General features: G+C 42.6%; 1 protein-coding gene across 1 annotated transcript; it reads right to left on the reverse strand.

Annotated features, from left to right (window-relative positions):
* Positions 1 to 416,821: 416,821 nt before the first annotated feature.
* On the reverse strand, positions 416,822 to 932,746 carry CCDC85A (coiled-coil domain containing 85A). Its single transcript, XM_073628119.1, has 3 exons — positions 931,984 to 932,746; positions 832,244 to 833,171; positions 416,822 to 422,610 (listed from the first exon to the last, which is right to left on the reverse strand). The coding sequence occupies exons 1-3, from the start codon at positions 932,188 to 932,190 to the stop codon at positions 422,561 to 422,563; spliced, it is 1,185 nt and encodes a 394-aa protein (XP_073484220.1). The 5' UTR covers positions 932,191 to 932,746; the 3' UTR covers positions 416,822 to 422,560.
* Positions 932,747 to 1,153,433: the final 220,687 nt, after the last annotated feature.

The raw sequence follows: 1,153,433 nt of genomic DNA on the forward strand, positions 1-1,153,433 counted from the left end.
ACATTTGTTCATGCCTATTTGTATTAAAAGAAGTTTGATGTCTAGATGGGTTTGTACTAGAAGGAAATGCTAACTTGATTCAGTGTAAGGAGAGGACACTCAGCAGCTGTTTACACATCTGGATACAGGAGCACTAGTGTGGGACACCAGAACACCCTTTTTAGGGTGTCCCACACAGGTTCTCCAGTGGATACTAGGGGTGTCTCCATGGGGGAAAATGTACAAAAAAGGTAAGTATTCCAGCTTTATGAAGGGAAAAAAATAATGTCTTCAGCTTGGAACGCTGCCAAAAAAGACAATTGTACGACACTTCCAAGAAATGTTTTATATTACTATTTCTCGCATTAAATATCTGTGTGCTAAGTATACCTTTTTTTTATTCACATAGGGGAGAAAAGACTCGGAACATCTAAGGACACCAGGGACGCGCCACCTCCTAAAGAAAAGGAAATCACCACACCACAACCAGAAGATGTGGAGGAAGGAGAGATTTATGAAGTGAGACCACAGCTTCAAGTAATAGATGGATGTCTGCATATTTATAATACATGGAGTGTTTTTTTATTTTAGGTGATATGGATGTTGAGGAAGAAGAATCTCATTTCACAAGTGCAAGTGCACACGTCCTCATCAGGGAGATCATGGTGTGTAATCGTGATTTACAGAGGATCAAGGAAGACATCAATGATGTGGAAAAAAGACTCAAAAACATCATTGATGTTTTAGGCATTATTTTAACACACTAACATTCTTCTAGTTTGTTTGTATTTTTATTATTTTCACACATTTTAAATATTTTTTAGAAAGAAAATTTTGAAGATGCACAGTGTTTCAAGATGTGCTATCTGGGGAGCAAGGATCAGAGAATAGAGGCGTGACCGGATGTACAGGTGTGCGCGGTGTGGTGGTATGGAGTGAACGAGCGAATGTGAGGACGCTGTGTAATTTCCCCCACCCCCCGCTCCACTTCCTTGGATAGTCAGGCACTCTCCTCGGCGGTGTGCTTGTTGGATAGACGCTGTCGGAAGGCGTGGGGAAAGACTCGGGCACCCGATTGCCTCCTGGTTCCTCCCCTAGTCCTCCTCACTCTCAGACGGCTGTGTGAGCCGAGGAAACTCTAGGAGTGACGTCACTCCCTACATGCCGATGGGTATTACTCGGTTAGCGGACCGAGAGAGGTGAGAGGTTGCTGGCTGCGCTCAGTGCCCCCCGGGAGTACACTGTCAGCTGGAGCCCTGAAGGCTCCTTAAGTGGGTACAGTAAGTGGACTGCTACATACAAAACCACTCTTCATTGCAAGTAATACAGGCTGCCGCTGGCTTAGATTAACCCCCGGTAATGTGATTTTTTTTTACCTGTAAAGTCTAAGTTTGTTATCCATGTCATTATCTTTTGTCTCACTGATCTTGACTGCTTGATAAGATTCTCTGCGGGGAGAAAGATTTAACACATACTAGATATACTGCTCTGCTTGAGCCCTGTGTGGCTCTGGTCCAGGGACTGTGGGAACAACACTTGGGTTTTTTTTTTTGTAAGACCTTTCTCCCTGGGTGCAGGTACCCCCCAAATACTGACTATTTTGCACACTTGCTAATTGGAGGGCAATCCAGACTGCAGCACCTTGATTACTATATGCTATAGAGTGTGGTGTTTACAACCTGACCTATAACCCGACGGTGGAGCTTGTTGGGGGGATAGCACGTAATACTGACCCCGTTGGGGTGCATACGAACAGTGAGAGCTGGTTTATGCCTGGTCATCTTAAACAGCTGTGGCTCTCGCCCCTACATAGTGGGCGGATAGGGGTATAGCCCCTTTATTTTTTCTTCATACTGGTACAGCGTCGGAAATCAACTTATTGCTAAAATAGTGCATGATGCAGAATCTACGCTCTGCTAAAGACAAAAACCTGCAGCTCTCAGCAGCAGCGTCAGCAGCAGCGAAGCTAGAGCAATATGCTCATATCCCCGCTGTGACTCCCCCAAAGAAGGGGTCACAGTTGAAAACACACCGGGGGGGGCACTTGATAGGAAGAGCCAGGGCCAGCCTCAGTTACTGGTGCTACTCCGGCGGCTCAGCCAACTAAAACGCACAGTAATAAAGGATCGGGGTCAAGTGATCAAAATATAAACACACACATTGAGGTCATTACTGACTCAAACTTGCCCTTAGAGAAATAGCCAACCCTTACGGATGTATTCATGGCAGTAGGGGTGTGTAACTTATCACTAAAAGAACTCTGTGAACAGATGAAGGGAGTAAAAGCGGACCTGTTACTGGTCAGGCAAGATTTACAGAAAACTTCTGAGAGAACAACAGCACTGGAAGAAAGAGTAGGCCTGCTGGAAGATGACATGTCCCCACTGATAAAAGAAATGAAATGGATGAAGGAACAGATAACAAGATAACAGATAACAAGCCTCAAAATTGGACGAAATGGAGAATAGGAGCCGAAAGGACAATATGAGGCTGGTGGGGTTACCTGAAAAAAGTGAGGGCGCTAACCCGATGGAATTCCTAGAAAAGTGGTTGGTGGACCTGTTTGGGAGAGCATTTTTAACCTCTTTTGCAATTGTAAGAGCCCATAGGGTCCCCTTCAGGGCTACTCCGGTTGGGGGTTACCCTAGACCTCTACTTATGAGGTTTCTCAATTACAGGGACAAAGTGGCGCTGCTTCGAAAAATAAGAGAGGCAGGAAATGTCTCCTTCAAGGGTGCTAGAGTATCTTTTTATGCTGACTTTTCACCAGACTTGCAGAAGCACAGGGCAGAGTTTACTCAGTCAAAACGCACCTTACAAAAATGTAATCTTCCGTATGCCCCCCTCTACCCGGCGAGGCTATGGGTAACAGCTTTGGGGGAACCCTGTTCTTTGACTCCCCTGCTGGTGTGGAGAAGTGGCTTGAGGAGAATAGAGAGAAATTTTAAAGCTCCTTGTTGAGTGATAAGGGAGGTATGATAGGCGTGGGATATATCAGTTCATTGGGATATATATATGTTTTGCTTTTTTTTTTGTGTTGTGTTTTTTTTTTTTTTCTTGGTATCCCCTATCACTGATCCTTGCTATGTGGGGGTCGGGGGTGGGGGGGGGGGCAGGTGCACACAGGCGTCTGTATGAGGGGTGGTGAATGGGAAAGGAAATCAGGAGTCAACGTATGGTATTAATTTTGGTTGGTTGGGTAATGGTCACGGTTAACCCCCCAGGGGGTTCACCTAGGCAGGTAGTGGGGGGTTAGGAGGGGGGGGTGGGAGGGGCAGCATTTTTGGTAAAATGTTCATAGGAACTATACACACCATTGGAAAACACCCTGGTTGGACCCAGGTTTACACGTATAGATATAATGACAGGAAACTGGCTCTTAAATTTGCACTTGAAAAGCACTTTTGTTTATTTTCCACTTACGTATTAAGGTAGTGTTGATGTGGGTTTGTTTACACTTTTTTAGAATTACCAATGTTTAAACGGATAGAAGAGACACGGTTTCCACTGGTTAAAACCACACTTTTGGGTTGTAAGGCGCAAAAAACATTACGCTGTAATGTACTCAGTTTTATGCAGTGGTACCCATCTGGGCTTTTTATATTTCTCAATAATTAGATGCAGGTTAGAACAGTGAAAATAGGATCTTGGAACGTTAGGGGTCTAGGGACATCGCTCAAAAAGCTGGCAGTGCTCTCTGTGATGGAGAGTTATGGGGCAGACCTGGTCTTCCTGCAGGAAACTCACCTAACCAAAGATACAGCCCGGCATCTACAGTCGCAAAAATTCCAATGCCAATTTCATTCGGTCCGCTCCTCCTATAGTAGAGGTGTAAGTATCTTGGTGAAAATTGGGGTGAAATTTTCCTGCAGGCAGTCCAGGATAGACAAAATGGGCCGATACATTTTTCTACTCTGTTCTATTGACAGTGTTATGTACGTAGTGGCAAATATATATATTCCGCCGCCTTTTAATTTAGATGTTATGCTTAAATTTAATGAATTCCTGTTAGACAAAAAGGAGTTGCCGATTATAGCAGTAGGGGATTTTAACGAGATCTTAGACAGAAAGTTGGATCGATTCCCGGTACGAACCCTCTCAGAGTATATTGAGAAGAGCCGTTTAAGTCAATTTTTGGATGAAGTAGGGTTAGTGGATCTGTGGAGGGTGCGTAATCCGGGTGTGTTACAATATTCTTGTCGATCAGTGTCACATTCAGCACTCTCGAGGATAGACCTGGTCCTGGGAAATGATAGAGCACTCCAGTTATCAGAAAAAAATTTTACGGGCCAAGAGGTATCTCAGACCACTCCCCCGTGGTAGTTACATTGAATGTAGGAGGAAATAGATCTCGGAAGGAGTGGAGAATAAGTCCACACTGGTTTGAAGTAATCAGAAAGGCAGATGGGGCGCTCCCTACCTTGAGGGAGTTTGTAGGATTCAATCAGGGAACAGTGTCACCCACTGTGCTATGGGACGCCCTTAAGGCTTTTCTTAGGGGGGTCCTAATACAGCAGATGGCCAAATTCAATAAAGAGGCTAGGAGTGAGGAAGAAAATTCTCTAAGGGAAGCACTTGAGGCTGAAAATAACTTTATTAGAAATCCAACACCGGAGAAGGAAATACATGGCAAGAAAAACAACAAGTGTATAAGCTAGTTATCATGCAGAAGGCAGAGACTAGGCAGTTTCTCCAGCGACAGGTATCCCTGGTGGAGGGCGAGAGGGTGGGAAGAGTGTTGGCGCAGTTGGTGAACTCCAATACTGCTCCATCCACGGTCCTCTCTATTAGATCACAGAGTGGTGATATACTTTCAAGTACCCCAAAAATAGTACAAACCTATAGGGACTACTATAAAAGCCTGTATACCTCTCAGAAAAAAGGAAAGGAAACCATGATGGAGGACTTCCTGGGGAAGTTGTCGATCCCGGCCATATCACAAGAGGAAAGGGACTTACTAGAAACCCCAATAACAATTGCAAAATTACAACAAGCAATAGGGAGTATGGCGAGCCTTAAGTCGCCTGGTCCCGACGGACTACCAGTCGAGGCCTATAAACACTATGGTGAGGTATTAATCCCCGAACTGCTGAAAGCACTGGGAGGGGCATTTGAGGGGGGCCAGTTGCCTGCATCAATGCTAGAGGCAACAATTATAGTGTTACAGAAAGAGGGGAAAGACCCCCTAGATGTGGCTGCTTATAGGCCAATTTCCCTTTTATGCACCGATGCTAAAATCCTGGCCAAGGTCTTGGCTGCCATATTGAACAGAGTCATTCATAAATTAATCCATGAGGACCAGGTGGGTTTTTTGGCCAACAGATCCACAAGTTTGAACATCAGAAGGGCCTTCTTGAACATACAGTCCCCTACGGAGAATGTGGGTCCAAGAGCCTTAATGACCCTAGATGTTTCTAGGGCCTTTGATAGTGTGGAATGGGGTTATATGTGGTGTGTGCTGGGGAAATTTGGATTTGGTCCTTCCTTTATTGGTTGGATTAAAATGCTCTACAACAGCCCTAAGGCAAGAGTAAAAATTAATAATGAGTTTTCGGATTGGTTTGAGCTGGAGTGGGGGACAAGACAGGGGTGTCCACTCTCCCCATTGCTTTTTGCACTGGCGATGGAACCCCTGGCTATCTCCATAAGAGAGAGTCATGAGATAACTGGTTTCCAGAGAAGGTTGAGCGAAGAAAGGATTGCGCTTTACGCGGATGACATCTTGCTATTCTTGGGGGATACTAGAAACTCAGTGCCGGGAGCAATGAGAATAGTGGAGGAATTTGGCAGCTTTTCTGGGCTGGAAATAAACTGGGAGAAGTCCGAGTTTCTATCGCTGGACCCTATAGGTGTGCCAGCAGCACACGGACTGCCCCAGGTGGCAAATGTGGAAGCATTGAAGTACTTGGGAATCGTCTTGACGAAGGACCCTAACCAATATATTAGTAAAAACCTTGTACCACTTTTGACAAAATTTAAATAAAAGATAGGTATATGGAGATGCCTCCCCTTGTCAGTTGCAGGAAGATGTAGTTTAATAAAAATGATTTGGATGCCTCAACTGCTGTACGTCTTGCATAATTCCCCAGTGTGGATTTGCAAGAGCTGGTTTAAAAGAATTGAGGCTCTTTTCAGGGAACTGATATGGAAAGGGAGACAAGCCAGGATACGGTTACGTGTACTTCAGCTCCCCACTCGGGAGGGGGGCTTTGCCCTCCCACACCCAGAGCGTTATTTTCTTGCAACTCAAGTGCAGCAATTAATGGGGTGCGGGATTCCGGAGGGTGGCACCCCGAATGGTAGGCTATTATTGACAAGCACCCTGCATAATACGTTAATTGAGGCCTTGGAGGCAGATATGTTTTACCATGAATCTCCAACAATTAAATTGTTAGCTAGGCTTTGGAAAACAGTTAAGACCCTGATGAGGTATGATGGGTTTACAGATTATACCCCTATCTGGAATAATCGCAACCTACAGGAAATTCTTAAAATTGGAAGAGCTAGAGGGTGGGAGATTCTTGGTATTAAAAGGTTAAGACAACTTTGAACAGGCAACACTCTAAAAAAATTCCCAGAGTTGGTTAGGGAATTTAAGATACCACAGAGTTCTCTCTTTTTGTATGGCCAGATAGAACACGCCCTCAAAGCTCAATTTAAGGATCAGCCTTTGAGATGGGAAGAAATGCCACTATTTCAAAATATACTTCAGGTAGTTCCCACTAGGGGGTTAATTTCTAAGATCTACGGTCAACTAAGCAAATCAGATAACAGAGGGGGGTTACTACAGAGTGTAAGAGCTAACTGGGAAGAGGATATAGGAGTACTGACCCATGAACAATGGAAGAGGATTCTGGAGTTGGGGCCTTTGGTTTCGGTTTCCCCCTTACAGAAGATCTCGCATTTGATGCTGCTAAACAGAGCCTATTACACACCTAAACGGCTCTTTAAGTTTGGTAGAAGGCCCAACGATAGCTGTCCCAGATGCCGGGAGTCTGGGGATCTCATCCACATGATGTGGAGGTGCCCCAAGCTGTTTCGATACTGGGAGGGGGTGACTAACAGTCTGGGAGATATTTTTGGCAGCTTAGTGAAAAGGGAGGCTGTGGTATGTATCTTGGGCTATAGATGGGTAGAGGGGGAGAGGGGGAGTACCGCACTGGCCATCTTGAGAGGCCTGTTTCAAGCTAGGAAAATGATAGCTTTAAGATGGCAATCAAAGGACCCCCTGACTGTGAAAGACTGGATAGATACACTAAGCGAAACCCTGTGTAGGGAAAGATTGGAATATATTAAGAGAGGCAATCTCCAGGAATTTGATAGAATGTGGAGGCCGTGGGGGGAAAAGGTGGGCTGCCTCAATGGAGAGTTCGGAGAGCAGCAGATCAGGCCATAGTCTCAGTATGACAAGTCCGGTAGGAATATGGAACTTCTGATTGTATCAGGTGACTTAGGGTGGTTGGTTTTGATAAGCTACAGTACTTTAGGTAATAGTAGAAAGTATGTAAATCCTGTTCTTGGGTAGGTAATTATATTAGGTGGTGTTTGGGAAAGGAGGGGGGGCGGATGGGGGGAGAGGGAGGGAAGGGGGTAACTATGTCCCTATACTGGTATGTACAACACTGACTTTATCATTAGGTGGTGGGCACAGGGAGCCCACTAGTCTAGCTTTTTCTTTTTGGTTTTCTTTTTTCTTTTCCTTTTTTTTTTTTTTTTTTTTTGTGTAGGGTGGCGTGCCGTATCCCTATTGCATTATTAGCCCAGATACTCCAGGTAGCAAGAATTAAGGTCTATGTGTCTCAGTGTTCTCAGTTCGATAAAAATGGGTATTTGAGAATAAGTAATTAGGGTTTTTAGTAAGTTCATTTAATAAAGTTTCATACAGTGATTTTTCAACTGGAAAAGAGGAAAAGCATATACCACAATGATGTGAATTTGCAAAGGTGACAGTTAATGAACGTTAAGCTGATTCTGCCCTATAGTGGTGTTCGCTGATGTGGAAAAGAAAGTAAAAAAAAAAAAGATATCTGCCTATCTGCCATCACGGGATATCAAGGTACGTGTTTTGGGGGTGCAACCCCTTCCTCACAACTAAAGTAGATGAGAGGAAGGGGTTGCACCCCCGAAACATGTCCATTGATCACCCATGATGGGAGCTAGCATATGTTGACAGTAGGCATGGGATCAGGAGAGAAATCCCCATTTTGACTCTCAATTTGTGTGCATCTTCAAAATTTGGCTTTCACAGGGGTGACATCACCCCATCTGATGAAGGCAATATCAACACAGTTTGGACATACTAATGTCTGATATTACCTTCACTTTGTCAAAGTTGAACTTTGTAAGTTCCTGAGTTGTGTATTGTTTTATGGTGTTAAACATGCCGGTTTTAACACAAAAAGGCTATTTGTATTGTCAAAAACAAAAATGTTATTACTAAAATATGTTGGTTTGTTCAAAAACCCTTTTCTAACACACATATGAATGTGCACAGAGTAAAAAGTTTTCTACTCAACAATGTGTGGCTTCTTCTTTCAATGCCCAATATCATTTTTTGGACTAAGTTGGTGTTTACACTGAAATGGGGGTTATTTACTAAAGGCAAATCCACTTTGCACTACAAGTGTACTTTCAGTGCAGTTTCAAGTGCAGTTTCATGTCCACTTTTGCAGTGCTTGGAATGCAAACTGGATTTTCCTTTAGTAAATAACTCCCACAGTGCTTTATAATTTGCCACAATCATGCCATTTTCGTGACTCAACAAAATTCATTCATGGTGCTGAAAATTATGTATATTTTTAACAGTAATGCATTACATACATTAACAACAAAAACAAGGTGTGTTTGTAGCAGACCCACAACATAATAATAGTTTGCTGAAGAAGAGATTGTCACCTCATGTATCAAATAAATTACATTTGCACTATTGAAGAAAATGGCCACAAAGAAAAGCCCATTAGAGAACCCAGGAGACAGCTAAAACTCACAAGCAGTAAATCAAAGGAAATCTTATTTCAGTTTTAATCAAAAATGTATTTAAAAAATGTTTCTTAAACATTTTCTGGCATATCAATGGCCCCCCTACCTGCAAAGTACTCCATATATTTGATATGGACCTCACGGGCGCTTTGGGGGGGGGCAAGCCAGAACGGCCAGCTTCAAGCGCCATCAGGGTTTGTTTGTTAAGTCTGGCCTCAGGCCCAACTGAGGCAACATAGTTCATTGAATTTCTCCTTAAATAGTTGTGGAGAATGCAGAATGCAAGGATTATAATTTTAAGTTTATATTCCGCCATGCTGATTGCCGTAAGGAATAGGCAGAACCGGCTGGCCATTATCCCGAAAGCATTCTCTACCACTCTTCTGGCTCTGGCCAGCCGGTAGTTAAAAATCCTCTAGTCCAGGGTGGGTCCTCATTGGGAACGGCCACATCAGGTGATCACCCAGCCCAAACGCTTCATCAGTGACAAAGACAAACGGGAGTCCTTCCACATTCTCTTCAGCAAGTAGCAATCCCAAGCCACCATTCTGGAGCAGTGTGTAGAACTCTGTCTGGGCTATAACTCCACCATCCGACATCCGGCCATTCTTCCCCATGTCCACATAGAGAAACTAATAGTATGACCCCGCGTTCGGGGGTGGCACTATGTGGACATGTTTCCCATCAATTGCCCCTCCGCAGTTGGGAAACTCCTACTGCTGGGCAAATTGGGAAGCCACAGTCTGCCATTCATGTGGCGTTGAAGGAAACTGTGGAGTCAAACAAGAAAAAAAGAACTTAGTAAGTTTGCACATAAACATTGCAAGCTGATTAGACACAAACATTCTTGGCCAACATCAGTATAACATTTATTTTAAGGAGTATATAAAGACAAAAATATAAGATCCACTTATCAGATTCCTCACCCTCTCTGATGGCCCATTGTAAAAAATTGAGGGGGGGGGTATGTTTTGGACAGGTAACCCTCTTCACTTCATTGAGAGCTTAATGCATAAATAATGTGTTTTACTTTGGCCAGCCCCTCCTTTTTTACATTCTGCAATTACCTATCAAAATAATAGGAGAACAAAACTTTAAACAGTACCATTTGAAAGTATTCTGGCAGGCCCTTTCACTACATGCTTTGGTGAATTCATACAGAAATCTGACCACAAAAGAGGTAGGTATGGTGTGTATGGGTTGGGCAAAGTTAGCAGACAGAGGATTGGTATCAGCTGACTTAGCGGTTGGGGGGGAGGGAAGGCTCCAAATAATTTTGGGCCCCAAAACAATAGCCCCTGGCACTCTGCATGAATTTAAGGACACAAATAACATTTGTATACATTTTAGGGGTGTTTAGGGTAAAGCACTACTATGGAGCTGACAAATACAGTGTTAAGTGACTAGGCTAGGTGTGTATAGGCCCAGGATAGCATGCTGGGGAGGTTAGTGAAGGCAAATATGCATGAAGGACAAAAAAGGAAGTTTAAAAACTTCAAGCATGCATGAGAACAAAGGGGACATTCACAGCATATTACAATCATGGTAATTAGGGAATGATGAAATAAATACAATACATTAGCAAACATTAAATACATAAAATGTGATGTTAAAGGAGAAAACTTACCCTAATATAGTCCTTCTGCAGGACCTGAATGATGGCAGAACAGGTCTCTGGAATAATGATCCCCAGAGCCTGGGGGGAGATGCCTGTTGAGAACTTGATGTCCTGCAGACTTCTCCCTGTCGCCAAGAACAGCAATGTGGTGACTAGCCTTTGCTCGGGATTGATGGCTTGCTGCATGCAGGTGTCCTGCTTGGTAATATAAGGGGACAGCAAAGCCAACAGATGGTGAAAAATGGGGTCCATCATCCGGAGATAATTCCTGAAATCATCAGGATTATTCTTACGGATCTCCCACAACAAAGGCATATGAGAGAATTGGTCACACTGGAGTAACCAATTCTTGGTCCATGAACTCCTCCCCACCCTGTTCATGGACTGGGCTTGGGTCAAAGTAAGAACCCCAACAACAAGCCCCTGCACAGCACAAACTGTACAACAAGTACGTACCCGCAACATGGCTTCAAAATGCTCGGCTGGTCAGAACGAACTAACAGAATGCACTGAATATCAGAAAGGCCTGAGAAGAGCGAGCTAAAAAATTAGAAACGAGCAGACAAGAACGCACTGTAAATCAAATAGGTACTATAATAATACGCACTGAAACACAAACGTGAACTGACTACACGCACTGAAAGCCAGATACGAACCCACAAGCACAAACTGAAGAGCAGTAACGATCGGAAAAGCACGAGGCTGAAAAGCGCGAATCGTCTCTCACCAAACTTCTACTAACACGAAATTAGCAGAAGGAGCCCAAAGGGTGAAGCACTTGCTATTAAACTTCTCTTTTCTAGTGCTGTTGTACGTGTTGTATGCCACCGCTTTCTTGACGTTCGGAATTTCCGAAAAGATTTGTGTGGCTGTGTGTATGCAAGACAAGATTGAGCCAACATCCGTCGGAAAAAAAACATGGATTTTGTTGTTGGAATGTGTAAGCGTGTGTACGCGGCATGATGGTGTAGTGTTTGGATATTTGATTATTTGGGGGTATAACTTCATTGTAAAGCATTCAGTCACCAGTGAGTAGCTTTTTATTTATATAAAATATATACGTATTTTTTGCTGCTGTTATTTTTGGCTATTATCATCATTATTTTGCCTAGGCTGACATATATCTATTCACATCACAGTCCTATGCACATTAATTTGTTAACTTCAGCAATAACTGGAAGCATTTGGCAGTATACAAACATGGTTAAGGGATTGTAAATTTGCTGGACTTGTGTCAGCTTAATGTTCACTGAACAGAAAAAATGCCAGAAGGCGATGAACTACTACACAGTATACTTTTTCTGGTAATACTGCTAACAGGACTGCATACGTCAAATAGCTCCAGTTATTTCTCTTTTCTGCGCTGTTAATACCTTAAAAAAAAATTAAAAGAAAATCTTCTGTTGTTTCAAGGTCATTAGTATTCTGCACACATCACAGTCAAGCTAACAATAACATTTATAGTACATTTTGGAGATTCAAGAACATTATTGTAGTGAACTTTTGTCTTTACGTGTCCATGTTAGGGGTGGAATAATTTCCAACATAGCCATGGCATTGTTACAATTTTCCCTAAAGCAAATCTGTACAATGGAGACTTTTAAGCAAAAAGTTTAAATACATCCTGGAAAACATACTATTATGAAATGAATCATGAGTCTCTTTGACAGCTTTCAGAACATTCTTTTTTCTTGTTTGTGTATATTTTGACACTTTTGATAGTGAGTCAATGGGAAATGTAAAAGAAGGTAGCAGACGTGTTAATGAAATAGAAATTGGATTTTAAAAGCATCTTGTAACCTAAAAAATAATTAAGTGGAGGTACAGCGTGTCCCTGAGCAGAGAAAAGGTTTGACACTTAGGAAGGTTGTCTTATGTATGTGTATACCTTTCTGCCACGGTGTAACCTAGACTGAACTTGTCTTTATCAGTAATTTATATGGCATTAACAGCATATTATACATACAAACTAATTGCTTGGCACAACTCCCATTTGCCAATGTTCACATATAACTTTTCACTAACTGACTTATGTCCCGTACACACGGTCGGATTTTCCGCTGGAAAATGTTCGATCGGAGCGTGTTGTCGGACATTCCGACCATGTGTGGGCTCCATCGGACATTTTCTATCGGATTTTCCGACACACAAAGTTTGAGAGCAGGCTATAAAATTTTCTGACAACAAAATCCGATCGCGTCAATTCCGACCGTGTGTGGCCAGTTCCGACACACAAAGTGCCACGCATGCTCAGAAGAAATTCCGAGACAGAACAGCTCGGTCTGGTAAAATGAGCGTTCGGAATGGATACAGCACTTTCGTCACGCTGCAATGTTTTAAATAGTTTAATACAGCGCACTCTGTTCATCTTTATAATGTAAGAAGAATGAAGTAGTTTTGCTGCTCATATTCACACAGACATCTCACAAACTTCTTTCTTTATTCTTTATCGGGATTCCCTCAATATATTTTGATTTGTCACATCTGCCCAATTTTTTTTTGGTTGTTTTTAATTTTTTAAAATTTTGTTTCAAGGCTGTTTATTTTTTTTTTTAGGGTTTGTATTTTTTTCAAGGCAGTTTTTTTTTTTTCTTTTTTTTGGTTTTTACTCCAGAATATTTTTGTGTGTGTTTTGTGTGTCAAGTTACCACAACACCATTATTATCTTGTATTATTTAATCTCAAGGAGATTGCTTGGTGTTGGTGTCCCTTGTTAATTTAACATTGTATTTTGAAATGTACCTGCCTCCTCACAAACAAACTGTTTTTTTGAAGGAAAACACACATAGGCGAGTATAATTGAAAAAAAAATTCCTTTATTAAGGGCTAACATCCAGACAAAGAGGGAGACAACGCTGGAGAAACAGCAGAAATTGGTGAAGCCATTGGCCCCCAGGGCAGACATCAATTCTTTTACAGCAAAATTGGTGGCCTGAGGAGTCCATATCTAAGGGAGTGCAGTCTGGTCCAGAAGTCCCAGAGATCATGAAAGCAGCAGATGACATCTGTGTCCCCAGGCTGTGGTCATACAAGAGACTGCATCTTTTGTCAGACCAGACTGAACCCAGGGCCATCACTCTCTGGTCTTCCTTCCACGCTTCCTTCAACGCTGTGGCTGTGGTGGTGGAGTTGTGGCAGCAGGAGGAGGAGGAGGAGGGGGATGGGCCAACTCACTCAGGTGGGTATTGGGTGTGATTTCGCCACTCACCCCCTTACTTAGGACTTTATACAGAAGGTCCTCACACAGCTTGCATTGACCCTCCTGCATGGCCTGCAGTTTGGTGGCAGCCATGCAGGCAAAGGCCTCTTCAGGAGTGGGGGTGGCTCTGAGGGACGCAGAAGCCTCCTGAATGAGCCTGAGCACTGAATCCTGAACATGACTCCCCTTCCTGGGTCTTTTGTATGGAAGGTGGAGGGGAGGAACCTGCGATTCGGTCAGGCTACGACTGGGCCTAGGCTTCTCCTGGCTTCCACTTAGCCCTGCCTCCTCCTGGCTGCCACTAACCCCCGCCTGCTCATGGCTGCCACATTCCACAGCCTCCTCCTGTGTGGCACATTCCACAGCCTCGTCCTGGCTGAGGTCTTCCTGTGTATTAAAAAGGGACATAGTTTTAGTTTTTTATTCATCAATCACACACAATTTTCAGCTCATGATTGTTGCAAATTGAATGTTAACAAATATAGCAAGAAAATTATTGACTTGCGCTTAAAAACAGAAAACTAACACGTGTATACTGAAAAGAGTTCCCAACCTAGACATTATATAAACATATAATATAATGTGACAAAACCAAATACCAGGTTGAAAAATTAATCCAACCTCCCCTTAGGTAAATGTGAAGATATCCAATGATATATCAAATTATTAGTGCATAAACCTAAACATAAACGTGAAGGACTGCAATGTATAATGTGGACAAAAAACTTGATTTAGAAAAAGTAAATAAAAAAGGAAGTCCATGTACAAAAACACCCCAAAAGTGCTGTAATTTGCAAAAAATATCCAAATGTATGAAATCCCAGATGTGTGGGTCCACCACCATAGATGAAGTGCCTGGCCGCTTACCGGAACCCCATGACCCACCGTTACAGAGGGTCTAAATGGGCATTGTAGTCCTGCTGCTTTGGACAACCCGGGAATCAGAATGGAAACCAGAATGGAGCCTCAGAAGCTGTGGTGCGGGTTGATCCACAGGGAAAGACAAAACTCAGCCCTCAACGGAGTATTAACATCATGTGGGGGAAACAAAAGAAGGCTCCCATAGTGTAAAATCCAATGATATTTATTTAAGAAGTATAGTAAACACTCACATATAAAAAAAGCAATTCGTCCTCTGATGAAAGACAGTCTGTGACACCGGCCGGATGTTCACAGGCCGCCCGTCCTGCTGGAGTAACAACGACAGAGGGAGGTGACGGGATGACACCGCTCAGCCCTACGCTGCGTTTCGCAAAAAAATTGCGTCTTCCAGGGGCACAGGCGGTGCATCGCATCACCTCCCTTAAATAATAACAGAAATAAAGTGAGAGCCTCGCTCTGGGTTCCGTCCGAACCGGATGTCCGCATTCGCCTGGAGCGCAGATGGTTAGACACAGGAGCGCATGCGCGCCCTGTGTCACAACTCCCGTCACGTGATGCAGCTTCGGATCATAAGCGGAGGAAACCCAGGGCGGGATAAAACCAAAAATGCCAATGCGCTTGCGCGCCCTGAGTCCTGACTCGCGTCACATGATGCTATGTCAGGCAAACGACTAGGGAACCTTACTGCGCATGGGCATCGGAGACCGGACACAAAAGGGGATGGATGAAAAACGCCAGTCATCCATATAAAATCATTAGGTTCACGCACCAAGCCCCACCAAAACAAAAAAATGCGCAACCCAGAAAGGCCCATGGTCCACCGCACCGACATGTGTCCACACCAAGGGGGATAATCCACATTCTAATTGCACCATGTTATAACAAAACTGAGTGGTGGCACACATAAAGAAAGGGGTCATGGGGTTCCGGTAAGTGGCCAGGCACTTCATCTATGGTGGTGGACCCACACATCTGGGATTTCATACATTTGGATATTTTTTGCAAATTACAGCACTTTTGGGGTGTTTTTGTACATGGACTTCCTTTTTTATATACTTTTTCTAAATCAAGTTATTTTGTCCACATTATACATTGCAGTCCTTCACGTTTATGTTTAGGTTTATGCACTAATAATTTGATTTATCATTGGATATGTTCACATTTACCTAAGGGGAGGTTGGATTAATTTTTCAACCTGGTATTTGGTTTTGTCACATTATATTATATGTTTATATAATGTCTACTTTGGTTCACAATTAGGTTGGGAACTCTTTTCAGAATACACGTGTTAGTTTTCTGTTTTTAAGCGCAAGTCAATAATTTTCTTATTCAACTTTTGTGTGTTTGTGTCACATATAGAACTCTGCAGCATAGATGGTCAATATTATACAGTTTTTTTGATGCGCAGTTATTGATGCGCAGTGGTGGGATGATGTGGACGTGTTTCCCATCAATTGCCCCTCCGCAGTTAGGAAAGTCCCACCGCTGGGCAAAGTGGGAGGCCACAGTCTGCCATTCCTGTGGCGTGGAAGGAAACTGTGGAGTAAAACCAAAAAAAATTAGTCTTTTTGCACATAAACATGGAAAGCAGATTAGACACAAACATTCTTGGCCAACATCAAGATACCATTTATTTATGGGAATTTTTAAAGACCAAAGTATAAGGTACACCTATCAGATCCCCCCCCCCTCTCATGGGCCATTTCTAACATTATAGGGGGGGACTCTTGGATAGGTAACCCTCTCCACGTCATTGAGAGATGAATGCTTATATAATGTGTATTACTTTGAACAGACCCTCCTTAGTTACACTATTGACAGCCCACTGGACAGGTAAGGAGTGTCATAATACAAAGATATAAATACACACTGTACACATTTTAGCACATTTGGACATTCTGCTATTACCTATCAAGATAATAATAGGATACCCAAACTTTAAACAGTACCATTTGAAAGTATACAGGCAGGCCCTTGCACTACATGCTTTGGGGAATTTATCCATAAATCTGAGCACAGAAGAGATGGGTATAGTGTGTATGGGTTTGGCAAAGTCAGCAGATAGATGATTGAGGATAGATAGAGAATTGGTATGAGCTGACTTAGCAGTTGGGGGGAGGGAGGGTTCAAAATTATTTGGGGACCCCCAAAAAAAGCCTCTGGCACTCTGCCTGAATTTGAAGCACCAATCACATTTCAAAACATTTTAGGGGTGTTTGGGGTAAAGCACTACTATGGAGCTGATAAAATACATTGTTAAGTGACTACATGAGGTGAATATAGGGCCAGGAGACCATGCTGGGGAGGTAAGTGAAGGCAAATATGTATGAAGGACAACAAAAATAATGACCTAAAAATCCAGCATGCATGAGAACAAAGGGGACCTTCACAGCATATTACAATCATGGTAATTAGGGAATGAGGAAAGAAATACAATATATTATCAAGCATTAAATACAATAAAATGTAATATTAAAGGATAAAAATCTTACCTTAATATACTCCTTCTGCAGGACCTGGATGATGGCAGAACAGGTCTCTGGGATAATGATCCCCAGAGCCTGGGGGGAGATGCCTGCCGAGAACTTCAAGTCCTGCGGGCTTCTCCCCATCGCCAAGTACGGCAGGGTGGTGACTAGCCTCTGCTCTGGGGTGATGGCTTGCCTCATGCAGGTATGCTGCCTGCTGATATAGGGGGTCAGCAAAGCCAACAAATGGTGAAATACGGGCTCCGTCATTCGGAGAAAGTTCCTGAAATCATCAGGATTATTCTCACGGATCTCACGGAGCAAAGGCATATGACAGAACTGGTCACGCTGAAGCAACCAATTCTTGGTCCATGAACTCCTCCCCACCCTGTTCATGGACTGGACTTGTGTCAAGGTCAGGACCCCAACACCAAGCCCCCGCACAGCATGAACTCTACGAGGAGTACGTATACGCAACATGGCTAGAAAACGGTCGGCTGCTCAGAACGAAGTAACAGAACGCACTGAAGAACAGCAAGGCCTGTGAAGAGCGACCTGAAAAACAGTAATGTACGAACAAGAACACAATGACAAAGTCAAGCATAGCTTGCTTGCATGCACTGAAGAGCAGATACAAACCCACAAGCACAAACTGAACAGCAGAAAACGATCTGAAAACCACGAGTCTGAAAAAGCACGAATCGTCTCTCACCAAACTTTTACTAACACGAGATTAGCAAAAGGAGCCCAAAGGGTGCCGCTCTTGGTTCAGAACTGGCCTTTTCTAGTCTCGTGGTGTACGTCACCGCGTTCTTAGCGAGCGGAAATTCCGACAACTTTGTGCGACCGTGTGTACACAAAACAAGTTTGAGCCAACATCCATCAGAAAAAATCCATGGATTTTGTTGTCGGAATGTCCGATCAATGTCCGATCGTGTGTATGGGGCAATACTGCAGTAGCACCACGGCATCTCATCCTGTGACACTGTCAGTACAGATGGATCTCTTACAATTGAAATCTTCGAGGTCCAGTACTGCTTATTACCATATTTGAATTATGGATGGCTTCATCCAACTTACTTTCTGTTAGCCTTGTATAATACAATCCCACTTGGGATGCCTTCCGCAGCCTAGGCTCATAGTTCGCCTGGACTAAGCAGTCCCCACTACTACCACTGAGAAAAAAGAGGATGGACTTCCGGCGTCAACAGACTGGCTGGAAGACTGCAGGATTTGAGATAACTGTGTGTTATTGGGGTTTTTAAAAAATGTAGGAGAAGGAGTTTAAGTTAAAAAAAAAAACTCCAGCCATGTGTTTAACCACTTCAATACAAGGCATTTATACACCCTTCCTGCCCAGACCAATTTTGAGCTTTCAGCGCTCTCATACTTTGAATGACAATTACTCAGTCATGCTTCATTGTATCCAAACAAAATTTTTATCATTTTGTTCTTACAAACAGAGCTTTCTTTTGGTGTTATTTAATTACTGCTGGGTTTTTTATTTTTTGCAATATAAGCAAAAAAAGAGAGAAAATTTTGTAAAAAAAACTTTTTTTAGTTTCTATTTTAAAATTTTTGCAAATAAATCATTTTTCTTCATACATTTGGGCCAAAATGTATATTGCTACATAACTTTAGTAAAAATAAGCCAAATTAGTGTATATTATTTGGTCTCTCTCTGTAAAAGAGAGTCTACAAGCTATGGTGCAAATCATTGAAAATTGATCACATCTGATCACACCTAATGTACTGACGGCCTATCTCATTTCTTGAGACCCTAACAAGCCAGGCAAGTACAAATACCCCCCAAATTACCCCTTTTTGGAAAGTAGACATTCAAAGGTATTTAGTAAGAGGCATGGTGAATTTTTTGAAGTTGTAATTTTTTCCCACAATCCTTGGGAAAATTAAGATTTTTTTTTATTTTACACAGAATTGTCATAATAACAAGTTAGTTCTCTCACACAGCAAATGCATACTTACAATGACACCCCAAAATACATTCTGCTGCTCCTCCTGAGTAAAGCGATACCACATGTGTGAGACTTTTACACAGCCTAGCCACATACAAAGGCCCAACATGCAAGTAGCACCTTCAGGCGTTCTACAAACATAAATTACACATCTCAGTTCTCAACCACCTATTACACTTTTGAAGACCCTGGAGCACTAGGACAATTGAAACGCCCACAAAATGACCCCATTTTGGAAAGCTAACATCCCAATGTATAATCTATGAGGTATGAGTCTTTTGAACAGTTCATTTTTTTCCAGAAGTTTTTGGAAAATGTGGAAAAAAAATTAAAACGCATTTTTTTACACAAAGTTGTCCATTTATAAGATATTTCTAACACACTGAATGTATATAGCAAAAATGACACCCCAAAATACATTCTGCTGCTCCTCCTGAGTATAGCAATACCACATGTGTGAGACTTTTACACAGCCTGTCCACATACAAAGGCCCAACATGCAAGTAGCACCTTCAAGCGTTCTACAAGCATAAATTACACATCTCATTTCTCAACCACCTATTACCCTTTTGAAGACCCTAGAGCAGCAGGACAATGGAAACACCCACAAAATGACCCCATTTTGGAAAGCTAACACCCCAACATATAATCTATGAGGCATAAGGAGTCTTTTGAATGGTACATTTTTTTCCAGAAGTTTTTGGAAAATGTGGAAAAAAATAAAAACGCATTTTTTTTACACAAACTTGTCCATTTATAAGATATCTCTAACAGATAGCATGTACATAGCAAAAATTACACCCTAAAATACATTCTGCTACTCCTCCTGAGTATGGCAATACCACATGTGTGAGACTTTTACATAGCCTGGCCACATACAGAGGTCCAACTTTCAAGTAGCACCTCCAGGAGTTCTAGGAGCATAAATTACACACACAAATTCCTGCCAACCTATCACATTGTTAAAGGCCCTTCATATTTCTAACCCATAGCATGTACTGTACATACCAATTACAAACCAAAATACATTCTTCTGAGCAAAGAGTAAACAAAAGATTACCTGCGATTTTAGTAGTGCAGTGGTCCACAGAGGAGAGCATCGGTCCAGGTAGCAGGCAGGGATGTGGTCAGCAGCAGCTAAAGGATCGTTCATGCAGCAGGCAGAAATACTGTCCATAGTACAGGCAGCAGACAGAGATATGGTTAGTGCAGCCAAAGTATTGGTCCAGGCAACAGGCACATGGCCCATGAAAAGTCCTGGGTCAGTGCAGGTAGAGTTATTGTCAGCACAGCCAAAGTATTGGTCCAGGCAGCAGGCAGGACCATCAAGTTTAGGGCCTCGGTCAGGAAAGAATGGGGACAGGGGAGGAGGCTTCTCCCACCCAAATCGCTTTGAAGCCTCCGGACAACCAGACCCTGTTCTGGGAATTACAAAACAAAGAGAAAACTGTTTTTCTCAACTCAGAACACTATTCTGGAGCCCCTCACATATGTGAAACCCCTGTGTAGCAGGGTGAAAGATCAGTCCAAGGGGCAGGCAAAAACATGGTCAACAGGCTGAGGTCAGTGCAGGTAAAAGGCAGAAATAGACGGTAGGCAGAGGCATAGTCGTTAGTCCAGGGTCAGTTCACGTGAAAGGAAGAATCATGGTGGATAAACAATGCAGACGGCAGGCAGAGACATAGTCAATAAACAGGCCAGGGTCAGTTGAGTTGAGGAACTAGGTTGGTTGGTTGAGGCAGCAGGGAAATAATCAGCACAGAAATTGAAACCGGGGAAATGTCAGTCTATTAGAAATTTGGGCTAATAGTTTACGACAGTATGATAGCGCCTGAAGCATTCTCCGATGCATAGGCCAGGTTGGGAGGGACATTGGGGACAATGGAAACTGGTGTCTTTCCTAACTCCTCTTTTGCTGCACACCCGACTTTTTTTTGGTGTCTTCTTCCGGTTGCTGATGATGGAATATTGTCAGCAAAATGGCGCTCATGCAGTCTGGTGACACAATCGGAGCAAATGCTTTGTTGGAGGGATCCTTGCTGATAGATCCGGGCAGTGACAATATTTTTTCGATAAATTTGATAAAGGGGTTGGGTATTTCCATTGATTTTTGATAAGTGAAGTATGCATTATAAATGGCCAAACGGAAGAAGTATATTGCGACTTTTTTGTACCAGAAGAGGGACTTTCGTGTTGAAAGAAAGGGCTGCAGCATTTGATCGTTTAAATCCACCCCCCCATGAACTTATTGTATTTGTTGATACAGCAAGGCTTTTGAACGGTACTGCATCTTTTTCGAAGTTCCACAAGGTGTCATCGTGGATGGTGGACATGATGTGAACACCTTTCTTATCTCTTCACTTCACGGCCAACACTTCCCCGTTCCTCAGGCTTGCCGATTCCCCGTTTGTAGCCTTGTGGTGACTAGATGCTGTGGGAAGCCTTTCCTGTTTTTTCTAGCAGTACCACAGGCCAAAGTTTTCTTCAGGTATAGGTGGCGAAAAAGGGGCAAACTGGTGTAGTAGTTGTTCATGTAAATGTGATACCCTTTTTGGAGGAGTGAGAATGCAAACTCCCATACAATTCTCCTGCTTATTCCCATGTACGTTGGACACTCAGGGGGCTGGAGCTGGGATTTTTTTGCCTTTGTACACAAGAAAGGCATTCACATATCCGGAGGAGCTTTCACAGAGCTTGTTGAGCTTCAATCCGTACCTCGCCCTCCTACTGGGGATATACTGCTTGATTCCCAGCCAGCCTGTGAAATGGACCAGGGATTCATCCACAGAGATGTTCTGGTCAGGGGTGTAAAGTTCGGCAAACCTCTTATTAAAAAAAATCAATTAGGGGGCAAATTTTATACAATTTATCAAAATCCGGATGATTTCGGGGGGGCACTGCGAGTTATCACTGAAATGCAGTAACCGCATGATCATGTCATAGCGGGACCTGGACACCACAACTGAAAAAATTGGCATATGGTGAATGGGGTTGGTAGACCAATATGCATGCAGTTCATTTTTTTTGTAAGCCCCATGTTGAACGTAAGGCCTAAAAACAATCTAAGCTCCTCCACTGTCTCCATTCAAAAGGGAGGGAGAGCATGAGTTGGGGTTGTTCTCTATATATTGACGGGCAAAAAAGATTTGTTTGGTCCATGATGCTTTAAAGTAACCTAAAAAAATCGATTTTAGAGAAACCTTTGGTGTTGGCCTGCACACCTGTCTGTGCTGTGAAAGGGGGGAATTGTGGCTGACCCTGTGCTAGAAGGCAGCCACAATGGGTTGGCCAAGGCATCCAGAAGATGGGTTTGGGCCCTACTTTTTTGGCATGGAATTCCAGCGCTTGTACTGGGCCTCTCCTCCTGGTTTCTAGCAGCGCTTGTACTGGGCCTCACCTCCTGGGGTCTAGCGCCATTGGCATTTGCTGATTGGAAATTGGGGTGTCTGGCGCTGCTGGTAGCTGCCCTTGAGTTCAGACCATCTTCTTTTTGGATGGACTACTTCCTCCTCTGATTCAGATGTACTGCCTTCGGGGGGCTCGTATTGCGAACCAGAATCGGAACTGGAATCAGAACTGTACTGAGGCGATGAGAGCTCCTTGCTGCTCTCATCGGTCAGGCTTAGCATTTGGTATGCCTCTTCGGGGGTGTATACTTTCCTGGACATGGTGGCTGTATGACAGGGCTGCACAACAAGGACTTATTGGCTGTATGCCAGCTAGAAATTGGCTGCACGTCAGGCACTGCTGGGCTCACGGGACAGGCACTCAGACGGGGTGACAGATACTCAGTTGGGGTGACAGATACTCAGACGGGGTGACAAATACTCAGACAAGGTGACAAGTACTCCTGCTGGAGGTGACAGGTACTCCTGATGGAGGTGACAGGTGCTCCTGATGGGGGTAACAGGTACTCCTGATGGGGGAGACAGGTACTCAGGTTCTCCTGATGGAAGTGACAGGTACTCCTTATGGGGGTGACGGGTACACAGGTACTCCTGATGGAGGTGACAGGTACTCCTGATGGGGGTGACAGGTACTCAGGTACTCCTGATGGAGGTGACAGTTACTCCTGATGGGGGGTGACAGGTACTCAGGTACTCCTGATGGAGGTGACAGGTACTCCTGATGGGGGTGACAGGTACTCAGGTACTCCTGATGGAGGTGACAGGTACTCCTGATGGGGGTGACAGGTATTCAGGTACTCCTGATGGGGGTGACAGGTACTCCTGATGGGGGTGACAGGTACTCAGGTACTCCTGATGGAGGTGACAGGTACTCCTAATGAGGTGACAGGTACTCCTGATGGAGGTGACAGGTACTCAGGCACTCCTGACGGGGGTGACAGGTACTGAGGTACTCCTGATGGCGTAACAGGTACTCCTGATGGGGGTGACAGGTACTCCTGATGGGGGTGACAGGTACTCAGGTACTCCTGATGGGGGTGACAGGTACTTCTAATGGGGATGACAGGTACTCTTTATTTGAGGGGTGGGCAATCTGGGCACAGTAGTAATAATTGGTAACACTGTAAGACTGTAACTCACTGTTCCAATTTCTCCTTCTCACACTGGATTGGTGTGTGAGGAGGAGAACCCAGCAACAGCCGTTACACTCGAGTTTGTTTACACTTGTGACCGGCTGTGATTGGACACAGCCGGTCACGTGGTAAATAGCAAGTTTCATTGTTTCATTCTTTATCCTGATCGGGGCTGGGCTTTGTCCAAGAGATGAGCCTCGTCCCCAATCGCTGCCCCGGGGGCGCACACAAGCTGAAACTCTTCAAAGTGACTGGCTGCGATTGGACACAGCTGGTCACATGGTAAAGCGCCAATTTCATTGACGCTTTACCCTGATCGGGGATGGGCTGTGTCCGAGGGACATGCCTCGTCCCCAGGGGGTGACAGGTACTCCTGATGGGGGTGACAGGTACTCAGGTACTCCTGATGGAGGTGACAGGTACTCCTGATGAGGGTGACGGGTACTCAGGTACACCTGATGGAGGTGACAGGTACTCCTTATGGGGGTGACGGGTACTCAGTTACTCCTGATGGAGGTGACAGGTACTCCTGATGGGGGTGACAGGTACTCAGGTACTCCTGATGGAGGTGACAGGTACTCCTGATGGGGGTGACAGGTACTCAGGTACTCCTGATGGAGGTGACAGGTACTCCTAATGGGGGTGACAGGTACTCCTGATGGAGGTGACAGGTACTCAGGCACTCCTGATGGGGTGACAGGTACTGAGGTACTCCTGATGGGGTGACAGGTACTCCTGATGGGGGTGACAGGTACTCCTAATGGGGGTGACAGGTACTCAGGTACTCCTGATGGGGGTGACAGGTACAAGCCGCGTGCATGCCGAACCTCTTCAAAGTGATTGGCTGCAATTGGACACAGCTGGTCACGTGGTAAAGCGCCAATTTCATTGACGCTTTACCCTGATCGGGGATGGGCTGTGTCCGAGGGACACACCTCGTCCCCAGTCGCCGGAGGAGAACTGGAGGACGTCAAATGACACCCACCCGGAGGGAGAAAGGGTTCCTGCCGATGTCATATTACTATGGCCCAGTATGGAACTGGTTAATAAAGATGGGCGAACAGTTCGGCCCGAGCATAAGTTTGGCCGTAACTTTGGTTGTTTGGACGTTCGGCGAACAATGAACATTATGCGGTGTTCGCGGCAAATTAGAAAGCCGCGGAACACCGTAAAAGTCTATGGGACACTAACATGAAAAACAAAAAGTGCTCACTTTAAAGGCTTATATGCAAATTATTGTCATAAAAAGTGTTTGGGGACCCGGGCCCTGTCCCAGGGGACATGTATCAATGAAAAAAAAGTTATAAAAGCAGACGTTTTTTCGGGAGCAGTGCTCAAGGGATGTGGGGATGAGGCCCTTGTCCCCATCAATTCATTACAGTCCCAACAAGACCCAACAATTCATTACAGTCGCGATCAGACCCAACAATTCATTACAGTCGCGATCAGTTTTGAATGACTTTTTTTCCTTTCGAAATTTAATTTTGCTGTGGTACTGTTCTAAACACGGGAAAACCGCGCCACTTTACAGGCATACTATCCCCCATGCACGATATTTAAAGGAATATTTCATTTTTTATTGTTTCACTTTAAGCATTATTAAAATCACTGCTCCCAAAAAAACGGCCGTTTTTAAAACTTTTTTTTGCATTGATACATGTCCCCTGGGGCAGGACCCAGGTCCACAAACACTTTTGATGACAATAACTTGCATATAAGGCTTTATAATGAACACTTTTGATTTTTCATGTTTGTGTCCCATAGACTTTAACGGTGTTCATGTGTTCATCTGAATTTTTTGCCTGTTTGCAAGTTCTGGTGCGAACCGAACCGGGGGGGTGTTCAGCTCATCCTTAGTGTTTAATATTAAAGAATACTTTCTGAGGCCTCATCTACAATGTGGTTTGTCAATCAATAATAAGTGGGAACCTTCTGTCCTTTAACTATACCTTTCCTGTTCCTTTCCTGTTCTTTACTTTTCTGTTCTCTCCCTTATATTTCTGGGTCACTGTGTAACAGAACACCTACCAATGATCTGCACTAACTTACACAGGGCACATGAATTCTAGTGCTGTTTGGTTTCTGTAAAATATAATCACCACAGTTTATTTATGATATCTATAATGTGTTTTTATCTATAGCTCTGAATGATGTTGAGGTTGAGATTATATATAAATAATCATATATACATTATGCTGCTGCTAATAGGGCATGATATATTAAGGAAACCAATCAGCTTCAAGTGTTATTTGGCAAAGCTTAATTGAACAAGCTGAAGTTAGAAGCTGATTGGCTACCATGCACAGCTGCACCAGATTTTGCACTCAGTTTACAGTTTTAGTAAATCAACCCCAGTGTGTGGTTGGCAAAACCATGTCTCAGTAACCAAAGGAATGGTTATGGTTAAATAGAGCCCTGAAGCAGAAAAAGTCTCTGAAACTTTGAAGCAAATGCCTTGCACTCAACCATTGTTTGTGACCCTTGTCTTTACCAACAGAATTTTGTAGTACAGACCGATGCCTCTAATGTGGTGAAGAAGCAGTGCTATCCCTAATTAAAGATGGTAAAGAGCATCCTGTGATGTACTGGAGTTAGAAACCTAATGCAGCGCAAGCATGCTTGGCTATAAATGGGCACTGGAAGCCTTTAGGTGTTACCTTTTGGGAGAAACAATTCAACTTGGTTACTGATCATTAAGGATGAGTTTCAGGTTCAGGTCAAATGTGAGCTCGGCTCAAACCCACCTGTTTGCAGTTTTGCAAACTGCCAGTCTAATTGGGCAAATTTGGCAAGTTCACCAGGTTCATACCAGACATTTATCAAGGCATACGGCCTGGCTAGTCAGAAGAAGGGGGGTCTTTCAATAATGGGAAGGTACCTTGCAAGGCGGAGACAGCAATTCCTCCTGTTGCAAGGCAACTTTTTTCCCATGTTGAGGACACAAGGGCCTTTTCCTCACATCCTACCCCTCAAAAGGGATGTTGGGATATGTTGAGGGAACTTATTGGAATCTAGAAGCCCTCTTTTAAATAAGGGGTCCCTCAGATATTCAACCACTTCTCAGGGGAATGCTTACAGAAAACATGAGTAACCCCTAGATTACGTATTCCCCAGAAAATAAAACAAAAAACAAAAAAACAAAGACACCCACACTGTCAAAAAGTCATTTAATAAAAACCACAAAAAAAAAAAAAAAAAAAAAGCAAATATGATGTAAATTCGCTGTCAAACTATATTATCCAGCAATGAGTATCCAGCATGAATCACTGTGACTGACTGTCTGATGATGTCACCCAACCACCACCACCACAACCTATTGCCTATCAATCCTGTCCTGTCAGACAACAGCTGCAAAATTACAGAACTCCAGCCAGCTGCTGATCCCAGGGAATCTGTTATTTAGCAGTGACAGCACTACTGGTATAGCATTAACTCCCCAGATAGCTTGTTTGCAAACAGCAGCTGGCTAGGGATAATTGGTGACGTTATTAACCATATTTGGTCATTGACATCACCCAGGATTCCTGGCCAGTTTGTTTACACACACCTTCCTGAAGATTTGTCATTTTGCAGTGGTAACCCGTTTTCTTAATGCCACTTTTAAAGGGGTAACCTCATACTGTTCTGCAACTTTACACGCAGCCTTAAAGTGTTACCACACCCAGGACCCTGCATTCACTATATCTGGTCTTCCACAGTACACAGGATATGGAAATGCAATTACTTTAGTAAATATAAACAGCTAAATACCTTTTCTCATCAGCAGTATATAGCAGTTTTGTGACTTCTATCAAGCACTGGTTAAAGCTTGTAGCAGGAGTTTTCATTCTCCTCTGACTGTCCTATGAAGCTGCATGACCCCTGACCCTCTGTCTGTACAGTGCTAATTAGTCCTATGCTAATTACATGCACCCTCCCAAAAAAAAAAAAAAACCCTCGATACACACCAAACTGAGCACATACATTACAGAGTGTCTCCATGGTTCGGTACTATCAGCAGGTGGATTGGGGACGGTGGAAGAAGGGGAGGGTCAGAGAAGACAGGATCAAACAGCCTATTTACATAATGTGAAGGATTACCCCCTAGGTTCCACAGTGAGTATAACAAGCATGCTTTACTGCATATACAGACTGATTTTACTGTTGTGGGTTTAGTAGCACTTTAAGGCACCCCCCAAACATGTTTTATAAAGGATTTGTGTATTTTTCATGTTTTTACTTAAAAGACTCTCACCAAGCTGAATATTTTTAAAAAAATGTTTGTATTGGCACCCCATGACAGTGCCAGTTACTAAGTTAAATAAAGCTTGCAAATTAGCCTTTAAAAAAAACACAAAAATAGCAAATTTTGGTTCCCCTAGACTGTTATGGGGCGTACACACGGTCGGACTTTTCAGCTACAAAAGTCCGACAGCCTGTCCGACAGACTTTCGACGGACTTTCGACTGACTTGCGGCGGACTTTCTAACGAACAGACTTGCCTACACACGATCACACAAAAGTCCATCGAATTCTTACGTGATGACGTACACCGGACTAAAATAAGGAAGTTGATAGCCAGTAGCCAATAGCTGCCCTAGCGTGGGTTTTTGTCCGTCAGACTAGCATACAGACGAGCGGATTTTTCGACCGGACTCGAGTCCGTCGGAAAGATTTGAAGCATGTTTCAAATCTAAAGTCCGTCGGATTTGAGGCTGAAAAAGTCAGTTGAAAGTCCGGAGAAGCCCACACACGATCGGATTACCAGCCAGCTTTAGTCCGTCAGCGTCCGTTGGACTTTTGTAGACGAAAAGTCCGACCGTGTGTACGCGGCATAAGGTTCAGTGCTATGGTCAAGGTTTGCAGACCTATCATTGGATTTAACAAACCTCCTCAAGATGAGAATGTGTCCAGTTCGCTCATCCTCACTAATCATACACCAATACATTTGGTGTTTTAAAAGAAGAAAAAAAAAAACAAAACAAGTAGTTCTAGGTACTTCAGGCTTTCAATTTCACATCAAACACTTAAGATCAAAAATTTAAGAGTAATAAAGTTGCCCTTTCATGGATCCATTGCCTCTCATTACCAATTGTTTAATCACAGTCGCTGAGAAGAGGTGGGGAGATGTGTGTGAAAGGAGAGATCATTGAGGGGAGGTACTGTCTATTCTTCTATGTTTCATGTCATATGTGAGAGATTAGGTTTCGTTTCTACTAGCTTTGAATTGCTGTTACAGCTGGGGAGATATAAGGGAGGCTTGTTGTTGGGCTCTCCCTCAGTTCTAGGTCATCGCAAACTGTGTGCAGAAGTAGAAGTAGAATGGTGAAAACTTCTGATGTTGGCCAGGTGTTTATTTTGATACCTTTTTTATTAAAGCTTGTTGTATGTCATTTTGAAAACGACCCACTGTCTGAAATCTGCTTGTTCATGCGCCCTTAAGTGATTGTAAATGGTCACCTTGTAAAATAACCCATTTACTTTAAAATAGAAATGAAAGGCAAAATATTTGTGTATATATTATAAAATTATAAATCCTTTTTTCCCTCTTTTATAAGTTATCATATTCCTTCTGTTCTCAGCTGCATAAGCACTGGGGGGTGGGGGGGGGGGGAGAATCAGCAGCACACTGAGCTTCCTAGTGAATGGCTGTGAAGCGGGGGCATGTCTGATCATACTGAGCATACTGAGTTCCCAGCAAAGGTAGAGAACTTACCACACTGTGCTCTCCTGCTTAGTGTGGTCAGTTTTTAATAGGAAAGCAGAGGGACTGGCTAGCAGAAGGACTGGCTGGAACACCAAGGATTTCACACATAAGAAGCAATACAAAGAGAACAGGATACTGTCCCATACAAATACATGGTACAGCAGGCTCATATCGGGAATATGAAGTGTTGGGGTAACAAACGCTTTAAAGTGTTATTAAACAAACCCACGAAAGTAAAATCAGTCTGTATATGCAGTAAAGCATGCTTGTTTTACTCACTGTGGAACCTAAGGGGTTAATCCTCTGCATTTTGTATAAAGTCTGTGTGAGCCTGTCTTTTCTGATCTTCCCCTTCTTCCACTCACTCCAAGCCATCTTCTGATAACAGGGCATTAGTGGACAAGCTGCACATGCACAGTTTGGTGTCTATTGCTAGAGAGTTTTTTTTTTTCTTGGGAGAGTGATCAGCACAGGGCCAAACAGCATTGTCCAAACAGTGTGTCAGGGGTCCTGCAGCCTTACAGGACAATCAGTGGAGAATGAAAACTCCTCATATAATCTTTAACCACACACTGATACAAGTTACAAGACTGCTCTAATTGCTGATGAAAAAAGGTATTTAGCCGTTTATATTTACTAAAACGATTGGATTTCCATGTTCTGTGTACTGTGGGAGACCAGATACAGGATAGTAAATTCAGGGTCCTGGGTTTAATCTGGGTTTATTTAAGGAGCAACTCCACTTTTTGTTTAAAAAAAAACCCTTTGGGTGATCAATATACATTGCAAGAATTTTAACAAGCTTTGTTGCAGATTTCTACCTGTTCCTGCTGAAGGAATAGCTATTCGTTTGACCATGTCCTTTGAATAATAATTCTGAATGGGGGTGACCGATTCATTATAATCAGCCAATGCACTTTCTAGGTTCTGATGAGGAAAGTGGCAGCATCCCTTTAGAAGTATTCAACTATCTTACCAAAAATGATGTTTCTGTTGCAGAGAATACCTAAAATCACACAAGTAGAAAGTTACATTTTTGAAGGTATTGGTGTACAGAATGCCTCCAGGTTGCCAGATTGCATTGAATTTTACAGAAAAGTATAGCGCTGCATATTGAAACGCAAAGGTAAATCTTAATAACATTAATCTACAATATGGCTTGTGTAGTAATGGCATAGGCCAGTGGTCATCAACCCTGTCCTCAGGGCCCACTAACAGGCCAGGTTTGCAAGATAACTGAAATACATCACAGGTGATATCATTTGCTGCTCAGTGATTGCAGTATTCTAGTCTGTATTTCCCCAAGGTAATACATAAAACCTGGCCTGTTAGTGGGCCCTGAGGACAGGGTTGATGACCACTGGCATAGGCTATATAATTTTTTTTAATTTGCTCCATTTTTTTCACAGAAGTGATGTTACCCTTTTAAGATATATGTCATTGTCTTTAAAGTTGCAAAACACACTGATGTGTTTTGAAGAAATATATCATATTAATCACCTCAAAGTTGCAATAGATTGTAAGATTCTTTGTTTAACCACCGATCAGTCTTCAGGTCCAGGCCAATGATTTCTGGCCTGGACCTGTTGATCGGTTCTGGCAAATGAAATGCCTCCCCTGCCTGTGTAATGTAATTTCCCCTTCTGGAATTCTTTGCGGTTCCAGAGAGAGGAGAGAGGACGCCTAACAGTGAGTTGCACCAACACTACACTAACACAGTACACATAGTAGGGATGAGCCGAACACCCCCCTGTTCGGTTCGCACCAGAACATGCGAACAGGAAAAAAGTTCGTTCGAACACGCGAACACCGTTAAAGTCTATGGGACACGAACATGAATAATCAAAAGTGCTAATTTTAAAGGCTAATATGCAAGTTATTGTCATAAAAAGTGTTTGGGGACCTGGGTCCTGCCCCAGGGGACATGGATCAATGCAAAAAAAAGTTTTAAAAACGGCCGTTTTTTCAGGAGCAGTGATTTTAATAATGCTTAAAGTCAAACAATAAAAGTGTAATATCCCTTTAAATTTCGTACCTGGGGGGTGTCTATAGTATGCCTGTAAAGGGGCGCATGTTTCCTGTGTTTAGAACAGTCTGACAGCAAAATGACATTTTGAAGGAAAAAACTCATTTAAAACTACCCGCGGCTATTGCATTGCCGACAATACACATAGAAGTTCATTGATAAAAACGGCATGGGAATTCCCCAAAGGGGAACCCCGAACCAAAATTTAAAAAAAAAATGACGTGGGAGTCCCCCTAAATTTCATACCAGGCCCTTCAGGTCTGGTATGGATATTAAGGGGAACCCCGGCCAAAATTTAAAAAAAAAAATGATGTGGGGTTCCCCCTAAATTCCATACCAGACCCTTCAGGTCTGGTATGGATTTTAAGGGGAACCCCGCGCCAAAAAAAAAAAAAAAAAAAACGGCGTGGGGTCCCCCCAAAAATCCATACCAGACCCTTATCCGAGCACGCAACCTGGCAGGCCGCAGGAAAAGAGGGGGGGACGAGAGTGCGGCCCCCCCCCTCCTGAACCGTACCAGGCCACATGCCCTCAACATTGGGAGGGTGCTTTGGGGTAGCCCCCCAAAACACCTTGTCCCCATGTTGATGAGGACAAGGGCCTCATCCCCACAACCCTGGCCGGTGGTTGTGGGGGTCTGCGGGTGGGGGGCTTATCGGAATCTGGAAGCCCCCTTTAACAAGGGGACCCCCAGATCCCGGCCCCCCCCTGTGTGAAATGGTAAGGGGGTACAAAAGTACCCCTACCATTTCACAAAAAAACTGTCAAAAATGTTAAAAATGACAAGAGACAGTTTTTGACAATTCCTTTATTTAAATACTTCTTCTTTCTTCTATCTTCCTTCATCTTCTGGTTCTTTTGGCTCTTCTGGTTCTTCCTCCGGCGTTCTCGTCCAGCATCTCCTCCGCGGCGTCTTCTATCTTCTTCTCCTCGGGCCGCTCCGCACCCATGGCATGGGGGGAGGCTCCCGCTCTTCTTCTTCATCTTCTTCTCTTCTTCTCTTCTTCATTTTCTTCTCCGGGCCGCTCCGCATCCATGCTGGCATGAAGGGAGGCTCCCGCTGTGTGACGGCGCTCCTCGTCTGACAGTTCTTAAATAACGGGGGGCGGGGCCACCCGGTGACCCCGCCCCCTCTGACGCACGGGACATGACGGGACTTCCCTGTGGCATTCCCCGTGACGTCACAGGGAAGTCCCGTCAAGTCACCGTGCGTCAGAGGGGGGCGGGGTCACCGGGTGGCCCCGCCCCCCGTTATTTAAGAACTGTCAGACGAGGAGCGCCGTCACACAGCGGGAGCCTCCCGCCATGCTAGCATGTGTGAGGAGCGGCCCGGAGAAGAAAATGAAGAAGAGAAGAAAAGAAGAAGAGAAGAAGATGAAGAAGAAGAGAAGAGCGGGAGCCTCCCCCCATGCTATGGGTGCGGAGTGGCCCGAGGAGAAGAAGATAGAAGACGCCATGGAGGAGATGCTGGACGAGAACTCCGGAGGAAGAACCAGAAGAGCCAGAAGAACCAGAAGAACCAGAAGATGAAGGAAGATAGAAGAAAGAAGAAGTATTTAAATAAAGGAATTGTCAAAAACTGTCTCTTGTCATTTTTAACATTTTTGACAGTTTTTTAGTGAAATGGTAGGGGTACTTTTGTACCCCCTTACCATTTCACACAGGGGGGGGCCGGGATCTGGGGGTCCCCTTGTTAAAGGGGGCTTCCAGATTCCGATAAGCCCCCCGCCCGCAGACCCCCACAACCACCGGCCAGGGTTGTGGGGATGAGGCCCTTGTCCTCATCAACATGGGGACAAGGTGTTTTGGGGGGCTACCCCAAAGCACCCTCCCAATGTTGAGGGCATGTGGCCTGGTACGGTTCAGGAGGGGGGGGGCCGCACTCTCGTCCCCCCCTCTTTTCCTGCGGCCTGCCAGGTTGCGTGCTCGGATAAGGGTCTGGTATGGATTTTTGGGGGGACCCCACGCCGTTTTTTTTTTTTTTTTGGCGCGGGGTTCCCCTTAAAATCCATACCAGACCTGAAGGGTCTGGTATGGAATTTAGGGGGAACCCCACGTCATTTTTTTTTTTAAATTTTGCCCGGGGTTCCCCTTAATATCCATACCAGACCTGAAGGGCCTGGTATGGAATTTAGGGGGACTCCCACGTCATTTTTTTTTTTTTTAATTTTGGTTCCGGGTTCCCCTTTGGGGAATTCCCATGCCGTTTTTATCAATGAACTTCTATGTGTATTGTCGGCAATGCAATAGCCGCGGGTAGTTTTAAATGAGTTTTTTCCTTCAAAATGTCATTTTGCTGTCAAACTGTTCTAAACACAGGAAACATGCGCCCCTTTACAGGCATACTATAGACACCCCCCAGGTACGAAATTTAAAGGGATATTACACTTTTATTGTTTGACTTTAAGCATTATTAAAATCACTGCTCCTGAAAAAACGGCCATTTTTAAAACTTTTTTTTGCATTGATCCATGTCCCCTGGGGCAGGACCTGGGTCCCCAAACACTTTTTATGACAATAACTTGCATATTAGCCTTTAAAATTAGCACTTTTGATTTCTCCCATAGACTTTTAAAGGGTGTTCCGCGGCATTCTAATTTGCCGCGAACACCCCAAATTGTTCGCTGTTCGGCGAACTTGCGAACAGCCAATGTTCGAGTCGAACATGAGTTCGACTCGAACTCGAAGCTCATCCCTAACACATAGGCACACTTTTCACCCCCCCAGTTAACCTCTTCACTCCCTGTCACTGTGTCACCAAGTGCAGTTTTCTGATTTTTCACTGATGACTGTACTGGTGTCATTTGTGACTCTAATCAGTGTTAGAAAAGTTAGTAGTAGGCACAGGTAGCTTTAGGGTACTCCCCTATACCCTAGACATGTGCACACTGAAATATTTCGTTTCGGAATTTCGTTTTCGTCTGAAAAATAAATTTATTTAGTTACTCCCGAAATTTGTTTTTATTTATTTCGTTTTTCGTTAAAAATTGCATTCGTCCGAAAATCCAAATGAAGGTCGAATCTGTCATTGAAGGCTTATGGTGTCTGTCGAATGTTCAAAGAAGATTCGACGGAGCAGCTAAACTGTACAATGCCGTATAGTTTACCTGCTCCGTCGAATCTTCTTAGAACTTTCAACAGACACCATAAGCCAAAGTACGTGTGTACTTAGTTCTAGCTATTTTACTGCTCCACCTCTTTGGTTACAATCAGCCAATAACATTCATCATCATCATTATTTTTATTTATCTTTCCTCCCCCACGTCGAATCTTTCCTCCCCTACGTCGAATCTTTCCTCCCCTACGTCGAATCTTTTCTCTCTACGTCGAATCTTTTCTCTCTATGTAGAATAATCTTGGACTAATAGAGCTAAGGTTAGGCACATTCGACCACAGGTTTGATGGACACAGATTGTTATTGTCATCATCATGTTGAATCTCCTATCTATATCGAACTGTTGTAGCAACGAAAACGAAAATAAAGAATTTGTTTATGTCGGATCTTTCGTTTTTCGGACTCTGCACTTTCGTTATCGTTTGTTAAAACGATAACGAAAATACCTGAAATTCGGACGAAAATGCATTCGGACGAAAACGAATGCACATGTCTACTATACCCCCTAATAAAGGTTTAACCCCTTGATTGCCCCCCCAGGTAACCCTTTCACCCCTTGTCACCAGTGTCACTAATAGATCTTTTTTATGATCACCGTATTAGTGTCACAGGTGACGCTAGTTAGCCAGTTAGTTAGTTAGTTTCACCGTTAGGTTTTTATAGCGTCAGGGTACCCCCATATACTACCTAATAAAGTATTTAATCCCCTGATTGCCCCCTAGTTAATCCTTTCACCTCCTCTCACCAGTGATCACGGTGTTAGTGTTACGGGTGACGCTGGTTAGTTTGTTTTTTATAGGGTCAGGGCACCCGCCATATTTTACCCAATAAAGGTTTAACCCCCTGATCGCCCAGCGGGTGATATGGGGGTTTTAGTGTCAGTTAGCATCAGCGTCAGTCCCAGGCAGCGTCAGATTAGTACCAGTAGTGCTAACACCCATGCACGCACCACACACCTCCCTTAGTAGTATAGTGTCTTAACCGATTAATATATTTGATGTGATCAGATCTATACTAGCATCCCCAGTAGTTTAGGGTTCCCAAAAACGCAGTGTCAGCGGGATCAGCCCAGATACCTGCTAGCACCTGCATTTTACCCCTCCGCCCAGCCCAGCCCACCCAATCGCAGTATCAATCGATCACTGTCACTTAAGAAACACAAAACACATAACTGCAGCATTCACAGAGTCAGGCCTGATCCCTGCAAACGCTAACAGTTTTTTGGCAGCGATTGAAGCAGGCTCTGACTAGTGTACCTGTAAATTTAGAGGCCAGAATGTCCAATTGGAGGTACACTAGTGAAGAGGCCTACACGTTTCTGAGCATGACAGATGAGAGTGAAGAGGAAGTCACCCATCTGTCAGATTCAGGCTCAGAATAGAAACAAGTAGACAGCAGCGGCAACCTGACAGATAGCTCTGATGATGGAGTAGTGGTCCCTGCTAAGGTCAGGTGTACGCGACCCCATTCTTACTTCTGTTGTTCAGGTGCAAGAACCGCAGGGCTCTTGTATGGAGCAGAGAGCCAGTACTAGTGCCGCTCATCCTTCTGGTGAACTGGCAAGCACCAGCGGCCTAGTACATCCTGGTTGAAGTCAAACCAGCACTGCAGTAACATGTAGTGACGTGGCGAGTCCCATAAGTGCAGTTCAAGTGTGTGCGGTGGCAAGCATAAGTAGTGCCCCGCAGGCACCAAGAAGACAAAGACAGGCCTGCCGAGCCCATAGCGCCCTTCCTGATGCATTTGTCAATCCTAATTGGGAGCCCACCACTTCTGCAGCACCTGTACTTCCCCCATTCACTGGCCAAACCGGAATTCAGGTGGAAAAAGTTGATTTTACGTCATTTGCTTTTTATTTGCTGTTTTTCACGGAAGATCTCTATAGATCTATTCATCATATGCCCATGTTCTCTGCTTCCATGGCCAGGGCTAGATATAAGCAGATTTTGCTGTTTATGCACTTCAATGACAATGAACCATGTTGTCCTCGGGGTGACCCTGAATACGATTGGCTCCATAAAATTTAGCCCCTCATAAACCATTTCAACCAACAGTTTTCAGCCTTGTTTACGCCCGATCAAGTTGTTTGCGTTGATGAGTCCCTGATTACGTTTTCTGGCCGATTGTCTTTCAAACAGTATCTTCCCAGCAAGTATGCCAGATATGGGGTCAAGATGTATAAGCTCTGTGACAGGGCAACAGGCTATACATATAGTTTTATGGTTTACGAGGGAAAAGATAGTCACGTGGAGCCTGAGAACTGCCCAGACTACATAGGGATCGCTGGAAAGATTGTTTGGGACTTGGTGTCACCCTTATTCGGAAAGGGGTACCACTTGTGTGTGGACAATTATTACACAAGCGTGCCACTTTTTAGTCACACGTTTGATCATGGAATTAGCACATGTGGCACCGTGCAATCTAATTGCCAGGGCTTACCCCAACTGCTTGTAGAGTCTCGACTTATACTGGGGGAGAGAGCCTGCTTGAGAAGTTATAATTTGCTTCACGCAGATACAACTGTCCAAATTCAAACAGCAACTGGTGCTGTGGAGAAACTCCTCTGTGTCCACGAATACAACCTTAATATCGAAGGGGGTGATCTCAACGACCAGTTGATGGCGCCATACTTAATTGCCTGTAAGGCCAGACGCTGGTACATAAAAGTGTCTGTATACCTATTTCAATTGGCTCTGCTGAATGCTTATGTGCTATACAAAGCACCAGGATGCACTGGATCCTTCCTTAAATTCCAGGGAGAGATCGTCACAGCCCTTCTGTTTCCAGCCGGCTGCATGAAAGTTATTTTCCATATGTCCTCCCTGGTATCCTTCCCAATGATCACCCCAAAGAAAATGTTGTGTCTGTAGGAAATGCGGATATAGGCATGACACCCGCTATTATTGTCCCTCCTGTCCTGGCCAACCTGGTCTTTGCATTGGTGAAAGTTTTGAACACTACAACACATTAGTGGAGTATTAGCATAGGGTACAGCATGGCACAGTCTAGGGCACACTTTCAAAGGGTCTCCAAAGATGCAATCCCATTTTGAGAGACCCGAACCTGGAACTGTTAAAGTTACATATATATTTATGTAATTAAAAAAGCCAAAAATAGTTGTCTATATATTGTTCTTCCCTTTTCTCTCTATTGTTCTCTCTCTATTGTTCTGCTCTTTTTTAAAGTATTTTATGCTTAACTGCAATGTTTTATTGTTACAATATTTTATCATGTTTGCCTTTCGGGTATGTAATTCTTTTATACTTTACTGTTTACTGTGTTTTATCGCTTCAGGTACGCCATTCAGCTGCAGCACTGATTTGTTTATATTAACAGTAACAGCGTTTGCTCTCACTATACGTACATCAGTGACTCCAGTGCTGTAGGAGGTGATTTCACCACCACAGTTAAAAAAAAACACAGTGCATGTATGCCCATTATTAGAAGTGGGTGGATGCAGGGCGGTATTCTAATGGTGGGCATACCCACCGATCAATCCCTTTTTTCGTTCAGCCCACAGGCTGCATGAAAAAAAAGAAAATTACAACAAGGACCAGCGACATACTGGTATTGAGTAGTTATGAGTGGTTATACCGAAATGATGCCTGCAGGTTTAGCTATCATCTTGGTATCATTCTTTTCAGCCAGCAGTCGGCTTTCATGTAAAATTGCAGCACCCACCATTTTAATCTGTAGGGCCATTGCTTTAAAAATATATAGAATGTTTGGGGGTTCAAAGTAATTTCCAAACAAAAAAATATATATTTTTCCATGTAAACAAATAGTGTCAGAAAGGGCTTTGTCTTCAAGTGGTTGTACAAGTTCTGCTGAAAATTTGCGTCCTTTTTTTCCCACAAATAGAGCTTTCTTTTGGTGGTATTTGATCACCTCTGCGGTTTTTATTTTTTGCACTATAAATGAAAAAAGAAAGAAAATTAAAAAAAAACAAACAATATTTTCTACTTTTTGTTATAAAATGGAGAGCCTGGGATTCATTACAGGGCCAGCTATCAAGGTGAAGACATCTCCCTTAAGTGTCTTCCCTATTTTTTGCAATGGAGCCTGGCCAAGGTATTTAGGGGCTTGCAAATGGGTACTTTTGTTTAATGTTATGTATATGTATTGTGTAGATATGTGTCTCTATGTGTGTATATATATATAAATTTATATGTGTGTATGTGTATATATATATATATATATATATATATATAAATATATATATATATATATATATATATATATATATATGTATATATATGGTTAAAAAGGAAAGCAGAAAGAAATCTATCCTTTTTTTGTTTTTCTCTTGCCCAGCTGCCCCTAGTGTGTGATACCGCAACAAAAAGATCCTCACCATACCGCTAGGTAGGGGCTGCAACAATCAGGTAAGTTTTAAAGGAAAATAAAAAAGAGCACTACGGGCAAATTAGAACATATTTTTTGTTTCTACAGCCCGAACCGGGGATCATCCCGCAGATCATCTCACCGTAGCTCCCCAGATAGGAGATCCAAAGGTCATAGGAGCTCAGGACTCTCTCACTCATCCTCAGCTCATGCCTCCTCATGCCTCCTGCAGTGGCCAGAGGTCACCCCGACATACCCCTAGCATACACGAATCCCACAGACCGGTGTATCCAAAAGAGAAGACCTGTTGGGTATGTGAAAGACAAGCGCTGCCGGAAAAATTGGTATGCGAGAAGTGTCTACTAGAGGCTACAGGGGATAAAGAGAAAGATAAGCAGTAGTCTCTGGAATCAATTAAGAGCTTGATCAAGGATTCAATCAGGGAGTTGGCCCTCTCCCAAGACCAAATTAACCCACCCTCGCCTGAAGCAGCAGTAAGCGCGTCCACTCCTCATTCGGACGCAGAGGTGGATTCTGAAGACGAGACGGAAGGGGTGGATAGCAATATTTCAGCTTTTGACTTCGCTCTAGTTGAGCCTTTCATAACCGCGGTCAAGGATGCAATCCAGTGGGAGGAAAATCCAGAGCCACTTTCTAAAACAAAAATATTTCCCACATCTGAAAAAGAAGGTATCAACTTTTCCCTTGATGGAAGAAATCAAGGAGGTGGTAACAGATGAATGGCAGAAGGTAGACAGAAGACCTATGGCGTATAATCGTTTTCTTAAGTTATATCCACTGGCAGAAGCAGATGCGCAACTTTTTGATGCTGTACCAACTGTGGACGCCTCAGTTATGAGGTTGGCTAGAAACTCGACCTTGCCACTAGAAGACGCAGTCTCCTTTAAAGATGTCCTTGACCGAAGGATTGACTCAGACCTGAAAAAAAACATATCAGGCGGCTGGGGGAGCATGCAAGCCTGTGGTAGCTCTGACTTCGATCTCAAGGGCCACCAGAGTATGGTCAGACAACGTGGAAACGGCCCTCAGACAAGGGGTAGGTTCAGAAGAAATCATTAAGGCACTGGATGAATTAAAGCTGGCCTCAGATTTCATAGCAGAAGCAGCTATTGACGTCCTAAAATGCTCTTCCAGGGCCATGCTGTATTCCATAATGGCCAGAAGAGCGTTGTGGCTAAAACCATGGTCGGCCGACCCAACGTCTAAGCAATCATGGTGTCGTATTCCATACGATGGGAAAGCCCTGTTTGGCGAAAAAATGGATACGGCAATTACCAGAGTCACAGGGGGGAAAAGTGGGCTAATTCCCCAGGACAGAAGCAGGAGGAAGAGATTTGCAAACCGCCCAGCGGGCCAGTTAAGAGGGAAGGACTCCAGATCCTACCGTCCGGGAAGGGAGTATAGAAGGGGCTGGAAAGGCCACGGTCTGTCAAGGTCATTTCTGGGGATTCAAAAGGCAGCCTCTCCTCTATTCCTTTCAAGCCACCAAGATTCCAACCTCCAGAGAGAAGGAGGCCCTTCTTCAATATGTCAAAATGCTTGTTCTCCAGCAGGCAGTAGTACCAGTTCCAGACTTGGAGAAGCACTTAGGCTTTTATTCCCCAGTCTTCTTGGTCCCCAAAAAATTGGGGGGGCTGGAGGCTGGTGCTAGACCTGAAGAGCCTGAACAGGTATATCCGGGTGGAACATTTCAAGATGGAGTCCTTAAACACGGTCATTCTATCTGTTCAGCCAGGAGATTGGATGGCGTCCATAGACCTTCAGGATGCATATCTGCACATACCTATCAGCCCTCAGTTTCAACCTTTTCTTCGGTTCAGAATAGGCGACTTACATCTTCAATTCCAATGCCTTCCCTTCGGGATTTCAACAGCGCCCAGAACTTTCACCAAAGTGCTAGTAGCGATCTTGGCTCCTCTTCGAGAGAAGGGGATTTGAGTACTACACTATTTGGACGATATTCTAGTTCTTTCTCAGCACAGGCAGACCTTGGTGATACATGTACAGTTGGTCCTAGACACACTGATAAAGTTTGGTTGGCTAATCAACTACGCCAAAAGTCAACTTACGCCCACACAGGAGATAATTTACATAGGGGCATTCTTCAACACTCCAGGAAGAGCAGTTTCACTCCCGGCAGAAAAAATCCCTTCATTGATAGGGAAAGTGAAAAGGGCACTAGCGAGCCATTTTATGGCAGCATCAGACTGTCTAAGCCTGCTAGGTTCCCTCTCTTCATGCATACCTATGGTGAAATGGGCCAGATGGCATCTATGGACTTTCCAGGTGGGCTTCTTATCACAGTGGAAGAAAGATCGCCTAGAGCAGAGGATATTGATTACACCTACAATGAAATTCAGCCTTTGGTGGTGGACAAGACTATCCAACCTTCTGCTTCACTGTCCCCTTGGCCCCATCCCATGGACTGTTCTGACGACAGATGCAAGTCAGTTAGGATGGTGGGCACATTATCAAGACCAGTTGGTACAGGGCAGATGGCAATTCAATGTGACAGAGATAGTATCAAGCACGTTGGAGCTAAGGGCGGCTTGGTTAACAATCCTGTCTCTGGCCACCTTCCTCAGGGGAAAATCCATCCTTCTACAGATGGACAACAAAGCGGCAGTAGCTTATGTTCAGAATCAAGGAGGAACGCACAGCAGGTCCCTTCTGAACGAAGTGACACCTATTCTGACATGGGCCGAGAGGAATTTAGTCAACCTACGAGCGTCATATATCCCAGGGCCAGAGAACCAGTTAGCCGATCAGCTTTCAAGATCTTTCAGCCACAACAACGAGTGGTCTCTGAATCCGAGGATCTTCTCCTGGATATGCCAACAATGGGGCACTCCCCAAATAGACCTATTTGCCTCCCTGCTCAATGCGAAGACACCGCTTTTCTTTTCAAGGTTCCCATCTCTGAAATCAGCAGTAGTGGATGCCCTAACCCAGCCATGGAACTTTCAGATGGCATACGCATACCCACCAACTCCACTGATACTGTGGTTTCTCCAACGTCTAACCACAGAAGCGTTCACAGTTTTAGCAGTGATTCCATACTGGCCCAAGAGACCGTGGTTCACGTTGCTAATCAAGATGACCTTGTGCAAACCGCTTCACCTTCCACGCATAGACAACCTTCTGTCTCAAGGCAAGTTCTGTCACCCGCACCCGGAGATCCTAGACTTGAGGGTTTGGAAGTTGAGCGGAAAAGGTTGGGCGAGTTAGGATGTTCGCATAATGTCATTCAAACACTACTACAGGCCAGAAAAGCATCTACGAATTCCACATACTATAGAGTTTGGAGAAAGTTTATGGAATTGGCAGAAACGAACCATTTCGATCCTCTAAACCCCGCAATCAAGAACATACTCCTCTTTTTACAGAGTGGATTGGACTTAGGTTTGGGCCTGAATACGCTTAAGGTCCAGGTTTCAGCCCTTTCAGCTCTAACAGACACCCGATGGGCGCTAGATCCTCTGGTGGAACGTTTCTTGAAAGCAGTTCTAAGATTGAGACCGCCTAGAAAGACGCTATACCCCAAATGGGATTTGACTACCGTGCTTAATATCCTTTCAAAACCTCCGTTTGCTCCCACAGAAGAAAGCACCTTGGAGGATATTTCTCTGAAGGCAGTCTTTCTAGTCGCCATCACTTCGGGTCGCAGGGTATCAGAGATCCAAGCATTAGGGTCACAAGAACCCTACATTACCTTCTTCCCGGACAGGGTGGTGTTGCAACCTATTCATCAGTTCATCCCTAAAGTACCTTCAGTCTTCCATCTGAACCAAGAGTGGGTTCTTCCAGCATTCGGGGAGGATCCAGCCTCCTCAAAACTGCATGAGTTGGATATAACCAGATCCCTAAGTCACTACCTAAATTTGACGCAGCAGTTCAGGAAAGATCAACGGCTATTTGTCATCCCCAAGGGTGCCAGAAAGGGAATGGCAGCATCTAAGACGAACTTGGCAAGCTGGATTGTAAGGTTAATCCAAAGAGCATATCGGACTAGTGGTCTCCCAGTTCCGGATGCGGTCAATGCGCACTCAACGCGGGGAATAGCCTCCTCCTGGGCAGCTTTGGTGCGGGTCTCCCCTGAGACAATTTGTCGAGCGGCCAGCTGGTCGTCCTTCAGCACGTTCATGTCCCACTATAGTGTGGACCCAGCAGTCCTTACTTCCCGAGAGTTTGGGGAAAGGACTTTGCAGTCATCTGTACTGTAGCTTTTTTGTTTAATTAAATTGCTTTATTGCAGTACCCTCCCTGTAAGCGAGTTATTTACCATGGGTATGCTGACGTGGGAGGCACCAGGAAAATGGAAAATTGAATACTTACCTTTCCGTAATTTTCCTTTCCTGGTGCCTGCCCATGGCAGCATACACCCTCCCTTCAATGATCGTTAGCGTTATGAGATCTAGTTACAAGAATACTGACTAAGGGGAGGAACTCTTTTTTATAGAGTTAAAATGGTCCTGTGGGTTGGTGGAGGGCGGAGCAACCAACCATGGGTATGCTGCCATGGGCAGGCACCAGGAAAGGAAAATTACGGAAAGGTAAGTATTACATTTCCTGTTTTTTCTTGATAAGACTGCAGGTCTTTACTATATCAAGAAGCAGTTTACTAAAGTAAGCCCAAGACTGTGACAAACAGTGGAGAATTGAGCTACAGATTAGATACCATTTTTGTTCATTGTACATTCTTGAATGATCCATAATTTGGAGGTGACCGTGTAGCATGTCATTTCTCTTTTGGCTTTCATTCAAGAGAGAATTGAGTTGGTTTTTTTTAAAATAATATTCACACCTGGATAAACTTCAGTGCTGACTTTACTATTTCAGATGTAAGCATATTGCTGAAATACACAATTGATCAAAACACATAAAATAAAGGACAAAGACAGTGGATGTATAAGCATATACATAAGAGTTATGTGTATGTATTTATTTATTTATTTATTTATTTATTTATTTATGTACACTAAAGGAGAATTGGGGGGCGGGACTTTGAGTGAAGCACACGGATGCAATAGAGAAGTAAATTGGAAAATGGTTTATTGTTTGAGTTAATTCATAGAACAAAGGTTGGGGGTATACAATTCATTACATAATGTATATCGATACTTGAAGGTCAGTCATCACACATAAATACATAATCTAACCAGAGTTTAAAACAGTATTTTACAATACTCATAAAAATAGCTAGCGCATTAAAGCGTCAATAGAAATGCTAGTTAAGGTAAGGTAAGTAGGAAAAATTATATAAAAACATACATCTTGACTCTATTAGGAAATATAAGGCAGTATTATACAGTTGCACAGGTCACATAAGTACGTGATTAATTGCAGTGTAAGTAATACTAAAAACGGAAATAGCTGCGTGAGTCATACCGGCCAAAGATGCCACATCACGGAGCTGAGGGGGCATGTCCGGGCAGCACAAAACCAGCAGGGGCGACATCCCAAATTAGTCAAGAAGTGGAGAAGTGGAGATGGTGTGTACGGCCCCCTATCCTCATATAAAGTCCCACCATATCCATTTTTCCGTTTAACATATAGGGATGGACATTTTCAGCATTTGTTATGGCTGCTCCTCAGCCGTCCATACTATTCCTTTATCTATTTCCAATTCTCCCTGTGCAATGGGTGGCGTTTTTGCACACACCATTGGAACAATCAACCCTACAGCTCCATTTTTTCATTTTATTTCCTTTTTGATTTTATTTTTAATTTTCGCCATTTTTCAAAACTTGCATTGTGTGTGTGCACTGGGGTTACCGGACGCTGTTTGTCTCCTCCCGTGCCTCCCCTGTCACATCCCGGAGCTGTGACGTGCACTGTGGGTTTCCCCTCCGCCCCCTCCTGACGTGGAGTGGGCGGGGTTTCCCCCACTGCTCGTCAGCGTCATGCCCTCTGTGTCGGCTGTTTGGCGTCCTCGAGGCACCTATAAATCATATACCATCTCCAGCATTAGGGAGACTTGGTTGACGCCCTTGGCTGGTCACGCTTGGCCGAGCTGGCGGCCAGACTCTTGGCATGTCCCCTGCCCCTGGTCTTGGACGGCTCTCCTTGCGTGGGCTTCCCCCCAAATTGGGATCCGCACCTTTGTCTCCGGTGCATATCTCCCTCACCACACCACTTTTCTCTTGGCTCCCTTGACAAACTTACTTTGCAGCAGGTAACTATATTTTCATCATTTTTACCCTCACATTCCTTCCTTTTTTCCCCATCCCCTCCCTTTTCCCCCCTTTCTTCCTACTTCGTACTTTTCCTCGTTTCCTTCCAACACTCCACTTTTCCTTTTCACTCTGCTTTTCACTCCTTCTCACTCTTTATCACTTCACTTTCTATTCATTCCCTCTCACATCCTCGTTGCACTTCATTCACAGGCTTTTTCCTCCAGCAGGTTCCCCCTCCTGGGGCCATTCCTCTCTTCCCTCCACTACACACCATCTCCACTTCTCCACTTATTGACCAATTTGGGATGTCGCCCCTGCTGGTTTTGTGCTGCCCAGACATGCCCCCTCAGCTCCGTGATGTGGCATCTTTGGCCGGTATGACTCACGCGGCTGCGCTCTCCCCCTTGTGCGGACACACTCATGTAAGTTTGTGGGACAAATGTATGGATGTGTGGGGGTTTTCACATTTTCTGCATTTGCCCACTCATTTTTCAGATTACCAATATGTCCTTATCTCTATTTCTAGATGATTATTACGGTCTTGCTCCTGAAGAGTGACTTTAAGGTCCCGAAACGCATAGAGCTAACAACTACCGTTATAACAACATATTCATGAATTCACTATTGCCGTTCCTCTCTACCAAGCTTATTTTCTCCTTTATTCTTAAGTGATGCTTTAATGCATCATATTTCCGTTTTTAGTATTACTTACACTGCAATTAATCACGTACTTATGTGACCTGTGCAACTGTATAATACTGCCTTATATTTCCTAATAGAGTCAAGATGTATGTTTTTATATCATTTTTCCTATTTACCTTACCTTAACTAGCATTTCTATTGACGCTTCTATTGACGCTTTAATGCGCTAGCTATTTTTATGAGTATTTTCTACAATGCAATTAATCATTGTTATTACGTGACCGGTGTATTTGTAAAATACTGTTTTAAACTCTGGTTGGATTATGTATTTATGTGTGATGACTGACCTTCAAGTATCGATATACATTATGTAATGAATTGTATACCCCCAACCTTTGTTCTATGAATTAACTCAAACAATAAACCATTTTCCAATTTACTTCTCTATTGCATCCGTGTGCTTCACTCAAAGTCCCGCCCCCCAATTCTCCTTTAAACTTAACGGGATGGAGGATGGGATCTGTACGGCCCCCTATCCTCATACAAAGTCCCACCATATCCATTTATGTACACTGTTGGAGAAACACATTCTGATCAAAATAATTATTTTCAGTTATTTCAGAATTGTCTATGTGTTTCCTGAAAATTATTTCCCTACCCAATAATGGGTAGGGAAACATACACTTTTAACATGCATGGCCTGTCTCTAAAATGTTCCACAAACTTTCAATTTGTGCTTATTCGTCTTCTAGTCTTTCCAAGTCCCATGGCACTGCAATTAAACAAAATGTTCTAGCAAAAAGGGAAAATATCCAAATCTTAATTTTTTGCAACCTCTACACAAGTGCCCCCCCCCCCCCCGTGCCTGGGCCAGTACATTGAGCTAAATACAGTACTACAAATGAACACCTAGCAAAGCACTTACTATACTTTATGCTGTTGTTTATCTACAATTGAATTCTCAGCACCTAGGGGTTCCCCTCTCACTGAAAGTACAAGAGCATTCTCTGTACCATCTAGGGCACACGTCACAAAATGGTGGACCAAAGTCCGCACTGAATGACAGTCTTATCTAGACTACTGCAGTCACTATACTCAGTAGCTTTGCGCATCTCTTCCCCCAAGCACCCTGTTGTCTTCCCCTCCCCTCTCCGCTGTTTTCATTCCCACAGCAGGACAGAGGGTGGGAGGCTCTGTAATGTAAAGGGGAACTATGATGTGAAGAGAGAGAACTATGGTGCGAGGGAGGTAGTTATGTAAAGGGGAACTGAGATGTAAAAGGTGGCTGTGATGTGAAGGACCTATATGAATTTTAATTCAATACCCTCAATCTAGAGGTTTTCTGACAGCATATTATTATTATCATACAGGATTTATATAGCACCAACAGTTACACAGCACTTTACAATAAAAAGGGGGACAGTACAATTACAATACAGTTCAATACAGAAGGAATAGGAGGGCCCTGCTCATGGAGCTTACAATCTAAATAACCACAATACTTTACTCTCCCTTGGTGAGTGTTTCACCATGAATAGAATATAGTGTGGGGCTACATGGGTACTAGATGTACTACTATATCTTGTACCTGTGTGTGCAACTCCTTTGGGTTCAAACAGGTTGTTCATTTTGACACCTCTTAGCAGAACAATTTCTAACATTGCTAACATTATGGTGGGAACTAGCCTTACTTATTATAAACCTCTATAGTAATGCAGCGCAACTCAGTAATAGACCTAAAATGCAAGTGCTGTGTTATCTCATAATAATTTTTATAACTCATACTGTATATATCTGCTTAAACAATCAATCAGTGAAGAATGTCCATAAAATGAAAAAAAAAAAAAACAGAAAAAAGAACATTCATAAAATATTCTCTTCCACCTCTGTGAATTACCAGACTGTAATGCAAAGACTGTACATAAAGTGCCCATGCAATCCTCCACCTGTGTACACTGGCCGCTCACCTCACGTTATTGCTCCTGGTTTACCAGTGAGTCATAACAAGTTGTAACCATTAGGGGTATAATCAAATTGTTGTGGCAAGTAAACCTTCTGTGCCCCCTACCCGACTCTCTCCTTCGTAGATGTATTCGCGAGATAGCGGTCCTACGCAACAGAAGATACAGAATCTAGTGCTCTCTGTCTAAAAGCAATGAATTCCTTCTAAAATGTGTTAACCACTTGTCTACTGGGCACTTAAACCCCCTTCTTGCCCAGGCCAATTTTTAGCTTTCAGCGCTGTCGCACTTTGAAACAAATAGCCGATTACCGGCTCTGTTTCCATCCTGTGATCAGCTGTCATTGGCTGGCAGCTGATCATGTGGTAAGAGGTCGGGATCATAGACTCGCTGATAACAGAGCGCACTGCGCATGCCCCACAGGGGGTGCGCAGGCAGCTCATGCACAGGAGGTCATACTTGGACGCCCTCCCGGAATTTTAGGCCTGCGCTGTAGCCATATCTCGGCTATAGTGTGGGCGCGAAGAGGTTAAATTATACTCACATAAAAGGCACTTAAGCTGTGCCAGCTAATGTTCGCTCAAACACATACACTGGCTTGCCGCTGTGTTGCTAGGAATGGCCGCGGGATGACATCAGATGTCAGGCTCCTATCGCCATACATGTTGTGTCCTGGATTTGGACTTCATCCATGGGGTAGGAGTCTCATTCCATCCCGCTGTTTAAATATGCAAGGCAGGCCGTGACTAAGCAATCAGCTGCGCTAATGATTGCTGGAAGGAGTCTCCAACCGGAAATGCTCACTAGTGACAAACGGAGTAAATGAATTCCCGAATGTATGGGGACACCTAATCTGATGTTACAAAACACCAAAAAATATATAAAATAACACTAATTTAGCTAATCCATATGTTAAAAAGCTACAAAAAATATCCTCCTCATCTCGTGGCCATCCTTCACATCATAGTACACAATACAGCTTTCAAAAATAGGACTGGAAGTACATTTCTATGTGGTACTCCTACCATAACTGGCAATTCAGGACACAAAATTAAAAACAAGAAAATAATCAATAATTACAATATGTTTCTTCACCTTCGTTGCCCCACCTCCACCACACTCATTACTTCAACACCAGAGTTGATTGAGTCTTAATTATCTTTCCAAAAGCAACATTCTCCTGGCACACTTGAAGAATATGTTCACTGTTTATAACATGTTACATCCATATTCAGGGTGCAACATGTAACCAGGGCTACTGTTAGAAACCATGCAGCCCGATACAGACAACCTGACATGCAGCCTCAAAAAGCCAATGCTTCAGTTATGAATGAACACAGTGAATGATCGGTATTGATCACTCATTGCGTTCATTCAGGAGAGGAAGCAGCTGGTAAATATAACATACCTACTGGATCCTTCCCCACTCTCAAAGTTAAAGGATCCTGTTGTGTGCTTGCAGCTGCCAGCGGGAAGGAGAGGAGGGAAGCCGGCAGCACTGCTAGGGTAGGGGGGGCACACCGGGAGCCTGGGCAGCAGGAGGAAACGTATTGTGCACAGGAGGGTGATCGTGGGGGGGAGTGGCAGTTACTGGAACTGATCCTTTGTATTGCTCCCTCTGCAGCAGCTAAAAGCCAATGGGAGGAAGAGGAAAAAAAGCCAACTTTCAGCTGCTGCAGAGAGAGTCATACAAAGGATCAGTTCCAGTAATTGCCCCCCCCCCACTGATCATCCCCCCTGCCCCATCTGATTCACCCTGCTGCCTGGGGCCCCCTGTTAGCCTGGGCCCCGTACAGGAGGGCTGGTGGTACCCCCTTATCTAAGGGCCTGCATGTAACATGTTGTAGCTGCAAAAAGATGAGCATTAATTATTTTTTTGAAAAGGTGAACTGATCATTTAAAAGGAATCGTAAGTCATATGCCAAACCCCAAAATGTCTATTTTTTCTTACCATGAATACAAAAGTTTACTGTTATGTGTTGTACTGCAACAAAATCTAAATTTTCTCAAGTTACTATGGTGCACAAAACTTTTGGATCATTTTATGATTGGTACACTCAACATTTCCATTACTGTTATGTTGATGTCTTCAGTCATTGTATCTCTTCTGGATTGTTTATATAAAGTTTCAAATTTTTCTGGGAAAAAAAGGTAAAAATAAGAATGCGGAAAAAGGCAATTTGCAACAGATAAAAAAAAAAAAGGGGTAGCATAATACATCAAAATACTTTAAAATATTTATAAAAGAAAACAAAAAACAATGATGAGGCAGTCATATTTCTTGCAGTGAAACATCTTTTAACATTGTTTACAGAATACAAGGCTGTGTTGAGTGATAATTAGAAAGCTTGCCACCCTGGAGACAAAGGCATACTGTACAATGAAAATCAGAGAGATACCGTACATTCTGCCATCCAGTTATTTGTTCATTAGCAATACTGTGTTATTTACCAGAGCAATTCCATTAGGAAGTATTTCTTTGTACATTGACCATATAACATAACCTTGGTGCAATTTCAGAAAAATAACCTTTATTGTATATCGTTTTTTTTTTTAAATCTAATAATTTTTGACAGTCTGTTGCAGGCTGACAGTGTTAAGCCACTACTTCGTAATTAGCATCAGTATTGTCAGCCCACTGTATACAGACCTTTCTGTAAGAGGATTACATGCCCTCCTTTAGAGCGGCACGATTCTGGCTAAAATGAGAATCACTATTTTTTTGCTTAGCATAAAGATCACAATTCTCTCACAATTATTGCCTCGTAACATCATCTTTCACATTACACGAAAAAAAATGAAAGACCGCTGATTTTAACTTGGTAAGAAACAAGTGTCAGAAAAAGGTTTAGACAAATGACGGCGGGGCGGTGTGGCTCTCATTCTGGAACGATGTCCCAGAACGGCTGCTCTTGCACGCCCACTAGGACACGGCTCAACCCCGATCTCTGTAAAGAGCTGCATCCGCAGCTTTTTAACCATGTGACCGGCTGTGTCCAATCACAGCCGGTCACCTTTGAACATGGAGATGCCGTTAATCGGTGCTCCTCGCCTCACACTGACAGAGTATGTGGCGAGAAGAGCCGATCAGCGGCATCTCCTCACAGGAGACATCTACACATGTAATCAGGGCACTGATCATCAGTACCCTGATTACAATAGTGACTCCAGTGCCACAAATCAGTGCCAGCGATGAGTGCCCACCAGTGACAACAATCAGTGCCCACCACTGTCAGCAATCAGTGCCCAGCACTGCCCACAAGTGCCACCAATCAGTGCCCATTAATGATACCAGTTTGTGCTGGCTATCAGTCCCGCCTATCAGTGCTGCCCATCAATGCCCATGACTGCTGTACATCAATGCCCATCAGTGTCGCTCCTTAAGGTGCCACCCATCAATGCCCATCAGTGCCCATCAGTACCGCCTATCCGTGCCTCCTATAAGTGCCCACCAATGCCACCTATCAGTGCCAATCAGTGCCACCTATTAGCGCCCATCAGTGTCACATATCAGTGCCACCTATCAGTGCCCATAAGTGAGGCATATTATTGCCTCCTCATCAGTGCCACCTAATCAGTGCCATAAGTGCCACCTCATCAATGCCCTCCAGTTCAGCCTATCAGTGCCCATAAGTGCTGCCTCATCAGCGCACATCTGTGAAAGAGAAAAATTACTTAATTCCAAAATTTACTGATAGAAACTAAGTAAAAAAAATTTTTTTCAAATGTTTTGGTCTTTTATTTTAGTAAAAAATAAAAAACCCAGCAGTGATTAAATACCACCAAAAGAAAGCTCTATTTGTGTGAAGAAAATGATAAAAATTTCATCTGGGTACAGTGTAAAATGACTACACAATTGTCATTCAAAGTGCAACAGCGCTGAAAGCTGAAAAATGGCCTGGGCAGGAATGGGGTGCAAGTGCCCTGTAGGCAAGTGGTTAAACTTCCCTCATGTCAGACCAAGTTCATTCCTTTAATGTTAGAACGAAAAGTTACAATGTTTATAGTTCTCACAGACAATGTTGTGAAAAACTTGGCAGACTGTCCAGTTTTTTTCTTTTAACAGCTGAGTGAGCAGAGAACTCTCTACACTTGTTAAATGAATGAATCTGGAAATTCTACATAGAGATCGTTGATTTTTTAACGATTTCACGATTTTAATGACTTACACATGTTCTGTGAGTTAACCGACACACCATTTTTTAGAAATGGAAAAGTGAAATACTCACAATCATTGCTGAGCATAGATCATATAGTAAATCTCCAACAGAACAACCAGAATGAATAGCACAAAATAAATGTTATATCTTACCCATGAACCTCCACAAAGCCCAAACAGAAAAACTTTGTGAGAAATACAGATTTAATTGGGATGAGACAACTATAACATATCTAGGTATAAAACTTACATATCCTTCTTCCAAACTATATGATGTCAATTTTCCAAAACTACTAGAACAAACTAAAGCCCCATACACACGATAGGACTTTTTACAAACTTTCCCTTGGATTTTTGTACAAAGGGCGTTGGCCAGAAGTTTGTCTTGCATACAGAGGACAGGACTTTTCCAGCCAACTTTCACCAAATCACGTGGTATTTCAGCTCTTTACCACCACACTTTGGTCAACTTCTGTATTGTTGTCTGATATTGTGTCAATCGCGCCACTTTTATTGGCGAGATTGACACATTGCGAGCCGGGTTCACACTGGTGTGGGGATCCGAGTTGGATCCCCGCCAATGCCAGGCACTGTATTTGGTATGAATCTTGAGGGGGAACTCCACGTCAAATTTTAAATAAAAAACCGGCATGGGTTCCCCTTCAGGGGCATACCAGGCCCTTAGATCTGGTATAGATTGTAAAGGGAACCCCCTATGCAGAAAAAACAGCGTGGGGGTCCCCCCCAAATCCATACCGGACCCTTATACGAGCACGCAGCCCGGCTGGTCAGGAAAGGGGGTGGGGACGAGCGAGCGCCCCCTCCTGAGCCGTACCAGGCTGCATGCCCTCAACATGGGGGGGTGGGTGCTTTGGGGGAGGATGACATGACCATGCCCCCTTAGGACCTCACAGTCCCAGCATGCCCTGGGACTGTGATGTCATAGGGGGCGGGGTCACCGCTTATATAAGTCATAGCACAGTGCACACACAGCATTACAGCTGGAGAGAGCGTCGTGTCAACATCTCTGGAAGAGAAGAGGGAAGAAGATGATCCAGATGTCTGGGCTCCTCCACTAGCAAAAGAGCGGCAAAAGAGCAGAAGATAGCGGAGGAGCCCGGCAGAAGGAAGAAGAACCAGGGAGCGCGGAGACGACACCAGAGAGAAGGAGAAGAGGCCTGAGAGACCCCCGAAGTCAGAAGAAGACCCCTGGAGCTGCCTAATAAATTACTTTTAAAACCCATATAGTGTGTTTTTTTATTGGCACCTTTTTTTTACCCTAGGTGAATGGGTAGGGGTACCATGTACCCCATACTCATTCACATAGGGTGGGGGGCATTATTAAAGGGGGCTCCCGGATTCTGATAAGCCCCCTGCCCGCAGACCCCGACAACCAACGGCCAGGGTTGTCGGGAAGAGGCCCTTGTCCTCATCAACATGGGGACAAGGTGCTTTGGGGTGGGGGGCTGCAGGTCTCCCCCTCCCCCAAAGCACCCACCCCCATGTTGATGAGGACAAGGGTCTGGTATGGATTTGGGGGGACCCCCATGCCGTTTTTTCGGCATAGGGGGTTCCCCTTAAAATCCATAACAGACCTAAGGGCCTGGTATGCCCCCAGAGGGGAATTTCCTCTCGTGCTCGCCGCAATAGGAAAATGTGTTTTTCCTATTGCAGGAAACGCGAGATTTACAGTACCCTGTCACCAAGAACCAGCGCGATGGGTTCGCGCTGGAAACATTCTCGCGGCCGCGTACTGTAGTTTGTACAAAAGTCTGATGCTTTTGTGTACACACGATCGGACTTTGCTCCATCAGACTTTTGTTGTCAGAAAGTTTGTCCGTTCGCACAGCCAACAAAAGTCTGATGGAAACAGAAAAAGTTTGTCCGATGGAGCGTACACACGGTCGGATGTTGTTCCAAAACAGCTAAATTGCATGTTTGTTGCCAAAAAGTCAGATCGTGTGTACAGGCCTAAATAATGATCTGCACCAAATCCGAAAACTCAACTTTCATGGGTCGGGAAAATAGCAGCATTTAAGATGCAAATATTACCCAAAATACTATATTATTTCCGCACTCTTCCAATTCCGTTACCCTCCAAATTCTTTTTAACAAATGAATACTAAATTTAAAAATTACATATGGAATGGAAAAAAAACAAGAGTAGCATTCTCAATACTAACTGCCAACAAAGACCTAGGAGGAATGGGGCTGCCACACATTAGAAACTATCATTATGCTTCTTTATTAGACCAAATGAAATATTGGTTTACCTCTTCTAATGATAAACTATGGTTAAATATCAAAAAATAAATTACTATAGGTCATGACCTATTCACCCTCTCTATGGCGAAGCATGTAATAACCAAAAAAATAATTGTTCCAATCAGCTTTAATAGCTTGGAAACATATTCTATCTAAAACTAAAAAGAGAAACTTGTTCGCTAAAATAGCATTGCCCACAAGAATAATAGACTTCTGTAAAATACGTCAATCAACAAAAGAATGGACCAAACAAGGCTTCCAAACTTATAATTGCCTACCAGCTCACTTCAAGAACATAGTGGAAGGGAAATTCAGCAAATGCGCATATCTAAATAATATAATCCTTTCTGACAAAATTGATATCCCAACAGAAAATATGGCAATATTTCACACAATGCAAATTTCTAAAAGCAAGAGGAATTAGGCTTTAACCTTCTCTCCACTTTTTCCCCAGAAGAAAAAATTCCCAACATGTTAAAATGGGAAAAGGACCTTTCACAAACCTTTACATGGGAACAATGGTATAAAGCCCTATTGATCACTAGTAAACTAGTAAACTAGTACTAAACCTATACCATTTTCTTTGGTCATGCAAGAATCTTTTAAGTTTTTGGAACTGAGTTTCCTCCTTTATTGCAGAACTTACAGGTAATTTGACAGAACTGACACCGGTAACAGCATTATTAGGATTAAATCTAGATATATACCCATATTTCTATAGAACAATAGTATCACATATCCTGATAGCAGCGAGACTTACCATTGCCAATATGTGGAAATCCACAGAAGCTCCTAACTTGTCAAATGTCATTATAAGACTAAACACTCAGGCCCAATACAAATTGATGTTAGCATTCAAAAATTTTTCTATCACTATCTTAAAAAAAAAGAGTCACGTTTGGATTAACAACCCGAAAGCCTCCAATTACTTAAAGAATAGCGATATATGATACACCAAGATATTGATTTTCTTATAGACTCCTCTTCTTCTTCGTTTCATTACTAAAAATTTGAATATTTGTGTATAGATTACTCACTGTTCCATGGTTTTTCAGCAGCCATCATATGTTGTTCATATGATCCATAGTTCTTAGTGGAAATAGCCAAAGAGCCTCAAAGCCAGTTCGTTCAGCAGGCAAGTGCAGTGGAAGTCCTTACAGGTCTCCTAGTATGGGTGTTCAGTATCCCCTGTGAAAAATCCCAGCCACTGACATCCTATAGAGCACAGGACAGGTGCAGGGGGCATTACGAAAAATATGTAGATCCATTTGGAGCAGCACCCCTTACATCCCCTGATGTACTGCATCCTGCATTGCCTGTGTACATGATACCACTTACCTGACAGACTTACCAGAGGCTTTTGGTGTGCTGGGCTATGGGATCAACCCACCTCACTACAGCCTGCTGCCCTGCACCTGTCAATGGAACAGTGAGTAATCTATACACAGGCAGAACGATCATATCGGCAGTATTTATGAGGTACCTAGAGGCTCTGGGACACAGTAGTTTAGTACTGGCTAGATCAGATGTCTACTATGCTGCCAGATATGTTTGAGCTTATGTCCTTTGAAGCTATGTCCTAGTGTTGACTATTTCTGTGCCATTTATTTTTTAAATCAAGTGGAGCAAGCAGTGGATATTACTTTAATTCTTTATGAGGTGTTCAATAACGATATATACTGTAGCAGATTGCTGGACATCATCTTAGCACCCGCTGCCTCTGTGTATTTAGAACCTACAGGCACTTGCCATTACCTGAGGTTCGGGACTGGATAAAGATTTGTTGTGTTTTTTTTGTCTTGTTACAGGACTAATAGCGGGGCTCGATTTTATTCATCAGACTTCACATCCATCCCCCAGGTGTAGCTGTCTGTTAGATTGCACTGCATTCGCCCAAAGTGGCTTTAAGGTGCAGTGCACTCCTCTCAGCTTATTGGGTGAATGTTTGAGTCCCCATTGCTTAAATTACTATCTTTGCAGGTGTAGTCACCAGGGGTTTGTTTCATTTCGGTGAGGAGTTAACAGCATAGCCACACATTTTCAGCTCCTTGGGGAGATCCCGGTGAGGCAGTTCATAGGTCTAAGGGGTGGGGGAATTGGTGAGGTTGTAGGGTATTCCGGGAGGGAGGTGGGGAGGGATAGGACTCCCCACCTCCCTACGTGGTCTGTGCTGTTTTATATTCACTATTTTTGATAATTAATAAATGTGAGGTGGTAGCCTTTTGGGTATATACAATATTTTGTTTTTTTGTTTCTAGTAGCTAGAGCAACCCCAAAGGAGAAGCTTAGGGTGTCTTTTGGTGTGCACAGGTCAGGCAAGTGGCCACAAAGCTTTTGACATCTCTTGTGACCAGTGCACTAAAAGGAACATGATAAAAGTTCTTCTGTCTTAGAAATCCCAAAATGCTACCGTAAGTCTAGTTTAGTAAAGATTTTGGCAGAACAGAATCTTTCCAATATTTCAGAGATCAAGGGGAGTGGATAACTTTTAATAGCTATTTTATTCAAGTCCCTGTAAACGATGCATGAAAGTAAGGTGGAGTCTTTCTTTTCAACAAAGAACAAGTTTGCACCTGCAGGAGATGTTGAGTGTCTGGTAAAGCCCTTCTCTAAATTCTCATTAAGCCACTCCCTAAGCACCTTTAATTCAGGTTCTGACAGATTGAAAAGGCAAACAAAAGGTATTTCTGCCCCTGGCATGGATGAGGAGGCAGTAATTGGTTGGTATTCTTCTTATCTTAGACATTCAAGATCTCATGATATTGTGGAGGCAAGTTGTCATATGACTGCATGGTAACCACATCCTTTTGTGACTCCTTGATCAGTGGAGACTTATTCAACATAGTTCCCTACAGTGTTCCTCACAATGGGGGATGTAAAATCTAAATTCTCTGCTCCCCAGTTGATGGAGGGCTTGTGTGTGAAAAACCAAGGAATGCCCCGGATGACAGGAAATTTGGGTGCCGTAATCAACTGAAAGCTGATGGTCTCACGATGGTCAGCCTCAAACTGGAGTACCAGAGGAACTGTTTCATGAGACTGATTCCTGAAGATAGGGGTGAACCATCAACTGTCTCCAAATCAATAGTGACGGATGTATTTCTTGCTTGAATATTATTGCTGTGGGCAAATTCTGTCCATAAAGCCCCCCCCCCCCCCCCAGTCCTGGAGTCCAGCATAGCAGTGCAAGGAATGTCACAGCCCTTGGAGATAAGTTTAATAGGGATGACAAAATTGGATAGTAGGGAATTCAATTTATTTTCTTCATGAATCAATGGGGAGATAGACTGGCTAATGGAGTCAATTGTTCTTCTAACTTTGTTTGGACAATTAACTGTATAATGACCAGAGTCCCCACAATATAAACATACGTTCTCAGAACGTCTTCTCTCTTTCTCCTGAAAGTACTGTAAGTGTATCTCTTAATAGCGTGAACATGCATAGACTAGGGAGTGTTAGAATGTGGAGAAACTTTGGAATCATGCTGAACAAATGGACTAGTAGAGAAACGCAAGTCACCCTTACTTCCAAACAATCCCAAGCCCTCCTTCCTCCTTTCTGTAAGCCTCGCTGCAGGGTTCCAAGTTGTATCTGCTATCCAAAATCTGAATTCAGCTGTGTACTCAGCAACAGAGCATTTAACCTGCCGCCGACTATGCAACTTTGCTTCGGCAGGAGCACAGCAGTTGGGATCATCAAAAACCTGATTCATCGAGGTCAAAAAAGTCTGAGGATTATTCCATGTGGCACCATCTTGTTCTATATACAGGGAGGCCCAAGCTAGAGCTTCCCCAGTCAGAAGTTTGAGAATAAAAATGACCTTCCTTTTCTCAGAAGGAAATACAGCAGGGTGCATTTGGAAAAATATACAACACTGATTAGGGAAACCCCTGTAATGGCAGTGGTTTCCATTAGGCTTAGATGGTTGAGGCTGAGGCATATATGTGTTAGTATTATCTCTGTTCTACCTCTCTGCAGGGTATGAACCTCCTCCTGTTGCCTTTCCATCATACTTTCTAGTTTGGCAACTTTTTCCTGGTAGGTAACACCTAATTCCTGTAGCTCAGTTGCTCAGTAGCTGCGTGTTAGTACCAGGTCGCGGTCCTCAGGATTGCCCCACCAGGAGGTGAGCTAGCTGAGGTCCAGAAGCAGATAGAGCAGGGAAAGATCACTGCATATTGCAAGATGAGCATTGCCAGCCTGCAACAGATAGGTAGGTAAATCCTGCTGTTGCTGGATCTACCTAAGAAGAAGTAAGAAGCTTTGCAACTGATTGACAAAAAATTATTTGGTTAAGAAAACTGTATACTGTGAAATCCTCTGAACAGGGGCACAAACAGCACAACAAACATTACAGGGATGTTAACCCTTCCCTATGCAATCTAGAAAACGTAAACATTATTTTTTTGGCTGGAGTTACACTTAAACCAAAAATGTACGTACAAGCCTAAGGAGTAGCTTTGTATGAGGATCACTTAAAAAATGTACCTGTTCCAACTTACATACAAATTCAACTTAAAGTACAACTAATGGAAAACCTTTTTTTTTCCATTTTGGATATAGCAAGGGAAATGTTTTAACCCCTGACAGAATTTTTTTTGCCATCGGTGTCCCATTGCAGAGATTTCGCTTCACATCTTGTCCCATAGCCAAATAGGAAGTGAGAGGAAATCTCTGCAAATTAAGGGAATTCCTTGGGGACCCCCAGGTCACCAGAACTAATGTTCCCATTGAAAAATCTCCCCTCTAATACTTTTCTTGGGACAACCCTTGGGATTTTATATTTACTTTCACTTTTAATGATAATGGTAAACAGGACAAATAACGAGGGTGAATCTGCTTAACGGGGGGGGGGGGAGGGGGGACAGACAGCAATAAAAACTGACAGATGTCCTAATCCCTCTCCATGCTATCCAAAGCTAAAAAAAAGTGTTGCCTTTGGTTATACTTTAACAACAAACCTACAGAACTTACTTGTAACTGCCTGTACTGTTTACTGACCTGGTGGTGGGCCATAGCTGTTCTTGGGTACCTACAGTATACTGATGAGTGACAGCATGATATGGCTGCTATATAATGCCCACTGTCTTGAGTCCCTTTTGATTTAAATTTTTGTGTCTGAACAGCAATAAAAGAAACAAATGAAAAAGGCCACCATACGCAATGTCAAATTGTCACTTTGTGATTGGAGGAAAGAATATATTTGTCTTGGTGTTGTACTTGACATTTTAATTTAAAGAAACATTTTAACCTTAAGCTGAACAAAAATAGGAGGAATATTTTCAAAAAATACTATAACCATTTTTTCATTTGTTTCTTAAAAAATGTTTTCAGTGAGTGTAACTTCATCAACAGAAAATCTAATATAGCAAAATTTAGAATAATTTCTGATAACAGTGGGCTTAGAAAAACTGTGTAAAAATTGCCATATACTTTTTTCCTGCCTGATCTAATATAGTGTAAGCCTCAGACAACAATGGTATGGTGAGAGTGTACATTGAGTAAATGTATCTAAATCTGGGGAAATTACTTTTTCCCTGCCTGGTTAAACATAGAGCAAATGCAATATGATAATTCCCACAGCACAAAACGATGAACAGTAATGCCCTGTACACACGATCGGACATTCCGACAACAAAATCCATGGATTTTTTTCAGACGGATGTTGGCTCAAACTTGTCTTGCATACTCACGGTCACACAAATCTTGTCAGAAATTCCGAACATCAGGAACGACATACAACACGTACTATTAGCCGAAAAAAAATGAAGTTCAATAGCCAGTGCGGCTCTTCTGCTTGATTCCGAGCATGCGTGGAACTTTGTGCATCAGAATTGTGTACACACGATCGGAATTTACAACAACGGATTTTGTTGCCGGAAAATTTGAGATCCAGATCTCAAATTTTGTGTGACGGAAATTCCGATGGAAAATGTCCGATGGAGCCTACACACGGTCAGAATTTCCAACAACAAGCTCCCATCGAACATTTTCCGTTGGAAAACCCGACCATGTGTACGGGGCATTAGAGTGGTTTACAACATCGTTATAGTCTCTGCTTGACAGACCCTACTTTAATCTCCTGAAAATGCTGTAATATATGTCCAACACAGTAAAAATAAGTTAATCCCCCTGCCCAAAAAAAAAGTCCCTTATAACTTCCCAGCACAACATTAACACAACATCAAACACTAGGGAGACCACCAGACTGTAACTGCCTGGTGGCATATACCAAGTGATCCTCCAATAGGATGCTCATCACAACAAACAAGAGGGACTCTCCTCACGTAGGATGCCATGTTCTTGCTCATCCCTGGCCACCTATTGGCTGCTGTAGAAGATCAGGGTACTGTAGGATAGCCTGCCACATTTTCCAGCAGATATCACAGTTAATCAGTTCAAGCATTCCTGAATTAAATGCATGATATTTGGTATGAATTTCATTTTTACCCGAACAGCAACACTAGTCAGAAACTCTTTCAGGTTTGTATAACTGTCTGCTTTCCTCCTGGGAATATTTTTTTTCCTGGTGGCCATTGTCACTGGGCCTGAAAGGACACAAAGATGCAAAATTTTGAAGTGTTATGGAACAGGAATAGAAAGGAAATCTTCCAAAGAGTACACTTGCTCAGGTGTCAAGTGTCTAGTAGAGGATTTATTTTATTTTAGAGGATTTCCTCTCATTTCCTCTTGTGTCTTCTAGCCATAAAGTAAAGCAAAATCACAATGTGTCATACTCTATCCAAAACAAAACAGTTGTGGATTTAGACATACTTTAAAAAGACTTTGTTACTTGAAGGAATCAAAGGCTTCTGACAACGATGAAGTGCAGGCACTCACAGCTTTCAGCACCCCCTACTCCACATTCTGTGTCATTCTGACATGTATATCTTAAAATCTGTCTGACAATGCTGAAGCTTGCCTACCTGTAAGGAATACCGATTGCAGGGATGACCAGATGAGTATAGCTGTACTTAGGAAACTGGTATCAGATTGAGTATGATTAGAATGAAGTTTATTAATGCACACAACACCTATCCAACAACAACAGACCATAAGCAAAGCAAAAGTGAAAAATAAACATGACCGTGAAGCAGAACCACACCAACAACTTGACTATAATACACTGTATACAAATGGAGGGAAGCTGATACAAACAGGGTAAGTCCAAGGCCAGCAATTTGCAACAAGGGGATCAGAGATGGGGTAACAAGGTACAGGGTGCTAGATTCAAAATACAGGATAAGACAGGAATCTGGATAATCAAAAAGCAGGGATATGGCTAACAGGCAAAACACTGAAGCACTGCTGAAAGTCAAAGGAGGAGTTATATACCTATCCTGCAGCCAGCATCGGTGGAGCCTAATTACTGGGATCTGTTGGCTGCTGGGAGACATCCGCTCGTGGCCATTGAAACTGCTCCCTTCAGCTCTGTGAACACCAGAGCCATCAGCAGGCGATCCAGGTCATGACACTACCCCTTTCTGCCACCTGAACATTGCTATTGGTAGGTGAGGTAGTCTATCATAGTGATGGACCAATAGAAGCGTGGGGGAGTGGGAGGGACCAGACAAGCTCCTATATTTTTCTCAAAAGTGTTTTTTTAAGGCTAGTTATGTTTGAAAGGGGAAACAGTTTGGAGAGTAACTGGTATAATACGATTATCATCAATTTCTGGTAGTTTATATGACTTGTGTCCTATAATTAAATCTTTTGGTGTTTTTTTTTTCTTACTTTTAAGTTTCAAATAACAAAGACAATTTGGGATGATAAGGTATAACCTTCATTAATAAAAATAAATCCATATATGGACCATGCATTTTATTTGGGTCACATTTTTTTTTACATTAACCACTTTAGCCCCGGAAGATTTGGCTGCTCAATGACCATGCCATTTTTTGCGATATAGCACTGCGTTGCTTTTCCCACAAATAGAGCTTTCTTTAGTCGATATTTGATCACTTCTGTGGTTTTTATTTTTTGAGCTATAAACAAAAGAAGAGCGACAATTTTGAAAAAAAAACACAATATCTTTTACTTTTTGCTATAATAAATATCCTAATTTTTTTTTTCTCAGTTTAGGCTGATATGTATTTTTCTACATAGTTTTGGTAAAAAAAAAATCGCAATAAGCGTATATTGATTGGTTTGCGCAAAAGTTATAGCGTCTACAAAATAGGGGATAGATTTATGGCATTTTTATTATTATTAATTTTTTTTTACTAGTAATGGATGTGATCTGTGATTTTTATCGGGACTGCGATATTGTGGCGGACAAATTGAACACTTTTGACACATTTTTGAGACCATTGACAATTATACAGTGATCAGTGGTATAAAAATGCACTGATTACTCTATAAATGTCACTGGCAGGGAAGGGGTTAACACTAGGGGCAATTGAGGCGTTAACTGTGTTCACTAGGTGTGTTCTAACTGTAGGGGGGATGGGATTGACTAAGGGAGGAGAGAGATTGGTGTTCATACTTAGTATGAACACACAATCTCTCTCCTCTCCCCTGAGAGAACCGAGATTTGAGTGTTTACACACACAGATCCCAGTTCTCGCTCTGTCACGAGTGATCACGGGTGCCTGGTGGTCATCGCGCCCACCGTGCACTTGCATCAGCTCCGGACACACGCTGCGGGTGCGCCTCCTACAGCGTGTTAAAGGGCCGACGCACAGTTACGGTGAGGGGGAGCAAACCCGCCGCAGTACAACTATGGCGGCTGGTTCGGAACTGGTTAAATTAATTTGGTAAGTAGGTGTACCGATTTCATAAAAGTCCACTCAGTATGCTCAAATGCACCATTGTAGTCCAAGGAAAGCAAACATACTTTTTTTTCTTAGTTAGCTATATTTATGAACATAATCCCTTCGACCATATTGCCTTATGCCCTTGTGCCTAAACATAATTATGTCAGCAAGGGAGGGGGGTTTCTGTTACTATCTGAGCCAGACTTTAGTCATAATAATACACTTATAGTCACCTGATTAACCTCCCTGGCGGTTTTCCCGAGTGTGGCTCGGGGTTAAAATTCAGTACCATTAGCGGTAACCCCGAGCCACACTCGGGATCGCATTGCAGGATCCTGGGACGGCGTTACTTACCTTGTCCCCGGGATCCTGCGATGTCACCCGCAGTGTCCGAGGGCTCCGTCCTCCTCCGAAGCCTCTCCGTGCCAGGCTCCGTTCCCTGCGAGCGGCGCGACGCACGGGGGCGGAGCCTGGCGGCAAATTAAAAAAAAAGTAAAAATCATAACACATACAGTACTGTAATCTTACAGATTACAGTACTGTATGAAATGATTTCACATCCCTTTTGTCCCCAGTGCTTTGGCCCATGCCCTGCATGCAGTTTTATATGATATATACTGTTCTTTCTGCCTGGAAACTGGAGATTGTCCATAGCAACCAAAAAGTGTCCCTTTACGTCAAAAGTGGCTTTAGACCAGCTAGAAAACAGCGATAGTAAATTAGAACACTTGCAGAATTGAGCGATAGTGAATTGTGGGGAAATTTATTTTATTACTTTTTTTTTTTTTTTTTTAATTATTTATTTTTATTTATTATATTATAATTTATGTTTTTGTGTTTCAAACTTTATCATACCCGGGATATCTACTAGACTCTGGTTTGGACAGATTTAAGTGTGTTATTGTTAAGATTTACAGACCTACAATATAAAACGCCAAATTTCCATGCAAAATAATGGTACCGCTTTCAGCACCTAAAATCCGAAATAATCATACCGCCAGGGAGGTTAAAGAAATCAGCTAATGCTAATATCTGCAGCCATTCCAGTTTCAGAAATGTTTTCAATATATTTGTATGACTAAATCGTTTATGGGACTTAAACTATGACAGCAGATTACATAATAATACCATTGATATTGCCACTAATTTTCCATATGCAGCAAGGTTATCTCACATTTAGAAAAAAAATTTAATTGAATACAAAACTTACATCTCTTTTCATATGGAGCTGTCCCTCCATCCAATGATTGAGTTTCTCTTCACTTCTAGTACTAAGTATAAAATTGATGCGCTTTAAATAAATAGTGCACAATATGCTGCTGCGACTAAGCTTAAATCCAGGAATAAAAAATGCATACATGTGAATAAAATAAATACATAATTATGGTGCTAATACATGTGTTAAAATTGCCAAAAAAAAAAAATTGCCAAAAAAAAAAAAAATGCCAAAAAAAATCTAAAATCAAATTGGTGATGTGACGGTTAGTATAAATAAAATAATAATGACACTCTGAGTACAATGTCCAGGCAGAGATAAATAGTGGGAGAAAGTAAAAATAATTAAACAGTTCCTTCCCTTAATCCAGATTGATTGACTCACTGGGTTAGATCGTTTGTATCAGGATATTTAGTTTTTCTTGCATCCCACTTCAACAATTATACTGCTGGTGATTCGGCTCTCAGGATAAAGGTTTTATGCAAAGCAAGCAAAGAAAAAATAGATCATTGTGCAGTGAACTTACTAGATAGTACATAAGCAAAACTGAGACAAGAAATACACTCACAAACTCCCGGTCTATTAGAAGCATTCAAATAAGCAGATTGCAGTCAGCCGCTGTGGACGAGGTTTCCCATAGAGAAACAGCTGCTGTTAACCTTCAGGTGTATTGCAGCACTGAATGTCCTAAGCTCCTCCCACGCGTTACATCACTGACACGTGACTTTTTCAAGGATAAACCCAGGAAGCCACGGCCTCTGTATTTAAGTCCTATGGCATTGTGGTTACCATGGAGACAGCGCTGTGTTCATTGGATCATCATACTGCTTTCTGCTACTAATGACATGTAAATATTTTGGCTTAAGCCTTATTTAATTGTTTTACAAAAAAAAGGGGGAACATATATTTATAAATACAGGTTTGCAAACAAATATAGAACACTTCCAGATAAAAAATAAGAACATAAAAATGGACCTAATTAGTCACGAAACTCCCTCCATTGGTAAATAGTGTTACTACACATTCAATGTTAACACCTCAGATCGCATGTCATTACATACTGCGATAGATAGCAAAATCACTAATATGTATGTGTACTTCCGCAAGTAAAATACCAATTGATCCATATTGTGTAGTTACTAGCAACATATTGAATAGGCCCGTATTACACTCACATCCACTAGTGAAAATTATATAAAAAAATATAAAAAAATTAAAATAAAAGATTAAGGTTACATTGTTGCGCCACTAGTTCGCCATTGCAACAATGTTTCAAAAAAAAATTATATTGAAAAATTTAATTAAAATACCAAATAAATTGATACACATAATTGACTACATGCACAACCCAAATATTTGATACTATACACTCATTTACAGTAAAATCAAATATATGATCCCTATGATATTAAAAAATATAATAAAAATTAATTTTATTAAAATAAATACTAAAATATAGACTATCGTTATTATGATATTAAGTGTAAAGAGACAATAAATTTACGTACCAGTTAATACCAACGAAATAAAATATAAATTAAAATTTAAAAATTAAAAATGAATATATATGTAATAAATGTTTAAAAATTAATAAGGCATGTCTTGAGAGTATCACGGAGTATTAAAAATCTGATATGAAGCAATTAAGATCAAATTCTATGTTTAGGCCATTTGGCGCAAGAGTCCCCATCTGGAATATCCATTTAGACTCGCTTTTACTGAGTTCCCTTATCTTATTTGAGCCTCTCCAATGTGGCTTGTATTTCTGAATCGCCCAAAATTTCAACTGTTTGGGGTCACTATTGTGGTGCATAGCAAAATGTCTGGAGACATTATGCTTAGGGAAAGATTTTTTGATGTTCTGGATATGTTCCCTTATGCGTTTCCACATAGGCCTCTTGGTTCTACCAATATATTGTAGTGAGCATGAGCATTGCAAAACATATACTACTCCTTCCGTCCTGCACGATATAAAGTCCTTAATAGTATGTTCATTGCCAGTACTTGTTGCTGTGAATTTATTACACTTTTGCCCATTTTGTTGGGTATTGATGCAAGCGTAACATCTTTTACAGGGGAAGAACCCTTTCCCCTGGAAAAAGGATAATTCCGTCAATCTTTTGGGGGGTTCTGGGACGTTTTTGGCAATTAGATCCCTTAATGTGGGGACTCGCCTATAAATGAAGTGAGGCTTATCCGGTAGGATGTTGCAGAGAGTTTTATCTGATTTTAAAAGAGGCCAATGTTTTCTGATGATTCTTTCCATTTTCTTATGTTGAATGCTGTAGTTCATTATCAGTGGTATATCGTTATTATCTTTATTATCTTTGATTTTATCCTGGATCAGAACCTCCCTTGGGGTTTGATTAATCTCCTTGATTTTTTCTGCTATGAATTCCTTGTTATATCCTTTGTCTTCAAACTTTTGTCCCATCAATTGTGCCTGTTTCAGATATTCATTATTATCTGAGCAATTTCTTCTTAGCCGTATGAATTGCCCCTTGGGAATATTGATAAGCCATGGTTCATGGTGACAACTGTTCACTGGTATGTAGCTATTTCTTTCCACTGTTTTAAAATAGGTTCTAGTACTAATGGAATTGTTTACTAGCTGTATTTCTAAATCTAAGAAGTGTACTATTTTTTCACTTATTTCATATTCAAGCTTGATGTTCTTTTGGTTGATATTTAATTGGTTAAAAAACTGTATTAAGCTAGCTTCGTCACCTTTCCATATTACTATACAGTCATCAATGAACCTTTTGTAAAGCACAATATTGTCTGGGGTATTTGAGAAGATTGCCTCATCCTCCCACTTGGCCATAAAAACATTGGCCACACTTGGAGCATACTTAGCTCCCATTCCAATCCCAGTTAATTGTCTGTAGTAGTTGTCCTTATACCAAAAGTAATTGTGCTGTATTCCAAACGCCAGGCTTCTTAAAATAAATCTTTTTTGTTTGGATATGAGATGGCTGAATTTGTCCATAGCCCATTTGGATGCTTCTATTGCATCACTATGATCGATAACTGTATATAGCGAAGCTACATCCGCAGTTGCAATGATATATTTTTGATCTCGTTTTAAGTCAAGGGAATCCAGTATTTGTATCAAGTGTTTCGTATCTCTCAGAAATGCTCTAGTTTGAGATACTAACGGCTGTAAAAATTTATCGACATATTCACCTATCCTGGCATTAATAGATTGAATACCATTTATGATAGGTCTGCCCGGCGGTTGTTCTGAATTCTTGTGTATTTTCGGCACGGTGTAGATGATGGGTACTCTACACGTGTCAGGCAATAAATATTTGGACTCTTTTTTGTTTAAAATATTTTTACTTACTCCTTTCCGGATTACATCTGATAATTCCCGTTTGTACTCTCTTGTTGGGTTGCCATTGAGTTTAATATAAGTATTAGTATCGCTTAGTTGTCCTAGTAACTCATTATTGTAATATTCTTTAGATAGTACCACAATTGCTCCACCTTTGTCCGCAGGTCTCACTACAATTTCTTTATTTTGTTCTAACCGTTTAATACCTATTTGTATATTGTTGGGTTCAGATATTTTCTTGTATTTTAATTGTTCAAGATCTTGTATTACCATTCTATTGAAGACTTGAATATGCTCATTGTTCAGTATCGGTGGATTAAACAATGATCTGTTTCTGAGGCTACTGTGAATAATGCCTCTTGATGCTTCTGTTTCCAAATTCTGTATACTGGGAGGCTTAGATAGCATGTATTTTTTAATGTTCAGTTTCCTGGTGTACTTTTGTATGTCAATATACGTTTGGAATTTATCAAGATTTCTTGTAGGGGCATATTTTAAGCCTTTGTCTAATGTCGCAAGTTCAGCTCTCGTTAGTTCTGTTCCGCTGAGGTTATATATGCCTTCTCCTAATACTCTCTTTTTCTTTTGGACTTTCCGTCCTGCTCTGCATCCCCTTTTCTGTTTGGGCTTTTTTCCTTGTTGTGGTGTTCTTGTTTGTGGGGGTCTTCGTTCCGGCGATATTCTAAAAAAGACCTTGATTGCTCCTCATCATTATATTCCCTTAATGGTTCATACCTGTTGTTAGTTTGAATGGGACTTCTTGTCGGTTCATGCCTAGATTGTTCAATTCCTCCTCCTTCATTCCTGTTCCGGTTGGATTGATATTCCCGATATTCTTCTCCATTCGTATATTGTTGGTATTCTCTTTGTTCATTTCTCTCAGGGTTTTGGTGATAATCTCTTGATTCATTTCTGTGTGCATATTGGTAGTACTCCCTTGGTTCAGTCCTATAGTTATTAGTTTGGTAATCTCTTGGTTGTTGATAATAGCGTGCTTGGTCCACATAGCCATTATTCCTTCTATTGTCTTCCCGATAATATTGTGGAGCATTTATGCGATTATTCGGTGATTGATAAGGTTTTAAGTAATTACGTGGTGACTGATATGGTTTGTTGTTTCTTTTATTGCCATTATTTTTCCAATAAGGTCTTCTGGGGGACTTATTTTTTTTTTTTTGTTCTATTTTTCCACCAAGGTTTAGGAGTTCTGGGGCCATCATCATCCCTATATGTTCTACTTTGTTCTATTTCAGGTTGTCTTTCATATTTCAGACCATCAGGTGTTCGCGGTCTTCTTTCTGGTGTTCTGTAGTTAGATTCTCTTCTTGGAGTGATTATTCTTACCTCCCTCTCAGGGGATGAAGCAATGGATTCAGTTTTACCTTGTTTAAGGTTAACCTGCCAATTAAAAACCTGTTCCAAGACAATAGAAGGAATAATGGCTATGTGGACCAAGCACGCTATTATCAACAACCAAGAGATTACCAAACTAATAACTATAGGACTGAACCAAGGGAGTACTACCAATATGCACACAGAAATGAATCAAGAGATTATCACCAAAACCCTGAGAGAAATGAACAAAGAGAATACCAACAATATACGAATGGAGAAGAATATCGGGAATATCAATCCAACCGGAACAGGAATGAAGGAGGAGGAATTGAACAATCTAGGCATGAACCGACAAGAAGTCCCATTCAAACTAACAACAGGTATGAACCATTAAGGGAATATAATGATGAGGAGCAATCAAGGTCTTTTTTAGAATATCGCCGGAACGAAGACCCCCACAAACAAGAACACCACAACAAGGAAAAAAGCCCAAACAGAAAAGGGGATGCAGAGCAGGACGGAAAGTCCAAAAGAAAAAGAGAGTATTAGGAGAAGGCATATATAACCTCAGCGGAACAGAACTAACGAGAGCTGAACTTGCGACATTAGACAAAGGCTTAAAATATGCCCCTACAAGAAATCTTGATAAATTCCAAACGTATATTGACATACAAAAGTACACCAGGAAACTGAACATTAAAAAATACATGCTATCTAAGCCTCCCAGTATACAGAATTTGGAAACAGAAGCATCAAGAGGCATTATTCACAGTAGCCTCAGAAACAGATCATTGTTTAATCCACCGATACTGAACAATGAGCATATTCAAGTCTTCAATAGAATGGTAATACAAGATCTTGAACAATTAAAATACAAGAAAATATCTGAACCCAACAATATACAAATAGGTATTAAACGGTTAGAACAAAATAAAGCAATTGTAGTGAGACCTGCGGACAAAGGTGGAGCAATTGTGGTACTATCTAAAGAATATTACAATAATGAGTTACTAGGACAACTAAGCGATACTAATACTTATATTAAACTCAATGGCAACCCAACAAGAGAGTACAAACGGGAATTATCAGATGTAATCCGGAAAGGAGTAAGTAAAAATATTTTAAACAAAAAAGAGTCCAAATATTTATTGCCTGACACGTGTAGAGTACCCATCATCTACACCGTGCCGAAAATACACAAGAATTCAGAACAACCGCCGGGCAGACCTATCATAAATGGTATTCAATCTATTAATGCCAGGATAGGTGAATATGTCGATAAATTTTTACAGCCGTTAGTATCTCAAACTAGAGCATTTCTGAGAGATACGAAACACTTGATACAAATACTGGATTCCCTTGACTTAAAACGAGATCAAAAATATATCATTGCAACTGCGGATGTAGCTTCGCTATATACAGTTATCGATCATAGTGATGCAATAGAAGCATCCAAATGGGCTATGGACAAATTCAGCCATCTCATATCCAAACAAAAAAGATTTATTTTAAGAAGCCTGGCGTTTGGAATACAGCACAATTACTTTTGGTATAAGGACAACTACTACAGACAATTAACTGGGATTGGAATGGGAGCTAAGTATGCTCCAAGTGTGGCCAATGTTTTTATGGCCAAGTGGGAGGATGAGGCAATCTTCTCAAATACCCCAGACAATATTGTGCTTTACAAAAGGTTCATTGATGACTGTATAGTAATATGGAAAGGTGACGAAGCTAGCTTAATACAGTTTTTTAACCAATTAAATATCAACCAAAAGAACATCAAGCTTGAATATGAAATAAGTGAAAAAATAGTACACTTCTTAGATTTAGAAATACAGCTAGTAAACAATTCCATTAGTACTAGAACCTATTTTAAAACAGTGGAAAGAAATAGCTACATACCAGTGAACAGTTGTCACCATGAACCATGGCTTATCAATATTCCCAAGGGGCAATTCATACGGCTAAGAAGAAATTGCTCAGATAATAATGAATATCTGAAACAGGCACAATTGATGGGACAAAAGTTTGAAGACAAAGGATATAACAAGGAATTCATAGCAGAAAAAATCAAGGAGATTAATCAAACCCCAAGGGAGGTTCTGATCCAGGATAAAATCAAAGATAATAAAGATAATAACGATATACCACTGATAATGAACTACAGCATTCAACATAAGAAAATGGAAAGAATCATCAGAAAACATTGGCCTCTTTTAAAATCAGATAAAACTCTCTGCAACATCCTACCGGATAAGCCTCACTTCATTTATAGGCGAGTCCCCACATTAAGGGATCTAATTGCCAAAAACGTCCCAGAACCCCCCAAAAGATTGACGGAATTATCCTTTTTCCAGGGGAAAGGGTTCTTCCCCTGTAAAAGATGTTATGCTTGCATCAATACCCAACAAAATGGGCAAAAGTGTAAAAAATTCACAGCAACAAGTACTGGCAATGAACATACTATTAAGGACTTTATATCGTGCAGGACGGAAGGAGTAGTATATGTTTTGCAATGCTCATGCTCACTACAATATATTGGTAGAACCAAGAGGCCTATGTGGAAACGCATAAGGGAACATATCCAGAACATCAAAAAATCTTTCCCTAAGCATAATGTCTCCAGACATTTTGCTATGCACCACAATAGTGACCCCAAACAGTTGAAATTTTGGGCGATTCAGAAATACAAGCCACATTGGAGAGGCTCAAATAAGATAAGGGAACTCAGTAAAAGCGAGTCTAAATGGATATTCCAGATGGGGACTCTTGCGCCAAATGGCCTAAACATAGAATTTGATCTTAATTGCTTCATATCAGATTTTTAATACTCCGTGATACTCTCAAGACATGCCTTATTAATTTTTAAACATTTATTACATATATATTCATTTTTAATTTTTAAATTTTAATTTATATTTTATTTCGTTGGTATTAACTGGTACGTAAATTTATTGTCTCTTTACACTTAATATCATAATAACGATAGTCTATATTTTAGTATTTATTTTAATAAAATTAATTTTTATTATATTTTTTAATATCATAGGGATCATATATTTGATTTTACTGTAAATGAGTGTATAGTATCAAATATTTGGGTTGTGCATGTAGTCAATTATGTGTATCAATTTATTTGGTATTTTAATTAAATTTTTCAATATAATTTTTTTTTGAAACATTGTTGCAATGGCGAACTAGTGGCGCAACAATGTAACCTTAATCTTTTATTTTAATTTTTTTATATTTTTTTATATAATTTTCACTAGTGGATGTGAGTGTAATACGGGCCTATTCAATATGTTGCTAGTAACTACACAATATGGATCAATTGGTATTTTACTTGCGGAAGTACACATACATATTAGTGATTTTGCTATCTATCGCAGTATGTAATGACATGCGATCTGAGGTGTTAACATTGAATGTGTAGTAACACTATTTACCAATGGAGGGAGTTTCGTGACTAATTAGGTCCATTTTTATGTTCTTATTTTTTATCTGGAAGTGTTCTATATTTGTTTGCAAACCTGTATTTATAAATATATGTTCCCCCTTTTTTTTGTAAAACAATTAAATAAGGCTTAAGCCAAAATATTTACATGTCATTAGTAGCAGAAAGCAGTATGATGATCCAATGAACACAGCGCTGTCTCCATGGTAACCACAATGCCATAGGACTTAAATACAGAGGCCGTGGCTTCCTGGGTTTATCCTTGAAAAAGTCACGTGTCAGTGATGTAACGTGTGGGAGGAGCTTAGGACATTCAGTGCTGCAATACACCTGAAGGTTAACAGCAGCTGTTTCTCTATGGGAAACCTCGTCCACAGCGGCTGACTGCAATCTGCTTATTTGAATGCTTCTAATAGACCGGGAGTTTGTGAGTGTATCTCTTGTCTCAGTTTTGCTTATGTACTATCTAGTAAGTTCACTGCACAATGATCTATTTTTTCTTTGCTTGCTTTGCATAAAACCTTTATCCTGAGAGCCGAATCACCAGCAGTATAATTGTTGAAGTGGGATGCAAGAAAAACTAAATATCCTGATACAAACGATCTAACCCAGTGAGTCAATCAATCTGGATTAAGGGAAGGAACTGTTTAATTATTTTTACTTTCTCCCACTATTTATCTCTGCCTGGACATTGTACTCAGAGTGTCATTATTATTTTATTTATACTAACCGTCACATCACCAATTTGAAGATTTTTTTTGGCATTTTTTTTTTTTTTTTGGCAATTTTTTTTTTTTTTGGCAATTTTAAACACATGTATTAGCACCATAATTATGTATTTATTTTATTCACATGTATGCATTTTTTAATCCTGGATTTAAGCTTAGTCGCAGCAGCATATTGTGCACTATTTATTTAAAGCGCATCAATTTTATACTTAGTACTATTTGTTTGGTTATCTGATCACCCTATATTGATAGCAGCTTTAATTTACTGATTTTTTTTTATAGCACTAACTATATTGGTATATATATATTTTTAAGCACAATTTATTTATATCACACATATCTATCCACATCAGCGCTTGGTTTTTATTCATTTTTTCTCTTCACTTCTACCTTCTCCATAATGTATGTGAAATTAAACCCCACAAGAAGAATGACACCCCTATGAAGACTGTGTCAAGTGGATGGACACTGGAATTTATCTGCACAGATTTAGCCAGGAAAATCTTCATGAGTTACAAGAAACCACAGTGTGATTCAAACCAATTGCAGAACTGAGATAAAAGCTTTGAATGGACTGACCTTTTATGATGTTTTTAACCACTTAAGGACCAAGCCTCTTTTTGAGATTTGTTGTTTACAAGTTAAAAACAGGTTTTTTTTTGCTAGAAAATTACTTAAAACCCCCAAACATTATACATTGTTATTTCTAACACTCTAGAGAATAAAATGGCGGTCATTGCAATACTTTCTGTCACGCTTTTTTTGCGCAGCGGTCATACAAGTGCACTTTTTTAAAAAAAAATCAACTTTTTTGAATTAAAAAATAAGACACCAGTAAAGTTAGCCCAATTTTTTTTTATATTGTGAAAGATAATGTTACGCCGAGTAAATAGATACCCAACATGTCATGCTTCAAAATTGCGCCCGCTCGTGGAATGGCGACAAACGCTTCTGCACGTGAGCTCGGCAGGACAGGGCACGTTTACATTTTTTTTTTTCTTATTTATTTTACCTTTTTATTTTTTATTTTACACTGTTCTTTTAAAAAAAATATTGTGTCACTTTTATTCCTATTACAAGACATGTAAACATAACAGGACCTCTTAAATATGAGATCTGGGGTCAAAAAGACCTCAGATCTCATATTTACACTTAAATGCAATAAAAAGAAAGAAATAAATTTGTTTATTCCTGACCAGAGCACTTTTTGCGATTCGGCACTGCGTCGCTTTAACTGACAATTGTGTGGTCGTGCGACATTGTACCCAAACAAAAATTATGTACTTTTTTCCCACAAATATAGCTTTCTTTTGGTGGTATTTGATCACCTCTGTGGTTTTTATTTTTTGCGCTATAAACAAAAAAAGAGCGAAAATTTTGAAAAAACGTAATATTTTTAATTTTTTGCTATAATAAATATCCCCCAAAAATATATGAAAAAAAATTTTTTTTCCTCAGTTTAGGCCGATATGTATACTTTTTGGTAAAAAATCGCAAAACGCATATATTGATTGGTTTGCGCAAAAGTTATAGCGTCTACAAAATAGGGGATATTTTTATGGCATTTTCATTATTAATTTTTTTTTTTACTAGTAATGGCGGTGATCTGCGATTTTTATCGGGACTGCGACATTATGGCGGACACGTCGGACAATTTTGACACATTTTTGGAACCATTGGCATTTATACAGCGATCAGTTCTATAAAAATGCATTGATTACTGATTTCTCTCCCGCCGCCGATAAAAGTGCTCTTGTGGCTAATCTGCCGCAGACCACTATTATCGGAAACCGCACCACCGGCCGAACAAGAGGATACCGGGGTTATGGCAGCTAGCTGCTGCCATAACAATGATATTCCTCTTCAAAGTTAGGACGTATATTGGCGTGTGGCGGTCCGGAAGTGGTTAAAGATTATGGGGTTGATTTACTAAAGGCAAATCCACTTTGCACTACAAGTGCACTTGGAAGTGCAGTCGCTGTAGATCTGAGGGGGACATGCAAGGAAAATAAAAAACAGCATTTTTGCTTGTACATGATTGGATGATAAAAACAGCAGAGCTTCCCCTCATTTCAGATCTTCCCCTCAGATCTGTAGTGCAGCGTGGATTTGCCTTTAGTAAATAACCCCCATCTGTTTGAGTCAATCAGTGATTTTAAATGCAATGACTTGGTGGTCTATTTACAAAGGATTTGCTTTCAAATTAGCATACCAAATGTTTGCTGGACATTCATTGATCTGTGATTTTCAGAATTCGCCATAATTTTTGAAGAGAATATGCCCATCAAATTTAATCAGCTTTACTCATCAGCAGTCGCATACAACATAATAGAGAAATTCCAATAACAGTTTCATCTGTTCACTATCAGTTTCAAAGAGGATTCACCCTGTAAATGCACATGCCTTGAAAAAGTATTCCTAACCCTTGAAATTTTCCACATTTTGTCATTTTACAACCAAAAACGTGAATGTATTTTATTGGGATTTTATGTGATAAATCAACACAAAGTGGCACATAATTGTGAAGTGGAAGGAAAATGATAAATGGTTTTCAAATTTTTTCACAAATAAATATCTGAAAAGTATGGCGTGCATTTGTGTTCAGCCCACCTTTACTCTGATACCCCTAATTAAAATCTAGTGGAAAAAATTGCTTTCAGAACTTACCTAATTAGTAAATAGTAGGGATGAGCTTCGCGTTCGAGTCGAACTCATGTTCGACTCGAACATTGGCTGTTCGCAAGTTCACCGAACAGCGAACAATTTGGGGTGTTCGCGGCAAATTCGAATGCCGCGGAACACCCTTTAAAAGTCTATGGGAGAAATCAAAAGTGCTAATTTTAAAGGCTAATATGCAAGTTATTGTCATAAAAAGTGTTTGGGGACCTGGGTCCTGCCCCAGGGGACATGGATCAATGCAAAAAAAAGTTTTAAAAACGGCCGTTTTTTCAGGAGCAGTGATTTTAATAATGCTTAAAGTCAATCAATAAAAGTGTAATATCCCTTTAAATTTCGTACCTGGGGGGTGTCTATAGTGTGCCTGTAAAGGGGCGCATGTTTCCTGTGTTTAGAACAGTCTGACAGCAAAATGACATTTTGAAGGAAAAAACTCATTTAAAACTACCCGCGGCTATTGCATTGCCGACAATACACATAGAAGTTCATTGATAAAAACGGCATGGGAATTCCCCAAAGGGGAACCCCGAACCAAAATTAAAAAAAAAAAATGACGTGGGGGTCCCCCTAAATTCCATACCAGGCCCTTCAGGTCTGGTATGGATATTAAGGGGAACCCCGGCCAAAATTAAAAAAAAAAAATGACGTGGGGTTCCCCCTAAATTCCATACCAGACCCTTCAGGTCTGGTATGGATTTTAAGGGGAACCCCGCGCCAAAAAAAAAAAAAAAACGGCGTGGGGTCCCCCCAAAAATCCATACCAGACCCTTATCCGAGCACGTAACCTGGCAGGCCGCAGGAAAAGAGGGGGGGACGAGAGTGCGGCCCCCCCTCCCTCCTGAACCGTACCAGGCCACATGCCCTCAACATTGGGAGGGTGCTTTGGGGTAGCCCCCCAAAACACCTTGTCCCCATGTTGATGAGGACAAGGGCCTCATCCCCACAACCCTGGCCGGTGGTTGTGGGGGTCTGCGGGCGGGGGGGCTTATCGGAATCTGGAAGCCCCCTTTAACAAGGTGACCCCCAGATCCCGGCCCCCCCCCCTGTGTGAAATGGTAAGGGGGTACATAAGTACCCCTACCATTTCACGAAAAAAGTGTCAAAAATGTTAAAAATGACAAGAGACAGTTTTTGACAATTCCTTTATTTAAATGCTTCTTCTATCTTCCTTCATCTTCTGGCTCTTCTGGCTCTTCTGGCTCTTCTGGTTCTTCCTCCCGGCGTTCTCGTCCAGCATCTCCTCCGCGGCGTCTTCTATCTTCTTCTCCTCGGGCCGCTCCGCACCCATGGCATGGGGGGGAGGCTCCCGCTCTTCTCTTCTTCTTTTCTTCTCTTCTTCATTTTCTTCTCCGGGCCGCTCCGCAATCCATGCTGGCATGGAGGGAGGCTCCCGCTGTGTGACGGCGCTCCTCGTCTGACAGTTCTTAAATAACGGGGGGGCGGGGCCACCCGGTGACCCCGCCCCCCTCTGACGCACGGTGACTTGACGGGACTTCCCTGTGACGTCACGGGGAATGCCACAGGGAAGTCCCGTCAAGTCACCGTGCGTCAGAGGGGGGCGGGGTCACCGGGTGGCCCCGCCCCCCCGTTATTTAAGAACTGTCAGACGAGGAGCGCCGTCACACAGCGGGAGCCTCCCTCCATGCCAGCATGGATTGCGGAGCGGCCCGGAGAAGAAAATGAAGAAGAGAAGAAGAGGAGAAGAGGAGAAGAGGAGAAGAGGAGAAGAGGAGAAGAGGAGAAGAGGAGAAGAAGAAGAGAAGAGCGGGAGCCTCCCCCCCCATGCCATGGGTGCGGAGCGGCCCGAGGAGAAGAAGACAGAAGACGCCGCGGAGGAGATGCTGGACGAGAACGCCGGAGGAAGAACCAGAAGAGCCAGGAGAACCAGAAGAACCAGAAGATGAAGGAAGATAGAAGAAAGAAGAAGCATTTAAATAAAGGAATTGTCAAAAACTGTCTCTTGTCATTTTTAACATTTTTGACACTTTTTTCGTGAAATGGTAGGGGTACTTATGTACCCCCTTACCATTTCACACAGGGGGGGGCCGGGATCTGGGGGTCACCTTGTTAAAGGGGGCTTCCAGATTCCGATAAGCCCCCCGCCCGCAGACCCCCACAACCACCGGCCAGGGTTGTGGGGATGAGGCCCTTGTCCTCATCAACATGGGGACAAGGTGTTTTGGGGGGCTACCCCAAAGCACCCTCCCAATGTTGAGGGCATGTGGCCTGGTACGGTTCAGGAGGGAGGGGGGGCCGCACTCTCGTCCCCCCCTCTTTTCCTGCGGCCTGCCAGGTTGCGTGCTCGGATAAGGGTCTGGTATGGATTTTTGGGGGGACCCCACGCCGTTTTTTTTTTTAAATTTTGGCCGGGGTTCCCCTTAATATCCATACCAGACCTGAAGGGCCTGGTATGGAATTTAGGAGGACTCCCACGTCATTTTTTTTTTTTAATTTTGGTTCGGGGTTCCCCTTTGGGGAATTCCCATGCCGTTTTTATCAATGAACTTCTATGTGTATTGTCGGCAATGCAATAGCCGCGGGTAGTTTTAAATGAGTTTTTTCCTTCAAAATGTCATTTTGCTGTCAGACTGTTCTAAACACAGGAAACATGCGCCCCTTTACAGGCATACTATAGACACCCCCCAGGTACGAAATTTAAAGGGATATTACACTTTTATTGTTTGACTTTAAGCATTATTAAAATCACTGCTCCTGAAAAAACGGCAGTTTTTAAAACTTTTTTTTGCATTGATCCATGTCCCCTGGGGCAGGACCCAGGTCCCCAAACACTTTTTATGACAATAACTTGCATATAAGCCTTTAAAATTAGCACTTTTGATTATTCATGTTCGTGTCCCATAGACTTTAACGGTGTTCGCATGTTCGAACAAACTTTTTTCCTGTTCGCATGTTCTGGTGCGAACCGAACAGGGGGGTGTTCGGCTCATCCCTAGTAAATAGAGTCCACCTGTGTGTCATTTAATCTCAGTATAAATACAGATGTTCTGTGAAGCCCCCTTTGTTAGAGAACCTTAGTGAACAAACAGCATCATGAAGGCCAAGGATCACACCAGACAGGTCAGGGATAAAGTTGTGGAGAAGCAGGGTTAGGTTATAAAGAAATATCCCAAGCTTTGAACATCTCATGGAGCACTGTTCAATCCATCATCCGAAAATGGAGAGTATAGAACAACTGCAAACCTACCGAGACATGGCCGTACACCTAAACTGACAGGCCGGGCAAGGAAAGTATTAATCAGAGAAAGCAGCCAAGCGGCCCATCTTAACCCTTGAGGAACTGCAGAAATCCATAGCTCAGGTGGGAGAATCTGTCCACAGGACAACTATTAATCGTGCACTCCACAAATCTGACCTTTATGGAAGAGTGGTAAGAACAGTGGCGGACTGTCCATAGGGGTGCCCAGGCGCTGCCCCCCTCCTGTAGTCACCCTAAAAAAGAAATTAAAAAAAAAATTTAAAACGGCCCCTTTAAAAAAAAAAAATTGAAAAAAATGTCCTTTAACTAAGTGCACTGTGTTCGGGCGCCGGACACAGTGCACTATGGGAAGCGCCACGTCAATGCAATCACAAGATTGCAGACACGACGCTTCATTGGCAGGGTTTGGAGCCGCTTTGCGGTGCAATCCAATGCACTGTGCAGCATCCTCCTGGCGCCCTGCCGGGTGCTTTGTTCTCAGTATGAGAACAAAGTCACTTCTGGCGGGCTACAAAAAGATGGCCGCCATGAGGACTAATCCCCTTGTGTTCAGTGGAGAGGGGAGGCCCCAGAGAAAGACAGGAACTAGCTACAGACGTGGCTTGAAGGAGTGCTGTGCTGCCAGTGACACAGATGTGAGGATGACCCTGCTTCTTCCGCTGGGGACACAGATGTATGGAGGTGCTCCACTGGGGACACAGATGTAAGAAGGGGCTCCGCTGGGGACACAGATGTAAGGAGGGACTCCACTGGGGGCACCTGATGTAAGGAGGGACTCCGCTGGGGGCACCTGATGTAAGGAGGGACTCCGCTAGGGGCACGCTCTCTCCCTCCCTCTCCTTCCATCCCTCATTCATCTCAGACGCTAACCACACCATCCTAGAGCCAGGCCCACTATTATGGGGATGCTTTTCTTCAGCAGGGACAGAGAAGGTGGTCAGAGTTGAGGGGAAGATGGGTGGAGCCAAATACAGGGCAATCTTAGAAGAAAACCTGTTATGCCCCGTACAAACGGTCGGAAATTCCGACCACGTGTAGGCTCCATCACACATTTTCCATCGGATTTTCCGACACACAAAGTTTGAGAGCAGGATATAAAATTTTCCGACAACAAAATCCGTTGTCGGAAATTCCGATCGTGTGTACACAAATCCGACGGACAAAGTGCCACACATGCTCAGAATAAATAAAGAGATGAAAGCTATTGGCCACTGCCCCATTTATAGTCCCGACGTACGTGTTTTACGTCACCGCGTTCAGAACGATCGGATTTTCCGACAACTTTGTGTGACCGTGTGTATGCAAGACAAGTTTGAGCCAACATCCGTCGGAAAAAATCCTAGGATTTTGTTGTTGGAATGTCCGATCAATGTCCGACCATGTGTACGGGGCATTAGAGTCTGCAAAAGTCTTGAGAGTGGGATGGAGGTTCCCCTTCCAGCAGAACAACGGCCCTAAAGATACAGCCAGAGCTACAATGGAATGTTTTAGATCAAAGCATATTCATGTGTTAGAATGGCCCAGTCAAAGTCCAGACCTAAATCTAATTGAGAATCTGTGGCAAGAAAATTACTGTTCATAAACGCTCTCCATCAAATCTGATGGAGATTGAGCTATTTTGCAAGGAAGAATGGGCAAAAATTTCACTCTCTATATGTGAAAAGCTGGTAGAGACAAACCCCAAAAGACTTGCAGCTGTAATTGCAGCGAAAAGCGGTTCTACAAAGTATTGACTCAGGGGAGCATGCCACACTTTTCACATATTTATTTGTAAAAATTTGAAAACCATTCATCCTTGTCCATCCTCTTCACAATTATGTGCCACTTTGTGTTGGTCTATCACATAAAAATCCCAATAAAATATATTTATCTTTCGGTTGTAACATGACAAAATGTGGAAAATTTCAATGGGGTATGAATACTTTTTCAAGGCACTATTTTATTTGGATATTGCATTTTGCATTTATATGTTGTATACAAAAACTTAATACAAATATTTTTCAAATATACTGTTTCAAATATACTATATATTTATTTAATTTACATAGAAAAAAAATATGTGCAAAAAAAAAAAAATAATAATAATTAAGGCTACAGAGCTCCAAAAATACTGTATATTATAAATAGTATTGAATCATTTTAACCATTATGTAAAATTGTTAACATTTTAGTGTTACAAAAAGTAGAAAAAATAGTAAGAAGCAAAACAAGCATGTTGAAATATGAAATTCTTCAGTGTAATCCAGTATAAAGAAGGGTTATTACTTTAAGGATCTTGAAGCACATTTTTTCAGTAAGTGTAACTTCATCTACAGAAAATCTAATAAAGCTATATTTCAGATTATTAATGTCTGAACACCTCTGTTCTGTACATCAGTATATCCCAATGCTTTCATATGCTTTTATATAGTTAGAATACATAAATTTGTTTTCATGGATTTTTCTCCACTTTTCGTGTGTCACAATGCCTAAGGGATATGTTACCATGGCGACAAGCTAAGGAAAGAAGTGCTATTTTTAAATGTTCTCAGCCAATCCAAACCACAAATGCTTCAAACCCGGTTTATCAAGACTGTAGTGAAATGTAATGTACCTGAGTTAAACATTTTATTTTATGTCAAATGAAGACATTTTCTAGTTTATTCAATATTTATTTATTTTTTTCTGATGCTTATCTCCATAGTTTTATATTTTGTTCAATGATAGCTAGCTGTGGAAATAAAGAAGAGTGCACAATGATGCCCATCAGGACCAATTTAATTAAGGGGTAAAATGGGCATTTGACCTGACTTTGCAGGAGGTATGCAAGTAAGTGTTCTTGGACTATTAAGCTAGAAAATCAGCTTTTGTCTGAGCTGGCAGGTGCTCTAGGTGATCAAAAGATCCCCTGTCTTCTCTCTTAGAAGCCTGTTGTAATATTTTTTATCATTTGTTTTAAATAAACCACTTTGATGGTCAAGTCCCAATTTGGCTTCATAACTTTGGATTGACCTCAAACATTGCCTTTGCCTAAACCGTAATTAAATTGTTCAAAGCATATATCAAGAAATCTAAACAGTTTAGTCATTAGAAATGATAAAAAAAAGTCTTATGTTTAGACTTAATGCATATCTAAAGACAAAATAGTTGTCCTAGTTTTGAATATGGGCTATGATTAAAACCCTCTAATTTTTTTCCCTGCAGATGATGGGTATTCAGACTGAGCATAGCTGCACTAAGCACTTTTTAAGTAAATATTTTCTGCTTCTTTAGTTTAAATTATTTTTATTTAATTTAAGAAAAAGTTACAGAGCATAAAACATCACCATAAAAAAGCCAATACAGAATTATTCTAATAGACCAACATCTCAAGCACAACACTACATAAATACCCTGACAAACATTTATAAAAGGTGTATCTCCTAGGACCCTATCATAATAACAATATATATCACAATTCTTCCCCATGGAGAAGGCAAAAGACCACGTGAGAGGTGGAGCACCCCACATTTAACGGGTTTTCACCACTAAAAAAAATCTAGATGTTCTAATCCTTGCTCCTTTTGTTGTGCATTTCCTGATTCTTTAATAAATCATTCCAGCTGCATTTAAAGCAGAACTTCACTTTCTCAGTGAACATTGACTATTTTTAATCCTTATGCTGCTAGCATTAGTAAATAGATAGGGATGTATATCATATTTTCTTATTTTACGTTTCTTAAGTTACTTCCTCATTTCCATGTGTAAGTAAATGATGTCATACATCCCAGGAGTCTTCAGGAGGGGAAGAGGGATTTCTCAGCTAGACACACCCTATCGCCTGCATGCCTGAGCTAAGAGTAGATGGAATCCAGGAAATAAATGCTACATGAGTCATCTGCCCTTACTCAAGATGACCACGGCCAGAAATGCAACTGTGTTTCCAAAATGCAAAGTGATTTCCCAGCAAAATTAAGCATGGAGACATGGATGGATGGGGGAGTTTGTTTTGAATATTAAAAAGAATGAAACAGCATTTTTGGTTAGTGGTGCTCAGATGCAATGTAGTTCCGCTTTAAGGAAAAAGAAAATACCATTTAGGATCTTTATTCCTAAACAAAAAAAAAGATCACAAAGATAGGTGACTTTACTGACCTATGTATGATTCTTAAAATGCTATTTTTCTAACTAACCCATTTTATGACCAAAGTTTATTGATGCCTGGATGCCCAGGCCTAATTTAGCAGCATCAGCATGTATTTGTTAGGTTGACAATAACTTTGTGGCTAATTTGCATACCAAAATATATTTTTAAGAACATGTAAGGCTTTTATTTGGTACATAGATTTCATTGAAACCATTCTCTGTTTTTTATGTTTAATTATGACAATTGTACAAAAAAAATGTAAAAAAAAGTACATGTTTTCCTTATTTAAATGTGTAACTGTTTTGATATTGTAGTTTTACAGTATTAAAGCAGATGGCACTACAGATTCCACTTCCAAATGAAGCCACAAAAGCCTCCAGCCTATGTGTGATCACTATGTCATAGCTGACAATGAGATCACATAATCAGGAAGCATTTGATTGGTTCTTAATTGTCAATGGGGACCTGAGGTGTCAGTGACAGCAGGGTACAGGAGCCACCAGCCATATCCTAAAGGGCAACTTTTATTGTGCTGGGGGATGTTGATATTCACATTGCAGCTAGGAAGATTATTCAGTACACTGTGCATGTTCCAAATACAAAAGTGCAAATTTTAACCACTTGACCTCCAGAAGGTTTTACCCCCTTGATCAGGGCATTTTTTGCTATTCAGCAGTGTGCTATTTTAACTAGCAATTGCTCGGTCATGAAACACTGTACCCAAATGAATTTTTTTTCACACAAATAGAGCTTTTTTTGGTGGTATTTAATCACCAAGGGCTGTTTATTATTATTATTTCAGGTACTTATATAGCACCATCAATTTACGCAGCGCTTTACATATACATTGTACATTCACATCAGTCCCTACCCTCAAGGAGCTTACAATCTAAGGTCTCTAACTCACATTCATACATACTAGGGATAATTTAGACAGAAGCCAATTAACCTACCAGCATGTCTTTGGAGTGTGGGAGGAAACCAGAGTACCCAGAGGAAACCCACGCAGGCACAGGGAGAACATGCAAACTCCAGGCAGGTAGTGTCATGGTTGGGATTTGAACCAGCGACCCGTCTTACTGCTAGGTGAGAGTGCTACCACTACACCACTGTGCCGCCCTAGTTTATTTTTTGTTATATAAAAAGAAATACAGATTTAAAAAAAAAATAAATACATTTTTCTTAGTTTCTGTTATAAAATTTTGTAAACAATCTTTCTTCAAAAATGTAGACAAAAATGTAATCTGCTACATTTCTTTGGTGAATATAACCTAAACCAGTGTATATTATTTAGTCTGTGTGAAAGTTATAGAGTCTACAAACTATGCTATATATACAATATATTTGAAAATTGATCAATCCTGATGTACTGACTGCTTAGCAAAGCCGCAACTACTGTTCTTCCTCTTTAAATGTTAATGTTGTAACGTCACGCACTAGACTTCAATCCCAGTTGATGCCTCATCAAGGGAAACGCATCAGCACGAGCTAGAGGTGTGACGGAGAGTAGCACAGACCGTACTGCAGGCGGCTGTCCTGAATGTTTGCTTATACTTAAGTGTGTGTCCTGTAAATGCAACAGTGTTTAAATAAACATTACAGTTTTAAGGATAAATGCACTATGAGTTCTTCCTATCTCCTTTATGGTTTGTGAGCGGAGAGTCGGTGTTCGTCTCAGATCCGGATGAGCAATCTTTCTACAGCTGATCCCTTCCCGCTGAGTTATTCTACACATGCAACATGATTCTATGAGGATCTTTGGGTCTGGTAAGTGGCCACTTTATTTCTATGCACAGAGGTGAGGCACGAGCATGTTTTTGCATGAAGACACCATTTGTTTAACCACTTCCCAACCGGCTCACATACATATATACGGCGTCAGGTTGGCTCTCCTGCGCGAATCGCCGTATATGTACAGTGGCTCCTTTAAGAGCCATAGCAGGCACGCACCCGCTGCACAGCTGGGGACCTGATGCGTGTGGCCGGCAGGCCCGATTGCTGCCGGCCAACCGCGATCACAGGCACGAGAGTCAGAACGGGGATTTGTGTGTGTAAACACACAAATCCTCATTCTGACAGAAGAGAAGAGACAGATCTGCTGTTTGTAGTCATTGCGAACAGCGATATATCTCCTCCCCAAGTCAGTCCCATCCCCCCATAGTTAGAAACACTAACGAGGGAACACATTTAACCCCTTGATCACCACTTCCCTGACAGTGACATTTATACAGTAATCTGTGCATTTTTATAGCATTTAACTCTGTATACATGTCAATGGTCCCAAAAAAGTGTCAAAATTGTTTGATCTGTCCGCCGCAATGTCACAGTCCCGTTAAAAATCTCAGATCACCACCATTACTAGTTAAAAAAATAAATAAATAGTAACAATGCCATAAATCTATCCCCTATTTTGTAGACACTATAACTTTTGTGCAAACCAATCAATATACACTTAATGGGATTTTTTTACCAAAAATATGTAAAAGAATACATAATGGCCTAAACTGATGAAGAAATTCGTTTTTTAAATGTTTTTTTTTTTTATATTTATTATAGCAAAAAGTAAAAAATATTGTTTTTTTTCAAAATTGTCGCTCTTTTTTTGTTTATAGCACAAAAAATAAAAACCGCAGAGATGAGAAAATACCACCAAGAGAAAAGGACATCAATTTTGTTTGGGTACAACGCCGCACGACCACGCAATTGTCAGTTAAAGTGACGCAGTGCCGTATCGCAAAAAATGGCCTGGTCATTAAGGGGGCAAATCCTTCTGGGGCTGAAGTGGTTAAGAAATAGATGGACATTTTTTTTTTAGTTCAACAGCTTATGGATTAATACAAATGTTATTGTTCTGCTGACATTTTTGGCACATTTGTTGGCTTATTTACATGGTTTCAACAGTTTGCTGTGAACAATAAATGTATATACTGAGTGATTTTATTTATCACGTTAAGATTCTTTTTTTAAGTTTGATCACCAGACAGCGCACTTATTATTTTTCAACACCATGTGATCACTGGTGACCAATCACAGATCACACACAGTAGTAAACAATGTCATGAATGGATTCCATTTATGATTATTGTTTACTATGTACCATGTGATCGCTCACAGTGGCTCAATACCAAGCACCACACGTACGGGTACATCAAGGTGCCTTGGGTAGCCACCCAATAAACTGGTAAATGTTGCACTTAGAGGCGCCTTTTTTCTTCTTCTGATTCTCTATAGTTGCTTCCCCTCCTGTAAGTGCTGCCCTAAGTGTAATTTTCCAACTGCTGTCCAGGACCGGCTATTAACCCTTACAGAAGCACCCTTATCCCTCCTTACCCACGAGCAGTAAATGTACTACTGCCAATCAGCAAGTGCTTAAATAAGTGCTTAAGTGCTTAAAATTTTTGGGGGGAAGCAGCTTTATTGTAAAAAAAAATAGGTATACTGTTCACAAAAGAAAAAGAAAGAAATCATAGTATATAGTATACAGAGCTGTTATTTTCACTGGCTGTAGGAAAAGTGTGTAGACATACATTTGTTGAGACATTAGGGTGAATCATATGTTTATAACGAGTCTGCCAGATTTTGTATTTTTCAAATCAGCAGTGCAAAACACTGAACCTTAATAAACCAGTTAAATCATGTAGTGCATTTTCCACTTACGCATCAAATGTAATGAAACATAAGGCAATGTGTCTGCTCAAATTACAAATATTTGATGAAAACATTGACACAAATTTCAGGAATATGTTAAAACCACTGTTTCTTTTCCTATAGATTTATGGTAATAAGAAATATGGAAAACACTAGAAAATGTTTAATTGTTTATCACATTTAGGTACAATACTCATAAACATACATTTAGGAGCATACAGTATCTATAAAGAAATGAATGTGGTATTTACTAAAAATTCATCAAAGGTAACTCAGCGACTTTAATTTAAACAAAAAATGTACCATACCCATAATATAATTCATGAATATATTTTAGGCTTTTACTCATTTACCTAAGATATTCACTTTTTTATATTTTTATCATATAGATTTTATTAGTATTTGGACTTTTTATATTATAAGCTATCCTCCACATACTGGCCCTATCTTTGTACTATATATTGGTTGGCTAAAGAAGAGTTGATGAGGGCCAAGATGTGCTACCTTACATTTTCTCTGCCACTCTGAAAATATTTCATATTTATGTGTTTAAATTCTTTTCATTCAATCATTTAAAGTATAACAAAGACAATACAACACAATCGAAAACCAAGTCACCATTACAAAAAATAATCAAAAAGAAGAACAATAGAAAAGCATATGGGTTTCATAGTCAACATAATGAAAATTGTGTTTTCATTGTGTTGACTAAATGTTGACTAAATGTATTTTGTCAGCTCCATAGTAGTGCTTTACCCTAAAAACCCCCTAAAATGTGGAAAATTGTGATGTGTGTTTGAAATTATGGCAGAGTGCCAGAGGCTTTTTTGTGTCCCAAAATCATTTGGAACCCTCCCTCCCCACAACTGCTAACTCAGCTGATAACAATTCTCTATCTGCTGACTTTGCCAAACCCATACACACTATACCCACCTCTTTAGTGGTCATATTTATGGATGAATTCCCCAAAGCTTGTAGTGCAAGGGCCTGCCTGAATACTTTCAAATGGTACTGTTTGAAGTTTTGGTATCCTATTATTATCTTGATAGGTAATAGCAGAATGTAAAAATGTGCTAAAATGTGTACAGTGTGTATTTATATCTTTGTATTATGACACTTCTTACCTGTCCAGTGGGCTGCCAATAGTGTAAAGTAAGGAGGGGCTGGCCAAAGTAATACACATTATTTAGGCATTCATCTCTCAATGAAGTGGAGAGGGTTACCTGTCCAAAACATATCCCCCCCCTATAAAATTTTACAAATGGCCCATGAGGGGGGGGGGGATCTGATAGGTGGACCTTATACCTTGGTCTTTAAATACTCCCAAAAATAAATATTATACTGATGTTGGCCAAGAATGTTTGTGTCTAATCTGCTTTCCATGTTTATGTGCAAAAGGAATCATTATTTTTCTTGTTTGTTTTTTTTTGTTTTTTGTTTTTATAATTGTATTTATTATTGAAGATTTTTTCAGGTAAAACAAAATATCAACATGAACAGACAATATCAAAATTGTAAGGTAGTTTAAATCAATGGAAAGGAAATGTCCACAAATATAGGATACAAATGAATTCTGTATGCGAATATAGAAGTGAAAACAACTCATATGCATAATAAAGAAAAGAAAAGAGGTCACATGTAAATAACATCATCAGCTAAAAAAAAATAATACTGGAGAGAATGGGTAATGTAAGATGGTTTTAGATAACAAAACCTTTCGGTGAGGAAGAGGAAAAGGAGAATGGGCTCATTATGATACTATATCCGGCAGGGGAATACCAGATTCCGACTAATCCCACATATCCCAGACTTTGTTAAAATGAGGGACACTGTCGTGAACAGAAGCTGTTAAGTATTCAATCTTGCGGATATCATTTATAAGTTGGAATAACCTGGAGTTTGGGGGAGTGGTGTTGGATAACCAACTTAAAGGGATCAATCTCTTGGTAGCTAATAGGATATACAAGATCAATCTATTACCATTCTTTGTAATGCCTGAAAAGGGAAGGCCCAACAAATAATGTAAGGGGTCTAGCGGAAGAGATACGTCTACCACCTTCTGAATCAACAACATTGTTTCCCGCCAAAGGGGTTGAATCATAGAACACTGCCAAAAGATATGAAACAGGGTACCCACTTCCTGTCCACATCACCAACATTTATCTGAGGTCGAGGGATCATACTTGTGGATGACTTCGGGTGTCTTATACCAAAACAAAAGTATTTTTATAGAAGTCTCCCTCTGCAAGACACATTTTGAGGATTTAAAAATAGAAGACCATATCTTATCCCATAATTGGGAGCTAATGGGTCTACAAAGCAATTGAGCCCACTTCCTCATATATAAATGAGAAACTTCAGTGAGGGGAGTTGACTGGTAGAGGATACTAGATGTAATTGGTGGGGACCTTGAGCACACAAGTATTCAAAAGGGGTGGGTTTGTCTAAGGTCAATGTCGGAGATAGGGAATGGAAAAAATGTCTGATTTGTAGGTAGAAATAAAACATATGGGGGGTATATCCGACTTCTCACAAACAACATCAAAAGAGTATAATTGACAGGAAATCGGATGCACTAAATTACGAAATTGGAACAAGGAAGCATTCATCCATGGAAAGATATGTCCCAAGGACAAACTATCAGGGATGGATGGATTAAATAGTACATTCATCAGAGGGGGACATTTTGATGTGAGAGTGAAAGTATCCCTGCATTTATGCCATATGGATAGGGAGAAGTTCATAGGGACTGTACATTGACGTTTAAACATAGGGTCAATGCATCGTGAGGGAGACCAGATCAGGGAACATGGGTGGACCGGATACAACGTCCCTCTTTCTATATCCGACCAATGACTGGGGGGATGTAAGCTGGACCAAGAAGTAATAGTTCTTAAGTGGGTTGCATAATAGTATTTTATAATGTCCGGGGCCCCTAAACCACCTCTAGATTTAAGGGCAAAGACCACCGAACTCGCAATGCGGTGAGCCCTGCCGTTCCATATGAATTTAAGGAAGCTCCTTTGGATGGCTTTAAGTTGGGAAAGGGGGATGGCCACTGGTAATGTTTCAAAATAATATAACAGTCTGGGTAGAATGGACATCTTCAATACATTCACTCTACCTAAAAGGGAGAGAGGGTACTTAGTCCAACTTTTCAAGGATTTGTTGATGTCTAAGATTAGAGGAGGAAAGTTTACAGAGTATAGGGTCGTGTAAGTAGGGGTAAGATGGACCCCCAAATATTTAAGGGAGGTGGAACACCATCTATAAGGGTAAGATTGTGTCAATTGGGATAGGAGAGGAGGAGGAATGTTCAAAGTAAGGGCCTCAGTTTTTGTGGTGTTAACTTTGTAGCCAGATATGGCACCAAAGGAGGAAAGAAGATCATGTAATGAGGGGAGGGACAACAGCAGTTGGGTGATGGTTAACAGAATATCATCTGCAAATAATGATAACTTGTATTACCTCTGTCGCATCACCACCCCACGAATATCTGGGAGTAGATGAATAGACTCGGCTAGGGGTTCAAGACATAGTATGAAGAGTAATGGGGATAGAGGGCACCCCTGCCGAGTACCATTACCCATAGGGAAGCAAGGCGACAGAAAGGAAGACATCTGTACTTGTGCTGTTACTTGGGAATACAATGCCTTTAGCGCTCTTAGAAAGGGGCCGTTGAGACCGAACTTAATTAAAGTTGCAAACATATAAGGCCAGCTCAGCCTATCAAAGGCTTTTTGTGTGTCAAGACTTAGAACTAGAGCTTGACGTGAGGACCTATTTAGAAGGTCCATTAAGTCTATGGTGCATCTGGTGTTGTCCCCTGCATGTCTAGTCAAGACAAAACCCACCTGATCTTTGTTAATCAGCTTTAGAATGTATTTAGAGAGTCTAGAAGCTAGTATCTTAGTAATGATCTTATAGTCTGAGTTTAAGAGAGCAATAGGTCTGTAATTGTCAGGGAGGGAAGGATCCTTTCCCGGTTTAGGTGTAACAGAGATATAAGAATGTGAAAAATGAGAGTGAAGGGATTGCCCTTCAAGGAAGGTACTGTATAAAGTCAGTAAATGAGGGGATAAAATGTCAAAGAAAGTTTTGTAGTAGTTATAAGGGAGGCCGTCTGGGCCAGGGGATTTATGAAGTGGGAGGTCCTTAATTGTGTTATGAAGTTCCTCAATAGTTATAGGAGCATTTAGATCGACCAGATCGGAGGTAGACAGTTTGGGAAGATTAAGACCTTCAAAAAAAAATCAAAGTTTTCTTTAGTAAAATTAAAATGGTTTTCGAGTTGTAGGCAATTGTATAGTTTGCGGTAAAAGGAACCAAAGACCTTAGACATTTCAAGAGGGCAATGGGTTCTGGTTCTGTCATCCTTTAAGAGGAAATCAGGAAAAGAGTTGAAGGGGCGAGGACGTAGTTTGATCACTAGCATCCTGTGAGGTTTGTTTGAAAACTCATAAAATTTTTGCTTTACCCATAGTAAGGATTTAGCTGCCCTACCAAGGGTTAAGGACTTAATCTGTTCTCCGAAAGATGTAACCTTGCGGAGTCTCGACACCGTGGGTTTGCACAATAGCTGACATTCGGCTATCATCAAGTTAGACATCAATGTCTGTAAAAGTTTCTGTTTCTTTTCAGACGAGAGCCCTCCGCTATGCAAACACCGTGGAAGACCGCCTTATGTGCCCCCCACAGTGTGGAAAAATCCGAAACAGAGCCCACATTGAGCAGAAAAAATTCCTTGAGGCTGGCAGCTAACTTAATGCGAGAAGGCTCAGAGTATAGGAGTTGGTCGTTTAGACGCCAGTGGCAGGGCCTAGAAGGGATTTGAGATAGCATGACATCTAGTGTGATAGGGGCGTGGTCTGACCATGTAATGGGGGATATGTCTGAATCGATAATGTAAGGGATAAGTGGAGCTGAGATAAGAAAATGGTCTAGGCGTGAATACATTTTGTGAGCCATAGAATAGAAAGTGAATTGCTTAGCATTAGGGTGTTTTATCCTCCAAGAGTCAAACAATTGGTGAGATCTGATACATCTACGAAAAGCATTAGCTTGGGAGGCAATCTTGCGTGAGAGAGAGGCATTGAAAACAGCTTGCCTATTTGAAGTCACCCCCTATGATCATGAAGGGTTGGGAGTGATACTGAGGTAAATCAAATACCTTGTTAAGAAAATCTACTTGGCCATTATTAGGTGCGTATATATTAACTAGAGTGAAGGAGGAGGACATATAATCACAATCCAGAATAATAAAGCACCCATGAGGGTCAGTATGCATACTCTTGACCCTAATGGGACAGGACTTCCTAATTAGAATGGCCACTCCAGCCTTGACTGAAGAGTCAGATGCAAAGAAGGAGGTAGAGAAAAACTTTGCGGCAAATTTTATTGTGCCTCCTGCACGAAAATGCGTCTCCTGGATCATGATTATATCCGCGCCCGAGGATCTAAATTCACTCAAAGCCATCCATCGCTTCTGAATGGAATTCAGGCCCTTAACGTTATAGGACATAAGCTTCAAGGACATGGCATCAGATAAACAGGGAAATGCATTAGATATATATTGAACTTATAGTAGCCTATGGTATAACTGACGTTAAAAGAGACATTTACATTTGTTATAAAAATATATTGAGAAGAACAAAGCCAACAGATCTGAAAATTGATTCAATACACCTAATAGAAAAGGAGAAAAAAGAAAAAAAAGAAAAAAACCTTAGAAAAAAGGGAGGAGGGGAAAAAAGGTGACCTCATCCAGCGATATCGACATATGAGTTTAGGCTCAAGAATCCAAAAACATGAGCAGGTGGACAAAAACATTAGACCAAAAAATAAAAAAAAATAAAAATTTTAAGCCCAAGACACTGATGTGTCTCAGGAGGCCTTGAAACATGTCACAGGCCAAGTAGGAACACATGCGGACCCCTCAGCAGGGAACTCAAGCAGAGAGGGGTAGGGAGACCATCCACTCTCCTTGAAAAGTAAATGAATACAAAAACTGAGTGGAGGTTACATAAAAGTCAGCAAAAGAAATTAAATATAATGCTAGAAAAAAAATATTATTAGTAACAGTAATAGTAATAATAATACCCCATGGGAATGGGATAGCAGTGCCCCTGAAAACAGACCAGGGTAACCCTTAAAACCTAAAGTCCAGAATTCAGCACTGAAATTTGTATGGACCAAAAGGAAAAAAAAGAACAAATGATGATCATGAAGTTCCTTCCAGGGACATCAAGGAGGTTGTTTGGCAGGCCTCGGACATTGAGGAGTAGAAAAATGCTTCTTCGGTTGTCCTCTGACCGGGGTCCAGATGCGATTCAGTGTAGATGGAAGGGGACGAGCTAGTGGAGGAGCAGCTTGTAGATCATCATCAGACAGTGGAGGGAGGTTAAGACTTTTCATGAAGGCGTCTCCTTCCTGAAGATCTCGCAGGCTATGTTGGACGCCATCTTTAGATACTATGAGACGAAAAGGGAAGCCCCAATAGTATGGGACCCTATGTTGCTGTAGATGTGTTGTGATTGGGCGTAGATTCCTCCGTTTTGCCAATGTGATGGGGGACAAGTCACTAAAAATTTGTAGCTTGGCCCCTTTATAGGTGATATTTGATTTGTTTCGTGCGGTCATGTTCAGGGCTTCCTTACTATCGTAATAATGAAACCTGACGATGACGTCTCTGGGCCTAGCTCCAGCCGGAGGTTTCGGGCCTAGGGAGCGGTGTGCCCTGTCCAGACACCAATCCACATCCACCACTGTGGTTGCTAAAGTATTAAAGAGGCCCAGGAGGTATGGGCGTAGAAAGGAGTCTCCTACTGTCTCAGGGATGCTACGGAACCGAAGATTCTGGCGTCTTTCTCTGTTTTCCAGGTCCTCCTGTTGCAATTGTAACTGGGTAGCAGAATGTCTAAGATTGTAATTTTCTTCCTCCATGGCCTGAACATAGTTCACCATTTCATCAAATTTTTGTTCTAGGGCATCTGCACGCTCCCCAATGTGATTAATTTCCCCCCTTAGTTCAGTAGAGATTTTGCTCACCTCTGTCACGATATTTCTGGTAATTTGTTGGAGGAGAAGCTGTAACTTGGCGTCTAACTTCTCATCCAGTATATTGAGGCCTAGTGAGATAGCGGTCCATGCCCGGGCCCCCGCGTGGTCTGAATAGCGGCTTATAATTGTGCTGTTGCTGTCCAACTTTTCCCATGGGGTGCCCGTGGGTTAGCGTGAACCATCAGGCTTACTCCCAGATGGAATGGTGGCTTTTTCTGTGGTACAGAGGTCTCAGAGAGCAGACGGTTCCTGGAGCTCTCTTAGTTCATGTCCGCTATACCAGGAAGCCGCGCATGCACCTATTTTTCTTGTTTGACTCCACAGTTTCTTTCCATGCCACAGGAATGGCAGACTGTGGCCTCCCACTTTGCTCAGCGGTGGGACTTTCCTAACTGCAAAGGGGCAATTGATGGGAAACATGTCCACATCGTCCCACCACCCAACTCGGGGTCATACTATTACAACTACAAGGGGTTCAATAGTATTGTGATGTTGGCAGTGGATTCGGCTAATTATGAGTACGTAGGGTCACAACGTGAACTCGTATCACGCATGCGCGATTCAATTTTAAACGGCGCTACAGCCTTTTTTTATCTTTGATTGTTTTTCAGCTGATTTTTACTCTGCATTTGTGCTATGTACTTAGCATTTACTTGGAATTTTTTTAAATAAAATTATTTGGCAATCTACACTATGAGAATCCCCCTTTTTTCTTCAATCTGGTTCACCTGCTGGAGTGCCTGAGTTTTCAAGTTACCCTGTCACTTCATTGTCTGGAGCGTTATCAGCCGCCACTAAAGACATTCCTGGGAACAAGGAAGGAGGGTCGAGGACCATCAGTTTATACCTTATTGTGAATTCTTCAGTGATCTACTAAGCCTGTATTGACCCCTCTGAGTAAGGGCGGTCGCAGGCTTTCTGGTAAGCCTCCATTTCCTTACACCTGGTGATGGGAAGCACTTTTTACTTGGAATATTATACAGTGATTCTTCAAACAGGCTCTTTGTATATGCAATCAAGTTTGGACTATTCTTGGACTTTTTTATTGTTTCTGAATTATTGTTTTTCACTATTTTTCACTATATTCTTTTCATTATTTTTTGGTTTGAGAATTTAAGCACATCTTATTGCATGTAGTGTTGATTTTTTATTATTATTTTACTTACATTGTATTTATTTACTTTTAATTCATTTTTGTCCAGTGCTGCACTGTTTCTATATGTACTTATTGCTTCTTGCCCTTATATCGGGGTTATAGTGTCCAGCAGCAGGACCTCCATCACGGTAGCATTAATTTATAATATTTATTGAGTTTCATAGCACATGCACCTAGCGCAAACGTTTTTCATTTTTATTTTTACACCATGTATTATAACTATGCCGGTATCCATCTCTTACCTGAGCCTGTGGTCGCAGACACTCACCTGTTGTGGTGACAATTTCCACTACATCTCCCTCCTCCTCCTCCTGTTGGCTTTGGGGGATTTCTCCTTCTTCCAGAGGTGGGGGGGGTCTGTTGTCTCCTCTGATGAGGGGTTTCCTCCAAGTCTTTTCTCCCCTGTGTAAAAAAAAAAATAGGTATACTTAGCACACAGATATTTTATGGCAGAAATAGGAATATGAAATATTGCTTGGAAGTGGGGTACAATTGTCTATTTTGGCAGAGTTCCAAGATGAAGAAATATTTTTTGACTTTGTCAAGCTTGAATACTTACCTGTTTTGTACAAGCTTCTCAGATGGAGACACCCCTATAGTATACACTGGAGCACCTGTGTGGACCCCTAATAAAAAGGAAGTTCTTGTGTCCCACAATAGTGCTCCAGTGTCCAGATGTGTAAACAGCTGCTGAGTGTCCTCTCCTTAAACAGAATCTAGTTTGCATTACATTCTAGTTACCAACCCATCTAGACACCAAATTATTTTAAGAGAAGTAGCAAAAATGTATTCAAATGCATATGGCCAAAACAATGGTGTTTTCTATGCCGAACGAACAATGATTTATACGAACGAACAATGTGCCCATGAACATGAAAGTTGCCATTTTAAGCTGTACAACAGTAAAGAAAAACACATGGAGCAGCACGAACGTAATCAAAATAAAGAATAGGAACACAGCACAACTACTTACTTTTTTGCAGCACTCTCCTGATCCTTCCGTACTGCTCGTGCTCCCTTAAAGCGGGGGTCCACCTATCTATCGTTTTTGGGTTTTTTTGAGTTCATTCACAAACTTTTCTTCTCAGCATTACATACTCACATATTGTGTGTAATATGTCCGCCTGTGTCAGATTTCGTCGAGAGAATAACTTATATTATTCACTGCAGGCGGTTTCCATCTTCATTGTGGGCATTTGAAGCCCACAAGCATTTATTTCCTGGATGTGGTGAATGCTGTGCTCCCAGCATTCACTGCTCATTCCCGCACATGCTCAGTGGCATCCTGGGAAGCCTGAGACTAGCTCCCAGGAGTCTGGGAGAGGCTAGAAACACGCCTACTCCCACGGGAGGAGAACCAGGAAGTGCAAAGAAGAATAGAAAAATAAAAGGTAATTACGGCGATTTAAATTTTTTTAAACGGCATGTCAGCATCTAGACAAGGAAGAGAATACATACAGATATTGTTCAAAATTTGGGTGGAACCCCGCTTTATTTGAGGTCCGACCACCGCTTCCTGAGTTGATCCTTGGATCGTCGTACCCCAAAATTCTTCTGCAGACTTTAGACCACTTTCACCATGATCTTGGCCTTTCGGACATTGGGATTTGGGTAAGGTCCATACTTCCCGCCATAGTCGGCCCTCTTCATTATGTCAACCATCTCCAACATCTCCTCAAAGGACATATTTGAGGCCTTAAATTGTCTCTTCCGGGATCGGGACGTTTCTGGCTCTGGGCTTTCCTCCTCCTCCTCGTTGCTGTAATTAGCATGCACCTGTTGTGTCTCCGCCATGTGCTCTTCCCCCACTGCGCCGAATGAGAAGGGGCGGGGAATAGACTAGAAAGAATGTCAGGGGTGGGAGGAGTTTCATGCATGCGCAGTGTTTATAAAGCGTAACACGCGTGCGTAGTACGTACGTTCTGTGAGCGGAGGAAGGAGTATCGGAGGTGCTGATCGTGATAACGAAGGTAAGATCTAAACTAGGGCCTATACTGCTTCTAGATTGAGGCCTATATTGTAACAAGATTAGGAGACTTTAGCCTGACATTAGGGTTTGTCTTGTGCCTTGCAGATAAAATGGATGTCTTCAATGACCATAACTTCCTCCCCCTGTTCATAGACAAATACAGGGAGCTGCCCTGTCTGTGGCAGGTGAAACACCCACAAAATAGTAATAAACAAAAGAGGCAGGCAGCGCTGGAGAAACTGCTGGAGTTGGTGAAGCTGGTGGTCCCCGTGGCAACCATCCCCTATTTAAAAGCCAAAATTGGTGGCCTGAGGAGCACTTATCTTAGGGAGCGCAAGAAGGTCACGGATTCCCAGAGATCCGGAGCTGCAGCAGATGACATTTATGTCCCCAGGCTGTGGTACTATGAGAGACTGCGATTTCTGTCAGACCAGACTGAAGTCAGGGAATCCCACTCCACTCTTCCTTCCACTCTTTCTTCCACTCTATCTTCTATCTCAGCTGAGGCTTCCAATGTCCAACCTGGGACTTCCAGCCAGGAAGAAGTGGAGGAGCCCAGCTGGAGCCAGGTATAGCATTCTTCTACAGATTTCTGCTCAATAAATAAATGATGTTTACTAGATGTTATTATTGATCACTAATTGCTGATTTCATAAAGTGTTTTACATATCAATAGACAGTAGTGGGCACCAAAAATGGGGACAATAATGAAAAATGCTGGGCTCAGAATGACAGTCTGTTATATTTGTTAACATTCAATTTGCAAAAATCATGAGGTGAAAATTGTGTGTGATTGATGAAGAAAAAACTAAAACGATGTCCCTTTTTCATACACAGGAAGACCTCAGCCAGGAGGAGGCTGTGGAATGTGGCACACAGGAGGAGGCTGTGGAATGTGGCAGACAGGAGGAGGCGGGGGATAGTGGCAGCCAGGAGAAGGCCGGGCCCAGTAGGAGCCTGACAGAATCACAGGTTCCTCCCCTCCACCTTCCAACCAAAAGACCCAGGAAGGGGAGTAACCTGCAGGATTCAGCACTCAGGCTGACACAGGAGGCTTCTGCATCCCTCAGAGCCTTCCCCACTCCTGAAGAGGCCTTTGCCTCCATGGCTGCCATAAAACAGCAGGGCATGCAGGAGGGCCAACGCCTCATGTGTGAGGACCTTCTTTACAAAACACTAACTAAGGGGGTGAGGGGCGAAATCACACACAAAACCCACCTGTGTGAGTTGGACCATCCTCCTCCTCCTCCTCCTGCCACAACTCCACCACCAGAGCCACAGCGTGGAAGGAAGCGTGGAAGGAAGACCAGAGAGTGATGACCTGGGTTCAGTCTGGTCTGACAAAAGATGCAGGCTCTTGTATGACCACAGCCTGGGAACATGTATGTCATCTGGTGCTGTTCATGATCTCTTGGAATTCTGGACCAGACTGCACTCCCTTAGATATGGACTCCTCAGGCCACCAATTTTGCTGCAAAGAATTGATGTCTGCCCTGGAGGCCAAAGGCTTCGACAATTTCTGCTGTTTCTCCAGCGTTGCCTCCCTCTTTGTTTGGTTATGAGCCCTTAATAAAGGAATTTTTGTTTCAATTATACTCGCCTATGTGTGTTTTCCTTCAAAAAGGACAGTTTGTTTGTGAGGAGGCAGGTACATTTCAAAAATACAATGTGAAATTAACAAGAGACACCAACACCAAGCAACCTTCTTGAGATTAAATAATACTAGATAATAATGGTGTTGTGGTAACTTGACACACAAAACACACCCAAAAATATTCTGTAGTAAAAAAAAAAAATGTAAAAAAAAAACACGATCAGGCTTGAAAAAAATACAAACCCCCAAAAAAAACATATATCTTTTTTGTCAGATGTGACAAATCAAAATATATTGATGAAATCACGATAAATAAGAAAGAAACAAGTTTGTGAGAAGTCTGTGTGAATATCAGCAGCAAAACTACTTAATTCTTCTAGCATTATAAAGAAGAAGAGAGTGCGCTGCATTAAACAATTTTAAACATTGCAGCCTGACCAAAGTGCTATATCCATTCCGAACGCTAATTTTACCAGACCAAGCAGTTCCGTCTCGGAATTTCTTCTGAGCATGCGTGGCACTTTGTGCGTCGGAATTGTCCACACACAGTCGGAATTGACGCGATTGGATTTGTTGTCGGAAAATTTTATAGCCTGCTCTCAAACTTTGTGTGTCGGAAAATCAGTTGGAAAAAGTCCGATGGAGCCCACACACGGTCAGAATTTCCGACAACAAGCTCCAATCGCACATTTTTCGAAAATCCGACCGTGTGTACAGGACATAAGTTTTCTGCCACACATAGCGTTTTGCTTTTAGGCCAAAAAGTAACATTTTGGTCTCATCTGACTAGAGCACCTTCTTCCACATATTTGCTGTGTCCCCCACATAGCTTCTCGCAAACTGGAAATGGGACTTCTTATGGCTTTCTTTCTTCTTGCCACTCTTTCATAAAGATTTGTGGAGTGCACGACTAATAGTTGTCCTGTGGACAGATTCTTCCACCTGAGCTGTGGATCTCTGCAGCTCCTTCAGAGCCTCTTGGCTGCTTCTCTGATTAAGGCTCCCCTTGCCTGGCCTGTCAATTTAGGTGGACAGCCATGTCTTGGTAGGTTTGCAGTTGTGCCATACTCTTTCCATTTTCTGATGATGGAGTGAACAGTGCTCTGTGAGATGTTCAAAGCCTGGGATATTTTTTTTATAACCTAACCTTGCTTTAAAATTCTCCACAACTTTATCCCTGACCTGTCTGGTGTGTTCCTTGGCCTTGCTGTTGGTTACCTAAGGTTCTCTAACAAACCTCTGAGGGCTTCACAGAACAGCTGTATTTATACGGAGATTAAATTACACACAGGTGGACTCTATTTACTAATTAGATGACTTCTGCAGGCAATTGGTTCCACTAGATTTTAGTTAGGGGTATCAGAGTAAAGGAGGCTGAATACAAAGGCATGCTACACTTTTCAGATATTTATTTGTAAAAAATTTTGAAAACCAAATCCATAAAATCCCAATAAAATACATTTATGTTTTTGGTTGTAACATGACAAAATGTGAAAAATGTCAAGGGGTATGAATACTTTTTCAAGGCTCTATAGACCAAGGACTGTTTAAACTCAAACCAACTTCTCCAAATTCCACAGAATTTAAAACAGGAGTCATTTTGTAGCATGAAACAAACATTGCCAGAGGTCTTGCCCAATTTCAGTGTTGTTGATCATATTAATTTAAGTGTAAGTTCACCTTTACAGAAAAATCTGTAAGATGAACTTACACAGGACCCCCTCCTCCACCCTCCCCCCCCCCCGGTCCCGCTGACCTGGACCACAGAAATCTCCCGTTCTGAGCCCCAGTATTTCCGCAACCAGGAGTCCGGGGCTTAGACATCCCCTCTGCATCCACACATCTTCTTCATAGCTGACAGGATGGGCTATGCGGCTGCTGATTGGTCTGTGTCGCCATGTGACAGCGCTGACCAATTAGAATGCTCCGAAACGTCCCTCCTGATGAGGCACATTCTGGACATTCAGCTCAGGGTATTTCTAAGCCCCAGACTCCTGACATGGATATACCGGGGCTCAGAAGGGGAGATTTTCGCGGTCAAGGTCAGCGGGACCGGGGGAGGGGCGAGGAGGGGCTCCTGTGTCAGTTCACCTTACAGATTTTTCTGTAAAGGGGAACTTACCCTTTAAGTTTAAGACTTTTTTTCCAGTATAACTGGATCCTATTTCATATTTAAAAACTGTATTTGATGTTCCCCAACTTTTAAAATCCTCTGAGATTATGGTGACATTTTGGGCTATGCTTGCACAAAAATAAAGAAAAGTAAACATTACTGACAAACAATTCTGTGTTGACTTTTTAATTGATATGCTTCAACAGGTTCCAACTTCACAAAAAGCAAATAGTCTTTTATTACTTTTCCAACCTGGAGAAAATGAAATAACCCAACTGTCACCTATTTAGCGAAAACAAAAAAGTGAAACGATGCAAATGGTAAAAAAACCGAACAATAATTAATACACGTAAGCTGTAGCATGAATGTACAGGATAATATACATAGATAATTCAACAAAATAATACACTGCGCTCACTATAATATTAAGGTGCAAATCGACATAAACTATACTTAAACCTAATATGAGTAATGTTAAAATTCCATTGAGACAGTGTAAATATACAAAATGACATACATAAGTACTTCAGTGAGTAATTCAGTGATGATTACTAAGCCACACTCACTAAAATTAAGTATGGTACATGGAAAGCAATAGTGAATCCTCAAGCAAGTTCATACAATAGTAACAAAAAGTCCAACACCCTTGAAATAACTTTGGAATATATCAGATGGAATCTTCTTGTGTAATAATTTCCACAGTGAAGAAACACACCATGGGGTAGATTCACTAAGGCTGGTGCACTCAGAATCTGGTGCAGCCAGTGGAGGATTAAGGTGGTCATGGGCCCCTAGGCTACTCTTTGTGTGGCCCCCTCCTAAGCATGCTTTACCAGAAAATAAATTATTTAGTGCCATGTGTAAAAGGGTAGACCTATATTACATGACTCAAGTGCAACTCTCAGGTCTACAGCCCAAACACATTCAGACATGAGCCTACTATAAACAGCAATGCCACAGAAAAAAGCATTCAAAATACACCTGCAAGCTGGTAACAGATTTTACCTTTCTAAACCAACAGTTAGGCCAAAAACGTCTGCAGCAGCTCCTGTTTAACTGAGGCAAAATCACAACATCTTGACAGAGACCAATCGAAACGCTGTGTAATATTCCAATAAAATAAAAGCCATACAAATACCATAAACAGCAGCAGCAGCACATAAAAGCAAGCAATAATCAACAGCAGAACAATCATACGTTCCAACAGCAGGAAGTGCCAGCATCCATCGGCGCAGCCTGTCCATCGGACACCACTGCAATCCAGGAAACGGACCAGACTCACTCCCAGGATATCCTGCAGCTTTTGCCAACATGCTTGTTCACTATGTACCTTTGTGAGTACCTTTTTACAGTTTTATTAAACTCCATGTTTTTTTACTGCACTTAGAGTGACGCCTTTGTTTCATTTTCAGAGTGCATATAACACGCACCCTAACATTAAGAGGGAAGTTTCAGGAAAAAAACTTCCCACAGCCCTCTGCACAGTACACAGCCCCCCTGCACAGTACACAGCCCTATGCACAGTACACAGCCCTATGCACAGTACACAGCCCCCCTGCACAGTACACAGCCCTATGCACAGTACAAAGCCCCCCTGCACAGTACACAGCCCCCCTGCACAGTACACAGACCCCTTTCCCTGCACAGTACACAACCCTCTGCACAGAACACAGACCCCCTGCACAGTACACAGCCCCCCTGCACAGTACACAGACCCCCTGCACAGTACACAGACCCCTTTCCCTGCACAGTACACAACCCTCTGCACAGTACACAGACCCCCTGCACAGTACACAGCCCCCTGCACAGTACACAGCCCCCCTGTACAGTACACAGACCCCTTTCCCTGCACAGTACACAGACCCCTTTCCCTGCACAGTACACAACCCTCTGCACAGAACACAGACCCCCTGCACAGTACACAGCCCCCCTGCACAGTACACAGACCCATTTCCCTGCACAGTACACAACCCTCTGCACAGTACACAGACCCCCTGCATAGCCCCCTTTCCCTGCACAGTACACAGACCCCTTTCCCTGCACAGTACACAGACATCTGCATAGTACACAAACCCCTTTGCCTGTGTATCACACAGGCCTCTTTCATTATAAAGCCCCCTGCACTCCCAGGAGACCCCCAGTCTCCTGGGAAAGAATACTCTAAAGTTGAGAAAACATCACTGCCAGCCCTTTCTCATACACCACTCCTCCTGTGTCACTCATTGTAAATCAAAGCTTCTTAATACCTCAATTAACGCCGTTCTTCGTGACCCGGTCATGTGCCTGCTCTCCTCTGCTGTTTCATTGACGGTCACATGACCGCTCTCCTCCTGCAATCAAAGGCTACACTCGGGAAGGAGGTGGAGCAGGAGGAGGAGAGTGGCCAGATAGAGCGGCTTTAATTGAGGTATTAAGAGACTTCCATTTACATTGAGAGTGACACACGAGGAGCTGTGCATGAGAAAGGGCTGGCAGTAATGTTTTCTCAACTTTAAAGTATGCTGGCAGCGCTGTCCCAGGGCCAGGAGAGGCGGTACAGCTGGCCTGACACCCCCCAATGAGTGGCACCCGGGGTGGACTGCCTGATCCCTGCCCCCTGTTGGTAAAAAAACATTTATCAGCGTATTCGTATAACATGTAGGCATGGTTTTTATTCTACATATACATAAATATATATAAATTAATGAAAATATCATGGCCAATCGGGGGGCCCTTGCACACGTGGGGCCCTAGGCTGCTGCCTAGACCAGCCTGTGCATTAATCCGCCCCTGGGTGCAGCTGTGCATGACAGCCAATCAGCATCTAACCTCAGCTTGTTTAATTAAGCTTTGGCAATAAAACCTGGAAGCTGATTGGTTTCTATGCAGAAGTGAGCCTGATTTTGCACTCTCCAGCTTTAGTAAATAAACCCCCATGTGTCTTAACACCCAGTTAAAGATATCAGCTTACCAGAGGACATGTGGCTCTCCATCATAGAGCACTCGTTGTGGAAAAACTCCCACTGCTGGAGTCCAGGATCACCCATGGATCTTGTCAGAATGGTCCTCAGCAGCTCATAGTCCCAGAAATTACGTCATCAGGGGCCTGGAGACTATTCAGACCTTTTACACCTCCAAAATTAACTGTGAGTTACTTTCTACACTCAAGGCAATTTGACTTGCTGAAAAGATGGATAAATGTTTTCCCATCTTTAACCACTTGACCTCCAGAAGATTTACCCCCCCCCCCCTTCCTGACCAGGCCCTTTTTTGCAATATGGCACTGCGTTATTTTAACTGACAATTGTGCAGCCATGTAACACTGTACCCAAATAAAATGTATGTCCTTTTTTCCCCACAAATAGAGTTTTCTTTTGGTGGTAATTGATCACCTCTGCGTTTATTTTTTGCACTATAAACAAAAAACTTGTTCTACTTTCTGCTATAAAACATATCCAATAAAAAAAATGTAAAAAATTGAATTTCTTCATCAATTTAGGTCAATCTGTATTCTGCTACATATTTTTGGTAAAAAAAATCCCAATAAGCGTATATTGATTGGTTTGCGCAAAAGTTATAGCGTCTACAAACTATGGGATAATTTTATTTACTTATTTACTAGTATTGGCATTAATCAGCGACTTATACTCGCACCGTCCTTCCGTCATTTGACGGTGGGTGTGCGGGAAGTGGTTAAAGCGACAGTAGTAAGAACCACCTGAACTTGCTGCACGTGTGGTAATGTTACTGCCACTGGCACACATTTTTGCCTGAATTAGGCACAGGTAGTTCTTAAAGAAACTGTTATTAGAGCTGTTCTGAATTCCCCTGAGAGTGTAGTAAGTTAAGAATAGGGAAGAGAGCAGCTCTAGTGCGGTAATTAACAATACTGGGGATTAGTCTTTTGTCCTCTGCATTTTTGGGCACAGCCTTCATAGATCAGGTTACATTTTTTTATCATTCATTTTAATAAACCATTTCAAATCAATTAAAATGGTGTAGCTCCTCAATAGCAAGATTTTTAGCAGATGCCAATATATAGGCTTTCCATATTAAGAAGATAAAACCCCTAGAAGTTTAGGACAACGTAATGAATAACAGCACAGTCTAGTATTGCAATACCTTGACCAACAATATTACTCATTCAACATTTTAGGTCTTTTCATCATGCAAAGTTCCCAAATCAGAATTATGTAATTTTGCCTAGAATAAAGCACAATTCCAGAAAACCAAAAAATTGTCCACTGGATTTGACATCACTCTGGCCACATGTAAGAGGTGGGTCTAGGTAGTTTAAGAGCCATTTTTGCACATTTAAATGGTTTAGATGTCACATGGAGACAGGTAGGGGTAGGGGTTTTATCTTCTTAATTAGAGAATGGCCGAACACCCCCCTGTTCGGTTTGCAGCAGAACTCCCAACAGGGGAAAAGTTCTGACCCGAATGGCAGACCCCATTGAAGTGTATGGGAGCCTAACAGGAAAAATCAAAAGTGCCCATTTTGAAGGCTTATATGCAAGTTATTGGTCATAAAAGGGGTATCGGGGTCCGGGTACTGCCCTGGAGGACATTTATCAATGCAAACTTTTTTTTAAAAACAATAGTTTTTTCAGGAGCAGTGATTTTATTGATGCTTAAAGTGCAACAATAAAAATGAAAATTCCTTTTAAATATAGGGCCTGGGGGTCCCCTTAGTCTGCCTGTAAAATTGCGCATCTGTAGCATGCATAGAACATGCTGCAGCAAAACTGATATTTCTAAAGAAAAAAAAAGTCAAATCACATTTAAATTGACTCACATTTGCAATTGCCTGCCAGCACCTGGCTAAGAAAACAATGGCAGAATAAAAAAAGAAACGTTGTGAGGTCCCCCCACGATCCATACCAGACCCTTATCTGAGCATGTAGCCTAGCAGATCCTTCCCCCCCATGTGAATGAGTAGTGTAAAAGTAATAAAAACACAGAGACAATTTTTCACAATTCCTTTATTAAAAAACTAAAAAACGTTTCCTTGATGTAAATCCATTAGCAATCACCCGCAGCACCCAAAAAAGAAAAAAACTGCTCTGAATTCATTAACGGCCAATCACCGAATTCCTCCTCTGCCGTTTGACAATTCTTATATCGGTAAGGCGGGGCCACCTGGCGATGTCCCCTGGTGGCAGACCCCTTTCCCTGCACAGTACACAGACCCCTTTCCCTGCACAGTACACAACCCTCTGCACAGAACACAGACCCCCTGCACAGTACACAGACCCCTGCACAGTACACAGACCCATTTCCCTGCACAGTACACAACCCTCTGCACAGTACACAGACCCCCTGCACAGCCCCCTTTCCCTGCACAGTACACAGACCCCTTTCCCTGCACAGTACACAACCCTCTGCACAGAACACAGACCCCCTGCACAGTACACAGCCCCCTGCACAGTACACAGACCCATTTCCCTGCACAGTACACAACCCTCTGCACAGTACACAGACCCCCTGCACAGCCCCCTTTCCCTGCACAGTACACAGACCCCTTTCCCTGCACAGTACACAGACATCTGCATAGTACACAAACCCCTTTGCCTGTGTATCACACAGGCCTCTTTCATTATAAAGCCCCCCTGCACTCCCAGGAGACCCCCAGTCTCCTGGGAAAGAATACTCTAAAGTTGAGAAAACATCACTGCCAGCCCTTTCTCATACACCACTCCTCCTGTGTCACTCATTGTAAATCAAAGCTTCTTAATACCTCAATTAACGCCGTTCTTCGTGACCCGGTCATGTGCCTGCTCTCCTCTGCTGTAATAAAAACACAGAGACAATTTTTCACAATTCCTTTATTAAAAAACTAAAAAACTTTTTCTTGATGTAAATCCATTAGCAATCACCCGCAGCACCCAAAAAAGAAAAAAAATGCTCTGAATTAATTAACGGCCAATCACCGAATTCCTCCTCTGCCGTTTGACAATTCTTATATAGGTAAGGCGGGACCACCTGGCGATGTCCCCTGGTGGCAGACCCCTTTCCCTGCACAGTACACAGACCCCTTTCCCTGCACAGTACACAACCCTCCCTGTGAAGTCATGAACCAGTGGATGCTGGTTTGTAATTGTCAAAAACTGTCTCTGTGTTTTTATTACTTTGACACTTTTTTTGGTGAATGGGTAGGGGTACTATGTACCCCATATTCATTCACATGGGTAGGCGGGATCTGGGGTCCTCCTTCCCGCAGACCCCTACAACCACAGCCCAGGGTTGTGAGGAAGAGACCCTTTTCCCCATTAACATGGAGACAAGGTGCTTTGGGGTAACACCCACCCCCCCATTTTGAGAGCATATGGCCTGGTATGGTTCAGGTGGGGGGGGCACTCACTTGTCCCCCCTCCCCCTTTCCTGACCTGCCAGGCTGCATGATCGGATAAGGGTCTGGTATAAATTTTGTAGGAACCCCACGCTGTTTTTTTTTTTAATTTTGGCATAGGGTTCCCCTTGAAATCCATACCAAAGGGTCTGATATAGGGTCTGATATAGGGTCTGATATAGACTGGGGGGAACCCATGCCATTTTTTTTTTTTTTTTACTATTTTTTTTACCAGCAAATATTTTTTTCTTTTTAATCAGCTGTCGGTGGGGAAGCCCATTGAAAGGGCAGCGGGGAAGACTCATCAGTTGTTAAGGACGCCGTGGCTGGCTTCCTGGCCCTGCTTTTCATCAACTAGCTTTAACTGCACCCTGATTGGGTTATAAACTTAAAGTGTTTGTTAACCCAAAAAAATCCTGTTCCATAAAAGCATGTTATACAGCACGGTGCTTGTGCTGTGTAATTTGCCCCCCTGTAACACCTGGCCCCGTGTAATACCTGAAATACCTGGCTGATGCTGCCTGGCTATGCCCTCCCCTCTGTAAACTGCCTGCGGTGTATCATGGCTGCTGAGCCCTGACACCGTGGTGAGTTTACGTGTCTCCATCATCTACAGCCCTGCTCTGTCCTTCTCTGTCCTCTCTCCCCTCCCTGCCTGTCAGCTCTGTGCCTGTGCTGCTTTGCTCCGCACCCTCCTCCCCTCCCGCTGCTCAAATTATGGTTAACATTACACCATCCTCTCTATGTATTCTTGTAATGTGCCCTGTGTCTATGCCTTATTAAAACAATGCTGCTATATACCTGTTTCAGAGCGCTGATTGGCATTCACGTGATCTGTTGCCTCTTTCTCCTCTCTCGCCTGACAGCTGCAGCAGGCGGGGCCGCCTCTCTCCTCCTCTTCTCCTCCCCTCCTGACTGACATCAGCGGGGGATCCTCGGCCCCGCCCACTGCAGCTGTCAGGCCGAGAGAGGAGAGAGCCGGCGTGAGGGACATTCTGCGCTCCGAAACAGGTATATAGCAGCATTATTTTTATAAGGCAAAGACACGGGGCACATTACAGGTGTACATAGAGAGGATAGTGTAATTTTAACTCAGTGGGTTAACAACCCCTTTAAGAAAGGGGGTTTTACTCTGCATTGTTGTGATTCCTACCTTTAACTGATCCTGAGTGTCTGCATGGCAATTTTCTGGTATCTATGTGTATCATGTGTATTAATGCTTGTTAATTGCTGTACTTTTAGACTGAATCTCCTCCCTGTTCTAATTAAAATGTACACAATGCTTGTAGTTGAGAGTTTGCCTTTGCCTAGATACTGTAAAGGAACTGTGGGCAGATGTTATATCTTTATGTGATGCTTCCTTTCATAAATATATGAGTCTTGAAAAGTTTGCTATTTGAAATGCTGCCTATTATTTATTTAGAGACTATTATTGCAGAGGAACCTGCAGGAGTGGAGAATCAGTAAGGTAAAAGTGCTTTACCAAATCCTCTAACATACATGAAAAGTTAACCACTGCTGCACAGGCTCCACCCCAGTGCAAGGAAGGATTTTAGCTTTCCTGGAGTTGGGTTTTAAAGCAATGAATCCACTTCTCTACTGATAGATTTTATAGTAAAACAATATACAGGTATATTTATGCAATCTTTCAGGTCTACATCCCTGGAAACAATTTGAAGGTGGAGAGCGGAATTGGCATTGCACTCACACAGGGTAGTGTAATACCCTCTGCTAGATAATTTGTGTGCCACCTCTTCGAGATCAAGTATCTATGACACATTGCTGCCAGCTCGGTCTCCCAGCTATCCACAATTATGGTAGAACCTTGGAATGTAACACTGTTATAGGTTTGGAAATTAGAAATTACTCATCTCATCTTTGCAAAAGATTCACTTCAAGGCTCTGCTGATAACATTTGAGAATTTGGAGGCTCTATAGGGGTTGGGATTAAAACAATAATGGGCTTGCCTATCACGATACTCCTCTTGTTGTGCTGCATATGTACTGTAAAGTGTAACAAGGAAAAGGAGCTGATAACAACTCTCCATTAGGGATGAGCCGAACACCCCCCGGTTCAGTTTGCACCAGAACTTGCGAACAGACAAAAAATGTGTACGAACATGCGAACACGTTAAAGTCTATGGAACAAAACGTGAAAATTCAAAAGTGCTAATTTTAAAGGACTATATGCAAGTTATTGCCATAAAAAGTGTTTGGGGACCTGGGTCCTGCCCCAGGGGACATGTATCAATGCAAAAAAAGTTTTTAAAACTGATGGTTTTTTAAGGAGCATTCATTTTAAGAATGCTTAAAGTGAAACAAGAAAAATGAAATATTTTGAATATGAAATATGCCTGGGGGGTTCCCTTGGTCTGCCTGTAAAATAGCGTATTTTTCCATGTTTAGAACAGTACCGCAGCAAAATTACATTTCTAAAGCAAAAAATGTCATTTAAAATTGCTCATGGTTGTAATGTATTGCCAATATACCGTATTTATCGGCGTATAACACACACCCTAATTTTAAGAGTGAAGTTTCAGGAAAAAACTTTCCACAGCCTGCTGCACAGTACATGGACCCCTGCACATCACACGGACCCCTTGCACAGCACACGGATCCCTGCACAGCACATAGACTCCCTGCACAGCACACGGATCCCTGCACAGCACACGGACCCCCTGCACAGCACACAGACCCCGTGCACATTACGCATACCCCTTTGCCTGCACAGTACACAGACTCCTTTCATTTTAAAGCCCCCTGCACTCCCAGGAGACCCCCAGTCTCCTGGGAGAGCACTGCCAGCATACTCTAAAGTTGAGAAAACATCACTGCCAGCCCCTTCTCATACACCGCTCCTCCTTTGTGACTCTCATTGTAAATCATTACTGACAGCCCTTTCTCATACAACGTTACTCCTATGTCACTCTCAATGTACAGTAAATGGAAGCTTGTAATACCTCAATTAACGCCGCTCTCTCGTGGACCAGGTCATGTGACTCTCCTCTGCTGTTTCATTGATGGTCACATGATCGCTTTCCTCCTTCAATCAAAAGCTACACTCGAGGAGGATGCTGAGTGGGAGGAGGAGAGCGGCCAGAATGAGCGGTGTTACTTGAGGTATTACAGGCTTCCATTTACATTGAGAGTGACACAGGAAGAACGTTTTATGAGAAAGGGCTGGCAGTAATGTTTTCCTAATAACTTTAAAGTATTGCAGTGCTGTCCCAGGGTCAGGAGAGGCAGGGCAGCCGGCCTGACAATCCACCAATGGGTGGCACCCGGGGGGGACCACCCAATCCCCGCGCCCCCTGATAAATAAAAACATTTTTAAAAATTGGCGTATAACACGCAGGCAGGGTTTACCCTCTGTTTTCAGGGGGGAAAAGTGTGTGTTATACGCCGATAAATACGGTACATAAAAAACCATTGGGGTTGATTTACTAAAGGCAAATTGACTGTGCACTTTGCAAAGTGCAGTTGCACTCTGCAAGAGCAGGTGATTCAGAGCTTAGTAAATGAGCAAAAGCTCTGCTGAATTCCATCACCCAATCAGGTGCAAGGAAAAATGCTGTTTTTTTTATTTTCTTTGCATGTGATTGGGTATTCTTTGCAAAATGAAGCCTTACCTCATTTACTAAGCTCTGGAGCAATTTCACTTGCAGAGTGCAACTGCACTTTGCAAAGTGCACAGTCTAGTTGCCTTTAGTAAATCAACCCCATTGAAAAAAACAACGTGGGTTTCCCCCCAGTCCATAACAGGCCCATACGGGTCTGGTATGGATATTAAGGGGAACTCCACACCAATTTTTTTTTTTTAAATGACGTGGGGGTCCCCCCCAAAATCCATACCAGACCCGAAGGGCCTGGTATGGATGGGGGAACCCATGCCGTTTTTTCTTAATTCTGTCATAGGGATCCCCTTAACCACTTCAATACACTATATTATATATTGTACACTGAACTATATACCCTACACTGTATTATATATACTACACTGACTGCACTACATACTCTGAACTGTAGTATATATATTATAAGGACTGCACTATATACACTGAACTGCAGTATATATATACTATATGGAGTGCACTATATACGCTGCTTAAAAATTGGACCTTAGGTGTTAGTGGTGGCAGAACACTGTAAACCCCTCACAGTTACTCTTGTTGGATGCAGGAACGGTCCCTGCTGTTAAATATTATTTCAAAAATTGTAATTACATGCCCCTGTTAAACAAAGGCAGAAACATTGGGCCTTAGGTGTTGGTGGTGCCAGAACACTGTAACCCCTTACAGTTACTCTTGTTAGGTGCAGGAACAGGCCCTGCTGTTAAATATTATTTCAAAAATTGTAATTACATGCCCCTGTTAAACAGGAGCAGAAACATTGGGCCTTGGGTGGTGATGGTGGTGCCACAACACTATAACCCCTCACAGTTACTCTTGTTGGGCACAGGAAGGGGCCCTGCTGTTAAATATTATTTCAAAAATTTTAATTACATGCCCCTGTTAAACAGCGGTAGGAAAATAGGGCCTTGGGTGGTGGTGCCCTAAATTAAAAATATTGTTGGAAGCTAGCATCATCATGATTGAGGAGGTATAGGATAGCCAGGATAGGCAGTCTTCAAGGGATCCCAAATCCATAGCAAATTCAATCAGTTACATCAGCATCAGGTGCTTGATAGCTGCTGATCCAGGACGGATTCATTTTTATAAATGTGAGCCTATCAACAGAGTCTGTGGACAGGAGCACTCTTTGATCTGTTACAAACCCTCCAGCAGCACTAAATGTGCATTCAGAAAGCACGCTGGATGCAGCACAGGCCAGTAGCTCGATTGCATATTGAGCAAGTCCTGGTCAGTCGTCCATCCTCAAGACTCAGTAACCCAGCGGATGCTCTGTAGGAAAAGTCTCCAAGTCTGCTCTTGCCCCTAGAAATTCCTGTACCATATAATGCAGACGCTGGCAAAGGTTGCTTGAACCTATCAGACCTTGGCGCTGAGGACTGAAAAATTGCTTAAAGGCATCGGTCAGCCGGCCACCTTCTCCACCGCTCTTCCTCTGACTGAATGAAGCCTCAGAAACACATTGTCCAGCACCAGGAAATGGTAACCTCCCAGGGTTTGGAAATGCATTACACACACTTTTCTTCAAGGCCTCCTGAAGATGTTTCATCCTCTGCAAAGGCAAGATGAATTCTGCAACCTTACCCTTGTAACATAGATCAAGAAGAGTTGCAGCCAGTAATGATCCCTCTCCTTAATACCATGAATCCTAGGGTCCTTTTGCAGGCTTTGCAAAATCAGGGAGGCCATGCAGTGTAAGTTTGCAGAGGGATTAGATTCTGAGTCCTCTGGGTCACTAAGGATCACATCATTCGTACCTTCTCCCAGCCACGTACAACTCCTTGGGTTTCTGGGGACTGAAAACCATCCCTTGAAGACTGCTTGCGTGTTATCCTCGACATCCATGCTGACACAATCCTCATCCCCCTCTTCTTCCTATGTGTTTGGTGGACCCGCAGGAATGCTATCTGGATAAAGGGGGCCTTGAGAGGACAGGAAGTCTTCTTCCTCCCGTTGTTCTGCCTCAAGCTCCCTGTCCATGATTCCATGAAGCATGTGCTTCAGCAGGAAGACTAGATGGACAGTGTCACTGATGCATGCATTGTCACAACTCACCATCCTTGTGGCCTCCTCAAATGGTGACAGGAGAGTGCATGCATCCTTGATCAGTAGCCACTGGCATGGCGAAAAAAGCCAAGCTCCTCTGACCCTGTCCTGGTGCCATACTCACACAGGTACTCACTGATGGCCCTCTGCTGTGTGTGCAGCTGCTGCAGCATTGCCAGTGTTGAGTTCCACCTGGTGGGCATGTCACAAATGAGGCGGCCAAGCACTGGCATTGTATGACCATCGCAAATGACCACAGACTTTTCTGGCCTGCCTCAGGAGATCTTGTAAGCCTGGGTACCTGGTCAAGAAACGCTGCACCACCAAATTCAGGACGTGTGCCAAACATGGGACATGGGTCAAGTGTCCCTGTCGGAGGGAGGAGAGAAGGTTGGTGCCATTGTCGCATACAACCATTCCTGGCTGAAGCTGGCATGGCGTCAACCACCTCTGAGCCTGCCCCTGCAGAGCTGACAGAATTTCTGCCCCAGTGTGGCCCCTGTTACCTAGGCACACTAACTCAAGCACCGCATGACATCTTTTTGCCTGACTGCTTGCATAGCCCCTTGAGTGTTTAGGGAGCACTGCTAGTTCAGAGGACAATTTTGCAGAAGAGGCCATAGAGGAAGAAGAAGAGGAGGGAGGGGAGCATACAGATGCTGTGGCAGAATCACCACTAGCTTTTTGGAGGTGTGGTGGTGGAACAATCTCCAACACTGAACCCTGTCCTGCATCCTTCCCAGCTGCCAGCAGAGTTACCCAGTGCACTGTGAAGGAAAGGTAACGTCCCTGCCCATGCCTGCTGGACCATGAGTCAGCGGTAATATGAACCTTACTGCTGACCGCTCTGTCCAACGAGGCCAAAACATTGCCTTCCTCATGGCAGTAGAGAGCCGGAATGGCCTTATGTGAAAAGAAATGGCATTTTGGAACCTGCCACTGTGGTACAGCACATTCCACAAATTCACGAAAGGGGACTGAGTCTACCAGCTGAAAAGTCAGCAGTTGCAGTGCTAGCAATTTGGCCAAGCTAGCATTTAGACGCTGAGCATATGGATGGCTGGGACCGAATTTCCTTTTATGGTTCAGCATCTGGGGTAGGGAAATTAAGGTTTGAGATACCAGATGAAGAGCAAGGAGAAGTCTGCCTTTTTCTATGATGTGGGCCTTTCAGGTGCTGCTGTGAACGGACTGCATGGCAGGTCATCATATGTCTGGTCAAGCATGTGGGGCCCAAGCGGCTGCTGTTCTGGCCATGCTTGATCCACTTCAGACATAGGTTGCAAACAGCAATGGTGCAATCTGCTGCACATATGTCGAAAAAGGTCCACACCAAGGAACTTTTAAAAGCCAGTGGGGAGTCAGCAGTGCCCTGCACCAGCGGAGCTCAGAAGTGTGATGCAATAGGGTGGCTGCCCTTAAGCTGACCCATGGAAAACATCCTGCCTCATTGTAGTTGTGCCTCCTCCTCCTCATTTTCCTCCTCTCTTCTCTCAGGCACCCAAGTACGGTCAGTGACCTCATCATCCCCTCCCTCCTCATCACTGGAGCAAACTTGGCAGTATGCTGTATGCTGCAGCTTTGGGAAAATGACTGCCAGTTTCTTGTCTTTCTGTGGCACCCCCTCTCTCTAGGCTCACGTTACTCCCTTCCTCCACCTGGGAACCAACATCGGAGCCTTCAAATTGCTGCGCATCCTCCAGCAGCATGTAACCAACACTGTGGTCGAATAATTCTGGGGACTCCTCCATGCATGATGGTGGGGCTACAGAAGGTGTAGCTGTGGACAAAGAACCGGTGGAATAGGCTGAAATGGAAGGCAAACTTCTATGAGCCTGGGTGACAGAGAATGAGGAGGATGAGGACGACTTTGTTATCCACTCCACCAACACTTTTGCAGGTTGTGGCTCAATAACATGGCCAGCAGCAGAAAATAGGACAAGTGTGCCCCACGGCCACCTGCAGAGGATGCACCATGTCCATGACCACCACTGTTGACTGTAGACACAGAGGCTGCTTGCCCTCTTTTAGTGTTTTAGTGGCCTGTGAGCATCTTCCTCTCTCCTTGGTGGCCTTCCGGACATGATGGGATTTTTTTCTTTTCACAGCACACTACACTGTATTATATACTGTGTACACTGCCTGTACTGTATTAGAAACTGTACACCACTGAATGCACTTTATATATAGGATACACTGAATGAAGAGTGTATATATATATATATATATATATATATATATATATATATATATATATATATATATATATATATATATATATATATATATATGTATATATATATATATATATATATATATATATATATATATATATATATATATATATATATATATATATAGGGGACGGAAAGTATTCAGACCCCCTTAAATTTTTCACTCTTTGTTATATTGCAGCTATTTGCTAAAATCATTTAAGTTCATTTTTTTTCCTCATTCTAATGTACACACAACACCCCATATTGACAGAAAAACACAGAATTGTTGACATTTTTGCAGATTTGTTAAAAAAGAAAAACTGAAATATCACATGGTCCTAAGTATTCAGACCCTTTGCTGTGACACTCATATATTCAACTCAGGTGCTGTCCTTTTCTTCTGATTATCCTTGAGATGGTTCTACACCTTCATTTGAGTCCAGCTGTGTTTGATTATAATGATTGGACTTGATTAGGAAAGCCACACACCTGTCTATATAAGACCTTACAGCTCACAGTGCATGTCAGAGCAAATGAGAAACATGAGGTCAAAGGAACTGCCTGAAGAGCTCAGAGACAGAATTGTGGCAAGGCACAGATCTGGCCAAGGTAACAAAAAAATTTCTGCTGCACTTAAGGTTCCTAAGAGCACAGTGACCTCCATAATCCTTAAAAGGAAGATGTTTGGGATGACCAGAACCCTTCCTAAAGCTGGCCGTTCGGCCAAACTGAGCTATCTGGGGAGAAGAGCCTTGTTGAGAGAGGTAAAGAAGAACCCAAAGATCACTGTGGCTGAGCTCCAAAGATGCAGTTGGGAGATGAGAGAAAGTTGTAGAAAGTCAACCATCACTGCAGCCCTCCACCGTCGGGGCTTTATGGCAGAGTGGCCCGACGGAAGCCTCTCCTCAGTGCAAGACACATGAAAGCCCACATGGTGCTTGCTACAAAACACCTGAAGGACTCAAAGATGGTGAGAAATACAATTCTTTGGTCTGATGAGACCAAGATAGAACTTTTTGGCCCTAATTCTAAGCAGTATTTGTGGAGAAAACCAGGCACTGCTAATCACCTGTCCAATACAGTCCCAACAGTGAAGCATGGTGGTGGCAGCATGCTGTGGGGGTGTTTTTCAGCTGCAGGGACAGGACAACTGGTTGCAATCGAGGGAAAGATAAATGCAGCCAAGTACAGGGATATCCTGGACGAAAACCTTCTCCAGAGTGCTCAGGACCTCAGACTGGGCCGAAGGTTTACCTTCCAACAAGACAATGACCTTAAGCACACAGCTAAAATAACGGCTTCACAACAACTCAGTGACCGTTCTTAAATGGCCCAGCCAGAGCCCTGACTTAAACCCAATTGAGCATCTCTGGAGAAACCTAAAAATGGCTGTCCACCAACGTTTACCATCCAACCTGACAGAACTGGAGAGGATCTGCAAGGAGGAATGGCAGAGGATCCCCAAATCCAGGTGTGAAAAACTTGTTGCATCTTTCCCAAAAAGACTCATGGCTTTATTAGAGATCAAAAGGGTGCTTCTACTAAATACTGAGCAAAGGGTCTGAATACTTAGGACCATGTGATATTTCAGTTTTTCTTTTTTAATAAATCTGCAAAAATGTCAACAATTCTGTGTTTTTCTGTCAATATGGGGTGCTGTGTGTACATTAATGAGGAAAAAAATGAACTGAAATGATTTTAGCAAATAGCTGCAATATAACAAAGAGTGAAAAATTTAAGGGGGTCTGAATACTTTCCGTCCCCACTGTGTATATATATAGATATATCTATATATATATATATATATATATAGATATATATAGATATATCTATATATATCTATATATATCTATATATATGGATATATAAAATTCAGAAGATGGGATTGTTGTACAAACGATTAATTTAGAAAAATTTCATCAAAAGGACATCAACATGATTTTATATATACATATATATATATATATATATATATATATATATATATATATATATATATATATATGTATATATATATATATATATATATATATATATATACAGTGGGGACAGAAAGTATTCAGACCCCCTTAAATTTTTCACTCTTTGTTATATTGCAGCCATTTGCTAAAATCATTTCAGTTCATTTTTTTCCTCATTAATGTACACACAGCACCCTGATTTTCCTAGGATTCCCGATTATTACATCTCATATGGTGTGAGCTTCTTTTACATTTCTGCCCGTGACTTTTGATTCCAGGATCACAGAAAAGTTGTATTTAAAATTAATGATATACTTTGAAGTTTTTGATTGTCAGATCGGTTTCAGATAAATTGATTGTTCACTGTAATTGATTATTTAATTGATTAATTAATTGGCGATGGACTATATATTACCATATGTATAATCATTTGAATAATAATAAAAATTATTTTTTATTTTATGTTTTCCTAGGATTCCCGATCTCATATGGTGTGAGCTTCTTTTACATTTCTGCCCATGACTTTGATTCCAGGATCACAGAAAAGTTGTATTTAAAATTAATGATATAGTTTGATGTTTTTGATTGTCAGATCATTTTCAGATAAATTGATTGTTCACTTTGATTGATTATTTAATTGATTATTTCATTGGCAGTGGACTATATATATCCGTATGTATAATCATTTGGTAGGCACGATTCTCTGAAGAAGAGCGTGATCCACAATAGCCTAAAAACGTTTACATATCCTGTATGCCTGATTTTTGGATGTCATGTTGATGTCCTTTTGATAAAATTTTTCTAAATCAATCGTTTGTACAGCAATCCCATCTTCTGAATTTTCTCTATATCGAAGCCTGTGGGAAGGCTTGATTGCTAAGCACAACCAACTGGGACCGATGTGCACCTTACCCTCTGGACTGTTTCTATATATATATATATATATATATATATATATATATATATATATATATATATATATATATATATATATATATATATCAAATCCACTGCAACTAACTAACTAACCTGCCTGCCTAATCTAGCTCAATATATATATATCCACAGTCACATACTATACACGGCCGCTATATAAGCCGCTATATATTTGATAGCGTAATTAACAATAACAGTATTTCACTTTGCTGAACAAAGTGCCAATAATGAATTCCCCCCTCTGTCTTTGTGTAAAGGCAGCCATTTTGATAGAATAGCAAGGTTTTGCTTCCTCATTTTAAAGCTCACCCTGCTGGTAAGCAGGTTGAAAAATGTTGGCTTTCGTAAGTTAGCAATTGGCCCAATCCAAGGGAAAGGGTTACATGATGTGAGTTCAGTTCCTTGGCCCACCCAGCCCACTTGTGCCATAAAAGGGCTGGTCCTTGGTTGGTTCGGTTCCTGTTCATGGCTCTGGGTTTCAGGACTGTTGTTCCTTGCAGTCTGCTGAAGGCATCCAGATTTTTAGAGGACAGTCAAGCCATGGAAAATACCAAGAAGGACTATCACCTCATGGAGGTATGCCTGGGCAGCCACACAGCTTTAGTTAGTTTAGGACCAAAGACATTGTTCATATTGAACTTTTATGTTGCAGCTTGTTCAGTAAAGTTCCATTACCCAAGCTAAGACTGGTCCGGAGTTATTCATATGGGTGCATGTTGGTATTGGTGTATCTAAAGAACTAGGATCTGTAAAGTACTATGGGGAATCAAGTAACATAACTTCAAGGGGTTAGCAAGACAAGGAAGAGGAGTGCAGTTGCTAAGAGAAACCAAGTACAAGTTTAAGACATCAAGCAACCTGTCATTAGGTGTGGTACCTGGTAAGGTGACAGGTCCTCCGGTAGCAAGGAGGTTGACGTTTTGGCTCCCTCCTTAGCAGTCGGTATCCAATAGTAACCAGATCTGAACCCCATTACTGAGATCTATGACCTGGTCACAAGGTACGGGAAGGAGTTAACAAGTGCCACACTCTGTGCATGGCACATTCTGTTACTGGGAGTGAGGTAACAGAGGTACAGAGGTACACATCTACCAAGTTACAGTATGTAGTGACATGGGACAGTACTTTAAGGAATTCTAAACTTTCAAAGCACAGTGTAAAGGCTCATCTCTAAGCCAGGGAAGTGCCTTAATGTTAGATTTTTCACATGACCTCAGTCTCAGCCTGGTGATCTGATGGTGAGAAATGATCAAGAGGCAGCAGAAGTACAGAAAGTACAGATCTACAGAAGAAATGCAGAAGCAGGGAGATTCTTTCAGTGCATGTACTTAGATATAGCGTTATCTTCAGCAAAGAGAGAAGTAAACAACAAAGAAGTGAATTTACCAAATCTCATTTTACTTATCATGATACTTGCAACTACAGGCAGCAATGCCTCTCACACTGCAGATAATCAGCTATGAGACTCAAGACACATATACACACTGCTATTTTTGAAGAGGATCCAAGACAAGAAGTATTTTTTTTTTTAGAATACTGCTTAGACACAATTAACAGTTCTAAATTCTCCCTTTAACCTCCCTGGCAGTATGATTATGTCAGATTTTTGCATCTCAAAGCGGTACATTGTTTTGCATGGAAATTTGGCGTTTTATATTGTAGGCCTGTAATTTTTAGGAATAACTCACTTAAATTTGTCCTATCAAGAGTCTAGTAGACATCCCAGGTATGATAAAGCTTGAAACACGAAATCATAAATTATAATATAATAAATAACTATGAAAAAATTGTAACAAATAATAATATAATAATAGTAAAATGTATTCAATAATGTAATCAAATCAAAAACACTGAAATTTGCTCAGTTGCAGAATTGTTGCTGTAGTTACTTTCAGTGTTTGATGATGAATTTCCCCACAAATCACTATTGCTCAATTCTGGAAGTGATTCTAATTTACTATTACTATTTTCTAGCTGGTCTAAAACCGGTTTTGACGTAAAGGGATGCTTTTTGGTTGCCATGGACATTCTCAAGTTTCCAGTCAGAAAGAACAGTATATATAATATAAAACTGCATGCAGGGCACTGGACAAAGCACTAGGAACAAAAGGGATGTGAAATAATTTGATACAGTAATGTAATCCATAAGATTACAGTGTACTGTATGTGTTTTGTTTTTTGCACTTTTTGAATTTGGGGCCGGCCACGTCCCCGTGTGTCGCGATGCTCGCAGGGAACAGGGGTGTCAGGAGAGTACTTACCGAGGCCGAGATGTCGAGAGCGGTCAGCCCTTGCAACTACGTGCACCCCATTCCCTGGGGATGATACAGGGAATGGGTGGCACTAAGGAGCACGGGCCACCAGCAGGTATAGAGTTCCTTGTGGAAGACTGCAGAGCCAGATCTGGGGGTGCAGGAGTCTTGGAACTGGCTGAGGACCGATGCTGGGTGGAGTAAGCAAATCTGTAAACAAGCAGAGGGTCAAACACAGGTGACAGGCAAGGCAAGTCCGTTTAAGCAGGCAGAGGGTCAAACACTGGTGGCAGGCAGGGAAAAGTCCGTTGAACAGGCCGAGGGTCAAACACTGGAGGCAAGCGAGGCAAAGTCCGTTAAACAGGCCGGGGGTCAAACACTGGAGGCAAGCAAGGCAGAGTCCGTTAAACAGGCTGAGAGTCAAACACAGGAGGCAAGCAAGGCAGAGTCCGTTAAGCAGGCCGAGGGTCAATCCAGGAGAGAAGTAGCATAGTGGGAACAGTCCGGGTCACAACAGGAAATCAGGTAAGCATAAACAGGAAGCAGGAACCAACAGGAGCTGACGACAAACCAGCAACCCGTCTGGGTGCTGGAGCCACTTTAAATAGCCCCGCCAGAGTGTCACAACGGGTGTGCGCGAGTTCCCGCGCGCACCCGTGTGCTATCACACGCAAGCTGCTGGAGCGCAAATCCACCGCACACGCGCACAGGACCATGGCAAATACGGCTGGAAAAGACCCTTCTCTGACAGTGGGACACAGTACATCGGGCGGAGGACACAGCCTGTGGACACAGCGGGGAGAGATTGCAGGATCCTGGGGACAAGGTAAGTAACTTTCCCAGGATACTGTGATGCAATCCTGAGTGTGGCTCGGGATTACCACTTTTGGTAAAGAAAATTCACCCCGAGCCACACTTGGGATTACTGCCAAGGAGGCTCAAATAACAAATCTTCTTTTTTTTTTAGTTCAGGTCCACATGAACATTTAAAACAATTATTGTGAGTATATTTATATAATGTATTTAAATGTTGTTTAACTTCAATACAGTTGTGATCAACAGATGACAAATTGACTTTGCATTCCGTTCCAAACACACTGTCTTTGTTGACTGTTATTTTGCATCATTTTCAAATTAGCTGTATACGTTATATTGATTGAAATGTGCAAAGTTTGGAAATGATTTCACTGCATTCCCTGAGGTCCCATTACCTTGAATAGGTTCATGTTTTTACACAGACATTGTTTCCATAGTAACAGATTCCTAAAGTGCTAAAATAACTGGTACATTTACAAATCTTTGCCATTGGATGTACTAGATAGCTGTGTTTAAACACTTTTTTTAAAATTGAAAAACACCTGCAGACATCTATTCTGAATAAAGGGTTTTAAATAGACAATTTGTGACAGAAAGGAGATTTATCACAGTTAACATTTCCCAAGTTCCATCAGAGAATTGGTCATGTTTTTAGAAAACAAACAGTTGAGTGTAAAATAAACAACGTCTTTTAAACAGAATTTAAAAAAATGAAGGTACTACAAATGCATAGGGGTTAGAAGTATTGAATAATAATAGTAATACTCCAAGAACTATTTTAGTGTCTACAGGCACAAATGTATTGCCTCAGTTCTGTCCCAACACTGTTGCTTAAAGTTCTATGGTCACAGTGTACACGTCCATCCTATAAATAACATCATTATCATGGTTTCTTTTCCCAACAGTTGCCCCACAGCCAGGCAAATGGTCACAGTCACTCTTCGGCTCAATGAACAGTCCAAGGGTTTTATTTCTGGTGGACACTTATCTTCTATAGAGCTATGAGCCTGTAGCAAACTTGAGGATAGGAATCCTTCTCTGGTGGAAACTCCAGGCAAAGACCTTTCACTTGGAATTAAATAGACTAAACTCTTCGGGACACTGGACACTATGTTCCCTTTACACACACGCAGATGACTCTAACACCCAAGGAAAGGCCTCAGTCCAAAGTCTCTAGGATCTCTCTTTAGTCTGTACTCACAAATGTCCTTGGAAAATTGGTTGCCTCCTTCTAATATCCTTCCGAAACACTCTCTCCTATGACAACAGACTAGATCCTCAAACGAAAGTCCCTCCCGCTGATTTGGGGCAAAGGTTTTTTATCTTAATGCATAATGGGAAAAGGAGTATGCAAGCTTGACAAAGTGACTTTTCTGTGTTATGTGGATGGTTTTCTGTTAACATAATAAAGACTTTCAAACATGCATTAAGATAAAAAAAAACTTTCTGCCTTTACAATTCCTTTAAGGTGGGACGACCTGGAACTGTGTGTGTCTATTATCTGCTGACTTAAAAAAATGTTGGAACCTCCGGCATAAAAACATTCATAGCGGCTCATATTACACGTGCGTTTATGCGCGTTTATGTCCATCTAGGTTTATAAGCTTTTTTCCAAAACAGTCTGCTCTGCTCATTTTTCACTATAATCAATGTACACTTTTCTTCTGCCCAAAAGCACCACTTAAAAAATGTTCTTGTGATTTTTTTTTCAGCTTGCAAACACTCCTTTTCAAATATGCCTGTAAATCCCCAAATGTGGCTGGACACAGGGAAACATAGAGTTACTTTTACAGGCTGAAAGGAAAAAAAACGCCTGTATAAGCAGCATTTTTTATGCCCAGTGTGCATGAGGCCTAAAGCTGAATGCCAGGTAGGGTTTTCTTTAGTTTTGGATAGTGGAGATGAGCTGTGTGTATATTCAGTACACCTGTGATTATAACAAAATACATGCAGGGACTGATGATTGCATATAATCTATTGTCTTATTAGTGCCATCCCCTTTAGCCTATTCAAGATTGTTTGATACACTAATCTTTAATCTCAGCTGAGTCACATATGTTTATGTTTGCTTGACGATCAAGATCAGGATCCTTGTTTTACTATCAACAGACCATAGTCTGTGCACATTTGATGTACCCACTTCTAAGACACTAAAATCGATGCAAATTTTGACAGTTTGAAAGTCTTTATTGTGTTAACAGAATCCATCCACATAACACAGGAAAGTCACTTTGTCAAGCTCGCATACTCCTGTTCCCATTATCAGCATTATTATCTCAGGTTAAATTGCATTTGCTGTTTTCTCTATACCGATCACAAAAGTGGCTGCATATAAGCTTGACAAGGTTCATTCTGAAGGGGAATAACAATGAAAAAGCTGCCAATCACAGCAATAATAATACATGACAGCCATTGGCACACATTGGAGGACTAAAACAAGTAATGTACAAAAAATGCACATTTTTGTTCTGCCGTTGTTAAAGCGGTAGTAAACCGCTACCGTTTACCACTTCAATACTGGGCACTTTTCCCCCCTTCCTGCCCAGGACAATTTTCAGCTTTCAACGCTGTTACACTTTGAATGACAATTACACGGTCATGCAACACTGTACCCAAACTAATTTTTTATAATATTTTTGAGACAGATAGAGCTTTCTTTTGGTGGTATTAAATCGCTACTGAGTTTTTAACTTTTTGGTAAATAAACGATAAAAAACTGAAAATTTTGAAAAAAAAAAAATAGTTTTTCTTTGTTTCTGTTATAAAATAATAATCTTTCTTGATAAATTTAGGTCAAACTGTATTCTGCTACATTTTTTTTGTGAAGATAACCCAAATCAGCTCTGAAGGTATGCCGGACCATTAGAGCTCATGCACCGGAGACGTCACTGGCTGCATCCATAGTGAATATCTCCTGAACGGTACACATTTAGGAGATATTCATTATACTTACAGGTAAGCCTTATTATAGGCTTACCTGTAGGTAAAACTCACAAAGTGGACTTTACTATCGCTTTAAGTATCACAGCCTTGTCTTTCCCTCAGCCTGTAACTGGACAGTGAAATGAGAAGCAGCAGACTGCTGAGTTTTTTGACACTCTGCTCCGTTCTCCTACTAACTAACACTTTGTTAGCACATGAGCACTGCAGCACAACTGATTGTCTCCTTGTGTTGCTTCAACCTCCCGCAATCTGAGCACTGCTGTACAGGGGCTGCAACATGCTTATACCAAGCCAAATTGAGGCACATACCCTGCATGCATTAAAAAATGAAGGATGTGTTAATGAACATAGAGCTGCTTTTGAGTCTCTCATACATCTGTCTGGAGAATGAGATTAGCTTTAAACTTGAACTCTATGCAAACAAAAACAGATATAAATGAATGTAGGTTTGTAATCATTAAAGGGGTTGTAAAGGTTCCTTTTTTTTTTTAAATAACAAACATGTCATACTTACCTCCACTGTGCAGCTAGTTTTGCACAGAGAGCCCTGAACCTCGTCTTCTGGGGTCCCTCGGCGGCTGTCTCGGCTCCTCCCCACATCAGCTAACCACCGTTCTCTCCCAAAGTGGTTAGCTTGCAGTGATACAGTCGGCTATAGCCGCCGACTGTATCACTCGGCCCCACCCCAATGGCTGCGCTGATATCAATCATCCAATCATAGGCGTGCGCAGGGGGTGTGTCGTGTGTGCCTGGGCACACCCTAATGCCCAGGCACACCCCAGTTTTTTTTTCACTGTCACAATGTGTGACAACTCCAATTTGGCACCCCTGATAACTAATAGCGCTGCCAGTGTGAATATTTATTAGTTGAATGTAAAATTCCTGTCAGAACTGCAGCCACTGGCTGTGGAGTGAGCAAGCAGGCAGCCGCATTTTCCGATACTGTCTCTGTAGTCCCGGCTACAGAGTCCCTGACAGCTGAATATCACTCCACCACCTGCTATCAGGGATGCTGTATCCGGGATGCTCTGAACTATAGAGGCAGCAGCATCTGATAATTCCTGCCTGTTTACTCCATAGCTGGTGGCTGCAGTCCTAACAGGAGTTAGTAGAGCCCACAATCCTATACCTCCTGTTACCACAAAAACAGCTTACAACTGGAAAACTGTCTCTTTCCTCGATACTCGTTTTACTTGCTGAGTCAGGGGCTTTCACAGCTAAGCTCAGTACAGGTGGGTGGAGCAGGAAGAGATGATCACAGTGCACCCCGGAGCACTGCTTCCTGCCCAGCACACAGCACAGCTCTCCCCATAGCACTGCTTCCTGCCCAGCACACAGCACAGCTCTCCCCAGAGCACTGCTTCCTGCCCAGCACACAGCACAGCTCTCCCCAGAGAACTGCTTCCTGCCCAGCACACAGCACAGCTCTCCCCATGGCACTGCTTCCTGCCCAGCACACAGCACAGCTCTCCCCGGAGCACTGCTTTCTGCCCAGCACACAGCACAGTTCTCCCCAGAGCACTGTTTCCTGCCCAGCACACAGCACAGCTCTCCCCATGGCACTGCTTCCTGCCCAGCACTTTTCTGATATATTTATTTATTTTATGTATGCAGAGTTGATTTCAGATCCGTATCATTTGCACATTGCACTTTAGATTTAGTGTATATGGTACCACTAGGGTGAACGGACACATAAATACACACCTAAGCGCAGCGCAATTTTTTGTTCATGTTTATTGCACGGTTATGAATACGTGATCTGCGTTTGCAGCTGGGCATTTACTTTAGTTGGTTCTCCATTAAGGTATTGGATTATTGTGGCTCGCGAGATTTTTTCTTTTATTTCTGATTTCTATTTCATACACTTGCTAGTAGCCTATGGATCCATTTGCCTTTTTTGATAACAGGGAATTAGATCTGGAGGATCTATTCTCTGATAAGAAAACTAAGGATGATGATATTGCACATTTATTTAGAAGATTAGGTCATTGTATGGATAAAAAAAGCAATGTCTGGTGGGACCAGTCCACAATGGAGAAATATCTAAAGGACAACTTGATCCCTAGAAAATTAAGATGGGATGTCCCGATCAATGATGGCTTGTTAGGAAATGAAGACATAGAGGAATGGTATACCTTCTTTGAGAGTAAAGGGAGAGAGGTCATGGAATTTCTGATTAAAAGAAAACAACGAAAACTGAGATTATTAGAAAATCAGATTAAGGAGATTAGGGACAAGATTTTTCCATTTAAAGAGACACCAGAATATAGTAAACATATGGGAGAGTTACAGAAGAATATGCAGAAGAAGGATTTGGAGAACAGGAATGGGAAGAAAAAGAAATATCTAAGGGATTTAGATGATTATCAGAACAAACGAGTTTATAGGTGGCAATCAACGTTGGAAAATAATAGTACCACTAACTCACAAACAGAGACCACAAGAGACCAGATTGAAAGCGCCAGAACACCGCACCCACAAAACCACCAGCAACAGGATAGAAGACCATCAAATAGAGGATACCCACCGTACCAATATGAAGACAAACAACTACATACACCCCATCGTCAACCCCCTAGAAGAATACAGAGCGATCATAATGAATATAACGGACCGAATGAAAATAGGTACAATAACTCATATCAGGGCCCCCCGGCCAACCAAGGAAATTGGGGCTATGGGGCACCGTACAATAGGGGCAATGGTCATAGGGCCTATCAAGGTGGAAATCAATATGGAAGAGGATACTATTCTAACCATACACCGAATAGGAGGGGTGGACAACAGAGGGAGCATCGTCCCTATGGACCACAACAAAACAGGAATCATGGTTACCAACAAGGGACACCAAGGAGGGGTGACCGACGTCAACCATATGGGGACCCTCCAGCACCCCCACCACCCCAACCCCAGGGTTATGGACGATTTCCTCAGCATAGGGATGATTTCCAGAGAGGCGGAGTGTATTACTCACCTAAACCCCAGAGAGTAAGATATGATAGACACATACAGGATCAATATGGGGTTCCGGTGTATAATAGCTACCAACCACTTGCAGACAATGGAGATCGATATGCAAATGAGTCTTTTTTAGGACCGGGATGGATATGCCCGCGAAGTAAGAAACCCAGAAAGAGAGGAGGAAGAGCCAGACGAAGGTTACAGCAAAAAAAGAAGGCGGGAAGATTAGGTGAAGGGATCTATAATCTAAGTGGCAAGGATTTATCAAGGGAAGAAATTTTGACACTTGATAAGGGTATAAAATTTGCACCTAAAAAGGGACTCAACAAATTTGAAACTTATGTTGGGGTACAAAAGTTTATAAGGAAACTTAACATCAAAAAATATTATGCCCTGAACCCGGTTGAAAAAACGGTTATCAATGAGAAATTCACGGGTTTGAGAAATAACTCAGTTTTCAACCCGTATGTGGCTAACAACAAATATGTGGACCTTTTCAAAAAATTGGTCAACACAGAGCTCGAACAATTACCCATAAAAAGAGTATATGAGCACAGGGATTTTAAGAAGGGATTAGATTCATTGGAGAAAAGAACAGACATAGTTATAAGGCCGGCGGACAAAGGAGGGGGCATTGTGGTGCTTTCGTTACAGCAATACAAGGATGAAATGGATAGGATATTAAATGACAGTAGCACATATCAGGTACTAAACACTGATCCTTCTAGGAATTTTAGGAAGGAATTGGATTTAATTATAAAACACGGTGTAGATAATGAATTCCTTAATAAACAAGAAGCCAAATATTTAATTCCCACAGTTAGCAGGATTCCAGTGATATATTATCTACCAAAAATTCATAAAGACAGTTCAAATGCACCTGGACAGCCCATTGTGAGTGGGATTGAGTCCCTAACTTCCAGATTGAGGGAATACATTGACCTCCATCTGCAACCTCTGGTAAGAAAAACACGAGCTTTTCTCAAAGACACTAAGCATACCCTTCAATTGTTGGATGAACACATCACGGATAATAATATAATCATGGCTACGGGTGATGTGTCATCATTATATACTAATATTAACCATGAGGGTGCTTTGGAAGCCATGGAATGGGCTTTAGATAAAGAGGAAGGGTTTGATAGGGGCTTATGTGGATTTATTTTGAAATGTTTGGATTTTTGTTTACACCATAACTTTTTCTGGTACAACAATAGGTTTTTCCTGCAGATAAGGGGTGTCGCTATGGGCGCCAAGTTCGCCCCTAATGTAGCGAACCTTTATATGGCCAAATGGGAAGAAGAGTCGGTGCGGATTGAGCAGTATGGAGATATATTATTATATAAGAGATTCATAGACGATCTTTTGATCATGTGGAAGGGAAATTTGGAATCGTTGATGGAATTATTGGAGTCCATGAATATTAATGATCGGAATATCTCCCTGACTTGGGAGGTCAATAGGGACCGTATACATTTCCTCGATCTAGAGATTCTGGCTACAGCAAATGGTATTATCACCAGGTCCTTTTTTTAAAACCACTGATCGTAACTCCTACATTCCCACCACCAGCTGCCATCATAAAACATGGCTTAAAGTGTTGTTCCACCCAAAAGTGGAACTTCCACTCATCAGATTCCTCCCCCCCTCCGGTGACACAGTTGGCACCTTTCAGGGGGGAGGGGGGTACAGATACCTGTATATTACAGGTATCTGTACCCACTTCCGGCATAGATAGCCGCAGAATCTGCGGTTATTTACGCCACTTCCTGCTCCCTCCCCGCTGCCTGCTGGGAAACACACGGGTCCCAGAGGCAGCAGGGACCATCCGTATTGCGCTGCACGACTCGCGCATGCACAGTAGGGAACCGGGAAGTGAAGCCGCATGGCTTCACTTCCTGATTCCCTTACCGAAGATGGAGGCGGCAGCACCCGAGGACGGAGAGACGCTTCGGCCTCGGGTGCCGACATCGCGGGCGCCCTGGACAGGTAAGTGTCCATGTTTTAAAAGTCAGCAGCTGCAGTATTTGTAGCTGCTGACTTTTAAATAAAATTTTTTCTGCGGCGCTCCGCTTTAATAATATCCCCAGAGGCCAATTTACGAGAATGAGGAGAAACTGTACACGGGAAGACGATTTTGAATTCCAGTCAGATAAATTAAAGAAAATGTTTTTAGATAAAGGTTACCAGGAAGAGTTTTTAGAAAGAGAAAAAAGTTTGGTGAAGAATTTTAAGAGGGGTGATTTGCTGAAGGATAAAAGTGCAACTGTGGGTAATGATGAATATGATGGGACGTGTATAGTCTTGGATTATTGTTTACAAAGTAAGGAGGTAGAGAGAATTTTAAAAAAATATTGGAACGTATTAAAGCAAGATTGTCATTTGAAAGATCTATTACCTGATAAACCTAAGAACATCTATAAGAGATCACCCTGTTTACACGATAGATTAGTGCATAATGTAGTGGAACCACCCCCACCAAAGCCTAAGATGTTCTGGGACTTAAAAGGCTTCTTTAGCTGCGGGAGATGTTATAGTTGTGTAAGAGTACCGTCTAATATCAAGAGAGTCAAAGAGTTCTATAACCCCCATAAAGAACAGACACACATTATAGAGGATTTTGTATCTTGCGATACCATTGGAGTGGTGTATGCGATTCAATGTCCTTGTAACTTATTTTATATTGGTCACACCATCAGGGCCTTGAAGGACCATATGGAGGAACACGTGAGGAACATATGTAAAGGATCTGACAGCCATTACCTTTATGTGCATTTTAAAAATGTGCATAACCAGAGCACGCAGGGCATGAGGTTTTGGGGATTAGAAGCTCCAAAACGCAACTGGAGAGGCTCTAATTATATCAGGGATATTAGTAAGCGTGAATCATGGTGGATATACCAGCTCGGCTCTTTGTCACCTGGTGGGTTGAATAAAGAGTTCGATCTCACATGTTTTTTGAGTAATTTTTGATTTTAAACTGTATGCTATGTGACTGATTCCTTTACATACCAGCTTGGCTTGGGTCAGCTGGGAGATTGACATATGCCACTTTATACCATAGATCTATCCCGTAAATATATTTATATACATTTTTTATTTCTTATTTGATGCTTTTATCCAATTAAGATTTGTTTGATGTTTTTTAGTATATTGATTCACTATGTAGGTATTTGGTTATACTCTACGAGACCCATACATTGGGGTTTTTCTAAAACCCCCCTCTTTGAAGTATATAGATTCAACTCAAGATGGGAGTACTCCCTCTTTTGAGGATACACAATAGGCATATACGGTATATCTGATTTTTTAAGGTCTCCATATATATTTAATTTTTTTATATTTTCTTATATATTTTTTTATATGGAGAAAATATTTTTTGTATAAAAGGTTTTTTATATATAGAAAATTTTTTAGAATGTTTTTCCTTACATTAAAAGATGTGTATTTAAGGTATAGATGTGTATTTACTACACATACCTATGTACGCCACTCACTTCACCAATAGGAGAGATACATGGTTTGATGGAGGGCTGTACATAGGTATCGCTTATAATCATAGTATAGCAAGCTGGTTTACTGCTCCCATTATACACTATGGGTCTCAGTAGGTTGATATATAGGAATATATTGTAGATTTTTTAACATAATTTTTATGTAGTTTTTTAAAATAGATTGATGTGAGGAAGGATCAATATATATGAGATCGTTTTTATGTTTTTTAATGTTGGCTATAGGAGTGCTGTGCGGTGTTTGGCTTCCCCTCCGAGCTCCGTCCTGGGTATTTGTTGATATATCACCTTTTTCCCCTAGGATTAGCATAATTTGAAAGGTTGCAATGATAAAACGTTCTATGTTAGTTGCTGTGCTGTGAATAGAGGAGCGGAGCCCAATACATAATGGTCTGCGATCTCAGGGAAAATGGCCGCCGTTAGTGTATTTAAACTGCAGAGCGTCCATCCAATCATATCCCCCTGATGAAGACACGTGATTCCCTGTGTCGAAGACGCGTAGGGGAGGGGCCAGGACGGAGCGATCAGCACAGAGCTGGGCTGTGGATTTCTTATACCCCGCAGCACGCCGATTAGCGTTATTAGGACCTGTATTGTATGGTGCACAATAGCACCTGAAATATGTGAGTACCCCAGTGTGGGGATTAGGTGTATTTTTAATAAAGTATCTGGCGATATCACACTATATAGTCCTTCTATTTTTTTGGTATGATGCCTATGGAGCCATAGAGTGCCTGCTTGGAGATCATCTGTTATCAATCATTGAGCCCAGGGGTGGCTCCATAGCGTGTATTGACGCAGCTGAATACTGTGTCACACGCTTTAAGGTGAGCGTAACCACTTTGGGGGTCAACGAGGCACATCACGGCATGATTTGGGCACTCTGATTCAGCAACTGGATTTTTCCTTTGAAACACTTTATGCACCAAAGTTTTCTTTTGGAACTTTTCACTGCACACTGTTGTGTGATGTTGTGTTGGAAGATTTTTCACAAATAAGGACTATTGCTGTCTCAAATATCACCTGTCACACATATGGTTATATTTTATTTGATTTAATGATTTGATTTTATCCGGTCACTTGTATGGTTACATTGGAGTTTTGCATGTGACGTGTATATAATATATTATTTTAATGCACGTTTTCAATTTATTCCATTGAGTATCATTGATTAATAAGTGTTTGTTGTATTTATTTATTTATTTTATATATGCAGAGTTGATTTCAGATCCGTATTATTTGCACATTGCACTTTGGGATTTATTATATATGGCACCTTGTTGCACTTTTCTGATATATTTATTTATTTTATGTATGCAGAGTTGATTTCAGATCCGTATCATTTGCACATTGCACTTTAGATTTAGTGTATATGGTACCACTAGGGTGAACGGACACATAAATACACACCTAAGCGCAGAGCAATTTTTTGATCATGTTTATTGCACGGTTATGAATACGTGATCTGCGTTTGCAGCTGGGCATTTACTTTAGTTGGTTCTCCATTAAGGTATTGGATTATTGTGGCTCGCGAGATTTTTTCTTTTATTATCCCCGGAGCACTGCTTCCTGCCCAGCACACAGCACAGCTCTCCCCGGAGCACTGCTTCCTGCCCAGCACACAGCGCAGCTCTCCCCGGAGCACTGCTTCCTGCCCAGCACACAGCGCAGCTCTCCCCATAGCACTGCTTCCTGCCCAGCACACAGCACAGCTCTCTCCGGGGCACTGCTTCCTGCCCAACACACCGCGCAGCTCTCCTCGGAGCACTGCTTCCTGCCCAGCACACAGCGCAGCTCTCCCCGGAGCACTGCTTCCTGCCCAGCACACAGCACAGCTCTCCCCGGGGCACTGCTTCCTGCCCAACACACCGCACAGCTCTCCCCGGAGCACTGCTTCCTGCCCAGCACACAGCACAGCTCTCCCTGGGGCAGACTGAAGATCTGAGAGGAATGATGGAAGCCTGAATCTTCTCCACATGTGAGTCCCGACCTTCTCTGCCTTTTACACTATACTGCGCTGTGCTGTAAACCTGTCCTGTACCTTGCAGGGAAGGTTTACTGAAAGAAAAGTGACATTCTTGAACATGTTAGGAATTACTGAGACTTCTACATAGATGTATTCAACATACACAGTATATCTTATTAAATTCATTCTTTATTAATAAGATATAATGTGTATGGTAAATACATCTATGTAGCACCTCAGAAGTCTCAGTAATTCTCATCCTATAGCAAAAAATCTGAGCATTAACATCAATATATGGAATTCCATAATACATCCCAACTTCAGGAAAGTAAAAAAATTCCATCCTGTATATTTGTTTACGGATTATATTAACCTTTCACTTAATGCCCCATAGACAATAACTTGGTGTACGACATTTAACTCCTATGATATGTCATTTTTCTTTTTGTTTTGGCCAGCTATGTGCATATGACTGTCTGTATACCTGCTGGTTTGATATATCACACACCTCACTGTTTTACGAATGGATTCTGTATATGCTTAGTTCACTAATACATTACATTACAATTTAACAGAACATAAAGCAGCACGTAGTTGCTGCAGATTTGTCAGCTGCACATCCATGATGCAAATCTTCCGTTCCACCACATCACAAAAGGTGCCCTATTGGAGTGAGATCGGGTGACTGTGGAGGCCATTGGAGTACAGTGACCTCATTGTTATGTTCAAGAAACCAGTTTGAGATAATTTGAGAATTGTGACATGGTGCATTATCCTGCTGGAAGTAGCCATCAGAAGATGGGTACACTGTAGTCATGGACATGGAAGGGATGGACATGGTCAGCAACAATACTCATGTAGGCTGTGGCATTTAAACGATGCTCAATTGGTACTAAAGGGCCCAAAGTGTGCCAAGAAAACATCTCCTACACCATTACACCACCATCACCAGACTGAACTGTTGATACAAGGCAGGATGGATCCATACTTTCACATTGTTTATGCCAAATTCTGACCCTACCATCTGAATGTCTCAGCTTAAATTGGGACTCATCAGATCAGGCAACATTTTTCCAATCTTCTATGGTCCAATCTTGGTGAGCCTGTGCAAAATGTAGCCTCAGTTTCCTGTTATTAGCTGACAGGAGTGGCACCAGGTGTGGTCTTCTGTTGCTGTAGCCCATGTGCCTCAGGGCTTGAAGTGTTGTGAGTTCAGAAATGGTATTCTATATACCTTGGTGGTAACGAGGGGTTATTTGGGTTACTGTTGCCTTTCTAACATTTTGAACCAGTCTGCCCAATCTCCTCTGACAACAGCAAGGCATTTTTGTCCACACAACTGCTGGTTACTGGATATTTTCTCTTCTTCGAACCATTCTCTGTAAACCCTCAAGATGGTTGTGTGTGTGAAAATCCCAGTAGATTAGCAGTTTTTTAAATACTCAGACCAGCCCATCTGGCACTAAACAACCAAGCCACATTCAAAGTCACCTAAATCCCCTTTTTCTCCTATTCTGATGATCAGTTTGAACTTCTGCAAGTCGTCTTCACCACGTCTATATGCCTAAATGCATTCAGTTGCTACCATGTGATTGTCTGATTAGCAATTTGTTACCAAACAGTTGTGTGTGTATATATGTTATACATGTTAGGTAAATTTAGTAAATTGTGCGTTAGGAAGGTTAAAGTTTGCCTCTGTTCCAGCTTGGCTGGCGTTGTGTGTGTTGGTCAGGGTTGGAAAGGCAATGTGTTGAAGCGAATGGATGCACCTCTGTCCCGGAGGCACGCTCGGTGGAGGTGGTCCTCCGAGTTGCATTTTGGGCGAGGGTATTTATGGGACAGACGCCATGTTTTGGGGTTCATTTTACAGCCATCTGCTGGCCCTCCTTCCGACAGGTATGCGTTAAGGAGCTACCTCCTGGTCCTCCGTTTGGGAGGCCCACGATACAGCGGCACAGGGGTGGGTCCAGAGGCTTGTCTGGAGCCTACCACCGCGGCCGAGGAATGGTCCTGAGCTGTCGGTCCTGTGTGACGAAGCTGGACAGCCGAGAAGATCCCAGGGGAGGACCTGTCTTGGAGAGATCACGCAGCGTGCTGGTCTATAGAGGGGCCTGGTGACTCGGTTGGAGGACGTATCCAAAAGTAACTATACAGCATAGTGTTGCTGGCTCGGCTTAAAGGTTCAAGCACTGTGACTGACTTTCACTACAGAAAAACCTATACATCCTGTGGCAGAGAATTGTATGGATTTTGTTCCCAAACAAGTCTGTGGCAGAGACTTTGATTCGTGCTGCGTGCTGGTTGCTAGACCAGTGAGAGAGGCCTATCCAGACGAGCAAGGAGTGTGTCCCACGAGGGGAGCGCATTTCAAATAGTATTTGAATTCTACCAGGACATTTTGTCAAGAGAACCCTACCAGAGAATATTTGAGTTTCTTCTGCAAGTTTCCTTTCTACCTCTTTCCTGCTAAGTCATTTGTTTAATAAAGCATTGAAAACGTACTCCAGTGTTGGTGCGTGTGTTGTCCAGTCCAGGAGTAAACTCAACGGAACCCCTAGACCCGGTGCCGGTGAAACAGAGGGAAGCAGAATGAAGGTAACAGACCCACTTAACCACTTCAGCCCCGGACCGTTATGCTGCCTAAGGACCAGAGGACTTTTTCCAATTTGGCACTGCGTCGCTTTAACTGCTAATTGCGCGGTCATGCAATGCTGCACCCAAACGAAATTTGCGTCCTTTTCTTCCCACAAATAGAGCTTTCTTTTGATGGTATTTTATCACCTCTGCCTTTTTTATTTTTTGAGCTATAAACGGAAAAAGACCGAAAATTTTGAAAAAAAATGATATTTTCTACTGTTTGTTATAAAAAAAAATCCAATAAACTCAATTTTAGTCATACATTTAGGCCAAAATGTATTCGGCCACATGTCTTTGGTAAAAACAATGTCAATAAGCGTATATTTATTGGTTTGCGCAAAAGTTATAGCGTCTACAAACTAGGGTACATTTTCTGTAATTTACACAGCTTTTAGTTTATGACTGCCTATCTCATTTCTTGAGGTGCTAAAATGGCAGGGCAGTACAACCCCCCCCAAATGACCCCATTTTGGAAAGTAGACACCCCAAGGAAACTGCTGAGAGGCATGTTGAACCCATTGAATATTAATTTTTTTTGTCCCAAGTGATTGAATAATGACAAAAAAAAAATATTTACAAAAAGTTGTCACTAAATGATATATTGCTCACACAGGCCACGGGCCTATGTGGAATTGCACCCCAAAATACATTCAGCTGCTTCTCCTGAGTACGGGGATACCACATGTGTGGGACTTTTTGGGAGCCTAGCCGCGTACGGGGCCCCGAAAACCAATCACCGCCTTCAGGATTTCTAAGGGCGTAAATTTTTGATTTCACTCCTCACTACCTATCACAGTTTTGAAGGCCATAAAATGCCCAGATGGCACAACCCCCCCCAAATGACCCAATTTTGGAAAGTAGACACCCCAAGCTATTTGTTGAGAGGCATGTTGAGTCCTTGGAATATTTTATATTTTGACACAAGTTGCGGGAAAGTGACAATTTTTTTTTTTGCACAAAGTTGTCACTAAATGATATATTGCTCACACAGGCCATGGGCATATGTGGAACTGCACCCCAAAATACATTTAGCTGCTTCTCCTGAGTACGGGGATACCACATGTGTGGGACTTTTTGGGAGCCTAGCCGCGTACGGGGCCCCGAAAACCAATCACCGCCTTCAGGATTTCTAAGGGTGTAAATTTTTGATTTCACTCTTCACTGCCTATCACAGTTTCGGAGGCCATGGAATGCCCAGGTGGCACAAAACCCCCCCAAATGACCCAATTTTGGAAAGTAGACACCCCAAGCTATTTGCTGAGAGGCATGGTGAGTATTTTGCAGCTCTCATTTGTTTTTGAAAATTTTCAAATTTTCAAAACTTTGTGACAAAAAGTGAGGTCTGCAAAATACTCACTATACCTCTCAGCAAATAGCTTGGGGTGTCTACTTTCCAAAATGGGGTCATTTGGGGGTGGGGGTTGTGCCACCTGGGCATTCCATGGCCCCTGAAACTGTGATAGGCAGTGAAGAGTGAAATCAAAAATTTACGCCCTTAGAAAGCCTTAAGGCGATGCTTGGTTTATATTATCATTAAAATACACATTCACATAGCCTTTGTTCTCAACTGCATAAGAAGCTCAAGGAGGAGAAACAGCAGCACATTGATCTTCCCATTAAATGAATATGTGGAAGTGGGGGGAGAGGAATATGTCAGCACAAGCCTGATCACTGGATTAGCTCCTGGCACAGCTAGAGAACTGACTACGCTCTGCACACTGTGTGGTCAGTTTCTGATAGGAAAGCAGAGGAACTGAAAGGAATACCAGTGATTTCACACAAAGGAAGCAATACTAGAAGAACAGGATACTTTTTCATACAAGTATGTAAGGTAAGTGTCGTAGGGTGGTCGACACATCCTCCATGTTTCCCTCCTTGTTGGGTGCCAAGAAAGGGTCACATAAGAGGCCTACCCTGGGGTGGGTTCTTCTGGACTACTCTAGGCACTTGTAACAGGATCACTTAACTGCACATGGTGTACGTTTACTCTTGTGCCATATTTATCAATGGCCTGGGACAAGGCTGAGGCTGCTATGGGGGAATACTTGACCTTAAGGTGGGCCTCTACACTTAGAGATGAATGTACACTTTTTACACTTGCACCATAACTGTTCTCCAGTTAACTCTCAGGTCCCTATGACAATGTACACCTTTCCTGTAACTTGTATTTAGGAGGGACAGCTGAGCCTTGTCCACATCCACCTGCCCAGCGTATTCCACTACCTCTTGTGGTAGCAGAACATGCCCCACCATGCACCCAGTGTGGTCTCTGTGCTTGCACTTAACTTAACTCTTGAGCTTCCATACCTTTGTCTGGTTAGGAACCTCTGTGGTGCAGAACCTCTCCTGTTGATATGTGAGACAGACCACTGGTGGAAGGAGTGCCAACAACATCTCCTCCGCTGCTAGAGGCCATTCCACTAATACAGGTACATGCTACTGCTGCTTGATAACCTCACCTTCGATCGCCACTGGTCAAAATCGGACCACGTCGGGCACTGGGGGGGGTCCGATTGGACCCCCCACCCGCGGGAGGCAGATCACGTACATGTACGTGATTCTGCCTGCCCGTGCCACCTTGCCGACGTACATCGGCGTGAGGCAGTCCTTAAGTGGTTAAACCAGCAGCTCCACCATGAGTTAGTGCTACATATATATATACAGTACATATATTAGCGATGGGCGAACGGTTCAGCACGAGCATGAGTTTGGGCCAAACATTTGCCTGTTCGGCCGTTCGCTGAACACCCGTATTTGCAGGGTGTTCGCCGGATGTTCATCCTGACAAACACCCTGCAAGGCATTGAGCACCGCACAGTGCATTCTGTGCCCTGATTGGGCAAAGCTTTGCCCAATCAGGGTGCAGTGTAAGCTGGTTGTTAAGGAACGGGGCCGAGAAGCCGGCCGTCATGTTCTTAACAACCGATGAGTCATCAGCTGTCAATGGGTTTCCCTGCTGACAGCTGGATAAAAAAAGTGCCTAAAAAAAATATAAAGAAAAAAACGGCATTATTTGCAGGTAATTGGCCATAAAAGGGATATTGGGGTCTGGGTACCACCCTGGGGGGCATGTATCAATTTAAAAAAAAAAAAAAACAATAGTTTCTTCAGGAGGAGTGATTTTAATGATGTTTAAAGTGCAACAATGAAAATGAAAAAAATCTTTAAATATCATACCTGGGGGCCCTCCTAATGTGCCTGTAAAGTGGCACATTTGTAGCATATACAGAACATGCTACAGCAAAACTGACATTTCTAAAGAAAAAAAATTGCTGGCATCCGGTTATAAAAAAATAAAGAAAAAAATGGCATTGGGTCCCCCCAAGTCCATATAAGCCTTTAAAATGGGCACTTTTGATTTTTCCTGTTTGGCTACCATAGACTTCAATGGGGTTCACTGTTCGGGTTAGAACATTTCACCTGGTCGGGAGTTCTGCCGCAAACCGAATAGTATAAATATAATTTTCATTAAATACATATATGAAAAAATGTATATATATATATTATCATTATATTATCATTAAAATACACATATTATCATTAAAATACACATTCACATAGCCTTTGTTCTCAACTGCATAAGAAGCTCAAGGAGGAGAAACAGCAGCACATTGATCTTCCCATTAAATGAATATGTGGAAGTGGGGGGAGAGGAATATGTCAGCACAAGCCTGATCACTGGATTAGCTCCCAGCACAGCTAGAGAACTGACCACGCTCTGCACACTGTGTGGTCAGTTTCTGATAGGAAAGCAGAGGAACTGAAAGGAATACCAGGGATTTCACACAAAGGAAGCAATACTAGGAGAACAGGATACTTTTTCATACAAGTATGTAAGGTAAGTGTCGTAGGGTGGTCGACACATCCTCCATGTTTCCCTCCTTGTTGGGTGCCAAGAAAGGGTCACATAAGAGGCCTACCCTGGGGTGGGTTCTTCTGGACTACTCTAGGCACTTGTAACAGGATCACTTAACTGCACATGGTGTACGTTTACTCTTGTGCCATATTTATCAATGGCCTGGGACAAGGCTGAGGCTGCTATGGGGGAATACTTGACCTTAAGGTGGGCCTCTACTCTTAGAGATGAATGTACACTTTTTACACTTGCACAATAACTGTTCTCCAGTTAACTCTCAGGTCCCTATGACAATGTACACCTTTTCTGTAACTTGTATTTAGGAGGGACAGCTGAGCCTTGTCCACATCCACCTGCCCAGCGTACTCCACTACCTCTTGCGGTAGCAGAACGTGCCCCACCATGCACCCAGCATGGTCTCTGTGCTTGCACTTAACTTAACTCTTGAGCTTCCGTACCTTTGTCTGGTTAGGAACCTCTGTGGTGCAGAACCTCTCCTGTTGATATGTGAGACAGACCACTGGTGGAAGGAGTTCCAACAACATCTCCTCCGCTGCTAGAGGCCATTCCACTGATACAGGTACATGCTACTGCTGCTTGATAACCTTTTGTTACCCTAGGTAACCCTTGTGTCTTCACATGGTTTTACTCTAGTACTGATGTCTTCATACCCCTTCATACCTTAGTGACTTGAACATGGGATGATGTCAGTTACTTGCATTACTCCCCTTTAGTAACTTTAGACCTGATGGAAACAAGGTTTCAAAACTTTACTTGGAAAAGTGCAAACGGCATTACAAAGTCCAACATACGGAGACATTATTCTTTCCTACATCTCTAACCCTAACTCAAGCTATGTGTTCCCCCGGCGTACCTGCAAAGATAGAGTCCATGTAAAATACAGAGTCCATCAGTGGCTATCTCCAACAGCTGGTGTCCTCAGGGCGAATCTGAAGTTCTGTTGACCTTTACATCATGGCAGTGGTAAGTGACATTCTCCATCTCTCTTCTTACAAGCCATGACCTCTCCGCTCATGGGCTCGGGGCTATATTTCTACATCCACCCAGACATCAGACCCAGAGGAAAACCTGCCAGAAACCAAAGACCCGGGAAAGCATTAACTCCTACCCTCCCATCCGGGACAGCACCTAAATGGTTATTTTCAGTCTCATACAGCAGGCACATATTAGGAGTATGAAAGGTTAGGTTTACAAATTTTTAAAGTAACCCCATCATAACTTAAAGTAGACCTTTCCCCTCTTTTCTAAAAACCACATACGCACACAGCTCTGCATGATTATATAAAATCATCTAGCATTCATTAAACAAACATTTTTTGCTATTACTTACAATTACTGTTTTTCCACTTCCTGTCCCATGTTCAAAGAGTCAGACCCAGAATTTCAGGAAGGGTTCAAAAAAGTAAGGGGAAGTGTATTCATCTGCCTTTAGTAAAAATGGCCACTGTCAGAAGAATGCTAAGGAAAAAAAATAAGGTATGCAAAGAATAGCAATTAGTATCAGTTTGTAGACTAAAATGTTACCCCTGGCACATGTAGGAACACCTTATAGGTGTTGTTTAACAGGCATTAGGTACATACATGTGCACAGTATATACAAAGAGTCTCAGCCAGATGTGACTCTGCTTCTTTACATTAATCACCCCAATGTATATACCCCCTGCCAGTTTATCGGCATTTTTCAAGCATTTAATTCTTGTTATCACTTGTGCTAAGTATGGTGTTACAATCCTGAGGTCGGTATCCTATGTCAGTTGATAAATCAGCAGCATAAGCAGGGAGGGGCATTTACAGTAGGGGCGGTAAATAGGAAGGAGGGGTTCCATTCTACTTGGTATGCCCTCAGACTGGGCTTTAAAATTCAATCCAATGTGCACAGCAATGGAGTAAATGCAGTAAATATGGTCACATGCAGGGCATTAAGCAAATATGTGAGGGTGCATTATTTTTTGTGTTAAAGTGATTGCAAAGCCTTGTTTTATCTTTTTAAAGTAACAAACATGTCATACTTCCCTGCTCTGTGCAATGGTTTTGCACAGAGCAGCCTCAATCCTCTTTTTCTGGGTCCCTCGCCGGAGCTCCTGGCGTCACCCCCACCAAGTGCCCCCATAGCAAGCTGCTTGTTATGGGGGCACTCATGTGTGCTCTCTCCCGATTCCCACTCTGAGTGTCCATAAGACAGAGGGTGCCCCGCCCCCTACTCTCTTGACACTTGCTCTAAATGACAGCAGCGGGAGCCAATGTCTCCTGCTGCTGTATCTGAGACAATCATGAGAGAGAGACTCGGGAGCACCTCAGTTCTCATGCACATCGCTGGATCAAGATTGGGTTTAGGTAAGTATTTGGGGGGGCTGTGGGGGAAGCTGCATGCAGAAGGTTTTTAACTTTTCTGCATAGATGCAATAAGCTCTTTATCAGGTCAAAAGAATACTCTATTACAACAATAAGAAACATTTAAAATACAGTATACTAATAAGACCTGAAATAACATATTACATTTCATCATTAACCACTTAAGGACCGGTAGGATTTGCCCCTTAATTCACCTTTGATACCACTAAGAGACACAAAGTATTTTTCACCAGGGAAAGGGAGATTGTTCAGAAATTGGATAAAAAAAGATAATGCACTATTAAAAAATATAATGAAGAAAGGTAAAATATGCACATTTCAGGATTTAAAACACAAAAATGATCTGTCTGTTAATATTGACAGATCCTAGTTTTGGCTCTCTGAGGAGCGATCGCGGGTGGCCAGCGGACATTGTGGCCGCTGACCACGCGCGTCGGCTCTGGTGTCGTGCTGCGTCCCCTATAGTTTCTTAAAGCGGCCGTACAATGACAGCAATTCGCGCAGCCGTGCCAACCTGCAGCAGCACAACTGTGGCAGCTGGTCGGCAACTCGTTAATTGATACAAATCAGGTGAAACATAGTAGCAATTATTAAAAAGTAAAGAGTAAAATCTAGTCGCTGCTGCAGTACTCCCACCTTCAGTGAGAAAAAACATCTGATGATTACACAACAAACCTAAAAAGCATAAATCATTAAACAAACAATACATTATAAAAATAAATACAAATCCAATTCACAATTCAAACCTGATGGATGTAAAGTATTTATTTTGAGTATCCAGAAAATCTCTCTCTTTTAAAGAGGCAATTCCCTATCACCACCTTAGTTTGGGAATGTAATCTACGACATTGAGGTTAATTTACTAAAAGCAAATAGACTGTGCACTTTTGAAAGTGTAGTTGCACTCTACAAGTGCAGTTGATCCAGAGCTTAGTAAATGAGGTAAAGCTCCACTTTACAAAGAACAACCAATCACATGCAGGGAAAATAAAAAAAACTGCATTTTTGCTTTCAGATGCTTGGATGATAGAAGCCAGCAGAGCTCTCTCTCAATTACTAAGCTCTGGAATAACTACATTCACAGAGTTCAACTGCACTTTCAAAACAGCACAGTAAATTTTACTTTAGTAAATAGGGATGAGCACCAGAACCCGCGAACGGACCGAAAGTTCGCACGAACGTTAGAACCCCATTGACGTCTATGGGACTCGAATGTTCGAAATCAAAAGTGCTCATTTTAAAGGCTAATTTGCATGGTATTGTCCTAAAAAGGGTTTGGGGACCCGGGTCCTACCCCAGGGGACATGTATCAATGCAAAAAAAAGTTTTAAAAACGGCCGTTTTTTCGGGAGCAGTGATTTTAATGATGCTTAAAGTAAAAAAAAAAAAGTGAAATATTCCTTTAAATATCGTACCTGGGGGGTGTCTATAGTATGCCTGTAAAGTGACGCGTGTTTCCCATGTTTAGAACAGTCCCTGCACCAAATGTCATTTTTAAAGGAAAAAATCTCATTTAAAACTGCTTGCGGGTTTAATGTCATGTCGGGTCATGGCAATATGGATGAAAATCAGTGAGACAAACGGCATGGGTACCCCCCAGTCCATTACCAGTCCCTTTGGGTCTTGTATGGATATTAAGGGGAACCCCGCACCCAAATTAAAATAAGGAAAGGTGTGGGGCCACCAGGCCCTATATACTCTGAACAGCAGTATACAGGCGGTGCAAACAAGACAGGGACTGTAGGTTTGTTGTTAAGTAGAATCTGTTTGTAATTTTGAACATTTTTAACGTGTTTAGCTCCAGCCAAAAAATCTTTTCTAAGCTTTTTGGAAAACATAGGGAAGGGTTATCACCCCTGTGACATTTGTTTTGCTGTCTTTCCTCCTCTTCAGAAGATTTCACCTCACTTTTTTGTCCCAATGAAAAATGTTTTTTGAAAATTTGGGTTTTTTTGTGGAACAAGGATTGGAAAGCATCAGTGGAAAGGAGAACTTGTTTTCCCATATTAACTCTTACAGGAGAGAATTTCCCTTCCTAGGGGTAGATTTCATCTCACTTCCTGTTGTCTCCTTCCGTTTGCAAGTAGGAGTCGTTTGTAAGTTAGATGTTTGAAAGTAGGGTCCTGCCCTATATACTCAGCAGAAATTTGGGCCTTAGGTGTTGCTGTGGCCACAACACTGTAAGCCCTCACAGGGCCCTGCTGTGAAATATTAGATCAAGAATTGTAATTACATGCCCCTGTTGAACAGGAGCTGAAAAATTAGGCCTTAGGCACTGGTGCTGGTGCCACAACACTGCAACCCCTCACAGACACTCTAGTTGGAACGCAGGAACGAGCCCTGCTGCAAATTATTGCTTCAAAAATTGTAATTACACGCCCCTGTTAGACAGGGGCAGAAAAATTGGGCCTTAGGCACTGGTGCTGGTGCCACAACACTGCAACCCCTCACAGACACTCTAGTTGGAATGCAGGAACGAGCCCTGCTGCAAAGTATTACATCAAAAATTGTAATTACACGCCCCTGTTAAACAGGGGCTGAAAAATTGTGCCTTAGGCACTGGTGGTGGCGCCCAGAACCAAAAATGTTCTTACAAGCTATCAGCGTGATGATTGAGGAGGAAGAGGATAATTACTCAGGGATAGTCACTCAGCATCAGCATAGGCAGTCTTTGAAGGGATCTGAGATTTCAAAAAAAATTATTCGGTTACATCAGCATCAGGTGCTTGGTAGCTGGTGGTGATCCAAGACTCATTCATTTTTATGAAGGTCAGCCGATCGACCGAGTCGGTGGACAGACGCACCCTGTGATCGGTTACCACGCCTCCAGCAGCACTGAATGTGCGTTCCGAAAGAACGCTGGATGCAGGACAGGCCAGTAGCTCAATTGCATACTGTGCAAGCTCTGGCCAGTGATCCATCCTCAAGACCCAGTAACCCAGAGGATTTTCGGTGGGAAAGGTGTCCAAGTCTGATCTTGCCCCTAGGTATTCCTGCACCATGTAAAACAGACGCTGGCGATGGTTGCTGGAACCGATCATACCTTGGGGCTGCGGACCAAAAAATTGTCTGAACGCATCGGTCAGACGGCCACCTTCTCCACCGCTCCTTCTTTGACTGACCGAAGCCTCAGCAACACGTTGTCCAGAAACAGGAGTTTGTAACCTCCCAGTCTCTGGGAACGCGTTTCACAGACCTTTCTGCAAGGCCTCCCGAAGATGTTTCATCCTCTGCTCCCTCTGCGATGGCAAGATAAGGTCCGCAACCTTACCCTTGTAACGTGGATCAAGGAGGGTTGCCAGCCAGTATTGGTCCTTCTCCTTGATACCACGAATACGAGGATCCTTACGCAGGCTTTGCAGGATCAGGGAGGCCATGCAGCGTAGGTTTGCTGAGGCATTCGGTCCGGAGTCCTCTGGGTCACTAAGAACGACATGGTCCGCAGCCACCTCCTCCCAGCCACGTACAAGTCCATGTGTTTCTTGGGACTGATCCCTTAAAGACTGCTGCTGATGCTGAGTGCCAGGCTCCACCTCCATACTGACACAATCTTCCTCCTCCTCCTCTTCTTCCTCGTCCTCTTCCTGTGTGATCGGCGGGCACGCAGGAACACTGTCTGGATAAAGGGGGCCTTGAGAGCTAAGGAAGTCCTCCTCTTCCTGCCTCTGTTCTGCCTCAAGTGCCCTGTCCATTATTCCACGCAGCGTGTGCTCCAACAGGTGGACAAGGGGGACAGTGTCACTGATGCATGCACTGTCACTGCTCACCATCCTCGTGGCCTCCTCGAATGGTGACAGGACAGTGCATGCATCCCTGATCATGGCCCACTGGCGTGGGGAAAAAAAACCAAGCTCCCCTGACCCTGTCCTGGTGCCATAGTCGCACAGGTACTCATTGATGGCCCTCTGCTGCGTGTGCAGCCGCTGCAGCATGGCCAACGTTGAGTTCCACCTGGTGGGCATGTCACAGATTAGGCGGTTCTTGGGCAGGTTAAACTCCTTTTGGAGGTCCGTCAGCCGAGCACTGGCATTATATGACCGGCGGAAATGCACACAGACTTTCCTGGCCTGCCTCAGGACATCCTGTAAGCCCGGGTACCTGCCCAAGAACCGCTGCACCACCAAGTTAAGGACGTGAGCCAAACAGGGCACATGGGTCATTTGTCCCTGTCGGAGGGCAGAGAGGAGGTTGGTGCCATTGTCGCAAACCACCATTCCTGCCTTAAGTTGGCGTGGCGTCAACCACCTCTGAACCTGCCCCTGCAGAGCTGACAGAACCTCTGCCCCAGTGTGGCTCCTGTCCCCCAAGCACACCAGCTCAAGCACCGCATGGCATCTTTTGGCCTGCGTACTTGCGTAGCCCCTTGAACGCCTACGGAGCACCGCTGGTTCCGAGGAAGAGGCCATGGAGGAAGAAGAAGAGGAGGGGGTGGAGGAGAGAGGTGTGTCACAATCAGCATTTTGGAGGCGTGGTGGCGGAACAACCTCCAACACTACTGCACCTTGTCCTGCATCCTTCCCAGCTGCCAGCAGAGTCACCCAATGCGCCGTGAAACTTAGGTAACGTCCCTGTCCATGCCTGCTGGACCATGAGTCAGCGGTAATATGCACCTTACCGCTGACCGCCCTGTCCAGCGAGGCATGGACATTGCCTTCCACATGCCGGTAGAGAGCCGGAATCGCCTTCCGTGAGAAAAAGTGGCGTTTGGGTACCTGCCACTGAGGAACCGCACATTCCACAAACTCACGGAAGGGGGCAGAGTCTACCAACTGAAAAGGCAGCAGTTGAAGTGCTAGCAATTTTGCCAAGCTAGCATTCAACCGCTGGGCATGTGGATGGCTGGGAGCAAACTTCTTTCGGCGGTGCAGCAGCTGGGGCAGGGAAATTTGCCTGGTACAATCTGACGTCGGTGTACCAAAAGCAGATTGCCCACAAGTACTTGGCTGTGACACACCTAATTCTACACCTTCATTCCTCTCACTGCAGGTCTCAGAGAGGACTGAAGGTCTAGTGGGGTTGGAAATCTCAGCTGATGAGGAGCAAGGAGAGATCCTCTTTGTTCTTTGGTGTGGGTCTTTTAGATACGCTTGCCAACGAACTGCATGGCAGGTCAACATATGTCTGGTCAAGCATGTGGTACCCAAGCGGGAGATATTTTGGCCACGCGAGATACGCTTGAGACATATGTTGCAAATAGCAGCGGTGCGATCTGATGCACTCGTCTCAAAAAAGGCCCACACCAAAGAACTTTTTGAATAACGCGCAGAGACTGCAGCGCCCTGCACATGTGGAGCTTTGGGGTGTGATGCAGTCAATGTGCTGCCCTTAGGCTGGCCCCTGGAGGGCATCCTGCCTCGTTGGTGATGTGCTGCCGCCTCCTCCTCCTCCTCCTCCTCCTCCTCCTCTCTCCTATCAGGCACCCACGTTGAGTCAGTGACCTCATCATCCCCTCCCTCCTCATCACTGGAGCAAACCTGGCAGTATGCTGCAGCAGGGGGAGCATGACTGCCAGATTGCTGTCCTTCTTGGGCACCCCCTCTGTCCGCGCTCATGTTACTGCCTTCATCGAGCTCAGTATCGTCATCAGAGCCTTCCAAACGCTGGGCATCCTCCTGGAGCATGTACCCAACACTGTGGTCAAACAGTTCGAGGGAATCCTCATGAGGACATGGTGGAGCTAGGGAAGGAGTCACTGATGACATTGAGCTGAGGGAAGAGGCCGCTGCTTTGCCAGACAAAGCACCCTGGGCATGGGTGAGAGAGGATGAGGAGGATGAGGACGGCTTGGTCATCCACTCGACCAAGTCTTCCGCATGTTGCGGCTCAACATGGCCAGCTGCCGAAAAAAAGGCCAAGCGTGTCCCATGGCCACGTGCTGATGAGGATGCACCGTCTCCACGACCAGCACTAGACACAGAGCCTGCTTGCCCTCTCTTATTGGCTTGTGACTGTCTGCCTCTCCTTCTTGGTCTTCCAGACATACTAATGGCCTGTAGCTGCACTAAGCTGGGATAGAACACCTGTAATTTTCTTCAAGTAGCTTTATATACTGTAACCAGACAAGCCTGCCTGTCAGTAGGAAGATAACAGGAACGGATCTAGCTGAACACTGTGAGCAGGACGCACTGTACTAAATGTAAATAGTCTAGCTGCCTGACCGTGGTACTAATAGGATCAAATAGAACACCTGTAATTTTCTTCAGGTAGCTTTATATACTGTAACCAGACAAGCCTGCCTGTCAGTAGGAAGATAACAGGAACGGATCTAGCTGTACACTGTGAGCAGGACGCACTGTACTAAATGTAAATAGTCTAGCTGCCTGACCGTGGTACTAATAGGATCAAATAGAACACCTGTAATTTTCTTCAGGTAGCTTTATATACTGTAACCAGACAAGCCTGCCTGTCAGTAGGAAGATAACAGGAACGGATCTAGCTGAACACTGTGAGCAGGACGCACTGTACTAAATGTAAATAGTCTAGCTGCCTGACCGTGGTACTAATAGGATCAAATAGAACACCTGTAATTTTCTTCAGGTAGCTTTATATACTGTAACCAGACAAGCCTGCCGGTCAGTAGGAATTTAACAGGAACGGATCTAGCTGAACACTGTGAGCAGGACGCACTGCACTAAATGTAAATAGCAGGAACGGATCTAGCTGAACACTGTGAGCAGGACGCACTGCACTAAATGTAAATAGTCTAGAAGATAACAGGAACGGATCTAGCTGAACACTGTGAGCAGGACGCACTGCACTAAATGTAAATAGTCTAGAAGATAACAGGAACGGATCTAGCTGAACACTGTGAGCAGGACGCACTGCACTAAATGTAAATAGCAGGAACGGATCTAGCTGAACACTGTGAGCAGGACGCACTGCACTAAATGTAAATAGTCTAGAAGATAACAGGAACGGATCTAGCTGAACACTGTGAGCAGGACGCACTGCACTAAATGTAAATAGCAGGAACGGATCTAGCTGAACACTGTGAGCAGGACGCACTGCACTAAATGTAAATAGTCTAGAAGATAACAGGAACGGATCTAGCTGAACACTGTGAGCAGGACGCACTGCACTAAATGTAAATAGCAGGAACGGATCTAGCTGAACACTGTGAGCAGGACGCACTGCACTAAATGTAAATAGCAGGAACGGATCTAGCTGAACACTGTGAGCAGGACGCACTGCACTAAATGTAAATAGCAGGAACGGATCTAGCTGAACACTGTGAGCAGGACGCACTGCACTAAATGTAAATAGCAGGAACGGATCTAGCTGAACACTGTGAGCAGGACGCACTGCACTAAATGTAAATAGCAGGAACGGATCTAGCTGAACACTGTGAGCAGGACGCACTGCACTAAATGTAAATTGCAGGAACGGATCTAGCTGAACACTGTGAGCAGGACGCACTGCACTAAATGTAAATAGTCTAGAAGATAACAGGAACGGATCTAGCTGAACACTGTGAGCAGGACGCACTGCACTAAATGTAAATAGCAGGAACGGATCTAGCTGAACACTGTGAGCAGGACGCACTGCATTAAATGTAAATAGTCTAGATAGAAGATAACAGGAACGGATCTAGCTAAACTGAATACAGTGTATATATATATATGCAACACCTGGGATGCATATATATACACAATACACTGTAAGTGCAGCTAACTGACTGACTGTTCTGCCTAATCTATCTAACTCAAATCAAATGACACTGTCTCTCTCTCTCTCTATCTCTCAGCACACCGGAACACACACTACACAGGGCCGCCGTGCAGGCGGCCTTATATAGTGTGGGGTGTGTACTAAATCCCCTGAGCCATAATTGGCCAAAGCCACCCTGGCTTTGGCCAATTACAGCTCTCTCTACTGACAGCGCTGTGATTGGCCAAGCATGCGGGTCATAGTGCATGCTTGGCCAATCATCAGCCAGCAATGCACTGCGATGCCGCAGTGAATTATGGGCCGTGACGCGCCACACGAATTTAGCGCGAACGGCCCATAACGTTCGCAATTCGGCGAACGATCGAACAGCCGATGTTCGAGTCGAACATGGGTTCGACTCGAACACGAAGCTCATCCCTATTAGTAAATCAACCCTAATATATTTTCACTGTCCCTTTTCAACAAATTTTTTTTTTAGGGTTGTTGTGTATATTTGTCCTGAATTACATACTTATGCCTTCCCATCCTTTTCTTCACTTATTGTGTCTTTTTACTCATGTAACAAAGGCTACATGGACATTTAGTTATGTGTAGGTGACAAACAAACTCAGGTGTAATCATTTTTATTCCTATAGGACAGTGATGGCGAACCTTGGCACCCCAGATGTTTTGGAACTACATTTCCCATACCACCCAGAAACCCACCATGTGAATGAGTAAAGCCTACTCATTCACCAAATAAAAAATAATAATAATTAAAGCTTAAAAAAAAGTGACATCATTGACCATATGAGATCATGTGAATATACAGTATAGTCAATGGCATCGCCTGGGGTTTTTTTTTATAACAGCTGTCATCACCAGATCTATGTTTTGGCATGAAAGAAGCAAGCATAAATTGTGTGTCGGTGGGCAGCATTTTTTTATTTCTTTTGGAGGGTTGGTGGGCGTCAGGCATTGTGACTGACTTGGATCTACATCACTGGATGATGTGATTAATGGTGAATATCTATATGGGATTTATACACAACAATTTATACAGCTATTTACAACAAAGTGGTCCATGTGGACTGTGTCAGGTCATTGAGACAACCTGCTATTACTTTGTTGGGTCCTAAGTTATCCCTGTTTATCATATATTCACTGTTCAAATATGAGAAAGGGTGTTTTTGTTTTTTTCCATCTTCATTAGGGTTATCATAGTGATGGCAAACCTTGACACCACAGATGTTTTGGAACTACATTTCCCATAATGCTCAAGTACTCTGCAGAGTTCATGAGCTACATTCAGGTCCATAGATATTGGGACATCAACACAATTCTAATATTTTTGGCTCTGTACACCACCACAATGGATTTAAAATTAAACAAACAAAATGTGCTTTAACTGCAGACTTTCAGCTTTAATTTGAGGGTATTTACATCCAAATCAGGTGAACGGTGTAGGAATTACAACAGTTTGTATATGTGCCTCCCACTTTTTAAGGGACCAAAAGTAATGGGACAGATTAACAATCATCCATCAAACTTTCACTTTTTAATACTTGGTTGCAAATCCTTTGCAGTCAAAAACAGCCTGAAGTCTGGAATGCATAGACATCACCAGATGCTGGGTTTCATCCCTGGTGATGCTCTGCCAGGCCTCTACTGCAATTGTCTTCAGTTCCTGCTTGTTCTTGGGGCATTTTCCCTTCAGTTTTGTCTTCAGCAAGTGAAATGCATGCTCAATCGGATTCAGGTCAGGTGATTGACTTGGCCATTGCATAACATTCCACTTCTTTCCCTTAAAAAACTCTTTGGTTGCTTTCGCAGTATGCTTCGGGTCATTGTCCATCTGCACTGTGAAGCGCCATCCAATGAGTTCTGAAGCATTTTGCTGAATATGAGCAGATAATATTGCCCGAAACACTTCAGAATTCATCCTGTTGCTTTTGTCAGCAGTCACATCATCAATAAATACAAGAGAACCAGTTCCATTGGCAGCCATACATGCCCACGCCATGATACTACCACCACCATGCTTCACTGATGAGGTGGTATGCTTTGGATCATGAGCAGTTACTTTCCTTCTCCATACTCTTCTCTCTCCATCACTCTTGTACAAGTTGATCTTGGGCTCATCTGTCCATAGGATGTTGTTCCAGAACTGTGAAGGCTTTTTTAAATGTTATTTGGCAAACTCTAATCTGGCCTTCCTGTTTTTGAGGCTCACCAATGGTTTACATCTTGTGGTGAACCCTCTGTATCCCCTCTGGTGAAGTTTTCTCTTGATTGCTTACTTTGACACACATACACCTACCTCCTGGAGAGTTTTCTTGATCTGGCCAACTGTTGTGAAGGGTGTTTTCCTCACCAGGGAAAGAATTGTTCGGTCATCCACCACAGTTGTTTTCCGTGGTCTTCCTGGTCTTTTGGTGTTGCTGAGCTCACCGGTGCGGTCTTTCTTTTTCTTTTCTTTTTTTTTTTTAATACAAACGATTTTATTGGAAAATAAAGAGCAGTAACAGTAAACATTAGTTACAGAGAACATAGAATAATGGATGTAGCAAGCAGTGAGTGTGAAAACATTTATGAAGAATTAACCACTTGACGATGTACGTCGGCAAGGTGGCACGGACAGGCAAAATCACGTACATATACGTGATTTGCCTTCCGCGGGTGGGGGATCCGATCGGACCCCCTCCCAGTGCCCGAGGCGGTCGTCTTTTGTCCCACGGCGATCGGAGGTGAGGGGGAGGCCATCCATTCGTGGCCCCCCCCCTCGCGATCGCCGCCGGCCAATCGAATCATTCCTTTGCTGCTGTATGCTAAACAGCAGCAAAGGAAATGATGTCATCTCTCCTCGGCTCAGTAATTTCCGTTCCGGCCCGAGGAGAGAAGACAGGTATGTGAGTGCACAACACTACACAACCACAGTAGAACATGCCAGGCACACAAAACACCCCGATTCCCCCCCCCGATCGCCCCCCGATCCCCCCCCAATCACCCCCCCCTGTCACAAACTGACATCAGCAGTTTTTTTTTTTTCTGATTACTGCATTGGTGTCAGTTTGTGACAGTTACAGTGTTGGGACAGTTAGTATTAGCCCCCTGTAGGTCTAGGATACCCCCCTAACCCCCCTAATAAAGTTTTAACCCCTTGATCACCCCCTGTCACCAGTGTCGCTAAGCGATCATTTTTCTGATCGCTGTATTAGTGTCGCTGGTGACGCTAGTTAGGGACGTAAATATTTAGGTTCGCCGTCAGCGTTTTATAGCGACAGGGACCCCCATATACTACCTAATAAATGTTTTAACCCCTTGATGGCCCCCTAGTTAACCCTTTCACCACTGATCACCGTATAACTGTTACGGGTGACGCTGGTTAGTTCGTTTATTTTTTATACTGTCAGGGCACCCGCCGTTTATTACCGAATAAAGGTTTAACCCCCTGACCGCCCGGCGGTGATATGCGTCGCCCCAGGCAGCGTCAGATTAGCGCCAGTACCGCTAACACCCACGCACGCAGCATACGCCTCCCTTAGTGGTATAGTATCTGATCGGATCAATATCTGATCCGATCAGATCTATACTAGCGTCCCCAGCAGTTTAGGGTTCCCAAAAACGCAGTGTTAGCGGGATCAGCCCAGATACCTGCTAGCACCTGCGTTTTGCCCCTCCGCCCAGCCCACCCAAGTGCAGTATCGATCGATCACTGTCACTTACAAGGCACTAAACGCATAGCTGCAGCGTTTGCAGAGTCAGGCCTGATCCCTGTGATCGCTAACAGTTTTTTTGGTAGCATTTTGGTGAACTGGCAAGCACCAGCCCCAGGCAGCGTCAGGTTAGTGCCAGTAGCGCTAACACCCACGCACGCACCGTACAGCTCCCTTAGTGGTATAGTATCTGAACGGATCAACATCTGGTCCGAACAGATCTATACTAGCGTCCCCAGCAGTTTAGGGTTCCCAAAAACGCAGTGTTAGCGGGATCAGCCCAGATACCTGCTAGCACCTGCGTTTTGCCCCTCCGCCCGGCCCAGCCCAGCCCACCCAAGTGCAGTATCGATCGATCACTGACACTTACAAAACACTAAATGCATAACTGCAGCGTTCGCAGAGTCAGGCCTGATCCCTGCGATCGCTAACAGTTTTTTTGGTAGTATTTTGGTGAACTGGCAAGCACCAGCCCCAAGCAGCGTCAGATTAGCGCCAGTACCGCTAACACCCACGCACGCAGCATACGCCTCCCTTAGTGGTATAGTATCTGAACGGATCAATATCTGATCCGATCAGATCTATACTGGCGTCCCCAGCAGTTTAGGGTTCCCAAAAACGCAGTGTTAGCGAGATCAGCCCAGATACCTGCTAGCACCTGCATTTTGCCCCTCCGCCCGGCCCAGCCCACCCAAGTGCAGTATCGATCGATCACTGTCACTTACAAAACACTTAACGCATAACTGCAGCGTTCGCAGAGTCAGGCCTGATCCCTGCAATCGCTAACAGTTTTTTTGGTAGCTTTTTATTGAACTGGCAAGCGCCAGCGGCCTAGTACACCCCGGTCGTAGTCAAACCAGCACTGCAGTAACACTTGGTGACGTGGCGAGTCCCATAAGTGCAGTTCAAGCTGGTGAGGTGGCAAGCACAAGTAGTGTCGCGCTGCCACCAAGAAGACAAACACAGGCCCGTCGTGCCCATAGTGCCCTTCCTGCTGCATTCGCCAATCCTAATTGGGAACCCACCACTTCTGCAGCGCCCGTACTTCCCCCATTCACATCCCCAACCAAATGCAGTCGGCTGCATGAGAGGCATTTTCTTTATGTCCTCCCGAGTACCCCTACCCAACGAACCCCCCCCAAAAAAGATGTTGTGTCTGCAGCAAGCGCGGATATAGGCGTGACACCCGCTATTATTGTCCCTCCTGTCCTGACAATCCTGGTCTTTGCATTGGTGAATGTTTTGAACGCTACCATTCATTAGTTGAGTATTAGCGTAGGGTACAGCATTCCACAGACTAGGACACACTTTCACAGGGTCTCCCAAGATGCCATCGCATTTTGAGAGACCCGAACCTGGAACCGGTTACCGTTATAAAAGTTAGTTACAAAAAAAGTGTAAAAAAAATATATATATATAAAATAAAAAAAAATAGTTGTCGTTTCATTGTTCTCTCTCTCTCTATTCTCTCTCTCTATTGTTCTGCTCTTTTTTACTATATTCTATTCTGCAATGTTTTATTGTTATTATGTTTTATCATGTTTGCTTTTCAGGTATGCAATTTTTTATACTTTACCGTTTACTGTGCTTTATTGTTAACCATTTTTTTGTCTTCAGGTACGCCATTCACGACTTTGAATGGTTATACCAGAATGATGCCTGCAGGTTTAGGTATCATCTTGGTATCATTCTTTTCAGCCAGCGGTCGGCTTTCATGTAAAAGCAATCCTAGCGGCTAATTAGCCTCTAGACTGCTTTTACAAGCCGTGGGAGGGAATGCCACCCCCCCCACCGTCTTCCGTGTTTTTCTCTGGCTCTCCTGTCTCGACAGGGAACCTGAGAATGCAGCCGGTGATTCAGCCAGCTGACCATAGAGCTGATCAGAGACCAGAGTGGCTCCAAACATCTCTATGGCCTAAGAAACCGGAAGCTACGAGCATTTTATGACTTAGATTTCGCCGGATGTATATAGCGCCATTGGGAAATTGGGGAAGCATTGTATCACACCAATCTTGGTGTCGTCAGATGCTTTGAGGGCAGAGAAGAGATCTAGGGTCTAATAGACCCCAATTTTTTCAAAAACGAGTACCTGTCACTACCTATTGCTATCATAGGGGATATTTACATTCCCCGAGATAACAATAAAAATGATTAAAAAAAAAAAAAAAATGAAAGGAACAGTTTAAAAATAAGATAAAAAAGCAAGAAAATAATAAAGAAAAAAAAAAAAAAAAAAGCACCCCTGTCGCCCCCTGCTCTCGCACTAAGGCGAACGCAAGCGGCGGTCTGTCGTCAAACGTAAACAGCAATTGCACCATGCATGTGAGGTATCGCTGCGAAGATCAGATCGAGGGCAGTAATTTTTGTAGTAGACCTCCTCTGTAAATCTAAAGTGGTAACCTGTAAAGGCTTTTAAAGGTTTTTAAAAATGTATTTATTTTGTTGCCACTGCACGTTTGTGCGCAATTTTAAAGCATGTCATGTTTGGTATCCATGTACTCGGCCTAAGATCATCTTTTTTATCTCATCAAACATTTGGGCAATATAGTGTGTTTTAGTGCATTAAAATTTAAAAAAGTGTGTTTTTTCCCCAAAAAATGCGTTTGAAAAATCGCTGCGCAAATACTGTGTGAAAAAAAAAAAATGAAACATCCACCATTTTAATCTGTAATGCATTTGCTTTAAAAAAATATATAATGTTTGGGGGTTCAAAGTAATTTTTTTGCAAAAAAAAATAACTTTTTCATGTAAACAATGAGTGTCAGAAAGGGCTTTGTCTTCAAGTGGTTAGAAGAGTGAGTGATGTGTGACATAAGCTTCTAAATGTTGTGCATAAAATGCCAGGACAGTTCAAAACCCCCCCAAATGACCCCATTTTGGAAAGTAGACACCCCAAGCTATTTGCTGAGAGTCATGTCGAGTCCATGGAATATTTTATATTGCGACACAAGTTGCGGGAAAGAGACAAATTTTTTTTTTTTTTTTGCACAAAGTTGTCACTAAATGATATATTGCTCAAACATGCCATGGGAATATGTGAAATTACACCCCAAAATACATTCTGCTGCTTCTCCTTAGTATGGGGATACCACATGTGTGAGACTTTTTGGGAGCCTAGCCGCGTACGGGACCCCGAAAACCAAGCACCGCCTTCAGGCTTTCTAAGGGCGTGAATTTTTTATTTCACTCTTCACTGCCTATCACAGTTTCGGAGGCCATGGAAAGCCCAGGTGGCACAAAACCCCCCCAAATGACCCCATTTTGGAAAGTAGACACCCAAAGCTATTTGCTGAGAGGTATAGTGAGTATTTTGCAGACCTCACTTTTTGTCACAAAGTTTTGAAAATTGAAAAAAGAAAAAAAAAAATGTTTTTTCTTGCCTTTCTTCATTTTCAAAAACAAATGAGAGCTGCAAAATACTCACCATGCCTCTCAGCAAATAGCTTGGGGTGTCTACTTTCCAAAATGGGGTCATTTGGGGGGGTTTTGTGCCACCTGGGCATTCCATGGCCTCCGAAACTGTGATAGGCAGTGAAGAGTGAAATCAAAAATTTTCACCCTTAGAAATCCTGAAGGCGGTGATTGGATTTCGGAGCCCCGTACGTGGCTAGGCTCCCAAAAAGTCCCACACATGTGGTATCCCCATACTCAGGAGAAGCAGCTAAATGTATTTTGGGGTGCAATTCCACATATGCCCATGGCCTGTGTGAGCAATATATCATTTAGTGACAACTTTGTGCAAAAAAAAAAAAAAAAAAAGTGTCACTTTCCTGCAACTTGTGTCAAAATATAAAATATTCCATGGACTCAATATGCCTCTCAGCAAATAGCTTGGGGTGTCTACTTTCCAAAATGGGGTCATTTGGGGGGGTTTTGTGCCACCTGGGCATTCCATGGCCTCCGAAACTGTGATAGGCAGTGAAGAGTGAAATCAAAAATTTACACCCTTAGAAATCCTGAAGGCGGTGCTTGGTTTTCGGGGCCCCGTACGCGGCTAAACTCCCAAAAAGTCCTACACATGTGGTATCCCCATACTCAGGAGAAGCAGCTGAATGTATTTTGGGGTGCAATTCCACATAGGCCCATGGCCTGTGAGAGCAATATATCATTTAGTGACAACTTTTTGTAAATATTTTTTTTTTTTTTGTCATTATTCAATCACTTGGGACAAAAAAAATAAATATTCAATGGGTTCAACATGCCTCTCAGCAATTTCCTTGGGGTGTCTACTTTCCAAAATGGGGTCATTTGGGGGGGGTTTGTACTGCCCTGCCATTTTAGCACCTCAAGAAATGACATAGGCAGTCATAAACTAAAAGCTGTGTAAATTACAGAAAATGTACCCTAGTTTGTAGACGCTATAACTTTTGCGCAAACCAATAAATATACGCTTATTGACATTTTTTTTACCAAAGACATGTGGCCGAATACATTTTGGCCTAAATGTATGACTAAATTTTAGTTTATTGGATTTTTTTTAGAACAAAAAGTAGAAAATATCATTTTTTTTCAAAATTTTCGGTCTTTTTCCGTTTATAGCGCAAAAAATAAAAACTGCAGAGGTGATCAAATACCATCAAAAGAAAGCTCTATTTGTGGGAAGAAAAGGACGCAAATTTCGTTTGGGTACAGCATTGCATGACCGCGCAATTAGCAGTTAAAGCAACGCAGTGCCAAATTGGAAAAAGACCTCTGGTCCTTAGGCAGCATAACGGTCCGGGGCTCAAGTGGTTAAGCATGAGTTCCAATAAGATGAAGGCCCAAAAAAGGCCATCATGTTTCACTTATGGTTGAACTGACACCTATATTGGTACATCCTGGAAGACCTCCCAGTAATAGGAACCTCATGCTGCGTTAGGGGAATAGTGGATATCTTAATTTCAGCCTGACTCTACTGCTGTAAACAAAATACCAAACATTGTGAAAAACCATAAATCTATCACTTAGAATATAAAAGTAACAGTGTAAATTAGGTTACGGAAGACTCATCTGGATGCTAAAACTCTTTAAGTTATTTACTTGTGAAGGGATGCCCGTTGCCAACCCCATGGAACAGGGCAAGCTAAGGGGACCACGACTTCCACTTAGACTCGTAAACTGGCATTGTGTCCATAATGGTGTGGAATATTCTCTCCATCAGTTGTATGGCTGCCATACATTTAAGAACCTGTTCCCATAGTACCCTAGGGGTTTGCCAAAATAAAGCTATAGTCCAGTGGACTGCTGAACATAGCGAATGGGCAAGCTTTTGTTCCGAGGGGGAGGAGCCGGGGATGTCTGCAAAGAATAGGCACATTTGGTGTGTCAAAGTCATCGACACACCTGTAATCTTTGTCACTTTGGAGGATACCTTCTTCCAAATATTAGGTAGTGCCTTGCAGCTCCAGAATATATGTAAATGAGTCCTCTTGTCATGGTACCCTCTAAAGCAATTTTCTGAAACAGTGGGGAAAAATCTGTGGAGTTTGGAAGGTGTGTAGTACCATCTGGTATGTAGTTTCACCACTGTTTCTTTTACCGCTATTGATCTAGTGCATTTATGCATATTGGTAATCCTGTTGCCCCACTCTTCCGGTGAGGCCACCTGTCCGGTCTCCACCTCCCAGCCAAGCATGGCTGCGGACCTTTCTGGGAGGCCAAGACCGCCCAGGTAGTTATAAAGTAGTGAGATTGTTCACTTATCTCTAGACGAGGGGCCACAGAGATTTTCAAAAATAATGTCGTCATCAGGCTCTTTCAGGGGATAATGGATATCAAAGAAATGTCTAATTTGTAGATATTTGTAGAATTCAGTCTTGAGTGGGACGTTTGTAAGCTTGAAAAGGAGCAGATTACCCCGTCTTTTTTTAGGGAATCTTAAGTGACCAGGTCTTTTGAGATCCATAAAAAGAATGCCCTAGGAGAAGGGAAAGCAGGTTTAAATAAGGGGTCCCCGAGATAGGTTGCTAATCTGGGATTGGATGGGAGCAAAGAGAACCTCTTCTTATACAAAGCCCACAGGTGTAGTGATTGCCCCACAACTACATTTAGAGTGTAAACCTCTTTGGGGCGAACTGACCAGGCCCACAGTAGACCTTGTAAAAGATATGGTGCTATTGAGGCCCGCTCAAAGCGGATCCAGGGGATACTGTGTGAGAGGGTGTGCCATTGGGCTAGCTGCAGCAATCTGGCAGCAAGGAAGTATAGCCAAAGGTTCGGTAAGCCCAAACTACCTCTATCTCGAGGTTTATAAATCATTTTTCTACCTAGATGGGGTTTTTTGTTTTGCCAAACAATATTATTCACATCCCTTTGAATTATTTCTATCGTCTGGCGGGAGACATAATGAGTGAGGGCCCTAAAAAAAAATAAAAGCTTGGGGAGAATGGACATTTCACTGCTTGGATTCTTCCAAGAAATGTAATGTGGTATGAATTCCATTGTAGAAGTTGTCTGATGCGGGTAAATGCCGGAGGGTAATTAGCCTTATATATCTTATGGAACGTAGGGGCTAATTTTATGACTAAGTAGGATAAGGTTGGACCCTCCATTGAAAACCCAAAGTGAGATTGAATAGATGAGATGTCAGGTGGGAAATTTATAGGTAGGGCAGCGCATTTCGAGAGGTTAACCCCTAGTCCCGAGATTTCTTGAAATGTGTGTAAAGTAGAGGTAAGGTTGGGCAGGGACACAATTAAGTCAGTCAGGAACATTAAAACATCATCCGCGTACAGAGTCAGTTTGAATTCCTGGTCGCCCTTGCTATACCCTCTGATGTTGGGGTGCATGCTAATGCAGCGTGCAATGGGCTCAATGGCTAGAGCAAATAAAAGCGGTGACAGGGGGCAGCCTTGTCTAGTTCCTCTGCTTAGTGTGAAGTAGTCAGAGTTGCAACCAGGGAGTCTAATTCATGTGCGTGGGTGGTGATAAAGTGCTCTGAATCTGTGTACAAAGGCCCCTACAAAGCCAAATTTTTCAAGAGTCCATTCTAGATAGGGCCATAGCACACTATCAAATGCCTCATGAATGTTAAGGCTTAGGAGTGATACTTTATTGGAGTGTAAGTCTGCGTCTTGTATGATGTTGGAAGCCAGTCTGATGTTGTCTGTAATTTTTCTTGTCGGGATAAAACCGGTCTGGTCAGGGGAGATTAAAGAGGTGATAATTTTAGGAAGTCAGTCCGCTAGTAAGCGGCCAAAGATCTTTAGGTCTGTATTAATCACCGAGATTGGTCTGTAATTTTGGGGTAAGGAGTGATCCTTGTTAGGTTTAGGGATCAAGGACATATTGGCCAGAAGCATATCGTCTGGGAAAACGCTGCCCCTAAGGATGTAATTGAAAAGGGATTTTAGATGTGGGATTAAAATGCCTTGAAATTGTTTGTAATAAGGGGCTGAGTATCCATCTGGGCCCGGAGTTTTTGAGGGTTTTAAGGATTTAATAATATTAATAAGTTCTGAGTCAGAACATGGGGCATTCACTTCCTCTATTTGATCTTGAGAGAGAGCAGGGAGGGCTAAGTCGTCTAGCCAAGATTTGAGGGCAGGATCTGTGGGTGAAGAGGGTGAGGAGAGCAGGTCAGAATAAAATTTTTAAAATGCCTGAAGGACATCTGCTGGGTGGGAGACCAGGTTATCGTTAGGTGTTCTAAGTTTGTATGTGTGAGGGGGTTGCAAAGACTGATTGCGCTTCCTTGCAAACATAGCCGAAGCTGAATTGCTGTGCAGTAGGAATTTAGCTCTCGACCATCTAAGGGACTTTTCAGTTTGATCGGAAAGGATTTTATTCAATTCCAATCTCTTGGCATTTATTTGGTGGAGTAACCCCGGGGTGTGACTTTGAGTGTGCAGATGGTACAGTTTGTCGAGATCAGCAGTAAGTCTAGTGATGTCCGCTGATTTTTCCTTTCTCCTGTTGGCTGCCAATTGAATTGGGTGACATAATTGTCATGAGAGGGGGAGGTCTCATTTATATTGTTGGTGGAAAAATATTCTTCCATGAATTTAGAGATTTTGGAGGTCAGGATTGGGTCTGTGAGAAGGGACTCATTAAGTTTCCAACCCGCTGTTGAAGGTTTAAGGCCTATGTGAGAAACACCAAGAGAGACCACTTGATGGTCAGACCAGAGGCAGGGATGTATTGCTGCGTCAGTAGAATTTGCTAAGAGTATAGGAGTGCAAAAAAGATAATCCAGTCTGGAGTAGCTATCGTGGGGGTGGGAGTAAAATGTTTACTCCCTAGCCCCCACGTTGTGTGCTCTCCAAGCATCTCCTAAGTTGTGAGAGTGAAGCAATGATTTCAGAGTCTTAGGGAAAGCGTTGTTAACTCTGCCACCCCTGTTTCTGTCTAGGGCAGAGTAGGCTACTAGGTTAAAATCCCCTCCAAGCACTAAGTGTGGGGAGGAGTATAAAAAATGTCCTAAAGAAGGTAGCTTGGGAATCATTAGGGGCATAAACATTAGCATTAACATTACATTATTTTCTTCCCAAGAATGGAGCCCTTAAGAATGATGAACCTGCTTGCGGGATCTTTATTTATACTCTCCATATCAAACATTATATTTTTTTTTTACAAAAATCGCCACCCCTCGGGACCTGGACCCAAACGTGGTATAATAACCCAGACCATATGATTTGTCAAAATATGTAGGGTAGTTGTCCTCTGCGAAATGGGTCTCCTGCAGGAGAATAATGTCAGCTTTTAGGCGCTTGTACAAGGTGAAGGCCTTTTTCCTTTTATGTGGGGAGTTAAAACCCCTAACGTTATAAGAAATTACTCTGACATCCATTGAATGCATTTACCATTGAGGGAGGGTCCTGAGGTGCTGGCCATCATAGATCCCTGCCCAACATTAGTGAGGCACCCCTGAATCAGAAACACACAAGACACAAAAAAGCCCATAAAGGGATAGTGACAATATCAAGCCATAAGGGCCATATTTCTTAAATCAGCTTCAGCAAAGCAAGTAAATAGCAATGTCCCGTAACCAAAAAGAACAAAAACATAAAACCAAATTTGTGCAATAAAAAAAACATTGGGGTCGGAGTGGGACAGACCATCCCGACTGTAGGATAAAGTAGCTGTTCGCCAGGAATAAACCTTCCTAAGCAATGGGGCACAAATGCCCAACACTCTTGGTGACCTGAGGAAAAAAAAAGAATTTCAAACAACAAAGTGTTAGGGAAGAAAACAAATGAGACTGTCTTCAGTTCCTCTTTCCTCTTCCTGTGGGGTACTGCAAGAGTGGGGGGACAACCAAATGGGCACCGCTGTATCCCGGCACAACGGGAAGCAGGCAGGTTACTAGATGGTGCTTGCAGGAGTATCTTTGATACAAGTAAAACAAGGATAAAGGACAAAGGCCGGGGGGTGAAGTTGAAGTGTTCAAAACAGAGAAGAACTTAGCTTTTGTTTTAACACAACCCCCGCCTTTGATTGGCACACTCCTTGGCTGTCATGTGAAGTCCCTTAAATCGCTGACATCAAAAATAAACGAAAAACAGAAAAAATGATGTATCTGGGATAAGCGGGGAGCAACCGAATGCTAATTCATCCGGTCTCTGAGATCTTGCCTCTGTCTCCTGCAATCTCTCTGCGGTGATGGGGTGGACCAGATGGCTGAGGGGTGTGGGGTGGAGGGCATCTTAGGAAGATCCTCTTTAGCCATAAGACCCAATTTGACCAGGAGCTCCTTCCCCTCCTGAATGGTGATGACTGTATATGTAGTCCCTTGGTGTGGGACTTGGAGCTTAAAAGGAAAACCCCATCTGTACCGAATCCTGGCCTCTTGGAGAGGGGTGGTGATCTCCTTTAGCTTTCAACGTTTTTCAAGTGTGGCAGGGGATATATCCGGAAATATTTGAATCCTAGTGCCATCCAGCACGATATTGGGAGTATTGCGTGAAGCCCTGAGGATCTCCTCTTTAATCAAATAATCTTTAAGACACAATATAATGTCCCTGGGAGGCTTATCCTCCGGTGGTTTGGGGTGCAGGGCTCTGTGAATATGATCACAAGTAAAATCAGTTACCAGGGAGGCGGGCAGCAAGGACTGGAATAGTTTTTGGATGGCCGGGGTTAACTCCGTGACCAGCTCAGGGACCCCTCTAATCCTCAGGTTGTTCCATCTGCTTCTGTTGTCTAAGTCCTCTAAGTGGGACTGGAGCTGTGACACAGATTCAGTGAGGGCTTCATGATCCCTACAAAGGTCAGTGTATGCGAGTTGCAGCTCATCATGTTTGGTCTCCAGAAGATCAGTTCTGCCACCCAGCACCGCTAACTCCTGTTGCAGAGTGTTAGTAGATTTGAAAAGTTCGGTTTGAAACTTCTCTGCGATTTTGGTATACATAGCCGCTAAACTGTCATCAAGGTCAGCCTTTGTGAGCTGTGCTGTGTGTTGAGGCTGGAGTACGCTGTGTATCGGCGCCATCTTGATTCCTCCTCGCCATCCCCCGGACCCTGAGGAGGTAGTTGGTAAGGGACTTTTGCGCTGGTTTCCTGCGATGGGAATGCACTGTTCTTTCCCCCGGGGGAGCAGGAGGTTTATGTGTCCGAGCCTGTGGATTTTAGCCACGGGGAAGGCGATGAAGATCCCACTGTGCACGGAGATCCGCTCAGTTGCTTCCGTCCAGCTTCACGCCACGCATGCACCCCCCGCGTTCTTTCTTTTTAAGGATGTTCCAAACAGTTGATTTGGCCACACCTAATGTTTTTGCTATTTCTCTGATGGGTTTGTTTTGTTTTTTCAGCCTAATGATGGCTTGCTTCACTGATAGTGACAGCTCTTTGGATCTTATATTGAGAGTTGACAGCAACAGATTGCAAATGCAAATAGCATACTTGAAATGAACTCTGGACCTTTTATCTGCTCCTTGTAAATGGGATAATGAGGGAATAACACACACCTGGCCATGGAACAGCTGAGCAGCCAATTGGCCCATTCATTTTGGTCCCTTAAAAAGTGGGAGGCACATATACAAACTGTTGTAATTCCTACACCATTCACCTGATTTGGATGTAAATACCCTCAAATTAAAGCTGAAAGTCTGCAGTTAAAGCACATCTTGCACGTTTCATTTCAAATACATTGTGGTGGTGTATAGAGCCAAAAAGATTAGAATTGTGTTGATGTCTCAATATGTATGGACCTGACTGTATATATAAAAAATTACATACATTTCTAATTTGTGTCTGGCAAGTATTAAAACTGAAATTCATACTACACATCACTAATGAAACAATTTAAATCAAATTCAATGTTTAATCCATTAGGCGTGAGAGTATTTAATAAAGAAATCAGTTCAGTTTCTCTTTTAGACAGATCCCTCACTACTAGGGATGAGCCGAACACCCCCCTGTTCGGTTCGCACCAGAACATGCCAACAGGCAAAAAATTTGTTCGAACACGCGAACACCATTAAAGTCTATGGGAGTCGAACATGAATAATCAAAAGTGCTAATTTTAAAGGCTTATATGCAAGTTATTGTCATAAAAAGTGTTTGGGGACCTGGGTCTTGCCCCAGGGGACATGTATCATTGCAAAAAAACTTTTAAAAACGTCCGTTTTTTCGGGAGCAGTGATTTTAATAATGCTTAAAGTGAAACAATAAAAGTGTAATATTCCTTTAAATTTCATACCTGGGGGGTGTCTATAGTATGCCTGTAAAGGGGCGCATGTTTCCCGTGTTTAGAACAGTCTGACATCAAAATGACATTTCAAAGGAAAAAAAGTCATTTAAAACTACTTGCGGCTATTAAAGAATTGTCGGTCCGACAATACACATAAAAGTTCATTGATAAAAACAGCATGGGATTTCCCCACAGGGGAACCCTGAACCAAAATTAAAAAAAAAATGGCGTAGGGGTCCCCCTAAATTCCATACCAGGCCCTTCAGGTCTGGTATGGATATTAAGGGGAACCCCGCACCAGAATTTTTTTTAAAAATGGCATTGGGGTCCCCCTCAAAATCCATACCAGACCCTTCAGGTCTGATATGGATTTTAAGGGGAACCCCGCGCCCAAATTTTTTTAAAAAAATGGCGTGGGGTCCCCCCAAAAATCCATACCAGACCCTTATCCGAGCACGCAACGTGGCAGGCCACAGGAAAAGAGGGGGGACGAGAGAGCGCCCCCCTCCTGAACCATACCAGGCCACATGCACTCAACATTGGGAGGGTGCTTTGAGGTAGCCCCCAAAGCACCTTGTCCCGATGTTGATGAGGACAAGGGCCTCATCCCCACAACCCTTGGCCAGTGGTTGTGGGGGTCTGCAGGCGGGGGGCTTATCAGAATCTGGAAGCCCCCTTTAACAAGGGGACCCCCAGATCCCGCCCCCTTGTGTGAAATGGTAATGGGGTACAAAAGTACCCCTACCATTTCACAAAAAAAGTGTCAAAAATGTTAAAAATGACAAGAGACAGTTTTTGACAATTCCTTTATTTAAAGTCTTCTTCTTTCCATCTTCTTCGGGTCTTCTTCCTTCTTCCTTCTGTTTCTTCCTCCATCTTCTTCTTCCTCTGGTTCTTCCTCCGATCCTCTGCTTCTTGCTCTGCTTTTCTCGTCCGGCATCTTCCTCCGCGGCATCTTCTTCCCCGCTTCGTTCTTGGGCCGATCCGCATCCATGGGAGGCTCCCACTGTGTGACGCTGACACTTCTTATATAAAGGACGGCAGGGTCACCGGGTGGCGCACAGGGACTTCTCTATGGCTTTCCCGGTGACATCACCGGGTGACCCCGCCCCCTCTGACGTTACAGGGAAAGCCATAGGGAAGTCTCCGTCAAGTCCCCGTGCGTCAGAGGGGGGTGTGGTGACCAGGTGGCCCCGCCCTCCGTTATATACGAAGTGTCAGAAGAAGAGAAGCGTCACACAGTGGGAGCCTCCCATGGATGCGAAGTGGCCCAAGAACGAACCGGGGAAGAAGACGCCGCGGAGGAAGATGCCGGACGAGAACACCAGAGCAAGAAGCAGAGGATCGGAGGAAGAACCAGAGGAAGAAGAAGATGGAGGAAGAAACTGAAGGAAGAAGGAAGAAGACCCGAAGAAGATGGAAAGAAGACTTTAAATAAAAGAATTGTCAAAAACTGTCTCTTGTAATTTTTAACATTTTTGACACTTTTTTTGTGAAATGGTAGGGGTACTTTTGTACCCCATTACCATTTTACACAGGGGAGGGCGGGATCTGTGGGTCCCCTTGTTAAAGGGCGCTTCCAGGTTCCAATATGCCCCCCGCCCGCAGACCTCCACAACCACCGGCCAAGGGTTGTGGGGATGAGGCCCTTGTCCTCATCAACATGGGGACAAGGTGCTTTGGGGGCTACCTCAAAGCACCCTCCCAATGTTGAGGGCATGTGGCCTGGTGCGGTTTAGGACGGGGGGCACTCTCTCATCCCCCCTCTTTTTCCTGCGGCCTGCCAGGTTACGTGCTCAGATAAGGGTCTGGTATGGATTTTTGGGGGGACCCCATGCCTTTTTTTAAATTTTGGCACGGGGTTCCCCTTAAAATCCATACCCGACCTGAAGGGTCGGGTATGGATTTTGAGGGGGACCCCAACGCCATTTTTGAAAAAATTTTGGCGCAGGGTTCCCCTTAATATCCATACCAGACCTGAAGGGCCTGGTATGGAATTTAGGGGGACCCCCATGCCATTTTTTAAAAAATTTTGGTTCGGGGTTCCCCTGTGGGGAAATCCCATGCCGTTTTTATCAATGAACTTTTATGTGTATTGTCGGACCGACAATTCATTAACCACTTCAATACCAGGCACTTAGACACCTTCCCGCCCAGACCAATTTTCAGCTTTCAGCACTGTCGCAATTTGAATGACAATTGCGCGGTCATGCTACACTGTACCCAAACAAATTTTTTATCATTTTGTTCCCACAAATAGAGCTTTCTTTTGGTGGTATTTGATCACCTCTGCGGTTTTTATTTTTTGCGCAACAAATAAAAAAAGACCGAAAATTTTGAAAAAAAACAAGTTTTTCTTTGTTTCTGTTAAAATTTTTTTGTAAATAAGTACGTTTTCTTCTTCAACGACGGGCACTGATATGGCTGCACTGACGGGCACTGACTGGCACTGATACGGCGGCACTGATGGGCACCGATGAGGTGGCACCAATGAGGTGGCACTGATGAGGTGGCACTGACGGGCACTGATGATGGGCACTGATAGGCGGCACTGATGGGCACTGATAGGCGGCACTGATGGGCACTGATAGGTGGCACTGGTAAGCGGCACTGATGGGCACTCATAGGTGGCACAGATGGGCACTTATAGGCGGCACTGATGGGCACTCATAGGTGGCATTGATGGGCACTCATAGGTGGCATTGATGGTTACTTATGGGTGGCACTGATAGTTGGCACAGATGGGCATGGATGGGCACTGATAGATGGGCACTGATGGGCACAGATGGGCACTGACAGGTGGCATCAATGGACACTGATGGGTGGCACTGACGGCACTGGTTGTTTGCAGTGATGCCCCTAAGGGTGGCATTGTTGGGCATCACTGCAACATAATGGTGCGAATCAGTGCCCATTTGTGGGCACTGATTGGCACTGACTGGGCACACTGGGCACATGTGGATGGCCATGGGGTACATACCTGGCCATCCACATGTTGCCCCTTCCCTGGTGGTCCTAGTGGCGATCCCTGGTGGTCCAGTGTGGTGATCTGAGGGGGGGGCTGCGCTGATAAACAATCAGCACAGACCCCCCTGCCAGGAGAACCGCCGATCGGCTCTCCTCTAATCGCGTCTGTCAGACGCGAGTGAGGAAGAGACGATCAACGGCTCTTCCTATTGACAGCGTGATCAGCCGTGATTGGACACGGCTGATCACGTGGTAAAGAGCCTCCGCCGGAGGCTTTTTACCAAGATCAGTGTAGCGGTGTGTCAGACTGACACACCGCTCCACCGATCGCCGCGATGCGCGCCCCCGGGGGCGCGCTGCGGCATGTTATCCTGCTGCACGTCATATGACGTCCAGTCAGGATAACACAACCACTTCCCGGACGTCAATCCGCTATAGGGCGGGCGGGAAGTGGTTAATAGCCGCGAGTAGTTTTAAATGACTTTTTTTCCTTTGAAATGTCATTTTGTGTCAGACTGTTCCAAAATTGGGAAACATGCGCCCCTTTACAGGCATACTATAGACTCCCCCCAGGTATGAAATTTACACTTTTATTGTTTCACTTTAAGCATTATTAAAATCACTGCTCCCGAAAAACAGCCATTTTTAAAACTTCTTTTTGCATTGATACATGTCCCCTGGGGCAGGACCCAGGTCCCCAAACACTTTTTATGACAATACCATGCATATAAGCCTTTAAAATTAACACTTTTAAATTCTCCCATAGACTTTTAAAGGGTGTTCTGCGGCTTTCGAATTTGCCACGAACACCCCAAATTGTTTGCTGTTCGGCGAACTGGCGAACAGCCGATGTTTACGTCAAACATGAGTTTGACTCGAACTCGAAGCTCATCTCTTCTCACTACATTAGATCCCCTCCAATTAGAGAAAACCTTGTCAATACCGCAGAATTTCAGTAGTGATGGGTCCCTATCGTGTACATTCCTAAAATGCAGGGAGACACTATGTTTAACCACTGCCCGACCAGCTGCCGCAGTTTTACTGTGGCAGACTGGCACGGGTTGGTGAAGCAACGTTATGTTATGGTGGCCGCGATGATCGGATTTGTTTCAGAACCGATCAGTCTCTAGGCCAAGGCCAATGATTTCTGGCCTGGACCTGCTGATCGGTCCTGACGAATGAAATTCTCCCCTGCCTGTGTAAGTGTAAACATAGACAGGGGAAGTGATGTCATCTCCCTCTCTGGAATTCTTTTCCGTTCCAGAGAGAGGAGAGAGGACATCCAGACGTGAGTTGCACCAACACTACACTGACACAGTACACATAGGAACATATTTCAACCCCCGATCACCCCCCGATCGCCCCCCCCCCCCCCCAGTTAACCCCTTCACTCCCTGTCACTGTGTCATCCAATGCAGTGTTCATATTTTTCTTTGATCTCTGTACTGGTGTCATTTTTTACACTAATCAGCATTAGGGTACTTAGTAGTAGCCCAGATAGGTCTAGGGACCCCCCAACCCCCCCAATAAAGGTTTAACCCCTTGATCACCCCCTGTCACCATTAATCGCCATATTAGTGTCATGGGTGAAGCTGGTTAGTTTTTTTTTTTTTATAGCGCCAGGGCACCCATCGTATATTACCTAACAAAGGTTTAACCCCCTGATCACCAGGCGGGTTATATCAGTTAGATTTTAGCATCAATTAGGGTCTGCGTTGCCCCAGGCAGCGTCAGTAGCGCTAACACCCACGCACACACCATACACCTCCCTTAGTAGTATATATCTGATCTGATCAAATCTATACTAGCGTCACCAGTAGTTTAGGGTTGCCAAAAACAACGCAGTGTTAGCGGGATCAGCCCAGATACCTGCTAGCACCTGCGTTTAGCCCCTTCGCCCAGCCCAGCTCAGTTTATGAGCATGACAGATGAGAGTGAAGAGGAACTCACCCATCTGTCAGATTCAGGCTCAGAATTTGAACCCGTAGACAGCAGCGGCACCCTGACAGATAGCTCTGACGACGGAGTAGTGGTCCATGCCAAGGTTAGGCTTACCTGACATTGTTCTTCTGCTGTTGTTGAGGTGCAAGAACTGCAGGGCTCTTGTATGGAGTAGAGAGCCAGTACTAGTGCTGGTCATCCTTCTGGTGAACTGGCAAGCACCAGCAGCCTAGTACATCCTGGTCATACATCCAGCACTGCTGTATCACGTGGTGACGTGGCGAGTCCCATAAGTGCAGTTCAAGCTGGTGAGGTGGCTAGCACAACTAGTGTCCCGCAGCCACCAAGAAGACAAAGACAAGCCCGTCGAGCCCATTGTGCCCTTCCTGCTGCATTTGCCAATCCAAATTGGGAGTCCACCACTTCTGCAGCACCCGTACTTCCCCCATTCACTGGCCGACCCGAAATTCAGGTGGAAACAATTGATTTTACGTCACTTGATTTTTATTCACTGTTTTTCATGGAAGATCTTTATAGATCTATTGGGGACCAAAGCAATTTGTATGCTGGTCAATTCATTGCTGCTAATCCCCAGCTGCCCCTTGCCAGAAATTGGGGACCTATCACGGTCTCCGAATTTAAGACCTTCATATGCCTATCTCTCCTCATGGGCAATGTCAGGAAGATCCTGCCAGTAACAGGCATCCTGAGCGTGCAGTTGTGCGATCGCGCGCGCCTATGCGCATGCGCGGGCGCGCATGTGTGCACGTGTGCGTGCACCCATTAGCACCAGGTGGGCTATTTAAACCAAACTGTCACACTGGAATCTTGCTGTCTGCTCTACAGCGTTACGTGTGTTTGATCCTTGAGAACCTGTTTCTGTGCTAAAGACCAGGCTTGTTCCTGATTATCCTTGTTGTCTGCCTGCATCTGATCCCGGCTTGTCTCTGACCATCCCTGTCTTCTGCTTGCATCTGACCCCGGCTTATCTGACTACTCTTCTCCCTGACCCTCTGGCACATCCACTGTCTGCCTGGCTACTGATCCGGCTCGTCTGACTCTCCAGTCTCAGTATCCTGACTTCAGTTCCAGTCTGCTATCTGGCTCCAGTCTGCTGTCCAGTTCCAGTCTGCTGTCCAGTTCCAGTCTGCTGTCCAGTTACAGTCTGCTGTCCGGCTCCAGTCTGCTGTCCAGTTCCAGTCTGCTGTCCAGTTCCAGTCTACTGTCCAGTTCCAGTCTGCTGTCCGGTCCCTGTCTGTTGCACCAGCCTGCTGATCCAGCTCCTTCCAGGTTCCAGTCTACCTTCCGACTCAGTCTTAAGTTCTACTGCACAGTGCTTCCTGAGTTCCAGACCCACCTCCTGCTGTTGATCCTGCCAGGTACTCGTGCCACTCCTGACTCCTGTGCTTCCTGTTCACCCTACCGGGGCCCTCGAGTCAGAGCCGAAAGAGAGGCCATCCCCTGCAAGTCGGGCTCATCCACAAGGTACGTGACAGGCATAACTAAAAAAAGTGAGTTGCGGTCTTATTGGTCCATTGATCCAATTCACCATATGCGCGTGTTCTCTGCCTCCATGACCAGAACAAGATATGAGCAGATCTTACAGTTCATGCATTTCAATGACAATGAACTCTGTCGTCCTCGGGGTGACCCTGATTATGATCAACTCCACAAAATTTGGCCCCTCGTAAACCAATTCAACCAGCAATTTGCAGCCTTGTTTACTCCCGATCAAGTTGTCTGCGTTGATGAGTCCCTGATTAAGTTTTCTGGTCGCTTGTCATTCAAACACTATCTTCCTAGCAAGCATGCCAGATATGGGGTCAAGACAGGCTTTACATATAGTTTTTTGGTCTACGAGGGAAGAGATAGTTACGTAGAGCCGGAGAACTGCCCAGACTACATAGGGAGCACTGATAAGATTGTGTGGGACTTGGTGTCCACTTGTATGTGGACAATTATTACACAAGCGTGCCACTTTTTAGTCACTGGTTTGATCATTAATATGAGAGGGGTGGACCTCAACGAACAGTTTTTGGCGCTGTACCTAATTGCCCGTAAGGCCAGACACTGTCTGTATATTTATTCTAATTGGCTCTGCTGAATGCTTATGTGCAATACAAAGCTTCAGGACAAACTGGATCATTCCTTAAATTCCAGGAAGAGATCATCACAGACCTTCTGTTTCCAGATGGTGCTGTGGCCCAACTTCCCAATCCAAATGCAGTGTGCCAGCTGCATGAGAGGCATTTTGTCCTCCCTGGTACCCCTACCCAAAGAAATCCCCAAAGAAGATGTTGTGTCTGTAGAAAGTGCGGATATAGGCATGACACCCACTTTTATTGTCCCTCCTGTCCTGACCAACCTGGTCTTTGCATTGGTGACTGCTTTGAACGCTACAGTACTACACACTAGTGGAGTATTAGCGTGGGGTACAGCATTGCACAGTCCTAGGCACACTTACACAGGGTCAGATGAGATGGCCATCACATTTTGAGAGACCCTAATCTGGAACATTTACAGTTTACAGTTTATATAAAGGTGCAAGAAAAAACACATCTCATGTTTTCTCTCTATTGTCTGCTCTATTGTTCACTATTGTTCTATATCTATTGTTCTCTCTATTGTTACTGTATTTTAGAACTGTAATGTTTTATTTTTACTATGTTTTATTGTATTTGCTTTACAGGTATGGTATGTCCTACTGTTATACTGTAATGTTACTTTGCTGTTAACCATCATTTGCTTGGACATATTCTGATAGCACATATGTGGTAAAGAGGAGTGGGGGGCTTGACCGGATGCTGAGGTGAGGGAGAGTGGTGCAGCCGGACCCAGTCCCTGCTCAATCCCCGCTCCCATGCTGGATATCACGGAGTAGAGCGGAGAGGGAGATGCCGTATGCCCGGATCATTTAGTCCCTGTTGCAGCCAGTGTGATCGGCGCTGTGGATGGAGGGGAGGAGAGCCGGTCTCAGCGTCGGAAAAGTCCTTGCGCTCGAAGCTCTCCCGGGAGGACTGAAAGCTGCGCACAGCCCGTGTGAGAGAGAGGGAGCGCGATTCCCCTGGATTGAGCGTGAGCGGCGGTGGCAGCTGTGTGTACCGTGCAGCCCTGTACATCATCAGCCCTGGATTGGAGGGGTGAGTGACCCGCATCTGAGAGACCTGGGGGACACATAGGGAATGTTGGAGTTACCCTGCATGGCAATGTGAAGCCCCCCACACGGTCTGGACATTAACAACTGCTTAGCCAGTGGAGAATAAGAGCAGTTTTTTAGGGGGAGTGAGGCTGTGGTAATTCTGCCGGGTGGTATACGCTGAAGCAGCTGGGTCAACATGACCAGAAAGAAGGGGCAGGAGGAGGCATCAGCACAGGAGGGCACAGGGGCCCCCGCACAGCGAAACCCCAAGGAAAAAGGAAGCCAAGTGGCCGCCAAATTAGAACGGTTCGCCCATACACCAAACCAGTCTGCAAACCTGACACCTAAAAAGAGCAGCCATGTAGGGGGGACGCAGCATCAATCTAGCCAGCCTGGGAGGAGAAGCCTAGCCCCCATCGGGGGTGCAGCTGCGAACTTGCCATTAGACCCAGGGGCGAGCGGGACTTTGGGGGGTTCTGGCCCGGGCATGGAGTTAGGAGATGGCGTATCAGCACCAGCAGCCGAGAAGGAGCCATCATTGAAAGACATTTTCCTAGCTGTCAATAGCTGTAAACTATCTATCACCGATTTATCCGTACAAATGAAAAGTATTAGAGATGAATTACTGGCGGTAAAAAATGAAATGCAAGCGATCTGTACCCGGACAGCAGCCCTGGAAGACAGGATTAGTCAGATGGAGGATGATGTGTTTCCTTTAAGACAAGAAGTCTCAGTTATGAAAAAGCAACTTAATGAATGCATGCAAAAAATGGACAGTATGGAAAATAGACTGCGCAGAGAGAATTTAAGGGTGTTGGGCCTTCCTGAAGGTTGTGAAGGCAATAATCCTGTAAAATTTATGGAAGATTGGTTAAAAGAGAGATTTGGGAAGGAATCACTCTCAGAATTTTTTTCCATTGAACGTGCGCATAGAGTGGCTACCAGGACTCGGTCTCCGAGGGGATATCCAAGACCCCTGATCTTTAAGCTGTTATGTTTTAAAGATAAAACTACCATTCTTCGGAAGGCAAGAGAGATAAAGAATATACAATATAGGGGTGCAAGGATCTCAATTTATCCTAATTTTTCTCCTGAGCTTCAGAGGCAGAGAGCAAAATTTATGGAGTGCAAGCGCAAGCTTCAACAGTTAAGAATTAACTATGCATTATTGTATCCAGCACGCTTGCGCATAGTGGCTCTGGGGGGAAACTCAATACTTTGATACTCCCACTGAAGTTGCAACTTGGTTAGAAAAAAATGAAGGAAGAGTACAGCGAGAAGAAGAAATGTAGAAAAGCGAGGAGTTTAGTAGTCAACAGAGGACTCTTTTTTTTGTTTTGTTTTATGATGGGTAAAGCAATATGCACATATATATAAATGAAAGGGGGAGTGGGGATGGGGGGAGTATGTAAATTTGATTGTTTATATGCACAATAGTAATAATGGGGATAGCTCCCCTCTTATTGGGTCCGGGGGTTGCAGTTTTTCTTTTCTCACCTTAAGTAATGTGGCCGGCCACAATAGAAGCCATAGGGGTAGGCCCAAAATTGGGCAATGGGGTAAAAAATAGATGGGGGGGAGGGGGGGTGGGGTGGATGGGTGGGTGGTGGGAGGGGAGGAATGTATGTTCTGAGGTAAGGGTGCGAGGGGTAGGTGGAAGCTTAAGTCACAAGAGTCACAATAAGAGGTGGTTTAATTTTTTTAATTTTAATTTTAATTTTGCTAAGAGATATAAGGATATAGGATCCACTGTATGATGAATGATGGAGGTGGCTGTAACAGACCCCGGAATTTTAAAAAGCAGATTACAATATGCTCTTGGAATGTTCGGGGAGTAAAAGATAATTCTAAAAGGCAGGCTATTCTCTCTATGGCAGATAAGGGGAGAGTCAAAATACTGCAGGAGACACACTTAGATAAAGATTCAATTAAGATAATGGATCATAAGAAATTTCAGATACCGTATCACTCTACTCATTCCTCTTATTCAAGGGGGGTGAGTATTTTGATTAAGTCAGGGTTGGCTTTCTCCTGCAGCCAGAGTAAGGTGTATATATTTGGACGGTATATTTTTCTCTACTGTTTAATTGAGAATAGGAAATGTGTATTAGCTAACATCTACATTCCTCCCTCATTTGGGAGGGAGGTTTTGGATGACTTGACTGGATTTATGGCGGGTTTTTCAGGGCTCCCGGTAATAGCGGTCGGAGATTTTAACATGGCTATGAATAATGGAATAGATAGGTTCCCACCAAAAAACATCGGTAGAGGAGCACCCAAGAGTCCTCTTTCACAATACTGCAATGAGGTGGGATTGGTGGACATCTGGAGAAGGAGGCATCCTGAGGTGAGACAATATTCTTGTCACTCCAGGACGCATGCCACCCTGTCCAGGATAGATCTAGTGCTGGGCAACAAGGAAGCTCTGAATGTAGTGGAGGAAATAGTATACGAGCTAAGGGGGATTTCGGACCACTCACCAGTGATAATTGATATAAAGTGAGAGAGGTGTTTTAATAGGGGTGACTGGAAAGTTAATCCCTTTTGGCTCGAGATCATTGAGGATACAGGTACCGTTATGGAAAGGTTGGCGGAATTCGTAAATCTAAATTTAGGAACTGCTCCATTAGGGATAGTTTGGGATTCCCTGAAGGCCTTTCTCCGGGAAGTCTTAATACAAAAAAATTCCCATATTAAGAAACAGTCACAAACGGAAGAACTAAAAGCAAAGGAGAGGGTAAGAAGAGCGGAAGAACAGTACGTTGAGTCACCAACCCCACCTAAATACGAGGCGTGGGTGGAGAGGCAAAACGAGTATGGTAGATTGGTGTTGGAAAAGATGGAGAGGAAAAAATTATTTCAAAAATGGAGGTTCGTCTGCGAGGGGGAGTGTGTTGGGAAGACTTTGGCCCTGATTATTAGGGCCAATGGCTCCCCAAACACCATACCAGCGATTGAAGGGAAAGAGGGAATAATAAAAAAACTAACCCGGAAATACTAGAAGAATTTAGGGAATACTTCAAAAATCTATACAGTTCGGCACAAAGAGATGTGGATGGGGTAATGGGGGATTTCTTTGGGCGGCTAAAGTTAACCCCCCTCGCGAAAGAAGATCGGGAAATGCTAGAGGCTCACTAACACTCGAAGAGTTACAAAGGGTTGTGGCAGATATGGCAAATCAGAAAGCCCCAGGTCCCGATGGCCTACCCATAGAAATATTTAAAAAATATGGGGAGATCTTACTTCCCATGCTTTTGGAGGTGCTTAATGGAACTACGAAGGACAGTAGACTACCTGCATCTATGACAGTAGCCATTATAATAATGTTGTTGAAGGAGGGGAAAAATCCATTAGATGTGACATCATATAGGCCGATACCATTATTATGTTCGGACGTAAAGATTCTGGCAAAAGCCTTGGCAACAAGGCTAAAGAAAATAATCCCAAAGCTAATAATTCATAAATCGGGTTTATCCCGGACAGATCTACAAGTACGAACATAAGTATATTTAACATAAGTATACGAGTATATTTTAACATGCAGATACCCATAGTAAATAGTGGTAAGAGAGCCCTTCTCTCACTAGATGCAACCAAGGCATTTGACTGCCTGGAATGGCATTATATCTGGAAGGTACTAGCAGAATTTCAATTTGGCCCCAGTTTTGTCCACTGGCTGAGCTTATTATATGACAAGCCAAGAGCTAAGATCAGAGTCAACGAGGAGTGCTCAGAGTGGTTTCACTTAAGAAGGGGCACTAGTCAGGGGTGCCCTTTGTCACCCCTGCTATTTGCCCTAGCAATGGAGCTGTTGGCCGCTGCTATAAGGACATCTCAGGAGATACAGGGGTTTAGAAGAAGGAGGGGAGAGGAGAAAATAGCAATGTATGCGGACGATATTTTGTTATTCCTGGGGGACACACAGGATTCATTGAGGACGGCTATGGGGATAATTGAGGACTTTGGCCATTTTTCCGGGTTAAAAATCAATTGGGAAAAGTCAGCAATATTGCCACTAGACCCTCTTACGGAGCCCCTCCCACACCAAATTCCCCAAACTAAGGTAGTAAGTCAGTTGAAATATTTGAATATTAATATTTCAAGGGACCCGGAGCAATATATTACAGAAAACCTAGTCCCACTTATGAAAAAACTTAAACAGAAATGTCGGGTGTGGGGACGGCTGCCCCTTTCGGTCGCCGGGGGCTGCAATTTGATAAAAATGGTTTGGATGCCGCAAATTCTATATATCCTACACAACTCACCAGTTTGGATTCCTAAACATTGGTTTAATAAAATGGACAGCATATTTAGAGAGTTGGTTTGGAAGGGCGGGGTAGCGAGGATTGGTTTGCAGGTGCTTCGGCGACCGGGTGAGAAGGGTGGGTTGGGAGTGCCGGACCTGGGTTGCTACTTCCTGGCGTCTCAAATGCAGCATGTGAGAGGGAGCAATAGGCCCGGGAATTGGGTAGCAGGGAATAATGTATTATTAAATGACACTAACCATGATACCATAGTAGAAGCGTTGGAAGCGGATTCCTTTGGCACTAGATGTCCCACCACTCAGATGATGGTCAAGAGCTGGGTTAAGGTTAAAAAAATAATAGGGTATGTGGACTTCTCGGAGTTCTCCCCAATATGGGAAAATAATAAGCTCGATGAACTTAAAACAATGGGGAAGATTGAGGAGTGGGACCGCCAGGGCATCCATTGTTTGCCGCAGCTTTATAAGGCAGGGAGACTGAAAACATTCCAGGAGCTAGTGAAAGAATATGCAATCCCCAACCGATCATTTTATAGATACCTGCAAATAAGGCATGCCCTAGACGCACAATTTAACGGAAAGGAGCCACTATGGAGCGATATGTCCTCTCTGAGAAAACTGATTAACGCAGAATCTACAAAAGGTTTAATTTCTGATATATATAGAAATCTGAGAGTATCGGACCAGGGGGGCAGGGGGATGACAAAAACAGGATGAAATGGGAGGAGGAGGTTGGGCCATTGTCAGATAGTCAATGGGAGTATGTTTTGTCTTCTGGACCCAGGGTCTCCCTCTCTCCATCACAGACAGTTTTTCATCTATATTTGATATATAGGGTGTATTTAACACCTTTAAAGCTGTTTAGGATTGGTAAAAGGTCAAATGCGAAGTGCCAAAGATGTGGAGGAGAGAGAGGAGATCTGCTGCACATGTTCTGGCGATGTCCCAAGTTGTATAGGTACTGGAAAGGCATAGTGGATAAAATAAATTCTGTATTTGGGACGTCGCTGGGCATGGGTGTTAAGACCTGTCTATTGGGCCTGATGGAGGAACAACAGATTGCGAGGGACACACAGACCGCAATAGTTAGGTGCCTGTTTCAAGGGAAAAAGATCATAGCTAAGAACTGGCAGAGAAAAGAACCCCCGATGACCGAAGAATGGGTGAAAGAAGTAAGGGAGGGGATTGCCCCCATGCTTCGGCATATATTTATTAGGCACAGATTGCGTTAAAAAAAATCAAGTTGTTTTATTGAGTTAATGCTTTATCGTTACCATTGTTTGCTTTTCAGGTACGCCATTCAGCTGCAGCACTGATTTATTTATCTTGACAGCAACAGCATTTGCTCTCACGATATGAAAATCAGCAACTCCAGTGCTGTGGGAGGTGATTTCACCACCACAGTTAAAAAAAAAAATGGTGCATGTATGCCCATCATTAGAAGTGGGTGGATGAAGGGCAGTAATGGTGGGCATACCCACGATCAATCTCTTATTTTCATTCAGCCCACAGGCTGCATGAAAAAAAGAGAAAATACAATATATGCCCAACAAGGACTAGCAACGTACTGGTATGTTGCTGGACTTTGAGTGGTTATACCAGAATGATGCCTGCAGGTTTAGGTATCATCTTGGTATCATTCTTTTCAGCCAGCAGTCAGCTTTCATATAAAAGCAATCCTAGCAGAAAATTAGCCTCTAGACTGCTTTTACAAGCAGTGGGATGGAATGTCCCCCCTCCCACCGTCTTCCATGGTTTTCTCAGGCTCTCCTGTCCCAACAGGGAACCCGAAAATACAGCCGGTGGTTCCGCCAGCTGACCATAGGGCTCATCGGACACCAGAATGGCTCCAATCATCTCTATGGCCTAAGAAACTGGAAGCTACGAGCATTTCATGACTTAGGTTTTGCCGGATATGAACAGCGCCATTGGGAAATTGGGAAAGCATTTAATCAAACCGATCTTGGTGTGGTCAGATGCTTTGAGGGCAGAGGAGAGATCTAGGGTTTAATAGACCCCAATTTTTTCAAAAAAGAGTACCTGTCACTACCTATTTCTATCATAGGGGATATTTACATTCCCTGAGATGACAATAAAAATGATAAAAAAAAAAATTAAAGGAACAGTTTAAAAATAAAACAAAAAAGCAAAAAAAAAAGCACCCCTGTCCCCCTTGTGCTCACGCGCAAAGATGAACGCAAGTGTCGGTCTGGTGTCATATGTAAACAGCAATTGCACCATGCATGTGAGGTATCACCGAGAAGGTCAGATCGAGGGCAGTAATTTTAGCAGTAGACCTCCTCTGTAAATCTAAAGTGGTAACCCGTAAAGGATTTTAAAGGCTTTTAAAAATGTATGTAGTTTGTCACCACTGCACATTTGTGCAAAATTTTAACGCATGTCGTGTTTGGTATCCATGTACTCGGCATAAGATCATATTTTTTATTTCATCAAACATTTAAGCAATATAGTGTGTTTTAGTGCATTAAAATTTTAAAAAGTGTTTATTTTTCCACAAAAATAGCATTTGAAAAATCGCTGCGCGAATACTGTTTAAAAAAAAAAGGTTGCAACACCCACCATTTTAATCTGTATGGCCTTTGCTTTAAAAAACAATATAATATTTGGGGGTTCAAAGTAATTTTCTATTAAAAAAATAATATTTTTTCATGTAAACAGAGTGAGTGATGTGTGACATACGCTTCTAATGTTGTGCATATAATGCCAGGACAGTTCAAATACCCCCCCCCCATGAACCCTTTTTGGAAAGTAGACACCCCAAGCTATCTGCTGATAGGCATGTTGAGTCCATGGAATATTTTATATTTTGCCACAAGTTTCTGGAAAATTACAAACTTTTTTTTTTTTTTGCACAAAGTTGTCACTAAATGATATATTGCTCTGACATGCCATGGGCATATGTGGAATATCACCCCAAAATACATTCTGCTGCTTCTCATGAGTACGGAGATACCATATGTGTGAGACTTTTTGGGAGCCTAGCCATGTACAGGACCACGAAAACCAATCACTGCCTTCAGGATTTCTAAGGGTGTAAAATGGTGATTTCACTTCCTCACTACCTATCACAGTTTCGGAGGCCCTGAAATGTCAAGATAGCATAAAACCCCCCAAATGACCCCATTTTGGAAAGAAGACACTTCAAGTTTTTTTTCTGAGAGGCATGTTGTATCCATGGAATATTTGATATTTTTCCACAAGTTTCGGGAAAATAAATTTTTTTTTTTTTTTTTTTACACAAAGTTGTCACTAAATGATATATTGTTCAAACATGGCATTGTTGTATGTAGGATTACACCCCAAAATACATTCTGCTGCTTCTCCTGACTATGGGGATACCACATGTGTGAGACTTTTTGGGAGCCCAGCCGCGTACAGGTCTCTAAAAACCAAGCCCTGCCTTCAGGCTTTCTAAAGGCGTAAAATTGTGATTTTACTCCTCACTACCTATCACAGTTACGGAGGCCCTGAAATGTCCAGATAGCACAAACCCCCCCACCAAGTGACCCCATTTTGGAAAGTAGACACCCCAAGGTATTTGCTAAGAGGCATGGTGAGTATTTTGCAGCTCTCATTTATTTTTGAAAATGAAGAAAGAAAAGAAAAATGTATTTTTGTTTTCTTTTTTCAAAACTTTGTGACAAAAAGCGAGATCTGAAAAATACTCAACATACCTCTCAGCAAATAGCTTGGGGTGTCTACTTTCCAAAATGGGGTCATTTGGGGGGAGGGGGGTGTTGTGCTGGGTATTTCATGGCCTCCGAAACTGTGATACGCAGTGAGCAGGGAAATCAAAGATTTATGCCCTTAGAAATCCTGAAGGCGGTACTTGGTTTTTGGGGTCCTGAACGCGGCTAGGCTCCCAAAAAATCTCACACATGAGGTATCCCCATACTCAGGAGAAGCAGCAGAATGTATTTAGGGGTGTAATTCCACATATAACCATGGCACACATGAGTAATATATTATTTAGTGACAACTTTGTGTAATTTTTTTTTCAATCACTTGTGACACAAAAATAAAATATTCAGTGGGCTCAACATGCCTCTCAGAAATTTCCTTGGGTTGTCTACTTTCCAAAATGGAGTCATTTGGGGGGGGGGGGGTTGTACTGCACTGCCATTTTAGCACCTCAAGAAATGAGATAGGCTGTCATAAACTAAAAACTGTGTAAATTCCAGAGAATGTACCCTAGTTTGTAGACGCTATAACTTTTGCGCAAACCAATAAATATTATGCTTATTGAATTTTTTTTTTACCAAAGACATGTGGCTGAAAAACATTTTGGCCTAAATGTATGACTAAAATTTTGTTTATTGGATTTTTTTTATAACAAAAATTAGAAAATATAATTTTTTTCAACATTTTCGGTCTTTTTCTATTTATATCGCAAAAAAAAAAAAAATTCAGAGGCAATCAAATACCATCAAAAGAAAGCTCTATTTGTGGGGAAAAAAGGACACTAATTTTGTTTGGGTACAGCTTTACATGACCGCATAATTACCAGTTAAAGCAGGGCAGTGCCACATTGTAAAAAGTGCTCTGGTCATTGAGCAGCCAAATCCCCGAGGCTGAAGTGATTAATGAAACCATTCCTAATGTTGGTCATATGTTCTGAGATACATATCCTCAGTAACCGTGTTGTGCGACCAACATAATAAAGCCCACATGGGCACTTCAATAAATACACCACATGCGTTGCATTACAGGTGATGAACTCATCAATGGTAAAATCATTACTCACAAACTGAGAAAGAAATGAAGTACATCCCCTATTTGTAGTTTTAACAGTTCTGCAACATACATACTTCCTACACAGGAAACATCCTTTTTTATCAAAATGTCGTTTTTGTTGTCCAGGTGGGTCTAATATTTTCTTAACCACCCTATCACCAAAGTTGGGTGCCTTGCTGTAGATAAATTTGGGATTAGTGGGGAGAAGTGAACCCAAATCCCTGTCCATAAATAGTATATACCAATGTTTTTAAAATATGGCCTCTATCTCACGATATTGGTGATGGAAATCTGATATGAAATCCTGTTGATATTGATTAGATTCTCATATCCTTTTTGTACAAACTTTTCTTTCAAAACATTGGATTGCACAAAGTAATCCTCATCCTTACTGCAATTATGTTTGACAAGCATGATTTGTCCCTTTGGTATGTTTTTAATCCAGGCTGGATAATGGCCACTTTTAACTGAGAAGTAACTATATCAATCTGTAGGTTTAAAATAAACCTTAGTGTCAAGTAGGGATGAGCCGAACACCTTCCTGTTTGGTTCGCAGCAGGTCTGGTATGGATTTTAAGGGGAACACTATGCCAAAATTTGTAAAAAAATGGCGTAGGGGTCCCCCCAAAATCCATACCAGACCCTTATCCAAGCACGCAACCTGGCAGGACGCAGGAAAAGAGGGGGGAAGAGAGAGCGCCCCCCCTCCTGAACCGTACCAGGCCACATACCCTCAACATGGGGAGGGTGCTTTGGGGTAGCCAAAGGGGGACAAAAAAGGGACAAGGACCTCATCCCCACAACCCTTGCCTGGTGGTTCTGGGGGTCTGCAGGCGGGGGGCTTATCAGAATCTGGAAGCCCCCTTTAACAAGGGGATCCCCAGATCTTGGCCTCCCCCTGTGACCCCGCCCCCTCTGACGCCATGGGGAAGCCATAGGGAAGCCCCCGTGGCGTCAGAGGGAGTCGCGAACTTGCATCGCGGGACAATTTTATTTTTTTATTTTTTAATAAAGGACTTGTCCCAAGCTGTCTCTTGTCTTTTTTACCATTTTGACACTTTTTTTGTGAAATGGTAGGGGTACGATTGGGTACCCTGTTACCAATTCACACAGGGGGAGGCCGGGATCTTGGGGTCCCCTTGTTAAAGGGGTCTTCCAGATTCTGATAAGCCCCCCACCCGCAGACACCCACAACCACCGGGCAAGGGTGGTGGGGATGAGGCCCTTGTCCCTATCAACATGGGGACAAGGTGCTTTGGGGGGCTACCCCAAAGCACCCACCCCATGTTGAGGGCATGTGGCCTCCTACAGTTCAGGGGGGGCGCTCTCTTGTCCCCCCTCTTTTCCTGTGGCCTGCTAGGTTGCGTGCTCGGATAAGGGTCTGGTATGGATTTTGGGGGGACCCCTATGCCATTTTTTTTAATTTGGCGCAGGGTTCCCCTTAATTTCCATATCAGACCCGAAGGGCCTGGTATGGATTCTAGGGGGACCCCCACGCAATTTTTTTTTTTTAATTTTGGTTTGGGGTTCCCCTTAATATTTATACCAGACCCAACGTGCCTGGTAATGGACTGGGGGGGATCCCATGCTCTTTTTTTCAATGATTTTTATCTATATTGCCGAGACCCGACAATTCATTACAATTTTACCTTTAGAAATGTAATTTTGCTGTGGTACTGTTCTAAACACGGGAAACATGCGCCACCTTACAGGCATACTATAGACACCCCCCAGGCACAATATTTAAAGGAATATTTCATTTTTATTGTTTCACTTTAAGCATTAAAAAAATCACTGCTCCTGAAAAAACGTCTGTTTTTTAAAAAAAAATGTTGCATTGATACATGTCCCCTGGGGCAGGACCTGGGTCCCCAAACACTTTTTATGACAATAACTTGCATATAAGCCTTTAAAATTAGCACTTTTGATTTTTCATGTTAGTGTCCCATAGACTTTAATAGTGTTCTGGCAGCTTTCGAATTTGTCGCAAACACCGCATATTGTTCGCTGTTCGGTGAACAGGCGAACACCCGATGTTCGAGTCGAACATAAGTTCACAGGCTCATATATACATCCTTTGGAACATATGTGACTTCATGATATACCTATTGCATATACAACAACAGAGATCTGGTGGATCCCATATAAAAGTATACACACTGGATATATATATATATATATATATATATATATATATATACACACACGTTCCTTACACACAGTTGGTTTTAGACTGCACTTATTCATTCATTTATTTACATATACCTCTGTGATTAAGTATGTTTTGGCACACCTAAATATATACATATATATTTTTCACTATTATCATTAACACAGATTTATCATTATCATATGGTCACTCATCTTATTTTATTTAAATGTTTAATTCTTATCACATTTTATTTTTATTTCATTTCATTTTTTCACCAACTATTCAGGTGTTCACATATTTATTGGACATATTTACAGCTCACAATTCATTTAAACAATTCATTAAAACAAAATAAGTTATTTAGACACTTTATTTTAGTTGATTTAAATTTAATTTAATTCATTATAAAAACATTTGCTTCATCTTTGCACTGAATTCACATATTCATGTGTATTCCCCCAACTCACACATGTTGAACACATTTGTTAATCAAGGATTTCTTCCAATTGAAGATCTAATTGAGTAATTAGACTCAATTAACTACACATGGAGTCACATATTTGAAACATTTATATATATATTGCACTGTTATTGGTAGTAGGGCAGCTATGAATAAGCTCTGTTACGTGTGAAACGCATCAGCTTGTTTGTCCCATTTTTTGCTGTGGCTTGTATCTGTTGGACTTTTTACTGATAAAGGCTATATTCCAGAGTGCGACTGTCCAGAACTTTCTTTTTGCCTCATGCAGCCAGGACTATACAGCGGTTTAACAGGACAAGTTCCACTCAGAACAGGCCTCGCCATGTTCGACCACAGAAGTTGAGTGCACGTGCTCAGCGTCTTATCCAGAGGTTGTCTTTGGGAAACAGACATATGAGTGCTCCCAGCATTGCTGCAAAGCTTGAAGCGGTAGGGGGTCAGCCTGTCAGTGCTCAGACCCTACGCCCCACACTGCATCAAATTGGTCTGCATGGCTGTCGTCCCAGAAGGAAACTTCTTCTAAAGATGATGCACAAGAAAGCCCACAAACAATTTGCTGAAGACAAGCAAACTAAGCACATGTATTACTGGAACCATGGCCTGTGGTCTGATGAGATGGACTAGTCAAGCATGTCTCCAGACCTAAACCCTATTGAGCATCTGTGGGGCATCCTCAAATGGAAGGTGGAGGAGCGCAAGGTCTCTAACATCCACCAGCTCTGTGATGTCATCATGGAGGAGTGGAAGAGGACTCCAGCGGCAACCTGTGAAGCTCTGGTGAACTCCATGCCCAAGAGGGTTAAGACAGTGCTGGAAAATAATGGTGGCCACACAAAATATTGACACTTTGGGCCCAATTTGGACATTTTCACTTAGGGGTATACTCATTTTTTTCCCCAGCGGTTTAGACATTAATGGCTGTGTGTTGAGTTATTTTGAGGTGACAGCAAATTTACACTGTTATACAAGCTGTACACTCACTACTTACATTGTACCAAAGTGTCATTTCTTCAGTGTTGTCACATGAAAAGATATAATAAAATATTTAGAAAAATGTGAGGGGTGTACTCACTTTTGTGAGAAACTGTATATATTTTTTCACTTTCTGTATCTGCATTTTTGGTATGTGGCTATTTTAGCTATGCTGATTGCTTCTCTTAGATGATATTTTATGTTATTGATTTATTTACAAGCAGCTGCTTTTTTGTGCATTTATTGGTTTATAGTTGAGGCTGCAATGGTGAACAAGTGATTGGTTTAATCAGTGTTTAACCAGTATTTCCTTTGGCGCAATGGTGAACAAGTGATTGGTTTAATCAGTGATTCTTTTTTACACACGTTGTTACACAACCTTAAAAAAAGAAACCCACTAGCACCCAAAAAACACCGTTAAGGCACTGCAAAAACGACCAACGCTTTAGCAGCTGTTTTAGCAGCGCTTCAGTGTGAAAAGGGTCTTACCTGTGTTCACTCCACCAAGTCTTCACTATGTGTATGGGTGGCACAGTGGTGTAGTGAGTAGCACTCTCGCCTAGCAGCAAGAAGGGTCGCTAGTTCGAATCCCAACCACGACACTACCTGCCTGGAGTTTTCATGTTCTACCTGTGCCTGCGTGGGTTTCCTCCCACACTCCAAAGACATGCTGGTAGGTTAATTGGATCCTGTCTAAATTGTCCCTAGTATGTATGAATGTGAGTTAGGGACCTTAGATTGTAAGCTCCTTGAGGGTAGGGACTGATGTGAATGTACAATGTATATGTAAAGCGCTGCATAAATTGATGGCGCTATATAAGTACCTGAAATAAATAAATAAATATGGCCTGCTCTGTACTGAATCTTCTTCAAAATCTTCAATCTTGGGCCCCATGCCTCCTGCTCATGTGTGCTGCAGCATCCATTCATTTATGGAAAGATAACACTCTGTCAGAAAAGAGTGCAAACACTGCAAAGGATTAAATGGTGATTTTGGCACTCATGTTGTACTTACATCTGTGAGGAAATTACATACTACTACTACATTAAATTCTACTACTTAGAAAATACATACTGTATACACTTTTCTGTATCCTGTTCCTGTATATTCTGTGCTTCATCACTGGCCCATCACTGTCATGAGTGACCGCACTGGTCACTAGTGGAATAAATGAGATGCTAAGGGGCAGGAAAAGGTTCTTAATTATCAATCCAATTGAAATGTCCATATCAGAGTAAGTTTAGGAGCATTCCAGATGAACTAACCTGTTGTTACATAGAGATGCCTGATATTCATTGTCCCATTTCACTGGTAATTTGTCAGTTTTAGCCTTAATTCAGGTTCACTTTAACTTAGAATGACATTTTTAAATGTTTATGGAAGTAATTGCTTTATTCAAATTATAGGATTAAGTAATAAATAAAATAAATATAAGCATATTGATGGGATATTTCAATTCCGTTATTTTATTTAATAGCTTTTTCAGTCAATATTGCCTTTTCAGCTCTATAAATTTCAAATTGCAATTCATTAATGAATATACACTAGACTGGTTTTATGTTTGGCAAAGCAATAAAAAGGAAGACACTTGAAAGTCTGATGAAGTAAACGAAAGTCTGGCTCTTATTAATTATGCAATTGTTACCTTTTTATAGCAACTGTTTACTAGAGATCTAAGAATGATTTATAGTCAGATATTAAATAAATATATGGTCTTCTTGACTCTAACTAGTTTAAACTCATTAGTTCATGCTTTTATTTTCTATTTTTACTATATTCATATTTGAATTACTGTTGTTTAAGGGTTAGCAAACCTAAATTAATGTTCTGTATCTGATGGGAATCAATTTCCTATGCAGAACTAACTTTCTTTAGCAAACTTCAGTGCATCACATTCATCTATCACAACCTGGCAACTTGGACAGCTGAAACTGATCATATGAAAAAGTATTAGTAAAGGATTTCTTAGGGGAATCCTAAGCCTCCTTAACCACTTGAAGGCCAGGAGTTTTCTGGCACATTTTGATTACAAGTTTAAATCAGTATTTTTTTCTAGAAAATTACTTATAATCCCCAAACATTATACATTATTGCAATTTTTTGGGAAAAAATACACTTTAATGAATTAAAAAGAAAAAAAAACTTAGTATATACCTCAATTTTTTTGTAAAATGCGAAAGATGATGTATCAAGTAGATAGACACCTAACATGTCACTCTTTAAAATTGCGCACGCTCGTGGAATGGCGACAAACTACAATACTTAAAGATATCCATAGGCGGCGCTTTAAACGCCTTTACAGTTTTTCCGTTAAGAGTTACAGAGGAGGTCTAGCACTAGAATTATTGCTGTTGCTTTAACGTTCACAGTGATATCTCACATGTGTGGTGAGAATACCGTTTACATATGCATGAGGGACATACATATGCCTTTGCTTCTATGCATGAGCATGGAGGGATGGGGTGCTTTCATTTTTTTTGTTATTATTTATTTAACTTTTTATTTTTATACTGTCTCTTTAATTTTTTTTTTTATTACCACTTTTATTCCTATTACAAGGAATGTAAACATCACTTGTAATAGAAAAAAAGGATGACAGGTCCTCTTTATGGAGAGATCTGGGGTCAAAAAGATCTTTTGCTTTAAAAAAAGCTGTTTACCTCCAAAATGAACCAGAAGTGATGTCATGACATCGTTCCAGTCCTACAAGGTCAAAGAGGATCTACTCTTTGATCGCCTCTGGGACTAGTCGGCCGCACCGTTGGATTGTTTATTTGGGGCGAAACGATAAGCTAGAGAAACACCAATGATGTTCTCTCCCAACGCTTCTGAAAGAATTCCAGCACATGAGCTGCTCGGAATGTTTTCATGAGAAAGCCAGCTACCAGCTGTAAAAAAACAATATTGGGGTCATGACTGATATTTTCAGCCATAATCCTGGTAAACCACTTCAAAGCTGCAACAAATGGTTATTTTTGGCAACCTTACATTACTAGGGTTGAGCTTCAGTTTTAGGTTGAACATGATTTCAACCCAAGATTTCAACCCAAGAATGACCCAAGTCATTCGCAGTTTGAGAAAATGCCAAACGAATGTAGCAGATCACAATGATAGCAGTCAATGACCAACAATGTACTTCCTGGTCTCTGAAGTGTGACCAGATAGAAAGAGCAATTGTGAGGGGTTTCTTACGTGCCAGCCCTTATTCATTATAAAACACAAGGTTCCCAGCAGCATTTTGTGAATTTGTTTTGCAGGAGACTAGTGTGGTTGGGGAGAGATTAATTGCAGAAAGCTAGTTGTTACTGCTGCTGAATCCTGAAAACTGTTATTTTTACATTAACTAATGGACACACTCACTGGAGCTGATTTATTAAAATGAACTGTGGAGTAGGGATGAGCCAAACTGCCCTGGATTCAGTCTGAGGATTCAGCGAACTTCAAAGAAGTTTGGATGCCGAACCTAAATCCCATTGTCACATCCTCCAAATCAAAAAAAAATTAGGCAAAGAGTTATGAAAAAAAAGGTGAGTAGGAGGGAGAGAGTTGTGTACTGCACTTGGGAACGTTAACCAGTGAAAAAAATAAAATACCTTTAATTTGGCCCGGAGCAGAGATTTTTTACAGCACTAACATTTTCAAAATAAAAATGGTTTTAAATTTCCAGCAAATTATATTTTCCTTCTGATTTCTACTTAAAGCGGAGTTCCACCCAAAAATGGAACTTCCGCTTTTTGGAATCCCCCCCCTCCGGTGTCACATTTGGCACCTTTCAGGGGGGAGGGGAGAGCAGATACCTGTATAATCTAGGTATTTGCTGCTACTTCCGGGCATAGATATCCGCGGGTACCCGCGGATATCTGTGCCATATCCGGCGCCTCCTCCGTCGTCCCCCCCGCTGTCTTCTGGGAGACGCACAGGCCCCAGAAGACAGCAGGGACCTGTGGGATCGTGCAGCACGACTCACGCATTCGCAGTAAGGAACCAGGCTGTGAAGCCGCAAGGCTTCACTTTCTGATTCCCTTACCGAAGATGGGCGGCGCCTCCACCCGAGAGCCGAGGGACAGGGTTCCAACATCGCGGGCGCCCTGGACAGGTAAATGTGCATATTTTAAAAGTCAGCAGCTGCAGTATTTGTAGCTGCTGACTTTAAAAAAAATAATAATTCGGCAGGACCTCTGCTTTAAAAAAAAGAGGACATAGACCTCTCCAGTGCCCCTCAAAATATTTTTAAAGAAAGAAGCTGGCAACAAAATGTAATTTGCCAGCAATTTAAAATGTACCATTTTTTTCTTTGTAAATGTAATGTGTGCTGTAGCACATCCTACAGCAATGATAAAAAATAAAAAAATTGAGTCCCACCCTAAATATATACCAGACCCTTTAAGTCTGGTATGGATTTTAAGGGGGATCCTCACACACACACAAAAAAATGCATCAGGTCCCTTTAAATATCCATACCATACCCTTAATCTGAGCACTTTTAATTGACCCTTTCTCTGCCAGGGTTGGTTTTGCAAGGTTGCAAGTGGACCCCCTAATTATCAAAGACGGCTTCCAAACTCTGATAAGCAGCCCTCAGACCCTCACAAGAACCAGCGTTATCTCCTGGCAAGGTATATATATATATATATATATATATATATATATATATATATATATATACAGTATCTCACAAAAGTGAGTACACCCCTCACATTTTTGTAAATATTTTATTATAGCTTTTCATGTGACAACATTGAAGAAATGACACTTTGCTATAATGTAAAGTAGTGAGTGTACAGCTTGTATAACAGTGTAAATTTGCTGTCCCCTCAAAATAACTCAACACACAGTCATTAATGTCTAAATTGCTGGCAACAAAAGTGAGTACACCCCTAAGTAAAAATGTTCAAATTGGGCCCAAAGTGTCAATATTTTGTGTAGCCACCATTATTTTCCAGGCCCGGTATGTATGCTTCAGTATGTCACAGTACATGTTGGCATTCATGGTTCCCCCAATGAACTGTAGCTCCCCAGTGCCAGCAACACTCATGCAGCCCCAGACCATGACACTCCCACCACCATGCTTGACTGTAGGCAAGACACACTTGTCTTTGTACTCCTCACCTGGTTGCCACCACACACACTTGACACCATCTGAACCAAATAAGTTTATCTTGGTCTCATCAGACCACAGGACATGGTTCCAGTAATCAATGTCCTTACCCTGTTTCCCTGAAAATAAGACCTAGCGTGATTGCCAGTGATGGCTGCAATATAAGCCCTACCCCCCAAATAAGCCCTACCCTGTTTCCCCAAAAATAAGCCCTACCCTGAAAATAAGACCTACAAGGACTTTAACTAGGGCTTATTTGGGGGGTAGGGCTTACAGGGTAACAGGGTAGTCTGCTTGTCTTCAGCAAACTGTTTGTGGGCTTTCTTGTGCATCATTTTTAGAAGAGGCTTCCTTCTGGGACAACAGCCATGCAGACCAATTTGATTCTGTGTGCGGTGTATGGTCTGAGCACTGACAGGCTGACCCCCCACCCCTTCAACCTCTGCAGCAATGCTGGCAGCACTCATACATCTATTTCCCAAAGACAACCTCTGGATATGACGCTGAGCACGTGCACTCAACTTCTTTGGTCGACCATGGCGAGGCCTGTTCTGAGTGGAACCTGTCCTGTTAAACCGCTGTATGGTCTTGGCCACCTTGCGGCAGCCCAGTTTCCAGGGTCTTGGCAATCTTCTTAAAGCCTAAGCCATCTTTATGTAGAGCAACAATTCTTTTTTTTCAGATCCTCAGAGAGTTTTTTGCCATGAGGTGCCATGTTGAACTTCCAGTGACCAGTATGTGAGAGTGAGAGCGATAAAACCAAATTTAACACACCTGCTCTCCATTCGCACCTGAGACCTTGTAACACTATGGAGTCACATGACACCGGGAAAGGGAAAATGGCTAATTGGGCCCAATTTGCACATTTTCACTTAGGGGTGTACTCACTTTTGTTACCAGCAGTTTAAACATTAATGGTTGTGTGTTGAGTTATTTTGAGGGGACAGAAAATTTACACTGTTATACAAGCTGTACACTCATTACTTTACATTGTAGCAGGGTGTCATTTCTTCAGTGTTGTCACATGAAACGATGTAATAAAATATTTACAAAAATGTGAGGGGAGTACTCACTTTTGTGAGATACTGTACAGTGGCGGCCCGTCCATAGGGGGCGCCTGGGCGCCGCCCCCCCCCCCCCTCCCCTCCAGGCAGCAAAAAAAAAAGTCAAAAAAAAAAAAATTTTTCTAATACTGGCCCTTTAAAAAAAGAAAAAAAGGAAAAAAAAGGTCCTTAAGTGCACTGTGTTCGGACACCGGATACAGTGCGACGCCGGACACAGTGCACTTATAGGAAGCGCCACGTCTATGCAATCACGAGATTGCAGACGTGGCGCTGCATTTGCGGGCGTTTAGCCCGCCTTGGGGCGTTTTCTGAAGCGCCAAGTAGCTTCCGCCCGGCCATAGTAATACATACTACAGGCGCCGGGCGGAAGCTACTTGGCACTTCAGATTTGATTGACATCTGCCCTGAGTCAGATGTCACTTCCTGGTTCTCTCTCTCATTGCGCCCGAGAGAGGAAGCAGGAAGAATGCTGGTGCCAGTGTGAGGAGGAGGACACCGCAGGAGACCCAAGGTAAGTACCTCTGTGTGGAGAATGGGGGGGACACCTGCTGTTGGGGGGCTCTGATGGGGGACAACTGCTGTGGGGGGCTCTGATGGGGGACACCTGCTGTGGGGGGCTCTGATGGGGGACACCTGCTGTGGGGGGCTCTGATAGGGGACACCTGCTGTGGGGGGGCTCTGATGGGGGACACCTGCTGTGGGGGGGCTCTGATAGGGGATACATGCTGTGGGGGGCTCTGATGGGGGACACCTGCTGTGGGGGGCTCTGATGGGGACACCTGCTGTGGGGGGCTCTGATGGGGGACACCTGCTGTGGGGGGCTCTGATGGGGGACACCTGCTGTGGGGGGCTCTGATGGGGGACACCTGCTGTGGGGGGCTTTAATAGGGGACACCTGCTGTGGGGGGCTCTGATGGAGGACTCTGATGGGGGGACACCTGCTGTGGGGGGACTTTGATGGGGACACCTTCTGTGGGGGGACTCTGATGGGGACACCCTGCTGTGGGGGACACCTGCTGTGGGGGGCTCTAAAGGGGGACCCTGATGGGGGACACCTGCTGTGGGGGGACTTTGATGGGGACACCTGCTGTGGGGGGACTCTGATGGGGACACCCTGCTGTGGGGGACACCTGCTGTGGGGGCTCTAAAGGGGACACCTGCTGTGGGGGGCTCTAAAGGGGACACCTGCTGTTGGGGGCTCTGATGGGGACACCTGCTGTGGGGGGACTCTGATGGGGACACTTGCTGTGGGGGGCTCTGATGGGGACACCTGCTGTGGGGGGCTCTGATGGGGACACCTGCTGTGGGGGGCTCTGATGGGGACACCTGCTGTGGGGGGCTCTGATGGGGACACCTGCTGTGGGGGGCTCTGATGGGGGACACCTGCTGTGGGGGTACTCTGATGGGGGACACCTGCTGTGGGGGGACTCTGATGGGGGACACCTGCTGTGGGGGGACTCTGATGGGGACACCTGCTGTGGGGGGCTTTGATGGGGGACACCTGCTGTGGGGGGCTCTGATGGGGGACACCTGCTGTGGGGGGACTCTGATGGGGGACACCTGCTGTGGGGGCTTTGATAGGGGACACCTGCTGTGGGGGGCTCTGGTGGGGGGCTCTGATGGGGGACTCTGATGGGGGACACCTGCTGTTGGGGGGCTCTGATGGGGGAAACCTGCTGTTGGGGGGCTCTGATGGGGGACACCTGCTGTGGGGGGACCCTGATGGGGACACCTGCTGTTGGGGGGCTCTGATGGGGGACACCTGCTGTGGGGGGCTCTGATGGGCGACTCCTGTTTTGGAGGGACTCTGATGGGGACACCTGCTGTGGGGGGGACACCTGCTGTGGGGGGCTCTGATGGGGGACACCTGCTGTGGGGGGCTCTGATGGGGGACACCTGCTGTGGGGGGCTCTGATGGGGGACACCTGCTGTGGGGGGCTTTGATAGGGGACACCTGCTGTGGGGGGCTTTGATAGGGGACACCTGCTGTGGGGGGCTTTGATAGGGGACACCTGCTGTGGGGGGCTCTGGTGGGGGGCTCTGATGGGGGACTCTGATGGGGACACCTGCTGTGGGGGGACTCTGATGGGGACACCTGCTGTGGGGGGACTCTGATGGGGACACCTGCTGTGGGGGGGACTCTGATGGAGACACCTGCTGTGGGGGGGCTCTGATGGAGACACCCTGCTGTGGGGGACACCTGCTGTGGGGGGCTCTGATGGGGACACATGCTGTGGGGGGCTCTGATGGAGACACCCTGCTGTGGGGGGCTCTGATGGGGACACATGCTGTGGGGGGGCTCTGATGGAGACACCCTGCTGTGGGGGGCTCTGATGGGGACACCTGCTGTGGGGGGGCTCTGATGGAGACACCCTGCTGTGGGGGGCTCTGATGGGGACACCTGCTGTGGGGGGACTCTGATGGAGACACCCTGCTGTGGGGGACACTTGCTGTGGGGGGCTTTGATGGGGACACATGCTGTGGGGGGACTCTGATGGAGACACCCTGCTGTGGGGGACACTTGCTGTGGGGGGCTCTGATGGGGACACATGCTGTGGGGGGACTCTGATGGAGACACCCTGCTGTGGGGGGACTCTGATGGAGACACCCTGCTGTGGGGGGACTCCGATGGAGACACCCTGCTGTGGGGGACACTTGCTGTGGGGGGCTCTGATGGGGACACATGCTGTGGGGGGACTCTGATGGAGACACCCTGCTGTGGGGGGACTCTGATGGAGACACCCTGCTGTGGGGGACACCTGCTGTGGGGGGCTCTGATGGGGACACATGCTGTGGGGGGCTCTGATGGGGACACATGCTGTGGGGGGACACTGATGGCAACTCTGATGTAAGGGGACAGAGGCTGTATTTGAGGGGGGGGGCAGAGGCTGCATTTGATGTGACAGAGGCTGCATTTGATGTGACAGAGGCTGCATGTAAGAAGGGACTGCTGGGGACACCTGATGGCATCTGGTTGTAGGCGACGTGGCTAGTGACACACTCGGGGCTCCCACTGATTCTGCATTATGGTGAGTTGAACGATTTCATTTTATATTACAATGTAATAATAGTAATAATGAGCTTCAATTATCCTGACACCATAACAACCATGGTGATGGGATGATTGAAGTGCTAACACCAGGTGTTTGGAGTATCTTTATCTGATGATTGTTAAACTTTGTAGAATACACATTTCTTTTGTTGTGTAGGATCTAGGCCTGCTGTCCCTCTCTCCCTCTCCCTCTCCCTCCATCCCTCGTTCATCTCAGACGCTAACCACACCACCTTAGAGCCACGCCCACTATTTCGCTGAAACCACGCCCATTTTCACCAAGTGGGAGGGGTCAAAAAGGAAGGGCGGGGTCTGGCGCCCCCCCATCCTAAAACTTCACCAGCCGCCACTGATACTGTATAATAGATTCCAATCTCTCACAAAAAAAACCTATGATTTATTGCAATGGGTCAAAGCCTAAAGCTCCGTACACACGATCAAAATTTCCGACGGGATGTTTGGGGATGTTTGAGAGAAGGTTCTCAAATTTTCCGACAATAACGTTCGATTGTGTGCACACAAGCCCGACGCACAAAAGTCCATGCATGCTCAGAATCAAGTACGAGACGGAAGCATTCGGTCTTGTAAAACTAACGCTCGTAATGGAGATAGCACATTCGTCACGCAGCAAATTTTTAAATCTTTCAATGCAGAGCATTCTCTTCTTATTTATAAGAGCCCTTGCACACTGGGGCGGGGGGCAGCGTCGGCGGTAAAACGCCGCTATTATTAGCGGCGTTTTACCGTCGGTATTTACCCCCCGCTAGCGGCCGAGAAAGGGTTAAATACCACCGCAAAGCGCCTCTGCAGAGGCGCTTTGCCGGCGGTATAGCCACGCCATCCCATTGATTTCAATGGGCAGGAGCGGTAAGGGAGCGGTATACACACCGCTCCTTCACCGCTCCGAAGATGCTGCTGGCAGGACTTTTTTTACCGTCCTGCCAGCGCATCGCTCCAGTGTGCAAGCCCTCGGGGCTTGCACACTGGATACACAGCAGCGGCACTTTCGGGGCGGTTTGCAGGTGCTACTATTAGCGCAATAGCGCCTGCAAACCGCCCCAGTGTGCAAAGGCTCTAATGCTAGAATAATGAAGTTACTTTGCTGCTGATATTCACACAGAGTTCTGACAAACGGATTTTTAATTATTTCTCGTGATCTCATGAATAATCTTTTTTCTTGTTGTTTTTTTTTTAATCAAGATCTCCAGATTAATCTTTTTTTTAATTTTTTATAGTGATCTCCTTTTTTTTTTAATTTCTCCAGATCTCCAGAATAAAATCTTTTTTTTTCTAGTGATCTCCATAATATTTTTTGTCATTTTGTGTGTCAAGTTACCACAACACCATTATTATCTTGTATTTTTTTACCTCAATGAGGTTGGTTGGTGTTGGTTTCCCTTGTTAATTTGACATTGTATTTTTGAAATGTACCTGCCTACTCACAAACAAACTGTCCTGTTTGAAGTAAATCACATAGCCAAGTATTTGTCAAAACAAAAATGTAAAATGTATTAGGCATCCTAACAAAATAAAGAGGAAGGCAACGCTGGAGAAACAGTTGGAATTGTTGAAGCCGTTCTACCCCAGGGCAGACATCAATTATTTCACTGTCAAAATTGGTAACCTGAGGAGTCCATTTAATAGTGAACACAATACGCCCAGGCCATCACTCTCAACACTTCCTTCCACGCTTCGTTCCAGGCTGCTGTGGTGGGTTGGGTGCCTGTGGTGGTGGTGGTGTTGCCAGAGGTGGTTGTGGTTTTGCTGGAGGTGGTGGAGGAATAATATGGTCCAACTCACACACGTGGCTTTTAGTTGTGAGTTGGCCCCTCATCCCCTGGTTTAGGGCCTGAAGTATTACCTCCTCACAGATGAAACGTTGGCCCTCCTCCATTTGTTCCAGTTTACTGGCTGTCAGACAGCCATACGACTCAGGGCCACCAGGGGTTGTTGTGAGGATCGCAGTAGCCTGCCGAATCAAAACAGTCGCTGACTCCTCTAGGTTCTTCACCTTCCTGGTCCTTTTTGTTGGAAGGCGGAGGGGAGTGACCTGGGATTCAGGCAGGCTGCTGGGCACGGCCACTTCCCGGCTGCCACTTTCCATGTCCTCCTCCTGGCTGAGACTTTCCTGTGTACGAAAATGAGACATAGTTTTAGTTTTTTGGTCATCAATCACACACAATTTTTAGCTCATGACTGTTGCAAATTGAATGTTAATAAATAGAAAAGACTATAATTCTGACCCCAGCATTTTTCATTCTTGCCCCAATCATTTTTGGCTACTATTGTCTATTGATATGTAAACCACTTTGTTAAATCAGAAATTAGTGATCAATAATAGCATCTAGTTAACATTATTCAATTTTTGACAAGAAATATGTTGAACAATGCTATACCTGGCTCAAGTTGGGCTCCTCCACATCTTCTTCCTGGGTGGAAGGCCAAGGTTGGACTTCTGAAGCCTCATCTGATGTGGAAGGAAGTATGGAAGGAAGAGTGGAAGGAAGTTTGGAAGGAAGTGTAGGTAGTGATGGCCTGGGTTCATTCTGGTCTGACAAAACCCAGGTGTCATTCCACGTTCTCAATTACTATTCTCTATTGAGCATTGCCTCAGCTTACACACCTGCTCGCAATTGATTTGAATGCCGTTTTTTGGCGCCAAACTGACTATTTAGTCAGTTTTGTTTGTCAGGTCTGACGAGCGGTGTGTATTCCTTTGCTGAGGTACATGAATGATAAGTGTTTTCCTGTATATTCTTTTTGAAATTATGGGTTTCCTTTGGGATAGTGGTTCCCCCTTATTGTGATAGCATTATGCTGAGCCCTTATCTTTTCTTTCTCTCAGCTGTGGCATACTTGAGGTTGGAGATCTTGATTGCCCTTTATGTTGTTCTGAGTGGAGCTGTGATCCCCTGTTCTTTGAACAGACTGGCTTTTCTATAAATGGCTCACTCTCCTTTTCTTGTATTAATTTTTCTTTTTCTTTTTTTATATACCATTTAATATTGGAATTTTATGTCCAATACATCTAATATTAATTTATTTACAAATTGTATAGTACCCTTTTGGCAACACACTATAATGCCCCGTACACACGGTCGGATTTTCCGATGGACAATGTCCGATCGGAGCGTGTTGTCGGAAATTCCGACCGTGTGTGGGCGCCATCGGACATTTTCCATTGGATTTTCCGACACACAAAGTTGGACAGCAGGAGATAAAATTTTCCGACAACAAAATCCGATTGCGTCAATTCCGACCGTGTGTGGCCTGTTCCGACGCACAAAGTGCCACGCATGCTCAGAAGAAATTCCGACACGGGACAGCTCGTTCTGGTAAACTTAGCGTTCGCAATGGATACAGCACTTTCGTCACGCTGCAATGTAAAAAATGGTTTAATACAGCGCACTCTCTTCTTCTTTATAATGTGACAAGAATTAAGTAGTTTTGCTGCTCATATTCACACACACTTCTCACAAACTTTTATTTGTGTTTTTTTAGTGGGATTCCCTCAATATATTGTTATTAGTTGTCACATCTGACAGTTTTATATTTTTTTTGGATTTTTTTTTTGGTTTTTAAGCCTTTTTTTTTCTTTAATGTTTGTATTTTTTCCAAGGCTGATCTTTGTTCAATGTTATTTTTATTTTTACTCCAGAATATTTTTGGGTGTGTTTTGTGTGGCAAGTTACCCCAACACCATTGATATCTTTTATTATTTAATCTCCAGGAGATTTTTTGTTGTTGGTGTCCCTTGTTCATTTCACATTGTATATTAGAAATGTACCTGAATCCTCACAAACAAACCATCATTTTGGAAATAAAACACATAGGAGAGTATAATTCAAAACAAAAATCCTTTATTAAGGTATCAGAACCAAGCAAAGAGGAAGGCAACACTGGATCAACAAGAGAAATTAGTGAAGCCTGGGACCCCCACGGCAGACATCAATTCTTAAACCTCAAAATTGGTGGCCTGAGGAGTCCATATATAAGGGAGGGCAGTCTGGTCCGAGATTCACAGAGACTCGGATAGCAGCAGATGACATCAGTGTCCCCAGGCTGTGGTACCACAAGAGGCTGCATCTTTTGGCCGACCAGACTGGATCCAGGGCAATCACTCTCTGGTCTTCCTTTCACCTTTCCTTCCGGGCTGTGGCTGTGCAGTAGGAGATGTGGCAGGAGGAGGAGTAGGACCTGGAGGAGGAGGAGGAGTAGGACCTGGAGGAGGAGGAGGACTGGGAGGACCTGGAGGAGGACTGGGAGGACCTGGAGGAGGACTGGGAGGACCTGGAGGAGAGGGAGGAGGAGGAGGAGGACCATCCCAAAGCTGTGTGTGAGGTGTAAGTTGGCCCCTCACACCTTTCTCCAGAGCCTCTGATATGAGGGCCTGACACATGGCTTGTTGGCCCTCCTCCATCCTCTGCATTTTATAGGCAATGAATGCCGCAAGGTTCTCCTGCATGGTGTGTGGTGCTCCCAGGACCTCTGTAGCCCTCCAAAAGAATCTGATAGCCGCCTCCTCTAGGCTACTCCTCCTGCTGCCACTTTCTGTTTTCAGGGTGGGTGGAGGGACCTGCAGATCAGCCACCTCCTGGCTGAGACTTCCCTGTGTATGAAAAAGGGACATGGTTTTAGTTTTGGCATCATCAATCACAATCATAAATTAGTACTCCCAACTAACATCTAGTTAACATCATTGATTGGACAACCAGCAATATTTAGAGGAATGCTATACCTGGCTCAATCTGGGCTCCTCCACATATGGCCTGGAAGGCCCAGGTTGGGCATCAGAAGCCTCAGCCGGGGGGGAAGGAAGCGTGGAAGGAAGACTTGAGAGGGATGGCCTGGGTTCAGTCTGGCCTGCCAGAAAGTGCAGCCTGTCGTAGTACAACATCCTGGGGACATAGATGTCATCTGCTGCTCCGGATCTCTGTGAATCCAGGACTTTCTTGCGCTCCCTCAGATATGTGCTCCTCAGGCCACCAATGAAAATCTTTAAATACGTGATGTCTGCCGTGGGGATCACCTGCTTCACAATTTCACACAATTGCTCCAGTGCTGCCTTCCTCTTTGCTTGGTTTTTGAAATGGGGGTGGGTAATCTCCCACAGACAGGGCAGCTCCCTTAGCATATCAATGAATAGTGACATGAAGTCAGTATCTCTCATTAAGATATCCATGTTCACTGCAAGACACAACACAAGACAAAGCCTAATGTCAGACCAAACTCTCCTAATCTTGTTGCAATATAGGCCTCAATCTAGAAGCAGTATAGGCCCAAGTTTGTCTCTTACCTTCGTTCTTACGATCGGTGCGTCCAATGCTCCTTCCTCCGCTCACAGATCGTACGTAATACGCACGCGTGTTACGCTTTATACACACTGCGCATGTGTGTAACTCCGCCCGCCCCTGACGTTCTTTCTATTCTATTCCCCGCCCCTTTTCGTTCGGCGCAGTGGGGGAAGAGCATGATGGCGGAGTTACATCAGGTGCGTGATAATTCGAACAACGAGGAGGAGGAGGAAAGCCCGGATCCAGGCACATCCCGATCCAGAAGGAGACGTTTTAAGGCCACAAATATGTCGTTTGGGGAGATGTTGGAGATGGTCGACATCATGAAGAAGTCCGACTATGATGGAAAATATGGGCCTTACCCCAACCCCAACATCAGAAAGGCCAAAATCATTGGTAAAGTGGTCCGGAGTCTGGAGAGGAATTTCGGGGTATGAAGATCAAAAGATCAGCTCAGGAAGCGGTGGTCGGACCTGAAGTTGAGAGAGCCAGAGCAGTACCGAAAGATCCGGAGAGTGCTGCAAAAAAGTAAGTAGTTGTGCTGTGTTCATATTCTTTCTGTCTTTATTCCGTTCGTTCTGCTCCATATGCTTTTAGTAATTGTAACATTTAAAAGGGCAACTTTAATGTTCATGGGCCCATTATTCGTTCGTATCAAACATTTTTCTTTCGGCCTCTAGAACACAATTGTTTAGGCCATATGCATTTTCACACTTTTTTTTTGGGCCTACTTGGATGCCAAATATTAGTTTGTGTAGATGGGTTTGTTACTAGAATGAAATGCAAACTAGATTGTGTGTAAGGAGAGGACACTGAGCAGCTGTTTTCACATCTGGACACTGGAGCACTAGTGTGGGACCCCAGAACACCATTTTTATTAGGGGGGGCACACAGGTGCTCCAGTGTATACTATAGGGGGGGTTACATCTGTGAAGCTTGTACCAAACAGGTAAAGTATTGCAGCTTGACAAAGGGCAATAAAAAATATACATCTTGGAACTCGGCTAAAATAGACAATTGTACCCCACTTCCAAGCAATGTTTCCTATTTCTATAGTTCTGCCATCAAATATCTGTGTGCTAAGTATACCATTTTTGTTTTACATAGGGGAGAAAAGACTCGGAGGTCACTCCTCATCCCAGGAGACCAGAGCCCCCCCCCCTCTGGAAGAAGGGGAAATACCGCAAAACCAAGAAGAAGAGCAGGAGGAAGAAGAAGATGTGGTGGAGATTGGCACCACAACAGGTGAGTGTCTGCGACCACAGGCTCAGGTAAAAGAGATGGCTGGTGGCAGATTTTTGAGACCTGTTTTTTTTTGTTCTTTATCTCTTTTTAGGTGATCGTGATGTGAGGGAGAGAGAACGTTTTACATCAGAAAGTGCCCAGATACTGATAGGGGAGATCATGGGATGTAATCTCCAATTGCAAAACATCCAGCAACAAATCACTGATGTTATTAAAAAAAATAATAACATCATTGATGTTTTGGGGCGAATTTAAACCCCACAAAATCACCTGTTTTATGTAATTTAAATTTTTACAATGTTTCGAAAAGCCAAATTTGGAGGATGCACACAGTGTGCCAACATGTGCTATCTGCCATCACGGGAGATCAATGGACGCGTTTTGGGGGTGCAACCCCTTCCTCAATTATAAAGTAGCGTTGAGGAAGGGCTTGCTCCCCCAAAACACGTCCCTTGATCCCCCCTGATGGCAGATAGCACATGTGGACATTCGTAAATTGGTGTGCATCTTCCAAATTTGGCTTTTCCAGGGGGTGAGTTCCCCCCATCTGAACGCTATATCAAACCCAGTTCCTAAATACTGATGTCTGATATAGCCTTCAGGTTTTACCTAATGTGAACTTTGTAAGTTCTAGTTTTTTGGCTTTCTTGTTGGTTTTACACAGGCCTGTTTTATCAGAAATGGATATTTTGATTTTTCATAATGCTAATGCAAACATTTTATACAACAAACATGTTGGTTTGTTTAAAAAACCTTGGGTAAATGCGCATGTGATTGTGCAGGTATAAAAAAGTGCCTTACTCAAGAATGTGTGGATTATTGTCTCAACACTACAACACTTTTGGGGTGATGTAATTGCTGTTTTATGCACAAATGGGGGTTATTTCCTAAGGGCAAATACACTTTGCACTACAAGTGCAGGTTCAGTGCAGTTGCAAGTGCACTTGTAGTGAAAAGTGTTTTTGCATTTAGGAAGTACCAGCCAACACTGTTTTTTATAAGGTTACCCAATCACGACATTTTCTGCACTCAACACATTTCTGTCAGGGTCAGCTTAAACAAACACAAGCAGGAAATGTCCACCAAGAATAGCTTTTGGTTGTTTTTTATTTGAAAAAGGTGTCACAGATTGTCTGGCATATTGATAGCCCCCCTACCCGCAAAGAACTCCAGGTATCGTAACCGGACATCACGGGCATTCAGGGAGGGCAAGCCAGGACGGCCGCTTTCAAGTGCCGTCATTGTTGATGTATTTGGTATTCCGGCCTCAGGCCCAACTGAGCCAGCATAGTTGGCTGAATGTTTTCTTAAAAAATTATGGAGAACACAGCACGCCAGTATAATATGGTTCAGTTTATACTCCGCCATATGGATGGGTGTCAGAAATAGTCGGAACCGGCTGGCCAGGATTCCAAATGTGTTCTCCACCACTCTTCGGGCTCTGGCCAGCCGGTAATTAAAAACCCTCTGTTCCGGGGTGAGGGTCCTCATCGGGAATGGCCGCATCAGGTGGTCCCCCAGCGCAAATGCTTCATCAGCAACGAACACAAATGGGAGACCTTCAACATTGTCCTCTGGAGGTGGCAAGTCCAAACTGCCATTCTGGAGACGCCTGTAGAACTCCGTCTGGGCGATGACTCCACCATCGGACATCCGGCCATTCTTCCCCACATCCACATACAAGAACTCGTAATTAGCCGACACCACCGCCAACATCACTATACTATTAAACCCCTTGTAATTATAATAGTACGACCCCGAGTTGGGTGGTGGGACGATGTGGACGTGTTTCTCATCAATTGCCCCTCCGCAGTTAGGAAAGTCCCACCGCTGGGCAAAGTGGGAGGCCACAGTCTGCCATTCCTGTGGCGTGGAAGGAAACTGTTGAGGAAAAAACAATAAACATTACTATTTTTTCACATAAACCTGGCAAGCAGATTAGACACAAACATTATGGGTCAACCTCCAGATAGCATTTATTAAGGGGAATTTAACAACAACAAAGTATAAGGTACACCTATCATATTCCCCCTCCTCCCCTCTCATGGGCCATTTCTAACATTATAGGGGGGGGGAACTCTTGGACAGGTAACCCTCTTCACTTCATTGAGAGATGAATGCCTAAATACAGGGTATTACTTGCAACAGCCCCTCCTTAGTTACACTATTGGCAGCCCACTGGACAGGTAAGAAGTGTCATAATACAAAGATATAAATACACACTGTACACATTTGAGCACATTTGGACATTCTGCTATTACCTATCAAGATAATAATAGGATACAAAAACTTTAAACAGTACTATTGGAAAGTATACAGGCAGGCCCTTGCACTACATGCTTTGGGTAATTCAGCCATAAATCTGACCACAAAAGAGATGGGTATAGTGTGTATGGGTTTGGCAAAGTCAGCAGATAGATGATTGAGGATAGAGAATTGGGATCAGCTGACTTAGCAGTTGGGGGAGGGTTACCAAAAATTTGGGGACACCGCAAAAAAAAGCCTCTGGCCCTCTGCCTGAATTTAAATCCAAAATAACATTTCCAAACATTTTAGGGGGTGTTTGGGGTAAAGCACCACTATGGAGCTGATAAAATACATTGTTAAGTGACTACATGAGGTGAATATAGGGCAGGGGACACCATGCTGGAGAGGTTATTGAAGGGCAAATATGTATGAAGGACATAAAATAATAATTACATAAAAATCCAGCATGCATGAGGACAAAGGGGACATTCACAGCATATTCCAATCATGGTAATTAGGGAATGAGGAAAGAAATACAATATATTAGCAAACATTCAATACAATAAAATGTGATATAAAAGGATAAAAATCTTACCTTCATATACTCCTTCTGCAGAACCTGGATGATGGCAGAACAGGTCTCTGGGATGATGATACCCAGAGCCTGGGGGGAGATGCCTGTCGAGAACTTTAAGTCCTGCAGACTTCTCCCTGTGGCCAAATACCGCAAGGTAGTGACCAACCTCTGCTCCGCAGTGATGGCTTGCCTCATGCAGGTATCCTGCCTGCTGATATAGGGGGTCAGCGAAGCCAACAAACGGTGAAACACGGGGTCCGTCATCCTGAGAAAGTTCCTGAAATCATCAGGATTATTCTCACGGATCTCACGGAGCAAAGGCATATGACAGAACTGGTCACGCTGAAGCAACCAATTCTTGGTCCATGAACTCCTCCCCACCCTGTTCATGGACTGGACTTGTGTCAAGGTCAGGACCCCAACACCAAGCCCCCGCACAGCACGAACTCTACGAGGAGTACGCATACGAAACATGGCTAGAAAACGGTCGGCTGCTCAGAACGAAGTAACAGAACGCACTGAAGAACAGCAAGGCCTGTGAAGAGCGACCTGAAAACCAGTAACGAACGAACAAGAATACAGTGACTAAAGTCACGCGGAACTTGCTTGCACGCACTGAAGAGCAGATACAAACCCACAAGCACAAACTGAACGTCAGAAAACGATCTGAAAGCCACGAGTCTGAAAAAGCGCGAATCGTCTCTCACCAAACTTTTACTAACACGAGATTAGCAAAAGGAGCCCAAAGGGTGCTGCGCTTGGTTCTGAACCGGCCTTTTCTAGTCTTGTCGTACGTGCTTGACGTCACCGCGTTCTTGGCGATCGGAAATTCCGACAACTTTGTGCGACCGTGTGTAGGCAAAACAAGTTTGAGCCAACATCCGTAGGAAAAAATCCGAGGATTTTGTTGTCGGAATGTCCGATCAATGTCCGACCGTGTGTACAGGGCATAAATCTTTATAAGGAAGTGTCATCATTTATATAAATGGAGTACAACTACTGATTCTCATCATAATTGTGATTGGGAAGATTTTAGAGTGAGTATAATTATTTTTTCCTTTTTTTATTTTTATTTTTCTCCTTTTTTTTTTTTTTTTTTTTTTTAATATTTTGAGTTGCGTTGTTTATAGTTGTACTAAGGCACCTTTACAATTAGGGATTATTTTGGTATATTTTTTCTATATAGGGGCTGTTATTTTGGTCAAGTATCCTGCATTCCATGTGTAACAACTACCTCTCCCATTATATGTGGGCACACCATTTCTGATCTGTGGGCTGCTCTGCTGGGTTTGCAATATGTAAGTTAGAATGCTCTCTTTGAATGAGGACTATTGTATTTGCAAAAAATGAGATTATTATATGTCTATTATTCCTCCTGTCTAATACAGGATACATAACTACTCTTAATGATATCTATTTTCTCCCATGTTTCCAAATTAAGGTTCTCTTGTTACAAGTCATTAAGTAATTGGTTCTGAAGAAGCAGAAATGTGAAAAGCGTCAACCATCTTTTTGACATTTCTTGTAACTATTATTGTTGAGCCTTATGAGAACAACTTTATTGATTTTATAGTGTTTTCTATGTATCAACTTTTGTAAAATAAATTGATTGAAAAGTATTAAGTGTATGAATTCCTCCATGGTACCGTGATAATCCATCATGTTGGTTCTTTGTTTATAAAAACCGCAGTCTGTCGTAGTACCACATCCTGGGTACATATATGTCATCTGCTGCTGCTCCTGATCTCATGGAATCCTGGACCTTTTTGCACTCCCTATTATATGTACTCCTCAGGCCACCAATTTTGGCCTTCAAATAGGGGATGTCTGCCGTGCGAGTCACCGGCTTCACTAATTCCAACAGTTGCTCCAGTGCTGCCTTCCTCTTTAGCTTGTTGGAGTATTCTCTGTGTTTGACTTGCCAGAGACATGGCAGCTCCCTGTACATGTCTATAAAGTTTGTCAGGAAGTCTGGGTCTGTAAATTTATCCATTTTATCTGCAAGACACAACACAAGACAATCCCTAATGTCAGGATAAACTCTCCTAATCTTGTCCCAATATAGGCCTCAATCTATAAAAGCAGTATAGGCCACTAACCAATGATGCCCCAAGTTAAAATTGTACCTTTGTTTGAACGATCAGCGCTTACACTACTCTGTCCTCCACTCACAGATCGTACATAGGACGTGCGCGTGTTATGCTTTATATACACTGCGCATGCGTGAAACTCCGCCCCTGACCTTCTTTCTAGTGTATTCCCTGCCCCTTCTCTTTTGGCGCAGTGGGAGAGCACATGGCAAAGGCAGAGAGCGCCAATGAGGAAAGCCCGGTCAAGGCAGTTCCCGATCCAGGACGAGATATAAGTCCTCAAATATGTCCTTTGTAGAGATGGTGGAGATGGTGGACATCTTGAAGAGGGCCGAATATGATGGGAAGCATGGACCGTACAGAAACCCAAATGTGAGAAAGGCCAAGATCATGACTAAAGTTGTGAGAAGTCTGCACAGGAATTTTGGGGTATGACGATCCAAGGAACAATTGAAGAAACGCTGGTCAGACCTGAAATTGAGGGAGCACGATCCGTACAGAAGGATCAGGAAACTGCTTCTAAAAAGTATGTTTTTGTTGTGTGTTCCTATTATTATTATTACTTTAGTGCTGCTCCTTGTACATTTCTTTACTGTTGTACAGTTTAAAATGGCAAGTTTGAGGTTCGTGGGTACAGTAATCGTTCGTATTAAACATCGTTCATTCGACCACTAATACAACGTTTTTGGCAGATGCAGGTTAACTACATTTGTTCATGCCTATTTGTATGAAAAGAAGTTTAGTACATTGTTGTCTAGATGTGTTTGTAACTAGAATGAAATGCAAACTTGATTCAGTGTAAGGAAAGGACACTCATCAGCTGTTTACACATCTGGACGCAGGAGCACTAGTGTGGGACACTAGAACACCCTTTTTATGGTGTCCCACGCAGGTGCTCCAGTGGATACTAGGGGTCTCTCCATGTGTGAAACCTGCACAAAACAGGTAAGTATTCCAGCTTTTGAAAGGGAAAAAATTATGTCTTCAGCTTGGAACTCTGCCAAAACAGACAATTGGACAACATTTCCAAGCAATGTTTCATATTACTATTTCTTGCCTCAAATATCTGTGTGCTAAGTATACCTTTTTTGTATTCACGTAGGGGAGAAAAGAATCAGGACATCTGAGGACACCTCTGAGGACACCAGGAACCCCACTACTCATGAAGAAGGGGAAATCCCCACACACCATGAAGAAGATGTGGATTCCGAGGTACATGAAGTGGGCGAAATGGTGACCACAACAGGTCAGTGTCTGAGACCACAGCTTCAGGTAATAGATGTATACCTGCATATTTATAATACATGGTGTGTTTTTTTATTTTTAGGTGATGTGGATGTTGTGGAAGAAGAAACTCACTTCAACAGTGCAAGTACACAAATCCTGATCAGCGTAATAATGGTGTGCAATTGGGATTTAGAGAAGGTCAAGGAAAGCATCAATGATGTTAAAAAAAGACTCACCAACATCATTGATGTTTTATTCAAAATCTAACCCAAAAAAACAATGTTGTTGTTATTTTAATTTTTTTTTTATATAAATTTTAAAGTAATTTGAATTCCAAATTTTGAAGATACACACAGTGTGTCAACATGTGCTATCTGCCATCATAGGATATCAATGTACACGTTTTGTGGGTGCAACCCCTTCCTCTCATCTACTTTAGTTGCAAGGAAGGGGTTGCACCCACAAAACGTGTACACTGATATCCCATGATGGCAGAGAACACATGTTCACACACTGTGTGTCTTTTTCCTACATTTATAGATGTAGGGAAAAGACACACATTTTAGGCATGGGATCATAATGGAAATCCACATTTTTGAGTCCCAATTTGTGTGCATCTTCAAAATTTGGCTTTTACAGGGGTGACATCACCACATCTGATGAAGGCAAAATCAACCCAGTTTTGACATACTAATGTCTCCTATTGCCTTCACTTTATCAAAGTTGAACTTTGTAAGTTTCTGAGTTGTGTATGTTATGGTTTTAAACATGCCTGTTTAGCCACAAAAAGGCTATATACCCTCACACAGTGTTCAGCTAAAGCTACAAATTAGTGTAGTGCGTCCACCTCACAGTGTTCAGCTAAAGCTACAAGTTAGTGTAGTGCGACCTCTGCACAGTGTTCAGCTAAAGCTACAAGTTAGTGTAGTGCGTCCTCTGAACAGTGTTCATCTAAAGCTACAAGTTAGTGTAGTGCACAGTGTTCAGCTAAAGCTACAAGTTAGTGTAGTGCGTCCTCCTCACAGTGTTCAGCTAAAGCTACAAGTTAGTGTAGTGCATCCTCCTTACAGTGTTCAGCTAAAGCTACAAGTTAGTGTAGTGCACAGTGTTCAGCTAAAACTACAAGTTAGTGTAGTGCATCCTCCTTACAGTGTTCAGCTAAAGCTATAAGTTAGTGTAGTGCGTCCTCCTCACAGTGTTCAGCTAAAGCTACAAGTTAGTGTAGTGCGACCTCTGCACAGTGTTCAGCTAAAGCTACAAGTTAGTGTAGTGCGTCCTCTGAACAGTGTTCATCTAAAGCTACAAGTTAGTGTAGTGCACAGTGTTCAGCTAAAGCTACAAGTTAGTGTAGTGCGTCCTCCTCACAGTGTTCAGCTAAAGCTACAAGTTAGTGTAGTGCGACCTCTGCACAGTGTTCAGCAAAAGCTACAAGTTAGTGCAGTGCGACCTCTGCACAGTGTTCAGCTAAAGCTACCTGTAGAAGGTTGGTGGTGTTTTCCTGATCCTATCACTACCGCAGGCAGCTACATTATTTACACATTAGTGTAGTGCGTCCTCTGTACAGTGTTCAGCTAAAGCTACCTGTAGAGGGTTGGTGGTGTTTTCCTGATCCTATCACTACCGCAGGCAGCTACATTATTTTAACGTTAGTGTAGTGCGTCCTCTGCACAGTGTTCAGCTAAAGCTATCTGTAGAAGGTTGGTGGTGTTTTCCTGATCCTATCACTACCGCAGGCAGCTACATTATTTACACGTTAGTGTAGTGCAACCTCTGCACAGTGTTCTGCTAAAGCTACCTGTAGAAGGTTGGTGGTGTTTTCCTGATCCTATCACTACTGCAGGCAGCTACATTATTTACTCGTTAGTCTAGTGCGACCTCTGCACAGTGTTCAGCTAAAGCTATCTGTAGAAGGTTGGTGGTGTTTTCCTGATCCTATCACTACCACAGGCAGTTACATTATTTACACGTTAGTCTAGTGCGACCTCTGCACAGTGTTCAGCTAAAGATACCTGTAGAAGGTTGGTGGTGTTTTCCTGATCCTATCACTACCGCAGGCAGCTACATTATTTACACGGTAGTCTAGTGCGACCTCTGCACAGTGTTCAGCTAAAGCTACCTGTAGAAGGTTGGTGGTGTTTTTCTGATCCTATCACTACCGCAGGCAGCTACATTATTTTAACGTTGGTGTAGTGCGCCCTCTGCACAGTGTTCAGCTAAAGCTACAAGTTAGTGTAGTGCGACCTCTGCACAGTGTTCATCTAAAGCTACCAGTAGAAGATTGGAGGTGTTCTCATACTACAGGCAGGCAGTTGATTTTGCTAGCTGCAGTATCAGTGTATATATATATATATATATATATATATATCCCAGCTTAGTGCAGCTACATCTCACTGCAGGCCATTAGTATGTCTGGAAGGCCAACAAGGAGAGGCAGACAGTCACAAGCCAATAAAAGAGGGCAAGCAGGCTCTGTGTCTAGAGGCAACAGTGCTGGTCGTGGAGACAGTGCATCCTCATCAGCACGTGGCTGTGGGACACGCTTGGCCTTTTTTTCGGCAGCTGGCCGCGTTGAGCCGCAACATGCGGAAGACTTGGTCAAGTGGATGACCAAGCCGTCCTCATCCTCCTCATCCTCTCTCACCCATGCTCAGGGTACTTTGTCTGGCAAAGCAGCTGCCAACACGGCCTCTTCCCTCAGCTCACTGGCATCAGTGACTCATTCCCTAACCCCACCATATCCTCCTAAGGAGTCCCTCGAACTGTTTGACCACAATGTTGGGTACATGCTCCAGGAGGATGCCCAGCGTTTAGAAGGCTCTGATGATGATACTGAGCTAGATAAAGGCAGTAACGTGAGGGTGAGAGGGTGCCCAAGAAGGACAGCAATTTGGCAGTCATGCTCCCCCTGCTGCAGCATACTGCCAGGTTTGCTCCAGTGATGAGGAGGGAGGAGATGATGAGGTCACTGACTCAACATGGGTGCCTGATAGGAGAGAGGAGGAGAAGGAGGAGGCACATCACCAACAAGGCAGGATGCCCTCCAGGGGCCAGCTTAAGGGCAGCACACTGACTGCATCACACCGCAAAGCTCCGCATGTGCAGGGCGCTGCTGTCTCTGCGCATTATTCCAAACATTCTTTGGTATGGGCCTTTTTTGAGACGAGTGCATCAGATCGCACTGCTGCTATTTGCAACATGTCTCAAGCGTATTTTGCGTGGCCAAAACATCTCCCGCTTGGGCACCACATGCTTGACCAGACATATGTTGACCTGCCATGCAGTTCATTGGCAAGCGTATCTAAAAGACCCACACCAAAGAGCAAAGAGGACCTTTCCTTGCTCCTCATCAGCTGAGATCTCCAACCCCACTATACCTTCAGTCCTCTCTGAGACCTGCATTGAGAGGAATGTAGGTGTAGAATTAGGTGTGTCACAGCCAAGTACTTGTGGGCAATCTGTTTTTGGTACACCTACGTCAGATTGTACCAGGCAAATTTCCCTGCCCCAGCTGCTACACCGCCGAAAGAAGTTCGCTCCCAGCCATCCACATGCCCAGCGGTTGAATGCTAGCTTGGCAAAATTGCTAGCACTTCAACTGCTACCTTTTCAGTTGGCAGACTCTGCCCTCTTCCGTGAGTTTGTGGAATGTGCGGTTCCTCAGTGGCAGGTACCCAAACACCATTTTTTCTCACGGAAGGCAATTCTGGCTCTCTACCGTCATGTGGAAGGCAATGTCCATGCCTCGCTGGACAGGGCGGTCAGCGGTAAGGTGCATATTACCGCTGACTCATGGTCCAGCAGGCATGGACAGGGACGTTACCTAAGTTTCACGGAGCATTGGGTGACTTTGCTGGCAGCTGGGAAGGATGCAGGTAAAGGGGCAGTAGTGTTGGAGGTTGTTCCACCACCACGCCTCCAAAATGCCACTACTAATGATTATGACACACCACTCTCCTCCACCCCTCCTCTTCTTCTTCCTCCATGGCCTCTTCCTGTGCTTTGTCCTCGGTACCAGCAGTGCTCCATAGGCGTTCAAGGGGCTACTCAAGTATGCAGGCTAAAAGATGCCATGCGGTGCTTGAGCTGGTGTACTTGGGGGACAGGAGCCACACTGGGGCAGAGTTTCTGTCAGCTCTGCAGGGGCAGGTTCAGAGGTGGTTGATGCCATGCCAACTTAAGGCAGGAATGGTGGTTTGCGACAATGGCACCAACCTTCTATCCGCCCTCCGACAGGGACAAATGACCCATGTTTGGCTCACGTCCTTAACTTGGTGGTGCAGCGGTTCTTGGGCAGGTACCCGGGCTTACAGAATGTCCTGAGGCAGGCCAGGAAAGTCTGTGTGCATTTCTGCCGGTCATATAATGCCAGTGCTCGGCCGGCAGACCTCCAAAAGGAATTTAACCTGCCGAAGAACCGCCTAATCTGTGACATGCTCACCAGGTGGAACTCAACGTTGGCCATGCTGCAGCGGCTGCACATGCAGCAGAGGGCCATCAATGAGTACCTGTGCGACTATGGCACCAGGACAGGGACAGGGGAGCTTGTTTTTTTTCCCCACGCCAGTGGGCCATGATTAGGGATGCATGGACTGTCCTGTCACCATTTGAGGAGGCCACAAGGATGGTGAGCAGTGACAGTGCATGCATCAGTGACACTGTCCCCCTTGTCCACCTGTTGGAGCACACGCTGCGTGGAATAATGGACAGGGCACTTGAGGCAGAACAGAGGCAGGAAGAGGAGGACTTCCTTAGCTCTCAAGGCCCCCTTTATCCAGACAGTGTTCCTGCGTGCCCGCCGATCACACAGGAAGAGGAGGAGGAGGATTGTAACAGTATGGAGGTGGAGCCTGGCACTCAGCATCAGCAGCAGTCTTTAAGGGACCATCTACAGTCCCAAGAAACACATGGACTTGTACGTGGCTGGGAGCAGGTGGCTGCAGATCATGTTGTCCTTAGTGACCCAGAGGACTCCGGACCGAATGCCTCAGCAAACCTACGCTGCATGGCCTCCCTGATCCTGCAAAGCCTGCGGAAGGATCCTCGTATTTGTGGCATCAAGGAGAAGGAACAATACTGGCTGGCAACCCTCCTTGATCCACGTTACAAGGATAAGGTTGCGGACCTTATCTTGCCGTCGCAGAGGGAGCAGAGGATGAAACATCTTCGGGAGGCCTTGCAGAAAGGTCTGTGCAACGCGTTCCCAGAGACTGGGAGGTTACAAACTCCTGTTTCTGGACAACGTGTTGCTGAGGCTTCGGTCAGTCAAAGCAAGGAGCGGTGGAGAAGGTGGCTGTCTGACCGATGCGTTCAGACAATTTTTTAGTCCGCAGCCTCATGGTATGATCGGTTCCAGCAACCATTGCTAGCGTCTGTTTTACATGGTGCAGGAATACCTAGAGGCAAGATTTGACTTGGACACCTTTCCCACCGAAAATCCTCTGGGTTACTGGGTCTTGAGGATGGATCACTGGCCAGAGCTTGCACAGTATGCAATTGAGCTACTGGCCTGTCCTGCATCCAGCGTTCTTTCGGAACGCACATTCAGTGCTGCTGGAGGCTTTGTAACCAATCACAGGATGCGTCTGTCCACCGACTCGGTCGATCGACTGACCTTCATAAAAATGAATCAGTCTTGGATCACCACCAGCTACCAAGCACCTGATGCCGATGTAACCGAATACATTTTTTTGAAATGTCAGATCCCTTCAAAGACTGCCTATGCTAATGCTGAGTGACTATCCTGTTATACTGAGTAATTATCCTCTTCCTCCTCAATGATCATGATGATAGCTTGTAAGAACATTTTTGGTTCTGGGCGCCGCCAGTCCCGCTACCAGTGCCTAGGGCCCAATTTTTCAGCCCCTGTTTAACAGGGGCATGTAATTACAATTTTTGATGCAATTTTTTGCAGCAGGGCTAGTTCCTGCGCTCCAACTAGAGTATCTGTGAGGGGTTGCAGTGTTGTGGCACCAGCACCAGTACCTAAGGCCCAATTTTTCTGCCCCTGATTAACAGGGGCCTGTAATTACAATTTTTGATGCAATTCTTTGCAGCAGGGCTAGTTCCTGTGCTCCAACTAGAGTATCTGTGAGGGGTTGCAGTGTTGTGGCACCAGTGCCTAAGGCCCAATTTTTCAGCCCCTGTTTAACAGGGGCGTGTAATTACAATTTTTGATGCAAATCTTTGCAGCAGGGCTAGTTCCTGCGCTCCAACTAGAGTATCTGTGAGGGGTTGCAGTGTTGTGGCACCAGCACCAGTGCCTAAGGCCCAATTTTTCAGCCCCTGTTTAACAGGAGCATGTAATTACAATTTTTGATGCAATTCTTTGCAGCAGGGCTAGTTCCTGCGTTCCAACTAGAGTATCTGTGAGGGGTTGCAGTGTTGTGGCACCAGCACCAGTGCCTAAGGCCCAATTTTTCAGCCCCTGTTTAACAGGGACGTGTAATTACAATTTTTGATGCAATTCTTTGCAGCAGGGCAAGTTCCTGCGCTCCAACTAGAGTATCTGTGAGGGGTTCCAGTGTTGTGGCACCAGTGCCTAAGGCCCAATTTTTCAGCCCCTGTTCAACAGGGACATGTAAATAGAATTCTTGATCTAATATTTCACAGCAGGGCCCGTTTCTGCGCCCACCAAGAGTATCTGTGAGGACTTACAGTGTTGTGACACCAGCACCACCACCACCACCAAAGGCCCAATTTTTCTGCCCCTGTTCAACAGGGGCATGTATTTACCATTTTTGATCTAATATTTCACAGCAGGGCCCTGTGAGGGATTGCAGTGTTGTGGCCACAACAACACCTAAGGCCCATATTTCTGCTGAGTATATAGGGCAGGCCCCTACTTTTAAACATCCAACTTACAAACGACTCCTACTTGCAAACGGAAGGAGACAACAGGAAGTGAGATGAAATCTACCCCTAGGAAGGGAAATTCTCTCTTGTAAGAGTTAATATGGGAAAAACTTTTCTCCTTTCCATTGATGCTTTATCACCAATCCTTGTTTCACAAAAAAAAACACATTTTCAAAACACATTTGTCATTGGGACAAAAATTGAGGTGAAATCTTCTGAAGAGGAGCACAGACAGCAAAACAAATGTCACAGGGGTGATAACCCTTCCCTAGGTTTTCCAAAAAGCTTAAAATAGATTTTTTGGCTGGAGCTAAACATGTTAAAAATGTACCAGTTCAAAATTACAAACAGATTCTACTTAACAACAAACCTACAGTTCCTGTCTTGTTTGCACCGCCTGTATACTGCTGTTCAGAGTATATAGAGCCTGGGGGCCCTGCACCTTTCCTTTTTTAATTTGGGTGCAGGGTTCCCCTTAATATCCATACAAGACCCAAAGGGCCTGGTAATGGACTGGGGGGTACTCATGCCATTTGTCTCACTGATTTTCATCCAAATTGCCAGGACCCGACATTACATTAAAGCCGTAAACAGTATTAAATTACTTTTTTTCCTTTAAAAATTACATTTTGTGCAGGGACTGTTCTAAGCATGGGAAACACGCGCCACTTTACAGGCATACTATAGACACCCCCCAGATACAATATTTAAAGGAATATTTCACTCTTTTTTTTTTTTTTTTACTTTAAGCATCATTAAAATCACTGCTCCCGAAAAAACGGCCAAGTTTTTTTTGCATTGATACATGTCCCCTGGGGCAGGACCCGGGTCCCCAAACCCTTTTTAGGACAATGCCATTCAAATTAGCCATTAAAATGAGCACTTTTGATTTTGAACATTCGAGCCCCATAGGGGTTCTAACGTTCGTGCACATTTTCGGTCCGTTCGCAAGTTCTGGTGCGAACCAAACCGGGGGGGGGTATTTGGCTCATCCCTAGTAAGGAGAGTATATGCCACATCAAATCTTCTAGGAAAGACACTGCTTTATTCCTTATGTGGGGGCTTAAGAGAAAGCCATGACTGCTGAATCATCTGACTAGACAGCAAGCATTGTGGGAGGTGTCTCTTCTATTAGATGAACAAGTCAAAAAGAGCACTCTGCTCTCAACACAAGTATTTAAGCATGGTTTGGTTGGCAAAAGAATAGACTCCTTCCACTCAATCAATTGCAGATTTGTAACATATTATCAACAGCTGTATTCTATTAAGGTTTCCTAAACTGCAGATGTCTTGTCTACTTATGTAGACTTTATTTCCCTTCCTTCCCTTACCTTCCTTCCCTTATCAGACCACTCCTTGAAGACATACATATCAACCTGGAGGAGGTTCAAGGTGCCATCTCTGACTTTTCTTCATGACCTACCTTCTATATTTTATTTCCACTATGTCTAGGCTCACTTTAGAGCCCACTTTAGAGATACTGCCTTAAAAGAGAACGACCCCAAATCTATCTCAGAGACAGTAATTGTGATGGTGCCCAAGCTAGGTTGAGAGCTAGTTTAGGGCTGTCAGAAACCATGAACCAGACCAAGACAGAAGTACAGTAAAATCACACTTGTTTAATAATAACAATAAAAGGTAAATAGAGTAAATAGAGTAAGCGTAGTCAAAGCGTAGCCAGAGTCCAGTAACCAGATCAGGTAGTCAGCCAAGCCAGAGTTCAGTAACCAGATCGGGTAATCAGTCAAGCCAGAGTTCAATAACCAGATCGGGTAATCAGCCAGGCCAGAAGTCAGGGATTCAAGTAGAGGAACAGCAAGCAGGATAAGGAGCCAGAAGGGATGTCAGCAAAGCCAGTCTTTAAACAGGAATGCAGGAGATGGTTTCTTGTGATGTGACCAAAGCGAAGGCAGGGATGAAGTGAGCTGGAGATCTTTAAGTAGGCAGAACTGACGAGCAGATCCACAACAGCTGGTTAACTGTGGAGAGAGATGAAAGCTGGCAATTAGCAGACAGCTGAGCGGCCAGCTCAGAGAAGGAAGGGCTGAGCCAGCCCTAACAGTACCCCCCTCCTCAACGACCCCTCCCCCTCGGAGGACCACCAGTCTTGAGGGGAAAACATCTATGGAAATCATGGAGGAGGGCAGGAGCATGTACGTCCGAGGATGAGACCCAGGAGCATTCCTCTGGACCGTACCCCTTCCAATGCATCAGGTACTGTATGCGCCCACTGAACCTATGGGAGTCAACAATGGATTGTACCTCATACTCCTCATGGTTCTCTACCTGTATAGGGTAAGGACGTGGCACCAAGGTGGTAAAATGGTTGCAGACCAACGGTTTCAATAAGGAGACATGAAACACATTTGAGATGCGCATACTAGGAGGAAGGTCCAACGCGTAAGCCACTGGGTTAATCCTGTGAAGGATACGGAAAGGCCCAATAAACTGAGGTGCGAACTTCAGCGAGGGAACACGAAGTCTGAGGTTGTGAGATGACAGCCAGATCCTGTCCCCAACCTGGTAGGAAGGCGCAGGCAGGCGTCTGCAGTCAGCATGGAGTCTGTACCTATCATTAGCATGTCGCAAAGCTTCCTGGACTTGTGCCCAAGTGGAACGAAGACCACGGAGATGCTCCTCTAGTGCAGGAATACTCTGCGGTACAAACGAGTCAGGCAACATCGAAGGTTGGAAACCATAATTCGCCATAAACTGAGAAAATTGAGAATCAGAATTCAAGGCACAGTTGTGAGCAAACTCTGCCCATGGTAATAGGTCTGACCAGTTGTTGTGATGGTCATAAATATAGTAACGTAGAAATTGCTCCAAGGACTGACTGGCTCATTCTGCGGCCCCATTAGACTGCAGGTGATACGCAGAGGAGAAAGCAAGCTGAATTCCCAGCTGTCCACAAAAGGCTCCCCAGAACCAGGGGACAAACTGACTACCCCTGTCCAAGACAATCACCTTGTGTAGCCCATGTAAGCGAAAGATCTCCCGAGCAAAAATGGAAGCCAGTTCCTTATAAGTGGGCAACTTCTTAAGTGGAATACAATGGTACATATTTGAGAACCGGTCAACCAGCATAAGGATAACTGTGTTGCCTTGGGAGTTGGGTAACTCCACAATTAAATTCATAGACAGGTGGGTCCAGGGCCTCTCTCCATGGGGCATGGGTTGTAGGAGGCCCACTGGAAGGTGTCGTTGAGTCTTACTCTGAGCCCACACGGAACAGGCAGCTACAAAGGCAGTTACATCAGCACGTAGACTAGGCCACCAGAATTATTGGGAAATGGCCCAAACGAGTTAATTCTTACCAGGGTGGTCAGCTGCCTTGGGAGAATGGTAAGTCTGGAGCACGGCAGTACGGAGACACTCTGGGACAAAGCATCAGTCACAAGGTTTCTCAGGAGGAGCATCGACCTGAGCAGCAAGAATTTTGTCACCCAAAGGAGAAGTAAGACTGGTGCGAACCGTAGCCAGAATACATTTAGGAAGAATCAATCATAGGAACCGGAACCGACTCCAACTTGGAAGTGGAGGAAAATCGTTGTGACAAGGCGTCAGCCATTACATTCTTAGTACCGGGTAAGAATGAGACAATGTAATTGAAACTTGACAAGAAAAGAGCCCATCGCGCCCTTCTGGGAGGTGTGTATGGTCTTACTGACCATGTGAGATTCTTATGGTCAGTAAGATTGAGAACTGGCACAGTGGTACCTTCGAGGAGATGTCTCCATTCTTTCAGGGCTAAAATGATTGCCAAAAGCTCTCTGTCACCAATCTCGTAATTGCATTCGGCAGGTGACAATTTCTTGGAAAAGTAGCCACAAGGATGCATAGCACTCTCAGACGTAGGACGTTGAGACAGAAGGGTGCCAACACCAGTCTCAGAAGCATCAATCTCAAGGATAAAAGGTAATGTAGGATCAGGGTGTACCAACACAGGAGCAGAAACAAAGGCAACCTTGAGACTTTCAAAGGCCTTAATGGACTCAACTCAGTGGGTTACCGTTCTTTCTGGTCATATCGGTCAGGGGCTTGACCAGAGATGAGAAGTTACGAATAAACTTCCGATAATAGTTGGAAAAACTCAGGAAACGCTGCAGAGGACGTAACCCCATGGGTCGAGGCCACTGCAGGACTGCCGAAAGTTTCTCTGGGTCCATCGAAAAACCAGCAGTGAAAATGACAGGAATTTAACCTGTTCTTTATGGAAATCAAACTTCTCCAGTTTATAATAGAGATTGTTCTCTCTTAATTTCTGAAGCACATGACAGACATCTGTGTGGTGGCTCTCCATGGACTTGAAAAATATGAGAATACCATCGAGATAAACCACCACACATAACTGCAACAAATCTTGGAGGACATTGTTAATAAATTCCTGGAAAACTGCCAGGGCATTACAAAGGCCAAAAGGCATTACGAGATACTCATAATGGCCTGTTCTGGTATTAAACACATGTAATGACACCCAGAGTATGAAAGGGGTTAAAGTCGTTTAGGACATTTCATACCCAAACACAAAGGCAGCTACCGAACACTTCAAACAGCCAAACAAGGAACCCATACAAATAATCCACCCCAAAAACGAGACAAGGCTCTGTCTTCAGGTTTCAAGCAGGAATCAACTCATTTATTATAACACATGGGCACAACAGATAAAATAACTCAGAGACTCTTTCCCCCCCACCCTTGGAAAAGAGGGCGGGTTAAACTGTCCAATGACAATGGACACACAGGTCAGGTGTGTTTAACATCTCATCAGTACACAGTGTTAGCAGGGAGAGCTGTTGGAAGAATCCCCCCTCCCTCCAATGCAATACATATCCTGTGATCCAAGGCAGATAAACATAATAGAACATTGGAATACAGCCCCACCCAAAACTAGCACAGCAAACAGTATACAACACAATGAGACAGCACACATTATATATACACACAAATATACAGCATTGAGTCTCTGACTAGCACAGATCATAGTGGGGTTCTCATTCAGCCTGTGCCCCTATTAGTGACTCCCATCACAATGGCATATCCCGGGTCCCCAGAGTCTGTGTGTCTTGGGGGACATGGATCTGAATCTAAAGTAATGCCACCTCTAGGGTCCCCAGGCATACAGCTCACAAAGAGCACCGTCCCCCCAAATGCCACGGCCCATAATCGGTTTGCAGGAGGCTGGCATTCAGTCCCCTCCAAAAGCGTCTTTTCCGACTAGGTCTGCCACAACACAGTTTTTCACTCGTCACGCTCCTTAATCCTCACAAGATTGTAAGCCCCTCTCAGATCAAGCTTAGTGAAAACCGTTGCTCCCTTGAGATGGTCAAATAACTCTGTAATCAACGGAATCGGGTAGGCATTCTTAATCGTGAAACGATTGAGACCCCTATAATCAATACAAGGTCTCAGTTCACCACTCCTCTTCTTCACAAAGAAGAAACCAGCACCAGCAGGAGACGAGGATTTGTGGATGAAACCCCGAGAAAGTGCGGCTGCAACATACTCCTCCATGGCTTTATCCTCCAAGACCGACAAAGGGTAAACCCGGCCACGAGGGGGAGTGGCACCAGGTTGAAGGTCAATTGCGCAATCATATGGCCAAAGTGGAGGCAAACTACTGGCTTCACCTTTGTCAAAGACATCGCTAAAATCACGGTACTCCTCTGGCAGGGAGGAGAGTGAAGAGGTACACAGGACCTTGGCTACCTTCCGGAAGCATGTTTCACTGCATTGTGGTGACCAGGAGAGAACCTCAGCACGGAGTCAATCAAAAGAGGGGTTGTGCCTCTGTAACCAAGGATAACCAATAACCAGCCGAAACTTAGTCTCATGAGTCACATGGGCAGGCTGTAGAGGTCTCCCGTCAAGAGCCTCAATGGCAAGTGGAGTGTCACGCAGCTGCTGTGGAATCGAGTGCTTTGATACAAAGGCAGCATCAATGAACAGGCCTGCAGCCCCAGAGTCGATTAGAGTCCGTATCTCGATAGACGACTTAGCCCAAGAAAGGGTGACCGTTCGAGTGAGCGAAAGTTGTGCCTCTGTAACCAAGGATAACCAATAACCAGCAGAAACTTAGGTGAGGAAATCACTTGGAATTGGATTATCTCATGGTGAAGAGCCCCTATGGCCATGGACAATAGAACCGTCTCATGAGTCACATGGGCAGGCTGTAGAGGTCTCCCATCAAGAGCCTTAATGGCAAGTCGAGTGTCACGCAGCTGCAGTGGAACTGAGTGCTTTGATACAAAGGCAACATCAATGAACAGGCCTGCAGCCCCAGGGTCGATTAGAGCCTGTATCTTGATAGACGACATAGCCCAAGAAAGGGTGACCGTTTGAGTGAGCGAAAGTTGTGCCTCTGTAACCAAAGATAACCAATAACCAGCAGAAACTTAGGTGAGGAAATCACTTGGAATTGGATTATTTCATGGTGAAGAGCCCCTATGGCCATGGACAACGGAACTGTCTCATGAGTCACATGGGCAGGCTGTAGAGGTCTCCCGTCAAGAGCCTCAATGGCAAGTGGAGTGTCACGCAGTTGCAGTGGAATCAAGTGCTTTGATACAAAGGCAGCATCAATGAACAGGCCTGCAGCCCCAGAGTCGATTAGAGCCTGTACCTCGATAGACGACTCAGCCCAAGAAAGGGTGACTGAAACCAGGGGCTTATCCTTCTGGATAATTGGCGATGACACAACACCACCTAAGGTCTGTCCATGACAGGACCTCATGGTTCGGGTGTTCCCAGGACGGGTAGGACAAGACTTCAAAAAGTGACCTGCCTGGCCACAATAAAGGCAGATTCTCTCCCTCCTCCTAAAGGCTCTCTCATCCGCAGAGAGACGCATGAAGCCCAAGTGCATGGGTTCATCTTCACTGACCGACTCTACCAGGATGCATGGAAGGTGAGGGAGGCACGGGTGGGACTGCAAAGCTTGGAGGCAAACGTACAGGAGGCTTCCACAAGGGCTCCTTAAAAGAAAGTCTTTCTCTGAGTCTGGAGTCAATGACGTTGGTAAACGAGATCAAGCTCTCCAGCTCAGTGGGTATATCTCAGGCTGCTATCTCATCCTTGATGGAATCCGAGAGACCATGAGAAAAAGCAGCCACCAGGGCCTCATTGTTTCAAGCAACCTCTGCTGCCAGAGTACGGAACTCAATGGCATAATCAGCAACAATTCTCGTACTCTGTTTGATGGACATGAGGCACTTGGCAGCAGAAGCGGAGCATAGAGGAACATAAAATACCCTTTTAAAAAAGGCCACAAACTCAGGGTAACTCAAGACAACAGGTTTTTGTGACTCCCATAGAGGGTTAGCCCAGGCCAAGGCTCTCTGAGAAAGCAAAGATATCACAAACCCTACTTTGCTTCTGTCCGTGGGACAGCATCTCAAAGTATATCTCAACTTTGTTGAGAAACCCTCTGCATTGAACTGGTTTACCCCCAAATCGCTGGGGAGGCGGGGCGGAACCAGACATACCTCTTATAGAGGTAATACTCTAGGCAGGTGCCTGCAGAGAGACTGGCGCAGCAGAAGGGATGGCCTGCAACTCAGGTTGTACCAGAGCAGAGACTGTGGGGGATTCCAAGTGAGCTGTGCGAATCAGGAGCATTTGTAATGCCATGGCAAACTGATCCATGCGGTGATCTTGCTCATCCAATCTGGAAAAAATATTGCCAACAAGTGGATTGACTGCATCTTCTGAATTCATGGCCTTCACCTACTGTCAAAAACCATGAACCAGACCGAGACATAAGTACAGTAAAATCACACTTGTTTATTAATAAAAATAAAAAGGTAAATAGAGTAAGCGTAGTCAAAGCATAGTCAGAGTCCAGTATCGGATCGGGTAGTCAGCCAAGCCAGAGTTCAGTAACCAGATCTGGTAATCAGCCAAGCCAGAGTCCAGTAACCAGATTGGGTAATCAGCCAGGCCAGAAGTCAGGGATCCAAGTAGAGGAACAGTAAGCAGGATAAGGAGCCAGAAGGGATGTCAGCAAAGCCAGTCTTTAAACAGGAATGCAGGAGATGGTTTCTTGTGATGTGACCAAGACGAAGGCAGGAATGAAGTGAGCTGGAGGTCTTTAAGAAGGCAGGACTGACAAGCAGCTCCACAACAGATGGTTAACTGTGGAGAGAGATGAGAGCTGGCAATTAGCTGACAGCTGAGCGCCCAGCTCAGAGAAGGAAGGGCTGAACCAGCCCTGACAGTGGCACGGGCAACTTTACAAGTTTTTTTTTTATATATTTCTCGTTTCTTTTCTGGGGTTTTTATTCATTTGAAAAATAATCTACCATCCCCCTTACATCCTTAGGTAATTCCTCCCTCCCTCCAATGAGTTGACTGTTTTAAATATTTGGGCATTATTGTGGATAAGGATGTACATAATTTGATTACTCTAAACCTCACTATGTTCTTCAACAACTAAAGACAAGGTGTACCTCCTGGTCCTTTCTTCCTCAATATTTAGTACAGGGATTTGTTGCACTAAGGAAATAAATAATAAGATAAAAAAAATAAAAAATAACACTAGAATGCTTGGTACAATTGAAAGAAATGGAAAAGGAAGTGTAGCGCTTAAAAATAAAAATCAATAATAAAATTCATCAAAAAACGTTCAATCGATCAGCATAAAGTCCCTTTAAGGTGTCTTCATATATGGAAGGAAAGATAGACCATCACCATCACCCAATAGTACTGAGTAGAAAGCATTCCTTTCTATTTTTATATACAAGTGGATGCTAGAGCTTGCCTGCAGTAGGTCTTTTCTGGATGTGGAGTGATTCCCTTAATGGTCTTACATGAGGTGCAGCAGCTTTAACCGCATGTGGAGTGGAACAGTGTTTGTAGGATGGATCGATGGTGCCGCTATTCAGTATATTTAAAAGTGTATACCCCATACACTGATGGTAAGAGTCAGTACTATTGGGTGATGGTGATGGTCTATCTTTCCCTCCATATATTAAGACACCTTAAAGAGACTTTATGCTGATCGATTGAACGTTTTTTGATTAATTTTATTATTGATTTTTATTTTTAAGCGCTACACTTCCTTTTCCACTTTCTCAATATTTGTTTGGGTGCATACATCTTTTCAAATTTATATTCTTTCCCAAGTTTATATAAACTTTTGAACAGTGCCCTATTCGTATCCCCCAAAAAATATTCACAGAGATTAATCAATGTGTCTCTTTCTTCATCTGAGCTGGAGCTCCACCTAGAGTGGGAATGTCCTCGCTACAATTGCCGATACTAAAGTTTGGGTTGATCCTTCAAGATTTTCAATTAAATAACTGGACTACTTGTTCTTGTAACAGTAAAATTGTAATTTACTCAATCTGAGGACAACACAGCTGTTAATCTGGATGCAGTATAATATGATCTTTATTGGAGGTTCTGGGGCATACCCCACCCTCACTGTACCAAATTACCTTTAAAGTTTGGATCTCATCCAGACATAGATACGTAAACGTAATCATGAGTTCCCTTTTTGCCTGCTGTGGAAAAACCCTAATCTATGCCATTTTCTGACAGTCCCTGATCCCCAGTTATGGGTGAGATTTGGTGTGACACTACTACAGAAGCATTCAGCTGCACTGCTTGTGAAAAACATGTATCATTTATTTAATACAGTGATAAAGAAAAGACATAACACCCTAACTCCCAAAAACAATTAGAAATCCCATATAGCTCATTGAGAAGCCCTCTAAAATGTAAGTAACTATTAAAGATAGTGTACAAAATAATAGGCACATGTTAAAAAATATGATTTTTCTTTTCAGTTTAGCTGATAGGAAATGACTTGGAAAAGAAAGGAAGTTGCAATTACACAGCATTTCTGGCAATATCAACAATTATTTTCTGTGCCTTTTGAAAGTATTCTTATCCTAAAAAATAAAAACCAATGCATCCCTTCACATACATGGACTAGTAAGCTGAAATAATCTGATTTTTTGTTTTTGGGTTTAGTTATCCTTTAATATACGCAGCCACCAATTACACTGCAGTCTAGCTTGAACAATTGGATCTGATAAAGCAAGTGAAGACAATGAAGTTATGCAGCACAACTTCAAAAGAAGAAACCCACACTATAGTATTTCTTGCTAGTAATATGTTAAGCTGTGAGAAGCACACACTGTTGCATTTACATGACCCATTATAATTTAACTAGAGTGTGGTTCAGTTAGTCTAATAAAAGTTAAGTTTTTAATAAGGTTCCAGTAGCAGCAGTGCCTAGTAAAAAAAGTCTATCTTGTTGGGAACACACAATTAAAAGGGTGAAAACTGGAGAATCCCAAAATGCTAGAAAAGAGGACCAGGGGCCTTAACTATTGCATCCAGAAACTTGAGGTTTATAGCATTCCTGGGATTTCTAATAGGTAAGTCCCGCAATTGCTGCATGCTTAGGGCACCATGTTTGCAATTAAAACAACCAAATTGGCCTTTCTGATTTAACTTCATTAGAAAATTTGGGGGGCTGGGGTGTTCTTTCTTTGTATCATTCTTTTGTGTGTGTAACCTGATGTCCCTGCTATTTGAGTCTATTTCCCAACAAGCACTGTCATCTGAGGCTTCAGAAAATTACTGCCACCACATACCGCCTGTTGGTAGCAGATGGTAAATATGAAATATTCATATGCAGAATTTTAAATTTACTTAATCAAAAAGAAAGAATTGATTTCAATTATTTTTTTTAGTGTTGCACATAAAACAGAAATTAAATATATAAAAAGGGGCAAACGCACAGTATACAAAAGAGAAAATAACACCCTAAATTCACTTTAAGAACTTTAAAATGTATTTAGCACTGCTGAAACTATTGTTTCATTTATTTACAAGAACCTGTTGTGAAACACCTTCTGCTTGCAGAGGGGGAAGAATGTCTTGAACCCTGCAACCTTTCACAGAGCAAGAAACAAGTAATTGCTTTGATAGCAAAACAAAAGGTTGGAATTTACAGTTCCTTTCCTCAACTTAATTTCAACAGCATTTGGAAACTCCAGTGATATCTAAAATGTTATCTTGTATTTGTTATCTTCGGTTGTAATTGCCCAGTTTGTATAAGATAAATTAATGAAATGTCAAGACTATATTACTATTATAATTGTTTCTACTATTTTCTAAATCCCATTTATTACAAGAAGATAAGGTGTGTGCCTCAAGAGAACTATAATATTACATGTGTGGGGGTACCATTATTACAACAAGAACCATTGCTATGGTCTATTCTAGTACTACAATCTTAATATATTATATAATATAGAATATCCCAGGGATTTTTTTTCAGTGAGAATGCAGGGGAACGCAATTCCAGCACCTTTAGCACTGAATGTATGTAATGGAAAGGGGTGGTGGGTTGTTCTGAAGGGTCTATTGGGGAATTTATTGTTGCTGGGGTGGTCTATTGTTACTGGTGGGGATCTATTGTTCCTGTGGAGTCTTATGTTGCTGGGAGGAATCTAAAGCTGAAGAAGGGGTCTATTGTTGCTGGCTGCTGGAGGGTCTATTGATGCCAGGAGATCTATAGTTACTGGTAGGGGCCTTTTGTTGCTGGAGATAATCTATTGTTACTGGATTGATATTTTGCTGCGGGGGGTCTATTGTTGCTGGGGGGATCTACTGATGATGAGGGGATCTTTTGTCACTGGCTGCAGGGGATCAGGGACGGTTTTTGGAGGTGGGTGGGGTTGGCGGAGACAAGGGGTGACTGAGAAGGGGGTAGTACCTGCAACTATTCTATGAGAAACAAAAACTGGAATATGCTATACAGTATTAAAGCTTTATACAGTATTAAACTGCTTACTGAGAAATACTATCACAAGTAGTACGTTTAGATGCACAGTGCATGCCTGCCTGTGAGATTGCACCCCAGAATACACATTGGTCTTTCCTATGTATGGTATATGAAAGATCGTTTTGTATACTGGGAGGGCTACATTGGGTGAGGAGGGCACAGTACATGGGGGGGGGCAGGAGGGCATATTACTTGGGGGCAGCAGGGCACAATACATGGAGGGGCAGCATGGAACTTTACAATGGAGCTGGTAACATTATATGGGAGACAGGCACATTACATGGGAGCAGGGCACATTACATGGCAACAGGGTACATTTTAGGGCACACAGCAGGGTACATTACATGGGAGCAGAGCACATTACATGGCAACAGGGCACATTATGTGTGAGCAGGGAACATTGTATGAGAGCAGGGCACATTTCATGGGATCGGGGCATATTAGATGGGATCAGGGCACATTACTTAAGAGCAGGGCACATTATGTAAGAGCAGGGCACATTATGTGGGAGCAGGGCACAATACATGGGAGCAGGGCACATTACGTGGGAGCAGGGCACATTACAAAGGAGCATGGCACATTACATGGGAGTAGGGCACATTACGTGGGAGCAGGGCACACTACGTGGGGCTATATAAACATGTGAAATTCCATGCTAGATTTATGACTTTGAGTGAAAGGTGAAAAAGAAAAAAGGACAGCTGCTGGCACAGGTTAACAGATACAAACCCCCTACAAACCAATCACACACAAAGTGTAACACTTATAACAAAAACATAATATTCAATACATTATAAAAATAAATATAGAAAAAAGTATGTCATTTGCAAAAAGAATCCATGCTTGAGTGTTGGAAAACATAGAAATAAATTAGGTAAGTGTCCACAAGTGTACAAAAAGTGCTCAGATGATCAGAGAAGAAAAAACATCCAAAATCCAGGAGGGCAATCTCCAGAGAAACAAAAGACACCCAGGAAGTCCAGTGGAGATGAAAATCAGTTTGGCTTTTAAACGAATGAAAAGCCAATAGCGCTTTAGGGGATGAACCCCAAACAGATCAACAATGGATGATGGAATAGCACTCATGGGGACCTGTGTGGTCTGACATGGAAAAATCCCATGCTGTACCTATGGTGGCAGTGTGTTCATGGTGGGCACCATAGGTACAGCATAGGATTTTTCCATGTCAGACCACAAACATCCCCATGAGTTGGGAGTGAAGTTGGAGTGGAGATGTGAGTGCTGTTCTATTATCTATTGTAGATCTGTTTGAAGTTCATCCCCTAAAGCCCTAAATAAATAAAGACAGGAGGTAGTTTTTGACAATTCCTTTATTAAAAAAAATAATCAGGGCACAATACATGGGGCACACATCACTGCTCAGTACATGGGGTACACATCAGGGCTCAGTACATGGAGCAAACATCAGGGCACAATATATGGGGCACACATTAGGGCTCAGTACATGGGGCACACAGCAGGACATAATACATGGGGCACACTGCAGGGCTCAGTACATGGAGCACACATCAGGGCACAATACATGAGGGAAAAAAATCAGGGCGCAGTGCAGGGGGCGTGCATCAGGGCTCATAAAAAAACAATGTCCCCGATGTAGATCCATCATCAATCACGATGCCCGCCACACCGCCGGACCCAAAAAAAGAAACAAAAAATGCTCCACCCACAACGAAGGCTAACCGCCGAATTCCTGCTCTGTCGTTTGACAAATCTTAAATAGGTAAGGGGCGGTGATTTCTAAATGTCAGTTGTGCTGCAGCGGTTCTATACATGGTACAGATGCGCCACATTACAGGCAGACTAAGGGGACCCCCAGGCACTATAGTTAAAGGATTTTTTTATTTTATTGTTTCACTTTAAGCATCATTAAAATCACTGCTCCTGTAAAAACAATCTTTTTTGAATACATTTTTTGCATTGATCTATGTCCCCCAGGGCAGTACCCAGGCCCCCACACCCTTTTTATGGCCAATAACTTGCATACAAGCCTTCAAAATTGGAACGTTTGATTTTTCAAGTTAGAATCCCATAAACTGTATTAGTGTTTGGGGTTCGGGTCCGAACTTTTGCAATGTTCGAGAGTTCTGGCGCAAACTGAACCATGGGGTGTTCGGCCCAACTCTTTGGGGCACACAGCAGGGCTCAGAAAATTCACACATCGGAGCACAATACATGGGGCACGCATCAGGGCTCAGTACAGGGATCACACTTTAGGGCCCAGTACATAAGGCACACAGCAGGGCTTAGTACATGGGGCACACATCAGGGCTCAGTACATGGGGCACACATCAGGGCTCAGTACATGGAGCAAACATCAGGGCACAATATCTGGGGCACACATCAGGGCTCAGTACATGGGGCACACATCAGGGCTCGGTACATGGAGCAAACAGCAGGGCATACATCAAGACACAATACATGGGCACACATTAAGGCTCATTACATGAGGCACACAGCAAGGCTCAGTACATGTAGCAAACATCAGGGCTTAGTACATGGAACAAACATCAGGGCACAATACATAGGGCACAATGCATGGGACAAACATTAGGGCACAATACATGGAGCAAACATCAGGGCACAGTACAGGGGGCACACTTTATGGCTCAGCACATGAGGCACACATCAGGGCTCAGTACATGGAGCAAACATCAGGGCACAATACATGAGGCACACATCACTGCTCAGTACATGGGGCACACAATAATTGACAAAAACATAAAATTAATTAATAAAAATAAAAATAGTTTTTCTTGGTATTTCATTGGTTCCTTTGCTTTTAAAGAAAATCTATAGAAAGCCAAGACCAGTACAGTAATTCACTGGCAGATCCTAGATGAAACACAATAATATACTTTAAAACACCATAAGCAATCTGCAAACAGTGGTAATCCAAATCTTCTTTTACTATTTTACCTATTCTGGACAACTTATCTGATCAGTATGTGTGTTTCACTTCATAATGATGCTAATCCTGATTTAAGTGTTAGGTCAATTGGCAATAACATGTTTGACATGATACGACAACACAACAACATGCTTACATGAAAACAATGAAAAACTGAAGCCATGCTGATTGGCTCTTGGAAGTCATATGGGTTTATGAAAGTCATATAACAGCCCAGTGATGGAGATATTAAGGAGCAGAAGACCATGCTGGAGTGTAATCTCTTGTGTCATATTTGAACAGCACTCAGCACCCATAAGATTCAGGGTTTAAAAAGGTCTAGGTTTCTTTTTTCCTTTTTGTCTCTGGAGTTTAAAAAGTCAGGCTTCATTTCCGAGAAGTCTTTGATAAGCAGATCAGAGACATTTAACATCTGAAAAGCTATGAATAATTTGGTATAGCTGTTCTGAAAAGATCGGGTTAATCAGCATCTTTCTGGCAGCAAAATTGCAGTTTTGGACCCCAGAAGAAAGAACAGCACTCAGTATGTCTAGCTGGTCAGAGTGATTGATAAGCAGACATTTAACAACAGTATTTGAAAGGCATATACAATTCCAGAGCAGATGCTTCTTTTTCAGCATACATGAATTACTACTGTTCATTTGGTGGGCATTATGCCTGGGTAATGCCATAAAATCTTAATTAAAAAGAATTTCAGTGTAGAATGGCATGAGATTAAAAAAAAAATCATTTATGAACACTGCGCTAGTTGTTTCAAATTGTATTTTACTGAGTAATGCAGTGTATTTCACTGGTTTGTAATGTACAGTACAGGTTACAGATATAAATTGAGGTCATGATAAAGAAATTACAAAGATCACAGCAATGCAGAATGATGCTTTGGTCATGATTTCAAATGGAGGAAGGCTATAAAACAGAATCACTAGTTGTGTTACCTAGATGTTGAATGCCAGTAGGTTAGGAAGGCTGATTGTTTTGGAATGAAGGTATTGATTACAGTGAAGATGGGAACAAATGCAGATTTATATGCAAGTTTTTAAATCTGAACTTCATGAAACCAAACTACTTCGTAGTCTGAACTAACATAGCAAAAATATTTTTTAAATGCTTTTCTCTCTTTTGAAGATTTTTTACTTTTTATACCCCCTAACATCATCACAGGGTCTGCTAGATTCTCCCACTTGCAAATGCTGGTGGAAGAGATTGGCAGGGTATAAATTTATAGGGAGCGGGCACTACTGAGCAGGCTGCATTAACATGCATAAATAAAAAGAATTGATGATTGTGCATTAACATGCAGATCCCTGAATGTGTTGCCTACTTGTGACAATGGCACCATGGCAATGACACTTCTTGTAATACAAAGGACTACAGGGGATCATTGACTGCCAGGCCAGTGAGGAAGGGACTGGGTAATGTTGCACATCTTGAAAGTTACTCAGTGACCATGAGCTGATCTGCAAGTTTACAAATAGGCTCTGTGAAGCTTAGAAGAGACATGGAAAAATTAAAGTGGAATTTCAACTAGATCTAACTATGCTTAAAATGCTCCCATCCCTTTCCTAATTTCTATACTTACTGCCCTGTAGAAGAAAGACACTTACGCTAACCTATAGTCAGGGTGGTCTGATCACATGATCTCCCCAGCGGCCAAATTCAAGGGAGAGGAGGGAGTGCTGACAATGGATACAATTTAAGTAAAACTTGTTGATGACAAATTCTTTTTAGTATTGCTTAGGAATATAGGATTCGTAAGATTAGGAATGAGCTCAAGAAGGTTCAGGGGGATTTAACCCAAGCTCTAGCTGTTAGAGGTTTGCAGAGCCGGTAAACTAAATGACTAAATTTAGCCTGTTTGCTGATGCCAGACATTTAGATGTACTGTATGCACTAAATGGCTCGTTTCACATAGTAAACAAGCCATTGGGTATATGGGGTGGCATTATTGACAAATATGGTCATGACCATATTTGATTAACAAATTCAGGCAGCATTTGGTCGTTAACAGCAGACACCATCACCAGTAGGTTTCTTTACATTGCGCAGCCAGCTTTGGTGCTGTCAGATGGGATGAGAGACCATTGGGAGCATGATCCAATAAATAAAAAGCATCTTGATTACTCACCAGATACTGCTGGCCAGTAACCATCCTGATTCTACAATTAACTTTCCAGCACAGACTCACACAGGAAAGTTATATTTTGAGTTCATTCAAGGTTGTTGTTTTAACTGAACCTGATGAAAGAAAGTTTTTCTGATCCCTGAAATGTGTTGGCTGTTTTTTTAGTGCAAACTAATTAATTAATCTGGACTCTTATCTTTTAGTCTGGTGCTCTTTCCATTTGTTTGTGTTTTTTTATTGGGAGCAGGATTGTCATGCATGGGTCTTCTAGTTTTTGTTGGCAGGTCATCGATCATCATGATCAATCATTGCTTTACATCGCTAATTAATGTAAATGACAATAGATTCACACTGTGGGAAATAAAAAAAAAAAGGATTTTATGTATGATGTGTCCATTTACTTACCATGTATGTACCTCTTACTCATTCTGATGAATGGGGGAAATATCTAGGGGTCCCCTAGTGTAAATGGGGCTTCCAGATTTTGAGAAGCCCCCCACACACAAGGCTATGAGGAACAGGCCCTCCCATCTCCCTGGCAGGGTACACGCCCAATGTTGCAGGCACGTGGTCTGTTATGATTTGGGGGGGAAGCCACATGCTTGCAGCTCCCCCCAGCAGCTGCTGGATAAGGGTCTGGTATAGATTTTGGAATGGGTCAGACATAAATTTTTTCAGTGCCAGACTCTCCCTTAAAGCAGAGTTCCACACAAAAATGGAACTTCCGCTTATCGGAACCCTCCTCCTCTCCGGTGTCACATTTGGCACCTTTCAGGGGGGAGGGGGGTGCAGATACCTGTCTAAGACAGGTATTTGCACCCACTTCTGTCATAGACTCCCATGGGAGTCTATGCCTCTTCCTGTCCCTCCGCGCTGTCTCCTGGGAAACACACAGCTCCCAGGAGATAGCGGGGACCAGTTACGATGCGCAGCGCGACTCGCGCATGCGCAGTAGGGAACTGGGAAGTGAAGCCGCAACGCTTCACTTCCTGATACCCTCACCTAGGATGGCGGCGGCAGCTGCTGAGAACCGAGCGGGTTCTCGGCATCGCCTGCAGACATCACTGGACCCTGGGACAGGTAAGTGGCCATTTATTAAAAGTCAGCAGCTGCAGTATTTGTAGCTGCTGGCTTTTAATATTTTTTTTTTTTGGCGGTTTAGGTGGACCCCCACTTTAAATCCATACAACCCTAAAGAAAGATAATGGTCTAATATAAATTTTGGTTTAAATTGCACTTAAAGGGGTTGTAAACCCTTGCTTTGTTTGTTTTTATTAAAATAACAAACAGGTTATACTTATCTCCACTGTGCAGTTCGAACCTCCTCTTCTGGGGTCCCACAGTGGCGCTGGTGGCTCCTCCCTGCATCGAGTGTCCACGTTGGAGAAGTGCTCTCCTTGGTGGACACACGTTCGGGTGTGCTCCCGAGTCCCGCATCTGTGTCCATTCACACAGAATGCAGGACTCAGCCCAGCCCCCGACACCATGTCATTGGATTTGATTGACAGCAGCGGGAGACAATGGCTGTGCTGCTATCAATATATCCAATCGGGACATGAGACACCAGCTACAGATTGTAAGAGCCCTTTCACACTGAGCCGCCCATAGCTTCAGCGGTAAAACGCTGCTATTTTTAGCAGCGTTTTACCGTCGGATTTGCGGCGCATTTCGGCCGCGAGAGGGGCACTTTTAACCCCCGCTAGCGGCCAAGAAAGGGTTAAAACCGACTGCAATGCGCCGCAATAACTGCGTTTTGCTGGCGGTATAGCCGCGCTGCCCCATTGATTTCAATGGGGAGCAGCGGTGGAGGAGCGGTAAACACACCACTCCTTCACCACTCCAAAGAAGCTGCTGGCATGACTTTTCCTGACATCCTGCCAGCGCACCGCTCCAGTGTGAAAGCCCTCGGGCTTTCACACTGGAAACAATGGAGCAGCTGATTGAGGGCAGATTGCAGGCGCTATTTTTAACGCTATAGCACCTGCAAAACACCCTCGGTGTGAAAGGGGTCATGATGTAATTTCCGCCTGTGCAGGGATGTGGGATGTTCCGGGCTCTTCTGGGGCTCTTCTGGCCATAATGTGGCAAGATAGCTGCTCGGAGGTATCCAGGACCATCATGGAGTACAAGCAGCTGGCATTGAGGCTGTTTGTAAGCAGGAGTTGTTCGTAAGTCGGGTGTTCATAAGTCAGGGACTGCCTGTATCCCTTTAAGTTGCATTAAAAGACCAGTTCCCCACTGAACAATTTTTTTTTCTTTGCATTGGTAAACGTCCTCCATGGCATTGCCCTGCTGCTACTTTTTTTCCCTAAAGCTTGTAAACTGACCTTGAAAAAGGCCAGAAAAAAAAAAAAGATTTGCCAATAGAGTTCATTGGAGTTCAGGTATTATGTTCAGGATTTGCAGATTTTTTAAAATTGTTTGGCGATCATCCAGCAAACTGATTTTTGTTCAGTTCACTCACCACTATTTAGGATACTTGTAGATCTTCTTTCAGTTATTGTTATGTTCACATAGTCTAGTCTTGCATTATGTAATTGTAACCTTCAAACTACTCTGTCATTAAGACCCCTTTCACACTGGGGCATTTTTCAGGCATATGTGGGCTAAAAATAGCATCTGAAATGCGCCTGAACAACGCCTCCCCCACATCTCCAGTGTGAGAGCCCAAGTGCTTTCACACTGGGGCGGTGCGCTTGCAGGACAAAAAAAGTCCTGTAAGCAGCATCTTTGGGGCGGTGAAGGAGCAGTGTATACACCGCTCCTCCATTGCCCCTGCCAATTGAAATGAATGGGCAGTGCTGCTGAAGCGTTTGTAAAGCGCTTTGGCAGCTGCGCTTTTTGGGAGCTATTAACCGTTTCTTTGGCCGGTAGCGGGGGTTAAAAACACCCCACTAGTGGCTGAATAGCACAGGTAAAACAACAGTAAAGCGCCGCTAAAACTAGTGACGCTTTACTGTTAACGTGGCCCGTTTTCAGCGTGAAAGGGGTCTAAATAGTAAATACTAACTTCTCCAGCCATACACTATATTGAAGTGTAAATACAGTAAAAGGAAAGGAAACTTTTGAATCCAACACACTTCTGGGAGCGTTGGATCCTTGTTCCTAATGCTGCTCTGTGGTTCAATCCATGGGCCCCTACATACCTATTGTGTCACCACTGAGTGCAGCAAAAGACCAGGGTTCTGACGCATCTGAAGTGTGTTGGATTCTAAAGATTTCATAGATATTGTCTAAAAAGTTTTATGTGGTCACACTAGCCAGCAGCATTTTTATTAAAAGTGCTCTGAGGCATCCTACAATGGTAAAAAATCTACATAAGTAACAACTTTTTGCCTGGTCAAATTTTGCACAGCATATGTTTTAATATGATAAATACTTTTTAATCACATTTGAAACTGTTTAAAACCAGGCTCAGCAATAAAACAGGGGGGGGGGGGGATAACTGCTGGCTAACTGCAAATGATTAAAAAATAATCTATTCATAATTTACTCCAGCCATTGCCAACAAAGCTGGAGGTATTATTCACTATGGATCTAATAAAGAAAATTGCCTTTTTATTGTTTTTGACTTGGGTCACACTGATGCGACATAGGATCCAACTTGTGAGACCCCAAGTCGGATGACATGTGAAATTCACTGTTTCCCTAGGAAAGCTGTCTTAACTGATACTACGCAAGTCTGTCTGACTTTAGAAAAGGTTGCTGCACTACTCTGGTCTGACTTTAATAAAACTTCAAAGCCTTCTTCTGAATATTTGTTTGCTCCCAAACTATGCGAACTTGGTTACTGATCTTCCACTGGATAAACTGCTAGTCTAGAGCTGTGAGGATGCATGTTTGCTTTTTTTATTGACCTCATTGGAAAATATTTCTATCTATTTTTATTTTGGCAACAACAAAAATGTATGGATTTCCTATCACTTTCTGTCCTGGTAACCGCAGGGACACAGGTCAAAGCTGAAAAATATTCAAACTCGTTACCATTCCGTCCTCAACTAAAAATAAATAGTTTTGACCTTGGATATAAAAAACAGTAGACCCATAGGGTTATCTTACTGGTATTGCTATCCTAAACTTTTGATGCTGACATAAATAATCTGGTTCCTGAGCAGGGGCATCTATAAACCAGAGGATCTCGGCTTGGTAGTGTAATGTAATGTAATAAAAATGGAAACTGAAGTGCCACACACCACTGCTAAGAGACCCAGATAGAACTGTATTCCAATAAAAGTCAGTGTAACAATTCAAAAAGAATGAAATGCATTTCCTGGGTCCAGGAACACTCTCTTTGCCTGCCAAACCAGCTGCTGACAAGGCCTGTACTTGCAACCACACTAGAAGAAATAACATTAAAGGCCCAGTTGACTTCTAGTCTATTGACATTGTTGTCAATCATGCCCTGATAAAGGGTGCATTTTTGGACCCCCAAAACAGGTTGGATAATTTTTGGTTTGTTTCCCTGACACTTATTGGAATTGAGTTGTATCTGGACCTTTTAGTGGTAGTGTGGCACATCAATTTCCATGTTTGCTATAATTTAACACTGATTAGTGCATTGTAATGTTCAGAATAACGCCCCACATTTACAGAGGTACTTCCCCATGAGTGGAGTCCACCTGGTCAAATAGTTACCTTCCTTCCCATACTTGTGATATTTACTGTGCATCCCTGCCCTGTTCATCCTTTGTATTTAGTCTCATGTTTAAGTTATGCTCATTATGGTCTCCAACCCAACCGTACAAAGAAAACCATGCATGCACAGTAAGAAGAGTACTCAGTTGGAATGTTTTCCTTACAAAGGCTGTGCAATGTTAATCAGGAACACACAGTAAAGATAACTGGAATGAAGAAAAAGGTAAATCTTTGTAGGTGAGATGGGGTGGACAATAAGTTAAAGTCTAGAAAAACTTATATTGAAAAATAAACCAAAATTCTGTATAAATGAGGTCCAAAATGGACAATACCCTCCAAACACCCACAATTAAAAACATGAATAACAACGTTGTCACAAAAAGCGCGACAGTCAGGGCCCAGCACTCACACTCATGCGACACACAGATCACCATGCTAAACAAGCCTGCTTGATGGCTATTAAGGCTATAGAGTTGGGAGCTGGGGCCCAGGGACATTCATGCCCACGATGGGGCTTATGCATGCCAAGGAAAGCACTTGTGGTGAACAGTGCAGTCACCTGGGTCTCCCAGAGTCACGCTATATAGCCCAAAGTAAGGGGAACCTTAAGTTAATAAGTCAGACACTCAGAATTGTTTTCCCTAAACAGGGATTGAATCAACATCTAGATCAGTGAGTGTTTCTCAACCTTTTTCAAGTTGGGGCGCCCTTAAAAAGTATTATCAGTCTTGAGGCACCTCAGTCCAAGGCTTGGTTCACGTTACTGTGTGTCGCGGAACACGCGCAAAATTGCACTAATTCTTGACACACAGACAAATGCTCTGCTCTTTAGATGTGCCATGAATTCTTAATGGTACAACACACATTGGAAAACGTGGGGTGCTTTTGGTGCAGTGCAATTAAAAAAAAAAAGACGGGGACTTCTATCCCTGCATTTCTGTGGGTAGGGAAGCCCATTGAAATGAACGGACTACCCTACACGCAGCACGCAGCCACACAGATGTGAACCAAGGGCTTGTTCACATGTAAGGTTGGAGGGGCAGTAAAACCATATGCTTGAGCTGTTTTTACCACCCCCAACTTCTCCCCCTTTAGCTGCAGAGGCAGCAACTTGGAGGTGTACACATGCTGTGGTTGCAGCTGGAGGTATACCCAGGGTGAATGAAGCTGCACTGCAACTACCCCACAACTATGTGCATTGCACGGTTGCAGTGTAGTGATGCTGCATTTACGGGCTTAAAACAGGTAGTGAGGAGGCAACATATTGCCGCTGACCACCTGTCAAATGCCTCTGAAAAGCGATCTGGGCATGGATTGCTTTTCAGAGGAGCAGCAGTCCTTGCTGCTATCACAAACCAGCCCTACAAAAGCAGTTCTGATGGTACAGGAATGGGGGGGGGGTCAGGATTAAAAGTAACACAGTAACACACACATACAGACACATGCACACACATATACAGACACATGCATACATACAAACGCACACACACGTACAACGTACAAACACACACACACATACACATGTACACACACAGACAGACAGACACTCACATGTACACACACACAGACACATCTATAAAGCACTTTTAAAACTAATCTAGCACAGTACCTTTCCAGTTTCCTCATTCAGCCGGGTACTGCACTATAGGGGGAAGGAGAGAGCACAGCACACTCCCTTGCACTTTACTTTCACTTTTGAGGCTGACGGAACTTCTCACAGTGCCGATGTTCGGCAGGGGATTGGGAGATCAGGATCATCTGACAGCCCTTCTCTCCCCTGATCCCATGGCACACCTGAGGACCTCAGATGGCACACCAGTGTTCCGTGGCACACTGGTTGAGAAAGGCTGATCTAGAGGGATCCAGTACAGGGTATTGGGGATGTTGTGACCAGTGGTCCCAGGAAATGGGATTCAGTCTAGGGTCACCGGGGAGTAATGGCAGTCCATAAATTGCCCAATGAGGCCTTATAAATGAGGACAGCCCGTCAGCACTTATCCAAAGACAGACAGTACATGTACTTGTCTGTGACTCGGTTCGTCCCTCTTGTACCCTCGTGTACACGGATACACTGAAATTTCGTAATGGCTATGAGGTGATTCAGCTTACAGCTGATATGGTATGCCATAGCTGGATGGCAGCAGACTCACAGTTTCAATGGCTTACATTTACCAGTTGGAGACGCTGCTTAATACTCCCTCAGCTAGCTCTTATGTGGCGGGTAATAGCGGGTGATGCCAGTGTCGCTAGCAGGCCTCTGGACATGGACAGGGAATGATAATGAGTACTCAGAGAGTCCTGTTGGGAGAGTCAACGTGTTGTCTGCAGGGCTCAGTCTAAGTGGAAATTAAAGGCTGCCCAGAGGCTCTCACCACTCCATTGAACTTGCATGTAAAGGCACCTATTTCTGCTCCCCTTTTTTTTTTGATTTGAACTGGATGGATTTTGCATCTTTTTCAACTTGATGAACTATGTAACTATGCATAACCCCTTTCTTGAAATCTTTTATACAAAGTGTCGGCTTCACTCCAGTCGTCATAATCAGTGGAACAGTTTCTCCGTATTCTGAGGAACTATCCAACTGGGATCCTTCAAATCAGGGATCTCAGATGGTGGCTGCCCGCACACAGGAGGATGTTAGCTGCCGTTTTTTCCCCGCTACGTCTTAGTGACAAGCTTCCCTTCCTCCAACCTAATTAGCAAATCGAGAAAGGAGATCTCATAGGGGTCTGCCAAATAGGTCACATGGATGTTCTATGTATTCTGACCTAATTCTTCCATGAATAGCTCCAGATCTTCCCTGGAGCCATCCCATACCATCAGAACATCATCGATGCACCTTAGCCACATCAGGGCATGGCCAAACTACACCAACAAGGCATATTCTACTTCCTCTTCCCACCATTCCAGGTGCAGACAGGCGTGTGCTGGTGCCCAAGGGGCACCCATCAAGGTGCCTCTTATCTGTTGATAGTGTAAGCCCGTGTATTGGAAGAAGTTATTCTTGATCGTCAGCTCAAGTAGTTCAATGACAAATTAGTTTTGTGCCCCCATTCCAGGGAACTTAGCATTGAGGAAATGGAACACTGCTGCTATACCCCATTCGTGGGGTATAGACACATAGAGAGACTCTATGTCTATACCCACAAGAAGTACATCACCCATAAAGGTCCGATCCACTATCTTATTCAGGACATCACCAGTGTTCCTGACATAGGATGGCAGATCACATACCAAATTCTTAATTAGGAAGTCAATGCATTTACCTACCCTTTCAAGGGGGCCCCAAATTGCTGAAACAATTGGCCTTCCGGGGGGGGGGGGGTTCATCCTTATGGATCTTCGGGATGATGTAAAATGTAGGGTCATTGAAATCCTCCACCCTTAGATAGCCAAGTTTCTTTTTTAGTTATAAGGTCAGCCTCAAATGCAAAGTATAATTTGTCATTCACAGAGTCAACAAGCTGGGGAAATTTGTTAAAGCCAAGCTTATTGCAGGTAGATTGGTCTGCCAAGAGACGTCATACCTCATTTTCATATTGATCTTCTGATAGCAAAACCACATTTTCCCCTTTGTTGCTCTTCTTAATAACCAGTCTGTCAACCTCCTGGAGTTCTCTTAGTGCTACCCGCTTATCTGGGGATAGATTTCTGTGGTACCGCCTATCCAATTAGCATTCTTGAGGTCATCCTGCACTAGGCCCAAGAACACACCCAGCCACCTGTTTTTCCTAATTTCGGGCATGGATGGCGATCTAATTTTAGGGTTGAGTTTCTGTCAAGGGTTCCATTAGATTTTGTTCCTCATCAACTGAGGTTTCATCTTCTTCCTCTAGTAGGGACATCAACTGACTAAGTGCCTCTCTGTCGGGTTCACTAACATCTTCACCGGGTTGGTCTACTATTTGTCTTCCCGAGTACATGAGCTTGTAATAAATTCTTCTCAAAAACAGACCTAGATCTTTATAGATCTCAAAATGGTCCATTTTGTCCATTGGTGAAAGGGACAAACCCTTTTTTAGAAGGCCAATATGTCTGTCTTTTAAGATTAAAATCTGACAAGTTAATTACTTTCATATGCTTGGGGGTCAATATTCTTTCCTTCAGAGCAGGCCTCCCTATCTAGTCGTTGTACCTCTGGTTCTCGTTCGGTCTGTTCTCCTGGCTTTTCCTGCCTCTTTAGGCTTCCCACCGCCTTTTCATTTTCCTCCTTCTGTTCCTCCTGTTCTGGGCCTGGGTGATGAAGGGTCTTCCACCTCCGGTTGATCCTGGTTTAAAAAACTAACTGAGCGTAGTTCGTCTTCTTCGCTGCCTGAAGATGTACATCCTGTACCCCCCTAGGAGTAAGGTTGAAAATTTCGCCCTTTGGCCAGTTGTGTAAATATCTTTTGAATTTGGACTGTTTAGTAATTTTCTTTGTACAAATAATAAAGTGCAGTGCTAAGTTATGCAAAAAATGACCCTGTCACGGAACGTCCCACACTCCGCTTGAGTGCTTCCGTCATATACCACTTCCTCCCAGTCTGTATACAGATATCAGATATTCCAACCTCTCTGAGCACAAAACAAGGCGACACTTGCTTGTTGCTAACATGGACTGACTCTTTATTTGAGATCTCACACAAATATATACACAGCAGAATGATTAAAACCTAACCTAATTAACATGAGCTAATTAACTAATCCTTTTACCCAGACTAAGTGACTATGTCTCCTAGCTCATTGACTATTCAACACCCATTACCATAAACATCAACACAGGGTTAATTAGAACAAACAACAATGAGTTGAATACCCTTAGAACCTGTGGTAAGCCAGACTAAACTAATTTACATTAAACACATTATAGCTGACATCAGACAGGTGAGTGGAGTTGATGACATTAGCATCTTCTCACAGTATGAGTCCCAACAGTATGACTCAGTCACTATTGCTACTATGGCAAATACAGGGTCCCCAGAGTCTGTGTGTCCTGGGGGTCAAGGACCCAAAGCCAAAGTAACAACACCTCAAGGGTACCCCAAATGCCAGCGCCCATAATCTGTAGGCAAGAGGCTCACATTAAGTCCCCTCCAAAAGCCTCTATCCCGGGTGAGTCTGTCACATTTCTCCCCCATCAAAAGTTGACTAACAAGGTCCCAGACCTCCACCTGGTATGGACATGCATTAGTCAGGCAGAGTGAACTCACAAAGTCTGTCAACATGATCTCCTTTCTTGGTTGCAAGGAATAGTTGATCTCAGTAGGTGTGAGGCAGAGGTCATTGACTCTCTGTCCGTCTGTCAGCGCTTCATCTGGGTGGTGTTTACCATTCCATGGCTTGGCCTGTTGCTGGGCAGAGGGGCCCACTGTCCCAGTTCCCTGAAGCTGAGAAGAAACTGTAGGTGCTAGGCAGAGGCCAGCAGTGCTCTGTCCTGTTGCCTGCGATTCAGCTGGGAGTAGCATCTCCACTACATCAGCTTGTCGCTGGAGAGAGGGGCCGACTGCCCCGGCTCCCTGGGACTCCACAGTTGTTGCCGGTGCTGGGCAGAGGTTGGTAGCACTCTGCCCTGTTACCAGCACTTCTGCTGGGGACTCCGCATCCTCTGCTCCGGCTAAACGTTGAGGCAGGAGGCTGGCTTCCTCCACTCCCAAACTGTGTAGCTGCCATTGGGGAGGTGAGCCGGTTGCTCCCTTTTCCATTCCCTCATCTGGCTACTAGGACGACATTTGTATGGTGCTGTCTCCCAGGTGCACAGATCTTTGCTGGGGAGAAAAGTCTGCTTCCTCCACCCTGGCCAACTGTTGGGGAGGGACAACACACACCTCCTCTCCCTTCTCCCCCTGTATCTGCTGCTGGGAAGTGATTGCCACCTTCTCACCCTGAGCCTCCGAAACTGCCACAGGTGTGGGGCAGAGGTCTTGGACCCTCTGTCCGGTTGCCAGCACTTCTGCTGGGGGTTTGCTAGGTGGTTCCTGCTCTACAGAAACGTCTATTAAATCCCCAGTCTCTGCAACTGATGTCTGGGGATATAGGTTCACCATCTCCTGTCCATGGAACCCAGAAGATGCTATCATTGCTGGGCAGAGGTTAGCAGAGCTCTGCCCTGTTGTCAGCACTTCAGGTTTGGGGACTGCAATCTCCAGATTTTCCACTGCCGATTCTCTGGCATGCTGCTGAATGTGTTCTAGCAGTTTCCTGTATGCCCTTTCCAGATGCTGTTCCTTCCTTAGCAAATGGTCCAGATCAGGTTTGAGCTCTGAGACCCCTGCAAGACCGAGCATAGCCTCTCTATATTCTCGCAGGTCCTCAAGGTCAGGTTCCCCTTCATCCCCAAACACAAATGATCTGTAAGGCTCTCCCACAGCAATCCAGGGCCTCCAAAGTCATATCCCTCCAGAGAGCTTTCTGTTGTCTCCCCTAAATATCCCTGCTCTGCGTGCCATTGCAGAGCCCGATAATGATTGTCCAGCTCTATCTCCTGCTGGATCAGCCTGTCCAACTCAGTCACCCATTGCTCCTGGGGCCGCTCTCCCAGGAATGCTATCCGCAATGCCCGTTGGTCACTGGCCCGTTGCTCTTGGGTTGGAAAGCACTTGCCCTGTTTTATACCAGCGAGCTGGAGGTCTCCAATCCAGAGCTCCACCCGAATTTGCTGCCTAAGCTCCAGATATTCATCCTCAGACACAGTCCTGGTGTATGTTGAAAGGATGATCTGCAGCAGCCCCGGGAACTCTGATGCCAGGTCTATATCTCCATTGGGGTGACTGAAGTCTGCTATCCTGATCTTGGATCCAGGTGGAGGTTTAGATTTCCCAGACTGCAGGAAGATTTCCCGCTGCTTGCCACCAATGTCACAGAACGTCCCACACTCTGCTTGAGTGCTTCCGTCATATACCACTTCCTCCCAGTCTGTATACAGATATCAGATATTCCAACCTCTCTGAGCACAAAACAAGGCGACACTTGCTTGTTGCTAACATGGACTGACTCTTTATTTGAGATCTCACACAAATATATACACAGCAGAATGACTAAAACCTAACCTAATTAACATGAGCTAATTAACTAATCCTTTTACCCAGACTAAGTGACTATGTCTCCTAGCTCATTGACTATTCAACACACATTACCATAAACATCAACACAGGGTTAATTAGAACAAACAACAATGAGTTGAATACCCTTAGAACCTGTGGTAAGCCAGACTAAATTAATTTACATTAAACACATTATAGCTGACATCAGACAGGTGAGTAGAGTTGATGACATTAGCATCTTCTCACAGTATGAGTCCCAACAGTATGACTCAGTCACTATTGCTACTATGGCAAATACAGGGTCCTCAGAGTCTGTGTGTCCTGGGGGACAAGGACCCGAAGCTAAAGTAACAACACCTCAAGGGTACCCCAAATGCCGGGGCCCATAATCTGTAGGCAAGAGGCTCACATTCAGTCCCCTCCAAAAGCCTCTATCCCGGGTGAGTCTGTCACATTATTGGACTCGTGTTCCAGATCTCATGTGCAATATAGAGCGTAGACCAAGTGCTTGACACTGTGATACCTGTCATTTCATTAGAATAAAAGGCTTTCCAGGAAGCCTGCGACCTCCCTTATTCAGAGGAGTCAAACAGCGCTTGGTAGGATCGAGGATCCACTGACAAAAAAGGAAAAAAAAACTCCAGCTAGTGTAGTATGTCTCTTAGGTTCTGCGCATGCGCGATTTGATTTTACGGATCTGTATGGATTTTTTACCTGCAACAAATTACATTTTGCTCACCTGTTTCGGAGAACTTTCTCCAGTCTCTTTTATGCATGCAGCATTTCTACTAATAAAATGCCTTAAGAGACATTCTACACTATCTGGATTTTTTTTTCTTTTTGCATACTGTCAATTCCTGCCATTGATGCTGTCTGGCTACCATCTGAAGTGTACGGATTCTACGGTGTGAGAGGCCTGAATATTTCGTCAGTGGATCCTCAATCCTACTAAGCGCTTTTTGACTCCCCTGAATAAGAGAGGTCGCAGGCTTTCTGGTAAGCCTTTTATCCTAATGAGGTGATGGGTATCACAGTGTCAAGCACTTGGTCTACGCTCTATATTGCACATGAGTTCCCTTCCATTGGATTTCAGCTACACATGAACTTTTGATATTTGCATTGTTTTTTGCACCTATACTGCACTTTAACGCACACCTGTGCATTATCAAATATGCATTTTGCTGTCTGTATCATTGCACATTAATTGCATCGAATTGCACATTTGTATTGTTTTATATGCATTTTTGTTGTCTGTACTATTGCACATTAATCACATTGAATTACACATTTGCACTTTATTGACACATGCTATTCATACATGGGGTCATTTTTTGCATAACTTAGCACTGCACTTTATTATTTGTATTGTTGTTTGGTGCCCAATATCTGGGTTATAGTGTCTAGCTGCTGGTCACAGATTATCATCATTTTTTATTATTATTTTTTTATTCACTAAGTGCGGATATTACTTTACATTTATTCACGATTTTACATTTCTTTGTACCTTGTCAATTTCCAGGTAGGTCATTCAATTTCTCAAAAGATTGGGTTACCCACCTGGTTCCCCTTTATGCTGCAGTTTCTTGAGATTAATCAGTTGAGGCACCCTGTCCGAAGGCTGAATCTGTAATTACCGATTATATTGTTAATCCTTCATTCCCAGGTCTTGGGTTTAGGCTCCTTTCTGTTTTTATTTTTACATTTTGTTAATAAGTTAAAGTCAACTGTTCCAAATGCAGTTTTTCTTTCCCTATTTTATAACAAGCAAAACCAAATACTAAGAGCCCTTTCAAACTGGGGCGGGGGCGGCGTCGGCGGTAAAACGCCGCTATTATTAGCGGCGTTTTACCGTCGGTATGCGGCCGCTAGCGGGGGCGGTTTAACCCCCCGCTAGCGGCTGAGAAAGGGTTAAATACCACCGCAAAGCGCCTCTGCAGAGGCGCTTTGCCAGCTGTATAGCCGCGCCGTCCCATTGATTTCAATGGGCAGGAGCGGTAAAGGAGCGGTATACACACCGCTCCTTCACCGCTCCGAAGATGCTGCTGGCAGGACTTTTTTTACCATCCTGCCAGCACATTCCAGTGTGAAAGCCCTCGGGGCTTTCACACTAGAATGAAAGTAGCGGCACTTTTGGGTCGGTTTGCAGGCGCTATTATTAGCGCAATAGCGCCTGCAAACCGCCCCAGTGTGAAAGGGCTCTAACGGTTGTCTGTTTTGTACACATAGTAAATACACGTGTAAGAATAATACTTCATTGCTAGGATCTACTGCTTTTTTTGTTTTTTAATCTAGTAAGTGCATCTCCTTGTCGCTATTAATTTGTTGTGTAAGCAGAGAACTGAACTTTTCTTCAGGAACAGGAACCAAATTAGCATATAATAAAAAAAGATTCTCTTTGATTTCAAATTAAAATTCAGAAATGTAAAATTGTGTATTAATATTAACTACTTACAATAATATTCATTGCACATATCCCCCTTTAAAGTCTTCAAAACAGAAGATATGTTAAAAATTAAACTGTGCCAATTTTATGTCACTGGCATATGTCTAGATTCTTATCGATGTATTATTTATGAATTTTACATTATTCAACCACCAATGAATTATTATTTGAATTTAATGCAAGGGACAGCTGTCTTATCTGTATGAAAAGACCAATAACAGTAGAAGCAGAATTAATATGCTTTAAAGCAATGTGGGCTGTCTACTCTGACACCATTTCAAAGACAAATATTACAAACTTTATGTATTCCTACAGTACCGTGAAAGAATAGCCAAGGTGACATTATTGTGCAATTCCTGTTGCCAATTCATAGAAGCAGATTCAGTTCAAGGGCATCCTAACCAAAAAAAAAATTAATATTGCAGCTTACCAATCCATAAATGTGATGGCTATATTCTTTTTTAAGCTTTTCTTTTTCTTTTATTTGCACCTGGTGATCTGGCCAGCAACACATATCCTATCTTAGGGTATCTCCGCTTTGGATAGAGGAGCATCAGAGACACCTTTTGGACAGCAGCATTTTCAATCTGGGGAGAAGGCAGTTTTAGTTACACTAGCAGATTTAGATGGACTTGACTGACAAATTAAAGTTTAGCTCCCGCTTTTTAAGCATTTACAACAACAGTATTTTTTTCCTTATAGGACAAAGGTTTTACATAAATGAATAAAATCTGACCATTGTAAGCACCCCTGTCAGTGTTAAATGCCTTGTTCCAACCCTTTAATTACCACTTTTGCTGCACATATTTTCCAGTTAAAAGAAGTTGAAAAATAACAGAATCTGTCTGAATCAACAGGTGAAAATAAAGGGAAATAAAATCTATAAAAGAAATGATTGCAGTCACCAATATTAAAGGTTACTATAAGCTGCAAAATAATAAGTCTAATTATACTGCAGACTGTGAGCTTATGACAGTGTGCATTAGAACAATGTTTCTCAACTCCAGTCCTCAAGTATCCCCAACAGGTCATGTTTTCAGGATTTCCCTCAGAGGAAATGGCTGTGGTATTTACTAAGGCTCGATTCACACCTATGCATGTTGCTTTTGAGCGTTTTTGGAGGTTTTTTTTTCATGCTTGGCACGTTTTTGAGCAGCGTTTTTGTAGCGTTTTTGCGGCGTTTTTGCGGCGTTTTTGCCGCGATTTGCGTTTTGGGTTTTTTTCATTTTTTTTTTTTCATTTTTTTTTACAGTCTTAAAAAAAAAATTACAAAAAAAAAAATAAAAAAAAAAAAAAAAAAACGGCAAAAACGCACCAAAAACGCACCAAAAACGCACCAAAAACGCTGCAAAAACGGTGCACTTGCGTTTTTGATGCTTGTCCATTGAAATCCATTACATGCAAAACGCTGCTTTTTGCATGAAAAAAAGTCCCCGACCCTTTCCAAAAACGCAGAGATACAAAAAAGCATTGATGTGAACATGTTCCATAGGAACCCATGTTAAAAAATTCCCATGCATTGCTGCAAAATGCAAAATGCATCAAAAAACGCGCTAGTGTGAATGGAGTCTAAGGCAGTGAAACTGATCAAATCACCTGTGCAAAAATAATGGGAAGCCTGAAAACATGACCTGTTGGGGATACTTGAGGACTGGAGTTGAGAAACATTGCATTAGAAGACACAGCAATTCAGAAGCAGGCTGCAGGATGTCCAGAATCATCTAGTGCTCTCCTCTTTAGCCCCCCCCCCCGCCTTGGTCCATCGCTTTAATTATTTGGGTTTCAGTTCTTTTTTAGTCATAGAGGCCCAGCAACACATGTGGGCTTTACCTAGGACAGTCTGCATGCATACGCACTCTGCCTAGGAAAGTCACTTCTTCAGACTGATACCTTCCTGTGACGGCATTCAACAATATGCATAACTTCTCCCAAAAGCTAGTCTATTGATTGCATCAGAAAGCATGGGGGTTGTGGGACTTTAACCACTTCAATACCAGACACTTTCTCTCCTTCCTGCCCAAGCCAATTTTTAGCTTTCAACACTGTCGCAATTTGAATGACAATTGTGCAGTCATGCAACACTGTACCCAAACACATTTTTTATCATTTTGTTCCAACAAATAGAGCTTTCTTTTGGTGGTATTTGATCAATGCTGGGGTTTTTATTTTTTTTGTGCAACAAATAAAAGAAGACCAAAAATTTAGAAAAAAAAAAGGTTTTCTTTGTTTCTGTTATAAATATATGTACATAAGTACATTTTCTCCTTCACTGACGGGCACTGATGAGACTGCACTGACGGGCACTGATAAGGCGGCACTGATGGGCACTGATGAGGTGGCACCAATGAGGTGGCACTGATGAGGTGGCACTAATGATGGCCACTGATAGGCAGCACTGATGGCCACTGATAGGTGGCACTGGTATGCAGCACTGATGGGCATTGATAGGCGGCACTGATGGGCACTCATAGGCAGCACGGATGGGCACTGATAGACGGCATTGATTGGCACTGAAAGGCTGCACTGATGGGCATGGATGGGCACTGGTAGGTGGCACTGATGGACACTGATGGGTGGCACTGATGGACACCGATGGCTGGCAGTTATCCTGCTGGACATCATATGATGCCCAATCAGGATAACTGAACCACCGCCCGGCCGTCATTTTGCTATAGGCCGGGTGGGAAGTGGTTAAATGAGGTGCATGATAACATGCACCTCAAACTTCCGGTTCCGGTGCCACATGAGGAGGAGGTAGCAAGCTCCAGCTCCCGCAGTGCTCCTCAATAATCTGCCTTCTAAGCCGGCTACAGCTCTGAGGAGACCCCCCCCCGCACTACTGACACTCAGCGGGCTCCCATGGATCGCTTTGTGGAGCGATCGTATGCCCGGGCGGTGATATCCATGATCCCCACCGGAGGAGACACAGTGGCGGATACAGCCAAGATGGCGGCCGCTCCAGGCATGGCGGAGCACACACACATTCAGCCTCAGCAGCAGCCACAGCTCCCCTCAGCTCCAGATATGACAGGTATGGACCCTACCTCCCCTGCTGGAATTGCACAAGCAGTAGTTACACTGCTGGGCCCCACTCTTACAGCTACTGTTGATGCAGCAGTCCATAGAGGGTTAGAGCAGCTGCACATTGACTTACAAGCACAGACACAGAGAATTAATCAGGTAGAGGATAGGATATCCTCCCTGGAAGATGAACTCACAGCCTCATCTGCAGCAGTGGCACATCTCACAGCTACTAACAGGGACATTTGGGACAAACTCGACGATCTCGAAAATCGTTCGAGGAGAAATAATTTACGCATCATTGGTTTGCCTGAATCTATAACCACACCACAGCTAACAAACATATGCGCAAAAATCATCCCAGAACAACTGGGCCTTCGCATACCCTGCACTATTGAACGCGCACACCGCATAGGCCAATTCTCAGAAGCCCGCGCCAAACCCCGCCACATCATCGTCAAGTACCTCAATTACGCGGACAAGAACGCCATAATGCAAAAGTTTCGCAGTTCACGTTCCTTAATGGTCGATGGCGCTAAACTCCTACTTTTTGCAGATTACTCCATAGAGGTGATGAAACAATGTAAAGCGTTTTCACCGATCTGCTCCACCCTTCATTATAACCAAATCCGGTTCTCCTTAGCCTACCCAGCTGTCCTCCGCATCCAAACACGTGAAGGGGAACATCTTACGTTCCATACACCTGAAGAGGCGGAACATTACCTCACCACCCGTGGAAACTAAATGGAGCATAGCAACACTGAAGAAAACCCACTATCGTTATCGCCATCGGCAACAAAGGCACCACCCAGGCACCAACGCAGTCCCACTAAACCCCCATACAAGTGCAGCCGCTTCATCAACCAGGAAGATCGATCTCAAATTCGCTGAAGGACTCCAGGAACTCTAAATAACCAATCGTGCTCGCACGAATGGGTAATATTACCCCCCTTTACCTCTAACCTGGTCTCTCCCTACTATATTTGTTAGCCTGTTTATTCGTACAGGTACATACGGTTGCACTTAATCATTAGCTCAAGGTCTGGTTATAATGCTTCTCAGCCTGATTTATAACCCCCCAACTTCCACTTTTTGTATGCCCAAAGGGCCAACCTACTAACTTAGGTGATGTTTACGGCTGTTAACCATTCACCGGTCGGACCCTTTGACTAAGGCCCCTTTTATTTTTATTTTTTCTTTACCGAGCCTATTTTACGGCACGGATACAAGCGGCCATTTCCCTGACCCTCCTTCCCTGTCTAACCCCTTCCACCAACCCCTACCTACCCCCCCTCCCTCCCTTCCCCCCCCCCCTTCCTTCCCCCCCTTCTCACCTCTATTCCTTCCTTCCCCCACTCCTCTTAGCCAAAATCTTGCTCCTATGTGAGGAGCTAGCGGGTCGCTGAGAGGCATTATGGTTAGTGGAAACCCATGTGGAAAAAAGTGAAGTACACTGTTTGTAGTTTGTTTTGTTTTAACCGAAACGTTGTTTTAATACAGCTCATTTCTCATTTATTAATAGCTATGCAATTCATGTTTGCCTTCTTAGTACCTTTCCTTGTATGTAACCTACAATACTCGGGTGATTCCAGTATGGTTGACACTGTACTTATCAGGTGGCTCTCGGACAAGCCCCCCACTCATTATCTTTATTATCTCCAGTCATGTCTCTCTCAGCTGACGGGAATCACCTGAAATTTATCTCGTGGAATGTTAAGGGGCTCCGATCCCCAAATAAACGTATGTCCATTCTCAGACACTTGCGGCGTCTCCGGGCAGATGTGGCTCTATTGCAGGAGACACACCTATCCGCAGATGACTTAGCACGCCTTAAGAAAATGTGGGTGGGATCTGTATACGGATCCCCTGCCATGGGCCGTAAAGCTGGTGTAGCTATTCTAATACATAAAAACCTACGTCACTCCATCAGAGAGGTCAGGGCTGACTCACTAGGCCGCAAACTAACTTTACATATGACTATAGGAGACAAAGCGGTGGCTGTCACCAATATTTATGCCCCCAACTCCCCAGACGTTTCCTTCTTCCAAGACATGGTACAATGGGTTCTTACTGCCCCTGAGGTTTTACATTTAGTAGGCGGAGACTTTAACGCTGTCATGTCTACACTGGCAGATCGCACATATCACCCTTCACAAAGGACACGTGCCGATTCCTCCATGGCACCAGTCTCTACCCCCTTAGCGCACTCCATTGACTCTATGCATTTTCTTGACATCTGGCGCCTGAGCCACCCTATGGACAGAGAGTACACTTTTTTCTCGCCCCCACATAATACCTTCTCTCGCATAGATTACTTTTTCGCCTCCCCAGCCCTAGTCTCTGTAATAAACACCCCAGACATCTATGATGCCAGAATCTCAGATCACAGCCCCATTGCAGTTCATATGACCCAGACCACGGCCTCAACTCCTTCCCCTACATGGCGTTTCCCTTCATATTTAGCGGATAATGAAGACTTCCGACACGTATTGCACCAAACATGGGAAGAATATATCTCCACAAACGGAGCACATATATCTGACCCAAACCTCTTCTGGGAAGCGGGTAAATCCTTCCTGCGGGGTAAAATCATCTCATACACCGTTCAATTTAAAAAGCACACCCCACAACAATATATGAAAGCAAGTGAAGACTTACGTGTAGCCCATGAAAAACTGACACTGAACCGCACTCTAGCTAACATACAGGAATGGAGGCAAGCCAAGGGTGCCTTTGATCTCTGGGCAGAGCATCACGAAGCTGCTAAAACTTCATACTCTACTCTGCACTTTCACAGGTTTGGCAACAAGGCAGGCAGATTGCTTGCTAGATTATGTTCGGGACCAAGACGTCCTACACATATCCCAACCTTGAAAAATGCCTCCGGCTCGTTAGTTGCTTCGCCTGCCGAAGTCAGCAAACTACTTGCAGACTACTATACAGATTTGTACCGAGCAGACCCAGCAGATCAAACTGCCACGGAAGCTCTATTAGCCAAGATTCCTCTGCCCAGACTTCAAACGACACAACTGGAGGCACTAAACGCACCTATCACTCTAGAGGACATACAACACACGATCAAATCTATGGCCTCTGCCAAAGCCCCAGGTCCCGACGGATTCACTGCTGAATTCTTCAAACTCACAACTGACTTTATCCCCCACACCCTTAAGCATGTCTATGCAGCCATGTGGGATGGGGGTCCATACCTCCCCACAGGAACACAGGCCCATATCAAATTAATATCCAAAAAGGGGAAAGATCCTCTACTCCCAGGCTCCTACCGTCCAATTTCATTAATAAATGTGGATGTAAAAATCCTATCTAAAATAGTAGTGTCACGCTTAGCTCTCCTGCTCCCGTCCCTACTACACCCTGCCCAATCTGGATTTGTCTCAGGACGATCAGCTACACTAAACATCCGTAAGGTCTTAATGGCTCTAGAATATGCTAAAACCCACCCTGACCAAGACATCGCAATTATGTCCCTAGACGCAGAAAAAGCCTTTGATAACATTGGTTTCTCATGGTTATTCACGGTAATGGAGAAATTCGGCTTTTCAGGTCAAATCACAAAATTCTTATCAACAATGTATGCTTCCCCAACGGCGCGCCTTGTCACTCCAGACTTTATATCAGACACCATCCCTTTAGCGAAGGGAACGCGACAGGGATGCCTGCTATCCCCGTTATTATTCAACATCGCGATTGAACCCCTGTCTAGAATCCTCAACTCAACCGAGGGAGTTAGTGGCATCACTATAGGCAACCAAACACTTCGCTCTGCGCTATTTGCGGACGATATTTTATTGTTTTCCACTGACCCCGTATCAGATTTTGACAGACTGAAACAAATCTTTGCAGCCTTCCGAATCTGCTCTGGCTTTCGAATAAACTTTGATAAGAGTGAAGTCTTAGCATTGCACCCACGCCTCTCTACTAAATGGGCACACATGTCCCCGCTAGCCATTGCATCTCAATATATTACATACTTGGGCATAAACATAGGGCGTGACCCATCCTCATTATATGTACTTAACTACCCTCCCTTGGTTGCCAAAATAATCAGGGAATTGGAGGCTTGGGGTGCCCTTCCCCTATCGCTCTTTGGGAGATGCCACCTCTTTAAAATGATCTCATTTGCACGTCTGCTGTATCCCATGCAGACCATACCTCTATTACTGAGGCACTCAGATGTACAAAAACTTCAGAAGGCAATGACAGCTTTCCTATGGTCGGGCAAAAAAACGCGCATTGCGCTTCAAAAATTATGTCTCCCGAAGAGCGAGGGGGGGGCAGGGCTCCCTAACATTCGTTTCTATAACTTAGCTTGCTTACTCAGACAGGGCCTAGATTGGTTAACGGGAGGTTCCAAATAATCCAATCACGACCTGGAAGATTCTATGGCTCACCCTTACAGTCTTATAGGCATCCTCCACTCTAATCCTAACCACCTGCCCTGCCACCTCAAAACTAGCATACTTTTCAGAGATACTGTCATCGCATGGAGAGAGGTCAGAAAACTAATTGGACTCCCCTCTAGCATTTCTAAATACCTGACAATACAAGGTAACCCCATGTTCATACCTTCTACTCTACATAAAGCCTATACCCAATAGCAATCCAGAGGCCTCACAAAGATAATTTCAATATACCAAGATAAGCCATGTTCATTCAAGCCGTACCAAACCTTGATGCGAGAATTCTCCCTGCCGACAACTCACGGCTTCTACTATCACCAACTTATAGATTTTCTGAGAACATGTTGTGCTCCTGATTCGGACCCCTTTAAGCCATCCTTCATTGACAACATAATACAAAGCAAAGAGTACTCTATCTCCACCATCTACTCCCATCTCATTCAACACCAATCACGGAAGTATCGCCTCGCACCCTTCCAAAAATGGTCTCATCTCCTGGGGGATGAAGACCTACCCGACAAAATCCTTGACGGATATAGGCTCATACGTAAGCTTACAATTTCTGAGACCTGGCGTGAGACCCAATCTAAGATCATCCACAGAGCATACTTCCCTTTCCGTTTTAACAAAGAAGACCCGTCTCAAGCCCTGTGCCCATGGTGCTCTCTGCCACGACCCACACTGCTACACAGGCTCTGGGAGTGTCCTGTTGTTACCAACTATTGGAATGATGTGGTTGCCTACATCAACAAAATCAGTCATATCAACCTACACAGAGACTGCCTACTATGCCTATTCAGCATTACGCCTTCAACTTCCTCCTCGTCTTCACTGGACTTTCCTAACATACCACATTGGGCTCATATCTGTCTTCTTGTAGCCCGCAGGACGATCATGTCCCACTGGATCACGGCATCACCGCCCAGCCTACCTGCGGTTATAAAAGCTTTGACATCATTATTCTACCTGGAAAGATTGGATCTCATCACGTCAAGCCTCCGATTTACCCCACGATTTTTCAAACGCTGGAGAAGGTTTCTAGAAGCCACATTTCCTCAACGGACTATCCAAGACATAATGCATCCATTTCGTTACACAGAGTGGTACCTGACGAGAGATATTTCTAACTCACTTGGAAAACTTAAACTACCTCCAGTGTCTGACCCTTCTTCATTCAAACCACCTTAAACTGTTTAAGATGTCTACATTCGCCTACAGCTCCTTAGCATCCACCAACTTCATATATTCAGCCATGGGACTTTCTTCACCCGAACAAATTGTTTTAACCAAACCATGTTGTAGGTTATTTAGTTAGTTAGACATGTTCAAAAGTTGCCTCCATTCCCTAAAGGTACAAAAATTTACGATAGACCAGATTTGGCAATTTCCTGCCTAACGTTAGCGATGGGCCGGCAAAAGTGAATTGCATTCTCCCTTCCCCCTTCATTACCCTTTCCCTCTCCCCCGTCTTCCCTATAATTGTCTTTAGGTATAACATCAAATATGTATCAAGGACAACTGTATATCTTTGCCTTATAATTGCATTGTAAAATGTTCTCTATGGAAATACTTTGAAAAAATCAATAAATATTTTTCAAAAAAAAAAAAAACATGCACCCCCATCCCTAAATCAGAAATAAGAAAGGGGTTTTGGGGACTTTGAGTAAGGCACAAGACACATGGTAGGAGAAATTGTAAAATTGTTTTATTGGCATATAAACAATGCATTGAACAGGAGTGTTTTTTTATCTATATACACAAGAAGATGGCATGCAAAAAAGAAGTATTCATGTATGTGCATGCACACTTCTGAAATCCCATCGTATCCCATGGAAGTAACTAGCATAAAAAGCCAATGCTTATTGAGTAATGGATACAAATGGGTTATAGGATGCAAATAAATGACAGTTGAGGTCAAGCTATGTGTTGGCACCATGATGACATTGATAGGCTCGACGCGTTTCGTGGCCAGTTGCCACTCATCAGGAGAAAAACACATAGTGTATCTGAAAATATGAAAAAATGCATCAAATAGGATCTAATTTTTTTCCCAGATAGTGAGAAAGAAGGTAAGGGCAAGGGGAAACAGGATGTGTATCTCCCTGGAATGCTTGCATATAAATAGTTCTAAATAAGCAGTGTTGCAAGTCAGAATCTGTGAGGCATCAGGACTGAGGGCTATTGAGAAGAGTACTAAGACAGCATGCAGTGATGTTTTCAGGAAGCTATATACATGTAGCGATAACCCCCGAAGGGGCTGCTGAATTAAATTGGCTTGTTGGCGTCACCCCTTACCTGTAGTTTCACCACATCAGGAACCTAGTCTATATTGGGCCTTGCGCCCACCAATGTATGCACCAGTCACTTAGTTCTTTTTCTTCAATGCTTTAATGAAAAACAACTTGAAAGAAGTAGCAGTAAAGAGGTTGAAGGGGAGTTGCAGATACCTTTTTTGTAGCAGATTACTTACAGACTCTTCAGAATAGAGGACAAAACACAGTTTTCTCTCTGTAAATCTTGTATGGCTGGGTAGATCTCTGCCACAGATCTAGCAACCTACAAGATGTCTGGACAAGCCTCTCTCACAGGCTTAGCAGCCAGCATACACCTGGATAAGTCTCTCTCACAAACTTAGCAGCCAAACAGTTAGTTACCTTGACTGAATTGTAGAGCAGCTTCTTTACAGTACCAGAACCTTTAAGCCGACCCAGTTCGGTGCATCCTCCAAGTAAGTTACCAGGCCCTTCTGAGAGACCAGCCTTCATCCTGGCTCTCTCCAGCAAGGGTCCTCCCCTGGATCTCCTCAGAGTGGCTCTGCTTCTTCCTAGCAGGCAAGAGAGCCTAAGGACCACCTCTGCGGTAGTAGGCCCCAGACAGGCTTCTGGGCATACTTGCACAGCTGCAGTAACATAGCCTCCAGCCCGGAGGGCCACGAGGTCAAGACTCCTCTAAGCACATGGCATCTGTCCCATAAATATTCTCTCCTAGAAAGCACAGCGGCAGGAACCTCCTACTGGGCTGTTTCAGAAAGAAGAATATTCATTAAAATTTCACTAAGTTGTTATTCGCACACTGTCCCATTGTACCAGTGACACCTACTAGCAACAGTGGGAACTGCACAACCAAGTCAATTCCAGAACAGATCCAGTGAACTATATACATTCAATCTGAGCTGGTTACAGCTCAGCCAAAAACTAAATTTACATGCGAGCGCCTGGTCAACAGGAGCAGGGCACTACATACAGAACTCTGTTGGCCCTTTTCACCAGATATGATCTGCCTGCATTGCATGGGGAAGCACATGACCTAGATGATGGGTCTAAAGCATTGGTGTGCACAGCCTATTTCATTAGGGTGTGCATACACATATGCTTGTATATCAGCAGAGCAGTGGACGGTGTCAGTAGAGTAGAGATTGGTGTCAAAAGGGCAGTGGATTATTGTTTACAATGTTATTTTTGTAATTATTTTTTACAATATAATTTTTTTAGAATCTTTTTTTAGGAGTCCTGTTGGGGTGCTTTGATGAAATGAAATTTGAGACAGAGAAAGGGACTCCCCAGTCCCTTTTCCTGCAGCCTCAGCCGCACTGGACAGTGAATGAATGGGAATGAAGGGGAAACAGCTTTCTGTTCATTCACAAACTGAAGCATAATAAACATTGTTTACCATGCTTCAGTTAAGTTATGAATGCAGGAGTGACTGGTACAGATCACTCACTGTGTTAATTCAGAAAAGGAAGGGGCCAGCTAATTAAATATTTACTGATCCCTTTCCCCGCTCTCCATCCTGAAACATCCCACGCGGCAGCCGTTGGGAGACGAGAGGTGAGGAGGAAAGCTGGCAGCACTGCAGGGTGGAGAGAGGGGGTGCCAGGAAGCAGGGGAAATCAACACAGCACCAAGTGATTAGAATGTGCCCAGGCACACCCGGCACACCATATGTGAATGCCTAGGGTCTAAAGTAAGGTATGTGATACAAACTGAAAGGATTTATTTAAAAATGTATTTAGCATGTTGATGAAGGGAGAGGGTGAAGCCAAAGAAGGCAAAACATAAGCAGATCATACTTCAGCTTTATAGTGACATTAGCACCACAAGAGCTATGACAGCTGAAGCATCAAAAGCATTCAAGACTGCACTATGTGGTTCTATTCATCAAACCCTCCATAAAAGGGCACAGTGGAGGACGAGACATCAAACAGATCTGGAAGTGTGTTGAATGCTGGCAATTCATTTAATTTTCAGGAAGACATCCTGTGAGTGCAGGTTGTGATCTGAGGGGCGTCTCTATGGTGGCCTTCACTCACATACAGTAATGAAGAGAGTGGCGCTGAGGTAAAAAAACTGTACAAAAAAGTGTCAACCACCACAATCTATAACTGGCCTTTGCAGCAAGAGCACAATGGCAGCAAAGGTATCCCTGCACCCAGTTATAGATTGGGGTGATTGCCACTTTTTTTTACAGTTGGACAAATTAGGTGCAGGGATGCACAGGATGCCTTCACTGCCATTGTGCTCTTGCTGGGCGTTACATGCATCTCTGTGCCTTATGGGAGGGCTCCCTCCAGGCATACCTGCCCTTATGTAATCTATCCATTTTTATATGTGCTTCTACTATGGAGGCTATAGAAATTTAGAGGACCACAGTATATACAGAGGTCCCTTGGCTTGAGCACTGAGGCTTAGGCATACTGTAAAGTCACAATTTTGTGCAAACAAAACCCTTGTTTTTTAATGTAAACTGTTAGACAGGGCCAATTCAGTTGTTTTGCAGGCTGGTCGGTAAGTGTGCTGGGTAATCTTTTGTTTGTTTGTGACTTAACATCAGTATCCCTTTGTAAATTATTGAGAACCTTCCACCGCTGGAAGAACCAAAGAGGAAGGGGACCCAGCACATCATAGTAATGGCCTTTAAAGGTACATATAAAAAAAGGAGGGGGAGCCCAAAATTGAGCTTTAAACCAAAGACTTAATGAAATCACTAAAATCAGCCAAGAAAATAACCCAACACTACGCCTTATTTTGCTGCATACTGATACTCAAAAAAAAAGCCAATGTAGCACCAATATTTAAGAAGGGCCCAAAATACATCCCTGGGAATTACAGACCAGTTAGCCTAACATCAATAGTATGTAAACTCTTGGAGGGGACGATAAGGGACTATATACAAGATTTTAGTAATAAGAACGGTATCATTAGCAGTAATCAGCATGGATTCATGAAGAATCATTCTTGCCAAACCAATCTACTAACCTTCTATGAGGAGGTGAGTTGCCATCTAGATAAAGGAAGGCCTGTAGACGTGGTGTATCTGGATTTTGCAAAAGCATTTGACACAGTTCCCCATAAACGTTTACTGTACAAAATAAGGTCTGTTGGCATGGATCATAGGGTGAGTACATGGATTGAAAACTGCCTACAAGGGCGAGTTCAGAGGGTGTTGATAAATGGGGAGTACTCAGAATGGTCAGGGGTGGGTAGTGGGGTTCCCCAGGGTTCTGTGCTGGGACCAATCCTATTTAATTTGTTCATAAATGACCTGGAGGATGGGATAAACAGTCCAATCTCTGTATTTGCAGACAATACTAAGCTAAGCAGGGCAATAACTTCTCCGCAGGATGTGGAAACCTTGCAAAAAAAAATGTGAACAAATTAAATGGGGTGGGCAACTACATGGCAAATGAGGTTCAATGTAGAAAAATGTAAAATAATGCATTTGGGTGGCAAAATTATGAATGCAATCTATACACTGGGGGGAGAACCTCTGGGGGAATCTAGGATGGAAAAGGACCTGGGGGTCCTAGTAGATGATAGGCTCAGCAATGGCATGCAAGCTGCTGCTAACAAAGCAAACAGAATATTGTCATGCATTAAAAAGGGGATCAACTCCAGAGATAAAACGATAATTCTCCCACTCTACAAGACTCTGGTCCGGCCGCACCTAGAATATGCTGTCCAGTTCTGGGCACCAGTCCTCAGGAAGGATGTACTGGAAATGGAGCGAGTACAAAGAAGGGCAACAAAGCTAATAAAGGGTCTGGAGGATATTAGTTATGAGGAAAGGTTGCGAGCACTGAACTTATTCTCTCTGGAGAAGAGACGCTTGAGAGGGGATATGATTTCAATATACAAATACCGTACTGGTGACCCTACAATAGAAATAAAACTTTTTCGCAGAAGAGAGTTTAACAAGACTTGTGGCCACTCATTAAAATTAGAAGAAAAGTGGTTTAACCTTAAACTACGTAGAGGGTTCCTTACTGTAAGAACAGAAAGGATGTGCAATTCCCTTCCACAGGCAGTGGTCTCAGCGGGGAGCATCGATAGCTTCAAGAAACTATTAGCTAAGCACCTGAATGACCGCAACATACAGGGATATACAATGTAACACTGACACATAATCACACATAGGTTGGACTTGATGGACTTGTGTCTTTTTTCAACCTCACCTACTATGTAACTATGTAACTCATCTTGCACCAGGAGGCTCTCAGTAGATCCAAGCAGTTAAAGTGATTGTAAAGTCTTGTATTTTTTGTATGAAAAATAACAAACATGTTATGCCCCGTACACACGATCGGACATTGATCAGACAAACCGACAACAAAATCCATGGATTTTTTCCGACGGATGTTGGCTCCAACTTGTTTTGCATACACACGGTCACACAAAGTTGTCGGAATTTCCGATCGCCAAGAACGCGATCATGTACACCACGTACGACAAGACTATAAAATGGCAGTTGAGAACCAAGCGCGGCACCCTTTGGGCTCCTTTTGCTAATCTCGTGTTAGTAAAAGTTTGGTGAGAGACTATTCGCGCTTTTTCAGACTCGTGGCTTTCAGATCATTTTCTGCTGTTCAGTTTGTGCTTGTGGGTTTGTATCTGGTCTTCAATGCGTGCAGCGAGTACAATTGACTTGTCATTGTGTTCGTGTTTGTTCGTTACTGATTTTCAGGTCGCTCTTCATAAGCCTTGCTGTTCTTCAGTGCGTTCTGTTACTTCGTTCTGAGCAGCCGACCGTTTTCTAGCCATGTTGTGTATACTCCTCGTAGAGTTTGTGCTGTGCGCGGGCTTGGTTGGGGTCCTTACTTTGACACAAGCCCAGTCCATGAACAGGGCGAGGAGGAGTTCATGGACCAAGAATTGGTTGCTCCAGCATGACCAGTTCTGTCATATGCCTTTGCTCCGTGAGATCCATGAGAATAATCCTGATGATTTCAGGAACTTTCTCCGGATGACGGACCCTGTATTTCATCATTTGTTGGCTTTGCTGACCCCCTATATCAGCAAGCAGGATACCTGCATGAGGCAAGCCATCACTCCAGAGCAGAGGCTAGTTGCCACCCTGCGGTACTTGGCGACGGGGAGAAGCCTGCAGGACCTCAAGTTCTCGACAGGCATCTCCCCCCAGGCTCTGGGAATCATTATCCCAGAGACCTGTTCTACCATCATCCAGGTCCTGCAGAAGGAGTATATTAAGGTTAGATTTTTATCCTTTAACATCACATTTTATTGTATATAATGTTCGTTAATATATTGCATTTCTTTCCTCATTCCCTAATTACAATCATTCCCATGATTGTAATATGCTGTGAATGTCCCCTTTGTCCTCATGCATGCTGGATTTTTATTTAATTTTTTTTTTGTCCTTCATACATATTTGCCTTCACTTACCTCCCCAGCATGCTCTCCTGGCCCTATATTCACCTTGTGTAGTCACTTAACAATGTATTTTGTCAGCTCCATAGTAGTGCTTTACCCTAAACACCCCCTAAAATGTGTAAAATTGTGATTTGTGCTTTAAATTCAGACAGGGTGCCAGAGGCTTTTTTTTGTGTCCCAAAATCATTTGGAACCCTCCCTCCCCCCAACTGCTAACTCAGCTGATACCAATCCTCTATCTGCTGACTTTGCCAAACCCATACACACTATACCCACCTCTTTTGTGGTCAGATTTATGGATGAATTCACCAAAGCATGTAGTGCAAGGGCCTGCCTGAATACCTTTAAATGGTACGGTTTAATTTTTTTGTATCCTATTATTATCTTGATAGGTAATAGCAGAATGTCAAAATGTGCTTAAATGTGTACAGTGTGTATTTATCTCTTTGTATTATGACACTTCTTACCTGTCCAGTGGGATGCCAACAGTGTAAGTAAGGAGGGTCTGGCCAAACTAATACACATTATTTAGGCATTCATCTCTCAATGAAGTGGAGGGGGTTACCTGTCCAAAACATATCCCCCTCCATAAAATTTTAGAAATGGCCCATGAGAGGGGGGGAGGAGGAATCTGATAGGTGGACCTTATACCTTTGTCTTTAAATACTCCCTAAAATAAATGTTATACTGATGTTGGCCAAGAATGTTTGTGTCTAATCTGCTTTCCATGTTTATGTGCAAAATTATTAATTTATTTTTCTTGTTTGACTCCACAGTTTCCTTCCAACCCACAGGAATGGCAGACTGTGGCCTCCCACTTTGCCCAGCGGTGGGACTTTCCTAACTGCGGAGGGGCAATTGATGGGAAACATGTCCACATTGTCCCACCACCCAACTCGGGGTCATACTATTACAACTATAAGGGGTTCAATAGTATTGTGTTGTTGGCGGTGGTGTCGGCTACTTATGAGTTCCTGTATGTGGGCGTGGGGAAGAATGGCTGGATGTCAGATGGTGGAGTCATTGCCCAGACGGAGTTCTACAGGCGTCTCCAGAATGGCAGCTTGGACTTGCTACCTCCAGAAGACAATGTGGAAGGACTCCCATTTGTCTTCATTGCGGATGAAGCATTTGCGCTGGGGGGCCATCTTATGCGGCCATTCCCGATGAGGACCCTCACCCCGGACCAGAGGGTTTTTAATTACCTGTTCTGCCTATTTCTTACACCTATACACATGGCGGAGTATAAACTGCATCACATCATCCTGGCGTGCTGTGTTCTCCACAACTTTTTAAGGAGAAATTCTGCCAACTATGCTGTCTCAGTTGGGCCTGAGGCCAGAATTCATGTAAATGAACCAACCCTGACGGCGCTTGAAGCTGGCCGTCCTGGCTTGCCCCCCCCCGAGTGCCCGTGAGGTCCGTCTAAGATACCTTGAATACTTTGCGGGTAGGGGGGCCATCAATATGCCAGACAATGTCTGAGACATTTTTTAAATAAAAAAATAATTTTAACTACTAAAATATTTGCTGACATTTACTGCTTGTGTTTCTTTTAGCTGACCCTGACTGAAATGTGGGTAGTCCTGAAAATGGCGTGATTGTGTAACATTAGAAAGCACTGTTAGGTGTTATTTACTAAAGGAAAATACACTTTACACTACAAGTGAACTTGAGACTGCAATGAAACTGCACTTGTAGTGCAAAGTGGATTTGCCCTTAGGAAATAACCACCATTGTCACAGAAAACACCAATTTTACCACAACAAAAGTTTGGGAGCATTGAAACAATAATCCTCACATTCTTGATTATCAATCTTTTTAATACCAGCACAATCACATGTGCATTTATAAAAGGTTTTTAAAACAAACCAACATGTTTGTTGTATAACACTTTTTTGGGTCACATTAATAAAAGTAGAAATGTCCTTTCAAGGTAAAACAGGCATGTTTAAAAGCAACAATTAATGCACAAATCTGGAACTTACAAAGTTCAACTTTTGTAGAATTAGAAGGCAATATCTGACATGAGTATTTAAAAACTGTGTTTGATATTGTGTTCAGATGGGGTGAAGTCACCCCTGGAAAGGCCAAATTTTGAAGATGCACACAAATTGCAGAATGTCAACATGTGCTAGCTGCCATCACGGGGGATAACCCCTTCACTGCCAGTGTCATTTACACAGTAATCAGTGCATTTTTAATCGCACTGATCGCTGTATAAAAATAACGGTAATTTGTAAATGATCATTAATACAGCATAGTTCCATATGCATGGTACAGAATGCAACAGCACTATCACAAAACAGTGTGCTCGATTGCTCTGAGGATATTGCACGTTTACTGGCAATTAGCTATAATCCAGCATAACTAAGGTCATAAATCATAATGATCATGTGACTGATGCATACCTGATCTAATTAGCCCTTTCTTCTTATTACATGAAGGAAAATAGGTAAGATAAATTGGTTAATCATTTTTTAAGGAGCACTTGGTGGTTAATGCTATTTAAGGCAGCATGTAATAAAAGATTAACTTATTACCAAAGGCTCTTTGTTTAATAGTTTCTCAAGTGTTTTCCCCCATAGATATATAATGAACAATTATGTACTTTTAGCTAGCTTTTTTGTCCTAATAAATAGAATAAACCAGCCTTGCGCTGGCTGCTAGAAAATCGATTCATAATACTATTGCAAGCTTAGACAATAAAGAGATAAATAAGGGTCATTGTTAAAAATCAATTTATTCAATCAAAGCTACCTTGTGTTGCATATCATAAATACATCAGATTTGATTTATATGCTATCAAAACATGTTTTTGATAAATAGAAAAATAACAATACATTAATGCATATGAAGAAATCACTCTAAAGTGTATTTAGATTGTTGATAGCTAAGTAAAATGATGAAATTTATTTTAGATATACTAGGCATACTTCAATCAAAGCAAAAATTGCCTACCATAATACAATACGTCCTAATCAATTCTTAATGCATGCTCAAAGAGAATATCCACTTCCCTGACTTTGTTCATTCTGAAATGATATTTGCAGCACAAATAGATTAATTTGTGGGAAAAACATATACAGTATATTTAGAGAAAAGGAGTTATTATTCATTAAGCTTGTTTCCTGGTGCTGGGATCTCAATATTGCAGACTTTTAGAGCTTAAAGTGGTTGTAAAGGCAGAAGGTTTTTTTATCTTAAATACCTTCTGTGTGCAGCAGCTCCCCTAATAATTACCTGAGCCCCATCTCTATCCAGCAATGTGCAAGAGTCCCTTGGCTGTCCAGGTATCTCCCTCCTGATTGACTGAGACACAGCAGCAGCACCATTGGCTTCCAGCAGCTGTCAATCAAAGTAATTTAGCCAATCAGTGGAGAGAGGGGGTATGGCCAAACCACAGCTCCGTGTCTGAATCGGCACATGTAACTGCGGCTCGGCTCAAGTGCCATATAGCAAGTTGCTTGCTGTGGGGGCACTCAACAGGAAGGAGGGGCCAGGAGCATCAAAGAGGGACCTGAGAAGAGGAGGATCTGGGCTGCTCTGTGCAAAACCACAGAGCAGGTAAGTATAATGCCCTGTACACACGGTCGGATTTTCCAACGGAAAATGTGCGATCGGAGCGTGTTGTTGGAAATTCCGACCGTGTGTGGGCTCCATCGGACTTTTTCCATCAGATTGAGAGCAGGCTATAAAATTTTCCGACAACAAAATCCGATCGCGTCAATTCCGACAGTGTGTGGACAATTCCGACGCACAAAGTGCCACGCATGCTCAGAATAAATTCCGAGACGGAACTGCTCGGTCTGGTAAAATTAGCGTTCGGAATGGATATAGCACTTTCGTCAGGGTGCAATGTTTTAAATTGTTTAATGCAGCGCACTCTCTTCTTCTTTATAATGCTAGAAGAATGAAGTAGTTTTGCTGCTCATATTCACACAGACTTCTCACAAACTTCTTTCTTTATTATTTCTGTTGATTTCATCAATATATTTGTATTTGTCACATCTGACTCAAAAATTTTAATATTTTTGGGTTTTTTTGGTTAGTATTTTTTGCAAGCCTGATCTTTTTTCTTTTTTTTTTTAAACTCCAGAATATTTTTGTGTGTGTTTTGTGTGTCAAGTTACCACAACACCATTATTATCTTGTATTATTCAATCTCAAGGAGGTTGTTTGGTGTTGGTGTCTCTTGTTAATTTGACATTGTAGTTTTGAAATGTACCTGCCTCCTCACAAACAAACTGTCCTTTTAGAAGGAAAACACACATAGGCGAGTATAACTGAAACAAAAAATCCTTTATTAAGGGCTCATAACCAAACAAAGAGGGAGGCAATGCTGGAAAAACAGCAGAAATTGGCAAAGCCTTTGGCCCCCAGGGCAGACATCAATTATTTCCAGGCAAACTTGGTGGCCTGTGGAGTCCATATATAAGGGAGTGCAGTCTGGTCCAGAATTCCAAGAGATCCTGAACAGCAGCAGATGACATGTATGTTCCCAGGCTGTGGTCATACAAGAGCCTGCATCTTTTGTCAGACCAGACTGAACCCAGGTCATCACTCTGTGGTCTTCCTTCCACGCTTCCTTCCACGCTGTGTCTGTGGTGGTGGAGTTGTGGCAGGAGGAGGAGGAGGAGGAGGATGGTCCAACTCACACAGGTGGGTTTTGTGTGTGATTTCGCCCCTCACTCCCTTAGTTAGTGTTTTGTAAAGAAGGTCCACACACATGAGACATTGACCCTCCTGCATGCCCTGCAGTTTTGTGGCAGCCATGGAGGCAAAGGCCTCTTCAGGAGTGGGGAAGGCTCTGAGGGATGCAGTAGCCTCCTGAATCAGCCTGAGTGCTGAATCCTGCACGTTACTCCCCTTCCTGGGTCTTTTGGTTGGAAGGCGGAGGGGAGGAACCTGCGATTCTTTCAGGCTCCTACTGGGCCCGGCCTTCTCCTGGCTGCCACTTACCTCCGCCTTCTCCTGGCTGCCACTAACCCCTGCCTCCTCCTGGCTGCCACATTCCACAGCCTCCTCCTGTGTGCCACATTCCACAGCCTCCTCCTGGCTGAGGTCTTCCTGTGTATGAAAAAGGGACATTGTTTATTTATTGATCAGAAATCTGTACAAGAATGCTATACCTGGCTCCAGCTGGGCTCCTCCACTTCTTCCTGGCTGGAAGTCCCAGGTTGGACATTGGAAGCCTCAGCTGGGGTGGAAGATAGGGTGGAAGAGCAGTCTCTCATAGTACCACAGCCTGGGGACATAAACGTCATCTGCTGCAGCTCCAGATCTCTGGGAATCCGTGACCTTCTTGCGCTCCCTAAGATAAGTGCTCCTCAGGCCACCAATTTTGGCTTTTAAATAGGGGATGGTTGCTGTGGGGACCACCGGCTTCACCAACTCCAGCAGTTTCTCCAGCGCTGCCTGCCTCTTTTCTTTATTATTGTATTGGGGGTGTTTCACCTGCCACAGACAGGGCAGCTCCCTGTATTTGTCTATGAACAGGGGGAGGAAATTGTGGTCATTGAAGCCATCCATTTTATCTGCAAGACACAAGACAAACCCTAATGTTAGGGCAAAACTCTCCTAATTTTGTCACAATATAGGCCTCAATCTAGAAGCAGTATAGGCCCAAGTTTAAATCTTACCTTTGTTATCACAATCGGCACCTCCGATACTCCTTCCTCCGCTCACAGATCGTACGTACTACGCACACGTGTTACGCTTTATATACACTGCTCATGCGTGAAACTCCGCCTGCCCCTGAGCTTCTTTCTAGTCTATTCCCCGCCCCTTCCCGTTCGGTTCAGTGAGGAAGAGCACATGGCGGAGACACAGCAGGTGCGTGCTAATTACACTAACGAGGAGGAGGGAAGCCCGGAGCCAGAAACGTCCCGATCCCGGAAGAGACGATTTAAGGCCTCAAATATGTCCTTTGGGGAGATGTTGAAGATGGTGGACATCCTGAAGAGGGCCGACTATGATGGGAAGTATGGACCTTACCCCAATCTCAATGTCAGAAAGGCCAAGATAATGGCAAAAGTGGTCAAAAGTCTGCAATGGAATTTTGGGGTACGGTGATCCAAGGATCAGCTCAGGAAGCGGTGGTCAGACCTCAAATTAAGGGAGCATGAGCAGTACAGAAGGATTAGGAGAGTGCTGTAAAAAAGTAAGTAGTTGTGCTGTGTTCCTATTCTTTATTTTTTTTACGTTCGTGCTGCTCCAGGTGCTTTTCTTAACTGTTGTACAGTTTAAAATTGCAACTTTCATGTTCATGGGCACATTGTTAATTCGTATGAAACATTGTTCATTCGGCCTAGAAAACACCATTGTTTTGGGCATATGCATTTGAATACATTTTTGCTAGCCTACTTCTCTTAAAATAATTTTGTTGTGTAGATAGGTTTGTAACTAGAATGAAATGCAACCTAGATTCTGTGTAAGGAGAGGACACTCAGCAGCTGTTTACACATCTGGACACTGGAGTACTAGTGTGGGACACAAGAACACCCTTTTTATTAGGGGGTCCACACAGGTGCTCCAGTGTATACTATAGGGGTGTCTCCATCTGTGAAGCTTGTACAAAACAGGTAAGTATTCAAGCTTGACAAAGGACAAAAATATTTCTTCATCTTGAAACTCTGCCAAAACAGACAATTGTACCCCACTTCCAAGCAATGTTTCATATTCCTATTTCTACCATGAAATATCTGTGTGCTAAGTATACCAATTTTTTTTTTTACATAGGGGAGAAAAGACCCGGAGGACACCACTCATCCGAGGAGACCACAGACCCCCACCTCAGGAAGAAGGTGAAATCCCCCAAAGCCAACAGGAGGAGGCGGAAGGAGACGTGGTGGAAATAGTCACCACATCAGGTGAGTGTCTGCGACCACAGGCTCAGGTAAGAGATGGATGCCGGCATATTTATAATATATGGTGTGTTTTTGTTTCTATATTTTTAGGTGATCGTGATGTTGTGGATGAAGGACATTTCACCAGTGAAAGTGCCCAGATCCTGATCGGGGAGATAATGGGGTGTAATAGGGACTTGGAAAACATCCAGAAAAACATCAGTGATGTTCAAAACAAAATGAAGAACATCATTGATGTTTTAGGGAGTGTTTAAAACAACTCCAAATCCCTTCCCTTTTTTGTGCTTTTTGGAATCTAAAAATTTCTCACAATTTTGAACATATTCTCAAAAAGCCAAACTTTGAAGATGCACACAGTGTGTCAACATGTGCTATCTGCCATCACGGGAGATCAATGTATGCGTTTTGGGGGTGCAACCCCTTCCTCAATAATAAAGTAGCTGAGAGGAAGGGGTTGCACCTACAAAACACGTCCCTTGATCCCCCGTGATAGCAGCTAGCACATATTGACATTCGACAATTTGTGTGCATCTTCAAAATTTGGCTTTTCCAGGGGTGACTTCACCCCATCTGAACGCAATATCAAACACAGTTTATAAATACTCATGTCTGATATTGCCTTCAATTTATAACAAAGTTGAACTTTGTAAGTTCCTGATTTGTGTATTTCTTGTTGGTTTCAAACATGCCTGTTTTACCTTAAATGGACATTTCTACTTTTATTAATGTGACCAAAAAATTGTTATACAACAAACATGTTGGTTTGTTTTAAAAACCTTTTATAAATGCACACGTGATTGTGCTGGTATTTAAAAGATTGATAATCAAGAATGTGTGGATTATTGTTTCAATGCTTGAAAACTTTTTTTTCTGATTAAATTGTGGTTTTATGTGACAATGGTGGTTATTTCCTAAGGGCAAATCCACTTTGCACTACAAGTGCAGTTTCAGTGCAGTCTCAAGTGCACTTGTAGTGCAAAGTGTCTTTGCCTTTAGTAAATAACACCCAACAGTGCTTTCGAATGTTACACAATCACGCCATTTTCAGGACTACCCACATTTCAGCCAGGGTCAGCTAAAAGAAACACAAGCAGTAATAAATGTTAGCAAATATTTTAGTAGGTAAAAATTTTTTTATTTAAAAAAAGGCTCAGACATTGTCTGGCATATTGATGGCCCCCCTACCCGCAAAGTATTCAAGGTATCTTAGACGGACTTCACGGGCACTCAGGGGGGGCAAGCCAGGACGGTCAGCTTCAAGCGCCGTCAGGGTTGGTTCATTTACATGAATTCTGGCCTCAGGCCCAACTGAGACAACATAGTTGGCAGAATTTCTCCTTAAAAAGTTGTGGAGAACACAGCACCCCAGGATGATGTGATGCAGTTTATACTCCGCCATGTGTATGGGTGTAAGAAATAGGCGGAACCGGCTGGCCATGATTCCAAACGTGTTCTCCACCACTCTTCTGGCTCTGGCCAGCCGGTAATTAAAAACCCTCTGGTCCGGGGTGATGGTCCTCATAGGGAATGACCGCATAAGATGGTCCCCCAGTGCAAACGCTTCATCCGCAACGAAGACAAATGGGAGTCCCTCCGCATTATCTTCTTGAGGTGGCAAGTCCAAGCTGCCATTCTGGAGACGCCTGTAGAACTCCGTCTGGGCGATGACTCCACCATCTGACATCCGGCCATTTATCCCCACGTCCAGATACAGGAACTCATAAGTAGCCGACACCACCGCCAATATCTCAATACTATTGAACCCCTTATAGTTGTAATAGTATGACCCCGAGTTGGGTGGTGGGACAATGTGGACATGTTTCCCATCAATTGTCCCTCCGCAGTTAGGAAAGTCCCACCGCTGGGCAAAGCGGGAGGCCACAGTCTGCCATTCCTGTGGGTTGGAAGGAAACTGTGGAGTCAAACAAGAAAAATAAATTAATAATTTTGCACATAAACATGGAAAGCAGATTAGACACAAACATTCTTGGCCAACATCAGTATAACATTTATTTTAGGGAGTATTTAAAGACAAAGGTATAAGGTCCACCTATCAGATTCCTCCTCCCCCCCTCTCATGGGCCATTTCTAAAATTTTATGGAGGGGGATATGTTTTGGACAGGTAACCCCCTCCACTTCATTGAGAGATGAATGCCTAAATAATGTGTATTAGTTTGGCCAGACCCTCCTTACTTACACTGTTGGCATCCCACTGGACAGGTAAGAAGTGTCATAATACAAAGAGATAAATACACACTGTACACATTTAAGCACATTTTGACATTCTGCTATTACCTATCAAGATAATAATAGGATACCAAAACTTTAAACAGTACCATTTGAAAGTATTCAGGCAGGCCCTTGCACTACATGCTTTGGGGAATTCATCCATAAATCTGACCACAAAAGAGGTGGGTATAGTGTGTATGGGTTTGGCAAAGTCAGCAGATAGAGGATTGGTATCAGCTGAGTTAGCAGTTGAGGGGAGGGTTCCAAATGATTTTGGGACACAAAAAAAAGCCTCTGGCACTCTGCCTGAATTTAAAGCACAAATCACAATTTACCACATTTTAGGGGATATTTAGGGTAAAGCACTACTATGGAGCTGACAAAATACATTGTTAAGTGACTACACAAGGTGAATATAGGGCCAGGAGAGCATGCTGGGGAGGTAAGTGAAGGCAAATATGTATGAAGGACAAAAAATATTACATAAAAATCCAGCATGCATGAGGACAAAGGGGACATTCACAGCATATTACAATCATGGTAATTAGGGCATGAGGAAAGAAATACAATATATTATCAAACATTAAATACAATAAAATTTGATATTAAAGGATAAAAATCTTACCTTAATATAGTCCTTCTGCAGGACCTGGATGATGGCAGAACAGGTCTCTGGGATAATGATCTCCAGAGCCTGGGGGAGATGCCTGTCGAGAACTTGAGGTCCTGCAGACTTCTCCCCGTCGCCAAGTACCACAGGGTGGCAACTAGCCTCTGCTCCGGAGTGATGGCTTGCCTCATGCAGGTATCCTGCCTGCTAATATAAGGGGTCAGCAAAGCCAACAAACGGTGAAATACGGGGTCCATCATCCGGAGAAAGTTCCTGAAATCCACAGGATTATTCTCACGGATCTCATGGAGCAAAGGCATATGACAGAACTACTCACGCTGAAGCAACCAATTCTTGGTCCATGAACTCCTCCCCACCCTGTTCATGGACTGAGCTTGTGTCAAGGTAAGGACCCCAACACCAAGCCCCCACACAGTATGAACTCTACGAGGAGTACGTATATACAACATGGCTAGAAAGCGGTCGGCTGCTCAGAACAAAGTAACAGAACGCACTGAAGAACAGCAAGGCCTGTGAAGAGCGACCTGAAAAACAGTAATGAACAAGAACACAATGACAGAGTCAAGGGTAACTCACTGCACGCACTGAAGACCAGATACAAACCCACAAGCACAAACTGAACGGCAGAAAACGATCTGAAAACCACGAGTCTGAAAAAGCGCGAATCGTCTCTCACCAAACTTTTACTAACACGAGATTAGCAAAAGGAGCCCAAAGGGTGCCGCGCTTGGTTCTGAACTGCTCTTTTATAGTCTCATCGTACATACGTAGTGTATGTGACCGCGTTCTTGGCGATTGGAAATTCCGACAACTTTGTGCGACCGTGTATATGCAAAACAAGTTTGAGCCAACATCCGTCGGAAAAAATCCATGGATTTTGTTGTCGGTTTGTCCGATCAATGTCCGATCGTGTGTACGGGGCATAAGAAGTGTCTTAACAGTTTTTTTTCCCAAATATCTTTATTGAGGTTTTAAAATTTTTAGTACAAAAGTAAAATAAAAAGGCATTCAAAACCTATATGAAGAATATGAAGAATAAGGCGTTTGTGAAGGCATAAGGCATATAACATGGCTTTCACAAAATAAAACAGTAGAACTGGAAAGGCAAAACAGCACAACTTGAAAACAGTGATAATCGTATAATAGCTGAGAACAAAGTATCTGGTCAGGCTTAACAAATCTCAGGATCTGCCAAAGAAATGACCTGAACAGTGGATGCATATGGTCACAATGACTAAATAAAGGAAAGGTTGTAGATACATGTACATCTCTAATTAAAAGACAGTAATGAATCAGATAGAGGAATTGGAATGTCTAAGGGGGAAGGTCAGGGTGAGTCTGAGGGTCAGAGGTATCTTTGATTCTAAGTTTGCCCAATGTATTGGTGAGGTCAGCATGTAGATACCAGTCCGAGAAGCAAAAGGATTTCATGTGTAGAGAAATTTCTTCTGGTGAAAAAGAGCGCTCCATGTAATGGCACCAAATAGCAATAAACCGCTTTAAAGACTTAAAGTTTTGAGTGATGGTGTCCAATTTTTCCATGAGAAAAAGGGCTTGAAGCATTTGTTTCACTGATGCAATCTGAGGCAGAGTGGGATGTATCCAGGCTTGCATGATGGCTCTGCGAGCCGCTAAGAGGCAGATGTGGGCTCATTGAGGGAAAGAGTCACAGATGGATATGGACGATGAGCCAAGCAGAGTGTCACAGCTGAAAAGACATAGCAAGGGGTCCTTGGGTAGGGTTATTTGCTGGATCCTGTCAATAAACTTTAATACCTGGTCCCAGGAAGAAGAGATCTTTTGGCAGGCCCATGTCTGTGGATAAGAGATAGTCTGAGGGTGGTGCACCAGGGGCAGGAAGAGAGAGATTGATCTACTGTGGTGTGGCGAAACGGAAGATATGCTTGATGAGCGACTTTGAATTGAGTTTCTCGCCAAGTTTCGCAGACCATTAGGGAGCGGACTCTTTGGTAGCCTGCAAGAATCTGTGCTGGTGCTTCCTGGTTGTCAAGGATGGATGACCAGTGGTTGAAGGGTACTATGCCATACTTGGAAGGCTGGTGTGTAAAAAGGTTGGAATATATCTCTGAAATAGGATTGTTGGCAGGGTGTCTTTCGCTTTCTTATTAAATGTTGCAAAAAACCCAGGCAGAGGATCTCCCCAAACAGCATAGAGCAGCAGATCAGAAAATCTAAGGAAGAGCTTTTGCACCAAGTTGCCACCATTGCTGAGGACACCGGAACAGATTTTTGGATGTTAAAGAGTGACACTCTTTTATCACCAGCTAAAACCTTTGCATTAGACCTGCTGCTATGCCAGCTTCTCAAGCCATTGCAGAGAGGGTATTCAGTGTCAAAGGTGACCTCTCTAGAGGCCGGCGTAATAGATCAGGGGTCATGTTGGCACAAAGTGCTTTCATTAAAAAGAATCAAAACAAATAGAAGTGTTTTTATTCTCCACATATTTCTATTTCTAACATAAGAAGCATACCCAACACTTGTGAGCTGTGCTTACTGCAATAGGAAGAATTAATAATTCAACAACAGTTTTAATTGTCAATTAAATTCATAGGAAAAATGTGTTGGCTACAAATACCATTAGTATGCGGAACTATAAAAAGGACCACTTTTTATCAATTCCTCTCTCTCTTAGCATTGACAAATTTGACAATAGAGGTAAATTTCACACTAATGAAATAGAAATATAGATCAGTAACTGTCAAATAGGGCAGCCTTATGTCGGGGTCCTGCCTGCTAGTAGTCTTTGTAGTGTGATATTTACCACTATTGTCATTGTGAATGTTGAGAGAGAGGAGTTGATAAAAAGTGGTGACTGTTAATCCACACACTAATGGCATTATTGCAGACTGTGCACTTTTTCTTTGAATGTATCTGGGAATTAGAACTGTGAAATAATAAACAGTAAACTGATTCTTATTGTAGAAATAAGTATTACCCTTAAGTATTGGTTTATTATGATCTGCCAGACTGCCAGTGACAGTGCCTGTGCTACGTACTTGTAGCTGCTGAAATTTTTGTTGTGTTCTGTTTCAGTTACTTGAACTGTTAAAGTTCATGTAAATGTGCACTGCATGGTGGCATCATCACGCAAAGATTTTTATTTTATTTTAATTTTAACGTTACACTACTATCAAAAAAGCAATATTCTTGTAACGAAACTTGGTTTTACTTAAATATGTTATATAACAACTAAATCTGTGTCTGTAGTGCATGTTCAAACCCTAATACCAACATGCTAGATTTTTTTCACTTCAAGAGTATATGAGTTTGGAAATTATAGAGAAATGCTTAAATAATGCATTACAATTTAACTATAAACCCATTTGATTTTAGACAACTAAAACAAGTTTTAGTCTACTAAAATGTACAGGAGATATTAGTTGAGTAAATACAACTAAAAACGAAAACAATTGCAGATGACTAAAATGCAACTAACACTAAAATGGCATTTTAGTCAAAAGAATAAGACTAAAACTAAATCAAAACAAAAGTACAGTAAAAGTGCACTGATGCAATTCAATATACTGCAGTAAAACTGCCCTGACACTCTACATTGACACACTTCCATATACTGTTGCAGTAAACCTGCCCTGACACACTAAACTGACACTACAGTAAAAATGGCCACACTACACTCATGCTGCACTATCATTATATTCACACTACACTTACACTCTACACTCACAATAGAATGACAATAGCACACTATAGCACACTAACTCGCTAGTAGCGATGAACAGAGCCCTGTTCTATCTATCTCCACTCCAATATCACACTGCAAATGGCTGCTATGGGAGAAAAATTTTTTATAGTGTGGGGTGGGTCTATGAGCAATAAGCCATGATTGGAGAGAGTCATCATGACTGTGTCCAATCATGACTCCGACAGTGCTATGTGCCCTGATTGGGCAAAGCCTTCATTGCTTCCTCCAATCAGGGCTTCCAATGCACTGTGCGGCACGCAGTGCATTGTGGGGCATTCGGCGGGCCGAACAAACTGTTGAACACCCCAAAAATTCAGATGTTGGCCAAACTGGCGAACAGCTTATGTTCGGGCCGAACTTATGCTCAGCTCAAACTGTTTGCCTAACACTAATCTGCACATTAATGAGGAATTTTGTTTTATATAGAATTGTTTGTTTTCAGTTATATGCATAATGGTGCAATGGCATCTGCTAACCATGTAGAACCTGTTAATATTAATTTTAAAAAGGAACCCATTGCACCTTATCACTTTCTATCTAATATTTCCTCATCTTTCCATCTTCATGTAGCCAGGGCTGGCTAGTATGCCTGCAATCCAGAGATATTTTCTGTGTTATTAATATGGGGTTGGCTCCCTCTAGTGTTTGCTGGACTCTATGTGTCAATTTCCTTTTTCCTGTGAGAGAATTCAGAGCAATTCAGAGAAAAGCATCATGGGATGTGTAGTTCAGAATGCTGAAGTGACTATGCCAGCAGGACTGATCTGAACTACAATTAACAGAATGCTGAGTAGACAGAACAGATTGCTGGGAAAGGATTTAAAAAGGGCTGGCGTGGCCTATATCAGCCTCTCGGGATGCCGTTTGACTCTGCAAGCAGGAGGTCTGTGTGACAGCGAGCTGCTGTTGATTTGCAGCCTGCGCAGCGGGGAGCTGGACAGTTATACCCAGAGGGACCTCTGCATTGCTTCTTCCATGCAGCGGGTCGGAAGGGGTTCCAGGTAATCCAGAGATGCCTGCACTTCAGATTCCAGTGGGCTGCAGCGTGGTGCATCGGGCGCCATTCCCCAGAGCCAGGATACAGAGAGAGAGTTCCTGTTAGAGTCTTCTCATCATCAGCATCGTTGCCAACTGTATCTGAGTTCCAGAGTGGTGAGCGGGCATAGCCCATCTTATTGTTAAAGATGATACTTTCAGACATCATTCACACACTTCAGGTGGTGGTTCCACTGAAGTCAGTTTTATAACGAACACTGAAAACCGACATCTATGATCAGTTCACATTATTTATTCTAGTAGCTATACTGGATAACACCATTAGGATCATATCAAAGGAAGTTACAATACAAAAAGGATAACCTGAAGTTCTGCCAAATTGGCTGTACCCTGTTATCAAGGATTACTTTAGTTACAACACAAATAGGCTAGCTGAAGATTTCTGAATTTCAAGGAATACCCTTTTACCTTTTGTTTTCCTTTTCCCTCATCTGCTTTAATTGCATTGGACTTCATCTAAAGGGAGCCAGCCAATTTGAATATAATAGTCTGTATATTGTTTCTTCACTTGTGCAAGATTTAATGGCCTGTGAGTTGAGGAGGCAGAAGGGAGAAACCAGACACAGAAGATATAGTGCCAGTTGTCTACCCTCCTGTTAACCTATTCACATAGGTTTCTGTGATTGGGTTAATATTTGTGTTAATTTACAGTTAAATGAACTTTGCACCATTATATTGCCTTTTTGATAAGTATAGATAAAATATCTGTGTGTGAGAGTGTTTTCTTACTATCTGACAAAGTTGAGATATAACTATTTTTGTGTTCTCACTAATACAGTAAACATACTTGAACTGTTTCTTTAATACTTTGTGAGTCTCTATTTACTAATACAGTTGGTAAGATGATTGAACCCAGAGTGTCAGAGGTAATGGAGGATTTGCAGACTCAAAGTAATCAGTGGGGTACAGAGTCAATTAGCAGCCCCCATGGGGGGGTACCGCTACTTTCATTTCTTACATGTATGCATGTTTGTGTATGTGCAGGTATGTTTGGATGCACTTAAATGTACACACATGTATATGTATGTTATCCACGATGTTTTATGATTGTCAGGCTCATGAATTTATCAGTCACAATTATATTTACATTATATTATGTTTCATTATAGCCCTAATGAAGGGGGAGTTTGTGTTGACTGTCTTTTAACACAATATCAATAAATTAATTTTGGCTCTTCCATCTTTTGGTCTGGCTCTCATTCCATAGATGCACATGTATTTCTGGTTCCCTACCAGGCAGGGCTTTGTGGTGTGCCAAAACTGTGTAAATCCCAAATCGACATGAACAAAGGTGCAATCCTTTGGCAAGTAAAACAGCTCTCCTTTTTGTATGTCTTCTGTGTGTTTAGCTGTTTCCCAGGGGGTTAGCTTTAAGCTTTAACACTTAATCTAAGCCCTGCAATGAACTCTTCACCCTTAAAGTGTTTTTTACCCCCAGCATTTCATATTCCTGATATGTGCCTGCTGTACCATGTACTTGTATGAAAAAGTATCCTACACTCTTTGTATTACTTCATTTGTGTGAAATCCCTGGTGTCCTTGACAGTCCCTCTGCTTTCCTATTAAAAAAAACTGATCACACTATGCAGGAGAACACAGCGTGGTCAGTTCTCTAGCTATGTTGGGAACTCAGCCTGCTCTCCTCCAATGATCAGACTTGTCCTGACATGCCTCTTGCTGCACAGCCATTCACTGGAGAGTTCAGTGTCCTGCTGCTCCCCCCCCCCCCCCAGCTCTTATGCAGCTGAGAACAGAGATTATGTGATCACTTATAAAAAAAGGAAAAAAGGTATGATTTTTTTTTTTATATATCTATACACAAATGTTTTACCTTTCATTTCAGTTTCAAACTGAATTGGTTTGTTTTAAAAGGTGATCGTTTACAATCACTTTAACTTTTCTCAAATACTAAGAACCCTAATTATAAAGCGGTGGCATAGCCTTACTGTGGCCATACTGATGTTTAAAACATAAAACACACATTTATAAACCATAGTGGTGTGACTTATAAATGTGCATGGCATGCCACTTTGCTGATAACTGCCCAAAGCGGCTTGATAAATAGGTAAAGGTATCAGAAATTACATTCCCCATGAGAAAAAGGGTGAAATAGCACTTTTCAACCTTTAGATATAGGCTCCAAGACTTCTCATTATTAAAAACCTGAAGGTAAAGTAAATGTTTTGTGATAATCCTTCTAACATTCCAACATTCTAGAATATGAAAAACTGATCTTTGAAGCGAAAGAAGGCACACAGTAGGAAGAAAATCCCTTCACTTTTTTCAAAGAAAAATAATATCCAATAACAGGTCTCTGGTTTTTGAGTTATGGCATTGTAATGGTTTTAAGAGCAAAATGTTATTTTATAGTTCAAAGGCTACAGTAAAAATGTAATGTGGATGAAAAGCTGCATGTAAAGGCAACATAGCAGGCACTCAAAATGATTTTTTGAAATGCTTTTTAAGATAGAAAACATTGTAAACATTTTGCAGGATGGGAATTTGTTTATTTTAGTTAGTTGTGGGTAAACCCTTTGTTATCATATAGTATAATGTACACTACTTTACTGTTGTCTCCAGAAAATAACCAAAAATGTATATCAAATTGTAAAGGTTTTGCAACATCTTTAACATTTTACAACTGACCAGTTTTTAGCACTGTTTACAATGCACAAGACTGGCTCATATGTATCCTGTGATACTCTCTCCAAATGTAGAAAAATCCTGTAGGGTGGAAGATGCAATCTCACATTTGAATGTGAAGGCACTTTCTATAGTCCTTTATATTATAGATTGGAAAGCACCTACTGGCACCACCACTATCCACTTAAACCTCTCGCAGATTGGATGATCCTTGACTTGACCTGGAATAAAAATTAAATATTCCTTTAATTATCGTGCCTGGGGGGGATGTCCTTAGTATACCTGTAAAGTGGCACGTTTTTCTCATGTTTAGAACAGTACCACAGCAAAATAAAATTTCTAAAGGAAAAAATGTCATTTAACCACTTCAATACAGGGCACTTAGACACCTTCCTGCCCAGACCAATTTTCAGCTTTCAGCACTGTCGCAGTTTGAATGACAATTTGCGGTCATACAACAATGTACTCAAACTAAATTTTTATCATTTTGTTCCCACAATTAGAGCTTTCTTTTGGTGGTATTTGATCGCTTCTGCGGTTTTTATTTTTTGCGAAACAAATAAAAAAAAACGAAAATTTTGAAAAAATAAAGGTTTTGCTTTTGTTTCTGTTTAAAAATTTTGTAAATAAGTAAGTTTTCTCTTTCACTGATGGGCACTGATAAGGCGGCACTGACAGGCACTGATAAGGCGGCAGCGATGAGGTGGCACCAATGAGCGGGCACTGACGGGCACTGACGATGGGCATTGATATGCGGCACTGATGGGCACTGGTAGGCGGCACTGATGGGTGGCACTGATATGCAGCACTGATGGACATTGATAGGCGGCACTGATGGGCACTCATGGATGGCACTGGTGGGCACTGATGGGCACTGATGGGTGACACTGATGGGCACTGAAAGGCTGCAAAGATGAATTCTTATGGGTGGCACTGATGGGCACTGATAGGCGGCACTGCTGGGCACTGCTGGGCACTGATAGGTGGCACTGATGGGCACTGATGGGAACTGATGGGCACTGATACGTGGCACTGATGGGCACTGATATGCGGCACTGATGCTCGGCACTGATAGGCATCCCTGGTGGCGCTGGCAGTGGTAGGCATTGGAGTGGGCACTGATTGGCAGCTGCCTGGGCATTGATTGGCAGCTGCCTTTGCACTGATTAGTATTTCCCTGGGGGTCTAGGGGGCATACCTGGTGGTCCAGTGTGGCTGGTTTCCCTGGTGGTCCTGGGCGGCTTCCCTGGTGGTCCTGGGCGGCTTCCATGGTGGTCCTGGGTAGGATCCGAGGGGGGGCTGTGCTGATAAACAATCAGCACAGACCCCCCATGCCAGGAGAGCAGCTGATCGGCTCTCCTCTACTCGCGTCTATCAGACGCAAGTGAGGAAAAGCCGATCACCGGCTCTTCCTATTGACATCGTGATCAGCCGTGACTGGACACGGCTGATCACGTGGTAAAGAGTCTCCATCAGAGACTCTTTACCTAGATCGGTGTTGTGGGGTGTCAGACTGACACCCCGCAACAACGATCCCCGCGATGCGCGCCCCCGGGGGCGCGCAGCGGCTCAATATCCTGCGGACGTCATATGACGTCCAGTCAGGATATTGAAACCACTTTGCCGTCGTCATTCTGCTATATGGCGGGCGGCAAGTGGTTAAAACTGCTCGTGGCTATAATTGAATATTGTCGGATCCCGACAATATAGTTAAAAATCATTGAAATAAACGGCATGGGATCTCCCCCAGTCCATTACCAGGCCCTTTGGGTCTGGTATGAATATTAGGGGGAACCCCGCACCAAAATGTAAAAAAAAAATTGCTTGGGGGTCTCCCCAAAATCCATACCAGGCCCTTCAGGTCTGGTATGGATATTAAGAAGAACCCACCCCCTCTGATGCCACGTGACATCACATGATGTCAGAAGGGGTGGGGTTGCCTGGTAACGTCTTACGTCACCGGGTGGCCCCGCCCTTAGCTCTATAACAGCTGTCAAAGCAAAAAACGATGGAGTTACATCGCGGGACACTTTAATTTTTTTATTTTTTAATAAAGGACTTGTCCCAAACTGTCTCTTGTCATTTTTATTTTTTTTGACACTTCCTTGATGAATGAGTAGGGATACAATGCACCCGATGCCCATTCACATAGGAGGGGGCAGGATCTGGGGTCCCTTTGTTAAAGGGGGTTTTCGGATTCCGATAAGCCCCCTGCCCGCAGACCCCCCTAACCACCGCGCAAGGGTTGTGGGAATGAGGCCCTTGTCCCCATCAACATGGCACCCTCCCCATGTTGAGGGCATGTGGCCTGGTACGGTTCAGGAGGGGGGCCCTTTTCCTGCAGCCTGCCAGGATAAGGGTCTGGCATGGATTTTGGGGGCCCCACACCATTTTTTTTTACATTTTGGCACAGGTTTCCCCTTAATATCCATATCAGACCTGAAGGGCCTGGTATGGATTTTGGGGGGACCCCCACGCAATTTTTTTTTTTTGGTGCAGGGTTCCCCTTAATATTCATACCAGACCCAAAGGAAATTTTTTCCTTTAGAAATGTCATTTTGCTGCAGTTTTGCTGCAGTTTTGCTGCAGTTCTGTTCTAAACATTGGAAAGATGTGCTACTTTACAGGCATACTAAGGACACCCCCAAGCACGATATTTAAAGGAATATTTAATTTTTATTGTTTCACTTTAAGCATTCTTAAAATCACTGCTGCTGAAGAAACAGCCGTTTTTAAAACTTTTTTTTGCATTGAAACATGTCCCCTGGGGCAGGACTTGGGTCCCCATGCCGTTTTTTTCAATGATTTTTATCTATATTGCTGGGATCTGACAATACATTACAGCCGCGAGCAGTTTTAAATTACATTTTTTCCTTTAGAAATGTCATTTTGCTGTGGTACTGTTTTAAACACAGGAAAGATGTGCTACTGTACAGGCATACTAAGGACACCCCCAGGCACGATATTTTAAGGAATATTTAATTTTTATTGTTTCACTTTAAGCATTATCAAAATCACAGCTCCTAAAAACGGCCATTTTTAAAACTTTTTTTTTTGTATTGATACATGTCCCCTGGGGAAGGACCCAGGTCCCCAAACACTTTTTATGGCAATAACTTGCATACAAGCCTTTTGATTTTTCATGGTCGTGCCCCATAGACTTTAGCGGTGTTTGAGTGTTCATACAAATGTTTTGCCTGTTAGCAAGTTCTGGTGCGAACCGAACCGGGGGGGGTGTTCATTTCATTCTCAGTTTTTAATAACACTTGTGATATAAATTTTTAGACTTTTGCAATAAAGGTTTATTTTTGTATGTGAATGGGAGTAGTCTCACATCTATATTTATTACTTCCTCTCTCCCCCTTCCTGTGGGGATAGTAGGATTCCAGATTTTATTAGAAAGTTATTAGAATTCTTTAGAGTACTCATCTGAATTCACAGCTAGGGGTTGATCATCATCCATCTTGATATTGAGTAGTTGTGTAGTTGTGTTGTTTTATATAGTGGAACAGCTCCCCCACCAGTTTATAGTGACATATGGTTTGAACCTTGTAGGACTCTACAGTGTGGCTTTTTTGTGTATAATTTATAAATTCAATATAAAAAAATTCAGTCTACAGTGAAAAAGGTGAAAGTCCATTGTTCGTGCTCCTTAAATAAAGTGTTTCACAGACTGGTGCTCAGTTGCCTTCCCCACATTGAGCCCTCGTTCACACCGGGCCTTTCTGACATGCGATTTGACACGTCAAATTGCATGCCAAATCGGAGATTATTCCCGGCAATGGCACCATCTGAATTGGTGCGACGCTGGCTTTGCTTTGCCACATCGATTCCCAAAAGCAGTTCCTGGACTACTTTTGGCGACTTGAGTGATCTCAATAGACATCTGTGCATATACCCGCACAGATATCTCTCAAATTGCCCCCGAAGTCGGACTGAAAAACCCGCATTCAGTGTGAACCTAGGCTTACACACTCCTCTTACCAAAAGGATTGGATCTCAAATTATTGAGATCTAACTCACTCCAACAGGTTTCCAACCTCCAGAGATATTCCACTTCTTGGCCTGTTCACCTGTTCCAATGTATCCCAAGTATCCACTGGATTCATGCAAAGCATGCCACTATAGATCTGGCTCCCAGGCTGTCACAGAGGTGGAAGGGATGAACTGCAGGAGAGCAGGGCCCAATGGAGGGGACGGGGGAGAGCGGCTTCATTAAAAATTGGTAATTACAAATAAATAAATAAAAATAAATAAAGAAGGGAGGAGAGAGGCTCTCTTCAGTGCTACTCCCTTCAAGTGAGAGATTCCTGTACCTGTTCCTGACTTTTGTCAGGCCACTTCCCACCGACAGTATTCAGATATGTGGCCTCACAGAAGTGGGTCTTTATCCATGAGGCCACATATCTGCGCACCTGTCTTTGTGCTACACACTCCCAATGTCAGGGTTAAAGGTCAGCATATTTTGGATAGGATTTTTTTCAAAAATATATATTTTTTTAATTAGTACCAGTGGCAGTTAGTGTCAATGTGTTTTAGGTAGGAGAAAAAAAAAAAAAAAAAGTAAAATGCGCTCCATTGTTTTTGGGCCCTTCTATGGGTACAAACAACAAATAACATACACATATGTGGTATTGCTGTGTTTGTCAGGAGCAGAACAATTTAATTTGGGTTGCTCCTTAGTGGTAAATAATGGTAATAGCAAAAAATATACAACTCAATAAAAAATATATTTTTTGTTACTATTTTGGGACAGTTTTTCTTTGATAATAAAAAAAAAAAAAAATCAGGAGATATCCATTACCATTTACCATCAAAAGAAAGCCCAATTTGTCCTAAAAAAAAAAACATGGTATAGAATTAGGCTAGAACTATCCATAGTATCTGATAGGAGAGAATCATTCAGTTTCCAGTTAGTAGTTTAAAGGGGTAGAGAGGGAAATTTAATGTGAATATGTAACGGAGCATGATCTGAGAAAGTGAGGACCTCAATTGTCACCTGAAGTAAAAGCTCTAGGTGGTGATGGTCTACAAGGAGAGATAGTCTATCCTAGAATAGGACTGTTGTGAAGGTGAGAAATAAGAAAAGTCTCTCTCTTTCGGATGTAGGACCTGCCAAACGTCCATAAGCTGGAGGTCATGGAGACGTTTACAAATGAATGCGAGGCGTTTATGGGGAATGGAGCAGGTGCCCTGAGATGTGTCTAGTTTTGGTTTGAGTGGGACATTTAAGTCACTAGCCAACAATACAACCTTGAGAAATCTCTCAGTTTGTTTAGTGTTAGGGATAGAAATCCAACTTGATCTGTGTTTGGTGCATATATTCGGAAATAGGTATATCCCTTGCATATCCACTAAGCTGTCATCACACCGAAAGGAGGTTCCTCTATGGAAGCCAAAGTGACCCCTTTCGCTTTATGTACATCAGATAAACTATAGTACCAAATGGTAGTAGTTTGGGGAAAAAAGTTTTGTAGAGGTAGTGTGAGTGAGATGTGTCTCTTGGAGAAAGGCTATATCACAAGAGAGACGTTTAAGTTATCTAAAGAGATGATGTCTCTTACCCAAGGCACATACCATAAACCTCTCACATTAAATGAGATAATATTAACAGGCGCCATTGTATAAACAGATAAAGCTCCAATGCATATTGTGCCATGAGGCCAAGGAAAGGGACTGAGACAAAGGGGGGACAAGGTACAGAAGACGGGGAGAAAGTCACACATTACAATGCAGTGTAAACATAGACCTGCCAAGGTAGTCCTTTGTGGGTCACCCCTAAAAGGCGTGAAAGGAGGAGCCCTAGTTACACAAGTCCCCGAGTAAGGGATGGTGCGCCTCATTAGAAGCTCCAGCTATCGGAGGTCCCCCCCGGAGGTATTAGCGACCAAGAAAAGGACAACCAACAATAAACAGTTTGTACCTCTATATTAAGTAACAGGGACTGCATGTTAACATTAACGTAAGTATATGTTTAGCAACATGTCCTAAATATAGTGATTGGTAACTAAGCAAAGTCTGAGGTAACGTTTAACTAATGATAAACTTGGAAACAGTGGGCTCACAAAGCCAGGGAAGTGCCCATAGGAATCATGAGACGAACTGGGGAAACGTACAAAAAAAAAGTCCAACTTAACTAGGACCATCAAGGTCAGCATATAACTGTGAAGGATTAAACCCGAATGTCAGGGTGGTAAACCATTTTTATGCGTGGAGCCAGGAGTGGCAGAGCGGTGTTTCAAAAAACAGTACAAAATATCAGACCACCCTAACACAGGTGTGGTAAAAGCCATACAAAAAAAACACATTTGTAACAAAAGATCACATGATCCCAGTGTCATAATGAACAGATTCAGGGGATCCTTATTCATTTAGCAGATAACACATAAAAATGGCCACCTGCAAAATCTAAAATGCAATGCAGTTGACTAAAAAATGAGTAAGAATATAAGTCACTTCTCTTGACTTTGCCAGTAAATGTCATTGAATCAAATTGCTTCTCAATAGAGTGGAAAAAAAGGGGGTGGAAGTGGAGAAAGTAAGCAAAGTAAAGACAGAATGAGATCTGAACCAAGCCTACTTTTCCAAGTCTTCTGGGAAGCAGAGAGTAGCAGTGTGGCCATCTCTGGTGGCTATGAGACAGGCCGGGAAGCCCCAGTGGTAAGCAATAGTGTTATTGCAAAGATTTTCAGTGAGGGGTCTCAAGGCCCCTAAAGGTTTCTTTAGCCAGATCCGGGAAAAGACAATAGGGCAGTCAGCCCCATCGAAGTCAAAGGTGGAAATATCTCTCGCCTAATGCATGATGAGCTCCTTCTCCTCATGTACTCGGCAAATTACATTTCTTGCCGTTTCAGAGGTTACAAGGGTGGATGACTCGATGCACTTGGTCTAGCTTTAAAGGATGGTTGGTCGAGTTGCCATGAAGACTGTTGATGGTTGTGATTTTCCTGGTCTTTCAGCTTGTAGGGGGCCATTGCTGTAAGCAATTACTAGCTGGCGAGCATGGGCCTGCAGCTCCTGGATGGCGGCAGCGTGGTTGTCAAGGCACTGCTCAGTTTCCTCAACCTGAACCAGGACCTGGGAAAGGTCGGACCAAACCGCCGAGACTTCTTTTTTGATTGCCTCCTCCAGGCTATGGAGCATAGAGGCTAGTTCTGATTTAGTAGGAAGTCCACTCACCACAGCGGCGACCTCAGAGCGACATGGAGAGCTCCGATCTCTGTCTGAGCAATATGGGGAAGTGAGAGAGCTGTGTCTGGACGTGATCCCATGATGGGACACCTTTTTATTCATCACATCAATGTAAGCAATTGTTCTATACAAGTTTGTGAATATGTATGGTTATTTTGAGATGTTTGGAATTTTTTTGATGTCTATATGTATTTTTCTCTCTATTCAATATATTTATTGTTGCTCTACCTTTCCACATTGGGTCCTAAGGAAGCCATGTAATTGGAGAAACGTTTACCTGGCAGACCTGGTTTACTGGAAGCATACAGTTTTTACACCTTTGCTATCTTGCTTAAAAATTATACATCTAGAAGACTTCCGATACCAAGAGTAGAGTATCTGTAACATTGTTATGTGGAATATCTGAAGGTGTTTAAGCCCATTTTTTTTTTTGGTTCTATTTTAATGCTTGTGAATAAAGATATAATATTTGATTATAATTTTGTCTTGTCTCCTATACTGAGCCTGTAAAGTCTGGTTACCCAGACGGGATCTTGTATTTGCCGCCCCGCACTTCTTTGCATTTCTATTTCGGATGTGGCTTTATTAGTAAAAAAAAAATGTATTTATGCTTACTGGCACTTTGTGTTTTATGGATGCATGCGGCCTGGCTTGGGAGTTTGCAAGCACAGGTGCCACCTTAGCGCCCACCTTGCTGCAAGAGTATCCCAGAGGAGGGAGAAGCTGACAACACTGGTGGGGGAGTGCCAAAAGAGGATCAAAGCAATCTTTCTGTGCATTATCGTTGCACAGAGCAGGTATTATCTCTTTTTTATGAACAAAATGTAAGCCTTTAATATCACTTTAAGTCAAAATGCATTGAAAATACTCTTGTGTATGAGTAAAATGTATCAACTGGGTAGGGGCGATGTGTACAGCTTACGGCTTTAGTTGGATCCCCCCTATGCCTTTTTCTTTAGGTACAGTACATATTTTAATGTTAGACTACATTTAACCTATACATTTCTCATTCATTAAACAGTTCGCCCCTTCTGCATATCAAAAGAATGCCGTTCTTGCTTTTCTGTGTGTGAATGAAATTGGATTCTAAGATTTAAAAAAAACAAACAAAACTGTTTTTTAAAAAAAAAACTGCTTGCATGATTGGATGATGGACGTCAGTGTCTTTTTTTTTGCCATTCTTTATAAGTTTTCCATAATTTGACAAAAAGAGAAAAAATTAAAAAAAGGTTTACAAACTGTAAGAGAAGCTGAACAAAAACAGTACAAAATCAGACCACCCTAACACAGGTGTGGTAAATAACATACAAAAAAAAACACATTTGTAACAATGGATCACATGATCCCAGTGTCATAATGAGCAGATTCAGAGGATCCTTATTAATTTAGCAGATAACACATAAAAACGGCCACCTTCAATAACCAACATGCAATGAAGTTGATTGAAAATAAATAAGAAAATACCTCACTTCTCTTGACTTTGCCAGAAAGTGTCATGCAATCAAATTGCTTCTCTATAGAGAGGAAAAAAAGGGGGTGGAAGTGGAGAAAGTAAGAGAAGTAAAGAAGAAGAGACAGAATGAGATCTGAGCCAAGCCTGCTCCCCACACGGTCCAGCATCGAGAAGTTAAGGAGAGCACCCCGATTTTTTTTTTTTAAATTCTTTATTTTATTTTTTTAAAAGGTAATCATATGAAAACACAGATACATTCTGGAAGAAACATACACACACAACAATAGTCTCCCCCATGGCACTCAAAAGTACAGTCATTTTATATATAAGAAAAACTTACGTTATCCATGGGGTACCATCAGTTTGTAGAAGGATAGGGAGGCTCTGTATGACACATGACCACTCTTTGAATGGCAAATACCGTATTTTATATAGAAAGGAAGGTAGCGTGGATCTCTTTAAACCTGGGGTCAAATGACCCAAACATTAGAAAAAACAAACAAAAAAAAAAAGAGAGAAATAAAGAAAGAAAAAAAAAAGGGGGGGAGGGTGGGAGAAGAAGAAAAAGGGGGAGGGGGAAGTGGAAGTACACATATCTCTGTCCAGTCTCATTACCCCCGTCGGGGGAACATGCAAGGTCAACATATTGTTGCAGGATAGACCATAAGCTCATTGTATTCCTCAGAGTATACAAATTCGTGCCACCAAAATCATTTTTTTGAAAATTGCTCACTGAGGCCCTTCTCTGTGACCACCAAGTTTTCTATTGCCCTTATCTCTGACACCTTTCTCAACCACATGGCCACCGAGGGGGGCTGCGCCCGCTTCCAAAGGGACAATTTATTTCTTATAGACTTTGGTGGGAATCTTGTGGTGATGAAGAAGGAAGAATTCAGGGGTCTCAGGTATCTCTTGGTCTGTGAATTTTTGCACTATGCGACGTACCTCCATCCAGAAAGGACGGAGGGTTCGACAGGACCAGAAGACATGGAGCAGTGAGCCAGTCTCCTCTCCACATCTCCAACACAGGCTTGTACTCTGGGGGAATATCTGATGTATTCTTTGCGGGGTGTAGTACCACCAGGCTAGTAGCTTGTATCCTACCTCTTGATTTCTGGCACAGATGGATGTCTTATGAGCAAAAAGAAAGAGCCAATCTATTTGTTTCTCTGTAAATTGCACCCCCTAGGTCCCGTTCCCACTTGGAAATGTAAGGAGGTCTATAGTCCTGGGGTTGAGCAAGTAATAGTTGGTAAGTCAGGGAAATAGCATGTCTCAGCGGAGTTTGTTCCAAGCACATCAGTTCAAAGGGGGTTAATTGCCTCTCAAACAACTCAGGTGGGGGCAGGGAGCCAATAAAATGGGTTAGTTGAATCTTTTGCCAAAACAATAAACCCGCCAGGGCTGGATCCTCTGTTATTTGTTGCCTGTTCTTCCACCGGCCATTGGTAAGAAAGTGTCTTGCTTGAGATTGCTCAACCTCCAACAGCTTCAAGAATCTGGGGTCTTCAAGACCTGGAGCAAAAGCTGGGTTTCCAATAATGGGAGTGAGTGGGGACGGGAGCGGTGCGACCAAAAAAACGCGGAAAACTTTGCAGACTGTTTGCCACGTTTCCCCCACCGTCGGGTGGTTAATTATTCGGTTAGGCATGTGCTTATGACACCAAAGCAACGATTTCAGTCTGGTTTCTGCTAGGGCATATTCTATTTGCACCCACTGCTTCAAGGCACTACGCCGACACCAGTCTTAAACCCTGGCCAGATGGCATGCCATTAGGTAGAGTTTAGCGTCCGGTAGGGCAACACCCCCTCTTAGCTTGGGTAGTCGAAGGGTGGTCTGGGCCAAGTGTGGTGGTTTTTGAGCCCAAACGAACTTGACAAAGGTTTTGTTGACCGCTTTAAGGAAGGACGCGGGAATGCGTATAGGGAGAGCCTGGAACCGAGGAACTGGTACAGTAACCGAGGCATGATGTTCATTTTTATTATGGCACAACGTCCAAACCAGGAAAACATTCCTTTCTGCCAGGTCTGGAGATCTTTTTTTAGCCCCCCCGTTTTAGTCTTAACCCAAGATAAAGCCCTTTCATGATCCAGGATCCGTCTCTTCTTGTGTCACCAGAAGCCAGTCCAACTATATCAAATAGACAGAGGATACAGTTGGCCCTCCCGGATACGCTTGAATTAATCAGTACAAGAATACTCCAGCCAGTAGAACCATGTCTTATTAAATTTTTGTTCCATCCCCCTTAAAGCGCTAGCCTTACACTTGCGGAACAACTGTGCCAGAGAGGGAAACCATGAAGGATTTCCAAAACGACCGAATGCAATATCTGGCTGTGTTAATCAGATGTCTCACCACAGATTACCTGTTCACCTTCATCCGTATTGGAGTAGGAATCAAAAGAGAAAAGGCTGTGTAACATTTTGGGTACTACTGGACTTAAATCTCAAACAATGCTATCAACTTTCCCAACTATCTTCTGTAAACTACAACACAATTTCTCTGTATGTAATGAAGATAAGGAGAGAGGGATACATTTATATGACAAAACTGCTTCCCCATAGATGCAGTGCAGTGAGTGGGTGTAGTCATCTTAGGATAGGAAGTGAGTTACTGGCAGGTTTCCAAAATGAAAATGAAGGGAAAAGCCTAAAAAAGGTAAAAGGGAAATGAATGCATCTACAACATCTTAGGATTGGTAAGGTAAATATATTTAGCACTTGCTAACTGCATAACGCCATTGTACAGCTGCTAGGTGGCTCTCCTGTGCTGGATCACGTACCTAGTGCATATTTGGCACTTTCGAGTAGAGGGGGTGCACCACCAGCATATATGTAACTAGGTCATGGTATCTTCCAAAGTAATATAAGTTGCTGATAACACAATGGCTCTCAAACGATCATCACCTTATTTAGATTTAGGAATTACTTTGCATATTAAAGCAAATTACAGTTACTGCTGAATAATAAGATCATTCTCATTGTAAAACCATCTTAAACTTTTAACATTTGCTAAATTATTGAAAGAGCAGATGGATGTGAGATGGTAGTAAATAAAGGCTAAATGTCAAGTGTGCAAATGCACATTTTTGTGATGGATTCAGCACTTCCTATTCATAATGAATGTACATGATAAGTACAGTATCTCATTCTCCACCTTGCGATTTGAAAACGAAAACCACAGGGAGTGAATATTGATCTACTAATTTTGCCTCTCATTCTAGTTTGCAAACAATGACAGATCTGAAGACGCTTTATGTAGATTTCCATGACTAAATCATTATAACAGCATTACAAATGTAAATGCAAACTTGTGTGAAATTAAACTCAAGAGAGAGAGGAACTGAAGAACTAATTAGCAGAATCATGATAGATCACCTGTATTGTGCAAAGCAAAGTATTAATTTAAACTCAATTTTGCATTATCTTGGTGAAGATAAACCCTCTTTCTGCTGGGGCCTAACTTTTTTGCACACAAGTGAAAATTCACATTTTAGGCCTGAAGATTAGTTAAAACCACCAAAACGTTATGTATTTCCATGTAGATATATAATTGTTGCACTCAATAATTGTTCTACTGTTTATCAAATCTATATTTTGAGTAAAAAATACACTTAAATTAACTTAGCACACACAAACACAATATGTTACCCATTTTTTTACTAAAATCTAAAAGATGAGGTTGCATTGAGTAAATATATACAAAATATGTTGGGCTTCAAAATTGGACATACTCCTCAAACGACGAAAACAACAGTACACCAAATTGTCCATAGGCAATACTTTGAAAGACTTTAGCAGGTCAGCATATGCAGGAACACCTAATATGTGTCAAAAGTATTGGGACACCCGCCTTTACACGCACATGAACTTTATTGGCATCCAAGTCTTAGTCCGTAGGGTTCAATATTGAGTTGGCTTGACCTTTGCAGCTATAACAGCTTCAAGTCTTGTGAGAAGGCTGTCCACAAGGTTTAGGAGAGGGTGTATGGGAATGTTTGACCATTCTTCCAGAAGGGCATTTGTGGGGTCAGGCGCTGATGTTGGATGAGAAGGCCTGGCTCGTAATCTCTGCTCTAATTCATCCTAAAGGTGTTCCATCAGGTTGAGATCAGGACTGTGTGCAGGCCAGTCAAGTTCCTCCACCCCAAACTCGCTCATCCATGTCTTTATGGACCTTGCTTTGTGCACTGGTCCAAATAGTTTGGTGGAGGTGATATTATAGTGTGGGGTTGCTTTTTTTAGGGTGGGGCTTGGCCCCGTAGTTCCAGTGAAGGGAACTCTTAAGGCGTCAGCATACCAAGACATTTTGAACAGTTTCACGCTCCCAACTTTGTGGGAACAGTTTTGGGGTGGCCCCTTCCTGTTCCAACATGACTGCACACCAGTGCACAAAGCAAGACATAAAGACATGGTTGAGCGAGTTTTGGGGTGGGGGAACTTGACTGGCATGCGCAGAGTCCTGACCTCAACCCGATATAACACCTTTGGGATGAATTAGCGGTGGGGAGGCGAGGAGCTCCAAGTGTTGGTTAAGATACATTTTTTTCTTCGATAGTTCCCTCTGATATATAACACTAAGCTCTCCAGTGCATGTACCGTATTTATCGGCATATAACATGCACTTTTTTCCCCTGAAAATCAGGGGAAAATCATGGGTGTGTGCTATAGGCCGATTCCCGCCAATTTTGTGTGATCGGAGCGATCGATGCCGACATACACAGCCATGTGTAAATTCAAATATGGCACCGAAACTGCAGGGACTCGGCGGAGCCATATTTGAATTTACACACGGCTGTGTATGTCGGCAGGGATCGCGGCGATCCCACAAGGCTGCACTGGGACAAGGCTGCACTGGGGCAAGGCTGCACTGGGGCAAAGCTGCACTGACAAGGCTGCACTGACAAGGCTGCACTGACATGGCTGCACTGACAAGGCTGCACTGACATGGCTGCACTGGGGCAAAGCTGCACTGACAATTCTGCACTGGGGCAAAGCTGCACTGACAAGGCTGCAATAGACACTGGAGCAAGGCTGCACTGACACTGACAAAGCTGCAGATGGACACCGATAACGCTGCATTGATGGGCATTTTAATGTAAGTTTTTCTTCCTTAAACTTTGCTCCTAAAAGTTTTTTTCCTTAAAATTCCCCCCTAAACTTTGGGTGCGTGTAATACGCCGGCGCGTGTTATACGCCGATAAATACGGTAATTTATAAAAAATTTGCTGTACATTAGCTTACTTCAGAGTGCCGTTTGGCACTCAGCTGACTGTCCGCTGGTCTCCTCTCCTAATCTGATAACTGTAGGGGGAGGTGCTGGGAAACCCCCACTGACGTCAGCTGAGATGAGGAGAGGAGGAGATAGGCAGGCAGTCACGTGAGCACCAAATGGTGCTCTGAAGTAAGCTATTATACAGACTATTTTTATAAATGACATCCACTGTGGATTAGTGGTATATATTAGAGGGAACTATAGAAGAAAAAAAACGGTTATGTTTAGGGCAGGAGGGGAGGATCAGGGAGCTGACAGGCAGGGAGGGGAGGGGGAGGAGGACAGAGGAGACACAGGCACAGAGAGCAGGGCTGCGGCTGATGGAGGCATGTACTCTGACCCCAGTGTCAGGGCTCAGCAGCCCTGATATATCATGGTCAGCGTACAGGGGGAGGGCAAAAAACTGGCAGGATCAGCCAGTTATTTGAGGTGATAAAAGGGGCCAAATGACACAGCACTGTGCTGTATAACATGCTTTAAGGTAACAGGATCCACACTTGGAGATAGTATTTGCAATAATCACAAGATGTGGAAATTGCACATTCTATTTATATTTTAATAAACTTGATTTTAAACGTTATTGCGCAATGAATTGTTTCTATATATTCTGAGCATTATCAAGAATCGATCTTGAAACGAGGTATATGTTCCTAACTACTTGAGGTGGTATTCCTGATAATTGAAGAGCTCCCTTTAGCTATACACAAGGCTTGAATAGACCCTGAGGGGCTGATTTACTAAAACTGGAGAGGGCAAAATCTAGTGCAGCTGTGCATGGTAGCCAATAAGCTTCCAACTTTTTCAGTTAAGCTTTGACAATAAAACCTTGAAGCTGATGGGTTTCTATGCAGAACTGCACCAGATTTTACACTCTCCAGTTTTAGCAAATCAACCCCTCAGGGTCTTCCTCTAAGGTGAGCAGCCAATTCACTCAGAGGTGGAAGGTGGAGGTTATTGCAAACCAGTTGTTTCTTGGCACGGATTGAATGTATCGTTTTTGTGTGAGAGGTTATCCACTCATCTTATAATTATCAGAGATTTGAACTTTTATCACTACTGGACTCTTTTTTCACTATTGCACTTTATAATTATTTATTATTTAGATGTGGAGCTACACTGACCATTGGTTATAAGGTTGTACTTATATAAGGATTTAGTGCTGAATAAGCGCACCATTATTTGTATATACCGTGTTTCCCTGAAAATAAGCCCGGGTCTTATATTAATTTTGGCAACAAAAGACCCAGTAGGGCTTATTTTCGGGGTAGGGCTTGACATGTGCTGTCTTCTCTCCCCATCTCCTTCCCTGCCTGTCAGGAATCCCCAGTGGCCAGTGGAACTGAGTAAAAGTGGGTGTAAAATCCCAAAATGCTCCATATTACGGTATTACACAATGCAAACCGTGCATTTCTCTGCAATCTATCTGTGATAAACACCCTGTTACAGCGCCTGTGACCCACAGATCCTCTCTTCCCGCACTGACCTTAATGTTCTGGTGCAGTCCAGGGCATGCTCCGTGCATTGCAGAGGGAGGGGGGCCCGAGATCCCCCACTGACAGCTGGCAGAAGAGGAGAAGAGGAGAGCAGCGGCGGATCAGCTGAGCGCCACTTGGTGCTTCCATAGCCCACTGGAGCTTCCTTTCCTGCTCCAAGCACTGCAGAGGGAGGGGGTCTGAGATCCCCTTGCTGACAGCTGGCAGGAGAGGAGAGCAGCGGGGGACCAGCTGGGCGCCACATGGCACTTCCATGGCTCGCTGGAGCTCGCTTCCCTGCTCCGAGCACTGCAAAGGGGGGCCGCTGACAGCTGGGAGAAGAGGAGGAGAGCAGCGGGGGATCAGCTGAGTGTCGAGCGGTGCCGCACAGAAGGCATTTATCACAGCAGCATACACAGTTCACACTATATAACACTGCAATACAGTGCATCAACAACCACTTTAAACTAGGGCTTATTTTCGGGGTGGGGCTTATATTGCAGCCCTCCCCAAAAATCACAGTAGGGCTTATTTGCGGGGTAGGTCTTATTTTTGGGAAAACATGGTAAGTGTATATTTTTAGCACCGATCACTGTATTACTGTCACAAAGTGTCAAAAAGTGTCAGCTAGTGTCTGCCACAATATCGCAGTGCGACTATAAGCCACTGATCACCGCCATTACTAGTATAAAAAAATAAATATATAAAAATTTCAGTATATATATATATATATATATATATATATATATATATGTGTATATATATATATATATATATATATATATATATATATATATATATATATATATATATATATATGTGTGTATATGTGTATATATATATATATAAATCCATCTTTTCTTTCCGACGGATGTTGGCTCAAACTTGCATACACACGGTCGCACAAAGTTGGTCGGAATTTCCGAACGTCAAGAACACGATGACGCACACCACGTACGATGAGACTATAAAAGGGCAGTTCAATAACAAGCGTGGCACCCTTTGGGCTCCTTTTGCTAATCATCTTGTGTTAGTAAAAGTTTGGTGAGAGACGATTCGCGCCTTTTCAGACTCGTGGTTTTCAGTTCGTTTTTCTGCTGTTCAGTTTGTGCTTGTGGGTTTGTATCTGGTCTTCAGTACGTGCAGTGAGTTCCCATTGATTTATCAGTGTGTTCTTGTCCGTTCGTTACTGATTTTCAGGTCGCTCTTTACAGGCCTTGCTGTTCTTCAGTGCGTTCTGTTACTTCGTTCTGACCAGCCGACCGTGTTCTAGCCATGTTGCGTGTACGTACTCATCGTAGAGTTCGTGCTGTGTGGGGGCTTGGTGTTGGGGTTCTTACTTTGACACAAGCCCAGTCCATGAACAGGATGAGGAGGAGTTCATGGACCAAGAATTGGTTGCTCCAGCATGACCAATTCTGTCACATGCCTTTGCTCCGTGAGATCCATGAGTATAATCCTGACAATTTCACGAACTTTCTCTGGATGACGGACCCCATATTTCACCGTTTGTTGGCTTTGCTGACCCCTTATATCAGTAGGCAGGATACCTGCATGAGGCAAGCCATCACTCCGGAGCAGAGGCTAGTCGCCACCCTGCGGTATGGGGAGAAGCCTGCAGGACCTCAAGTTCTCGACAGGCATCTCCCCCCAGGATCTGGGGATCATTATCCCAGAGACCTGTTCTGCCATCATCCAGGTCCTGCAGAAGGACTATATTAAGGTAAGATTTTTATCCTTTAACATCACATTTTATTGTTTGCTAATGTATTGTATTTCTTTCCTTATTTCCCTAATTACCATGATTGGAATATGCTGTGAATGACCCCTTTGTCCTCATGCATGCTGGATTTTTGTAAAAAAAATGTTTGTCCTTCATGCATATTTGCCTTCACTTACCTCCCCGGCATGCTCTCCTGGGCCTATATCCACTTGCCTACTCACTGTTATGGAAATTTGGTTGTACGCAAAGCACACAGCCAAATCTCCTGTTTCTAATCATAATAGCAATTTCGTCTAATGATATAATACCAGTGCATCTCACCTTTTGATCGTATCCATCCTCTGGTGTGTGCCCCAGTCATCCAATAAGACAAAACAAATGGTTCTTACATTCCCATCTCAGCAAGACTGCCCTTTACAGCTCTGTCTGCCTCCTTTATTCAAAAGACCACAAAAGCAATCACAAACAGGAAGCCCTGGCCCCAACAGCCAATCGTTTCCTTCACAGGGTGTGACCTCACAGGATGTAAGTGACCATATAAGGATTTAACAACAGAGTACAAAACAACCAATGAACAATGACTACAGGACATGATACAATATACTAAATGACGATGACTAAAGTTCCTCGTGCATGGATGAGAGATTATCTGCAGGTGTAGGTCATGGCACCCCAAACATGTTGATCAGGCACACCAGGGGTGACAAGAGCAAAACACCTCTAAACCGATAATGTCTTTGCAGAGTGAACGCATCCCCACCAGACGATCGTTCTGTGCATTGCACAGGGGCCCTTTACTGGTGGACATGTCCTCTCTCCGCAAACACTTCTCTCCAAACACCAGGAAGTTTTCCATTACTTAACAGGTCTCAGCCAGCATCGATCTGCCCCAGCCAGTTCTTTAGAACGGGCTGTGGTAGATCAGACACACTGGGAGATTTATGACAACACATTAATATAACATTTTCCACAACAGTCCCTCCTCTTGTCATATGATCCCATGTGTCCCTCGATGAATCCTGATCTTCTTCATAGTCCATAAAAAGTAAAACACGGCTTGACATGTAGACTCTGTTGGAGATGACGTGATGAGCTGTAGTAGTCTCTGGTCGGTCTGGGATCCTCTGTCTTGAACGTGGGTCGGGCTTCGGGGCATCTCATCAGGGAAGATGTGGTCATGTGCTCAGGCTCTGGTCACGCGTCCAATCAGGCAACAGGAGCACCTCATCATGGCATATAGAAGGAATAGAAACAAAAACAACATAAGTATATATACCCCTACTTCCTTCACTATGATCTGCTGCAAGGTAAAAATTAAATGTCCAACGATTCCCAAACCCTTAAAAAGGATTCCAACCTTCACTATCTATAGCTCTGGCTTTGCCTTGCAGGGATCTAAACCTTTCCATATGGGCCTGAACTTTGTCACTACTATCCCCGATCCAGATATAACAATCTTTACTTATGAATTCCCAGAAACCCCCTTGGAATGTAGGAACTTCCTTGTAGCTTCAACAGTTACATGAAACATCCCATCCTCAATGGATGAGAAATTGTTCAAGCGTTTCATAAGCTCAAGCCCCCACCGTGTATAAGCAATTCCCTTCCAGCTGTCCCTGCCATTCTTACTTTCTCTCGTGCCATCAGATCCTCACGATCGGCCACGACATAAGATGCTGGGACGAGTTTCATCAGCACACATGAACCTCTTGCCTTACTGGAAATTACCTTATAAACTGTAGATCCGCATTAATACCAAACTTCAGTTGTAGCACACTTGTGGACTACCTCGTTATCCCGATACCAAAGCTGGCAAGAACCAGAGCTATTGTTAAAATTATAACTAATTTTACCCTCTAGAAATGTTTTGTTGTTAAGTTCTTTTGACAGGTGTCTGTTTGGATTTTACTAGTCTGTCAAAACTCCTCACACCAATATGAACGTCACGTAGCATGTACCGCCTTCATCGCTGGGGCACTAGTAGACCCGACCATGTGTCCTGTTCTCTTTCTTAGCTAGTTGGGATGCTTTTCATCGTTACCCTTGCCAAAATTTATTAAACAAAAAAATATAAATGAACAAATGAACAAATTTACAATGACCCAGTCACCTGGTTGGAAAGAATGTAAACTGGTTATTGTGTCAGGGTCCAGGATGGACTCGTGAACCCTGTGGTGGACCTTTTGAAGTTCATGTTACAGTGATTGCACCCACCCCATCAGCTGAGAATGTAGGTGACAGCTAATGAGGAAAGTACAATTCTGTTTTTGGTTGACCTTCAAACAAACCTCATATGACAATAACCCAGACATCGGGACTGTGGTCACTGCATAACCTGTGTGTGGCTTACCATCCGGGGTGTAATACCTGGAACCAGTGACAAAAAGGTTCTTAGCATCTGGGATAGGAGCCTCTTTCACCAGACTGCTGCTTGCTGATTCAAATTCCATCAAAGAAAGACAGTCTTGGCACAAACTTGGTTAGAATTAGAGCGGTTAGTATTGTTGGTTTGAAAATGTGTTATTCTCACCACTCTCATCCCCCCTTTTCTTCCCTCCTCATTACAAACTGGAGGAAGACATGTAGGGTTTAGAATGGTGCAGAATAAAACAGTGAAATAGCCTATGATACTTTTACCTTCTTATACACCTGTACACACACTTCCAGAAACTGGACCTGAAAAGATACTTATAAACAAAGGTTATTACTCTATCCTTCAAAGAATGGTAAACAATACAACATTCGTGTACATTGGTAAATTGTCACTGACATTCCACAAAACCGATAATAAGTAAACCTTCTGTAAATCTTACTTTCACGTTTTTTTTTGTTTTTTTTTCCTAAAATACAACAGCCGCGACACGCAAGAGGGCTGTCACGGGAGGTTCAAACATCTTGTTACCACATACAAACAATGAGACAAAGAAAAACATTTAGATACAAATGTGGGGGAGATATTTCATAGTTCCCAAAAACAAAAAATGAAAAAATAAAAACGACCAGATGGAATGCTGCCTTCACTCTTTTAGCGATAGAAAAGAATACAATTTGAAAGGCATGAGAGCATTTCAAAATCTTTGCATGGACCAGCCACACAAAGTTCAGAAACAGGCCTGTGTATTTTTAATCACACAAATGTATACTACGCACCCATCAACTCACTCAACATTACAGATTTCTGAAGCCACAGTCACGCTACATCAACTCCAGAGGGATACCCAAAATAGTATCCTTGGACCACCTATGTCAATCTTTCTGGGGTTTAATGGCCTTTTCCTCAGAACTCAGATTTCATGTATTATGTAGCTGTCTGACTGGGGTGCATGGACGACCTATTGCCCATGACGATTCAAATCGCTTTTTTGGCGAACTCTGCGTCCAGAGAACCCTGCGCTTTATTTTCGGAGCGATTATGGTTTGCGCCTTTGTCACCATAATCGACCCCCGCATTCCGATTATTATACACGGCCTGAGCGGGGCTGTTAGCGTACTACTCCTCACGTTTATGCTAATACAATCGCGAACTGGAATTCCGACTATTATACACGGCCCGACCAGTCTCACAATATACAGCCCTCTAAACGTGTTCGTCCAACAACTACAAAAACACCATGAAATCCTCCGCTATTCAAAACAAAAACAAACTTATGGCTTCTATCTGTACCCAGATATTACAACAATAACTTGGATGCCTCCTGTTTGCTCTCTACCCAAAACTGTATTACAGTATAAACCTTCATTTAATTTAATAAAAATGATTTTGTCTTTCCAAACACAAGTCAAAAGATGCCAAGCCCCTCCCACCAACTTCCTGTTGCATACCTGAGTAGGAAGAGGGAGGGGGAGGGGAAGCCTCAAATAGCTTCATATTTTGTCTATCAAAACATTAGAAAAATCTATGGCTAACATCAACAGATAAAAACTCTTTGTCCTGGAGTGGTTGGAATAAGCCCCCATATTGCAAATGGGAGGGAATCCCCCTTGACTCACATATCCCCTAGGAAAACCAAAAGTTTTGACAGAAATACCACACAACAGTGTAACAAAAGCCAAAAACTGAAACTCCTGCAAAAAGATGGCTGAAGGAGTTCTTTTTCCTTCCACGGCAGCCACAAACAAAATGGTGCCATTAACACATGAAATTTAGTTGTTGATCCCGCCAAAATCGAGATTTCTTCACTAGAAACAAACTTCTTTAAAACAACTGGAATAAAAACCTAAATGATTCTATTGGAAATGGAATTCAGTACAAAACCAGAGATATTTCGCTCGATACTAAAATCAGCAGAAACAAGAAGGCAGTTGCAGCAATCGAAAATCGGTCCATGGCAAAATGGTGAATGAAACCAGGACTACAGAAAAATGGCCGACATTAACAAATGACAAGACAAACCAGGATTTCTTAAACACTACACTCTATTTGACTCTGAGAGGTAGAACTCCCCCCATGCTATTACCTAGAAACCTGAGACCCCCACAGTGTGTAAACAGCTCCTATTGTGATGTCCCAACAATGCATTGGCACTTGGATATGCGACAGGCATTTCAACTTAAAACCAATATTCAATACAGAAAACGCAATAGTTTCCTTGAAAAGTATGTAAACAGTACAAAAATAGAATTCACAAAATGGTGCCTAAAAGCCAGATTGTAGCTTAAAGCACATGGCTTTGCACACACAAATGAATACACAATGGAGCAGCTCCAGGAGGAGCTCACAGGTCTTCAAAATGGCCACCGATGCACATGGTGACCACAACAAAATGGCGCATTTTCCCACCAAAACTGACCAAGATGGATAAACATTTTAAAGTTCACACACAAAGGAAAAGAAAATGACCAACCGTAGTCACATGGTAGACAACAACAACAAGAGAACAAAAGGAAGTAGCAGACAAAAAACAATTTCCTGCCAAAACCAAAAATTTCTCCCCAAAAACGTACACATTTGAGATACTAAATGAACGCTTAGACAAACATTTAAAAGTGTTAAAGTTACAAAAAGCACAACTTCGGAACACATGCTATCCAACGAAACAACCAAGCCACATAACCCACAATTACACGGCTGAAACATACCCTCAAACTCAGTTCACATAAGCTTTCACAGGAACAAGACATTGAAAGATACAGACAGTGAATGCTTGCAATGTCTGTTCAGAACATTAGAGTTCCCTTCCCCCAGGGCGTAGACCCTTTCAATACAAAAACAACAATGCCTGCCCCTTCACTAAACTCATCTTTACAAACAGGTTCAGCTACTTACAAAACTACTCCACACACACATTGCAGGCTGCAAATAATATCAATTCATACATTTCTATTTCAAACATCTGCATTATTACACAGCATCACACACACACACACACACAGGCACACACACACACACAGGCACACACACACACACACACACAGACACAGGTACACACCAGACATACGATCAAACTTCCAGCATTATTTCAAAAGACGAAAAATGTGTTCTTTTTGCAAAGCAGACCCTCCCCAGCACATCTTAATGATCCGATTCTGAAGGAGGTTCTGTTCACTCCTACCTGGCTCGCCATGCTGTTCTGGAAATTTGGTTGTACGCAAAGCACACAGCCAAATCTCCTGTTTCTAATCATAATAGCAATTTCGTCTAATGATATAATACCAGTGCATCTCACCTTTTGATCGTATCCATCCTCTGGTGTGTGCCCCAGTCATCCAATAAGACAAAACAAATGGTTCTTACATTCCCATCTCAGCAAGACTGCCCTTTACAGCTCTGTCTGCCTCCTTTATTCAAAAGACCACAAAAGCAATCACAAACAGGAAGCCCTGGCCCCAACAGCCAATCGTTTCCTTCACAGGGTGTGACCTCACAGGATGTAAGTGACCATATAAGGATTTAACAACAGAGTACAAAACAACCAATGAACAATGACTACAGGACATGATACAATATACTAAATGACGATGACTAAAGTTCCTCGTGCATGGATGAGAGATTATCTGCAGGTGTAGGTCATGGCACCCCAAACATGTTGATCAGGCACACCAGGGGTGACAAGAGCAAAACACCTCTAAACCGATAATGTCTTTGCAGAGTGAACGCATCCCCACCAGACGATCGTTCTGTGCATTGCACAGGGGCCCTTTACTGGTGGACATGTCCTCTCTCCGCAAACACTTCTCTCCAAACACCAGGAAGTTTTCCATTACTTAACAGGTCTCAGCCAGCATCGATCTGCCCCAGCCAGTTCTTTAGAACGGGCTGTGGTAGATCAGACACACTGGGAGATTTATGACAACACATTAATATAACATTTTCCACAACATCACTTAACAATGTATTTTGTCAGCTCCATAGTAGTGCTTTACCCTAAACAACCCCTAAAATGTGTAAAAATGTTATTTGTGCTTTAAATTCAGACAGAGTGCCAGAGGCTTTTTTTGGGGTCCCAAACTCATTTGGAACCCTCCCTCCCCCCCAACTGCTCACTCAGCTGATACCAATCCTCTATCTGCTGACTTTGCTAAACCCATACACATTATACCTACCTCTTTTGTGTTCAGATTTATGGATGGATTCCCCAAAGTATGTAGTGCAAGGGCCTGCCTGAATACTTTCAAATGGTAATGTTAAACGTTTTTGTATCCTATTATTATCTTGATAGGTAATATCAGAATGTAAAAATGTGCTAAAATGTGTACAGTGTGTTTTTATATCTTTGTATTATGATACTTCTTACCTGTTCAGTGGGCTGCCAATAGTGTAAGTAAGGAGGGGCTGGCCAAAGTAATACACATTATTTAGGCATTCATCTCTCAATGAAGTGGAGAGGGTTACCTGTCCAAAACATCTCCCCCCCCCTAAAATTTTTAAAATGTGCCATCAGAGGGGGGGAGGAATCTGATAGGTGGACCTTATACCTTTGTCTTTAAACACTCCCTAAAATAAATGTTATACTGATGTTGGCCAAGAATGTTTGTGTCTAATCTGCTTTCAATGTTTATGTGCAAAATGATTAATTTTTTTTTTCTTGTTTGACTCCACATTTTCCTTCCAACCCACAGGAATGGCAGACTGTGGCCTCCCACTTTGCCCAGCGGTGGGACTTTCCCAACTGCGTAGGGGCAATTGATGGTAAACACGTCCACATTGTCCCACCCCCCAACTCTGGGTCATACTATTATAATTACAAGGGGTTAAATAGTATTGTGATGTTGGCGGTGGTGTCGGCTACTTACGAGTTCCTGTATGTGGACTTGGGGAAGAATGGCCGGATGTCAGATGGTGGAGTCATCTCCCAGACAGAGTTCTACAGGCATCTCCAGAATGGCAGCTTGGGCTTGCCACCTCCAGAAGACAATGCTGAAGGACTCCCATTTGTCTTTGTTGCGGATAAAGTGTTTGCGCTGGGGGACGATCTTATGCGGCCATTCCCTATGAGGACCTTCACCCCAGACCAGAGAGTTTTTAATTACCGGCTGGCCAGAGCCAGAAGAGTGGTGGAGAACACATTTGGAATAATGGCCAGCCGGTTCTGCCTATTTCTTACACCGATACACATGGTGGAATATAAACTCAATCACATCATCCTGTCTTGCTGTGTTCTCCACAACTTTTTAAGTAGAAATTCTTTGAACTATGCTGGCTCAGTTGGGCCTGAGGCCAGAATTAATATTAATGAACCTATCCTACTCCAATATCTAGCTCGAACTTGGAAAATCCCCATGCACCCCCTTTCTCTCGATATACGTAAGGCATTTGACACGGTCTCTTGGCCTTACCTACACTTTGTATTACAATGCTGGGGATTTGGCCCCAATTTCCTGCAATGGATAAACTCCCTATACAACCAACTGCAGGCCTACATTAAATATTCAGGATTTCGATCGGACTGTTTCCAAATACAATGTGGTACGAGACAGGGTTGCCCCCTCTCTCCCCTAGTGTTTGCGCTAGCAATTGAACCACTTGCGGCCCTGCCTAGGGAAAATCCAAATATTAAAGGCCTAGACATAGCTTCCACATGCCATAAACTGTGCTTATTCGCCGACGATGCACTGTTATTTGTCACCTCACCACGCACTACTCTCCCAAATCGTATTCAACTCTTAGACAAATTTGCTTTAATATCATGCCTGGAAGTTAACCAGTCCAAAGCTAAGGCTCTCAACGTGTCTCTTCCACAACCAGAAATTGAACACATACAAGAATTCTTTCCCTTCACCTGGTCTATATCCTCGATACCATATCTTGGTATTAAATTAACTAGCTATCCGGCCCATCTATTTCGAGCCAACTACCTTCCTATGTTAAAACATTTAACTGCCTTACTAGAATCATGGCGACCGTTATGTATCTCATGGTTTGGTCGGATTGCGGCTGTAAAAATGTCTCTGCTTCCAAAACTTCTCTATTTATATAGAGTTCTTCTGATCCCTATCCCTTCTTACTTCCACCAAATTATTCAAACGCGAGTGTCCAAATATATATGGGGCTCCACTAGACCTAGGGTGTCTAGGGCCATACTACTTCGTAGTAAGCTCAATGGGGGGTTGGGGCTACCTAACTTTATGAGATACTATCACGTGGTCCAGCTATCCCAGATCACTCTCTTTCATGCAAAAACTGAAATACCACTATGGGTTAGTCTGGAAGCTATTGACCTTTACCTCCTCACTGTGTCTAACCTATTATGGTTACCTTCCTCAACCCGTGGTCCTATTAGTAACCCCATTACCGGGTACTCCCTTAAGTTATGGGACAAACTTCGAGGCCCATTTAAACTGATATCAACTCACTCCCCGTTCACTTTCTTTTCTAGATCACCCGAAATTTTACCCGACACCAGGTTAATCCAAGATCATTTCAAATCTGGCTGAGAGCAGGGCTATATCGCATATGCGATTTTACATCTGGAACCTCCGTAAAGACGTTCTCATCACTACAAAACCAAGCAGAAATACCCTCGACAGAGTATTTTAGATATTTACAGATAGCCCATTTCGTTTGCACAACTATAGGCTCACACTCCTCATTAGACGATTTCTCCATATTTGAAGGAATTTGCAACTCGGACCCCCATGCTCCGGGCCTTATTTCACATTTATATACTCATTTGACCTCTCCCCCAGCCAACCTGCCCACTTACGCTGCACAGTGGTCCAAAGACCTATCAATAGATCTCGACGCGGAGGACTGGTCTGGTATCTGGTCCAATACAAAAATTTAATCCCACAATGTAATCGCTCAAGAAGCGAACTATAAAGTACTCATAAGATGGTATCTGGTTCCAGCCAGGATCTCTAAATTTCTCCCAAATTACTCCTCAGTATGTTTCTGTGGCTGTGGTGCGAGAGGTACTCACGTTTATATATGGTGGACATGTCCGATAGTACAGGAATTTTGGGTCGCAATATTCCGAATGGCTTCCACCTTACTTCAGCACACCATTGATTCTGACCCTTCTGTTGCATTGCTGAACCTTATCCCGTCAGAATACACCAGACCTGTCTCCTCCTTCAACTTACTACAGCGGCTAAACAGACGATAGCCAGAGCCTGGAAAACCCCAAAACTGAATCTCGCCGAAGTTAAGAATAGGATCACTCAAGCCATGATTCCTAGTAAAATCGAAGCAACAATTCTGGATAGAATTCCCCAACACCTTAAAATTTGGAACCCCTGGGTTGAACATTTTTTACCCCCAGACTTCGACAAACACCTTCTAGAGCCCTAGTTAGACCATGATAACGTCAGATTAACTCAGTGGTGTTCCGACAACCAATGCGACCCCCCCCGACCACCCTTCTCCCCACTCTCCCTTTCTCCAGACTCTCTCTGCCCCCCTTTTCTCTCCTCTTTTCTTATCCCCTCTTTACTAACTATCACTTTACCTACAGACACACCACTGGTAATACTTCCTAGTGATTACACAAAGTTTACTAGGTTTTGACCTTTCACATGTTTGCGGATTTACCTTCTATGTAAGTGCATAGATATATTGTTCCTGTTTTATCTTTACTTACATACTGCAATAAACCCAATGCGTCCACACATATTACTTTAATGCTTACCTTCTGTATTTTATTGTTATGACAACGATCTTATTGTCTATGTTACTAATTAGACGCACAAAAAGAAATTGTGTAACTAACATTGTTTATTGTCACACAAATATCACCTGTTGAACTTTATGTCTTCTTTTCAATAAAAAACTTTGAACAGAAATATTAATGAACCAACCCTGATGGCGCTTGAAGCTGGCCGTCCTGGCTTGCCCCCCCAGAGTTCCCGCAAGGCCCGTATAAGATACATGGAATACTTTGCGGGTAGGGGGGCCATAGATATGCCAGACAATGTCATTTTTTAAATAAAAATGTATTTGAAACTGAAAAAATATTTTCTTTGATTTACTGCTTGGCTTTCTTTTAGCTGTCTCCTCGGTTATCTTTTATTAATGTTCAAATTTTTTGGCCTTTTTCTTCAACAGTGCAAACTAAATTTCGTTGACACATGAAGTGACAATCTCTTCTTCGGCTAACTATTATTATTATGTTGTGGGTCTGCTACACACACACCTTGCTTTTTTGTTAATGTATGTAATGCATTACTGACAAAAATATGAATAATTTTCAACACAATGACTGAAATTTGGGGAGTCCTGAAAATGGAGTGATTGTGTAAAATTACAAAGCACTGTGGGTGTTATTTACTAAAGGAAAATACACTTTGCACTACAAGTGCACTTTAGACTGCACTGAAACTGCCCTTGTAGTGTAAAGTGGATTTGCCTTTAGTAAATAACCACCATTGCCACTGAAAACAACAACTTTACTCCAAAAACTGCTTTTGAGCATTGAAAGAAGAAGCCACACATTGTTGATTATCAATCTTTTTAATCAAAGCACAATCACATGTGCATTTCTAAAAGGGTTTTTGAACAAACCAACATGTTTGTTGTATAACAATTTTTTAGGTCACATTAATAAGTAATTAATAAGAAATGGCCTTTTAAGGTAAAACAGGCATGTTTAAAACCATAAAAAAATACACATCTCTGGAACTTACAAAGTTCAACTTTTATAGAAAGTAAAAGCAATATCAGACATGAGTATTTATAAACTGTGTTTGATATTGCGTTCAACAGATGGGGTGATGTCACCCCTGGAAAAACCAAATTTTGAAGATGCACACTAATTGCCTAATATCAACATGTGCTAGCTGCCATCATGGGGGATCAAGGGACGTGTTTTGTGGGTGCAACCCCTTCCTCTCAGCTACTTTATTATTGAGGAAGGGGTTGCACCCACAAAACGCATACATTGATCTCCCGCAATGTCAGATAGCACATGTTGACACACTCTGTGCATCTTCAAAATTTGGCTTTTCTATAATATGTCAAAAATTAGTCATAAAAACAAAAATAAACCTGCAATAAGTTAGGGATTTCTGGGTGTTTTATATTCTCCCTAAAACATCAATGATGTTCTTCATTTTGTTTTGAACATCATTGATGTTTTTCTTTAGGGTTTCTAAATCCCTATTACACCCCATTATCTCCCCGATAAGGATCTGGGCACTTTCACTTGTGAAATTACATTCCTCTTCCACAACATCACGATCACCTAAAACAAAAAAAAAACATGTATTACAAATATGCAGGCATCCATCTCTTACCTGAAGCTGTGGTCGCAGACACTCACCTGTTGTGGTGACAAGTTCTAAAACGTCTCCCTCCTCCTCCTCTGGTTGAGTTTGGGGGATTTCCCCTTCTTCCTGAGGTGGGGGGTCCGACATCTCCTCTGATGAGTGGTGTCCTCCGAGTCTTTTCTCCCCTATGTGAACAAAAATAGGTATACTTAGCACACAGATATTTGAGGCCAGAAATAGGAATATGAAACATTGCTTGGAAGTGGGGTACAATTGTCTGTTTTGGCAGAGTTCCAAGATGAAGAAATATTTTTGTTCTTTGTCAAGCTTGAATACTTACCTATTTTGTACAAGCTTCACAGATGGATACACCCCTATAGTATCCACTGGAGCACCTGTATGGGCCCCCTAATAAAAAGGGTGTTCTGGTGTCTCACACTAGTGCTCCAGCATCCAGATGTGTAAACAGCTGCTGAGTGTCCTCTCCTTACACAGAATCTAGTTTGCATTTCATTCTAGTTACAAACCCATCTAGCCAACAAACTTATTTTAAGAGAAGTAGGCCAGAAAAAATGTATTGAACTGCATCTGGCAAAAACATGGTGTTTTAGTGGCCAAACGAACAATGTTTCCTACGAACGAATAATGTGTCCATGAACACGAAAGTTGCCATTTTAAACTGTAAAGAAAAGCACATGGAGCAGCACGAACGTAATAAAAATAAAGAATAGGAATACAGGTCAACTACTTACTTTTTTGCAGCACTTTCCTGATCCTTCTATACTGATTCTGCTCCCTGATTTTGAGGTCCGACCACCTCAGTTGATCCCTGGATTGCCGTACCCCAAATTTTTCTGCAGAATCTTCACAACTTTCGCCATGATCTTGGTCTTTCTGACATTTGGGTTGGGGTAAGGTCCATGCTTCCCGTCATAGTCGGCCCTCTTCAATATGTCGACTATCTCCACCATCTCAACAAAGGTCATATTTGAGGCCTTAAATCTTCTCCTCCGGGATCATGACGTTTCTGGTTCCGGGCTTTCCTCCTCCTCCTCCTTGCTGGAATTATCATGCACCTGTTGTATCACCGCCATGTGCTTTTCCCCACTGCACTGAAAGGGAAGGGGCGAGGAATAGACTAGAAAGAATGTCAGGGGCGGGCGGAGTTTCACGCATGCGCAGTGTATATAAAGCGTAACACGCGTGTGTCGTTGTGTGAGCGGAGGAAGGAGTATCGGAAGCGCCGATCGTGATAACGAAGGTACCATTTGAACTTGGGCCTATACTGCTTATAGATTGAGGCCTATATTGGGCCAAGATTAGGGGACTTTAGCCTGACATTAGGGTTTGTCTTGTGTTGTGTCTTGCAGAGAAAATGGATCTAGTCAGTGATCATGACTTTATGCCAATATTCATTGATATGTTCAGGGAGCTGCCCTGTCTGTGGCAGGTAAACCACCCACATTATAACAATAAAACAAAGAGGAAGGCAGCACTGGATCAATTGCTGGAATTTGTGAAGCCGGTGATCCTCACGGCAGACATTCCCTATTTGAAGGCCCCAATTGGTGGCCTGAGGAGCACTTATCTAAGGGAGCGCAAGAAGGTCCAGGATTTACAAAGAGATCAGGAGCAGGCTGTGGTATTATGACAGGCTGCATTTTCTGGCAGGCCAGACTAAACCCAGGCCAGCACTCTCCAGTCTTCCTTCCACACTTCCTTCCCCCCTAGCTGAGGCTTCTGACACACAACCTGGGCCTTCCAGGCAGCAACATGTGGAGGAGCCCAGCCTGAGCCAGGTATAGCATTCTTCAAAATATTTCTGTTTGTCAAATTAATGATGTTAAATATATGTTAGTTTGGATTACTAATTTCTGATTTCACAAAGTGTTTTACATATCAATAGACAGTAGTAGCCACAAATGTCTGGGACAAGAATGAAAAATGATAGTCTTTTCTATTCATTAACATTCAATTTGTAATAGTCAAGAGCTGAAAATTGTGTGTGATTGATGAACCAAAAACTAAAACTATGTCCCTTTTTCATACACAGAAAAGTCTCAGCCAGGAGGTGGCCGGGCCCAGTAGCCTGCCCGATACCCAGGCCCCTCCCCTCCGCCTTCAACCAAACAGTGACAGGAAGAGGAGTAACATGAAGGAGGCAGCAATTGGCCTATTTATGAAGGCTACTGCAGCCGTCAGAACCCCCCCACAGTATTCAAGAGGACTTTGCTTACATTACAGCTTGCAAAATGCTGGAAATGGAGGAAGGCCAACGCCTAATATGTGAGTATCTCATCTTACAAGCCCTAAATAAGGGGATGAGGGGTCAACTTACAAGCCAAAGCCACGTTTGTGAGTTCAACCATGGTCCTCCTCCTCCTCCAGGTCTTTCTCCTCCTCCTGCCACATCTTCAACACCAGAGCCACAGCCTGGAAGGAAGCATCTAAGGAAGACCAGAGAGTGATGACCCTGGGTTCAGTCTGGTCTGACAAAAGATGTAGGCTCTTGTATGACCACAGCCTGGGGACATACATGTCATCTTCTGCTGTTCATGATCTCTTGGACTTCTGGACCAGATTGCACTCCCTTATATATGGACTCCTCAGGCCACCAATTTTGCATTAAAGTAGTTGATGTGTGCCCTGGGGGCCAAAGGCTTCCCCAATTTCTGCAGTTTCTCCAGCATTGTCTCCCTCTTTCTTTGGTTACGACCCTTTAACCACTTGAGCCCCGGACCATTATGCTGCCTAAGGACCAGAGGTCTTTTTCCAATTTGGCACTGCGTCGCTTTAACTGCTAATTGCGCGGTTATGCAATGCTGTACCCAAACGAAATTTGTGTCCTTTTCTTCCCACAAATAGAGCTTTCTTTTGATGGTATTTGATCACCTCTGCAGTTTTTATTTTTTGCGCTATAAACGGAAAAAGACCGAAAATTTTGAAAAAAAATGATATTTTCTACTTTTTGTTATAAAAAAAATCCAATAAACTCAATTTTAGTCATACATTTAGGCCAAAATGTATTCGGCCACATGTCTTTGGTAAAAAAAATGTCAATAAGCGTATATTTATTGGTTTGCGCAAAAGTTATAGCGTCTACAAACTAGGGTACATTTTCTGGAATTTACACAGCTTTTAGTTTATGACTGCCTATGTCATTTCTTGAGGTGCTAAAATGGCAGGGCAGTACAAACCCCCCCCCAAATGACCCCATTTTGGAAAGTAGACACCCCAAGGAAATTGCTGATAGGCATGTTGAACCCATTGAATATTTATTTTTTTTGTCCCAAGTGATTGAATAATGACAAAAAAAAAAAAAAAAAAAAATATTTACAAAAAGTTGTCACTAAATGATATATTGCTCACACAGGCCATGGGCCTATGTGGAATTGCACCCCAAAATATATTCAGCTACTTCTCCTGAGTACGGGGATACCACATGTGTGGGACTTTTTGGGAGCCTAGCCGCGTATGGGACCCCGAAAACCAATCACCGCCTTCAGGATTTCTAAGGGTGTAACTTTTTGATTTCACTCTTCACTGCCTATCACAGTTTCGGAGGCCATGGAATGCCCAGGTGGCACAACCCCCCCCCAAATGACCCCATTTTGGAAAGTAGACACCCCAAGCTATTTGCTGAGAGGCATATTGAGTCCATGGAATATTTTATATTTTGACACAAGTTGCGGGAAAGTGACACTTTTTTTTTTTTTTTGCACAAAGTTGTCACTAAATGATATATTGCTCACACAGGCCATGGGCCTATGTGGAATTGCACCCCAAAATACATTTAGCTGCTTCTCCTGAGTATAGGGATACCACATGTGTGGGACTTTTTGGGAGCCTAGCCGCGTACGGGGCCCCGAAAACCAATCACCGCCTTCAGCGTTTTTAAGGGCGTGAATTTTTGATTTTACTCTTCACTGCCTAACACCGTTTCGGAGGCCATGGAATGCCCAGGTGGCACAAAACCCCCCCAAATGACCCCATTTTGGAAAGTAGACACCCCAAGCTATTTGCTGAGAGGCATGGTGAGTATTTTGCAGCTCTCATTTGTTTTTGAAAATGAAGAAAGACAAGAAAAAACTTTTTTTTTTTTTCTTTTTTCAAATTTCAAAACTTTGTGACAAAAAGCGAGGTCTGCAAAATACTCACTATACCTCTCAGCAAATAGCTTGGGGTGTCTACTTTCCAAAATGGGGTCATTTGGGGGGGTTTTGTGCCACCTGGGCATTCCATGGCCTCCGAAACTGTGATAGGCAGTGAAGAGTGAAATCAAAAATTCACGCCCCTTAGAAAGCCTGAAGGCGGTGCTTGGTTTTCGGGGTCCCGTACACGGCTAGGCTCCCAAAAAGTCTCACACATGTGGTATCCCCGTACTCAGGAGAAGCAGCAGAATGTATTTTGGGGTGTAATTTCACATATTCCCATGGCATGTTTGAGCAATATATCATTTAGTGACAACTTTGTGCAAAAAAAAAAAAAAAAAAAAAAACTTTGTCTCTTTCCCGCAACTTGTGTCGCAATATAAAATATTCCATGGACTCGACATGCCTCTCAGCAAATAGCTTGGGGTGTCTACTTTCCAAAATGGGGTCATTTGGGGGGGTTTTGAACTGTCCTGGCATTTTATGCACAACATTTAGAAGCTTATGTCACACATCACCCACTCTTCTAACCACTTGAAGACAAAGCCCTTTCTGACACTTATTTTTTACATGAAAAAGTTTTTTTTTTTTTGCAAGAAAATTACTTTGAACCCCCAAACATTATATATTTTTTTAAAGCAAATGCCCTACAGATTAAAATGGTGGGTGTTTCATTTTTTTTGGGGAAAAAACACACTTTTTTAAATTTTAATGCACTAAAACACACTATATTGCCCAAATGTTTGATGAAATAAAAAAGATGATCTTAGACCGAGTACATGGATACCAAACATGACATGCTTTACAATTGCGCACAAACGTGCAGTGGCAACAAAATAAATACATTTTTAAAAGCCTTTAAAAGCCTTTACAGGTTACCACTTTAGATTTGCAGAGGAGGTCTACTGCAAAAATTACTGCCCTCGATCTGACCTTCGCGGCGATACCTCACATGCATGGTGCAATTGCTGTTTACGTTTGACGACAGACCGCCGCTTGCGTTCGCCTTAGCGCAAGAGCAGGGGGCGACAGGGGTGCTTTTTTTTTTTTTTTTTTTTCTTTATTATTTTTTTGCTTTTTTATCTTATTTTTAAACTGTTCCTTTCATTTTTTTTTTTTTTAAATCATTTTTATTGTTATCTCGGGGAATGTAAATATCCCCTATGATAGCAATAGGTAGTGACAGGTACTCTTTTTTGAAAAAATTGGGGTCTATTAGACCCTAGATCTCTCCTCTGCCCTCAAAGCATCTGACCACACCAAGATCGGTGTGATAAAATGCTTCCCCAATTTCCCAATGGCGCTATTTACATCCGGCGAAATCGAAGTCATAAAATGCTCGTAGCTTCCGGTTTCTTAGGCCATAGAGATGTTTGGAGCCACTCTTGTCTCTGATCAGCTCTATGGTCAGCTGGCTGAATCACCGGCTGCATTCTCAGGTTCCCTGTTGAGACAGGAGAGCCAGAGAAAAACACGGAAGACGGTGGGGGGGGGGCATTCCCTCCCACGGCTTGTAAAGGCAGTCTAGAGGCTAATTAGCCGCTAGGATTGCTTTTACATGAAAGCCGACCGCTGGCTGAAAAGAATGATACCAAGATGATACCTAAACCTGCAGGCATCATTCTGGTATAACCACTCAAAGTTGTGAATGGCGTACCTGAAGACAAAAAAATGGTTAACAATAAAGCACAGTAAACAGTAAAGTATAAATAATTACATACCTGAAAAACAAACATGATAAAACATAATAACAATAACAATAACAATAACAATAAAACACTGCAGAATAGAATACAGTAAAAAAAGAGCAGAACAATAGAGAGAGAGAATAGAGAGAGAGAACAATAAAACGACAACTATTTTTTTTTATTTTATATATATTTTTTTTTTTTTTTACACTTTTTTTGTAACTAACTTTTATAACTGTAACCGGTTCCAGGTTCGGGTCTCTCAAAATGCGATGGCATCTTGGGAGACCCTGTGAAAGTGTGCCTAGTCTGTGCAATGCTGTACCCTACGCTAATACTCAACTAGTGTATGGTAGCGTTCAAAACATTCACCAATGCAAAGACCAGGATTGTCAGGACAGGAGGGACAATAATAGCGGGTGTCACGCCTATATCCGCGTTTGCTGCAGACACAACATCTTTTTGGGGGGGTTCGTTGGGTAGGGGTACTCGGGAGCACATAAAAATGCCTCTCATGCAGCCGACTGCATTTCGTTGGGGATGTGAATGGGGGAAGTACGGGCGCTGCAGAAGTGGTGGGTTCCCAATTAGGATTGGCGAATGCAGCAGGAAGGGCACTATGGGCACGACGGGCCTGTGTTTGTCTTTTTGGTGGCAGCGGGACACTACTTGTGCTTGTCACCTCACCAGCTTGAACTGCACTTATGGGACTCGCCACGTCACCAAGTGTTACTGCAGCGCTGGTTTGACTACGACCGGGGTATACTAGGCCGCTGGTGCTTGCCAGTTCAATAAAAAGCTTCCAAAAAAACTGTTAGCGATCGCAGGGATCAGGCCTGACTCTGCGAACGCTGCAGTTATGCGTTTAGTGTTTTGTAAGTGTCAGTGATCGATCGATGCTGCACTTGGGTGGGCTGGACTGGGCCGGGCGGAGGGGCAAAACGCAGGTGCTAGCAGGTATCTGGGTTGATCCCGCTAACACTGCGTTTTTGGGAACCCTAAACTGCTGGGGACGCTAGTATAGATCTGATCGGATCAGATATTGATCCGTTCAGATACTATACCACTAAAGGAGGCGTATGCTGCGTGCGTGGGTGTTAGTGGTACTGGCGCTAACCTGACGCTGCCTGGGGCCGGTGCTTGCTAGTTCACCAAAATGCTACCAAAAAAACTGTTAGCGATCGCAGGGATCAGGCCTGACTCTGCGAACGCTGCAGTTATGCGTTTAGTGCCTTGTAAGTGTCAGTGATCGATCGATACTGCACTTGGGTGGGCTGGGCTGGGCCGGGCGGAGGGGCACAACGCAGGTGCTAGCAGGTATCTGGGCTGATCCCGCTAACACTGCGTTTTTGGGAACCCTAAACTGCTGGGGACGCTAGTATAGATCTGATCGGATCAGATATTGATCCGATCAGATACTATACCACTAAGGGAGGTGTACGGTGCGTGCGTGGGTGTTAGCGGTACTGGCGCTAACCTGACGCTGCCTGGTGCTTGCTTGCCAGTTCACCAAAATGCTACCAAAAAAACTGTTAGCGATCGCAGGGATCAGGCCTGACTCTGCGAACGCTGCAGTTATGCGTTTAGTGTTTTGTAAGTGACAGTGATCGATCGATACTGCACTTGGGTGGGCTGGGCGGAGGGGCAAAACGCAGGTGCTAGCGGGTATCTGGGCTGATCCCGCTAACACTGTGTTTTTGGGAACCCTAAACTGCTGGGGACGCTAGTATAGATCTGATCAGATCAGATATTGATCCGATCAGATACTATACCACTAAGGGAGGCGTATGCTGCGTGCGTGGGTGTTAGCGGTACTGGCGCTAATCTGACGCTGCCTGGGGCGACGCATATCACCGCCGGGCGATATATCCAGTGCTAAGTGCTATATCCATTACGAACGCTAATTTTACCAGACCGAGCAGTTCCGTCTCGGAATTTATTCTGAGCATGCGTGGCACTTTGTGCGTCGGAATTGTCCACACACTGTCGGAATTTACGTGAACGGATTTTGTTGTCGGAAAATTTTATAGTCTGCTCTCAAACTTTGTGTGTCGGAGATTCCGATGGAAAAAGTCTGATGGACCCCACACACAGTCGGAATTTCCGACAACAAGCTCCGATAGCACATTTTCCGTCGGAAAATCCGACCGTGTGTACAGGGCATAAGTGTAGTTTGGCTCAGGGCTAAGCCTGAGCTGTGAATTTGGGTCAGAGTTCAGTGTCTTAGGGCTGGATGACTCATCCTAGCAGGCTCTCTGGTGCCTCCCCCTGTTTTCTGGGACACTGTAGAATGTTTTAGACATAGTGGCTGAAGGTTAGGAGGAGCTGCTTGGAATATTTCTGAGGGCCTCAGCCAATCCCCAGTAAAGGGCTGGCAGGCGGCAGGCGGCAGGCGGCAGGTGGCAGGATACCTCATAAATAGGCACAAGTCATGCCAGTCAAGTCGGGTGGAAGATGGAGATGGAGTGCTGAGGAGGCTGTCAGTGGCCCTCAAGGGTGCCCCCCTAGTCTGGAAGAGTGACCTTGGGCTGGGGCTCAGGTGCTGCAAGGATCCTGCCAAAACACGGAGGAAGCCCTTCCTTGAGGCACAGGAGCAAGGAGAGAGGACAGCAAGTGCAGGTCAGCACTACTGGGAGATCTCCTAAGAGTCAGCCAAGTGGGCTGGTGTGTGTTAGTCTGGAGGACTGCGGTGGGGAAGTTAGCCCGGAGGGCTAGTAAAGGGGCAGCTGCAGCCAGGTGGGTTGTCAGTGCCTTAAAGATGGTGCTGGGATCAGTAGCCACAGAAGGATGAATACAAGCTGGCCACTGTAATACTTTGCTACACAACCAAGGGACCTTGGGTTCCTGCCTGTAATGGGCAATTGCCTTTAATCTGACTGAGTGACTGTCAGATCTTCACACGGTGATCAAGCTGAGTTCTGCAAGCATGTGTGTGCTAGAGGAAGAAGTGGAGTTGTATATAGAGACTGTATATAGGAAGTTGTCCCGTAAGTTGTTGAAGACAAGTGAGCATCCCATAACGTCCCTTCCCTATCCAAGTTATTATCCTCAATAAATAACAAATACATGGTTACTGACTATTCTCTGACTCTGAAGTACCTATGAAAATTCGGTGTGCCTGGCTGTGCAGGGCGAGGGATCCCAGTTCATCTGCGGGCCATTAAGGGGACGCGCTACAATACACGCTATAACTTTTGCACAAACCAATCAATATTTTATCAAATATTTTACCAAAAATATGTAGCAGAATACATGTTGGCCTAAATTTATCAAGAATCAAGAAATGTGAAAGTTTTTTTGTTAGATATATATATATATATATATATATATATATATATTTTTTTTTTTAAATTATGGTGTGGTGAATGGTGATCGAGTGGTGATCAAATACCACCAAAAGAAAACTCTATTTGTGGGGACAACAAGGAACATAAATTTTATGTACGGCACTACATGACCGCAACGTATTGCCGTATCGCAAGAAATGGCCTGGTCATGAAGGGGGTTAATCTTTTGGAGGTCAAGTGGTTAATTAGCTAGACGAATGTTCTTAAATTAGAATTCAAAATGACAGAGCAGGCTTGCAGACCTAAATTAGCACCTTACAACATAAAGGGGAGGGGGAAGGGGGAATAAGGCGCGCGAGTTGTCACCTGTACTTGGTCAGAAAAGTATAATGACTCATACTATATCCTTTACTCGTTAGGGTACTGCTGCTGTAACCATTGGCATATAGACACTATAGAAGGGGGAAGAGGGAAGGGGAGTAAGCCCAATAGAGGCGGGCTTACGAAAGAGGTTACTATTAGCAACAGAATAGTCTTAGGATATTGGCAAAATAAAAACAGCTTTATTCATATAGTATTTTAACAATAAAATTCACAGATTGAAATATAAAGTGCAGTGATTGAATGCGGCAAAAAAATTGGACAAAACCAACATACAGGACAAACATGTAACAAAAAGGTGCAACTGGCCGAGTCGGGGCTTATTGCCTTAGTCCTCAGTGACCTTAAGGCAAATAATTTGCCGGATAATAAATAACAGGTCAAGGATAGATCCTTTATATTAAATGTAGGGAAAGGTCAGCTGTGGGCTAGAGCAATGGAGGAGTGGAGAGAAGGAGAAGGTGGACATGTGCTGGTCAAGAAACAAGAGACCTTAGGGTGGATTAGCAACATGGATTTTGAGTACTTTGAAAACTAGTGACTAGTGCTAGAGAGTAGATCCTAAAAGTACTGCTTTGGGGAAAGTATGCAGTCCAGTGGGTCAATCTATTTGGATGGTTATAGAATTCCCAGCAGGGAATAATTATCTATAGATGGCTACAATCATATTGAGGTGTTCATCCACAGAGTCAATCCTCTACTAGGTAGGCAGAGGTAGGGATTAGGTGTCACTAGTCTTAGTAACCATTAGCGTTCCATTAGAGTATTTTGGTATTCGTTGATAACTTGACACCTAGTGGCAAGCAGCCACAGCACTGGCATATAATGAAAAGTTGCAAGCAAGCTTCAAACATATTGAACAGGTGTAATAACCTGTGTGTCAGTACATTACCGCACCATTCGGGAGCTGCATCATATGTGGCGTTCCACGAATCCTATGGGCGGTGGATCCCTTGTCGCTCCTGTGGTGTGCGGCAATATGTAGAGGGAAGGAGATGAATCATGTATACGACCTCTTGCTGCAACAGCTAATGTGTACTCAGATCCTGTTGATCTAACAATATAGATTTGCCATGTTGATCATGTCGATCGTAAGCACCCCGCACTTGCTTCTCGCATTACACACTCCTCCGTGCCTGTGACGTCTGCGGACTGGGCAGCATTGTGATGTCAGCGTGTTTCGCCGTGGCTAATGGCATAGCTTCATCTCGGACGTTCATTGGATGGGCTTCCACACTCCCTTCTTATCGTGAACTTGCCGGTGGTAGCTGCCAATGAGATTTCAGCAACTAGAAGGGACAGAGTCCTGTTGATAAAAGCTAATTGTCCGCTTGGCTAATCATCAAATGTAATTCATTTTATTTGCAATAATTCATTGACAATCGAAGACATAAATGAGTTAGTATCTCATAAACTTGTAGTGTGGGCTTTTATATTTTATAGATAAATACATAGGGGCAATTGGAAGTGAAAGAAGTGAAAAGAGGAGGAGAGAAGAGCTCCACAGAGAGGGAATAATAAAGACAGGACAGTAAGCATGCAATAGCGTGTGGACATCAACAACACCTAAATGGACCAGCTAGCAACAGAGCGGTTGATATTTGGTGAGTCCAAGAAGGACACTAGTATTATTTTCAATAGGCATCAATCTGGGGTATATACATTTTTGCTATCAACAATTCATAATTGGTGCCTCTAAGGAATTATTTGGGAGTGTGGGCCCCACCCCAGACTCACCAAGAGCAAAAAGGGCAAGTGGACTATTGCGGTATATATGAAGTGAGTATAGCCATAAAGTACAAGTCATTGATAAAAAACACAATATTTATTTATACAAAAGTAGCAAATAGACAACAAAAAACATATATATTTAAAAAGATTTTGTGTTCTCAGATGACATGTGACATTTCAACATGTTTCGCGGATTTACCGCTTCATCAGGACAATACATCTGTAGGTATAGATAAAAAATAAACAGTTAAATGCCAAATAAGGAATTTAGACAGAATTGTGGACCGGGGAAAGGTGGAAGGAAGTAAAAAAAACTCCTTACCCAAGCCCCAGGGTGTGTGTCAGAAAGGCCATCCGGCCAAGTCTCCCCCGGCGATTGAGAAGGGAATATGTGGTACCAGTTTGACTCTAAGTAAAATAATTATAAAGAATTATTATGTAGACCAGGTGGTTAGCATAAATGTAAGTAGTATTAAAACGTACACCAAAACAGTGTTGGGCGGGGATGCCATAAGTGAGAAAATTCACACCAATGTGAAGGGAAAGAGAATGGGGAAGGTAAAGAGATATGAATAAAGTAAGGGGGAGAAAAGGAGAGAAACTCAAGTGGAAAAGGGAATGGGAAGTTGAGGTGAGCCCAAACCCAGGTCACGGGGGTTGTGAGAAATAGGGTGGAGTGAGTGAAGAAAAATGGAATGGAAAGGATAAAAGGGAATGTGAAAAAAAAATATATAGAGTGAGTGACCGAAACCAAAACAACTCACAAGACATAGATAACTGGTGAGGACAACCGCTGTGGATTGTGAACAGAAAAATACACTGCTGAACATTACGTGTAAAGAAGAGCGAATGAATGACTGAACCCTCAGCCAATAGATAAGAAAATGATGAAAACCAGAAAAAGAGAAGACTGATAATTACCTAGGTAATAAATATAGTAATGTGTGGAGCCCAGAAATCTAAAGCCAGAGAGACAAATAAACATCACAGGTGTTCCATAAGCTTAAGTAGACTGCATCAATTATACGAAGTAGCGGACACAAGGGCCTTAGGAGCAAGATCCAAGATCTACAAGATATGTCTATCAAAGTTGAAAAGAAAAAAAAACTACATAAGTGACCACTGCAATGCTAAAGGTAACAGTATGTATGGCAGCCACAGGGAAGTAGCCCAGGGCAAATCTGCAGTTATAATGACCTGTGAAAGGACTCACCAGTTATGCAGTGTCTCAAGGCATATCTGGGTCTCCTGCTAGCCTGTGTTCCTGGCGGCAACCTGCCGCCATAAATGGTCCCTTCAACCCCACGGCGTGGATCAGCGCCGCGTGCGGCGTCTGACACCGTCGCGGGGTCAAGGGTCCCACAGGTACACACGCGGCAACCGCGCGTGCACCTGCGCACTAGCCTCTCAGCCGACGCACACATAGTGCGCACGCATCCCCAAGTCACAGTACGGCACCCAAGCAGGGCGCGTGCGCGCCGGCACACCGGGACGGGACGTGAGTCCCAATTAAGGCGGGTGCAAGTGGCCGGGGAGGTGTTCTAGAGAGAAAACCGTACCTCAACCACCAGGGAACCTACCAACCGCTGGGAAGTAGGACAGAGCCATGGGAAGCCGAATCCACCCCACACATCCGAGGTCAAGGGGCATGAGGTTTAGGCAAAACAATTACATCAGAGCATTACAGAATTGCAAAGTATATAATTAAATACATTTCTACATTACATACATAGTATTCTAAAGCCATCAACATAACTAGAGAGGATCAACTGTCCTCAAGAAATAGGTCCAAAATTAAAGGTACAACCATGGATAGAACACAGCAAACAGGGTAGATGACCAAGCATTGAACCCCCCCCCCCACCCAAAATTGGCACCCTAGACATCAAACAATAGCAGGAAAATGACTATTACCCATATGTTAAAGGAAACATTTAAAGGAGTTTACTTCATTTAAGCCTAGGGGGACGGTGGCATTCAGCCTTTCTATCCAAAGTGCTTCTCTTTGGAGTAGTCTCTTATCTCGGTCACCACTCCTGGGATCAGGGGGTATCACCTCCAATGCAATAAACCTCACGGCTTTAGGGTCATATTTATGGTATAAACCAATATCACGTCCAACGGTGGTGAGTTTACCGTTGGTTGAATAATAAACATGATCATTGACTCTCTGTCTGAACTCTCTGATCTCACCGACATAGAATGCTTTGCAAGTGCAAAGCATAAGGTAGATAATGCCGGTGGTGTTACGTTGGGCCAAAGTATGGGGAATAAAGAATTCCCCATTAGGTAACTTGAAAGAGGTGCATCTACCTATCCATGGGCAGGAGGAACATTGGCCACAGGGAAACGTACCAAAGGCTTGGTGGGTGTTATCAGAGTTAGATTTATAATGGCTGCTGGTTAAATGATCTCTGAGAGATTTGGCCCTGCAAAATACTAGTTCTGGTGTTGAACGTACATGATGTTCAAGGACATTATGGTCAGTCAGGAGATGCCAATGTTTAGAGATGATTTTCCTAAATTGTTCATGATGTGCTGAATATTGGGTGATTATTTTGACTGTGTGGGTATTAGTGGTACGTGGAGAGGGGTAAAGCAGAGAAGTTCTGGTGCGGCCTACTGTCCTGTTGACGGCTCTCCTCAGGTTGGTCTTGGAATAACCCCTCAGGAGAAGTCGTTCACGTAGGGCAGCAGCTTGCACATAAAAGTCCTCTTCACATGCGCAGTTACGATGCAGTCGCAGATACTGCGCATACGGAATACTGCGCACGAGGGCTTTGGGGTGGGCACTGGTAGTGTGCAATAAAGTATTCCCTGCTGTAGGTTTACGAAAGAGATCAGTCCCCAACCTTCCATCGGGATTTTTGACAATCAGCAGGTCAAGGAAAGGGATCCATGAACTGTCTGAGGTCACAGTGAAACGCAAATTCTTATTGTTAATATTGATGGCTTCAATAAATTATTTTAACAAAACTGATGAGCCGGTCCAGACCACAAACAAATCGTCGATGAATCTGAACCAGCAGAGTACTGACTCAATAAAGGGTGCAAACTGGTCATCGGAAAAAATGTGTCTCTCCCAGGCTCCAAGGAATAGGTTTGCATAAGATGGGGCACATGATGTGCCCATCGCGACACCTTGTATTTGTAAATAATGCTGCTCCTCAAATATAAAGAAATTTCGTGTGAGAATAAAACTTAAAAGTTGTAAGATGAATTCATTGAGGGGCCAGGATGTATGTTCCTGTTCCATCAAGAATAATCTGGCCATCTCTACTCCCTTCTTGTGGGGGATGCTCGAGTAAAGTGACTCAACATTGATAGCCACGAGGAGGGAGTTGAGAGGGACCTAGATACCCTCGATGTGTCTAAGAAGATCAGATGTATCGCGAATATACGATGGGAGACCCAATACATGAGGTAGTAAGAAACTGTCTACAAATTTACTGGCATTGTCAGTCAGTGACCCAATGCCGGAAACTATGGATCTTCCCAGGGGATGAGAAAGACTTTTGTGCGTTTTGGGTAAAGTATAAAAGGTTGGTGTCCATGGATGTTTAGGTACCAGGTAATTAAGGGTGTCTCTGTCAATCAGATCCTGCCAAAAGGCGCCCGTGTACAGTTCTCGAAATTCATTAGTAAAGCCCATAATCCTGGTAAGTGGAATGGGTTGGTACCAAGTAGAGTTCTTTAATACTTCATAACACATTGTCTGGTATTGGGTGTGTGACATGATCACTATATTTCCACCTTTGTCTGATGGCTTAATGACGATGTCACCCCGTTTTTGTAAGTTTTAAAGGGCACGTTGTTGGTTATGAGTCAAATTGGGTGTAATATCCTGCCAGTTCTTGCTTTAAAGGTCTTAAATCGACTGATGTAGAAAAGCCCAGATCGCTGGGCAAGTCATCAAATCGGGAAAATTTTGTGACTTAGGTTTAAATCTATTAGTCTTAGAGGGTGTGGATAACAAAACAGTTGGGGCAGTGGTTTCGTGAGGATCCTCACACAGTTCGGGTTGTGTGTGTGATGTGTTTTGTGTGTTACTCTCGTCATATAGTAACATTAAATTGTGCAAAGCGCGGAATTCTGCCATTGTAAAGTGTCTAGTGCGTTCTGTGAGTTCACGTTCCAAGGTAGTATTTTGACAATGAGAGTCAAACGTTAAATTCCGTGCAAAAAGGTAAATGTCTTTTATTGTTTCTGTAATATGAATGGGGTCAAGGGGGCAGAAACCAAGACCCAATTGTAAAAGGGCAAATTCGTCAGTAGAAAGTGAACATCGAGCCAAATTTATCACATTCAACTGTAATGGCTGGGAGTGCTGGGTGAAAGTGTCGGGGGAGGTTTTCGAACGAACGTGTCGATTTTGGTTTGTTGGTGTTTCTTCAGATCCAAAGAGGTTGGGTCTAAAAAAATCACCATCAGAAGGTGATCTTCCGGAATTGCCAGAAATAGTTTCAAGGACTTTGGGGATAACATTATGTAGTGATGAGGGGGCATCTCCACCAACCAACTGAGATGGGGGCGGAGATGGATCCCCTGGTAGGTGCACCGACTTGTGTTTGGTGGATGTTCTTTTACCTTTTTTGGGGGCTGCAGGAGAGGTGCCACCACTGTGTCGACTGCGTTTCCATACAAAATTGGATATGGAGGAGCCTGAAGAGCAGGGACCTGTAGGGTGAGAAATAGATGATGAAAGGGAGGAGTCAGATTCTAGATATTCACTGTTGCCATCTGGTAAAAAGGTGTTGCGTGGAACCGCCCTTCTACCTTTCATTCTCCCAGACCACTTGTAAGCGAATCCCTCCGTGAAAGCGAGCTTATCTTTTACAAATTTAATCTGTTTATTTTTAATGATGTCCCTAGTCAGTTCTTCAGTGCGTTCTCTGACCTCCTTCCAATGGTTGGAAAAGGAGGGAGCATCAAGGAGGTATTGATATTGTGTGTTGAGCCTATCTATCTCCTTGTCAAGCACAGTCATGTCATGTTCATATTGATTGACTAGGGTTTGCATCAGTTCTAAGCTACAATGAGTTAACGTTTTCTCCCAAGATAATTTAAAGGTAGGAGAGGGATCCTTAATAGTGGGAAATAGTTGGATTCTCAACCCTAAAGGGCAAACTTCCTCCTTGATGTATAGTTTAAAGTACTCCATATGCCAATGTAAGTGTGATTTACGTTTGAGGAGACTATACATACGATCGAGGAAAGTTTTGATTTCTTCATCGGATTTGGTATCGTTGGTAAGACATGAATTTTGAATTTGGGTCATAAAGCCTGTCCAGGCCGTGCCTAAAACATCCATGTTGTATTGTTCAATTTGGGCCTAACAAATACAGATCTACATAAATATTAATTAAAAAATGGTAAAATGTCACATAGAGAATATAAGGAAAAGGGGAGTAAATGAAGAAGGTCCTCCCTAAGTCACATATGACGAGGGGAGTGAAAGCAAGGGTTGCCAGTGGTCACCGATGTAAGCCACCGAAGACACAGCGAGAGGAGGCCAGGCCGTTATCGCTGTGTCAATTACGGAGGCCTCCACCAGGTCACCCATAGGTGTATTATCCACCTGATAGATATAGAAATTGTGTGGCCTTCCAAAACAATTTTAAAATACACAACGAAAAATGTGTGGCCAGTGGTTTATCTGGGATCTTTCCCTTAGCGTTAATTTCACGTAAGTGCTCACCTATACGTATTTTCAATGGTCTCTTTGTTTTTCCTACATATATCTTAGGGCAGGGAGGCAAGTTATTAGATAAATCACTCGTGATGTTCAGCGGTTAATGAGATCACTTATCTCAAAAGTTTTCTCACCCAACGCATCAGTTAATCTGGAAGTTCCATGGACAAAGGGGCAAACATGGCATTTGTTACAGGGAAACATGCCCAATGAGCGAGGGTACTCAGACAGCCATGTGTGATTTGGCTCCTTGACAAATTCTGATTGAATGTCACCCAAACCACGGGCTCTAAGGGCAACTAGCTTCGGGGAGGTACTAACTATTCTAGTAAGTTCAGGGGCATTAGTGAGGATCCCCCAATTTTTCTCAAGAATAGAGCGAACCTTATTCCACTGAGATCCAAATGTTGTTATGATCCACACTGGTTCCTTTGTCTCTGTGAGTGGCACATCAGTGGTTGATTTAATACACAACAGGCTTTCTCAGTCTCTCATAGCAACTTTTCTTCTGGCCCTCCTGATCTGTCTGTGCGAGTACCCACGTTCACGGAACCTCGCATAGAGGTCAAGGCTTTCAAGTCTGTAGTCTGCAGCCTCAGTACAGTTCCTTTTGATTCGTAGGAACTGTCCCACTGGTATCCCATTTTTTAACCAATGAGGATGGTGACTTGTTGCATGCTGCAGCGTATTGTCTGCTGTTTCCTTTCGGAATGTACAAGTGCTAAGTTGGCCCTTCTCCAGTGTGATCTGCAGGTCCAAGAAGGACAATTTCTTTTTGTGAAAATTATATGTTAATCGTATGTTTCGTTCGTTCATATTTAGTTCCCTCATGAACTTGTGTAGGCTATCTAGGGTACCCTTCCATAACAGCAGTATGGAAGGGTACATGGTCACGGTACATCGGCGAGGGATATACCTCCTCCTCCTCCCAGAGTTCCAAGTGGAGACAGGCGTAGGCCGGTGCCCACACCACTCCCATGGATGTACCTCATATTTGGTGATAATAGGAGGTCAAGAATTGGAAAAAATTGTTACACAGGGTAAAATCCAGTAATTTGACCAAAAATTCATTCTGTAGTTCAGATTCTGGATATGATAGTTCCAAGAATCACTCAACTGCATGGATCCCGATGGGGTGAGGTATTGAGGTGTAAAGTGACTCCACATCAATACTAACCAACAGTATCCCCTCAGGTTGCTTGCAGGTCAGCCCCTTCTCCTCCTTCTCTCCACTCCTCCATTGCTCTAGCCCACAGCTGATCTTTCCCTAAATTTAATATAAAGGATCTATCCTTGACCCGTTATTTATTATCTGGCAAATTATTTGCCTTAAGGTCACTGAGAACTAAGGCAATACGCCCGGACTTGGCCAGTTGCACCTTTTTCTTACATGTTTGTACTGTATGTTAGTTTTGTCCGCGGTATTTTGGCCTATCTTTTTGCCGCAATCAATCACTGCACTTTATATTTCAATCTGTGAATTTTATTGTTAAAATACTATATGAATAAACCTGTTTTTATTTTGCCAATATCCTAAGACTATTCTGTTTCTAATAGTAACCTTTTTCGTAAGTCCGCCTCTATTGGGCTTACTCCCCTTCCCTCTTCCCCTTTCTATAGTGTCTAAATTAGCACCTGCCAACAAGTTTCTGACAGGCTTGTGTGCAGATAAGGGTGGACAACTCTCACTTGACCAGTCCTGTCAGCTGCAAAATTAGCCATCGTATACATCCATACTCTCTGAAAAATGTTTGCCACTTGTGTAAGATCAGACAAAATATGTTTCATCTCTAATAAAATCCAAAATATTGGTTGCAGGGAGATGAAACTGATTCCATCAGATTGTAAGGATTTTGAGCTATGCACAGATGGAAAAATTGTACGTCCTGGTCATACAGAACCACCTAGAGACCAAAACAATTAAGCAATCAGGCATTGTGTGAATTTGTTGCGATTGGAATGGTGTGCTGATGTCAGAAATCATAACCAAAGCCCAGCCATCAGAACCAATGACATGTTGGTAGGGTTTTTGGCCCCTGTCTAAATTGGCCATAGTATGTATATGTATGAATGTGAGTTAGGGACCTTACATTGTAAGCTCCTTGAGGGCAGGGACTGATGTGAATGTATAATACATATCTAAAACGCTGCATAAATTGACGGTGCTATATAAGTACCTGCAATAAATAAATGAATAAACCAGCTGGTCCATCTCATCTATGGCTACTTGAGACAGCCAGACTCTCTCCTCCAAGCAGGTAGGGTGACGCCTCCAGAGGAGATTGGCCAAGGGTTAGAGTCTGGTCCACATCCATACCTCAGTAAATTGAGCAGCAAAATGAAAATTGTAATCATCTGGGAGAATGTATTCTAAGACAGTGGATCTCAACCTCAGTCCTCAAGTACCCCCAACAGGCCATGTTTGCAGGTTTTCCTTTATCTTGCACAGGTGCTTTAAATCAGAGTCAATGGCTTGGTATTTTGGACAGCTATATTATCTAACAGAAATTTGCAAAACATGACCTGTTGGGGGTACTTGAGGACTGAGGTTGAGAACCATTGTTCTAAGACACAACCTTTATGAATTTGCTGTGTTCTCTCACCAAAACAAAAAAACAATACTGGCCAAGTCCCACTTACCTGTTCAGAGACTGGAGTTGGTGTGTGGTGTTTGTTTTTTTTTGTTTTTTTCCTTGTCAAAAGAAGTTTATTGAGTATACAATATTATAAAGATACATAAAGTAAGTTTACAAGGATCTATAAAGTAAGCTCATTGTATTACAGTAGGGTTTATATAGGTAAATATCATGAAATTTCAAATATTAAACATTGGGTTCACGTAAACCTAAATTAAAGATATATATCATTTCCTTAGTTACTTTTGTAGGTATTTAAATGATTTATACCTACTATACATATTGTTTACAGGTAGAGTGTATATTGGTCAAATAAATTCTGATAATGAGCTTAAATCGTAAGGTGGAGAAAAGGAAAGAGAAAGAAGAAAAAGGTTAGAAGGGTAGAGGTATGGTCCACAAGGTTGTCCCGCTCGTCAGTTTATTATTCTTTTTAGTTCTCTTTGAAGCCTTAGAATGGGTGTCTCTGTAAGTCTTTTTTTGTTTTTTTAATTATTTTCCTGTGAGCGACTTTTTATTTCTAAATAATTTTGCCAGGGCTTTTAGGGCCCATTCACATTAGAAACTGCACATCTGCTGTGCTTTTTTCCTTGCATGCATTACATGCATTCCTATACATGCATTTGGTGGCAGTGTTGTGTTTTGGCCTAGGCCAACAAGGTCCAGGCCGATGGTGGCACTTTGTTGGGGGGCGGCAAAACAGCCACCCCCGCACAAAAAAAAGCACCCGCACCCTGCTCCTGGCTCCCGCAAGCAGGGCCACCATCAGGGGAGTACAGCTGAATCCCAGAGCAGTGGCATCGCTATAGAGGTGCGGGGGGGTGGACCGCACCCGGGTGTCACCCGCCAAATGGGTGACACCAGAAAGCAGTTTTAGTGCCGTTGAGCCCCCCATCTGTAAAGCGGTGATATTTTCCCCTGCTCTGTTTGCCAGAGAACTCGGCAGTGGCGCTGTGAAAGGGGAGAGGAGGGCTGTGGGCTGTCTGTGTATCTCCCCTGCTTGCCCCCCTCCCCTTTCTCCTGTCAGCCAAAGGGAGAAGAGAGAGTGGCTCTAATCTGTTTCGCCGCGACACCGCCCGGCTTCCTGCCCGCTCTGTTTCCCTCCCCATTGGCCACAGCAGAGGGCCAATTAGAAGACACTGGGGGGCATCATGGGAAATGTAGTCCCTGAAGATTGATAGCCCCAGTGTGTCCGCAGACAGCAGGCTACAGCCCCCAGCATGCATGCGTGCTGGGGGGGAGAGAGAATCTTGAACTAGGAGTGCTACAGGAGAAGAGAAAAACAGAGGACTGTGCTGGGGGAAGCCAGAGAGGGAGCCACGCTGTACCCCTGTACTCGCATCACCAGAGAGGGAGCCACGCTGTACCCCTGTACCTGCACCACCAGAGAGGGAGCCACGCTGTACCCGCACCAACAGAGAGGAAACCACGCTGTACCCCTGTACCCGCACCACCAGAGAAAGCCACAATGTACTCCTGTACCCGCACCACCAGAGAGGGAGCCACGCTGTACCCGCACAACCAGAGAGAGAGCCACCCTGCATCCACACCACCAGAGAGAGAGAGCCACGCCTCTACCCACACCACCAGAGAGGGAGTCACGCTGTAACCGCACCACCAAAGGGGGAGAAAGACGGAGCCACTGCCAGGGTACAGACATGCTACACTACTGACTAGAGTCAGCCTGGGTAACCCAGAGTGAGCGAATGTCCAGCCAGAGGGATCAATGTTGCGGTTTCGTTGGGTCTGATAAGAGGGCCTGTGGCCATTATCCATTACTGTTCCTAGGGACTGAGCCATTAGGAAGTGCCTAACCTGCTATCCTCTAGGCCTTATTGACCACCACAACAAGCTCCAGCGCTGGGCCTCTGGCCCAAAAATAGGGGGGGTGACACCATTTTTACCTCACCAGGTAACACCCACACTAGTGACGCCACTGTCCTGGAGCCCAGCGCCACAAAAAGTTCCAGCACTAAGTTCCGGTAACTGGCCAGACAGGGTGAGCTAGTGTGGGCACTAGGCACATCTGCCGCCCGGGGTCCCACATGCGGCGATCGGCTTTCCATAGCAACCAACACCTATCTCCCTACTGACAGCGGCACACACTCCTCGGCTCCAATGTTCTAGTGTACACAGAAGGAGGAGCCACAGAGGAGAGACATGACTTCAGTTCAAGAGCCACGCTGCTGGTCTGAGGTCTGTGTATAGTTTACAGTGGAGGGGGACACAGTAACCGGGAAGGGGGGGCAGATAGCAGATGCACACATGGAGTGATGGGAGGGGAGAGGGGATAAGGGGATATGTGCTGGGTGCTTTGGAAGGGGAGAGGATATGTGCTAGTGGGGGGTCTGATCCTCTACCCTTCTAAAGCACCCAGCACATATCCCCTTACTCCCCTCACTCTCCAAATTAAAAGATACCATGTCCCTCTCTGTCCTCCTCCCGCAGCGTCCCTCTCTGTCCTCCTCCAGCGGGATCTCTCTCTGTCCTCCTCCTGTGGCATCCCTCTCTGTCCTCCTCCTGCGGCATCCCTCTCTGTCCTCTTCCCATGGTGTCCCTCTGTCCTCTTCTCATGGCATCCCTCTGTCCTCTTTCCACGGTGTCCCTCTGTCCTCTTCCCATGGTGTCCCTTTGTCCTCTTCCCACGTCATCCCTCTTGCCTCTTCCCCCACATTCCTCTGTCCTCTTCCCATGGCGTCCCTCTGTCCTTCTCTCATGACGTCCCTCTGTCCCCTTCCCACGGCGCCCCTCTGTCCTCTTCCCACGGCGTCCCTCTATCCTTCTCCCAAGGCATCCCTCTGTCCTCTTCCCACAGCGTCCTTCTGTCCTCTTCCCACGGCATCCCTCTTTCCTTCCCCCACGGCGTCCCTCTCTCCTCCTCCCATGAAGATGACAGGGCGAGTCTTAAAGAGGAAGGGGTGTGGCCTTGACAGGAAGGGGCGTATCATATTTAAATTAGGGGGTGCGTGGGTTTAGTCAGCCCTAGGGCAGCACAAAACCTAAATACACCACTGATTTGATGTGTGTTTTACATGCAGCTGATGCGCATTTGCATTCAGTTGATGCTCGTTTGCTTATTTTTCTATCTGCTTTGGTCCTGTAAGGTCCCTCCCTTCTTTTTTCTTTCCCTGGGCTTCATTGTACACTGTGATGTGTTTTTGCGCATTTGCGGTGAGAAAGAATGCAGCATGCTCTTCTTTTTATTCACTGCATTGCGCTGCACTGCAAAAAGGTAAACTATGCCCATAGAATTACCTTGATTTTGTGATTTTGGACTGTCTGTGCAGTTGAAATGCAGTCCAAAATGCATCCAACTGCAGCCAGCTGCATCCCACTGCATTAGGCATGAAAGAGCCCTTAATCTTTTTTTGTTTATGAGGTTAGCAGGAGCATGAACTTGCTGATGACACAGCAAAAGTTGCCCATAGTTAGCAGCACAGCATTGCATACATTTGTGGTCCACTTTAATCCACAAAAGCACCACAGTGGTAAGTGCAGCAAAGCAAGACATCACCCCATCCAGCTATTGTCATAGCTGGTTATAAAACAAAGAAGATACCAATGCCATCATGTCTGGGTGGCAAAAAGGGAGAGATAGATGTTGTTTGTATGCATCTATTAGGGGGCAAAGAGGATCTGTATCAGCAGAATAAAGCAGTGGTTAGGGCACACCTTTAAGGGCCAGGGCATAACTGCCCTTCTTTTCTGGCAGTGGACATGCTATACAGCCAGAGCTCATGGAGGAGGTGGTGGAGTGGATAACTAAACCTTCATCATCCTACTCTTCTTTCTCCCAGGTGCAGAGTAACTTAATGCGGGATTAATTCTGCATTGCTCATTAATGCTTGCTTTTTATTATTTTGATTCAGCACTAAAAGAAAATTGAAATCCCTGGTGTTCATGCCAGTGCCTCTACTTTTCTATCAAAAACTGTCCACCCTAGGCAGGAGAGCACAGCGTAGTCAGTTTCCTAGCTGTGCTGAGAACTCAGCCTGCTCTAGCATCCTATCAACACAATGGTGTTCACATTTGGAAGAATTTAGACAACACATTTTCTTCTTCTTTGTATGGTGGTCACTTTATGGTGACTAATAGGTTATAATTCATTAGTGATGATAAAATTATAATTTGGTTTTCTTTTGTTTTTCTTTTCAGATATGCAAAATATTATGTAATATTATCTAGCACTGCACTCTTTTCTTATATTTGCTTGGGAGCTTTTCTCTTGAAGATTTATCACCTAAGTGTAGTCATTCTTTTGTTTTCACATGGTAAAACCTGCCTAGTCTCCTCTACCTTCATTGCAGCCTAGTAAAAATTCTTACATGTTGTGCAGCGCGTCAGTAAAATATTTCTGACTCTTGTCTTAAAAAGTCAAAATAAACTGTCTTTACTTTAATTACTTTAATTACTGCTACTCATAAAATCAGTTTCATGGAGTGCAATCAATGATATGTCAGCCAAGGAATAATGTAAATGTAAACAAAATTATGTAAATTATATATGTATTTATTATTTATTATTATTACAGGTACTTTTATAGCGGCATCAATTTACTCAGCACTTTACATACTGTATATATATATATATATATATATATATATATATATATATATATTGTACATTATAGCATTAGATTTATGTGATGCCACAATATGGTGTTGCTGATGGTGGAATTTTAACTTAACTCTACCTACTCTTAAAACTGTCCCCTCCCCCTCCTCAGACCTGTGCTTACTTACCCATGTAAGAAAGATGCATAAGTATAACCCTATTTTCAGGATGCTCAAGCCTGTGTCAGCCAGCAATGGCTGCAGAGGAGAGGGAGAGAGAGCTCTGTCAATGACTAGTAAAGCCTGGAGTGTTGACATCACCCGTAGGCTTTAATGGCTCATACATTGTCAGTGCTCCCTCCTCTCTCCTGAAGCTGTGCTAACTGATACAGGGGAGCATGACCATAGCAGAGGGGTCTGAAAATAAACTGGAATTCCACTTGTGGACCACCCTCCCGCAATGTACTGCGAATGGGCAGCCCACACAGGCAAAGCAATGTACACTTTGTCGCTGCCTGATCCCACGCCCTCACCATTACCGGCACCTGCTGGGATTGTACACAATGGGGGCCTGTCAGTAAGTCCTGGCTGATGATTCACGCCTGGGACCTGCTTATCGGCTGTGTAAAATCACAGCCCAAAGCTTGACAATCAACAAAGAGCTCTGTACAGAGAGAATGATTGCTCTGTTTCTCATCCCTGCAAAGCAAGGATGAGAAACTTAGAGATCGAATAGTAAAAGCAGCACACTTTACACACATTACACATAGGCACACATTTAACTCCTTGATCGCCATTGCTGTTTTATTTTATCATAATACTGTATTGATGTCAGTGGCAGTTAGTCAGTTCCCCCTAGCGTCAGTGTCAGATTGTCTGTCATCTATCCCAGTCCCATTATATATTCTTTATTTATTGTTCAAGGAATCCCAGAATATACAATCAGGTCCATAAATATTGGGACATCGACACAATTGTAATCTTTTTGGCTCTATACACCACCACAATGGATTTGAAATAAAACGAACAAGATGTGCTTTAACTGCAGACTGTCAGCTTTAATTTGAGGGTATTTACATCCAAATCAGGTGAACGGTGTAGGAATTACAACAGTTTGCCTCCAACTTTTTAAGGGACCAAAAGTAATGGGACAATTGGCTGCTCAGCTGTTCCATGGCCAGGTGTGTGTTATTCCCTCATTTTCCCATTTACAAGGAGCAGATAAAAGGTCCAGAGTTCATTTCAAGTGTGCTATTTGCATTTGGAATCTGTTGCTGTCAACTCTCAATATGAGATCCAAAGAGCTGTCACTATCAGTGAAGCAAGCCATCATTAGGCTGAAAAAACAAAACAATGTTCGCTTCATTTCAAATCCATTGTGGTGGTGTATGGAGCCAAAAAGATTAGAATTGTGTCGATGTCCCAATATTTATGGACCTGACTGTAATATAAAAAGAATGGACAGAATTTATGACAGCTCTATATGATCAAGTAAGACCAGCATTACAGAACACATGAGCCCTGAGGAAGGGAGTTTGCCCCCCGAAACGCATCAGTCTTCCTATCGGGATTGGTCATATGACGGGCACATTGCGTTCTGCTGGAGTATTTTAGATTTATGCATACTGCTTTTATCCGCTTGTGAGTATCCATTTGTCTTGGTAGATGTAATCAATTTGTCAATGATAATGTACAAGGTGTTTGCGCCCTCCTGTGTGTTTTTCACAGTGTATTGAAGATTTCACAGTCTGAGGAGGGCTGAACCCCAAAGAGGCATTGCATATTGAAGCACTGTAAAAGTGAAAATCTCTGGATCTAGCGCTGTAGTGTTTTTTGAGTGTGTTACAGAACACAACTAATATTGCAGAGCATACATTAACAAAAGTGTGGGCTATGCAGCCCATATAAATGTTGCTAAAAGTGACCAGGCGTTCATTAATAAAAGTGGAATAGTTGACATTTAGGTAAATAGGTCATACAGCAGATATAATACAGAAAATACTAACCCAAAGGGGGGGGGGTCATAGACAGCAAAAAGAAAAGGGGGAGGATAGTGGGATGGCAAAGAAAAGGGTGTAACTCAAATTAAAAAAAAAAGAAAATGTTCTCTTGGACAATGCTGCGTATCAGGTTAAGGAGTGCAGACAATTATCACGAGAGCTGGTCATGATTGAGAGGCAAGAGAGGTCTGATTTCTGTAAAAGAAATAGGGAGTCCAAACTTGTCTTCCCTTTCTTCACAATCATAATGAGGTTCTTCATTTCTGGAATCCGAAAGCCTTACTTACTGGTCAGACTTTAGATCATGACACAGGAAGGAGTTGACCCGCTGATCTCATTGGTACACACACCGCATTATCTGTCATGACCTAAAGTCTGACCAGGAAGTAAGGCAGAAGTAATCAAGCAGTGTGTTTAAACAGCTATGAAGAGAGGTAAGCCGGAGTAGAATTAATGGAAAGCTGCTTTATTTTTGCATAATAAGTATATGCTATATTGGTGCATAGGGGAGCTAAAATTTAGAAAAAAAAAGTGAACAAAGGTGAACTTAGCCTTTAAGCCACCTGAAAAAACTCTCCTCACTAATTCATATAATTTTTTTCATTGGTACATGTTCCCCCTTACGGTGCCCAGCTTCCAATTGCTTACACCACCACCTGCACAAATAAAACAATTCTTTTCTATGTGCCATGTTCATTTCATTCATGTCTGATGGTGTGCATTGTGCAAAAATGCAGCATGTCCATACTTGCCAACAGTCCCGATTTTCCTGGGACAATCACGATTTTTGGACCCTCGCCCCGATCAGAGTCCTTCCCGATGAAAATCCTGGGATTTTGCTTTGGTCCCGGGAATCGGGACTATTTTTGGCAAAGACTGCAGCGAGCTACAAAAAGATGGCCACCGGGAGATCTCTTTCCGGCTTTCCTCGTGTGTTCAGTGGAGAGGGGAGGGGCCTCCGATCCATGCTGCCAATTGGCTTCACTCTTCAGTGTACAAGTATACAATTCTCTTATACACTGAAGCCGATTGGCTGCACGGATCGGAGGCCCCTCCACTCTTCACTGAACACACAGGGAAAAACAGGAAATGGAGCTTCCGCCCCATGTGTCCGACGAGAGGGGACACTGATGTAAGGAGGGGCTCTGCTGGGGACACTGATGTAAGGAGGGACTCCGCTAGGGATACCAGATGTAAGGAGAGGCTCCGCTGAGGACACTGATGTAAGGAGGGGCTGCTCTGGAGACACTGATGTTAGGAGGGGCTCCGCTGGGGACATCAGATGTAAGGAGGTGCTCCACTGGGGACACTGGTGTAAGGAGGGGCTATGCTGGGGACACTGATATAAGGAGGGAATCTGCTGGGGACACCTGATGTAAGGAGGGGCTCCGCTGGGGAAACCAGATGTAAGGAAGTGCTCCAATGAGGACACCAGATGTAATGAGGTGCTCCACTGGGGACACTGGTGTAAGGAGGGGCTATGCTGGGGACAATGATGTAAGGAGGGGCTCCACTGGGGACACCTGATGTAAGGAGGGGCTCCTCTGGGGACACCAGATGTAAGGTGGGGCTCCAGTGGGGACACCTAATGTAAGGAGCGGCTCCGCTGGTGACACCAGATGTAAGGAGGGACGGCTCCTCTGGGGACACTAGATGTAAGGAGGGGCTCCACTGGAGACACCAGATGTAACAAAGGGCTCTATTGGGGACAAGAAATGTAAGGAGGGGCTCTGCTGGGGACACCAGATGGAAGGAGGGGCTCCGCTGGAGATACCTGATGTAAGGAGGACTCCACTGGGAATGCCTGATGTAACAAGGGGATCTGCTGGGGATGCCTGGTGAAAGGAAGGACTCTGCTGGGGATGCCTGGTGTAAGGACGGACTCTGCTGGGGGCACCTGGTGTAAGGAGGGACTCTGCTGGGACACCTGGTGTAAGGAGGGACTCTGCTGAGGACACCTGATATAAGGAGGGACTCTGCTGGGAATGCCTGGTATAAGGAGGGACTCTGCTGGGGACACCTGATGGCATCTGATGGCAGGCTACAATGGCAAGTGACACGCTCAGGGCTTCCACTGATTCTGCATTATGGTGAGTTGAATGATTTAATTTTATATTATAGTCTAATAATAGAAATAATGCGCTTCAATCATCCTGATAACAACAATGGTGCGGGATGATTGAAGCGTCAACACCAGGTGTTTGGAGTATCTTTATCTGCTGATTGTTAAACTTTATGAAATACACATATTGCTATTGTGGTGTAGGATCTGGGCCTGCTGTCCCTCCATCTATCTTTCTTTCCTTCCTTCTCTCTCCTTCCCTACTTATTTCTTTCTTTCTCCCTCCATCCCTTGTTCATCACAGACTCGAACCACACCCCTTTGAGCCACGTCCGTTTAAGCCACACCCATAATTTTGTTTAAACCAGGCCCAGTTTCCTTTCCTCACTAAACCTTGCCTAAAAACGAATGACCCGTCCCCTAATTATAATAAGACCCAAACTACCGTCAAAAAAGTGTCCCTATAATTTTTTTGAAATGTTGGCAACTATGCATGTCTGCAATGTACTTCACTGCATGTCAACACACTGCTGTATGCTGCAAAGCACTGCAATTCGAAAGGTTGAATAAAGTGGGTGTTTTTGTTACTTTTAATAGAGTTGAGAAAAAAGAATACAATCAACACATTGTGCCGTCCTTCATAACACAACCCCCCACATGTTATATATGGCATAATGCACATGGGCTGATTTGGACAAGTCCTAAGATGAATCATTTAGGTCAAATATTTATTGCAATAGAAATCTTCAGCATATTTGACCCAGATATCAATTATATGTTTCTTTATACCCAATTAAAACTGCTGCTGCCATGGATTCCAGACGTTCTTGACAACCGACTGCTGAGTCCACTGAGCATCAAGAACAGAGAAAAATAATACTGCTATTACCAGTGACTATAATCATTAAGATAAATGTGAAAGTGTTGTGACAGACATCTTACAAGCACCACTGGTTTTTATTAAGAAGGAAAAAAAAAAAAAAAGCTCAGTTTGGACTAATATATTTTATATTCTGCACTAGTCAAGATTCATCTAATCAGAAACTAGCCATTAGCTCAATAGAATCTGTTAAGAAAGGATCCTTGTAACACAAATCTTTTACACACATGTATTACAGTATATTGGAAACAAGATCATAATGTTGTAGTTCAGCTGCAGAAATCGTTCTAAAGTCATGCTGCCTTTATTATATTATATATTATCTATTATATATTATTTATTATTATAAGTCAATATAGTAAAATATTAGTCATTTTTAGATTGTAATGCAGAATGCTGTAAAACAATTAATAGATTTTAAAGTGTATCTAAACCCAAAAACACAAATATGCTAATATATTGCTACTTACCGGTCCTTAGTGGTGGTGGCTGCATTTGTTTTCTTTTCTCAGGCTTGTTTCCTTTATTTTAACCTGGTGATCCTGCAACTAAAACATTTCCTGTCCTGGGGAGGGGAACATTCCATTACACATTAAATTACCGGTATATGAAGAATCATTTTATTTGTCCAAACATGTGAAAAGAAAATCCCTGTTTAATTATTTCATCTGCATGTGATTGGATAATTGAAATGAATATTCATACAATTTATTGTGTGAACCTTTTTTAACTCATTTAATAAATTAGAGGGCTCAATTTACTGAAAGCAAAAGGGCTGTTCACTTTTCAGGAATTTTCACTTTTCAAGGGAATTTTCCCTAAGCTTAGTGAATGAAGTGACCTGACTTCCTGCATCCAATCATGGTGCAGCCAGAATTTATCTTTTTTTTTCTTTTTATCATTTTCCTTGCACGTGATTGGGAATTTTTTGAAAAGTGAATTTTCACCACAGTCATTAAACTCCCTTGCAAAATGAAAATTTCTAGGCAAAGTGGACAGCCTATTTGCCTTTATCTGTATCTATGGAGGGGCAGAATTATTTCCCTTGGACAGAAAATGTGTTAGGGCCACAAAATACCCCTTTCCTCATCTCCATTACATAGGGGAAGGTGTTCTGTAGTTTACAGAGGTAAACTGGGCACAGCTGATAAAATTGTTTTAACCATTATCAGTTAAATTATTTTCCGGAAGGGTCAATGGGTATTTTTTGCAATTATGGAACAGATATGACAAAAACACTTCCAAAGGTATAATTAACAGAACAAAGGGGAGAAAATAAAAGTTCCTTGTTAGTGTTTCCATACACTTTAAAATGAACATCTGTTTTGCCCATGCAGACATAGCCTTTCCAAATAAAATCAACCTTCAGTATATTTCCGAAAGTTGTAATACTCTTAACCACTTGCAGATCGCCCGCCTATCCGCAATGTATGTACGTTGCTGCCTACTTCTGGGTTTGGGGCACTGCCGTGCGCACCCAACCCCCCCCAACATGGGAGTCTGTAAGCAAGTCCCAGCCAATGATTTATGGTTGGGACCTGCTGGTCGGCTGTATCCAATCACAGCCCAGAGCCCTGTGTTGACAATCAACATAGGGCTCTGTACAGAGGGAGCATTCTCTCTGTTTCCTATCTCTGCAAAGCAGGGCTAAGAAACAAAAAGATCTGTAGTAAAAAGAAGCACACATTACACATTGCTATTCACACATTTAGCTGCTTGAGCGCCCTAGCCAGCCAGTGTCATTAGTACAGTTACAGTGTACAGTATTATCACTGAGCACAGTATTAGTGTCACTGGTGATGTCTGTAGCAGTTAGTCAGTGTCCCCCCCCCCACGCTGTCCCATTATAAGTCGCTGATTACCCCCATTAGTAGTGTAAAAAAAAATTTCAGTATACGTACCATTGTTTGTGGATGCTATAACTTTCACACAAACCTAGCAAAATACACTTATTGGGTTTTTTGTTTTTTGTTTTTTTTTATCAAAGACGTGTAGCAGATACAATTTGGCCAAAATTTATGAAGAAACTTGATTTTGGGTTTTTTTTTGGATATGTTTTATAGCAGAAGGCAAAAAATATTGTCTTTTTTTCAAAATGTTTGGTCTTTTTTCGTTTATAAGGCAAAAAATAAAAAATGCAGTGATTATTAAATACCACCAAAAGAAATCTCTATTTGTGTGAGAAAATTATATAAATTTAGTTTGGGTACAGTGTTGCATGACTGCGCAACTACCAGTTAAAGTAGTGCAGTGCTAAATAGCAGAAAATGGTCTGGTCATGAAGGGGGTAACCTTCCAGAGCTCCAGTGGTTATTGTAAACCTATGGCCAAACAATGGACCTTCAAAAGCAGTAAATGAGCATTACAAAAAGCTCTCACTGGCCTCTGTAGCTGCAGGTACTGTGAAAAGTCTCAAGATTCCCAGCAGATGCACTCATGTAGTTCTCTCTGCGGTTTATCTGACCCTGCTCTAACTAGTACTTTCAGGGGAATTAAGAATTCACTTGCAACAACTAGGGATGAGCTCATAATTTTTTGACTTGATTTTGCAGCGAAATTAGTGGCTTCATGTTTGCTGAAATCTCTCAAAAAATGTCCTCTAATTTTGACTTTGGCACTAAAAAAAAAACCCCACAGTCTGAAGAAAAAAAAAACAGGTTTCCTTGAAGAAAAATGGCTCCCAGTGGCTTTAGGATAATGGCTGTGCAGTACACAAAGCTTCTTTGCCCTCTGTTAGGATGTCACCTTCTCACACACGAGAATGGTCTACACAGACTAAACACTGTAAACACAGACTATCAGTGTAATTGTTGTGGTGAACTGAAGATTCCATCCAAAAGAGGTAGCAATCATAAGCATAAAACATATACAGTTAGGACCATATATATTTGGACATAGGCACAATTTTCATACTTTTGGCTCTGTATGCGACCAGAATAAAATTAAAAGAAAACAATCCAAAAGTGCAGACTTTCAGTTTTAATTCAAGGGGTTGAACATAAATAGCAAGTACAATTTTTAGGAACTGCAACTATTTTTATAGACAGTCCCCCCATTTTCAAGGGCTAAAAAGGAATTGAACAATTTAATATAATCATAAATAAAATGTTAATTTTTAATATCTTGTTGAGAATCCTTTACTGGCAATGACTGCCTGAAGTCTGAAACCCATGGACATTACCAAAGACTGGCTTTCCTCCTTACTGATGATTTGCCAGGGTCTAACTGCCGCTGTCTTCAGTGGGTCTTTCTGCCTTTAGTTTTGCCTTCAGCAAGAGAAATGCATGATCAATTGGCTTGAGATCAAGCGATTGACTCAGCCATTGCAGAACATTCCACCTCTTTTCCTTCAAAAGCTCTTGTGTTGCTTTTGCAGTGTTTTTGGATCATTGTCCATCTGTACTGTGAAGCTCCATCCAAACAACTTTGCTGCATTTGGCTGAATCTGGGCTGACAGTATATCTCTATATACTGCAGAATTCTTCCGGCTGCTTCTGTCTTCTGTCACATCATCAATAAACACCAACGACCCAGTGCCACTGGAAGCCATGCATGCCCATGCGATCACACTGCCTCCACCATGTTTTACAAATGACATTGTGTGCTTTAGATCATGAGCTGTTCCAAGCCTTCTCCACACTTTTTTCTTCCCTTCATTCTAGTACAGATTAATCTTAGTTTCATCCATCCAAAGAATGCTTTTCCAGAACTGGTCTCACTTTTTTAGATGTTTTTTGGCAAAGTCAAATCTGCCTTTTCGATTCTTCAGGTTTATGAATGGTTTGCACCTTGTGGTGAATCCTCTGTATTTGCTCTCGTGAAGTCTTCTCTTGATTGTAGACTTTGACAATGATGCGCCCACCTCCTGGAGAGTGTCCTTCACTTGTCTGGATGTTGTGAATGGGCTTTTCTTTACCATAGAGAGGATCCTGCGATCATCCACCACTGTTGTCTTCCATGGATGTTCAGGCCTTTTTATGTTGCTGAGCTCACCAGTGCGTTCTTCTTTCCTCAGAATGTACCAAACTTTTGATTTGGCCACTCCTAATGTTGCTGCTATCTATCTGATGGATTTGTTTCGTTTTTGAAGCATTTGCATGGACAGCTCTTTTGAGCGTACAGTGGGGACGGAAAGTATTCAGACCCCCTTACATTTTTCACTCTTTTTTATATTGCAGCCATTTACTAAAATCATGTAAGTTCATTTTTTACCTCATTAATGTACACACAGCACCCCATATTGACAGAAAAAAATGTTGACATTTTTGCAGATTTATTAAAAAAGAAAAACTGAAATGGTCCTAAGTATTCAGACCCTTTGCTCTGACACTCATATATTTAACTCAGGTGTTGTCCATTTCTTCTGATCATCCTTGAGATGGTTCTACACCTTCATTTGAGTCAAGCTGTGTTTGATTATACTGATTGGACTTGATTAGGAAAGCCACACAACTGTCTATAAAAGACCTTACAGCTCACAATGCATGTCAGAGCAAATGAGAATCAAGAAGTCAAAGGAACTGCCTGAAGAGCTCAGAGACAGAATTGTGGCAAGGCACACATCTGGCCAAGGTTACAAAAAATTTCTGCTGCACTTAAGGTTCCTAAGAGCACAGTGGCCTTCAAAATCCTTAAATGGAAGACGTATGGGACGACCAGAACCCTTCCTAGAGCTGGCAGTCTGGCCAAACTGAGCTATCGGGGGAGAAGAGCCTTGGTGAGAGAGGTAAAGAAGAAACCAAAGATCACTGTGGCTGAGGTCCAGAGATGCAGTCGGGAGATTTATGGCAGAGTGGCCCGACAGAATCCTCTCCTCAGTGCAAAACACATGAAAGCCCACATGGAGTTTGCTAAAATACACCCGAAGGACTCCAAGATGGTGAGAAATAAGATTCTTTGTCTGATGAGACCAAGATAGAACTTTTTGGCCTTAATTCTAAGCGGTATGTGTGGAGAAAATCAGGCACTGCTCATCAACTGTCCAATACAGTCCCAACAGTGAAGCATGGTGGTGGCATTATCATGCTATGGGGGTGTTTTTTAGCTGCAGGGACAGGACGACTGGTTGCAATTGAGGGAAAGATGAATGCGGCCAAGTACAGGGATATCCTGGACGAAAACCTTCTCCAGAGTGCTCAGGACCTCAGACTGGGCCAAAGGTTTACCTTCCAACAAGACAATGACCCTAAGCACACAGCTAAAATAACGAAGGAGTGGTTTCACAACAACTCCGTGACTGTTCTTGAATTGCCCAACCAGAGCCCTGACTTAAACCCAATTGAGCATCTCTGGAGAGACCTAAAAATGGCTGTCCACCAGCATTCACCATCCAACCTGACAGAACTGGAGAGGATCTGCAAGGAGGAATAGCAGAGGATCCCCAAATCCAGGTGTGAAAAACTTGTTGCATCTTTCCCAAAAAGACTCATGGCTGAATTAGATCAAAAGGGTGCTTCTACTAAATACTGAGCAAAGGGTCTGAATACTTAGGACCATGTGATATTTCAGTTTTTCTTTTTTAATAAATCTGCAAAAATGTCAACAATTCTGTGTTTTTCTGTCAATATGGGGTGCTGTGTGTACATTAATGAGGAAAAAATTGAGCTTAAATGATTTTAGCAAATGGCTGCAATATAACAAAGAGTGAAAAATTGAAGGGGTTCTGAATACTTTCTGTCCCCACTGTATGATGTAGGTTTACAGCAATAGATTCCAAATGCAAATACCACACATCAAATCAATTCCAGATTTTTTACCTGCTTAATTAATGAAGAAATAATGAAGGAGTAGTCCACACCTGACCATGAAACAGATTTTGATTCAATTGTGCAATTACTTTTGGTCCCTTGAAAAAGGGGGGGGTGGTGGTGGCCATTTTTAAGAGCTGCACTTTCAGCCCATATACATTATATAACTATAGCTTCAATATGTTTTGGTAAATACCTGAAAAAAAAAAGAATATTGTGCCTGCGTCCAAATATATATGGACCTAACTGTATTTATATTAAGTTATAATGATAATGTCCCTTTACAAAAAATGTACTAATGTTTTTTTTTTTAACAATGTATTTCAACCTATTGTAAGCAAACAAGTGGATTGTTCACTGATCCATTGTCCATAACCTGAATTTGGATCATTCATTATGGGTTACTGTATGCTACTTATTATTGCTTATTATTACACTGTTTCCTCAAACTCACTAAACCTAATGTAAAGGATACAGATGTAGCTACAGAATAGTGACTATTTGTTTTGCCCCAATCCTTTATATGATGTGCCTTTAAAGTGAAAACTTCTTTCTTAAAATATGTTTGCATTTTGTAGACCTAAAGAACAAAAGCTGAAAGGGAAAAGATTCCATGGAATCTAAAGTTTATATGCACAAATTATAATTTTAAATCTGCAGTGAGGTCTTGGATAATTGGGGAAAAAAATTATCAAATAAATTCTTAAAATCATCTTCAATGTATCTCCAATGGCTCACATGGTAAAACAGGTAATCTTTGAAAGAAAGCAAATTATTCTAGAAAATTTGCTGCCTACATGCCCAACATGTTTACTATCCTGCATTACTCTAGTGCATTTTTATTTCTGGCAGGGCATTTAAAGATTAAATTCACCTTTTTTAAAAAAAATATAATTATTGCTCATCTTTTTGCAGGTAAAACAAATGTGCATTTATTATTATTTTTACCTGGATCCTGTAAAGCATTGCAGGAACCAGATAAAATGCCAGTAGATCAGCAGTTTTTTTAACCGCTTCAGCCCCGGAAGATTTTACCCCCTTCCTGACCAGAGCGTTTTCGGCACTGCGTCACTTTAACTGACAATTGTGCGGTCGTGCGACATGGCTCCCAAACAAAATTGACGTCCTTTTTTTTCCACAAATAGAGCTTTCTTTTGGTGGTATTTGGTCGCCTCTGTGATTTTTATTTTTTGCGCTATAAACAAAATAAGAGCGACAATTTTGAAAAAAACGCATTATATTTTACATTTTGCTATAATAAATATCCCCCAAAAATATATAAAAAAACATTTTTTTCCTCAGTTTAGGCCGATCGTATTCTACTACATATTTTTTGAAAAAAAAAATCGCAATAAGCGTTTATTGATTGGTTTGCGCAAAAGTTATAGCGTTTACTAAATAGGGGATAGTTTTATGGCATTTTTATTAATAATTTTTTTTTTACTAGTAATGGCGGCGACCAGCGATTTTTATTGTGACTGCGACGTTATGGCGGACATGTCGGACATTTTTGACACATTTTTGAGACCATTGTCATTTATACAGTGATCAGTGCGATTAAAAATGCACTGATTACTGTGTAAATGACACTGGCAGTGAAGGGGTTAACCACTAGGGGGTGGGGAGGGGTTAAGTATGTCCTAGGGGAGTGATTCTAACTGTAGGGGGGATGGGCTGTGTGTGTGACGTCTCTGATCTCTGCTCCGATGACAGGGAGCAGAGATCCAGTGACACTGTCACTAGGCAGAATGGGGAGATGCTGTTTACATCAGCATCTCCCCATTTGTCCTCTCCGTGAGGCGGTCACAGGTATCCCCGCGGCGATCGAGTCAATTCCCGACTCACGGAGCTCCCTGTTGGCGCGTGCGCGCCGCAGGTGGCGCGCACGCAATGGCACGGCGGGAATTCATATGGACGTACCTGTAAGTCCATTTGCCCAGCCGTGCCATTCTGCCGACGTACATCGGCGTGCGCCGGTCGGGAACCGGTTAAATACTCAGACCAGACCATCTGACACCAGCAACCATGTCATGTTCAAATTCACTTAAATCCCCTTTCTTCCCTATTCTAATGCTCAATTTGAACTTCAGCAAGTTGTCTTCACCACGTCTAGGTGCCTAAATGCATTGAGTTGCTGCCATGTGATTGGCTGATTAGCAATTTGTGTTACCAAGCAATTGAACAGGTATACCTCACAAAAAGTGGTCGGTGAGTGTATACTTCTGCATAAATTAAAAATATTAGAGAAATTCAGGAGATGACTATAGTATTAAAGCCAATATCTAGATTACCCATAAGTTTCTTCAGCACAGTTGAGTACTGTTTATGATATGTGATACGTTTTAATGCAATTTCAATAAAAGTTAGTTTTTATTCCCTGGTGGCCTTTTGGTGTGTGGGTATGCACACCCCCCGTTTTGTTGCAGTGTAGTTTAACCACTTGCCGTCCGCCGCATGAACATTTACGTTGACAGAATGGCACTGACAGGCAAATGGGCGTAAAGGTACGTCCCTTTAAATTTGCCGCCGTGTGGATGTGTGCGCGCCGCAGGCACGCGCACGACCCTGCCTCGAGCTCCGTGAGTGTGATCACGGGTCCCGCAGACTTGATGTCAGCGGGGATACCCGCGATTGTCTCACGGAGAGGAAGAATGGGAAAATGCTGATGTAAACAAGCATTTCCCCATTCTTCCTGGTGACACTGATCACAGCTCCTTGTGATCGGGATCGGTGATCAGTGTCCTGTTACATGTAGCTCATCCCCCCACAGTTAGAATCACTCCCTAGGACACACTTAACCCCTGCAGCGCCCCCTAGTGGTTAACCCCTTCACTGACAGTCACATTTGCACAATAATCAATGCATTTTTAATCGCACTGATCGCTGTATAAATGTGAATGGTCCCAAAATAGTGCCAAAAGTGTCTGATCTGTCCGCCATAATGTCGCAGTCATGATAAAAATCGCAGATCGCCGCCATTACTAGTAAAAAAAAAATATTAATAATAATGCCATAAAACTATCCCCTATTTTGTAGATGCTATAACTTTTACGCAAACCAATAAATAAACGCTTATTGCAATTTTTTTAACAAAAATATGTAGCAGAATACATGTTTGCCTAAATTTATAAAGAAATTTGATTTTTTGAAGTTTTTTTGATGGATAGGTTTTATAGCAGAAAATTATATATATATATATATATATATATATATATATATATATATATATATATATATATATATATATATATTTTTTTTTTTTTTTTTTTTTAATTATTGTCTTTTTCTCATTCATAGAGCAAAAAAAAAGGGACATAAATTGGGGACAAAAAGGGACATAAATTTTACTTTGGTAACGCGTGCATGACTGCAACGCATTGCCGTATCGCAAGAAATGAGAATATGTAGAAGAATACTTATCGGCCTAAATTGAGGAAAAAAATTTTTTTTATATATTTTTTGGGGATATTTATTATAGCAAAAAGTAAAAAATATATATATTTTTTTTTAAATTGTCACTCTTTTTTTGTTTATAGCACAAAAAATAAAAACCGCAGAGGTGATCAAATACCACCAAAAGAAAGCTCTATTTATGGGAAAAAAAGGACGTCAATTTTGTTTGGGAGCCACGTCGCACGACCGCACAATTGTCAGTTAAAGCGGCGCAGCGCCGAATCGCAAAAAACGCTCTGGTCTTTGGCCAGCCAAATGGTCCGGGGCTGAAGTGGTTAAAGCCACATAAAGGAATGCCAATGATATTTTGTATATTTTAGGTTGAAGAATCAGTATGAGCATCTAATAATAGGTTCCAGATTACCATGAGTCATGCATGATGTGTATTTACACTTCCTCCACTTTGGGTCTATCACCTATCACCATTCCTAGCAGAATAGTATGTCAACTTCAAGACACCATATCTAGATGTACTGACAATATATACAGGGCGCATCGTCTCTTTCAGCCTCTCCACCTCCTACCTCAGGGTGCTTTGTGTGACTGTGAAATTAGATCTAAGTGTGATAACAAGGCTAGCCAGTGAATTGGGATAACAGGTTGGCGGCAAAAGACAGTTGGCCTGGGAAGTATGAAGTCCAACTGAGAGTATGAAAAAACATGCACATCTCACTTCTTGTTGCCTAGCAGCCAGTTATGTGAGCTCAAAGTTAACGGCAGAAGTTGCAATGACATTGTATAGAAAATATTTATGTTTTATGTTAAATTACTTCATTTTTTTTCTGGCCTCCAACAATGTTATTTTCATTTACCTTGCTATCAAGTGCTTTATTTTCACAGAAATGCTTTGTTTCGCACTTAGCTCCTGGTAATTTTGCATTCCACAAATGTCAACGTGTCAAGTAGTTATTAACATAACCTGACAATAATATCCTAAAATTATCTTTGATTGCCTGATTTCTCTTTTTCCTGAAGTATCATTGCAGTATTCTGTTGACATACAGTGGCTGCACATCATATTCATGTCTTGTTTGACCTTCATCTCTATAAGCATTCTTGTCCAGTTATATTTATTTCAAGTGAATTGTAGAAAAGGCTTTTATCTTGCAGCCATCTGTTCTTTAGCATATGTGGTTCCCTTTCTAAAAGTTTGCTTTGTGAAGATTGCACTATATAAATGTACAAACCTGAACAGACTAAAATGTAGAATAGCAGGATTATTAAGTATAGTTTCTTTTGTGATTGCTTATGATTTCATTGCCAGTTTTTCAGCTACATTGATATAAGTTTTCAAAGTTGCCTTAAAGCGATATTAAAGCCTTGTTTTAAAAAAAAATTAAAATAACAAACATGTTATACTTACCTGCTCTGTGTAGTGGTGTTGAGCAGCCCAGATCCTCCTCTTCTCAGATCCCATGCTGTCGCTCCTGGCTCCTCCCTCCTGCTCAGTGCCCCCACAGCAACCAGCTTTCTCTGGGGTCACCAAAGCCATGTGTGTCCATTCAAATATGGAGCCATTGCGTGGCCCCGCCCCCTCCGTCTCCTGATTGGCTCCCTGGCTGTGATTGACAGCAGCATGAGCCAACAGCAAATCAGAATTGCGAGACCCCGGAGAGGCAAGGCTGTTGTGAACATCTCTGGATCTAGAGGGTATTCAGGTAATAGGAGGGCTGGGGGGGCTGCTGCACACAGAAGGTTTTTGACCTTCATGCATAAAATGCATGAAGGTCAAAAACGTTATGCCTTTACAAGCACTTTAAAGTGAAACTTTAACCATAGCAACTTGATAAAAAAAATAATGTTTTTTAGCTGGGAACATACATTCCACATGAATAATTATGCTACCAAGATTAGTGTGTGTTGTAAATTCCCCCCAGCATTGCTCTGTTTCTTCTTGCCGGAGGCTGTCATTTTGCTGTCAGCAAATCGGCCTCTACAAGCTCAGCAGTGCCTAAAAATGGCTAAAAATGGAGAACAACTGAGCATGTGCAGAGCAGGGCGAAACAGTGTATTACAGGGTTTTAAGCATTATAAACACTTATTTTTAATGTTTTACATTACTAAAGTTACTTTAGTACAGGCCCTTTGGGTCTGGTACGGATTTTAAGGGGAACCCCACACCAAAAAAAAAAAAAAAAGGCGTGGGGCCCCCCAAAATCTATGCCACACCCTTATCCGAGCATGCAGCCTGGCAGGCCAGGAAAGGGGAAGATGAGCGAGCAGTTCCCCCCTCCTGAACCACATCACGCCACATGCCCTCAACATGGGGGGGTGCTTTTTGGTCCTTGTTTTCCACAATCCTGGGCAGTGGTTGTGGGGGTCTGTGGGCAGGGGGCTTATTGGAATCTGGAAGTCCTCTTTAACAAGGGGGCCCCCAGAACCCGTTCCCCCCTCCCATGTGAAAGAGTATGGAGTACATTGTACCCCTAATCATTCACCAAAGAAAAGTGTCAAAAAAGAAAGAAAAACACACACACAGTTTTTGACAATTCCTTTATTAATAATAAAAAAACAATGTCCTCCGATGTATATCCATCAACAATCACAACGCCTGCCACACCGATGGACCCAGAAAAAAAAAAAGCTTTGCCCGCAACGAAGGTTACCGACGGCTGACGGCTGTTTTTAAAAACTGCAGCTTGGCATTACATATTATTATTAAGTCTATGATCTACTGGAACACCCAGATCCTTCTCAGTTATTGACTCACCCAGCTGTTCTTTTCCTAGAATGTAAGACACGTGCATGTCTTATGCCCCAAAGTGCATATATTGTTTACATTTATCAATATTAAACTTCTTTTTTCACATAGTTGTCCAACTGAACAGTACATTCAGGTGTGCTTGTAAGTCCTTGTTCACATGGAGCATATGAATCCATACCCGGTATGATGCTGTGCTTACCTCCATGGGGTGTCCTGTGCAGCCCTGTGCAAGCAGTGCCATTGCTGTCAATTGGGATGCAGCAGCTTCATGGATACAGTGCCTACTATATCATCCATGCAGGTGTGGGTGCACACCCGCCAGCTACTACATGGGGAACAGAAGTTTGATTCATGACACTCTGTTAACCACTGTTTGGTTTTCGAATAAGAAAGCCCAGCACAAAAGAAAGCTTATCAGCACATTGCACTATTTTGATTTTCCGCTTTTTTTAAACTTTATTTGAAGTGTCACAAAGTGACATTTCATTGATGTTTCTGCACAACAACTAATTTGTTAGTGTATTTAAATCTGCTTGTACCTCTAACACTGCTGCTGTCCGAATGTGCCCCCTGTGCTCCATTGTCCAGATTGGAGGCACTCTAATGCCGCGTACACACGGTCTGACTTTTCGGCTACAAAAGTCCGACGGACCAAGTCCGGCAGACAATCCGATCGTGTGTGGGCTTCCCCGGACTTTCAACGGACTTTTCCAGCCGCAAATCTGACGGACTTTAGATTTGGAACTTGCTTCAAATCTTTACGTCGTAACTCCGCCGGACCCAGAAATCCGCTCGTCTGTATGCTAGTCCGACGGACAAAAACCCATGCTAGGGCATCTATTGGCTACTGGCTATCAACTTCCTTATTTTAGTCCGGTGTACGTCATCACGTACGAATCCGTCGGACTTTTGTGTGATCGTATATAGGCAAGTCCGTTCGTTAGAAAGTCCGCCGCAAGTCCGCCAAAAGTCCGTCGAAAGTTTGTCAGACGGGCTGTCGGACTTTTGTAGCCGAAAAGTCCGACCGTGTGTATGCCCCATTACACAGGAAGTCTGTTATTGGCCAGAACACCAGGTGAAAACAAAGGGGGAAAGCCTAATAGAGAAAACAAATGCAGCCACCACATCTAATAATTAGTAAACTGCAGTATATTACATTTTGGGTTTAATATTGCTTTAAATGTAAATAGGTTGGAAATAGAAACATTAGATAGAATAGAATAGAATAGAAAAAGCAACATTTAACTTTGAAAAAGTTATATTATCACATGTGACTATAATATACACATCTACGTTATTTATATTTTAAAGGATTACTGAGGTAGCAGAGGTGCAGCCAGATTTGTGCCACAAAGGCAGATTTGGTGCCCCATATTGTTACTGCAGTGAAGGTTTGGGGCCTCTGCACATTGCATCTCAACAATAGTTATCAAGTCTTCATAATTAAAAGAATTAAGCTTCATGGCTTCCTACACATTTGCATGATGATGTCATTGCAGATTTTAAAACATCATGAGATTGTAGGCCACGCCCATTCACATCATCACTCACACCAGATACAACCAAATAAACATACCCAACCAAAAGTTTGGCAAATAATGGCCAACTTTATTGGTTTAACATATGAAAATAAAATAACCATATATTATTTTTCTTTATTGACCATCAAAACATCATAACTTTAATGAAACCAAAACTTGCAACTGCTTAGTTTTCAGAACTCAAGCAGAATTACCTCATTTTAACATGTAAATAAAACGTCCCCCCTAGAAATCCAGGGTGACCCAACCACATAAAAGTGCTCGCGGCTGGGGAGGGAGCGAGCTCTTCAGCCGGTGCTCCTTGCAGGAGAAGGGGAAAATTCCCAGCCCAGCAGTTCCCTATAAAGTCTTGCCAGGATTCCAGAACATTCCGCAGCATCCCACTGGCTAGCTGCTGTTCCTCTATTTAAAGCGGCAGTACACTTTTAATACCTGCTTTTAACACAGGTAATACCATTAATAATAACAGTATTTATACTATTATGAATAGGGTGGCCACAATCCCAAGTAAGTGGGCTCATATTGTGCCCCCTTTTCCATAATGCTGCTTCACAATAACATATTGTAATAATGGCCAATGGGGTTGGGTTTGCTAATATTTTGAACTTATATACTTCATGTTATTTTTCTTTACAGATTATTGATCTACACGATAAACCCATACTCAATAACCTATAAATTATGTATACAGTCTATGAAAGTACAATTGTTTCCAGTTGGCAACCATCTGTACACAATCAAGTTGCAGGTATTTGGTAAATGTATCATTTCTAATATACTGTATTATGCCTTAAAGCATTGTACAGTTCATTCATGGTGACAATTCATCTATAACCTTTGGTACATAATGTTACATTCTGTTTGCTGCTGAGCATTATGAAATTGTCCTTAGGATTTCAATTCAGGTAAAAGAAGATGTAGCAGTCGTTCAGAAAGATAAAGGCCGAGAAGCATACGATGAGAGTCTCGGACTTATGGAGTCATAAAATATGCACAATGCTTTACAATGATGTTGTGCATAACATTTCTAAATTGTATTATTCATTTCATATTTTAAGCTTGATGCAATGTGGTGAGCCATTGTAGCTAAAGTTTACTTTTTTTAATACAGTCATAGTTTAAAATCATTCTTTTATGGATTTCATGATTCAAGAATCAGTGTGATTGGATGGGAGAAGCAAATCAGACTGATGATCCTAATTGTATATCAGGGAGCCTAAAATAAATAAAGTTCATAGAACCCATTATAGATATATAATCCATTTCAATACTTGAATTTTTTACATTGTCAAACTGCTGCAATGTCATAGTTGTTAAAGTACGTACACACCCAAGTTGCAAGACTTTCAACATATCTCAACCAAAATAAAAACATTAATGCCCTGTACACACGATCGGACTTTCCGACTGAAAATGTGCGATCGGAGCTTGTTGTCGGAAATTACGATTGTGTGTGGGCTCCATCGGACTTTTTCCATCGGAATGTCCGACATACAAAGTTTGAGAGCTGGATCTAAAATTTCCCGATAACAAAATCCGTTTGCGTAAATTTCGATCGTGTGTAGACAATTCCGACGCACAAAGTGCCAGGCATGCTCAGAATCAAGCAGAAGAGCCACACTGGCTATTGAACTTCAATTTTATCGGCTAGTCATACGTGTTGTACATCACCGCGTTCTTGACGTTCGGAATTTCCGACCAACTTTGTGTAACCGTGTGTATGCAAGACAAGTTTGAGCCAACATCCGAGGGAAAAAATCTAATGGATTTTGTTGTCGGAATGTCCAATCGTGTGTACAGGGCATAACCGTATTGCAGTTTATCAGGTGTTAGATGCTGTAGCTACATTACTTTACCTTTTCTGGACTTTTTATCTTTTGTATTCATCTGTTTATCATGCCAGTGACACACTTCTTGCCCTTGGTTAACAATATTAACCAATTGTACTGTAACTAGGGGAAAAGCAGTGGTGTCACCCTAGAACAGGACTCCAAAACACCTCTCCTTCTCCCCATCTCTATACCATGTAGTCTTCGGGGATAACTGAGAATATTGCTAACTGATAAGAGTTCAGCACAGGCATTTATTTTTTTTTTTTTGCACTTATGAAACAGAGATAAAGCAAAATGCTTTTAACTCTTTCACTGCCTGAGGCGTTTCTGCATTTTTCGCACTCATTTTAGGCCTGAAGATTACACAAAACTCCAAAACATTATATATTTTCTGAAAGCAGAGAATAAGATAGTGGTAGTTTTTATGTCACACGTTATTACCGCAAAGGTTTAGGAAAATTTCAGTGAAAAATATACTAAAGTGAATTTAGGGCAAACAAATGCACTAAACTACTCACATTTTTGGTAAAATATAAAAAATGAGGTTGCGCAGAGTAAATAGATGCCCAAAATGTTAAATGTTAAACCATAAATTTGTGTGCACCCCCGAAATGGCGACAAACTTTAGTACTCTATATTTTCTATAGGCAACTGTTTAAAGGCCCCTTATAGGTCATCAGTTTAGTGTTCTGGAGGAGATCTTATGTTAGAATTATTGCTCTCACTCTGGCATGTGCAGCGATATGTAACATGTGTATCACAGTCAATGTTTTCACACATAGGAGTCCCCGACTCATTAGTTTACGTTCGTACATGGATATATGGGGGGAACTCAAAATATTTTTTGGGGGGGGATTTTATGTGCTTGAGTGTAACTCTATTTTTTACTTAAAGCTGTTGTTAAGCCTCTCTAACATCTATTTGCGCTGTCTCCTAATCCTGTGTCCCCCTGTGTGTGTGATTTATAAAAAAAATGCAGTATATACCTAATTTCAGAGCGTCGCTCTGAGCTCACGTGGCCGGCCAGCTCTCTCCTCTCCCTGTCTGACAGCTACAGAGGGAGGGGCCGAGATTCCCCTGCTGATGTCTGTCTGGAGGAGAGGAGGAGAGAGCCGGCCGGTTACGTGAGCACCGAGAGGCGGTCTGAAATCAGGTATCTACTGCATTTTTTTTATAAATCACACACACAGGGGGACACAGGATTTAGAGCACTGCGCACTGGTGTGAACTGGCCCTTTGTTCAGCTTTGCAGGATTTTTTTCATATCTCAGGAAGGTCCCACAAAAAGTGGGACAGTTGGGAAGTATTTTTGATTGATTTTTACTAGAGGGGGGCAGGATTTGTGTTTGGGGCACTGGTGTAACAACAGGGGGCTGGGGGGAAGCGGGGTGGCCCGGGTACATCCCGCATCCCCCCCAGGGATGACAGTTATAACTGTCATCAAAAGATGGCAGTTATAACTGCTTATGAAATCTACAGAGCTATAACGGCCTACCTTGAAAAATAGGTTATAATGAGTATCAGTACCATCATCCCTGGAATCATAATTGAAGGGGATGAGAGGATAGAGACGTGGTTGCAGTTGCTGCCACTGTCAACTCCCGTCACGACCTCTCAAAATAGGAAAGGTGGGACTATTCCGGTACTCAGTAGTGGTGTGTACTAATAGGTATAAGGATGAGTTTAAAATTATTAAAAAATTATTCAATTTTAATAGAAAATAATGATAAAAGTACAATTATAATTTACAAATGCAATTACAAACAACATCACTACATATCATCATAAAAGGGAAATACCACACAGTCTAAGCAAGTGGGTTCCGCAAGATTTAGATGAGAAGTGTGTATACAGCTTTAAATCTCGACCGGTTTCGTGGTTAACACCGCTTCCTCAGGAGAAGCATATCTAGAACATGATATAAAATGACTTAATGTAAACAGATATATACAGATTGATATTGTTGCAGCAAAACCATTAACAATCAGTATCCAAACATTAATACATGTGGGGTAGAAATAAGGACAAACTCACCCAATCAGGCGGTTTTCGTGGGCATGCAGGACCCAATATGAATCCCCCATGGCGGATACAGGGGATGACAGACAGCCTCTAATGAATTAGGATGGATTAAACAGACTGTAAACAACACAGTACTGCTGATAACACAAAGGGGTGTGCCACTATCCTAAAAGTACAATAGACCCAGGTGGTGGTAGAAAAGGAGGAAGGAACTGATGGGGTAGGGAAGGGGAGGAGAGGGGACCTGGGGATGAGGATGGTAAGATGCAAGGGGAAGAAGAAGCAGAAGAATGGGGAAGGGGAAGGGGGGAAACCGGGGGGGAGGGGAAGGGAAAAAAGGGGGGGAGGGGGAAGGAAGAAGGAAAAAAGGGGGAAAAGAAGGGGGGGGGGGAGGAAAGGGGGGGAAAGGGGGGGGGAGGCCCAAGGGGGTCAAGGGGGGGGGGAGAGGGGGGGAGGGGGAGGGGAGGGGAAAAGGAGGGGAAGGGGGAAAGGAAGGGGAGGGAGTGAGAAACCGCGAAACCGGTCGAGATTAAAAGCTGTATACACACTTCTCATCTAAATCTTGCGGAACCCACTTGCTTAGACTGTGTGGTATTTCCCTTTTATGATGATATGTAGTGATGTTGTTTGTAATTGCAATTGTAAATTATAATTGTACTTTTATCATTATTTTCTATTAAAATTGAATAATTTTTTAATAATTTTAAACTCATCCTTATACCTATTAGTACACACCACTACTGAGTACCGGAATAGTCCCACCTTTCCTATTTTGAGAGGTCGTGACGGGAGTTGACAGTGGCAGCAACTGCAACCACGTCTCTATCCTCTCATCCCCTTCAATTTTGCTTATGAAATCTATCTTTTCAGGGGAAAAAAACACAAAAATGTATTTTAGTGCGCAAAAACAAAACTTAATCCAAAATTTTCTGTACAAAATAATGAGAAGAGATGAGATCGTTTTGAGCAAATAGATCCCAAATATTTCAAGCCTCAAAACTGTGTGCACCTATGAAATGGCGAACAATAATGGTGCCCAAAATTATAATTATAATTATATTGCATCCTATATGCATCCTATATGGGCATTTGCATTTGCATATGTGTGTGCTGGGCAATGGGAGTGCTTTTAGTTTTTTAGTTATTTTAATATATTCAATAAACTGTGCTTTCTCTACGTTGCCATGCACCTTTCCAAAATGTGTAGTAGAGCCAGCCAGCCAGCACTACATGTGGTTCACACACTGAACAAATGAATAGACCTTATTGTGCAAGTGCAGTGCTCTCTCGTAAAAATAAAAAGATATAAATATATATATATATATATATATATATATATATATATATTGTAAAGTTTGAGGGTTGTTTAGCTCTCAAGTGTAGCACCCGCTAGCAAGAACTGTTATTCCTTTTCAGGGCTTGGGCTTGGTGGCCCACTTTTATTAAAGAAAAACAAAGTTCCAGAAATGAGAACAAAAGTGGTTTCCCTCACAGGGGGTTTTCACCGCCAGCAACAAATAAAAGGATATTCAGCCTCCTGGCTTACACATGCAGTATTGCAAACAAAAATACTGAGCCAACTGGCTCTCTTCAGCAGCAGACGCACCACTGCTCAGGCTCCCACACGGAGCTCTCCTGACTACTGTCAGCGACCTCACACCCGGGTCTCTGGCTTTCACAGTGCAGCCTGCACTCCCTGGCTACTTCAGTGCACACCTGCACTCTCTGGGTTCTCCCTTGCAAGCCTGGACTCCTCGGGAGGGTGGAGCCCAGAACCATGGTCCTGACTCTACTATCAGGCCCACACACACCTGAACAATTAGTGTGCTGGTGAGTCTCAAAACCTGGACCCAGGACTGGGGATTGCATCCCACCCGGATCTCTAAGAAATCCCTGGGCTCCAGCTCCCAAAGTGGACTTTAGTAAATAATGAGGAAACTGAAAAGTCAGTTTCCTCTTCACGTTACAAGCTCCCTGGAGCCCCTCAACCCGTCTGGTTGAGAATTCTGGGTACATGCACTGGTGGGGTACCACACTACCACAATAAATACATATATATATATATATATATATATATATATATATATATATATATATATATATATATATATAGTTTATACATAGTAAAAATGTCTATGAGCTGATTTGTGTGATATATACATACATACATAAATAAATGTGCCACTTATCACAAATCTATCAAACATGCACAATGTACAAGCAGACAAAATAAATACTGAAATATCAAAAAAATAAAAATTATGAAACATTTCCACCAGCATTCATGTGCATGCTGGTGCATGCTCCCCGAGATGTCAGAGGGGGCGGGGTCACCCGGTTACGTAACGGGTGACCCCGCTCCCTCTGAGGTCACGGGGAAAGCCATAGGGAAGTCCCCGTCCAGTCCCCATGCGTCAGAGGGGGCGGGGTCACCGGGTGACCCCGCCCTCCATTATATATGAAGTGTCAGAAGAAGAGAAGCGTCACACATTGGGAGCCTCCCATGGATGCGGAGAGGCCCAAGAACGAAGCGGGGAAGAAGACACCGCTGAAGAAAATGCCGGACGAGAACACCGGCGCAAGAAGCAGAGGATCGGAGGAAGAACCAGAGGAAGAAGAAGATGGAGAAAGAAAGCGAAGGAAGAAGGAAGGAAGAAGACCCGAAGAAGATGGAAAGAAGAAGACTTCCAGATTCCGATAAGCCCCCTGCCCACAGACCCCCACAACCACCGTCCAAGGGTTGTGGGGATGAGGCCCTTGTCCTCATCAACATGGGGACAAGGTGCTTTGGGGGGCTACCTCAAAGCACCCTCCCAATGTTGAGGGCATGTGGCCTGGTAAAGTTGGGAGGGGCGCTCTCTCGTCCCCCCCTCTTTTCATGCGGCCTGCCAGGTTGCGTGCTCGGATAAGGGTCTAGTATGGATTTTTGGGGGGACCCCACGCCATTTTTTTTTATTTTGGCACGGGATTCCCCTTAAAATCCATACCTTACAGGTCTGGTATGGATTTTGAGGGGGACCCCCACGCCATTTTTAAAAAAAAATTTGGTGCAGGGTTCCCCTTAATATCCATACCAGACCTGAAGGGCCTGGTATGGAATTTAGGGGGACCTCCACGCCATTTTTTTAAAAATTCTGGTTCGGGGTTCCCCTGTGGGGAAATCCCATGCTGTTTTTAACAATGAACTTTTATGTGTATTGTCGGACGGACAATTCATTAATAGCCGCTAGTAGTTTTAAATGGCTTTTTTTCCTTTGAAATTTCATTTTGCTGTCAGACTGTTCTAAACATGGGAAACATGCGCCCCTTTAGAGACATACTATAGACACCCACCAGGGTAAGAAATTTAAAGGAATATTACACTTTTATTGTTTCACTTTAAGCATTATTAAAATCACTGCTTCCAAAAAAATGGCCTTTTTAAAACTTTTTTTGCATTGATACATGTCCCCTGGGCAGGACCCAGGTCCCCAAACACTTTTTATGACAATAACTTGCATATAAGCCTTTAAAATGAGCACTTTTGATTAATCATGTTCGAGTCCCATAGACTTTAACGGTGTTCAAGTGTTCAAGCAAATTTTTTGCCTGTTCACATGTTCTGGTGCGAACCGAACAGGGGGGTGTTCGGCTCATCCCTAACTGTGAAAACAGATCTTTTCCAGCACAACGCTCTATATAAATAGAAGATCAAATACAGAATGTGTAATGTTCACCCAATTTCACAGCAGATAGAGCTCCTACCTTTGAATAAGTCCAATAGGTAACCAACGCAATAGGTGGGAAGTATTCAGCTATAGCATCACGCAATACTGTCTGATTGAATGCCTCTGTCTTCACACAAGCAAAGAAGCACTGAAAGGTGTCTTCTCCCGAAACTTGTCTTATATGATGATTGATTAAAAGTATGCAGTGAGCACTATGGAATCATTTATTGTTTTTTGTGCTGTAATATACACCCTGTGGAGGAGAGTGCTGGAGGCATTGCAGAAGAGTGCTGTGAAACCGGGTGGCTATACACGTGCTGTATTTGACCTTCTATTAATATACTGTAGAGGTACATCAAATTGGTTAAGCATACACCTGAAAGTGGTGGACTGTGGGATTATGAAGAGTGTGGTCCTGACAAATGAGAAAGAAAGGATCTGTTTTCACAGTGCACGAAGTGTGTGGGACTTATAGAGTGGAACAAAGTGTGGTCACTAAAGTTATTTATTGTTGGCTCAGCTGATTTTTTATTGGATTTGGTTGTATGCACATGATTGCTAGTGGAAATTTTTCATGTTCCTTTACTTATTTTGATATTATAGATTTTTTTTTGTCGACTTTTAGGCAGTGAAAAAATGCTGTAAATTAAGAAAGCTTTCAGAAATGGACATGTTAACAGTTATTTTTTTATGAATGATCAAAATTGAGTAAAAAAAAAAGGAAAAGAACACAAAAGGCCCCTTTTACACAGGCACGTCCATTCTGCGGGATCTGCTGATCCCTGCTGAGCAGGCGGATGACAGGTTCATCATAGGCCGGAACCGCCTGTCCATTTTCATCCGATCCTATCTGATCCGCCAGACGGATGGAAAATAAGACCTCCATCCATCTGGTTTTGGATGAGAGGATCGTATCGGATAGCAGAGGGTGTCAGCGAACATGTCACCATTGACATTACCCGCTCCAAAGAGGTGAGTGGAGTGTCCAAACGGGTCCGCCCGAAAAACTGACAGGTGAACCTGATCGGACAGCCCGTGTGAAAGGGGCCTAAAGATAAATCAATATTTGGTGTGACCACGTTTTGCCTTCAAACCAGCATCAATTCTTCTAGGTACACTTGCACGCAGTTTTCGAAAGGAATGCGGCAGGTAGGTTGTTCCAAACATCTTGGAGAACTAACCACAGATCTCCTGTGGATGTAGGCTGCCTCAAATCCTTCTGTCTCTTCATGTAATCCCATACAGACTTGATGTTGAGATCAGGGCTCTGTGGGTGACAAACCATCCCTTTCAGATCCCTTGTTGTTCACACTGAGTATAGTGCTTAATGACATTGGCTGTATGTTTGGGGTCATTGTCCTGCTGCAGAATACATTTGGGGACAATCACATTGGACAATCCCTGATGGTATGACGTACCATCGTAAATATCTGCCTGTATTTCTCAGCATTGAGGACACCATTCATCCTGACCAAATCTCCAGCTCCGTTAGCAGAAATAAAGCCCCAAACTTGCAAGGAACCTCCACCATGCTTCACTGTTGCCTGCAGACATTTATTATTGTACCACTCTCCAGACCATCACGAAAAACTGTCTCCTGTTACAGCCAAATATTTCTAATATTGACTTATCATCCAAGAGCACCCACTGCCATTTTTCTGCAGCCCAGTTCCTATGTTTCCATGCAGAGCTGCAATTCTTCTATGAAGACCACTTCTGGCCAGACTTCTCCGGATAGTAGATGGGTATACAGGGATCCCACTGGTTTCCACGAGTTCTCTGCTGATGGCACTGATAGACATCTTTCGATGTTAAAGGGAAGTAAGCATGATGTGTCTTTCATCTGCTTTATTAAGTTTCCTTTGACAACCATTGCATCTACAGTTCTCAACATTGCCCGTTTCTTTGTGCTTCTTCAAAAGAGCTTGAACAGCACACCTTGAAACTACAGTACAATTTGAAATCTTTGCCTGGGAGAGACCTTGATGATGCAGTATAACTGCCTTGTGTGCTCAGTCTTGCCATGGTGTATGACCTGTGACATGAAACCGACACGAGACAGTGGAGTAGCAGTCTTTGGAGATTGACCTTTAGAACAAGGTCTAATTCCAGAAACAATGTGTAAAGCATAAAAGTGCACAGAACAGGCTATTCTAACTATTAGGGCATATCCTTGTGTTTGCCATTAGATAGAATGTTTACTAAAAAAAAAATTGTATTTCTTCCATGAGCAAAGATGCCCCCTTCTGTGATCCTGGGGATTTTAGAGACGAGCAGAATAACTTTAGGTTTTAGCAGAGTGACCTAAGATAAATTAATATTATAAGAAAATTACTGACATCAGCAAAAGTTTTTGTTTGTTGAGCAGATTAGTCAAAATCACCTTTTTTTTTTGAGTAGGGTTAAGGTAATTTCTAATTTAGTGCTTTTTGTATTTGTGTTTTTTCCTTTTTTGTGAGTGTATTTTGTTGCTATTTGTTTACAGTCTCTTTGAATTATATTTTACTTTTTCACACTGGATTTTTTTTTCTAAGAACATTTTGTTAAAAAAGGCTAATCAGGGTTCCCTTTGGCACATGAATGGGTTCAGGATAGCTGGAAGGAGATTTGACTGTGGCTACAGCTGGCCATACACTTTTCAAATGTCAGCTGATTTTTCAAATTCGCTCAGTGAGTGGCCCTGTTGGTACCCTCCTTCCTGACATTCTTCAACTGAACAATCAAAAAAGCTGGGTGGAAAATTGTCAGCAGAACAGCACCTGCATCCAATCAGATTGTCTGTTTGGGTATTTTAATAGGTAACAGGTTTGGCTGCCAAAATACAATAGCCTTAGTGGGAGATTGGTGCATCTGCATTGTGTAGCATAGGATCTAGATTTTTTTCTGTTCGGTCTGCAGAAGTCTAAATGTGTATGGCCAGCCTATGGGTAAATGTAGGTGTGGCAGGACAGGAAGGTGCCTTGACATAATGATGGGAAGAGCAACTACTGAGTGAGAAAATACCTACAACATCGTTGACCAAATATTGGTAACTTTCATATTTAGTCAATGATATCACCTAGGAGACCCCGTCGCTTTGTTTACATTTTATCAATTGACCTGAGGGAATCAAAGTCTGCAGAAAGCATTTTTTTTCTTTCGGCCGGACATTGGGCATTATGATTGACAAAGATCTGCATTGTTGAACAATAACCACTTAAGTTGAGGAAAAGAAAAGGAATTTAGGGACTTTTGGGAAGCCTAGACCTGGTAAGGTCACGTGTTTCCATCCCTATGGGACTTTGAGTGGAGGACACCTTTCTTCGATGTTTTTGGCACCCCACTACCACACCTTTAACCGACGACCTTCAATCAGTAAGTACACTTTGGTGTTATGTAGGGTTTTACCCTACCCCTCTATACTTTTTCAACAATTACTGATTACTTTTCATATTACTCTCATTTTAGATTATCACGTGCAAGCTCCTGATGAGTGGCGTATCAGCCACGAAACACGTAGAGCTACTTTATGCCGTGTTTCCACCTACGTATACCTAGATCTTCAAGCTATCATGCAATTTTTACCTCTACAGGTTCAGTGAGGCCTTAGGTCCTGCACGCATTACCTCACAATTACATTTATATTCAACCTTGTTTTTGTTTGAGCAATGTAATTTTATTATGGCTCTTCTCATGACACTGTATCATTATTTGTATCCATGTATTATCATATATTAACTTTCTACCTTTAACAATAATGGTCACGATTTGAGACATTTGTGTTATCAGTTGTGGGCATTTTCGCTACTGTATGTACTGATTACCTTGATACTAACATTTTATGTATGTTCACAAGCATGTATATGAATAAAATTCCCCTGTTCAGCTCAACTACCTTTTTGCTATCATGTGCTTCACACAAAGACCCACCCTCCTTTCTTCCCTCTTCTCAATATCCACTTAAGCTCCATAAGGTTTTACCCCCTTCATGACCAGGGCCTTTTTTTGCTATTCGGTGCTGCGCTGCTTCAAAGGGTAATTGCGTGGTCATGCAACACTACCCAAATGAAATTGATGTCATTTTTTTTTTTATACAAATAGGGCTTTCTTTTGTTGGTATTTGATCACCACTGGAGTTTTTATTTTTATTATATAAACGAAAAAAAACAAATAATGTTGAAAAAAAAAAACATGTTTTACTGCCTGCTATAAAATATATCCAATTTTTTTTTAAAAATCATACATTTAGGCCAAAATGGATTCTGCTACATGTCTTTGGCAAAAAAAAATCCTAGTAAGTGTATATTGATTAGTTAGCGTGAAAGTTATAGCGTCTACAAACTATGGTATACACACTGGATTATTTATTTTTTTTTAGTAATAGTGAGGGTTAACATCTAGGGGCAATTAAAGGGTTAACTGTGTGCCCAATAATATGTAATATGTGCTTTTACTAATAGATGTGGCTGTGTTTTCTCCTTGTTTTGCAAGGAAAAAACATAGTATACTGTTATTAGTATACACAGGGCTCTGTACCGTGATTCGCTAAGCTGATCAGCAGGTCCTGGCCATAAATCACTGGCTGGGACCTGCTAGCTGACTTGTGCCAGGTATTTTGTAAATGGCAATGATGCTTTAGTAATTATACATTGTACAGATGTTCCACTTCACAGTTCAGAGTCAGGAGATCCCTAGGTACTGTATAACATTTAAAATAACTTCTCATTTGTAAAGTTTCAGTTTAAGCATTATTAAAATTGCTACTCTTTTTTTGTTTTGTTCCCCAAGGCAGTGCCCAGCCACCTCCTTCTCCCCCCCATGCCATCTTTTTTTTTTTTTTTTTTTTTTTTTTTTACAATCCCCTGCTATTAGCTTAGAAAATGATTTTTTTTTTTTTTTTTTAAAGTCAGCTCTCATAGGGATCGGATTCAGAAACCAATGTGTTCTGTGATTCTCTCCAGAACCAAACTCAAGTGTGCTCAGCTCATCCCGACCTTAGAACTTAGTTTGTCCAGTATTTGGTCAATGTCCAGTATCGCCTTGAATCTTTTCTGTCTCCCTCCTCCACTGTCCAGTGTTTGTTTGCTCTTTACTCCCATTAAATTCCAATCTCTGGACCACTTCTTTCTTTTTTTCCAAAAAATATAACTTCTCCTGTTAAAGCATTTATGTTTCCTGCCTATGCCACAGTTTTGTATTTTGCTGTCTGTTTCTGTATTACATTTTCTAAGTTGCCACTTTATCATTCACAGTTAACAGTGAGCTCTCTTGAGTTTCCCAGCCTGGGAATGCCATTCAGCTACAATCCAGCCTTACTACATGACATTTAAAAGACAAGGTTCTCCCAGATCACAAAAAAAAACGTCAATCACAATGAACAATACCCTGATGGCCCACAGGACATGAGGACTCGGATTCACACTCAATTCTGCACTTGGAAAACATAGAACTCCACGGGGGCACACAGAAACCATTTCTTTTTTTATGTTCCCTGTTCACAATGCAACAGAGCAGAGGGGTGTGAAAAATGCAGCATGTCTGCATTTTTCCACACCAGAGCCCTTCTGAAATTTTTGTCTACAACTGGAAATTTTGACATAAAGTTAAAAAAAGTAAACAGTGTTGTAAAACCACCCCCTATGCCCGGAAAGCAAATTATTTTCTGTGCAGGTTTATTTCAACAAACTCTAAAATACATGCTCCTTGCTGAACAGTATTTTTTTTCTTTCATTTTGTTTTCCATTGGTACATATCCCCGTTGCAGCACCCAGCCTTCTTTGTCTTTTTTTATCAAATGCTTACAAATGGGCCTTAAATAAAGACCAGAAAAAAATTACAAGATTCGGATCCCATATGTTAAAATGTGACAAAGATCCTCCAGTGAACCAAACTCAGGAGAGCAACACTATTCTTAATTGCAAACAACTGCAAAAAATCTGGTATTTAATGTTAAATGTACTGTATTTAGCTGTTCCATTGAACATGTCAAAACAATTTCTATGTATAGACACAGTTTGCATAACCAGCGTGTTAAATGTTTAAATGTTTTGATCAGTTTTTTTTCTGCTACTAATCTTTACTGTCTGATTTATTTTTTTTTTGGTATTTTTTTTCCTTATAAATAATGTACAATAAACCGATGAATCGTCCACCAACATATTTTTTAAAACCTTTAATTACAAAATGCATTTTGTTTTAGCACATAAAACTATTCTCTAATTAAACAATAAAGTGATTGTAAAGACTTGGTTTTTTTTAGTTAAAAATAACAAACATGTTATACTTACCTGCTCTGTGTAGTGGTTTTGCAAAGAGCAGGCAGATCCTCCTCTTCTCGGGTCCCACTTTGGTGCTCCTGGCCCCTCCCTCCTGTTGAGTGCCCCCACAGCAAGCATCTTGCTTTGGGGGCACCCGAGCCGAGCCACAGCTCCGCATGTCCATTCAGACATGGAGCCACTGCCCAGCCTTGCCCACTTTCTGTCTTCATTGGCTGACTCACTTTGATTGACAGCAGTGGAAGCCAATAGCTCTGTGCTGCTGTCTCAGCCAATGAGGAGGGGAGTCCCAGGCAGCCGAGACACTCCTGCAACATCGCTGGATCTAGATGGGGCTCAGGTAAGTATTAGGCAGGCTGAGGGGAGCTGCTGTACACAGAAGGTTTTTTTGTCTTAATGCATAGAATGCAGGAGGGCGTGGCTTGGCGCATGGAGAGGACGAACGCCTGATAGCTTGGCTCCCACTCCCATCCTGCGAACGGCACACAGCACTGCAGAAAGAGCTCCCATCAGCCTCCCTTATGAGCAGGAAAGGCTGCAGCAACACCCCCGCACCTCGGGGACCCAGAAATCCAGGGAAATAGGCAGTTATTTCCCCACGGGGGGCCAGACAACAAGACCACGCCGGCTTCCAAGATAGTGGCGACCCGCTCGGCGGCAGCACAGGCATTACACACTGCTTCCAAGGTACAGGCCGCGCGCTCCTCTCACTCACCCCGGTCCTCAGAACCAGAAGCCCATCACCCAAGGAGCCCCCTCACTCCAGAAGCCTCTTTCCTCCTCACTACAGCCAGGGGGAAAGCTGGGACATGGAAGCCTATATTAAGGCCCTTTCCACAAAGCAGGACATTGAATCCTACATTAGTAGGCTGGAGAGATCATACAAGAGGGAGATCAGTGATCTCCACAAAGACATAGGCCACCGCATAGAAGATATTAAGACCACTGTAGAGGAATCAGCCTCCAGAATCTCAGAGCATGAGCACATTTTGCAAAAGCACAATAACCAAATCCAACAAATGTTTTATGGTCTGGACGACCAAGAGAACAGAAGCCGTCGCAACAATATCTGCATCCGTGGATTACCAGAATCAGTGGAAAACAAAGATTTAGCATTGGCGGTAGCCACTATGTTTAACCAGTTGCTGAATAAGCCCAAAGAGACACCACTTGAAATAGACAGGATCCACAGATCCCTGGGACCCCGCAACCCAAATCCAGCTTACCTCAGAGATGTCATTTGCCGCATACATTTTTTCAATGTGAAATCTGACATTATGCAGGCAGCTCGTTCCCAGGAATCCATTTTTTTCAATGACACCCCTGTCATGCTCCTGACAGATCTATCGAGACAGATCTGCTTATGCGGAAAGCCCTGAAACAAGTAACAGATGCCTTACAAGCTAAGCAGATCAAATACAGGTGGGGGTTTCCATTCCAACTCTCTGCATCCCATAATGGCAAGTCAGCTATCTTTCGTACACTAGGGGACCTGGCCAACTTCTTGGGTACTTTTGAATTTCCACAAATCCATGTTCCAGATTGGCCCCTCAGATCAGCCACTCCAGGCCTATCTCTCTCCTCTGGATGGGAAAAGCAATCCAAAAAGAAACGCTCTCGATCCCGCACTTGCAAATCCCCTGCAGGATGAAACACCATCCTCCCCACCGGCCGGTGGGAATCTTATCCTCTCAATTTATCCCTGACTTTTTTCTCCTTCTTTTTTTGTCTTTTTTTTCCCTCTCTGACCCGGGATCCCGGGAGAGGGGAAGAGATGGACTTGTCAGCTTTACAGATGTCCTCAGGGTTATGTTTCAAATCTTTTGCACAAGTTATATGTTACTTGTCTTATATATCTGTTATCATACGCACTGTTGTAACTTAGATATTAGGTGACCCTGTGAATACCACCTCTAGCTCAACTAATAATAATTTAATTGGATCAAGGTGCTGTTTGAAATGTTTTAACATAATTAGACACAAATAGGGATGAACTTCGAGTTCGAGTCGAACTCATATTCGACTTGAACATTGGCTGTTCGCAAGTTCGCCGAACAGCGAACAATTTGGGGTGTTCGTGGCAAATTCGAATGCCGCGGAACACCCTTTAAAAGTCTATGGGAGAAATCAAAAGTGCTAATTTTAAAGGCTTATATGCAAGTTATTGTCATAAAAAGTGTTTGGGACCTGGGTTCTGCCCCAGGGGACATGGATCAATGCAAAAAAAACTTTTAAAAACGGCCGTTTTTTCAGGAGCAGTGATTTTAATAATGCTTAAAGTCAAACAATAAAAGTGTAATATCCCTTTAAATTTCGTAGCTGGGGGGTGTTTATAGTATGCCTGTAAAGGGGCGCATGTTTCCCGTGTTTAGAACAGTCTGACAGGAAAATGACATTTCGAAGGAAAAAACCCATTTAAAACTACTCGCGGCTATTGCATTGCCGACAACACACATAGAAGTTCATTGATAAAAACGGCATGGGAATTCCCCACAGGGGAACCCCGAACCAAAATTTAAAAAAAAATTGACGTGGGAGTCCCCCTAAATTCCATACCAGGCCCTTCAGGTCTGGTATGGATATTAAGGGGAACCCCGGCCAAAATTTAAAAAAAAAAAATTACGTGGGGTTCCCCCTAAATTCCATACCAGACCCTTCAGGTCTGGTATGAATTTTAAGGGGTACCCCGCGCCAAAAAAAAAAAAAAAAAACGGCGTGGGGTCCCCCCAAAAATCCATACCAGACCCTTATCCGAGCACGCAACCTGGCAGGCCGCAGGAAAAGAGGGGGGTCCATACCAGACCTGAAGGGCCTGGTATGGAATTTAGGGGGACTCCCACATCATTTTTCTTTATTTTGGTTCGGGGTTCCCCTGTGGGGAATTCCCATGCCGTTTTTATCAATGAACTTCTATGTGTATTGTCGGCAATGCAATAGCCGCGAGTAGTTTTAAATGGGTTTTTTCCTTCGAAATGTCATTTTGCTGTCAGACTGTTCTAAACACGGGAAACACGCGCCCCTTTACAGGCATACTATAGACACCCCCCAGCTACGAAATTTAAAGGGATATTACACTTTTATTGTTTGACTTTAAGCATTATTAAAATCACTGCTCCTGAAAAAACGGCAGTTTTTAAAACTTTTTTTTGCATTGATCCATGTCCCCTGGGGCAGGACCCAGGTCCCCAAACACTTTTTATGACAATAACTTGCATATAAGCCTTTAAAATTAGCACTTTTGATTATTCATGTTCGTGTCCCATAGACTTTAACGGTGTTCGTGCGTTCGAACAAACTTTTTTCCTGTTCGCATGTTCTGGTGCGAACCGAACAGGGGGGTGTTCGGCTCGTCCCTAGACACAAATAGGACGGGGGCGGAGTTCCCCTGGTCAGACCAAACACGTTTCCCACAATAGGGTTAGCAGAGTCTTCACTGCCTCTGTATTTGAAATTCATTTTAGTTTTACTCAGTAGTGCCCATTACCTTTACCCCAAAATGGACACCAGAGGAAGCAGTCTTCCTATATATAGATAGCAACTCTCTCTCTCTCTCTCTCTCTCTCTCTCTCTCTTTCTCTCTCTGTTTTTTTTTAAATTTAAGGTCTTGAATGTCACCAAAAGCTTTTTTCATTTTCAGGAACCTTTTTTACTTATTCCTCTTACTCAAAATGTATATTCCTTTCCTTGAAATTTGCAAAAATTATGAGAATTGGCTTAATATTTCTGAGGAAGTGGAAAATGTGTTTATTGCAGATCTACATGCTAATTTGTGATTTCCTAAAAAATTAGATGTCATGAAATCATTAGCTTTTACTGCAGTTTGTGTTGTGTGTTGTAAGGGGTACATGCTCAACTGGTACAGGGACACCCAGAAACAGTCTGAGCAGGTTTATCCTGCACTTCTATTCAGCAAGGCAGTAAAGAAACACAATTCAATGCAGGAGGGCTTTCTACAGCATTTCCAAAGTATAAAACAAAACATCTGTTCATCTGAACCACTAACCACATTTCAGTCAGTTGCTGACTAAGAAGGTGCCTAAAATAGGCTCCCCAAAACAAACAAACAAACACTTGAACCTTTTTAGAGTTTTTTAATTGTCAGCAGTCAGCCTATTCACACATCAGCACATTTTAGAAAAAACTATGAATAAAACAATGACTATACATTTCTTACTGGTAATAATATTATTATTATTATACAGAATTTATATATTATTATTATTATTAAAAAACAGGATTTATATAGCGCCAACAGTTTGCGCAGCGCTTTACAACATGAGGGCAGACAGTACACTTACAATACAAATCAATACAGGAGGGATCAGAGGGCCCTGCTCATTAGAGCTTACAATCTAGAAGGGAGGGTCAGGTGGAAACAAAAGGTAATAACTGTGGGGGATGGGCTGATGGAGAAAATGAAAATACAGTTGTTAGGTATGGGTAGGGTAGGCTTCTCTACAGATTGGGGTAGGGCATTCCATAGGATTGGAGAGGCTTTGGAAAAGTCCTGGAGGCGAGCAAAGGAGGAGGTAACGAGGGAGCTAGAGAGCAGGAGGTCTTGAGAGGAACGAAGAGAACGAGTAGGTTGGTATTTAGAGACTAGGCTAGTGATGTAGCTGGGGGCGAAATTGTGGATGGCTTTGTACGTAGTTGTTAGTATTTTGAATTTAATTCTTTGGCCAAGCGGAAGCCAGTGGAGGGATTGACAGAGAGGAGTAGCAGACACAGAGTGATTGGTAAGGTGGATGAGTCTGGTAGCAGCATTCACAATGGATTTAAGAGGTGATAGACTATGTAGAGGTAAGCCAATGAGAAGGGAGTTGCAGTAGTCTAGGCGAGAGATGACAAGCGAGTGAATTAAGAGCTTTGTTGCGTCATTGGTTAGAAAGGGGCATATTTTGGAGATGTTGCGGAGGTTGAGGCAGCAAGATTTGGTCAGTGATCGGACGTGGTGCTTAAAGGAGAGTTCAGAGTCCAGGACTACACCTAGAACCATGGCATGTGGGGATGGGCTTGTAGTTGTGCCATCGATTTTGACAGAGAGATCAGGGGAAGGGGAAGGGCATACGGGGGAGGAAAAATTGTAAGTTCAGTTTTGGATAGATTGAGTTTGAGGAAGTGGTGTGACATCCAGACTGATATATCTGGTAGTAAATTATAATAATATTATTTAGGCTCAATTCACAAAGTTTATTTAATTATTTTCAATTAGATCCAGAAAGTTTTTAAAATTCCAATCACATAGCTAAACTAAAGATTGCCGTTCGTGTAAAAAAAAAGCTTTGTGAATTGAGCCTTTGTATTTGTTTGACAACTTTAGTAAGAAAATGTTAATGATAAAAGCGCAATCAGGGACCATATGGAAACCAGCAGGGATGGCAAATAACCATGTACTGCATGGCATAAATTTATCCTGTGAGTGTCTGTGACTAAAATTTTTGCAGACTTAAAAAATACCCTTATCTGGAAATAAAAAAGCACAGGGAACTAAAGAGAAATTTGCACAATTATGATCTTAGCTGGCATCTCATGATTTAGTGACTAAATTAAGATGTACAAGGGCTGATATGGCTTCATATTTTAAAAGAAATTCGTTTATAAAGGCGCACACTTTTGTATAAGAGTTTGAGATATGCAAAACAGAAGTTTAGATTGTAGATTTAAAGTGACAGTAAATTCTGGTTTAAAAAAATATTTTTTATGTATTAACTTAAAAATACCTTCTTTTGCTCTCAGCCTGCTCCAAATCTCCAAATTCTTTATATGTTTCTATGATCTGGCTTCCTCTTAGAGGGTGGCTGCATTAATTCTCCATGATCCCATTGTACGTAGGAATGTAATCACCTTTTCTTGCTCACTCCCAAAATAGACTAGGGACTATGCTTCTCAACCTTTTTCACATGATCCTTTAAAAGTATTTTCAGTCTTAAGGCACCCCAGTCTAAAAAAGAGGTCCCGTTAGCTTAGATAAGCAGTTATGATTATACAGTTTAGGGGTTAAGGGTATAAGTACCTAAAGCGTTTATTACCCCAACATTTCATATTCCTGATATGTGCCCACTGTACCATGTACTTGTATGAGAAAGTATCCTGTTACCTTTATAAAAAAAGTGAAAAAAAAGGCATTTATAATTTTTTGTATATCTATACAACAATGTTTTATCTTTCTAGTTTAAACTAAATGGATTGTTTTACAAGGTGATCATTTACAATCACTTTAAGGCCAAATTCAATTTAACCCCCGATTGGAGAAAATCCAAAATGTGACCAATCATATATTTATGGAGATTAAACTTCCTGGCTTCAAACCAGGACTCATAAGACTTCCAGGTCCTATCATACATTTTTCTGGAAGAAGGCTTTCTGGCCTTTAATAATGTAGATATGATTACATCAGAGACCCCTCAATCCTTCAGCACCTGGGTTTAAATAGTCAAGCCATTAAACACAGCGACTGTAAAGCAGGATGCAATATTGGACCCTGAGACAGGAGGTCTGGCCGAGACAGAAGCAAAAGAAGTGCCGGTCCTGCACTGCAAATCAGGAATTTTTGAGGAATGGGAAAATTGGAAAATGGAGATATGCATCCCTTATATCCACTGATGCAAGAAAGTCTCCCTGCTGGAAGTCCAAAATCAGCTGCACATTCCTGTTTGGCTTGACCATGGAGTAAAAGCCAAGGATACTTTCGGTCACCGGAACCAACCCGATTACCCCTGTGACAGCAGACGAATGCATGAAACAATAACGCCCTCTTCTGCTGGTCTACAGGTACATTTAATCCCATAAATCATGGAGGTGGAAATGTCAAAAACTCCTACCTGTGCTCATGGGCAATTGTGGAAAGAACCCAATTGTCTGCAGTCACTTTCTGCCAGGCTTCTGATAAAGCACAAATCTCCCCCACCTGAACAAGTAGGGGTGCCTCTGCACAGTGAAGAGGACTTGGATTCTGGTTCAGCTGAGGTGGCTCATCAGAACCTCTTTTTTGCCCTTGGCCTTGCATTCTTCCTCTGGACCCAGCCATCTGAGAGCACCAAAAGGACAGCCTAGATGAAGAGGATCTGGAAGCCGAAGTAGCAGAACCTCTGTATTTAGGAAACTTGCCCTTTTTCTTGAGCAGCAAGTGAGAGCTTTTACCACCAAAAATCCTTTGGATATATTTATTCATCACCCCCACATAGGTGTTTCACATGAAAAAGAAGCCCGGCCAGTAATTTTTTACAGAGAAACTCAACAGACCAGTTTTTTAGTCACAGAGCCCTACACATGTGAATAAGCACCAGTTCAAAATGAGAAATCTGTTGGATAGAATCCTTCATGGCATCTATCGCAAAACACAAGGCCCAAGGTCTGTTAACCCTTCACTAGTGTCTGCCTTTGCATAAGAAGGGTTCTTTTTTTACCTACCACTTAATGTGGTCCTTGAGGCTTGTAAAAAGCCAATGGCAGCCACAGCAGGTTGCATAACGGAGCCCACCACAGCAAAGGAAGCTTTTAACAACATCTCCAGTCTTTTGTCAGCCAGGTCTTTGAAGATCTGGACATTATCAACCAGGCAAGTCAGATTCTTTTTGAGATAGGACAGTTGTAGTAATGGATCCTGGATGACCAATCTCCTGATCCCTGCTGGAATCAGTTAAGAATCTGGCACTGGTGTACATAGCGTTGTACTCCAGTGACCATCCCCTTTCAGACACTTCCCAAAAAACTGAGGAGCCGTCTGAGTAGGCGGAGTTATATATGGGGACTTCTTGTCTGTTTTTTTTTTCTGACAGTGTCCATGCACCTATAGGTGGCACATAACCCAGGTAGTCATGATTTATTTCCTGCCCGGTGTCCCATGATCGTGATGTACAATTAAATAATGTTTCTGACAACATTGACAAATTCCTGTCAGTGGCCCTATGCATTAAAAAGATCTTCCATCTATTTCAGGAGTGATATTTTCCAAGCCAAAACCATAACGAAATCATGTGTTGCTTTCAAAACCTCTATAAATCTCAAAGTTCATAGAGAAGTGCAGCACTCAAAGGACAAAATGTAAACAAATTCACATAAACAAAATCACATAAAATAAAGTGAAAAAAATGTGTCCATCCAAAAAGGAGTTACACCTCCACAAACATGAATATAAACATGAGAAGAATAAGTTCATACATGTGATGAATCCGCACAAATGGAACCCTAACCCTAACAGATTAGAAGTGAATATTCTGGGACAAATTACTTTTAAGCAAACAAAGTGGTAATGAAAAGAACCTCCACCTCAAAACATGCTCTAGTAAAAAGATACACCTTACCAGAAAGTTTGACTACCTATAACGGATGGCCAAACAGACTTTGTGTACACTCTATGTGGCAAAGGAATCATCAGACCTCCGGGAAAAGCTTTCCTTGTAGTCACTCAAAGGAATCCATTAAGGTCAGAAAAAAATATAAAAAGACTCTCATGGTGTAGTATTTGACTAAACCAATTTATTGTAAAAGGTTAAAAGTAGTCACAAATACAATGTATAAAACAAGCATACAAGAGGAGAGGATAAAGCGCTGACTTACATTAGCTGCTAGTAAAACCAGTCAGACAAAAACTGTGCAATCAAAAATGGAATAAATTAATATTCAGCGCTAATAATAAAAAAAAGTGTGCAAAAGCATTTAAAAAATGAAATCACACATCAAAATAAATAGTCCAAACTGATGAATAAGGAAAATAAACAAAATGTAAGTCCTAAAGAAAGAAGAATGCCCGTGCAATCATGGAATCAATAAAATCCAAAGGCATAAGTGATCTGTTTCCACCACGTGGTCTACCACCATGATAGGATTGACTCTTATGCCCTGTACACACGACCGGTTTTGCCGTTTGCCGTCGGAATAAACTCTGAAGGTTTTTCAGACGTAGTTCCGACGGAATTCCGCTCAAGCTGTCTTGCATACACACGGTCACACCGACCGTCCAGAACGCAGTGACGTACAACACGTACGACGGGATTAGAAAACGGAAGTTCAATAGCCAGTAGCCAATAGCTTCCGTCTCGTACTTGCTTCAGAGCATGTGTCGTTTTTGGTGCGTCTGAACAGCATACAGACGAGCGTTTTTTCCAATAGTTTTCCAATAGTAATTTGTTCCGTCGGAACAATATAGAACATGTTCTCTATCTAAGTCCATCTGAATTTTGGATGGAAAAAGTCCGATGGGGCATACACATGGTCAGAATATACAATGAAAAGCTCCCATCAGACTCTTTCTGTCGGAAATTCCGCTCGTGTGTATGCGGCATTACCAGATTTTGAGGACTCTATTAGGGAGTAAAAAATGCCCAGTGTAGTGATTTGTAAGGCAGCCCGTGTTTTTCAACCACAGGAATCACAGATATGATAGATTCAGTAGCAGCTCAATAGATGTATAGGGACAAATTCCCATCAAGAATATCCAATAGAATAAAGCATCCACATAGTGTAAATCTGTATATAAACTCTTTATTAAAAACAGGGAATTAGAGGTACCCTCAATATCGCTGAATTAAAAGGCATATCAGATCAATCCAAATGCGGCAAGGAACCATGGAAGAAAGCTTGTGTACACAGCTAGATAGGCGTGGCAACGTCACGTACGTAGACTTTGCTCTACATGTTTAGTCACAGCTGACGTCATTGGGGCATATGTATAAAATGAGCGGTATAATATACAGCAATATACAAGCATCCAGACTCTTTCCTCGGATTGTGTGTCCACTTCTGGGTCCCGACTGCCGTGATCGTGTCACTCTTATTGGCACCACCCAATGTGTTTCATCACAGCGGACATCATCAGGGTTAGTGGCCCCTAATGACCCATTTCAGACCCATTCCTTCTTTACCTCCAGTTGCAAATGCAGTTCTGGAAGATGTTTATATATAATTTATTTTCAATACATTCTTGCTTATACCTGTGTACCCAAAGCAACTCTGTAACTGCACTAAGAGAAACAAACCACTGGAAGCCTGAATAAGAAAAAGCTTCATACTACCTTTTTGGCAGGTGAGTAAAATTTTCAATCTTCTAAAGAGCTCAAGGGGCCACTGATAATTGCCTCTTCAGGGTCGGATAGTGTACCCCTTTCTGGCAACCATGGGTCTCTACACCACTACTTTCTCCTGTAGTGACAAAGAGTTTATATGGGGGTACTGAAGCAACAATTTTATTCACCACCTGCCATAAAGATAAGCATGAAGCTTTTTCTTTTTCAGTCTCTCTGTGATTTTTTTTCGTATTGTAGCAATGGGAGTTGCTTTTAATTTTATTTTTTTCTATGAGATCCAATCTTCTTTTAAATTCCACAATGTTGGATGCACAATTTGGTCCTTTGACCAAATGTGAGTGGAAATAGATCCAATATGAATACAGGTTTTCTAGATCGTAGCCTATTCTGTTATTATACCTATCTTTACAGATCTATTTCCCTCTTCACCTCTATTGATCTTGCTTCTCCATCCTCTGATTATAGCACATTTACGGAATATGAACAAGAGACATATTGTTCAGGCACATTACCACCTGATGACCTAAACGAAACAAGAAAATAATTTTGATGGTACCTTTTAGTATATTTAGTTTCTTCAGATTCCATTTATAGTGCACTTTTGTTCTCATTTCAGAATATTATCTTAGCGTATTAAGTTTTTGTTTTATGGGAATAAGTGTTTGTAAAAATGATAATGCACCTAAAGGGTAAGTGCACTAAAAGTGGGCCCACCTGCCCTCCCAAATTATCCATGACAAGTCATTTATTTATGAGTCCTGGCAGATTGCAAACTTATCTTTGGAATATATAGTAATGCACGCATAAGCAGGACCAGACAAAATTGACCTTTGAGAAGGCTGTGCCAGATCTTGGCAGAATGATAACAGGTAATATGTGTTAGGAATTCTGGTGGCGAGCATAAATGTAAGTGTACTAAAAATATTTTAATGTTACTTCCATTTATCTCCATTCAAAAATATACACCGATCAAGCATAATATTATGACCACTGACAGGTTATGTGAATAACATTGATTATCTTGTTACAATGGCATATGAAAGTCAGTGGGATATATTAGGCCACAAGTAAACAAGTTGTCCTTGAAGTTGATGTGTTGAAAAAATGGCCATCACATATTGTTGTGTATGGAGCTTCGTAGCCTGCCGTTCACATGGATGGTGCTTGAAACCTATCACTTACCTAAACATTGTTGCTGACCAAGTGCACCCCTTCATGGAAATGGCATTCCCTGATGGCAGTGGCCTCTTAATAATAATGTGCCCTGTCACAATGCAAAAATGGTTCAAGAATGGCTTATAGGTGGTAGGTTAATTTGCTTCTGTCCAAAATTGGCCCTAGTATATGAATGTGAGTTGGGAACCTTGGATTGTGGGCTCCTTGAGGGCCGGGACCAATGTGAGAGTGTGATGTATGTGTAGAGCGCTACGTAAATTGACAGCGCTATATGGGTAATACCTTATAATAAAAAAGAAATAGGGATAATTGTAGACACACACCCACACTCACTCAGGTTGAACTGGATGGACTGGTGTCTTTATTCAACCTTACTAACTATGTAACTATGTAACTATGGCTTGAACATAACGAGTTTGTGGTGTTGACTTGGCCTCCAAATTCTCCAGTTCCCAATCCAGATGAGCTTCTGTGGGATGTGCTGGAAAATAACGTCCAATCCATGGAGGCTCCACCTTGCAGCTTATAGGACTTAAAGGATCTGCTACTGACAACTTGGTACAAGATACTACAGCATACCTTCAAAGGTCTAGGGCAGTGGTTCTCAACTCATCCTCAGGACCCACTAACAGGCCAGATTTTAAGTATTATCTTGGGGAGATGCAGACTAGAATACTGCAATCACAGAGCAGCAAATTAGATCACCTGTGATGTATTTCAGTCATCTTGCAAACCTGCCATGTTAGTGGGTCCTGAGGACAGGAGTTGAGAACCCCTGGTCTAGGAGCATCCATGCCTCAATGGGTCAGGGCTGTTTTAGCAGCAAAAGTGGCTGTTTTTGTGGCAAAAGGGGAACCTACTCAGTTTTAGATGGGTGATCATAAAGTTATGGTTGATTGGTGCACATTTTATATGAAGTTTTGTTCACCACAATTTGACTGTACCATCTCCTTTAGATCTTCCAAACACATTGAAGTAGAAGGAGCCTGACTAACTGAAGGCAAATTAAATGGATAGTTTAGGTACAGTAGGTCCTTATGTTATAACAGTATGGTCAACCTACAGGTGATTATATTGTATAGCCAGGGTGTAACATGTATTTATTACTTGCTCTTATATGTTTATCCTGAAGATAAGGCATTATATTGCTTAAAAATGACTTATAGATACACACATCTAAGTGGTTGTAAATCTCTGAAATAAAAAATGAGCAGAACATATCTTTCCATAGTGTGTACTTTCCCTCCATTCAGGTTTCAGATTACATTCAGCCATCTGCTCTAAGCAGTGCAGCGTGTAACATTAGATCTCCACCCCCTGCCTTCTGAAACTCATAAATGTTGTCTAAATTCTGTACTTTGAATGGCTTTAGAAGAGAGAGGGCTGCAGCGGAGAGATGTCGCAGATAAACAGGTACAACTTATGTAGTGTGTCTCACCCGAGGCTAGTCATTTTACCGGGTATAGCTTAAGGGTGTACAACCAATTTGGTAATGGTTACATACCATGAAGTTATATTTTGTTAATGATAGTTCACATTCTTCCAGCTCAGATCAGTCATCTCCTGATCTGCAGTGGTGTAAGATTTATACCTCTTAGAATGCCTCTACACTGTGAATTTTCTCAGCTAGTGTCTTTTTTTTATATTATTGCAGTCTGCTCCTTTATTAAAGATACAGGTTAAACATATTCAAAGGCAGTGGCGGCTGGTGTTCAATATTTTGGGGGGGAGGGCGGCAAACAAACCTGGCCCACTCACTCGCACCCCCTTACAACAGTGACGGAGGCGATCATGCTGCTCCTTAACCCTTGCAGTGCTGGTGTGGAGTAGGCCAGCTGTCACAGGGTTAGGTGGGTAAATGTCAGAGGGGAGGATTGGCATTACCTTGTCTATGGTGCCCAGCAGAAGCCTCTCCAGCAGTCTGCACAGCACCACTCCGTCCTTCAGGGGCACCTGCAGGATCGTCTTCTTGGAGGACTCCAGCACCGCAAGTGTGATGAGCCATGTCACGGTCTGCTTGGCTGAATTCATGGCTAAGCAGAGTGAGGGGGGCAGGGGCCCCCAAATCCAGCCCCTTCCCCCATCTATCAATGAACAAGTGTAGTGCTGCCTAGACTTTCCCCATGGTTACACTGAGCTCCGGCTCTGCTGCTTGCCGCTGCCGATCCCTCCTTTCTTGGGTAGATGCTGCAGAAAGGAGCTTGTGCCATTGCTTCTCCTCCTGGCCAAACAGGAAGTGGGTCCTGAGACCCGATTGGCTGGGAGCTCTAGGAGGAGAAGCAGGAAGATATTAGCGAATATTAAATTGCTAATGTCACACAACAGGGTGGGCTCAGGACGCAGTGCTCTGCGCCCTGAGCCCACCCTTATTTTTAAGCCAAATAGAGTCTCAGGCTCTAATCATGTGCTTCAAGAAAAAAAAAAAACATTGAAATCCATGTGTCCTGCATGTAGATTAGGGGCCGGATGCATGGATTAGGGGGGCGGCGCTCCTGCGCCCAGTATGGAGCGGCCGCCACTGTTCAAAGGAGAAATTTACTAAAACTGGTGCACACAAAATCTGGTGCAGCTGTGCATAGTAACCAATCAGCTTCCAGGTTTCTTTTGTCAAAGCTTAATTGAACAAGCTGCAGTTAGAAGCTGAATTGGTTATTACGTATGCACAGCTGCACCAGATTCTGTATGCACCAGTTTTAGTAAATTTCCCCCAAAGGGGTTGATTTACTACCACTGGAGAGTACAGAATCTGGTGCAGCTGTGCATGGTAGCCAATTCGCTTCTAACTGCAGCTAGTTTAATTAAGCTTTGACAATAAAAAACTGGAAGCTGATTGGTTTCTGTGCAGAGCTGCACCAGATTTTGAACTTTCTGGTTTTAGTAAATCAAATTTACTAAAGGCAAATAGACTGTGCACTTTGCAAAGTGCAGTTGCACTCTGGAAGAGCAGTTGCTCCAGAGCTTAGTAAATGAGCAGAAGCTCTTCCTGCTTCCATCACCCAATCATGTGCAAGCAAAAATGCTGTTTTTTTTTTAAATTTCTTTGCTCATGATTGGGTATACTTTGCAAATTGCAGCTTTACCTCATTTACTTAGCTCTGGAGCAACTGCACTTTGAAAGGTGCACAGTCTATTTGCCTTTTGTAAATCAACCCCAAAGTGTTTTTTATATATGCCAACCACCATACACCAAAATGTACTAGATGCATAAGACTTGCCTCTTTCTTATTACCCACCCCCTACAGTTCTCCCATCACATGCTCAGAACCTATACTAGAATCAGTGATCATGCTACAATACAAGCATGTTTTGTTATTTTTAAATTCAGAGAATCCTGGCACAGCATTCACTTGCAGCTGTATATTGCGATTAGCTGAATTTATGTGCGTTTACACACGGCTGCGTTTAGCTGCGTTTAGATGCGTTGGAACATTCTTGCCATTTCTGATGTGCCTCCTGTTGTTTTTCTTTCCTTGTTACCGCTGCTATCTGCAGGAGAAATAGTACACTGCGATTCCCTGCAGTTATGTGCAGATAGCTGCAATAAATCGTTCCTGGACGCAGTCAAATTTATTTTTTCTAACCGCACCAAACCGCATGTAACGAAACCGTTGTAAATGCAGTGTGTGAATGGGGCCATAGGAAAGCATTGTGTGAGTTTAGCTGTGGTAGATAACTTTATCTATCTGCAGCTAAAAGCTGAATTCTATCCGCCCATGTGAAAGGGGCCTAACAGACAGCATTGATATATCGTTCCCCATTGAAAACGTCACCTTATGACAAAACGCGTCTGGGAGGTACGTGCTGACGTCACCACGTCCCTCCATTGAGGACGGGAGTCTGTTTGTTTGCCGGCCGGCATCGCTTTTATCTTCTTTTATACTGTAAGGCCTCTTTCACACGGATGATCCGTATGTCCGTTTTTCATCCATCCGTTTTCGGATGAAAAACGGACATACAGTCATCCCTATGGAGCGTCGGATGTCAGCGGTGACATGTCCGCTGACATCCGACCCCGCTCCAATCCGAAAAGTGTAACGGAGGAAAAACCTACTTTTCCCTCCGTTTTCGGATCGGATCGGATGACGACGGACACTACGGACCGTCATCATCCGATCCCCCCATAGGGGAGAGCGGCGCTCTGACAGGTCCGTCGCTGCACAGCGTGCAGCGATGCACCTGTCATCTTCCTGCTCAGCGGGGATCGGCGGAGCGATCCCCGCTGAGCCAGCGTGTGTTCACGGGGCGGATCATGACTGATCTGCCCCGTGTGAAAGAGGCCTAAGTGTTATTCCGTTTAAATTAAAAAAGTTTGAAAGGTATCACACTATCTTGCCAATATCTTTTATAATATGGGTAATCGCGGAGCTTTGGACATGTCTGGCATGATGGGTCTACATCGTTCTATGCAAGGAGGCTGTTCCCTTAGGCTGTGTCAGTTTGCTCATTCAAAGTTTGGCATCTGGTAAGCAGGAACTTTATGTGGTTTGCTGCACGCTTGAAACCTCTTCACTATTGCCACTCAGTTGATGGAATGCACTCACATATGTTTAAATGTATCTGGTAAGCAGAATCTTTGTAAGGTGTTTGTGTACATAATAATTTTCCTACCAGGACATTACCCACTACCTGCATGATTGCATGTCACTTACATAGAAGCCCTATGTGTGTCCATAGGCACTGGGTGTTTTTTATGATTTGTATATGATTTATCACTGTGTAAGTGCCCCTTTTTTTTTCTTTTTTTTTTTTCACATTTGTTGTCAGTATTACGCTATGTTGTTTTAAATTTTTTTGGGTTGAATCTTCGTGAATTCACGTCCATTTTCACGAGTGGAAATTTGTCCAAATTCACCAGGATTGGTTCCTTAAAGGCCCAGGCTGGGTTTAAGCAACTTGCTGGATTGCGCTTACTATCTGGTAAGCATTCTACCTATCAGTTGTTTTTTCTATTTTTAATTCACTTGAGTATCATCGATTGGACGATTGAGGATTTTCTACATATATTTTTTTTTCTCTTTTTTATTGGACTTTCACTAATTCAAAGAACTTTTTAAATACAATTTTTTCACATCATAATAGTGTATATATGTATACAATAGTTTAATGCGCGGCTTTTTGTTTTGAATTTCGTTTTTGGTGTACCCCACTTATAGCTGCAGCTTCACTTATTTATCTCTAGCGCAGTTTTTTCTTCTTTTCCATTGATATATCACTATCAGCGGAATCAGCACAATTTTTTTTTTTACAGTAATTGTATTGTTGTGTTTTGTTGTGTATTGTTGTATTGATTGACCATTTTATATGAATAGGACTCCTTACTATAGCTCTTTACAGGTCTACCCAATTTTCAATAGCAAATAGGAATAGTGCATCTATTTATAGCACTTCTGAAGATTTTAATGAGCATTTTCAATCATCATGCTATGTATTCCTCTCAAGCTGCATTCTTTGTAACCTTTCAGGTATAGTATTTAAATAATTTAACAAATTTTCTTTCCTCCTTTAATCTCTATATAAATTATACAGATTTTTTTACTTCATGTGTTTTTATATTGTTTCTGTTCACTTTTTCGTCTTCAAAAATGTAATATACAGATAGCTGTATACAGATATGCTTAGGACATCACATGTGGACATGTTTAAAGTATCATTAAACCCAAACTTTTTTTCTTTTTTTACATTTTGTAAAGAGTATGGAATGTTGAAAACCCCTTTCATTTCTTTCTTTCTTTGCCATCTGAGTCTAATCTGGGATATTTCTCTTCGCTTCTTGTCATATAAGCTCAAAAATCTTTCCAAAATTAGAAAAATACCCTCTTACCCTACGTTCACACCTATGCATTTTCTGGTGCGTTTTGCAGAAACGCACTACAGTCCATTTAACATGGTTTCCTATGGATGTAGTTCACATCTGTGCGTTTTGCTGCTCTGCATTTTTAAAAAGGGTCAGCAGCAGATTGCATATTGCGTGTAATTGACTTCAATGGAGTCGCACCAATAACACAAGTGTCGCATGCTGGGTCGGTAACATCACAAGGGTGCAGAGCCACCAGGTAATGTCACCAGGTGACTCAGCCCCTTACCTGTTTAGGAAACTGTCAGACGGAGGAGCGGGCAGTTGGCCTTCGTCGAGTGCAGAGGTTTTTTCTTTTCCGGGGCCGGCGGTGCTGAGTGTGGCATGATTGCCAATGGATCTACATTGGGGGACATTGTTTTTTTATTTTTTAATAAAAGATTTGTCAAAAAACTGTGTGTGTTTTTTTTCTTTTTGACACTTGCTTTGGTGAATAAGTAGGTGTACAATGTAACCCATACTCATTCACATAGGGGGGGCTGAGATTTAGGGGCCTTTCAAATTCAGATAAGCCCCCAATCCGCAGACCCCTACAACCACTGGCCAGTTTTGTGGGGAAGAGGCCTTTGTCTCCAAACCCCCCCCACCCATGTTGATGTGGCTGGGTATGGTTCAGGAGGGAGGGTCGCTCGCTCATTCTCTCTCTTTCCTGACCTGCCGGGCTGCATGCTTGGATAAGGGTCTGGTATGTATTTTGGGAGGGACCTCATGCCATTTAAAAAAAAAAAATGGGTGTTGGAGTCCCCTCCAATCCATACCCGACCCAAAGGGCCGGGTATGGATTGGGGGGGACCCCACGCTGTTTTTTTTCCAGATTTTTTTGTGACGGCAATTCTTTTTATACATTCAGCTGTCAGCAGGGAACCGCGCTGACAGCTGATGACTCATTGGTTGTTAGGGATGCGGAGGCCAGCATTGCGGCTCGCTTCTTAACAACAAGCTATATACAGTGTGTTTAAATAGAAAAAAAATGCAAAACACAAAGTGCATGAAAACTACATAAAAAAACATCAAAAACACTGGTTTAAAAACGCACCACAAAATGTGCCTGAAAATCACATCAACCACAACCGCATAGATGTGAACCTAGACTAAGACAGCTGTTACCAGAACAATTGCTTCATTTTATGAATTTACCCTTCAAATAGAGAGGGTGAATTTCCCCAGCGGGGACAAAACAGCAGTACAAAACAAATTAATACGTCATCAGGACGCTTGCTGATGATGTATTAATTACGAAACGTATGTCGAGGCGCCTCCAGTCACTTCCAGGTACCAGCTTTCGGTTTCTTCCCATGCATGAGTGGAATACATGCCATTTCTGGACGTGAGCCCAGCACTAAGCTGTTCCATATACAATCCTTGCAGGTTATCCTCAGTGCCAGGCTAAGGCACATCTAAATGTAAGCAGACAATCTTCATGTTTTATGCACGTTTTTAAATAAACCAACAGTATTGCGCTATGTAGTATCCTTTTGTTTCTTCCATATGGGATATTGTGGTGGAGAAGAGGTCATATTACAGAGGATTCATCTGGGTATCTAGGGTATCCAATCCAGGATTTCCCAAAAGTGCATTAGACTATTTTTAAATAAAGTGGTCACATCCATCTGGTGAGTAGCTTTCAATTCAGAGCACATTGGGTGGATTCAATATATATGATGAAGGAATTCCATCTTGCTTTCGGTGTGGGTCTACTAATCCAGACACATCATTGGAAATAATAACTTTAAAAAAAATGTTTTTCATTACCAATATATATATATGTTTCTTCTCATTGCACTTTATGTATATTTTCACTTTGTGTTTTTTTTTATTACAAGGAAAAATTGCACTTTAATGCACGTATTTATGATGTATGATATATAGAGAATTTAATACAACCACTTAGTGCCCCCATCACTCAATTTAGTTTCACTTGCACAGTGACAGGCTCACTTTTTGGGGAGAAGCTTTATACACAAGGTATTCATTTTATTGCTTGCGCAAGGTTTTTTTCACATCATCATCCCATTTTAGTCTTACACAAGAGACTCATTTTACATTAAGATTCAATATTTATATGTACCTCCTTCGTAATGTTTATGGAATCGCTATATATGTTATGCTTAGGTTTTTATATATATATATATATATATATATATATATATATATATATATATATACTGTATATGTTTAAATGTGCCCCATTAGAAAGGATATTGAGAATATACTGTATATACTGATTTTCAGCCCTGATTAAGGAGTTTTTTTTTTCGTTTAAATGCATTGGTATGTATAGCTAAAGCAAAAGTGTTATATGTATTACCATAACGTCTGTTTCAAAATTCAGGACCTTGAGGTATAATCACTCTTCCATGGAGAAGAGGGATGCTTTTTTAAATCTCTTCTTTTCAGTTTTTGGATGGACATCTAACTTGGGTATCCTATCCAATCAAAAAGCCTCAAGCTGTAGGTATAGGTACTTTCAAGATTCCTTAACAGGACTTTCATATACCGTTTGCCTATTTGTGTAGAGCTTTGTGAATGAATGAAAAGATTTTACATGTATATCTCTAGGCAAAACCTATTTTTTTTTTACATTTTAAAATGGAGTAGGGATTGTTTAATCCCCCCCGTCAAGTTTTTAATGTTGTTCATGTCTTCGCTGGAGGGATCCACCTCCTATCTGTACTGGTGACCATTTACACTGAGAAAGGGAAAAGACAGGAAATCCACAATCCAATAGTAAGAGGAAATCTTTCAATGGGAACAACTGTTGCAGGGACAACTGTCCAAGAGGGAAATTTCCCTCATTCTGGGAGATTTACTTCTGTTACATCTCTGGGATATGAAGTGAAGGGACATTTCTCCAATGGTACACACGTTTTAAACATTTGTTACTCTAATTACTTAAAAAAATCAAGTGTTGCATGTCTTACATATGTGGGCATTAGATGTTGATAGAGACAATGAGAAGCACTGAACTCAGGAAAAGTTTTTGTAGTATTACCAAACTTTCTAGCAACAACGAATCATAACCGACCCGATGCAGTTTAGTGTGCCGCTCAGGCTCTGTTAGAGCAGGATATGTGTAAATTCTGAAGCATCCACCACTGGGAGTGTTGGCACGGGATGGAGCTTGCCCCAGCTCCTGCTATGGCTAGTATGAAAGAGAAGGATCCTTGTAGCAACACATCCGCATGTTCCCTAGGATCAATATGAGAGCGGCAACCTTAGCCTGGACTCCGACCAGGCCCCGCTCTCAGCGCGTTTCGCTCTGCCCCCAGAGTTTCGTCATGATGGAGCGAAAAGCATTGGGAGCGTGGCCTGGTCGGAGTTCAGGCTGAGGTTGTCACTCTCATACTGATCCCAGGGACTATGCGGATGTGCGGCTACAGGGATCCTTTTCTTTCATAATAACGAACCATAAATGTGAAAGATCATTTACAGTGAATCATTTAGTAAATACCCCCATCCTTCCTCCCTTCTCTGACCTAAAATTAAAAAATAACTCCCCTTATACATTTCTAACAGCATCTCAGTGCAGAGATGTAACCAGAGATGGAGAGAGCCCTGAACAATGTTTTACTTTGGGTTAGAAAGGACTAAGTAGGAGTGAAAGAGGCTAGTGGGTTTAGATCCACATTTATTCTGTGGATACGCATACATAAACATACAAAGACACACCCAGACACACATTTTATTTTAAATCAGAGGCACTGAAAGCGAGATTAAATAGTTTAATATTGTTGCTCTAATGAATACATAAACTCAATGCTATTTTATATGCATAACTGTAAAAAAATAATCTCAATACGGTATCAAAATTTACATAATTGTTCTAATTTAAAACACCACTGTTCTGGTATATTAGGCACTCCAGATTAGTGCTTCAGGCCTGTAAATTAAATTTTTTATATCTCTACTTGATAGGAATGCAACAATTTCATACAGTACTTCAAAAGATATGATTGCAATTGCAAAATAGTCACGCCATGCACATATTTGGTATTGTATATGTTTTATACACTGGATAAAGCAATATCAGTCTACTAAATATTCATTTAAAATACATTTTAAACTCTGTGCCATGATTTCTACATTTCGTGAAACTTGGACTTGTTGCCATCTGCGTCATATTTCATCACAATCCAACTTAATCGTTTCCTAAGAACCAATTTAGAGTTTCTTTCTCTCTGAAATCCCTAATTCCTGTCTTATATTCATTACTTACATTTTTAGAAGAGTTTTCAATTTATTACAAAATGAACATATATTATGCAGACCAGTCAATGTAGCAGCAGATAACATTCTTTCCCTAGCTGGTTCTTCTTTAATGTATGAAAAATAATTTGTCAATCAAGAGTATTTATACCTTTATGCCAACATTAACAAAATACTGTATAATATACAGTATAAGTAACATAATCTTGTGTATAGCTTGATTGTGTCACCTCAATAGGGGGAATTACCAAAGTTTTCAGCACCGTTATAATGGCACAGGAAACTGGCGTGGGTGGCATACACCACAATAGCAAAGAAGATAGATCAGTTTCATATTCTCAGTTTAGAATAATGGTGCAAGTTTTATACCTGTGCCACTTGGTTAATTCTCCCCATGGTACCTCTTTTGTCTTATACACATCAGGACACACCACACATCCAGAAGACATTTCATTTTCCAGCTTATAGCATTCCAGGAAATTCCAGCTTATAGCATTCTGTCTTCACACAGTGCAAAAGCTCCAAATCTTCCCCATGTTATGTAAAAAATTCTGACAAGATACAGTATATGAAAAATTATACTTCAGATGCCCATTTTAAATTATCTGCAGCATGGGAACCCAGCTTACTATACATCTCCAAAATTTGATGTTCTAAAGCTAAAAAAAAGTCCCTACTTGTATACCCTGTCCAATAAAAAAGAAGAGGGTCTTGAAATACACACAATTAATATATTCTATATGTTATTTGAACTTAAGTTTGTAATTTTAACACAACATACTCATGAGTTGTCTTAAAAAAACAAGCAAAAAAACAACATTATTTTATCAAGTAAACGTCACAGCCTGTATAAATCATAATAATAATTTATCCTGCACACTATGATGAGGTATATAGATCACTATAGTAATAAGGTAGTATGATTGTTCTGGATAGGAATTCAACCAACATAATTAGAATAAAGTTTCTGTTCTGTTGATAACACTGACTCATATTTTCCCAGCCTGGTGGTTCCCCTAACTATATTGTACTAGGTACACCATATTGTCAAAAGTATTGGGACACCTGCCTTTACATACTCATGAACTTTAATGGCATCCCAGTCTTAGTCCGTAGGGGTCAATATTGAGTTAGCCCACACTTTGCAGCTATAACAGCTTCAACTCTTCTGGGAAGGCTGTCCACAAGGTTTAGGAGTGTGTCTATAGGAATGTTTGACCATTCTTCCAGAAGCGCATTTGTGAGGTCAGGCACTGATGTTGGAGAAGAAGGCCTGGCTCACAATCTCCACTCTAATTCATGCCAAAAGTGTTCTATCGGGTTGAGGTCAGGACTCTGTACAGGCAAGTCAAGTTTCTCCACCCCAAACTCGCTCATCCATGTCTTTATGGACCTTGCTTGGTGCTACTCCAAATGAGTTGGAGCTGTTATAGCTACAAAGGGTGGGCCAACTCAATATTGAAGGCTAAAATTGGGATGCCATTAAAGTTCATGTGCGTGTAAAGGCAGGCGACCCAATACTTTTGGTAATATAGTGTATGTAAATCACTAAAAATAAGTAGCTGTACTGTTTAAAACCCAGTGAAACAATGGGGTTGATTTGCTAAAGGCAAATTGACTGTGCATTTTGCAAGGTGAAGTTGCACTTTGCATGAGCAGTTGCTCCACAGCTTAGTAAATGAGCAGAAGCTCTGCTGACTTTCATCATCCATACATGTGTAAGCAAAATGCTGTTTTTTTTGTTGTTTTTTTCTTTGCATGTGATTGGGTATTCTTTACAAAGTGAATCTTTACTTCATTTACTAAGCTCTGGAGCAATTGCAATTGCAGAGTGGAACTACACTTTGCAAAGTTCGCAGTCTAGTTGCCTTTAGCAAATCAACCCCACTGTCTCATCCTGTTCTGTACATGATCAGTTGCTCTCCATTTGTGGTATTGTGCCACTAGAGGCCAGTCGGAGTTCTGGGCTTGAGCAAAAGGACAGCCTCCAGCGAGAAGAAACGGGAGCAATGCTAGAAGCAATTTTCAGCACACACTAATTTTGGTAGAACAATTATAAATGGAATATACTGTATGTTCCTTGCTCAACAACATTATTTTTTATCAAGCTGTTCCACTTTAAATGGGGGGGGGGGGGGTTGCACTTTAAGGATCTGTGATCCCTATAGTCAGATGAACTATCATTTTAATTGTAAATAACATTTGACCTGTAAATCATTTTAAATAGCAAATACCATAAAAATGTTTTTATAAGTACCCGTTTCAAAATCCTACTTAAACATTTATTTCTGTATATCTGGCTACACTTTTTGCTACAATGTTATAAAGAAGAAGCTAAAGGCTAAAGGTTCTAAATATATTAAAAGCAATCACATTATGCACTGTTGTAACATAAAATACTAACAGAGCAAATTACCAAAAATGTGAGTAAAAAGCAGACAGGTTTACGCCTTCTAGTGTCTATATTCTGGAGTGCACTAGGAAATAAAAGAAGCATCTGACTGGCATTCAGTTTTGCATTTACAATTTGAATATACTTTTTTTCAATACATATTTATCCTTTCAATAGTAAGTATAAAGAGATGGAAGATAGCATGTCAGACATAAACAACTTGTGTTGATTCAATATTATGTAATGATCTTTCTAGATGTATGGTAACATTTTCAAGTGTGCAGTTTTGAAATAAATGTTAGAAAGTGCTTAAGCACACAGGAAAGCCAGATGCATCGTGTTCCCGTGTTTTATAGCAGCGGCATTGTACACTGCAGGGGCTCCTATTAGATCAGTGTGGGCTGAAATAGAAAAATGCCATTTTTTGTCATTATTTAAAAAAAACTACTGACTAGCCTTCCAAGTTCAATGTAGGAGAATAAAGCTATTTTAACCACTTGCTGACCGCCCTATAGCAGTTTTACTGCTACAGGGTGGCCACGCTGCGCAGGTTCACATATATATATATATATATACGTGATCCTTCACTTCCCGGGTATCGGGCATGAGTGCACATTGCCGGCGGCTCACTCCCGCTGTGATTCTACACAGCGGGAGCTGATCAGCGGGTCCCGCTGATTGTTCAGTACACAGGCAGAATGGCGATCTGCCTATGTAAACAAGGCAGATTGCCGTCCTGTCAGTGAGGAAGGCATTGATCCTGTGTTCCTGCAAAGCAGGGACACGGATCTATGCCTTCCTCTAGTAAAAGCACCTCCCCTGCTACAGTAAAACACCAGCTGGGCACAGAGTTAACCCTTTGATCGCCCCTGATGTTAATCCCTTCCCAGCCAGTGTCATTAGGACGGTGAAAGTGCTTATTTCTAGCACTGATCACTGTAATAATGTCACTGGTCCCCAAAAAAGTGTCAAAGTGTCAGTTAGTGTTCAATTTGTCCGCCGCAATATCGCAATCCCACTATAAGTCACCGATCATCGCCATTACTAGTAAGAAATAAATTAAAATTTCATAAATATATCTCATGGTTTGTAGACGCTATAACTTTTGTTCAAACCAATCAATATACGCTTATTGGGATTTTTTACCAAAAATATGTAGCAGAATACATATTGGCCTACATGAAGAAATGTGATTTTTACATTTTTTTTATTGGATGTGTTTTATAGAAGCAAGTAAAACTTTTTTTTTTTTTTTTTTTCAAAATTGTCGTTCTTTTTTTGTTTATAGCGCAAAAAAAAAAAAAAACTGCAGCAGTGATCAAATACCACCAAAATAAATCTAGATTTGTGGGAAAAAAGGACATAAATTCTATTTGGGTACAGCATCGCACAACGAAATTGTCAGTTAGAGTAACTCAGTGCCGTTTCGCAAAAAATGGCCTGGTGAGGAGGGGGGGTTTAAACCTTCTGAAGTTGAAGTGGTTAAGTGTGTATACACATGCATATGCATCCACTTCTCTTGAAAGAATGTTGGAATTTTTGCTCAGGGCATAGAAAATCTCTTTTTGGGCATTGAAGCATATCTAAATCAAAAAACAAAAATGGAATATGTTGCACCCTACAATCCTTAAATGTAGTGGCTGCATTCATTTTCGTTTTCTTAGGTGTTTTCCCTGTTTTTTTTCACCTGTTGGTTCTGCCAGTAGCACATTTCCTGTCTTAGCATGTCTCCGCTCTGGAGAGAGAAGCAAGCTGTTGGGGGCAGACACTAAGGGTCCTTTCACACTGGGGCGTGGGAGGCATCGGCGGTAAAGCGCCGCTATTGTAAGCGGCGCTTTACCATCGGTGTTCGGCCGCTAGCGGGGCGGTTTTACCCCCCGCTGGCAGCCAAGAAAGGGTTCAAAACCACCGGAAAGCGCCTCTGCAGAGGCACTTTGCCGGCGGTATAGCCGCGCTGTCCCATTGATTTCAATGGGCAGGAGCGGTATACACTCTGCTCCTTCACCATTCCGAAGATGCTGCTAGCAGGACTTTTTTTCCCGTCCTGCTAGCGCACCGCTCCAGTGTGAAAGCCCTCGGGGCTTTCACACTGGAGAGACAGCAGCGGCTGTTTCGGGTCAGTTTGCAGGCGCTATTATTAGCGTAATAGCGCCTGCAAACCGCCCCAGTGTGAAAAGCCCTAAAGCAGAAGAGCTAAGATCATCGGCAGGGGATCCAAAAAGTGGAGGTTTAGGGTCGCTGTGTGTAAAACCATTGTACGAGCAGGCGAGCATACAATGTTTATTATCTTAATTTTAAAAGAAATGCCTTTACAACAACTTTAACCATTTCACCACTAGAGTATTTTTTCTTTTTTTGCATACATGTGAAATGTGCATTTTTTGCTATCAAATTACTTAAAACCCCCAGACCTTTTCTGAAAGGAGAGCACCTGTAGAATAAAACGATAGTTGTTGCAATTTTTTATATCACACGATATTTGACCAACTGTTTTTAAAAGCATATTTTCAGGAAAACAATATAAATGCATTGTTTTTAGTGTAAACATACACACACACACAGTATAATGCCCAATTGTTGGAAAATATAAAGGATGAGGTCGCATTGAGTAAACAGATACTAAACATGTCAAGTCTTAAAACTGTGTGCACCCATAATATTGCACAAAAACAATGGTACCCAAATATCTCCATAGGTGATGCTTTAAAAACCTTTACAACTCATCAGTTTATAATTAACTGTGTAAGCTCTGGTATTGCTCTTACTCTGACGCTTGCATTGATACCTCATGTGTGGTGCAACTGTGGTTTATTTACATGTGTGCATACTGGGTGCACGTTTGCATTTGCATGTGTGGGCAGGGAAGTAGGCATTTGACTTTTTAAGTACATTTTATTATCATTTTTTATTTTTTTATTTACTGTAACTTTATTGCAACAAACCCCCATGTGATAGCATTAAGCAAATGACAGGTACTCTTTATGAAGACATTTGAGGTCTAATAGACCGCAAAGTTTCCCCTACTCTCTAAAGCATGTAACCAAGCAGAGATCTGCTTAGGTTATATGCTTCCCCAGCTGTATCAGCCAGATAATATAAAAGGGGGGCACAAATTCGGGGCCCACCTGCATGAGATTGTGGCCAGCACACATGTGTTATATTCAATTAGGTTAGGTAGTGGTTAAGGTAGGCAGGAATTGGGTTACTGTCTCTTTAAATTTTGTTGTTACAGGTAACAGGGTCCAATTGGATCACTGGAAAGGTTCTGGAAGCCTGGAGGTGTCTATAAAAAGAACCTGCAGTGGGGCTTATTTCCTTTTCCCCTTTGGACCGGAGCAGCACCAGAAGAACTCCCTCCCTGCCTCCCTTGTCTCATGCACCTCTTATGTGGTAGGGTCACCCTGGATCTCAGGGGGGATTTTTGATATATGAAGACTGTTGATCGTTTGCTGCTCGAGTTCTGATAACTGGGCAGTGTATTTATTTGGTGTGAATTAAAGTTATGATAAGGTTCATTTTGAATCAAAGAAAGAATTTGATGTTTAATAATTAAACCAATAAAGGTGCCGCGGCCAATTATTTGCCAAAATGGTGTATGGTGTCATTGTGTTTAGCAGAACTGGGAGTTGGTTATATTAAAGGGAAGGATGTGTGGCCTACAATCTCATAAAAAGCTCTGAAACTAGAAGTGAATAAATCATCTTTGCTTCCGGCTTCATTCTGGGCAGAGGAGATCAAATAATAGAAGTTCTTTGGCTTGCCATTTTGAAGCCCTCCAATATGGTCCTGGGCTCCCGGTTAGAGCTGGGGGGCCCAGAAACTATGCAGGGATCCCCCTCCGGATCACTTTCACTTTACAGCCAGGAGCGGGCTGGTGGAAATAGGCACAAGCTGATGGCTGCTATTGCAGCTTAACCCTTCAATATGTACATCCAAAAAGCTGAACTGGTTTCTAACATATACCATAAACATAAATGCCTTATATAATAAACTTTAATGGTGGTTTCATCTGTTCACTGAAAGACTATATACTGTACCTAAATGGGCAAAAGCTTGTGGACACTGGACCATCACATCTACTATATGGCCAAATTACTGACTTCAGGTCTTTCCAGTGAAGGGTACTGGTAATGTTACAGCATACAAAGACATTTTGGACAATTGTAAGCCTCCAGCTTTGTGCCAACAGTTTGGAGATGTCCATTTTTTGTACCAGTGTGACTGTGTACCTGTGCACAAGTCAGGTCCATAAAGTCGTGGTTTGGTGAGGAGGAACTTTGGGATGTATTGGAAGGAAAGCCAGGTTTTCTCATCCAATATTATCACCTGACCACACAATTGCTCTTTAGACTGAATGGGCACAAATTTCCACAAATACCTTGCAAAAAGTAGAGCAGTTATAGCCACAAAGGAGAGGGATGGAATAGGGGATTCCATATGAACATCCATGGTTTTAAATGGGATGTCCAAGATCACATAGGTGATGGTCAGGTTCCATAAACTTATGAGCATAAAGTCTAATTTACTAAGCTCTAACAATTAGTTTATTTGCTCAAAGTCTGTTTGCAATGACAGCCATTCTTAGCTTAAAATGACACTGAAAATTCTGAGTCTTATTTCTATAACTGAAAATGAAAGTCATATGGAAATGCAATGACTAGGGGAAAAAAACATGTTCCAGCTTAGTGAACGTATTACCGTATTTATCGGCGTATAACAGGCACAGGTGTATAACACGCACATTAATTTTAAGAGGGAAGTTTCAGGAAAAAACTTCAATTTTAAATATGGAACTTTGAAACAAAATAAGGGTCAGTGCCCATCTGCAGTCTCACCATTACCATCAATACAGCCTGATCAATGCCCATCTGCAGCCTCACAAGTGCCACCAATGCAACCTCATCAGTCCACATCAATGCAGCCTCACCATTGCCATCAATGCAGCAGCCTCACCATTACCATCAGTACAGCCTGATCGATGCCCATCTGCAGCCTAGGGGCGACAGGAAGGGGGGCGGGATGAGCGCAGACAGATTATAAACAGTGAGAATCTCCTATTATAGACAGAACACTGGTCCAATGGCGGCCCAGGAGACGGGACTTCCTATTACAGAGGCCGCCAAGTAAACAGGAGATTCTCACTGCATGTAATCTGACAGTGCTTGTCCCGCCCCCCTCCCTGTCTCCTCCGAGGCAGCTAAAATTGAAGTATTGGCGTATAACACACATGTGCTATTTGCACCCGAGTTTTAGGGTGAAAAAGTGAGTTTTATACGCCAATAAATACAGTATCTACTTTAGCTAATAAAGAGTGTTACTTTGTAAAGCAATACATTGATACCAGACTAACTTTTTTTTTGCAAGAATGTAATTTATGAATCTTTTACATTATAATTGTCATTGTTTTAAATAATACCGCAATGCAGGGTACAATGCCATGCATGCATTAGTGTGTTGGGGTGCCATTATTTCTGAATAACACCCCAATACACTAAAGCAACACACATGCAATTCCAGAGTCACACAATGTATCGCAACACAAGCTGCATTCCCAGAAAAGGGTCAAGTGCAGTTTCTTGTGTACTGGGATGTGTTGGCAGACTATTGAAAAATCATGGTGTGCAGCCAGTTTCAAAACAGGTTGTTTAGAAAGTCCAGCAGTGCCTGCTCACCTTGACTGTCACTCTCTAAACAAAAATTCATGCAGGTCTGTCTAAATTAGAAACCTTAAACCCCATTTCTAGGTACAGTGGACTTTACATTTTTTAATGGTTGATCTTTTCTATGACTCCCATTTTAACATAATTAAATATCTTACTTATTTAAGTGTCTATAAGCCCCACTGAATGACTGCGGAAAAATAGAGAGACAGTCACATTTCCTGCTTCTTGCCACATTGGACAGTTCCTTTTACAGACAACATTTTTTTTTTAATAACAATTTGTATTAAACAATTTTTCAGGGTGGACAGTGTATATGGCACTCTGTAGTTCAGTTGGAAAGAGAGATCCTTATGAACGATATACAGATAGGCAATATCAAAGTTATTTCTCAGACTGTATAAAACACATAATAGCAAATACTGCAATATTTACGAATGTGGCTAGCGAGCACAGATGGAGGTTGTTATAGCTCATGTTCATATGAAGTAAACTAGTTTCTGTATAAAGCTTATGAGTCTCCAGGAAGCTAATATGAGCAGAAACTGCTCTACTCCTGGGATAAGCCTAATTTGCAGAGTGCTAAAGGCAGTGTGCACTGTGTATGCGAACAATAGAAGAAGAAAAGAAAGAGAAAACAGAAGATGAACAAAGTGGAAAATTAAAAAAGAGAAGAGGTGCCAAGCCCCCCCCCCCCCCCCCAAGCACACCAAACGCACATTAATTAAATATATTGGAGAAAGTGAAAGGGATCCCGACTAAGACAGGTTTTCTAAAGCGTTCCATAACTCGCACTCTTCTTTTTTTTTTTCTCTCATTCTCTCTTAATTTTTTAGGTCTGGTTATTATAAACTTTTTGGTCAATAGGCTCAAAAGAAATAACTTGGGGACCCAGGGGAGCAAAATAATTGAAATATGTTTGAATTACTATTGATAAAGTGCGATATGCATTGGATTTTATAGGCAATTTGTAAGAAAATGTGTATTATTTTTCTCTTCTTTTTTTCTTGTGTTTTTCTGGTTAAAATCGCAATAAAAATTATAAAATTAAAACTTTAGGAGCATATGTAGCAGGCTCAGCTGGTCTCAGAACGAGAGTGGGTGCAGGATGGGAAGAAGAGAGATATGTGAGGGGGACCACTGGTTTCGGCCTCAGAGAAGATAGAGTTGACAGGTGGTTCCTGTGTCATGTCCCTCTTGCATATGATGAAAGGAGTGAATGCTGCACTCTCTAAGAGTGAAGCCGGGGAATGATAGATTGGCTCCAGGAGTAAAGGTGGTGAGGCACTCAATGCCTGAACCAGATGCTATGAAAATAGCTGTTCTCCTGTTACCGAGTCACTCACTGTCAGGAAGGGCATGCCAGCACCCAAGATGGCTGCCGAAGATGACCTGTTACCTCTGCCTGTCAGGAAGGGCATGCCAGCACCCAAGATGGCTTCCGAAGAAGATGACCTGTTACCTCTGCCCCTGTCAGAATGCCATTGGTGCAAACACACCCTGTGACAGCTTTTGACACCCAAACAGGCTACTTAAATTCAGTCAGTTTCCAGGCTCCGTGCTGTCTGCTCTACAGCGTTTCCTGTGTATCCTGCAATTACCTACCTGACTTCCGTTCCTGTTGTGACCCGGCTTGCTTCCTGACGTTCCTGTTTCCTGCCTGCATCCGACCCCGGCTTGTCCTCTACTCTGCATCTGCCTGCTCCTTCTGCCACTTCGCTGCCAGTCTGCTGACGACCCGGCCTGTAATCTGATTCTGCTTCCGCTTCAGCCTCTGTTCCTGATGTGCCCATTTGTGTATGACCCGGCCTGCCTGTACCTGCCTTCTCTTGAGCCTCGAGGGTGCCACCATCCCTTCTGCTGCACCTGCACTTCTACCTGTGGGGACCGATTGTCTACTCGCTCCAGCTATCTGCCTACCACTGCTCTGGGATTGCTACAGACACCTCTACAGCCCGGCCGAGTGCTCCGATCCAGCTCCAGGTTCAGCGATTCCGCCAGGCACTCGTGCGACTCTGCATCTCAGTGCTTCCTGTCAGCTCTATCAGGGGCTCCAAGTCAGAGTTGTAAGAGAGGCCGTCCTCTGCATATCAGGCTCCATCACTAGGTACGTGACAGTAGCAGACAGCCATGTCTGAGCCTGTGCAAGGGCCCTCTCCTATGGAGGAACTCTGCCAACACCTAGCCGGATGAACACAAGCTGTAAAAGACTTACAACAGGGTTATACCCAGCTGGAAGGCCAAATACAGACCTTGTCTGCCTCTGCTCCTGCTCAAGCACCTTCCACTTCTGGGATGCCAGCAGCTCCCGCAGTGGTTATGCTACCACCTGAACCCAGAGTTCCAACTCTTGAAAAGTTCCACAGAGAACGCAATGACTTCAGAGCCTTCCGCAACACATGCAAACTCTATTTTTCGCTACAACCACGAACCTTCTCCCTGGAAGCCACCAAGGTCGGGTTTGTCATTTCCTTGCTTCAGGGGGAACCACAGGCCTGGGCTGACCGACTCCTTGAACAAAAGGCCACATCTCTGATGGACTTAACCTCCTTTTTTGGAGGCATGGCTCAGTTATATATAGACCCCCAGCAAGCTGCTACTGCGGAAGCTGCCCTTCACACGCTTCAGCAGGGTCACAGGGCCGTGGAGGACTATGTTTCAGAATTCAGGCGCTGGAGTTCCGACACCAGCTGGAACGATGCTGCCCTGCATTACCAGTTCCACATGGGCCTTTCTGATAATCTCAAGGACGAGCTAGCACGAACAGGTGTCCCCTCCACCTTGGAGACACTTATAAATTTGTCAATCCAGATTGACCGTCGCTTAAGAGAACGTAGGTCGGAACAAGCCACCTACCAGTCCTGCCCAGTATGGATGCTTCCACATGTGTCTGGTTCTTTCAGTCCTGCTTCACCTGCTCCTGCCGCATCCGCTTCAGACACATCTGAACCCATGAAGCTTGGTCTCCTCTGTCCTTCTCTAACTACAGAAGAACGCCAGCGCAGACGCCAGCTAAATCTTTGCCTGTACTGTGGAGGATCAGGACATTATGTGAGGTCTTGCCCGGTCAAGATCCGCAAGTGCCTCTCAGTTACATCCGCTTATCCTCCATCTCTACCCAATCACTCTGCTCATCTTGCTCTTCCCATTTTGTTACAGCTCCCAGGAGGAACTATCCAGACCCCTGCTATAATTGACTCTGGAGCTTGCAGCTGTTTTCATAGATTTAGCTTTTGCTGCCAAACATCACATTCCTCTACTACCCAAGGCTCAGAGACTTTCTGTACATCTGGCAGACAGATCCACCATTAAATCTGGATTGGTTACTCACGAAACCATCCCGTTATCTACCATCATTGCCGAGAACCATCAAGAGCTTCCATGCCTAGATGCAATTGCTTCCCCTCTGTTCCCAATCATTCTGGGTATGCCTTGGTTAAAAGCTCATAACCCTCACATTAACTGGGTTACTGAAGAAATCAAGTTTCTTTCCCCCTATTACCTTCAGCATTGTTTGCAAGAGAATCATCAGGACCAATCTCCCCTGTTCATCAATTTGGAGTCCGAAGCCTGCCAAGTCGTTCCAATAGCATATCACAACTTTCTGGATGTTTTCAGCAAAAAAAGGGGCAGAAACGCTTCCTCCTCATAGGGCTTATGACTGTCCAATTGAGCTCCTTCCTGGGGTTGAAGTTCCTTTTGGCAGGATCTTTCCTTTCCTCTATCTGAATCTGAACTTGTTGCTTTGAAAGACTACATTGATGACAACCTTAAAAAGGGGTTTATTCGCCCCTCCACATCTCCTGCCAGTGCGGGGATCTTCTTTGTAGAAAAAAAGGACCACTCATTACGGCCCTGTGTGGACTACCGTGAACTTAATAAGGTCACTGTAAAAAAATGTTACCCTCTTCCACTTGTGCCGGAATTATTCCAGCGACTCGGTACGGCCACCGTTTTCACAAAATTGGATCTTCGGGGGGCTTATAATCTGGTTCGCATACGAGAGGGGGATGAATGGAAGACGCCGTTCTGCACACGGTTTGGGCATTTTGAATACCTTGTGATGCCCTTTGGACTTTGCAATGTCCCAGCTACCTTTCAGCACTTCATCAACGACGTCTTCCGAGATTTCCTGGATCTATTGGTTGTTGTTTATCTTGATGATATACTAATCTTCTCTCCCTCTCTAGATCACCACCGTAGTCACGTCAAGAATGTATTGAGTCGCGTTCGACAGCACGGACTTTATGCAAAACCAGAGAAATGTGTATTTGAACACCAAAGCATCCAATTCTTGGGTTTAATCATTTCCACCGAAGGCATCCAGATGGATCCCCAGAAGGTTACAGCCGTCCTGGATTGGCCTGCTCCCAGTGATAAGAAGGGTGTCCAACGTTTTGTGGGGTTTGCAAATTTTTATCGAAAATTCATCAGAAATTTTTCTGCAATCATATCCCCCATTACAAGTTTAACCAAACAAAGTACAAGATTCTCTTGGTCTCTGGAAGCTCAGAAAGATTTTGACACCCTAAAAAGACTTTTCACATCTGCATCTGTCCTGAAACACCCTGACCCAGCCTTGCCCTACGTCTTGGAAGTAGACGCCTCAGAAACAGCGGTCGGAGCAATATTGTCTCAGAGTCGGGGAGCTAAGGCTCTACTGCATCCAGTTGCTTTTTTTTCCCGCAAGCTGTCAAATGCCAAAAGGAACTACGACGACCGGGACCGTGAACTTTTGGCCATCAAAGCCGACCTGGAGGAATGGAGGTACCTTCTAGAGGGGGCCGCACACCCAATCTTGATCTATACCAATCATAAGAACCTCGAGTATTTAAGAACAGCAAAAAGATTGAAACCCCGACAAGCCAGGTGGGCACTATTCTTTTCTAGATTCACTTTTCACTTAACGTTCAGGCCCGGATCCAAGCATGCAAAACCCGATGCGTTATCACGCATGTTCAGCAAACCTGAAGAAATCTCATCTCCAGATACCATTCTATCCCTTGGGAACTTCCTGTTACTTCAAGGATAGTTAATAAAACAAATTAAACAAACTCTAGTAAGGAACCCTTCACCAGCCGGGGTCTCTCTACTGGCAAAGGATGGGCTACTTTGGCATGAAGACAAGGTTTTTGTGCCGGAAGACCTCCGAATGGCGATTCTGGTGCGATGCCATGATCATGTGCTGGCAGGTCATTTTGGCATTGGCAAGACAACTGAATTAGTACAACGGACATTTTGGTGGCCTGGGGTGGAAAAAGATTGTAGGAAATATGTAAAATCTTGCACCACTTGCATCCGCAATAAAACCAGCAGATCCAGAGCCTGGGGTCTGCTAAAACCCTTACCTGTCCCCAGTAGACCTTGGAAGATGATCTCAATAGATTTTATTGTAGAACTTCCCCCATCTGAGGGCCACAACACCATTTTTGTAGTTGTCGATAGACTATCTAAGATGAGTCACTTCCTGCCCATAAAGGGCACACCATCTGCTCGAGAAACAGCTCAAACCTTTGTCAAGGAGATCGTAAGGCTTCACGGGATTCCGGCCAATATTGTGTCCGACCGTGGCGTGCAGTTTACATCCAGATTCTGTAGAGCCTTATGTGATTCACTCGGGATTGAACTTTAATTTTCTTCTGCATTATCACCCACAAACAAATGGGCAGACAGAGAGGACTAATCAAACCCTCGAACAGTACCTGAGATGTTTCTCCTCATTTTCTCAAGACGATTGGGCTTCTCTGCTTCCCCTGGCCGAGTTTTCTTATAACAATTCAGTACACTCTGCTACAAAGCAATCTCCATTTTTTGCAAACTACGGTTTCCACCCTTCTTTTTTGTCTAATATAATTCCAGATTCCCCTGTACCAGCTGTTTCCAAAACTATAAATTTCTTCAACGCCAATAACAAACTGCTACAGGAAACAATGGCCAAGACACAGGCATACAATAAGGTAGTTTTTAAAAGGAAAAGAAGGGGAGAATTGATCTTGAACCCTGGTGACAAAGTGTGGCTAGCAACTACTAATTTGAAACTGGCCTGTCCCTCGAAGAAACTGGGCCCTAAATTTATAGGACCATTTCCGGTGAAGAGACGGATCAATGAGGTTGCGTATGAATTAGAGTTGCCTGAGTTATTTAGAATCCACCCTGTGTTCCACATAACCTTGTTGAAACCTGCCCTTACTGACCCCTTCCCAGGACGAAGTTTCGGCCCGCCTGAACCTGTAATTATTGACGGGGAGGAAGAGATTGAGGTGGAAACAATCTTAGACTACAGGAAGAGAAGAAATCAGATCCAGTTCCTGATAAAATGGAAAGGGTATGGGCCAGAGGACAACTCCTGGGAACCTGAAGGTAATATCCATGCCTGAAATTTAGTTCAAGCTTTTAAGAACTCCCATCCTGACAAGTTGGCCAAGTTGGGCATCCAGAGGCTGCCCTTTGGGGGGGGCAGTGTCAGAAGAAGATGACCTGTTACCTCTGCCTGTCAGGAAGGGCATGCCAGCACCCAAGATGGCCAGCGAAGAAGATGACCTGTTACCTCTGCCCCTATCAGAATGTCATTGGTGCACACACACCCTGTGACAGCTTTTGACACCCAAACAGGCTACTTAAACTCAGTCAGTTTCCAGACTCCGTGCTGTCTGCTCTACAGCGTTCCCTGTGTATCCTGCAATTACCTACCTGACTTCCGTTCCTGTTGTGACCCGGCTTGCTTCCTGACGTTCCTGTTTCCTGCCTGCATCCGACCCCGGCTTGTCCTCTACTCTGCATCTGCCTGCTCCTTCTGCCACTTCGCTGCCAGTCTGCTGATGACCCAGCCTGTAATCTGATTCTGCTTCCGCTTCAGCCTCTGTTCCTGACGTGCCCGTTTGTGTATGACCCGGCCTGCCTGTACCTGCCTTCTCTTCAGCCTCAAGGGTGCCACCATCCCTTCTGCTGCACCTGCACTTCTGCCTGTGGGGACCGATTGTCTACTCGCTCCAGCTACCTGCCTACGACTGCTCTGGGATTCCTACAGACACCTCTACAGCCCGGCCGAGTGCTCCGATCCAGCTCCAGGTTCAGCGATCCCGCCAGGCACTCGTGCGACTCTGCATCTCGGTGCTTCCTGTCAGTTCTATCAGGGGCTCCAAGTCAGAGTTGTAAGAGAGGCCGTCCTCTGCATATCAGGCTCCATCACCAGGTACGCTCACCTCCTGTCCCGGTGGCTGGGGAGATGCTGCTGAAAAAGGCTGTTCCCTGGGTGTGTGGGCATCCTACTCCAATGCTGAATGTGGCTTGGAAAGAGAGAGCTGAGGAGCACAGTCCGGCGTCATCTTATCTTCATCCTGCTGTGGGAAGTCCGCCGGAGTTTCAAATGATGTACAGATTTTTTGTATGGATAACGGGGGGTTGAGAAACCTACCAAGTTTAGAGGTGTGAGTGCACTTAGCCTTGTCCATCGAGAGGTAGCTTTGATGTTCTTCCACAGTTTCCCTGCTTAGCCAAGCACATCTGCAGCATCAACACAGGCCCAATTAAAGTGGACCTAAACTCAAAAAGTGAAGATTTGCTGTGCTATAGAAAACCACTAGAATTGTTAACTGCACCCACATAGTGTGCTGTGAGAGAAAAGGATTTTTTGCCTTTCTTTGACTGCTAGTCTCAGGAGATTTGAAGTGAGATATGGTGATGTCACTATTATGGTGCTCACTGTTCTCCTTGCATGAGGAAGCAAAATCCTGTCTCTACCAAAATGATCACCTCCACACAGAGATTCAGTGCAGAAGCAGGCATATTATTCAGTGAGGCCTCATGCACACAGACACATAAGGCCATACAATGTTAATTGCAGGTGAATTTATGTGCACGGTAGAGAGAGCCTCATTGTACAGCCACCCAAATTAATGAATGGCTGTATGTGGCTATATGACATGCTTGTGTAAACATGTAAATCCCTGGACGTAGCTTGTGATGCGAAGACAACAGGCAATATGGGTGACCAGTTATTTACCTTCTGCATACCTTTTTTGGTCACAGCATTCAGAGATCACTTCCTCTTTAACCGCTTCTGTACCAGCCGTCGCAGTTATACTATACTATAGCTGTACGTCGGCCCTTTAGGACACCTCCAGCTTGTCGCATTTTTATAGCACTGATCGCTGTATAAATGTCACTGGTCTCAAAAATGTGTCAATAGTGTCTGATTTGTCCGCTGCAATATCGCACTCCCGAGAAAAATTGCTGATCGCCGCCATTACTAGTAAAAAAAATAAAATAATAAGAATGCCATAAATCTATCCCCTATTTTGTAGACGTTATAACTTTTGCGCGAACCAATCAATGTATGCTTATTGCGATTTTTCTTTAACAAAAATATGTAGAAGAATACATACAGTATTGGCCTAAACTGAGGAAAAAATATATAAATTTTTTTAAAATTGGGATATTTATTATAGCAAAAAGTAAAAGATATTGGGGTTGATTTACTAAAGGCAAATCCACTCTGCACTACAGGTGCACTTGGAAGTGCAGTCGCTGTAGATCTGAGGGGTAGATCTGAAATGAGGGGAAGCTCTGCTAATTTTATCATCCAATCATGTACAAGCTAAAATGCTGTTTTTTTATTTTCCTTGCATTTCCCCACAGATCTACAGTGACTGCACTTCCAAGTGCACTAGTAGTGCAAAGTGGATTTGCCTTTCGTAAATAACACCTATTGTGTTTTCAAAATTGTTGCTCTTCTTTTATTTATAGCGCAACAAATAAAAACCGCAGAGGTGATCAAATACCACCAAAAGAAGCTTTATTTGTGGTAAAAAATGGACGCCCATTTTGTTTGGGTACAGCATCGCACGACCGCACAATTGTCAGTTAAAGCGACACAGTGCCATATCGCAAAAAGGCCTGGTCATGGAGCAGCCAAATCTTCTGGGGCTGAAGTGATTAAAGTGTATTGATTTAAAAAAAGAAAAGAAATAAAAGGTTTTAAACACATTATCTTTTCTGTATGGCTTCCTGGATAGCAGACAATCAAATCAGTTGGTTTTGGGTAGAATTGAGATAAATAATCCCTTTGTATATGGCTATATCAGTGCTCTCAAAGCAAGTCAAAAAATAGCTGTAAGATGTTTTTGGCTATGAAATGTGTTATCAGCTTGCAGTTGTTTACCATTCCATTAGCTGCAGATGGTGCATCCTCCATGGGCAATACAGAGGTAACTGAGCTTGAAAAAAGGCTTTCAATAGAAATGATAGTGTATTTTCAGTGAGAGCATATTTTGAGTTGTGATTGCAGGGCTCAGCTAAACGTGGTTCTAAAGTCTAAATTTTTTTTACCTAAAAGGATTCCCTGCATTTAGGTAAAAAAATATTGAGGTAACAGTATTGACCCCTCAGCGTGGCTCATGATAAAACTTGCACGAGTGCCCCAATAGCAAGTGGCTTGCTAAGGGGGCACCTAAAAGGGAGGAGGAGTCAGAGTGCCAGCGGGTGACTCAAATACAAAGGGATATAGGGGGCTAAATGTCTTAGCACAAAAAATTATATTATATATTATATGTTACCTTTAGCCCGGGTTCACCCTTGTGCGAACACAGACATCGCATGTGATTTGCACCCGCACTGCGATGCCGATCACATGCGATGTCTGTGCAATGCGAGTTGTACAGTTGTATGGCTGAACTCACATTGGATTTGCAGGAAAAAAGTGCAGGGACTTTTTTGCACCGCACTGGAATCGGAACACTCAGGTGATTTGATTCCTGTGCAAGCTTACAGTTTGTACTGTGATCTGTGAACTGATCTGGGGGTGTCATTAACATTGTATTGACACCCGCAGCGGTTCGCAGACGGCAGTGTGAACTGCCTGCGGGAAAGATGCAATGCGGGAACCGGCACTGGAATTGCACTGGTTTCTGCATCGCATATGTGTGAACCTAGGCTGAAGGGTAAATAGATTTATCCATGTGTGGTGCTGCTTATGAAGCTATGCCCTTGTCATTTTTAAAACCTGCACAGAAAAGATATCTTACAAAAATAAACATACTGATTTATAAAATTGTCTCATCCTCCACCGCCTTAATTTTTGCAAGCTATTAGTTCACTAATCTTTCTAAAGTTCAACAGACCATTTTATTTTGCAAGTATTTCTGGCAGGATAAACATTAGCATGGTTTGCAAAACAGTTTATATTAAGTCAGAAAAGAAGAACCCAATATTTTTTATTTTCAGCTGGCAGCCGTTAACATAAAATTTTGGTATGCAAGTAAATAGCAAGAAATATCTGTTTAACTTGGCAGAACATAAGTAAATACCTAGAAGTTTGATAGATGTATGATAGTTCTTCCTACTTAAGGTAGCCATAGATGTGTGGAAATTTGGTTTAAAAAATGTGGTTGGTTCAGCAGAGGCAGTCAAATTTCAATCTATCTATGGCCATTCCTGCTCTAAAGAAGTCAACATAATGATCGACGTCTGGCGAACAGACTGTTGGAAAACCTTTATTCCATCAGTGGCTTCAGCCAATCACCTGTAGTGCTGATCAGTGTATTCTGACAGCAGAGGTGCCCTTGCTGTCAGAATACAATAGCACAGTGGGGAGGGTTCCTCCATCCACCTCACCGGTGAAGATGAGGGAATCTGTTTGTTTTTTTTCGTTCAGCCCACTGGTTCACTGTCTATGACCAGCCTTACTGCAGTGTTGACATTTTCATTGACTAATTTTATGGGGCCACTATTTTTTATTACACTCACATTATTTACTTTTGCTTAAAGAAATACACGTGTAGAGAGAATTTTAAATCCCTACACTTTAGCTATTTAGTTAAATCACAAGATTTATCCTTTTGCATCACAGGAACTCCATAGGTAGATATTCCCTTCCAACATTTCCAGTTTCCCACCATTACAAAGCCAAATGATATGGACATTGGACAGGATTTCCCAAAGTAAATTTGTAGAATGTAATAACTGGGTAGTATATCTGCAAGAGTGGGACACCCTGTTTCTGGGCTTAGGAAAGGGTCAAAGACACAAATAACTCAATGGTTCTTTCTTGAGGGGAATCACCTTTAACCACTTCAGCCCCGGAAGATTTGGCTGCTGAATGACAGGGCCATTTTTTGCGATTCGGCACTGCATCATTTTAACTGACAATTGCGTGGTCATGCGACGCTGCACCCAAACAAAATTGATGTCCTTTTTTCCCCCACAAATAGAGATTTCTTTTGGTAGTATTTGATCGCCTCTGCAGTTTTTATTTTTTGTGCTATAAACAAAAAAATAGCGACAATTTTGAAAAGAAAACGCAATATTTTGTACTTTTTGCTATAATAAATATCCCTTTTTTTTAAAAAAAAGCACATTTTTTTTCAGTTTAGGCCGTTATGTATTCTTTTACATATTTTTGGTAATAAACATTGCAATAAGTGTATATTGATTGGTTTGCGCAAAAGTTATAGCGTCTACAAAATAGGGCATATATACAGTGATCAGTGCTATAAAAATGCACTATTTACTGTAAAAATGTCACTGGTAGGGAAGGGGTTTACACTAGGGGGCAATCAAGGGGTTAACTGTGTTCCCTATGTGTGTTTCTAACTGTAAGGGGAGGGGACCGACCTAGAGGAAGTGACGGATCGTGGTTCCAAGCTAATAGAAACTCACAATCTGTCACGCCTCACAGAACAGAACAGGGATTTGTGTGTTTCTCTCGTGCCTGGAGGTGCGCGCACGTGCCCTCTGCACAGCGGGGGTGTTGATGCTCATGGCTGACGGTCATCACGACCGTCAGCCATGAGCATCAACACCCCCGCTGTGCAGAGGGCACGTGCGTGCACCTCCAGCGGCACGCACGCCCCTGCTGTCCCGATCCCGCTAGCTGACGTATAGCTACGATGGCTCACGGGATCGTGCCAACCTGCTGCAGTAAAAGGACAGCAGCTGGTTGACAAGCAGTTAAATAACACTATGTTTCCATTAAATTTTAAATACTTAAATTGACATGTAATGGTTACAATAATAACATAATAACATTTCCAAAACAATCTGTGCTAAGTCAAAAAATAGGAATAAAGCAAACAGCTACTTAGTAGACTGTGATACCAGTTCAAAATGAAATAAATGTATTGTAAGAAGCGCTTTATAATAAAAAAAGTACATATTCCCATACTGTCCCTAGAAGACGTCATTTATGACGAAACGTGTCATGAGTGGCTTGATGGTGATGACATCACAAACGCTCATTTGCCGTTATTCATGGCTCTGTCCCTGTACGAGCCATCAGCTTGCTGGATTTCTGTTATACCGTGTTACAAGTTGCCTGAAGGTACTTTTTTAAGACTTTTAATACATTTGAAGAGTTAAATGGGCTTCACTATGTCAGCTTCTTTTATCTTCCTAACATTTATGTGGTCTCACTGCTGAGTGATATCCGTGTCTATTTGATGCTGGCTCCTTAGTCTCTAACACATGCACATTTGACCATTATAACCTATGGTCCAACACATTCGATAAGAGGCGTACGCCAAGTGTTTTTCCCCTGGTGGTGGATCTCATCGGTCAGTTTACTGCACACTGCACTTTTTGATATCAGATGTGATTCTAATTATAAAGGACTGTTTGCACTTTATATGAATTGATTTGGTTTCACTTGTCCTGCACCTTCACTTTTGCACTTTGGATTGCATAGTGCTAATTCATTTGTGTGTTATCCAAGGTATTGATTACATTGATGGTATTATTTGTATCATTTGTAATTTTTGTACTTTGCACTTTATATATTCACATTTTTTATTTCATAGTGCTGCTTACTATAGATTTATAATTATAACATGATGGCTATCATTTGCTGTTATATTTGGTGTTTCCTGTTATGCATATGACGCAAAGCTGATAATGTTACGACAGCCATTTTTTAATATAATGGTCTAATGACCTCACAATGATGCAGTTTCAATTATTTATAAACTGTATGCATTTTGTTCCTTGCCTTTATCAAAAATAATACTGTTATCCAGATATTGTAGTAACAGGGGTGTTGCTTTCACCATCTCTTCAGGTCTTTTTTCTTTTTACAGAAAGCAGCAGTCCACCCTACAGGTAGATTCCCTACTGCTAGCTAACAGCTTCATTGTGCTTTCAGCATCAGAAAATCTAAATCAGCATATGGATGGGAAACGACACTTAGAAAGAAATCCTATCAATCCTAACTTCTCAGGCTGTAACTTCACATTGGAAATTTTTTTCTAGCAGGGAACTGTACCTCACAAAGCTGCTGCTACACAGTTTCACAAGTGTAGAGCAACACTGTCCAAGACTTGTGAGAGTTTTAGAACCTCAAGGCAGAAGCCTCCTCTATCAAGAGCAATCACAGCAGTGAAATGATTGCCTTTGATTACCCTAGTTGCTCAAACAAACAGCACCTTTTGCCGGTCCAGGGGGCCTTCTTGGTTCACCAATCATAGTATGAAATGCTGTATATTTATGGTTTGGCGGCAAAGTTTCATTAATCAATAATACAACTATTCATAATTTGAAGGGCATTACATAATTAGGCAATCCATGTGAGGTCATATGTTAGATCGGATGACCACTGCTGTGGGGTGCTTCACATATACCAGCCCCTTTTTGGGAATGTTTTATATTAAAAATAAAAAATCCCAACTTTGGGCTCTCCCCCTCCCTAATCCTCCTTTGGGCTCTCCCCCTCCCTAATCCGATTACCATACATTCTCATGAAATATGGAATCCACAGATTTTTCAGGAGGACATGGGAAGGCTGTGTGATGTCAGTAGTGTCTAGAATCAGATACCACAATCTGTAGTTAAATACTTTTACTTTTTATTGGCATTTTATTTTATGAAGGGGGTGTACCAAATAGAGGTCGGTTAATTTTCAGTGAAAAGTTCACTTTAAACATACAATGAACATAGAGGGATAAGTAGCAGTTATTAGTGGTAACATTTTAGGATCAACATAATTAATATAACACTAAATAAAATGAGTAGGGGCAGGCAAGCAACAACACTAATGGTAACTAAATTGGAAATGCATGTATCTTTGTAGCTAAAGATTATTAAAGCCTTTAGAATACACTTTCTCTATGTCCCAGTTTCACCACATGAGTGCATTCAAAAGCTATTCATTGCTATGATTTCTTTCGAGGGACAAAGCTTGATACACCTGGCTTAAAATGAATCGTTTTATGTAAATCATTTTTCTCCTGTGTTTTGTTCAACAAAATACAATCCTTTAAACAGAAGTCAAGTCAGATTAAGAATCCCCAGTAAATTTGCATGATAACAAGTAATGTGAACCTGGGACTTTTTCAAATGATGAGTTAAGTGGTGCCTGCATTGAAAGTTACAAGCCATTGTTTATAACTTGCAGCAGGTTTCTAAATAAGACATTTTGTAGATTTAGCAGGGTTCACTACCCAATGGAACGTCACAATAGCACATTACATCCAAAACACAGAAAGAGGAAGTTATTTCAGACAGGCTGCATTTACATATCCAGGTATAAAATACAAATGTATCTTCCGAATGGTGTATCCAGAAACAAAAAGAAAGATGCAGTTAAGATGCTATTTACCTGGTATGTTTGTAACATTATTTAATTGTAGGCCGACTTTAAGGCAGAACTCCAAATAAATAAATAAATTAATGCATAGCCCCCCCCCCCAACAGAATTTGCTGCAATACTCACATTTTCTGGAGCTGCCCCCCCCCCCCACATACTAATTCAGCTCTTCCGCTACATGCCCCTAAACTTTAGGGTTGAATGACAGCCACCATCATTCAACCCACTTCCTCTGAGCCCAGGCTTTCATTAACATTTCTTCAACTACTTGCATTGAATAGCACTTCCAAATCAGTGAGTGATTGTTCCTCGGTTCATACATACTTGTTTTCCCATTTAAATAACCAAATTTGGAGATCTTGTGAAAAGACAGATTTCTATATGCTGTATATTAGTCATAAGGTACTTTTTTTTTTACTGTACACCCTGATTAACAACTAGTGAGATATGATAAAAGGCAAATTGCACATCTGTGGAATGATGTAGCATAAAAAAGATTGTTCAGGGTCTTGATTATTCATTAAAAGAAGGCCACAATCTCAAATTGATAGGTGCCTTTGGATATATACTGTATATGTGTATATATGTGTATAAAAGTTTTATTTTTCAGCAAACACCGCTAATGTACGCAGGGACACAGCCATATTTGTTCATTACAGTCCCTGCTTCTTCCTTACTAACTGTCTTAGTGCAAGACAATTGGTCAAGTTTGATCTCATAAAAAAAGCAAAGCCGGCTCTCTAAAATGTTGTCTTGAGCTTAAGGTAGCATCCATTATTAAGGAATGCCAACCACATCCCCTGAATGACAGATCGCCTCTAAGTAGAGCTTACAAATCTGAATATGAAATGTAATAATTATTTTATGGCAAGCAAATTAAAATGTGTAGATGACATCAACAATTATTTTTAGGCAAATATTGCAATAATAGCTTCAAATATATATGTTCTCAAAACACAATATGGTTTGCCTTCGGGTGGGATATGTTTCTGAAATTTTTTTACACTATTTAAGTGAGCATATACAAACTGAGGTTCCTACCATTTTTAGTAGAAACACTGGTTCAAAGACTAGAGTCTCCCCTCCCCTTTTGTAAGTCTAAATGATCTCCTGTAGCCGGGCCATAACTTTGCATCATTGGGCTCCATAGTTAAACTATTAAGAGACTTCATGCTTCTTTAATCTCCATCGCAAAGGCAATTCTTTTAGTCATACAGTATATAACAGTGTAGCCAAACAGCTTAAGGCCCCATAGCAGTCATATGGGTACATCCTCTGTGACATCGTAAGTCTGGTTTGTGAGATTCTGGACTTGAACACAAAGCGACTTTTAATAAAGTTCTTATGTGTGGACATCCTGGACTTATGAGGCATACATGAAACTAACCTCATCTGCTGTAAACAGCATGGTTAAATCTTGAAATTGGCTCCAATTCACCCCAGAAGCCTGATCAGTGGTATCCAAGTTTTGACTTTTTCAGAAAGTCACAACTTAGCGCAACAAAGATACCCCCCATAATGCAATGCAGACACATGTTGATTGATTGCCAATGCACCCACATTGCATTGTGGAATGTAGTGTTTTCTAGAAGGTGGAAGCTGCTTAGAAACTTTAGGAGGCTCTTTGCTTGCAGAGGAAGCACTTTGAAGATTGTACCCATACTATGAGCACCAGATGACTACTGACAGCAGATTAGGTGGCTACTTTATTTGTGCCAGGTGTGCCAGGTTTGAATTCAGATTTGTTTTAGAAGCCTAGTAAACATTGTCTTTTTTAAATAATTGAAGGATTTGGATTTGTGCTATAAGTAAGTAATTACATCAATAATATAGCAATCTGTGTAAAAATAAATGTAAGGTGTGTCTAGCTTATTTTTTTTAAATCTAATATATATAAATAAATTAAGAAGCCTGTATGACTTAGCATATTACATGCTGACTTAACAAGGCATCCCTATCTCACTCTTTGCAATTTAAAATGATTAACCAGATGGACTTATGTAAGGGCAAACTAAAATATAGAACAATCTGTTTAGAAATACATCAATTAACGTTTTAACTATTTTCTGTATAGATGAGTTTTAAGTTCAAGAAGGGCTAGTTTTTTTATGGGGAGTATGTGAGAACATATGTTCTCCACCCCAAAACGCTATATTATTTTCACATACTTTTTATTTTTTAGTTTCCAATAGATTTTATTGAAAGAAATTGCAATACAGGGTATCACATTAGTTGGTATACAAAATTTTTGAACATTTTACATATATAATTTTTGAACATTTTACATATATATATATATTTACTTATATATATATATATATATATATATATATAAATACCAGTAGTCTATGCACATTTATATATAGGTGTAGAACCAAAATAACCAGGGTGGGATATATGGTGTGACTTTTAGATGGACATATCATGACAATATAACTGGATGGATCAACAGGATGGGTCCTTCGGGAGCTACTGGTATCTAAAACAAAAAGAAAAAAGGGGGGGGAAGATGGATAGAATGGGGGGGGGGAGTGGAAGCATACATCAATCGGTTGAAGTATTAAGTAGCTATAGAGTTACAGGAAGAAGAGAGAACGGGAGTGTCTTCCTCCTCAGGAGTGGTAATGGAAGTGTCATAGTAAGCGAATGAAGTATTTTCGAAGTTCTGTAGTTCCTCTTGGGACAGAGTTGATTGCATGAAGGCCCACCATCTTGAGTAAAATCGTGTGTGGGGGAGTTCTTTTTTGAAGTCGGTGTTGAGTTTGTCCCTGTGAAGCAAGGTTAGAAGCTCCCTTTTAAGTTGCGAGATCTGTGGGCAAAGAGAGGAGGTCCAGTTTTGTAGAATTAGTCTTCTAGCCAGTAAGAGACTGCTCAAGGCCCAGTCTTTATATGTAGGGTGGGTGATTGGGGACCACGGGAGCAGTTGGTCGTCCCAGTATCCGAAGATGAGGAGTAGGGGGTCTTTAGGTATTTTTAACAGCGTTATTTTGAAGATGTAGGAGATGATTTGGTCCCAGAAAGCGGAGATGGAGGGGCATGTCCAGAAACGGTGGGAAAGTGATGGTTTTGGCTGTCGACACATGGGGCAATTTGCTCCACCTTGGACAGTCTTGTCCGAGATGAAGGGTATGTAGGCATAATCTTGCATAATCTTTAATTGAGTTTCTCTCCATACCTCATTGGGGGTCAGCTGAAGCGTTTTCTGGTACCCCTGAAGAACCTTTTCCACTATGTCTGAGTCAGGAAAGTCCTTTCCCCAGTTTGCTACCGATGAGGAGGCAAGTGGGGGAGTAGTCCTTATCAAGAAAGGTTTATAGATATCCGAGATTTTATAAGAGTATTGTGGAGTAGTAAGTCTGTGATGGATGTCTGAAATCTCTTACTTTCCTCTCTGCATGAGTCTTTTATAAAGCTGACGCATTGTGCGTAGTGTAGAGTATGAGATATAGGGAGAGAGAAAGTTTCTGCAATGACAGAGAAGTTATGAGGGCGTCCTGATTCCAGATCACATAGGGTGGAAAAATGTGTGAGGCCTTTTTGTTGCCAAATAGTGAAGGGTTTGTATTCCAAACCCGGTGGGAAGCTGGGATTTCCTTGAATCGGGAGATGTCTGGACATAAAGGGTGAAAGTTTCAGTGCTTTCCGTACTTCCCTCCAAGCTATGGCTGTGTCTCTAACAGCCCTTGCACACTGGGGCGGGGGGCGGCGTCGGCGGTAAAACGCCGCTATTATAAGCAGCGTTTTACAGTCGGTATGCGGCCGCTAGCGGGGCGGTTTTACCCCCCGCTAGCGACCGAGAAAGGGTTAAATACCACCGCAAAGCGCCTCTGCAGAGGCGCATTGCCGGCGGTATAGCCGCGCCGTCCCATTGATTTCAATGGGCAGGAGCGGTAAAGGAGCGGTATACACACCGCTCCTTCACCGCTCCGAAGATGCTGCTGACAGGACTTTTTTTACCGTCCTGCCAGCGCATCGCTCCAGTGTGCAAGCCCTCGGGGCTTTCACACTGGGATGACAGCAGCGGCACTTTCGGGGTGGTTTGCAGGCGCTATTATTAGCGCAATAGCGCCTGCAAACCGCCCCAGTGTGCAAGGGCTCTAAGGAGAAGATTGTGTTGTATGGGTGGGGGAGTTGATTTCCACCTGCAATGAAGTAATGCCACCAGGGAGTACGGTTGGGCCATTGAAGCTTCCATGGAGTAATTAGAGCAGCGAGAAAGTTGCGATATCCAGTCTAGGCTTATCCTGAGTAGGCAAGAGAGGTTATATGTTCTGATATTTGGGAGACTAATCCCTCCTTCGCATCTGGGAAGATACAATTTAGCAAGGGCTATACGTGGTCTTTTGTTCCGCCAGAGAAATTTGGAGATGGCTTTGTTTAAGTTTTTGATATCTGTGTGTTTAAGAAGTAATGGTATCGTTTGGAGAGGGTAAAGTAATCGAGCGAAACTGACTATTTTTATTAGGTGACATCTTCCCAGGAGCGAAAGGGGCAGATCCATCCAGTTATCCAATTCTTGAGAAATTTTTTTCAACAGTGGGGGATAGTTTAGATGGTATATAGAATGGGGCAGTCTTCCTATTTTAATGCCTAGATATGTTATGTGTGACTTGGCTACTGGAAAGGGTGAGTGTTGTGCCCAGCGAGGGACAGATAAAGTGCCTATGGGGAGAATTTCGCTTTTGCTGTAATTTATGCGGAGACCCGAGCAGAGTTTAAATTCATCAAAGATTGTTTTGATGGTGGACATGTCAGAGGAGGGGTTGGTTGAGAAAATTAGGATGTCATCGGCGAAGAGTGACGTGCGGAGTTCTTGGGATCCTATTTTGATGCCGTGTAATGGGGCCTCTAGAGTAAGGTATCTAGAGAGGGATTCTAAGGCGATGTTAAAGAGGAGTGGGGATAGGGGGCAACCTTGTCTCGTGCCCTTGTAAAGGCGGAATTCATCCGAGAGAAGGCCTGCTGCCACCAATCTGGCCGCGGGGGAGGCATACATGGCATGTACAAGGTGTTGGAAAGGGCCCGTAAAAACCCATTTTTGATAGGGCCAGTGATAGCCATTCGAAGCTAACATTATCGAAGGCTTTTTCCGCGTCCAGAGTGATGATGGCATGGTCCCCCCCTGGGCTGATTTTGGCTTGTTCCAGAGCCATCATTACCTTACAGATGTTCATAGTGGCTGTTCTTCCCTTCACAAAACCTGATTGGGCTGGGTGAATCAGAGAGGGAATGATGGTGGCAAGTCTGGAAGCTACTATTTTTGAGAGAATTTTAACGTCTAAATTTAGGAGTGAGATGGGTCGGTACGAACCCGGTTCTTGGGGGTCTTTGCCTTTTTTTGAAAGTAGTTTGACTATGGCCTGATTCCCAGTCGGTAAGTAGGGGCAGCCAGTCCATATACCATTATAGACGGCGAAGAGAGCGGGTTCGGTAATAGTTTGTAGGGCCTTATAGAATTCTCCTGTAAACCGATCTGGAGGTAGGGAGCTAGGTTCCGGATAACATTAGATATTTCTTGTAAGGAGATAGGTGCGTTGAGGACTTCAAGTTGGGAGGGAGAGATCGTGGGTAGAGACAGCCTGTCTAGGAAGTGTTTGGCTGTGTTCGTGTCGATAGGGTCGGTGGCATATAGCGAGGAGTAGTATTGTAACATTATTTTGTTAATGTCCTGTTGTGAGGTTTTTATGTCACCTGCGGTGTCCCGAAGGGAGGTGATGTGTGTCGGGCGGAAAGGGCCTTTGCAGAGTCTTGCTAACAGTTTGCCAGCTTTGTTGCCAAATTTATGAAGGGTGGCTGTCATATGTGCCCTGTATGTCCGCTCAAGGGTATCTGCCCAGGTATCAAAATCCCTTTTTGCTACCTGCCAGTGTAGCCTGTTATCAGGGGAGTCCCTAGTATAGAGAGAGCGTTGTGCCGAGCGCAGGTTGGCACTGGCCCTCTTATAATTTGCCAAAGTGTTTCTCTTGTGAGAGGCAGCGTACGATATGATTCGGCCTCTGAGGAAGGCCTTACCAGCTTCCCAGAAAAGGTTCGGGTTGTCCGCATGTGGGGAATTAGTCTCGGAGAATTCAGACCAAGCTTTCTCCATGTAGTGTTGAAAGTCTGAGTTATTTTGGAGATAAGCGGGGAAACGCCAAAGTTTAGAAGTAGGATGTAAGTCAGGGGTATCTAGCGAGATTGAGATGGGGGCGTGGTCTGATATGGCTATGTCATGGATATCAGAATTCGAGATCATGGGGATAAGACTGTCAGTGCAGAAGAGGTAATCGATTCTAGTGAAAATGTTGTGAGGGTTGGAGTAAAAGGTGTATTCTCTATCTGCTGGGTGGAAAAGCCGCCAGATGTCATGTAGGTGGAGAGATTCCATAGTGGATGCGAAGTGTGTGAGATCAGACGGAGTGGGAGATGGACGCGTTCGTTTGGAAGAGGATCTGTCATCGATTGGGTGTATGATGGTGTTAAAATCTCCCCCAACTATATGTGGGAGGTGCGGAGAGTGTAGAATCCAGGAGGACATTTCATTAAGAAATTTTTTGCCGGGATTATTTGGGGCATATATGTTAGAGATCACTAGAGTGCTGTTACCCAGTTTTATGTGTGTGGAGAGGAAACGACCCTGGTTGTCTGTTTCCACGGACAGTATCTCGCAAGGAAGGTTTTTGTGGATTAATATGATAACCCCTGCTTTGCGATTGAGTGCACTTGAGCCTAGGACAGTACTCACCCAAAGTTTTTTCATTCGGTGGAGGTCAGAGGAGGTTAGGTGGGTTTCCTGGAGCAGGGCGATATCTGTTTTTAGTCTCTTGAGGTGACGAAGAATTTTAAGTCTCTTAACGGAGGACCTAAGCCCTTTCACGTTCCAAGAGGTGACTTTCATGTGAGTAAGGTCGAAGGTAGGTTGTGTGCCGGTAAATTGTTAACAATATATGTAGACCTGAGGAGAGGAGTTGAACTGGTAGTGCTAACTAGGGTGGACTGGCTATGAGGAAGGAGTTGTGGCTGAGAGTCTAGTGGCAGATGGATGTTGCTGGGGACAAATAATGGGGAGGGATAAGGAGGGGTAGGAGCAAGAAATAAAAACATCTCATAACAATAGAAGAACTTCTCTTTTTTCCGCATAGAGTCACTGTGCAGGCCAGCTCCCCTAACGATCCAGTCGCTGTAATGGGTGCACGCCCTGAATGGCTCAGTGTCAATGGCCGCGACGGAGGACCTCTCATGGGTGCAGGATCAGGAGGAGGCCATACAAAGTGAGGTTATAGGAGGTGAAGTAGTATAAAAGGAAAAGAAATCTGCGCCATAATAAAAAGAGAACAGTCAAACTTAAACAAGCCATATACCTGAGTGTCCAGACATTGGAGTCTTTAATACCGAGGAGCAGACAGAACATATGTTCCTAAAGAAAATATGGTGGGGTAGCAAATCTTCTCGTCAGCGGGGGGTGTTACGGTGGGTAGGTCCGGAGGATCTGAAGCGTTTTGGGGAATCTTTCCTCGGGCTTCGCTGGTCCAGAAGGCGATTGTTTGAAGAGGCCCTGAGCGGGGAATCGGAGTGAGATTCAGTGCGCAGTGAACGCAAGAAGGCTTCCGCCTCCGAGGTGTCCTGAAAGGAAAGTTGGTCTCCGTTGGGAGCTTTGATGCGGAGAGTTGCGGGGAAGGCCAAGGTGAACTTCATCTGTCGCTGATGTAGCTCTGTGCAGATGTGTTGGAATGCTTTCCTCTTTTTTGAGACTTCTATGGAATAGTCCGCGAAGATCAGGATTTTGATCGCATCAATTTCCAGAGATCTGTTTTGCCAAAACTTTTGTAGGATGACAGTCTTGTCGTAGTTTAGGTACTTCGCTATGATTGGGCGAGGGGACTTGCGATCAGGGGCGAATGTTCCCACTCGGTGGGCCCGTTCTACCGTAAAAGGGCCGGGGAGGCCTAATGCCTCCGGGACGCGTCTGGTGCAGAATTCTGCAATAGCTGAGGACTGTAGTGATTCCGGGACCCCCACGAATCGCAGATTGCTCCTTCTAGATCTGTTTTCTAGATCGTATAGTTTTTGTAGTATGTACTGATTGGTTTTCTCCTGTGCTCGTTCGGTAGCTTGTGCCTGATAAACTTCTTCTTCCAGGCTTGAAAGGCGGTGTTCCACCTCGTAAAGTCTAGTTGAATGTTCTCCTAGTTGTGCCTTGACTTGCCTCATTCCCGCATCCACCGCCTTTTCCACTGAGGCGGTTATCATAGGGGATAGGAGGGCTGCGACGGCTAGAGCTATACGATCAGTATCATTATCCCCCTGGTATGGGGAGGGGGAGGCAGGATGCAGGGAGAGAGGAGAGTGGAGTGAGGAGGGGGGTGCTGTGGGATCGCTCACCTCCATGCCTGGTTCGTCGGGCGTGGAATTCGGGAGGACCGGGGTCTCGGGTTGCGTCCGGACCGGTTGCATCGTTGCGGCCGCGTAAGAGCGCGCGCCAGTTTTCTCCACAAATCGGTCCATAGGGTAACTTGTGGGGGCTTTGGTGTGACTTCTGGCAGCAGGAGGGGGGTGTGCACTCGATATTGAAGTCCTGTTGTTGAAGGCCTAGACCGGGGCTTCAATTTGCAGCTGGGCCAGGCGAGTGTAGGTTGTTCTTTTGATTGCCAACAGTCGGTCCATAAGGGAGTGTGGGGACCCCTATGAGGTGTCAGGCGACAGGGGGGAGGTCAGGCGGCTGTATTTGAGCCTTTTCTTGTCCTGCTAGGGCCGCGTAGGCCGAGATCGGGGCCTCAAATTGGGGCTGGGCCGGGCGAATCTGGCGTGGATCCGAGCCGTTCCTTTGGTTAGTGAATGAGGGGTCCCTGATGAGGATGCAGGCGGCAGGAGGGGGGTCAGGCAGTTGTTTTAGAGCCCAGATTCGTGACGTGAAGGCAGTGTAGGCCGAGACCGGGGCCTCGATTTGCGGCCGGGCCGGGTGAGATCGTCGCGGCCTAGTAGGAGGCCGGTACCTTGGCGATCTGGAGATCGTAGGGGAGTGAGGGGTCCCCGATTAGGTTGCAGGCGGCAGGAGGGGGGGTCGGGCGGTTGTTTTATAGCCCCAGATCGTGACGTGAAGTTCGCGTAGGCCGAGACCGGGGCCTCGATTTGCGGCCGGGCCGGGTGAAGTCGTCGCGGCCTTGTAGGAGGCCGGTACTTGGCGATCTGGAGATCCTAGGGGAGTGGGGGGTCTCCGATTAGGTTGCAGGCGACAGGAGGGGGGGTCGGGCGGTTGTTTTAAAGCCCCTGTTCGTGACGTGGATGCCGCGTAGGCCGAGACGGGGCCTCGATTTACGGCCGGGCTGGGTGAGGTCGTCGAGGCCTAGTAGGAAGCCGGTTTCTGGAGCTCTGGAGGTCGGCAAGAGAGCGGGGAACACCCGCGGAGATGTGCCGGCGTCAAGGGGGGATTGGGCAGGTATTTGTAAGCTGATTTTTGGATCGTGGTGTGGGAGCTGTGAGGAGGCTCAGCTACTCCATACGGCGCCGGAACCGGATTTGACTTTTTATTTTTAATGGGGTCCTTTTTCAAGTACAATAGATATTTATAAAATGTGTCAGTAAACATAAATTAAATTGTGCTTAGGTTTTCTTGTGATTTTTAAAGATCAACCCACAACTATTATTTTAGTTTAGTTCAGGTCAGATCAATTCACTTAATGCTTAATCTTGTACCTAATGTAGCTCCTTTTTACAAAAAACTTGTGCTTTAGATACTGTAGCTAGGAAAACATACAATAAAATGTTTGGAGTATAACTTTATAACTTTGGGGTTCTGCCTTGAATTCTAGTCTTTGAGTGAGTGTGTGTGTTAGCACACCACATATGTGTTATGAAGAATCCTATTACTAAAACTGTCAGATAGGTGTGAAATTGTTTTTTGTGTTGTTAAAATTAATGTGGAAAATTTCTACATTTCAGTGAAATTCACAACTTCAATGTATTGGAAGCAACGAGGGAGAAGAAATTAAGGTTTTCTGTTGGTTGTTGTTTATTAACAAAGCCATGTAACCACCCTCTAAGCACTAATAAACATATCTAATGCTAACATTGTAATCAGATGACTTTGCTGATGTCAGTGCAAATTTAAAGTGGCATTAAGGGCTCTTTAAAAAATTAATAAATAACAAACATGCCATACTTACTTGCTCTGTGCAGTGCTTTTTTTTTTATGTCCCCCACCAGTGTTCCTGGCTCCTCCTCTTCAGCCAGTGCCCCCAAGCAAGCTGCTTGCTCTGGGGGCACTGGTGTGTGTTGACTCCCCAGCCCTGCTCTATGTGTTCATAAGACACATATAGCCACAGCTCGGCTCTGCCCCCACTATATCCTCATTGGCTCACTGGCTGATTGATGGTAGCAGGAGCCAATGCTGCTGCTGTCTCAGCCAATGAGAAATGGGAGACCTGGGAGAATCTCAGCTCTCGTGCACATCGCTGGATCAAGAATGAGCTCAGGTTAGTATTAGGGGTGACTTGGGGGGACTGCTGCACACAGAAGTTTTTTTTTTACCTTCATGCATAAAATGCGAGATCACATTCACCATTGGGCGATTCAGCAAGCCAATATCTAAAAAAACTAAATTAGCTGAATGGTACACAAAGTATATTTAGGATTGGGATAAATGGGTTGCACTTCTGAAAAAGGAGACACTTCTTTTAAAATTTAATGATACTTGTTTTTCTGGGTCTGCTTTTTAAATAGAATGCACCTGGAGTTTTTGCTGTTCTTCATTGTTATAAGTATCTATTAGATAAGATTAGCTTGGCTTTTTGTACTTAATTCACTCCCTGCTCTCATTGAACATTAAAGGGGAAGTCCAGCATGAGCTTTTTAGGCTGGGATTCTCCTAACGGTCACAGAAGTGCAATTCGTTTTGCATTCCTGTGACCCATTTACAGCGGAGAGCGGTCTGAGGATGAGTCAAGGCAGCGCGTCATCCCAACTTCCGAAGACTGGATCTGCCAGCTGCCTGGACTGATGGCAGTCTCAGCCTCTCAGCAAGCCGCTGAGAGGCTGAGACAGTTGCTCCCCGCCCCTCCACAGCTCGGTGCTCCAATGAGCGTGGGGGACAGAGCAGGAGAGCTGCTGACTGACAGTCAGCAGCTATTCACTTGGGGAGGTGAGAGAACTAAGTCTGATGCTGCATCCACCTAGGTAAGTATGAATAGCAAAAAAAAAAAAGAAGCTTTGTTAAAATGAAACTAAATTCTCTCAATCAATATTATTGATTTATTATTTTTTTAGCATTAGTATTTAGATATTTCCTTACTCAAGATGGCTGTGGCTAGAAATGCTAAACAGGTGTTTTTCAAAGTGATTTACCAACAAAATAAAGCAAGGAGACATGGAGACATGGATGGATGGGTGAGTTCGCGCGTTCTCAAGGGCGTGTATCCTGCCGACACACCACATCGCTGATCACAGTAAAGAGCCTATGACATGTGTCCAATCACAGCTGATCACAGTATAACTAGGAAGTGCCGGTTATCATCATTCCTCTATTCACGCTGACAGGGTGTGAATAGAGGAGAGCCAATAAGCGGCTCTCCTGACAGGGGGGATCTGCACTGACAATCACAGTGCAGTGATTATCAGTGCAGCCCCATCAGCGATGCCCACTAGTTCCCACCAGTGCCCACCAGTAATGCCAATCAGTGCCCATCAGTAATGCCTTTCCATGCCCATCAGTGATGCCTGTCAGTGCCACCTATCAGTGCCGCCCATCAATGATGCCTTTTCGTGCCAGTGATGCCTGTCAGTGCCTTCTCATCAGTGCCGCCATTAGTGCTGTCTGTCAGTGCCCATCAGTGCTGCCAATCATTGCCCATCATTGCCCATCAGTGCCGCCTATCAATGCCCATCAGTGCTGCCCATCAGTGCCTACCAATGCCACCTATCAGTGTCCATCAGTGCTGCATATCCATGCCGCCTATCAGTGCTGCATATCAGTGCTGCCTATCAGTGCCCATCAGTGTTGCATATTAGTGCCTCCTCATCAGTGCCACCTCATCAGTGCCCATCAGTGAAGGAGAAAACATACTTATTTACAAAATTTTATAACAGAAACTAAAAACTTTTTCTTTTTCCAAAATTAAATTAAATACCACCAAAATAAGCTCCATAGGTCTCAAAAAAATAGTACAAATTTTGTTTGTACAGCAGTGCATGACTGCACAATTTTCATTCAAGGTGCAACATTTCTGAAAGCTGAAATTGACAATGACAGGAACAGGGTGAAAGTGCCCACTATTGAAGTGGTTAAAGTGACAGTCAACTCTCCTATTAAAAAGGAAGCTTGTCCAAACTTTTACAAATGCTTTGCAAAAGCTCGCTGCACACACTGCTCCTTTACATGCGAACAAGGTCTTACTCTCTCATGAATAGGTTGTTCATAGCAAGCCACCAAATATTTTCATTTTTTTTTAAACAAATGGTAAAAAAACAGCCAGTAGTAGTTAGTCATATTCAGTCTGACTTGTTCTGTAATATTGAAGATGTTACAGAATAAGTCCAGTTGAGTGTGACCAGCTATTTCTAGGTGTACCATGGCCTGGAGATATTAGAACTTTCCCAGACATATTAAACACAGTATTATAGAATTTGGTATTCTTCCACAGTCAGAGAGTAACATTTTTCTATGCATGCACATATAGAATAGCCTCGCCATATTTCACCTAACGTAGGGTATACTCCCTGTAGCAGTGAACAAATAAAGCTATAAAAATTCAAAAAGTAAAAAAGAAGCACAATATCATTTACAAATTATATCTGTGATCTGTGATATGTGCTCTACAGTGTATTCAAAAATAGAATATTGTTGCATTCCTATAATATATTTTCAGTGGAAAAATAAACAACTGTATATTTTAACAAGCCTGTTGCACATTCATACAAGAAACTATCATAGCAGTTTGAACACATCAAACATCTATCAAAGCTTTTAACTACACACGACCTAATGGTTTTCACATATGAAGAAACCCAACTACACACATCTATGGCACCTCTTGGTCAATACTCAGGCAATCAGATTAAAAGCATATAGCAGTTTAATAATGGAAGGACATGCTTGATTATTTGATAATCTTTCTTTAAATGAATGCTATGCAAGAAAAGCTTGATATCCATAAATGCAGTGCAAATTTAGTTTTTTCTTGTAATTATCAGAAAAAAATGAAAGCTAAAAAAATTATAAATTATTAGCATCATTTGGACTTTCAATTTTTTGGAAATTGTACTTCATATTTGAAAGCCAAGAGTGGTCCCGATATTTTTCATAAAGTATTTTAAACAATATCAAAACAAATGTATCGTATAAGAAATGAATTGTACTTTTTAATTTTCTTTTTGCAACACCCTATGAAAAGAAACAGTATGATTTTAGCACCTCCTAACACAACTAACCAGGATATACTTCACTTTATACAATTAAGGGAAATAAAATTATATTAAGAAAGCCTGAGCACTTTGGCATGCTCACATTATGATTGTGCAGCACCATTTTCATAGAAAGAGGACAATTAATAAAAGATGTTATTTTATGCCAGATCAATGAACCTGTGCTCAGTTATTACTATTGTAAATACCTTTCGATTGAGGCTGATAAAAGTAGGAGGGGGGAAAAAAAGCATCTTTTACATAGCAACCAATCCACATCAATACTTTGACTGCTCATTAGGAACTGAAAACTGAAATGTGATTGGCTGTTGTGAGCAAAAGACATTTTTCTTTTGCTTCACTTTATTATTTGCACTAATTTAGCACCATCATATTATACAGTATTTTGCAGAATATAGAGAACCCTTTACATTCATTTCTGCCCTGCCCTTATAATCCTCAGTAATAACTAAACAATGTATGGGGGGGGGGGTTATCTGCTGAAGCCACCTAATGTTCTAGAGATTAGGCCATGCTATGGACATTCGAAAATTTACATATTCTTAGAAAATAGTTAAAATAGTTAAAACTAAATCTCACTAACCTACTCTCTGTAGTTACAGGCACTGTGAAGCAACACATCCTCAGTGTTTTGAAGAGAAGCAGTCTCAGCAATATTGTCTTCTCCTATTTTCCTGTGCGCCTGATATGTATCCATATCTAAGATTAGATAGCTGGTAGGCCGCCAAGTCAAAGCTGGAGAATGAAAGTAAAACTGAGAAGCTAGGCTGCAAAATTAAAGTAGAACTAAAGCCAAAATGTTTAGATAGAGAAAGGGAGGGTTATAACCCCTGTAAATTTTTTATTGCCATCTGTTCCTCATTGGGAAAATTTCCCATAGTCACAACTGGAAGTGAGAAGAAATCCCTCCAAAATTAAGGAAATCTCTCCAAAAATGAAGGAAATCCCTGGTTGTTACCAGGGTCACCAGAACTAGTGTTCCCAGCGGAAGATGCCACCCTATTCCTGCTCTGCAACAACTCAAAGTTTGGGCATTTTCTATCACTTCCACTCTCTGTGGTAACAGACACTAGGACAAATAGAAAGGGTGAAACTTCCTAACAAGAGCATAGACAGCAATAAAAAACCAAAGAAGTGTTCAGATCCTTCTCCACTCTATCCAAAACTAGAAAAAAAAGTTGTACCTTTAGTTATACTTAAAAGGATTAATTGATCCATAGTGTCTGCAGCCACAGAGGTTAGTAAGGGCTTGTTTTGAATTCAATTAACTATTGGGCCTTGTTCATATGGGTATACTTAAGCATACACTTGTGTGAGGGTTGTGTGTTGCCCAAACGAGAAGGACATGTGTTCTGTACATCTGCGTGCAGGCAGCCCCATTCATGTCAGTTGGGATAAAGCATCTGCACAGACACAGCCACTGCTTCCAATTTGACATCTGTGTGGGTGCAGGTGTGTGTCCCCAAACACACACTGTCTGCATTTGCGAACACAACCTCAGACTGTCCATAGCCTGGCCATAGATCTACATAGGGAAGAAACATATGCAAACACTGGGAAGACAAACATACTCCAAACAGCTGGTGTTCCTAGTGAAAACCACCCCCAACATCCAACATTGCAAGGCAAAAATGATAAACTCTTAAGCCTCATACACACGATTGGATTTTCCGCAGACAAAACCTCTGACTTTTGTCCAAAGGTGTGTGCTTGGATTTTGTCTTGCATACAAACGGCAAAGAATTGTTGGCCAACAAACATGAATGTAGTGATGTACTATGTACTACTCTTTTTCAGATCGCCACCCTTTTGGCTCCTTCTGCTAATTTCGTGTTAGTAGAAGTTTGGTGAGTGTTGATTTGCGCTTTTCATTTAGCGCTTTTCATTTAGCGCTTTTCGTTTTGTGCTTTTCAGTTAGTTTCTGAAAGGCCGTTTGCCAGCCAGACATGTTGCGGAATCGGAGGAGATAACGTGTTATTTATTATTGGCCTTGGAGTTATTGCTTTGAACCAAGTTCAGTACAGGAACAGGAGGAGGAGGAGTTCTTGGACCAAAAATTGGTTGCTTTATTAATCGTGACCAATTATGTCATATGCCATTGCTGCGGGAGCTCCAGGAGAATAATTCGGATGATTTTCAGAATTATCTCCGGATGACGGACCCCTGCTTTCACCAACTCTTGGCATTGTTGACCCCCCTATATTAAGAAGCAGGACACATGCATGAGGCTTTTATTTTATTTTTTGGTTGAATAATTATTTGATTTGGTATATTTAATATATTTTTGGATGCATAGAATGCACTTTTTGGTTAATCTTTATTGGCAGATAGCATAAAATTTAATTTTATTTGTTTTCTTTTTTTAATGCACAATAAAAAAAATTGTGGAGATTAATACTTGGCTATGTGTTTTACTTCAAATGACAGTTTGGGAGTAGGCAGTTACATTTAAAAAAAATACAATGTATAATTGACAAGGGACACCAACATAGTTGTATCTTTGATCTTAAAAACTACGGAATAAGGATAATGGTGTTGTGGTAACTTGCCAAAAAAAAAATAATAATATTATTCTTGATATCACTAGAAAAAAAAGCCCTTGAAAATTTGTTTGCAATAACTCCATTAGTATCACCAGCAAAGCAGCTTCATTATTATCCCATTAAAGAAGAAGAAAATTTGCGCTGCATTTCGACATTTCATAATTTGCCACGTCACGAATGTTAAGTCTCCATTATGAACGCTAGTTTACAAGACCGACCGCTTCTGACTCGTCCTTGCTTCCGAGCATGCGTGTTTGTACTTTTGTCCGATGGACTTGTGTACACACGCTTGGAAAATCCGACAATAGACATTTGTCCGCGAAAAATTTTAAAACCTGCTATCCAACATTTGTCCACGGAAAATCTGACAACAATTGTCTGATGGAGCGTACAAACGGTTGGATTTTCCACCAACAGTCTGTCATCACACAATTCTCGTTGGAAAATCCGATCATGTGTACGAGGCTTTAGACACTGATCCAGCCCTGAGACTTTGAACTGAACAGAGGTTCGCTGATCTGATATAAAAGTTAGTCCTTTTAGTAAATCATCCCTTATGCAGGTAGAAACAAAAAGGAAGCCGATTTTATATACAATTTGAAAGCTTTTATAATACTGTAAGAAGGTCTAGATATTGTTAATCTTATGTGAAAAGTATCCCAGGTGCCTGACATTATTAGCATTATACATTGTTAAAATGATAAATTAATATTTTATCTCATATCTTTAGTAACGTCAAGTTTACCAGACACCATAATTAAGTTAACAATAGAATATTTAAACATTGTTGCATCAAAACAATACTTTTTTTCTTTTTTTCTGTTAGGAAAAGACTTTTATATATATTTTTTGTAATATATAGTATATATACTTTTTCCGGACTGGAACATATTTCCTATGAACGCACTATTTACCTTTTGGTTTTAAATAGCTGTGCCATCATCGGAAGTTATTTTATAGAATGTGCTATAAACACAGTATGTGCCTTTTATTTCAAAAGGACATACATGCAGCTTTGAAAGATCATGTTAGAGTAATTGTGCCATTTTCTTGTAATTAATCTATACACAGATAATTTCATACATATCACTCTCTCTGGGGAATAGTATTTGTAAATCATCTTTGAGGATCTTTCATTGTCATTTTTCTTTATCATTGTAAGGGTGCAGAAAATAGTCATCTTGTACTACATTGGTCCTTTGTACTGACTGCCGGACAGATGTCTAATTCCAGGACATGAACCTGCAGCATCTCCAAGTTTCCTCCACACAGCCTGAAAAAGAAGAAGACACAAAAGTGTCAGCCTGCTGAGAAGTGAAATGCTTTATGCTGAATTGTCAGCTACCTTGCAAAGATCATAACATAACACATGTCATTACATCAAATTAAATATATTGATAGACACAAGTTTTTCTCAAATTCAAAATGAAAAAATTCCTCCATTCTTTACACTGGATGACAAAGCTGGCCACCTTGAGAATATTTGGTCATATCTGAAACTGAGTCTTTACATTTATTTCACACTGTTTAATTTTTGAACCTAAGGGTGAGCTAATTACTCAGCTTAAAGACCTCAGTACCATCATGCTCCCATTCAGGCCATTTTCCAGTTTTCAGTACAGTGATAATTTACCTGACATTTACGAAGTCATGCAACACAGTATTCAAAATATTTCTTTCTCGTTTTTGAAGACAGATAGCATTTTCATTTGGTGGTAATTAATAACACTACTTTTTATTAGTATTTTTTACTTATTACTATAGAAAGGAAAAATACTAAAACTAACAAAATAAGCTGCTTCCCTTACATTCTGTTAAAAAATCATATAAAATAAAACTTCCAGAACAGTATAAACACACCCTAAATGACCCCATTTTGAAAACTGGAAACCCATTTTTGGAAATAAAGAAACATGCTGATATTGACGTAGTTAAGGTACACTTCATCTTTAAAGTTTCCCACTGAAGCCAAGTGCAAGTCTTTTGTTATTAGTGGAAGAAAGTCCCCTGGAAGATGAAATTGCATTGTTCTAACAACTTCAACAGAACATTGGATTTTTAGGGTGGCCACACAAATGTTAAAGTACCAAACGTTTATTAAAGCCATTAAGGCAGGGGTGTCCAAACTACGGCCCTCCAGCTGTTGCGGAACTACACTTCCCATGAGGCATTGTAAAACTCTGACATTCACAGACATGACTAGGCATGATGGGAGTTGTAGTTCCTTAACAACTGGAGGGCCATAGTTTGGACACCACTGCATTAAGGCATTAAAAAGTATTCAACATACTATAAAAACATTTCCTTAAGGATTACAAATATAAAGACAAATTTCACAATATCACTGTCTCTCTGGCTAGGTTCACATCTGTGCTGGTGGTTCTCGCTGCAGTTCTGCACCTATTTTCACAGCCGCAACCACCCACACAGAAAAATGCGGGACACGCGTGTGGGTGACATTAATCCTAATGGCATGCCGCACACACTGGAAATCACTCCCACACTGGGAACTGCACTGCACTTTCCGTTCCCGTGTGGGCTGCGATTTCAGAAATTGTTTAGGGACCTTTTCCCTGGATTTTAGGAGGTATGGCATCTCATTCACGTGAACCATCAATGTGAACTTAGCTTTCCTCAGTACATATTCATGTTTGACTTTTCTGATTACATAAATTCAGTACTGAAGATTATCAGAAGAGATTTTGTAAGGGGAAGTTCCATGATTTGTCACAACGTGTTTTGTGGGTACCATAAACCCCACTTCTTCAGATGCTGCAAAACTACAAACAATAAGTCAGTATTTATTCCAACAATAGAATATTTTAATAAAAATATCCATCACATACACGTATAGTAAATATCTTTCTTTGTTAATTATCAGGCATGGGATTAAGGGCCTGGGAACTGTCAAACACACTATACCTTCCCCTGGGAGGAAAACCATGCAGGAATTAAAAAAAAAAAAAAAAAGCTAATATAGCAATGAGAGCCAAGAAAGGAAATAATTCCTTATAAGTGAGAGTTTCCCCCAATGGTACGTACCCTAAAATTATGCTGAGACCCCCAAAGAGAAGGACCAGAGGGAGAAAAGGAAGGGGATTATATGCCTCTCACTATTAGATATAGTAGTCCTGTAGTCCTGTTTTCATAAGGAAACAGAGGTGTACCCTGTAGGAAGGGGCCTGGTATCAAGTATACCTACACCATTAAAGATATATTTATAGATAGATTCTATCCCCCATATGCTGACATATAGATCTCATATTGATAAATCTGGCCCATACTAAAGTATATTCTCTGGGCCTCACATATCATCCATAAACCATTAAGAATTTCATTACAAAGCCCCATGTGGTTTTTCCAGGGGAAGGTATGGGGAAGTTTTGAAGTACATAAAGAAAGCGTTGTGGGTGGGTCCCGGTGTGTAGCCACCTTCTACTGTCCACACACAGGTGCTGCTGAACTATGGCTAAAGCTGCTGAAAATGGAATGGCACTAAGGCAGAAAAAAGATGGCAGCTAGGCTTCATCTTCCAGTCATATGATAAGACTGATCTCTCTGGAAAACAGTGGTGAACCCGCGCAACAGAAATAGATGAGGGTTAAATAAGGGTTAAGAACTGCTGCCTCCACAGATGCAATCGCCACCGGGGTGGAAAAAGCTGAGTGTGAGAAAAATGTAATGTGTGGGTGTGGCGCTGTTCTGATTAAGAACCAGTGTGAAATTGTAAAAGATATAAAAATATAATCCTATGACGTGTATAATGCCTCTATGCTGTCATACTGAATATCCCTGTGAAAATAGAAATCTCATACTAAAGGTGCAAAGAGATGACAAATAACTGCGTGAACATAAACAAAATTAATAATAGACAGATAAATGCATCAAAAATGAAAATAGTGTGATCCACTCTAACATATGATAGCCAAAACATACATGTGTGAATGCTTAAGGAAATGGGGGAGGACGGGGGGGGGGGATGGGAAGGAAAGCAAAACCAGATTAATGCCTCAGCTGGAATAGACAATGATGTTGCTGAAGGTCCTTATAAAGTGCACATGTGAAAATATAGTGACTTATGCTTAATACAGCAATGATGATTTTTTTTTTTTGAATAGCCCTTTGAATATTGCTGACAGTTAGATTTTTTCAATAGACAAGTGTGTTCAGTGCCATCCTCTAATGTTTAACTTCTTTGGTGACAGTGTTGTTATATCACATTCTCTTAATGTGCAGACACTCACCAGCTTCTTTCGCCCCTGCAGGGGTAACAGGCAGTCACAGTCTGTGCCACTGTGCAGCAGTCCCTGGCAGTTTCAGGATCGGGTTGGCGTTAAACATAAAAGAGAAGGGATGCCCATAGCGTAAAACCATTTAAAAAGTTTTATTTGAGAAAGATGACAGAGCGGTACTCACATATTGGTAGCTCATATAAAGCAAAAAGTCATCAGTAGGACCGTCAAAATCAAATCCTATGTTCCCTGGGAGATGATACAAAACGTAGGTATAGGCCACGCCCTACGCGTTTCGTCATTGGGCGTTCTGACAACAAAATCCGTTGTCAGAATTTCCGATCGTGTGGACACAAATCCGACGCACAAAGTGCCACGCATGCTCAGAATAAATAAAGGGATGGAAGCTATTGGCTACTGCCCCGTTTATAGTCCTGACGTACGTGTTTTACGTCACCGTGTTCAGAACGATCGGATTTTCCGACAACTTTGTGTGACCGTGTGTATGCAAGACAAGTTTGAGCCAACATCCGTCGGAAAAAATCCTAGGATTTTGTTGTCGGAATGTCCGATCAATGTCCGACTGTGTGTACGGGGCATAAGAGCACGTGACATAACAACACTGTCACCAAAGAAGTTAAACATTAGAGGATGGCACTGAACACACTTGTCTATTGAAAAAATCTAACTGTCAGCAATATTCATAAGGACTATTTAAAAAAAAATTATCATTGCTGTATTAAGCATAAGTCACTATATTCTCACATGTGCACTTTATAAGGACCTTCAGCAACATCATTGTCTATTCCAGCTGAGGCATTAATCTGGTTTTGCTTTCCTTCCCATCCCCCCCCCCCCCGTCCTCCCCCATTTCCTTAAGCATTCACACATGTATGTTTTGGCTATCATATGTTAGAGTGGATCACACTATTTTCATTTTTGATGCATTTATCTGTCTATTATTAATTTTGTTTATGTTCACGCAGTTATTTGTCATCTCTTGGCACCTTTAGTAAGAGATTTCTTTTTTCACAGGGAAATTCAGTATGACAGCATAGAGGCATTATGCACGTCATAGGATTATATTTTTATATCTTTTACAATTTCACACTGGTTCTTAATCAGAACAGCGCCACACCCACACTTTACATTTTTCTCACGACTGACCTCTCTACTTTCCCTCAGCCCTGTCCCTATATACTACTCTACCCTGCCTTGCTTCTACATACTAGTAGTCACACCAGTCAGGGTTGGGGATGCCCTGTCAGGTAGATTGTATAGGGCTCATGATTTCTAAAGGTGGCCCTGTGTACAAGTAAAGGGAAAGATGTGTCAGCCAAAAGTAGAAGTTCAGATTCCAAACTGGAAGAGACCAGTGAAACTCCTGAACAATTAGGTAAAAGCTTTAGAAGTACAAAATTCTACAATGAGATTGAGAAACATCCAACTGTGATAACTTTGTTGAACACTGCCCCTTTTATTTTAAAATGTGCCCCCAAAGAAAAAAAACTGATATAAAAAAAAATTCAGACTATTGTGTGAATTATGGGAATGCAGTGAGCCACTGGCATAGAAAAAAGGAGCATTACAGCATTCTAAGATCAGTCATCTATGGCTAAGAATTAAAGATGTGTCAGATTTAAAATAAAATGGACATATATGGATGTGAAGTTTATGGATGTAGACTTCAAGCCCTTGTAAAAAAAAATAAATATATATATATATGTATATATATATATATATATATATATATATATACACACACAGTGCCTTGTTAAAGTATTCATACCCCTTGAAATTTTCCACATTTTGTCATGTTACAGTCAAAATCGTAAATGTATTTTATTGAAATTTTATGTGATAGACCAACACAAAGTGGCACTTAATTGTCAAGTGGAAGGTAAATAATAAATGGTTTTCAACAATTTAAAAAAAAATATGTGAAAAGTGTGGCGTGCATTTGTATCCAGCCCCCTTTACTCCGATATCCCTAACTAAAATCCAGTAGAACCAATTGCCTTCAGAAGTCACCTAATTAATAAATAGAGTCCACCTAGGTGTAATTTATCCTCCGTATAAATACAGCTGTTCTGTGAAGCCCTCAGAGGTTTGTTAGAGAACCTTAGTGAACAAACAGAATCATGAAGGCCAAGGAACACACCAGACAGGTCAGGGATAAAGTTGTGGAAAAGTTTAAAGCAGGGTTAGGTTAAGCTTTGAACATCTCACGGAGCACTGTTCAATCCATCATCAGAAAATGGAAAGAGTATGGCACCACTGCAAACCTACCAAGACATGGCTGTCCTCCTAAACTGAAAGGCCGGGTTGACATTAACCAGAGAAGCAGCCAAGAGGCCCATGGTAACTCTGGAGGAGCTGCAGAGATTAACAGCTCAGGTGGGAGAATCTGTCCATAGGACAACTATTAGCCGTGTACTCCACAAATCTGGCCTTTATGAAAGAGTGGCAAGAAGAAAGCCATTGTTGAAAGAAAGCCATAAGAAGTCCTGTTTGCAGTTTGCGAGAAGCCACACAGCAAACATGTGGAAGAAAGTGCTCTGGGATGAGATCAAAATTTTACTTTTTGGCCTAAAAGCAAAACACTATGTGTGGGGGAAAAGTAACATTGCACATCACCCTGAACACACCATCCCCACAATGAAACATGGTGATGGCAGAATCATGTTGTGGGGATGCTTTTCTTCAGCAGGGACAGGAAAGCTAGTAAGAGTTGATGGGAAGATGGATGGAGCCAAATACAAGGCAATCTTAGAAGAAAACCTGTTAGTCTGCAAAAGACTTGGGACTGGGGTGGGGGTTCACCTTCCAGCAGGACAACAACCCTAAACATACAGCCAGAGCTACAATGGAATGGTTTAGATTAAAGCATATTCATATGTTAGAATGGCCCAGTCAAAGTTCAGACCTACATTCAATTGAGAATTTAGGTCTGAACAAGACTTGAAAATTGCTGTTCACAGACGCTCTCCATCCAATCTGACAGAGCTTGAGCTATTTTGCAAGGAAGAATGGGCATAAATGTCACTCTCTAGATGTGCAAAGCTGGTAGAGACATCCCCAAAAAGACTTGCAGCTGTAATTGCAGCGAAAGGTGGTTCTACAAAATATTGATTCAGGGGGGCTGAATACAAATGCACGCCACACTTTTCAGATATTTATTTGTAACAAATGTTGAAAACCATTTATCATTTTCCTTCCACTTCACAATTATGTGCAACTTTGTGTTGGTCTATCACAGAAAATCACAATACAATACATTTACGTTTTTGGTTGTAACAAGACAACATGTGGAAAATTTAATGGAGTATGAATACTTTTTAAGGCACTGTATATATATATATATATATATATATATATATATATATATATATATATATATATATACATATATATATAAATATATATATACATATTTAAATATAGTTTTAAGTTTTATAGTTTAGTTGTCAAAATAAAAAGAAAAACTTGGGAGTGCGGTGCTCCGCCCACCCGGCCATGTCACTCATTCACAGCTCTCTGTGAATGGAAAGCTACAAGGTCAGCCTCTGCGGCTGTCGGCTTGTAGTTTTCAATGAACTACCATGGTGCTGTGGGCGCTGTGGTAGTTCATTCATTCTTTATGTCAGCATGTGTAGGCTTCCTTGTACGAGGTACGAGCAAGCCTATACACTGACAGGTCTGCAGGAGACCTGCATGGCATCAGCAATCTGCTGATCACTGGTGCAATGCTTTAAAGGCTCCTGCAACAAAAAATAATAAACACACATTTTCTTACCTGCAAAAACATGTGCATGTATTATTTTTTCTGAAAAGGTGAACTTATCCTTTAAAGTAGACAAAACAATGAGGAATGGATGCAAAATTGTATTAATAAATGCAGTGTACTTTAACATTCTACAGTGGAATCCTCCGTGGTACTCACTGTCAAGCTAAAGACTAGGGAGTGACAGAGTGGGAAACCAGCCAATGGCTGCTTAGTGGTGAGAAAGTGAACTGGTATGGGGTTCAAAGGAACTCCTTACCAATTACCCGAAGAGGAGGATAAACAGTGTTTTTTAACTGTAAATTGTTATTAATATTTGAAAGTTAAGCAGTACAAGCAATGTATGATAAGGAACATACAGAAAAATCTGTAGGTTAAATGTTACAGATATTTCACATAAACAACCTATCATTCCCAATTGTTGAGTCAGTGTGGGCACCTTTTCCAAGGTCCCCCTGCCCCCCCAAAGGGCAGGTGCATATGTTATAAAGACGGAACATGGTGGTATGGAAGACCTCAAACAACTACAACAAAAACAAGGTGACTGATCCTCTTTTCAAAATAGGTGCTAACTTCTTTTGTGGTAGGGTTAGGGTTAGGGCAATCACCATCCTAGGGAAGACAGAATATATGTAAATACAACAAACAGGAGACTGACTCTTAAAATGGTAAAAACTCAATATGCTTTTATATTTATAGGAAAACGTAAAAAAAATATACAGTGGTTGTATTTGCAGGCTATATTTAACCACTTCCAGACCAGCTGCAGCAGTTATATTGCGGCAGGCTGGCTCCCCTGTGCAAGCCATCGTAGCTGTATGTTGGCTCTTTAAGACACCTCCAGAGGAGTGCGCTCACCCAAAGCATATCCCTGGAGCCGATGCGAGTGCCCAGTGGGTGCGATGACCGCCGGACACCCGCGATTGCTCGTTACAGAACGAGAATGGGGATGTGTGTGTGTAAACACACAAATCCCGGTTTCCTCAGGGGAGAGGAGATAGATTGTGTGTTCATACTAAGTATGAACACCGATCTCTCTCTCCTCCCCTAGTCAGTCCCATCCCCCCTACAGTTAGAACACACCCAGGGAACACAGTTAACCCCTTGATTGCCCCCTATTGTTAACCCCTAACCTGCCAGTGTCATTTATACAGTAATCAGTGCATTTTTATAGCATTGATTGCTGTATAAATGTCACTGGTCCCAAAAATGTGTCAAAAGTGTCAGATTTGTATGCCTCAATATCGCAGTACCGATTAAAATCGCTGATTGCTGCCATTACTAGTAAGAAAATAAATAATAATAAAAATGCCATAAATCTATTACCTATTTTGTAGACGCAATAATGTGTGCGCAAACCAATCAATATATGCTTATTGCGTAGAACAGGGTTATGCAATTAGCGGACCTCCAGCTGTTGCAAAACTACAAGTCCCATCATGCCTCTGCCTTTAGTGTCATGCTTTTGGCTGTCAGAGTCTTGCTATGCCTCATGGGAATTGTAGTTCTGCAACAGCTGGAGGTCCGCTAATTGCATATCCCTGGCGTAGAAGAATACACATCGGCCTAAACTAAGGAAACATTTTTTTTTTAATTTGGGATATTTATTATAGCAAAAAGTAAAAGATATTGTGTTTTTTTCAAAATTGTCTCTCTTCTTTTGTTTAAAGCGCAAAAAATAAAAACCGCAGAGGTGATCAAATACCACCAAAAGAAAGCTCTATTTGTGGGAAAAAAACTATTTTGTTTGGGTACAATACACTTCACAAATATGTACCACTTTGTGTTGGTCTATCACATAAAATCCCAATAAAATACATTTAGGTTTTTGGTTGTAACTTGACAAAATGTGAAAAATTTCAACGGGTATGAATACTTTTTCAAGGCACTGTATGTATTTATACATGTTTATCATATCCCCTTTAATCTCCAATTAATTCATGAGTTTCATAATCGCGCAAGTGTCAGTTAAAGCGACGCAGTGCCGCATCGCAAAAAATGGCCTGGTCATTGAGCAGCCAAATCTTCTGGGGCTGAAGTGGTTAATATGAAAAAAGAAACCTATGAATAATATGAATAATACATTTTTTCTCAAAATGATGACAAATATGACTCAGACCTTCTCTAGTCACACAACAATTAGAGTTCTACCTACACGCATCATTTAATGTATTGTTCATATCAAGAGCTTAGTTTCAGGCTTACACTATGAGATCTGAATTATGACCAATGGCTTATATTGTGCTTATAATTGCTCTGTACCAAGGACCACTGTAACATGCTAATTTGACAGGGTTACTGTTTGATCAAGACTCTTGGAAATGTCATCAACGGGGAAAATGGGAGGTTAGAGCAATTACTCTGCTTTTTCATGAGCAACACAAATATGGTCTGAAACATTGTTTTGGCTAACAATTACATTATGATAGGGCAATCCACATATACACAATAAAATACATTTAAAATGGACCAGAAATATAGTGTGTGTGTGTATATATATATATATATATATATATATATATATATATATATATATTCCTAACCGTGAATGCCAAAAGGTGCCTGCAGAGCCTTTAACTGTCAAGAGAATGCATTCTGTGAATTCAGGGAACACCTCAAAACTGAGCTAGAAGTTGGAAATTAAATACTTTGTTTTGCTAAAAATATGTAAGTGCCCTATCATCCAAATTCACTGCCCCAGGGAACACATATCAAACCAAAGTAATTATGAAAAAAATATGATTTTAGTGGGGAGCTTTAAATAAAACTTTAAATAAAACATTAAAAATGTCCTGAACCTGCCTGTGAAGTTGCGTGACTTCAAAACTGACATTTGCAAAGAAAAAAAATGTAGGCAAGGCCAGCTCCCAGTTGCTTTCTTCTGTTTGCAAAGCAGCTTAGAATTTCCTTCCTTATCTTAGATGAGAATCTGGTATAGATGTCAAAGAAGACCAATGCAAAAAGCAGGAAAAACAAAGGGTGAGGTTCCCACCTTTAAAACTTAATACCAGACCCTTATCTGAGCAAGTAGCCTGACAGGCCAGGAAAGAGGGTTGAGAGAGCCCCCCTACTAAACTAAACCAGGCAATATGGCCCCAACATGGGGGATACCCTGCTGGAGGGGACTCCCCTTGCAAAGCACTTTGTCCCCATGTTGATGAGAACAAGAAAGGACAAAAGAACAGCGCCCTCTAAGTGCAGTATGCAAGTATTTCATGAAGATTAAAAATGTATTAAAATACACTCACAAAGGTGTAAAGAGAATGGGCATGTAATATGGTGTCATCTGCTCCAACTGCCGGGTGAATGTCCAATGCTGTTGTTATGGATGTGTGTCCGCGATCCTGTCAATCCTCCGGCCACACTGTTGGTGTACAGGGCTTCCGGATGGCAGGGACAGCATTCAGCGGCGTGCACGGACGATCGTGGGTTCAGTCACTTCCGGGTCGGGTCAACAGGTGGTGCTTCGCATTCGGGACATGCGTGTCCCTTCCTCAGTGAGAGTACCTTGTAATATAGTCGTATTAGCTAACTTATCAATATTATAATATATATTGGATTGAAGTATATAGAAAATATTATGGGCACTATAGACTACCAGCAGCTATAGACTACCAGCAATTTCAGGAGAACGGAATATCTGTATTAAAAAAAAAAGGGAATAAATACTTATTAATAGTAATCATAATGACTATATAGTAATTAGTAAATAAATATTATATTATAAATAAATAATATTTTTAATATTTATTTACTAATTACTATATAGTCATTATGATTACTATTAATAAGTATTTATTCCCTTTTTTTTTTTTTTGGACCTTCCCTGCACCCGGCAGTCGGAGCGGATGACACCATATTACATGCTCATTCTCTTTACACCTTTGTGAGTGTATATATTTTTAATCTACATTAAATACTTGCATACTGCACTTAGAGGGAGCTGTTCTTTTGTCCTTTCTACATTTTAGAGTTTTTTTCTGCCTTCTAAACTCCGGAACTGGCAGCCGTCCATGGACAGTTATCTCACATGGACTAATTTCCAAATAATAACTGTTTTACATGTTATACTTCCTATTCCTCTACCCATACAAGTTTTAATGACATTGTTATATCCAGAGTGCGCCATATTACCCAATTGTTTTGATGAGAACAAGAGCTTCTTCCCAACAACCCTGGCCCGGTGGTTGTGGGGTTCTGCAGGCAGGGGGCTTTAACAATAAGAGAGCCCCAAAAAGCACCCCCTCATGTGAATTACTAAGGGGTACGTATTATCCCTACTCATTAACACAAAAAAGAAAACAGTAAATAAAGACACTTACACAATCCTTTATTTTAAAAAAATGTTCCATGATGTACATCCACTACCAATCATCTTGTTCAGTGTTGGAGATCCATGTCAATCACGATAAACAACGCTGACACAATAAAAAAAATTCAGCCAAAATGTCAGATTCCATCACTGGCATACCACGACTAACCTCTCCTGGGACCCAGGATGACATCACTGTTTTCTAAGGACACAGCAAGTGCTGGCACCAACAGCTTCCTTAGCAACCATTGACAAGAAAGAATCTTGCATATATAGTAGTGGTAGAATTACGGCTACTGTTTATGACATTCAGCTCCCGTCGAACAAGCTGGCATTTGGACGAATACCCGAACAGCCAAATTTAGGTCCTGTGTTTGGACCAGGGATGTGCAGTCAGAGGAGGCAGGTGAGGCAGAGCCTCACCTGCCATGAACAAAAAAAAATGATCAAGCTTCGAGGGTCGTAGCTCTTCGACCTTGGGGGTAGGTAGCTACCTATAGACCTGGAGATACGGGGCTTCTTTTGCAGCTTGTCAGAAGCTACATACAGAGCTGCCAGTTTAAATAGAAGCTGGCACACTCTGTTTGCAGCAGACTGAGAGGATGAGCTCACAGTGCCTCTCACTTCTTGCCAGAACCACTGAGTTTAATGGGCAGCTTGGAGCCTTGGACCAATGGTAAAGCACCATTGGAACAAGCTGTCCAATAAAAATGCTGCAGTGGAGGCTGTCCTCTCACTGCAGTGTCATAGAAGAGGGCATGTAACTAAAAGACAAATGCTCCCTTCCAGCCCAGCCCTCTTAACTAGAAGGAAAAAGCATGGGTTTATGGGTATAAGATTTACTCATAATCCCATGTTTTTCTCACACAGTTAAGAGGGAGAATGTGAATCTGCTGCATACTGAAAAGGTACTGTTTTAATCAAACTAAATCATATATTATTATGCTATATGTTATAACAAAATAATTTATTATTTATCTATTTACTGTGAAATTACTGGTTTGAAGTTATAACTTCAAACTTAAGTAATTTGTCAGTGAAGCCACCTGCTTGAGTACAGTTTTTGAAAATATAGTAAATTAGTAAATTACCTTAAAAACAATATATAATAATTATTTGTATATTATTTCCTTATAGTAATTAACCACTTGCCACCCAGGCCAATTCTCACACTTCTCTCCTACATGTAAAAATCATAATTTTCTGCTAGAAAATTACTCAGAACCCCCAAACATTATATATATTTTTCCCTAGGGAATAAAATGGTGGTCGTTGCAACTATGTTACACAGTATTTGTGCAGTAATTTTTCAAACGTGTTTTTTTTTTTTGGAAAAAAACTGTTTCATGAATATAAAAAAAAAACACTACAGTTAGCTTGATTTTTTTGTATAATGTGAAAGATGATGTTACACCAAGTAAATAGATAGCTAACATGTCATGCTTTAAAATTGTGCACACTCGTGGAATGGGGCCAAATTTCGGTACCTAAAAATCTCCATAGGCGATGCTTTAAAAATGTTTACAGGTTACATGTTTAGAGTTACAAAGGAGGTCTAGTGCTAAAATAATTGCTCTTGCTCTAATGTTCGCGGCATATGTAAGCAGTGTGTATCTGGCTCTGATACTAGCCAGTGCCTCACCAGGCACAGACCTCACTGCACGTCCCTGGTTTGGACTGAATGTTAAGCTCCTTCCTTGAGCTCCTTCCTTAGATTGTAAGCTTCTTAAGGGCAGGGACTATTATGAATTAACTATAAATAAAGTAAATTATCTGTGCTATATAAATACCTGCAATAGGGGGCGGAGCTAGCCGCAGACAGCAATGGACGCTTAATCCAGCAGCTCCACAGCCATCAGGGCAAAATCGGCACACCGGACCACCGAGCACACCGGAGCCGAGGCGGAACATCAGGGACCCGATCGATCATGCCTAGACGGCATAAAGACAGCAGAAAGCTGCAGAAGCTCACTGCATACTTCACACAGGGGCTCAGGCAAGATAGCGGCGGCACATCAGAACATGCCAGATCCAGCACTCCTCAGCAGGGACCTGCTAAAGGTAATTCAGTCAAAAGGAATGTGCCATCTAAAAGCCCACAATCTCCCCTTCATACCCCTTCATCTGGGAGCCCTGAGAAGGCAAGATTGAGGCTATGCAATGGATTCAAGCCGGGAAGAAAGCCAGGGCCCAGATTCAGGGGAGGACACGAGGGAGCTTCCTGACTCAATTGATCTCTTTCCTACAAATAACCAGCCAGTGCTGGACACCACTCTAAAAGAGATGTTAGTGTCCCTAAGGAGCTCACTACAGGCTGACATGCTATCATGTGTTCATAAATTTGGGGTAGAGCTTCCAGAGTAGATCACATAGAAACAAAGATGGAGGAATTTGCGACCAACATCAATGATCTAGTTGATGCCCATGACAACACTGAGGATGACATGGAGGCGATCAAAGCTAAATTAGCTGATATTGAGGACCGCTCCAGACTAAATAACTTCAAATCCATACTACTGGATGTGACAGATTTGGATATCATGGACAGGATCCACCGATTACCAAGGTCGGCACACCTGCCTGACAACATACCCAGAGACGTCATCTTACACATCCACTTCTTTCAAGTAAAAGAGCGTCTAATGGCAGCATCACGCACTAAAGATCTTTTCCCCCCGCAATACAGGGACCTCCAATTTTTTGCTGACCTTTCTCAATTCACTTTACAGAAACGCAGAAATCTGAATACCATTTCCAAAGCACTAAGGAAGCACAAGATCACCTACAAGTGGGGGTTCCCGACTAAACTGATCATCACCAAAGAAGGTAAAGATCACATTGTGGATACTCTAACCAAAGGCATACAGTTGCTCAAAATGTGGCACATTGTACCAGAAGGGTCTCCTCAATCCTCCAAAAAACAAAGCCCCAACCACATTGCGGAGGACTGGAATCTAGTCACTCCCAAAAATGCTTGCAGACACAGCTAAACTGTATGCAGCCAGCAATGGGAAATACCTGCTGCACCCTGATTAGGAGAAAGCCGTTAAGTGGAACTGTTCTCTGTTTACACCCCCTATGCCTACATGAGTGGCTCAAGGCCATACCGGGTCGCATTGACCTATGTTTGTTACAACTATTTCTACCTTTCTTCTTGTTTTTGACGTTGCAGCCAACTATTGTTCAAATCCGCAGTCGCAGTTCTACCCATCCCACCCTAGGAATGTCTACGACAAGGCACAGAAATAATGATAACAACCACAACCTCAACTACCAACACCTCAGAGCCTGGCTTGCCAAGATAACCAACCCATGTAAGTGTTACCAACACCTGCTACATAACACCATCCCTGCCCAAACTCCAAGATGACCATCATCTTTCTAACTATGAATGTTAGGGGTCTAAACCTCCCAGTGAAATGCAGATCTCTGTGGAAAGAGGCAACACAGAATAACTGTGACATTTTGTGCGCCCAGGAAACCCACTATATATCCATGCCCAACCCTCCTGCTCAAATCCCAAGTTTCCACACATTTTTTTCGCCAGTGCGGATACTAAGAAAATGGGTGTACTCACTGCAGTAAGGGATACGGTAGCTTTCCACTTACACAAAGAGATCTCTGACCCTATGGGCAGATACCATGTTCTGATTTGTGACATTAATTCCACAACTTATACAGTGGTTAATGTATAGTCTGCACAGAATTCTGAAAGAGCTCTCATAGATCAGACAAGGTTACCTACTGCTCTGTGGATATTTCAATCTACCCCCAGATCCTAAGATGGACTCCACCACATCATCTAATAGACAGCACCAGGCACTCCAACCATTCTTCTCCGATATGATCTATATGATGCATGGAGATGCTTACACGCTACAAAATGAGACTACTCCTTTTTCTCCACAAGCCATAAAACCTATATGGGACTTGACCTTTTCTTAACAGATAAATGGTTACTAACCAAAATCCAAATGTCTAAGATTAACACTATCACTTGGTCGAATCATGCCTCGGTGTCTCTGCGGGTTGACAATGCATTTAATGCCAAGTCCACGTTCATTTGAAGATTCAACCCACGGATATTCCAGGATGATCCCTCCAAATCAGATCTAATGAAAAACCTTAAAGAATACTTTGAACATAACGTGAATTCTGTGACTGACCCTTCTATAACCTGGAATGCACATAAGGTGCTTATGAGGGGCTTACTGATTCAACTAGGAGCCAGAGCCAAGAAGTTGAGAGGACGGCAAATTCAAACTATTTCTTCCCATATACAAACGCTAGAAGCCCAAAACAAAATGAATACTACTCCAGCAATGTCGGACGAACTAACTAAACTGAGATATGAGCTTCGTGTAATATTGCTGGAGGACTTTGAAAAGACCTCAAAGAGGCTTAAAATGTCCTACTACGTTAATAACAATAAAGCAGGTAAATTATTTGCTACTCAGCTTAGAGGGCACAGACACAAAGCGCAAATACCCTATATAACCCAAATCTAAATTATACCATCCTCAAGCTATAGCAGATGCAGTTCCTACTACGGTTCACTTTACAATCTAAAACTAGATCCTAGCACGATCCAACCTACCTCCCACACGATTGCTGAATTTCTTAGCAAAATCAATCTTCCACAACTCACAGAAGAGCATATAACCAAATTAAACTCTCCATTTACTATACAAGAAATTTCCCAGACCTTAGACTCTTTACCTAATAACAAGTCACCAGGCCCAGATGGCTTCACTGGGGAATATTTCAAAACATTCAAAGATATAATAACTCCCAATCTATTAGAGGTATACAATCGAGCCATCTCCTCATCTTCTTTCCCATCTGAAATGCTTAGAGCTATGATTGTTGCTTTGCCGAAGCCAGGGAAGGACCCCAACGTCCCACAAAACTTCCGCTCTATATCGTTACTCAATAACGATTTGAAAATCTACACTAAATTAATAGCTAACAGGCTGGTTGACATTCTGCCCTCTGTGGACCATTTGGACCAATCTGGGCAGACGGCTGATGCTACCAGGCGCCTAATTAACATCATACATCTTGCCCAAAAAAATAAAACACTTTCTCTGCTCCTAGCTTTGGATGCAGAGAAGGCATTTGATAGAGTCCACTGGGATTATCTGGAGCAAGTTCTCCATAAATTTGGATTCCAAGGCAAGATCCTTCAAGCCATTATGGTGCTGTATACAACCCCATCAGCCCAGGTCTATATTTTGGGCATGCTTTCAACCCCATTCAACATAACAAACAGAACCCGTCAGGGGTGCCCTTTATCCCCACTGATTATTAACTTGCTCCTGGAACCTATGGCCGAATATATCCGCCAACATCCAAAAATCAAAGGATTCTCAGTGGGGGGTAGAATGCATACCAACAGCTTATTCGTGGATGACATTATACTGATGATAATAGACGTTACATCCTCCCTGACTTCTGTACATCAAGCTTTACAACTGTTCAACACTGTATCATACTATCATACCATAAAGTGAATGAGTCCAAGTCATACCTACTGGGGCTGGGTCTGACCAGTGACATCAAGAAGGATATTAGCACTAATTTCCCCTACACATGGAAAGAAAAAGGTATAGGTTATCTCGGAATCACCCTCACCCCTAGAACATCAAATCTAGTTAAAGAGAACTATACCCACTTCCTCCACACCCTAAGGCACAAGCTGGACAATATAGGGAAGTTTGAGTTGCAGGCTAGCTGCATTCAAAATGCAAATTCACCCACAATTTTTATACCTGTTCAGGACACTACCTATCTCAGTCCCTAAAGCATTTTTCCAACAGGCACAGTCTGATCTGAACAAATTCTTATGGATGGGGAAAAAGGCATGTTGCGCCTTCAGCAGATTTATTATTCTTAAACAAGCAGGCGGGGTGGGACATACACATTTACAGGATTACCATGCTGCAACAATCCTAGCACAGATTAGGACACGGTGTGATCCTCATGCCAACACCCTGTGGGCCGAACTCGAAGGGATCCAAGTACCCGGGGGTAATAATGCTTAAAGTGAAACAATAAAAGTGTAATATCCTTTTAAATTTCATAGCTGGGGGGTGTCTATAGTATGCCTGTAAAGGGGCGCATGTTTCTCGTGTTTAGAACAGTCTGACAGCAAAATGACATTTCAAAGGAAAAAAGTCATTTAAAACTACTCGCGGCTATTGCATTGCCGGTCCGACAATACACATAAAAGTTCATTGATAAAAACGACATGGGAATTCCCCACAGGGGAACCCCGAACCAAAATTTTAAAAAAAAATGACGTGGGGGTCCCCCTAAATTCCATATCAGACCTTTCAGGTCTGGTATCGATTTTAAGGGGAACCCCGCACCAAAATTAAAAAAAAACGTTGTGGGGTGCCCCCAAAAATCCATACCAGACCCTTATCCGAGCACGCAACCTGGCAGGCCGCAGGAAAAGAGGGGGGGACAAGAGAGCGCCCCCCCCTCCTGAACCGTACCAGGCCACATGCCCTCAACATTGGGAGGGTGCTTTGGGGTAGGCCCCCAAAACACCTTGTCCTCATGTTGATGAGGACAAGGGCCTCATCCCCACAACCCTGGCCGGTGGTTGTGGGGGTCTGTGGGTGGGGGGCTTATCAGAATCTGGAAGCCCCCTTTAACAAGGGGACCCCCAGATCCCACCCCCCCGTGTGAAATGGTAAGGGGGTACTTACCCCTACCATTTCACTAAAAAACTGTCAAAAATTTTAAAAATGACAAGAGACAGTTTTTGACAATTCCTTTATTTAAATGCTTCTTCTTTCTTCTTTCTTCTACCTTCCTTTATCTTCTTCTTCTTCTGGTTCTTCTGGCTCTTCTGGTTCTTCCTCCGGTGTTCTCGTCCAGCATCTCCTCTGCGGCATCTTCTATCTTCTTCTCCTCGGGCCGCTCCGCACCCATGGCATGGGGGGAGGCTCCCGCTCTTCTCTTCATCTTCTTCTCTTCTTCATCTTCTTCTCTTCTTCTCTTCTTCATCTTCTTCTCCGGGCCTCTCCGCATCCATGCTGGCATGGAGGGAGGCTCCAGCTGTGTGACGCGTCTCCTCTTCTGACAGTTCTTAAATAATGGGGGCGGGTCACAGGGAAGTCCCGTCAAGTCATCGTCCCCTTATTTAAGAACCGTCAGAAGAGGAGACGTGTCACATAGCGGGAGCCTCCCTCCATGCCAGCATGGATGCGGAGCGCCCGGAGAAGAAGATGAAGAAGAGAAGAAGATGAAGAGAAGAGCGGGAGCCTCCCCCCATGCCATGGGTGCGGAGGGGCCCGAGGAGAAGAAGATAGAAGACGCCTAGGAGGAGATGCTGGACGAGAACACCAGAGGAAGAACCAGAAGAGCCAGAAGAACCAGAAGAAGAAGATGAAGGAAGATAGAAGAAAGAAGAAGCATTTAAATAAAGGAATTGTCAAAAACTGTCTCTTGTCATTTTTAACATTCTTGACAGTTTTTTAGTGAAATGGTAGGGCTACAAGTACCCCCTTACCATTTCACACAGGGGGGGGCCAGGATCTGGGGGTCCCCTTGTTAAAGGGGGCTTCCAGATTCCGAAAAGGCCCCCCGCCCGCAGACCCCCAACAACTACCGGCCAGGGATGTGGGGATGGGGCCCTTGTCCTCATCAACATGGGGACAAGGTGTTTTGGGTGGCTACCCCAAAGCACCCTCCCAATGTTGCGGGCATGTGGCCTGGTACGGTTCAGGAGGGGGGGGCGCTCTCTCGCCCCCCCCTCTTTTCTTGCAGCCTGCCAGGTTGCGTGCTCGGATAAGAGTCTGGTATGGATGTTTGCGGGTCCCCACGCCTTTTTTTTTTTTTATTTTGGCGCGGGGTTCCCCTTAATATCCATACCAGACCCCTCGTATGGAATTTAGGGGGACCCCCACGTCATTTTTTTTTAAATTTTGGCCGGGGTTCCCCTTAATATCCATACCAGACCTGAAGGGCCTAGTATGGAATTTAGGGGGACCCCCACGTCATTTTTTTTTTTTTTATTTTGGTTCGGGGTTCCCCTGTGGGGAATTCCCATGCTGTTTTTTTCAATGAACTTTTATGTGTATTGTAGGACCGGCAATGCAATAGCCGCGAGTAGTTTTAAATGACTTTTTTCCTTTGAAATGTCATTTTGCTGTCAGACTGTTCTAAACACGAGAAACATGCGCCCCTTTACAGGCATACTATAGACACCCCCCAGCTATGAAATTTAAAGGGATATTACACATTTATTGTTTCACTTTAAGCATTATTAAAATCACTGCTCCTGAAAAAACGGCCATTTTTAAAACTCTTTTTTCCATTGATCCATGTCCCCTGGGGCAGGACCCAGGTCCCCAAACACTTTTTATGACAATAACTTGTATATAAGCCTTTAAAATTAGCACTTTTGATTTCTCCCATAGACTTTTAAAGGGTGTTCCGCGGCATTCGAATTTGCCGCGAACACCCCAAATTGTTCGCTGTTCGGCGAACTTGCGAACAGCCGATGTTCGAGTTGAACATGAGTTCGACTCGAACTCAAAGCTCATCCCTACTGCTGAACATAGAGTTCCTATTCCTTTGGTTAGCATTTATTTTCCTCTTTTTCGGTTCCTTTTATCTTTTATGTTCAGAAATAGGAGTATGTGTACTTCAAGATATATATCGGATAGGCCAATAGAACCTAAATGATAAAATCACCACTACAATTAAACATACTCTAATGTTTAAACCTGAATTATATTCAAAATTAACATATGTCTATCATTGTACCTGTACAGTATATGTTACTCAATATAACAATTGGAACTAACCTTTATGTCCCTACATTATTATGTACTTCTCCTCTGTTTACTTCTTATAAAACAATAAAAACTATTGAAATTAAATACCTGTAATAAATAAATCTGCAAGGTATGTGTAGCTTCAAAGCAAATTGCTCCTATTTATTTAAAACAGCAACTGCTCTGAAAGCAAAAGCAACTTTTTCATGAATATGTATTTTAACTTAAATGAATTCCTCCAGGGTCTAGTGCACACTTCTCTTTTATTTGAAGTATTAGTATCATTACCTCCTTAGCACATTTTTTAATACTGGCGATAAGAGGCCTCAGGATCACCAGCACATGTTCTCTTATAGAAATACGCTTTGCATCCTGCTCACCCTAAAGTATGAATATTTTTTTTAATTTGTGCTCTTGGGAGAGGGTACAATTTATTATCATATTTAATGTCAACCACCACAGTAAGTAATCAGTAGAAAAAAAATAATTGTAAATATTACAATGATATTTAAGCAAGGGCTTAAATTTAACTTTTACAAAAGAAAACAAATAAACTCTATCTTTTCCCTGAAGGTCACAGGAGGCACGTCTTTAGAGTTTACTAAACTGTCAATAGTTCATATGCTTTTAAGAGAAATTAAACCAATATTTGCTTATTATTCCAGGTACAGATGCTAAGAGTATACAGTATGGCAAATATAGCCTGCTCGTTATCAGTATGCCCTTTGCTGGACTTTCCCTACCAGTGTCCATGTATGTCAAAGAAAAATTATAGCTAATAAACCAATCAGTGAACTGGTAATGTTATCAAGAAATTCTGCAGCTGTGCTAAAATCAGAACATTTACTGAATGTATCTTAATTGGAGCTTTTCACATTCCAAAGCAGTTCATAGTTAAAAAAAAAAAAAAACATTTCACAGGGTATTTGGGAATATACTTCCTGAAAAAAAAGTGATATGGAGTACCTCTCTTTTTTTGCTTCCTGTAACACCAATCATATTACAGTTCTGGCACAGGTTTCAATGTGATTGGTAGCTGTGAAAAGATTTTTAATATTATCCTCACTGCACCACAGTGGTGTCAACAGAACTCATAGAACTCAAGGGAAATTGCTTTGTGTCTGCATTGGCACTGCATTGGACAAGGTTGCCTAGTGTAGCCCAACATATATTACATTGTATTACATTGTATTACATATATTACATTGTATTACATTGTAAGGTTGAATAAAGTCAATAGTCAATTCAGTTCAACCTGTGTGGGTGTGTGTTTGTGTAGATAATAATTTTCCATATCCCTGTATATTGTGTTTGCTAAGATGCACATCCAAGAGTCTTTTAAAACAATCAATACTTCCTGCTGACACTGCTGATTGTGGAAGAAAGAGCCACATCCCTGTCAGCGAAAACCCCACTACACAGTTTAAGGTTAAATTGCTTCTCTTCCAGTCTTATCGTGCAGCCCCATGTCTTCTTAGACTGAATAATTTCCGACCCACAAATATATGTTGTGAATAGTCACTAAAAGCAGATTTGAATGATAATTTTGCCTTAAAATAACCCCATTCCCAGCCCCATAAACTATCCAAGTTTGAAACCATCCCCTTGATGCTTACCTACCTCCTTCCACAACATTGCATCCTGGCCAGCATAATCTAGTACCAAGCTGCCCGCACCATAATATCCCTTTGATTTGAATTGGATGTTGTGCCAACAGTACAGGTACATCCCATTCATGTCCGCAGGCAATGGCACTTTATATTTTGCTGGTTGGTATGTGAAAAATGCAAGAGGATGCCATAATCAGAGAAGCTAGGAAAACAACCAAGTGTGCTTGTATTTGTGAGGAGGGGAAGAGGAGGAAGGGTAAGGATTGTGTAAGGTTTGGTAGGGATAGTTTAGGGGGCTATGAAGGGAGGCTGGGGGGTTTTACTGAAAGGCAAACTTGTTCTTTAAGGTGCTAAGGCTTTCAATAAACTGCCACCCCAATTTTTATGTTTTATAAACCAGGCAATATTTTTAAAACCTTATCATTTAAAGTGTTTCTGAATCCCTTAACTTGGTAAGCACCAAAAAGCATTAACTAAGCATTCTTAATATCAGCCATGTTAAGAAAATGTAAAAAAGTAATCTTTGCAAAAACTTTTTTTTTGTCCTGGTGGTAAAGCAGTCACGTTACAATTAGTGTTCCCTGGCTTAGAAGGGTGGGAGCAGAGACTGTTTTACATGTACAATTGATACAAGGAGGGCTGGGGCATGAGCATGTCAACAGCAATATTCCTGAGCAAGCGTGAATGGACCCAATAGTGACTGTTCCACCATGCCCATGCGGCTGTTCCTCAGTAGCCTTTCTGCCCCCTAGGACTGGGGTTGTCCTTACAGTAGTAAAGAAATTAATAAGCTATGATTTAGCACCCATTTGTGGTGCGAAACATGTAAGCCTTGTCTTGTCCTGTTCCTCTGGGATCGATGTGATAATTTGCGATTATTTGGATTTTATTTGACTTCAATAAAGGTGTCTTAATGGAGTACAGCCTTGCAGCCATTTTTTGCTCTTTCTATGCAGAAATTAATAAAAGAAAGAGAGCGCACTGGCCTAGTGCATTAATCAAGAAATAGTTATCAAAAATGGTAAACAATTAAAATCTACTAACAAACAGAGGTTATAAAACGCTCATCAAGCCACATCATGTGGCTGAACACTCCCCGAGGCTAGGTCCCCTCCTCCTACACTAGTGGTTCCAGGCAGTCTAGGAGTGTTCAGCCACATGGTGTGGCTTGATGAGCTTTTTTATCACCTCTGTTTGCATGAGCATATCAGCCTGTGATGCCCAGGCTGACTACGGGACTGCAGGAGTCATTTTACATGGTGGTCTGCAGTTATCCATGAGAAGTGGACTGAGCATGTCTGCACAATGCTACAATGGGTATGAACACATTCACTGTGTTGACAGAAGAGGCCTGACTCACAGGTAGAATCACCAGGTATGTTAAGTCTTCTTGCATAAACAGTATATAAAAGAATATTCATAACTTAACATTAAAAAAAAACACTACAATTGACTGAAGTTTGTTTTTATGTTTACACATACCTTAATTTGTTACCTAAAAGTATCCTGTAACTCTCAAAGTTATCTCTAGTAAAAACACAATCCAGTTCTATTGCTCCACCTAACCTAAGCATAAAGTGAAAGTCCATGCAAAAACTAAAATCCCTGCATCTATAGCCACCAACATTCTAACACTATCCTATCTGGCCCTGAAGAGAAAAAATCGGTATACATACCTTTTCTGCAGGCGATCCCACCCGATCTCCAGCGGTGGAAGCTCTGCTGAGTACATGTCTGACAACAGCTGTGAAATTAATGAGAAGTGACGTCACCCATAGAGTTACTATGGGGCTTCCATTGACGGACATGTCCTCTGCACCCGCCCACACAGCGAAGCCGTGACTGATAGCTCAGAGTGGGATCAGAGCTTAAACCACTAGAGATTGAGTCAGATCTCCTGTAGAAAAGGTATGTAAATGTTTTTTTTCTTTTCAGGGCTAGAGAGGTTAGTGTTAGAATGTTGGTGGCTATAGATGCAGGGATTTTAGTTTTTGCATGGACTTCCACTTGAATTTTTAAACATAACTTCTGATTGTATTATTAACAATAATTTATCTCTTAACCTATTCCTCAACACTAGCTTAACCAGTTGCCGACCGCCGCACGATGATGTACGTCGGCAGAATGGCACGGGCAGGCAAAAGGACTTACAGGTATGTCCTTGCCTGCCCGCGGGTGGGGGGTCTGAACGGACCCCCCCGGTGCCTGCGGCGGTTGGCAAATCTCCCCCGGCGATCGGTGGTGAGGGGGAGGCCATCCATTCGTGGCCCCCCCTCGTGATTGCTCCTGGCCAATCAAATCATTTCCCTGCCTCTGTATTGTACACAGAGGCAGAGGAAATGATGTCATCTCTCCTCGGCTCTGCATTTTCCGTTCCGGCACCGAGGAGAGAAGACTGGAATGTGAGTGCACAACACACACACACACAGTAGAACATGCCAGGCATACATTACACCCCCGATCCCCCCCGATCACCCCTCCCCCCCGTCACACTGACACCAAGCAGTTTTTTTTTTTTCTGATTACTGCATGGTGTCAGTTTGTGACAGTTACTGTGTTAGGGCAGTTAGGGTTAGCCCCCTTTAGGTCTAGGGTACCCCCTAACCCCCCCTAATAAAGCTTTAACCCCTTGATCACCCCCCGTCACCAGTTTCGCTAAGCGATCATTTTTCTGATCGCTGTATTAGTGTCACTGGTTATGCTAGTTAGGGAGGTAAATATTTAGGTTCACTGTCAGCGTTTTATAGCGTCAGGGACCCCCATATACTACCTAATAAAGGTTTTAACCCCTTGATTGCCCCCTAGTTAACCCTTTCACCGGTGATCACCGTATAACTGTTACGGGTGACGCTGGTTAGTTCGTTTATTTTTTATAGTGTCAGGGCACCCGCTGTTTATTACCTAATAAAAGTTTAGCCCCCTGATCACCCGGTGGTGATATGCGTCGCCCCAGGCAGCGTCAGATTAGCGCCAGTACCGCTAACACCCACGCACGCAGCATACGCCTCCCTTAGTGGTATAGTATCTGAACAGATCAATATCTGATCTGATCAGATCTATACTAGCGTCCCCAGCAGTTTAGGGTTCCCAAAAACACAGTGTTAGCGGGATCAGCCCAGATACCTGCTAGCACCTGCGTTTTGCCCCTCCGCCCGGCCCAGCCCACCCAAGTGCAGTATCGATCGATCACTGTCACTTACAAAACACTAAACGCATAACTGCAGCGTTCGCAGAGTCAGGCCTGATCCCTGCAATCGCTAACAGTTTTTTTGGTAGCATTTTGGTGAACTGGCAAGCACCAGTGGCCTAGTACACCCCGGTCGTAGTCAAACCAGCACTGCAGTAACACTTGGTGATGTGGCGAGTCCCATAAGTGCAGTTCAAACTGGTGAGGTGGCAAGCACAAGTAGTGTCCCGCTGCCACCAAGAAGAAGACAAACACAGGCCCGTCGTGCCCATAGTGCCCTTCCTGCAGCATTCGCCAATCCTAATTGGGAACCCATCACTTCTGCAACGCCCGTACTTCCCCCATTCACATCCCCAACCAAATGCAGTCGGCTGCATGAGAGGCATTTTCTTTATGTCCTCCCGAGTACCCCTACCCAACTGACCCCCCCAAAAAAGATGTTGTGTCTGCAGCAAGCGCGGATATAGGCGTGACACCCGCTATTATTGTCCCTCCTGTCCTGACAATCCTGGTCTTTGCATTGGTGAATGTTTTGAACGCTACCATGCACTAGTTGAGTATTAGCGTAGGGTACAGCATTGCACAGACTAGGCACACTTTCACAGGGTCTCCCAAGATGCCATCGCATTTTGACAGTGTAAAAAAAAGTGTAAAAAAAAGTGTAAAAAAAAAAATATATATAAAATAAAAAAAATAGTTGTTGTTTTATTGTTCTCTCTCTATTCTCTCTTTATTGTTCTGCTCTTTTTTACTGTATTCTATTCTGCAATGTTTTATTGTTATTATGTTTTATCATGTTTGCTTTTCAGGTATGCAATTTTTTATACTTTACCGATTACTGTGTTTTATTGTTAACCATTTTTATGTCTTCAGGTACGCCATTCACGACTTTGAGTGGTTATACCAGAATGATGCCTGCAGGTTTAGGTATCATCTTGGTATCATTCTTTTCAGCCAGCGGTCGGCTTTCATGTAAAAGCAATCCTAGCGGCTAATTAGCCTCTAGACTGCTTTTACAAGCAGTGGGAGGGAATGCCCCCCCTCCCACCATCTTCCGTGTTTTTCCCTGGCTCTCCTGTCTCAACAGGGAACCTGAGAATGCAGCCGGTGATTCAGCCAGCTGACCATAGAGCTGATCAGAGACAAGAGTGGCTCCAAACATCTCTATGGCCTAAGAAACCGGAAGCTACGAGCATTTAATGACTTAGATTTTGCCGGATGTAAACAGCGCCATTGGGAAATTGGGAAAGCATTTTATCAGACCGATCTTGGTGTGGTCAGATGCTTTGAGGGCAGAGGTACTCTTTTTCAAAAAAGAGTACCTGTCACTACCTATTGCTATCATAGGGGATATTTACATTCCCTGATATAACAATAAAAATGATAAAAAAAAAATGAAAGGAACAGTTTAAAAATAAGATAAAAAAGCAAAAAAATAATAAAGAAAAAAAAAAAAAAGCACCCCTGTCCCCCCCTGCTCTTGCGCTAAGGCAAACGCAAGCGTTGGTTTGGCATCAAATGTAAACAGCAATTGCACCATGCATGTGAGGTATCACCACGAAGGTCAGATCGAGGGCAGTAATTTTAGCAGTAGACCTCCTCTGTATATCTAAAGTGGTAACCTGTAAAGGCTTTTAAAGGCTTTTAAAAATGTATTTATTTTGTTGCCACTGCACGTTTGTGCGCAATTTTAAAGCATGTCATGTTTGGTATCCATGTACTCGGCCTAAGATCATATTTTTAATTTCATCAAACATTTGGGCAATATAGTGTGTTTTAGTGCATTAAAATTTAAAAAAGTGTGTTTTTTCCCCCAAAAATGCGTTTGAAAAATCGCTGCGCAAATACTGTGTGAAAAAAAAAATGAAACACCCACCATTTTAATCTGTAGGGCATTTGCTTTAAAAAAATATATAATGTTTGGGGGTTTAAAGTAATTTTCTTGCAAAAAAAAATAATTTTTTCATGTAAACAAAAAGTGTCAGAAAGGGCTTTGTCTTCAAGTGGTTAGAAGAGTGGGTGATGTGTGACATAAGCTTCTAAATGTGCATAAAATGCCAGGACAGTTCAAACCCCCCCCAAATGACCCCATTTTGGAAAGTAGACACCCCAAGCTATTTGCTGAGAGGCATGTCGAGTCCATGGAATATTTTATATTGTGACACAAGTTGCGGGAAAGAGACAATTTTTTTTTGCACAAAGTTGTCACTAAATAATATATTACTCAAACATGCCATGGGAATATGTGAAATATCACCCTAAAATACATTCTGTTACTTTTCCTGAGTAAGGGGATACCACATGTGTGAGACTTTTTGGGAGCCTAGCCGCGTACGGGACCCCGAAAACCAAGCACCGCCTTCAGGCTTTCTAAGTGCGTAAATTTTTGATTTCACTCTTCACTGCCTATCACAGTTTCGGAGGCAATGGAATGCCCAGGTGGCACAAACACCCCCCCCCCCCCAAATGACCCTATTTTGGAAAGTAGACACCCCAAGCTATTTGCTGAGAGGTATAGTGAGTATTTTGCAAACCTCACTTTTTGTCACAAAGTTTTGAAAATTGAAAAAAGAAAAGAAAATGTTTTTTCTTGTCTTTCTTCATTTTCAAAAACAAATGAGAGCTGCAAAATACTCACCATGCCTCTCAGCAAATAGCTTGGGGTGTCTACTTTGCAAAATGGGGTCATTTGGGGTGGGAGAGTTGTGCCACCTGGGCATTCCATGGCCACTGAAACTGTGATAGGCAGTGAAGAGTGAAATCAAAAATTTACACCCTTAGAAATTCTGAAGGCAGAGATTGGTTTTCGGGGCCCCGTACGCGGCTAGGCTCCCAAAAAATCCCACACGTGTGGTATCCCCATACTCAGGAGAAGCAGCTAAATGTATTTTGGGGTGCAATTCCACATATGCCCATGGCCTGTGTGAGCAATTTATCATTTAGTGACAACTTTGTGCAAAAAAAGAAAAAAAAAATTGTCACTTTCCCGCAACTTGTGTCAAAATATAAAATATTCCATGGACTCAACATGCCTCTCAGCAAATAGCTTGGGGTGTCTACTTTCCAAAATGGGGTCATTTGTGGTGGTGGTTGTGACATCTGGGCATTTTATGGCCTTCAAAACTGTGATAGGTAGTGAGGAGTGAAATAAAAAATTTACGCCCTTAGAAATTCTGAAGGCGGTGATTGGTTTTCGGGGCCCCGTACGTGGCTAGGCTCCCAAAAAGTCCCACACATGTGGTATTCCCGTAATCAGGAGAATCAGCTGAATGTATTTTGGGGTGCAATTCCACATATGCCCATGGCCTGTGTGAGCAATATATCATTTAGTGACAACTGTGTGTAATTTTTTTTTTTTTTGTCATTATTGAATCACTTGGGACAAAAAAAAATAATATTCAATGAGCTCAACATGCCTCTCAGTAATTTCCTTGGGGTGTCTACTTTCCAAAATGGGGTCATTTGGGGGGGGTTTGTACTGCCCTGCCATTTTAGCACCTCAAGAAATGACATAGGCAGTCATAAACTAAAAGCTGTGTAAATTCCAGAAAATGTACTCTAGCTTGTAGACGCTATAACTTTTGCGCAAACCAATAAATATACACTTATTGACATTTTTTTTACCAAAGACATGTGGCCGAATACATTTTGGCCTAAATGTATGACTAAAATTGAGTTTATTGGATTTTTTTTATAACAAAAAGTAGAAAATATCATTTTTTTTCAAAATTTTCGGTCTTTTTCCGTTTATAGCGCAAAAAATAAAAACGGCAGAGGTGATCAAATACCATCAAAAGAAAGCTCTATTTGTGGGAAGAAAAAGACGCAAATTTTGTTTGGGTACAGCATTGCATGACCGCGCAATTAGCAGTTAAAGCGACGCAGTGCCAAATTGTAAAAAGTGCTCTGGTCAGGAAGGGGGTAAATCCTTCCGGGGCTGAAGTGGTTAATCTCAAACACTAAGCTATCATATGAACTACTGGTTATACTTAGCTTTCCCTGAAATTACTGGCTTACAATCCTCAGTTGGAAGCCAAGTAACACTGTTGCAGAAACAGATATTTAGATAACCAGAGATCCAGGGGGTGATTTAATAAAACGTTTCCGGTAATAGTGTACTTCTCGTAACATGGCACTGCTGTGAACATTATGGGGGAGATTTACTAAAACTGGTGCACACAAAATCTGGTGCAGCTGTGCATAATAACCAATCAGCTGCCAGGTTTTATTGGCAAAGCTTAAATAAACAAGCTGAAGTTAGAAGCTGATTGGTTACAATGCACAGCTGCACCAGATTCTGTGTGCACCAGTTTTAGTAAATCTCCCCCATAATGTTCACAGCAGTGCCATGTTACGAGAAGTACACTATTACCGGAAAAGTCAAAACAAGGAACCATACCAGGAAATCAATATTAGCAAACGTGCACCCTTACCAGAGTTGCCAGGTGATGTGGGGTCACATTACCAGAGATGCAATGGCAACTGAACAGATATGTTAAAATTGACTGAAAGACATAGCAGTCAAGTAAAATACTGTGACGGACCTGGCCGGGACGGAGGCTGTTGGAGAGGACTGAATGCAGGCCTCTCGTCTTTTGATTGTGGGCCCTGGATTTTCAATGGAACGGTGCTCTTTGTGAGGTGAATTGGAGGTCCAGTCTGAACTGTGCTAATCGGACTGAGTCGTATATATGTGTGTGTATTGTGTGTTGTTTGATTCTGTTGGGGACTCCTTGCTGTGGTCATTTGGGATTTGTGTCCCTGAAGAGGGAGGGGGGATTCCTCCAGCAGCCCCCTGCTGATGAGACTGAATTGTACTGTTGGAGCACATACTGTGAGGAGATGCTGGTGTCATCGACTCCAACTACCTGTGTTTATGTTAATTGAATGAGCTGATCACATTGTCCTCTATACAATGTAGGAGACGGGATGACTCCTATTGGAGCTGCTGCTATTGTGAGAAAATGTCCTGTGATAATTAACTCAGTCTGGGAAAAAGGTCATGTCTCAGTCACCTAGGCTGTATAAAGGATTAGTTAATTAGCTCATGTTAATTAGGTTAATTAGGTTACATTTGTATTGTTAGAGTAATATGAGCAGGAGGATGGAACCTCATCTTCTCCTGTATATAAGACTGTATTCTGGTTCTGAATAAAGTGAGTTCATGTTAGCAACAAGCAAGTGTTGCCTTGTTTTGTGCTCAGAGAGGTTGGAATATCTGATATCTGTATACAGACTGGGAGGAAGTGGTATATTACGGAAGCACTCAAGCGGAGTGTGGGACGTTCCGTGACAAATACTATGTGCTCTTGGCAATAAAGAATGAAAGAATGTACAGCATCACTGCTGCTGATGAACAAAGGCCACTTCCACTGAAAAAGCTGAGGAGAAGAAGGTAAATGGGGGATCAAAATTGCAGTTGACACTTATTCTATGACATCAATATGTAATAGGAATAATAATATTAGTAATGCTCTAATGAGCTTACAGCAGCTAGAGACTACAGGCATGCTATAAGAGATTATAAAAGACTGCACGCATGCTTCAGGAGATGGTTCTTCACTTGTTTAAAGTGAGCACTAAAATTCATAACAGAATTTGCAGGGATCCTGAGGACTGCACAAGAAGTGCCAAGGGCCACATGCAGCCCTTGGGGTACAGGTTGGGTGCCACAGGCTTACAGTCTACCCATAGCTATAGGAAGACCTATAACATTAAAATTATTAGGTACATTTTACTCCTTGGCGCTAGATACTTTCACATTCAGTAGTATTATTATAAGCTATTATGACACTAATGCCCCGTACACACGGTCGGATTTTCCGATGGAAAATGTCCGATCGGAGCGTGTTGTCGGAAATTCCGACCGTGTGTGGGCTCCATCGGACATTTTCCATCGGATTTTCCGACACACAAAGTTGGAGAGCAGGAGATAAAATTTTCCGACAACAAAATCCGTTGTCGGAAATTCCAATCGTGTGTACACAAATCCGACGGACAAAGTGCCACGCATGCTCAGAATAAATAAAGAGATGAAAGCTATTGGCCACTGCCCCGTTTATAGTCCCGACGTACATGTTTTACGTCACCGCGTTTAAAACGATCAGATTTTCCGACAACTTTGTGTGACCGTGTGTATGAAAGACAAGTTTGAGCCAACATCCGTTGGAAAAAATCCTAGGATTTTGTTGTCGGAATGTCCGAACAAAGTCCGACCGTGTGTACGGGGCATAAGAATAAAATGAGCATGTAGGGACAAGTCTAAAGTTGCTGCATATGCCACTGTCCTATAAGGCTTTTGTTTCCAAATGAATGATTTGTACACATCGCACATGCAACTGAGGGATAATCTATTGTCAATAGATGCAAAGGAGATCCCAGTATTAACGACATGATTCTTCTGCCTATTTTATGTTTTGTATTTACATATCGACCCTTCCACACCGTCCCTCTCATTCTGACAGACATGTGTTCCTGACAATATGAGTAATGACTGTCCATTTTAATCAGTCTTCCCCCTGGATTACTGTGCGTCTGAAGAAATTAATTATACCTTTCATAAAAAAGGAATTAGGCTAATCAGAAAAAAAACTGCCTTGCATTATCAATGTGATTAATTTTCTGTGACAGAAATATATATTCACAACTCATTTCGAATACATATTTACAAATCAATATAAAAACTGGGGAGGAAGAACAAACAGATATAAATTTAGAAATAATATATTGTTTATGTGTGAATTGTTCAATTTAAATAGGGTATTCATTTATGATAATGTACCGACAGAATATTACAGTTTTCTTATACAAACCTTTTATTTCATATTTTACCCTTTTGAAGCCTTCATTGTCCTCTCTTTTTACCATCTAAACGTTTTTTGTGTGCCTAAAATATACAGTTGTGCTCATAAGTTTACATACCCTGGCAGAATTTAAGATTTCTTGGCCATTTTTCAGAGAATATGAATGATAACACAAAAACATTTCTTTCACTCATAGTTAGTGGATGGCTGAAGCTTTTTGTTATCGATCAACTGTGTTTACTCTTTTTAAATCATAATGACAACAGAAACTACCCAAATGACCCTGACCAAAAGTTTACATAATCTGGTGATTTTGACCTGATAACATGCACACAAGTAAACACAAAGTGGTTTGAATGGCTATTAAAGGTAACCACCCTCACCTGTGATCTGTTTGCTTGTATTTAGTATGTGTGTATAAAAGGTCTGGACTCCTGACAGACCCTTGCATCTTTCATCCAGTGCTGCACTGATGTTTCTGGATTCTGAGTCATGGGGAAAGCAAAAGAATTGTCAAAGGATCTGCGGGAAAAGGTAGTTGAACTGTATAAAACAGGAAAGGGATATAAAAAGATATCCAAGGAATTGAGAATGCCAATCAGCAGTGTTCAAACTCTAATCAAGAATTGAAAAATAATGGGGTACTGTTGAAACCAAACCACGGTCAGGTAGACCAACTAAAATTTCAGCCACAACTGCCAGGAAAATTGTTTGTGATGCAAAGAAAAACCCACAAATAACTTCAGGTGAAATACAGGACTCTCTGAAAACTTGTTGTGTGGCTGTTTCAAGATGCACAATAAGGAGGCACTTGAAGAAAGATGGGCTGCATGATCGAGTAGCCAGAAGAAAGCCATCACTACGCAAATGCCACAAATTATCCCACTTACAATATGCCAAACAGCACAGAAACAACCCTCAAACATTCTGGCACAAAGTCATTTGGAGTGATGAGATCAAAATTTAGCTTTTTGGCCACAACCATAAACGCTACATTTGGAGATGAGTCAACAAGGCCTATGATGAAAGGTACACCATTCCTACTGTGAAACATGGAGGTGGATCACTAATGTTTTGGAGATGTGTACGCTACAAAGGCACAGAAAATTTGGTCAAAGTCGACCTCTCATTGGTTACAGCAGAATAAAGTGAAGTTCTCCTGACCTCAATATCGTCGAGCCAGTCTGGGGAGATCTCAAACGTGTAGTTCATGCAAGACAGCCCACGAATTTACAGGAACTGGAGGCTTTTTGCCAGGAGGAATGGGCAGCTTTACCGTCTGAGAAGATAAAGAGCCTCACCCACAAGTACCACAAAAGACTTCATGCTGTCATTGATGTTAAAGGGGGGAATACACGGTATTAAGAACTGGGGTATGTAAACTTTTGATCAGGGTCATTTGGCTAGTTTCTGTTGTCATTATGATTTAAAAAGAGTAAACACAGTTGATTGATAATAAATGGCTTCAGCCAAAAACTAACCATGAGTGAAAGAAATGTTTTGGTGTTATCATTCATATTCTCTGAAAAATGGCCAAGAAATCATAAATTCTGTCAGGGTATGTAAACTTATGAGCACAACTGTACATAGGATAATGCATTCAATGTAAAAAGGTATTTTTTATGCATTAAAGGGTCTAAATATTTGCTGTCTATGCAACTAAAGCCAGCATCCTGCTATCCTGGTTTCTGAAACCTTGATCCAACATAACCATTCATGGAAATTGCTCCCATCAAATAATACATAGCAACAGCCCTGAACAAGGGGAAGTCTATTCCCCCGAAATGTGTTGGATTGATGTACATGTTGCTATTTTTAATAAACAAATATGAACCATACTTTAGAAGTTGCATTTCTCTGGACACTGGTCGCTCCTTTATTATTATCCAAGTCTACATATTGAAAGGACTGTAAGGTCATAAAGAAAAGGCAGAAGACCATGCCCCAAGAGGGTCTATTGCCACTATCCATCACTGGGCACTATCCACCTGTTAGATTTTTATTCCAAATGTATAATTCGGCACTTATAGGAGTTATATTATATTCAGGGCAAGCTTGCAAAATATATTTGGTTTTATTATTAATCATAATATTAATATGTGTGAATGACCTTGATTAGGTGATTAATGATAAAGTTCTTCAGCTGAGGTTGAGCCAGTAATATGTCAGATATTTCTGGTGTATGTAACTAGCTGGAAGATGAACATATAAAGCATATACTGTATATCTTGGTATAGAATGTCATGGAAGACAAGAATAGACAGACAGTTTAGACATCTACATATATAAAAGGACAAGAGATCTATACGGAGGACACAGACATACAAACACACACAAAGACACATAGAAGGCTATTCATATACTCTGAACAAACTACAGGTGCTTTCTCTAAGAAACCTAAAGACAACATCATTTCCTGCTTCTTCTTGAACATGCTGCTTAAAGCAGAAGCATGTGGAAGGACACACATACATATAAGCCATAAGAGAGTTTAGGGTATTCTTTATTTGCATCTAAACAGTATACTGTATCTATCTATATGCACTTGGGCAGTAGTGGAATGGGGTGCCCAATGACTGTTCTTGCCACAGGGACCCTTTGGTGAATTTATGTCTCCTGCATATTATAAACCTCAGTTTTCAGACAATTTGCATTCATTTCCCTCTAAAAGGTATAATACTTTCTGAAATGTACTCAGTCAGTGGCAGATACATTACTGAAACATATGATAGCTTGGTAGATAAACCTGGCAATGTATCTTAGTCTTCACTGTTACGCCAACCTTTGCAATGTGAGTTATAAGGTGCATACTATAATCTATCAATAAAGATAGAGGGTAATTCAGAAAATGTGGAAGAAAAAGCCCACTGCAAAATATTTGTCTGCAACATTCCATTGTTACAGTAATTGGGGCAAAGATTATTTGATCAATCTCTTTACTTTTGAGCTGGACACTTCTCAAGTCCCCTTCGGCTTTTCTTGGGACAACATTTCCCAAAATCAAAACCCTGATTCAGTTTTGTCATCATGTTTGCCAGTAAAAGAGAAGACTTCCAGCTTATCCTTTGAAGCAGTCAAAAACACATCAAAACAGTAATGACACTTGAAAAGATTAGAGCAGTTAGACTGACACAGCTGATCAGTTCTACAAAGTCTGGCAGCCCTTGATTTCTTATATAGATGTCAAAGGACTCTATCATTATCTTGCCTTGACAAAGGTTTGTTTACTTTTATTTTCTCCTTCCACTAAGAATCCACAAAAGTGTTGCAGTATTTAGTACTAATACTAATATGCCCATTGACACCAATAATGGGGGCATTATTACTTGAACTGATACCTAAGATAGAAAGATAGAACACTATTCCTTCCCAGACACCAACAATTGGGGATTTTTCCTCTCACTGATACGAACAATTGGGGACGTTTTTTTCTACTGACATCAATGATGGGGCACTATTACTTTCACTGACACCAATGATGGGGCACCATTCCTCCATCTGACAGCAGCAATGGGGTACTATTTCTTCCCACTGACAGCAACAATGGGGTTTTATTTTTTTCAATGACACTAACAGTTTTGCATTAATCCTACACCCACTGACCACAGGTTCTAGATCATGTTTACTCTCGCTGACCTTTGGGAAAGTTTGACCATTCTTCCAGAAGCACATTTGTGAGGTTAGGCACTGATGTAGACGAGAAGGCCTGGCTCGCATTTTCTACTCTAATTCATCCCAAAGGTGTTCTATTGAGTTGTGGTCAGGACTCTGTGTAGGCCAGTCAAGCTCCTCCCCCCCCAAACTTGCTCACTAATGTCTTTAAGGACCTTGCTTTGTGCACTGGTGCACAGTCATGTTGGAACAGGAAGGGGTCATCCCCAAACTGTTCCCACAAAGTTGGGAGCGTGAAATTGTCTAAATTGTTTTGGTATGCTGATGCCTTAAGAGTTCCCTTCTCTGGAACCAAGACCATCCCCTAAAAAACAACCCCAAACCATAATCCCAAATGATTTGAACCAGTGCTCAAAGCAAGGTCCGTAAAAACATAGATAAGTGAGTTTGGGATGGAGGAACTTGACTGGCCTGCACAGAGTCCTGACCTCAACCTGATAGAACACCTTTAGGATGAATTAGAGCGGAGACTGCAAGCCAGACCGTCTTGTCCACATCAGTGCCTGACCTCACAAATGGACTTCTGGAAGAATGGTCAAACATTCCCATAGACACTCTCCTAAACCTTGTGGACAGGCTTCCCAGAAGAAATTAAGCTGTTATAGCTGCAAAGGGTGGGCCAACTCAATATTGAACCCTACAGACTAAGACTGGGATGCCATTCAAGTTCATGTGCGTGTAAAAGCATGTGTCCCAATACTGTAATATAGTATATATACTGTATATATACTATATTACAGTATTGGGATACCTGCCTTTACACGCACATGAACTTGAATGGTATCCCAGTCTTAGTCTATAGGGTATATACTCGAGTATAAGCCGAGTTTTTCAGCATTCAATTTTTTTGTGCTGAAAATGCCCACCTCTGCTTATACTCGAGTCAAGCACTTTTCTGCAGCAGAGAATGACATTTTCCTAACCAACTTTGGAGCCCCATATTTCTGGGCCACTTGGTGAACTAGCACTACAACATATGCAAAGCTGTGGTTCCTAGCACTAACTGGCCCTGAGATATGGGGCCCAAAATCGGTTCAGAAAATGTCATTCTCTGCTGCAGAAAAGTGCTTTGGGGCCCCGTACCTTGGGGCCACTTGGTGCTAGGAACCCCAAATTTGGTGTGCAAACCCAGTGGAACTAGCACTACAACATATCCAAGCTGGGGTTCCTAGCACCAAGTGGCCCTGAGATATGGGGCCCCAAAGTCTGTCAACTGTGTCCATCTGCAGCAATGTCATTTCGGGACCCATTGGGTCCAGAGACCCCAAATTTTGGCTGCAGCTAGGGGGCATCTAGGAACCCTTAACTACCGAGTTTGAAGTTTGGGGGACCTATGGCTGCAAATGGGCACAGTGAGGCATGCAAATGGGCACAGTAAGGCTGCAAATGGGCATTGTTGACCCTCTTTTCCACTTACAGTAGCTGCGCATTTCTCACCCTAGGCTTATACTCGAGTCAATAAGTTTTCCCAGTTTTTTGTGGTAAAATTAGGTGCATTGGCTTATATTATATATAATAATTTTAGCAAATGGCTGCAATATAACAAAGAGTGAAAAATTTAAGGTGGTCTGAATACTTTCTGTCCCCACTGGGTATATATATATATTTATATATATATATTGCTAATAGTGCTGGAGAGTCGTGTAGACTCAAAAGAAAAGAAAAATGTTCTGACACTTGATGACAGCAGTTCCATCCTCCAAGACATCATAAATCAAGATGGAGTCTTATAAGGATGCTGGTGTTGGAGGATGAAACCACAGTGAACAGTGGGGAACATAGGCATCCAGGATATGTTGAAAGTCAGGAGTCTGATGAATGCTGCTGTGCTGGTATGGAGAGAAAGAGAGAGGCATCAGTCGGTAGAACGTTGAACACCTTTATCTGAATTTTTTTTTTACCCTAATAGGATTGCTTTTCCATGTTAAGTTTATATCTTTATGATCTTTTCTATATATTATTTCTGCATTACATATACAACAAGGTCTCAAGGTTCTTAAAATGACACCATTTGAAGGTGGGATTACATGTGCATTTACTGCACCACATGGGCATTCCTTTTCCTTTTAGATGCATGCAGATGCCATTAATTGTTAATGGCATCCCAAATGCATCTAACAAATGCCAAACAGTTGTGGCCACCAAATAGTTACTGACTTTTGGTATTCACTAATCTTGCTAGTAAAAACTTCCAATTTTTATCTTGACTTTATTTGTTACTAAAACAATTCTTCCTTTTTCACTAAGTATAGCTTGTGATTTGTGTTTTATTTTGAACTTCTAAATACTTCAATGCCTGCAAGATTTCATCTCTTACTATGTGCTGTACAACTTGATGCAGTTACTGGTCTGTGACATTCAGATAATCTGCTTGGTTGATTTGTGATATGCTGTTATGTGCTTGTTGCATCCAGCAAATGTTAAGAGCCAACTCTGAACAGCTGATTGCATAATGATGTTGCTCTATTGAGTGTGTTATAAATGAGGACAAGGGGACTGTATCTTCTAATAACACTTACTATGCAGTTATGAAAAAAAGAATATCATATTTGTTTTGCTATTTTTCTTGTAAAAAAACAGACTGATTTTATATATTATTGAAAAAAATGCAAATGCCATTATTTAATTAGGTAAATGTAGCCCAATGTTTGTTAAACCTGAAAGAATTTGTAAGAATTCCAATCATTTATTATTACTGGTAGAGCAGCTGAGGCCTTCCCAAAACCCGAAGTATATCTAAAGTGAGTTTCACATAGAGCAATTAGAACTCCTGTCAGATTTTTTTATTGATGCCTGTGGCCCTGCTGGGGAGATTCCCCCTCTGTATTTGTCCTTTCGACCATTGTCACTAGCACTGATAGTGAGGGAATATCTAAAATTTTAAGGTGTCACCAGAACAAAAAATAGAGGGGAAATCTAATGGGGACACTTATTTTTGGTACAGCTATCTAATAGGGGATTAACCTTAGTTTTTGGGTTTACAGAACAGAGAGTGAAGGGAAATCCAACTGATGAGTTTTCACCATTTCTTACTCTATCAATGAAAAAAAAATGTGGCTTTTGATATACCTTGTTATTTGTTAAATGAAAAAAATCAGCAGAATTGCTGCACTTTGAGCTCTAGTTGCAAAAAAAAAGGATGCCTTTCACCATGTAAAACTTTAACTCTGGATTGCTCATAGTTAACCACCTACCATAAAAATACCAAAATAAGAAAACCCTGAATGTTCACATTTCAGTCAACTAATTAAGCTATATAAATATATTGGTATGTGTTCTTCATCATATGTGTTCACAACCACTCTCCACTAAAGTATTAGATCACACTGTTGCTGCATCTTTTTGACATATAATTGTTTAATTCCACACCACAGTCCATAGTTCAGTAGGCTGAGGGAGACTCCTTCAATATGCAACTACCACCACCGTTGCTGTATGTGGATCAAGTCCTACCAGAAAGACAGACCTCAGTTAACAGAGGCCAGCTATCACTCTTGTGTCATACAATTCCCATGCCAGGATATAGGAACTCCAACTACCATGCTCTCGAGAGATGATGACATGCAAAGTATGAATATGATTATGATTATCCACGTAAAAATACTGTACACCAAAGAAAAATAAATCTGCAATGTTACAGATTGTACAAATCAATTATTTTTTTTAGTTTTGAATAGAGTGGATGGAAATTAGAACACCTGACAAATTTTTATTGCTGTCTTTACTCCCATTAGAGAGAGACACTCTATTTTTCTATTTCTCCTTTTTTATTAAACTTTAGAAGTTTATTGAGATTATAAAAAATGTTCACAAGTCAAAGAATACAAAAGTGTTACTTCCAATTAAGATGACAAGGAAATCAAAGGACTCCCAAACATAGAATAACATTAAGTAAGTATACTGTATAACAATCATTCTTTTTAGAACATCAAATATTATCTTGGATAATTTCTAATTGAACCTTTGGATATTGTATCAAGAATAAAAACAGTAAAACCTTATCTTATTGAATGTGTCGGCTGTCAATTTTGTCTAATTGTATTACGCTGATATGCTCAGCTATAGAATAGATATGTAGTGAAGAACTGAATAAAGATAAAGTAAAAAGAAATATAAGTAAGAGTAAATAAGTCAGTCGCCATAGGGGCATATATCTATACATGGTAGCAAAGCTACAGGACCAAAGATCCTACAAAGTAAAGAGCCAATACGTGGTTAGTATGTTAGGCTTGCCTAAGTATCTGAATAAGCAGTGAAGTTGTGCAAGGCCTTTATCAAGTAAGTGGACAGTACAGTTAAAGAGTGACCTTTTAGGTCAGAAAGGTAAGGTGTCTGGTTTCACCCATCTTTAGTCTGGCAGGTTCTGAGCAATTCACAATTTTTTGAAAAGCGAAAGGTAAACCACGGAGACCAAGTCTTGTGGAACCTCTCCACTCTATCAGAGGACTGAGCTAAAGTTTCTTCCATTGCACATACAGTATGTCCGAAACCACGTTCAGCCACTCCGGTATGGATGGAGTCCGAGTGGTTTTCCAAAGGGTTGAAATCAAAGCTTTAGCAGCATTTAAAATGTGTTTGGTTAAAGATTTCTTGTTGATTTAAGTGAGAAATTTATGTAATAAACAACAGTTTCTGTGATTTGTAGGATTATTTCCCTGAACTTATTCCAGAACAAGGTCAGTAACGGGCAGTGCCAGCAAATGTGTATGAGGGTGCCTACGTCGCTCCCCCCGCCTCCAACAGGTGTTAGAGGTCTGTGGGCTACATCTGTTTAGCTTAGCTGGGGTAATATACAAATTTGTTTGTACACTGTTTCCTGCATTTTACTGCTAATAGAACATTTGTGAGATAAAATACATGCATTTCTCCACTGATTATCTGTTATGTCCATCTGGAAAGCCTTCGACCAGTTTCTCCTGAATCTGTCCTCTGTTATTTGTCCTTTTTACTATTATCATTAAAAGTAAAAGATAATCCCAAATTTTAGGTTGTCCCCAGGGGTTGTAACCATTCTTTACTCTATTCAAAATGAAAAAATTAAGTTTTGCCCATAGTACTACTTTAAAATATGTAAAAATAGATGAGGGACCTGTGAGCTGGAGGTAACTAAGCTGGAGGGGTTAATGTTTTTTCCCGTCATTTTTAGCGAGGTTACCGCCCCCTACAAGTCATACCAGAAAAAAAGGGCACGCCAGATCCTCTGCCCAATAATAAATCACCTGGGCCTGATGGCTTTACAGGGGAATACTTTAAGTTCTTCAAACATAGTCTAATCCCACACTTATTAAAGGTCTATAACCCTGCCACCTCCTCCGCCTCTTTCCCTTTCTAGATGCTTAAGGCATTGATAGTGGCGCTACCTAATCCAGGGTAGGGATGAGCCGAACACCCCCCCGTTCGGTTCGCACCAGAACATGCGAACAGGAAAAAAGTTTGTTCGAACACGCGCACACTGTTAAAGTCTATGGGACATGAACATGAATAATCAAAAGTGCTAATTTTAAAGGCTTATATGCAAGTTATTGTCATAAAAAGTGTTTGGGGACCTGGGTCGGCCATTTTTTCGGGAGCAGTGATTTTAATAATGCTTAAAGTGAAACAATAAAAGTGTAATATCCCTTTAAATTTCATAGCTGGGGGGTGTCTATAGTATGCCTGTAAAGGGGCGCATGTTTCCCGTGTTTAGAACAGTCTGACAGCAAAATGACATTTCAAAGGAAAAAAGTCATTTAAAACTACTCGCGGCTATTGCATTGCCAGTCCGACAATACACATAAAAGTTCATTAATAAAAACAGCATGGGAACCAAAAAAAAAAAAAAATGATGTGGGGGTCCCCCTAAATTCCATACCAGACCCTTCAGGTCTGGTATGGGTTTTAAGGGGAACCCCGTGCCAAAAAAAAAACGGCGTGGGGTCCCCCAAAAATCCATACTAGACCCTTATCCGAGCACGCAACCTGGCAGGCCGCAGGAAAAGCGCCCCCCCCCCCCCCCTCCTGAACCGTACCATGACTGTTCTAAACACGGGAAACATGCGCCCCTTTACAGACATACTATAGACACCCCCCAGCTACGAAATTTGAAGGGATGTTACACTTTAAGCATTATTAAAATCACTGCTCCTGAAAAAACGGCCATTTTTAAAACTTTTTTTTGCATTGATACATGTCCCCTGGTGCAGGATCCGGGTCCCCAAACACTTTTTATGACAATAACTTGCATAGAAGCCTTTAAAATTAGCACTTTTGATTTCTCCCATAGACTTTTAAAGGGTGTTCCGCGGCATTCGAATTTGCCGCGAACACCCCAAATTGTTTGCTGTTCGGCGAACTTGCGAACAGCCGATGTTCGAGTCGAACATGAGTTCGACTCAAACTCGAAGCTCATCCCTAATCCAGGGAAGGAACCCAATACACCACAGAATTTCTGCCCATTTCATTGCTAAACAGTGACTTGATACTTTATGCTAAATTATTAGCTAACCGGCTAATGGATTTATTACTGTTCCTTATCCACATCGATCAATCCAGATTTACGAAATGCGGCCAGATGGCAGACGCTTTCAAAATGCCTGATCAATATAATACATCTAGCTAACAACACAAAAACACCTTTTCTGATCCTTGCCTTGGACGCAGAGAAGGCGTTTGATAGAATACACTAGCCCAGGTTCTCACAAAATTCTGATTCACAGGCCCACTTTTCTCAGCCAGCAGCCCAAGTATATATTTCGGGTATGCTCTCCACTCCATTCGCCATAACCAATGGGAATCGACAGGGTTGCCCCTTGTCCCCACTTTTTTTCAATTTACTCATGGAGCCTATGGCTACATACCTCCGTTCCCACCCGCATATTCAGGGATTTATGGTCAAGAATAGAATGCACACCATCAGCTTATTTGCTGATGACATCATCTTGATACTTACAGATGTTGAAACCTCCCTGGCTTCGAGACACCATGGTTTACAACTTTTTAACACAGTTTCATACTATAAGGTGGACAAGACCAAATCATATATTTTGGACTTGGGAGTCTCTAATAAGACCAAACAGGGCCTCAAACAAACCTTACGGTATACTTGGAAAGAAAACGGGATCTCATACTTGGGTATCATCATTACCCCCAAAGTGGCTGTTCTAGTTAGAGAAAACGATACCCCCCTTCTGCAGACTCTCTGCTCCAAGCTAGATAACTTGGCAAAGTATGAGCTATCTAGGACCAGAAGGTTAATAGCCTTTCAGATGCAAGTGCTTCCTCAATTTTTATACCTGTTTCGGATGCTGCCCATCCCCGTGCCAAGATCCTTCTTTCTATCCGCACAATCTACTCTAAATAATTATCTGTGGCTGGGGAAAAGAGTCAGGTGCGCCTGCAGCAGGCTTATTAAACTAAGGAAAGCAGGAGGGGTGGACCATACACATATACATGACTACTACTTAGCTTCAATTCTTTCACAACTAAAAGGGTGGTTCCCCCCTGCTCCTAACACTTTCTGGGCAGAACTTGAACAGTTTCAGGTACTGAGAGACAATCTTTATAACTTTCTAATCTCCAACCCCTTTCTCTCTTGCATGGATGCTGATATGTCTCTGACTATTCAGGCATCTATAGAAGCCTGGTCCACTCTACCTAAGGTTATACCATCTAGCCACAAACTAACGCCTTTGAAATTCCTTCTCCATGCTCTTTCACTCTTGATTTCTGGTATTCTCCTAACAGGTTGGTGCTCCAGCGGTATTTTCATGCTGGAGGACTATTTGTTGGTCCAGCACTCAAGACTTTTAGAGCTCTTCAATTAGAATACTCCATCGCCCACTCTAAATACTAAAGATACCAGCAAATTGCCCACCTAATGAAACACTCCGGGAATTTGACTACGTCTATTCCCTGGTAAATAGCCCAATATTATTTAGTGAACCGTACAAATAATAAAGGTATTTCACTATTCTATACCTACCTTTAAAATAAACAAGAGTTTGTTAAGTCTTTTCCAATCTTGGCATGGGAGAGGGACTTTAACAGAGAGTATTCATAGACTCAATGGTAGAGACAGCTGGGTATAACATAGGCCTCCACCAGGAGTGCAAACCTATGGGAATTGTACCAAAAAATCCTACTCTGCTGGTATCTCACACTTCACCACATATCTAAATTCTCTCCAGAAGTATCTCCCAAATGCCAGAGGAATTGTGGAGGTCCTGGGACTTTGATTCACCTCCTATGGTCTTGTCCCAGGTTAACTGCTGGCTCCTAGTTTTCGAACCTTATATCTAAAGTCCTGGGAATAGCCACCTTATCAACCCCAGGTATGACATTATTATCACTAGAAATAGACTCCATCCCTCCCATGTTGAGGACATTGGTATCCCATATTCTATTAGCAGCCTGCCTTTCTCTGGTTCGGCACTGGAAAGACCCTGTACCTCCTGACCCGAAAGAGATCGCACAAACAACTAACATGTGCAGTACTTACTTTTTGCATCTAGCAGTGGTAAATATTCATCTAGTATCAAGCAGTGTCAATCCTGGCTGGTATAGTACTCAGGGCTCTCTAACTCTTGAATGGGCCTACATTTATGTGGCCGGACTTACATACCTAATGTTCTACTACCTAAACCTATTCATGGTATCTGACTGTACATGTTTACATTTACCAGTAGTTTTTGTTTTATGTTCTTTGAACCTATGATCAAACCGACAGTGAATCACCTTTTCATGCTAGATTTGAGTATTGTTGTATCCATTTGTCAGAGAAATGTTTCCTGCGCACAATGCATAAGTGCCTTATCACTTTTATTGTCATTTTTGTAGACTAATGTAAGATCATTATGGCATGTGTCCTTATCACTGCAATTTTTTAAAAAATCAATAAAAAAAATATTGAAAAAAAAAAGGGCACACCAAAATGCAAATGCCTTAGAGCATTGGTCATCAACCCTGTCCTCAGGGCCCACTAACAGGCCAGGTTTTATGTATTACCTTGGGGAGATGCAGACTAGAATACTGCAATCACTGAGCAGCAAATGATATCACCTGTGATGTATTTCAGTTATCTTGCAAACCTGGCCTGTTAGTGGGCCCTGAGGACAGGGTTGATGACCACTGCCTTAACCTCCCTGGCAGTATTCCCGAGTCTGGCTCGGGGTTGATTTTCAGTACCAAAAGCGGTAACTCCGAGCCAGACTCGGGATCACATCGCAGGATCCAGGAAGAGCTTACTTACCTTGTCCCCAGGATCCTGCGATGTCTCCCCACAGTGTGAGTGAGCCATCCTCCACTCGATCTATCACTGTGCCCAGGCTCCGTTCCCTGCGAGCGTTGCGACGCACAGGGAAGGAGAACGGCGCCAAATTCAAAAAGTAAAACACACAATACATATTCAGTACACTGTAATCTTACAGATTACATTACTGTATTAATTTATTTCAACTCCCTTTTGTCCCTAGTGGTTTCTCCAGTGCCCTGCATGCAGTTTTATATTATAAAAACTGTTCTTTTTGCCTGGAAACTGGAGATTGTCCATAGCAGCCAAAACCATCCCTTTACATCAAAAAGCAGGTTTAGACCAGCTAGAAAACAGCGATAATAAATTAGAATCACTTGCAAAATTGAGCGATAGCGATTTGTGGGGAAATCCGTCATCAAACACTGAAAGTAACGACAGCAACAATTCTGCAACTGAGCAAATTTCAGTGTTTTTGATTTGATTACATTATTGAATAATTTTTATTATTATTTCTTATAATTATTTATAGTTATTTATTATATTATAATTTATGATTTAGTGTTTCAAACGTTATCATACCTGGGATTTCTACTAGACTCTTGTTTGGACAGATTTAAGTGTATTATTCCTAAGAATTACAGGCCTACAATATAAAACGCCAAATTTCCATGCAAAATAAAGGTACCGCATTCAGCACCAAAAATCTGAAATAATCATACTGCCAGGGAGATTAAAGCGTCCCTGTCAGTTGCTAAGGAAATACTGCCAAAATGTAGCCGTTAGCCCGTGAGTGTTCCCAATGAGATCTTGTACCTGGAGACCCTCATGGACTTACAAATGCCAGTGCTGAACTTTATTGCCTTTGTCAATTACTACCAAAAATATGGACTTTATGGGACTTGTGTTGCCTTGTGAGCATTTATTGCCTGAATGGACTTTTGGCTTACAAGGATGGCTTAATGGACTTTGCCAACTGCCTTGTACAGTCACTTTCTGGGGCACTAGAGAGCTGTGTATAGCAGACTGTGTGAAGATCTTTACTAAAGGGTCCTTGTTTGTTAACCTGCCTGGTCTGAAGTCTCTTAAAGGGGTGCATGCACAGTGTATCAAAAGAACAGGGCTTGCAACACAACAAAGGGACTGAGTTAGAGGAAGATGCAGTACATGGGTCCAATGTACAAAATGCTATCCAGAGGAAGTTAGTGTGCTGTTGTCAAGGACTACAGTGTCTGTGTCACATGCAAGGCAGCTGATCAGCCAGGAGATGGGTGACATGGCAAAGTACCTCCACTAGCAGCCATTTCCCCACTCTTTGGGACCGGACCCATAGCACAGAGTGACTAGGGGCCCAGCCTGAAGTCCTGGAGAATAGAGAGAGAAGGGCCCCAGGAGAGAGAGCAAGCCTGAAGAATTGAGAGAGTGTTTCCTGTATCACATAGTAGCCATGGGATTAGTCACTGGAAGAAAATTGACAGTAATGCTGGATTGCTGGAGACCGATACAGGCTCTGTGGTACTGGTCCCTCAATGATGTACACTTGGGACGTAGTGTCCTCTAACGGAAAGAGTGTCTGAAGTGTTCAAATGTCATCAATGTAAAGGAATTAGACATACAGTAAATTACAGTTAAATGAGTAAGTTGCTGCCAGCTTTTAAGTCTAGAGTTGTGCCTTAATGTTGATTTCACATGACCACAAACTCCTGCCCAGTGTTTGAGCATTAGAGAGTGCAGTATCTGAGTGCCTCTGCTAGGGAACCTTAAACCCCACCCACATGCTAGTTTATTTGTATTAGTTTAAGTGTGTTACAGCAACAAAACTGCAATAAAAAAAAGGGGAATTCGGAGCCTCTGCAAACACTAGATGCATTGTCTACTTAAACCCTTTATATGAAAACGTTATCTTCAGTGATAATATGAAATGAGAAAAAAATAAAATACAGCCAGAAAAAAAACAGGCACTGAAAACTGAAGTGACCTCTTACATTAGCAATCATTGTAGACAAGGGATTCATTTGCCATTGCTCTTTCCTCAAGGAACCCCTATCAACATTTAGAGTAACCCCAGGGTTCCATAGAACCCTGGTTGAGAAAAGTTGCGTTAGCCTCTGCTTACTTCCTCAGGAGCCAAAAGGAGTTAACAAATAGGTACTGTATAATAACCTTGTAGCTGTTTACAGACTACCATGTGATTAATTTGATACAATTAGCATGTTTTGTCTGTAATAATTGGGATTCTATAAAGTCTTTCTACAATAAAAAGTATGTGAGTGTTTACTTTTTTTTTATTAAAGTGGTAGTAAACTCTGTTACACCACTTATACCTACAGGTAAACCTATAATAACCTGTAGGTACTGTAAATATATCATAAACTTGCATTGTTTAGGAAATATTCAGAATGCATGCAGCCGGTGACATCACTGATGCATGCGCTCTGAAGGTCTGACATACAGTGCCAGACCTTTAGAGTCCGCGCCGTAAACAGCAGCTACTGCGCGCACGTGTGCGGAAGTGACGTCATCGCACCCCCAACCACTCATGTAGCCAGAGGCCGCAAACCTGGAAGGAAGACCAGGGGAAGATGGAAGCCCTCTCAATGGTGACAGCGCAGCGCTGGAGCACTTCATTTTAAAGTAAAGTTTCTAGCACATTATTAGATTGTCTTGCAGGGAAATGTTTTTATTTTGTTTCACCAAATGCGGTTTACTACCACTTTAAGCTTTGACCCTGGCCAATCCATTTTAAAAGGTTAGAAACTTTGTCCACAATAAATTATTAAAGGGGTTGTAAACCCTCGTGTTTTTTCACCTTAATGCATTCTATGCATTAAGGTGAAAAAACGTCTGACAGTGACCGCCCCCTAGCCCACCGTTTTACTCACCTGAGCCCGATCCCTCGGTGGAGATGCACTCACCTTCTCTGCCCGGGGTACTTGGCTCTTGATTGAATAGATTGATAGCAGCGCAGACATTGGCTCTTGCTGCTGTCAATCAAATCCAATTACGTGGGCGACAGGGCCGAGTCCTGCATTCTGTGTCTATGGTGGACTCGGGAGCACGCCCGCAAGGTAACCCCCTGGGAGATGGCTTCTCCTGGGGGGTTATATGATGCGGGGAGGAGCTGATAGCACTGCTGGGGGACCCCAGAAGAGGATGATCGGGGCCACTCTGTGCAAAACGAACTGCACAGTGGAGTATGACATGTTTGTTTGTTTTTAAAAAACAAAGCAAGGGTTTACAATCACTTTACGTTCTTCTGCATATGGCTGAATGATATGATCACCCAGTCAGCAGTGATCATAAATTATTTTCTAGAAGCTTAGCAGAGTTCTTTAAAGATTTACTTTAATGAGAATACTATTTTAGCTATACTATACTAGCTATTAAGTTTTTAGGTAATTATGTTTCTACTTCTGCCTTTATTTTCTGCAATAATTACAGTATGTTTTATTATAGAACTATATAACTGTCTCTTAAAATTGGCTGATTGGTTCTCTTTTTATATAATTAGACTGGGTGCGTGGCTGCAATTCAGTATTTTGCTTTTATATTTTTAACATCTGAAGTGCATCTTTTATTGCAGTAATAAGTGGAAGTGGTTGAGCATTATTACGTTTAGTATTACAAGGCAGACTTCCTTAAAATCCTGAGAAGCATTGAATATGCCATGACTCCAGTAATGGTATTTGTGGGTTTGTGGCTTGTCCTTCACTGTGTTCTTATTTGGAAAGCCACAATGTCAGTTGCTTCTGTTTCTAGGATTTCTAGCATTAGATTTTATTTCACTGGTCACGGTCTACTTCCATCACCGCGGCTGTCAATGACTATTGCTTCAATATCACACTGACTTTATATTATGCTTCATGCTGATTCTTATGGATTTTTCATACACAACATTATACCATGCTGAACTCTTAACACAACTTTTGGTATCCCTTTTATGAACTTAAAAAAGCATCAAGTTGTGATTATGAACTTTTGAACCTACGTGAACACTATTTTATGATTATGAAGTTAAGTACTTGTGTAGAGAAGCTTGGCAGAATTTCTGGCTTGCTCAGTGTATTTCTAATTAAAAGCAATGTCAAATGTCCCCTTGTTTCAGGCTGAATTAGGATAGCCAATATGATATGATCTGGCAAATAAAGCCTTTCTGGCATTACTCATTAATGTCCTGCTTAAAGATAATCTGTCATTACACCCATTCATGCTCTGTGTCATTCTGTGTTAAAACTTACACACCTTTTTTCTTTCCCCCACCGGACAGTTGTCGTGCTGGCCACTGGCCTCCAAGGCCAAAACACTGCATCCAGTGAAGAAGGGGAGAAGGTCACCAGCTCCCCCCTGCACCCGTGTGCATAAGGCCTTCAAGTGGTTCTAAAGGCAGAAGGTTTTTTTTTATCTTAATGCATTCTATGCATTAAGATAAAAAACCTTCTGTGTGCAGCAGCCCCCTCAGCCCCCTAATACTTATCTGAGCCCCATCTCGATCCAACAATGTTGCACGAGAGACTCAGCTGTACCGGACTTTCTCTACTGATTGGCAGAGACACACAGTGGGTGCAAATGGCTCCCACTATTGCCACTGAGCCAATGAGGAGAAAGGAGGGCTGGGCCAAGCCCGGCTCTGTGTCTGAATAGACACACAGAGCAGTGGCTTGGCTCGGTTGCCCCCATAGCAAGCTACTATGGGGGGGCCAGGAGTGCCGGTGAGGGACCCAAGAAGAAGAGGATCTGGGCTGCTCTGTGCAAAACCACTACACAGAGCAGGCAAGTATAACATGTTTGTTATTTTTAGACAAAAAGGAAGACTTTAATATCACTTTAAAGTGTATTTAAAGCTAAAACATTTTTTTTAGGATTTGGGTAGAGTAGGGATTGGTTAAAGCCCCATTCATTTTTTTTTTTTTTTCTGTTCAGTTATACTTTCTGTCCCTGAGATACAGCATGCAGTTAGGGGAGATCTCTCTAAAGTGAGAGAACATCCTCTCTTAGGCAATTGTACCCAGTGAGTTTCATGTGGTGTTCCCAATACCTCCTTTTTCAGCAACTACTCAAACATTTTGGATTTCCCACCACTTTTTGTACAAAAGACAATGGTCACCAGGGTCAATCATGAGGTTGAGCCACCCCCCCCCCCCCCATTTATACTAGAGCATGAGCACAGCCAGGCGAATTAAAGTTTTTTTTTTTTTGTGAGACTCCATGCACACTGGAGCTGATAAACTGCAGTTTATTGGAGTTTGGGTGTTTTTTTTAAAAGCCCATAAACTCCACTCTATGTTATCCTATGTGTCCATGAACACATGGACCTTTTTTAGCTTTAATGAGCAGTGGAGTTTATGGGCTTTTTTCTGAACGCCAGAAATTTGCGTTCAAAGTGCCGTTTTTCACCACCCAAAAACGCCAAACGCCGATAAACGCTCATAAACGCACGTTAATTAGCGCTCGGCGTTCTATTTTTTCAATGCATTGTGGGAGTTTGGAATGCATTGTGGGATTTTCGGAGTGTCCTCTGTGTATTCTTATTAAAAACGCCTATAAACGCTAATGCTAAAAAATGTTCATAAACGCTAGTACAAAACGCTGTTAAAAGCACATTTTTCAACCAGAGTTTTCTGCCAGCAAATTGGCGTCCAGAAAAAGCTTTTTTGAGCTTCAATGTGCATGGAGCCTTATTGTGTACATGTGTCTTACAAGTGTTTTTTCACACGATTTGTAGTAAATTAGCAGAATTGCACATTTTTGCTCCACAAACTGTTAACTTGGAGCATCCAAAAATACTCATAAACATGAATTGTTCAAGTATTTTTTAGGCACTCACATTAAAGTCTATGGGGCCAAAAAAGCATCATTCTGCCCTTAAAAGTTCACATACTTTTTCAAACTTCATGCAAAAAGCTCTCAGGTGTAAACAGGCCAATAAAGAATGGCAAGATTCTGCATCTCGAGCGATGTCACGGTTCATGACAAAATGCTTAGGTGAAAATGGCAGCAGTGAGGACACCATAATTCTTTGTCATTCTGTCAGAACTAGAAACAAGTTTTGGCTTTACATACACTTTAGATATGCATCAAGAAAGTTTGATACATTTTGACAATTTTGAAAATTTTTGCCACCTGGTGGATGGAGCTAGAAGTCTTTCTCCTATTTGTATATGTTCCTAATAAGAAAGATACCTATATAATTTACTGAATAACACATAGTCACATTTATTCTGAGATTAGATTGAAGACAAATTACCTGTCAGTCTAAAGCAGCAGAGTCATAAAACACCTTGGTAATCAGTGATGGAGGGTGAAAACAGTTGTTGAATGCTTCCATATTGTGACTTTCAGCTAACACCTGTTTCAAGATCATTGAGCACTTTAATGAACAGGACTCATAAAGAGCTGCAGAGAAATAGCATGTCTTGGAGATGTTCTCGGCACGGGGGGTTAGAGGTTTATAGGCACTATCCACTCATGTGTTACCGTCATGATCGATGAATAACATTAATTTACTTCAATGTTTTTCTTTTAATGGTTTGCAACTGTGCTTTCCATTAAAGAGCAGGTAAATCAAACCACCAGATTTCTGGAAAATCTAGATGAAATACATTTGTTTTAGTTAATGATGATTGATGTTGTTGCATCTTCACACGATCTCATCTTCACAAGTTAATCTGAATATATATTTTTTAAGATTTAAATGAAATGATGTTCATTGCAAGATCCACAGAAAGAGCCACAAAATTCTGTAAGCAACATATAATACATTTAACAGATATCTAATTTAAAACTGAAAAAATATATATTTTTATATAGGGTGTGGAAGAGTTAGTATCTTTGTCAGGTCAATAAAGCTCAATAATGAATAATATCCTTCCTGTTGACTTAGTGCCTCACTCCAGTCCTCTGTTTGCATGTCAGCTGTCACCCATAGAGCAAGAATGACGGTTAGGAATTGAAAGAATTACACAGAGAAATTCACAGCATTCAGTGCAGAATATCAGATGGTCGTTAAACTGTATCCAAAGGCAAAACTTTTTTGTTCGGAAACGTAATGAGAAGTTAGAGTTTTAATTGCTGTCTCCGTTGGGAAGATTTACTCCCCTTATTTGTCCTGAAACTGAAAGTGAGGGGAAAAAAAATGAAAACTATCTTCCAATGGAGTCAGTTGTTCTGGTGACAGTGGTCTAAGCTGGCATTCCCTTAATCTTGGAGAGATTTCCTCTCACTTCCTGTTGTGTCAATGTGACAAGGAAAAATCTCTTCAATGAGACAGAAATGGCAAAAAATAACAATTCCCTAAATAAAGGTTTGCCATTAGATATGCAGTATATATTCCATCGATTAGAACAGCCCATTTTTTCCAGTTAGCAACAAACAGGGGCTGATTTGCTAAAACTGGAGAGTGCAAAATCTGGAACAGCTCTGCATAGAAACCAATCCGCTTCCAGTTTTTATTTTCATCAAAGCATAATTGAACAAGCTGAAGTTAGAAGCTGTTTGGCTACCATGCACAGCTGCAGCGGTTGCACTCTCCAGTTTTAGCCCGGTTTCACACATGTGCGGTGCGAATTGAAGCTCAGGTTTCACTGGGAAGATAAAAATCTATTGTTCAAAGGCTGCTCTGCATTCTAGCTGCGGATCAGTGAGCAGGGAGGGGGGGAGGAGAGGGGGGAGGTGTAGTGAGGAGAAGGAGAAAATCCATGTTCAGAACGCAAGGCATCTGCAAATCAGATGCGTTCCCATAGGAGGTAATGGGTTTGTAATTCACACCGCAATGCCCAAAAAATGCACACATACAGATACATTCAAATTAATGTATTTTAAAATGTCCTGTGAATTGGATGCGGTGTAAGCAGCATCTAATTCGCATAGGTGTGAACCCAGGCTGAGTAAATCAACCCCATAGGATCTACAGTAAAATTTCAGCTGGTATTTTAAAGTGTATACATCAAATGGAAGTTAATATTTATAAAGGTGCAAAAAAGGCAATGGCATATTATTATTATTATTATTATTATTATTATTATTATATTTTTGTAGGAATTTTCTTAAATTGCTACAATAATTCTTGTTAGCTTTGTTTGAATGTAAATTTTTGCTGTTGGTTCTTTTTCTTCATGTATATTTTGTTGTCAGATTCACTGTTGCAAGTGATTTAGCAAAACCTGCTTTCTTTGAGCTGTACATGTAAACAGGCTTTGCATAATACATATGATCTTGTGCTACTCTAGCCTGTGCCATCTGAATGACAGTAACAATTCTCTAGTTATAAATAATTTAATGTTGGATTTAGTGAGCAATAAATACAAATTTGTAAAATGTAATTTCAGTCTGTATAATCAAACTAATTATTTCAGTTTATCAGACATTTTCACTTTCAACACATTTTTAATAAATGTTCTAAATTTATTAAGCCACCGTGTATTTCCACTTTTGCAGCCAAACTGGGATCACACCTATATTATAGCATAACATAAAGCTGAATTCCAGGAATTCAGACACTTTGTAAAAACGTTAAGGCATGTTATAAGTTACATCCAGGGAGTTGCTTGACAACTCCTGGGCCTATCTCTATTTTTTACATTTGACAGGTTTATTGTTCTGCTGATCTGAGAGGAGAGAAAACCACAAACTAACAACTATGCCTGCCCCTTCCCTCTGCTGCCCATTCACAGAAGCCTTTTTATTTTGTGAATATGGTCACATAATACCAACACTTCTGTGATTGGGCAGGAGGAGGGGAGGGGCAGGCATAACAGCTTCAGTGACTCTCCTGTTCAAAATGCATAGATCAGAAGGATCAGCGTTGCTCTCTCAGATACAGCAATAGATAATAGAGCTAAGCCCAGGAAGCGTCATACACCTTGCCAGACTTAACTCATAGTGTGTCTTTATTTTTTTTTACAAAGGAACTGAATTCCTGGAATTCAGCTTTGAAAAAATAAATACATAATCAATGCTGCTTACCTTTTTACTTACTTTTAATTTACTGAAAAATCCTACCTAACTTTTCCCTTGTATGTAATATTAAGGGAGGGGCTGAGCAGTTTATCATAATTAACACTAGCTGTACTATGCTGGCAGATCTTCAGTATTAGTTGTACATCAGATGCACACATTGTCTGTCCAAACAAAAGGTTAAACGCATATCCATGGTCAAAATGTAAAATTCTGTGCATGAATACTCTGACGGACTTGGAATCCCTCTGGGGTAAATGGTTTAGAGACATTCTGAATTTGGATGGAGATGACTGGTCAGATATCTGGGATCTCCCCTTTAAACATTTTGTTTCACTCAGAGACAGGCTCAGCTGCTTAGTCAATGCATAGAGGGTCTACTTTACCCCATATCGAGTCCACAAAATGATCCCCTCCTCCTCTCCTAATTGCTGGTGTTGTAACCACCCGATGGATGACTTCATCAAAATGTTTTGGTCATGCCCTGCTGTTGCCCAATACTGGGACTCAGTGGTCCATCTTAGCAACAATGTATCGGGCATAATGTTCTCACCCTCACTACAAGTATGCATTTTGGGATTGGTTGAAGAGTTAGCTCCAACTGTGGCTCAATGCACTCTTCTGGGATTTTTATTATTCTAAGCCAGGAAGGCCATTACACTCACTTATCTGCTCCAAATGGCTTCAGGATGATTACTGCACATCTGTAAGTCACTGATTAGTGTATAATTTAACTTGGTTTGTGCCATGTTGATGGTGCGGGGGGGTTGTGCTTTTGTAGTTGGGGTTTTATTTTTCCTTTTTTTGTTTTTTGTTTTTTGTTATGCAACCTGCACTATATTAGTAGCTGTTTAGCTGTTTAGCTCTACCAACTGTGCCCCTGCTTGGGCTTTTTTTTGTACTTTTCTTGAAATTCAATAATAAAAAAAGAATGTATTAAAAAAAAAAATCATATATTCATTCCCATGTTGTACTTCAATTACATTTAGCCTATGCCTATTAATCTGAATGATCTTGACGTTTGTAAACTTGCTTTGTGAAGATCCCCACACACTTGAGTCCCTGAATTCTGTGACACATATTCACTATGCCCTGTGGGTAGCCACTGCTGTGTCACACATTTCACAGAGGGAAAACAGGTGTGTAGGTTCTACAACCTTCCCACATAACAGCTGCACCTGCTGCTCAGGCCTCGAGGCTGCCAACACTTCCAACATACCAGAAAAGGAAAGGAATGTTCGACACTCAGGTTTAAATCCAAAAAATGGTTCTCGTTTATTGAAAAGACATGTACAATGCTGTAAAAACATCCTACGTGTTTCGGACATTAGTTCTTAGTCATGACTAAGGACTAACATCCGAAACATGTAGGCTGTTTTTACAGAATTGTACATGTCTGTTCAATAAAGGAATGCCATTTTTTGGATGTCACCCTGAGTGCCAACCATCCCTTTCCTTATTCTGACACATTTCACAGAGCCTGCATTCTGAACTACAGAGGTGCCGAGAGGAGGAGTTTCAGGAGGGGATGTTAGTACATGAATCATTGATTGCAGACAACAAGGTACCATGGGATATGTAGTCCTTAGAAACTGAAAGTAAACCACAAAGGAGAATCTGCAACACAAATAGAATTCAGGAAGTGGTGGAAGGAGACGACTAGCAGACAGGCAGGAAAAGGAGATTTTGCAAGTAAGCTTATATTGGACTGTTAATATTACCTACTGTTTGTATTATAATTACAATGCTGGTGTTATAAAATGACAGTGTATGCTGTGACCGGAGCTTTCCTTTAAAGATTTCAAAGCTTGGGTAGGAAATGTAAATGCACTTTTTAAAAAAATCTATCCCCTAACCACTTCAATACTAGGCTTTCCTTCCCAGGCCAATTTTCAGCTTTCAGTGCTCTTGCATTTTCAATGACAATTGTACGGTCATGCTACACTGTACCCAAATTAAATTTTTATCATTTTGTTCACACAAATAGAGCTTTCTTTTGGTGGTATTTATTCACAAATCCGACTTTTTATTTTTTGCGATATAAGCGAAAAAAAGAGTGGAAATTAAAAAGAAAAAAAAAATTCTACTTTCTGTTGTAAAAGAAATCCAATAAAATCGAATTTTTCATAAATTTAAGCCAAAATGTATTCTGCTACATGTCTTTAGTAAAAAAAAATCCTGTTAAGTGTATTATAATTGGTTTGTGTGATCACGGACATATGTACACAGATGATCATGTACAGATGTGCGCCGATGATCACGGACATATGTGTGCAGATGATCATTGGGACATATGATTTACTGTTACATATGAGGGGAACAGGTGTTTTTACTATGTGGGGACATGTGTGTGGGGACATTATTTTGGGGACATTGTGTGTTTACATTGTGTGGGGACACTGGGCCGGTTATGTGTGTAAACAGCTGTAAAAAAACAGCTCATACTCACTGATCACTGGCTGGCTTCAGCGATCCGCTCTCCTCTCCTCGCTGACAACTTCTGTGTGAGGAGAGCCGATCGCCTAGCAACCGGCTCTCTGTTTACATTATATGAGGACTCTGATTGGACACAGCCGTCATGTGATCAGGAGGGCCAATCACAGAGCCCTCCTGCCGAGCGGAGATGCACCGCTTCCGCGTGACACGAGCACATCGGGATCGCACCGTAGCGCGGGAATGCGCACGCGCGATCCTCCTCCTTCTGAGAGACATTCCCGAACGTCCACTCAGAAGGAGGAAGCACCCACCCGGCGGTATATGTGCAGTGGATGGGAGGTGGTTAATAAACATTGCAAGCTATTCTGAACATAATAAGCTATTCCACTTCATAGAAACAACTTGAAAGGTAATATATATTTTTACAATTGTTTTTAGGTATACTGTGTAAATGGGAACACATATTAGTGGGGGTTCTTGAATTTTACTACAAAGGTGAAAATACACTTTAAGAAAGAGCTCTTTTGCCAAAGGCATTTCCCTTTTACAGACATTTCTGAGAGCTCTGCCACTGTGTTCCTTATGCACAGTGCAGAATAAAATCATTAACTACATTAGGTCTGACAGGAAGGCACAGGGAGTTATATGCTTCTTGTGAGATGAGGGGTTCACCATCTTATTGCCAGAGGATTATTATGTCCTAATGCATCAGCAGGCTATAGAAATGCTGGTGGTACTGGACTCAGTGGGTTTTGATTGCTCAGTCTGGACTGCTACTGTGCTTTGTGAAATTAATATAGGTCTCAGAGAGAGACTTTAATGGATGGATATGGTTTTCTGAAAGAATATAGCTCTGTTACATCCAGGCAAACATGTGTCAGTGCGCTACAACATTTAGAAGGACCATTTAACACTTAATTCTAATTAAATCTGACTGAGTGTATTTCCTATGAACGTATAATGAAGATCATGCCATATTTGGGTAATGATATCTCTCTAGAATGAGAGAATGAGAGTGTTAAATGAGAGAGTTATGTATGTATTTTGAATATTTTTCATTTAAAGGTATGTTTATAGCCAAAATCAGACAGAGGATAAGACCTGGCTACCTATGGCTTCACTATTTTTATTTTTTTTTTCCTTCTTGGTGCACCTTACTGCTATAGACTACCTCTCTAAGTACACCAAGCCTCAGAATGTGCAGGCCATGTACTTTCCACTCTACCCATTGTAATGAATTATTAATTAAATGTAACTCTAATTTTGGAACAATGAATGAATCTTTGTGCTTTCTGTACAACTGCAGTGAAAATTAACACTCCACTTGCCTAGAGTTGTCAGTGATTGTATAATTTCATATGATATTTATGATATGCAAACTGCTACAAGTCTATTATGTTGGAGACTTATGAGGCACTTTGTCTAGAACAATTTTGGCTGCTTTAGACTGCTGTAGAGAAGAAGTTGCCTATGCTCAAAGAGATATTTTGACTTTGAGTGCAAAATTTGGTGCAGCTCAGCTTCCAGGTTTATTGCCAAAGCTTAATTGAACAACTTGAAATTGCAAGCTGAGTGGCTACCATGCACAGCTGCACCAGATTCTGAGTGCACCGGCTTTAGTAAATCTCCCCCACAGTGATAGCTGCTCTAGCTGCAGGGCGAGATACAGGATAATGTAGTTCTGTACTCCATGAAGTGGAGTAAATTGAGTAAACTGGAGACAATGAATAAGCAAGACAGGAGTATGCAGCTTGGTTCACTTTCTTGGAAATTAATCTCCCAGTGTTAAAATTAGAAGCGTTGCATTAGGGCCCATCCATATTCATATGCATGTGCATTTCTATGGGCCCCAAAACATATGTTCATGGACCAAAAAATGCACCTTTTCTCCTTACTCTAGTAGAATATTTCTCAGCTGTCATGTGACTGTGCTGTAGACTGGTGTTAACTGGCCATAATCCTTTAAGAATCCATCACAGCCATAGCAAATGGCCAGAGCTAATTCAGCAGTGCTGCTGCATCCAGAAGTGGCATTTAGCCAGCTCTAAACTCATAAGCCTATCCATCCTCATTCGTCCTTCTGAATGAGACATTAAAGTGGTTGTAAAGGCTAAAGGTTTTTATCTCTATGCATTAGGATAAAAAACCTTATGTGTGCAGCAGCCCCCCTCAGCCCCTTTAATACTTACCTGAGCACATCTCCATCCAGTGATGTTGTAGGAATGTCGTGGCTGCCCTCCTCATTGGCTGAGTCAGCAGTGTGGCGCCATTGGCTTCTGCTGCTGTAAATCAAAGTCAGCCAGCCAATGAGGAGAGAAAGGGGGCTGAGCTGGGTCGAGGCTCCATCTCTGAATGGAGGCAGGGAACTGTGGCTTGGCTCGGGTGCCCCCATAGCAAGCTGCTTGCTGTGGGGTCACTCAACAGGAGGGAGGAGCCAGGAGCAACGAAGAGGGACCTAAAAAGAGAAGAACCTGGGCTGCTCTGTGAAAAACCACTGCACACAGCAGGTAAGTATTACATGTTTGTTATTTCTGAAATTAGAAATTGAGAATGGAAAAAACTCTGGCACCCAGTGCTGCATCATGGGCAGAGGGGGAAAAGTCAACTGCTCCCATATACCCAGAAGTATCCTGCACTCTGGCTGGTAAACCAAGCACAAGAGGAGCAAAGGAAAGGTAAGTATAATTAAACAATTCATGAATATATTGTTTTTGTCTTGCACGTGAAAAGCACAGATTCAATTTAAAGTTTAAAAGTTGTGTAAAAAAAAAAAAAGAATTGTTCCAAGGAAAATAATATATGATATAAAGTACATTCTTGCCATTTTCAGTTTTTGTGTATAATAAAATCATGGTCATAAGAAATTAGCCACTAAAGTCTCATTCAGATGGACGAATGAGGAAGGATAGGCTGCCAAGCTGTCTAAATGCCACCATTGGACACAGCAGCACTCTTTGCTGTGACTGCATACAAACTGAATGATTAGCTCTGGCCAGTCGCTATGGCTGTGACAGATACTTTAAGGATTATGGCCAGTTTACAGATTAGCAAAATGGATGTACAGTGCCTTGAAAAAGTATTCATACCCCTTAAAATTTTCCACATTTTATCATGTTACAACCAAAAATGTAAATATATTTTATTGGGATTTTATGTGATAGACTAACACAAAGTGGCACATAATTGTGAAGTGGAAGGAAAATGATAAATGGATTTCAACATTTTTTACAAATTTGTATTTAGCCCCCCTGAGTCAAAATTTTGTAGAACCACCTTTCACTGCAATTACAGCTGCAAGTCTTTTTGGGTATGTCTCTAACAGCCTTGCACATCTAGAGAGTGACATGTTTGCCCATTCTTCCTTTGCAAAATAGCTCAAGCTCTTGGATGGAGAGCGTCTGTGAACACCAATTTTCAAGTTTTGCCGCAGATTCTCAATGGGATTTAGGTCTGAAGTTTGACTGGGCCATTCTAACACATGAATATGCTTTGATCTAAACCAGTCCAATGTAGCTCTGTCTGTATGTTTAGGGTTGTTGTCCTGCTGGAAGATGAACCTCCGCCCCAGTCCCAAGTATTTTGCAGACTCTAATGCCGCGTACACACGGTCGGACTTTTCGTCTACAAAAGTCCGACAGCCTGTCCGACATACTTCCGACGTACCTTCGGCGGACTTGCGGCAGACTTTCTTACGAACGGACTTACACACACACGACCACACAAAAGTACGACAGCCTAGTACGCGGTGACGTACACCAAGTCCGACGAGACTATAAAACGGAAGTTCAATAGCCCGTATGACACCCTTTGGGCTCCTTCTGCTAATCTCGTGTTTATCTCGTGTTAGTAGAAGTTTGGTGAGAGACGATTCGCGCTTGTGAGACTCGTATTTTTCAGTTCGTTTTAACTGTTGTTCAGTCTGTGCTTGTGAGGTTTGTATCTGCTTTTCAGTGCGTTTGGTCAGTTGGCATTGAGAAATCTTTGTTTTATTGCCCGCTCGTTCCTGATTTTCAGGTCGTTCTTCACAGGCCTTGCTGTTCTTCAGTGCGTTCTGTTTAGTGCGTTCTGACCAGCCGACCGTTTTGAAGCCATGTTACCTGTACGTACTCGTCGTCGAGCTCGTGCATTGTATGTGCTTGGTGCTGTAGTTTATTCTTCAGCCCAAGTCCAGTCCATGAACAGGGCGAGGAGGAGTTCATGGACCAAGAATTGGTTGCTTCAGCGTGACCAGTTCTGTCACATGCCTTTGCTCCGTGAGATCCGTGAGAATAATCCTGAGGATTTCAGGAACTTTCTCCGGATGACGGACCCCGTTTTTGACCGTTTGTTGGCTTTGCTGACCCCCTATATCAGCAGGCAGGATACCTGCATGAGGCAAGCCATCACTCCGGAGCAGAGGCTGGTCGCTACCTTGCGGTATTTGGCCACAGGGAGAAGCCTGCAGGACCTTAAGTTCTCGACAGGCATCTCCCCCCCAGGCTCTGGGGATCATTATCCCAGAGACCTGTTCTGCCATCATACAGGTCCTGCAGAAGGACTATATTAAGGTAAGATATTTTTCTTTTATTAGCATCACATGTTCTTTTATGTAATCTTTGATAATGTGATGTATTTCTTGCTTCAAACACTACTTACCATCATTGCAATATAGTGTGAATGTCCCCTTTTTATCCTCACACATGCTGGAATTTTTTCCTGTTATTTTTTGTCATGCATGTATATTTTCCTTCAATAACCTTCCCAGCATGAAGTGATGGGAACATATCCACCTAGTCTACTCATTTGGAATGTATTTTGTTTGAGTGTATTTAGTGTGCTGCTAATGAGCAATTATCTAGATTTCACAACCCCCCCACCCCCCCCACCTAAACTCACTCCAAATAGTGTGCTGCTAATGAGCAATTATCTAGATTTCACAACCCCCCCACCCCCCCCACCTAAACTCACTCCAAATAGTGTGCTGCTAATGAGCAATTATCTAGATTTCACAACCCCCCCACCCCCCCCCCCCCCCACCTAAACTCACTCCAAATAGTGTGCTGCTAATGAGCAATTATCTAGATTTCACAACCCCCCCACCCCCACCCTCGTTAAAATTTGCTTGAATGTTCTGTGGTGTTGATTTGTCTAAAGCAAATATATGTTGCACTTTGCAAAATGCATGTGCACTCTACAAGTGCATTTGTTCCAGTGCTTTAGTAAATGAGCAGAAGCTCTGCTGATTTCCATCATCAAATCATATGCAAGCCTCAAAGTGTTTTCATTAATTGCCCTTGCATGTGATTGTGTACTCCTTGCAACATGAATGCCTTTTTACATTACCTCATTTACTGTAAGCTGGTTAGCAACTGCACCTGCAGAGTGCGACAACTGCAGTCTTGTAGCCTTTTTAGTCCCTAAATTCCTGCGTGTCCTAAAAGTAATTTTTTTTAGGGATTTCACAACCCCCTAAAATGTAATCAATGTTCCATCAGAGGGGGTGAGCAATCTGATAAGTGTGCCTTTCCATATTAGTTATTCCAGAACAATTAAATTATTGAATGTTATACTGATGCTGGGGAATAATGTTTTTAATTGTCTAATTTTCTTGCAATGTTAGCTTCCAAATTAATTGATTTTGGTTTTCTTGTTTGATTTCCCAGTTTCCTTCAACGCCACAGGAATGGCAGACTGTGGCATCCCATTTTGCCAGCCGTTGGGACTTTCCCAATTGTGGAGGGGCTATAGATGGGAAACATGTCCACATTGTGCCACCACCCCATTCGGGGTCATATTATTTTAATTATAAGGGGTTCCACAGTATTGTTTTAATGGCGGTGGTGTCGGCACACTATGATTTTTTATATGTGGACGTGGGGAAGAATGGCCGGATGTCGGATGGAGGAGTATTTGCCCAGACGGAGTTCTGCCAGCGTCTCCAGAGTGGTGGCCTGGGATTGCCACCTGATGAGGATAACGTGGAAGGACTCCCCTTTGTCTTCATTGCCGATGAAGCCTTTGCTCTCAGCAAGCACCTCATGAGGCCATTCCCCCAAAGAACCCTCACCCCGGAGAGGAGGGTTTTTAATTACCGGCTGGCCAGAGCTAGAAGAGTGGTTGAGAATGCGTTTGGAATTCTGGCCAGCCGGTTCCGCCTGTTTCAAACAGCCATTAATTTGGCGGAATACAAACTTAATTTTATCATTTTATCGTGCTGCATTCTGCACAACTTTTTAAATAAGCATTCTCCAAATTATATAGGCACAGTTGGGCCTGAGGCCGGACAAATAGAAGCCAACCTTACAGGCCTGGATACTGTCCGTACTGGCTTGGCCCCCCAAAGTGCCCGTCAAGTTAGACAGCAATATGTTAATTATTTTATGGGTAGGGGGGCCATTGCAATGGGCCAGGATATATAATTTTTGACAATAAAAAAATTATTGATGAAATCTTGCATTATATTTATTGCTTGCCTTTCTTTTGGGCTGTCTCCTAGGTTATGGTCGAGCAGTTGTAGTGCCAACTGTATTGTAATTTTAAATGTCTAAATAAGCTCCATTGCCACTGTAAACAACTTTTTTACAATTATAACTAAAATGATACTGAGCCTTGAAATAACAAACCACACATTTATTTAATTCCTATAAGGAGATGTTTTTATTAATGGTTGTTATGCATTCAGTTCTGCATTTAGTATAAAATGTTCATAGACAAAAATAGAATGATATCTTAATAATGTAGCAAAATATAATTATATCTAAATATTTATACCTAATCCACAAAAAAATATTTTTGGCTTTTTGATTTTCACAAACAGGCTTATTTTTTTGTTTTGGGAAAATCAAGTTTTGTTTTGTTTTTTTTTTTTTTAAAGCAATTTTTTTGTTTATGTTTTTTTTTTTATCAAGTTATTTTTGTTTTTATTATTTTTTTTTAATAAAGTTTGTATATTATTTTTTTTGGTTTTTTAAAATCAAGTTTTCTAATTTTTTTTGGTTTTTTAAAATCAAGTTTTTTAATTTTTTTTGGTTTTTTAAAATCAAGTTTTTTAATTTTTTTTGGTTTTTTAAAATCAAGTTTTTTAATTTTTTTTGGTTTTTTAAAATCAAGTTTTTTAATTTTTTTTGGTTTTTTAAAATCAAGTTTTTAAATTTTTTTTGGTTTTTTAAAATCAAGTTTTTTAATTTTTTTGGTTTTTTAAAATCAAGTTTTTTAATTTTTTTGTTTTTTAAAATCAATTTTTTGATTTTTTTGGTTTTTTAAAATCAATTTTTTTTTTTTTTTTTGTGTTTTTTTGAAAATCAAGTTTTATTTTTTTGTGGATTTTTGAGGTATTTACGAGAAACAGCCCTCCTTTTTTACATTAGGTTAAACAGCCATTTATGTTCTGCCAAAAAAAAAAAAGAGAAGGCCCAGAATGGGGTCAGCAAAACAGGAAATGAAGGACATGATTGATGTTTTGGGGTTTAAAAAAGGGCATTTAGATTCGACCCAAAACATCAATCATGTCCTTCATTTCCTGCTGCATACGATCCAGCCGATTCCGCATTTCATCGATGTCCTTATTCCAGGCCATTATTTGACCATTTAGCCGTTGGGCACTTTCAGAGGTGAAATAGTCACTTCTTGTTGTTGTACCTAAAGTGGAATGAAACCAAAAAATGTCTTTAGAAATATGCACACATACATAGTTTACCTTACCATAAATAAAGCTGTTGTCTCAGACACTGACCTGGTGGGGTGCCCATGTAGCCTAATTCCTCCACATCCTCGGGGGTGGCACTATTGCTTGAATGAAGCACAACCAGATCCCCTAAAATAGAGTAGACAAATTACATTAAACAAAAGGCAGCCATGCATAGATTAACGTAAGCTGGTGTGTCAGACACTCACCTGGTGGGGTGCCCATGTCGCCCACCTCTCCTTCCTCCACATCCTCAATGGGACTTGGGCTTATTTCCCAATCATGTTTTGCTTGGGGTGGACTGTCTTCTGGTTGTTGGCTGAGTGATTTTTCCCCTATGTGAAACAAAAAATTATTAATCTAATTAGCACACAGATATTTTAGTACATAGTAATTTTCCAACATTTGTAATGAAGTGGTTTGTGTAGAGTTCCTATTTTACCTCAATATTTAAAATTAGAAAGACATATCGGATAGATAGATATCAATATCTCAAAATATAGTTAATAATCTTTTGATCTCTCTCTATATCTGGAACAAAATCTCTAAATATCTAACTAAATGTAAAGCCAAAAAATTAAGATAACTTCAAATCTTCAAAAAGAATGTTTTACATTTCTATATCTATCTATCTACCTATCTCTATATTTCTCTCTCTCTCTCTCTATATATCTCTATATCTATATCTATATCTATATATATCTCTCTATATATATATATATATCTCTCTCTCTCTCTATAGTTATATATATATATAGTTATATATATATATATATATATATATATATATATATATATATATATATATATGTATATATATGTATATATATATATATATCTAGAGATATATCTCTAGATATATATATCGATCTATCTATAGATATGTAACGAGGTTTATTAAAAGATCGTTTAAAACGATGAACAAAAAATCGGATAGGAAGGAAAAGCACATGGAGCAGTATACAAGGTAATAAACACAAGAGAAAAACACGACAAGTACTTACTTTTTTTAAGAACTTTCCGGATACGTCGGTATTGATCCGGCTCCCTGAGTTTCAGGTCAGACCATCTTTTTCTCAGTTGATCTTTGGAGCGCTGGACCCCAAAAGATGCCTGCAAAGTCTCCACGACCTTCGCCATTATTTTGGCCTTGCGCAAATTTGGCCGTGCGTACGGCCCATAATTGCCATCATAGTCGTCTTTGTGAAGAATGGCCACCATCTCCACCATCTCTTTAAAACTCATATTAGAGGCCTTAAATCTAGGCCTCATAGATTTCGCTGACGTTCCAGCCTCCGGGCTGTCTCCACTACCTGAGGTCGTCAACATTTCAGGTGTCTCCGCCATTCTTTAACTCCACTACGCGCCGTAACAAAAAATGGGCGGAGAACATGAGTTAAAATCGAACGTCAGGGGCGGGCGACGCAGGCGGAGTTTCACACATGCGTAGTGTATAAAGAGGGGCCTTGCGCACGTGTCGTACGTACGTTCTGTGCGTCGAATTAGGGGGCGGAGAACATGAGTTAATTTCGAACGTCAGGGGCGGGCGACGCAGGCGGAGTTTCACACATGCGTAGTGTATAAAGAGCCTTGCGCACGTGTCGTACGTACGTTCTGTGCGTCGAATTAGGGGGCGGAGAACATGAGTTAATTTCGAACGTCAGGGGTGGGCGACGCAGGCGGAGTTTCACACATGCGTAGTGTATAAAGAGCCTTGCGCACGTGTCGTACGTACGTTCTGTGGTAGGTGATAGTGGACCTGGACGTTACAAAACGAAGGTAATTTTAGATATATATTTTTTTTTTTGGTTTTTATGGTCATGACTTTGTAGCAAGCGGCCTATATGGCTTGATAGATTGATGAGGCCTACATAGGGAGAAGATGATGAGGGGTTAGCCGAAACCTATAATAAAAGTGTTTTTTGTCTTGTGACTTCATCTTTTCCAGATATAATGAATCCCCTATTTAAGGATCCAGAGTTCCTTACATCTTTTATTTCCAAATATCGAGAGATGAGGAATTTGTGGGAGGTGAAACACCCTCAGTATTATGCTAAGCATGTGAGGAAGTCAACGCTGGAGAGACTTCTGGCCTTTGTCCAGGCGACCATCCCGGAAGCAACAATGGAGACATTGCTCAAGAAAATTGGGGTCTTGAGGAACATGTATAAGAGGGAGCATAAGAAGATCCAGGAATCAAGGAGATCAGGAGCATCAGCAGATGATGTTTATGTACCCAGGCTGTGGTACTATAATCAACTCCGTTTTCTGGATGACCAGAATGAAGCCAGGCCATCACTTTCAACCCTTCCCTCCACCCTTCCCTCCACCCCAGCAGAGGCTGATGAGGAGCAAGCTGGGTCTTCCATCCTGGATGAACCAGATATGACCATCTGGAGTCAGGTAAATTATTTTAACAAATATTTACTGTACTAATATTAATGATGTTAACTGGATGTTATAATTGTCTAAAATAATTTGGCACTCAAAATTGTGTATACATATCAATTGACAGTAGTGGCTAAATATGTTTGGCACCTGCTTGAAATAATTATGGTGTCTGATTAGACTCTTTTATTAAAGAGAAGTATTCACATTGAATTTGCTATTCATGAGAAGCAAACTGTGTGTCATTGATGAACCCAAAAAAATATACTCAAACTATTGTCCTTTTTTTATACACAGGATGAGTCCATCCAGGAGGAATGTGGGGAAAGTGGCAGGCAGGAGGAGACCAGGCCCATGGACAGCCTGGAGGAGGCCGGATTCACCATCATCCTGGAGGAGGCTGGGCCCAGTGTCAGGCAGGAGGTGGCTGCTCCCAGTGAGGTGGCTGCTCCCAGTGATGTGGCTGGGCCAAGTGAGGTGGCTGGGCCAAGTGAGGTGGCTGGGCCCAGTAGGAGCCTGACCGAATCCCAAGTGCCTCCCCTCCACCTTCCCAAAAAAAGGGCCAGGAAGGGGATGGTCACACAGGATGCATCCCTGCGCCTCATGCAAGAGGCCACCCGTTTTTTAACGAGCCCCCCCGAAGCGGAAGAATCCTATGGCTGCTACTTAGCCAGCAGGCTTCTTCAGATGGATTGGGAGCAGCGCCTCATTTGTGAGCGCCTATTTGGGGAAACAATCCATAAGGGGCTGCAGGGCACGCTAACACAAAACACCCAACTACATGAGGCAGCCCCCCCTCCTCCTCCTCCTCCTCCTCCTCCTCCTCCTGCCACAACTGAAACACCAGAGCCACAGCCTCAAAAGAAGGCTACAGGGAAGGCTGCAGGGCAGCGTGGAGGAAAGGCTGCAGGGAAGAGAAGAAAATGATGACCTGGGTTCAGTCTGGTCTGACAGAAGACGCAGGCTGTTGTAGGACCACAGTCTGGGGACATCTAGATCATCTGCTGGTGCTGTTGATCTCTGGGATTCTTGGACCAGATTGTGCTCCCTCTTATATGGACTCCGCAAGATCCCAATTTTCTGGTACACCGACTTTTTCCAGCGTTGACTTCCTCTTTATTTTATTTTGACCATGAATAAATGGATCTTTTTTGAGTTTAGCAAAAGACTTTATGTGTTTTCTTTGAAATCATTGATTTTACACACAATGTTAAATTAACAAGGGACAACAATCTCATTGAGTTTGAAAAAAAACACACCAAAAATACATTACTAATGTTAATAATGTTCAAGTGGTAAGTCTTGAAAATCAAAAAATTTACGTAACCAAAAACGGTGCTTTGGGTTAACTTTATCTAAAAACTAAAAAATAATCACTATAAAAAAAAAAAATAATAATGGGTTCTTTGTGTTAACTTTACAAACCTAAAAAAAAAAAAAAAAAAAGGGGAAAAAGTATTATTAGTATGGAAGCATTGTTTTTAAAATGCATACTATATCATTCATGAGATCAAAGAGAAAAAGAATCCAGAAATCAGTTTGGGAGAACTCTGATTATGAACAGCAAAACACCTTCGTTCTTTAGAGCCTTCGTAAAGAAGAAATAAAATGCGCTGCATTCAACGATCACAGATTTTGCAGCGTGATGAATGTGCTACCTACAATACGAACACTAGTTTTACTAGACCGAGTGCTTCCGTTTAGTTTTTGCTTATGAGCATGCGTCGTTTTTTTGTCCGTCGGACTAGCATACAGACGAGCGGACTTCGGGGTCCGTCGTAGTTACGACGTAAAGATTTGAAGCATGCTTCAAATCTAAAGTCCGTCGGATTTGAGGCTAAAAAAGTCCGTTGAAAGTCCGGAGAAGCCCACACACGATCGGATTACCAGCCAGCTTTAGTCCGTCAGCGTCCGTTGGACTTTTGTAGACGAAAAGTCCGACCGTGTGTACGCGGCATAACAGGTTTTCTTTTGAAATTTCCCTGTATTTGGCTCCATCCATCTTCTAATCAACTCTGACCAGCTTCCCTGATGAAAAAAAGTATTCCACGACATGATACTGCCATCACCATGTTTCACAGTGAGGATGGTGATGTGTTGTGTTAGTTTTCCGCAACACTTAGCATTTTGCTTCTAAGCCAAAAAGTTAAATTGATCAGAGCGCCTTCTTCCACATGTTTGCTATGTCCCCCACAGGGCTTATTGCAAACTGCAAATGGGACTTCTTTATTGCTTTCTTTCAACAATGGCTTGTTGAAAGATGGCTTGAACAGTGCTCTGCGAGATGTTCAAAGCTTGGGATTTTTTTTATAACCTAACCCTGCTTTAAACTTCTCTACAACCTTATCCCTGACCTGTCTGGCATTTTCCTTGGCCTTCATGATGCTGTTTGTTCACTAAGGTTCGCTAACAAACCTCTGAGAGCTTCACAGAACAGCTGTATTTATAGTGAGATGAATTATACACAGGTGGATTCTATTTAAGCTCTCCAAGGAACTCCCATCTTGGGATACCACTTTAATGCCACCAGAGAGTATATTGGCATATGTATTATCATTATAGAGCATATGAAGGTGAAATTCCACTATGCCCCTAGTTTTCCTAAATTCAAGAATACATGCGGTCCCCTACAAGCATTATTCCTGGTGCCTTTTCTCAATAACCTACTCCTTGGGATTGCTCTGGCTATTGTAACTGTCCTTTTAAGTTTTGATTTTGAATAGCCCTGCTCGAGGAACTGATTGTACATCTGAGCTAACTCTTTTTCAAATGCATGGTCATCACTGCAGATCCTCAGCAGTCTTAACATTTAACCAACGGGTATAACCCTGACTGTGTGTTTAGTATCAAATCTCCTCGCAGGACATTGTTGCCAGACAAAGGTTTCCAAAATAAGCTAGTAGTTTCTTGTCCTTTCTAGGCCATCAGTACAACTGTCAAGGAAATAGGCGCATCCCTATGCACAGTTCCGCAAGGTTAGCAAACCAATACAGGCAAGGTCGCGCTAACACGCATCAACGCACATGGATGCGCAATATCGCTACTAGGCGGACACCTGGCGCCGCGATCGGGTGGATGCGCGTGCGCGACAACGCCGCAATCATGCGAACGTGCGTACGCAACGGTGCGCACACGATGTGACACTAGCGCCTTGTTTATTTAAACGCTCCACTGACAGTGCCACATTGCTGGATTATCATCAGCTCTTCCTGTGTACCTGTATTTGTGATTCCTAATTACCTGATCTCCTGTGCACCGACCCGGCTTGTTGATCCGCTCCTCCTGTCCTCCTGGCTCTACCTACCAGCTTGCTTTTGACTCCTTCTGCCTGCTTCCTGCATCTGACCCCGGCTTGGCTAACGGACTCCGCATATCTCTGTCTCCTGTACCTGGATTTGTTAATTCGGTTCTTGGACTGTCTTACTGTGTTTGTTTCACAAAGTGAGTACACCCTTCATATTTTTGTAAATATTTTATTATATATCCAAATTGGGCTCAAATAGCCATTTTCCCTCCCTGGCATCATGTGACTCGTTAGTGTTACAAGTTCTCAGGTGTGAATAGGAAGCAGGCGTGTTATATTAGGTATTATCACTCTCACTCTCTCATACTGGTTACTGGAAGTTCAACATGGCACCTCATGGCAAAAAACTCTCTGAGGATCTGAAAAAAATAATTGTTTCTCTACATAAAGATGGCCTAGGCCAGGGGTATGCAACCATGGCCTTCTGGCTGTGGTGAAACTACAAATCCCATCATGCGTCTGCCTCTAGGAGTCATGCCTGTGATTGTCAGGGTCTTGCAATGTCTTATGGGACTTGTAGTTTCACCACAGCTGGAGGTTGCCTTCCCCCTGGCCTGGGCTATATGAAGATTGCCAAGACCTTGAAACTGAGCTGCAGCACTGTGGCCAAGACCATAGAGTGTATTAACAGGACAGGTGTCAGGGATGGGCTCAGCCCTTCCTTCTCAAAGCTGGTCACTCAGCTGTCGGCTAATTGCCAGTTCTGTTCTCTCCACAGTGACTCACCTTTTGATGATATCCTGCTCATCAGTCCTGCCTACTTAAGTCGTGCAGTCCAGATGATCTCTGCCTTCGCTGTTGTCACTTCTCTAGAGACGCTCTCCTGTGTTCCTGTTAAAGACTTGCATGGCTGACATTCCTTCTGGCTCCAGATCCTGCTTGCTGTTCTACTACGCTCATCTGGCTCCTTGACGTTTTGACTTGTCTGACGATCCATTCCGGTTCCTGAACTCTGGCTATGTTTTGACTACGTTTGCTCTGTTTACCTTTTTATTATTATTATTAAACAAGTGTGATTTTACTGTACTTCTGTCTCAGTCTGATTCATGGTTTCTGACAACAGGCTCCACTCAGAACAGGCCTCGCCATGGTCGACCAAAGAAGTTTAGTGCAAGTGTTCATCATCATATCCAGAGGTTGTCTTTGGAAAATAGACATATGAGTGCTGCCAGCATTGTTGCAGAGGTTGAAGGGGTGAGGGGTCAGCCTGTCAGTGCTCAGACCATACTCCGCACACTACATCAAATTGGTCTGCATGGCTGTTATCCCAGAAGGAAGCCTTTTCTAAAGATGATGTACAAGAAAGCCCTCAGTTTGCTGAAGACAAGCAGACCAAAGACATGGATTACTGGAACATGTATTATGGTCTGATGAGACCAAGATAAACTCATAACTCATTTGGTTCAGATGGTGTCAAGCGTGTGTGGTGGCAACCAGGTGAGGAGTACAAAGAGTGTCTTGCCTACAGTCAAGCATGGTGGTGGGAGTGTCATGGTCTGGGGCTGCATGAGTGCTGCCGGCACTGGGGAGATACAGTTCATTGAGGGAACCATGAATGCCAACATGTACTGTGACATACTGAAGCAGAGCATGGTCCCCTCCCTTCGGAGACTGGGCAGCAGGGCAAAATTCCAACATGATAACGACCCCAAACACACCTCCAAGATGACCACTGCCTTGCTAAAGAAGCTGAGGGTAAAGATGATGGACTGTCCAAGCATGTCTCCAGAGCTAAACCCTATTTAGCATCTGTGGAGCATCCTCAAATGGAAGGTGGAGGAGCGCAAGGTCTCTAACATCCACCAGCTCCATGATGTCGTCATGGAGGAGTGGAAGAGGACTCCAGTGGCAACCTGTGAAGCTCTGGGGAACTTAATGCCCAAGAGGGATAAGGCAGTGCTGGAAAATAATGGTGGCTACACAAAATATTGACACTTTGGGCCCAATTTGAACATTTTCACTTAGGGATGTACTCACTTTTGTTGCCAGCAATTTAGACATTAATGGCTGTGTGTTGAGTTATTTTGAGGGGACAGCACATTTACACTGTTATACAAGCTGTACACTCACTACTTTACATTGTAGCAAAGTGTCATTTCTTCAATGTTGTCACATGAAAAGATATAAAATATTTACAAAAATGTGAGTGGTGTACACACTTTTGTGAGATACTATATAAATTTATACTCTACCTTCAACCTCTATGATCAAGAATTAATTGTAATTTGCCAAGCACATCATTTTACTTTTGTAACCTGGATATATCTGTGTCTTAGGGACACCTGTTATATTACATATATTACTTATTTATAGTACAAATATATGAAATAATTTATAAATAATAAGAACCACATTTGGCATTTCCATAGCCAATTTTTTTTCTTTAACGAACTATTGCTATCTTATGCCAGAAAAAAAGATATGATCAATTTACAGTATTTTGTTTAGCTAAGAATGCTGCAATGTTTGAAAGCACATACATCTTCCTCTTTATATACTTTTTGACTTTTTGGTGACACTATTGTCTTTTTTGGCTAAAGCTTGAATAAAGGGTTGTACTGTAAAACACAGAACTTCCTTCTAATAAACAAATACAAAGAAAGCTAGTGAAAAATATCCAATAAGATAATAACAAGTGATCACTAGCAAGTGAGACTTTATCAGTGGTCACATACGTTCATTTATTTAATTACATTTCTAATTACTTCTGCACATGCAGTATCTTGGGGCTAATTAAGCACTTGTCAATGCCAATGTAATCTGTTTCTTGCTGAGAGTTCTGTAACCCTGTCCAAATGTCTAACACTGAATCGCACTCAGAACTAATTAACCAAAAGATACAGAAAGTTAGCTGGCTGAACCTTGATATATAAACTTTTATCAATAATTTATCAAGTAGTGGAGGTAAAAAGTGCAAACTTATGTTTAACAACTGCCACAAATGTGTGCACCACAAGTTTTTCCCTCTTTAAAGATAGTATTGCCAAGTTTATTACACCTCCTATGTATATAAAGAGGCGAGGAAAACATGTGTATGTGAAAATGTAAAAGCAAATGGAATGAGTACATGTAAGAAAGCATTGATCTAATTAAAGATCAAGACCCTACATCTATTTTCTACATAATTTATGTGTTCTTAGTCCTCCAAAGCATACCTACTATTAAAGGAAACAACCCGCCGAGCGTACGCAGATGTGCGTACTCGGCTTTCGGGGGTTATACCGGGATGATGCCCACAGCTGCAGGCATCATCCCAGTACCATTGTTTAGAGCCGGCGGATTGGCTATTCGAATATAACAACCGATGCGGCTAAAAGCCCCTCGGCTATTATACCGGAGGAGCGGGAGGGGACGTCCCCCTCTCCCGCCGCCTCCCGCGGCTCTTACCGTGCCTCCCGTTCGATCGGGAGGCCCGCTGACAAATCGGCTGCCTCCGGCAGCTGGGGGCGGGCTAGGATGAAGCTGTGGGCGGCTTTGTTCCAGCCTTTTAATTGTAAACGCGGAAGCGTCGTCATGACGTTACTTCCCGTTTACTCGGCTGCCAATGGCGCCGATTTTTAAAAAATACACAGTATTCAGAATCGCTGTTTTTGGCGATCTGAATACTTTGAAGTGCAAAGGAGGGATCGGGGGTCTTTTAGACCCCCGATCACTCCATAAAGAGTACCTGTCACCACCTATTACTGTCACAAGGGATGTTTACATTCCTTGTGACAGCAATAAAAGTCATCAAAAAAATGTTTTTTTTTTTTTTAAACAATTTATAAATATATAATTAAATAAAATAAATAAGAAAATTTTTTTTTTTTTTTTTTAAACGCCCCCGTCCCCGCGAGCTCGTGCAGCAAAGAAAACGCATATGGAAGTCGCGCCCGCATATGTAAACGGTGTTCAAATCACACATGTGAGGTATCGCCACGATCGTCAGAGTGAGAGCAATAATTCTAGCACTAGACCTACTCTGTAACTCTAACCTGGTAACCATAAAAACATTTAAAGCGTTGCATATGGAAACTCTTAGGTACCGTAGTTTGTCGCCATTCCACGAGTGCGTGCAATTATAAAGCGTGACATGTTTGGTATCTATTTACTCTGTGTAACATCATCTTTCACATTATACAAAAAAATTTGGGTAACTTTACTGTTTGGATTTTTTAAAATTCATGAAAGTGTCCCTTTTCCAAAAAATTTGCGCTTAAAACACCGCTGCACAAATACCGTGTGACATAAAATATTGCAACAATCTCCATTTTATTCTCTAGAGTCTCTGCTAAAAAATATATATACGTAATTTTTGGGGGTTCTAAGTAATTTTCTAGTAAAAAATACGGATTTTAACTTGTAAACACCAAATTTCAAAAATAGGCTTAGTCATGAAAGGGTTAAAAAAGCTTTCACTTAAAATAGATATAGACTAAAATTTGCTATTGTATAAAACATTTCTACAAATGTTAAAGCGTAACTCCACTTTTGCTGAGAAAAAACCATTCCCCTTTGGGAGATCTATGTACATTGCAAGGATTATAACAACCTTTGTTGCAGATTCCTACCTTTTGTTATGGTATCGAAGTCAGGACTTTGTAAAATTTAATTTATTAAAATAAATCACTATAAACACCAGACTTGAATCAAATAAGGCCGCAGTTTTATTATAGGCTTAAATAACAACTTATATATCTTTGAATATATGTCATATATAATAAATTAAATTTTATTCAACTTTACTATTCATATTAATAAAATTAATAATAATGATAATAACAATAACCTAGCTATCCAAGCTCAGGTTAAAAAACAACATATAATATTATCCATACACCAGGATCACTCAGGATCCTGGCACCTCCCCACCTTCAGGGCGGCTACTTCGGTACAAGTCTGTAAGTCCAAATTAAAAATGTCCAAAGCAATATCGGACAAATGAGTACCATCTGACCGACAAAATCCCGAAATGCCATCTTCTAGATCAACATGTCTAAAAGACAGGCCATTCAAGGAAATCATAAATTTGGCTATTGTCCTATTAATTCTTTTCCTCATCTTTTCGAAAAATTTGAGCTCTTGTGAATCCAGCCAAGTCAATCATGGAACAGTCTCTGAAAAAATTAAGATTGCTTTTGGAAAAACAGAATGAATACATGAAAAATCTATTTTAATCTGAGAAATAAGGTCAAATGTCTTAAAACGCCTGACATCGTTGCCAGCCAAATGCAAAACAATGATGTCAGGAGAAGGCCAAGAAAAAATATAATAACGACAAAGTTTCCCTCAAATTAGACCATCTCATCCCCTTTTTAACCATACCACCAAATTTGAAAGTCCGATAAAGGAAGACCCAAATTAGAGCCATAAATCCTCCTAAATGCACGATGGTGAGACCAAAATATATACGAATGTCCAATAACCCAAACAGTGAATTTGACACCTGCAAAATTTAAAATGAAACATTAGGGTGCACATAACAAAAATAACAATCCAACTTCCACCCACCCAGATTTTTAATTTCAGCACTAGATAAACCCAACTCAGCCGCCTCCATAGCAGCACCGATTCTAAACGAGTGCGATGAAATACTGAGGTGGCCGAGCTGAAGAAATTGTAAACACTTCTTCAGAACAGAGTTAAACTGAAAAGTAGTTAAAGGCAAAGAGGAATGGTGTAAAAATAAGTACCCAGCAGAACAGTTCCGAACCGCCAAAAATTACCGAAGCAGTGAAATAGCACATATAAGCGAGTTAGAAATTTTATTCACCGTAATCCAATGACCTGTACCCAATTGATCCGTTTTGCTATGTCTAAGTGAAATACTTAAACAATCAGTACCCATTAATAAATCCTCAAATAATAACCCTGCCATGTCCATATTAGAATGAGGTACTAATTCTGACACTCTGAAGGCTCCGAAAAAACAAAGGCTAAACGCCGCTTTGAACAACATCGATTCGTAAGGAGAATAAAAAATGGATTCAGTAGCCAAACACAGACGGCCCAAAAGAGCAGAGGAAATAGGCAGTCTATGATCAGATACAAAACTACTTTTGCGATAACCTTTCAACGCTTGTTGAACTGAAAAAAAACTCTGACCAGAAGGAAAACCCCTTAATTTAAAAAAAAAAGAAACGCCACATAACATTTTTTGAACATGGGAACAAGAATAATTATAAGACAACAAAAAATTCAAAAAGGCCAAAACCAAACTTTCTGAAAATTCTGCATATAAACTATTAGAACGTTCCAAAAAATAATACCAGAGAGACCACGCGGCTTCATAACTCACCCACATTCTTTTAGTGATAGAATTACCAACAACCGAACTTATGAACCTCAGATCAAGTTCCATAAGAAATCTGGGCAAGGGGCACCATCCCTGTCTGCTTCCGGCACCAAAGCACGAAACCGATCCAACTGCAAACGTGATAAAACGCCAGCCACAGTGTTGAAATTACCAGGAACATACTTAGCTTTCAACCATATATTCAGCGTTAAACATTGAAAAACGAAGTGACGTAACAAAGCAATCACAGGTAAAGACTTCGAAGACAAACAATTAATGGCGTAGACAATGCCTTTGTTGTCTGAATGAAGCAAAATGCGAGGATTCCAAAAAGTCTCTCCCCACAATTCCAATGCCACCACAACAGGGAACAACTCCAATGTCTATAGTAACACCCAAAAATTCCAAACAATGAGTAGGAGGCACTAATTTTTCCGGTGCCAATGGAACACCAAACTTTTCGCAAATAATCTTAAACTCAGTAAATAAATATAAACAGTCCTCCGTATCATCTTTACCAACAAACAAAAAATCATCTAAATAATGTAATAAATGTACTGAACCTGATTGGGAACTGACAACCCATTCCAAAAAATTAGAAAACAATTCAAATATTGTATTTATCGGCGTATAACACGCACAGGCGTATAACACGCACATTCATTTTAAGAGGGAAGTTTCAGGAAAAAAAATACAATTTTAAATAAGGAACTTTGAAGCAATATAACAGTCAGTGCACATCTGCAGCCTCACCATTGCCATCAATGCAGCCTGATCAATGCCCATCTGCCGCCTCACAAGTGCCATCAATGCAGCCTCACCATTGCCATCAATGCAGCAACCTCACCATTGCCATCAATGCAGCAGCCTCACCATTTCCTTCAGTGCAGCAGCCTCAACATTGCCATCAGTGCAGCCTGATCGATGCCCATCTGCAGCCTAGAGGGGACAGGGAGGGGGGCGGGACGAGCACCGACAGATTACATACAGTGAGACTCTCCTATGATAGACAGAACAGTGGTCCAATGGCGGCCCAGGAGAAGGGACTTCCTATTACAGAGACCGCCAAGTAAACAGGAAATTCTCACTGTATGTAATCTGATGGTGCTCATCCCGCCCCCTGCCTACCCCCTCCGAGGCAGCTAAAATTGAGGTATTGGCGTATAACACGCACACGCTATTTGCACCCAATTTTCATGGTGAAAAAGTGAGTGTTATACGCCAATAAATACAGTATATCTGCAGGACAGGGAACAGCCCATGGGCAGGCACTTGTCAAAATAGTACTCCCCTTTAAAATACCCAAAGAGTTAAAGGCCGATGGATGAATCGGCAATAACCTAAAAGCAGATTTCACATCAGCTTTAACCAAAAGAGGCGAACTGCCCACTCTCCTAATAATTTCCAAGGCATCATCAAAGGAAGAATAGGACACCGAACAAAAGTCAGGATCTATCTCATCATTTAATGAAAAACCAACAGGGTATGATAAGTGATGAATTAACCTAAAAGAATTCACCTCCTTTTTAGGAATAATACCTAAAGGTGAAATACGAAAATTAATAAACGGAGGCTCAGAAAAAGGGCCCTCCATACGTCCCGCAGAAATTTCTTTAGAAAGTTTATCGGAAACCACCTCTTCGTAATCAGCAACAGAAGATAAATTGTCATAAACCGAGCAACCAAGACCAGAAAAAGTAGGCAACGGAAAACCTTCCAAAAAACCATCAATTAGAAACGCTGCTGACATTCGGTTTGGGTAAAGAATAAGCCACGGCAGCATGTTTTCTAATATCACGGGAGTCACTGCTTTTAAGAAAGGATTCCTTTGAAGGAGTATTATCACTAATAGCCACTTTTTGAAAACATCTAGCAGCTGGGTGTGCACCCGAGCAATACGCACATTCGTGCTTGTATTTACAAGTGGCTGGCCACTTACACTGACCATCATTAAAATTAAAGCACAAGCCTTTAAAAAATCCAACAGGGTTTGTAACAATTTGTTTAGAAAACTGAGGTTTTTGCGGTAACAACAGGTTTAACCAGAGACCAACATCTTTCATCCCCCATTTAAGAGAATGATGCACAGCCAACTTCTGACGAAAGGATTCATCATAATAATACCAAGCTTGTCCATGAAAATTTTTATAGGCCTCCAAAATAATCTCAACATGTTGGAAAAGCTCACTACAACGTTCAGGATATTTTCACCCAGAACACTAGCAAAAATACAAAATGATTGTAACCAATCGTTAAACAATCTAGGAACAGAGGTATTCCTCCCAACATCAAATTTTTCATCCCTCTTATTAAAACGATGTTTAGGGGACAAAGGTAACAAAGAAAAAATGTTGATGTAATCACCTCTCCAGATCTTTTCCTTACAAGCAATACTAAGATGAAAACCCAAAGGTGAAAGCTCGCATGACAACGCTTCTTTCAAACAACCTTCTGGAATTTGCGTGGAAGGAACATGTACAGATGACACAGACATAGCAGGACGTACACAATCATTATTCAAAGTACTAGATTCTATAGACTGAGTCAGAGTAGATTCAGAAGAATCAACTCTCCACACTGACGCAACATTATTAACATCAATAACAGGAGATTGTAATTTTTCCTTGTCAAAAGAAGTTTATTGAGTATACAATGTTATAAAGATACATAAAGTAAGTTTACAAGGATCTATAAAGTAAGCTCATTGTTTTACAGTAGGGTTTATATAGGTAAATATCATGAAATTTCAAATATTAAACATTGGGTTCACGTAAACCTAAATTAAAGATATATATCATTTCCTTAGTTACTTTTGTAGGTATTTAAATGATTTATACCTACTATACATATTGTTTACAAGTAGAGTGTATATAGGTCAAATAAATTCTGATAATGAGCTTTAATCATAAGGTGGAGAAAAGGAAAGAGAAAGAAGAAAAAGGGTTGAAAGGTAGAGGTATGGTCCACAAGGTTGTCCCGCTCGTCAGTTTATTATTCTTTTTAGTTCTCTTTGAAGCCTTAGAATGGGTGTCTCTGTAAGTCATTTAATCTGTTACCATGGCAACAGGACAGAGTCATTGAAGTTTGACAGGAACTGTTGTTTTATCCAAGGATGCCAAAGTTTTCAAAATTTTGGAATTTGATTTTGATCGATGGCTACCATCTTAGCATGGGACATTGTATTATTCATTCTGTGAATGGTTTCTGCTAGTACCAATGTAGGAGATTTCCATGCCTTGGCCACTGTTTGTTTTGCAGCCGTTATTAGTTGGATCATAAGTTTGAATTGAGAGAGTGTTAACCATTCCGGTTTTAGATTAAGTAAAGTTAAATATGGATCTGGTTGTATTATTTTTTTAAATATTTTAGATGCAATCACGAAGACTTCCTTCCAGAAGGTTTGGATTACTGGGCACGTCCACCATATGTGTAAATATGTGCCTATTTCTGGGCATCCTCAAAAACAAAGAGCTGAGGTATTAGGTGAATATTTTGCCACTCTAGCGGGTACAAGGTACCAGCGAGTTAGGACTTTATAATTTGTCTCCAGTGCTAAGATGTTGGGTGAAGATGACTTAGATGTGAGCCATATGTTAGACCAGTCCGTGTCTTCTAAAGTTCGTCCCAGGTCTTCCTCCCACCTCTGAACGTAAGAGGGTCTATTAAGATTGGCTACTCCATATAATTGATTATAAAGTGATGAAATTGTACCTTTAGCAAATGGATCTTTTATATAGATTGATTCAAAAATGGATAATTGGGATAATGGTGTATCCCCCTTTAGGAATGGTGTATAGAAATTTTTGATTTGGAGATATCTAAATATCTCAGAGTTTGGTAGATCATATTTTTCTCTAAGCGATGGGAATGAAAGGAATGATTCAGTTGTTATGAAGTCATTTAGTGTCTGAATGCCTGATGTTGTCCAAGCTTTAAAAGAATTTGGGTAGATCCATGCCGGATAAAAGGCCGGATTACTGATAAAAGAAAGGAGAGGATTGTGTGGAGATTGTAACTGATATTTGGTTTTTAGTTTATCCCAGAGAGATAAGAAGTGTTTAGTTATGGGATTATGAATTTTAAAGCGGTCTTTAGGATCAAGCCATAATAAATTTGATATTAATAGAGGGTCATTTTCTGAAGCCTCTATAAATACCCATAATGGGATTTCCTGTTTTGCATGGTATTTGGACAGACTGGCTAAATGTGCTGCTCTGTAGTAGTTAGTAAAATTAGGGTATCCCAGGCCTCCTTTATTTTTGGGAAGATGTAGTGTGTGTATAGGTATACGTGGTTTAGAAGAGCCCCATATAAACGAAGTTGCTCTTTTTTGTACTATTCTCAAAAAATAGGAAGGAATTGGAATAGGGAGGACTCTGAATAGATAAAGCAATTTGGGTAGAATAGTCATTTTGATTGCATTAATCTTCCCTATCCAGGATAAAGGAAGTTGCGACCATTGTTTTATTAGATTTGTGATCTGTCTTAATACAGGAGGATAATTGGTTGAGAATAAGTCAGAATGAGATGCTGTTAAATGAATTCCAAGATATGGGATTGATTTTTCTGCCCGTGTGAATTGGAGTGCAGCCCTAGCCTGGATCAATTCCATGTTTGTGAGTGAAATATTAAGCACTAGGCATTTCTTATGATAAATCCTAAGGCCGGATAGGGCTGCAAATCCATCAAGAGCTGGTATTAAGTTAGGACCAGAGACCTGTGGTGATGATAGAAAAAGTAATATATCGTCTGCAAATATACATAATTTGTGTGTAATACCTCCTACTTCAATGCCAGTTATAGTTTGGTTTGTTCTGATGTATTGGGCCATGGGTTCGAGTATAAGGGCAAATAATAAGGGAGATAATGGGCAACCCTGTCGGGTACCTCTTTCGATATTAAAGGCTTCAGATTTGTATCCAGCATATTTTATATAGGCTTTGGGTTTATTATATAATGCTTTGATCCATGTTAAAAAGTGGGGTCCAAAACCCCATTTTTGTAATGAATATTGCATATATTGCCAGGATACTGTGTCAAATGCCCTCTTAATATTGAGAGATAGAAAACATAAAGGGATTTTCCGTTTTTTAGCAATATGTGCCAATAACACTGCCCTGCGTATATTATCGCCTGCCTGTCTATTTGGCATGAAGCCTACTTGATCTCTATGTATTAATTTTCCTATAATGCTATTGAGGCGTTTTGCTATTATTTTTGCTAATAATTTAATATCGAGGTTTAACAGAGAGATAGGCCGATAATTCACACAGGAAGTACCATCAGAAAGGGGTTTTGGGATCATACAAACAATTGCCATTAGTGTTTCTTGCCGAAAAGAATGTCCATCTAGAAGTTTGTTAAAAGTTTCAGTGAGAATGGGAGAGAGTATTTCTGAGAATGTTTTATAGTATAAACCCGAGTAGCCGTCTGGGCCTGGTCTTTTGTTAAGTTTTAGGTCTTTTATGGCGTTAGCAACTTCATCTATAGTTATAGGCTCATCCAAACTGCTTTTTTGATTCTGAGATAACTCAGGTAAGGTTATTTTTGAGAAGAAGGATTCAGCCTCTGTAGGATTAAATTCATTGTTTGTCTTGTATAAAGTTGCGAGATGTGAGTGAAATTTATGGACTATTTTAACTGGATTACAAGTGTAAACATTTTTTGATAATTTCAAACGTATTAGTTTGAAAGATTTGTTAGTTGAATTTAATGCCCGAGCCAAATATGTACCTGGTTTGTTTGTATTCATGTAGAAATTGTGTTTGGAGCGTTTGAGGGATTTATCAACTGACTCAGTGAGAAATAGATCGTATTCCAATCTAGATTTTTCCAGATGAGATTTTGTACTCTGAGATGGATTATCTTGAAATGATATGTAGGCTGCATTAAAATTGAGTTCTATTTTTTTTTTGCTAGATTTTTGCGTTCCCGTTTAAATAGTGCCATTTGTCTTTGTATTGTACCACGCAAGACAGGCTTATGAGCTTCCCACAGTGTTAATGGGGAGATGTCTGTTGTATTATTAATTGATATGTATTCCTTTAAAGCTTGTTCAATGGCCATCTGATGTAGTGGGTGTTTGAGCATTATATCCGGTAAGTACCACGTTGGGTCATGCGCTTTTGGTATGGCTGAGGCTATAGTAGTGTATACTGCATTATGGTCAGAATCGGAATTATATCTGATGCAATCATTTCTGGTATCATTCCTATTGTTAGAAAAATATGATCTATTCTGGTGAAGGTTTGATGAGGGTGCGAGAAATAAGTGAATTTCTTTTTCATTGGGTTACTTTCTCTCCATGAATCTACCAGATTGTATTTGGAAAGAAGTTGAGAAAAAGGTAATCTAGAGGTTATTTTGGATGGTGTAAAAGGTGATTTATCTAGAAATGGGAGGAGGACCTGGTTCGAATCCCCACACATTATCACTGTTCCTATTTTGTGTGTATTAATCACTTGTAATATATGTGAGAGGAATGGTGTAGGTTGTTTGTTAGGAGCGTAGTAGGAAATCACTGTGATTGCTGTATCCATTATATAACCCATGAGTATCAGGTATCTACCTTCTGGGTCTTTAATTTCTGATGATAAGGTGAATGGTGTGGATCGGTGAAATGCAATTAGAGTTCCCCTTTGCTTGGTACAGGCAGAAGCCATGTAAATTTGTTGATAAAAAGGAGAAATATATTTTGGAGTAGAATCTTTGGTGAAGTGTGTTTCTTGGAGGCATACTATGTGAGCCTTCTTGTTATGGAAAGTACGGAAGGCTTTGGTCCTTTTTTGAGGGACATTTATTCCCTGAACATTCAGGGAAAGTATATTCAGTGGTGCCATGGCAATAGATGAAATAGTTTTGACTTACTTTTTGTTATGCAGAGCTGACTGCGCAGATCAACCTGTGTGGACTGAAGAGATGAATAGATAGAAAAGAAACCAGTGAATTCTGGAGTAAAGAGTAAACAAAAAACATATGAGATTAGATGATACATTGTATAAATTATTTTTTGCAAGTAATCACAATTTACCCGTGAAAGAGAATAAATATCTCTCTCAGGGGAATAAGTGCCTTCGTCACACTCCCACATAATATGGTTGGGAGAATGAGGAGGGCTAATGGGGGTACACGGATCTTCCGCTTACAGGAGAGAAGTGCTATGTCAAAAGACATCAAAATGATGTTTCATTAATTGGAGTGCAGAATATAGTTTTTGTTGAAATTATTTATTCCAGGGTGGTTGTATATGGTTAGTCTTGCCCTAGGCTAAATAATTCAGTTAGAAAGGTACTGTTAATAACTTTGGTATTGATGAAGATAGTTTGAATTATTTTGGGATTTTAACCCTTTTAGAATAAACAATTACATATTTTATTCATATGTAACTGTTTAGATATGTTAACTCATAAAATTGAGGTTGTATTGCTTCGGATTAGAATAAACAAAAACATAATTCTAGGAACTAGTTAGGTAATAATATATTTGTTTTAAGAAAAGAAAGAAAAAGCTTCCATTACTTCTGGATTATTAAACATATTTGTCCTAAAAAGTAATAAATCTATTGTTATTACCTGATAATATATAACTGAACAAGAATTTCCTTATTTCACTTATATATTCTAAGGCTATATGAATCAGAAGTAATAAGAAATATAACTGGAATGTAAGATGATCCCACACAGTGTGTGACTATCAGAATGCAGTTACATTCAGTTATAAATACAGGTTTTTTTATAGAGAACCATCTCTTATAATAAATGAAGAGATATCAGGAATTAGGATGTCAGTCCATTGAATCTTCTTGGTCCATGGATGATGTGGCATAACGGCCTCTTTTGTGAGAATGATGATTCCCATTTTGTTCTGAAATTTTCTGGGTGCTGCCTGAAGGTGAAGATGATGCCATTCTTCTGCGTGTGGGAGAGTTTCTGCTTGTGGGTTCTGTCAGATTTAATTTTAAAAGGGTTTGTTGTAGTTCATCTGCTGATCTGCTTCTGTAAATTGTACCTTGGTAGTTAAATCTGACTGAAAAGGGGAAGCCCCATTGATACATAATGTTGTGGCGTTGCAGTTCCATTAGTTGGGGTTTCATGGATCGTCTTTTAGTAATAGTAAGTTGGGATAGGTCAGCAAAAATTTGATAATTGTGTCCTTGAAAATTAAGTTCCTTTTTTTCTCTTGGAGCAATTAGTATTTGTTCTTTCGTTCTGTAATAATGAAATTTTGTGATTATATCACGTGGGGGTCCATCTTTCTTTTTGGCTGTGAGGGCTCTGTGTACTCTGTCCAGTTCTAAACGTTCAATAGGGATATCTGGCTTTAGTTCTTGTAATAGAGCAGTAATAGTAGATTGCAGGTCTGTCACAGTTTCAGGTATTCCCCTTATGCGCAAGTTTGAACGTCTGGCTCTATTTTCGTAATCTTCGAGCTTAGTTTGAAGTATTAAATTCTCTTTTTTTAATTGTTCCAATTCTGTTATATTTTCTTGGGCTGTAATTTTAATTTCATCCATTTTTATTTCTAAGGCTGCGGTGCGGGTTCCCAGCTCTCTTATTTCTTTGGTTAGGCTTTTTGTTATTTGGTCTGAGGTTTGTTTTAAAGCCTTATGAAGCATCTTTTCAAATTGTAATAATATTACTGGGGATACTGAGGAGGCTTGTGGAGAAGTTTGTGAGAGGATTTGTTCTGTATCTGACTCAAATGGAGAGTCTTGCTGTGACATTTTCTGTCTGTGAGAGCTCCCTGATGCTGTATCTTGTGAGGTGACTGGAGCTGCTTCAACTGCAGTGAGTGCCTGTGAGCTCTTTGTGAGGTGATTTTTATTTCTGCCACGGTTTCCTCCCAGTACCATATTTCCTGGCCAAACTTTCACAGTTTGTTCCCTGGGGCAAAAAGGTTCAAATGGATACCTTTTGAGCCTGTAGGCTCCGCTTTGTCCTTCTCTTCTCTCCTCAGCGGTGTGAAGCTCTAACAATGCATGTCTGCTCCGCTAGGCTCCGCCTCCTGCCCGAGATTGTAATTTTTCAACAATAGCAGAAAACTTTTTTGCTAAATTACACAATATAGCAATGTCATCAGACTCACCTGATGCACCAGCACTAGTAGAAGGGACCGCCTGCATCGCATCGTCAGTTAACACCACTGCACGACAACAGGAGGAACAACATCAACCATATTTACAGTCTTGTCAAGTAAATGTTCAGATAATACAGGAGGCTCCACAGGTATAACACCAACATCCCCCCTTGGAGCAACACTCACTGTATAATTAGGCTTTTTATTTTTCAAAATTCGTCTCACAGGAGCGGAACTCCTAGGAAGTCTTACCTTTTCATTTGGTTTCCTCAAAACTCTAGGTGGTGACCGGGATTAGAACCTGCGAGGTCTCTTTGCAGAACGCCTGAGATCAGATTTCACTACTGCGCATGCGCCCGATTCCAGCCTCAGCGATAATCTCCGACTCCGCCCTGAAGCCTCTTGATTGACAGATAAAGGAGGCGGGTGCGAAACTCGATGAGACACGGAAGCTTGACCCGGAGGAAGAAGCCCAGGGGGGCAGAACAAATTCACAGTCTGATCGTTCGCTGTCACAGGAACAGCCGCAGCAGATTCGATGGATGGGACAAAAGTTTGTGGTCCCGTAGGCAATAATAAGAATTGCCATATCCATTCATCGCCGCCCTCGGAACCGGCTCGCTCCATCAGTTGGCGCAGCATGGATTTCATCTTATCCAGAAACAAACAATCTTCTTCTGTCTTTCAGCGTCGTTTGTCAAAATTTTGCTGCAATTCATTTGTTTATATACCCTCCAGCACAAGCTGAGTACCGTTTATATTTAAATCAATACTTGAATTATGACCAATCAAGCATCTTTAATTTTAACCGATAAAATACTTTCTTTTATGCCTGACTCGGTCCCATTGGTGGTTGTGGGGGGACAGTTTTGCCCCACTTCCCACTTTTCATTCTGAAGAACTCCATGTGTGTTTGTGTCTCTGGGCTGAGTGGGTTATATGGGAGTGGTTTCATAATTAACTGTCATGTGTACAGCTGCAGGGCACTAATGAGGAAATCTGCTGGGCCTGCATCCTTTTAGACGTGCTCCTATTGAAAGTATCTCTCCAAAAATGACATTTTTGTTGCAGGGGATGCCTGAAATCTGACTTGTATCTTGGGCAGACTTCTGGGAAAATTGGTTATCCAATGACACAAGCAGGAAATTATGTTTCTGGAGAGTGGTCAGTACACACTCTGTGTACAGAACAAATCCAGGTAGCTATATTGCAATGCATTCTCAGAAAATTACAGTGGCTGCAGATTGAAAAGGAAAGGTAATTTTTAACAACATTAAATTACAATATGATTAGTGTCGCAATTATATGTGCTATATTATTTTTTCTTTATTTGCTATTTTTTTCCCCACGAATGTGGAGTTACCCTTTAATAGTGTCCACAAAATACCCAGAAAATCTTTCCTCCTTTAAAATAGCACTGTACTGTACTATTGTAGACACTTCTGTGTATTGAGCTTCATAGCTGTATGTGTGTAGTGCATCTGAGGCACTGTGCCAGTAAATGCGAGTCTTGTGAAATTTGGAGTGAAATTTGATGATGTCACTACTGAACTGCTTACTGTTTTACTTGCTGGAAAAAAATTTGCAGTCAGAAGGATCTCCCTACTTCTGCTTCATTTATTCTGTGTGTAGCGCCCTGCTCCTGAAGAGCAGACGCTATTCTTTTAAATTTAGTTGACTGAGCTACATTTCAGGCTCAGTTTATTATTACCTAAATTTATTGGTTTCTGTACCAGTTTGGCTAGACTGTGCAAATTTCCATCCGACCATGGGTAGTGCTGTTACCATTGGTAGATGTTGTAAATACAGTCTGGTTGGACATATTGAACACTTGTTGCTCAGAGACAGATCGGTGGGAGTGTACATCCGCTGTCCATTCTAGGTAGGGGTATTTAAGGTGCAGACACCATTTTTTTGGGTTGGTACTTCCTGACCTCATGGCCCTCCTGGCTCCCAAGCATAAAATATGGCGAGACTTGCTTAGATGCTAACATAGACTGTTTTATTTAGAATCAAAATTACAAGACTTTGTTTGCCGTTGGAAACTCCTCTAACAATACAACTGTAACCTAATTAACATGAGCTAGTTTACTAAATCATTTACCCAGACTAGGTGACTATTCAATACACATTACCATAAACATCAACACAGGGTTAATTAGAACAAACAACAATGTGTGGAATACCCTTAGAACCTGTGGTAAGCTAGACTGTTTGTCTCGCAGCCAGTCCCGGAGGACAATGTGATCAGCTCACTCAATTAACATGTTGAGTTCAGAATCAAACAAACCAATAATAGTCTTTACATATATCCTGGGAGATATTGGGGATAAATATTACTGTCCCATTTTAAGTAGTCCAAGATATATTTTCTCACTCACCCTGTGCCAGTCTAGCACAGGGTGACTTAGACATAAGAGGTGTATGGGGAGCTGAAACAAGGGCATCCCCTACTTTCCAAGGGATTCTGAGTTTCACGGGCCCTACCGTCACATCTCTCCACTTTCGGCAGAAGACTAACACAGGTGGAGACCCCAGACGGGTTGACTCCGAAGTTAGTCAGTAATTCCAGTCCTCTAATGCCTGTACCCACACAGTACCCCAAATAAATTGTTCCAAACAAAGCATTACTCACCCAGCCAACCTCTGCCTCTCTCAGAGAACATATCTGCCGCTGGGGAGAGGCCTGGACTGGCCCTTCTCCCTGGAGTCCTTTCTGCCACTGGAGAGAAGACAGGGTATTTGGGCTCACTCTCTAATGCTGTTGGGGATCTGGGCCGACTGCCCAGCATCCCTGGGGTATACAGGTGGAGACTGAAGTCCCATCCACCTTCACAGGAAATCCATCCTCTGTTAGTTGAGGGCAGATTCCAGCAGTACTCGGCCCTTCTGCTGGAAACCCCACACCATCTGCTCCGGCTAACTGTTGGGGAGGGAGACTGACTGCCCCGCCTCCCTGGAACTCTGTAGTTGTTGCCGGTGCTGGGCAGAGGTTGGTAGCACTCTGCCCGGTTGCCAGTGCTTCAACTGGGGAAGTTCCTTGTAACTCCACGGATACTACTGTTGGTGCTGGACAGAGCACAGTGAAGTTTGGCCCCAATACCAGCTCTTCTGCTGGAGGCTCATCAGGTTGTTCTTCCTCAGTAGAAAAGTCTATCAAATCCCCTGACTCTGCAACTGGTGTCTGGGGATAGAGATTCACCATCTTCTGTCCATGGAGCTCAGAAGATGCAATCGTGCTGGGCAGAGGTTAGCAGAGCTCTGCCCTGTTGTCAGCACTTCAGGTTTGGGGACGGCAATCTCCAGATTTTCCACTGCCGATTCTCTGGCATGCTGCTGGACAGGCACATTCCTCCAACCAAGATCATCCCATGCAGAAACAGAATCATCAAGGTCAGTCAGCACTTGCTGCATCTGCCATAAGACCTCCGCCTCCATAGCTGTGGGGGCAGGTTGGCAAGGCACACTATTACTCTGCCACATTGCCGACTCTTCAGCCAGGATTTCAGGGTTGTCAATTGGTATTTCCTGATAGTCCCAGGCAAAGGGAGCCCAGCCCTGGCACAGAGCAACGTCTAGCAGCCATTTGTAGGCGATCTCCAGCTCCCATTCCTGAACGGCCAGAAACTCCAAATCTTCCTGTGCCCAGTGCACTTCCGAAATGTTCAGTAGCCCTTCTCTGAAATCCATGATTTCGTCCACCCGCCACTCCAAATCACTCTCAAAGTTGGGGGCCCATGTCAGCTTCACATACAAGAGTCCCAAGCCGCCGTAGCTTAAGCCTTCTGTTGGGCTGTCATCCGCTATCCAGGGACATGCTTGGGATACATGCCACCGGAGGGCTCTGTAGCTCTCATCCAGCTTCATCTCTGCCCAGACCAGCCTGCTTAATTCAGCTGTCTGCTCCTTGTGCGGTTTTCCTCCCAAAAACTGCACCCGCAATTCGTACTGCAACCAGTACCTTTCCTGGATGGAGGGGAGAACTTTTCCCTGGTGTCGCTGCTCACGGGCTAGCGCTTATTTCCAGAGTTTGCAGCGAATAGAATCACACCATCCCAGCAGGACCTGCTCTGATACTGGTCCTCTGTGCTGTATCTGCATCTCTCGCAACCTCCTTCTGAATTCCTCCTCCATGGCGGCTGGTATCTGTACCTCTCCTCTCCTGCTATCCGGACCTTGGATCCAGGTGGAAGTTTGGATGTCCCAGACTGCAGGAAGCGTCCCGCTGCTTGCCACCAATGTCACAGAACGTCCCACACTCCACTTGAGTGTTTCCGTCAGTATACCACTTCCTCCCAGTGTGGACTCAGATATCAGATATTCCAACCGCTCCCAAGCATAAAACAAGGCGAGACTTGCTTAGATGCTAACATGGACTGTTTTATTTAGAATCAAAATTACAAGACTTTATATGCCGTTGGAAACTCCTCTAACAATACAACTGTATCCTAATTAACATGAGCTAGTTTACTAAATCATTTACCCAGACTAGGTGACTATTCAATACACATTACCATAAACATCAACACAGGGTTAATTAGAACAAACAACAATGTGTGGAATACCCTTAGAACCTGTGGTAAGCTAGACTGTTCGTCTCCTAGCCAGTCCCGGAGGCCAATGTGATCAGCTCACTCAATTAACATTTTGAGTTCAGAATCAAACAAACCATTAATAGTCTTTACATATATCCTGGGAGATATTGGGGATAAATATTACTGTCCCATTTTAAGTAGTCCAAGATATATTTTCTCACTCACTCTGTGCCAGGATAGCACAGGGTGACTTAGACATAAGAGGTGTATGGGGAGCTGAAACAAGGGCATCCCCTACTTTCCAAGGCATTCTGAGTTCCACGGGTCCTACCGTCACAGATGGTAACTGTAAGCCCAAGAAAATATTAAGTAGCTACCTGAGAAGGATGGCTACATGTGCTTTCTGTACCTCTCATCAGATCACTATTCATTGAGGGAGCTCTGACATGAAGAAGCAAAGCCATGCCTCTACCAAGATGGCTGCCTCCATACAGAGATACAATGTAGAACAAGGCATTGAAAGTCAGTAACAGGGGAAAAGATCAGCTACATGTAGCCTATAAGAAATCCTGGGAGATAGTCCTTTGTCCTCCGCATGACATTTTTTGGTACAGCTTCAATAGTTCATTTCCTGAAGCTGTACCCAAAAAGGCCATTGAGGTTTTCCATCATACTGTATATTAGAAGATATTATTAGAAGATGATTCCTAGCTTTGGAGCTTTGAATACATTATAACATGTAGCTCTGACCTACTAATAATATAGTGGTCAGACTCTTGGGTGAGTGTTTTTCCTAAATAGGATACTGGTGGTGAAAAACAAGGTATTTCTCTGGTAGACTTTACATGGGAGCCTTAGGGAAAAAGTTTGCTGGGACATATTGCTGATGATTTGCAAAGGCAAATATACACTTTGCAAGAAAAGTTGCATTTTGCATGGGAATTTTCCCCAGAGTTAATAGAATGAGGTGAAGCTCTGCTGACTTCCTTCTTCCAATCATGTTCAAGCAAACCTGTTGTTTTTTTGGTCTTTGCCTTGCACATGACTGGATATTCTTCTCAAGGTGAAATTTCACCACATCCGCTAAGCTCTGGAGAAAATGCTGATGCATGGTGCAGCTTCCCTTGCAAAGTGAAACTTCCTGTGAAAAACCCATTTGAATCAAGTTTCTACACCACTGTTTTTTTATATCTTCACATGAATTAGAATCACATTTTTGCAACATTTGCATTAATTTTTGTGCACTGTCATTTTTTATGGTGTTACAGTGTCATCAATTACAGTAGTTAAAGTTAGTATAATTTATTTGCAGACTGGAGAGCTGTGTTTTTGCTTCTACGCAGCACTTTGAATTCTATATTTGCATAACTGATCCCCCTGGGAGCCCCAAAAAGGAAGAAATTTGAAGATACCTGTAGTCATCTTTAGGCGCCCACTATACAGTTCAGGAATCAGTATACTGCTATATCCCATATAGTAAGCAATTGTGCTGCAAGTTTGAAAATGACTTGCTAAGCTATTGCTAGGCTTGGCAGGCTTCACAAGTTTGTTGCACAGTTGCAGCAAGTCTGCATTGCATGACTCCAGATCAACCTTCTTTGAAAACATTCTGCAAGTCTGCTGCAAGCTCTGGTTCAGTTGTGTTGTACAATAGTCATCCCACCACAGGGGTCACTGTGGCTGAATTTTTATGTTGTAGACTTGCAGAGCTCTTGCTGTAGACTCACCACTGCAACTTTGCTCTTGCTAGACATATACCATGCACATTTGCTACAAATTGGAAAAGTGTCAACTAGAACTTGTGCTTCAAGTGCTCTGCAAGTGTACAACTTGCCAGTGAAAATGTGCAACATGGTAACAGACTTACAATTCAACTGCCACAAATGTGTTGCAAGTTATCCTTGCTACCTGGGATAGTAGCTATCTACTTTAAATAGAACCAAGCTATTACATGAACAAGGCACATAATATAGACTGTCTGAGGTTTCATTTAAATATGTTTTTACGTTACGAAAGAACCGCGATTTGGTAATGTTCCCCATTAGGATCATATCGACTTACTTTCTGATGTGTGATTGATTTTGCAGACCCATTTGAAGTTATGATGGTTTTACAGTGATGTAAAATATATATTTTAATTTTTCTTTGCTGAAAAAATGAAATTGATGGCCCCATATAAATCACAACCTTACCACTGCACAGAAGGCTTAATATATTCTGTGCAATGAGCTATAAATATTATTGAAGCATATATCATCATAAAGTTTAATGTGAGTATAAAGCTGTCATGTCACTGTTATATTTATCTTCCCTCAGCTTTAAACCAATTTGGTAAAACCTACTGTAAAAGTAAAGTTGGATTCAATTTACATACAAATATTAAGTATGTACAAAATATCTGTATTGGCAATGGTTAACCTATCAATCAGCTTTTTATAAAGCCTGGCACTTGCCAGACAAGAGTCACAGCTTATTTATTCATTTCCTTTAAAAGCCTTGTTATATACCATTCTTCCATATCTAGTATATAGTATCCGGTTACAGCTACTACGTGTGGTGGGAGTTAAAACATATGTCTTTGTGAGAAATTTGTCATCCATTGACTTAGCCATGTGTTAATATGCAAGACTGTTCCAAAGATAAATCATGCCAGACTTTTCATGAAATAGAGTTATTACTAATATACACTGTAGAAAAAAAGGTATATATAATGATTTGTGCATATTTAAAGCTCAACTCAAACCAAGCTCAGGTTAGGATGTGCCCACACTGCATGGGTTAACTACTCGTCTTGTCTAGGTTTGAACACAGAGCCTATACCTGGAGGTGAAGGGACTGGTTGCTAGGATGATCAGAGGATTATTTGAGTATATCTTGGATCTGGTGCTGCACATATGTGTCAGTTATGACACCAGCCATTTGATGGTTTGATAGTTTGGTTGAGAGCACAAGGAAATGTGACAGTTAGCATTACCAAATATATGAAACTATTGATGGGTTTAGTTCTGCTTTAAGTTGTATGACAGAAAGCAACTCTAATCATTTTCTGTATACCCTATACTATTGTAGCGATACCCCCGAAGGTGCTGCTTTTGTTTGTTCAGTCCGTTACTCTGCCTCTCAACCCTAATAATAGCCTCAGCCCCGTCTGGCACACCTGGCAATAGTGTAAGTGCAATGAACAATGAGAAACACACATGTTATAATAAAACACAGAAATTGTCTTTACCGCAATATTTCTGTGGAAGAATAACAAACAGTAACAGTATATAGTCAAGTAATCAACTAGAGATCAATAACTGAGATTTAAGAGCAATAGAGCTCTCAATCCTATAGTCAAGCTGCTTTCAGGGGATTCCAAACCTTAGAATCTCCCCAAGAGCAGAGGCACACTTTAATAGAAAATAAAGCACAATATGGCACTTCAAATTTAAATTGGTTACCTCTGCTCAGATTGGCTCTATGAGTCCAGGCAGGAGGAGAGCAGAGGGATGACTCACTTTGTGTCAGGCCTCTTTCTACTGTCCTCTGACACCACAGGCCCAACTTTACACACCTATTAAAGTCAGCAAGTAATGGCTTAACTTTAAAGATAAACTGCCCCCCACACCCAATACATATGCAGAGCCCTGAATATGTGTGTGCAGATCCGTATTGTCCCAACAGCTTCAGTCCTTTTTAAAGCAAAGATAAGCTTTGGTGCCTTCAGCTAGCCACTTTTGTTGGTGCCCTTTAACTCCTGGGTAGCAGGTAGCGATGGCCCGAACGGACCACAATGCATTGCAGCACTGAACAGTGCATTGCAAGCCCTGATTGGCTGAAGCAGTCAAAGCTTCAGCCAATCAGGGCACAGAGCACTGTCAGAGTCATGATTGTCATCATGACTTTATCCAATCATGGCTCATTCCCGCCCCACAGTATAAAAGTATTCTTTCAATGGCAGCCATTTTCAGCATGATTTCAGCGTGAGGAGAGATAGAACAGGGCTCTGTTCAATGCCATTAGTTAGTTAGTGTGCTATACTATGATATTTTGCTTCAATTGTCAGTGTAGAATATTCGTTTAGTGTTAGTCTAGGGATAATGTAAGTATAGTGAGGAGGACCATCAATCAGCTTTACATAGTGTGCAGCTAGAGTAGGGACAGCTCAGATAGCTTCACTGTAGTGTAGTGAGACCGTGTCATTCAGACATATATTAGTGTAGAGTAGGGACAGCTCATATAGTTTCAATGTAGTGTAGTAAGACCGTGTCAGTAATCTTTACATTAGTGTATAGCTAGAGTAGGGACAGTTCAGATAGCGTCAGTGTAGCGACGGTTTAAGCCCGTCTATTTGATTGCATTTCTGCCAGTTTAACGTCATTTACTTCTGTGTGCGTTACTGCCAGTTTAACGCCATTTACTTCTGTGTGCGTTGCTGTCAGTTTAACGCCATATAGTTCTGTGTGGGTTACTGCCAGTTTAACACCATATAGTTCTGTGTGTGCTACTGCCAGTTTAATGCCATATAGTTGTGAGCGTTACTGCCAGTTTAATGCCATTTACTTCTGTGTGCGTTACTGCCAGTTTAACACCATATAGTTTTGTGTGTGTTACTGCCACTTTAACGCCATATAGTTTTGTGTGCGTTACTGCCAGTTTAACGCCATATAGTTTTGTGTGCGTTACTTCCAGTTTAACGCTATATAGTTCTGTGTGCGTTACTGCTAATTTAACTCCATTTACTTCTGTGTACATTACTGCCAGTTTAACGCCATATCGTTTTGTGTGCGTTACTGCCAGTTTAACGCCATATAGTTCTGTGTGCATTACTGGCAGTTTAACACCATATAGTTTTGTGTGTGTTACTGCCAGTTTAACGCCATATAGTTTTGTGCGTTACTGCCAGTTTAACACCATATAGTTTTGTGTGCGTTACTGCCAGTTTAACGCCATATAGTTTTGTGCGTTACTGCCAGTTTAATGCCATATATTTCTGTGTGCATTACTGCCAGTGTAACGCCATATAGTTTTGTGCGTTACTGCCAGTTTAACGCCATTTACTTCTGTGTGCGTTATTGCCAGTTTAACACCATATATTTTTGTGTGTGTTACTGCCAGTTTAACTCCATAAAGTTTTGTGCGTTACTGCCAGTTTAATGCCATTTACTTCTGTGTGCGTTACTGCCAGTTTAATGCCATATAGTTCTGGTTGCGTTACTGCCAGTTTAACATTATGTAGTTTTGTGTGCGTTACTGCCAGTTTAACGCCATATAGTTCTGTGTGTCACTGTATGTTTGACGCATTATACTGCAGTATATTATAGTGTATCCGTGGAGTGTGTCTGTGTAATGTGAGTACTCATATTAAAGTGCACCAAACACCTCTTTACATTGATTAAAGTGCATCTACGTACAGATTTCAACTTCTTCTTTACATTTGCTTATAAGCACCATCCCCTCCCTCCCAATAATGTATGGGAGGACAACAAGGAGAGCTAGACATTCCCTTGGCACTGTAAGGGGGCCAACAACAAATGTGTCCATAGGCAAAGGTGGATGTGGTGGTCAGTCCTTGGCCAGGGCATTATTTCCTCTGTTTAGTGAGTTTGCCTGTGCTATCCAGCCACAGCATGCAGAGGAGGTGGTGGACTGGATTACTAAACCTTCCTCATCCTCTGTCACGCAAGCAGAGACAAGTATGCAGTCCCCTGCAGCTGCCAGAGTGGATAAACCTGCCTCCTTGTCCACATCTATTCCTGCCATAGCCCCAACATCAGCCATTGAGGAGTCAGTGGAGTTATTTGACCACAGCGTCAGCCACTTGCTTCTTGATGATGCCCAGCCATTACTGGATTCAGATGTTAGTTCTGAGGTTGAGGATGACAGGAACATAGGCCTAGAGAGAGGGAGGAACACTGGTAGACAAATTGACATTCATGTTCCCCAAGCGGTGGGATATTGCCAAGTTGTCTCAAGTGGTAATGATGAAGATGGAGGAGATGGACATAATAAATATCTTTCTTTTGTAACCCTATTAAAGACCCTTCTCATCTCCTGGTCCATTAGGTCTTTTAATTCATTCCTTTTTATTACTAGTGCCTGGAACTACTCCTCATCTCCCTTTTTTATGCCCTTGTTCTAATTCATAAATTTATTTTATTAATACTTCCATATTTTTTTTCTTTCATTTTTTTTCCTTGATCCTATCTCAATAAGGATGCCCCTAATGTAGGCCTTATGGGCCTCCCAAAGAGTAGCCTCCATTATCTCTATTGTGTCATTTATTTTGAAATATTGTTCTAATATCTCTTTTACTTTCTCTTCCTCTTCTTTTCCTGTATTAGTTCTTCATTTAATCTCCATGAATTTGATCTTTTTTGAGCTCCTGGTATCTTCATTTCCATGCTCACCGGGGAATGATCTGACAATGTTGTTATTTCAATATTCATCTTGGTCACCAGATCTAATAATCTATGTTCGACCATTAGTCGATACTCAAAAATGTCTTGTGCACAAGGGAATAGAATGTATAGTCCTGTGTCTTAGGATGCTGTAATCTCCATACATCCAGCATTTGGCACTGATATATTTTATTTTTTATTATTTTCAGCTTTAGTCCCCTGTATCCATGATGTACTATCAATTCTTGATTCCAAGCAGAAATTTAAATCTCCTGTCATAATCACACTTCCCTTTTTAAAATCCATTAGCTTCCCCATGACCTGCTTCAAATAATTTGTTGGAAAAAGAAGAAAAAGAAAAGGTCTGGATACTGCCTGTTACAATGACACACCTCCATCCCTAATTACATACAATAAAACAAACTTCGCCCATGGGACTTTAAATGATGTGATCATAGAGGTCATAACGAGTAAATAGAGTTAACTAATCTCAGAGTTTATTTAAAATTGCAAAAACATCATCATAAATGAGCATAGGCATAAAAACATCATGAAGCAAATAGCTTACAACCATAGACATGTTGATACATTGATGGAAGTACAAAGTATGCATATACATCTGTATACTCAACGCATTTCACGAGCTCTGCTCACTTCCTCAGGAGTTGATGCATGTGCAGTGTATCTATGAGATACAGTAAATATCAATAAGATATAGCATACAGTAATGGTTGTGGTTAGAGAGGAAGCAGGGGGCCTATGCAGGGAACCCCATACTTACAATTTGGTCAATTGGTCCGAAGGACTGATCCAAATTGTGACAACGGAAGGTGTTCCAACCGGGAGCTGAAGGAGCAGGGCCCGCAGCAGCCAAACAGAGGCCAGGCGGAAGGTGAACATGGCAAAGAAATTGAGTGTGTCTCTTGATGTGCCCCATTGGCCATATATACTACGACAACTATAACAAAAATATATATATACATCTAAATCCTTTGAAAATTACCACTGTAGTAATCTGAGAGTATAAGTATATAAAGAATATCAATGTCATATAATGAGGTCCATGGGAATATGGGCAGGGGTGCAAACAGGGGAAAAGAAAGTGAGAAAAAATGAGAGAGACAACAACAAATGTAAGAAAAAGTGGAAGAAAATAGAAAGATGTGGAAAAGGTGAGAAGAAAGAAAGAAAAGAAGGTGTCCCTTGGTGTACCCCATTATCCATGTACGGCATAACAACTGTAACAAAATAATATGTATATCTCCGCGTCCATTGGTAGTTACCATATTGGTGGTCTAGGAGTATAAATATGTAGAAAGTATCCATGTCATGTAATGAGGTCCATGAGAGTATGGGCAGGGGTGCAAGTGGGGGAGAAAAGTGTGAGAAAAGCAGTGAGTGTGAAAAAAAAGTCAGAGAAGTGAGAAGAAGGCTAAGAAACATCCTACTGGATTGTAAAAAAAATTGCAAAGTGTAGATATATGAACCACACTGTGTGTGAGCAAGTGAAAAGAGAAAAGGTTATCAACATAAATGTCAGTGGCATCGTGCTTACCCATGTGTATGAGCTCATGTGTGTGAGATGAAAGACCAACTGAAAACAAGAGTTTACCATGTCAGCCCCCTCACCTAAATCCCCAGGCAGGTGCAGCAAGCTCCGCCCCTAATGCCATACAAGTTATTGCTATGGTGCAAGCATGGAACACGCTTGCTGCCACGTGGGAGCACACAGAACGCGGGCTCCTCCAGCCAACTAGATGACATGCTACATCCCAAAGTGGAGACGCCGCAGATGCGGAAGTCCTACGATAGGTGTAGGAGCATGGAGCCGATGTACCGGTGACCCCGCCCATCTGAGAGACAGAGAGGAGGGGACAGCACGGTGAGACCCCATGTGTACATCACAGCTCCCGGGAGGGAAAGTGAGCCAGGATCACCAGCGGGAATCGTACCACGACTACTATAACAAATATATATATATCTATATATATATATATATATATATATATATATATATATATATATATATATATATATATATATATATATATATATAAATCCTTTGAAAATTACCACAATAGTATTTTTTTTGTTTTGTTTTGTCTTGTTTTATTGCAAATAATGTGTTGGGTTCTTGGGGCAATAGATGTTTGCCAGAATACATTACATTTCACACAATCTTCCTTTTAGGAAGAGGTATCGACCTTCAGGATCTGTCATCCTTTCCTCCAATATGAACACCTCTGGCCACCCCGATAGCTACCCCTTTGCTCTTCTTGTTGTAGAGTCCCTATAATACCATATTGGGTAGTCTTTCGAGAACAGCTTTACATTGGTTTCCTGGGAGATATGTGTCTCCTAAAGGAACACTACCCCAGCTTTATACTGTTTAACCTATTTTAAAACGTTATGTTTCTTTGCTGGCGTATTAAGCCTGTGAACATTATATGATATAAATTTTATAGATGTCATCTTTGATTTCTCCATTCACTGAGACCTTCACTCTGTTTATGACTTGTCTGGGGAAAAAAATGGTCCAATTGGGGTGGATAAAATAGATCGGGATCTCCAGGTCTCCTGCAAGCTTCCTTTATTATAACCTGAGAGATACCTTTCCCTCCCCACCCTCTTTGGCCCTTTTCTGGCCCTAGAACAATAGGTGGATCCGTATTCCGTTTCCACCAGTGATTCTTTTATCCTGGGGTGAGACTCTGACCATGCCTCCCCTCCGATCTCCCCCCAATTTAGAGGGGGGTGGGCCAGGGGCGTGTCAGTGATCCAAGTGTCCTAAATTTTTCGTCCTCTTTTTACCCCCCTTCCACTAGTTCACCCCTATCCACTTCTATTCCCCCTCTCACTCCACAGCTTATTTCTACTAAAAGTTTTTCCACTTTTCTCTTCTATTTCTACTCTATTCTGCTTAAACTCTGTTTATCTTATCACGTTTTCCAAAAACGTAATTATATTCAGTCTCTGGGATATTCTTAATTTTTGTTTTTAAGTCTTCCTTGCAACTCTATGCAGCTTTTGCCATTGTTCATCTTCCTTCTGTGTTAATATTTCTTCTTCTGACCATCCTGGCATAGCCAGAACTTGTAAATCCAATTTGTTACAGAATTCTTGTAGGTCTTCTGGAAACCTTAATCTCATTGATCTTCCATCCTTCTGGCCTATTAGGCATGCCGGGAAAACACCAACTATACTTGATGTTCTTTATTCACATTTGCTCTAGTAAAGGTTTGAGGAGTCTTCACCTAGTCAATGTTTTTGGTGCCATATCTGTGAAAACTTGAAGGTCCACCCCTTCATATTTAAGCGGTGGTCGTCCTCTCATTTTCCTCCATATTTGTGCTTTTTCTTCATTTAGTTGAAATCTCAACAATAACATTTTGGGGTAGATCTGCTGATATATTTTGGGGTTTTCGGATCCTATGGACTCTTTCTATCTTAAGGCAGTCCTCCACTGCTTTATCCAATAGGGGATTAAATATTTTATTCATTATTTTTCTTTGATCTTCTCCTCTTTCTTCTGGTAAAGCTTGGATCCTTAAATTCTGTCTTCTATTTTGGTTCTCCTGATCTTCTAGTTTATATAACATTTCCCTCTGATCTAATTGCATATCTTTAACTTGTTCTTTTAATTTTAATAATTCTTGAGCTTGTTTATCCGTTTTTTCTTCTGTCTCCTCTACTTGTGTCAGCAACTGTCCCAAGTCGGCCGGTAGTGTGGAGATTTCTGTTTTGATAAAATTTTCCAGTCTTCTGCACGTCTGTCGTTTCCAGTTTTGTTGGCATTCGTGCACTAGCTCCTTGTTCCTCCATTTTGCTTATCTCCAGTTCACTTTCTGTGCTTAAATCTTCTCAGGAATGGTCTGAGGTCTCGCCTTTCTTTTTTCCAGGGTCTTTTTTTCTTGTCTTTATTCCCTTGTTGCTGTTTATCTGGTCCTAGATTCTTTGGGCTCCCGTCCTTTGTCAGATATTTCTTGATCGTACTTGTATTTGCATTTTCTTTTGTGGTTTTTGGACCAATGCCTTTTATAGTTCTACCTCCCATAGTGGATATTTTACTTGTGGTTTTCCATTTCCCTAGGTTGATTTTCCACCTGGTATACCAGGTTTTTCTTAGGTAGTTCCTTAGAACTATATGATTATATGGTCTCAAATATTTCTAGAAAATTCAAAATCATACATGTAACAGTTCATGGAGCCCCTCTCTAAGCCAGGTCCTTCAAGACCCTCAGACACTACCCCTTTAAAAAGGTCCACCAGACCATTGGCAAAAACTGCCTTAAAGGAAAGACCGACTACTGTATCTGTCTCCGCACCCCTTCAAGACAGCTCCCCTCTAGCTCATAACACCAGTCCTATAACAGCTCAATAAAAATTGATCGATCCTCCAGTAATTCTCAGGATAGTTCGGGGGACTCTTCCTACTTTTTCAGACAAATAGCAGCTTATCAAACCGTTCTTTAGAGGGTTTATAGAGCTATTCAAGGAATACCTTTTCCCAGATCAATCATAGGCAGTTCATAGACAGATCATAAGCGATTTCATAAACAGTTAATAAGCAGTTTCATAAGTAGTTCATAAGTAGTTTCATAGGCAGTTCATTAGCAGTTTCATAGGCCATTCATAAACTGTTTCATAGGCAATTTATATGCAGTTTCATGGGCATTTCATAAGCAGTTTCATAGGCAATTCATAAGCTGTTTCATAGGCAGTTCATTAAGCAAAGCGTTACATTTATCACTTTAGGTGCAAGTTATCACTCACCCCTTTCTCTCCACTCGCACCTTTCTTTCCCGCTTGCCAGGATCTAAGCACCTGTAAGGTACTTCTGCCTCTCCTCTCCCCCCTCCAAAATCTTCAGGGAAAAGTTAAGGGAAAATAAAAGGAGGAGATAGAAGGCAAAAAGCAAAATAGCAGTAGCTCCAGTAGATAAACCCCGGGTAGCGGGACTGTGTGTACTCCCGTTAAGTTGATTGCCTTGTCACCCGGGACTCAGGGGTTCCCCCCCTTTTACTCCAGCTCCACGTCTGTCACTGCACTCACTGCTCTCTCCCTCTCTTTCACTGACAAGCAGGCAGGCCCTCTCTCCTTACACTCCATTCCCACAGCTCTTCACCTTCTCTCCCCCTGACTACTCCTCCTCCACCTCCTCATCACCTGGCACAGACCCCAGCGTCTCCGGTCACTGCTCTGCTCTCCTCCACTTACTCAGTTCCTGTAAGGCCAACAGGAAGCTCCAAAGACCATCCGCTAGGTCACCCTCCAAATGATTCCCTGGCTCGGCTCCCTCACTCCTGGCCAGTCAGTGGTAGCAGGAGAGTTGCCACGTTATTTTCTGGTTGCCCTGCATGCTCATTTTTCCACTGGTATAGTGTAGCAGCTTCACCATGGGCTAGTATCCAGCATGAGGAGGCAGCAGGAATCAGTGGGGATCAAGGCTATCATGAGTGGAGACGCGGCAGCCTCTCACACTGCGGGTCTCCCACAGATCTTCTCGGATCACCCTCTCGCGCTTCCTCTCGGCGCCATGGTCAGGCCCCTCTTCCAGCAAGGGAACGTCACATCCTCACGTCCATCCCCACCTGTTTTTAAATCCATGTGCATCAACTACCTAGTGCTCCGGTCTGTGCTGTAGATCCATGTCAATACACTTCCACTATCTCTCTGGACCACCAGTCACCCTTTAGTTTGGGCCTTTGTATTTCTGGGAGTTGAAAGCGTTTGATATCCCCCTACTTAAAATGTGGGAATATTAAACTAAAAGTTTACTGTGAATATGTTTTTATTCTACACCCAGTGCCCCTTAGTGCAGCCTGTACTGAAAATACTCACCATGATCCTACAAGCTTTTAGGGAAAATGACCCCCACTTCCCATCTCCACAGTTTGCCCCATTCTTTCCTGTAGGTGAGCTGTTTTCTGGAACAATAGGGAATCTAGTGAAACCTACAGGTAAAGTGGTCCTTTTTCCTCCTTTTTTCTTTTGTATTCTGCTACATTTCTTTGGTGAAAATAACACAAATCAGTATTTATTATTTAATATATATAAAAATATGTGATAACTAATCAAAGACCAGCTGCTAATACTGATCATATCCTCATATACATGTGCAAATCAATGAATATATAGAAAGTGCAACACTAAGTCATGAAATAACAAAGGGCATCTGACAAAAGCAATCAATAGAAAACCATGAACACATACAAAGTGCATATTGAGCAAAAAAGTCCATAACAAAACAAAACAAAAACATGAAATTGTCCCCCAAGTGAATATTTGATTGTGTCAGGGCTGGGCTCAACTCTTCCTTCTCTGAGATGGCCGTTCAGCTGTCAGCTAATTGCCAGCTCCTGTCTCTCCACAGTTATGCACCTGTTGATGATATTCTGCTGGTCAGTCCTGCCTACTTAAGCTGTCCAGCCCAGATGATCTCTGCCTTTGCCTTGGTCAACATCACAGAGACTATCTCCTGTGTTCCTGTTAAAGACTTGCTTGGCTGACATCTCTTTTGGCTCCAGATCCTGCTTGCTGTTCCACTACACTGATCCCTGACTTTCTGGCTTGGATGACTATCTGTTCCGGTTACCGAACTTTGGCTATGTTTTGACTACGTTTGTTCTATTTAATTTTATTATTAAACAAGTGTGATTTAACTGTACTTCTGTCTCGGTCTGATTCATGGTTTCTGACAGATTGATGAACAACTTGATCTTAATTGTGAAAATATACATATATATCAATCAAGCCACCAGCAGATCACCTCACTCGTGCTCCCCCCGATGAGTGTAGGCTCAACTCTAGGAATGCGACCCCCCAACTAAGTAGGGTCAAACAACACCTGTGAGTCACCCCTGTACTTAATCAGATATCCAACACACTGGCTCCTCAGCTTCTTCCGTAGCCTCCTCCTCAGTTTAGCAGTAACAGACTGCACTATATAGATTACACTTTGTTATTTCATGACTTTCTATATATTCAGTATATATTATTTAGTATGTGTGAAAGTTATAGAGTACACAAACTTTACCCCCTTTTGGAAACTAGACAGTCCAAGGTATTTAGCAAGAGGCATGGAGAGTTTTTGAAGTTGTCATTTTTTGTCACAATTATTTGGAAAATGAATAAATAAAAAAATACAAAATCACAATTGTTTTTACATACTGTCACCAGTGCCCTACAGCGTTATCATATGACTGGTGTGGCAGTGATCAGGGACACTGACTGGTGACAGTATATAAAAATGTAATTTTTTTTTTTTTTTTTCTGTTACAATTTGTTTTTTTTTTCTAAAACACTGTGACCAGAGCAATACAGTGTTACTATAGTAACATCGTACTACTCTGGGGAAGTGATCAGGATTTTTTTTTACACAGTATGATTGCTTATACCAAGGGTCTCCAAACTATGGCCCCCCAGTTGTTCAGGAACTACAATTCCCATCATGCCTAGTCATGTCTGTGAATGTCAGAGATTTACAATGCCTCATGGGACGTGTAGTTCTGGAACAGCTTGAGAACCATAGTTTGGAGATCCCTGGCTTATACCAATGAATTTCATTGGTATATGGAACCATTTTTACTGAACGAAACTGGTTCACCATTTTTATTTAATGAAACTGGTTCATGCAGTCTTTTTTGTTGTAATTAGCTGTGATTGGCCAAAGCTAATCACATGGTACAGATCACCTAAAATTGTAAATGCCACATTTTATTACCCCCAATGCATCACAGCGCACAGATCATTTACCTCTGTCGTTTGTGGTTCATTGGGACACAAGTATATTGTGTTTAGCCTCGCACACAGGAGCTGAGTATCAGACGAAATCAGCTGGTACAGTAGAAACCGGCAAACAATTGGCCCGTGTGTACAGCTCCTTGTCTGACAGAAGCCAATCTAACAACCAGCTTCTATTAAACAAGCATGCTAAAAAAAAACAATAGCTGACTGACATCTGATCAGTGCCTACAGCCAATGGCTGAGAGTGCTGACTGGTGTGTTTTGGCGGGGGGACGGTCCTCTGGTTCTTTTATAAGAACTACGATGACAGTTCCAGAGCCAGTAGAATCTTATCAGGGCTTACAGAGGGGATATCTGCAGAGGTCTACATGGCAGGTGGGATTCAATTTGGACAAACCTTTGCCCACCAACTCTCTCCCAACTCATTGGGCCCTATGTTAACTAATCATTTATCTACTCAGCCGATGTTTTTATAGTCTTTGGCTACAGAGTGGATGAATGAGATAAATAAGTTCCCTCACCTGTAATTGTAAGTGGAAACATTACAGAAAAAAACTTTTTGTAGCAAACTTACCAGCTAACCAGCAATAAAAATGAACAATTTGTGTTAAAAACATAAAATGTAGTTGCACAAAATTTGCAAATACAGTATATGTGCAAGTCGCACTGCCTCACCAAGTTCCCTCTAAAGAGCATAGTCTTACATTTTTTAAAGTTTTTAAGTTGAAGCATATACTGTATAGCAGTGGATAAATTAAGGGCAGGTATGTCTGGAGGGAGCCCATTCCTCCTTAAAGACTCGGGGACACATTAAAAGCCCAGCAAGAGCAATATGGCAGCTGAAGGCATCCAGTGTATCCCCACGCCAAATCCAGCAAGCAAGCTAAACAAAACTGGCAACTATTCCAACTTATTAAAGTAAGGTACATATCCAAGGACTTTGAACAGCGAAAAAATAAAAGAATATTGAAAACATCCTTCTTTTTCATTTTTTTTTTTCCTGCCTTTCATGACTGAATAAAACTATCCTATATCCAAATGTTTCATCAGCAAGAAGAATATAGTAACCTATTTAGCTGGGTTCCTTCAATTTATGTGAGTGCTCTATTTCTTCTATCCATATCTCTATATCTTCAGGTCTAGCTGTACTTTTCTATAAATAAAACACTAATGCATGTATTTAGTGTTTCAAGGATAGGATATAAATTTATCATTGATATAGACCAAGGTATATTGCATTCTTCACTTAACGTTGTACTAAAAGCAAAATGAAAAATGTGATACAGTCTGTTACTAGCATTAACACTGCAGTCTTTGTTTTTCTGAGTCCTGTAACATACCGTAGTTGTGTAACTTGTCGACCCTGCCAATAAGTCTGTTATTTTTTCACTTCCTTTAAAGAGGAACTAAAGGCAGTAATGCTTACCTCTGTTCCAACTTTCCAACTTCCCCAACTTCTTTTGGGTGCAATCTTTGGCTGTCTTGATTGGTTGGCTTAGGATGAGGTCACTTCTGCACAGGCACAGGTAAGAGTGCGGTCTTCCTGGCACACAGGCAGTGTGCCGCAAATGCAGCTCAGTGTACATTCTACATTGGGATTGCAAACAGACAGGGAAGGGTAATGAGCCTGCTTGCTTGCAATTTTTTATTTTTTTTTTTTTTTATTTCAGTTTCCGCTTTAACAGACCAATTTTTAAAGGTAAAAGTGACTTAGTGGTTAGAGGGTTACATAGTTACATAGTTAGTCTGGTTGAAAAAAAGACACAAGTCCATCTAGTTCAACCAATAAAAAGATGAAAACAACAAAGCAAACAAACAAAAAAACAAAACAAACATTTTTACAAACCTATATACACAATCCTATACCCACAGTTGATCCAGAGGAAGGCAAAAAAAAACAGCAAAGCATGATCCAATTTGCTTCAGCAGGGGAGAAAAATCCTTCCTGATCCCTCGAGAGGCAATCGAATATTCCCTCGATCAACTTTACCTATAAATGTTAGTATCCAGTTATATTATGTACATTTAGTAAAGAATCCATACCTTTTTAAAGCAATCTACTGAGCTGGCCAGAAACAGCTCTAGTTGGAGTCTAGTCTACATTTTCACAGCTCTTACTGTGAAGAAACCTTTCTGTATTTGGAAATTAAATATTTTTTCCTCCAGAAGTAAAGAGTGCCCCCTTGTCCTCTGTGATAACCTTAAAGTGAATAACTATACACCAAGTTCACTATATGGACTACTTATGTATTTAGACATGTTGATCATATCCCCCCTTAATCTCCTCTTCTCAAAGAGAGAACAAATTTGGTTCCTTTAAACCTTCCTCATAGCTGAGCTTTTAACCCCATGTCAAAATTAGAAAAAAACGTTGTGGGGTTCCCCCCAAATTCCATACCAGACCCCTGTCCGGGCAGGTATCCCGGGCAAGCCAGGAAAGGTTGGGGATGAGTGAGCGCCCCCCCCCCCCCCAGCTAAACCATACCAGGCCATATGCCCTTTGGGGCAGAGTGACTTTTAAGAAAGGAGGTCCAGATCCCACCCCCCCATTTGAATGAGTATGAGGTACATTGTACCCCTACCCATTTACCCAAAAAATAGTGTAGTATAATACAAACATGAGACAGTTTTTGACAATTCCTTCCTTTATTAAAAATGAATCATGCCCCCCCGATGTAGATCCAGTGTCAATCAGTCTTCCTCCTTCGCCGCTGACCCGATAAAAAAAAAGAAAAAAAAAACACTCCTCCCCCGCCGAATGCTCCCGCAGTTCTGGCAGCTCCCGTGTCTGACAGTTCTTATATAGCTATGGGGCGTGGCCATAGGATAACATAACACAGAGACCCCACCCCTTGTGACATCACAGACCCAGGCATGATGGTCAGTGTGAACATGGCCTTAGGAATTAGATATGCTCTAAAAATTGTACTTCAGCCATATTTTTTACATATAATTAGCATAATTATTAGGCTTATAACTTGATATTTACCTTTTGTAATCTCTTTTATGACAGCACTCATACTGAGCAGGAGGGACAACACTATGAGCCAGTCAGAGCACTACAATTTAAAGGATGTATGCTTATAGAAGGAAAGAGATCATGCACTTAATGTAAGCCTACCCATTAGCTGCAGTGGCTTTATTGTCTAGCTGCAGGGTGTATTGTAAAGGTTGTGCTATTACAACTACAGAAAGAACGTTGTACCATCATTGTACTAATATCCAGCAATGACGTCCGGTTCAAAATTGCTAATACTTTGAAAGGTAAAAATGTTTATGCACACATATTTCAAATTGTAAAAGCCAGGATTTAATTTTTGAACAAAGGTCACCTGTTAATTCAGCCATCAGGTCTGTTGTTTTTCAAAGGAACAAAGCAGAATGTATAAGTTTACATTGATGAGACAAACCATTTAACACTGACAGGGATGATTACATTGATCAGCTTTTATTTATTAATGTAAAACCTTTATCCATCATTTGCTGTAACTGATCATAAAGTGTGAGCTGAAATTTGGCTTCAATTTGTTAGTGTATTTAAAACTACTAGTACCTAACAATCCCTTCTCTACAGACTGACAATGTCGTTGTCCAAAGGTGCACCCTGTGTTTATTCATCCAGAGTGGAGGCACTCTAATACAGGAGGTATGTTACTGACCAGATGACCATGCGAAAACAAAGGGAAGAAAGCCTAAAAAAGAAAACGAATGCAGCCACTACATCCAATGGTTGGCAAGCTGCAATATATTACATTTTTGGTCTGGATTTAGTACCACTTTAAAGTAAATTGATCCCAAACTACAAACATCCTGTTAGCTATTCCAAGCTATTTTACTGATGCACTACATTTCATGTACTTCTTTTTAATATGAAAAATGTGTACATTGGAGATATAGGATCCCAATTGCACTAGTTTATTGTATAATCTGATAGGTATTAATGAAGTAATTGCTTTTTCAGGTATGTGATTAAATTATTACAAATTCCCCACAGAAAATATGTTGCAGTGACAATAACAATGCCATGCTACTACTATTGCCATTGTTTTAATAATCAGGGACAGTCTGTGCTGATGGTTAAAAAGAACACAGGCACCCACCAATTGTTTAGTACCCAGGCAGAATGGCGATCTGCCCGTAAAAACAAGGCAGACCGCCATTCTGTCAGTAGGGAAGACATTGATTCTGTGTTTCTGCTAAGCAGGGACACTGATCTATGCCTTCCCTTAGTAGAAGCACCTCCCACACAGTACACAAGCACTGGCTAGGAACACATTTAACCCTTTGATCACCCTTGCTGTTAACCCCTTCCCTGCCAGTGTCATTAGTACAGTGACAGTGCGTATTTTTTAGCTGTACTAGTGTCACTGGTCCCCAAAAAATTCAAAAGTGTCAGTTAGTGTCCAATTTGTCTCAACCTGAGGGTAGCCTGATCATTGTCGGAGGTAAAGGAGAAGCAGTTGACACAAAGGGATGACCGCTCCTGTTACCGTTTGGAAAGGATGACGTTTTGAAGGAGTACCAGAGCAGACGCTTCACTAGCCAGGGACAGTGAATTGGTGGGAAAGCTTCAGTAGAGACTCATTCAGGGAGGCAGCAGATAGCTGTGAGTAAAGCTTGAAGGAGTACGGTGGGTAGCTGTAAGTAAGGCTTGAAGATAAAGTACAGCGGTAAGCTGTGAGTGTAGCTCGGGGAATCCAGCGGGTGGCTGAGAGTCCAAGAAGTCTGAGAGAGAAGTGAGAGAGACGGCGAGCTGAGCTTAAGGATCTACAGTGGGATACTGTGAGCTAAGCTGGAAGATCTACGGCGAGTTACTGTGAGTTAAACTGGAAGTAGGATACTGTTAGAAAATGTATTGCTATAGGAGACAGTGGTTGCTCCAAGATACAGATTGCTGCATTCAGCTTAAAGGCTCTCATTCTGTATTGCTGTCTGCTAGTTCTATTTTTGTCTGCAGTTTGCTTAAATTGCTATTGCATTTGCCTAAGAGTGTCCTGTGCCCTAAACCCTCTCTCCCCAACGTTCCTGTTAAGAGAAATAAAACTCTCTTTGTTCATTTTTACAAAAAGTGATTGGCGCTTAATCTTTTCACCTTGCTCCACACCCACTATGCCTAGTAACCTGCACCCTAAGGAGGAATGTCAGTTCTCCCTGGCTCTGGGGGTCACCTGGGGGACTGCCCTTGGCAGTCGGGGAAACCACTACATAAATAAATAAAAATATCCCAAAGTTTGTAGGCCAATAACTTTTGCACAAACCAATCAATATTCGCTTATTGGGAGCCTGGCCTCTGAGAGAGAACTGGACCATTGGCAGTCATCCTTTCACTTGGCCTTTAAGGGGATAATGAATGTATCCTTGGTGTCGGAGAGTGTTAAAGTGCTCATGAGATGGTACATGGTTCCGGCTCGCATCGCAAGGCTATTCCTGACCTCCTCACCATTATGGTTCAGGAGCTGTCAATCCCTGGGTATCATACCCCACGTGTGGTGGGTATGTCCTAAAATTAGGGGCTTTTGAAACAAAGTCTTTGTGATAATAAGGAAGGTCGCTGAAACACCAGTTCTGCAGCTTTCCCAAATAGCTCTCCTAACAAAAAGGTTTCTGATAGTTCCCGTTGTACACAAAAGTTGATCCACTTGATGCTTTTGGCCGCCAAACTTGCAGCCAAAAGCATCAGTTCACATTGCTATGTTTAGGCGCACAGTTTCCTGGATAATTCTTAATGAGCACCTGGTAAGTAGGCTCACTGACTCTGTGCCTCAGTTTTGGAAAATATGGGATCCATGGGCTAAATATGTAGATTCTCTTTGTTTTTTGTTTTTGTTCTCTCTCAGGCACCCCTCCTGGGCCCTATCCCTGGGTATTGACAATCTAGATGTCATCTCTGGGTTTCCTCCTCCTCCTCTTTCTTTTCTTTTTCTATCCTTTCTACTTTTTTCTCTCTTCAGGACCTAGAGCAGGGTCTTCTGACTGGGTTCCTTTCATTATTTTCTACTCTTTTTATTCTTTATTCTTTTTCCACCTTTTGGGCTAAGTACTTCTCTAGATGGGACTTGTCCCCGCTTTAAATTTTATGAAGCTGTGAGGTCATATGAGTGGGATATCCTCCTTCCCTTGTTCACCTTTGGGTACTCTGAACTGTATAACCTTTTTAACCTTTTAAACTTTTCAATTGTCCATACTCTAGTTGTTTTCTCATTATGTTTGAGATGATGCTATTATTGTAGCTTTGTTGTATTCTGCTTGAGGTTCTGACCTATTTGACCTTTTTGCATAACGATTCTATTTTACATTGTCTTTCTTTATTAATAATAAAAAGATTGAAGTAAAAATATGTAGCAGAATACATATTGACCTAAGTTGATGAAGAAATTCAATTTTTTTTTTCAATTTTTTTTATTGAATATGTTTTATAGCAGAAAGTAAAAAATATAGCTTTTTTGTTAAATTGTCAGCCTTTTTTTGTTTAAAGAACAAAAGATAAAGACCATAGAGGTGATCGAATACAAACACCAAAAGAAAGCTCTATTTGTGGGAAAAAAGGACATACATTTTATTTTGGTACAGCGTCGCACGACCGCGCAATTGTCAGTTAAAATAACACAATGCCGTATCGCAAAAAATGGCCTTGTTATAAAGGGGGTAAATCTTCCCAGAGCTAAAGTGGTTAATAAAGCGTATATTCAAAGAATTTTAAAAATAATTTAAAAACACAATGTACAGTGTATAAATCTAAACATCAAATTAAATTGACTAAACTCATATTTCCTAGTGGTTAGTTTACTTTTACCACAAAACTGCCTATGCAGAAAAGGGGCATCTGTAGATAAAAACAAAGTGTGCAGCTCTGACTAAAGTTGAATAATACCCTTGCTATAAATGTAGGTGATTTACATACCTTATGAAGCCTGACTGGAATACTTCCAGGACGTTGCTAAGTACTCCCAGGACAATGCTAAATGAGGCCCAGTCATCACTGCTTACCTCCACCATCACAGGAGAGAGCTCTCAAATGCTAAGCTCAGAGCTACTGCATCAGGGAAGAGAAAGAGTATGTGAGGGTCAAAGACAGAATTCCCTCCTGTGATGGTGGAGGTGAGCAGTGATGACTAGGCCTCACCTAGCAACATCCTGAGAGTATTCCAGTCAGGCTTCATAAGGTATGTAAATGGCCTACACCTATAGCAACGGTATTATTCATCTTAATGCTGGGTTCACATCTCCGTGTGAAGCGGCTCACAGCAGGGGTCTGGTGGGTCCCTGTTCACCATTTCAGGTCCAATTTCAGTCTGAATGTTTTGCTAAATGCAGACCGGAAATGGACCAGAAGACGCACAGGACTCCTGTGCAATTCACAACAGAGCCGTTTAGGGGCAGTGTGAACCGGCTCCATTGAGACATGGGAAACCCGCATCCACTTTGCAAAAGTGTGAACCCAGCCTCAAGGCTCGTACATGCGATACAAAAATTGGAAGAAAAACTTTGTCCGACGAATGATCTTCCGATTTTCAGATCATTAGTATGGTGCTTCTGTTTTTCGGCAGACAAAAGCTGGATGTGCAGACTATAAAATTTTTGTCGTACGTGAACTCAACGTCCGATTTTCGTTTCATTAGTACGGTTTTCATCCGAAAAAAAAACGTAAGAGCAAGACTACACATGCTCAGAAACTAAACAATACATACAAAACTATTCAACACATTACGTCACTTCTGAAGTTGTATTGTATTCTATTCAAATTGTATTGTATTGTATTCGTATGAAAATTTTCACATGGTGAGTAACCTCTTCACTTTCGACATGAGACTAGCAAGCAACAAAAAACGGATGAACGGTCGTCCGAAAATCTGTGTACGAGGCTTTAGTCAGAGCTGCTTGGTTTGCTTTAATTTACAAACATCCTTTACCTGCATAGGCAGTTTTTTTTTGGTAAAGGTGAACTATCCTTTTAACAATATGTGAAAGGTTTGCATTTCCTCTTACATGTATGGTTCTTCTGCTCTGTGAAACATGACAAATCATAAAAACAGTATCCAATTCTATCTTCCTGGAAACTAAATATCGCCAAGTCAGTATTTTCAGAAAATGATTTCCAAAATTCAAAAGGCCTCTACATTTTCAGTAATACAATACCGCCTGCGCCTAGTGTAGTTTACAATACTAGCAGCTCTGCTTGTGTGACTCCAGAAAACTCATTGTCTGCCTTACCCATCTCTTATATTCTTATTTACAGTCGATTCACATATTTTCCTCCTTTCTAAATTTAGTTGGTTGTCTGAAATGAGCACAGCACAAAATCTATTAGTGCTGAAATGCTTGGTGCCAAAGTGTCTGTGTGGCTCTAATTCTGTACATCTTACAAATTATAAATCATTAATGAATAAATACATGGTCCCTATTCTGCATGTTTTAAAAGGTTTATTAACAGCTCAAGAAAAATCCCCATCATCAGTGTGAGTTGGTTTGTTTATAGCACAACATTGTGTAAGTGTTTCAACATATCTTTCTCATGTTGGAGAATAGATACCAACACTTCCATTTTTAATGCTGAAGCAGCTGCTGCTTTTGCATCTACTGCTCTTGGTGCCAGTTCTCCTCACTTGGCATTGTGACAGAGACACAATTTATGCCAAGATGAAGAAAATCAATGTAAGCGCTGAAAGATGGATTAAATAATATTACTACGGAAAACTACAGTTCCTTTTTGGTTATATTAATGTAGGCCTCGAGACTGTCTTGTGAAAGCTTTTCCAATCATATAGACTTACAGCCATTTGCCCGGATTATGATTTTTTTTTTTTTCAGGTCAATGCATATTTTATTGTTGTGCTGTCCTGCAAATTGCCTTTCATTGTATTTTAATGAGTGCATGAGAGGTACACATAAAATGCATTTTTAAATCAGAGGGTTGGCTAATTAAAAAAAAAATGCAAAGCAGGAAATTACCTGGCTGTAAATTACAATTGAAAAAAAAAAAGTTTTCTCGCAATAGCTTTATATACACTATATTGTCAAAAGTATTGGGATGCCTGCTTTACACACACATCGGTGGCAGATGGTGGTAATTTTTTTTTTTTTGGGGGGGGGGGCTGCAAACAATCCTACCCGCCACCAGGCAGCAGTGCTCTGCGCCCGAGCCTACCCTTTTTTTTGAAGCCTATTAGAGCCATGCATCTAAAAGAAAAAAAGACAAGAGCCCCATAGTCTATGTTCACCGGCACCCCGCATGTATGCTAGAGCGCCAAACACATGGATTAGGGGGGCAACGCCCCTGCACCCTGCATTACGGCCCGCCACTGATGCACGTGTACTTAAATGGCATCCCAGTCTTAGTCCATAGGGTTTAATATTGAGTTGGCCCACCCTTTGCAGCTATGACAGCTTCAACTCTTCTGGGAAGGCTGTCCACAAGGTTTAGGAGTGTGTCTATGGGAATGTTTGACCATTCTTCCAGAAGCGCATTTGTGAGGTCAGGCACTGGTGTTGGATGAGAAGGCTTGGCTCACAGACTAAGACTGGGATGCCATTAAAGTTCATGTACGTGTAAAGGCAGGTGTACCAATACTTTTGGCAATATAGTGCATATACAAGTCTATTGATTTGTTAATAATAAAGCTCATCTGCAGACTTGGGTTCTGTGTCCCTACCTCCTTTTCTCCTACATCCCTTAAAGCCAGCTCTGCACCATTAAAAAAATAAATAAATAAATCTACATACTGTACTTAACTTTTTTCAAGTGTCTTGGTTGAGGTCCAGTGTTGTCATGGGTCCACTCCTCCCTTGGTAGTGGATGGATTCTAATGCTACAGAGAGCAATGAGAAAAAATGACATGGTTCCACTCTTTGTAGCATTTTCCTCTGAGTTCAGGGCAGGGGGAGAAGCTTTCATATCCTGGGCTCAGGATGGAGCTTAGAGTCATGCTACCTGGAAGAGGGACACCAGGGGACCACTGGATCAGTGAGTTTGAGGGAAACAGACTCCAACAATTTGTTAAAGTTTTATTAAAATAACGCCCCTCCATTCAATATATCTGGTCATAATACACAGTACATGGAAATGCAATAATTTTAGTAATATAAACTGCTAAATAACTTTTCTCATTAGCAAGTATAGCAGTTATGTGACTTCTATCAGGGTCTGGTTCAAGCTTGTAAGAGGAGTTTTCATTCCCCCCTGATTGTCCTATGAGGCTGCAAGACCCCTGACCTTCTGTCTGGAAAGTGATAGTTGGCCCTATGCTGATCACATGCACCCTCCCAAAAAAAACCTCTCCCCCTAGCGATAAAAGTGATCTTGCCACTGAAACCACTTTTATATGAAAGCGAACCGTCCGCTGAAGAAGAGGATACCTGCGTTATGGCAGCTAGCTGCTGCCCCAACAACAATCTTCCTCTTCAAAATTCTGTTGTATTTTGACGGCGGGTGTAAGTGGTTAAAAAATGAAAAGTATTAGTTTCTCTGCTAGCTTCAGGACTTTGCTATTTTTCTGAATCCGATAGCAGTAAAGTAGAAAAAAAAAGGCAATCACAGTCACGTGACTCATCAGAGTTATGTGACAGGCCTCTCAACCAATCATGGTTGAACTCCATGGAACACTGCAGACCACTGCCTACAGTATGTTTTACGAATGGACCATAAAATGCAGGCTGGGTGTATACATATGAATGAGTAAAATGCCACTGGTCACCACATATTGTGGGATTGTTGTTTTTTTTTGTGCTAATGAATGGGGGATGGAGGGCTTAAGGTAGGCAACCTCGGCCCTCCAGCTGTGGTGAAACTACAAGTCCCATGAGACATTGCAAGACCCTGACAATCACAGGAATGACTCCTAGAGGCAGAGGCATGATGGGATTTGTAGTTTCACCACAGCTGGAGGGCCGAGGTTGCCTAAACTGGCTTAAAGTGTCACTGACCAGCAATGATTGTGGGATTTTTTGGGGGGCAATTTCTGTGCAGTGTAATTCCAGGGAACTTTTTGGGGAACTTTCTTTCACTAATAATGGGAGACTTTTATTTGGCTTAACCACTTAAGGACCGCCTAACGCCGATTTACGTCGGCAAGGCGGCACGGGCAGGCAAAATCACGTACATGTACGTGATTTGCCTCTCGCGGGTGGGGGGTCCGATCGGACCCCCCCCCGGTGCCCGAAGCGGTCCCGTTCTGTTCCCCGGCGATCCGAGATGAGGGGGAGGCCATCCGTTCGTGGCCCCCCCCTCGCGATCGCCGCCGGCCAATGGGAACACTCCTTTGCTGCTGTATGCTAAACAGCAGCAAAGGAAATGATGTCATCTCCCCTCGGCTCGGTATTTTCCGTTCCAGCGCCGAGGGGAGAAGACATCAATGTGAGTGCACAACACACTACACACACAGTAGAACATGCCAGGCATACAAAACACCCCGATCCCCCCCCCGATCGCCCCCCGATCCCCCCCCAATCACCCCCCCCCCCCCGTCACAAACTGACACCAGCAGGTTTTTTTTTTTTTTTTTTTTTTTTTTTCTGATTACTGCATAGTGTCAGTTTGTGACAGTTACAGTGTTGGGACAGTGAGTATTACCCCCCTTTAGGTCTAGGGTACCCCCCTAACCCCTAATAAAGTTTTAACCCCTTGATCACCCCCTGTCACCAGTGTTGCTAAGCGATCATTTTTCTGATCGCTGTATTAGTGTCGCTGGTGACGCTAGTTAGTGAGGTAAATATTTAGGTTCGCCGTCAGCGTTTTATAGTGACAGGGACCCCCATATACTACCTAATAAATGTTTTAACCCCTTGATTGCCCCCTAGTTAACCCTTTCACCACTGATCACCGTATAACCGTTACGGGTGACGCAGGTTAGTTCGTTTATTTTTTATAGTGTCAGGGCACCCGCCGTTTATTACCGAATAAAGGTTTAGCCCCCTGATCGCCCGGCGGTGATATGCGTCGCCCCAGGCAGCGTCAGATTAGCGCCAGTACCGCTAACACCCACGCACGCAGCATGCGCCTCCCTTAGTGGTATAGTATCTGATCGGATCAATATCTGATCTGATCAGATCTATACTAGCGTCCCCAGCAGTTTAGGGTTCCCAAAAACACAGTGTTAGCGGGATCAGCCCAGATACCCGCTAGCACCTGCGTTTTGCCCCTCCGCCCAGCCCACCCAAGTGCAGTATCGATCGATCACTGTCACTTACAAAACACTAAACGCATAACTGCAGCGTTCGCAGAGTCAGGCCTGATCCCTGCGATCGCTAACAGTTTTTTTGGTAGCATTTTGGTGAACTGGCAAGCAAGCACCAGGCAGCGTCAGGTTAGCGCCAGTACCGCTAACACCCACGCACGCACCGTACACCTCCCTTAGTGGTATAGTATCTGATCGGATCAATATCTGATCCGATCAGATCTATACTAGCGTCCCCAGCAGTTTAGGGTTCCCAAAAACGCAGTGTTAGCGGGATCAGCCCAGATACCTGCTAGCACCTGCGTTGTGCCCCTCCGCCCGGCCCAGCCCAGCCCACCCAAGTGCAGTATCGATCGATCACTGTCACTTACAAGGCACTAAACGCATAACTGCAGCGTTCGCAGAGTCAGGCCTGATCCCTGCGATCGCTAACAGTTTTTTTGGTAGCATTTTGGTGAACTAGCAAGCACCGGCCCCAGGCAGCGTCAGGTTAGCGCCAGTACCGCTAACACCCACGCACGCAGCATACGCCTCCTTTAGTGGTATAGTATCTGAACGGATCAATATCTGATCCGATCAGATCAGATCTATACTAGCGTCCCCAGCAGTTTAGGGTTCCCAAAAACGCAGTGTTAGCGGGATCAACCCAGATACCTGCTAGCACCTGCGTTTTTCCCCTCCGCCCGGCCCAGCCCACCCAAGTGCAGTATCGATCGATCACTGTCACTTACAAAACACTAAACGCATAACTGCAGCGTTCGCAGAGTCAGGCCTGATCCCTGCGATCGCTAACAGTTTTTTTGGAAGCTTTTTATTGAACTGGCAAGCACCAGCGGCCTAGTACACCCCGGTCGTAGTCAAACCAGCACTGCAGTAACACTTGGTGACGTGGCGAGTCCCATAAGTGCAGTTCAAGCTGGTGAGGTGGCAAGCACAAGTAGTGTCCCGCTGCCACCAAAAAGACAAACACAGGCCCGTCGTGCCCATAGTGCCCTTCCTGCTGCATTCGCCAATCCTAATTGGGAACCCACCGCTTCTGCAGCACCCGTACTTCCCCCATTCACATCCCCAACCAAATGCAGTCGGCTGCATGAGAGGCATTTTTATGTCCTCCCGAGTACCCCTACCCAACGAACCCCCCCCAAAAAGATGTTGTGTCTGCAGCAAACGCGGATATAGGCGTGACACCCGCTATTATTGTCCCTTCTGTCCTGACAATCCTGGTCTTTGCATTGGTGAATGTTTTGAACGCTACCATACACTAGTTGAGTATTAGCGTAGGGTACAGCATTGCACAGACTAGGCACACTTTCACAGGGTCTCCCAAGATGCCATCGCATTTTGAGAGACCCGAACCTGGAACCGGTTACAGTTATAAAAGTTAGTTACAAAAAAAGTGTAAAAAAAAAAAAAATATATATAAAATAAAAAAAAATAGTTGTCGTTTTATTGTTCTCTCTCTCTATTCTCTCTCTCTATTGTTCTGCTCTTTTTTTACTGTATTCTATTCTGCAGTGTTTTATTGTTATTGTTATTGTTATTGTTATTATGTTTTATCATGTTTGTTTTTCAGGTATGTAATTATTTATACTTTATTGTTTACTGTGCTTTATTGTTAACCATTTTTTTGTCTTCAGGTACGCCATTCACAACTTTGAGTGGTTATACCAGAATGATGCCTGCAGGTTTAGGTATCATCTTGGTATCATTCTTTTCAGCCAGCGGTCGGCTTTCATGTAAAAGCAATCCTAGCGGCTAATTAGCCTCTAGACTGCCTTTACAAGCCGTGGGAGGGAATGCCCCCCCCCCCCCCACCGTCTTCCGTGTTTTTCTCTGGCTCTCCTGTCTCAACAGGGAACCTGAGAATGCAGCCGGTGATTCAGCCAGCTGACCATAGAGCTGATCAGAGACAAGAGTGGCTCCAAACATCTCTATGGCCTAAGAAACCGGAAGCTACGAGCATTTTATGACTTAGATTTCGCCGGATGTAAATAGCGCCATTGGGAAATTGGGGAAGCATTTTATCACACCGATCTTGGTGTGGTCAGATGCTTTGAGGGCAGAGGAGAGATCTAGGGTCTAATAGACCCCAATTTTTTCAAAAAAGAGTACCTGTCACTACCTATTGCTATCATAGGGGATATTTACATTCCCCGAGATAACAATAAAAATGATTTAAAAAAAAAAAAAATGAAAGGAACAGTTTAAAAATAAGATAAAAAAGCAAAAAAATAATAAAGAAAAAAAAAAAAAAAAAAAAAAGCACCCCTGTCGCCCCCTGCTCTTGCGCTAAGGCGAACGCAAGCGGCGGTCTGTCGTCAAACGTAAACAGCAATTGCACCATGCATGTGAGGTATCGCCGCGAAGGTCAGATCGAGGGCAGTAATTTTTGCAGTAGACCTCCTCTGTAGATCTAAAGTGGTAACCTGTAAAGGCTTTTAAAGGCTTTTAAAAATGTATTTATTTTGTTGCCACTGCACGTTTGTGCGCAATTGTAAAGCATGTCATGTTTGGTATCCATGTACTCGGTCTAAGATCATCTTTTTTATTTCATCAAACATTTGGGCAATATAGTGTGTTTTAGTGCATTAAAATTTAAAAAAGTGTGTTTTTTCCCCAAAAAATGCGTTTGAAAAATCGCTGCGCAAATACTGTGTGAAAAAAAAAAATGAAACACCCACCATTTTAATCTGTAGGGCATTTGCTTTAAAAAAATATATAATGTTTGGGGGTTCAAAGTAATTTTCTTGCAAAAAAAAAAAAACTTTTTCATGTAAAAAATAAGTTTCAGAAAGGGCTTTGTCTTCAAGTGGTTAGAAGAGTGGGTGATGTGTGACATAAGCTTCTAAATGTTGTGCATAAAATGCCAGGACAGTTCAAAACCCCCCCAAATGACCCCATTTTGGAAAGTAGACACCCCAAGCTATTTGCTGAGAGGCATGTCGAGTCCATGGAATATTTTATATTGCGACACAAGTTGCGGGAAAGAGACAAATTTTTTTTTTTTTTTTTTTTTTTTGCACAAAGTTGTCACTAAATGATATATTGCTCAAACATGCCATGGGAATATGTGAAATTACACCCCAAAATACATTCTGCTGCTTCTCCTGAGTACGGGGATACCACATGTGTGAGACTTTTTGGGAGCCTAGCCGTGTACGGGACCCCGAAAACCAAGCACCGCCTTCAGGCTTTCTAAGGGGCGTGAATTTTTGATTTCACTCTTCACTGCCTATCACAGTTTCGGAGGCCATGGAATGCCCAGGTGGCACAAAACCCCCCCAAATGACCCCATTTTGGAAAGTAGACACCCCAAGCTATTTGCTGAGAGGTATAGTGAGTATTTTGCAGACCTCACTTTTTGTCACAAAGTTTTGAAATTTGAAAAAAGAAAAAAAAAAAAAGTTTTTTCTTGTCTTTCTTCATTTTCAAAAACAAATGAGAGCTGCAAAATACTCACCATGCCTCTCAGCAAATAGCTTGGGGTGTCTACTTTCCAAAATGGGGTCATTTGGGGGGGGTTTGTGCCACCTGGGCATTCCATGGCCTCCGAAACGGTGTTAGGCAGTGAAGAGTAAAATCAAAAATTCACGCCCTTAAAAACGCTGAAGGCGGTGATTGGTTTTCGGGGCCCCGTACGCGGCTAGGCTCCCAAAAAGTCCCACACATGTGGTATCCCCATACTCAGGAGAAGCAGCTAAATGTATTTTGGGGTGCAATTCCACATAGGCCCATGGCCTGTGTGAGCAATATATCATTTAGTGACAACTTTGTGCAAAAAAAAAAAAAAAAAAGTGTCACTTTCCCGCAACTTGTGTCAAAATATAAAATATTCCATGGACTCAATATGCCTCTCAGCAAATAGCTTGGGGTGTCTACTTTCCAAAATGGGGTCATTTGGGGGGGGGTTGTGCCACCTGGGCATTCCATGGCCTCCGAAACTGTGATAGGCAGTGAAGAGTGAAATCAAAAAGTTACACCCTTAGAAATCCTGAAGGCGGTGATTGGTTTTCGGGGTCCCATACGCGGCTAGGCTCCCAAAAAGTCCCACACATGTGGTATCCCCGTACTCAGGAGAAGTAGCTGAATATATTTTGGGGTGCAATTCCACATAGGCCCATGGCCTGTGTGAGCAATATATCATTTAGTGACAACTTTTTGTAAATATTTTTTTTTTTTTTTTTTTTTGTCATTATTCAATCACTTGGGACAAAAAAAATAAATATTCAATGGGTTCAACATGCCTATCAGCAATTTCCTTGGGGTGTCTACTTTCCAAAATGGGGTCATTTGGGGGGGTTTTGTACTGCCCTGCCATTTTAGCACCTCAAGAAATGACATAGGCAGTCATAAAATAAAAGCTGTGTAAATTCCAGAAAATGTACCCTAGTTTGTAGACGCTATAACTTTTGCGCAAACCAATAAATATACGCTTATTGACATTTTTTTTACCAAAGACATGTGGCCGAATACATTTTGGCCTAAATGTATGACTAAAATTGAGTTTATTGGATTTTTTTTATAACAAAAAGTAGAAAATATCATTTTTTTTCAAAATTTTCGGTTTTTTTCCGTTTATAGCGCAAAAAATAAAAACTGCAGAAGTGATCAAATACCATCAAAAGAAAGCTCTATTTGTGGGAAGAAAAGGACGCAAATTTCGTTTGGGTACAGCATTGCATAACCGCGCAATTAGCAGTTAAAGCGACGCAGTGCCAAATTGGAAAAAGACCTCTGGTCCTTAGGCAGCATAATGGTCCGGGGCTCAAGTGGTTAAGTGAGCGACTTTTAAAGGCCAAGTGTACGTTAACAACCTCAGAACCAGAATGTTCCATTATTTTCAAAAAATGTAGCAAAAAATAACATTATCTTGGTGTCCACTTTCCAAAACGGGGTCCATTTTTAGGGTGTTTGTACTGTTGTGGAATTTTTATTTGATGTGTTTGGGAAACTGTTTTTTATTCATATAGTTTATATTGTATTTTTTTTAGTTGCAGTGGTTCTTAAACACCACCAAAATAAATCTCTGTCTGTCTTTTGGGGTACAGTGTTACATCACCAAGTAATTTGCCAGTCAAACTACAACAGCACAGAAAGCTAAACAATGGCCTGGAAAGAAAGGGAATGCAACATGCTGGTATTGAGCTAGTAAAACAAAGGACTTTTTCACAGTGACAGTGCTTTTTTCTTTACTTTTTAATTTTGTGGGAATGAGTAACAAGCAGTACCCTGTACTAACTGCCCTGGGGGAATAGCTGAGGCTCCCCCTTATTCTAAAGAGGACTTTTAGATTCTGATAGGTTTGCATAATTAAGATTTTTTCGTTTTTTTAATTCTGTTTATTATTTTTTTCATGTAACATACAAACATTGAGATGTGCCCACGTGACACTATCTCTCCTTGGCCTAACATGGCCAAGGAACATCTACCTAACAATTCAACATTCAGAACAAACAACTCTCCCCTCCCCTCCCCACTCCCCTGAAGTCACAGCTCATTTTAGGAAGTCCATTCCTTGTTCCTGGACCATGCGAATACATCAGAGGTCATCAACACAACTCGTCCCTGATTATTGGGACCTTATCATATGAACCCCTTATGAGGGTTTCACCTTGTATTAGTCAGCACATATTACTTTTCCAACATGTCCTGATGATCTGTTATATTTATATATCTCAACATTTCTTATCCCTCCCTTGTTAGCCTACAGTTTCCTCGGATTTGATGCCACATATGTCGCCTTGTAATGTGGCACCATGGAGTTAACCAAGCCTTCCCAGCACACCAAACTCAAAGCCCTCGTTTTTTTCCAGTTGAGCAATATGGCTTTCCTCCCATAAAACAGTAATATGTTTAGTAGGGTTCTTAAGGCCCTGGATGGCACCACATCATCTACCAAGCCCAGCAGACACACCCTCACTGTTATCGGTATAGGCACCACCAAGAGGTCCGATATACAGGAAGTGATTTCCAACCAATATTGTTGGATCTGCGGACACAGCCAGAAAATGTGGTCAGCCTTTAGCAGGCAAGTGTGAGCATCTCCAACACTCCGCTGAGGTCGTATTAAAGATCTTGGCTATCCTAGTCGGGGTGTAGTAACTCCTATGTAGGAATTTAAATTGTATTAATCTGTCTCTTGTGGAAACTAGATGTTTAAATGGCTGTGTCCAAAAGGTCATCCCAAGCCTCCCCCTGTTTACCTGGGACCTCCAGCTCCCACCTTTCTCTACACCTGGAGAGTGCATGAGGCGTCTTTTTGAAAAGTTCTTTATAGGTCACTGAGAGTATTTTAGTTAGGTCTTCTACCATCAGTAATGTTTCCAAGTCCGATGGCAGAGATTCTACCGTCATTTCTTTAAACTGCATCTGAAATGCATGCCTGAGTTAAATAAAGCAGAAAAAGTATGAATTAGTAAGTTCGTGTTTTGTTTGAAGCTGTGGAAAAGTTAACAGTCCTCCAAAATATGTGACATCTTTTAGAGTTTTTATTCCTTTTATTGTCCATAGTGATGGGTCAGGCAGAAAAATGAGAGCGTTTGGGGTTCATCCATAGAGGGGCCGAAGGGGACACTCCCTTGTAACTCGGACATGCCAATTTCACCGCTGCCTCCCAAGCCTTTATGGTGGCTTTCATGGATTCTGTCAATGGTAAATCCACTTTAATGCCCCTAAAAATCGCAACGCATAGGCTCTCATATGACCCCAGGTGAGCTGCCTCCAGTGCCGTAGCCGTGTCCCCATCATCCGCTAGTAACCACCTACAAGCATACACCATCTGGCCTGCCAGATAATTTTTCTGCCAGTCTGGGACTGCCAAGCCCCCCTGATCCCCAGGTTCCTTTAATACTGCAATGCCTACTCTTGGGGGTTTAGGTGCCCACAGAAAGGAGGTGACTATGCTATCTATTCTCCTAAAATATAATTTTGGTACCCAAGTGGGGGCATGTCGTAAAAAGTACAGTATCACTGGGAGAAGTTTCATTACAAGCAATCTAATCCTGCCTATTAAGGATAATGGTAATTTTGTCCATGCCTGAGTTTTTTGCTTAAGTAGTGTCAGTAGTGGAAGCAGATTAAGGGGAATGCAGTCATGGACATTTGCTGTGATTTTGACTCCTAGATATTTAAGGGACATGACCCATTGAAGTGGCAAATTGGGATCCGCTAGTTCCTTGGCTCCAATATCAATAGGGAGAACAGAAGACTTAAGCGATTACATGGCTCAAGACTCAAGCGGTTACATGGCTAGGGCAAACAGGAAGGGGGAAAGTGGGCATCCCTGCCTGGTACCCCTTCTTACTTCAAAGAAATCAGATATGAAAGACCCCATACGGACTGCCACCCTCGGGTGTCTATATAACATAGAGATCCATTTTCTAAACTGAGGCCCTAAACCCACGGACTCCAGGACCTTGAATATATACTCCCAGTCAACCGAGTCAAAGGCTTTCTCAATATCTATCGAGACTACTATTCTAGTCCTGGAGTCCAGTGGTTCAATTTGTAGGTGTGTGAAGAGTCTCCTCAAGTTAGTATCTGTAGATTTGCCCGGCATAAACCCTGTTTGATCTGTGTCGACTATGGAAGGTATGACGTTAGCTAGTCTGAGTGCTAGGACTTTCGTCAGTATCTTTAAGTCCGTGTTAAGGAGGGCTATGGGATGGTAAGAGGCACACTCCGCCAGATCCTTACCTGGTTTGAGCAGAAGGATCATATATGCCTCCAACATGGAGTCCGGTAGTGTGTCGTGCTCGTGACAGCATTCCAGCAGCAAATTCAGCCTAGTAGGGAGAATTTCCAGCAAATATTTCTCCCTGAATTTCCTTCACTATGATTTTAGCGTCCAAATCTTTACTGTCACCCTCCGTCAACCTCGGGAGCCGGAGACCCCCCAACAGTAAATCCAAGTCGGCTACGTCATAATGTGGGATAGGAGAGTATAAGGTTGAAAAAAACAAATTCTTGCATAATAAGTTGCACCCCCACCATCTCTAATCATGGGAATGTTAGTGATTGGTTGGTAATCAGCCACCAACATTGCCAGAAGTTTCCCATTCTCGTCCCCTTCAGCAAATATAGTATGTGTCTGTTTTGTCCTTTCCGAGTGGGTCAGTCCTGCTATATGCAGTGATAAGAGGCAGCACGCTTTCAGTAGAGGGTCATACGAGGCCCCAGTAGGAGATATCACATAAGCCTCCTCACTCTCCCTCTCTCTCTGCTGCAGCAGCTTGAGTTCTTCATTGTGATTTGAGCGGGCTGTTTTAATTGCTGAAGTGCATTCCCCTCTCACCACAGCCTTGAACGCGTCCCACACCACTGGAGGACCCGTGGAGTCCGCGTTTTCGGCCCAATATGTCTTGATGGATTCCTCCAGTGGTGTTGAGACCCGGTCATGCTGCAACCATCCCGGGGATAATCTCCACCCCCCTCTCTGTGCCCCAGACATAAATGTTAATATGATAGTTATAGGGTTGTGATCTGATATCCCCCCAGCCAACTATATTTCCATCACAAAAGGTAGCAATAAGTCGTTTCCAAATGCCAGATCTATTCTTGCTGAGGATCTGTGAGTCGTTGACACATGGGAAAAGCATCTGTCTGTGGGATGCTTCCATCACCATATGTCTGTTAAACCAGTCACAGAAGCTAAGCTATTCAATTCAGAGGAACCAACTCTGTTCGGGTTGGAGGAGTCCAACGCTGAGTCCAAAACAGCGTTGAAATCCCCCATCATTACAACTGGAAGGTGCATACAGTGAGCTATCTGAACCAGTGAATCGTACAGTTGTATCTTAAATGGTGGAGGCACATAAACATTTACCAACAATAATCTCTTGTGACAAATGTCTAATTCTACCGCCACATACCTGCATTCCGGATCCAAGATCACCTGGTGGAGTGTACAAGGGATGGATTTACTGATAAGTATAGAAACACCTCTTGCAAAAGTAGATTATGTTGCATATAGGGCCCTCTGCACCCATGGTTTTTTAAGCGCTAGAACCTTGCCTCCATCCAGGTGGGACTCCTGAAGGAAGACAATATGTGGTTTAGTCTGTTTGAGGTATTGGAATATTGAGGCCCTCTTAACTTTGTGGTTCAGGCCCCTAACATTCCAGGACACTATCCTACATTTTTCAGCCATAATCATCAAGTATAGTCATGTGGTCCCTTTTTAATATCAGTGTTTGCGCTGTGTCCCCTGCACGGACATTATATGTAGAATTCCCAGTACAAACAATACAAGTAAATATTACCATTGGTCGAGTTGTGACTTCAGAAACTCCCTCCACTGCTATTATACCAGAACTGGTCCCAGAAAAACTGAGAAAAAACAAGCTGGTATGTAGATTAGTCCCTGAACAAAACAATAATTGCGTGGTGGCTTCCCACCGCGGTGATCGAAAATTCGACATTTCTATAGCTGAAATTTGCGTATCTTCTTCACGCTCCGAGCCACTTGAATATGGAGAAAGTGTTAGTAGAGAAAAAAATAACTCAGAGTGACAATCCCGCAGCACGGAAGAGGTGGTAATCCCCTCCCACAGAACCCAAGAGATGTAGCTCAATCATAGCCAGTAAAAATCGTATCCCCAATACCAATACAACTTCGGCCAAAATTCCAGGAGTGTCATTCGTCCCTCCTTTGTCATGACATCACTTCCCTCTTGCTCCTGGGCTCGCAGGTCCAGATATACATGGGAATTAGCTGATCCTCCGGATGTCCCTCCCCTTTCACTCCTGAAGACGTGTGTACAGCCCTGATACAGGTTAAGTGATGGCGCTCGATAGCACATGTAGAAAAGTCAAATGCCCAAGCAAATTGATTCAATAACAAAAAAACAGAAAAACAGAAAAACAGTGAAGCAGGGGAATTTAGACCCCCTCTCCCTCACCATGGCCCAAGGGAGGATGCTGGCAGTCCTTTTTCAAAGCTCTCCATCCAACCATTCACATGCTTCAGTTGGATTTTCAAAGAACTTCACCGACCCTTTGTATTGAACCCGTAGTTTACTTGGGTAATTCAAATAATGTTTAATAAATTCAACCTTGTCTGTACTGTGCTGGCATTATTCATTGTCAGTTTTAAACTAGATTTGGACGCTGTCTGTCCTAACAAAGGCTTAAAGATCTCAAGGCTTGGGTGGTACATTGTATGGTAATGCACTATCCCTCACTTCCCCCCTTATCTTTACATTGCTATTTATTCTAATCAATAGAACCTACCCATAGAGTCCTAGGTAAAAAACTTTAACCACTTGCCTACAGGGCACTTACACCCCCTTCCTGCCCAGGCCATTTTTCGCTTTCAGCGCTGTCGCTTTTTGAATGACAATTGAGCGGTCATGCTACACTTTACCCAAACAATTTTTTATATTTTTTTTCACACAAAATAGAGCTTTCTTTTGGTGGTATTTAATCACTGCTGTTTTTTTAATCTTTTACTAAGTTTCTGTCAATATATTTTGTAATTTTTCTCCTTCACTGATGTGCGCTGATGAGGCAGCACTGATGGGCACTGATAGGCTGAACTGGTGGGCATTGATGAGGTGGCACTTATGGGCACTAATGTAGAAATGGAAGGGTGGTGATAGGTTGGTCTAGAGAGTAGGGTTAACCCACATTCCCAATAGTCTAAGTAAATGGAAATTTGTTCCTCTTATGGGACTTTGAAGGAAAAAGGCTACTCTGGGGTGATCATGAGTATAAGTTTTATTATCAAAAGGGGTGTAGATATGACAAGTCTCCAATGCACAAAAGTGGATATACAAAGGAATACAGCATGTGTAACACAACATACATGCAATACAATGTATGAAGTTCACAATCATTTGACTCCGTTACATATGGAACACACATACGGGAGTACCTGACGCGTTTTGAGTTATACTCTTCTTCAAGGGTATCTGATTGGAATCAGCGCGACAAGGGTATGTCTATAATTGAAGAGACAATCATGAGCCAGAGGTAAAATGGCAAATAATTATTATTGACGTGAATATATGCAAGATAGTACCATTATAGTGGAAACATATTCAGGTGAGTACTGACCATATAGTATTGCTTGGGGACATCATAGATTACTGCATCCACTTAAAAACACTTTAAGGAAAGGCTGTAGGGGACAATTAGCCACTATTCCTGTACTCGGTCCTGGTGCGGACCGGGCGGGCCATGTGTGCCAGGCCCAGCAGAAACCACAGGGGGTGTTTCCAAACAGAGGGCACCAGGGCACCAATCGGTGTATTGTAGGTCCTGAGGTGGGGCTCCAATCCCTGTGGGAGAGGGGGATATATAAAGTGATACTTGGCTAGGTGGATGCCAGAGGTGCCTAAGGCCACAGGTGGCGCTGGTCCCACATGCACATACACTCAAAATGAGGAGAGTACCTGAGAGGGTGTCCTGGTGCTGTATTCCGAGATCCTGCCCAACAGATGGACTAAGCCATAAGTGGGGCGCTGTAAGTGCCAACGGTCCCAGGTGCGGTTGGGCTCGGTGTGAAGGAGGTCCTGGTGGGGGTGGCGTGTATAGGACTGCCTTACACCAAAAGGCGCAAGAGGGGAGGCTTCTGGGATGCTGCTTAGGGCATCTAGGGGTAGGCGCCTGGCCCAGGGTCCAATATGGCTCTGGGTGTCCAGCCTGGAATGGAGAAGGATGTGGGTAAGGTCCCGGAGGGAATGAAAAGGCAAGGCTGAAACAAAAATGTGGGACTGCAGAGGTAACAGACACTAGATGCCAGTGCATGTTAAGGTGAGATTTACCTGAAGTGGTCCTGGAAGAGATGTGGTGCCCATGGTCAGGCGGCCATACAGTGGAGGACAGGAACCTAGGAGTAACTGAGTGTGGGGTGTGTTTAAATACCTAGGCCCGTCCCGCGAGAGGCCTAGGCCAATGGTGTCAATCCGATGCCCCCGAGCCTTTGGCGTTCGCATCGGCCCCCATGGAGACCGCGGCCAGTGTGTGGTCACACTTCCGGGTGTGGTGACGCGCACCACCCGGCGTGATGACGTAGAGCGCACAGACCCATGCCAGAGGCCCGAGATGCAGGAACTGGAAGAACAATAGGTTGACTCCTCGACCCATATCTTCCGCTTGTGGGGACACCGCCTCCCCTGCGCCGAGTGGGGAGGTCCTGGGGCTGCAGCCAAAGCCTGACCGGCTGCCCAGATCTGAATCAGTAAGGGCCACAGGAGCGAGCACAGTGTGTCAATGTAGGGAAGTTCAGGGTGGTAAGAGAAGTCAGGGTTTCTAAAAACAAAGAGGAAAGGCTAGGGGCGCATATGGTTGGGCTCGCATTCGGAGCCCCCTGATGAAAAACCTTCCAGGAAGGGTCTGTAGGATATACAGGCATTCAGTCCTGGGGGTTGGGTGGTTTTTAATCTAAATCTTTTAATCTAAAAATCCACCTCTGTTCGAGCTATAGCAGTGTTTTAAAAAAGGTTATAGGGTATTCCTGCGCTATCGTAAGACGGGGTGAGGGAGAGAAGGAAAAGCCCAAATCACAGTGAAATAAGGAAAAGCAGCCTACACCGAGTAGGGTACAGCCTGTCCCTGGCTAGATTAAGAATGAATAAAAATGTGGTGCTGCGCTAATCCTTTAGATGGACAATGGTTATATGTGTGAAACCTCAGTGATGGTGGGTGTCTCCAAAAAATAAAATCAAATATATGACAATAGGACAATACCTAAATGTGACACTGTAGTAAACATATATAGTAGTGGTATGTCTTCTAGCAGAGTATAACTATATGCCTATCATACAGGTAATCTCCTAGTTATGACAATAAAACACATGAAATTTGTGAAAAGTGACTGGTGCTTATAAATGAATCCTAACACACAAAATATATACAAGTAGCAGCTAGCTTGAGACGTAACCAGTCTCTGACTGGACTAGCATACACCTGGTGTGACTAAACACACACCCAGGTGTATATATACAAAGTGAATCGTGCTTTTAGTGCATAACATAGAGTGACAGTCTTAGTATGGCTGAGTGGTATAAAATTCATACATATGCATGCAAAAAACACATGCAAAAAATAATAGTGCTCCACTTGAAAAATGATCAATTATTCAAAATCCACAGTCTATATATATATATGAGTGATCCACTTGGTGCTTAGTATATGTGACAGTAGTGGTAAATCTTCATGCAGCACAGCACACACTGGTGGACAGTGGCCCCTTACCTGAAGGTAATGGGGTACTCGCATTTAGCCATTATAAGGCATGGCAACCTTTCATTGTAGAAACCATGGAATGCAAATAATGGGCGGCCATTTTCCCGGAGCCGCCAGGAAATACTGCAGCGAAATACTGCAGCGGCCAAAATGGCCGCTGCAGTATTTCCTGGTGGCTCCGGGAAAATGGCCGCCCATTATAGCCTATGGGGAGATATTTAAGGACACCTACAGTGCCTCCCTGTATCCCCTGAAGAAGTCACGTGACCGTGACGTCACGCGTAGGGACGGGACAGGCACTCTATGATTGTTTTTGCATAACGAGCTCGCTGCTCATCGGATCTCCACCCGGTATTATTGATTTTATGTGAGTACATATGATTTTTTAATAAATAGTTGTACGTTTTCCATACAATATTATATCATTGTGGGCTTCCTTTTCTGATTTATCTGGGTGACCCCGGGACACTACTTGAAGGAACACACGCCCTCATAGAAGACAGACCAGAATAGGACTGCATCTCCACCATCCCCCACAGCTGGTTGATTCCATGGTTTCTACAACGAAAGGTTGCCATGCCTTATAATGGCTAAATGCGAGTACCCCATTACCTTCAGGTAAGGGGCCACTGCCCACCAGTGTGTGCTGTGCTGCATGAAGATTTACCACTACTGTCACATATACTAAGCACCAAGTGGATCACTCATATATATATAGACTTTGTGGATTTTGAATAATTGATCATTTTTCAAGTGGAGCACTATTTTTGCATGTGTTTTTTGCATGCATATGTATGAATTTTATACCACTCAGCCATACTAAGACTGTCACTCTATGTTATGCACTAAAAGCACGATTCACTTTGTATATATACACCTGGGTGTGTGTTTAGTCACACCAGGTGTATGCTAATCCAGTCAGAGACTGGTTACGTCTCAAGCTAGCTGCTACTTGTATATATTTTGTGAATTAGGATTCATTTATAAGCACCGGTCACTTTTCACAAATTTCATGTGTTTTATTGTCATAACTAGGAGATTACCTGTATGATATATATAACAGGGAGTTTGGGACTTTAAATGAAGCAATTTGAAATGCGGAGGATTAACATTGTAATTTTATTAATATTAGTAAATATATAGTAAAGGAATTTCATGTGTATATACAGACATACATATATAATTGGCACAAAATTATAGGCATATTAGAAGGAAAAGTATAAGCAATAGAATACATAATTAGACTGGATAAGTCATGATCAAAATAATGTTAGTATAAAAGAGCTTATACCCTATAGGTGCCAAGGATGGCATATCCAGTAACTGATAATAAAATTGCATAGCGAGATGATATAATCATGATATTAATAAATTGGTAACATCAAGGTAACAATGGATAGAATTCTGGCATCAATTGTAGCTCGACGCGTTTCGTGGATGATTTTGTCCACTCATCAGGAGCTGATGCATAGTAATCCTGTAGGATATATACAAAAAGTCAACCTCAATCCGTATAGAGAGGAATAAAACAAAACAAAAAATGCTGGAAAGATTTTGGCCAGACAAGCACTTACCAACCCTGACACTGAGCGTGGCACATGGCAGATGGTATGGATTTGGATCTGGATTAGTTATATATTCTGTACATATTATGTATGCCTTCATTTACTCTACACAATGTTAGCATTGATGGCATTTCCAGCACTGGTTGTTATATATAATTTTATTTGTTATTATTATCAATATTTTTATGTTTTGTCATTCACTACTTCCCACTGCTCTGCCACTGCTCTGAGCCAGCATGTCCATTTGGCGTGGTGTTGCGTTGGGGCTTGTCTCTCCTCGGTGCGGGAGCTGCGATGCGCCCTGTGGATCCTTCCTCCCCCTCCCCTTTAGGAGGTCTGGATGGATACCCCTCGGCGCATCGGCGCCACGTTCCCTGCGTCTTACGCGGGACGTTGATCATGACGTCACCGCGCCGACGTCTGGAGCGTCATCTGCGTGATTACCATTGGGGGGAGGTTTGTGGCGCCAAACACTGAGCAGTCATCCAGCTCGGGTGCGGACGCCGCTCCCCTCCTCCCGCAGGCTCACGCACGTGGTGTTGGCGGCATGTATATATAGGTCCCCCAATCGGAGCCAGCTGCTTACACAGCCAGTCTCCCCTTGGGGTCTCTGCACACTAGCTGATTTCATCTCGCTATCTGTGCATGTTATACAGCATCAGGTAAACCCTTTCATGTCTATGCTTACCCTCACTGTCATGCTTTCCGCTCTGTTGCACTTTACACCTTGTTTCTTGTACTAGTTTTTTACACAATTTTTTACATTCCCCCTACCCATTAACTCACACATACCCAGATTTTTCACTATTTATTTCTTCTATCAGATCTCCTTTTTATTATATAACCTTCACGGTATTATCTACGAGCACTTTCCATACATGGGCATTTCTGGACACATCATTTATATTATTTCTCAACGCAATTTGCTCTATTTTAATTAATATACAAATATACACCATTTTCAATATTTATTCCCAGATATCTTTTTTTTTGACAAGCCATGCCCCATCATTATTGTTACACTCATTCCCTCAATCAGACCTCCTTTATTACATGACTTCTATTGTATTACTCATCAGTAATCTTCATATACAAGTATCTTTGTATACATTATTTATACTATATAATACTCAATATAACCTATTCTGTTTTGAATGAATACTGATATACTATATTTTTTAACATTTATCCTCAGGTATTTTTACTTTGACAATTCATTTTTATCATTGCTGCCACATGGAGATCACTTCACTACCTATACATTGCCATTTTATTACCTGATGTCATCCAGACATTACATGCTGCCTCAGCTCCCGCTACGGGGTTTGTTGCCCCCGGCCCACTCCATACCATCTGCCATGTGCCACGCTCAGTGTCAGGGTTGGTAAGTGCTTGTCTGGCCAAAATCTTTCCAGCATTTTTTGTTTTGTTTTATTCCTCTCTATATGGATTGAGGTTGACTTTTTGTATATATCCTACAGGATTACTATGCATCAGCTCCTGATGAGTGGACAAAATCATCCACGAAACGCGTCGAGCTACAATTGATGCCAGAATTCTATCCATTGTTACCTTGATGTTACCAATTTATTAATATCATGATTATATCATCTCGCTATGCAATTTTATTATCAGTTACTGGATATGCCATCCTTGGCACCTATAGGGTATAAGCTCTTTTATACTAACATTATTTTGATCATGACTTATCCAGTCTAATTATGTATTCTATTGCTTATACTTTTCCTTCTAATATGCCTATAATTTTGTGCCAATTATATATGTATGTCTGTATATACACATGAAATTCCTTTACTATATATTTACTAATATTAATAAAATTACAATGTTAATCCTCCGCATTTCAAATTGCTTCATTTAAAGTCCCAAACTCCCTGTTATATATACCTGATTTCGGGATGGAGGCGACTGGTGCGCCTCATTTAAAGTCCCAATTCCCCCTTACCTGTATGATAGGCATATAGTTATACTCTGCTAGAAGACATACCACTACTATATATGTTTACTACAGTGTCACATTTAGGTATTGTCCTATTGTCATATATTTGATTTTATTTTTTGGAGACACCCACCATCACTGAGGTTTCACACATATAACCATTGTCCATCTAAAGGATTAGCGCAGCACCACATTTTTATTCATTCTTAATATAGCAGTGTTTTGTTCACATCTCCTCCACGCATGCCAGTATGCACACGATCGAGAATAAAAAAGGAGAATTTTGGACAAATGCCCTCATGCACACTGGTGACATGTCGGCCAAGTGGTAGGTTCGGGTTGCAGGTTCTCATTTCTGTAATATGTCTGTAGGCCCTACGCCAGAACTCCTGGATGGTCTTTCCTACATAGAAACTGGTGCATTTGCATGTGAGTAGGTAAACTACCCCGCATGTTTTGCAGTTTGCGTAATGCCTTGGTTTGAAGAGTTCTCCATTGGGCAGGGTGATGTTTTTTGAGGTGTTTAGAAACCTACAATAGTTACATCCACCACACGTAAAGGTGCCTTTGTTCTTGCAAGGATCACGTTTACCTCCTTCTTTGAATTCACTACAGACCAGTTGGTCTCAAAGGGAACCAGCTCGCCTGTAGGTGAATGCCGGGGTGGCGAGTACAAATGGGCCAATGGAGGGGTCCATGGTCAACATGTGCCAGTATTTGGATATAACCCTTTTAATTGCTGCATGTTGGTTGGAAAATCTCATTATGATAGAGATGGGTTTGGACTTTTTTTTTTTTGATCGAGGGGTTATAAAGTATGTCATTATGAGTTCTGGGACAGACCCTCTTGTAAGCTCTTTTGAGGCAGGTGTTGGAATACCCCCTTGCTAGCAGGCGTGTTCTCAAAATTTTGGCCTCTCTTTTGAAAGCTGCATCATCAGTAAAATTCCTCCTGATACATAATTACTGGCTGTAGGGAACTGAAGCAATAAGAGGTTGAGGGTGGAAGCTGCTGGCATGAAGTATGGAGTTGCCTGCAGAGGATTTTCTAAAAAGGCTTGTGCTGAGGGATCCGTTACTGTCTTTGTGGATGGTCACATCAAGGAATGTGATAGATTCTTTGTCCCAGGTCATTGTAAATGACAGGTTAAAATCGTTGTCATTTAATAATTCGAGGAAGACAGGCAGTTGCTCCGTGGGTCCATTCCACACTAGGAGAACATCATCAATGTAGCGATACAACATGACAACGCTCTCTATGTATGGGGCGAGATGTGCAGATTGATGTATCATCTGTTCCCACTCCCCCAGGTACAGGTTGGCGTACGATGGGACACATGAGGTCCCCATCGCAACACCCTGCACCTGGAGATAGTGAGAACCATTGAACGTGAAGTAATTGTGCAATGGAATGAATTCTAGTGCAGCCAGCAGGAAATCGTTTGTTGGGGAACACCCCCCTGCGAGTACAGGAATAGTGGCTAATTGTCCCCTACAGCCTTTCCTTGGATGCAGTAATCTATGATGTCCCCAAGCAAAACTATATGGTCAGTACTCACCTGAATATGTTTTCACTATAATGGTATTATCTTGCATATATTAACGTCAATAATAATTATTTGCCATTTTACCTCTGGCTCATGATTGTCTCTACACGTATAGACATACCCTTGTCGTGCTGATTCCAATCAGATACATGTAAGCGAGTACTCCCCGTATGTGTGTTCCATATGTAACGGAGTCAAATGATTGTGAACTTCATACATTGTATTGCATGTTTGTTGTGTTACGCATTCTGTATTCCTTTGTATATCCACTTTTGTGCATTGGAGACTTGTCATATCTACACCCCTTTTGATAAAAAAACTTATACTCATAATCACCCCAGAGTAGCTTTTTCCCTTCAAAGCCCCATAAGAGGAACAAATTTCCATTTGCTTATGGGCACTAATGAGGCCGCACTTATGGGCACTGATTAGGTGGTACTGATGAGGAGGCACTAATATGCCACACTTATGGGCACTGATAGGTGGCACTGATATGTGGCACTGATGAGTACTGATAGGCAGCACTGGTGGGCACTGATAGGCGGCTCTGGTGGGCACTGATAGGCCCTACTGATGGGCACTGATGGGCATTGATGGGTGGCACTGATGGGCGACAATGATGGGCATTGACCTACAGCAGTGATGGGCATTGATGGGCAGCACTGATAAATGGCACTGATAGCCAGCACTGACTGGCATCGCTAATGGGCACTGATTGGTGGAACTTGTGCGCAGTGGTGGGCACTGATTGCTGCCACTGGTGGGCACTGATTGCTGCCACTGGTGGGCAATGACTCTTTTCCGTTCCAGAGAGAGGAGAGAGGACATCTAACCGTGAGTTGCACAACACTGCACTAACACGTAGGTACACTTGTCACCCCCCGATCGCCCCCCCAATTAACCCTTTCACTCCCTGTCACAGTGTCACCAAGTGCAGTTTTCACCGATCACTGCATTGGTGTCGTTTGTGACTAATAAGTGTTAGGGCAGTTAGTAGTAGGCACCCCTAAACCCCCCTTAAAAAGGTTTAACCCCTTGATCCCCCCCAGTTAACCCTTTCACCCCCTGTCACCAGTGTAACTAATACAGTGTATAGATCTATATTCTGATCGCTGTATTAGTGTCACGGGTTAGCCAGTTAGTTGGTTAGTTTCACCGTCAGTCTTTTATAGCATTAGGGTACCCCCATATATTACCGAATAAAGGTTTTAACCCCTTGATCACCCCCAGTAAACCATTTCACCCCCTGTCACCAGTGATCACCGTATTAGTGTCACAGGTGACGCTGGTTAGTTATTTTTTATAGCATCAGGGCACCCGCCATATATTACCTAATAAAGGTTTAACCCCCTGATCACCCAGCAGGTGATATCAGTTAAGTTTTAACGTCAGTTAGGGTCCGCGTCGCCCCAGGCAGTGTCAGATTAGTGCCAGTAGTGCTAACACCCACGCATGCACCATACACCTCCATTAGTAGTATAGTGTCTGAACGGATCAATATCTTTGATCTTATCAGAACTATATTAACGTCCCCAGTAGTTTAGCGTTCCCAAAAATGCAGCATTAGCGAAATCAGCCCAGATACCTGCTAGCACCTGTGTTTAGCCCCTCCACCCAGCCCACCCAAGTGCAGTATCATTCGATCACTATCACTTACAAAACACTAAACACATAGCTACAGCGTTCACAGAGTCAGGCCTGATCCCTGCGAATGCTAACAGTTTTTTTGGTAGCGTATGAAGCAGTCCCTGACAATCAGGTGCTCTTTTTGCCTGTGAGTCTCACTACTGTACCAGTAAATTTAGAGGCCACAATGTCCAATTGAAGGTACACTAGTGAAGAGGCCTACACATTTCTGAGCATGACAGATGAGAGTGAAGAGGAAGTCACCCATTTGTCAGATTGAGGCTCAGAATACAATCCCGTAGACAGCAGCGGCACCCTGACAGATAGCTCTGATGACAGAGTAGTGGTCCCTGCCAAGGGCTCTCGTATGGAGTGGAGAGCCAGTACTAGTGCTGCTCATCCTTCTGGTGAACTGGCAAGCAAAAGCAGCCTAGTAATCCCTGGTTGTAGTCAAACCATCACTGCAGTATCATGTGGTGACATGGCGAGTCCCATAAGTGCAGTTCAAGCTGGTGCGGTGGCTAGCACAAGTAGTGTCCCACAGCCACCAAGAAGACAAACACAGGCCCATCGAGCCCATAGTGCCCTTCCTGCTGCATTTGCCAATCCTAATTGGGAGCCCACCACTTCTGCAGCATTCGTACTTTCCCTATTCACTGGTCAACCCAGAATTCAGGTGGAAACAGTTGATTTTACATCACTTGATTTTTATTCGCTGTTTTTCATGGAAGATCTCTATAGATCTATTGTGGACCAAAGCAATTTGTATGCTGGTCAGTTCATCTCTGCTAATCCCCAGTTGACCCTTGCCAGAGATTGAAAACCTATTACGGTTTCCGAATTTAAAACTTTCCTGGGCCTATCCCTAGTGCTCGCAACTGTACCTCACCACCAGAGGCGTAGCTTGAAGCTTGTGGGCCCCTGTAAGGAATCCAGTGGTAATCGTCTGGCACGCATGCGCGCGCCATGGGAGACTACGAACACCCGTGCGCGCTTATGCTCATGCACGCGCGGCGACTGGGGTGCACGCGCAGGAGCCCATCCCTGGTGCCAATTGGCACCAGACAGCCTATTTAAGCAGTCCTCTACCACTGTTCTGTGCTGACTGGTCTTTCAGCTGTGCTCCTGTTGCCCTCAACCTGTGATTCCTGTCTGAATACCCGTTGCTGACCTTGGCTCCTGTTTGACCCAGCTTCTGGTTCCTGTTTGTCTGATCTCTGGCTTGATCCCGGCTTCCCTCTGACCCTGCTCCTGGACTACATTTACTTGATTCCTGGCTCCTGATCCCGGCTCCTCATCTGACCTTGCCTTTGCCTGATGTCCTGTTACTGTGCTGCCTGTCTGTTAGAGAACCCGGCTTCTCCTATGACTTCGCTCCTGCTTCCTGCTTGGCTCAGTGCTGCTGCAACTACAGTCCTGCGACTAGCTGTGACTTCCTGCAACAGGTCTCCGGGTCTTCATCTGCAGGCACTCGTGTCCCTCCTGACCCTTGGCTCCTTCTGTTCCACTCTCAGCGGGACCCGGGCTGGAGATACAAGAGAGGCCGACCTCGTCAATTCAGTCTCCCTTCAGGTACGTGACAGCCCCAATGCAAAAGTTGACCTGGGCCCCCCCCACTACCACCCACCACTTCCACCGCGTGTGCAGATACACCCACCACACGCCAAGATACTCAAAGTGGCTTAAGAGTTTTGAGTTCCCAGAGTTCCTCCTTACATTAGAGGACTGGGGTCACCCCTGGAGAATCAGAGGACAGAGATCACCCCTGGAGAATCAGAGGACAGGGATCACCCCTGGAGAATCAGAGGACAGGGATCAGAGAATCCCAGCTAGGGACTAGATGACACTGAGTGGTGTCTTACCTCACCAGTGACATCGGTCCCATCATGGCTACAGGACTGCACTCTCATTCTCTTAACTCGCTGAGCTTGGTTACCATTCCATGTTGCCAGCACACAGCACAGACACTTCCCCATCCTGTGCTGTTTTCACCCCATGTTCCTTTCCATTCAGGAAATGGCTCACAGCTTCTCCCCAGCCAATGAGAACAGAGGGATGTGGACTGTGGAAGGTAAAGTGGAAACCCAGTACTGTAGCATGGCTGTGGGGCCCTAGGGCAGATCAGCGCTGGACTTTGTGGAGGATATGATAATATGACAGGAAGGCTGCAGGGGCCCCCTGGAGCTAGGGGCAGGGTTGCGATTTTGACCCCTGCAACCCCTTATGCTATGCCCATGCTCGCTGTACCGATCATCGTCCCGATCAAGCAACAATCATCCATGTGTGCAGGGTGGGTCACAGGGGGCCCCCCACATCTCGAGGACCCGTGTGCAGTGAACACCCTGCACAAATGGACGATACACCATTGGGGTTTTGTGATTTTCATCTCTAATCAAGGGTCACATTGCCTCTTCTATCTATGGATATTGCTCGTTTAATCTATGGTCATTGTGAGTATGCACTTGTTTGGTTTAATTTTTTTAAATAAAATGTTGGTAATGAACTAGGCCTCTGTGCCTTTTTGTTTTGTATGTGTTAGATGTTAACAGCTCTACCGCTGCCTATCCTTGATTTAGACATGCATTACTGTATGTTAGGATAAATTACACTATTGCCCCAACTGACTTTGCCAGGTGTCACAAAGATAAGTTACTCTGGATTATCTGAACATAGCTGGGTATGGTTTGTGGAGGTTCAGTGGAACATATTAAAAGTTTGGAAGCCGAATCGGAATCGTATTATAGTCTATGGGAGCCGAATATTGTCAAACCAATTTTCTCTATTGTTAAGGCTAATAGCCAAGGGAAATGTACCAATGCGAAAAATAAAATGTAAATACCATTTTGCAGGGAGCAGTGAACTTTATAATGCTGAAAGCGCTACATTAAAAAAAATGCACTATTCCTTAAAAAGTGCATTTTCAAAGGAAAAAAAGCTGTTTAACATTTCCCCAAAAGCTTCCTTTATTTTGTAAATTATACAATGGGTTCCCCAAAATACATACTAAGCCTCCATCAGGGAGGATACATAATATTTGGCTCCTCCCTAAAAGGTAAATGTTCTAGTGCTCATCCGAATGCCCAAAAAAGCGAATATGTGTTTAGACTAAACATTAAGCTCATCCGTAGAAGTCCCCAGGGGAAGGGGAGCCCAAAAAACCTTTGCTATGGGACCCCATGAATTATAGTTATGCCCCTGATGCTAAACACTTTTTATCACAGGGTCCTACGGTAGTAATTAAACACCATAACCTGGAATATCGCTTGTGATGTATTTTCTACTTCTCAGAGCTGTCTTAAAAAATAGTGGCAAAGATTCACTGTTTGAACGGTGACTTTCTTTTAACAGCAACAGCATCAAGCGTTATAGAAAACACCTCTTAGCTTGTGATCAGATTCAGGGTGAGCCAATTTCATAATATGTAAGTATTGATCTAACGTTCAACCAAACACTGACAAGACCAATTTCGTCTAATAGTTCTGAACTGACATGGACAGTGACCATGATTTGAAAACAGCTTTTCTGAAGAAGAATGGCTATCTCTCAGAAATATTGTCATCAAACTCATTGTCTCCAGTGTGCCTCCCTTTCAGCTGTTTTATACTGGTCAAGGCTAAGCTACTTTAAACATGGAGAATTTTTGGTGTCCAGAACGATATTTCATAATTCATGTTGTATCATTTTATATAAGAGAACAGAAGCCAGTTGCTAGAAACCTAACATAGTTCTAGACGGCAGACCATGACGTGGGCAACCATTGACCATGAATAGGTATAGGTATGTCCTATTAATGAATTGGTATAGGTATGTCCTATTGATATTTACATAATATAAATCTAAGGGCTCCCAAGGTGCTCTGGATTAAAATGGATAATGCCTGCAGGCTGTAGGTGAGTACTCTACAGTCCAGCTATAAATTATTGGGTACAGGTACACTTTCATTTAGCATTTTTACCTTTTTTTCACTAATTACTATTTTTGCTTTTAAAATAACAAAAAATGGAGGATAAATAGGCTTATTTTTTATTTTAAGAAGATTAGCTGTTGTTTTCTAAGCTGATATCAGAGAATAGTGTTAAAACTGTAAGGAAATCATACATTAAGGGTTAAATGTTTGTTAAAGTGATAATAAAGTCTTGTTTTTTTTTTTTATTTAAAAATAACAAACATGTTATACTTATACTTGCCTGCTCTGTGCGGTGGTTTTGCACAGAACAGCCCTGATCCTCCTCTTCTCGGGTCCCTCGTCAGTGCTCATGGCCCCTCCCTCCTGCCAAGTGCCCCGACAGCAAGCAGCTTGCTATGGGGGCACCCGAGCCAAGCCGCTGCTCTGTGTGTCCATTCAGACATGTGGCTGTGCCCCGCCCCTCTCTCTCCTCATTGGCTCACTGACTCTGACTGACAACAGCGGGACCCAATGGAGGGAGGGAGAGTCCCGGACAGCCGAGGCTCTTGTGCAACATCCCTGGATCGAGATGGGGCTCAGGTAAGTATTATGGGGGCTGAGGGGGCTGATGCATACATAAAATGCATTAAGAAAAAAAAAACCTTCTGCCTAGAACCACTTTAAGTGTAGGGATAAAGGAATAAGCTATATTACCCACCTTATTCCTCATCTTCTCCTCTCTTTGATGCTCTGGGTTGAGACTGCCGGTCCTGCATTGTATGTGATGTATGTGTTGAGATTAGAGTATGACCCCCCAATGGCACAGAGAAGCAGCTTTGGGGGACAGGCCGCACAGCGTGGGAGAAACCTGCTGGAGCAAGGAATAAGGTAAGCATTACAGCTTATTCCTCTATGTCTGGACTTAAACAGCATTTAACCCTTGCTGTTATGGGAGACCCTACTGCAATGGTAATTGTTTTTCTTCTTCTTATAGTGGGACTTTAACCACTTCAGCCCTGGAAGATTTGGCTGCTCAATGACCAGGCCATTTTTTTGCGATTCAGCACTGCGTCGATTTAACTGACAATTGCACGGTCGTGCGATGATGTACCTAAACAAAACTGACGTCCTTTCTTTCCCGCAAATAGAGCTTTCTTTTGGTGGTATTTGATCATCGCTGCGTTTTTTATTTTTTGCGTTATAAACAAAAAAAGAGCGACAATTTTGAAAAGAAATAGCACAATATTTTGTACTTTTTGACATAATAAATATCCCCAATTTTTTTTTTTAAAAAGCTCACTTTTTCCTCAATTTAGACTGATATGTATTCTTCTACATATTTTTGGTAAAACAAATCGCAGTAAGCGTATATTGACTGGTTTGCGCAAAAGTTATAGCGTCTACAAAATAGGGGATAGATTTATGGCATTTTTATTATTATTTATTGTTTTTACTAGTAATGGCTGCAATCTGCGATTTTTATCGGGACTGTGATGACGGACACATCAGACACTTTTGACACATTTTTTAAACCATTGACAATTATACAGCGATCAGTGCTATAAAAATGCACTGATTACTGTGTGAATGTCACTGGCAGGGAAGGGGTTAACAATAGGGGGCAATCAAGGGGTTAACTGTGTTCCTTGATTGTGTGTTCTAACTGTGGGGGGAGGAAACTGACTATAGGAGATGACAGATCGTGGTTCCTAGCTAGTAGGAACTCACTATCTGCCTCTCCTCACTGAACAGGGATGTGTGTGTTTACACACACACATCCCTGTTCTGCCTCTCGTGCCTGCGATCGCACGTGGCCAGCGGTCATCGCACGCATGCCTGCTATGCCACTTAAAGGAGCCAACGTACAGCTACGACGGTTCACAGGATCGTGCCAACCTGCCAACCAGTATATTGGTGGCGGCTGGTTGGCATGTGGTTAAGAGAAGCTGCGTGTAGGCAAAACAAAGCTTTTGTTTAAATCCACAGTTGAAATGTGAATTTGTCAACTGTCTTACCTACCAAAATCATTTGCATTCTGTTCAAGTCATTTTCAGATTCGGACAGCCCAATCAGCCATATATAAGGTTCTGCCCACTTACAGTATGTTCCTCTTACTTTTTCCTCATACTTAGATGATATGAAGGTTCCTGGCAGATGATATGAAGGTTCAATGTTACAATCAACCATTTGAAATTGTACTATTTGTACTAAAATAAAAAATATGCAACATACATTTGCAAAATGTGACAATGAGATAAAATGTTTGTTCACCAATGTCAGAAGTCTGCCAAGCAAAATAGGTGAGTTGGAAGCTCTGGTGTATGAGGAGAACTATGATCTAACTGGTATTGCTGAATCTTGGCTTCATTCTTCTCATGACTGGGCTATTAATATTCCTGGCTATGCTCTCTTTCGGAAAGACAGGGTAAAACGGAGGGGTGGTGGTGTCTGTCTCTATGTGAGAAGTGATCTGAAAGCGAGTGTGAAAGAGGACCTAGTTGAGTCTGAGGCATTATGGGTGGATCTGTACATGGGTGAGCGTACTACAAAGGTTGTCATTGGAGTTTGGTATAGACCTCCCAGTGTTAATGAGGAGGTGGAGACTCAGCTCCTTGCACAGATGGAAAGGGCTGCAAGGGCTGGGACAGTGATAATAATGGGGGATTTTAACTACCCAGAAATTGACTGGAGTAATGACATTGCTGGGACAGTTGAAGGGCAAAAATGTATAAACCTATTACAGGACAATTTTATGGTCCAGTTTATTGAGGCCCCGCCTAGGAATGATGCTCTGCTGGACCTGGTAATCCCAAACCATGCAGAGCTTATTACCAATATTGATATAAAAGAACACCTGGGTAGCAGTGACTATAACATGATTTCATTTAATGTTAGCTGTAAGCAACAAACGCATACGGGTATGATAAAAACACTTAACTTTTAGAGAGAGCATTTTCCAAGGATGAGGGATGCTCTCTAGGACTTAGACTGGGAGGGAATATTGGCATCAATAGATACGGAACAGAAATGGGAATTCTTCAAAGTGACTGTATGTAAACTCACTGCAAAGTATATTCCCATGGACAATACGTTTAAAAGGCTAAAAATAAAACCTATGTGGCTCATGGCCAAAGTTAAAATGGCTATAAATAATAAAAAAAGAGCTTTTCAAAAATATATAAATGAAGGAACGCTATCATCATTTAAATGTTACAAAGAATATAACAGAATATGTAAAAAGGAAACCAAGGACGCAAAAATTCAAAACAAATGACAGATTGCAAAAGATAGTAAGACAAACCCCCAAAAATTCTCCAAATATATTAATAGTAAAAAGGTCAGGTCTGAGCATGTAGGCCCTTTGCAAAATAATCTGGAGTGGGTGACTGGGGACAAAGAGAAAGCAAATTTTAATAAATACTTTCTTCAGCTCTTTAAAAAGGGATCAAAGTCTTTACCAAGTAACTATAGACCTATTAGTTTAACTTCTATAGTCGGGAAGATACTGAAGAGTTTAATAAAAGCCTTTGCAAGTGACACTAAGCTATGCAGTGGAATAATGTCCTTACAGGATGTCTCCAATTTACAAGCCAACCTCAATGCAATGTCTAATTGGGCAATTAAGTGGCAAATTAGCTTTATTGTTGATAAATGTAAAGTTATTCACTTGGGGCTAAGAATATGCATGCATCATACATACTAGTGTTGTGCAACTGGAAGAATCAATGGTGGAGAAGGATCTGGGGGTTTTGGTAGATCATAAGCTCAATAATAGCATGCAATGCCAAGCTGCAGTTTCCAAAGAGAGCAAAGTCCTTTCTTGTATTAAGAGAGGTATGGACTCCAAAGAGAGATATATAATTTTGCCCCTGTACAAATCATTAGTAAGACCTCATCTGGAATATACAGTTCAGTTTTGGGCACCGGTTCTCAAAAAGGATATCAGGGAACTGAAGAAAGTGCAGAGAAGGGCAACCAAACTGATAAGAGGCATGGAGGATCTCAGTCTAGAGGAAAGATTAGAGGAACTGAATTTATTCTCTCTTGAGAAAAGAGGAGATTAAGGGGGGATATGATCAACATGTACAAATACATAAGTGGTCCATATAGTGAACTTGGTGTTGAGTTATTCACTTTAAGGTCATCACAAAGGACAAGGGGCACTCTTTATGTCTAGAGGAAAAATGATTTCATCTCCAAATACAGAAAGGTTTCTTCACAGTAAGAGCTGTGAAAACGTAGACTAGACACCCACAAGAGCTGGTTCTGGTCAGCTTAGTAGATTGCTTTAAAAAAGGCCTGGATTCTTTCCTAAATGTACAGAATATAACTGGGTACTTACATTTATAGGTAAAGTTGATCCAGGGAAAATCCGATTGCCTCTTGGGTAATCAGGAAGGAATTTTTTCCCCTGCTGTAGCAAATTGGAGAATGCTTTGCTGGAGTTTTTTGCCTTCCTCTGGATCAACTGTGGGTATAGGATTGTGTATATGGGATTTCATTATTATTATTATTATTTATTTAATTTTTTTTGGTTGAACTAGACAGACTTGTCTCTTTTTTCAACCTGACTATGTAACTATGTAACTTAGTTTTCTATATTGAATTTAAAAAGTTCACCTTGATAAAATGATTTCATCATGCAAGAACAGCAACATTAGTAAATTCCTCTTTGTGCCCCTATCTCCAATCTGTAGGCTCCATTTGTTAGATTCACAGTACTGTGCAATGCACTAAAGCCTGACTGGCTGAATGGCTGACCAATGCCATTGTAGATCTAAACTTTAAAGCTGCTTATATTTTGCCTACCCAGGTTCCTCCTTTTCTACCTCATTATCATGCTAATGAAAGTATTAAAAACAATCTGTTTCCTATACATACCTATCATCATTAGGTCTATGTGCTTCACTATGCAATACAGGCAGATCCTGACTAGTGGGAGGGGTTGACATGATGCTGTACATAGCTTCCTGAAAGCAACAAGCTGTGGTAATGCCCACATGTGATGATGAGCCTCCATTATTAAAATAACTGAAATTCAATGTATGAAAGGCGCAGACCAGGGACACTAAGGCTGAGGAAAGGGTTGGATAATATTGGATGTCTTCCAGACAGGAAATCAGGTGGGCTCTGATATGCTGCTGTTTTTAATACACACTGTGAGAAGCTGAGAGTGTGCAGTGAAATCATAAAAGCTATTTCGGTACAGGAAAACAGTCCGTAAAACTGTGCCAAACTGAAGGCAAGACTGGAGCGCAGCTAATGTTGAACTGCCCTAGCAATATCTTTGATAATGCTTCTAAAATATTTAAAGGCTAGAACACAAAAACCAAAAGAGGGTCCTTTATATAAGTTCAACTCCTCCCCTACTCTCTCCTCATTGGCTCACTGGATGTGATTGACTGCAGCAGGAGCCAATGGCTCAAGATAAAAGAAAGTATGGCTGCATGATGCCACTGGAGTGGATCCAAAAACTCTATTTTTCCAAAGTCAAAACATACAGTCACAGGACAAGCAGACTGTTGCGTTTCACACAATTAAGTGCTTACTCATAACAAGCTGCTCTGTGAGCCAATGAGGAGAGAGAGACCCAGGAGAGCCACTGCTCTCATGCACATTGCTGGGTCGAGATAGGGCTCAGGTAAGTATAAGGGGGGGGGGGGGGCAGGAGAGCCAAAGAGGGAAAGGAGAAGTGGAGGATCAGGGCTGCCCTGTACAAAAACACTGCACAGAGCAGGTAGGTATAACATGTTTGTTTGTTTAAAAAAAAACAAAAAAACAGAGACTTTACAATCACTTTAATGCATAGAATGCATTAAGGTAAAACAACTTCTGCCTTTAGAACCGCCTCCAATCATTGCCACTGTCATTCATTCTACAGGGCAGATGCCATATTAGTGGAGCTACAAGCTATTAAAAGGCTCCTCTTCCTCTTACAAGACCTGTACCACATCAATTCCATCTAGTAATTTGAAGCAGGATTGGGCTGATTGCCCTGATGATGTCACAGTCCTGCAGATAGGATCATGTGATCCTTGAATAACAGAGTGTAGCAGTAACATGTGTAGAAGTGAATGCTGCATCCAATTGGGAATTAAATGATAAAGCTACATTTTTACAGATCTCAAACGGTAGGGGAAGATAAAAATTAAATATTTCAGGGTACTACTTAGTCACAATTAAAATTTCCCCTTTAGGATTCATTTTTTTAGATGTCATTACCACTTTTAATAAACCTATACAATATTCGGGTACATATATCATACGGTGTGAAGCCTGAGCATGCAAATGTATGATTTTTGCACAAAATCTACAGATTATTTTGGTTTTGCAAGATTTAGTTTCAAAAGAAAATATCAACTCCACTCTACTCCGCTTTACCATTATAGAGAGAACAGTGGGTATCCGTTTATAGTTAATCACTGCTGAGAATTACTTTGAGTCAGAATTGATTCCAAGCTCACTTGGTGAATTGATTACATGATATCATCTAGTAACAACTAACTGTTGTAACTTCTGATCGGTAGAAATAAACACAGTCTCTGAAAAAGTGATTGGATCCCTGCAGTCACGATCAATGCAAGTTCAAAAAAGAATAAACTATTCACTGGTAATTGTTAAATTGCCAAACATATTTATATACTTTCAAGGGTACTCTACAAGAAATGTACAGGTTTCCTAAAGCCACGTTCTTAGCAGAAATAAAAAATACTTTTGCAGTGGCCCTCACCACCATTGCAAAGCGTAAATGCCCCTTAACTCTGGGGTGTAGAAGAAGAGGCTGTATTATGTACCTTTTCATCTTGTTCTGGGAGGCTCTGGCACCCTTCTTTCCTCTGCTTCAGGTTGTGGGCAGTTCCTTGGCATTAGCATGTACCATAAGTTGGGCTATTAGTCCTGCATTGCACGTGAGCAGGTAAGATGGCAACTACAGCTAGGAGCTTCGTACAGAGGGGTTTGCGTGTTACATGTAAAACCATTTTTTATATTCTTTTTTTAGTTGTTTTTTAGTTTTGAATAGGTAAAGCAATAGTTAGGAGGGATGGTTGAAGTACAGTAGATGACCAATCTAGCATGACCTTCCCATATCTGTTTGGATGTGTTAACACAATTTATATTACTTCATTTGATCACTCCCCAGCCACTGCTTGTGAGCTTAAGTCAACAACATATTTTTTTTAATTCAATCTAATACATATATGTCCTTGGTAAATAGAACATTGTATTATTGTATGTCATTTGTAATATAATATTTATTTGAATACTTATTTTATTCCTGAATCCAAAATGTTTTTGTTTTTTAATAAAAACAGCATTTGTTCTTTTCTACAGTTGCTCCTAGGGTAAAACTACACATGTAGGTTTAAACATCTATGACAGCAATTCTCAATAAAGGCTTTGTGGAACTCTAGGAGTTGTTCCAGAGGGGGGTCCTTGAGATGTGAATAGTTGACCTTCGATCTGGTGGTGCCTACATATTTTCGATATTGCTTTGTCACCTTTGGAAGTTAAAAAGTCTTTGAGTCTGAATTTTTTTGGCCAGTAGGGAACAAGAGATTACCCAGTATAATGCCCTGTACACACGATAGGATTTTCCGATGGAAAATGTGTGATAGGACCTTATGAGAATAAAAAGCCCTCGCGCTACCTTGATGTGTTCGGAATGATCCAATAATTAATAAAAAGAGGGCGACCACCATAAAATGAAAAAAAAAACAATCAAAGTGCGTGCTGTGCAGTTAAAGTGCAATCAAATACAATGAAACTCCGTCTGCAGCAGGATCTAACAGTGTTAACATTACACTCATAAATTAATAAACTCAAATAATGATCCCGCGCTACAGCAGTAACTAAAGTGCAAATGGTGCTCAATAAATAAGGTATACAAACTGTGTGCAAATGGTGCCCAATAAATGGGGTAATTAAATAGTGTATAAATGGTTAATCAATAAACTGGTGTATCAATCCAGGGGCATTAAAAATCGATCAATCAATGTCAATGTGACAATTGTCTCTTATTCAAGCATTTTCCATAAATGTCCAAAATATTTCTTCAAAAAATATTTAAGTAGACCACACATCAAAAAGGCGAGAGGGAGGGGGTGTGGCTAGCTGCCGAGCTGAATGGAAGCCTGATCTCACAGCTCCTGCACTGAACGGAGAACCGGACCTCAAATCACTGCCTCAGACCCCACAAAATGCAATCCTCAGACCTCCAAAACCTGGGGAACCAGACCGGAACCTCTAGAAAGAGGAAAGAATACAGGATTCCCACAAAAATCACAGATTTCCTCATCTTCCCTCAGGGAGATAAAATCCAAGATGGCCACCGCGGCACTGCACAGCACACAGAGGATTCCTACACTGACCTGCCTGATGATGAAGAATACTTCATTTCAGCCCAGCACAACTCCTCAGGCTCCCAGCTATCCTAAGGCCCCTCATCCACCTCCAACAGCCCTGCAAAAGCAAGGATGCGACTGGATACAGCGGATCAGTCACAGGAGGTAAGGCCTGCATTAGAAAATCTCCTCACACAGCCTTCTGCAGCTTCCCCCATAGCAGCTTTCCCTACTACAAATCAGCCTGTCATAGACACTATGCTGAAAGAAATGCTGATGTCACTTCACAGCTCCCTCCAGTCTGACATTTCTTCAATGTTTACAGCATTTAAAACAGAAATGCTGCACACAGGGCAGAAGGTGGGGATTATTGAAAAGCAGATGAGCGTCATGACAGAAACAGTTAATGACCTGGTAGACGCACATGACCACACCAGAGAAGAACACCGCTGGCTGCGTGCCAAAATGGCGGATCTTGAAGATCGCTCACGGCGCCAAAATATCAAGATATGTGGAATCCCTGAAACTATCCTACCAGCAGATCTCAACTCCTACGCTAGGAAGTTGATCTCAACACTTCTCCCAGATCTCCCACCGATCGAGACGATCATCAATCGCATCCATCGTCTCCCAAAACCTCCTCACCTACCCGCAGAAGTACCTCGGGATACTCTGATGCGCATCCATTTCTACCACACCAAGGACATGCTCCTTACACAATCCAGATGCCTGGGACAGCTCCCACATCCATACGCAAAGCTGCAACTTTTTGCTGACATCTCTCAATACACTCGTCAACAGAGACGTCAGCTGCAAACAATCACAAAACCCCTCAATAATAATAAGATCCCATATCAATGGGGGTTCCCAACCAAGCTGATGGTTACCAGAAATGGAACACGCCACTATATCCATACCGTTGAAGAGGGCATACAATTGCTCAAAACATGTGGTATCATTCCTGACGGTGACCCTCCAACACCAGTGACCCACAAACCAAACGCGCAATCCTTCAACTCCGGTTATTCTCACCACTACAACAAATGACTTCCAAATCAGTGATGCTGTGAATCCAATCTCAGATAAGCACTCCGATTCAGTGCCTGCTCGTTCCAGTTAGTTTACGAACTTTACTCTCGGCCACATTCAGCAGTCCCTAACACACTGCTGACACCCGTTTTTCCTTACCCTCTTGTTTATCACAACTACCTTGCTGTTTTTCTCCCTTCCTTCCTTATCCACAAGAGCTCAAGTCCATCGGATCCAGGACTTCTAACAACAACCAACCTCCTCGAGCAATTTACCCATCTGAGTAACTGTAAGTAGTACCTTACTCCACTACCTATACGCACCACTGTCAAAATGCCCAAATTTCCGTCACTGAACGTAAAAGGACTTAATCACCCTGCCAAAAGGACATCTCTGTGGTGAACTGCACAGGATTCTCACTGCGATGTCCTGTGCATCCAAGAAACGCACTTTAAAACCAACGCCGAACCTCAGTGCTCCAATAAGAATTTTTCAAACATCTTTAAAGCCTCAGGTCCTGTCAAAAAAAACAGAGTCATGATAGCCATTAAATCTACATGCGCATTCACCCTACATGACAGCCTTCAGGATGTTGATGGTAGATATCTGGCATTGAATTGTACATTAAACAACGATAATTACACCATCGTATCAGTATATGCCCCCAACAAGAAACAGATTCACTTTCTGTCCAAATTGATGAAAAAAATTAATTGCTTTAAACAAGGACACCTTGTCATGTGTGGGGACTTTAACATAGTACCTGACAACTCCATCGACTCTTCTTCCCACTCAACCAGAGTTACATCCCCTATGGGACCGTTCATTCGATCTTGACCTATTTGATGTGTGGAGATGCCATCACACCACCGAAAGGGACTACTCCTATTTCTCCCCTAGACACAACTCTTACACTCGGACTACTTCCTAGTGGATAAATGGACTTTGCCCAAAATCTCCTCCACGGAGATATTGACCATTACGTGGTCTGACCACGCTCCGGTTACAATGACCATAGAAGACTCGCCAACGATTTCTCGTACACGGATATGGAGAGTGAATGCTGCGATTCTCCACTCACTGATCCATTCTTCTTGTATTAGAGAGCGTTTAAGAGAATACTTTAATACTAATGCAGGATCTGTGAGCAATGATACCATTCTTTGGAATGCCCATAAGGCATTCATAAGGGGGATCCTTATTCAACTTACTGCTAGAGAGGGGAGGAGGAGATCACAGCGTCTAAACACACTTACTGCCAATATTATGTCAGATATGTCAGATCCCACTCTACAATATCAGGCTTCACCATTGGTACCACAGAACACAAAATACATTTATTTGCAGACAACGTGATAAGGATGATCACAAACCCTCACTCTTCCCTGGCTCCGGTCCAATCGCTACTGAAAAGGTTTAGTACTTTATCTTACTACAAAGTTAATGAACATAAATCCTACATTCTAGACCTGGGCATTGATGCAACCACTACAGATATGGTGTTAGCACAGTTCCAAATTGTTTGTAATACTCTCCTGTAAAACCATCTGGGCCAGGAGATTTGTTAGAAGGAAGTGATGAAATTACATTTTTGATTTCTAGATCTGTAAATGGGGTGTTCAGGGAGTCTAGTTGCAGCTGGGTGGAATAGATGGGTAATTTTGGATTTAGAATAGTAACCTTTGATTCTATTGGCCATTGCCTTTCCGGCTTTGTTTCCGGCTTTCAAAAGATTCTAGAAGGAGTTCTAGAATCCTTTGAAAGAGCACATAAGCATTTTAGAGCTCAACACTACTCTACTGGTAACAAAGCCGGAAAGGCAATGGCCAATAGAATCAAAGGTTACTATTCTAAATCCAAAATTACCCATCTATTCCACCCAGCTACAACTAGACTCCCTGAACACCCAATTTACAGATCTAGAAATCAAAAATATAATTTCATCACTTCCCTCTAACAAATCTCCTGGCCCAGATGGTTTTACAGGAGAGTATTACAAACAATTTGGAACTGTGCTAACACCATATCTGACCAAAGTGTACAATGACGCTGCCTCCTCCTCCTCTCTCCCCCCAGAAATGCTAAGTGCCTTAATTGTTACACTACCGAAGCCGGGGAAAGAGCCTACCTCTGCACAAAACTTCCGACCCATATCTCTTCTCAATGTGGACACAAAAATCTATGCCAAACTAATAGCCCACAGATTACTCAACCTAATGCCCCTTCTAATACATAAGGCTTCACAAAAGGGAGGCAGACAACTGATGCCACTCGCAGAATTATCAACATAATCCATCACGCTGAGATATCTAGAATGCCTTCTCTGCTTCTATCCTTGGATGCAGAGAAGGCGTTCGATAGGGTCCATTGGAAATATCTTGAAGCAACCCTTGGCAAATTTGGTTTTCAGGGCCCCATTCTGGCAGCCATAATGGCTCTGTATTCCTCCCCATCAGCACAGGTCTATACGTCGGAGATGCTGTCTAAGCCATTCTCCATCACTAATGGCACCCGACAAGGTTGTCCGCTCTCACCAATCATTTTTAACCTAATTATGGAACCCTTAGCAGAATATGTCAGATCCCACTCTACAATATCAGGCTTCACCATTGGTACCACAGAACACAAAATAAATTTATTTGCAGACGACGTGATAAGGATGATCACAAACCCTCACTCTTCCCTGGCTTCAGTCCAATCGCTACTGAAAAGGTTTAGTACTTTATCTTACTACAAAGTTAATGAACATAAATCCTACATTCTAGACCTGGGCATTGATGCAACCACTAGTAATCTACTCCAGACCCAATATCTTTACCCATGGGCAGAGGATAGTATTACCTACTTCGGCATTAATCTCACCAAATCCACTAGAGGTCTTTTCGCACACAACTACACAGATGCCAAACAGATGATGCTTACTGAAACCACAAAACTCTCCAAACATGAATTCTCATGGTCAGGCCGCCTGGCAGCCTTTAAAATGATGGTATTGCCACGGTTGCTTTACATATTTCGCACGCTTCCTATACCACTTTCATCTACCTACCTGAAATCTCTCCAATCCATCCTAAGCCAATTTGTTTGGCAAGGGAAAAAATCTAGATGCAGTGACACAAAACTTATTAAACACAGATCCGCGGGGGCAATGGGATACATAGACATCAAAGACTACTACAATGCCACCATTCTATCACAAATGAAAGAATGGATGAATACCTCACCCAAAACTCTCTGGAGCGATATAGAAAATCACAAGAAACCGGGCACAAACCTCGCCAACTGGTTATTTAGTACCTCTACACATAATCCTCACATTTTCCACTACTCACCCACTGTCCAAGCCTCAGTTAAAGTGTGGCGTACACTACACAATACCAAATGGTCACATGTACTGACAAAACCACTACACATTCCTTTAAACACCTTAAAGCTTCTTACTCCTGAATTAACACTCCCATCCTGGATTACTGACCGGGTAACATACACACAAGAACTTCGCGATCTAACAACCTGCAAATCCTTCTCACAAATAGGCAAAGACCTCAATGCACCCTCCAAAGACTTCCTCAGCTACTTCAGATTACAAAACTGCTTGAAGGCACACACATCTCTAGAAGGAAAACTACCCTTGAAACTATGGAACTACTTCTTTACAGAACACTCTAACACTAAAGGGACTTCCCTCATATACTCATTCCTACAGGAAAAAAACATGTTCAGCAAAACCAAACCTCTCCTTGACTGGGAAACTGACCTACAGACACAATTCACAGATGCCCAATGGCAACAGGCAATCACATCTATTTACAAAGCAACAACTTGCACCTCCCTTTGGGAAATCACCCAAAAAACGCTAATGAGATGGTACCCAACTCCGTCCAGACTGGCCAAATTCCACAAACACGCCTCACACGACTGCTGGAGAAACCGTGGCCATACGGGCACCCTCCTCCACATTCTTTGGTCTTGCCCAAATGTAACCCAGCTTTGGAAAAATGTGGAATCCATACTCCAAGACATACTCCATAGCTCGGTTACAATTACTCCACACTTAGCCATTCTTAATCTGACAACAGAAGATTTTCCCATACACCAAAGAACAGTGATTACACACGTCCTCCTAGCTACTAAACTCTTGATCACTAGAAACTGGAAATCTGACAACATTCCCTCCCTTATGGAAGTTACTAACTTAGTACAAACCCATTTCACTTATGAAACCCTTTTGTCACGCAGCAAACAATCCCATACAAAGACACTAACTCGCTGGAACCCATGGGTCCTTTGGTACTCAAAAAAGAATTAAAGATTGAAGTAAGGTTTAACAATTGAATGCCCTGTCTCTCTACTCACCTTCCACTTGAAGCTCTCCTTCCCCCCCTTCCCTTATCCCTCCTTGCCCCTCCTTCCTCTTGCACCCCTCCCCTCCTTACCCCACCCCTCCTCCTATCATTCCAGGTCAACTGTTCTACCCTATGTTTATAAGCACTTTGTTAACGATTTTTTCTTTCTCATAGAACGTTATTCATAAAATTGCTATTCAGACTATACTTACAATATCTAGTCTGTAAACTTACATTTACATGTTCATGTTCCTGTTCCTTACTATGACTTCATAACCTGTAATATGTAGAACTCAATAAAAATGCATTGAAAAAAAAAGGCGAGAGGTATATAATCCCATCAATGAGCTCACAGAACTCTCACCTTAATATCTTGAAATAACAGCACAATAACAGTGACGATCCCCTGATGACATCATGTGATGATGTAACGCGTAGGGAGTGGCCGGAGGTTGAGTAAATACCAGAAGTGACATGAGAACTGCGTTTAAATGCCACACGATCTGTTTTTTATGCTTGTTTTTAGTTTATTGATGTAAGAGTCCAGCTTATTTAAGTAATATTTTAAACTTTGAACATACTACACCATTGGAGTTCTCTTTTTCTCCCATCCCTTCCTTACTCCCCCCCGGGAATACGAGAATATTATAAGGATGTGGATTTGAAGCTGGAAATTGGAACGGAGGACCCCCTGGTGGTATATGTTGGAATAGCGTTGGAATAGCCGAACAGATTCCTGTGCACTATCTTATGCTGTTATTTCAAGATATTAAGGTGAGAGTTCTGTGAGCTCATTGATGGGATTATATACCTCTCGCCTTTTTGATGTGTGGTCTATTTAAACGTTTTTTGAAGAAATATTTTGGACATTTATGGAAAATGCTTGAAAAAGAGACAATCATCACATTGACTTTGATTTTTAATGCCCCTGGATTGATACACCAGTTTATTGATTAACCATTTATACACTATTTAATTATCCCATTTATTGGGCACTATTTGCACACCATTTGTTTACCTTATTTATTGAGCACCATTTGCACTTTATTTACTTCTGTAGCGCGGGGCTCATTATTTGATTTTATTGTCATAGGACTTTGTTGTCGGAAATTCCGACCGTGTGTGGACTCCATCACACATTTTTCATAGGAATTTCTGACGCACAAAGTTTGAGAGCTTGCTATAAAATTTTCTGACAACAAAATCCGTTGTCGGAAATTCCGATCATTTGTACACAAATCCAACAGACAAAGTGCCACACATGCTCAGAATAAATTAAGAAACAAAAGCTATTGGCTACTGCCCCCTTTATAGTCCCGACGTACATGTTTTACGTCACCGCGTTCAGAACGGGACAACTTTGTGTGACCGTGTGTATGCAAGACAGGTTTGAGCCAACATCCGTCGGAAAAAATCCATGGATTTTGTTGTCGGAATATCCAATCAATGTCCAACCATGTGTACAGGGCATTAGAGTCATTCCTGAAAAGGCCTGCTTTAATTGGGTGACAGCCTATAACGGAAAGGTTGAGCCAATAGTGGGATGAGTTTTGAGTCATTTTGCACGAAAGATGTGCATTTATGTTTCTACAAAGGTGAACTTATACTTTAAAAGAAAATAAAGAAAGAAATGTGGGCATAGCTACACATGTGATTTGTCAGAGATTTATAACAATTCTCCAAGATTAGTTTGTGCTAAGGTAATACATAGGAAAAATGTCTTGTAAAATTATTCATACGGTTAAAATGTCTCATAAAATTATTCATAGGGTTACACATAAATTAGGAAGAAAATAACTCATGAATAAGGTGATTAAAGCAAAACTCCAGCCTTTCAGTTTTGCTTTAATTACCAATCTTTTGATTTCATCTTCTACACTGCATAGCCAGATGGGTGTCACACATAGTTCCTAATTAAGCAATCAATCTTTCTTGTTTAACAATTCTTCTTCCTGTATCACCTTCAACCTCCTCACTGGACAGTAAATCGGCATCAGTACCTGTGTCCAGTATGCATCGGAGAGGGCTGATCTGGGAAACAGTAACGCTAAACCGGGAAATAGAAATGCAATGCCAGAAAGTAGGGTTGACCCGATACCACTTTTTTAGGACCGAGTACAAGTACCGATACTTTTTTCAAGTACTCGCCGATACCGATTACCGATACTTTTTTTTTTTAATGTCACGTGACAGTTTTTTTTTATTTGTAACAATGCTTTCTTTTTTTTCGGGGGGGGGGGGGGGGGTGAACGGTGTCTGTTTTTTTTTTTTTATTATTTATTTACAATTTTTATTTTTTACAATAATATTTTTTTTATTCATTTTTGCAATATGTTTTTTTTTTTTTTTTTTTTTTTTAATCAGCCCTGTTGGGGGGCTTTGGTGAGATATCAGGGGTCTTAACAGACCTCTGATATCTCCCCCTTGAGACAGAGAAAGAGACCGAGGATAGAGATTCCCCAGTCCCTCTCTCTGCAGCCTCAGCTGCACTGAGAATGAATGGAGAGAAGACAGCGGCTCCTCTCCATTCATAAACTGACACATTGTAATCACAGGAGATTACAATGTTTCAGTTATGTGAATAGACAGAGTCAGCTGACTCTGTCCATTCACAAAGGAAGGAGGAGGAGGACGGCGGAACGGAGGGGACAGCAGAACGGAGGTGGACAGATAAGAAGAGGGGGACAGAGGAACGGAACGGAGGGGGATAGATAAGGAGAGGGGGACAGAGGAACGGAACGGAGGGGGACAGATAAGGAGAGGGGGACAGAGGAACGGAACGGAGGGGGACAGAGAAGGAGAGGGGGACAGAGGAACGGAGTGGGCATGGAGGAGGATGAGGTGACAGTCAACGGTGATCGCGTGGGGAAGTTACAAGCACCGATCACCGCTGTATGTCACTGAAAGCCGCGGGGGGGAAGCTTGTAACTCCCCCACACGCCGATCACCGCTGACTGTCATAGTATCGGCGGAAGCATCAGGAGCATTTGCCCGAGTACAAGTACTCGGGCAAATGCTCGGTATCGGTGCCGATACCGATACTAGTATCGGTATCGGGACAACCCTACCAGAAAGTATGAGAGTGATCTCACTGACTAGTAATATTATAGAAATGGAAGGACAAATTCCACAAATCTCTTGACAACCTAAACACTAAATATACTATATACTGTGCATACATACAGGATAGATAGATAGATAGATAGATAGATAGATAGATAGATAGATAGATAGATAGATAGATAGATAGATAGATAGATAGATAGATAGATAGATAGATAGATAGATAGATAGATAGATCCTTCTAATGAGCAAATAATCTTCTTGTCACTTTTGGCTCTAAGGACAAGCCTAATCACTAATAATGAATAAATTGGCACAGCACAATTGGAGGAGATTGATTGCATGCAACTGATCTCATGTGTACTGCAGCAAAGCAAGATTGCAAGGGATCAATTGCACATGTCTGATATCTTGTGCTTTGCAGTACAGCAAGAATAGAGGAGACTGATCACAAAAAACAAATCTCCGGTGCATTGCAGCACAGCAAGATTAAAGGAGATTGATTGTACAAGACTGATCTTCTGTGTGCTAAAGCACCAATATCTTATGTTTTGAAGGAAAGCAAGCTTGAAGGAAATTGATCCCACAAGAGGGATCTCTTTTGTGTATTGTAGCACAGCAAGATTAGAGGAATTTGATCACATAGGAGGAATCTCTCTTGCGTATGGATTGCAGAAGACTGACCTACTGTATACTGCAGCACAGCAAGATTAGATGAAATTGATCATATAAAACTGATTTCTTGTGTACTGTAGCAGAAGAAGATTGGAGGGGGCGGATCAAACAAGACTGATCTTCTGTGAGCAGCACAGCAAGATTGGAGGAAATTGATTGATCATGCAAGAGAGATCTCTCTTGTGAATTGTAGCACCGTAGGATCGGAAGAGATTAATCATACATAACTGGTCCCCTGTGTATTGCAGCACATTATGGTTTGTGGAGCTTGATCACATAAGACTGATCTCCTACATTATATTGCCAAAAGTACTGGGACGCATGCCTTTACACACACATGAACTTTATTGGCATCCCAGTCTTAGTCCATAGGGTTCAACATTGAGTTGACCCACCCTTTGTATCTATAATAGCTTCAACTATTCTGGGAAGGCTGTCCACAAGGTTTAGGAGTGTGTCTATGGAAATGTCTGACCATTCTTCCAGAAGCGCATTTGTGTGGTCAGGCACTGATGTGGATGAGAAGGCCTGGCTCGCAGTCTCTGCTTTAATTCATCCCAAAGGTGTTCTATAGGGTTGAGGTCAGGACTCTGTGCAGGCCAGTCAAGTTCCTCCACCCCAAACTCACTCATCCGTGTCTTTATGGACTTTGCTTTGTGCACTGGTGTACAGTCATGTTGGAACAGGAAGGGACCACCCCCAAACTGTTCCCACAAAATTGGGAGCATGAAATTGTTTAAAATGTCTTGGTATGCTGACCCCTTAAGAGTTCCTTCACTGAAACTAAGGGGCCAAGCCCAACCCCTGAAAAACAACTCTACACCATAATCCCCCCCCCCCCTCCACCAAATGATTTGGAAGGGTGGCCCAATACTTTTGGCAATAAAGTGTTGATGAGTGAGTTTGGGGTGTAGGCACTTGACTGGCCTGCACCTCAACCCGATAGAACACCTTTGGGATGAATTAGAGTGGAGACTGCAAGCCAGGCCTGCTTGTCCAACAACAGTGCCTGACCTCACAAATACACTTCTGGAAGAATGGTCAAACATTCCCATAGACACACTTCTAAACCTTGTGGACAGCCTTCCCAGAAGAGTTGAAGCTGTTATAGCTGCAAAGTATGAGCCAACTTAATATTGAACCCTACGGGAGTGTGCATGTAGAGGCAGGCATCCCAATACTTTTGGCAATATAGTGCATGTGTTGCAGAACACCAAGATTGGAGGAAAATAATCATGGAGTACTGCTCTCCTGTGTACAGATGGATACAGATTCTGTGTGCTTTGTCTAAATAAAACAAATGATACAAACACAATGATTGCTTGTGGATGTTTAAAGCTCTTTTTGGAAAACAAATAACCTCCTTCTACCCCCTTTAACTGATCTAACGGATGGCCAATGGTGGAGTCCCCTCAGGAGAGAGAAGCAGTTGATGTCATCTCATCTCAGGGGGACAGCAGAGGACCAGTGGTCTTGGGGCATCATTGCAGGGCTGGAAAGTGGTCCCCACACTAGAACACGTGGCAGACAGGGACCTGGGTGGGGCTCCTAAAAGCCTGTCAGGATGACTTAAAGGGGGGTGGAAAATGTTGTTTTTTGCCCAGAGTGGGGCTATAAGTATTGAGCTTTTCATAAAAGTTTAACTGCATGTAAGTAAAAGATCTGACTCCTTAATGACAGTTGCTTCATTTTAGTGAGATGAATAACAACAAGAAGTTAAATCTATTCCTAACAAGTGATTAAAGTCTCATTTGTACCCCCTAAATCTAGCAACAGTGCAACTAATACTTGCATTGGTATTTGTGACATAATCGTCTTATAAACTCAAAGCTAATTAGAGATTAGTCTCTACCGCACTGCTAATACCAATACAAAGCTAAAAAGTGACCTAACGAATTACGGACCGTGACAATGAACTTCTATGCAGTTGCATATTCAAATGTGAAAAATTTGTAAATATTGTGTTGAATTTTTGTGAATTTTGGATCAAAACATTCTTAATTAGACTCATGTTTTGCATGTAAAATATTACATGTGCCACGGTACATATAAAAATTAAAGCTGGAAAAAAAAGTAGTCGCCTAAAAGAGATGCTAAACTCTTAGTTTTACTACTGAAAATGAAACGTGTAGCCCTGCAAATAGGGCTCAGCTGCATATCGGAGGAAACTAGCAAAACCAAACCAGGAGAAACTGACCTAAGACAAGTGCCTGGAATCTTGACTTCATACGTTGCATGCTTACAACAGGGTCAGTAACTGAAAATTGAGGCAAATGGGAATCAAGACAGGAGAACAGAAAATGTTGCCAACAGTTTGATCAGTGATTATTTTGTAGTTAAATTTTCTTACGCGTGGAGGAGTTCAAATCAGATTGTTAATCAAGGTTGCATTTACCATTAGGCACAGCAGGTCTGTGCCTAGAGCAGACAGAGGCAAAGAGGAAAATGTTCTTTGATTAGTTGTCCACAACACATTTGCATTACTATAGATATCTTATATACATTTATTTACACAGTTGGATTGATTTACTAAAGGAGTAGAAGCTGTTCACTTTACAAAATGAATATCAATGTGATTGTAAACCCTTGAAATGAAAAATGAACAGAGCATATCCATCTATAGTGTGAACTAGCCTCAAGCACTGAGTGTGATTCTGTCTCCACTCTTTCCCTCTGCTATTTGCATTAGTCACTTTTGACAGGTTATTTCAACACTACAGAATCTTTAGAGACGCTCCCCACTCCAGCACATAGGTTTGTGACAGATTCAGCTGTGTATGTTTTCCTATGAGACTGTGTGTGGGAGGGGGAGGTCCTTTGCCTCTATTCAGGTCGCAGATTACACTCAGACCATGATGTAATTTGCTGAAGTTTTACGAAATGACAATGGTATAGATATATAAATGGAAGCCCGGGGAGTACGAGGTACTCTGTTCATGTTTTTAACTATCTTTTTCCCAATAGGTCGGTCCCGAGATAAGGGAATTTGTTCTCTGCCAAGGGGCAGAAGGGAAGGGGACTCCGGGCTTGGGTGGTATACCCCTGCCCGGACTCGTCTTCCCCTTAGTGGATGTTCCACATATAGTAGCACACCAAGTTACTTGTCTTGGATGATTTTTGTTGTTGTTTGTGGGTTTTTTTTCTTCCTCTCATCAAATGCATCCAAGGAAGAAACCCAGAGGGTTGGAATTGTAGAGACAGAGATAGATTGAGGGCAACAACGTAATAAAAGATCCATTGAACTATACGTTTTGAGATAATGACAGGTAGAATGAAGATTATATCATATAATGTGAGAGGGCTTTGTTTGACTGGTAAAAGGGGCCGTCCATGGCATGAACTGCATCACATGAAGGCAGAAATAGTGTTTTTACAAGAGACGCACTTTGTGACAGGGTCGGCCCCTCGTATGCCCCTTTTCCCATATAATCAGTGGTTCCATGCAACATTACCTGTTCCAAGGGCTAGAGAAGTTACAATAGCTATCCATAATTCGTGTCCTTTGGTACCTGTGGAAATACGAATAGACCCTGAGGGTCATTTTCTTTTTGTTAAGGGTAAAATCCAGGGCCAATGTTATACCTTCGCTACTATATACGCCCCCAATAATCACACTGTTCATTTTCTAAAACTCTGGATATTTTGGGGAAGTTTAGGGAAGGTTTTTTGGTAGTGGGAGGGGATTTTAACATCACCTTCAGGGAAAACCTTTTTGTCTTATAGGAAAGTTCAAAACAAGCATAGGTATTTCACCCATCGTTTTTATGAACAGGAGAATAAGGGTGGGAAGTTACTGGTCAGACAATTAAAGAAACAAGACTCACACCATGTTCATACTTTAATGGCTCATTATAAACAGATAGTGGACACCCAAGCAATAGCAGCTGAATTTCACAGCTTTTATAGGTCCTTATATAATATAGACCCAGTTTCTACAGGAGCTGCAGAGGGAGGGCGGGCAGATAGAATTCAGGAATATCTTAAGGCCTCAGATTTGCAGGCCATTCCGTCTGTGGCCCTGGAAGAAATGGAAAAAGCAATTTCCAATGAAGAGTTGGGCGGAGTGATTGCTGCCTTGCTAATGGGTAAAAGTCTGGGACCAGATGGTTTTACAAATATGTATTATAAAAAGTTTGTATCAATTTTATTAGCCCCTCTCTGTAGGTATTTTAATTCCATCTCAGCCTCTAACCCATTGTCTCCAGAGGCATTGTTGGCTTATGTGACGGTTCTCCCGAAGCCTTGTAAGGATCATCAGCGTTGTGCCAGTTATAGACCCATCTCCCTCCTTAACTCTGACACTAAGCTCCTGGCTAAGATTCTGGCCCTTAGATTACAAGATCATATAGTAAATCTGATTCACCCAGATCAAACAGGCTTTATGAAGGGCTGAGAGGCTAGAGATAACACTATCCGGGCCCTGCATGTATTACACTGGGTATATAATGGACCGAATCAGACCCTGAGTGTTGTACTTTCAATGGATGCCGAAAAAGCATTCGATAGGGTGGGGTGGGAGTTTATGGCCGGAGTTTTGAGGGTGGTGGGTCTGAGAGAACGGATGATGGGTTGGGTGATGACACTATACATGGATCCCAGAGCAAGGGTTGAAGTTAATGGTAGACTATCAGACTATTTTGAGATATGAAATGGGACAAGGCAGGGGTGTCCATTATCTCCACTATTATTTTCCATGGTGCTAGAGCCCTTTCTATGTTCGATTAGGAGAAATAGGAAGATTAGAGGGAATTGTATTGGATCAATGGAACATAAGATCTCAGCCTACGAGGATGACTTATTGTTATATCTTTCATCCCCTCAAAAATCCCTGACTGAATTGATGTTAGAAATAAATAAATTTTGTCTTCTATCCAATTTTAAAATAAACATTGAGAAGTCGGTACTGATGCCAAGCCATGTTCCTTCAGGGATGATAGCCACTCTACAACAATCCTTTCCTTTTGTTTGGCGCTTTGATCCTATATCTTATTTGGGGATTAATATTTCTCCGGATGTAAAGCGCCTATATGATCTTAATTATGGCCCCTTCGTGCTATCTATACTAAAGGACTTGCAGAGATGGAGAAGTCATACTCTGACATGGTTTGGCAGGGTAAACACTCTTAAAATGAGTATAATTCCTAGAATCAATTATGTTTTACACACAGTACTCATAGCACTCCCACAGATATTTTTTAAACAAATATGAAGGGCATTTATGAGGTTTATGTGGGAAGATAAACATCCCAGGTTGGCATATGAGATTTTGAGAAGACCTAAACATCAAGGGGGGAGTAGGGCTTCCGGACATGGTGCTGTATTATAGAGCCATGGCCCATGTATGCATTATGAACTCGTGCCATGACTCTGTCAGTAAATTTTGGGTGCCCCTGGAGAAGACACTAGCAGGTAGGAACTTGGCAGGAGCCCCATGGATCCTGGCTACCATTAGGGGTTTATCGGAATGGGATAGAGAACAATCCATATGGGATAGATTGAATAATACTGGGAAGTTTGCCCCTCCAATATCCCCCATGACACCACTGGAAGGATTCCATTGGTTCCCCCAGGGAAGAAAAGAGAGGTCTAGATCGATGGGGAATGAATGGAAAGGTTAATTGTGCTAGAGTGGCTCCACAGGGTAAATTGTTACCCTTAACATAGGTAATTTCGATTTTAGGGGAGATACCAATGGCCACATGGAGATACTGTCAAGTGGCGGACTTGTTTAATAAGTGGAAGCATCAGATAAGGCCAGCGAAGCCTCCTACTACTTTTGAAGTATGGTGTGCTAATATCCCAGAGTCAGTCACATGTTGTCCTGAATGTATAAACCGGTTATGAGTGCTCAGTGTACAACAACTCCCTATTTTATTAGAGAATGGGAAAGAGAGATAGGTTATAATTTTATATCTGTACAACTTCAAAGGTTGATCAGGACAACACAACATACTTCAATAAGCTCTCATATACAGGAAATGTCTTATACATTTTTGACAAGATGGTACTCTACACCGGTCCAGTTGGCACAGATGTACCCAACGGCAGATGTTAACTGCTGGAGGGGATTCAACAAAAGGGGCTAATTTCTTCATTTATGGTGGTTTTGCCCTAAGATTAAAGTATTTTGAGAGGCAATTGAACCCTGGATAAAAAGAATGATACTTATACCTATAGAACTCTCCCCATTACACTTCCTTTTTCAGGGGAAGCCATCATCTGCTAGGTTCTATAAGAGAAGTATCACTCCACACTTGCTAAACACAGCAAAAATATTGATACCTAGATTTTGGAAACAGTCCAGATGTCCTACTATAATAGACTAGAAAAGGCAGGTGGAAAAAATTATGGAAGCAGAGAGATGGGTACATATGGTTAAAGATCAACACGATAAATTTAAGGACACATGGGCAGGATGGTTGTATTACTCCTCAGAAATAGGGGTGGATTAAACAATTCTATAGGGAACATTGTACTATGGATCGGGTAGTCTGAGGGATGCATCTGGTGAGGGGAATTTTTTTTTGGAGGAATAGTAATGGAGAGAAGGTTGATATCATTAAAGGGAGAGAATAAATTGTTGTATGAATCAAACACTGGTAGCACTTAGTTAATGCACATAAAGAAGGGTTGATTGAGATACTAATATGAAACAAAGAGAGGAATTAATATTTCATGAATTAGGAGGGAGAGGTTGCACTTAATTAATGCACTTAATCCTGCTAAAGATGAGGAGATTCATTTATTTACACTTTTTTGTGGTATCAGGGTTTGGCACACTTAATAGGGTGCTGTAAAGCCTCTTTCTTAATTATATATTGAATAATGTGTTGCACGAATTTAGTGTTGGTTATGTTTTTTGTGTTGCATGACTCATAAAAAGTGTTGGGGAAATAATTTTTTATATAATGTTTTTTTCTTTCTTTCCTCTCCTGCTGATAAGATCGTAGATCTTATGTACTTCCTTGGGGGTGTTATTGTTTTTTTTTTGTTTTTTTTTTTGGTATTTTGTCGAAATTAGAAGAGTAAGTGGAAAGATTTATACAAACATTTTTGTTGTATGTATTATTATGTTGTATGATGAATTTGTCTTAACCCCCCCTAGCGGTATTCCCAGGTCTGGCTCGGGGTGGATTTTCAATACCAAAAGCGGTATCCCCGCGCCAGAGATTGCATCGCAGGATCCTTGTAGATGTTACTTACCTTGTCCCCTGGATCCTGCGATGTCTCCCCGCTGTGATCTGCGAGCTGTCATGTCTCGCTCGATTCACAGTACCGATCTCTGTTCCCTGCGAGCGTTGCGACGCACGGGGACGGAGTTCGGCGCCAAATTCAAAAAGTAAAACACACAGTACAGATACAGTATACTGTAATCTTACAGATTACAGTACTGTAGCAAATAATTACACGTCCCCTTTGTCCCTAGTGGTCTGTCAAGTGTCCTGCATGCAGTTTTATATTATAAAAACTGTTCTTTCTGCCTGGAAACTGGAGATTGTCCATAGCAACCAAAACCGTCCCTTTACATCAAAAGTGGTTTTAGACAAGCTAGAAAATAGCGATAATAAATTAGAATCACTCGCAGAATTGAGCGATAGTGATTTGTGGGGAAATCCGTCCTCAAACACTAAAAGTAACGAAAGCGACAATTCTGCAACTGAGCAAATTTAAGTGTTTTTGATTTGATTACATTATTGAATCATTTTTATTATTATTATATTATTATTTGTTATAATTATTTATAGTTATTTATTATATTATAATTTTTGATTTCGTTTTTCAAACTTTATCATACCCGGGATGTCTACTAGACTCTTGTTTGGACAGATTTAAGTGAATTATTCCTATGAATCACAGGCCTATAGTATAAAACGCCAAATTTCTGTGCAAAATAATTGTACCGGTTTTAGCACCTAAAATCTGAAATAATCATACCGCCAGGGAGGTTAATAAAGGAAAAAAGTGATTATAAGAAAACTATTTCCCGGTGTGTCGGCTGTCGCTTGAGTCTAGGCACAAGGCGGGTCCTGCACTACTGCAGGACAGGAGGACCCAAACAATCCACAGGCTCCTCCAGGGGTAGCACTACACTTGCATTGTTAGAGCTTTTCCACCCCCTCCCATCTTTCATCATTCCTATTAGCTAGTGAAACAGCTAAATAAGGATGTTGGGAGAGGAGCAGGGATGTTGCTACACTATGTAAAAGTATCAGAGCTATACCAGGTCTATACCAGGGGCTAAAGTGTATACCTGCTAGCAGCTTTATTTTTTTATGTGACAAAGTAATTTTAAATACTATCACATTTCTATAATATATGTTTTCAGTAAGGGTTTGTTTACATTTTTTGCAGTGCATTAATATATGTTAAAGTGTAAGTAAACCCCGCCATCATTTTCAGCCAAGGAAGCTGCCATCTTGGCCTCTGTTTGATCTTCAACTGCCATGATGCTGCACATGTGATCAGTTATGACACCAGCCATTGGATGGTTTCACAGTTTGGTTGAGAGCACAACCAATGGGAGTGTTACATTTCCGGCACGTGCCGTAAATGAAACTGTTTTATGGATTTATGGGTTTACTTCCACTTTAAGTCAGGTGTTAATGCGCATTGCATTATAGCAGCCCATTGAAAATAATAGGCTGCAACACACACACACACATTGTGCCAAAAATCTAAAATGTAATAATGTTTCTGATGCAACTCATCACAGTGTATTGCCATGGTTTGCCATGTGCTGTGGCACACAGCAACACAGATGCATTGCAGTGGAACACAGCAACTCAACACACACGGTGCATTGGGGTGCTGATCAAAAAGAATGGCACCACAATGCAAGCATTGAACAAGCATTGAAGTATCATGCTCATTACCCAAAGCAAAGATACAACCCCTGGCAAAAATTATGGAATCACCAGTCCCTGAGGATGTTCCTTCAGTTGTTTATTGTTGTAGAAAAAAAGCAGATCACAGACATGGCCAAAAACTAAAGGCATTTCAAATGGCAACTTTCTGGCTTTAAGAAACACTAAAAGAAATCAAGAAAAAATAATTGTGGTGGCCAGTAACAGTTAGATATAGAACAAGCACAGGGAATAAATTATGGAATCACTCAATTCTGAGGAAAAAATTATGGAATCATGAAAAACAAACAAACAAAATAATACTCCAACACATCACTAGTACTTTGTTGCACCACCTCTGGCTTTTATAACTGCTTGCAGTCTCTGAGGCATTGACTTAATGAGTGATAAACAATACTCTTCATCAATCTGGCTCCAGCCTTCTCTGATTGCTGTTGCCAAATCATCTTTGCAGGTTGAAGCCTTGTCATGGACCATTTTCTTTAACTTCCACCACAGATTTTCAATTGGATTGAGATCCGGACTGTTTGCAGGCCATGACATTGACCTTATGTGTCTTTCTTCAAGGAATTTTTTCACAGTTTTTGCTCTATGGCAAGATGCATTATCATCTTGATAAATAATTTCATCATCCCCAAACATCCTTTCAATAGATGGGATAAGAAAAGTGTCCAAAATTTCAATGTAAACCTGTGCATTTATTGAAGATTTAATGACAGCCATCTCCCCAGTGCCTTTACCTGACATGCAGCCCCATATCATAATTGACTGTGGAAATTTACATGTTTTCTTCAGACAGTCGTCTGCATAAATCTCATTGGAGCGGCACCAAACAAAAGTTCAGCATCATCACCTTGCCCAATGCAGATTCGAGATTCATCCCTGAATATGACTTTCATCCAATCATCCACAGTCCACGATTGCCTTTCCTTAGCCCATTGTAACCTTGTTTTTTTGTGTTTAGGTGTTAGAGATGGCTTTCTTTTAGCTTTTCTGTATGTAAATCCCATTTCCTTTAGGCGGTTTCTTACAGTTCGGTCACAGATGTTAACTCCAGTTTCCTCCCATTTGTTCCTCATTTGTTTTGTTGTACATTTTCTGTTTTCAAGGCATATTGCTTTAAATTTTCTGTCTTGATGCTTTGATGTCTTCCTTGGTCTACCAGTATGCTTGCCTTTAACCACCTTCCCATGTTGTTTGTATTTGGTCCATGTTTTAGACACAGCCGACTGAACAACCAACATCTTGTGCAACACTGCGTGATGATTTACCCTCTTTACCTACATACTAACAAGCAGATTTAATCTGATGCAGGTGTTAGTGTTTGTAATGAAAATTTACAGGGGGATTCCATAATTTTTTCCTCAGAATTGAGTGATTCCATAATTTATTACCTGTGCTTGTTCTATAAATCTAACTGTTACTGGCCACCACAATTATTTTTCTTGATTTCTTTTAGTGTTTCTTAAAGCCAGAAAGTTGCCATTTAAAATGCCTTTAGTTTTTGGCCATGTCTGTGATCTGCTTTTTTTCTACAACAATAAACAACTGAAGGAACATCCTCAGGGACTGGTGATTCCATAATTTTTGCCAGGGGTTGTATAAGTGTGCCCCTGAGGGTCCTTATTGCACAACATACAGCACAAATCATTTATGGTGGAATCTTTCTTTACTAGGACATATATATCTGTTATTTGCCTTAGTAAAAAGATAATGAAATGGGTGCTTTAATGCTTGATACAAATGGTTTATAAAATAATTAAAACCATTTAAACCAGCTGCACATTATTCTATGAACTCTACAAATTAAACATTTATAACCATCATTTATAATAATAGGATTATAAAAATGAATGCTGGAAATGTGCACAGTATTAATAGGCCATCTGCATGCCAATTTTTCACGCATACAAAGGAAACTGCAGGGTCTAATTTTACTGGGGACATAAATAATAACAATTAAAAAAAAGTTCTGTTCTGTTGTTTCTGGGATCCGACTTTGTCTCTAGATAATAATAAGCTGGCTGTTACTATGTGAAGCCAATCATTTATATAAATGTCTGGAGTTTAGAAACGCAGTCATAGTAAATGAAGACTTATGACTGGAACACACTTTTCCACTGCAGTACGTTAACAGGCGTGTTACTGCAAAGCATTGTAATGCGTTAACGTGTTGTGCTGCCAGTGCAAGTCCAATGCACATGTACTGCATTGCATCACAACACAAGGTAACACGCTATAACATGTTGTGGTGCACTTTGTGGCCAAAAATGGTATATGTCCACTAGCAGTAGGTTATCAATTATGAACCCTTCAGAACACCTTAATGAATATAGTGCAAGTTAATTTAAGGAGGGTAGTAAGAAATGCAATGCCTATGTAGAAACTTTAGTGCCAATTGCAGCCAGCATCACAATTATCTTCTTTGTCATGTGCCTCCCAAAAATTAGTCAAAGCTGACCTCTAGACTTACCCTCAGACTTGCAGAGTTGTACAGGCTCCTCTCCTGTACTGAAAATGCTTGGTTCAATTTCACTGCACACTGTGAACTTCTCAAGGATGTATTAAGAGTTGCAGCCGGATAGAGATGACCTCATTTCCTGGCTGGAGGATGTCCTCCCCAGCCTGACTGTCCCTGGCCTGCCTCTTTCATTTATTGGATATTGATTCTTACAATCATGAATGCTCAGTATCACATTTGGGTGATACCTAGGGTAGTTTTCATGAAAATTAAAACTTTCACTCCATTGACATCCTCTTATAAAGGTGTTTTGATATTTGAATACCTCCCCCCAAGAGCCAGCCCCATCCTTGCATCAGGGCTGAGGAATCTTGGGAGGAGCACTGCTGGTCTCTTATACCAACAAACATATGCCTGCATTGCATAGAGAAGCACGGGGACTTGATGATGACATCACTAAATCTAAATTAAAGTATTTAATGAAAACAGGTTTTATTTGAATAGTAGATGTTTATGTGGGGGAAAGAAAGGCAAGTCATGTAAAGTTTGGTAACTTATGGTGCTTTCTTTTCAGCATTCAGTTTAACTTTTGCACTAACAAAATTATACTTTAGGGGGGCGCATGCGCGAGGCTCGATATGGAAGATGCTTCCTATTAGAGCTCCGCACCCCCCACTGCAAGATCGGGATCTCTATAGACAGCTGAGCCACCCTTTCGCCTCGCTCCTTCAGGGATCGTTACACAGCATAACCGAGTACCGCCCGGAATGGTTTTAACGGGCCATAGAGGCAAGAACAAGCCTAAACCTATCAAGGAATCACTAGCCCCTGCCTCGTCTAAAATGGCGGCGAAGGCCCTGGCTAAACAGCATGCAGCGTCGCCAGATAGACAGGAGCTGACAGGCAGTGGAGAGGAGGAAGACACTGATTTTCACCTTGGTAAATCTCCAGCCCTGCCTCCCTCAGGTATGTCTCAGGCTGACTTTCTGAAATACATGGAGACAATGCTCCAGAGAGCCCTTAAAGCCACATCTGAACAAATCACTAATAGATTATCACGTGAAAGACGTGAAATAGGCCAGCGCACAGCAGATCTTGAAACAAGAGTAGATGACATGGAGCTCACCCTCCAAGAGCATGCACAAGAACAAACAGCGCTCCAGGAAGAGAATGCCACATTGCTTTCCTGCTTGGAAGGCGAGGAGAACCACTCCCGCAGGTCTAATTTGCGCCTCCGCGGCATACCCAAAGCTATAGATGATATACAATCTTTCACCACCGCATTGTTCCAGGAACTCTCGCCGTCCATCCCTATTAAATGGCTGGAGTTTGACAGGATACATAGGGCCCTCACCTGCCGCCAAGCAGACGGACCGCCAAGTGATATTATTATGAAACTGCATTTTTCTGTACAAAGGAACAATTGCTCTCTGCTGCCCGTAATAAGAACTCACTCCTATTTCAGGGCTATGCATACCAACTTTTCTCTGATCTGGCGCCTTTCACCATAGCTAAACGCTGCGCTATGAAACCGCAACTTCAAATCTTACTACAACACCAGCTCAAGTACACCTGGCGGTTTCCTTTTGCCCTGCAGCTTTCGTACCAGGGGCAGCAACACTCCTGCACATCACCAGAATCCCTGCAGCATCTCCTGGAAACTCTCCATCTGACCGCCCCAGCTCAACAATCAGAGACTATGTTGCCACGCACGCCAGCCCGTTCTACTTCTCATCCAAACACGGCTACACCAAAGCGCAATCAACCAGGACCGCCTTCCATCCGCAAAGGAACCCCATCGCGGGCTCCAGAAGATAACTATTTCAGCCCAAAATCCCGCACACTCCGCTGATCTTGCAAAAGTTGCTTTTTTGCTTTCTGTTTTTTACCTTTTTCTGACAATAGGTGCTTGGTTGCCTGCAGAGAGGATACCTGCTTATCAACAGAAGGTTTTCTCCTCAGCCGAGACCTAAGTGACTGTACCCGGGTATGTGTTTTCCATTCCCTGAAGGTTAGCTTACAAAGTTTACCTGCCTCCCAAGGGACTCTACAGGTTCAGACGTCTTTTATTCTATTTGTTATTCATGTTTCTTGTTTGCTGAACATTTAAACTCAACTTGGTATTATACTCAGTTGCTGGGACGAATGCCCATGGCACTTTGATTTTACCTAGCCTTAAATCAAAACAGTACTGTCTTACTATGCAATGCTCTACTACGGATTGTCCTCTTTATACATGAAGTATGTTTTTTCTCTCTGAATAGGACGCAACTACCCTTTCCCTCTGCCCTTCCCCCTCCCTTCCCTCCCCTTCTCTCCTCTCCCCCTCCCCCTCCCCCCTCATCTCTCCCTTCCCCCCTCCTCCTCTTCTTCCCCTTCCCCCCTCCTCCTCCCTTCCCTCCCCTCCCCCTCTCCTCTCCCCCCTCCCTCCCATCCCCTCTCCTCCCTTCCATCCCCCCCTCCTCCCACCCTCCCTTCCACTTTCCCTCCCTTTCCTCCCCCCTTTCCTACTTTTCATCCCCTCCTCCTCCTTCTCCCTCACTTCATCCCTCTCTCCAGCCCCTCCCCACCCCGTTTCCTTCCCCTCTCCCCCTTGCTCCCTTACCTGATCCATCCTTTTTCAGAGCTGGGCTCAATAGACATCTGTTATTAAAGTTTATGATTCACATTTAATTGTGACCGGTTTAAGAATGTTATGCTTAGTTGGAAGAAAATTGAGTTTACTGTTGTATCACCAATCTGCTTTTCCCATTTGCAGGGGGGAACTGTCACTGCTCCCCCACTTCACGGTGCATCCACCCTTTGACCACCTCACTGGTCGTGGAGTCTGTGCACTATTTGGTCGGGCAACACAGTAATACTCCTTTGACATTCAATATTCCATGGTTTGCCCTACACTATACACGCCCTTGTTATCCTCGGGTATTTACTGCTTCTGCTGCAACAAAACAAAGAGGAGTCCTCTTGGCCTTCCACCACACCCTCCCATTTACCCCAGTTTCAGAAATTAAAAACCCGGAAGGTCGCTATATTGTACTGGTAGGCCTGCTGCAAGACATAGAAACAACATTTGTTTCCTATTATGCCCCCAATAATAACCCAAACCCTTTTTTCTCACACCTCTTACAGGTCATAAAAATGCACTGTAAAGGTACACTATTCATGTGTGGCGATTCTAACTTAGTACTCCATTCACACCTGGACAAATCTCCTTACACGCCAGAACAATACTCTCCCTCCATACAGTTCCGTAAACAACTCCAGCAGGCTTCTCTCCTTGACATATGGAGGGAATGCAACCCTACAAAGAAAAAATATATTTTTTACTCCTACCCACATAAATCCTTCTCTAGGATTGATCATATTCTTGTCCCGATAGCATCCTCACCGATCCTACTCCAATCGAGTATTCACCCCATCACATGGTCAGACCACTGTGCGGTGATTACCACAGTCACTTCGTTGGTACCCCGGGCCAGAGACAGAGCCTGGTGTATGAATGAGGCACACCTGACCAATCAGTCATACTGGCTGGATATTCAAATAGCCCTCAAAGACTATCTCTTACACAATTCTACACCGGAAATTTCTCCGACTCTTCTTTGGGAAGCACACAAGCCGGTGGTTAGAGGTAAGTGTATTTCAGTTGCCACGTACCTCAAAAGGGACAAGAAAATTAGACTACAACTAGAATCAGATTTCCACCATCATTTCCTCCAATTTCAGGCTTCCCCCACCGAATCCCATAGACTGATCCTGGAGAAAACCAAAATAGAGCTAGACCTCCTTTTAGCTGAAATTTATCTGCAGATCCAGTCACACAATATATACAAAGGCTAACAAGCCAGATACATTCTTAGCTTTACGTCTCCGTCGGCCAGACCGGGCTCAGAACCACATTAGACTTAGGCTGACTAAAGACGACCACACAAGTAACCCGGTCAGGGTGCATTCTGAAGTCCGCAAACGGCTAGCTAAACTTTATGAGGCAAAAGCCTCCTTCTCTCTGAATCAAGCAGAGACACTATTTCAAAATTTATAAATACCTAAGTTGTCAGACGCCAGTCGTGAGTCAATAGAGAGCCCGGTTTCGGTCGAAGAGGTTCTCACTGCTATAAAGACACTTAAACCCCACAAACGTCCCTAGTACATAGTACAAAAAATTTGTGGACACCTTAGCCCCCCTTCTCATAAACACTTTTAATGCTCTGCTAAGACAACACTCCTTTGGTCGAAACACATTGACTGCCATAATCTCTATGATCCCCAAGCCCAACACGGACAATACCCTTTGGTCCAACTATAGGCCCATATCATTGCTAAATGTGGATATAAAAATTCTAGCTAAAATTCTAGCATTGCGACTCAACCCAATCATTGGAAGGTTCATTTATAAAGATCAGGTGGGCTTCATACCCCGGAGGCAAGCTAGCGACAACATTAGACGTGTTGTCTTATTACAACATTTGGCCAGATCCCGTAAAATACCTATGCATCTCCTGTCTATATATCTATCGATATAAGAAAGGAGTTTGACACAGTATCCTGGTCATACCTGCACTACATCTTGCAGCGCTGGGGTTTTGGCCCACACTTTGCCCTCACAATCGAACCCCTCGCAACCCTGATCAGAGCTAATCCGAATATACATGGTTTGGACATAGCTTCCACATCACACAAACTGTGTCTATTTGCTGACGATGCACTATTATTTGTTACCTCTCCACATATTACCCTCCCAAACCTCATTCAACTTTTAGATAAATTCGCATTGGTCTCAGGTTTGGAGGTCAACCAAGCAAAATCGAAGGCCCTTAATGTGTCACTACCGCAAACGGAGCTCAAATGCCTTCAAACGAACTTCCCCTTCCTATGGTCCAATTCTTCTATACCTTATTTGGGAATTAAATTGACAAGCAATCCGACACATCTCTTCCAGTCGAACTATCTCCCCATGTTGAACCATCTGTCTTCTTTACTTAACACCTGGCAACCCCTATGTATCTCATGGCTTGGGCGAATTGCGGCTGTAAAAATGTCACTTCTACCGAAGCTCTTATACCACTATAGAGTCCTCCCATTCGCGATCCCACCTTATTTTCACCGAGCAATACAAAATCGAGTATTCAAATATATATGGGGCTCCAAGAACCCAAGGGTTTCACTACCCATCCTACTGCGCAGCAAACTCAATGGAGGCCTGGGGTATACAATTTTCTACGATATTACCACGCAGCCCAATTGGCCCAAATCACATTATATCACGCCAAAGCTGAAACACCACTATGGGTTGCCTTGGAAGCAATAGACCTCCACCCTCTCACAGTGTCCAATCTGCTATGGCTGCCCGCTCCAGTTCGTGGCCCAATTACAAACCCAATAACGCAATACTCCCTAAAAATTTGGGATAAATTACAAAAAACATTCAAACTAATATCTACACACTCACCCTTACTTTCTTTCCTTGGCCATCCACTCTTCTACCCGGCCTACACAGAACCCACCTCATTCCAGGCATGGTCCCAGGCTGGTCTGAGTCGCATATATGATCCGGTCACTGGTAACACCAAAAAACATTCCCAGTCCTACAAACACAAACTCAACTCCCGCCTTAGGAGTGTTTTCGCTATCTCCAGATGTCCCACTTTGCCCAAACAGTTATTGGGTCAAGTTCAGGACTGGATGCTCTGTCTATGTTTAAGGGTATATGCGACTCGGATCCACATGCCCCTGGTATCATATCCCGTCTCTATTCCCACCTTACATCCCCCCCCCTCCCCTCATATGCTGTACAGTGGTCCAAGGACCTAGCTATAGATTTAGACGCAGAAGACTGGTCAAATATTTGGACAAATACCAAAATCGCATCCCAAAATGTTGTCGCATCAGAAGCAAACTATAAAGTTCTTATGCGGTGGTATTTGGTCCCGGTTCGGATCTCTAAATTCCTACCATCCTACTCTCCAGATTGCTTCAGGGGTTGTGGCGAAAGAGGCATGCATGCACATATATGGTGGACGTGCCCAATTTTACAACGCTTCTGGGTGACAATATTGCAAATGGCCTCCACCCTTCTTCGAGAATCTATAGATCCCAACTTATCCTTTGGGCTACTGAACTATTCCCCACAGGACTATACTAGGGCACAATTATGACTTCTCCTCCAACTAACCACTGCAGCTAAGCAAACAATAGCGAGAGCTTTGAAAACCCCAACCTTAAACATTGCTGAGGTGAAGAATAAGACCACCCAGGCCATGATACACAGCAAAATTGAAGCCACAATCCTAGACAAAATTCCCCATCTCAAAATCTGGCGCCCATGGATAGACCATTTTATGCCCCCAGACTTTGACAAACATCTCTCCGAACCTTGATTCACATAAGCCCCTTTCTGAATTTGACACTAAGCGTTGGGGGTCCGCATGAACCACCGACCACCTTTTTTCCTCCCTTTAGCTAGTATACTTCTCTTTCTCCTTTCTTTTCTTAACCTCTTCTTGTCTCCCCTCCCCCCCTTCCCAACCCTTCCCTTAACCCAAAGTACACCACTGGTAACGAAGCTTACCAACTTATGTTGTCTAACCGTTACTATAGTCCCCTCCTCATGGAGTACCACCCTAAACGACTCTAGTCATGTTAATATGCCTTAGATCTCACTGATATATAATACAGTGATATCAATCTGACTGCATAGAATATCTATATTATCCTTTACTATGTAACATCCTACGCAAAAATATGCTACCATTATCTAATTTCAGCTGAATATACTCTGTTCAATGTGCACATTCTACGTTAAATTGGAACTGTCAATAATTGTTATATGATTGTTACCAATAAAAAATTTTGAAAAGAAAATTATACTTTACATCTGATTGTTTGCTATGGGTTATTGCACCTTACACTACTTCATTTTGCACTACCCTAAAGCTAAACACCAGACAGATATGAAAACACTAATCGATGAAGTTATACTGTATACTTATTAAACATGCTATTTTTTGTTAAAGATAACTAATCTAAATACCTAAATTTGACTTGAATTCAGCCTTTTGTAATCCCCTGCATAACAACGATGGTAAAGGGTGGGGCAGTACATGGGACCAGTAAGGTGTCTCGTATGCACTTCTGTTGATGAGGAACATGCCAACATGAGGAGAGAGAAGAGAGATGACCTGATCAACCTGTTGCTGTTCTAAAGCTGGCCACAGATGGTTTGAATCTCACCTGGGTCAGCAGGGACTGGCGAGATTCGATCCATCTATGGGCAGGCTGATTGTACGAAAGACGATCCATTGACCGACTTGGGTACAATCAGCATGTCAGATTTCTAGCATGCGATTGTAGCGCCCTGCTCCTGTTGACCAGGCACTTGCCTGTAAATTTAGTGGGTTATATGTTCTATACATAGTTCAGATTCAATTATGGCTAAATTAGCCTCTGTTCCAGCATTGGCTGTGTTGCGTGCAGTTCCACACTGTCATCTGTAGGTGTCATTGTCACTACAGGCCAGTGATGGAAGGGCAACAGGCTAAGATGTATTGAGTGTCCTTCTTCCCCAGAAACAGCCCAGTGGGAGTGGTTCACCGCTGTGCATTCTGGGAAAGGATACTTAAGGGACAGACGCCATTTTTTTCGCTCTCTCACCTCATGGCCCACCTGGCCTAAGGTATGTGACAACTCCTTTTCTACCTCGGGGTCCTGCTGGCCCAAGGCTACGTGACTGCAAGTAGGCCCAGAAGCTGTCTGGGGCCTACTGGTTCAGAGGTGGTCCTGTGCTGTCTGTCCTGCAGGAAGAAGCAATTGAAAGATCCAGGGGAGGACTCATCTTGGAGAGGACCAAGCGAAAGGCTGGTATCTCAAGAGGAGCCTGGTGACTCGATTGGAGGATGCATCCTAACCAATTTAACTCACAATACTGCCGGATGGCTTAAAGGAACTTTGGTACTGTGTTGCTGTATTCGTTACCAATACTTAATCCTGTGGCAGAGAATTGTTCAACAATTATTGTTCTCATTAAGTCTGTGGCAGAGATTTTTGTGCATCATTCTGGCTGCGAGGCCAGTGAGAGAGGTCTGTTGACTGAAGGTGTACCTGTCTCCGGGATCTCAAGTTCCTCAGTGATCTGCACAAGGTATCTGAACTTTCCCCTAACTCTCCATCCCTCTACTGCTCAAGATGTTTAATAAAAAGCATTGGAAAAAGAACTAATTGACTGGTGCATACATTGGTGGGCGCAAGGCCCAGTATAGACTCTAAGCTTCTGGTATGGTGAACTGTGGGTAAGGGGTGATGGCAAAGACCCAAAATAATAACCAGCAGCTCCTTCGGGGGTCATTGCTACACGATTATTGCCAGCGGCTATAGCTGATAGCAATAATCACTGTTCTCCTGTCAGGGACTGCTCCCCGTGCGCCTCCCCCCCGCGTGTGTCTACGGCCGGCCTAATACTGCACAATCTCAGACTGGAGGTTCACGTTGCTGCAGAGAGCAGTCAGGGCACTATCCTAGTTCTGCTGTCAGGAAAAACTGTGTAAATCTCAGCACTGGGTAGACAGAAATCCAAATTTTTTGAAAGATAAATATTCACATATATGTATTTAATTTATGCATTTTGTTTTAACCTGGGGTTCAGCTAATTTCCAACTCATCTCTATTCCTTCACAAGCAAATATTTTTTTCTGATATTGGGGAAAAAGGAAAACATCCAGCTATTAAAAGTACCAAATCAAATGCATATGAGGTTGGCCCAGCTTATAGAGGGTGTTCCATTGGAAGACCATCTCCAGCCATATGGCGACAGGTCAGTCTCTGCGCTTGGCAGAGACTGACCCATGAGAGATTTCTGGTTTGCCTGCAGTGCATGCGACACCCTTTCCCAATAAGGGAAGATTAGGTGAGGTCACTCTGGGGATAGTTGGTAAGGTACAGATGCATTGAAAGAAGGGCCTTGGTCCGGGGAACATCTGGAATGTGCACAGGGAGTGACGCAGCTGCACCACAGACCAATAACGCAGGCATTGGAAGCGGTAGGTGTCACAGAGGTGGGGCCTTATTAGTGATGTGTTCCACATGCAGGGGGGTGATGACACACATCCAGGTTGACGTGTGCTCCATGGACAGGAACCTGTGGCCAGGAATTGATGGTGACCTCCTGTAAGCTGTGTTTAAATAAATAATGTTCCAGGTGGAATCCACAGCACCTGGATGGGGTGGGAGACGGAGTCGTGGGTGGAGTTTGAGGTTTAAAAGTCCAAGTTTAATGCTCAGATGTTCAGTGCAGCTTCCTCTGTGAGTAGGTTGTTAGCATAAAGTTGGATTTTGATATTTCACTACCCATCGCTGCCCAGAGAACAAGTCAGTCAGTCAAGCTGATACCAAGAGATCCAGGTCTACGCAAGAGATGCCCACTTAGCAATTCAAAAACGACCTGAAGGTTGAATCAAACAGTTATGGAAACGTTATCTCGACACCCTAATGGAAAAGTTTATGGGGGTTTTTAGACGCTTCATGGACTCTTTGAGAGAAGAAATTACCAACAATTTTCAGTCATTTAGATCCTTGATTTAGGACTTTACAGTAAAACCTCTGCAACCTAACTTAATGGCTGAGCTCTCTGGGTCTGCACTTCCTGAGTCTCTGGTCAGGGATGATTGGGAAGATCTCAAACAGCAAGAGGAGGAGAGGGCCTCATTACCAGATGAATCTGGGGGTAATGATATAATTGAGGAGCAAGTGGAAAGTAAACCTCGTAATTACCTTAGGAAGATATTGAAAACCAATTCATGCAACTCTAGGGTTAAATGAAGAACAGATTCAATTGTCAATATACAATAGACTGTACATAGTATTGCAGTTCAAACAAGGGTAAACCTTCCTAGTACATCAGGGCTTAGAATATGTCATTGCTGACAAATGAACAGACCCAGAAAAGTGTCTCTTCCTCAGCTATTCCGAAAAAAAGATTTCCGCTTGATGCAGAAGACCCAAAACACTAGGACAAATGTCCAAGGCTTAATGTGTCTTTGTCCAAAGTCTCCAAAAAGTCTACTCTATATTTGAATGATCTGGGAGCCATGAGTGAACATGTGGATAAAAAAGTGAAGTCTCTCCTCAAAGAGGCATGGGAGGCAGGTACCACAAATTTTAAGTCAGCCCAAGCTACTATGTATAACCCTCCACCTCCCACCTCCTGCCAGGCGTGCCCAGGGATCACATTTTAGAGTCTCTGACAGTTCTTTCTAAGGACGTAGTGTACATAGCTGATGTTTCAGCAGAGTCTGTCAAGTTCTCAGTCAGGACTACAGTCTAGATCAACACTGCTCAGTGAGTACACTGGCTAAAGACGTGGTCTGGAGATTTTGCCATAAGATCCAAACTCTGTGGGTTACCTTTTTGCAGAGATCTTTTTAGACTGGCACTGGAGACCATTTTTTAAATGTAATGGACAGCAGAAATAGTCAGCCAACAAAAAAGACTAAGGAAAAGTCGGTGTTTCTCTTTAACTCTCCTCCAACTAGCACTATGTCCCAATGACTCGGATCAGCCAGTGGAAGGAAAGTTGGTGGCCTTCCGTCCACAGTGCAAGATAATATCACAGATCTATCTTTTTCTTTGGTCTGATTGGTTTAGGGTATAGAGAGTATTAGCAATTACCTCCAAGAAGGTTCTTGATCATGTCTCTTCCTTCAGACAAAGTGAAGGCAGAAGCCCTGGAATGGCTCTTACTACAAAACATGGTAGATATAGAAAAAACCATCACTTCCAGCGCTAACAGGTCTTTTGTGATTTCAAAAAGCAACAAGACATTAGTGTTTCAAGATCAGACAGATGCTGCCCTCCTCGGATGGGGTAATCGGGTAAAAACTATAAAGACAAAACAAAAGTGTGCATTACCAAACACATTTAATAGGTGTTTAAAAAATAAAAGTGGATACTCAAAAAAATGGTGGCCCACAATGAGCCATAAAACTACACAAAGTTACACAGTGCGAGCACAGCAAAGGGTACTGGCTGACGCCTTTAGGGTGCACACCCCCTTCGACAGAGCTCTGAGCCCCCAACATGCATCAGAATGTACCCTTTGCTGTGCTTGCACTGTTTAACCTTGTGTAGTTTTATGGCTCATTGTGGGCCGCCAATTTTGTAAGTATCCACTTTTATTTTTTAAACACCCATTACAAGTGTTTGGTAATGCACTAGGTGTGCGTGCCTTACTTTTGTTTTGTCTTTACAAAACACGGTAATTCTTGCTTTCCCCAGAAGAAGGGAAAAGGTTCTATTCTCACATTTTCCTGGGGGTAAAGCCCTCAGGTGAATACTGTTTGACCCTGGTCCTTGATCTTGAATTTCAGGATCCAGTGTTAAAACAGTCACACACAAGAGGGTTTGGTCAATCTACTCAACTTATTTTTGGATTCAGAAGTAATCTTGCTAAGAAATCTCCAGGTAGCCTGAACCCACCTAAGAACCCTGGGATGGTGGATAAACCAAGGAAAGGCACATCTTTAGCCATCTTAAAGAGTAGCTTTTTGGGATACATTTGGGATATGTAGACTTGCAGAATCTTTCTAATAGAAGAGAAGATTTAAAAGCTAGACTGAGAGGTTCTTGCCCTTCAACTCTCCAAAGAGACAACTTTTAGGGAAATAATGAGGATGTTGGGGTTAATGACTTCAGCAATCCCACAAGTACTATAGGCACAACTTTACACAAAAACCTTCAAAAATGTCAAGCTATCTTGATGATATGCAGAGCAAAGCTGCTTGGATTGGTGCACAACGGAGCCAAAAATTGTGAAAACTCACTCTGGCTACGTTTTGACTATGTTTACTCTGTTTACCTTTCTTTATTATTATTAAACAAGTGTGATTTAGCTGTACTTCTGTCTCGGTCTGATTCATGGTTTCTGACAGTTTGCAGATCAACAGATGGCAGCGGTTAGGGAGATCACCTCAATCTGTCAGTAGCACAGGGGTTATGGGTTCCTTCTTTACCCAATATATCTTCAAACATAGGAGAATTAAAGTGATAGAGGTGATATTTCACACCACAAATCAAAGGGCACCATGTTTTGATACTGTTGGACAATGCCACAGCTGTATCTTACATCAACAGCCAAGGAGGCATAAGGTCATACAGGCTGATGATGACAGCAGAAGAAATCCTACTGTGGGCAGAAGAAAATTTGCTTTCAATATTGGCACTCCACTTTAAAGGGAAGCTAAAATCACTGGTGGACTTTCTGCAGGCAGACGGGAGCTCAGACAGTCAGAATGTTCCTTCGGATAACACACCTTTTACATATTGGAAGCCAAATGGGGGGTCCGAGACATAGACCTGTTTGCTTCAAAGCACTACAGGAAACTCTAGCAGAGAAAGATGAAAGTCAGGGCCTTTATATATTTGTTTACAGGTAGGACTTAATCCTTGCCTATGCTTTTCTCCACCTTCATCTCAACAACTTTCTCATTGCAAAGGTTTTACTGCACATTCCATCTGGGCTTTGGCATCTTCATGGGCAGAAAAAGCTTTTGCTTTGCCAGCTTAGATCTGCAAAGCAGACACATGGAGCAGCTTCCAAGCCTATCCATCACTACCAGATAGACCTCCTGTTCAGCCAGGACTGGGCATTAGGCAGGAAGGTGCTGCAGGCTGTCATCCCACCCTAAGTAGGTGTTTTCTTGCTTGTTTCCTCTTATGCTGTCCCGGAAGATGGCTTTGAAAAAAAACTCAGTTTCCAGGAATCTTCCAGGACAATAGCGATTTCCCTCCATTGTTAGTGTTCTTGTAGTATTACAATTGTGTTCTGAGTTGCCTTTGGTTCTTGGTAATTACTGGGACAGATGGTCTGGGCTGCTTTTTTATGACTGTGGATAATGTGTTTCCTGTTTGAGGTGGGCTTTCCTGAAATATTGGAAATTGTTGGAAATAGTTACTGGGTAGCTAACTTTTTTCCTTTTTCTTTTTGAAGATCTTTCCATTTAAAAGAGCAGGTATCTGTGATTTTCCACAAATGACCAAAAATTGCAAAATCAACAGAAAAATACTCTTCTTTGCAGCCATGGCAACTGGAGGCATTCTGTACCATGTTCCTGTACAAAGCTTCCACAATGGTGTAATTTCCCACTTATGTCATTGACTCACTGCTTTCCCAGCTGTCTATTCATTATTACAATACAGGGACTACTCATGTGATTATGGCAGACAGACTTTCCCAGCTGTCTATTCCTTATTACAATACAGGGACTAATCATGTGATTATGGCAGACAGACTCTCCACTTAGCATTTAGGAAGGAGTAAGTAAACAGAATGACCTCTATCTAAAGAACAAAAGTAGGTAAGAATCTGCAATAAAGCTGTTACATTCCCTGTAACAAGTGCCCTAGAGAGAATTTTGTTTACTTAACAGAAGTGGAGTCTTTAAACAACTGCTAACATTTTGTGAACACCAGCAAATTGGGTTTTCCTGTTATTTGTTCCAATCGTGACTTGTGAATTTCACTGTGAATTAGTGGTTAATGTCTAGCTCGATAGCCTGCCTGAAAATACAAGCTTTTGGATAATGTTTGCTTTATTCTTCTTAGACACCGTAAATGAGGCATACAGAAGTTAAGTGTGTTCCAAAGTCTTTTGACTTAGCAATTATAATACGACTCCATTTTTTTTCTTTTTAATTTTGGATTCAATGGGGAAGGGTAAGAACACCTGTCAGATTTTATTAGCTGTCTGTGGCCCAGTTGTGGAGATTTTTCTGTAAGTTTTAAATGCTTTCTTTATACCTATAGAGGGGATTTCTCTTCTCTTCCTGTTCTGGCTGACACCCAACACAATGACAGGAAGTAAGGGTAAATATTTCTTTTAGAGATACAGATAGCAATAAAATACCGACAAAGGTTCTAAACCTCCCCCAGTATACAAGAACATGTATTTTATTGTTCTGTCCCCATGAAGGAGACATCTCTTCATGTTCTGTCCAACATCCATCACCAGGACAGGAAGTGAGCAGAAATCTCCCTCTTAGGAACACAGACAGCAATAGCATCTTAAAAAATATATATTTACTTAGAAGTGGATACCCCCAGAAACTTCAAGGCACCATGCCCTAATTAGAATATATTCTCTATAGAAAACATCCAATCCACCCATAGGAGGACTAAAAATTGGGATTTTAAATGTCCCCATACCACAATATAATGTACAAAAAAACAGTTGTATTCATTCACTAGAATACTGTTAAAAACGATATCTGCAAAATCGCCATATCCAATATATAATACACATAATGTGAAACTCACTAATGTGAATCTGCTGCTTCGGGATCCTTGTTGCTTGTATAGTCAAAAGATAGTGATAAAAAAAATACACAAACAATATTTGCAAGACATTTGGACAATGCATCAAACAAAAATATATTTCACCAGAATCAAAATAATTCAATATGCCCGGGGAAAGGAGGGGGAGAAAAGGGAGTTAAAAAGCACACACACACTATCCCACATCACAAGGAAAAACAGATGTCCAAGGGGGGACAGAATCAGAACAAAGGCATAATCATACCCCAAATCTTACTATACCCAACTCTAACTTTAATCGGGAATCATTGTTGTTTTCTATTGGGGTAAAGTAGGGGTATGAGTATGCCCTTGTCTTGCTTCTGCCACCACCCAGGCATATTGAATTATTTTGATTCTGGTGTAATATATATTTTGATGAATTGTTCCAATGTCTTGCAAATATTGTTTCTGATTGTGTATTTTTTAACACTATTGTTTTTAACTGTGTGTTATTGTAAAAATAAAGTTGTATTTTACTGTACATTATATTGCGCTATGGGCACATTTAAAATCCCTGTTTTTAGCCCTCCTCATGGTGGATTGGATGTTTCCAAAAAAAAAAAAAAAAAACATTCTCAACCTTCCTCGCTCTAGATGCAAATGTACTTCATTGATCCCCATACATTTTTTTGCCTTTGTTTCTATAGAGGAAATTTCTCTTCTCTTCCTGTTCTGGCCAACATTCATCACCTAGACAGGAAGTGATGGAAAACCAGCACAGTTGGCACAGTATAGTCCTGCCAAAAGTTCTAAACCTTCACCATCATGCAAAAAATGCTATGTGGGCAAACACAGAAGAGGAAGATCCGAAAGCTCTGGTGGGGGACCCCAGAAGAGCAGGTTAGGGGCCAGCTATCTGCAATACTATTGCACAGAGCGGGTAAGTATAGCATGTTTTAATGCACTGGACACGGAAACAAGACAAAGTGACTCAAAAAACAATAATAAAAGGCATAAGGTAGTTTGTTCACAAAGGGCTGGAGAGCGGTACAATGAGTTTCTGCAGGAAATAGTGACGCATGGTGGAGATTCCTTACAATTTTGGAGCTGCATTTCTGCAAATAGAGTTGGGGATTTGGGCAGGATCAATGGTGTGCTCATTGATTAGAAATACAGGCAGATACGTATCCATTATCCCATAGCATCACGGAGGCCTGTGATTGGCCCCACATTTATTCTGTAGCAGGGCAATGACCCCAAACATGCAGCTAATGACATTAAGAACTTTCTTCAGTGTAAAGAAGAACAAGGAGTCGGCAAAGTGATGGTTTGGCTCCTACAGAGCCCTGATCTCAGCATCACCGAGTTTGTCTGGGATTACATGAAGAGACAGAAGGATTTAAGGCAGCATACATCCTACCTCCCAAGTTCCTTGAAAAACTGTATGCAAGCGTACCTAGAAGAATTGATGCTGTTTTGTTGGCAATGTGTGGTCACACCAAATATTGATTTGGTTTGGATCCCTCTTCTGTTCATTTACTGTATTTACTATATTTGGACACAGGCACAATTTTAGATTTTTCAGGTATTTACCAAAACATATTCGAGCTATTGTTATATAATGGATATGGGCTGAAAGTGCACACTCTCAGGTTTAATTTGAGTGTATGTACATCCAAATCGGAGGAAGGGTTTAGGAATTACAGCTCTTAAGAATAGCCATCCTCCCCTTTTCAATGGACCAAAAGTAATTGGACAATTGAATCAAAAGCTGTTTCATGGCCAGATGTGGGCTACTTCTTTGGATCGCAGGATCCTCTCTATGGTAAAGAAAAACCCATTCACAACATCCAGACAAGTGAAGGACATTCTCCAGGAGGTGGGCGTATCATTGTCAAAGTCTACATTCAAGACTTTGCAATAAAGCATCTAAAAAAGCCTGACCAGTTCTGGAAAAGCATTCTTTAAATGGATGAAATTAAGATTAATCTGTACCAGAATGATGGGAAGAAAAAAAATGTGGAGAAGGCTTGGAACAGCTTATGATCCAAAGCACACAACATCATCTGTAAAACATGGTGGAGGCAGTGTGTTGGCATGGGCATGCATGGATTCCAGTGGCACTGGGTCATTGGTGTTTATTGATGATGTGACAGAAGATAGAAGCAACCGGATGAATTCTGCAGTGTTTAGAGATATAGGGGGTTATTTACGAAAGGCAAATCCACTTTGCACTATAAGTGCAAACTACAAGTGCAAAGTGCACTTGAAATTGCATGAAAGTGCACTTGGAAGTGCAGTCACTGTAGATCCGAGGGGGACATGCAAGGAAGATAAAAAACAGCATTTTAGCTTGCACATGATTGGGTGATAAAATCAGCAAAGCTTCCCCTCATTTCAGATCTACACCTCAGATTTACAGCGACTGCACTTCCAAGTGCACTTACAGTGCAATTCAAAGTGCACTTTGTACTTGTAGTTTGCACTTGTAGTGCAAAGTGGATTTGCCTTTCGTAAATAACCCCCATTCTGTCAGCCCAGATTCAGCTAAATGCAGCAAAGTTGATTGGAGTTTCACAGTACAGATGGACAATGATCCAAAACACACTGCAAAAGTAACTCAGGAGCTTTTGAAGGAAAAAAGGTGGAATATTCTGCAATGGCCGAGTCAATCACCTGATCTCAACCCAACTGAGCATGCATTTCACTTCCTGAAGGCAAAACTAAAGGCAGAAAGACCCACAAAGAACAACTGCAGACAGCTGTAGAGCATCAGAAAGGAGGAAAGTCAGTCTTTGGTAATGTCCATCGGTTCCAGACTTCAGGCAGTCATTGCCAGTAGGGATGAGCCGAACACCCTCCGGTTCGGTTCGCACCAGAACCTGCGAATGGACCGAAAATTCGCACGAACGTTAGAACCCCATTGACGTCTATGGGACTCGAACGTTCAAAATCAAAAGTGCTCATTTTAAAGGCTAATTTGCATGGTATTGTCCTAAAAAGGGTTTGGGGACCCGGGTCCTACCCCAGGGGACTTGTATCGATGCAAAAAAAACTTTTAAAAACGGCCGTTTTTTCGGGAGCAGTGATTTTAATGATGCTTAAAGTAAAAAAAAAGTGAAATATTCCTTTAAATATCGTACCTGGGGTGTGTCTATAGTATGCCTGTAAAGTGGCGCGTGTTTCCCATGTTTAGAACAGTCCCTGCACAAAATGTCATTTTTAAAGGAAAAAATCTAATTTAAAACTGCTTGCGGGTTTAATGTAATGTCGGGTCCTGGCAATATGAATGAAAATCAGTAAGACAAACAGCATGAGTACCCCCCAGACCATTACCAGGCCCTTTGGGTCTTGTATGGATATTAAGGGGAACCCCGCACTCAAATTAAAATAAGGAAAGGTGTGGGGCCACAAGGCCCTATATACTCTGAACAGCAGTATACAGGCGGTGCAAACAAGACAGGGACTGTAGGTTTGCTGTTAAGTAGAATCTGTTTGTAATTTTTAACGGGTACATTTTTAACGTGTTTAGCTCCAGCCAAAAAATCTTTTTTAAGCTTTTTGGAAAACATAGGGAAGGGTTATCACCCCTGTGACATTTGTTTTGCTGTCTTTCCTCCTCTTCAGAAGATTTCACCTCACTTTTTGTCCCAATGACAAATGTTTTTTGAAAATTTGGGTTTTTTTGTGGAACAAGGATTGGAAAGCATCAGTGGAAAGGAGAAATGTTTTTCCCATATTAACTCTTACAGGAGAGAATTTCCCTTCCTAGGGGTAGATTTCATCTCACTTCCTGTTGTCTCCTTCCGTTTGCAAGTAGGAGTTGTTTGTAAGTTAGATGTTTGAAAGTAGGGGCCTGCCCTATATACTCAGCAGAAATTTGGGCCTTAGGTGTTGTTGTGGCCACAACACTGTAAGCCCTCACAGGGCCCTGCTGTGAAATATTAGATCAAGAATTGTAATTACATGCCCCTGTTGAACAAGGGCAGAAAAATTGGGCCTTTGGTGGTGGTGGTGCCACAACACTGTAAGTCCTCACTCGCTCTTGGTGGGTGCAGAAATGGGCCCTGCTGTGAAATATTAGATCAAGAATTGTAATTACATGCCCCTGTTGAACAGGGGCTGAAAAATTAAGCCTTAGGCACTGGTGCTGGTGCCACAACACTGCAACCCCTCACAGATACTCTAGTTGGAATGCAGAAATGAGCCCTGCTGCAAAGTATTGCATCAAAAATTGTAATAACACGCCCCTGTTAAACAGGGGCTGAAAAATTGGGCCTTAGGCACTGGTGCTGGTGCCACAACACTACAACCCCTCACAGATACTCTAGTTGGAACGCAGAAATGAGCCCTGCTGCAAAGTATTGCATCAAAAATTGTAATTAAAGGCCCCTGTTAAACAGGGGCTGAAAAATTGGGCCTTAGGCACTGGTGCTGGTGCCAAAACACTGCAACCTCTCACAGATACTCTAGTTGGAACGCAGAAATGAGCCCTGCTGCAAAGTATTGCATCAAAAATTGTAATTACATGCCCCTGTTAAACAGGGGCTGAAAAGTTGGGCCTTAGGCAATAGGCACTGGTGCTGGTGCCACAACACTGCAACCCCTCACAGATACTCTAGTTGTAACGCAGAAACGAGCCCTGCTGCAAAGTATTGCATCAAAAATTGTAATTACACGCCCCTGTTAAACAGGGGCTGAAAAGTTGGGCCTTAGGCACTGGTGCTGGTGCCACAACACTGCAACCCCTCACAGATACTCTAGTTGTAACGCAGAAATGAGCCCTGCTGCAAAGTATTGCATCAAAAATTGTAATTACACGCCCCTGTTAAACAGGGGCTGAAAAATTGGGCCTTAGGCACTGGTGGTGGCGCCCAGAACCAAAAATGTTCTTACAAGCTATCAGCGTGATGATTGAGGAGGAAGAGGATAATTACTCAGGGATAGTCACTCAGCATCAGCATAGGCAGTCTTTGAAGGGATCTGAGATTTCAAAAAAATGTATTCAGTTACATCAGCATCAGGTGCTTGGTAGCTGGTGGTGATCTAAGACTGATTCATTTTTATGAAGGTCAGTCGATCGACCGAGTCGGTGGACAGACGCACCCTGTGATCGGTTACAAAGCCTCCAGCAGCACTGAATGTGCGTTCCGAAAGAACGCTGGATGCAGGACAGGCCATTAGCTCAATTGCATACTGTGCAAGCTCTGGCCAGTGATCCATCCTCAAGACCCAGTAACCCAGAGGATTTTCGGTGGGAAAGGTGTCCAAGTCAGATCTTGCCCCTAGATATTCCTGCACCATGTAAAACAGACACTGGCGATGGTTGCTGGAACCGATCATACCTTGGGGCTGCGGAGCAAAAAATTGTCTGAACACATCGGTCAGACGGCCACCTTTTCCACCGCTCCTTCTTTGACTGACCGAAGCCTCAGCAACACGTTGTCCAGAAACAGGAGTTTGTAACCTCCCAGTCTCTGGTAAAAGCGGTGCACAGACCTTTCTGCAAGGCCTCCCGAAGATGTTTCATCCTCTGCTCCCTCTGCGATGGCAAGATAAGGTCCGCAACCTTACCCTTGTAACGTGGATCAAGGAGGGTTGCCAGCCAGTATTGGTCCTTCTCCTTGATACCACGAATACGAGGATCCTTATGCAGGCTTTGCAGGATCAGGGAGGCCATGCAGCGTAGGTTTGCTGAGGCATTCGGTCCGGAGTCCTCTGGGTCACTAAGGACGACATGGTCTGCAGCCACCTCCTCCCAGCCACGTACAAGTCCATGTGTTTCTTGGGACTGATCCCTTAAAGACTGCTGCTGATGCTGAGTGCCAGGCTCCACCTCCATACTGACACAATCTTCCTCCTCCTCCTCCTCTTCCTGTGTGATCGGCGGGCACGCAGGAACACTGTCTGGATAAAGGGGGCCTTGAGAGCTAAGGAAGTCCTCCTCTTCCTGCCTCTGTTCTGCCTCAAGTGCCCTGTCCATTATTCCACGCAGCGTGTGCTCCAACAGGTGGACAAGGGGGACAGTGTCACTGATGCATGCACTGTCACTGCTCACCATCCTCGTGGCCTCCTCAAATGGTGACAGGACAGTGCATGCATCCCTGATCATGGCCCACTGGCATGGGGAAAAAAAACAAGCTCCCCTGACCCTGTCCTGGTGCCATAGTCACACAGGTACTCATTGATGGCCCTCTGCTGCATGTGCAGCCGCTGCAGCATGGCCAACGTTGAGTTCCACCTGGTAGGCATGTCACAGATTAGGCGGTTCTTGGGCAGGTTAAACTCCTTTTGGAGGTCCGTCAGCCAAACACTGGCATTATATGACCGGCGGAAATGCACACAGACTTTCCTGGCCTGCCTCAGGACATCCTGTAAGCCCGGGTACCTGCCCAAGAACCACTGCACCACCAAGTTAAGGATGTGAGCCAAACAGGACACATGGGTCATTTGTCCCTGTCGGAGGGCAGAGAGGAGGTTGGTGCCATTGTCACAAACCACCATTCCTGCCTTAAGTTGGCGTGGCGTCAGCCACCTCTGAACCTGCCCCTGCAGAGCTGACAGAACCTCCGCCCCAATGTGGCTCCTGTCCCCCAAGCACACCAGCTCAAGCACCGCATAGAATCTTTTGGCCTGCGTACTTGCGTAGCCCCTTGAACGGTTACGGAGCACCACTGGTTCCGAGGACAAAGCACAGGAAGAGGCCATGGAGGAAGAAGAAGAGGAGGGGGTGGAGGAGAGAGGTGTGTCACAATCATTAGCATTTTGGAGGCGTGGTGGCGGAACAACCTCCAACACTACTGCACCTTGTCCTGCATCCTTCCCAGCTGCCAGCAGAGTCACCCAATGCGCCGTGAAACTTAGGTAACATCCCTGTCCATGCCTGCTGGACCATGAGTCGCGGGTAATATGCACCTTACCGCTGACCGCCCTGTCCAGCGAGGCATGGACATTGCCTTCCACATGCCGGTAGAGAGCCAGAATCGCCTTCCGTGAGAAAAAGTGGCGTTTGGGTACCTGCCACTGAGGAACCGCACATTCCACAAACTCACGGAAGGGGGCAGAGTCTACCAACTGAAAAGGCAGCAGTTGAAGTGCTAGCAATTTTGCCAAGCTAGCATTCAACCGCTGGGCATGTGGATGGCTGGGAGCAAACTTCTTTCGGCGGTGCAGCAGCTGGGGCAGGGAAATTTGCCTGGTACAATCTGACGTCGGTGTACCAAAAGCAGATTGCCCACAAGTACTTGGCTGTGACACACCTAATTCTACACCTTCATTCCTCTCAGTGCAGGTCTCAGAGAGGACTGAAGGTATAGTGGGGTTGGAAATCTCAGCTGATGAGGAGCAAGGAGAGGTCCTCTTTGTTCTTTGGTGTGGGTCTTTTAGATACGCTTGCCAACGAACTGCATGGCAGGTCAACATATGTCTGGTCAAGCATGTGGTACCCAAGCGGGAGATGTTTTGGCCACGCGAGATACGCTTGAGACATATGTTGCAAATAGCAGCGGTGCGATCTGATGCACTCGTCTCAAAAAAGGCCCACACCAAAGACCTTTTTGAATAACGCACAGAGACTGCAGCGCCCTGCACATGTGGAGCTTTGGGGTGTGATGCAGTCAAGGTGCTGCCCTTAGGCTGGCCCCTGGAGGGCATCCTGCCTCGTTGGTGATGTGCCGCTTCCTCCTCCTCCTCTCTCCTATCAGGCACCCACGTTGAGTCAGTGACCTCATCATCCCCTCCCTCCTCATCACTGGAGCAAACCTGGCAGTATGCTGCAGCAGGGGGAGCATGACTGCCAGATTGCTGTCCTTCTTGGGCACCCCCTCTGTCCATGCTCATGTTACTGCCTTCATCAAGCTCAGTATCATCATCAGAGCCTTCCAAACGCTGGGCATCCTCCTGGAGCATGTACCCAACACTGTGGTCAAACAGTTCGAGGGACTCCTCAGGAGGACATGGTGGGGCTAGGGAAGGAGTCACTGATGACATTGAGCCAAGGGAAGAGGCCGCTGCTTTGCCAGACAACGTACCCTGGGCATGGGTGTGAGAGGATGAGGAGGATGAGGACGGCTTGGTCATCCACTCGACCAAGTCTTCCGCATGTTGCGGCTCAACACGGCCAGCTGCCGAAAAAAAGGCCAAGCGTGTCCCACGGCCACATGCTGATTATGATGCACCATCTCCACGACCAGCACTAGACACAGAGCCTGCTTGCCCTCTCTTATTGGCTTGTGACTGTCTGCCTCTCCTTCTTGGCCTTCCAGACATACTAATGGCCTGTAGCTGCACTAAGCTGGGATATATATATATATATATATATATATATATGTACTGATACTGCAGCTAGCAAAATCAACTGCCTGCCTGTAGTATGAGAACACCACCAACCTTCTACAGGTAGCTTTAGCTGAACACTGTGCAGAGCTCGCAAAAAACTAACTTGTAGCTTTTTAGCTGCCTGCGGTAGTGATAGGATCAGGAAAACACCACCAACCTTCTACAGGTAGCTTTAGCTGAACACTGTGCAGAGCTCGCAAAAAAATAACTTGTAGGTTTAGCTGGACACTGTGAGGAGGACGCACCACACTAACTTGTAGTTTTAGCTGAACAACGTGAGCAGGACACACCGCACTAACTTGTAGGTTTAGCTGAACACTGTGAGGTGGATGCACCGCACTAACTTGTAGTTTTAGCTGAACACTGTGATCAGGACGCACAGCACTAACTTGTAGTTTTAGCTGTACACTGTGAGCAGGACGCACCGCACTAACTTGTAGGTTTAGCTGAACACTGGGAGGTGGACGCACCACACTAACTTGTAGGTTTAGCTGAACACTGTGAGCAGGATGCACTGCACTAACTGTAAATAGTCTAGCTGCCTGACTGTGGTACTAATAGGATCAAAAGAACACCAGCAATTTTCTTCAGGTAGCTGTAAATACTGTAACAAGACAAGCCTGCCTGTCAGTAAGAAGATAACAGGAACGGATCTAGCTGAACACTGTGAGCAGGACGCACTGCACTAACTTGTAGCTTTAGATGAACACTGTGCAGAGGTCGCACTACACTAACTTGTAGGTTTAGCTGAACACTGTGAGCAGGACGCACAGCACTAACTTGTAGTTTTAGCTGAACACTGTGAGCAGGACGCACCGCACTAACTTCTAGGTTTAGCTGAACACTGTGAGGTGGACGTACCCCACTAACTTGTAGTTTTAGCTGTACACTGTGAGCAGGACGCACTGCACTAACTATAAATAGTCTAGCTGCCTGACTGTGGTACTAATAGGATCAAAAGAACACCAGCAATTTTCTTCAGGTAGCTGTAAATACTGTAACAAGACAAGCCTGCCTGTCAGTAAGAAGATAACAGGAACGGATCTAGCTGAACACTGTGAGCAGGACACACTGCACTAACTTGTAGCTTTAGATGAACACTGTGCAGAGGTCTTACTATGCTAACTTGTAGGTTTAGCTGAACACTGTGAGGAGGACGCACAGCACTAACTTGTAGTTTTAGCTGAACACTGTGAGCAGGACGCACCGCACTAACTTGTAGGTTTAGCTGAACACTGCGAGGTGGACGCACCACACTAACTTGTAGGTTTAGCTGAACACTGTGAGCAGGACGCACCCCACTAACTTGTAGGTTTAGCTGAACACTGTGAGCAGGACGCACCCCACTAACTTGTAGTTTTAGCTGAACACTGTGAGCAGGACGCACTGCACTAACTGTAAATAGTCTAGCTGCCTGACTGTGGTACTAATAGGATCAAAAGAACACCAGCAATTTTCTTCAGGTAGCTGTAAATACTGTAACAAGACAAGCCTGCCTGTCAGTAAGAAGATAACAGGAAGGGATCTAGCTAAACTGAATACAGTGTATATATATATATATATATATATATATATATATATGCAACACCTGGGATGCATATATATACACAATACACTGTAAGTGCAGCTAACTGACTGACTGTTCTGCCTAATCTATCTAACTCAAATCAAATGACACTGTCTGTCTCTCTCTCTATCTATGAACGCCGGAACACACACTACACGGGGCCGCCGTGCAGGCGGCCTTATATAGTGTGGGGCATGTGCTAAATCCCCTGAGCCATAATTGGCCAAAGCCTCCTTGGCTTTGGCCAATTACGGCTCTCGATTCAGACGGCGCTGTGATTGGCCAAGCATGCGGGTCATAGTGCATGCTTGGCCAATCATCAGCCAGCAATGCACTGCGATGCCGCAGTGAATTATGGGCCGTGACGCGCGTGGCGCGAACGGCCCATATCGTTCGCAATTCGGCGAACGGGCAAACAGACAATGTTCGAGTCGAACATGGGTTCGACTCGAACACGAAGCTCATCCCTAATTGCCAGTAAAGGATTCTCAACAAAATATTAAAAATGAACATTTTATTTATGATTATATGTATTTGTCCAATTACATTTGAGCCCCTGCAAAAGGGGGGACTGTGTATAAAAATGGTTGTAGTTCCTAAAATTTGTACTTGATATTTATGTTCAACTCCTTGAATTAAAGCTGAAAATCTGCACTTCAAATTCATTTGTATTGTTTCTTTTTAATTTATTCTGGTAGCATACAGAGCCAAAAGTATGAAAATTGAGCCTGTGTCCAAATATATATGGACCTAACTGCATGTCTGACGGGAGACTGATTGACTTCTCTGGCCCCAATGCCAAGTTTAATCTTCCTAATAATATGTTTTTTAGGTACTTACAGTTGGGACATGTGGTACAGGTGCAATTCCCAGCTCCTATTACTTTGGAGTCCGATCCTATCGGACGGCTGCTCACCTCAAGCGTGTTGGGAAAACCATTATCCTCTTTATACCTTAGGCTCTCCCTAGCCTATGCCACTAACTCAACTTGTACCTATCAAAAATGGAGCTCTGACTTGCCAGACCTGAATGAAGAAGAATGGGAAATATGCAGCAGCCACTATGTTATGTATATGATCTCTGCTAGAGACTGGTTTATCCAATGGGAGTTTTTCCATAGAGCTCATTTTACCCTGCAATGTCTGGTTGCTATTTTGCGTTCAACTGATTCTAACTGTATACAATGCCACTCCTCCATAGGCTCTTTTCTACATATGTTATTGACATGCCCCTCCGGTAGGCCCTTCTGAGTGGTGGCTGACCTTAATAGGCTGTGTGATTCAATCCTCGGTTTGGATCACAAAATACTTTTGTTGAGTATCTTGGAAAGGATGGACTTAGGTCATTATGTTAAGCTGTTTATCTGTTTTGATACTTTTTATACCTGCAGAGAGATCCTTTTAAAATGGAAGTAATCTCATTCCACTACTGTAGCTTCATGGTGTGTCGCTACTGATAATAATGCTTTACCAATGTACAATTTAACCTAAGCATGTAGTAACTGCCCCCTGAAGTGTGATAAGATATTGTCAGCCTGAATAGACTTCTTGGGTTCAGGTTAATCCCTTAAAGAAACTCAGGGAAATTATTCTGTTAACCTGGTGGATATTGTGGCACTTCTTTTCTGTGACTACCTTCTCCCCTTTTTCTCCACCAAGTCCTCCTCCCTCTATGCTCGGTGTATCTTCAATCCTACATCTTTTATCCTCCCTACCCTTCCCTTTTTTTTTCTTTTTTTCCCTTTCTCCATCCTCGTAGACTTGGGTATGTCTTGATATCACTTTACACCCTCCTACGCCTCCTCCATACGCGTAGAGCCTCAGATATGGTTTTCTAGAGCTCATACTACATCATCTGCATAGACTACTTGTTGAGACTATTGGGTATGACCCATTCCAGGAAGATTGTGCATGATGGCTTGGTTGGTCTATACTTGTGTTTCCTTTGTTATTTTATTGTATTACAATAAGCTACATTGCTTGTATCTGACTGTTTTTTTTTCTCTCAATAGACATTTTCTACCTATTAAAAAAACTGGTCTGTCTTCTGTTTGGTATTCAGGACTGTGTCAAAATGGAACTGTGGCAATTAATTGTCTTGTTTTGTTTATATAGCATGTGAAAAAAAGGTCTACTGGATAAAACATTTTGCAAGTCTTTTGTTCTATTTAGTTATCCTGTCCATCCTTCACAGTAATGTTGGCTTTTAAAGTAAAACCTATCTAATTGTTGATTTTGGAGCTGACAGAAAGTTAGAATTGCCAGGCTTTTTCCAGACACTTATCTTGATCCAAATCACTTCCCTGGTCTGCCTCATTAGAATGTGTTGTCATGTTGAGCTCTTTATAGTCAGACAGGCAAGATGGTAAACTGTTATTATACCTTAGAACTTTGGCGGCTGGTACTTAAAATTTTTTGGGGGGGCGCAAACGAACTGAAACATTCTTTAAAATACTGAAACAAAAACATCAATTGCAGCCACTGTGCCCTTCATATGCAGCCACTCTGCCCATCATATGCAGCCAACCGTGCCCATCACATGCAGCCAACTGTGCCCATCACATGCAGCCAACTGTGCCCATCATATGCAGCCTCTGTGGCCATCATATGCAGCCAACTGTGCCCCATCAATTGCAGCATCTGTGCCCATAATATGCAGCCACTGTGCCCCGCAAATGCAGCCAACTGTGCTCCATCAATTGCAGCCTTTGTGCCCATAATAGGCAGCCACTGTGTCCCCCCCCCCCACTGTCTGCCTTACACTTACCCCATTGTGGCGGTGGGTCAGGCAGCAGGTCAGTCGGCGAGCTGTGGGATGTGTAGCGCGGCGTTGGATTCAGGACTCCTCCGCGCATGTCTTTTTCCTGTTCTGCATGGTGGCCAATGGGATCATATCTACCTTCAGCCAATCAGGTGCCCGGTATTACATCCGGGCCTCCTGATTGGCTAAGAGGTGATTCTGTGTTAGCAAAGCAAATATTCATTTGCTTTGCTAACACACCTGGGTGCACTGCGAGCGCAATGGTTTGCGCTCGCAGTGCACCTTTTTTGAAGTCTATTAGAGCCTATGGCTCTAATCAGGTGCTTCAAAAACACCCCCCCGCCACTGTAATTCAGGCGCCTGAAAAGGGTCCGGACACCTGAATGGGAGTGGCTACAGCGGCTGTGGATAGATTCATGCAATGTATGAATCTATCCATAGTACACAGAGGGGGTGGCTGGAGAGAGGGAGTGGTGCCTGAGTACCCCTAATGGATGCACCACCACAGCCTTAGAAATACTAAGCAGTTGAGTTAAAGCTGTCCAAGCAAATATGTCTTTTCTTTGTCTCAGTCTCTGAATCTGACAACACAGTTAATATGCAAATAAGGTGATTTTTTTTTAACCCAGGCCCCACAATTTTTTGTTGATTCTTCACTTACTTTGTTGACATATTGATTGGTCAAATCCTTCATTTTATTGTTGTTGATACAATGGGATGTTAGAAGTGGGAGTTTTTTATCAGAGGAGCGTAAAAGATGATTCCCCATTTCCGGTGGAAAGTCCGGGTTGTTTTGTAATGGAGTGAGAGGACTCAAAGGAGAGGAAAGTTTGGTGTGTTTAGTTAATTGGTGGAAGATTCCCAATGTAGTTCCTATCAGGGGGTGAGTCCTCGGTTTTGGAGGATATTTGAGTTTCGGAATCCAGGGGGAAAATTGCAGGGGAATTGGGCTTGATTCATTTTCTAATGACACCCAGTCCTTTATGCCAACGTGGCAGTGCCAATCTATAATACTGGCAAAGTGCGTGGCGTGGTAGTACGTTTTGAAATCAGGAATCCCCATCCCGCCTGCCGCTTTGATTTTTGTTAATAGGGAGAATTTGATACGGGGTGGTTTGTGGGCCCAAATCAATCTCAGTTGAGGGGCCTGGAGGGATCTGAAAAAGCTATGTGAAATTTTGATGGGTAAAGTGCGTAGCAAATATAAGATTTTGGGCAGTATGGTCATTTTACCTATGGCCACCCTGCCAAACCATGAAAAAAACCTGGTGTGCCATGTCTGTAAGTCCCTTTCTATAGCTTTGAGAAGAGGGGGAAAGTTTTTTTGGTAAATTGAGGCTAGTTTAGGCGTCAGCCACACTCCCAAATATTTAATAGCTTGCGATTCCCACTTGAAGGGACTATTGTCTTTAATTATACTTAATGTTTGTTCTGGAAGCAAGATATTTATTGCCTCTGACTTTGTGTAATTTATCTTAAGGTGAGAGATGTAACCATATATTGCAAACTCTTTCAGAAGAGAGAGGATGGATAAGTGTGGTTCAGTTAGGAAGAATAGGAGGTCGTCCGCATACACCACTACTTTAAATTCCCTCCCTGCGACCTTAAATCCCTTTTATAGCTTTGTTTGCAAGGATTCGTCTAACAAATGGTTCCAGTGATATTATAAATAATAAGGGCAATAGTGGACAGCCCTGTCTCGTGCCATTGTTATACCAACTTTGTTAGCTAGGGAGCCATTTATTTTGAGTCTGGCCGATGGGTTTTGGTATAGGGAGGTTATCCATGCCAACATGCCTGGTCCCAGGCCTATGTGTCGGCAGGTTTCGAACATGTAATCCCAGGCTACTTGATCGAAGGCCTTCTCCGCATCAGTTGACAAGAGAAGACCCTCGATCTTTCGCTCATGGGCAGCGTGAATCAGATCCAAGGCTTTAGTAACATTATCCCTAGCCTCTCTGCCAGGCATAAAACCTGCCTGATCCTGATCCTATCAAGTCATGTAGTAAGGGTTTCAGTCTGTTGGACATGATTTTTGCCATTATCTTAACATCTAAATTCAATAGTGATAATGGCTTATAGCTGGTGCAGTGTAGTGGATCCTTGTCTGGCTTTGGTAATACAGTAATGTATGCTGATAAGAATTCTGGAGGAACCGTTCTTGTCTTTGATAGGGAGTTTAATGTGTCTTGGAGGTGTATGGCTAATGTATCTACAAACGTCTTGTAATAGCCGTGAACCTGTTGGGACCCGGACTTTTGCCTGTTTTTAGGTCTTTGATGGCAAGTCTGAGTTCCGACAAGTCTATGGGGGTCTCAAGTGAAGCGGCATCCTCAGCTTTAAGCGAAGGAAGGCCAGAATCCCTCAGGAAGTCCCGCATTACCTGGAACCTGTCTCCAGGCAGGTCAGGTGGTCTGTGTTGGGTTGGGAGATTGTAGAAGTTGGTATAAAACTCCTGGAAGTGTTGTGCTATTTTGTCATTTGTTCTGTCAACACTACCCCCCTTGTTCTGAATGCCTGTGATGTTGTTTTTGGTGGTTGAACCTTTTAGCGCCCTGGCGAGCAAATTGCTGGATTTGTTACCTTGTTCATAATAGACCTTTTTCCAAAAAAAAAGGAAACGTTTAGTTTTGGATTCTGAAAGCTGTTTAAGGGTCTTTCTCGTTTCGAGCAGAGTTGTGGCCGATTGGATAGTCAAGGATTGCTTGTGTAGGGTTTCTAGGCAGTGGATTTTTTGCGTCAATTGAAGAATTTCCCTTTCCTGAGCTCTCTTTTTTTGTGCACCCATCATTATTAGTTCTCCTCTTATGGAGCATTTGTGGGCTTCCCATACTATCAATGGGTCCTTACCAGGGGTCACATTAAGCCTAATGTGGAGCCGAATGTGGAGTTTAGTCTCCACATTCCTGACTTAGCAGATGTATCCAGCGAATTTAAGCTGATGGAGATTGGAGCATGGTCGGAAATCGACTGTATTCCTATGTTGGCTTCTCTAACTGTATGTAGGTCTCTCTGTGTAATAAAGAGATAATCAATCCTGGAGTAACGGTCATGTGGGATTGAATAAAAGGAAAAATCCTTATCTTCAGGGTGTAGGAAACTCCAGGTATCCACTAGGTCTAGGGGATGGAGGAGGGCTTTAATTCTTTTTAAAATTTTGAAGGTAATAAAAGTTTTCCCTGATGAGGTATCCATTAGCGGATTTAGGGGGATGTTGAAATCCCCTCCTAGGATTAAGCGACCTTCACTGAATCCCTTCAATTCCTTTATCAACTTCTGGCAGAAGGGCAAGTGGGAAGTGTTAGGGAAATACACATTTGCCAATGTGGCGGGCACTCCAGAGCAAATCCCTTTGATGAAAATGTACTTCCCCTGGATCAACCACTTTGTCTGTTATCTCAAATGAGGCCTCCCTGCTAAACAAGATCGACACTCCCTTAGATTTGGAAATATCGTTCGTGGCGTGGTGTGCCACTGTAAAGTAGTAGTCGGTGAGCCTAGGAACCTGGTTTGTTTTGAAATGAGTCTCCTGCAGGAAAACAATCTTGGGCTTACCTTTTTTCAGTTCCCGAAAGAGAGTGGAGCGTTTCTCTGGTATGTTTAGGCTCTTGACGTTGTGAGAAACCACAGTGGGAGCTCGACCTAATGCGGAATAGGCCATTGTTCAAGACCGGAGAGAGATGTCAGATTATACTTATAATTACAACTGAAAAAGTACCTGTTAGAACTGGTCACTTGTATAAAACTTTACACTTCAGTTAGCAAGTAAGAAAGGTGGAGGAAAGTAAACAGATGGAAAGGAGAATAGTAAGTAGCTAGGAATAGAAGAGGAGAGGTAGGTGTGCAACCCTCCTAGACAGTTATACTATCCGGATGAGTCAAATCATAGTGTGTGGAAGTGGTTTTATAATCCTCTTGCCACCACACTTTGTGGGAACGAGGGAGGCCTGCGGCTAGAAACCAGCCTCAACTTATTCAAAGTTTCTAAAAATAAAAAAAAAGGAAACTGTCAAAAACTTGGAATAGCCAGACCGTAGCCCAGCTTGGCAGATGAACAGTGCCATATGGTCTTCTCTGCCATATGATATTGGAGTAAAACTATAACCGAATGAACTAAACGATCAACAACTGGCATAACTGCTAGGGATATATAGGATGGGGTGACTGAGGTGTGAAAGGTACTGTTGCCCCCCAACCCGCTCATCCCTCCTCACACACATGCAACTTAGTGAGAATACAAATAACTATTGAGAAGGGCAAAAGGAAAAATGTGCACCAACTGTACATTTAACTACGAGTCCCGTTTATACTTTTGATAGCACTAATAGTGAGTAGGTGGTATAGGGATCTCGCATATTCTCTGGGCAGACCTAACAAACACCATGTATCACCCGGTCCCTCCACAGAGATGAGCCTTCCCGCGTGTGTGACATGCCTCTTGAAAGTTAAGTGAGTCAAATCTCTGGGTTGAAATTCGGACCCAAAATATTCCTGAAAAAAAAAAAGAAAAAGAAAAAAAGCTGGTATAGACTCCACAAATAGGACACGGTTCTGAAGGGGTCACTGGGGGTATCCTGAAGAGCCATTTTGTAAGGGGGCTAGGTGTATCCTAGTTCAGTGCTGCACATCTGCTCCCATCATCTCTCGTAGCTGTGAACAACGAGTACAGTCACAATGATGGGTAGTATCTAGTATCCAAGTGGCAGATGTTCCGAAATGGAAAGATATTGTAGGGCGATAAAACGGTGTGATTAACAAAATTTCTGCACAGCTAGCAAAAGCATTAAAGTGGCAGTTTAAACATAGTGGAGCAATTAACTTGTGAAGGGTAAAGCCCTGGTGCTCAGGCATCAAGTAGATTCCGGGAGGAGTGCGCCCTGCTGCGAGGGGTGCCAACCTCTGGACCGTCCTGCCGACTCTGTTTCTGCTTCTTGGAGTGGTGCTGCTCCGGAGCAGCCAGAGGGGAGTGTGGTGGACTCCTATCCCCGGGGGAAGTGCGAACTCCTGATACCACTCTGAAAGATCAATCTGTCCTAGCTGCAAGGCATTGCAAAACTCCAGGAGATCATTCGACGTGCGGAGTATGTGTTGTTTACCATTATGCGACAACAAGAGAGCAAAAGGAAAGCGCCATGTGCAACGGAGATCTTTTTTTCGCAGCACCTCTAGCAAGGGTCACAGAGCCCTGCGATTTTTCAGCGTAATTTGGGAAAGGTCTTAAAATAATTTTATGTGCTCACCGTTAAACACTATCTGTTCATTTCTGCGTGCCTTTTACATGATCTCCTCCTTGACAGAAAAGCTTTGCAGACAGCAAATGATGTCACGAGGGGGTAATGTGTCTGGGCCTTTGACTCTTAGGGCTCTATGCTCTCTGACAAATTCAATGTCTGCGTCCTCTGGTTTTTCTAGGAGGCTGTTAAATACCCTCTGGAGGACAGGAACTATTTGGTCTGCATTGACTGATTCTGGTATGCCTCGTACTCTGATATTATTCCTTCTCCCCCTATTATCAAGATCCTCCAGGTGCCTGTTCAAAAAATGGAGAGCATGAGAGGAGGAAACCCTGTCTAGCCTATGTATGGCTTTTTCTCTATGCTTTCCAGCTGTCTCTGTAGTGGCCATCTTTTCTGTTAGGACAAGCAGATTGGTCTTAAGATCAGTGATAGCTGCAGAAAATGAAGCTTTAATGTCGGCAGCAAAGCCTGACATGTCTGCATAAGTAAGGGGATGGTCAGGTCGTTCACTTCTCCTACCACTGTCCTCCGTAGCAGATTGGGAGTCCTCGCTGAGATCCTCCTCACGCTGCACCGGCGCCATCTTCCCTCCTGCTGTGACTCTCTGTATCACCGCTTGACTTTTAAAAATCTCTGAGATATTTCTCCCGGCAGAAGCATCAGTTGAGCGGCGGGATCGGGTGTGTTGTGAGAGGTGATTCTGTTTGCTCATCATCAGTTGCAGAAAGACTAGTTTGGGCCATGGGTCTGACGAGCTCCTCGGTTAGGCTGCCATCTCCTCCGCGAGCCAAGCCACGCCCCTCTGACTTTTTTTATTCTTTTTTCGGGCCCGGCGGTGGCGGAAGGCGTTGAATTCACATTGGGGGACATTGTTTTTTTTAGTTTTTTTTAATAAAGGAACTGTCAAAAACCTTTCTACTGTTTTTATTTGTTTTTGCAACTTTTTGGGTGAATGGGTAGGTACTCATTCACACAGGGGGCTTTCAGATACCAAAAAGCCCCCTGCCCGCAGACCCCCACAACCACAGCCCAGAGTTGTGGGGAAGAGACCCTTTTCCCTATCAACATAATTACTGACCTGCCTCCAGCATAACCCCAATGAGGAAGTCATACCTGTGCTCACTGCTCCTATCCGCAAAAAGTCAGAAGCTGGGTATACACGCATAGTTTTTGTTCGTTCAGCCAGTGGACTAAACACAAGTGAGGTGGATAGAGGAATCCTCCCCGCTGTGCTATTGCATTCTGACAACAGGACTCCTCCGCTGTCAGAATACACTGGGCACTGCTGCGGCCAATTAGCGGCAGCAGCTGATGGAAAGTATTCCAACAGTCCCATTCAACAGATCTACCCATGAACTTCTGTTGAGCAGGAAGGGTCACACACAGATCAAAATTCATCCAGTCCCTGCTGAACCAGACAAATTTTAATCCATGTGTACCCAGCTTAAGACTGATAGCACAATGTGGTCACTCAGCATTGGCTCAGTGTTGTAACTCCCTATTCTGTTTTGACGACTGCTGGGCAGAGGTTTGCAAGAAGCTAAAATAAACCCAGATTGGAGTACTTACAGCAATAAATACATAACTGGCTTAGATGATAACTTTTCATCATGTACCTGAAGTTAGCTTTAACACAATGTGTTCTTTTCACACTGTTGCTTACAAAGGAATTGTAGGAAGTAAAGTCCCCCTGCTGTATTTCTAGACGGAGGGGTCACAGGTAAAGTAGGCTTCCATTTTTCAGCTTGCACTCTTTACCTAAATACTATAATTTCATTATTTCAGATGTTGCCTAATGAATCTTTGTTCATTGGGATTGCATCATGCAAGCTAATACTGTGTGGGAGGGCAGAAACTACAAATGTGATAATTTATCCGGGAAAGCAGGTAAAATACACTATTAATAAAATGTGTGAACCAGAAGGATGCACTGCATGTTGCCAGAGAACTTAAGCAGATCAAATGTACACACAGTATCCTTGGTTACAATTTTTAAGCACCAGAATTTTGCTCATGATTTTCATAAGCTTAAATAACAGAGAAGGAAGGATGCTGAAAATATGCAGGAGGAAGAGATAAGAGTAATAGCAAAAATATGCCAATTAAAAATAGTAATAAAGAACAGAATATTATCACATTTGAATTTATGCATATAGAGACAAAAAGAAATCTACTGAGATACTTAGGCTGTAACTCCTACATGTATAACTGCCACACAAGATATTATTTTTGTATATAATGAAATTGGTTAATTGGCCTTTTAACGCCACACACCAAATTTAACATGTTTAAATTTTAAAAGTGTATAGACCCATGGAAATGGACGGATTTTCACGGCATAACCAAAAGATATATCATTAAAAAATATAAAGTTTATTCCAAAATCTCTTTTAAAAATTACAGACATTGAAATTTACATTCATCAATGCATGAACTATTCCCAAAAAAATGTTGTTCAGTGCCTAAGCTGTAATAAGCACACTACTGTTCAATGTTTGCCTAAGCAATATACGCTTTACATACAGTTCTTCCGTACACTCAGTGTGTTTCTTGGACTTTGGTCCACTTCATCAGAAGTTCATTAACCGAAGACATGTACATTCACTGAACAGAATTAAACACAAAGGAAGATAAAACTTAGACATGTAGCACCAGTGAGATTGCACACAGTAAAGAGGTTGTCCATGTGAAAGAAAGACACATACGTATTTTTGATGACTAATGGACACCTAAAAACATGCTGTTCGGAAAATTTAAAAGCTGATGTGTCCAGACACTATTTCGGCAGATTTATTGATATACATACCGCAATAATATTTTTATACCCCATTTATGCAACTGTTTCTGTGTGGATCTCCCAGAGCCTCAGCTTGCCTATCCTGGTCATTGCTTGTCTTTTCTCTTTGTAAGGGGTTTTGGCTTGGTTTTATTTTCCTCTGTATTCAATTCTATTCAGTGAATGTACATGTGCTTCGCTAAAGAACTCCTGATGAAGAGGACCAAAGTCCAAGAAACGCATTGAGTGTGTGGAAGAACTCTATGTAAAGCGTATATTGCTTAGGCTTGCTTATCACAGCTTAGGCACTGAAAAAAAATATTTTGGGAATAGTTCATGCACTGATGATTGCAAATTTAAATGTACTGTATATACTCGAGTATAAGTCAAGATTTTCAGCCCTTTTTTTGGGCTGAACATACCATTCGGCAGCATCTCACTGTTCAAAAGCCGCACCTCCTCCTCGTCTGTGATAGGCAGAAAACTCCATTTCCCAGCAGCCTATCACAGACATTCTCTCATCCTCGTCCATGGTATGAGGATGAGAGAATGTCTGTGATAGGCTGACTGCTGACTGCTGGGAAATGGAGTTTTCTACCTATCACGGACGAGGAGTAGGCACGGCTTTTGAACAGTGAATGGCCGCCGAATAGTAATAGCACACGCTGATCGGTGGATGCAGAGTGGCACACGGAGGCATGCACAGGACACAGGTAGGATGAACACATACACAGGACACATACACACATACAAAAGACATATGAACATATACACAGGACACATGCACATATACACAGGACACATGCACATATACACAGGACACATGCACAGGACACATGCACATATACACAGGATACATGACACATGCACATATACACAGGACACATAACACATGCACATATACACAGGACACATGACACATGCACATATACACAGGACACATGCACAGGACACATGCACATATACACAGGACACATGATACATGCACAAATACACAGGACACATGCACATTTACACAGGACACATGCACATATACACAGGACACATGCACAGGACACAGGGAGGTATACAGCTGCAGATGGGCATTGTTGACCCTCTTTTTCCACTTACAGTAGCTGCTGCATTTCTCACCCTTGTCTTATACTCGGGTCTATAAGTTTTTCCCATTTTTTTGTGGTAAATTAGGGCCTTGACTCATACTCGGATCGACTTATACTCGAGTATATACGGTATGTCATTTCAAAAGAGAATTTGTAATAAACTTTATATATTTTAATTATAAATCTTTTGGTTGTGCTGTGAAAATCCCGCCATTTCCATGGGTCTAACCCTTTTGTCTGTCTAGTTCAATCAAAATGAAAAAAAAAAAAACAGGATAAATAAATAAATGGAAAACTTCCATATATACAGTTCTATGCCCACAGTTGATCCAGAGAAGGGCAAAAATAAAAGTATGGTCCAATAGGTGAAAAAAATTCCTTGCTGATCCCCCAGGAGGTAATTTGTTATTCCTTGGATCAACAATCCCTGGTGTTGTTACCTATAAATATTAGTATCCAGATATATATTTTGTATTCAGGAATGCATCCAGCTTTTTCAAAAAACAATCTACTGAGCTGGCAAAAGCCAATTTTTGAGGGAGTTTATTCCATATTTTCATAGCTCTTACTGTGAAGATGCATTTTCATATGGCAATGTTAAATCTTTCTTCCTCTAGACCAGAGGTCTCCAAACTTTCTAATCAAAGGTCCAGTTTGCTGTTTTTCAGGCTTTAGGGGGGCCAGACCATGGCCTGTGGGAGTAGAAATTGCCCCAGTGTTAGTGGGAGTAAAACAATTACCATTCTTGGTATTAGTTGGAGGAATAGTGCCCCATTGATGGTGTCAGAAGGAGGAATAGTTCCCCAAGGGCTGGATAAAAGCAAGCAAAGGGCCACATCTGGCTCCTGGGCCGCAGTTTGGAGACTACTGCTCTAGAAATTAAGAGTGCTACCTTGTCCTCTGTAAGACTTGACTATGAATAGCTCAGCAATAAATTCACTAAATGGACCACCCACCTACTGTATTTATACATGGTCATCATATCCCCCCTTAATCTCCTCATCTCAAAACAGAATAAATTCAGTTCAGCTAATTTTTCTTCAAAGCAGATGTCTCCCATGCCTCTTATCAGTTTGGTTGCCCTTTTTTATACTTTCTCAAAAATCCTTTGGGGTATTCAAAATACTCTTTCATCTCAATCTGCTTGCCTATATGTTATTTTTATATTTGCAAAAATAAATACTGGACACAGTTTGTGGTCATGATAGCCCACAATCCTCCTCCCCAGTTCATTGGTTAATTTTTCTTCATTTATAAATGTCACAGAGGCTAAGGTGAAATTATATGCAGCTTGTTGTATTTACATATATATTTATTTGGATATTTAAAGTGATACTAAATATAAAAATGTTTTTTTAACCTTAATGCAGTCCTTGCATTGAGGTAAAAAAAAATGTTTTATATTTCTCTGTCCTCCCCCTTTCCATGTGAAGGGAAAGAGAGTTGAGAAGAGATCCAGCACTTTGCATACCTGCATCTCTTCCACGCTCTCTTCCTCCTCACACAGGGACTCAAACCAGGGGCCATTGGCTCCTGCTGCTGTCAATCAAATGCAGTGAGGAGTAAGTGAGGGGTGGGGCTAAGCCCTGCTGTGTGTGTCTATGAAGCACAGCTCAGCTCACCTCCATAGACACACAGCTCGGGAGTGAGCAGACACCACGTTCCCCAATAGCAAATGGCTTGCTATGGGGAGACACGGAGAAGAAGAGGAGCCAAGATCGCTGGCAGGGGACCCAAGATGAGGAGGATCAGGGTTGCTCTGTGCAATACCATTGCACAGAGCAGGTGAGTATACCATGTTTGTTATTTTAATTGAACCTCTTGCCGCCCACGCTATAGCCAAAAGATGGCTACAGCGCGGTCCTAAATTGCCGGGAGGGTGTCCATGTACGTCCTTCTGTGCATGTGATGTCTGCGTGCCCCCTGCGGGGCATGCGCAGCTCTCACTGTGATCAGCGGGTCCATGAGACTCGGCTGATCACAGATCGGAGAAAGGGTTGATCCCAGCCCCTTATCACGTGATCAGCTGTCAGCCAATGACAGCTGATCACATGATGTAAACGAAAGAGTCGGTAATCTTTATTTTTTCTCACGCTAACAGCGTGAGGAGAAAAAAAAAGAAGCAGATTACCATCTGGAGTAAATGGGACATTGATCCCGCAAATTTCCAGACCCACTGTTGCTAAGCAGTGGCCACCAGTGCCACCTACCAGTGCCCACCAGTGCCACCTAACAGTGCATATCAGCACTGCTAAGCAGTGCCCACCAGTGCCACCTACCAGTGCCACCTATCAATGCCCACCAGTGCCACCTATCAGTGCTGCCAATCAGTGCCCATCAGTGCCACCTACCAGTGCCACCTATCAGTGTCCTTCAGTGCCGCCTATCAGTACCCTTCAGTGCCGCCCAATAGTGCTACCTATCAGTGCAGCCTTATCAGTGCCCACCAGTGCCGCCTCATCAGTGCCACCTATCAGTGCCCATCATTGCTGCCTTCTCAGTGCCTATCAGTGCTGACTTTTATTGCCCATCAGTGCCCATCAGAGCAGCCTCACCAGTGCACATTAATGAAGGAGAATAATTAACTGTTTGCAAAATTTTATAACAAACCTTGAAAAAAAATTTTTTTTTAATTTTTCGGTCTTTTTTTGTTTGTTTAGCAAAAAATAAAAACCCCAGTAGTGATTAAATACCACAAAAAGAAAGCTCTTTTTGTGTGCAAAAAAAAAATGTTCAAAATTTCATATGGGTACAGTGTATCATGACCGCGCAATTGTCATTCAAAGAGTGACAGCGCTAAGAGCTGAAAAGTGGCCTGGGCAGGAAGGGGGTTTAAATGGCCAGTAAGCATGTGGTTAAAAAAAAAAAACCTTTAGTAACACTTTAAAGATCCCGGGGCACTATAATTGAAATTAGCTACATCTTTCTGAATTTACCTTGTTCTGTGTCTATTTTAGGACTGTTCTGCTTCCACAATCTTCCCAAACTCTCTAAAATATGCGCTACTCACCCCCATACTTAAAAAGCCCTCACTGGACCCCACCAATCTTAACAACCTACGTCCCATCTCCTTACTCATCTTCTCCTCCAAACCTCTTGAAAGACTGGTCTACAACTGATTAAGCGACCATCTGACCATGAATAAACTTCTTGATCCCCTTCAGTCTGGTTTTCACCCCCGACACTCCACGGAATCTGCTCTCCTTAAACTCCCAAATGACCTACTAACGGCTAAAACCAGTGGACACTATTCTGTACTACTTCTCCTGGGTCTCTCTGCTGCCTTTGACACAGTGGACCACCCCCTCCTCCTCAATAAACGACACTCCTTTGGTCTCCGTGACTGTACGCTTCGCTGGTTCTCATCCTACCTATTCCACCGCTCCTTTAGTGTCACTTACAACTCTACTTCCTCCTCTCCTCTTCCTTTCTCCGTTGGAGTCCCCCAAGGTTCTGTTCTTGGACCTCTCCTTTTCTCAATCTACACCCCCTCCCTGGGTCAGTTGCCTCCCACGGTGATGACACCCAAATCTATCTCCACCCCCCAGCTCTCTGTGTCCTTACGCATTACCAACTTACTAGCAGACATATCAGCCTGAATGTCACATCACTTCCTCAAACTCAACCTATCCAAAACTGAGCTCATGATATTTCCTCCCTCAGGTGCCACTTCCTCTGATTTCTCTGTCAATATCAATGGCTCAACTATCAACCCATCCCCCCACGCCAAGGTCGTAGGTGTTATCCTGGACTCAGAACTAACCTTTCGGCCCCACATTCTATTACTATCAACCGCAACATCTCCAAGATACGCCCCTTCCTAACCAATGTCACCACAAAGCTTCTAATCCACTCCCTGGTCATCTCCCGCCTCGACTACTGCAACTCCCTCCTCATTGGCTTACCTCTAAATAGGCTATCCCCACTTCCGTCCATCATGAACGCTGTTGCCAGGCTCATCCACCTCACAAACCGCTCAGTGTCTGCTATACCCCTCTGCCAATCGCTCCATTGGCTGCCACTCAGTCACCGAATTAAATTCAAGATACTAACTATAACTTACAAAGCCATCCACAATCTGTCCCCCAGCACCCCAGCAACATCTCTAACCTAGTCTCAAAATACCAACCTATCATTCTCTGCGTTCATCCCAAGACCTCCTGCTCTCAAATTCCTTTGTCACCTCATCCCATGCTCGCCTTCAGGACTTCTCCAGAGCCTCTCCCATCCTCTGGAATGCTCTACCCCAATCCGTCTGATTTTCTCCTACTTTATCCACTTTCAGACGATCCCTGAAAACTCATCTCTTCAGAGAAGCCTATCTGGCCCCCACCTTGCAACTGTACATTTATCTTCTCAATCAGCATATCACCCACAGTTATTACCTCTTGTATCTCTTGACCTTCCCTCTTAGATTGCAAGCTCTAAGGAGCAGGGCCCTCGATTCCTACTGTATTAAAATGTATTGTATTTGTACTGTCTACCCTCAAGTTGTAAAATGCTACGTAAACTGTTGGCGCTATATAAATCCTGTATAATAATAATAATAATAATACTGAAAGTGTGATCTCTATAACTGAGCCAGTAGTGGTGAGCTTGAAAAAAAAAAAATCACAGTGTGTCTAGCTCCAGAAGAATACACCACATGTGGTTAATGGAGGCTAAAGCATGAAGAAGAAGGGTTGGACTAACTACATAGAGCATCCCCTAGCTATGGATTGAGGTACAGACAAAATTACTAAACATTACTAAACACAAAATTATTATCATGTAACATGATAGGAGCTATGGGGTTGATTTACTAGAACTGGAAAGTGCAAAATCTGGTGCAGCTATGCATGGTAGCTATGCATGGTAGCCAGTCAACTTCTAACTTCAGATTGTTCAATTAACAAAAAATAAAAAATAAACCTGGAAGCTGATTGGTTTCTATGCAGAGCTGCATTTCCCAGTTTTAGTAAATCAACCCCACTATATTACATGGAGAGTTTGTAGAGCCTCCTACTTGGCTTTAATTTTGAAAGACTTCAGCATTTGCACTGCTGCGGCCTATATGCAATATCTATAGAACAGATGTTCTCTACAAGAACTTTTGCTCACATTGAAGCTCCAAAGGGCAGATGCACATATGTCCATCTTTTTAGATCTTCCAAGGTTTCCCTATTTTAGGGGAGCTTTAATATATAAATAGCCTCTTCTGCTTTTGAAGTTCAACTTATCCAACCCTGTACTACCTCACTATTACTCAGAGAGGCCATCTATAATATTTCTGACCCAACATTTGGGGGCAACATGCTGGCCCTGTAAAGCTGTTTTTTACATCTCAGAGATCCCCAAGCTTTAAAGCGGCGTACACACAGTCGGACTTTTCGACCGGACTGGTCCGTCGGACCGAGTCCAGTGGACAAACCGATCGTGTGGGGGCTTCATCGGACCTTCAGCGGACTTTTCCAGTTGAAAATCTGACGGATCTTAGATTTGGAACATGCTTCAAATCTTTACGTTGTAACTCCGCTGGACCCAGAAATCCGCTCGTCTGTATGCTAGTCCGATGGACAAAAACCAACGCTAGGGCAGCTATTGGCTACTGGCTATCAACTTCCTTATTTTAGTCCGGTGTACGTCATCACGTACGAATCCGTCGAACTTTGGTGTGAACTTGTGTAGGCAAGTCCGTTCATTAAAAAGTCCATCGGAAGTCTGTCAAAAGTCAGTTGAAAGTCCGTCGGAAAGTCCGTCTGACCAGTCCAGTCGAAAAGTCCGCCCGTGTGTACGCCCCATTAGATTTCTGATGAGAGCTCCAAGGTATGTGAACCTATGTGCAGACCCTTTCAGGAGGCTGGCTTTACATGCCTACCTAAGATGTGGGGGCATAAAAATTTTACAAAGGTTGACTTTAATAAAGCAACAGCAAGTGCAGTCACTATGCACAAATAGCACTAAATGAAAGCATTGAAATGGAGTGAATTCAGATGAAATTTTGCATTGATATACAGTATCTCACAAAAGTGAGTACACCCCTCACATTTTTGTAAATATTTTATTATATCTTTTCATATGACAACATTGTCCCCTCAAAATAACTCAACACACAGCCATTAATGTCTAAACCACTGGCAACAAAAGTGAGTACACCCTAAGTGAAAATGTCCAAATTGGGCCCTGTTAGCCATTTTCCTTCCCCGGTGTCATGTGAATGTCATGTCAGGTGTGAATGGGGAGCAGGTGTGTTAAATTTGGTGTTATCGCTCTCACTCTCTTATACTGGTCACATCTCATGGCAAAGAACTCTCTGAGGATCTGAAAAAAAGAATTGTTGCTCTACATAAAGATGGCCTAGGCTATAAGAAGATTGCTAAGACCCTGAAACTGAGCTGCAGCACGGTGGCTACGACCATACAGTGGTTTACCAGGACAGGTTCCACGCAGAACAGGCCTCGGCCTCGCTATGGTCGACCAAAGAAGTTGAGTGAAGTGCTCAGCGTCATATCCAGAGGTTGTCTTTGGGAAATAGATGTATAAGTGCTGCCAGCATTGCTGCAGAGTTTGAAGGGGTGAGGGGTCAGCCTTTCAATGCTCAGACCATATGCCACACACTGCATCAAATTGGTCTGCATGGCTGTCGTCCCAGAAGGAAGCCTCTTCTAAAGATTGCTGCCATTGTGCTCTTGCTGGGTGTCCAGTGTGCTCCTGTTCCTTTAAGGGGGATTGGGCTGCCTCCAGACCCACCTGCCCCTCACCTATCCATTTAATGCATGTGCTTCCATTGTGGAGATGCTTATAAATTCAGTAGTGTTAGGACTGCAAGCATACAACCCCTGGCAAAAATTATGGAATCACCAGTCCCTGAGGATGTTCCTACAGTTGTTTATTGTTGTAGAAAAAAAGCAGATCACAGACATGGCCAAAAACTAAAGGCATTTCAAATGGCAACTTTCTGGCTTTAAGAAACACTAAAAGAAATCAAGAAAAATAATTGTGGTGGCCAGTAACAGTTATGCCCCGTACACACGGTCGGATTTTCCGATGGACAATGTCCGATCGGAGCGTGTTGTCGGAAATTCCGACCGTGTGTGGGCGCCATCGGACATTTTCCATCGGATTTTCCGACACACAAAGTTGGACAGCAGGAGATAAAATTTTCCGACAACAAAATCCGATCGCGTCAATTCCGACCGTGTGTGGCCTGTTCCGACGCACAAAGTGCCACGCATGCTCAGAAGAAATTCCAACACGGGACAGCTCGTTCTGGTAAACTTAGCGTTCGCAATGGATACAGCACTTTCGTCACGCTGCAATGTTAAAAATGGTTTAATACAGCACACTCTGTTCTTCTTTATAATGTGACAAGAATTAAGTCGTTTTGCTGCTCGTATTCACACACACTTCTCACAAACTTTTATTTGTGTTTTTTTAGTGGGATTCCCTGAATATATTGTTATTAGTTGTCACATCTGACAGTTTGATATTTTTTAATTTTTTTATATTTTGGATTTTAAGCCTTTTTTTTTATTTAATGTTTGTATTTTTTCCAAGGCTGATCTTTGTTCAATGTTATTTTTATTTTTACTCCAGAATATTTTTGGGTGTGTTTTGTGTGTCAAGTTACCCCAACACCATTGATATCTTTTATTATTTAATCTCAAGGAGATTGTTTGTTGTTGGTGTCCCTTGTTCATTTCACATTGTATATTTGAAATGTACCTGAATCCTCACAAACAAACTGTCCTTTTTGAAGTAAAACACATTGGAGAGTATAATTCAAAACAAAAATCCTTTATTAAGGGATCAGAACCAAACAAAGAGGAAGGCAACACTGGATCAACAAGAGAAATTAGCGAAGCCTGGGACCCCCACGGCAGACATCAATTCTTCAACATCAAAATTGGTGGCCTGAGGAGTCCATATGTAAGGGAGGGCAGTCTGGTCCGGGATTCACAGAGACTTGGATAGCAGCAGATGACATCTGTGTCCCCAGGCTGTGGTACCACAAGAGGCTGCATTTTTTGGCCCAACAGACTGGATCCAGGGTCCTCACTGTCTGGTCTTCCTTTCACGCTTCATTCCCGGCTGTGGCTGTGCAGTTGGAGATGTGGCAGGAGGAGGAGTAGGACCTGGAGGAGGAGTAGGACCTGCAGGAGGAGGAGGAGGACCATCCCAAAGCTGTGTGTGAGGTGTAATTTGGCCCCTCATACCTTTCGCCAGAGCCTCCGATATGAGGGCCTCACACATGGCTTTTTGGCCCTCCTCCATCCTCTGCATTTTATAGGCTATGAATGCAGCAATGTTCTCCTGCCTGGTGTGTGGTGCTCCCAGGACCTCTGTAGCCCTCCAAAAGAATCTGATAGCCGCCTCCTCTAGGCCACTCGTCCTACTGCCACTTTCTGTTTTCAGGGGGGGTGGAGGGACCTTGATATCAGCCAGTCGGCTCGGCCCGGCCACCTCCTGGCTGAGACTTCCCTGTGTATGAAAAAGGGACATAGTTGTAATGTTTTGCATCATCAATCACAATCCTTAATTAGTACTCCCAACTAACATATAGTTCACATCATTGATTGGACAAGCAGAAATATTTAGAGGAATGCTATACCTGGCTCAATCTGGGCTCCTCCACATGCGGCCTGGAAGGCCCAGGTTGGGCGTCCGAAGCCTCAGCTGGGGGGGAAGGAAGCGTGGAAGGAAGACTGGAGAGGGATGGCCTGGGTTCAGTCTGGCCTGCCAGAAAGTGCAGCCTGTCGTAGTACAACATCCTGGGGACATAGATGTCACCTGCTGCTCCGGATCTCTGTGAATCCAGGACTTTATTGCGCTCCCTCAGATATGTGCTCCTCAGGCCACCAATGAAAATCTTTAAATAAGTGATGTCTGCCGTGGGGATCACCTGCTTCACAATTTCACACAATTGCTCCAGTGCTGCCTTCCTCTTTGCTTGGTTCTTGTAATGGGGGTGTTTAATCTCCCACAGACAGGGCAGCTCCCTTAGCATCTCTATGAATACTGAAATGAAGTCCTTATCTTTGAGTACTATATCCATGTTCACTGCAAGACACAACACAAGACAAAGCCTAATGTCACACTAAACTCTCCTAATCTTGTTACAATATAGGCCTCAATCTAGAAGCAGTATAGGCACAAGTTTGTCTCTTACCTTCGGTCTTACGATCGGCGCGTCCAATGCTCCTTCCTCGGCCTCTAGAACACCATTGTTTAGGCCATATGCATTTTCACACATTTTTGGGGGCGTACTTGGATGCCAAATATTTGTTTGTGTAGATGGGTTTGTTACTAGAATGAAATGCAAACTAGATTGTGTGTAAGGAGAGGACACTGAGCAGCTGTTTTCACATCTGGACACTGAAGCACTAGTGTGGAACCCCAGAACACCATTTTTATTAGGGGGCCACACAGGTGCTCCAGTGTATACTATAGGGGGGGGCTACATCTGTGAAGCTTGTACCAAACAGGTAAAGTATTGCAGCTTGACAAAGGGCAATAAAAAATATACGTCTTGGAACTCTGCTAAAATAGATAATTGTACCCCACTTCCAAGCAATGTTTCCTATTTCTAGTTCTGCCATCAAATATCTGTGTGCTAAGTATACCATTTTTGTTTTACATAGGGGAGAAAAGACTCGGACACCCCTCATCCGAGGAGACCAGAGACCCCCCCTCTGGAAGAAGGGGAAATACCAACACAAGAAGAAGAGCAGGAGGAAGAAGAAGACGTGGTGGAGATTGGCACCACAACAGGTGAGTGTCTGCGACCACAGGCTCAGGTAAAAGAGATGGATGGTGGCAGATTTTTGAGACCTTTTTTTTTGTTCTTTATCTCTTTTTAGGTGATCGTGATCCAGAACGCTTTACATCTGAAAGTGCCCAGATACTGATCGGGGAGATCATGGGGTGTAATTTCCAATTGCAAAACATCCAGCAACAAATCAGTGATGTTATTAAAAAAAATAATAACATCATTGATGTTTTGGGGCGAATTTAAACCCCACAAAATCACCTGTTTTATCGTACCAAAATTTTTTCAATGTTTAGAAAAGCCAAATTTGGAGGATGCACACAGTGTGCCAACATGTGCTATCTGCCATCACGGGAGATCAATGGACGCGTTTTGGGGGTGCAACCCCTTCCTCAATTATAAAGTAGCGTTGAGGAAGGGCTTGCTCCCCCAAAACACGTCCCTTGATCCCACCTGATGGCAGATAGCACATGTTGACATTCGTAAATTGGTGTGCATCTTCCAAATTTGGCTTTTCCAGGGGTGATTTGCCCCCATCTGAACGCTATATCAAACACAGTTCATAAATACTCATGTCTGATATAGCCTTCAGGTTTTACCATATGTGAACTTTGTAAGTTCAAGTTTTTTGGCTTTCTTGTTAGTTTTACACATGCCTGTTTTATCTGAAATGGATATTTCAATTTTTGATAATGCTACTGCAAACATTGTTATACAACAAACATGTTGGTTTGTTTTAAAAACATTTGGGAAATGCACATGTGATTGTGCAGGTATAAAAAAGTGCCTTACTCAAGAATGTGTGGATTATTGTCTCAACACTACAACACTTTTGGGGTGATGTAATTGCTGTTTTATGCAAAAATGGGGGTTACTTCCTAAGGGCAAATCCTCTTTGCACTACAAGTGCAGGTTCAGTGCAGTTGCAAGTGCACTTGTAGTGAAATGTGTTTTTGCATTTAGGAAGTACCAGCCAACACTGTTTTTTATAAGGTTACCCAATCACGACATTTTCTGCACTCAACACATTTCTGTCAGGGTCAGCTAAAACAAACACAAGCAGTAAATGTCCACAAAGAATTTCTTTTGGTTGTTTTTTATTTGAAAAAGGTGTCACAGATTGTCTGGCATATTGATAGCCCCCCTACCCACAAAGAACTCCAGGTAGCGTAACCGGACATCACGGGCATTCAGGGAGGGCAAGCCAGGATGGCCACTTTCAAGCGCCGTCAGTGTTGATGGATTAGGGATTACGGCCTCAGGCCCAACTGAGCCAGCATAGTTGGCTGAATGTTTTCTTAAAAAATTATGGAGAACACAGCAGTCAAGTATTATATGGTTCAGTTTATAATCCGCCATATGGATGGGTGTCAGAAATAATCGGAACCAGCTGGCCAGGATTCCAAATGTGTTCTCCACCACTCTTTGGGCTCTGGCCAGCTGGTAATTAAAAACCCTCTGTTCCGGGGTGAGGGTCCTCATCGGGAATGGCCGCGTCAGGTGGTCCCCCAGCGCAAATGCTTCATCAGCAACAAACACAAATGGGAGACCTTCAACATTGTCCTCCGGAGGTGGCAAGTCCAAGCTGCCATTCTGGAGACGCCTGTAGAACTCCGTCTGGGCGATCACTCCACCATCAGACATCCTGCCATTCTTCCCCACGTCCACATACAAGAACTCGTAATTAGCCGACACCACCGCCAACATCACTATACTATTAAACCCCTTGTAATTATAATAGTACGACCCCGAGTTGGGTGGTGGGACAATGTGGACGTGTTTCCCATCAATTGCCCCTCCGCAGTTAGGAAAGTCCCACCGCTGGGCAAAGTGGGAGGCCACAGTCTGCCATTCCTGTGGCGTTGAAGGAAACTGTTGAGGAAAAAAAAAAAAACATTACTATTTTTTCACAGAAACATGGCAAGCAGATTATACACAAACATTATGGGGCAACCTCCAGATAGCATTTACTAAGGGGAATTTAACAACAACAAAGTATAAGGTACACCTATCATATTCCCCCTCCCCCCCTCTCATGGGCCATTTCTAACATTATGGGGGGGGGGGGAACTCTTGGGCAGGTAACCCTCTTCACTTCATTGAGAGATGAATGCCTAAATACAGGGTATTACTTGGAACAGCCCCTCCTTAGTTACACTATTGGCAGACCACTGGAAAGGTAAGAAGTGTCATAATACAAAGATATAAATACACACTGTACACATTTGAGGACATTTGAACATTCTGCTATTACCTATCAAGATAATAATAGGATACAAAAACTTTAAACAGTACCATTGGAAAGTATACAGGCAGGCCCTTGCACTACATGCTTTGGGGAATTCATCCATAAATCTGACCAGTAAAGAGATGGGTATAGTGTGTATGGGTTTGGCAAAGTCAGCAGATAGATGATTGAGGATAGAGAATTGGGATCAGCTGACTTAGCAGTTGGGGGGGGGGGGGGGTTAAAAAAAATTTGGGGACACCACAAAAAAAAGCCTCTGGCACTCTGCCTGAATTTAAATCAAAAATAACATTTCCAAACATTTTAGGGGGTGTTTGGGGTAAAGCACTACTATGGAGCTGATAAAATACATTGTTAAGTGACTACATGAGGTGAATATAGGGCAGGAGACACCATGCTGGGGAGGTTATTGAAGGGCAAATATGTATGAAGGACATAAAATAATAATTACCTAAAAATCCAGCATGCATGAGAACAAAGGGGACATTCACAGCATATTACAATCATGATAATTAGGGAATGAGGGAAGAAATACAATATATTATCAAACATTCAATACAATAAAATGTGATATAAAAGGATAAAAATCTTACCTTCATATACTCCTTCTGCAGGACCTGGATGATGGCAGAACAGGTCTCTGGGATAATGATCCCCAGAGCCTGGGGGGAGATGCCTGTCGAGAACTTCAAGTCCTGCAGACTTCTCCCTGTGGCCAAATACCGCAAGGTAGCGACCAACCTCTGCTCCGGAGTGATGGCTTGCCTCATGCAGGTATCCTGCCTGCTAATATAGGGGGTCAGCGAAGCCAACAAACGGTGAAACACGGGGTCCGTCATCCTGAGAAAGTTCCTGAAATCATCAGGATTATTCTCACGGATCTCACGGAGCAAAGGCATATGACAGAACTGGTCACGCTGAAGCAACCAATTCTTGGTCCATGAACTCCTCCCCACCCTGTTCATGGACTGGACTTGTGTCAAGGTCAGGACCCCAACACCAAGCCCCCGCACAGCACGAACTCTACGAGAAGTACGCATACGAAACATGGCTAGAAAACGGTCGGCTGCTCAGAACGAAGTAACAGAACGCACTGAAGAACAGCAAGGCCTGTGAAGAGCGACCTGAAAAACAGCAACGAGCGGGCAAGATCGCACAGGAAACTCCGATACGAACTGACTGCACGCACTGAAGAGCAGATACAAACCCACAAGCACAAACTGAACGTCAGAAAACGATCTGAAAGCCACGAGTCTGAAAAAGCGCGAATCGTCTCTCACCAAACTTTTACTAACACGAGATTAGCAAAAGGAGCCCAAAGGGTGCCGCGCTTGGTTCTGAACTGGCCTTTTCTAGTCTCGTCGTATGTGGTGTACGTCACCGCGTTCTTGGCGATCGGAAATTCCGACAACTTTGTGCGACCGTGTGTACGCAAAACAAGTTTGAGCCAACATCCGTCGGAAAAAATCCTAGGATTTTGTTGTCGGAATGTCCGAACAAAGTCCGACCGTGTGTACGGGGCATTAGATTTATAGAACAAGCACTGGGAATAAATTATGGAACCACACAATTCTGAGGAAAAAATTATGGAATCATGAAAAACAAACAAACAAAATAACACTCCAACACATCACTAGTACTTTGTTGCACCACCTCTGGCTTTTATAACTCCTTGCAGTCTCTGAGGCATTGACTTAATGAGTGATAAACAGGTGATAAACAGTACTCTTCATCAATCTGGCTCCAGCCTTCTCTGATTGCTGTTGCCAAATTATCTTTGCAGGTTGGGACCTTGTCATGGACCATTTTCTTTAACTTCCATCACAGATTTTCAATTGGATTGAGATCCGGACTGTTTGCAGGCCATGACATTGACTTTATGTGTCTTTCTTCAAGGAGTTTTTTCACAGTTTTTGCTCTATTGCAAGATGCATTATCATCTTGATAAATGATTTCATCATCCCCAAACATCCTTTCAATAGATGGGATAAGAAAAGTGTCCAAAATTTCAATGTAAACCTGTGCATTTATTGAAGATTTAATGACAGCCATCTCCCCAGTGCCTTTACCTGACATGCAGTCCCATATCATAATTGACTGTGGAAATTTACATGTTTTCTTCAGACAGTCGTCTGCATAAATCTCATTGGAACGGCACCAAACAAAAGTTCAGCATCATCAGCTTGCCCAATGCAGATTCGAGATTCATCACTGAATATGACTTTCATCCAATCATCCACAGTCCACGATTGCCTTTCCTTAGCCCATTGTAACCTTGTTTTTTTGTGTTTAGGTGTTAGAAATGGCTTTCTTTTAGCTTTTCTGTATGTAAATCCCATTTACTTTAGGCGGTTTCTTACAGTTCGGTCACAGATGTTGACTCCAGTTTCCTCCCATTTGTTCCTCATTTGTTTTGTTGTACATTTTCTGTTTTCAAGGCATATTGCTTTAAGTTTTCTGTCTTGACGCTTTGATGTCTTCCTTGGTCTACCAGTATGCTTGCCTTTAACCACCTTCCCATGTAGTTTGTATGTGGTCCATGTTTTAGACACAGCCGACTGTGAACAACCAACATCTTGTGCAACACTGCGTGATGATTTACCCTCTTTACCTACATACTAACAAGCAGATTTAATCTTATGTAGGTGTTAGTGTTTGTAATGAAAATTTACAGGGTGATTCCATAATTTTTTCCTCAGAATTAAGTGATTCCATAATTTATTCCCCATGCTTGTTCTATAAATCTAACTGTTACTGGCCACCACAATTATTTTTCTTGATTTCTTTTAGTGTTTCTTAAAGCCAGAAAGTTGCCATTTGAAATGCCTTTAGTTGTTGGCCATGTCTGTCATCTGCTTTTTTTCTACAACAATAAACAACTGAAGGAACATCCTCAGGGACTGGTGATTCCATAATTTTTGCCAGGGGTTGTACACAGGGTGTCGTGAAGAGGCCTTGCAGTTTATTCATGCATTTGCAAATGCGTGCTAACTAAACCCCTGTTTTTTGCGCAGACTGTTGGACAGGTTAATTTGGTCAGTTGGCAGACTGGTTGGTGAGTTGAGCCATGGAATGTTCTGTTTTTGTCTTTAATGTGATAGCCCTTCTATGTGCTCCTTGCTGTGAAGACCAGTTATAGGTGGAGGTGGGGCCATTTGTTAGTTACTGATGCAAAAGAAAGCCTGCAAACAGTTTGCTGAAGACAAGCAGACTAAGGAAATGGATTGCTGGAACCATGTCCTGTGCTCTGATGAGACCGGGATAAACGTATTTTGTTCAGATGGTGTGTGGCGGCGACCAGATGAGGAGTACAAAAACAAGTGTGTCTTGCCTCCAGTCAAGCATGTTGATATGAGTGTCATGGTCTGGGGCTGCGTGAGTGCTGCTGGCACTGGGGAGCTACAGTTCATTGAGGGAACCATGAATGCCAACATGTACTGTGACATACTAAAGCAGAGCATGATCCCCTCCCTTCAGAGACTGGGCCGCAGGGCAGTATTCCAACATGATAACAACCCAAAACACACCTCCAAGAAGACCACTGCCTTGCTAAAGAAGCTGAGGGTAAAGGTGATGGACTGGCCAAGCATGTCTCCAGACCTAAACCCTATTGAGCATCTGTGGGGCATCCTCAAATGGAATATGAAGGAGTACAAGGTCTATAACATCCACCAGCTCCGTGATGTCGTCATGGAGGAGTGGAAGAGCACTCCAGTGGCAACCTGTGAAGCTCTGGTAAACTCTATGCCCAAGAGGGTTAAGGCAGTGCTGGTAAACAATGGTGGCCACACAAAATATTGACACTTTGGGCCCAATTTGGATATTTTCACTTAGGGGTGTACTCACTTGTGTTGCCAGTGGTTTACACATTAAAGGCTGTGTGTTGTGTTATTAATTGAGGGGACAGCAAATTTACACTGTTATACAAGCTGCACACTCACTACTTTACATTGTAGCAAAGTGTCATCTCTTCAGTCTTGTCACATGAAAAGATATAATAAATTACTTACAAAAATGTGAGGGGTGTACTCACTTTTGTGAGATACTGTATATAGGTTAATATAAACTTTGCTCTTGGTAATAATTTATGCTTCTCATGAAATGTATTTAAAATCTAAAAACATTTTTTTAGTATATTTGGCATCATGCCCCTCTATAGTTTTCTCAAGCAAATCTTTTTATGTAAAAATGTTGCAATGTTTCTTAGCCGGCCATACATGGAGCAATTTTTTTTCCTACAATCCCGGGTTGCAGGAAAGAAATTTGCAAGATTCCCCCATCAACACCGAGAGTGTTAATTCGGGAATATTTCCTGACATGCCATTGTCTTCGGGGGAGGGTGGGGGAAGCTGTTCTCGCTGGGAGAGGATAGTGATTATTGCTAGCAGCTATAGAAGCCACTATTGATAATCACAGGTAAAACCGGCATGCTGGTTGTACCTAAGTTGATCGATTAACTTGATACATTCAGTTTGCCCATACACGGGTCGAATCTCGGCCGGTTCCTGCTGAACCGGCCAAGATTTGAACCGTGTATGGCTTGCCTTACCTTGAGATCCTGTCAGTAATAGCACTTGTAAGAGGGTAACAACACTAGGCCATTGCCTGCCAATTGGCAGCAATGTTGTCAGCAGGCAGCATCAGTTAGCCATTGGGCTGCCTATCTGGCTGACCAGATAAACAGTCCAATGGCCAACTGAAGTAGCACATCTGACAGGCTGACAGTACCGCTGCAAATTGTGAGGAAATGGCTTAGTGTTGTCAACCTCCAACAGAAGGTGTTGTTACTGGCAGCATTCACAGGTAAACTGCTAAAGATTCACAAGAAATACAACTTTATACAGTGAGACAAAATGCAAAACATTAAAAAATAGATTTTGAAAGTGCTGACACAGTCCACCACCCCACTCTGTTTAGGGACAGTGGGCTAAAAGTACTTATGTCCTCTCTTTTGAGTAAGCACAGGGGAACTGTAGTTCAATGGTATTGGAGGTCAATGTACCCTCCTTGGTTGACAACTACTCTGGATATGACCAATGTACCCTAAGCTTGGTTGTTTAAACTGATGAACTTTGCACTTGTATCTGCTGTTGTATTTTGTCTTAAAGCTTAAGGCCTCATGCACACAGGATGTTTAAAAAATGCCAGTGCTACTGCCAGAATAAAGCAGAGTTAAAAACGCGCTATTAGCCGCATTTTTGAATAGAGTTTATGGGTGTTTTTGGGCGTTTTTTTGGCATTGGTTCTGTAAAAACACTCCCTATAATGTAAAAACGCCAAAAAACGCTAAACACTTGTTACAGCATTTAGCAGTGTTTTTTAGCATTTTTCCTTTTTACAGCTCAACAGCCTCTGCTCCTGGACGCACAGGCTGTCATTTTTTTCTACTGTCCCTTATACGCTTATCCCTCCAAATACCTTTGGAAGTTTATGTGTGCATGGTTAACATGAAGGGGCATTTAGAGGTAGTTAAAAAAAACATCAGACGTCCCTAACAGAAACTGTAAAAATGTATACATAAGCCCTAAAAATATAAAAGAAAACAAAATAAAAAATATTTGAACACAAAAAAAATAGATTTTTTGTTTACATTCAATATAAACATAATCTTCTTATGCAGTCGTTGTTGAGAGATCCGATAATAGGAACATTGTTCTGTCCCCAGTGACCCCAGTGTGAAGGTAAGCCTTGGATGGTCCTTTCTTGGATCTCCATAATACATCAGCTTTAATAAATCATTGTAATCTAATAATAGCTACTGTTATAGAGAACTAGCAATCAGCACACCTAAAAAAAAAAATCAATCCACAGCCTGCTTCCGGCTGCAGGAACAGACCTTGTTAAATGCTGTAAATAAAAGTGACCTTGAAAGTACATTTAAAATGTGTTGTTATATAACTCGAATGGCCTCTTATATAAAATATGTGCTGTTAGTAAAGGGGCATTTAAATGCAAATGGAATGATACATTCTTTATAAACATTGCGTATGAATAAATTAATACATAGGTGTGAGAGAATGACATATGGAAGGGTCTTGTAAATTTTGGCTTATGGCTTCCATCATACAGCACCAAGGCAGCACAGTAATCTTGTGCCATATAATTCTCTCACACACACATATACATGCACATTGTAAATGATGTACTGAAAAAGCAGAGAATGTGTAAAGCAAATCTATGGTCAAAAAAGAAAATCGCATATTTGTTTCCACATTGCATTTCAATTATTTCCAGCCTACTCCTAATAATCTGAACAAACTTAAAGTCTGTAAACTTGTGAAGACCCCCACACATTTACCTTGAATTATGTGATACTTATTCACTAAGCCCTGTTGATAGGCACTGCTGTGTCACATATATCATAGAGCTCATAGAGCCTACCTTCTGAACTACAGAGGTGCTGAGAGTCAGTACAGGAACCACAGCTTGCAGGCAGAAAGGTACCATGCAGTGGCCTCACTAGGGGGTGGCTTCTGGGGCTATAGCCCCGAATATGGGGCCCATAGCCACCGAGTCCCTGCTGGGGTCCCCAAACACTGGGCCATGGCCTCTCTGCAGCCAGGCCGCATGACAGAGCTGGCGGACAGAACGGGAGAGGCGGAGAGCGGATGGGCAGCACAGGAGAGCCGGTCAGCGGGCAAGCGAGAGAGCAGAGAGATGACATCATCTCTCACCACTGTTCCACTCTCACTGTGCAGCTGTGGGCAGCAGAGAGATTACATCATCTCTCACTGCCTGCCCTCTCTCTGGGGACCCTGATGTAAGGGGAGGCTCTCTTGGGACCCTAATGTAAGAGGAGGCTCTCTGGTGACCCTAATGTAAGAGAAGCCTCTCTGGGGACCCTAATGTAGGGGGGAGGCTCTCTGGGGACCCTGATGTAAGGGGGAGGCTCTCTGGGGACCCTGATGTAAGGGGGAGGCTCTCTGGGGGCCCTGATGTAAGAGGAGGCTCTCTGGGGACCCTGATGTAAGAGGAGGCTCTCTGGGGACCCTGATGTATGGGGGGCTCTCTGGGGACCATGACGTAAGAGGACGCTCTCTGGGGACCCTGATGTAAGGGGAGTTCTCTGGGGACCCTGATGTAAGGGGGAGGCTCTCTGGGGACCCTGATGTAAGGGGGAGGCTCTCTGGGGACCCTGATGTAATGAGGGGGGCTCTCTGGGGACCCTGATGTAATGATAATATATATATATATATATATATATATATACACACACACACACACACACACGTATATTATATACATGTGTATGCCCACCGAGCGTATGACTATCTTTACATCGCTGTTATGGGCTCTAGCCCCAGAACTTTTGTAGACCTAGCAATGCCCCTGGCACCATGAGATATGTAGCATCAACACTGCGCCAAACAGCACCGCACACTAGCCACCGCCTTGCAATGCAGTGGCTGGTGTGACTAGCAGCAGGGGTGGCTCCAGGCCAAATTTTTGGGGGGTGCTGTGAGAAAAATAGAGGGTGTGGGCGTGGCCAAGAGGTGGGTGCAGCTAAATTGGGTATGGCCAAATGTCAGTGATTCTTCCCGATCTATAGCTTGTAGTGTGCCACCTTTCCCTCTTTGTATAGGATAAAAAGAGCCTGGAGGTACACTGAAGAGATTGTGAAGTAAAATAAGCTCCATTGAGGCCTACAATAATAGCCCCTAGCATATGTCAGGGCCAGCAATGAATACCCCTAGCATGGTGTCAGGGCCAGCAATGATTACCCCTAGCAAGGTGTCAGGGCCAGCAATAACCTCAAGTCAGTAGGGTAGTTAAGTATAAAAATTCAACAGACACAAAGAAGCCAGAGAACCATCTAAAAACTCAGTCACACATTGAAAACAGGCCATGCAGTCAGGCAAGTTGTCCCATACCCCAAGAAAAACTTCAAAATGTGCTAAAGGTAATTATTACCACAATGTGCGCCACAATAATTCAAAGAAAGCAGTAAAAGCATAAAAAAGTATCAATAAATAATATATAAATTAAATATGTGATAAAAATGATAAAAGTGTCATCTGTGCATACATATAAAGTGCAATGTGCAACACAAGTGACCCCCTATTAGTATTTCACATCAACAAAGTTCATTAGAATTGTCTGCAAGCAGACTGAACCCTCTGCAAGTTATTAGCAGCTACTTCCATGCACCATCACCCAGCGGGTGAGAACTTTTGCAGCCATGGCAGCCATTTGCAGCCATTCAAATGAACGCAGCAAAATCGCACCACACTGAATTGCAAACTTGGAGTAAGCTCCTTTGAAAACTGATTGCCTTTGAAAACGGAATGCGTGGAGTGTGCTGCAAGTATAGGGTGTGTGTGAGGAATACATGGAGTGTGCTGTGAGTATAGGGGGTGTGTGAGGAATGCGTGGAGTGTGCTGTGAGTAGGGATGAGATTCGAGTTCGAGTCGAACTCATGTTCGACTCGAACATTAGCTGTTCACAAGTTCGCCAAACAGCGAACAATTTGGGGTGTTCGCGGCAAATTCGAATGCCGCAGAACACCCTTTAAAAGTCTATGGGAGAAATCAAAAGTGCTAATTTTAAAGGCTTATATGCAAGTTATTGTCATAAAAAGTGTTTGGGGACCCGGGTCCTGCCCCAGGGGACATGGATCAATGCAAAAAAAAGTTTTAAAAACAGCCGTTTTTTCAGGAGCAGTGATTTTAATAAAGCTTAAAGTCAAACAATAAAAGTGTAATATCCCTTTAAATTTCGTACCTGGGGGGTGTCTATAGTATGCCTGTAAAGGGACGCATGTTTCCCGTGTTTAGAACAGTCTGACAGCAAAATGACATTTGGAAGGAAAAAACCCATTTAAAACTACCCGCGGCTATTGCATTGCCGACAATACACATAGAAGTTCATTGATAAAAACGGCATGGGAATTCCCCACAGGGAAACCCCGAACCAAAATTAAAAAAAAAAAATGACGTGGGAGTCCCCCTAAATTCCATACCAGGCCCTTCAGGTCTGGTATGGATATTAAGGGGAACCCCGGCCAAAATTTTAAAAAAAAATGACGTGGGGTTCCCCCTAAATTCCATACCAGACCTGGTATGGATTTTAAGGGGAACCCCGCACCAAAAAAAAAAAAAAAATGGCGTGGGGTCCCCCCAAAAATCCATACCAGACCCTTATCCGAGCACACAACCTGGCAGGCCGCAGGAAAAGAGGGGGGACGAGAGTGCGGCCCCCCCCCTCCTGAACCGTACCAGGTCACATGCCCTCAACATTGGGAGGGTGCTTTGGGGTAGCCCCCCAAAACACCTTGTCCCCATGTTGATGAGGACAAGGGCCTCATCCCCACAACCCTGGCCGGTGCTTGTGGGGGTCTGCGGGCGGGGGGCTTATCGGAATCTGGAAGCCCCCTTTAACAAGGGGACCCCCAGATCCTGGCCCCCCCCCCGTGTGAAATGGTAAGGGGGTACTTACCCCTACCATTTCACTAAAAAACTGTCAAAAATGTTAAAAATGACAAGAGACAGTTTTTGACAATTCCTTTATTTAAATGCTTCTTCTTTCTTCTATCTTCCTTCATCTTCTTCTTCTTCTGGTTCTTCTGGCTCTTCTGGTTCTTCCTCCAGCGTTCTGGTCCAGCATCTCCTCCGCGGCGTCTTCTGTCTTCTTCTCCTCGGGCCGCTCCGCACCCATGGCATGGGGGGAGGCTTCCGCTCTTCTCTTCATCTTCTTCTTCATCCTCTTCTCTTCTTCCTTATTCTCTTCTTCTCTTCTTCATTTTCTTCTCCGGGCCGCTCCGCATCCATGCTGGCATGAAGGGAGGCTCCCGCTGTGTGACGGCGTCTCCTTGTCTGACGGTTCTTAAATAACGGGGGGGCGGGGCCACCCGGTGACCCCACCCCCTCTGACGCACGGGACATGACGGAACTTCCCTGTGGCATTCCCCATGACGTCACAGGGAAGTCCCGTCAAGCCACCGTGCGTCAGAGGGGGCGGGGTCACCGGGTGGCCCCGCCCCCCATTATTTAAGAACCGTCAGATGAGGAGAAGTTTTTAGTGAAATGGTAGGGGTAAGTACCCCCTTACCATTTCACACGGGGGGGATGGGATCTGGGGGTCCCCTTGTTAAAGGGGGCTTCCAGATTCCGATAAGCCCCCCGCCCGCAGACCCCCACAACCACCGGCCAGGGTTGTGGGGATGAGGCCCTTGTCCTCATCAACATGGGGACAAGGTGTTTTGGGGGGCTACCCCAAAGCACCCTCCCAATGTTGAGGGCATGTGGCCTAGTACGGTTCAGGAGGGGGGCCGCACTCTCGTCCCCCCCTCTTTTCCTGCAGCCTACCAGGTTGCGTGCTCGAATAAGGGTCTGGTATGGATTTTTGGGGGGACCCCACGCCGTTTTTTTTTTTTTTTTTGGCGCGGGGTTCCCCTTAAAATCCATACCAAACCTGAAGGGCCTGGTATGGAATTTAGGGGGACTCCCACGTCATTTTTTTTTTTTAATTTTGGTTCGGGGTTTCCCTGTGGGGAATTCCCATGCCATTTTTATCAATGAACTTCTATGTGTATTGTCGGCAATGCAATAGCTGCGGGTAGTTTTAAATGGGTTTTTTCCTTCCAAATGTCATTTTGCTGTCAGACTGTTCTAAACACAGGAAACATGCGCCCCTTTACAGGCATACTATAGACACCCCCCAGGTACGAGATTTAAAGGGATATTACACTTTTATTGTTTGACTTTAAGCATTATTAAAATCACTGCTCCTGAAAAAACGGCCGTTTTTAAAACTTTTTTTTGCATTGATCCATGTCCCCTGGGGCAGGACCCGGGTCCCCAAACACTTTTTATGACAATAACTTGCATATAAGCCTTTAAAATTAGCACTTTTGATTATTCATGTTCGTGTCCCATAGACTTTAACGGTGTTCGCGTGTTCGAGCGAACTTTTTTCCTGTTCGCATGTTCTGGTGCGAACCAAACAGGGGGGTGTTCGGCTCATCCATAGCTGTGAGTATAGGGTGTGTGTGAGGAATGCATGGAGTGTGCTGTGAGTATAGGGGGTGTGTGAGGAATGCATGGAGTGTGCTGTGAGTATAGGGGGTGTATGAGGAATGCATGGAGTGTGCTGCTAGTATAGGGGGTGTATGAGGAATGCATGGAGTGTGCTGCGAGTATAGAGGGTGTGTGAGGAATGCATGGAGTGTGCTGCGAGTATAGGGGGTGTATGAGGAATGCATGGAGTGTGCTGTGGGTATAGGGGGTGTGTGGGGAATGCATGGCCTGTGCTGTGAGTATAGGGGGTGTGGGGAATGCAGGGAGTGTGCTGTGAGTATAGGAGGTGTATGAGGAAAGCATGGAGTGTGCTGTGAGTATAGGGGGTGTGTGAGGAATGCATGGAGTGTGCTGTGAGTATAGGGGGTGTATGAGGAATGCATGGAGTGTGCTGTGAGTATAGGCAGTGTATGAGGAATGCATGGAGTGTGCTGTGAGTATAGGGGGTGTGTGGGGAATGCATGGAGTGTGCTGTGCGTATAGAGGGTGTGTGGGAATGCATGGAGTGTGCTGTGAGTATAGGGGGTGTGGGGAATGCATGGAGTGTGCTGTGAGTATAGAGGGAGTGTGGTGAATGCATGGAGTGTGCTGCGAGTATAGGGGGTGTGTGGGGAATGCATGGAGTGTGCTGTGAGTATAGGGGGTGTGGGGAATGCATGGAGTGTGCTGTGAGTATAGAGGGAGTGTGGTGAATGCATGGAGTGTGCTGTGAGTATAGAGGGAGTGTGGTGAATGCATGGAGTGTGCTGTGAGTATAGGGGGTGTATGAGGAATGCATGGAGTGTGCTGTGAGTATAGGGGGTGTATGAGGAATGCATGGAGTGTGCTGTGAGTATAGGGGGTGTATGAGGAATGCATGGAGTGTGCTGTGAGTATAGGGGGAGTGTGGTGAATGCATGGAGTGTGCTGTGAGTATAGGGGTGTATGAGGAATGTATGGAGTGTGCTGTGAGTATAGAGGGAGTGTGGTGAATGCATGGAGTGTGCTGTGAGTATAGGGGGTGTGGGGAATGCATAGAGTATGTTTATATTAGATAATTTGCTGCTGTTTTTAAACATTTTGAAGTGATATCTTTTTTGGGGGGTGGGCTTGCCAGCTAGCACCATGTGTCACAGGGGCTTTTAAAAGGTAGCACCTCTGCACAACATTCTGAATCAATCCACCCCCCTCTCAGCCAGGACTAACTAAGCATCAGCGGCTTATGCGGTTGTATCCGTCCTCTTCAAAAAAGAGTCCCCAGCCAAGTAGCAGACAGGATTCACAGCAGGTATAATATAATTTAAAACACATTGTGTGAATTTTATGTCAATACCTCAGTGGAATTTTTCAATCTTTCAATCAAAATCGGAGCAAGGGTTTAGGAATTATAGCTCTTAAGAATAGCCACCCCCCACTTTTTCAAGCGACCTAAAGTAATTGGACAATTGAATCAAAAGCTGTTTCCTGGCCAGGTGTGGGCTACTCCTTCCTTATTTCTTCATCAATTAAGCAGGTAAAAGGTCTGGAGATGATTCTAAGCGTGGTATTTGCATTTGGAATCCACTGCTTTGAACCTACATCATGCGTTCCAAGGGAGCTGTCCATGCAAGTTAAAAAGGCTATTGTAAGGCTTTCAAAACTAAGCAAATCCATCAGAGAGATAGCAGCAACATTAGGATTGGCCAAATCAACAGGTTGGTACATTCTGAGGAAAGAAGAAAGCACTGATGAACTCAGCAACATAAAAAGGCCTGGACATCCACGGAAGACAACAGTAGTGGAGGATCGCAGGATTCAGCCAAATGCAGCAAAGTTGATCGGACGGCGCTTCACAGTACAGATGGACAATGATCCAAAACATACTGCAAAAGCAACCCAGGAGCCTTGGAAGGAAAAGAAGTTGAATAATCTGCATTGGTCGAGTCAATCACCTGATCTCAACCCTATTGATCATGCATTTCTCTTGCTGAAGGCAAAACTAAAGGCAGAAAGACCCACAAAGAACAACTGAAGACGGCTGCAGTTAGAGCCTGGCAAAGCATCAGAAACAAGGAAACCCAGTCTTTGGTAATGTCCATGGGTTCCAGACTTTAGGTAGTCATTGCCAGTAAAGGATTCTCAACAAAATATTAAAAACATTACATTAACATTTTATTTATGATTATATTCATTTGTTCAATTACATTTGAGCTCCTGAAAATGGGGGGACTGTGTATAAAAATGGTTGCAGTTCCTAAAATTTGTATTTGATATTTATGTTCAACCGCTTGAATTAACCACTTCAGCCCCGGAAGGATTTACCCCCTTCCTGACCAGAGCACTTTTTACAATTTGGCAATTTAGACCCCAAAAAATTGGGGTCTATTAGACCCTAAATTTCTCCTCTGCCCTCAAAGCATCTGACCACACCAAGATCAGTGTGATAAAATGCTTCCCCAATTTCCCAATGGCGCTGTTTACATCCGGCGAAATCATAAAATGCTCGTAGCTTCCGGTTTCTTAGGCCATAGAGATGTTTGGAGCCACTCTGGTCTCTGATCAGATCTATAGTCAGCTGGCTGAAACACCGGCTGCATTCTCAGGTTCCCTGTTGAGACAGGAGAGCCAGAGAAAAACAAAGAAGACGGTGGTGGGGGGGGCATTCCCTCCCGGTGGTGGGAGGGCATTCCCTCCCACTGCTTGTAAAAGCAGTCTAGAGGCTAATTAGCCACTAGGATTGCTTTTACATGAAAGCCGACCGCTGGCTGAAAAGAATGATACCAAGATGATATCTAAACCTGCAGGCATCATTCTGGTATAACCACTCAAAGTCGTGAATGGCGTACCTGAAGACAAAAAAATGGTTAACAATAAAGCACAGTAAACGGTAAAGTATAAAAAAATTGCATACCTGAAAAGCAAACATGATAAAACATAATAACAATAAAACATTGCAGAATAGAATACTGTAAAAAAGAGCAGAACAATAGAGAGAGAATAGAGAGAGAGAGAACAATAAAACGACTATTTTTTTTTTTTTTTTTATATTTTTGTTTGTGTTTTTTTTTGTACACTTTTTTTGTAACTGTAACTTTTATATCTGTAACCGGTTCCAGGTTCGGGTCTCTCAAAATGCGATGGCATCTTGGGAGACCCTGTGAAAGTGTGCCTAGTCTGTGCAATGCTGTACCCTACGCTAATACTCAACTATTGTATGGTAGCGTTCAAAACATTCACCAATGCAAAGACCAGGATTGTCAGGACAGGAGGGACAATAATAGCGGGTGTCATGCCTATATCCGCGCTTGCTGCAGACACAACATCTTTTTTGGGGGGGTTCGTTGGGTGGGGGTACTCGGGAGGACATAAAGAAAATGCCTCTCATGCAGCTGACTGCATTTGGTTGGGGATGTGAATGGGGGAAGTACGGGCACTGCAGAAGTGGTGGGTTCCCAATTAGGATTGGCGAATGCAGCAGGAAGGGCACTATGGACACGACGGGCCTGTGTTTGTCTTCTTGGTGGCAGCGGGACACTACTTGTGCTTGCCACCTCACCAGCTTGAACTGCACTTATGGGACTCGCCACGTCACCAAGTGTTACTGCAGTGCTGGTTTGACTATGACCGGGGTGTACTAGGCCGCTGGCACTTGCCAGTTCACCAAAACGCTACCAAAAAAACTGTTAGCGATCACAGGGATCAGGCCTGACTCTGCGAACGCTGCAGTTATGCATTTAGTGTTTTGTAAGTGACAGTGATCGTTCAATACTGCACTTGGGTGGGCTGGGCTGGGCAGGGCGGAGGGACAAAACGCAGGTGCTAGCAGGTATCTGGGCTTATCCCGCTAACACTGCGTTTTTGGGGACACTTGTATAGATCTGATCGGATCAGATATTGATCCGTTCAGATACTATACCACTAAGGGAGGCGTATGCTGCGTGTGCGTGGGTGTTAGCGGTACTGGCGCTAATCTGACGCTGCCTGGGGCGACGCATATCACCGCCGGGCGATCAGGGGGCTAAACCTTTATTCGGTAATAAACGGCGGGTGCCCTGACACTATAAAAAATAAACGAACTAACCAGCGTCACCTGTAACGGTTATACGGTGATCAGTGGTGAAAGGGTTAACTAAGGGGCAATCAAGGGGTTAAAACATTTATTAGGTAGTATATGGGGGTCCCTGTCGCTATAAAACGCTGATGGTGAACAAAAATATTTACCTTCCTAACTAGCGTCACCAGCGACACTAATACAGCAATCAGAAAAATGATCGCTTAGCGACACTGGTGACGGGGGGTGATCAAGGGGTTAAAACTTTATTAGGGGGGGTTAGGGGGGTGCCCTAGACCTAAAGGGGGCTAACACTCACTGCCCTACCACACTAACTGTCACAAACTGACACCATGCAGTAATCAGAAAAAAAAAAAAAAAAACTGCTTGGTGTCAGTGTGACGGGGGGGGGGAGGGGTGATTGGGGGGTGATTGGGGGGGATCGGGGGGGGGATCGGGGGTGTAAAGTGTGCCTGGCATGTTCTACTGTGTGTGTGTTGTGTTGTGCACTCACTCACATGTCTTCCCTCCTCGGCGCCGGAATGGAAACTGCCGAGCCGAGGAGAGATGACATCACATACTCTGCCTCTGTGTACTACACAGAGACAGGGGACGATTCCCATTGGCTGGGAGAGATCGTGAGGGGGGGGCACAAATGGATGGCCTCCCCCTCATCTCTGATTGCTGCCAGACCAAAGCCAACCGCCTCGGGCACTAAGGGGGGTCCAATCGGACCCCCCGCCCACGGGAAGGCAATCACGTACCAGGTACGTGATTTTGCCTGCCCGTGCCATTGTGCAGACGTATATCTGCGTTAGGCGGTCGGCAACTGGTTAAAGCTGAAAGTCTGCACTTCAAAATAATTTGGATTTTTTCATTTTAATTTTATTCTTGTGGCATACAGAGCCAAAAGTGTGAAAATTGTGCCTGTGTCCAAATATATATGGACCTAACTGTACGCTATATTACCAAAAGTATTGGGACACCTGCCTTTACACGCACATGGACTTTAATGGCATCCCAGTATTAGTCCGTAGGGTTCAATATTGAGTTGGCCCACCCTTTGCAGCTATGGCAGCTTCAACTCTTCTGGAAGGCTGTCCACAAGGTTTAGTAATGTGTCTATGGGAGTGTTTGACCATTCTTCCAGAAGTGCATTTGTGAGGTCAGGCACTGATGTTGGACGAGAAGGCCTGGCTCGCAGTCTCCGCTCTAATTAACCCCAAAGGTGTTCTATCGGGTTGAGGTCAGGACTCTGTGTAGGCCAGTCAAGTTCCTCCACCCCAAACTCGTTCATCCATGTCTTTATGGACCTTGCTTTGTGCACTGGTTCAAATCGATTTGTGGAGGGGGATTAAGGTGTGGGGTTGTTTTTCAGGGGTTGGGTTTGGCCCCTTAATTCCAGTGAAGGGAAGTCTTAAGGTGCCAGCACACCAAGACAGTTTGGACAATTTCACGCTCCCAGGTTTGTGGGAACAGTTTGGGGATGGCCCCTTCCTGTTCCAACATTACTGCATGTCTGTGCACAAAGCAAGGTCCATAAAGACATGGATGAGCAAGTTTGGGGTGCAGAAACTTGACACTGGAGTCCTGACCTCAACCCGATAGAACACCTTTGGGATGAGTTAGAATGGAGACTGAGCCAGCATCAGTGCCTGACCTCACAAATGCTCTTCTGGAAGAATGGTCAAACACTCCCATAGACACACTCCTAAACCTTGTGGACAGCCTTCCCAGAAGAGTTGAAGCTGTTATAGCTGCAAAGGGTGGGCCAACTCAGTACTGAACCCTACGGACTAAGACTGGGATGCCATTGAAGCTCATGTGCATGTAAAGGCAGGCATCCCAATACTTTTGGTATTATAGTGTATGTGTAACTGCACCAGAGATGCAATTACGGTTTATTTACCCAGTCATGTGTCTGGGAGTTAAAAATTCAGCAGAAATTTGTCTTGCACATAATTGGATGACTGAAGTGAATATACCTTGATAAGTAAACATGATTTAAAGTGTTTTTAAACCTTAGACATGATATATGAAAATTTCATATCCTTCTATACTGTATACTTGTCTCAAATGAGAGCACTAAATGTTATTTCTGTCTGTTGCTTCACTCCTGATTCACTTCTGACATGCTTTCCTGACACCAAGAGAAGAAAAAAAGGTGCCAAGGGATGGATCTCCAGCACACAGCTTGTGATTGACAGCCTCAGCTTTGTTCTTGTGTACTGTGTTAAGGGGTGAGGGTGTCCCATCCCTCCAATTAGCTATCAGGGCTCTACTCACTGAGCTTTGCCGTGTGTAATCTCAGCTCCCTGCCCCTTGCATTCTGAAAGCTTAGACAAGCTTTATAAATTCTGGACTTTGAATGGAAGTAGAGAAGAGAAAACCACAGATAAACAGGTACAACTGATGCAGGAGGATTTGTATCATATCTGTGTATCACCTGAGGCCAGTCACGTCATTGGGTATATGTAAGGGTTTACAACCACGTTACATTTTTCAATGAGCTTAAAGTATTGTGGGAATAGGGGTTTGTGTAAACTGGCAAATGCTTTCAGGTGTGTTTAACTTGCATTTGAGATAATTTTGATATCATTCTGAGTTCCATCATATGTGCTTCTAGTGTATATGTAGACTTCCTTAAAATCTACAAGCTACCTTTTCATTCCCATTGACTTGTATGGGGAGAAAGGAAGCTCTGAAGTAAACAAAAGCTCAAGTACACAGGGCTTTATGGATTTCATAAAGGTTCAGATTTGTTTAAACATGTGTCATGTTTTATATCAATATTAGTTATCAAAGAAATATTTGTAAGCCAGCCAAATTCTAGTTTTGAATCTCAGAAAACAACTGCATTTCAACTATAAATTTCTTTAAAAGAATGAACGATGTTCAGTTGAATTTGAATCAACTGTGTTGTTGAAGGACCACGGGCAGCCCTGGGACTGCGTCCCTACACATATTTACTAGCGATATACAATGTCATGCGGAAAGGAACAGCACAACACAAATTTCATGTGACAGTATCTCCTTTGGGAAGATTACAGTCTCCGGAGTAATAGAGACATATCTAAAGCTCCCTGACTGTTTGACACATGCAAAGCATCATTCAAATATATAGCTGTCACTGCTAGCTCACATCCGCAGCCACATTTCAGAAAAGCACATTCTGTCAATCCCATTTCATTCCTATACACTGTGTGCCCCGGATTATACAAGCTCCACATGTTTACTTGAATTTGAATAGCAAGGTTTGAATAAATCATGTAGTTACTTAATGTAACAATTTTCTACATTTTCATTCGTGGTCACATACAATTTTTTGTGGATATGCTGTCAGGAGGAACCATAAGATCCAAGAAGTGTCTGATTGCTATGGCCACTGTGGCCACAAATCCAGTCCCAAACTCACATCTGTTTTGCTGATCTTACAGTATTTAAATATGGTGAACAAGCCGTGACCAATTTACAGCAATTCAGAACAGACATCCTTTCCCATGATCTGTTCCCCATATTTATTTTAATATTGATATTCGGTCTGTGTGGCTGACCCCTCTAGACACATCTTGATAGCCCTGTTTTAGATAGTTCAAGTCATTTTTGTTTCCCAGGCTACCAACTTTATTTCCAGCTGGGTAAACTAGAAGCTGGATTTCAATTTATTAACTATAGTAAAGCCTTTGATTGTGTGGATCACAACAAGATGTGGCAAATACTGAAAGAAATGAGAAATGGGAATACCAGACCACCTCACCTGTCTTCTGAAAAACCTATATGCAAGTCAAGAAGCAACAGTTAGAACAGGACATGAAACAACTGACTGGTTCAAAATTGAGAAAGGAGTGCGGAAAGGATTTATATTGTCGCTCTACTTATTTAACTTATATCCAGAGTACATCATGAGAAATGCCTGGATCGACAAATCACAAGCTGGAATTAAGATCGCAGGGAGAAATATCAACAACCTGAGATATGCAGACGATACCACACTAATGGCAGAAAGTGAAGAAGAGCTAAAGAGTCTCTTATTGAAGGTGAAAGAGGAGAGCACAAAAGCTGGCCTGAAATAAAACATTGAGAAAACTAAGATCGTGGCAGCCGGTCTCATCACTCCTTGGAAAAAAGAAGGAGAAGAAATGGAAACAGTGACAGATTTTATTTTCCTAGGCTCGAAGATCACAGCAAACAGTGCCTCTAGCCAGGCAATTAAGAGAAGTGTGCTTCTTAGGAGGAAAGTGGCAAACCTAGACAACATTATAAAAAGCAGAGACATCACCTTACCGACAAAGTGCCAAATAGTCAAAGCTATGGCATTCCCAGTAGTAACCTATGGCTGTGAAAGTTGGACCATAAGGAGGGCTGAACGCCAAAACAATTGATGCTTTTAAACTATGGTGTTGGAGAAAACTCTTGAAAGTTCCTTGGATGGCAAGAAGATTAAACCAGTCAATCTTAAAGATAATCAACCCTGAATATTCACTGGAAGGACAATTCCTGAAGCTGAAACTCAAATACTTTGGCCACCTAATGTGAAGAGAGGACTCATTGGAAAAGACCGTGATGCTGGAAAACATGGAAGGAAAAAGGAGAAGAGAACGACAGAAAACAAGATGGATAGATAGCATCATTGAAACAATTAAGTAATCAAACTCCGGGAGGCAATGGAGGACCGAAAATCCTGGCACGCTATGATCCATGAGGCCACGAAGAGTCGGACACGACTAAACGACAACAACAAACTAGAAGCCAGACCTGACGATGGAACTTTCCTGATTTGTTGCTGTGACAAAGCCTCCATTGAATTGAGTGTTATATGGTGTAAGTAAAAAACCCAGAGATAATCTTGTCCTTGGGTAGTTACACTTACTCAAATTCTTGCAGAAACGACCTTGATCTAGACTGTATTGCTAACATATGTCTTATTATAAGCAGTGTAACATTCAATTGTTATGTATGTATGTTTTATCAGTATGTTCCTACATTTTCTTTATTTTCCAACTGTCTTGAGGACAACCTTTCATGTGTGTCCGCCCACAGCAGAATAATCTGTATTTTTTTCAAAAACTCAAACAAAATCTATTGACAAAAACAAAACAATTCTTGCAGAAAGACAGTCCAGTCCTTTGGTATCTTTTCAAAGTCTTTAATATAGAACTCAGAATGGGAAGTTGGAATGCCCAAAGCATGATTATTACTACTACTTCCCTGAAGTAACTAAAAGAAAAATAAATAAATAAATAAATAAATAAATAAATAAATAAAGGCTATTGTGTATGCTCTGTACCATGCCTCTGACTGTTAAGTTAACCCCCAGGATCCCTGTTTGGCTTGGAATCTCATGCTGTAAGCACAGAGATAGACACTTCCAGAATGTTGCTTAAAGTGGTTCTAAAGCCTAAACATTAAGGTAAAAAAATGTTTAGGCATTGAATTTGTCCCCTAATCCCCTTCATACTTACCTGAGCCCTCATTCAATCCAGCACTGTGCACCTCTGCAGCTTTTCTCTCCCCTCTTCCAGGTCTCAATGCCTTTTCTGGGGTACCGGGAGCCATTGGCTACCAGTGCTGTCAATCAAAGCCAGTGACGAGGGAGCGGGGAATGGGGCCGAGTCCGGCTGTCTGTGTCAATAGATGCAGTAGCAGGGCTCAGGAGCAAGCATGCACAAATGCAGTTGACACCATTACTCCAGTTTCCACTTGCTTCTGGGTCCTGTGCTGAGCAGCTACTCTGCTGCATTCTGAGCACTGGAGTTCGGCCACTTGGCACAGGCACCGTTCAGAAAATATTTAGCATTATTTGAATGAATGCAAAGCATTCTCTGCTTGGACGAGGCAGAGAAGCGATATGCTCTCCACCTCATCCAATCAGAGAACACTTTGCATTTATTTAGGTAATCCAAAGCACTCTGTAAATGGCACCCTACATTTACCCTTCACAAGGAGAGGGCAGCAGTGGTTGGTCTTTATTACAGGGGCAAGTTGCAAAAGTAGTTTTCTATTGTATTACTACACAGATCTGAGAGAGATAATGAATTGACACCCAGACTCATATAAGAGTACACATGGATTGAATATTTAGGAAAAATTTACTTTGCCCTCATTTAAAGGAGTTGTAAAGTCTCAAGGTTTTTCACTTTAATGCATTCCATGCATTAAGGTGAAAAACTTTCTGTGGTGCAGCTGCCCCCAGAGCTCCCTTTTCCTTACCTGAACACGATTGTTTCAGGGATGAGAACAAGCCCAGGAGCTCCAGCCACTGCCTCGGGTCCTCATTGGATAGATTGATAGCAGCAGGAGCCATTGGCTCCTGCTGCTGTCAATTAAATCCGGTGACACAGGAGTCGGGGGGCGGGGCTGAGTTCTGCTGTCTGTCAATAGACGCAGCAGGACTCGTCCCCACGAGTTCCCCCATGGAATGCGGCTCTCTGAGGGGGCACTCGATGAGGAGGAGGAGCCAGGAGCGCCGCCGGGGGGAACCCAAAAAAGAAGGATCGGGCCGCTCTGTGCAAAACCCTTGCACAGAGGAGGTAAGTATGACATGTTTGTTGTTTAACTACTAGCTGCCCGCCCACTGTCATATGACTGCGGGGCGAGGCAGCTCTCATTCTGGGCAGACGTCATATGACGTGACCGCCTTCCCGAGCCACTAGGGAGCGCGCGTGCGCCCGCCGCGTCACTGAGGACCCGATGCGTGTGCCCAGCGGCCGCGATGTCCGCCGGGCATCCGCGATTGCCCAGCAACCGAACAGGACCGTGGATCTGTATGTTTCCTGTCAGAGAGGAGAGGAGACCGATGTGTGTCCCTTGTACATAGGGACACCGATCGGTCACCTCCCCCAGTCAGTCCCCTCCCCCCACAGTTAGAATCACCTCCCTAGGACACACATTAACCCCTCGATCACCCCCTAGTGTTGACCCCTTCCCTGCCAGTCACATTTACACAGTAATCAATGCATTTTTATAGCACGGATCGCTGTATAAATGTGAATGGTCTCAAAAATGTGTCAAAAGTGTCCGATATGTCTGCCGCAATATCGCAGTCACAATAAAAATCGCAGATCGCCCCCCATTACTAGTAAAGAAAATAAATAAATAAATAAAAATGCTATAAATCTATCCCCTATTTGGAAACGCTATAACTTTTGCGCAAACCGATCAATCTACTCTTATTGCGATTTTTTTTTTTTTTTACCAAAAATATGTAGAAGAATACATATCAGCCTAAACTGAAGAAATAAATTGTTTAAAAAAAAAAAAATTGGATATTTATTATAGCAAAAAGTAAAAAATATTGTGTTTTTTTTAAACTTGTCACTCTTGTTTTGTTTATAGCACAATAAATAAAAACCACAGAGGTGATCAAATACCACCAAAAGAAAGCTCTATTTGTGGGGGAAAAAATGCTAAAAATGTTATTAGGGTGCAGTGTAATATGACCGCGCAATTGTCATTCAAAGTGCGACAGCGCTGAAGCTGAAAAATGGCTTGGGCAGGAAGGGGGTGAAAGTGCCCTGTATTGAGTTGGTTAAAAAAAACAAAAAAGAACAAACTAACCTTTACAATCATTTTAGGCTTTAAAGTAGATCTAAATCCTAACCGAACAACATTTAATTTGCTAAAGCACAGTGAATTTTTTTTCTTAACCACTTAAGCCCCGGACCATTTGGCTGGCCAAAGACCAGAGCACTTTTTGCAATTCGGCACTGTGTCATTTTAACTGACAATTGTGCAGTCGTGCAATGTGGCTCCCAAACAAAATTGATGTCCTTTTTTTCCCCATAAATAGAGCTTTCTTTTGGTGGTATTTGATCACCTCTGCGATTTTTATTTTTTGCGCTATGAACAAAAAAAGCATCAATTTTGAAAAAAAAAGCAAGATTTTTTACTTTTTGCTATAATAAATATCCCCAGGGAATAGGGGATAGTTTTATGGCATTTTTATTAATAATTTTTTTTTACTAGTAATGGTGGCGATCAGCGATTTTTATCGTGACTGCGACATTATGGTGGACAGATTAGACACTTTTGGCGCTATTTTGGGACCATTCACATTGATACAGCAAACAGTATGATTAAAAATGCATTGATTACTGTGTAAATGTGACTGGCAGTGAAGGGGTGAACCACTAGGTGGCGCTATAGGGGTTAAGTGTGTCCTAGGAAGTGATTCTAACTGTGGGGGGGCTATGTGTGACACAACACTGATCACCGCTCCCGATTACAGGGAGCGGTGATCAGTGTCGGTGTCATTAGGCAGAACGGGGAAATGCTTGTTTACATCAGCATTTCCCCGTTCTTCCTCTCAATGAGACGATCGCAGGTATCACCATGGACATTGAGTCTGCGGGACCCACGATCACGCTCACGGAGCTCCCGGCGGGAGCGGGCGTGCCCGCAAGCCGCCTTCTAAAGGGCAACGTACAGGTACGTTAATCGCCGCAGTATATCTGCGTGAGGCAGTCGGGAAGCGGTTAATAAAACATACACTTTTCACTTTTTGTTGGCCTCTCTTGCATCTCAGTGCTGTTAATCTCCTCCAGCCTCTTTCAGGCACTTCCTATCTATATGTACTTATTTTAGTGTCAGCTAAACATTATTGCCTGGACCAGCTTCCTAAAAAGTGACCACTATGGACCAATGTGTATCAGCATGGTAACTTGTAGTCTAACGCAGGGGCATGTGTGATAGGGTGACAATGCAGGAGAACAACTGGAAGACAGTCATCACCTCATACCAGGAAGCACTTGAACAAGAACCTTTATGGTAGGATTATCCATTTTTAAGCAAAGCTGCACGTTTGATAATATTAAATACACTACAACATATTATTTTATATTAACATGCTCAAAGTATATTCGATTTTAGTGATTGTATTTAGATCTACTCAAAATCTAGTATTTTTTTTAAATGAAAATATAAGTTTTGGCTGGACTCATCCTTTATTGCAAGAACACCAAAACTTCAAACCTATTTGTAAAAATATCATATTTGGTGGAAGGTGTAGGTAATTTGTAATTTGTCATAGGCTAGTTAAAAAAAAAAAAAAAAAAAAAAAAAAATAATATATATATATATATATATATATATATATATATATATATATATATATATATATATATATATATATGTGTGTGTCACGGTGTATATTGGCAGGTTACGCCTGATTTTGGTAGGCTTGCTAATTGCACACCTGTGGGCTGGCTTCATAATCCTCCCAGGAAGAGAACTCAGGGCTCAGACTTGGAGACAGCTCCGCACAGGAGGTCGGGAGGAGAAAGAGACAGGGGGTCGGGAGGAGAAAGAGACAGGGGGTCTTGGAGTCTGTGTGTGAGTGTTGGGAAGACACCCATGTTCTTTAGAGAGACTGCAGGTGACAGTTTGAACCCTGGGTAAGCTAGGAGAGAGCTTAACCCAAGCCTACAGGTCTAAGGAACAGACCTATGGCCTAGGTGTGAGGCCTGAAGCAGCTGTGTCATCAGTAGGTAAGCAATGAGGCTGAATAACCATGATGCAATAATGGTGGAACTTGGTGGTGGAAGAAATTTCTGTTTTATTTTAACTTTTTGCTTCCTTTAAATAAAAGTGGGCTGCCATGCCCTTGAAAATGCAGTCTGGACTGACACGTGTACACTCCTTACATTTTTGTAAATATTTTATTATATCTTCTCATGTGACAACACTGAAGAAATTACACTTTGTTATAATGTAAAGTAGTAAGTGTACAGCTTGTTTAACAGTGGAAATTTGCTGTCCCCTCTAAATAACTCAAAACACAGCCATTAATGTCTAAACGGCTGGCAACAAAAGTGAGTACACCCTTAAGTATAAATGTCCAAATTGGGCCCAAAGTGTCATTATTTTGTGTGGGCACCATTATTTTCCGGCACTGCCTTAACCATCTTGGGCATGGAGTTCACCAGGGCTTCATAGGTTGCCATTTGAGTCCTCTTCCACTCCTCCATGACGACATCACGGAGCTGGTGGATGTTAGAGACCTTGCGCACCTCCACCTTCTGTTTGAGGATGCCCCACAGATGTTCAATAGGGTTTAGGTCTGGAGACATGCTTGGCCAGTCCATCACCTTTACCCTCAGCTTCTTTAGCAAGGCAGTGGTTGTCTTGGAGGTGTGTTTAGGGTCGTTATCATGTTGGAATACTGCCCTGCGGCCCAGTCTCCGAAGGTAGGGGATCATGCTCTGCTTCGGTATGTCACAGTACATGTTGGTATTCATGGTTCCCTCAATGAACTGTGGCTCCCCAATGCCAGCAGCACTCATGCAGCCCCAGACCATGACACTCCCACCACCATGCTTGACTGTAGGCAAGACACACTTGTCTTTGTACTCCTCACCTGGTTGCTGCCACACACGCTTGACAACATCTGAACCAAATACGTTTATCTTGGTCTCATCAGACCACAGGACATGGCTCCAGTAATCCATGTCCTTAGTCTGCTTGTCTTCAGCAAACTGTTTGCGTGCTTTCTTGTGCATCATCTTTAGAAGAGGCTTCCTTCTGGGACAACAGCCATGCAGACTAATTTGATGCAGTGTACAACGTATGGTCTGAGCACTGACAGGCTAACCCCCCCACCCCTTCAACCTCTGCAGCAATGCTGGCAGCACTCATTTGTCTATTTCCCAAAGACAACCTCTGGATATGATGCTGAGCAAGTGCACTCATCTTCTTTGGTCGACCATGGTGAGGCCTGTTCTAAGTGAAACCTGTCCTGTTATTAAACCACTGTATGGTCTGCTGCAGCTCAATTTCAGGGCCTTGGCAATCTTCTTATAGCCTAGGCCATCTTTATGTATAGCAACAATTCTTTTTTTCAGATCCTCAGAGAGCTCTTTGCCATGAGGTGCCATGTTGAACTTCCAGTGACCATTATAAGAGAGAGTCAGAGCGATAACACCAAATTTAACACACCTGCTCCCCATTCACACCTGAGACCTTGTAACACTAACGAGTCATATGACACCGGGGAGGGAAAATGGCTAATCGGACATTTTCACTTAGGGGTGTACTTACTTTTGTTGCCAGCGGTTTAGACATTAATGGCTGTGTGTTGAGTTATTTTGAGGGGACAGCAAATTTACACTGTTATGCAAGCTGTACACTCACTACTTTACATTGTAGCAAAGTGTCATTTCTTTAGTATTTTCACATAAAAAGATATACTAAAATATTCACAAAAATGTGAGTGTACCCACTTTTGTGAGATACTGTATATAGTTGCTACAGAGAGAGTTTCATCAGACTTATTTGGAGCAAACAACATGAAAACCCATCATACACCAAATAACCAACATTCATATTCACATTATTTAAACCACATTAATACTCCATGCATTTTTAATAAGCCTCTCTGATAAAATTGCTATCTCTAGCTTAATAATATTATTCTTTGCTCGTTTTAATTTTTTTGTTCTTTTATGCAAGACATTTTGCCTTTTCTTTGGTGGCTTGTTATAAAATATATCTAAAGTATCTTATATATAAAGCAAAGAGCTACCTCCAGCGACAATCTGTGTCTTTAGTAATGCAAAACTTTCCTGGGAGCAAAAGCCAAAAACGTATTGTATAATTGTTAAATCATATGATTTTTGTTCATTTAAATTTTCAAGTAACTAACTGTATTAGCAAGTTTAACATACCCTAAGGCTTGCCTCATATTTTATTCAGTTCATATTTTCATGAACTGTGGTCATTTTTCCCTCAATGTGTCATTTCATTAACCTTATGAAGAATAGATTAGTTGGCTTCATTATATTTTCCTATTAAAGTTTAAATTGAGTTGTTTATGTAATGTTCACATTTAGGTTTGGGATCATATCTACATCTATAAGAACTAATTCATATTTTTTCTTCAAGCTCAACTCCATCCAAACTTCTCAAAGCAGATCTTCCCTCCAAAAAAAAAACACTTTATATCCCTACAAGCCTAAACCCCCACAATCTAAAAAGCTATTTTTTTTTAATTTTGTATTTTTTTTTTACACTCCAGTTCTCCCCCTCCTCCTCCATTTTTGCCTAGGAAAGAATGATGTTTCTTAGGCTCTTGAAGCGTCCTCAGATATGCATGTCATATATCCCAGGAGGCATTAGCTTTAACATAGCGGCTGGAAGATGGCAGACCCGGTGGTTCATCATCAGGGTGCATGCTGTCTGAATCAGGAATAGACAGCCGTCTCCTGATGATGGCAGTATGGAAGTAAGGGAGATGGCAGTCTGGGTGTGTAGCAGCAGAGTTGGATTTGTGAGCATGTAGGTATGCTTGATAAAGATAATTCCAGCAAAAAAAAGGCAAGGGTGGAGCTAAAAAAAAACACATGGGGGTACAATTCCTCTTTATTATGTAAATGTGAATTTTTCACTTGTTAAAAGGCTGGGAATATTGACCAAAATTAGGGGGTGATCTAATTCTTGTCTATTTCAGTTAAGGCATTTCGCTTGGCCATCAACCTGCACTAGAAAGTACCAGCAGAACATGTTGTTCTGGTGCCTACCTCCTGCAAGATGTCAATCATTGTTTGACTAAAAGCAAAATTCAAGACAGCCTTTCTCAAACTTTTTAACATGGAGGAACCCTTGAAATAACTTTATGGTCTTGGGGAACTCTTGATTATAATTACTATATCTACAGCTCATGGTACATTAGTGTGATGGCTACTGGGAAGAATGTTCTTTATATATGTGATCAGTAGGAAGAATCACCCTCTTACAGATAGCTAAAAAGATCACTGGTATATGTGGAAACATTTCTAAGAGGAAGGAACTACCCATTGCTTAAAGAACCCCAAGCAACCTCTGGAGGAACCATAGGGTTCCACAGAACCCTGATCGAGAAAGGCTGGTCCAAAATAACAAAGCCTGGTTTGAAAACAAACAGTAGCCTCTCTCTCACTGGTGTTTCATTTTGCCCTTCTCTGGATTAACAATGTTTATAAGAATATAGTGGTCAGAAAACATTCATCTTTCTTCACTTTCAAAATGTGAAGCCTACTGGCATCTATGGGTTAAAGCACTGCTCTATTAAACAAGCCCAACTGTTTGATTTCCCATTATGTTTTAAAGTATTGTGACCAGTAAAGTATTCCCTTCCAATAGAATGACTTTCTAGGTTGCAGCTCAGCAAATGTCTTCTATTCAGAGTCAATTCAGCCCCATGGCAGTGCCTTTAATATGTACTTTAAGTCAAGTTGGCAGGGAGATTACAGAGAGAAGAGCGAGAAAGACATAAAAAGGAAATAATTGATAGAATAAACTGTATATGGCAGACACTTTTTTTTATTTTAGGCTCCATGATAATTTAAATTCTTCCAAGTGTATCAAGATTTGTTTAGTTTCCCAAATTCTATAGTGCTTATGTTAGTATCTGCTATATAAGTCTATACTTACTCATTTGCAGTATGTAGTGTTTACTAGTTTTCCACAACACTTTGACATTGAACTAATCATATCAGCTCCTAGCTACAGGGACGCTCACAGCTTAATGCCCCAAAAACCATGGTCATGCATACTCAGTACAGCCAATTAATCTTCCAGTGTGCTTTTAGAGTATCGGAGGAAAAAGGAATACCCAAAAGAAAATGATGCAAACATGAGCACAGCATACAAACAACATACAAACTCCCTTCATTGCTCCAATGCAAGAACACAAACCATTTAGCCATTGTCCTGTCTGGACAATAACAAAATAAATGAATAACATGTATAATAGTGGAACACATGTTGTTCTCAGGTTTATGCACTGTATTATCATGTGTTAAGGTTTTCTTTGTTAAAAAGGTAATAAACCGTGGCATAAAAAAAAAAATCCCCTGCAAGGCAATGGCATAATCGCGTTGCATACTAGCATATTATGAAATAGTTACCTTAAAAGGAAGCCCTCCAGGGAGGCCCTGTCACCGCTGACAGGGCTTCCTTCTTCACAAGGTCTTACTTCCAGTTTTGCAGGCTCTGGCAGCTTGAATGGCCGAGCTGCGATGATGTCACTCTCGCGATTGCATGCAGGAGTCATGTCCATAGCACAACGCACAGGTAAGCCGTTCCTTCAGAGTGCATGCGTCGGTGACATCACCGGCTGTCAAAAGGGCAAATATCTCCTAAACAGTGCACGTCTAGGAGATATTCATTTTACCTACAGGTAAGCTTTATTATAAGCTTACCTGTAGGTTAAAATCACAGAGCGGACTTTACTACCACATTAAGGTAGCCCATACATGTTAAATGGACTGTGAGGTCCCGTAGTGCAATTTCTACTGCGTCTGCCATTGAGCTGCAATGCATAACAATGGAAATCACATTTTTCTCTATGGTACCCAACATGGTGCAGTGCAATTTTTGAAAAGGTGGAGGTGCTTCTTTTGGTGCTGCATAGTGAGTTTTTTTCCCTATAGACTTCAATGGAAGCACAACAAAAGCTCATGAAAAAAAGGGGGGGTTTAACCCATTCCTAGTACAAAACTGAACAAAATATGTCAGGGATACACTTTAATGGCAAATCTGGCCTTGTATGCAATGTGCTGTATTATTATTTTTATTATTATTATTAGTAGTAGCAGTAGTAGTATTAATAAAAAGATCTCAGCTTCAAGAATATTTTTTAATCAGCGTAATCAGGCAGTTTTGAGCATGCTTTTTTCAGACATATATTAATAATAATAATAGTATTAATAATAATGAAATTAATAATAAAAATACTACTACTAATAATACTAATATTAATAATATTATTAGTTAAAAAAATAGCTAAGATTAGCCCAAGATTGCCTGATTACATGGATTTAAAAATATGCTTGAAGCTGAGATCTTGTTACCTGAAATATCCCACAGATGTCTGTAGATGAGGCAGTGCTGCTGATGGCTGAAAATAACTCATGTTGGCTCTGCAATGCAGGGAAATCCCTGTGACATAACAGGTACTTCACAGAGCATCTGTGTGCCATTTTAGCTTTTCTTTTTCACACCACCACAGTTTGTGAGATGTTGCCATTGCTAAATTGCACCATGCTATGGTTTTTATGTGCTAGAAGAACGAACATCATTTTGTAACAGCCCTAAAACTTTTCTATATCTGAGTATGTATGAGTATACTCTGTACTAATTGAATAAAGCTAAACTCCAGTCAAACATCTAAATGCACAAATAATATATATATGTATGAGAGATGTTTTACCTGCTAAATAATTAGCATTTTTGTCTATCCAGTCCTAAGATTTACACAGTCCCATCGCAGAGCACAGCCAGGGAAGTGACATCACAATTAAAACGGAGCTCCACCCAAAAGGGGAAGCTCCGCTTGTTTGCTTCCTCCCACCCTCCGCTGACACATTTGGCACCTTTCGGGGGGGGGGGGGGGGCGGATACCTGTTTTTGACAGGTACTCGTCCCCACTTCCGGGTGGCCCCCAGGAGTTCGGCCCCTCTCCTCCTCCAGGGCTTTCACAAAGTGCAGCACGCTTTGCGCATGCGCTGTAGGGAAACAGCTGTAAAGATGCAAGGCTGCACTGCTGGTTTCGCTTACAAGGAATGGAGGCAGCATTATGCTGCACATACACTATATTACCAAAAGTATTGGGATGCCTGCCTTTACACGCACATGAACTTTAATGGCATCCCAGTCTTAGTCTGTAGGGTTCAATATTGAGTTGGCCCACCCTTTGCAACTATAACAGATTCAACTCTTCTGGGAAGGCTGTCCACAAGTTTAGGAGTGTGTCCATGGGAAGCACATTTGTTAGGTCAGGCACTGATGTGAACGATAAGGCCTGGCTCGCACTCTCCACTCCAATTCATCCTAAAGTTGTTCTATCGGGTTGAGGTTAGGATTCTGTGCAGGCCAGTCAAGTTCCTCCACCCCAAACTCAATTATCCATGTCTTCATGGACCTTGCTTTGTGCACTGGTGCACAGTCATATTGGAACAGGAAGGGGCCATCTCCAAACTGTTCTCACAAAGTTGGGGGCATTAAATTGTTCAAAATGCCTTGGTATGCTGACACCTTAAAGAGAAAGTAAAGTCTTCTTTTTTGATTGTACCTATAGGTAAGCCTATAATAAGGCTTACCTGTAGATACTGTAGATATCTCCTAAACTTGCAATGTTTAGGAGATGTTTACTATATACTCCACTGATGACAACATCAGCGCATATGCACTGAAGGAATGGCTGTCTGTGCCAATTGTTCAAAGCAATGTGCCGTCACAGCGCCAGAGACTGCTAACCCGGAAGACATACCGGGGTAGATGTCAGCCGTCTCAGCGGTGTGTGGGCGCTGCTGCAGGGCTTCATTCTGAGGTAAGTATTTTATAATGAGCTAGTATGCGATGCATACTAGCTCATTATGCCTTTGCCTTACAGTTTTTTTTTTTTTCTTTTTTCTTTTTTGGTCTCGTGTTTACAACCTCTTTAGGAGTTTCCTTCACTGGAACTAAGGGGCCAAGCCCAACCCCTGAAAAACAGCCCCATACCATAATTCCCCCTCCACCAAATAATTTGGACCAGTGCACAAACCAAGATCCAGAAAGACATGGATGGGCAAGTTTGGGGTGGAGAAACTTGACTGGCCTGCACAGAGTCCTGACCTCAACCCTATAAAACACCTTTGGGATGAATTAGAGTGGAGATTGCAAGCCAGGCCTTCTCGTCCACATTAGTGCCTGCCCTTACAAATGTGCTACTGGAAGAATGGTCAAATATTCCCGTAGACATACTCCTAAACATTGTGGACAGCCTTCCCAGAAGAGTTGAAGCTGTTATAGCTGCAAAGGGTGGGCCAACTCAATATTGAACCCTACGGACTAAGACTGGGATGCCATTAAAGTTAATGTGCGTGTAAAGGCAGGCATCCCAATACTTTTGGTAATATAGTGTATGTCGAAAAAAACAGCAGTATCTGAAATATTTTGACACAGTTATGGAAAATAAATGGGGATTTCAGGTACCTTAAAGTGTTAGTTCACATTTTCAGAAAAAAATTAAATGAAAAGGTGAACCAACACCGTACACCCTCCCCCATGGTCTCTGCTGTACTTACCTCCAGGGATGCTGAGCTGTCAATGCCCATGCAGCTGGTCCAGTTTTATAGGGATTTAAAATCCACACTCTTCCCCCTCCTATCCATGCAGCACTTCTGGGATTGACCAAAGAAATTCACTATACAGGCACTGACCAATCAGAATAACTCTGGTCCATCCTGGAAGTGTTGCATAGAGAAGAGGAAAAGAAATGGGATTCCAAATCCCTGGACCACTGGACCAGCTGTGTTGGCACTAACAGCTCAACATCCCTGGAGGTAAGTACAGCAGGGACTTGGGGGTGATGATATATGGTTTTAGTTCACTTTTTCCATTTTAAAAGGTGTACTGACATTTTAAAGAGATGATTTCCTCTGTGCATCAAAAGATTAAAAGATAACTATGCTAATAACCATTGCAAGAAAAAGAGGGTTTGGGACAGCCCATTCACACCTGAGCGTTTTGTAGCTTGAAGCCTCAAGCTACAAAACGCTGGAGGGGAAAAAAATCAATTATTCTCTATGGAGATGGTTCACATCTCCACTCCAAAACGGCTGAAGCCCTACGCCTGAAGCTCAAACAAATTCTGGACCCTTTTTTGTTGCGTGAATCGGGCAGATTTGGGCGTTTTTCTGCTTTTTACATTAATGACCTTTTTCCCTGCACAAAATCGCGGTAAAAAACGCCGCAAAAACGCGGTAAGAAACGCCGCAAAAAAGTCGCAAAATCGCGCAATTTTTCTGCCTGAAAACGCCAAGCTCAGGTGTGAATGGGGCCTAAATGAGGTAGATCTAGCATGGCTAAAAGATGAGTCAATGTAACAAGACATGTTTTATTCATTAAAAAACATGACATGGCAATATGAGTACATACATAGTAAATAGGCATAACAATCACATATTGAGCAGATATTCATAAAAACAATCATAGCTACTTGGGGATGACATATTGTGGTATCAGACAATTGTCCATAGTAAAGAATCGCTTGAAAAGCAGCATGGTGGGGTAGCTTGGGAGTGAATGAAATAAAACCATCTAAAAAGAAAATGGTGCATCAAAATTGCCACTTTCACCCAACAGTATAGAAAGCATTATTAGCTTCTAATCAAACTAGCCCATTGATGTTTGGGTGTATGAAAGACAGACACGTTACTCTGTAAATCCTTTTCATTGCAGGGACTAATGTGAAATGAGTGGGGTTTACTAAAGGAATGCCGTTTTTTATACTTAAAGTGGTTCTAGAGGGTAGGGCATTTCTTTACCTTAATGCATTCCCAGTTATTGTATTGCTCCCTCACCTTCCTATTTAATTAATGTCCTATCTCGATTCAGCACTGTGCCCATCTGCAGCTGCACTGGTCTGCATTCCTCTGCATTTCTCTCCTCACTGGATGCAGAGGCCATTGGCTCCTGCTACTGTCAATAAAATCCTGTGAGGAGGGAGCAGGGGGCAGGGCCAAGCCACTCTGTGTGTGTTTATGGATCCACACAACCTGGGCTGGGAGCAAGCCCGCATGTGTGCCCCATTGCAAGTAGCTTGCTATGGGGGCACACACAGAAGAGAAGGAGCACAGACGGGGGACCCTAGAAGAGGAGGTTCGGGCCCTGCTGTGTGAAGAGAAGGAGCACGGACGGGGGACCCTAGAAGAGGAGGTTCGGGCCCTGCTGTGTGAAGAGAAGGAGCACAGACGGGGGACCCTAGAAGAGGAGGTTCGGGGCCCTGCTGTATGTACCATTGAACAGAACAGTTAAGTATAACATGCTTACTATTTAAATTTATTTTATTTAAGAAATTTAAAAAAACACCTTTACAACTGCTTTAACTGTTTAAAGCTGTTATCACTTTAATCATCTTATACATATTTAAAAAAAATATATATATATTTTTTTAATTACTGTGGACATTATGGGGTTGATTTACTAAAAGAAAATAGACTGTGCACTTTCCACAGTGCAGTTGCACTCTGGAAGTGCAGTTGCTCCAGAACTTAGTAAAGTTCTACTGACTTCCATCATCCAATCATGTGCAAGCAAAAATGCAGTTTTTTTTTATTTTCCTTACACGTAATTGGGTATTCTTTGCAAAGTGAAGCTTTACCTCATTTACTAAGATTTGGAGCAACTGCACTTGCAAAGTGCACAGTCTATTTGCTTTTAGTAAATCAACCCCAATGTGTTTAAACTGAACACAAGTTGGCTATGTGAAATATAAACTCCATTGGCATAGAAACTCGTAAAGCATAGAAAAACAGAAAGCATGGCAATTGAAATTAAAGATACCCCTGTTTCCCTGAAAATAAGACCGGGTCTTATATTAATTTGAGCTACAAAAAACACACTAGGGCTTATTTTCAGGGGCTGTCTTATTTACAGTATGCACAAAAAAGTTTCTCCCCAGTTTCGGAGTCAGCATTGTGAAATCCTGTAATTCCAAAAATAACCCTTAGTGAAAGACCTTGTAAAATCATGTAATCCATTCTGTAAAAAAGATTATATAATGTGCAGTGTGTCTCCTTGTGTAATTTTATTGTGGAAAATACCCTATTTACAGCACCGCTGGGCACTCACGCGACCCGCCGGAGCTCTTCATCCCCGCTCTGAATACTGCAGAGGGAGAGGCCAAGATCCCCACTGATGTCAGCCCGCTCTGAGCATTGCAGAGGGAGGGGCTGCTGATGTCAGGCAGGAGGAGAAGTGAAGCGCTCCAGTGGGTCACGTGAGCACCCAGCAGCGCAGTAAATAAAGTATTTTTCACAATAAAGTTACATAAGGAGACATACTGCACATTATATAATCTTTTTACAGAACGGATTACATGATTTTACAAGGACTTGAACTAGGGCTTTTTTTCTGGGTAGGGCTTATATTGCAGCCATTCCAGAAACTCACGCTAGGTCTTATTTTCAAGGTAGGGCTTATTTTTGGGGAAACGGGGTAGTAAACTTTATAGAAGTCCCATATTTAACTGACATTAGATTCACTGCCATTTCTGGGGCACTTCGCCCCCCCCCCCTTTATTAAGGTGACAAGTGAAGAGTTTCTACTTATCACCATGACAAAGGGGGCCCCCGTGCTCCAGAAACATGGTGTATCTGTTCTGCTGATATGGGACTTCTGTAAATTTTACTGTCTGCATTTGCACTTAACGAGCTGGCTGTTTTCTTCTATGGACTTATATGGCACCACAGTTTAGTTGTGCACCCACCCTCTAACAAAGGGGTTACTTGCAAGTCTGTACAGTATGGTTTGATGTATTGCTGTTTTTTTTATTACAGTCTGTGTCACTGTAGATTTCCTCTCCTTTCCTGCTGCAATGACAGGAGATTGAGGGGAATCTCCCCAACACTTGATTGAGGTTTGGCCGCAATGTCAGATCCCGTTCTCCATCCATCCTACTCCCCCTAGCTTGGAATGCACGCTGGTTCAATTGCCACAAACGGCGGAGCGATACAGCAGAACTGAGTGTGTTGGTGCCCCGTGGGCTCCTGCAATATGTGAGTAGCACTTGTATGTTTTTTTTAAGCATTCTTTTATTACTAAAACCTACTACACTATGTTACACTCTCTGGCATCTTTTAACCCTATCACGTTGGAGTGAAACCATCAAGGTGATCATCAGGCTGAGATAATAAGAAGTGGAAGAGATCCAGTAGTGGGGATTATAGTGTATCGGCTGCTTGTCTAACACTTGCTTCTGGTAAGTGTACGCTTCACCTGGGCTGTGCAAAGAGCAACTATTCAATGGATAAGAAGAAATCAGTGTATCACTTATGTTGTCACGTGGTGAACTAAGGGAGCTTTGGAAACACGATTGCGTGGAATTGGCTATATTTTTCCATCTGATATGCATTTATTTGAACTTGTTTGGTCACGAAAGAGAAAATGATCAGAGCTCATGGGTTTATGGTTCATGATTTTTTGGAATTTGATCTGCAGTTGTTTCTATTACACCAAAACTTTGCGCCTATTTTATATTGGACAGTAACACTGCTGAAGTTCTAGCCCCTTCCCATTTTATTAAAAGTGTGTGTAGCACCCTGGTGTTTAGGCAGGGCTGCTAACAAATTTAGTTTGCCAGGTAGTAGTTGTGCTGGCTAATTGTTAGGAGATCCACTGACTTCCCCCTAATTTTGGAATTGCTGCACTTTTTTCTTCTGTCACTAGGTGTCATTGTGGCTGGTGACATTGGATCGACAAGGGCACAGCAAGGGCAAATAATGAATGGATGGGGAGTCTCAGTCAATAGGCAGGGGTTTCTTTAGTCCCTTGGCCTGCTGGGAGAGACTATTTATTTGGGTGGAGTCAGGTGATTGGTGTTCTGTGCCACCTAGATGGCTGTTTAGGTGGATGCGTGTTATGCCACCCCGGGCTGCTAGGCTGGGAGCCTGAGTCTTATCCCGGGGAGTCCTGGCTGCTAGGCTGCCTGAGGTCTATCCAGGAGTAGGAGAAGCAGCGTAGGGTTGGGACTACAGGATTGGAGTCCAACCGAGGTGTGAAGGTTCAGCCGGACAGGGAACCAGTTGTGGTCAGAGGTAAAGGGGAAGGAGTTACCACTAAGGGACCATCCACCTTATTACCAGAGACTACAGTGAGTAAGCTTGAGCAAATACCAGAGCAGTCTTTTCACCAGCCGGGGACAGTGAAGAAGTGGGAAAGCTTCAGCGAGTGCCAAGCCATGGATCCAGCAGGTTAGCAGGGGTGACGCTTGAGAAGTATACAGCGGGATAACTGTGGAAGAGCTCAGGAGATCCTGTGAGGAATGGGATCTGGAAGTCTAGTGAGAGACTGGGAGCTCAGTGATTGAAGATCTACATTGGGATATTGTGAGATAAGAAACAGACTGTTCCATGTTACCAAGAGTTATGCACAACTACCTTTAGTGACTGTTACAAGTTCAGTGCCATAGGAGACAGCGGTCCTACCTATACAGACGTGGCATCCAGCTGGAGGCCTTTCCCTGTATAGCTGTCTACCTATAGTGTCACAGAGTCTGCCAATTAACATTGCATCTACCTAAGGGTGTCCTGGACTTAACCTGCTCTCCCACAGCTGTTCGCATTCAAAAAGTGACTGGTGCCCATCATTTCATCTTGCATTACACCCACCATGCCTGGTAACCCACTTTACAAGGAAGGATGTCAGCTCTCCCTAACTCTTGAGGTCACCAGTAGGCCTCAGGGGGCCTGGGACTCTGTTACATGTGTTTTTATTGCTGTATTCTTTGACAGATTTCCATCACTTACTGCCTCTACTCCTAGGCAGGAAATGAAATGATAAGTTCAATTTTACAAAAAAAATAAAAATAAATGCACATTTTTTGCAGGAAAAAAATGTAATTATTATTTTTATTTGTTAGGGACTTGTAAAGCATTGCCACGGTCTTGCAGACTGTCTGTGTAGTTGTCTGCTCATACCCCCAAAACAGGCAGGCAGTTACACTCTGACAGGAAGCACAATTAACTACCTAGAGCGATCAACAGTGCACTGGTAGTTAATTTAGAAATACAAGCTGACAGCCACAAAGGATGTTGGTACTTGTAGTTTTCCCATTCACAGAACATTGTGAATGGATGATGTGACCAAGTGAGCGGAGCCCCGCACGGCCACGTTTTCTTTAGATTACCTTTAGATTTAGCAACAAGTAAGGAGAGAAGATCCACCGCTCGCTGTCAAAACTGGGAATCAGGGGGGTGTGGGGGCTGGTGCATTTGTAACATGTTACACCCTGAAAATGGGTGTAACATTTAACATGTTACAAAAGGTGAACCTGTCCTTCAAAGAATAACTCCAGGCATTCAATTGTGCACCAGTGTATATACCATATCTGGCTGATGCCCCTGGAAGTTGGAAATCACTAAAGTAGACACTGCTACTCTAGTGATCTTCACTTGCTTCAGGGTCCCGTGCCGAGTGGCTGCACCTCTGCTCACTGAACACTGAGGTTGGATGCTCAGCATGGGTGCTATTCGGTGAATACTTTACATTTCCTGAATGAATGTAAAATGTTCTCTGGTTGGACCATGTGGAGAGGCAGAGCGGTGACAGCATGCTCTATACCTCCTTCAATCAGAGCATGGTTTGGATTAATTGAGAAGATGCAAAGGATTGTCTGAATAGTGCCAATGCTGAGTGGTTGACCTCCTGTGTTCACAATGCAGTAGGGCAGCCACTCGATGCTGGACCTGGAAGCAAGTGGAGATCACTGAAGTAGCGTTATCTGCTTAAACCCAGATAACAAGGATAACTTGTCACAAATTTGTGGCAGTGTTAAATTGTAAGTCTTGTTAACTTGCTGCATGTTTTCAATGGTATGTTGTACACTTACAGGGCACTTGAACCACAAGGTCTAGTTGACACTTTTCCAATTTGTAGCAAATTTGCGTGGAAAGTCTCTTGCAAGAGCAAATTTGCAGTAGTGAGTCTATAGCAGGGGCTCTGCAAGTCACAGCGACCCCGGTGGTGGGATGTCTATTGCACAACATAACTGAACCAGAACTTGCAGCAGACTTGCAGAATGTTTGCAAAGAAAGTTGATCTGGACTCAAGCAATGCGGACTTGCTGCATTTGTGCAACAAACTTATGAAACCTGGCAAGTCTAGTAATAGCTTAGCAAGTCATTTTCAAACTTGCAGCACAATTACTGGGTGACACTAAAAGTGATACTAAAGTATAGGTTTTTTTTCTGTTAAAAATAACAAAAGTGTTATAGTTACCTGATCTGTGTAGTGGTTTTGCACAGAGCAGCACAGATCCTCCTTTTCTCGGGTCTCTCTTCTGCACTTTTGGCCCCTCCCTCCTGTTGCGTACCCCCACAGCAAGCAGCTTGCTATGGAAGCACCCAAGCCACAGCTACGTGTGCCCATTCAGACATGGAGACGCGGCCAGGCCCCATCCCCTCTTTCTCCTCATTGGCTCACAGACTTTGATTGACAGCAGCAGGAGCCAATGGCACTTCACTGCTGTCTCAGCCAATGAGGAGGGAGAGTCTTGGACAGCCAAGTCTCTTGTGCGATATCGCTGGATCGAGATGGGGATCAGGCAGTGGTGTATTTAGGTTTTGTGCTGCCCTAGGCCTGACTGAGCTTGCACACCCCCTAATTTAAATATGACCCACCCCTTCCTATCAAGGCCACACCCCTTTCTTTTAAAGATCCGCCCTGTCATCTTCATTGGAGGAGGACAGAGGGACACCGCGGGAAGAGGACAGAGAGGCATGCAGCATCTTTTCATTTGGTGGGTAAGGGGATATGTGCTGGTTGCTTTGGGAGGGGAGGATCAGACCCCTCCCAAAGCACCCAGCACATATCCCCTTACCCCCCCTCCCCTCATCCATGTGTGCATTTGTTATCTGCCCCCTTCCCGGTTACTGTGTCCCCCTCCACTGTAAACTATACACAGACCTCAGAGCAGAAGCGCGGCTCTTGCACTGAAGTCGTGTCCCTCCTCTGTGGCTCCTTCTCCTCCTGGCTGTGTACACTAGAACATTGGAGCTGAGAAGGAGGAGGAGCTGAGGAGTGTGTGTGGCTGACAGTGGGGAGAGAGGTGGCGGCTGCTACGGAATGCCGATCGCCGCTTGTGGGACCCTGGGTGGCAGATGTCCTGGGTGCCCACGCTAGCGCACTCTGGCTGCCAGTTACCGAAGCTCAGTGCCGGAACTTGTTGTGGGCTCTGGGACAGTGGCGTCACTAGGTTTGGTGTCACCTGGAGCTGTAAAAATTGTGTCATCCCCCTTAATTTTTGGACTGGAGGCCCAGCGTTGGAGCTCATTGTGGCGGTCATCAAGGCCCAGAGGATATCAGGTTAGGCACTTCCTAATGGCTCAGTCCCTGGGAACAGTAATGAATAATGGCCAACAGGCTCTCTTACCAGACCCGGTGAAACCGCAACAGTGATCCCTCCGGCTGGACGTTCGCTCACTCTGGGTTGCCCAGGCTGACTCTGGTCAGTAGTGTAGCATGTCTGTACCCCGGCAGTGGCTTCATCTTTCTCCCCCTCTGGTGGTGCGGGTACAGCGTGGCTCTCTGGTGGTGCGGGTACAGCGTGGCTCTCTGGTGGTGCGGGTACAGCGTGGCTCTCTGGTGGTGCGGGTACAGCGTGGCTCTCTGGTTGTGCGGGTACAGCGTGGCTCTCTGGTGGTGTGGGTACAGCGTGGCTCTCTGGTGGTGTGGGTACAGCGTGGCTCTCTGGTGGTGCGGGTACAGCGTGGCTCTCTGGTGGTGCGGGTACAGCGTGGCTCTTTGGTGGTGCGGGTACAGCGTGGCTCTTTGGTGGTGCGGGTACAGCGTGGCTCTCTGGTGGTGCGGGTACAGCGTGGCTCACTGGTGGTGCGGGTACAGCGTGGCTCTCTGGTGGTGCGGGTACAGCGTGGCTCTCTGGTGGTGCGGGTACAGCGTGGCTCTCTGGTGGTGCGGGTACAGCGTGGCTCTCTGGTGGTGCGGGTACAGCATGGCTCTCTGGTGGTGCGGGTACAGCGTGGCTCTTTGGTGGTGCGGGTACAGCGTGGCTCTTTGGTGGTGCGGGTACAGCGTGGCTCTTTGGTGGTGCGGGTACAGCGTGGCTCTCTGGTGATGCAGGTACAGCGTGGCTCTCTGGTGGTGCGGGTACAGCGTGGCTCTCTGGTGGTGCGGGTACAGCGTGGCTCTCTGGTGGTGCGGGTACAGCGTGGCTCCCTCTTTGGCTTCCCCCAGCACAGTACTCTCTTTTTCTCCTCTAACACCCCCCCTCAGCAGAGTGCATGCATGCTGGGGGCTGTAGCATGTCTGTGGACACACAGGGGCCGCCACTCTTCAGGGACTACTTTTCCCATGATGCCCCCCAGAGTCTTCTGATTGGCACTCTGCTGTGGCCAATCGTGGGGAGGAAAACAGCGGTCAGGAAGCTGGGCGACGGCGCAGGGAAACCAATTAGAGCCGCTCTCTCTCTCTTCTCCCTTAGGCTGACAGAAAGGGGAGGGGGGGCGAGCAGGGGAGTTCTCTGGTAAATGGAGCAGCAGATCTGTGACAGGGAGAGGAGAGATGCGGGTTGTCAGGGGAGGGGAGGCGAGCGGGGGAGATACACAGACAACCCGCATCTCTCCTCTCTCTGTCACAGATCTGCTGCTCCATTTACCAGAGAACTCCCCCGCTCGCCCCCCCTCCCCTTTCTGTCAGCCGAAGGGAGAAGAGAGAGAGAGCGGCTCTAATTGGTTTTACCGTGCCGCCGCCCAGCTTCCTGACTGCTGTTTTCCTCCCCATGATTTGCCACAGCAGAGGGCCAATCAGAGACAGAATCACAGCTTTACGGAGGGGCGGCTTGACGGCACCCGGGACGCCACTGCACTGCACTGTTAAGCTGTACTCCCTGCTGTGCGGGAGTCGGGAAGAGGGCGCCGCTGCCATTTTCAGGGGGGGGTGGCTTTTTGCCGCCCCCCCGCACAGTGCCGCCCTAGGCCTGGGCCTCGTTGGCCTAGGCCAAGACACAGCACTGGGATCAGGTGAGTATTAGGGGGGCTGAGGGGAGCTGCTGCACACAGAAGGCTTTTTATCTTAATGCATAGAATGCAGTAAGATAAATTAAAAAAATAACTTCTGCCTTTACAACCACTTTAATGCCGCGTACACACGGTCGGACTTTCCGGCATACTTGGTCCGGCGGACCAGAGTGTGCCGGACAATCCGCCCGTGTGTGGGCGGCGGCGGACTTTTCCGGCGGACTTCTTCCCAAAAGCCCGCCGGACCTAGATTTGAAGAAAGTTTCAAATCTTTCCGTAGGACTCAGTTTCGGGCGGAAAGTCCGCTCGTGTGTGTGCTGGTCCGACGGAAAGCCCGCTCGTGTGTAGGCTGGTCCGACAGACCAAATGCGACACGAGGGGATGGTATTGCATCTCGCGCTCGCTGCAATAGGAAAAACAAATCTTCCTATTGCGGCGAGCGCGGGGCATACCAGGCCCTTAGGTCTGGTATGGATTATAAAGGGGAACCCCGCTACGCCGAAAAAACGGCGTTGGGTCCCCCTAAAATCCATACCAGACCCCGATCCGAGCACGCAGCCTGGCCGGTCAGGAAAGGGGGTGGGGACGAGCGAGCGCCCCCCCCCCTCCTGAACCGTACCAGGCCGCATGCCCTCAACATGGGGGGTGGGTGCTTTGGGGGAGGGGGGCGCCCTGCGCCCCCCCCCAAAGCACCTTGTCCCTATGTTGATGAGGACAAGGGCCTCTTCCCGACAACCCTGGCCGTTGGTTGTCGGGGTCTGCGGGCGGGGGCTTATCGGAATCTGGGAGCCCCCTTTAATAAGGGGGCCCCCAGATCCCGGCCCCCCACCCTATGTAAATGAGTATGGGGTACATGGTACCCCTACCCATTTACCTAGGAAAAAAGTGTAAGTAATAAAACACACTACACAGGTTTTTAAAATATTTTATTAAACAGCTCCGGGGGGGGGGATCTTCCTCCGGCTTCGGGGGTCCCTCCGCTTCATCTTCTCCCGGCGTCCGGTTGGTTCTTCTCCGCTCTCCGGCCTCTTCTCCCGGTGTCGCAGGTCTTCGGCCGGCCCCTCCGCTGTCTTCATGTAGCTCTATTGCGAGCGGAGGTCCGGACTTCTGGGCTTCTTGGCTTCTTGGCTTCTCTTCTCTTCTCTTCTCTTCTCCCAGATGTTGACACGACGCTCTCTCCGGCTGGACTGGTCTCTGAGGGCTGCGTTGTGACTTATATAGGCGGAGACCCCGCCCCCATATGATGTCACAGTCCCTGGGCATGCTGGGACTGTGACGTTTTAGGGGGCGTGGTCGAGAGAGCCGGAGAGAGCGTCGTGTCAACATCTGGGAGAAGAGAAGAGAAGAGAAGCCAAGAAGCCCAGAAGTCCGGACCTCCGCTCGCAATAGAGCTACATGAAGACAGCGGAGGGGCCGGCCGAAGACCTGCGACACCGGGAGAAGAGGCCGGAGAGCGGAGAAGAACCAACCGGACGCCGGGAGAAGATGAAGCGGAGGGACCCCCGAAGCCGGAAGAAGACCCCCGAAGCCGGAGGAAGATCCCCCCCCCCGGAGCTGTTTAATAAAATATTTTAAAAACCTGTGTAGTGTGTTTTATTACTTACACTTTTTTCCTAGGTAAATGGGTAGGGGTACCATGTACCCCATACTCATTTACATAGGGTGGGGGGCCGGGATCTGGGGGCCCCCTTATTAAAGGGGGCTCCCAGATTCCGATAAGCCCCCGCCCGCAGACCCCGACAACCAACGGCCAGGGTTGTCGGGAAGAGGCCCTTGTCCTCATCAACATGGGGACAAGGTGCTTTGGGGGGGGGGGCGCAGGGCGCCCCCCTCCCCCAAAGCACCCACCCCCCATGTTGAGGGCATGCGGCCTGGTACGGTTCAGGAGGGGGGGGGGGGCGCTCGCTCGTCCCCACCCCCTTTCCTGACCGGCCAGGCTGCGTGCTCGGATCGGGGTCTGGTATGGATTTTAGGGGGACCCCACGCCGTTTTTTCGGCGTAGCGGGGTTCCCCTTTATAATCCATACCAGACCTAAGGGCCTGGTATGCCCCGCGACGGGGCTAGTAAGGTGTCAATCTCGCCGATAAAAGCGGCAAGATTGACATCCTTTTCTAGTCCCGTCGCACCTGAGTCACGTTCAAAATGAACGGACTTGTCCGTGTGTGGGCAAGTCCGTTCATTCTGAAAGTCCGCCGGAACTCCGGCGAAAGTCCGTCGGAAAGACGGGCGGACTTAGCCCGCCGGAAAGTCCCGGCGTGTGTGGGCAAGTCCGTCCGTTTTAAAGTCCGGCGCACCTGGCGGACAAAGTCCGTCGGAAAGTGTGCCGGACCAAGTAGGATAGAAAGTCCGCTCGTGTGTACGCGGCATAAGTGATTTCCTGCTTCCAGGGTCAAAGCTGGACTGATGTAACTATGTATAACATGCTGATGTCCAGAATTATTCTTTAATCATGCAAAAATTAACCACTAGGAAGGCATATAACTAACTCCCCACTAACGTCAAAAATATTTTAGCTGAAACTGGACTATAAAAACATTCCTCTTCTCTATGCTTCTGAGAAGATAGCATTGGGAAGTTTCATGTATTTTTGCGAATGTCTGGAGTATTGCACTTCTGCTGTTCGTAAAATGTTAAATGTAAATCGTTTTTTTTGTAAATACTTTATAGAAAACAATATAGTTGGATCTTTACAAGTAAATGATATTGTGTACAGGAACTTGCTACTTGCACGCATTTTGTCACTGAAGATTATTACTTGTCAGTGGCTTTTCACTTTCATTTTGTGTAAATGTGATTACTTTGGGGACTGTACGCTTACAGGGTGGGTGTTTTGTCTGTGCCTCACGCTGTCTGAAAATGACTTATTATTAGAAAACAAGAAAAGCGTACACGGATTTTTAAGCGTTGATCTAAAGAAATGAGAAAGAGTAATTTGAAATACTGAAACAAACTCCACAAATTCAATAGCAAGGAAAAGGAAGGTACCAGCTTGAGCCACCAGTCACTAAGATTTATTAAGCAATCTGTTGTAAGGGAACTCAAAATTCAAGTTGCCACCAGAACAAACATAGAAGTAAATCAAATGCCCTGTACATACGACCATCGGAATAAACTCTGAAGGTTTTTAGAACGGAGTTCTGACGGAATTCCGCTCAAGCTGTCTTGCATACACACGGTCACACCAAATTCCGACCATCCAGAACGCAATGACGTACAACATATATGACGGGACTAGAAAATGGAAGTTCAATAGCCAGTAGCCAATAGCTTCCGTCTCGTACTTGCTTCAGAGCATGTGTCGTTTTTGGTGCATCGGAACAGCATACAGACGAGCGGATTTTCTCTATCTAAGTGTTCTCTATCTAAGTCCGTCTGAATTTTCAACAGAAAAAGTCCGATGGGGCATACACACGGTCGGAATATACGATAGAAAGCTCCCATCGGACTCTTTCTGTCAGAAATTCCGCTCATGTGTACGCGGCATAATAGGGAATTTCTTTTACTTTGCATTTAAAGGACAGAAAATGAAGGGAAATCTCCCCAAAAGGACACGGATGGCAAAAAACTGTAATATCCTTACTTTTAAATTTTGATTTTCAGATATCTCTGCAAACCTCTCATTTAATAATAAAACAAAAAAAAAATAGCCCTGATCACACCATCTGGTTCCTAAATGCACTCTCATTGGGGTGATTTACTAAAGGCAATTAGACTGTGCCCTAAGTGCAGTTGCCCTCTGCAAGGGCAGTTGCCCCAGAGCTTAGTAAATGAGATAAAGCTTCACTTTGCAAAGAATATTCAATCACGTGAAAAGAAAATAAAAAAAAAAAAAGATTTTTTGCTTGCACATAATTGGATGATGGAAATCAGTAAGAGCTTCTGCTCATTTAATAAGCTTTGGAGCAACTGCTCTTACAGAGTACAACTGCCCTTTGCAAAGTGCACAGTCTATTTTCCTTTAGTAAACCAACCCCCATTGTCTCAGCTCATAACCATTCCAATGCACACAGCTGACCAGTATAGGGGAACATTTGGCATGCCCCCTTCTCCACAATGTAACATTAAACAACCAATTGCTAGGACCAAATTTTGTCAGACAGGGAGTGAGGGCCAAGCTATAGAGTGTGCAAGTGGCAGCAATACGGGTGACATTTTAACAGTGGTGGTAGAGATCAGAGGAGTGCTCAGTGTAAACTTAGACATCAAAGGGTGCCTAGCACACAGTGGGGGCAATGGGAGAGATTTTTTTTAACAGGTTTACGGTTAGATCAATATAGCAAAACCTTTTCTATATAAAAAAAGAACAACACCTAGCGTAAGTGCATTTAAACAGTGAGAAGATTGCTATTATTGTACAGGAAAGGATCAGTATGTAATTTTCTCTACCTCCCTACATGGATTCACTCCTATCGACTTTTTCATGGAAGCAATGCAAAGAGCAATAAAGATTATTGCTGTAACCCTTAACTAACAACTAATGAGATTTACTGTAGTGAAAACTCTTAAAAGTTGATATCCAGTTTAAATTACTGCATGCTGCACATATTCATCCAGAATAATCCTGCTTTTGTGGTTACATCCTTCTGATTATAAAAGTAAAGAATAATAGTTCATGGATGACCTTTTTCAGCTCAGTAAAAGGGCACATTCAGCAAAGGCTAGACTTGTGTTAAAGGGAATCACATTTTGTATTTATATAATGCATATGTAAATGTTATCAGCTTCATCTGTATGGTATAGCATTGTTGGAAAACAAAAATGTAATTATGAATGTATCGAGGAGCCTTATAAATTTATGTATGTTCTTAAAAAACGAATGTGCCTGATTGATCCCTTCTAAATGGCAGGTGGGAGCAGCACAAGGTGAACCTTTCCAACTCATATTATACAGTGAAAAGTACAACACACAAAGGTTGCCAGATGTCATTTCCAAACACTCCCACACTGGTCCAAAAATAGAAAAATATGATCTAAACTGTAGCCCAGTAATGGAAAATATTTGAAATGAACAAACTTTAACAGCAGTCACACTGATTTTCGAAAAGCCACCCTCCATCAGTTAAAAGCTAGGCATACATGGCTCAAATTTTGGTGAATTTCTGCTGGATCAGGTGAAATTCAAGCCACAGATGGCCCTGTTGGAACCACCCAGATTGACAAAAGTTGATTTAAAAATTGACTGAGCCAGGTGAAAAATTGTCTTTCGAACAGTGACTGCATCCTATCACATAAAGAAAGAGATATCCACGCTATGTGAAAGAAATTCCTGGTAAGGCTATATCTGTGCTGTAGTGAAAATGTACAAAATAATAATGCAGCGCCTCAAAAGCATATAAAGCGGAAAGCATAAAGCATTAATAAAGTCCATGTAATACTGCTGAAATCCTGGTGTATTATCGAATATAGTGACAAATATAGAGCAAAAACACCTTTGTTGATACAGCAATTCTCCTTAGAAGTGTTTCAGTGATCACCCACAACCAAAAAGTGAATTTCAAACTCACAAAAGCGAGTAGCTGCCAACACAGCAGCATAAACGCCCAAAACAGCATGTTGATCTAGAAAGACCATTGCAGCATAGGGACTCCAAGGACCTCTCATTTGGAAAGCCTCCAACTATAGATGAATGAAGCTCACCAAGAGCCAGAGAAAAGTTCAAATAGTGTAGTATTTAATGTTAAAAACATGCATGCAAGCCACTGTAGACCCGGAATCGAGCAGTGGTGTTATCTGAGCACCAAAATCTGCACCGGGCTTTCTAAAGGAGAGGTCCTTGGAGTCCTTATGCTGCAATGGTTTTTGCTGGATCAACATGCTGTTTTGGGTGTTTATGCTGCTGTAAAGGCAGCTACTCACTTTGGTGAGTTTGAAAACCACTTGTTGGTGGTGGGACTTTATTGCATTATTCATTTATGCTATATGTTTTTCATTTTATTTGTTTTTATGGCGCTGCACTATTATTTTATGTGAAGGGTTAGTGTGTGGGTGTGGCGCTGTCCTAATTCATACTTGGTAAATCGCGTGTAGCCAAATCCCATATGTAAAGTCGCATATAAAGTATAGACCAAAATTGCAAATAAAAAATTCAACGAAAATAAAACCAAACATGAAACAGCAAAGTGGCCCCCTTTGGAGTGTGTAGGTGTAACTTTGTCCTAGTGGAGAAAAAAGTGGAGAAAATGGAAAAAATGGAAACAATGGAAGAAATCGCATAAAGGACTGCTGCCTCCACAAATGTGATTTTCACCAAGGTGGAAAAAACAGAAGGTAAGTGAAGGGTTAGTGTGTGGGTGTGGCGCTGTTCTAATTCATAGAAATACTTGGTAAATCGTGTGTAGCCAAATCCCATATGTAAAGTCGCATATAAAGTATAGACCAAAATTGCAAATAAAAAATTCAACGAAAATAAAATAAAACCAAACATAAAACAGCAAAGTGACCCCCTTTGGAGTGTGTAGGTGTAACGTTGTCCTAGTTTAAAAAATACTTTGTAAGTCGTGTGTAGCCAAATCCCACATGTAAAGTCGCATGTAAATTATAAACAAAATATAAACAAAATCGCATATAGCAAATTTAACAGCTAGGTTGGCCTCCTTTGAATTGGGGGAGGGGGAAGGGGAACAGGGGATGAAATCAAAAAATGACTTTAGCCAAAACTATTTCATCCGCATAAAAACCCCATATAATGATTGATTTAAAAGTCTTTGACAAACATAACATTGCTGAATAATTACATAGGTTAAATCATGACTAGTGCTCAGTGCAACTTAAGTGAAAAACTTGACATCTTTGTAAAACAAGGCATGTATTTGTATTGCTCTTGGTGACCAGGTGCTCGTGTCTTGTGATCATGCGGACACTCACCAGCTTCTTTAACCTCTGCGGGGGTAATGCGCAGTCACAGTGTATGCCACTGTGCGGCAATCCACAGGCTGTTTCTGGGTCACGGTGACGTTTTAGGCATAAGAGAAGAAAGAGGAGATTCCATAGCGTAAAACCATAAAACACTCTTTATTGAACGCAGATGACAGAATGGTACTCACATTTAAGCAGTTTATAATAGGCAACCAAATGTCATCAAAACAGGAGAGCGTCAAATTTAAGTTGGTGATCCTCTGGGAGATGATGCAAAAGCGTCAAAATAGGCCACGCCCTACGCGTTTCGTCATAGGGACGTCAACTGGAATTTGAATTTTTTATTTGCAATTTTGGTCTATACTTTATATGCGACTTTACATATGGGATTTGGCTACACACAATTTACCAAGTATTTCTATGAATTAGGACAGCGCCACACCCACACACTAACCCTTCACTTACCTTCTGTTTTTCCACCTTGGTGGAAATCACATCTGTGGAGGCAGCAGTCCTTTATGCGATTTCTTCCATTGTTTCCATTTTTTTCCATTTTTTTCCATTTTCTCCACTTTTTTAATTTTCTGTTCCGTTGCGCGGATACACCACTCATATTTCATTACTATTTTATACATCCTATCACATGCAGTCATTGTTCAGGTTTTAGACTAAATACAATAGTTAGCAGTGAAAATTGATTTTCTCACATTCTGCTCTTCTGTCCTGGATCTGGCCAGATGTTTGTTGGCCAACCTTTCTGCAGGCACTGCCTCTTATCTAAATCTTCTGCTGAATTCTGAAATTGCACACGGGTACCAAAACTCCAACAATCCTATAGAGAGTTCTTACTCTGTACTTTGGCAGAGTATAAACTCTCCATAGTATTAAATACAGTATTGATTATGGACCTGAAAGAGAGGATACGTAACTGTATGCCACTTAGGAGGCCATGCAGTCAAGATAATATCAGATTAGGGACATGTGAGTATTAACCTCTCTGGTGGTATGATTATATCAGATTTTTGCGTCACAAAGCAGTACATTGTTTTGCATGGAAACTTGGCATTTTATATTGTAGGCCTGTAATTCTTAGTAATAACTCACTTAAATCTGTCCAAACAAGAGTCTAGAAGACATCCCGGTATAATAAAGTTTGAAACATGAAATCATAAATTATAATATAATAAATAACTATAAATAATTATAACAAATAATAATTTTATTCAATAATGTAATCAAATCAAAAACACTGAAATTTTCTCAGTTGCAGAATTGTCACTGTCTTTCCTTTCAGTGTCTGATGACGAATTTCCCCACAAATCACTATCGCTCAATTCTGTAAGTGATTCTATTTACTGTTTTCTAGCTGGTCTAAAATGGCTTTTGGCGTAAAGGGACACTTTTTGGTTGCTATGGAAAATCTCAAGTTTCCAGGCAGAAAGAACAGTATATATGATATAAAACTGCATGCAGGGCACTGGACAAAGCATTAGGGACAAAAGGGATGTTAAATGATTTGATACAGTACACTTTAATCTTATAGATTACATTTTTTATACTTTTTGAATTTGGCGCCAGACATGGGCTAATTAACTAATCCCTTTAGACAGCCTAGATGATTCAGACATGACCTTTAGGCCAGACTGGCCATCATGTAGCTCAGAAAACACAATCAACATAGACTCTTCTTCACACAATAGCAGAGTTAATTAACACCAACAACAATGGGGATCTAATGACTCTTAGATCCCATAGTAGACTTATTTACAATACACATTCTAGCAGGCAACAGACAGAGAGGCAGCTGGAATTGACATCAGCATCTCCTAACAGTATCTGTCCCAGCATTATGAATCCGCCACTATTTCTAATATGGCAAATCCAGGGTCCCCAGAGTCTGTGTGTCCTGGGGGACCAGGACCCGAATCCACAGTAGTACCACGTCAAGGGTCCCCAGGCATACAGCTCACAAAGAGCACCGTTCCCCCAAATGCCAGGGCCCACGATCGATCGGCAAGAGGCTAGCACTCAGTCCCCTCCAAAAGTCTCTCTCCCGGCTAGGTCTGTCACATATGCATTTCATCAACATATTTAGTTGTTTGCCTGGAGTTTAGCTGTAGATATTAAAAGGCATATGGGGAGCAAAGCCTGTGTGCTCCATACTTTAGCCCTTGTTCACATTGCAGTGATTTGGCATGCAATTTGACATGTCAAATCGCATTAATATACAGATGTCCTGGATGATAATGCGCCCCTCAAACAGAAAACACCTCCACCGCGCCAATGAACCCTAAATTATTCCAAAGATTGCTAATTGGTGCAAAAAAATAATAAGTTGCTAATTAGTGCAAAAAATAGAAAATTGTTGAGCTGCCCCTTAAACAATAAATACATAAACCAAATATTTAATCCTAAATGTCAGCCAGATATCAAATGACCACTACAGGCACATAAATATGAGGTGCTCTAAACATCATAAATAACAAAGTGTTACAATAGTGGTGTGACCCTCTTATTGTGGTCTTAATACCCTTGTGAAATAAGGTGTTGCTAACAACCTGTAAATTGTATGACAAATAACAGTAAAATAAATTTTTTGTATACATATATGTGACACTCAAGTGAAAAATGTGTACAATCACTTCACTCCATGCTGTGAAATATCAAAACCTCACATAAAAATAATCACTTCATAGAGGTGTTCAAAAGCTTGGTACTAAGTGATATTGAGAGGCTTGTCCCACGGAAGGGGGTTAACCCTCACTATATCAGGGAAGGGATTAAATCCCTAGAGGAAAAGAAGGATCTGATAATACGACCCGCCGATAAGGGGGGGGGGAGTGGTACTGCTTGATAAATCATTTTATCGTGACCAGCTTTTGGAGCTGGTGGGGGATAGATCTACCTATAGGAGGTTATCATCTGATCCCACGGATGCGTATAAAGCACAATTATCAGCCTTAGTGGAATGGGGGTATAAAATAGATGCATTAAATTCAAAAGAGAAAAGGTATTTGATCCCCAGTGCTTGTAGACTCCCAGTGATCTACACCTTACCAAAGGTACACAAAAACACGCAGTGCCCACCACCTCGGCCGATCGTTAATGGGATTGGCTCTGTAACGGAAAGACTGGGGGAGTTTTTAGATAAATTTCTCCAACCGAGTGTCAAGGCCACCAAGGCGTATTTGAAAGACACAAGCGACTTATTGATATTACTCAATGATGTGAAATTGGATACCTCATTAATGGTGTATTTGGTAACGGCTGATGTAGCCTCCTTGTATACCATTATACAACATGAGGATGCATCGCTGGCCCTTAATTGGGCACTGAGTAAAAGAGATGACATTCCAGTTGTACAGAAAATATTTTTGGGACATGTATTGGAATTTTGCATGTCCCACAATTATTTTTGGTGTGATGGTCATTTTTATTCCCAGCAGGTTGGCGTGGCGATGGGAGCTAAATATGCTCCCAGCCTCGCCAACCTGTTTATGGCTGAGTGGGAAGACGGAAAAGTGTTTAGCCAGAGGAGACCCCAGCTGTTATTTTATCGAAGGTTCATTGATGACCTCCTGTTTATTTGGGAGGGTACAGAGGAATCAGTGAGGGAGTTTATACAAGAGCTTAATAATAATTCGAATAATATCAAATTGGAACATCAGATTAGTAATCACTTAGTCAATTTCCTGGATTTATTAACCACTTCCCTACCCGCCCATAGTCATATGACGTCCCCAGATGGGATCTCCCATCCTGGGTGGACGTCATATGACGTCCTGGGATTCCCGGGCGTCTAGGGGGCGCGCGCGCGCCGCCGGAAGCGCGCGCGCCCGCCGCGTTCCTCGGGACCCGGTGCGTGTGCCCGGCGGCCGCGATGTCCGCCGGGCACCCGCGATTGCCCGTTATCCGGGCCGGCATGTGGATCTGTGTGTGTAAACACACAGATCCACAGCCTGTCAGCTCTGAGGAGAGCGATCTGTGTTCCCAGAACGGAGGAACACAGATCGGTCTCCTCCCCTAGTGCGTCCCCTCCCCCTTCAGTTAGTAATCACTCCCTAGGAAACACATTAACCCCTCCCCGCCCCCTAGTGGTTAACCCCTTCACTGCCTGTCACATTTACACAGTAATCAATGCAATTTTATAGCATTGATCGCTGTATAAATGTGATTGGTCCCAAAAATGTGTCAAAAGTGTCCGATGTGTCCGCCATAATGTCGCAGTCACCAAAAAAAATCGCGATCGCCGCTAAAAAAATTAAAAATTTTTTTTTTTTAAAAATGCCATAAATCTATCCCATATTTTGTAGACGCTATAACTTTTGCGCAAACCAATCAATATACGCTTATTGCGATTTTTTTAAACAAAAATATGTAGAAGAATACGTATCAGCCAAAACTGAGGAAAAAATGTGTTTTTTAAAAAAAAAATTGGGATATTTATTATAGCAAAAAGTAAAAAATATTGTGTTTTTTTCAAAATTGTCGCTTTTCTTTTGTTTATAGCGCAAAAAATAAAAACCGCAGAGGCGATCAAATACCACCAAAAAAAAGCTCTATTTGTGGTGAAGAAAGGACGTCAATTTTTTTTGGGTACAACGTCGCACGACCGCGCAATTGACATTTAAAGTGCGACAGCGCTGAAAACTAAAAATTGGCCTGGGAAGGAAGGGGGTGAAATTGCCCTGTATTGAACCGGTTAGGAACAAAAGTATTTTTTAAACCAACAGATCGCAATAGTTTTTTATCAATAAGAAGTGGCCACCATCCGGCGTGGATAAGAAATATCCCTAAGGGACAAATATTACGTGTACGCCGCAACTGCACACAGTTGGACGATTTTTATGAGCAGGCTGGGGTCCTAAAAAATAAATTTTTACAAAAAGAATATGGGTTGGATGAACTGAATAAGATTACTCATGAGGTGGCACTAGTACCCAGGGAACAATGCCTTAAGAAATCTATGACCTTATCAAATGATAATCAACATCAATCTGGGTTCATTTCAGGGTTCCACTGCCAATATAGGGATATTGAAGGCATCTTTAGAAAACATTGGCACATTCTGTGTAAGGATAGACACTTGGGGGAGATACTACCGGACCAGCCAAAATTTATATATAGGAGGGCCCCGAGTTTCGGTGACCATGTAGTTAAGAAAATATTGGATCCACCAGAGCGGAACCTATTGAAACTAGATTTTAGGGGTTTTTACTGTTGTAGGAGGTGCATCTGCTGTAGGACGGTAAGAGTGAGTCACAGAGGAGTGACAAGTGTGACCAATAGGGATGGAGAATCCTTTAAAATTAAGGAATTCAGCACCTGTAACTCTTCACATGTTGTTTACCTAATGTGGTGCCCATGTGGCCTATTATATGTCGGGAGAACGAAGAGGCTCCTAAGGATCAGGATCTCAGAACATCTAACCAATATTAAAAATGGTTATAAGTTTCATAGCTTTTCTCTAAATTTTAAAGAAAAACATCAGCAAGACCCTTCATTGTTACAGTTCTGTGGGATAGATATTGTCCATCCATCCTGGAGGGGGTCCAACAGAGTCAGGGATTTATCCCAAAGGGCAACCAGATGGATATATTTATTGAAGAGTCTGACCCCTAGGGGGTTAAACATAGAATTAGATCTGAATTGCTTTATTAGTGATTTTTAGTTCCATGAATATATCTGGGTTGGTTTCCAGTGGATTATGTAGCAATTGAGATGATGCACACATTTTGGCATAAGAAAATGAAATGTAGATCATTTGAGGGGGCTCCCCGGCTTGGAAGGAAGTAGGGGGGAGATTTGGGGTGTATATATGTATGTATGACCTCACTGTTCCCCTCTATCTGGAGTTCTATAAGGGTTCTGGATATAGGTTTGAGAGAAAAACTAGCTCCAAATGGTGGGGGAGAGAGGTGACCAATATAGAGTTAGAACCCCTTTAAAATACTGTGCAGTGAAGGCTCTCATTGGAGATGCAAAATTATTAAATATCGACCCTGGGGGTGTGAATTTTTTATTGAGTTTGATCAATGTTGTATATATATAAAGACAGCTATTTACAAAGTCCATATTCTACGATTTTAAACTTACATTTTTATTTTTGGATAATGTATTGTATGTATATTTTTTATATTAAGTGTTTAGGTATATATCATCAATATGATTAGTAATGTTTTTATATGATGAAACAATTAGAGGCTTATGGATCTCGATATCCTGATTGGACTTTTTACACATTATTATAGCTATGTATATTGTATAGCCGAAGTGATTGGTATTATATTACAAAATGAGGTTCTCACCATGAATATAGTGTTTAGCTGATTAACTTGTTAGTGTGGAGGCTGGGGGCTTGATGGCAGCGCGCAATTCGAAGATTTCCCTGTGTGTGAAGGGGCTAGGCTCTGTGAATGCTCTAATCGCAACCACTAGAGATCAGTGAGAATAGCAGATTGTGAAGCTGCGTTCAGTCAACTATAGTTTATCCACACTGGAGCATAGTAATAGGGTAATATGTATGGATTAGTTCGTTTTTATATATTTAATGTATATTTTTATACAATTTTTATGTTTTTATGCCCGATCCCGATTGTGATAGGCTCCGATAATTGGTATAGTGGGGACGCGAGGTGTGCGTATGCGCAATGCACGGCCTAATGGGCGTCGACTAGGAGCAAATATAAGGGATGAGTGGCAGGAGACACAGCCAATCCCATGAATAAGTCTACCTATGATGAAACATGTCGGGGGCGTGGCTGTGATACGTGACGCTTAGCGCTGTTACCACACAGGAAGATAGGAATTTCGAGTACACGGAGGAGCGGAGGATTATCGAGGGAGGGGTGAGATTATAGCCCAGCTACAGCACACCTCGGGTCCGCCATGACCGCCAGTTATTGGGTTTATTCACAAATGTTGAAGAGTGTTGTGAATTGCACACGGTTTCTGCTGTTTTAATCTTTTAAACAATGTGAGTGTATTATGAGAGGATTGCAGTGGTTTTAATAAATTTTGTTTGCTGGTTCACACTATTGGAGCACTTTATTTTCTTTTATGTGGATCCATTGAATAACAGCTACCATGGACATCGAATGATTTATTTACCCTGGAGTGTGGTAAAATAAGCACTTATTGCCTTGCAAGAGAATGCTGACAATATAAATCGGTGAGTGCATTTCTGGAGGGTGTGATTCACTGAACACGGTGTGGTGAGGTGGAAGACACACGGAGACACTCAATTGTGTTCAGCAAAGTTTGCAAATTTGTTGTGGAACACTTGACTTATATTTCGTCACCAAGTATATTTTGTCACCAATATTTGTTTTTGGGCTGATTTATTTGGAATACATGGACTGTTATGTGAGGTTTTGATATTTCACAGCATGGAGTGAAGTGATTGTACACATTTTTCACTTGAGTGTCACATATATGTATACAAAAAATTTATTTTACTGTTATTTGTCATACAATTTACAGGTTGTTAGCAACACCTTATTTCACGAGGGTATTAGGACCACAATAAGAGGGTCACACCACTATTGTAACACTTTGTTATTTATGATGTTTAGAGCGCCTCATATTTATCCTATGTGCCTGTAGTGGTCATTTGATATCTGGCTGACATTTAGGATTAAATATTTGGTTTATGTCAAATCGCATGCCAAATTGGTGGCTATTGCGGGCATTCCCAAAAGTCGTTTCTGTACTATTTTTGGCAACTTCCGGGTGTGATTTCAATAGACATCTGTGCAGAAACCCACACATATGTCTCTGAAATCGCCCCCAAAGTCGGGTCTGACATGCGGGAATGAAATTGTTCGAGTTCAGCTGAACTCGCACGATTTCATTCCTGCTGTCAGTGTGAACCTGGGCTTAGTGATTCACCCAGGTATTGCTACAGTACACCAATTTACCACACATCATTTGTCCATACCCACAGGATCCTTGATTAAATCTCACATTAGAAAAACCTTATGTAACAAAGTGTCAGTGCTAGGAAGTTTCTCAAGGTCTCAAGGTCACCGATCTACTTTAAATTATTGCTAACCGAGAAATACTACAGCTAAGTACCGTATTTATCGGCGTATAACACGCACAGGTGTATAACACGCACATTAATTTTAAGAGGGAAGTTTCAGGAAAAAAAAAATTTTTAAATAAGGAACTTTGAAGCAAAATAAGGGTCAGTGCCCATCTGCAGCCTCACCATTGCCACCAATGCAGCCTCATCAATGCCCATCTGCAGCCTCACAAGTGCCATCAATGCAACCTCATCAGTCCACATCAATGCAGCAGCCTCACCATTGCCATCAATGCAGCAGCCTCACCATTGCCATCAATGCAGCAGCCTCACCATTGTCATCAGTGCAGCCTGATCGATGCCCATCTGCAGCCTAGAGGGGACAGGGAGGGGGGCGGCCCAGGAGAGGGGACTTTCTTTTACAGAGGCCACCAAGTAAACAGGAGATTCTCACTGTATGTAATCTGACAGCGCTCGTCCCGCCCCCCTGCCTGTCCCCTCCGAGGCATCTAAAATTGAAGTATTGGCGTATAACACGCACGTGCTATGTGCACCCAATTTTTAGGGTGAAAAAGTGAGTGTTATACGCCAATAAATACAGTAATTAAATAGTTTACATTTTCCTGGAAATTTCTTATAAAACAAAGACATACACTAATTATCCCTTTATATGACAAAGATTGGATATCCTAGAAAAAAAAATCATTTAGTTATAAATATGTTGTAAAGTAAAAAGAAAAAAATATTCCAGAAGGGACAGGTGAGTATTAAAGGTGGAAGGAAGCTGGAGTCTTTTAAAGATATGTATATCTTCACTAAAATTGTAGTTACACATTAAAGATGAAGTTTGGGGTTTTCAAAAAAACAAACATACGTAATGATCTCTATGGCTGCAGCTGTCACTCCCGGCTTTAAGCCCAACAACTGAACGCTAATCGATGGGTTCTCAGTCTTCTCAGGGTTTATAGCAGTGACTGTCACCGTTCCCTGCTCTTCTTTTGAGGGGACGGGTACAGCGTCCTTCGACTCTCAGCTGAGCACGGAGAGCCAGAGCTAACTGTCAATCAGGAAGCTGGATGAATCCCGACAATATGGTAGGGTTCCTTTCAGAGACTGGAGTGGCTCTAGAACATCAGCTGACAGTGGGCTTTAGCCCACTATTAGCTGAGTCACAAAGCAGTGAAAGTAAGTGCACTCGTGTGACCCAGCAGTGAAGTATGACCAAAAAGGCTTTGGCCATACTTCTCTTTTAAAGGAACCCTGTGAGGATGGAAATATGAGATTAGCCATTGCTGACGTGTTTTTGAACATGCATGCTCCAAGGCCGGCATTCATATGATTTCTGTTCTATGTCATGTCTAGGTTCTATGTCATGATAATAATAATAAGGTGGAGGATTTCTCACTGGGTGTTGGTTGTTTAACACTTATGATCACCAATTGAATCTGCCTTGGCTCCAAGGACTGTTTCTCCTCTGACCATCCTGATTTCATCTCCAGTCACTTTTGTTATTTGGTGTTCAATACTTGATTTCATTTGGGACTCTTTTATTATTTTTCACATTTATTTTTATTGATATCTTGTTTTCAGTTTAATATCACATATTTTGTGTTACTTGCTGGATTGATATTCATCACCATTTATATATTCATGTATGTCTAGATAATAGTAATGTCATTTATTTAGCGCAGTCTTTCTGGATTATTTTTGTATACATTTCTGCACGCCTCACTTTTAGGACTGCAGCTTTAATTGTATAGAATTTAGGTAGCAGTATATTATTGTTTTGAGAAGCGCGGTAATTTTTGGTGTTTATTTTTTCTATGTCATGAGTAACTGGGGTTGATTTACTAAAGTAAATTGACTGTTCGTGTTTCATGATAATTTTCCCCAGAGCATAGTGAATAAGGTGAAGCTCTACTGACTTCCATCATCTAATCATGTGTAAGCAAAAATGCTTTTTTATTTTCCTTGTACATGAGTGGGTGGTCTTTGCAAAGTCAAATTTCACCACATTCACTAAATGCTAAAGGAAATTCCAATGTCAAGTGCAACTTCTCCTGAAAAGTGAACAGGCTATTTGCGTTTAGTAAATCATCCCCACTGACTCAGAACAAGCATGTACGTTTCTGCGTTCCCAACCCCAGAAATTAAATTTTTAAAGAAGTTCTCATTTTCTCTACAAAAATAGTCCTAGTTTTGGTGGGATGCTTTCAGAGTTTTTGAGACCAGAGAGAAGCTGAGTTTGCAGCTTTTCTCATGAAACACAGACTGCTCACGTTTTTATAATGAAGATAAATCCTTTCACTTACCAGACAGTTTGACAAAAGAGTCAGTAAGGCTTACATTAATATCTCAAGAACAGATAAGGTAAGAATTTGCTACTATCTTTGTATATTTTGCAGACTTGAGTTAAAGCTGAACTCCTAGCAGATATAAAAGGCACAATTTACTGTAACTTTGAATCCATTAATATATCATTAAAAATAGATTTTAATGCAAGCAGTGTAAGTGCCTGAATTCTACAGCGAAAGCAGTGAGAAGCAGCACAAGATATTAGTGTCAGATGTGTTGCAGCCCAAAAAGCATACTGATTAGAGAGGAGAACAGAGTGGCAGAGAGCACTCATCAAAATGCTGCTTCTCTATTCACCGTACATTCACAGGGTGGGGGTCTGTAAGTGAAAGTGAAACAGCAGTAGAGAAAGATCAAGTCACTACAATGAGAGCTGAAATTTTTAGGACTAGATGGATAGAAATATAAGTCTATTGGGGGGAAACCGGCACCTATGTATGTATTTCATCAACATATTTAGTTGTTTGCCTGGAGTCTAGCTGTAAGTATTATGCCCTGTACACACGGTCGGACATTGAATGGACATTCCGACAACAAAATCCATGGATTTTTTCCGACGGATGTTGGCTCAAACTTGTCTTGCCTACACACGGTCACACAAAGTTATTGGAAAATCCGATCGTTCTGAACGCGGTGACGTAAAACACGTACGTCGGGACTATAAACGGGGCCGTAGCCAATAGCTTTCGTCTCTTAATTTATTCTGAGCATGCGTGGCACTTTGTGCATCGGATTTGTGTACACACGATTGGAAATTCCGTCAACGGATTTTGTTGTCGGAAAATTTTATAGCAAGCTCTCAAACTTTGTGTGTCGGAAATTCCGATGGAAAATGTGTGATGGAGCCTACACACGGTCGGAATTTCCGGCAACAAGGTCCTATCACACATTTTCCATTGGAAAATCCGACCGTGTGTACGGGGCATTAGACTGGGTTCACATATGTGCTGTGGCAGTTCACAGCATGGGGTCCAGTGTGTTTCTGTACACTGGTTCAGGTGTTATTCAGGTCCGAATTTTTGCCTGAATTTGCACCTGAACAGAACCCAAAAATGCATAGGAGCCTTCTGCAATCCAGACTGTGGCCGCCCTGGACCTGTATGAACTGGCACCATTGCGAGCCAGTCATATTTGCCTGTCATGGGATTTGGATGTGGGGAAATCTGCATCCAATTCACATATATGCAAACCCATCCTCAAAAAGCATATGGGGTGCACCAGTCTACCACACACCTTTTGTCCATACCCACAGGCTCCTTAATTAAATCTCACATAAGAAAAACCTTATGTATCAATGTGTCACTGCTACAAAGTTTCCCAAGGTCACCAATCTACTTTAAAGTGGAGTTCCGCCTGGGGAAATTTTTTTTAAAGTCAGCAGCTACAAACACTAACTTTTAATATAAGGACACTTACCTGTCCAGGGAGCCCACAATGTCCTCACCCGAAGCCGTCAGTGATAAGTAAGCATGTCTGTGTGAAACATGTCCACTGAGCACCTTTTTTGGATCGATGTTTGTCATGTTCGCTTGATTTTATGGACTTTCAATAAATTTTTTTGATTTTACTTCTGGATGTGCAGCCATTCTTCTTTGTTTCCATTGGATTTCCCTGGCTGCAGACCAGGCAGGCCCCTCTTCAGAAGCTCATCAGATCCTCACGGGTGGCTTTGAGCGGTGTGTTCCCAGCTTTTTCTCTCACCCGAAGCTGACCCGTCCCTTGGCTCCAGGTGCAGGCGCCAACATCCTTACTACGGGAAACAGGAAGTGAAGCCTTACGGCTTCACAGCCTGTTTCCTGCTGCGCATGCGCAAGTCGTGCTGCGCGATCCAAATGGTCCCTGCTGTCTTCTGGGACCTGTGTGTCTCCCAGAAGACAGTGGGGGGAAGGAGGAGGGGCCGGACATTGCATAGGTCTATGCCCAGGAGTGGGAGCAGATACCTGGATTTGACAGGTATCTGCTCCCCCCCCCGCCCACCCCTGGAAATGTGCCAAATGTGGCACCAGAGGGGGGGGGGGGAATCTGATCAGTAGAAGTTTTATTAATGGGTGGAAATCTGCTTTAACCTAATGCTAACCAAGAAATACTACAGCTAAGTAAATAAATGGTTTACGTGTTCCTGGAAATTCCTTATAAAATAAAGAAATACAATAATTATCCCTTTATGTGACAAAGATTGGATATCCTAGAAAAAATATTCATTCGGTTATAAATGTGTCGTAAAATAAAAAGGAAAAAATATTCCAGAAGTTCTTTTATTAACAATAACCTGGGTAAAGCATCCGTTACAGGAATGATAGCTGCACTTTTAGCACTGCATTGCAAAGCAATAGCATTCTAGTAATTTTTCTTTCTTCCTTGATATCCAACTATACTACTATATCTTCAGTTCACCCTTGAATGGATTAAGTGGCCAGAGAGATTATTTAAGGCTTAGTGGAGTGTTCATCTTTTCTCCATGACATTTAATCAAAACTCAAAGTTTCCATCTGAGAAAAATGTATTGACCCAACACAGAGTGTTGGCAACAAGGGAACAATTTGAAACTATATTGCAAAATCAACAACTTTTTTTTAATCTAACCAACAATAACATTAAAGGGAAATGGTTCTATATAATATGCATTAGTATTCCTTAGTACTGCATATGCCTTTTCCTCAGTCAGTTTGTAAATGTGCCTTTAAATGGAACATACTTCCAAATGACATGTTACAAAATGAATAACTGTTTTGTCATGCTCCAATATACCTACAGTAAATTTAAAGACCATGGACGTTTCTAAAAGATCTGTAAAAATATCAATAGATGTAATGAAATTATTTAAACGTTATTGAGAAATTGTGCTTTGGGAAGAAGTTATTTCAGTTAAATGTTTAGTTTTTTTTGCTGAATATAAACTGTATTACCAAAAGTATTGAGACACCTGCCTTTACACGCACATGAACTTTAATTGCATCACAGTCTTAGTCCACATGGTTCAGTATTGAGTTGGCCCACCCTTTGATGCTATAACAGCTTCGACTCTTCTGGGAAGGCTGTCCACAAGGCTTAGGAGTGTGTCTGTGGGAAAATTTGACCATGATGTGTCGAGTATGCTCCGAGTTCAATTGGCGTATCAGATATTTTTTTGCAGTGGATCTGGACCAAACTCTTCACATTCATATTCAGTGTATGTGCCGTGTACTACAGCGGGGGTTTTTTGTGATACCAGCTGAGTACTGTCTGTAATTGGCTAGTTTACCTGTAACGTAATGGTGACACATTAGAGCAGTATATAAGTGATTGTGTTGACTAGTTCCAATATGTAATGACTAAGCACTAACATTTGTGCGAGACACGTCTACCTCTTTGTCCCCTGCTCCATCTGTCAACCACTTGTCATATGAAGCTTCAATAAAAAGATTTTTTGAAGTGCAGCCACCTGGAATCATTTCCTTGTGTCTATGGGAATGTTTGACCATTCTTCCAGAAGCGCATTTATGAGGTCAAGCACTGATGTTGGGCAAGGAGGCCTGGCTCGCAGTCTCTGCTCTAATTCATCCCAAAGGTGTTCTGTTGGGTTGAGGTCAGGACTGAGCAGGCCAGTCAAGTTCCTCCAGTCCAAACTCGCTCGTCCATGTCTTTATGGACCTTGCTTTTTTGCACTGGTGTGTAGTCATGTTGGAACAGGAAGGGGCCATCCCCAAACTGTTCCCACAAAGTTGGAAGCAGGAAATTGTTACTGCAGTATGAGTCTTCCCTCTTCCTGTTGCCCATAAATTATACTTTGAGGTGATGTAATGCCTGTTGGTGGGGGTTCATCTGACTATTGTCTTGGATAGGCCTAATGTATTTATGACCTGTACTCAGAGGTCTAATACCTTTGGTAAGAGGGTGTGTTCGGTGTTGGAGCACAGATGTGACAACATGTGATATTCAATCAGCACTTTTCATTGTAAATAAACTGTTTTCTTTATTGTGGAGTCATGTATTTATGTATAAATTATTGTATTTTTATTTATTTATCTGGGGATTATGTATTGAGTTTTGGCACAATTTGATCCTTCCCTGCACTTTTGTTGATACACACATATTTAAAGGGGAAGAGCAACAGGTTTCATGTTCTTATATCTTTTGTGATGTCTTCTATTCAGACAATCACTAACTGTTGCTCCAGAATACTGTATTTCATTGGCTATTATCACCTAGTGGCTAGTGCAGATTTACACATGTTTACACAGGAGGCAGTATGACCCAATCATGAAGCACAGAGCCAGCTGTGTTTGTCAATGAATGAAAGGGAACAAAATGGCTGTCTATTTCAACTTCTTTCATGGGTAAGTAAGCAAAAATATATCTTTCCTGTTTTCATGTCCCTAGTTTGCCCCTATGTAAAACACAGTAAAATCTTTTTTTTTATGAAACCCCATGCTGCCTAGGAAAATCCAAAAAAACACTACGGTTCATGACATATAAAGTTGAGATCTCATTTGCTCTTAATCCAATACGGTAAACCTGGATTGTTAGAGCTATCATTTTCACTGCATTGTACAAATTTCATTCTTTCCTAAAGGTTGTAAAGATTTCTCCCAGGCACAATGACAGTATGACTTAAGTTCACTAGCAATTTGCGTCAATTTTTCTCTGCTTTTCAAGAGGTGGCCTTGTTCGCAGATTGTTTACTGTTTTCCTGTCCTTTTAAGATGTGTTGACCATCTCAATAGTTCCTGTTTGACCTATGAGTAAATTGTAGTTCCATTATTTTACAATCTGGAGCTGCTGTTCACTAATTCATCTTGACTTTTATAGCACCCTGAGAACACCTCACCTAGAAGAATATCTCTAATAATAAGCTTTGGCCACAGTCCAGAACATTTTACTTTTTTGTCCTTGTTAAATATCGGAAGTAATTTTGTTGTGCAGTCAGCCTTTAGATCAAGTTATAAGCGTACAATAAATTACAGAAATTATTATATACAACTAAATATATTTAATATATTATGTCAAAAATCAAACAAAATTGTTTTGCTATGGACTCCTACACAAAAACGGCAGCCTGTAAAAGAAGAGGGGTATTACTTACCAGTCCATTGGCAGACATAACGGTCAGTGAGTAGAAGCGCATCATATAACAAGGAAAACAGCTGGAAGTGTGTCGAATGCCAAAGATTCATCAACAAAAGGGCAAAACTTGGAGTGCAAAAAAAAAAGTACTGCAGGGAAAATATCTACAGTAAATATTGTTTTATTTTTATCTGTTTTAGGCTATTAATTTTTATCTTGATATTTTGGCTGGAGTTTCACTTGGGCTTACAGAAAAGGTATACAGTTCGGGATGAACCTGAACAAAAACCAACAGGCTGAGTTCAGATAGATGGCAAAGGAAAAGCCTTCCCCTCCTTTGACAAAGGATGTTTAAGTGTTAGAAAAAAACAGATTATTTGAAGATTATTTGTCATAATACAACAATTATCACTCAGTGCTTATCCCCTTGGCGACGGCTCCTGTCGGCCCTTTAAGGGGATTTGAATGCCGGGGGTGGGGCTTGTGACCATGTGATCGATTGGAAGCTCTCCCTGAGCTCCCGGTCACTGTGCTGGGAGTATGCAGGGTGCGCACTCATGGCACAGCATTGTGGGGGCTATTGCACAAAAATATGCAATCGCTCGTTGCCAAGACCCGGCCGCCACAAGCCTGCATATTTGTGTGTGCTCGACGCCAGGGTGTTAAAGTGAAAGTAAAGACAGAACCTAACTAACTCTAAACATACTCCCATCCCCATTCTAAACCTAATCTATCTAACCCTGTAAAGAAAAGATCGCTGTACGTACCTATTCTGAAGCCGCTCTCCAGCGGCACCCTCTGTGTGCAGGAGAAAGCCGACAACGACTTGGAAATACCTGGGAAGTGATGTCCCCCATAGACTTACTATGGAGCTTCATTTGAAGGCTGCCTCTTCTACACACTGAAGCCGCCGCTGACAGCTCAGACTGACACTAAACTGAAGCGGCTTCCGAATAGGTGAGTAAAGAAATCTTTCCTTTTACAGGGTTAGATAGATTAAGCTTAGAATTGGGGTGGGAGTAGGTTTAGAGTTAGTTAGGTTTTGCCTTCACTTCCACTTTAGGCAGGACAGTTATGAACTAAAGTAAGCTTATATCAGTATATACATGCATAATTACCTTCTGTCCCTCTTTTGGACTTAATTCCTCTGAGCGTATTTCCTCCATAGCTTTTCCTCTTAAAGTGGACCTTCAGTAATTTTTTCAACTTTCCATATAATAAATCTTCTGCCCTTGTTGTTTTAACTTTGGATAGTAAAACATTTTTTTCTGCCAGTAAATACCTTATACAGCTCACTTCCTGTTTTTTGTTTCTTGTCTGGTCATTAGCCTAGGCGTATGACATCACGCACAGCACTCTCTCTCACTCATGTGAGAGTTTGCCAAGAGAGTGGGGGTGAGTCATAAGAGGGCCAATGAAATCTGCAGGGCTGCAGAGCTGGAGGTGTGCCTCTGTGTGTCTGTGTAAATCCAGGAAGTGAACAGGCAGCAGCTTCAGTTGCCCACAGTTAAAATGGTTGCAGCCAGACTTAGTGGTGGGAGATTTCTGCAGCATATTTTGCAAGTACAGAATCACAATATATATAAAATTATATGTAAAGTGGTTGGAGGGAAGCTTCAGAATGGAAAAGATGTTTTTATAACAAATTATGTGAGCAGACTGCGGTTCCTCTTTAAGTCATATAATAGAAATAAATCAAATAAAGCTTTTTTTTTTTTAAATATCAAAATAACTAATAATACTGCTCATAACCTTTTAGTCAGCCTCGTTAGTTCTGTCCTTTTTTCAAAACCTTGTATGAAGGTAAAATAATGCTTATCACAAGTCTATTTGGCAGCACATATTTTTATTGATAGCTAAACTCCATGAAGGAATTCAAAATTATCCTTATAGCTGGACTCTCCCTGCACTGCATGGATTAAATGCTCTTTTCATCTTGGGGGAACATAAAAAATAACTATAATTCCCTAATTCCTCACTTTTCTGGTAGCTAATGCCCTTCTCTTCTCTCCATTCAGGATTGTAGATGGGCTTTTGGCATCCTCACTTAAAATGTAGGACTGCTGATCCTGCATTATATGGTATGATGTCAGAGTGCCAGTGACCAGGGGAAACAGCGAAGAGAAATGGCTTTGGGGGACCAGTCATAAATCTTCCCTAGGAAGCCTTTGACCCCTTTCAGACTGAGGCATTTTTCAGGCGCTAAAGGGCTAAAAATAGCGCCTGAAAAACGCCTCCCCTGCCACCTCAATGTGAAAGCCAGAGTGCTTTCACACTGGGGCGTTGCGCTGGCAGGAAGTTAAAAAAAAGTCCTGCAATATAGGCAGGGCGTGCCCGAAAGTTGACCTGCACACTTGAGCTCTTAGCTCTCTCACAACCCACAGCTACAAAGCCTTTCCAGGGGGCTTTTTACACCCTCACATGGGTGGATCCAGGAGAACTTCTATGACCTTCCGCGGCTACTTTACATCGCCTCACATGCCGCCCGGCGAAAGCCTCCTTTCGCCTTCCCAGGCCCTGGCGTGGTGTGAAACATGGGACACCCCAATGGGCCCTAACATACAGGCCCAATATACCACCATGCGGCCTCTGCTCTCACCTCCTCCCTCTCACCTGCACATACAAGAGGTAGTGGGCCCCCACCATCAGGTCCCACCCTCATGGCAAGCCTATCTGCAGACTATACCAACCAAAGAGGACTTTAAACAGCTTATAGAAGATGTTAAATCCACATGCGGTGCAGAGATTCAGACATTACACACAAACTTTAAACACCTAGCAGATAGGATGGAGATGGCTGAGGAAGGGATCCAAGAGACCAAACTAGCAGTTCCCCGCACTCAACTACAGGGTGCAGAACATCAATTACTATTAAGAGATATGCAGCACCACGTTGAAGACTTGGACAACAGGAGGTGCAGAAACAACATTCGTGTCAACAACATTCGTGCCAGGGGCCTCCCAGAGTCAGAGGGCCCTAAAGATTTGCAAATCACCCTGCAGGCCCTATTCAACAACCTTCTGGGAGAGTCACCTACCAAACATATCGAGATGGACAGGGCCCACCGAGCTCTATGCCCCAAAGGGCCTGCTTCCAAACCACGCAATGTCATTTGTAGAGTTAACTCCTACCCCTTGAAGGAAGACATCATGCGCAAAGCTCGCTCAGTCTGCAAAGTCGTCTTTGACAATACGCCTGTACAGATATATCCGGATGTCTCCTGGATCACCCTACAAAAACTTAGGCTCCTCCAACCCCTTCTCCACACACTTCAGGATAAAGACATCATCTACCGTTGGGGATTCCCTTTCAGTCTCACAGCAAGACATCAGGGACAATCTGCAGTGCTGCGCTACCCGGAAGACCTGGATGCCTTTTGTGACACTCTGGGGATTCCTGTCCCCCAGCTTCAGGACTGGGACTTGGTTGCCACCCCACCGCCACCACCTGCAGTCTGGCAGAAAGTCCCCTCTTCCAAACGCACCCTGGGACCAGAAACCCCCCACAAAGCTACCAAACCGAAAAAAAGGCTGATTACCACGGGACTTTACCCATAGACCAGGTCCCCAACTGGATGACACCCATAGCTCACCTTACTAACCTGCTACTGACCCCCTTAGGCCCCTGCCTCCTCTTAGTTAAGAATCTTGGCACCCTTCCGGCTCTGGTACCACATCTACTCCCCAGATGGTTCAGATAAGTGCTTTTATCCAACACCATGGCTAAGGTAATGTTACTGAATGTTCATGGCCTAAACTTTAATGTTCAGTACACACGATTGGACATTCCAACAACAAAATCCATGGATTTTTTCCGACGGATGTTGGCTCAAACTTGTCTTGCATACACATGGTCACACAAATCTTGTCGGAAATTCCGAATGTCAAGAACGCGGTGACGTACAACACGTACGACGAGCCGAGAAAAAGGAAGTTCAATAGCCAGTGCGGCTCTTCTGCTTGATTCTGAGCATGCGTGGAACTGTGTGCGTCGGAATTGTGTACACACAATCAGAATTTACGACAACGGATTTTGTTGTCGGAAAATTTGAGATCCAGATCTCAAATTTTGTGTGATGGAAATTCCGATGGAAAATGTCTGCCATACAATACCCTAGGTATTTCATGGCCGAGGTCTTCCATTTATAGGGGAAACTCATTTGCAGGTGGTGGATTTCTCCAGCAGGGATATTGTATGAATTGATAGTCACAGGGGCATTAAGTAAGGATTCACCTCTACTCATTATACTAAAATACTGTGTTATATTTATAGCTTTTGTTTTAAGAATGGCTATGGAGTATGAAACTAGTTTAAGAAATTGATGTTTCCAGCTACACTGCAGCTATTTCCAACTTTGGTTTGCAGAAGACGTGATACGAACTGTAGACAGATGGCAGGTTTTAGTAGAAAGAATACAGATTTCTGCTTGTATAGTCAACATTCCATAATGTTGCTCAGTTCTGACAAAGGGTAACAGAACATTCTACACTAACCTGATAGAAAATTTTATTATCATCATCTCTTTTTATTAAATATACTTACAGCATCAAAACTTCCTGGAAAATACATTATCTGTCATTGAATTTTTAAATAATGACAATTTGCTAAAAGGGTATATAAAAAAAAGTTTGTTATATTTCCCAGTGAGGATGCAACACCCAACCATACTAAAGTATATAGAGAAGTTTAGTGTGTGGAAAATATTTCTGTGTGTGTGAAAGGTAAGACATTTTGTTCAATAATCAATAAGCTAAACTGTCTAACAGCGACATAAGGGGTCTGCAAACACCTAAATTAATGTTCTCCTACAGGTTTCTGAAATCCCAAGCCAGGGGCTCGCACCTATGAGTAGGTCACCGATGTGTACGTTGTATAATGGGATGCTGGGATTGTAGAAGCTTTTCATGTAGTCAAAATGTACTTACAGTTTAACCATTTTGAACTGTAACATGCTTTTAATCATATCTGAGATTAACCTGGTTATGGTCAGACACACAGCAAAATTCACAACTATTTTGTATCCTCCTGATTCTTTGATATCTAAATAAAGCAGGAGAATCATCTGAGATGTCTGGCGTATTGTTGTTTTTTTGTCATGCTTTCTTGATTGACTTCCTTGACATGAAGATTTTTTTTCTTTCTCTGCAAGGGAAAGATCTCTTGAAAGGATTGATCACCAAACTGTGATTGATTGAGGTTGGAGTGGTCTGTTTTTATGGTTATATGAAGCTCTGCATCCACAATGATCTGTGACTATACATACAGTACACTGAAGAGAAACTCCAACATAAACATTTTTTAAAAAAGTTTAGGGGAGTGATGCAATGCTCTATGCTTAGTGTTGGATTTAGAGATCTAAATTCTCTTTAAGGCTGGGTTCACACTGCCGTGCAGAACGGCTCACAGCAGGGGTCCGGTGCATCCCTGTTCACTGTTTCAGGTTCGATTTCAGTCCGAATTTTTGGCTGAATTCGGACCTGAAATGGACCAGAATATGCTCCGCAGCTGCCCCAGAGCCATGTGCACTCGCTCCATTGAGAGCCGGGCCACAGTCTCCTGACATGCAAATTTGCAATAGTGTGAACCCAGCCTCAAGGCAAATAGCTTACTACTCTGCCAAAAACAAAGTGTCATGGGTCATCTATATAAGTGGATGTTCTATACATTCCTGTGGACAAGAGGGGGGACTTCCATCATACCAAATGTAGAGTGTGGTGGTCCCATCCCTTACATAGTAAACCATAGAAAAAAGAATCCCCCTTGGATTGGGACTTTGACAGACCACCAACTCGTTAGAGTAAAAAATGTATTTTATTAATATACTTTAAAAAAGACGTGAAAGCGTCTATAACGTACAAATTAAAAAATCATTCCGTACAAAATTGAAACAAAATCAGAAACAAAGAAAATATACAAAGTGACAATGGTAAATGTACTCTCATGGGGGTGGTGTACCCCGATACCCGACACGTTTCCGGTATTCTGGTACCTTCATCAGGGTTTTGAGAGTTGTGAGTATTATGTACATGTATGGATTCCCTAGGAATGACTCTGTGTTCAAGTAGCACCCATGGCCCCTCAGATCAAATATTGTATTATCATTTGTGCCAGACCAAGGCTATATAAGACTAGTGCGTGTGTTGAATTACCGGTATCAAAAGGAGTAATAGATGAGCCAACTGGGGGAGAAACGTTCATTGGAACCTGTAACATGCCGGCTGCATGCCGGAAGGATAAATATCCAGAGACAGTCCCATGGTGGTTAGCTCCTAAGTAAATCCTTAAAATATGTGGGTCCAATGAGGGGTGCCTACCCCTATAGGTGCTAACTCGTTCCATTGAGAGCCGGGCCACAGTCTCCTGACATGCAAATTTGCAATAGTGTGAACCCAGCCTCAAGGCAAGTAGCTTACTACTCTGCCAAAAACAAAGTGTCATGGGTCACCTATATAAGTGGATGTTCTATACATTCCTGTGGAGAACTTACTAACATGAGTCTAAATGTTAAAACATATTTGCAGCATATCTGTGTCGTCCATTCCTTAGCAGATGCTCCACACAACCGTTACAGCTGAATGTTGTCTGAGGTGCCTCCTAGTGTGGTCATCAGCAAAGACCTGGGATTGGGTTTTCCCTTTGATTTACACCGAATGATAACAGAACTTGACTCTACTCCAATAAATAAAGCATTAACATTTCAATATGCTGGGTGCAATGCCTTTACAATCTTTTAATATCATAAATAGAACAGAAATCTTTCATACTGTAATGCAGTCTTCCTGACTTTGTTTCTCTTTGAAGAGAATTTGAAAATGCACATACCTAATTAGGCTTAAATAACCTAGTTTTCCAATAATTTGCTTTTTAAAAGAAACATGAGACTCACTTTGAAACATTTTATACTTAAAAAAGACACACTTACATTAAGGCAGTTCAGATTTGAGCCTAAAATATTTTTAAATTTTTAAAGGGAACATTAAAACTGGACATTTTATTTTTGTGCAGAAATGGTAGGCCCCAATCAAGGTGGCAATGACAACGAAATCTGTAGAATCAAATCTCTGTCTCAAAAAAATCCCAGACACACAGATGAGGCCTCAAACAGAAAAGTCATTAAGGCTTCATGCACACGAGACGCCGGTGCAAACTCTGCTGAACACATGTTTTTAAAAGCTGAAACCGGCCTTTAGAAATGCCCGTTTTGCCTCGTTTGCATGCCGCGTTTAACCGCGTTTGTGTCTAGAAGCGTTTAGTTAAGATAACAAAGACCCTCCCCAAGCTCAGAAAGCATGATAAATTTTAACTATTTCTGCCATTTTGATCAGAGTGAGCAGCAGCAGCAGAGAGAGCAGTTGTATACTTGCATTTGCCTCTCTTTCTGTGTTTTTTTTTTTTTTAAATGGATCCCATATGGAACATATGGCAGAGAAGAGAATGACATTTTGCGACCCGACTTTGGGGCCCGTATCTTGGGGCCACTTGATGCTAGGATCCCCAACTTTGGATATGTTGTAGTGCTAGTTCCACTGTGTTTGCACACCAAATTCCTAGCACAAAGTGGCCCCGAGATATGTTGCAAAATGTAATTCTCTGCTGCAGAAAAGTGCTTGACATTTTGCGACCCGACTTTGGAGTCCTGTATCTCGGGGGCCACTTGGTGCTAGGAACCTCAACTTTGGTTACTGTATGTTGTAGTGCTAGTTCCACTGTGTTTGCACCAAATTTAGGGTTCCTAGCCCCAAGTGGCCCCGAGATACGGGGCCACGAATTCGGGTCACTAAATGTCATTCTCTGCTGCAGTTTACCATCATATTTCTGTGTTTTCTGGTCCAAAAAATAGGTTTCCTTTAAAAACACTCATAAACACAAACGTGGCTAAACGCGGTACCGGCGTTTAGCCACCTTTAGCCGCATTTGGCGTCTGAAACGTGGAAAACTTTTGTGTCTGAACTCATTTTTTTGCTTCTGGAAAAAACGAGGTTAAACGCAACTGCCTAAAAACGCCAAAAAACGAGACTGTGTACATAGGATAAAGTGTCCAACTGCCTCTGAACGCGCGTTTAACAGCGTCTCGTGTGCATGAGGCCTTACATTTCAACACTGTTAAAATCACTGCTAGATGTGTCTAAGGCCTCATGTACACTGCTGCTGGTAAACGGACATTTAGGAGCAGTTGGGCATTTTTTTCAGCTGCCATTGAACTCTCCTCTATGTTATCTCAGTACATGTACACAGGGTCGTTTATAGTCGTTTCTAGGCAGTTGAGTTTGGAAGCATTTTTTGGAATGCAAAAAAATGCATTCAGGATGGATGTTAAGAGGCATTCGAAATGCCAAATGCCTGTAACAGCCTGTAATCACTGCTAAACGCGGTAACTCGCGTTTAGCAGAGTTTGGTTTACAGACGTTTTTCATTTTAACAAAAACGTTTTAACAAAAAGCATTTCGTTTACAGACATTTTTCATTTTAACAAAAACACTTCTAGACGCAAACGCAGCTAAATGCGACATGTAAAAAAACGCGGCTAAACTGACGTTTTTAGACATCGGTTTCTAGCTGTCAAGTTACATCATTCAGGAGAGATTAACCAACATCCCGTGTACATGAAGCCTTACAGAGGAAAGACTGCTGAGCCTGATAAATACAGAATTTCCAATAACCCCAAGACAACCATGAGCTTGTATTCATTTTGCTAAGAGAACAAATTAATGATTGCTGATAGGTTAAGAGAAATTTACAATTTTCATACACTTTACGTGAGATCCATTGTTCTCTTTAACAGGACCAAAATAAGCAGATCTAAAGTTCACCACCTACTACATGCCCACAGCAGATAAGTATGTTAATGGATGCATTGAACAAGAAAGAAATCTTTTACTGGCTAGATAATTCTGTAAGGATGAAGACTGTTTAATGCCTTGGAGTACCATAAGCTGCAGGAAGAAAGTGCACTTCAGTATATGATGCTTGGTGCTGAAGTGGGGAGATAATTACGTAAGGCTCTCTCTCCCCCTCCATTACTTTTGTCTGTTCTGCCTCCATTGCACTGCCAATAACATTACATACAGATAGCTGGAAAGGTGAAATGAATAGATGTTCTCTCTTATTGAACACCAGTAACAATAGTTAGAAATGGAATTGAATGAAATTCTTTCCAGGCACATATACCGCTAAAGACAGTGTTTCCTTTATTCCTCACCTGTGCTACAGGAATAACATTATTACAGTTCCTAAATCCAGTCATTAGGGAAGCTAAAGCTAAGGAAAGGGATATGATAGAAACGTAGGTACTCAGAAAGTAGTATAATAAGAAATGTACCATCCAGAAAACAAGAAGCATCCACTCAAAGGGCTCATTCACATTTTCACTGCGTTAGCTGTGTAATGCGTCAAACACACTAATAAATTAGCATGTTGCATTTTCGGCAGTGCGGTGCACATTGGTGCATTTACACATGTTGCACTGTATTGTAACACAAGTGCACCGAGAAGGTGTGTTGGGGTGCATTACCACAGCGCAATGGTGTGAACCTAAAAGTTAAAACCCTCAACCAGAAAGATCTGATAGCTTAGTATACTGTATACTGTCCCCCCTCACTAATGTCAGACCCCAAGTAAGCATTTTATTTACATTGGGTTTATTAGAAAAAAACGTGTTGCTGTTTAAGCACCCTTTTAGTTTATTTCAACCCCTATCTCTGTCATTTTTTTTTTCTGGACAGCTGAGTCAGGCTGTAAATGTGGAGAACATATAAATAAAACAGTACAGCTATCACAATAGAATTTTTTTGTTGATTTTTTTTTGTTAAAGTGGTTGTAAAGCCTTCTGTGGTGCAGCTACCTTCCAGACCCCCCCCTTTTTTTCTTACCTGAGCCTGATCCGATCCAGCAATGTGTATGAAAGCAGCGTTTCAAGCCGCTATCGCTCTCCTTATTGGACAGATTGATAGCAGCAGGAGCCATTGGCTCCCGCTGCTGTCAATCAAAAGCTGTGACATGAGAGCGGGGGGCAGAGTCCCACTGTCTGTATCAATGCAGGACTCAGGGGTGAGCCTGCATGGGTGCCCCAATGGAATGTGGCTTTCCATGGGGGCACCCGATGAAGAGGATCCAGGCTGCTCTGTGCAAAACCATTACACAGAGCAGGTAAGTAAAACATGTTTGTTATTTTTATTGAAAAAAGAAGAAGAGAAGAAATCAAAACACACCTATATTGCAAGGCCCGAAAGGCTAATAAGACATATTAACTTGACATACATCAGATCTATGTCAAATTTGGTATAACAAGTCGTGATTTCTTTCTGCTAAAAATATGCTGGTTGTTGGATTGTAAAACCTTGTCATATGGAAATTTAAATGTACCCAGGATAGTTGGCATTTAAGTGGTATCAAACCCAAAAGAAAACATTTGTTGTATTGAAGCTTGCCGGTTTCTAAATACAGAGGCTACATTAGTTTTCTTTTTTTAGGCTTTCTTTCCTTTATTTTCATCTGCTGATCTGGCCAGTAAGTCTCTTTTTTATCAAAAGAATGAGCTGTTCTGCAGATGTAGCAGTTACAGGGTTAAGACAAACCATTTACTGTGAGAGGGGTGCTTACAATGATCACCTTTATCCCAAAAGGAGAAAAACTGTTTGCTGTAACTGCTTATAAAGTGTTATCTGGAGTTCAACTCTAATTTGTTTAGTGTATCTAAATTTGCTAGAACATCTAACACTTCCCTCCTCTTATATTAACTATAAGGCTGTCCAAAAGTGCCCCTGTGCTGCTTCTTCCAAAGTGGAGGCACTCTAATACAGGAGGTGTGTTACTGGCAAGATCACCAGGTGACAACAGAGGGGAAAAAAGCCTAAGGAAGAAAATGTATGCAGCCACCACCATAATCATTGGTAAACTACAATATATTACATTTTTTGTTTTGGGCTTATTACCACTTTTAGGGTCTTTTCACACTGGGGCGGTTTGCAGGCGCTATTGCGCTAATAATAGCGTCTGTAAACCGACCTGAAAGTGCCGCTGCTTTCATTCCAGTGTGAAAGCCCCAAGGGCTTTCACACTGGAGCAATGCGCTGGCAGGATGGTAAAAAAAGTCCTGCTAGCAGCATCTTCGGAGCGGTGAAGGAGCGGAGTGTATACCGCTCCTTTACCGCTCCTGCCCATTGAAATCAAAGGGATGGCGCGGCTATACCGCCGGCAAAGCGCCTCAGCAGAGGCGCTTTGCGGTGGTTTTTAACCATTTCATACCGACGGTAAAGCGCCGCTTACAATAGTGGCGCTTTACCGCCCACGCCCGCCTCAGTGTGAAAGGACCCTTAGGGTATGTCCACTGGACATATTAAAATACTGAGTGGAGTTAACTCTGCGACACTCCCTTCCAGGGGCGAGAAAAAGCTGCTGCATTTGGCAGCCTGAGCTCTCATTTAACAACTAAAACTACTAAGGGTACTGAAAGTTACTTTTTTTGTGAGGGCCAGTGACTCTTGCAAATGTCAAATTGTACTGGCTCTGCATGTGATTTAAACTCTGCACTGAACCCACGACCAGGTGAACCCCACTTAATGTGGAAATAAACTTCTGCATTCACAAATAAAATGACAAGTCTCAAGTTGTAGCTAGTGATCATAATTTTCCCCCAATAAGCCCTACCTTGATATTGTCATATTTCTATGTGTTGTAGTCCTTTGAAGTTTACTCCAAGAGAGGCTTTTTCATTGTTCCAGGAAGCGGTGGGAAGGGATCTTACATTACCGGCTCTGCCCACCATTCTACATAGCAGTGCTATATTGCCTCTCATCTTCCTTCAATGTCAGAACATTGCTATGTGCTTCTTTCCCTAGTCCCATGTCAGAACATTGGTGTGTGCTTCTTTCCCTAGTCCCATGTCAGAACATTGGTGTGTGCTTCTTTCCCTAGTCCCATGTCAGAACATTGGTGTGTGCCTTTATCTCTCCTCCAATTTCAGAACATGCTGTAGGAAAGGAAGGAGGACTTTGAGGACAGAGAAGTTTGTGCACAGAACTTTGCAAAGCCTGACATGAATATACTTACTCTCCGTCCAGAGCCATCAATCAAACAGCGTACATAGCATAAGGAAAGAGACAACAACCCGGGGGGCGGGTAGAATGGTGTCACTATTTGGCAGCTTCACAGGAACATGGATTGTTTTTAAAGGTCAGTATTGCAACCGCAGATGTCAAGAATGATATCAAAACACATGCTAGTGGTTACAGTGCCTTGAGAAAGTATTCATACCCCTTGTAATGTACCACATTTTGTCATATTATGAGCAAAAACATAAATTAATTTTATTGGGATTTTATGTGCTAGACCAACACAAAGTGGCACATAATTGTGAAGTGGAAGAAAAATGATAAATGGTTTACAAATTTTTTTACAAATAAATATCTGAAAAGTGTGGTGTGCGTTTTTATTCAGTCCCTTTACTCTGATACCCCTAACTAAAGTCTAATGAAACCAATTGCCTTCAGAAGTTGCCTAATTAGTAAATAGAGTGCACCTGTGTGTAATTTAATCTCAGTTTAAATACAGCTGTTCTGTGAAGCCCTCAGAGGTTTGTTAGAGAACTTTAGTGAACAAACAGCATAATGGAGGCCAAGGAACACACCAGACAGGTCAGGGATAAAGTTGTGGAGATGTGTAAAGCAGGGTTAGGTTATAAAAAAATATCCCAGGCTTTGAACATCTCATGGAGCACCGTTCAATCCATCATCCGAAAATGGAGAGTAGAGCACAACTGCAAACCTACCAAGACATGGCTGTTTGCCTAAACTGACAAGCTGGGCAAGGAGAACATTAATCAGAGAGGCAGCCAAGAGGCCCATGGTAACTCTGGAGGAGGAGCAGAGATCCACAGCTCAGGTAGGAAAATCTGTCCACAGGACAACTATTAGTCGTGCACTCCACAAATCTGGCTTTTATGGAGGAGTGGCAAGAAGAAAGCCATTGTTGAAAGAAAGCCATATGAAGTCCAGTTTGCAGTTTGCAAGTAGCCATGTGGGGGACACAGCAAATATGTGGAAGAAGGTGCTGTGGTCAGATGAGACCAAATTGTTACTTTTTGGCCTAAAAACAAAACGCTATGTGTGGCGGGAAACTGACACTGCACATCACCCTGTACACACCATCCCCACCGTGAAACATGGTGGTGGCAGCATCATGTTGTGGGGATGCTTTTCTTCATCAGGAGTTGATGGGAAGATGGATGGAGCCAAATACGGGGCAATCTTAGATGAAAACCTTTTAGAGTCTGCAAAAGACTTGAGACTGGGGCGGAGGTTCACCTTCCAAGAGGACAATGACCCAAAATATACAGCCAGAGCTACAATGGAATGGTTTAGATCAAAGCAAAGTCATGTGTAAGGCTGCATACACATGGTCGGAATTTCCGTAAAAAAAGTGTGATGGGAGCTTTTGGTCGCATATTGTGGCCGTGTGTATGCTCCATTCAACGTTTTCTGTCTGAATTTCCGCCAGCAAAAGATTGAGAGCTGGTTCTCTATTTTTCCGCTGGAAAAAGTTCTTGACGGAAATTCCGTTCGTCTGTATGCAATTCCGACGCGCAAAAAACCACTCATGCTCGGAAACAATTCGACGCATGCTCGGAAGCACTGAACTTCATTTTCTCGGCTCATCATAGTGTTATACGTCACCACGTTCTTGACGGTCGACAGTTCAGAGAACTTTTGTGTGACCATGTGTATGCAAGCCAAGCTTGAGCGGAATTCCGTCGGAAAAACCTTCCAAGTTTTTTCCGACGGAAATTCCGCTCATGTGTATGGGGCATTAGAGTGGCCCAGTCAAAGTCCAGACCTAAATCCAATTGCGAATCTGTGGCAAGACTCGAAATTTGCTGTTCACTGACGCTCTTCATCCAATCTGACAGAGCTTGAGCTATTTTGCAAAGAAGAATGGGCAAAAATTTCACTCTCTAGATGTGCAAAGCTGGTAGAGACATCCCCAAAAAGACTTGCAGCTGCAATTGCAGCAAAAGGTGGTTCTACAAAGTATTGACTGAATATAAATGCACGCCACACTTTTCACATATTTATTTGTAAAAAAGTTTGAAAACCATTTATCATTTTCCTCCCACTTCACTTTGTGTCAGTCTGTAACATAAAATCCCAATAAAATACATTTCCATTTTTGGTTGTAACATGACAAAATGTGATAAATTTCAAGGGGTATAAATACTTTTTCAAGGCACTGTGTTGGGTGTGTGTGTAAAGTGGTGATCACTGTCGGTCTACTGGAACTTAGACTGTTATCCCATTAGCTGGAAAATTTCTCTGCATGGTGAGGCTGGGAATGTAATCGTCACAGTGGGCACTGTTTCCTGCAGCATAAGCCTACGAGCCCAGGAAAGATGATAATGTACACCAGTGGGGAAGGTTTTTGATGCCCTGGGCTCACGGGATGTGGGTTAAATGACACTGGGCATCATTTAACCTGGAAAAGGACCAGTGTTGGACCACAAAGTGATGAGTCTATGGGGGCAGTGCTATAGATAGGGAGACTATTGCAGCAGAAGCTACTTTTTTATTTTACCTCTCCAAGCGTATTAATTAAGAAAAAAAAAATCATCAGCTGGAGTTGGATTTTATGCACTACCCTAAGCCAACAAATAGAAAAATATTATACATTGATATGTTACATTGCCACCTAGTGTTCAACAAAGTATGTTACACGTTTAAATGTGTTAGAAGCCCTGGGGTGTTAAACATCAAAGATACCTGAGTTCAAAAAGGATCTTAAGTGCATCTGGTGCTTGTATAAATATAGCCCCTATACATATTTATTGACACAGAAGAAGCCAATAGGCAGCATCTATTTAACTTTGTTAGCAGATTTTGCTGTAACACCCAATCCCAGTAGAAAAATGAGCTTCTAAAATTACTAAGCATTGTTATAAACTGGGTGACCTATATTACTGCACAATTATAGAACAGGGCAGCTCTCAATTTTAAATTAAGTGTTAATACTAATAGGCTTGCTTTGATCTATTAGAAGCGAAACAGCAAACTTCAAGTGCTATTTAATGAAATGTAAGGTTTGCTTGTCACGGAGGTAAAAATATGCGAGACATTTATAAATGCAAAAAATCCTGAAAAGCACCATTCTTTCATGGCTCCTGTATGTTTTTCTGCAGTGTCCATTATTTCTCAAAATAAAGTAAAACACATTATGCTATTTTAAGAGGTAAAGAGATTTGCAGATTTCAGCCTGTTCTAGAATGTAAATGTTTCTGTTGTTAAATATCTTCAACCAGCCCCTTAATGTTAGCCTTAAAGTGTTACTAAATGCACAACAGTAAAATCAGTCTGTATATGCAGTAAAGCATGCTTGTTATACTCACTGTGGAACCTAAGGGGTTAATCCTCTGAATTGTGTATACAAGCTGTTTGATCATGTCTTCTCTTAGCCTCCTCTTCTTTTACTGTCCTCAATCCATCTGCAGATAAAACAGAGCCTTGGAGGCATTCTGCACATTCTCAGTTTGGTGTGTATTGTTAGAGAGTTTTTTTTATGGGATCGGCAAAGGGCCAATCAGCACTGTGCAGACAGAAAGTGAGGGATCATGCAGCCTCTTAGGACAGTCAGAGAGCAGAATGAAACCTCCTCCTACAAGCTTTAACCAGAGCTCAGCTGGACACTGATAGAAGTCACAAGTCTGCTATATACTGCTGATGAGAAAAGGTATTTAGTAGTTTATATTTACTAAAAAAAATAGCATTTCCATGTTTTGTGTACTGTGGGAGACCAGATATAGTGAATGCAGGGTACTGGGTTTAGTAACACTTGAAAGAAGTATAGTCAAAGCTCATTTGGCTGTACTTCTATGGATCACAGGAGTGCAGTTCGTTTTGCACTCCCGTGACCTGTTTTCAGCAGAGAGCAGGCTGAAGTCCGCTCTCTGCTGACGTCACAGAAGTCGATCCAAGGCCCGCATCATTGCGACAATGGAAGTCTGGATCTGCCAGGTCCCTGGGCTGACACCCGGCTCAGCCTCTTAGCGAGCCGCCGAGAGCCTGAGCCGGCCGCTCCCGCCCCTCCACAGCCCAGTCCAGTGAGCGAGGAGGAGGCAGAGCAGAGAGCTGCTGATTGACATTCAGCAGCTCTCTGCTCGGGGAGCTGTCAGAACTGAGTGATCGGTGGTGTTCGATTGCTCGGTTCTCAGTGTAGAGGAGCCAGGGGACAGACGCAGCATCGGACCGTTGCTTCATTCACCTAGGTAAGTATAATTCTGCAAAAAAGCCAAAACTCATACTTCTCTTTTAAGATAAAAAATGCCCTGCCCTTAGAATCACTAATCGCTAATAGGTGTCCCTCGTTCCCATCTCAAAAAGTTGGGAGGTATGTCCAGTAACGCTAGTTGGAAAACAAGTAAAAAACAAACCTGGTTACCTTGAACAGTAACCATGCCCTATAGTATAATGAAGTGGCTTACGTAGGTTGTAAAAAAAAAGAAGAAATTAAGAGAGAAAACAGGGGGAAGGGATAAAAGAATGAAGGGGGGTCAGGTACCTACACCAGCTCCAAATGACCTAAACAGCCAAGTAAAGGAGACTACTATTCCTGAAAATTAAGCCACTATTCTAATAGTATATGTGGCTCCTTGGAGACATTTGGAACCACGTTTGAAGCCCCCTTTACCTTGAAAGTTTACAACCACCGGTCTATAGATTACTGCCAGGGGCATATTTATAAAGCAGTGAATATGACATATGAATCAAACATATGAATATGAATCAAACATTTACTGCATGTGAATGACATATGAATCATACATTCACTGCAGGTGAATCAATCACAGTGACATTAAACACATGCACCAGGAAGATTCACCTGCGATAACTGTTCAGTGAATGCAACATATGCTCCTTTATAAATATGTCGACTGATGTTTACTACAAAATATCCAATAAGAATAATTAGAGTTGCTGTACCATCTTACATAATTTTTAACTTCATTTAATAAAGTGTGTGTAAACCTTTTTTTTTTAAGACTTTATTGGGGTGGGGAAGTGTTAAAACCTTGGTTGGGATCTTCCTTTACCCTATACCACTTGTAGCGCTGGTAGATTTTTTAATCTACCGCTGATAGGTTAATCTTGTGGGTTACTTGTTAGAGGAAGTTAGATTTGCCTCTGTTCCAGCTTAGCTGAGTTGCATGTAGTTCCACACTGTACCTGTGGGTGTCGTTGTCACCATTGGCTGGTGTTGGAAAAGCAACGTGTTGAAGCGTATGAGTGCTCCTTTGTCCCGGAGATAACTCGGTGGAGGTGGTCCTCCGAGTTGCATTCTGGGAGAGGGTATTTATGGGACAGACGCCATGTTTAGGGGTTCGTTTTCAGCCACCTGCTGGCCCTCCTGGCTGACAGGTATGCGTTAAGAGTACCACCTCGTGGTCCTCCGGTCGCTGCGGCATGTGGGTGGGCCCAGAAGCCTGTCTGGGGCCTACCACAGCAGCAGAGGAACGGTCCTGAGCTGTCTATCCTGAGAGAAGAAGCTGGACAACCGAGTAGATCCCAGGGGAGGACCCGTCATGGAAGGATCATGCAGAGTGCTGGTCTGGAGAGGGGCCTGGTGACTCAGTTGGAGGACGTATCCTGAAGTAATCTTACTGCATAATACTGCCGGGTTGGCTTAAAGGTTCAAGTACTGTGTCTGACATTCATTGCAAACCATTACATCTTGTGGGAGAGGATCGTATGGGTTTTATTCCAAACAAGTCTGTGGCAGAGACTTTTGTTCGTGCTACGTACTGGCTGCTAGGCAAGTGAGAGAGGCCTATCCAGGCGGGCAAAGATTGGGTCCTACAAGGGGAGCGCATTCAACCATATAACCGCAAGTGTTCAATTCAAGAGAATGTTCTAAATAATACTAAGGAAAGGTATTTGAGCTTCCCTGCAACTTTCCTTCTGCCTCTTTCCTGCTACTTCCTTTATTATTTGTTCATTAAAGCACTGAAAAATCTACTCAAGCGTTAGTGTCTACATTGTCCAGAGGTAAACTCAAAGGGACCCTAGACCCGGTGCCGGTGAAACACAGGTATCATGAGTGAAGGTAACCGCCCGCTTTAAACCAGCAGCTCCACCGAGAGTTATTGCTACACACTTATAGCGCCGCTCAAGGTGCTCTGGTAGATCCAGCGTCTCACAGAAATTTAAGGGTGCAGGCTGTCATGTACTTAATCCAGAAAGCAGGGAAGTATGAGGGGATGAGGGACACCGCACACCACTAGCTCAACAGGTGAAAAGAAATGTGAACGGTCTCAGCCTTGAGCTCCCCCTGAGCCCCATCTCTCCCCACCAGAAACGGGGCTCTGGAGGAGCTCAAGGCTGAGACCGTTCACATTTCTTTTCACCTGTTGAGCTAGTGGTGTGCGGCGTTTCTCATCCCCTCATACTTGATTGAGTTCTTATTACCGCTATATCCCCATTGGTAGGATTAACCATCTATATTATTCTTCATATGTCTAGGTGACCATTGTCTCTGGTACAGAAAGTGATTGACAATCCAGCATTTTAGAGTTGTCAGAGGAGAATAAATCTTCCAATAGGGCCAGCTGTACTGGTGACATCTGTCTAAGAGGGGATTTAACCTTGTTTTGGAGAGATGCTTGCCGCTCTGTCTCTGGGACAAAAATATTAGAGAAATCTTCCTGACCACACTGGTAGGGGTCTTACCCAGGGGCGTTGCTAGGTCTGCAAAAGATCTGGGGCTAGAGCCCATAACAGCGGTCACCAACCTTTTTGCATGCCCGCGGGGGGGGACCAGTAGTAAGCAATTTGTCATGGGCGATGGCTGGTGTTGGCGCTTTAATCATCATGGCATAATGGTTGATATGGTGTCAGGATGATTGAAGTGCGTTATTTCTATTGTTACATTCTAATATATAATGAAGTGGTTCAACTCACCATACCGTAGAATCAGTGGGAGCCCTGGGTGTGTTACTTGCCACAATCACCTGCCACTAGATGTGAATTGTCACTTGCCATGTCCCTGCCACCAGATGTGAATTGTCACTTGCCACTTTCACCTGGCAGCAAATGTGGATTGTCACTTGCCACGTCACCTGCCACCATTTGCAGATTGTCACTTGCTACGCCTCCTGCCACCATTTGCAGATTGTCAATTGCCACATCTATTGCCACCATTTGCAGATTGTCACCTGCCACGTCACCGGCCACAAGATGTGGGTTGTAACTTGCCAACTGATGTGGATTGTCACTTGCCATGCCAGCCAGTGCCACCAAATGTGCATTGACACTGCATTGGTGGCAGGCTGACAGCACTGGTCCATTTAGTCAGAGCAGGAGAGCGGTGATGCGGGGGGCAGTGAGAAATGATGTCATCTCACTGCTCCCCGCCGCACCTCTGACATTGAAGCAAGGGGGTCTGGCTGCAAAGTGGAGCTCCACGATGACAGGAAGCATGTGACCTCCCCTCCACCATGCTGTAGGGGCGGAGGGACGCTGATGTGTGGCGGGCAGTGAAAGATGATGTCATCTCTCTGCTGCTCGCCGCACCTCGCTCCCAAATTGAAGAGGCCTGGCTGTGAAGAGCACTGATGTAGAGCGGGCAGAGAAAGATGTCATCTCTGCTCATCCGCCCGCTCGCTTCTTTTCTCTCCTCCACCTCTCTCATGCAGCCAGATCGCCTGCCACAGCAGCTGCAACCCGCTGGTTAGGCAGGGACCCTGTGGCAGGAGACTCGGGGTATGGGCTCCAGATTGGGGGCTATAGCCCCAATAGTTACCCCCTAGCAACGCCCCTGGTCTTACCTATTACCTACTCTACCCAAAACTAAAAAATGTTGAGTTTTAAATACACGTAAATAAAAATTAAGCAACTTTTAATCATGCACACAAGACTACCTCAAAATCTAAAAGTTGTTTTATGGCTCAAGTTATTTCAATTAGCGCTGATAACCTCTGATTTTGTCCAGAACCAACAATCATAGCCCAACATTTTTCTATGTAAATCATAGGTGTGTAGGTTTGTACAGAACATATTTATTATTTCCAAACATATTAAATTTTGTTTCATAGCTTCAGACTTTTCCCTAATAATTGTAACCAAATTCCACTTAAAGGGGTTGTAAAGGCAGAAGGTTTTTTATCTTAATGCATTCTATGTATTAAGATAAAAAGCCTTCTGTGTGTAGCAGCCCCCCTAATACTTACCTGAGCCCCTCTCTGTCCAGCGATGTCCACTAGTCCTTCGTCCATCCGGGACTCTACCTCCTGATTGGCTGAGGCACAACAGTAGTGCCATTGGCTCCCACTGCTGTCAGTTAGCCAATCGGAGAGAGGGGGGCGGGGCCGAACCGCAGATCTGTGTCTGAATAGACACACGGAGCTGCAGCACAACTCGGGTGCCCCCATAGCAAGCTGCTTGTTGTGGGGGCACTCAACAGGAGGGAGGGGCCAGGAGCAGTGAAGAGGGACCCGAGAAGAGGAGGATCCAGTCTACTCTGTGCAAATCCACTGCACAGAGCAGGTAAGTATAACATGTTTGTTATTTTTTAAAAAATGAGACTTTACAATCACTTTAAAGCGGTTGTATACCCATTTTTTTTATTCTTATCTACAGGTAAGCCTATAATAAGGCTTACCTTTAGGTAAAATGAATATCTCCTAAAACTGTACGGTTTAGGAGATATTCACTTTGCATGCAGCCGCTGACGTCAGTGGCGCATGCGCTGTGAATGCCCGGCTGCAGGTCCAGCAGACGCTGCCGAACTATGCCGGGAAGAAGGGATACCGACACCTCGTTCTAAGGTAAGTATTTCACGGTGAGCTAGTATACTAGCTCATTATGCCTTTGTCTAACAGGTTTTTTTTTTTCATTTTTTTTTTCTGCAGGTATAGAACCGTCTTAAACAGTGGAACTTTAGTGGTACTTTAGTCCAATTCCAAGATGATATAACTAATCCCCTTTACTCGTAGGCCATGTTTGAGAACATGACCATCACTTTGTTTGCTTTTGTGCATTCTGCATGGTATTGTTCTGACATATACAGTATATGTCGGAACAATACAGTGCAGAATGCCTAATAGCAAACAATGTAATGGCCATTTTCTCAAACATGCCCTCCGAGTAAAGGGGAATAGTGATATGAGCTTGGAATTGGACTAAATACCACTAAAATTCCAATGTTTAAAGTGATTGTAAATCTTGTTTAAAAAAACAAAACAAAAAAAACAAACATTTATATATATACAAAAGTCCCAGGAGGCTGCGGGTCTATTCACAGCCCACAGCAAAGCTTGTGCATTCACAGTGGACAGCTGGCTGTGAAGCAATAGGGAGTCACAGCCAGCTTCCTATAGTCAGCTTAGCAGCACAGAGTACCCAAAGACCTGTGAAGAACCACCCCAGGTGAGAACAGCGCTTGTTCCCTGGACAGGTACAAGTCTTTTTATTAAAAGTCAGACATTACAGTATCTGTAGCTGCTGACTTATAATTTTTTTCAACCTCACTGAAGAACTTCTTTAATCACTTTAACCCCCGGAATGCCCCGTACACACGGTCGGACTTTGTTCGGACATTCCGACAACGAAATCCTAGGATTTTTTCCGACGGATGTTGGCTCAAACTTGTCTTGCATACACACGGTCACACAAAGTTGTTGGAAAATCCGATCGTTCTAAACGCGGTGATGTAAAACACGTACGTTGGGACTATAAACGGGGCAGTGGCCAATAGCTTTCATCTCTTTATTTATTCTGAGCATGCGCGGCACTTTGTCTGTCGGATTTGTGTACACACGATCGGAATTTTCGACAACGGATTTTGTTGTCGGAAAATTTTATATCCTGCTCTCAAACTTTGTGTGTCGGAAAATCCGATGGAAAATGTGTGATGGAGCCCACACACGGTCAGAATTTCCGACAAAAAGGTCCTATCACACATTTTCCATCGGAAAATCCGACCGTGTGTACAGGGCAGAAGATTTTTCCCCCTTCCCGACCAGAGCACTTTTTACAATTTGGCACTACATCACTGTAACTAACAATTGTGTGGTCGTAGGGGGCGTGACCGGATGTTAGAGTGAGAGGAGGGGCGAGTGAGCTTCCCCCAGCCCGATGCCTCCGTGCTCATCGGATCTAACCCAGCGTTCTGGCCCGGCTGACTGAGCTTCCTTCCCCCCGCAGAGTTCGGCGTCTGCCTGGCCGCCTGGCTCCCTTATCACTACCCGTTCTGGAGTGTGCCGGCGGTGCATCGGCACAGCCGCTCGGGAGAGGACGCAGACCGGAGCCCTCGGAGTGGCGAGGAGGCGCTCGGGCTATTTGCTTGGAGCAGTTACCCGGGTAACGGCTTCGGCATCAGCAGGAAGAGGCGGCGGGGACGGCGTGTGTCACTAGCGAGAGGATCCATCACTAGGAGCGTCCCTGTGCTGCCCAGGTACCCGGCAGCATCAAGGTACCAACCTCTGCAGTTATATTAGAGGTGGACTGTCTCTCCCCTCTCCTCAAGGGCTAGTTTACTGCCACGGACGAGGGGGGGTGGAGGCACCGGCGGGCCCAGGCAGCCTGATACATTGTTACCCAGCGATCTGCCTTTGGGCTTAGGCAGGCTTAGGCAGCCTGATATATTGACACACAGCGATCTGTGTCTACTAGGGAGAAGACACCCCTTGATGGCTGGTGGAGGGCTGTATCAATAAGATAGACGCTAATCTTTCGTCACATTATATAATTTTAATAGAGCTGAAATACCGCCTATTTCAAAACTGGACAATTACCCTAGTGGCAGCTGCAAACTAGAAGGACACTGCTGGGTCCGAGATAGTACTGAGGGAAGGGAGGAAGAGTAAGGGAAAGGTGAAGAGAGGGGGGGGGAAGTACTAACTCCACGAGCGGCTCAACTCTTTTATATACTTCCCTGGCTTATACAATAAGCCATGACTAGGAAAAAGGGAGAGGAACTGCAACAGCAGGACAACACTAGCTCCCAAATGACCCGTACTTCAAAAGAAAAGGTGAACCAGGCAGCAGCCGCCGCAGCGGCCAAACTGGAAAAATTTGCGCACCCCTCTACCTCATCACCATCTAAAAACACTCAGCAGCAGCAGGACAGACCGCACGCGGGGGGCTCAGGGGACAGGAAGAGCCTAGGAAAAGGATCAGCGGCAACGCACACAATAAAAATGGTGAGCAGTAAAAGCTCTGCGGGTGAGTCCGCGGGATTAGCAATTAACAATGCTGCTACGCAAGACGCACCAGCAGAAGCTGAACCCACACTGAAAGACGTTCTATGTGCTGTTAATTCCTGTAAGGCCTCCCTAAGCGACCTGTGCGACCAGCTGACGGGACTAAAGGAAGAGATAATTATACTAAGCCAAGAACTGCAAAGGACTATCGCTAGAACAACTGCACTGGAGGAGAGAGTTAGCCAGGCTGAGGACGAATTAACCCCACTGAAGCAAGAGCTCAAGTCATTAAAAACGCAGATGGGTCTACATAAAGTTAAAATGGAGGAAATGGAAAATAGGTCCCGCAGGAACAACGTGAGGGTGGTAGGCCTACCGGAGCGGTGCGAGGGTCCCCACCCTGAGGAGTTCTTGGAGAAGTGGCTTAAGGGAATATTCGGGACGGAATCCTTCTCTCACCTCTTTGCTATTGAAAGAGCCCACAGAGTGCCAACTAGGGCCTCACCATCAGGGGGGCATCCCAGGCCAATAATAATGAAGCTTTTTAACTACAGAGACAAGGTAACATTGATGCGTAGGGCCAGAGAGCTGGGGGATATCCTACACAACGGAGTCAAGATTTTATTTTTTCCCGATTATTCCCCAGACCTCCAGAAACGGAGGGCTGAATTCAGGGACATTAAGCGTAACCTACGGACTTATAAAATAGAATATGCCCTGCTGTATCCTGCACGGCTACGTATCACTGCCTTAGGGTCTACCCACTTTTTCGACACAACAGCAGGGGCAACAAAGTGGCTGGAAGATAACAAAGCAGACCTGCAGAGCTAGGGGTTAAATAAGGCTATCTAAACCTGGATAGGAAAGGAGGAAAACGTGACTTTTTTCTTTCTTTTTTTTTTTTTTTCTGTTTTTTTTTTTTTTTCTCCTTTTTCACAGCAATCAGCAGTTGACACGGGGGAGGGGGGAAGGGGGGGTATGTGAGATGGAAGCACGGATGAAGGATGTGATCCCACTAGTTTCGCATGCTCTAAGTGTTGTTTTGGGGGTTTGGAGGAGGGTTGTGGGTGGGGGGGAGGGGGGGAAGAGTGTGGTAGTGAGTCACAACGTATCTTTTCAGTATATGTGTGGGGAGGTATTTTTTGCATGGTTGGGAGGGGGGAAAAAGGTCACAAGCACAGCCCTTAGGGCTAGCCTAATTAGGCAGGAGGGGGGGTCACGAATAAGGGTGGTAAGAAGGGGGATGCATAAAGCTGAGGGCGGGGGGGAAGGGGGGTTTACAGCGAGACATAGGGTTAGGCAATGGGGTGAATGTAAGGCACACATAGTTATGAAGGGTGGGTTCACAAAAATAAACGTAAAGCATATTAGCACATGTGGTTTGTACTTGCAGTTAGGAAACGTGGGGGGGGGGGAGTCCCTGGATGCGGGAGCCCTTTGCCCTTCCCCACTTTATCTATTTTTTATTCTTTTTCTTTTTTGGTTAACATTACCACAGTGCTCACGATTAATTTGGTATCCACAAATGCACAAATGAAATGCCCCTTCTTTTTGGGCACTTTCTCCTCTTTCTTTTTTTGGCCCTTTTTGTTACTTTTTTGCTTTCTTCTTCTAGATGCCTTTTAAAACGCTAAAGATAGGCTCCTGGAACATCAGGGGCATGGGTGATCCTGCCAAAAGGGCAGCAGTTTTCACGGCAATGGAAGCTTATGGCGTTGAACTGGCTTGCCTGCAGGAAACTCACCTCACTAACGATACCAAATTACATGTTCGGAACTACAAATTTCAAGAACAGTATCATTCAGTCTACACCTCATACTCAAGAGGGGTGAGCATATTGGTGGGGAGAGGTATCTCGTTCTCCTGCAGGGAAGCCAGAATTGACGCGTTGGGTCGCTATGTCTTCTTGAGTTGCGTTGTGGAAAATAAGCCTCTGGTAATAGCAAATATTTACATCCCTCCTCCGTTTAAAACAGAGACCATTTTGGATCTGCTGGAATTTGTGGAAAGTAAGCTAGATGTACCGATAATATTGGTGGGGGATTTTAATGCAGTTTTGGATAATAAAATGGATCGATTTCCGCCTATGAACCGGGCGGAAAGGTTATCGGAGGGCCGCCTAGGCCAACTTCTGGAAGAGGTTGGGTGGTGCGACCTATGGAGATCTCATAACCCAAAAACCCGGCAGTATTCCTGTTATTCAGGGTCATATTCTACTCTCTTGCGTATAGACATGGCAGTAGGCAACAGCGAAGCTCTGCAATTAATAGGGAATATAGAGTATAAGCCGAGGGGTATCTCAGATCACTCTCCCTTGACCTTGACTCTGAACTTAAATGCTAGATCTAGCCAGAAAAGGTGGACAATAAAACCACTATGGTTGGATTTAATAAGCAGTCCAGTAGAAGTTACTTCCAAATTAAAAGAGTTTGTAACATTTAACTCAGGTACAGCCCCTGCGGGGGTAGTGTGGGACACCTTAAAAGCGTTCCTTAGGGGACTATTACACCAGCAGGTTGTCATAGTAAAGAAAACGTCAAGGGAATGGGAGGTGAGGGCTAGCAGGGAAGCCATGGAATCAGAAGCACAATACGTGGCGGACCCAACCCCTGAAAAACAGGAGGTCTGGCTCAGTAGACAACAAGAGTACAGAGAATTAATTAATAGAAGAGTAGAAAATAAAAGACTTTTCCAGAAACAAAATTACTATGGCGAAGGGGAGAAAGTAGGTCGGATGCTGGCACTTATAACTAAGTCTAACCTATCCCCATCGGCCATTTTTTCAATTAGGACACCGGCTGGAGAGATTACTTCCGATCCCGCCGAGGTCCTAGAGACCTTTTCCACGTTCTATAGGGACCTGTACAGGTCGCGCCGGGGGTCGGACCGGCGCGATATGGATGGGTTTCTGGAAGGGGTAGATCTGCCCGTGCTTTCGGAGGGGGACAGGAGTGAGATGGAGTCTCCCCTGTCCCTGGAGGAGCTGCAAAAGGCTGTTGCAGAGCTGTCAGGCCAGAAATCTCCCGGCCCGGATGGATTGCCATTGGAGATTTACAGAAAGTACGGGGAGGTCCTCCTTCCGGAGCTTTTAAAAGTACTGGAGCAGACGACTAAGGACGGAAGGCTACCCCCATCAATGTTGGAGGCTGATATAGTGGTGATACCAAAAGAGGGGAAAGACCAACTGGAAGTCACCTCATATAGAACAATATCATTACTGTGTTCGGACGCCAAGATCGTAGCAAGGGTGTTGGCGTCCAGATTAAACAAGTGTATTGCAAAACTCGTGCATCCAGACCAATCGGGGTTCATCCCCGGTCGGTCTACCAGCACTAATATCAGAAGGGCATACTTGAACCTTCAGGTGCCAGCGGAGAATGCGGGGCCTAGAGCCATACTGTCTTTGGACACCGCCAAGGCCTTTGATAGCCTGGAGTGGGAATATCTTTGGTGGGTGCTAGAGAGGTTTGGATTCGGCCCCGTATTCATCAGCTGGTTAAAAATCCTTTATAATCATCCAAAGGCAAGACTCAAGATAAATAATGTCTATTCGGAAAGCTTCCCCCTCGAAAGAGGGACCAGACAGGGCTGTCCCTTGTCCCTTCTGTTGTTTGTTTTGGCCATGGAGCCATTGGCGGGAGCTGTGAGAGCATCATCCGAACTGCAGGGTTTTCACAGAAAAGGCGAGGAAGAGAGAATAGCGTTTTTTGCGGACGATGTCCTATTTTTCCTTGGGGACACAACCTCCTCATTGGAGAAAGTAATGCACCTAGTGGAGGACTTTGGAAAATTCTCAGGATTGCCTATCAACTGGGAGAAATCATCGCTCCTGCCGGTCGATCCATTGGCCAACCCTATCTCAATGAGCTTACCCCAACTGAGAGTCATGGGGAAAATGAAGTACCTTGGTATTGTGTTGTCCAAGGACCCCGGAGCGTTTATTGAGGACAACTTGGTCCCTCTCCTATTAAAACTTAAAAAAAAATGTGATATCTGGAGTAGACTCCCTCTATCTGTGGCGGGCCGGGCCAACCTGATCAAAATGGTATGGCTGCCTCAGTTGCTATACCTGCTCCACAACTCCCCAGTGTGGATCGGGGAGAAGTGGTTTCAAAGAATCTAATCCCTTTTCAGGGAATTAATCTGGAAAAAAGGGCAGGCCAGGATAGGCCTACAAAAACTGCAGTGCCCCGTTACGGAGGGGGGACTGGGGGTCCCCCACCCGTATACCTACTTCCTGGCAGCCCAGCTACAACAACTTGGGGGATGCGCCATTGATGGAGGGGGAAGTAAGAGTGCCCAGGTCATCCTACAGGGAAGCCAACATAGTTCATTAGTTGAAGCACTGGAGGCAGATTCACTACAAGGAGAGACTCCGACACTTAAAATGATTACCAGGGTCTGGCAGACAGCCAAGCGAATAATGGGGTACAAAGGAATCTCAGAATACTCACCAATCTGGAACAACAAGAACTTGCAGGAACTACTATCTGTTGATAGGAATAAGCTTTGGGAGAGGAATGGGATATGTCGGTTGATACAGATATATGAGGGGGACACCCTGAAACCCTTTGAGGAACTGAGGCATGAGTACGGGCTGCCAAATCGTGTATTTTATAGCTATGTACAGATTAGACACGCCTTGAGAAAGCAGTTTGGAAGGCAACCCCCCACATGGTGTAAGATCCCACTATTACAAACAATAATCAAATCAGAGACCTCTAAGGGGTTAACCACAGAGATATATACTCAATTAATAAAGAAAATAAACACGCAGGTAGGCTCTTCCGGGGGCAGGGACAGGTGGGCGGCTGATATGGGGGAGATAACGGACACACAGTGGAAAAGGATTCTGGAACTTGGACCAGAGGTGTCGGTCTCTCCCTCACAAAAGGCCTCCCATCTGATGCTGCTGCACAGATCTTATTATACACCAAAAAAGCTCTTTATGTTTGGTCGTCGAACCAACGATGAGTGCCCCAGATGCAGAAGAACAGGTGATTTGATTCATATGTTCTGGAGGTGCCCAAAACTAGTTAGGTATTGGCCCGAGATTCTAAAGAAAATAAACACCACGTTTAAAATTAACCTAGAGCTAGATCCTAAGACCTGTGTGCTGGGACATGTTACTAACGGACTGAGAGAAAGGAGCACGGCGGTAGCGGCAGCAAGATGCCTGTTCCAAGCCAGAAAACTAATTGCACAGTCTTGGCAATCAAGAACCCCCCCACCCCGGAAGATTGGATAGGAACTGTCAACTCCACAGTGTGGAGCGAAAGAACATTCTACACTAGGTCAGGCAACTACAATAAGTTTGTGAGAATGTGGAACCTGTGGGTTCAAACAATGCCTTGCCCGCTATCAGTGCTGTCCTAGTGCTGAGAATATCCGCCTCCCTACTAACGGGGTGAGGCTGAGCTAGGAGCAGCTTAGAGTCTAGAGCCGAGAGAGAATAATGCACGGAACCTATGTCGGTCATCGGACGTGCCTTGGAATTATAGGGGTTTAACAGGGGGGGGGGGGGTCACAGGAGGGTGGGGGGGTCACAGGAGGGTGGGGGGGTGGGTTTATTAGAAAGAAAAGCATTAATACATAAATACGCACAATAGCAATACGAGGATATGCGGTTAATCGGAAAACTTTGAAAGGCCATAATGATGTGACTGGATTAGAGACATATATGAATATCATTCTGAAGACAGTCTCTGGATAAAGTTAACTGATGTGGCAAAAAAAAAAAACAATTGTGTGGTCGACCTTGTACGCAAACAAAATTGATGTCCTTTTTTTCCCACAAATAGAGCTTTCTTTTGGTGGTATTTGATCACCTCTGCGGTTTTTATTTTTTGTGCTATAAACAAAAAAAGAGCGACAATTTTGAAAAAAAAAAAACACTTACTTTCTGCTATAATAAATATCCCCCAAAAATATATATAAAAAACGAATTTCTTCCTCAGTTTAGGCTGATATGTATTCTTCTACATATTCTTGGTAATACAAAATCACAATAAGCGTATATTGATTGGTTTGTGCAAAAGTTATGGCATCTACAAAATAGGGGATAGATTTATGGCATTTTTATCATTATTTATTTTTTATTAGTAATGGCGGTGATCTGCAAATTTTTATTGGGACTGTGACATTGCAGATGACAGATCGGACATTTTTTACACTATTTTGGGACCATTGACATTTATACAGCGGTCAGAGCTAAAAATAGCCACTGATTACTGTATAAATGTCACTGGCAGGGAAAGGGTTAAACACTAGGGGGTTAAGTGTATTCCCTCAGTGTGTTATAACTGTAGGGGGGATGGGCTACCACTGACATGACTGAGATCGTTGTTCCCAATGACAGGGAACAGAAGATCTCTGTCATGTTACTAGGCAGAACAGGGAAATGCCTTGTTCCCCATTCTGCTTCTCCTCACCACGATCGCAGGCCACCGGCGGACATCGAGTCTGTGTGACCCGCAGGCACACTCCCGCGGCACCCGCCCACTATCCTGCTTTTGCAGGCTGACATACAGGTACGTCAGTTTGCACAGGAGTGCCATTCTGCCAACGTATATCAGTGTGAGCCGTTCGGAAAGTGGATAAATAGGGAAAAGGTTACTGTATAGCCTGCACCTGTGCTGTTTCTCCTCTTTAATGGAGAAAAAGATATATTTTCTTCTTGCTAAAAGTGAAAATTGGTCAAAAAATTAAATAAAAGTGTGTGTAAAAAAATAAAAAAATAAAAAATAAAACCAAATGAAATAAAACCTCAATATATAGGTAAAATAGCTAGATCGGGATTTGATTAAGGTCAGTTTTGGGTCAAGGTTAGGGTAAAAAGTCATGGCCAGAATCAAAAGGTCATGGTCAAAGGTTGGTGTCAAAGGTCAGGGTCCGGGTGTTCAGGGTAGGATTAAAATTTTAATTTAGTATAATTGTCTATTAGTGTCAGTGGGATTGATTTAATAAAACTGGAGAGTGCAAAATGTGGTGCAGCTCTGAATAGAAACCAATCATCTTCCATTTTTTTATATCAAAGCTTTATTGAACAAGTTAGAAGCTGATTGGCTACCATGCACATGGGATAAAAAAGCAAAATGCACACTATTGTTTTTGAGCCCTACTATGGGTACAAACAACATATAACATACACATATGTAGTATCACTTCAATCATCAGGAAAAGAAGAGTTTATTTTGGGTTAGTCTTTGGTGGTAATGGCAAGAAATCTACAATTAAATTTTAAAAAATTACTTTTTTTTACTATTTTGGGACAGTTTTTCTTTGATAATATACTGTAAACAAATCAGGAGATGTCCATTACTATTTACCATCAAATGAAAGCCCAATTTGTCCTGGAAAAAACAAGGTGCAATCCACCTGGAAAGTCTAATGCCGCGTACACATGGTCGAACTTTCCCGCAGGAAAAGTCAGACGGAATTTTTTCAGCAGACATTCCAATCGTGTGTGGACCTCATCGGACATTTTTTTTTCGAAAACGCTGACGGACCTAGAAATAGAACATGCTTTAAATCTTTCCGACGGAATCAATTCATATCGGGAAAACCGCTCGTCTGTATGCTGTTCTGATGGACCAAAAACGACGCATGCTCTAAAGCAAGTATGAGACGGAAGCTATTGGTTACTCGCTATTGAACTTCCTTTTTTTAGTCCCGTCATACGTGTTGTACGTCACCGCGTTCTAGACGGTCGGACTTTGGTGTGATCATGGGTAGGCAAGACAGTTTCAGCGGAACTCAGTCGGAACTCCGTCGGAAAAACCTTCAGAGTCTATTCCGACGGAAAAACCGGTTGTGTGTACGCGGCATAAGTAGTCACGATGAAATATGTACAGTTTTACTAACACATGCCAAAGTTGCAAAACTAAGTGCAGGCATGTAGATGAGGTTATATATGGACTATTTTGTTTTTGGAAAAAATAAGACTAGATAAATGCTAGCTGAGATGCTTTAACCACTTGCCGCCCGCCATATAGCAAAATGATAGCGGCAAGTGGTTTTAATATCCTGTCCGGACGTCATATGACATCCAGCAGGATAACAGCCGCCGCGCCCGTGGGGGCACGCACTGCAGCAATCGGTGGTGTGGTGTGTCAGTCTGACACACCGCTACAATGATCTCGGTAAAGAATCTCTGACGGAGACTCTTTACCATGTGATCAGCCATGTCAAATAAATAGGAAGAGCCGTTGATCGGCTTTTCCTCACTCGCGTCTGTCAGACGCGAGTAGAGGAGAGCTGATCGGCTGCTCCTCTCACGGGGGGGGGGCTGTGCTGATTGATTATCAGCGCAGCCCCCCCCCGAGGATGCCCACACTGGACCACCAGGGATGCCACTAGGATCACCAGGGACACCACTAGGACCACCAGGGACACCACTAAGACCACCAGGGATGTCACCACCAGGTATGCCACCCTAGACCACCAGGGATGCAATCAGTGCCCACAATGGATGCCAATCAGTGCCCACAATGGATGCCAATCAGTGCCCACAATGGGCATCACTGATTGGCAGGCATTATTGTTTGGCACTGATTGGCATCCATCCGTACTTCAATTACTATACATCCATGTCACCTATCAGTGCCCATTCATGCCCATCCTTGCCACCTATTAGTGCCCATCCGTGCCGCCTATCAGTGCCCATCTGTGCCATCTATCAGTTGCTATCAGTGCCGCCTATCAGTGCCTATCCATGCCGCCTATCAGTGCCCGTCTGTGCCACCTTTCAGTGCTCATCAGTGCCACCTATGTGTACCCATCAGTGCTGCATATCAGTGCCACCTATCAGTGCCCATCAGTGCCACCTATCAGTGCCCCATCAGTGCCACATATTAGTGCCCATCATCAGTGCCCATCAGTGCCACCTCATCAGTGCCCATCAGTGCCACCTTATCAGTGCCCGTCAGTGCAGCCCCATCAGTGCCCATCAGTGAAGGAGAAAACTTACTTATTTACAACGTTTTGTAACAGAAAAAAAAACAAACATTTTTTTCTTCAAAATTTTCAGTCTTTTTTTATTTGTTTAGCAGAAAATAAAAATCCCAGAGGTGATCAAATACAGCCAAAAGAAAGTTCTATTTGTAGGAACAAAATGATAAAAATTTAGTTTGTGGAAAAGTGTAGCATGACCGCGCAATTGTCATTCAAAGTGCACTGAGAGCTGAAAATTGACCTGGGCAGGAAGGTGTATAAGTGCCCTGTATTGAAGTGGTTAAACTATATAGCACTTGTAGAAAAAAACACTGTGGGGTCCATGTAGTCTTGTATGAGTGTAATTACAGTAAAACCTTGGATTGCGAGCATAATTCATTCCAGAAACATGCTTTTAATCCAATGCACTTGTATATCAAAATAAATTTCCCTATAAGAAATAATGGAAGCTCAAATGATTCGTTCCACAACCATTTATTCATAGGTCCTTCAGTTTATAGTCCATATAAAAAGATTATAGCAATGTGACCAGGTTGTGCAACCATAAAATGTCTATCCACAAATGGAAGCCTCCACAAGGAGATTAGAAGCTAAATCCAGCAGGAGCTACAGAGTATTGATAAGAAGAGAGGCGCCTCCAAGTGTAGCAATATGTTGCTAAATGTTGTACCTTCATTAAATGTATCTGTATTGCTACACTTAGAGGCGCCTCTCTTCTCTTTTATACTCAGTTGTGACTTGACACTACTTGTATATCAAGACATCGCTTGTATATCAAATCAAAATTTATTTAACAATTTTGCTTGTCTTGCAAAACACTCTCAAACCAAGTTACTCTCAAACCAAGGTTTTACTGTGTATTTAAAATATTAATAAAATGGGAAATGTAAAGCAATGCATGGAGCACCATCATCCATCCTCATTTCTGAAAGTCAGTTGTATACGAGCTAAAAAGAAATAAAAGTAGATGTCAGAGGGATACAGTAACAAAAGCCACTAAGCAACAATAGAGAAAACAGGCACAAAAAACAATAAACTCTAGGAGGAATATAACCACAAAAACCATTAGCTGTCAAGTGCATGGCATATCATCCACAAGCCAGTGAGAATGCTAGGCTCTCTACCCAGGGATGCAATTATCGAAAATATGTTTCAAAGTCGGGATCCGCAGGACAGAAGAAATAATCTAAGTGTGACATCCTGATACAACACTTGGGCAAGGGGCAAGGAACAGGCCGTTATAGGGTAGGAGGCAATACCAGTGATTATCACATATTTTGAAGAGGTTTTCCAACTTGTTTAACACAGCCAATTATGAATTATGCTTTCTTAGCAGCATTACTGTTTTGTGTTTTATTATCAGTGTTGAACTATTATTATAGTAATTTATGAATTGTAACTATAGTATTCTTTCAAAACCCTACTTTCTGTGGAAAGAACATACAATACAAACATGTAGCTGTTATTATAAATATATTCTTTTAATTAAATGTGTAGCCTTCTCATGTCCACTTTATTCCATGTTCTGTAGGAAAGACATATTTTTGAAAATGGGGAGAGACCAGATTACAAAAAGTACTAAATGACTTAGAGAAAGGACACACATCTCCCCTCTCTCCTAGAAGAGACAGACCAATCTAATTTAAAAGAAATTTTGTTTAAAAAATAAAATTTTTACCCTTACCTTTCCTTAGCTTCCAATGAAAGGAAACCCCTATTGGATGTGGTTAAATAGTATTATTTTTTGTATTGTTTTTAGTGTAACCCTGCTAGGGAGATTAACCCTCTCTATTTGGCAGCGAACTCAGCAGGAAGTCTGCGCACCCTGAACATATTGCAAAACCTATTTGAAGTCTATGTAAGCCAAATCGTTTATTTTTATTTTTTTCTGGCCCTTTTCAAAGAAATTTGCAAGCTTTTGTTAAAAAAAAAATGCTTGGGTAGCTGGGCACTGCAATGGAGGACATGTATCATTGCAAAAAAAGTTCTATTTAGCAGGAAGAGAACCTTTTATTGTGGCTTAAGGTGCAACACTAAAAATGCACAAATCCTTCAAGAAACATACTTGCAGGGTGCCTTACAGCTAAATGTGAGGTTATAGAGCAGTACAAGTGTACCCTTTAAAAATGAAATTAAAGAACTACTGCCTCTAAATAATAGATCCAAGGTTGGCTTCTGACTTTAACCAAACCCCATGGGGATCTGTAATTTAGCAATAGTAGGACTACTGCTGCTAAATGCCAGATCCCTTTTGGGCTATTGTTTGGAATCAAACTAGCTGGGGATCCATGGTAATGTCATTGACTAAATATGTTCACCCAGGATCCCCAGCTGGTTTGTATACAAACAAAACCTTACCAGGGATTTGTCATTTTGTGGTGGTACTGCTACAAAGCAAGATTGTCAAGTGGTGGGTGAGCAAGATGAAGTAAAAAATGAGATAGTGGTTGATATCAATGATCAAACTAGTGATGTGATCTCTTGTTTAGAAATGGCAGTGCAGTAGTAGTATGATGGTAGTGTTGCCATCACTAAATGACAGATCCCTGGCTGTCCTGCTTACAAACAAAAGTTGACTGGAGATCTGCCATTTTGCAGTTATAGAGCTACCACTGCAAAATTACAGATCCCCAAATGCCATCTGTTTATAAAAAGGAAACCTGGGTGTAAATATACTGGCCGAAGGTCATGGGTGAAATCATTAACTAAATAACCATGTATGGAGTGGTCGTGCTAACTGACCTAATTATGCCAGTTTATTCAATAGGTTGCTGAATCATAAACAGGCTGAACCAGAAGTTCATACCTAGTCCTGAGGACCACTTCACTAGAATTATAAGTGAGGGAAAATCCAAAATTTTGAGACAACACAAGAACAGGAATAGACAACAAATTTGGATACAGCAACAACTGACTAAGGAAATTTCCCTCACTTTGGAGAGATTCTTCTCACTTCCTCATGTGTCTACAGGACAGAAAGTAAGGAGAAATCAATCCAATAGAGCATAAATGGAAAAAATAATCTGACAGAACACCTTCCTGCACAGCCCATAGCAAAATGATGGGCAGGTGGGAGCTCGGTTTTCTGGGAGGACGTCATATGACGTCCTCCCAGAACGCGCCTTGGCAGGGCCGTGCAACAGCATGATCTGTCACCGGCTGTGACTGATCACTGTACCAGTCTGCTGCCAGTATCATGTGATCGCTGTGACCAATCACAGCAGATCACATGACAACTGTAAACAATTGATGGCTTCCTTTCATGCCATCTATTGTATACAATTGTGTTGCTAGCTATGATTGGTCACAGTGATCACATGGTACAGACAAGGCCAATCACAGCCCAGCTATACCATATGATTAGCTTTGGCCAATCAAACCTATTCACAACAAAAGACACTGAATGAACCAGTATCCTCCAGTAAAAATGGTTGCTTATATCAATGAAATTCACCGGTATAAGCAATCATAATGTGTAAAAAAACTATGGTAACACTTTATTACTCTGGTCACAGTGTTTTAGAAAAATAAATTGTACTAAAGCAAATGTAATAAAAAAGAAGAAAAATTGAAAACAATTATTATTATTTTTTTACATGCTGTCACCAGTCAGTGTCCCTGATCACCACCACACACGTTATATGATAATGCTTTACTGCACTGGTGACAGTATGTAAAACAAAAAATGTGTGAAATTTCTTTTTTTTTTATTTCTTAATCTTCCAAAAAATTGTGACAAAACTTACAACTTCAAAAAACTCGCCATGCCTCTTACTTAATACCTTGAACTGTCTACTTTCCAAAAAGGAGTCATTTAGGGGGTAGTTGTACTGTCCTGGCATTTTTAGGTCACAAGAAGTGAGATGTGTCAGTGCATCAGGACTGATCAATTTTCAAATATATACCATAGTTTGTGGACTCTATAACTTTACTACAGGGTTATTTTCACCAAAGAAATGTAGCAGAAAACCTTTTGACCTTAACTTATAAAGAAAGATTATTTATTTGGAAAATTTTATAACAGAAACAAAGAAAAATCAATTATTTGTTTTACGTGTTCTGCATTTTTTTGTTTATTTAGTAAAAAAAAAAAAAACGGTGGTGATTATATACCATCAAAAGAAATCTCTATTTGTGTGAACAAAATTACAAAAATGTCTTATAGGTACTGTGTTGCATGACCGTGCAATTGTCATTCAAAGTGTGACGTTGCTGAAAGCTGAAAATTGGTCTGGGCAAAAAGGGGGTAAAAGTGCCTGGTATTGAAGTGGTTAAACTTTTTTAATTGATGTTTTATATTCATTTTTTATCTGTTTACATAAAATGTTTCTTTTTAAAATATATGTTAAGACAGAGTACAACCATCACACCCAATTCCAAGTAAATTTGAGAAGGGCACAGTAGAAGTAATTCACCCTTATGCCCTGTACACACGATCGCACATTCTGACAACAAAATCCATCTGATTTTTTCTGACGGATGTTGGCTCAAACTTGTTTTGCATACACACGGTCACACAAAGTTGGTCGGAAATTCCGAACGTCAAGAGCGCGGTGGCGTACAACACGTACGACGAGCCAAGAAAAATTAAGTTCAGTAGCCAGTGCAGCCCTTCTGCTTGATTCCGAGCATGCGTGGCACTTTGTGTGTCGGAATTGTTTACACACGATTGGAATTTACGCAGATTTTGTTGTCGGAAAATTTTAGAGCCAGCTCTCAAACTTTGTGTGTCGGAAATTCCGATGCAAAAAGTCCGATGGAGCCCAGACACGGTCGGAATTTCCGACAACAAACTCCGATCGCACATTTTCCGTCGGAAAGTCTGATCGTGTTTACAGGGCATAAGGGTTTCTTTCATTTTGATTGAATTCAGAAGTTCATAAAATTGAACCTGAGCTAGGGAGCTATATAAGCAAATTAGTTTTTCTGAAAAGTCTAAAAAACATGTTTAAAGGAGCCAAAAGCATCACCTGCTATCTTAAAAATACAATATTCAAAAGCAATGATTAAATAAACCTATTTTTAAAATTGTATTTTTTTAGTCCTCAACCTAATAAGTTAGGAAAATATATTACTATCATAACATCATATACATCATTAACGTAATCACCACACATTACAATCATTAACGTTGTTCATATTGCAGACATGATAAAACAAACATTGGAATGTTAGCCAGTATCCAAGGTCATATATTGTCTATAAAACATTTTTTTATTATTATAATGTCCTCTTCATCTACCCATATCTGCAGAATGAAGGTTGACAGTAGTGCCAGGCCTCTAGCTATTTGGACAATCATGTTTTATGAATGTGATGTAGCATCAAAGTAGGTTAAACATGACAGACCCTTTATATTGGTCTTCAAAATTTTATTCACAAATGTCAATGTTAAAATGTCTGTTTTCTAAATGTAATATATTGTATACTCAACATCATTATTTGGATGCGTCCTATATTCTAACATCCCGCACCCCCTGGGCATTAAAACAGTTTTCTTTTTCCTAGATCAATGCAGCATGTACTCTCAAGTGCAGAAAGAGTTCATCTTGGAATGCCTGATTATCTTCTAACCCATAATTACTTCTCATTTGATGGGGATTTTTTCTTCAAAGGTGCAAAGCGGCAATGGGAGCCAGGTTTTCACCCTCTCTTGCCTATCTTTACATGAGTTGGTGGGAGAGGGTGAAGATTTTTGGGTCGGAAAATCCGTTTCGTTCACACATCAAATTTTTCAGGCGTTATATAGATGATCTGATATTCATTTGTTACAGTGAGCTGGGTACTTTGGACAATTTTTTGTTATATTTGAATGATAATTCTTTAAATCGCAGTTTCACTGGACAAATGGATAGATGCTCTATCGATTTTCTAGTTGTAACCTTGGAAGGCTGTGAGGGTCGAGGGACTCAGGTCATCCCGCACATACCATTAAAGGCATTCCTGTAGACCAGTTTTTACATCTACAAAGGATATGTAACAGGGATGCTGATTTTGAGAGGGAGACTCTTAATATGAGGAATCGTTTTTTGCAGTGGGGTTACTCTAAAGGTTCAGTCAATAGGGCTATTAATATAGCTAGAAAAACTGAGAGGAGTCATTTATTAGGCGGTAAAACATGTGATGTTAAAAAGCAAGGGCCACCCGTGTTCTCCACTCCATTCAGTATGGAGTTTAGAAAGATTAAAAATATTGTTGAACACCATTTACCAATTCTATAAAATGACAGTGTGTACACCCAAATCCTCTCTGGTGGGGGGCTAGAATATTTTCTCGAAAATGCTCCCTCTCTAGGCAACTCCTTATCCCCCAGCTATTTTACATCTAGTAATAAGCTGGGGACTACTTGGCTTGATTTTAAGGGGAACTACAAGTGTGGCACAAAAGATTGCCCTTATTGTCCACGTTTGATTAAGGTAGAAGGATTTAAGTCTACAGTTAGTGCCAGAAATTACAGTGTCAAGCATTTTATAAACTGTAACACCAAATATTTTATATAATTGATTACATGTAAAATCTGCCACATACAATATGTGGGCAGAACAACAAGGAGATTGCGGGATCACTTCCATGATCATGTGCATGATATACAGAAGAACCACTCTACAAATGTTGCTAATCATTTTAATCGATCACATGGTGGCGATCTCACAGCTCTACAAATATAAGGGATTGAAAGAGTAACAAGACCACCTAGGGGAGGTGATGTCTTTAGGTTGCTGTGCAAGCGGGAGGTCTTTTGGATTTTCCATTTGAGAACACGTATATATCCAATGGGTTACATTTTGAGTGGGATCTTTTTCCCCTTTTTTTTCTCTCCTACATTTTTTTTTTTAATCTCTTATATATTTATTTATTTATTTTCTCTCTTAGCTAGTTTCCTGCAGTCTATAAGCACCTATCTGTCTCCTATTTTTTTTTTTTTTTTTGCCATTGGCGTTCATTCGAGACTATGCACATACTTTGGGAAGTATCGGTCCTCATGATGTACTAACACTTTGCGTTTAAAATCATTTGTTCTCAACATCAACTTCATTGTGTGTATACATTTATACATGTTTTCTATTAGTGTATGTTGTTGTAACTATACAATGATTTTTACTGATGTGTCGAGTTTGCTCTGAGTTCAATTGGTGTATCAGATTTTTTCTGGCAGTGGATTTGGACTGACCTCTTTACATCAGATTTGAGTGTAAGTACCGTGTGTTCTAGCCGGGTTTTTTTTTTGTAACACCAGCTGAGTACTAATTTTAATTGGTTAGTTCACCTGTAACCTAATGATGACACATTGGAGCAGTATATAGGTGATTGTGATGACTAGTTCCAATAGGTAATGACTAAGTGCTAACATTTGTGTGAAACGCATCTACCTCTTTGTCCCCTGCTCCATCTGTCAACCACTTGTCATATGAAGCGTCAATGAAAGGATTTTTGAAAGTGTAGCCGTCTGGAATTATTTCTTTATGTTACACAGCATGTGAGCTAGGCTAGCACCTGACTAGTGTATGTGGGGATTAACCAGAGACTCACTCACCTGGAGCGGCTTTTCTTATTTCATCATTATTTGGAATAGTGCAGATTTCCCTGATTATTGTGCATAATAAATTGCTGCCTTATGTAACTGTAACCTAACAACCTAATAGATAAGGCCATTTCTGAACATGTGAAGCTTAATTATATATTTTATCTGCTTGTCCATCTTCCCATCTTTTCTTATTGTTAGTGGAACTTCTGCCTTGCTTGGGTCACAATTCTACAGCTTTCATTTCCATTGTTCTCTCTACTCTTAGTTTCAATATTTTTATTGATTTTTAACAAAGATATGAACAAGCGATACATACAGAAAAGTGGTATTGTTGCCATAGGTGCAATAAAATCACAAAATTAGTGTACAAAACAGCAAGAATTGATCAGAGGAAAAAGGTAATTGGGTGTAAAATATGTTCAAAAGCATTGTATACATAACCTACCAAATGACAATGCGTACGGGAAGAGGTTCCTATTGTTGAGACCTCAGGTTGCCAACCGAGGAATGTCAGTAGGCAACAGGTCTTCCTATTCATAGTAGAAGAAAAGAAGGAAAGAACCCAGGATAACAACAGATTGAATGTCTTCAACTTTAGGCTAATTCTTAAATGGTAAATATCTATGGATATTGAGATAATACTGCCCTGTATGGCGGAATAGTCTAATCCCCCTAAATGCAGGAGATCTACCCCCAAGTTAGAGTGGCCCAATAAGGTCACACTGTCCCGCCATTAATCACACCTATAAATTAACCAAAGTATCCAAAGAGAGAGCCAAAGGCTCCAGAGTAATTGTGTAAGGTAAGGGTTCTGGGGAGAGAGGAACTGGTAACGAGAAAGAGAGGACAGAAAAGGGAAGAGAAGACCGGAGAGTACAGATAAGAAGGGAAGATAGGAGGTACAACAGATAGAAAGGTAGATGCATACCCGTGCCAAAGGGCAAAACTCAGTGCTCATTACAAGCGGAAAAGGGGCATATACAGAATTTAAAGGGTAACGTCCATATACATGGCCCAGGGTTCCCAGGTCAGCTCATATTTCTCAACAGAATTCTTAAGAAGGCTTGTCATCTTCTCTTGTGCCATGATCCACAAGATTTTTCACTTTGCCAAAGTAAATGAGACAGAAGGGCTCTTTCAGGCACGAGAGATCATAATTTTAGCACCTAGAAGAATAAACCTAACTAAATTTTGAGTAAATTTAGAGGCTTTGAGTATTTGTTCATTAACAAGAGCTGTCCTGGGATCCTGGGGCACCGTAAGTCCAGTAAGCCTGCAGATTAAGTGGAATATTGAGTTCCAGAACCCTCTGATTCTAGGGCACTGCCAGAAGATATGTAGCAGGGAGCCCATAGCCCACACTCTTTAAAGCATAGAGGAGAGACAGTAGAATACATTTTCGTGAGACGAGTGGGTACCAGATACCAGTGGGAAATAACTTTTTGGTTAGCTTCTATCAGAGATATATTATGGGCGCCCTTAAATGAGTGCTGAAAACAAGAGTGACAAGCGTCTATCTTCCATTCAAAATTAAGATCCTGATCCCAGCCCAGCATATAGGATGTTTTCTCTGTGGACTCCTCCAGTGCCGAGTATATTAAAAAAATGCCTCCCCTCATCTCCATGATCTTAAAAACCATTGTTCATATGGTGTGACAGTTAATGGACTTGGTTTCGTCACCCAAATTGAGTGTAAAAAGTGAGAAATTTGGGTGTAGCGGAACTTCTCCAAGAGTGGCATCTCCAATTTGCTCACACAGTGGCTATAAGGTAGTGGACCCAAAGAGTTGAAGAAATGCCCTAGCCTGTATAAACCATTGTCTGTCAACCAATTAAATACTTGTATATTGTTCCCTGGAGGAAAGAGCGGGTTGTGAAAAATATGTGCTAAAGGGTGCCACGCTGTCATGTACCTGATGACGGAGCCCAGAATGCAGGGAGTAGCCTCTCGTGTGCCTCTGGCTCGAGAACCCCTGATAGAGGAAACAGGGACTCAAGACCACAGGGGGCCACAAGTGCTTGGCAAGTGGCAGATGTGGAGCTGATCCAAACCTCTGGTGCAGCAGAAGGAGGGCTAGCAGGAACACTGGAACAGCAGACTGTGCAGAGAAGTACCGTAGCTGGCAGGAACTCAGGAACAGCAGGCAGCAAGGAGGTGTTCTGCAGTTCAACTGGAGCACTGGAACAGCTGACTGTAGTAAGATGCACCGGAACTCTGGCAGGAACAGACCTGATCTCCAGGCTTCAGGTCAAGCTCCCCCCTTCTCTTCTTGTCGAACACCGCTTTATTGTAGTTCTGGGTCCTTGCCATAGTCTCCTGCAGGAGTTTGTTATTTGACTCAAAGAAATTTAGGTTCTCTTGGACAGCTGGTACTGGGCACTCCGGGATGTTATTAGACAGGAACAGAGGATGGAAACCATAATTTGCAAAGAACGGTGACTGCTTCATGGCAGAATGAACAGAATTGTTGTAAGCAAATTCGGCAAGGGGTAGAAGCAGAGCCCAATCGTCCTGGGAGAAAGAAGAAAAGCAGCGCAGATACTGCTCCAGCGTCTGGTTTGTTCTCTCCGTCTGGCCATTTGTTTGAGGGTGATAGGCAGAGGAGAAGGAGAGGTCAATTTTCAGAGACCCACAAAGAGCTCTCCAAAACTTGGAAGTAAATTGCACCCCCCGATCTGAAGTGATATTTGCAGGGATGCCATGAAGCCTCACCACTTCCTTGATAAATGTCCCTGCAGTTTCAGCAGCAGTAGGTGTGCCCTTCACTAGGAAGAAATGAGCCATCTTGGATAATCTATCCACTATTACAACTATCATCCACTATTACAAGATCATCCTCCATGGCTTCTCCGGGACAGGTAGTGGTTTCAACAGACTCCAAGCTTTAGACTTGCTGCCCTTGTTTTGAATGCAAGTGGCACATGCTTCCACATAGTCCTTGCAATCCTTTCTTAACTGCGGCCACCAGAACGTGCGCTGAAGAAGTTCGGACATCTTATGCACGCCGAAATGGCCGGCCAACATGTGATCATGACAGGAACTAAGAACCGCTGCTCGCATCTTCTCAGGTATGAAGATCCTATCCTTAAATCACAGAAGATCATCTCTGGCCTGTAGAGCTGTATCAGGTGGAGCAGAAATGTCCCTGGAGACTTGCTTGATTTGTGAAAGTAGATCCCCTTGGAGCAACAGAAAGTTTCCTGAGGACAAGATGGTGTCTGGAGGAGAAGATGCTTCAGATCCACTGTACATTCGTGACAGCGCGTCGGGCTTGGTGTTTTTTGACCCGGGACGATAGGTTATATGGAATGAGAATCTGGTAAAGAAAAGTGCCCATCTGGCCTGTCGTGGTTTCAGCCTCTTGGCAGTCTTCAAATATTCCAGATTCTTGTGATCTGTATAAACAAGAATCGGATGAGCTGTTCCCTCTAAGAGATATCGCCATTCCTCAAGCACGGCTTTAATCACTAACAACTCTCGGTCGCCCACATCATAGTTCCTCTCCGCTTCAGATAGTTTGCGAGAAAAAAAGGCGACTGGGTGCAGAAGAGCCCTAGGCCCCTGTCTCTGGGAAAGCACTGCACCAACCGCTATTTCTGAGGCGTCCACCTCCAAAATGTATGGCAAAGTGGACTCAGGATGTTTTAAAACTGAGGCTGAGACAAACAGATCTTTCAGCGTTGTGAAGGCCGCCTGAGCTTCAGTAGACCAGTGGAATTTAAGGCCCTGTTTGGGTAGCCTTGTAATGGGAGAAATGATGGTGGAGAATCCTTTGATGAATTTTCTGTAGAAATTTGCAAATCCTACAAAACGTTGGATTCCCTTCTTGTCAGTAGGAGCGGGCCAGTCCAGGATGGCGGAGACCTTCTGAGGGTCCATTTTAATGCCCTCCACGGAGATAATTAAACCAAGGAACTGGATACTTTCTTGTTCAAAGACACGTTTCTCAGGTTTGGCATAGAGGCCGTGCAGGCGAAGTCGGGTCAAAACATTTCTGACATGTTCACGATGTTCAGCTAAGGAAGAAGAAAAAATCAGGATGTCATCTAAATAAATAATAACAAACAGGTCAAGATAGTCTCTGAAGATGTTATTCACAAAATGCTGAAATGTAGTAGGAACATTACAAAGTCCGAAAGGCATGACTAAATATTCAAAGTGCCCAAACCGAGTACGGAAAGCAGTCTTCCATTCGTCTCCCCTACGAATGCGGACAAGGTTGTAGGCACCACGAAGATCTAACTTAGAAAACACTACTGCAGTCCCCAGTCTTTGAAAAAGTTCTGGCACTAGTGGCAAAGGATAACGTTTTTTAATCGTGATCTTATTAAGTGCCGATAATCCACACAAGGGCATAGAGAATGGTCTTTCTTCTCCACCAAGAAGATTCCTGCTCCTGCCGGGGACATGGAGGGTCGGATGAACCCTTTTTCTAGATTGTCATCAATGTAGGTTTTTAACACTCCTTGTTCTAGTTCTGACAAAGGGAACATTCTCCCAAAAGGAATCTCTGCCCTTGGAAGGAGCTCAATTGGGCAATCGTATGGCCAGTGGGGAGGAAGAGTCTTAGTGCCCTTTTGACTGAAAACATCCAAAAAGCTGTGGTAGGCATCAGGTACAATTTAACAGATCTCAGCGTCAGTTTCCATGCATAGTAGGGAAGAAGGGGCCTTGGTGACTTCTGGCAGACAGTGTTGGTGGCAGTAAGAGGATAGGAACTCAATCTTCCCTGAAGTCCAATCAATTTGCGAATTATGTGCCTTAAGTCATGGCATGCCTAGTATGATGGGAAATAGAGGAGACTCAATGGCATCCAGACAAAGTAGCTCTTGATGAGTGCCGGCAATGGTGGTGTGCAGAGGTACAGTCTCCTGGGTTACTGGCCCTGATCTGAGGGTAGAGCCATTGGCCAAATATACTGAAAGTCCTTTGGCTCTGGGCCGAAGGGAAATGTGATGTCTGGAAGCGAAGGACAAGTCTATGAAGCCGCTGCAAGCTCCGGAATCAATGATAGCGCTGGTTGGTATATTCCCTCCTGGGAGCTGTAAGAGAATCGGAACAGCCAGATGACAAACATTATTCAGTACAGCAGGGGTAAAAGCAGGGGAAACAGAAAAGCACTTACGAAGCTTTGCCGGGCATGTTCGTACAAAATGTCCAGGTTCCCCGCAGTACAGGCACAGGTTACCAGCCTGACGGTGTTGACGCTCTTCAGAAGCGAGTGAAGGGCGTAAGAGGCCCAGCTGCATCGGTTCCGGAGTATCTGAGGCAATGGTGGTTGAAGCTGGAGGAGCAGAGTGGGGAGAACTAGGCACACGGGGCAGCATCCATACAGGACGAGAGGGACCAGAGGATCGCTCCATACGCCGTTCTCTCAGGCGTCTGTCTATTTGAATAGAAAGGTCTATGAGGCCCTCTAAAGTCTCTGGAATACCCACTAGGGGCTAGCTCGTCCTTTAAAGATTCCGAAAGGCCCATACGGAACTGATACCGTAGAGCAGCATTGTTCCAATTCGTGTCGGAACTCCAACGTCTGAATTCCGACACGTAGTCCTCCACCGGTCTGCGGCCTTGCTGTAGGGTGTGCAAAGCTGCCTCTGCAGTAGCTGTTAGCTGTGGGTCCTCATATAATAACGACATGGCCTGAAAGAAGGTGTCCAGGGTATCAAGTGAGATATCTTTCTTTTCTAGAAAGCAGTGGGCCCAGGACTGGGGCTCACCTGACAGCAGCGAGATCACGAACCCCACTTTGGTGGCTTCCAGAGAGAAAGTCCTTGGTTGAAGGGCAAAAAAGAGTTCACATGAGTTACGGAATGACCTGAATTTACTCCGGTTACCCGAGAATCTTTCAGGCGTGGGGACCCTGGGTTCAGGCGGCAACATCACCACTGAGGGTGCAGCAGAAGTCCCGAATGCTGGAGTTGTGGATGCTGCTAGAGCTTGGATTCAGCCTTCCAGCTGGGTATAGCCCTCTTGTAGGCTTTTTACCGCCTGAGTAAGTCCAGCAAGATGGCGGCAGAGCTCGTCCATGGGAGAGGCTCCCTGCGTGGGCTCGGACATGGCTGTCTGGTACTGTCACGTACCTGATGGCGGAGCCCAGAATGCAGGGAGTAGCCTCTTGTGTGCCTCTGGCTAGAGAACCCCTGATAGAGGAAACAGGGACTCAAGAGCACAGGGGGCCACAAGTGCTTGACAAGTGGCAGATGTGGAGCTGATCCAGACCTCTGGTGCAGCAGAAGGAGGGCTAGCAGGAACACTGGAACAGCTGACTGTGCAGAGAAGTACCATAGCTGGCAGGAACTCAGGAACAGCAGGCAGCAGGGAGGTGTTCTGTAGTTCAACTGGAGCACTGGAACAGCTGACTGTAGTAAGATGCACTGGAACTCTGGCAGGAACACTGGAACAGCTGACTGAGCAGAGAAGTAAAATAGCTGGCAGGAACTCAGGAACAGCAGGCAGCAGGGAGGTGTTCTGTAGTTCAACTGGAGCACTGGAACAGCTGACTGTAGTAAGATGCACCGGAACTCTGGCAGGAACACTGGAACAGCTGACTGAGCAGAGAAGTACCATAGCTGGCAGGAACTCAGGAACAGCAGGCAGCAGGGAGGTGTTCTGTAGTTCAACTGGAGCACTGGAACAGCTGACTGTAGTAAGATGCACTGGAACTCTGGCAGGAACAATGGAACAGCTGACTGAGCAGAGAAGTACCGTAGCTGGCAGGAACTCAGGAACAGCAGGCAGCATGGAGGTGTTCAGTAGTTCACATGGAGCACTAGCAAGGTCAGACAGGCCGGGTCAACACTGGCGGGCAGAGCAGGAACCAGACAGAGGCAGAAAAGTAGTCAGGGCATGGACCGGGTCGGCAACAGACAAGCAGCGAACAACCGTAGGAGGAGGCAGGAGAATAGTCAAACAAGCCGGGGTCAGGGACTGGCAGCAAACAGGAGTAGTCAGGAGCAGGCCGGGTAACAGGAATCAGGTAGACAGGTATACTGGTAGCTTAGGGTCACAGGGAACGCTGTAGACTGGACAGCAAGAAAGCATGCTAACAGGCTCCTTTAAATAAGTCCACTGGCGCCAAACACTGTCACACTGCACGTCTGTGCGCACCCCCGCGCGCCCGAGTACCGATCGTACGTGCCCGCTCGCACCATTGCGCACCCGCGTACACTCGTTCATAGTAGTGCGCACCCGCATGTGTCCATTCGCGCTAGCGCGCACGCGCACGCGTCCACCGGCTCTAACAACAGGAGTTCTGTGCACCGATCCTCCGCCCACAACTGTGCTAACAGTACGTCTTTCATGACACACGCTAAAGTAATTTTAGGGAGCTTATGTAGGGAGTCGCATAAGGCTATCGAGTGAGACAGAGACGGGAACAATATAGGAGGTCGGGATTTGGGGGCGCTCCAAACGATGTTGAAATTGGGGGTCGATTGGCTCTCCATAGCTACCCAGTCTGGTTTGGCGGCTCTAGAATAGACAATAGAGACCTGAGCTAGTTGGGCTGCCTGGTAATACCACCAGAGATTGGGGAGTCACAACCCTTCCTGGAGCTTGGATCTATATAATATATAATATATGTCCTTTCTTCCCCAAACAAAACGAACTATAGCTGATTGTAATCTAGCTAGATGGGCTTTGATTATTGGGATGGGAAGGGAGGAGAACAAGTAAAGGATTCTGGGTAGTAATGTAATTTTGACAGTGTGGACTCTGCCCAGCCAGGAGAGCCCTAGAGATGACCAATGCGATAGGTCAGTAGAACATTTCTTATAGAGAGGGGTGTAGTTAATATCTTTCAGCTGATCTATCGATCCCAGATAAGGGATAGTTTTATAATGCCATGTGAAAGAAAAGTGGTCCTTCAGGTGCTCAACTAGGGCATGGGGGGGGGGTCAAAACATTCAGGGCCTGTGATTTAGATATATTAACTCTGAAGCCTGAGACTTTACCAAAATCATGAAGCAATTTGAGAATATTTGGCACTGAAATGAGGGGGAGGTGACAAATAATAGTATATCATCAGCGAAAAGGGCACACTTATGGGTAGACGGACCATATCTGACGCCATGGATATCAGGATGATTCCTAATAGCAATGGCCAATGTCTCAATGGCTATAGCAAAAATTAAAGGCGACAGTGGACACCCTTGCCTAGTTACTCTAGCTATGGGGAAAGGTTCTGAATAAATGCCCTGCATTCTGACCCGAGCAGATGGACAAGAGTAGAAGACTTCTAGCACACTGGTGAAATTAGGGCCGAATCCCCATCTGTTCACGATAGAAAATAGGAAGGACCAAGAAACTGTGTCAAAAGCCTTCTGAAGGTCTAGCAGCAGTAAGTAGCCCTCTTGTGGAGAACCCCCATCCCAACCCGACTTAATAAGGGAGATCACATCAATCGCTCTCCTTATCTGCTCGGCATAAAGCCCACCTGGTCTTTATGTATATAATTACCTATGAAAGAGGCTAAACGATTGGATAAAAGTTTTGCTAGATTTTCAAGTCATTTCAAGTTGACCAGTGAGATAAGCCTGCAGTTCCCTACTTCACTGTGGTCTTTGCCCGGTTTTGGTATAACCAAGATAAATGCCAGGTTAGCTGTAGGGTCCAAGGGCTTGCCTTTACTCAGAGCGTTAAAATGCTGGACCATATAAGGTGAAAGAACGTTTGCGAAAGCCTTATAATAACAATTAGAAAACCCGTCAGGTCCCGGGGCAGACCCGGTCCACAGGCCTTTGATAACCTCCAAAAGCTCGGATTCCAGGATAGGGGATTTAAGAAGGGAGCGATTATTATCTGCTAGAGTGGGAAGGGGGATCCCCTCCAGGAAGGTGGCTAGGTCTCTAGGGTCCTCATTCTCATTCTTGCTATACAGTTTGGAATAGAAAGAGTGGAAAGTGTCCATAATGCGGCTTGTCTTTTGAGTATCACCCTTCAGGCCCCTGATTTTGGGAATTTAGGGGACAGTTTGTTTGCGAGTTTCGATCCTATTTTGTCTTTTTTGGGCAAAGAGGCGGGTTCCTTGCCATCTCAGACATTTTTCCGCTGCCGAAGTGAGGGCTAGCTTCAGAGCTAACCTAGCTGTGTCAAGGTTAACCAACACAGTGGGAGTGGTGGTACGTTTGTGAGTTTGGCTAAGTAATTTGAAATCCTTTTCAAGCTTGTTTATGTCTACCTGATGTTCCCATCTTAACTGAGAAGCTAATTGAATAAGCTTACCGCGTATTACCGCTTTATGTGTGCCCCATAAGGCTCCCAGGGAGATATTGTCAACATTATTTAGCAGGAACAATTCCTGCAATTCCTTTCCTAACATAGTGCATCTAATCGGGTCACTCAGGAGGGATTTGTTGAGTTTCCATGGCCGCGAGCCCGAAAGAGAGGGGACCTTAGAAAGTTTCAACAGAATTAGGGAATGATCTGACCATGCTATGTCTCAGATAGAGGCCTGCAATGCTGTACTGATGTCTAGGGTGGGAAGAAACATATGGTCAATTTTTACATATGTTTTATGAGGTGCCGAATAATGTGTGAAGTCCCGTACGAAAGGATTTATCTCTCTCCAAATGTCTACCAGACCCAATGAGTGGAAAAATCTGACTATATGTAGGCTTTGTTTAGGGGGCCTTTTTAGCTGAGGTGCCCCCATGACCGTTTTCTCTAGTAGCTGATCAAACGCAATATTGGAGTCGCCACCCATTACCAGCCAACCCTCAAAGTGAGGAGAAAGGGTAAGCAACATCTCTGAGAAAAATTTAGCTTGACCCTTATTCGGGGCATAATATGAAATGAATGTGTATAGACAGCCATCAATATGTCCTTTGACTAGGATGTAGCGACCCTCTCTATCCTTGATTGTTTGGGAATGAGACACTCCTTTGGAGAAAAGGATAGCCACTCCCCTTTTGTCGACCTCTTCATTTGCTAGGAAAATGGTGGGAAATTTATGATGTAGGAACACTGGATTGAAGTTCCCAGGGAAGTGAGTCTCCTGAAGCAGGAGGACGTCAAGACCCTGGGAAAGAGAACCACCCTGCTGAACTGGATTAGCCATGGAAAAGAGGGAAGAGGCACAACTTTAATACATTGTTTCTTACCAGGCTGGCCTGTCTAGAGTCCACATAGAAACCACTCTGAGAAGGCATGAGTTCATGGCCTTTCACAAGAGGCCAAAGCCCCCCACAGGTATCTGAAAGAAGGGAAGAAACGTGAAATAGCAGAAAGAGAGTTTGTGAAGGAGAAGGTAAGCTTAACTAGGAATCATCCTGTGTTCTTTGGAAACAGGGCCAGTAATGCCAAGTCCTGTTCCCTTAAAAAGAGTAATAGAAATATGTAAATATCTGTGTGTCCTGATAAATTCAGGGTGCAAGCCTGATGTTGCCCAGGGGATCTAAAGCCCTTGAGTTACAACAGGTGGAGGAGCACTAAAACTGCTCCAGCCTATGCGCCTCCAAAATGTAGAGTAATAATAAACACAGTAATAAGTCTAACATCCGTAATGGATCTTAGGACCCACGGTCGGCCCTCACTAAATTGCAGTTAACTATTGCGTAGCAAACCGTAACATGACATAGTACAATAATTGTAAATTGTTAAGCCATATGGTGCTGGATGATTTAGGACCCAGGAGGGGAGAGACCCGAGGCGCTCCCCCCAAGACCATGCACCAAAAAGTGTAAAAAAAAAAAAAAAAAGGTGGCAGGGGAAAGGAGGGTGAAACCAATTAAAGAAACATTAAACCTAACGTAGTAGAATAGGACAGGAATACAGTCACAACTTAGTATCCTGGGAAGGTGTACTTCCATCCAAGAGTTGACCACAGCTGGTCAGATAAAGATCCGGAGGGAGAGTTCACCATCAGGCAGGAGAAAAGAAAAAAATGGCGCAAAGGCCCACCAAGCAATATATCCATAATAGCAGCAATCTAGATAAGATAATAATTGATAAAAAATAATAATAAATAATTGTTGAGCTAAATGTCCCAGCAATTGATGAAAGGGGTCAGTTCTTTGCACCAGCGGCAGTTCCCTTGGAAGTTGAAGCAAACTCTGGAAAACAGGTGAAAGAAGAACAAGGCGCGCCAAACTAAGTGCAGTATGTGGCAAGCAATTTATTTGAAAGTAAAAGAAGCCAAATGGCTACTCACATAATGATAGTGAGAAACAGACAAATATAGATGATAGTAATGGAGTCCATGGTCACTGTGTGGTCCAGGGTGACATCGAAAATGCATCCCAGTGGACTGAAGAAAAAGCGTAAGATTTGAGAAGCGTCATCTGAGACGTCCAAATGTCACTTCCGGTTCACGGACCTCCTCGAGCTTGCGTTCCACGCTGGTACGCACTTCCGGTTCTGGTTTTCGGACATCTCTGAGGACGTACGCCGTCCAGTAAAGTTAACATGCTGGTTACACAGGCCACTCTGCAGTTCTACCCCTTGCAGTGTGCCAGGACGCCATTTTCGATGTCACCTGGACCACACAGTGACCATGGACTCCATTACTATCATCTACATATGCCTGATTTTCACTATCAATTATGTCAGTAGCCATTTGGCTTCTTTTACTTTCAAATAAATTGTTTGCCACATGCTGCACTTAGTTTGGCATGCTTGTTCTTCTTTTACCTTCTTTCACCATCAGGGAGGGTTGGAGATCTGATGTCTTTGTTGTTTCTGTTTCTGCTAGGCTGGGGTCAGCGGACTGACAGTAAGGGGTCGCTAGGAAGAGCTCAGGCGATTGGTTGGCAATGAAGATGGAGACAATTCTTGGGAGATGATGTCCAATTGAAGTAGTAGTCAATCTCCCTCTTGTAATGATGCAATGCCATACATTTTATTCCTGAATTGAAATAGCAGACTGAAAGGGAAAGACCACCAGTATTTCAAAGATTTTTGGGATAGCCCCCCTAAGAGGGGTTTGAGTGACCTCCTGCGTTGAATAGTTGAGGGAGACAGATCCGCAAATATTTGAACCAGATGCCCTTGTATGGAAAGGTTATCTGAGTCCCGAGCTTTCCTCCTAACTGCATCTTTTATGGCATAAAAGTGCAGTTTGGCCACAATGTCTCTTGGGAGGCCATCCTGATGAGGGGGCTGGAGAGCCCTGTGTGCTCTATCCAGCTCTAGTCTGTGTTCTGGAATGTCCAGGATAAGATCCTTAATGAGGGATTTAACTGACCCCTGAACGTCTATGATCGATCCTGGGAGACCCCGAACCTGAAAATTATAGCATCTGCTTTGGTTCTCTAGGTCATCAATTGTTGACAATGCTGTGTCTAGTTGTTCCTGCAGTGATTGGATACAGTTGGTGTTCTGGTTAGCCTTTAGAACTGTTTGGTCCACGGTCTGTTCAATGGCTTCTATACGTGTGCCTTGACTCTGTAGATCCAATTTAATAGAGTTGGTTATTTGTGCTGCAGTTTGTGCTAAACCATTAGCCAGCATTTCAAAATACTTTGTGAGGATCTGAGCTATGTCCGGAATTTGGCCTGGAGTGAGGGGAGCAGTCTGCTGGAGAGCATTGATATCTGCAGGGCTATGGAGCGGGGAATCCAGGAGCCCCTAAAAATGATCTGCCCAGGAGTGATTCCGTGGATGCAGGAGAGACTGCTGGGAATAGTAAGGTACTTACTGGCATGGATGGAGGGCCATAAGCATCCTATGGTGCTGGAGGAGGGTCCGCATCGGAGTCTGTGTCCCTTGTATCCTCCGAGTCTCCTCCATGAGTTATCGCGGCCGCCATCTTGGAATGCCCCTGGGCCTGATTTCCAAAGCCGAGCTGGTGGGCGACTTCTCTCCCCTGCTACTCTCCCGACCTGCAATGTGGTGCCCGGGGGTGTCCGCTGTGTGTTCAGGTCGCGGGAGCAAAGATCTGCTCTCGTTAGCTGCCGCTGAGGCTGTCACTCGGTCGGAGCGGGACAGAGCTACCGAATCAAGCCGACATCTCGGGAGCCGCCGTGCATGCGCCTCTGTCTCTACTCTTTTTAATTATGATGCATGATTACCTATGGTGAGTGACCTTGGAATAATATTTCATCAACTGATGTATTATCTTTGTTTGTGGTTTTTATACAATCACATTGATTAACCATTTATTAAAAACAGATCTGCCATGATCATGTTGAATATACAATGCATGATTTTTTTGGAGCTCATATTTATTTTTATGACCTTTCTCATTATGAAATGCTATAATACATTATTGCTGCTTGTTATTTTTTTTTTTAACATATAACTGTTTATGTATTTATCTTTGTAAACCATCCATTTGTTTTTGCATTACTTGCAGTTAAGGTTTAGGTGTATGCCAGAGGTACATTCAAGACTCTAATGTGGGTCGTAGTTCAAATTCAGAGTGCATTTTTATTCATGTATCCTTTTGTGGAGATTCTATTTGATTTAATAAAGCCCAGCTCCAGGCACCAAAATCTCTGTGGAGTTCTGCTTTAAAGATTGATTTTGTATTAAAAGGAGAATAAAGAACATAAGAAATATTCATGAAGCAAATCACTTTACATGCACCACATATTTTTCAGCAAGCTCTGAGTAAAGCTAGAGTCAAGGCTGAGATACATGGCTAGGCTTTGCAGTTTTGTTAAGTAACAACCAGCACACAAGGGTATATAAGAAAGGAAATTCCCAGCAGCCAGTGTTCTGCCGAAAACTCCAACTCGCCAAAATCTTTAACCACGTCTGTTCCGGTGACTGTGCAACACCGATAATTCGACGAGTTGGCTGTTTTGACAGAACGTATACACTACGGTACACCATATGAGTGGACATTGTTAGTCCGCCCGATACTAACCAACAACATGGCCACCTCCCAGGCTGCGACAACTTTTTTCGGCCTTACCCGGTGTTCTTTCAAAACAGCCAACTCATCGTTTACCATAATGTATACACTGCCGCTGTTCTGTGAAAACAGACAACTCATCAAAATCTCCAATTATCACTGCTGGAGAGTCACTGGAAGTGAGAAAAAAAAACAATGTCTTTACTCTGTGCCTTTCTCATCCATGCAAAAATCAAAAATAAAAGCATGTGATGTAGTATGTTCAAAAAATATACAAACACAATCAAGCATTGATATTATGCTCACATAAAAATAGTGATGTGCTCACATACTATGAGGAAGTTGATCTGATGAACCACGTTAGAATGTGATGTGGACAGAAGTGCCACGGTGGCCATTTTGGAAAGAAGTTTATCCAGATGAAACGCATCAGTATGTGATGTGGACGGAATTGCCGCGGTGGCCATTTTGTAAAGGTTTTGCATTTATTCCTTATGTTTGATGTTAAAAGAGCTCCTCCTCCATGGGAGACCTTCTGGCGACTGCTGTCTCCTCGCTTTGACAGCTCTTATATAGGCAAGGGCGGGGTCACCCACTGACGTAACTGGATGACCCTGTCCCCTCTGGTGTCACATGATGTTAGAAGGGGTGGGGTCACTCGGTTACATCACTGGGTTGCTCCACCCTTGCCTATATAACAGCTGTCAAAGCCAAGAAACAGCAGTCGCCGGGAGGCCTGTCATCGAGACGGAGATTTTTTAATTTTTCCTTTTTTTCAGGTCCATCGGGCGGCGTTATTGAAGATGGATGGACACCACGGGACACTTTTTTTTTCCTTTTTTATTAAAGGAATTGTCAAAAACTGTCTGTTGTGGTTTTTACTTTTTGACACTTTTTTTAGTGAATGGGTAGGGGTACAATATAACCGATACCCATTCACATAGGGGGGGCTGGGATCTGGGGGGCCCCTTGTTAATGGGGGCTTCCAGATTCCAACAATCCCCTTGCCCGCAGACACCGACAACTAATGGGCAGGGTTGTCGGGAAGAGGCTCTTGTCCCAATCAACATGGGGACAACATGCTTTGGGGGGTACCCCAAAGCAACCCCCCCATGTTGAGGGCAAGCGGTCTGGTATGGTTCAGCGGGGGGTGCCCCCCCCTTCCTGGCCTGCCAGGCTGCTTGCTCAGATAAGGGCCTGGTATGGAATTTTGGGGGGACCCCACGCTGTCTTTTAAGAAAAAATTGGCGTGGAGTTCCCCTTAAAATCTATACCAATTTTCTTAATTCTGTCATAGGGTTCCCTTTAACCACTTCAATAAACTGTATTAGATACTCTGCACTGCACTATGTACCCTGCACTGTATTATATATACTACACTGACTGCACAATATATTCTCCACTGTATTATATATACTATACGGACTGCACTATATACTCTGAACTGTATTATATATACCATACAGACTGCACTATATACGCTGCAATGTATTATATATACTATATGGACTGCACTATATACTCTGAACTGTATTATATATACTATACAGACTGCACTATATATTCTGAACCGTATTATATATACTATACGGACTGCACTATATACTCTGCAATGTATTATATATACTATACGGACTGCACTATATACTCTGAACTGTATTATATATACTATACGGACTGCACTATATACTCTGAATTTATTATATATATATACTATACGGACTGCAATATATACTCTAAACTGTATTATATATATATATATACTACACTGACTGACAGCACACCACACTACACTACACTACACTAACTGCCTAATCTCCATTCATTTACTAGGTACGACCGCCGTGTAAGCTGCCTTATATAGTGTGGGGCAACCTGCCTTTGGCCAATCATAGCTCTTACAGCACATTGTGCTGTGATTGGCCAAAGCATGCAAGTCAGGTGCATGCTTTGGCTAATCAGCAGCCGTCAATGCACTGTGATCTCGCAGTGAATTATGGGGTGCTCCACGGCAGTCAAATTTGCCGTGAATGCACCGTTTGTCTACGAACAAACAAACATCCAGACCATCCCTAGTTATTTTGAATCAAGACAAGATGCAGATATACATTGTAATCATGATTTAGGCTTTGCAATTACTACAAGGGTCAGAACAGTGCTTATAACTAGGGATGGGCCGAACACCCCCTGGTTCGGTTCGCAACAGAACATACCGGAACAGGCAAAAAATTCGGCAGAACACGGTTAAAGTCTATGGGACATGAACATAAATGATCAAAAGTACTCATTTTAAAGGCTTATGTTCACGTTATTGTCATAAAAAGTGTTTGGGGACCTGGGTCCTGCCCCGGGGGACATGTATCAATGAAAAAAAAAGTTTTAAAGTGTTTTTTTTTCTGGAGCAGTGATTTTAATAATGCTTAAAGTGAAACAATAAAAGTGAAATATTCCTTTAAATTTTGTACCTGGGGGGTGTCTATAATATGCCTGTAAAGTGGCACATTTTTCCCATGTTTAGAACAGTCCCTGCACAAAATGACATTTCTAAAGGAAAAAAAATTAATTTAAAAGTACTCGCGGCTATAATGAATTGTCGGTCCCGGCAATACAGATAAAAGTCATTGAAAAAAACGGCATGGGATCCCCCCGTCCCTTACCAGGCCCTTTGGGTTTGGTATGAATATTAAGGGGAACCAAAATTTTTTAAAAAATTGCATGGGGGTACCCCCAAATTCCATACCAGGCCCTTCAGGTCTGGTATTGATATTAAGGGGAACCCTGCGCCAATTAAAAAAAAAAAAATGACACAGGGGTCCCCCTCAAAATCCATACCAGACCCTTCAGGTCTGGTATGGTTTTTAAGGGGAACCCCACAGCAAAATGTTTAAAAAATGGCGTGGGAGTCCCCCCAAAAATCCATACCAGACCCTTATGCGAGCATGCAACCTAGCAGGCCGCAGGAAAAGAAGGGGGATAAGAGAGCGCCCCCCTCCTGAACCATACCAGGCCACATGCCCTCAACATGGGGAGGGTGCTTTGGGGTAACTCTTGCCCGGTGGTTGTGGGGGTCTGCGGGCAGGGGGCTTATTTGAATCTGGAAGCCCCTTTTAAAAAGGGGACCCCACAGATCCCACCCCCCCCGTTTGAAATGGTAACGGGTACATTGTACCCATACCATTTCACAAAAAAGTGTCAAAATGTTTAAAAAAAACCCACAAGACACACTTTGGGATAAGTCCTTTATTAAAAAATAAAGAAATAAAAATGTCCCACGAAGTCCATTCATCTTCTTCTTTCGCTCCGCCGATGGACCGAAGAAGAAAAAAAAAAACAAAGCCGTGACCGACCCGCCTCCATGGGAGGCACCCGCCGTGTGACGCGTCTTCGCTTTGACAGTTCTTATATCATTTTTTCAGCCAATGGCAATTTTGGGGCTCATGTATGTTGTGAACAACATGTTTCTTTCGTGCCTTAAAGTGTTACTAAACCCAGTACTCTGCATTCAATATATCTGGTCTCCCACATTACACAGAACATAGAAATGCAAAAAGTTTAGTAAATATAAACTGCTAAATACCTTTTCTCATCAGCAGTTATAGCAGTCTTGTGAATTCTATCAATGTCTGGCTGAGCACTGGTTAAAGCTCGTAGGAGGAGTTTGCATTCTCCCTAATTGTCCTGTGAGACTGCAGGACCCCTGACCCTCTGTCTGGACAGTGCTGATGGGCCCTGTGCTGATCGCACGCACCCTCCCAAGAAAAAATAATCTCTAGCAATACACACCAAACTGAGCATGTGCACAGTGCCCCTAAGACTCTGTACTATAAGGACATGGATTGGGGATTTTGAAAGAAGGGGAGGATCAGAGGAGACAGGATCAAACAGCCTTTTTACACAATGCAGAGGATTAACCCCTTAGGTTCCACAGTGAGTATAACAAGCATGCTTTACTGTATATACAGACCCATTTTATTATTGTGGGTTTAGTAACACTTTAAGGCAGTGTCACTAGTAAGTAGTTCTGAGAAAGATGCAACTTATACATGGAAATGGACATTCACTCTTGACTTGACACCACTTAAATGGCTACCCAGGTATTAATCATTGTATTGCAAAGGAGTATAACATATGTTCCCCTATACGTAAAAGTACAAGCTATTTCTGGAGGTACAGTACAGGCTCACTTTAACTGAAATGACTGCTTCTCGCATCGCCTTATCAAAGAACTGCAAATAGTGTTTTTTCTTTCTTTGAAAACCTGTACATGCTTTCATAACAAGTACAAAATCATTCTTTCTATATTATGCTATAGACATGCCAGTGCTGCAGGTATAATGTTGTACTGCTTGCTTGCAAACAAATGTTTAGAAAGCTGCTTCTCTGGGCTTGTGTCAATATATTGTGTTTTTTTCCCAGATGAAGTTAAAATTCACGGCTCTTTATATGACATCAATGCTCAACAGGAAAATAGATGTTAATGCAGACAGCAAATTATAGCAATTTTTCAAGATTGTGTGTGTGACTTCAATTTGTTGAAAAGACTGTAGAGAGAGGAAAAAAAACACATGTATAATATTGTTCTCTGCACAGCTGGGTGAGAATGTAAAGAAACATAACAAACTCATTTCACACATTATTATCATTGAGGCAAGTTTCAACACCATCTCTCATTGTTCGGTTAGATAACTGCAAGGTGTCTTCAAACACAGAAAGAAATAGTAGCGCAAAATATCTATTACTTTCAGACCACAATTTTATGTCCATTTTTAAAGCCCATCTACAGGAAACGTATTTGTCTAACCCAGTCATCACATTTTTAAAAGAAATACTTTGTGAATAATGGTGAATAAACCAAGCAAAGTGTAGTTTGCTGGATGTTTGACGAACAATTGCAAAATATTTGCAAAGCCCAAACAAAGCATCCAAATCCCTTTTTTCTGGCCTTGCTCAAGCATAGCATCTGAATCCTATTTTTCTGGCCTTGCCAATGTGCAAGCTTTTTTTAAAAAAAATGGCATGGGTAACTGGGCACTGACATGGAGGACATGTACCAATGTAAAAAAAAAAAAAAATTAGCAGGAAAGAATCTTTAATGCCACTTAAAAGGCCACATTTAAAATATACAATTCCTTTAAGTAACCGGGACCTCCTAAACCTGCATGTGAAGTGGATCACCTATGAGATGTATCCCATAGCAAAAGTGCCAAAAAAAACTATTGCTCCTAAATGCCAGTTCAGATATCCAGGTTCTATTTATTAACCAAGTGGCTGGGAATTCCTGGGTGATGTAATTGATCTGCATTGCTGTACGACATTATTGACTTTGGATTTAGATTGTGGGACGTTTTTTCAGATTTTTTTAAAATAAAATATATTGTCTATGGTGTGTGCATTTATTTACTTTGTATATTTTTTTTAATGAGTAACAAGGTTTGCTATGCCTCTTTTACATAGTACCTGGGCTTTCAGATTTTGATATGTTTCAGACATATCAACATGGGGACAAGGGGAAACTCCCAACGGATATTTTAACCACTTCAATACAGGGCACTTATACACCTTCCTGCCCAGACCAATTTTCAGCTTTCAGCGCTGTCGCAGTTTGAATGACAATTGCGCGGTCATGCTGCACTGTACCCAAACTAAATTTTTATCATTTTGTTCCCACAAATAGAGCTTTCTTTTGGTGGTATTTGATCACCTCTGTGGATTTTATTTTTTGCTAAACAAATAAAAAAAGACCAAAAATTTTGAAAAAATAAAAGTTTTGCTTTTGTTTCTGTTAAAAAATTTTTGTAAATAAGTAAGTTTTCTCTTTCACTAATGGGCACTAATAAGGCGGCACTGACAGGCACTGATAAGGCTGCACCGATGAGGTGGCACCAATGAGCGGGCACTGATGGGCACTGACGATGGGCACTGCTATGCGGCACTGATGGGCACTGGTAGGCAGCACTGATGGGTGGCACTGATGGGCACTGATAGGGGGCACTGATAGGGGGCACTGATGAGCACTCATGGGTGGCACTGGGTGGCACTGATGGGCACTGATAGGCGACACTGATGGGCACTGAAAGGCTGCAATGATGGGTTCTTATGGGTGGCACTGATAGGCGGCACTGCTGGGCACTGATGGGCACTGATAGGCGGCACTGATGGGCACTGATGGGCACTGATAGGTGGCACTGATGGGCACTGATACATGGCACTGATGGGCACTGATATGAGGCACTGATAGGCATCCCTGGTGGCACTGGCAGTGGTAGGCATTGGAGTTGGCACTGATTGGCATCTGCCTGGGCATTGACTGACGCATCAGACTGACACACTGCAACAACGATCGCCGCGATGCGCGCCCCCGGGGGTACGCAGCGGCTCAATATCCTGATCACGTCATATGACGTCCCGTCAGGATGTTGAAACCACTTTGCCGCTATATGGAGGGCGGCAAGTGGTTAAATTTGGTAAGTGTCTATAGAGCGATTTGTTCTATGGTACTGTATTGCAGTGATAGATGACACATTGGGGGTTATTTACAAAAAGCAAATCCACTTTGCACTGCAAGTGCACTTGGAAGTGCGGTCGCTGTACATCTGAGGGGGACATGCAAGGAAAATAAAAAACAGCATTTTAGCTTGCACATGATTGGATGATAAAAACAGCAGAGCTTCCCTTCATTTCAGCTCTTCCCCTCAGATTTACAGCGACTGTTCTTCACAGTGCACTTGTAGTGCAAAGTGGATTTGCCTTTCGTAAATAACCCCCATTATGTGTTAAATTGTTCTGCTGTTGAAACAGATATTGGGGTTGATTTACGGAAGGCAAATCCATTTTGCACTACAAGTGCAAAATGGTAACCAATCCCCATTGCTTGTTGTGTTCTCAGGAGGGAACATGTTCTTATAGAATTTGCTGTGACACTACTTTGAAAGGTTGGGGCACATGTCGTTTTATATATATATATATATATATATATATATATATATATATATATATATATATATATATACACATACATACATACATACATACATACATACAGGTGCATCTCATAAAATTAGAATATCATCAAAAAGTTAATTTATTTCAGTAATTCAATTCAAAAAGTGAAACATATATTTTATATAGATGCATTACACACAGAGTGATGTCTTTCAAGCATTTCTTTCTTTTAATTTGGTTATGGCTTACAGCTAGTGAAAACCCAAAATTTTGTATCTCAGAAAATCAGCATATTACATAGGACTGATAATTTTTTTTTTTTTTTAATACAGAGATGTTGGCTTATTAAAAAGTATGTCCATGTACAGTACAGTATGCACTCAATACTTGGTCGGGGCTCCTTTTCAATATTTTTTAATTACATTTTTCATATAAAGAACATAGTATACATTTGTACGGAAAATTTGATGTTCTGACTGGAGCATTGAGAACAGACAGTAACAAATATATATCAGTCATTAGATAAACTAACTTGGTATAATTGAATACATTCAATCTATAACAACTGATAGTTTGAACTCCAGAAGGGGGGTTAAGAGGAATAATAGGTAGGGAATGTGGGGGGTGGGGAATGGGTATTGAAGTGGGTGGGGGAAAAAGAAGAGAGGGAGCACCAGCATGTTAGTTAAATATATCGGACAGAAAGGAGAGAGAAACAAGTTGGATCACCAATTCAGTATGAACAAAGATGGTGTACATCATAGTGTCACAGTCCATTTTGAATGGGATAGCCAAGAGGACCAATTGAAAATAAACTATTTCATATTTAGATTTTTTCTCGGCACTAACCTCCCCATCTCATATCGATAGTTCAGATCTGCAATTGTAGTGAGGATGGAAGAGGATTCTGATGTTTTCCAGAGTTTGGTGATGGTTAGTTTCAATGCGAGTAATAGATGTATTACCACAGCTTGTGAGTTAGGTGGAAATTTCTCTATGCCTAAGTGTAGCAGAGCTAGTGTGGGTTAGGTGTGGTGGGCTAGGTGAAATTGCACAGATCAGAGAAAACACTTGTCTCCAGAAGGAGCTTAGAGATCTGCAGAACCATAGGATATACACACTTGTGTCAGTACTTCTGCAGGACCTCCAACATGTAGTAGGGTGTCCTGGGTAAATTCTCGAAAGGCGGTAAATGTCAAATATCATCTATGCAGGGTTCCGAGTGGTTAGAGCAGTAGGAAGTTGAGTGGGTGATTCTGAGAGCTCGTTTCCACATGTCACGGGTTGTAGTTAGATTTAGCTCTTCAACCCATTTCGAGAGGGTGATGATTTGGGAATAGGGATGATTGTCATTTAGGGCAGCATATATAGTGGAGATACCATGTTTGGGGTATGTTTCATGGGTGAAAAAATGGTGCAGTGGTTCAGGAACTTTTATCTCTTTTTAGAACTCTTAAGTAAGTGAGTGATCCTCATGTGTGTATATGCATCAGTAGTTTGGAGGCAGTATTCATTTTGCAGATTTTCAAAGGTTTTCAGGGAACCTCTAATAGGTCTTGTAGTGTTTTAATCCTGTGAGAATGCCAATGTTCTATTCTAAGGTGTGTCAGCTACAGTGTCAGTAATTTGAGAGGGATTGTTCGTATATGAGGTGGGTGATGTTGGGATGTGTCATGCATACATTTTTTCCAGGCTGTTAGTGTTACTGCTATTGTCGGGGCTCCTTTTGCATGAATTACTGCACCAATGCGTCGTGGCATGGAGGCGATCAGTCTGTGGTACTGCTGAGGTGTTATGGAAGCCCAGGCTGTTTGATAGTGGCCTTCAGCTTGTCTGCATTGTTGGGTCTGGTGTCGCTCATCTTCCTCTTGACAATACTCCGCAGATGCCAAGTCCTGCTGTAAAATTAAATCAGCAAAAAAGCTCATCAGCAGAGGGAAGCATGAAGTGCTTCCCTATATCCTGGTAGAGGCCTGCGCTGACAAAACACAGTGGACCAACACCAGCAGATGACATGGCTCCCCAAATCATCACCGACTGTGGAAAATTTTGAATTTCATTTGGAAATCAAGGTCCCAGAGTCTGGAGGAAGAGTATAGAGGCACAGAATCCAAGTTGCATGTGGTCCAATGTGAAGTTTCCACAGTCACTGATGATTTGGGGAGCCACGTCATCTGCTGGTGTTGGTCCACTGTGTGTTATCAAGTCCAAAGTCAGTGCAGCCCTTTACCAGGAAATTCTAGAGCACTTCATAATTCCCTTTGCTGACTAGCTTTATGGAGATGTTGATTTCATTTTCCAGCAGGACTTACCACCTTCCCACACTGCCAAAAGTACCAATACCTGGTTTAATGATCATGGTATCACTGTGCTTGATTGGCCAGCAAACTAGCCTGCCCTAAACCCCATAAAGAATCTGTGGGGTATTGTCAAGAGGAAGATGAGAGGCACCAGACCCAACAATGCAGAAGTGCTGAAGGGTGCTATCAAAGCAACCTGGACTTCCATAATACCTCAGCAGTGCCATAGGCTGATCGCTTCCATGTCACGCCGCATTGATGCAGTAATTCATGCAAAAAGAGCCCCGACCAAGTATTGGGTGCATACTATACTGTACATGGACATACTTTTCAGTAAGCCAACATTTCTGTATTAAAAATCCTTTTTTTTATTGGTCTTATGTAATATTCTAATTTTCTGAGATACTGAATTTTGGGTTTTTACTAGCTGTAAGCTATAATCATCAAAATTAAGAGAAAGAAATGCTTGCAATATATCACTCTGTTTGTACCACATCTATATAAAATATATGAGTTTCACTTTTTGAGTTGAATTACTGAAATAAATTAACTTTTTGATGGTAGTCTATTTTTTTTAGATGCACCTGTATATATACACTACGTTACCAAAAGTATTGGAATGCCTGCCTTTACATGTACATGAACTTTAATGGGATCCCAGTCTTAGTTCGTAGGGTTCAATATTCAGTTGGCCCACCCTTTGCAGCTATAACAGCTTTGACTCTTCTGGGAAGAATTAGAATGGAGAATGCGAGCCAGTCCTTCTCGTTTACATCAGTGACTGACCTTACAAATGCGCTTCTGGAAGAATGGTCAAACATTCCCATAGACACACTCCTAAACCTTTTGGACAGCCTTCCCAGAAAAGTTGAAGCTGTAATAGCTACAAAGGGTGGGCCAACTCAATATTTAACCTTACGGATTAAGACTGGGATTCCATTAAAGTCCATGTGCGTGTAAAGGCAGGATATACACACACACTTTACATGGATACATACTGTACATGTATATGTTAGGTAGGTAGGTGTTTTTGAGATATATATATATATATATATATATATATATGAGAAAGCTTTACAGCTCAGAACCTAAATTACTCTGTTTTAACTAGAGGACTAAATGGGCTAGTAGACACTGAAGTCAGCACACTCTAAAAACACCATTAGGAAGAAGATAAGTAACTTGATAGCGACACTCCCTCTGGAGCTTAGAGTGGAAACAGGAAACCATTGAGCTATAGATTGTTAAAGAAGGTTCCTGGGAAGTGATATTCATTCATTTAAGGGGAGGCTGTTTTCCATATACAGCACAAGGTGAGAAATAAAATAAAAAAGCTAGTGACCTGACTACGTACTAAACAGTAAATGATCTACTTTGCATCAGCCTAATGTTCCAGCTAAACAGAAGGAGCATTAACTCAACTAAATTAGCTCATCTGATGAAATAATTTATCTAGAGGCTTCAAAGTAATGATAAGTAAAGAATTCTGAGATCTGATTTTCTTAGAACGATAGTAAGTGAGCTGAGTGTTCTTAAGACTTAATCATAATGGGTGCAGGCCTATGAACTTGATTGATTGAACAAATTAACAAATATAAAATAAATTAGCCTTCTACAGAAAAACATAATAACAGTATATTCTTGCTTACTATGAAACTTTAATCAGTTGATAAATTCATGCAAGTTACTTTTGCAATTAACAAACTACGGTAATTTCACAATACAAATGATTATATATACTAAGTTTACTGAAAACTGGAGCAGTTTGTACTTTAGTTCTTAAAAAAAATGCTGTTATTATTTTTAGAGGAGGTCATTGTATATTTTCAATAGTATAGATTAGGTATAGATTAGGTATAGATTGTAATCAACTTGCTAAGAATATTCTACAATATCTTATCTATTCATTGTTAGATTTTTATTGCCTATCCGTATGATTTTTTTTTTTTTTTTTTTTTTTTTGTGAAATGTCTTAGAATTTGAGGCAGATGATTAAAATTGTTTAACCTTCTCATAATCTCCTGCCAATGCTTAAAATAAAGCCGGCCATAGGCAACACAGTAAAAGCAAATAAAGCTCCTTCATTTGAACACCATTCAAGATTGTCAGGCAGGGTCATAATGCTCAGAGATTTCTAAACCTACCAGAATGTCTCCCTGCTAATAGATCCAAATCCTTCACTCACAGAAGAATGTACAGATAAAAGCACCATGAATGTATTGCTGTCAGCATCAGGTATGGGTAATGGCTGAGCTACGCACCTTTTCAGGTCAATGCTCAATGTTCTGTTTTCAGATATCTGCCCAAATGAGTGAGGAATGTAAACCTAACACATGGATCATGCTTACAGGAGGGCTCACTACGGGTCACTAGCAGCACTGTTTGCTAGGACCATTTAAAGTGTAAGTAAAGTAAAAAGAAAAAAAAAAACAAATTCCTAAAGTTTCAATTCTCAGTTGTTTCATCCTGTTTCTTTATGCTTGTGTCTACAATTTATTCTGCCCTCTCAATATCTCAGTTTGTACTCCATTTAAATGCACTGAGAGCAGAGAATGCAAGTGATGATGAATGATGAGACTGAGTGAAAGAGTACATCCCTGGAAACCCTTTAGATGAGCATGTTCCTCCCTGATGATCACTGGCTGGTGCAGACTTAGGCTGAGCTATGCTGATTAGTTGCTTGATTACTATTCCAGAGGCAGGTCTGAAAAGAGTAATCAAAATATGATGGGCAGACTGAATAACTAAAGTCTAGACTGTGCAGGGTCAAGCTCCCTCCCTGGAACATACATGTTTAAAGAGTGCCCGGGGATGTGTTCTTTCAGTTTTGCAGTCAGCAGGAAGATGATGGATCATTCCCCCTGCTGGCTGTTATGAAGAGCCAAAATACAGCAGCTTCAGCTACAGGAATGGACTGATGATATGCACACTTTTTCAAGTAAAAAAATATAATTCAGCAATGCTATTATAATGTGGTTTGTCAGTGATTATTGTTGTATAATGAATAAATAAATGTGAAGTATTCCTTTAAAAACAATAGTGGGAATAGGGTAAAGATCTCATAGCTTTACTGGGAACCACAACAAAAATTTCAGGTGCCGTTCAAAGATCCGCCAGGTCCTCTTGCATGACAAACCGCTGGGAGTGCTAACAGGGACAGAGCTTGTTCCAGCTCAAAACATTCAGTGGGGAAAGTCGAACATCACAGCAAAACCCTGTGAGATTACAGCTTCAGCCCCGGCTCCAACCAGCGCACGCCCCCCCCAGGTGCGGCTGTCATAACCACCTCACAGGGTTTTGCTGTGATGTGCGATTTTTAGGATTTCCTATCCCTACTGGATCTTAAAGCTTTACCCCCATCCCATCTATTTATCCACCCAACACAAAAAACATATGCAAATAGCAAAGTGAGAGAGTCAGAACTAAAGTGTTTGTAGACTCACAAGTCCCACCATGCAAGGATAAAAAATGCTGTGTATTGAAGGTGTGAAGACTCCATTACTCTCCCCTCGGCCCTCTGAACAGAATTAAAGGAAACAATGGGAGACATTGACTTATTTGAGGGACTGAGGCTAGATTATGATCTGAGCCTCTATAGACACAGCAATTGCAGATAGTGTCCAGGAGGCAACATAGAGAGACTTGATGTCTAATCTTTTTTGACAGAATTGTCTTTGGGTGAAGCTTAAAGCCTGAGATTCTGTCCTAAGACTAACATGGAGAGATTTGTTTGGGGAAAGGATTTGTATATCGGTGATGTAAAGGGGCGACCCCGCCTTCCTCTGACATCACGTGGCGTCAGAGGGGGACGGGGTCACCCGTTTACGTCACCGAATGGCCCCGCCCTCAGCTATATAACAGCTGTCACTGAGAAGAAGCGTCACTCGGCAGGAGCCTCCCATGGCTCGTCGGGCGACGTGAGATGGATGTACATCGTGGGACATTTTTATTTTTTTATTTTTTAATAAAGGATTTGTCCCAAAGAGTCTCCTGTCTTTTTTACTACTTGACACTTTTTTTGTGAAATGGTAGGGGTACAATGTACCCGTTACCAATTCCCATAGGGGGAGGCCGGGACCTGGGGGTCCCCTTGTTAAGCCCCCCGCCCGCAGACCCCCACAACCACCGGGCAAGGATTGTGACAAGGTGCTTTGGGGGCTACTCCAAAGCACCCTTCCCATGTTGAGGGCATGTGGTCTGGTACGGTTCAGGAAGGGGGTATGCTCTCTCATCCCCCTTTCTTCCTGCGGCCTGCCAGGTTGCGTGCTCGGATAAGGGTCTGGTATGGATTTTGGGGGGCCCCTACGCCATTTTTTTAAATTTGGCACAGGGTCACCCTTAATTACCATACCAGACCTGAAAGGCCTGGTATGGATTTTGGGGGGACACCCATTTATTTTTTTTAATTTTTGGTTCGGAGTTCCCCTTAATATTCATACCAGACCCAAATTTCCTGGTAATGGACTGGGCTGTTTTTTTCAATGAGTTTTAGCTATATTGCCAAGACCCGACAATTCATTACAGCTGCAATCAGTTTTAAATTACTTTTTTCCTTTAGAAATGTCATTTTGCTGTGGTACTGTTCTAAACACAGGAAAACTGCGCCATTTTACAGGCATACTATAAACACCCCCCCAGGCACGATATTTAAAGGAATATTTCATTTTTATTGTTTCAATTTAAGCATTATTAAAATCACTGCTCCCGAAAAAACAGTCATTTTTAAAACTTTTTTTGCATTGATACATGTCCCCCGGGGCAGGACCCAGGTCCCCAAACACTTTTTATGACAATAACTTGCATATAAGCCTTTCAAAATGAGCACTTTTGATTTTTCATGTCCCATACACTTTAACTGTGTTCGTCCAAATTTTTTGCCTGTTCGCAAGTTCTGGTGCGAATCGAACCAGAGGGTGTTCGGCTCATCCTTACTATACACTACACAATGTGTATTAGTATTTAAAGTGGACCTTTAGTCATTTTTTCAACTTTCCATCTATTAAATCTTCTGCCCTTGTTGTTTTAACTTTGGATAGTAAAACATTTTTTTTCTGCCAGTAAATACCTTATACAGCCCACTTCCTGTTTCTTGTCTGGTCATTAGCCTAGGCTTATGACATCATGCACAGCTCATTCTCTCATGCTTGTGAGAGTTTGCCAGGAAGATAGGGGGGATGAGTCATATGAGGGGCAATGAAAACTGCAGGGCTGCAGAGCTGGAGGTGTATCTGTGTAAATGCAGGAAGTGAACAGGCAGCAGCTTCAGCTGCCCACAGTTAAAATGGATGCAGCCAGACTTAGTGGAGGGGGATTTCTGCAGCATATTTGGCAAGTACAGAATCACAGTATATATAAAATAATATGCAAAGTGGTTGGAGGGAACCTTTGTAATGGCAAAGATGTTTGTATTACAAATTATGTGAGCAGACTGCAGTTCCTCTTTCACCAGGATAAGTTCTGTTTTCATCCCCCAAGGGTGTTTTGTTCTATATTTAAAAGTCAGCTAGGGTTTGTGTTGTCATGCATTTACTTGTGTATTAAAAGACATTGGCATATTGTATGCAATGCCTAATCTGATACCTACATATTTAAGGTTCCACCTACAGAGGCTTTCTGGTGAAATCAAACTTTGAGTACAATTTTGTAAACAAATGTGAGTGGCCTGTTCCAGAGACCTACATTTTTGGGTCAGGGATGCTCATGATTGCTTACTTAACCCTTTCATGACTAAGCCTATTTTTGAAATTTGGTGTTTACAAGTTAAAATCCGTATTTTTTGCTAGAAAATTACTTAGAACCCCCAAACATTATATATATTTTTTTAGAAGAGAGTCTAAAGAATAAAATGGCGATTGTTGCAATATTTTTTATCACACGGTATTTGTGCAGCGGTGTTTTAAACGCAAATTTTTGGAAAAGTGATACTTTCATGAATTTTAAAAAATCCAAACAGTAAAGTTACCCCAATTTTTTTGTATAATGTGAAAGATGATGTTACGCCGAGTAAATAGATACCAAACATGTCACCCTTTATAATTGCACGCACTCGTGGAATGGCGACGAACTACGGTACCTATGAATTTCCATAGGCGACGCTTTAAAAAATTTTTACGGTTACCAGGTTTGAGCTACAGAGGAGGTCTAGGGCTAGAATTATTGCTCTCGCTCTGACGATCGCGGCGATACCTCACATGTGTGGTTTGAACACCGTTTACATATGCGGGCGCGACTTCCGTATGCGTTTTCTTCGCTGCGCGAGCTCGCGGGGACGGGGGCGCTTTAAAAAATTTTTTTTTATATTTATTTATTTATTTTATTTATTTTTGTACTTTTATAAATTGTGTTTAAAAATTTTTTTTTTTTTTTTACTTTTATTGCTGTCACAAGCAATGTAAACATCCCTTGTGACAGTAATATGTGGTGACAGGTACTCTTTATGGAGGGATGGGGGGTCTAAAAGACCCCCCATCCCTCCTTTACACTTCAAAGTATTCAGATCGCCGAAAACGGCGATTCTGAATACTGTGTACTTTTTTAAATTCGGCGCCATTGGCAGCCGAGTAAACGGGAAGTGACGTCATGACGTCGCTTCTGCGTTTACAATTAGAAGGCTGGAACGAAGCCGCTCACAGCTTCGTTCCAGCCCGCCCCCAGCCGCCGGAGATTCCCGAATGGACACCGGGCCTCCCGATCGCACGGGAGGCCCGGTAACAGCGGCGGGAGGCGGCGGGAGGGGGGGATGTCCCCTCCCGCTCCTCCGGTATAACAGCCGAGCGGCTTTTAGCCGCATCGGTTGTTATATTCGGGTAGCCGATCGCCCGCTGAAAACAACGGTACCGGGATGATGCCTGCAGCTGCGGGCATCATCCCGGTATAACCCCGGAAAGCCGAGGACGCATATGTGCGTTCGGTCGGCGGGAAGGGGTGTATTTACCCTGTTTGCCCAGCTTTCCTGGCCTAAACTACCCCACCTTCTCCAGATGTATACTCCCCTTGATCCAGTGGCTGTGGCCTCCACTGTTTGCTTACATCCTGTTCAGAAGGTCCCCTGTGTGCTGACTGTGGCTGCACAGTAAATTCCTATAGACTCATATAGAGCCATCTCCTGAGCTTTTCTATCTACAGGAAACAGTGAAATTTGTAAGCGCCTACAAGCGATTTGAGGTCGTCTTGGCCAGGATTTTGATAGAGGCCTTACATGGGGGATGGAGCTACTGCTATAAATTGCATTATAATTTTCAAGTTGGGTTCCCAAACAGGGATCTGGCTCACCTCACTACATTTCAGGAGGGGAAGAGCACATCCCGAGCCTTCTTTCCAGCACTCATCTCACACGCACAGATTTCATAGCACCTTTAGACAGTACAGTAGTACAGGAGCACACATGCGACACTTGTAAGGCAGCTTTATTTTGTGGTTTGTGGGAGACATAGAGCCAAATGAAAGGGTACATTTTATATAACTTGTGTTCCAAACAATGGCAATAGCAGTCCAACTACTGGCAAGCAAAACATCACATAATAATGGTCCTGGTGGATACAGTATCTTTTCTGCATAGACACAAGAGTCTGCTGTGGTGCATTAGTTACCTTACTTTTCAAGAGGTGAGACAACCCAACATCAAAGTCCCATACTCAGAATCAATCCAAATCATGGAGCGGTGTCCCTATTAACCACTTGCTTACTGGGCACTTAAACCCCCCTCCTGCCCAGACCAATTTTCAGCTTTCAGCGCTGTCACAGTTTGAATGACAATTGTGGTCATACAGCACTGTAGCCAAATGAAATTTTTATCATTTTTTCCCCACTAATAGAGCTTTCTTTTGGTGGTATTTAATCATGGCTGGGATTTTTATTTTTTGCTACACAAACAAAAAAACATGGAAAATTTTGAAAAAAAAAAATCATGTTTAACGGTTTGTTATAAAATTTTGCAAACAGGTAATTTTTCTCCTTCATTGATATGCACTGATGAGGCGGCACTGGTGGGCACTAATAGGCTGCACTGGTGGGCACTGATAGGGGCACAGTTAAGGCACCACTGATAGGCACAGATAAGGTGGCACTGATGGGGACAGATAAGGTGGCACTGATGGCCTCTGATAAGATGGCACAGATGGGCCTGATGGGTGACATGGATGGGTGGCACTGATGGGTGGCACGGATGGGTGGCACTGATGGGCACTGATAGGTACCACTGATAGATGGCATCGATGGGCACTGATAGGTGGCACTGATAGGTGTCACTGATGGGCACTGATGGGCGGCACTGATGGGCACTGATAGGTGGCACTGTTGTGCAGAACTGTTGTTCTGGCACTGATTGTGGGCACTGATAGGTGGCACTGTGGGCACTGATGGGTGGTACTGTGGGCACTGATGGCTGTCAGCGCGAGGAGAAAAAATAGCCGATTACCGACTCTGTTAACATCACATGATCAGCTGACAGCTGATCACGTGTTAAGTGGTCGGGATCGACCCCTTACTCTGATCTGTGATCCAGCGAGTCTAACAGACTCGCTGATCACAGAGCACATCGTGCGTGCCCTGCAGCGGGTCCACAGGCCGTTTGGGGCACGGGACGATGTCAATAGACGTCGTCCCGGCAAAGCAGGTCCGCGCTGTTGCCGTCATTCGGCTATAGTGCGGATCTCAAGTGGTTAAGGAGTGCCCGCAAAACGTAAAGCAAAGTCCTTTGTTCACGCCATGCTTATTTCTGGGACCTCTTAGTATCCTCTCACTTTAAATAACTCCTGCCCTTTTAATAATAGGCTCAGCTCAAATTGGTGGGGAGGACCACACCTACAAGCAGCAGGGCACCACAGGAAAACATTATTCATTTCCAGTTATATGATATTGCAGCTGGTGTAATATACAGCGGGTAAAATAAGTATTGAACCCTTCACCATTTTTCTAGGTAAATATATCTCTAATGCCCTGTACACACGATAGGATTTTCGGATGGAAAATGTGTGATAGGACCTTGTTGTCGGAAATTCCGACCGTGTGTAGGCTCCATCACACATTTTCCATAGGAATTTCCGACACACAAAGTTTGAGAGCAGGCTATAAAACTTTCCGACAACAAAATCCGTTGTCGGAAATTCTGATCATGTGTACACAAATCTGATGCACAAAGTGTCACGCATGCTCAGAATAAATTAAGAGAGGAAAGCTATTGGCTACTGCCCCGTTTATAGTCCCAAAGTACGTGTTTTACGTCACCGCATTCAGAACGATCGGATTTTCCGACAACTTTGTGTGACCGTGTGTATGCAAGACAAGTTTGAGCCAACATCCGTCGGAAAAAATCCATGGATTTTGTTGTCGGAATGTCCGATCAATGTCCGACCATGTGTACAGGGCATAAAGGTGCTATTGACATGAAAATGTCATCACATGTCGGTCACATGTCGGTAACAACCCATGCAATCCATACATACAAAGAGACCAAAACAAAGAGGTTCATTATTATGTGTAGTAAAATGGAATGACACAGGAAAAAGTATTGAACACATGAAGAAAGGGAATTGCAAAAAGGCGTGAACAGCCAAGATACCAGCTGAAATCTATCAGTAATCAGAAAGCAATCCTGCCCCTTGTAAGTGGAAATTAATATCAGCTGGTTCAGTCTCAATTGATGGACTATAAAAAGGCGTCTCATTACCAAGGTGTCACACAAGAAACATCTCATAATGGGTAAAAGCAAAGAGCTCTCTCAAGACCTGCACAACTTTATTATTTCAAAACATACTGATGGCATTGGTTACAGAAGGATTTCTAAATTTCTGAATGTTCCAGTGAGCACTGTTAGGGCCATAATCTGGAAGTGGAAAGAACATTATTTCAACATAAACGGCCATGGCCAGGTGCTCCTCACAAGATTTCTGACAGAGGAGTCAAAAGATCTATCAGAAGCATTATCCAAGAGCCAAGAACCACTTGTAGAGAGCTTCAGAAAGACCTGGAATTAGCAGGTACAATTGTTTCAAAGACAACAATAAGTAATGCACTCAACCGCCATGGCCTGTATGCATGCTCACCATGCAAGACTCCATTGCTGAAGGAAAAGCATTTTGAAGCTCGTTTAAAATTAGCTGCACAACATTTAGACAAGCCTGTGAAATACTGGGAGAATATAGTCTGGTCAGATGAGACTAAAATGGAACTCTTTGGAAGCTATTATACACACCATGTTTGGAGGTTAAATGGCACTGCACATCACCCCAAAACACCATACCAACAGTGAAGTTTGGAGATGGGAACATCATGGTGTGGGGCTGTTTTTTAGCATACGGTACTGGCAAACTTCATGTCCTTAAAGGAAGGATGAATGGAAAAATGGACCAAGACATTCTTGATAAAATTGTGCTGCCATCTAGCAGGATGATGAAGATGAAAGGAGGGTGGACATTTCAGCAAGGCAATGATCCCAAACACAAAGCCAAGGAAACTCTTAATTGGTTTAAAAGAAAGAAAATAAAGCTGCTAGAATGGCCCGGCCAATCACCTGACTTGAATCCAATAGAAAATCTATAGAAAGAACTAAGGATCAGTGTTCATAGAAGAGGCCCACTGAACCATCAAGATTTAAAGACTGTGTAGAAGAATGAGCCAAAATCACACCTGAGCAATGCATGCAATAGTTTGAGCACACCTGAGCAATGCATAGTTTCTCCATACAGGAGGCATCTTAAAGCTGTCATTACCAACAAAAGGAATTTGTACAGAGTATTAAATACGTTTCAGTTAGCGTGTTCAATACTCTTTCCTTGTGTCATTCTATTTTTTACACATAACTTAATTTAAGAGAGAGAGAGAGAGAGAGAGGGGAGAGAGAGAGAGAGAGAGAGAGAGAGAGAGAGAGAGAGAGAAATGCCTGTAGAAGGGGGGAAGCAAAAGAAATCACAATGTAAAGCAAATTAACTTGCCTGCCAGTTTATTTTTCTTATGGGACATGAATTATATTGCCAAGTTACATGAGAATCCTAGCATGAATATGGTTGCTATAACAACAAAACGTTTAATTCACATGTGGGGTCCTTAGGTATGGTCTAGCTGGGGTAAATGTTTTTGGACTTCAATTAAAATGAAATATAATCCCTGAAAAGCATTATTTACTTGTACCTCTGGCAGGGCCAGATTAACATACATTCTGCTTCACAAACTCTCTCTCTATATAATGTCAATTGCCTATAGTATTGTTTGGTCATTGTTGTTACCAGCTAAGTTCTTTTGTGGAAAAGCAATTGTTTTACATCTGTATTAATTTGCATTTTATTAGTGCCGCCATGCCAGACCAAAAAAAACTATTGCGCAAAAAGAACACAATCATCTGTTAGACACTGTTAGGCATGTGCATTTCGTTTCGTTCCGAATCGAAATTCGGACGAATTTTTCATTATTCGGAAATTCGGATGCATCCGAATTTCCGAATTACAAAAGTAAAGAATTTAAACGAATCCGAAAAAAAACGAATGAATTTGAAAACATATTCGAATCGAATTCGAAAACATATTCGAATCGAATTCGAAAACATTGTCGAAGACATATTCGAATCGAATTTGAAAACATAATCGAATTCGAAAAAAATAGAAAACGTTTTTCTAAAAAAAACAATAAGATAGAATATAAAATAATAAAGCAATAGAATATATATATATAAATATATACATATATACATATATATATATATATATATACACATATATATATATATATATATATATATAAATTTTTTTTTTATTATTCTCTTCTATTGTTTTTTTATGCTTTTCTTTTCTATTATTTTATATTTTATAATAGTCTTTTCAATTCAAATTCATTCTATACGAAATTCGAATTTCGGTACATGGCTTCTGAAGTTTGAATTTCGTATAGAATGAATTCGAATTTGAATAGAAAAGATTATTCTAATCTTTTCTATTCAAATTTGATTTCGGTCTATATGAAATTCGAATTTTGGAAGATGTTTTATATATATATATATATATATATATATATATATATATATATATATAAAACATCTTCCAAAATTCGAATTTCATATACACCGAAATCAAATTTGAATAGAAAAGATTAGATATATATATATATATATAATTTTCTATTCTGTTTCATTGTTTTTCTATGCTATTCTTTTCTATTCTATTCTAAACTTTTCTATTCGAATTTAAATTCATTCTATACGAAATTCGAATTTCGGAAGATGGCTTCTGAAAGTGGAATTTCGTATAGAATGAATTCGAATTTGAATAGAAAAGATTAGAATAGAAAATAATAGACTAGACAAACAATAGAACAGAACAGAATAAAATATAATATATATAATTTATTCTATTCTGTTCTATTGTTTTTCTAGTCTTTTCTCTTCTACTCTATTCTAATCTTTTCTATTCAAATTCGAATTCATTTTATAAGAAATTCAAATTTCGGAAGATGGTTATATATATATATGTATGTGTACATGTATAATATATATATATATATATATATATATATATATATAAGATTAGAATAGAATAGAAAATAATACAAGAGAATAGACTAGAAAAACAATAGAACAGAATAGAAGAAAATATAATATATATATTATATTTTCTTCTATTCTGTTCTATTGTTTTTCTAGTCTATTCTTTTCTATTATTTTCTGTTCTAATCTTTTCTATTCAAATTCGAATTCATTCTATACGAAATTCAAACTTCAGAAGCCATGTACCGAAATTCGAATTTCGTATAGAATGAATTTGAATTGAAAAGACTATTATAGAATATAAAATAATAGAAAAGAAAAGCATAAAAAAACAATAGAAGAGAATAAAACAAAAAAAATTACCGTATTTATCGGCGTATAACACGCACCGGCGTATAACACGCACCCCAAGTTTAGGAGGGAATTTTAAAGAAAAAAAAACTTTTAGGAGGGAAGTTTAAGGGAAAAAAACTTACATTTAAATGCCCATCATTGCAGCCTTCTCAGTGCAGCCTTGCCCCAGTGCAGCCTTGTCAGTGCAGCCTTGTCAGTGCAGCCTTCCCCAGTGTCCAGTGCAGCCTTGCCCCAGTGCAGCCTTGCAGCTCGCAAAATCCTGTGATCCCCTGCGATCTGAGCTTCAAAATCGCCGACCGCGATTTGAAAATGGTGCCGCCGGAGCCAAAATACACAGAGCCGGTCCTCGGCTCTTCTCGGCGGCTCTCGTTCACTTTCGGCTCCACTCTTAGTCCCGTCCGGGATGGGCGTGACTGTGAGCGGAGCTATCCGAACCTAGCCGAGTACACTCGGCTAGGTTCGGGCGGCGCTCGAGTGAAGCCGAAAGTGGCCGAGAAGAGCCGAGCTCAGGATCGCAATAACACGCACCCGTGATTTTCCCCTGATTTTAAGGGGAAAAAAGTGTGTGTTATACGCCGATAAATACGGTATATGTATATATATATATATATATATATATATATATATATATATATATATATATATATATATATATTTATTTTATTTTATTTTTTTCTATGCTGGTCTATTGTTTTTCTATTCTTTTCTATTCTTTTCTATTTTATTCTAATCTTTTCTATTTGAATGCGAAATCATTCTATACGAAATTTGAATAATATAAAAGAATAGCATAGAAAAACAACAGAACAGAATAGAAAAAAATATAAAATATTCTATTCTAATCTTTTCTATTCAAATTCATTCTGTACCAAATTCCAATTTCGGAAGATGGTTTTATTTATATATATATATATATATATATATATATATATACATATATATATATATATATATATACACACACATATATACACACACACATATATATATATATATATATATATATATATATATAAAATATTTCTTTCTATTCTGTTCTACCGTTCTATTGTTTTTCTATTCTATTCTTTTCTATTAGAATTTGATTTCATTCTATTTCTATATAACTATTTTCCGAAATTCGAATTTTGTATAGAATGAATTTGAATTCAAATAGAAAAGATCAGAATATAAATAGAGTAGAAAGAATAGACTAGAAAAACAATAGAACAGAATAGAATAAGATATAATATATATATTATATTTTATTCTGTTCTGTTCTATTGTTTTTCTAGTCTATTCTTTTCTATTCAAATTCAAATTCATTCTATACGAAATTCGAATTTCAGAAGCCATCTTCCGAAATTCGAATTTCATATAGAATGAATTCAAATTCGAATAGAAAAGTTTAGAATAGAATAAAAAAGAATAGCATAGAAAAACAATGAAACAGAATAGAAAAAATATAATATATATATATATTATATTTTATTCTCTTCTGTTCTATTGTTTTTCTAGTCTATTCTATTTCTATTATTTTCTATTCTAATCTTTTCTATTCAAATTCGAATTCATTCTATATGAAATTCTAATTTTAGAAGCCATCTTCCGAAATTGGAATTTCGCATAGAATTAATTCAAATTCGAATAGAAAAGTTTAGAATAGAATAGAAAAGAATAGCATAGAAAAACAATGGAACAGAATAGAAAAAAAATATAATATATATATATATTTAACCATCTTCCAAAATTGGAATTTGGTACAGAATGAATTCGAATTCAAATAGAAAAGATTAGAATATAATATATTATATTTTTTTCTATTCTGTTCTATTGTTTTTCTATGCTATTCTTTTATACTTTCTATTCTATCCTAATCTTTTCTATTGGAATTCGATTTCATTCTATACGAATTTCAAATTTCGCAAAATGGTTATATATAGTTTACTTTTTCAAATTCAGTTATTGTTTTTTTCGAATGCGGTAGAATTTTTTCGATTTTATAGTTTCTTTCGAATGTGGTAGAAATTTTTCGAATTTGACAGTTTTTTTCGAATGTGGTAGAATTTTTTCGAATTTGATATTTTTTTCGAATGTAGTAAAATTTTTTTTGAATTTGATAGTTTTTTTCGAATGTGGTAGAATTTTTTCGAATTTGACAGTTTTTTCAAATGTGGTAGAATTTTTTCGAATTTGATAGTTTTTTCGAATGTGGTAGAATTTTTTCAAATTTGATAGGTTTTTTTCGAATGTGGTAGAATTTTTTCGAATTTGACAGTTTTTTTCGAATGTGGTAGAATTTTTTCAAATTTGATAGGTTTTTTTCAAATGTGGTAGAATTTTTTCGAATTTAACAGTTTTTTCGAATGTGGTAGAATTTTTTCGAATTTGATAGTTTTTTTCGAATGTGGTAGAATTTTTTCGAATTTGATAGCTTTTTCGAATGTGGTAGAATTTTTTCGAATTTGACAGCTTTTTTCGAATGTGTTAGAATTTTTTCGAATTTGATAGTTTTTTTTCGAATACGGTCGAATTTTTTCGAATGCGGTGGAATTTTTTTCGAATTCGAATACGAAACGAAACGAATTCCGAAAACGAATGTAATGAATGCAACGAATTTAACTAAACGAATTTAGTTAAATAACGAATCGAAACGAAACTAAACTAAAAGAATTTTTTCATCCTGCACATGTCTAGACACTGTTATCATTTCCACCTGACTGGTAATTTGCTGGCCTTGAGCAGATCAAATTAATTAACAACTCTTTGGAGGCTAGTCATTCTTCTGATTCTTCCCAACCCTACTGGCCCAGAATCACTTTTCATTGAGTGCTCTACTCTCTCCCTCCTACCACCTTCAGGGCTCAGTCAGCTAGGCCATTTTCTTAACAAGAGCCTCAAATGGGACCCGCAAACCTAAAGCCAATTTTTGACTTTATCTTGGATTAGAAACAGGGCTAGTTAGGGGGCTTTCTGCTGCAAAAGTCACTCAATTAAACAACAGGTTGTTGGTTTATTTGATATATATATATATATATATATATATATATATATATATATATATATATATATCTGGTGCAGCTCTGCATTAAAATTAGCTTCCAGGATTTTGTCAAAGCTTAATTGAACAAGCTGAAGTTAGAAGCTGATTGGTTACCATGCATAGCTGTACAAGATTTTGCACTCCCCAGTTTTAGTAAATAAACCTGTCAACAGATTTCTGGACTTTCGAACAAAGTCTTTTGATCTCAATGACATTTGCATTTACTTTGTAAGTTATCTAAGTGTTATGCTAACAATTTCTGCCAATTACTTTTTCCTCAATGCCCTGCAATGTAGCATTGAAAAGGGAATAAAACTGTCCTAACGTAGAATACAAATAACACAATCACATAAAGATCACACTTACTGAATGTGATATCCTTTCAATGAGCAGACGTTACTGGTATATATATATATACACACACACACTATATTGTCAAAAGTTGTGGGACACCAGCCTTTACACACACATGAACTTTAATGGCATCCCAGTCTTAGTCTGTAGGGTTCAATATTAAGTTGGCCCACCCTTTGCAGCTATAACAGCTTCAGCTCTTATGGGAAGGCTGTCCACAAGGTTTAGGAGTGTGTCTATGGGAATGTTTGACCATTCTTCCAGAAGCACATTTGTGAGGTCAGGCACTGATTTTGAACGAGAAGGCTTGGGTCGCAGTCTCCACTGTAATTAATCCCAAAGGTGTTCTATCGGGTTAAGGGCAGGCCAGTCAAGTTCGTCCACCCCAAACTTGGTCATCCATGTCTTTATGAACTTTGCTTTGTGCACTGGTCCAAATCATTTGGTGGAGGGGGGATTATGGTGTGGAGCTGTTTTCCAGGGGTTGGGCTTGGCCCCTTAGTTCCAGTGAAGGGAACTCCTAAGGCGTCAGGGTTGACTGGCACAGAGTCCTGACCTCAACATGATAGAACACCTTTGAGATGAGTTAGATTGGAGACTGCGAGCCAGGCCTTCTCGTCCACATCAGTGCCTGACCTTAAAAATGCGCTCCTGGAAGAATGGTCAAACATTTCCATAGACACACTCCTATACCTTGTGGACAGCCTTCCCAACTCAATATTGAACCCTACTGCAGTGGCGGCTGGTGGTTTGGGGGGGCGGTGGCAAACAACCACCCCCCCAGAGCTGGCGGTGCGGCACTACCACCCCCTCAGCGGCCGGTCAGTCCTTACCCCATCTAGGTGGCAGGGTGCCGACACCTGCTCCGGTGTCCACTCCAGCACGGCGGACGGGCCCCATCTAGGCGGCGAGGTGCAGCAGCGGCTCTGGTGTCTGCTACAGCACGGCAGATGGTGAGTTGAGAGCAGCGGCTCTGGTGACCTCACCAGTACGGTGGGTGGAGAGGTGCGAGCTGCAGCTCCGGTGTCTGCTCCTCCAGTAGCTTCCACTGCCGTGCGTCTCCACTCTCTTCCTCCTAAGCAGTAGGTATCCAATAGGATCGCCTGATTTTTGACCAATCGGGAAACAGGTCTTACAACCCACTTCCTAATTGGCGGGGAGGAGATTTAGTTTGAAAATAGCGAATATTCATTCGCTATCTCACACAACTGGGTGGGCTTTGGGCGCAATTCTACGCTTGGAGCCCACCCTTTTTTGAAGACTATTAGAGCCTAACAGTCCCCCCATGGGAATTCATAGTCCAGCGCCCTGTATGTAGATCATGGGGCCGGAAAACTAGGATGGGGGGGGGGTGGCGCCCGTGCGCCCTCTATGGATGGGCCACCACTGCCCTATGGACAGAGACTGGGCTGCCATTAAAGTTCATGTACGTGTAAAGACAGGTGTCCCGATACTTTTGGCAATATAGTGTATCTGGGGTATTTATATATTCCTTACATAGAGTATAATAGCTTTATGACAATCCATCTCTGACCTCTCTTGCTGATTGAAGTAATTCATTTGCAAGGATACACAAAACTTACAGCAAAGACTAAAACTGTGTTTCAGGTGGTTTTTAACAGTTTAGAAATGTCTGCTGTGTTTTCAAAAAGGCTGGCAGGCAAGCACAGTTCTGATGCAATAGAAAATATTAGGAAAAGAGTAAAGATTTAAATTAAAAAATGTATTTTTCCATAAGTTGTATAACTACAGATGTGGATGAGGGCTTGTTTTTACTACTTGGTCAGAATATGTAAATAATCAAATGTGCAAAGGTTCATCTTAAGACATGAATTATGACTGGTCTATAGCTAACCATCATTGCCCTTTACTCACTTGTTTGGAAAAGCCTAAATGTTTAGTCTAGCCAATGGCTTTTGTCAAAATATAAAAGGAAGCAAAAGAACAGATAGCTGGTATTAATACCACACAGTATGACATCAAAAAGAACCTCATCTATACCATATGCATTTAAATGTATCTGCTATGTGTTAAAATGGAAAGAAAATGTGGAAAGAAAATGTGAGATCGCCTTAAAAAACACTTTTTTCACAGTCTCAGACAGATAATATTATGGTTTCTAATGAAATGTGCAATGCACTGAGCTTTTATAAAACATTAATTGCTATTGACACTTTCCAATGTAAGTTCCCAGTAGCTTGTTTAAATTGGACCTTTCATATTGTTGTTAGGCTGTCTCTAAAACATTTCAAATCTCATTAGCTTCCAGCCTGACCTGACATTTTCTTCACTCAAACATTGACTTTAAACCTCAGGACCATTTTGCAAATATGAATTATAACTTTTTATTATTTGCATATTTTATTTATTCCAGCTAATATTTGAACCAGCAAAGTGAACAGGTGCCATAAAATGCTATGATCACAAGAGATAGTTATTACTTTCAGGCATGAAGAAAACAATTAAAATATAATAAGACAAATGGTCAACCAAGTCTTTATCATTGTCATCAAGATCTTTAGCCTCCCCCCATGAAGGACCCCCATGAAATATCCTTTTTTAAATTGCTTTATACATACACTTAATCCTGCATTCCAGTGGCATCACAGGTCCTTCCTCTTTTCCTCTGGTGGTTGAAGGTGCTTTTTCATGGACCAAGTGGTGCTCATGTAAAGACATGGCCCAAGGGAATGTGTCATCAACAGCCTGAGCTCACAGCAATTGAATTGAATTAAACTAGCCTAGCAGAGGGTAAAATGTCATTTTGGACCTTTTAAATTTTAATTGTGGATCCCCTACCATCCTCATCAGCTGCACAGAGAGGCAATAGTGTTGCACCGTCACTGTAAGCAGCACATCTCAGGAAACACAATCAGTATTGTACAGATGCATCATGTGTACAGAGACAGTACAGTACTGACACCACAAGAAACACATCAGAGGAGACACAATCAGTGCCATAATTTCACCACCAGATACATAACCATAAGCAAACAAGCAACTTTGCACGGACACCACCAAAAACACACCCACAGGGACAAGTCCATATGCATGCTTTAGAAAGATCAGTCATTTGCTTCTTAAAAAAAAAGAAGTATATATTGTAGGTTGTATAAATTACCTAAGTCAGAGACCCTCAAACCTTTGTATATTGGCCAAGGCAGCATAGCAGGAGGGTAACCAGCTCCTTCTGACATGCACTGTGTCTCAAAGCCCAGAACTTGCCCCGCAACCCAGCGAGCACTCTGACTATGAGTTTTTTTTCATTCCATAGTGCTCACTGAGTTATGATGTGATGAAGATGATGGAAGAGTATTAATGCCTTAGGGGTTGCAGACACTGTATGACATGCTATAGCCAAGAGGTCCAATGGCTGAGGAGTGCACACATGGAGAACGAATGGGAAGAGAGTGGTGTTTTCTTTGCAATAAAGTGATTTAAACATGCAGAAGTTGTGTGAAGAAAGCACTGTGGTGGATACAAATTTAAACACAGTTATTTGTATGTTTGTGGATTGTCTTACAACATGGACTTGTGATGGAAACATTTTCTAAGCACATTCATTTATTTATGTAATATTTAGTAAAGTCACTGGAATGGTGTCACACATTAAGACCCCTTTCTCACTGGGGCGTTTATCAGGCGCATTTGGGCTAAAAATAGCACCTGTAAAGCGCCTGAAAAACACCACCCCTGCAGTCCCAGTGTGAAAGCCGAAGTGCTTTCACACTAGGGCGATGCACTGGCAGGACGTTAAAAAAGTCCTGCAAGCAGCATCTTTGAGGTGGTGAAGGAGCGGTGTAGACACCGCTCCTCCACCGCTCCTCCATCGCTCCTGCCCATTGAAATGAACGGGCACCGCTGCCGAAGCGACTGCAAAGTGCTTCAGCAGCGGCGCTACATGGGTGCATTTAACACTTTATTCGGCCATTAGCGGGGGTTAAAAGCACCCCACTAGTGGCCGAATAGCGGCGCAAAGATGACGGTAAAGCATAAAGCAGCGTTTTACTGTCAACGCCCGCCCGTCCTAGTGTGAAAGCAGTCTAATAGTTTATTAAGTGTGTGACAAATTTGCACGTTTGCTGTGTATTATGTGCACCTTTTTTTTTATATATTGATTTTCGTATTTATGTACTGTTTTGGATGTATGTATTAAGTGGAATTGTTTAGGTATAGCGCTGCATATTTATGATTAATAATATTTTCAGTGTCACTGCATGCATTGATGTAACTGTACACAAGTAGTAGGAGTGGAAGTGGCCGGGGACATAAAATATGGTTGCTGCAGTAGGAAGGGAGGGAACACCAAGATCTGGGAGATTTGATCCAACTCTTTATATGTCTACCAAATTTAGCTAAACATTTGATTATTTATGCAATTCATATTTATCGCTGTATTTAGAAGTGACCTCTAGATAAAGCATTAGAAAAAAATCTGTACATATTAATAAAAAGGGATGGATCACATGAGCCCAGGAAAAAACACACAGGTAGAGAATGAGGATGAGCTCAAGGTTCAGCCCGAACACGAGTTCGGACGCAATTTTGACTGTTTGGGGCTTCAGACTAATAGGCAAACTTTTATCCGTTCGGCAGGCCGAGCGTCATGTATAATAACGTTAGTACTTCTGCTATTATACAGGACAGCTGCCCGCTATCAATGGTTGGTAAGGGTGCCAGTAAATGCAAGTACCATTGAGTCCTAACAACCAGTGATGTCACAGGCCCCATTCACTTACATGGAAACCCTGGCCATGTAAGCAAAGGATATTGATTTCCTGGAGGACCTCGAGGAATTTTTTTTTTCATTTTTTTTTTTTGTTTGTGCGGGGTACTCCATTAAAATCCATAACAGACTCAAAGGGTCTGGTATGCCTTTTGGGGGAGACTATGCATTTTTTTTACTCTTGCTGTAGCATGTACTACAGTAAAAGTGACATTTACAAAGAAAAAAAAATACAGTTTAAATTGCTTGCAAAATACATTTTGTTACTGGCATCTTAAAAAATAAAAAAACAACAGCACACAGGTCCTTCTATGTGTCCCCCTCCCCAATACATAGCAGACCCTTGGTGGGCTGTATTTTTTAAAAAAAACAAAGAAGATGTCAATGACATCATATTACAGCAATTTTAAACGGGTGCCCCTCTTCACAGACCGGCATGTTATTTAAAGGAATTGGGCATTTTTAATATTTCACCTTAAGCATTTAAAAAACATTGCTCCTGGCTGAATGGAATTTGAATTTTTTATTTTGCATTGGTAAATGCCCCACAAAAGCTCAAAAGGTATTTATTACACCTTGCCTATTAACCCAGAAAATTGCCTTTTTTCGTTTTGACAGATTTGGCTTCCATTGATTTCAGTTGGGCTTCTGTTCAGCATCCAAATGTCTTTAACTACTTCCAATTCACCCACAGCCTATAAACAGCAGATGGGATACAGTGACCATGTGGGTTAACGTGCCTATTTCTCAGCCTGCATCAGCAGCTCCTGCATTGCTCACAGGGTGAGCACCCGGGAGCCCAGGTGATCAGTGTGTCCCCTGGACACAGAGGATCACATTACCGCTGTGTCCAGGTGATCACATGGTCTTGATTGGTGTGTCCAATCACAGCAATCACATAGTACTTAATGGAAATTGGATGTAAATATCTGTTCTCTCTGCTCTCAAATCATCTGTGAGAGCAGAGAGAACAGTTGTTGCAGCCTGTGAGTGTATAGATGCCTGTCACACTGCATGTACTCTCAAAGACTGCAGTGTCAACCTGCCCTGGTGTCCCTGATCACTGCTCCCAGCATAATACAAATAAAGAGTTCAGCTAGCCCCTATAACCTGTCCCAGTGTCACCAGTGCTCATAGTAACCCTGCCATACACCATATAAATGTCCTGATCACCGCCATATGCCATACCAGCATCCTGATCACTGCTATACACCAAACCAGCATCCGAATCATCGCCATATGCTTTATAAGTGTTCTGATCACCACCATATGTCATACCAGAGTCCTGATCACCACCACATCATACCAGCTTCCTGATCACTGCCATATGCCATACCAGCATCCTGATCACTGCTATACACCAAACCAGCATCCGGATCATCGCCATATGCTTTATAAGTGTTCTGATCACCACCATATGCCATACCAGAGTCCTGATCACCACCACACCACACCAGCTTCCTGATCACTGCCATATGCCATACCAGTGTCCTGATCATCGCTATACGCAAAACCAGCATCTTGATCATCGCCATACCCTATACCAGCATCCTGATCATCGCCATATGCCATATCAGTGTTCTGATCACCACCATATGCCATATCAGCATCCTGATCACCTCCATAACTCATACCAGCATCCTGATCACTGTCATACACCATACCTTAGTTTGTATACCCTATAACTTTCACCCAGACTAAATAACATATACTGTTTTTTGGGTTATTTTCACTTAAAAAATGTAGCAGAATACATTTTGGCCAATTTTATGAAGAAATATTGTTTATTTGCAAAATTGTATAACAAAAACAAAGAAAACTTTTTTTTTTTCAAAAAAAGTAGGTTTTTTGTTTATAAAGCAAAGAAAAAAAAAAATAGACAATTTCATTTGGGTATAGTGTTGCATGCCTGAGTAATTGTCACTCAAAGTGTGACAATGCTGAAAGCTGGAAATTGGCCTGGACTGGAAGTGTCTGGACTTACTTGAACCAAACCCAGGGCAGTTCAGCTCATTACTAGTAGAGACGGTCTTTTCTGAAAGCTTTCATATTTTACACATTTTTACTAAAAGGTACCACTTTGACTTCACAGTTTGCCTTCTCTTCCTCTGTAAAATCTGTATATGAAGTAAAGATAAGTTCAGGAGGAGCACAGTATTTTATGTGTAACAGATTGGTTCATGTAAAAGGTTTGTGCACAGGAAGATCTCTTACCTAGAATAATAGACAAACTATGATTGCCAGGACGATAGCCAGCATCCAGTCATACTCTTCCAATTGGAGCAATTGTAAGATCACAGAAACTTTCCAATTCCAACATGTTCTAAAGTCAGTCAATGCAATGATAAACATGTTTTTATCACTTTGGAGATAATCTTTGCATGCTCTGATTAGAACAAGTTAACCTCTAATTTCTTCTACTTATTGCAAATAATGGGCTCATGAGGGATTAAGCTGAACATGATATCACATGGCTTGTTATTCTTTTTCTCATCCACACATTTTAGTAACAGGCAGCTGAACTGATAGTGAGAAAATTAAATGTATGTTATAAAATAATTGTTGGTATTCATATTGATTTGAGCCATTTACTCTAAAGCTAAACTCCGGGATAGGCAAAAACTGTCTATATACATGAGGCATGTGTATTTTTACTTGAATCTTGGTATAATTTGTGTATAATTTTGTATATCTTCTTTGTGCAGAAGCTTTCTGTATTTAAGACCAGGCACTAGTGCTCCCTCACCTTGTGTAGGGTGACTGGTCTTGTGTCAATTTCTCCAGGCAGACTATAATGGAGGGTCTACTGGGTCCATCCTTCAGCTCTGCTCCCTGCACAGGTTATTAACAGCACGGTGATGATGTGATTCCTACTATTAGAAGGTATTGTCTGGGTTTGCAAAAGCATTTGGTGCACATAAAGTGGATTTTCATCATTTGTGGTTATTGAGAAAATGTGCCTGGAGTTCAACTGTAAACTTTAGTATGTGACACCAATGAGACTATTAATACTTGGCTATTTATAGCAGAAAATTGGGCCGGCGTCAATACTACATAGGTCCCAAGTTGACTGTGAGAAAATCTGGAACCCTCACCAACTTTCACAAATGCACCTAGGTTCTGGTAAAATCATTTGAAGAGAAAAATTATAGATCTTTGTTCTTGTTTTAATTTGTTCTAAATGGCCCCTCATATTGTATAGTTTATATCCCTTAGCTCCCAGACTAGGCAAGTCATTAGGCATGTTATGGTAGCCATACAAACTGTATTTGTAAGATGAGCAATACTAAAAAAAAGATTTATTCACTCCACTCCATTGCAATGCAAGAAAAAATATTGCATAAATTAAATACAAAAACGATGGTGCAAGTATTCTTCTGATTAAGCCCAGTGTAATATATTTTAATTACTATTTCGCCTTACAGTCTGGTTTCATAAGAGAGGCATAGCAGTGCTACATAGACAGATGGGAAGAGACTCAACTTGGGTAATCAACAATTTATTATTTTTAAAGCCTTCAAATCCAATAAAATGAAATATTTGAACAGAAAATATGTGGAAAGGGCAATTTATCAACATAGCTGTGAGTGCACCAAGCTCTGGAGACAATGACATATAGTATGAGCTTCTGCATTTAAACTTAATTAATTGTGATTCCTATTGCCTATGCCTCCAGCTGAGGTCCGCCTTAGTCATTTTGGTTAGGCAAATGTAGACAGATGCTGAATGGTTACACAGACTGAACATTTTCATTATGTCGATTTGTACTAGAAATTGTGATATGCAATGTTTAACTAGTGGGCGTAACATTACTTACAAATCAACTTTAATGAGTGGAAAATAAAAATAAATCTTTACTGACAAATAAAATAATATTTAGGCGCTATTTACACCGTACACCGCCTTGTGGTAACATATGTGTTACGTGCGTTAGTGCATTGCAGTGCACCCCAACACACTAAAGCAAGGCAACTCCTATGCACATGCATTGCAGTACACTATGCATTCTGGTGATGCAATACCAAAAATAGTGCATGTCTGTTTTTTTGGACCTTTTGGTGCTTTGCTTGCTGATTGATTTGAATGGACTGCCTTAATTCAATTAATTTTAAGATGTGAAAAAAAGCACGTTAATGCAGGTTCATTAATACAATGCACCAGTAGGCCAAGCTCTGAATGGGTCATAAAGACCCATGGAACCATTCCAACTAAGGAAGCAGATGACCTTCAGGGCTAGATTAATCATGTGCCAACTCAAATTATGCTACCCTAATCAGTGATGTATAACCTGACATCTAGCATTTCTGCTCTCAGGCTCAGATGCCAATTAAAAGCTGCATATGCATTATGTGTTTAAATTAATAATAGCACATGAAGCGCATATGTAAGGTTGGTGTCAGGTTAGGGAAGGAAGGGAAGTGGACAGTGAAAGGAGTATGGTGGGCTGTGAAGGGAGTAAGGTCAGATGGGAAGGGTAATAAAGTTGAATAGCACCTGTACAGAACCTTAGGTAGGAAATGTGTGTTCCTGAGTCTATTTTACCATAGTAAAGATAGTACTAAAGATAGTACTAAAATGAGACATTCATAAGTCTTATCTTCCTAAAGGATAAGTTAACTTTTAGTAGAGTTATCCCTTATACAGCCCCTCTGCCATAACCATCCCAAATCCAACAGGGTTGTTTTGAAATGTAAAAATCCTGTGGTCCTGAGCAGTGTTTTATATTGGGTGCCAAAACATTTGTTCCAGCACTTGGTACAACATTTGTCCCAGTATGGATTGGTGAGGTGATCTTTTTCCCATGGACTTTGACACCAGGGACTCTTCCTCTCACAAAGAAGAACGATGGAGTTTTTTCCCTCCCACTGACCACCAATTGCGGGGAATTTTTCCTTCTACTGACTGCCAATTGTCCTGACCTGTGTAAGCTGTGCTGTGCATTACATACTCATATGTAGAGGTGTTCATTGTCTCAACAGTTACTGATTAATAAGTATTCTCCAACTTAACGAAGTTCTTCTTTAGATCAGACTGAGCCAAAGTGCTAGCTCTCAATCTATATTCTCATATTGTGTCCCTCCTTTTGAAATTCTAAAGTTAGGAGGTAAGTAAATATACAGCAGAGAATGTTGTGTAAGGAGCTAAGAAGGTAGGATGTGTAATACCACACTGAGAAACAAAATGTTTTCAACAATTCCACAGAGGTTAGCTCATATAGCTGACATGTGAAAACAATCCATAGATTCAAGATTTTTGCCAGGATTGCTATTGTCCTAAAAATTACAACAGGCAAAGAACATTTGGAATTATGGAAACAAACCTAGCATACATTGGATGTGAATTTTATGGGAGGCTGCAAAAATCTATCTATACCTGTGATCTGATTGTTTCCCATAAGCAAAGTTTTTTCTTTACTGAAAATTGTATACATAGTTATATATTTAGTAAAGTTGACTAAAGACACCAGTTCGTTCAGTTCAACCTATGTCAGTGTGTATGTGTGTGTGTGTTTGTTATTATGTCCCTACAAATTCCTATATACCTGTATATTGTGTTTGCTAAGGTGACCATCTAAAAGTTTTTTGAAAATATTGACACCAACAGCTGTGGAAGGGGGCTCCACATCCTTACCACTCTAACAGTAAAGAATCCCTTACACAGTTTAACATTGAACCAACTTCATTATGTGGCTGTGTGTCTTCTTGAGACTAAATTGTTTTTTGTGCCAATGATAGAATAGCTATTTAGATATTTGTATATTGCAGTCAAATCTTCTCTTAAGCGTCTTTGCTCCAGGGAGAAAATGTTTAACGCTTCTAGTTACTCCTCATTGCTTTGTTGCCATCCTCTGGATTTTCTCCAGTTTCAGCACATCTAAGGACTGGTGACCAGAATAAGATGACACACTCTAGATGTTTGTAACATCTAGCCTCTAGCTAGCCTTACTTGCTGCAACTTGGCATTGCATGCTACTGCTCAGCCTTTGATCTACTATGACCCCCAGATCCTTTTCCATACTCAAATCCCCCAAAGGTTCTCCCCCTAGCAATAAGCCCCAAATGTAGTTGTCCACCCCTCTATTTTATCAAGGTCTTTCTGTAAAGTTGCTATATCCTGTTCTGAAGTTTTTGCCCTCCTTAGCTTTTATTGAACTTTTTACCAACCTCCATATTGTTTATGAATGAATTAAACAGAACTGGTCCAAGGACAGAGTCTATGGGTACCCCATGTATAACTTCAGGCCATTCCTAATATACGCTATTTATCACCACTTTTTAGACGAACTCCTGTGACCAGTTTTCTATCCAGGTGCATATACTATCATCTATGCCAACCAACCTCAATTTGCAAATTAAGCATTTATGAGGAACTGTATCAAATGCTTTGATGAAATCAAAATACACTACATCCAGCACATTCACAGGCCTTCCTCTATCCAAATTACAGCTCACCTCCTCATAAAGTGTTAACAGGTTAGTCTGACAAGAAAGAGCTTTCATAAATGCATGCTGGTTACTACTGATGATATTATTTTTGTCCGCAAATTCATGGACATGGTCCCTTATCATCCCCTCCAAAAGTTTGCATACTATTGAAGTTAGACTGACTGGTCTGTAGTTTCCAGATATATATATCTTGGCCCTTTTTTGAATATTGGTACTACACTGTGCTTTCCTCTAATCAGCTGGTACCATTCCAGGTACTAGGCTGTCCTTAAAGATTAAGAATATTGGTCTGACTATAACATGGCTAAGTTCTTTGATGACTCTCAGGTGTAAGCCATCTGGTCTTGGTGATATATTATGTTAAGTTTTTCAAGTCTTTTTTGAACACTGGTTTAACTTTGGTTCATTTATAGCATGAGAAAATGGGTATTTATGGGATTTTAGAGGCACAATAATCCAAAAATATAGAAAAAAGTATACATTTATTAGATAATATTGTTAAAAACAATCACTGTTTTTAACAATATTATCTATTAAATGTATACTTTTTCTATATTTTTGGATTATTGTGCCTCTAAAATCCCATAACTACCCCTTTTTTTCACATGCTATAGTCTATATTAGGGATGTAGCCCTAAATTGATATCCAGATGTCCAGGTAAAAATCTTTTCTCCTTTGGTTCATTTATATTTGTTGCCCAGTGGAATGCACTGGTTAATACTATTATTTAATATAATCTTAAGCATTTCTAATTTTCCTCAGTGTTCTTTGTGTCTAGAATTTGATCCCATTTAATGTAGTATGGAGCACAACTTATTAAACTTGGCTCTCTTGAAATTTACCATTCTTGTCCTTCCCTCATGTGTCCTTTTTCTATTAATTTCTGTTGAACGTAATTATTCTGTGATCACTGATTCCTAAGTTATCCCTTCCACATCAGATCTGTGTTGTTTGTAATTCATTTGCCTGTTTTGATATGCCCCCCCATCTCATATTCAGCTGTTGACATACATGGTTTGGGTTTGAGATGGGTTCAGGGTGCCAAATCAATGAAGTCAATAGAAGCTGAATGTTAAACAGCAGTAATAGCTATTTTCTGGGATAATAGGCAAGGGATTGTCAAACAAATGGAAAGGGAGGCTGGGCACTGCCCTGAGGAATATGTAGAAGGGCAAAGATAATGTAAAAAAAATAAGTTTGTCAGGGAGCAGTCATTTTCATAATGCCAAAAAACAGTTAGGCCTCATGCACACTGGATGATAAAATAACGTTATAAAAACGTCAGTAGATTTGCAGTGAGTTTTTCAACTTTTTTCAATGTTTTTTCAATAGCGTTTTTTAGCTTTTATTAGCGTTTTTTTCCGCGTTAGCGTTTTTTTTTTTTTTTTTAATAAATTTATTTTTTATTTTTTTTTCAATGTATCAAAAACATTAAAAAATGCTGGTGAGTGACGTTTTTGAGTGTTTATCGACATTCATCAGTGTTTATCAGCGTTAGAGCGTTTTTACAGCTGAAAAACGTCTCTCAGAACCCACTAGTTTGTTTTTTCTTTTTACTGCTCAAAAACGCCACTGCCCAAAACTGCTGATAACAGCCTATGTGTGCATGGACACATAGGATAACATGATGGAGAGTTTAATGATTGTAGAAAAAAACGTCTACAGCCAAAAACAGCTGCTGTAAAAACGTCAAAAAACGTCCAGTGTGCATGAGGCCTTAAAATGCAAAATTCCTTTAAATTACATGCCTGAGGATGCCCTTAACCTACCTATGAAGTGTATCTGTATGATGTATACAATCTACTGTAGCAAAAATGACATTTAAAAGAAAAACAAATCTGTTTAAATTGCTGGTAAATGACAGCTCCCGGCTGCTTACTTCTGTTTGTAATGCCGCGTACACACGGTCGGACTTTTCGTCTACAAAAGTCCGACAGCCTGTCCGACAGACTTCCGGCGGACTTCCGGCGGACTTTCGGCGGACTTGCAGCAGACTTTCTAATGAACGGACTTGCCTACACACGACCACACAAAAGTCCGACGGATTCGTACGTGATGACGTACACCGGACTAAAATAAGGAAGTTCATAGCCAGTAGCCAATAGCTGCCCTAGCATGGGTTTTTGTCCGTCGGACTAGCACACAGACGAGTGGATTTCGGGGTCCGTCGTAGTTACGACGTAAAGATTTGAAGCATGTTTCAAATCTAAAGTCCGTCGGATTTGAGGCTGAAAAAGTCTGCTGAAAGTCCGGAGAAGCCCACACACGATCGGATTACCAGCCAGCTTTAGTCCGTCGGCGTCCGTTGGACTTTTGTAGATGAAAAGTCCGACCGTGTGTACGCGGCATAAGATTTATTTCATCTATACCAGACCTTATCCTAGATGAAAGTTTTTGTATAGATGGGGGACCTCACAGAAAGAAAAGTGTGGGGTTCCCCCTAAAAATAATTAGACCCTTATCCTTGATTAAGGGTCTGGTATGGATGTAAAAAAAAAAAAAAAAAAAAAAAACAGAGTAAACCATGGTCTTTGAGTTCTATATGGCATCTAAGGGTAAAATACCTGTGTAAAATACAAGAAAAGGAAAGTGTGGGGTCCCCCTTAAACATTCTTACCAGACCCTAAACTAAGCATGCAGGCAGGCCAGGAAGACTATGGCGACATAAAATGTAGTCCAAGCAATGTCGCATATGACATTCGCCAAATTAATCAGTATTATTAATCCAGCAAAAAAGATGCATGATTTAACCACTTAAGGATGGGAAGAATTTTCCCCCTTAATGACCAGGCCATTTTTTGCGATAAGGCACTGCATCGCTTTAACTGACAATTGCGCAGTCGTGCGACACTGTACCCAAACAGAATTGACATACTTTTTTTCCCACAAATAGAGCTTTCCCTCTGCATTTTTTTTTCTTGCACTATAAACAAAGAGCGACAATTTTGTATAAAAACATTTTTTTTTACTTTTTTTTTTTTACTTTTTGCTATAATACATATCAAAAAAAAAATGTATTCATCAGCTTAGACTGAGATATTTTCTTCTACATATTTTTGATAAAACGAAATTGCAATAGGCATATATTGATTGGTTTGCGCAAAAGTAATCGTGTCTACAAACTATGGGATAGATTTAGGGACTTTTATTATTTTTTTATTGTTTTTACTGGTAATGGCGGCGACATTGCGGCAGACAAATTTGACCCAAAATTACACTTTTTGGGGACCAGTGACATTATTACATTGATCAGTGCTATAAAAATGCACTGATCAATGTAAAAATGACACTGGCAGGGAAGGGGTTAACACTAGGGGGCAATCAAGAGGTTAACTGTGTTCCCTAGGTGTGTTCTAACTGTAGGGGGGATGGTCTGCCTGGGACATGACAGAGATCACTGTTCTCAATGACTGGGAACAGTAGATCCCTGTCATGTCATCTGTCAGAATGGGGATCTGCCTTATTTACAAAGGCAGATCCCCATTCTGCCTCTGTACTAGGTGATCTAAGGTCGCCAGCGGACATCAAGTCCGCCCAACCTGCGGGCACGCTCCCGCAGCGTGCAGCGGGTGTAAGAGCACGCTGCCGACAGAGCGCGCCCACAACTGTGCCTGCGCGAGCCGGCGTACAATGACTGTGATTCACGCAGGGGAGCCAACCTGCTGCAGTACAGCTGCGGGACTGGTCCTTAAGTGGTTAAATACATTTATGGGCTGATAAAGCATTCACAGCAAGTTTGTAATATTTCTACATACATTTTGGGGAATCGACACTTGTCATTTGTACACTGAGAATATTCTCTGTAGCTTATTACTTGTATTGTGTACATTTAGTTGGGCTTTAAAACAGTTTAAGACCAAAATGATATAACATTTATCTCTTGGGGATATTTGGAATATAGACGATTTGAGGGCAAGGTGCAGACAGACCAGAGACCTAATGTACTAATTACCGAAGACTGTAAATTTATCAAATAACCAACATTTCAGCAAGGGTCACCACCCTTATCAAAGTACAGCAAAACACAACATGTCAAGTTAATAAAACTGTCTCCAAAGAGAGCACCTCACTGTTGCCTAGCAACCTGAATCGCATAATGCTAGAAAAAAAGAAAAAGGTGTGATCATGGGAGTAGAATAGGGCATTCAGCAGTCAGGTATATCATACCTAAATTGAAACTAATATGGCAGAAAATCACTATATTAAAAGAAACATTTAAATTAATACCTACAGCATAATGGTAGTAACATTATATATACTAACATAAGAAAAGGATCAGGCACAAGCAACTACGCATTAAATGAATATGAAGCAAGGTGAGTAATAAAGCAATTTTACAGATAATGATGTAAAACAGAAAAAGAGGATTTTCAGAAGTGTTACCTAAAAGTATCACAGGGTGGTTCTGTTATTAGTCAGATGTGTTTGTCAGTCTGGGCACCCATGCAGCGCACCTCACCTTGGAAGTCTCAGGATTTGATCTTGGCATAGGATTTTAGTAATATCCAGGGGTTTTATTTCAACATGATGCATTTTGCGTTTTAAAACCTTCAGGGGGACCACATAAAAAGAAAAATAGCCGCGTTAAGCTGCTGTGGTCATTTTCTATATTTATTTTGCATATTGCAGGCAAAATGAAAATAACTCGGTAAAATCTTTTTACACATACAGTTCACCAATTATTAAGAAGCCCTACTGTTCTTTTTAATGGGAAGTTTGTTATCACACGAAATAACGCATAATCCATTTTCAATAGAAGGAAACTGAAGAATGACCTTTCTCAGGGTAATGTAAGGATACATTTACATATCTATTTTTTTATGCAGCTTAGTTGCAGTGCGGTACAGTTTATGCACATTACCATTCATCCTAATGAAAAGGGTTTTAGTTTGGCTGATTTAGTGCAAAACAATGATAAGTGCATTTCCAAATAAAATGCAGCTATTCTCCCCCCCCCCCATAAAACGTACCCCACCTCCCCCCCCCCATAAAACGTACCCCACCTCTCACCCCTCTTCCAAACGCATACTTCCCTTTAACCTGTGGAGGCAATGTTTACATTCTTCCATGTGAATTTTTATTTTCTGGGTTGGCCACTATTGCATTGACTTTCGTGCGAACACTCACATGCGTCTCCAGCCTTGTGAGCCAGCCCATAGAAGTCTATGAAGATCTACTGTGTAGGTGTGACCAGCAAAAGGAATATTTGTTTCTCTTAGGTATAACATCACGAGTGGCTACAGCCATGGGATGGAGGTAGGTACAGTGTGCATCTGGTAATAGGAAACTGCAGTACTTTAGGTTGAATAATTTCTTTTGCTGCAAGACCTTTGTACTATTACTAACACAATGTTTTTTGTTTTATTTACTTCAAATGCTAAATTCCATGAAAACTTTTTTGATTTATGTTTTAGGCCCTTTTTACACAGGGCAGATCTGTTGGACAGACTCCGCTTGCTCAGTGGGGGATAGCTCGGTTGATCCCTGCTGAGCAGGAAGATGACAGGTCCGTCTCTGCTCACTGTGCTGAGACAGACCTGTTAAAGTGCCGCTGTCCTCTATGGGGAGATCGGATGAAAACGGATCACCTGTCCATTTTCATCTGTTTCCATCCAATCCAACCCGCTGGATGGATGGTGAACGTATCGCCATCCATCTGTTTTCAGTGGATCTTGTTGGTTTGGATGGCAGGCGGGTGTCAGCAGACACATAACGGCTGACATCCGTCTGCCCATAGAAGTCAATGGGTGGCTCACTCAGATCCGCCTGAAAAACAGACAGGCGGATCAGATCGGACCGTTCATGTGAAAGGGGCCTTAAAATGTTCCTCAGGCTTCACATCAGGTGCAATGGGACTGCATTGGACAGCCTTGCCCAGCACAGTCCCAATGCAAGACAAGGCAAAACGCCTTGTTGTCTATGACGGCAGTTAAGATCAATGTGTTGCATTGGTGTGTGCTGAAATAAAACGACTGCATTCAGCTTCATTTTTCAGAGCAGTGGGTTGTAACGCAAATTACTGCATTGCAACACCACTGTGTGCACAGAACCTAATGAAATGTTAATTGTGACATTATACTTTCAACGATTTCTATTCACTCATTCAAAAGTAAAAAAAAGGTACAAAAGCGGTTATGTCTTAGGTCAACAATTATTTACAATACAACAACAAAAGAAGTCCGAGGGTACAATGTTCGCCATCCATCCAGCGGGTTGGATTGGATTGGAAGTCCGAAGGTACAAAACAAATATCCTTACATGTGATCAGCATCAATGTACCGTAGCATAGTGTAGTTAAAACAAATAAAAGAATATTACAGGTAATGAACACCACAACCAAAATAAGGCACGCAAAGAAAAATGAAGGCATCTCAGACGAAACCTCAGAGGGAGCCTTGGCTTTGGAACCTAATGTCGCATAGAAACCTTGATCCCCTTATAAACCGTTCTCTAGGTCCAAAGTGGCACAGAAGTACATGACCCAAACTAGTTATCAAAGGGATCCAACCCAATAACAAGACCAACCAAAAGAAAATTTGACATTTTAATAAAGTTCTAACAAAAATTAAGACAAAAGTAAACAGTGTGTTGCGCTAAGATGCTGGTGGCTTCCAGGTGTGAACAAGCCTTAAGCCCCCATATAATACTGATTATTTATTTCCTTTTTAACATATCCATTTCTTTGTTTATTTGGAAATTTCCAACAACAAATTTCTAGCTATAACTATAAAAAATATATTTTTTAATTGCAACTGCAGTGCCCTCCGGCTGAAACTGAGAACATTCAAAGTGAGAAGTATGGCTTGCCTGATGAAGATATCCTGTGTGATATGATCACTGAATAAAGCTTTAGACCTGTCTTGGAGATCCTTGTGTACTGGTGACATACTTCTCACATATATTTATAGAGTGCCAAGGGTAAACGCCACACTCTACTTGTGAGGTAAAAGCCTTGGTGCACACCTACAAAGAAATATCTAAACAACTACAAAACAAGTATAGAGCCATTCACGGGTCTTGCAGCGGAGACAAATCATAGCACCTTTTTATTGTCAATGTTTTGTTTCAGCCTAGTGCTTCTATACCTGTTTTGGAGCTGCACGTGTATGTATATGTAGATAAATATATACCAATATAAAAAAATTTTAATAGCAACAATCATTTATATGAGTTGGACTATTAAAGGATATTTTGGTTCCTTTGGCAAGTCAAGAGTTGTTATTTTCTATTTTGTATGATGTGCAGATCTACTGCTTATTTATATTGTCCCACAGGTCCTTAGTGAGTGTGACTTGTCAGGTCCCTGCAAGTACTTTTCAACACTTCAGGAGTAATAAAACCTGGATTAACTGAAAATAAATGAGGAATGAGAGCAAGGGTTAAGCCGACCATAGATGGAGGGATTTTCTGGTTGCAGGAAAGAAAATCGCTCGATTTCCCCATCAACACAGTCAGTGTTATTGGGGGAATGCCTCCCCTGGAGTTAGTGTGTTCTCCTGGCGGGTGAGGGCAGAGGGAGGTGTACTAGCTGGGAGAACGCACAGAGATTATTGCTAGCAGCTCTAGCTGCTGGCAATAATTGCATGAATAATCCAAAATGCTGGATGTAACCAAGTCGATTGAACAATCAACTTGGGTACATTCAGCCTGCCCATATGTGGTTTGAATCTTGGCCGGTTCAGCAGGGAACTGTCTATGGCCAGCTTTAATCTACCTTCTTCTGTGCCTCACCATTGATCACTGATGTTAAAAGAGAAATTCGGGATTTAAAAAAAGAAATAATTATACTCACCTAGGTAGATGAAGCATGGATCCGATTCTGCATCTGTCCCCTGCCGACTCTGCAGTGCGAACTGAGCAATCAAACACGTTGATCTCTCAGTTCTCCCCTTTCACTCTGAAAAGAGAGCCATGCCAGTCAACCAGCTGCTCTCTGCTCTCCCCTCCAGCGTTCACTGGAGCACTGGGCTGTGCAGGGGGTGGGAGTTGCCGGTCCAGTCATGTGGGTGGATCCCGACCATATGGTTGAGATCTTTCCTGATATTGGACCAGCTGAGTGACATCAGCAACAGCTGGCTTTAGCAGACTGTCAGCTGAAATTGGGTCACAGATGTATAGAACGAACTGCACTCCTGTGATCCATAGGAGAAATATGGCAAAACAAGCTTTGACCATACTTCTCCTTTAATCACATTTCAGAATAGTAATAGTGAGGCAAAGAGGGAAGCAGATCATCCATGATTCTCGTTCTTCAAATTGATATTTGCATATAAAACAACCCCATAACTCAGGTTTTGGGACTTTTGAGATATTTGAGAATGCACTGATGGTTAACAAGTTACAGCTAATCAGAAATACATATTTCAATGCTTTGACACCTCTAAATGAATAGACATTGGGAAGTAAAGTTGCTATGAATTACTTCTAATTATTGCTACTAATTATTGCATATATGCATGGGCATCCGCCCCATAGGGCAAGGGGGGTCAATTGCCCCCCCTGGAATCGTAAGAGTGTTGAAGCCCTTCAGAGTGAAGACACTTGACTTGCCCCCTGTGTTGCAATGGCCGCCGCGGCCGCCTCCGCAGCAGCCGTGGTCTTTTTTTTCAAAGCCTGCTGCTGGCCTGGGGGCTGGGACTGCTCTCAGTCTTTTCCGACTACACATGCATCCGTCCCTCCCTCCTCACCCCCGGCCCGAGCATCAGATTGGCTCTGCCGCTCAGGCCTCTGCTTAACATCACCGTGACACTGACCTGGCTGTTCCTTGATTGGCTGCTGCCTCAGCCTGCCTCTGCCTGTGTAAATATGTTGTGCCTATGCCGATCCGGCCGGCGCGGCGCCGGCTCCTCCCATAGGTCACAGGTGCGTGGCGTGCAGTGGCTGAGACGACAGAGAATACACTGCCTGGGTGCCAGTGCCTATCCTGGGACTATCTCTGAAGAACCACAGGTAACAGCAGTGCCTGTACAACGATACCACTTTGTACATCTTTTTGTATTGCAATACAACTGGTACTGTTGTGGCCACATTTTGATCTTGATGGAAACAGCTATACAGACTGTATTATACAGTCTGTATAGCTGTTTTCATCAAGATCAAAATATGGCCAGAACACAATGGGGCCCGTGCATTAAGGGCGCACGGGAGCACCGCCCCCTCTCTCCTGTCACCCCTCTATCACCTATAGATAGATTTATGCATTGCATGAATCTATCTGTGGCCGCCGCTGCCACCCCCTACTCAGGCGCCCGGCCCCTTTTTGGGCGCAGGACACCTGAATTACAGCGGCGGGGGGGGGTTTTTAAGCACCTGATTAGAGCCATAAGCTGGGCGCTCGCAGGTCACTCAGCTGTGTTAGAAAAGCGAATGACTATTCACTTTCCTAACACTAAACCGCCTCTCCGCCAATCATGATGGGCACACTGGCAACATATGATGGGCACACTGGCAGCGTTTGATGGCACAGTGGCAGCATTTGATGGCACAGTGGCAGTGGTTGGCACAGTGGCTGCATTTGATGGGCACAGTGGCTGCAATTGATGATTTTTTCAACATTTTTTGCGCCCCCCCAAAAGCAATATAAAAAGATGTACATTCTCTAGGCTTGAAAGATATATGTGTTATATAAGAGATCATTCAGCTCCACATTGTATTGGAAGTTGCTCAGGCCAGGCGTACTAGTCCATATAAATATAGCCTAGAGAATGTACATCTTTTTATGTTGCAAATTTGCAATGTATAGCAATACATGATGATCTGTTATGACCACATTTTGATCATGATGACCATTCTCCAGGTTTCCTCCACAAGACAGAAAATGTTTCAGTACTCACTATAACGGGGGGCAACCTGACGATCTTAGTCCACCTGTCCACCGCGAACAGGTTTCTGTGCCGCCGACCTCCACTTTCTATGTGCCAGTCCTTGCCTCCCATCGCAGCCTCCTCCGTGGGTGGCTCCACCATGCCATCTATGTCACGGTCTCTCTCGCCCTCCCGCCTCTATCCTCCTCCACCACTGTCATCAGTGAACAGCAGAGACCGGGAGGAAGCACAGCTCAGGACAGGGGGCGGGAAGAGGAGCTGGCGAAACAAACTTTTTATGTCAAACCACTTTAAACAGATTAGAAATTGCTAATCAGACAATGGCAGCTTGATCCTTATATTAAGCTTTTGCATCAGATTTCTCACACCTTTGCCTGCCTGCCTGAGCTTTATATGATAATGACTAAGCCCCTCCCCTTCATGACATTGTCGAAAAGGGACCGAGCATGAGTGTCCATAAAATTATGCCCCCCTGAAAAAATTTCTGCGGACGCCCATGCATATATGGTGTGACTAGTTAGTGGGAAGACGCACACTATTGTGCCATTACTACACAATACTCTTTTGATCCTTATAAGTTAAACAATCTTTTATGTCTCCTAATTGTGGCCCAATCTGAGGTGGACCTCTGTAGGGTCATCCTCTGTCTGGGAGTAGCCATTTCTCCATCTTGCCGGTTCAGCTTATCCTGTGTCTATTGACCTTGTTTAGGTCTTTTTATCAAAGTACATGGACTCACAAGATGTCAAATGGTATGTGATATTGAATATTTCTGAACATATCTTGGTCCTTTGTCATGGTCTATTCTGATGTTCTCTATAATACTATAATACTATATGTTTTTCATTGGTAGATTTACTATACGATTACAGCTCTCTTTGTTAAAGAAAGGCATTCAAGCCAGAAACGCATTGAGTACATTAGAGATGTTACAAGTATCTGTATATGTCGTACAGTGATTTGTGCTTATATTTTTTTTTTGTCTTTGCATAGACATTTTTATGAAAGTTTTTGTTATTTTTGTAATAAAATTTATACAATTTTAAACCATTTGGTGTTCATATCACCTTTAAAGTCCCGTCCTATTGGGGGATATTTCTTATTTTCACACAAATGGGATGTGGTGACAGGACACCTGGTTCTGTAGATGGTGGAATCTTTCTCTCTGAATTACTACAAGTTATACTCTTCAGGCAGTTTTGGACAGGGTTTTTGAGGTCTGACCTTTGCCTAGTTTTTTTTTTTTTTTTGCGCATTTCACGGTTTGCAATATCAGACTAAGCAATAAGGAGTTGTTATGGTAGGAAATCTAATATTGAGCACCTTGTCATTCAACTTCACTGGGCAGAAGAGGTTGACATTGAATGACAGGATCCAGCAAGGGCTTCCCAGGACTACAGAGATTAATCTGAATAATATCCCCAGTAATTGCAGATACCACAAGGTACCTACTGTATATGTCATTGCTACCTTTCAAATCATTTGTGTTCACTTTAAGGAGGTGTAACGTAAATTGACTTCATCTAAAATAAACTGATGAGATAAGGTTTCTGTGGCTCCATCCTGAAATTTTATCTCAAAATACAGTACAACACATTAAATTACTTCCTGAAATTAACTGCTTGTGCAGTCCTTCACAACAAGGTATCGCTTTCTAAAGTATACTGTATATGTGTTAATGGGATGCAGTGTAAGTTTATTGTAATGTGCTCATCAGTCATATAAGCATAATCAGCGTTAGAACCCTACTGTATTATTGCTTAAGAGCATAATAAGTATTCCTTTTCTAAATTAAATCTGAATTTCAGTTATAGTGAAAATTATTACTATGAAAAACTGCCACATGAAAGTGTTTCTCTAGGTAAGATGCGCATTTCTGCCATACTGCAATGCCTTTAGAGAAGCTTTGAAAAAAAAAACTAGGAAAACTCAGGTTAACAAATTGTGTGACCTTTTTTTTTGTCATTTTTTTCTATATGAATTGGAGTCACTAAGTTGGTGCGATTCTTAGAAAAATGTACAGATTCACAGTTAACATACACCTGTACTGGAAAAAAATATTTAGGCTTACACTGTTGACATCCTTCTAAAATTGCTAATTATTTCATTATTTCATATTCAGAGTCACTTACCCAGGAGAAGCATGTATCAGGTTTGTTTTAGAAATAAGCCAGAGCTCCTAATTTGCATAATGTTTGTTCCAGGGCAGTAATATAAAATGCATCATGGAGGCCAGACAATTTGTATTTATAAACAGAGAGGAAAGCAGTAGGAGACTAAAATTTCCTGCAATATAAAAGTACTAAAGCTCAACCCTGGAGATAAAAAATCCTTATCCTTGCAGTGAGTCCCCCTCCTCACTACAAAGGTTACCCGTAGAGATGGGCTGAACGCCCCCTGTTCGGTTTGCAGCAGAACTCCCAAACAGGGGAAATGTTCTAACCTGAACCCCACTCTATGGGAGCCGAACAGGAAAAATCAAAAGTCCCCATTTTGAAGGCTTATATGCAAGTAAATGGCCATAAAAGGGGTATGGTGGTCAGGGTACTTCCCTGGGGGACATGTACCAATGCAAAAAAAATGGCAGCCAGCCTTCATGTAGGTGGGAGCATTTTTATTTTTTTATTTTTTTCAGGTGCGGCGTGGTTGACTATGGATTTACATCGGTGGACACTGTTTTTATATATTTTAAAATAGGGGTTGTCAAAAACTGTGTGTGTTATTATTACTTTTTTGCACTTTTTCTGTACCCCATACTCATTCACATGGGGGGCAGGATCTGGGGGCCCCCTTGTAAAAAGGGGGATTCCAGATTCCAATAAGCCCTCTGCCTGCAGACCCCCACAAACCACAGCCACGGTTGTGGGGATGAGGCCCCTGTCCTCATCAACATGGGGACAAGGTGCTTTGGGGTGGGGGGGCACCTCCTGCTCCAAAGCACCCACCCCCCATGTTGAGGGCATGTGGCCTGGTATGGTTCGGGGGGTGCTCACTTGCCCCCCCCTTTCCTGACCTGCCAGTCTGCATGCCCAGGTAAGGGTCTGGTATGAACTTTGGGGGGGACCCAACATCGTTTTTTTTTTTACTTTTTTTACCGGCAATTTAAACCCATTGACAGCTGATGACACATCGGTTGTTAAGGACGCCGCAGCCGGCTTCCTGGCCCCGCTTCTTAACAACCAGCTTATACGGTGAGACGGACACCCTGCAAATTTGGGTGCTCCCCAAATGGGGCGAACAGCCAATGTTCGGGCTTAACCTTTTGCCCCAAACTCTAGTTACCAGGTTGTTTTATCTAGGGAATGATAAACAAAGTAATATACTTTATTCCTTGCTCACCCAGCAGCTGGTGATCTCTTCTGCTTTGTGATACTCCAGGGTTGTAGGTGGGTCTTTGGCGAACTGCTGGTCTTACGCTGTATGAGATGAGATCAGAGAGCTGCAACTGGTCGGACAGCAAAGGGAAGACTTTTTAGGAGACAAGTCACATGATGAGGAGAAATAAGGTAAGTATATCACCTTATTCATCATTCCCTAAGCAAAACAAGCAGTTTACCTTTTTTAGTGGGTCCCCTGAGCTCAAGCTTTATTGTTTTTGATGGAGTGGGGAATAATTAGAACCTCTGTCAGTTTTTTTATTGCAACCTGTGTCCCCATTTGGGAGACACATTAATATACCAAGATATAAAGGGACATTTTTCAGGGTTAGAGTGTGATAAACACATATAATATTATTACCTTTAAAATATAAGGTTTTTGACATGCTTACACCTTCAGCTTCACCTTCACCTACACCTGAATCACAGGAATAATTGTATTATTCTTACATTAGGCTGGATTTAAAAGCTAAAAAATGACAAGCAATCCTCCTGTTCTAAAAGCATTGTAAACAATATTTTTAAAAAATCTATCTCAGTTGATGGCCAATTTAAAATACATCTCTCTCCGAAATGTTTTTCCGTTCAGCGTGGAGTGGGGCAAGGTTTAAAGGTTTAGGGGTTGATTTATTAAGGCCAAAAAGACTGTGCGCTTTGCAAAGTGCAGTTGCAGTTGCACTTAATCTCAGCCAGATCTTTACAACTTTAGCAGGACCATCTAAACAATATCTTTCTTTCTTTCTCTCTTTTCTTTCTTTCTTTCTTTCTTTCTTTCTTTCTTTCTTTCTTTCTTTCTTTCTTTCTTTCTTTCTTTCTTTCATAAGAGTTGAATAAAGTGCTGCGAATATAGTTATGGCCTCTGGATTCAATTCCCATCAATGATTTCTTCTCCATTTATTTTGCATGGACATCTGTTGTTGCGTGAGGTTTCCTCCAGATAAATTAGACAAAATGTGAGGAGACGCAGACAGAATGCAGGCAGAAAATCATATTTTAGCAGAATGGAACCTCATGTAAGGTTTTATGGCTTTCTGTGTTGCCCTTATGATCTTTGCCTAATGACCAATGACCACAGCAGAATTGCTTCTTTCTACTTACAAGTCAACAAGAATGCCAAAGCAGCTTGAAGCAGATTAATGGCAGCTTTACAGGATGTAAAATACAACTCAAAAGCTGCATCTCAAGTGATTGTAGTTAGAATGATCTCAATAGCATCTCAGACTCAAATTGATCTCAAATGAAAGCTCATTGTACCTGAACACAAGCTGCATTTGCCTACTGGCACAAGATAAAAGACCGTTGACACAGGCCATAAGGATTTTTCTCCTAATTTTCTTATTTCCACTTCCTTAAATACAGGGTGTCAGCTGTACATGGATAAAAACAGCAATAAGCTTTAAGGCCAGCAACAAATCATGTCCCCCACATTAACATTTAGTGGAGTAGCTCTTAGTATTAATAATCCAAGCCAATATTTCTGTGTCTAATGCCGTGTACACACGAGCGTTTTTTCCATTGGAATAAACTCTGAAGGTTTCTCCGACGGAATTCCACTCAAGCTGTCTTGCATACACACGGTCACACCAAAGTCCGACCGTCAAGAACGTGGTGACGTACAACACGTACAACAGGACTAGAAAAAGGAAGTTCAATAGCCAGTAGCCAATAGCTTCCGTCTCGTACTTGCTTCAGAGCATGCGTCGTTTTTGGTACATCGGAACAGCATACAGACGAGCGGTTTTCCCGATAGGAATTGGTTCCGTCGGAAAAATTTAGAACATGTTCTCTTTCTAGGTCCGTCAGACTTTTCGACATGAAAAGTCCGATGGGGCATACACACGATCGGAATATACGATGAAAAGCTCCCGTCTGACTTTTTCTGTCGGAAATTCCTCTCGTGTGTACACGGCATTAGACTCTCTATTGCAATGGTTTTCAACCCTGTCCTCAAGTACCCCCAACAATCTATGTTTGCAGGTTTTCCTTTTCTGTCGGAAATTCCTCTTGTGTGTACACGGCATTAGACTCTCTATTGCAATGGTTTTCAACCCTGTCCTCAAGTACCCCCAACAGTCTATGTTTGCAGGTTTTCCTTTATCTTGCACAGGTGCTTTAACCACTTCAGCCCCGGAAGGATTTACCCCCTTCCTGACCAGAGCACTTTTTACAATTTGCCACTGCGTCGCTTTAACTGCTTATTGCGCGGTCATGCAATGCTGTACCCAAACGAAATTTGCGTCCTTTTCTTCCCACAAATAGAGCTTTCTTTTGATGGTATTTGATCACCTCTGCTGTTTTTATTTTTTGCGCTATACACGGAAAAAGACCAAAAATTTTGAAAAAAATTGATATTTTCTACTTTTTGTTCTAAAAAAAATCCAATAAACTCAATTTTAGTCATACATTTAGGCCAAAATGTATTCGGCCACATGTCTTTGGTAAAAAAAATGTCAATAAGTGTATATTTATTGGTTTGCGCAAAAGTTATAGTGCCTACAAACTAGGGTACATTTTCTGGAATTTACACAGCCTTTAATTTATGATTGCCTATGTCGTTTCTTGAGGTGCTAAAATGGCAGGGCAGTACAAAACCGCCACAAATGACCCCATTTTGGAAAGTAGACACCCCAAGGAAATTGCTGAGAGGCATGTTGAGCCCATTGAATATTAATTTTTTTTGTCCCAAGTGATTGAATAATGACAAAAAAAAAAAAAAATTACAAAAAGTTGTCACTAAATGATATATTGCTCACACAGGCCATGGGCATATGTGGAATTGCACCCCAAAATACATTTAGCTGCTTCTCCTGAGTATGGGGATACCACATGTGTGGGACTTTTTAGGAGCCTAGCCGCGTACGGGGCCCCGAAAACCAATCACCGCCTTCAGGATTTCTAAGGGCGTGAATTTTTGATTTCACTCTTCACTGCCTATCACAGTTTCGGAGGCCATGGAATGCCCAGGTGGAACAAACCCCCCCCCCCAAATGACCCCATTTTGGAAAGTAGACACCCCAAGCTATTTGCTGAGAGGCATGGTGAGTATTTTGCAGCTCTCATTTGTTTTTGAAAATAAAGAAAGACAAGAAAAAAAATTTTTTTTTTCTTTTTTCAATTTTCAAAACTTTGTGACAAAAAGTGAGGTCTGCAAAATACTCACTATACCACTCAGCAAATAGCTTGGGATGTCTACTTTTCAAAATGGGGTCATTTGGGGGGTTTTTTTTGCCACCTGGGCATTCCATGGCCTCCGAAACTGTGATAGGCAGTGAAGAGTGAAATCAAAAATTTACGCCCTTAGAAAGCCTGAAGGCGGTGCTTGGTTTTCGGGGTCCCGTGCGCGGCTAGGCTCCCAAAAAGTCCCACACATGTGGTATCCCCGTACTCAGGAGAAGCAACAGAATGTATTTTGGGGTTTAATTTTACATATTCCCATGGCATGTTTGAGCAATATATCATTTAGTGACAACTTTGTGCAAAAAAAAAAAAAAAAAAATTGGCTCTTTCCCGCAACTTGTGTCACAATATAAAATATTCCATGGACTCGACATGCCTCTCAGCAAATAGCTTGGGGTGTCTACTTTCCAAAATGGGGTCATTTGGGGGGGTTTTGAACTGTCCTGGCATTTTATGCACAACATTTAGAAGCTTATGTCACACATAACCCACTCTTCTAACCACTTGAATACAAAGCCCTTTCTGACACTTTTTGATTACATGAAAAAAATGTTTTTTTTTTAAAGAAAATTACTTTGAACCCCCACACATTATATATTTTTTTAAAGCAAATGCCCTACAGATTAAAATGGTGGGTGTTTAATTTTTTTTTTCACACAGTATTTGCGCAGCGATTTTTCAAACGCATTTTTTGGGGAAAAAACACACTTTTTTAAATTTTAATGCACTAAAACACACTATATTGCCCAAATGTTTGATGTAATAAAAAAGATGATCTTAGGCCGAGTACATGGATACCAAACATGACATGCTTTAAAATTGCGCACAAACGTGCAGTGGCGACAAACTAAATACATTTTTAAAAGCCTTTAAAAGCCTTTACAGGTTACCACTTTAGATTTACAGAGGAGGTCTACTGCTAAAATTACTGCCCTCGATCTGACCTTCGCGGTGATACCTCACATGCATGGTGCAATTGCTGTTTACATTTGACGCCAGACCGACGCTTGCGTTCGCCTTAGCGCGAGAGCAGGGGGGACAGGGGTGCTTTTTTTTTTTTTTTTTTTTTTCTTTATTATTTTTTTGCTTTTTTATCTTATTTTTAAACTGTTCCTTTCATATTTTTTTTTTTTAAATCATTTTTATTGTTATCTCAGGGAATGTAAATATCCCCTATCATAGCAATAGGTGGTGACAGGTACTCTTTTTTTGAAAAAATTGGGGTCTATTAGACCCTAGATTTCTCCTCTGCCCTCAAAGCATCTGACCACACCAAGATCGGTGTGATAAAATGCTTTCCCAATTTCCCAATGGCGCTGTTTACATCCGGCAAAATCTAAGTCATAAAATGCTCGTAGCTTCCGGTTTCTTAGGCCATAGAGATGTTTGGAGCCACTCTGGTCTCTGATCAGCTCTATGGTCAGCTGGCTGAATCACCGGCTGCATTCTCAGGTTCCCTGTTGAGACAGGAGAGCCAAAGAAAAACACGGAAGACGGTGGGGGGGGGGGCATTCCCTCCCACTGCTTGTAAAAGCAGTCTAGAGGCTAATTAGCCACTAGGATTGCTTTTACATGAAAGCCGACCACTGGCTGAAAAGAATGATACCAAGATGATACCTAAACCTGCAGGCATCATTCTGGTATAACCACTCAAAGTCGTGAATGGCGTACCTGAAGACAAAAAAATGGTTAACAATAAGGCACAGTAAACGGTAAAGTATAAAAAATTGCAGACCTGAAAAACAAACATGATAAAACATAATAACAATAAAACATTGCAGAATAGAATACAGTAAAAAAGAGCAGAACAATAGAGAGAATAGAGAGAGAGAACAATAAAACGACAACTATTTTTTTTATTTTATATTTTTGTATGTGTTTTTTTTTTTTGTTTTTTTTTTTTTTACACTTTTTTTTGTAACTAACTTTTATAACTGTAACCGGTTCCAGGTTCGGGTCTCTCAAAATGCGATGGCATCTTGGGAGACCCTGTGAAAGTGTGCCTAGCCTGTGCAATGCTGTACCCTACGCTAATACTCAACTAGTGTATGGTAGCGTTCAAAACATTCACCAATGCAAAGACCAGGATTGTCAGGACAGGAGGGACAATAATAGCGGGTGTCACGCCTATATCCACACTTGCTGCAGACACAACATCTTTTTTGGGGGGGTTCGTTGGGTAGGGGTACTCTGAGGACATAAAGAAAATGCCTCTCATGCAGCCGACTGCATTTGGTTGGGGATGTGAATGGGGGAAGTACGGGCGCTGCAGAAGTGGTGGGTTCCCAATTAGGATTGGCGAATGCAGCAGGAAGGACATTATGGGCATGACGGGCCTGTGTTTGTCTTTTTGGTGGCAGCGGGACACTACTTGTGCTTACCACCTCACCAGCTTGAACTGCATTTATGGGACTCGCCACGTCACCAAGTGTTACTGCAGTGCTGGTTTGACTATGACCGGGGTGTACTAGGCCGCTGGTGCTTGCCAGTTCACCAAAACGCTACCAAAAAAACTGTTAGCGATCGCAGGGATCAGGCCTGACTCTGCGAACGCTGCAGTTATGCGTTTAGTGTTTTGTAAGTGACAGTGATCGATCGATACTGCACTTGGGTGGGCTGGGCCGGGCTGGGCGGAGGGGCAAAACGCAGGTGCTAGCAGGTATCTGGGCTGATCCCACTAACACTGCGTTTTTGGGAACCCTAAACTGCTGGGGACGCTAGTATAGATCTGATCGGATCAGGTATTGATCTGATCAGATACTATACCACTAAGGGAGGTGTACGGTGCGTGCGTGGGTGTTAGCGCGACTGGCGCTAACCTGACGCTGCCTGGGGCTGGTGCTTGCCAGTTCACCAAAACGCTACCAAAAAAACTGTTAGCGATCGCAGGGATCAGGCCTGACTCTGCGAATGCTGCAGTTATGCGTTTAGTGTTTTGTAAGTGACAGTGATCGATCGATACTGCACTTGGGTGGGCTGGGCTGGGCGGAGGGGCAAAACGCAGGTGCTAGCAGGTATCTGGGCTGATCCCGCTAACACTGCGTTTTTGGGAACCCTAAACTGCTGGGGACGCTAGTATAGATCTGATCGGATCAGATATTGATGCGTTCAGATACTATACCACTAAGGAAGGTGTACGGTGCGTGCGTGGGTGTTAGCGCGACTGACGCTAACCTGACGCTGCCTGGGGCTGGTGCTTGCCAGTTCACCAAAACGCTACCAAAAAAACTGTTAGCGATCGCAGGGATCAGGCCTGACTCTGTGAACGCTGCAGTTATGCGTTTAGCGTTTTGTAAGTGACAGTGATCGATCGATACTGCACTTGGGTGGGCTGGGCTGGGCCGGGCGGAGGGGCAAAACGCAGGTGCTAGCTGGTATCTGGGCTGATCCCGCTAACACTGCGTTTTTGGGAACCCTAAACTGCTGGGGACTCTAGTATAGATCTGATCGGATCAGATATTGATCCGTTCAGATACTATACCACTAAGGGAGGCGTATGCTGCGTGAGTGGGTGTTAGCGGTACTGGCGCTAATCTGACGCTGCCTGGGGCGACGCATATCACCGTCGGGCGATCAGGGGGCTAAACCTTTATTCGGTAATAAACGGCGGGTGCCCTGACACTATGAAAAATAAACCAACTAACCAGCGTCACCCGTAACAGTTATACGGTGATCAGTGGTGAAAGGGTTAACTAGGGGGCAATCAAGGGGTTAAAACATTTATTAGATAGTATATGGGGGTCCCTGTCGCTATAAAATGCTGACGGCGAACCAAAATATTTACGTTCCTAACTAGCGTCACCAGCGACACTAATACAGCGATCAGAAAAATGATCGCTTAGTGACACTGGTGACGGGGGGTGATCAAGGGGTTAAAACTTTATTAGGGGGGGTTAGGGGGGTACCCTAGACCTAAAGGGGGCTAACACTCACTGCCCTACCACAGTAACTGTCACTAACTGACACCCTGCAGTAATCAGAAAAAAAAAAAAATACTGCTTGGTGTCAGTGTTACAGGGAGGGGGGAGGGGTGATTGGGGGGGGGGATCGGGGGGCGATCGGGGGGGATCGGGGGTGTTTTGTGTGCCTGGCATGTTCTACTGTGTGTGTGTGTGTTGGTGCACTTACATGTCTTCTCTCCTCGGCGCTAGAACGGAAACTGCCGAGCCGAGGAGAGATGACATCACATCCTCTGCCTCTGTGTACTATACACAGGCAGGGGATGTTCCTCATTGGCTGGGAGCGATCGCGAGGGGGGGGCCACGATCGGATGGTCTCCCCCTCGTCTCTCATCGCTCCTAGCCAAATGCCGACCGCCGCTGGCACTGGGGGGGGGGGGTCCGATCGGACCCCCCGCCCACGGGAAGGCAGTCACATATGGGTACGTGATTTTGCCTGCCCGTGCCATTCTGCTCACGTATATATGCGTGAGGCGGTCGGCAAGTGGTTAAATCAGAGTCAATGGTTGGTAATTTGGACAGCTATTTTATCTAAGAGAAATTCCCAAAACATGGCCTGTTGGGGGTACTTGAGGACAAGGTTGAGAACCACTGCTCTATTGAACATTCAAAGGATGTACTTTAGCAAATGTCATTATGAAGCCCTTTAAGAAAAGTATAACATACACTATATTTCCAAAAGTATCGGGACGCCTGCCTGCACATGAACATGGCATCCCAGTCTTAAGCCTCGTACACACGTTTGATTGTCTGACAACCGAGCGTCTGATTTTTGTCAAAAGCACATGTGCAGGATTTTGTCTAGCATACTAATTATCCGCAAATTGTCGTTTGACAAACACGAACGTAGTGACTTACTATGCGAGTGTACCAATAACTCTCTGTGGAGCTGCTGGTTTAAGCGGGCTTGTAACCTTCACTCTCGATACCTCTGTTTCACCGGCACCGGGTCTAGGGTTCCGTTGAGTTTACCTCTGGACGATATAAGCACCAAACACTTGAGTAGGTTTTCCAATGCTTTAATAAACGAACAAGGGAAGTAGCAGAAAAGAGGTAGAAGGAAAGCTGCAGGGAAGCTCAAATACTCTTCTTAGTATTCTTTAGAACATTTCTCTGAGATTAATCACTTGTGGTTGAAAGCGCTCCCCTTGTGGGATTCAATCTTTGCCCGCCTGGATAGACCCCTCTTACTGGTCTAGCAGTCAGCACGTAGCACGAACTAAAGTCTCTGCCACAGACTTGTTTGGAATAAAACCCATACAATCCTCTGCCACAGGATGTATTGGTTTGTGGTGAAAGTCAGATACAGTACTTGAACCTTTAAGCCAACCCGGCAGTACTATACTGTTAGATTACTTCGAAATGCGTCCTCCAACCGAGTTACCAAGCCCCTCTCCAGACCAGCACTCTGCATGATCCTTCCATGACGGGTCCTCCCCTGGGATCTTCTCGGTTGTCCAGCTTCTTCACTCAGGATAGACAGCTCAGGACCATTCCTCCGCTGCTGTGGTAGGCCCCAGACAGGCTTCTGGGCCCACCCACACACTGCAGTGACGTGGGCCTCCGAAACGGAGGACCACGAGGTAGTATTCCTAGTGCATACCTGTCAGCCAGGAGGGCCAGCAGGTGGCTGAAAACGAACCCTAAAACATGGCGTCTGACCCATAAATACCCTCTCCCAGAATGCAACTCGGAGGACCACCTCCACCGAGTTATCCCCGGGACAGAGGAGCACTCATCCGCTTCAACACGTTGCTTTTCCAACACCAGCCAATGGTGACAACGACACCCACCGGCACAATGTGGAACTACATGCAATGTCAGCCAAGCTGGAACAGAGGCAAATCTAACTTCCTCTAATAAAGCGACCCACTAAATTTACCTATCAGCGGTAGATAAAAATCTACCAGCGCTACACGAGTATAAAGAGGAAGTTAATTTCTCAAGCGCCACGCTTTGAGCCCATTATGCTAATTTTGTGTTAATAGAAGTTAGTAGAATTCGTGATTTTCAGGTCATACAAAACAAATGTCTTTTAAAATATGTTTGGCATAATTGCATCAGTATCACCAGCAAAGCAGCTTCATTATTATCCCATTAAAGAAGATGAGAATGTGCGCTGCATTTCGATATTTCACCAGCTGCCACGTCACAAATGTTAATTCTAGATTTCGAACGGTAGCTTACAAGACCAAACTCTTCCGGCTTGTTCCTTGATTCTGAGCATGCGTGTTTGTACTTTCGACTTTTTTGTGACGATTTCTGTACTGACTATCCAAAAATCAGATGTTGAGTTCACATCCGACAACTGCACATCCAGCTTTTTGTCTGACGAAAAAGTCAAATTGGCTGTCGAAAGCACCGTACTAATGATCTGAAAATCCACAAACAGCTCGTCTTAAGACTTTTCCCTTCTGATTTTTGTACCGTGTGTATGAGACTACTGTTTGTAATCTAGAATTAACATTTGTGATGTTACAGCTGACGAAATGCAGCGCACATTCTCATCTTTTTCAATGGGATAATAATAAAGCTGCTTTGCTGGTGATACTAATGTAGTTATGCCAAACATATTTTAAAAGGAATTTGTTTTGTACGATCTGAAAATCGCGAATCAACGCTCACATTTCTACTAACACGAAATTAGCACAAGGGGCCCAAAGGGTGGCGCTTGAGAAATTAACTTCCTCTTTATACTCTCATAGTACGTCACTACGTTCATGTTTGTCAAAAGACAATTTGCGGATAGTTATTATGCTAGACAAAATCCTGCACACGCGCTTTTGAAAAAAATCAGATGCTCAGTCATCCAACAATCAAACCGTGTGTATGAGGCTTTAGTCTGTAGGGTTTAATATTAAGTTAGCCCACCCCTTGCAGCTATAACAGCTTCAACTCTTCTAGGAAGGCTGTCCACAAAGTTTAGGAGAGTGTCTATTGGAATGTTTGACCATTCTTTCAGAAGCGCATATGTGAGGTCAGGCACTGATGTGGAGGAGAAGGCCTAGCTCGCAGTCTCCACTCTAATTCATCCCAAATGTGTTCTATTGGGTTGTGGTCAGGACTCTGTGCAGCCCAGTCAAGTCCCTCCACCCCAAACTCGCTCATCCATGTCTTTATGGGCCTTGCTTTGTCCACTGGTCCAGATCATTTGGTGGAGAGGGAATTATGGTGTGGGATTGTTTTTATAGGGGTTGGGTTCAGCCCCTTAGTTCCAGTGATGAGAACTCTTAGGGCATCAGCATACCATTTTGGACAATTTTGTGCTTCCAACTTTGTGGGAACAGTTTTGGGGATGGCCCCTTCCTGTTCCAACATGACTGTGCACCAGTGCACAAATCAAGGTACATAAAGACATGGATGAGCGAGTTTGGGGTGGAGGAACTTGACTGGCCTGGATAGAACACCTTTGGAATGAATTAGAGTGGAGACTGTGAGCTAGGCCTTTTTCTGGAAGAATGGTCAAACATTCCCATAGACACACTCTAAATCTGGTGGACAGCCTTCCCAGAAGAATTGAAGCTGTTATGGCTGCAAAGGGTGTGCCAACTCAATATTGAACCCTATGGACTAAGACTGGGATGCCAATAAAGTTCACGTGCATGCAAAGGCATGTGTCCCAATACTTTTGGTAATATAGTGTATATTTTATGCTTACCACCTAAAAAAAAAGCACTTTTCGGAACCATAATACTACAATTTAAACTGCAAGTTATAGCTGACATTGCATTCCTGAATATTACTGCAGTTCCCTGAGATACTGTCATTTTCAGGAAAACTTGTCTAAAATATCTCAAAATCTAGGTTGGAAATAAGGGCAAAATTGCACTACCTTTGTGCTGTTACAAAGCAGTGTCAATTACATTTTCTTCTCCTATCCATCCTTTATGCATTTTGATTGAAAAAAAAGGCACAGTACAGACAAATAGACTGGTATACCTGTAGCAAAGGAACTGGTGAGCATACAGTACTCTAGCCATTCTTTTGTTTTTGATTAATTATTATTATTCTAGTCTGTTGTAGCGTCATTTTAAGAAATCATTAAACAAGGTCCTGTATTTGGCTGGTCATTTTCTAGATGAAGAGTAATTCCCACTGTGACAGGAATGGAACAAGCGAGACAAGTGCAATCTGCATTATTTGAGGATTAACATATAATTTGCATTCATGAAGAAATGTTCTTTCAATATGCATGCAGTTTAATTGGTATTATCTCAATCTTTCTTTCCCAAATCTGTCAGCATATGCTCCCTGACATTGCTTTTTCAAAGTTTCTAACCAATAGATAATGTATGCACCATACAGCTTAAAGAGAACCTGCACAAGACCATTCATTTCAACAACAATATCGACAAAATATTATAAGGGGCATTCATAAAGGATGTCATAGACACCCTTCAGAATTCCATTGGCTGCCACACTGAATGTGTCAGAGTTTGCTGCCGATTCATGTACCTGTCACTAAGAATGCCGGACACTGAGCTTGGCACGTCAATACTGGACACTGCTTCCTCAATGGGTTCCCTCCCTGGCCACTTGAACTAGGAGAACTAGTCTCTTAGTGCCCCATAAGGCTGCGCCCACCCAATGACACAGGTAATTGTCATAATTGGGTAATGACATCACCACTATCCCTGACTCCTTTGGACACAATTAGCTTTTAGCTAGGGAAACTCGTAAATGGATAGAAAACTAGCTAAAAGACTGAATTCAGAGAGTAGTGGTTAATGATTCATACTCTGAATGGTCTAAGGTTATCAGTGGTGTACCCCAAGTTTCAGTGTTGGGACCCTTACTTTTTAATATATTTATAAATAATATAGGGTCTGGGATTAAAATACCATTTCAGTTTTTGCAGATGACACCAAGCTATGCAGTGGAATAACGTCCTTACAGGATGTCCACAACCTACAAGCCAAACGCAATGCACTGTTTAATTGGGCAGCTATGTGGAAAATGAGGTTTAATTTTGAAAAATGTAAAGATTTGCACTTGGGTAGACATATGCATGCATCATACATACCAGGGGGAAATCAACGGAGAAGGATCTGGGTGTTCTGGTAGATCATAAGCTTAACAATAGCATGCAATGCCAAGCTGAAGTTTCCAAAGCAAGCAAAGTCCTTTCTTGTGTTAAGAGAGATATGGACTCCAGAGAGAGGGGTATCATTTTGCCCCTGTACAAATCATTAGTAAGACCTTATCTAGAATATGCAGTTCAGTTTTTGGCACCAGTTCTCAAAAAGAATAATCAGAGAACTGAAGAAAGTGCAGAGAAGGGCAACCAAACTGATAAGAGGCATGGAGGAACTCAGCTGATGAGGAAAGAATAGAGAAACTGAATTTATTCTCTCTTGAGAAGAGGAGATTAACCACTTCAGCCCCAGAAGAATTTACCCCCTTCCTGACCAGAGCACTTTTTGCGATTTGGCACTGCATCGCTTTAACTGACAATTGCGCGGTTGTGCAACGTTGCACCCAAACAAAATTGACGTCCTTTTTTCCCACAAATAGAGCTTTCTTTTAGTGGTATTTGATCGCCTCTGCATTTTTTCTTTGCGCTATAAACAAAAAAAGAGTGTCAATTTTGAAAAAAACGCTTTATTTTCTACTTTTTGCTATAATAAATATCCCCTAAAAATATATAAAAAAACAATTTTTTTCCTCAGTTTAGGCCGATATGTATTCATCTACATATTTTTGATAAAAAAAATCGCAATAAGTGTATATTGACTGGTCTGCACAAAAGTTATAGCGTCTACAAAATAGGGGATAGATTTATAGCATTTTTATTATTATTTTTTTTTTTTACTAGTAATGGCGGCAATCTGAGATTTTTATCATGACTGCAACATTATGGCGGACACATCGGACAATTTTGACACATTTTTGGAACGATTGGCATTAATACAGCGATCAGTGTGATTAAAAATGCATTTTTTTACTGTAAAAATGTTACTGGCAGTGAAGAGGTTAACACTAGGGGGCAGTGAAGGGGTTAACCATGTTCCCTGGGAGGTGATTCTAACTGATGGGGGAGGGACTAACTACAGGAGCTAATAGGAACACACGATCTGTCACTCCTGTCAGAACAGAACAGGGAAGTGTGTGTTTACACACACTCGTCCCTGTTCTGTGTCTCCTGGTCACGATCGCTCGTGGCCGGCGGTCATCGCGACCGTTGGCAACGAGCATCGGCACCCCCGCTGTGCAGCGTGCGCGCCTGCTATCTGGATCCCGCGAGACCACGTACAGTAACGTGGTTTCGCGCAGGGGAGCCAACCTGCCGCAGTAAAACTGCGGTGGCTGATCCAGAAGCGGTTAACTACTTGACAACCGGAAGATTTCCCCCCTTCATGACCAGGCAATTTTTTGTGATACTTTAACTGACAATTGCGTGGTCGTGCAACTCCGTACCCAAATTACATTTATCTCATTATTTTCCCACAAATAGAGCTTTCTTTTGGTGGTATTTGATCACCTCTGTGGGGTTTTTTTTTTGTGCTATAAACAAAAAAAGAATGTCAATTTTGAAAAAAACGATATTTTTTACTTTCTGCTATAAAACGAATTGAATTTCTTCCTAAATTTAGGCCAATATGTATTCTTCTACATATTTTTGGTAAAAATAATCACAATAAGCGTACATTGATTGGTGTGCGCAAAAATAGCATCTACAAACTATGGCATATATACTGGAATTTTTATTTATTTATTTTATACTAGTAATAATGGCGATCAGAGACTTATAGTGGAAGCCAATCTGACACTAACACTTTTGACACTTTGTGGGAACCAGTGACACTAATACAGTAATCAGTGATAAAAATATGCACTGTTACTGTACTAATGACACTGGCTGGGAAGGGGTTAAACATCTAGGGCAATCAAAGGGTTAAATGTGTGCATAGCCAGTGTTTTTGTGTACTATGTGTGCTGATTTCACTAAGGGATGTGCTGGATTTTCTAATCCATCACATCTCCGCTGTCAGGATGGAGCCCTGCATCCATTTGCTCAGAAGCGGCTGATCAGCTTCTGCTGTGACTAATCACAGCAGAAACAGTGTGCCCCCTACCTGGAAGTGCAAAATCACGTGATTCTGCACAGAACGGCTGCCCTGCAGCAAACGGATAAGGGGGATATGATAAACATGTATAAATACATAAGTGGTCCATATAGTGAACTTGGTGTTGAGTTATTCACTTTAAGGTCTTCATAGGACAAGGGGGCACTCTTTACATCTGGAGGAAAAGAGATTTCATCTCCAAATACGGAAAGGTTACTTCCCAGTAAGAGCTGTGAAAATGTGGAATAGACTCCCTCCAGAGGTGGTTCTGGCCAGCTCAGTAGATTGCTGTGAAAAAGGCCTGGATTCTTTCCTAAATGTACATAACAAAACTGGATACTAACATTTATAGATAAAGTTGATCCAGGAAATATCTGATTGCCTCTCAATGGATCAGAAAATAATTTTTCCCCTGCTGGAGCAATTTGGATCATTCTTTGCTGGGGTTTTTTGCCTTCCCCTGGATCAACTGTGAGTATAGGATTATATATATAGGATTTTATAATTTTTTTTTCCCCTTTTATTGGTTGAATTAGATGGACTTGTGTCTTTTTTTAACCGGATTAATTATGTAACTATCAAACCAATAGTATATGTACTAGAACATATTACTTTAAGAGCAAATGTAAAGGTACTTATTGGCAATAACATAATAAATCACAGGAATATATTGTGACCTTTATCCAGTATAACCAAGTACATGTGTTCAAGACATTTGTTATTTGAACATGACTCTGCTGCCAAACCTGCAATATTGAGGTTTTATATATAGTTAAAATCATAAAAAAAAATCTACAGTACTTTAGTCGCATATAAGTAACCATACTAAAAAGTTTAGATTATCCATATATATATATATATATATATATATATATATATATATATATCCACTTGCCGACCGCCTCACGCATATATACGTGAACAGAGCGGCACGGGCAGGCAAAATCACGTACCTGGTACGTGATTGCCTTCCAGCGGGCGGGGGGTCCGATCGGACCCCCCCCCCGGTGCCAGCAGCGGTCGGCATTTGTCTAGGAGCGATCAGAGATGAGGGGGAGGCCATCCGATCGTGGCCCCCCCCTCGCGATCGCTCCCAGCCAATGAGAAACATCCCCTGCCTGTGTATAGTACACACAGGCAGAGGATGTGATGTCATCTCTCCTCGGCTTGGCAGTTTCCGTTCCAACGCCGAGGAGAGAAGACATCCGAGTAAGTGTAAAACACAAACACACACAGTAGAACATGCCAGGCACACTAAACACCCCCGATCCCCCCCCGATTGCCCCCCGATCCCCCCCCCCGTCACAAACTGACACCAAGCTGTTTTTTTTTTTCCTGATTACTGATTGGTGTCAGTTTGTGACAGTTAGAAGTGGTAGGGCAGTTAGTATTAGCCCCCTGTAGGTCTAGGGTACCCCCCTAACCCCCCTAATAAAGTTTTAACCCCTTGATCACCCCCCGTCACCAGTGTCGCTAAGCGATCATTTTTCTGATCGCTGTATTAGTGTCGCTGGTGACGCTAGTTAGGTAAATATTTAGGTTCGCCGTCAGCGTTTTATAGCGACAGGGACCCCCATATACTACCTAATAAATGTTTTAACCCCTTTGATTGCCCCCTAGTTAACCCTTTCACCACTGATCACTGTATAACCGTTACGTGTGACGCTGGTTAGTTTGTTTATTTTTTATAGTGTCAGGGCACCCGCCGTTTATTACCGAATAAAGGTTTAGCCCCCCGATCGCCCGACGGTGATATGCGTCGCCCCAGGCAGCGTCAGATTAGCGCTAGTACCGCTAACACCCACGCACGCAGCATACGCCTCCCTTAGTGGTATAGTATCTGAACGGATCAATATCTGATCCGATCAGATCTATACTAGCGTCCCCAGCAGTTTAGGGTTCCCAAAAACGCAGTGTTAGCAGGATCAGCCCAGATACCTGCTAGCACCTGCATTTTGCCCCTCCGCCCGGCTCGGCCCAGCCCACCCAAGTGCAGTATCGATCGATCACTGTCACTTACAAAACACTAAACGCATAACTGCAGCGTTCGCAGAGTCAGGCCTGATCCCTGCGATCGCTAACAGTTTTTTTGGTAGCGTTTTGGTGAAATGGCAAGCACCAGCCCCAGGCAGCGTCAGGTTAGTGCCAGTACCGCTAACACCCACGCACCGTACACCTCCCTTAGTGGTATAGTATCTGAACGCATCAATATCTGATCCGATCAGATCTATACTAGCGTCCCCAGCAGTTTAGGATTCCCAAAAACGCAGTGTTAGCGGGATCAGCCCAGATACCTGCTAGCAGCTGCGTTTTGCCCCTCCACCCGGCCCAGCCCAGCCCAGCCCACCCAAGTGCAGTATCGATCGATCACTGTCACTTACAAAACACTAAACGCATAACTGCAGCATTCGCAGAGTCAGGACTGATCCCTGCGATCGCTAACAGTTTTTTTTTGTAGCGTTTTGGTGAACTGGCAAGCGTCAGCGGCCTAGTACACCCCGGTCGTAGTCAAACCAGCACTGCAGTAACACTTGGTGACGTGGCGAGTCCCATAAGTGCAGTTCAAGCTGGTGAGGTGGCAAGCACAAGTAGTGTCCCGCTGCCACCAAGAAGACGAACACAGGCCCGTCGTGCCCATAGTGCCCTTCCTGCTGCATTCGCCAATCCTAATTGGGAACCCACCGCTTCTGCAGCGCCCGTACTTCCCCCATTCACATCCCCAACCAATGGCAGTCGGCTGCATGAGAGGCATTTTCTTTATGTCCTCCCGAGTACCCCTACCCAACGAACCCCCCCAAAAAAGATGTCGTGTCTGCAGCAAGCGCGGATATAGGCGTGACATTATTATTATTAATATTATTGTCCCTCCTGTCCTGACAATCCTGGTCTTTGCATTGGTGAATGTTTTGAACGCTACCATTCACTAGTTGAGTATTAGCGTAGGGTACAGCATTGCACAGACTAGACACACTTTCACAGGGTCTCCCAAGATGCCATCACATTTTGAGAGACCCGAACCTGGAACCGGTTACAGTTATAAAAGTTACAGTTACAAAAAAAAGTGTAAAAAAAAAAAAAAAAACACAAACAAAAATAAAAAAAAATAGTTGTCGTTTTATTGTTCTCTCTCTCTCTATTCTCTCTCTCTATTGTTCTGCTCTTTTTTACTGTATTCTATTCTGCAATGTTTTATTGTTATTATGTTTTATCATGTTTGCTTTTCAGGTATGCAATTTTTTATACTTTACTGTTCACTGTGCTTTATTGTTAACCATTTTTTTGTCTTCAGGTACGCCATTCACGAATTTGAGTGGTTATACCAGAATGATGCCTGCAGGTTTAGGTATCATCTTGGTATCATTCTTTTCAGCCAGCGGTCGGCTTTCATGTAAAAGCAATCCTAGCGGCTAATTAGCCTCTAGACTGCTTTTACAAGCAGTGATAGGGAATCCCCCCCCCACCGTCTTCCGTGTTTTTCTCTGGCTCTCCTGTCTCAACAGGGAACCTGAGAATGCAGCCGGTGATTCAGCCAGCTGACCATAGAGCTGATCAGAGACCAGAGTGGCTCCAAACATCTCTATGGCCTAAGAAACCGGAAGCTACGAGCATTTTATGACTTAGATTTCGCCGGATGTAAACAGCGCCATTGGGAAATTGGGGAAGCATTTCTTCACACCGATCTTGGTGTGGTCAGATGCTTTGAGGGCAGAGGAGAGATCTAGGGTCTAATAGACCCCAATTTTTTCAAAAAAGAGTACCTGTCACTACCTATTGCTATCATAGGGGATATTTACATTCCCTAAGATAACAATAAAAATGATTAAAAAAAAAAAATGAAAAGAACAGTTTAAAAATAAGATAAAAAAGCAAAAAAATAATAAAGAAAAAAAAAAAAGCACCCCTGTCCCCCCTGCTCTCGCGCTAAGGCGAACGCAAGCGTCGGTCTGGCGTCAAATGTAAACAGCAATTGCACCATGCATGTGAGGTGTCACCGCGAAGGTCAGATCGAGGGCAGTAATTTTAGCCGTAGACCTCCTCTGTAAATCTAAAGTGGTAACCTGTAAAGGCTTTTAAAGGCTTTTAAAAATGTATTAATTTTGTTGCCACTGCACGTTTGTGCGCAATTTTAAAGCATGTCATGTTTGGTATCCATGTACTCGGCCTAAGATCATCTTTTTTATTTCATCAAACATTTGGGCAATATAGTGTGTTTTAATGCATTAAAATTTTAAAAAGTGTGTTTTTTCCACAAAAAATGCGTTTGAAAAATCGCTGCGCAAATACTGTGTGAAAAAAAAAATGAAACACCCACCATTTTAATCTGTAGGGCATTTGCTTTAAAAATATATATAATGTTTGGGGGTTCAAAGTAATTTTCTTGCAAAAAAAAATAATTTTTTCATGTAATCAAAAAGTGTCAGAAAGGGCTTTGTCTTCAAGTGGTTAGAAGAGTGGGTGATGTGTGACATAAGCTTCTAAATGTTGTGCATAAAATGCCAAGACAGTTCAAAACCCCCCCAAATGACCCCATTTTGGAAAGTACACACCCCAAGCTATTTGCTGAGAGGCATGTCGAGTCCATGGAATATTTTATATTGCGACACAAGTTGCAGGAAAGAGACAATTTTTTTTTTTTTTTTTTTGCACAAAGTTGTCACTAAATAATATATTGCTCAAACATGCCATGGGAATATGTGAAATTACACCCCAAAATAAATTCTGTTGCTTCTCCTGAGTATGGGGATACCACATGTGTGGGACTTTTTGGGAGCCTAGCCGCGCACGGGACCCCGAAAACCAAGCACCGCCTTCAGGCTTTCTAAGGGCGTAAATTTTTTAATTCACTCTTCACTGCCTATCACAGTTTCGGAGGCCATGGAATGCCCAGGTGGCACAAACCCCCCCCCCCAAATGACCCCATTTTGGAAAGTAGACACCCCAAGCTATTTGCTGAGAGGTATAGTGAGTATTTTGCAGACCTCACTTTTTGTCACAAAGTTTTGAAATTTGAAAAAAGAAAAAAAAAAAAATTTTTCTGGTCTTTCTTCATTTTCAAAAACAAATGAGAGCTGCAAAATACTCACCATGCCTCTTAGCAAATAGCTTGGGGTGTCTACTTTCCAAAATGGGGTTTGTGCCATCATGGCATTTTATGGCCTTCAAAACTGTGATAGGCAGCGAGGAGTGAAATCAAAAATTTATGCCCTTAGAAATCCTGAAGGCGGTGCTTGGATTTTGGGGCCCCGTACGCGGCTAGGCTCCCAAAAAGTCCCACACATGTGGTATCCCCGTACTCAGGAGAAGCAGCTGAATGTATTTTGAGGTGCAATTCCACATATGCCCATGGCCTGTGTGAGCAATATATCATTTAGTGACAACTTTTTGTAAATTTTTTTTTTTTTTTTGTCATTATTCAATCACTTGGGACAAAAAAAATAAATATTCAACGGGCTCAACATGCCTCTCAGCAATTTCCTTGGGGTGTCTACTTTCCAAAATGGGGTCATTTGGGGCGGTTTTGTACTGCCCTGCCATTTTAGCACCTCAAGAAATGACATAGGCAGTCATAAACTAAAAGCTGTGCAAATTCCAGAAAATGTACCCTAGTTTGTAGACGCTATAACTTTTGCGCAAACCAATAAATATACGCTTATTGACATTTTTTTTACCAAAGACATGTGGCCGAATACATTTTGGCCTAAATGTATGACTAAAATTGAGTTTATTGGATTTTTTTTATAACAAAAAGTAGAAAATATCATTTTTTTTCAAAATTTTCGGTCTTTTTCTGTTTATAGCGCAAAAAATAAAAATGGCAGAGGTGATCAAATACCATCAAAAGAAAGCTCTATTTGTGGGAAGAAAAGGACGCAAATTTCGTTTGGGTACAGCATTGCATGACCGCGCAATTAGCAGTTAAAGCGACGCAGTGCCGAATTGTAAAAAGTGCTCTGGTCAGGAAGGGGGTAAAACCTTCCGGGGCTGAAGTGGATATATATATATATATATATATATATATATATATATATATATACAAAAACTGAATTGAAACAAAATAAAAAAATCTATAAAAAAACAATAAGTATAACTAAAATACTGTATATGACTGGCTATTTTCTTATTTGTAATAGTGTGTATAGGATATAGATACAGTATATCAATGGTAAAGTGGGTATCAAGAAACTGGAAATCCCATTTATTCTGAACCCCCACTTTTGAAGATCCCGAGTATCCTTAGGACTGTAATTATAGATTTTACTTACAGTTCCACATTCTGAATTTAGTATTGTGGTGTGACCAAGCAAGACCATGGTTCTTTACAAGAATCACTATATTTTTTATTTCAACTCCAGTCTGAATTTCCAATTAATAATGCGTTCCTTGGATTTTAACAAATGAGCTACAAATAATTAGTACAGGTGAGGTTTCCCATAGGTGTCCAGTCCAAAAACATATTGGGTAAATGAATTTGATTCTATAAACTGGACCAAGAGAGCGTGTATGTAATTTTATTGGATGGCTGGAAAGACAGACCTTTCATTACCTGTTAGAGATTTGCATATGCTCACTAAAATCTCTGGAGAAATGCAATCTACCACCATCTTTGCCAAAAAGCAGGTGCATGTTTAGTAAATGATTTGCTATTTCCAAAAACATCATGCAGAGATATTCAACCATGATGAAAATTCTCTGAATGAGATGACAAAATCTTCAGATGCTTCAAAGTACTTATCTCTTTGGTGTGAACCACTTCATACTCTGATCATCATAAGTGATATATGATTCTTTCACATCACATCAATTACTGGACAATGTATTAGTATCTTATTTGAGCAGTTGCTTCTTCTGGACAGCAGACACAAAAGATTGTTCTAAGTGGTCTGTACCATAGAGAGAAATATGTTGATGCTATAATATTATCCTCTTGACAAGCCACATTATTTACACCACAAGTATCTTCGAGTGATTTTGTATTCAAGCACTTTAATCACCTACTTAATCCAAATGACCCATGTTCTGTCATAAATCTAAGTATTAAAGCCTACTCAGCAATGGATAATACACACATTCCAAGGAGGCCCGTTAAAAGCTTAGATGCAGTGTAAAGGATGCCCTTTTTCAAAAGGATTTTTTTGCAAAAGACATCCTTTGAAAAAGTCATAGGACGAAACGCGTCAGTAATTGACATCAGCTGCCCCAGAACCGGAAGTACCTACTCTACCATTTTGAAATCTGGTTTCTCTGTATATGTAAAAATTTGGTTGTAGAATACATTTTTGTGTGAATTTGCTGCACTATTGTCCCTCTTTATATTTTGTTATGTTAATGCCCTGTATTTAATGGTGAAAATACCTGACCTGGAGGGATCTTTGAAGAAGAAGGAGGATGTGTAACTACATAATATCTAGCCCCACGATGTGTGGGCAATTGCTTTGATAAGAGTATATTAACATGTGGGGATTGGATGCATGGGGATAAATTTGGTTTGCACTTTTAATCACATACATATGTGAGCACAATTTTGTATGTTTTATTTTGGTTGTTGGTACTGTTTTATGCTATCAAAGCATTTTTGTCTTGGGATCACAAACAATATGGGGACTTGAATGCTGGACAGTTTTTAAGAGCAGATGAGGACAGGAGTGTCAATGATATATGATTGCAAATTATTCATATTTGGAAAGCATATATAGTAGCACATATGATTGGAGAGGACACTTAGCACTGGGTGTTGCATGGCACAGATTTATATTTATATATGTAAGCACGATACTTTACAGATTTATAAGATAGTGTAGATTTGAGCATACTACACTATGGGGTTGATGATAAAACTGGAGAGTGCAACATCTAGTGCAGCTCTGCATAGAAACCAGTCCATTTCCATTTCTATTCATTTTGTCAAAGCTTGATTGAGCAAGTTGAAATTAGAAACTGATTGGCTACCATGCACAGATGCATCAGATTTTGCACTCCCCAGTTTTAGTAAATCAACCCTTTTTCCCTTTGTTTTTGGTTATAACTTGGTGGTGATGAAATAAAGGTATATCAAGTAAAAAGAAGACACCTTAGTAATTTGAAATTCAAGCTTTATTTGACCCATTTGCAATAGGGGTCTTAGAATCTGGTGAAAGTTTATTATTTGTATAAACAGGAAGACAAGTTCACAAGCAATGGGATTTTATTAAGGGCTCCTTATTTAGCCACTGTTTTTTATTTTTATATATTCGCCTAGAACGTGGCATTTTTCTTTCCAGCTGCTACTGGGACTTATTGTGATATTTATTGTATTCTATCAGAGCACTGAAATATTACCTGGTTTATAAATTATTTTTTAGTTTAAGCACTCATTCACTGATTGTATTAAATTATTTTTTATTTTAGCCAGTGTGATTACTTGATATCTGCCTTACTAGTAATAAACTTAAACTATGCTTTCAGTTAGAGTAACTGCTTTGTAAGCTATTCGGCTGTTGGGAAAGGTTCTTATGATGAGGGTTTACAGACAGTCTATATTCACTTTTCAATCCAGAGAGCAGGCAGAAGGTGGGGCAGTGGGTAAGAGCCTGCAAAATTACAGGTACTTACTATCATCACCCCTGTTGCTACACATGTGTAAAGCACAGCAGGCGATGAGATGTTAGGATTACAAATGCATGAGCCTACCTTAACAAATCTTTTGTCAATATGTAGTGATTCAATTGGCTGAAGTTGCCATTTAATTTCAAATCAATACAATTTTTTGACAGGTAGCCAAAGTTGTCAATTTTCTTTTTCTTTCAATGATTCTAACTGGGAACAACAAGCAGATCTAAAACCCTCTGATATAACTCTATGACAAAGATATCAAAGCTTGCCATGAAACCATAGAAGGAAAACAAATGATTTATAATAATGCTCTTGGATAAAACATGGTTCTCTCCAGCACAGCAAGATATAAAGACATACAGTTATCTCACACAGCTGTCACACACAAAGTATTAAAATATTTAAATGCATTTACATATGCGTGTTTTCTCCACAGTCTACTTGAGTAGCTCATCAGATTAGCAGAACTGTGGATTCATATTTCTTTGTAACACTGATACCTGAGTCATGATTTTTTTTAACCATTAAAAATATAATAAATATGTAAAATATATTAAAGTATAAATGACCTAAACGTCTAAAAAAAAAAAAAAAATTCTTTATCTTGTAGAAATCCATATGTATATTTTTCCAACACATTTTAAATTGGTGTGAAAATACATTAACATATTAAATGAAGATTCTGAAAAGATAAAATGTATCAGAAAACATCCATAACATATTTTGCTACATAGCAGCACTACCAGCAAGCAGAAAGTAACTCAGCAACAATAAATACATTTCTTTGAAGTAAAAATAAATGTTATTTTCTTTTTGATATGCTGTAAGGTCCTGTTAAACCATGAATGGCAATAATGAGCTATTCTTTCTCCAACCAAGGAGAAGTCCAATCAATAGTGATTGATTTTGGATGAACACCAATAGGCTGAATCATTCAAACACTTTTCCCACCTCCCAGGGTTCTGTTAAACCCAGTTTTACCAACCAGCAGAATCCCACAAAGGGATCTCTCACACACTTGGAGTCTTTTTGTATCTCCTGTTAGCATTGAATTTTCTTTGGTTGGCTTTTGGCTTTCATTAGTTGCTTCAGGCAGGTAAATACATGTATTTAAGTGTTGTTTTTTTTTTCCGCTGGAGGCCTTAAGGGGTTTTCCACTTTCAGAAAGAAAGTGGAAAACCATAACACTTACCACCCAGATGCTGACTGGCAGACCTGTCCAACTCAGGTTATGCAATAGATAAGTTGTTTAACAGCAGCCAAAAAAACTCCAAGGCTAAAAGTGTACAAAGTTGTTCTGCCTTCTTCAGCCACCCCACTAAACTCATTGTGATTGTTTTACCAAAGAAAAATAGACTGTTCACTTTGCAAGGGAATGTAATCCTGAGCTTAGTGAATGCGGTGAAAACTAATTGCAAAGATTACCCAGTCACATGCAGGGAACAACAAAACAGCCTATTTGTCTTTACTAAATCAACCCCAATGTTTATCAAAAGAGGCAAGACTGCTCCTGTGCCCGCCACATAGCCCTTAGTGGAAACAAATGGCTGTGATGCCCAAAAAGCAGAGAAGCACTGCCAAGCACTAGTAACCTTAAGCAGAATTTCACTGGAAATATTTCATGTTAAGAACATTTGTTTGATTTTCAAATCATTAGTGGGGTCATACCAACGAGGGAATTTGAAAGAGCAGGACGGTAAATTTTTCTCCAATAAATGAATTTCTAACAGTGTATGTGATCTTCGTTTGGTAAAATCAATTCCTTCCAAAATCGAATGTTAAAAGCCAACAAAATTTTGAAGTACCTTTGAACAACATTTATAAAGAATTTTTTTACGAATGTTCATGTAAATATCATCCTGTGTTTGGCCAGCTTTAGACCTGCTGGTGAAACTGGAGTTCCAAGCAAAACATCCTTGTTCATCAGTGGTGGAGAGAAGGAAAGTGTAGAGTTTTTGTAAGGGTTGCAGCATAAGAGACCATGAATGATTCAACCTACTACTTTCCCCAAAACAGAAATATCATTGACCTAGCACTGGCAAGGGATGGAAGAACAGCATGCAAAAAAAAAAAAAGTCTTCAGATTTTGTAATCTTCTCCACTACAATCACAGGAGATAAAGAACATGGCCGAAGTGAGCATTCCTCCACAAAGAATTTCACTGTCTATTAATAAGAGATATACTAAACTTGTAAACAATATTGAGAAAAGACCTCCACTAATAGCCATTTTATTGATGACAAACATGACCATAGAGAAAGCTCCCTGTTAACATACTGAGAACATCCACTCCGCTACATATTTGGATGCACGCCTTTAAAGTAAACCAGCCAGGGGGGAAAAGGCAGTTGTCATAACCTGTTCTGAAAATACTAGTTGCCTGATGACTGCATGCTTTCAACACCTAGAGTCAATTACAGTACTTGCAACAAGGAGATGGATCAAGAAAATCAAAGAAAAAATCAGGAACCTTATCTGTATACTTGTTCAGGGTCATTGACTTGTATTAAAATAAAGGAGTAGCATGACAACCAAGCAAATAGCAGATTCAAAAGGGGATGTCAGCACTATCCTGCATGTTTCTTTCATGGAAATTTTCTCTAAACAGTAATCTCCATTCACACTTTACTCTGAACATTTACCTTTGCACTTAAGAACTTTAAACTGCAGTACTTGCTGCATTTCAGGTGCAGTTTTTAGCAAGGGCAAACTGCACATAAAAAGCAGGACATAACCTCTTCCTAGGAAATAAAAGCCAAACAAATGAAAAATGCATAAAAATGCACTGAAACACATGGAAAACACATGGAAAGCATTTTTTTAAAAATAAATCCATCATAACAATAAAGATTCTAATATTTGATAATAGACCAGACCCACAGGTGCCTGCACTTGCCTTCAGATCGGTGCCATGGAAATCATTATCGGTTCTTGTCAAGTTCCCATATCTCCAATGTCTTACTGTTAGTGAGTGAAGTGCGTCTAAAGGTCCATGCAGGTACCTGTAAGTGTCTGCTATTATACATCAACGTCCCAGTACACATGTATACTTTCATGTATATATTATATAACACAAGATGACAGTAAATTGCAAACAACATATTAAATTGTGTATATTCATACATTTGTATTTGAGCTACTCCCAATGCATTTTCACTTACCTGAACCTCTAAATGCAGATCTGCTTTAAATTATAGTAAATTAACTATTATAACCATACAATGTATAGTACTTTTATAGTATAAATCACCAAAATTCACAACTATGATTCTGCAAACAATGATACTCTATTTATCAGCCTCAATTCATGTAAAAATGACAGCTACTCTAGCCCCATTTAGGGAATATTGTATACAACCAACAAAATGCACACAGAAACAACTGCAACACAACTATCAACACCAACAATACTTTAGAGGACATAAAGCAATGACTTAATGTCAGCATTCACTGCAGTTCACCTCTACTGCAGGTTAATAGGTCTAAAAAAATTAAATAAACTTGCTCAGGATATTGCGCCAACCATAACAGAATTCTCTATAAAACAAAACTATAAATGTCAATAAGATGTGTACCAATCATGGCTTACTTTTATAGTAACAAGGAATGCCGAGAATTGCTTAGAAAAAAAAAACATTTCCTGCAATTGTTATTGATTCTAAGGCACTAAAAGCATCAATCATTTTCCATATTTAGTTTCTGCTATATTAACTTGGAAAAAGTACAAGTCAAATACTGAAACTGACTCACCATTCCTAATATACAATTGGTATTAAGCTAAAACATGCATTCATGATATGTTCACATGTATGTACTATGTTTATGCTGGTTGTTCAATACATGCAGAAAACTCCATTTAAGCAAATGGGGATTTCAGTAGGCTTGTCCACCCACCATTCATTCCATTGTACACACTTCTGTGATGAGATGACATTTCATCTGCTACTTGTCTCCTTAAGGTGCCTTCCCTGCTGCTCGCACTCAAAAGTTTGAGGTGTTCTGGGCTACCACCAAAATGTTGTCTGAGATGCTCAGGGCTACTACCCCTTGCTTTTTGAAGATGTTCTGAGTTTCCACTTAATGTATGTTTTTGAAGATGTTCTGGGCTGCCACTGCTGAGCTTTTGGTATTCTGGACTACCACCAGACCTATGCTTTTTAAAATGTTCAGGGCTACTACTTAATATCTGCTTTTGTAGATTTTCTGGGCTACTACAAGAATGCCTTTGTGGCTCTGGACTACTTTTACCCACACTTTTATGTTGTTCTGGACTTGCACTTTTCAGATGTTTCTGATGGTCAGGACTTGATGAACTCCTAGGCTTTTGAAGATGTTCCGGACTGCCACTTCCATGTTTCTGGTGTTCAGGACTTCCTTCACCTCTGCTTTTTTGGAGGTGTTCAGGACTGTTGGTAGAGTTTGCTTTATGATGGTCTGGGCTATCTGTGCTACCTGCACTGGATGTGCTGCTTCCATCACCAACATCTCGTAGAAATGTACTGGTCGTTGCAGTCAACTGACAGAGGCTATTCTGACTGTCAATGGAACTCCTACTACCCGCTACTCCAATTTTCTCTTCATCTAGCAAAAAACAAAGTTCTTTTAATTCAAGGTTTTCCTTTACCACTTCTTCTTGTCTCACTTCAAGCTCCTTCAGTTTCTGTAAATACAAAGCAACTTCTTTCTGCATGATCCCGGAAGTATATCTTCCCAGCCTTTGCCACTCTCTGGAAATCCGTTTTCCTTTTTGCCTGTCGTCATCCAAGAAACAACATAGGTCTCTAAGTTCTTGGTTGTCTTCCTGCAGCTTCTTATTTACATCCTTAAAGAACAGATTATTTTCAGTTAGTAAATGATCAAAGTAGAATTAAAATCATACATTTTTAATGCTGATAAACCATTCAACTGAAAATCTGCCTACTGCCTTGTGTAGCTGGAATAATCATAATGTGCCAACTCTGTTTTCTGTGATTTATTTTAAGTCAGTTGCAGTACATCACATCTGATACAATATATCATAACTTCAAAATGATGGAGAGCAAATCAAAAAGCTGAAATTAAACCTATTTAAAATCTGTCATCTAGTTTTTCAAAACATTCTTCAATAGCTTTTAGTGAAAGAGTAAATTTGCAATAGTAATAGTGGAGTAGACTCCTTTTTAGTGAAAGCCGAATTTCATCTAAATGGCTATATATACAGTTAAATACATATAGGGAAGCTGTATTATCTTCAAAAGGATTTGTACAGCATTTCTGTTCATCCAGTCCTAAAATATGCACAGATCTGCCACACAGCAGTTCACCTCTCTGTTTTCAGCCTGTGATTGGAAGGAGCAGAAATAGCAAACTGATCATTTATCCCCCGTTCATTCTACTCCTGTAAGAATATTCCAATTCAGCACATGGAACTGTAGCACAGCTCATTGGCTTCTAGTACCATCCCTCCCTCTCCAAGTGCTAATATACAGGGGATTACAAGAGGCTGCTATAATGTAAAGCCAAAAAGTCAAAATCACAATATATATATATATATATATATATATATATATATATATATATATATATATATATATAGCTTTTTTTCAGGGGGAACTTGGTGGAACTCAGTTCCACCATCTCTGGCTCAAACCCTTTGGTGCCTGCTCACCACAATCACTTGTAAACACAGAAGTCTGGTTTCTGTGTTTACAAGTGACAGACCATACCCACTATTTGATGTGATTTGGAGGGTGTGTGTGGGGGGAGGGGTTTTGGGGGGGTCGTGATTGAGTTCCAGCACCTATTGTTTGAGAAAAAAAGATATATATATATATATATATATATATATATATATATATATATACATATACTTATTAATTAATTATCAGTTAACTACATTCATTTGTTTTTAACTACACAAACAGGTTCTTTTATGCCCTCTACCTCATCTACCCATGCAGTAGGTTTTATCAAGTATGACACTTTTTGTTGACTATAGTTTCAAGTAAAATTTAGGTAAATAATAACCTGTGTAGAAGTTTTTTAATTTGTTAATTGGTCTTCATATAAAGTCTAGGTACTAGCAATTTTTAAAGTATGGCTTCTGTGTGGGAGAGGCAGCAAGGAGGGTGTTCCAGAATCACCAGCAGGTGCTCTCCAGGATCACCAATTTAAAGACAAAAAGGGGTGGACTGATATCATACAGCAACGAATGAAAAACTTAACAACTTCAAGGATTAATTTCAATCTGGTTGAGGTATAAGTATATCTTTTTTTTAAATATGTATTCAGTGCTTATACTGGATTATTTAATATATTAAATTGCCATCTGCAAAGTGCAATAACCCAAAACAACTAGGCCAGATTTAGGCTGGGTTCACACTATGTGCAAGGCAGCTCACAGCAGGGGGTCCAGTGCGTCCCCATTCACCGTTTCAGGTCAGAATTTTTGGCTGAATTCAGACCTGAAATGGAGCCAAAGACACAGGACTCTTCTGCAATGCGTTATGTGGCCACTCTGTATGTACCAAAGACCAAGTAGTGGCCTTGCAAACCTGCGCCACTGATGCCTGATGGCAAAAAGCCTAGGAGGTTCCAACACCCCTGGTAGAATGAGCTCTAACCCCAAAGGGAGGAGCTTTACCTTTCAGGCCATAGGCCTGAGTGATTAACTGGCAAGACCAATATGAAATGGATGCATTAGAAGCCTTTTGACCCTTCTTGGGGCCTTCCAGCAAAACAAAAAAGCATCAGAACTTCTGATGCTTGCAGACCTTTCCAGGTAGACTCTGACCGCCCGCACCACATCCAAAACTTGCAACTGCTTCACTTCTGGCGAGCCAGGCTGAGAGAAAAAAGAAGGTAGAACAATGTCTTGATTTAAATAAAATTCAGAAGCAACCTTAGGTAAAAAGGATGGAACAGGACGTAGCACCACTTTATCATGGTGCAAAATCAAATACGGCTCCCTACAGGAAAGCACCGCCAATTCGGAGACCCTTCTAGCCGAAGTAATTGCAAAAAGAAAAGCCAACTTCCATGTCAAAAGAACTTTGATTGGTTCAAAAGGCTGCTCCTGTAGCACAGACAAAACCAAATTTAAATCCCAAGGTCAAATGGGTGATTTAACAGGAGGCAATAAGTAAATCACTCCCTGAAGAAAAGTTCGGACCAGGGAATGTGAAGCCAAAAGTTTCTGGAAGTACACTGATAAGGCTGAAACCTGCCCTTTAATTGTTGTCAAGGCTAATCTTTTATCTAAGCCTGACTGAAGAAAAGAGAGAATACTCTCTACCAAATATCTACCTAAGAGGATGCCAACTTCTGGCCTCACACTACGCAACGTTAGCCTTCCAAACCCTGTGATAAACCTTCCTAGTGACCGCCTTTTTGGCACCAATGTAGTTACCACTGGTCCTATGATACCACGATCTCCTAACAGCTTGGCTTCAATTGCCACGCTGTCAAATTCAGCAAGCGTAAATTCGGGTGGAATATAGGCCTCTGTGACAGTAGATCGAGCCGGAGCGGAAACATCCAGGGCTTGCCTACTGCTAATCTCACTACCTCCAGATACCAGGCCCTCCTGGTCCAGGCCGGAGCTACCAGAATGACTGATGTAATCTCCTCTCGGATCTTGCGCAAAAGATGTGGCAGAAGAGGAATCGGGGGGAATGCATAAATCAAAGAGAACTGAGTCTAGGGAACTACCAGAGCATCTATCCTGATTGCAAGTGGATCTCTTGCTCTAGATACAAACTTCTGAATCTTGCAGTTGAACCTGGATGCCAGCAGATCTACATCCTGTGTACCCACCGCTGGCAAATCTGCATAAACACCAAAAAAAACAGAATAAGTGCAGCGCTAAGACAAGATATGAATTGTATAACATACTAAAAATGACCATAAACAAATAAGGTTAATCCACCAAAAATGAAATATAAGTATACAGAATAAGTCTCCCATAAAGGACAGAGACAGATGTTTCACCATATAACAAGTGTGAAAAATTATAAAAAATCACATATAAATAAATAAAAAATGTGATAGAGCGAGTCCCAATTATAAATATTCAAAAAAGTCCATAAGTGAAGTGAATTGATGCTCAAGGTGCATATAATCAGGAGAGATGTGACACAGGTGATACAGGTGAATCCAGCATCCAGTATGACTTGCACCCAAGTGAGGTATGAGGCTCCTTACCAGCTCAGAATGACCACTATGACAGTGGTCTCACCAGGCATTTGGGAAATTATCAGGTCACCCACAACCTATACCGATCTATCCAGTAGTAAATGTGGAATGGTTCGCAGGGTGGAGGTGTTTCTTTGAGATTTAAAAGTGTCCTGGGATGTGCTGTGATCTTGTTTCTGGCTCGGATTTCATTCCTTCAGGCGTCTGGGTGTGGAGTCTGTACACAGGCTGAACCACTGCATCCAGTGCATGGAAAGCTCCACGCTGACCACTCTGGAGTGCAGAAGAGGAAATGACGTCACTGATGCACGGCAAACGTCCAGGCTGGTGTTGGGGATAATGCAGGGATAGTACAGGCTATGCGCTCGGGGCTCACAGCTCCTTCTACTGGCCAGTAGAAGGAGCTGTGAGCCCCGAGCGCATAGCCTGTACTATCCCTGCATTATCCCCAACACCAGGAGCTGTGAGCCCCGAGCGCATAGCCTGTACTATCCCTGCATTATCCCCAACACCAGCCTGGACGTTTGCCGTACATCAGTGACGTCATTTCCTCTTCTGCACTCCAGAGTGGTCAGCGTGGAGCTTTCCATGCACTGGATGCAGTGGTTCAGCCTGTGTACAGACTCCACACCCAGACGCCTGAAGGAATGAAATCCGAGCCAGAAACAAGATCACAGCACATCCCAGGACACTTTTAAATCTCAAAGAAACACCTCCACCCTGCGAACCATTCCACATTTACTACTGGATAGATCGGTATAGGTTGTGGGTGACCTGATAATTTCCCAAATGCCTGGTGAGACCACTGTCATAGTGGTCATTCTGAGCTGGTAAGGAGCCTCATACCTCACTTGGGTGCAAGTCATACTGGATGCTGGATTCACCTGTATCACCTGTGTCACATCTCTCCTGATTATATGCACCTTGAGCATCAATTCACTTCACTTATGGACTTTTTTGAATATTTATAATTGGGACTCGCTCTATCACATTTTTTATTTATTTATATGTGATTTTTTATAATTTTTCACACTTGTTATATGGTGAAACATCTGTCTCTGTCCTTTATGGGAGACTTATTCTGTATACTTATATTTCATTTTTGGTGGATTAACCTTATTTGTTTATGGTCATTTTTAGTATGTTATACAATTCATATCTTGTCTTAGCGCTGCACTTATTCTGTTTTTTTTGGTGTTTTGGAGTTTAGTATTGGACTTTTAGTGCTGGCAGCTTTTACTATTTCACTTATTAACTTACACTGTTCTAGCGCAGCGTTAACTCTTCTCTTGGGTTTTTTTATTTTAAATCTGCATAAACACCTGTGAGTGCAGAGACCATTCTCCTGGATGTATTTGTTAGTGCCTGAGATAGTCCGCTTTCCAGTTCTCTACCCCTGGAATATGGAAGGCAGACAGCACTAGCACATGCTTTTCTGCCCAGGATAACGCATGACTGACCTCCATGTGGGCCAGACGACTCTTGGTGCCATGTTGATAGTTGACATAGGCCACAGTCATGGCATTGTCGGTTTGCACCCTTACCGGTAGATCCTGTAACTTTGATGTCCAATAATTCAGCGCGAGGCTTATTACCCGCAGCTCTAGCACATTGATGGGCAATCCCTGTTCCTTCAGAGTCCGTTTCCCCTAGACTGTGGAACTTTCCATGACTGCGCCCCAGCCGGAAAGACTGGCATCTGTGGTCACTACCTTCCATGACAGTGGCAGAAAAGACCTTTCCTTTACCAGATTCTGGTCTACTAACCACCAGCCGAGACTTCCTTGAGCCTCGGGGGTTATGATCATGCAGGAATCCAAAGCCTGCATCTTCCTGCTCCATGCAGACAGAATGTTCTGCTACAATGCCCTGGAATGGAACTGGGCATACGGAATTGCCTCGATTGAGGAAACCATCCTTCCCAGAAGACTCATACAGAGTCAGACAGACGGGCTTCTCTTTTGGCTTACCTGTCGAACCTGATCCTTTAGGGCCTCAACCATTCTTGGAGGCAAGAACACTCTTGCCTGGACTGTGTCCATGATAAGGCCTATGTATTCCAGACTTTTAACCGGTTTTAGAGCTGATTTCTCTGAATTTATGATCCATCTGAGATGTTCCAGGATTTGGACCGTAAAGGTAATATTTCTTATAAAAACCTGCAGCGATTGATCCCTGAGTAGGAGATCGTCTAAGTAGCCTGCAATCAAGATCCTTTGAGATCTTAGAAGACCCAGTATGAGTGCTAGGATCTTTGTGAAGACCCAGGGTGTGGTTGTGAGCCCAAAGGGCAGAGCCACAAACTGAAAATGTTGTTCAACTATGACAAAACGCAAAAGCCTTTGATGAGGTTGAAAAATTGGCACATGCAGGTATGCATCCCTGATATCTATGGATGCCAGAAAATCTCCTTCTCGGAGAGGGGTCACGACAGAGCGGACTGATTCCATTCGAAAGGGCCGCACTGAGAGATAATGGTTCAGTGCTTTTAGATCCAGAATTGGTCTTGTGTCGCCATTTTAATAAAACCCTGATCCCCTTTCGGGAACTGGGATCTCCATGATCACCCCCTGCTGCCTTACACAGTCTAGTGCTTGTTGTAATAAGCCATTTCTTGAAAGGTCTGTGGGAACGCTGGACCTCACAAATCTTTGAGGAGGGTAACAGTGTAACTCCAGCCTGTACCCCTGAGACACTGTGGAGATGACCCACCTGTCTTGAATTAGCGTTCCCCACAATCCTGCAAACTGCAACAACCTTCCCCCACCTGCAGGAGTGAGGGCGTCCCTTCACAAGGAAAGTTTGGTGCCAGTATTAGCAGACTTTTGGACCCACGGCCTCTTTTGGCCCTGGCCCTGCTGTTTTCCTTTGGCAGCAGATCCCTGGTGCCATCGGAACTGCCTAGGGCCTTAAAAACCTGAGGAATTAGCGCGTGGCACCTTAAAAGAGGGCCATGTAGCTACTTTTTTCACAGGAAGGAGGGAACTCTTTCCTCCGGATATCTTTTGGATGTACTTATCAAGATTAACCCCAAACTAACGTTCTCCATGAAAAGGAAAACCAGCTAGAATCCTCTTACAAGGGAGCTCTGCTGACCAGCTTTTTAGCCATAAAATTCTGAACATGTGCACAGACAAAAGAGCCATGTGGGAGATCTGCTGCATGGAGTCTTTAAAGTGGAGTTCCACCCAAAAACGGAACTTCCACTTTTTGGATTCCTCCCCCCTCCGGTGTCACATTTGGCACCTTTCAGGGGGGAGGAGGGAGCAGATACCTGTCTAATACAGGTATTTGCTCCCACTTCCTGGCATATATCACTGTGGCGCCCTACGCCACTTCCGGCACCTACACTCTCCTCCACTGCTGTATTCTGTGAGACACAGAACACAGCAGGGACCAGAGAGGACGCGCAGCGTGACTCGCGTATGCGCAGTAAGGAACCAGGAAGTGAAGCCGTATGGCTTCACTTCCTTATCACCTTACCGAGGATGGTGGCGGCAGCAGCCGAGAACCGACGAACGGATCGGCTTCAGCTGCCGACATCGCGGGCTCCCTGGACAGGTAATTGTCCATATATTAAAAGTCAGCAGCTTGCAGTATTTGTAGCTGCTGGCTTTTAATATTTTTTTTCAGCGGACCTCAACTTAAAGGGCATCTATAGCAAAGCAAAGAGCCTGAGGCAGATCTGCTCCATCCTGAACAGAATCCTCCAGTCTATTGGGCCATCTAGCCTGATCCTTCAAGGCTTCACAGACCCCAATTGCTGCTACTGTTGGCTGAACAGCGGAACCTGCCAGGGCGAAGGATACCTTTAACAAGGCTTCCAGCTTCTTATCTACAGGATCCTTAAAGACCTGTGCATTATCCACTGGACAAGTTAAGGTCTTGTTCAGGGAGCAAACCACTGCATCCACAACCAGAGGCACATTTGTGGAGGCACAAATATCCTGTCTGGGTACTTCCAGTCGGAATATACCACCTGCTTCAAGAGTGGGTGAAAGGGAAACACCTGTGTACCCTGCTGTGGTTTCAAAGAACCCAGGGAGTAACAAGGTGTTTCAGGGACCTCCACTGGAGGTAACTTAAAAGCTGTATGGAACATCTGTACAAGAGAATGGATGAGAAGCTTTTGTGATTGAGAGGCTGATATAATCTGAGCCTCTTCAGGCTCTGAATCAGTGTAGGGAGATTCCTCTGTTTGGATATCAATTGCCTGACCGGCCATTACCTCTTCTACCTCGTCAATCCAGTCTTGCTCCTATATAGGAGGAACAGGGGAAGGGGACCTGTCACGCTTCCTGCCACTTTGTGTGACAGAAGCGATCATTCCGGCAATCTTGCCCTCTAAACCAGCCAAAGCTGATGCCAGGTCCTCTTTAGTAATAAATTCTGAGGTAGAAGCATTGGTAGCAGGCACAATGCCAGTTAGACGCAGCAGCTCAGATTGCCCGGTGTCATCTGGTCTTTCAGCTGAGGCTATTGCAGCAGAGTTACGTTTAGCCTCTACAGGGGCCACTGATGGAACCCATGCGCCCCTTGCTGCAGCGCTCCCTCCCTCACTTCCTGGAAGACATGGCTTGCTGAAGCTGTGGTAACTGGCTTTGTGACACAAATACACAAGTTCCTCAGTACCACAATTCCCCCTTGGAAGAATCTTATACAATGAATTGTTCTTCCAGCTACTGCAACATAATTAGGCTGTGTCTCTCATCACCCATAGGACTCATGTGTCACCCAGGACAGACTGCGCTGTGTCCCCTCCACCGGCCAGCAACTAACTGTGTTTTTAGCCTTTAAAAAAGCTTCCCTGGCCGTCAGGGACACGTGCACGAGCCTGTGCTTGCCCCATGGAGGAGAGCACACAGAGCAGCACGCCTATGCCCTCTAGTGGGCAAAAAAAAGCATTGCAAGCATTTTAATGCTTCCCAAGGCTTGTGCAGCTCTGGGAAGACAAACACAGAGCAGCGGACCCATGCCCTCTAGAGGGCAAAGCAAGCATTACAAGTAAAACATTTTTTTAACATGTCAGCCTAGATACAACCGTTGCAGGGGAATATATAATAATTGGACCCTGGTTTTTCACAGGGCCACTTACCACTCCCGCCGCTGGATAATAGCCTAAGCCAGAGGTCAATCCTTCACCCATCGTGGTGGGTTCTGTCACCACGGACCTTCAAGGACTGGGTATCCTTTTAGCATGAGGGTCCACTCCCCCTTGGACCTGTACAGCACCCTGCAGAAATGTCTTAGTGATGTGGTGTCCAGGATTCCACTATGCAGGGTCCAGCACCCAAAGGTTGCTTTACAGGCAAAACCTTGTTGTTGATATTTTAATCTTCTTTAAGAGGCTCGGGTACCATTTAGCTTAGCATAGTAGCTTTTTGAAATGGATCCAATCTAGAAATGCTGTCTCTTGATTTTTAAGAACTTGTGTGGGATTACAGCATAGAAACCTACAAAGAGCTCAACAAATGACCATCCACTATTTTAGACAGTGGCGAAAAAACTGGAGTACTTCCTGTATGGAAGGGGTTATATAGGGGATCACTTCCTGTTTTTGGTTATTCTACCAGTGTCCATTCATCTATAGGTGGCGCATAACCCAGGTAGTAACGTATATGGCTGCTCTGTTTCCTGTGTTGTACGAGAAAGAAAGTCCATGTTTAGCATTTCCAAAGGCAGTGGTAGCAATTAAATTTACTCTCCTAAAGAGTAAACAAGCAGTAAGTGCTGATGACCTGCATCCCAGAGTTCTAAGAGAACTTTGAGGTATAGTTGTTAGACCATTAACTGGCCTTTTAATCAGTCTCATCTAACAGAAGTTCCCCATGACTGGTGGACAGCTAATATTGTACCTATTCACAATAAGTAGTAAGGAAGAAACTGGCAACTAAAGGCCAGTAAGTTTAACATCTGTAGTATAACATAAAATCAATAGACTTACTCCTGAAATAAGGATCAATGTTCATTTAAAATAAGGATCAATGTTCATTTTAAAATACACAACTTGGTGGACCCAAGGCAGCATGGCTTTACTAAAAGCAGATGACATCAAAATATTCTGATATAGTTTCTTGACTATTTTACAAATGTTTTAGACAGACTGGTACTGTAGTGGTACTGTGGACTTAGCCTATCTTGATTTCAGCATTGCATTTATTATGATTTCAGATAATTATATTAATAATATCATAAAACTGTTGTAAAAGCTATGACTAAACCCTTGAGTGGCTTAGTGGACACAGCTTCTTAAAGGATAGATATCAGAGTATGATTGTAAATTGAGTTAATTCAGAACAGAGACCTGTCAATAGTGGTAGACTACAAGGCTCTGTACTAGATCCTGATCTATTCGATCCATGTGTAAGTGGGCAAGGTGTACCTTTCTGCTGATGATTCAAAGATGTGCAATACAGTGAATATTCCAAGAGACACATTTGTAACATGAAACATGATTTGGCATTGTTTGAAGATGGAAACTGCAGTTCAACATTTCTACATGCAAAATAGTGTTTAATATATAAATAGCGAAAAATTATCTCTTTACAGGGTACAATAAGGGAGGAGGAGCAGTGTTGGCCAAAACTACAGAGGGAAAAGATTTGGGAATGCTTATTTCAGTTACCTGCAAAATGAACAAAAAGTGTAGCCTGGCAACAGGGAAACTGTATAAAAGTCTGGGGTGTATCTTTAGAGGGATCACCAGCAGGAGGAAGGAGGTCCTGATTCACGTAGGTACACTTAATTTACAATACTGTGTCCAGTTCTGGAGACCTCGCTTAAAAAAATATATATTGATAAGATAGAATAAGTAAAGAGATGGGCAAAAACCGTGAACTGCAAAACCTTGCCTTTGTATGCAATGGAGATGAGAAGAGGAGGAGGTTATGTAGCTAAAATTAGGAGAGTACACTAGGGTGACAATGCTGATCCCTCATAAATCCAATACACTGCCACCCTAAGGCAGGAAGTGAATTACGGGGAGGATCAGCAGGTTAAAATAAAGAGAAAAAAATAATAAAAATATTAAAAGAAACGAATGCAGCCACCACATCTAAGTACTATTGAGTTGCAATAAATAACAATTTTGTTTTGGGGTTTAGAAAAACTTTAGAATTTAAATAAGGAGAAAGTATTTTCAATCTAATGCTAAGATCAAGAACAGGGGGACATGACCTCAAACAAGAGGGAAATTCAAAACTAACCCTAGAAAGTATTATTTTACTGAAAGAGTAGTTGATGCTTGGAAACGAGTCAGTCAACAGCAAGTGAAATTCAACATGACTGAAACAAACATGTAGATCTATGCTCAGAAACAAAAAAAACAAAAAAATGCAATCTGGATAGACCACTTGGATGATTCTATGTAAAACTGCTGTGAAGTAATGCAGGCCGCAGGCAAGCTAAGTATTCACTTTTATAGGGACAGCGTTTATGGGCAGTTTCAGTTAAGCAACAGGGTCACTTTAAAGTGGTTGTAAAGGCTTATGTTTTTTTACCTGCATGCATTTTATGCATGAAGATAAAAAATGTTCTTTGCACAGCAGCCCCCTCAGCTCCCCCTCCCCCAATACTTACCTGAGCGCCATTTTGGTCCAGCGATGTGCACAAGTGCCTTGGCTCTCCAGGAACTCTGCCTTCTCATTGGCTGAGACAGCAGCAGGAGCCATCAGTTCAAACTGCTGTCAATCACACCTAGTGAGCCAATGAGGAGGGAGAGGGGGTGGACCGAGCCATGGCTCTGTGTGTGAATGAACACGCAGAGCCATGGCTCTGGAACGAGCCTGCTTGGGTGCCCCTATTGCAAGCTGCTTGCTCTGGGGGCACTCAGAAGGAGGGAGGGGCCAAGAGCACCAGCGAGGGACCCAAGAAGAGGAGGATCAGGGCTGCTCTGACCAAAATCATTACAAAGAGCAGGTAAGTATAAGATGTTTGTTATGTTTTTAGCCTTTAATATCACTTTAAGAACTGGTAGATTACAATTCAACATAAATTGTTTGTGTGGACACACCACCAATTTTACAAATGGAAGACAAAAAAATATATTCAGAAATATCACTATAAAAATGGGTTTGACAAAATTAAATAATTTAAAATAGCGTGGAAATAGTTTTATTATACAATTTATTTTTAATAACACAGCATAATGTTCTCAGTCGCACTGCTTCATTAGGTAAAGGACAAATGCGAAGATGAGTGTTGCTTTGCACAAATTTACTGTGTACAATAAGAAACACAGTTGGAGAACATTTTTCAGAAGACAAGTAGTAGCTCTATAAAAGTCTTAAGGGCTTTAATAAAACTGATGGAAAAATTCCAACCAAGACATATACAAAAAAATGAGAATATAAATTTATATGAAGGCTAATGTCATACATTCAGGCAAAAACAAGTCGTTTATATTAAATGATTCAGCGGGAATGATATTTTATTTTTTATCTTTACATTCAATGTAATTCTCATGACATGATAACAAATGAAAGCACATTGAACGTTACAAAGGAAGTGTCTGCCTTGAAAGCTTACTTTTTAACATGAGTCTTTTGCATAATTATCCTTCAAAAACGTATGTCGCTACTTGCTCTTTACCTTAAAACATAAATAATCATCCAGGGATTCAACCAATTATTCATGAAAAATTAGTCAAATCCATGAGGAGATCCTAGTATTCTTTTTCTAGGATGCCTAAGAGTATGTAATGTACAACGCATTCCTTGATTTCCAATTAAATGAACATGCACATAAGTCTTTATATATTATTATTAGCTTTAGGTAATGCAATCCTTTCCAGACTCCTTAACCATCATACTACCACCTACTGCTGAGAAGGCTACATAGTCTGGTTGAAAAAAAAGACACAAGTCTGTCCAGTTCAACCAATAGAAGTAAAAAAATATATACAATCCTATAAACACAATTCTATATCCCACAGTTTATCCAGAGGAAGGCAAAAATCCAAATAAAGGATGATTCCATTCGCTCCAGCAAGGGGAACAATCCTGATCTCCCAAAAGGCATTTGGATATTCCCTGGATCAACTTTACCTATAAATATTAGTATCCAGTTATATTATGTGTATCTAGGAAAGATGCCAGGCCTTTTTTAAAACAATCTACTGAGCTGGCCAGAACCAGTTCTTGAAGGAGTCTATTCTATATTTTCACTTCTCTTACTATGAAGAAGCCTTTCTGTATTTGGAGGTGAAGGTGATAACCTCTTTTTGGAGAGCCGCTTAAATTCATAGCTTGTGCACATGCCAGGCATACATACAGCACCTGTAAAGGTGTTGTTATTACACAGTGCAGATTACAGACAAAAAGGGATTGCTTTGGGGGGTTAAAGTGGCACCGACCACCAGTGATGAAGGGGTGAGAGGTTTAAAAGTGAAACTGACCCCACCAATGATTGTGGGAATTCCCGTTTTTATAGAGGGGGGTGTTAAAGTGCCACTGAGCACCAATGTGGGGGGGGGTAGCTTAAAGTGTCACTGATCACCAATAATTGGGGTAAAGGGTTTTAAAGTGTCATGGCCACCAATGATTGTGGTATTGTTTTGTGTGAGGTTTAAAGTGCCAGTGACCAACAATGGTGAACTAGAAGGGTGGAGGTTTTAAAGTGCCACTAACCACCAGTGAGGGGGTGGTGGGTTTTAAAATGCCACTAGACATCAACTATTGTGGGATTGTTTTTTAAGGGGAGGAGGGAGTTGGGGGATAAGTTGTGCTTGGCTTCAGTAGGTGACTTTTAAAGACTAATGCCCTGTACACATGACCGGTTTTGCCTTCTTAATAAACTCTGAAGGTTTTTCCAACGGAATTCCGCTCAAGCTGTCTTGCATACACATGGTCTCACCAAATTCCGACCGTCAAGAACACGGTGACGTACAACACGTATGACGGGACAACACGTACGATGTCTGGTACTTGCTTCAGAGCATGCATCATTTTTGGTACGTCGGAACATCATACAGATGAGCGTTTTTCCCGATAGGAATTTGTTACGTCGGAAAAATATAGAACATGTTCTCTATCTAAGTCTGTCTGAATTTTCTATGTAAAACATCCGATGGGGCATACACATGGTTGGAATATACGGTGAAAAGCTCCCATCGGAACTTTTTCTGTCGGAAATTCCGACCGTGTGTACAGGGCATTATTCCTCTTTAACCACCACAAAACCAGCATGTTCCCAAAACATTGTACCAGAAAATGAGATGTTGGCGTGGCTGCTTCCCAAAAAGGAAGGACTTTGTGGGTGTTTGTACTGTCCTGGCTTTTTATGTTTTATAACAGAACACAAGGAAAACAGGCTTTTTCTTCAAAAAATGTCCTTTATATTGTAAAAGATAAAAAAAAAAACCAAGTGGTTATTAAATGCCATCAAAAAAAGTTCTGTCTAATGATATAATAATGTTATAAAATGCATTTGGGTACAGTGTTGCATGGCTGAGAAGTCAGCCAAACTATCACAACACGGAAAACTGCAAAATAGCCTGATGATGAAGGGGTAAATACAAGTTAGAACTCAAATGGTTAAAGGAAACCCGGAGCTGTCATTGTTGACCCCTTCTCAAAATGCTAGTTGCCTGGCAACCCTGAAGCTCTTAACTTCAATACTTTCTGAATTGCTGACCTGGAACAAGCTTACAACACATTAAAGTCTAAAGCCTGCAGTTTTATTATCTTTTTCTATATCAACGGACACTTTTAATGCAAGTTGCCACATTAAATTTCCTAAACAAAATGTCATTTTCCTGTTTGTTAATGGTAAAAACAGCTGGGAAGTTGAATTTCTCCTGCACCCTGCTAGACATTACTGGATGGCGTAGGAGTAACTAAGCAGTGTTATTACATAATTTCCTTAACCCCCTTTCAGATACAACAATGTGCTGTCAATCCAAAGAGCTCTGGACAGAGCTAGGCATGGCCAATCATTGATGGGATATCAACTGGGCCAACATTCAAGTAGCAACAAGGGTGGCAGCACTGCAGCAATTTCACTGCAGAGGAAAACGTGTTGTCATCCTATCAAAAGAAGTGCCTATTTAACATTTCTGTGAGGTATTTGGAAGAAAATCAAAGAGCCTACTTTTACTGGGATGGGCGGCCTACATCACATATGTGATTTTATTGTTAAAGTTAAGATTTTATTGTTGAAGGCAAGTCCAAGTGATGTCAATATTCCTGATATGAGTGCCTGTCATGCATCAGTATCTCAAAGCCTGATTTTATTTTTTTTTGCATATTTCTCACACTTAAATGATTCAGATCATCAAACAAATTTTAATATTACACAAAGATAACCGGAGTAAATCCAAGACACCGATATATTTTAAAACCTGGTTTCAGAAGGAGGAGGTTGCTGAGCAGTCCCAAAGCCGATGGAATAGAGTTGCTCTGGAGATAGCACACCATGGGCAGGAGGAATGAGAAGAGTCTGTTGGATTGTGACGGAAAGGATTGTAAGCTTTTAAGATAGTAATCGATCTTGAATTGAGTCTCTCTCCATGACTCACAAATTACCAGTGAGCGGACTTTCTGGTATCTTGCTAGAATCATTTCCGGGGCATCTTCCTTAGCTAGGACTGATAACCAGGGTTTAAATGGAGCAAGGTGGTATTTAGAGGTTTGATGCGTGAGAAGATGAGAATAAATCTCTGATACTGAGTAGTGATCTCGGCTTATCATAGCATCAATTAAAGAACCTTGGAGGGGGTTTTGGCGTGGGCTGATGCAGGTTTTGAGATAACTGGTAAGTTGGTAGTAGTGGAGTACCTGGGATGGTGGAAGAGAGTATAGCATAGCTAAATCCGTGAAGGACCTGAAGGAACCTTGAGCAACATCCATGGCCACTGGGCAAATTCTTTATGTTCTAAGGAGGGGGGAACATTGGATTGCCATATATGGGCAGGTATCAAGAAATGGTGGAAGGCAAACCGAGGAGTCTCCGAACTTCTCTCCAAGCAATAGTGGTATCTCTAATTAGCAGATTAGATCCTAAAAAAGCAGGTAGGCAGTGTAACTTGGAGTGAAGAACAGCTTGGAGATTGAACGGAGACACAAGGGCGCCCTCCAGCATGTAATTTGTGTAATGAGATTCCTTTGAAAACCAGTCGATACCCTGCCTTAACAAACAAGAGAGATTATAAAGTCTAAGGTTGGGCAAACCCGCCCTACCTTCACTCTTCAGAAGACATCGTTTTTTAAGTGCAATTCTGGGTTTTTTTACCACACCACAGGAAAGTAAGCAAGGACAAATTCACATAGATGCAGTTTTTTAAATTATTATTTCATTTATTAAAGGAAAAAAGCTGTTCAAACCTGCCTGGCCCTATGTGAAAAAAGTAATTGCCCCCTCCCATGCTGAATCATGAATGAACTGTGATAAACCACATTTTTTTGGAAAGCGGAGTTAAATTTCACTTGTCACACCCAGGCCTGATTACTGCCAGACCTGTTGAATCAAAATATCACTTAAATAGAAGCTGTCTGACAAAGTGAAGCACGCTAAAAGATCTCAAAAAGCAACACATCATGCCGTGATCTAAAGAAACTCAAGAACAGATGAGAAACAAAGTCATTGACATGTATCAGTCTGGAAAGGATTACAAAGCCATTTCTAAAGCTTTGGGACACGAGCAAACCACGGTGAGAGCCATTATCCACAAATGGAGAAAATTTGGAACAGTGGTGAACCTTTACCAGCAGTGGCCTGCCAACCAAAATGACTCCAAGAGCACAATGACGACTCATCCAGGAGGTCATAAAAGAACCCAGAACAACATCTAAAGAACTGCAGGCCTCACTTGCCCCAGGTAAGATCAGTGTTCATGATTCAACAATAAGAAAGAAAATGGGCAAAAATGACATCCATGGGAGAGTTCGAAGGCCAAAGCCACTGCTGATCAAAAAGAACACATTTACCAAAAACATCTTGATTATCCCCAAGACTTTTAGGCAAATATTCTGTGGATTGATGAGACAAAAATTAAACTTTTTGGAAGGTGTGCGTCCCGTCACATCTGGCATAAAACTAATAGAGCATTTTATAACAAGAACATCATACCAAAAGTCAGACATGGTGGTGGTAGCGTGATGGTCTGTGGGGGCTGCTTTGCAACTTCAGGACCTGGACGACTTACCTTAATTGATGGAACCACGAATTCTGAGCTCTACCAGAAAAAGGAGAATGTCCGGCCATCAGTTCGTGACCTCAAGCTCAAGTGCACTTGCATTATGCAGCAGGACAATGATCCAAAACACAACAGCAAGTCCACATCCAAATGGTTCAAACAAAGCAAAATTTAGGTTTTGGAGTGCCCAATCAAAGACCGGACTTAAATCCAATTGAGATGCTGTATCATGACCTTACACAGGCCGTTCACGCTGGAAAACCCTCTAATATGGCTGAATTAAAAAAATTCTGCAAAGAAGAGTGGGCCAAAATTGCTCCACAGCAATGTGAAAGATTCATTGACAGTTATCGCAAATGCTTGATTGCAGTTGTTGCCGCCACGGGTGGCACAACCAGTTATTAAGTTTAGGGGGCAATTACTTTTTCACAAAAAGCCAGGCAGGTTTGGACAGCTTTTTTGCCTTAATAAATGAAACCATCATTTAAAAACTGCATTTTGTATTTACTCTGGTTATCTTTGTGTAATAATAAAATGTGTCATTTAAGTGTGGCCAATATGCAAAAAAAATAAAAAATCAGAAAGGGGGCAAATACTTTTTCACAGCATTGTATATTGTCCAGATAGTGCTCAGGAATAGAGTGCTAGCATGAAAGAAATCACCTCCATGACTAAGCCCCCTGGTGGGTGGGGGGGGAATATGTCAGAGGGCGTAGTTTGAAGAGCGGCGTAAAGCTGAGGACATGTCACACATGTTAACACCATAGACTGGACTGTGAGAACAGCGATTTCTCTACGTTTCAAAACATAAGGGGACAAAAGGAAATGCACAACCAGAGCAGTAGTACACTATATTAAACTGAAAAAAATAAATAAATAAATCACATTAACCAGACCAGGTGTGCACATTTAAACATCCTACATAGATCACAGAAGAATCCTGGCCAGGGATACACCACATTTCATATCAGCCCCTCTCTTTCACTGCAGGCTGTGCAGGCAGATGGGAAATAGGATTGCAGGCACTCCCAGCTAAGGTCTGCTCCACAGTGGAACTCAAAAAGCACTGTCAATGCGTGTAGGAATGCGGCCATTCCCAGATCAAGCTTCCTGGGTTGCCATGATGACGCACATTTCGGGGGCATGTCCAAGTCTACCAGCATGTCTAACAAGACATGCACTTTCTAAAAAGTATATAAAGCTGAAGACATCAGATATACAAGTAAAACTTATGTAGGGAGATTTGTTTAATCTCTGTGTATCATCTGAGGCTGTTCACTTCACTGGGTATAGGAGAGGGTTCATATCCACTTTAAGTAATGGGCCTTTTTAAGTATCAGTGTGCTATTGAACCTCACACATGCCCCATTACCTTATATGGGTGGTATGGGGGGGGGGGGGGTGCAACTTTTTAAAATGCAACAAATGTAAAAAAATAAAAATAAATGCATTTACGTTTAATTTCGTAATTGTTTCTTTAAAAGTCTGTGTACATTCTGTGTAAATACCCTAAAATTTCTACAGAGATCTCCATCTGCACTCATTTCCCTTATGCCGGTGTCTACAACTCATTCTGCTCTCACAATGTCCCCCTCTGTATCTACCCATTCAGATGAACTGAAAGCAGAGACAATTGTAAGTAAAAATGAATTTTGATGAGTGAGAGTGAGAGAACATATCTCTGTCCCTTTGTATGACCATGTTTCTTCACCACTGGATGGTGCAAAACTTTAGTTGTACTGATGTGTTGCTTAATTATTGTTACAGAAGAAAATCTGACAGGATGCAAACCAGCAATCGATGGGCAGACTATATAGGTGAGATCTACACCATCCAGTGGCTAGCTCCTTTCCTGGAACATGCACATCTAAAGAGTGCCCAGAGATGTGTCCTTTTACTCTGGCTCAGAAGAACCAGTGCCGGAGAGCACTGCAAGGAACCATGGGAGATGTAGATTTGCAATCAGCTGATGTATCATCCCCATGCTTGCTGTTAGAGCCCTTTTACACTGAAAGCGCCTGGGCATCGGCAGTAAAGTGGCACTATTCGGCCGCTAGCGGAGCAGTTTTAAGCCCGCTAGCGGCCGGAAAAGGGTTAAAACAGCCCGCAAAAGGCCTCTGCAGTGGCGGTTTGCCAGCGGTACGGCGGCGCTGCCCATTGATTTCAATGGGCAGGGGCACTATAGAGCTGCAAAGAAGCTGCTTGCTGGACTTTTTGTGATGCCCAGCCAGCGCAGCGCCCCAGTGTTAAAGCACTCTGGTTTTCACACTGGGTTTGCAGCTGAGGCTTTTTTCAAGCGCTTTACAGGCGCTACTTTTAGCGCTAAAGCGCCTGAAAAACACCTCCAGAGTGAAAGGGGTCTTTTGAAGAGCCATAAATTTCAATGTACTAAAAAATTGTTAAGCAATGCTAATACAGCATTTTTAGGCCCTGATTAATGCTGTTTAGTAACACTTAATGTAATGAATGTCATTTTTACACTACTTTATTGCCTAGTGAGTGACAAGTGCAATTTGTTTCGTTCTGAATTGGTTTTTCAGCGAAATTCAACAAATTCCTTAATTTGGAAATATTAGAATTAACGAAAACCTTTTAATGAATTTTTCTGAAATTCGAAAATCCAAAAATGTGAAAATTCCTGAAATTCAAATATTCAAAAATCAAAAAATCCGAAAATTCAAAAATTCAGAAATTCGAAAATCCCAAAATTCTAAGATTTGGAAATTCGGAAATTCAAAAATCCAAAAATCGAACATTCGGAAATTCAAAAATTCGGAAATTCAAAAATTCGGAAATTCAGAAATTCGAAAATTCAAAAATCCGAAAATCTGAAAATAAGAACGAAAATCCAAAATTTCAAAAGAACGAAAATCTGAAAATAAGAATGAAAATCTGAAAATGAGAAAAAACGAAAATTTGAAGATCTGAAATAATAACTAACTAACTAACTAACTAACTAATAATAACTATTACTAATTATTGAATTATAGGTATTGGAATTTCCTTTCAAATTTGGCTGTTAGTGAACATAACGAATATGAATCCAAAGTTACGAATTATCCGAAATAACGAATGCCACATCTAAACGATTGGTATGTAACAAATTAATAATAATAAATAGTAATAATAAAAACATTTTAATATTAATATTTATTATTATTAATTTGTTACGTTCCATTTGTTTAGATGCGGCATTCCTCATTTTGGATAAATCATAACTTCGGATAAATTTGTGTTCATTACATTCACTAGCAGCCAAATTTGAAAGGAAATTCCAATATCTATAATTTAATAGTTAGTTATTATTTCGGATTTTCAAATTTTTGGATTTTCAGACTTTCAGATTTTCTCATTTTCGGATTTTTGGATTTTTAGATTTTCGCATTTTCAGATTTTCATTATTATTTTCGTTCTTTCGAATTTTCGGATTTTCTTACTTATTTTTTCGGATTTTCGAAGTTCTGAATTTTCAGATTTTCCTATTTTCCAATTTATGAGTTTATTCAAAATAAGGAATTTCGATCATAACGAATGACCTAAAAAATGAAAAAAAAAAAAAAAAGAATGAAACGAAAATGAACATTTTTTGGCAGTGCATGTCTACCACACAGTGCCTGCCCTGTAGAATTGTTCAACCAACTGGAAAAGATCTAGTCTCTTGAACCAGTTGTACATTTTAAGGATACTCCAATTTTCTGGATTCACATCCACATAAATTCTCTGTGCCCCATGGAGGGCATGGGACCTTGGCAGAAATTGTGTGCTATTAAAGGATAAGTTCACCTTGTGGGAAAGAAAAATACAAAAATAGAAAAAAAAAATCTGGGGGGCCCCATGCTTTCCCTTCCCCTTCAACAGGCTGGGCATAGTTTTGGAGCTTATTTGTAAGTATTAGACCCTTTGCTCCCTATTAGTTCCCCTTCTAAGGGTGTGATTTAATAGACAATTTTTGATGTTCATATATATTTATAGCCTATCTTTGCATCTAACTCCTGACGAATGGTCGTGAGCCTTGAAACGCGTAGAGTTTATAGGGTGCACAGACAAGTTTGATTCATCTCCATATTCAACTCGTGTTTGCTACTCATGTATAGATATTTACATTATGTCATTTCTGTGTAACCTGTTCAGAACATATTATGTACTGTAGATCATTTTATGTAAATATGTGATCGAATAATAAATTATTAATACCCTATGCATTGTTTACAGCATTCACATCCCACTCTTTTCTCCTCTTTGCATACATATTTTTGGTAAAAAATTTGATTTTTTTATTTTTTCCCTAAGGAGCCTGGAAAGCATTGCACCTGTGATCATGGGTGCAATACCAGACAAACCCTGCAGCTTTCACCCAATACCTGCATACGGACTGACTGTTTACAAGCTGTAAGGCTTGTGAATGAACTACGAGACTGCTCATCAGATACCTCACAGTCTATTCAGAGCTACAAGCAGTCAGCTACAATGGCTGACGGTAGTTGTAGTTCTTGCATTCACAGGAAACTGTGAATGAATGATGCGGCCATAGGGGCAGAGAGTTATTTTCAAATATTGACAGCGGGTGCAGGGAGAAGTTTCCCTGCTCCCTGTCACAGGGAGGGGGGAAGAGGGGGAGAGGCTGCAGCTGTTGGAACATGTTGCATGTTCCATTCTAAATACGGGTGGAACATGTAAGATGTTCCAAAAGGTGAACTCAGGGCTTTTTTTACTAAGAGAGTAGGTGCAGGAACTGACCTTCCCCAGTAAACTCCCCGCTCCCAACCCCACCCCCATTCCCGCCCCCAGTCCCGCTTTTCCTTGGGAAAGAGAAGTAAAATGTTGTCAAATAATGGGTGTAGTCAAGGCTCAACTTTTCCCCCCTGTCCACAGCTCACCCCCCCAACCACAGGTAACCTTCTCTCCTCTCATCCACAGTTCATCCTCTCCCCCTGTCCACAGCTCAACCCCCAACCACAGGTAACCTCTCCTCTCATCCACAGTTCATCCTCTCCCCCCTGTCCACAGCTCACCTCCCCAGCCACAGATCACCTTCTCTCCTCTCATCCACAGTTCATCCTCTCCCCCCTGTCCACAGCTCACCCCCCCCCCAACCACAGGTAACCTCTCCTCTCATCCACAGTTCATCCTCTTCCCCCTGTCCACAGCTCACCCCCCCCAACCACAGGTAACCTTCTCTCCTCTCATCCACAGTTCATCCTCTCCCCCCTGTCCACAGCTCACCCCCCCAGCCACAGATCACCTTCTCTCCTCTCATCCACAGTTCATCCTCTCCCCCCTGTCCACAGCTCACCCCCCCAACCACAGGTAACCTCTCCTCTCATCCACAGTTCATCCTCTCCCCCCTATCCACAGCTCACCCCCCAACCACAGGTAACCTTCTCTCCTCTCATCCACAGTTCATCCTCTCCCCCCTGTCCACAGCTCACCCCCCCAGCCACAGATCACCTTCTCTCCTCTCATCCACAGTTCATCCTCTCCCCCCTGTCCACAGCTCACCCCCCCAACCACAGGTAACCTTCTCTCCTCTCATCCACAGTTCATCCTCTCCCCCTGTCCACAGCTCACCTTCCCAGCCACAGATCACCTTCTCTCCTCTCATCCACAGTTCATCCTCTCCCCCCTGTCCACAGCTCACCCACCCAGCCACAGATCACCTTCTCTCCTCTCATGAACAGTTCATCCTCTCCCCCCTGTCCACAGCTCACCCCCCAACCACAGGTAACCTCTCCTCTCATCCACAGTTCATCCTCTCCCCCCTGTCCACAGCTCACCTCCCCAGCCACAGATCACCTTCTCTCCTCTCATCCACAGTTCATCATCTCCCCCCTGTCCACAGCTCACCCCCCCCAACCACAGGTAAACTTCTCTCCTCTCATCCACAGTTCATCCTCTCCCCCTTTCCACAGCTCACCTCCCCAGCCACAGATCACCTTCTCTCCTCTCATCCACAGTTCATCCTCTCCCCCCTGTCCACAGCTCACCTCCCCAGCCACAGATTACCTTCTCTCCTCTCATCCACAGTTCATCCTCTACCCCCTGTCCACAGCTCACCCCCCCAACCACAGGTAACCTCTCCTCTCATCCACAGTTCATCCTCTCCCCCCTGTCCACAGCTCACCCCCCCAACCACAGGTAACCTTCTCTCCTCTCATCCACAGTTCATCCTCTCCCCCCTGTCCACAGCTCACCCCCCCCCAGCCACAGATCACCTTCTCTCCTCTCATCCACAGTTCATCCTCTCCCCCCTGTCCACAGCTCACCCCCCCAACCACAGGTAACCTCTCCTCTCATCCACAGTTCATCCTCTCCCCCCTGTCCACAGCTCACCCCCCCAACCACAGGTAACCTTCTCTCCTCTCATCCACAGTTCATCCTCTCCCCCCTGTCCACAGCTCACCCCCCCAGCCACAGATCACCTTCTCTCCTCTCATCCACAGTTCATCCTCTCCCCCCTGTCCACAGCTCACCCCCCCAACCACAGGTAAACTTCTCTCCTCTCATCCACAGTTCATCCTCTCCCCCCTGTCCACAGCTCACCTTCCCAGCCACAGATCACCTTCTCTCCTCTCATCCACAGTTCATCCTCTCCCCCCTGTCCACAGCTCACCCCCCCCAGCCACAGATCACCTTCTCTCCTCTCATCAACAGTTCATCCTCTCCCCCCTGTCCACAGCTCACCCCCCCAACCACAGGTAACCTCTCCGCTCATCCACAGTTCATCCTCTCCCCCCTGTCCACAGCTCACCCCCCCAGCCACAGATCACCCTCTCTCCTCTCATCCACAGTTCATCCTCTCCCCCCTGTCCACAGCTCACCCCCCCAACCACAGGTAACCTTCTCTCCTCTCATCCACAGTTCATCCTCTCCCCCCTGTCCACAGCTCACCCCCCCCAGCCACATATCACCTTCTCTCTTCTCATCCACAGTTCATCCTCTCCCCCCTGTCCACAGCTCACCCCCCCAACCACAGGTAACCTTCTCTCCTCTCATCCACAGTTCATCCTCTCCCCCCTGTCCACAGCTCACCGTCCCAGCCACAGATCACCTTCTCTCCTCTCATCCACAGTTCATCCTCTCCCCCCTGTCCACAGCTCACCCCCCCAGCCACAGATCACCTTCTCTCCTCTCATCAACAGTTCATCCTCTTCCCCCTGTCCACAGCTCACCCCCCCAACCACAGGTAACCTCTCCTCTCATCCACAGTTCATCCTCTCCCCCCTGTCCACAGCTCACCTCCCCAGCCACAGATCACCTTCCCTCCTCTCATCCACAGTTCATCATCTCCCCCCTGTCCACAGCTCACCCCCCCCAACCACAGGTAAACTTCTCTCCTCTCATCCACAGTTCATCCTCTCCCCTTTCCACAGCTCACCACCCAACCACAGGTAACCTCTCCTCTCATCCACAGTTCATCCTCTCCCCCTGTCAACAGCTCACCCCCCCAACCACAGGTAACCTCTCCTCTCATCCACAGTGCATCCTCTCCCCCCTGTCCACAGCTCCCCTCCCCAGCGGTAACCTTCTCTCCTCTCATCCACAGTTCATCCTCTCCCCCCTGTCCACAGCTCCCCCTCTCCCTTCTCTTCACAGCTCACCCCACCCACAGGTTACCTTCTCTTCACTTGTTCACATTTCACCCTCCCCCCTGTCAACAGCTCACCCCCTCCCCCATCCACAGGTTACCTTCTCTTCAAAATTCTAATTATCTATATAGTGTTAAAAACATAAAACAAAAATTACTGGCAAAGAAAAATGAACTCCAATATCGATGCCTAAATATATCTTGGCGTGTCAATAATCTGAACATTAGCATATATAGTGTTCATGCATAAAAAAAATTCATACATAATACATATTATTTGAATCCCAACTTCCCACTGGTTGGTGAAACCAAAACTCCAGTACAAACAGTCCTATTTGCTGGATTGCATGGACACTATAGATGAAAATTTTCAGATTATAACACACCAAGATATATTTAAGTATTGATATTGGAGTTCACTTTTCTATGTCAGTTTCAGGTTATTAACACTATATACATCATTAGTATTTGACATATCAGCACAGTATATACTGTATATTTATTCTGCTCTCTATTCTCCAGGAGCCCAGGTTGCCCTCACTTTGCAGGAAGGGGGGGGATCTAATCACACACACTGACCTGCTGCAGTGGTGCTGGCCGTGTGTCTGTGCTGGAGATGGGAAGAGGGGAGGTCCACCAAGCTTAACACGGACATACACGGCACAGGGAGAAGCCATGCTATGTGCAGAGCTGTGCAGCTGCCAAGGAAAGGACAGATCTGTGCGGGGACCACACAGGACTCACTCCTGCTCCCGGCCAGACTGACAGAAATAGCAGAGCCGTGATGAGCAGAGCTAAATATGACAGCTTCACTCGGCAGGAGGGGAAGGACAGTGGGATGGGGGGGGGGATCTGGGCTTGCTCACCTCTAATGCAGGCAGTTTACACGGACATGCGGCCCAGAGCCTGGTGACAGCTGGCGAGAGGGGAGGAGGAGGCAGGGAGGGAAATCCCGAGGATATGTGATTGGTCGTTAAGGACGCGGCGGCCCCATCCCTTAACAACCATAATTCGGGTTTCGAATTATGGTTCGGGTATTGGGGAATTTGCACGAGATACTAAGCAAATGCTTAGTATTGGCATCGGTGCAACCCTAACTATAATTTTCCTTTTAACCTCTGTCAACATGTCACCTCTGCACATCCCCCCACCCACAGCTTACACCCCCAGTCCACAATCACCTCTGCACCCCCATGCACAGCTTATCTCACCCACCTCCACAGTTCAATTCTGCACCCCTGTCTCCACTCTGCAACGCCTCATCGTTCACCTTTGCACCTCCAGCTTCCCTCCCCAGCTCTCTTAACCCTGTACAAATCCCCCCCCCTGCCCACAGCTCTTACTTTGCACAATCTATTACCCCCCAAAACCTAACCTCTGAAGAACATCCACAGCTTAACAGTCTTTATGTACAACTGACCCCCCCCCTCCCCCATTTCCTTCCACATCTCTCACCTGCAGTTGCATTAGAACAGTGCATCTGTCTCTATTCTATTAGTCACTGCAGGCTTTTTTTTTTCCTCAGCACACTGCAGGCGGCAGGTGAGGATAGAGGCTGCCTCTGGAATCCCCCATTAAATGCCAACAGCTGCAGCATTTGGACCAGGGCCCAGGGGAACCTATTAAACAGATGCGGGCACATGCCCTGGATGCTGGCACTAGGAAGTGAGTGGTATAGAAAACTTCCTCTACCGGCTTCTGTGTAATGTGGCAGGCTGCAGAGAAGAGGGCTGCCGGAGGTGGCGGAACGCCGTTCCACCACATTCTGGCAGAAAAAAAGCCCTGGGTGAACTTATCCTTTAATCTCTGGCCTGGTTGCCAAAATGCTGGTTCTGAGAATGGAGGGCCTTTTACCTGCCTGCAGATCACTTGTCCAGCTACCTGTGCCTCATCAGGTGTGGTCTCTCTGAGCTGCCGAGGAAGGGAAGCAGAGAACCTTATCTTCCCTAGGCATGTCCAGGAACCCAGGGGATGTGTGAGAAACAGAGGTAAAGGGGCCTATGTCTTACATATGAGTATGAGTAAATTGGAACGCTACTACAGTTTGAAGTGGAATACCTTTTAAAACAGGTTTTCTAGGTTTGTCAACCTTGCTAACTCTAAAGCTGCCATCAATTTGTTTCTAGTCAATTGATTGCTTTTCCTGCTTATACTGTACGATTTACATTAGCAAAATAAATGACTGTAATTCATAGGCTCAACACTGGTATCAGTAGTCTTATTCAACGAGTTAGAAAATGAGCTTTACCCATAGCACCTGACCACAGCTCAGTATATTGTTCTCAAATCAGTACAAAATTGATTGCTATGAGTTAGCACTCTTTGAACAGTAATTTCCTTTTTATGGCCATATCGAAAAAGGCTAAGAATACAGAAAATATTGCTATGCTTTATCTGCTAGACAGAAAAAACATAACAGCATGTTCATAAACCAAAAGTTGTGCTTTTATAGCTCAAAATACAGTAATGTTTTCTATTATTACTGGATGGTGAACCTTAAAGCAGTATTAAACCCAAAGCCAAAAATTTAATATATTGCAGCTTACCAATCATTGAATGTGATGGCTGCATTTGTTTTCTTTTTTTAGTCTGTTCCCCTCTGTTTTCACCTGGTGATCTGGAAACAGTAGGTAACACACCTCCTGTATTAGAGTGCTCCCACTCTGGATGAATGAGTACAGGGGCACAGCAGACAACAGCATTGTCAGTCATTTGTTAACCCCGTACCGATCAGCCACCGTCATTTTACTGTGGCAGGTCGGCACGATCCCGCGAACCGTCGTAGCTATACGTCGGCTCACGGGATCGGGATAGCATGTGCCCGCTGCACAGCGGGGGTGTTGATGCTCGTGGCCAATGGTCGCGATGACCGCCGGCCACGAGCGATCGTGAACACAAGAGGCAGAACAGGGAAGTGTGTGTGTAAACACACAAATCCCTATTCTGTTCTGAGAGGAGTGACAGATCGTGTGTTCCTATTAGCTAGGAACCACGATCCGTCACTTCCTCTAGTCAGTCCACTCCCCCTTCAGTTAGAAACACGTATCAGGGAACACAATTAACCCCTTGATCGCCCCCTAGTGTTAACCCCTTCCCTGCCAGTGACATTTTTACAGTATTCAGTGCATTTTTATAGCACTGATCGCTGTATAAATGCCAATGGTTCCAAAAATTAGTTAAAAGTGTCCGATGTGTCCGCCATAATGTCGCAGTCCCAATAAAAATCGCAGATCGCCGCCATTACTAGTAAAAAAAAATAATAATAATAGAAATGCTATAAATCTATCCCCTATTTTGTAGACTTTGTAGACTATAACTTTTGCGCAAACCAATCAATATATTCTATTTTGCCAAAAATATGTAGAAGAATTCACATAGGCCTAAACTGAGAAAAAATTAGCTTTTTTTTAAAAAAAACTACTTTTTTTTCAAAATTGACACTCTTTTTTTGTTTATATCACAAAAAATAAAAACCACAAAGGCGATCAAATACCACCAAAAGAAAGCTCTATTTGTGGGGAAAAAAAAGATGTCAATTTTGTTTGGGTGCAGCGTCACACGACCGCACAATTGTCAGTTAAAGAGATGCAGTGACGAATTGCAAAAAATGGCCTGGTCATTCAGCAGCCAAATCTTCTGGGGCTGAAGTGGTTAAATGCACTAACAAATTGAAGCTAAACTCCAGCTTACACTTTATGATCAGTTGCAGCAAACAGTTTTTCTTTTTAGGATAAAAGATTTACACAAATAATTAAAAGTTTATCATTGTAAACACCCCTACCAGTACTTAATGGTTTGTCTCATCCCTGTAAACTGATAGAATTGTAAGAGAGTTTGTTCATTTGAAAAACAACAGATTTACTGGCCAGATCGGCTGGGCAAAATAGAAGAAAGGAAGCCTAAAAAAGAAAACTAATGCAGCCACCACATCTTTGGTATTTGGTAAGCTGCAATATAATAAATGTTAACTTCTGGATAGGGGCGGACTGACAACTCATGGGGCCCCCGGGCAATAGGAGATTATGGGGCCCCCAGGCAACCAGAGATTATGGGGCCACATAGTATACACACACACAGTATACACATACATGTTTCTATTGGCTGTCCCTGGTCCATACTGTCTATTGGCTGTCCCTGGTCTATACTGTCCCTGGTTTTACTGAGGCTGGCAACCCTGATGGGGCCCCCTAGTGGCCCAGGGCCCTCGGGCAGTGCCCGAGTGGCTCAATGGTCAGTCCGCCCCTGCTTCTGGATTTGATTCTGCTTTAAAATGTATTTCCACTCTTGCAGGCAAGTTTGAGTAAACCCCACTATGGGGGAGATTTGCTAAAACTGGAGCGTGCAAATTTTGGTGCAGCTGTGCATAGAAACCAATCAGCTTCCAGGTTTTGTTGTCAAATCTTAATTAAACAAGCTGAAGTTAGAAGCTGATTGGCTACCATGGACAGCCACACCTGATTCTCAGTGCTCCAGTTTTAGTAAATCTCCCCCACATGTTTGTTGTGTGTTCCTATTCAAACTGCACAATTAACCACTTCAGCCCCGGAAGATTTTCCCCCTTAACGACCAGTCCATTTTTTGCGATGCGGCACTGAGCCGCTTTAACTGACAATTGCACGGTCGTGCGACGTTGTACCCAAACAAAAAATCATTTTTTCCCACAAATAGAGCTTTCTTTTGGTGGTATTTGGTCACCTCTGTGGTTTTTATTTTTTGCGCTATAAACAAAAATAGGCCAACAATTTTGAAAAATAAAACTATATTTTTTACTTTTTGTTATAATAAATAATAATAAATATTTTCATCAATTTAGGCCAATATGTATTCTTCTACATATTTTTGGTAAAAAAAAAAAGCAAGCGTATATTGATTAGTTTGCGCAAAAGTTATAGCATCTACAAATTAAGGGATATATTTATGGAATTTTTTTCATTCATTTATTTTTTACTAGTAATGGCGGTGATCGGCAATTGTTAGTGTGACTGCGACATTGCGGCAGACAGATCGGACACTTTTGACACTTTTTTTGGGACCAGTGACATTTATACAGTGATCAGTGCTATAAAATTGCACTGATTACTGTATAAATGTCACTGGCAGGGAAGAGGTTAACACTAGGTGGCTATCAAGGGGTTCCCTAGGAGGTGTTTCTAACTGTGGGGGGAGTGGACTACCAGGGAATAGAGAGAGATCGCTGTTCCTGATCACTAGAAACAGACAATCACTCTGTACTCCCCTGTCAGAATGGGAATCTGTTTGTTTACATTGACAGATCCCCATTCTGGCTCTCTGTGGAGCAATCGCGGGTGGCCAGTGAACATTGCGGCCACCAGCCACGCATTGGCTCCCCCGCTTGCGGTGGGCCTGCTATAGCTTTTAAAGGACCTGACGTACTGTCGTGGGTATGAGTTGACCTGCCACAGTATGATGACGGCGGCTGTTCAGCAAGTGGTTAAACTTGTATTTATTAAAAAAAAATAATTTTATTCTGTTAAACTGCATTTTCGTTCTGTGCAAGTGGGGGCAAAAATTAATATTATTAGGCTATTCTCTTTCTGGGTCCAAAAGTTTTTTTATACATACAGAATAGGGTGATCATCAACGCCATCTAGTGGCCACATTGAAGTATTTTCCTGATTAACTCTATTCAGTATGAATGTAAAACATTTAATGTATTCATTTTTGCCTTATTTGCACCTTTGGAGCAGGTTACTCTGAGAAATTTGACATGGAAGAAAACTCAATCGGTCACCCCACTGAAAGCAGAAACCCAGATTCTTTATCCTTAACCCCTTGCTTGGATAGACAGCAATCAAAACTAGTTTACTGATGATGAGATCTGCCAACACAGAACAGACATGGTTAATTACGGTAAACAATAACTCCCAGAAGCCTTCTGCATAGCAAAGGAAAACTTCATTTTTAGAGATTTCAGAGAAGAGCAAGCAAAATGTAAGCTGCATTTTTTTTTTTTTTTTACGTTATGCTATGTAAATGTAAACACATAACAAATATAAAGTAGGTGTTATCCCAATTTGGCTGCAAAAGTGTAAGTACACTTTAAGCCAAAAACGTTCTCTAGTTTTGAATGGAGTGGGGAAGTTAGAACCTCTGTCAATTTATTGGTCTGTCTCTATAAGGGAGATTTCTCCTTACCTTATTTCATGGATGACAGACACATCAAAAATTAGGGAAATCTACCAAACAGAGACACAGACAGCAATATAAGAAAAAAAAAAAGAAGATTTTTCAAGTACAGTGGGAAAGTGTTAGAACAGGGGCAAGGCGAGGCGCAGACATCACGGCTCTGTCCTGAGTGGCTCTGTCACGAGTGATGAGCAGTTTCACCGACGCAGTTATCAATTCTGATCATGTCTTCTCTGCTCTTTTACAGGTAATTGTCTCCTATCCATCTGTACATCTCTACTGAACTGACTTTGCTGTAACATTTTTGGTAATTGTCTCCTATCCATCTGTACATCTCTACTGAACTGACTTTGCTGTAATATTTTTGGTAAACATCTTCTGCTGCCATATCTTTAAACTTCTATATTTAATGTTATCTTTAAACCAACCCCACTGCAATAGTAATATTACTGGTGATAGATTCTCAACCCCATCTGGCTTGAGTGATCAAGAGAGGCAATTAGCTTTACAAACCTAGCCTGTGTCTGTAGCTGGTCTGGTATTGGCCATCCCCTCTCTCATATTCAGGTGTCTCAAATCAGACCCAATAATGACCAACTGAGAAAAGCATGCTTGCTTAGTCTCCCTATAAATTTAAAGCATCCTATGGGGTGGCGCAGACAGGGGCAAGGCGCAGACATCTTGGCTCTGTCCTGAATGGCTCTGTCTCGAGTGATTCACAGTTTCACCGACGCATTTTAACGAAAGCTGGATAACTAAAGCTGGATGAAGATACAACAAGAACTCTGCTCCACTCTGCAAGACAACACGTAAACCCGCTTTTGACATTTAATTTATATTTTAGATAAAGTCAGTTTTCCACTCTCTAGCCACTAACATGCTCCTTATTCTCTTCCTTCTCACATTGGTGTCTTCTATCCTCAAATTATCTTTACTCTATCCCTCCTCTCTTCCCTGCAGCATACACATATCACCCTCACTCCTACACTCTCCCTACTATGTCACCCATCATCTCCTGCATTTGCTGCACCCACATGCTGACATAAACACCAGGGACACTAGACAAATGCGCTCATGCACATCCCACTCCCATCTTACCTTTCTTGCCCTCCTCCTTCTCCTAGTCTCAAGTGACATTTCTCCTAATCTTGGTCTGCCATTTTCCAACTGCAAGCCACATATCCAATACCCCTCCCCCTCTGGCAACCACCGCAATCCACTCAGTTTAATTTCTATCCCCCTGCTTCCTCAAAGCAGCCCACCAATCTCATGTGCCCTTTGGAACGCCCGCTCCATCTGTAACAAGCTAACATCTGTACATGACCTCTTCATCTCTCATGGCTTGAACATACTCGCCATAACAGAAACATGGCTTCAAAATTTTGACTTAGCTTCTCCTGCTGCCCTCTCCCATGGTGGTCTCCATTGGACTCACTCCCCCAGACCCAACAGACAGAAAGGAGGTGGAGTTGGCTTCCTTCTATCCCCACAAAGCACCTTCCAAGTCCTTCCTGTCCCTCTCTCTCTATCCCTCTCCTCTTTTGAGATGCACTGTATTCGTCTGTTTTCTCCCATTTCGCTGAGCAATTTATCGGCCTCCTGGGCCGGTATGGCGCTTTCTTGATGACTTTGCTGCCTGGCTACCCTACTTTCTCTCCTCTGAAATACCGACTATAATTCTTGGTGACTTCAACATTCCTGTTAATGTCAACAGCCCAACTACAACTAAACTTCTAGACTTAACCTCATCTTTTGACCTACCCCAATGGACACATACTTCCACTCACTCCAATGGTAATACCCTTGACCTTGTATTCTCCCATCTCTGCAACCCTGGCAACCTCACCAACACCCCCTTTCCTCTCTCTGATCACAACCTCATTAGTTTCACTGTATCCTTGCCTCCAACCACCCATCCTTCCAAGCAGCAAACAATTACTTGTAGAAACCTTCGCCACTTTAACCCTTCTCTTCTCTATTCTGCTACTGACCACCTAAATGACATAATCTCTCCCCTGTCCTGTCCTGACCTGGCCACCTCTGTCTACAACAGCTCACTCTCATCATCACTAGATGCACTTGCTCCTCTAACCACACGCAGAATCAGGCCCCGACCGTTACAACCCTGGCAAACTGACAACACTAGAAATCTCAAGAGACATTCCTGTGCTCTTGAACGACTGTGGCGTAAAACCAAATGCCTGCAAGACTTCACCCTGTATAAATCTGCCCTTCTAAAATACAATTTATGTCTCCATGCTGCCAAACAAGCCTATTTTGTCTCTCTTTTTAATTCCTTGTCATCCAGTCCCCGTCGGCTCTTCTCAACCTTTAACTCTCTGCTTCGTCCCCCACCCCCTTTACCCACTAACTCACTCACTGCCCAAGAGATTGCCAATCACTTCAAAGACAAGATTGATGCAATTCGTGAGGATACCTCCACTGTGCGCACATCTTCCCCACCCAACATACCTTGCCTAACAGCACATTCAACACTCTCCTCTTTTGAATTGGCTACTACTGAAGAGGTTCCAAAACTTTTCTCAGATGCCCACTTAACCAATTGTCCCCTGGATCCTGTTCCCTCACGACTACTACGGTCACCCTCTTCTTCTATCCTATGCTCCCTCCCTCACATCTTCAATCCCTCCCTCTCTAGTGGCACCTTCCCCTCCCCTCTAAAACATGCACAGATCACTCCCATACTTAAAAAGCCCTCACTGGATTCCACCAACCTGAACAACTTAAGACCCATCTCATTGCTCCGATTCACCTCTAAACTTCTAGAACACTTAGTCTACAACCTTTTTAGCTCCTACCTCAGTGAAAATAACCTTCTTGACCCTTTACAGTCTGGCTTTCGCTCACAGCACTCCACAGAAACTGCCTTACTAAAACTCACTAACGTTTTACTAACTGCTAAAACCAACAGCCAGTACTCCATACTCCTTCTACTTGACCTCTCTGCGGCCTTTGATACTGTTGACCTCCCGCTCCTTCTCAATAAACTACATTCCCTTGGCCTCCGAGATTCTGCTCTATCCTGGTTCTCTGCCTATCTATCACAGCGCTCCTTCAGTGTCACCTACAACTCTGTGTCCTCCTCTCCATTGCCCCTTTCTGTGGGGGTCCCCCAAGGCTCTGTTCTTGGACCCCTTCTCTTCTCTATCTACACCTCCTCCCTTGGTCACTTGATAACTGCCCACGGCTTCCAATACCACTTATACGCTGATGACACCCAAATCTATCTGTCTACTCCTCACCTCACTGCTATAGTCTCCTCTCGCATTACTAACTTTGTAACTGACATATCAGCATGGATGTCGCACCACTTCCTTAAACTAAATCTCTCTAAAACTGAGCTATTAATATTCCCCCCCGCCTATGCCCCCCTCCACGACTTTTCCATCAAAATCAACAATGCAACCATCAGTCCCTCCCCTCACGCCAGGGTACTCGGTGTAATCCTAGACACTGACTTGTCATTTCAGCCTCAAATCCAATTGTTGTCAAAAATTTGTAGAATTCACCTCTGTAACATCTCTAAATTTCGCCCCTTTTTAACAAATGAAACTACCAACCTCCTCATTCACTCCCTTGTTATCTCTCGCCTTGACTATTACAACTCCCTTCTCATTGGCCTGCCTCTCCATAGGCTATCCCCTCTTCAGTCTATCATGAATGCTGCTGCCAGACTTATCCACCTTACCAACCGCTCAGTGTCTGCCAACCCTCTCCTCCAATCCCTACACTGGCTCCCAATCACCCAGCGAATTAAATTCAAAATCCTAACCACAACATACAAAGCCATTCACAACTCTGCCCCGAGCTACATCACCAATCTTGTCTCCAATTATCACCCAAATAGTCCTCTCTGCTCTTCACAAGACCTCCTACTCTCAAGCTCTCTCATCTCCTCCTCTCATGCTCATTTCCAGGATCTCTTCAGAGCCTCTCCCATCTTCTGGAACTCGCTACCTCCACCTGTCCGGCTATCCCCTACTCTTGCTACCTTCAATGCGGTCCCTGAAAACTTATCTCTTCAGAAAAGCCTGTAACGCCTCTAACTAATCTTTTACCACTTCCATCAGCTCATTCCCCACAGTTACAACCTTTTGTACCACCTGCCCCACCCTACTAGATTGTAAGCTCTTCTGAGCAGGGCCCTCTTAATCCTCTTGTATTTTATTGTATTATAACTGTATTGTCTCCCTTTTATATTGTAAAGTGCTGCGTAAACTGTTGGTGCTATATAAATCCTGTATAATAATAATAATAATTGAGTTTTTTTCCAAATTGGAGATTTCCCCTCACTTCCTGTCCATGATGTCAGGATTGTAACTATTTTCTACACTCTCAGAGCTAAATAAAAAAGTTTTTAGACTTTAAAAAAGAGCATATCTCCCTAGAAGGGAGACCCCAGAGGAAGTAGACCCCAGCCCATTTTGAGGCAAAGGACCGCATAGAAGTGCAGCGTGCAGAGCCTATCCCTGTCCATCTTTACTAACACCCAATCTGGTCATTTATTTTTATAGGAAGCGTTTGGCAACCTTTGATCTAGGATGGGAAGTTTGGAAGGATAACATTGACATGCAATACAAATTATATAAAAACAGAGGCGATGAAAAACATGAGAAACATGTTACTTAAAATTGTGTTTATACAGTTTATGAATTTGGTGATTAGGTGTTTTTTATTTGAATCACTTCCCGCCCAAGGACATCATATGACATCTTGGACTTTGTGCTTCTACCGGCTCGCCTCGTGCGATCAGGGAGCCAGAGAATGAATCGGCCAGCAGCGGACATTTACCATAGAGCTGACAGAGCACTAGATGGTCCCTGGTCATCTCTATGACCTTCGGAGGTTTGGTGTGACATTATGACGTCCGGCTTCGGCAGATGTAAACTTCTCATGCCCTATTCTTATTACAAGGGATGTTTACATTCCTTGTAATAGGAATAAAAGTGATAATTTTTTCTTTTTTTTTTTTTTTTTTTAGGGAAAGTGTCAAAAATAAATAAATAATAGCAAAATAAAACAAAAAAAAAAAGTGCCCCCATCCCCCCCGTGCTCACACGTAGAAGCGAATGTATACCTACGCCGAGCCCGCATATGTAAACGGAGTTCAAACCACATATTTGAGGTATCGCCATGAACATTAGAGCAAGAGCAATAATTCTATCCCAGGACCTCCTCTGTAACTCTAAACAGGTAACCTGTAAAGCGTCGCCTATGGAGATTTTTAAGTTTGGCACCATTCCACAAGTGTGCGCAATTTTAAAGCATGACGTTAAGTATCTATTTACTCAGCATAACATCATCTTTCACATTATACAAAAAAAGGCTAACTTTAGTGTTTTGTTTTATTTTAATTCATGAAACTGTTTTTTGTTTTTTTGTTTTTTTAAATTTTTTTTTTTGAAAAATTGCTGCGCAAATACCATGTGACATAAAAAGTTGCAACAACCACCATCTTATTCCCCAAAGTCTCTGCTAAAAAAAAAAAAAACAGGTATTTTTCTTTGCTATCTCTGTTTGGGGGGTTCTGAGTAATTTTCTAGCAAAAAAAAAAATATGATTATTACATGTAGGAAGTGCCAGAATAGGCTTGTGCTGGAAGTGATTAAGGAATATGGGAACCCTTACCTTAAAATAGAAATGCAAAGCAAATCATTTTTGTATATAAAATTAAAAAATACTATACATTTCTTTAATTTTCTTTTTTATAAGTGATCAGATATTCTCTGTTCTCAGCTTCATAAGGGACTTAGAGAGGTAGAGGTGGGGAAACAGCAGCACACTAATCTTCCCAGTGACTGGCTGTGCAGAGGGGCATGTCAGTACACAAGTCTTGGCCATTGGAGGACAAGCAGGCTGTGCTCCCAGCACAGCCATAAAACTGACCACACTGGGAAGGATGGGCTCTCATGCTTAGCATGATCTGTTTGAAATAGGAAGCAGGAGGACTTGCAGGATTACCAGGTATTTTAAACAAAGGAAGACATTAAAAAAAAACAGGGTACCTTGTAACATAAGCATATGGTACAAGAGACACATATCAGGAATATGAAATTTTGGGGTAACATATTCTTTACCTTTATTCAGGTTTGAAGATTAAACAATTGAAGGGATAAAGTGAGTTTCATGTCAACCCCTGGGATATTATTGAATAACCCAACAATATGTTTTTCTTTGAGCTAAATGCAATGGGACAACATGTATCATTTCTCAAAAGTAATCAACTGACTCAAAGAAAACAGAAGAATTCACTGTTAGTCATTTGGTGATAAAATCCACTGACGTGAACTCAGACACTAAAGCCTCTCAAGAATTTTATGGGTAGTATAAATTGTCAGAGAATGCAATGACATTCCTGTAAAGTTTAGTTTGCCTATACAGTGTTGTAAAAGTAAAAAGAAAGAAGAATGGATTGGGGACATCAAGTAGTAACGCCTAACTCTGAGCAAACTTTTTTATTCGTTTTAGATTGACACTAGGTTCACACTTATGCATTTTTAAATGCATTTTGGAGTTTGCAGAAACGCACTGCAGTCCATTTAACATGGTTTCCTATGATACACTTTCACATCTATGCGTTATTCAGCTGGTGCGTTTTTGGAAAGGGTCGGGGACTTTTTTCCCGCAGTAGATTGCGATTTGCATATGATAGACTTCAATGAACCCACACCAAATATGCAAGTGTTGCAAACGATTAACCAATAAACAACCGATTAGTTATCAGCTGTCAGCAGGGCTCCCTGCTGACAGCTGAATGTAAAAATAAGAATTGCCAGCAAAAAAGAAATTTGGAAAAAAATGGCGTGGGGTGTCCCCCTATCCCACTAGGCCATTCGGGTCTGGTATGGACTTTGAGGGAAACCAATGCCAAAATGTAAAAATAAAAAAATGGCGTGGACCATCCCCAAAAATCTATACCAGACCCTTATCTGGGAATACAGCCTGGCAGGTCAGGAAAGGGAGGGGACAAAAAAACACCCCCCCTCCTGAACCATACCAGGCCACATGGGGGGTGCTTTGGGGCAGGGCGGGCTCTGCCCCCCCAAAACACCCTGTCCCTTGGGGACAAGGGCCTCTTCCCTGCATCCCTGGCTGGTGATTGTGGGGGTCTGCAGGCGGGGGGCTTATTTGGAATCTGGAAGCCCCCTTTAACAAGATCCCAGCTCCCCCATGTGAATGAGTATGGGGTACATAGTATCCCTACTCATTAATCAACAAACAAAAAAGGTGTAGTGTACAGTAAACAGGCAGGTTTTGAAAAGTCCTTTATTTAAAAAATGAAAATAAAAAACAATTTCCCCCCGATATAGATACATCTTCAATCACGCCAACCGCCACCACAGTGACCGCAAAAAAAAAAAGGTCCACTCTCACTGAAGGCCCCCGCCACCTGCCAGCTCACACTGTCTCATGATTCTTAATTAATTAAGGGTCGGGGTTACCCACTAATATCAGCGGGTGACCCTGCCCCTTAGTAATTTAAGAACTGTCAGACTGCAGTACTGACAGACAGTGGGAGCCTTCAGGGGGAGTGGACTGTTTATTTTTTACATTTTTTCAGGTCAGAGGTGGTGGCGGGCATCATGATTGATGATGAGTCTGCATCGGGGGACATTGTTTTTTATTTTTTTGTTTTTTAAAGGACTTGTCAAAAACTGCCTACTGTAATTTTTTACACTACACCTCTTTTTTGGGTGAATGAATTGGTGTACTATGTACCCCATACTCATTCACATGTAGGGGATGGGATCTGGCCTCCCCACTGGCCAGGGTTATAGGGAAGAGGCCCTTGTCCCCATCAACATGGGGACAAGGTGCTTTGAGGGGGAGGCAAAGCCCCCTGCCACAAACCACCCCCCCAATGTTGAGGGCACATGGCCTGGTATGGTTCAGGAGGGAGGGAGAGCATTTGTAACCTCCCTTTTCTGACCTGCCGGGCTGCAAGCTCAGATAAGGGTCTGGTATGGATATTGGGGAGACCACATACCATTTTTCTTTTACATTTTGGCGTGGGGTTCCCCTTAATATCAATACCAGACCCAATGGGCCTGGTATGGGTTGGGAGGGATGCCATGTCATTTTTTTTCTATTTTTTTATTGCTGGCAATCCTTGTTTACACATTCCGTTGTCACCGGGGAACCCCGCTGACAGCAGATGACTCATCGGTTGTTAAGGACACGTCGGTCCACTCCTTAACAACCAACTATACACAGTTTGTTAAAGAGAAAAAAAATGCAAAATGCATCAAAAACACATGCAAAAATGCATCAAAAAATGCATGTTCAAAAACACGCCTGAAAACTGCATCAACCGCAAATGCATAGGTGTGAACCTAGGGTGAGGAATTAAAATTTCTGTAACCTTTGCATTTCTGTTGGGGGATTTTTGCTCACTTCCTGTTGCTGTGACACATATACAAGAAGTAGGGGGTGCAACTGTCATGGAATAGAACGGCATGGGCCGCAACAGAAAAGTGAAAAAGTTCAAATTTTATTGATTTTTTTGGGGGGGGGTTCCAGCTAGATGCATTTTCCATTGCTTCCTGTCATGACAGGAAATTAGGAAACCACCACAACAGGGACAGAGACAGCAATAAAATATGACAGTAATTTTAAAATATATCTAAAGTAAAAACATTTGCTTCTATTGTATTATTTTTCTTTGCTATCTCTGTCCTATTTGTAGATTTTCCTTCACTTTCTGTTTTAGAGATACAACAGGAGGTGAGAGGAAATATATCCAGGGTCAGGGGAAATCCCCTCTTAGAAATCAAAATCAAATCAAAATGATATATATATATATATATATATATATATATATATATATATATATATATATATAAAACGTGTCTATGTAAAAGAGCACACAGGAGGGCGCACACACCTAGTGTATTACCGAAGGTTTCTTTTATAAAACAAAACATACAACCAAAAGGATACTCACAAAAATGAATGTTTTTGAATGAATGTATACAGGCGTTGTATTACATTAAATTTCAATCCACCGTAACGCTGTGCTGGCAAACTGATGCATTTCGGGGAGGCATTCCCTTCTTCAGGTTAGGGGAAATCCAATCTTAGACAACTGTCACCACAACAAATGTAACTAATCAAAATGCTGAATTATACATACACTATATTTTCAATAGTATTGGGACATCTTTGCACATGAACTTTAATGGCATCTCAGTCTTATGCCCCGTACACACGGTCGGATTTTCCGATGGAAAATGTCCGATCGGAGCGTGTTGTCGGAAATTCCGACCGTGTGTGGGCTCCATCGGACATTTTCCATTGGATTTTCCGACACACAAAGTTGGAGAGCAGGAGATAAAATTTTCCGACAACAAAATCCGTTGTCGGAAATTCCTATCGTGTGTACACAAATCCGACGGACAAAGTGCCACGCATGCTCAGAATAAATAAAGAGATGAAAGCTATTGGCCACTGCCCCGTTTATAGTCCCGACGTACGTGTTTTACGTCACCGCGTATAGAACGATCGGATTTTCCGACAACTTTGTGTGACCGTGTGTATGCAAGACAAGTTTGAGCCAACATCCGTCGGAAAAAATCCTAGGATTTTGTTGTCGGAATGTCCGAACAAAGTCCGACCGTGTGTACGGGGCATTAGTCTGTAGGGTTCAGTATTGAGTTGGCCCACCTTTTGCAGCTATAACAGCTTCAACTCTTCTGGTAAGGCTGTCCACAAGGTTTAGGAGTGTGTCTATGGAAATGTTTGACCATTCTTTCAGAAGCGCATTTGTGAGGTCAGGCTCTAATTCATGCCAAAGGTGTTCTATCAGGTTGAGGTCAGGACTCTATGCAGGCCAGTCAAGTTCCTCCACCCCAAACTCGCTCATCCATGTCTTTATGGACCTTGCTTTGTGCACTGGTCCAAATCATTTGGTGGATGGAGGATTATGGGTGTGGGGTTCTCGTCCAACATCAGTGCCTGACCTCACAAATTCACTTCCGGTAGAATTGTCAAACATTCCCATAGACACACTCCTAAACCTTGTGGACAGCCTTCCCAGAAGAGTTGAAGTTGTTATAGCTGCAAAGGGTGGGCCAACTCAATGTTGAAACATATGGACTAAGAATGGGATGCCATTAAAGTTTTTTTGCGTGTAAAGGCAAGTGTCCCAATACTTTTGACAAAAATGTATATATACAGTATACTGTACATATACATACATATATATGTATCATATATAACATTTATCTGAAAATATTTCACATTTTTCTATTTGCAACAAGGAGGAGGTTAGAAAGAGCTGCAGATTTAAAAAAGACTAAAAACTGGTGCTGTAAAGCTAACATGAGAGAAGGATGAGAGAGTCAGAGTAAGTCACCAATGTAAATAGAGACAAAGGACCGTCTGGTTTAGACATTTATACATGGCCTCTAAACATAACAGTGTAGGGCATTCTTATTAGAAATCAACACAGGCTTTACAAACTTGTTATCATTTCAAAGCTTTTTAAAAATATCAGATTACAAACTTATATACATTAAAGATGTAAAAATAGGTAAAAAATAGAATACATTCTCTTTAAACTATTAAGGCTGAAGAAAGAAATGACCCTTACCCATTTGACACAACTTTGTCGACTCACTAATAAACGGATTTCTAGCAAGTCAAAGATGGGTCAAACAAAATTCTTTGATATCTGCAGTTTTTGGTAAAGCTGGTTGAACTGAGAACTCCCTATTTCTTCTTCTGTTACTGCCTTCATCTCAAGCAGGGACTGTAGGGGTGGGTGATGGAAAGCTAACATCCAAAGTAAGTAATAAATATAGGCTCAAGTACTCAGGCAGAGGTAATTTGTACAATTCCTTGTGGGGCCAAAGCCTTGGAGTAATCATTTTCAGCACCAAGGTGTCATAGTCATAGATCTTGGCATGAGAATGTTAGATTTAGGCACAGTAAAATAAGTACATACAATTACAGTAAGTGTTAGCCCTGTATTAAGAAGTAGGTTAAGGGTTGTTATGGCAAAGTTGAAACAGTGGTCCTCTGTTTTTTTCATTATGGTATAACACTTAAATTTTCTTTCCTGACAGTTTTGGCCTGTTTCACATAGGCTTCAGCTTGTATGAGACCAGTGTACCTCCAAACGCTGAGCTTATAATATGCCTCTGAATGTTCTAATGTGCATGGACACATAGGATAACATTGAGCTGATTCTACAGGCAAAAAAGCGCATGGGGGAGGTGGAGAGCATGGGGGGGGGGGGGGGGGCAGAGAGCACAGGGGGGTAGCATAGAGAATGGGGGGATGTGGAGAGCACAGAGAGGGGGGTGGTGGAGAGCATGGGGGAGGTGGAGAGCACAGGGGGGCAGCAGAGAGCATGGGGGAATGTGGAGAGCACGGGGGGGCAGCAGAGAGCATGGGGGAATGTGGAGAGCACAGGGGGCAGCAGAGAGCATGGGGGAATGTGGAGAGCATGGGGGGGTGGAGAGCATGCGGGGAGGTGGAGAGCACAGGGGGGCAGCAGAGAACATGGGGGAATGTGGAGAGCACAGGGGGGGTGGCGGAGAGCATGGGGTGCGGTGGAGAGCCTAGGGGTGATGGAGAGCCTGGGGGAATGTGGAGAGCAAAGGAGGGGTGGCGGAGAGCATGGGAGGTGGTGGAGAGCACAGGGGGCAGCAGAGAGCCTGGGGGAATGTGGAGAGCACAGGGGGGGTGGAGAGCCAGGGGGGGTGGTGGAGAGCATGGGGGTATGTGGAGAGCACAGAGGGGTGGTGGAGAGCATGGGGGAGGTGGAGAGCCCAGGGGGCAGCAAAGAGCCTGGGGGAATGTGGAAAGCACTGGGGGGTGGCGGAGAGCATGGGAGGTGGTGGAGAGCCCAGGGGGGTGGCAGAGAGCATGGGAGAATGTGGAGAGCACAGGGGGTGGCAGGGAGCATGGGGGGAGGTGGAGAGCTCAGGAAGGCAGCAGAGAGCCTGGGGGAATGTGGAGAGCCCAGGGGGGCAGCAGAGAGCTTGGGGGAATGTGGAGAGCACAGGAGGGTGGCGGAGAGCATGGGGGAGGTGGAGAGCCCGGGGGGTGGCGGAGAGCATGGAGGGATGTGGAGAGCACAGGGGGGTGGCGAAGAGCATGGGTGGAGGTGGAGAGCCCAGGGGGGCAGCAGAGAGCCTGGGGGAATGTGGAGAGCACAGGGGGGTAGCAGAGAGCCTGGGGGGAGGTGGAGAGCCCAGGGGGGGTGGCGGAGAGCATGGAGGAATGTGGAGAGCACAGGGGGTGGTGGAGAGCATGGGGGGTGGAGAGCCCAAGGGGGCAGCAGAAAGCCTGGGGGAATGTGGAGAGCACAGGGAGTGGTGGAGAGCATGGGGGGAGGTGGAGAGCCCAAGGGGGCAGCAGAGAGCCTGGGGGAATGTGGAGAGCACAGGGGGTGGCAGAGAGCATGGGAGGTGGAGAGCCCAGGGGGGTAGCGTAGAGCATGGGGGAATGTGGAGAGCACAGGGGAGGTAGCGGAGAGAAGCAGGATAGGAAAAGCGATGGGGGCGGCTGCATATAGAAGAATCATTCTCTCTATCTTCTCCATGCAGTCTCGGAATGCCTGCTTCTCCTCTACCTCTCGCAGGTATTCAGAGACTGCAGGAGGAAGATGAAAAGAATGATTGTTCTATATGAAGCCTCCCCCACTGCTCCTCCTATCCAGGTTACAGGGGGATGCACTCTTGTTTTCTCTTACCGCTCAGCTCCATGGTGTCTGCTCTAGCTCCTCCCCCCTTCACAGTCACGCCCCAGGGCACCGACGGCTGACCTATACGGGCGAGGCCGTAGGTGTCTCATCTAGATCCTCCCCCTTCATGTTTCCGTCCCCCCATGGCGCTCAGCGCTTAACTGGCAGCCGCGGAGAAGCTGGGTGAGCAGTGCGAGTTCAAAGAGCAGCCCAGCTGCCTTGGGCCCCGCAAGGACTGGCAGCCCGGCCCACCGGGCAAGTGCCCGGTTTTCCCTATGGCCAATTCGGCCCTGGATGCCATCATGCTTTTTTCCAGGTGGACTTCCATCCTTTTTAGCATTGAGAAGTCATATATAATGTAAAATAATTCCTGCCACCCAATTCCATTTGGGAATGGGCCAGTAGTGAAGAAAGGTTACCTTAATTGTTTGTTTTTTTTTGTTTTTGTTTTTTGGTGGGGGGGTTGCCCTCTGTCTTATTGAGGAGACTTTTCCCATAGATCCAGCTTGAAGCTGGAGGAAATTTGTCTAAATTGTGGGAATTCATCTTTCAGACAGTTGTTCCAGCAAAAAATGTTACAATTGAGATACTTCCCCTTAAATTGTTGTTACAGTAACAACTCAAAATTCTGGAATTTCTCTGACTTTCACAGTTGGTGCCAGTGGTTAATAGGACAAATAGGATGAATCTTCCTAGTGGGCACACAAACAGCAACAAAAAACAAATTCCCAAAAGGGAAGGGACCCTCATTCAAAGCTCAACAAAGTTTTGTCTTTGCATACAATTTAACATTGAGGGCTTGGCAGGGTTAAATATTAATGTTAGGCTAAAGGCTAAGGTTGGAACAATGGATAGGCTGAAGTGTCAGTGTTAGAATATATGGTAAAGGTTAAGTTCAAGGGTTAGGTTAGATTAGTTAACTTTAACTGCTTCAGCCCTGGAAGATTTGGCTGCTCAATGACCTGGCCATTTTTTGCGATATGGCACTGGGTCGCTTTAGCTGACAATTGCGCGGTCGTGTGATGTTGTACCCAAACAAAATTGACGTCCTTTATTTCCCACAAATAGAGTTTTCTTTTGATGTATTTGATCACCTCTGCAGTTTTTATTTTTTGCGCTGTAAACAAAAGAAGAGTGACAATTTTGAATAAAAAAACAGAGAAAATTGAGTACTGTCTGTGATACTTTTTTTATTTGCACTAATATACTGCTTGGACTTTGAAGAAGGGGACATACCACGAAAGCTTGTCCTGAATAATTGTATGTTAGTGCAAATAAAAAAAGTATCACAGACAGTACTCGATTTTCTCTGTCACAATTGCACTAAAACGGCTACAATCAAATCGAATAAAAAAATACAATGGGGTTTATTTACTAAAGGCAAATCCACTTTACACTGCAGGTGCACTTGGAAGTGCAGTCACTGTAGATCGTTTTTGCTTGTACATGATTGGATGATAAAATCAGCAGAGCTTCCCCTCATTTCAGATCTTCCCCTCAGATCTAAAGCGACTGCATTTCCAAGTGCACTTGTAGTGCAAAGTGGATTTGCCTTTAGTAAATCAACCCCATTATCTTTTACTTTTTGCTATAGTAAATATCCCAATTTAAAAAAAAAAAATGTAAAGTTTTAAAAACTGTTTTAATGGCAGTACATCAACGATGAAAACGATTACATGGGGTGGAAAATTCCAACCGTTTTGTTGAAGAGTCACAAAAGCAAGTGTTTGTTAGGCACTATTTTGAAACATTTAATTTAAAGTGGTTCTAAAGTCAAAAGGATTTTTTACCCTAATGCATTCTATGCATTAAGGTAAATGAAAACCTGCTGGTGTTTTTTTTCTAACCCTTCCACTTCTTAACACCACTACCTACCTGAGTCCTGTATTGATCCAGTGTTGTGCCCATCTGCAGGTCTTCTCTCTCCTCTACCCTCTCTTACAGGCTTGTCTAAGTGCAGCAAGAGCCATTGGCTCCTGCTGCTGTCAGTCAAATCCTGTGAGGCGGGAGCAGGGGGCAGGGCCGAGCCATGTTGTGTGTGTCTATGGACGCCTGCATGTCCACCACTATAGGAAGCAATTTCCTATGGTGGCACACAGAGAAGAGGCAGAGCCGAGAGAGCCAGCATGGAACCCCAGAAGAGGAAGTTTGGGATCACCCTTGCAGAGTGCAGGTTAGTATAACTTCTTTTTAATGTTATTAAAATAAAAAATTAGACATTACAATCACTTAAAAAGTATTATTTGTGTTATTTCCAGTTGAACACACCATGGTTCAAAGCAATCAAATAATTTTTATATGGTTAGTTGAATTCTTCCAAATTGATTCCAATATGACTGCACACTCATGCCTCTAATTACACAAAATTATTTCAAGAGTTCCATGCAAGTGAGGCACCAATGGAATCGAATTACCATATTGATTTTTTAACTTAGATTTGTAATTTTTCTGAGTGGTATGAGGACCGTGGGAATTACTGTGTCAACGTAAGTAGAATTTTGTTTTTAATTGTTCCCAGATTTTACAATATTGCATACTGAGCCAGCTGATAAATATGCCTGGTATTCAGATGCAATCTTTTGTGAAACTATAGCTTAACATGTGCTCAATATATATAAAAATTCTAATGTGGCATCAACTGCAAAATAATAGTTAACTACCTTCTTCTGTGACAATGTTACCCATCAACATGGTGCTAGTGTTAAATGGTGGCATCAAACTTCTCTTGTATCTCTTGTTCATAAAAGGATGAACAAGAGATGCATTGAGGTCAATGGACAGCCACATCAATTTGAATAGTTTGCCTAAAGCAATGTGCGCCTCAATGCCCAAAACCAAGTGTATGGGCAAGGGAATTTTTCCCTTTCCCAATCATGTGAAAGGAAAATAAAAAAAAAACTGTATTTTTGCTTGCACATGATTGGAAGATGGAAGTAAGCAAAGCTTTACCTCATTCATTAAGCTAAGGGAAAATCCAGTTGCAAAGTGAAAATATCCTTGCAAAATTGAAATAAATCTTTGAAATGAAATAACTTCTAAACTAAATATTACAGAGGATGGTTATGGATTCCCTCTATTTATTCCATAAATGTATTCATTTGTCTACTCCTATAATTAGCTAGTCTATTAAAACTCTGATCACATGTTACTGTTGATATCACAATAATATAAGGTTAGCTATGAAAACAAACACGCTGCTTAAAAAAAAGTTTTATATAAGATAATGGGAAACATGAAAATACTAAAGGAAGATATTACAAAGCATATAACAAGAAACATCAAATATACTTATCGCAAAGCTGTCCTATAGATATGGTATTATCAGCTGGGCTGATAAATAATAGTAACAGAGAGAGAGCCATGAGGCTCAAAAATGGTAGAGAGAGAGCTCTCTGTCTCATTCATTTTATCATACACTGTTCAGGCACAACCCCTTTGCCAGCCCATCTAGACTTTTGACGAATCAAAGTTTTTATGGGGCAGTCCTCCTCAATATATTATATTTACTGTCCGTCCTGCTGTATTGGGCTCTAGGGGTAGCATTGTCCATATATCATGTCTATATGTCTTGGGTCAATCTTCATCAATTATCTTGGCCGCCATGGCCCTCTTTGAAGTTCGCTTGCATAGCGTTATCACAACAGACGATCAAGAGCCAAGCTTTTGTTCAGCCTTGCATAATCTGATATGCTACAAAGGTTTGATGTGCAACTTGTTACATCCCAGACAGCCCCCAATAATGTGAAGGTCTGGTATAGCCATCATTCATATTTCAAGCATCTCTTGTATCATGAACTAAAACATGTTGCCTTCCAACAAAAATTAACAGTCCTTTTGCCTTTAGTAAATTAACCCCAGTATGTTCTGAACATCTATAAAATTTGTCACCCAGACAACAATTAAAAGAGAAGTATGTTTTTTTTTTTTTTATTAAAGATTCATACTTACCTAGATGGATGCAGCATCAGACCTATGCTGTATCTGTTCCCCTCCGTCTCTGCACTGAGAACCGAGCCACCGAACATTGCCGATGGCTCGGTTTTCACAAATCCCCGAGAGGAGAGGCTGCTGACTTTCAGTCAGTGCCTCTCCTCTCTGCTTCTCCACACTCATTGGAGCGATGAGCTGTGGAGGCGCGGGGAGCGGTCATCTCGCTGAGCCGCTGATACTGCCATCAGTCCAGGCAGCTGGCTGATCCAAAATTCGGAAATCGGGATGACGCACTGCCTCGACTGATAGCAGTGACGTCAGCGGAGAGCAGTCTGAAGTTCACTCTCCGCTCACGTCACTGCCATCAGTCGAGGCAGCGCGTCACCCCGACTTCCGAATTTTGAGAACAGGTCACGGGAGTGCAAAATGAATTGCACTCCTGTGACCCAGAGGAGAAGCCCATCTTAAAAAGCTCAGGCTGGAATTCTCCTCCTTTAAAGAAATTGCATAAGAAAGTGAAAAACCAAATCACCTAAAATACAGGAATTTAGTCCACTGCAACAATTGCCAATGACCTACTAATGGCAGAACTGTTATTCCAAATGGTTGCAGATCTGAAATGTTGAAGAAGCCACAAGCAGCTCATCAAGCCTCTTTAGGAGCTATAATTTTAATATTTTGCCTGGTATGACAAAGAATAGGAAAACTGATAGAAAACTAAAAAGTTAAATACATGCTGTCAAATGGCATACTTAACTGTTGCATATCTACTGTGGATATCATCAATTTTGGGATACATACATTTTTGCTGAATGTAGACAGTTTTTTCAAATATATAGATGCCTTTGAACTACCAAAAAAAAAATCTCACATCATCATTACCCAGCTCAAATCTGTATGAACAAGTCATACCTTTCCAGGTTCAGACAACACAACATTCTCCAACACAGAGATGTACTTCTGCACCCTTTCCAAATTTGACAGCTGGGCCCACAGGTAGAATCTATTTTTCTGGAGACCACTGTTATCTGTGAAAATTTCCCTTAATTTTCTATTCCCCTGTCAATGGCAATTGAAACAGGAACTAAAGATAAACCTCCTCAAAATGGTCACATGTTGAAATAAAAACTGGTCATTCTAACTCTATCCAAAACAAAATAAAGACAATTTAGACTGGGGCTCCACCCAAACTGTCTTTCTCTTCTGGTTAAAAAAGGAGATGTACTTTTTTTTACTGCCACTTCAAAGTTAAAGCAACATTAGTTATTTTTTGCACTTGCAACATTGCATGGGATACTGCTAAATTCTGCTCAAAGTGTGTGTGTTTTTGATTTGTTTCTTCACAAAAGTTCAGAAAAGAATCTTTAAATTAAAATTCTACTGTCTCATTTTGCCCAGGCTAACCAGAATCCACATGCTACAAACTACAAGAAAAAAACAAGATGTCCCAGACCACAGTTAAATGTATTCTTCAAGATGCACAGCACGTTCCTCACTGAGGTTCCATCTTCTCATTTTCACCCATAAATCCCTAATGAGGTACTATAAGCAGTCTTTGTGCTACCTGTGCTCATCTTTTTATAGGAGACCAGCTTGAATATAGAAGCCATGGCCTGCATATTGAAAGCCATATACTGCATTCCATTTGCTGATTTTACAATTAACTCTTCAGACTGCCAGACATATAGGTCTTTAATAACAAATTCTGCACCATACTGATGCTAGGTTCTTCTTCACAGTATCAGATACAAGTTAATTTACTTTCTATAACCACCTTCTGTGGATCAATACAATAGCTGATGAGAATTTTAGATAACTTGCTGGAAAGTATGAGTACAAAGATACATATCAAAAGTACAAAATATAAGAAGAAAGTACATTTTAGAATTGTGAGTAAGAGCTGTAGCTAAAGAAAACTATTCATAAATAAAATAATACTCATGAGTTTTTAAGTAATATCATAAATATATTTTATTCAGAAAATTGCTGTGAATTTCTATAGCTGAATTAAAATACAATGAATTTCCACCCTGTTAGTGAGGAATATATGTATTCCCACTTAATTTAGTTACCCTGTGGTGATCAGTCAATTTTCCTGTTGCTGGGATACCATAGTCGGATCTCATTTTAAACCTATCACTACTAATTGGCATTGTATTTTCAGATATTACACTGTGTACTAATTAAAGAAGAATTCCAGGCATGGATATTTTATACATAGTTATATTGGCACAGCTTGGACCAATATAAATATATACCATAAATGGCTGATGCCTCGAAAAGGTGGAAATCACTAAAGTAGACATGACTACTCCAGAGATCTCTACTTGCTTCCCAGGTCCCGCACTAAGAGGCTGGCCTGACGTATTCTGAACACAGGAGGTCAGCTGCTAGGCACAGGCACTATTCAGAGAATGGAAAATAAGTATGTTGCGCTACAAAAAAAATCAAACAAATATGAACATTGTTCAAAAATAATATGCTGCTAAAGTCTTTAAAGTCCAAAAAACACATCAGACTAGGTGAGTAGCCAAAGGGGAAGGACTTGCAACCAGCAAAGGGGTGCATGTAAAAATGAATCTAGGAAGAATCCTTCACCATGTGAAAAAAACACCGAAATAAGGTCAAGGTGTACCCTTACCACAGAGTGTGGACCCTTTAGTTATGGAAGGTCACTTAAGCCTTCGTAAATCAACCACTGGAAATTGGCCCACGGAAGGCAAATGCGATGGTAAAGAGACACTCCCAGCTCCTGTTAGCCTAGTGTCTGGTCCTCTGGGTTAATCCAACGGTGCACCCAATAAAGAAAAAAGGGGCTCCAGGATAGTTTATTAGACTAAAATATTGCACTTACATGTTCTCAAAACAATGTAAGCAAATGACATCCAAAATAACAAAACAGCAAACACTGGTATATTCAAATAGCGCAATGACAAGTCCATGTATCCCCGCCCGACCAGTTCCATCACAAATGGACTTCTTCCGGGGCATGAGAAACACTTCCTGTCATCACCATATATACACACACAGTATCCCCGCCAAGCTTCGCTTTCGCTAATGCAATCCTCTAGTTCAACCCAGTAACCAAGCCTCGTTCTGAAAGGTGGTATGAAAAACACTTCCTGTCATCGCCCCTTTTTTCTTTATTGGGTGTACCACCGGATTAACCCAGAGGACCAGATACTAGGCTAACAGGAGCTGGGAGTGTGTCTTTACCATCGCCTTTACCTTCGGGAGGCCAAGTTCCAGTGGTTGATTTACCAAGGCTTAAGTGATCAACCATAACTAGAGGGTCCACACTCTTTTGCAAAGACACCATGGCCGTGACGCGATTTACGTCACGGATGATGCACCGTCACGTCAGTGCAAGCGCACCACACACTATGAGGATAGTGGGAGCTATCCCCAGCTGAGATATCAGACCGGCGTGCCTAGACGGCTTCAGAACGCTACATCTCTACAGCAGTATCAGCAGAAGTACCCTGTGGAACTCCCTGGACTTCCGTGTGGCAAGCGAGCACCCTGCATTACAGGATCTGTGCAGTGTGAGATCCCTTATAGACGGCATCCTATGGAGATACCTGGGACACCTGCCAGCTATTAGAGACTCTTGTCCACAACAGTCGGGTGAGCGGACCAGTGGTCCTGTGATTGTCTATATTATTGCACAATACTTCTGTCCTGACCTGCAGATGAGCTTTACCCACTATCCTAGTTAAATAAACTTTACACTGGGTTACCCTTGCTTATACAGCTTGACCTGAAGCTGAAAACCTGAACGAATTACTGACTACTTGTAGCTATATGCCACCTTCTATACAGTGTTTATCACCAGTGGAATAATGCCGCGTACACACGGTCGGACTTTTCGTCTACAAAAGTCCAACGGACGCCGACGGACTAAAGCTGGCTGGTAATCCGATCGTGTGTGGGCTTCTCCGGACTTTCAGCAGACTTTTTCAGCCTCAAATCTGACGGACTTTAGATTTGAAACATGCTTCAAATCTTTACGTCGTAACTACGACGGACCCCGAAATCCGCTCGTCTGTGTGCTAGTCCGACGGACAAAAACCCATGCTAAGGCAGCTATTGGCTACTGGCTATGAACTTCCTTATTTTAGTCCGGTGTACGTCATCACGTACGAATCCGTTGGACTTTTGTGTGGTCGTGTGTAGGCAAGTCCGTTCGTTAGAAAGTCTGCTGCAAGTCCGCCGAAAGTCCGCCGGAAGTCTGTCGGACAGGCTGTCGGACTTTTGTAGACGAAAAGTCCGACCGTGTGTACGCGGCATAAGAATCAACTAAGTTAACCCAGTGGCATCGCTCTTTATAGGGTCTACTTTTCAAGTGTGTGAATTCCCAATAAATTACCCCCTTATCCCCCAGCTGTGGGCTTGATGGTTAATAGTGACGGGATATGCACGTTTAGTGATGGTGCTAGTCACCAGGACTTACGTGCCTATTTAACCGCCTATTCACTTGGGTGTATATGGGGTATGTGTGCCTGATGTATACGTGACGCAGCTGCTTTTATATAGACAACATTGTCTTATTTTAAGATTAGTCTAGGTGTTGGTGGTGAGCATAGGCATGCGCACGGGGTGTGCCGGGTGTGCCTGGGCACACCCTAATCACCCCGTGCTGTCTCCAGAGATTTGCCCCAAAATGCTGCATCTAAGAGTGTGTGGCTCGCGCTGCCTGTGAAACAGTTTCACAGGCAGCAGATCATGAGAATTGCCAGAGCTGTTCAGTGTATGAAACTGTCAGATAATGACACTGCATGCAGGGAGAGACATCAGCTGTAAAAAGTCAGTGATGTCGGGGGTGAGAGGGACCGAACGGCTATCAAACACCAGCCAATAGGATGGGGTCTGGGCGGCCGCTACATTTATGCTACATTTATGTGGCTCCGCCCCCTCTCTGAAGCAGCTCAAACATTGGCTGGTGTTTAAAGCGCTTGTTCCTGCCCACCCCGACATCGCGGCTGAGTTGTAAGTCATCACAACTCAGCTGCGATGTCGGGGGTGGGCAGGACCAAGTGCCAACACCAGCCAATGATTGGGCTGCTTCAGAGAGGGGGCGGAGCCAGAGAAATGTAGTGGCCCATCCAGAACCATCCTATTGGCTGGTGTTTGGTAACTGTTCAGTTCCGCCCACCACCGACATCACCGCTGACTTTTAACAGCTGGTGTCTCTCCCTGCATGCAGTGTCATTATCTGACAGTTTCATACACTGAACAGCTCTGGCAATTCTCACGATCTCCTGAATGTGAAACTCCCCCTCTCCCCTATCTGTGCCACCCACTGCTGCCTATCAATGCCAACCAATGCTGCCTATCAGTGCCAACCAGTACTGCCTATCCATGCCAGTGCTGCTTTTCAGTGCCAACCAATTCTGCCTATCAGTGCCAACTAGTGCTGCCTATCAGTGCACACCAGTACTGCCTATCAGTGCCAACCAATGCTGCTTATCAGTGCCAACCAATGCTGCCTATCAGTGCCAATCAGGGCCAGTCAGTGCTGCCTATCAGTGCCAATCAATGCTGCCTATCAGTGCCAACCAATGCTGTCAGTCAGTGCCAACCAATGCTGCCAATCAGTGCTGCATATCAGTGCCCATCAGTTCTGCCTATCAGTGCCAATCAGTGCCCATAAGTGCTGTCCATCAGTGCTGCCAATCAGTGCTGCCAATCAGTGCCCATCAGTGCTGCCTATCAGTGCCAATCAGTACTGCCAGTCAGTACCCATTAGTGCAGCCTATCAGTGCCCATCAGTGTCCATCAGTGCTTTCAATCAGTGCTGCCTATCAGTGCCAATCAGTGTCCGTCAGTGCTGCCAATCAGTGCTGCGAATCAGAGCCTATCAGTGCCCATAAGTGCTACAAATCAGAGCCCATCAGTGATGCTTATCAGTGCCCATCAGTGCCGCCTACCAGTGCCACCTATCAATGCCAATCAGTGCCACCTATCAGTGCTACCAATTAGTGCCCATCAATGCTGCCAATCAGTGCTGCCAATCAGTGCAGCCTATCAGTGCCCATCAGTGCTGCCTTAGCAGGGATGATGGAAACCCCTTTACAGATAATTACAATACAAATTACCTTCAAGTGCAACAATTTTTTAGTTGGGAGGTTCACACCATTATAGCACTTTGGGATTTTTATTTTTTAGAGTGTTACACTTAATTGTTTATGTTTTAGTTACGGTTATAATGTGAATTATTGCACTTGAAGTTATTTCCCTCCACCCCTGCTATGTCCATGTCTTTATGGACCTTGCTTTGTGCACTGGTGTGCAGTCATGTTGGAACAGGAAGAGGCCATCCCCAAACTGAAAGTTGGGAGCATGAAATTGTCCAAAATGTCTTGGTATGCTGACGCCTTAAGAGTTCCCTTCACTGGAACTAAGGGGCCAAGCCCAACCCCTGAAAAACAACCCCACACCATAATCCCCCCTCCACCAAATGATTTGGACCAGTTCACAAAGAAAGGTCCATAAAGACATGGGTGAGCGAGTTTGGGGGGGAGGAACTTGACTTACCTGCACAGAGTCCTGACCTTAACCTGACAGAACACCTTTGGGATGAATTCCAGTGGAGACTGCGTGCCAGGCCTTCTCGTCCAACATCAGTGCCTGACCTCACAAATGCGCTTCTGGAAGAATGGTCAAACCTTCCCATAGACACACTCCTAAACATTGTGGACAGCCTTCCCAGAAGAGTTGAAGCTGTTATAGCTGCAAAGGGTGGGCCAACTCAATATTGAACCCTACGGACTAAGACTGGGATGGCATTAAAGTTCATGTGCGTGTAAAGACAGGCATCCCAATACTTTTGACTCTCTCTCTCTCTATATATATATACACACACACACACACACACACACACACATACATACATATACACACGTATGTGTGCTTGAGCTTTCGGGTGCACACCCTAATGCAATAGGCTGCGCACGCCTATGGTGGTGGGTACCTAGTTTTTGTATTCTTGTTTTCATTAATTGTGCAATAATACAGTTCCCTTGATAAGCAGCTTGGTCCGCCCGTGACTTCCTTTCTCAGGGGGATCTTCTTTCCCCCATGCTCTAGTTTTGTTAGAATTTTAAGCCCCAGAGACCGCACTATAGCTGGTGAGCCTGCATCTTAAGGGACACTGCACCTGTTACGCACATCAACTTGATGGTGCAATGCATATACGATAGTGAGCTGATAGTTCCCTATCATTTTGCACCAAATCAAATAAGCAGGATATAAAACTTGTGGAGGTGCAGAATTTCCATATTGCATAGAAGAAACATTTGAAGTTTTTGACAATTTTTACAAAAATCATTGTTAGTTGACTGAAGTAGAGGTAATGTAATGGCAATAAATTACATAATGGTTATGTAGCAGTTACTGTATATATACTATACTTTGCAAAAAAGTGCTCTGTAGACAATCTGACCTAAAATAATGGAAGCTAAATTGGTACAATAAGTGCTTTCAGAACATTGACACCTCAAAGTGGACCTAGCAACAGATACACCAATCCGCTATAACTGTATGGCCACCCAACTAATATTGAGTAGGTTCCCATTTTGTTACCAAAACAACTCCTTTTACTACCAAAAAAGCCCTGACCTGTCAAGGCATGGTTGCCACTAGACCTCTGAAGGTATGCTGTGGTATCTGGCACTAAGCCCTCACTAGCACATCCTTTAACTCCTGTAAGTTGTGAGGTGGAATCTCCATGGATCGGACTTGTTTTTCTTTTACTTTGTTTTCATTGAATAAACAATTCAGTACAATGCCAACAGACCATAGGTCGGAAAGCTGAGGAATACAACTGTATTTCCACAGTTTTCCAAAAGTAGACATTAAAGCGGGATTCCGGCCATGAAAATTTTTTTTTTAAATAAGTACACTTACCTGTCCTGGGTGCCCGCGATGTCGGTCGCCCGAGGCTGACCCGTCCCTCGGCTTTCGGGTCCCGGCACCGCCATCCTAACTAAGGGAAACAGGCAGTGGAGCCCTGCGGCTTCAATGCCAGTTTCCTACTGCGCACGCGCGAGCGACACAGCGATCTGTGAATGGTCCCGTGGTTTTCTGGGAACACACACAGTTCCCAGAAGGCAACGGGGCCGCTCAGCTAGGAGCAGAATACGCCACAGAATAGGAAGAGGCAGATTAGGAAGACTGCCTATCAACAAGGGTTCAGGTAAGATTAAAAAATTTTTTTTTTTCAAATTTTTTTTTTTTTTAAAGATTTTTCATGTTATTTTCTATTTTAGGGTGGCCCTCCACTTAAGGAAACATTACCTAGTACAAAACTCTCTCACTAGTCTAAAAGGCTAGAAACATATTAATCAAACATTTGGAGTTGTCCTGAGAGGAGCAAAGCAGAAGATAAATGACGCCAATATCCATTAGCATAATGATAATCATATTTTAAAGGTATCAAGTGATAACCTGAGAAGATTTCCCTGAGGATAATTCAATAGAGGCATGGACCAAAATAATTGCCATCAACATGGAAAAGAAAAAAAGGAGGAAGAAGATGAGAAGGAAAGGAAGAGAAGGAAAGGTGGAACATAGTAAAGAATTAGCAGGGGAGGGGGGTGGAAAGGGGCGGCAGGGAGAACCCCAGGGGCTAATGTGGGTAGTCCAGGAATCAACTATATCCAGTTATAAATCCAAAAGGCACAGGGTAAATTGGGAAGGCATGTAATAGTCCAACCAAGGCTGCCAGATACACAGAAGCGTATCATGTGTATCATTAAGAACCACTGTAAGCTTTTCATTTATAAGCCTGCCTTGTGTCTGGTTTTTATCCTTGTCAAAGCAAAGTGTCTGCATTTTCCATGCTTTCGCTTTTGTTTACTGGGTAGCCATAAAGATGTAGGTTATGGGTGTGCACTCCCCATGGGCAATGTTGGGGAACAGCTGGTATAAAAGAGCCTCCTTCGGGTTTTTCTCAAGGTAACATGTAAAATCAAATCGACCATTGCGTACACCCAGATCCACAGCCATTTGGCCTTGGGACAGGTCCACCAAATATTCTTCATGTCGCCAAGTTCTGAGCAGCCCTTAAAACAAGTTGAAGGGTATGTGGGGAGGCATCGAGCAATCCTGGCAGGCGTAAAATTCCACCTGGACATAACTTCATAAGAGTTTTCCAATGTCAACCTGTTACGAGAGGATTTGTGCAGTTTCTCCCACATTTTTACTCCATTCTTTAGGGGATTTGGTAGTTCCAAAGTCCTGCTCCCATCGCAAATAAAACGTCAAATTTCATGTGTTTTTATTACCTAGAAGTGTAGGTCAAGGAAACTAAAAATCTAGTTGTCGGGTTGGAGCAACATCTAGACTCAAAAGCTGCCAGGGACATGTTCCAATCATAATGTTTCGTTAGAGACTGTAATAGGTGGCAAATCTGAAAGTAATGGACTATATCTGACTCTGGAATGTGATGCAAATATCTTAGCTGTTGAAATGACCTTACAAGGTCAGAAGAGAGTAGACAGTAATACGTTTGTGAGCTTGCCACCAGCGGTAGCTGAGGGGATTGTCCATAAGGGGCAGTTGATTATATGAAGCAGTGGAAGATGCAGGGGTATCAGTTTCGCCGAGTACTTGATCGAGTTCCAGACTGCGAGCTTGTGCAACAGAAGGTTGAGCACCTTTGGAAACAGTGGACGGGGGATCCAGAGTATGAAAGAAAGCGACATAGGGTCTGTATCCATCATGTATCCATCATGTCAATATAAGTCCACTGGGGTGCAGTCACCCCTGCACATAGTTGGACTAGTGGAGCAATTTTCAGAGTCAGCATCTGCTTACTGCTCTAAGATGCTGTCTCAGACATGACACACATGTAAATCTTGGTACCTGTGTTTAAGTGTCTGACACAGATCATCCCTCTGCTGCAGTCTCTCACCTAGTAACCTCTCACAAAGTTATAATGTCACAACCTGAGTGGTAAAATTGTAGCTAAGGTAGAGGAGACTAAGGAAATGTGCCTAGGCAAAGTCATCTGGCTGAAGCTAAAGGACTGTTTTTTTTAATAACAAAAGCTTCTTTGAAAAATAATGTGTCTGTTTTAAATTGTGACATGGTAGGAATTTATTCATGCACTCTAGTAAACTCACTGAAAGGTCCAATTTAATCAAATTGCTTATTTTGCTGAAATAACTCTACAGAGCATTATTTTCATATACATTCTACTCTGTGCATAATGCACGCATTATGTGTTGTGCATATATGCTTTATAAATAATTGATATGTTCTTGTAGAGACCACATTGAGCTGTTCCAGAGAAATCAAAGTCAGCTGATTGCTGCGGATTAGAAATGCTGCTTTAGATAGCAAAGTACTGTATGTATACATGCTCATGCCTGGCATCCATCATACAACCAAACAAAGAAAAAGAAAATAATGAATCTCATTACTGACAGTACAGGAATCATTCCACTGATAAGTGCAGTAATATAATTTTCCAAGAATTTTTTTATTTTTGAACCGCGCACAATCACTGTGCTATTTTTACTTTGAGATTTCTTGTTACAGCTTATAAATGATTATTTTTTTAGCCAGCAGTGTATATTTCACTTGATTTTTTAACCATTTGAGACCCCAGGCCTTTTTCTGCCTAAATCTGAGAGTGTTTTTATTCGTTTCAGCAATGTCTTGCTTCTGCACAGTATACTTTTTAACATTTGTAGTCTACCCTAACCTATTAAATATTGTTTTTGGGGGGACAGATAGTGAATTATTTTGGTAACAGACTTAGAGATAAATATTTTTGTTTCTTTGATTTTTTTTTAAAATCACCAAAAACAAATAAAAAAAATAAAGAAATGTCACTATCATTTTTCTAAGTATGCAATGTATATGTAATTTGCACACCCCCATATATTTACCCTAAAATATACTCAACAAAGTCTGCTGTTTAAAATTATATCACATTAGTGTGACTTTTATGCAACATAGTAGAATAGTAAAATATTAGTTTTACTTTAGAAGAGATTCATTTTCCTTTTAATGCTTCTTATCTCTTTGTGTATTATCAAGACTGGATTGTAGCTCCGTTTCCCAACGGATTAGATACGCTGGATATCCAGACTCTTGAAAAGACAGCAAAGCTTTATAAAATTGTGATATACAATGCTGGGGAGAATCCGCCCATCGAAATATTGCCTCTACTTTAGTTGATTCGTTTAATGATCAAATAGGTTGTAGTAAACTGCCTTCATAATTAGATAACTGAGTATATCGCCAAATATCCATCTACCTATATCTTGTTGGACCACATATTAATAGCATAGATTTCACTTTAGAGTTTTCGGTCACATGCTGAAGTTGGGATTTGTCCTCTAAAAACCATGACCTAAACCCTTTATCTAAGGAACCAGGCAAAAAATAGGAATGGTGTAACAAGGGCATCAAAGGGGAATTATATTTCCATGAATATCAGGAGTGCAAAGAGTCAGATATAGCCAAGGTGGATACCGTCAGGGCCGATACTGAAGGTGCTAAGGTTCTATATTTACGTGGGTGCCATACAATAGTCGATAGATCAGTTTCTGCCAAAGTATAATCCATCTGTACCCACAACCTGGAATCCCCTGCATTTTTCCAATCTGATATTCGGGTTAAGACCTGGTAATATAGCTAAAATTAGGAAGAGCTAAACCTCCGGCTCCTTTAGTACAGTACATCCTGGGAGATTCTAGAACGCTGGCCTTTCCATATAAAATGGGAAACCAAGGATTGAAGGGTAGAAGAAAAAACAAGAATGGGGAGATGTTGGGACTTTGTATGAGGCAGAGACTTGGCGGGGACTCATGCCTCCATCCCTGTCAATATGATAAAGGGGAGAAGGCGGGACTTTAAATGAAGCGCGCAGTCGATAGTGAAAGGTCAAAAAAAGATATGTATTGTATAAAACATAACAAATATTCCATACAGATAGGTACATAGGTCACAAAAATTCATCATTACATTTATTTTTATCATATTGGTATTACACATTGCATGTACAAGGGTTAGTGGTTCATCTATAATAAATATATCTGTATTACATAGGTACTACACATTGTATATACAAAAGCTCTACGTGTTTCGTGGAGTATTTATATCCACTCTTCAGGCGCGAAAATGTGTATTAGCTGAAAATAAAACATGCTTGTAAAAAAATAGAAAAAATATATAAAAATGTATATAACTTGGGAATAACCCCTAGCCATAAAAATACTCACAACTACCATGCAGTAAGAGTGCAGTGGTGAGAGCTGGTGGCTCCCCAAAGGGACATGTTTTCTGGTCACCGGCATGGCTCCCGGAAAAGATGCCCCTTTAGGGAGCCACCAGCTCTCACCACTGCACTCTTACTGCATGGTAGTTGTGAGTATTTTTATGGCTAGAGGTTATTCCCAAGTTATATACATTTTTATATATTTTTTCTATTTTTTACAAGCATTGACCTTGAAATTTATTATATGTTTTATTTTCAGCTAATACACATTGTCGCTGCTGAAGAGTGGATATAAATACTCCACGAAACGCGTAGAGCTTTTGTATATACAATGTGTAGTACCTATGTAATACAGATATATATATTATAGATGAACCACTAACCCTTGTACATGCAATGTGTAATACCGATATAATATAAATAAATGTAATAAATGATGAATTTTTGTGACCTATGTACCTATCTGTATGGAATATTTGTTATGTTTTATACAATACATGTCTTTTTTTAACCTTTCACTATCGACTGCGCGCTTCATTTAAAGTCCCGCCTTCTCCCCTATACTAACCGAAGAACAGGACGTGCCTTAATGATCATTCCATCAGGAGAATTCCCCAGAGACTTTATAAGCTCAATGACTTGTCGGGCACGCTACCCTAAAGAAGTCCACGTCACCTAGTGGACAAAACGTGTTGGTGTACCTGTGTGCACACACCCCAGGTCTCTCCAGCATCTGCCACCCATCTTCCCTTCTACCACTGCGCTTCCCTCCGGTCATATGTTTGATACCAATAAAGTTTTCTGTATACAGTGTACAACCGCGGTGTGCCTCATTCCCCTCCTCCTCTGTTGAACTCCTATGGGTTCCTTCCCAACCCTGATTTAGTATTATCACACACTACCATTCCTGGCTCCTGCTGGCCTGGCATGAACCACCCCTGGCCCTGCCCCTGCAGAGCTACAAGAATCTCTGCTCCGGAGTGGTTCTTGTCCCCTAGACACACCAGCTGAAGCATTACATGGCACCTTTTAGCCTGACACATTGAATAGCCCCTTGAACGCTTAGGGGGTACTTGTGGTTCATAGGAAAATTCAACAGAGAAGGGCATGGAGTGGAGGAGGAGGGGGTAGAGCTGACAAATCTGACATCATCTCCACTAGCTGTATGGAGACATGGGGGCACAACAAGCTGCAGCACTGAGGCCTGCCCTGCATCCTTCCAAGTTGCAAGCAGAGTTACCCAGTGTGCTGTGAACAAATTTTATTGTTCATAACCATGCTTGCTGGACCACATGTCAGCAGTAACATGGACTTTGTGGCTGACTGCCTTGCCCAACAATGCCATAACATTGCCTTCCATGTGATGGTACAGAGCTGGAATGGCCTTACGTGAAATGAAATAGTGACTGGGAACCTGCCATTGTGGTACAGCACATTCTATAAATTGATGGAAGGGGGCAGAATCCACCAGACAGAAAGGCAGAAGTTGTAGAGCCTGCAGCTTTGACAAGTTTGTATTTAGACGCTGGGCACGTGGGTATTTTTTTTTTCACTGCAGCAGATGGGGAAGAGAAATTTGTAGATTATAGTGTACAGCTGGTGGTGTGCTGCTGCCAGATGTGCTGCAAGGACCTGGGACACCCTGCGCTATACGATCATCCTTGTCTGTGGAGGCTGCTGAGAGGTCATGAGGTATAGCAGGGGCAGACTGAGGTGAGTAAGGAGAAGGAACAGATTTGTGCCCCTTTTGTGTGGCTTTCAGGGGCTCTTGCCAACAGGCTGAGTGGTGGGAGGTTAAATGCCTTGTCAAGCATGTGATACCCAAATGGCTGGTGTTTTTGCAATGCTTGATGTGCTTGAGACAAAGTTTGCAAATTGCAACAGTGCGATCGGCTGCACATGTGCTAAAAAAAGGCCCAGACAGCTGAGCTGTGGGAGGTTGGTTGGAAGATAACAGCTCCACAATGTGATGGAATAGAGTGGCTGCTCTCTACACTTCCATGATGGCTGCCTCGTTGGGGTTGTACCTCAACCTCACTTTCCTCTTCTGCTCTATCTGGCAGCCAAGTCACGTCAGTGTGTCTAAATAAGTTGTGCTTATAACATGAATCACCCTACATAGCAAATGAAAAAGTGCAAAAGTGCACAAATTACAAAGCCAATTAAAACAACAAACTCTGAGTGAACAGAATGTGCAGAATCTGTGTATGGAAGTCCATATGAGAAAAACTCTTCATCAACAGTAAAAAATGATGATGATTGAGTCAGTGACAGAAAAGCAAAATACAGTGTGATTTAAAAAGTGTAATGAAAATCCAAAAGTCCTTCAACCTTCACTCGAGAAGAGAAAAAAAGGATGAAACGGGGAAAAGTGAGGAAATCCTGGGATCAGTAGACCAAAAACACCACTCGGTATGTGGGGACCCTTACCAGAACTGGTGGACCCCCTTAAGAGCAAAGTCTAATATTCAAGCAGTGGAAATCCTCCGTGATGTCTTGGTGTGGAAATGGAACGTCCGGTCTGTGAACCGCACTGTGACACAAGTCAACAGTGCGAAGGGACAGAACACATCCTGATAGTGTAATATAGTTTAAAATTCGATAGCCTTTATTGCTAAAACAGAGCTATATCAGAGCGGACATGGCCGCATACAAAATAGGAACAGCCGGCAAGATTAAAAAAAAAACGCGAAACACCCATACATCCGGGGTCACGTGGGGCATAATGACGTCAGTGCGTAGCACCTCCCTGACGAAGTCGCCTCAGTGACCTCATCATCATTATCTCCTCCATCCTCATTACCACTGGAGACAACTTGGCAATACACTGCAGCTTGAGGAACATGACTGCCAATTTGTGTACCTGTGTTCTCCCCTCTCTGTAAGCTCATGTTACTGCCTTCCTCAACCCTAAACCTTGTACACACTGTTCGATTGTTAGCAGGGGATTGTCTGTTGACAGACTGTTGTCCTAAAATCTTACAGTTAGTACACTCCTTTTGACAATTGTTTTCCAAATGGATGACAGGCTAGTAAATTTTCGGCGAACAACGGCTTGACGGCTGATTTTTGTATGGTCAGTACACAAATCCGTTACACAAAAGTCAAAAGTACAAACACGCATGCTCGGAATCAATGCTCACCAAACACGAAGCAGAAGGGACCCAAAGGGTGGCGATCAAGAGCTAAAATTCCTCGTAGTACGTCACTACGTTCGTGTTTGTGGCACGACAATTGTGTAACGTTAGTATGCAAGACAAGATCAGACACTCGGTTGGCCAACAATTGTACCGTGTGTACGAGGCTTTAACCTCAGAACCAACATCTGAATCAAGTAATGGCTGTGCACCATCAAGGAGCAAGTGGCTGATGCTGTATTCAAATAACTCAGCATGCATATACAGTGACTTGCAAAAGTATTCATCCCCCTTGGCATTTTTCGTGTTTTGTTGCCTTACAACCTGGAATTAACATGGATTGTTTGAGGATTTGCATCATTTAATTTATAGAACATGCCCACAACTTTTAAGATGTCTTTTTTTTGTGACGCAAACAACAAATAGGACAAAATAACAGAAAAAGTCAATGTGCATAACTATTCACCCCCCTAAAGTCAATACTTTGTAGAGCCACCTTTTGCAGCTATCACAGCACCAAGTCACTTTGGATAAGTCTCTATGAGCTTGCCAAATCTTACCACTGGGATTTTTGCCCATTCCTCCTTGCAAAACTGCTCCAGCTCCTTCAAGTTGAATGGTTTGCGCTTGTGAACAGCAATCTTTAAGTCTGACCACAGGTTTTCTATTGGATTGAGGTCTGGGCTTTGACTAGGCCATTCCAACACATTTACATGTTTCCCCTCAAACCACTGAAGTGTTGTTTTAGCAGTGTGTTTGGGGTCATTGTCCTGCTGGAAGGTGAACCTCCGTCCTAGCCTGAAATTACACACAGAGTGGTACAGGTTTTGCTCAAGAATATTCCTGTATTTAGCACCATCCATCTTTCCCTCAACTCTGACCAGTTTGCTGAAAAACATCCCCACAGCATGATGCTGCCACCACCATGTTTCACTGTGGGGATGGAGTTCTTTGGGTGATGTGATATGTTGGGTTTGCGCCAGACATAGCATTTTCTTTGATGGCCAAAAGGTTCAATTTTAGTCTCATCAGACCAGAGCACCTTCCTCCATACATTGTGGGAGTCTCCCACATGCCTTTTCACAAACTCAAAACGTGCCATTTTGTTTTTTGCTGAAAGTAATAGCTTTCTTCTGGCCACTCTGCCATAAAGCCCAACTCTATGTAGCATAAGGCTTATTGTCGTCCTATGTACAGATACTTCAGTCTCTGCTGTGGAACTCTGCAGCTCCTCCAGGGTTACCTTAGGTCTCTCTGCTACCTCTCTGATTAATGCCCTCCTTGCCCAGTCCATGAGTTTTGGTGTGCGGCCGTCTCTTGGCAGGTTTGCTGTTGTGCCATGTTCTTTGCATGTTCTTTGCATTTGGTTATGATAGATTTGATGGTGCTCCTAGGGATCATCCAAGATTTGGATATTTTTTATATCCTAATCCTGACTTGTGCTTCTCAACAACATTGTCCCTTACTTGTTTGGAGAGTTCCTTGGTCTTCATGGCAGTGTTTGGTTAGTGGTGCCTCTTGCTAAGTTGCAGCCTCTGGGGCCTTTCAAAAAGGTGTGTATATGTAATGACAGATCATGTGACACTTAGATTGCACACAGGTGGATATCATTTCACTAATTATGTGACTTCTGAAGGTAATTGGTTGCACGAGAGCTTTTTATGGGCTTTGTAACAAAGGAGGTGAATACATATGCACATGCTAATTATGAGTTTTTTATTTCTGAAAAATAGTTTAATGTATATATTTTTCTAATTTTACTTCACCAACTTAGACTATTGTGTTCTGATCCATTACATATAATTTAGGTTAAAAAAAACATTGAACTAAAGGCTGTAATGTAACAAAATAGCTAAAAAGTCAAGGGGGGTGAATAATTTTGCAAGGCACTGTAATGCCGCGTACACACGAACGGACTTTACGGCAGACTTTGCCCGGCGGACTTTTCAACGGACTTTACGACGGACTTTTTGAATGAACGGACTTGCCTACACACAATCAACCAAAGTCCGTCGAATTCGTACGTGATGACATACGACCAGACTAAAATAAGGAAGTTCATAGCCAGTAGCCAATAGCTGCCCTAGCGTGGCTTTTTGTCCGTCGAACTAGCATACAGACGAATGGACTTTTCAACCGGACTCGAGTCCGTCGGATAGATTTGAAACATGTTTCAAATCTAAGTCCGTCCAACTTTTGAGAAAACAAAGTCAGCTGGAGCCCACACACGATCGAATTGTCCGTCGAAATCCCGTCCGCCGGGCAAAGTCTGCCGTAAAGTCCGCTCGTGTGTACGCGGCATTAGCAGCAAAAGACAGCAGCGCTCATTCAAACAGCATGTAAAAATGCAAGCTGCTGTCTTTTGCTGCTTAAATGCATGCTGCTGGCTTTTTTGCCATTTTAGATGTTAAACTGCCATCTTTTAAATAAATACACCATTTTTTTTTTTTTTTTCCATAAAGATTTTATTCAAAATTATAAGGTAAACATACAAGTCACGCTTAGATTTACATACACCATATTTTTTAAACTACTACACTATGGAGTTTTTTCTACCCTATGCTTGATATCTCAGATCTGGAGGAGCATTGGAGTGAGGTTGTCACAGGGCGCAAACTACACAGGAAAGGAGCAGTTGAAAGCTGCAGTTATTCCCTGTCCTGCTGGAAGATCAATAACAGAGAGGAAGGAGATACAGCTTACCACGATTCTACCCTGGAGGTGAGAGGCTAGAAGCACACTGGGTGTGGATTTCTTTGAGGGATCTGCAAGTTATTATAACATTCAATCCTGTTTATGCACATGGACACTTTTTCTTCTACACCCCTTCCTTGTTTGCACTAATTTGAGCAGCTGACTATGAATTATTTATGAAATTATATGCACAGATTTTATATTTTTGAACTACCAATTTTCTCACATTTGCATTTTGATCTAATATTAGCTATATTATATTATATTGACACTTTATATATGTTTATTTAGCATTTTATATTTTGCTGTATTTCATTGGGCAGTTTTTGAGTGTACATATAGGGCGCTGCTTCACCTGACTGTTATAATTTAATATTTGGTGTTGGTGACACTTCAGAATGGCTCCCACTGCTGCCAAAAGCCAATCAGGAGCACAAGTCCATGGAGAGGCAAGGCTCTCATGGACATTGCTGGATCGAGAGGGGGCACAGGTAAGTCTTAGGGGGGCTGTGGGGGCTGCTGCACACAGAAGAATGCATGAAGGTAAAAAAACCTTGTGCCTTTACAACAATTTTAAAGATGAACTCTGGGATACATAAAACATATACCTTAAAGAGGTTGTAAACCTCCATTAGTAAGTTATACCTATAGGTAAGCCTATAATAAGGCTTACCTATAGGTACTGTAAATATCTCCTAAACCTGCGCCGTTTAGGAGATATTTGCTGTACAGTGCGCCGATGATGTCATGATAGGCCCTCCGTGCCGTTTCTTCACCAGCGAGTGTCGTGACTGGCGGCTCCTGTGCGCAAGCGTGGGAGTGACATCACATGACTCCGGCCACTCACAGAGCCGGAGTCCGTGGCCCCGGAAGGAAGAGGGGTGAACATGGATGCGGCCTGCAGCGAGGACAGCATGGACTTCATTTGCAGGTAAGTGTCACATAGTGACACTTGTGAAAGCATAATGAAGTGAAAGCATAATGTGCTAGTATGCATTGCATACTAGCACATTATGCTTTCACTTTGCAGGGGGGAAAAAGAAAGTAAACCCCATCAGTGTTTTCTTCCTCTTTAAGAGCCATCAGATAAGTACATTATAAACCTTATGAACAGTCATAGCAAAACTGCCCCTCCTGTCCAAATCTACCCTTAAAAAATCTGTGACATCATCACTTCCATTGAAAAGCACAGCTCTGGCTGGGCACCTAGGGAAGGTAATATGGCGAGGGATGTGTTACATCTGCTGTGTAAGTGTTGCTGGTATGAGAAACTACTATTCCCATCATGAAATTGGAATTGTAGTTATGAATGGGCAGGATGTGTAAGGGGTTCAGGGAGCGGGTATATTCCTATGTAAAGCCATTCAATGGCTTGTGCACATGCCCACATCGTTGTCATATTACACCCAAATGACTCAGTGACAGTGGGTGGTTCAATCTTGAAATCTGAGATTCTCAGGAGTGCGCACTACACTGAGCGGGGGCATATTTACATCACTGCTCACTGAAAAGGAGGAAATACAGTGAAGAAGTTACAAGATTGGTGACAAAGGGAATTCATGGCATAGCAGCCACCAGTCTTATGAAAAGGAAGCAAAAAAGGAAGCAGCGACCTTTCTGTCAGTAAGCTAACTTTGCTTTTAAATAACAAATTGAGTTTAGATAAGAAAGAATCTTTACACTAATGCAAAAAAAATTTGATTAGAGTTCAGCTCAAAAAAAAAAAGTATGGCAAAAGTGTTTGGGGGAAAAGAAGGAAAGGCTGCACACCAACGAAAACAATTCAACGTGATTTTATTCTTCATACATGAGTCACACACAACAGCCACCAAGACCAAGACACAGGACGCAGAAGTTTTTATGGCCATACTTCTCTTGTGGATCACAGGAGTGCACTTACTTTTGCTCTCCTGTGTCCCAGAATCAGCCGACAGTGGGCTAAAGGCTGCTGTCAGCTGACATCACAGAGCTACTCCAGACCCATATTGTTGGGATCCACCCACATGCCTGATTATCCGCTGGCTCCAGCTCTCAGTGCACAGCTGAGAGCCAAAGCCAGCTGCACCCACCTATTTACCGCTCTCCACTCCTAGAAGACAGAGAGCTGAACGATGAACAGTCATGTGATCCCTCTTCTCCTTTAAAGTGGTAGTGAACCGCTGTGTGTTTTTTTTTCTTTGCAACCTGCAAGGTAAAGCCATACTGTGCTAGTATGCAAACTTACCTTAGAACAAATCCCTTCAGCAGTGAGCTGTCACCATTGACAAGGCTTCCATCTTGACCTAGTCTTCCTTCCAGGTTCGTGGACTCTGGCCGGAGTCACAATGACGTCACTCCCTTTTCAGGACTCTGAAGGAACAGCCCTGGTTGCTGTTCCTTCAGAACGCATGAGTCGGTGACGTCACCAGCTGAATGTCCAGTAAATATCTCCTAAACGGTGCATGTTTAGGAGATATTTACAGTACCTATAGGTAAGCCTTATTATAGACTTACTTATAGGTACAAATTATGCATGGGAGTTTATGCCCACTTTAAGGACTGCTTTTTAATGATAAAAGGTATACATTTTCAAAAATGTATACTGTTATTGTGTGAAATGCCAGGAATTTATTCATGCAGATTTATAAAGTTACTGAACCAAGATTAAAAATATTGTCATAAACACCAACCATATAACAAAATCAAGATAGGCTAACTGGCTTCCACCCATCCTGGTTTATAATGTGTGTTAGGAATATTAGCTTGTAAGCCCCTTTAGTGCAGAGAATGATCCACTAGTACTCCATACAAATCTATAGAATTGCGCTATATAAATGAATAAAAATAAATCAATCCATGGAATTCCATTCAGCAAGCATTATGTTGTCAATGCACAGCTAGTTTTCCATTTATGTTCTCAAGATTTCCCTTTGCTTTATAGACTTTGCCAGTACAGAAATGGTCAATCCATATGCTTTTCACACTTGATTTATTTAAGTACTATTTAATGTGCCTCTCACAACTCCACTGAGGAATTTAAACAAGCATTCACCAAACAAAACAACTGGGCCATTTAATGTGTCTCCTTGTATTTGTAGACTCTTATTTATGTGACATGAGAAGACGTATGCTGGCCTGATTGACAAGCAAAATAGGCAAAGTATTAAAAATGAAAAAGAAATCCACCTATACTCCACTTAGAGATAAAGAGGGAGCAAATTACAATATTTACTGCCTGGCAATTTAGTGCAGACAACAACAGGAAGGCAGCCAGCATGTCTATGCCAACAATCGCTTAGTCCTATTTACTATGCTAAAATTGCATTTTCCCTTGGAAGCGGCCATGTATTGTAAATCTGTTCAATAATGTCCTTTGATTGCAGGTACCACCTGAATTCATAATGGAAACCCATTTAAAGGAGATGACAATTTGCTCCCTTTGAACTATGTGGATGCCAGCAGGCGCTTTTTAAAATTTGGATACATTAGGCAAGAATTTTTATATGAAATATTGTAAGGAGCATAAACTGTATCGTTATTCAAGCTATTGCTATAAATTATTCAGCTGCACTAATGTGTTCTGACCTTCTAAATTGTTAAATGAATTTCTCAGTACAGGTACATGCTAAACAGTAATCATTTAGAACCTTCTATTTTATTATGCCGTAATAATAGCCCCATTTCTTTTCTGTTTTCATGTTATTTTTGTTTTATTGCATGGTGCACCTGTGAGTTCTGGCCTTCCTTTCACAGGGAACTGCCTGTTCCAGGAATGATTTTCTATAATTTCTCTATTCATTCAACATTACTTAAGCTATTATTGTGCTTGATACTACCAGTAATTTGAGGCAAGCCCACCTGATTAGTGATAATCATGGGAATGTCAAGGTGGCTGATTTAAAGGTTGGCAAGATACATTTACTGATTGAAAGTGCTGTATCTCTAATACCAACTTACTGAATTTTGTTCAAGTTACAGTGTAAATGAAGAATAAACTGTAAAAAAAATTTTAAGCTGTAGAAAGTCTAAGTAGGGATCATACAGCTGGATCATTGATTTTCAGCACTATAGTCTGAGCACAGGAGGTTTGGTGCACTGAACCTTAGCACTGAATTTTTTTGCAATAATTTTGGCATTATTATGGCTGTTATATTGCAATTTTCAATATTATTGTTGGTGGTATTCTACAGTTTTGTAATTTTAAGCCATTTTCAATGTAGTAAAAGACTCAAAGCTCAAGTTTTTGTATGGCAATTTTTACATAGTTAGTCAGGTTGAAAAAGACACAAGTCCATCTAGTTCAACCAATAAAAGGGGAAAAAAAACATACAATCCCATTTAAACAATCTTATACCTGCAGTTGATCCAGAGGAAGGCAAAAAGCCCCAGCAAAACATGATCCAAATTGCTCCAGCAGGGGAAAAAAATTCCTTCCTGATCCCCCAAAAGGCAATCAGATATTCCCTGGATCTACTTTACCTATGCATGTTAGTACCCAGTTATATTATGTACATTTAGGAAAGAATCCAGGTATTTTTTAAAGCAAGCTACTGAGCTGGACAGAACCATCTCTTGAGGGAGTCTAGTCCACATTTTCACAGCTTTTACTGTGAAGAAACCTTTCCATATTTGGAGATAAAATTTCTTTTCCTCTAGATGTATAGAGTGCCCCCTTGTCCTCTGTGATGACCCTAAAGTGAATAACTCAACACCAAGTTCACTATATGGACCATTTACAGTGCCTTGAAAAAGTATTCAAACCCCTTAACATTTTCCAAATTTTTTCACGTTACAACCATAAACGTAAATGTATTTTATTGGGATTTTATGTGACAGACCAACATAAAGTGGCACATAATTGTAAAGTGGAAGGAAAATCATAAATAGTTTTCAAAATATTTTACAAATAAATATGTAAAATGCGGTGTGCATTTGTATTCAGCCCCCCTGGGGCAATAATTTGTAGAACCACCTTGTACTGCAATTACAACTCCAAGGTTTTTTTTGGGTATGTCTCTACCAGCTTTGCACATCTAGAAAGTGACATTTTTGATCATTCTTCTTTGCAAAATAGCTCAAGCTCTGTCAGATTTGTGGAGAGCATCTGTATACAGCAATTTTCAAGTCTTGCCACAGATTCTCAATTGCATTTAGGTCTGGACTTTGCCTGGGACATTCTAGCACATGAATATGCTTTGATCTAAACCATGCCATTGTAGTTCTAGCTGTATGTTTAGGGTCATTGTCCTGCTGGAAGGTGAACCTCCGCCCCACTTTCAAGTCTTTTGCAGACTCTAACAGGTTTTCTTCTAAGATTGCCCTGTATTTGGCTCCATCCATCTTCCCATCAACACTGACCAGCTTCCCTGCCGCTGGCAAACTTTAAACGGGACTTCTTATGATTTTCTTTCAACAATGGCTTTCTTCTTGCCACTCTTCCATAAAGGCCAGGTTTGTGGAGTGCATGACTAATAGTTGTCCTGTGGACAGATTCTCCCACCTGAGCTGTGGATCTCTGCAGCTCCTCCAGAGTTACCATGGGCATCTTGGCTGCTTCTCTGATTAATGCTCTCCTTGCCCAGGCCTGACAGTTTAGGTGGACAGCCATGTCTTGGTAGGTTTGCAGTTGTGCCATACTCTTTCCATTTTTGGATGATGGATTGAACAGTGCTCCGTGAGATGTTCATAGCTTGGGATATTTTTTATACATTTTTTTATATCTTGGAATCTATGTAAAGCTTTTTTATTCCAAATAAACCCGTAACCATACGGTTTTTCACTATGTGGAGGCTTTCTGTTGTTTTTTTATGGATGCTGTTAACCATAAACCTACCAAATGGTTCTGTGGTGGAAGGAGGTTTTTTACCATCTGGGACATTGCCATCCTCAACCATAATCTCACAGGCCAGGGCGAGGTTGCCTGAGGTGGCTCAGATAAGGAGGAATAATTGCACCACTCGCTATCCAGAGCTTTGATATTATATGCGTGATTGAGGCTACCTTCTAGTAAGCGTATTTAATCTTCTCCCCTGGCTGGTGGATGTACACACGGCGGTGACTCCCTTAGTCCTACACTCCTGGATTCCTTCCTTCATCAATATATACTAATGGATTCATGTTTTAACACCAATGGGACTATACTACCAATGTTGATTTACCATTTGCTCAGTGTACTTTATTTAGAGACACTATCAATCAGATGATGGTGTTGGAGTTTTTTGTATATGCTAATCACAATTTATTTTGTATAGCACAGTATGTTGATATGTCAATACTCAACATTTGATTCTTAGCGCTGCACTGTTTTCACTTTATTCATTCACACAATTTTTGTTAAGATTGTAGTGCTGGCTGCTATTGTTTATTTATGTGTATAGCACAGTATTTTTATATTATTTCCTGATATTTTTTTACTAAGGTTCTCTAACAAACCTCTGAGGGCTTCACAGAACAACAGTATTTATACTGAGATTAAATGACACACAGGTCGACTCTATTTACTAATTAGGTGACTTCTGAAGGCAATTGGTTCCACTGGATTTTAGTTAGGGGTATCAGAGTAAAAGGGGCTGAATACAAATGCACGCCACTCTTTTTTTTATTTATTTGTAAAAAATGTTGAAAACTATTTATCATTTTCCTCCTATTTCACAAATGTGTGTCACTTTTTGTTGGTCTATCACATAAAATCCCAATAAAATACATTTAGGTTTTTGGTTGTAACTTGAAAAAATGTGAAAAATTTCAGGGGGTATGAATACTTTTTCAAGGCACTGTATGTATTTATACATGTTGATCATATCCTCCAATTAATTAATGAGTTTCATGACTGCGCAATTGTCAGTTAAAGTAACGCACTGCCGTATCGCAAAAAATGGCCTGATGAAGGGGGGTAAATCTTCCGGAGGTCAAATAGTTAATTTCTTCCGGAGGTCAAATAGTTAATTTCCTCTTCTCAAGAGAGAATACATTCAGGTACTCTAATCTCTCCTCATAGCTGAGCTCCTCCATGCCTCTTATCAGTTTTAATGAAAATAACTCACTGCTCCAGGTGTAACTGATATGTCCACTGGAACACACACCTAAGTGCTAGCCCCGGCTCACCTCAAAATAAGAAATGGCTGCACCTCACGTGGGCTCCAAGTAAAGTTTATTGGAATATGAAAATATCCAAAATGACACCAGAGGACACCAGCAGTGGTCAACGTAGACGCGTTTCACACAACAGAAATGTGCTTATTTTTACCTCATCAGTTTGGTTGCCCTTCTCTGCACTCTCTCCAGTTCCCCAATATCCTTTTTGTGAACTGGTGCCCAAACTGCATATTCCACATGGGGTCTCACTAATGATTTGTGCAGGGGCAAATGATATCTCTCTCTCTGGAGTCCATACCTATCTTAATACAGGAAAGGACTTTGCTCACTTTGGAAACTGCAGCTTGGCATTGCATGCTATTATTAAGCTTATGATCTAGCAAAATCCCCAGATCCTTCTCCACCACTGATTCCCTCAGTTGTACTCCCCCTAGTATGTATGATGCATGCATATTCTTAGCCCCCAAGTGCATAACTTTACATTTATCAACATTAAACCTTATCTGCCACTTAGTTGCCCAATTAAACAGTTCATTGAGTTTTAGAGTTACATTGGTTAGTGTGTATGTGCCATACTTGTGGGATCCCCATGGAAGTTTAAAATCCACTACTCCACTCCACTACTCCAGTGATCTCCACCAGCTTTAGGATCCCATGCTAAGCAGCTGCCCTGCTGCATAGTGAGCACAGGAGGTTGCTTGCTCAGCAAGGAAGCCATTTAAGAAACAATTAGAATTTTCTCAATGAAGGCAAAGCATTCTCTGATTAGACAAGGTGGAGAGGTGGGGCAGTGACATCATGGTTTTCACCTCTCCCAATCAGAGTATACTTCATTGAAAAAGTGCAAAGTGTTTAAACTGCACCCTTGCCAAGGGGACAACCTCCTGTGCTCAATAAGCAGCAGGGCAGCCACTAACCGAAAGTTAGCGGCAATCGCTGGACTAGTGGTGCCCACTATAATAATTACCAGCTTCCAGCGGGATCTTATGGCACATACATACTTACAATAGTCCAAGCTGCAGCAATGCAAAAAATACCTAAGCTTCAGCTTTAACCACCTGCCACTGAGCCTATTATAATAATACAGCCGGGTGGGAGCACCATTATTCTGGGAGGATGTCATATGATGTCCTCCTACTCGTGAAATACAGATTGTTGTACCGGGGCAGTCCTGCTAAAATGTAAATGCTGTGACCAATCACAGCGATCACATGTTAGATGTGCACAATGGTTTTCATTCATTGCCATGCATTGTGTACTATTGTGATAACATGGTACAGTGTCCCCTTACCATGTGCATTCCCACTCTGTACTACAACTCTGCATGCAGCAGCTCAGAGTGCTACACACAAAGCCAATTCGAGAGGGACATCCTGAATAGAAATTTTCCAAAATGAGGAGATTTTGCCTCTTAGACAATTGTCCCTGGAACTCCTTACCTCTTTTTTTGGGGACAACTCAAACATTTTGAGTTTTCCCTTAATTTCTTTTGATGACAATGATCACCAGTACTGATGGAGTGGTGAATTTTCCTAATCAAGACACTGACAGCAAAAAATACTTGACTGAGGATCTAACCCTTCTCCACTCTATCTGAAACGAATCTCCTGATCTCCAAACTTAGGCACCCTAGATCACATGGTCTCTAGCTACCAATCATTGCAGAAGAAAGAGCTTACTGTTTACACACAAATCTGTAAGTCTGTAAGACTTATAGTAAGAGCACTAGCAAAGAGTCAAACTTTGGCTGTTCGGGCATTTGAACAAACACCTAAATGTTAGCGGAAGCTGAGTATTTCTACCGCTTTAATATGTGGTTCTTAAGGAACCATTGACATCATGGAGAATGCCCGCTCCTTTTAGGCAAAGGTGCTGCGATAGCAGTGATATTACTAACCAAATATGGACCATTGCCATATTTGGGCAATGATATCACCACTATCCTTGCTCCCTCCCTTATATATCTGATGACAGCATGGGGAGCTGTCATTCAGCTAGTGTTGCTGTCATGCCGGGTCAGCGGGTGCTGGGCATTGTGATTGATGATGGATTTACAAAGAAAGACATTTTTTTTTAAAGTAAGGTACAACTTTTTTCGTCATTCACATGGGAAGGGGAGCTTTATCTGAGGGGGGCTCCTTTTTATTTAAAAAAGCATCTAGATTCTGTAAGCCCTTCACCCTCAGACCCCAACTAGAGTTTGGCCGAACACCCCCTGGTTCGGTTCATGCCAGAACTCTCCAACATCGGACCAAAATTGCGAACCCTATTAAAGTCTATGGGACCCGAAACTTGAAAAATCAAAAGAGCCTATTTTGAAGGCTCATATGCAAGTTATTGGCCACGAAACGGGTATGAAGGCATGGGTACTGCCCTGGGGGACATGTATCAATGTAAACATTTTTTTTTTTAAATATTGTTTTTACAGAAGCAGTGATTTTAATGATGCTTAAAGTGAAACAATAAAAATGAAAAACCCCTTTAAATATAGTGCTTGGGGTTCCCCTTAGTCTGCCTGTAAAGTTGCACATCTGTACCATGTATGGAACCTGCTGCAGCAAAACTTACATTTATAAAGTGAAAAATTACATTAAAATTTACGGCAATACAATACCATTGCCAGCAATACAAAAATGTTTAAAAAAACTGCGTGGGGGTCCCCCCAAAAAATCCATACCAGACCCTTATCAGAGCATGCAGCCCGGCAGGTCAGGGAAGGGGGATGAGCAAGCTCCCCCCTCCTGAACCATACCAGGCCACATGTCCTCAACATGGGGGTAACAAATTCCTGCTCTGCCGTTTGACAGTTCTTAAGTAGGTAAGGGGAGGGGCATGCTGGGTCGGAGAAATCACAAGGGGCTTTGAGGGCATGTGGCCTGGTATGTTCACCTTTCCTGACCTGCCGGGTTGCATGCTTGGATAAGGGTCTGGGATGGATTTTGAGGGGGGCCCCACTCCTTTTTTTGGGGGGGTTGGCGTGGATTTCCCCTTAAAATCTATACCAGACCTGAAGGGCCCGGTATGGGTTGAGGGAGGACCCCCAATGATTTTTTTTTCACTTTTTTCTATTGCCAGCAATGTTTTTTTTTTCATTCAGCTGTCAGAGGAGAAACCCATTGACAGCTGATGACTCATGCGTAGTTAAGGACACAGCAGCTTCCTGGCCCACTCCTTAACAACCAGCTCTGCACTATGCAGCGCGCAGTGCATTGTGGGGTGCTTGGCGGGTGTTAGCTGAACGGGCAAACAGACGATGTTTGGGCCAAACTTTTGCTTGGCTCAAACTGTTCTCCCAACTCTACCCACAACCAACGAGCAAGGCACCCCCATACCCCCCCATGTTGAGGGCATGTGGCCTGGTATGGTTCAGGAGGGGAGGGGTCATGCTCATTTTGGGGGATGACCAGGAAGGGGGGGCATGCTGCATGTACAGATTAAGGGTCTGATAGTGATTTTTAGGGAGATTACCACTTTTTTTTTTTTTTTGCATGGAGTCACTTTTAAAATATATACCTCAAAGGTATACATTTAAAATATATACTCAAAGGTTCTGGTATGTATTTTGGGGGGTAACTCTACGTAATTATTTTTTTAATTCATGCTGTAGGATGTGCTATAGCAAAAAATTACATTTACAAAAAATGAAACAGTTTATATTGCTGGCAAATGGCATTCAGTAAGCGCGCCTCTTAAAAAAAAATAGCACACAAGCCCCCAAAATACATACTTGGAAAAGTCTGTGTGATTTTTTTTTTTTAACAAAGATGCTATCCATGACAGCTGTCAAAGTAATTTGCTGGCAAATGTAAAAACTTTTTCCTGTGCAAATGTCAGTGCTGCAGCCCTTTCTGTACAGTATGTGGGGAGGTTGTGGGAACTCATCCCTTAGGCGCACTTTGGAAGTAGTTTCACATTCCACAGCTCACTTGGGTGGCATTACACTTCCAGGCCACAGGCCACAATGCACTTATAGCATTACAATCTTGCAGAAAGACCATGTCTTCATCTTCTTAGCCAGTGACATGGTCTGTTCCTATGTCCGGACACATGACTCTATAGCATTTTGAGAAAGTAACACTAAGTATGTACTTAACTCCACCAGCTTGTCTCACATCTTCACTCTGCACCTTTAAATATGTTCCAACCTTTGGGCTTAGGGAAGCCATCATACTTCACTTCTCAAGGCCTTGCATACCGTGACCCCAGGCTCCCCAGGCTGGTCCTTAGGCAGGTCCTGTACTGCAGTGGGCTCCAATTTAAAGACCCTAACACTAAGTGGGGAATATGAAATACTAACTGTTCCCTACCAAGACCTCTGTCATCATCCTTTTCTCTGTCAGCTGACTGCTACTCCTTCTGATTCTCAGTATACATAGACTTATTCATAACCTCAAGGTTTAACCAGTTACACTTGTTACTTTAAATCTCGCTCTTAATATCCTGGAGATATAGACATAGGTTGGCTCCCAAATATCAGTTCTTGTGATACACCATGATTACACATTGCTATAATTCATTAATCTCCTCTTTCCCAGTAAATGACACAGACAACTTCTTCTTGAACGAAACTCCATTTACTGAACAATTAATAAATTACACTTGAGACAGTATATCACAGTGCAAAACATCATCCTCACATACATAGCTGTTGTCAGGAGCTTGTAGCGCTCTTGTTCATGTCAGCTGCTGGCCTCATTCCAGCATCCTAGTTTTGGCTATGATGCATTCTCCCTGTCTGTCTGTCTGCCTACAAGGTGATTGATGTGGCCAGTCTGTAGGTGGAGACCAAACCTTAGAAATCACAGGGCCCTGTACAGGCTACCTGACAAGGGCCCGGCCCCAACCCACGCTGCCCTCCTAAAAATATTAAATGATATATTCTCTAAAATTCCACAGTCACAATGCTATGCTTTGCAGCCATGGCAGAAATGATACCGTCGCTACCACTTCCTCCTGACACCTGTTTTTTTCTCACTTTTTTAAATTACTGAATGGGAATTTTACATTGAAAAACTGCACTGCAACTGTGAGCCAAGTGTTTGGCTCGCAGTTGCAGAGCAGCCCCATCAAACTCAATGGGGAGTTTGACATGTGGTGCTGCCTGTGAAACTCTGCAGCTTGCGTTAAAAATGCTGCAGCTGGGGTGTGGCCTAGCGCGGGATGTGATCAGATGTGTTCCTGTGCAGCTCCAGTCTCTCCTACTACAATCACGTGCCATCCTGGGTCGTCCACGACTGATTCTCGGCTCTAACTACATCTACCCAATTGGGGACGGTTTCTACACCCCTAGGAGTCGTTTTGGTGGATGGGCAAGTGGCGGAAAAGACAACCTCCGGCCAAGATGAGCATCGCCACCCACTTCAAGATGGCCATCGCAACACTTTCCATGGGCCATGTGCACAGCCAGCCTCCACTCCTGATCTCTTTGGTGATGGCCAGGATGCTTCCCCGCCACCTTCTCCCGGGTTTCCGGACCCCTTGACCACATCTTCTCAAACGGTCCTGAGTGAGGATGGCACAGATGATGGGAAGGGGCCTACAATGTCGGAAGTCTGACCATCATTAAGGTACATCACTCAGACCTTATGGGGAAGGTGGATGGCCTAAAGCTAGACTTAACGATCATGAGGCAGGATATGCAAACGATCCGTGGCCGGGTCACTGAGACTGAGCGGCATAGCAGTGATATGGAGGATACCATTAACCCCGTTCTGCCCAAACTTAACGCTTATAGGGGGAAGATTGCAACACTGGAGGATAAGGTGCATGATTCAGAGAATCGCCTTCGCAGAAATAACCTATGCCTGGTTGGTCTTCGTGAGCGGGTGGAGGGAATTGACCTTGTAGCCTTCCTAGAAAGCTGGCTTGAGCAAGCATTTGGCTGCCATCAACTCTCCCTCCTGTTTTGTGATTGAGAGGGCCCACCGAATCCCTGGGCGTCCCCTCCCAGAAAGACACCCTTCCTGCACAATGGTGATACAGAGATCGTGACTTCATACTTGGTGCTGCCTGGAAGAAAGGCAGTCTCCGGATCAATAATGCTGTGGTGTCTTTGTTTCCTAATTATTCTGCAAACGTTCGTAATAGATAATAGAGGTAATAAGAGTCAGTCATCAGTGTGTCAAGCAGACGCTCCGGGAGCATGATATTCAATACTCCATGCTGTTCCCTGCTACCCTTCGTGTTGCCTACCATGGGAAAGTTTATTTTTTTCAGTCCCCCAAAATGCCCTGTCTTGGTGTACCTGCCTGAGGGATCTTCACTCACTAAGCTATAGAAGCTGGTTTATTACTTCTACCCTTTTTTTCTTGCTTTTTGCTTCTTGCCATAGGCTCTGTCAAGCCATTTGTGGTGGACCAAACATCTCTCTTGTGGGAGAGACACAGACCTTCAACTACTGAAGATGGTCTGAGCTGCCACGGAGTGAACTACCCACCTCAGTCCTGTTAAACAGTGACAGTTTTGTTAATTTTCATTGTACTGTTAATGGCCATACGCCCCATGTATGGGTCAAGTTCAGGGTATGCGCCCACTCCCTTTTTCAGTAGATGGGCAAGGGTTTTGCTACCCTTATTGGGTAATTGTAAAGTTACTGTATATAGTTTTGCTGTTGTGTGTGCAATGAATGTGTGGATGAATGGTTGTGCACCTCTGAGACCCTCTATTTGCGCTGTAGCTGTGACCGGATTTGAGGGTGCCTATATGAGGCCTCCCCCTCTCCTTTTCTCTCCTGCCCTCTGGGTTTTACTGTTTTCCCCATGTCCGCAGTAAATGTTTGTTCGTGGAATGTCCGCGGACTGAATTCAAAATTTAAAAGAGCCTCTGTTTTCGAAGTACTGAAACAGCATAAACCACATCTCCTGTGCCTTCAGGAAACCCATCTAATGGGCTCCAAGATTTTGGCCTTAAAGAAACATTGGGTAGCTCATAACTACCACTTCACTTATTCCAATTATGCTCCTGGAACACCTAAACCTGAGCCAAATATTCTGCAGGCCCGTGATTCTCTACTTATTAAAGCTGAATGAATTTTAAGTATGCCTCTTTGATGACACCTACTGTCCATGCCATTCTGAAATAAACTACTTCTTCTCTCTTTGGAAAATTAGAAATGCACAGGAACAAAAGTTGGTCCAACAAAACCATTTAGATCTGATGTAGGTTTGCAAGTAATTTTATATCAAGTGATCGGCAATAAATCTGTTAATCTGCACAGCAGACTTCACCCAACCTCAGGCTATGAACAAGCATTCCTTGTAGTGCAAAACGCGTAAGATTTGTTCCACTTTGCTGTGACCTGTATTTTGAATGACACCTTATTGAATAAAGGCAAACATATTTTTTGCGTGCAGCTGTCCAGAACTTCTTTTGATGACTAATTGCTACAGCATTGCCAGCACCTGGACTTCTAGACTGGAGGAGATGCCTTTCACTTTGATCTGACCCACCTGGAGCGGTGATATTCTCCCTCTACTTGGATTTCTGGACTTTACCCAACCTCAGGCAGTCGAATGGCTGCACCGAATCTCATAAATTGCAATTCAGAGAAGTGTGTAAGTACTACTACAACCTACATACACTGACTTTTGATTTAACCCCACCCTCACACACACACACACCAGGTCAATTGTTTAGATCTCACTCACAGCTACAGTAAAAGTACAGTAAAGTAATCAAGCGAGAGGTCTTCCAAAATGGACTTAGATGCCCAGGGAAACTTACTAGCAATGTTTAAATGATTACATTATATTTAGTGCTTATTAAATACCCTGTTATGATCTTTTTACACAGAAAATAACTCCTACCTTAAGACAGCTTCCAGGTATTTCAGCTATACAGTAATGACATTTTTTATAGTATATGCTGAGGACTAGAAGTCTCCTCTCCTAAGGGTTTTATTCAATCTTTTGAAGATTTGGCCTTTGATCTATGACCAGCAGGCTTAAAATGGATGATAATTGAGCTTTTGGTTAAGCCATTCTTCACACTATAAAAGGATGGGGTCAGCCATAATGTCTAAATTGAAAGCTGTTGTATGAAAAGCATAGGGAAACCTCTCCAATAGAATCTAACAGGATTCACCTTTAACTTTGGGTTTGCCAGATGTTAAACAATATTTGCTGAACCCTCTAAGAACTTGAGATGTTCTTAACTGTAAAATCAACACTTAATAGAGAGGGAGAATGAGCTGTTAAAGAGAAGATCCTTACAGCCACCTGGTCTAGAAATTTCAAGTGGCTCACTGAAGATATATACAACACGTTCAACTCCCCTTGCAACACCTTACAAAAGGTTGAAATTTAAAAGGCTATCCTTGGTCATTAATGAATAAAAATATAAGTCTAAGCTGTAACAGTTAGTTAAACTATAACAAGGATTTCCTCATAATTATTTAAATAATTACCTGACTTAAATTTATTGACTAATCATCGTCATCCTACCTCATGCAGGGCAAGAGAGGACTCAGGTATAACACTGTATAATTAAATAAATCCTCCCATCACTTCAACCCCCATAGATAGCTAGGAATATAATGCAGATAGGACTGAGGCTGGAGCTCAAAAAGCTGACAACATGGAGAGCCTGGTAGAATGTGTCATTGCTGCGGTTCTGCTCACTCATGGCAACAAGTTAAAGAGAACCTGAAACTGTATCTTAAATATCAACCCTATACTTTCCCCAACATCAATGGTAAAAAAAAACAGAACTTATATGGCCTGTCTATTGATAGCCCATTAGCTAATATAAGAGAAGCCAATATACTGTATTTCTTTGACATCAGACTAGAGTGCAAGGCTGTGTTTAGCCAGATTGGGGAAAAATAATCTAAACAAAGAGGGAGCATTGTGGGTCTGCGGCCGTAACGGCTAAGCTAAGGTATGTTTTTTTTTTTTTCTTAAAGTGTATGTATAGCTTTTTCATTTTAAATATAGCATACAAGGGTATCTGTGCTATCTGTGTGCGAGTAAGGACTTTTCCTGCCCTGGAGATGCAAAAGGAAGTGAGTGGAAATCTTTCGAAAATGAGGGCAACTCTCCTTTTAGATAGTTGTCACTGGAACAGGTTTCCCCTTTGGAAGATTTGCCCTCAATTCCTCATTACTTTCTGTTCCAGTGACAATGTCATCAGGAAACAGCAAAGATGCATATTCCCAGCAGGGACACAGATGGCAATAAAAACTTGACAATGATTCAATTCCCTTTTCAAATTTAGCTGTGCATATACTTTGGGCGGAACTTGAGAAGGAAGTTTTTTATGAAATTTAAGTTAAGTTTCACTTTTAAATATGGCTTGGGTGATGGTTCCCTGGCCTACGTGATCGCAGGAAAGGAAAAGATGAGCCTATTGTAACAGTCAGCATGTTGAGAATCACAGCTACATCTCGAGAGATATACTGGAATTATAGGCTTCTTATCCCCTTAGCGCTGACCGTACGCATATATGCAGCCTCAGCTTTAAGGGGTTATACCGGGATGATGCCTGCAGCTGCAGGCATCACCCTGGTACCATTTTTTAGAGCGGACGGTCAGCTCTTTAGGTATGACAACCGATGTGGCTAAAAGCCACTCGGCTGTTATCCCGAAGGAGTGGGAGGGGACGTCCCCCCCTCCCGCCGCCTTCCGCCGCTCTTCCCGGCCTCTTGTCCCACCGGGAGACCCGAGCCATGATCCGGTGCCTTTGCCGGCTAGAGTGAGACTGAGACAAAGCTGGAAATGGCTTTGTTCCAGTCTCCTATGTAAAACCACGTCACAACATCACTTACGGTTTACTCGGCTGCCAATGGCGCCGATTTTAAAAAGATGACAGTATTCAGAATAGCTGATTTTGGTGATCTGAATACTTTGAAGTGCAAAGGAGGGATTTGGGGTCTTTTAGACCCCTGATCTGTTCATAAAGAGTACCTGTCACCACCTATTACTGTCACAAGGAATGTTTAGATAATACAGCAATAAAAGTGATCAGATTTTTTTTTTTAAGTGACAATGTAAAAATAAATAAAAAAAAATAAAATAAAATTAATAAGAATTTTTCTTTTAAATCACCCCCCAGTCCTCACGAGCTCGCACAGCAAAGAAACCGCATGCGTAAGTCACGCCCGCATATAAAAACGGTGTTCAAATCACACATGTGAGGTATTTCCACAATCATTAGCAATTACGAGAGCAATAATTCTAGCAAAAGACCCCCTCTGTAACTCTAACCTGGTAACCGTTACATTTTTTTAAAACATCGCCTATGGAGATTTTTAGGTACCATAGTTTGTCGCCATTCCATGAGTGTGCGCAATTTCAAAGCATGACATGTTAGGTATTTATTTACTCAGCATAACATCATCTTTCACATTAAACAAAAAAATTGGGCTGACTTTATTGTTTAGTTTTTTTTTAATTCACGAAAGTGTCTTTTTTCCCAAAAAAGTGAATTTGAAAGACCGCTGCGCAAATACTGTGTGACATAAATTATTGCAACGATCACAATTTTATTCTCTAGGGCTTCTGCTAAAAAAAAATATATGTATATATATAGATATACAGTATATATATATATATATATATATATATATATATATAATGTTTGGGGGTTCCAATTAATTTTCTAGCAAAAAATACAGATTTTAACTTGTAAGGAACAACTGTCAGAAAAAGGCTTAGGCATGAAAGTTATATGTACTTTTATGCCCATCATTAGGTCTATTGAAGCCCGTCTCTGGGGAGAGTAAAAACGCTCCCATTTCCTTGCAGTAGGGCTGCCCCTGCACTGCAAGGATTAAATGCTCATTTAGGTCTAGAGCAGTGGCCTTCAAACTACAGCTCGTGGGGCACATGCAGCACTTTTCTTGCTCTTTTCCAGCCCTTGAGACACTATTCCTCCCACTGATATGAGGCACTATTGCTCTTACCGACACCAACAATGAGTCGCCATTCCCTCCACTGACACCAAGAGTGGGGCATTATTCCTTCCACTGACACCAACGATGGGGCATCAATCCTTCCATTGATGTAAACAATTAAGCACTATTACCCCACTGACACCAATGATGGGGCACTATTCCTCTTTCTGACACCAATGATGAGGCACTACTTGCTAACTGACACCAATGATGGGACACTATTCCTCCTCCTGATCATAGGCGTTATATAATTTATGTATTCCTACTCACTACACAGCCTAAGACATTGGGGTTGATTTACTAAAACTGGAGAGTTCAAAATCTGGTGCAGCTGATCGTGGTAACCAATCAGTTTCTAACTTCAGCTTGTTCAATTAAGGTTTGATGAAAAACCTGGAAGCTGATTGGTTCCTGTGCACAGCTGCACCAGATTCTGCAATCTCCAGCTTTAGTAAATCAACCCCATTGTCTACTTCCACTGATGCAGGGATATTTTCTGCTCTCACTTGCCACATTCTAACCCCATAAAGTCTGAAGGACAGTAAACTGATCGTTTATTAAGAAGGTGTGGAGACCCTAGGTCTAGAGGGCCACATAAGTCAGTTTTACTTGCCTGATCCATGCTGCCCTGGCAGTTGGCACTCTTCTCTGCTCCCCTATTCTCTGCTAGTAGACTCTCCCTTGGCATCCTGATGTTCATAGCAGAGCTAAGAGCTCTGCATTGAACTTGATGACAACAATGGACCTGCAACCACTGGAGCATAGGAGAATAGAAGCTTCAGGGACTAGCACTACAGCCTTTAGGGAGCCTGCAGGAGCAGGGGGTCAGGTAAGTGAAATTGTTTTTTATATCTATCTAGACCTAAACAAACATTCAACCCTTGCAGTGTAGGGGCAGCCCCACTGCAAGGGAGCATTTTTAGTTTTCTTGTAGTTCAGCTTTAAGTATGAACTATTCACGTTAACTACTTTTTTCTGTTTTACCTGGAGTTTATCTTTCCAAACTGAAAACAAATAATTTGCAAGCACGGAGAAATATATTTATTTACATTTGTCAACTTCTGTTGCAGAAAAGCAGATACTTGGTTTACTGAGAGACAGGAGGGAACACCATGTAATGGGATTTAATGCAGTAGAGTCTACACATTCAGTATATCATTGTCCTGAAGGCACAAGGGTCACTAAAGCATGTAAGGATGCTTCATAAATCACAATTCCACCCGAACCGGATTACTAGAGACCAGGAATATACTCCACTGAGAAAAGATATAACATATATAAAGATATTCCTTAATATATTCAACAGTCTGATGGCCAAAAGGTTATATTCTAAGGTAACACACTTACAGTATATTTATAAGCACCTTTTATGTACCCTATCTAATCTATTAATTTATGTAACTTACATTGGAGAAAGTGCACTTTAAAATTATTTACTTCTATCAAACCAAGTGCCAATTATGGCTTGACAACCAGTCTGGAAAGGAATATGTGTGATAATGTGGCGGATGGGCTTCCTATTGGTGGTCTGTTGAGGGTAATGTTTAGGCAGTCTTTTATACCATTGCCATTGCTAATATAAAACATATTTGGATGGACAACCTCCTGTCTGATTCACATGCAATCTGGGCGCAGTGCGATTTCCGCGATTTGAATAGGCTAAAGTCACACCAGACTGCACCATAAGTACTGCATGCACTACTTTGTAAAATGCACAGCAACTGGATCACAAGGTACCGCTGTACCATGTGATCCAGTGCAAGCAAAAGCACTGCGCCTGAGACCCGTGTTTTGGGTGCTGTTAAGTTGACACCCGCTGCAGATCGCAAGGGCAGTGCATTTTGAACATGTTAAGGAAAAGTGCAGGAAACACTGGCTTCCCTCACAGTGTTGTGATATGAACTGGCCAATAGTATCCAGTATACAAAATTACATACAGAGCTCTAAAAAATGTAACTGTCAAGAATGGAAAGTTTGCCAATACATTAAAACCATAAAAAAACCTAATCATGGAGAAAATGCCTACAGCAACCAATTGGAAGCTATTTTCCAATTTATAATGTGCTCTGAAAAATAAATGATGGAATTCAGCGGCCACAGAAGGCATAATTTTTCCTTTCCTCAAGAAGCTCAGTCTGAAATTTAGGTGGACTACAAAATCTTTAACTCTGAAGTTTATTCTGCCAATATTTTGCCATATTTGGTTCCTCCTTTCCCCTCTCATTAAACTTCTTTTAATCTGAACAATCGTGAAGTTTGTAAACTTATTTTGTGAAGATCTCCACACCTCCCTGAACTCCGTGACACGTTTTCATTATGCCCTATGAGTAGGTACTGCTGTGTCACACATTTCACAGAGCCTGCCTTCTGAACTACAAAGGTGCTGGGAAGAGGAGTCTCTAGAGGTGAAATCACTGTGTGCAGGCAGAAAGGTACCATGGGATATGTAGTCTTAAGAAATTCAAAGTAAACAGCAGAGGAGACACTATAAAGCATGCAGGGAATCCAGGAAGTTATGGAAAAAGATGGCCAGCAAACAGGCAGCAGCAAAGGAGATTTTTCAAGTAAGCCTACTGTTTGTCAACTGTAAGCCTATTGGTTTGTCAACTATATCTATTGTTTGTATTGCTATCACAAAATAACCCTTCACTGACCCCTTAAGTTGCAGGCACTGTCAAGTAATTTATCCTCAATTCTCGCAGAAGCACTGAATTAGTACTTTGGCTCTGATAGCAGCTCAGCTGACTTTGCTCCCCCCCTTACCCAAATCTCCTACTCAGCGTTACATTACAGAGTAGAAGAATGAGTCAGTGATGAGGGGGCGGCAGGGGAGCTGAGCTGCTGTGGGAAGGACTTTAGTGTTTCTCCACTCATCTTTGAAGATTTTAAGTCTCCGCCAGAACTGAAAGTGAGGGAAAATCACAAATTTAGCCTTGTCACCAAGACTGAAATATAGGGGAACCATCCCTAAGAGGAGATTTCCTTCACTTTAGGAAGATTCCTCCCACGCACAGTTGTGTCCCAATGGGACATAGTGGTCAAAAAAGACCATCAGTTTGGGCTTTAGATATACGTTAGGGCTCCTTCACACTTGCGGAAACACGAGTGTTTCTACACTAGAAAACCGCAGATCTCCACAAGTGCACACATTTTTTATGTTACAACCTTATCAGTTTCCCTTTCTCCTACTTCCCATGCCTCCAACCTGCAAACAGTTATCCATAGAAACCTTCGCCACCTCAACACTTTCCCTCTTCGCTCTTCTACTTACTGTCTTTATGACAAAATCACACCCCTGTCCTGCTTAGGATTGCCCACTTCTGTCTCCAACAACTTATTCTCATCCTCCCTGGACATACATGCTCCTTTCTCTACATGTAGAACCATACCTCGCCTTCTTCAACCCTGGCAAACAAATTACACCAGAAGTCTCAAGAGGCACAGCTGTGCTCTTCAGCGAGTGTGGCGTAAAACTGAATCCCCGGAAGACTTCACCCTCTGTAAACCTGCCCTTCTCAAATACAACTCCTGCCTCCATGTTACTAAACCAAGGCTCGACAAATCCCAGGCGTCAGGCCACCATGACAACTAGAAATTTCATCCTGGCGCCAGTCCACAGCCCATTCACTGTTGGCACCAGGCACAGGGATGCACAATTCCTATCGCCCAACGCTCGTAGATGTAGTTCTGGGTGCTGGGCAGATAGCATTTTTTTAACATTTAGCCTTGCTGCGGTCAAGCCCATCCCCCACCCCACCGCTATGTATCCCGGGCATCGCTTGCCCATCTGCAGGCCTGGGACTGGCATAGAGGGTGCTGCCAGGTAGAGGAAAAAAAGGAGAGTGGACGCTCCTCCCCTTCTACGCCTGAAAAGTTGTTTGTGATACACATGTTACATATTGCCACACACACCAGAATAACAACAATAATTCTAGCACTAGACCTCCTTTGTAACATTAACTTTCTGGGCTTTTGCCAGCCCACATAAGAGAAGGGGTTTTGGCTTTGAAAATAAAACTTTGTTAGTTAAAAATCTTAGATTCAAAGCAAATTTTTCAAGCTCTGTGCTAAACAAACCTACTACACCACTCTCATCAAAACCCTCTCATCCAGTCATCATTGACTCTTTTCTGCCCTTAATTCCCTACTTCTGCCCCCCCACCCCCACCACACACACACACTGCCTCCATCCACTAGCTTACTTACTGTCCAGGAGATTGCTGATCATTTCAAAAACAAGATCGATACAGTTCAGGGTGACTTTTCCATGAACTGGTCCAATACCATACTCAATACTTTCCTTCTTTGTTTCTGTTACCACTAAGGAATAGGAATGGGCCAAACACCCCCCATTCGGTTCGCATCCAGAACATGCGAACAGGCAAAAAATTTGTTTGAACACGCGAACACCGTTAGTCTTTGGGACACGAACATGAAAAATCAAAAGTGCTAATTTTAAGGGTTAATATGCAAGCTATTGTCATAAAAAGTGTTTGGGGACCCGGGTCCTGCCCCCGGGGACATGTATCAATGCAAAAAAAAGTTTAAAAACTGATGTTTTTTCGGGAGCAGTGATTTTAATAATGCTTAAATTGAAACAATAAAAGTGAAATTTTACTTTAAGTTTCGTATCTGGGGGGTGTCTATAGTATGCCTGTAAAGTAGCTTATGTTTCCTGTGTTATTAACAGTCCGTGTTTATAACAGTCATTTAAAAGTGCTAGCGCTAGTGTCGGCTATTAATGAATTGTCGGTCCCGACAATACACATAAAAGTCACTGAAAGTCATTGAAAAAAAAAAAAAATGCGTGGGGGTACCCCAAAATTCCATTACCAGGCCCTTCAGGTCTGGTATGGATATTAAGGGGAACTCCGCGCCAAAATTTAAAAAAAATGGTGTGGGGTTCCCCCCAAAAAGCTATATGGATTTTAAGGGGAACTCCGCACCAAAATAAAAAAAATGGCGTGGGGTTCCCCCAAAAATCCACACCAGACCCTTATCTTAGCACGCAACCTGGCAGGCCACAGGAAAAGAGGGAGGGACAAGAGAGCGCCCCCCCTCCTGAACCGTACCAGGCCACATGCCCTCAACATGGCAAGGATGTCCCCATGTTGATGGGGACAAGGGCCTCATCCCCGCAACCCTTGCCCAGTGGTTGTGGGGGTCTGCGGGCGGGGGGCTTATCGGAATCTGGAAGCCCCCTTTAACAAAGGGGACACCCAGATCCCGCCCCTCTATGTGAATTGGTAAGGGGTACATTGTACCCCTAACATTTCACAAAAAGAAAGTAAAAAACCACAGGAGACGGTTTGGGACAAGTCCTTTATTAAAAATAAAAGAATATAAAAGAGATTCCAGCGATGTAATCCAATTCTCGATCTCCAGCGATGGATGATCTCCAGCCACTCCAGCGAGGAACACACACAAGACCCTGCCTCCACCGGAGGCACCCAGCCAATGACGCGGCTTGACAGCTCTTATGTGGCTGAGAAGGGGAAACTCCAGGGTTTCTCAGTGACGTGTACGGGTGACCCCGCCTCCCTCTGATGCAACGCAGGATTCTTGTTGCATCAGAGGGGGCGGGGTCACCCATACACGTCACTGGGAAACCCCGGCATTTCCCCTTGTCAGAGGGGGATGGGGTCACGTGACGGGTGGCCCGCCCTCAGCTACAGTCAGGTCCATAAGTATTGGGACATCGACACAATTCTAATCTTTTTGGCTCTATACATACAAATATCTCATATTGAGAGTTGACAGCAACAGATTCCAAATGCTAATAGCACACTTGAAATGCTCCTTGTAAATGGGATAATAAGGGAATAACACACACCTGGCCATGGAACAGCTGAGCAGCCAATTGTCCCATTACTTTTGGTCCCTGAAAAAGTGGGCGGCACATATACAAACTGTTCTAATTCCTACACCATTCACTGATTTGGATGTAAATACCCTCAAATTAAAGCTGAAAGTCTGCAGTTAAAGCACATTTTGTTTGATTCATTTCAAATCCATTGTGGTGGTATATAAAGCCAAAAAGATTAGAATTGTGTTGATGTCCCAATATTTATAGACCTGACTGTACATAAGAGCTGTCAAGCTAGCACTGCGTCACTGGCTGGGTGCCTCCGGTGGCAGGATCCTGTGCGTGTTCCTCGCTGGAGTCGCTGGAGATCATCCATGGCTGGAGATCATCCATCGCTGGAGATAGAGAATTGGATTACATCGCTGGAGTAGGAGCATGGATTTATTAGATTACATTGCTGGAATCTCTTTTTTATTTTTTTATTTTTAATAAAGGACTTGTCCCAAGCCATCTCCTGTGGTTTTTTAACATTTTGACACTTTCTTTTTGTGAAATGGTCGGGGTACAATGTACCCCTTACCAATTCACATACGGGGTCGGGCCTGGATCTGGTGTTCCCTTTGTTAAAGGGGGCTCCCAGATTCCAATAAGCCCCCCGCCCGCAGACCCCCACAACCACCGGGCAAGGGTTGTAGGGATGAGGCCCTTGTCCCCATCAACATGGGGACATCCTCCTCATGTTGAGGGCATGTGGCCTGGTATGGTTCAGGAGAGGGGGGCCCTCTCTTGTCCCCCCTCTTTTCCTGCGGCCTGACAGGTTGAACCCTGGTATGGATTTTTGGGGGGAACCCCACGCCATTTTTTTTTAATTTTGGTGCGGAGTTCCCCTTAATATCCATACCAGACCTAAAGGGCCTGGTAATGGAATTTTGGGGGACCCCCATGCATTTTTTAAAAAAAATTTTCAATGACTTTCAATGACTTTTATTTGTATTGTCGGGACCGACAATTCATTAATAGCTGGCACTAGCACTAGCACTTTTAAATGACTTTTTTTTCCATTGTCATTTTGCTCTCGGACTGTTATAAACACAGGAAACATGAGCTACTTTACAAGCATACTGTAGACACCCCACAGGTACGAAATTTAAAGGAATATTTCACTTTTATTATTTCACTTTTAAGCACTATTAAAATCACTGCTCCCGAAAAAATGGCCGTTTTTAAAACTTTTTTTTGCATTGATACATGTCCCCTAGGGCAGGACCCAGGTCCCCAAACACTTTTTATGATAATAACTTGCATATTAACCTTTAAAATTAGCACTTTAGATTTCTCCCATAGAATTTTAAAGGGTGGTCCCCCGGCTTTTCGAATTTGCCGCGAACACCCCAAATTGTTTGCTGCTCGGCGAACGAATGAACAGCCAATGTTCGAGTCAAACTCATGTTCGACTCGAACAGAAAGCCCATCCCTACTAAGGAAGTTGCCAAACTCCTTTCTGAGGCCCACCTCACCACCTCTCCCCTGGACCCTGTCCCCTCACAACCACTACCGCCTCCTTCCTCCTCTATCCTACACTCTTTAACCAACATCTTCAATTTCTCCCTCTCCATTGGCATGTTTCTCTCCCCGCTCAAACATGCACTGGGTACCCCCATACTCAAAAAACCCTCACTAAACCCCACCTGTTTGAACAAATTAAGACCTCTCTCTCTGCTCATGTTTGCTTCCAAGCTTCTTTAATGCCTTGTCCACAACCAAGTTGCTTCCTCACTGATAGCCCTCTTGACTCCATACAGTCTGGCTTCCGCCCATAAAATTCCACTGAAACCGCCCCCCTAGAACTCACAAATGGCCTACTAACTGCGAAAACCAACGGCCATTACTCAATATTCATACTATTAGACCTTTACTCTGCTTTTGAGACAGTCAACTCCTCCTCAATAGACTCCACTCCCTTGGCCCCCATGATTCTGCTCCTTCTTTGATCTCCTCCTACCTACTTCAGTGCACCTTCAGTGTCACATATAACTCTATCTTCTCTGCTCCTCTTCCTCTTTCTGTTGGGGTACCCCGAGTCTCCATCCTATTCCTACACCTCTCTACACCACTTCCCTGGGCCAGTTGATATCCTCCCACAGTTTGCAATACCAATTCTACTCTGACACATACAGATCTATCGCTCTATTACCCAGATCACCCCCTCAGTCACTTCATGTATACCAAATTTACTGAGCAACATATCAGTATGGATGTCATACCACTTCCTCAAACTCAATCTGTTTAAAACTGAGCTTGTTATATTTCCTCCTCCCCAATCTCCCCCTCATGACTTTATCATTGAGATCAATATCAACATTTTTGGTCCCTCACACAGGGTGCTAGGTGTAATCTTGTACTCTGACCTCGGCCTTCGGGCCCTACATCCATTCACTGGTTACATTTTGCTGTCTTAACCTCTTTAATGCTCCGGAACTACCTATGCAACATTTCCAGAATTTACATAGTTACATTAGTCAAGTTGAAAAAAGACACAAGCCCATCGAGTTCAACCAATAAAAAAAAAAAAAACACACTACCATACAATCCCATATACACAATCCTATACCCACAGTTAATCCAGAGAAAAAAAATCCAGGCCTTTTTCACAGCAATCTACTGAGCTGGCCAGAACCACCTCTGGAGGGAGTCTATTCCACATTTTCACAGCTCTTACTGTGAAGAAACCTTTCCGTATTTGGAGATGAAATCTCTTTTCCTCCAAATGTAAAGAGTGCCCCTTGTCCTCTGTGATGACCTTAAAGTGAATGACTAAACATCAAGTTCACTATATGGACCACTTATGTATTTGCACATGTTGATACAGTTCCTCTAATCTTTCCTCTTAGCTGAGCTCCTCCATACTTCTTATCAAATTTTTTGCCCTTCTCTGCACTTTCTCCCATTCCCCAATATCCTTTTTGAGAACTGGTGCCCACAACGTAAATGCATATTCCAGATGAGGTCTTACTAATGAATTGTACAGGGGCAGACTCTCTTTCTGGAGTCCATACCTTCATACCACTCTTAATGCAAGAAAGGAATTTTCTTGCTTTGGAAAACACAGCTTGGCATTGCATGCTATTATTAAGCTTAACTACCAAAACCCCCAGATCATTCCCCCAGTTGTTCTCCTCCTAGTATATATGATGCATGCATATTCTTAGCCCCCAAGTGCATAACTTTATACTTATTAACATTAAACCTCATTTGTCACATAGTTGCCCAATTAAAGAGTGCATTGAGGTTGGCTTGTAAGTTGGAGACATCCTGTAAGGACGTTATTCCACTACATAGCTTAGTGTCATCTGCAAAGACTGAAATGGTACTTTTAATCCCAGACCCTATATGATATTATAAATTTGTGCCTTTTTAACTAACAACACCACAACAACGGAACAAGACACAACGACACAAAATATTACAAATAACTGCAATTAGTACTAAATAAAACAAATTAAAACTATAACCTAATAAACCATTCATACTATAAAAATACAACATAGAATAATAACACAGATTGAAAAATAACGAAAAAAAAAATCAAACTGCAAATAGTACACACTTTCTCTAGCATTACCCCAAATAATAATTAACATAATACCAACATACTACAAAAAAACTACATCAAAATCCTGATCATAAACCAGAATAAATCTTCACATGTAGCCCTCACAGAGAAGAATTATATAATTTGAAGGCCACAGCCAAAATTGAATTCCTGTGTTGCTCTGTGGTGCATCGCGGTTGTAACAATCTGTCACTGATGGGACTGTGCAGCATGATCAGTGTATTGTGGAGTGGGTGGGAGGAGTTGTCTAAGACTGAACGTAACTTGAACAACATTTTCCTCTCCAACACTGTTGTTAAAGACTCCAACTCCAATGTAATAACATCACTGGCTTTGCGAATCAGTTTGTTGAGTCTGTTGATGTCGGCCACCCTAAAGCCTTGTACACACGGTACGATTGTTGGCCAACCAAGCGTCTAATTTTTGTCAAAAGGGCGTGTGCCGGGATCTTGTCTTGCATACCAACGGTACACAATTGTTGTGCAACAAACGCGAAAGTAGTGACCTACTACAAGGAATTTCAACTCTTGAGCGCCACCCTTTGGACCCCTTCTGCTAATTTACTGTTTGGTGAGCATTGATTCGGAGCATGCGTGTTTGTACTTTTGACTTGTGTGACGGATTTGTGTACTGACCATACAAAAATCTGACAACAGACCATTGTCCGCCGAAAATTTACTAGCCTGCCATCCAACATTTGTTAGCCGAAAGTTGGACAACAATTGTCAAATGGAGTGTACTAACGGTCGGATTTTAGGGCAACAGTCTGTCAATAGACAATCCCCTGCCAACAATCGCATTGTGTGTGCAAGGCTTAAGCCTGCTTCCCCAGCATGCCACCGCATACAGGAGAGCATTGTATGTATATATGTATGTATGCATATATGTTTTCCCTTTGGGATCAAAAAGTTATTCTGATTTAAAGGCATAATCCACTATTTTGTAAAAAAATAAAAATAAATGCACCCATATTGCAAAAAGAAAAAAATGTGCATGTATTATTTTGTTTTGCATTGGAGCCTGCAAAGCATTGCAACCACAATCAGTGCATCATGGGTGCAGGGCACATGTTTCTACAGACTATTTCTCCAGCCCCAGGTCCATACAGATGTGCCAACTTTGTTTTATGTTGCTGGAGAAAGAAGTAAATAAACTATGAATGCGATAGCATCAATGCACTGAGAAACATGAGTTCCTCTGCCGTTGTGACAAATGGGACTTATAGTTTTTTCATTTCAGATCCTGTGAATAGATCTGGGTGGATGTGGGTGGAGCCATGCACAATCAAGCCAAATTAAAAATCATACAGAACCCCTATGACTCATGACATGGTCCCGGATACCAAGAGATGCTAGTATTTCCTGTAGCTTTGCGAGTGAATGGGATTGAAAGAAGCATAGGGGAAAAGTATCTCCATAAAGCATTTCATTTAGAGAACTAATAGAACAGACTGAAGTGAGTATGCCTTCTGCCCTTTCAGTATCCACAAGTTATTGACAAGCTAGGCCAGAAAACACTTATCTCAAACTGAGAACAGAACCTGCAAAATTATAGATCAGTTCTGACCTTTAAAAAAAATGTTTTGACATTGACAGCCCAACTAAACTTTCAATTAAAATCAACCAACTGCATTTCAGGTGCATCACGATAGAAGGTTTTCCTAAATAATGTTTTTGTTAGAGAGCAGCTACAGCCTGTCTCCTGACAGAAACTGCAAAGAAGGACCCTTGACCTTAAGCTGGAAGCAGCAGTCTCTCTGTAAAGGTCTGATACACCCTGTGCAGAGTCATAACTAGAGCTCTGCAATCAGCTTGAGTTTTCCTGATTGCAAAGTTATTGGTCTGACTCAGTGGAGAGCCCACTGCTTCCATGCTTAGAGCTGGACCCCTTTTCTACAGCATGCTGGCAGGGAACAGGCTTTTCTATTCAGGCTGTGGCTGCTTTCTAAAAAAAAATCATCTGTAGGGGCCAGTACACATTATTGTTCTGCGGTATTGCATGCTACATGCATTGGCGCAATGGGTTGACACTTATTTTGAATGGCCCCCCAGCACATTAAGGCAATCACCTGCTCTCTTCAACGGTATACAGGCTTTTCTACTCTAGCTGTGGCTGCTTTCTAAAAAGAAAAAAAAGAAACTGCAAAATGTTGAACATCTTTAGTTTTGGCACACCTGGTGTGTATTTAGCTGATTTAAACTGAAAGTTCAGTTCAGTTTTAATGTAATTAACAATTCTCTATAGAGACTTCATGTTCCAGGTCAGCAGGACCTTCAGTTGATATGGCAGCAAACCCTGACTTCAGCTTCAACTACCAGTAATTATGTATGGCTTGGCTTAAATTCAAAGGTCGTACTGCAAGGGCTATATATTCTTAATATAAAACCACATGAAGCCATCCATCATTGCATAAGTGGTGAACGCTAAGTGAACCATGACCTACAGAGTATTGTAAAAAGATATTAAATCTGCCCTTCCTCCATACTTATCTGCTCAATTTTATGCTGTTCTCTTTGAGAAGTGGAGGTGTGAAATGGCATCCTTGGGCAGAAGAGACCAAGACAATTGTATGGAGAATTTATATTCGCATACTACAGCTTTTCTCTACGTTTCCAGTAATAAGTCTTATTTTCAGAACAACAAAGGGGCTGTATATGTATGTATGTATGTATATATATATATATATATATATATATATATATATATATATATATATATATATATATATATATATATATATATATATATATATACACACACACAGTAGATAGATAGATAGATAGATAGATAGATAGATGATATGATGATAATATATCTATGTATGTAATCAGTGAAAGCAGAACTTCTAAAAATTAGAATATATGCAAAATCCTTACAAATACAAAAGGTTCTGCAGTATGGTAGATACCTCTGCAAATGCATACAAAAAAAAAAAAAAAAAAACCGCAAACTGGATCCACAGTATTTGTCTCTATACAACTAAAGTGGTAGAATAAACCAGCGTAAGATAAAAGATGTTTGGCTTGAACCCCACTTGCCCTACAATCAAACTCCAGGAGCAAAAAAAAAAATACCCTTACAATGAGGACCCCAACACTGCAAGGGTTAAATAATTGTTATGTCTAGGGGTGTCATAATAGGCTGAAATAGTTAGCTTATTCCATGCTCCGGTAGGCTCCCTCTAGTGGTGTGACTGGGTCACTGCAGCCTGCTCTCAGCTGCTCACAGCTGTGGTTGCTTATCCCCCTCTCCACGTACAAAGTAGTGTTATTAGCCCTACATGGTATATCATGATGCCAAGGGTACAGAGCTTCAAATAGAGCACCAGAAAGTAAGTAAGGGGGGTAAGTAACATTGCCTCTTGTTCTACCCTCTTGACAAAAGAAGCATTTAACCCTTGCAGTGTAAGTGGGCTCCACTGAGGGGGCAGCTTTTGACTAATTCCTGGAGTTGGCGTTTAAACTTAGTGAAACCAAGGGGTTGATTTACTAAAACTGGAGAGTGCAAAACCTGGTGCAGCTCTGCGTAGAAACCAATCAGCTTCCATTTTTTTTGGCAAAGCTTAATTGAAAAAGCTGAAGTTAGAAGCTGATTGACTACCATGCACAGCTGCACCAGATTTTGCTCTTTCCAGTTATCGTAAATTAACCCCCAAGTGAGAATATTCTTATCCTTACCAGAGATATTGGGGTTAAATAAAAGTTGAAACAGTGGGGCTGATTTACTAAAGGCAAAGAGGCTGTGCACTCGACAAGAACAATTGCTCCAGAGCTTAGTAAACGAGGTAAAGCTTCACTTAGCAAAAAAAACCCCATCACATGCAAGGAAAATAAGATTTAAAAAAAAACAGCATTTTTTGCTTGCAGATGATTGGATGATGGAGGTCAGTAGCACTTCTGCTCATTTACTAAGCTCTGGAGCAATTGCACTTTGCAAAGTGCACAGTCTGTGCACCTTTAGTAAATCAAACCCATTGCTTCAGCTTTTATTCTTGGAGACAATAAAACAAGGTGAAATCAGCTTGCTTTAGGTTACCGCACCTTGCACGTGATTGGATGATGGAAGTCTGCAGAGCTTCTGCTAATTTACTAAGCTCTGGAGCAATTGCACTTTGCAAAGTGCACAGTCTATGTGCTTTTAGTAAATCAACCCCGTTGTTTCAGCTTTTATTCTCATAGACAATAAAACAAGGTGAAATGAGCTTGCTCTAGGTTACCGCACTTTGCAGATGACCGTTGCTCTTTGCTCTGACTTCTATACAGTATACTTGCCTATAAGGCAGAATAATTTGTCATCTAGTCTTGAAGAGAGCACACAGTGAAGGTGAACTGTGTAGCACTGAAACAGTTACACTGTGACTCATTACATCATTGCTGTAGCATCTAGGAAACTACCCCTCCAGCCAGGCTGACATTCCCCTTTCTGAAAGTAATCTGATTGGACCAACCTGCAGCAAACCCCATCAAAGGTTAGTGATGACAGTTTGATGCTCAAGAACATTCCCTATGTTCATTTAACAGGAAGAATGCCAGTCTCCTGCCCTGTGATACCTTACAAGGTGTTCCTTCTATGATGTTCTACGTTTTCACAAGAACATCTGACAGCTCCAACACTTCCAGGGCTGACTCTTTGATAACATGGCTTTGATTCAGCGAAATACGTCATCTGCTTTGGGTAGAAAGCCCCATGGAGCTTCCCCCAGCCGCTGACACATTACGTAATGATTAGTCGGGGATGGAGACGGTGTCACCTAGATGCTGAGATTTGAGGCTGCAAGTATAAACCTTTAACTCTTAGTGCTCTGGGAGAAATGGAATGCTTTCCATTGCCTTGGCTATATTGCCTTGGGTTTGAGCTTAATGGGTGACTTTAGATCACATCTCAAATCATCAGAGATATATTGCTCACTTTAAAAATTATTAGGTTCCATTTATCACTGTTTCCACCCAAGATTTGAAAATTTTTCTAATGGCATTCAAATGTGCAAGGACATAAGGGACACATGGGTACTTTTGCCTGTAAAAAAATCAACGACACGGAAAAATACACGGCTTTCTGTACACGGCTGTGTACCGCTCCAAGCGGTACCTGTGTTCAGGGATATATGCCCCGAACAGAGAAATTCTGTCTTGTAATCATAGTGATGGATTTGGATATCAGCTCAGCATTCCAAATGGTTCGTGATACAGAGCGTAAAAGTGACTTTTTTCGATAAAAGTGGAACTTCACCCCAAAAGACAATGTGGGTCCAGCTCCCACCCTATACCACAATTGGATTTTCTTTTTAAATTCTTTTTTTTCAGCACTCTTACCTTTAGCAAGAACGACATTGCAAATGCGTGCGCAAAAATGCTTAAGCGTACTGCTTTGGCACCTGCCACAGACCTTTGGCATAGCTGCACATGTGCGGATTTCCATAGAAGGTGCAGGGAATGAGTGCAGGTCCAAGTTTTCTTTTCCTGCACATGGGTGGACACAAGTCATGGTATGCACAGATGCTCTGCAGGGCACTGCCAGGTCCTAAAGGGCGGGCAGAGCCCTTTGACACATCTGTACATGCACCAGACCATTGAAATTGATGGTGTTGGTGGACGGGGGGGGGGGCAGAGCCACAATCAAGGGGGCTGAAGTTTCTCTTTAATTTCTTAGTACAAATAATTAATTGTGAATAGTCACTCCTAAATATAATCATAAGAGATTTTGGTATCTATTAATATTTTCACCCAAGATTCATACAACTTTCACTCAAGATTTATGTAACTTTTATCCAAAATTTCCACATTTTTCCTTATTGAACCTCTTGTGAAAATGTGTGAATCTTGGGGAAAAGTTGTGTGAATCTTTAATGAAAACAGTGATAAAATAGGCCCTTTTAAGTACAGGAAAATTCTACTCCCCTCACTGCAATTGATCATATGAGCAAAAATTTTGAAAATTCACAAGACTATGTGCAATCTTCATTAAAAGATCACTTAGTCGTGCAATGAAAAATCGTTCTAGCCTTATAACGGCCATATACAGAACAATTTTATAAACAATCATATTGTTAATTGATTTACTGCTCTGGAGAAAAATACAATCAGTGTATTAAAAATATTGTTCAATTCACAATACATTTAAAGATCATATCAAACTATCTACTTTCCTACAATCAGATTTTCCTTCCAGACTGATCAGAAACATTTTAAAGAAATCATTGCGTTTTGCTCAAAATCTATCGATGACACAGTATGCTTGTTTTCATAGGTTCGTTCTGTGTGTAAGCAGATTGTTACATGTATGGCCACCATTACAATCACTTAAACTTGTCAATAAACAAACAACGAGGGGGTGTTCAGAGTGATTAAAGATCACATGAAGTGGGTTAATTAGTACCTACCGGGATGGCTTGTTATTGATCTGTATGAACTCTCTGTAAACACAGATGTCCTGTATGAGTGCACAAGGGGATGCTAAGGGGCAATGCACAGATGAATGCATACATGACACTAGAAGGGTCCCTGTCGTACCTTGAGCCCTCTGATCTCCCCCAGATGTAGCTGCAGCCTCCTATTCACCTCCCGGATCAGATTGCTATGATCCAACATCGCACTCATCTTGTCAGCCTCTGCCCTGCGGAGCCGGACGATCAGCTCCTCCTTAGTCCACTTCATCAGCTCCTCATCAGAAACCTTGGCCAGGTCTTCCACCGAACTTTCCCCAACAACCTTGGACATCTTCGCTGTTTCTTCTCGGCTCCCCTGTACCAAACGACCCTCGCAATCGGCTCTCCTGTTACAATCTGATAAGAACAAGACAATGTTGGGCTCAATCAAGACAAGTGAATCCCCTTGGTGACATCTAGAGCTTGCAAAATATCAAAGATCCTTTCTAGAACCTTGAGCCAAGCCATTGTGTTCAGGGGAAATGGGGTGCCTATGAGTTCTTTACTTGACAGAAGATAAATCCATCCAAACCTAAATAGAAAACACCATAGTGATCAGAAGAGGCAGCTTGGAAGAGGCAATTACTCTACTTCAAAGCATCTGCAGGCTGCTCTCATGTCCTCGTGGAGGGAGCTCTACTGCAGTAGAAGGAATGAGCCCATGCAGATGCTGCTGCCGGCATGCCTATGTGGACTGTCTCCTCTGGGCTGCAGTGGGAATGCTTGGCACTTGGAAAAGAGTTCCATTGCCTGCAGCAGACACAAGACACTCTGCCTGCTGCTGCTGCTAACACAGCACAAGTGACCTGTCCCTCTCCCTTTCTTCTTCTTCACTGCCAGCCTAGCCTGGCTGTCAGCTTATCAACGCCATCTGCTGGACAAAAGCTTAACTCACCAAGAAAAGAAATGTAACATTGTATATGTCATCTACTGGAAATATATATATATATATATATATATATATATATATATATATATATATATATATATATATATGTGTATGTGTTACTAGGAATATATATTAGATATATAAAGACAGAAATATGAAAAATAAATATAGTAGATGTTTTTATAGCATAGATTATATTGTCTGTTTTTGTCTTTCAACTTCAATTGTATCAGACCTTATAGTTTAATAATGATTATATACAGTATTGCTATCTTTACTTATTGATGTATTTAATATATTGATGTATCAAACAATAGTTGCTTTTTTTAAATGGGCTGAGAAATAACTTATTCAGATTGCATTCTATATATAATTTACTAGAAATATTTACTTTTTCTGTATTAGAAGTTTATATGTAATAAATCATATTGTTTGGTCTTCTTTACTTGTATCATTCATCTTTTTATTGTGTCAAATTTTTATAGACTAATGCTGACCATATACAGTGCCTTGAAAAAGTATTCATACCCCTTGAAATTTTCCACATTTTGTCATGTTACAACCAAAAACGTAAATGCATTTTATTTGGATTTTAATTTGATAGACCAACACAAAGTGGCACATAATTGTGAAGTGAAAGGAAAATGATAAATGGTTTTTCAATTTTTTTTACAAATAAATACTGTATCTGAAAAGTGTGGAGTGCATTTGTATTCAGCCCCCCTGAGTCAATACTTTGTAGAACCATCTTTCGCAACAATTACAGCTGCAAGTCTTTTTGGTGATGTCTCTACCAGCTTTGCACATCTAGAGAGTGACGTTTTTGCCCATTCTTCTTTGCAGAATAGCTCAAGCTCTGTCAGATTGTATGGAGAGTGTTTGTGAACAGCAATTTTTAAGTCTTGCCACAGATTCTCAATTGGAATTAGGTCTGGACTATGACTGGGCCATTCTAACACATGAATATGCTTTGATCTAATACATTCTATTGTGCTGCATGTTTAGAGTTGTTGTCCTGCTGGAAGGTGAACCTCCGCCCCAGTCTCAATTCTTTTGCAGACTCTAACAGGCTTTCTTCTAATATTGCCCCGTATTTGGCTCCATCCATCTTCCCATCAACTCTGACCAGCTTCCCTGTCCCTGCTGAAGAAAAGCATCCCACAACATGATGCTGCCACCACCATGTTTCACAGTGGGGATGGTGTGTTCAGGGTGATGTGCAGTGTTAGTTTTCTGCCATACATAGCGTTTTGCTTTTAGGCCAAAAAGTTCAATTTTGGTCTCAACTAACCAGAGCACCTTCTTCCACATGTTTGCTGTGTCCCCCACATGGCTTCTTGCAAACTGCAAATGGGGCTTCTTATGGCTTTCTTTCAACAATGGCTTTCTTCTTGCCACTTTTCCATAAAGGCCAGATTTATGGAGTGCATGACTAATAGTTGTCCTGTGGACAGATTCTCCCACCTGAGCTATCATGGGCCGCTTGGCTGCTTCTCTGATTAATGCTCTCCTTGCCGGGACTGTCAGTTTGGGGGGATGGCCATGTCTTGGTAGGTTTGCAGTTGTGCCATACTCTTTCCATTTTTGGATGTTGGATTAAACAGTGCTCCGTGAGATGTTTAAAGCTTGGATATTTTTTTATGACCTAACCCTGCTTTTAACTTCTCCACAACTTTATACCTGACCTGTCTGGTGTGTACCTTGGCCTTCATGATTATTTTCCTTCCACTTCACAATTATGTGCCACTTTGTGTTGGTCTATCACATAAAAAAAATGTGAATCCCATGTAATTAACTGGTTTTCTACAGTAAAATGTGATCTGGTCCTCATGTAAGTCACACCAATAGACAAAGACAATGTGCTTAAGCTGATAACAAAACAAACAAACAATTCAAATTTCTTGTGTCCTTATTGAACACACCCATTAAACATTCACAGGGCTGGAGGAAAAAGTATGTGAACCCCTAGACTAATTAGTTCAACGAAAGCTGACTGGAGTCAGTATTTTGTACACCTGGAGTCTAATTAATGAAATGAGTTTGGAGGTGTGGTTTAGAGCTACTTTGAATTATACATTTATTTCAAACATTTTAAGTAGGGATGCACCATTACCAGTTTTTAAGACCAAGTACAAATGCTGATACTTTTTTCAATTACTCGCTGATACCTAGTGGGTATAGTCATATATAAAATCAATCATTGCCCTTGGATGCATTTATTTATTACACATAACATCCAGTTAAACTGCCTCTGCCCTGGTGGTATAGCAATAGAACAGTTGATAGAACTTCTGCAGTCCGGATGTCACTTCTCACACTGCTGGTATCGTCTCACACTGCTGGTATCGTCTCACACTGCTGGTATTGTTTCACACTGCCAGTATCGTCTCACACTGCCGATATCGTCTCACACTGCCGGTATCGTCTCACACTGCCGGTATCGTTTCACACTGCCGGTATCGTTTCACACTGCTGGTATCGTTTCACACTGCTGGTATCGTTTCACACTGCTGGTATCGTTTCACACTGCTGGTATGGTCTCACACTGCTGGTATCGTCTCACACTGCTGGTATTGTTTCACACTGTCGGTATCGTCTCACACTGCCAGGATCACCGTACACTGCCGGTATGGTCTCCCACTGCCGACATGTCTCACACTGCCAGTATCATCCCACACTGCCGACATGTCTAATACTGCCAGTATCGTTCCACACTGTCGACATGTCTCACACTGCCGGTATCATCTCACATTGCTGGTATCGTCTCTCACACTGCCGGTATCGTCTCACACTACCAGTATCGGCTCACACTGCCGGTATCGTCTCACACTACCAGTATCGGCTCACACTGCCAGTATCGGCTCACACTGCCAGTATCGGCTCACACTGCCGGTATCGTCTCACACTGCCAGTATCGTCTCACACTGCCAGTATTGTCTCACACTGCCAGTATCGTCCCACACTGCCAGGATCATCGCACACTGCCGGTATGGTCTCCCACTGCCGACATGTCTCACACTGCCAGTATCGTCCCACACTGCCGACATGTCTCACACTGCCAGTATCGTCCCACACTGCCGGTATGGTCTCCCACTGCCGACATGTCTCACACTGCCAGTATCGTCCCACACTGCCGACATGTCTCACACTGCCAGTATCGTCCCACACTGCCAGTATCGTCTCACACTGCCAGTATCGTCCCACACTGCCAGTATCGTCCCACACTGCCAGTATCGTCTCACACTGCCAGTATCGTCCCACACTGCCAGTATCGTCCCACACTGCCAGTATCGTCTCACACTGCCGGTATCATCTCACACTGCCAGTATCGTCTCACACTGCCAGTATCGTCCCACACTGCCAGTATCATCTCACACTGCCGGTATCGTCTCACACTACCAGTATCGGCTCACACTGCCGGTATTGTCTCACACTACCAGTATCGGCTCACACTGCCGGTATCGTCTCACACTGCCGGTGTCGTCTCACACTGCCAGTATCAGCTCACACTGTGGGTATCGTCTCACACTGCCAGTATCAGCTCACACTGCCAGTATCGTCTCACACTGCCAGTATCGTCTCACACTGCCAGTATCGGCTCACACTGCCTGTATCGTTTCACACTGCCAGTATCGTCCCACACTGCCAGTATCGTCCCACACTGCCAGTATCGTCCCACACTGCCAGTATCGTCTTACACTGCCAGTATCGTCTTACACTGCCAGTATCGTCTTACACTACCAGTATCATCTTACACTACCAGTATCGTCTTACACTACCAGTATTGGCTCAGACTACCAGTATCAGCTCACACTACCGGTATCGCCTCACACTACCGGCATCGTCTCACACTGCCAGTATTGTCTAACACTGCCGGTATAGTTTCACACTGCCAGCATTTCTTACACTGCCGGTATTGTCTCACACTACCAGTTTCGTCTCACACTGCCAGCATGTCTCACACTGCCGGTATCGTCTCAAACTGCCCGTATTAGTTTTAGTATCAGAGAACTTGCACGAGTACAAGTAATAGTGCAAATGCTTAGTATCGGCACAGATACCGGTATCGGTATTGGTGCAATGTTAATTTTAAGATTGCCGTTCATTAAAAGCATCAGTCATGCTTTGCAAAAAGGAGCTCTCTGAAGACATACAATCTGCACAAGGCTGGAAAGGGATACAAGTGTTTAGGCATATATCAGTCTACAGACAAATTGCCATAAATAGAGACAGTTTAGTACTGTTCCTAGTCTTCCCTTTTCTTGCCTATGTGTGTGTGTGTGTGTGTGTGTGTGTGTGTGTATGTATATATATATATATATATATATATATATATATATATATATATACAGTATCTCACAAAAGTGAGTACACCCCTCACATTTTTGTAAATATTTTATTATATCTTTTCATGTGACAACACTGAAGACATGACACTTTGCTACAATGTAAAGTAGTGAGTGTACAGCTTGTATAAGAGTGTACATTTGCTGACCCCTCAAAATAACACACAGCCATTAATGTCTAAACTGCTGGCAACAAAATTGAGTACACCTCTAAGTGAAAATGTCCAAATTGGGCCCAATTAGTCATTTTCCCTCCCCGATGTCATGTGACTCATTAGTGTTACAAGGTCTCAGGTGTGAATGGGGAGCAGGTGTATTAAATTTGATGTTATCGCTCTCACTCTATCATACTGGTCACTGGAAGTTCAGCATGGCACCTCATGGCAAAGAACTCTCTGAGGATCTGAAAAAAAGAATTGTTGCTCTACATAAAGATGGCCTAGGCTATAAGAAGATTGCCAAGACCCTGAAACTGAGCTGTAGCAAGGTGGCCAATACCATACACCGGTTTAACAGAACAGGTTCCACCCAGAACAGGCCTCGCCATGGTTCTGACCAAAGAAGTTGAGTGCATGTGCTCAGCGTCATATCCAGAGGTTGTCTTTGGGAAATAGAATATGTTTAGGTATTTTTAACTAGCCTTGCAGGAAATGTCATTCTTAAATGTGTGCGCTGTAATCTGTTTTGTACTGTTTGTTGGTCTTATAGCAGCACCATCTTGAATTTAAACGCATTTTAGGGTGTGTCCCCCAAATATGTTTTTGTATATTGTAATAGACCCTGATCAGGTTTTTTTGGGCTGGAGCACCCCTCCCCCTTTTCATTACCTCTTATTTAGTGGCCACCAGTGCATGGGAGGAATCCCATTCAGTTCTCCTACATAGAGGAGTTCAGCTTCCATGGTTGAGACGCAGGATCTTCCATTCTATTACTAGGGTAGGACCCACTAATTCGGGGTACTTTGATGCAGTAAGTGGGCTTAGCACTATATGACCATATAGTGTGACCAAACCCCCGTATTTTTTTGAATATGTTCAGGTGTTTTTAACTAGCCTTGCAGGAAATGTCATTCTCGAATGTGTGCGCTGTAATATGTTTTGTACTGTATATATACACACACACATAGGCAAGAAAAGGGAAGAATAGGAACAGTACTAAACTGTCTCCATTTATAACATTAATGGCTGTGTGCTGAGTTATTTTGAGGGGACAGCAAATTTACACTGTTATACAAGCTGTACACTCACTACTTTACATTGTAGCAAAGTATAATTTCTTCAGTGTTGTCACATGAAAAGATATAATAAAATATTTACAAAAAATGTGAGGGGTGTACTCACTTTTGTGAGATACTGTACGTCTTTAACTGAAGCAATATTGCATATGCAATCTGCTAACAATAGTTACTTTTCTGCAGTAGATGTTTATATAACATCAATCATGTCTCTGTCATTCAACTTTTATTGTTAGGGTTTTTATATATATGCCTTGAAAGGAACTGAGTAATGCTTCATTTGAATTGCATTGTATATGTCATCTATCAGAAATATTTTTTTTCTGCAGTACATTTTATATTACTAATAGAGCCAAAAAACATATTTTCTCTTATGCTCTATGTTTGTCATTCCTCTTTTAGTGTCAGATTTGTATAGTCTCATACAAACATCGTACAGTGCTGCTATCTTTATTTCAATTTGATTAATATGATTTAGTGCTGTATCATATTAATCTATTAATACTTAGCGACATCTATGCAGCAGCTAGGATACTTATCTATTTCTATAGATTTATTTCTTATCATACATCACGGGACACAGAGCCATAGTAGTTACTATGCGGGTTATAGGCCACCTTCAGGTGATGGACACTGGCATGCCCTAAGACAAAAAGTGCACTCCCTATATAACCCCTCCCACTACTGGGAGTACCTCAGTTTTTTCGCCAGTGTCTAAGGTATTGGTCACAAGTAAAGATGTGCTGTGCTGAGCTCCACTGGAGCAACCCTTGCTGGGGCTAGCCATGCAGCCAGATCCATTCAAAGTGTCTTTTAGGCCAAATTGAATGGTACCCGGGCCTCGTACCTGAAGAAATGAGGTTTTGCCTGAAAACGCTTCTCTTTTAGAGAGCTGGACCCCTGGATCCAGTACTTTTGGTAGTAAGGCCATAAAGTTTTACTGGCGGTGGTGCTATTACAGGGCCAGGATTGTGGGTTTCCCAGAGGATCCCCAGCTCCTGAAGGTTTAACGGAACCCACCTTGAAGGGTGAAGATTGAGTCTGTTGGTTTTATCACAGAAAACCCTGCGGCGGGAAAGGTAAGTGGAGTTTTCTAAGAAATTTTTTTGAAATTTTCTTATGAATGTCTCCTTTAAAGTTGGTAAATGTTGTCATGCCTATGTGTCGCCACTGGGGGCTGTATAGAGCACTTACCTTCTCACGCTTCCTCAGAGAGCTCATGTTGTGTCTGGAACAAGCAGTTTTCCTTTCCTCCAGCCAGCAGCAGACCTCCGGTAGGTCTTCACAGGGAAGAAGCGCAAAAAAAAAAGCTAACGGCACGCCGCCTAACTCGGCGGCTTCCAGGCCTCCCTTCGCCATTTTCTTCCCCTCACTACTGATCCCATAAGAACGGAAGCCCACGCTCGCGCAGAAAAGACTCTTTTTAAAAGGAAAGGAGAGGGGCTCTAGGCGGTGGGGAGGCGGTGGGGCTTCCTTCAACGTCCAGCGAGGGAAAAAGTGTTTAAAAGGTACCTTTGTTGTTGCTGCAAGCTGCGGAGGGACACAAGAGCAAAGGTGGCATGAAAGAGGTTTGGTGACACAGGCATGCCTTTTGACACATTTACTACTGCATCAGGCTAAGCATTAATAGCAGCGACAGGGCTGGACTATTGCTCAAGCAGTGGATGCGTTCCTTCTGGTAGTACCTCTGCTTTGTGCATCGGGCTATGGTCGGAAGGGGGGGTAGAAACACCTCAAAAAGGGCACTAGAAAGACTTCTACAGTCACACGGAAGCCTAGAACCATCTCAAAAAAGATGGCATCCTCCCCTGAGAGTAATATGGCTGGTCACAGTGAGCCATCAGGAGGGATGAGTGTTGCAGCTGAGCTTAACGCTGCAGCCCCTGTATATATTACTAAGGAGGTTTTTTCTTCAACCATTTTAGGCTTGGAGCAAAAAATGTACACTTTAATTGCATCCCAGAGTGAGACTAAGCATAACAGGTCCCCATCCATTACTCAGGACCCTCATGCTGAGGAACAAGGGGCGAGAGATGATGAATTTCTCTCAGGGGACCAGGAAGAGGCTGGTGACTCCTCTTCCAAAGAAAATAATACAGAAGGATCAGGTTCACAAGAAAGGTTGTTGGTACAATCTCTCACTGAATTGGTCCGCTCCACATTTTTGCTGCCAGTAGCGAGTCAGTCGATAAAGCCTCTGGTTTGGGTTCATTAAAGCCTCCCCAAACTGTTCATGCTTTTCCTATCCATTTATGGCTAAAAAAGCTTATGTATTCTGAGTGGGAGCACCCAGACAAACAGTTTTTTCCTCAAAAAAGTTTTCATCACTTTATCCTATGGAGGAAGAGTTTAATAAGAAATGAGGGATTCCAGCAACTGATACTGTTATATCCTCTATGAACAAAAACCTGACTTGTCCTGTAGACAATGCTCAAATGCTGAAGGATCCAACAGATAAGAAGTTGGAATTCCTTTTTAAAAACTATATTTCGCTTGCAGGTTCAGTGGTTCAGCCTGCACTGTCAGCGATCGGGGTATCTCAGTCCCTAAAGGACCAGTTTATAGAGGTACTCAAAATTATTCCTGATAAGCAGGCCCAAGATTTGGCCGGGATATCAGAAGCGTTGTGTTTTACAGTAGACGCTATGAAAGACTCTATTCTCCAGGCCTCACGGCTTATGCTAGGGCTGGTACATGTGCATAAGATGTGAATCTTATGGTTGAAAAATTGGTCAGCCATAGCGCTATGCAAAAAGCTCTTGGCCAGTTTTCAATTTCACGGTGAACGGTTATTTGGAGACGATCTGGATAAATACATCCAAAGAATTTCTAATGGGAAAAGTTCTCTTTTACTGGTTAAGAAGTTTAAGCGTTTTTCTTTAAGACGAGCTTCTTCTCCAGTGCCAGGAGCATCAGCCTCCAAGCAGTCACGATGGCCTAGACAGTCAAGAGGTAAACCTCAGAGTCACGGTTATGAAGGGGCGCCCCCGCTCGCTCAAATGGGGGAAAGACTTTTGCAGTTTTCAAGGGTCTGGCAGGAACAATGTCAAGACAGATGGGTGGCTTCCTCAGTTTCTCTAGGTTACAAACTAGAGTTCTGGGAATTCCCGTCTCCTCGTTTTCGCAGGCCAAACGTTCCCAGAGATCCAGTAAAAAAGAAGTCTCTCTTTCTAGCTTTGGATCATCTCTTGTCTCAAAGAGTGATATTGGTGGTCCCCTTGGACGAGCAAGGATTAGGGTTTTATTCAAACCTTTTCACGGTACCAAAACCAAACGGGGATGTCAGACCCATTTTAGATCTCAAATATCTAAACCGTTTTTTGAATATCCACTCTTTTTGCATGGAGTCTCAATCCGATCAGTAGTCTCCATCCTACAAGGTGGAGAACTTCTGGCGTCAATCAACAACAAGGATGCTTATCTCCATGTGCCGATTTTCCCCGCTCACCAGAAATATTTACGCTTCGAGGTAGAAAATCTTCATTTTCAGTTAGTAGCTTTGCTCTTCGGTCTAGCTACTGCACCTCGAGTTTTTACAAAGGTCCTGGCTCCTCCTTTAGCCAGATTAAGGGCTCAAGGTATAAGGATACTGGCCTACTTGGACGATCTACTCTTGATAGATCAGTCGGTAGCCCGCTTAAACCAAAGTTTGGTCACTGCAGTCAGCTACCTGGAATACCTAGTTTGCATTCTCAATTCGACTTTGCATGAAATTGTTGGGAAAGATGGTGGCTCTTTGCGAGGCCGTTCCTTATGCGCAGTTTCATTCAAGACTGCTGACAGTATCCTGTCAACTTGGAACAAGAAAGTCTAAGCTCTGGACTTCCCAATGCATTTCGCCCCCAAATTACGTCAGAGCCTCAATTGGTGGTTGATATCCAAGAATCTTGAAAAAGGAAAATCCTTTCTACCAGTTACCTGGAAGGTGGTAACAACAGATGCCAGTCTTCTGGGCTGGGGAGCAGTTCTGGAAGAAGTGTCTGTCCAAGGGAAATGGTCCAAATCAGAAATGACCTTGCCCATCAATATCCTAGAGATTTGGGCAGTATGCCTGGCCCTGAAGGCCTGGACGCTCAGACTATGGAATTGTCCTGTCAGAATCCAATCCAACAATGCCACAGCAGTGGCCTATATCAATCACCAAGGGGGCACAAGAAGTCGTGCGGCCCAAAGAGAGGTGAATCATATCCTATCTTGGGCAGAAGACAACATTCCTTGTCTGTCAGCAATTTTCATTCCAGGGATAGAGAATTGGCAGGCGGACTACTTGAGTCGCCAACAGTTGTTCCCGGGGGAATGGTCTCTTCACTCTGATATCTTTCTGTCAATATGTCAAAGATGGGGAATTCCGGACGTGGATCTGATTGCATCCAGTTTCAACAACAAGATCGACAACTTTGTGTCAAGGACAAGGGATCCGATGGCATGCGGAACAGATGCCTTGGTTTTTCCGTGGTATCAGTTTTCACTGATCTATGCGTTCCCTCCTGTTCTGCTGCTTCTGCGCCTTCTTCGCAGGATCAAGCAAGAAGGGAAGGAGGTGATTCTTGTGGGCCCGGCATGGCCCAGAAGATCTTGGTTTGCAGAGATCGTAAAGATGGCAGTAGGGGACCCATGGATTCTACCACTATGGCCAGACCTTCTCTTGCAAGGTCCGGTATTCCATCCTACCTTACAAACGCTAAATTTAATGGTCTGGCTATTGAGACCCACATTCTGAAAGACCATGGGCTGTCAGGTTCAGTAGTTTCCACTTTGGTTAATGCTAGGAAGCCAGCCTCCAGAATCATATACTATAGAGTCTGGAAGGCATTTGTCTCCTGGTGTGAATCCAGGGGTTTGCACCCAAGGAAATACGTCATAGGTAAGAGGTAAGATCCTTGAATTTCTGCAGATGGGATTGGAAATGTAGCTGGCCTTGAGTACTATCAAAGGCCAGGTGTCTGCCTTATCATTGTTTTTTCAACGACCACTTGCTTCACACTCTCTGGTTTATTCAGGGGGTAACATGGATTAATCCTCCAGTTGGGTCACCCCTGAACCCTTGGGACTTGAATTTAGTCCTGTCGGCATTAAAGAAACAGCCTTTTGAGCCAATACGAGACATTCCCTTGGTCCTCTCGATGAGGAAAATAATTATCTTGGTTGCCATATCTTCTGCAAGAAGAGTATCAGATTTGGCTGTTCTTTCTTCTAAAGAGCCAAATTTGATTATTCATAAGGATAAGGTTGTATTGCGGCCTCATCCTAATTTCCTACCGAAGGTAGTATCAGGTTTTCATTTAAACCAGGATATTGTTCCGCCTTAATTTTTTCCAGAACCTCATTCTGTGGAAGAAAGGTCACTACATTCTCTTGATGTGGTGAGAGTGGTCAAGGTCTATTTGAAGGTGACCGCTCAGATTTGTAAAACAGATGTTATGTTTGTGTTGTCAGATGGTCCTAAAAGAGGACAGGCAGCGTAGAAATCAAGTGATTGTTCAAGCTTACGGTTTAAAAAGGAAAATTCCACCTTTTCATATTAAAGCGCACTCCACCAGGGCTGTTAGTGCTTCTTAGGCAGTGCATCACCAAGCCTCCATGGCTCAGATCTGCAAGGCCGCAAATTGGTCTTCAGTCCATACATTTACCAGATTTTATCAAGTAGATGTAAAAGGTCATGAGGATATCGCCTTTGGGTGCAGTGTACTGCAGGCTGCAGTATAAGTCTTCTAGTCTCTTAGTGCCCTACTTTTGTTGTGTCTCCCTTCCTTCAGTTGCCATTGCTATGGGACATCCCACATAGTAACTACTATGACTCTGTGTCCTGTTATGTACGATAACAAAATAGGATTTTTAAAACAGCTTACTTGTAAAATCCTTTTCTTTGAAGTACATCACGGGACACAGAGGTCCCTCCCTTCTTTGGTATACACATGTATTGCTTTGCTACAAAACTGAGGTACTCCCAGTAGTGGGAGGGGTTATACAGGGAGTGCACTTTTTGTCTTGGGGCGTGCCAGTGTCCATCACCTGAAGGTGGCCTATAACCCACATAGTAACTACTATGGCTCTGTGTCCCATGATGTACTTCAAAGAAAAGGATTTTACAGGTAAGCTGTTTTAAAAATCCTATTTTTTATTTGGTACTGACTAATACAGTATGCCTGTATACAGGTATAGGAAAGACCCTTAACATAATCACATTTTGCTTTGCAACCCGGAATATTGGCATCGTTTTTGTTTTATCCAGCTTTATTTGCTCAGTGCAACCTATAACATCCAAGTGAAAGATATAACACCAGCATGCCAGAAAAACATAAACAAAAATATCAAAACAGAATCACTGAGTTGGAAAAAGCATCACCCCTTTCCTAAAGATGACTTGTAAACTCGATTAAACTCGAACCTTCTCAATGGCACACAAAGCCCCTTGGCTTTCAACTATGATCAGCTGTGGTCATTTTGATTAGCTAAGCATAAAAAGAGCTTTCCTGGAGAATTTCAGACCCGGTAGTGCAACTGAAGCAAACAATCAATTATGGGTGGCAAGGAGCTGTCAAAAGATCTCCGGGATAAAGTCGTGGACAGGCTCAAGTCAGGAGATTGATACAAAAAAAAATTCAAAGGCTTTTTCAATGCCTAAAAGCACAGTAAAGTCTATTATTAAGACATGGAAGGTATTTGGTACAACACAGACCCTCCCTGGATCAGGACATCACTACAAACTGGATAAAAGAGTCAGGAGGAAACTGGTCAGAGAAGCTACCAGAAGGCCTACAGAAACTCTTAAGCAGTTGCAGGAATTTATGACAAAGAGTAGTCATCGTGTGCATATGACAACAACATCATCACAAATTCTCCACAAATGTGGCTTGTATGGGAGGGTTGCAAGAAAAAAGCCACTCCTCAAGAAGGGCCACATGCAGTCAGGACTGAGCTTTGCCAAATTCACCTTAAAGATTATGAGGCCACATGGAATAAGGTATTATAGTCTGATGAGACTAAAATTGAATATTTAGCCTGAACACCAAATGATATGTGTGGCGGAAATCCAGTACAGTTCACCAGCCAAAAAACATCTTTCCTACAGTGAAGGTAGTATTATCCTGTTATGGGGGTGTTTCTCTGCAGCAGGGACTTGAGCATAAGTCAGAATAAAAGGAAAAATGGATGAGACAAAATAACGACAAATTTGTGAGAAAGCTGTCAATGGGAAAAAGGTCTACCTTCCAACATGACAATGACCCAAACCACACAGCAAAACAGACAACACAGTGGTTGAAGAAGAAAAAGGTGAATGTCCTTGCATGGCTTAGTCAGAGCCCAAACTTAAACCCCATTAAAAAAATATGGAATAACTTGAAAACTGCAGTCCACAAACGATCACCATCACATTTAACTGAACTTGAGCAGCTCTGCAAAGAAGAGAGGGCAAATATTGTAAATATTAGATGTGCAAAGTTAGTAGAGACATATCCCAACAGATTAACAGGTTCTAATTAAAGCAAACGGTGGTTCAACAAAATACTGACACAAGGGGGTAATCCTTTCTCTAACTCAATGATTCTTTTTTTGAATTGTTTTATTTTTTATGACATGTTGGTGTTATATTTCCCACTTGAATGTTATAAGTTGCACTGAGTAAATACAGCAGGATAAAAGAAAAACTGTGTTTGTCTTCATTTCAAGCTGCAAAGCAACAAAATATTATTATTGTGGTTGTAAACCCAGATTAAAAAAAATAAAAGCCTGCAAGACAAAGGCATAATGAGCTAGTATGCATCGCATACTAGCTCATTATGAAATACTTACCTTAGAATGATGCTGTTGCAGCGGTCCCGGCACACCACTGTAAGTGGTGACATGTCGTTCCGAAGTTATTTACGGGTTCGCGGGCTCTGGCGCTATGATTGGCCAGAGCTGCGATAACGTCACTCCCGCGCATGCACGCAGGAGCCGCCGTTAATGGCACAACAGCTGAAGAAGCAGCACGAGCGAGCCGTATCTTCAGTGAGCATGTGCCGATGACATTGGCACGTGCGGATACAGTGCAACTGTGCAAGTTTAGGAGAAAATCACTGTACCTACAGGTAAGCCTTAATATAGGCTTACCTGTAGGTAAAAGTGGTTATATAGGGTTTACAACCACTTTAAAGGGGGGAGGGGTGATTCTTTTCTAAATCCACTGTATGCATTCTTTTTTTTCCCGGCTAAAATGCAAAATGCATCTATTCAAGTGTGGTGGATGAAGAACCCCCCTCCACTAGGACATTGTATACTGACAGTGGGATGTATAGCTGTCAGAATACACTTCAGGGGCCTGACAAGTTTGCCAGCATGTCCCTTCGACAGAATTTGATCAAACGGCCAACTTCTGTCGAACAGAGAACAGACAACCCCCTGTTCGGTTTGCGCCAGAGCTCTCGAACATCACGAAAATCAGAGCCGAATAGTGAACCCCATTGAAGTCTATGGGTGCCAAACTGGAAAAATCAAAAGTGCCAATTTTAAAGGCTTATAAGCAAATTATTGGGCATACAAAGGGTATGGGGGTCTGGGTACTGCCCTGGGGTTTTTAAAAAACATCATTTTTAAATGAGCAGTGATTTACTGATGCTTTAAGTGAAATGATAAAAATGAAAAATTCCTTTAAATATAGTGCCTGGGGGGTCCCCTTAGTCCGTAAAGTGGCGCATCTGTACCATGTATAGTACCTGCTGCAGCAAAAATTACATTTATAAAGACCAAAAAATGAAATTTACCTTTTTTTATTTTATAAATTATGGCTTGGGGAGCCTGCCTGTATGATGAGCACACAATTTAGTACACTCATAACAAGATTAGAGATCTTTTTTTAATAAATTCTGGTGTCTGTTTCTCAGTCTTTGGATAGAAGTAATAGGTGCAGAAAAATTGGGCTTTGGGTGTTGGTGGCCCCTTCACACCGTAACCCTATAGAAATACTCTTGAATTGGCCTTGCTGTCAAAAATTTTAATGATATGCCCAGATCAAACAGGTGCAGAAAAATTGGGCTTTGGGTGTTGGTGGTACCCTCACACTGTAACCCTATAGAGGTACTCTTGATAAAAACAAGATTTGGCCTTGCTGTCAAAAATTTAAACAATATGCACCAGTCAAACAGGTTGTGGAAAAATTGCTCCTTGGGTGTTAATTGTGCCCATGAAATCTATACCAAAAAGTTTCTTCATGATAAAATCAACACCCACAAAGCTAGGCAGCTTGGACAGTCTTGCACAGATTCCACATCCCCAAAACACCCTAAGCTTGATAGCTGCTGCTAATCCAGGAATGATTAATTTTGATAAATGTCAACCGGTCAATGGAGTTTGTGGACAGACGTAATCTTTTAGCTGTCACAAACCCTCCGGCAGCACTGAATTTCCATTTGGAAACCACGCTGGATGCAGGGCAGCCCAGCATTTCAATTGCATACTGGGCAAGTTCTGGCCAGTGTTCTGTTTTCGTGACCCAGTAACCCAGTGGAAAGCACTCCATGTCTGTTTTTGCCCCTAGATAATCTCCCGCCATATAATGCAGACGCAGCCGATGGGATGTAGAAGCTGACAGCCCTGGTCACCGAGGACTAAAAATGTTTTGAAATGGATTCCTGAGGCAGCCCCCTTCTCCACCAAACCTCCACCTTGACCAACAGAAGCTTCAAATCTAGCCTTTCCATTAAACTGTAACCTAGCAGAGTCTGGAAAGGCAATGCATAAATTCTGCTTTAAGATGTCCTAAAAATATTTCATCCTCTGCTCCCTCTGTGAGGACAGGATGAGTTCTGAAATTTTCCCCCTTGTAATGGGGGTCAAGGAGAGTCGCCAACCAATAATGATCCCTATCTTTGATGCCACAAATTCTCAGGTCCTTTTGCAGGCCTTTTCAATGCCTCTAAACCTGCCATCCTCCTCCTCTTGTGTGTTCTGTGGCATTGCAAGAATGGTGTCTGCATAAAGCGGGCCTTGAGAGGAAAGGAAGTCCTCCTCTTCCTCCCTCTGCTTTGCCATAAGTGCCCTGTCCATAATGCCACACAGAGTCTGCTCCAGCAGGAGCACAACAAGCATTGTGTCACTGATGCATGCATTGTTACGGCTCACCATCCTTGTCGCCTCCTCAAATGTTACAGTACATGCATCCTTTATCAGCAGCCATTGGCATGGGGAAAAAAAGCAGAGCTGACCTGAGCCTGTCATTGTGCCATACTCACACAGGTACTTGTTGACCACCCTCTGCTGCATGTGCAGCCACTGCAGCATTGCCAAAGTTGAGTTCCACCTGGTAGGCATGTCACAAATCAGCCTATGGGCAGGTGGAATTCCCGCTGAATTTCAGCCAATTGAGCACTGGCTGCGTATGACCACCTGAAATGGTTACAGACTTACTGTATCTGGCCTGCTTTAGCAGATCTTCCAACCCTGGGTACCTGCATAAGAAACACTTCACCACCAAATTAAGAACATGTGCCAGGCATGGCACATGTGTCAACTTTCCCTGTCTAAGGGTGGACAGAAGGTTAGTGCCATTATCGCACACCACCACTCCTGGCTCCAGCTGGCGCGGCATGAATCACCTCTGGGCCTGCCCCTGCAGAGCTGAAAGAATCTCTGCTCCAATGTAGCTGAAGCACTGCATGGCATCTTTTAGCCTGACTCATTGAATAGTGCCTTGAGCGCTTAGGGGATACTCATTGTTCATAGGACAGTTCAGCAGAGGAGAGCATGGAAGAGGAGGAGGCGGAGGGGGTGGAGCTGACAAATCTCACATCATCACCACCAGCTGTATGGAGACATAGCAGCAAAACAAGATGCAGCACTGAGCCCTGTCCTGCATCCTTCCGAGTTGCAAGCAGAGTTATGCAGTGTGCTGTAAATGAAATATAGCATCCCTGACCATGCTTGCTGGACCACGTGTCAGCAGTAATGCTGACTGCCTTGCCCAACGATGCCACAACATTGACTTCCATGTGATGGTACAGAGCTGGAAGGGCCTTACGTGCAAAGAAATAGCGACAGGGAACCTGCCATTGTGGTACAGCACATTCTGCAAAATCACGGAAGAGGGCAGAATCCACCAGACGGAAAGGCAGGAGTTGTAAAGCCAGTAGCTTTGACAAGCTTGTGTGCTGCTGGCATACATGCTGCAAGGACCTGTGACATCTTTCTCTTTTACTATCATCCCTGCCGGTGGAGGTTGCTGAGAGGTCATAAGATATAGCGGGGTTAGACCTGAAAGGTGAGGAGGAGCAGAATTGCCTGCCTTTTGTGTGGCTTTCAGGTGCTCTTGCTGACGGGCTGAGTGGTGGGAGGTTAAATGTTTTGTCAAGCATGTGGTACCCAAATGGCTGGTGCTTTTGTCACACTTGATCTGTTTGAGGCAAAGTTTGCAAATTGCAACAGTGCAATCAGCTGCACATGTGCTAAAAAAAGGCCCAGACAGCTGAGCTGTGTAAAGTGGGCCAGCTCCACATTGTGAAAGAATAGGGTGGCTGCTCTCTACTTTTCTATGATGGCTGCCTCATTGAAGTTGTGCCTTACCCTCACTTTCCTCCTCTGCTCTATCCGGCACCCAAATCGCAGTAGTGACCTAATTATCATTATTATTGCAGTAAAACTGCACTAACGCACTTCAATATACTTCTGTAAAAGTGCACTAACGCAATTCAATATACTGCAGTAAAACTGCATAAACGCACCACAATATACTGCAGTAAAAGTGCACCAACGCAGTTCAATATACTGCAGTAAACGAGCATCAACGCGCAATAATGTACTGCAGTAAACGTGCACTAACTCACCTCAATATACTGCAGTACATATGCACTAACGCAATAAACATGCACTAACGCACGTCAATATACTACAGTACACGTGCACTAACGCAGTTCAATATACTACAGCAAACGCGCAACTAACGCACATCAATGTACTGCAGTAAACGTGCACTAACATACCTCAATATACTGCAGTGAATGTTCACTTACACAGTTCAATATACTGCAGTAAACGCACACTAACGCACCTCAATATGCTGCAGTAAACGTGCACTAACACACCTCAATATACTGCAGTGAACGTGCACTAACAAAACTTAATATACTGCAGTAAACATGCACTAGTGCACATCAATATACTGCAGCAAACGTGCACTAACCCAGTTTAATATACTACAGTAAACATGCACTAATGCACATAAATATACTGCAGTAAACATGCACTAACGCATGTCAATATACTGCAGTACACGTGCACTAACACACTTCAATATACTGCAGTACACGTGCACTTACATACCTCAATATACCGCAGTAACGTTAGTTAATATACTGCAGTAAATGTGCACTGATGCATGTCAATATACTGCAGTAAACGTGCACTAATGCACCTCAATTTACTAAAGTAAAAATGAATGGTCACACTACACTCACACTGCACTATCACTATATTCATACTAAACGGACACTCTACACTCACAATAGAACCACAATAGCACATTATAGCACACTAACCAGATTTTACTGGAGTTGGGCGATAACTTGATGTAACAGAAAACACTGTTTCAAAAAAATGCATATTAGAAAATACTGTTTTAAAAAATGCACATTAACCTTCAAAAGCACTGAAATATGATTAATTCAATAGGCTCAGACTAGTAATTCATATAAAAGGCATATTTCACAGTGTTAAAAAAAAAATAACCCATATTGGGAGGGGGGAATGTGCATTTATTTATGAATCAGCCTGAGCGCTGATTCCTCCACGTTACTCCCCTTCCTGGGCCTTTTGTTTGGAAGGCGGAGGGGAGGGACCTGGGATTCTGTGAGGCTCCTACTGGGCCCGACCTTCTCCTGGCTGCCACTTATCCCTGCCTCCTCCTGGGTGCCACTAACCCCCGCCTCCTCCTGGCTGCCACTAACCCGGTCTCCTCCTGTGTGCCACATTCCACAGCCTCCTTCTGTCTGAGGTCTTCCTGTGTATGAAAAAGGGACATAGTTTTAGTTTTTTCTTCATCAATCACACACAATTTACATCTCATGACTGCTGCAAATTGAATGTTAACAAATATAAAAGATTATCATTCTGACCCCAGCATTTTTCATTCTTGTCCTAATTATTTTTGCCCACTACTGTCTATTGATATGTAAACGCCTTTATTTAATCTGCAATTAGTGATCAATAATAACATCTAGTAAACATAATTTATGTTTTGCCCAGAAATATGTTGAACAATGCTATTCCTGACTCAAGCTGGGCTCCTCCACTTCTTCCTGGCTGGAAGTCCCAGGTTGGACATCGGAAGCTTCACCTGGGGTGGAAGATAGGGTGGAAGGAAGAGTGGAAGGAAGAGTTCAGAGGGATTCCCTGACTTCAGTCTGGTCTGACAGAAATCACAGTCTCTCCTAGTACCACAGCCTGGGGACATAAACGTCATCTGCTGCAGCTCCTGATCTCTGGGAATCCTGGACCTTCTTGCGCTCCCTAAGATAAGTGCTCCTCAGGCCACCAATTTTGGCTTTTAAATAGGGGATGGTTGCTGTGGGGACCACCGGCTTTACCAACTCCAGCAGTTTCTCCAGCGCTGCCTGCCTCTTTTGTTTATGATTATATTGTGGGTGTTTGACCTGTCACAGACAGGGCAGCTCCCTGTACTTGTCTATGAACAGGGGGAGGAAGTTGTGGTCATTGAAGCCATCCATTTTATCTGCAATACACAAGACAAACCCTAATGTCAGGCTAAAGTCTCCTAATCTTGTCCCAATATAGGCCTCAATCTCTAAGCAGTATAGGCCCAAGTTTAAATGTTACCTTCGTTAGCTTCCTATACTTCTTCCTCCACTCACAGATCGTACCTACTACACGCGCGTGTTACGCTTTATATACACTGCGCGTGCGTGAAACTCCGCCCACCCCTGATGTTCTTTCTAGTCTATTCCCCGCCCCTTCTCGTTCGGCGCAGTGGGGAAGAGCACATGGTGGAGACAGAGCAGGTGTGTGCTAATTATAGCAATGAGGAGGAGGAGGAAAGCCCGGAGCCAGAAACATTACGATCCCGGAGGAGATGATTTAAGGCATCAAATATGTCCTTTGTAGAGATGGTGGAGATGGTGGACATATTGAAGAGGTATATGACAAGATGTATGGACCTTACCCAAACCCCAATGTCAGAAAGGCCAAGATCATGGCGAAAGTTGTGAAGATTCTGTACAGAAATTTTGGGGTACGATGATCCAAGGATCAACTGAGGAAACCGTGGTCAGACCTCAAAATCAGGGAGCACGATCAGTATAGAAGGATCAGGAGAGTGCTGCAAAAAAGTAAGTAGTTGTCCTGTGTTCCTATTCTTTATTTTTATTATGTTTGTGCTGCTCCATGTGCTTTTCTTTACTGTTGTACAGTTTAAAATGGCAACTTTCATGTTTATGGACACATTATTCGTTCGTAGAAAACATTGTTCGTTCGGCCAATAAAACACCATTTTTTTGCCCAGATGCATTTCAATACATTTTTTCTGGCCTACTTCTCTTAAAATAATTTTGTTGTCTAGGTGGGTTTGTAACTAGAATGAAATGCAAACTAGATTCTGTGTAAGGAGAGGGCACTCAGCAGCTGTTTACACATCTGGACGCTGGAGCACTAGTGTGGGACAAAAGAACACCCTTTTTATTAGGGGGCCCACACAGATGCTCCAGTGTATACTATAGGGGTGACTCCATCTGTGAAGCTTGTACAAAACAGGTAAGTATTCAAGCTTGACAAAGGAAGAAAATATTTCTTCATCTTGCAACTCTGCCAAAATAGCCAATTGTACCCCACTTCCAAGCAATGTTTCATATTCCTATTTCTGCCATCAATTATCTGTGTGGTAATATATCTTTTTTTGTTTACATAGGAGAGAAAAGACTCGGAGGACACCACTCATCAGAGGAGACAACAGACCCCCCCACCTCAGGAAGAAGGGGAAATCCCACAAACACAACAGGAGGAGGAGGAGGGAGATGTTGTAGAAATTGTCACCACAACAGGTGAGTGTCTGCGACCACAGGCTCAGGTAAGAGAAAAGATTGAGAATCAACAATGTGTGGCTTCTTCTTTCAATGCTCAAAAGCATTTTTTGTTGTAAAGTTGGTGTTTTCAGTGACGATGGGGGGTTATTTACTATAGGCAAATCCACTTTGCACTACAAGTGCAGTTTCAGTGCAGTCTCAAGTGCACTTGTAGTGCAAAGTGTATTTGCCTTTAGTAAATAACACCCAAAAGTGCTTTCTAATTTTACACAATCACGCCATTTTCGGGACTCCCCAAATTTCAGTCAGGGTCAGCTAAAAGAAAGCCATGCAGTAAATCTAAGGAAATATTTGTTCAGTTTAAAGTATATATTTATTTAAAAAATGTCTCAGACATTGTCTGGCATATTGATGGCCCCCCTACCCGCAAAGTATTCCATGTATCTTAAGCGGACCTCATGGGCACTTTGGGGGGGGAGCCAGGACGGCCAGCTTCAAGCGCCGTCAGGGTTGGTTCCGGCTTCAGGCCCAACTGAGCCAGCATAGTTCCAAGAATTTCTCCTTAAAAAGTTGTGGAGAACACAGCAAGCCAGGATGATGTGATTGAGTTTATATTCCACCATGTGTATCGGTGTAAGAAATAGGCGGAATCAGCTGGCCATTATGCCAAACGTGTTCTCCACCACTCTTCTGGCTCTGGCCAGCCGGTAATTAAAAACCCTCTGGTCCGGGGTGAGGGTCCTCATAGGGAATGGCTGCATAAGATGGTCCCACAGCGCAAATGCTTCATCCGCAACAAAGACAAATGGGAGTCCTTCCGCATTGTCTTTTGGAGGTGGCAAGTCCAAGCTGCCATTCTGGAGATGCCTGTAGAACTCCATGTGGGCGATGACTCCACCATCTGACATCCGGCCATTCTTCCCCACATCCACATACAGGAACTCGTAAGTAGTCGACACCACCACCAACATCATAATACTATTGAACCCCTTGTAGTTGTAATAGTATGACCCCGAGTTGGGTGGTGGGACGATGTGGACGTGTTTCCCATCAATTGCCCCTCCGCAGTTAGGAAAGTCCCACCACTGGGCAAAGTGGAAGGCCACAATCTGCCATTCCTGTGGGTTGGAAGGAAACTGTGGAGTCAAACAAGACAAATAAATTAATCATTTTGCACATAAACATGGAAAGCAGATTAGACACAAACATTCTTGGCCAACATCAGTATTATTTTAGGGAGTATTTAAAAACAAAGGTATAAGGTCCACCTATCAGATTCCTCCCCCCCTCATGGGCCATTTTATAAATTTTAGGGGGGAGATGTTTTGGACAGGTAACACTCTCCACTTCATTGAGAGATGAATGCCTAAATAATGTGTATTACTTTGGCCAGCCCCTTCTTACTTACACTATTGGCAGCCCACTGGACAGGTAAGAAATGTCATAATACAAAGAGATAAATACGCACTGTACACATTTTAGCACATTTTTACATTCTGATATTACCTATTAAGATAATAATAGGATACAAAAACTTTGATCATTACCATTTGAAAGTATTCAGGCAGGCCCTTGCACTACATGCTTTGGGGAATTCATCCATAAATATGACCACAAAAGAGGTGGGTATAGTGTGTATGAGTTTAGCAAAGTCAGCAAATAGAGGATTAAGGATAGATAGAGGATTGGTATCAGCTGAGTTAGCAGTTGGGGGGAGGGAGGGTTCCAAATGATTTTGGGACCAAAAAAAAAAGCCTCTGGCACTCTGCCAGAATTTTAAGCACAAATCACATTTGTACACATTTTAAGGGGTGTTTAAGGTAAAGCACTACTATGGAGCTGACAAAATACATTGTTAATTGAGTAGACGAGGTGGATATAGGCCCAGGAGAGCATGCTGGGGAGGTAAGTGAAGGAAAATATGTATGAAGGACAAAAAAAAAAAAATACAGCATGCATGAGGACAAAGGGGACACTCACAGCATATTACAATCATGGTAATTAGGGAATGAGGAAAGAAATACAATATATTAACAAACATTAAATACAAAAAAATGTGATGTTAAAGGATAAAAATCTTACCTTCATATACTCCTTCTGCAGGACCTGAATGATGGCAGAACAGGTCTCCGGGATAATGATCCCCAGAGCCTAGGGGGAGATGCCTCTCAAGAACTTGAGGTACTGCAGGCTTCTCCCCGTCGCCAAGTACCACAGGGTGGCGACTAGCTTCTGCTCCGGAGTGATGGCTTGCCTCATGCAGGTATCCTGCCTGCTGATATAAGGGGTCATCAAAGCCAACAAACGGTGAAATACGGGGTCCGTCATCCTGAGTAAGTTCCTGAAATCATCAGGATTATTCTCATGTATCTCACGGAGCAAAGGCATGTGACAGAATTGGTCACGCTGTAGCAACCAATTCTTGGTTCATGAACTCCTCCTCTCCCTGTTCATGGACTGGGCTTGTGTCAAAGTAAGGACCCCAACACCAAGCCCCCGCACAGCACGAACTCTACGATGAGAATGTACACGCAACATGGCTAGAAAATGGTCGGCTGCTCAGAACGAAGTAATAGAACGCACTGAAGAACAGCAAGGCCTATGAAGAGCGACCTGAAAATCAGTAACGAACGGACAAGAACACAATGACAAGTCAATGGTACTCGCTACATGCACTGAAGACCAGATACAAACCCACAAGCACAAACTGAACAGCACAAATACGATCTGAAAACCATGAGTCTGAAAAAGCGCTAATCGTCTCTCACCAAACTTTTACTAACATGAGAATAGCAAATTGGTTGGGTCAGACATTGTGCTGCGCTTAGAGCTGGTGCAGATTTTCAGTCACCTGGACAGAAAATGCTTCAGAAAGAGCGCCTAAGGCTCACTTCACATAATGCAGGTGTGATCGAGCGTACCCACGTTCCTGGCATTGTGTGTAGGGCATCCAATTCATTTCAATGGGTTGTGCTGCTCTAAATGTGATAAACATGCAAAAGATGTCCCTGACCCTTTCGCTAAATCGCGATGCACCCAACGCACGTGTTAACAGATGCGTGGAGGTGCCATTTACAATTAAAGGCACCGCCGCACATCTGCTAAAGGCCAACACGCTTCTTTGCAGGCTGGGAATACGTGCATTTTTAAGTGCATTCCTGACATGTACAAAGTGTGGACCCAGGCTAAATTCTCATTCACATGGGCGCAGAGCCCCATACAGCATGAAGACTAGAGCTATTTAGTTTTCTTTTTGGATTAGTACGGAGCTGCGTGCAGGCAGCCTATATAAGTTCATAGAGACGTGATAGCTGTACAGACTCATCCGCACAGCCCAGTTTGACAGGTACAGTGCCTTGAAATAGTATTCATACCCTTTGAAATGTTCCACATTTTTTCATGTTACAACCAAAAACGTAAATGTATTTTATTGATATTTTATATGATAGATCAACACAAAGTGGCACATAATTGTGAAGTAAAAGGAAAATGATTAATAGTTTTCAAATTTTTTTACAAATAAATATTTGAAAAGTGTGGTGTGCATTTGTATTCAGCTCCCCTGAGTCAATACTTTGTAGAACCACCTTTCACTGCAATTACAGCTGCAAGTCTTTTTGGGGATGTCTCTACCAGCTTTGCACATCTAGAGAGTTTTGCCCGTTCTTCTTTGCAAAATAGTTTTTCAAGTCTTGCCACAGATTCTCAGTTGGATTTAGGTCTGGACTTTAACACATTCTAACACATGAATATGCTTTGATCTAAACCATTCCATTGCAGCTCTGGCTGTTCTGTTAGGGTCGTTGACTTGCTGGAAGGTGAACCTTCTCCCAGGTGTCAAGTCTTTTGCAGACTCTAACAGGTTTTCTTCAAAGATTGCCCTGTATTTGGCTCCATCCATCTTCCCACCAACTCTGACCAGCTTCCCTGTCCCTGCTGAAGAAAAGCATCCCCACAACATGATGCTGCCACCACCATGTTTAAGGGTGGGGATAGTGTGTTCAGGGTGATGTGCAGTGTTGGTTTTCCGCCACACATAGAGTTTTGCTTTTAGGCCAAAAAGTTCCATTTTGATCTCATCTGACCATAGCACCTTCTTTCACATTTGCTGTGTCCCCCACATGGCTTCTCACAAACTGAAAACGGGACTTCTTATGGCTTTTTTCTTGCCACAAGGGGTATGAATACTTTTCAAGGCATTGTATTTGTAAACAATTTTGAAAACCATTTATCTATTTCATTCCACTTTACAATGGTGTGCCACTTTGTGTTGGTATATCGCATAAAATCCCAATAAAATACATTTACGTTTTTGGCTGTAACATGACAAAATGTGAAAAATTTCAAGGCGTCTAAATACCTTTTCAAGGCACTGTATGCAGAGACTGGTGCACAGTCCCTGATATATAGACTATGCAGCAAGTGATATGCACCCATCCCTGTGCATCTGTTAAACCGGGCTGTGCGGTTGAGTCTGTCCCTCTTAACTTATATACGCTGCCTGCATGCAGCTCCACGCTAGAGCAAAAAGAAATAAACAGCTCTTCATACTGCATGGGGATGATCACCATATGAATGAGCCTTGATGCATGATTTTGGGAGAGAAATGCACAGCAGCACTGATAAAAATCTTTAAGGCCTCATGCACACTAATGCCACTTTTACAGGTGTTTGACATTTATTTTTTCAGCCTCTAAATGCACCTGTATGTTAACCTATGTGTATATATATATAATATACCATATTTATCGGCGTATAACACGCGCCGGTGTATAACACGCACCCCAAGTTTAGGAGGAATTTTAAGGAAAAAATGTTTTAAGGAAAAAAACTTACATTTAAATGCCCATCAATGCAGCCTTATCAGTGTCCATCTGCAGCCTTGCACAGCGTCCATCTGCATGCTTGTCAGTGTCATTTGCAGCCTTGGTGTCATTTGCAGCCTTGGTGTCATTTGCAGCCTTGCAGCCTTGGTGTCATTTGCAGCCTTGGTGTCATTTGCAGCCTTGCAGCCTTATCAGTGTCCATTTGCAGCCTTACAGCCTTATCAGTGTCCATTTGCAGCCTTACAGCCTTGTCAGTGCCCATCTGCAGCTTTGTCAGTGTCCATTTGCAGCCTTGCCCAGGTTGCAGTTAAACTGCAGTGACTTGTCAGTGTCACTGCAGTTTGGAAATGGAGCCATTGAGACACACAGAGCCGGTCCTGTGTATCTCGGCGGTTCTCGGCAGAGCTGAGTGCCACCCATATACATACATAGCCGAGTGTACTCACAGTCATGCCCAGTCCCTGTGTCCATCATAGGGCAGGACTGGGCGTGACTGTACACTCGTGACTGACGAGTACACTCGGCTATCTATGTATATCAGCGGCCGGCGCTCGCTCCGCTTAATTATGTGTCCATATATTGAGTGAAGTATTAGTATCTTTTTCATACCATCACCAAACCATAACGATAGTTGATCTTGGATAGTGCAACACCCGGTGGATATAGGTAAGTTTCCTACTTACCAGACCACCATGACCTCTTTATTTAAAAAGAAAGGTCAGGTGGGACTTTGTTAGGACCACGATCTTTGGTCTTAACTGGTTACAGGTGGGTGATCCAGGAATGGCTCCGCCAGAGTGGATATCAGAAAAAAGATGGAAAGAACAATACCATCGCGTAATTTCATTTTTTATTAAAAAATATTAAAAGCAACAGGCCAAGTGGTCGCTTACTTTATAAGTGCCTTTCCTCGGCACTGGAGGTGACAGGCTCTGCAATATTAGGTGGCGTGTGGGCAGTCGTATCGCTTGCTTCTGCTTGTTACAAGCGGTGTGCGTTCCACCGCCTAGTCTGTCGAAAACCGGAATTGGCCGGAAGGTATGCATGACCGGATATGCCTCGATGTACGTTTCGTTGTGTGACGTCGTCAGGAAGCGTACCAGTCACTAGATATGGTGTGTTGATATTTCCCCTGGTGTTAATGGATTGGCTGAATACTAATTGGAAGACTAATGCCATCCAGTGGACGAATCTTGAACTGCCATCAGTCAAATAATCATTAAAGAACCAGTGTCAGCTAGTGGAATTTGTTTTTGTTTTTAACATTTCAAGCGAGTGCAAGGATTGCTTTCCACACTCCCCCTGAGTGAAAACATTCAATTAAAAGGAGAGAAATAGAAAGAACGCAATCTATTGTGAACCTTAATTTTGAATGATACAATCTAACAATATCAACACTAACCGTTGAAAAAAATATATGAACATAACAATATGGCAATTAAATTGAAGGCATTCTTCTAATAGTGCCATCTTGTGGACAGTGACATAATTACCATAATTTATGACCAATACAACACAATATGTTAAACATATTGGACATGTATTGGATCTTTAGTGAATACAAAAAAATTAGATTAGATGATGGAGATAAAATTAAAATTATTTTAAAGTGAAAGGAATTATGACATATTATATATAACTAGACCCAAAAATTGTTTTTAATCTACACATTGGCAATGATGCTAATGCCAATGGTGACTATATAAGAGCTTCCAGCACATAATCAAAAAATACTGGAGAGGGACAAATAAAAAAAAATTGGTATCACAAAATGAAACAAAATGGCTGTATAATTTAGACATTGATATTGTTAGATTGTTTCATTCAAAATTAAGGTTCACAATAGATTGCATTCTTTCTATTTCTCTCCTTTTCACTCAGGGGGAGTGTGGAGAGCAATCCTTGCACTCGCTTGAAATGTTGAAAACAAAAACAAATTCCAATAGATGGCACTAGTTCTCTAATGATTATTTGACTGATGGCAGTTCAAGATTCGTCCACTGGATGGCATTAGTCTTCCAATTAGTATTCAGCCAATCCATTAACACCAAGGTAAATATAAACACACCATATCTAGTGACTGGTGCGCTTCCTGACAACGTCACATGACGAAATGTACGTCGAGGCATATCCGGTCACGCACACCTTCTGGCACTTCTGGTTTTCGACAGACTAGGAAGTGGAATGCACGCTGCTCGTAACAAGCAGAAGCAAGCGATACTCCACCTAATACTGCAGAGCCTGTCACCTTCAGTGCCAAGGAAAGGCGCTTATAAAGTAAGCGGCCACTTAGCCTGTTGTTTTTAATATTTTTTAATAAAAAATGGAATTACGTGATGGTATTGTTCTTTTCATCTTTTCATCTACTCTGGCGGAGCCATTCCTGGATCACCCACCTGTAACCAGTTAAGACCAAAGATCGTGGTCCTAACAAAGTCCTACCTGACCTTTCTTTTTAAATAAAGAGGTCATGGTGATCTGGTAAGTAGGAAACTTACCTATATCCACCGGGTATTGCACTATCCAAGATCGTTATTGGTGATGGTGTGCAAAAGATACTAATACTTCACTCAATATATGGACAGATATTTCTATATATATTTTTTTTTATATATTTTTTCTTTTCAATATTTGTATTGATTTTATAACATACAAAGATACAAAGATACATGGTACAATCAAGTTTCGGCATATCGGTTGAGAGAACAGAAGTAAATCAGTTGTACAATAGCAGTATTCAACAAAAGCAAACCACTAGGTAAAGCAGGTATAAGGTCACCCTGCCCGGGGGAGGGTTGTGCCTGGGTTTAATTCGAGACCAGGGAGACCAGTTCACTCAGTCAGACTGTCCTAGTTCAGTATGCAGTCAACACCATTCCACAGACTCATTTTGTGGCCTATGTTAAACTGGGAGATAGATTGCTCATGTCGGGCTGTCTCTCCACCCCAGGGGATCATACTGTGGAGAGGACAGACCGGGGCAATCCCTCCTGATAAATTACATGGCCGGCCTAAAGGGAGAAGCATGTTTACACTGGACTGCCAATAATGGTACGTTGTTGGTGATATGTTGCATTTAGTGGTCATAGACACAAACCTGCAGTGTTTTTAGCTATAGTGTAGCTGAATCTGGTTGCCTTAAATCATGGCCTAACCTATGAGTATAATTGGACTGTAGCAGCCGACATCCACTTGCAGAGAATCAGGCAAGAGAGATGTTTTATTTCCACTTGAGGAAAGAGCAGGAAGGGAAGCGAAGAGGGAAAGAGAATCAGGTATCATTAGGGAATGAAGTATTGTAAGAAAAGAGAAGGGAAGAAAGTCAAAGAGAAGAAGAGAAAAGAAAAGAAGAGAAAAGAAGGCCGCCTAGAGGGAGAGAAAGAAATAAAGGTTATCTACCCTCCTGGAAGCAATGGTATGCCTATATAGTTCGCCCAAGGTTCCCAAATTAATTCGAATTTGTGTGTTTTGTCAATCAACTTGCTGACAATCTTCTCCTGGGCTGATCCAGGAGATTTTACGTTTCATTCCAGCTAGCAGTACTGAGTGACTTTTCCAATTCCTGGCAATGGTGATCTTGGCTCCTAAGAGCATATAAAAGATGAAAAATTGTGTGTGTTTGGAAATTTTCTCTACCTGGACATTGAGGAGTGCTATTTCTGGAACCTGTGGAACTGCTACTCCTGTGTTCTTATGCAATAAGTGGAAAAAGCTGTTCCAGAAGGTCCGGATTCGAGGGTACGTCCACCATGTATGGAGTAGAGATCCCACATGGCCGCATCCCCTGAAGCACAGAGAGGATGAGTCTGTGAAAATTTTTGCAAAGATGGCCGGTACTCGATACCAACGTCTGATGATTTTAACGCTAGCCTCCATCAAAGAAGTGTTCATGATGCCTTTGAAAGATCTGTGAAAGCATCGATACCATTTTTTCAAGTCCCACGTATCTGCCAGGTCCTGTTCCCAAAGTCAGGCATAAAGCGGTTTGTTTAAGGTTCTGGCTAGAGAATTATAGATAATGGAGATACCCCCCCCCCCCCCGATCCTTTATGTTGGAGCACCACATCTTGTATGCAGTTAGTGTAGGGGGATCTGGTTTATCTGACCATTTGGAACGCAGGAAGTGAGTAATTTGGGGTAGTCTGTATCTTTCGGAGTCAGGCATTTCCAATTTACTCACACAGTATCCGACAGAAAGGGGGCCCATGGAGTTTAGGAAGTGTCCTATCCTGTATAGGCCCTTGTCTTGCCACCATTTGAATGCAAGTATGTTTTGGCCAGGGGAAAATTTTGGGTTGTGGAATAAGTGGGCAAGTGGGCGAATAGGGGAAGTTAGAGCGGAGTGCTTTTGAAGTCTGTCCCATAAGGACATCGAATGAGAGAGGGTCGAGGCTAATATCGCTGGTCTGAGGCACGGAGGTAGTCTATCGTGTGACGCGGTGTCGCTTGTCTCTTCATCAGTAGCCAGTCAGGTTTAGGGCCCCTAGAGTAGGCTACAGAGCTCTAAGCCAACTGCGCCGATTGGCAATACCTCCAAATATTAGGGAGAGACAATCCTCCTCTGGTTTTGAGTCTGTAAAGTGTTTCTTTGTAACATCGTCTGCCTTTGGAACCCCATATGAATTTCAGGATGGAGGATTGGAACCAAAGTAGTTGCGCTTTTTTAATTGGGATTGGAAGGAATGGGAAGAGGTACAAGAGGCGGGGAAGGAGGGTAATTTTAATAGACTTCACCCTGCCTAGCCAGGACAGATCAAGTTTGGACCATGCGGATATGTAAGCTTCAAGTTTTTTGAACAGAGGGGGGGTAGTTGGCGAATAACAGGTCAAATCTAGGGGTAAGGTTGGTACCTAAATAAGGAATAGATTTTGAGCTCCAGGTGAAAGGGAAGTGTGTCTGCAGGCATTTAAGGAGGTCCAGCGAGATTGAGATGTTCAGTGCTGCGGATTTAGAAACATTGACACGGAGACCTGAGGCTTCCCCAAACTGCCGAAGGAGCTTAATAATGTTAGGGGTGGAGATGAGGGGCGATGTAACAAAGAGGAAAAGGTCGTCCATGAATAGGGCACATTTATGTTCTTGTAGGCCGCTGGAGACTCCTTTTAATGTCAGGATGGCTATGAATGGCGATTGCTAAGGATTCAATGGCGATTGCAAAAATCAGGGGCGATAATGGACATCCCTGTCTGGTGCCTTTCTCTATATTAAACGTGTTGGAGTACCTGCCCTGCATTCTTACTTGGGCACTTGGATTAGAGTAAAGGGAGTTTAGAATGCCAAGGAAATTAGGGCCCAGCCCTCATCTTTCCAGGACCTTAAAAATATACAGCCAAGTGACCATATCAAATGCTTTTTAAAGATCAATGGAAAGCAGAAATCCCTCCTGAGGGCGTCCCCTGTCCCATTGAGAGCCTAGAAGGGTCACTACGTCTATAGCCCTTCTTACCTGGTCAGGGCCCTGTCTCCCCGGGATAAATCCAGCTTGATCTTTGTGGACATACTGGGCTATGAATGAGGATAAACGGTTTGCCAGTATTTTTGTTAACAGTTTAAGATCATTTTTGATCAGGGAGATCGGGAGATAATTGCCAGTCAACGAGGGATCTTTTGCTGGTTTGGGAATAACAGAGATGTATGCCAGGTTCAAGGATTTATCCAGGGGAGATCCTAATTGTAGTAAGTTAAAAAATCTGGCCAGGAAAGGTGTCAGGGTTTCTGAGAATCTCTTGTAGTAGCCCACTGAGAAACCATCCGGCCCGGGGCGGAACCTTGTTTGGGATTCTTGATGGTCTCCTTGATTCCTAAGGAAGTAATGGGTTGGTCAAGAAGCTCAATATGATCCGATGAGAGTTTGGGCAATGAAATGGAGTCGAGAAACTCTGAGGTTGGAGGGAGGGCTAGATTTGTCGTCTTTGTAAAGGGAGGCATAGAAGTCATGGAAGCATTCCATGATACTTTGTGGGTTCTGTGTGAATGTGCCAGATGGCAAACGGATTTTGGGAAATGCCAGCAGACATGGTTTGGGGGAAATTTTAGTGGCTAGTTTGGACCCTATTTTATCCTTTTGAGAATAGAACCTTGCCCCTGACCAGCGGAGGTGTTTTTCAGCCTTGGTAGTGAGGGCCAGGTTGAGTTTTAATCTGGCTGTTTCTAGTTTTTGTAGAGACGATTGAGTGTGTTCTCGTTTGTTACGCTTACAGGATTCCTGGTATTCTTTAGTGAGGTTGTCTATTTCGGCAGTGCTCTTTTTTTAATCGAGATGATAGCTGAATGATTTTGCCCCTTATCACAGCTTTGTGGGCCACCCATAGCGTAGAGATTGCCTCTGTCATTCATGTGAAAGTAATCTTTGAGGTCCTTCTCTATCAGAGTACAGTGGACCGGATTACTTAGGAGCGATTCATTGAGACGCCATTTAAATTCTTTTTTTGTGTTATTTGAGTGGCGGAGGGAGAGATTTACCATGGAATGACCTCAGATAGGGGAGTCTCTGATAGTCGACTTTATCGCAAGGGGTATGTGTGTCGCTTGAAGGAAATCATGATCTATCCTGGCATAGGTCCAATGGGGGGCAGAGTAATGTGTATGGTCTTTGGAGCGGGGGTTTAGTTCCCTCCAAACGTCCACCAGTCCCGAGTCGTAGAGGAGCTTGGTATCTTTTAATACTTTGTTTGGGGGGGCGTCGGGAGCTTGATTGGCCTGATCCGACTTGTCTAGAGCAAGATCAAATGCTATGTTCGAGTCCCCTCCTAGAATAATGATACCCTCCAACTCGGGTGTAAGGGACTGCATCATCGAGGTAAAAAATTTGTTTTGACCCTTGTGGGGTTGTAGTATGAGACAAACAAATATAGCGTTTCATCTATGGTGCCCTTTACCAGAATGTATCTACCCAAGGGGTCTTTGGAAATTTGTGACATAGCGAAATTTAAGTGTTTTGAAAAACAGATGGCTACTCCTTTTGTTTTATTCTCTGCGCTGAGAGATAGAATTGGGGGAAGTGTTGATGAATAAAGGATGGGTTGTAAGACCTTGAAAATATATAGATATCCCGGGTGGAGGGGTCCCCCCCGACCACCGAGCCGGCCAGGGCCCCCATAATGGGGGGCCAGACTGGAACAGCTCAGAGGCCCAGGGGAAGTGCCCCACACCCGGGAAGCCCAGTATAGCAGAATAATACAATGTATGCGGGAGTAACGGCTCCCATAAGCCTGGGCCCTAGGACTGACCAGTCCTGTTAAGGAGCATCTCAATTTTAAGCATGTCTTATTCAGAACAGGCGACTCTATGTGGGCCAATATAATAACAGAAATCAGAGTAACTGAAAAGGATAAAAATAACAGTTCCTTGGATTTAAGACTTTGGGAGAAAGGAAAGACAGAAGCAAACAATCGCATGAATGAAAACGTTCTGCAATTCCCAACCATGGAGTCGGGAAAAGGAGTGCTACGTCTAGCATAGCCACCGGGTAAAGGTGAAAAAGTGTTCATCGGTGGATCCGGCTGGATCTAAAAGGGTCAGAGTGGGTCTACGTGGTCTGAAGCTTTGGTTAGGGAGGCCTGGATTCCTTGGATTTTTTGGACATGCACATCTGCCACACTGGGACGATGGGGCTTGAGGGTGGAGGCCTCTTGGAGGACGAGTTGGGGGCCTTGCTGGATATCGATAACTCTGGATTGTGGGAGATGAGGCCCAGCTAAAGTAGGAGCTTTTCACCTTCCAAAAGCGATGAGAAGCCCTATGGTTTGTTGTTGAAAGAAAAGGTTAGGCGAAAAGTGAAGCACCATCTGTAGGTGATTGATTTCTGGGTCAGTGCAAGTAGGAGCGGTTTCAAAGCTCTCCTTTTTTGTATTGTAAAGAGGGATAAGTCCGCAAAGACTTGTATGGGATGGCCTTGGAACATTAGTGGCCCTCCTCCTTAACTTTATAAAAGTACGGCTTGACTATTATGTCCCTCGGGAGGCCATCTTGTCGAGGGGGTTGTAGTGCTTTGTGAGCGCGGTCCATCTCTAGGTGATGATCAGGGATGTTGGGGATAAGATCCTTAATAAATGTTTTAACGATGTGATCAGTGTCTTTGAAAGATTCTGGTACCCCCCTAAGGCGGAAATTATATCTCAAACGATTTTCATTTTGGAAAATGCAGTTTCAAGCTGGTCTTGCAGTTCTTGGATGCGGGCAGTGTTCTGATTCACTCTGGTTATTGCTTGGTCTGTTTTATTTTTGATCGTTTCAATTCTAGCACCTAAATGCTGTAGGTCAGCCTGGATGACAGTGGTAATTTGGTTGGCAGTTTGTGAGAGACCCCTGGATAACATAGTGGCAAACATTGAGATCATGGAGGAAAAGTCCTGAGGTGAGAAGGGCAAGCCCTGTATGTAGGCCTCACCACCCCCTGTCCTGGCTGTAAGGTCTTCCATGGGGGAGAGTGGCATATCCTCCAGGATCCTGCTAATTAGGGATTCTGTGGAGGTGGAAGACATGCAGCCATGGGTGAAATTACTCACTGTGGGACCCATTGGCCCTGCTGAGCAGACATCCTGGTCTGCTATAGAGTCCTCCGTCTCCAGAATATCTCCTCGTGCTGCGGCGTCCGGCGCCATCTTGGATGGGGCCGCGGGTCCCGGTCTGGTGTCCAGAACTCGGGATAGGTCTCTCCTGGCAGAACCCCCTGCCATCCTGGGGCTCCTTAACGTTTCCCCTGTCCTCGGGGACTGTTTGTAGCCAGGGCTCAGTGCTATGAGTGGCGCTGGAGGGGTTAGTCGGCCGGAGCGGTGCAGAGCTCACAGATCAGGCTTCCATCCGCCAAGCTGCCGCACATGCTCCTATTTTGTTATGTTTTTTATATGCATTTTTTGTTTTCTCATTAATGCACATAGCACTTTCTAATTGTCATTTTGTGTTCTAATGCATATAAAGTTCTAGCAGTACAGAGCATTCCACACATCTGTGGTGACCTGGTTTTGATTTGCCTACAACCAGGTGTATGATGAGTCTGCTGAGAACACCATTCATTTGCTGGCTGTTTTACTGATGCACACTTTGTTCTCACAGTATGCATTTTTTATGTCAATTATGACAGTATGTTTATTTATTTATACCATGCGGTATTGAGCACATGCACTTTATGGTTACACTTAAATTTTTAGCGCCCCCTTATTATCTACACCCCCCCATCAGTTCAAGGTTAGCTTATCAAGTACTTTGAGGGGAGCAGCTTATATTCACTTTTTTAATTGTTACTTAGCGCAGAGTTCTTTTAGCGCCTTGAGGGTAAGGGACTGATATGAATGTACAATATATATGTGTGTGTGCATATTAGCGCTGCGTAAATTGCCAGCGCTATATAAGTACCTGTAATAAATAAAAAATAATAAATAAAAAATAAATAGGAAGAAGCATTTATAGGCTGAAAAAAACAGCACATTTAGGAGAGAAGATGCAAAAACGAGCAGAAAACATGCATTAACACTAGACGCGTTCATGATTGCATGTTAATGCATTCTAATGGTCAAAATACATGAATATTCAGTATGTAGGCATAACACACACCCCATGCCATGCCCCCCCACCCCCTTTAAAGAGCTGTACTAAAAAAAATTGGTTAAACCCACAAGTACTTTTTTTTACCACTACTATTCCTTTATATTCACTTTGGAATTGACAAATGCAGCAATTTAGAAATTGGATGAAAGTTTTAACACTGGGAAACACTTTTTGATAGATAAGTAGCACATTCTATATACAACTGTAAGGATCAGACCGAAATGAGGGACTAATGAGGACCAAAGAGGGACAGAGTGACTTTGTTCCGAATGAGGGACTGTCCCTTAACCCCTTCATGCCTAAGCTTTTTTCCGACGTTTGTTGCTTACAAGTTAAAATCCGTATTCTTTACTTGAAAATTACTTACCATACATTATATATATATATATATATTTTTAGCAGAGACCCTAGAGAATAAAATGGCAATTGTTGCAATATTTTATGTCACACAGAATTTGTGCAGCGGTCTTTCAAACGCAATTTTTTTTTTAAAAAAGACACTTTTATGAATTAAAAAAAAAACAAAATGGTAAAGTTAGCTCAATTTTTTTGTATACAGTGCCTTGCAAAAGTTTTCACCCCCTTTGCATTTTTTCGTGTTTTGTTGCCTCATAATTTATTTAATTTATAGAACATGCCCACAACTTTGAAGATTTTTTTTTATTGTAAATCAAACAACAAATAGGACAAAATAACAGAAAAAGTCAATGTGCATAACTATTCACCCCCCTAAAGTCAATACTTTGTAGAGTCACCTTTTGCAGCTATCACAGCTCCAAGTCACTTTAGATAAGTCTCTATGAGCTTGCCACATCTTACCATTGGGATTTTTGCCCATTCCTCCTTGCAAAACTGCTCCAGCTCCTTCAAGTTGGATGGTTTGCACTTGTGAACAGCAATCATTAAGTCTAACCACAGATTTTCTATTGGATTGAGGTCTGGACATTGACTAGGCCATTCCAACACATTTACACGTTTCCCCTTAAACCACTCAAGTGTTGCTTTAGCAGTGTGTTTGGGATCATTGTCCTGCTGAAAGGTGAACCTCCATCCTAGCCTCAAATCACACACAGAGTGGTACAGGTTTTGCTCAAGAATATCCCTGTATTTAGCACCATCCATCTTTCCCTCAACTATGACCAGTTTCACAGTCCTGACTGCTGAAAAACATCCCCACAGCATGATGCTGCCACCACCATGTTTCACTGTGGGGATGGTGTTTATTGGGTGATGTGTTGGGTTTGCGCCAGACATAGCGTTTTCTTTGATGGCCAAAAAAGTTCAATTTTAGTCTGATCAGACCGGAGCACCTTCCTCCATACATTTTGGAAGTCTCCCACATGCCTTTTTGCAAACTCAAAACATGCCATTTTGTTTTTTGCTGAAGGTAATGGCTTTCTTCTGGCCACTCTGCCATAAAGCCCAACTCTGTCGAGCGTAGGGCTTATTGTCGTCCTATGTACAGATACTCCAGTCTCTGCTGTGGAACTCTGCAGCTCCTCCAGGGTTACCTTGTGCTGCCTCTCTGATTAATGCCCTCCTTGCCCAGTCCGTGAGTTTTGGTGTGCGGCGTCTCTTGGCAGGTTTGCTGTTGTGCCATGTTCTTTCCATTTGGTTAAGATAGACTTGATGGTGCTCCTAGGGATCATCCAAGATTCGGATATTTTTTTATAACCTAACCCTGACTTGTACTTCTCAACAACATTGTCCTTTACTTGTTTGGAGAGTTCCTTGGTCTTCATGGCAGTGTTTGGTTAGTGGTGCCTCTTGCTTAGGTGTTGCAGCCTCTGGGGCCTTTCAAAAATGTGTGTATATGTAATGACAGATCATGTGACACTTAGATTGTACACAGGTGGACATCATTTCACTAATTATGTGACTTCTGAAGGTAATTGGTTGCATCAGAGCTTTTTATGGGCTTCATAACAAAGGAGGTGAATACATACGCACATGCCAATTATCAGTTTTTTTATTTCTGAAAAATAGTTTAATGTATATATTTTTCTAATTTTACTTCACCAACTTAGACTATTGTGTTCTGATCCATCACATATAATTCAGATTAAAAAAACATTGAACTAAAGGTTGTAATGTAACAAAATAGGTAAAAAGCCAAGGGGGGTGAATACTTTTGCAAGGCACAGTAAAGTGAAATATAATGTTACGCTGAGTAAATAGATACCAAACATGTCCCTAACATGTCATGGTAGAATGATGACAAGCTACGGTACTTAAAAATCTCCATAGGCAACGATTTAAACATTTATACAGGTTACCAGTTTAGAGATACAGAGGAGGTCTTGTGCTAGAATTATTGCTCTCACTCTAACGATCGCAGCGATACATCACATGTGTGGTTTGAACCCCATTTACATTTGCGGCCACTACTTACATATGCGTTCAATTCTTCACACAAGCAGAGAGGGACAGGGTGCTTTAAATTTTTATTTATTTATTTATTTATTTTTTTTACACTGTCTCTTAAAAAAAAATCTGATCATTTTTATTGCTGTCACAAGGAATGTAAACATCCCTTGTGACAGTAATTGTCAGTGACAGGTACTCTTTATGAGAGATCTGGGGTCAATAAGAATCCAAATCCCTCCTTTGCACTTAAAAGCATTCAAAACACCAACTTTGGCAGTTTTGAATGCTGTCATTTTTTTAAAAGTCTTCAGTAAACCGGAAGTGATGTCATGACAGGTTATTAGATCTGAGACCTGAGCCAAGCCGATTCTGGCTTGGCTCGGGCCTCCAGCCAGTCGGCGGACATGCCGACTGGTCGCTCGGGCCCTCTGGTGGGACAGGAGAGCCACAGGAGGGGGGGAATGTCCCCTTCCGCTCCTTGAGATAACAGCCGAGTGGTTGCTAGCTGCATCGTAGGTTATCCCAAGAAAACCGATGTTTGCCCAGGTGATGCGTGTAGCTGCATGCATCACCCCAGTACAACCCCTTCAAGTCGAGGCCGTATATTTGCGTATGGTCGATGTGAAGGGGTTAAAATCAGTGACAGTTGGGAGCTATGCATAAATGTGTGAAAAACGTGGCTTTTAACACATTTTTAAGCAGCTTTCCTCTTTCCAGGAGAAAAGGTGTATAGAGGAGCCAAGGAAACATAAGGAGTGCGCATAAGGGCTAAACAGGGAACAAAGAAGACAAAGACAGACAATTATATGGACTCACTTAAAAAATATATAAATAAAACACAATGCAATCATCACAAATCCTCCTTATCTTTTAGTTTCCTTTAACAAATAGGAACAATGCATTTCGCTGTTTCCATTTTTAAGCATTGACTTGAGGTGATTGTAGCCGTATTAGTGCAATTGTGTACTGTCCGTGATACTTTTTTTATTTGCACTAACATATCATTTTTCATGGAAGAGCTTTCGGGGTGTGTCCCCTTCTTCAAGGTCCAAGCAGTACTGATTTACAAAAGTTTTAACAGAAGGTAACATGTTGAAACAAAACAAAACAAATAAATCTCTGAGGGAAAGGAAAAAGAAAAGCAAACACATACAAATCAATAGTATGGAAATGGTAATAAAGCTATCAGTAAGTGAGATAAGACAGAGGGAAAGCTATAGACTGGGGGGGGGGGGGGATCACAGTCACAGAAGGGGTCATAAAACAGTAGCATAATGGGTGAGGAAACCAATATCTAAATTTAGGCCATTGTTTTTTGTGTCAAAAAGAAGTATCATTCTTAGCTCAAACGTTTTCCTTTCCTGAATAGTTCTGAAATTCCCTTTAACTAAAACATTGAGGTCTTCTATAGTGTGGTCCGGCTGTGAGAAATGATGTCCCACAGGTGTGCAGAAACTGTCTTCCTTATGTTCCTTGATGGTATGTCTGTGCAAATTCATCCTCACTTGTAACTTCTGTCCTGTTTCACCAACATAAGATCCTTTGCTGCACCTGTTGCATTGGATGAGGTACACCACATTACTGGAAGTACAGCTGTATGATCCCGTGATATTGAAGTTCCCATTAGTGCGTGTGACACTTTTGGATAGATTGATCTGCTTGCATAGTTTGCATTGCAGGGTTTGCTTCCATTATTTGTGACTTTATAATCAGAGTGAAGGTTTCTGCTGATTAGTTTATGTCTGAGGTTGGGTGGTTATCTGAAAGCCAATAATAGAGGTTGTTGTAATATTTTTTTACAATTTTCAATTTTCTCTGTAAGCATTGACTGAAACAGTTGCCTTTGCCTAGCCCTATGATTGCAGATTTAAAGAGAGAACAAATAGCTATGTAACACCTATCATCTCTCTAAGTTCTTAATAAGGGGTATTCCTACTCAAATCCACCCACCTAACATTGATAACATGTACTGGCCCAGGCAAACGTTCCCCTGTCCTCTAGTCAACTCCTCCATTGGATCCAATGGCTTTCTTTTGGAGGCATGGACATGAAACGAATATGCAGATTAGAAGTCCTGTCTTCACTTTGACTTTCTAATGTGCATGGTTTTACAAGGACAGTGAGTACAGATGTCAGACACAGCTATACAAATTAGTATTCTTATAAGAGGGGCAGCAACGGCAGAACCTTCTTTGAAATCCAATCAGCTGGGTAACGTAGCAGTATACTTCTTTGTCTGCTACTTATCAGAGAAAGAGAAAGCTAGATAGAATGCACTGTAGAATGTTAATAAAAAGATGATAGTCAAAACAGAATTTTGATAGGAAAGGCTAATAGATATTTAGATAGATAGATAGATAGATAGATAGATAGATAGATAGATAGATAGATAGATAGATAGCTGTCAGGACTGTTTGCTCTGTGATGTAATCCCTACTAACCATTCAGAACTCATCTTTAGTTGGTCTGACTCCAGTGAACTGAAATCCAATCAGCTTCTGCGGATTACCTCTTTGCATATCATCATTGTTCTTTGCTCTATCAATGATTAGAGAGAGAGAGGGAACAGATGGGCAGACAGCTAAATAGATAATGCTGTAGAAAAATGATTTTTTAAAAGCTTATACTGGCCATACATGGCTCAAATTTCAGCTGATCCACAGAAGTTTACTGTTGACATCACCAAGCTTGACAAACTTTGATTGAGAAATCAAAGGAGATAGGTAGAAAAAGTCAGCTAAACAGTGGCTGCAGCCAACCAAGTGCAGTCACCGTAGGGGCTCGTTTACACTTTCTTCAAAATGTGAAATTGACACACTTTTTTAAAGCACTCTGGCAATCAAAGCACCTCTAAATAAAATGGTTAGTTTACAGACCTGCTCAAACTGTTGCATTTGCTTAGCTTCACTCCAAAATTTAAAACCTGTGTCGCTTTCTTGATGCTTCATAGTGTCTCCAAAGCCTCCATAGAAGTCTATCACAGTGCTCGCTAACAGCACTTGCAGCATTTGAGGGGCTTTTATTCAGAGTTAGCTTTGCTTTGTTTTGGAGGTATGAGATATCCCATACTGCACTGGAAAACCAACAAGCGAACCAGAAAGACATCATCTGTAGTCACTTCCAGTTCATGTTTATACATTCTGGGAGTGTCTAGTGCAGAAGACACACATGGTGCACAACGTGAGAGCATAGGAACAATAGAACTTGAGGTGAGCGGGGACTGGTGAGAGAGAAGGATCAGCAAAGCAGAGGATCAGCAGAGTTTGGGGTTACTACTGAGTGGGGGATCAGCAGAGCTGGGGCTTACTACTGAATAAAGGATCAGCAGAGTTGGGGGTTACCAATAAGCGTTGGCTCAGTAGAGCTGGAGGTTACGACTAAGTTGGGGATCAGCAGAGCTGGGGGTATTACTGAGTGGGGCAGCAGAAGAACTGAGGTTACTATTGAGCCAAGGATCTGCTAAACAAGGGTACTAATGAGCTGGGGATTTGCTGAGCAGGGGTACTAGTGATCTGGGGATCTGCTGAATGGGGGAACTTATAAGCTAGAGGTATTACTGAGTTGGGGTACTACTAGACCAGGGTACTACTGAACCCCTTTAAAACAAATCGAAAATCAACACACAAAGGGTACACTGACAGCTACAGATGACAGCTGTCAGAATATAATAGCAGCTGGAGATCCATGCCGTTTAGCGTTAGATCTTGTTTAGCCCAGCATGTATGGACAGCTTTACAGATACAACGTTGTAAAATTATAGATGGATAGATAGATAGATGGATAGATAGATAGATAGATAGATAGATAGATAGATAGATAGATAGATAGATAGATAGATAGATAGATAGATAGATAGATAGATAGATAGATAGATGTTTAGTGGTAATTTGAATGGGCTTGCCTTCCCCTACTCCTCCCCACATTTCATGCAAACCCTGCATACTTGCATCACACACTTCACATCTGCACTCAGAAACACATCACATGCACCCCACACACCATAAATACACACCACACACCAACAGATCATATGAGACACCCCAAACAGCACACACACTGGGAGGCAGAAGAGGGAGAAGCCAGTTCTGTCTTTAATTTTAGCTGTCTTTATCTCTGGATATACTAACATTTGCGACTGAAAGCAACATCCACTAAATCATTTTTTAATCAGATTCTCATTTTGAATTAAACAGGTTTGTGACGGGTTTCCTTTCATTTCTGTTAATGTTTTTAGATATGCATTTCCACTTAAATTGATCTGAGGTGGCTGGCTAGTTATCTTCTTATTTAGAGCAAATCAGTCACTAATAGTGGGACATCACAGTGTTGTAAAGCAGCCTAAAATACTGCAAAAATGACTTTAAAGTCTATATCCAGACTTAGCTCTCCTCCTCCTAAAGCAGGCCATACACAGAGCAAATTTCTTTCCTGCAACCATGGTTTGAACACAATGTTGACAGCCGATGTATTCTCCTGGGGGGAGGGAACAGTCCCCGCTGGGAGAAGACAGTGATTATTGCTAGCGACTCTACCAGCCGCTAGTAATAATTGTATATAAAATCCGTCAGGCTGGTTGTACCCAAGTTGATCGATAGATCAACTTGGTACATTCAGCCTGCCCATACACAATTCGAATCTTGGCCATTCCCTGCTGAACCATTTGAGATTCAAATCGTCTATGTTCGGCCTAACTCTTTAACCCTCCTTTTACCCATTCATCACCTTTTAGGCCTCATTCACATGGGCTTACTTAAACTTGCACCTATGCAAAGGCTGTGTTTGCCTGCACAGGATGCATGCAGGAAGTGCCATTCATATTCATGAGACACAGCTACTGCTCCCAGTTTGACATCCTGTGTGGGTGCGTGTTCCAAAACTCACACTATCTGCATTTGAGGGCACACATGCACACCCACAAGGATGTAAAAGTGGGAGCAGGAGTTGTGTTTATGCAGTCACTGTGTCCCAATAGACATAAATGGGACTGCCTGTACACGGATGTACGGAACACCTGTGCAATCCACGTGGGCAAACATGGCCCTGTGCACAGATGTATACTTAAGTACACCCGTGTGAACAAGGCCTAACTTTTTTTTACTAACCTAACTTCACCATAGTTGTCCCTTGTCAACACCTCTACCAGGAGTGACAGCCAGTGGATCCAGCGTTGTGCTCTGTGCCTGACCAGTCACCTATTCATGATGTCACCACACTGTGTAGCCTGAAATACCCCACTATTGGACAGCCAAAAGGAAGTATCCATGTCAACCTGATACCCAAAGAAGGACCTTCCTGTTTGGAGTATTACTGACAGAAGTTAAGATGTACAGTGGGGACGGAAAGTATTCAGACCCCCTTAAATCTTTTACACTTTGTTATATTGCAGTCATTTGCTAAAATCATTTAAGTTAATTTTTTTCCTCATTAATGTACACACAGCACCCCATATTGACAGAAAAACACTGAATTGTTGACATTTTTGCAGATTTATTAAAAAAGAAAAACTGAAATATCACATGGTCTTAAGTATTCAGACCCTTTGCTCAGTATTTGGTAGAAGCACCCTTTTGTTCTAATACAGCCATGAGTCTTTTTGGAAAAAAATGAACTTAAATGATTTTAGCAAATGGCTGCAATATAACAAAGAGTTAAAAATTTAAGAGGGTCTGAATACTTTCCGTTCCCACTGTACCTCTTTATAGTGAGGCTGCCATTCCTGAGTAATTAGCAGAGCAAATCAGTCTGTGACATATTCTGTTTACATTTCCAACTCTGTAGCAGAAAACTGTATAGAATGGGTAGCTCTCAACCTTGCTTTGTTCTTAGCTATTGCTGATTATTATCCATCATGATCAGGAAGAAATAATTGTGGAAACATTTATCACTGCCAGAGCCATTTTTTGCATTTTTTGCACACATGTGTAAAAAACATTTTAAACCTCAATAATAGGTAAAACTCCCAATAATTATATATTTTCTGAAAATAGAGACCCTGGAGAATAAAATGTTGGTAGTTTCAAATTTCTTTTCACACGTCACTGAACATTAGCTTGTGAGTACCCAGAGAGGAGAGCATGCACACGGAGACCAAGGATTGCAGTAATGTGTATTAACAGAAAAGGTCAGAAGAGATGATAACAGAGTCGCTGTAACACATCCAAACTGGCACAGCAGCACTTACAGAGTTGCAGAGGATTCCCAAAAACACTTATAATGCTCGGTAGCATCTGACAGAGGAGGTGTCTGGAAAGCTGTCTGGCAACAAGGCACCTGGATGCCTAAGGGCTCCTAGCTGGCAGCATAGACGAGCAGACCCTACTCTGTCCCTCCTCCACCAAAATCTTTCACTAATATTCTTTTGTATGTACAACAGCGGTGTACCTTGCATATTTGTCATCAGGGATGGCATATTTTATAGCACCCCTATGCTTTATATAACAAATATATTTTCAGTAATATTTATGAAATTAAACTGATATAAAAATAGCTAGAAAAGAAACAAAGACAGTAAAAAAGTTGTTTATCTATCTGAAAGCCATAAAAATAGGGATAAAAGATGGGGGTGAAGTATATGTAGTGCAGAGATGCATACATATTTTTTTTAATTTTACCCTTGATGTACCCTTTCAATTTGTATAATAGTTTTTTTTTTGTGTCTGTGAAATTTTTCATTAATCCATTACAAACAAATTGCCACTGACCACACCTATAATTGGCCTTTGCAGTAAGGAGTACATGGAAGGGTGAGGCGTGTCAAACAAAACGAAAGAAAATTCCCAGCCCAACTTACTGATGAGCCTGCAACCAACCAAATTATCCTGTCTAACAGTATGCGTTAAAAACAGGGGTTTAGTTTGCATACATTTGCAAAAACATTCGTAAGCTGCAGAGCCACTTTACAACACCACAGTATTATCTGCAGTCCTAATTCTAAATTTTGAGAGCCTCCATAGTAGAAGTACATGCATTATAATGGATAGGTAGAGGGCAAGTGAGTCTGGAGGGACCCCACTCCTCCTTAAAGGCACAGGGGTGCACTGGACACCCAACATATAGCACAATGACAGCAAAGTGTCCAATGCGTTCCCCTCACCAGTATTCCAACAGTACAAACAAATGGCCACTGCCCCCACCTATAACTGCCCTTTGCAGCAAGGAGCACATGAAAAAGTGAAGCATGTCAAACAAAACCAAAGAAATTTCCCAGTTCAACTTACCGACCAGCTTGCAACCAACCGAATTATCCTGTGCAAACGAAACCCTTGTTTTTAACGCACACTGTTAGACAAGATAATTTGGTTGGTTGCAGGCTGGTTGGTAAGTTGAGCTGGGAATTTTCTTTGGTTTTGTTTAACACGCATCACCTTTCCATGTGCTCCTTACTTCAAAGGCCAGGTATAGGTGGAGGGAAGTGGCCATTTGTTTGTACTGTTGGAATACTGGTGAGGGGACGTACTGGACACCTTTGCTGCCATTGTGCTGTATGCTGGGTGTCCAGTGCACCCATGTGCCTTTAAGTAGGGGTGAGCTCCCTCTAGGCTCACCTCTCCTCTGGCTATCCATTATAATGCATGGGCTTCTGCTATAGAGCTGAACAGTGGTGGCTGGTGAAGTTTTAGGATGGGGAGGCGCCAGACCGCGCCCTTCCTTTTTGACCCCTCCCACTTAGTGAAAATGGGCATGGTTTCAGCAAAATAGTGGGCGTGGCTCTAAGCTGCTGTGGTTAGCATCTGAAATGAACGAATGATGGAGGGAGAGGGAGGGATAGAGGGAGGGACAGCAGGCCCAGATCCTACACAACAATAGAAATATGTTTATTCTAGAAAGTTTAACAATCAGCAGATAAAGATACTCCAAACACCTGGTGTTAGCACTTCAATCATCCTGGCACCATGGTTGTTATGGTGTCAGGATGATTGAAGCGCATTGATTCTATTATTACATTGTTATATAAAATTAAATCATTCAACTCACAATAATACAGAATCAGTGGGACCCCTGAGCCTGTCACCTGCCACGTCGCCTGCCACCAGATGCCATCAGATGTCCCCAGCGGAGTCCGTCCTTACATCAGGTGCTCCCAGCGGAGTCCGTCCTTACATCAGGTGCCCCCAGTGGAATTTGTCCTTACATCAGGTGCACCCAGCGGAGTCCGTCCTTACATTAGGTGCCCCTAGCAGAATCCCTCCTTACATCAGGTGCCCCAGCAGAGTCCCTCCTTACATCTGTGTCCCCGTCAGCGTAGTCCCTCCTTACATCTGTGTCCCTGTCAGTGGAGCCCCTCCTTACATCTGTGTCCCCAGCAGAGCTTCTCCTTACATTTGTGTCCCCAGTGGAGTCCCTCCTTACATCTGTGTCCCCAGCGGAGTCCCTCCTTACCTCTGTGTCCCCAGCGGAGCCCCTCCTTACATCTGTGTCCCCATCAGCAGAGCCCCTCCTTACATCTGTGTCACCAGCAGAACAGCCCTCCTTCAAGCCGCATTTGTCTCTCCCCAGCTAGTTCCTGGCTTTCTCTGTGTGTTCAGTGGAGAGGGGAGGGGCCTCGACCTCTCCACTGAACACAAGAGGATTAGTCCTTATGGCAGCCATCTTTTTATAGCCCGCCGAAAGTGACTTTGTTCTCACACTGAGAACAAAGCACCCGGCAGCGCAGCAGGCGGATGCTGCTCGACACGATGGATTGCGCCGCAAAGCAGCTTCAAGCCCCACCAATGAAGCGCCGCATCTGCAATCTCGTGATTGCATTGACATGACGCTTCACATAGTGCACTGTGTCCAGCGCCCGAACACAGTGCACTTAAGGATCTTTTTTTTTTTTTTTTTTAAAGGGCCATGTTTACAATTTTTTTTTTTGTTACTGTCTGGGGGGGGCGGCACCCGGGTGCCCCTATGGACGGGCCACCACTGGAGCTGAACCATTCATTTCGGGCCTCCCTCTACTGCAAAGATATGCCAAAGAAGCTCATGTATCAAATTTTGGCATTGAGCCAACTGTGTTTTGTGACACTCGTTTTTGCATATTTTTCACATTTTGATGTTATAGAACAAGTCTAGCAGATTGTGACTAAAGTTGGCCATAAATAGGTAGAATTTCAAAAGAAAATTCTTGGGAAAAAAGGTTCTAAGAAAGTTTGTTTATTTTTCCAATTATTACTGGGTCAGATCGATCTTAGTTTTTGACTGCAGTGATGAGAAAATACAAAGGAGCAGCACATTTTTCTTGAAAGAACAAACTTATAACAGTATGTGGTTTTCATTCCGTTACATCCATTCATTCCAAAATCAAATGTTAAAAGCAAGCAAAATCTTTTTAAAGACAAATAAATGTTCTGAGAATTTTCTGAAAATTTTCATCTGAATTTTCCTAGAACTTTTCCTAAGAATTATCATTCAAAATGGTGTCCGGCTATGAGCACATATTGCAATAAAAACGTGACACATTTATTTAACCATGGAAACAGGTTCTGAACAAAGTTTATTAATTAATTTCTTTTAGCTTTTGTGATCATCGGAAGATGTCTAGTGAATGAAAGTAAAATTGTCTGTTGTTTGTACATATAGCCAAAATTAGTTTTTTAATTTTGGATAGAGCATAGAATGTTTAGAAGCACCGTTGAGGTATTTTTGCTCTCTCTGTCCTACTAGGGAGTGTTTCTTTCACTTCTGTTCTAGAGATGCAGGAGAAGAAATCTCCCTAGGATGAAGGCAATTTTAATCCTAGACGATTTGCACTGTAACATTTTTCCATATTGGAAGATTCCCCCTCACCTCTTGACCTCATGACAATTTTTTTGGTTTTCCCACGAATTTCTATCTTAATAATGTTTGTCACCATAAAGAGTGAACCCTTCCCCACTGTATCCAAAACAAATCTAAGTACATTGTAGATGCAGACACTCTTTTGGTATTCTGATGCCAGCGTCGTCAGCTGTCAAAATACAACAACCTAGATGGAGATTTGTCCATCCATGCCGTTTAGCATGAATGGAGGAATCTGTTGGATTTCTTTTTGTTCAGCACACAATCTGAAGAAAAGAAATCTTAACTTTTTGAAACCAAAAGAAGATAAGCACCAAAGCTATAGGGACAAAATCTCCAGCTTCAGCCCCCTGGGAGATTTCCTCATGGGAGCTATTCAAAATATGTTCACCTGACTGATCCGAAGCTAGTCCAGAAATGGTGGATGAAGTATGGGCTATGGACAACCAGGAATTCTCGTCATAGCCAGGAAAAAGGTAAGTCTGTGCTAAAAAGTAGGAAAATTAATAAATAAATAAATGACTTTAAGGCCATCTGTAACATGTTCTCCAAACAAACAGGTTATTTCGCACCAATTAAGGGTTATATAAATGTTTTGTGTAACAATATCTATAATGTTATTGTTAGTCAATTGCATTAAATTATGAAAAATTAAAAGAAATATGGCTGCTTTGAAATAGTAATAAACTTGTCTTTGATATAATTAAAAGAACACTGCAAATCACTTTTTATGGTACTTGATGAATACTAAAGTAGCTGAGGGTGACATTAATAAGGAACAACTGATCTTGGCAATATTTGCTGCCAAACAAACATTCAATTGTCAGCAATCATTCGGGACAAGATGGCAAAATATCAAAGGAATTTGCTGACATGCAAAAATCTTGACATTGAAGTTGATTTTTTATTATGCATTTAATACCTGCCTTGGAAAAATAGATTTTTTTTAAGGTTATGGCAAGACATCTAGAAAGGCCGTTATGACAAACCATTAGGAGTAGGTTGTGTGGGAGAAAAGTAGACAAGGCTGAAAGCTTTAGACTTGATTGTAATGGTGGTGTTAAATACTTAAGGAACGGATTAATTACCTACTAACTGGAGTTACTTCTCACAACTAGGGATGGACCAAACGACCCCCTGTTCGGTTCGCACCAGAACTTTCGAACATTGGGAAATTTTGGAGCCGAATAACAAACCCCATTGAAGTCTATTGGATCCAGACCTTAAAAAGAAAAGTGCCCATTTTGAAGGCTTATATGCAAGTAATTGGGCTTGTAATGGTTATGGGAGTCCGGGTACTGCCCTGTGGGACATGTTGCAATGATAACATTTTGTAAAAAATGTCATTTTTAAATGAGCAGTGATTTATTTATTTATTTTATTTTTTCTCAATACTTTTTATTGAAAATTTTAGATTTGGTCTAGGCGTACTGCCCAATAGTAGTCATGTATGTCCACTAAGCCTGCCCCGCCCGCTTGTTTATGTGATGTGAGATTGTTTCGTGAGCACCTAGCTTTTTTCCCTTTCCATATATATTTCCAAGCAATATTCGCTATGTTTTTTATTAAGTGTTGAGGGATGTTCAGTGGTAGGGAGTGGAATATGTATAGTATTTGTGGCAATAGCATCATTTTGTAAGCTGTAATTCTGCCTAACCAAGATATTTAGTTGTTTGACATGTTTTTGGTTTGGGCTTCCAGTTTGTTAATCAGTGGTAATACGTTGGCTTTTATTATTGTGGATATTTTGTTCGTGAGAGTAATCCCCAAATATGTGATATTTCCTTTACTCCACATATATGGTAATTTTACTTGTAGGGACTTACGGGTAGTTGTTGGAATACCCATGTCTAAAATCAGTGATTTGGTAAAGTTGACTTTATAGTAGGATATTTCCCCAAAGGTAATGAGGATTTTATGAGCCTGTATTAAGGATATGGAGGGATTAGTGAGTAGCAGGATCACATCGTCTGCGAATAGGTTAATGGTGTGTTTAGTTGACCCAAACTGGAAGCCTGTTATCAGAGGATGTGATCTTATGGATTCTGCCAACGGCTCTATCATCAAATTGAAAATTGCAGGAGATAGGGGGCACCCCTGTCGGGTTCCATTATTTATATGAAAAGTTGCGGATAGAAACCCCGCAGAGTACACCTTTGCTGATGGGCAAGAGTATAATGCCATAATAGCTTGCAAAATAGGGCCTTTAAATCCAAACTTTATCAATGTTTGTTCCATATAGGTCCAGTGGACCCTATCGAACGCCTTCTCTGAGTCAATGGATAGCAGCAGAGAAGGCGTTCGGGTCTTTTCAGCATAGTTTATCACATTAATAATCCTCCTAGTGGCATCCGAAGTTTGTCTCCCCCTCACAAAACCCATCTGGTCTCTCTTAACAAGATTAGGTAAAATATGCGTTAGTCGTTTGGCTAGTAGTTTCGCGTAGACTTTTGTGTCGGAGTTCAGCAGTGATATGGGTCTGAAGTTAGCTGGTGTGGTAGGTTCCTTACCCAGTTTTGGTAAAGTCACTATATGTGCCTGCAGCATTTCCTGTGGGAAAGAGGCAACTTCAGCAGCTTTGTTAAAAATTTTTGCCATGTGTGGAGATAGAATATTGGTGAACACTTTGAAATATTCATTAGAGAATCCGTCTGGGCCGGGGGATTTCCCATTTGGAAGTGAATGTATTGTCATTTCAATTTTTCTGTTTGTGATCGGGGCATTCAGATATTCTAATTGATTGTCAGAGAGGGCTGGAAGGTTTATGTGTTCCAAAAAAGAATTTGTTTTATCCATAGATGGTTGAGGTGTGTTTACATCTTTGTGTAGATTATATAATGAGCTGTAGTATGATGCGAATTGAATTGCTATTTCTTGTGGGTTTGTGATTCTATGTGATAGTGTGGGATGTTGAATGTATGCTATTCTCGTTCTGGTGCGAGCAGCTTTTAATCTATTCGCTAGGTATTTACCTGCTCTGTTAGCATTGACATAATAGTTTTGTCATAAGTATTTTAGGTGTTTGTCATATTGTTGGGTTAGGAGTGTTCTAAGTTGTTCTCTAAGAGAATTAAGTTTGTCAATAAGTGCTGTAGATGGGGATGTTTTATTTTGAGCTTCTATAGAGTGTATATCTGCTATAATTTTGTTCAGCTGCTGAGTTTGCCTCTTCTTTTCTCTAGCTCCTAGTTGTATCAGGATACCCCTCATAAAGGCTTTATGAGCGCTCCATACAGTAAATGGATCCCTCACTGAGTCTTCATTTTTGGAGAAGAAATTTTTTAAATGTTGTGAAATTGTTTTATGATAGTCATTGTCTTGGAAAATTCTGGTGTTACAACGCCAGATGGGTGGTGAGGAGGAGACTCCCCTCTCTGCAATAGACATAGAAATGGCCGCGTAGTCAGACCACGTAATTTCGTGTATTTTAGTCATGTTCACATTTTGTAGGAGCCATTTATCTGTTAGAAACATGTCTATTCTTGAATAAGAAGAGTGCCTGTTGGAAAAAAAGGTATAGTCTCTTTCCGTGGCGTGGAAGCACCTCCATATATCTTAAAGCTCCCCTTGGTGGAGTATGGACTGAAGGGATAGGGTTCCTTTTGACTGTCCTGAAGACGTGTCCAGCGTGGGATCTGAGGTTATGTTGAAGTCTCCGCATATTAATAGGTTCCCATATTTCATGGAATTAGCTTTGCGTAGGACTTTTTTGATAAATCTGACTTGGTGTGTATTCGGTGCATACAGTGTGTTCACTGTATATGGTTTGGAATTGATGTCACCTGTGAAGATGATATACCTGCCTCCTGCATCGGTGAAGACATCTTTAGGTTGTATGGATAGCGAGTCCTTGAAAGCTAATAGGACACCTCCTTTTTTACTATTTGGTGTGTTGGCCATATATATGATTGGGAAGTTTTTATGCCTACATTGAGGAGCATTATTTAACTGGAAATGTGTTTCCTGGACACAGAGAATGTCCGCTTTATGTGTGCTAGCTTCCTTCCACAAGGAGAATCGTTTAGCTGGGTGGTTTAGTCCCCGGGTATAAATTGAAAGACATGTTATCGTCATTGTGAAGGGTATGTGTGGTTTTGTGGGGTGATGTGGTAGAAGTACTCACTGCGCCCGGTTAGTTGGTAGATCCTTGTGGATTTATGATTGGAGGTAAGTTTTTTCATTTCTTCCTGTGTCTTAATTGGTCCGATTCTTTCGTAGATGAAACTGTGCATATCAAAAACAAAGGGTATAGAAAGCAAGGAAAAAAAAAAGAAAGTTAACAGGGGATCGATAAGAAATGGATCCATTAATTGATCCTTGTGCAGGTGTAACTGCTACTGGTTGACTGGGGTGTAGGTAAGAGTTAATCCTAAGCTCTTCCCTGGAGATAAACTGAGTTGTTACTGTGTGGATTGTTATGAGATTCCACCATTGCTTTTTTTCATTGAACGCTTGTGGGAGACGATTTGCCACTCGCTCTGTATAGGGATCGGTCCCTGAGGAGGCGCATGTTGTACTGGCTGGTCAGATATTATTCCCCAATTCCGTAGAGCCTTAAGTCCCTCTTCTAAGGTGGACACCGAGACTGTTTGACCATTGTGAGTGATCGATAAAGTAGCAGGGTACTTCCATTTATGTAAAATGTGTGGTTTCTCAGGGCTTTTGTGACGGTCAACAAATTTCTGCGGCGTTGAAGAGTGTGTCTAGACAAGTCAGGCAGCACTCTGATGGCGGCATACTGTTGTGGAATGTTTTCCTGTTTGCGGGAGACTAGCAGAATACGATCTTTTATATGGTAATAGTGTATTCTCATTAAGACATCTCTTGGCGTGTCATCTGGGAGGAAGGACGGTTTTGGTACCCTGTGGATCCTGTCCACTAGAAGATCTGATGCGGTTGCTTCAGGTATTAAGGTGGAAAACAGGGTCTGAGCGTATTGCAGAAGCTGAGAAGGGGGTACAGATTCTGGAACACCCCTCAGCTTGAGGTTGTTCCTCCTGGATCTGTCCTCGAGGTCTGCAATTTTATCTTTTAGCCATAAAATGTCCTCCCCTTGTGCTGTGTGCGCTTCTACCATAACATTGTAAGATGAGGTATACTCCTCCATCTTGTGTTCCACCTGGTTCACTCTGCGGCCTAGCGTCTGCACTTCCCTCTGGCACTCAGTGATTCCTCTCATCATATCTGCCTGTAATGAGGAGCGCAGGGACAGCAGCATGTCCTTCATTAAGGTATCTGATACTGGTCTATCTGCTGTGGGGAAATCTTTAATAGGATCTTGGCCCTGAGCGTTCTGGCCTGCAGTGTTGGAAGGCCCGCTTACCTCCATGGCCGGATCGGCCTGTGGTCTGACCGGCGAGTCCCTCCGTTGCCGCGATTTAGCCGGGCTTCATGTTGTGGGGGTAGATGGGCCCGAGGATTGTTCACTGGGAGGGTTGTTCATGCAGGAGGGAGCCGCTGATGTCCCCTCTCAGCCGTTCCGTCCAGATCTCTGGTCCGGCCTGTCCGCTCGGGCGCCGCCGCCATTTTGTTGAGGCCCGCGCGAGGCATAGAAGCTCGTCATCTTCTGCGGCTGCTGTGGGTTTTTTCGGTGCCGTGGCATCCTCGTCGTGCTCCGCGGGGATTCGGCGTCTAGATGTCAGTGTTTGGGGCTGCGGGTGGTGCTGGTGGGCTCTGATGTTGATGGATTATCTCCGGTGGACGAGCGGAGCTCCTGGATTAAGCGTCCATCTTGGAGTTCGGTCGCCACGCCCCCATTATGAGCAGTGATTTATTGATGCTTAAAGTGAAAATATAAAAATGAAAAAGTCCTTTCAATATAGTGCCTGGGGGGTCCCCTTAGTCCACCTGTAAAGTGACACATCTGTACTGTGTATTGAAACTGCTGCAGCAATAATTGCATTTTTAAAGCCCAAAAAAAAATACATTTTCCCTGCAAGCTTTCTTTATTTTGTAAGCAACGGCTTGGGGAGCTAGTCTGTGTGCTGAGACCAAAATGTAGTGCACGGGGAACAAGATTATAGATTTTTTTGGATAAATGCTGGTGTCTCTACCACAGACTTTGGATTTCTACTTCTGTAATGGGTGCAGACAAAATGTTCTTTGCGTGTCGTGGCGCTTTCACACCGTAACCCTATAGAGGTACTCTTGAAGAAAGCAAGATATGGCCTTTCTGTCAAAAATTGCAATGATATGCACCTGTCAAACAGGTGTGGAAAAATTGTTCTTTGGGTGTTGGTGGCACCTTCACACCATAATAATATAGAGGTACTCTTGATGAAAGCAAGATATGGTCTTTCTGTCAAAAATTGCAATGATATGCACCCGTCAAACAGGTGTGGAAAAATTGGTCTTTGGGTGTTAATTGTGCCCATGAAACCTACACCAAAAACATTCTTCCAGATGAAATCAACACCCACAACAATAGGCAGCCTAGAAGTCCTGCAGAGATTCCACATCCCAAAAACACTTGATCTACAACATCAGCTTTAGGGGCTTCATAGCTGCTGTTAATCCAGGACTGATTCATTTTGGTAAAAGTTAGACGGTCCACGGAGTCTGTGAACGGATACGTTCTATGATCAGTAACAAAACCTCTGGCAGCACCGAATGCCCGTTCGGAAAGCACACTGGATACAGGGCAGCCCAGCAACTCAATAGCATACTGGGCAAGTTCAGGCCAGTGATCTATTCTCATGACCCAGTAAGCCAGTGGATCATCAACTGGAAAGCTCTCCATCTCTGTTTTCACCCCTAGATAATCGAGGACACCATGTGATGCAGATGTTGCCAATGGGATGTGGAAGCTGACAGCCCTGGGTGGCGAGGACTAAACAAATTGTGAAATGCATCACTTAGGCCGCCTTCCCCACTGCTCCTCACTTGACCAACAGAAGCCTCAAAACTACATTTTCCACGACACTGTAACCTACCAGAGTCAGGGAAAAGCATTCAATAATCTTCTCTTTAAGGTGTCCTCAAGAGTTTTCATCTTCTGCACTCTCTGTGGGGGCGGGATGAGTTTTGAGACTTTCCCTTTATAATGTTGGCCAAGGAGGGTTACCAACCAATAGTGATCCTTTTCCTTTACACCACGTATTCTTGGGTTCTTTTGCAGGCTTTGAAGCTTGAGGGACCCCATGCACTGCAAATTTGCAGAGGCATGAGAAGAAAATTCCTTGAGGTCACTGAGGATTAGAGAATATGGAACTGCCTCCTCTTTGTTTAGCTGCTCTGCCTTGAGTGTCATGTCCATAATACCCCTCAGAGTCTGCTCCAGCAGGAACACAACAGGGATTGTGTCACTGAAGCATGCATTGTCACGGCTCACCATCCTTATGGCCTCCTCAAATGGTGACAGTACAGTGCATGCATCCTTTATGAGCAGCCATTGGTGTGGGGAAAAAAAAAGTTGAGCTGGCCTGAGGCTGTCGTTCTGCCATACTGACACAGGTACTCGTTGACGACCCTCTGCTGCATGTGCAACCACTGCAGCATTGCCAAAGTGCATAAAATGGCTACATACTCTTCTGGCATTGCTTTAGCAGATCTTCAAACCCTGAGTACCTATTTAGGAAACACTGCATTACCAAATTGAGGACATGTGCCAGGCATGGCACATGTATCAACTTTCCCTGTCTAAGGGCGGACAGGAGGTTTGTGCCATTATCACACACCACCATTCCTGGCTGCAGCTGGGGCGGCGTGGTCTCTGGACCTGTCCCGGCAGAGCTGCAAGAATCTCTACTCTGGTGTGGTTCCTGTCCCCCAGACACACCAGCTGAAGCACTGCATGGCACCTTTTAGCCTGACTCATTAAATAGCTCTTTGAAATCTTAGGGGGTACTTTAGGTTCATAGGACAATTCAGCAGAGGAGGGCATGGAGGAAGAGGAGGGGGTAGAGCTGACGAATTTGACATCATCACCAGCTCTATGGAGACATGGGAGCACAACAAGCTGCAGCACTGAGCCCTGTCCTGCATCCTTTGCAAGCAGACTTACCCAGTGTGCTTTTAACTAATTGTATCATCCCTGCCCATGCTTGCTGGACCATGTGTCAGCAGTAACATGGACTTTGCGGCTGACGGCCTTGACCAACGATGCCCCAACATTGCCTTCCACATGATGGTAGAGAGATGGAATGGCCTTACGTGAAAAGAAATAGCGACTGGGAACCTGCCATTGTGGTACAGCACATTCTGTAAATTCACGAAAGGGGGCAGAATCCAGCAGGCAGAAAGGCAGAAGTTGTAGAGCCAGCAGCTTTGACAAGCTTGTGTTTAGACGCTGGCCATGTGGGTGGCAAGGACTGTATTTTTTTTTCGGCTGCAGCTGATGGGGCAGAGAAATTTGCTGGCTATAGTCTACAGCTGGTGGTGTGCTGCTGGCAGATGTGCTTCAAGGACCTGGGACACCCTGCGCTATACCATCATCCTTGTCAGTGGAGGCTGCTGAAAGGTCATGAGGTATAGATTTGTGCCACTTTTGTGTCGCTTTTAGGTGCTCTTGCCAACGGCTGAGTGGTGGGATAATAAATGCCTTGTCAAGCATGTAGTACCTAGATGGTTGGTGTTTTTGTTACACTTGAAACAAAGCTTGCAAATAGCAACATTGTACTAAAAAAGGTCCAGACAGCTGAGCTGTGGGAAGTGGGCCGGGAGATAACAGCTCCACAATGTGATAGAATAGGGTGGCTGCTCTTTACTCTTGCATGATGGCTGCCTCATTGGGGTTGTGCCTCACCCTCACTTTACTCCTATGCTCTATCCACCACCGAATTTGAGTCAGTGACCTCATCATCACCATCTCCTCCATCCTCATTACCACTGGAGACAATTTGGCAATACGCTTCGGCTTGGGGAACATGACTGCCAGTTTTTGTACCAGTGTTCTCCCCTCTCTGTAGGCTCATGTTCCTGCCTTCCTCAACCAACATCTGAATCCAGTAATGGCTGTGCATCGTCAAGGAGGCAAGTGGCTGATGCTGTGTTCAAATAACTCAGCTGACTCCTACATGCCTGATGTTGGGACTTTGGCAGGAATAGCTGTGGACAAGGAAGCAGGTTTTGCCACTCTGGCAGCTGCAGGGGACTGCGCACTAGTCTCTGCTTGGGTGACGGAGGATAAGGATGGTTTAGTAAGCCATTCCACCACCTCCTCTGCATTCTGTGGCTGGATAGCACAGGCAACATCACTAAACAAGGTCAATGATGCCCTGCCTGAGGACTGACCACGTCCACTTTTGCCTGTGAACACATACCCTGCTGGCCCCATTACAGTGCCATGGGAATGTCTGCCTCTCCTTGCTGTCCTCCCAGACATGATGGGGGAGGTGGGGGGGGGTGCTTATTAACAAAATGTAATAAAGATGTGTAAATATGTACGTGGATGCATTTTAATCACTTCAGCCCCAGAAGGATTTGTCCCCTTAATGACAGGCCCTTTTTTAACTGACAATTCCGCGGTCATTTGAGGCTGTACCCAAACAAAATTGATGTTCTTTTTTTCCCACAAATAGAGATTTCTTTTGGGCTGTATTTGATCATCTCTGCAGTTCTTTTTTTGCACTATAAACAAAAAAAGACAGACAATTTTTTTTAAAAAAAACAATATTTTTTACTTTTTGCTATAATAAATATGCCCCAAAAATTAAAAAAATTAAAATGTCTTCATCAGTTTAGGCCAATATGTATTCTTCTACATATTTTTTGATAAAAAATTGCAATAAGCATATATTGATTGGTTTGCGCAAAGGTTATAGCGTCTACAATATAATGGATAGATTTATGGCATTTTTAATATTATTATTTTTACTAGTAATAGCGGCGATCTGTGATTTTTAGCAGGACTGCAGCAGACAGATCAGACACTTTTGACTCTTTTTTGGGACCAGTGACATTAATACAGCGATCAGAGCAAAAAAAGCCACTGATTACTGTATAAATATCACTGGCAGGAAAGAGGTTAACACTAGGGGGCAATCAAGAGGTTAACTGTGTTCCCTGGGTGGGTTCTAACTGTAGGGGGGGATGAGCTACCTAGGACATGACAGAGATTGCTGTTCTCGATGAATGGGAACAGAAGTTCTCTAACATGTCACTAGGCAGAACAGGGAATTGCCTTGTTTTTTGCAGTTCCCCATTCTGCCTCTGTACACTGCAATCACAGGTAGCTGGTGGACATCAAGTTCATGGGACCCACAGGCACACTCCTGCACCATGCGCGTGCCCACTAGCCTCCCTGCACAGAACGATGTACAACTAGGCGGTTTGCCAAGGAAAGCCGACCTGCCGCAGTATAATGACGATAGCTGGTTGACAAGAGGTTAATCAATGGAAAGTGGTGTTTGGTGCACTTTAATTTGAGTATTCACGACACAGATACACTCCACCGATACACTATAATATTGCAGTAATGCACAGAACTATACAGCTTTAAACTTGCAGTAACGCACAGAACTATATGGCGTTAAACTTGCAGTACCACACAGAACTATATAGCGTTAAACTTGCAGTAACGCAATTAAATATACAGCATTAAACTTGCAGTAACGCACAGAACTATATGGCATTAAATGTGCAGTAATGCACAGAAAAAACGGTCACTACACTCACACTGACTGAACTATCCCCACATTTACACTAATGCAAATATGAATGGTGGTGAACTATTCCTACATTAACACGGGTCTAATGTTCGAGTCGAAGGTAAGTTCGACTCAAACATCGTGTGTTTCTCTTGTTTGCCGAACAACGAACAACATGCGGTGTTCGCAGCAAATTCGAAAGCCGGCTGAACGCCAATAAAGTCTATGGGACACGAAAAATCAAAAGTGCTAATTTTAAAGGCTTTCTATGCAAGTTATTGTCATAAAAAGTGTTTGGGGATCTGGGTCCTGCCCCAGGGGACATGTAATGCAAATTTTTTTTTTAAACGGCCGTTTTTTTCGGGAACAGTGATTTTTTTTTAATGCTTAAAGTGAAACAATAAACTTGAAATATTCCTTTAACCACTTACCAACCGGCCCATAGCCGAATGACGGCTGCAGGGCGGTTGGATAACTCTGGGAGGGCGTACTATGACGTCCTCCCAGAATTCCCCTCTCGCGCGCCCCCTGGGGCGCGCACCCGAACACATCCGTGACCGCCAGGTCCACAGGACCCGGCGAATCACGGATCCCGGTAAATGGCTGCTGATCGCGGCCGTTTACCATGTGATCGCGCCGTCAAATGATCTGATGACGCCGGTTCCTCTCCTCCCCTCCTGTGTACTGATCGGTACACTGTGAGCGGAGAGGGGGATGGATGGATGGCTGCAGCGCTGTGGGCTGGATGTGTAGTGCCCACAGCGCTGCACAGAGACATCCAGCCATCCATCCATCCATGCTCAGCCATCCCCACTACTCTGCAAAGCCCCACATTACTCTGCAAAGCCCCACATTACTCTGCAAAGCCCCCACATTACTCCGCAAAGCCCCACATTACTATGCAAAGCCCCCACATTACTCTGCAAAGCCCCCACATTACTCTGCAAAGCCCCACATTACTCTGCAAAGCCCCGACATACCCCGACATACCCCGCCATACCCCGCCATACCCCCCCATACTCCGCAATACCGCGCCATACTCCGCCATACCCCGCAATACCAATACCCCGCCATACCCCGCCATACTCCGCCATACCCCGCCATACCCCACCATACCCCGCCATACCCCGCCATACCCCGCCATACTCCACCATACCCCGCCATAGTCCGCAATACCCCGCCATACTCCGCAATACCCCGCCATACTCTGCAATACCCCACCATACCCTGCCATGCTGAGCCATGCTCGGCTGTACTCGGCCTCTGTATGTGGCCAGGCTGTGGAAGTCTCACACATGTGGTATCGCCGTACTCAGGAGGAGCAGGAGAATCTATTTTGGGGTGTCATTTTTGGAATGTACATGTTATGTGGTAGAAATATTGTATAAATGGACAACTTTGTGTTTAAAAAAAAAAAAGCGTTTTAACCACTTCCCGCCGCCGGCCGTCATGCGACGTCCTTGACTTTGTGCGGGGATATCTGAATGATGCCTGCAGCTACAGGCATCATTCAGATATCAGCTTTTTCAGCCGGCGATTCCCTACACCATAAGAATGATCATAGGGGCTGTTCCACTGCTTGATCGTTCTTACGGGAAGCGAGAGGGGATGTCCCCCCCTCCCGCGCTTCTACCGACTCACCGCTACGATCGAAGCCAGGATCGTTTTTTTTTTTTTTTTTTAATTTCAGGCTTCCCAGCCTAGAGGTGAGATGTGGGGTCTTATTGACCCCATATCTCACTGTAAAGAGGACCTGTCATGCCATATTCATTCATTCCTTGTAATAGGAATAAAAGTGGTCAAAAAAATTTTTTGGGGAAAAAAGCATCAAACTAAAATAAATAAAGTAAAATGAACAATAAAAAAAAAAAAAAATTTTTTTAAAGCACCCCTGTCCCTGTGTGCTCGCATGCAGAAGCGAACGCATATGTAAGTCCCGCCCACATATGAAAACGGTTTTCAAACCACACATGTGAGGTATCGCTGCAATCGGTAGAGCGAGAGCAATAATTTTGGCCCTAGACCTCCTCTGTAACTCAAAACATGTAACCAGTAAAAAATTTTAAAGCGTCGCCTATGGGGATTTTTGAGTAGCAAAGTTTGGCGCCATTCCACAAGCGCGTGCAATTTTGAAAGGTGACATGTTGGGTATCTATTTACTCGGCGTAACTTCATCTTTCACATTATGCAAAAACATTGGGCTAACTTTACTGTTTTGGTTTTTGTAAAGCACAAAACATTTTTTTTCCAAAAAAACACGTTAAAAAAATTGCTGCGCAAATACCGTGCAACGACCGCCATTGTATTCTCTAGGGTCTTTGCTAAAAAGACATATATAATGTTTTGGGGTTCTATGTAATTTTCTAGCTAATAAATGATGATTTTTACATGTAGGAGAGAAATGTCAGAATTGGCCTGGGTGCTCCTAGAATGCCTAATGGTGCTCCCTGCATGTTTGGCCTCTGTATGTGGCCACGCTGTGTAAAAGTCTCACACATGTGGTATCGCCATACTCGGGAGTAATAGCAGAATGTATTTTGGGGTGTAATTTGTGGTATGCATATGCGGTGTGTGAGAAATAACCTGCTAATATGACAATTTTGTGGAAAAAAAAAAAAAGTAAAAAAAACCTTGATTTTGCAAAGAATTGTGGGAAAAAATGACAACTTCAAAAAACTCACCATGCATCTTTCTAAATACCTTGGAATGTCTTCTTTCCAAAAAGGGGTCATTTGGGGGGTATTTGTACTTTTCTGGCATGTTAGGGTCTCAAGAAATTAGATAGGCCGTCAGTACTTCAGGTGTGATCAATTTTCAGATATTCGCACCATAGCTTTTGGACTCTATAACTTTCAAAAAGACCAAATAATATCCACCGATTTGGGTTATTTTTACCAAAGATATGTAGCGGTATAAATTTTGGCCAAAATATATGAAGAAAAATTACTAATTTGCAAAATATTATAACAGAAATGAAGAAAAATGTATTTTTTTTACAGATTTTTCGGTCTTTTTTCTTTTACGGCGCAAAAAATAAAGAACCCAGCAGTGATTAAATACCACCAAAAGAAAGCTCCTTTTGTGTGAAAAAAAGGACAAAAATTTCATATAGATACAGTGTTGCATGACTGAGTAATTGTCATTCAAAATGTGAGAGCACCAAAAGCTGAAAATTGGTCTGGTTAGGAAGGGGGTTTAAGTGCTCAGTTGTCAATTGGTTAAATATCGTGCCTGGGGGGGTGCCTATAGTATGCCTGTAAAGTGGCACATTTTTCCTGTGTTTAGAACAGTACCACAGCAGAATGACATTTAAAACCAATCGCGGCTGTAATGAATTGTCAGGTCTCTGCAATATAGATAAAACTCATTGAAAAAAAGAGCATGGGTCCCCATGGGTTATCATTTTTGACACTTTTTTGTGAAATGGTAGGGGTACAGTGTACCCCATTACCAATTCACACAGGGGGGAGGGCCGGAATCTGGGCGTCCCCTTGTTAAAGGGGGCTTCCAGATTCCCATAAGCTCCCCACCCTCATTCCCCCACAACCACCGGGCAAGGGGATGAGGCCCTTGTCCCCATTAACCCCCTCCCCATGTTGAGGGCATGTGGCCTGGTACGGTTCAGGAGGGGGGCACTCTCTCGTCCCCCCTCTTTTCCTGCGTCCTGCCAGGTTGCGTGCTCGGATAAGGGTCTGGTATGGATTTTGGAAGGGATCCCTATGCCATTTTTTTTTTAATTTTGGAGCAGGGTTCCCCTTAAAATCCAACCTAGACCTGAAGGTTCTGGTATGGATTTTGGGGGACCCCTACACCATTTTTTTATAAATTTGGCGCAGGGTTCACCTTAATTTCCATATCAGACCTGAAGGGCCTGGTATGGATTTTAGGTAGACCCCCATGCAATTTTTTTTTATTTTGGTTCAGGGTTCCCCTTAATATTCAAACCAAAGGGCCTGGTAATGGACTGGGGGGGGAACCCATGCTCTTTTTTTCAATGAGTTTTATCTATATTGCAGAGACCCGACAATTAATTACACCTGCGATTAGTTTTAAATGACAATTTTTCCTTTAGAAATGTAATTTTGCTGTGGTACTGTTCTAAACACGGGAAAAATGCGCCACTTTGCAGGCATACAGTAGACACCCCCCAGGTATGAGATTTAAAGGAATATTTCATGTTTATTGTTTCACTTTAAGCATTAAAAAAAAATCACTGTTCCCGAAAAAAACGGCCGTTTAAAAAAACAAAAATTGCATTACGTGTCCCCTGGGGCAGGACCCAGATCCCCAAACACTTTTTATGACAATAACTTGCATATAAGCCTTTAAAAAGAGCACTTTTGATTTTTCATGTTCGTGTCCCATAGACTTTAACGGTGTACATGTGTTCTGCCAAATTTTTTGCCTGCTTGCATGTTCTGGTGCGAACCGAATGGGGGGGGAGCTGTTCGGCTCATCCCTAATTTACACTAATGTAAAGATGAATGGTCACACTACACTCACACTGAATTATCCCTGGATGCAAACTAAACTGATATTCTACTGACAATAGAATCAAAATAGCACACTAACTGTTTAATAGCACTGAACAGAGCCCTGTTCTATCTCTCTCCACGCTGCTATCATACTACAAATGGCCGCTATAGAAAGAACACTTTTATATTGTGGGGTGGGATTAGGAACAATGAGCCATAATTGTATACAGTCATCATGAAAGCGTTCAATCATGGCTCGGACAGTGCTCTGTGCCCTGATTGGGCGAAGATTTCATTGCTTCAGCCAATCAGGGCTTTCAATGCACTGTGCGGCGGCGCAGTACATTGTGGTTGTTCAGCGGGCCAAACAAATGGTCGAACGACCTTATAATTCAGTTGTTCAGAGAATTTCTGAACAGCCAATGTTCGGCCTGAACTCATGCTTGGTCCAAACCGTTCGCCCATCTCTACTCACAACCACCAGATACAAGTTCTTAATAAGAAAACATTGATAAAAAGGAAAGTGTTTTCCCCACACTTGTCCTGCATTAGGAGGAATTGTACCAAGAAGGAAATTCGTTCAGAACAAATAAATATATCAAAAAGAGATTCAAACATAAGCGATATAATGACAGGTTGTTGGCTAATATGGGTAATGAGGTAAATAAAAAAAAAAAAGAGAAGAAAAAATAGGGAGGAGTTGATAAGAAATAAACATGAAGATGTAGATAACTAAATGGAAGATTTTGAATTTATTGCGGTATTTAATACTCAGTACAAGCAGATAGAAACTATTTTCTAAAACCTTGCCCTATTGGGAGATTAGGTTTTATTACCTAAACTCAGCAGAATGCCAGATATTCTGTATAGGAGAGTTCTTTCTTTGAGGAATAAAACTATTCATAATGTGATTACCCCTCCCGATAAAGCCCCTCCTTGTACTTTTTTGAAAGGGTAGTTTTTTCAGATTTACTAGATGGGCCGTTTGCAAAAGGAACCAGAGACAAGTAAAAATGAAGGATTCCAGATATTATTCATAAGAGAACTCTTACTTTGAGGAATAAAATTATTCATAATGTGAGTACCCCTCTTGATAAAGCCCCTCCTTGTAATTTTTTGGAAAAGGTAGGCTTTTTCATATGTAGTAGATGGGTCATTTCCAAAAGCCCCTCCTTATACTTTTTTGGAAAGGGTAGGCTTTTTCAGATGTAGTAGATGGGTCATTTGCAAAAGTAACCAGAAGCAAGAAAAAATGAGGAATAGTTTCAGGTCCAATACCACACAAGGCATGTATAAAATAGAGCAATTTATACCTTGCAATACCAAAGGTGACATGTGTATGATAAAATGCCCCTGTGTTAGCAGTACCCCTGCATTCCCACTGGTCTTACCAACGGTAATTACACCCGTTGATTCCTAATAGCATATTTATGCTTTGTGATCCAGTGCTTAAACTAGAACTATAGGAAAAACTTTTTTTCTCATTTTGGATAGAGTAAGGGAGGATTATAACCCCTGTCAGATTTTTTTTTCATCATCTGTGTCCCACTGCAGAGAATTTCCTTCACTTCCTGTCCCCTAGCCAAACAGGAAGTGGGATGAAATTCCTGTAAATTAAGGGAAATCTTTGGGGCCCCCTAGATCACCAGAACTAGTGTCTCCATTGGAAGATTTCCCCTCTATTACTTTTCTGGGGACAACCCAAAATTTGAGATTTTCTTTTACTTTCACTTTCAATGATGATGGTAAACAAAAATTGACAGGCGTTCTAATCTCTCTCCCATCTAAAACTAAAAAAAAAGTTTTGCCTTTACTTAAACTTTAAGTTAATTTGTGGTGTTCCCCACATAGCATACACCGCATGAACACATAATGATATATATTGCATATAAAGATTGATATGTTACATAATGTATAATACAAATCCTCTGTCCTTTCTGGGGATGATTAAAATGTTTCCCATTTACATATATGAACACTGCATTCAATTCAGAAAAGCAGCCATACATCTGGGACCCAAGAAAGTCATGTTAGATTTAACCTCAAACCCGTAGTCTGATTCCAGTAGATTATTAAATGTAGAGCAACTCCTTACTGAAGGACTGCATAGGTTTCTCTGTAACGTCTGGTATAGTAGGATAGTTTTCACCAAAGTTTGTTTATAGAAGTAATATTTTAAGTGAAAATAAATACATTGGCACATAAATTGTGTATAGATATATATTAGGGTCATTGGTTCAAATCCCAACCACGGCAATACCTGCTTGGAGTTTGCAAGCTCTCCCTGCGCCTGTGTGGGTTTCTTCCTACACTCCAAAGACATGCTGGTAGGTTAATTAGCCTGTCTAAATTGGCCCTAGTATGTGTATGTATGAATGTGAGTTAGGGACCTTAGATTATAAACTCCCTAAGGACAGGGACTGATGTACAATATATGTGTAAAGCACTGTGTAAATTGATGGCACCTTTAATAAATAATATATCTATCTATAGATATATATATATAGAGATATATATATCTATATATATATATCTATAGATAGATAGATAGATAGATAGATAGATAGATAGATAGATAGATAGATAGATAGATAGACAGATATAGACAGATAGATATAGATATATAGATACAGACAGATATAGACAGATAGATATAGATAGATAGATATAGACAGATATAGACAGATAGATATATAGATAGATATAGACAGATAGATATATAGATGAATTAAAACTTGCCTAACTTAAGTTACTATAAATATCAGATTAGATAAAGGAAGCTAAATTTACCTAATCAACAACAATAATCACAGATAATTATTCTACCAAATCAATAATCAAAACAAAAAAAGAAAGGAGGATATGCATTTGCAAAGGTGTAGTCAATGTCATCTGCAGTTTAAGCCTGGATCTTCAGCTTTTCAGGAGCACGCAACTCAGGATTTCCCAAAAGAGGCTCAAGGGCGTTCTCCCAATCAAGGCACAAGGCTCCAGGTAAGCACCCTTACCTAAAAGAAAAGAGGGGGGGACGAAAGAAAAAACGGTACATGGGTGGAGCCAACACAGTCCGATGGAGAACCACACACCCATTAATGCCACATGCCCATACATTCTGTTCCCTACACCTAGGCATCAGTCAGCTTTTTGCAGATTATCAATGTGTGTAAATTTATTACCACAAAATCTTTACACCCAGGGTTTCAGCAATACAACTGAATAAAGAGAGACCTTAAAAGCATCAAAGTTAACATACTGTAATTAAAAAGTTGAAATCTGTGTTTGGTCATGTGAAAATTACATTATGTCCATGCTAATCCAGTTCAGGTGCCTTTAATTACCATAACAAATCACATAATTAATTGCCTTGTATTCAAAACAAAACAGTGCCAGCTAGAAGAAAGCTAATCTATTTGGCAAGTTTGAAAGCTCTGCATGTTGGAAATCTCAGTGAAACGGAAAGATTTTAATTTTGTTAGTCTTAGACTGGACCCTTTTTTCTTTCTTTTTTTTTTGCATTTTGGACACCTATAACATGTTATAAGGAGTGAAGTAGATTTTGATCCCTATTGGAGATCCTGCCTTTCTTCAGTTTGGTCTGGCTTTGCACACCTACTGAACTTGGTCAGATCTCCATTTTATCTGCAGGCAATCCAATTTGAAACAGATTTGTTCATTGTGGTAATGACAAAGGAGAGCTATGGCGGTCCATGTTTTGGGTATATTCAGAGCTCTAAAACAATCTTTCTCTTTTTTTAATGGCCTGGCAATGGATATTTTAAAACTGCCACAAACCACCATTTGATTCTACTCATTTTCTAAAAACTGCAACTCTTTCTGTTGTATTAGAAAACATGTACACATTATGATATCCCCATGTATCTAATAGTCATCAATACAAGGACAAGTTCGAGGAAATGCCCTCTAAATAAGTAAACCTGCCCAGGTTCAGTTCACCAAGGAAAAATTTATATCCTATCTGCAATTTTTTTGAACTCCATGGGGAGCAAATTGGGTAAACTACTGTAAAAATAGACAAGCTGGAAATGTACCATTGCAAAAAACATAACATAACTTACAGTGGAGAGAGGGTCTTTTCATGTGGGTTTGAGGGCAACACTGAAAATACACAAACCCTTGAAATAATATGCTTGGAGGATGCTGTAAAGCAGTACATAGTGATAAGAAACCGGACCATATCTCACAAACATTTTCAGTGACAATATACACTAGCAGCACATATTTGTGCAATTGATTTTTTTTTTAACTATTGGCTTGGTTTACATACAGTAGCAATACCCTAATCTGATTCATTTAAGCTTGAATTTTTTTTTCCGGCTAGTTTAAGCAGCCATATATGCTTTTTCATCAAGTGGCAATAAGCCTGCTGTAACTGGCAGATAGAACTTGGCCAGTAATCTGTCACTGATACAAAATTGTCATGCCACTAGCACATATCTATTAACCACCTCCAGCCCACGCTATAGCCGAAAGACAGCTACAACACAGGCTCACATTTCTGGAATGGTGTCTATGGACGTCCTCCCGTAATCTCACTTCCCCTGCACCCCCTGCGGCGCACATTGGCATGAATCTGTGATCGCTGTGTCCTACGCACTCAGCTAAACATACATCGGGGTAAAGAGCCAATCATAGCAGCTCTTTATCATGTGACCAGCTGTGTCCAATCACAGCTGATCACAGTGTAAACTGTATTTCCCAGTTATCGGCAGTCCTCTCTTCATGTTGACAGCGCGTGAGGAGAGGAGAGCCAATAACCGGCAAATCCACACAGGGGACATCTACATTGATAATCAGGCACTGATCACCAGTGTCTTGATTATCAGTGCAGTCCCAACAGTGCCCACAAGTGCTGCCACTTAGAATTTTTTTTAAGAGAAACTAAGAAAACCTGTTATTTTTCAAAATGTTTAATCTTTTTTCATTTGTTTAGAAAAAAATATAAAACACAGTCCTGATTAAATACTACTAAAATAAAGCTCTATCTGTCTCATAAAATGATAAAAAGGCCATTTGCATACAGTGTTGAATGACTGTGCAATTGTCATTCAAAGAGTGACAGCAGGGTTTGCCGTCCCTGGCGAGAGAAGAAGGTGATTATTGCTAGTTTTAAAAAAGTCCTATCAACATAAAATAATGTTTTTATGTTTATGTTGTAAAAATACAAGCCCTATAACAAAAGTCTGTTTTTTCCAAGCATGAGATAGCAGCTAAAAGTGACAGCGTACCTCAAATAAAAAAAATATATTTAAAGACAAAAAAGCCCCCATTGAGCAAAACGACAACAAAGAGGTTGATTGCTCAAAGAGTTATCAATCAGAATTAAAGCACAGTTTGCTGTTTCCTATGTAGTTTAACAGCTTTCTTTTATGCTTTTCCAACTCTGACTTCACTGACACTTTGGCTTCTTTGTGCATTTTATTGTGAGGATATGGTTTATTCAAAATCCCTGTATTGGTCTCTATAAAGCTGTTGGCCTTAGTTCAAAGCGCATGCAGTGCATTTTAATTAAAAAAAAAGAATCTCCTGCACAAATCTCCTAGACCCATAGCAGTGGCAAACCCAACTCTCATTTTTAAAATGCACACTTCAGTCTGGATTGCTCAGGTTTGTGGGATGTGTACCATATGAAAAAAACCAAGGAAGCTGTAATAGTTATATTATACAATACGTCATATACAGAGCACAGCAGAGAATTTCATTATAATGATTTCATAGTGGTTTTCTATATATTTTCTCTCTTTATTTATTATGATCCTGCCAGGGCGGCAATATCAGCCCATTGTCAGCTTATATGACCCCCAAGGAGACTCACCTATCTACTGCCACAGCCTAAGGCTGATAACTGGCACAATGCTGAACCGCTGGAGAAGATAAAACTGTCAATCAACAAAACCTTTCATTTTCTTTCTTGAAATCCTGACAGTATTTTTGCTATATGACAGTTTTTTAGCATTTGTTATCAGCACTGTGCTCAAGCAGGGGCTAGGATGGCCTTACAGCTTCTGCTCTTACAGAGGGAGACTATAATTAATAATCAAAATTCAAGTTACTCCCTCTTCCCAAAGGAAAAGGTGAACTGCTATAACAATTCAAGACAGGGGATTCAAACTATTACAGATGCCTCAACTGAAAACTGGTTCTTTTTGTTTGTTACAGGAATATCAGTTGTCTTTAAGCTCCTGTCAATTACCCTGACTTATAGAGAGGGCAGTGCATGGCTTTGGGAGTAAGAAAGACTAATTTATATATTACCAGGGTCAGAGGGTCATGAAACCAAAAGAATTGAGTCACATTGATGGCACACAATATTGATTTTGACAGCAATCGTGTCACCTCTATAAATACTGTCATTAAGACTAAGGTTTCCTTTTAACTCTTACAGCCTTCAAATAAAATTGATGCTATATTGATGTGTTTCATAGACAGGGCAGTATAGGTATTTGTGTTTCATATGTACTCCATTGGATACCTACTCCAGGGGTGTTCATTGGGAGACACAAGATTTAGAAAAAAATGAATTCTATTTTTTTTAAGCATCCCTATAACCGGGGGGGGGGGGGGGGAGCAAAAAAGATATACTAGCAGTGCTCTATAAAGGTTGGTGGGCAGTGCATTGAAACTATGCTTTGGACACTGCTGCTATCTTGACATTTCTGGGTATGTTGGAAAGCTGGTCTCCACTGGGAGCTGTGGTTACTCTTGCCAACCTGTACATCACTAGAGAACAGAGTAGTGACATGGGGGTCAGCAGGAGGGAGCACAGTGTCCAAGAAGGGCCATGCTTTCTGACACACATAGATCCAGCACTTCAAGAGAGTGAATTTTTAAAGCTGAACTCTGGAAATGTGACTAAAACAATTCCCCCACTGCAAGAGTTAAAATTGTGTTTAGTCTAGGGATGCACAGATAAGGACAAATGCGCACCTTACTTGTGGCTCTGGCTTTCTCAATCCAGCCCCCACCGGTTGTATGCTGGCCCCCACCATGTACAATACAGGGTTTATAGCCCTGTATTGCAGGTGATGGTACTGAGGCTCCACCCCCAGAGCTTTAGAGAAAAGGAGAGCGCCGTAACTGATGGGATTGGGTGACAAGGTAAGTTCTACTACCTGTTTAGCCCTCCTGGACAAAACAAGCATTTAACCCTTGCAGTGTCGGAAGTGCCACATCAATGGTTGTTTTAGTTACATTCCTGGAGTTCTGGTTTAAAGGTATGTATAAACCTTCCTTTACAGGAAAACTGCTAGTTTAACTCTTTGTAACTGGTGACATGGTCACTTAATGTAGAATGACCCGAATTCCCTAATTGGATGTCATATCATGAAAGTTTATATTTCTCTCTCCCTCTCTCCCTCTCCCCCTTTCTCTCCCTCCCTCTCTCTACCTCTCAAAAATAATCTCACTGCTAGCAAACTACCATGCTTTAAAATATTCACCCCAACTAAATATCATCAATTAGTCCTCTTCCTCTAAAATATCTGCATTGGCTAAAAAGAAGCATAAACAAAACTGTAAAAAAATACAGTGCATGAACTTGTAATGGCTTCATTTTCTGACCTGCAGGGGTTTCTCGGTTTCCGTTATAAGGCTTATGATCATGCTTTCTGTCTATGGCTCTATGCACAGCTTTATTTAAACATCATGTTGCCCTATGCAAACTTGAATGATGATGTCTTTTGGTACATACTCCACCTTTTATGTCATGTGGTTATTTTAATAAAAGCTGATACTAGAATGGGCTATTGGAGGCACTGTTGGTCTGCTCTTTATGCAGACCCACTTTTAAATTGGATCTGGATATTGAACAGGACCAGGCAAGAAAGGTGTGGGTGCATGAAGAAGAGATTACTTCAATTTTCCACGACTATAACGAGCCTTTGGACTTATCTTAAGTTCCTTCACTTCCCTCTCCTCTACAGTTCATTTGCTTAGGCTAGCCACAAAGATTTAGAGGTGATAAGAAAATTAAGACCAGAAAAAGATAAGATGGGACAATATGCAAATGTGTTTTGCTGTTGCTTCCTCAAAACATGCTGTCCTAGGCAGTGGCCTATGAGTGTCTTTATGGTAAATAGAACACTGGTTCTCTGAAAAAAGGGGTGAAGTCCAGCACGCTAAGATCCAGGTCCTGATTATATTGTAGTAGAGTTGTCACTGGGGTGTTTGCGTTTCTCTAGATCTATAGAAGCGCCTGACCTTATTTAGTTCTGAATACTCAAATTTGATATTCTCTAAAGAATATGAGTGAGAAAAATTAGCTTATTCTTTGCTAAAATTTTGGCAAAAATCAGTACTTTTTAGCAGCATTTTACTATCCAGCCTAATGAATTGGAGTTAACGAAGAAGGCAAAATAAAGGTAGTTTTGGTGTTTTTAGGGGTACAACCAGCTTTAAGTGACTCTTGAAAATAAGGAAGTCTCCTTTAAACTACAATGGACTTTTTGTGCCAAAAAAAGTCAATCCTTATGGCATTGGTAACCCTAACCCTAGCGCTGCTAATCATAAGACTAAACCTTATACTAACCCTAATCATAACCCGAAACCTAGCAATAATCCTAGAGCTAACCTATTGTTTATAAAAAAAGTCATGTGACCACCAAGGCAACACTCTTATGGTGATCATATGATCTAGTTTCTAATTAGTAACAACTATATAGTCTCCTATCTGGATTTTGGCAACCGAGTCCTGACTTTCAAGGAAATTCCTTCTACACCTCCTAATTTACCATAGCTTTTATGTTAACATTATTATCCTTTTTTGGTAGTTTGGTCCATTTTTTTCTTTATGCCATTGATTAAACTTTTTAACACATATTTGGAAAAAAATGTATGCATGTTCCTCCTGTATCTTCCAAAGGAACGAAAAAAACACTAATTCGGAATACTCTGCAGGCTCATTTCAATTACATCCCTTTTTTCTGTTTCATCTGTTGCATGATGTAAGCATAATCACAACTGTACTGCCAATTGTTTACCCTTAGACTTTCTAAAGTTTGTTCACTAGTAGCTTGTCACTATAAGGAGTAATAGAAATAATGTGAGGTCCTCACATTATAGATCTTATTTGAAAAATAAAAGCTATATGTACAGGAATCCTTTAGCTTTGTTAATGGGCAAGCTTGTTTTTTTCTTTGGCATCTTTTACATTGATCTGCATTGAACCTCCTATAAATAGGTCAGTTCAAAGTCATTGCCTACTGCAATGTACAAAATATGCTGGCTTTCAAATTCAGGGATAGAGAAGGTCAAAACTCTTTTCTTTATAGTGCCAGAAACATATTTCAAGCAGATGCATGCATTATTTGGTATACCCTTCTGCAAGGACACCTCCTTGTCATGGAAAGCCATAACTAGCAGCTAAAGTCCACACATTAATGCAGAAAATTGTCATGTGACATCACAGCAAGTATTTTATTTTATTTGTTTTGCTGACACTAATGCTTCTAGTCATAAGCCCTTACTAATAATTATAAAAAAGAAAATAATGCAACCAAAAAACTTTTAACAATATCAGTATAAAAAGTAAACTGGTAAAATATCCCTCACCCCCACACTTCACTACTATTACTACAATGTACTACTACTACTACTGCTACTACTACAACTGCTATGACTGTATATTAGATTTACTCAGAATGGAGCTGGAGTGTGCAAATTAAGGGAGCTTTTCCTCTTGAATTTATTAGAGCATTTACAAATATGACAGAATAGACAAACACATAAAGACCCTCAGGATTTTTTTTTATATTGAAAAATTGTTAAAAGGTGTATTTATTTGCAAAAAAAAACCCGTCAAGTGTTTTGTTTGTGTGTGTTCGTGGAACAGGTAAGGGGACCAATAAACATATATTTTCCAGTTTCACTCCAATTAATTTTTTTTTTAGATTTAGATAAAAAAAAGTTTATTCTTTACAAAATATGAGAACAGAGTATTCTCAGTCATCACATTACAGAGTGCCTAAGGACATCAAAACAGTTCGGTACACATTGGCATATACAGTAAACATGTCAACATTAGATTAGTATTCGATAAAAGTTAACACCTTCTACTTGCACAAGCAGTGGCCAAACGGAATTCCACTCGCATTTGAAATTGACAGAGTTCTCCCATCAACCTTTTACAGATAATAGTATGGGATAAACATTGTATAGCTGAGAAGGCAGAGAGGTATCTCCTTTTGATGAAGACATTACTTATGTATGGTACCATATTGGGATAATAGGAAGAAATAGGAGACAGAATAGAGAAGAAAAGGGAAAGGGTGGAAGTAGTAAAGTAGCGTCAGTGAAAAGGAAGTAGGAAAGGAGAGCAATGGGGTCAGAGTACTGAAGGGCTTGTCTAGTGTCACAATGGGCATCAAACAATCAAATTTCTATATCAGTTGCGCAAATGAAGGTTGATCAGGTTGATCTACTGTACCTGAGCCAGGATTTCCAGTTTTTTCTGAGGTGGCTGTAAGAACATTCCAATAGAACCATTGCTTAAGGAAAGATTCTTCCTTCCCATTAATAGTGGAAGAGAGACCTTCCATAGTTTTGGTATCATTTATTCGGGCAAACCATAGCTGCAGGGATGAAGGATCTTGCTTTCTTCAGTTTGCTGTATTGCAGGATTTGGCAGTATTTACCAGGTTACAAAGTGGAGAATATTTGTACATTTTTTTTGGTATGGTATTGTGGTGAAGCAGGAAAAAGGCTGGTTCATACAACACGTAGTAGCCAGTAAATCTTTGCACTATCATCTGCGCTGCATTCCAGAAAGTGTTACATTTGGGACAACCCCAGAGTATAGGGAGAACTTTACATTTTTTTTCACTACAACGCCAACAGGTTGCAGGTAAGGATGGAGGGAAGGCATGGAGGACACTAGGGACTCTGTACCAATGTGTAGGGATTTTGTATCCCCTCTTCTGGGTGTTGGTATTAGTTATGAATTTGTAAGCAAAACAAAGTATCCTATCAGCCTGTTTCTGTGTCAGTTGTAGTTTGCATGACCACTTATGTAAGGATTGTAACAGTTGTGGGTCATTATGATGAATTAGGAGTGTGAATAGTGAGGAGAGGGTTTGTTAAATTACCCCTTATCCCTCACTCCAATAAGGTGGGGCAAGTGTGAGTGTCAGGGTCCCAATCTGAACCTGCGACCTCTGTGGTGTCTGTGTCAGAATCCGAACCTGTGACCTCTGTGGTGTCTGGCTGTAGTTCTTCCACTGTGCCATCTGAGATGCTCCCTGTCTGATCTCTTAGGACAGTTTGCCTTGTGTCTTGTTTCTCGTCAACCTTGAACTCTTTGCTCCTCCCATGAACTTCCTGATTTAAGTCACGTTTTGCCAGGTTATTCTGCTCTCTCCAGCCAATGTCTCACTCTTGTCGCTCTTTTTGCCCTCAGTATCTTTGCTACTACTTGTTACCAACCTTCGACTTGTATCTCGACTACGCTTCTGCTTGATCCCAACCTGAAACCCCTTGTTACCAACCTTTGGTTTGTTCCTTGACTATGATTCTGCCTGATCCCAACCTATATCTGTTACTAGACCCCATCTTTTTTACCTCCTGTGGGCTTATCCTAAAGGAGGATCCCAACCTGATACTAATGCAGACTAAAGCCCATCTCCACAATCAGGAGCTCTGGTGAATACCAGTTAGTGCTTGGACTCTGCACATCAGGTGAGCCTGTGTCTTCTGCCAGGGCGACCTGTTTATATACTTATCCTGCTGGTTGGTGGGAGCCTCTCTACTAATATATCTACTATTCTCCGAGCCTAACCACTGACCATGACAGTGAGAAGAAAATGATAAAGTTGACAAATTTATGTCTGACAGTAATGCCAGGAAGAAGTATAGTGAAATGGGGTGATCACTCCAGTGCTTTTTTGAGAGTGCATTTAGCTAGAAACCCTCCTTGACAGACATACAGACAGGTATCAGCATGGCATGAGGATTGCTTACCCTGGGAACTCCAGCACTGGTATACTAAGCAATTTGCCTGGTGTGTCTGGTATGGTTTGCAAAAGTGTTTTTTTTTCTTTAATTCAGTTGGAAACAATAAACAAAAAAAACAAAGCCATGACTTTTAAGTACCAGGAGCCCATTGCAGATCGGACACAGTGCTCTAACCATATCCTTGGCCAGGCCCATGGTTATTTCAAGAACTTGAAGAAAGGACAGAACATTTCCATCATTTCATTTTACTTTACTAATAGATGGGTGCTGTTACTTCTTAGACTTAATATCAGCAGGTTGCAAAATCATGCATTCGCCTCATTTTCTGTTCTATAATTGGGAGAGCAACAGAAGTAGTGGAAACAATCAAAAGTGGGCAAGAACATCCAGACTGAACTGTGGCTGGGAGCATAGCCAATGAATGGGGGCTCTTGCTGCAACAGCCCCCATTCATTGGCTATGCTCCCAGCCACAGTTCAGTCTGGATGTTCTTGCCTACTTTTTATTGTTTCCACTCCTCCTGTTGCTCTCCCAATTATATCAAATAAATACATGATCTTAGAGGGAAAGTAAGACTTTGCGTTCCTGTCAATCACCCTGATTTAGAGGGCAGTATAGCACTTTGGGAGTGATAGAGTTTAATTTATATATTACCAGAGTCAGACAGTCATGAAGGAAAAGAAATGACTCACATTGACCTTGCATAATTAAGCTATTGAGTAATCTCTATAAATATTGTAATTTATACCAAGGTTTCCTTTAAACTTCAAAGCCTCGTGCACACGATTGAATTTTCCAATGGGAATTGTGTGATGACAGGCTGTTGGTGGAAAATCCAACCATTTGTACGCTCCATCAGACAATTGTTGTTGGATTTCCCGCAGACAAATGTTGGATGGCAGGCTTTAAAATTTTCCCCGGACAAATGTCTGTTGTCGGATTTTCCGAGCGTGTGTACACAAGTCCATCGGACAAAAGTCCAAAGTACAAACACGCATGCTCGGAAGCAAAGACGAGCTGGAAGCGGTCGGTCTTGTAAACTTGCATTCGTAATGGAGAATTAACATTCGTGACGTGGCAAATTATGAAATCTTGAAATGCATCGCAGATTCTCTTCTTCTTTAATGGGATAATAATGAAGCTGCTTTGCTGGTGATACTGATGGAGTTATTGCAAACGAATTTGCAAAGACTTTTTTTTTCAAGTGATATCAAGAATAATATTATTATGCATGTTATTTTATTTATTTATTTTTTTTTTTTTTGGTGCAAGTTACCACAACACCATTATCCTGTAGTTTTTAAGATCAAAGATACAACTATGTTGGTGTCCCTTGTTAATTTTACATTGTATTTTTTAAAATGTAACTGCCTACTCCCAAACTGTCATTTGAAGTAAAACACATAGCCAAGTATTATCCTCCACAATTTTTTTTATTGTGCATTAAAAAAGGAAAACAAATAAAATTAGACATGCTATCTGCCAATAGAACTTAACCAAAAGTGCATTCTATGCATCCAAAAATATAGAAAATATACCAAATCAAATGATTATTCAACCAAAAAACCAAAGACTTTTTTTTTCAAGTGATATCAAGAATAATATTATTATGCATGTTATTTTATTTATTTATTTATTTTTTGGTGCAAGTTACCACAACACCATTATCCTGTAGTTTTTAAGATCAAAGATACAACTATGTTGGTGTCCCTTGTTAATTTTACATTGTATTTTTTAAAATGTAACTGTCTACTCCCAAACTGTCATTTGAAGTAAAACACATAGCCAAGTATTATCCTCCACAATTTTTTTTATTGTGCATTAAAAAAGGAAAACAAATAAAATTAGACATGCTATCTGCCAATAGAACTTAACCAAAAGTGCATTCTATGCATCCAAAAATATAGAAAATATACCAAATCAAATGATTATTCAACCAAAAAATAAAATAAAAGCCTCATGCATGTGTCCTACTTTTTGATAAAGGGGGTCAACAATGCCAAGAGTTGATGAAAGCAGGGGTTCGTCATCCGGAGATAATTCCGAAAATCATCTGGATTATTCTCCTGGAGCTCCCGCAGCAAAGGCATATGACACAATTGGTCACGATTAATAAAGCTACCAATTTTTAGTCCAAGAAATCCTCCTCCTCCTGTTCCTGGACTGGACTTGGGTCAAAGCAATAACTCCAAGGCCAATAATAAATAACACGTTATCTCATCCGATTCCACAACATGGCTGGTTGACGAACGCCGCTCAGGAACGAACTGAAAAGCGCAAACTGAAAAGAGCGAAATGAAAAACGTGAAATTAAAAGCATGAATCAACACTCACCAAACTTCTACTAACACGAAATTAGCAGAAGGAGCCCAAAGGTTGGTGCTAAAGAGCTGAAAAACCACGTAGTACGTTCACTACGTTTGTGTTTGTTGGCCGACAATTTCTTGCCGTTTGTATGCAAGACGAGTTCCTGGTCAACGCCCTTCTGTCAAAGGTTTTGCATGCAGAAAATCCGATCGTGTGTACGAGGCTTTAGGCTTCATGTACACTGAACATTTGAAAACCACTTCTAAAAGATGTAACTTGACAGCTAGTGACCGACATGAAAAAACATCAGTTTTCCCACTTTTACATGCCACGTTTAGTGGCATCAATGAGCATTTACGTTTAGAAGCGTTTTCATAAGGCATCATTTCTGATCATTTGCAATGGGAGCATTTGGCAAGCATTTGGCATTTCAAATGCCTCTGAACATCCGTCCTAAATGCATTTTTGTGCTTTAAAAAAAAAAACGCTTCTAAACTCAAGTGCCTACAAACGACTGTAAATGACTTGTGTACATGTACTGATAAGATAACATAGAGGAGAGTTCAGGGACTGCTGAAAAAAACACCCAACTGCTCCTAAACGTCTGTTTACCAGCTGCAGTGTACGTGAGGCCTTACAATTCTCAGAAAAAACCTTTTATATTGACTATATAGAAAGCCAGATGTAAGGTAAGTTACACTGCCTGTTTTTTCCCGCTAAACAAGCATTTAATCCTTATGCCGTGTACACACGAGTGGACTTCTCGTCCGCCTGAACTCCGAAGGACTTTTCGATGGAGTTTCGACGAAACAGACTTGCCTACACATGATCCCACCAAAGTCCGATAGTTCAGAACGTGATAATGTACGACCAAACTAGAATAAGGAAGTTCATAGCTAGTAGCCAATAGCTGCCCTTGCGTCGTTTTCGGTCCGTCGGACTTGCATACAGACAAAGGTTTTTTTCGATAGGACTCAAGTCCTTCGGAAAGATTTGAAACATGTTCTACTTCTAAAGTCCGTCAGATTTTTCGACAGAAAAGGTCAGATGAAGCCCACACATGATCAAATTGCCCGACGGATTTGTTCCGTCGGACCTTTGATGCCGAAAAGTCTGGTCGTGTGTACGTGGTATTACAATGTGGAAGGTCCCACTGCAGAGTTCTTTCACAGTCACAGTTCAGTCTGGTTGTGCTTGCCCACTTTTGGGTGTTTCCACTTCCCCCGTTGCTTTCCCCATGATATAAAATAAATACATAATCACAGAGAGAAAGTAGGACTTTGTTCTTTTTTGGGCAGGCAGTTATCTAACTTCTTAATATTGACCAAAAACGAAAACATCACTTTTGGATGTACTGAACCTTAATCTTATGCCATGGAAATAATGGCAATGTTGGGTATTTATCAATCAACACAAAAGAGAAAAAATCGAACAAAATATATTGAATAAAATTGTTATATGTAAATGAAAATAATAACCCCATATACAGGTTTGATAATTAGCTGGTTAAAAAAAAGTTCCAGTAAGAAATCCATAGCTTGCAGTGAAATGTTTTTATGTTCATATTGTCTTTTAAACATTCAGTAAGTTTTTAACACGAGGTAGGCAAACACAATCTTTTTGAAGAAAACTGTTAAAGTTTTTTTAATAATTTATATCAATTTGTTTTTTGGGTTTTTTTATTATTTTAATCCAACCCTTCTGTGAGCGATACTTTTCCTTGTAAATCCAGCACATATAATCCCCACAGGGTGACAGGTAAACCAAATTAATATAAGAAATATGAGTATCACTGCCTGATCTATGTGTTTTTTTTTTTAACACCGCTCCTGGTGCTTTACAGAAATAACAAATAAGAAATATAGTTTTATGTTTAGAAAATAGAGTTTGGCTTTAATTTATTTTCCCTAAGTTGTTTACTGGCTGAACTTCTACGAATATTTTTTATTCAAATAATTGGATAACAACAGGAGGTATTTTTATAGGATGTAATATAACATAAACTGCCCAGCTGATAAGTGGCTGTACAAAAAGCAATAGAGAGTTTAAAGGAATTTGCCTACTTCAGCATAGCAGTGTCCATTTTTATTTTACAGTACATCTCTGCGAATGGCTGCCAAAAAGACCCTGGTGTGATTTTTTACAGCTGCCTTTTTTTACTTTTAGTTGCAAGCTTGTATCTATGTGAAACAGGGTAAGCAAAACTCAACTCCAACAGAAAGAAGTTAAGCTGAAAAGATATGGTGGTTTGCCTTGAGAAGTAATTATTATATAGCATCTGCAATTACCAGCACCTAATCAACAGCTTAATCTCTGTTGCTGTAAAATTCTTCACCTCAAGCTCCAGTCACACCTCAGAGTTTTGTAGCTTTAAACTTGAAGCTCCAAAACGCTGGAGGAGAAAAAAAACAATTATTCTCTATGGAGAAGGTTCACATCTCCATTCCATGTCACCTGAAGCCAAACGCCTTGAAGATCAAAGATCTGGAGCTTTTTTGTAGCTCTAATATGCAGATTTGAGCATTTTTGGTGTGTTTTTATCCCCATAGAAATTAATAGAAATGCGGCATTTGCGCTTTTTTGTGTGCATTCGTGCATTTGGTCGCACGTTTGTGTGTGATTTTCTGCTAAAATTAAAAATGATAAAACATAAAAAAAGGCAATAATATATGAATAAATAAATGTAAACTAAATTCACAAATAACTAAAAATCAACATAAATAAATAAAATAAAATAAAATAAAATAATAATATGTAATAATACATAAATAAATCATAATTAACCCTAATATCCAGTGTGCACTGACATGTAGGTGTCTCCTGACCACTCTGTTGTCTTACCATGTATGACCCCGGCTCACCTTAACCTGACTGTGGTAGTCACCTGCTATCAAGCTACTGGCACCCATGCTTCTTTGAGCCAAATGATGTCAATAATTTATTTTCATATTCTTCAGACTTTTATTGGTCACGTGCCACTAATAAGATGTTGAAAGTGCCACGTTTAAAGTGGAACCTTTTAGTTATATAATAAAATTCAAGTCATTGTGTTGCCTGGTTCCAGTATAAGTATATATAAGTATAATAACACTATTCAGACCTTAGTGTTCTGTGTTTCCTGGTTCCAGCATTGACATTTATTTGAGATTACTGCATCCGCACCCAGATACTGTACATATGAAAGGAAGGTCACACAGAAAAAATCATAGGAAAAAGGCTAGAGTCCTTTTCAGAAGCAGAGTAAGAAGCCTATTGAATAGACTGAAAGTAAATTTATGGACTTTCCAGCTTTAACAAGGTGGCAATGTTTTCTGAAGAGCTTACTGATTCATTTCAATTGCCAGTTACTGTACATACATTATGTAAGGAAGCTAAATTGGCACCTCATGTTCAGATAACTTAATAGCATATAGGTAGAACTGTGACAAGCATTAGGGTATTCTTTCCTGCCAAGGAGACTCACTTCTTCTGCTGCATTAATTTAAAATGAACTTGTAAAAAAACCAAGAGGGAAAATAATACTCTTTGGTAGTGGTTGGTAGTGGTTGGTGGAGCTGTGAAATCATCTTTGAAGATTTTTGCTGCAGTTCCTAAGAAATATAAGTGTAGCCTTCTAGTGTGTGCTACTAGAAGAGTAGTGTAGGTAAAAACATTTTTCTGGCTCTGGGATAAACTTGAGGCCAGGGCTGCATAACTCATCCTGGCAGCTCTCTGGCACCTCCCCCTGGTATCTGGAATATTGGAGAATGTTCTAGAATTAGTGGGCAGAGGTGAGGAGGGACTGCCTTGAATATTTATGGGGTCTCAGCCAATCCCCAGTGGTGGGCTACAGGGAACCCATGCCTAACCTATAAATAGACATGAGCCATGCCAGCATGGAAGTCAGGTGGAAGATGGAAATGGAGATGAAGATGAAGATTGAGTGCTGAGGAGAGGCTGTCGGTGGCTCTTGAGAGACCCCTGCCGGGAGGGGTTTTACCTCGGGCTGGAGGTTTAGGATAGCTGGCCTGCAAGGATCCCACCATAGGAGGCAACTGGAGGGATTTATGCCGGAGTGAGGAAGTTGTCCCTTCTGGACATTTTTCAAGTTGGGCATCCCATAAATTTCCTTACCCCATCCCAGTTAACCCTTAATAAAACAACAAAAACAAGCCAAGGACTGTTTTCTGTGTTGGAGTGCATAAAGAAAATGCTGTGTGCCTGGCCATGTAGCAGTGGGGAGTCCTAACTCTGCAGCTCCTACGTGGGGTGTGCTACATAAGGTTGGTTGGTGGGTGGGCTATTCAAAACATTGATATCTACACAAAACTAAACTTGATTTTGGTTAGACTGACCCCTTTCATTAAAAGCCTGCAGTACACAAATACACAGTACACAAATACATACGTACATCAAATAAATGTGTGTCTAAAAATATTAGATGAAACTTATTAAACATAAAGTGTATTTGCAGCAGGGTTACAACTGTTTAAAATTTGTTCCCACTAAAATTAGCAGAATGTTCCTTAAAGAAAGAATTGAACAAAACCTGTAGCCAGGCTATCAACATAATTTACATATTCCTAACTAACAGTAAATTAGCTTTAAAACCAGCCATCCCTGACATCTATAGCTGCAGGCACCGTGGAACAATTCATCTTTAAAGCTGAGCCCTGGGCAACCGAAATTGAACCAAGACCCACAATATTGCCAGGGATAAGTGCAGGGAGACGTGCTAACCTCTAAGCCACTGTACTGGCTAAGAGCACAGTGGCTCCTCATTCCATGCAACCTTTCTCCCAAAGCCTCTTCTCTTTGTTGCTCATTTTGGTGGCCGAAGTTGTGATGTCATCATGTACAATACAGGACAATCTGTCTTGCATGGGGAGCAAGGACACTGAGGGCCCGTCTGTGATGATGCGAACTGGGCAACCCAAAAACTGTGTTGTTCAGAATTCTGAAAAGGAGACAGAGCAGCTGAGACCCCCCCCCCCTCTTTCAGAACATAGCTATAATGCCAGGAGTGGATCTCCATAGGCATTTACCTCAAGTAAACCATTTGATAAGGGTTTAGACACCTCAAAAGAACTCAGGCATAGCCATCAAATATTCTGCCGACTATTACTTAGCAGATAAATAAGAAACAGGGATTTGCTAAAGCTGTGAATAACTAATTGAATGCTTTAGAAGGAGATCTGGAAGGAACATAGCAGTATGTCAGGAGTTATCTTAATGTCTGTTAGTAATAAACATTAAGAAAGGTTGTCAGCACTTCCCATTGAGGGCATTGGGATCAGTCATCGTAGAACTGTAACATATTTTAGTTTTGTACTCCTAAATAAACCCATTAGGAGTACATGGTGCACAATAAAATGACTTACCCAGGGCTAATTCATATCATAAAAGCCATTCAGGCCTGATCACTACTAATAGCTATTCTACTTGACCTCCAAATGACCCCTTCTTCAATTCACAGTTTCAAAATCTATACATAGATCATAAATAAATGTCCATACATATATCCTTTATATCTATGCAACAGTTCATATATACATCAAATGTATCCGTATTGGGTCCATATATGCTTTAAATATATGCAACAGTTCATATATGCATCAAATAAATGCTGACTAGGTGCACTTCTCCTTTAAAGCGCATGCAGTGACTAAATGATGTGTGTTTTGCCACGTGACTCCTTCACCAATGTGGATGGCAGCTCACCTCAATGATTGGACCTAATAAGTATCGGTCTAATGCAGATCGCCCTTTTAGAGTTGAAACTCATATCCCGATAGTCTTACACTGGAATCCTGAATATCTCTGATGACATGAAGAGGTCATTGGCTTCACTTCGACACGTTTCATTGTGACTTTATCAAGGGTTGTCCATGATTCAGGATTGTGTAGCTGATGTTCTATGCCAGCCTTTTTCAACAAGGGTGCCCAGGCACCCTGGGATACCTTGAGGTTTCTTTAGGGGTGCCTTGGAAAAATATCTAAAATTTTCCCCAAAATGGCATACATATATAGCCGGTTGGTGGATGAAACCTGCTTTTTAGTTACACAAAGCCACAGGTTTTCATTGTACACCATTACAACTTTCTAGCTGCCAACCTCCTAGCGACCAATGACATCATCAGTTGATAAGGAGGATGTTGGTCGCCTGCATATCATCCTTGTTTGACCCTCTCTTGCCTCTCTCCTTCAGCTTTGGGTTATCATTAGCTAAGACATGGAGAAAAAAGTGAGGGAGAAGAGAAACATTGTAATACTAGTCAGTACCAGTTTGCAAAAGTGTATTTGCTTTGGAAGAATATATCACCTCTAACATTGGGTGTCCTACGTGTATTGATGGTGTTGCATTATGTAAAACTATCAGAATAGTTTTTACATTTTAGAATGGGGCACCTCAAGACTGTCCATAATTTTGGAGGGTGCCTCGAGATTGTCCGGAATTTTAAAGGGTGCCTTGACTGAAAAAGGCTTGAGAAACTCTGTTCTATGTTTCTTAAGGGGCCAGAGTCCACCTGTGTATGCTTTTATCTGTATGCACCATTTTGTGCACACCTAAAAGTAAGTGTATTTATAGAGGTTTATAATAAATTCTTTGCAAGTTTTTAAAGTTTGTTTGCATTTCAAGCCTGGTTCCAATATTGTAAGACCATTACTGTCATTTCACAATTTTTTGCACATTGTAGCATTTTAGGGGTGTTAAGAAAATTGTAAGTTCTGTATAAAATGTTATTCTATTTTGTATGGTTTTCCTATGTATTGCACACTGCACTCATAGTACAATTTTAATATTATCATATTATCGTGTATAAAAACCTTCAATTGTGTCAAAATAAACAGAACAGTTATGTTGGAAAGATGCTTAGTGTATCTTTTGTGTCTGTTCCCTACTGCAGTAGTTATTATTTATTTGGAACCACTAATCAATATGAGGATAGGAGTTGCCAATCTATAAAATATCCAGAATAATGGGTTATTTGGTATATGTTTAGATTGGCTATCTTTTAGCATTTATAGAGGGTGATACCATCATTGTATATACCACATACACAATTTTTGAGTATTTACACATTCCCTAGGGGGTGCATTATATTCACTAGGAGGGTTATTCATCCTTTGTTCTTGCACACATTCTCCTTGTTTACTTTCACAAATACTCTATTTGAGTTTATTTGTGTGTAGCACCCTCTACCATAGGTAGGTGCTAGAGTGAGGATTTTTTAAGCGAAACTGCCAGTGCAGGTAAATTTGGGCAGACCTATGCTTCAGGCTAGGCCTGCTTGTTTGGATCTGGGGCAGGGAGTGGTTAGTGCAGCAGTGGGTGTGACCACCTGTGCTTTAGTTCTGAGGTGCCTCCCCTGCTTCCAGGAAGAATGTTCTGGAAGGGGGGCAGGGCCTGGGACTGGAGTGGCAGGCAGCTCATGTGAGGAGCTCTGACCAATCCCCAACTGGAATTGGCAGGGGGCAGGCCTCCCATATAAGCTGAGCTAACGGACGCTTGGGAGGAGTTGTTGGTGTGGAGACGTGGAGAATTGAGTACTAGGCAGCAGCAGGGGCCCCATCTGGAGGGGAGGTGCAAAGCCTAGCGGAGGAGCCCGGGAGAGCTGGGAAAGAGCCTCATCTTTACACGGTCATGAATGAAGTGTTCTGGAACAGAGGGGCTGGCGAAGCTGTCAGAACGTATGTCCAGTTAAAGTTCTCCATCATGGACTCGGGGCAGGAGAAGGTCGGTGAGTGGGCCACAGTGGATTTCTGGATGAGGCATGCCAGGAGAGCAGTGGAACAGTAGTCCACCAACCAGCACATGCTACTAAATTACTAGGCCGCTGGGGAGAGGTACTGCAGACCTCGGGCCTAGTAACAGTGCAACCAATTCTAGCCAACAAGTGGGACTGTTCAGAGTGGTCTCTTTTGTCAAAAGAGGACGACGTGACAGGAAAAGTAATGATCTACAGTGGAAGTTTGTGCAGGAGGGTGGAAGTCCTGGGAGCAACAGTCTGCAGGAGATAAGCAGAGGAGGAGTAATAGTCTGCAAGGTGTAAAGCAGGGGAAGTGTCTGTAGATATTATTTGTACAGCACGTCTCAACCTTTTGTTCTAATTCTTAACTATGATGGCAAAGCAATTGTTCTATGGGCATCCCATATTTCCTTTCCCCCAACCAAGTTATATCCTCCAACAAACAAAACAAAACAACACAAATGACTGCTCATTGTCTCAGAAGTGATAGATGGAGGTCTGGCAACATTGTGACATGGTGGATGTTAGTTAATAGCAACCAAGCGCTACATGTGTACCATATTTAGACACTTGTAAGAAGATTTACATCAGCACTTTATAGTCACTTATATTTATTTGTAGTAGTGCCGCATCGTTTTTCTGGTTTGCAATATTTTAAAATCATTATTACACTAAGTTAGAACTTATAGAATCCCTATCTCTTTGAAGAACACTACTATATTGTAAATCTCTGGATATTCCTATCTTTCCTGACAGTGTGTATCACTGACATTTATTTGGAATGTAAAAATTGTATTGTGAATGAATGATAGGTTGAAAGCTATCTGGTGGCAGCTTGAGGTTTAAAGGGTTAATTACATAGTTAACCAAACAAGCTGGGAAATCTTTATACAGGGTGAGGCTGAGAGCATCATTGTTGCGTAGCAGTGACAGCATGGTGTGAGTTTGACCAGCTATTTGTCACAAGTTGTTAAAGGTGGCCAGGGTCTGACACCACATCTATCACACTGCCAAGAACCCTGAGTGTTGGAGAAAATAAGTAAGCACTGGCTGCCTTGGGAGCGAGGGGTGAGTTAAGTAAAAGTCAATTTTCCTGGTGCCTTAGCAAAATATGGCGGATTTAACCCTTGCATTGCAAGGGGGGGGTAGCTCCACTTTTTTCTGTTCCCTGAAGCTGTTGTCTTAGCTGCCTCAACTCACCCCTTTCTCTCCTCCTAGCAGTGACTTAGCATCCTTCATATATGTAATGCAAACACGGAGCAGGAGGTCTGGTAGGGGTAATCAAGGAGAGCTAACCTGCTGAGAGAATTAGTTGCTGTAAACTGTGTGGATGAATTACTCCAAAATGCCTGCAGTTACAGAAAACAGTAAAGGTTTGTTTTATGTTTTAAAGTTCATTTACTATTAGTTAAAGTGCCTCTGTCACTTCCCAAACCATAATTCCCACATTAGAAGACTTCAGCTCCAGCAATCGGCTGTTTTAATATAGAACATTCTTGGGCAAAATCCTCAGCTTTTGACACTTCCAGGAGTATCACCCCTATGTCACTTCAGGACACAGTAGTGACATTGGGGCTGACAAAAGGAACTCATGAGCACAACTGGGGCATTCAGCACTGGCACATTTGGCACTCTCTGGTTGTTGAATGCTCAAGACTTTGCCAGAGGCAGTACCGCTTGAAGTTCAGACTCAACTCTTTCAGTAAGGTAAGTATTCAGGGCATTGTATTACAGAAGCATTTTTTTTTCAAGTGACAGAGGAACTTTAAGAACATTTAAATACTTGAATGTCCATAGCCTGGCCACATATTCACTTTAATGTAAGCCTGTGGGATCAGTTGTCCCAGGTCCCTGGAGAGCGCGCCTCCGTGTTCTTGCAACTGTCTTGAAATTACTTCAAAAATCCTTAATATTTTCCAAACCTAATAAGCAAACAGAGAGCAGTGCTCTGGCCTACACCCCCATGCTTTTCTATTGGTCAGTGTGTAGGCTGGGCCTAAGTTAGGTACATTTTTTTGGAGGAATCGCTCACACAAAATTATATGGTGCACCAAGGTATTTTATATAGATCTTGAGAAGGTTTCTTAGTACAACTGATACAGTGCCTTGAAAAAGTGTTCATACCCCTTGAAATTTTCCACATTTTGTCATTTTACAACCAAAAGCCTAAATGTATTTTATTAAGATTTTATGTGATAGACCAACACAAAGTGGCACATAATTGTGAAGTGTAAGGAAAATGATAAATGGTTTTCAGCATTTTTTACAAATAAATATCCGAAAAGTGTGGCGTGCATTTGTATTCAGCCCCCCTGAGTCAATACTTTGTAGAACCACCTTTTGCTGCAATTACAGCTGCAAGTTGTTTTGGTTATGTCTCTACCAGCTTTGCACATCTAGAGAGTGAAATTTTTGCCCATTCTTCTTTGCAAAATAGCTCAAGCTGTCAGATTGGATGGATAGCGTCTGTGAACAGCAATTTTCATGTCTTGCAGCAGATTCTCAGTTGGATTTACATCTGGACTTTGACTTGGCCATTCTAACACATGAATATGCTTTGATCTAAACCATTCCATTGTAGCTTTTACTGTATGTTTAGGGTCATTGTACTGCTGGAAGGTGAAACTCCACCCCAGTCTCAAGTTTTTGCAGATTCTAACAGGTTTTCTTCTCAGATTGCCCTCTATTTGGATCTATCCATCTTTCTATCAACTCTGACTAGCTTCTCTGTCCCTACAGAAGAAAAGCATCCCCACAACATGATGCTGCCACCACCATGTTTCACGCTGGGGATGGTGTGTTCAGGGTGATGTGCAGTGTTAGTTTTAAGCCACACATAGCATTTTGCTTTTAGGCCAAAAAGTTCAATTTTGGTCTCATCTGACCAGAGCACCTTCCTCCACATGATTGCTGTGTCCCCCACATGGCTTCTCACAAAATGCAAACAGGACTTCTCATGGCTTTCTTCTTGACACTCTTCCACAAAGGCCAGATTTGTGCACGACTAATCGTTGCCCTGTGGACAGATTCTCCCACCTGAGCTGTGGATCTCTGCAGCTCCTCCAGAGTTACCATGGGCCTCTTGGCTGCTTCTCTGAATAATGCTCTTCTTGCCTGTCAGTTTAGGTGGACGGCCGCGTCTTGGTAGGTTTGCAGTTGTGCTATACTATTTCAAATGATGGATTAAACAGTGCTCTGTGAGATGTTCAAAGCTTGGGATATTTTTTTATAACCTAATGCTGCTTTAAACTTCTCCACAGCTTTATCCATGACCTGCCTGGCGTGTTCATTGGCCTTCATGATGCTGTTTGTTCACTGAGGTTCTCTAACAAACCTCTGAGGGCTTCACAGAACAGATGTATTTATACTGAGATTAAATTACACAATTAACTTCTGAAGGCAGTTGGTTCCACTAGATTTTAGTTAGGGCTATCAGAGTAAAGGGGGCTGAATACAAATGCACACCACACTTTTCAGATATTTATTTGTAAAAAAAATTGAAAACCATTTATCATTTTCCTTCCACTTCACAATTATGTGCATCTTTGTGCTGGTCTATCACATAAAATCCCAATAAAATACAATTACATTTTTGGTTGTAACATGACAAAATGTGGAAAATGTAAAGGGGTATGAATACTTTTTCAAGGCACTGTAAGTGCAACTTTGGCACTTAATACAACAGTTTATGGAATAATCAGTCTCAGCATTTGACAAGATGTGCAACCAGAGGATGGCTTCAGTTACTGGGGTTAGTGTTCCTTGATGGAATACCTGAGGACTGATTTCGGAAAACTGCACTGGCACTGGCAACAGAGTAAATGTAGTGTTGAGGGAGCCTTTTCTGTGCTTTTCCTGCTTGCCTGGAAGCTCTCCCTATGCAAAATACTGTCCCTCACATAAGGGTTTCTGTCAATGTCCAATCACTCATCCAAAATGTGCCAAAGTGACGTGGGTTTCCTTATTTCCCTCACCCAAAATGGCTACCAAGTCTCCCAAGAGTTTTGTGTCCTATCGGACAACTTCCCTTCTCAAAGGACTGCAAGGAATGCGTAAAGAACCAATTCCCTTATGAGACCTCTCTTCCCATGCAGCAATGGTACAAGGTCACCCACAGGTGGGAAGATTAACTGCACTCTCCTACAAGTGTACTGTAGTTACTCATCACTTTGGTAGCCCAAAGGTAGGCAAAGGGACATGAAGAGTCAGATCATAGTGTGACCATGTCAGTTCTGCTTGCTGCTATCATATTTAACCACTTCAACCCTGGAGGATTTGGCTGCTCAACGACCAGAGCACTTTTTACAATTTGGCACTGTGCTGATTTAACTGGTAATTGCACAGTCATGCAATGCTATACCCAAACGAAATTTGCTTCCTTTTTTCCCACAAATAGAGCTTCTTTTTATGGTATTTGATTGCCTCTGTCATTTTTATTTTTTGTGATATAAACGGAAAAACACCGAAAATTTTGAAAAAAATTATATTTTCTACTTTTTATTATAAAAAAAAATAATAAATCCAATTTTAGTCATACATTTAGGCCAAAATGTATTCAGCCACATGTATTTGGTAAAAAAATGTCAATAGGCATATATTTATTGGTTTGCGCAAAAGTTATAGTGTCTACTAGGGTACATTTTCTGGAATTTACGCAGCTTTTAGTTTGACTGCCTCATTTATGACTGCCTCATTTATGACTTGTTTATGACTATTTCATTTCTTGAGGTGCTAAAACGGCAGGGCAGTACAAACCCCTTCCCCCCAAATGACTCCATTTTGGAAAGTAGACACCCCAAGGAAATTGCTGAGAGGCATGTCGCAAGTGATTGAAAAATTACAAAAAAAAAATACACAAAATTGTCACTAAATGATATATTACTCACACATGCCATGGTTATATGTGGAATTACACCCCAAAATACATTCTGCTGCTTCTCCTGAGTATGGGGATACCTCATGTGTGAGACTTTTTGGGAGCCTAGCCGCGTACAGGACACCGAAAACTAAGCACCGCCTTCAGGCTTTCTAAGGGCGTAATTTTTGATTTCACTGCTCACTACCTATCACAGGTTCGAAGGCCATAAAATGCCAAGATGGCAAAACCCCCTCCCCAAATGACCCCATTTTGGAAAGTAGACACCCCAAGCTATTTGCTGATAGGCATGTTGAGTCCATGGAATAGTCTATATTTTGCCACAAGTTGCGGGAAAATGAAAAAAATAATTGTTTTGCAGATTGGTTTATGAGGTCCTGTATGCGGCTAGGCTCCCACAAAGTCCCACACATGTAGTATCCCCATACACAGGAGAAGCAGCAGAAGGTATTTTGGGGTGTAATTCCACATATAACCATGCCATGTTTGAACAATATATCATTTAGTGACAACTTTGTGTGAAAAAAAAAGGAAAACAAAATTGTAATTTTCCCGAATCTTGTGGCAAAATATCAAATACTCCATGGACACAACATGCCTCTCAGCAAAAATCTTGAAGTGTCTTCTTTCCAAAATGGGGTCATTTGGGGGGTTTTGTGCTATATTGACATTTCATGGCCTCCGAAACTGTGATAGGTAGTTTGAGTAAGTGAAATCACCATTTTACGCCTTTAGAACGCCTGAAGGCAGTGACTGGTTTTCGGGGTCCTGTACATGGCTAGGCTCCCAAAAAGTCTCACACATGTGGTATCCCCGTACTCAGGAGAAGCAGCAGAATGTATTTTGGGGTGTCATTTCACATATCCCCATGGCATATTGGAGCAATAGATCATTTGGGGGGGGTTGAACTGTCCTGGCATTTTATGCACAACATTTAGAAGCTTATGTCACACATCACCCACTCTTCTAACCACTTGAAGACAAAGCCCTTTCTGACACTTTTTGTTTACATGAAAATTTTTTTTTTTTTGCAACAAAATTACTTCGAACCCCCAAACATTATATATATTTTTTTAAAGCAAAGGCCCTACAGATTAAAATGGTGGGTGTTGCAATTTTTTTTTTCACACAGTATTTGTGCAGCGATTTTTCAAACGCAATTTTTTTGGAAAAAACACACTTTTTTAATTTTAATGCACTAAAACACACTATATTGCCCAAATGTTTGATGAAATAAAAAAGATGATCTTATGCCGAGTACATGGATACCAAACACGACATGCTTTAAAATTGCGCACAAACGTGCAGCAGCGACAAACTACATACATTTTTAAAAGCCTTTAAAAGCCTTTACAGGTTACCATTTTAGATTTACAGAGGAGGTTTACTGCTAAAATTACTGCACTCGATCTGACCTTCACAGTGATACCTGACATGCATGGTGCAATTGCTGTTTACATATGACACCAGACCAACGCTTGCGTTCGCCTTTGCGTGTGAGCACGGGGGGACAGGGATGCTTTTTTTTTTTTAAATTATTTATCTTGCTTTTTTATTATATTTTTAAACTATTCCTTTCAATTTTTTTATCATGTTTATTGTTATCTCAGGGAATGTAAATATCCCCTATGATAGCAATAGGTAGTGACAGGTACTCTTTTTTGAAAAAAATGGGGTCTATTAAACCCTAGATCTCTCCTCTGCCCTCAAAGCATCTGACCACCCCAAAATCGGTGTGATAAAATGCTTTGCCAATTTCCCGTGGTGCTGTTTATATCCGGCAAAACCATGAAATGCTCATAGCTTCCAGTTTCTTAGGCCATAGAGATGATTGGAGCCATTCTGGTCTCTGATCAGCTCTATGGTCAGCTGGCGGAACCACTGGCTGCATTCTCAGGTTCCCTGTTGGGACAGGAGAGCTTGAGAAAAGCATGGAAGACAGTGGGGGAATTTCTTCTCACTGCTTATAAAAGCAGTCTAGAGGCTAATTAGCCGCTAGGATTGCTTTTACATGAAAGCTGACCGCTGGATGAAAAGAATGATACCAAGCTGATACCTAAACCTGCAGGCATCATTTTGGTATAACCACTTAGAGGTCCAGCAACATACAAGTATGTTGCTGGTCCTTGTTGGGCTACATTGTAATGTTCTTTTTTCATGCAGCCTGTGGGCTGAACAAAAAAAGAGATTAATCGGTAGGTATGCCCACCATTAGAATACCGCCCTTCATCCACCCACTTCTAATGATGGGCATACATGCACCATTTTTTTTTTTTTACTGTGGTGGTGAAATCACCTCCGACAGCGCTGGAGTCACGGCTTTCCGTATCATGGGAACAAACACTGTTGCTGTCAAGATAAATAAACCCGTGCTGCAGCTGAATGGCATACCTGCTAAATAAATGATGGTTAACAATAAAACAAAATAACATTATAGTATAACAGTAATGCCACGTACACACCATCAGAATTTCAATCCACAAAAGACTGATGAGAGTTTTTCATCAGAAATAGCGATGGTGTGTATGCTCCATCGGTCTTTTGCTGGCGGAATTCCAGCCAGCAAGAGATTGAGAGCATGCTCTCAATTTTTCGATTGGGAAAAGTTCCTATCCGAAAATGCAATCGTCTGTGGCAATTCCGACGTGCAAAATTCCTACGCATGCTCGGAAAAAAATTCGACACATGCTCGGAAGCATTGAACTTCATTTTCTCGGCTCGTCGTAGTGTTGTACGTCACCACGTTCTTGACAGTCGTAATTTCAGCAAACTTTTTCATGACCGTGTGTATTCAAGGCAAATTTGAGTGGAATCCCGTTAGAAAAGCCGTCATATCTTTTTGCGACAAGAAGTCCAATCGTGTGTACGTAGCATAAGACTTACCATACCTGCAAAGCAAATACATTAAAACATAGTAAAAATAAAACCTTGCAATCTGTGCCTAAAAAAATATGCTGAAGCATGGGGGCAATCCGCCCCAATGTTAGGAGCAAATCGCTCCTCCACCCCTGCCCCTATGCTTTGCCATATATGCTCAGAACGAAAACATTCTTATTATCCCTCCACCTCACAGCAAGCAAATTATTACATCTCAAGCAGGCAACAACTTGATGGGGAGTAAACAAGGCTGCAAAACTTGGTTGAAGTGATTTACGAGGGGCCAAATTTTGTAGAGCCAATCAAATTCAGGGTCACCTCGAGAACGGCAGAGTTGATTATTGTTGAAATGCATGAACTGCAAGATATGCTCTTATCGTGTCCTGGTCATGGAGGCAGAGAACACGGAGGTATGGTGAATTGGGTTAGTGGACTAATATGACTGCAACTCACTCTTTTTAGTTATGCCCATGAGAAGTGATAGGCCCAGGAAGGTTTTAAATTTGGTTTCCATTCTCTGGCAAGGGTCAGCTTGGGATTAGCAGCGATGAATTGACCAGCATATAAATTGCTTTTGTCCACAGCAAATTAAAAATCGAGTGACGTAAAATCAAATGTTTCCACCTGAATTCTGGGTTGGCCAGTGAATGGGGGAAGTACGGGTGCTGCAGAAGTGGTGGGTTCCCAGTTAGGATTGGTGAATGTAGCAGGAAGGGCACTATGGGCTCGACGGGCCTGTCTTTGTCTTCTTCTTGGTGGCAATGGGACACTACTCGTGCTTGCCACCTCGCCAGCTTGAACTGCACTTATGGAACTCGCCACGTCACCCAGTGTTACTGCAGTGCTGGATGTACGACCAGGATGTACTAGGCTGCTGGTGCTTGCCAATTCACCAGAAGTATGATAAGTCTGCTAATACTGGCTCTCTGCTCCATACGAAGGGCCTGCGGTTCTTGCACCTCAGCGACAGCAGAAGAATGTGGTCTGGTATGCCTGACCTTGGTAGGGACCACAACTCTGTCATTAGAGCTATCTTTCAGGGTGCTGCTGCTGTCTACAGGTTCGTATTCTGAGCCTGAATCTGACAGATGAGTGACATCCTCTTCACTGTCTGTCTGTCATGCTCAGAAATGTGTAGGCCTCTTCACTACTGTACCTTCGATTTGACATTTTGGTCTCTAAATTTACTGGTACAGTAGTGAGACTCACAAGAAAAAAAGCACCTGACTGTCAGCGACTGATTCAAACGCTACCAAAAAAAATGTTATGCCCTGTACACACGACCGGTTTTGCCGTCGGGTTTCCGAATGAATGCCGTTGAGTTTGGAAGAAATTCCGCTCAAGCTGTCTTGCAAATACACGGTCACACCAAATTCTGACTGTCCAGAACGTGGTGACGTACAACAAGTATGGCGGGACTAGAAAACGGAAGTTCAATAGCCAGTAGCCAATAGCTTCCGTCTTGTACTTGCTTCAGAGCATGCGTCGTTTTTGCTGTGTCGGAACAGCATACAGACGAGCGTTTTTTCCAATAGTAATTTGTTCTGTCTGAAAAATATAGAACATGTTCTCTATCTAAGTCTGTCTGAATTTTCGACAGAAAAGGTCCGATGGGGTATACACACGGTCGGAATATACGATGAAAAGCTCCCATCGAACTCTTACTGTCAGAAATTCCGCTCATGTGTACGCAGCATAAGCATTCGCAGGGATCAGGCCTGATTCTGCGAATGCTGCAGTTATGTGTGTTGTGTTTTGTAAGTGACAGTGATCGATTGATACTGCACTTGGGTTGGCTGGGCTGGGCTGGGTAGATGGGCTAAATGCAGGTGCTAGCAGGTATCTGGGCTGATCCCACTAACACTGCGTTTTTGGGAACTCTAAACTGCTGGGGACACTAATATAGTTCTGATCAGATCAGATACCGATCCGTTCAGACACTATACAACTAGGGAGGCGTATGGTGCGTGCGTGGGCGTTAGCGCTACTGGCACTAATATGACGCTGCCTGGGGCGATGCAGACCCTATCTGATGCTAAAACCTAACTTTGATCACCCGCCGGGTGATCAGGAGGTTAAAACTTTATCGGGTAAAATACGGCGGGTGTCCTGACGCTATAAAAAATAAACTAGCTAAACTGCGTCCGCAGTGACACTTATACAGTGATCACTGGTGACAGGGGGTAATCAAAGGGTTAAACCTCTATTGGGGGATTAGGGGGGTCCCTAGACCTATCTGGGCCTAAGACTAATTACCCTAACGCTGATTTTTGTCACTAATGACACCAGTACAGCGATCAAAAAAAAAAAAATCTGAATGCTGTACTGGGTGAAACAGTGTTAGGTGGTGAAGGGGTTAACTGGGGGGGTTTGATCGGGGGGTGAATTGTGTGCCTACGTGACCTGGTGTCAGTGTTGTGTTGGTGCAACTCACTGTTAGATGTTATCTCTCCTCGGTCCGGAACGGAAAAGACCGACACGAGGAGAGATGACATCACTTCCCCTGTCAGTGTTTACAGTTACACGACAGGGGAAGGATCTCATTCGCCAGGACCGATCACCAGGTCCAGGCCAGATTTCATTGGCCTAGGCCTGGAGATGATTCGGTTCTGGATCGAATCTGATCATCGCGGCCGCCAAGGGGGCGCATGTGCCTGACGTAGCATGACGGCGATTCGCCTGCCCGTGCCATTCTGCCGCAGTACAACTGCGGCGGCTGGTCGGGAACAGGTTAAGACTTGAAGCCACTTTACCAGGTGAGCTGATCCCACCAGTTCACATTAAGTCTTTTTATAATACATTTTTTGGTAACATGAGTGGGAACAATGTATAAACAGCACAGAAACAGTATAATGGAAATAATGCACCATTATCTTGAGACACTGAGATCTACAGCTATTGCCTAGGCTGTCATTCAATAAAATGATATTAATGCTAAGGGAGTAACATAATGCAACCCAACACATCCAGGAAATAATAAAATAGTGAGCAAAACAAAACTTACTAAAAAGAAGAGTGTTGAAAAAGTGGATACAGCTAATACGCGTACATGTTATGTATAACGATACACAGAGAGAAATATTAATGTGAATGCTCATACTGTATTCTAAACAAGAACCAAAATGTATTAAACTTTCAATGTTAACTATAAGTTAATGATCTTACCTGTCTAGACGCAAGCTGGGGCTTGACCAAAATACGGTTAATGAATCTTCCCGCTTCCGCCAACTGACTGCAAACATTAAGATCAACTGTTAGAAAATGTCAGTTCAACATTTGTATCTACAAAACAGGCAAACAGTAAATAAACAATTAACCAGCACAGTCTTGGCCCTGCTGGCTTAATCATAGTCATATAATGGCAGATTATGATAGTGTCATCTAAAAATGTTAAAGGTATGCTCCAATTAAACATAAATTGCTATTTTTAAAGAGACCCTTTGCCTTCTCTTTACAGGGTTAAGCCACAGGTTCACTTTAAACACATTCTTTTCTGGAGTACCATTTATAAACATAATTTCAGAAACAACCCTTGGATGACAAATAGCTGTGAACTGAACCAATCTGAGAGGCCCTGTACCACATGGTTGCTGTAATGACCAATCACTATGATCACGTAAGTAAACAGTGTAATGTCTGCGAGCTCCCCCTTTCCTCTTACAATGGGGGAAGGGGAAGTAGGAGTCACTAATAAATAAACGACTAATTCATTAGATCCAGCTTATCAGCTTTAGTGAAAAGTATTTAACTTTCACCTTCCGCTCCTTCCCTATATATCTCTGCCCCATGATGTCTTTATGTGAACTGTATATTAACCCCCTCACCAAAAAACTCTAGTTTAAAAAGATTTAAAATGTGTTGGGTACAGTGTTGCATGACTAAGTAATTGTCAGTATCATAGCACTAAAAACTGAAAAATGACCTGGTAATGAAGAGGTATGTTGGTACAGAAGTAGTTAAACTGACTCAAGAGTAGGGATGAGGTAGGTTTGGAACCAAAAGCGATCCAATCCCTATTTCTCCCAAACCCAAGGGAAGAGAGACTCTCCACTCCGTAGCTGCATGGAACAGATGGCAAGAATCTTCATGACATCATTGACCTAAAATGGTCATATGGTCATATTAGGACAATATCATTGTATCTACATTAGGCCAATGTTTTTACAAGCATCCCTGGCCCTTTGTATATGTGCAGCTGTGGGGTATAGCTCATTAGCCCAGCAATACAACTACATTCTGAGAACAGATTGAACCCAAATTCATCCCTGCTCAAGAGAGCATATGTGCAAGTCTTAGGGTTCATTCCATGGGCATTCTTTTCAAAAAAGTATGCTTGCTATTCAACCATAAATGCATGTGCTTGAATAGCAAACCCAGCATTTGAATGTCGTATTTGACCTGCTTTGCATGCAGTGCAAACGCAATTCAATATGACATGCTGTAACACGCAACATGAAACAGGTCAAACACAGCCTCTGGACTGCCATGTGTACTACTCAATTAAAATCAATGGGACTTTCATGACCTATATTTGACATGCATTCCAAAGGCAAAGGGCTAAAGGCTCATGTCAGCAGGTGATGTCTTTCTGCATTTGATTTGTGTCAAATGTAGGTTGGCAAAATCCTATTGATTTTAATTGAGCAGAACAAATGGAAGTCCAGAGGTTGATTTGATCTACTTTGCGTTGAGCCCTTACACTTATGGCTATACATATTTAGCGCTATCTCCATGAGTGTCGCTTAAAGATACTTGACCCTAAAGATTGCCCTGACCTTGCAAGTCAGCACCAACACCTCTGACACCCTGGGTTCAGACATTTCAACTATAGCAAATACAATATACACAGACACTAATTTAGGACTCAGTAATCAAATAAGTCTTTACTTATTTGGTAGTTAGCAGAAACAACAGGGTGGGAGCCTATTGTTAAACTTTTGACACAGATAAATAGGAAAAATTATGGATACAGTCCTCAGTAGAATGAAGAGCAGCAAGCAGTAACTGGATCAAGGTCTATGGCTGCAGGTAAGAAAAGGGAAGGAGAATGACCAGTTTTATGTCAGACTACTCCCTTTTACCTCCTGATGCCACAACTCAACTAGACACAGATACTCAATACTGTTCAAAGAGCTATAAACAACTTCCCTGGGAAGATAGTTCCTTTCTAATAGTGGTTGGTAAAATGCCCAATGTTCTTTTTGGTGGAGGGAGGTGCAAAGGTGTCCTCTTGATGCAAGTGTCCTGTATCTTCAGCTAGCTCAAGTAAAGGGGCCCAATGTAATCTTTTGGTAATGACACACCTCAGTGCCGTAGCTCAGATTTATGGGACAGATGCCATGTTCTGAGGAGTCTTCTTTCCTCATGGCCCTCCTGGCTTAGAGGTATGTGTCAGTGAGTTCTACCTTGTAGCCCTCCGGCTTCGAGAGTTGCGTTACGGCAGCCGAGCAGGTGGGCCCAGAAGCCTGTCTGGGGCCTACTATTACAGAGATGGTCCTGTGCTGTCTGTCCTGCGAGAAGAAGCCAAACAATTGAGAAGAAACAGGGGAGGACCCATCTTGGAGAGGACCGTGCGGAAGGCTGGTGTCTCAAGAGGGGCCTGGTGACTTAATTGGAGGATGTATCTTAATCTAATCTACCGCACAAGTACTGCCGGGTCGGGTTAAAGTTTCTGGCACTGTGTTTGCTGTTCTTCTAAAAACTACTACATCCTGTGGCAGAGGATCGTACAGTTTGTTTCACCCAAGTCTGTGGCAGAGACTTTTCTTTTTGTTCATGCTGCGTACCGGCTGCTAGGTTAGTGAGAGAAACCTATCAAAAGATTTAATCCTAAGCAGAAGATACATCCATCCTAAAGATATAAATTCCTTGATGCTACACAAGAAAAAGGTATTTGAACTTCCCTGCAACTCTTCTTCTACCTCTTTACTGCTACTTCTTTCAGTTATCTCCCATTAAAGCATTGGAAAAATATTCAAGTGACTGTTGCCTACATTGTCTGACAGTAAGCTCAACGGGACCGTAGACCCAGTACTGGTGAAATTACAGGGGAAAAGGTGGCGGTAACAGCCCGCTAAAAATCAGCAGCTCCACCTTGAGTTAGTGCTACATGTGTATGGATCCATATGGCACTAACAGCTTCAGTCCTTTTTGAAGCAAAGATAAAATTTGGTGTCTTCAGCTAGCCACTTTCGTTGGTGCAATTTAACTCCCAGGTAGCAGGGCAAACAACATAAACGGCCCAGATTATCAAATGAAGCAGACAGGATTGTGTTCAACAAGGTGAGAGGACAATGATGTCTGTATACAATGTCCCAGAAATGGATAACCTTATCCTTTATCCCAGTAGTACTACAAGTGTCAGCAAGATGACTACCGGAAATTATGTTTGTATACAGTGTTCAAATAACTCCTTCTGTAGTGCAGTGTCTCTGTTCCCTTCAGATGGGCAGAAATGCCCTCTCACCAATTCCTGTGAACAGGGCCCAAGCAAACGTCCTGGAACAGGCAGGCTTTCCCGGTGACCCGACCGGTCCCCTCACACTGGAATGGTTCACCGTTGGTGGAGATGCACCTCGATATACACCTGGGATCCCCCTCTCTCAGACTGGACGTCTCAACTGGCAGTGGAGGCCTGAATTGCGCAGAGAGATCATCTGAGAGACAGCATCTCTCCCTCAGGTCTGGTCTCTTCCCTCCCTCAAGGCTGACAGAACTTTACCTGAGGACACAAAATTGAGTCTTTTACTTTCCTGTCAGCAAAGCCTCTTGGGATTTGTATTTCTTCCTGTATACCAGTCTATGGGGCCGTCTTGTGTGGGAACTGCATGTCCCAGAATCCATTGCAGCTCTCCCTGCAGTTCAGTACAATCTCTTCCATTGGTTGTTGTAACTGTGCCCTCAATTGGTTTTCCTCTTCCGGCCAATGGGGCACAAGAGAGGCCACTGAATGCAGAGCTCTGTGTGTCAGCTCATATTACATTAACTCAGCCAGTGAAAACATAAAGAAGGAGGGGGGGAATCCCCCTTACAACTGCTAGTAGACAGCTCTCCATAAGGCCCCTTTCACACTGGGGCGGTGGAGGCGTCGGCAGTAAAACAGCGCTATTTTTAGCGCTGTTTTACCGTCGTATTTGCGACGGTATTCGGCCACCAGCGGTGCGGCTTTAACCCCCGCTGGTGGCCGAAAAAGGGTTAAAACCTTTCGCATAGCTCGGCTATAGCCGCGGTATTGCCACTGTATAGCCGCGCTGCCCCAATGATTTCAATGGGCAGGAGCGGTTTAGGAGCGGTAAATATACCGCTCCAAAGATGCGGCTTGCAGGAGTTTTTTTCTTCTCCTGCCAGCACACCGCTTCAGTGTGAAAGCCCTCGGGCTTTCACACTGAACAAACAGTAGAGGCTGTTTTGGGTCGGTTTGCAGGCGGTATTTTTAGCGCAATAACGCCTGCAAACCGCCCCAGTGTGAAAGGGCTCTAACTCAAAGCCTGTGTACATTGTTCCGGCCAGCTTGGCGGCATTGCGGGTTATAGAGCGAGACATCCGCTACACAACACTGCCAGAATATAGATTCTACACTGAATATCTAATCTGCACTAAACGCAGAGTATATACTAGGCTGCATATATATATCAAATACACTGCCTGTACTGACTGCATGTATATATCAAATACACTGCCTGTACTGACTGCATGTATATATCAAATACACTGCCTGTACTGACTGAAAACTGATTCTTCTACACTGAATATCTAATCTACACTAAATGCAGAGTATGTATATGTATATATTACACCCCTCACGTTTTTGTAAATAGTTTATTATATCTTTTCATGTGACAACACTGAAGAAATGACACTTTGCTACAATGTAAAGTAGTGAGTGTACAGCTTGTATAACAGTGTAAATTTGCTGCCCCCTCAAAATAACTCAACACACAGCCATTAATGTCTAAGCCACTATCAACAAAAGTGAGCACACCCCTAAGTGAAAATGTCCAATTTGGGCCCAAAGTGTAAATATTTTGCCACTGGAGTCCTCTTCCTCTCCTCCATGATGACATCATGGAGCTGGTGGATGTTAAAGACCTTGCGTTTCTCCACCTTCCATTTCTGAATGCCCCACAGATGCTCCATAGGGTTTAGGTCTGGAGACATGCCTGGCCAGTCCATCACCTTTACTCTTAGCTTTTTTAGCAAGGCAGTGTTCGTCTTGGAGGTGTATTTGGGGTCGTTATCATGTTGGAATACTGCCCTTCGGCCCAGTCTCTGAAGGGAGGGGATCATGCTCTGCTTCAGTATGTCACAGTACATATTGGCATTTAAGGTTCCTTCAATGAAATGTAGCTCCCCAGTGCCGGCAGCGCTCATGCAGCCCCAGACCATGACACTCTCACCACCATACTTGACTGTTGGCAAGACACACTTGTCTTTGTACTCCTCACCTGGTTGCCACCACACACGCTTGACACCATCTGACCCAAATTTATCTTGGTCTCATCAGACCACAGGACATGGTTCCAGTAATCCATGTCCTTAGTCTGCTTGTCTTCAGCAAACTGTTTGCGGGCTTTCTTGTGCATCATCTTTAGATGAGGCTTCCTTCTGGGACGACCAATTTGATGCAGTGTGTGGCGTATGGTCTGAGCACTGACAGGCTGACCCCCCGACCCGTTCAACCTCTGCAGCAATGCTGGCAGCACTCATACGTTTATTTCCCAAGGACAACCTCTGAATATGACACTGAGCATGTGCACTCAACTTCTTTGGTCGACCATGGCGAGGCCTGTTCTGAGTGGAACCTGTCCTGTTAAACCGCTTTATGGTCTTGGCCACCATGCTGAAGCTCAGTTTCAGGGTCTTGGCAATCTTCTTATAGCCTTGGCCATCTTTATGTAGAACAACAATTCTTTTTTTCAGATCCTCAGAGAGTTCTTTGCCATAAGGTGCCATGTTGAACTTCCAGTGACCAGCATGAGAGAGTGAGAGCGATAACACCAAATTTAACACACCTGCTCCCCATTCACACCTGAGACCTTGTAACACTAACGAGTCACATGACACCTGGGAGGTAAAATGGCGAATTGGGCCCAATTTGGACATTTTTACTTAGGGGTGTACTCACTTTTGTTGCCAGCGGTTTAGACATTAATGGCTGTGTGTTGAGTTATTTTGAGGGGACTGCAAATTTACACTGTTATAAAAGCTGTATACTCACTACTTTACATTGTAGCAAAGTGTAATTTCTTCAGTATTGTCACATGAACGATAGAATAAAATATTTACAAAAATGTGAGGGGTGTACTCACTTTTGTGAGATACTGTATATATATATATATATATATCAAATACACTGCCTGCACGTCACTAACTAAGCTCCCTAATCTCTCTTCATTCATTGCACTATTTAAGACCGCCATGTAAGCAGCAGCCTTATATAGTGTGGGGCGTGGACACAGAGTGCGCTGTGATTGGCCAAAGAATGCAGGTCAGGTGCATGCTTTGGCCAATCATAAGATGCCAATGCACTGCAATCTCGTTATGGGGTGTTCTCATCCCCATAATGTTCTAAATTCAGCGAGAGGGCGAACACCCAATGTTCAAGTCGAACTTCTGTTCCACTCGAACATCGTGCTCATCGCTAGTCCTCAGTAGAATAAAGAGCAGCAAGCAGGAACCTGATCAAGGTATATGGCTGTAGGTAAGAAAAGGGAAGGACAATGACCAGATTTATGTCAGACTACTCCTTTTTACCTCCTGATGCCACAACCCCGCTAGACACAGATGCTCAATACTATAGTGTACTCAATATCTTTCCTGGCTTTTGGGCAAGGAGAAGTTTCTGTAATGCCTTCAAAACTTCAGCCGTAACATCTGGTTCACTCTTCTTCTGAAGGCACTGTCCTTTGAAATGCCCGGGCTCTCCAAAACGAAAACATTTCCTTAAGTCTGGCTTCGCCAGCTGCATATGAGTCTGGGCTTCCATGGCTCGTAACAAGGGGTGAGCCCGATGTTCGCGTCGAAAGTAAGTTTGACTCGAACATCGGGTGTTTGCCTGTTCCCGGAATAGCGAACAATTTGGGGTGTTCGCGGCAAATTCGAAAGCCGCGGAACACCCTTTAAAAGTCTATGAGAGAAATCAAAAGTGCTAATTTTAAAGGCTTATATGCATAGTATTGTCATAAAAAGTGTTTGGGGACCTGGGTCCTGCCCCAAGGGACATGGATCAATGCAAAAAAAGTTTTAAAAACGGCTGTTTTTTCGGGAGCAGTGATTAATAATGCTTAAAGTGAAACAATAAAAGTGTAATATTCCTTTAAATTTCATACCTGGGGGGGTGTCTATAGTATGCCTGTAAAGGGGCTCATGTTTCCCGTGTTTAGAACAGTCAGACAGCAAAATGACATTCCAAAGGAAAAACAGTCATTTAAAAGTACTTGCGGCTATATGAATTGTCGGTCCGACAATACACATAAAAGTTCATTAATAAAAATGGCATGGGATTTCCCCACAGGGGAACCCCGAACCAACATTAAAAAAAAAAATGGCGTGGGGGTCCCCCTAAATTCCTTACCAGACCTGGTAGGGATATTAAGGGAAACCCTGCGCCAAAATTTTAAAAAAATGCGTTGGGGTCCCCCTCAAAATCCATACCAGACCCTTACCTGAGCACGCAACCTGGCAGGCCGCAAGGTCTGGTATGGGTTTTAAGGGGAACCCCGTGCCAAAATTAAAAAAAAAAAAATGGTGTGGGGTCCACCCAAATTACCATACCAGACCCTTATCCGAGCACGCAACCTGCTAGGCCACAGGAAAAGAGGGGGGACGAGAGAGCGCCCCCCCTCCTGAACCGTACCAGGCCACATGCCCTCAACATTGGTAGGGTGCTTTGGGGTCCCCCCCAAAGCACCTTGTCCCCATGTTGATAAGGACAAGGGCCTCATCCCCAAAACCCTTACCCGATGGTTGTGGGGGTCTTCGGGCGGGGGGCTTATCGGAATCTGGAAGCCCCCTTTAACAAGGGGACCCCCAGATCCCGGCCCCCCTGTGTGAAATGGTAAGGCGGTGTACCCCTACCATTTCACAAAAAAGTGGGGGCCCGGGTCCTGCCCCAGGGGACATGTATCAATGCAAAAAAAAGTTTTAAAAACTGAAGTTTTTTCGGGAGCAGTGGTTTTAATAATGCTTAAAGTGAAACAATAAAAGTGAAATATTCCTTTAAATTTTGTACCTGGGGGGTGTCTATAGTATGCCTGTAAAGTGGCACATTGTTCCCCTGTTTAGAACAGTCTCTGCACAAAATTACATTTCTAAAGGAAAAAAAGTCATTTAAAACTACTAGCGGCTATAATGAATTGTGGGGTCTCAGCAATACAGATAAAAGTCATTGAAAAAAATGGCAAGGGATCCTCCCAGTACATTACCAGGACCTTTGGGTCTGGTATGAATATTAAGGGGAACCCCGAACCAAAATTAAAAAAAAAATTGCATGGGGTCCCCCTCAAAATCCATACCAGACCCTTACCTGAGCACGCAACCTGGCAGGCCGCAAGAAAAGAGGGGGGGACAAGAGAGTGGCCACCCTCCTGAACCGTACCAGGCCACATGCCCTCAACATGGGGAGAGTGCTTTGGGGTAGCCATGTTGATGGGGACAAGGGCCTCATCCCCACAACCCTTGTTGGTTGTGGGGGTCTGCGGGTGGGGGGCTTATCGGAATCTGGAAGAACAGATAACAAGGGGACCCCCAGATCTCACCCCCCCATTTGAAATGGTAACGGGTACATTGTACCCGTACCATTGCACAAAAAAAGTGTCAAAATGTTAAAAAACCACAAGACACATCTTGGGACAAGTCCTTTAATAAAAAATAAAAATGTCCCACGAAGTCCATTCATCTTCTTCTCTCGCTCCGCCGACAGACCGAAAAAAAAAATAAAAAAGATCCACCTCTATGGGAGGCACCCACCTTATGACGCTTCAGCGCGATGACAGTTCTTTTATAACTGAGGGCGGGGCCACACAGTGACGTACCTGGGTGACCCAGCCCCCCTCTGATGCACGGGACTTCCCAATGGCTTCCCCATGGCATCAGAGGGGGCGGGGCCACCCGGGTAATTTAAGGACATCATCCCCCCTATTTCCCTTAAGAATCATTGGCCAAATATTTGAACTGAAATTATATCATCTGCTTGCCTTATCTTACAACCCTTTTTTAAAAAATGTTAAGTTATTGAAGCATTTGTTTTAATGCCATATTTTTTATCTTATTATCAGAAAGAAATTTAAAGATGATAGCTCTCTTACATTTAAAGAACATTCACGTGCAAGAAGCAGAGTTGCATTATTATTTTGCCACTGAAGAGAATTAGAACAATTTGGCACAATATAGCGTAATATTTCAAACAGAAAATTGCCATGCTATGGCTAAAATGGTGTTTTCAGTAGATTAAAATGTTATTATGGCCATTTGTGTCAGTTGTAATAGCCCTCATTGTGTAACAAAGATAGAAATCTTTTGTAAATAGCCAGTTAACGGAAATATTCCAAATGGCTCTTTAACAGCAATGGATTTATTTAGCTGTTAAAGTATTCCATTGACCACATAATTCAATACACTTAAATAAGCCTTGCGAAAAAATATTCTGCAGCAGAATACAAGATAGAAGAAAGCAAAATAAAATACAATGTAGGATGAAAAGAGGGGGCTAACAGGGGTAGGGTGAATGCACAAGAACATCCCCGTCCCAACAGTTACCACTGGATGGCACTGTGGATAGCATTTTATCATCCTTGTGCTGAGAACTTTTGGAAATCATTAACTATAGCCAAACTTTGTATTTCCTCCCCATGGTATTGTAGTCCATTTAAACCAAAGTAAAAAATGTGAAACTTTCTTTGTCCTCTGTTCACACCATATATGTGTAGTGGTGAGCAGAAAAACACAGTTTAACAGACATGTTGTGAACAAGCCCTAAGTCCTCATTCACTCTTGTGAATGCAGGCATTTACAATTGGATGCATGAGACAGCGAGAGGGTTCAGTGTGATTTGGTGTGGGCAGAAGCCCCATCGAAGACAATGGGAGGCTGACAGCTCCCACAGGTTTTCATGGCCATTGCTTGTGGAGATAATACCTGTGAATGATCAGCCCTGGATGCAGACTATCTTTTCAGGGCCGATCACCTGTAGGTAGTTGTGATAAGTCATTCCATGCAAGTAGCCATGAATAGCTCCAGGAGCAAACAGCTCCATTCGCAAGAGCGAATGGGGCCTAAAACAGACCACAGATAGGTAGAGCTCTCATCAGTAAAGATAACAAAAGATCACTGTCCAATTAAATTTGCTGTTTGCAAGTTTCCCTAACACTTCTCCTAGTAACAGGAGTTGGGCCAGCCACCCCCCGATTCGGTTCGCACCAGAACTCCAGAACATGGAAAAAGTTTGGACCTGAACCGTAAACCCTATTAAAGTCTATGGGCAGGGCGTGGTCTGGACCCGGTCTGAGATGGCCGCTTAGTCTCACAGCTCCAACACCTTGTGGTCCTGCTTTCAGTTCAACTGAGACGACTACCGATCACAGCAGCAGCACGACAACATGTCAGGTTCCCAGGCCTCCTACAGAATATCCCACTTGCCCAGCAGAAGCCCAATCCGTCCAAGGGATTGCATCCCTGCCACTTTGAGCTCCTAGCCCGAGCCTGAATGACCTCCGAGAAGTATCTGTTAACATTAAAAATACCCTGTCAGCAGCAGATGTTGTTTACCTTGCCTTGTTTACCTTGAAGGAAGAAATTTGCTAGAAAGCACAAAACCAACTCATGTACCAAGGCTTTGAAGTGAAAATCATTCAGGATCTTTCTATTTTCACCCTGCAGCACAGGCGGGAGTTAAGACCCTTGTTGGATCTACTCCGCTCCAGGGCCATCACATATAAACGGAAATTTCCATTTTACCTTTCCGCCCATGCCCAAGGTCGCACAGCCAATCTAAGGGTTCCGGAGGACCTAGAGCATTTCTACAACACCTTGATATCCCCCTGATTGATCTACCTGACTGGTACAGTGACTTTTGCCTACCTCCACTGAGAAATGCAAACTCTATGGAAGACATCTGAGAAGCTGGTCGACAGGGCCCCAGATGCAGCCACTCCCTACGATCATGCTCTCCTCCGCGAGTTGCCCAAGGAGCCCTGAGGAATGGCAGCCCCTCTGCATCTCCAGTATATCGCAGAGTCTGCCACTTATCCTGAAGGGCCTACAGTTTGTACAGCTTCTCCAACAGCTTAACACGGATTAAGGTCAGTTTACCTCCTTAGTTGGTCACTAGATCTCTTACGGACACCTACAGTTACTTTTTCCTGACTCCTACCCACTTACCTTTACCACCATATCTGGCCCGTGCCTACTCACTATCCCCAATCCTAAGGCCTACCAGACGGAACTTTTCTTGTATCCCAACATCTCTATGATGTCCCACAGCACTCATCTAAATGCCCTCCACATCGAATTCCACACTCGCCTGATGCACAAAGCAACACCACGAGAAAACGAACCCCCTTTCTTCCCTGTTACACCCCCTCCGATGGGGGTAACATACTTTACTCTCCACGTAATTGCCCAAAATGTGCAGACAGACAATTGGAACTTACATGCCTCAACACTTTTCTTTCCAGCTGGCTCTTCACCGTGGGATTACATACTGCCCACAGTGCCCAGCATTTGTCACCAATTACGGGTCCCAAACTGATATGCGTCTAAATGATGAAGTATGCCCACTTAGGTTCATCAACCCAATATATCTTACTATTAATGCCCCCAGCCCTCCAGCTAGTCCTCCCTGATCATAAATATGCTGTAAAGGATTTTTTCTCACTCCGACTAACATAACCACTGCCACCAGTTATATTTTAACCATTTTCATTCCACTGACTACCAATATAGGAAGATACTACACTAATGACTGCCAGGGAAATGAGGCTCTTCGCCAATAGCCACCAATGTAAGGTGCACTACACAAATGACTGACAGTGAAGGAGGAAACTTCACCAATGGCCACCATTGCAAGTGAACACTACACCAATGACTGCCAGTGAAAGGGGGCACTTCACAAAGTCCATCAATTAAAGGGGGCACTACACCAATAACTGCCAGTGAAATGGGGTTATGGATTAATGGGCACTGTAGAGCACCCTCTTAATAGACGCTGGTTTTGAATGGTCTTGTTTCCCCTCTTAGGACATACACAGACAGAAACACAGCACTCTCTTCTCTCTTACAGGCTCAAATGAACAGTCTAGGGGTATCTTTTGTATTTTTTTTATTGCTGAGTATAGCTTGGATAGGTATGGGGGAGACATGGGATCCCCAAAGGAAGGGAAGTAACTGAGAACTCTTCTCACTATGCTGGCAGTGAACTACCTCAAAGTCACTACTTGCTAGGAGAAAGGTTTTGGATTAGTCTCTGTGTAGAACTGGTAGCTACATACAGTCTCTAGGGCACAAGACTTTGGTCAGTACTCACAGTTCTCAGGATCATCAGCTAACATCTTCTGACATCCTCTGGACACTTCTTAGTGAGGGAGATGCAGACTCAAGATACCACCAATCACTGGAACCTCTTCTGTCCAGCCTTCACCAGATATCCTTTAGAGCGTTTCTCCAGACCACATAAGAGAACCCCAGATTTTAGTTAATGTGCACCACAACCTAAACTTTGGCTGGAACCTCAATGATCTCCACACAGTGTTTCAGCCGACTGCCCAGAGAGGCAGAGCTCCTTAGACAGTGGACTTCTCTGGCAGGGCTCACCCAGGATCCAAGGGTCCCCCACTCTGGTGCTTCAGGCTATTTATGCTCTCCAACCACCTTCTGGACACATCTCTGCAGGGATTAACTGAGTTACCATAAATATTCAAGCTGCTCTCTCATTCTTCCTTCCACTGAAATTCTAGAATCTTCCAGAATGCAGGGGGAGGCAATCAGACCAACAACATGTGTAACACTGAGCAGGCTAGAGCAATCAATCATTGCTCCACTGATTACAGAGGAGCTAAACTAAATTTTCCTAGCAACCTGCGCTAACTAGCAGGATGCTACACCACTATTGTAAGGGGTACATCACAAATGACTGCCAATGTGAAAGAGAGCATTGCATCCATGTAAAGGCTGAATGCAACCCTTCACCATGCAACCCTGGTGAAGGCTGCAAACAGCCGTAATGAGACTCAAGAGGAGATTTACTAAAACTGGAGCACTCAGAATTGGGTGCAGATGTGCATGATAGCCAATCAGCTTCTAACTTCAGCTTCTTCAATTAGGCTTCAACAATAAAATCTTGAAGCTGATTGGTTTCTGTGCAGAGCTGCATCAGATTTTGCACAATCCAGTTTTAGTAAATCAACCCCACATTGTCCACTCTTCCACTCTTGTCACTATGAAACTCTAGCTAAAAGAGACTGATCAAGATCAGTAACACTGAGATTTACAAATGGATAAAAAAGGTTAAACAAATGCTGACTTAATGTCATCCAGTTTGGGTTTAGACCTACTTTAAGCCTCAGCTCATTAGAATGGCAGCTTTTCTTCCTATTATGAACACTGGGTGTTCAATGCAGGGGTGCAGATGTTGTGTTTCTGCATTGTTCTTTCTCTATCCATAATAGCAGGGGACAGCTGGCACACCAGGAGGAGACATAATCAATTTGTCTTATAGCATCTAGAGAAGTCACCACCAAAGACAAAATGATCACGTTGCCCTAATATAGGGATGACCTTGAACCTAGACCGTCTGCAGCCTACCTACATTAACTGCTTGAAATATGCACTATTCTATTCAACACACTGTTTATGAAAACTGCCCCGCTATTTCCCCAGAGTATAAAATAGTACTGCAGCAATATGATGTTCCTTTTACAGCTTGTATTTTTATATATACATGAACTTACAGAGTATCATGCACAAGTCATCACTTTTAAAATCATTTTTCATCATTAGAGAAATTGCAGTACAAATTTATAAATTATTTCACAGTCCATTTAGTTTAAAAAGTCTATTATATCCATGTAACATCTCAACAGCTTTGAATTGAACTTTCAATTGCTTTCACACTGCAGTCACACAGTTCTTAAGAGATATTAGAGTATGATTATTGTTAGGGAACAATTCGAACTAAAAGATGGACATCATGAGTACTGTGTTTCCAATTTGCATTATGAATATGTTTTGTTTTCTCAAATGACTGAAACATATTTCTAGAAAGTCTAGACTTAAAGTAATATTAAAGTCTTTTCTTTTGTCTAAAAATATCAAACATGTTATACTTACCTGCTCTGTGTAGTGGTTTTGCACAGAGCAGCCCAGATCCTCCTCTTCTCGGGTCCCTTACCGGCACTCCTAGCCCTTCCCTTCTGCCAAGTGCCCTCACAGCAAGCAGCTTGCTATGGGGACACCCGAGTTCTGTGAGTCCATTTAGACCCACCCCCTTTCTCTCCTCTCATTGGCTCACTGACTTAGATTGACAGCAGCGGGAGCCAATACGCCCCGCTGTTGTCTCAGCAAATGAGGAGGGAGAGTCCCGGACAGCCAAGACTCTTGTGCAATATTGCTGAATTGAGATGGGGCTCAGGTAAGTATTAGAGGGGGCTGCTGCACACAGAAGGTTTTTCATCTTAATGCATAAAATGCATTAAGATAAAAAACCTTTTGCCTTTAGAACCTCTTTAAACCACTTTAAAGGGTCTGTTAACCTACAAGTGACATTTAATTATAGGTAGAACCTCGTAGGTTGAGTCGGCCCCTATTTCTTTTGGTGGAACCTTGTAGGCTAAACCAGCCCCTGGTTCTTTTATATGTACCTGACAGCGGACTACAGTTATCTGGCACTGCAGACTTACCCTCTCCTTTCTTAGACTGTCTCTGTGTTCCTCTAGTGCTGGGCTTGAAAGTACTTGCATCATCTTCCTGAGCCCAGCAGAGGGCAGGGTGGGAATTGTAATCTCCTGAACAGATATCCTGGATCTACAGAACTATCCCTGGACTACACATACCAGCATGCCATCTGCTACAGAGAAAGAATTCTGGGAGAGGCTTTAAAAGGGTCAGCAGACTAGGCCCAAGGCCTCTTGGTTCCCGGGTTCCATCAACTAAACACCCCTCTGCTGCTGTGTGGGAGGATTGTGGCCTACCATGTGGCAAAACGGCGATCCCAGCTTCGACCCTTGTGGGTCCAGGCCCGCTTGCTATACAAGGGGCATCACCACAGTATTGCTGTAACCAGCCAGATCAGAGGACTCACGTCCCCGCAGCCAGTCCAGCACCTCCACTCCTTCCGCAGAAGGGTGCACCACCTTGGATTGGCCTCAGGAGGTTCCTATGCTGTTCTTCAGTTGGTGAGAGGGCATCCGCCTGCCGATACAATCTCTACCTTATCCTAGTTCATAGAACACTGTATATAGACACCTTACACATGGAATTGCCTTACCTTATCTCACAGAACAATGTATACAGACACCTTACACCTGGAATTACCTTAAGGAATTACAACTAGCCAGGAACAACTGCTTGCTTTGATTATACCTCACTGTGCCACACTCAGGATTCTTGTTTTATGAGCTCCAACTTCCCGGTGAACATCATTGCGAGGCCTTGCATCCTGGACACTGTTATCTTATTGCTATTTAAAGGGACATACTCCTAATATTATCCACAATACTCAGGATTAAAGGTATAATAGGCCACCTAGGGGTCCTCTTTTGACAGTGATAGTGCATACAGCCATTAGTAGCCTTCCTTTAGATATTCATTAATTTATTGTCTGTTTCTATGTACATTGCTATTTTATATCTGTGATTCCAAGCTGTTATTTAATTGCCTCAGGGAACCTTTTCAACTGAGTTTTTTGGCTATTTACCCAGGACTTAGCTGACTAATACCCTGTTTCAAGACTCTCCCTTTGAACAAGTAAAATCAGAGAGAGCTAATCAATCTGCATTGTGTTGGTGTATTATTTATTACTGGGTGTTCCAATTCACCGTTGGAAATTCCAGTTCCTTCTATTACATTCTCCCTAATAAGAAAGTGGTATTGAGAGCTCCGCCGACCCTTCCACAATCCACGGCCATCCAGCTCAATTATCGTCTGGGAGAGCTTCCAAACTCTCCCCAGAAGCCATTAGTCACTCCCTGAACCATCTTGGGGGAAATTAGTGGAGTCCAGGTGGCCGTTCGAACTGTTGCCGGGCTCCGACGGGTGTCGCCATCTTGCGGCCTACATGATCTCCCCCGTCCTCGGGCTCAAGTGCCGCAATCGGCAGAACGGAGGGAAGCCTCTACACCCTCGCCAGTGCAGAATGTCCCCGGGAGGAGGCTGAATTGTGCGGGGACCCATGATATCGCCGGAGGGCCCATAGCGGTGGGATCTGAGCGCCCGCGGCCTGCGGATACCCTGCGGCCTGTATAGCCTCCGGTGTCCCCGGGCTCAGGTAACATCAGCGGCGCGCGGAGGGTTCCGTTTATCGTGGTGTTCCCACAGAGGAGATCGGGGAGAGGAAGCTGCCTGTTACAATCCCCTGGGAAAATGCCAGAGGATTAACATAAGAAATCCCCCGGGAATTCACCGCACTCCACCATCCTGAGGCCTAATATATAAGGCGCATACTCCATATCAAGGTACTGTGTGCTTTGGGGCTATTGAACTTCTTTTATTGAACTTCCACTACTGTTAGAACTGAGTCTTGATACAAGCCTGTACCAGCTTACACAGCTCAAACGCCCAGATCTATGATTGATCCCTGCTTCCAGCATTCGGATCCCCCTATTCCCATTGCTCTCTTCCACAATAGGAAGCTCAGACTGTTCAGTGCATATTAAAGGGGTTGTAAAGTTGTTTTTTTTTTTTTTTTAAAATAACAAACATGTTATACTTACCTTCACTGTGCAGCTCGTTCTGCACAGAGTGGCCCCGAACCTGGTCTTCTGGGGTCCCTCGGCGGCTGTTTCAGCTCCTCCCCGCAAGCATTTACCACCTTCATGCGAGCTCCCTCGCACGGTGGTGAGTGCTTGCGGGCGCGCTCCCGTGATACAGCCGGCGGCTATAGCCGCTCGCTGTATCACTCGGCCCCACCCCCCGGCGCGCCGCGTCATCGGATGTGATTGACAGCAGCGCGAGCCAATGGCTGCGCTGCTTTCAATCCATCCACTGCAGCCAATCAGCGACCAGGCTGAGCTGCAATGAAGCTGACGAGGACGAGGAGCGAAGATTCGAGGCGTCAGGTAAGTAAAACGGGGGGGCTGGGGGCGGCGGTACTGTCAAAAGTTTTTTCACCTTAATGCATAGAATGCATTAAGGTGAAAAAATTTTTACCTTTACAACCCCTTTAAGTCACTAATATAAACTGTCCTCCGGCCTACCCCTGGCCTCGGCTTGTGGAACACGCTTGCGGCCTCCGCACCCCCCCCCAGATCTGATTTCTACATCTCAAGCAACCCAGGGGCACATGCGCTGTCCTCTGAGATGGTGGATACGTGAATTCTAAGCCCCGCTCCCGTCCAGTGACCCGCGGCCTCTATACAGCTACATAAGCCTCAAACAGCTCTAGAGGCGAGACGCCACAACTCCGTTACGTATACCGGCACCCTATGGGCAAAATTGGGGATCAGAGATCCTTCTACCGAGCCACACAACACTCAAAACCCTCCTCCACCATGAATCGCTTCCTAACTAAGTCTCAATCCCTGGTTCCGATTTCTCAAGGTCATCCAGAGGAATATGTTAGCACCTTAATGACAGAGAATGGATCACACCATCAGGCCACTCATCCCCTCATATCTTCTTCTCCTCACCCGGTCCTCACCCCGGAGATGATGGATCTTAAACTACAGGCCCTGGCCCAGCAGGTAACCAGAGACATAGCACAAGAGATGGGGAGAATATCTAGAGAACTCAGGGGAGAGATTGACGCATTGGGAGAACACACAGCCCCTCTAGAGACAAAATTTGATGAATCTCTGCTCTATGTACAAGCCCTTGAAGAGTAAAATGCAATTCTTAAAAATTCAGTGACCCAACTACAGCTTCAGCAGGAGGACCTCGAGAACAGAGAGCGACGCCAAAACCTGCGAATACGCGGAGTCCCTGAGACTGTTGCTGACAACAATATCAGGCCTTATCTCTTAGGCCTATTTAACAACCTGGCTCCTTAAGTCGTGGACATTGACTGGCGCCTTGACAGGGCTCATAGGTCCCTGGCCCCTAAACCCCCAGCGGGGGGCCAGACCACGTGACATCGTGGTACGTTTCCACTTCTATGAGAGTAAAGAGATTCTAACCAGGGCCACACGCAACAGATCAGGTATTGATTACAAGGGTGACAGGATCCAACTGTTTAGTTATCTCTCCCCGATCACCCTGGCTAAACGTCGCTCCCTACGACCTATCACCTCTCATCTACAGCAACATAAGGTCCCTTATTACTGGGGCTTTCCATTTTACCTCAACGTTACTCTAGAGGGGGTCCAACACATCCTACGGGACCTTCAAGAAGGTGATGCTTTCATAAAACGGCTAGGTTTGCCTCGTCTTCCGCCGGACATAGAACAGGCTTTGCCTACCACTCCACGCCCACTGTCTGCCCCATCCAGAATCTGGACCCCAGTGAGAAGTAGAGGATCAAAGGCCTACTCCACCCCCCAGCGCTCTCAACGCTCAAGACCTCCCACCTGATTTGATGTGGACATTTCTACCTGATCCATATCCTTATTACGGGTCCTGATTGTTGTCTGTCTCCCAATTTGGACCCACCATGTTTGCAGTGCGTCCTTACCTGTGGACGCCCTGCGCAGTTTAGGCTACTGTTATTGCCGGTTTACAAATTTTTTTTTCTATTTTTTTTTTTATTGCAGTCCATTATCCATAGGATGCAGTTGTTTTTTTTTTTTTGTTTAATGGTTCCTTCATGGCTGCATCTCCCCAGGTTACCCAGAGTTGTGTTTAGTCAGGTAACCCTATAGGTGGGTCACTGTGGCAGATAGTCACGGGTCCCTCACCATTTTGGAGACGGCTATGCTCCCCTACTGGTCCCCAGGCTTCGGCCGAAGATTCCTGAGTAAACTTTGCTCAGGCCTTTCTGTGCAGTCATTTTTTTTTTTTTTTTCTTTATTTTCCCAGTTTTGGGGCCACACAGGCCTTTTTGAGTTAAGCAACATAACTCTTCATGACCCCTTTTTTGGATCATCCCAAGTTAGTTCAAATGATTCAGTCTCCCCCTTTTTTTTCCATTTTTTTTCCACTTCCTGGTTTTTTATTTTTAGTTCGTTAAATGATCATCTCACGATAAGGGCTCTTTTGAATAGGCTAAGGCCTGTACTTAGGCCATTTATGCATATTTCTATTACTAGGCTGTTGTCTATTGTTTTGAATATCCCGAAGCTGAAATGTAATGTTTATATATGGCTTTGAAATTGTTATCATATAATGTGAAGGGTTTGAATTCCATTAAAAAGAGATGGATGGCCTTGAAGGAATTCAGGGCCTCCGGTGCGGACGTCATACTGGTTCAGGAGACACACTTCCAGGCTGGGGGTTCCCTGAAATTTTCCTCTTGACACTTCCCAGTGTCTTTTTTAGCTTCAGACCCATCTGGAAGGGCTGGATTGGCAATCTTGGTCAAATGTTCATGTCCCTTCCAGATCAAGTCTACTCATCTTGATCCCCATGGGCGTTATATAATCCTGGAAGGCACATATTTATCTAACCCTATGACGATCATGAATGTATATGCACCTAATAGGGGTCAAATTAAATTCCTTACTGAAGTCTTTGAACAACTACACAGAATAGCTCACCCCTTCATGATAGTTGGAGGTGACTTCAACACTGTCCTCTCACCTGGTCGGGGTAGGAAATCATTGTTCCATGCAGTGCCTCCTTCTGCCCCACATTCCTTAGCAAACTCTTTCAGGAAGCTGATTCGCTCCCACCGTCTGTTTGATGCTTGGCGTATCAAGCACCCGGTTGGTCGTCAGTATTCGTTTTATTCCTCTCCCCACAAGATGTTTTCAAGATTGGATTATTTTTTGGTGACAGCCCCACTGCTTTCCCACACAGTGTCCTCTAAACTGGGTCCAATTACCTGGTCAGACCAAGCTCCTCTATACCTGGACCTTTGTCTCTCAGCTGCCTTCCCCAGGAGGTGTCATTGGAGACCTAACAAGTCCCTAATTAAACATCCCGACTCTAGAGATAAACTTCTCACCGCCCTAACTGAATATTTTCACTTAAACACAGGTTCCGTGTCCAGCCCGTCAGTCCTCTGGGAGGCTCATAAGGCCTTTTTTAGAGGACAGTGTATCTCTGTGGGATCCCAGAGAAAAAGGGACTCTGCTCTTCAGAGGTCCTCTTTAATTTTAACTAGCTGCTGTCGAACGCTCTCTGCTACATGCCCCCACGATGGGCCAGCTGCGCACGGTAACCTCTCTACGCAACCGTATAAAGTCCCTAGACATGTCCAAAATAGATAAATCTATTCTATGGGCGAAACAAAAATTCTATGAATTCTCGAATAAACCACATGGGATGTTAGTATCTAGGCTTAATCCTAGGCCCTACCTATCTTTCCCGGAACATATAAAACACTCTGATGGGACTCCCACCTACTGTCCGCAGACGATGACCCAGGTATTTGGGGAATTTTACAACAAACTTTACAACTGCCTCTCCCCTGACTAACACCCCCCCCCCCTTTGACCAGACAGCTTTTAAAACATTTATGACGGATCTTCGCCTCCCCCAGCTTAATGAGACAGAGGTGCAGATTTTAAATGAACCCATTACTGAAGAAGAGCTTACTCGAACTGTCAAGTCCCTTCCATCCCACAAAGCCCCAGGTCCAGATGGCCTTCCCTACATTTATTATAAGACCTTCCTCCCGACTATTTCAAAACACTTGGTATCTTTATTTAACTCCCTTCTACAAGGTCAACGCCCCTGCCAACAATTTCTACACTCCTATATCACGGTCATACCTAAACCGGACAAAGACCCTTCGCTCTCAGACAGCTATAGACAAATTGCTCTTTTAAATTCCGATTACAAGCTCTTTACCAAAATTCTAGCAAACCGCCTCTCTCAATTCCTGACAAAATTAATAGATAAGGATCAAGTGGGATTTGTCCCTTCCAGGCGTGCAGGGGATAATACTAGACGAACCATTGATCTTATTGATATATTAAATAGAGTCCGCTGACCCGCCCTGATCCTTAGCCTAGATGCCCAAAAGGCGTTTGATCGATTAAGCTGGCCATACATGTTCGCAAACCTTACTAAGTTCGGATTGAGAGGTCCTTTCCTTACGGCCCTTCATGCCCTTTACTCCAACCCCTCTTCCCAGGTCCAATTAGCGTCCTTCTCATCCAGATCATTTCTTATGTCAAATGGTACCAGGCAAGGCTGTCCCCTCTTGCCTCTCATCTTCATACTATGCCTGGAGCCATTGGCTGAGGCTATTAGATCACACCCAGACATACGGGGGGTCCCTATGAGACAAAGAGAGTATAAACTCTCCTTGTTTACTGATGATGTGCTTCTGACCCTGACTAATCTCATGTATGACTCTCGTCCCTACATGCCCTCCTATCTCAGTTCAGTTCTCTTTCGGGTTATAAGATTAACACGTCCAAAACCGAAGCCCTGCCTTTACATCTCCCTCCTGACGATCTAATTTCACTTAAAAATTCATATCCCTATCGCTGGTGCACATCATCCCTCAAATATTTAGGAGTACAGATCACCCCCTCATATTCTACCCTTTACGCAGCCAATTTTATCCCCTTATTTAAATCTATCAAAGATATGTTAAATAGATGGCATCCCCTACAGATATCTTGGATAGGCAGGATAAATATTCTGAAGATGTCAGTGTTGCCCAAGTTATTATATTATTTTGAAACACTTCCTGTAACTATCCCGATGGCCCAATTGAAACTCCTTAGAAGATGGTTTCTCAATTTTATATGGAGGGACAGGGCCCATAGAGTAGCCAGTTCGGTCATTTTTTCCCCCCGGGGGCAGGGGGGTATGGGGGCCCAGGACATCCATAAGTACTACTTGGCTTCCCACCTCCGTGCGGTGGTGTATTGGGCCAGCTTGCGTCCCCCAAACAGGTGGACGGAGACAGAGATGGGTTCGTTGTTCCCGGCTCACCCCTGTTCCCTGGTATGGTCTCCTGCCTTATTTGCTGACCCCAAGCTCCACGGTCTATGCCTGGGACCCACACTGTTCTCACTGAGGATATGGCGATCCTGTTATACCAAGTTCTCACTAGCTTCCTCCTGCCCGCCTCTCTCCAATGTGCTATTTAATCCCCTTCTACCTGATAGCCTTTCACACTCCCGGATGTTCCCTTGGGCCAAGGCGGGTTTGTTTCAGCTTAGACATTTCGTACACCCTGTCACCTGGAAAATATACTCCTTCCAAGACATACAAATAAAACACTCTATTCCAAACCAGCTGTTCTTTTCATACCTCCAAATAACGCATTATTTAGCATCCCTCTCACCTTCTCTTACTTTGACAAAACCTACACACTTTGATGTTCTTTGCTCCTAGGGTCCATACCAACCGCGACTGATATCTGACATATATAGCCTCCTGCAAGAGAACCTTCCACTCTCTGTGGAGCCCCACACATATATGAGTAAATGGTCTCTTCTGACTCAACAACAAATTTCCCCATCCCAATGGACTAAAATTTGGACCTCAACATCCAAAATTTCCCGATGTGTAGCGCAAAAAGAGACAGCTTATAAGGTGCTTTTGTTTTGGTATAGGACCCCTGAGGTCTTGCACCGTTACAATGCTTCCCTCTCTCCTCTATGTTGGAGATGCGGAAGGATTAGAGGTTCCCACTATCACATTTTTTGGCAGTGTGATCTGATAGCTCCCTTTTGGTCCATGGTGGTGTCAGTGCTCCAGCAGATCCTTGCATCCCAGATCCCGTTAGATCCAGTTCATCTCCTTTTGGGTCTCCCGTTTCCTGATATGGGTAAATCCTTGAACAAATTGGCATCATATGTATTACTGGCCACCAAAAGAGCTATCCCTGCGTGTTGGCTCTCCACTTCCCCCCCTACCCAGACGCAGCAAACTGTCACTGATATTCGCAGAATGGAGCATATGACAGCCATGGTCGAGGATGAGGTGGGAGAGATTTGATAAGATTTGGGCTCCTTGGGACCGTTATATGCAGGGCCCTTCATAGGTTCCCAGCTTCTGTTTTCTCTTTTATTGCCCCATATCTACAAATTGAACTTTTATAGTAAAGTTTGCAGCAAGATGATCATTCTTTCCTGATTTCATTTGGCTCTTATCTGTTGTTTATATTATAATTACTTCTGCTTACAATATGTATTGACTCACTACTATTGTAATCTTACTCATGCTTATTTTATTTTCTTGATTGCTATAACTACAATATGTACACTATGTGATAATCAACAGAAGACACTCATATGAGTGCAGACAAAGAGGGCTGCGCACCCCATAAGATGCATGAAAAAAGTACAAAAAAACCCCTAGTGGGGCTTTAAAGCAGCCAATGAATACAAAATGAATTATCAAAACATAGTTTTATTGGTACAAAAAATATATATTAAATAACAAATAATTCTGACCTTTAGAGTCAGGACATGAACTGGGATACAGTGTACAATAAAAGTATAAAAAAGTATGCAACGGACAGTGCCCGTAATCGGGAACAATGTGCAATACAATGTATAGGACAACAAAGGAATGGTAAATATTAATTGTTAAAAAACTGACACGTTTCGACCCTGAATGGGTCTTCTTCAGAGGACAATTGTCAACTGTGGAAATAAAATCATGTATCAAACAGAATATATGGTTCGACAGTAGCAAACTTACATATATAACTCACAGTACACCTACAGGTATCATATAATTACCAATCGCAGAGTTCCCGATAATGTTGGGTGTTCCCAATGAGAAAAATATATATATGTAGTCCCTCCTGAGCCAGTGTCTATCCCAGTGCCGGGTCAACTCCTAAAAGGCTCAAAGAAGGGGGTACCATCCAATTATGTCACAAGAGTTGCCGCCATCCCTGACGTAAGGAGAAAAGAAAAAAAAACCCTCATGGAATGGTGGGACTTTGAAGGCAACGGAGTAAATAAAAGCAATTTTATTGGTACAAATATGCAAAAAAATACGTATAAGGAAAAATCTGTTACAATCACATAGAATGGTCAATTAACAATAAAATCAGGAATATACTGATGAGCGAACCAAATGTGTATTCATGTAGTCTTCCACCTGAGCCTACGCGTTTCGGGACTGCTAAAGGAGTCCCTTCATCAAGGGCAAATTGTAGGAGGATTTTACACCAAGTATATTCAGGAAGGGAGGCTGACTGTCAGAGTAAAGTCTCGGGGGCAAAAACACACAGGACGCCAGGAATCCAAACAAGGAAACGAGCGTACATCTGGCCCCGCCTTCTCCACGCTGGTCCCAATGTGCCACCCCAGGAGAGAATTCCGGGAGTGGCAACACTATCCCGAAGGGGTCCAAAAAGCGAAGAGCCAGAGGAGGGTGGGAAAAATTATCCCAATGTTGGTATATGAAGGATATGGTGATTGGGTGTAAATAGATGCCCCCAATGTGCGAGCGGGGGAACGAATGTCCCTTGAGAGCACAAGCAGCTCCAGAAGTTGTAAAAGATAGCAGCCTCATACAGTACAGAATCGTGTCTGAGGTACTGTGTTGCAATATGATTGATAATCCTGCTTGTGCCGTCTCTAACCACCGCCGCCGAGCCGGACAGTGTCCCGCTCGCACATTGGGGGCATCTATTTACACCCAATCACCATATCCTTCATATACCAACATTGGGATAATTTTTCCCCCCCTCCTCTGGCTCTTCGCTTTTTGGACCCCTTTGGGATAGTGTTGCCACTCCCGGAATTCTCTCCTGGGGTGGCACATTGGGACCAGCGTGGAGAAGGCGGGGCCAGATGTACGCTAGTTTCCTTGTTTGGATTCCTGGCGTCCTGTGTGTTTTTGCCCCCGAGACTTTACTCTGACAGTCAGCCTCCCTTCCTGAATATACTTGGTGTAAAATCCTCCTACAATTTGCCCTTGATGAAGGGACTCCTTTAGCAGTCCCGAAACGCGTAGGCTCAGGTGGAAGACTACATGAATACACATTTGGTTCGCTCATCAGTATATTCCTGATTTTATTGTTAATTGACCATTCTATGTGATTGTAACAGATTTTTCCTTATACGTATTTTTTTGCATATTTGTACCAATAAAATTGCTTTTATTTACTCCGTTGCCTTCAAAGTCCCTCCATTCCATGAGGGGTTATTTCCTTAACTCCTAAAAGGCGGGCGGTGGGCCAGGCATGCCTTACGAGGAATCATGCATTTGTTGCCCCCCACACACAAAGGGGAGGGGAGCAGGGCAGAGGCGGGCGGCAGGAACTCACCGCACCCGGGGTGAAGTAATGATGGTACTACAGTCAATTTGGAGCAGAGAAACATTGATTAGTACTCGTAGGGGAATATAAATTCCCCTAATGCAGGACATAGTAAAATGTAAATGTGGGGGCATGCAGGGGCAAAAATGCAAGGGAACAGAATAGAGAAACATGAGGAATGAAAAGTAAGGGGAAGAGAACAAGGAAGGGGGGAAGGAAGGAAGAAAACAAGGAAGGGGGGAAGGGAGGGAAAAAAAAAGGGGGGGGAAGGGGGGAGGAGGAAAGGGGAGGGACGAAGAAAGGGAGTTGCAAAAGATGTGAGGGGAGTGGAGGCGGGGAAAGGTGAAATAACAGAACATATGGGAGAATAGGTGAGGAACGGGAGTGTGAAAATGTGTGGTCAGGATAGGGAGTGATGTAGTGAGACAAGGGAAAATGCAGTCCCCTGCTGCCCCTGCAAGACCATGCAACGGTATGGGTATAGGTAATAAGGCAAACCATACACTGGTATGAAAAAGTGTGAGGTGAAAAAGACCAGCCACAGGGCTGGAAAAGGTTGAGGTGTGGCAGTGAAAGTGAAGGAGGTAAAGGAGCCAAGAGTCAGGAAGAGAGTGAAGAGACACATAATGGGAATAGTGATGAACCCCAGAAACCATATACAGTCACACAAAGGATTAAATTTGAAAGAAGTGCATGCATAGTGATCAACTAAATAGAAGTGCATAAGGTGATGGTAATGATTATTGCCTATTACTGAGGACCAGGGGAGCTTGAGTTAGTTAGCTACAATTTCTGAAAAATATGATATCAGCATCAGATATAATTAGATGAAAACAAGAAGTATTAAAAAGAGGTGCTCCACAGCAGTGGTATGAACCACATATAGAAGAAAGCATTTCCAAGTGTTTAAAGGCACTTACCATTACATGAAACAATGGCTACATGCAGGCGTTTAGCAGGAGAGGACCAATGAACCTCCCATGTGGTTATGTGCTTCTTATAGTCGGAGTGCTGATTGACTAAAGCCCCTACAGGTGCGAGCCGCCCTTCTAAAACCCCTCCTCCCCCCACCCCCCCACCCCCATGGGGAGGAACAACACGCAAATGCGCTTACCGCACGGTCCCCCCGGCGTTCCGGAGGAGAATGAACCCTCGGGGACACCCATCGCTTCCGCCGCAATCGCGTTGATGCCGTGACGTGACCTAGGTCGCGCGCGCATGCGCACGGCATCCAGAAGGCATCCGGGACCCCGCTGGCAGGGAAGAGGTGTCCAATACCAGGTGCTGACACCTGGTGGACGCATTTCAGGAGACACAGGGCCCAAGCGTCTCCCCTCTTCTCCTGCCAGGAAGGCATGTGTGACACAACACTGCCCCCTGCCAGGAGGAAGAAGCCGGCAGAGGGGGACACATACACGGGACATGGGGGGAAAAGGAGAGCCAAATCATGGCAATGGATTGTATTACAAAATGTTAAAATTCCACCCAACATTATGAATATTAACTGGGAATGTTGGATGGGGCAAGAATAGTTATTGTTGTGGACCATAATAGATGTACATTGTATTGTACCATGTCACTGTCACAAGCAAAACATATTATCAATGCACTAGCAAGACACATTATATACAAGATGAAAAATACAAGATAATACAAAATAAAATGAAATAAACAATGTTTAATAGACATTATACATAATGAAAAGAAATAAACAAAATCAGGAAAAAATCAAAAAAGGATCAAAAAGAACTGTGAGCTATTTACCCAGGCTATATTTTTGTTTGAAAATGGGAAAATTGCGATGTGCGCTTAACCATTTTTTCTATATTATGCTTTCCACATGGTCAGTCTCCCCATCAAGGGGTAGCTTGAACAAAATTAAATTAGACCATAAGGTGGGAATCACAATGGCCCTAATTGGGGGAATTGATACCAGGGCTGAGAGGAGAAAACAGGGGGGGGGGGAAGAGAGGGGAGGGGGAGAAGGGAAAGGGAGAGAGGGGAAGGAAGGGGGTATGGGGTAAGTGGGGTGAAGGAGAGGAGGGGAAAGAGGAATGGAAGGAAGGGAAGGAAATTGTATGGTGACACTATAGTCCTGGACAGACAGGAAATTTAAGGTGGGGAATTCCTCTAATTTTTTCATTGTGTCTTACCAGAAGAAAACCCCTGAAGAAAGGGGGCGAACGAGATGGATTCGTTCAAGCCTGGTGGAGAGGTGGCATGTAATTGGAATAGCCATCTCTGCTCTCTTTGCAGCAGAGCCTTATTCCAATCGCCACCTCTCATGGGAATGTGCATCCTACAAAGGGCCACAAAGGTAACTCTTGGGGCCCTGTAGTTATGTACAGAGATAACATGCCTCCCAATCGGGAGGTATGGGTTCCCCACCTGCATACAGTATATGTGTTGGGAAATACGTTTCCCAAATTCCTGCCTGGTTTTTCCCACATAGTAGGCGCCGCATTCGCATTCCATGAGATATACTACTCCACGTGTGTGGCAATTAACAAATTGTGTAGGTATAAATCTCTTTTCGTTGGGAAGAACAAAAGTTTTATCTTTTTTAATGAATGCACAGTAAGAGCAATTTCCACAAGGGAAAGAGCCCGCTACTGAGCAATGTTTCATTCTCCCATTTTCGTTGATGTATTCACTCTGGACAAGCCTGTCTCGTAGTGATGTGGCTCTTCTGTAAGAGCCCTTGCACACTGGGGCGGAGCGTGGCGTCGGCGGTAAAATGCCGCTATTATTAGCTTTGTTTTACCGTCGGTATGCGGCCGCTAGTGGGGGCGGTTTTACCCCCCCGCTAGCGGCCGAGAAAGGGTTAAATACCACCGCAAAGCGCCTCTGCAGAGGCGCATTGCCGGCGGTATAGCCGCGCCGTCCCATTGATTTCAATGGGCAGGAGCGGTAAAGGAGCGGTATACACGCCGCTCCTTCACCGCTCCGAAGATGCTGCTGGCAGGACTTTTTTTACCGTCCTACCAGCGCATCGCTCCAGTGTGCAAGCCCTCGGGGCTTTCACACTGGGATGACAGCAGCGGCACTTTCGGGGCGGTTTGCAGGCGCTATTATTAGCGCAATAGCGCCTGCAAACCGCCCCAGTGTGCAAGGGCTCTAAGTTATGGTGGGTTGTTTATGAACAAACTCACGCAATTTGGGATCATCTGTGAGGATGCTCCAATGACGCTTTATGATTTTATTGATGGTTCTATATTGTAAAGAATAGCGCATGATAATGCGAGTGAGATTGCATTTGGGGCTTTTGGGGGGCTTGGTTCTAAACAGCAACTGAGATCTAGATTGACCTATGGCCTGATTATACGCCTTTTTGAGGCAGGATCGACTGTATCCTCTGGCGAGCAGTCTATTTTGGAGCCCCTCAGCTTCTTTTTTAAAAAGACTGTCATTCGAACAATTGCGACGGAGGCGCAAATATTGTCCGTAGGGGATTGAGGTCTTCAGTGGTATCGGGTGAAAACTGTCTGAATGGAGGACCGTATTGCCTGCAGTTGTTTTACGAAACAAAGTACTGGATAACTTTCTTTCAGTGTTCACGAAGACGGAGACATCTAAGAAAGTGACACTGTGGGGATCATAGGTCATCGTGAATTTCAAATTGCGATCATTGATATTGATCTGGTTCAGAAACTCAGTCAATTTGGCCTCGGGTCCCTCCCAGATAACGAAGACGTCGTCAATATACCTCAGCCATTTGGTTATATGGCTGGTGTATATGACAAGGCCCTCGTCCTCTAGGAGGGACTTCTCCCACTCCCCCAGGTACAGGTTGGCGTAAGAGGGGGCACAACAGGTCCCCATAGCCACACCGTGTACCTGGAGGTAGTGGGAGTTGTCTAAACAGAAATGGTTGTGATGTAGTATGTAGTGCAAGCCCTTCAAAATAAATCCAATCAATGCCGAATTGTACTGGGATTGTTATTGCAAAGCCCTCTGCACAGCAGCCAAACCCAAAGAGTGGGGAATGCTGCTGTACAGTGCCTCAACGTCTATAGTCACCAGAATAGCATTTTCTGAGCGTCGATGACCCGACTTAAGTTTTCGGATATAGCCCCATTGCCAGAGACAATGGGACGTCCTGTAAGTTTGGCCGAGTTTTTATGAATCTTGGGTAAGCTATAGAAAGTAGCTACTTTTGGGTGTGAGATCCTAATAAATTCATAGGTGTTTTTGGTGATAGCCCCTGCATGGAATGCACCATCAACCATGTTATAAAAACTAGAGTTGTATTGGTTGATGTTAAGAACCGATATTGGTTTGTACCACTCCTTGTTCTTAAGGATCTCCAAGCACATGGAGACATAGTCGTCATTATTCATGACGACTACGTTACCCCCTTTGTCTGAAGGTTTTATCACTATTTTCGGATTGTTAGTGAGGCAATAAAGGGCTTGATTCTCTTCGTATGAAAGATTGATGGGCTTGGAATTAATTTGTGGTAGCTTGCATATATCTCGGATGATCTGCTTTAAAAAAATTGCTACATTGGGATTAATACTCGAGGAAGGGAAAGTCATCGAGGGCTTTTTGAACATCACTAGGGGGTTTGGAATCGATCTATCGGCCTCCTGCAGTAAGGCGTCCAGATCGATTTGATCTATCAAATCCACCGTGTTGTTTTCTTGGTAAAGAAGGGTTAAATCCCGTAGAGCCCTACATTCCTTCATACTTAAGGGAGGTCCCTCCACAGTGTCATCTCCAGAGTCATCCTTTGCATGCAAGTATTTGAGTAATAACTTGCGTGCAAACAATTGTAAATCAGTAATTATTTCAAAGATATCAAAATTTTGTTCAGGGCAAAAAGTTAATCCCCGGGAAAGAAGTTGTATTTCAAATGGTGACAGATGCATAGAAGATAAATTGATTACACTTAAATGGTTTGTTGAATCCGCATCACAAAAGGATCCAGGCCCTTGTCTGTTTTGTTGGTTTGTGGGGACCCGGGTCCCCGAACCACATTTAAAGCTTTTTGTGGGGCTGTTTTGGTTGGACCTAAAGGGGGGTTCCAGTGATAATGCGGTACTGTGATTAGGTTCAGAAACAGCTGGCTGATCTACATCCAGAGGATGTTCTTTTGTCACCGCATGATCAGGTGGAACATCATGAGAGACCGATTGTATAGGAGCAATATCCATTGCTCGTTTCTTGGGATAATGTTCAGGAGAGTTCCTGAAGCTGCGATCTCTTTTTTGTTGTTGTTTATTGCGTGCTTGACTGCGTTGCTCCTTGTTTTCTTTCTTCCTTCCCCCCTTCCTTGTTCTCTTCCCCTTACTTTTCATTCCTCATGTTTCTCTATTCTGTTCCCTTGCATTTTTGCCCCTGCATGCCCCCACATTTACATTTTACTACGTCCTGTATTAGGGGAATTTATATTCCCCTACGAGTACTAATCAATGTTTCTCTGCTCCAAATTGACTGTAGTACCATCATTACTTCACCACGGGTGCGGTGAGTGCCTGCCGCCCGCCTCTGCCCTGCTCCCCTCCCCTTTGTGTGTGGGGGGCAACAAATGCACGATTCCTCGTAAGGCATGCCTGGCCCACCGCCCGCCTTTTAGGAGTTGACCCGGCACTGGGGTAGACACTGGCTCAGGAGGGACTACATATATATATTTTTCTCATTGGGAACACCCAACATTATCGGGAACTCTGCGATTGGTAATTATATGATACCTGTAGGTGTACTGTGAGTTATATATGTAAGTTTGCTACTGTCGAACCATATATTCTGTTTGATACATGATTTTATTTCCACAGTTGACAATTATCCTCTGAAGAAGACCCATTCAGGGTCGAAACGCGTCAGTTTTTTAACAATTAATATTTACCATTCCTTTGTTGTCCTATACATTGTATTGCACATTGTTCCCGATTACGGGCACTGTCCGTTGCATACTTTTTTATACTTTTATTGTACACTGTATCCCAGTTCATGTCCTGACTCTAAAGGTCAGAATTATTTGTTATTTAATATATATTTTTTGTACCAATAAAACTATGTTTTGATTATTCATTTTGTATTCATTGGCTGCTTTAAAGCCCCACTAGGGTTTTTTTTGTACTTTTTTTATGTACACTATGTTTCTTTTATTTTTAAAAATATCCTAATAAAAATACAATTAAAAAAAAAAAAGAAAGTGGTATTGAGGGTAGTTTGCGAACCCTTAATACCAGTCAAAGCAGATGTGCAGATCTAGCAGCTCAAGCACAACTATCTCACTAATAAAGTCATTGAGTGAAATAAGAAATGCTACCTGAAGAACCAGGACTTGGGTATCACTGTTCAAGTTTCCACTCTTTAATTTTGAGGATGACACTCTGCACTTTAATGATTGTATTTATTCATAAGCCAGTTATAAACACACTATACTTACACATATTTTTATTTTTTTATTTATTACATATTTATCAATTGTATGGACATTTGATTGATTATATGTTGATTTTTGATTGTATCACATTTTGAGATTTTATTTGGTTGTTAGAAGCTGCATTTGTTCTAGATCTTGATATAACAAACTGCCAGATGGATTAAAATCAAAGTCCAGCCAGGGACCCACCCCTCTAGCTAATCATTCCATTAAAAAAAAATGACATAGCCCAAATATTTACCTGAAACTTTTGCCACTGCAAAACCTGCTCCTGAACAGGGATGAGCCGAACACCCCCCTGTTCGGTTTGCACCAGAACATGCAAACAGGCAAAAAATTTGTTCGAACACGGTTAAAGTCTATGGGACTCGAACATGAATAATCAAAAGTGCTAATTTTAAAGGCTTATATGCAAGTTATGGTCATAAAAAGTGTTTGAGGACCTGGGTCCTGCCCCAGGGGACATGGATCAATGCAAAAAAAGTTTTAAAAACTGATGTTTTTTTGGGAGCAGTGATTTTAACAATGCTTAAAGTGAAACAATAAAAGTGTAATATTCCTGTCAGACTGTTTAAAACAGTCTGAGAGCAAAATGACATTTCAAAGGAAAAAAAGTCCTTTAAAAGTACTCGCGGCTATATGAATTGTCGGTCTGACAATACACATAAAAGTTCATTGATAAAAACGGCATGGGATTTCCCCACAGGGGAACCCCGAATCAAAATTTTTAAAAAAATGGCGTGGGGGTCCCCCTAAATTCCATACCAGGCCCTTCAGGTCTGGTATGGATATTAAGGGGAACCCCACGCCAAAATTAAAAAAAAAAAGCTGTGGGGGTCCCCCTCCAAATCCATACCAGACCCTTCTGGTCTGGTATGGATTTTAAGGGGAACCCTGCACCCAAATTTTTTTAAAAATGGCGTGGGTTCCCCGAAAAATCCATACCAGACCCTTATCCGAGCACGCAACCTGGCAGGCCGCAGGAAAAGAGGGGGGGAGATAGAGCACCCCCCTCCTGAACCATACCAGGCCACATGCCCTCAACATTGGGAGGGTGCTTTGGGGTCCCACCCAAAACACCTTGTCCCCATGTTGATGAGGACAAGGGCCTCATCCCCACAACCCTTGCCCGGTGGTTGTGGGGGTCTGTGGGCGGGGCACTTATCGGAATCTGGAAGCCCCCTTTAACAAGGGGACCCCCAGATCCCGCCCCCCCCTGTATGAAATGGTGAGGCTACCATTTCACAAAAAAAGTGTCAATAATGTTAAAAATGACAATTCCTTTATTTAAATGCTTCTTTCCATCTTCTTTCTTCTATCTTCTATCTTCCTTCGGTTTCTTCCTCCATCTTCTTCTTCTTCCTCCGATCCTCTGCTTCTTGCTCCGGTGTTCTCGTCCGGGATCTTCCTCTGTGGCGTCTTCTTCCCTTCTTCGTTCTCGGTCCGCTCCGCATCCATGATGGGAGGCTCCCGCTGTGTGACGCTTCTCGTCTTGTGACGGTTCTTAAATAACAGACCACCTGGTGACCCCGCCCCCTCTGACGCACGGGGACTTGACGGGGACTTCCCTGTCCGCCCCCTCTGATGTCACGGGAAAAGCCTCAGGGAAGTCAGAGGGGGGCGGGGTCATCGGGTGGCCCCACCCTCCGTTATTTAACCACTTCAATACCGGGCACTTAGACACCTTCCCGCCCAGGCCAATTTTCAGCTTTCAGCGCTGTCGCAATTTGAATGACAATTGCGCGGTCATGCTACACTGTACCCAAACAATTTTTTTATCATTTTGTTCCCACAAATAGAGCTTTCTTTTGGTGGTATTTGATCACCTCTGCGGTTTTTATTTTTTGTGCAACAAATAAAAAAAGAACGAAAATTTCAAAAAAAACAAGTTTTTCTTTGTTTCTGTTAAAATTTTTTGTAAATAAGTACGTTTTCTCCTTCAATGACGGGCACTGATATGGCTGCACTGACGGGCACTGATACGGCGGCACTGATGGGCACCGATGAGGTGGCACCAATGAGGTGGCACTGATGAGGTGGCACTGACGGGCACTGATAGGTGGCACTGATGGGCACTGATAGGTGGCACTGGTATGCGGCACTGATGAGCACTCATAGGTGGCACTGATGGGCACTCATAGGCAGCACTGATGGGCACTCATAGGCGGCACTGATGGGTACTTGTAGGTGGTATTGATTGGTACATATGGGTGGCACTGATGGGTACTTATGGGTGGCACTGATGTGTGGCACTGATGGTCACTGATAGGTGGGCACTGACAGGCACTGATGGGCACAGATGGGCACTGACAGGTGGCACCAATGGGCAATGACAGGTGGCACTCATAAAACATATTGGAGGCATTGCTGGAACATAATGGTGCCAATCAGTGCCCATTTGTGGGCACTGATTGGCACAGATTGGGCACATTGGGCACATGTGGATGGCCATGGGGTACATACCTGTCCATCCACATGTTGCCCCTTCCCTGGTGGTCCTAGTGGAGATCCCTGGTGGTCCAGTGAGGTGATCTGAGGGGGGGCTGTGCTTATAAACAATCAGCGCAGACCCCCCCTGTCAGGAGAACCGCAGATCGGCTCTCCTCTACTCGCGTCTGTCAGACGCGAGTGAGGAAAAGCCGATCAACGGCTCTTCCCATTGACAGCGTGATCAGCCATAATTGGACACGGCTGATCACGTGGTAAAGAGCCTCCGCTCCACCGATCGCTGCGATGCGCGCCCCCAGCGGCGGCATGTTATCCTGCTGGACGTCATATGACGCCCAGTCAGGATAACGGAACCACTTCCCGGACGTCAATCCGCTATAGGGCGGGCGGGAAGTGGTTAAGAACCGCCAGAAGACGAGAAGCATCACACAGCGGGAGCCTTCCATCATGGATACGGAGCGGCCCGAGAACAAAGAAGGGAAGAAGACACCGCGGAGGAAGATGCTGGACAAAAACACCGGAGCAAGAAGCAGAGGATCGGAGGAAGAAGAAGAAGAAGATGGAGGAAGAAACCGAAGGAAGATAGAAGATAGAAGAAAGAAGATAGAAGAAATAAGATGGAAAGAAGAAGCATTTAAATAAAGGAATTGTCAAAAACTGTCTCTTGTCATTTTTAACATTTTTGACACTTTTTTGTGAAATGGTAGGGGTACACCCCCTTACCATTTCACACAGGGGGGCCGGGATCTGGGGGTCCCCTTGTTAAAGGGGGCTTCCAGATTCCGATAAGCCCCCCGCCCGAAGACCCCCACAACCATCGGGCAAGGGTTTTGGGGATGAGGCCCTTGTCCTTATCAACATGGGGACAAGGTGCTTTGGGGGGACCCCAAAGCACCCTCCCAATGTTGAGGGCATGTGGCCTGGTACGGTTCAGGAGGGGGGGGCGCTCTCTCATCCCCCCTCTTTTCCTGCGGCCTGCCAGGTTGCATGCTCGGATAAGGGTCTGGTATGGTAATTTGGGGGGACCCCACACCATTTTTTTTTTAAATTTTGGCGCGGGGTTCCCCTTAAAATCCATACCAGACCTGCAGGGTCTGGTATGGATTTTGAGGGGGACCCCAGTGCCTTTTTTAAATTTTGGCGCAGGGTTTCCCTTAATATCCCTACCAGGTCTGGTATGGAATTTAGGGGGACCTCCATGCCATTTTTTTTTTTAATGGTGGTTCGGGGTTCCCCTGTGGGGAAATCCCATGCCATTTTTATCAATGAACTTTTATGTGTATTGTTGGACCAAGTACTTTTAAATGACTTTTTATCCTTTGGAATGTCATTTTGCTGTCAGACTGTTCTAAACACGGGAAACATGCGCCCCTTTACAGGCATACTATAGACACCCCCCAGATATGAAATTTAAAGGAATATTACACTTTTATTGTTTCACTTTAAGCATTATTAATCACTGCTCCCAAAAAAATGGCCGTTTTTAAAACTTTTTTTTGCATTGATCCATGTGCCCTGGGGCAGGACCCAGGTCCCCAAACACTTTTTTATGACAATACCATGCATATAAGCCTTTAAAATTAGCACTTTTGATTTCTCCCATAGACTTTTAAAGGGTGTTTCGCGGCTTTCAAATTTGCTGCGGACACCCCAAATTGTTCGCTGTTTGGTGAACTTGCGAACAGCCGATGTTCAAGTCGAACATGAGTTTGACTCGAACTTGAAGCTCATCCCTAGTCCTGAACCTTTCTCCTGAATATAGAGTGCGAAGTTACTATTTCGGTGCCCATGGTTATTTGGACATTTCTTATTGGGTCCGTCGATGGGTTACTCAAAAGATCTGAAGACTCCAATGGTGATGTAATGACATCACAATAAGGGATGACAATAAGACTGGTTGTCAGCAGGCTCAGACTACAGTTTTGGATCACCGGCCTTTTCTCCTGGAAGAAGTTCCATGAAGGGTCGTGGAGGATTTAAGTGAATGAAAAGAGGCATAGAGAGTGTAGAAAAGATTTTTTTTACACATTGTGAAAGGGTGGAAGTGGGGTGGGTGGCAGAGATAAGGGTTGCAGAATATTACGCAGGAGATACAGTATATCGGCTTTAAAGCTGAACTCCGGGATCCCTGATACTTTTGCCCCTTATTTCCTTTTCCCTATCTATTTTTTTTTTAAATGCCTTAGTTTTTTGTAATTCATAGTTTTAATTGTGCGTTGTCATTTTATCCTTTTTGTTTCAATTGTACTGGAGGATCTATTAGCACATTTCACATCCAACAGGCTAAAATTTGTGCTATGTTTCACATGAATTCAATGATGTTCTTACAGGCAGGTCACGATTGTCTGATGTGGGGATCAGACCCATTCACTACATGGAGGAGGTTGTATGACTTGGAGCTATTTCTTCATGGGCAGAAAACAGTGAAGCCTGGTTGCACAAATGGGAACAACAAAGAACAAACAGGTATAATGGGCATGTTTTGGGGAAAATAAAGAGGGGCAGAACGAAATTCAAAAATAAATGAACAGCAATTTTATACAAGGTAAGGCAGCACCTTGTTAATTATATATTTTTTTCTCCTGGGAGGAGTTTAGCATTAGTCCTTCAGCATTTAGCAAAAAATAAAATATCGATTATGTGTGGACTGACCCTTTAAAACATTTGGACCCAGACCTAATCTTTTTGACTCACATGCTTGATGAAGGGGTCCTGCGTGGCTCCAAAATGTTGCACTTGTTCTTTTGTGATGTGATCTTTCTGCAATGGCAACATATGGGGATCCACAGTGTTAATGTAGGGAGTACCTTTTACTTACCTTGCTCAGATGAGGATGCAGGCCCCTTTAACCCCTTTTCCCAAGACTCCCTTGGATCCTGGATATGACTAGAGCAGATAAGTTAGCTCAGAGATGCCACACCAGATGAGGAAGAGGTAGGTCAACAAGTGGACTGCAGCCAGGTGAGTGGCCTTCTATTGTCAGGAACAGCATGCAGGAGCTTAGCAGGAGTATAGCAGATAGTTTCTCTGGTAAACCCAGCTACTGTGAAGAGCTTATCCTCAACTACTACCTGATTACTGCAGTTACAGTAGAGTGGCCCTGTGTCCTTGGACATTGAATGCCTCCATCTGTTCAACTGTGTTACCAGAGCTACCTTGAGTGCCGGTTCACACTTGTGCGAGTTTATAATGAATGCGTTGCGTTAAACAAAAAATAGATTCGCATGTCATCCAAAAAGTAATTGGTTTTAATTACGGTCGTTTACATATATGCGTTGCGATTCCTCTCCGAATGCGATGCGATAAAAAAAAGGTTCTTGTGCGAGTTAACAGTGTTGCGTTGTGAATTTAGTCTCTATAGACATTAATGTAAATCGTTCTGGAAGCGCATTGTTGGTTCAGATATGTGAGAATTCTTCACCTCCAGCTCCTTCTTTCAGTTCAACTCAGTTCTGCCCCCTCACTTCCTGTTTTCTGTTTTATGTCCATCTGTAAGCAGTCAAGATGGCCCCCAGGCGTCGGAACACCATTGATAATGAGGAGCTCATCAGACTTGTCCGTGACAGGCCTTATATATGGGACAGCCGGATTGAAGAATACAAAAACAATGCCCGGAAGAGCAGAGGCTGGGATGAAATTTGTAAATGTCTGTATGCAAACTGGGATGACTTCACACCTCAGGTTGACAAACATAAATGTAAGTATATTTCTATTTATTCATCCCACTGGCCACCAATGTAAGGGCATGTGTCCCACAAACCACCAATGCCACTGACAACCAATGCCACTGACCACCAATGTAAGGGCATGCATCCCACTGACCACCAATGCCACTGACCACCAACGCCACTGATCACCAATCCCACAGACCACCAACCCCACTGACCACCAACCCCACTGACCACCAATCCCAATGACCACCAACCCCACTGACCACCAACGCCACTGACCACCAACGCCACTGACCACCAACGCCACTGACCACCAATCCCACTGACCACCAATCCCACTGACCACCAATCTCACTGACCACCAATCCCACTGACCACCAATCCCACTGACCACCAATGCCACTGACCACCAACGCCACTGACCACCAATCCCACTGACCACCAATCCCACTGACCACCAACGCCACTGACCACCAATCCCACTGACCACCAATGCCACTGACCACCAATCTCACTGACCACCAATCCCACTGACCACCAATCCCACTGACCACCAACGCCACTGACCACCAATCCCACTGACCACCAATCCCACTGACCACCAACGCCACTGACCACCAACGCCACTGACCACCAATCCCACTGACCACCAATGCCACTGACCACCAATCCCACTGACCACCAATCCTACTGACCACCAATCCCACTGACCACAAATGCCACTGACCACCAATCCCAATTTTTCTTTATTAAAATCTTGCAATCAATAAGCATAAAATTACTATATAAAATATACATAAATATATACATATTTACATAAATGAAAATAAATATAGCAAATCTGCTCTCAAACAAAAAATGACTTTACAGCAAAAAACAAAACTCATCATGAACATGTCATTATTGGGGATAATCTCACTACAACTCACACCACTACACCAGACATCAAACCTGTGAGGTCAAGAAACAAACCTGCACCCATTATGCATGCAGCCCTTCTTCAAAAAGAAGATACTAACCAACAAAAGCTAAGGGAGTGAAAGAAACAGAAAAAGAAAAGAGCTCCTCACCGAGAGATGGGCAGTTCACCAAAGGCAGGTCTGATATTCCTCCACGCCCTTTTCTAGACTGCTCGAGGCTCCCTGCCCTTCTCAAGACCCCGAATTTTCCCAACCTCACCCAGAATATCGTGCATCACCACCTCAAAAGAGAGGACTTTCTTCCGCAGGGTAATCTGGCACCGTGCATTCCATGTGAAGTAACGGACAACTATACTAACTAAAAACAGTGTATCCAAATCAAAATCCCAGCGAGTCGGGAATGCCCCGTACACACACTCCGCAGAACTCAAGCGATAGAAAAAGGGGATGCCTAGAGCCCTCCCCACCCTTTTATACACCTCTATGTTAAAGGGACACTGCAGCAAAAAGTGGTCCATAGACTCCACTTTACCAACACACTCCACTCTAGGACAATCCCGATCATCCACAGGGTGATGCTTCAAGTTCCCATTCACATAGAGCCTTCCATAGAAAGCAAGCCAGGCCTGATCCCTAAACTTCAAGGGGATTCTTTCTAAATTGATTAAACGCAACCCCTCCCTCATTACAAAGCCTGGGCAATCCCTTAAGGCCAGTGACACACTGAAAGCAGAGCTCAAAATCCTCTTCTCCAGAAGCTTCCTGGGGAGGGACTTGATATCCTCCACTGTCACCTGCCACTGCCGAAGTATTTTCAGACACGGGGCAACATAAGCCGGGAGCTTGCCATGTCGGACTCTCAGACTCTTCACTGGCCCGTCATCTTCCCAGAATCACAGAAAAGGACTAAAACAAGATTGAAAAATGCCCACCCATCCCAGTGGGTTCTCTGCTAGTATGTTACCAAGATTGTACTTTAAAAAGAGCAGAGAAAAGAAAACTATTGGGTTGACCATTCCTAGGCCACCCTCCCGCCTAGACAGGTAAGTTACATTGCGTTTGATTTCAGCCTACTTCCCCATAACTGTTGGAAAAAAAAGCTGTACACCCTTGCATAGAGAGATGCTGGCAAGATACAGACAAAGCTGACATATAAAAAGATTGGGACCAGGTACGTTTTGATCAAGTCAACCCTCTCCCTCAAGGAAAGCTTCCATTTCTTCCAGCTTGCTACTTTGGCATTGGCACACACCAACCTGCTTTCCCAATTTCGATGACCATAGTCACCAGGACCAAATTTGATGCCCAACACTTTAATTTCCTGCTGGGGCTCTGGGAAGGCATCCGGAAGTTTGAAGCTTTCACCCTCCTCACCCATCCAGAAAACTTCACTCTTTTCATGGTTGACTTTAGAACCAGAAGCCTCCGTGTACTGCTCTATCATAGAGACCACCTCCTGCGCCTTCTCTGTCCCAGAGACAATAACAGACACATCTACGGCATAGGCCACGACCTTCAAAGGCGGCACACCAGCAATGCCCAAAGGCACCCCGCACAAGGATCCACTCTCTAGCCTTCTTATGAAGGGGTCGATTGCGAATACATATAACAGGGGGCTCAGAGGACATCCCTGGTGCACACCAGAGCCAACCTCAAAAGGCCGTCCAACCCAACCATTAACCAGTGGGAAGCTCTCAGCCCCTCTATATAATGTCTTCAGCCAATCTATAAACCTCCCCTGCAGGCCGTATCTACCAAGTAGCAAATACAGGTACTCGTGATTGACTCTATTAAAAGCCTTCGCCTGATCCAATGCCAGCAAGTACTTTCTCCATCCAGCAGCCCTGCATTGTTCCAAAGCCTCCCGGACCGCTAAAATCGCTGAAAAGGTACTTCTACCTTGGACCGAGCAGTGCTGATGACTGGACAACAAATCACCTGCTACTGACGACAAGTGCCAAAAAAGAATCTTCGCCAGGATCTTTCTATCAACATTGAGAAGACTGATGGGGCGCTAGTTCTCAATTATTGAGGGGTCTTTACCTTTTGACAGAAGAATCACAGCGGATTGCCTCATGGAGGGAGGGAGCGAACCCTCTTCTAGACAGCTGTTATAAACCTCTGCTAAAAAGGAAGCCAGAATGAACTTAAAACACTTGTAGAATTCAGCTGTCAACCCATCTGGCCCAGGCGATTTTTTGGTAGCCAGCTTCTCTATAGCATGAACTACCTCATCCACTGAAATTGTTTCTGTCAAATCCATCAAAGGCAACGTACCATTTCCCAATCCTGGAGTAGAATCCAGAAAGCTTTCCATCCTGTCCCGACAAAGGTGCTTTCTTCCCAGAAGGTCTGCATAATATGATCTGAAGATCTCCAGGATCCCTGATCTGGACTTCACCAGGGAACCCGTACTATCCCTCAGGCCTATGAACATCTTAACTGCTATGCCTTGCTTACAGTTCTGGTAAAGATCAGGCGAGTGGTATTTTCCATAATCCCTCTCCAGAACCAAGGAGGCATTGACACTTCTTAAGAAGAAACTTTACCTCAGAGATCTCCCCTGGATCTCCTCTATATGAGACAAGACGATCAAGCTTCCTCTGCAAACGCTGGTAGGCAATGTACATACAAAGCTGTTTCTTCTTACTTACGGCCTTGAAAAATCCAATTGCCCTTTGTTTCACAAGTTCCCACCACTCTGACTTACTGCTGCAAAAGTCCAGAATAGAAACCTGTGCCTGAAAAAAATCCTCAAAGGATTTTCTTACCTCTACATCTTCCAGGAGAGCCGAATTCAGTTTCCAGGTACCCCTTCCTCTGGGTGGAGTGTCCGAGGCATTCAGAGTCACAAACACACAAACAGCATACAGTGGTCGGAGAACTCCACCGCCCTCAACTCAGGAGCCAAAAAAGCAGAGTTCTCCTTTAAAAAACCTATCTATCCTACTCTGACTATTCCCTCTCTGAAATGTGAATCCCGTGCTGCCAGGGCAGTGCTTAACATGCACATCTACCAGGCCTGCTCGTCTCACCATATCTTTAAGAAAAACACTATCATAACCCAGCCTGTCTATGGAGCCTCTCCTCTCTTCAGGCCTAATTATGGTGTTAAAATCACCTCCAAAGACAACCTGCTGGGATGTAAAAAGGAAGGGCTTGATCTCTTTGAGGAGGCATTTCCTGCCCCATTTTGACTGCGGTCACCACCAATCCCACTGACCACCAATGTTGTGGAATGATATTGCATGCTCTGTATGTTGACACAGAAAGTGCAAAAAATAGATGGACACACTATCGAACAATAAAACTTTATTACATTTATAGAAAAAAGTACAGATAGTAGACAATGCAGCACTGACAGGGAAAAAGTTATTGGTCTTTATTGAATGGCATCAAGCTGCCATGATACCTGACAGGACTCATAAAGAAGTCAGTAAATTTCTCACGGATGCTGGCCCCTCTGTAATTGCCCCTTGTATGTGTCCAATCTGCGCCTTCCATCTCATCCATTAAAGAGGCCTCGAAAAGGTATCCATCTCTTTCGCGGACAAAATTGTGGAGTGCACAGGCAGCTTTTACGGCAATTATGGCGTTTTCCATGTTTAAAGTTATTGGCGTGTGAAGAAAACGCCATTTGTTTGCCAGGATTCCAAAAGTACACTCCACAACTCTTCGTGCTCTTGTTAGCCGATAATTAAAGACCCCTTTCTCCACAGACAGTGACCAGTTAGCATATGGCCTGAGCATTTTTTCTGAAAGAACGAAAGCCTCATCACCGACAAATATTAAAGGGAGAGAGGGTTCTGATGTTCCAGGGAGTGGTCGTTCGTTTAGGAGGTCTAGTGCGTTCTCCCGAATCATTCTTCCAAAACTTCAGTGGGAAAAAATGCTGGAGTCAGAACTGCTCCCATAAGAACTAATGTTGATGTAGGTGAATGAGTAGTTTGCATCAGCCACTGCCAGAAGAACGAAAGAAAAATATTTTTTATAATTAAAAAATTTTGTCCCACTACCGACTGGCCTCACAATTCTGATGTGCTTGCCGTCTATGGCACCAACACAGTTAGGGAAGTTGCAGCGCTCCCAAAACAACTCAGCTTTGGTGTTCCATTCCTCTGTGTTTGGTTTTCTCATGACCACATCTCTTAGGACCTCCCAGATGGCGATACAGGTGTCACGCACAATTGTGCTCACCGTAGATTTTCCCAATTTGAACTCGTAGTGTAAGCTGGCAAATGAATTTCCAGTTGCTAGGTACCTGAAAAAAATATAAAATAAATTAGTTGTGTTTTTTTTTTTATTACAGAAGGACTCATACGCACTAGGTGGAGGAGCCTCAAGGACACACTTCAGAGACACCAGAGACTGCAGCGTGAATCAAGGAGTGGGTCTGGTGCCCCCCAAAGCGTCCCTATGCCTTCGCCAGATACATGGATTTTTTTAAGCCAGTACTAGAATTAAGGAAGTAAGTTATGTTACATGAATCGGTCACTCTACCATCTCTATCTAATTAACCAGTCCTAACCCTAACCTTTACTTCTCCCCCTATCAGCTATACTTTTTATTTCATAACAGAGTTCCAATTTAAATTTTTTGTATTGCAGCACGGAAGCAAGTTGGGAGGAGGAGGAGGAGGGGGAGGAGGGGGAGGAGGAGGGGGAGGAGGGGGAGGAGGCGCATGCTCCTAGTATTGACGATGATGAAGGAGTATCATTTGCTTGCACAAATCAGGATGATTCATCTATGAAGCTCCAGGGTGAGCTGATCGAGGTACACGAGTGCTCTGCTCAGGAGCGGGAAAATGAGGATACGGATGTTTCGACACCGTCCAGCAGAAGGCAAAGGCAAGCATCTGCTTCCCGCAGGAAGAAAAGCAGCAGGGCAGCAGAACAGGTTGAAGACCAGGACCAGACCAATAAATTACTAAACATAGTGTCAGGTATCACTGAACAAATCGATGCCCAGCGATGCCCTCACACTATGTTTGCCATTAGTCTGGTGCCACTTCTCAAAGAGGTCTTGCCAGACGATTACTTTAATATGAGGATTGCAGTGCAACATTGCATCCATTCATTCACTGTGCCACGCCATGTTTCTGTGCCAATGCACGACATTCCTAGTACTCAAATATTTACTCCCATTTCTTCTGCCTCAAACATTGCACCAAACCCTTATCCCCCTAGTTTTGCAGAACCCTCTAGCATTTATGAGACCCCCAGATCACGAATTCCATATCCTATTCCTTCACCTGTTGCCTCAGTAATTTCACCCCCAAGTAGAACCACGGATATCGGCAGACAAATGGATATGAGACCACTTGACTCAACATTTTACCATGTCCCGACACAAAACAGACCAGCACAGCTCTACGAGCAAATACCGTCCGTGGCAAATCAATTTCCACCTGTAACAAGACCAATGCAACAGCAGAAACCGACAATTCCAAGTCATTATCCATATCACAATAGATCGCTTGAAGTAGCCTCAAACATGCCTACACCCTATCGACAATATGGGCCCCCAAGTGTACCACGAGATAATGAGATATCCCCACCTGTGTTATTGAGGAAATATCCCTCAACACAAGGTGAAGCCTTGCAGCTAACACCACCAAGCTCTTCAATACTACAATGGCATGATTTAACTAAGCCTGATGAACATAGTTCACCAAGTTTTTTGAATTTGTAGATGACTACCTGCTAATGCCGCTACCAACTTCATGTTGAAAATTGATACTTTCTTTATTACCATTATGTTTTTGTTAAATAATTTTTTGTAATTTTGAATAGTGTATTCCAAAATGCTATCATATTTTGAATGGCTCAGGGAAATAGAGATGTAGAGAAAAAAGATTAGGGGGAAAGTGGAGATGAAGATGCGAGGGAGGGAGGATGAGAGAGTTTGAGATGACAGGGAGGATGAGTTGGAGAGATAGAGTTTGAGTTACTAAAGTTTTGTAACTTAATATTAAAGTTCAGTTATGTTCAAGTTAGACAGTCAGAGGAAGCAAGACAGTCAGAGGAATTAAGAGAGTCAGGGGAAGTTAGAGAGTCAGAGGAAGTAAGAGAGTCAGAGTGAATTAGAGAGTCAGAGGAAGTAAGAGAGTCAGAGGAAGTAAGAGAGTCAGAGTGAGTTAGAGAGTCAGAGGAAGTAAGAGAGTCAGAGAAAGTAGGAGAGTCAGAGAAAGTAAGAGAGTCAGAGGCAGTTAGAGAGTCAGGGGAAGTAAGAGAGTCAGGGTGAGTTAGAGAGTCAGGGGAAGTTAGAGAGTCAGAGGAAGTAAGAGAGTCAGAGTGAGTTAGAGAGTCAGAGCAAGTAAGAGAGTCAGAGGAAGTAAGAGAGTCAGAGGGAGTTAGAGAGTCAGAGGAGGTCAGAGAGTCAGAGGGAGTTAGAGAGTCAGGGGAAGTTAGAGAGTCAGAGGAGGTCAGAGAGTCGGAGGGAGTTAGAGAGTCAGAGGAAGTAAGAGAGTCAGAGTGAGTTAGACAGTCAGAGGAAGTAAGAGAGTCAGAGGAAGTAAGAGAGTCAGAGGGAGTTAGTGAGTCAGGGAAGTAAGAGAGTCAGAGTGAGTTAGAGAGTCAGGGAAGTAAGAGAGTCAGAGTGAGTTAGAGAGTCAGAGGAAGGAAGAGAGTCAGAGGCAGTAAGAGAGTCAGAGGGAGTTAGAGAGTCAGGGGAAGTAAGAGAGTCAGAGTGAGTTAGAGAGTCAGGGGAAGTTAGAGAGTCAGAGGAGGTCAGAGAGTCAGAGGGAGTTAGAGAGTCAGGGGAAGTTAGAGAGTCAGAGGAGGTCAGAGAGTCAGAGGGAGTTAGAGAGTCAGGGGAAGTAAGAGAGTCAGAGTGAGTTAGAGAGTCAGGGGAAGTTAGAGAGTCAGAGTGAGTTAGAGAGTCAGAGGAGGTCAGAGAGTCAGAGGGAGCTGGATTGTTTCCAAAATATTTCATGCCAAGTATGTAATCAAAAAAAAATTACGTATTATGTTTTTGAAAATAAAAAAATAAATACTTTTTTTGGAACACAATTTTGTTGTCATATCTGTCTGCATTCTTTGCATTCCTTACTATAGCTTACTATGGTGCATAGCATAAAATTTCACAAAGTATATCTATAAAATTTACCTTAATATAACAAGCAACCTTTCCGCTGGCTCCACACTATTCTGAAAGGTGGTGTTCTGATACTCCAAACGTGTACCAAGCAGCCGAAGCAATTCATCGAAACTAAGGAATAAAACCACAAATTCAACGTAAGTGACAGGCTAAAGCCCATACACAAAATCAAATAAAATGGTAATAGGAAAGAGTTCTAGTAAAAGGAGAAAATCAATCAAAAGTAGGATTGGTGGTCAGTGGGATTGGTGGTCAGTGGCATTGGTGGTCAGTGGCATTGGTGGTCAGTGGGATGCATGCCCTTACATTGGTGGTCAGTGGCATTGGTGGTCAGTAAGATTGGTGGTCAGAGGCATTGGTGGTCAGTGGGATTGGTGGTAAGTGGCGTTAGTGGTCAGTGGCATTGGTGGTCAGTAAGATTGGTGGTCAGTGGGGTTGGTGGTCAGTGGGATTGGTGGTCAGTGGCATTGGTGGTCAGTGGCATTGGTGGACAGTGGGGTTGGTGGTCAGTGGGATTGGTGGTCAGTGGGATTGGTGGTCAGTGGCATTGGTGGTCAGTGGTGTTGGTGGACAGTGGGGTTGGTGGTCAGTGGGATTGGTGGTCAGTGGGGTTGGTGGTCAGTGGGATTGGTGGTCAGTGGCGTTGGTGGTCAGTGGCGTTGGTGGTCAGTGGCGTTGGTGGACAGTGAGGTTGGTGGTCAGTGGGATTGGTGGTCAGTGGGGTTGGTGGTCAGTGGGATTGGTGGTCAGTGGCGTTGGTGGTCAGTGGCGTTGGTGGACAGTGGGGTTGGTGGTCAGTGGGATTGGTGATCAGTGGGGTTGGTGGTCAGAGGCATTGGTGGTCAGTAAGATTGGTGGTCAGTGGGATTGGTGGTCAGAGGCATTGGTGGTCAGTGGGATTGGTGGTCAGTGGCGTTGGTGGTCAGTGGGATTGGTGGTCAGTAAGATTGGTGGTCAGTGGGGTTGGTGGTCAGTGGGATTGGTGGTCAGTGGCGCTGGTGGTCAGTGGAATTGGTGGTCAGTGGGGTTGGTGGTCAGTGGGATTGGTGGTCAGTGGCATTGGTGGTCAGTGGCATTGGTGGACAGTGGGGTTGGTGGTCAGTGGGATTGGTGGTCAGTGGGGTTGGTGGTCAGTGGGATTGGTGGCCAGTGGCATTGGTGGTCAGTGGGATGCATGCCCTTACATTGGTGGTCAGTGGGATTGGTGGTCAGTAGGATGCATGTCAGTGATAGATAGTAAGAAGGAGGGAGGAGGAGAAGGAAGAGGGGTACAGGTACTAACCTATTTACTGACATCCGGGAATAGTTGAAGAACTTCTCCTCATGCTGCCTGAGATCATTGTAGAGGATCCTGAACTGGCCTCTCTCTTCCCTATTTTGAAAAATTGGGTGGACCCAATATCTTCTTGTACTTATCAGTCTCTTCCTCATCCTCCTCCTCCTCTTCCTCCTGGCTTTGTCCATCAGGACTGCAGCAGTAGCAGTAACAACTGCTGCCATGATCAACGGCATTTGATGAAACATAATGATCAAAAATCAAAATCCTCACTGACTACTTACAAACAAACCACACTCCTCAACGACAATACTCTCCCACAAAGGAAAACAAGGAAGAGCACAGGAAGTTAACACCCATTTTTTTCTTGCCTTTTCGATTGGCCTGAGCACAAATCACATCTGTGCCTAATTTACATTTAAAGCGCATACAATTCGCATTGAATTCGCAATACAATCGCGCTGGTAATAATCAAACACGCAATGAAAAAATTTGCATCAAAATCGCATTGCACAAGTGTGAACCGGCACTTAAATTCACTGAGTGGGATGCTGTTTATGAGAATAATCGCAAGTAGCTTTTTGTGTTCTGAACTAAGTATGTGATGCAGCCATATGTTACCCTGACTGAGCCACAGAAACATTGCTGTAAAGAGTCCATGTCTGTGCATTTTTTATAATCTGTTTTTTATTATTTTTCTGTGTATGCATGTTCTTTGCCATTATGACCCCGTTTCGCATCATTGCTTTTAACTTTGCAGCTGTTAGTCCCCGTCTGATCATTCTGACTACTTATTCTGTTACATTGCCTATTTGCAACTTTAGTTATCTTAAATCTGACTTCCAGGAACTCAGCAACTTTGCAAAAACTGCAGGTACACAATAAGTTAAGTCCTTAAGTCCATGGCGGCATCATGGACTTGTCTCTTTAATTTAGATCTAACAGGTTTATTGTGCTCAAGGAATTCTGGAGCTCCGATGCTGGATGCTCTGGTCTCAGATCCTTCAAGTGTAGAGTTAGTGCAGCTACTATGTCCACCCCTTTCAAGCTGGCAAGCACCTGTTAGACTTAACTTATAGAGTGCCTGCAGTTTTTACAAAGTCGCTGAATTCCTGGAATTCAGATTCTAAATTTTACACAAGTTTGCAATTACACACCCTTTTCAATCTTAAAATATTTCCTATACAGTAAGCCAACACAGTCTCATCTTTTTAATGTAACCCATTCACAAAGACCCTTTTGTACATTAACAGTCCCAAGTCGATCAGTGAATTACAGTTATTGAACTGAAAATTATCTAATGTCTGTGTAGCACCCTGGTGTTTAGGCAGGGTTGAAGGTAAATTTAGTTTGCCAGGTGGTAATTTTTCTGGCTAATTGTTAGAAGAAAATTGATTCTCTTCTAATTCTGGAATTGCTGCACCTTTACACTTCTGTCACTAGGTGGCACTGTGGCTGGTGACATTAGAATGACAGGGGACTCCGCAAGGTCAGAGTATGAATGAATGGGATGTCTCAGCCAATTGGCAGGGGTTTCTTTAGTCCCTTGGCCTGTTGGGAGAGACTATTTATTTGAGCGGAGTTGGGTGATCGGGTCCTGTGCCACCTGGACGGCTGTCTAGGTGGACGTGTGTTATGTCGCCTGGGCTGCTAGGCCGGAAGCCTGAGGCCTATCCCAGGGTCAACTGGCTGCTAGGCTGCCTGAGGCCTATCCAGGAGCAGGAGAAGCAGAGTAGGGTTGGGACTGCAGGAATGGAGTCCAACCAAAGTGAGAAAGTTCAGCCGGACGGGGAGCCAGTTGTGGTCGGAGGTAGAAGGAAAGCTGTCGCCACTAAGGGACTATCCATTTTCCTACCAGAGACTACAGTGAGTAAGCTTGAGCAAGTACCAGAGCAGTCTTCTCACCAACCGGAGACGGTGAAGAAGTGGAAAAGCTTCAGCGAGTGCCAAGCCAGGGACCCAACAGGATGGCAGAGGTGAAGCTTGAGGAGTATACAGTGGGATAGCTGTGGAGGAGCTCAAGGGGATCCAGTGACGACTGGGATTTGGAAGTCTAGTGAGAGACTGGTAGCTCAGTAAGTGAAGATTTACAGTGAGATACTGAGAGATAAGAAATGGACTGTTCTATGTTACCAAGAGTTACGTACAACTACCTTTTATTGACTGTTGCAAGATTAGTTGCCATAGGAGACACTGGTCCTACCTATACAGAAGTGTAATCCGGCTGGAGGCCTTCCACTGCATAGCTGTCTACCTATAGAAGTCTCAGAGTCTGCCAATTAGCATTGCATCTACTCAAGGGTGGCCTGGCCCTAACCCTCTCTCCCACAGTTCTCTTAAGAGACAATAAATATCTTGTTCGCATTCAAAAAGTGACTGGCGCCCAGCATTTCTTCTTGCATCCCACCCACCATGCCTGGTAACCCACTCTACAAAGAAGGATGTCAGCTCTCCCTGACTCTAGAGGTCACCCTTGGGCCTCTAGGGATCGGGGCCCTTGCTACATCTGATTTTTAAAAATCTAACATACTGTATATGCCATTCTTTCTTAACCTTTTAAAAACAGAAAGACCCTTAAAATATAATATACATTAATAAATTAATTAAGTATTTTAACATGAACAGTGAGCTGGGATATAAGAATAAATACAAGAAAAAAGATGTAGCATACTTGTACTCAACACCCTGGGCTGTTCTATTCGGCTGCATGATTTTCAATAATTATAATTAAAAAATAATTAATAATAATAGTCTTTTTACTGAAAAGAGACAGAGGCCACAAAGGTGGAGTGACAACTTTCTTCTCAATCCATCTTCCACTAAAGTAGGTCTCTTAGTAATGCAGGTCACTACAGGACAACAAATTCAGGAACGTATCAGAAGGTGAAAAGAGTAGAACCAACGCATTACACATTTTGGCTACATTTTGGTTAGGTCAATTCTCCCTTTCAATTTTCCCTGATGACCATCCCTATATATTGAAGATAGAAACTGAGATGTCACCAGAACAAGAGAGAAAGGTAAATCTTCCAACGGGGACATTTTCTAAGTGACCATACACAAAGGGACACGCATTTTCTAACCGCACATACATAAAGGGGCAGGGATGATTTTAGACATCAATGACCTAATATGACTACATGGACATGCAACCATATTAGGTCAATGATGTCATGAACATCCCCATCCCCTTTGTTTACATGCAGCTGCAGGGCGGGGAATGCCCTGACCACAGCTGATTGAGCCATTACTGACAGCTTCCTTTCAGGTTCACCCGAATATGGGGTCAGATTAAACCCAAGCTCATCCCTAGTAAGGGCAAACATGGCTCTTATATTTAGAAAATATGTGTTTTGCCTGGATTTTAGCTTATAGAAATGCAGCACAGATATCTCATGAATGTGGGCATGAAGCAGACATTGTTGGATCACAAATTAGAAAAATTCCACGGCAGGCAACAGAATTCTCTTGCAAATCAGAGTCTTTGTACCGGAATAAACACATCCATAGACTAACGTAGAAAGGCAATGTTCTTCTCATACATTTTTCTCTTACAGAAGGTTGATCCAAAAGAATAGAAGTCTATTATAAAAAGCAATGAAAGGGTGTAAGCCTCATTATAGTGTAAGTCTCTGCATGTGTTTATGAAAAAGTTCCATCTGCAAGAGAATTGCTTTGAGAAGTAGATTTATTTATTGGAGAATTGTTAGGAATATATACAGGCTTAGATTACACTACAGTATAACATAACAGGATGAATGAAGATGCAATGCTATTTGACTGGCAGGCTACATGAAGAACAAATGATTCAAGACCTTGATGGGTTCCCATGTGTACTGTTGCCTTGGAAGCAGATGTAGATTCTTTTCCAAGACTAGCTGACTAGTTTTACAGAGACAACTCTGCTGAAAGTATAAAACCTGAACCATAGAGATATAAACAGCCTCATCGATGTGACTGCACGTAGCACTGTCTTGGCTTGTGAGCGCCCCAGGAACCCCCTAAGACTCTGTTTAACATAGTCACTGCATGCTTTAAAGTGCAACTAAAGGCATAACTTTTATTTTATTTTTTTAGTTTTGGATAGAGTGGGGAGGGATTAGTAAACCTGTCAGGTTCCTTTTGCTGTTTGTGCCCCCGTTAGCAAGATTAACCCTCTTTTTTTGTCTTGGTGCCTGTTATCGCTGAGAATGAAAGTGAAAGAAAATTTAAAATTTTGAACTGTCACAATAGAGAAGTAGAAGAAAAATCTTCCGATTAGGGACACTAATTCTGGTGACAACCAAGGACTTTCTCACTTTGGATTTACTTTCTCTTCCTATTTTGACTATGGGACAGGAAGCAAAGGGAAATCTTCCCAATGGGACATGGATGGCAAAAAAAGACAGAAAAAAATGTATTTTATCCAAAATTAAAAAGGTTTTGCCTTTAGTTTTTCTTTGGAATGTATCTAAACCCAAAAGCAAACATTTTCTATATTGTTGTTGTTACTAAATCTTATGCCACGTACACACGAGGGGAATTTCCGTCGGAAAACTCTTGGATGGTTTTTATGACGGAATTCCGCTCAAGCTTGGCTTGCATACACATGGTCCCACAAAAGTTCGCTGAACTTTCAACCGTCAAGAACTCGGTGACGTACAACACTGTGACGAGCCGCGAAAATGAAGTTCAATGCTTCCGAGCATGCGTCGAATTATTTCCAAGCATGCATAGGAATTTTGCACGTCGGAATTGGTACAGACGATCAGAATTTCCGATCGGAACTTTTTCTGACTGAAAAAATTGAGAACATGCTCTCAATCTCTTGCTGGCTGGAAGCAAAAGGCCGATGGAGCATACACACGGTCGCATTTTCGGACCAAAAGCTCTCACTGGACTTTTGCTGGCGGAATTTCCGCTTGTGTGTAAGGGTCATTAGATGTGACGGAATTAGTTGTGTTTTTTTAGTTTTCTTTTCTTTAATTTAACTTGTTGATTCTGCTGGTAAGTCTGTTATTTTTCAATGTCCTAAAACAGACAAAGCTGTCCATGAAAATTAGCAGTTAGAGATGTAGCACCCTCCTAGGTGCTAGGATTAGGTAAGTTTAGTTCTGGCTCACTGTACCCAGTGGAGCTGCTGTTTTGTTGTTAGGCAAATTTAGTTGTGCTCACTGTAAACAGTGAAGCTGTGTTGATTATTCTGGCCTGTTAAGTGCTTCACTTGTTGCAGGTTTGATTGCTCTCTCTGCTTTCATGAGAACTGTGACTATTTCTGGAACATAGGTGTGGAGCTAGGCAAATGGGCAGCATGAATATTTATACAGCCCTGGCCAATCCCTGGGAGGGTGGCCCAGATGGCTGTTGGGAATCTGTATAAATACTCAGACACAGAACAGTCTTGTCTTTTTCTATAGGAACACAGCCTAAGGGGGGCTGCTAGCTCCATTAGGCTATCGTGCCATGTGCATGCACGCTGCTAAGGCCTCAAGTGGGCGACCCTTGGGCCTGCTTTCCTGAAGTTGCAAAGAGCTAAATGAGGGGTTGTTGTCTGAAAATCTAGTTTGGTATCACAGGGAAAAGGTGTCACATGGATGTTTGAAGGAGGCAACCAACTTTTCAAGGACATTTTGAGTGCCTTCGGGGCGAGACAGTCAGCTGTGTGTTTTTCAAGAGGACATTGGCTGATGTCCTGAAGAGCTCAGTCTTCCAAATTCTCTGTGAAGAGACTCTGCTCTAACTGGTCAAAAGAACAGCTTCTGTGCCTTTAGTCACTACTACTACTACAAAGCCAAGTCCACAGTCTGCTTTTACAAGGACATTGCTTACAGTTTTACATAAGGAAGTTTACTGTCCTTTCTTTGTACATAGTTCTTTTTGAAGTATCCTACTCAATTCCCCAACTCTATCCAATTTACCCCAAAAATAAAAAAAAAAAAAACACCAAAATAAGAAGCCCCTGGGCTGCTTATTGAGCCGAACAGTGACTGGGACCGTGTGCCTCGTTGCAGGGCAATTACTGGGAAAAATAACTTGGGCAACTTTCTAGCAGCTCCTACTAGGGTAGCACTACAGAGGGTTGAGACAAATCATTAACCACTTAAGGACCGGAAGGATTTACCCCCTTAATGACTAGGCCATTTTTTGCGATACGGTACTCCGCTGCTCTAAAGCAGAGTTCCACCCAAAAATGGAACTTCCGCTTCAAGCACTCGTGACCCCCTGACATGCCACATTTGGCACGTAATTTTTTTTGGGGGGGTAGCGGGTACCTAGTTTTTACTCAACTCCCACATCCTCATCTGGTGCCGCAGAGCTGAGCAGAAATTCACCTCTCCCCTTCCCTCCTTGCAATCTGCTGGGACACATGATAGGTCCTAGAAGATTGCCCGGCCATTCACAGTTTGCGATAACGTGCAGCGCGGCTCGCAATGTCTTACAATGTCAGAGAAGGGGGGGGGTGAGGCTTCGGGCGGCCGCATCGCTGGACCATGGGACAGGTGAGTGTCTGTTTATTAAAAGTCAGAAGCTACACTTTTTGTAGCTGCTGACTTTTAAGTGGGTGGAACTCCGCTTTAATTGACAATTGTACGGTTAAATGTGTTCCCTACTCTGTACTTCCCTGTCAGAATGGGCATCTGTTTGTTTACATTGACAGATCCCTATTCTGGCTCTCTGTGAAGCGATCGCGCGTGCCTGCTTTGGCACTTAAATGGACAGTTGTACCGATAGAGCGATTTGCGGGAATGAGCCGACCTGGCGCTGTATAATGACGGCGGCTGGTCGGCAAGTGGTTAAACGCTGACAGGGATGCATACAAAGGTCCGCTTTTATTCATTTATGTACCTTTATCTCAAAAGAAGAAAAATAGTTGCTATACCTGCTTAAAGGGTAACTCCATACTGTATTCGAATGTTATTAAAGATTACCTTTCCTTTTAAATCTGCAGCTCTGCATTGTTCTGTAAAATGCAATGCAGTATGGCTACCTGGAGGCGTTCTGTAAACAGCTAGTGTATAGAACGGCCCCCAGAAATGTAATTTTCCCAGAAGTCTGCGCTAAGATATGAGTGAGATTTTGGGCATCCTTTGCAAAAAAAATGAGCGGGATACTCTAAAAGGGAAATCACATCTAAAAGGATGCAAACCCTGCAATTTTTTGCATTTGAACACTGCAAGTGCAGCAGTTGCTTAACAATTGTGAAGTTACTCCCATTCACATACAGGTGATACTCTAAAAATTAGAATATCGTGCAAAAGTTCATTTATTTCACTAATGCAACTTAAAAGGTGAAACTAATATATGACTCATTACATGCAAAGCAAGATAGTTCAAGCTGTGATTTGTCATAACTGTGATGATTATGGCTTACAGCTCATGAAAACCCCAAATCCACAATCTCAAAAAAATTAGAATATTGTGAAAAGGTGCAATATTCTAGGCTCAAAGTGTCTCACTCTAATCAGCTAATTAAGCCATAATAGGTTTACCCCCTTACAGAATGTTGGACCTAGGAGGGGAGGGGATTTTTACAGGTCGCCTCATGGAAGGGGGATGGTGACCCCGTTTGTCCCACCCAATCCGGGAGGGAGGGTGAATATGGGCCCGTCCCTGGGATACCCAGACAGCGGAGTAAGGAAAAGAAAAAACAGAGAGGAAGGAGAGGAGGAAGGCGAATTCAAAAGAGTCAGACCCCGGTAGGAGCTGGTATTTATAACCTCAGTGGTTCTCCCTTAACTGAGGATGAGATTAAAGTCTTAGATAAGGGCCTGAAATATGCCCCTACCCGTAACTTAAACAAATTCCAAACTTATATTAGTTTGCAAAAATTTATGAGAACCCTCAATATCAAGAAATACCACCTTTCGAATGCTATAGTGCGTAATTCTACTAATATTCAGAAATCTTCAATTACGCACTCCTCTCTCCGCAATAAATCTGTTTTCAATCCCCCCAACCGAGACAACAAACATATGGAAGTTTTTAGGAATATGGTTAACAAAGATCTGGATGCATTGAAAGTCCGGAAAGTCAACGATCCTTTACATATCAAAAGAGGAATTGAGTCCTTGTTAAAACGCAAAGATCTGGTTATACGCCCAGCTGATAAGGGAGGAGGTTTGGTTGTCTTAAGTAAAACATATTACAACAATGAAATGGAAAATATGCTGGCTGATCATAATACTTATGTTTTACTTACAAAGGACCCGATGCTCCAATACAAAGAGGAGTTACACTACCTTATAGCAAGAGGAAAACACATTGGTGTCCTCAACTTAAAAGAGGCTTCATATTTGGACCCTTTTTTCTGCCGTACCCCTATCATTTACTTTTTACCTAAAATACATAAAAACAGTACCCACCCCCCTGGTCGCCCCATAGTCAACGGGATAGACTCAGTCTCTTCGAGACTGGGTCAGTATATTGACCATTTCCTACAGCCCATGGTTACTAAAACCCGCTCTTTTGTAAAAGATACTAAACACATTATCCACATTTTAGAGTCTCTCCCACTCACTTCTTCATGTGTATTAATTACAGCGGATGTTAGTTCCCTTTACACGATCATTAGCCATGAGGATGCGCTAACCTCAGTACAGTGGGCATTTGGATCAGCTGAGCTGACAAAAAGACAAAAGAACTTTATTCTGGATTGTTTAAGATTCTGTTTAGCCAAAAATTATTTTTGGTACAACAGACGGTTTTTCCTCCAAACAAGGGGAGTGGCAATGGGGGCTCGTTTTGCTCCCAGTGTTGCCAACTTATTTATGGCACACTGGGAGGAAGAAGTGATTTACAAGAACACACCCCCTGAACTCATCTGTTACCAACGGTATATCGATGATATCATTATGATTTGGAGCGGTGACCGATCGAACCTTGACACCTTCATGAAAAAATTAGATGAGAACAATAGAAATATTGTTCTCTCCTGGAATGTGGGAATCGATCATGTCACGTATCTAGATCTTGATATTCATCTAAAAGATAACGGGTTAAAATTAAGAAACCACTTCAAACCCACTGATCGTAATGCGTACATCCCCCTTGGCAGTTGCCACCATTTTCAATGGTTGTGCAACATTCCCAAGGGACAATTTGTACGCATCAGGCGGAATTGTTCACAAGAACAGGAGTTTCTTGTACAGTCCGAAATTCTATCAACACGTTTTGTCCAAAAGGGGTACAACAAATCAGACATTATGAAACATATTGAGACTGTCCGCAAGTTGGATAGAACTACACTTGTTTCTAATGGTCCTAAGGTTAAACAAGACAATACAGGGAATATAAGGATCGTTTTGGACTATAACGTCCAATACAAGAAATTCGAAAAGATTATTCGGAGGTATTGGCCCATTTTAAAGCAAGATAAAACGCTTGGCCCTGTCCTTCCTGAACGTCCCCAGTTTGTCTACAAAAGGGCCCCCTCCCTCAGAGATAAGCTAGCCCCGGGGGTTATCGATCCACCTCTTGCTTCCGAAAATAGGTTATCTAACCTCTTGACAGGTTTTTATGCATGTGGACGTTGCCCAGCCTGTAAACAAGCTAGGGGGAATATTAAAAAACGTAAAGAATTTACAGCTACAGCAACAAAGAAGACATATCTGATTAAAGATTTTATCACATGCTCCACCACAGGGGTGGTTTATATTATGGAATGTGAATGCGGCTTACAATATGTTGGTAGAACGTCTCGCCCCTTGCATGTCCGCATTGGTGAACACATTACTAACATTAAAAAAGGATTAGACTCACATAATGTCTCCAAGCATTTTAAATTATGTCATAAGCGCAGTCCCGCCAAATTGAAATTTTGGGGAGTCGAAAAGGTTACACCCCATTGGCGAGGGGGTAACTTTATAAGACAATTGAGCCGCCGGGAGTCTTTCTGGGTGTATGAGACCCGTGTGGGAGTACCAAAGGGGCTCAATGTTGAGTTCGATTTGAACTGTTTCATTTCTGACAGATAGTTTATTTTAACAGGGAGGCCTTTATGTTTTTACATTTTTATATATTTAAATATCTGGTACTTACTGATTTGTTTTTGTGTATGATGACTGTGTTGTAAAAGGTGGCTGCAGAGATGAGTCTTATTTATATTTAGTAATTTATATAGTGGGGATTTTTTTCATCATTATATATTTTTTTCATCATCATTTTTTCATATTTATTTTATTTTTATTTTTGCTAATATACTTTGTCCTTCAAATTAATCTTTTTTAACAGTGACATTATGGGATTATGTTTGTTGAACTAGAATTGCCCAACGCAATGGTGCTGATTGCATTAGCTGCTTCGGGTATTGCTTGTGCCTTTTAGAAGACGCCACCTGGTATCACTATCCCTTCTCTGCTTACACCTCTTCTCAGCTGCAGAGGGATTGGTACCATGTGACATATTTCATCCCATTACAGCTCACGCAGTCTCTGTTTTTAACCGAGAAGGCGGTACCTATTGACGCAGGCGATCATGTGACCGGAAACCGCGTCATTATGATGACGCGATCGCGTCAGGGTGATGTCTCGTCCGCGCTGTAGTTCTACAGTGTGGGACGCCCCTGACGTGGAAGGAAGTTGTTTTCATTAGACCTAGTGAGCCACGTGTTCAAAAGGCGGGACACAGGGATGGTGCGTTCGCGTCATAGGTTATTCCAACACTCCCCCGTTATGTGCAACAGCCAATCATAGTTGTTGGATCCCCTTCCTGTCTACCTAGGAAGGGGAAGTGAATACAGAGGGATAGCCTTGCGGCCTGGCGTCGTGACATCACGACGCCGATCGCCATGGCAACCACTATTAACAATGCACCCTACTCCTGAGTCGAGCGTTTTAATTGGATGAGCGCTACTCAGGAGTAACCAATTAACAGATGATATAAACAGGGGTCTGTATATTCAATACTGACTACACCTAAGGATCCATAGACCGCTGAGGAAGTCCTCCGGACGATACGCGTGCGGATTGGTTACATCCTGGTTTAGACGCCCCTGCAGCCATCTTAGACTGTCATCTGTAATATTGTCATGCGCTTTTTAGCCTAGCACTGGCCATAGTGCTAATTTTGTGAGTACCATTTTTTTAATAAAGGAATTGTTTTTAATAGTATACAGAGAGCACTATGCATTTTTCTTGTTCATTCCATGCATACCGAAAAATTAAGTGGTGATCCCTATTAAGGAAGAGGTCCCTGCCTTCCAGCCAAGACATTACCCTGACCACCATTCGAGTGGTGAACGCCTATCAGACCTTCCTGTTAGTTCAGGGGTCCCTTTAACAAGGTGAGCGGTTTGACTGAAAGGAGGGGGAGCACTGATTTAAGAGCACTTTGGATCTGCATGAAGCACTCTGCACCACCGTTGATACTTATGGTTCATTCACGGACATTTTATACTGATTTATAATTCAGCGCTGCACTATTTTTTGTATTAATTAAGCCATAACACCTGCAAAGGGTTCCCAAGCCTTTAAATGGTCTCTCAGTCTGGTTCAGTAGGAATCACAATCATGGTAAAGACTGTTGACCTGACAGTTGTGCAGAAAACCATCATTGACACCCTCCATAAGGAGGGAAAGCCTCAAAAAGTAATTGTAAAAGAAGTTGGATGTTCACAAGGGCTGTATCAAAGTACATTAATAGAACGTTATGTGGAAGGGAAAAGTATGGAAGAAAAAGGTGCACAAGCAGCAGGGATGACCGCAGCCTGGAGAGGATTGTCAGGAAAAGGACATTCAAAAGTGTTGGGGACTGAGGCTGGAGTCAGTCCATCAAGAGTCACCACACACAGACGAATCCTGGACATGGGCTTCAAATGTCGTATTCCTCTTGTCAAGCCACTCCTGAACAACAAACAAAAGCGTCTTACCTGGGCTAAAGAAAAACAGACCTGATCTGTTGCTCAGTTGTCCAAAGTCCTCTTTTCTGATGTAGCAAACCCCCGAAGGAGCTGCTTTTGATTATTGGTTCAATCCGTTACCCTGCATTTCAACCCCAATGAACTGTCCCAGGCCCTCTGGCACACCTAGCAATGTGATTAACAGAATAACTAAATAAGAATACACAACACTTTTCTGTTCTTCAAGTTTACTTGGAGAAAAGTAAAGTTCAAGTTAACATTAGTCAGCCAAGACCTGTATAATTATCCAGGACTTGGTTGAAACAGTTTAAAGAACCCAGTCAGTAACACTATGCAACAAATACAGAGTAAATAACAACATATACAGATTAAATGGACTCCCCAAACAAGATTTTGATGTATGTGGAATGCTATAGCTAAAGGGGAATCCCAGGCCGGCCTATGATTCCTCTAATACACACAGTGAAGTAATTTCAATACCCGTGGTGTGTCCCCTTTAAGAGCAACAGCGGGAACGTTCTATGAGCAAAGCTTTGAGTTTGTTATCTTCACCGGCAATGTAGGAGCTCTGTGAGCAAGGGTCCCTCAATATAACAGGGTGATGAGAAGGAATATGCAGTAGTTGGTAATGTAATGTGGCATTCCTCTGTGTGATTCCTGACAACAGGTGTCTGTGCACATTATTTAGATGTGGTATCTTATGGAAGACAATAAAGGTTCATGGGCAAAGCCCCCCTCACCAATCCTGTACGCAATCAGCGGTCCTCCACAGAGCAATCGATCAATTCTCCTGGATGCAGGTGTGTCGCAGTGGCATTCAGTCTCTAAGCTGTTGTAACGGCCTCTTCTGTGACACACCGCGCTACTGCAGAGCGTCCTTCTCAAGCATGAACAATCTGTTCCTCTGGGCTGGAGTTGCAGACTGTGTGCCCCTTGGTAGGCCGCGATCCCCCTCACACAGCAACAGAGGTTCCCCTCATTGGATCCAGGAAGGAAGAGCTTTCTGGCCTAGTTCCTCTGTGCTTTATAGTCTCTCCCCCAGACTTCCTGCTCTCCGCAATGCAGCCTGGGATTTGCAGTCCTGTTACACACTCCAGTCAGTCAGGCTGCATTGTGTTGGACTTTCTATTCCATTATTTAAATTTTTTCCATCAGCTCATCCCCCACAGTTATTACCTTTTGTTTCCACTTGACCCTCCCTTCTAGATTGTAAGCTCTAACGAACAGGGCTCTCTGATCCCTCCTGTATTGATTTGTATTTTAAGTGTACTGTCTGCCCTCATGTTGTAAAGCGCTGCGCAAACTGTTGGCGCTATATAAATCCTTTATAATAATAATAATAATAATAATAATAATTCCAAAGTGCTTTGCTGCTGCCTGATGATTGGCTCAGTCTCTTCTAATAGGGAGTTTACAAAGCAAGCAGCTCTGAGTGTCTCTGTGTGAAAAGTGAGGAGGAAGGGGGGATGGAAAAAGCCCACGCTGCTGCTAGCAGACAGCTTTCCCCCTACTGATTAGATCAGCCTGGAGAGGTGCCTGCTACACTGATAAAAGCAAATTTTGCATCTCATTTGGAAACCAAGGACCCAGAGTATGGGGGAAGAATGGAGAGGCACACACTACAAGATGCTTGAAGTCCAGTGTGAAGTTTCCACAGTCTGTGTTGATTTGGGGAGCCATGTCATCTGCTGGTGTTGGTCCACTGTGCTTCGTTAAGACCAGGGTCAATGCAGCCGACTACCAGGAGATTTTGGAGCACTTCATGCTTCCTTCTGCAGACGAGCACTATGGGGATTCTGACTTAATTTTCCAGCAGGACTTGGCACCTGCCCACACTGCCAAAAGCACTAAAACCTGGTTCAATGAAAGTGGGATTACTGTGCTTGATTGGCCAGCAAACTCGCCTGACCTGAACCTCATAGAGAATCTATGGGGCATTGCCAAGAGAAAGATGAGAGACATGAGACTGAACAATGCAGAAAAGCTGAAGGCCACTATTGAAGCATCCTGGTCTTCCATAACACCTCAGCAGTGCCACAGGCTGATAGCTTCCATGCCATGCTGCATTGAGGGAGTAATTGCTGCAAAAGGGGCCCAAACCAAGTACTGAGTACATATGCATGCTTATACTTTTCAGAGGTCCGATAGGTAGGAATTTGCAACAAAGTGTATATAGATAACCCAGAGGGGAATGTTTTTTTCTCAACAAAAGTAGAATTACTCTTTAAAAATGTTAGCTGGAGATCAGCTTTATTTGATAAAGTTTATCTAAATCTGCTAGTCTAACACGCTCCTCTTCCCAGACTTACATTGCTGCTGCCCAAGAGTAGACAGGAAGTGTGTTACTGTCTGCATCACCAGGTGAAATTAAAGGAAAAAAGAAAATGAATGCAGTCACCACATTTAATTGCTTTCTGCCCGCCGGCAGTCATATGACGGCCAGGCGGCGCAGCTCTCGTTCTGGGAGGGCATCATATGACGCCCTCGTCTTCCCGTCCCACCAGGGGGCGAGCGCGCGATGTCTGCCAGGCACCCGCGTTTGCTCGGTAACACAGCAGGACCGTGGCTCTGTGTGTAAACACACACAGATCCACGTCCTGTCAGAGGAGAGGAGACCGATGGTGTGTTCCCAGTACAGAGAAACACCAAACGGTCAACCTTCCCTTGTGAGTCCCCACCCCCTACAGTTAGAATCACTCCATAGAAACATAATTAACCCCTCCATCACCCCCTAGTGTTAACCCCTTCTCTGCCAGTTACATTTATACATTAATCAATGCATTTTTATAGCACGGATTGCTGTATAAATGTGAATGGTCCCAAAAATGTGTCAAAAGCGTCCGATATGTCCGCCGCAATATCGCAGTCACGATAAAATCGCCACCAGATCGCCACTATTACTAGTAAAAAAAAAAAAATAATACAAATGCTATAAATCTATCCCCTATTTTGTAGACGCTATAACTTTTGCGCAAACCAATCAATTTACGCTTATTGCGATTTTTTTACCAAAAATATGTAGAAGAACACATATCGGCCTAAACTGAGGAAAAAATTTGTTTAAAAAAAATTAAAAATTGGATATTTATTATAGCAAAAAGTTAAAAATATTGTGTTTTTTTCAAACTTGTCACTGTTCTTTTGTTTATAGCGCAAAAAATAAAAAACGCAGAGGTGATCAAATACCAGCAAAAGAAAGCTCTATTTGTGGGGAAAAAAAAAACAATTTCATCTGGGTACAGTGTTGCATGACCGCGCAATTGTCATTCAAAGTGTGACAGTGCTGAAAGCTGAAAGCTGAAAATACACTTTAGGTCAGAGTTCGGCTTCCTTCTCCTTCTGCTGCTCTCAATATAATGATCTATGTCTTGCTGACCAATATTAGCATTTTGAGTACCATGAGTTTGGAGGTTTATATTATTTCTGTACATGCATTTATCTCCATGCATCAGATATTATTCTCTACACTGTTGTTGATTTGAATCACGCAGTTTTTTTATTGATGCAGGAACAGACACATGCAAAATGCTTACACAAGTAAAAAGCAAAATACTAGCCCGAGCAAATTGGCACATTTGAGGAATAGCCACTTACAAATATCAACTACACTAAACAAATGTAAATTAGGGCAGTGATTGAGTGACCAGGAAAACCGTGTAAGGGGCACCCCTTCCTTCCCAAAAAGCCATTAGATATACCATGTACAGTATTTTCATTAAAACCTGTATGTATTATTTGGCCTGTTGAAGAGGGTTTGATGTAACAAGCTATGAATTTATTTATTGTATAAAACTGTAACATTTATTAATCTTCACCACAAGGTGGCATACTTCCATTGGGGACATTTTTTGCTCTAGACTGCAAGGGAATGACTTTTGCTCTCTATAAAGCTCAATTTTTGGACTAATGTATTATCGATGCCCATATTAAACTAAAAGTGTCACAAACCATCTCAATCCGAACAGTGTATATGATGAAAACGTACATAAGCAGATGTAAGCCTCACTAAAGCCAACAAGGTGGATTTACTAACAGCAAATAGACTCTGCACTTTGCAAGTGCAGCTGCTACAGAGCTTGGTAAACGGGAAGCTTTACTTTGCAAAAAATACCAATCAAATGCAAGGAAAATAAAAAAACATGCAGCATTTTGCTTGCACATGATAGGATGATAAAAATCAACAGAGCTTCACTTACTAAGCTATGGAGCCACTGCACTTTCAGAGTGCAACTACACTTCTATTTGCCTGTTCGTAAATCCACCCCAGTATACTAAAGTGACCAGTAGAGATATAGGCATCCTGAAGTGTAGCTAAAGCCATATTTTGTTTTCATTTCAGACCAATTAGGCAAGGGTAAGAACACCCGTCAGGTTTTAATGCTGTTATCCTCCTGGAGAGATTAATTCTCTTTATTTGTCCTGGTGACCATTGACACTGGGACTGGAAGTGAAAGAAAACTTTGAGTTGTCACAAGAACATACAGTAAATAGATTACAGATCAGGGTACAGGGCTGCTGTGATTTTCCCTGTACCATGTGATCGCTGTGACCAATCACAGTGATCACAATGTAAACACAGACTGTAATCAGCTGTGAGAGGAGAGAGGGCGTGTATTACTGTGCAACACAATGAAAAAGTTTTTAAAAATTAATAAATAAAGAGATCATTGTCACTGGAGAAGTGCAGTGTTACTACAGTGATATTTTACTCCTCTGATTAGTGTTAAGAAACACTGTATATCATTGCGGTATACTGTGTTTCTGATCATTGATCAGAGCTGTACTGTTTCACCAAGGTGACACTGCACTGCTCTGATGACAGTGATTTTTTGGGGGGGTTAAAATAATAAAATTATAAATAATAAAAAATAAAATAATACAAAATATATTCAAAATAATTCAAAAAATAAAGGCTCCTTCACATTTGTACTGCTCTCCAAAGAGCATTAAACAATTTTAATCTACCAAATACTGGACTTCCACACCACAACAGTGCTATGTGAGCGGTTGCAGGGCAGTTACAGTATATTCTCTTTAATGAGACATGTTTGGTGGGCAGTATTGCCCATTGAAAATGACAGGTGGTATATTTCTGCTGTGGCATGTGCACACCCCCAGCCACTACCTTCCCAGCTAATGGGGAAGTGGTTGAGGAGCACTCAACCGTGGGATTTTTCTGCCTCCCAACTACAAGTGTAAACAAGCCCTTACAAACTCGCCACACTAGTGAAACCAATCACAGTGTCCCTGAACACCACCACACCAGTCCTTTTGTCACCATAAGGCCTCATTCACATAGAGAGTATCAGTGCATACCCTGTGAAAGGGATGTGTTAATCGCATGGGGATGCACAGGTGTTCTGTGCATCCCCATGCATTCAGTCCCATCAATGTTTGTTGAGATACAGCAGCTGCACGGATGCAGCTGCTGCTTCCAATCTATGTGGGTGCAAGGCTCAAACACAGACAGTGTGAGTTCAGGGACAGGCACCCATATGGATTTCAGATTGGGAGTAGCAGCTGTGTCCATGCAGCGACTGTGTCCCAAAAGACATCCATGGGACTACCTGCATGGGGATGCATGGAACACCTGTGTATCCCTGTGCAAGTAAACACAGCCCTCGCACGGTGTACACATTCATAAACCAAGTGTCATTTTGTGGGGGTTTCTACTGTCCTGGTGCTCCAGGGCCTCCAACAATGTGAAAGTCATTCAGGAAATAAGATAGAAGCAAGAGAATTGATATAATGTGTTTTTGGGTGTAATTCTAAGTATGTCCATGCTGTGTGTTAGAAATATCTTATTAACTGACAACTTTGTATACAAAACATGTGGCAAAAAAATGATATTTTCAAAAGACTCATTATGCTTCCTAGAAAATATGTTAGGGTGTTTGCTTTCTAAAATGGGGTCAGCTTTTGGGTGTTTCCACTGTGTTGGTACTCCAGGGTCTCTAAAATTGTGATAAATGTGATAAGTAGTCAGGAAATTAAACGTGTAATTTATGCTTCTTGTCTGAAGGTGCTTTCTCGTGTCTTTATTGAACACACCCATTAAACATTCACAGCACTGGAGGAAAAAGTAAGTGAACTTATAGACTAATTACCTCAACAAAAGCTAACTGAAGTCAGTGGTTTTCACACCTAAAGCCCAATTATTGAAATGAGTTTGCTGGTGTGGTTTAGAGCTACTTTTAGCAGCCACTTTTAGCTACTTTTTTAAAAGACGCTCAAACATTTTAAGATTGCTGTTCATAAAAAGTATCAGCTGATGTAAACTATGCCTCACAAAAAGGAGCTCTCTAAAGTCATATGATTGGGATTAGGGATGAGCTTCATGTTCGAGTCGAACCCATGTTCGACTCGAACATCGTCTGTTCGCCCGTTCCCAGAATTGCGAACGATATGGGCCGTTCGCGCCAAATTCGTGTGGCGCATCACGGCCCATAATTCACTGCCGCATCGCAGTGCATTGCTGGCTGATGATTGGCCAAGCATGCACTATGACCTGAATGCTTGGCCAATCACAGCGCCATCAGTAGAGAGAGCTGTAATTGGCCAAAGCCAGGGTGGTTTTGGCCAATTATGGCTCAGGGGGTTTAGAACACGCCCCACACTATATAAGGCCGCCTACACGGTGGCCCTGTGTAGTGTGTTCCGGCATGCTTAGAGAGAGATAGAGAGAGAGAGAGACAGTTTCATTTCATTTGAGTTAGCTAGATTAGGCAGGAAAGTCAGTGAGTTAGCTGCACGTACAGTGTATTGTGTATATATATGCATCCCAGGTGTTGTAAATATATATATTTATATATACACTGTATTCAGTTTAGCAAGATCCATTCCTGTTATCTTCCTACTGACAGGCAGGCTTGTCTTGTTACAGTATTTACAGCTACCTGAAGAAAATTGCTGGTGTTCTTTTGATCCTATTAGTACCACAGTCAGGCAGCTAGACTATTTACAGTTAGTGTAGTGCGTCCTCTTCACAGTGTTCAGTTAAAGCTACAAGTTAGTTTAGTGTGACCTCTGCACAGTGTTCAGCTAAAACTACAAGTTTGTGTAGTGCATCCTCCTCACAGTGTTCAGCTAAAGCTACAAGTTAGTTTAGTGTGACCTCTGCACAGTGTTCAGCTAAAGCTACAAGTTAGGGTAGTGCGTCCTCCTCACAGTGTTCAGCTAAAGCTACAAGTTAGTTTAGTGTGACCTCTGCACAGTGTTCAGCTAAAGCTACAAGTTAGGGTAGTGCGTCCTCCTCACAGTGTTCAGCTAAAGCTACAAGTTAGTTTAGTGTGACCTCTGCACAGTGTTCAGCTAAAGCTACAAGTTAGGGTAGTGCGTCCTCCTCACAGTGTTCAGCTAAAGCTACAAGTTAGTGTAGTGCGTCCTCCTCACAATGTTCAGCTAAAACTACAAGTTAGTGTAGTGCGACCTCTGCACAGTGTTCAGCTAAAGCTACAAGTTAGTGTAGTGCGTCCTCTGAACAGTGTTCAGCTAAAACTATAAGTTAGTGTAGTGCGACCTCTGCGCAGTGTTCAGCTAAAGCTACAAGTTAGTGTAGTGCGTCCTCTAAACAGTGTTCAGCTAAAACTACAAGTTAGTGTAGTGCGACCTCTGCACAGTGTTCAGCTAAAGCTACAAGTTAGTGTAGTGTGTCCTCCTCATAGTGTTCAGCTAAAGCTACAAGTTAGTTTAGTGTGACCTCTTCACAGTGTTCAGCTAAAGCTACAAGTTAGGGTAATGCGTCCTCCTCAAAGTGTTCAGCTAAAGCTACAAGTTAGTGTAGTGCGTCCTCCTCACACTGTTCAGCTAAAATTACAAGTTAGTGTAGTGCGACCTCTGCACAGTGTTCAGCTAAAGCTACAAGTTAGTGTAGTGCGTCCTCTGAATGTTCAGCTAAAACTACAAATTAGTGTAGTGCGACCTCTGCACAGTGTTCAGCTAAAGCTACAAGTTAGTGTAGTGCATCCTCTGAACAGTGTTCAGCTAAAGCTACAAGTTAGTGTAGTGCGTCCTCCTCACAGTGTTCAGCTAAAACTACAAGTTAGTTTTTTGCAAGCTCTGCACAGTGTTCAGCTAAAGCTTCCTGTAGAAGGTTGGTGGTGTTTTCCTGATCCTATCACTACTGCAGGCAGCTAAATAAGCTACAAGTTAGTTTTTTGTGAGCTCTGCACAGTGTTCAGCTAAAACTACAAGTCAGTGTAGTGCGAACTCTGCACAGTGTTCCGCTAAAGCTACCTGTAGAAGGTTGGTGGTGTTTTCCTGATCCTATCACTACCGCAGGCAGCTAAATAAGCTACAAGTTAGTTTTTTGCGAACTCTGCACAGTGTTCACCTAAAGCTACCTGTAGAAGGTTGTTGGTGTTTTCCTGATCCTATCACTACCGCAGGCAGCTAAATAAGCTACAAGTTATATTTTTGTGAGCTCTGCACAGTGTTTAGCTAAAGCTACCTGTAGAAGGTTGGTGGTCTCATACTACAGGCAGGCAGTTGATTTTGCTAGCTGCAGTTACAGGCCATTAGTATGTCTGGAAGGCCAACAAGGAGAGGCAGACAGTCGCAAGCCAATAAAAGAGGGCAAGCAGGCTCTGTGTCTAGAGGCAACAGTGCTGGTCGTGGAGACGGTGCATCTTCATCTGCACCTGGCCGTGGGACACGCTTGGCCTTTTTTTTGGCAGCTGGCCACGTTTAGCCGCAACATGCGGAAGACTTGGTAGAGTGGATGACCAAGCCGTCCTCATCCTCCTCATCCTCTCTCATCCATGCTCAGGGTACTTTGTCTGGCAAAGCAGCTGCCAACGCGGCCTTTTCCCTCGGCTCAATGGCATCAGTGACTCCTTCCCTAGCCCCACCATGTCCTCCTGAGGTGTCCCTCGAACTGTTTGACCACAGTGTTGGGTACATGCTCCAGGAGGATGCCCAGCGTTTAGAAGGCTCTGATGATGATACTGAGCTAGATGAAGGCAGTAACGTGAGCACGGACAGAGGGGGTGCCCAAGGAGGACAGCAATCTGGCAGTCATGCTCCCCCAGCTGCAGCATACTGCCAGGTTTGCTCCAGTGATGAGGAGGGAGGGGAGGATGAGGTCACTGACTCAACGTGGGTGCCTGATAGGAGAGAGGAGGAGGAGGAGGCACATCACCAACGAGGCAGGATGCCCTTCAGGGGCCAGCTTTAGGGCAGCACACTGACGGCATCACTGGTGGGTGCAGAAACGGGCCCTGCTGTGAAATATTAGATCAAGAATTGTAATTACATGCTCCTGTTGAACAGGGGCTGAAAAATTGGGCCTTAGGCACTGGTTCTGGTGCCACAACACTGCAACCTCTCACAGATACTCTAGTTAGAACGCAGGAACAAGCCCTGCTGCAAAGTATTGCATCAAAAATTGTAATTACATGTCCCTGTTAAACAGGGGCTGAAAAATTAGGCCTTAGGCACTGGTGCTGGTGCCACAACACTGCAACCCCTCACAGATACTCTAGTTGGAATGCAGGAACGAGCCCTGCTGCAAAGTATTGCATCAAAAATTGAAATTACACGCCGCTGTTAAACAGGGGCTGAAAAATTGGGCCTTAGGCACTGGTGCTGGTGCCACAACACTGCAACCCCTCACAATTACTCTAGTTGAGCGCAGCAACGAACCCTCCTTGCAAAATATTGCATCAAAAATTGTAATTACATGCCCCTGTTAAACAGGGGCTGAAAAATTGGGCCTCTGGTGGCGGCACCCAGAACCAAAAATATTCTTACAAGCTGTTACCCTGAAAAATCTATATTTAAGATTTTTCATATCTCATAGATGTGATGTGGGTTAAATGAGAGTTTTTTTCGACCAAGAGTGAAAGCTTCAAGTATAATAACATTTATTAGGAAGCAGTTGAAAGTCTAGCTAATACACCACCATCTATCTATTGTCTTACACCAAGGAAGAAAATATTAGGTTGAAATAAAATATTTACATGATGGAATACAGAGTATATTCCGTAATACAGTAATCTACACACATATTTAGTTACAATTAAAAGGGCATTCCTTTCCCATAATTACCCATCCTTACCAAAGGTGTTATTGTAAGTATTGGTATGCTGTGTGTGAGAAATAACTTTTTAAAATGACAACTTTGTGAAAAAAAAATTACTTTTAAAATTACAACTTTGTGAAAAAAAATTTTTAATTTTTTTACTTTCCTGAAAATTGTGGCAAAAATTACATCTTTAAAAAACTCACTACGCTTCATACTAAATACCTTGAACTGTCTACTTTCCAAAAAGGGGTCATTATTGAGGTATTTGTACTGTCCTGGCATTTTAGGGCCTCAGGAAATTAGATAGGCATTCTGAACATCAGGGCTGATTTGTTTTTAAGTATATACCATAGTTTATAGTCTCTATAACTTTCAAACAAGCTAAATACTCAATAAAGACTTTTTTTTTAATGTTCAGTCTTTCTTCCTTTGTATAGCAAAAAATTAAAAACTCAGTGATGATTACATATCACCAAAAAAAAGCCCCATTACTTCTATTGGTAGTACTCTTGAGGGAACTACATGTCCCAAGAGTCCTCTCAAGCCTTTTCCAATTGGTCATTCTGCTGCTTGCCAGGAAGGAGGGGGTGAGGGTGTGAGCAGGGGAATTACACAGCCCACACTGACAGAATGCAGGGACAACAGCAGGGGAGAGGAAAAAATCCCACAGCTGCAGCTAAACAACACAGCAGCGGAGGGGGGGGGGGGGGGAGCAGAGAGTGGCACAGGAGCACACCATCCAGCACTCCTTCGGCAGCTACAATGGAAAGATAATATAAGTAAACCTCAGCTGCAGAAGTGGAAGTCCTTTAAACAATTTTCTTATGAAAACACTGCTGATTTGGCTATAATGTTGACCCTTTGGCTTCATTGTTTTCCAAATCTTTGACCTCGAACATGAGAGAAGCATTAGATAAAATCCAAGAGTTCTTCTATGTGTATTCATTCATGATCAGTGACGTAATAAATCAAGGGGGGCTGAAGGACATTTAGCCAAATAGCCTTTTTAGTAGGATATTTCGGGAATGGCAGCCCCCATGATTCTCTCTTGACAAGTTTTCTTTAAAGTGAAACTTTACCCTGGAAAAAAAAATGGCAAACAGGCAGGATTGCTAATTCAGATGAGACATACTATTTCTTTCCTGCATTAAAGTTCTTTACCTGCCAATGTTTCCTGCTAGGGATGAGCTTCGAGTTCGAGTCCAACCCATGTTCGGTTCGAACATCGCCTGTTCGCCCGTTCGTTGAATTGCGAATGTTATGGGGGGATGTTCCCGCCAAATTCGAGTGGCGCATCATGGCCCATAATTCACTGCGGCATCGCAGTGCATTGTTGGCCGATGATTGGCCAAGCATGCACTATGACCCGCATGCTTGGCCAATCACAGCGCCGTCTGTACAGAGAGACATAATTGGCCAACGCCAGGGTGGCTTTGGCCAATTATGGCTCAGGGGGTTTAGTACACGTCCCACAATATATAAGGCCGCCTGCCTAGTGGCTTTGTGTAGTGTGTTGCGGTGGCGAAGAGAGATAGACAGAGAGACAGTGTCATTTGATTTAAGTTAGATTAGTTAGAGTAGGCAGGCGAGTCAGTTAGCTGCACTTACAGTGTAATGTGTATATATATATATATGCATCCTAGGTGTTGTATATATATATATATATATATATATATATATATATATATATATATATATATATACACTGTATTCAGTTTAGCTAGATCCATTCCTGTTATTCTCTTCCTACTGACAGGCAGACAGTATTTACAGTATTTACAGTTAGTGTACTGTGTCCTTTGCACAATGTACACCTAAAGCTACCTGAAGAAAGTTGCTGGTGTTCTTCTGATCCTATTAGTACCACAGGCAGGCAGCTACAGTATTTACAGTTAGTGTACTGTGTCCTCTGCACAGTGTGCACCTAAAGCTACCTGAAGACAATTGCTGTTGTTCTGATCCTATTAATACCACAGGCAGCTGCAGTATTTACAGTTAGTGTACTGTGTCCTCTGCACAGTGTGCACCTAAAGCTACCTGAATAAAATTGCTGGCATTCTAATGCTAATAATACTACAGGCAGGCAGTTGATTCTGCTAGCTACAGTATCAGTATATATATATACATCCCAGCTTTGTGCAGCTACATCTCGCTGCAGGCCATTAGTATGTCTGGAAGGCCAACAAGGAGAGGCAGACAGTCACAAGCCAATAAAAGAGGGCAAGCAGGCTCTGTGTCTAGAGACAACAGTGCTGGTCGTGGGGACGGTGCATCCTCATCAGCACGTGGCCGCGGGACACGCTTGTCCTTTTTTCAGCAGCTGGTCGTGTTGAGCCGCAACATGCAGAAGACTTGGTAGAGTGGATGACCAAGTCGTCCTCATCCTCCCCATTATCTCTCACCCAGGCTCAGGGTACTTTGTCTGGCAAAGCACCTGTCAATGCGGCCTCTTCCCTTGGCTCAATGGCATCAGTCACTCCTTCCCTAGCCCCACCATGTCCTCCTGAGGAGTCCCCCAAATTGGTTGACCACAGTGTTGCGTACATGCTACAGGAGGATGCCCAGCGTTTTGAAGGCTCCAATGATGGTACCTAGCTAGAGGAAGGCAATAACGTGAGCCCAGAGAGAGGGGGTGCCCAAGAAGGACAGCAATCTGGCAGTCATGTTCCCCCAGCTGCAGCATACTGCCAGGTTTGCTCCAGTGATGAGGAGGGAGGGGATGATGAGGTCACTGACTCTATATGGGTGCTTGATAGGAGAGAGGAGGAGGAGGAGGCACATATCCAACGAGGCAGGATGTCCTCCAGGGGCCAGCTTAAGGGCAGCACACTGACTGCATCACACTGCAGAGCTCCGCATGTGCAGGGCGCTACTGTCTCTGCGTGTTATTCCAAAAGTTCTTTGGTGTGGTCCTTTTTTGAGACAAGTGCATCAGATCCTACCGCTGCTATTTGCAACATATGTCTCAAGCGTATCTCGCGTGGCCAAAACATCACCCGCTTGGGCACTACATGCTCGACCAGACATATGTCAACCTGCCTTGCAGTTCGTTGACAAGCGTACCTAAAAGACCCACACCAAAGAACAAAGAGGACCTCTCCTTGCTCCTCATCAGCTAGGATCTCCAACTCCACTATACCTTCAGTCCTCTCTGAAACCTGCACTGAGAGGAATGAAGGTGTAGAATTAGGTGTGTCACAGACAGGTACTTGCGGGCAATCTGCTATTGATACACCGACGTCAGATTGCCCCAGCTGCTGCACCGCCGAAAGAAGTTCGCTCCCAGCCACCCACATGCCCAGTGGTTGAATGCTAGCTTGGCTAAATTGCTAGCACTTCAACTGCTGCCTTTTCAGTTGGTAGACTCTGCCCCCATCCGTGAGTTTGTGGAATGTGCGGTTCCTCAGTGGCAGGTTCCCAAACGCCACTTTTTCTCACAGAAGGCGATTCCCGGCTCTCTACCGGCATGTGGAAGGCAATGTCTCGGCCTCGCTGGCAGGGCAGTCAGTTGTAAGGTGCATATAACCGCTGACTCATGGTCCAGCAGGCATGGACAGGGACGTTACCTATCTTTCACCGCACACTGGGTGACTCTTCTGGCAGCTGGGAAGGATGCAGGACAGGGTGCAGTAGTGTTGGAGGTTGTTCCGCCACCACACCTCCAAAATTCTACTAGTGGTGATTCTGCCACACCTCTCTCCTCCACCCCCTCCTCTTCTTCTTCCTCCATGGCCTCTTCCTGTGCTGATTTGTCCTCGGAACCAGCGGTGCTCCGTAGGCATTCAAGGGGCTACGCAAGCACGCAGGCAAAAAGACGCCATGTGGTGCTTGAGCTGGTGTGCTTGGGGGACAGGAGCCACACTGGAGCAGAGATTCTGTCAGCTCTGCAGGGGCAGGTTCAGAGGTGGTTGACAACACACCAGCTTAAGCCAGGTATGGTGGTTTGTGACAATGGCACCAACCTCCTCTCCGCCCTCTGACAGGGACAACTGACCCATGTGCCCTGTTTGGCTTACGTCCTTAACTTGGTGGTGCAGCGGTTCTTGGGCAGGTACCCGGGCTTACAGGATGTCATGAAGCAGGCAAGGAAAGTCTGTGTGCATTTAAACAGGTCATATAATGCCAGTGTTTGGCTGGCTGACCTCCAAAAGGATATTAACCTGCCCAAGAACCGCCTAATCTGTGACATGCCCACCAGGTGGAACTCAACGTTGGCCATGCTGCAGCAGCTGCACATGCAGCAGAGGCACCAGGACAGGGTCAAGGGACCTTGTTTTTTTTTACCCACACCAGTGGGCTATGATCATGGATGCATGCACTGTCCTATCACTATTTGAGGAGGCCACGAGGATAGTGAGCAGTGACAGTGCATGCATCAGTAACACTGTTCCTCTTGTCCACATGTTGGAGCATATGCTGTGTGGAATAATGGACAGGGCACTTGAGGCAGAACAGAGGGAGGAAGAGGAGGACTTCCTTACCTCTCAAGGCCCCCTTTATCCAGTGTTCCTGCGTGCTTGCCGATCACACAGGAAGAGGAGGAGGAGGATTGTGTCAGCATGGAGGTGGAGCCTGGCACTCAGCATCAGCAGCATTCTTCAAGGGATCATTTACAGTCCGAAGAAACCCATGGACTTGTTTGTGACTGGGAGGAGGTAGCTGCAGATCATGTCGTCCTTAGTGACCCAGAGGACTCTGGACCGAATGCCTCAGCAAACCTACGCTGCATGGCCTCCCTGATCCTGCAAAGCCTGCAGAAGGATCCTCGTATTCGTAGTATCAATGATTACTGGCTGGCAACCCTCCTTGATCCACATTACAAGGGTAAGGTTGCGGACCTTATCTTGCCGTCACGGAGGGAGCAGAGGATGAAACATCTTCGGGAGGCCTTGCAGAAAGGTTTGTGCAACGCGTTTCCAGAGCCTGGGAGGTTACAATTTCCTGGTCCTCCTGGACAACGGGTTGCTGAGGTTTCGGTCAGTTACAGAAGGAGCGGTGGAGAAGGTGGCCGTTTGACCGATGTGTTCAGACAATTTTTTAGGCCGCAGCCCCAAGGTCTGATCGGTTCCAGCAACCATCGACAGCTTCTGATTCACACGGTGCAGGATTACTTAGGGGCAAGATCAGACTTGGACACCTTTCCCACCGAAAATCCTCTGGGTTACTGGGTCTTGAGGATGGATCACTGGCCAGAGCTTGCACAGTATGCATTTGAGCTACTGGCCTGTCCTGCATCCAGCGTTCTTTCGGAAAGCACATTCAGTGCTAAAAAATAAATAAATGTGTCTGCTCTAAAAATACAAATATCAAAGAGTAAAAATTAACAATAAGTGCTCAAAATATAAATATTAAAAGTGCAAAGTGCATAAATATTTCAAAATCCAAGTATTAACCCAGGAATGAAAATACAATCACTCCTTAAATAAAGTGAAAAAAAGTCCATAAAGTTCATCAAGAATTACCGTATTTATCGGCGTATAACACGCACCAGCGTATAACACGCACCCCAATTTAGGAGGGAATTTTAAGGAAAAAAAAACTTTTAGGAGGGAAGTTGAAGGGAAAAAAACTTACATTTAAATGCCCATCATTGCAGCCTTCTCAGTGCAGCCTTGCCCCAGTGCAGCCCTGTCAGTGCAGCCTTGTCAGTGCAGCCTTCCCCAGTGCAGCCTTGTCAGTGCAGCCTTCCCCAGTGCAGCCTTCCCCAGTGCAGCCTTGCCACTGCAGCCTTCCCCAGTGCAGCCTTGTCAGTGCAGCCTTCCCCAGTGCAGCCTTGTCAGTGCAGCCTTCCCCAGTGCAGCCTTGTCAGTGCAGCCTTCCCCAGTGCAGCCTTGCCCCAGTGCAGCCTTCGATCCTCTATCCCTGCCATCCTGGGCTTCAAAATCGCCGACCGCCATTTGAAAATGGCGCCGCCGGCGCCGAAATACACAGAGCCGGTCCTCGGCTCTTCCCGGCGGCTCTCGTTCACTTTCGGCTCCACTCCTAGTCCCGAGCGGAGCTATCCGAACCTAGCCGAGTAGGTTCGGATAGCTCCGCTCGGGACTACGAGTGGAGCCGAAAGTGAACGAGAGCCGCCGGGAAGAGCCGAGGACCGGCTCTGTGTATTTCGGCGCCGGCGGCGCCATTTTCAAATCGCGGTCAGCGATTTTGAAGATGTGACAGCTCGGGATCGCAGGGGATCGGCGCATAACACGCACCTGCGATTTTCCCCTGATTTTAAGGGGAAAAAAGTGCGTGTTATACGCCGATAAATACGGTAAATATAAAGTGCACAAAAAGAAGTGTCCATAATCAGTGATATCCATCCATCCTGCTCATCCAAAAAGTGCACAACAATATAGCATGCCTTAGTGCTCTCCAGTGACCCCCAAAAGCATATGCGCTCACCTTGAAGCGCGTGACACAGTAATTAAACTATGTCAAAACAGGCTTATGAGCCACTCCTGGGCTCTATGGGAAATATCAGTACGGGTCTCCAATTTCCTCAGATAGCGTCACAAATCATATGTAAAAGAAAAGAGACTCCATAGCGCAACATTGCAACATTGCAAAGGATTTTATTCTATAAATAAACACTCCCCTCCTAGGGGTACTCACATGGTGTGGGTGCGTGAGTGCACCATCCTATTCAGGTTTTAGCGTACAAAGCAGATCGCTTGGTATAGCGTGTGGTGCGGTGTACTCGTTCAACTCTTTCTCCTTGCTGACAGCTCCGTCCTGGCCCCTCCCCTACGCGCGTTCGGCACAGGGATCACGTGCCTTCATAAGGGGGATCTGATTGGACGGGCGCTCTATGCTCAAGATATAGTAGTGGCGGCCAATTTCCCTTAGACCGCAGACAAAACTAGCAATAGGCTACAGCCATACATATCCCTTCTTAGTAATTGGACTCCTATGATCAACAATGCGCTTCGTATCTGACCATCAAGGAATCAGAGACATCCAGCCGGATGAATAGCACATTTAAAACCTATAAATGGACATACCATATATAATATATCCCAGAGCAGAGTTGTCTAGTTCAGAGAACACCGCAACACACCTCACACACAAATGATCCTACATAATAGCTTACTACATAATATGGGACAAAGCAATAAATCCGAAAAAAAAAAATATATATATATATATATATATACATATACAAATCTCTCATAATTAAAACTTTATATTTAAATATGTCATCCCGTTGGGGAACCTACTGTGTATACTTTATCCTAGCAAGTTCACATTTATTAAATTATGATACTCTAAATAAGCTCACATAAAATGGCCAGATTCTATCTAATATAAATCCATATTTTGTACATAAAAATTTGAATAAAAATAATAAATTTTAATACAAAAAAAATATGAAAAAACGAAAAAAAATAATAAAATAAAATAAAAAATATATATATAAAAAAATATATACAGTATAATTGAATATTGCTAAAAATATATGCATATAAAAAGGAAAATTTCCCAAACCTCCTAATATAATATATTGCATCTAAAATTACCATGGGGGAGTAACAGTAAAATTAAAAATGGATAAAAACAAGAAAAAATCATACTGCGACAGAAAAATATGTGGGGCTATATATTCAGTATTAATAAGGCCCCTATGTAATACATATCCACCTTATACTAATCTAAAAACATATAGCCAATTCCGTCCCAAAATGAAAACAGATCCAACCAGAATCAATAAGAATGAGAGAGCGTGAGTGGGGCTCAATGGTGACCTGAAAAATATTATTAAAAATTACTGAGAAAGCATTTCAAATCAAATTCTCTATTTAGTCCACCAGGCGATAGAGAGCCAAGCTGGTGTATCCACCAGGATTCTCGTTTACTGATTTCTCTGATGAAATTAGAGCCTCTCCAGTGGCGTTTGGGTGCTTCTATTCACCAAAACTTCATTCCAACTGTGCTTTGGTTATGCATTTTTTTGAAATGTACAGATAGATGGTGTTTGTCTGACCCTTACGTATATTCCTCACGTGTTCTTCTAAACGGTCTTTCAAAGCCCTAGTGGTACGCCCTACATAAATCAAATTGCATGGGCATTTCAACGCATGGACAACCCCAATTGTATCGCAGGATATGAAGTCCCTTATAATATAAGATTGATTAGTTCTTGGATCAGAAAAATCTTTTACCCTTTTATTATTGCTCGGAACCCTAATAAAGCTGCAGCATCTGCCACAGCCATAGAAACCTTTAAGATCCCAAAACATTTTTGGCTTTGGGGGAGGTGGTTCAACTACGTTGTGTACTAATTTATCTCGTAAATTAGGTGCCTTTTTTTAAAACAATTTTGGGTTTTTCTGGAAGTATATCTTTAAGATGAATATCTTGCTTGAGTACATTCCAATACCTGCATATGATCCTTCTTACTTCTTTACATTCAGTGCTGCTGGAGGCTTTGTAATCGATCACAGGGTACGCCTGTTCACCGAATTGGTCGATCGACTGACCTTTATAAAAATGAATCAGTCTTGGATCACCAGCTACCAAGCACCTGATGCTGATGTAACCAATTGATTTTTTTTTTATGTGAGTTCCCTTCGAGACTGCCTATGCTGCTGCTGAGTGACTATCCTGTTATGCTGAGTGACAATCCTCTTCCTCCTCAATTTTCATGCTAATAGCTTGTAAGAACATTTTTGGTTCTGGGCACCGCCACCAGTGGCCAAGGCCCAATTTTCTGCCCCTGTTTAACAGGGGCGTGGAATTACAATTTATGATGCAATACTTTGCAGCAGGGCTCATTCCTGCGCTCCAACTATAGTATCTGTGAGGGGTTGTAGTGTTGTGGCACCAGCACCAGTGCCCAAGGCACAATTTTTCAGCCCCTGTTTAACAGGGGCGTGTAAATACAATTTTTGCTGCAATACTTTGCAGCAGGGCTCATTCCTGCGTTCCAACTATAGCATCTGTGAGGCGTTGCAGTGTTGTGGCAGCAGTGGCTAAGGCCCAATTTTTCTGCCCCTGTTTAACAGGGGCGTGTAATTACAGTTTTTGATGCAATACTTTGCAGCAGAGCTCATTTCTGCACTTCTAGAGTATCTGTGAGGGGTTGCAGTGTTGTGGCACCAGCACCAGTGCCCAAGGCCCAATTGTTCAGCCCCTGTTTAACAGGGGCATGTAATTACAATTTTTGATGCAATACTTTGCAGCAGGACTCATTCCTGCGCTCCAACTAGAGTGTCTGTGAGGGGTTGCAGTGTTGTGGCACCAGCACCAGTGCCCAAGGCCCAAATTTTCAGCCCCTGTTTAACAGGGGCGTATAATTACAATTTTTGATGCAAAACTTTGCAGCAGGGCTCATTCCTGCGCTCCAACTACAGCATCTGTGAGGGGTTGCAGTATTGTGGCACCAGTGCCTAAGGCCCAATTTTACTGCCCCTGTTCAACAGGAACATGTAATTACAATTCTTGATCTAATATTTCACAGCAGGGCCCATTCCTGCTCCCACCAAGAGTAACTGTGAGGGCTTACAGCGTTGTGGCAACACCACCACCACCACCAAAGGCCCAATTTTTCTACCACTGTTCAACGATGACATGTAATTACAATTCTTGATCTAATATTTCACAGCAGGGCCCGTTCCTGCGCCCACCAAGAGTAACTGTGAGGGCTTACAGTGTTGTGACAACACCTAAGGCCCCAATTTCTGCAGAGTATATAGGGCAGGCCCGTACTTTCAAACATCCAACTTACAAATGACTCCTATTTGCAAACGGAAGGAGACAACAGGAAGTGAGATGAAATCTACCCCTAGGAAGGGAAATTCTCTCCTGTAAGAGTTAATATGGGAAAAAGGTGTCTCCTCTTCACTGACGCTTTATCACCAATCCTTGTTTCACTAAAACCCCCAAATTTTCAAAAAAACATTTGTCATTGGGACAGAAAGTGAGGTGAAATCTTCTGAAGAGGTGCACAGACAGCAAAACAAATGTTACAGGGGTGATAACACTTCCCTATGTTTTCCAAAAAGCTTAAAAATAGATTTTTTGGCTGGAGCTACACTTTAAAAATGTACCAGTTCAAAATTAAAAACAGATTCTACTTAACAACAAACCTACAGTCCCTGTCTTGTTTGCACCGCCTGTATACTGCTGTTCAGAGTATATAGGGCCTGGGGGCCCCACGCCTTTCCTTTTTTTAATTTGGGTGTGGGGTTCCCCATAATATCCATACAAGATCCAAAGGGCCTGGTAATGGACTGGAGGGGTACCCATGCCGTTTGTCTCACTGATTTTCATCCATATTGCTGGGACCTGACATTACATTAAAGCCGCAAGCAGTTTTAAATGACTCTTATTCCTTTACAAATGTCATTTTGTGCAGGGACTGTTCTAAGCAAGGGAAAAACGCGCCACTTTACAGACATACTATAGACACCCCCCAGGTACGTTATTTAAAGGAATATTTCACTTTTTTTTTTCACTTTAAGCATCATTAAAATCACTGCTCCCGAAAAAACGTCCATTTTTAAAACTTTTTTTTGCATTGATACAGGACCCAGGTCCCCAAACCCTTTTTAGGACAATAACTTGCATATTAGCCTTTAAAATTAGCACTTTTGATTTTGAACATTCGAGTCCCATAGACTTTAATGGGGTTCTAAAATTTGCGCAAACTTTCGGTCCGTCCGCAGGTTCTGGTGCGAACCGAATCGGGGGGGTATTTGGCTCATCCCTATTTCCTGCACACTGAACTGTGCATTTGTAGCTCTTTCTACAAATTTAGGATGGATGACCTCCTGCGCATGCATGGGAATGACCTCATCTCAGCTGGGCCAATGAAACAGCCTGAAGACCGGTACCCAGAAGCCAATCCTGCCAAAGAAGACAGCGGCAGGTGGGGAGCTGCAAGTCACTGCAGCACTTGATAAAAGGTGAATTTTGTTCGGCTTCCATGTTTCAGGAATGGAAAAAAAATGCTTACAGTTGCTGCATGGATATTTTTCGGATATTTTTTTTTATCAATATAACAGAAATTGTATTTGTTCTAAAGTGCTAACTATGTGTGTTTTGTTGAATTGGTAACTTGACATGGAGACCAGTTGCTAGTTTTCCTAGTTTTTGAGAAAAATACAGAGAATAGAATCACAAGCCGAACATCAAAGCCAGAGCAAAGAGCAAAAACATAGTCAGGAAGCACAGCAGGGGTCAGAGCAGGTGAGGTTTAACCACTTGCTGACCAGCTGCCATCATTATACTGCGGCAGGTTGGCACGGCTGCGCGAATCGCCGCAGGTGTACGCCAGTCACTTTAAGAGCTCTAGGGGCGCGTGCGGCACTATGCCTGAGCCGATGCACGTGGCTTGCAGCCGAGATGTCCGCTGGCGACCCTGATCACTCTTCAGAGAGCCAGAATGGGGATCTGTCCATGTAAATGGACAGATTCCCATTCTGTCAGGGAAGTAGTGAGAGATCTGCCATTCCTAGTGATCAGAAACAGAGATCTCTCTCTACTCCCAGTCAGTACACTGCCCCCACAGTTAGAAACACCTCCCTAGGGAACACTTAACCCCTTGATTGCCCCCTAGTGTTAACCTCTTCCCTGCCAGCGACATTTACAATGCCTTGCAAAAGTATTCACCCCCTTGGCTTTTACTTATTTTGTTACATTACAGCCTATAGTTCAATGTTTTTTTAATCTGAATTATATGTGATGGATAAGACCACAATAGTCTAAGTTGGTGAAGTAAAATTAGAAAAATATATACATAAAACTATTTTTCAGAAATAAAAAACTCATAATTGGCATGTGCGTATGTATTCACCCCCTTTGTTATGAAGCCCATCAAAAGCTCTGGTGCAACCAATTACCTTCAGAAGTCACATAATTAGTGAAATGATGTCCATCTGTGTGCAATATAAGTGTCACATGATCTGTCATTACATATACACACCTTTTTGAAAGGCCCCAGAGGCTGCAACACCTAAGCAAGAGGCACCACTAACGAAACACTGCCATGAAGACCAAGAAACTCTCCAAACAAGTAAGGGACAATGTTGTTGAGGAGTACAGAGCTAGGTTATAAAAAAATATCCAAATCTTTGATGATCCCTAGGAGCACCATCAAATCTATCATAACCAAATGGAAAGAACACTGCACAACAGCAAACCTGCCAAGAGACGGCCGCACACCAAAACTCACAGACTGGGCAAGGAGGGCATTAATCAGAGAGGCAGCACAGAGACCTAAGGTAACCCTGGAGGAGCTGCAGAGTTCCACAGAAGAGATTGGAGTATCTGTACATAGGACGACAATAAGCCGTATGCTCCATAGAGCTGGGCTTTATGGCAGAGTGGCCAGAAGAAAGCCATTACTTTCAGCAAAAAACAAAATGGCACTTTTTGAGTTTGCGAAAAGGCATGTGAGAGACTCCCAAAATGTATGGAGGAAGGTGCTCTGGTCTGATGAGACAAAAATTGCACTTTTTGGCTATCAAGGAATACGCTATGTCTGGCGCAAACCCTACACATCACATCACCCAAAGAACACCATCCCCATAGTGAAACATGGTGGTGGCAGCATCATGCTGTGGGGATGTTTTTCAGCAGTCGGGACTTGGAAACTGGTTAGAGTTGAGGGAAAGATGGATGGTGCTAAATACAGGGATATTCTTGATCAAAACCTGTACCACTCTGTGTTTGATTTGAGGCTAGGACAGAGGCTCCCCTTCCAGCAGGACAATGACCCCAAACACACTGCTAAAGCAACACTTAAGTGGTTTAAGGGGAAATATGTAAATGTGTTGGAATGGCCTAGTCAAAGCCCAGCCCTCAATCCAATAGAAAATCTGTAGTCAGACTTAAAGATTGCTGTCCACAAGCATAAACCATCCAACTTGAAGAAGCCGGAGCAGTTTTGCAAGGAGGAATGGGCAAAAATCCCAGTGGTAAGATGTGGAAAGCTCATAGAGACTTATCCAAAGTGACTTGGAACTGTGATAGCCGCAAAAGGTGACTCTACAAAGTATTGACTTTAGGGGGGTAAATAGTTATGCACATTGACTTTTTCTGTTATTTTGTCCTATTTGTTGTTTGCGTTACAATAAAAAAAAAAAATTCTTCAAAGTTGTGGGCATGTTCTGTAAATTAAATTCTGTGTAGCTGGATGGGCTCATCGATACTGCAATGGATGAAACTGATGACGATGAAAGTGACTTTACAGGCTCTCCCTCAGGGTCCTGGCTCAGGCAATGGCGTCTGGCCTCCGTTGCACTGCACCATGGTCTACCCAGATTAGCTGCAACATGATCTTTATGAAGCAGAAGCAGCCCCCAGGCTGCTGCTGGACAGTAAAGCAATGCTGTCTGCAGATGCCTCAAAGATACATGTGGGATGACTCTTCTTGCGCAGGCGTCAACTCAGCCTCAGCACTCAGACTCCAACACAGAGTCCCTGCTTGCAGATCCAGGCCAGGGTCCCAAGAGAGCTATCTAGGCCTGGATCAACCCCTTTTATCTTTTCTCCCAGCAGTCTGTTCTTCCAAAACAGTTCAGCTGAAAGGGAAATCCCAGCAGTCTAAGATACATGTCCCAGGATGCTTTGCTCTGCTTTAGTTATTATAATTCTGGATGTGACAGCACAGAGTCCAAGATCAACACTAGAGGGAAACAGCTCCACAACAGTGTGGCTGCACAATGTCTCCTGATTGCAGTCACAAATAGCCGGCTCCTGGCTACACTTAAACTAATTAAAACTCCTATAGTGTCACTAACACCGTCAATCAATATGTGTAAATAGTATTGGAGTGGCGCTAATCAAACAACACAAATATTTATCCAACGTAGTAAAATGTGCACAAAATGACAAAAATAAATGAAATATAATTGAAATAAAATTGAAAGTCCAGTGCAAAAAAAAGAGGTATAATAAACACCAATAATAGTCCTTTTTAAATAAAATAGTGAGTGCTTGACAAAAATATCCCAGTGTTAGCAATCATATAGTTGTGTTGAATCACACAGAAAGAATAAACTCCACCACCATATGCAATGGCCGCTCACATCAACTCCAAAGGTAATGCGCATCAAGCTGCTGGAGCGATCTACATATGATGTAATCCGTCATAGATCATCGCACATGTAACAAGGAAAACAACTCCTCATGGTGTAGTATTAAGCAGCACATTTTATTAAAACAATAGACAGACATACAGTTAGAATCATGAATATGCGAATGGTAAAAGACCAAGGGGTCACACATCAGTGGAACACCATAAATGGAAGACTTTCGGTTTCGGCCATAACCAGACGTGATGTCACCCGGCTCCTTCCGATGCGTTGCGTCACTGTCACGTGACTTAATCATGGGTTGGATACTATGTGACGGATGCTGGGATATATACACAAGCGGTGACTATAGAAACAGCAAATTATCAGAAACTTCCTGGTGAAGACACTAATTGGTAAAGCAGTGCTGATTAGGCAATGAGGCATCTAGCAGTGCATATTACATGGATATACTATGGACAACTAAAATATACATAATCTATAAAATATATATTTTCCCATGGTACATAAAAAAATCTGGATAAGTATACAAATCTAATAGAGCATAATATAAACCTGCATGATAATCTGTTTAAGAACATGAAACAGCGCATATGATAATAAAACAAATAAAAACACAGATGATTCTAGCTAACCATATAGGTCGATAAACAATGTAAGGGTCATCTAAATTAAAAATAATAATAATACAAAACGATATATATATCGTGCTGATGTGTAACATATAGTATATGATATTAGATGTATATATAACCTAGTTGACATTTAAAAAAAAAATCATGTAAATGTACTAAAATAAGAACTCAATATGTCACTCCATCTAGAGCTAAACCATCAAAATATAGAATGATGGTATAGAAGAATGGACAATAACAAAATCCAAAAATATATTAATGTGAACAATCAAGTGTGTGCATACCTTATCATATAAATAAATGAATGATATAAATTAAAATAAAAGGATAAACTATGATGTGCAAAGTATTGACAAAAAGGAGGGGACCACGCTCAATAAGATAAGAATTATAAGGTAGGAAAAAAAACATCAATAATCAGAAATAAAGCAATTTAGATTAAATTCTTTGTTGTGACCTAAAGGAGTGAAAGTTTGTGTTTTGTAAATCCAAAGAGATTCACATTTACTTAAGGTAATGACTTTATTGCTTCCTCTCCAATAGGGTTTATTTTTTCTAAAGCCCAAAAAGTAAGGAAGAGGGTTCTTTTCCATGGAAGTCAGAATAATGCTTGGAGACACTATGCTTTGGAAATCCTTTCTGTATATTTTGGATATGTTCCCTCAGATGCTTCCATATCGGTCTTTTAGTTCTTCCTATGTATTGAAGGTGACACGGACATTCCAAAACATAGACCACTCCCTCTGTTTTGCGTGATATAAATTCTCTGATGGTTTATTTCCCCCCTGTAGAGGTAGCGTTAAATTCATCTTTTTTCTTCTTGTTTTGTTTCATATGTCTTTCCTTCAAAAAAGGTGAAAGATTTTTTCGAAGGAGGGTCTATCACATTCTTTGCTATTAGATCTCTAAGTGTGGGAGCTCTTCTGTAAGTGAATCTAGGGATAGTGGGTAGCAATTGTACTAAATGTCAATCTGCTGTCAAGATATTCCAATGTCTCCAGACAATAGTTTCTAATTTCTTATCTTGGATACTGTATTTAAAAATGAAAGGTATTTCTAAATAAGCAGATTCTCTCTTTTCTTTGTTTTTCAGTGGGGTTTCTTTTTCAATATTCCCAACGTTATTGATCCTCTGTTGTATGAAGGGTCTCTTATGTTCTTTCTTAATAAAATGATCTTCGATTAATTTGGCTTGTTGTTCATTGTCTGTCTTTTTGGTACAGTTTCTTCTAAGTCAGATGAATTGGCCTTTATGAATGTTAACAAGCCAAGGTGTATGATTTCAACTGTCTATTGGGAGATAGCTATTCCTGTCTACTGTTTTAAAATAAGTTTTTGTTTTTAACATTCCTCTTTCATGCCAAATTTATAAGTCCAGGAAATTGATTTAGTTTTCATCTATCTCCCACGATAGATTCATATTTTTCTCATTTATATTAAGATTTTGACAAATGTATATATAGTGATTGCACAGATGAAGAAAATAAGTGATTAATTACAAAACCGCAGCTGGCAATCACACAACAGAACATTTGTGTAAAATGATAAAAAAAATTTAAATTGTCCACGAATGAAACAATATGACCAAAACAAAATATGTGGTAAATACAGTGTGAACGGAAAGTATTCAGACCCCCTTAAATTTGTCACTCTTTGTTATATTGCAGCTATTTGCTAAAATCATTTAAGTTCATTTTTTTCCTCATTAATGTACACACAGCACCCCATATTGACAGAAAAACACAGAATTGTTGACATTTTTGCAGATTTATTAAAAAAGAAAAACTGAAATATCACATGGTCCTAAGTATTCAGACCCTTTGCTGTGACACTCATATATTTAACTCAGGTGCTGTCCATTTCTTCTGATCATCATTGAGATGGTTCTACACCTTCATTTGAGTCCAGCTGTGTCTGAATATACTGATTGGACTTGATTAGGAAAGCCACACACCTGTCTATATAAGACCTTATAGCTCACAGTGCATGTCAGAGAAAATGAGAATCATGAGGTCAAATGAACTGCCTGAAGAGCTCAGAGACAGAATTGTGGCAAGGCACAGATCTGGCCAAGGTTACAAAAACATTTTTGCTGCACTTAAGAGCACAGTGGCCTCCATAATCCTTAAATGGAAGACGTTTGGGTCGACCAGAACCCTTCCTAGAGCTGGCCGTCCAGCCAAACTGAGCCATCTGGGGAGAAGAGCCTTGGTGAGAGAGGTAAAGAAGAACCCAAGATCACTGTGGCTGAGCTCCAGAGATGCAGTCGGGGATGGGGGAAAGTTAAAGAAAGTCAACCATCACTGAAGCCCTCCACCAGTTGGGGCTTTATGGCAGAGTGGCCCGATGGAAGCCTCTCTTCAGTGCAAGACACATGAAAGCCCACATGGAGTTTGCTAAAAAACACCTGAAGGACTCCAAGATGGTGAGAAATAATATTCTTTGGTCTGATGAGACCAAGATAGAACTTTTTGGCCTTAATTCTAAGCGGTATGTGTGGAGAAAACCAGGCACTAACCTGTCCAATACAGTCCCAACAGTGAAGCATGGTGGTGGCAGCATCATGCTGTGGGGGTGTTTTTCAGCTGCAGGGACAGGACGACTGGTTGCAATTGAGGGAAAGATGAATGCGGCCAAGTACAGGGATATCCTGAACGAAAACCTTCTCCAGAGTGCTCAGGACCTCACACTGGGCCAAAGGTTTACCTTCCAACAAGACAATGACCCTAAGCACACAGCTAAAATAACGAAAGAGTGGATTCACAACAACTCCGTGACTGTTCTTGAATGGCCCAGCCAGAGCTCTGACTTTAACCCAATTAAGCATCTCTGGAGAGACCTAAAAATAGCTGTCCACCAACGTTTACCATCCAGCCTGACAGAACTGGAGAGGATCTGCAAGGAGGAATGACAGAGGATCCCCAAATCCAGGTGTGAAAAACTTGTTGCATCCTTCCCAAAAAGACTCATGGCTGTATTAGATCAAAAGGGTGCTTCTACTAAATACTGAGCAAAGGGTCTGAATGCTTAGGACCATGTGATATTTCAGTTTTTCTTTTTTAATAAATCTGCAAAAATGTCAACAATTCTGTGTTTTTCTGTCAATATGGGGTGCTGTGTGTACATTAATGAGGAAAAAAAAAATGAACTTTTACAGATTTCAACAATATAGATTTTACAATGTGTGCTAAATTATCCAAAATGTTTTTTTTTTTTGGATTTTGAGTTTCAAGTTACCACAATAACCTTAATATTCCCCTCATTTCAGATCTTCCCCTCGGATTTACAGCGACTGCACTTCCAACAAGAGCACTTGCAGTGCAATTTATCAAGTGCACTTTGCAATAGTACTTTGCACTTGAATTGCAAAATGATTTAGCCTTTTGTAAATAACCCACATATAGTCTTTTTGACCTGTACTGCCTACTCACAAACCAAATGTCCTTTTTGAATCAAAACACATCAATAATGTACGATAACGAAAATATCCATTTATTTGGGTCAAAACAGAAATGAGGAAGGCAACACTGGAGACATTTTTGGAATGTGTGAAGCCTTTTGTCCCCCAGGACACACATCAAGTTAGAGGACAATAAAATTGGTATCTTGCGCCTAGGGAGGACAGTCAGAAGTCAGACCAGACAGAAGCCAGCCATTCACTTTCGAGTCTTCAGTGGAGCCTTCCCTGCACGCTGCCCTGCAGCCTTCCCTCCACGCTTCGCTGCAGCCTTCCTTGGAGCCTGTGCCTCTGGTGGTGTACTTGGGGCAGAAGGAGGAGGAGGAGGAGTAGCAGGAGGAGTGGCTTCATCTGCTATATATGTTTTTGCAGTAAGCTCCCCTCTCAAGCCCTTCTGATAGGCTTGAAAAATCAGACCCTCACAGAGGAGGCGTTGCCCCTTTTCTAGTTCCAGCAATCTGGTGGCCATATAGGTTCCATACGCCTCTTCCGCATTGGGTGGTGTGCTGAGGATTTGGCTGGCTTCGCGAATGAGGGCTAGTGATTCCTCCTCTGGTCATCTTTCTGGGCCTTTTGGTGGTAATGCGGAGGGGAGGCACCTGACACTCCGTGAGGCTTCTACTGGGCCCAGCCACGGCCTCCTCCTCTCTCCCACTGGGCAAGGCCTCCTCCTCTATACCTCTGGGCACAGACTCCTCCTGGCTGAGCTCATCCTGGATAAAAAAAAGGGACATACCGGTAGTGTTAATTTTTGCTTACGCAATCACACACAATTTTCAGCTCATGACTTGCAAATATAATTCTAAACAAATAGTAAATGCTATCTTTTTGACCCCACCATTATTCTAGCTGCTCACCAATATTTGAAGTATATTTTTGCCCACTACTGTCTAGTGATATGTCTACATATTAATAATTGTGATGAAGTCATTTTTGGTGAAGCACTTCCGAAATTTTGAGGTTTACATCATTAATATTTACACAATCCCAAATTCACCAAAAAAGTATACCTGGCTGAAGCTGGGCGCATCCACCTCATCAAGGATGAAAGGGCCCAGTTCTTCTTGGGACTCCTCAGCTGGGGTGGAGGGAAGGCTGGAGGGAAGGGGGAGGGAAGGCTGGAGGGAAGGCTCGAAAGTGATTGCCTTGCTTCTGTCTGGTCATCCAGAAATTGCATTTTTTGGTAATACCACAGCTTGGGGACATAAACCTGGTCTGCTGCTGCTCCGGATCTGCGTGACTCCTGGATCTTCCTGTGTTCCCACCTGTACATGTTGCGCAAGATACCAATTTTAGTGTCCACAAACTTAAGGTCTGCCTGGGGGACTCGAGTCTTCACAAATTCCAAAAGTGTGCCCAGTGTTGCCTTCCTTGCCTCTCTATTCGAATATAATGGGTGCTTAACCTCCCACAGGTTTCAGTTTTTTTCATACAAATCAATAAAACGTGTCAAAAATTTTTGCTCCTTAAAAGGATTCATTTTTGCTGAAAGACAAGACACAAGATAAAAACTGTAATGTCAGTCCAAACTCCCAGTATTATATTTGGCTCAGTCTAGGGTACACACACACACACACACCAAACGCATTCCCCAAACACACACCCACGTTTAATCTTACCTTCGTTTCTGATGCTCGCTACTTTGCGACATATGTAGGCCAGCGTAATAGCTTTATATACACTGCGCATGTGTCATGCTACGCCTGCGTCGCCCGCCCCTGGAGTTCTTTAGTACGATTTGTCCCCACCCCTTCACTCTTCGTTGCGCAGTGGCAGGATATACAGAAAGATAGTGGAGAGATTATCTGCAAGTAGAGCGGGGGAAAGCCCGGAGCCACAACCATCCAGATCCAGGAGGAGATATAAGGCCACCAACATGGCCTTTGAAGAGATGGTGGAGATGGTGTCCATATTGAGAAGGGAGGACTACGATGGCAAAAAAGGACCGTACAACCGACCCAATATGCAGAAGGACAAAATAAGTTGTCACAGCTCTTCAACATAAATTTGGCACTAAACGGGCTAAAGAACAATTGAGGAAGCAGTGGTCTGACCTCAAAAGTAGGGAGCCTGAACAATATCGGCGAATAAAGAAGCTAATTAAAAAAAGTAAGTACTTGTTGTGTGTTCCGAATGAGATACTTAACTAGCATGCTGATCCATACGCTTTTCGTTTATACAGCATCGTTTGTAAAGACCGTTCTTTTGATAAAACATGATACTAAGAAAATGACGGGGTTTTTTTCGCCAAATACGATGGTACAGGGTTTGGACATACATTTAGGTCTTGATAATTTGTCGTATTCCAAAAATGTGGTGATGTTGTGCAGATGTGTTGGAAAATATAATGCTTCTTTAAAAATGATTCAGTGTAATGTAAGGACAGGACACAGCAGCTGTTTCCACATCTGAACTCACAAGCACTAGTGTACTATAGGGATGAGCTTCGAGTTCGAGTCGAACTCATGTTCGACTCGAACATTGGCTGTTCGCAAGTTCGCCGAACAGCGAACAATTTGGGGTGTTCGCGGCAAATTCGAATGCCGCGGAACACCCTTTAAAAGTCTATGGGAGAAATCAAAAGTGCTAATTTTAAAGGCTAATATGCAAGTTATTGTCATAAAAAGTGTTTGGGGACCCAGGTCCTGCTCCAGGGGACATGGATCAATGCAAAAAAAAGTTTTAAAAATGGCCGTTTTTTCAGGAGCAGTGATTTTAATAATGCTTAAAGTCAAACAATAAAAGTGTAATATCCCTTTAAATTTCGTACCTGGGGGGTGTCTATAGTATGCCTGTAAAGGGGCGCATGTTTCCTGTGTTTAGAATAGTCTGACAGCAAAATGACATTTTGAAGGAAAAAACTCATTTAAAACTACCCGCGGCTATTGCATTGCCGACAATACACATAGAAGTTCATTGATAAAAACGGCATGGGAATTCCCCAAAGGGGAACCCCGAACCAAAATTAAAAAAAAAAAATGACGTGGGAGTCCCCCTAAATTCCATACCAGGCCCTTCAGGTCTGATATAGATATTAAGGGGAACCCCGGCCAAAATTAAAAAAAAAAAATGACGTGGGGTTCCCCCTAAATTCCATACCAGACCCTTCAGGTCTGGTATGGATTTTAAGGGGAACCCTGCGCCAAAAAAAAAAAAAAAAAAACGGCGTGGGGTCCCCCCAAAAATCCATACCAGGCCCTTATCCGAGCACGCAACCTGGCAGGCCGCAGGAAAAATGGGGGGTACGAGAGTGTGGCCCCCCCCTCCTGAACCGTACCAGGCCACATGCCCTCAATATTGGGAGGGTGCTTTGGGGTAGCCCCCAAAACACCTTGTCCCCATGTTGATGAGGACAAGGGCCTCATCCCCACAACCCTGGCCGGTGGTTGTGGGGGTCTGCGGGCGGGGGGCTTATCGGAATCTGGAAGCCCCCTTTAACAAGGGGACCCCCAGATCCCGGCCCCCCCTGTGTGAAATGGTAAGGGGGTACTTTTGTACCCCTACCATTTCACTAAAAAACTGTCAAAAATGTTAAAAATGACAAGAGACAGTTTTTGACAATTCCTTTATTTAAATACTTCTTCTTTCTTCTATCTTCCTTCATCTTCTGGTTCTTCTGGTTCTTCTGGCTCTTCTGGTTCTTCCTCCGGCGTTCTCGTCCAGCATCTCCTCCGCGGCGTCTTCTATCTTCTTCTCCTCGGGCCGCTCTGCACCCATGGCATGGGGGGAGGCTCCCGCTCTTCTCTTCTTCTTCATCTTCTTCTCTTCTTCTCTTCTTCTTTTCTTCTCTTCTTCATTTTCTTCTACGGGCCGCTCCGCACCCATGCTGGCATGGAGGGAGGCTCCCGCTGTGTGACGGCGCTCCTCGTCTGACAGTTCTTAAATAACGGGGGGCGGGGCCACCCGGTGACCCGCCCCCCTCTGACGCACGGTGACTTGACGGGACTTCCCTGTGACGTCACGGGGAATGCCACAGGGAAGTCCCGTCATGTCCCGTTTTTTTTTTTTTTTTTTTTGGCGCGGGGTTTCCCTTAAAATCCATACCAGACCTGAAGGGTCTGGTATGGAATTTAGGGGGAACCCCACGTCATTTTTTTTTTTTAATTTTGGCCGGGGTTCCCCTTAATATCCATACCAGACCTGAAGGGCCTGGTATGGAATTTAGGGGGACTCCCACATCATTTTTTTTTTTAAATTTTGGTTCGGGGTTCCCCTTTGGGGAATTCCCATGCCGTTTTTATCAATGAACTTCTATGTGTATTGTCGGCAATGCAATAGCCGCGGGTAGTTTTAAATGAGTTTTTTCCTTCAAAATGTCATTTCGCTGTCAGACTGTTCTAAACACAGGAAACATGTGCCCCTTTACAGGCATACTATAGACACCCCCCAGGTACGAAATTTAAAGGGATATTACACTTTTATTGTTTGACTTTAAGCATTATTAAAATCACTGCTCCTGAAAAAACGGCCGTTTTTAAAACTTTTTTTTGCATTGATCCATGTCCCCTGGGGCAGGACCCAGGTCCCCAAACACTTTTTATGACAATAACTTGCATATTAGCCTTTAAAATTAGCACTTTTGATTATTCATGTTCGTGTCCCATAGACTTTAACGGTGTTCGCGTGTTCGAATGAACTTTTTTCCTGTTCGCATGTTCTGGTGCGAACCGAACAGGGGGGTGTTCGGCTCATCCCTAGTGTACTATGTGACACCAGAGAAAATGTTTGTGGGTAATACACATAGGGACTCCAGGGGATACTTGAGGTCTCTGCATCTGTGAAACTTGCGTGAAAATGTGTATTGTTTGGCATTTTTGGGCAGAGTGAATGTAAATCCTGTCTTCAAAAGTTTTGGGGCCAAAAAATGACAATTGTCCACAACTTCTAACGAACGTTTCATATTCCTTTTTCAAGAATGAAATATCACTGTGTTTTAACTATACCTTTTGTTTAATTCTCATGGGGGAGAAAAGACTCAGACAACAGTCCAAGGATCCCAGGACCCCCCCAACTCACCAGCCTGAAGCTGACATTACCCCAAGCCCCAGCCCAAGACCATGCCCACCCGACGAGCTGGAGGAAGGAGAGGTGGAGGAAGTGTGCGATATTTCCACCCCACCAAGTGAGTGACTGACATCCCAGCCTAAGTTCATCTATTTAGGCGTGCATATTTTACAATCATTTTTTATCCACAAATTTTAGGTGATGTTCTGGTTGTGGAAGGCCAAGCGGCGGAGCCATTTAGCACAGACAGTGCACAAAGACTCATTGGCCAGATAATGGTGTGGAATGGCCAAATTTATCGAATACGTAACCAAATTGACAGCATGAGAAATCGGCTGGACAGCATGCAACAGGAAATGAAGAACATGATTGATGTTTTGGGCAGAATCTAATAACTTTTTGCCTAAAAACATCAATCATGTTCTTCATTTCATTGTCAAGTTTTATTTTTCTCAAATGTTTTAACTTGCTAAATACTAATGTCTAAATTTTGCAGATGCACACGGTGTGTCATCATGTGCTATCTTCCATCGGGGATATCAATGTACTTGTTTTGTGTTTGCAACCCCTTCATCAGTATAATGTTAGTTTGTGAGAGGAACAAAGGGATTGCACACACAAAACACATCCATTGCTCCCCCATGATGGGAGATAGCACATGTTGACTTGAACCTTTTTTCACCTGCAATTGTGAGCATCTGCAATTTTTTTCATTTTACATGGATAACATCACCAGCACCGTTATTAACATGTTGAACTTTGTAAGTTATTTTTTGTTCTTATGGTTTTGAAAACCCTGTTGTGAAGCCCAATTTTGTAAACAATGTATATTTTTGTCAAATATGCCTAAACTAAAAAAATATATATATATATTTTTACAAAAAAAAAACAAAAACAAAACAGGTTCAAACAAAATGCAACTTTCAATGTGCACACAGTAAAATGTTTTTACTACTACAATGTGTGTGGCTTATTATTTATCAATAACAGTTTGTTATTTTTTGTGTGGTTACACTGACAAAGGGCCTTATTAACTAAAGGGAAATGCACTTGCCACTACAAGTGCACTAGGAGACAGACAAAACAAAATGCAAACAGGAATCAAAACCAGAGATTGTTGCCAAAATTTTTTTATAGTAAAAAAATTAAAGATCTTGTTGCATTGCAATGGCCCCCCGACCATTAAAATAATTGACATATCTGTCACTCACTTCACGGACGGTTTGGGGGGCCAAGCCAATACGGCCACTTTCCAGGCCTGTGAGTGGTACATCAACACCAAGTCCAGCCTCAGGCCCAACAGAAGATAGATATGTTAAAGAATGTTGTCTCAAAAAATTATGCAGAATGCAGCAAGCAAAGATCACATAATTGATTTTGTGTTCAGCTAGATTTATTGCGGAGAGGAACAAACGGAACCAGCTGGCCAGAATCCCAAAGGCATTCTCCACAACTCTTCTTGCTCTGGCCAGCCGGTAATTAAATACCCTTCTCTCAGGGGTGAGTGTCCTTTGGGGGAACGGCCTCATCAAGTGCTCGCCGAGAGCAAACACTTCATCAGCGATAAAAACTGAGGGGAGTCCATCCACATTCTGGTCATCAGGTGGCAATCCCAGGCCACCAGTCTGGAGACGCTGGCACAGCTCGGTCTGTGCAAAGACTCCTCCATCAGACATCCGGCTGTTCTTCCCCACGTCCACGAACATAAATTCCAATTGTGCCGAGACCAACGCCATCAAAACTACACCATGGAACCCCTTATAGTTGTAGAAATAAGACCCCGAATGGGGTGGTGGCACAATGTGGACATGGTTCCCATCGATCGCCCCGACACAGTTGGGAAAGTCCCAACGGTCAGCGAACTGGGAGGCCACAGTCTGCCATTCCTGTGTGTTGGAAGGAAACTGTGGAGTCAAACAAGAAAAAAAATATATAAGTACTTTTAAACATAACTTGGATATCAGATTACACAAAAACATTCTTGAACAACAGCAGTTGAACATTATTATTATGTGTTATTTTTCAAATTAAAAAAAAAAAAAAAGGGCCACTTATAAGATTACTCACCCCCTCTGATGGACCATTGATCAATTTGTATGTGGGGGGAGGGGTACTAATTGGGGCCAAGAACACACCTAACAGTTGCAAACATTTGAGGGGGTGGGGGAGGGGTATTCATTGGGGCCAAGAACACACCTGACAGTTGCAAACATTTGAGGGGGTGGGAAGGGGTACTAATTGGGGCCAAGAACACACCTGACAGTTGCAAACATTTGAGGGGGTGGGGGAGGGGTACTAATTGGGGCGAAGAACACACCTGACAGTTGCAAACATTTGAGGGTAAACATTTGAGGTAAAAAAACAGCCATGCCTGAAGATAAAGGGGACATTCCCAGCATATTCAAAGCATGGTAATTAGGTAACAAGGACATTTAGACAATACAATAGCAAACATTAAATACATATCATGTAATGTTAAAGGATAAAACTTACCTTCATATAGTCCTTCTGCAGGACCTGAACGATGGCAGAACAGGTCTCTGGGATAATGATCCTTAGAGCCTGGGGGGAGATGCCTGTCGACTTCTCCCAGTCGCCAAGTAACGTAAAGTGGCAACTAGCCTCTGCTCTGCAGTGATGGCTTGCCTCATGCAGGTATCCTGCCTGCTGATATAGGGGGTCAGCATAGCCAGCAGACGTTCAAAAACGGGGTCCGTCATCCTGAGATAATTCCTGAAATCATCAGGATTATTCTCACGGAGCAAAGGCATGTGCGAGAATTGGTCACGCTGGCGCAACCAATTCTTCGTCCATGAACTCCTCCTCGCCCTGTTCATGGACTGGACTTGGGTCAAAGTATTAACCCCAACACCAAGGATATCAGATTACACAAAAACATTCTTGAACAACAGCAGTTGAACATTATTAATATGTGTTAATTTTCAAATAAAAAAAAAAAAAAAGGGCCACTTATAAGATTACTCACCCATTCTGATGGACCATTGATCAATTTGTATGTGGGGGGAGGGGTACTAATTGGGGCCAAGAACACACCTGACAGTTGCAAACATTTGAGGGGGTGGGGGAGGGGTACAAATTGGGGCCAAGAACACACCTGACAGTTGCAAACATTTGAGGGGGTGGGAAGGGGTACTAATTGGGGCCAAGAACACACCTGACAGTTGCAAACATTTGAGGGGGTGGGTAGAGGGTAAAACAGTACAATGGAGCTGACAATATACATTGTTCAAAGGACTATAGGCTAGAGGTATAAATGGACCCAGGATTGCATGGTGGGGAGGTTATTGAAGGGAAATATGCATGTAGGCCAAAAAATGATTAAGGTCTAAAAAACAGCCATGCCTGAAGATAAAGGGGACATTCCCAGCATATGCAAAGCATGGTAATTAGGTAACGAGGACATTTAGACAATACATTAGCAAACATTAAATACATATCATGTAATGTTAAAGGATAAAACTTACCTTCATATAGTCCTTCTGCAGGACCTGAATGAGGGCAGAACAGGTCTCTGGGATTATGATCCCCAGAGCCTGGGGGGAGATGCCTGTTAAGAACTTCAAGTCCTGAAGATTTCTCCCAGTCGCCAAGTAACGTAAAGTGGCAACTAGCCTCTGCTCTGCAGTGATGGCTTGCCTCATGCAGGTATCCTGCCTGCTGATATAGGGGGTCAGCATAGCCAGCAGACGTTCAAAAACGGGGTCCGTCATCCTGAGATAATTCCTGAAATCATCAGGATTATTCTCACGGAGCAAAGGCATGTGCGAGAATTGGTCACGCTGGCGCAACCAATTCTTCGTCCATGAACTCCTCCTCGCCCTGTTCATGGACTGGACTTGGGTCAAAGTATTAACCCCAACACCAAGGATATCAGATTACACAAAAACAATCTTGAACAACAGCAGTTGAACATTATTAATATGTGTTATTTTTCAAATTAAAAAAAAAAAAAAAAAGGGCCACTTATAAGATTACTCACCCATTCTGATGGACCATTGATCAATTTGTATGTGGGGGGAGGGGTACAAATTGGGGCCAAGAACACACCTGACAGTTGAAAACATTTGAGGGGGTGGGGGAGGGGTACTAATTGGGGCCAAGAACACACCTGACAGTTGCAAACATTTGAGGGGGTGGGGGGTACCAATTGGGGCCAAGAACACACCTGACAGTTGCAAACATTTGAGGGGGTGGGGGAGGGGTACTAATTGGGGCCAAGAACACACCTGACAGTTACAAACATTTGAGGGGGTGGGAAGGGGTACTAATTGGGGCCAAGAACACACCTGACTGTTGCAAACATCTGAGGGGGTGGGGAAGGGGTACTATTTGGGGCCAAGAACACGCCTGACAGTTGCAAACATTTGAGGGGGTGGGTAGAGGGTAAAACATTACAATGGAGCTGACAATATACATTGTTCAAAGGACTATAGGCTAGAGGTATAAATGGACCCAGGATTGCATGGTGGGGAGGTTATTGAAGGGAAATATGCATGCAGGCCAAAAAATGATTAAGGTCTAAAAAACAGCCATGCCTGAAGATAAAGGGGACATTCCCAGCATATTCAAAGTATGGTAATTAGGTAACGAGGACATTTAGACAATACATTAGCAAACATTAAATACATATCATGCAATGTTAAAGGATAAAACTTACCTTCATATAGTCCTTCTGCAGGACCTGAATGATGGCAGAACAGGTCTCTGGGATTATGATCCCCAGAGCCTGGGGGGAGATGCCTGTCGAGAACTTCAAGTCCTGAAGACTTCTCCCAGTCGCCAAGTAATGTAAAGTGGCAACTAGCCTCTGCTCCGCAGTGATGGCTTGCCTCATGCAGGTATCCTGCCTGCTGATATAGGGGGTCAGCATAGCCAGCAGACGTTCAAAAACGGGGTCCGTCATCCTGAGATAATTCCTGAAATCATCAGGATTACTCTCACGGATCTCACGGAGCAAAGGCATGTGCAAGAATTGGTCACGCTGGCGCAACCAATTCTTCGTCAATGAACTCCTCCTCGCCCTGTTCATGGACTGGACTCGGGTCAAAACGAGTACGTCCACGCACCATGGCTTCAAAACGGTCGGCTGGTCAGACAAACAAACTTAGAACAAACGCACTGAAGAACAGCAGGGCCTATGAAGAGCAACCTGAAAACCAGGAACGAGCGGACCAGAACGGCCTGCTAGGCAGCTTACGAACTGACCAACACGCACTGAAAAGCAGATACAAACCTCACAAGGACAAACTGAACCGCAGAAAATGATCGAAATAAGCTGAAGTGTGAAAAGCGTGAATCGTCTCTAACCAAACTTCTACAAACATGAGATAAACACAAGATTAGCAGAAGGAGCCCAAAGGGTGGCGTAGTGGGGCTTGAACTTCCTTTTTCTAGTCCTGTCGTACGTGCTGTATGTCACCGCGTTCAAAACCATCAGACTTTTGGAGTGATCGTGTGTGTCCAAGTCCGTCCGTTTTTAAGTCCGGCGCACCTAGCATACAAAGTCAGTCGAAAAGATCGCCGGACCAAGTATGCCGGAAAGTCCGATCGTGTGTACGCGGCATTACAGTCTAACACCATCAATCAATACTCTATCTGACAAAAGTGAGTACACCCCTCACATTTTTGTAAATATTTTATTGAATCTTTTCATGTGACAATACTGAAGAAATTACACTTTGCTACAATGTAAAGTAGTGAGTGTATGGCTTGCATAACAGTGTAAATTTGCTGTCCCCTCAAAATAACTCAACACTAGGGAGGAGCCCGTGGTTCGAGTTGAACATAAGTTAGACTCAAACATCGGATGTTCGCCCGTTCGCCAAATTTAGAACCTTATGGGGTGTTAGTGGGAAATCTGAATGCCCCATAATGCACTACGAGACCTGACATGCATGCTTTGGCCAATCACAGCGTGCTCTCCAGTCCATTACCAGGCCCTTTGGTTCTGGTATGGATATTAAGGGGAACCCCATGCCAAACCTTAAAAAAAATGGCGTGGGGGTCCCCCCCAAAATCCCTACCAGGCCCTTCAGGTCTTGTATGGATTTTAACTGCTTTGCCGCCCATCCACCGTCAAATGATGGCGAGGCGGTGCGGCTCTCGTCTGGGACGGCGTCCCAGAACGGCGGCTCCCATGCGCCCATGATCGTGGCAGCGCTGTGTTGCTAGGACATGGCGTGTCCCCAATCTCTGTAAAGATCACATGGCTCTTTAACCATGTGATCAGCTGTGTCCAATCACAGCCGGTCACATGTAAACATGGAGATGCCGGTAATCAGCTCTCCTCGCCTCGCACTGACAGAGTGTGTGGTGAGGAGAGCTGATCAGCGGCATCTCCACGCAAGTGGACATCTAGGAATGTAATCAGGGCACTGATCATCAGTGCCCTCATTACAATATAGCAATATAGTGTCACAAATCAGTGCCCACCATTGCCCACCAATGCCAGCAATCAGTGCCCACCAGTGACAGCAATCAGTGCCCATTAGCGATGCCAGTCAGTGCTGGCAATCAGTGCCGCCTATCAGTGCCTCCCATCAATGCCCATCACTGCTGTCAATCAATGCCCATCAGTAATGCCCACCAGTGTCGCCCATCAGTACCAACCATAAATGCCTATCAGTGCCCATCAGTACCGCCTATCTGTGCCGCCTATCAGTGCCCACCAGTGCTGCCTATTAGTGCCCATCAGTGCCACATATCAGTGCCACTTATTAGTGCCCGTAAGTGCGGCATATTAGTGTCTCCTCATCAGTGCCACCTAATCAGTGCCCATTAGTGCCGCCTCATAAATGCCCACCAGTTCAGCCTATCAGTGCTCATCAGTGCTGCCTCATCAGCGCACATCATTGAAGGCGAAAAATTACTTCGTTAAAAAATTTACTGACAGAAAAAAAAGTAAAAAACTTTTTTTTTCAAAATTTTTGGTCTTTTTTTTGTAAAAAGTAAAAAACCCAGCAGTGATTAAATACCACCAAAAGAAAGCCCTATTTTTGTGAAGAAAATTATAAAAAATTTGTTTGGGTACAGTGTACTCGGTGATGTAACTGGATGACCCCGCCCCCCTTCTGCGTCATGTGATGTCACTTGATGTCACGGGGGAGTGGGGTCACGGGGTGGCCCTGCCCTCAGCCATATAAGAACTGTCATCATGAAAAGGCTGCAGTCATGGGGACGCCTCCCATGGAGGCGGAGTTTTTCCTTTTTTGTTTTTTTTTCTCGTGTCGTCGGCGTTGTGATTGAAGATGAATGGACATTGCAGGACACTTTTTTTTAAATAAAGGAATTGTCCAAAACTGTCTCCTGTCATTTTTACTTTTTTGACACTTTTTTAGGTGAATGTGTAGGGGTACAATGTACCTGATACCCAAGCACATGAGGGGGCTGGGATCTGGGGGCCCCCTTGTTAAAGGGGGCTTCCAGATTCCCATAAGCCGCCTGCCCTTAGACCCCCACAACCACTGGGCGAGGGTTGTGGGGAAGATGCCCTTGTCCCCACCAATGTGGGGACAAGGTGTTTTGGGGGGACCCCAAAGCACCATCCCCATGTTGAGGGCATGTGACCTGGTATGGTTCAGGAGGAGGGGCGCTCTCTCATCCCCCCTTTTCCTGCGGCCTGCCAGTTCACGTGCTCAGATAAGGGTCTGGTATGGATTTTCGGGGAGGATCCCACTCCATTTTTTTTTAAATTTTGGCACGGTACCCCTTAATATTCATACCAGATCTTAAGGGCCTGGTAATGGACTGGGGGGGAACCAAGGCCATTTTTTTCAATGATTTTTATCTATATTGCCGGGATAGGACAATACATTACAAGGAGACCCCAAAGCACGATATTTAAAGGAATATTTCATTTTTATCGTTTCACTTTAAGCATTATTAAAATCACTGCTCCTGAAAAAACTTCCGTTTTTAAAGCTTTTTTTTACATTGATACATGTCCCCTGGGGCTGGACCCGGGTCACCAAACACTTTTTATGGCAATAACTTGCATATAAGCCTTTAAAATTAGCACTTTTGATTTTTCACGTTCGTGTCCCATAGACTTTAACAGTGTTCGCACAAATTTTTTGCCTGTTCGCATGTTCTGCTGCAAACCGAACCGGGGGGGGGAGTGTTCGGCTCAACAAAAGTAAGTATACCCCTAAGTGAAAATGTCCAAATTGGGCCCAAAGTGTCAATACTTTGTGTGGCCACCATTATTTTCCAGCACTGCCTTAACCCACTGGAGTCCGCTTCCACTCATCCATGACGACATCACGGAGCTGGTGGATGTTAGAGACCTTGCACTCCTCCACCTTCCGTTTGAGCATGCCCCACAGATGCTCAAAAGGTTTTTGGTCTGGAGACATGCTTGGCCAGTCCATCACCTTTACCCTCAGCTTCTTTAGCAAGGCAGTGGTTGTCTTGGAGGTGTGTTTGGAGTTGTTATCATGCCAACCCAGTCTCTGAAGTAAGGGGATCATGATCTGCTTCAGTATTGATGCAGTGTGTGGCGTATGGTCTGAGCACTGACAGGCTGACCCTCCACCCCTTCAACCTCTGCAGCAATGCTGGCAGAACTAATACGTCTATTTCCCAAAGACAACCTCTGGATATGACACTGAGCAGGTGCACTGAACTCCTTTGGTTGACCATGGCGAGGTCTATTCTGAGTGGAACCTGTCCTGTTAAACCGCTGTATGGTCTTGGCTAGGGATGGTCCTGATGTTTGAGTCGAACCTAAGTTTGACTTGAAGATCGGGTGTTTGTTAGTTCACTGAACAAACGAACATATTGGGCGTTTGCGGCAAATTCGAGCACCACAGAGCGCCCCATAATGCACTACGAGATTGCAGTGCATTGACAGCTGCTGATTGGCCAAAGCATGCACCTGATCTGGCCAATCATGTCTCAGGAGCTAAGTCCACGCCCTACACTATATAAGGCTGCTTACAGAGCAGCCATTAATAGTATTTGTGAATGGAGATTAGGCAGGGTATTTAGTGTAGTGTAGTGTGCAGTCAGTCAGATTAGTGTATATAACAGTGTAAGGCAGAGTACTGTATATGACATTGTAGTATAGAGTATATAACAGTGTAGGGCAGAGGATATAACAGTGTACTGCAGAGTATATAACAGTGTAGGGCAGAGTATATAACAGTGTACTGCAGAGTATATAGCACAGTGTACTGTGTAGTATATAGCACAGTGTAGGGCAGAGTATATAGCACAGTGTACTGTGGAGTATATAGTACAGTGTAGGGCAGAGTATATAACACAGTGTAAATATATTACAGTTCAGAGTATATAGTGCAGTACGTATAGTATATATAAGGTAGTTCAGAGTATATAGTGCAATCCGTATAGTATATATAAGGCAGTTCAGAGTATAGAGTGCAGTCCGTATAGTATATATACTGCAGTTCAAAGTATATAGTGAAGTCCATATAGTATATATAATGCAGTTCAGAGTATATAGTGCAGTCCGTATAGTATGTATATAAGGCACTTCAGAGTTTATAGTGCAGTCCGTATAGTATATATACTGCAGTTCAGTGTATATAGTGCAGTCCGTATAGTATAAATAATGCAGTTCAGAGTATAAAGTGCAGTCTGTATAGTATATATAATGCAGTTCAGCATATATAGTGCAGTCAGTGCAGTATATATAATACAGTGCAGGGTATATAGTGCAGAGTATATAATACAGTGTATTGAAGCGGTTAAGGGGAACCCTATGACAGAATTAAGAAAAAAACAGCATGGGGTCTCCCCCAAAATCCATACCAGGCCCTTTGGGTCTGGTACAGATTTTACGGGGGAACTCCACGTGAAAATGAAAAAAAAAACAGCGTTGGGTACCCCCCCCCAAATCCAAACTAGGCTTTGTTCGCTAGAACTTTTTGCCTGTTCGCGGAGTTCTAAATCGGGGGGTGTTCGGCCCATCCCTAGTCTTGGCCACTGTGCTGCAGCTCAGTTTCAGGGTCTTGGCAATCTTCTTATAGCCTAGGCCATCTTTATGTCGAGCAACATTTTTCTTTTTTTTTCAGGTCCCCAGAGAGTTCTTTATCATGAGGTGCCATGTTGAACTTCCAGTGACCAGTATGAGAAAGTGAGAGCAATAACACCAAGTTTAACACACCTGCTCCCCATTCACACCTGAGATTTTGCAACATTAATGAGTCACATGACACCGGGGAGGGAAAATGGGTAATTGGGCCCAATTTGGACATTTTTACTTAGGGGTATACTCACTTTTGTTGCCAGCGGTTTCTACATTAATGGCTGTGTGTTGAGTTATTTTGAGGGGACAGCATTTTACACTGTGGTGGGTACTTTGGACTACGCCAGGCATTGCATGGGGTCACTAACCCTTGCATGGAGTAATACTTTACCCAAAGGCATTCTCACCAAGCCTGGGGACCAAGCAGGAGCCGCGGTCATGTCAAAAGTCAAACAGGTTAATTGGCTTATGTCCAAAATTGGCCCTAGTAAACGAATGTGAGTTGGGAACCTTGGATTGTGGGCTCCTTGAGGGTCGGGACCAATGTGAGTGTGCGATGTATGTGCGGAGGGCTACGTAAATTGACAGCGCTATATGGGTACCTTAAATAAAAAAAATAGGGATAATTGTAGACACGCACCCACACTCACTCAGGTTGAACTAGATGGACTGGTGTCTTTATTCAACCTTACTAAGTATGTAAACTATGTAAATTAAGGCATCTCCTAACTCCATGAAGAGCCACATGTGTGCCGTACCCAAGATACAGAGTTCTTCCTTAAAGGTCTTCTTTCTATATTCTACACACTTGTTCTGATGTATGCGTTGCATTCGGAGGGACAGGCTGAGCTGCTGCCCACTCCATTAGTCAGCGTACCTCTGTTACCCCACTCTCAGTAACATGATGGGGTCCCTCATACATGCTCTACTTAACTCTTCTCCTTCCATACCAAGTGACCAGGCCTTTATCTCCATAATGTTAGTCCACTCCCGGTAACCGGTGGGGAGGAACAGCTAGGAAGGGAGTACCTGGTATCAGGTACCACGTCAATAACTGGTTACTGTTTCTCCTTGTAGTTACTCATGAACCTTTGCTGTAGCGATGTTACAAAAACCCCTTATTGTGGTTGCAGACCCAAGTTCCTTGATAGTATGTAATAACATTCCATTCCTAACTGCACCTAACTGTGGCTGCCCCAGGTTATCTGCGCAGGTGAAGTTTCCTAGAAGAAAGTCAAAACTTGGCGGTGCTCTGACAGAGAAGTCCATGTTACACGGTTCTTCTGGCAAATTGGCATTTCAGAGCAGACCAGGGGTCCCAGCAAGTCTTTAGCATGCTTTCCCCATGTGCTTCCCCAAGTGTCCCTGGAGCCCCTTCAGGATCTGGACCTCTTCCCTTTTATTTAACACAGGAGGAAGGCTGGGCCCCAGCGAAAGCCTGCGAACCTCCAGGAGAAAAGCCGGCAAAAACATTAACCCCTTCCCCCTGACCAGGGCAGCCGGATGCTAACTACACATACAGTAGGAAACCTGCCAATACGCTTTATGGTGCCATCAACACAGGTTTTAGTACACATTGACATGCAATATAAATGCAATTGTCATGCCATGTGCAATTAAACATGTGCAAACTATGACAATATGTGCTTATGCTCATTTTTTTTTTTATTTGAATGGAAAATGCATCAGTGCAAAAATACGTAAGTATGAAGCCAGCCTTAATCTACATAAATTGCAAACATGGAAATGTAGAGTCTAACTTTAATCTTGAACAACTATCAGTACATACTGATATACTATGCATATATACAGTATACATGATATATAACAAAAGACTGGGTGAACAATAGCATAACTGAGATTAATTTGCATAATAAAACAGCACATAGTCAATGTGGTAACCAAGGTCCAGCCAGACAGCTTCTGTCTGTTTAGTAATTTCTTTAATTACAGTGGCTCTAATCAAACATAGAAAGTCCAAAGAGAACTGGTTGGTTACAAAGGATTAGACCGCAGGGGTTCCATCTAATTTTCAGTGACTTAGCTCATAATTTTCCAGTGGTGCTTCTGAAACCAACTCCAGTAAAATCCAGCTCGGACAGCAGATGGTAAGGATTTATTTTCTGTAGATTTTCATTTAGTACAAAACTGTATTGTAATCAAGACATTACTGACTTTATTGTAAAGGCATTAATAATTTTGTTGGACAGAAGATGTGATAACATTTTGATTTAGTGTATATGATTTTCTTTTAAGTCCTGCCTGGCAGAACATTCCTCAGACCCGCGTTATCCCATAAGCCAGGACTAGGATGCTTTTACCAGAAAGCAGGGCATCAAAATACACATCATAGCAGACAATGCAACAGCATACATTTCTGGCTGGTAGAGAACACAGTCTCTTAGAATCAATAAATAAAAAAAGCTCAAATCAAAAAAACTTAATGCAGGTGGTATTTTTACTGGGTGTTATTTGCTTTTTTTCTAAAATAGATTTTTCTATTTACTAAAGGCATCGCTGCATGAATCAGCTGAGTTTACTGCACTCACATTATTATATTGATTTTTAGGTGTTTTTACTGTAAAAATCAGTTCACAAAATTTCATAGGTTATCGCTCCTTCAAATACTGCTCCTCCTGACAATAACTGTGAGTCTCAGTGAGGTGTCTATTGGGGAAAGCAAGAAAAGGCTTTCAACTTTAAAATGGCCATTGCATTTAAAATAATGATTCCATACATAACTAACATTTATTCAGTGCCTTGAAAAAGTATTCACACCCCTTGAAATTTTACACATTTTGTCATGTTACAATCAAAAACGTAAATGTATTTTATTGGGATTTTATGTGATAGACCAAAACAAAGTGGCACATAATTGTGAAGTGGAAGGAAAATGATAAATGGTTTACAAACTTTAAGGCTGGGTTCACACATATGCGAATTGGATGCGGTTTTTCCCCACATTCCAATTCGCATGACAGGAGATTGTGACAGGCTCTCTATGGAGCCAGTTCACATATCTCCATTGCGGCTGCGGAGCATCTTTGACTCAGATCCGAATTCAGGCAAAAATTCGGCCCTGATTCATCCCTGAAACGGATAACATGGACGCACCAGACTGCTGCTGCAAGCTACATCCGTCGGAGGTGCGAATCCAACCTCAAACAAATAAATATGTGAAAGGTTTGGCGTGCATTTGTATTCAGCCCCCTGAGTCATACTTTGCAGAACCACCTTTAGCTGTATTACAGCTGCAAGTCTTTTTGGGTATGTCTCTACCAGCTTTGCAAATCTAGACAGTGACTTTTTTTGCCCATTCTTCTTTGTAAAATAGCTCAAGCTCTGTTAGATTGGATGGAGAGTGTCTGTAAATAGCAATTTTCAAGTCTTGCCACAGATTCTTGATTGGATTTAGGTATGGACTTTGACTGGGCCATTCTAATGCATAAATATCTAAACCATCTATTGTAGCTCTGGCTGTATGTTTAGGGTCGTTGTCCTGCTGGAAGGTGAACCTCCGCCCCAGTCTCAAGTCTTTTGCAGACTCTAACAGGTTTTCTTCTAAGATTGCCCCGTATTTGGCTCCATCCATCTTCCCATCAACTCTGACCAGCTTGCCTGTCCCTGCTGAAGAAAAGCATCCCCACAACATGATGCTGCCACCACCGTGTTTCATGGGGGGATGGTGTGTTCAGGGTGATGTGCAGTGTTAGTTTTCTGCCACACATAGCGTTTTGCTTCTAGGCCAAAAAGTTCAATTTGGTCTCATCTGACCATAGCACCTTCTTCCACATGTTTGCTGTGTCCCCCACATGACTTCTCTCGAACTTCAAAGGAGACTTCTTATGGTTTTCTTTCAACAATGGCTTTCTTCTTGCCACACTTCCATAAAGGCCAGATTTGTGGAGTGCATGACTAATAAATGTCCTGTGGACAGATTCCCACCTGAGCTGTCAATCTCTGCAGCTCCTCCAGAGTTACCATGGACCTCTTGGCTCTTCTCTGATTAATGCTCTCCTTGCCAAGCCTGTCAGTTTAGGTGGACAGCCATGTCTTGGTAGATTTGCAGTTGTGCCATACTCTTCCATTTTTGGATGATGGATTGAACAGTGCTTTGTGAGATTTTCAAAGCTTGGGATATTTTTTACTAACCTAACCCTGCTTTAAACTTCTCCACAACTTTATCCCTGATCTGTCTGGTGTGTTCCTTGGCCTTCATAATGCGGTTTGTTCACTAAGGTTCTCTAACAAACCTCTGAGGGCTTCTCAGAATAGCTGTATTTATACTGAGATTAAATTACACACAGGTGGACTCTATTTACTAATTCGGTGACTTCTGAAGGCACTTGGTTTCATTAAATTTTAGTTAGGGGTATCAGAGTAAAGGGGGCTGAATACAAATGCACGCCACACTTTTCAGATATTTATTTGTAAAAAATGTTGATAACCATTTATCATTTTCCTTCAACTTCACAATTATGTGCCACTTTGTGTTGGTCTATCACATAAAGTCCCAATAAAAATACATTTACGTTTTTGGTTATAACATGACAAAATGTGGAAAATGTCAAGGGGTTTGAATACTTTTTCAAGGCACTGTACATTTTAGGTTACGTGCACACTAGGCATTCAGCCCATGTGCGTCTAGTCTCTGCTCCGGGGAGTGTCCAGCACTGCCACCCACAGTTTGTCAGGCTGAAATAAGCTGCGGCTGAATGCTGTACCAGTACTAATTTTTAGGGCCCTATGCATTCAGGGACATATGCCCAGATTGCAGAATGCATGTGTTGCGGTCATATGTTCCTGAATGCATACAATGCTAAATGCAAGTACCACACAGTAGAGTGTCCAGTCCTCTCCAGTTTTAGCATATTTCAGCCTACCATAGACTTTCACAGGATGCAGGCAGCTGGGCTGAATGCTGCACCTGTGACCATGAAATTAGCCACCCCATAGCCACATGTAACAAAGAGGCAGGGATGATAGTGACATTATTTACCTAATATGGCCATATTTGGTCAATGACATTGTTAGGATTTGACCATAATGTCAAAATTATCATTAGCATCCCTGTCTCTTTTTTATGTGAGCCTGCGGGACAGGGAATTCAGCAGCCACAGCTGATCAGGCCAGTGTCTTGCTATCATATGACAGTTTCCTGTGAGTTCTGGACAAACTGAGTTCAGGCTGGAGCCTTAGGTCATCCCTAAGTCAATGGCAATGAGCTGCATAAAAATATACTGACAAAGAGGAGAGTGAGCAGATAGATGACCTCATGAGTCTGCAGCTGCCTCTTCAGAAGTCAGGAGGTTGATGGTGGGGAGATGACACCACTGCATCCCTTAAATGTTACAGATAAACGAGTGTAATTCACCTGGCTGTGCTGTGTGATTTGGTTGTGTAAATCTCAAGACTAAATGAACAGAAACACAAATCCTTTCCCGTGTTTAGAACAGTACCGCAGCAAAATTGTCATTTAAAACTGATTGCGGCTGTAATGATTTGTCGGGTCTCGGTAATATAGATAAAACTCATTGAAAAAAAGAGCATTGGTCCCCCCCCCCCGTCCAAGTCCATTACCAGGCCCTTTGGGTTTGGTATGAATATGAAGGGGAACCTCCACGCAATTTTTTTTTAAATTTTTGTTCAGGGTTACCCTTAGTATTCATACCAGACCCAAAGGGCCTGGTAATGGACTGGGGGGGACCCCATGCCCTTTTTTTCAATGGTGTTTTAACTATATTGCCGAGACCCGACAATTCATTACAGCTGTGATCAGTTTTAAAAGACAATTTTTCCTTTAGAAATGTAATTTTGCTGTGGTACTGTTCTAAACACGGGAAACATGCGCCACTTTACAGGCATACTATGGACACCCCCCAGGCACGATATTTAAAGGAATATTTAATTTTTATTGTTTCAATTTAAGCATTAAAAAAATCACTGCTCCCGAAAAAACATCCTTTTTTAAAAATTTTGTTTGCATTGATACATGTCCCCTGGGGCAGGACCCAGGTCACCAAACACTTTTTATGACAATAACTTGCATATAAGCCTTTAAAATTAGCACTTTTGATTTTTCATGTTTGTATCCCATAGACTTTAACGGTCTTCCTGTGTCCTTCTGAATTTTTTGCCTGTTCGGTATGTTCTGGTGCAAACTGAACCGGGTGGTGTTCGGCTCATCCCTATTGGACACGGCAGAAGCCAGTCAGAACGTTGAGAGGACGCGTTGTCTGCCGGGACCCACCGATTGTTGTAAACAAGGCAGACCGCAGTTCTGTCAAAGAGGAAGATGGCGATCTTGTGTTTCTGCTAAGCAGAAGAAAAATTACTTACTTGCATAAAAATTTAGCAGAAACTAAGAAAAACATTTTTTTTTTTTTAAATAAAGAACCCAGTGGTGAATAAATACCACCATAAAGAAAGCTCTATCTGTCCACCTGCTCAGCTGGGAATCTGTCCACTGTTTCCTGCTAAGCAGGATGACTGGACTGGGTCCAGCCCACTGTTATCTACGGGGCAGTCGAATGAAAGAGACTGCCTGCCTGTTTCGGTCTGACTTTCATTCAATCCAATCCACTGGATGAATGGGGGATGTATCCCCATCCGTCTGTTTTTAGCAGACTGGATCGGATGCCAGCGGGTGTCGGTGGACACATGTCCGCTGGTATACTCCGCTCCATAGAGAACAATGGGTGGTTTGATCGGGTCTGCCTAAAACATGGACAGGCGGACCCGATCAGTCCACTGGTGTGAAAAGGGCCTTACTAAAGGCAAAACATTTGATTTTTGGATTTTGGATAGAGGGGAGAGGGATTAGAACACCTGTCAGTTTTTATTGCTGTACAAAAAAGTGGAAACCAAACATTGCTGCCTGTGCCCGCATAAGAGAAATGTATCTTGTGTACTGTTATCACCAAGAGAGAAAGTGAAGGAAAATCCCAAGTTTTAGGTTGTCACCAGAACAGGAATAGATGGGAAATCTTCCAATGGGGACACAAGTTCTGCTGACCCTGGTGACAACAAAGGATTTTCTTCACTTTAAAGTCAAATTCCTCTCACTTCCTGTTTTGGCTATGGGACTGGAAATTAAGAGAAATCTCCCCAATGGGACACCAATGCAAAAAAACAAAACAAAACAAAAACCTGACCAGGGTTATAACCCTCAATTACTCTGTTCAAACACTAAATACTTTACCACTTTCATGGACGTTCATGGACATCCTCTGGTTTCAGAGGTTATACCGGGAAGATGCCTGCACCTACAGGCATCATTCCATATGTATCTTTTTAACCAGTAATTCCCTAACAGGCAGAAGTGATCCAAGTGGCTATCTAGCCACTCAATCACTTCTGCGGGTGGCAGAAGGGGGTCCCACCCCCCTCCCACGTCTGCTGCCTTTTTCATGCCTACCATCCTATTGCTGAGCCCAGGAGCGATGCGGACAGTGGCGATTGCTGCCCCGAACAGAAAGAGGGGAACTGACATCGTTCTTCTCTCTATATAACCCTGGAAACCTGAAGCGTTAGTTAGTCAATTCCGGTTATGCCGTTTACCTGGCCGCCAGCGGCCAAGAAAGCAGCCGATCAGACCAAGCTGTATCTGATCGGCTGCATGGGAGGCTAGATGAGAGATTTGGGGTTTAATAGACCCCCAGGTCTCTCCATAAAGAGGACCTTATACGGCCCATGCTGTCACAAGGGATGTTGTTCATCCCTTGTGAAAGCGTTAAAGTTAATCCTAAAAAAATTGTATAAAATAAATAATAAAAATAAAAAATAAAAATGTAAAGCGCCCCTGTCCCACCGTGCTTACACTCAAATGCGAACTCATGCGTTACTCCTGCACGCATAAGTAAACAATGATCACACCACACAAAAAATGTGCTAACTTTAGTGTTTTGTTTTTTTATTATTAATGAAAGTGTTTTTTTCCCAAAAAATTGTGTTTGAAAAACCGCTGCGCAAATACCGTGTGACATAAAAAATTGCAACACCCACCATTTTATTCTATAGGGCCGAAGTGTCAGAATTGGCCCAGATGGCAAGTGGTTAAGAGCTGTAGTTTAGCTAAAAGTAAAACAAATCCCTACAGCTTTAGTCACATCACTTACCTGTGATGAAAGATGTCCTGTGCTGTGCAGGCAGCTTGATCCTGGAGAAACTTTTACTGCAGGGATAACCCATCCTCTTCCTGTCTCTGAACTTCCAGCCCTGCAATGGTTAACAGCTTTGGGACTTCAGAAATAACAGCAGTACAGATGGTCCAGCATTCACAGCATTCACAGATTGTAAAACATGTTCCACCTGAAGACTAAAGAAGCTGTTAATCATTGCAGTGTCCCCAGAAGGGACTTGCTGGAAAACATTTCTTGATCAGCAGCTGTATAATGCCACTTAATGACTCTTTGTAAATGCATTTGTAGCAACCTCCTGACACCCCAAAGGCAGGATGGCACCACTAGAGGCAGGCGGCGAGCTAGCATTTCACCCCAGGGCTGAGTCCATGGCTAAAATATGGGGACCGAGAAAGAATATTGGGTGCCAGTCACTTTTGGTCATTTTAGAGTTCTATTGCAAAACGGTTAAGGAGGTGAGGGATAGGGGTCCCAGATACTGTAGCAGATCACTTACAGACCCTGCAGATCCAGATCAATGCCCAGCTTCACAGTGTCAGAAACTTTAACCGACCAGGCAACACTGTTCCCAAATTTCAGTGCATCCTCCAAGTGAGTCACCAGGCCCTTCTGAGAGAGCAGCCTTTATTTCTTGTCACATTTCCTTCTCTCCAGGAAGGGGCCTCCCCTGGATCTTCTCATTGGCACAGCTTCTTCCACACCAGGCAGGACAGCTTTAGGACCACTTCAGCACATGTTAGGCCCCAAACGGACTATTGGGCCTAACAGCAGAACTCCATCCAGCAGCACGTCACCTGGCTGCAGCCCAGGGGAAGAGAGAGAGCATATGGCCTGTCCTAAATATTTATATCCTCCGCCAGCATGCACCAATGACTTGAACCTTCTACTGGATTGGCTGAAAGAAATATACATATTCAAAACTCAGTCTTGTTTATGAACTCTTATACTATCAGCAGTGGCACTAGTGACACCTACTTGTGACAGTGAGAAATCACAACCCAACTGAAGCTTGGGGAAAAACCAGGTGAACTACGCAATGAGTCTGGGCTGACTGCCACCGAGCCAAAAATGAAATTTACTCTAGTAGACCCTGTTTAGGACAAGGGGCTACGCATCTATATTTCCAAGGTTTTGCAATCCCACAACTGGCTTTCAGTGGTATATTGCTTCTTGACTGTTTTATGACAGGTTATTTTTGACAGAGCTGCAAGAGGCTTCACTAATTCTCTGCATTACAAATAAGTTTCTCTCCTTTGTGTCAAATTGGTTGTTTCCTTTTCTTCATTCTGTTGGGGCTTGTCAAACTTCATTATTTTCAAGGGGGATTTGTGCTTGGGTGATTTTAGCTTGGAAGGTAGATGTTTGTACTCGGCGGCTAGAGTTTTTTTTGGGGGGCTGCAAACAACCACCCCCTCGAATGAGCAGCGGCACCTCACCCCCCGTTAGCTGTATGCCGGTTGGTCCGGTACCTACCCCATCTAGATGGTGGGTGGCGGGCAATGGGCAGCGGCTCTGGTGTCCTCTCCTCCATCACGGTGGCTTCCGCCATGCGGCTCCTCCCCTCCTCTCCTCCGGCTCCTCCCCTCCTCCGCCTGTTCTTTAAGTCAACTGGATGACGGGTCTCAAGACCAGCTTCCTGATTGGCCGTAGGGAGGATCAATGTTACAATAGCGAATATATTCGCTATTGTAACACACCTGGGTGGGCTCGGTTTGCATTCTCTGCATTCTCTTGTTTTTAGGCCTATTAGAGCCTCTGGCTCTAATCAGGTGCTTCAAAAATCACCCCCCCCCCATTGGAATCCATGCATCCAGCGTCCTGCAAAGTGCCGGACGCAAGGATAAGCCCGTGTGCCCTTAATGGACGGGCTGCCCCTGTTTGTACTGGAAGGGGAGGTATTTCATAGGTAGGATATGTGTGTTATATAGCCCTGACTTTTGCATTGCGTGTTATGTATCACTGTCTTCCGCACTGTGCATTACGTACTATAGACTTCTACACTTGCATTACATACTGACCACTGCACGCTGACGATACCCAAACCTACTTTCACATTACCGGACAAAAAGACCACCATCAACAACTAGAGAAGTGTCTCACTTTGATAGATGACTGGATGACATTAGTTCCCTCAAACTCAACGGGTCAAAAACAGAACTTCTCCTCCTACACGCTAACCAAAGTCCCAAATCCAAGACCCCATGGATACCTCCCACCATCTTCGGACAGACCATCTCTCTGAGCACCAAAGCCAAGAGTTTCGGAGTTATCTTTGACTCAGAAATGACAATGGATGCACAAATAGGTTCAGTAGTTAGCGGTTCTCACCATCTCCTTCGCCTGCTACGCAGACTCATTCCTTTTATCCCAGAAAAGGACAAAGCAGCAGTAGTTGGAACAATCATCAATTCCCGTCTTGACTACGCAAACTCACTCTACATGGGCTTACCCCAATATCAGCTTGCACGCCTACAGGCCATTCAAAATGCGGCGGCAAGACTGATAACAGGAAAAAAACCCTGGGAGTCCATCTCCCCATCCCTGAGGAGCCTACATTGGCTATTGGTAAAGAATCGGATCACATTCAAGACGCTCTGTCTCACCCACAAATGCATACAAGATAACGCCCCTCAATACCTCAGAGAGAAAATAAAACACTACACACCCAATCGCAATTTGCGATCATCCAACCAAAACATCCTCCTCGTTCCCAAATATCGCTACAAAGCAAGGGGAGAACGCAGATTCGCAGTCCAGGGACCTCGGCTATGGAATACTCTTCTGACTCACATCCGCATGGAATGAAAACCATCTGGCCTTCAGGAAAAAACTCAAAACCTTCCTCTTCTAAGAAGCTGGTCAACACTAAACACATTTAGCGCCTTGAGGCGATTCAGTTCGCATTTGCAGCGCTTTACAAATCATTCATTCATTCATTCACTGCACACTGCACTATATACTTCTGACCTCCTTACTCTGAGTTACTTACTACTTCCCCCGACATTCTGAGTTACATACTTACAGTATAACCCCTGCATTATGTACTACTGACCTTGCACTCAATGTTACATCCTCCTGATCTATGAGCTCTTCTTACTACTGAGCTCTCCACTCTGCATTACAAACTCCCCCTGCACTCTGTTACTTACTCCTGAACATGCATAAATGGGAGAAGGAATCTACTGCTGTGCCAAAAGACACAATGCCCTAGCTTTCGACGAATGAGTGCAGACTCTCAGCCGGTCCACTGTCTGCACCATGAACAGAAGAAGTAAGGGAGCTGCTCTCCATTGTAAAAGCCATAGTAGACATGTTATTGATCCATTCAGTGCAATGACATAGCTACCTGAATCCACCTCTAATGCACCTTGACTCTTTAACTATGATCACATTTTTTATTGACAGAAAAGTGTTAAGGGGCTGGAGGTGCAGGTGGATATGTCAGTGCACCGAATGGATCAATAAAAATTCTACTATGGCTTTTTTACCATGAAAATCGGCTCTCTTACTACTGACCCTCTAGCTCTCCAGGGTTCCCTACCCCTGGTCTAAGTTAAGTGAAGGGTTAAAGGGTATCTATAGAGATTTATTTACTTCCTATCTGGTATAGAGGTTGTCCTCAGGACAGGAGGTGAGGAAAAATCCCTCTAACAGTAACATAGCTCCCAACTGTCCCTGATTCTGAGGGACTATCCCTGATTTGGAGCAATGTCCCTCTGTCCCTCTTTCCCCCTCAATGTCCCTCATTTTGGTCTGATCCATATAGTTGTATATAAAATGCACGTTTTATTTTTCAAAAAGTGTTTCCCAGTGCTAAACCTTTCATCTGATTTCTAAATTGCTGCATTTGTACATTTTAAAAGCCAATATAAAGGAATAGTGGTGGTAAAAAAAGTCCTTGTGGATTTAATTAACCCTTTTTTTGGTTAATTCTCCTTTAAGGGGGTGTGGCAGGGGGCGTGTCCTATGCCTACATACGATTGATAGTAAGTGTCCCTCATTCCCATCTCAAAATGTTGGGAGGTATGAACAGTAATACATACAGAAGTAACATGCTTTTTATTTAAGTAGGGGAATGCTGGAAACCTTGTCAATAAGTTTTCTCACACTCCCCAGACAACATTATTGTTGCCTGTTTCTCTGTTACAGATTTTACATCACTTCCTGTCGGGTATGGCCTTAGAATAGGAAGTGAGGGGATGTCTCACTAACGGAGCCCCAGATAGTGATAAAACCTGACAGGGTCTCAAATCTTTCCCCATTGTATGCAAAAAAAAGGTTTTGCAAATAGATACACTTTAATCAGCAGATAAGAAGGGGAAAACAAAATGCTTCTTTATTTGGTTTGAAATGTAATGCCGCACACAGCTGGTAAAAACAGGTGGGATGCAATTGTTATCGGGCCCTTTAACCTCATAGTCCCAGGAGTAATTACTACCTCTGCACTACCTATAGTTATACCCTAGGATACATATTGATCTTTGTTGTGCGAAAATACCACAATACACTTGAGTGCCGATTTGAGAAAACTGGAATGATGAAAAATGAGCAGAAATGAAGTTGTTACCCATAACGCCTAATCATGACTTTTTTTAGCCATATTATAAGGAGACAGAAAAGAGGTCACCATTCTGGAAGACTTACAGTATGCATGAACTCTCACCTTTTAAAACAACCCATTCAGTTTAAAATAGAGATGAAAAGCAAAACATGTGTATACATACACTATATTGCCAAAAGTATTGGGACTCCTGACTTTACACACACATGAACTTTAATGGCACCCCAGTCTTAGTAGGGTTCAATATTGAGTTGGTCCACCCTTTGCAGCTATAACAACTTCAACTCTTCTAGGAAGGCTGTTCACAAGGTTTAGTAGTGTTTTTATGGGAATGTTTGACCATTCTGCATTTGTGAGATCAGGCACTGATGTTGGACAAGAAGGCCTGGCTCGCAGTCTTTGCTCTAATTCATTCCAAAGGTGTTCTACATTGCGTTGTGATTGGCCAAAGCATACAGGTCAGGTGCATGCTTTGGCCAATCAGCAGCCATTAATGCGCTGCAATCTTGCAGTGCATTATGGGGTACTCATCGGCGGGCAAATGTCGTAGAATGTTCGTAGAACAAATGAACACCTGATGTTCGAGTCGAACTTGGGTTCGACTCGAACATCGGGCCCATCTCTAATCAGGAATATAAAATGTTGAGGTAACATATTCTTTAAATTCAGGATTGATATCTCAGTAGCAGCAGCTGCTCCTGCATGGCAGGCAAAGAATCAGTACACCTATTTGTCTGACACATGTTATAATGGTATATTGATGCATTTCAACAAAGTAGAAATTTTGAAAATATTAACAGTTCAAGAAGCATGACACATACGTTCCTTGAAAGCAGGTATCAAAATACTGTACACAGCAATAAGAAATGCATCACAACAAGAGCTGGTGCAAGGATTTTTGACACCCTAGGTGAAACCTCATTTTGCTGCCCCCATTGGCTCCACCCCTGACTCCACCCCCTTTGACCTGCCCATGTGACAGAAGGCGCCACTATACAGGAGGCATTGGCTCTGTTTCCTCTAGCGCTGGCTCCAGTGCTGCGCTGCGCCTCTAATTACACTACGGGTCGGACTGAGTTAGTTACATGCTGCAGCCTGCAGAGCATGCAGACGCGGAGGGAAACCAGCGGCTGGGCGCCCCTAGTTTGCCGGCCCTGATCACAACATCTATTACTAGAAGTTTTTATACTTGGACCCCCCCCCAGTACCCTACATGCCCTATATTTACCAGTTCAGTTCCCCTAGACCTTATGCGTCACTAAGGTTTCAGTTGTGGCGGTTGCTTAATATTGAAAGGAAACAAGGTTTGTTGCTGACTTAGTCAAGGACATTACTAGCCCTGTGTATCTTTGGTTGTGGAAACTTGGAAGATCTGATTGGCCTGGATGCCTAAGGGCCTTTTGAATTGAAGGGAAATATCTCACACACAACTTTAGAGTGTAGACAACTTAGTCAATGCACTCAAGTTACATTCTACAGCACAGTAGGTTTTCTGACCAGATGTATCTGAAATTTACCCACATTGTTCGGCAGAAACAGGTTGACTTTCACCCATGGATCTCACAGCCCAATTTATCAATTACACATCCTCCACTCTTCTCTATCTCTTTTCCCAAGGTCTAGAACCAGGGAGTAATCTTTTCCTCCTCTGGTGAGTCTAAAGTCTCTTCATACCACATCAAGTGACCAAGTTTCCATTCCTCTCAACCACTGTTCACTTTACTGCCCATGCCACATATTCTTTTGATAGTGCCACCAGAGAGAATCGAGGTTCAGATCTCTGAATGCTCACAAATCTTTATGAAGCCTTTTTATATGCAGAATATAACATCAAGATCAGTAGATCAGGCACACAACTTTAATGACCACAAAGTTACTCTTTGAGAGTGGACACTCTTATTTGCTGTTTAACAGTCTTTCAATATATAGATGTATGAAGCTCACAGGGTCTCTTGAGGTTCCTAGGCAGAGCACTGTGTTCCTCTTTAGGATGGGGAACTCCATAAAGTTTTAAAGTGGTAAGCCTCAGACATCTTTTACCTATTGTTGAAATGAGTTTCTTCCTGCCGCTATAAATGATCTTCACACATCAGAAACAGATGCTGTTTTTCCTGACTGGAGGACCATTTCTACCAATAGCAATAGCATCAGTCCCTGTTATTCTCCCTTACATACTGTGCTGAGCAGCTTTTTAAAAAAAAGATATACTTGTGCTTAAAGAATTTCTTTCTGAATATAGTAACAGTACTAGCTCAGGTCTGCATCCTCAATAGCCGAGGCCACAATAACTGGACGTTTAGTACGGGTGCCAAATGACAGTGAACACACAAATCTGTTACAGTTAACTATTAGAATCCACATTATGCTGGCAGCCTGAAATGCAGATAAACTAGCAGTTTTAGGTCTAGTTTATGTAAGCTGTACCTTTTAACAGGTATCCTAAAAACTGCCACGTAGATAGAGCGCGTATTAACAAAGTGTTAAACAATGTTTAACCAGCTTTTTTGAAGAGTTTAAAGCACCCTCTAGTTCCAGCCTTTGGTAGACTACAGTGAACTTGTAGAAAACTAAGAATAAAATAAATTAACAGCTGTGGCAGGTAGGTGACAGCATCAAGTAGCAGGCATTGCACTGGGAGATGAAGGTGAAGGAAGGGAAGGGCACATCAGTGAAAAAAAGCTCTAGCATGTGCTGTCAGCACTGACATCTTGATGATGTGATTTGCTTTCCCATTAAAAATCTCCCTAAAGAGAAATTGGTGTAATCTTAAAATTAGATCTTACAATATAAAAATTCTAAAGAATATATAGAAGAATAATATTTACCTTTTTACTGCAGTTCCTGCAAAATCCCAACCATGAAGGGTTCTGTCTTAGGCTTCAAGAAAGACCGAAAGAGTTGTTAAGTGATTTTTACATACTTGCTGTACACTCTTCAGATTATCATCTATATGCAAAAGTAATTGCAAACTGAGTCTTTGAAGTATCTGCTTAGAAGACACATTCCGAATCTCATTTAACAAAGGATATACTGTATAAACCATTTGATTATTTGCTTATGCACACAGTCCAACTGGTGCAGATCATCCGTTGATAGAGAGGTCATTCCATACCAGTAGGAGTTGCAGCTGTTTTTTGGTCAGATAATTTTCTCTTTGCAGTTCCTTGCGTGTATGAAAAATGATCCTTTAGTAACCAAGCACACAAATAAACGAAAGAGTAAATTTAGCCAACATTATTTTAATTTCACTTAAAGTGTTACTAAACCCAAAACAGTAAAATCTGTAAAGTCTGTATATGCAGTAAAACATGCTTGTTATACTCACTGTGGAACCTAAGGGCTTAATCCTCCGCATTGTGTATAAAGGCTGTTTGATCCTGTCTCGCTGATGCTCCCCTTCTTTCACTGTCTCTAAAAAATAACCTGATATTTACAGAGCCAAGGGACGTGCTCAGTTTGGTGTGTATTGCTAGAGAGTTTTTTCTTTTTTTTTTTCTTGGGAGAGTGCATGTGATCAGCACAGGGCCAATCAGCACTGTCCAGACAGAGGATCAGGGGAGAATGAAAACTCCTCCTACAAGCTTTACTAGGTACTGATATATGTCACAAGGCTTCGATATACTGGTGATGAGAAAAGGTATTTATCCATTTATATTTACTAAAATAATTGCATTTCCATATTCTGTGTACTGTGGCAGACAAGATATAGTGAATGCAGGTTCTGAGTTTTGTAACACTTTAAGTGTGGAAGGATTAGATCTCTTCAACAGGGATATAGACAGCAATATGAATCTGGCTAAAGCTACATTCACATGGCCACATGAGTGTGGCTGCATACAAACTGGCCAATTAGCTAACCCTAACCCTCCTCTAGTCTACCAAGAGTGTAGAGTAGAGAAGGCTTAGTCCAGTGATGGCAAACCTTGGCACCCCAGATGTTTTGGAACTACATTTCCCATGATGCTCATGCACTCTGCAGAGTAGTTGGGCATCATGGGAAATGTAGTTCCAAAATATCTGGGGTGACAAGGTTGGTCATCACTGGGTTAGTAGGTGCTTTTATTGCTGTGTGTGTTCAACGGTTTGAGAAAATGACCTCACTTCCTGTTCTGGTGATCACGAGTGATGGTAAGTTTCCAGGGGGGTCACAGACAACACTAAAATCCTGACTAAATTTCCCTAAGATATCAAAAACTAGAAAAGACAACATGAACACAAAACATTAACAACATGAACACAAAACTATGAACACCATTGCATACTTATGGTTGCTGTATGAAAAATACTGTAGTAAATGGGGAAATTACCCTAGTGTTTCAATTAATGTTCTCTGAATGGTTGGGTTTACAGGTTAATACTCTCTCCACAAATCTGTATTATTTTCCAGAGATTTATACGTGATATCAGAAATTTACCAGTTACTTAATCTTATGGATGTCACAAAGGATCAGCATATTTCTAATTTGTAATTCTTACTACAACATCTTTCTCCAGCTGGTGAATTAAATAGAAAGAATTATTCTTAGCATCTTTCTGTCATATATGCGAATCTCATCAACCTTGTCCTCGCGGCCACATGAATTTGTGGACTATCTCAGTGGTAATTGTCACCGGCACTTACTTGGAAACTAGCAGAAAAATAATTATGTGAGACAGAACGTTGGTTGCTAAGCAGTATTTTGAATACATCAAAATAAATAGCCTTGCTTAGAGTTTGTTGCAGAGCAAAGGCAAGATATTTTTAGTATTTCTAATAAGAAAAAGAGGTTACCATTTTATTTTAGGTCATTTGTTTTCTAAATTTCTAAGCTTCTGTTGGCTTGTGGATTTTTCTGCTCTTTGTAATATCTTTTGTTATAGAGATTAGAAAACCTTTCATTGCATCCTCTGTTTGCCATCATGAGATTTAAAGGAAGTCTGAATCAAAATAAAGTTTCCATTGCAGACTTGTTCCTTTGAAACTACCAACTGCCTGGTTGTCATGCTGATCTAATGACTTGAAGTCACTGACCTGGAATGAGTATGCAGATAAAGGGTTCTGACTGCACTCTGATTTTTTTCTAATCTGCACATTGTTCCTAGTTGTGGAAAGGCAACGACAGCCAGGAAACTAGAATTTCCGGATTATACAGATTTTCCTTAAAGCCCAACTTAAAGTCCGCCTTTTGCAAAAGATAAATAAGGCATGTGCATACAGTATATTTGCATAAAAAAATACATTTATTATTTTTTTGCAAATGAGCCAGCAAAGCATTGCAACCATGATCATTGGATTGTGAGTGCAATGCCAGGTTTCTGGAGTCTCTTCTTCTAGTTCTATGTCTGTACTAAGGTATGAACTTTCAGTAAGAGAGATGGAGAAAATGACAATGGACTACAAGGATGATGATCTTTGCACTTGTGTTCCATTGAGACTACGGTACAAGTCCATCTGCTGCAGCGGAAGATTAGATTTGTAGTTTACTTATTCACAGATCTCTGTACATGAATGATGTGGCTTTGGGGGTGGAGCCCTGCTTAGCTGTGCTGATTTTAAATCTGACAACTGCTGTGGAGGAAAAGAACCCCCACATGCTGTCAGAGAGGAGGCTGTTTTGGCTTGGCACCATGTTACATATTACACCCTTAATATGGGTATAACATGTAACACGGTCTTAAAGGTAGAATTAGCCTTTAAGTTATAGAAATAAATATGTAGTCAGATAGATATTGTACAAACAAACTCCATTTTCATAATCTTATGTAGCGCTTACCCCCGAAAGAGTGGCTGAATATTTGCTATATCCGTAATTCACGTTTACTACTCAACCCTCGCAGCCCATAGATTTAAAAGTCACAGTCCCTAATGCTTTTTCTTAATGCTTTATTCATCAACATAAACTGGGATGAGAGAAGGACTTCCTTTGAGATGCTCTTTTGTTACATTGTCATCTTTCAATGATTCTTACAGAAAAATCTATGAACAATTGCGGATAATCAGGAGATCATTTTAAACGATCTCTTCACTTAGGGATGATGGAAGTAGATTTGATAGAGAATTAGTTGATAAAGAGTAACTCTGAATAACTTCTTCATCTGGATAGCTTTAAAAGGAACGATCCATATCTCTATATGTGTACTTGCAGCTTCACCGCTACCTCTTTACCACTACTTCCCACTGGCATGGTACTTCCAAATTAAGCTAAAGGAGAGCCACTCTGCACAACTCCTCTCGCTTGACTGATTGGAATACCGGGGCAATGCTGAACTCAAAGTCATAGGCCATTACTGCCCATCTCACTGACTTGTGCACCAACAATCCTCAGTCTCTGGCAGTACCTTTCCCTTGGGCTTTCATTCACGTGATCAATAGTCCACGTGCCACTCATAAACGATCAATCACCCAGTTCCCTTCTGCTTTGTTGCTACTTCATCCGCAATGATTCTCAGTTTCTCTAACTCTTTGTGGCCGCTCCCCTCACCGCAGGGGCGGCCTACGACATCCACGACCACAAGCTGTAAGATGTTCCTCCATGAGGATTAGATCTCCACCCTTCTTGCTAGGGTGAAGCTCCGTTGGCTCCCCGGAGGGGAAACCCTCCAACTTCCGCCCTGGGAACCAGGCTGGCTCTCTCGCTCCTCAGAGCAGGACTGGACTCGAACTCTCCCGGGCACCATGTGACCCCGCTTTTATATGAGAGTCCCGGGATTACCAAGCAAATTAATGATTGGCCGAGACCAACACATTAACTACCTGTCACTCAAATATGGAAATTAGCCAAACAGGCCTGCTGTAATAGCATCAGCCTGTCTAAATTTACCTGTCATAGAAAGCTAACAAGAAAGGTCACCTACCTAAAAGTAGGTGTCCACTACATACACCCCCCAGTTGTGGGGAATACATTTCAGAGTAACTTTCTAAAATTTTAAGAAAGAAAGAGCATCTCGTTACATCAATGGGAACGGGGAAAAGGGAAAATAAACTTTGAACAGGGTTAACATCACTTGTCACTGTATACAATATCAGCACAAAAATATTTACATGGCCTGACTGTAGATCCCTACATTAACATTCAATACAAGCGGAACCAAAGCACTGCTCCCGTGGAAGGAATTCTCTGATTGACACTTCTTCTGTAGAATGGACACCCATCACATCTCCAATATATCTAAAGGAAAACACACAATAATTCTAACTGCTACACATACATTACCATGCAGAGGGGGCTATAATCCTCTACCGGGTAACTGAACAAATAAACATTTCTTTATGGCATGTATGTTCCCATTGGGATAGTCGCTCCTTCAAAAGGAGTCCAGCAGTACTCCTGCAAAGCGCATCCCAATAGACATGCTCGTCAAGTAAATCCATCTGCCCGTTGGCAAAAATAAACTTTCTGTTTGGCTCTTAAACAAGAGTCCTTGATGAAGTACTTGTGCTACAAAGGGATTTAAGCAGAGACAGCACACCCTAGTGTCCTTAACTTTGTCCTTGTTAGGCACCATGAATGTGGGCCTCCTGCTTAACAGTTTAATTGGGGAAAAACCCACCCTAACCCATCTGCCATCCTGCAGTCAATCTGGGTAAAAGACATACACCTGTGAATACAATCCTGTTCACAAATAATATCTCAGGTCAGGCAATCTCCTCCGACTATCTCCAGGTCCTCTCACCGAGATAGAGTAACTGCGGGTATTTTGTCCAGCTTTTACCACCAGTACTCTGTCCTTGTGGATCACTCTTCCAAGCTTCCACTCCCGATGAATATCTTTGAACCGAACCCAAACCACACTGTCAGGTGTCCTTTTTTGGTTTAGGCACATGAAGGTAGTCCCACACAAGTTCATCCTCCCATGATTTCCGGGAACTTTCCACAATGTCCATCACTTTTTCCGGGACATAGGGGTAATCAAAACCCCATTCTTGAGCCACCTTTACTGGACCTCTTTCTGGAATCTAGAGAGTCTAGGCAAGTCCTTAGCCTTTCCTCTTCCAGGCAGAACACACGCGTTAGTAGCTCTATTGACCCATTTCTGAAAATGAATGATTGGCCGAGACCAACACATAAACTACCTGTCACTCAAATATGGAAATTAACCAAACAGGCCTGCTGTAATAGCATCAGCCTGTCTAAATTTACCTGTCATAGAAAGCTAACAAGAAAGGTCACCTACCTAAAAGTAGGTGCCTGCTACACTTACGTCAATTTTCCTGTTACAGTAGCTGTGCTTTTTAAAGCAACTCTGCAGTCCAATAGGCACCTGATTTAGACCCAGTGCTCTTAGTAATCAACACTTGTTTGACACACTCCCTTTCTTCTTCAGCAATATAATGCCCTGTACACACGACCGGTTAAACTCTGAAGGTTTTTCCAACGGAATTCTGACGGAATTCTGCTCAAGCTGTCTTGCATACACACGGTCACACCAAATTCCGACCGTCCAGAACGTGGTGACGTACAACACGTACGACGGGACTAGAAATAGGAAGTTCAATAGCCAGTAGCCAATAGCTTCCGTTTTGTACTTGCTTCAGAGCATGCGTCGTTTTTGGTGCGTCGGAACAGCATATAGACGAGTGTTTTTTCCGATAGTAATGTGTTCCATCTGAAAGATATAGAACATGTTCTCTATATAAGTCTGTCTGGATTTTCGACCGAAAAAGTCCAATGGGGTATACACACGGTCCGAATATATGATGAAAAGCTTCCATCAGACTCTTTCTGTCGGAAATTCCGCTCGTGTGTACGCAGCATAAGTCTGTGTAAGGACATTTAAAGTAAAACCAAAGGCAACATTTTTTTTTTAATGGAATAAGGAGAGTTATAATCCCAGTTATAATCCCAGGCAGTTTTTTTTTTTTTTTTGCCATCTGTATCCCATTGGGGAGAATTCCCTTCACTCCTGTCCGCAGCAGGAAGTGAGAGGAAATCCCTCCAAAGTGAGGGAATCCTGGGGTGCCACCAAAGTCATCATAACTAGTGCCCCCATTGGAAGTTTTCCCTTCTATTACAGTTCTGGTGTCAATCAAAAATGTGGGATTTTATTTTTATTTTCACTTTCGACGATAACAGCAAACAGGGAAAATAGACAGGTGTTCTAATCTCTCTCCACTCATTCCAAAACAAAAAAGTTTAGCTTTACACTTTAAATAGGGGTGAGGCTGTTACTTAAAGTGATTGTAAACCTTAGTTTTTTGTTTTTTTTAAATAACAAACATATCATACTTACCTCCACTGTGCAGTTCGTTTTGCACAGTGTGGCCTCGAACCTCATCTTCTGGGGTCCCCCAGCGGCACTCGTGGCTCCTCCTCGCATTGGTAAACCACCTGGGATAAGGTGGTGCTCTCCCTGGGGGGCGTGCTCCCAAGTCCAGCATTTGCATGCATAGACACAGAATGCCGGATTTGGCCCCACCCCCGGCACCCACCTCATTGGGTTTGATTGACAGCAGCGGGAGCCAATGGCTGCGCTGTTATCAATCTATCCAATCAAGAGCCGAGAACCCCGGGCAGAGAAGGTGAGCGCGTCTCCACCGAGGGAACGAACTGACTCAGGTGAGTAAATGGGGGGGGGCATTGGGCTGGGGGGCCGGTCAGTGTCAGAATTTTTTCACCTTAATGCATAGGATGCATTATGGTGAAAAAACATAAGGCTTTACAACCCCTTTAAGCCAGCCAGTTCAGCAGGGACCAGCCAAGATTTGATCCACCTATGGGCAGGATGTTTGTTTCCAAGTTAATCAATCGATCAACTTGGGTACAACCAACATGTCAGATTATTAGACTGCAAATACTGTGTTCTCCTGGCAGGGATGCCTCCCCATGTCAAACCCACCGGGATAACACAATAACTCTGCAGGAGGGATTCCCCCATCAACATTGACTGTGTTGATGGGGGAATCAAGTGATCTTCTTTCCTGCAACAAAGAAAATCACATAATCTATGTCCTACTTTGGTTCTGCTAGCATAGAGCATATATATTATATGAATATGTAAGATTTAAATTTTACTTCTGATGTTGCAAGTTGGTACCTAATAGGGACCTAATAGGGATAAGCCGAACACCACCAGAACTTGCGAACAGGAAAAAAATTTGTGTGAACACACAAACACCGTTAAAGTCTATGGGATGCGAACATGAAAAATCAAAAGTGCTAATTTTAAAGGCTTATATGCAAGTTATTGTCATAAAAAGTGTCTGGAAACCCGGGTCCTGCCCCAGGGGACATGTATCAATGCAAAAAAGGTTTTAAAAATGGCAGTGTTTTCGGGAGCAGTGATTTTAATAATGCTTAAAGTGAAACAATAAAAATGAAATATTCCTTTATATATCGTGCCTGGGGGGTGTCCTTAGTTTGCCTGTAAAGTAGCATATCTTTCCCGTATTTATAACAGTACCACAGCAAAATTACATTTCTAAAGGAAAAAAAGTAATTTTAAAACTGCTCGCAGCTGTAATGTATTGTCGGATCCTGGCAATATAGATAAAAAATCATTGAAAAAATGGCATGGGTTTCCTCCCCCCCATCCATTACCAGGCCCTTTGGGTCTGGTATGGATATTAAGGGGAACCCCGCACCAAAATTTAAAAAAAAATGCATGGGGGTCCCCCAAAATTCACACCAGGCTATTTAGGTCTGGTATGGATATTAAGGGGAACGCTGTGCCAAAATTGAAAATGGATATTAAGGGGAACCCTGCGCTGTGATCAAAGATGGAGTTACATTACGAGACACTTTTCTTTTAATAAAGTTCTTGTCCCAAACTGTCTCCTGTCATTTTTACCA

Source organism: Aquarana catesbeiana, linkage group LG04 (genome assembly GCF_042186555.1).
Source record: "Aquarana catesbeiana isolate 2022-GZ linkage group LG04, ASM4218655v1, whole genome shotgun sequence".
Taxonomy (NCBI): domain Eukaryota; kingdom Metazoa; phylum Chordata; class Amphibia; order Anura; family Ranidae; genus Aquarana; species Aquarana catesbeiana.

Excerpts from the sequence above, each read along its gene's own strand:
- CCDC85A (XM_073628119.1), bottom strand. The coding sequence starts at position 932,190 with ATGTCCAAGGTTGTTGGGGAAAGTTCGGTGGAAGACCTGGCCAAGGTT. Across the intron at positions 833,172-931,983 it reads GGGAGATCAGAGGGCTCAAG|GATGTAAATAAGAAGCTGCA; the intron begins GTACGACAGGGA and ends CTGTTCTTTAAG. Across the intron at positions 422,611-832,243 it reads TGTGTACAATGGAATGAATG|GCTGTGTGGAGGAAACTTGG; the intron begins GTGGGTGGACAA and ends CTTCTTTTTCAG.